General features: G+C 38.1%; 27 protein-coding genes and 2 long non-coding RNA genes across 51 annotated transcripts in view; 12 read left to right on the forward strand and 17 right to left on the reverse strand.

Annotated features, from left to right (window-relative positions):
• The window catches only part of LOC129775594 (uncharacterized), a 93,443-nt gene extending 82,697 nt beyond the window's left edge, over positions 1–10,746 (forward strand). For all 4 annotated transcript variants that reach the window (XM_055780503.1, XM_055780501.1, XM_055780504.1 and 1 more), the window contains 2 exons: positions 9,433–9,793; positions 9,861–10,746. In XM_055780503.1, coding sequence (XP_055636478.1) covers positions 9,433–9,793; positions 9,861–10,209 — 710 coding nt within the window. In that variant the 3' untranslated portion in view covers positions 10,210–10,746. The remainder of the gene's footprint in view (positions 1–9,432; positions 9,794–9,860) is intronic.
• A 3,836-nt stretch (positions 10,747–14,582) lies between these two features.
• On the forward strand, positions 14,583–17,229 carry LOC129779866 (glucose dehydrogenase [FAD, quinone]-like). The gene is made up of 2 exons (XM_055787610.1): positions 14,583–14,899; positions 14,957–17,229. Exons 1-2 carry the CDS (start codon positions 14,593–14,595, stop codon positions 15,964–15,966), a joined length of 1,317 nt encoding a protein of 438 aa, XP_055643585.1. The 5' UTR covers positions 14,583–14,592; the 3' UTR covers positions 15,967–17,229.
• A 4,470-nt stretch (positions 17,230–21,699) lies between these two features.
• LOC129779865 (glucose dehydrogenase [FAD, quinone]-like) lies at positions 21,700–38,970 on the reverse strand. Its single transcript, XM_055787608.1, has 4 exons — positions 38,797–38,970; positions 23,726–24,032; positions 22,339–23,657; positions 21,700–22,273 (listed from the first exon to the last, which is right to left on the reverse strand). The coding sequence occupies exons 1-4, from the start codon at positions 38,797–38,799 to the stop codon at positions 22,064–22,066; spliced, it is 1,839 nt and encodes a 612-aa protein (XP_055643583.1). The 5' UTR covers positions 38,800–38,970; the 3' UTR covers positions 21,700–22,063.
• Positions 38,971–60,463: 21,493 nt separating this feature from the next.
• Positions 60,464–106,082, forward strand: LOC129776930 (glucose dehydrogenase [FAD, quinone]). Of its 2 annotated transcripts, XM_055782877.1 has the most exons (7): positions 62,990–63,196; positions 63,255–63,358; positions 63,426–63,608; positions 96,920–97,229; positions 104,153–105,052; positions 105,112–105,548; positions 105,615–106,082. In XM_055782877.1, the coding sequence occupies exons 4-7, from the start codon at positions 96,920–96,922 to the stop codon at positions 105,819–105,821; spliced, it is 1,854 nt and encodes a 617-aa protein (XP_055638852.1). In that variant the 5' UTR covers positions 62,990–63,196; positions 63,255–63,358; positions 63,426–63,608; the 3' UTR covers positions 105,822–106,082. The 2 variants fall into 2 exon arrangements, with proteins under 2 accessions (XP_055638851.1, XP_055638852.1); XM_055782876.1 differs by lacking the exons at positions 62,990–63,196; positions 63,255–63,358; positions 63,426–63,608 and adding an exon at positions 60,464–60,738.
• Positions 106,083–112,259: 6,177 nt separating this feature from the next.
• Positions 112,260–357,389, forward strand: LOC129773136 (uncharacterized). 7 transcript variants are annotated; one of them, XM_055776705.1, is made up of 7 exons: positions 112,260–112,435; positions 119,286–119,918; positions 225,489–225,529; positions 310,180–311,090; positions 337,219–337,395; positions 338,094–338,208; positions 338,313–357,389. In XM_055776705.1, exons 4-7 carry the CDS (start codon positions 311,015–311,017, stop codon positions 338,494–338,496), a joined length of 552 nt encoding a protein of 183 aa, XP_055632680.1. In that variant the 5' UTR covers positions 112,260–112,435; positions 119,286–119,918; positions 225,489–225,529; positions 310,180–311,014; the 3' UTR covers positions 338,497–357,389. The 7 variants fall into 7 exon arrangements, with proteins under 7 accessions (XP_055632680.1, XP_055632681.1, XP_055632684.1 ...); XM_055776706.1 differs by having other exon boundaries at positions 119,289–119,918; XM_055776708.1 differs by lacking the exon at positions 112,260–112,435 and adding an exon at positions 112,467–112,610.
• Positions 198,039–807,276, forward strand: LOC129773126 (fructose-bisphosphate aldolase-like). 3 transcript variants are annotated; one of them, XM_055776691.1, is made up of 6 exons: positions 198,039–198,046; positions 772,281–772,440; positions 774,732–774,975; positions 780,594–780,784; positions 780,881–781,309; positions 794,757–795,518. In XM_055776691.1, the coding sequence occupies exons 2-6, from the start codon at positions 772,306–772,308 to the stop codon at positions 794,850–794,852; spliced, it is 1,095 nt and encodes a 364-aa protein (XP_055632666.1). In that variant the 5' UTR covers positions 198,039–198,046; positions 772,281–772,305; the 3' UTR covers positions 794,853–795,518. The 3 variants fall into 3 exon arrangements, with proteins under 3 accessions (XP_055632666.1, XP_055632667.1, XP_055632664.1); XM_055776692.1 differs by lacking the exons at positions 198,039–198,046; positions 794,757–795,518 and adding exons at positions 764,853–765,003; positions 806,654–807,276; XM_055776689.1 differs by lacking the exon at positions 198,039–198,046 and adding an exon at positions 764,853–765,003.
• Positions 204,384–205,821, reverse strand: LOC129773131 (hatching enzyme 1.2-like). The gene is made up of 5 exons (XM_055776700.1): positions 205,669–205,821; positions 205,418–205,606; positions 205,041–205,358; positions 204,834–204,976; positions 204,384–204,770 (listed from the first exon to the last, which is right to left on the reverse strand). The coding sequence occupies exons 1-5, from the start codon at positions 205,811–205,813 to the stop codon at positions 204,669–204,671; spliced, it is 897 nt and encodes a 298-aa protein (XP_055632675.1). The 5' UTR covers positions 205,814–205,821; the 3' UTR covers positions 204,384–204,668.
• Positions 210,878–212,078, reverse strand: LOC129773134 (hatching enzyme 1.2-like). Its single transcript, XM_055776703.1, has 5 exons — positions 211,925–212,078; positions 211,674–211,862; positions 211,297–211,614; positions 211,090–211,232; positions 210,878–211,017 (listed from the first exon to the last, which is right to left on the reverse strand). Exons 1-5 carry the CDS (start codon positions 212,067–212,069, stop codon positions 210,919–210,921), a joined length of 894 nt encoding a protein of 297 aa, XP_055632678.1. The 5' UTR covers positions 212,070–212,078; the 3' UTR covers positions 210,878–210,918.
• Positions 220,684–221,894, reverse strand: LOC129773132 (hatching enzyme 1.2-like). Its single transcript, XM_055776702.1, has 5 exons — positions 221,745–221,894; positions 221,494–221,682; positions 221,117–221,434; positions 220,911–221,053; positions 220,684–220,839 (listed from the first exon to the last, which is right to left on the reverse strand). The coding sequence occupies exons 1-5, from the start codon at positions 221,887–221,889 to the stop codon at positions 220,738–220,740; spliced, it is 897 nt and encodes a 298-aa protein (XP_055632677.1). The 5' UTR covers positions 221,890–221,894; the 3' UTR covers positions 220,684–220,737.
• LOC129774168 (uncharacterized) lies at positions 245,609–260,076 on the reverse strand. Its single transcript, XM_055777864.1, has 8 exons — positions 259,924–260,076; positions 259,703–259,864; positions 259,389–259,639; positions 259,091–259,332; positions 258,790–259,026; positions 246,291–246,558; positions 245,993–246,234; positions 245,609–245,915 (listed from the first exon to the last, which is right to left on the reverse strand). The coding sequence occupies exons 2-8, from the start codon at positions 259,719–259,721 to the stop codon at positions 245,669–245,671; spliced, it is 1,506 nt and encodes a 501-aa protein (XP_055633839.1). The 5' UTR covers positions 259,722–259,864; positions 259,924–260,076; the 3' UTR covers positions 245,609–245,668.
• Positions 281,331–286,302, forward strand: LOC129774169 (uncharacterized). Its single transcript, XM_055777865.1, has 5 exons — positions 281,331–281,360; positions 281,442–281,588; positions 281,934–283,662; positions 283,724–285,533; positions 285,774–286,302. The coding sequence occupies exons 1-5, from the start codon at positions 281,331–281,333 to the stop codon at positions 286,300–286,302; spliced, it is 4,245 nt and encodes a 1,414-aa protein (XP_055633840.1).
• LOC129773121 (microprocessor complex subunit DGCR8) lies at positions 357,383–369,628 on the reverse strand. 2 transcript variants are annotated; one of them, XM_055776681.1, is made up of 4 exons: positions 368,806–369,628; positions 368,435–368,727; positions 367,268–368,368; positions 357,383–357,807 (listed from the first exon to the last, which is right to left on the reverse strand). In XM_055776681.1, the coding sequence occupies exons 1-4, from the start codon at positions 369,155–369,157 to the stop codon at positions 357,526–357,528; spliced, it is 2,028 nt and encodes a 675-aa protein (XP_055632656.1). In that variant the 5' UTR covers positions 369,158–369,628; the 3' UTR covers positions 357,383–357,525. The 2 variants fall into 2 exon arrangements, with proteins under 2 accessions (XP_055632656.1, XP_055632655.1); XM_055776680.1 differs by having other exon boundaries at positions 368,435–368,736.
• Positions 370,134–371,134, reverse strand: LOC129773140 (uncharacterized). The gene is made up of 2 exons (XR_008742665.1): positions 370,510–371,134; positions 370,134–370,444 (listed from the first exon to the last, which is right to left on the reverse strand). It is a non-coding gene; the product is annotated as an uncharacterized LOC129773140 (long non-coding RNA).
• LOC129773124 (probable cytochrome P450 313a4) lies at positions 387,284–399,015 on the forward strand. The gene is made up of 5 exons (XM_055776687.1): positions 387,284–387,695; positions 387,756–388,011; positions 397,397–397,523; positions 397,942–398,133; positions 398,189–399,015. Exons 1-5 carry the CDS (start codon positions 387,344–387,346, stop codon positions 398,771–398,773), a joined length of 1,512 nt encoding a protein of 503 aa, XP_055632662.1. The 5' UTR covers positions 387,284–387,343; the 3' UTR covers positions 398,774–399,015.
• LOC129773138 (general odorant-binding protein 84a) lies at positions 398,827–399,534 on the reverse strand. Its single transcript, XM_055776712.1, has 3 exons — positions 399,237–399,534; positions 399,047–399,176; positions 398,827–398,986 (listed from the first exon to the last, which is right to left on the reverse strand). Exons 1-3 carry the CDS (start codon positions 399,516–399,518, stop codon positions 398,892–398,894), a joined length of 507 nt encoding a protein of 168 aa, XP_055632687.1. The 5' UTR covers positions 399,519–399,534; the 3' UTR covers positions 398,827–398,891.
• On the reverse strand, positions 413,751–496,858 carry LOC129773122 (glucose dehydrogenase [FAD, quinone]). 3 transcript variants are annotated; one of them, XM_055776685.1, is made up of 6 exons: positions 496,402–496,858; positions 496,202–496,306; positions 492,082–492,144; positions 449,095–449,410; positions 414,494–415,788; positions 413,751–414,440 (listed from the first exon to the last, which is right to left on the reverse strand). In XM_055776685.1, exons 4-6 carry the CDS (start codon positions 449,369–449,371, stop codon positions 414,189–414,191), a joined length of 1,824 nt encoding a protein of 607 aa, XP_055632660.1. In that variant the 5' UTR covers positions 449,372–449,410; positions 492,082–492,144; positions 496,202–496,306; positions 496,402–496,858; the 3' UTR covers positions 413,751–414,188. The 3 variants fall into 3 exon arrangements, with proteins under 3 accessions (XP_055632660.1, XP_055632659.1, XP_055632658.1); XM_055776684.1 differs by lacking the exon at positions 492,082–492,144; XM_055776683.1 differs by lacking the exon at positions 492,082–492,144 and having other exon boundaries at positions 496,202–496,858.
• LOC129773129 (fibrinogen C domain-containing protein 1-like) lies at positions 436,981–449,087 on the reverse strand. 5 transcript variants are annotated; one of them, XM_055776699.1, is made up of 5 exons: positions 448,746–449,087; positions 439,511–439,554; positions 439,124–439,369; positions 438,421–439,053; positions 436,981–438,357 (listed from the first exon to the last, which is right to left on the reverse strand). In XM_055776699.1, the coding sequence occupies exons 3-5, from the start codon at positions 439,267–439,269 to the stop codon at positions 438,234–438,236; spliced, it is 903 nt and encodes a 300-aa protein (XP_055632674.1). In that variant the 5' UTR covers positions 439,270–439,369; positions 439,511–439,554; positions 448,746–449,087; the 3' UTR covers positions 436,981–438,233. The 5 variants fall into 5 exon arrangements, 4 of the variants coding, with proteins under 4 accessions (XP_055632674.1, XP_055632673.1, XP_055632672.1 ...); XM_055776698.1 differs by having other exon boundaries at positions 439,124–439,554; XM_055776697.1 differs by having other exon boundaries at positions 439,511–449,087.
• LOC129773123 (uncharacterized) lies at positions 474,987–481,990 on the forward strand. Its single transcript, XM_055776686.1, has 2 exons — positions 474,987–475,470; positions 480,068–481,990. The coding sequence occupies exons 1-2, from the start codon at positions 475,454–475,456 to the stop codon at positions 481,656–481,658; spliced, it is 1,608 nt and encodes a 535-aa protein (XP_055632661.1). The 5' UTR covers positions 474,987–475,453; the 3' UTR covers positions 481,659–481,990.
• LOC129773135 (uncharacterized) lies at positions 514,829–515,732 on the reverse strand. The gene is made up of 2 exons (XM_055776704.1): positions 515,142–515,732; positions 514,829–515,079 (listed from the first exon to the last, which is right to left on the reverse strand). The coding sequence occupies exons 1-2, from the start codon at positions 515,720–515,722 to the stop codon at positions 514,932–514,934; spliced, it is 729 nt and encodes a 242-aa protein (XP_055632679.1). The 5' UTR covers positions 515,723–515,732; the 3' UTR covers positions 514,829–514,931.
• LOC129774170 (uncharacterized) lies at positions 527,111–527,818 on the reverse strand. Its single transcript, XM_055777867.1, has 2 exons — positions 527,325–527,818; positions 527,111–527,255 (listed from the first exon to the last, which is right to left on the reverse strand). The coding sequence occupies exons 1-2, from the start codon at positions 527,816–527,818 to the stop codon at positions 527,111–527,113; spliced, it is 639 nt and encodes a 212-aa protein (XP_055633842.1).
• On the reverse strand, positions 536,247–537,637 carry LOC129774171 (odorant receptor 83a-like). Its single transcript, XM_055777868.1, has 3 exons — positions 536,645–537,637; positions 536,471–536,575; positions 536,247–536,408 (listed from the first exon to the last, which is right to left on the reverse strand). Exons 1-3 carry the CDS (start codon positions 537,635–537,637, stop codon positions 536,247–536,249), a joined length of 1,260 nt encoding a protein of 419 aa, XP_055633843.1.
• LOC129774172 (uncharacterized) lies at positions 538,144–538,950 on the reverse strand. The gene is made up of 2 exons (XM_055777869.1): positions 538,457–538,950; positions 538,144–538,383 (listed from the first exon to the last, which is right to left on the reverse strand). Exons 1-2 carry the CDS (start codon positions 538,948–538,950, stop codon positions 538,239–538,241), a joined length of 639 nt encoding a protein of 212 aa, XP_055633844.1. The 3' UTR covers positions 538,144–538,238.
• LOC129774173 (putative odorant receptor 85e) lies at positions 561,554–563,089 on the reverse strand. Its single transcript, XM_055777870.1, has 4 exons — positions 562,097–563,089; positions 561,920–562,024; positions 561,702–561,857; positions 561,554–561,648 (listed from the first exon to the last, which is right to left on the reverse strand). Exons 1-4 carry the CDS (start codon positions 563,087–563,089, stop codon positions 561,574–561,576), a joined length of 1,329 nt encoding a protein of 442 aa, XP_055633845.1. The 3' UTR covers positions 561,554–561,573.
• LOC129773128 (alpha-tocopherol transfer protein-like) lies at positions 576,710–610,883 on the reverse strand. 2 transcript variants are annotated; one of them, XM_055776694.1, is made up of 4 exons: positions 610,605–610,883; positions 609,215–609,332; positions 577,975–578,279; positions 576,710–577,912 (listed from the first exon to the last, which is right to left on the reverse strand). In XM_055776694.1, the coding sequence occupies exons 2-4, from the start codon at positions 609,269–609,271 to the stop codon at positions 577,291–577,293; spliced, it is 984 nt and encodes a 327-aa protein (XP_055632669.1). In that variant the 5' UTR covers positions 609,272–609,332; positions 610,605–610,883; the 3' UTR covers positions 576,710–577,290. The 2 variants fall into 2 exon arrangements, with proteins under 2 accessions (XP_055632669.1, XP_055632670.1); XM_055776695.1 differs by lacking the exon at positions 609,215–609,332.
• LOC129773125 (odorant receptor coreceptor) lies at positions 637,028–667,262 on the reverse strand. The gene is made up of 9 exons (XM_055776688.1): positions 666,706–667,262; positions 660,310–660,748; positions 660,047–660,207; positions 644,913–645,011; positions 644,686–644,803; positions 643,738–643,945; positions 637,561–637,765; positions 637,335–637,490; positions 637,028–637,263 (listed from the first exon to the last, which is right to left on the reverse strand). Exons 2-9 carry the CDS (start codon positions 660,746–660,748, stop codon positions 637,213–637,215), a joined length of 1,437 nt encoding a protein of 478 aa, XP_055632663.1. The 5' UTR covers positions 666,706–667,262; the 3' UTR covers positions 637,028–637,212.
• On the forward strand, positions 724,513–754,564 carry LOC129774174 (ras-like protein family member 10B). The gene is given in 5 exon segments (XM_055777871.1): positions 724,513–724,926; positions 740,682–740,918; positions 741,011–741,124; positions 747,855–747,922; positions 747,988–754,564. Coding segments are annotated over 5 exon segments (954 nt in total). The 3' UTR covers positions 748,109–754,564.
• A 21,914-nt stretch (positions 807,277–829,190) lies between the features above and the next one.
• Positions 829,191–831,204, forward strand: LOC129779071 (cytochrome P450 4c21-like). Its single transcript, XM_055786326.1, has 5 exons — positions 829,191–829,580; positions 829,649–829,901; positions 829,958–830,084; positions 830,358–830,534; positions 830,593–831,204. Exons 1-5 carry the CDS (start codon positions 829,232–829,234, stop codon positions 831,172–831,174), a joined length of 1,488 nt encoding a protein of 495 aa, XP_055642301.1. The 5' UTR covers positions 829,191–829,231; the 3' UTR covers positions 831,175–831,204.
• Positions 831,205–866,778: 35,574 nt separating this feature from the next.
• Positions 866,779–1,039,313, forward strand: LOC129776126 (uncharacterized). Of its 3 annotated transcripts, XM_055781557.1 has the most exons (4): positions 866,779–867,303; positions 876,887–878,033; positions 976,435–976,475; positions 1,031,284–1,039,313. In XM_055781557.1, the coding sequence occupies exon 4, from the start codon at positions 1,032,283–1,032,285 to the stop codon at positions 1,034,590–1,034,592; it is 2,310 nt and encodes a 769-aa protein (XP_055637532.1). In that variant the 5' UTR covers positions 866,779–867,303; positions 876,887–878,033; positions 976,435–976,475; positions 1,031,284–1,032,282; the 3' UTR covers positions 1,034,593–1,039,313. The 3 variants fall into 3 exon arrangements, with proteins under 3 accessions (XP_055637532.1, XP_055637534.1, XP_055637533.1); XM_055781559.1 differs by lacking the exon at positions 976,435–976,475; XM_055781558.1 differs by lacking the exons at positions 866,779–867,303; positions 876,887–878,033; positions 976,435–976,475 and adding an exon at positions 1,006,691–1,006,809.
• Positions 1,039,314–1,130,447: 91,134 nt separating this feature from the next.
• On the forward strand, positions 1,130,448–1,132,101 carry LOC129778240 (uncharacterized). The gene is made up of 3 exons (XR_008743410.1): positions 1,130,448–1,131,444; positions 1,131,506–1,131,589; positions 1,131,650–1,132,101. It is a non-coding gene; the product is annotated as an uncharacterized LOC129778240 (long non-coding RNA).
• Positions 1,132,102–1,153,433: the final 21,332 nt, after the last annotated feature.

The following is a 1,153,433-nucleotide window of genomic DNA, read 5'->3' on the forward strand; positions in this document are numbered from 1 at the left end:
ATTATTATCGAGATTATTTAAAATGTTTAACACTCCTACACTCGCGCATTGGTCTGTCAGACCGAGAAATCAATAATTCGTTCATTTCTCAGAAAATATCAACACTACTACTTTGCGATTCTCTCTAGCTTCGTTATTCGTCGTTTGTCATCGTTTAGCGTTTCGCATGTGTTGGTACAAAGGAGACGTGTGCCACTTTTTTAACACTTTCGATCTGACACACCGACGCGAGTATAGGAGTAACTTTTTTGGACAAGTGCCTTTTTTCATATTCTAGAATATTGTTCAATGAAATGTTGGTGGCGTGGAATTTTTATTGAATATAATGCATAAGATCATTACCGGACTATTCTTATTTGATTTCAGTCCCTTTTGTAACTGGATTGAACGGATCCATATATCAACTATTCGTCGATATATTCGTCGTTAGATTCATACGTTCAAAAGTAAAATATAAATGTTTGACTTTCGTATAGTTATTCGCTAAATATAATGGTCATACATATACACACACTTGTGAAAGAATTTCACTTGTGGAAGAATTGTAAACAGTAAATTATAAACTAATAGGTGGCTTATGGTAATTTTTAACAATTACAGTTTCGGGGATGTTTTTTAATAATGAACAATATCGACAAGAAAACAAGAAAAAGGAAAGGAAGTTCCAGAAATCTTTTTATATCATTTTTTCGTGCCCCATCTAAAAAAAGGCATTAATTCTTAGTTTACCAAGAATACAGAGACAAAGAATATTAGAAATATGCAAACTTTATATTCCAGAACCTCTATCATCTGGTGATTATCTAGGAGGCCGTTATACATTCTTCTCTTCGATAAAAGACCCGAAAAACACGCAACAACTACACGAAATGTAAAAAAATATGTTTGTTTCGAGCATGCAGTTATGCTATGTTCTGATTCTAACTCCAATGAAACCACAATCAATTAATACGTTTTTATATTATTTTATAGCTCTTTATACTTCCATGAATCATATTCTGTTGCTTACTTTTAATTAATAACGGAGAAAAAATCGAATTTCTTTATCTGTGTTGGAGAATCAAAAATTACTTTGTTTTGAGGAGGCTGAATTAGATGATCTATTAAAACATAATAAAGACGAAGAAAACATAGTTTTTGGAGTTTTTTCATTTAATAATACCCTCTTCTTCAAATAAATGCCAATAAAGCCTGATAAATACACAATGGCCACATTACAGAGAAGTTCAATTTTCGGTCTGTGACACCGTGCGCGAGTATACGCGAGTAATATGTTATGATTTTTCACGCGAGTACAGGAGAGTTAAACTTCCTACTTCCTACTGGGATGCAGCTGACCATTAATCAGCAACGCCCCCTAGTCTGTATCCCTTCTCGGTTAAAGATAGAGGGCGCTATATTTTTTAAAATATTTTTTCTGGATTTCTTACAAAATATATCTGAAAATCAAAGAGGTATTATTTTTCTTTTTTAAGTTTTTCAAATTTTACATGTTTTAAGTCTTCGTTCAATATTCCTATGTGACTAGACTAGAGAACTATGCGACTTAAATCCAATTTTCCCGCAAATGCGACATTTTTTTCAAAAAAGGTTAGCTTATTGACTTCAATTTAATATGCCGATCATCTTAATCGGCTAGGTAGTTCAAATGTTATGAATTTAAAAAAAAATCATTTTTGGATAAAAGTGGAAAAATTTCGTGGATCTCGGACGGTGGTCAATTTTGGAAAATTATAACTCAAAAACTAAAAAAAGTCTCTCTGATTTTTAGATATGTTATGTAAAAAATCCATAGCTTTCAAGAAAAAAATATTTAAAAAATATAGCGCCCTCTATTGCTCATGTTTGCATAGGAGACGTAATCACCAATACCATTAGTGTTGGGAAAACGCATTTTTGTTGTTTCTTTGCCTACAAGCATAACCATGCAAATTTACAATGAAGTGATCTGCCCAGTTAAAGGATATTATCGTCAAAAAGAGAGCCTAGGAGATATCGCGGATTAAAGAATATTTTTTTCCTTTTGGAAAACGCTTGCGTCTATTTATGCGGTCAATAAATCGTTTCAATGAACATTTGTTCGTATAGCTAGACGTAACCATCAGGTTGATTTGTCTGTAGTGTTAGCATTTGCCTCTCCGATAATAGTCAAAACGTCTCCGTCCATAGTTTCAGTTGTTGTCGGATAAAGTCAAATAGGTTTGGAAGAAATTCCAATGGACTAACCATTACATGAAGAAATTGAAGATATCGACAAAAAACAACTTGGCTGTAATACCGATACATAAACATGACTACACCATGTTTTTTACGAGGTTTTTTGCGTGTTTTTTACGTTTTACAATTAACGCGCTTTTTTTCGCAGATTTTCCAATCAACGCGGTTATTTTACGCGGATTTTCCAATTAACGCGAGTACCTCGTGAGTACCTCGTTCGCCGTTTTTTCACGTGCGAACAACTGCTCCAACGGCATAACAGGAAGAGTTTTTTGAATCGAATCGTTACTGGCGAAGAAAAATGGGTTCATTATGATAATCCTGAACGTCCTGCAACGTATGGATACCCCAGCCATGCATCAACATCGACGACCGCGCGGAATATTCACGGCCAGAAGGTTATGCTGTTTATTTGGTTGGACCAGCTGGGTGTGATGTACTATGAGCTGCTTAAACCGAATGAAACCATTACGGGGGACCTCTACCGACGACAATTGATGCGTTTGAGCCGTACTCTGAAGGAAAAACGGCCACAATACGAGCAAAGACACGATAAAGTTATTTTGCAGCACGACAATGCTCGGCTGCATGCCGCGAATCCGGTCAAACATACTTGGAAACGCTGAAATGGGAGGTCCCACCCGCCATATTATCCAGACATTGCTCCGTCTGATTACTACCTTTTTCGATCGATACAACATGGCCTGGTTGACCAGCACTTTTCCAATTTTGATGAAGTCAAAATTTGATCGATTCGTTGTTAGCCGACAAAACGGCCGATTATTTCCGCAAAGGGATCCGTGAATTACCAGAAAGATGGGAATAAGTTGTGACTATCGATGGGCAATACTTTGAATATTAAATTTGTAACCATTTTTTCAGAATAAAGGATTAATTTTTGAAAAAAACCCAATAAACTTACCGGTACTCCTATTATCATGAAAGGCATGATTGGACTCTTCAAGGAATGTGATTCAAATGTAGTTTTAGCTTATAGCACATAATACTGGTAATTGTAGATTTTCGAACGATGCATGAAAGCTGTGTGGAACTACGTCTGTTATGCGTACAAATAGTGATTTTTCGAAAACGTTTTTTCCAAATTGCTCAAATATATTCGAACAAATAATGTTTGTTCGCATGTTGAGCATACGTATCACATTGTGTAGAATGCGAAACAGGGAAAAAGTCGATTCGGTTCATTTTGTCGTTTACGTCTCCTATAAAAATATGGACAGTCTAGTCCAAAGCCATGTAAACAGTAATAGACAAACACAGTCAATAATTACAAAATAAAAATTCATTTTTTTGCAAGTGTAATATTAGAAAGAGAAAGATTAGCAAACTGGCTTTAATTAGATATGATACGGCCAAAAATTAAGCTTCTACACTAGAAATACCCGTTTAATATATTTTAACAGAGTTCTCTCTGAAGGAAAAATGACCGGATTGGGAGAATAGACACGACAAGATAAATTTACGGGATGGCAACGCCAGACAACATGTTCATTAATAAAAAAAAAGGTAAACCATATAAATTCAGACTGACTATTCCAATCATTGAAATCTCCCCCTGTGCAAAATTTATTTTATTTTTGTGTGAATATTAATTATCATTATCAGGTGTATTTAATTAATTTAGGAATTTAATTTTAGTTTTAATTACAAGTGAACATTTTTTGGCGAGCTAATGCCTTTTTATGATATATTTTTCTATTTAGAAGGCCTGACGAGACAACTATCTTAGAAGCAGTTTCTTCTTTTAAGCATGAGGATCTTTACAAAAATTTAGGGTTTGGTCACTCTTATGTATACTTAATGAGACACATGCTCGTTTCTAATAAATCTCTAACCAAACCCAATTCTATAGATTGGCCTTTAACATATTGAACTCCGCATCGTAATTGCTGCGCTTTCCATTTAACCCACATCAAGCGTTTGCACAATATCAGTATCAGTTCCAGTTCAAAAAGATATTCATTTGATAAAAATTTTTCAATTAAATTAAAAGTAAGTCACATTTTGACACCCGAAAACAAACCATATTTTATTTATATCTTCACTGCGCGGGGATCAACGTGTTAAATAAATGATCAATTATTGCTTCAATTGTTTATATTTGTGGTTAAAAGTGCAGAAACATCTATTCTCGTAGTAAAAAAGTGACAATTTCAGATATTTCAATTGAAATATTGCATGTTCACAAATACACCTTTCCTGAAGTGCGGTGTTGATATGTTCTAAATAATAATCAATTTGCATTTTTTACATTTTCTTCCGAAGCACTTTATTGACTTGGCGGTGTCTTTATCTCGAGATCACGTGTGTCGCTAACCATGTGCTTCAGATTACTGCCGACCGATCTCGATCCGGTCCGGCAGTCAGTGTAGCGTGACGGCGGCCAGAGTGGGCGACAAATAGTTGCACGCAGTTTACGATTGAGAACTCGATTAAGCATGTTGTTCCACGCCACATCCGTGTGCAACGTGGGTAATAAGGGGTGGTTGTTGTCGATAATCGCGCACCAACGCGAAAAGGCGAATTCCGGAGGCGTGTTAGTAAGCTGGTGGAAACGTGATCGTAGTAACGGTTAGCTTCGGATAACTCCGTTTTTTTATGTATCTTGCTCTCTTCCCTGTCAATCTGTAAAAAGGAAATATACGTTAGCTTCCGTTGAAGGACCGTCGCGACTTTTTCTGAACACTTTGCTTCCAATCGATGCCCTGCGCTCATCGAAGGGATTCGCCGGACAGTGATGGATCGTTGTGCGGCAGCTGAGAGCAAGGGCTTTAAAGTGGTACACTTGAGAGTGCACGTGATGTTCCAGTCATGAAACATCAACCACGTTGTAGCAAGACACATTCTGTAAAGTGCGATGCGGCTATTCCGATGATTTTACACTCAGTCGGCTCTAGATTGAGCAGCGGTTACGAGCCAAAGTGTGACTATTTGGCTTCCGGGCGCACGTATTAAAGTATTCAGTTTTAATCACTTGTTTGTTATATGTACGTAAACTTTTTAGTGGGTATGTATTATATTCCATGTAATCTCTAATCTAATGAGCGGTGAAATGTGTAATGTAATACTTGGTTATTTGGTTCGAGATCATTTATGTATATGGTTAGGGATATACTCTCAGTTAGGAACAGTGCGACGTTTGATACCGAGGCAAATCCGTATTTAATAAAAATAGAATGATAGAGTTCATGGTATGCGTTTTTTGCAACCAAAAAAGAACACGAAGAATGAATTGTGGCGAAGAGTAAACCGTATTCCTTAGTCGACAACACGAAAAGAATTATAAAAAAGTTATTATAAAGAAGTTTTATAAGGAACTTTTCGACAACCATACAATTCAACTTATTTGTTCAGGATAATTTGTGATCTGTTACAACCTATTGCGTTCAGTTTTTTTTTGCTACTTCTGCTTCTTCTGTTTGCGTTTGAGTTTTATCGTGACATTTTGTTAACAATCACGGAAATCTGTAAAATTGCCGCAACAAGCGTTTAAAGCATATTACTTTTTTTTAATGTGCAATTCGTCACACTCCAATAAGTTCCAATAAAAAAGGGTGTTCCATTCCATTTGAATGGGAAAATGGTAAATGTAGTCTTGGACGTAACCTACGTCTTCCAACATCTTCCTGGTCAGGAGTTTGGCAACCGGGCTGACATTTTCAAGCATGTGACTCGGCGAAGCTCACTGAGAAATATCTGACTTGGCAAGCTGTACCTATGTGTGGGAAAATGTCTGGATACAAGTCTCAAGCTTTTCCTGAAGCAACATGATTGTTCCGTGCTGTTTTGGCTACATATGACATCCTGCCATATGAACGAAGGAAAAAAGACAGGTGTTCTAACGTTAAGAAATAAGAAGCTTCTTTTCTTCTCGCCTGAGAATGTCATTTCATTCACACCTCCATATTTCTTTTATTCTATTTCATATAAGTGATTGGCTTGGGTTTTGATTTGATAAACACATCAACTCTTCCGCCCCGGCAAACTTTAAGCATTCTTTCAAAATGTTCTTTCATTCCATCATTGAGGAGTGATTCAGATGGAACAGATCATTAGCAATCCCACGTCTATTTTGCGGTTATATCATAGATATAACCCACTTCCAATGTCCCAGACCCTGACCATCAACTGGTTCATACAATCTATTAGTTTTCTCTGACCTACATTGAAGAGCTCCGTTGTGATTCCATTCTTACTAGCTGCTTTGTGGATCTTTGCCTGATTAATGGCCTCCTTAACTTCACCAATCGTCGGAAACAACAACAATTGATTTGGCATGCATCAAGTTGCTTCGATGGAATTGCGGCTTAAAAGACACGACTCTGAGTTAACGTTTGTGCGAGCCAATACTACAATTTAGTAGAATTAGCAGGGGATGAAAACTGCTCCCCTACGGCCATACTCTTAATGTGGATTTGTGCTTCCAAAAATTGGACCGTCTGGACGAAACAATCGCCCAAATGGTCAACATTTGGCTCATAGAAAAGGATTTCCAGGCCATCCAGCTCATTTTACATATGAAGTGTCCGAGGCATGACTGCACTGTTGACGTAGTACTACGCTTTTATTTCATTCAATTCACTTGTTTATAATTTCGGATATTGTTCCAGAATTCTTCGAAATTTCTGAATTAACTAGTAAAATGTTTTGATCGTTTATTTTTCGTAGAATTAGTTGACGATAATTGATTAATGATTCATTCTTGCTGAGCGAGATGGCCTAGCATGATGTTTCCCCACGGAATTGTAGCTCAGAATCTCAACGCCATGGCGTCAGTGAGTTATTGGGTCGCGTACACAGCTCAAGGGGAAACGAAGCCATGAGATAACGCAAAGTAAGGCAGAACAAGTGACGTTCGTTGTTTCGTGTATAGAACGAGACTGAAAGACTGCCGTCCAACGGTGTGTTTTTGATTATAGTGTCTTGAAACTTCTGCAGTTCATACACCGCTAGCCCTGTAAAGGGCCGTTGTGGACAAACTCAACACCTCGACGCTTGAGGCGAAGTGTTTTGAAGTTTGCCTGACTGACTGTTTTATTTTGAATTGTAGAGTCTTCAGACTCTGAGAGTTCATTCGTCTCTAGCCCTGAAAGGCCAATGTGGACAATCCAAACTTCTTCTCCAACTACCTTGACAAAGACACTTCATTGTCGTTCGAGGCTCCTCGACAAACCGTGTCTGCCCTCGGCACCACCAAACAAAGATCTGTTGAAGTTTACCTCAGCAGAGATCCACCATTTATACCCGAGCAAATATTCTTCTTCGTTGTTTCTATTATCGCGATTACATGAGTTGCTCGTTATTGACGGGACGCGTAGGTAAACTTACAAATTCTGCTCTGTAAGAAACATCGGGCTGTTGTTCTATTAATAACACAACAATGATCATATCAACTGTCTCTACTGTCCGGTCTAACTGGACAATGGAAGAACAGAAGGACTACTCTTACACCTGAATGGCTACTGTGTAATGTACCATATGCAATGGTATAGAAGGAATACTTGTAACCATATATTGTTACAATTTAGAAACTTGCATAAAAAATGAAATTTGATTCTCACTATTTGGTTCACGGGAGAGGTGGTCGAAGAGGAAAAACGATGTTCAACGACAACAAAATGTGGGGATCCCAAACCAACGGGAAAAAAAACTATTGAATTTTGAATCTCTGCCATGGTGGGTGGTTGGGAATAACCACTAGGCTGGAATGAAATGGAAAGTGGAATGCTTGGAACGGAAGAATTTGGGAAGAAGGAATGAAGGAGGTTCGAGATAGGAATTGGAAAGGAATTGAGCTCTTGGGTTTCGAAATCGGTAGCGTGCACAATAACCGTACCGATCAATGTTTTTAAGAAGTATTTCTCTATTGATAATACCACGTTGTGAAACCGATTCAGTGAGCGGTGAAACTGGCTGAAATATAGGCTAAATCTCAAGGACCAGCGATAATAGTGTGCCTGTCTCGCCCTCATCAGCCTCGTGCTGGTACGGCTCACATCAAAGGAGTTTCGTAGGCCAGTTGTCACAAGATCCAAGTCGCGCTCCTCTCGGTCAACGCCAAGGACGACACGGAGGTTGCAACCTTCCGCCGACTGCGAGAAATCACCACGTCATACCAGTTGTCCGTTCGCCGTTGCCGACCGCCACCTCTCCGACAACATTCCCGACCACGCCATAGCTGATGACCAGTCCGCCAGTCCGAGTAGAGGACCGTTACCCACTAGAAACTAGAGACTGATCCGTAAGTCAATAAAAACATTGTTAATTAACCTGAAAATTATTTCTTTACGCTAACCCAAATCCGAAAGCCTTCCCACACAACTCACACGACGACCCTGAGACCCGAGGACCCAAAAGAGGCCTTCCGCGCCCACCCCTGCACGGTCATAGATAAGACCAAGGGGCTTTGATTGCGTTCCTTTCCGGAACCAGCAAAATCATCTTCAGGGGCTGAGAGCAGCCGCATCAGAAAGTAATTCGCAACATACTCTCACGCCCAATATGGCAATTGTTTAATGTACTAATTATAGATACAATAAAAACATGTGACATGTACACGATTAAAATCCGGCTCTGTTACAGCTAAAATGCCAATGAGCCTAAATAAATAAACAAAAGGGGAAAAAGGAATAGGAAGATGGAAATGCTTCTAGTTTTCATCAGTTTAAACCAGTTACGCGCCAGGGGATTGTAATGTATAGCATATCAAACAAATCTTAGAGAATATTTGATTCGTTTGTAATGCAAATCGTAAAATCTGTTCGCAGCAAAAATAGTTATTAACGTTAACTCTATTTTTAAAAAGTTTTCTGATTTGGCACCCTTCATGAAAAACGTAGTCCTACGTCAAAAAGACAAGAATATATGAACATTGCTCTTTATAAGACAGTGCTGTGAAGTATTTGTGTATCTTGTAAGAGCCAGAATGTTCAAAACTCAACATGTTCGAAATACCTTAGAACTACTATGCAAAATTTGAAGTTACTTTGCAATATTTACAATGGTCAAAACATCAAACCCTTAAACACGCTGTTTCTATCACACGTATACATAATCTTTACGTGCTTAAAACCGAAAATAAACCATAAAAATCGCATTGAATATAGACAACACAAATACCACACTTTGCTGCAGCAAAGTATAGTCTCCTTCAGAACAATTTAAACAAAAATTATCCTGTTCTTTCACTATTTGTAGTTGGCAAGATACAAAAGCAATCAAATCAGAGATCTACGGTGCGCTGTCGGACACCGTATGAGCGCCAGACCCTCTCCCGGACCAGCTGTATTGAATCGGCGGACGAAACCACTAGCTCCTCGATCGCGTCCTCGCTTGATGACTGTTCGGCGACGAGTGGTTCGATATTCGTCATTCAGGACGCCGCCGAAATGGCTGACGCCGAGAGCGATCGGGAACAGTTGGCTCAACAGCAGCAACCACGTCCTCGCCACGGTCCCAGAAGCAGAAGGTCGCTGAGCGTTTCCTCGAGTGGATGTTCGAGCACCATGGACGATCGGAATCGCGATCTTTCGCCGATAGGAAGCATAAACAGTTGTCGGTAAGTGGGATACACACACTCTGCCGGGATTTTTCATCACTCAATTGGTGTTTTTTCGTCGTTTTAGTTGCACCTCCCTCAGGATGTCGGATTTTGACGATGATGGTTTTCGCGAGGACAACAGTGTATCCTCGGAGTACTCAGTATTTTCATCCTCACGGCCCTATCAGCCACATCATCCGCTGCATTGCAATCACCAGAACGTTCCGCACCACCCGAACAACACCAGGGGACTCTACGACATAGCACTGAGAACCGTCAAGCTTATTCGGCGAAATCAGGAACTACAAATGCGACTGGTTCAGTTACAGCAGGAAACGAACGCATTTATCGATTCCGTGATGGCAAATCCAGAAAACGAAACACTTCGAAGCCAATATCAGAAACAAAGCCCCGCTATCGTGGTCCACAAGTAGATGAGTGTGAGGGAATTACTGATCTCAACCAGTTGGTTCAACAATATCCTCGACCGCTCATATGTAGAAAAAGTCTGATTGTTGTTCCTCCATCGCATTATGACTGATGAATTATAGCGCATCAAAACTGCTTAATTGAGATAGAACTGTTGAGTTTTCCACAAATGCGTAGTTGTTGTAGGCTCGTTTATTTGAGTTCCACATCTTATCCTGTGAAAAAAGGTGGTGTTTCCAAGAACTATTTTACGTTTCCACTGTGACTTGTGAATTAGATTGTTAGGATGGGCGTTGCGTAGGACGTTCATTCGCGAACCAGGTTAGCAGAACACTTGAAAAGCAATCATCAGTGAACAATGTAGTAGCTAAGGTTCTAGCGTCATACACGATGTGTTTATTTGAATTTTATGCGGTACATTAAACTGTTAGTGACATAGGCGCTTATACAAGAAAAAGAATGAAAAGCATTGAATAAAACGTAGTATACGTAGTTTAAGGAACCTCTACTGTTCAATAAAATATTTTAAAACAGAAAATTTATGATACTAACGTTTCTCAGTTCAAGTAGCAGCTTGAGAAAACTGCCCAAAACGAGGACCTTTGTGTTCTTCAAAATACGAAAGAATGTGTGAATTTACCTGGCAGTATAATATGTACAATCTCTACAGTCTTGTTTGTAATGTTTGTTTGTTGTAAAATCCATTGCTATATTGAGAGTGGAGAACAACACCTCTATAGTGCCTAATAAAAATTTGATCATGAAACCGCCCCAGCTTATAGGGACGAATGACCTTTGGGCTAAAGTCCTTAAAAACAAGAACCGAACCGAACCGCCCCAGCCTACACGAACCATTTGTCATTCGTGAGTATGCATCCTCGATCCTCGGACGATTCTTGTTTGCAACGTTTATTAAGGCTCAAACGACAACTACCACCCCAAAGCCGGGTTTTCATGTTACAAAAAAAGAATTGATGATCTTCTTTTACTCATTATCTTTGAGTCCCAGTATATCTCGAAGAGGCATTTTTTCTCTGTGTTTGCTCTCACGGGACCGCATAGATTCGGCTCGATGTTGTTCGTATAACTCACAATCCCAAATGACGTTGTATTTGCCGCAAGGACAGATGTTGCTTTCCGTGATATTTATCTCATAAAGAAGAGAGTTTATACCAGGGATACTCAAACTGTTTTGGGCGAGAGACCCCTTTTCCAGAATGAAGTAAAACCATCGGAAAATCTGTAGGGCTACGTCAAGTCTATGGCCTATGTCAACGAGCCTACGATTGGTGAATTTCGTACGAATATCGAACGTGCATCAGCAGTATCGGCCGATTTATGCTTGAAAACCGCATAAAATTGGGTTCTAGACTTCTGCAAGCGTGCCCGTGGTGGCCATGCAAAAGAAATCGAGTTCCATATAAAATGGCATCAAATGTAGTTTCACATGAATTAAGAATTTCATTGATATTCAAAACTGTTTTTGTTTCATTTAAAAAAACTTTTGTAGCGCTCTTATTGAAAAACCCTTTATGATGGACCGTAAAATTGTCTTTCCATTGTTTTTTTTTCTGTAGTGTTCAAGTTCATTATTTTAATTATTATTTTTCATTTAAATTGCAATTTGCTTTGCCTAATACATGTGAAAAGTACTAACCCTTAGAGGATAGCAGCATCGAGTGACTTCGAAGTGACAGCGAGAGTTCCGGTAAGAAAATAAAAAGACAAGCATCATCTGCGAATTGTGACAGTACACAATCTCCTGCGATGCATTTATCAATATCAACATATGCTCCCGTTGTCGAGTGGTTAGCGTCACACGTAACATGCCGGGGGTTCGGGTTCGATTCCCGTTCTGGTCGGGTGAAATTTTCGTCAAAGAAATTTCCTCCGACTTGCAAATTTTGGGTGGAACGAAACTAGCCAGCTAGTAGTTTATAAATAAATACGCTATAGAAGATACATTGAAGGTCTATGAGCACAGCTACTAGCTCTCTCTTGAGCTCAAACGCTTTTTGAATATCAATTGCCAAAAGAGCATGATCGTCTTTTGTACTCTTTTCTTGACGGATGCCGTACTGTGTGTTGGAAAAAATGTGATTGTTGTAGTGAACGGAAAAAATTAACCGATTTTTAAAGCTTTATTAACGGAATGGTTCAAAGCTGAAATTTCAACAATCCATCAGAAATTAAATAAATATATATGTTACGTACTGCATACAATTCAGTATGCCTTTCCCGAACTGAATGTCTAACTAACAACGTAATGTAATTAATTTTGCAACAAATCTATAAATCAAATTCGCCTAAACCGAAAACTTTTATATAAGCCATTATTCTCTACTTCAAATAATAAATTTGAATTGCTACCTACTACGTACCTACTTCGTATATCTCTATGAATGATTTAAAATTTATATGCAGGTTAATTAAATATTCAAATTCCTGTAATTTTCTCTCGCATCATCATTCCAATCATCAGTTGTAAACATCGCCATGAACAATAGAATGAAATGTAACACTCTTGGAGCGGTCGGCTATCTTCATTGTACAGGGCTACCTAAATCATCCGGATTACCAGGGGTATTTTGCGCTGGCAACAGTATTCTTCTCAGTCCATGTTTGCAACCTATTATAAGCATCATCTTCTCCAGAGTCTTCCTGCCTTTCAGTTGGGATATTGATTAAAAACATCTAAGTTGTTGAAAATATTAATTAAAATCTCCTTAGCTGAAGCAGAGCGATTTTTCAGAAGATTGAACTTTAGTTGTCTAGTCCTGGAGCAAAATTTGAGTGACCGATAGTGCAATCTCCATTTCCAAAAGTGTGAACTTATCTCCAAGTCACAAGGTAGAATTCAGCCGATTAGTGAAACTTGGAGAACAGCGAAGTCATGTATCCACTCAAGACTTCGTGCTTCTTTTGTAACACCAGGAACAACTATATTTCGCAATCTCCTGGCTGAAGTCCACAGCGTCTTAAAGAAGTGCTCCTTTCGAAACTGCCCACAATGTTCCTCCTTTTTTGTCTTTGAACATTTTTCTCTATTTGACCTCATGTTGTTTGTAACTCTGATCGTTTTCCTTAGTAACATTTTTTTTTCTGAAACGTACATATGCATCAGATCGTTCTTCTTTCATTTTCGAGCAATCAGCAAGTCACCATGAGTCGGTGCCCTTCTGCGAAAGTTTCGGTGATCAAGAAGCGCTACTTTCGAGATAGTTTCTTCGGGATGTTCCGGGTCATTTTCGTCATCTTCAGTCAACCTGCCATATCATCACCTGTCTTCAATCATCTGTCACCATATCACCATATCAACCTGCCTTTATCATCAGTCAACCTGTCATAGAAGTTAGCATTGATGAAGCCAGGTGTTGTTGAGAGTGTTTTGACAATCTGCGCATAGGGTGAATTCGATTTGTCGGTGATTTTTTATTTCAGGCTTTTCGTCTTGATCGTGTACTGTGAACATAAACTAGCTCCTACATGGACACCCTTGCAAGCGAAACAAGTGTCTTTCGGAGCCTTGGAAATTGTTCCATCATGAATTCCTCCACATCTGCCGCACTTAGCTCTGTTGTTGTACATTTTCTTGGTTTGGTTAAACTTTTTGCACCTTTCACAAACCATTACTTAGGAGCAAAAGTTCGAAAAATTCTTTATTTCTACTTTTGAGTAATAAATTATCGCCGAACAATGAACTTATCAATAGAAGTCTGACATCAAAATGATGCTTAGCTCTGATACTGTAATACAATAGAACACAATAGAATAACTCGAAAAAAAAAACTTGAACTGAACTGCTGACCATTACAATACTCGACTAAACTGGGCAACTGTTAAGCTGCGAATAGGATGGTACTATTGGAGGTTTTCAATTGTATACCCGCGTTATGAAAATTTGAGAACTTAGATCATTTCTAATAACTTCTATTACAACTGTTACTGTCCGTTCTTGAATAATTCGCATGATAGTTTTCCATTCATGGAAACGTTTGAGAACATCGTACACGATAGTACCAGCCAGGTTTATTGTTTTCGTATTTTTGTACTTGGTTCAAGGCCATTTTTGTCCTGGGTTCAGTTCCAAGAAATCAGATTGCAATAGAAGGTATTGCTAGATAATAGACAGCCTTCCCACATAATGGCCTCTGTTCAGCTCTTGCGAATACGTAATGAATAACTTTTTTGCGTGAGGTATTTAAAGTTAACGGTAGAAAGCGACATTTATCGCTCTTGTTTCCAAATTTGCTATCATCAGACAGTGTTTTCAAAACATAACAACATTAGCCAAAAGATAATCAAAACGAACCTGACTATAGAGCGCACACATATTCCCTCGGTTCTTCATTGGGGAACAGTACCATTGTATTACTCTATACGCAAATATGGCTACTGGTATTCTCCCGTTACTAGTTGCCATCAGCAACCAAGCTCCGCTAAACCTTGTGGAAGAGGCTTTCAACAACTTCAGCGCAGAGTATATGTATGGCGATGCAAGTACTCGAATTGCAGGTACCGATGTTTTCTTCGATCAGTACGATTTCATAGTGATCGGAGCCGGGACGGGTGGCTGTGTAATGGCCAATCGATTGAGTGAAAATAAGCTGTGGAAGGTGCTTCTGCTGGAAGCAGGAAAAGAAGAAAATTTTCTACTATCCGTACCGCTTGTAGCGACGCTGAATACGGAGGCTGGTGAGCATTCAAGGTACAATAAAAATGGAAAGCTACTGATGTTTATTTTTTACTCAGGATACACCTGGGACTATCAGATAGAACCAATGGATACGGCGTGCCTTGGACTGCCTAATCGCGTGTGTCCCTTGCCCAGAGGCAAAGGGCTTGGGGGGTCCACTCTTCTGAACTATATGATCTACACCCGCGGCCATCAAATGGATTACGATGAGTTGCTGCAAGCGGGAAACTACGGTTGGAGTTACGACGATGTTCTGCCATATTTCGAGAAGGGAGAAAAAAGTTATCTGAAAATTTCCCAAAATCCGTATGAATCTTCTTATTTGGACAGTTTTTACAATGCCATGGAAGAGATTGGGTATCGAAGAATAGATCCGAATGATAAAATTCAACTAGGTTACTATAAGCTACGAACAACAACCAGCAATGGCAGACGACACAGCGCATCGAGTGCATATCTGTACCCTGTGCGCAACAGGCCAAATCTGCACATTTCTGCAAAATCACACGTTACAAAAATTCTGTTGAATCCGATAACCAGATTGGCATATGGCGTTGAATTTATAAAGAACGGCAAGCTCTATCGGATTACCACCAAAAAAGAAGTAATACTTTCAGCGGGTGCTATTAGCTCCCCTCAACTACTGATGCTATCTGGGATTGGACCGGAAGAACATCTTGCATCTCTATCTATACCAGTGATTAAATCACTTGCTGTTGGCCACAACCTACACGATCACTACATCTACAGAAAGCTTGAGTTCCGTCTGAGTAAACCGGTACCGGGTGAATCAACCGCTAGCCTGTTTCAGCAGTACATCACTAATGGTACCGGACCGTTTTCGCTACCGGTTCGACGTGAAGCCGTGTCGTACATCAAAACACCCGGCTCCAGTTTACCTGGTAATTATCCGGACATCGAAATTTTTGCAGCCACGTCTTTTGTTAATCGAGAAGATACCGATGTGACTATGCGACTTCTGGGGTTGCCCAATGCAATCAGGGACTCCGATTTCGTGTATAGCTCTGGCGAAGAGAAAATTCAATTTATTCCATTCTTGATGTGACCAAATAGTCGCGGAAGGATTTCTTTGAAATGCCGAGATCCTTTCGTATATCCGCGAATAGAAGCGAACTATCTTGCAGATCCAGATGACGTTAAAACTCTAATCGAGGGCATCAAACTCGCTGTCCAGATAGGAGAATCCCAACATTTTGCCAAGTTTGAACCGACGCTAGTGTCTGTGCGAGAATGTGAGCATCTCCGTTCAGTGGCAAGTGTTGAAGAGTATTGGAAATGTTGTATTCGATACTACGGTAGTGGAACGTTCCATCAATCGGGAACTTGTAAAATGGGTCCCGAGAGTGATCCGATGGCGGTTGTCAATCCATTGCTGCAGGTACATGGAGTTTCGAGCCTTCGTGTGGTAGATGTATCTGTTTTGCCACAACCAGTGGCCGCTCACACGAACGCGGTTGTGTTTATGATTGCTGAGAAAGCAGCCGATATGGTAAAGATGCATTGGAGCTCGGACCGTTGTAGAAACGATGGATTTCCTTTCTTTGGGCGATATGATCAGTAAGCAGAAATAGGATTGTTCTAGATGCACTTTTTAGCTAGAATGTATCCAGGTAACCATAAAGCATTAGCATTGGCACATTCTGTCAAATATATACCGGGAATTCGTTTTTTTAAATAAATGAAGCAACACACTTTTTCAAACGAACAATTCAGTCATGGAAACACTATTTAAAGCTGTATTCAGGAATTGCCTTCAGTTTACGCAGCGAATTCGATTTTAACACTTTGACGTCCGCACGATTTGTAAAAAAAATATTCGCTTGGCGCCGGCAGCACTTATTCGGATTACCTGGCTTGTCGCCGCCCGTTCTTGACATTATCGGGAAATTATAAATTGTTAAGTTTCACTAATCTCATCGATATTTTTCATAAGTTCTCAACCCTGTTGCCCTACTTTCATGACATTTCGATGATATGCATACGTAAATATTACAAACCTGTCAATATTCCCCCCACTATATGCCCGTGCGGGTAATCATCGAAAAAATGTTCTACTTTTCGGTCTGTTTTTATTCTAATAAAAACAATGAAAAACATTCGGACGACTAAATCGAAAAACAGTGTATTGAAATGCAAGAAACTGCATTTAAGCTTGGAGAAACATGAGTTTCGAAAGATGAAATTGAAGTTCTTCTTAATATGTCCGTATTTCGCCACCTCCCCTATTTATAAAAATATAAAAATTGTTGGGCGTGTGTAAGTAATTGTTACCTAAACAAAACCCCAACAGTACGTAACCACTGTGGTGTCGCCGGACGCCAAAGTGTTAATGTCTTCAATGCTTGTTTAATATTGCGTAATCACACGTCTTTAATTAATAATTATCATTCTTTTTCCTTTAGCTCGATTCGTAGGATATAAGAATTTTAGGTTAAGCTCAAATAATAGTCTTAGTTAATTGATATGTGTTCTATAATAGAATTTAAATTTTTAATACAATAGTCGTAGGATTTTAACTTGTTTTCCTTACTGTGGTATGCTCAATAATTTTCAAAAATTATTTTTACGTTAGAAACCAATTTTAGAATAATCAATTCAGTTACAATGTACTGCACGTTTTACGCATTGAGATCACCTCTATTCCTTTTATTATAACCAATAGATCACTGTTCCCCTATCTATCTGTCATTATACAGCATGGGAGTACGGCTTGATTGGGGGCACAGATATCTGAGGAACGACGCAACACCGAGGGGTCGTAACACTCACTTGGTGCAAGGCCATAATACACGAACTTTGCTCTGCTCAGTGAACTGACGACCTCGACATGAAGAGTCCGAATCGTTAGGAACGTCACAACGACTCCAATCGTCCCAAAAAAAAATCTACGTTAACGCGAGAGAATGGTCTGCTGAACGCAGCAACCTGGCTTGGGGAAGCTCAGCCATTTCTGGTGGTTCCGAAACTATTGTCACCTGTATCTCATCTTGCAAAGCGTTCGTCTCAAACGTGGAATACAAAATCTGCTTCGTACTTCATTCGCAACCGTTGCATAGTTCCGATAATGATACCTTTCATGGAAATTGGAAAGCACTAGATGTGTGACGGGATGATCACCGGGTAATATGATTGGATACTTTTCATTTGGAAATAGAAATATACATTTCGTAGCCCTGCTGTTCATTCGCAAAAGGTTTTCATAGTCTAAAAAGGATTTAGATTGTGAATACTACTGTGATTTGCAACCTGTGTTAACCGTTTTCATTCATTGTTAGAACGTCGCAATATTCTTAGTTCCTCTGCGTGAACGTCCTGCTGCGCTTGACAGTACGCTTGACCGATTCCTTCGTCAGTTGTATCCCTAATAACGTTACTTTCAGGCCAGCTTTGCTCCGGCCTCTTAAGAAATTCTGCCCTTTGAACCAGCGAATCTTCAGCTTCAACTTCAACTGAATCCGATTCCATTCTTCGGCGTCGGTAGCTTCCAGAACATCGCTTACTCTTGCTGCAAGATACTAGCTGTAACGGCGGTGGTCGGATCGCGGCCAGCACAAAACATTCCGGAAATCAGACCAGAAAAAGTGCTCTGGAATCTGAATGGAAAGCGAATTGTAAAAAGTTTTTTAATAAGAGCGCTACAATTTTTTTTTAAATAAAACAAAAACGGCTTTGGATATCAATGAAATTCTTTATTCATGTGAAAGTATATTTGATGCCATTATGTATGGAACTCGATTTCTTCGGCCGATACTGCTGCATTTTCACGTTCGATATTCGTTCGTAATTCATCAATCGGCGCTGGCTTGTTGGCATAGACCATAGACTTGACGTAGCCCCACAGGATATAGTCTAACGGCGTCAAATCGCACGACCAAGGTGGCCAATTGACTGGGCAATTTCGTGAGATAACGCGCTCACCAAACTTGGTTAGCAATAAATCGATTGTTAAATTCGCTGTGTGGCTTGTGGCGCCGTCCTGTTGAAACCATATATTGTCCAAGCCCATATCATCCACTTCGGATCAAAAATATTCGGTTATCATTGAACGGTAGCGATTCCCATTCACAGTAACGTGCCGATCTTAATCCTCCCGTAAGAAGTACGGCCCAATGACGCCGCCGGACCATATACCGCACCAAACCGTATTTTTCTCGGGATGCAATGGTGACTCATGGAGTACGTGTGGATTGCTGCTTGACCAATAACGCATATTTTGCTTATTGACGAAGCCATTCAGCCAGGAATGAGCCTCATCGCTAAAGATGATTTTTCGATGAAAATCCGGATCATTTTCAAGTTGTTGCTCAGCCCAATTCACGAACATACGACGCTTCTGATGGTCAAGCGGCGCCAAATTCGCCACAACGACGTCACAGAGATGCCCAACACTTGAGAACGATGTGTGAGAGACTGATTTGGGTCTTCCTCAATTGATGCGCTAGCGGCAGCAATTTTCTCGGCACTACGGGCACTTCTTTGTCTCACTGGCACGGGTATGTTTTGTGCCTGTGGATTTAAATGTTTCCACTAGACGCTCAATTGTTGATCTAGCAGGACTATTATGAAGACCATAAATTGGCCATAGCGCTCTTAAAGTTCAGGCCATTGATTCCGAATTTCGGTGGTAAATTTCAATAATCTCGACTAGTTGTTGGATCGTATATCTTTCCAAATAGCAAACCTTTCTGAAGAGAAATGTCAAGAGAGCGGGAAACAATATGGGTCGTTTGCTGTCCCTATCGGTCTACTTTTGTAGCGTCCTTATTGAAATACCCTTTATATAGTGCTTGCTAGCCTCGTTCCGATAGCTGCAGCCTGGAGCTCTGATCGTGGCACCTTAGAGGAACTACGCGGGTTTTCGTACCAACCAGTGCGCAATATACCAAACCATCCTCTTCGAAGCGCAGAAATACAACCGCTGGCATGCCATTGCCACACGCGTCCACAAAGGTATGCACGTGGATTCGGGTTCGATCCCCGATCATCGTTGTGTGATACTAAATTAAAATAAAGTTCTTCTCTTTGGTAGGTTCTAGGGGACACTAGTGGAGTTGGTGGTCCAATTCCTTATTTTGTAGTCCCCTTGGTCGTGACGCGAATAAACGGCCTTCGCGAGCTGAATGGCTTCTTTTTCTGTCTCAGTGCTTCCCACATAGTGGTTCTTAGTTATAGCCACTGTTGCTGCTGGATACTCTGCCGCAAAACGCTGGGTGTTATGATTTTTCATGAACTGTGCCGTGGTTGGCGATGAACGTGCTCCAAAAATCATTACCTCAATGACGAACGAGCTCGGCTCTTCCTGTTCAGTATCATCCCACCATAGAAAGAGTTGATAGAACTGATCGACGGGTCGAATTCCTATCTGGAGAATCACCTCGCGAATATCTCCGCACATAGCGATACGATGTTCTAAGAATTGTAGTAGGACTTTTTCGGCATAATGTGAACGCGCCTTAACATTCATCTGAGAATGATGTCTACTTTGGCTGGAGGCTTTACTATCTATTGCACACTTACTCAAGCGTTGAGTAGAACCTTTTTTATGTCTCCGGTTCATTTTTCGTGTGGGCAGTGCACGTTAATGATGTTGGGGTTGGAAAATCGGTTTTTGATTCTCAACCTGCGTAAGCGATCGTTTATCGGATTCCACTGGATCACGTGTCGTTGCTTTTTGCCCATCAGGATAAAACGGGTGCCAAACTTGTTGGTTGGGCCGCCGCTTTGGTAATAAGTGGTATCACATCTCCAATTCCTGCTCGTCTGCCGTCCTGCCTAGCAACGTATGGAAAGACACCAACATGGAGTTTGTTTAACTACCGATCCAATAACCAAATAATAATTTGTTTCTGATAAACTACCGATCCAATAATCAACGTCAGAGCAATGAGGTCATCAAGTTCGTAGTGAATCCTAGTATACCTCTGAGATGGAGATAGTTTCCTAAGGGTAGTGGAAAGAGAAATGTTGCCACGTAGAAGGGGAGCTTGGAATCGTCAACATTTCTTCACATGTATTGTTCCAAAGTACGAATAATAGTATATAGGCGGCATGCCGTTTTTACATATTGATTCCAATGTCACGTATATGGCAACAAAAATGACTACCGTGAATATGAATTGAAAATTTTCACTAAAAGTTAAATATTGTGGATATTGGATACGAAAATTTTGAATACACCATACTTCTTCGTATGAAGAATTGTTACGACCTGCTAAGGGGACGTACTTGCTAGATAATGTTTTAGCAATCGCAGTATACACTACCATAACAACGTGGACAGGATCGTGCATCGACAATAGGATTCAACATTGTTAATTGAAAAACTCAATACATCGATCATATTGAGATGATTTTGCATGCTAAGGTGAATTAGCCAATGTTTACTTCAATATTAAGTTTGATTTACATTCTGTCAATTATATACCGGTTCTTGAAGAAAATGCATGATTTATCACCTAAAATTATATTATCGCCTTCAAAATAGGCTCCTTCTGAAGTAATACACTTTTTCCCACGAACAACCCAGTAATTGGAACACCTTCTATAGCTGTATTCAGGAATTGCTTTTACGTAGCGAATTCGTTTCTATGTCTTCAATGCTGTCAAAACGGGTTCCACGAAGCGGTAATTTTACTCGTTTGCATGCCTTACTCGTACACCCATGCGTTGGATCAACGAGGGATCAAACATTTTTGAAGAAAATAATCAAACTCTTCTGGCACTAGTCGACTTTTTTCATGCCCAAACCATGAACAAAAATATGATTCTGCCTCCCAAAATCGCGTCCAAATTACGGTTACAACGAACCCGTATCGAGTTTGTCTCGTGTTTTAAACCGTTGCTACTTGTCTTATGACTTTCACTTATCTCGGAAATGGAAACCTAGTTCTCGGGAAGTCTATAAAGGATACCCTTTTCATGTTTGTCACAGAGTGGTCTGTGACAAGTTCGATTCCAAAATCCAATTTTATCCGTGTTTGCAACCCGTAAAAAAGTATTCATTATTCAAATGACAAAATAAAAAAACAATTGTGACTAGAATAGCTTAATAAGTTAATCTAAATTTCCTATAATAAGATCTAATGGGTAGTCTTATTCTGGAGCTGTTTACCCTAGGCGCTGAACTAGTTCCATGACTGTCGTTAACTGTCTACATTGTTGGCCCACGTTCTTTTTATCATATCGGCTGCCTTTTCACCGATCATAAACACCACTCCGTTGGTATGAGCTGAAGGTAGTGTTGGTATAATTGACGCGTCAGCAACGCGCAGATTGCGAACACCATGGATTCTAAGCTCCGGATCAACAACTGCGTTTGAATCGCTAGATGGTCCCATTTTGCATGTACCAGACTGAAATAGGAAATAAAGGTATTTTTCAATGATACTCGAGTACAAAATACAGCCATATTTCATACTTGGTGCTGAATACTTGCTCCAACCTGCCGTAAGCAGCACTTCCAGTATTCATCACTGCGAAAACGCTCGCCTTCGCAGCCATGGAAAGGAACGGCGAGCAGTTTGGATCCGTACGATCCAAAACTTGGGGATTCACCTATCTGTACAGCCAGTTTAATCCCCTCGATCATAGTGGACATATCCTTGGGATGGTCGAAGTAGTTTCCTTCCATCCGAGGCCATTGGAACGGATTGGTGCTTTTCAAGTACACACGACCACGGCTTCGTGGTCTCATCAACACTGGAGCGATTCCGAATGCATGCTTGCCCCTTGCCGTACCGTAGGTTTTTCGATAGAATTCCTTTGTCATTCCGAAAGTATGGCGCAGTGATCCCGACTCGTCATTGTTAACCGCGCCGGTTCCCAGCACGAATTCCATATCCGGATAATCCGTCGGCAAATCGGAGTTATTGATTTTAACGAAGGCGATGCCCTCAGCACCTCCTGGCACCGTAAATGGTCCTTTCCTGTTGAGTGCATAGTTGAGAAAATTCTCAGGTCGCCTCATATCCTGCTCTCTTATGGTAACTGGTTTATTTACAGTGAATACGAGCCCCGACAGAGTAGCATGGTCTTGCAGATTATACCCGACTTTCAAATCTTGTATAACCGGGATCCCCAATGACTCGAGGTGGTCACGTGGTCCGATCCCCGACAACATTAGCAGTTGTGGCGATCCAATGGCTCCTGCTGAAAGAATTACTTCTTTAGTGACCTTGATCTGGTATCGCTGCTTGTTCTTCATGATTTCAACTCCATACGCCGATTTTGTATTCGGATCGATGAGTATTTTGGTCGCCCATGATTTCATGGAAATATGTAAATTGTTGCGATTTGCTACTGGTCGGAGGTATGCTCTAGCAGCACTGCATCGCTCGCTGTTTTTCATCGTTGCGAGAACTTTGTAGAAGCCAAGTTGAGTTTCATCGTTGGGGGAAATCTGCTTATAACCCAGGGCCTGGCCAGCCTCAATATATTTTCTTAGCAAAGGTGTTTCATAAGAACTGTGTTCAATGTGCAGATAACCTTTGGGATTAGGCTTTTGACCTTTGATTTTCTCAGCCTTTTCAAAGTATTTTACAACGTTTTTGTAGCTCCATCCGGTGTTACCAGTTTCTTCCCACTCGTCAAAATCCCGCTTATGTCCTCTGCCGTACAGCAGAAAGTTGATGAGACTGGTCCCGCCCAACCCACGGCCCTTTGGCCAATAGCAAACTCCCCCTTCTAAGCCTTTGCAAGCGTTTTGCATCGGTTCCGAGCGGTATCCCCAGCTGAATCCTTTGAAAAAAAAACAACAATAGTTATTCATTGCATGGCATTGCAACATATTGTTTGACTGCACTTACTTGTGGCTGTTGTTAAGCCTGCTGTCAGCGGAATATTGGCCACCAGATTCTCTTCCCTACCCACCTCGAGCAACAGCACGTTCCAGTTTTTGTTCTCACTCAAACGATTAGCCACCACCGAACCACCGGATCCTGCTCCAATCACTATGAAATCGTACTCCTTGCGGAACTCGGCTATGTCCGGAATACCGGCACTTCCGTTGCCATACAGAAACATCAAACTGAGGTTGTCGAATATATTCTGGAGCGGAGTGTTGCTTCTGGTGGTATTGATGGCGAATAGCAGTAGAAATAGTTGAAGGAACACCTGGAAGGTTGGTAGGATAGATTTGTGACAAAGGAATTTAAGAAACTTGATAAATTAATATAATGGGTTTTCTCCGTTATGAGTACAGAATCTTTTTATATTGACCACACAATTGTGACCCAGGGCATCTAATGACTCTGACAGCGGAGAGGAGAGTGAACTTTGAATATTTTAACCGTTTCAATACTATTCTTGAAATTTTCCTCATGTTTTTTTTTTTTTTTTTTTTATCCAAAATATATATTTTTATTAAGGCTCATATGGCGTCAACCTGACGGGGCCGGGAGTTCAATTTCGACAATGTTTGCCTTATAACTATGTTAGTAATATGTAACCGATTACTCGCGGTTGGCTCGAGGTTAGTATTACAAGTGTTTTCGTAATTGTGATGTTGCTGTCTTCAATGATCTGTACCTGTGCCCGACACGGGATACTTCCTATTGGGATGCAGCTGACCATTAATCAGCAACGCCCCCCTTGTCTGTACCCCATATCTAGCGTGGTGCGTCTTCTCGAGGAATCCAGGATAGAATGGTCACTAGCCGGCGCAATCATCAGCTCGTGTAGAGTTGTCATGAGCGGTACAATCTTTGGCTTTTGTTGAATCATCAGTGGACTGCACAACCTTTGGCCCGTGTATCTGTAAAGAGTGTGTGTATGTATTGCCGCGACTAAGTAAAAGTTTATAGATCGAATAGGAGGGATACGAAACAGGGACACAACGAAGGAAAAATCATTAAACGTTGACATCGGCGTTCCTGAGGAACAGGTATAGATGAAGCAGAAGATCAGGATCACGGCTACCTAAGATATCCCGGACGGGGATATCCGATTGTCTGCCTTTTGCTCTCAGTGCTCTAGAGAGCTGAGAGCGAGCAGCATGGAACCGGATACACGACCAGACAATATGCTCGATGTCGTGGTAGCCATCGCCACAATCACAAAGATTGTTTGCTGCGAGCCCAATTCGATAGAGATGCGCGTTTAGGTTGTAGTGATTGGACATAAGCCGAGATATCACGCGAATGAAATCACGACCGACATTCAATCCCTTAAACCAAGCTTTCGTCGAAACCTTAGGGATAATCGTGTGTAACCAACGACCGAACTCATCTTCACTCCACATGCGCTGCCAACTAACGAGTGTGTCCTGACGAGGAATGTGAAAAAATTCATTATAGGCAATTTGCCTTTCAAAAAGTGTGCCTTCTGAAGCGCCCACCTTAGCTAGCGAGTCCGCTTTCTCATTCCCCGGAATCGAGCAATGAGAGGGAACCCATGCTAAGGTAATCTTGAATAATTTTTCGACCAAAACACTCAATAGATGTCTTATTCTTGTTAGGAAATAAGATGAGCGTTTATCAACTTTCATTGAGCGGATTGCCTCTATTGAGCTGAGACTGTCTGAAAAAATAAAATAGTGGTCGATGGGGAATGTTTCAATGATCCCTAATGCGTAATATATCGCACCCAGTTCAGCGACATACACGGAACAAGGATCTTTGAGTTTGAAAGAGGCACTGGAATTTTCATTGAAGATGCCGAAGCCAGTGGACCCGTTTATGCATGAACCGTCAGTAAAGAACATTTTATCAGATCTAACTTTCCCATATTCTGCCGAAAATATCTCCGGAATGTAATCGGAGCGTAGATGATCTGGGATTCCATGGATCTTTTGTCGCATGGACAGATCAAAATTGACAGAGGAATTGCAAAAGTATGGGAAGCAAACTTGGTTGGAGATGCCCGGTGAAGGGTGCACTTCATGGGTAAGGTACTCATGGTATAGAGACATAAAACTTGACTGAGGAGTCAGTTGGAGTAGATTTTCGAAGTTATCAATCACCAATGGATTCATGATCTTGCAACGGATGAGAAATCTGTAGGATAATTCTGTGAACCGAAGAGTAAGCGGGGGTACTCCTGCCAAAACTTCGAGACTCATCGTATGTGTCGAATGCAAACACCCCATGGCTATACGCAAGCAACGATATTGTATTCTCTCCAGCTTGAGAATATGAATCCTGGCAGCTGATCGGAAGCAAAAACTGTCATATTCAAATGCCCCTTTGATATCGAGAAAAATGGAAGCCATTTGTTCTTTGCGAGCAAATGCGATTTGGATTTCAGAAGATAGCAGCGCGAGACAATCGTTCGTCCCTTTACCTCGGCGGAAGCCAAACTGCGTATTTGACAGCAAATTGTTCGTTTCAACCCACTTGTCCAAACGAAGTAGAATCATTTTCTCTAACAATTTACGAATACAGGATAACATTGCAATCGGCCTATACGAATTGTGATCGCAAGCCGGCTTGTTGGGTTTTCGTATGGCTATCACTCTCACTTGTCTCCAGTCATGCGGGACTATATTCAGCTCCAGAAACTTGTTGAACAAGTTCAGCAAACGATGTTTTGCCAAGACCTTTGAGCACTCCTTGTCCCACCAAAGTGATGGACGACGACGTCGGAAAGTGGTAGCAGGAACACGTTTCTTTTGAGCTTGAAGTGTGCTTTCGTAAATCAAACTCGATATAAAGTTATACTCTTCGAGTGGAGGAAGTTCATGCATTGAAACAAGTGCTTCAGATATTATTTCTGCAAATTTTCTCCAGTCAATATTTTTCGTGAGGTCATACGCAATATCGACTGACTCACGAGAACCTGATTCATTGGCGATCGATAAAATTATTGGCAGGTGATCACTACCGTGGGGATCTTGGATTACCTTCCACGTGCAATGCAGGGATAATGAAGAAGAGCAAAGTGATATGTCTAGCATACTTGCCCGTGCAGGAGGGTTGGCTATCCTAGTTGCTTCCCCTGTATTTAAAACTGTCATGTTGAAGTTGTCGCACAGATCATAAATCAACGTGGCACGGCTGTCATCATAGTGTGACCCCCATGCTGTTCCATGGCAGTTGAGGTCACCTAAGATTAGCCGCGGCTCCGGCAATGCCGCGATGATATCAAAAAACTGATGGCGGCCGACCATGGTTCTTGGAGGAATATATATCGAGGCAATGCAGAAGTCTTTGCCATTGATTTGTGTCTGGCAAGCGACAACTTCAATGCCTATCATCGATGGGAGAGTGACTCTATAGAAGGAGTGACATTTTTTGATCCCCAATAGTACGCCACCAAACGAGTCATTTCGATCGAGGCGAATAATGTTGAAATCGTGGAAATTCAGCTCGTCGGCTGAAGAAAGCCATGTTTCACAGAGGGAAAATACATCACAGTTAGAACTATGAACTAAAAATTTAAATTGATCTAGTTTAGGGATGATGCTTCTGCAATTCCACTGTATTACAGTGGTCAAATCCTTGACCTCTTGCACTGAATCAGGCATCGAGGGAAATGAACGCTGCTAAAAAACTACATTTTTCTTTCAAAAATGTTCTCACAATCGGAAGCAAACATAATACTATGCTTTTAAGAGGGTCATTTATATTTAGAGCATTTAAAATGTTGTCCACCAGGTCAGAAAGCGCAAGCAAACCAGATTGTGGCTGTTGCCTCGACCGCGAAAATGGAACAGACCGGGTGGGTGCTGCTCCGGGAAGTGTTGAGGACCCCTGGTGCGTGGAAGAACAGCTTAAACCAGGAGGTACTTGCTTCGGTCTATTCTCAGCACGTTCAATTCGAGTTTTCATTCCAACTTGGGAAGTTTCGGTCGTCTTTCTGGGGAGTGAAGGAAAAGAAGTAATTTTTCTTTTCCTGACGGCACCCTGCGATGTACCGGAACTTCCTGCATTGGGAGCGTCAGCAACAGGCTCGTCGTTCTGCAGAATGGAGTAGGGATTGTCCTGTGTCGTTGGCACGGAACTCTTAAGCATTTCTGCAAAAGTCCGCTTGGAACGTTCCTTTAAGGAACGCTTGATTTTTTCCCCTCGTTGTTTGTACACCGGGCATTGAATAATATCATGAGGAGACCCGCCGCAATGAAGACACTTGTGCTCTTTCGCGCAAGGATTCTCATCATGGCTCTCTCCACAATCTGCGCAACGTTTTTTATTGCAACAATAGGCGGCCGTGTGACCGAGTTGCATACATTTGTTGCATTTCATTACCCGGGGTACAAACAACCGAACAGGTAAACGAAGTGCACCTATTGCAACGTAGTTTGGAAGGGCGGAACCCTCAAAAGTCACACGAAAAGAGTTTGTCCGATTGAGAACCCTTTTGTCATTTTTTTGTGACACAGATTTCAGTCGATCGCATGCAAGAATCTTCACAGTTTTTAGTGAAGAGTTCTTGAAGCGACCGACACCATCGATAATCTCTTTTCGAGTCAAACCCTTTTCGGTTATTACGCCGTCTATTTCGACGTTGCAACAGGGCACGTATACGCGATACTCAATCGCAAAGAGGTCGCAGCGCGTGATTTCGTTCGCTTGGGTCCTGCTTGAGACGACAACTCGTAGTTTGTCTGGCCCCATCCGTGTAATCTCGGTAACTGCAGAAAACTTCTGAGTAAGTTCCTTCGAGATACGAATGACATTGAGAGGTTTAGATTTTCGTCTAAAGTATACAATGAATGGGCCTTTGGAGCCTTCATGGTATTCTTTTGGACGAAAATCCTGTTTTTCGTCAATGTCCTCATCTTCGGAACTTCCAACTTCATATACAGAATTTTCTTCCTCAACTTCAGCTTCATCTTCCTGCTCTTCAGGAGGAGGATCGGTATCGGAAATATTCAATAGCGTCGATGGGGGATCCTTCCCGCCCTCAGCCATATCAAAAAAATCGGTCAACTGTTCGATATGAACAGAATATAATGATAATCAAAATAAATAAATAAGTGAAAAAAATATTTTTTATAGGGTTATGATGCGAATATTAAATTCAATTTATTTTATGTTAAATAAAATGATAAAATGAAAAAAAAATTCCAATAAAAGTTCAACGGTATATAAGAAATAATGATCACCCCTAATGCCAACGTTTGCCGATTTGGTTAACACAAAGTTGAACAATGGTGTAAATCGTGCACAGAAGGTAGAAGGAATGATAGGGAAACAAAAGAAAAATAAATTTCTACTTGCCGCGGCTGTGTGGCGTGTGTGATGAATGTGTCTGATTTGGATCCTCAGCGCGCACCACTTTAAACTTCGCTCCACTCGCAAGCGCAACCGGTGAAAAAGAACACTATTATTCGATGTGAAAAAAACACCTTTGTTGGATCGATTAAAAACTTGTCCGATCTGCTTGCGAGTTGTCGAACCAATGTTCTTCGTTAATAATAATAATATATGTTTATATGCAAATATGCATTTTGGCATTTCTGCGATCTATGTTGCAAATTTGACAGTTTTTTGTTTTTATGGCATAGGAACTGGATTTTGTTATAAGAAATCATTTTAGTTGAAGGAAATATTTAAAAATATAATAAAAATATTACATATTTTCGTCACAATGTTCCACAGCAGATAAAAATTTAAATTTCTTTTTTTTCTATCTGTATTATAGTGACTTTCAACTCATTTGGCTGGTTCGTCACTTTAACTTCCATTTTTGGAAAGATGTCGGGAGTGAGAATTGAACTCGTGACCTTTAGCATGAGAGGCATGGATGTTACCACTACGCCAGATCGCCTCCACAAATTTAAATTTCTATTTTTTCCAGAGAGTCTTTGCTATAGAATAAATGAAAAGAGCGATCAATTTCTCGAACTAAACTATGCTTTTCCTGAAAAATGTACATAAGTTTCAGACGTTATTCAGTCTACTCATGATGAAATGGTGAATCAAAATTAACACGAAACAGACACGAAATGCCACATCTATCGAAAAGTGTTTTGCCGTTTTGAAATTCTATAACTCCAAGAAAACAGCCATTATATTAAAATAAATGAAGGTTTAGGAAATACGCATGTTTTATTCAAATTATAAATAGTTATGACAAAAATCCTCAAAACATCCACGACTAGTATCTAAATTACAGTGGTGTCAATGGAGGCCACTGCTACTGTTTCTCTTCTTATAGAAAATTGCAATTTTGGTTATCATTGATGTTATTTCATCAGGTGGGCGAGCCCAGTCCAGAATTATCCAGTTTTTTCGACGAAATTGAAAGTGACCCACTATATAGAGTTCAAAGACATAGTCCTACGTCAAAATTGGAGAGGTATTCCTAAATGATTGGCTATTCAAATGTAATTTAGAAGCAGTCGTGCATCGAAAGCGTGCTTAGACTTTTCGAAACGATCTTTGTTTTTTAGTTATTAATCTAAACTCTGTCAATAAATACCGGGAAATTGCTTTAAAGAAAATTCGATTTTCTCTCCATCGACTCATTCTTTTGGTCATAACCAAGCTGCAAACACATTTCCAGCTTATTTGACAATTTGGACGATAGATCAGAACCTCAATCACCGGTTTCTATAGGACACTCAATATGGAACGTTTTTGCAGCTGAGTTATTCACGAAAGAAAAAGTTGATGAAGAGAAAATTGGTCAAGTAACTTACACCCCTTTTCTTCTGAGCACCTCAACTCTTATCATCGCCTTCAAAATAGGCTCCTTTTGAAGCAATACTCTTTTTCCAACGAAAAATGAGGTCATCGCAACACTTTTGATAACTGTATTCAGGAATTGCCTTCAGTTCACGCAGCGAATTCGTTTTTATGTCTTCAATTCTGTCAAAATACACATTTCGACAGCATTGAAGGCATTATGGTTCTTAGATTTTCGTGACAATAGGTAGTTTTGTTCGTTATCCCAAAACATTTGACCGGTATTTTTTTATTTTTTCAGTAGGGTGACCATTTCCATTTTAGGGTTGCCCGAAAAATCAATTTTTTTTTCCAAAAATGACTTTTTTCAAACATTTATAACTTTTGAACTACTAGACCAATTAAGATGATCGACAAATCAAATTAAAACCAATACAAATGAAACACAAATTTCTGCATTACTCGAGAATTAATCAAGCAAATGCAACCAAATTAGGCATTTAGGCAATTAGAAAATTTAGGGTGCAATAAATTTTCGAACGGTGGTTGGATACTCCTCCTCCCTCTCTTAGAGGAGCTGCTATACAAATGAAACACAAATTTCTGCATAACTCGAATACTAATCAAGCACATGGATCCAAATTTGGCATGTGAAGATTTTAGTGGGCACGAAACGTTTCTATGGTGAATAGTAACTCCTTCCCCCTCTTTGAGGGGAGAAGATGGGAGGGGTCTGTATTTTTTCTATCATATTTTCTGTATCAAACATTTATTCCATGTAACGGAGAAACATGTTTTTTGCAAGTGGTTGCAAAATCTTGAACGAGAATTGTGTCTAAAAATAATCTGATATCATAATGATGAGTTTTGATGGAAGTACTAGATTTTTTTTAGTAAAGGTAAGTTCAACGGGCTCGTTTAGAATGAACATCAATGAACAGTTCTGCGATTGAACTCATAAACTTGCGCTTAGTAAGAAAACGTGAATGTTTGAAGGTATTGATAAAAAAAACAAATTTTGGGCGGGACGAAGTTTGCCGGGTGCTTTTTTGAAAAAAAAAGACTTGCGAAAAAAAAATGGATTTTGATTTCGTAATTATTTATTGTATTAGTTTTTTATAGTTTACATGTTTTCGGTTCCTAGGATGCTATAGTTTTTTTATATTTTTTCTTGAAAACTGAGGTTTTTTTTTACATGACGTATCCAAGAATCAGAGATGTATAATTTTTCTTTTTTATGTGATGATTTTTCAAAGTTAACATGTTTTCAGTTTTCGCACAATATTTCTATGCGACTATACTGGATGTATGCAACTAGAATTCAATTAATTGGCAAATGTGTCATTTTTTTCAAATTTTTTTTTTTATATATTAGGCTGTCAAAAAAGTCCTGCGGTATTTCCGCGAGATGTCGTTGTAAGCGCGTAGTTCTAGTTGTATTCATTGTATCGAGTCATACTATAGCTTGTTGTAAAGGTATTTTTGCGCGCTATAATATAGTCCTTGACAGTGTTTTGTTTGGTTAAGTCGTTCGTGAGTAATAGTGTCGTAAATATGGAGCAAAATAAAGAGAAAATCCGACATAATCGCTCAATTCGGACCTGTACTGCCAACAACTGGACCTCTTGAAGGTAGCACTCATGAAGAAGAGGCCATCTTTGATAAACAGAGGCCGCATTGTCTTCCATCAGGACAACGCCAGGCCACACACTTCTTTGGTGACGCGCCAGAGGCTTCGGGAGCTCGGATGGGAGGTTCTTTTGCATCCGCCGTATAGTCCGGACCTTGCACCAAGTGACTACCACCTGTTTTTGTCCATGGTGAACGAGCTAGGTTGTCAGAAGTTAGCCACAAAAGAGGCCTGTGAAAATTGGCTATCCGAGTTTTTTGCCAATAAGGAAGCGAGCTTCTATAACAGGGGTATTATGAAGTTGGCATCTCGTTGGGAACAAGTCATCGAACAAAACGGCGCATATTTGACTAAAAACAGATGATTGTAACTAATTTTATGAACAAATGAAAATTCAAAAAAAATACCGCAGGACTTTTTTGACAGCCTAATATATCGATCATCTGAATCGGTCTAGTAGTTCAAAAGTTATGAATTTTTGAAAAAAGTCATTTTTGGAAAAAAGAGTAAAAAGTTGATTGTTCGGATAACCCTAAAATAGAAATGGTCTATCCATTTTTTTTGTAAAACTGTACAGAAAAAATAAAAAAAAAATGGGTCCAATGTTTTGCGATAAAGAACAAAACTACCAATTTTCCCGAAAATCTGAGAACCACTATATCGTTTTGGCATAGAATGGCTGTATTATTACGAAGCGGTAATTAAAATTTCGGAAATGGGAAAACGTCACACCTATGTCTCGTCGCCAGTAAGTATGCGTTGGACGAACGTGGGGTCAGAATTTGATAGTTCACAAATGTGTGAAGCCACATGATTGGGATGAATTATTTGATGAAAATTGAGCCCTTGTCACTAGGCACCAGTCGTGCTGCTACTTTTCTCATGCCCATAACATCAACCAAAATATGACGAACGGTCTCGTGAGAAATATTTGATTCACGGGCAAGCTATCTCAAACTTAAATGACGATTCCCGAGCACCATTCCTTTTAATTTGTGGATGTTTTAATCAGGTAAAGAGGTAGATGGTAGTCCTTCAAGTGGCAAATCGTTCATCTCTTCTCGGTCGTCTTTGAATGCCTTATACAATTCATATAGCCATGTTTTCGACATAGTTGAGCCACTAAATGTATGCTGCAACATTTTCAACGTTTCGGAATAAGAAATTTTGCTTGCAACACAAAATTTCACACAATATCTTTGACCAATAGAATTATCCATATCAAAAATCACAGAGCAAAAAAAGAGTCATCTTGTTCTTCATGGCGCTGTAAACAAATTGACGTGAAGACTACTGACAGTAGTACCAATGTAAAAAATTGAAAAATGTACAGCGGGTTTAAAGCTAAAAATTCTCGGTATATATTTGACATAATGTATAGGTATTTATTCCGAAACAGTATGCATATCGATTCGCCTAATAAACTGTTCCTCAACAACCTATATAATTATCTAACCACATCCGCATGCACTGCAACCAGCAAGATATTAATCAACGTCTGTTGAGTTGCTCCCCCTCGCTGATCATATTCAAACCATTCAGAAACCTTCATTGACAACTTCATGCATATGCGTAGGTAAGAAGATAAGTTACTACTTTAATCGATGTCGGCAACCTTCGCCTTGAACATCGAAGCGTCAAGCGCTGATCCACTAGGGCCGTACGGAATGCACTGGGCTCGCATCGATACAAAGTTGTTAGTAACTCTGAACTTGATCAATATATAAGCTTTGATATCGGCTTTTCGTGAGTATGTATTTTGTAGAAATACACCACTAGTTTGATTTTGGCTTGGTTAGATTTTGGGAACATACATTTTTGGCACAGGAATTTTGGCACAGAGCCAAAATCGAATGGTGCCAATCGTGAACTCAGAGTTTTCACCTGCACTCAGAGAACCATGGGATGGATTTTCAGGAGATATAAAAATTTTTTGATTGTGCCACGGTTCGATTTTGGCAACATGGAATTCTCGGGTGGGTTGTCAAAATTGTAATGGGTAGTGCCAACAACTTCCCAAAGCCTTTTTATAGTGGAAGATACTGGAACTTATTTTTTCTATATGAATTAAGTTATTAATAGAGTTATTAATAAAATTTTTATCTCAAAACTAGGAGTCTTGTTTACGAAGCTTCACTTTTTGTAGTGGTTTCTTTTCTTTAATCTTCAGCATGAACCCATAATTCTTAAAGGGGGAATGAATTTACGTGATTTTTATTCGGATTTTAGGAATCAAATGAAATTTTCGGGTGTTTTGGTTATTGTTTGAGGTATATTTTTGAGATGTATTTTCCATTTTTCGAGCGTGAGAATAATGATTATTACGCTGTTGGCAACTGAATGCGTAGATGCTGTCTGAAAATCGGTAACTTGCTGGAGATATCGGTTCCGAAGCAACGGGGTGTCGCAGAACGAATCCCAATTAATATTTAGAACTTTAGGACAATACCTGAAGAGTTACATGGTTACAAAGAATGGTTTCGAGAAAAATGCGTTTTAAAATTCTCACAACAATACTATGTCCCTTGAAGTAACTTCATACTTTTGGCTGTAATTTTCCAACGAAATAAAATATCAAATGAAGGGCTTAGAATGAAAGAATGAAAGGCTACATCGACTCTCTCTTATGGTCATACCTTAGCTGCAAATACATTCCCAGCTATACTTGACAATGTGGAAGATAGGTCAGAACCTCATCTATCGGATTCTATAGCAATCTTAAATTGGAAGGTTTTTGCAGTTGAGTTATTAACTGAATAAAAAGTTGATGAAAAGAAATCGATCAAGTCACTTACACCCCTTGCATTCTAAGCCCCTCAAATAATCTTTGTATAACAACATTTCTGAGGGCATAAGTTTCCCGAAAATGCAAGAAACAAAAATTCAATTTTTTCGACCTTCCAGACCGGAGTCCCCCCTTAATTCGATTCACGTCCACAAGTGTTTGTTGCGTCGTGAGATTCTGTAAGTATTGAATCCGTATAGCAGTTTAATCTGGATAAAGTAATGAAGTGATTAATGAACGAGTACTGGGTTATCCTATCTGTTGTTCAAAAACTAGTGGTAAGGTAGACGTAAGACTATCGCTGGCTTGGTAATTTGTTTAAATCTGCATCTGAATCAATTCTCAATGAATGTATGAATGAATATTTTGAAAGATTGTTCAATGTTTTTTCTTGTTAGTATGTGAGTGGATGAGTATAAAAGTGGAATATGAATAATGAATAAAAAAGTTTAATGTAAAATTAAACTTTTTTAACTTCTTGGTGGTCCTGAATAGAACCGATGAGTCTGCGTGGATTTGTAGAAGCAGCTGAAGATATTTGATTCATGATTCATATTTTTTCCCGTGAGAAAAATACACGCGATTTGTATCCTTATTTCTAGTATGTATTTGTTCTAATAGACACTCACTGCCACCACAAGCGACTCTTTAATGTTCCCCCTCCCACTTCCAGTGGAAGGAGGGGTGTCGAAATATCATAGAAACATTTATTACGCTCAAAAATCCTCACATTCCAATTTTGGTTCAATTTGCTCTATTATTTCTGGGGTTATGTTTGTTTGTATGGATACTTCCCTCCTCTTTTAGAGGAGGGAAGTATTTCAACCCATCATAGAAACTTTTTTCATACCCAAAAACCTTCAAATGCGAATTTTCCATTTCCATTTGCTTGATTAGTTTTCGAATTATGCAGAATTTTGTGATTCAGTTTTATGGCAGTTTTTTAGAAGCCAATTAGTTGTTTTTTTTTATTAAAATATTATACAATATTACATAATACTTTATTAAATATTTAAGTATTAAATTAGCGAAAATTTTTAGTTTTTGTATTTATTGATTATGTTAGTTTCTCAAAGTTTTCTCGGCTATAGATAGAGAGCGCTATTTTTTGACGTAGAACTACGTCTTTCATTAAGGGTGCCAAATCAGAAAACAGGTCACGTTTTTATGAAATAAAGTTAATGTTAATAACTATTTTTGCTGCGAACGGATTTTAACGATTTGAATACCAATCGAATCGGAAATTTTCTAAGATTTGTTTGATATGATATACATTACTATTCTATAGTCTGTATATGGTTTAAATGGATAAAAATAGGAAGCAATCTTATTTCCTCATACATTTGTTCTGTCCATTAGTGTGCTTTTCCGAACAGAGCTGTCAATAACGAGCAACTTATCGACGAGCAACGAAGGGGAAGTCGTAAGATTTAAAGTCGCCGTGAACAAAGGAAAAGATGAAGAACGAAGGGAAATATTTGCCTAGAGTATAAACGGTGGTTCTCGCTGAGGCAAACTTTAAAGGCGAATGAACTGCAAAGTTTAAAGCCTTTAAAAAACAAAGAAGAAGATGAAGATGAGGCAATCGAGTCGGATCGAGTGCCTCTCTCAAGACAATTGGGGTGTAGGAGTGATATGAGGAAAGAATATAGTTTTCCAAGGACCTTTTTGAAGGCTAGAGACGAATGAACTAAAGAAGATTAAGGTCTCTTTATTTCAACAAGGAAAGGAAGGAAAGACAAACGTTCTAGATACGAAACAATGAACATCGCTTGTTCTTCCTTGTTTTGCGCCATCACATGTCTTCGTTTCGGACTGAGATGTGGACGCGACCAAGTTACTCACTCGCTGATGTCTCTGGCATTGCAATCATTGCATCAAACAGACGCCGTTGCATTAATGTTTTGAGCTATACAATTTTGTGGGGAACCATCAAGCTAGGCTATCGTCAGTTCAACAAGAAAATAATTGTTCTGGAATTTTGTCAGTGATTTGATTTCGCATGACGGTAGGAAAACTTCAATACATTGAACTGACGCTATGGCGAAGCAGGCGTTAAGGTTGTGCGCCAAAACATTATACATTGGGGAATACCAAGGATCTTGAATGTCGTGCTGAAATGTTTTAAGTTATTTGGGTTCGCGTGCCAGTCGCAAAACTGCCTTCAACTAGGATTGCATTTGCGCTAATCTTGATCATAATGAAGAATTTTTGAGGTTGTTGAGATTAACAGAAAGAGATTATTTCGTTTATTTAGTCATCACGAAAGTATTTTTTTTTTATTAATTCGTTTATTTTTTACAAGCTCAGTTACTTAAGTTTAAAGGAGCCGAGTTCTTAAATATAATTTTAAAACTATATATATATATATATATATATATATATATATATATATATATATATATATATATATATATATATATATATATATATATATATATATATATATATATATATATATATATATAAACAATTTTCTTACATCTGTGATTAGTAAGGTGGAAAACCGATTACTCGCGATGTACTCGAGTTTAGAAGGGTGACATATTATGAAAATAAATGTCGTTCTTGAATTTTGCATGGGATTTGGTTTCGCTCGCCACTAGCAAAACTTTCTCCACTAAGGATGACAGCTGCGCTTAGCATGAGCATGAGAAAGTAATGCAACTTTTTTCGGGGCCAGTAATTATAACAGAAGCGTTTCTTTTGAGAATAGTGCAAAATGAAGAGAAGTGTTTATATTTCTAGTATCTTTGAGCCACCAATGTATGGCTCTGTATGCATGCTATGGCAAACGCTTGTTGGCACTTGATTTACGTTGTACGAACGATGCCTAGAGGTGCGATTCCGCTGAGGCAATACTAAATAACAGGCAGCATGATATTTGATACTTGCAAATATTGTCATTGTTGTTGTGTCCATACGGTGCAACAGATATATTAATACTGGTGCAACAAGATTACAATCGACTGTAGCCGAGTCTACCTAATTGTGAAAATCATTTTGTTTATCATTTGTCTATATAGATTGTAGTTCTGATGAAAAAAATCGGTTTCATATATACCTGATATTTTTATAAAAACATTCAGAGATAGAGTAGAGATATTCTCAGAAATCCAAAAAAAGGGAAAAAAATAGCATTACACACACAATCACTCTGCATTCCGCAAAAACACTTAAAAATACGCAAGATTGTATTCACTATCAAACACGAAACACGAAACGAAACACCATATTCTTGGTTTTGCAATGCCCTACCATTAGTTGCATAATTTCGTAAACTAGAAACAATCTAGAATCAGATAGTTCATGTCTTCAAAAAATCAACTCTTGGGAAATCAGATCATTGAACATTATACATTTTGGTCTGGATCTATCAACTTCTAATTTTCCTTTCACACGATATAGGCTGGCAGTTAGATAATGCTTCTCATTCAAATCAGATGAGTGGAACTATGTAGCCCTGTTCATAATTGACTATCTGATGTGCGAATCTATGCGGCTTGTGCTTTGAAAATGGAATCCGCTATTCGGTGTTTTCTTTTGCACATTTTAGTTCAATCACAAGAAGAGCAGCTACTTATACTACAGTTCACTCAAGCTCAATGCTTTGGCCTTCTTGGAACTTGGCCTTGAAACACTATCACCTTTTTGCATTGTTTTATATCACTTGATCCCATGCTCCCATGATCCTAGGATCAAGTTGTTGCTCCATGGTTTCTCTAATATTCATCATGTAATCGAAGCATGTGTTGTAGGTAACTATGATTTAGCATTTTTTCGTTTTGCGAAAATATATTGCGAGAAACAAAACCATTCTTAGAAGCGCTTATTTTAGGTCTTCATTATCACAGCAAAATCAAAACTCCATTTTTCAACTCAATTTATTATTACCATCTCATAAACCAATGCAGCAGCTGAATTTATTATCGTGCAATGAAGACGGGACACCAGTTTTTGTACACTTATCCTAGCTCATTCGAAACTTGGTGACTATCACTAGTCGTCACCAACATTAAATTCCCTGAGCGAGTGCGCACCTGCGGTATCTCCGGTATTCTTCCGATCGCGCCGCGTTTACTATTGCAACTGACTATTGCAATCTATTGGCGCATTTCGCGATCTAGGCTTGCATTTTGGAAAAGCTTCGAACCGCCGTTTGATCTGTTGCGCTCCCTCTCGTCATGTTCGCCAGAGCGTTCGGTTTCGACCTCCTGCTATTGTCCAGTCACAGTCGAGCCGGCGCCGGAGGTGTTTATGATCGATGCGACACAAGTGAGCGGCTCCGAGTGGGAAGGTCATCAACCGATGAGTCGCAAAGTCGCGGAAAATCTTGTTATATTATGGTTTCCTCTGGCGATTAGATGATTGATGTGACTTGATTTTGCCTCATCAGACGCGGTCACGGGCTGGTTATACATTGCAAATACACGATTAATTCTCTTCCATTATATGCAAAATTTCAACCTTGTTTTTTCAAGCACTATTTTTAACATTGATGCGACGAGTTCAAACAAGTAGCGGAATATCACCATATGGATCAGTATAAAGTGTCACGCTTCTAAGTTCAGTTTTGATATATTACGAATGCTGATTTCGATGATCTCCCAAATTGGAATGCGAATTTATGAGCGATCGTTGGCACTCCGCCGAGGTGATCGTCTCTTGTATCATTCCCATCAGTAGCACTCGATCAGCAGTCGGCTTTTTGATACGGTACGTGCTGATGGTCGTGTGCTGCTACTTTGTGCTGATATGCGATTTTCCGTTAATTTTTTTGATGTTTCATGCAATTCGAAAGAGGGGCTCTCGTCGAAAGGTGTTCACCTTGGCGGTGGTCGTTCTTTCTCTTGTTAGGAGTTGACATGTTACAATTTTGGCGACTCTAACACTCCCACCCAAAACAACAACAAGATCAACATATGACATCGGATCGATGCTTCCCTCGGCGGAGGGTTGTTTTCATCGCATTTCGCAAGCTTTCGCAACATATGATATTCACCATTATCGTCACTAACCAGCCCATGTCTGTCCAATGATGTTGCATTCTAGGAGGTTGACCTAGATCTATACGTGATGCACATGTGTGGACTTGGAAAACCGGTCGTTTGTGAATTTTTGAACATGCGTCGACCCTAGTAGACATGTCCATAAAAACGCTTCGAGTCTGCCAGAACTGGTTATCTCCGTCGTCAGTTCCGACTGAGGGTTATTCACTTATGTTCTGCTCTAGTAGGATTTAATAATTCGTTCTCGTGAGTGGGTTTTTTTACAGCGTTTCGAATCTGATTGATTCCGCCTCGAAGGCATCGATCCCGACTGCGTAATGACTTAGGTCTACGGAAAGATAATTACGTGTGATGAGTCTATCGAGAATATTATTTTTGGGTTCACTATCGACGCACATTTTTACAGTCTCTATATTTGTTGTTGTACTTTTCATTTTCATTCTGATACAAATATCTGTATCAGAATGCATGACCATACGATGCTTATGAAGCATCGCAATTGATGGAGAGTTGGCTGAACAATTACTATTTATCGAAAAAAAATTATTTGGATTATTTGTTTCTGTGACTTTCCGTTCATGTAACCCATGTGAATATCACTGCAATGCAAATTGAAATGAGAACTTTGTGCGCTAGAGGATTCAACTGGGTGTTTCAACATGAGATGTAAAATTTAAACGGTTTTTATAAAATAACCGAGACACTCAGAGTTTCCATATCTACTACATGAACTGAAAAGTCCGAAAGTTTTTAATGAAAGCCATCGTTTTTTGGGCAAAGCTGTATTTATTCCTCAACACAGTTTCCTTCGTGGACAATACACTTAGTATAGTGAGTTCCTAACATTTCGATTCCCTTTCTGTAGTACGAAACGTCTAAGTCTTCGAAATATGCGCCAGGGTATCTCTGTAGACTGCCTATTGGACTCAGGAGTGTGGTAATGGAACTACGTTTCATCCATTGTCATAAAACGTCGAAAGAAGTCCATTCGTTTACGCTTCAAGAACGCCAAACCGGCTGTCGAATCATCAACGCACCGCTGTTTTTGGTCGACGGTCAGGAAACGCGGTACCCATCGCCCGGAAGCCTTTTCATGTCCAAAATGTCGTGCAAAATGCATCCCAATCATTCTTTTGAAATACTTACGGCATCAGCAAACTCGCATAACTTCACTTTACGATCGTTCAAAACGAATCGATACATTTGTTTTATGATTTCTGCATTCGTAGCCTCTTTTGGTCTTTAAGGGCGAGATGCATCTGCGGTGCTTGTCCATTTTAAATTCTCTAAACCACCGATAAACTGTTGTTCTCGAAGGAGCAGAAGTGGAATAACATTTCGTCAATCACTGCATTGGTTGTTCAGGAATTTTTCCCATCAAATAACAATGATTGATCAAAATACGATGTTCCTCTTTTTCCATTTTCTATACGAATGCTCAAGTAGTGACACTTAAACAACTGACGTGTGTGTTTGTGAACAAAAAAAAACGAAATGTCATGAAACTTCACACATAAGCTAGTGACAGATGAACCTCTCGAAATGAATCTTGCTCATTTTTTAGTGGCACTATCCAGTGTTGCCACACGCACAGATTTATCTGGAAAGGTACAGATTTTTTCGTTATTTTTGGTACAGATTATGTACGGTACAGAGTACAGATCTTTATAAAAAAGTACAGATTGGTACAGATTTTTTCAGCGTGTGAAATTTCCCTTTATTCGAACAAAGCAACATTAAAGTACATGACGACTTTTACGCCGCAGTATCGCTTGGAGCGATTTTTTAAAAATTTTGATTCATGATAGTATGCAATCTAGATTAAAAAAAAAGACGGGTGGGTAATGTCGGGGACATAACCGGAGTGACGTAGGACTACACAAAGGGGACAGCTTTTGTTAAATATATATTTTAAATATATTGTTTTATTTACTTCTCCTACGTGAATACCTACCTATCTACCTGAAAAATGGATTAGTTTACTGTTTACTCTTTATGAATATGTTGATGGTTCTGAAAAGAACCTTTGGTGTTGTGTTTTTGTTATCACTCAATATTCCCATCTTGTTCGGTTAAACCTTCCTGTTCCACTCGCCACAGCTTTCACAGTTGGAAAATTTCTTCCCATCCAGCTTGTGACATGTTGTTCAGTAAATTACATTTAATGCGACGTGCCGGAGAAACACTTTGCCACTCACTGAAACTAATTGTTGCCTTGATGAGCGCCGAACTGAAGCTGCTCTGTTCTTGATGCGGGTTTTCTGATTGTCGTAAGCAGCTTTGCAAGCCAACTCGAGCACTCCGACGGCCGAAACTCTATAATCGCTGTTAGGTATACTGGTGCTCCGGCACCAATCCGTTCGGCCTAGTTACCCTTGCGGAATAATCAGTGAATGCGACCAACAGGAAACTGGAGACCTGCACGGTTTGAGTGAGACTTTACCTTTCCCTTAACTTGTCCTCCTTTGTTACGTCCACGATGCCGATGCCGTACAACCACACGGGTTTACGGTTTGAAAGAAAATAAGATATTTTTTTGGGGTCCGCGTGTTTTATACTCTAGCGGTACACACTCACAGGATAGAGACAAATCGGCAGACTCAGCCAGAGGGGCGAGTCCAACGAGACGAACGAATGAGCGTTAAAAGGGAGCGATGGCAAAAAAATACATTCATTACGATTTGTTCGCTCGTTGGATTCACATGCAGGCTAAAAAGGGTCCTTTTCAGGATCACAAAATTATCTTCAATCTAAAGAGTTTATTGTTTTGTTGTCACTCGATATCCCCATCTTGTTCGGCTAAACCTTTCTGTTTAGCGATTGCATTTGCCACTCGCCTCAGCTTTCACAGTTGGAAAATTTCTTCCCATCCAGCTTGTGACATATTTTACAGTAAATTACATTCAATGCAACGTACCGAAGCGCCACTCAGTGTCGCATTGGAGGCGATTTTAACCTGTAATTGAACATTTGCGATGACAGTGGTACAGTGTCGACTTTCAATGTGCGGTCATAATTTGGATCTCTATGTTTACAAAAATTTCCAACTAAATAAGTCGCATTACATGTCCGTCCAATTAGCTAAATGTCGAACTAATTGTAAATTACTGTACTTTCAATCTGGAAACAATTTAAGAGTTGGTGAAAATTGAATAATCTTGAAAGTCCCCAACTATCAATAAGCTCAGAACTACTGCCAAATTCACATACTCATCAGATCCTGGCAAACAAATTATGAAAACATCAATTTGTGTTTTATTATTATTTTGGATAATGTTTTAGAACGCATTGAACTTTATTTCCTAAACTCTTTTTTGGAAGGTTTAATGGCCCTGAAAAGCGCCTTGTTTTATGGAATGGTTCCAATTTAGAAAACTTAGTACTCGTGGTTTTGAAAAAAAAAACCATTTCGAACGCCCTCGATGCCGCCTTGTTCTGGATTTGCCACCAAAGCAGATTGTAAAAAGAACAAACTTTTTTCTTCTGCTACCTGCTGCCGTTTTGCGATTGCGTTTGCCACTCGCCACTCGCTGCAACTGCCTTTGTTGTCTTGATGTGTTCTGTTCTGAATGCGGTTTTTCTTATCGTCGCGAGCAGCTTTACCAGCCAACTCGATCACTTCGGCGGCCGAAACTATATAACGCCGGCTAGATGGACTGGTGCACTGGTACTAACGCGCTCGGCCTAGCTACCCTTGCGGGGAACTCCATATCAACACGGTTCGAGCGGGATTTTGCCTTTCCCTTCACTTTTCCTCCTTTACCATGTCCAGACATGGGTGCTTGGGTTGGTTTGTTGATGTGTTGTGATGCGAACCGATGTGGTGTACGGTTTGAATGAGAATGGTCGTTACGGCAGCGGAGCGGGGATTTTTAAGCTGACTGGCTGGCTCGAGAATTACGCATGTGTGAGACTGCGACCAATGTTTCGTTCATTTTTTTCTTTTTCCTTTCCAATCGTGCTTCATTCTATTTCGCTGCTGCTCTGGTTGCCCGTTTTGGTCGGTACGATTTGAGGAGCACAAAATGAACCAATCAAAAATGGGCACATAGTGAATTTTGAGAATGCTTGATATTTCACAATTATTCAATTATTTATCTCAAGAAAAATGAAATGTTATTCTTTATGATATATGCGTAGATATATTTCCTATCAATTGATGCAAAAACCTTTGCGATCTATTGAGAAATGCTCGAGTTATAAGCGTTCCAAATCTTGCATTTTTTCCTACTTGTTCAGTGCCTAGATTTTCATTTCACCCCCTATATCTTCCGGTTAGACGTAGTCCTACGTCAAAAACTATGTATAAGCATTATAAAACACACGAATGACTTGCTAATGTAAATGGAGTATTTTAGTAAATAAATGAGTATTTCTACAACGAATATTTTCGATGGTACAGATTTTTGGACGAAAAAGTACAGATGGGATGGATTTTTAACCCCTCTGGTACTGATTGAAATGTGGCACACTGGTGCTCTCTGTTGTAATTTTTTTTGTAGAACATTCAAACGGTTATGTCGAAAAACAGTATATTGAATTGCAAGAAACTGCATTTATGTTTTGGGAAACATGAGTTTCCGAAGATATAATTGAAGTTCTTCTTAACATGTCCGTATTACCTCCACCTCCCCTATAACGTGTTTTCATTTATTTTTATCTCAAAAGAATGATAATGGTTTGGTCACAACCGTAGTTGCAACAGGTGTCCTGATTTTCAACTCCAACCAGATATATCCGTAAACATAATCAAGAAATTTCAAGAGACTCGATGTGGAGTTTGTAGACAACTTTTACATGATTTAGCTTTTTTTTTTTTTAATTTGAAGACGAATTGAAAACAATAGCACATGCCAATGTCACATTATATACAAACCATCCGTAATATAAATTGATAAAAAGTATATTATACACATTATATTTTTATGGTTTATGGATCCTATTAAATTCTTTTTAAAAATCCTATTCAATTTGAACGAGGAATGTGTCACCCATAAAACTTAAAAATGAATATAGAACAAAGTTGAGCGAAAACAATCTTGGGGTAAACGAGATGAACTCCCATTTGTTAGCCCCATACTGCTGTTCTACGCATAGTTGTCTAATGTTACTTTTTGACAGTTTTCACTTTTCTTTATAAAACGATGTTTTTATCCATAACCTTCCGGAAAAACACAAAAAACTTATTGTTTGTTCCCAGTGTTTAGAAAACAACATCAAGCTAAATTGTCCCATGTTGATATTCTAGGCATAACTATCCCACCAGGTATTTTTTGAAGATCCATGAATCGGTTCAAGTACAAGAATTTTACGTCACACTTTCAGCCGGGCTAATGCAATCATTTTTGGTTTGGAAGAACGAACTAATTCTCAAACAAATAAACAAAAAGTTTAGCAGAACACATGTGCACCTTGTTAGCGAATATATAAATTTGAAAAAAAATTCTTCATATTTCTGATGTTTAGACATTGAAGGATATTCCCTTGTAGGATTTTTCGAAATACCCATTATTTACCGAGCTATAACCATTATTTACCGAGCTATAGTGGTATCTAATCTGGTACGACATTGACAATACGCCATTTTTGACCAGTCCGAGGCTCGTACCACAGCGGCATCCTTACCAATCAAGAATCCATTGGATTTTTTTTTGTTTCGAGCGATCCGAAGGGCTGAAATCTTATAGGCCAGGGCAATTTTTCATCAGCTCTAGTACTTAATGTTCTTTCAAACCAGGATTTCCTTTGAACTCTTATAATTGTATGTCTAGCAGTCCGGCTGAAAAGTTTATAAGGTAACACAGTAAAACAATTTTGACGTAGGACTACGTCTAACCGGAAGATATAGGGGGTGAAATGGAAATCTAGGCACTGAACAAGTAGGAAAAAATGCAAGATTTGGAACGCTTATAACTCGAGCATTTCTCAATAGATCGCAAAGGTTTTTGCATTAATTGATAAGAAATATATCTACGCATCTATCATAACGAATAACATTTCATTTTTCTTGAGATAAACAATTGAATAATTGTGAAATATCAAGCATTGTCAAAATGCACTATGTGCCCATTTTTGATTGGTTCATTTTGTGCTCCTCAAATCGTACCGAAAGCAGCAGCGAAATAGAATGAAGCACGATTGGAAAGGAAAAAGAAAAAAATGAACGAAACATTGGTCACAGTCTCACACATGCGTAATTCTCGAGCCAGCCAGTCAGCTTAAAAATCCCCGCTCCGCTGCCGTAACGATCATTCTCAATCAAACCGTACACCACATCGGTTCGCATCACAACACATCAACAAACCAACCCAAGCAGCCATGTCTGGACATGGTAAAGGAGGAAAAGTGAAGGGAAAGGCAAAATCCCGCTCGAACCGTGTTGATCAGGAGTTCCCCGCAAGGGTAGCTAGGCCAAGCGCGTTAGTACCAGTGCACCAGTCCACCTAGCCGGCGTTATATAGTTTCGGCCGCCGAAATGATCGAGTTAGCTGGCAAAGCTGCTCGCGACGATAAGAAAACCCGCATTCGGAACAGAACACATTCGGTTCGGTGGACATCAAGACAACAGGCAGTTGCAGCGAGTGGCGAGTGGCAAACGCAATCGCAAAACGGCATCAGGTAGCAGAAGAAAAAAGTTTGTTCTTTATACAAACTGCTTCGGTGGCAAATCCAGAACAAGGCGGCATCGAGGGCGTTCGAATTGTTTTTTTTTTCAAAACAACGAATACTATGTTTTCTATATTGGAACCATTCCATAAAACAAGGCGCTTTTCAGGGCCATTAAACCTTCCAAAAAAGAGTTTAGGAAATACAGTTCAATGCTTTCTAAAACATTATCCAAAATAATAATAAAACACAAATTGATTTTTTCATCATTTGTTTGCCAGGATCTGATGAGTATGTGAATTTGGCTGTTGTTCTGAGCTTATTGATTTTCACCAATTCTTAAATTGCTTCTAGATTGAAAGTACAGTAATTTACACTTATCTCAACATTTAGCTAATTGGACGGACCTGCAATGTGACATATTTAGTTGGACATTTTTGTTAACATAGAGTTCGGGGTCCAAATTATGACCCCACATTGAAAGTCGACACTGTACCACTGTCATCACAAATGTTCAATTACAGGTTAAAATTACCTCCAATCCGATACTGAGTGGTGGTAATGCGACGTGCCATTGAATGTAATTTACTGTAAAATATGTCACAAGCTGGATGGGAAGAAATTTTCCAACTGTGAAAGCTGTGGCGAGTGGCAAATGCAATCGCTAAACAGAAAGGTTTAGCCGAACAAGATGGGGATATCGAGTGATAACAAAACAATAAACTCTTTAGATTGAAGATAATTTCGTGATCCTGAAAAGGACCCTTTTTAGCCTGCATGTGAATCCAATGAGCGAACAAATCGTAATGAATGTATTTTTCTTTCATTCTTTCTTTGTTTTTAAGAGGCTTTAAACTTTGCAGTTCATTCGCCTCTAATGTATTTTTTTGCCATCGCTCCCTTTTAACGCTCATTCGTTCGTCTCGTTGGACTCGCCCCTCTGGCTGAGTCTGCCGATTTGTCTCTATCCTGTGAGTGTGTACCGCTAGAGTATAAAACACGCGGACCCCAAAAAAATATCTTATTTTCTTTCAAACCGTAAACCCGTGTGGTTGTACGGCATCGGCATCGTGGACGTAACAAAGGAGGACAAGTTAAGGGAAAGGTAAAGTCTCACTCGAACCGTGCAGGTCTCCAGTTCCCTGTTGGTCGCATTCACTGATTACTCCGCAAGGGTAACTAGGCCGAACGGATTGGTGCCGGAGCACCAGTATACCTAACAGCGATTATAGAGTTTCGGCCGTCGGAGTGCTCGAGTTGGCTTGCAAAGCTGCTTACGACAATCAGAAAACCCACATCAAGAACAGAGCAGCTTCGGTTCGGCGCTCATCAAGGCAACAATTAGTTTCAGTGAGTGGCAAAGTGTTTCTCCGGCACGTCGCATTAAATGTAATTTACTGAACAACATGTCACAAGCTGGATGGGAAGAAATTTTCCAACTGTGAAAGCTGTGGCGAGTGGAACAGGAAGGTTTAACCGAACAAGATGGGAATATTGAGTGATAACAAAAACACAACACCAAAGGTTCTTTTCAGAACCATCAACATATTCATAAAGAGTAAACAGTAAACTAATCCATTTTTCAGGTAGATAGGTAGGTATTCACGTAGGAGAAGTAAATAAAACAATATATTTAAAATATATATTTAACAAAAGCTGTCCCCTTTGTATAGTCCTACGTCACTCCGGTTATGTCCCCGACATTACCCACCCGTTTTTTTTTGCAAAATTCAATTTTATTATTCAACATGATTGCCTTCGAGGGCGATACAGCGATTATAGCAATCTTGCAATTTTTCGATACCATTTTTATAGCACTCTTTCGGTTTTTCCTCAAAATAGGCCTCAGTTTCGGTAATCACTTCATCATCGGTCTTAAATTTCTTGCCAGCGAGCGTTCTCTTCAGGTCTGCGAACAGAAAATAGCCGCTGGGGGCCAGATCTGGAGAATACGGTGGATGCGGAAGCAATTCGAAGCCCAATTCATGCAATTTTGCCATCGTTTTCATCGATTTATGATTTTTCCATTTTTTTCACAATAACGAAAGTTGCTTCACTCTCAATGCTGTAACTCACGAACCAATCGAACGACTACTGTCAAATTTTTAACACTTATCCATTGAAAGATGGTGCTTTGTGATAATCAAGTAGATTTTTTCTAGAGGCGCCATCTAGACGTCAACCTTATGAACTTTTCAGCCGAACTGTTATAGATTTTAACACAAAAGAATATTATAATCCCACAAGAGATGAAAACACGAAAAAGAAAGTGTTGTCTGCTCCCATCTATACAAACTTTTGAAAGCTTTTGGGACAGATGATTTTATTTGCTCATTTGATGCTTCAGGACACGAAAAAGCAAGCAAAAGATGAAATCTTGGCAGAAAAAAAAGTTTCTAGTTTCGGTGTAGGAACTACTTGAAATTGCTGTCGAATAACGGAAATAACTACTTTAATCAGTTTCTGGTGAGTCACGTCAAACGTTAGCTTCAAACGGTCCAGTTGTTGACAGTAGAGATCTGAATTCAGTGTGTTGCACAAACAATTTTTTAAAAATATAAAACATCAATTAAAATAGTTGAAATAAAATTACACGTATTTAGCTGTTACAGTATCGACACCATAAAGATCACTCTAAATTTCAGCGGTCTGGCTAAATACAATTAATTTCTTTTACAATGGCATTTTCGCCTTTATAAAAAAATGTACCGAATTTTCTCTTTGTTGACTTCCGATGTTAACGCCCTGTAACTCACAATTGAATGGAACAAACAAAAAACCAGCAAATGTTTTTTTAGTGTGAAATGGCACCCTGATAACGAGCATGAAAAGCTTGATATTGTATGATCGATATTACGCGAAATATCGATTACTGCATCCTGCTATTGAGAAAATAATGGATCCCCTTTTCCCCAACCAAATACATTAAATTATTACCATGCCAATTTTAGGGGTCCTGCACTAACACATGCAAAAAAAAAAAAGGATTAGACACATATCAAATCAGTCACCTTTTGTTCTCATTCCATTAGTATTATTTACTGTCAATTTTTTTTTGTGCGATCATTTTATTTTAGCGATTCAAATTCTGATTTAGCAACATCATATAAAAATAGGTTTGACTGTCTTTGAAATTGAATTTCAAATAATCATTGTTCATCCGTCATACTATTTTGTTCCGCTCCAAAAGTTTTATTTTTGGAACCCGGGCAAATGCTCAATTTGAAAGAATTTTGAATTGAGAATGGAAGATTTGGCTCGAGGGTCAAAAACGTACATGCATAAAAATCAGCCAGATTTCCGTTCACGTAGCAAGTATATCAAAAGAGGATACCAACCTTCAGTACAATGCATTTTACTGAGAAAGCAGTTACGATATTAGTCAGTGTTTGATACTTTTGGATGCAAGTATTTCCAGCACTAAAGTATTTACTCTTCCGAAAAAAAGGAATCGTCCAAACCCTCATGGAGTTACCGTTTTTTTGGAACACATTGAAACGGTATACAGTGCCAATCCTTATCTATACGTTGCCTCATACATAGGTTGTATGCTTCTGTTCGTTCGATGAATAATTGAATGAGAAATGAGGCTGTTGTCGGTTATTTTTCTGTGACGAATTTAAAAGGCAAGCCGAATTCAATGGATGCCATTCACGTCAGAATACACATTTCGGAAATCATGTAATTCTCCCTAATTGAACGTAAACGTAAAGGTGCGTATTTCAGTTTAGGGCATGTTTTGTAATTTCACCGTGGAGCTCCAACAATGATAGTTAATGTTTTTGGCACATCTGATTTAACATACTCGAAGTTGCTGTTCAAGATGAACCCGGAATAAAACAGAAAATGTTTTATTGTTATTTTCTAGACTGAGAGAGAACACAAAAGAAAGAGATTCCAGATCTTCTGATCATTTGAAATAATCAGATTCGATTTTACGTTGTAGAAATAACATGATGACCGTCAGCTACCTGCCAATTGAGGCTTGTCGTAACACCAAAGCTATTTATTGCACCGATAGGCACTTCTTCCAAAATAAAACCATCATTAAATGCGAAGGCCAACCGGTAGAGGCAGATAGATTCACTCTTTACCGACTGATGTCAGAGCGAAACAATTCAGAATCATCCCTAATGACCTCAGATATAATAACTTCCTTGACGCAGGAACACGGCATCTACTGCAGTAATTAATCTGAACGATTGACATCGAACCGCATAACGCATGGAAAGATGTTAACCTATTAAACTCCGAACTTGATAAGTGAGGGCATGTTGAATCGTGTATTCCGTTGCTCAGGTACAAATAATTCACTCGAACTTCGTGTTTTCTATGCGTGGTTTTGATTCGCAATCTTTGTTCTTCCGATGTAGATAAAAATCTGTACGGTTTTTATTTATGCATGACATCTCAAACAACTCATTCAATAATTGCATTCATTGAGCTAAAGGTCAATTTGATCGCTAATTTTAAATAGTATTTGAAAACAATTTAACAGGCGGACGGTTTGTTTCTGAGAATAGAATAATTTGTTCGTGATGGAAAATTTTCCAATCCCATCGCATTAGAATTCCATTGACGTCAAAACAAGAGAATATACACCGCAAGGTTATTCAACTTGGTTACCTAAAGAACACATCCCGACAATTTGACGTCACATCGCGAATGAAGGACCACTTGAAATGAATCGAAAACATCAATACATAGTAATATAACTACAAATCAAATGTTTCGAAGGCGACGTATGTCAACGAGGAGTATCTTTCTATAGATGATGTGGGTGTAAATACATTGGTCATTTGAGTAACATGAAATATAAAAAAAGCCTATTTTTTGAAAAGGGCCAAAATGTTTTTTTTTATATTTAAAAAAAAAATTCCGACACAAAAACTATAAGACCTAATTTTTTTTGATTAAATAATGAAATGTAGGAAATCGTTTAGATTTTCAGGAAAAAAAACTACCAACTGTTTTTAAAAAGAACATTACAATGACAAAAAAAAATAATTTGAAATATGAAATTCATTTTTCTCAAAAACGTTTTTGATCTTTGACTGGAGGGAGCGGCCAGCTTTGGCCAATGGAATCAGAATTGTGTTCAATCAAGAGAACTCAAGGCAGCACACACTGCTTATGACTCGCATCATGTGATTACCGCCTGTTCCTGTGTATTACAAAAGATTTTGTGGGGTAAAAACTCTCCACAGAAGAAACTTGAGAATGTTGACTGTCCTTGTTTTTCGCCAATATGGAAGAGCATTGTAGTTGTGAAATAAACCATTATTCTTGTAATCTTCGTGTAAATAGCTTTTAAAATCACTATACTTTTTTCCGAAAAGAATTACAATCGTGACTACTAATTATTTTTACCGGAACCGAACGATATATCTGTGAACCATTTTTCGCAACGAGAAATACAAAAGGCATCAGTCAACTGGCCTGCATCAGCTAGGACCAGGACCAGGGCTGACAGAATAGCACATCTTAAAGAACTCACGCTTCCATTACATCGTAATTGTGCAAGTTAAGTTGCCTAAAAACGCAAAAAAAGGCTCAAAAAACGACCTATGTAAATGTATTTTCGATAATTTTTGGCAAGTTACAAGTTCGAAAAATATTGGGCAATTGTGAAAATTTCATGCCGACTCGCGTAAGGAATTGACAGCACCATCTAAGATATGTAGAATTTTTTGTTGAAACTTTTTATTAAAACATATTGAACAAATTTTAAAAAAATGAACTGAATAAGTTTTTTTTAATTCTTGAAAAAATATATGAATAGCCCAAACGATAACCAATAAGTCATCAACACTTGGTTCATCCAAATACGTTTTTGTAAAAATCCTTTTTTTTTAATTTTTGTCGCTTTTTTAAAGTTTTATTTGGATATTTTTGAATGAACATTAATAATTTATAAAATAATTTCTTATATTTGAACATTTCATTGATTGATCAAAATTCTTTAGAGAGGGTCTTCTTAGCTTAATTGGTTACGTGTCCGCGAATTAAGCGAACGATCGTAAGTTCAAAACTCAGGGCCCTCAATCGACCATCTTTTTGTATTATTGTAGCTACTACGTCCACACAACAATCATCAGATAACAGTGATCTAGTCTCTCGCCGTTCACACATTCTCTGCTGCTTGCAGCAAGAAACATCGGACCAATGGTAGTATTAATAATACAACAATAGAATCTTTGTATCAACTGTCCCGCTTCGTACGGTCCAACTGTGAACAGTTACGCCGAAAAGGCGACATTGTATTATTTACAACATGTTATCGATAAGATAAAAATGTACACGAATAAATCCTACTCTGTTACAGCCGATTACATTAGCTGTTACTATTGAACCAAAATAAAATGTACAGATGGGATAACAAATATTTATAGTTTTCATTTTTCTTTAAATTTTTTTACAATAAAAATAGAAAATTAAGTATTTCTTAAAAGTTAACAAAAGAGTGGCAAGAGATGATATACATAATAAAAAAATGATGAAATCAAAATGTAATGCAAATGGACTGTTCTGCCATCTTTGTCATTTATTATCTGCTGGATGTAATTTCTACAGTTAGGTTTATGTTTAAGCCGCATTGTTTGTCAATAGACGTTACGAGGCTTCACAAAATGATGAAGTAGATTCATCGATTTTAGCTTCGTTCAATGCCTTATGGAATACAAAGGACAATTATTGGCTTATTTAAAAAAGTATTCGCGGTTAAATGTCACTTGATGGTGTTGATGGTCATACATCGGGCAACACAAATCCAATTGTGTTAAACCAGTGGTACTCATCCTTTTTTCAGAGCGGCTACAAACACGTGTTAGTCATGATGTCGTGGTTCGAAAAAAAAAGAGGGGCGTCCAACACACTACCGCATTGTTAACGTAGGACTACGAAACTATAACTGGCAAGAAACATGCATTATAGATATTCAAGAATTATTTTTTTACAACAACCATTTATTAGCACAGACAATGACCCAGGAATAAATGCTTTCACTGAGTGTGGGACGAGAATGTCCCGCGAGCCAATAAAACGTCAATTGGAGTAATGTTTCAAAATAACTCTCATAATTAACATGTACTGTTGATTGCTCGTTGTCTAGAGCAACATTGAAACACTAAACTTACTGAATATCCACATAATTTTTCAGTATGTTATTGCGAAATTACATTTCCTACGTCCCCAAAAACAACACTCCATAGAACACTTAGAACGGCAATCTGGTGTGTGGATGGGCGGCAGCGTTTTGACGCCACTTTTGACCCGAAAACAATGCTCTAATTCACGAAAATTAATTGATCGATCGGAAAAAAGTCACCAATAAGTTATTTACAATTTATCAATCACCCGCGGGCGACAAGATGGCAGCGGTTGCGAGGCTTTTCAAATGGCCTTGTTCAAGGCTGAATGTTTAGTTTAGTTTTCCAAATTGGTCTTTTTTAAGGCTAGAGGCGAATGAACTGAGAAAGTTTGAGAGTCTGTGGATGTATTTATGATTCAAATCATCATCATTACACCAATAAATCCGAACACGGTCCCTCATTCACAAAAGCTCTTCTCTAGCAAAAATTATAAAAATCAATTAACTTTTGATTACTTTGGATATTATTTTAGAGTGCATCGAAATTTTTAGAATAATTCCTTCAATCGAAAGTTTTCGTAGCCTTGAAAAGGACTAATGGGTTTTGCGTGGTTTTGTGGAAGCAGTAGAAGATGGGTGTTTCATGTTTCGGTTTTGTTCTCGCGAGAACAATACACAAGATTTATGTCCTTATTGCCAATGTACGTAGTGTAATCAGAATGCATAGCGAATACTCTTCTCGAGCCACAGTGTGACCCGATGCCATTAAATATTTGTTCCGCACCACCTTTAGCACCTAAAACTTGGATTGGCCAGAACGAGCACAATATTCATAGTGCTCTCACGGCTATCCGATGACATTTTAAATTCTTTCGTTTGCATTCGAAGTAATTTTTGAATTAAGGGTAAAAGTTCTTGAGTTTATAAGTAACAAACACCCCTCATACACCATACACCATCATTGTCTTCCGAATGATTGTCATACAATGCAATGATATATGAACGCTCAAATCCTTGCACCCAAACGTAGCGCTCTTGTTTTAGAAAACTTTAAACTTATACCCCAGTACTGATGCAGAAATGATTATGTGCAAAAATATAGAAGCACTCTCTACCAGACTTCTTAAAAATCGACACGGTGTCTCCACCGAACGAAATTGCAGTGAAATTGAAACTTGCTCATTGAGAATGGATTGCTACTCCCAAGCGTTATTCAGTGTGTTCTCCATGTAATTTCGCTGGTTCAGGTCAATCACGAAGAGCAACCACGAAGTGTACAGTCTACTCAAGCTCAAGCTCAAAAAATTGTAAACGGTCGGAGCTTAGTTGAATATTTTCACTATCCGCATTGTCCGTAGAACGCACACTGCATTTGCTATTTCTATTTCATAAAAACGTGTTCTATTTTCTGGTGCCAATGCACAGTGGGGAATTGCTGGCCATCAGTCAAAAAACGAAATTGGCGTCAGTTGTTTCGTAATATTTTTCCTTTCTTGATATAATATTCAAGTGTTTAAATCCCACATCTGAGGGCGATGATATTGCATTTAATTTTTTTATGACTGTTCAAAGCTCGGCATATTGAGGTTTTTTTGACATTTATTTTTGAAAGAAAGTACATTATTTTGAAACGCTCTGCAGCTTCAATGATAGCTTGGATATTTTTGGTGTCAAATGAAAATTTGTTCTAAAAACTATACTGTAAAATTTGATCATAGTAAGTCTTACCCAAAAAAAAGTCATGAAAAACTGTGATTTTTTGTAGAAAATCAGCTTAAAAGTTTTGGTGCTGCTGATGGCGGCGGTTGTGACTACAAGTTGAACACTGTCCGACGCAGCGCAAGGCTGCGCGAATTGTCGTTAGTGAGAAAAGCGATATCAAGTTTTTATTCACTTTATTTTTTGTTAATATTAAAATTTTATCTAGGGTCCAATTGAATCAAAATTATGATAATCCGTTGATAAAAATGTTCGTGTCACAGTAATCTGTAGAGGATGAAATATAAATTTGGATAAAATTTTATGTGATTAAAAAATGAATAAAAGTAGGGCAGAGTAAAGAAAATATTTATGAAATCGAAATTATATCATACCAATTTATCACTCAGATTAAAAACAAAATATCTATTAAAAACATTCAGTCCTTTTCGATTATTGAATAAGATTTGCTATCACACGAACTGATTGAACAATAGTCTGTTTGCAGGTTGATTTTACTACGTACTTCTTTGCACAGAAGCAAAGCACTCAGTTCGTTGTATGAGAAAAAAACAACATTTGTGGCAGTACTGCATCTCTTCAGTTTCATTTGCAAAGTTGTGTGATTCCAGTGTCAATGTTTCTACGAATCGCTCAAAATAGATATATTCAGAAAATCAAATTCATAATTTCGTTGAGTTATATTATGGAGCCTTCAACTTCAGCGGTACCAGACAATTCAACGTCGAGTATATTGTTTATTCATGTTTTGATATATGTATTTTAAGAAAATACTAATCATGGTATAGTCAATCATCTTCTCACCCCCACAGATTCAATAGTAAACACATATTTTGAAAAGGAGAAAAGTAGTTAATATTTCTATTGAATGACACAATTGTTGAATCAGGAAAAGATGATTATGAATCTGATGGCAGTTATTATTGAGAAGAGCACGAAGAAGATTATTGTTTTGATTTGTTATTTTTTTTCATTAACTGTATCGTATTAGTTCGTAATCTAAAAGAATCTTTTAAATTTATAGCAGAATTTAAGAGGTCGTCCATAAACCATGTGATCTTTTTCAACGCCCAGTGAGTTTGCGTGTGCTCAAAGATCATAGTCTTGTTGAAAAGACGCACGCCATTTGTGGTTACATTTTTTGTAACTTATTTTAATGTTTGGTAATTCACCAAGCGTGTTGAAAGTAATATTTATTGGAAGATGAGTGAAAAGAGATTATGAAATTATCCGATAATAGCCAAAGGATATAGATAAAAATTGTCAACATACAGTCATACAAACTCGTAATCGTACCCCACCGTGCAAATCTCTTTTCCCTTCTTTTGAAAGTCGAAAACAAGGTTTCGGAACATTCTATTTAGATGAAGTCATAGTGTCATGTGAGAGTTAAAAGGTTTGCTATCTGTTTTCAGAGTAATGGTTTTTATTTTTCTAAGAATTGAGAAGTATGTGCGAATGTATGAAAATTGACTCAAACTCATAATCGTACTCTGGTTGAAATTTCAACTCGATTCATAAAGCGTTAATCAATTTCAGGATTCCATCATTAGTATGGTATCTCTTGTTCATTGCAACTATCTTTAGCTGTCTTTAGCCGTTATCTACGAGTTTTTTGGTGTAAAGGGTGTGTCACATCAAATTGCATCACGGAAAAAACGCTGTAGAAATTCGCCCAGTAGACCGATCCTTTTGAAAATTTAGACAGTAAAATAAAAACTATTAAACAACTTTTGGCATTTTATTTTTATTCATACTTCGAGCCCAAGCCCGTATGCTCGCACCTTCCTTTTTACCCCGTCCATAAGGTTCTGTACAACGTCAGGTTGTAGTTTTTTTTGAACAGAAATCCATTTTCTCTTGAAGTCCGCCTCCGATTTGACAACTTTTGGGTTCTTCCGGAGGGCCTGCTTCATAATCGCCCAATATTTCACTATTGGGCGAAGCTCCGGCGCGTTGGGCGGGTTCATTTCCTTTGGCACGAAGGTGACCCCGTTGGCTTCGTACCACTCCAACACGTCCTTTGAATAGTGGCACGAAGCGAGATCCGGCCAGAAGATGGTCGGGCCCTCGTGCTGCTTCAATAGTGGTAGTAAGCGCTTCTGTAGGCACTCCTTAAGGTAAAACTGCCCGTTTACCGTGCCGGTCATCACGAAGAGGGCGCTCCGCTTTCCGCAAGAGCAGATCGCTTGCCACACCATGTACTTTTTGGCAACTTGGATAGTTTCTGCTTGCGAATCTCCTCCGGAACGCTGAATTTGTCCTCTGCGGAGAAGAACAACAGGCCCGGCAGCTGACGAAAGTCCGCTTTGACGTAGGTTTCGTCGTCCATTACCAGGCAATGCGGCTTCGTCAGCATTTCGGTGTACAGCTTCCGGGCTCGCGTCTTCCCCACCATGTTTTGCCTTTCGTCGCGGTTAGGAGCCTTCTGAACCTTGTATGTACACAGGCCCTCCCGCTGCTTGGTCCGCTGGACGAATGAACTTGACAAATTCAGCTTATTGGCGACATCCCGGACCGAACTTCTCGGATCACGTCTAAACTGCTTAACTACGCGCTTGTGATCTTTTTCACTGACGGAGCATCCATTTTTGCCGTTCTTCACCTTCCGGTCGATGGTTAGGTTCTCGAAGTATCGTTTTAGTACTCTGCTGACCGTGGATTGGACGATTCCCAGCATCTTACCGATGTCCCGATGTGACAACTCCGGATTCTCGAAATGAGTGCACAGGATTAATTCACGACGCTCTTTTTCGTTCGACGACATTTTTCCAAATATACGAAAAATTTACAGTGAAGCATGGCCAACGTGATCTATACACTCTTATCTGATTATAAGCGAAAGCTGAAGATATAATTCCTAAAAATTAAATTTCTACAGCGTTTTTTCCGTGATGCAATTTGATGTGACACACCCTTTATAAGGAATACTCATCCATTTTTTGATCAGGTGGTTTTTTAAATCGTTATTTTTGGAAATTTGATGGTTTCTAAATATCCTACATAGATAACTTCCATATTATTTAACTGGGATTGATGGTGGGAGATTGGGGAGAAGTATCAATAACTTTTGAGCAATTATAATATAACCATGTGCGAACTATATGTGACTTATACTTAGGGTCATTGTCTTGGTAAAACTTGAATCCTCGATTCAATCTCATTTTGTTCACACTTTGCTACAAGTTTTTCTTTAGGATGTTCAAGTAAACATTCTGATCCAATACACCATCGATGAAAATCAAATTGAACCAAAAAAAAGTTTGTAATGTGCCGTGGAAGAACATCTTGAATGTCCGAGCACAGACGGAAAAACCGTTCAACGGTAAAATAAATCAGTAACTCCAATTTCCATTTTTCCAAAAAGCATGAAACACACCAATGTCTTACTAGTAAGATGTAGGTGAGTCGAAATTTAATATTTTTGACTCCGATGATTGTCGTTTCGTATCGAGGAAGCCGAACAATGAATTGAGCATAAACATTTGAAAGCAACGTATAAACATGTTGGTGGTGGAAGGATGGTATGAGGGTGCATGTAGGGGGTAATTTGGTTTCCATCGATGGTGTATTGGGTCAGAATGTTTAATTGTACACACCAAAGAAAAACATGCAGCAAAGTGTGAACAAAATGAGATTGAATCGAGGATTCAAGTTTTACCAAGACGATGACCCTAAGCACATGTCACATATAGTTCGCACATGGTTACATTATAATTGCTCAAAAGTTATTGATACTTGTTCCCAATCTCCCAGCATCAATCCCAGTTAAAAAATATGAAAGTCATCTGTGTAGGAAATTTGAAATAATCAAATTTCTAAAAATAACGTTTTTTAAAATCACTTGATCAAAAAATGAATGAATATTCCTTCCGAATGCACCAAAAAACTCGAAGATAACGACTAAAGACAGCTAAAGATAGTTGCAATGAACAAGAGATACCATACTAATGATGGAATCCTGAAATTGATTAACGCTTTATGAATCGAGTTGAAATTTCAACCAGAGTACGATTATGAGTTTGAGTCAATTTTCATACATTCGCACATACTTCGCAATTCTTACAAAAATAAAAACTATTATTCTGAAAACAGATAGTAAACCTTTTAACTATCATATGGCACTATGACTTCATCTAAATAGAATGTTCTGAAACTTTGTTTTCGACTTTCAAAAGAAGGGAAAAGAGATTTGCACGGTGGAGTACGATTACGAGTTTGTATCACTGTATATTTGATTAAAATTGATTTTCAATGAAGAAAAAAACAATAAAACAATTTCAAAAAAAAAAAACCAAAATTAAGCGATCCAATACAATTACTTAAATTTTCAATTACAATTAAACAGAAAGTCGCAACGTTGGGTAATCCCGAAATGTATTCAAATTTCATTCGACGTTTCAATGTTTGATTATTGCACTATGACAGTCTCAGCACATTTTTTGCTCTGCGAACCCAAAATAGTGCCCGCGATGCCGGCTTGCAAGAAATGGGGTTAGAAATGTTGGCCCTGACGCAAATTTATTCGCGAGCAAAACTGTTACTGATCACCGCTTTGTGACCATTCATCGTCAATAAAACTCGGATGTCGAGAGACTTTTTACATCTAACTTTGTATTGTTGATAGTCTGTAGTGAAGCCACGACTGGATCTGTGCATTTTGGGTGGGCAGCAAAAGCGTCTGATCCGGTCCTATCGGAGCTGTGAACGCGTGACATCAACACAATGCGAGCCTTTCCGATACACCATGAAAGCTTTACTCTGAACAAGTGAAATATGCCTATGTGAGTGGCGATTTTCACACGCACTCATTTTTCCAAACGCAAAAGTGGCCTAAACACCAGCGTTTTGCTCCAGTTGAGTGCCTTCCTGTCGCTGTGTGTGCGTGTGGATCTGCGCATCTCGATACCTTGATGAATATATAAATAGGATATTCATTCGATACGATGAACACGGACGAATCAACCAAGCAAATCAATGTTGTGGCGCGCACGCTTTTGTTTTTTGTCTGTTGGGCGGGTGACGAAAAAAACATCTGCGCGAGACAGAAACAAAAACAATGATAATACGCTCGCGATGCACTGGATAAGAGTTTTTAAAGTGCCTTTTTTCTGGATTCGGCGATTCAGTTATCGATTGTAGCGCGTCGCGGATAGAAGTCGTTACGAGCGCGATCTGGTGATCGTGCATATATCCTGGCAAGTGTTCGGTGTTGAAATATAATATAATTATTTCGAACTGTGTGATTTTTCCCTTTGGATCAGAAAGGTGTATGAAAGTGTGAATAAAAACCCAAAAAAGACTAAAGTGAAGTGAACTGAAGAAATGATATATTGTTATTCGATGTTATTTAAGGTGGAATTTATAAAGTAGATGCAGTTTTAATTGACAGTGAATGAGCAAATGAAGATGGTGTGTAGTGTTTTTTCGTTGCACATTGTTTTATGTTTGGCATAATATTTCTGCATTTTGCATTCGAACTTATAATTTGAATCCATAAATATGTTTCGATTATCATGATTGTTATTTATTTAGAATATTTGTTACCAATTATATTATGATTCTATTCTAATTTTTTTGATAATCATTGGTCGAGTTTTATAGTAATTTTATACGCTTTCCCGTTTTTTTTCAGTGAGTGGTATGCTCTTACTTTTTTTTGGTCATGGCCTTCACATTATTTGGCTATTGGTGTGCATGAACTTACAAATGGATAATTTAATGATGTTTGTATTGATAAAACAAAGTTTTCATGCTGAAATATATTTTGTTCGTGTTTGATCCTCATTTTTAATCCTTTATTGCTTTATCCGGATTTTTTGTTACCCGCGTTGACCTTGCCACTCAATTCCGCGGATGATCAGGGTTCTACTGTATTATATTTCTTTCAACATAATAAATACTTATCGAATACATTTTTACCTTAGTGTGTAGATGTAGTGGACAAAAATATCGGGAAGAAATAAAAAAATCGATTTCTTTCTCTTTTCTCAAAGATTTTGTGGACTAACATAATTATAATTATTATAATTATTCTTGTTCAGAATTTATTGGAGTTTTCAAAACTGCCTTTCGTTTTGCGATGCGATCATTATTTATCGAACAATTAATCATTAAAGACGAAGGATAAATTTTTCATTCAAACAAAAAGGTCTCTCAGGAACGTTATAAGAATCAAATGAAAGCTGGTTGATAAGGCTAATTGGATTTGCTATTGATTTATTTTGGAAAAAACGTGTTAGTTCACAAAATCTTCTAAAAACAGAAATAAATTGATTTTTAATTTCCGATATGTTTGTCCACTACATCTATACACAGCGATTTGTTCGTAAAATATTCAAAAACTTGAGAATTTAAGCTATGAAATCATGTACATCCCATCTTGTGCGTACATTCTATGTACAAAAGAATGTATTTTATTCGTAATGAAAAAAATCGGCAATTACTTTTCGGGCAACCCTATACAGCTCGGACTCGATTATATACTGATTCGATTATATGTAATTCGATTACATACAATTTTGGACTCCATTATCTTTTTCTTCTTCTTGGATGGCAATAATGTTCCAGTGGAACTTTTGCCTTCTCAACGTAGCATTACTTGCGTCATTTTTATTAGTAATACTTGGTTGAGATTTCTGTGCCGAATAACACGTCTTGAATGTACTCTGGAGTGGCAAGTCCTAGAATAGGCGTGACCACAGTGCAAGACGGAAGGATTTTCTTTGATGAAAAATCCCTCGGCCAGAACGGGGAATAATCGAAGACTCGATTATATACAGTTTGAAAAAAAAATCTTTTCAATAGTTCAAATATGACTTATTTCGAGAAAAAATGTAACTTTTCAACGTTAAGGTGAAATTTAAGTGGCTATTATAAGTGCAGTGTGGTAAAAATCGCGATTTTTGAAGATTTTGCTTTAATTTTCACCAGGAATTGTTTATATCGATGTTGCAGCGAAAATAAGAAAGGTAGAAGTTGGGCGTCAAAGAAACAAATGAAATGTAGAGTTGTTAGAGAGCTTTAATTTGATTGATAGAAACAATAAAGTTTAATATGAATTTTTGGAATAGAATTAATTATTACACTTTAAAAATTACTAACTTTTAAATTTGTAACTTCCAAAATGTTATTTAAATATACTAATTTAGATGCTCCACTACTATATCCGGTACTAAATTATCTCATCTTTCAAATGAAAGTAACAGAATTAGTTTACGTAGTGTTCTTTTCAGTGTAGAACCAGTTTGAGGAAACAGAGTCCGAAACAGACAAAAAAGTTCTATAACTCTGTCATTGTTTGAAATTCGAACAAATGCGTAGAAGGATTTTTTCCATCAAATATGATTATCTACTCCTGAGAGATTCTGGAAAAAATATTTATTCTGGAAAAAATATTTTTTATTCTGGAAAAAATATTTAGTTGTTCGAAAAACTATACAAAACAAATCTCTTTCATTAGATCATGTAAAAATTGATCATATGAGGCCCAACAAAAAAAAAATGAAAATATGGGTTTTTTTTGTAGAAAACCAGCAAAACATCATTAAAAATAAATTATTAATTTATCTAGTCATAAAAAAGAAAACGAAATTAATGAGTTAAATCCCTTGGAGACGATGATGAGAAGCAGTAAAGGCATTGTACCATTCTCGTTATTCATCACAATGGAATGATGGGAAATGCTTCAACTCCTTAACAAATACAACTTCTGCGCAACGCTGATATGCTTGTAAAGTTACAATATCGGAGTTTAATATGGTTGGATACGTTGGTTTTAATGCATGATTCATGTTTCCTATCGGCTGAGATTCAAGCGTTGGCGAAAATCTGGGTTTGAAACACATACCATGCCATAAAAAAAAATCAGGTAAGAACAAATCGGTATTTCGCCCAGCAATACCAATCAATGAAATTTTCACATTTAGGAAAGGTTCGAGACTAGAATGGGTCTCATTATGGACAGACCAAAGTCTGGAGATTCTGACAACAGCAATGATGGCAATACCGACCGTTGGCTATTTACGAGCACGTAAGAAGTTCCGAAACAACTGGCGTGCATTTAGAATTGATTAAACAACTTCAAAATATTTTTATAGAAATGTCATGCTCCGAGCAGATAGATCCAGAAAAAAATCATGATTACTGAATCGACACAGAAAAACGTTACGTTGATCTGTACTCTTGATACTATATGCACAGAATTTAACTTAATGGCTGTAGAATTATTCAAACCGCAATACTACCTATAGGAATAATGACCGAAAAGGCTCAAGAGAAAGGTAATAAAATAATTTAAAATGCCCAAGAACATTTCACTCATAAAAATAGTCGAGAAAATACTTATCATCATATAGTTAATCATCTTCTTTTCTCCACATATCCAATAGTAAACACTTATTTTGAAAAGGAGAAAAGTAATGGTAAAAAACTTCCTGATTAAGTTATGTTTCTTTTAAAGAAAACAATTTGAATCAGGAAAAGATGACGATGAATCTGATGACAGTTATGAAGAAGAAGAAGATGATGATAATGATGATTGTTTTAAGTTGTAATCAAAAGAAAATCTTTTATATTAACAGCGGAATTTTCGAATTGAGTGGTCGTCCGACAACTACGAGATCTTTTTTTCAATAGGGAGGATGCCCATTGTGGTTGCTTGTGATCATGAAATTTTATAATAATGTATGTAAAAAATTCTACGAGGGGGGGGGGGCGTGCACAGAATAAAAAAAATGGTTCACGTGCTTTATGGACGACCCCAAATGAAAAATGGATGACAAATTCGTGTTCAGCATCCCGAAATTATGTAAATAACATGCATTAAAGTCACTTTTTTTTTGCTTGGCTAGTTTTTGTATGGAATCGCCCAACTGTGCGCTGACAGTAGTAGTACACCAACTTAAAAAAATATTGAAAAATGTTCAGCGGGAAGATTTCAAATTACAAATTTCAGGTATATATTTGATAGAATGCACATCCAATCCTAACTGGTCTTTGTTTAAACAATTCAACTTCAGGAATTTGTTTTCGATAAAAAGCTGTGTGTAAATATATATCGGGAATTTGTGTTTTTAAAGAAAATGCTTTATTTCTTATTTAAATTTATATTATCGCTTTCTAAATAGGCCCAATAAGCAATATTTTTTTTTCCAACGAACAACCGAGTCATCGAAACACATTTCATAGCTGCATTCAGGATTTGCCTTCAGTTCACGCATTTGCCTTCAGTTCAACACAAAGTTTCTCCAAATATCTTGACCAATAGAATTATCCTTATCAAAATTCGCCGAGCTAAAAAAAGGTAACTTTTTCTTAATGATGCTGTAAGCAAACTCAATGACAGAGCGGGAAAATTTTACATTGTGATCACTGGTAGATTTTTTTTTTAAATGAAAATGATGATGGTCCCACCTCATTCCCCTACAAAGGTTTGAGCGGGACGAGTTATCTTATTGATAATTATTATATTACGGTATTTATATTTTTCATCAACTAACCAGTATGCAAATTAAATTGAAAGGAAAACGGACTGGTTATCTCGCAAACATAGATTACTAATCGAAAGAACAATATAAGCCATTATCTGATCGTATTTTTCCCATGGCATGTCGAGAGAATTCCCAACCCGGGAAGACTCTAGACCGATCGGGAATTGAACCCAATACCTATGTCAGTATTAGCCACAAATTTACAAGGGAATTCCCGCTTTATCAGATCCCCGGCCACGATTCTATCGTTTCCGAGTTCAAGCAGCTGAGCAAACCCAAGCCTAATTCTAGCCGATACTTCAGGCCCATTATTTATCCCAAGGCATGTCAAGAAAACTTCCAACCCGAAAAAATCCTTGACCGATCAGGAATTGAACCCAATATCTATGTCAGTATTAGCCTTGAATTTACAAAGGAATTCCTGCTTCACTGGGTACCCGACAACGTTCTGTTAATCGTTTTCGAGACCAGACAGCTGAGCAAACCTAAGCCTAATTCCAGCCGATACTTCAGGTCCTACATTACATGGAGTATAAACGTATCAACCTGAAGTCTGCAATGAGATCCGCCACAACACAGAAAAATCTCGTTATAATTATCTGTTGAAAAGATTCATTTACGAGTATTCCGTTTGAGCTATCCCTAGCTTCATTCCGGTTTCCACATACAACCCCTTGGAATGCTTTTATTTTATACGCGATAAACTACTTTTGCTCATGCTCGATCTCAAGTATTTCTATGTTTGACAACGCGCGCGGGCTCTATTGCAGACTTCACAATTATTTTATTTTTTCAAATTTAATTGAACAATTGAATTGAAATAAAAAAAACAATTAATACCACCATCATCAGTCTTAAGGTAAAATGAGTAAAAAAAAGGACAGACTCACACACAAAAGACAATACATAATTCATTATCTGAAATCATGATGATGGTCCCATTACAAAAGTTTGAGCTGAACTAGCTCTTGTTGATAACTATATTCATATTGAAATTTATTGTACTATACAACTAACCAGTTAAAATGTTGAATAAAAAAAAAACAAGAAAGAGATGAACAGGTTATATCACAGGCACAGGTTCCTAATCGAAAGAACTGCTTAAATCATCATTTTGACGCATTTATTCCATGGCATGTCGAGAGAATCTCCAACCCGGGAAGACCCTAGACCGATTGAGAATTGAATCCAATACCTATGTCAGTATTAGCCACAAATTTACAAGGGAATTCCCGCTTTATCAGATTACTTCCGCTTCAGGCCCATTACTTATCCCAAAGCATGTCAAGAAAGTTTCCAACCCGAAAAAAAATCCTTGACCGATCAGGAATTGAACCCAATACCTATGTCAGTATTAGCCTTGAATTTACAAAGGAATTCCTGCTTCACTGGGTACCCGACAACGGTCTGTTAATCGTTTTCGAGACTAGACAGCTGGAGCAAACCTAAGCCTAATTCCAGCCGATACTTCAGGTCCTACATTCAACATGGAGTATAAACGTATCCACCTGAAATCTGAAATTAGATCCGCTACAACACAGAAAAATCTCGTTATAATTATCTGTTGAAAAGATGAATCTACGAGTATTCCAGTGGAGCTATCCCTAGCTTTAATCCGGTTTCCACATAAAACCCGTTGGAACGTTTTTATCTGGTTCGAGAAAAATTTGTTTATGTTCAATATCATGCTTCTCTATGTGTGTAAACGCTCGCGAGCTCAAATTATTGTTTAAAGTTAAATTTGTATGTACGACTAAAGAAAAAAAAATTACTTAAGTTCCGCAAACAATTAACATACCATCATCATCATAGTCATAAGTTAAGAAACAAAAATATCCGTTATAACTTTGTCATTTTACATGCTAACATTGATTAACATTGATTCTATACTGGGTTACAAATCTTTACAAATACTACGGAACCTTCGAAGATTTGTTGCTGTCTTTGCTTCATTTGGTAATGTATTGTAAAGTCGATATCCTCTGTAAAAAAGAGAATTTTGGGTACAAGACATTCGAAAATTCATGGTTCTGAGGTCACTTGCTTGTCTTGTGTTATATCGGTGCATATCTCTCCCATACGTTATCGTGTTATGTAGATAATTCGGTGTCATGCCGTTAGTCATCTTATATATGAACGTAAGCGTGCAGTACTTAATACGCTGACTCACTGGCATCCATTGCAGGCATTCGAGCATAAATCTTTGTGGAGTTAGTCGATCACATCTCAATATAAGGCGCATCGCCTTGTTTTGCATAATTTGCATTCTTTGCATTTTCCTTTTATTTGCAAGAAATAGCACAGATGCACAATAATCAAAATGTGGGGCAATTAGTGCCTTATAGATAGTGATTTTACTTTCAAAGGTCAAGAATCGATTAATTCTACAAAGCACTCCATATTTTTGAGCTGCCTTCTTTATAGTATAGTTTATAAGTTCGTCGAAGTGCAGCGTTTCTTCAAGAATAACGATAAGATATTTGATCGATGATGCTCTTTCCATCGTTTGCCCATCAATAGTTATATTAAGACCTTCATTGTCAAGATTCCGAGTAGATACTACCATGTACTTCGTTTTGTTTATGTTTAACTTGAATTTATTCCATTTCAACCATTCGCCTAAGTTTAGCAGTTCATGGTTCATCTTTATGTAGCAATCTTGCAATGTATCAGCTACAACGAAAATAACAGTGTCGTCAGCAAATAAGTTTACGTCACTGCCATTTAACACCTGTTTGATATCATTGATATAAAGCAAGAAAAGCACCGGTCCCAGAACACTTCCTTGAGGCACACCCAGATTCACTGGTACCGCCGATGATTTACTGTCCCTATAAATAGTGACTTGTGTTCGCCCTTCCAGGTAACTTCCAAACCAGTTCAATACAGGTCCAGTTACATTATAATTGGAAAGCAAGTTTAGTAACTTATGTCGATCTATTGTTTCAAAAGCCCGTTTCAAATCAATAAAAACACCCAATACTACTTCTTCGCCTCTATAGCCTGTTTCCACTTCAAGAGCAACAAATTGAGAGCCGTTTCACAAGAGTGATTTTTTCTAAACCCTGACTGTTTATCTACCAGTATCCCATTTTCCGTTATATGTTCCAATAATTGATCTTTGACAACAATCTCTAGAATCTTTTCGTACAGTTTCGGTCTTCTGGTTTGGACGATTTTGGATTTTTTGGAATCGGTATGACAACAGATTTCTTCCAACTATGTGGGCGTTCGCCACGAAGCATTGACTCATTTACTATATATAGTAGATTCTCTTTGATTAAATCAAATGCATCTACTAATAATGTTTTATTAATACCATCAACACCTGAACAGTTTCTTAAATCCATTACTACCTTCCTCAGTGTTTCCATGCTGATGGTTCTAAAGCATCTCAATTCTGAAGGCAGACTTGGAAAAGCAAAATTAAGTCGATTTGTAGGAGATACAATACCATTGTGGATTTCCTCCACACTTGACGTGAAAAATTTGTTTAGCTTTTCTGCAGTTATGAAGCCACTTTCCTTATTACCGTCAAATTCAATGTCGATATCTCTATTTCCGCTTGGATTACATAAAGTTTTTATTTTTTTTTCCACAGTTTCTTTGGATCATGCTGAATTGCGCTGATTTCATTTTGAATTAATTTATTTTTGGAACTTTTAAGTTCACGTACATACATGTTTCTCCATACTCTGTACGTGATCTAATTTCTAATACTGTTTGTACGTTTCGCTATTAATAGATAATGATCTCGTCTTCTCTTGATGGAAGCCAACGTAGAATTGTACCAGGCCTTGTTTGTGCCCTGTCTTAGTGCTCCAGTTCCCTAGCCGCCAATATATGTTTCATTGAAGAGCAAAGTGCTTCTTCAAGATTTTTTTGCAGCATCATGCAGAGAAAATAGCTCTCCAATCGGCGTTATTTTACACTGTAAAACAGATTCCAACTTGCGTTTCGAATAGTTATTCCAACTCTTATATAACTTTTTCTTCGTTTCGGTAAAGTTGAAAAAGTCATCAGAGAAGCTAGATAACATACCGATTGTTTCATGATCGGAAATTTTGCTGTCATGAAGAATCTAGATAACACCGTCGTCAAAATTAGTAAAAACTAAATCAATAGTCGTCGTAGTTGTTCTTGTTATCCTGGTGTGATCATTTATTCGTTGTTTGAATCCAGCAGCTTGGATGATTGCCTTTAATTCATGAGACTTTCTATGTTCGACCCAGTCAATATAAAAGTCACCAGTAATGATGATGCTTTTTTGTTCATGATTTTGCATGTGTTGTAACCACACATCTTCCAGAAATTCTAGAAAGTCTTTATCGCTACTACTAGGCGAATGATATATTCCAGATATTTTAGAACTTCTGCCTTCTACAGCTAGAAACCAATTGTCCCTGTATGTATTATTGTATATTTCTTTAAAATTCAAAATGTTAGAAATGTATGCACAGACCTCGACAAACAATTTACCATTGTGTACCCAGTTACATTAAATTCATTTAGATCGGTTAAATCCGTCAAATGTGTTTCAACCATTATTAGTATTTTCGGTTTTTTTAAGGATATCAATATTTCTATTTCATTGAAATGTGTGCGTGAACCAAAGTACCAATTTAGAAAAATAACTTGAAAATGTTCAGCGGGGAGATATAAAATTACAAATTCCCGGTATATATTCGATAGAATTAATTAGGCGAATTATGTTTGTAGTGGTAAACAACATATAAAATTTGGCATTATTTTGATTGAATATGAAATTTACATGGAAGAAACCAACAAATGTTGAAAATACTTGAAAATATTATCTATAATAATGAATCTTCGTCTGTTTCTATTTAGGTGAGTGAAATTGATACACAAAAATATCACTCTTATTAACCCTTCTCGACGTGATTCCACAAATATACAAACATTGATATTTAGTGAGTGCAAAAACGATTGTTTTTAACTGATAAAAACACACCGAGAATAGAATTTTTCGTCTACAACTATTCAAAACTTAATTCAAAATTTGTTCGGTTTGTATTGAAGAAACTTTCATCTTGTTTCTGTTCAAAAAATATGTAATATGAAATTTGCGTCCTGGCTGTGCTTACTTACATAAAAAAGTAGCAGAAGTTGTTGGAGTAATCTCTTCAACATTAATTATGTCAATGGTTTTATAACAGCTTCAGTTTGATCGAACGACGAACTTTGGAAGTTCTAGTGTTAATATCAGTTCATTTAAGCCATGGATCGAGGCCATAGAGGATTTTTTTTATAAGCACAAATTTGAACAAAGCTTTTTTATTTTAATGCAAGAAGCATGTTTTTGTTCGTGTTGATGAGCATCATGTTTGAACGTAGATTATTAACGATTATTCACGAACAAGAAAGGTAATGAGTTTCATTATTGGAAGAGGTGCTCGGCCTCGAAGGTTGTTCCGAACAATCATAGTCCTACGTATAACTTCCGCTCATGTCTCAAGGTGCTATTTCTTCTAGTTTTTTCTGTTCTCACAAATTTTAGGCATGTTATATGTTTTGCTACGCCTCACGAAGAAAATAAATTTAGATTAGATAAACTTAAAATATTGGAATAGAATTAGCTACCGAATTGGAAATACACTTGCATCGCCAAGTCTAATAATCAACAATTCCCCCAGAGCGCCCCTAACAAAGACCCTCTACCTTAAACATCTGAAATATGCGCTTGATACGCATTAATTCGCATAGTGTCGAGGCCAGCTAAATGACATATAAAGAGTGGTGCTGAAATTCCTCAATACGAATGAATATCGCCACCTCGATTTGATAGCGTTCACGCTGCTTTAGGACTGGTAGACCTTGTCAGCGGAAGAAATTACCAATTTAGTGGTTCAATCATTTTCTGTCGATTTCAATCTATAAGTAAGGCAATGTGGGACATATTGATACAATGTGTTGTGCAGAAGCAGAAAGATAAGTGTATCTACTGTCATTTGTCATTTAACTTGAATTAGGGATGGGACCGTCTATTTGATTATTCGGAAACCGTGTGACGAATCGCGAGCACTCGGCAATATTTGTCGCCATTCACTTCCACCTTTTATAATCGGAGCCAACAAGGTAAACCGTTGTCATTAAAATGCGTCTGCCGGGTGGAAGACGATTCACACTGAATCGATTGCAACATTACCCCTGACATTGCTAACATTGTTCAACCACAAGTTCGAAGTTCCTGCCGTGAAGAGTCAAAACAATCATACGAGACTAAAAATAACGCTATTATTACATCGGTAGTCAGCGACAACGCTAAGTTGTGCTAATTTTGAGCGGCTCCAAGTTTTGCTGCGCGTGCAGGTAGTCGACAGTTCCCTGTGTCGAGTTGTATTTGCCGGATTTGTTTATATTTTTCCACGTTGTGGCCACGTCTTTTTATGGCGCTCTCCGTCGAACAAGAAGTAATTTGAATTTTTAAATTGAGATATACTATGAGGACTGACGCCGAAGTTATATATGAAGCTGGCTGCTGAATGAAAGATGTTATCAGTAATAAAAACTCCAAGCTGCCCGAGAGAATCATTATTTCATGACCGCTATGTTTGTGTGGATATATAATGGATTTTTCTGTTAATTTAGGCTGTACCGGAACATGTATTAGCCGCCCAAAGTAATCCTATATTATCAGAATTTGCTGCTGTACATATAGCATGGAGTGGAACTCATGTTAAATACATAATACATTATCAAACTCAATACTAAACTTGATAAACAAGTTATACTCTATATCAGGGAACTGATGATTCTGGGAATATTACCATCTCTTGTTTCCGAGTCATATTAGGAATACTGGATGGATTGATTACACAGTTTATACACAGTTTGGTTTTCCATACAGCAACAACTACACTCCATTTTATAACTATAAAAACAACATTTTTGAACGGTTTTTGGTTCAATATATATTTTTTTTCTTGATTGAAAATACATTTGAATCAGGTATATACGAGGTGTGCGAGTTGAAATTGTCCGGTTGATGTTATAGATGTTGTTAGCAGCGTTGTGTGCACTGTGTTTTTTTGTTTTTAAATGCAAAAAAACTTAGAGTAACTTGTTGTTCAGCGTATTAACAATGACGAATTTCGTTTCAATTAAAGAGCATCCGCGGCATTCGCTATTGTTGTTATTCTATTTGAAGAAAAAAGCGGTCGAAGCACATCATTTGCTTGTCATAACCTTGTTTCGAGAACTATAAGCGCAAAAATATCATGGCTGCAAAATTCAATTGGTTTCAGCCGAAAGACGATGCTCTGTGTGTGCTGGAGCCAAGAGGGTATGGTGTACCATGAGATACTAGAACCGGGTAAAACGGTGAAAACAGATCGCTACCGACTACCAATGAAAAATTTGAACTTTGCATTGATAAAAAACACCAGAATGACATGACAACCCACCATTGCACACCGCTGAAGTCCTGAAGGATTAATGAAAATTCTTAACTGGGAAAAGTTATCGCACCCGCAGCAATCTCCAAACTTGGCCCCGTCAGATTATCCCCTTTTTATCCAATGGAACATGCAACGTTTTTACCAAGAGAGTTCTGCAAAGATCGAGACAAACGCTTGTACTTCCCAACTCTTCCCTTCTCAACTTCCAACCAAGCTGCTTCAATTTCAGGCGAGTCATCTCAGACGTGTGTTGTCTCGCGATGTTATGTCGGAATCACTTCGTGTGACCTATCTTGTTGCGAACAGCAGAGCTCTGATTTAATCGCTAAGCCATGTGGTAACTCCTCATAATCGACCACTCATTTCCAATTCTACCGTACACACAGAATTATCTTATTTGGCGTCAATCCAGGCTTTGAAGTGGTTTGTGGTGGTTCTCCACGCTAGTCACATGATTCCTGTAGTACTCATTCTTCATTTTGACATGCGTCAGCTCTATTGAAGTACAGGTTGACTCAAAAGTCTTGAAACTCGTCAAACATCACTATCAGCATCAACAATCATTAGTTATGCTACCAAACAAGCAGGTGACCATTTTACCCCACTGACCACTCTGCTCCCACTACCACGAACTGTAGAAAGTTATTGCATACCCCGTTTTTTCTTGACCTGGGCTCGTCAGATCATACTTGCAGAGCAGCACTTCGGCGAATATAAGGATGTCGAAAAATGAGTCGGGGAATGGCTTTTGTCGAAATAAAAAAAAGTTTCATTGAAAAAGAATCCAGAATTTGCTTGATATATGGGCGAAATGTGTATAATAAAACGGAGATTACTTTGAATAAAAATATTTTAATAATAATAGTTCTCCTGAGAATTATGTGTTTTCTCAATTCTTCGCACCTGCTAAAAGTTTTCAGCAAGCAAGTGAGCATTTTTATCAATAGTGTATTTGACAAGTAATATTTCCTAGAAACTCCATTGACGTTCCTATAACGAACACTGTATCTCAATCAGACAGCTGAATCGCGAGTAACGACTTAAAAAAAAGATTAACGGTCTTGAATACGCCCTTATAAAAATCAGCCACGAAAACTGATCATTTGAAATGAAAAGTGTTGTTCTGGATAGCTGTCACCATATACACAAAGCTCATAAAATCGGATAGGAAACAGCGCCCGGTTTATTTAGTGTGGAAATGCTCTATATAATTGTTTTTGATTTGCTTCACATTGAAATTTATTATGCTCCATATTATTTTAATCAAAAGTTAGTTTTTTCAGTGAGCTGGAACATTAATTGTCACTAGAAAACTATCATGGATGAATTTGGGAACATAGGCCTATTTGCCTAATGGCTCCCTTAATTCACCCATCAAAAGTTCAATCGCAGGGTTGATCAAATTTTCCAATCTGATACCTTTAACCATTTCATAACGGAAGTGTGCTCCGCAGAAGTGCTACCCCCGTACGGAGCACTGCGCCGAAAAGTATGCACATCGCGCTGGTGTGTTCGAAGAGCAGGATGAATTTCATGTCGTCAAAAGACGACGCTCGTACACACAGCTCGTCGCGCGGATGTCGTCTCTAGACGACGCTCGTAACGAAAGGGTTAAGACAATATTGACGTTGGGTAGAGCATTGGAAGATTTCGTACACAAGCTAGTGGTCGATTGGAACGTGACCGGCCCCTCGTAGGAGTGAACTTGAAAACTAAATTCATGACAGAACCTGGTTGACATCGTGCGCTTGATTGATTGGCTTGATAGGGTGGCAATGAAATTCGGCTCGGTGTAGCTTCATCAGATCGCAATTAAACTATAAATTTTAAATGAAGTGAAGAATTGTAACACAACAACGAATTCAAAACCATTGATCGCGCACACGAATTCGGTAGCCAACGTGACTTGCTTAAACTACCCCGAGAAAGATGTAGAAAGAGTACGTGTTACGAATTATGATGTAGAGGCAAATTGAAAAAAACACCGCGATCGCAGATGATGACCGGTGTATGAAGTTTGATGTTTGAATTGTGTTTTTGGCGTACGCGGAAAGCTTGCTCTAGTGCCAGCGCTACTTGATGCTGACGATCGCGGAACGCATTGGGGGTTGTGAAAAAAACTGTATCAACATTCAAGTTCATTGAAGCAAGTTCGTGATTGGCGCTGCCGACCATGAACTTCAGCTGGTTTCAATCGATTTTGAAGTTTCAGTGAGCTGATGTCCAAATTAATCAATAAAACGAGTGCCTAATCGCTCACGTTCCCTCTCGCCCTTGTTTATGAAAAGAACTAGTTTATGAGTATGGTTGGGTGTTTCATTTGAATTATCTCATGGTCAGCATAATTCTCGCGGGGACAGTTGAAATACGCACAATGTGTTTTTTGTAGCAATTCTATTCTGCGAATATCATTTAGATTGGTTTATCTTATATTAATATTTTCGAAAGGACGGAAAGAATAGGAACCATAGTAGACTAGCTCCGGAGAAAACAACGGGTGTAAAAGAAGTAGTCGGTCTTGATTTATTCTGTACCGCCGTGACGTAACTCCAGTTGTCATGAGAAGATCTTTTGAAAATACAGACAGACGCAATCAAGTGTCGACTGCATGAGCTTTACCAAAGAATGTTGGTAGAGTTTTTAGTTCAGGTTGCTGATGTGTTTATTTTGAGGGTATGAGAGGGTTCTAAATTACAGTATAAGCTTATTTAGATGATTCCAGTTTACGTTCAGTCACAGTTACAGTTAATATATGTCATCATGCAGGAGAAAAGTTACCATACATCCAACCTTTCATTTGAATATTCGGTATGTAGTACCATTCCTGGAAATCAAGTGGTTTCAGTGCCACACTTCCTTCATCTACAACAATAAAAAATTACGTAATACTTCGGAAATGTTGTCTCATTGTCAGGTTATATTTAAGTCATTCACGATGTATCGTACCATGAGAATCGAATTGCACGTTCACTGCTTCCAATCATGAAATCACACTTCGAGAATTAAAAGGCACTACATTTAGCATACAAAATCCTTTGTAGAATTGTAGAACACTTGTTGTTGACCATGAGAGGAACATGGTATAATCCATCGCTATGCGCGGCGCCAAGTGGAGAGCTACGCAAAGGAATGTGCGTATGACATTCGAAGCATTCTAGTGCCTTGGGAAGACTAATCGATGAGTACATTTTGTCGAACTGATCATGATATTGAATTTGTTTTCTTTTAACGTAAGAGTACATTTAATCGGAAGGTATAGAGTACAAAAAATCTAAAAACTGAGCATGATTGATCCAATTCTAGCTCCTCAAATTGTACCGACCATAACGAGCAGAAAGCGAAGTACTATTTGAATTAGAAACGAATGAATCGAATGATTTAAAGTTTACGTTATCAAAGAAAATAACTGTCATTTAAGTATACCAATACAGCTGCGGACGTATTCATAGTTAATCATCTCTGTTAGAGATGAAACGGATATCCGGAAACTATCAACTCTCCGGCCTATCCGGCCGGATACCGGATATTAGAAAAAAAACCTATAATTTCACATTGATAAGAGATAATTCTTTTCTTTTCAAAACTCATAACATTAATTCATTAATACTATTACTTTTCATTCAGTTTGTGTTTTTCTTCATTTAATTCGATTTGTGGTGAAGTTAGTGTAACTTCTCTCAGATTATGATCCCTAAAGACAGTTTAAAGTTTTTTTAAAACATGGATTGAAAATAATTGATTGATGTTCTTTGCTCATTTGAATACGTAGTACTTACTATTACACGACTAGTATTACAATTATTTCAATATATCCACAAAAATTTCAACATTAATAGACAATTCTTAACAGAAAAAAATATGTTCAATGTTTCTTGCAGAAAACATGATACAGGGTCTTTCAGATTAAACGCTCACACAACAAATTTTATAAATTTTATAAATTCTTTTATAAATGACTTCGAGGGCGATACAGCGGTTATAGCGATCTTGCAACTTTTCGATACCATTTTTATAGTAGGGTAGGGTGGGGCTAGTTGGCCATAGGGGTAAGTTGGACAGTGACGATATCTTGGAATCTAAGCGTCCAAAAAATTAGCGATCTATGGATGAAAAATAGCGAATTGCTGATACAAAAAAATAAGCAAATCCGAAAAAAAATATTTTTAAGTAGGTTAAAGAATACGGACATGGTTCCGATTTCGCCAAAAATCATTCACGGTTTGGGCATTATATAATGTGTTCTAAACTGGTTATAACCATGAAAAAAAATCTGATCAAACGTAAAACAAAGCTTTATGTACGTATTAGCTTTAAGTGTTAATGGAAATCGCTTTTAAAATTATTTTTGTTGAATTTTCATGAATATTCTTTTTTCATATATAGAGGGGCTAGTTGGTCACACAAATTGCTCGTTTGGGAGCAACGTATATAAAATTTTCAAGTATGCCGTGTTTCATGACGCAAGCAATAAACAAACATAGAAAGCATATGTGTTACTGCTAAATCCAGTGTATTTGAAACGAGACAACCACCACACAAACCACTTGCAATATAATTGTCATATTTATATTTTTTGCTGTAAAATTTTCATTAGACATAATAAACACTAACAATGAATATCAGAACTCACCATAATGCATTGAGTAATGTAGCATACCTGGAGGCTATTTCTATATACTTTGGGGAGAACAGTACAAATGTCATCAAAACAAATGCAAGCAAGAATGCAAGCGGTTGTGCGTCGCAGGGATGCCAGGTGGTTTTTTTCAAAAGTACCATACGAGAAAATGTCTTCACCATAATATCGGAGGAAAGTTCTTCACACAAGAACCGAACTGTGATAACTCTATTTGTTTATTTCAGCTTTGAAATTTTGGTTATAACTCAAACCATATCCATGAAACTAATTGTAGGAAAGGTATGTAATCGGAAACCTTCGATTTGTGAAGTGGTCGTTTGAAAGATCTAGGTTAATCTATTGTATAGTAGGGCCAAAATAATAGAAATTCAATGTCACAATCATTCGACTTTTCGAGCGCAAATGAATTAATGTCTTCTAGAGACAATATGTATTCGGACAGCTTCGTTCGCTGAGACTAAAGCTCTGCTTTTTTGACGATATTTTCGGCCAATAGTTAGAATTTCATGGAAATAATATCTTTTAAAAATTCACGTACGCTATCATACTGAAATGTCTTCACATATTTCATAATGTCTTCACAAAATCAAATGTCTTCAAAATGAAGACATGTCTTCAAACCTGGCATCGTTGGTTCGCCACAAAGTGGAAGAGCGACGAAATCGCTAGAAAAGATTGTCTGACTAATTTTCAACGATGATAATTTGAAATTTTCATTAATTTGTTTTTTTACTTGCTACATGATATTAGTTAACTGTTTTTGTTTTGATTTAATTAATTTATTTATAATGAAGGTAACTTCTAATGGAAAAACGCTTATTATTTGCTCAAGAATAACATGCCTATTATTGACTAATTTACCCCGTGTGTGGGGTTAGTTGGTCAATTTATTCAGAAATATAAAGACGTTAAATAAAAGAAAAATGTCAAATAATTGATTCTCTGGTTATTTTTCATTGAAATGGTAAAAGGTAAGCTTCACTATGGTGCATAACATTCTAACGCAAAACTTCGTACTACAAAGTTATAACCAAATTGATTCAAAAATGACCAACTAGCTCCGTCCTACCCTACTCTTTCGGTTTTTCCAAAATAGGCCTGAATTTCGGTAATCACTTCATCATCGGTCTTAAATTTCTTGCCAGCGAGCATTCTCTTCAGGTTTGTGAACAGAAAATAATCGCTAGGGGCCAGATCTAGAGAATACGCTGGATGCAGGAGCAATTGGAAGCTAAATTCATGCAATTTTGCCATCGTTTTCATTGATTTGTGATTTTTCCATTTTATCACAATAACAAAAGTTGCTTCACTTTCAATGTTGTAACTCATGAACCAATCGACCGATTGCTGTCAAATTTTGATACGTATTCATTCAAGAGGCGCCATCTAGACGTCAATCTTATGTACTTTTCAGCCGAACTGTTATTGATGTTTGAATTATTTTGGATGTTGCAGCGCATAACAAATATTACTTTTAAAAACGGTGTACAAAAATATTATAAGTTTATAAAATAATAAAATCACGAATGAAAAGAAATTAATATAATATATTGATATTATTGAAATATGTTCAGATTGAAAATAATAACTTGATGAATAGAGGACTCTACTATATGTTCTCATATGTTCAGATCGAAAACAATAACTTTATATGAATCACAAATGTTTATAACTATTGATGAAATAACAAAAATGAAAGTGCATCGAAGACAAAATTGGTTAGCGGTTGATGCATGTCGTTGGATAGCCGTGAAAACATTGTGTTTGCCATGATCAACCTCAGTTTCTATTTTGCTGCTATGTCTAACGGATGTGTAAAATTTGTTGCTTCAGAAAATGCACGAAGTGAGTACAGTACAGAGCATGCACTGACGGACAGAAACAAATGATAAATATTAAAAAGAAGTTACCGTGTCGGTTTGCATATCGTTATGTGGTGATTAGTTGTGTATCGAATAGATAACGGTGGTGGGCTAAGAGATACTATAAAACTACATGGATACTCAGTAAGTTAAATGTTTCCAGTGTCACTCTAGACAGTGAACAATCAACAGTATCTACTCAAATTAGCTTTTTATTGCCTTGCGAATCATTCACGTCCTTGTTTAAGTGCAAGTTTTCATTCATCGCAACTTGTCAGTGGTATCGAAAATGTTTAACAAAGGGGTCCATTCATAAATTTCTATAATGTTTAATGTCTATAAATTTTGTGGTCCTAAGTTAACAATGCGGTTGTGTCTTAGACGCCACTCTTATAGTTTCCTGATTATGATAGCGAGTATCTCGTTTAAAGGAGTTCCCGCACAGTTTACTCTTCACAAAATGTATATTTTAAGTGCCAAGTGATAATATGGTCAGAGAGAAATATGAACAGTGGCGTCGAGTGAAGCTTTCACGCGGAAGAGTTGATTTGCACCATCACACCCGCCCCCCTTTCGAAATCATATTTATCTAAATTCTTCATATAAATTCGGTTCTTTATGCACCCCTAAAATCATGCACTCGGGCGGGTCCGCCCCATCCGCACCCCCCAGTCGACGCCACTGAATATGAAATAGAAATATGTAAATGGCATTAAACTTCAAAAATATGTTAGTGCCATTTTACAAAAAAAAAACAAAGTACCTCGGTCGTTCAACATTTAAAATAAGTCGAGTTTCGTTCCGGAAAAAGAGTATTTGCGGCATTCGCTACTTTTATTTCTTTCTTTTGAAGAAAAAAGCAGTTTAAGCAAATCGTTTGCTTGTTATAACGTTATTCCTAGAACCCTAAGTGTGAAAAACTATGGCTTTCATCCGGTGAAGCTGTCCCATTTACTGCAAAACCAGATCGTTTCTGCCGACAGATCACGTTCTGTGTGTGGTGGGACCATAAGGGTATGGTGAACCTTGAGCAATGTATGAGAATATCAACAAATATTCGCTAGTAACGAATAAGATTTTATTTCGGTGGAAATTAATTTCTCTGAAATAAAGTAAATTAACTTTTCTTAACTTGAATCATACTTTTCTCACTATATTGAAGACAAAAACAAATGTGTTCATTTTTATCATATCGCTGATGCATGAAAAAAATTATTGCAAGGAATGAACCATCTGGAGGACAAAAACGCTATAGTTCGATGAAACGAACACTGCAAACAAATTGCGCTTGAATTTATTCAGTGAGACGAGTTTTTGTAGCTGCCACCATTTGAAGTATACTTAGCTTCCCGGTTCGGGCGACATGTGCTAGGCATTGAAAGTAGATTGATGTTCATTTCGTCAACATGAAATTCAATTTTGACGTCTTAGATTACAAATACTAATAAGACACTGGATGGAAAAATGAACTTCAAAGCTTTTTGAAGAACAAAAGTTTATCTGCTCATATTCACTGTCATCTATCATCAGTCTTTTTGATTACATTCTGTCAAATATGTTTATGTATCAAATATGTAATTTTTTTTAGAGTTGGTACTACTGTTAGTGATCTTAATGTCAATTTTGAGTGCGATCTGTCATTTAATTTGTTTACAGCGACATAAGAACAAATTCACTGTGTGAACTGAAGGCAATTCCTGAATACAGCTATAAAAAGTGTTTTAATGATAGGATTGTTAATTGAAAAAAGTGTATTGCTTTAGAACGGGCCTATTTTGAAGATGATAATATAAATTTAGATGATAAATAAAGCATTTTCCTTAAAACTTAAATTTCGGGTATATATTTGACGGGATGTTATTATTTGTGAAATTGAAAAACAACATTCAATTGAATCAATAACATTTCATGTTATTCGAATGCATTTTGGATTGAGAGTGGAAGCGACATGAGAAGAGTTAATTTTTTTATGTGGTTCATTTTATCTTGCGGATTTCTGCATTTAAATGACCCTGTCTCGCCAGAAGATATTCCAGTTTCGATATCCATGTTTATTATTGCATCTTCCTCGTTTGTATCGGACATTTTTTTGCCAGTAGAAAATGAATTCGCTTTGCAATTGTGGCATAATGATGCATGTGTTCAAAAATCAATATTGGATTCTTCTGCGCCCAGCAGTATTTGTGCACTTGTGTTTATGTAGTCTTAACTACTGCCTGGAGTCCTAACCTTTTTGTTTATTCGTAAAAAATACTTCGATTGGAAAGACTTTCGATAAAGTCTCCTTCGTTCTATCGCCGAACTATTATTATTGCAAAATATATACCCAGTGATGTTCAATTAGAAAAGTAACGATCATCATTCAACCTTCATAACCGATCTACTTAAATATTCACGGTTCAGAAGATCAGCTGTTGGATGATCATACGTTTTCCTATTATGAATAAGAAATAATGAAAAATAATAGAATGATAGAAATGTTTTACTTATTTGCTAGAGCCTACTCGATTCGTTCATAATTACTCAAACCAAGCAATTATGTTACGTTAAATTCATAAAAAGGAAATGTAATTATCTGATTGAGTTTTAACATTATTGTAATGGAATCATTCGAACAGTTTTTCTTTGACAAATCGACAAAGTGATAATAAATTAACGTCGCAGGCACAGACGAGATCCTAAAATAGTAATAACGGTTTGCTTCGGTAGAATACATAATTTAACCGTTTTGAAACTTAAGCAGAGGCAAACGTCGGAGGTCACCTAGTGGAGAATTCTCCACAATTGCTGGTCCTACGCATCATTGACACTTTTCTATACTAATAAAGTCGCTTTACAGAAAGCCTATTTTTATTGTGTAATCGTTTTGGTTTTCGAATATGTATAACAAACATTATATTTTTGCGACATTTTTCTCGCATCTTCGCGGGACATCGAATTCATAATGAAGTATTATAACCTGTTCTGCCCATTTCCCTTCATCCGTTCGGCGATCACATGGCTGGTCGAGCTGCAAGGTCATGATGATGATGCATTTCATGGGGGCAATAAGTTAAAATTTAGTGGACCATTAGTTTGCATCCCATCTGCCGAAAAGGCGACAGTGGAGCGGAGTTCGATAGTCGAATGAAAAATATGGTTTTACATGGTCAATGTGACGGTCGCTGGTGAACCTTTTCGAATAGATTGCATTATAAATGATCTCATAGCGTGATGGAGATTCTCCAGTCGGCCCGATATTCATCACATTGCATAGCTATGAAAACATGTGAACTGCCACTTACTGTTTTTGCTGTAAACAAATAGAAAACATCATCAACAGAACCCGAATTCAGCAGTGGATGATTGCAGTGCTGCTTTTTTACTCTAAGCGTAGCCCGGCAACGGATCGATATTTTATTTCGGAATTTTGACATGCGGGAAATTAGAAAAATACAACAGAAGAAGAATATTCGTATATTATATGAGGATCAATCACTGAACAAACACAACCCGGCTCCTCTTCCACATCGACGACAAATATTTACCTCTAAGGCAAACGTTGGAACAATAATTATGTGTGACATGCGATTTGTGGGTACTCAAATCAAGCGCCTTCTCACTTAACACCTGCTTGTGACACAGAGATCAAAATTGTTTCATCCGCAATGTTGTTTAGAAAACAACAGCTGTCTATGAAAGGCAACCTGCAGAAAGTGTCATGCGTGTTGTACCCCTGAGCCCCTCTTCAAACGTGTATACACATTCAACATAGTACTGCAGCGGATAATTGGTTCTCCAGAATTTAACAATCGTGTTATTGTTGGCTCAAAGGTGAGCATAATGATTGGTATACAAATTTGAATCGGTGTCACTCTGATGAGAACGTTTGCAAGCGCTTAGGAATTAATACAGAATATAACAAGCTGACGTCATGCTAATTTTTCTGTAAATAACCGATCTCCAATGTACGTAAATCGGCCGAAAGGGGAAATACAGGAATAAGTTTGGTATTCCCAGATTCTGTTCCACCGTTTTTTCTTCTTCTTCTAATTGGAATTGTGAAGAAGGAGAGAAAAACTCGTGCTAATATTTCAAGTCTAACAGTGTTTAGTTACTTTCAGGGAGTGAAATAGTATTGCGACATTCCACGAGAAATGGATGGAAGTGCATGTTGTGATGTTATGGAATTATTTAAATCTTTTAATGATTTCACAACATCTGATTGTTTTAACAAATGTTTTGCTTCGGTTTCCGGTGACTGAAAATAATGATGATAGCCTGCACCGTCGCCTACACATATTTGAATTGATTGACGTATCTTGAAAAACCTTTTTTTGTGTGTGAAAACAAAATGAACGAGATTGCGGAAGGAAGTCCATCGATGATGTTTAGAGTAAATAGAATCAACCAACTATTTTTGAAACCTCTGCGAAATTCTAATACTTAAAATATTTTCGTTTGATTTATTCCCTACCTAGATTCAGTAAGTTCGTGCTTATTCCATTCAGTGTTCTGTGTTTCGTTTCCGTGTTATAAGAGAACATGTGTTATTGTATTATTAATAAATTAATGAAAAATGAAGTATTTACATGAAGCTAAAACATCATTTATTCTCATCTTCCAAGCGATTGGCAATCACAAATAGTACGGCTTCGTACTTAGAGGAGTTTCACTTCATATTACTGATCGGTATGGAACATAATGTACTAATTCTCGCGAAAAAAGTCACAGGAGGGTTGTGTCCAAGACACGACCGCATAGTTGACGTAGGATTCCGTTAGGCTATCTGCTGCACGCTGATTTTGGATATGTTTGAAGAATTACATTGTTAAACTCTTCGATAATGATTTGGCTCCGTTTTGTCTGGTTGTTAGGTATTGTTTATTCACTCCACCAGTATCCATAACCGAGTGATAATGATAGGATGGTGATTAGTCATTAGATGGTGCGTATCACGTGCCAAAGCCGCCCTCTGTGGTCCTGGACGAGATGGCGCCTGTGCTATGTATGGATGAAATAAAGAAAAAAAGCTCATCAAAGCAATATGAGATAATTATCATTACCGAACCCAATTTTTCTCACCATAAAAAAAGTGTTACTTTAGTATAAAGAAAATATATTTGAAATGGAAAAGTAATTTCATTCATAACTTTTTATTTTCTGAGTATTTATTCAACCCATTTCCTTTTCACTTTAAACCCAACGGAACACGATGCTACATGCCTCAATGCGAATTTCAGTTGGGCTAACAGCACCCAATACGTATGTAGAGCATATGTGAAATCACTTTTTCGAATATTGCTTTATTTTTCCAATTTTGCTCGTCGCATGAACTTTCCATGGGAGAAAAAAAGTCGTTTCATATTTCAAGTCATTTTAACACAATAGCTACCATACACAATTTTACACTTACAGTTGTGCTAAAAGTTTTACGAAGCAACCAACATAAAAGTTAAAAATTTAAATTTTATTTATATTCGATTATTCTTCAATCGAAAGATTCTTATTGGAACGAAAAATCACTTGTTCATCGCTCCCAACTTATTCGCCAGCACGTATGCAATCAGCAATGCCCACGCTAGTTACAATGAGCACTATCCATTTATGCACGTCGTTAGTTAAACTATCGAGTGTCGTCAATTTCGATCTATCAGAAGTGGGTATTTCTATAGGATAGGGGTTGAGATTTTTCAATTGTTCGATAGTTAGTTTCATGACATATATTATTTCATTTAATGTAAAAAATTGTTATGTAGTGCCGAAATTGATTGACGCAAAAATCTCATCAATCCATCATGAAATGACTGAGCAATAAGCATTTGAAATTGGACAATTTTCACGGTGCGCTCTATTTTCGATTTTCAATTTGTACCCAAATATGTTCCCGAAAGACGTAATCCTACGTCAACAATTTGGTAAAAAAAGATAAATCTTCAATAAAAAAATTATATAAAAAAATGCTCTGAAAATATTTTGTTTTCAATAGGAATTAGTTTTTCTTAAACACATATTTTTTTAAATTCTCAATTGAAATTATATTTCAGAAGGTGGGCACTTCTACGGGGATTTTTTTTCTAACAAAATTTTTTTCATGTTTTCTTTGAAAAAATGATAACTAGTCCTAAATTTGTTTAAAGTCAAGATAGGGATATAAAGTATTCGGCAAAACTTTATATAATGTCAAAATATGAACTTTTGCAGAAGACATCAACATTCTATATCTTATAACTTTTAAGATATATAGCATTTTTGAATGGCGACTTTTAAAAAACCAATGTTCAACTCGTAACATTTTTGGGTGTAAATTTTCGGGATTGACATATTCTTGACATGTTTTAGATAGAAAAACAGGAAGTGGGTTATATCTATGGTATAACCGCAAGGGTGACGTAGGACTATCGTTGATTTAGAGATCATTTGTATGAAGTTGAATCTGAATTCATTCTGAATGAATGAATATTTGGAGAACTTCGAAAACGAGAGCGTTACGTTGGAGGCACAAGGTTTTATGCATCCAATATTGGATACGGAAATATCCTACTGATGGGGAAGAATAATCTTCAGAAGCTATCCTGTTGATTGCGAATGATTGAAAAATCACAAAACCTAATGTATTTGGTCACAGTGTTACATGGATAGAAAACATTAAAATAAAATCTTTCATATGAATGTAATTTTAAATTCCCAGAGAAACTGGCAGATTATTTTCAGTAACGATTAGATATTTCCACATTTTCCTCGATACTGGAAGCCCACCAGTGGTTAATGCTAACTCGATAACCATCTGTTAATAGCACTTGATTGAAACATATTTGGTCACAGTGTTACATGGATAGAAAACATTCAAATAAACTCTTTCACATGAATGTATTTTTAAATTCCTAGAGGAACTGGCAGATTATTTTCCGGATCTTTCTCGATCCAAACGGAAAGAATTCCGTGCGTGTATGTGTGTGTGTAGCGGCTGCTTCGAGATCTTCCCGGGGAACCGTTTGTAGCATCACTCTCCTCCTGATGGATTCCCTTCTGGCCTAAGGTGCACAAACAGGCTCTTGGTGACACCGTTCATCCGCGCTTTCATGATAAATGAAGAGCTTCACCACAACAGCGACAACATGCTCCAATCGCTGTTCAATTAGAACTGAGTGGATTTCCGAGCGGCGCTCGCTTATATACCGATTGGTGATTTCAATAGCCTATTTTGAAAGCAAATTTAAGACTATTGAAACAAGTTTTTGGATCAGAAAGTAACAAGTATAGAACGCGTAGACATTTTATCTTTCGAATGAAGTGTTCATCATACCATTTCGTTCAGTTGTTTAGGAGCTATTAACACTCAAAATCTCGGCCTCCGGCGTAACGCTTTCGTTTTCGAAACTTTGATTTTACACCCCGGTATAGAAATGAAAGACGTAGTCCTACGTCAAAAACAGGAATTGGGTTATATCTATGGTATAACCGCAAGGGTGACGTAGGACTATCGTTGATTTAGAGATCATTTGTTTGAAGTTGAATCTGAATTCATTCTGAATGAATGAATATTTGGGGGACTTCGAAAACGAGAGCGTTACGTTGCAGGCACAAGGTTTTATGCATCCAATATTGGATACGGAAATATCCTACTGATGGGGAAGAATAATCTTCAGAAGCTATCCTGTTAATTGCAATTGATTGAAAAATCACAAAACCAAATGTATTTGGTCACAGTGTTACATGGATAGAAAACATTCAAATAAACTCTTTCACATGAATGTATTTTTAAATTCCCAGAGGAACTGGCAGATTATTTTCCGGATCTTTCTCGATGCTGAATGGCATCCAAACGGAAAGAATTCCGTGCGTGTATATGTGTGTGTAGCGGCTGCTTCGATGGTCACCTTCTCTTCTCCTGAAGGATCGGCTTCTCTGTGCTCCCTCACTGTTTCAAACAAACTAATTGCGTTTCAGGGCATATCTCGATCCTTCGCCGTCGAGCACCCTCAGCAACGATGTTGTCTTGTCGATGTCCTCACGAAAAATGAATGCATCTCACCACCAGAATATCGCTTAAGTATGCTTTTTGTGCGTGATTGAATCGAGAGAAGGCGTGGTTTACGATGGCAATTTGGAAGGCAAACTAGAGGGGAATGAACTCTCTGAGCTCGGAACTTTCGGCGACTGAGCAATAATCGATTGCGGGCGCATACAATATTGGATACGGAAATATCCTACTGATAGGGAAGAATAATCTTCAGAAGCTATCCTGTTAATTGCGATTGATTAAAAAATCACAAAACCAAATGTATTTGGTCACAGTGTTACATGGATAGAAAACATTCAAATAAACTCTTTCACATGAATGTATTTTTAAATTCTCAGAGGAACTGGCAGATTATTTTCCGGATCATTCTCGATGCTGAATGGCATCCAAACGAAAGAATTCCGTGCGTGTATGTGTGTGTGTGTAGCGGCTGCTTCGCGATCTTCCCGGGGAACCGTTTGTGGCATCACTCTCCTCCTGATGGATTCCCTTCTGGCCTAAGGTGCACAAACAGGCTTTTGGTGACACCGTTCATCCGCGCTTTCATGATAAATGAAGAGCTTCACCACAACAGCGACAACATGCTCCAATCGCTGTTCAATTTGAACTGAGTGGATTTCCGAGCGGCACTCGCTTATATACCGATTGGTGAATTCAATAGCCTGTTTTGAAAGCAATTTTAAGACTATTGAAACAAGTTTTTGGATCAGAAAGTAACAAGTATAGAACGCGTAGACATTTTATCTTTCGAATGAAGTGTTTATCATACCATTTCGTTCAGTTGTTTAGGAGCTATTAACGCTCAAAATCTCGGTCTCCGGCGTAACGCTTTCGTTTTCGAAACTTTGATTTTACACCCCGGTATAGAAATGAAAGACGTAGTCCTACGTCAAAAAGTTGTGAATGTCAATCACGATGACTTACGCTCAAAACTGTTACGAGTTAACACAAGCCCAAAAGGACTGTTGGTACGCTAAACAGTTTTCGTACAGAGGGCATCAGAGGCCAATACATGACAATGGTATTCGATATTCTACTACCCATCATAATTGGACTCTGAACGGGCGTTTTCCTCTTCTGGAAACTTTGTCAATGAGACCCGATTTACGACAAAATTAACATTCTCTGTGCCCTTAAATATTACTTTAACCAACAAAAACATGCAAATTTTTTTTTGTAAACTAATCATTATAAATGAAAGCCGTTTCTACAAGAAAATGGTTTATTTTAAAGTATGTTTTTACCGGTAATTTAATATGAGAATGGCAGAAAAGCTGCAAATTCACGAATCAAGAAAGCGAAATTGGTGCAAAAGGATAATGACGAAATTAATGACACTATGGGCCTGATCACGAACGTCGCTTCACGGTGAAAACGAAGTGAATTGTATACAACGTTATTAAGGATTTATTTAGCTTTTTTGCTAACATTTTGAATCTTGTCTTGTCTTAAGAAAGAAAAGATAAAAATAAAAAATAAATGCACTATGGGATGTAATTGAGGACTAAAAATGTAGCTCCCGTAGACCGATTGAAACATGGCGAAAGGTCTAATTTCAATTGTCCTAATTGAATAGAATTGTTTTGTTTCTATTTTATGGATTAGAATGGAACCCATTATGGCAATGGGAGCCACTGACCCAAAACGATCATTATGATTGATTATGTATAATATTGATTTGTTGATATTTTGAATATAAAATAATAACTGTAATGTTTTTCCAACATTGCAGAGCTGGTTTTTGTAATTCAAACATTCGCAATTGGTGGACAAGACCCGAATCAGGACGATAGTTACATCGAATAAGGCCATTGATCTTTTGTTTTCACGTAATACATATTTTCAACGATATTGTTTTGAGGAATTATATAAGTTTCAAATAAGGAAAAAATGAATCTATCATTGCAAAGCTTTTAAATTAATAATTTTTAAATTATTCTCTAGTTATTTTTCCATAATTTCGATATCCGTCTAAAGAAAATCAGAATCATTTTCTGCTTCTGGCAAATTCCTTGAAACTCATCAGATGTTTCATATGAAAATTCTGCTTCTGACCGACACTGCTGACCAGTTTCTGTTTAAATAATTATATCAAATCTCATGTCACGTATATCAAATTACACGAGAATGGTAAGGATAAGAGTTGCTCAGATTATACTGATCATGAGATGGATAAATTCGGGTTTATTCTGAGATATAGAAGATATTATTATTCATCAAAATTCTTAAAAAATGATTTAACATTGACCTTTACTAAATACTTCTCACTATTCAAACGAGTAAGACAGAGCTGAGTACAAGAGTATGCGAGATATCGATTATTAAACTCATGATAGTCATGGTTTATCTCTAGGGTAATTTATAGAAAGAGGAAATAAAATTACATTCCGGTATGTTTAACAACAACATTATTCAAGAGCAACCAAGTATTCCTTCTCATCTTTGAACCAGCGTTTGATTAAGCAAACTAACGCACTAAGCAAATGATTTATGGAATGAGTCCGAATTGAAATAATTGAAATAATCGAGGTATAACCACAAACTTGTCATTATAAAACATACGTTCAATTAAATGGAATATTATATCATACACTATTAATTTTACGTACATAACGTTCAAACGCCCGAAATTATGCAACCGACATTTAAACGCCCGAAATGATGCAACTGACATGTCTCTTAGAAACGAGAAAGAACTCTTTCACTTTACGGAGTTTATTTTTACACGCAAATGTCCGTGACAATGATGATAAACACAAAAAGATTAAGTGAAGTGTAAGTGACGTGAAAGCGTTTGTGACAATGATGATCGTGATCAGGCCCTATGTAACAAAAATTGAGAATCAAGACTCAAGCTCTGTAAATATCCTTGAATTATGTTAGTACATTGAACAATAAATCGCTTGAATACAAATATATAATTATCATTTAACCCTCCTGTATCCGCGTGCAAAATCATAAAGGTGGAAACAGAATGCCGCGTTGTACGTTGCTTCTCATCAGCTGTCATTGCTTGCGTTTTGTACTAAAACATTCGCCCGACGCAGTCTGTTGATTTGCAGTCACAATCTAGCATTCGCGTCACCACTTTTCATGTACAAAAACAAAATGAATCGTATGAAAATCTTGTTCTTGTGTCCGAGGATCAGTTTTTAAAAACAATTCATTGACATACCCGCGCTGGCGGCATTGAGCTTCGTTTTCTAGTTTAGGGGAGCGTGAAAGAGCTGATTTTCAGTCGTAATGAACACGTTTTTAAAATTAAAATTATGAATTAAAATTAGCTTTTCCATATCAAACTAGTATTCTATTTAAATGAAGAAAATTTTTGTTTGCAGGTTGTGAAAAAGTCTCATACGAAAATGGTTTGTGAAGACAACTTCATATTATGATGAAAAAAAATTGCAACAATGTTGGAATTGTTCAGCCATATGGTTGAATGAAAGTCAGAAACACGTGTTTCAAGTAATCAAATAACATGATGTGAAAATTTTCATTCAAATTTTAGAACTTAAAAACCGGCTTCGTGTCTTCTAATCTTATAGAGATTACACTAACGAGTTTGGGACCCAAATTATGGCCCTAATTTGAAGTTGCCACCAGACGTCGACACCATGCCACTGTCATCGCAAATTCGACGCAAGCAGTTTAGAACAAATGTTAGCGTTTAGTACAATGATGCTAATGACTAGAGGTGTGCAATCCAGCTCATCATGATGAACAGCTCAGATCAGCTCAGCTCATCTAGAAGAGCTGTTCTTTATGAACAGCTCTTCAGCTCAGTTGTCAGAGTCGACATCTGGTGGCGACTTTCAATTTGGTCTATACATTTCCGATATTTTTACTGAGACTTTTCATTATAATATAAAATTGTCTTCAAGAAGAATTTTTTGAGATTTTTTCACCGCCTACAAACAAAGTGTTTTAGACTAATTTAATACACAGATTTTAATTTTCATTCATAATTTGAATTTTAAAAACGTGCTCATTCTGCCTGAAAGTCAATTATTGTTTTTGGCGCCCCCTAAAACAAAGCCCAATTCTGGCAACCCGAATATAACAGTTGAAAAGACAAGGAACAAATGAAACTGAACTGATATCATAACACGGAGAGCGAGAGACGGTCAGTTCATTTGAATATTACAGCTCACACACTCTCTTCAATTCTACAGCTCTTTTCTCTCCTTCATCATCATCAAAGTGAGCTGAAGAGCTGTTTGATTTTTTTTGCGAGCTGTTCCGCGTCAACTCACTTCAAAGAGTCGATTCTTCGGAACAGCTCATGAGCGGATGGCACATCTCTACTAATGACGCAACGCATTATTGTGTTCGACTTAATGGAAACACACATATTTAAAATGAAGTGTCAAAGCACAATTGTCGCAACGCGACGCATAGCGCGGCATTCTGGTCCCACCTTAACTCGTGTACTCGCGCACGATGTCACAGACCGAACGCTGAGCTTCTCTGTAATATTGCTATTGTGTATTTTTCAGGCTTCATTGGTATTTTTTTGAAGATGAGTGAGTAATTTAATGAAAAAAACTCCAGAAAATATGTTTTATCCGTCTGCATTCAGTGTTAATAGTCATCTAATACAGCATCTTCAAAACAGAGTAATTTTTGATACTCCAACACAAATAATAAAATACGACTTTTTTCCTGTTATTAGTTGAAGGAAAGCAACTGAATATAATTCTGGAAATTATAAAGAGCTATAAAATAACATAAAAAAATATTAATCGATTGTGATTTCATTGGTTTAAGAATCAGAACATACCATAACTGCATGCTCGAGACAAACATATCTTTCACATTTCATACAGTTGCAGCGTGTTTTCGGGTCTTTAATCGAAGATCAAAATGTATAACGACCTTCTAGATAATTACCAGATGATAAAGGTTCTGGAATATAAAGTTTGCACATTTTCAACATCCTTTGTCTCTGTATTCTTGGTAAACTAAGAATTAATGCCTTTTTCAGATGGGGAATAAAAAGATTACATAAAAGGATTTCTAGGAACTTCCTTTTCTTTTTCATGTTTTCTTGTCGATACTGTTCATTATAAAAATATCCCCGAAACTGTAACTATAAAAAATAACCATAAGCCACCGATTAGTTCATAGTTTACTGTTTACAATTCTTCCACAAGTGCAATTCTCTCACAAGTGTGTATATGTGTGATCGTTGTATTTAGCGAATAACTATACGAAAGTCAAACACTTGTATTTTGCTTTCGCACGTATGAATCTAACGACGAACAGGTAACAACTAAAATCAGATAACTCTCGTCGGTGTCTCAGACCGAAAGTGTTAAAAAAGTGACACAAGTCTCATTTGTACCAAACCCATGCGTGAATAACGAATCTAGAGGGAATCGCAAAGTCGTAGTGCTGATATTTTCTGAGAAATGAGCGAATTATTGATTTCTCAGTCTCACTGACCTATACGCGGGTATAGGAGGTTTAAGCAGTATAACCCTTACCCTATTTTAAACTATGGAGCTACAACATAAAGAAACATCAATAAACAACAAACATTTTGGGGGAAAATAGGGGAAAGGGTGAATGCTTGAAGAGGCTCATGAAACTTATCTCAGGTGAATTTAAAAAAAAACAAGTGGTAAAAGTTTTATTACAAGTTTACAAGCCATACATGGTTAGAGACAATTTTTAAGACTTTTGCGTGTGCACAAAAGGTTGTATTACACTTTTAGACAGGTCAAGTCGTTGTTATTTTCGCATGTTTGATCATTTTATTGAATTAGTAGTTGTACAGAAATATGAATTGAGCTTGAAACCACAAGAAACCGTTTAGCAAAAAGAGTGTCCGAAATTTGAATTCACTCTGTCCAAAATTTGATTTTTTTATAAATAGTGTCCGAAGTTTGGTTCTTATTCGCTTCAATTGAAAAATATTTTTATTCGATAATGTTTGATGTTTTCAATCAAATATGTACCAAAGTAGAAAGCTTAAAAGCCTATTGAACTAACTTATTCTAAATATGAATTAAATAATACCTGTGCATTGAGGCATGTTTTGATCTGCCTTACATGCCTCAAGCGTCCGAAACATGATTCAGAACGGTGAATAAGCAAGAAACAATAATTTTTCACTATATTTGTGAATATAATAGTCCTGAATCGATCATCTATTCCTTAATGATTGAGACTCAGGACTACTTTTCACAAATGAATGGCGAAAATTTATTCAAACTGTGCCTCGCAGCAGGGTAAAAAAAGGTATATTTAGGTGATATACCAGTAGAAGGAATCATGTTTGCTCGGCTAGGCGTCCGTAATTAACTTGCGTGTATATTTTTAAATGAAGGACGCATATTGTTTCATGACAACTCTCACACGTGCTATGACCTTGCAAGTGGCATTTCCATCAAATTCGTTCGAAAAATGCTATTAAATTGGTCGAATGTGTAGAAAATTAGTAATTTTTCTAAGAAAAAAAAATTCTTGAGAAAAATTAATTTAATTTTTAATTTTTTTTCTTCAGCATTTTTTTTCTATATTTCATTTATTCCTATGATAATTTTGAATGATAATTTGAACAGTTCCCTACATTTCATACTATGACCGACATTGCCTAGGTTGTATAGTTTCTGAGTTACATTTTATTTCTAAAAAGTTAGAAAAAAAACTCAAAATCACAAAAAAATACTGAAAAATATTAGGACCTAAAAATGTTGGTCGGAGAATGAAATGTAGGAAATTTTTCAATTAAAAATATCAAACAAATTTTTGAAAAAAATTATGCTAATAATTTTTTTTTAAGAACTTCAAATTCATTTTTCTAAAAAAATATATTTTTTTTAATTCTGGAAAAAAATATATGAATAGCTCGTATAATAATATACAAGTCATCAACATCTTCATGTTTTCTCTAAAATATTACTACTAATGTGTAAGTCGTCAAATTTTTTTTGTGTAAATTTTTGCGATTGACATGTTCTGTAAACGTTTTACTATCAAAAATTCCATGCCAACTCTTTTTAGGAAAACGATTAGAATACTTTATAATTTTTCTTTAATTTTTACAAGAAGAAATATACTAAAAAAAATTTAAAATTTAAATTCTTTTTCCTCAAAACGATTCTTTTAATTCTCAAAAAAAATATTAGAATAGTTGTTGTTTTACTCGTAACATTTGTATGTGTAAATTATTGCGTTTGGATTGTTCTTGACATGTTTCACAATAGAAAAAAAACATTTAGAACTTTTCAATTGTGATAATACAGCCATTCCATGCCAAACCGATGCAGCGATTCTCAGATTTCCGTGAAAAGCCACAGTTTTGTTCCTTATTTCCATTTTAGGCTGGCCAAAAAAAAAACAACTTTTTTTCCCTTTTTTTCAAAAATGACATTTTTCAAAAATTCATAACTTTTGAACTACTGAACCGATTCAGATGATCTCGATATATCAAATTAAAGCTAATAATCTATTATTTTTTTGGAAAAATATTGTACTTGAAAATATAATCCAAATTTTTTTCCGTAATAATTGATTGTATTTGTTCTTTTTTATAGTTTACGTGGTCTCGGGACCAAGGACTTTTTAATATTTTTTCTTGGAAGCTAAGTATTTTATACGTAACAATCCAAAAATCAGAAAGGCTTTATGTTTTGTTCTTGAGTTATGATTTTTTGAAATTAACCGATGGTCCAAAAAATCAATTTTTACCTCTTTTTCCAACACAAAAATTCATAATCTTTGAACTGCTAGACCTGAGGGTGATCAACATTTGTTTTCGTAATTATTGATTGTAATTATTTTTCAAAGCTTACATTCCATATCCGAATATCAGAATATCCTTTTTGAGTTATGATTTTTCATGGTAAACATGTTTTCAGTTTCGTTCAATATGCTTAGAATCCAATGTTTACGCAAGTGTTGTAATTTTTGAAAGAAGGCACACTCATTGGATTCAAATTTGTATATTAATCATCTGAATCGGCCCAGTAGTTTAAATGCTTAAATTTTCGAAAAAAGTCATTCCTGGAAAAAAAGGGAAAAATAATTTTTCGGACAATCGCCTAATTTTGAAAAATCACAACTCTGAAGGAAATAATAACGCCAATCTAAATTGTATATGTTAGCTAAAAAACCTCAGCTTTCAAGACAAAATATTAAAAAAATATAGCGACCATGTAAACTATAATAAAACAAATACAATCAATTATAAAAACAACGAAATCCTAATTGTTTTCGGTATAATATTTTTTTTAAAAAAGGCTAGCTAATTGGCTTCAATTCGATATATCGATCAACTGAATCGGTTCAGGAGTTCAAAAGTTATGAAAAAAGTCATTTTTGGAAAAAACGAGACTTTTCGGACCACCCCAAAATGAGCAATTCCTAATTTATATAAAAAAGGATTTCGAATGAAAGTTTGTATTCCGTTTGGGATGGATGAAATATGATTTTTCCACAGCAATTGGGAATTTTTTGACTCACGTGTAACTTTTGAATAAGGCATATCGATTTTAGTATGAGAAATCTTTGATAATTTATATCTTAAAAACTTTGAGTCGTACCAAAATAGTGTCTTTAAAAGAGTTATAGAGTATTGATGTCAAAACGTGAAAAAATGTACACTGAGAAAATGTAGTATTCTTTTTTTTATTTACAAGAAAGAAACTTTAATTTGCAATATCTAAAATATGTATTTTTATTTTTTTATTTTTTTCATATAATTTTTTCATGAAGTCATTTAGAAAATTTAAAAAAATCGTCCAAGATGGTAAACCTATTTTTTAGATGAACTTTTTAGAACAATTTTTGTATGTTAACAATCATTTTTAGCTACAAATTATGAATTCTGAAGTGATTTGAAACAAAAAATCAATCTCCATCTAAATGCAGCCATTCTCGAGATATTAAAAAAAATCTAATTTATTGTCTTTTTTTATAATAAATAGGCTCTTTTAATATATACTGAGTAAATTTGCTCATTATTTTCAATAACTTAATCAAATACATAATTATGGTAAAAATATAAGTATGTTTCCAATATAACAAAACAACAAATTAGCGTTTAAAAACTACACTAAACAATAATAAATAACACACCTATTTCTATATTCAGATTTGTTATGAAAAAAGTCATGGTTTTCTCCATAATTAACATCAAATTAAAATCTCAGATGGAGTACCAATCACTGTGCAAAAATATAATCGAATTGCGAAGAGAATCAATGTTTAATTGTCGCTTCGATAAGATTTAACGCTATGAAGGTCCTTTATAGTGAGTTTTTTTTTCGTTTATTCGTTAACCGTCATTCACTTATCGGTCGTGAATTCAATGAAATCAACTTTTCATCATGATCTGAGAGCTTTGATTGTGGATCGTTGAAGACACGCTCAGAACAGAGAAAGATGCAAATGACTACAGGAATGGGAAACAGAACTCACAATTAAATGGTTTAGGTGATCTATTATTAAGAACAAGTGTTGATATATTTTATGTTTGGATAGTATATCATTATTTGTCAACTCAATACGAGCACAACCTATCGGAGCTTTTTTCATGTATGAGTCATATAAATAACCCTAAAAATCCTGTTACAATCACGCAGTGCAGCACACAACTGACCTACAGGATGAAACTTGAAATCGCAGGTGAAGTGATGCAATATTGTTGTTGTATCTGACCTTGACAACAATTTACAATCCACCGTAAAGGGCAGAATCGCTTAACATTATTTTTCGCGCGCTTGGTCACTTCACCAAACTTACACATGTTTACCGCCAATCAACCAGTGCAGGATTTTTTAACTGTACTCTGCATGAAAATGGTCTTGATTATGCCGCGTATATCACATGCAGTCAGAGGCGATTCCAACACACCTATACTGTGACTGATTAAAATGATCATGGAAACATTTTTCTTGGCAGCGATAGCGTCCTTGGCTGGAAATGCTCGGCCCTAGAGTTATGCGTAATGGCAATCAGTGCGTATAAATTTCACCACTGTAGTTATGCTCTGTATCGTGACGTCTACATTCATCATTCGCCGCTGCTTTTCGTCAGACGATTCACCTGCATTATCATTGCAACTGATGTTTTTATCAAACATGCTGATGATTCATTGCATGTTTGATATTCATTTAACGGTGTCAATTACCAACCTCATCGAATAAATTGTTTCATTTTTGTCGTTCCAATAGATGCTCCTAACGTTTGTACCACTGCTCGGCTTGATAATCGATAGTGCCTCCGGCCAGGGGACTTTCTTCGAGCTGCTATTCGATGAAACGAGCATGTTGCTGCGGAATGAAACCATCCGGCGGGTACCCGATACTCAGCATTTCCTGAAAGAGTACGATTTCATCGTTATCGGCGCAGGATCCGGTGGATCGGTCGTAGTCAACCGACTTACTGAGGTGAAAAATTGGAATGTGCTCCTGTTAGAGGCCGGCAAGGATGAAAACATGTTGACCGATGTTCCACTTACGGCAGGACTAACGAGTATTACAGGTAAGGCCATTTGAAAAAAAAGGCTACACAAAAAAAGCAGTCGAATTTGCCTCACGGTAATTTGTAACGAAATTATTAACTTCGATTACTTTTTATATTTTTATTAATTGGTTTTTTCTTCATTCAATCTTGACGGAGTTTCCTTTAACAGAGAAGTTTTCAGGTTTGTGTATTTGTGAGCTGTTAAAGGTAACTCGAACCCTTTTCCCGTAGAGGCAGCAGACTACTCGATGAGAGATGCATCTGTCGAGATTTATATACTAATGATGCTGCGTTTTAGTTCTAGCGATATTCTCAAATAGCGAACATGTTTCCTCTCTGGTGGATAGATGAACACGAGGCTGTTAACATTTGTACCGCTTCGAGATGCGATTCTATTTTTAGATTCGTGTTCACCTGTATTATTCAGCCGCGAACGCTGTTTCTTTGTGTTGTGTTTCCCCGCTGCGCGATCGGTGAATTAAAGGCGAACACAGTGTAAAGCGCATGTGCGTCCCTGGTTGACTCACAGATCGTACTCGCGGATACCGTTGTGGTTCGAATAACGGAATTTGGTTAAAATACAACTATTTTATCGGTAATTAACAATAATTATCAGCATGTTAACAGTCCTACTTTTGGATTGCGAAGGCAAGAGAAAAAAAATCAAAAATAAACAAGTATCCGGTATGTGATTCTACAATTTTAAGGGGTGTGGCGAGCCGAGACCGATACGTATGGATGTGCTGAGTTTCATTCATAACTATGGCGCTTACAAATGTTTCCATAGTGTGGGTTCTTCATTCTATGAGTAGCGTGCCTGTAATACAGTGAAACCAGAGCTAACGTGGGTTCACTGATTTTTTTATGAAAAGAAACAGATCGGAGCTGAAAACATTTAAAATCATAGTTTTGGCCGATTTTGACGTAGGAATACGTCTTTGATTTCTATATAGGAAGTCACTCTACGGAAAATGTAACGAAAAATTAAGTGAATTTAAATGCATATTACGCAAAATCGTTATTGCGATATTTGTTATACTATCCACAAATCCATTTGTCTATTTCCCTTCCCCTTCCCAATATATAAGCAGCACCCGTAGTGATCAGTTCAATATAGAATCCACACAATCAAGAGAGCCCTCGCGTTTATGAGACATCTAATCTGTATAACCTGGCGATATAATTATTACGACCTACCTCAGGCAATACACAATAGTCCATGAAGTGCATTTAAGTGAAAATCAGCCATTGGAGCACGACAGTTATTCTCTGGACAAAATCTGTTTTCGACATAGTTGTTGCATATGATAGAGCCCTCATTTTTTTGTTGCCAAAAATAGGTTGACCGAAACTTTCGATTAAATAAAAAATATAACTTTCTTATCTTTATAGATAGGGGTAAATATAGTCCGACAATATTTTATTTTTTATTTTCTACAAGATAAGAAAGATAAGAAAGTAATAATAAGATTTTTGCTTTCACCTTAAATTTTGGTCACCCTATCTTCAACAACATTGAAAAAAGTGCTCCATCATATGTCACAGGTTTGTCGAAGACAGTTTTTGTCTAGAGAATAAATGTCTTCCGCAAAGTTGTATTTAGCGCATTCTATCCATGTTGCATTAGAATGACCATGAAAACACTTTTTTTTGCTCTAACTTTTATATAATATTTCAAATTCTACATCAAAATTGTCTTCGTACGACTTTTAGTGCTTATGAAAAGAGCTTGTCTGAAGAATAACTGTCTAGCTCTAGATGTTAATTTCCACTAAAATGCACCTCCTGAATTTATTGTGAACAACTTTTTAGAACAAAGTATTTTCTAGCTCTTGAAAAAACGGGTATAGTTTTTTCTAGGTTGCGTTAGCATCACCATGAAAAAAACTGTTTTTCACTTCAAATTTGATACTTCAAATTCTACATTCAACCTCTTTTCGAAAGACATTTAGAGCTTACTAATACAAACATTATGCGATGCAGAACTTGTCAATATCTCAACTCTGCTCAAAGTTATTGATATATTTTTTTCCAAAAAATATACTTTCTTCAGTTGTTTATCATTATTTCTGGGGCAAACATGAACAATGTTTATTGGCGGTATTTTAAAGAGCATATTGCACTCTTCATAATGTGAGATTTTTAAAACTATGTTATTTTTGTATTTGAGTAAAACCTGACCCGGCAAACGTTGTTCTGTCATATAAATTATTTCTAATGATTATGTTGGTTGTTAAATAAAAAATAACTAATGTATTGTGAGTATGTTTAAATGTTTTAACGATCTACACATAAGTGAAACGTTCGTGACTCTTGTGTTCATACTTGTGTTTGACATACCGAGGAATAGAGCGCCAAGTCGATGACCACCGACAAAAATTAAAAAGGAAACAAACCATTCCTTGTATTCCATTCGTCAATGAAATAACGAATCTGACATGTTTGTTTTCTTGAACGTTAAATGTAGAGTGAAAAAAGGAATATATTTTGTCGTAAAGTAGACAAATTAAATAAAGAAAATCAATATAAATTTCGTTGTTGCAAATGTGCTGCTCTTCATCGAACCACAGAACTCAACATTAATATGAGCATTGAATGTTTTGCTGAGCTGAGGCAAATATGGTACTGCCGAACGATTTTCCATGTCAATGTCTGCATTATAAATTTTTATGAATGATTGTCTGTCATGATCAGTATTTCTTCGTTGATATATTTTACATCCACCTAGGCTTGCGGTCGTGTCGTTGGTGAAATCTTCAAGAAAATACATTGTACATTTTCTATCTGCCATGCAAAGCTATAAAAGTTTTAGATCACCGCACCGCCATGAACCATATCTGTGGTAACAATATCGAACAATAACTCATATTTCATCATTAGCAGACACGAAAGCAAATTTAGGATGATGAAAATTGAATGAAAATTTTTATTCGATGTTGTTTAATTACATAGAAGACATAGTCCTGCCCTTCACATAACTGTTTTTCTATAAATCTTTTTGCATTTCAGCCACAATATTACCCAGAATTTAAAATAATTATGCAAAGAATGTATTATTCTGTTGCATAGAACACAATAAAGCTATATTTGATTTAATTTTTTTGTTTTGAAAGCGTGTTTATTTAACTTAAAAATTCATAACAATTTACGCTTCACAGAAATGGAACACGAAGCTCAATGACCTTTATATCACATTGCTTTTCAAGGTTGCCACATTTGCACAACCCGTCGAAGTCGAACGGATGACAGAATTCGATATTGCAATCGATTCGGGTAATTTTGACTCGATCAGACAATGCTTGCGTTTAGGCCTGGTAATTGCAAAGGCTGCGTCGGCGTGGCTCATGCATGATAGCGTGTCGCCAGTGAGTGTATTTTCTCTCACACCGCTTCTGATTGTTTTCAATCGCAATCGTTCGCTCTCTATCTCTCTATCGTTAGCAAGTGATTCTAAGTTGAGATGGTGAACGTTAGGAACATTAGGATCGTCAGTACCATTGGAGAAGAAGATGGAGAGCGTCGTTTGAACGGTGGGTGTCAACGGTGAACTCCAGATTATTATTTTTCCTTCGAATCACAATTTCTCGCACCGCTGTACAGTCGCCTATCATGCCTCCAGCAATGTCTTCAATAACATACGCATTGAATATATTCTCCAGTCGGTGTTTTGTTAGGATTGATGACAACAACGTGATTGTCACCTTGCAAACCGAGCTCATACATGAAGAATTTCAATAATTTGTTATATTTATTCAAATAGTCTTACAACTCGCCGGAAATATGCATGGCTTTAGCCGAATTGAGGTTATTGGCACATGTGTGGATTGAAGTTCGATGAAGGAACTTAGCGCCATCTGTCAGTTAACAACGTAAATAAATTAGTTCTCATAGAAAAATGAACAACGGCTCGATTATATGGATATTATTTATACTAAAATTCTAAAATCGCGATCCAAAATAGGAGATAGGAGATGAGAGTGAACCTTTGTGGTTATATGTACTTTTATGGCAAATGTAAGAAAAAAAAATGCTTAGATTTGTTCTGCATAGGGCTACCCTAATGGGTATAAAACATACGCTAATCGGTACCCTAGTGGAATCATATATAGTTTATGCCTATTCTCATGCCTACCAAGTTTTTTGTGCATAATTTCATGAAAATCAGTCGAGCCGTTTCGGAGGAGTTCGACGACGAACATCGTGACACGAGATATATATATATATATATATATATATATATATATATATATATATATATATATATATATATATATATATATATATATATATATATATATATATATATATATATATATATATATACAGAGAGATAGAAAATAGCTTTGTTCTATAAAGTTGATTGAAATAACTGGGGCTACAACATTGTCGAACTATGTTATTCTCTATCTACAAGATAAGAAAGATAACAAAGTAATAATAACATTTTTGCTTTCACCTTAAATTTTGGTCACCCTATTTTCAACAACATTGAAAAAAGTGCTCCATCATATGTCACAGCTTTGTCGAAGACAGTTTTTGTCTAGAGAATGAATATCTTCCGCAAAGTTGTATTTAGCGCATTCTATCCATGTTGCATTAGAATGACCATGAAAACACTTTTTTTTGCTCTAACTTTTATATAATATTTCAAATTCTACATCAAAATTGTCTTCGTACGACTTTTAGTGCTTATGAAAAGAGCTTGTCTGAAGAATAACTGTCTAGCTCTAGATGTTAATTTCCACTAAAATGCACCTCCTGAACCATTGTGCAATGTTTCAGACAAGGATAATATCGCCGAGCCAAGATAGCTATTTAAACATTAGTTTAAGAATGCACTGATGATGACTTCTTATCGTATTCGAATATATTGAATAAACGAAAAAAAAAGGCAACTAATCGATAAATATTTCTCTAGGGACGGTTTCATTGATAAGGATTTTATGTACATTTATGAACATCAATACAATAAAATCAGAGAATGTCGAGTTTTTCGTGTTAATGTTGACCTCATAGTCCTACTCCAAGTTCCCGTCCGTGCCTCTAAGTACAGACCCTTCCACTTTTTCAATCCATACGTTTAATGCATACCCAGCCGAGAAAGATTTCGCTTTCGCTGAAAGCGCAGTCACAGACAAAGGGGCAGAATGAGACATCACTATTTGATAAATTTGATGTAATTAATATAATCCACAAAAAATACAAACAATACGGAATTTTACGAGGGCGGTCCGATAAGTACTTAGCTTCATCGCCCGATGGTGCCAGTATCGCAAGAGAGATTACTTATTGTGTAGTACATTCTCGTAAACGGCTACTGTCAAAATTTCAGCCGAATCGGACTCGTAGTTTTGTTTTGATCGAGTGTGGAAGCGGGCGTGTCCGTGGATTTTAGAAAAATGAAAAAAAATGGAAATTTCGCCATCGCCACGGCCAAATTGGTCGAGTTGCTACGGTCGAATTGCACTACGATCCACCGTATTCTCCAGATTAGGCCCCGTGCGACTTTTTTTTTGTTTCTAAACTTGAAAAAGTCACTCGCCGGCCAGAAATTTGATTCGAATTAGTCCCTGTCAACTGTTGCCAAAGGATAAGCTTTATGTTTACGAAAAACAGCAGATCATTTGATGATCATCCTTTGCTTTGATTTTTAACTAGTTTTTGTTGGATTTGGCTCCCACACAGTGGAATACAGTTTTGCTTCCGGTGTTTATTTATCTTAAACTAATCAAATTATCTAATTTTCTCAAATCCAATCGTGGTTCGAGAAAGAAAAATGGCAGAATGTATCAATAGAAAATTTGACGAGAAACAAAGACAAAGGTTGGTAGCAATCCGGTACGTTCCTTCCCAGGAAACATGCCAAGGAATCCATCCGATGAATCGTCAAAGAAGACTTGCACGCATCTTCCCGGGCTGAATTGAGACGCCTCATAATTACGGATAGTTTAAAAATCCAAAGAAATTTGAGGATGTTCCGAAGAAAGTGAAGTTTTAGTTCCAAATCAATCATCCACATGGTGTCAAGATGTTTGGGTTGGTGGCGTCCAACGGTTTGAAAATGCCACCTGTTTTCATTGATACACGAGTTAAAATCAATACTGTATATCAGTATTTTGAAGGACCAGGTGAAGGCCAAATTTTCTGTGGATCATTAAGTTGTCCTACAACAGGAGCACCATGCCACACGTCAAATTTGACGCATCGAAGGTTGATAGAAAACATTAAGTTTTAGCCGAAAGATTTATCGCCTATGCAGTCCGACCCTTAACCCGTTGGATTATTCGTTTTGATGTTTGATGAAGTACAAGCCTGTAAAACATCTCACCCTAGTGTGAAGACATTGAAGTCTGTCATAACGCGCACATGGCAGTCGATGTCGGAGAACTACGTTCGAAAGGCCAGTTCTAGCTTCTGGCATCTTGCCGCACTTTGTACACAATGCATACTCAGTGGAGTGCGTGCTTTGACACTAAGGATACAATTTTTATTGACCCGTACTCCTGCACACATAAGTTTCTGCTCATTTATGGTTGACGCTCTGTGTATTCGACAACTGAAACAAGTCACGTTCGATCAACCGGATAAATCACCTCACCTGTCTGTTGAGTTCTTCAGAATTGCAAATGGTTAAAACGTAAGAACCTTAAGTTATATTTTGAGTTGAGAGTCAACTCGAATTGAATCAACCATTTTTGGCCGCTTTTACTAAACCCAAATCATCGGCCCATTTCAGGGCCAGCCACATTTTCTAGTAAAATGTTAGTCTTAATTATTTTTTCATTCTTAGAAAATATCCAAAGTGATAAACAAGCGAATTGAATAAAATAAGTTAGTATTCCTACGTAGACCAGGTGGCCGTGTCTTGGACACCACCCTTCTATTTTTTCTTAAGGTTGTCATATCCCATATTTATTATTCATTATATCTTTTTTCTTTAGGCTACAATTGGGGATACAAGGCGGATCCAATGGAGGGTGCTTGCCTTGGGCTGGAGAACGGAGTATGCAGTTGGCCCAAAGGTCGCGGATTGGGCGGAACCAGTTTGATAAACTTCCTGATATACACACGAGGACACTGGCGGGACTACGACGATTGGGAGCGAGCGGGGAATTTAGGCTGGGGCTATCGAGATGTGCTGCCGTACTTTAAAAAGTCCGAACGGGTCAAGATTGGCAAATTTAAAAGATCGCGGTACCACTCGGACGCGGGCTACTTGGATATCGAGTACTCATCGTATGAAACGCCCATGCTAAGATCTTTCATAGAGGCTGGTAAGCAGATGGGCTATCGTGAAACGGACCCGAACGGGGAAGATATGATGGGATTCTCGAAGGCCCAAGCCACAATGCGCGATGGAAGACGTTGCAGTGCGGGAAAAGCCTTCCTAAGACCTGTGGCGAACAGACCTAATTTGCACATTTCTATGAACTCAAGAGTTACTCGGATCCTGATTGATCCGGCAACCAAAAAGGCTTACGGGGTAGAATTCATGAAAAACAAGAAACGATACGCCGTGAAGGCCATTAAGGAGATTATTCTATCGGCGGGAGCAATAGCCTCTCCCCAAATACTGATGCTATCAGGAATAGGTCCGAAGGAACATCTGCAAGAGGTCGGAATACCTGTGATTCAAGATCTCAAGGTGGGATACAACCTTCAGGATCATGTTACATTACCTGGATTAGTATTCACGGTGAATAAGCCGGTCACAATTCGAGAACGAGACATGCGCTCGCCGGCGGTTGTGATAGACTACTTGGTTAATGGGAAAGGACCGTTCACTATTCCTGGAGGAGCGGAAGGAGTTGCGTTCGTGAAAACCAATATTTCGTTTCTGCGTGAGTGTTTTATTTATGTGAGTGTTCTAAAGTATTCTTCCAAATCTTGCTGTTTGCAGCTCCTGATTACCCAGATGTTGAGTTGGTGCTTGGGACGGGTGCCTTCAACAACGACGACTCAGGTTCACTACGAGCTGGCTTCGGAATGAGTAAAGAGTTTTATCAGGAGACATATAGTTCAATATCCGGACAGCACGCATTTGCAATTTCTCCCGTTCTGATGCGACCCAAAAGCAGAGGAAGAATCATGCTGAAAAGTAAGAACCCCTTCCATTGGCCCAGTATGAAGGGGAATTTCTATCAGAACTATGATGACCTGCTGGTTCTTCGAGAGGGAGCAAAATTAGCAGTACAAATAGCGGAATCCTCAAAGTTTGCTCGATTCGATGCTAGGTTACACGATAAACCATTTTTAGGCTGTGAACATCATTCTTTCCGGAGTGACGCGTATTGGGAATGTTGTATCCGGCGAATTGGTACAAGTCTTCAGCACCAGGTAAGGGAAACACGTGACAGTTTTACCGTATAAAACCATATTCACTTCAGATTTACCACTTTTTAGTCTGGAACTTGTAAAATGGGACCTCCCAGTGATCCAGAAGCCGTAGTAAGTCCACAGCTTCAAGTGTATGGTATTCGGGGGCTTCGTGTAGCCGACTGTTCTATCATACCGACGATTCCGGCCTCTCATACAAACGCAGTAGCATTTATGATCGGTGAAAAGGCTGCCGATATGATCAAAGAGTATTGGATCAACGAAATTCGATAATCCCGCGGAAGTGTGTCGTAAAGTGTGATATCTAGTCAGTAGTTAACATCACGGATCAATATATATTATTATGTTTTTTGATGAATTCTTTGTCTTTTTCAATGCGTTGCCTTCTCTAGTCTACTCTTGTCTCACATAAGTAAACTTTACTGAAATGAACTATTGGTGATCTTAATCTTATCATACATTCCATTATGTACTAATTTGTCTTTTACATCGACTGATGTTTACTCGAAGATAACGTAAATAGTATTAAGCGAACAAGCATAGGAATAAAGACCGTGAGACTGTTTAGTGTAAACAACACACGTCGTTTTGGAAGTTTATTTCACCTTCGATCCGATCGATTCCATTTGCCTGTTCTCTGTTTATTTGTGTCTCAAGTAATCGCGTCAATCTCGCGAAATCATCCCTGTCCGCTAAATATCTTCGAAATCATCTGTTTCTCTGATTTTCATCTGCCACCCATAAGGTGGCACACATATACACGTATTCCTTTATTCTTTCACACCGTGGAAAAGTGTTTACCAACGCTAAGAGTTCGGGCGGTCATAGCATATGCGGTACTAGAATGGAAAACTTCGGTTACAGCACAATTCAGGCGCATGCGGGCCGTTTCAGTGCGGCATGTAATTGAAATATTGTAAACGGTCCTCAAAACGCTGGTCCTTTGCTTTCTGGAATAACTATGTTGCAAAAACACATATTCAATTTCAGATATTTGAAAACAGTAAAAGGGATGGAAATATAATCCAGTGAATATAAATCGAGGAAAACATTAGACTAACAAATAAACTGTCCACATACCACGTGGACAACTTTAGGGGGGTAGGGGATACGAAAATGTCTACGCTTGTCCACGATGTGTGGGGAGAGGTTACAGATAATGTCCACGCTGATACGTTGATAATTTTTTTCTAAATATACATTGACCTTTCTATTCAAAAATAAATTAATTCTTTTCTGTATTTTCAAGATTTTCAAAATTTAAACCCATTTCGTTCTTGCTATAAGCTATCTAATACCTTGTAAATAATATGAATTAATATTTGTGTAAGAGAATAATAGCTAAGAATGCCGACTTACACAAATTCAGTTGCTTGAAAAACGGATATGTGAACGGATATATAAATGGATATGTGCAATAGCTTGTGTGTCCAATGAAGGTATGTTTGTTATTTTAAAATAAATAATGGAAAATAAATACTGTAGCAGAACATTATCATTAAATTGCCAGAATTGTATAAAAATGCAAAAAACATTATTTCTAATACACAGAATATGTCATATCTCGGTAGCGGTTTGTCTTAGGATCACAATCACGCAAACTTTCGAACTTAAAGCATAGAACGGCAAGCCAGGAATTTATTGAAAATAAGAAAAAAATTACATAAAAGGATGTTTTGAGATACAAATGTTTTTAAACAGATTAATGTGTCAAAATTCAATTTTGTTTTATTAATAAACTTAATCGATATTCTAAAAACAAACATCCTATTTTAATTACACAGCTGGTTTTCGGGCCATGTTTAAAAAATCAAAGATTGTCGATACGCTCATATGAAAATCAAGAGGTACATATAGAGCTGTTTCACAGAGAAAATTGGAATTTGAACAATATTCAAAAATTCAGTTGGTCGAGAGACAGCAGCTGGTTTATTTGGCGTGATTTGCTCAATTGTAATCTATGGAATCGCTCAATAGTAAACTTATAAGGTATGTTTCGATATGGGTTTTAAGACAACATAAATGATATTCGGAAGGAACTGAAGAGCTATAAAAATGACTTCTCGGGAAATGTTAGTTAAAAAGGGATCATTTGATTTACGATTATAATCAGAAATGAACTAGATTTTTGGGGATGGCCCACTGAGTCGATGGTATTTTTGCCTCACGCGTACATTGGAAGTCATCTAAACTCTGAATCTAGAATGGTCGATAAGGGTTTGGAAATAGAACATATTTTCAACACACTGGTGAGTTCTTGGCCGAAAAATAAAGAGGAACACGTCCTCTGAGAGTTATCTTAACGATTGCTTGATTTTGTATTGCTGTGACGTCAAGAGTCAAGATACACATAGTATGTTGGTTATACAGGGAGGTGGATGAGAATAGAGAATCGCAAATCTATAGTCGAGATAAAACAGCTTTTCCTGTGATATACCACATTCTTGAGTTATTTTTTATTCATTTGTAATAACTAAAGAAACATGAAGTACAAAATAAAAAAGAATTTAAAATAATCAGAGACGCGGAATTCAATTATTTTCTAGTTTATCCACGCTTGTCCACGGAGGAGGAGGGGAGAGTCCAAATTGGTGCTTTTTCTGTCCACGTGGTATGTGGACAGTTTCAAAGTGCGAAGTCGAAATTTTCAGATGTTTTTTGGAATGTTGCGACTTCGTGACGCATGAAGATGGGATGTAAATCTTTTTGAAGCTTATATTTTTCAAGTTTTGGAATATTTTACGAACATATTTTTATCTTGGTATGTGTGGATGTAGAGAACAAAAATATCGGAACACTTTCTGTTTTTATAAAGATTTTGTGGATTGCCACAATTTTTTGCCAATTAATTCTATAGAAAATCCATTTAACCTTGTCAAACAGCTTTCATTCGATCCCTATAACGATCCTGTAGGATTTTCAATACAGGGATATTTTGGTTTTGAATGAACCGGAGAATCTTTTGCCTAATGTATCTTCTAGACCCCTGTTGTTGTGAAAGTTGCTCCCTCCGATGAAATGCGCCTCTAATTTACTCTAAACATTTATCGATCGGCTAAAAACCGGATGAACGTATCAATATGGAACGTTCTCATGGGTTTTGGGAATGCATTAGGTTAATATTTTTTCCGAAAACATTACAACTCACTCAAATATTTCCAATATTTGGCACTTTTTTGAAATCGACAAAAAAAATCTATTTTTTTTCTTCAAAGTAACAAATAGGCCTTGCACAGAATTCTATGAAGTTTTCAAATATCTTTTTGATTTGAGGTGTGATCGTTATTTATTGAATTATTCGTCATCAGACATGAAGATGACATTTTTCATTCAAAACAAAATATCTCTGTATTGAAAAATCCTACAGGAACGTTATAGGGAACAAATATAAGCCGCGTGACATTTTTTTAAATCGATATAAAAAATCTAAATACAGTTTTTTCGTCAATGCATGTGTATGTTTTCAAATATTCCAAAACTGGAACGTTGAGGCGTTAAAATGATGTTCATACCATTTTGATGTGTCACGAAGTTACAGAATTTCAAAAATCACCTGAAAATTTCGAATTAGCACTCTGTTCCTCCAATTTTTTTTGCCGAATAATAACCTATCGTAAATTTTAAAAACTATGACTAGAATCATTGTAGAATTTTTTCCTGTTTTAAGTTGGTAAAACCGTCCTATACCGTTGCGGAGTTTCGACTTAATATGTCATTTAATTCATTTTAGCCTCAGATACACCATTCAGTGAAACGACTGTATCAAAAACATTTGAAAAATTTTATAAGGTAGATTCAATACGAGAATATTTGCAATATGATTTAATATGTTGAGTCATAATATATCGCATCAATCCTGAAGTGCTGATGTCGGTTTATTGGCGTATGTGAACATTAATTAATTTTTCAACATTCGAAATGTTCTCCAATACCGCTCTCTATGTCACGATTCAATGTACTTTTTCTTCAAGCTGGAAGATTTACTTCTCGTCAGTATATTTCATCTCTTTGTACATTATCAGAACGAAGGGAACAAAGGTTGTCGCGAATTTTGAGTGAAGAAATCTTGACGTTTTACCATTTATGATAATGAGCATTGACTGCATTTTTGAAGTTAAGTGTTTTTATCCAGTTGTCCGAAACAGACTTGCTCAGGTAGTTCCGAATGCTGTCAGTTTAGGCGGTCTCTCCTGCCAGAAGTTTATGATTTAATACTTCTGTGTTATCTGTAGTTCTGATGCGTTGTACCACATGAAGTAGATCTAACGCAAAACATTTGCAAACCAAAGGACCAACTTTGAGTAACGTTGTGACCAGACTCAATGCACGTATAATTCTTCTCGTTGATGAAAGATACAGTCTAGTCGAAATGGCCATTAACAAGGTTTAATGAAATCCATTGATTAAAAATTTGCTACTGAAACGAGAATTTCTAAGATACTTCTAGATAGCTTGATAAGATAAAATGAGCGAACCAGACGAAAGATCTCTCGGATCCGGTTAAACGATGGAAGAGGGAATGTTGGAGTGCATTGGTCATTTTCTTCGGGAATTACAAGAACGATCGAAATTGCTTAAAGATGAAGACGAAATTGTTTAAGGAATTCAAGCTCGACATATGTTATGAGTATCCGACAGCGAACTGAAAAAGCCGATTTAACAAGCTGACAACTACGAAGATTCGGAAAGGCAGCTTTTGCTGGAGATACCAGGACTCCGTAGTCATTTGGAGGTTGGTGGAATTAATTCTGTCCATGTCATTAATTAGATTGCATTGGATGTGTTACAGCTCATCATGGAGTGGAACTTCCACAAATCGATTGCATATTTAACAGTGAATTTGAAACTGTTTCTAACCGTGTACGTTTCTGTGGCACCTTGTGGGGAGGCTTATCATTGTTGAAATTAACTAAAAATTTGCGGTCAACAATGGGGCAGATATGTTGACCACGTTGAGCCTCGTATCGTTATTGCTGCGCAATCATTGAGCCCGCAACAAGAGAGCGAAAGCGCACTTAACGGGAAGCACTTGTACAAGATCAGTGTCGGTCTCAGCTCCCAAAGATATTTGTTTGATATGATTTATGTGAGTCACATTTCGACATCCAAAAATAAACCTTATTTCATTTATTCTTTTATTTTGTAACTGTTTGTTCCCGTGACGAACGTGTGGAGATTTTGTGATTTCTTGATTGTCCTATCTAATATTATAATAAATACGTTTCATGTTTAGATAAGTTAGGAAGGGTGACACCCTAACGACCCGCCCCGGGTGTCACTCCGTCACTCTACACCACTGGTTGTAATGAAAAATTCATTTGTCTACATTACTGTTTAGGAGGAGCAAGCGCATCGTGATTGGATCTTTCATACTCGAAACTAAAATCCTGGTTTATCCACTCGAAAATTTTTCAAATTTCTGAAATCCATTGTGTGTGACGTTTTGAAACAGTTCGGGGAAATTGCCCGGAAGTGGACTTCTTCAAGCGGTAAACGTCAGTTTCTGTCAGTAACTGATAGTTTTCGATCAAATTTTTGAGCAGCAATTTCATTTCCCGGTTGATCGGAAAAATGTAAAATTAAGAAGGAACGGGAGAGTTATAAGTAGCGGGGCTAAATTCATGTCACGTTTTCCATTACCCGCTCTATATAGAGAAAAACAGCTGTATGTGCACCCGTGGCCGAGTGGTTAGCATCTCACATTATCATGCCGGGTGTTCGGGTTCGACTCCCGTTCTGCCCGGAAAAGAAATTTTCTTCGACTTGCACTGTGGTCACGCGTATTCTAGAGCTTTCAAAAAAACAATAAATAACATTCAAGGCGTGTTATTTGGCTTAAGAAATCTCAACAAGTATTAATAAATGACGCTAGTTAATGCATACGTTGAGGCGGCAAAAGTTCCATAGGGAACGTTAACGCCATTCAAGAAGAAGCTGTATGTGCTTTTGTTCTTCTTTCGTGGGTGTTTTTCGTGCTAAGTGTGTTTTCGTTTGTTTACGATGAAGGTCGCAGAACAGAGTTTTCTCCAAGAGAGCGTCTATCGGATGCTTAGACAGCATCCGACATCGGAGGTGACTATACGAATAACTGCTTGCCAAAAATGATTGATTATGTAAAAAATCGCCATGATGATGAGGATATTGTGTTCTGGCTAGACCTAGCTTCGTGCCATTACACAAAGGCCACTCTGGATTGATTGACCGTCTATAACATATCGCTGGTACCGAACGTACACCAGACGCGGCCAATCGAGTCGTATTGGGCCATACTGTCCCAGGTAGTGTACGAAAATGGTTGGAAAGTCACCACAACTCAACAACTAAAATACCGTATCATTAAATGTGCCAAAAATAGTGGACCATGATGGCGAGGATTCAAGGAATTTTGAGGCAGATTGAAGATGAAGGGCCATTATCTGTCTAATTATTTCACACCTCAAACACACATTGTATGGACTTGTGAAAATGCAATAAAGAATTGAATTAGGAAAAAGATCCGTTGGAAAGGTTTTATTTCACGGCTCATTCCAACACAGACCATCATCAGCAGTCTCTTCTGTAAAAACAATTATCATATTAATACAAAGTAACAATGACACAACTAACGGCCGCACAAAGGCAAAATCTGTCAAAACAAAACGTCTGGCACAATACGGAGTACACCGTTTTCCGATCGAGGTCGAGACACCAACACAAACACGTGTCCGTTCGCGGAAACATGCTTACCGAACGTTACCGAAGAGGAGCGAATGGTGGCCACAGGAAGGATATGAGCTTGGTTTTCCGACTTTCCAACCCTTCGAAGCGGTTCTATCCGTCAGTTTCTGTCCAACCAGTGAGGTGTTTGTTTGTGACTTCCTCTGGAAACAGTTCGTGGTTTCGGAATTGTAAGTTCCCGGTGCGGGTGTGGGTGCCGCAGCAACAGTAATATCAACAGTAGTGAAAGTGTGGAAAGGACCACGGAAAGTGAATGAAGTGGGCTGCTGTTGCTGCACCTTTAAGGGGGTTAGCACAGAAAAGGATAATTAGTGGTTGAGGACAAAGGTTCTTTCGAAAGTAACGGTACGGTCGTTGAAGGAAGGATTTAAGAAAAGTGATTTCGATTTAGTGGTGTATTACGAGAAGTTCCATTACCATTCGCGGGAAATGTTCACGGAACGGATCGAAAGTGAAAGGTGTCTAATGCTAGGAAGACCAAAAAACAAGACACGCGATGGAACGGAGTCAGAGTTAAGGAAATACATATAAAATAGAAATAAGCGTGTTTAGAGAGCATGTTTTCACATGATGTAAAATTGATGGTGGAATCGCAAGACTCGGTGGAATGCAAATCTGTCAAGAAAATGGATATAATATTCAAATTCTAACGATCTACTTGCTGACTGCTGGATGTAACGGCTTGATACATAACGAACGTTGAAATGGGATAATTCAATTGAAGCAACGTTCAAACAAAGCTGGCACATTCCGCAAACATATATCCTCGAAAGCTGGAATTGTGGCTTCCGTTTCGATTCTGTTCATTATTGATTGTAATTGTACACTGCAAACAATGCACACAAGCTTCTGTTACGCGAAATGCCAGAGTATGGTTCACAAGCGAAATCGTTGACTTTTATTTTCTGCTGTCGTGCAAACAGTGGTTCAAAGTGATCCTGAATTAATAAATAAGCATGTATAAGTACATATGATGAAAAGGGAGATGATAATGGGGAACTGGGTTTTGTTGTAAATAGTGCCGTCTCCTATCCGTATCCCTGTATATATTATAAGTTTCATTTCATTCGAATGCATTCTGAACAGTATTGAAGATACAAATAAATTTACGATGGTGTTGTTGCTCGATAAATTACATTTTCTTGTCAAAAAATTAAGATATCAGGAAATACCATCACATTCTTGCTGCTGACAGTCAATGTTGTAATATTTGGGAAAAGCAGAATTATTGTCATAACTTTGAGTAACAAAATTTTACCCCACATGAATGATGCATCCTTGCATTAGTTTACAGTGAAGTCAGTAAAATCCAGTTACGGGATCTCTTCAAATTGAATATCGATATCTCTTTTCAATCCCAAATATTTGAAAGACTTTTTAGAAGGCGAGCAGTGGAGCCGATCTGGCGTGGAGGTAACATCCATACTTCTCACGCTCAAGATCACGAGTTCAATTCTCACTCCCGACATTCTTCCAAAATGGAAGGTAAAAGTGACGAACCAGCCAGAAGCGTTGAAAGTCACTATAATACAGAAAAAAAAAGAAGGCGAGCAACCGACGTATGCTTCCTTCCTATGCTATGGTATCATGTTGATGATCAAAGGATCATTGAAATTAACATATTTAAGAACTTGATTGCAGAGTGTAATGTAAACACTTATCGAATTGGTCTTGAATCAGTTATAGTGAAAGACAATAAACGTCGCAAAAGTCTTCGATGTAAGTGAAGCGGAGTAGGATTCTATAATAATTTTAGAAAAAAAAACTTGAAAATGACGAAAAACAAAAAAAGATGGATAAAACTGTAAAAAAATTAAAAACACTGTAGATTTTTTGGCTTCAGCTGTTTCGCTGGCATGCTTAAAAAAAGCTGGCAATATTCAGAAAAAACTGGAAGGTTGGCAACTCTGCTTAGGAGTAATAATCTATTCTTATTCGGTATGTTTCGATTTTTCGGATAATAAATTGTCAATATCGATGTCGACTTGTTTCTTAGCAACTGGTATCCTTCCGACCTGTTGAAAACTATCGTATATGTTCCGAGTCCATGAGAAAGGAAATAAACGGGACGCCAATAATTATCGCGGTTTCATTTCGCTTTGTGCTTGGGAAAACTGTTGAGCCCGCTATTTATAAGATGCTTTCTATAAGCCGTGCATTAGTACTGACTAAGAGTCTCCGTAGCCATAACGATTGCGCGTCCACCTAAAGGGTTGTTCACGGTTGTTCAATAAGAGTGCTACAAAAGTATTTTTTAATAAAACGAAAACGGCCAATGAAATTCTTTTTTCCTGTGAAAGTTCATTTTTTTTTACTTAAGTATCTCTTCGGTTAACCGATTCCATCCACCTGTAATTTGACTACGGGAGATGGAATGAAGAGAGAGAATGAAAGTACATTTGATGCCATTATGTATGGAACTCGACTTCTTTTGCATGGCCAACACGGTCACGCTTGCAGAAGTCCAGACGCTCAACTAAATTTACGCCGGTTTTCAATCATAAATCGGCCGATACTGCTACAATTTCACGTTCGATATTCGTACGAAGTTCATCAATCGTCGCTGGCTTGTTGGCATAGACCATAGACTTGACGTTGCCCCACAGGAAATAGTCTACTGAAGAGAAATGTTAAGAGAGCGGGAAAAAATATTGCTGTCCGTATCGGTCTACTTTTGTAGCGTCCCTATTGAAATACCCTTTATTAAACGATCGACCGTGGGTTCAATCTCAGAACCCTTCATTGATTGATGTTCTAATAGACCTTTTTCAAGGCTAGATGCGAATGAACTTTAGTTGAAATCTTTTATAATTGTAAGAATCAATCAATCACCACTGATTCACGACGGGACGCTTCACTACCACAGAAAGATACCCATTTGGGTCCGCTGATTTCCGCTGATTATTTAAAAATTTCCCTTCGGGTTTGCTCAATTGAAGACCGTCGCTTCCTTCAACGAAATCTGGATATTTTCGCTGATAACGGGTGGCAACCAATATTTAGGATTTTTTTTTCGAGGCTTCTATGCTGAACAACAAACGATCTCTGAGAGAAATGAGAGTATGTATGTTTTATAATATATTCTTTGAAGCTGCTGAAAATATTTTATTTTCCTTTGCACCAGAATCAAAAATCCACATATACGGGGATTTCAATCAACGAAATACGGACTTTATCACTGATTTTGACAATGGAAGCGATCTGGCGTAGTGGTAACATCCATACTTCTCACGCTAAAGATTACGAGTTTAATTCTCACTCCCGACATTTTTCCAAAATGGAAGATAAAAGTGACGAACCAGCCAAAAGTGTTGAAATCACTATAATAATATAGAAAAAAAAATTGACAATGAATTTATCTTGCTTCCAGTTCTTGGTGACAATACGACTCTGCAATTTATTTTTGATAAAATAGCCGGTCTTGGATTGAATCAAATAAACAATGTTTATAATCGATAGAAAAGCTTCTTGGATTTCTTGTTGAAAAATATGATCGACGATTTCTGTGTGACTGAATCATTAGCTTCACTTTGGAAAAATTAAGCTTTCCACACAGCTATCGAATATTTTATATTCATAGATAACACCCAAAACATTTGATTATGACTTCGAGGAAGTCTCTGATTACACTAAAGTAAATTACCAATCAATTAGGTGTAAGCTTTACTATATCAATTGGCAGAATTTATTTAGAAGTGTGGAAAACATTGAAGTAGCAGTGATGACTTTTTACTCGATGATCAATGAAATTATAGAGGAGCAGATACCAACAAGACGAAAAAGAAGAAACATAAACCCAAAATATCCGATGTGGTTTAATCAAAACATAAAGAATCTGAAAAAAAAACAGAAGACACATGAAATTTAAAAGCAATACAAATTTAACGCTAATCTCGAAAATGATCTGAACGTTTGTGAACAGCTCAACTCAACTGTTAAAAACGCCTTTGAAGATTACAACTTTAGAACAGAGTCCGACATAACGTCTAATCCGAAAGTTCCTTCAATAACATACAACAAAATTAAAAAGCAGTGGTTTTCCATCACGCATGCACCTTGACGATACCGTGGGGAATGACCTAGTAAAAATTTGCAACTTTTTTGCAACATTTTTCAAGAAGTTTATATTGAATCGTCTGAGGAGGACCGAGATCGCGATTTCTTTGCATTCCTTCCAGAATTTCCATGTGATGTTGTCGTCACACAACTAACTTACATTGAAATTTTTGACGCATTAAATAAGCTTAACGTCTCGAAAGGGCCAGGTCCTGACGGAATTCCACTGGTTTTTATAAAAAAAATGGCATCTGAATTAACTCATCCGCTTTTATGGCTTTTCAATAAGTCATTGGAATCAGAAAGGTTCCCAAAAATATGGAGAAACTCCTTTCTTGTACCAATATTCAAATCCGGTAATAGATCCGATGTAAGACATTATCGTGGAGTAGCAATTATTTGTTGCATTCCAAAACTCTTTGAAGCCATAATAATCCAAAACCTTTTTTGAAAACGGGATTTGAGCTCGGGATAGCCCGATCGGAATACTCGTAAACTATCTTAGCATACGATAGTTGATGAGGTGTTACTGTGCTGCGGCAGATCTCAGAGTAAGACTTTAGTGGAAATTTTAAGATATCGGGTTAAATTCCTGATCAGTCAAGGATCTTCCCGGGTTGGAAATTTGCTTGACATGCCTTGGGACATTTTTTTCCTAGTTTTCGCCTATTTCTTGATGTTCTTTTGATAGTAAATTTATGTCTGCAACAAAACCAGTCCATTTTATTGCATACTGGTTTCTCTTGTCTATTTTGAAATCATAAAATTATCTAAATGATAAATCGTCCAGCCCAAACCTTCGTAGGGGTATGAAGTGGGACCATCATCATCAACTAATGACACAAATTACGAATGAGCAACATGGTTTTTTCAAAGGACGCTCAACAACAACAAATTTGCTGGAATTTGTCACATTCATTTTGCATGCAATGGATAATGATAATCAAGTTGAAGCTCTATATACTGACTTTAGTAAAGCTTTCGATCGTGTTGATATACCATTACTCCTCCTTATACTTAAAAAAATAGGGATAGAAGTCAAGCTATTGAAATGGCTAGAATCATATTTGACTGACCGCATGCAAACAATAAGATTTAATGGGAAAATTTCGAAACTAATATTTGTTGCATCCGGAGCTCCTCAAGGCTCTCATTTGGGACCTCTTTTGTTCATTTTATTTGTTAATGACGTTTGCATTTTTCTTAACAGTGTTGAGGCACTTATCTACGTAGGTGATATGAAGTTGTATATGGAAATAAAGAATGAAGAAGACTATCAAACATTCAAAAATGAAGTTGACATCTTTTATAATCGGTACAAGAGTTTATTACAGCTCAATAAAAGGAAATGCACTTTGATGTCTTTTACAAGAAGAAGAACACTATTGAACAATGGTATTCAGCTGGGAATTCAACCCATCAATAGATGCCAATAAGTAAGAGACTTAGACGCGGTCTTAGATTCGAAACTAACCTTCGTTGATCATTATAATACGATCATTATATCCATAGAGAAAATAATATGTTGAACTTCATCAAACACTATAACTACCATTTCCAGGATCCGTACACAATAAAAACATTGTACGTTACATACGTCAGATCGATTCTCGAATACTGTAGTATTGTATAGTCCCCCTACATAACTTCACACGAAGACAGAGTTGAATCTGTACAAAAACAATTATCATTAGTTGCACTTCGTAAACTAGACTGGTCTTCATATCATCTCCCTCCATATGAGGCACGTTGCATGCTAATCAAAGTGAAAAGCATAAAAGAACGTCGGAAATCTGCTATGATTCTATTTATTATAAATTTTTACGCTCCCATTGGGTACCTGAGAAACCCTAAAATTTTCTACATAGATTACCGAAGAACCAATTATGCCAAATATAGTCCTATTAATCGTATGATGAACCTCTGTACGAACACTGTGAAATGATTGATGTAACCATGTCAAGGGTAATGCTTAACACCGATGACTGACATGGCACTCAATGTGTTAAAGACTATCTGAATAGAATGAGATATAGGTAAATTTCACTGTAATTTTTGGGCAGAATATTTAGTCTACGCTGGTTTGACGAAATAAATAAATAAATAAAATTGTAATGTAACTTGTTAAAATCCTCTTTTGAATTGAACGGATAAATTATCCAACCAGCTTTCTTTAGTTTTAAGTAGAACTAAAAATGTATCGGTTTACAATAGATTGACGACAACTCTCTCCCCTCTTTCTGCTAGTATTTTTTGTTTTGTTTATACTTGCTCAATTTTGTTCAAAATGTCATCGAAACAAGAAGCATTTCGCGAGCCCGTTGTACAGTTCTACGAACTGCACAGAAATCTCGGCAAAACGTATACGTTTGCCATATCCTAAGATCCCCAACAACTGTTCACAAGCAAGGTAGTGGAAGACCAGTCAAAGTTCTGGACGCGAATTGACTTGTTCACTTTCTCGTGTTTCAACAGCAAGGATTCAATGAGTATATCACAACATGACCGATAATGGATTAAAGATAGACACTTTTTTATTTTTGGTATTTCCTAGAAGTTACTATAAATTGATTTAAAAGTGCCACTATATGAGAAATTCGAATAATTCCTACTGCTCAGTAAACGTTATATAAGTAAGCCTCCTAGTTGAGTAGAATATAATCTAGATGAGCGACTATTTGTGGGAAACTCCTAATGCTGTCAGAGTCAAGAAACGAGGACACGTATCGATATCTCTGATACAATTAGAGCCACTTGTCGTTTTCAACTGTGTTTCGATGAATCTCACAAAAAGAAAGACTGGCAAACGTGGGTCATCATATTTTGCCACGTCTGTCAAGGCTATGAGGTTGAAACGAGGTTAATCCACTGCTCAGTAAAATATCGAGTTACTCAAATTTCCAGCGACTGGCTCTGTTTCTCCGCCTCACCCATCATCATTGTAATTATCCCTATCATCAACAGTAGCAACGGAAGAAGCACCAGGCCTGTCATCAAACCAGTAGTTGGTGTACAGTTCATGAGGTGTTTGGGTGTTCAATGTTTGGGTGGAATACGAATTGTTGTACGTGAAAAAAGAAATAATAAAAAAACTGCAAATAAACATATAGGGAGTGCCTGGAAAAGTGGAACGAAGTAACCAGTAGCAACAGCAACGGAAATAACGGCAGCACGAGACGTAGAAAAAAAAACATAAAAGTGTAATCAGTCGGTCAGGGTGAGGGTCATAACGAGACGAAACACAACGAACGTCCTTGTTGTGTTTTCACTTGACTGGTTGGCTTTATGCCGAGTCCTGATGCTCCGATCCGACGGAATGTAAAGTTGGGGGAGCTTTCGAGTGTTTGTGTCAAGTGGAAATAGAATCAACGTCAGCGGTGTACGCGAATGCTTTCGGTTGCTCAAGTTTAGTGCAGTCCGCTGTTCTGGCAGCAGGGGTGTAACGATGGAACATGAACGACTTGGTAGTATGGCCTTAGTGAGCAATTTTGTGCGTAAAACATGCTGAAATTTCCTGCGGAAGAAACGTGTTATTTATTTCGAGAATCAACATGGAATGCTGGATGGCAAGAATAAATTGAATCTATCGACTGACTGGTAGGTACATACAATCACCAATATTTTTGCTTTCAAACATGTTTCCAGATCAAGATGCTAGATATTCGAACAATTAATAGTTATGCTCTAACGCGCAGATGAAGTTTACGGTATGATTCATCTGAAAATCCAATCACCGTAATCACTTCTTCTCAGACGATAAGGTGAAACCAGTTGGCAGGGCCCGGGTTCAAAACTGTCGAAATAATGCTTCAGTGACCGAATGAAAAAAACTCACTTCACTTTTTTAGAATTTTTTGTTTGTTTTAATGGTGAATATATTGTGAAGTAATCCAGTAGAGCCGATTTCCCGCGGAATTGAGGGACAAAGTCACTACGGATAAAACAATAAAAAATTGAACATAACGAAATAACACGAAAAATTACATTCTTTCTAAGGGCCCCCCCTTAGACGAAACACAAATTTCTGCATTAAAGGGCGAACACGAAATTATTGCGACACATTCAACGGGGCATAACTTTTTGACGTAGGACTACGTCTAACCGGAAGATATAGGGTGTGAAATGGAAATCTAGGCACTGAACAAGTAGGAAAAAATGCAAGATTTGGAACGCTTATAACTCGAGCATTTCTCAATAGATCGCAAAGGTTTTTGCATCAATTGATAGGAAATATATCTACGCATCTATCATAACGAATATCATTTCATTTTTCATGGGATAAATAATTGAATAATTGTGAAATATCAAGCATTGTTAAAATGCCCTATGTGCCCATTTTTGATTGGTCCATTTTGTGCTCCTCAAATCGTACCGACCAAAACGGGCAACCAGAGCAGCAGCGAAATAGAATGAAGCACGATTGGAAAGGAAAAAGAGAAAAATGAACGAAACATTGGTCGCAGTCTCACACATGCGTAATTCTCGAGCCAGCCAGTCAGCTTAAAAATCCCCGCTTCGCTGCCGTAACGATCATTCTTTGTGTGGACACCGACTGGACAACATCGTTGCTGGACGAGCTGGACGGCGAGGGATCGAGTGGTAGCGCTGGAGTAGAGTAATAGAGTAGAGTAGAGTTTTCAAAGGGCCTTTCTCAAGGCTAGAGACGAATGAACTGCAAAAGTTTAAAGTCTCTATAATACAATACCTTCCTTCCTTCCGTAACGATCATTCTCATTCAAACCGTACACCACATCGGTTCGCATCACAACACATCAACAAACCAAAAAAGGAGGAAAAGTGAAGGGAAAGGCAAAATCCCGCTCGAACCGTGTTGATCTGGAGTTCCCCGCAAGGGTAGCTAGGCCGAGCGCGTTAGTACCAGTGCACCAGTCCACCTAGCCGGCGTTATATAGTTTCGGCCGCCGAAGTGATTGAGTTAGCTGGCAAAGCTGCTCGCGACGATAAGAAAACCCGCATTCGGAACAGAACACATTCGGTTCGGTGGACATCAAGACAACAGGCAGTTGCAGCGAGTGGCGAGTGGCAAACGCAATCGCAAAACGGCATCAGGTAGCAGAAGAAAAAAGTTTGTTCTTTATACAAACTGCTTTGGTGGCAAATCCAGAACAAGGCGGCATCGAGGGCGTTCGAAATGGTTTTTTTCAAAACCACGAGTACTAAGTTTTCTAAATTGGAACCATTCCATAAAACAAGGCGCTTTTCAGGGCCATTAAACCTTCCAAAAAAGAGTTTAGGAAATACAGTTCAATGCTTTCTAAAACATTATCCAAAATAATAATAAAACACAAATTGATTTTTTCATAATTTGTTTGCCAGGATCTGATGAGTATGTGAATTTGAAAGTTGTTCTGAGCTTATTGATAGTTGGGGACTTTCCTGATTATTCAATTTTCACCAATTCTTAAATTGTTTCCAGATTGAAAGTACAGTAATTTACAATTAGTTCGACATTTAGCTAATTGGACGGACATGTAATGCGACTTATTTAGTTGGACATTTTTGTAAACATAGAGATCCAAATTATGACCCCACATTGAAAGTCGACACTGTACCACTGTCATCGCAAATGTTCAATTACAGGTTAAAATCACCTCCAATGCGACACTGAGTGGTGCTTCGGCACGTCGCATTAAATATAATTTACTGTACAACATGTCACAAAGCTGGATGGGAAGAAATTTTGCAACTGTGAAAGCTGTGGCGAGTGGCAACAAATCGCTAAACAGGAAGGTTTAGCCGAACAAGATGGGGATATCGAGTGATAACAAAACAATAAACTCTTTAGATTGAAGATAATTTTGTGATCCTGAAAAGGACCCTTTTTAGCCTGCATGTGAATCCAACGAGCGAACAAATCGTAATGAATGTATTTTTTTGCCATCGCTCCCTTTTAACGCTCATTCTTCGTCTCGTTGGACTCGCCCCTCTGGCTGAGTCTGCCGATTTGTCTCTATCCTGTGAGTGTGTACCGCTAGAGTATAAAACACGCGGACCCCAAAAAAATATCTTATTTTCTTTCAAACCGTAAACCCGTGTGGTTGTACTGCATCGACATCGTGGACGTAACAAAGGAGGACAAGTTAAGGGAAAGGCAAAGTCTCACTCGAACCTTGCAGATCTCCAGTTCCCTGTTGGTCGCATTCACTGATTGCTCCGCAAGGGTAACTATGCCGAACGGATTGGTGCCGGAGCACCAGTATACCTAACAGCGATTATAGAGTTTCGGCCGTCGGAGTGCTCGAGTTGGCTTGCAAAGCTGCTCACGACAATCAGAAAACCCGCATCAAGATTAGAGCAGCTTCGGTTCGGCGCTCATCAAGGCAACAATTAGTTTTAGTGAGTGGCAAAGTGTTTCTCCGGCACGTTGCATCAAATGTAATTTACTGAACAACATGTCACAAGCTGGATGGGAAGAAATTTTCCAACTGTGAAAGCTGTGGCGAGTGGCAAACGCAATAGCTAAACAGGAAGGTTTAACCGAACAAGATGGGAATATCGAGTGATAACAAAAACACAACACCAAAGGTTCTTTTCAGAACCATCAACATATTCATAAAGAGTAAACAGTAAACTAATCCATTTTTCAGGTAGATATGTAGGTATTCACGTAGGAGAAGAAAATAAAACAATATATTTCAAAATATATATTTAACAAAAGCTGTCCCCTTTGTATAGTCCTACGTCACTCCGGTTATGTCCCCGACATTACCCACCCGTTTTTTTTTACCATTGGGTAAAAATCAACCAAATTTTGCACACTTTCTCATTGATGTGTATTGTCTACATGCTGCCAAACTCGAAGTCGTGTTTTTCGATTCAACGAAAATGGAGGTGAACCAACGCGAGTCGAGAGAACAAATTCTTTCCAAACACCTGGAATTTCCTGACCTGTCGCACCGGCAGTTGGGAAAAATGTTGAACATTCACCATTCAATCGTCTACAGAGTGTTGAAGCGGTTCCAGGAGCAATTGACATTGGACCACGACAAAGGAGCTGGAAGAAAACAAAGACCGTAGAACAAAAAGACGGGGGGAAAGGTGAAGTGGATGATTAAAGCAAATCCCAACGTCTCAAGCCGTGATTTGGCTAGAAAGATCGGCATGTCACAGAGCTACGTCCAGAATGCAAAGAAGAGAGCTGGGCACCTACATACAAGGTCCAGAGCTTCCCAAACCGCGATGAGCGGCAACAATCGATGGCTAAAACTCGGACACGGAAGCTCTACGAGAAGATGCTGACAAAATATGGCTGCTTTACACTCAAGACTCCATCGATTAACTTTTCTTTTGATTTTTGAAGTAAATATATGTATAAAACTACCCTAAAATTTTGGTTTGATTCTAAACATTATAAGAAAATTGGCATGACATTTTCGGTGTCGCAATAATTTCGTGTTCGCCCTTTACTCGAGAATTAATCAAGCAAACGAAACCAAAGTCGGCATGTGAAGGTTTTAGAGAGCAATTAATGTTTCTATGGTGGTTAGACACTCCACCCCCCTCTCTAAGGGGGGCTAACATACAAACGAAACACAAATTTCTACATTACTCGAGAATTAATCAAGCAAATGGAACTAAATTAGGTATATGGAGGTTTAAGGGTGCAATAAATGTTTCTATGATGGTTAGACACTCCACCCCCTTCTCTAAGGGGGGCTGTCATACAAACGAAACACAAATTTCTGCATTATTCGAGAATTAATCAAGCAAACGAAACCAAAACCATATGAAGGTTTTAGGGTGCAATAAATGTTTTTACGGAGGTTGGATACTCCTCCCCCCCTCTTTTAGGGGACGCTGCCATACGAATGAAAGACGAATGTCTGCATTACTCGAGAATTAATCAAGCAAATGGAACCAAATGAGGCATATGGAGGTTTTAGGGTGCAATAAATGTTTCTATGGTGGTTAGACACTCCACCCCCTCTCTAAGGGGGGCTGCCATACAAACGAAACACAAATTTCTGCATTACTTGAGAATTAATCAATTAAACGAAACCAAATTTGGCATGTGAAGGTTTTAGGGTGCAATAAATATTTTTACGGTGGTTAGATACTCCACCCCCTCTTTGAGGGGGTGGCGCCATACAAATGAAACACAAATTTCTGCATAACTTGAGAATCAATCAAGCAAACGAAACCAAATTTGGCATGTGGAGGTTTTAGGATGCAATTAATGTTTCTATGGTGGTACGACACTCCTCCCCCCTCTTTTAGGGTGGGTTGTCATACAAATGAAAAACAAATTTCTGCAGAACTCGAAAATTAACCAAGCAAATGGAACCAAATTTGGCATGTGAAGATTTTAGGGGGCACGAAACATTTCTATGGTGAATGGACACTCCTCTCCCCCTAAGGGAAGGCTGTCTTTATTCTATCATATTTTCTGTAACAAACATTTATTCCATGTAACGGAGAAACATGTTATTTGCAAGTGGTTGAAAAATCTTGAACGAGAATTGTGTCTGAAAATAATCTGATATTATATTGATGAGTTTTGGTAGAACTACTAGGAATTTTTTAGTGAAAGGTAAATTCAACGAGATCGATTAGAAGATCAATCAATGAACAATTCTGCGATTGGATTCATGAACTTCCGCTTAGTAAGAAAACGTGAATGTTTGAATGCATTCATAACAAAAAACAAATTTTGGGCGAGACGAAGTTTGCCGGGTCAGCTAGTGCTAAATGAAAATCGTATGATGATAATGTTTTTTCTGCATATTGTTCCACCCTAGAAATTTGCTCTTCGAGTGAACGTATTTATTTATCTACAAAACGGGTGAGATCAAGAAACCAACTGATTGAAAGGATAAAAATTTTTGCGTCGTAAACGCAGTTATTTTTGATGATTTCAGTATTTATTCTCCCAAATAGGGAATCGCGCTAACTGCACCAAAGTTATATCGTTCTGGAATTCCAAGGGCACGGATAGCGAAGTTTGGTGGGAGGATTCCATTTGGTTGGCTAATCGATATGTTGCGATATATGGAAGTGTATAGGTTGCCAGTTGGCAGCGGTAAATCGGGTAGAAATCATTACACGGTGAGCGCTTGCTGTGCGATGAAGCAAGAAATCAATTAATTTAGTTTGGCGGTATGAGTGTTTCTATAAATAATTACCGCTCAAACGATGTTTACTTCAGCTGCCCTGTAACGGTTTATTTTGCGGCTTCGATATTGCGAAAAATCTAGATGTTCGTATTTGCCTCAAACAGATTGTGATCGATGGATCATTTGCGGTTTGTCGCTAGTGTTTAGAGGTTGATCAGTGTTGATTAATGAAATGTGCGAAAATTGCAGAGGGATAATCTTTTGACGTAGGACTACGTCTTTCATTTCTATACCGGGGTGTAAAATCAAAGTTTCGAAAACGAAAGCGTTACGCCGGAGACCGAGATTTTGATCGTTAATAGCTCCTAAACAACTGAACGAAATGGTATGATAAACACTTCATTCGATAGATAAAATGTCTACGCGTTCTATACGTTCTATCCAAAAACTTGTTTCAATAGTCTTAAAATTGCTTTCAAAACAGGCTATTGAAATCACCAATCGGTATATAAGCGAGCGCCGCTCGGAAATCCACTCAGTTCTAATTGAACAGCGATTGGAGCATGTTGTCGCTGTTGTGGTGAAGCTTTTAGTTTATCATGAAAGCGCGAATGAACGGTGTCACCAAGAGCCTGTTTGTGCACCTTAGGCCAGAAGGGAATCCATCAGGAGGAGAGTGATGCCACAAACTGTTCCCCGGGAAGATCTCGAAGCAGCCGCTACACACACACATACACACACACATACACGCGCGGAATTCTTTCCGTTTGGATGCCATTCAGCATCGAGAAAGATCCGGAAAATAATTTGCCAGTTCCTCTGGGAATTTAAAAATACATTCATGTGAAAGAGTTTATTTGAATGTTTTCTATGCATGTAACACTGTGACCAAATATGTTTCAATCAAGTGCTATTAACAGATGGTTATCGAGTTAGCATTAACCACTAGTGGGCTTCCAGTATCGAGGAAAATGTGGAAATATCTAATCGTTACTGAAAGTAATCTGCCAATTCCTCTGGGAATTTAAAAATACATTCATGTGAAAGAGTTTATTTGAATGTTTTCTATCCATGTAACACTGTGACCAAATATGTTTCAATCAAGTGCTATTAACAGATGGTTATCGAGTTAGCATTAACCACTGGTGGGCTTCCAGTATCGAGGAAAATGTGGAAATATCTAATCGTTACTGAAAGTAATCTGCCAATTCCTCTGGGAATTTAAAAATACATTCATGTGAAAGAGTTTATTTGAATGTTTTCTATCCATGTAACACTGTGACCAAATATGTTTCAATCAAGTGCTATTAACAGATGGTTATCGAGTTAGCATTAACCACTGGTGGGCTTCCAGTATCAAGGAAAATGTGGAAATATCTAATCGTTACTGAAAATAATCTGCCAGTTCCTCTGGGAATTTAAAATTACATTCATGTGAAAGAGTTTATTTTAATGTTTTCTATCCATGTAACACTGACCAAATACATTTGGTTTTGTGATTTTTTAATCAATCGCAATTAACAGAATAGATTCTGAAGATTATTCTTCCCCATCAGTAGGATATTTCCGTATCCAATATTGTATGCGCCCGCAATCGACTATTGCTCAGTCGCCGAAAGTTCCGAGCTCAGAGAGTTCATTCCCCTCTAGTTTTCCTTCCAAATTGCCATCGTAAACCACGCCTTCTCTCGATTCAATCACGCACAAAAAGCATACTTAAGCGATATTCTGGTGGTGAGACGCATTCATTTTTCGTGAGGACATCGACAAGACAACATCGTTGCTGAGGGTGCTGGACGGCGAAGGATCGAGATCTGCCCTGAAACGCAGGCAGTTTGTTTGAACCTGTGAGGGAGCACAAAGAAGCCGATCCTTCAGGAGAACATTCTTTGTGTGGACACCGACTGGACAACATCGTTGCTGGACGAGCTGGACGGCCAGGGATCGAGTGCCTTTCTCAAGGCAAGAGGGCGGAGGTGGTAGCGCTGGAGTAGAGTAGAGTTTTCAAAGGGCCTTTCTCAAGGCTAGAGATGAATGAACTGCAAAAGTTTAAAGTCTCTATAATACAAGACCTTCCTTCCTTCCTTCAGGAGAAGAGAAGGTGACCATCGATGCAGCCGCTACACACACACATACACGCACGGAATTCTTTCCGTTTGGATGCCATTCAGCATCGAGAAAGATCCGGAAAATAATCTGCCAGTTCCTCTGGGAATTTAAAAATACATTCATGTGAAAGAGTTTATTTGAATGTTTTCTATCCATGTACCACTGTGACCAAATATGTTTCAATCAAGTGCTATTAACAGATGGTTATCGAGTTAGCATTAACCACTGGTGGGCTTCCAGTATCGAGGAAAATGTGGTAATATCTAATCGTTACTGAAAATAATCTGCCAGTTCCTCTGGGAATTTAAAATTACATTCATGTGAAAGAGTTTATTTTAATGTTTTCTATCCATGTAACACTGTGACCAAATACATTTGGTTTTGTGATTTTTCGATCAATCGCAATTAACAGAATAGCTTCTGAAGATTATTCTTCCCCATCAGTAGAATATTTCCGTATCCAATATTGGATGCATAAAACCTTGTGCATCCAACGTAACACTCTCGTTTTCGAAGTCCCCCAAATATTCATTCATTCAGAATGAATTCAGATTCAACTTCAAACAAATGATCTCTAAATCAACGATAGTCCTACGTCACCATTGCGGTTATACCATAGATATAACCCACTTCCTGTTTTTCAATAAAATTTACTTCTTCTTACCATCCTAAATAACTAAAATTACGCCTTTTATTGGACTATCTTAGAAATTACAGGAAACCAAGAACTACGAATTAGTGAGGATTTACTTTATTCACTCAATCTTCTGTTCTATTCCGAATGTATTTTTCTCTTCACTTCTTCCATCATATTTTGAGCCACGAATTTTCCTTTTTTTCAATAGCATCCATCCAAACTTTCTTCGATACCAGCCCATAACATAACATAACACGAGTTGGATCTTGAAAATCAAACAGGAATCAGGAAATCTGGTACAATCGGCGTTTGAAATTTTACTGTTCTGTAGAATACGTTAAAAATTTAGAGAAAAATAGAGAACGACGTCGCATTTACTATTGATTCACATTTGTCATCTTTGAAAACCATTCTAATTCTAATCCATTCTAATGCAATGCATAGCACGAATCAACTCTATTCGCGATTATCACACTAAACTCGAAACGGTGGCTACAGGAGCATATTTAAACCACAGCGGCTTAAGGCAGTATTCTAGTCTAGAAATTTCAAAAAAATCAATTTTTTTCTTTCATATTTCTGTACTTTAGGCATTCAAGAATATATTCTAGAAAGGTCTTATCGAAAATCCTAGTATTTACCTAGTTAGAGTCATTTTAGTGATGCGGTATCTAACCTGGTACGGCCATAACAAAGAACTTCAAACGCGTTCTTCTCGAAACGAGTTTTTTCAAACTGGCGTACACGATATCTGAAGTTCAACGTAATATGCCTAATGTGGTGCCGTCACTCGCGAAGGATTTAGGATTGGAAGCACTTAACAGAACGCTAGCGGTAACTCAGATCACAGTAGAATCACAAGCTTTTAATTTTGACAAAAGCTAGAAGTGGGTTATATCTGTGATATAACCGCAAGGTAGACATAGGACTACCGCTGGCTCTGCAATCATTTGTTTGAAATTGCATCTGAATCAATTCTCAATGAATGAATGAATTATTATTTTTAAAGAATGCCGAAAGTTTTCCTTCTTAGTGTGTGAGTGAATGAGTATGAGTATGAAATTGTTATTAACATGAAATTCAACTATTTCGAACTTGTTCGGGTTCCAGAAAAGAACCGTTGGGTTTACGTGGCTTTGCAAAAGCAACTGATGAAGTTTGATACATAATTCTATTTTGTTCCCGTGATAATACACGAGAGTTTCATGGCCACTCCACGCAGAATATAACTTGATGCTGTTGAAAGCAATTGCATCACGGGAACCGAATGCGTAGATCTTCATTTGCTCGAGCCATTCCACGCGAAAGCAAAACAGAAACTAAATGGATTGTCGAGCTGGCATCCGCTTATATACAGTTTTGTGTTCTTTCAATAGCCTGTTTTCAAAACAATTTCAAAGCTATTGAAACAAGCCATACTAACGACTGTCTTTCGGAAGCAGCTTTACATCAACACAGCGGAAATTCAAATATCGGGTTTTTCAATAAGAGCGCTACAAAAGTTTGTTTTAAATAAAACAGAAACGGTTTTGGATATCAATGAAACTCTTTATTCATGTGAAAGTACATTTGATGCCATTATGTACGGAACTCGATTTCTTTTGCATGGTCACCATGGGCACGCTTGCAGAATCCAGACGCTGAACCCAATTTTCAACGGTTTTCAAGCATAAATCGGCCGATACTGCTGCAATTTCACACTCGATATTCGAACGAAGTTCATCGATCGTCGCTGGCTTGTTGGCATAGGCCATAGACTTGACGTAGCCCCACAGGACATAGTCTAACGGCGTCAAATCGCACGACCGAGGCGGTCAATTGATTGAGCTATTTCGTGAGATAACACGCTCACCAAACTTGTTTTTCAATAAATCGATTGTTAAATTTGCTGTGTGGCTTGCGGCGCCGTCCTGTTAAAACCACGTATTGTCCAAGTCCATATCATCCAATTCGGGCCAAAAATATTCTGTTATCATTGAGCGGTTGCGATTCCCATTCACAGTAACGTGCCAGTCTTGATCATCACGGAAGAAATACGGCCCAATGACGCCGCCGGACCATAAACCGCACCATACCGTCGTTTCGGGATAAAATGGTGACTCATGGAATACGTTTGGGTTGTTGCCTGACCAATAACACATATTTTGCTTATTGACGAAGCCATTCAGCCAGAAATGAACCCGACCATAAATTGGACGTAGCGCTCTTAAAGTCATTGATTCCGAATTTCGGTACTAAATTTTAATATTCTCGACTCGTTGTTGGATCGTATATCTTTCCATTATGAAATGGCAAACCTTACTGAGAAGAAATGTCAAGAGAGCGGGGAAAATATGGCGTCGTTTGCTGTCCCTAACGGTTTACTTTAGTAGCGTCCTATTGAAAAATCCCGTTAATTACCTACAGAGTGTTTGTGGAGTAATGGAACATTAAATTGTTATAACACATAGGTGAATGGAATAATTCGCATGGAGCGAAGGACACTGGAGCTCTGCAACACACTTTTTCTAAGATATTTAACAAAAGAAGGATGCCTGTCAAACTCTCCTGATCTCAATCTCATGGACGATTCCGTCTTTTCCATTCTCGAGTCCAGAACTTGTAGGAAGCCACATACATAATTGAATCGCCTGAAGGTCAGCTTGGATTAGGCTTGGGATTCAATAATTCTCAAGGAACAGGCGTTTTTGTCCCTAAGAGGTTATTCCTCTTAACGGTAGGTAGGAACTCATTATTTGTACGCGGTTTTGACACGCACTATTACGGCCCAATTCATTAATTTCGTGATACCGTTAATGTATCCCTTCTACTATTTTATGTGAGGCCAGTGAGCAATGTCCAGTTAGCGACCATTATCATCTCTTTTCACGAAATGCTGTCTGGAATCACGTTTTATCCTATTTTTTTCTGAACATATTTCTGGACAATCTCAAAAAGTTACGTGCATTGTCAACAACATGACCAGCATCCGAAACAAAACACAGTTGTAAAATGCAGGAACAGCTGTAAAGTGTTGAAAAATACATATCTGACAAAGTCAATGTAGCAGATATGTAGAGGCGATCTGGCGTAGCGATTAATATCCGTACCTCTCAGGCTAAATGTCACGAGCAGGACTCAGAATAGTCATATTCAACTGAGGATAGTCAGGGAACTATGCAGAAATTCCCCTCCGTGTTCAATTGGGAATGACTTTCGGCTTCTTCCAGCAGTTTCTCCGTCAACATGACTCAACAGTCAGTCGGGCGTTTAGTCGCTATCTCCCTCTACGATTCGACTATCTCATTTCATTCTTCCCCGTCAAATGGACTTCATTGTATTTTGAAGTGACTCCTTCCAGGCTGAATACGTCTCTCTTTCTCTTTCTCTCATATATATATATATATATATATATATATATATATATATATATATATATATATATATATATATATATATATATATATATATATATATATATATATATATATATATATATATATATATATATATATATATATATATATATATATATATATATATATATATATATATATATATATATATTCGATACGTTTGAATGTATCGATGTTTGAGTTCAATGTGGTTTGACATATACGTGGTATGGCTATTAAATAACGAGACTGCGCGCCTGGAGGGCGCCCTAGAGGGGTTTGGGTGTGTTCGGTAGATTGAGGTGTCTGCTATAAACGTACCAAAACATGTTTTTGTCACTATATTAGTTTGCGAGCAGCAGTGGTTTGAATGGAACGTGGTTTGTAGTGCGCGTCGGAAATCATGTGTGACGAAAACGCGAACAACAACGCACCTGCCCATAACGCGCTGTCGGTGAAGTAATTTTTAGCCGATAAGGGCCTTCCAGTGCTCGAACATGCCTCGTACTCGCCTGATCTAGCCCCATGTGACTTTTTTCTATTCCCCAAGATCAAATCCGTGTTGAAAGATATCCGATTTCAGTCCGTAGATGAGGCGAAGGAAAAAGCGACGTGGCTTTTGAACGTCATCACAAAAGAAGGGTTTCAGCACTGCTTCGAACAATGGAAAAAAACGTATGGAAAGATGTGTGAGGAGCCAAGGGGAGTATATTGAAGGGGAGCATATCGTTGTACCGTAATTTTTAAAATATAACCCTTTTTCGTAACCAGTCTAGTTATTTAATAGCCATACCTCGTACTACAGGTGAGCTAGATTTTTTTTTATATCGTACACGAAAACTACTGATACGCATAAAATAGCGTGCAGTGTTGTGTTCAGAAACCACTGACAAATTTGTGAATTTTGTTGATATAAACCCATTTTTTCGTATGTTTTTTCACAAAATTGAACTCGGAGACAAAGTGAACCAAAATTTTGTTTAGAATTACTCCCAAACTGTATGCTATTTTCCACGCTATTCACTAATACTATCGGGATGATCTTTATAGCATACCTGATAACGTTTGTTGGTTTGAGTTCACGGTGGGTATACAATGAACCGTTCATTAATGGTGTAACTACTTTTTTGCATCAGAAATCACGTTTTCGTTTCACTTTATATGAACGTAAAAATAAAATTGTGTAATTAATTGGGTTTTGACGAAGTACGGAGGATGCATGCTGATGGATGACGAAAAATACGTGGAGATGGATTTTGGAGAACTCTTAAGCCTGGAATTCTATGAGTCCACTGCTAGAGGACATCTCTCCAGCAATTTTAATTTCGTTTTCGCTGATAAATTTTGCCAGGAAGTTCTTGGGATTTATTTTAACGAATTTGCAGCTGTGGATTGAAATCAAGGTTCTCGTCACAAACAAGACAATGAACTCGAAAATGTATAAGAAAGGTTGTTTATTGTTGTTGTTTATTGTTTCGATAAAAACTCATCTGACATAGTCTTAATGAATTAAAACTTAAAACTAAAACATTGAAACACAACATTGAACACATCGGATTTCACAATTCTGTTTTTGAAGTGTAGTGATGGTTCTCCAAAAACAAAAAAAAACTGCTCTACTGACGAAAACGTACGGATCATTCCCGAGATTGATTCATGTTGCCTAAACGATGATCGCTGTGGAAGAGGTTGCAGCAAGTACGAGGATCGTAGAATTCTGCTGGGAGCACGGAAGTTCACCATCTCGAGCAGGTGAGGCGCATCAATTTCACCACAAAGAAGCTTGACAATGAAGTAGCTTGTTGAATACGTCTTCGTCTCTCAAGTGTATCCAGATTCAGCAAGCGACACACGAACAAAACATTTTTTAATCCGCTCAATCCTGATGCTCCACATATGATGGTAAGGGATCCATACTACCGATGTAGTCTCGAGAATCGGCCGAACAAGAGAACAGTACAGCGATTTCAGGCAATAGGGATCAGTGAAGTCCCTAGAGATTCTCGATATGAAACCAATCTGACGATTAGCCTTAGTGATCAATGCAGATCGGTGTGCATCGAAAGTGAGCTCATGATCGAGAACAACGCCCAAGTCGTTAACCTAACTGACTCTCTCTAAAATGAAATCGTCGATCGTGTAGTTGAACATAATTGGTTGTTTTTTTTCGGTGAAAGCTCATGATCACACACTTGACGATGCTTATGGTTGGTTTATTCAAGTGGCACCAACTGACGAACTGGTCAAGCAAGCTCTGTAGTCGACGACAATCCTAAAGAGTTCTAATAGCCAAATAAATCTTTAAGTCGTCTGCGTAGATCGACACACAGCCGGATGCTAGAATAAAGGACACATCATTGTAGAATATCGCGAACAGCAGTGGCCCTAGATTGCTGCCTTGTGGAACTCCCGAACGAACAGCAAACGGAGACGAAGTGTGATATTGGAGCTTATCACGGAGGACCTCATCCAGCTGAAGCACCAATACGGGATATCTTTCTCAGCAGGATGCGGTGGTCAATTCGGTCGAAAGCGGCTTTTATGTCGATATAAATAGCATCAACCTGAGCACGTTTTCTAGGCGGTTGACACAGAACGATGAGAACTCGAGAAGATTGGTGCTTACCGAGCGTCCTGGCATAACACCATGTTGTACTGGTGAGATATAACTCTTAACTTCGAAGAAGACAACATCGTTTACAATCATCTCAAATAGCTTAGAGGCGGCAGATAAACTGGTTATCCCGCTATAGTTGCTCACGTTACACTTGTCTCCTTTTTTGAAGACGGGAAACACAAATGGGTGCTTCCACATATCCGGGAAGACTCCTTGATCCAGCGAAGCCTGCAGGAACGCTTCCTTCCATTAATTAAGGCTTACAAAGATCCGGTTAAGTATTGGCCCGATTTGGAAAGCTGTCACTATAGAGAATCCGAACTTTGTTGGATAGTACCCGAAGAGAAAAGTACTGTAACGGAATATATTTAATTTTCATGTATTTTTCTGTGCATTTTAATAAAAAAATATTTGTTGTTCATTTAATCAATTCCGAGATACAACTGGTTTGGTGATTCTGGGTTCTAGATGAATCAATATTTATATGATGTCCAGCAGGGTTACCATTACGAAATATGTATTGTTGATCTAAAGAAATTTTTCCATCTTAGTTTCTCCTCAGAAAATCTGTATTGATATATTTAATTTGAGGGTGGTACGTGGTAAGTTCGACGACGTGATATGGAGCAGAAGGCAGATGACCTTAAACTTTACTCAATCTTGGTGTATCATAAAAGGTCTGAGCAAAAATCCCTCATCTGCAGTCTTTAAATCTTGGGGGAGAGGAAATAAAAAGCAGCGCTTTACTGAAATATCTAGGTGTTATCCTGTTACTAAACTGTGTTAACTAAACTGGAATGCGCACTTAGATTCAATAATCAGCAAGGCCAATTCAGCCCTATGGGCATGCTTTAAAATGATAGGAAGAACATGGGGCCTTAAACCAAAAATGGTTATGTGGTTCTATACTGAAATTGTGCGGCCTAGGATAACCTATGCCTCACTTGTATGGTGGCCAAAGACTAAGAAGACTGTAACTACAAAAAAGATAAACAAACTCCAACGACTAGTATGCGAAGCACTCTTTCAAAGACATTGGAGGCGATCCTTCACCTGGTACCTTTGAACCAATATGTGCTATAAAGCTTAAAAGATGGAAAAACATTCTAGACGGGGAAAAAAACTGGTCACTTGAGCAGTCACTCTTACCCATTGGACCAACCTCAGAGATGAACAGTGATTGGATTAAACCTAGAACTAATTATGACATTCCATATAGAGTGATCGAACATTCTCGTTCAGTATGGGATGAAGATGGTCCCAACGTTCGTAATGGTTCATGTTCTGTACTGATGGGTCGAAAATGGGAAGTGTATGGTTCCCGAAAAAATATCTTTGTGGCTATGGGAAACTGGTCAACAGTTTTTCAGGCAGGTATAGCTGCAATAACAGAATGTTTAAATGTCTGTCTCAAAAGGAAATATAGACATGCTAATATGTGCATATTCTCAGGCAGTCAAGCGGCACTTAAAGCTATAAATGCTTTTAAATGCTCTTTAAAAATTGTCTGGGAATGCATTTCCCTTTTACGGCAATTAATTCAGATAAGTTCGGTACAACTGTACTGGATTCCTGGCCATTGTGGTATAGAGGGCAACGAGCGAGAGGATGAACTTGCCAGAAATGGCTCAAACTCACCATTTACTGGTCCGGAACCATTCTGTGGGCTTTCTAACTGTTTGTTGAAAAGTGAGCTGAAGAAATTGAAAGACCGGGAAGTGACAGCCGATTGGATGGCTGCAAAAAAAAAAATCTTTAAAACAAAAACTATCAAAGCATAGTGGATTTTCACGATAGTATGAACGCTCTTTTGGAATTCACATTCACTGTGATTTAGTACGGAAAAGATTAGCAGTGTTGTCCATTTATTGTAACGCTAACCGATGTCGCAGATTTGTGCAGCTTTTTGCTTTAGATTGAACTTGAGAGAGCAGGACATCACGATACATACAAATGTCAAAAAGAGATGATGCATTTAAAATGTGTGATATGATAAAACATATTATTGACATCAAACTATAACTTATATGGGAACGTTATTTTTTTTAAAATCTGTAATTCTGTGTGCAGCCCAAAAAATCTGTAATATGTAACAGCAGATTCTTGGTTTCAAAAAATCTGAAAAATCTGAAGAAATAGAGATTTTTATGTAGATATGAAAACCTTGGTGCCCAGTTAACAAGGAACATTGGATGAAATATCGGTGTGAAATAACACGCCCTGATTTTAATTTTGATTTTGATTTGACAGTTACATGCGTCATTTTCTTTAAATATACTATATGAGGGGCTTAGAATGTAAGGGGTGTAAGTGACTTAATCGATTTCTCTTCATCTACTTTTTCTTTAGTGAATAACTCAACTGCAAAAACGTTCCAATTTGAGCTTGCTATAGAATCCGATAGATGAGGTTCTGACCTATCTTCCACAGTTAGTTATGACCAAAAGAGAGAGTCGATGTAGAGAAATCGATCAAATCACTTACACCCCTTTCATTCTAAGCCCCTCATATACGTTCATATAGAACAGGGATTTTCAAACTATTTTAGGCAAAAGATCCCTTTTTCAGAATGAAGTGATACCTCAGACCCCCATAGCCAAAATTCTTCAATCATGACATGCATGACGACTCTTACGTCGTAGTATCGCATGGTGCTGCTGATACAGCACCAAGCGATACATTTACATTTATAATCCAATAATTGATCAGTTTCATAAGGACGAAATTCGTTGTGTTAGATGCGTTTTCAGGATTCTACGATGGAAATATACAAGATCTGAAGAATGAATTCCGTTCCCTAAAGGTAAAACTACTCAGTAAGGAAATAAAAAATGAAAGTCTGAACGGAATTCATGGTTCGATCGCATTTTCGGCGTTTCGATGCCTTGTTTGGAGCATTCTCACTATGCTCCACTCATCGGCATTTTTTCCTGAATATAATCAGAATAAAAATAAGCTTCGAAATCGGCTCAGTAACGATGATCACTATTATGAGATCAAACAATTTGATTGTATAAGCGTCACCAAATACACGAATGACTTGCAAATGTAAATGTAGTATTTGTAGTAAACAAATCTACATTTACATCACATAATGAAATACATTTTTTCTACAAAGAATATTTTCGATAGTATAGATTTTTGAAAGAAAAAGTACAGATGAGAAAGATTTTTAACCTCTCTGGTACAGATGAAAATATGGCAACACTGGCCACGGCCTTATAAAGGGTTATGTAACTTGACGTAATTTTCTCAACGAAATTCAACAAAATAAAAAGACATAAAATTCTGGGAATATCAAGTGTAATTAACAATTATTAATACAAATTACTCATAAATACAAATTGCTTGCAATTACTTAAGCAGATAATTCATTTAAAAAATCGCAAAGTGAAGATAAAAATCATCAAAAATTTAGTGTGATGGATGGGGATTTTCTACCAATCTTTCTAAACCAGGTTCAATATTGGTGAGTTGAATCACTAAATCTCCTCGTTCGTTGATTTATTTATTTTATTTATTTTGGCAGACTTATCTCACTTCTTAACTAGGCGAACCTAGCCAGAATTTTCACCTGCCCCCGGGCTTCTGAATGCCAAAGGGGGACTAGGCTCTGCGGAATGCACGTATCTGCATGCTCGTGCTGTTTTAGTCCTGACCGAGGAATTGTCGGACAATCGCGCAGGTGCTAAGGATGACCGACTTTTGGATGCCGGCCAATTCCTTCTCGATGTTCAACACCTTTAGCGCTTCCAGAAGTGTCTTCGGGATAATTCCAGTTCCAGAGAGAACGACTGGAACAATTCTTGGGACCTCCCTTAGCCCCCACAGTTCCTTGAGCTCCACGGCCAATGGTCGGTACTTGCAGATTTTGCGACCGTGGGTCTCCTCCAGATTCTGGTTCAGTGGAATAGCGACATCGATGATGGTGACTTTGCGGTCGCTCTTGTCGTAAACCATTATATCTGGGCGGTTGTGGTGGATCGAGAGGTCGGTCAGAACAGTGCGATCCCAGTACAGCTTGAAACGGTCATTTTCCAGGACAGGTGCAGGCAGGTACCGGTAGTTTGGTACGTTGTCTTCCAGTAGAGCACATTGGAGCGCCAGTTGTCGATGAACAATACGGGCCACGTTGTTGTGGCGCTCGGTGTAGGCTGCGTTGGCCAAAACGGGACAGCCTCCCATAATGTGCTCTATGTTTTCACCTGGTTGATGGCACATCCGGCAAATGTCATCAACGTCTTGATGCCAGACGTATCGCCTGCAGTTTCTCGTCGGCATTATCCTGTCCTGGATGGCTATCATGTCGGCTTCTACTACTGAAGAGAGTTCACCACGCGTTAGCCACAGATTAGATGCGGCCTTGTCGACGTGTGGCCGGTCCAGTTGATGGGGGTGGGCACCATGCACTGCCTTCTGCTTCCAAGCTGCAATCTTCTCCTCCACTGTCTGCAGATTGCAGTTGAGTTGGTACTCCGCTTGCGCCAAGTGCAGAGCGCTGTATCCTCTGTCGGCGGCGCAGACAGCCCGGTATAGCGCGTTTTGGTTGGCGCGTTCTGCGAAGTACTCGCGCAGTTGTCGTACCTGGGCAACACACAGTGCAGAAATGTCGACGATTCCAAGTCCCCCTTCTTTGCGTGGTAGTGAAACTCTCTCCAGTGCCGATTGAGGATGGTGCATTCCGGCCTCTTTGAATGCTTTCCTCATCCTCCTCTCAAGGTCCTCTAGGTCAGTTTTGCTCCATTTGACTACACCAAAACTGAAGGTCAGCAGGGGAACCGCGAATGTGTTGATCGCGCGTACCTTGTTCCCCGCGTTGAGGAAAGTCCTCAGGACACAGTTCACTCGACTCAAGAACTTGTCTCGCAGCTCCGTCTTGATGTCGGAGTGGCGAATCCCGGTGAGCTGTCGGAATCCAAGATATTTATAGGATTCGCCACGAACCATGTCTCTTATAAACTCGCCGTCATAGACCTCGTAGCCTCCGGATTCGGTAAGTTGTCCTTTCAGCAGGTGGACACAGCGACACTTGTCGAGGCCGAACTCCATACAGATGTCCCTGCTTATGTCTTCGACAACCCGGATAGCTACACCTAGACGCTGACGTGAATCAGCGTAGACCTTGAGATCGTCCATGTAAAAGGTATGGGTCACTTCTTCGTGGGCGCCGTCGCCATACCTTATTTTATAGCCATGACCGTTTCTATTGAGCGTCCTACTGAGGGGGTTCAGTGCCAGACAAAACCAAAGCGGGCTGAAAGAGTCGCCTTGGAATATCCCCCTCTTTATCTGCAGCGTTCTAGACTGCAACACATTTTCCCCATCACTAAGGTGCAGAGACGTGCTCCACTGCCTCATCGCATGCTGCAGGAACCTAACGACGACGGGATCAATTTTGTAGAGCTCCAATACCCGGACGAGAAACGAGTGAGGTATGGAGTCATAAGCCTTCCTGTAATCGATGTAGGCCATACTTAGGTTCCGCTGGTTATATACCGCCTGGCCGACTATGGCTGCGTCGATGATGGCCTGGTCTTTGCAGCCATGCGTATTTTTCCTGCATCCTTTCTGCTCTTCTGCGATGATGTGATGCTGTTCGCAGTGAGCAGAAACTTTGGCGGTAATTATGCTGCTCAGTATTTTGTACAGACTCGATAGGCACGTTATCGGTCTGTACTTTGATGGGTTCAATGTGTTGCTGTCTTTCGGGAGGAGGAAGGTGACGCCACGGATGGCGAATTCAGGAAGGTTGTGTGGGTCACGTAGCACCTTGTTGAAGCACTCAGCTATCTTTGGATGTGCGACGGTCAGCTTCTTGTGCCAAAAGTTCTGGACACCATCGGGGCCCGGTGCTGCCCAGTTCCTCAGGTACCGCGAGGCTTCGCGGACATCGTTCTCTCCGACGATGATAGCTGGCATTTCTCCAATTTCACCACAACTCTCCTCCTCCCGTCTTAACCACATTTGCCCGTCGCGATGTTCTACTGGGGTCTCCCAAATACCAGCCCAGAAGTTCGTCACATCGCTAATATCTGGCAAACCTTCGCGGTAGTCGGGCTTCTCGTCGCTAATGTGGTCGTAGAACGCTTTTTCGTTATCTCTGAACATCCGATTTTGTTCCTGGCGCTTTGCAGAGTCAGAGTAACGTTTCAGCCGTTTAGTTAGGACGCTCAATTGCTGTACCAGTGTGTCGAGTTTTTCCGTCAGCTGGTGAGCTCCCAGCTGGCGAAGTTCAGTAGGCCGCACGATCACAGCAACTTGGCGACATAATTTCGCCGATCTGCTGCCTCTTTTGTACGCCATCAGTCTTCCAATTGCGGCGCGCTTGTTTAGGATCCGTTGCTCCAATCTCCTTCGCCATGGAGGCTCACGCCTTTCACGGAGATGTTGGAGCAGTCCGCCTCTTGGCCTAATACGGTATCCTAAACTTTTGGCGGTCGCCACAGCAGCACAGTAAACTTTCAGTTGCAGCTCCTCCATGTTCTCAGCATCAACCAAGTGCAGCGGAAGAACGTGCTCGTTCATGAGCTTTACTGCACTTGTCAGCCTGCGGGAATGCTGCAACTTCGGGATCCTGGGGCGCGACAAAGGGTCCGTGTCGCGGAACTGTGAGATCGCCTCGTCGTAATGGAAGACCAGATCGCGTAGTAGTTGTTGATCTGGCTGTGGATCTTCCGGCTCAGGGGGTTGTTGTACTGTGGCCTCCACTGGTGCTGATTCGCGTGCCCCACTCGCGAATGAATTGCTCAGCCGTACTGAACTTCGTCTCGACACATCGCTTGCTCTGCTTGTTCTGGAGCTTAGTTCTCTCTGCACCTGCTGCTTGATCTCGTCGACTTGCGTTTGGGAGAGCATATTGTTGCGTACAATCGCTCTACGCCTCGCGTTCATCGCGTTTTGGTCAAGCCTCCCGACGAACTCTGGATACGCTTCCTCGAACATTGCGAGTATTCGAGGGCGACCGCTCATGTCCGTCTCCAAAGCAGTGCAGATGTAATAGGCGCGGATCACGAATTCATTCATTTCATGTGTCCACATGATCCGTCGCCTAGTAGTACCCACAAGTGTGGACGACTGTCGTCTGACAGTCGCAACACGCCTCGTAGGCGCAGCGTTTCGTTGGTGATGTCGATGGCTGCTGTTTCCGTGTGGCGGTAGCTCTTCGGGTTGAACCCGGCTGGTGGCCCGCTCTTGCACATCGCCCTCCAGCCGCTGGCCGCTCGCTCTTACGCCCGTTCCAGGACCAGCTCCAGTTCGGGGACCCTCCTCGGGCGATCGCATTCTGAGTATTCTTCGTGAACGTAGCTCCATTTTCTGGGTGTATCTCCTTTGCCCGGGAGACAGCGGGTTGGCAAGGCCTCCATGACCCGGGAGGCCTTCCCCGGGAGAGATATAGCGCTCTGACTCGCTCGCACCCCCTCACTTAGCCACTTTCGACACCCGTTCTCGGAGCCAAGCCCAGGTGTGTGTTTCCAGTTCACGCCCGATCTAAAAATGTCGTCATATGATCTTCGTGGAGGCGTGAGATAGGAACATTTGAGACCAACAGGTAGGCTCCTACCCTAGTGTTGATCCCCATTTGAGAACCAATTTTTTTTATTTTTTAATTTTTTTTTTTATTTTGGCAGACTTATCTCACTTCTTAACTAGGCGAACCTAGCCAGAATTTTCACCTGCCCCCGGGCTTCTGAATGCCAAAGGGGGACTAGGCTCTGCGGAATGCACGTATCTGCATGCTCGTGCTGTTTTAGTCCTGACCGAGGAATTGTCGGACAATCGCGCAGGTGCTAAGGATGACCGACTTTTGGATGCCGGCCAATTCCTTCTCGATGTTCAACACCTTTAGCGCTTCCAGAAGTGTCTTCGGGATAATTCCAGTTCCAGAGAGAACGACTGGAACAATTCTTGGGACCTCCCTTAGCCCCCACAGTTCCTTGAGCTCCACGGCCAATGGTCGGTACTTGCAGATTTTGCGACCGTGGGTCTCCTCCAGATTCTGGTTCAGTGGAATAGCGACATCGATGATGGTGACTTTGCGGTCGCTCTTGTCGTAAACCATTATATCTGGGCGGTTGTGGTGGATCGAGAGGTCGGTCAGAACAGTGCGATCCCAGTACAGCTTGAAACGGTCATTTTCCAGGACAGGTGCAGGCAGGTACCGGTAGTTTGGTACGTTGTCTTCCAGTAGAGCACATTGGAGCGCCAGTTGTCGATGAACAATACGGGCCACGTTGTTGTGGCGCTCGGTGTAGGCTGCGTTGGCCAAAACGGGACAGCCTCCCATAATGTGCTCTATGTTTTCACCTGGTTGATGGCACATCCGGCAAATGTCATCAACGTCTTGATGCCAGACGTACCGCCTGCAGTTTCTCGTCGGCATTATCCTGTCCTGGATGGCTATCATGTCGGCTTCTACTACTGAAGAGAGTTCACCACGCGTTAGCCACAGATTAGATGCGGCCTTGTCGACGTGTGGCCGGTCCAGTTGATGGGGGTGGGCACCATGCACTGCCTTCTGCTTCCAAGCTGCAATCTTCTCCTCCACTGTCTGCAGATTGCAGTTGAGTTGGTACTCCGCTTGCGCCAAGTGCAGAGCGCTGTATCCTCTGTCGGCGGCGCAGACAGCCCGGTATAGCGCGTTTTGGTTGGCGCGTTCTGCGAAGTACTCGCGCAGTTGTCGTACCTGGGCAACACACAGTGCAGAAATGTCGACGATTCCAAGTCCCCCTTCTTTGCGTGGTAGTGAAACTCTCTCCAGTGCCGATTGAGGATGGTGCATTCCGGCCTCTTTGAATGCTTTCCTCATCCTCCTCTCAAGGTCCTCTAGGTTAGTTTTGCTCCATTTGACTACACCAAAACTGAAGGTCAGCAGGGGAACCGCGAATGTGTTGATCGCGCGTACCTTGTTCCCCGCGTTGAGGAAAGTCCTCAGGACACAGTTCACTCGACTCAAGAACTTGTCTCGCAGCTCCGTCTTGATGTCGGAGTGGCGAATCCCGGTGAGCTGTCGGAATCCAAGATATTTATAGGATTCGCCACGAACCATGTCTCTTATAAACTCGCCGTCATAGACCTCGTAGCCTCCGGATTCGGTAAGTTGTCCTTTCAGCAGGTGGACACAGCGACACTTGTCGAGGCCGAACTCCATACAGATGTCCCTGCTTATGTCTTCGACAACCCGGATAGCTACACCTAGACGCTGACGTGAATCAGCGTAGACCTTGAGATCGTCCATGTAAAAGGTATGGGTCACTTCTTCGTGGGCGCCGTCGCCATACCTTATTTTATAGCCATGACCGTTTCTATTGAGCGTCCTACTGAGGGGGTTCAGTGCCAGACAAAACCAAAGCGGGCTGAAAGAGTCGCCTTGGAATATCCCCCTCTTTATCTGCAGCGTTCTAGACTGCAACACATTTTCCCCATCACTGAGGTGCAGAGACGTACTCCACTGCCTCATCGCATGCTGCAGGAACCTAACGACGACGGGATCAATTTTGTAGAGCTCCAATACCCGGACGAGAAACGAGTGAGGTATGGAGTCATAAGCCTTCCTGTAATCGATGTAGGCCATACTTAGGTTCCGCTGGTTATATACCGCCTGGCCGACTATGGCTGCGTCGATGATGGCCTGGTCTTTGCAGCCATGCGTATTTTTCCTGCATCCTTTCTGCTCTTCTGCGATGATGTGATGCTGTTCGCAGTGAGCAGAAACTTTGGCGGTAATTATGCTGCTCAGTATTTTGTACAGACTCGATAGGCACGTTATCGGTCTGTACTTTGATGGGTTCAATGTGTTGCTGTCTTTCGGGAGGAGGAAGGTGACGCCACGGATGGCGAATTCAGGAAGGTTGTGTGGGTCACGTAGCACCTTGTTGAAGCACTCAGCTATCTTTGGATGTGCGACGGTCAGCTTCTTGTGCCAAAAGTTCTGGACACCATCGGGGCCCGGTGCTGCCCAGTTCCTCAGGTACCGCGAGGCTTCGCGGACATCGTTCTCTCCGACGATGATAGCTGGCATTTCTCCAATTTCACCACAACTCTCCTCCTCCCGTCTTAACCACATTTGCCCGTCGCGATGTTCTACTGGGGTCTCCCAAATACCAGCCCAGAAGTTCGTCACATCGCTAATATCTGGCAAACCTTCGCGGTAGTCGGGCTTCTCGTCGCTAATGTGGTCGTAGAACGCTTTTTCGTTATCTCTGAACATCCGATTTTGTTCCTGGCGCTTTGCAGAGTCAGAGTAACGTTTCAGCCGTTTAGTTAGGACGCTCAATTGCTGTACCAGTGTGTCGAGTTTTTCCGTCAGCTGGTGAGCTCCCAGCTGGCGAAGTTCAGTAGGCCGCACGATCACAGCAACTTGGCGACATAATTTCGCCGATCTGCTGCCTCTTTTGTACGCCATCAGTCTTCCAATTGCGGCGCGCTTGTTTAGGATCCGTTGCTCCAATCTCCTTCGCCATGGAGGCTCACGCCTTTCACGGAGATGTTGGAGCAGTCCGCCTCTTGGCCTAATACGGTATCCTAAACTTTTGGCGGTCGCCACAGCAGCACAGTAAACTTTCAGTTGCAGCTCCTCCATGTTCTCAGCATCAACCAAGTGCAGCGGAAGAACGTGCTCGTTCATGAGCTTTACTGCACTTGTCAGCCTGCGGGAATGCTGCAACTTCGGGATCCTGGGGCGCGACAAAGGGTCCGTGTCGCGGAACTGTGAGATCGCCTCGTCGTAATGGAAGACCAGATCGCGTAGTAGTTGTTGATCTGGCTGTGGATCTTCCGGCTCAGGGGGTTGTTGTACTGTGGCCTCCACTGGTGCTGATTCGCGTGCCCCACTCGCGAATGAATTGCTCAGCCGTACTGAACTTCGTCTCGACACATCGCTTGCTCTGCTTGTTCTGGAGCTTAGTTCTCTCTGCACCTGCTGCTTGATCTCGTCGACTTGCGTTTGGGAGAGCATATTGTTGCGTACAATCGCTCTACGCCTCGCGTTCATCGCGTTTTGGTCAAGCCTCCCGACGAACTCTGGATACGCTTCCTCGAACATTGCGAGTATTCGAGGGCGACCGCTCATGTCCGTCTCCAAAGCAGTGCAGATGTAATAGGCGCGGATCACGAATTCGTTCATTTCATGTGTCCACATGATCCGTCGCCTAGTAGTACCCACAAGTGTGGACGACTGTCGTCTGACAGTCGCAACACGCCTCGTAGGCGCAGCGTTTCGTTGGTGATGTCGATGGCTGCTGTTTCCGTGTGGCGGTAGCTCTTCGGGTTGAACCCGGCTGGTGGCCCGCTCTTGCACATCGCCCTCCAGCCGCTGGCCGCTCGCTCTTACGCCCGTTCCAGGACCAGCTCCAGTTCGGGGACCCTCCTCGGGCGATCGCATTCTGAGTATTCTTCGTGAACGTAGCTCCATTTTCTGGGTGTATCTCCTTTGCCCGGGAGACAGCGGGTTGGCAAGGCCTCCATGACCCGGGAGGCCTTCCCCGGGAGAGATATAGCGCTCTGACTCGCTCGCACCCCCTCACTTAGCCACTTTCGACACCCGTTCTCGGAGCCAAGACCAGGTGTGTGTTTCCAGTTCACGCCCGATCTAAAAATGTCGTCATATGATCTTCGTGGAGGCGTGAGATAGGAACATTTGAGACCAACAGGTAGGCTCCTACCCTAGTGTTGATCCCCATTTGAGAACTTTTTGGCAGACTTATCTCACTTCTTAACTAGGCGAACCTAGCCAGAATTTTCACCTGCCCCCGGGCTTCTGAATGCCAAAGGGGGACTAGGCTCTGCGGAATGCACGTATCTGCATGCTCGTGCTGTTTCAGTCCTGACCGAGAAATTGTCGGACAATCGCGCAGGTGCTAAGGATGACCGACTTTTGGATGCCGGCCAATTCCTTCTCCATATTCAACACCTTTAGCGCTTCCAGAAGTGTCTTCGGGACAATTCCAGTTCCAGAGAGAACGACTGGAACAATTCTTGGGACCTCCCTTAGCCCCCACAGTTCCTTGAGCTCCACGGCCAATGGTCGGTACTTGCAGATTTTGCGACCGTGGGTCTCCTCCAGATTCTGGTTCAGTGGAATAGCGACATCGATGATGGTGACTTTGCGGTCGCTCTTGTCGTAAACCATTATATCTGGCCGGTTGTGGTGGATCGAGAGGTCGGTCAGAACAGTGCGATCCCAGTACAGCTTGAAACGGTCATTTTCCAGGACAGGTGCAGGCAGGTACCGGTAGTTTGGTACGTTGTCTTCCAGTAGAGCACATTGGAGCGCCAGTTGTCGATGAACAATACGGGCCACGTTGTTGTGGCGCTCGGTGTAGGCTGCGTTGGCCAAAACGGGACAGCCTCCCATAATGTGCTCTATGTTTTCACCTGGTTGATGACACATCCGGCAAATGTCATCAACGTCTTGATGCCAGACGTACCGCCTGCAGTTTCTCGTCGGCATTATCCTGTCCTGGATGGCTATCATGTCGGCTTCTACTACTGAAGAGAGTTCACCACGCGTTAGCCACAGATTAGATGCGGCCTTGTCGACGTGTGGCCGGTCCAGTTGATGGGGGTGGGCACCATGCACTGCCTTCTGCTTCCAAGCTGCAATCTTCTCCTCCACTGTCTGCAGATTGCAGTTGAGTTGGTACTCCGCTTGCGCCAAGTGCAGAGCGCTGTATCCTCTGTCGGCGGCGCAGACAGCCCGGTATAGCGCGTTTTGGTTGGCGCATTCTGCGAAGTACTCGCGCAGTTGTCGTACCTGGGCAACACACAGTGCAGATATGTCGACTATTCCAAGTCCCCCTTCTTTGCGTGGCAGTGAAACTCTCTCCAGTGCCGATTGAGGATGGTGCATTCCGGCCTCTTTAAATGCTTTCCTCATCCTCCTCTCAAGGTCCTCTAGGTCAGTTTTGCTCCATTTGACTACACCAAAACTGAAGGTCAGCAGGGGAACCGCGAATGTGTTGATCGCGCGTACCTTGTTCCCCGCGTTGAGGAAAGTCCTCAGGACACAGTTCACTCGACTCAAGAACTTGTCTCGCAGCTCCGTCTTGATGTCGGAGTGGCGAATCCCGGTGAGCTGTCGGAATCCAAGATATTTATAGGATTCGCCACGAACCATGTCTCTTATGAACTCGCCGTCATAGACCTCGTAACCTCCGGATTCGGTAAGCTGCCCTTTCAGCAGATGGACACAGCGGCACTTGTCGAGGCCGAACTCCATGCAAATGTCCCTGCTTATGTCTTCGACAACCCGGCTACACCTAGACGCTGACGTGAATCAGCGTAGACCTTGAGATCATCCATGTAGAAGGTATGGGTCACTTCTTCGTGGGCGCCGTCGCCATACCTTATTTTATAGCCATGACCGTTTCTATTGAGCGTCCTACTGAGGGGGTTCAATGCCAGACAAAACCAAAGCGGGCTGAAAGAGTCGCCTTGGAATATCCCCCTCTTTATCTGCAGCGTTCTAGACTGCAACACATTTTCCCCATCACTGAGGTGCAGAGACGTACTCCACTGCCTCATCGCATGCTGCAGGAACCTAACGACGAAGGGATCAATTTTGTAGAGCTCCAATACCCGGACGAGAAACGAGTGAGGTATGGAGTCATAAGCCTTCCTGTAATCGATATAGGCCATGCTTAGGTTCCGCTGGTTATAAACCGCCTGGCCGACTATGGCTGCGTCGATGATGGCCTGGTCTTTGCAGCCATGCGTATTTTTCCTGCATCCTTTCTGCTCTTCTGCGATGATGTGATGCTGTTCGCAGTGAGCAGAAACTTTGGCGGTAATTATGCTGCTCAGTATTTTGTACAGACTCGATAGGCACGTTATCGGTCTGTACTTTGATGGGTTCAATGTGTTGCTGTCTTTCGGGAGGAGGAAGGTGACGCCACGGGTGGCGAATTCAGGAAGGTTGTGTGGGTCACGTAGCACCTTGTTGAAGCACTCAGCTATCTTTGGATGTGCGACGGTCAGCTTCTTGTGCCAAAAGTTCTGAACACCATCGGGGCCCGGTGCTGCCCAGTTCCTCAGGTACCGCGAGGCTTCGCGGACATCGTTCTCTCCGACGATGATAGCTGGCATCTCTCCAATTTCACCACAACTCTCCTCCTCCCGTCTTAACCACATTTGCCCGTCGCGATGTTCTACTGGGGTCTCCCAAATACCAGCCCAGAAGTTCGTCACATCGCTAATATCTGGCAAACCTTCGCGGTAGTCGGGCTTCTCGTCGCTAATGTGGTCGTAGAACGCTTTCTCGTTATCTCTGAACATCCGATTTTGTTCCTGGCGCTTTGCAGAGTCAGAGTAACGTTTCAGCCGTTTTGTAAGGACGCTCAATTGCTGTACCAGTGTGTCGAGTTTTTCCGTCAGCTGGTGAGCTCCCAGCTGGCGAAGTTCAGTAGGCCGCACGATCACAGCAACTTGGCGACATAATTTCACCGATCTGCTGCCTCTTTTGTACGCCATCAGTCTTCCAATTGCGGCGCGCTTGTTTAGGATCCGTTGCTCCAATCTCCTTCGCCATGGAGGCTCACGCCTTTCACGGAGATGTTGGAGCAGTCCGCCTCTTGGCCTAATACGGTATCCTAAACTTTTGGCGGTCGCCACAGCAGCGCAGTAAACTTTCAGTTGCAGCTCCTCCATGTTCTCAGCATCAACCAAGTGCAGCGGAAGAACGTGCTCGTTCATGAGCTTTACTGCACTTGTCAGCCTGCGGGAATGCTGCAACTTCGGGATCCTGGGGCGCGACAATGTGTCTGTGTCGCGGAACTGTGAGATCGCCTCGTCGTAGTGGAAGACCAGATCGCGTAGTAGTTGTTGATCTGGCTGTGGGTCTTCCGGCTCAGGGGGTTGTTGTACTGTGGCCTCCACTGGTGCTGATTCGCGTGCCCCACTCGCGAATGAATTGCTCAGCCGTACTGAACTTCGTCTCGACACATCGCTTGCTCTGTTGTTCCTGGAGCTTATTTCTCTCTGCACCTGCTGCTTGATCTCGTCGATTTGCGTTTGGGAGAGCATGTTGTTGCGTACTATCGCTCTACGCCTCGCGTTCATCGCGTTCTGATCAAGCCTCCCAACGAACTCTGGATACGCTTCCTCGAACATTGTTAGTATTCGAGGGCGACCACTCATGTCCGTCTCCAAAGCAGTGCAGATGTAATAGGCGCGGATCACGAATTCATTCATTTCGTGTGTCCACATGATCCGGCGCCTAGTGGTACCCACGAGTGTGGACGACTGCCGTCTGGCAGTCACAACACGCCTCGTAGGCGCAGCGTTTCTTGGGTGATGTCGAATTTTATTTTTTTTTTGCAGACTTATCTCACTTCTTAACTAGGCGAACCTAGCCAGAATTTTCACCTGCCCCCGGGCTTCTGAATGCCAAAGGGGGACTAGGCTCTGCGGAATGCACGTATCTGCATGCTCGTGCTGTTTTAGTCCTGACCGAGGAATTGTCGGACAATCGCGCAGGTGCTAAGGATGACCGACTTTTGGATGCCGGCCAATTCCTTCTCGATGTTCAACACCTTTAGCGCTTCCAGAAGTGTCTTCGGGATAATTCCAGTTCCAGAGAGAACGACTGGAACAATTCTTGGGACCTCCCTTAGCCCCCACAGTTCCTTGAGCTCCACGGCCAATGGTCGGTACTTGCAGATTTTGCGACCGTGGGTCTCCTCCAGATTCTGGTTCAGTGGAATAGCGACATCGATGATGGTGACTTTGCGGTCGCTCTTGTCGTAAACCATTATATCTGGGCGGTTGTGGTGGATCGAGAGGTCGGTCAGAACAGTGCGATCCCAGTACAGCTTGAAACGGTCATTTTCCAGGACAGGTGCAGGCAGGTACCGGTAGTTTGGTACGTTGTCTTCCAGTAGAGCACATTGGAGCGCCAGTTGTCGATGAACAATACGGGCCACGTTGTTGTGGCGCTCGGTGTAGGCTGCGTTGGCCAAAACGGGACAGCCTCCCATAATGTGCTCTATGTTTTCACCTGGTTGATGGCACATCCGGCAAATGTCATCAACGTCTTGATGCCAGACGTACCGCCTGCAGTTTCTCGTCGGCATTATCCTGTCCTGGATGGCTATCATGTCGGCTTCTACTACTGAAGAGAGTTCACCACGCGTTAGCCACAGATTAGATGCGGCCTTGTCGACGTGTGGCCGGTCCAGTTGATGGGGGTGGGCACCATGCACTGCCTTCTGCTTCCAAGCTGCAATCTTCTCCTCCACTGTCTGCAGATTGCAGTTGAGTTGGTACTCCGCTTGCGCCAAGTGCAGAGCGCTGTATCCTCTGTCGGCGGCGCAGACAGCCCGGTATAGCGCGTTTTGGTTGGCGCGTTCTGCGAAGTACTCGCGCAGTTGTCGTACCTGGGCAACACACAGTGCAGAAATGTCGACGATTCCAAGTCCCCCTTCTTTGCGTGGTAGTGAAACTCTCTCCAGTGCCGATTGAGGATGGTGCATTCCGGCCTCTTTGAATGCTTTCCTCATCCTCCTCTCAAGGTCCTCTAGGTTAGTTTTGCTCCATTTGACTACACCAAAACTGAAGGTCAGCAGGGGAACCGCGAATGTGTTGATCGCGCGTACCTTGTTCCCCGCGTTGAGGAAAGTCCTCAGGACACAGTTCACTCGACTCAAGAACTTGTCTCGCAGCTCCGTCTTGATGTCGGAGTGGCGAATCCCGGTGAGCTGTCGGAATCCAAGATATTTATAGGATTCGCCACGAACCATGTCTCTTATAAACTCGCCGTCATAGACCTCGTAGCCTCCGGATTCGGTAAGTTGTCCTTTCAGCAGGTGGACACAGCGACACTTGTCGAGGCCGAACTCCATACAGATGTCCCTGCTTATGTCTTCGACAACCCGGATAGCTACACCTAGACGCTGACGTGAATCAGCGTAGACCTTGAGATCGTCCATGTAAAAGGTATGGGTCACTTCTTCGTGGGCGCCGTCGCCATACCTTATTTTATAGCCATGACCGTTTCTATTGAGCGTCCTACTGAGGGGGTTCAGTGCCAGGAATTTTTTTTTTTTTTTTTTTTTTTTTTTTTTTTTTTCGTCGGCCTATTTCCGCCACTTTAGTGCCAATCACCGACATCAGGGAGGCGACTCCACCTGTTCCTACCTATCAGACTCAACAACTCATGAGCCGGGCCAACTTCTTTTACTTCCGCTCCGAAGGAAGACGTAACCAGAGATTTTTCGCCTCAGAAAATCCCAACGACGCCAGCTGGGATTGAACCCAGGCCGATCGGATTGTGAGGCTGTTACGCTAACCATACAACCACTGGCGCCGTCATTTTATTTATGGTTGCATCAATTATTTCACTATGTTCGTTACAGAGGCTCATCATACGATTAATAGGACTATATTTGGCATAATTGGTTCTTCGGTAATCTATGTACAAAATTTTAGGGTTTCTCAGGTACCTAATCGGAGCGTAAAAATTTAGGTTTCCTAATATTTCTTCTGAGTCCACTCGTTGTGATATGATGTCAATAATAAATAGAATCATGGCAGAGTTCCGACGTTCTTTTAGGCTTTTAATATTGTTTAGCATACAGCGTGCATCATATGGAGGGAGATGAAGACCAGCCTAGTTTACGAAGTGCAAAAAATATAAATTGTTTTTGTACAGATTTAACTCTGTATTCGTGTGAAGTTATATGGGGGGACCGTACAATTCTACAGTATTCGAGAATTGATCTGACATATGTAAAGTACATTGTCTTTATTGTGTACGGATCGTGGAAATGGTTTTCACACGGTTTTTTAGTTTTGTCAAAATGTTTGTAACCACATTGAATAATTTTTCGACATGGTATGAAGATGGACAATCGAAAATATATTTTCGACAATGTTCCACAATACTGTATTTCAATGTTGCGTTGCAACCAGGACTTCTGATAGCATTAATAACATGCTTTGAATGCATTCTGAGTGGCAAGTTCTAGAATACTCGTGACCACAGTGCAAGTCGGAGGAAATTTCTTCGATAGAATTTCCCCGACCAGAACAGGAATCAAACCCGAACCCTCTTGAGCCTCTGCTTAAGCTCCTCATCTGTGCAGAAGGTAATGAACTCTTCTTGCATCGTCGACATTGGCGACATTCTAGTGATTTATTATTCATTGAGGAAATTTTAAATTCATGATCTCAGCCAAATCCTTATGTTATACGTCGCTAAAAATGAAAAAAAAAAAAAAAAAAAAAAAAAAAATATATATATATATATATATATATATATATATATATATATATATATATATATATATATATATATAACTTTTCGATAACAAGTTTTCTGGAGTTATTTAAAAAAATAGAAAAATATTGAAACATATTTTGGTATCTACTCTGTTACTCATGTCTGCCTTCTATTAAATCAAGTATATGTGTCAAATATAGCACAAATCGAAACGTGCCTGAAGGACTTGTACGCTAAAACACATTATCTCGCACGAACTTGATCACGCTTTTTGACTTACCGATTTTCTAAATCTTGTATAGATTTATGAACTTATGTCAATGAGCCTTTTTTGGGAAGTTTTTGAAAAGTACAGCAATAATATTATTGTTAGGGGAAAAATAAATCCATTATTTTCTCGATAGACGGCTGTCTCGTAGACAGTGCTGAAAATATTCACATTCACGACATTCAAATTCGGCGAATTTCTGCCTTCCTTGTATTGATAACCTACTGCTCAAGCGAGAGTCGATAAATATGGAACAACACTATCAATGAACCCCAGTGGAATGAACATCAACATCAGCTTGCCATGAAGTTCATTTTTCATTTGCATCTTCTTTTTCGTCATGGTATTCGTAAGGTCGAATATGAAGATCATTGCGTGTTAGTGAAAATCAAAGCATAAAATTCAGCGTCACCAATTGAGAGTGAAACCGATGGCAATTCATCACACAAAATTCTTGTTTTTGGCGACTTCGGCAATGGAATGTATAGAATAACTCTGGCTACGTTTTATGAATCTACTCACGATTGCCCGGAATTGACATACACCACCATTTATATGTGCAATGGGTAACACGTTTTCAATACAAATTCACTACAAGTGATGAAGATCAACTTAACGTTCGTGATAATCACCTGAAATTATTGACAGTAACGAAAGTGCCTTAATGCAGGCTTTTCGAAATTCGTTCATGCTGTTTTCGATCAATATACCAGACAAAGTTCACGCGTCTCGACTCTTGTGTTATACTCATTATGCCAGATATGGAGTTGAGTTTTAACAGAAGAGAATTCACCCGATACTGGGAAAAATCTAATTCCTCCATTCGTGAATAAATTTTGATAATTTATGGCACTGCTCGTAGAGTATCGATCAAACAATTTCAAGGTTATGCTCGTTGTCATGATAAAATTTCATACCAAAAAAATCCGTTTTGCTGTTTCGTTGTTTTTTTTTTGTTTGTTCCACTCAGTTGTTGCAGTTGCAGGATGTTAACTATGGAAGTCAACAAAGAGAAGATTCGGTACGTTTTACAGTTTTTCTATGATAGAGGTGAAAATGCAAGCTAAGCCGCTGATATTGTAAATGGTGTTAATAGCACTGATACTGTAATAGCTAATTGCGTATAATAGCGATTTTATCGATTACGTTCAGGCATTTTTGATGTTGAAGATGCACCTTGCACAGTCAGGCCTGTCGTCGCTTGCACAGTCATTGTCGACAAAATCTCAGAAAAAATCGAAGTTGACCGGTATGATATTAGTCGTAGCATCGCCCAGGAGCTGAAGATCGACCATAAAACAGTTTTAAACCATTTGCGCAGAGCTGTATAAACAAAAGATGCTCTGTGCGGGTGCCACATCATTTAACAACAACAACAACAAAAAATGGATCGCATTTCCATCTGCGAAGCCTTAGCCAAACGGAATGGAATCGACCCATTTCTTAAACGAAACGTGAACGTGACTGGTGATGAAAAATGGGTCACATACGACAATATTATGCGGAAACGATTGTGGTCAAAGCATGCTGAAGCAGCTCAAACGGTGGCCAAACCAGGACTAACGGTTAGGAAGGTTTTACTGTGCATTTGGTGGGACTTGAAGAGAATCATTTTTTGGTTACTTTCGTATGGCCAAATACTAAATTTAGATCTCTACTATCAACATCTGGGCTGTTTGAAGCTAGCGATTGACCAGAAACTGCCAAAATTGGCCAACAGAAGAGGTGTTGTGTTCCATCAGGACAACGTAACGCAACACATAGCTATAGTGACTCTCCAGAAACTCCGCGAGTTTGTTTGGGAAGTAATAATGCATCCAGTCCGAACCTGGCACCAAGTGATTACAATATTTTACTCGCATTGCAAAACCTTCTGACTGATAAGAATAGGGATCAAGATTGTGAAAATCGATCACTATAAGAACCAAGACTTCTATGAATGTTTCTCTCATAGAAGTCTTTGTTCTTCGTTACCTTTACCCTTAAAGTGGCAACAAAATGTACAACAAACCGTTGCACCGTTTAGGATTGTCCGATTTGGGTCAAATAAATCGGACAATCCTAAATACAGGGAAACTTCGATATAACGTACCCTCGATATAATGTCACTCGATATAACGTACATTTTACCTCGATATAACATACACATTTCCAAAGTGTAAAGGAAAAAAAAATTCAGTATGTCGAAAGTTTCAAATGAGAACTTGTGTTAATCAATAGGGGTCGATTTTTAGACCTCGTCGACCCCCAAAAACAGTTCTCGTTTGTGTCGACCCCTGGAGATCGACCAGACCAGAGATCGACCACTTTGAGAAACACTGATATAGAACAAGCACATTTCTGAATTCGGGCTCGAAAACGTATTTTACAATGTAACCCGGGGTGCGATTCATCACAGAGTTGAGAGTGACAAAATAGGCTTCAATTGTGCTCAATGTTCAAAGTCAAATGAAGTCAAAAATTGAAATTGTATTCGAGTGATAAGCAACATACAACAGCAAACATACATCGGTTGAGGGATTGATTTTGGTTTACTTTTGCAGGCCCTTATTAAATGCTACAAATTCATCACCAACTAAACTATCGGTTCTTCAAGCCGAAGAAGTAGAAATAATACCAAACAACAAATCCTTACAAAGTTAGTTGAAAGTTTTTGCACAGAATGAAAAGAGCTCCCCGGCAGGATTAAACTTTACACCAAGGCTGGTAATTTATTGTGTGTTGGAGCAGAAGAGTTTTAATTCGATAAGCAGCTTAAACTCGAGCGAAGGCCATTAGTTCATATTTCGCCACCGTAAGTAATTACGGAGAATGAACTAATTGCTGCCCTTAGCCTGTGGTAAAAAGTATTTTCCGAGAGGAGCTAGCTTGGTGTATATGTATATAGTAGAAAGAGCGGAAAACGGGGTGTACGCATGGTACTTTTTGCAATTGGTCGGTGTTAAGTCAGAGAGGACCAAGTAGCAAAATTGAAAATTTCGAGTTATGGATTGCATTAGGTTAAGCATTTCGTAAGCTTCATACCACATTTATTAGATGTGGGAAATCACGCGTGCAGCAGGAACAACATATCGAAATTGTTTCGAATGCTCTACAACAACCCCTTATAGCACCAAACTTTAAACTAGTTTTTCTCGAAATCATAAAAATGCCACATGGTCCGATCTGACTCAACACCAACCAATTATGGTATCAATACACGCAATAGTTATTAAGGCTAACAAATCATTTGGATTAAAAAAATTGCAACATCTTGTGTGGTAGGTTCATAAAGTTAAGTGATACTTCATTTTTCTATATTCATACATGAGACACGGAGTATAAAACACGTACAATTTCGTTCTTCTTACTTTTGACGCAAATTTCTTCACCTCTGGAAAAATATTCCAGTTCATTCGTCGAAATATCTTAAACTTTGTAAGTATTCGATTCATGTTTGCTAACCCCGCTCAATCCCAGGCAACGGGTGAAAAGATTTGACGCGTAGATCTCAATCAGCATCCGATCGTCTGAGCCAATTTCTAGCCGCAAAGGAAATTGGATAAATAAAATTTCACTTGGCAGAAGCGGGAAAAAAGCGAAACGGAGAAACGTGAAATTGAATGCTTCGAATGAAATGGAAATTGAAAATCCGTTTGATGAATATTAATAAAATCTACGGATCAGCAGTGCGAGCCATGCTGCTACGTAATATAACGAGTTATATTTTTGCCTATTAAGGGATTGGGAAAAACGGAAACCTATTGATACATTTCGTGTGATCCCGTCCTATATTGATGACGTTATTACCTTTATCTTGCGCGTGCACACGCGTTTCATACAATTACATTATTCATTTATTGTACATCAGCAAACATTTGAACATTTTTTAGTTTAATTTATCCCTTATTCAATATCAGGCCTCATTGAACAGCTACAAATAATACTTAAAAGGCGGTAGAAAGAACACCCGAAACATATTATCATTCGAGCGTCGCGAATGAAATCATCTCTTTCCACAACTCGTAAACATGTTTTCCACGAGATTGCACAATACACAAAAAGGGCCGAAGCAACAAATTACTTTCATTCCAACGAATTCATGAAAATATTTGAAAAGAGGGTTTCTGAGCCGATAACAACACCGGTAAGGTCTTTTGTAAAGATGTAACGAGTCAGTTCCACTGTTACCATAAGTAGGAAGTGATAAAATACGTTCGACAAGCAGAGTCCCTCCTCTTGAAAATGTGTATCACACGGATATATCTCTTTCTCTGGGTGTGAGGCAAAACTTGTCATATTAGTTGACTGGATCATAGATTTTCATGTCCCGTATCGCCCAACAAAAAAGGAGTGCACTACGATGGACAACTTACGCTCCAACGGTGAGAAGGATGAAGAATCGAACAGAACACGGGAAAGCGAACCTGGAAGGAAAATTCAATAAACCGAACGTCGGAGTGCATGCTCTGGTGCCAATAAAACGCAATGGCAACGGAAGGATGCAAGTGAGCCGGAAACGCTTGCAATGAGTTTATTCGGCTGATCGTAAATTGCAATCAACCGGAATTTTGCTACTCGTAACAAGATTTTGTGTCCATCTCCCCATGTTCCGATGCTTGCAGTGCTTCTATCGACAGTTTATCGGGTAATTTTCCAGATGAATAATAACAGAATATTTAAACGAAGATTAATGCGCATTCATGACATTGGAAACTAATATCTTTTTTTTCATTCACATATTCGGTTGGGGAGAAAAAAATCGACGTAAACTTCAAGAACTTGTTTAGCTTGATTAGAATAATAGTTAGATATGCACCGTTTTGTTCGATATTTTGTTGCCATTTTGAAGGTCATTCCCGTATGCCTTTTCATATGTGCCTCTTTGTTGCTTAAACACAGGGATATTTAATTTTCATTAGCTCCTATTGACTATCATGTTTCATTAGCAAAATTCATTTCTTTATTCTTTATTCTTTATTGGAGGGAAAGCCTACTAAGTGGGCGCAAAACCTCATCCTTTACGTATCAACAGACTACATAAAATCCAACAGATACATTTACGTAAACCTAATCTTAAACTAAATGCGAACACAAAAAAGGTTGGATACAAAAACAATCAATTAATAAGAAGAAAACCGTAAAACAAATTCTTAAGCCTAACACGGGACACATTGAAATCGAAACAGTTGTAACACTTATTGAACGCCTTACACATGACGGTTATCGGTTCATCTGCACCGTAGTTCGTGCGAAAGACTGGGACGTTTAAAAAATAGTAAGAACGTAGATTCACGCGTCTGATGTTGATGTTCAGTTGTTGCAATAATGCACCACAATCAATATCAGACCGCAACAGATCAGCGATAAATATAGATTTTGAAACGTCGCGGCGAACGCTTAGTAACTGTAGGTCCATCAAAATGCATTCAATGCATGCATGCAAGAAACATTCCTGAATTCTTTGGAGAACCGAAATATGTAAGCGAGTTGACTTGACGCCTTGGCGGAAACGTAATCAACCTGATCCTTAAAGGTTAGTTTCGAATCAAGTATGACACCCAGGTCCTTGATTTTTGACTCACGATTGATAATATGATCCGTCAGGCAATATGCGAAACAGATTGGCGATTTTTTCCTGCAGAACGTGATAACTGCACATTTTGAGGCGTTTAGCATTCTGTTCTTGTGACACCAATCAGCGAAAACGTATAACTGCTGCTGCAGAAATAAAGCGTCACCTCGGTCCTTTATAACAGAATACAATTTGAAATCGTCGGCGTAAGACAGCTTCATGCAACGAATAGAAAAATGAACGTCGTTCAAATTAGAAAAAAAAAGATGAAGGGTCCTTGGTGAGTACCCTAAGGCACGTCAGAAGATACTGGAAACGATTCAGAAATATGATCACCTATTTTTACTGCCATATGTCAACCGGTAAGATATGAGCGAAGCCAATTAAGAAGAGAACCGTGGAAGCCAAATAACTTTAATTTGGCAGTTGCAATGCCATGATTAATTTTATCAAGTGCAGCCGATAGATCGGTGTAAATAGCGTCGACTTGATGTCCCTTTACCATCTCGCGTATGATTGAAGAGGGGTATTGTACGAGATTTGTAGCAGTAGATCTCTTCGGCATAAACCCGTGTTGCTCGGAGGCAATGTAGCTGAAACAATTGTACTTCAAATAATCCAGCACCAACAGTTCAAATAGTTTAGAGACTGCACATAAAGCAGCGATACCGCGATAGTTCGTAACCGATTGCTTATCACTCTTTTTGAATATAAAACAAACGAACGAGAACTTCCAGATCTCGGGGAAAATTCCAGAATTTAACGAGAGGTTGAAGATTGATGCTAATGGTGAGAACAAAACTTCAATGCAGTTCTTAATGACGAGCGAAGGTATTCCGTCTGTATCAACGGAGACAGAATTCTTGAGACGGAGGCTAGCTTTCCGTACGTCATCACCCGAAATTGGCGGATGCGACCCAATGGCACGATACATAGGAACCTCATTAGCGACAGCTGATATATGGTCTCTAGACAAATGTTCGTTGACGAAAACACTGCTAAACTGCGACCGGAACAGATCAGCAATTCCCAATGTATCCGTTGCCTCTTGAACTGCATTGAACATAGAAGAAGGTAACCCTGACTCTTCCCGTTGATCATTCACGTGTCTCCAGAAACTTTTCGGATTCACTTTAAGCTTGTTTTATAGCCGATTGTTATGTCGCTTATACTGTTTGTTGGCGTTGTTATAATTCCGTTTTGACACGACCGTACGCTGTTTGCAAAATTTATTTAAAGCAGCACGTTTATATGACTTTAGTCGCATCAGTCGAAGATTGGACCAAGGTGGGTTAATAGGTGGGGACGGGAATTTTCTTTGGTACGAGCTGATCAATTGCATAAACAATAATATTCGAAAAAATTATAAGAGGTTGTGTCCAAGATACGACCGCATTGTTGACGTAGAACTACGCTGTTATTTTTCATAAGTCGCATGTTTATACCTTCGGATATTATTTTATAATGCTGTGAAATTAAAACTGCTTAGTAGAATATTCTCTGAAATGGTTTTTTCATTGTAGAATCAGTTGACGATAATTGATTGATGATTCATTCTTGCCCTCGCAAAACAATAGCTGATCGTATGTCGCAATTTATTCCATGTCAATGCATTGAAAATTTACCTCGAACGCTATTTCGGTGGCCTTTTTCGCAATTGAAATAGACTCGGCTACAGTCGATTATATACATGTTGCACCAGCACCATTATTCCACATCTCATAACTACATCAATATATCTTTGGCACCGCATGGAAACAACAACAATGACAACACTTGCAAGTATCAAATATCATGCTACATGTTGTATGGTATTGCCTCAAAGAAATCGTACCTCTAGGCATCGTTCGTACAACGTAAACCAAGCGCCAAACAAGCGTTCGCCATAGCATGCATACAGAGGCATACATTAGTGGTTTGAAACTACTAGGAATATAAATACTTCTCATAATTTAGTGCTATTCTCAAAAGAAACGCTTCTGTTTATATTATTGGCCTCGAAAAAAGTTGCATTACTTTTTCATGCTCGAGAGAAGCGCAGTTGTTACCCTTAGTGGAGCAAGTTTTGCTACTGGCAAGCGAAACCTAATCACATACAAAATTCCAGAACGACATTTACTTCCTTGGTGACTAAAAAAGCGAAATAAACTCTTTTTGTTAATATAAACAACCTCCAAAACAGTAGCAATGCTTCATTATTATCAATATTAGCGCATATGCAATCCTAGTTGAAGGCAGTTTTGCGACTGGCACGCGAACCCAAATAACTTATAACATTCCAGTAAGACATTCAAGATGCTTGGTATTCCTCAAATAATTTTATGGCGCACAACCTTAACGCCTGCTTCGCCCTAACGTCAGTTTAATGCATTGATGCATTCTCAAAGGCACCAACGAATCCCTTATGATGACGGAAAACAAACAATGTGCTTGGAAAAAGACTGAATTATGCCACACAGCTTGTACTCTGCTGTAACACCCATCGATGCGATTTCGCTGATGAGTTTGTCAAGAGCGACCGTCTTCACCACCAGCGGGGGAGCTTGATTTTGGTTGCTGCCTGAGTAACAGCGTTTACATTTTCGACCGACGCGCCGAAATCGCCTACTTCGCTGTTGTTCGATGCGATGTCACACTCGCGAAGGCTCGGTTGATGCTTGCATCCAAATTTTATTGCTCCTGACAATGCGTTCGTTTTTTGCAGGGCTCGAGCCAGCCTTCCTTTTCTTCTTGTTCATCATACACTACGCGAAGCGTGTGTGATCTTGTTATGACGCGGAAAGAAAAACACACGATACGAATAACGCGAAAAACGAACAGAAAAACTGAACGACGAAATCCAAGTTGGATTACCACTGGTGGGGTCTAATCTTAGATCGAAGCGCAGCGAAAGCAAAGTGAACTGGATTGCTCAACAGTCCGATTCCGAATGAAGGTTTGGCTCAGCGAGATTCACTGTTTATACTCTAGGCAAGTATTCCCCTTCGTTCTTCTTCTTTTCCTTTGTTTACGGAGACTTTACATCTTACGATTTCCCCTTCGTTGCTCGTCGATAAGTTGTTCGTTATTGACAGCTCTGTTCGGGAAAGCACACAAATGGACAGAACAAATGTATGAAGAAATGGGAATGCTTCCAATTTTCATCAATTTAAACCATATACAGACTATGGGATTGGAATGTATAGCATATCAAACAAATTTTAGAGAATTCCCGATTCGTTTGGTATGTAAATCGCCAGAATTCGTTCACGGCAAAAATAGTTATTGATGTTAACATTATTTCATAAAAACGTGACCTGTTTTCTGATTTGGCACCCTTAATGAAAGACGTAGTTCTACGTCAAAACGGATGAGGCTGCGTTCTCGTCACAATCTCGAAGTTCATCGTACCAGTTGATATGATCAAAAAAAGCGATCATTCCCTCGAAGTCAGCTTTACGATAATCGTAGGAAACGGTGTCTATTGTACTACGAAACGAACAAGCCTGACGGAAACGTAATGTTACTTGCAGCGGTGGATGATGTCTGCATCGTTTGACTAGTGGTTCAAGTGCCTCAAGAACCGCGCAATTAGAGGCAAGTTCGCGGCTGATGAAACAAAGATCGAGTAATCTGTTATTGTAATTGAAGACCCCATTCAATTGCTGAAAATCAGCGGTATTATAGCAGTCCAGCAAAGATATTACTAGAGATGTTGTACTAGAGCCATTGGTGCGAAAGTGGTAGAATCCTGTATCATTCTTGGTCCAGTTGATTGAAGCCAGGTTGAAATCACCGACAACAAATATATCATCATTAACATTCATCGTCGATAAGACCCAAAAAATCGAATTGATGTGTTGATTTACCAACTCAAAATCGCGAAGTCGGTCCGGAGGAAGATATACCACACAAATAAACATTTTTTTTGTTGGTAGGGTCACAGCTACCCACACTTGCTCGACACCCGTAGAATTGGGAGGGTGGATTAAACGAGAGGAAAATGTTGAACGAACTGCTAACAAAACTCAACCTCCAGTAATTTTAGTACTAGTAGCCCGAGAACGATCGGTTCGATAAATCATATAATCCGGACCGAAGATTTGCTTTGAAAGCGTATTGCCGTTCAGTCAGGTTTCAGTGAAGGCGTATATATCGTAGCAAGCATCAGAGCACGCTAGTTTGTACTGAGCTACGGTTGTGTTCATGCATCCGACGTTCTGATAGTAGAGCAATACTTCCTCCTCCTGGATCAAAGATGCGATGCGAATGTTTCCGTTGGAGCCGTCGTCATTTGTCATAGACTGGAATCGGTGGTAATCATTTGGTACGAGGTCCCGGAGCTTCTATGAGTCACGTGTATTCTAGAACTAGCAGCATACGAATCTCAACTAAGTACTAATTACAAATAACGCAAGTATAGGTCTGGGTACACTTAGAGCCCCCGCAGACTACAGACTTTTTTATCAACCGATAGTTTGGCCGAGTTTGCCTCTCCGTACTGATTAACATATTAAGGACCGCTCACGAGTTTTCTCGTGTTTCGCGTCTCATCTGTTGCGGATCGCTCAGAAGCTTTCTCGTGTTTCGCGTTCCGTCTGTTACGGATGGAACGCGAAATAACCCGTGTTTCCTACACTTGATGGTTAAATCCTTAATCTAACAAGGTCTACTGATGGCTCGCCTTCATCTCATCCACACCGAAGGAAACGATCTCATTCGTGGAATCCGATCAAATGAAGCGTATAAGTTTGCCCCGAAACGTGCGGTCCCAGGCGTATGTCTTACAGATTTCTTTTCGGTCCTTAATATGTTAAGAAGCCCACCAAACTATCTGCAGTGTGCAGGAGCTCTTAAACGCAGGCTTCATTTCAAATATTATATTTATTTTTCAGTTCCGATAGCAAAATAACATTTCTTAAAAATACTAGAAACAAGCAAAACCAAAAATTATTTAAGTTTCCATAGGTTTAGCCAATGATCGCACCAACTTCTCAGGGTCCCTCATAAGGTTTTCGATAATCGATATATTCGCTCACACCCATCCAGTTCTTTCTGAACTACTGCTAACGGTCATCGGATCTTTTGTCCTTCTTCCGCAGTCATTCTTTCGTTAAAACCCAAAAAAATCGAATGGTCCTTATTTGCAGACGATTCGACGGATTCATCTCCGTTTCTACAAAACAGTATCCAAAAATAGAGATGAAGATATTGTGTTCTAGTCGGACCTAGCTTCGTGCCATTACTCAAAAGCCACTCTGGATTGGTTGACCGCTCATAACACATACCCCCACGTACCCTAGGTGCGGCCAATCGAGCCATATTGTCCCAGTCGATGCACGAAAATAGTTGGGAGGCCACCACAGCTCAACAACTCAAATCCTGTATCACCAGATTTGCCAAAAAAGTGGAATTCAAGATGGGCCAGACCATGATGGCGAGGGTTCCGGGAATCTTGAGGAAGATAGAAGATAATGGGCACTATCGGTTTAATAGTTTCATACCTCAAACGCACGTTGTATGGACTTGTGAAAATTCAATAAGGAATAGTAATCGGTTTCCCACCTTACTAGCTATTGAGTTAGGAAAATCAAAATATCATCTAAATAAAAATGCCGCATTATGATTGGTCGATTCGTTTCGCAAAAGCTATCTCTGTTCTCACATCCAATGCATCTGTACTATGTCGAAATTGGAATACGGGAATGTGCAGTGAAATATGAGTTTGATGTTGGATTTTCTGCTGATATCCGTTGCATATTTCACATGTTCGTAAAAACCAACTTGAGACTAGAAGATTGGAGAGTTCGTTTGACTTAATTCCTCAAGCCTCAAGATACAATCAAGTTACAGCGCCGCTTGTACTGAATCGAGAACATTTCGCATACAGAAGCGAATATTACATCGCAAGCGCAACCCCTTGTGATTCATTAGCCGGTTAGACCTGTATAAAAGGAAAGGGTTTAGTAACGAGGAACATTCAGTACATTCTGAACCGTGAAGCAACTCAGCAAATAGGCAGAATAACAACCAAAACAAGCCATATCAGCAGCATCAGCAGCAACCTGGAACAGTTTTCTGTCAGGGTGGTTCGAATTTCCTGGCGAGAATGGATCGTCTGATTTGAGCTGTCTTTTTTGTTAGGATCGTCTCTTTTCAAAGAAGCTTTATGCGGAGAGAAATCGGAGAATGAAAGAACATGTGAGAAAGTGATTTCACACGTGTTCTGCTATGAGATCGTAGTGGGCGTTTATATATTAGGCTGTCAAAAAAGTCCTGCGGTATTTCCGCGAGGTGTCGTTGTAAGCGCGTAGTTCTTTTTTTTTATAGAGGTGAGGAACGCTCTTCCAGCCTTATCTGGGAAGGGATAACCCAGACGTCGAGTGGGGATCGCACCCACAAAAACCAAGCCCTCTACTCGTAGTCTCATTCCCCCCGGGACCACATCTAGGCGACTACTTCAGGGGGCGGCTGTGCTCATGCACTTCACGAGTTTTCAACGCTAACTAGCGTTGATCCTTCCCTTTTTCTCTGTATATCTCATTTACGAATCCGTTGTACTCCGCCGCGCACATCCGTTGCAAAGGATTCCTTTTACCCGTCGAGACGTGTACCGATTAGGAATTGCCCTCCAACTTGACGCGCATCCCGTCACAGTTACCCTCGCGGGGTTTCTCACCTGTCGAGACGTGAACCGATTAGGAAGCGCCCTCCAACTTGACGCGCGCCCCGTCACAGCCACCCTCGCAGGACTTCTCTTCCCAACGGAGCGCCGATTAGGCAGTGCCCTCCAACATAACGCGCACTCCGTCACAGCAGCTCTCGTGGGGTACACACCGATCTGATGACGCCCTCCTAGGCGCTCGCTCCATCTAGACGACCCTCGCAGTGTTCCTCCATCCAATCCACCAACAGGCATTGCCAGCCTTTTGTTGTCCTGCTCTCCAGATTCCGCTTACCCGTCGAGACGTGTACCGATTAGGAATTGCGCTCCAGCTTGACGCGCAACCCGTCACAGTCACCCTCGCGGGGTTTCTCACCTGTCGAGACGTGAACCGATTAGGAAGCGCCCTCCAACTTGACGCGCGCCCCGTCACAGCCACCCTCGCAGGATTTCTCTTCCCAACGTAGCGCCGATTAGGCAGTGCCCTCCAACATAACGCGCACTCCGTCACAGCGACTCTCATGGGGTACAGCCCGTTGCAGCAGCCCTCGCAGTTGTTTCTCTTCTACGGTCAGGGGTTATTACCACGCTGGTCGACCCTCCACTTCCGCTGTAGCTCGGACATGATGTGCACGATTACACTGTTCACAGCGTTCCAGGTGCCCTCCTCGCGACACATTTCCTCCACTATGTTCCCGGCATGAAGGGCAGGCAGCCCCTCGCGTCTTGCGGTGAACCTGGGACACTCGAATACCACGTGTTCTGGTGTTTCCTCCACGTCTTCACACTCCGAACAGAGTGGCGACGTTGCGTGCCCGAACCGGTGCAAATATTGCATGAAGCAGCCATGTCCAGACAGGAACTGTGTCAGATGAAAATTCACCTCCCCGTGCTTCCTCATCAGCCAGGTCGATAGTACCGGTATGAGCCCATACGTCCACCTACCTTTCTCCGCCGAGTCCCATTCCTGCTGCCACTTCAAGAGTGATTCTACTCTCGCTGTTTTCCGGATACCTCTGATTTCCTTCCGTCTGTAGCACTCTCCGTCTTCCGCCAGAGTGATGCCAATCGGGATCATGCCGGCGATAACGCAGACTGCCTCCAACGAGATCGTCTTATACGCGCTCGCCACTCGCATCGCCATGAGCCGAAACGTACGGTCCAGTTTTCTACGATTCCGATGGGTTTCGAGAGCCGCAGACCAGGCTGGTGCTCCATACCGCAGTATGGACGAGGATACAGCAGCCAGAAGACGTCTTTTGCTACTGCTAGGTCCTGCGTTATTCGGCATAATTCTCGCTATCGCGCTAATGGACTTCTCTGCTTTCTCGCAGACGTAGTCGACGTGGTTGTTGAAGTTCAGCCGGTCGTCGATCATAACCCCCAAGTATTTCAATCTATGCTTAGAAGGTATCACGTGTTCCCCGACTGAAATTTCCGCTCGCTGCACGGCTTTGCAGTTACTCACCAACAATACTTCCGTTTTATTATGAGCAATCTGCAGTTTCACTGCTTGCATCCAGTTCTCTACTGAGACGATAGCGCGTAGTTCTGGTTGTATTCATTGTATCGAGTCATACTATAGCTTGTTGGAAAGGTATTTTTGCGCGCTATAATATAGTCATTGACAGTGTTTTGTTTGGTTAAGTCGTTCGTGAGTTATAGTGTCGCAAATATGGAGCAAAATAAAGAGAAAATCCGACATATTTTACAGTACTACTATGACAAAGGCAAAAATGCATCTCAAGCTGCCAATAAAATTTGTGCAGTTTATGGACCCGATACAGTTTCCATTTCCACCGCACAACGATGGTTTCAACGTTTTCGTTCTGGTGTAGAGGTCGTCGAAGATGTGTCACGCTCCGGAAAGCCTGTCGTCGAAAATTGCGACAAAATCGCTGAATTAGCCGAGAAAGGCTAGCATAGTAGCAGCCGTAGCATCGACCAATAGCTGGGGATAAGTCATCAAACCGTTATTAACCATTTGAAGAAGCTTGGATTCACAAAGAAGCTCGATGTATGGGTGCCACACACGTTGACGCAAAAAAAACATCTTTGACCGTATCAACGCATGTGAATCGCTGCTGAATCGCAACAAAATCGACCCGTTTCTGAAGCGGATGGTGACTGGCGATGAAAAGTGGGTCACTTACGACAACGTGAAGCGCAAACGATCGTGGTCGAAGCCCGCTGAAGCGGCTCAGACGGTGGTCAAGCCCTCATTAACGGCTAGGAAGGTTCTGCTGTGTGTTTGGTGGGATTGTCAAGGAATAATCTATTATGAGCTGCTTCCCTATGGCCAAACGCTCAATTCCGACCTGTAGTGCCAACAACTGGACCGCTTGAAGGTAGCACTCATGAAGAAGAGGCCATCTTTGATAAATAGAGGCCGCATTGTCTTCCATCAGGACAACGCCAGGCCACACACTTCTTTGGTGACGCGCCAGAAGCTCCGGGAGCTCGGATGGGAGGTTCTTTTGCATCCGCCGTATAGTCCGGACCTTGCACCAAGTGACTACCACCTGTTTTTGTCCATGGCGAACGAGCTAGGTAGTCAGAAGTTAGCCACAAAAGAGGCCTGTGAAAATTGGCTATCCGAGTTTTTTGCCAATAAGGAAGCGAGCTTCTATAACAGGGGTATTATGAAGTTGGCATCTCGTCGGGAACAAGTCGTCGAACAAAACGGCGCATATTTGACTTAAAACAGATGATTGTAACTAATTTTATGAACAAATGAAAATTCAAGAAAAATACCGCAGGACTTTTTTGACAGCCTAATATCTTCATTTCAGAGACTTTCAGCTTCCCGTATTGATTCGTTTCTGCGTCGTAGACATTTTTAGTGCAATTGAAATTCGAAAAACGTCTAGTAGGGAAAAACAGGGTGCTGCCGACACCCTAAGGATTTTCACATATTTCCAAGACTTTCATATGAGGGGCTTAGAATGAAAGGGGTGTAAGTGATTTTATCGATTTCTCTACATCGACTCTCTCTCTTGGTCATAACTTAGCTGCAAATACATTCCCAGCTGTATTTGAAAATGTGGAAGATAGGTCCGAACCTCATCTATCGGATTGTATAGCAAACTTAAATTGGAACGTTTTTGCAGTTGAGTTATTAACTAAATAAAAAGTTGATGAAGAGAAATCGAGCAAGTCACTTACACCCCTTGCATTCTGAGCCCCTCATATTTCTTCGACTTCTAATCATTACATCGTTACAAAACTTCACTTACATGAACCTTCCTACAGTATTTGTTGATCTTTTTATGAGTGGAACTCGAATTTTGATAGAATACAAAAATTGATGTTTTTAGGTGGAATAAATTGCAGTGCCGGTAAGAACGACACCCTGTCGGGGTAAATCCGACACATTGAGAGAAACGAATGAAAAATTGTTAGGGAAAATCAGGGTAAAACCGTAAAACATTATTCAGTTTATTGAGACAGCTGGTGGTTTCGTTCCTTATAGACGCTGAAAAGTTTTGTTTTGAAATTTCAGTTCAATTCGGGGTAAAACCGACACATTATAGGATAAAACCGACACACTCTTTGTAACTCACTGACTGAAAAAATGTGTCCTTTTTTGTAGATACCTCGTGTTTATGTTTTGAACACAAATGTCAGATGAAAACAGCCAAAGCCAACGTTGAGTAGGGCATGCCAACAAAAAAAGGCTGCCAGGCCTCATGGCATCTCTCGACCAACGCTCATCTGCCACATGCTCAACCAAACTGGGACCAAAACTCCACTGTTTAACCCTGACCAGGAACAGGGGTTTGTCCTTCACCAGCTTGATTTTAAGAAATGTTTTTGTGAGCTCCTTATTACCGACATCCGTCGTCTGGCTTTCGGATTGGCAAAAAATAAAACAACTTGAAACACCCTTTCAATACGTGAAAGATAATTACTGACTGAGATTCCTAGACCAAAATCGGAGTCATTCGTTCCGCAAACATACATCAGCAGCGAGAGCTATGAGGTTCAATAATCCAACCTTGAAAAGCTTTTGTTTGTATTCGAAATACATTTGTTTGTTTTTTATCATTCAAATTACGTATCGTTTGCAACTATTTCCCCCTTTCCAAGTGTGCACATAATATATGGATAGACTCTTAGTACTTTAAAATTATTGTAACAAGTTTTCATTTGTTTTTCTCAAGGTGTCGGTTTTACCCTGACATAGTGTCGATTTTACCCGTACTCCCATTTATTTCACCTGAAAACACCAATTTTTGTATTCAATCAAAATTCGAGTTCTAACTGATAAAGGATTCTGTAAAATGGTTCATGTCAGAGGTAAAGAGAAGTTCTGTAACGATTTGAAGCCACAGAAATATGGAAGGTCTTGAAAATTTGTGGAAATCCTTAGGGTGTCAGTTTTACCCTGATTTCTCCTAGAGTTATTTGAAAGTACCAAGAGGCTATCCATATACTTTGTGGAAACTTTAAGAAAGGGAGGAGAAATGCAAATGATACGTAACAAAACGTATATTTCGATTACAATCAAAAGCTTATTGAACCCCATAGCTCTCGCTGCAGATGTAGTCTTAGGTTTGCGGAATGGATGGTTCTGATTCTGATCTAGAAATCTTAGCCAGTTTCACGATGTTTTTTTCGGTAATACGACGGATATCGGTAATACCGTGCACAAATGACAGCAGCATATCCCGATGCAGAACAGAAGCCGAACAGTAGCCGAGCAGTAGCCGAACACATACGAACACGACACATAACACCGAATATCATATAACACACGAATCGTACCATACCAATTTCACTTAAACATTCCATTTTCAACATTCAAATATGTAGCATCGCGTAATAAATCCCTAGTTTAGAAGTACTCTAAATGTCCAAATTTTGAGCTATTAACATCTAGGCCTCCTTCAGCCGAAAGATCCGCCATTTTCTCAATGGTGTGATCCACTACGTTTAGACATTTAAAAATCAACTTGGAATATCGAGACAAAACACAAAACGGGATGGAAAATCTGGTGAAAGATGCAACTGTAGTTATCGAAAAATTTTAGTCACCAGTGAAAAAGTCAAAAACTAAACTCAAAACAAATTTGAATGGATCATAAGATTCGTCAACAAAATTTATTTTTTATAAATATCAGAAGTGTAATTGAACGTTGGCGTTAATGCATTTAGTTTCAAGTTTCATTGGTTTGAAGCAAAAATGGCAATGAAGACACTATTTATTCACACTCCATCGATTTATTTCATCCATATAGAACAAAGGAGCCAATTCGTCCAGAGCCACAGAGGGCAGATTTCAGCATATCTCATTCTACTTTGGTATCATTTATCATGAAATGCATCATTCAACAACTAATCACCTGATTCTGCCATCATCACTCGATTGAATCATTAATGGACTGAACAAACAATACCGAACAATCAGACTAAACGACCCTTTTCAGGGCTACAAAAGTATGGAAGAGTTTGATAATGTTTTTTTTTTAATACAGTAGAACCCCGATTATCCGCGGAATAGTCTGGCTAGGTCACCGCGGATTACGAAAATCGCGGATAATGCAATTAATGACTAAAAAAGAGATGCAAATAAGATATTTCAGCATGATAACTATGTTTTATCAATACAAAAACCATTAAACTACCCATCCGTAAGGTCGTGTACACCAGTAGTCAAATGATGTGAAAGTTATGACCAAAACAAAAGAGCAAAAGCCTACCACTCACTGATAATGTCCATAGAATTACTATGGAACTCGCTTCCACGGATAAACCGCACCGCGGATCATCCGCTCGCGGAAAATCGAGGTTCCACTGTATATCCAAAATAATTATGAAGTATATAGCCGTAATCATTCGTCAACTATGCGGTCGTGTCTTCCTGTATCTTTTTAACTCACTCTCTGAAGAATCTGAAGCGTACCCATAATTGACGATATGGTCCTTACGTAACGTCTTGTATATAATAACACTCGCTTCCGAAAACAAATCTCGCGTGACTTTCGAAAAGGTAGAACAGTAATGCTTTTGAATTCGGACGGCTTTTTGATCCGGACACTTTTCATTATATTCAATTTCACTTAAATCCATAACATCCTTTGCATGTTGAATTAATATTAATATAATAGTTACTATTGTATCAATTTAATGTAGTGTCAAGCATTGTACCTAGCTGTCGACAAAAAAGGCAAAAATCCAAACAAATATTTCTGTTTTACAAACCCATGCCAGAAATAAAAAGCACATGCATCGGAATCCGGACACTTAAGAGCTTTTTAAATTTTTAAAATTAGTAAATTTCTTTATTGTGCCGTGTTTTTAAATCCAGACATTCATTCATGATTTCGATTCCGAACACTTTTGTTCTTAATTCTGGACACATTTTGCCAGAAGAGAAGAGAGAAGAGAAATCAGTTAATGATTTTTGTAGAGCTCATTATTTTATTATTATTCCATTATAATCTTGAACCAAACATCATAAATGAACGAAAGTTATGAAATTATATTTTATAAACATACTCTTATGCCACTCTTCCAATTGGAAATTTCATCGCTACTTTTCACCGTTAGGATTAAAAATCAACTTCTGAGTGTACTCTTTATTCCGGACATGGGTTTGTGAAACACTAATACCGTTTTGTTTCATATTCCGAACACTTCATTTATAAATGTAAATTTACAAAACTTTTATGTTATAAATAATTGAATAATGAAAACTCAGACATTCTTTGGGGTATAGGCTTCATTTTGATGTCATTTACAGGTTTTGTTGTTTTCATGTTAAGAACTAGAGAATGTAAGAACCTACAATAACTGGGTGAATAAAATGTTAATCAAAACCCTGAAATTCTTTGGGTTATAGCCATCATTTTAACATCATTCACAGGTATCGATACAGCCTATAACTTATAATATTAGACATTTGAAAAAACGTAACAGTCATAACCGATGATAAAATGTTTGCGTTAGCACATTCTGCAAAAAACAGGCATCGTTAATTTTTCAGTTTTTGTAGTTAATCAACTTTTTTGTTTGTTGTTTGCATGTTAAGTGCTAGAAATGGTAAGAATCTACAATAAATGGATGAAAAAGATTATATTTTATGCAGAACTCTTCATTAAAATTAGTGTTCGAAATATGAATCAAGTTTCTACACATGATTCAATTTACGAACACTTCATGCTTCAATGTGAATTTACTGAACTTTTAAGTTACAAATAATGTAATGAACAAATTCCTGACTTTTTTTTCGGTTATAGACTTCATTTTAACATCATTTACAGGTATCGATACCGATATAGCGCCCTTGGTCCCGAAACCATGTAAACTATTTGAAACAAATACAATCAATAATTACGAGAGCAAAATCCTTTTTTTGCGAGCATAACATTTTTCCAAAACATACTAGCTAATTGACTTTAATTTGATATATCGATCATATGAAGCGGTCCAGTAGTTTAAAAGTAATGTTTTTTTCAAAAAATATGTATTTTTGCTGTTCGGAATTTGAGACAAAAGTGTTCGGAATATGAGTCAGTGACAAAAGTGCTGTTTGAGACAAAAGTGATTAAACATATTTTTAGTTTTTGCGTCATATGTATTTGTAAATTAATTTTATTGTAGTCAAATGAAAAAGAAGGCACTATTGTATCCAAAAATCAAATTAATTTCGCGAAAAAGCACCATTTTGAGTAATGAGACACTGTTTAATGTTGATGGTCATTAAGCTTAAGTGTTAATAAAATAAGTAAAAAAAACTTTTTAAGTTAAACGGTTTAATTGTAATTAAACATAATAATGTACTAAAAGCTAGAAAATAATTAGGCAAGTGGCAGTTAGCCTCTATCCTACCTCTCCTTCATTAGTCTAGGGCATTGATAAGACTAAAATAAAATCGTGGGCCATATGATGAAGTCGCTAATTGTGGATAATGGGAATCAAACGTGCCCCACGATTTTATTTTAGTCTTATCAATGCCCTAGACTAATGAAGGAGAGGTGTGATAACTGCTAACTGCTACTCGCCTAATTATTTTTTAGCTTTTAGTACATTATTATGTTTAATCACAATTAAACCGTTTAACTTAAAAAGTTTTTTTTTACTTATTTTATTTTCTACAATAAAAAGCATTGTACTGTATTCTATCAGTCAAAACATTTCATTTGATACCGATATTGAGTGAATTGCAGAAAATACATAGTGTGTTCTCCAAGTCAAGTTCGTTCGTTTGATACATATATCTCAATCAACCTTTTTTTTGAGATGATATGGAATCAGCTATTTTGTAGCGGCGGCCAATTTGTATTTTTCAAGATAAGCAGTTTTAAAATGACAGCAGAGATAAAGGTATTTTATAAATTCGTTTTCTATTGGTCAAATTTCTATTAATGTGGGACAACCCTACAGACATACAAGCATACATACGAACAGTTCAAGCTAAATAAAACCGTTTAATAAAGTAATTTGCTATTTTGTGATTGCGGCCACCTTGGATTTGGATTTTTCATGATCTACTGTGATCTACTATTCAAGCCCTTTCATTTGGTACCCATATTAATCTGGTTTTGAGAAAATATGCAACCCACCATTTGATAGTGGCAGCCATCGTAGTGCACCCGTGGCCGAGTGGTTAGCGTCTCACATTATCATGCCGGGTGCTCGAGTTCGATTCCCGTTCTGGTCGAGGGATTTTTCGTCAAAGAAATTTCCTTCGACTTGCACTGTGGTCACGCGTATTCTAGAGCTTGCCCCTCGGAATACATTCAAGGTGTGTTATTTGGCTTGAAAAATCTTTACTATGTATGAATAAATGACGCTAGTTAATGCATACGTTGAGACGGCAAAAGTTTCATAGGGAACGTTAACGCATAGATTTGCATTCTTCATAAATAACTGTGTTGTACTAGTCAAGCCTTTTCATTTGATACGCATATTAATGAAGTTTCGATAAAATATGTAGTCCTCCATTTTGTAGTGGCAGCCATCTTGGGTTTACGTTATCATAAATAGCCGTATTCTACCAATCAAGCCCTTTCATTTGAGACCCATATAAATGAAGTTTTGAGAAAATATGTACTCCGCCATTTTGTAGTGGCATCCATCTTGGATTTGTATTTTTCTTAAATAACCGTATTCTACTAATCAAGCCCTTTCATTTGTTACCCATATTGATGGGGTTTTAGAAAATCCATATTGATGAGGTTTTGAGAAAATATGTGATCCGCCATTTTGGTTTATAATGATTACAGAGATAAAGGTGTTTTCCAAATTTCAGATCAATCGGTCAACAGGAAGGGGGTCAAATTTCTATTAATGTGGGTCAGCGCCACAGACAAACATGTTACAAACATACATACATACAAACAGATTACAGGGCAAGCTAAATAAAACAGTTTAAAAAAAATATTGCTAGATCATGTAAAAGTTGTCTAGAAACTAAGTTTGATCTTCATTTAATAATTTATCCGCAAGTTGGGCTCCGCCGGGCTCCGGAAACTCAAAAAAGTCGCTTTGGGCGACGAACGTGTTAAATTGATACGATAGTAACTTCTTGGATGGCACTAACGTTCCCAGTGGAACTTTTGCCTTCTCATCGTGGGTATTTCTTGCGTCATTTTTATTAGTAGTACTAAGTTGAGATTTCTTTGCCGAATAACACGCCTTGAATGTATTCTGGAGTGGCAAGTTCTAGAATACGCGTTACCACAGTGCAAGTTGTAAGAAATTTCTTCGACGAAAAATCTCCCGACCTGGACGGGAATCGAACCCGAACCCCCGGGTATGAAAATGTGGGACGCTAACCACTCGGCCACGGGATCACAACCACAATAGTATAACTATCAGTCACATTAATTCAACATGTAAAAGATGTTATGGTTTTGGTATGATTTGAGTATAATGAAAAAGTGTCCGGATTAAGAAACCGTCCAGATTCTATGCATTTCTTGATGTGTTCGCGGATCAGGGGGGTAGAAGTGAATCTTATCAAATTATGTGGCAAAACAGGTGCAAAATCTGTCTTCCAACGGCCTTGCACGTTGTTATCGAAAGAGAAAGTCAATGAATAGAAGATAGCAGATAGGGCCTTTTCAAGAGTTACGCGAGAAATGATATTTTTTTTATTATTTTTGTGAAGATGTGCGGATTCATGCATCAGCTTCACTAAATTCGCCACCATCATCTATTGTTCGAAACACACTAAAATTTCACGAATCAGAACTAAAACTCTTCGAACCTGCTTCGGTCTGAAGTTTCTTATTGCCTAATCTTCAATCGTAAATTTTGCTATAAATCCAACGCGCTACTCTATCATACAAATCTAAAACATTGTTGGAGATTCCCCGCAGAATCCTTTTAGCGAAGCAATAAAATCGTGCACTTAAAGTAACGACCGTTTGATAGTGCAGCGCACCCCGCTCCGGTGCCGTTCTTGAAAAAGCACTTTCATCGGATCCCACGCGCTTGCCGGAGTTACGTGCTGCGAGCACATGTGTTATAAATATCGATTAAGTAATCACCATTATCACACGAATTAGTTCATCTTAAGCGAAGCGAGCGGCACTCCCTGTGTGTGGGAGGCGTAGAGCCGAATACCGTCTACGAATCGTTTTCTTCCTTCAAACTGCGATGAATGGGATGTGGAGAAAACTGCCATAACGATGGGATGCCCTCAGGTTCGATTAGCAGAGAGGAAAATGATAAGTGATGGTATTATTCATACCCAAGCAAAAGGATTTATGTTTTGAAATTTTGAGGGGTTGCTCGCTTCTAGATGATTGATTTACGAGAGCGGATCAGCAACATTTGGGTTTACCTACTTGAGCAGAAAATGTATAATGCACGGACTGGCTCGAACTGGTGTATGGAATGAGAAATAAATACGAAGTAATGCATTGCAATTTCATCGAATTGTCATCGAACGATACAAAGCACCCTTTCGAAAATTCTTCGTTGGAAGAAACAGATCATTTATTATTATTGTGACATCTGGTTTTTCACGTTGTTCTAAATCGTAGACGAAGGATGCGGGAAATTGAAAATCAATGAATGCTAGAATTTTTTTTCTTGCTTCCAAATTGTGCTTGCTTTATTTTTTTTTTCTGAACACTGGGAAGTATCTCGCAGGCCTTTGTTACTGCCATTGTACCTGTCAGCACAATCTGGAGAATATTTTTCCCAGCAGAGGTTGCCGTGAGGGCATGTTCGTCGGTGCAATTTACGTGTGCCTCTCTCCTGTGCTGTCCCAATTCTTTGCTCCAGCGTGCTGTGAACACTTAGACCACAAGAAAAATTACCTTGTGAACAAGCGAACACAAAGACGGGAATACGATGGAATGGGTGGAAAACACATCCCACACACAAAGGACCGTTGCGACATCGTTGTGAACCATGAGCGGGAAGTGTATGTCTCATCTAATATTCAGCCCAAGGAATCGATAAGTGTGCACCAGTAGTGGCAAGCGGGTAGCGAGGACTATGTTAATTCCGGATGACATCGAACATTGTTGAACATTAGACCGAAATAAGGATAAGTTGACGATGCATTACTATCCTGGAGTTTACATGACATAAAATTGATTTGACCAGTTTACGTGTACGTTTACTGTAACTCCTGTAACTTTATTATTTTCAGCATTGGCAAACAAAGCTTATAGTCACTAGTTGGGATAATATTGAAACCATAAAAACGGATTGTGTTCTGCTTTTAGTCATTTGCAATACCGCATTTCACGCTAGCATCACTTCAATCAAAATCCTTCATTCGCCCGCAGGCTCCTTTGAACAATATGTAGATAATACCGTCATGTTGCAGAAACCACACGGCACGATTCTATCCACAGCTGCTCCAAGCCCAGCAGAGGAATTTCTCCAGAAGGATAATTTTATAGTAACATTTTTTTCCATTACATTCTTCTTGTTTCCCTTCATTGTCGTTGCCTCCATGCAGTGCACTATTATTTTTTGCATACTACTTTTTTCCTCTCGTATTCCGCTTTCAGCTTTCATGGCGGAAGGATGAAAGTTGAATTTACTTGTTTGAATGTTGTTACCCTTTTACTGTATTATCTGGTGCTCTAAATGACTTTCGGATGTACTATGCTTGCATGTCATCGACATTTTTAGTGGGTTACGAAACCGGTAGGGTAACACGGGGTGAGTTGGACCACCCCTTCATCTCAAAAAGTACGGCACAACTTGGATTTTTTATAACATCATGTTCTTTTATTACTGAACCGTATGTAACTAACGTAAAAAAACATTGATAAAAAAAATGAGTTGCTCTTTGATTGAAAGAGCAACTCAGGCCATCAAAAACGGATTTTCTTTGACCAACAACGAAAGTGTTTGAAAGTGCTTGAACAACAGTGAAAAGATTCATGCAGAATTCGAGATGGTGTCAATCCAATTTTTTTGGTCTGGAATCTGGCCAAGACACCTGGTATCGATCCCAAAACACTGTTACTGATTGTAACATTATCCCAAAATACTTTACATAAACATAAGTACGTTCTTTTCGATGAAACACACACTGGACCAAATCACCCCACAGACGGTCAAAATCACCCCGCATCAAATTGTAATGTCCAAAAATCATCTCTTTTATTTTATATATAAAATATAGGGTATTGACTAAATTTTGTAATTGGTGAAAATGTGATGAAGACGATAGCAAAATCCAAAATTTATAAATATGAAATCATGAACCTCAATGATATTTTTTTTGGAAACGTTCATATCATATCATATCATAGTTAATAGTATGTTTTTATCATCCATATCTAATCTATATTTCATTCCTTTGATTTCCAACATTTTTCATAAATTATTCAACCGAAATACCAGGACCCAAGCAAACCATTTGTCATGACAATTGTCATGCGAAAATGCGAAAACAGAATAGAAACTGAGAGAGGTTGGTGTCGACATCATGCCTCATACCGTATGTTTCTATTCTGTTTTCGCATTTACGCATGACAATTGTCATGACAAATGGTTGCTTGCCAGGACCTTAACTTAGTTTCCTCCCGCATATGTTGACTGGTGATTTCAAGAGTTGTAGTAGTCATTATTAACTTATCTGGTTTTTTTTTCTTAGTTTGACATTTCACTATAACATCCTGTGAACTGTGTACGATTCTGGTGAAGCGGTCTTCCAGACCATTACTACCGGCGACGAAGTTCATGTCAGCTCGTCTTAGCAGTTGGCAGCACCATCTCAGACTGTAGTGAAACGTTGTAGGTATAAAGAGATTGGAAATTTAAGCAGCTTTGGATACATGAAATTTCCAAAAAAAAAGATGAACTTTTTGAAAAGGGCCAAAGTTTTTTTTCTTATTGTTTTACAAAAATTTCTAACTATGAAACTATAACACCTACAAAATTTTGGTAAGAGAAACAAATGGATGCTTCACTTGCCATATCGATTAACTCCATTTTTTGAATATTGTTAAATTTGAGTATCAAAGCACTTGATTAACCCCTAACTGTATATATTCAAAACAAATTTCATTAATAATAAGTATTGACAACACTAAATGACAAAATATTTTTAGCCATTGAATAACAAATAATAATAAAACATATAATATTTTATCATTTTTCTCAACATCATGTTTGTTAATGGAGTTAATCGATTTGGCAATTGATACAATAACCAACAAGTCATCCATACAGCATAAGATCGGTACTTTTACAGGGAAAAAATGCGTATATAACAACATTATGTTTTCTTTAATAAAAATACAACTGATCCTGATTTTGCTTAAAGACGAGATAGAGAAATACTGTATTCGACAATGTTTTAGATCTCATTAAAATAAGGACTTTTGTCGAAAACGTCACATTTCTATCTTTTGAAGTTTCTTGAATACAGGACGGATTCGATTATATACAGACTCGATTATACTGAGTCGTTGATATAAGATTAGTTTCGTGATCGTAATAAATCGCCCCAGGAAACAACTGCAACAGAAACAACCACTCAGAAAAAGTGTAGTATGTTAGAAATATTGTAGCGCGGGAAAAACTTTATTGGTATAAATGCCTCACAAAAAAAGAATAATTTCTATTACGAATTATTTTTCTCGTTTTCGTTTTTCGAAATTTATTCTGAGATCAATGTAAAGGGGGGGGGGGAGTCCTTATTTGACGAGGACGAGGAATCGAGACAACCCAAGATGACACGATCTGAGTCGACCGCCGACGCGCCGACGGAAGCGGCAGTCTCTCGCACACAAACCTGTGTTCCGCTGATTGCCCGGTTAATTTGAAACATAGGATACGATCCTTTAGCAAGGTCCGATCGAGCTTCAGTGAGCGTCGGACGGTATACGTTTGCGGGGTTAATTTTTGTTTTCATTATTAATTTTGGTTTTCATTCATTGCAACTCAAAACTATTGTTCTACGATCTGAAGAAATTGCCACATTTATAGGTATTTTGGTTTGGACATTGAGCGCGCAAAATCATAATATGTTTTTTAATTTTAGATTCATCCCCTTAAAATCAGAAAACACCTTTCTCACATGAAAATTTTTTTTTTCCAGAATCTCTCAGAAAGTGATAGATGATCATATTTAATGAAAAAAAAACTTCTACACATATGTTCGAATTTCAACAATAACATAGAACTTTTTGTTTGTTACAAACTCTGTTGCCTCAAACTGCATCTACACTGACAAGTATGCTGCGTAGAGCCAATTCTGTTGCCTTTATTTGAAAGATGAGAAAATTTAGTACAGGATATAGTAGTGGAACATCTGAATTAGTGGGTTTAAATAACTGTTTTGAAAGTAAAAATTTCATAGTCAGTAATTTTTAACGTGTGGTTATTAAATTTATCCCAAAAATTCATATTGAACTTGATTATTTCTATCAACAAAATTGAAGTTCTCAAACCACTCTACAATTTATTCTTATATAGTTGCATTATGAATTTCCAATTTCTGTTGATGGGGACCCCTTTTACATGCTGTTCTATAATATTTAAACCATCCTATGACGATGAATACTGATCAAAAGTGGAATAGGGAAACAAAATCCGAAAATCAAGCATGATTCCGCGTGTAAATGGAATTTTCACGGCTTCGATATTAAGCATTTTGCACCTCCATTTCACCTATATGACATTCTTGCACTCCTGAAAAAAATAATGTTTTACTTTCTGTGTGTAAATTCTACGAGTTGAATATTAGTAATAATTTTTCAAAGAAAACATAAAGAAGTTGCTTTTAGAAAAACTCTTTCCCTGTAGTAGTGTCCTTCTCCCGATGGATAGATGCATTGTTGGTAGGTAATTGTATTGAGTATTCATATTTTTTTCAAAATTTAAAGAAATTACGTTTTTGAGAAAAAAATTAATTTACAGAAAAAAACAAAATTACAGTAATTTTTTTTTTGTATTTTTTCATGAAAATTTGGAAAATTTCCTAAATTTCATTCTTTAACCAAATTTTTTGAAGGTTTTAGTATCTAAGTTGGATTTTTTAAAAGGTTTGAAAAATAATCAAATTTACAAAAACTTCAAAAATTAAGAAAAAAAAATGCTCAGGCTTGGCTTTGCTAGCTATTAGTGCCCCTCCTCCTCAAGAATGTTGGAAAGTTTTATGAATATTTTTTCAGAATTAAAAAAAAAGTATTACGGAATAATTAAATTTAATTTTAAAACTATTGCGTGGGATACTGTTCAGCAAAATTTGTTGAACAATATCTATTGCGAGATCTGATAACATTATATTATATAAATGTACTTATAATGTTATCAGGTGCCCAATTCATTCCCCTTAGTTTACCCAATAGTGGCGAGGGATTCTCACATGGCGACCAGAGCAGGGTTTGTATTGTTCAATTTCTAGCGACTCTTTTTGGACGAACAGCGTCTCCCTGAAGTGGCTTCTTGTAGCTGTAAGTTGGAGTTTTGCCATAGTTTGTTTTAGGTCTGCAACGAACTCCGGAGCGGGCTTTGGTTGCAGATTCGTGCCGTAAAAGAACTCGGCCGTTGATGCCCAATGGCACAATCTTTGAGCGATGTCCTCAAGCAGAGTAACACGATTGGCGGCGTTTCTGTCACCGTGAGTTCAGTTCATGAGTTGCCTGTTCGCTCTATCGATTTGCCCGTTTGCCTGGGGATGATACGGCGAAGTGGGGAGATGGGTGATGCCGAGTCAACAGGTCAACTCTCTAAAATGATCGAACTCGAATTGTCTCCCCAAGTCGGTCGCCTCGTTAATAGATTAATCGATCCAACCATTAAAGGAAGCTCGGGCTACAGTAGCTGCTGTTGTGTTGGGGATCAGGATGACTTTTGGCCAACGAGTAAATTGATCAATAAGTGTTAAACAATATGCATTACCTTTGGATGGTAGTCCATCGTTTACCAGGTATAGTAGTTTGTGAATCTGAGGAACGGTTGTGTCGGTGCACCTTCCACACCCAAACTAGCGTTGGCAGAAAACATTTCATCTTTAGCAGAAATGATGCCATTTTGTGTACTGGAGAGTGAAATGCACAAATAATGAGCTGTTTTAAAAGCTTAAAAAGGTTTGTATGTATGCGAGCAGACATCTCTTTCTGTTTTCTTTTCTCATTTCATTTGGGATTGTGCCAAAAAAAGCCCATACGACGTCAATGGGGATCGAACCAAGGCCGGTTGGAATGCAAAGCTATTTCACACGACCACGCTATCCATATAGCTGCCAGTGCTGTTATAAAGAAGCGTGATAATATTACACCTCATCATAACATGAAGTTGGGAAGTGTTTTCTGAGAGGATAAGGAAGAACATGAACGAGAATATATCTTTCTCTGTCTGGGCCGTGTATTTAGCAAAATGTGTCTCCTGTTTCGCTCGCTCATATTGGCTCTAGCATATATATTATACAAATGATATACATGTATTGGGGAGTAGAACATTTTCTGTTATTTTTCAGCTCATTAAATGCCACAACATGTGCTAAAAATTTACTTTGGGTGCCTGCACTGATGCAGCAGGTCACAAATTGCGGCAATCGCATCGGATCGCTGGTCAAGCGGAACGATCCGTGTTGAGTTTGGTGGTCGCACAGATAACTACGTTTGAATCGCTGTTCAGCGAGAATCTGGGTCCGAAAACTCTGCGGGACAAATGGTCAGATGGCTTCAGTAGAAATGTCATGGTAAGTGAGTACGGAAATCAAATGCATTTTTCTGCTCATAACTCCACAGCATCACGGTTTAGTAGTTTCGAACGTAGTTCAGGAATATAAGGAAATATCCACGGTTAAACGTTAATGATCTGTTCGATGGTATCAGAGCGAGAAGTGCTTTACTATGAGCTATTGTAACTGAAAGAAACTGTCCCAGACGGTGTTCATAAACGTAGATCGAACCAATTTGATTGCAATGAAAACGGTAGAAAGCGCAGGACGAGTTCACATCGCAGGTGGTGACTTCATAGTTGGCTCGGTTGTCGATGAGTTTGTTGCGTCGCAGGTTCACGAAAAAGATTTGCTTCTGAAGTGGACACTCACAATGACTGCCACTGGCTCGCTGTACTGTCACTTTAAAATAAACATATAGCAAGCTTCCTGGAACTGAAGCTACATTTATACATAGCGATTGAAGCAATTATTAGCTTGATCATTACTTCGCATATTACTTTGTAATGAATCGAAATTTGAGAATGAGTTTTTTAGTAGAATTTTTTGATGATTAAAAATCGAAATAGTACATACTAATTTGAGACGGCAAAGAACGCTAGTGCCATTGTATCAAATAAAACTCAGTATTATAATTGCAAATAACTCGGAACGAGAGCATATACCGGTTGTTCACATATAAATACAGCCATTTCATACCAAACCGATATAGTGATTCTCGGATTTTCGTGAAAAGTGGTAATTTTATTCTTTATCGCAAAATAATAGACCCGTGGTTTTTTTTTATTTTTTCATTAGGGTGCCCATTTCCATTTTTAAATGACAGTAGATCTCCAAAAATGACTTTTTTCAAAAAATTGTTTTATTATATTAGCTTTAATCTGATATGTCGATTACATGAATCGGTTCAGAAGTTCAAAAGTTATTTTTGAAACTTTTTGAAATTTTTGAAAAAAGGCTTTTTTGGAAAAAAAGGGAAAACATGATTTTTAGAGCCACCCTAAAATGTAAATGGGCACTAGAGAGCCAATGAAAATGGCCATCTCGAATTTTCAAAGGGGACTTGATCAAAAATGTTGATTCCCACGAAAAACTACCCTATGCAAAATATCAGCTCAATCGGACTTCATTTACTAATGTCGCACAGTCGAAAAAGTTTGATTTTTTGAAAACCGAAAAAACACTCAAGGGAGGGAAAGGAAATCGGGGTTTTCGAGCGTCTAACGTCGAGATCTACTGTCATCTTGATTTTTTTGTCAAAAATCGACACTGTGGGACTTCAAACTGTATTTTTTGAACGAAAGCCATTGGTGTAATTTTGGTTATTGGCGTTACAGGAATCCCAATCTTCTAGAGTTAATTTTTTCCGTTCTTAAGTTTTCCGGAAAATGACAAAAAATCGAAAAATGGCCAAAACCTACATTTTTCATCCTTTAGGAGGTTCAATCCAATGTTTTTTTTCTTCTACATCACAATATGTGTTCGTTTTTAAAAAAAGGTATACTTTATGGCGGGTTTACACTAGGGAGATCTATAGCTATAGATGGATTTATTCACCTGAAAATAGGTGTAAACGGGTGAGAATAAATATGATACACTTATTCGAGGAATATATAACTTGAATAAATTCAGCATATGTAAACGCTTGTGAATTTCTCACTGGTGAGAAATCACTAAAGTTGGATGCAGTTCTACTTCAGGTGAATAAATTCACCGAAAATATGAATATATTCATTATAGAAGTTCACGCTAGTGTAAACGATTGATGCGATTTCTATAAATCTCATCATATTTCTTCACATGAATATATCCCTAGTCTAAACCCACCCTTAGAAAAGTTTATATTTTTTTTTGCATTTTATTAGCTTTTGTTTTTTGTTAGGTTATGTACTTTCCGCACGTAAAGGGTGTGTCACATCAAATTGCATCACGGAAAAAACGCTGTAGAAATTTAATTTTTAGGAATTATATCTTCAGCTTTCGCTTATAATCAGATAAGAGTGTATAGATCACGTTGGCCATGCTTCACTGTCAATTTTTCGTAAATTTGGAAAAATGTCGTCGAACGAAAAAGAGCGTCGTGGATTAATCCTGTGCACTCATTTCGAGAATCCGGAGTTGCCACATCGGGACATCGGTAAGATACTGGGAATCGTCCAATCCATGGTCAGCAGAGTACTAAAACGATACTTCGAGAACCTAACCATCGACCGGAAGGTGAAGAACGGCAAAAATGGATGCTCCGTCAGTGAAAAAGATCACAAGCGCGTAGTTAAGCAGTTTAGACGTGATCCGAGAAGTTCGGTCCGGGATGTCGCCAATAAGCTGAATTTGTCAAGTTCATTCGTCCAGCGGACCAAGCAGCGGGAGGGCCTGCGTACATACAAGGTTCAGAAGGCTCCTAACCGCGACGAAAGGCAAAACATGATGGGGAAGACGCGAGCCCGGAAGCTGTACACCGAAATGCTGACGAAGCCGCATTGCCTGGTAATGGACGACGAAACCTACGTCAAAGCGGACTTTCGTCAGCTGCCGCGCCTGTTGTTCTTCTCCGCAGAGGACAAATTCAGCGTTCCGGAGGAGATTCGCAAGCAGAAACTATCCAAGTTTGCCAAAAAGTACATGGTGTGGCAAGCGATCTGCTCTTGCGGAAAGCGGAGCGCCCCCTTCGTGATAACCGGCACGGTAAACGGGCAGGTTTACCTTAAGGAGTGCCTACAGAAGCGCTTACTACCACTATTGCAGCAGCACGAGGGTCCGACCATCTTCTGGCCGGATCTCGCTTCGTGCCACTATTCAAAAGACGTGTTGGAGTGGTACGAAGCCAACGGGGTCACCTTCGTGCCGAAGGAAATGAACCCGCCCAACGCGCCGGAGCTTCGCCCAATAGAGAAATATTGGGCGATTATGAAGCAGGCCCTCCGGAAGAACCCAAAAGTTGTCAAATCGAAGGCGGACTTCAAGAGAAAATGGATTTCTGTTAAAAAAAAAACTACAACCTGACGTTGTACAGAACCTTATGGACGGGGTAAAGAGGAAGGTGCGAGCATACTGGGCGAATTTCTATAGCGTTTTTTCCGTGATGCAATTTGATGTGACACACCCTTTAGTTGCTTCAGACCGAATATTTTGCACAATAAAGTTATACAGAATGGAATCAAATTGAAAGTAAGTGGTGGCTAAGAAACTAAGCTATCATTTGATGCCAAAACCTCATCATATGGCCATGAAAAAATATCAAAGTTTATGTTCGATTTTTCGAGCGATTGGCATAAAACGGGCTAATTCTATACTTTATTCATTTTGTTGATTTTTGTGAGTTATTCAAAGCATGGTCGATAAATTCAGGAAAATTCTTAATATTGACTTTTTCAATAATGATTTAGATTTTAGGAAGAAATATGAACGATTGAAAGAACTGGTTAAGTAATTACTTCTCAACTTTGCGAGCGTTTATAGGAGGTTTATTATTTGTTCCATGACTTGATGACTTTTATCCCAATTTTTTCTGAATAGAAGAAATATTAAAAATACATTTGAAATGTAAACAATGAATGGTGATTTTTTATGACGAGCTTAGGTCGGTTTATTACAGGTTATTTTTCTTTCATTAGTGCTCCCATGACCGAATGGTTAGCGTTACACATATTACATCGGAGGATCGGGTTCGCTTCCCATTCTGGAGGGGAGATTTTTTGTCGAAGAAACTTCTTCCGACTTGCACTTTGTTCACGCATATTCTAAAGTTTGTTACGTGTTACTTGACATAGAAATCTCAACCAAGTATTGATAAAATTACCAAGTAATATTACGCTGAAATGGCGAAGTTAGAATTTATTACGTTCATGGACTATTTACACCAATTTAAAAATAATAGTAAAGGAGTTTTACTATATAACTCAATAATGAAGATGCCTTAATCTGATATTTTGGTATTTAATGGTATTCACTATTAATAAGAATGGCTTAGAATCATTCTTCATAAGCAATGCTGATTACTTCTTGGCTCTTATTTTCATTCTTCCTGATTTTTTAAAATTATGTTTGCGAACGATGATTTTCACACTTAGGATTAGAGTAATTTGTTAAAACAAGATACATCCTGGTGTTACTTTGATTCTATCTTTAACGGTATTGAAAAATGACTCATTCCGTGAATATCATAATTAAGTAACAACACATTTCGTCGCATCGCGTCTTTTACATCGTGTATATGAATGAATGAAGCATTTGCGTAAATACATGGAATGAAGAATGTGACGCGAGGTATTTTTTCGTCTCCTAAAAGATCTTCTCCGAAATCTAACAACAAGATTGGAACCATTAGAATATAAATGGAACATAAAATGTTGTTTTTCTGCTTCGCCGACTGTGATAATTATAATTTTCTGTTTTCTTTTCTGGGAAACAGCACTTTGTTTGGGGACACATTTTTGATTCATCGAAACAGTGCACTCTGCAGACATAGAATAAGATAGATGATTACACGATGCGATGGCATTTTTAATTTTCTGAATGTTCATGGATTTTCAATTAATTTTCCAATATCCCTAATTATAAAAGCAAGTATTTTCATATTGTTTCGTTTTGTTTCATGTCTTCCCATATTTTGCATATGAGGGGTTTAGAATGAAAGGGATGTAAGTGATTTGATCGATTTCTCTACATCGACTCTCTCTTTTGGTCATAACTTAGCTGCAAACTCATTCCCAGCTGTATTTGATAATGTGGAAGGTAGGTCAGAACCTCATCTATCAGATTCTATAGCAAACTCAAATTGGAACGTTTTTGCAGTTGAGTTATTAATCAAAAAAAAAGTTGACAAAGAGAAATCGATCAAGTCACTTACACCCCTTGCATTCTGAGTCCCTCATATAATTTTTAAGTAAAGAGTTGTTTCAGTGCACTCACGTTGAGGCAAAATATAGGTCTTGTACCATCCCAACTAACGGCAGACGACAAGGAACGGCCATTAGTAAATAGTTATATTTGCCCTCTCTCTCTGTTGGTACTGCTGCTGTGAAATTTATCCTGCTACTCCCAAGACGCTACTCAGAAAGGCACTTGCACAGCGCGCTGCTTGAACTCACCAACCAAGCTCATCATTATAATGTTACAGTATCATCATTTTCTGCTTATCATCGCTTCCATGGGTATTTGCCAGGCTATGTCTTACACTTTCGTATACAAGATAAGTGTGTGCATTAGTGTTGGCAAACACTCTCGGGGAGAAGTTGTGAAAAATATTATGTTTACTTGAAACTTGCTGTGAGAGTTGAGAAAGATACGTAGAATTTTGCGCTATACTAGGATATTCCACATTGGTATTATTGGGTCGTCCGAAAATATTGTCCGCAGAGTGGAAATCTCATCCTTACAGCGTTTGTTTGTTTGTCCCGTCAAAAAACTGCTAATCAGATATGACACTTTCAGATAGTCACCTATTCAGGTCCCTGCAAAATTCTCTTAAGGGTAAGAACTTTGAATCTTTGGATCACATAAAAACCGTCATACCTTTCAATGTGATTCAATAGTTGGAGTTCAAAATCATACATTAATAAAAAATTTTTGATATTGAGAGCTTATTCTGGGATGATAGGTTCCTTCACGTTGACCTAACGAAAACGTTACGCTATATGTGTGTCGCACCTAACACGTATCGATTATGATTATGCGTTCGTTCCGAATCATTTCCAGCTTCTCATTTCGTTCGCAAAACAAAATCAATATTTCATCAACGCATCATTTGAGCTGAACGGTGGCGTCGGATCGTAAAACGGTAATTGAATTCTTAACGAAATGGGTGCACACTTTGCAGTGATAATGCGATGAGAAAAAATCTCATCGTTTATAAGTCGTAAAATTATATTTTAATAAAAATCCGTTCGAAGTGTCGCCCCCGAACAAAAAAGGGATTGGACGAAGGTGGGAAAAGTGACATGATGATGGGATGAACTGGTGGTAAAAGCAAACTCTATCAACACGGTTGAGGCCGCATGAAAGAAGCATTGCATCGTAGTTAAGCTTTCCAGACTGGTTGAGTCTTTGTTGGCTAACGAAAAATCTTCAGCCTTTTTGATTAATGGGTTTTTATATCTTTGCTTCAGATTTTTTCAATCGCATATTTCAAGTTGAAATTATAAATTGATTTGAAAACAATCGCTTAGTTAAAGTTAGCGTTTTTTAAAATTATTTCTGAAACTTTATGCAAATGAGAAGGACACAAAAACACAATCTAAATTGATGTCATCTAGCCAATGCTAAGAATGCCCTCTATTGCTGATTCATAAATTTCGTTGTGAATAATACTCCCAATTCATTTCATCCCAAATCTGGGCACTCGAGCGGTTCCCATTCCCAGACAAAGATTATTGCACAAGTTAAGACCCAAAAAAAACGAGATAAGGACATCCGGTTACGGGGGAAGCAAATTCTGTGGATCACACAAAGGAGCTTTTTTTATCCGTTTTATGTTTATATGCGTCGCAGCATAACGTTTCCTTGTGGTGATTACAACAGCATCGGTCCAACGGATTATTCTGCTGTCGTGAGGAGACACTGAAGACAGTCAAACAAAACAAGAAATGGTACGTTCTCACGTTTTGATGGCGATTCTCCGTATGTTCACTCCACATTTGAGAGCATGTTTTTGTAATGTGATAAAAAGGAAATTGTAGTGCTTTCTCATTAATGTTTTATGGGTGAGAACTAATGTGCGGTTAAGCTGTTTATGCGGCTGTTTGGTTTTCGCAACTTAACTCAACCGAAGGAGATTATAGCGGCTCGCTTTTTTATATAGCCTGGAAAATAATCTGTCGTAACCGATAAGTTAGCGGATCAGAGAAAGTCAGACTAGGGATTTATACGGATACTGCGTCAGGAAAAGCAACAGGCGCATCACGCCACGTTTCGCGCCAATGAACGAGTTGATAGCTAAAACTAATAATCAGCATTTTTAGGCTATAAAAGAGTTAGCGCCATGTGGCTCAATCTCTTTTTCGCGTGTAGATCGGTGCAGTGAGGTTTAAGTATTTGACTTTAAGAAAAGTGAATAATAAAGTGTTTTTTAAAAACTCGTTTGTTCAAAGAACAAACATAACTGGCGCAGCGCGGTGCGGATAAGTATCGAAGTGAACTAAAAGAGACCCAGCGACAGGAACCGAGAAAAGCCACGTCATCCAACAGGGGATTAATCACCAGGAACGACGCTTCATCGAGGAACGACAGCTAAGGCCCGCTTCGATCTTGTGAACACATGTGGAAAATAATAACGTAAGTCATTTTTATCCTTTTACTGTGGAAAAATTGCAAAAGCAAGAAAATGCCTAGCAACCGATCAAGTGAAATTGAGCAGCTCCAAGCTACTGTGGCTGAGCTCCAAGAAATGCTGCTTAGCAGTGGAAGACAGTTTGACAATTATAGACTGCCTGACCCGATTCGAAACATGTCTGAATTCACAGGCATCAAAAAGGAATTACCTGCCTGGCTTGAAGAGCTAGAAGAAATATACCAAATGTACTTAGTGAAGGGAGACAACAACGCTCCCGACACGATACCCAGCCACTATATGAGGGCTATTAAAAATAAAATAAAAGGTGATGCGCGCACCGTTCTATGCGCAAACGGAAATCCTAATACCATACCTGGCATAAAACGGGTTCTGTCGGAAATTTATGGCGATCAGAAAGATCTAGCCACAAACTTGTCTCACCTATTTCACATGAAACGAGGTGATAGAAATAACCATAAATTTTATACGGATGTAAAAGAATTATCCACAAAAATCAAGATGAACCTATCGCTTAATCCACTGCAAACAAATGATCTGATTGAAATACTAATAGTTACCAAATATTTAGACAACATAGGCGAGCCACTCGCATCCATAATAAGACAATCCAAACCTACCACATTAGAAGATGCATACCAATCGGTATGCATCAACCAAAACGCTGAGGTGCGAAATCGCCCATCATACAGTAAATTCCCACGACAAAAAGACAACTACAAAGACAAACCGAACAGCAACGGCGAAGCGAAATCCAATCCCCCTCGCTTCAAACCCGCGGCAAAACCATTTCATAAGAACAAAGCCGAAGTTCACAATAACGAAGTGAACGACGACACCGACAACGACAAAGACAATGACGATGACGATGACACTGCAAGCGAAACAGGAGACGAAATAAATTTTCAAACCGTTCGTGTAGCAAACATGCCAACATGAACTTTATTCCATACCTGCGCCTGTCCACCACGAAGGGATATTTAAATTTCCTAGTGGATACTGGCGCTAATAAATCATACATCAACCCTGAGCACGTTAATATATCGACAAAAATTAAACGACCAGCCGTTATAAATAACAAGAACGGAAAGTTTCTTATAGATCGCGTGGTAAACACAAATTTGCTCCCGGAAGTATCCGATGAAAAACTTCCGTACTATGTCTTCAGATTTCATGATTTCTTTGACGGCCTTATAGGCTATGAAAATTTAGCTGCCATGGGTGCGGTAATCGACACCTCCAGAGCATTTGTTACATTTAGTAATCGTAGATACACGGTGTCAAAATATTTCCCCACTTCTATCAATTTCCACGGCACCGATGAAAACCTATTCGAAATCTGCACCACAACGAACGGCTCATTTTTAATTGATAAGGAAATCAGTTTGAATCCTAACGTAATTTTAAAACCAGGCGTTTATGAAGCAAATAATTATAAAGCTTTCGTGCATCTAACCAAGAAAGGTGAACAAGGCCACACGGCACTTCAGCCATTCCCTAGTGACGCTTTCGAACTAGAAATCAATCATCAGAAGGTAAATCCTCGTTTGAATTTCCCATCAGAACACCTGAATAACGAAGAGAAAAATGCTTTGATCAAAACACTCAGATCATTCAAAGACGTATTCTTTGCGGATGATGAAAAGCTAACCTTTACACACGAGGTAAAGCATTCTATTAATACAACGGATGAAAAACCCATCCATCAAAAAACATATAAATATCCTTACCACCTCCGTAAGGAAGTTTCAACCCAAATTACAAAAATGTTGGAAAACGGTATAATTAGAGAATCCTCTTCACAATGGACCTCCCCCATCTGGGTCGTACCGAAAAAACTCGACAACTCTGGGAAACGAAAATATCGCATTGTTGTCGATTATAGAAAATTGAATGAAAAAACCCCGGCGGATCGATATCCGATTCCTGAGGTGAGCGAAATCTTAGACCGACTAGGAAAAGCTCAGTATTTTACAGTGCTCGACTTAGCTAGTGGTTTCCACCAGATTGAAGTCGACCCTAAAGACATCCCGAAAACCGCTTTCAATATTGATAATGGCAAGTACGAGTTTCTTCGTATGCCATTTGGACTGAAAAACGCGCCTGCGACTTTTCAGCGTCTTATGGATACAGTGTTGAGAAAACATTTAGGGATCCGATGTTTCGTCTATATGGACGACATCATCATTTACAGTACTAATCTTCAAAGTCATTTAGAGGACATCAAAAAAGTTCTCCAAACCCTTAGGGATGCGAACTTGAAAATTCAATGTGACAAATCCGACTTCCTTCGAAAGGAAGTAGCTTTCCTAGGACATGTCGTCACAATAGACGGGGTAAAACCCAATCCTAATAAGATAGAGGCTATAAAGTCTTGGCCTCTACCAAAAACCTCCAAAGAATTAAAATCGTTCCTCGGAACTATAAGTTATTATAGACGATTCATTCCTAAATTCGCCCATATTGCAAAACCCATGACTTCAAAACTCAGAGGTAAAAATAAAATCATCGATATTGATCATGATTACGAGAGAGCATTTGAAGAGCTAAAAACAATCATGACAACAGAAACACTTTTGGCTTACCCTAACTTCGATAATCCGTTTATTCTTACAACGGACGCATCAAATGTTGCCATTGGGGCAGTTCTAGCTCAATTACATGACGGAAAGGAACGGCCTATTGCATACCTATCCAGGACATTGAGCAGAGCCGAAGAAAAGTATTCAGCCACGGCGAAAGAGCTTTTGGCAATTTATTTTGCTGCCAAAACCTTTAGACCGTACCTTTATGGTAGAGAGTTCACGATTTATACGGATCACGAACCTCTTACAAAGGAATTAAAGTTAACAGATTCCACGGGAAGAGTTACAAGACAAAGGCTCTACTTGGAACAATTTGATTTTAAAATAATTTATAAGAAGGGCAAGCAAAACGTTGTTGCTGATGGCCTTTCAAGGATTCCACGCACAGAATTGAACCTAAACGAAGAACTATCTAATCAATTTTTCGATAATGACCCGATCTATGGACCAGAGATCATTAATAAATATGCGAACCAACTACTTATTTACAGAGCAGATGATGCTGCAAAGAGTCCATACCTTGCGTGTATGGTTTTTCCAAACCATTTTCGTCATGTATTTCACAAACCTGACTATACGGAAGACGACATAAAAGACATTCTGACAAGACACTTAGATCCGACGAAACTAAATGGTATTTTTGCCGACCTGAATATTGCCCGAATGTGCCAACACATTATCGATACAAATTTTAAAAATATTAAAGTTCATTTAACTAATATCAAACTTCCAGATTTAATTTCAGGTACCGATCAGAACGAATTTATAAGAAAATGTCACAGCTTCAATCATCGTGGATACAAACTAACATACGAGGAAGTACAGAAGTCAGTCTTCTTTCCCCGCATGTTGGCTAAAGTGAAAGAGTTCGTCAAAAACTGCGAATCTTGTAAATTTGCTAAGTATGAACGAAGACCATTCGTTATACCTCATTCTAGACGAATCTACAATGGACCATTCGAAAATGTTTTCATAGATGTCTTTATAAAGGAGACTGAAAAATTTCTTACTGTTGTAGATTCATTCTCAAAATTTGCACAGATTTACAAGATCATGCATGAGACAACAGATGAAATTCAAGAAACACTAATAAAATACTTCAAAACGTTTGGCATTCCCAAATTAATTACTTGTGATCAAGCCACAAGCTTTCGAAATTCAAAATTCAAAGAATTTTTGGAAAATTATGGCATCTCCTTGCATTTTGCCAGCTGCAGTGACAGTAATGGTATCGTGGAACGATTCCACAGTACTTTGCTAGAAATGTACATGGCCAATCAGAAAAAAGTAGAGAATCTAAATTTATACGAAGGTCTTGCCATGATCACAGCGATTTATAACGAAACCAAACATTCGTCAATAAATTTAAAACCGAGAGAAGTTATTTTCGGCACTTGTAGTTCTCTCAATCCAATAGAAATCAACCTATCAAAACAAAAAACATTACAAAACGCAAAGGACTCATTAACGAATCAGGCACACAAACAAAATTCGAAAATACCTTTAGTAACTAAAGAAGAATTCAAACAACTAAACAAACAAAGATTATTGGTGAAAGGCAAAGCTAAGCCCACACCTAGAGGACATAGATACAGACTAATAGACATTACAAATGAGACAGAAAAAACAGTAACCGACCAGGCCGGAATTAAAACACATAAAAAACACATTAAGAAAAACTTTACAGATAACTAAGACACAGACTTTTCTATTACAGACTATGGCTCTGGCTTTGGACAACGACGAATGGCAAAATTTTAGTACACGATTTAGACAAGAGCCCGGTAGCAATCATACATTTAGGAAAAGCTTATGTAAGCAACAATTATTTTAGGATACTGCACCGAGTAGATCTCATTAAATTACAAAACTCTGTTGAAACACTTTTATATCATGCAAAAACAAATATAGATTCAGCTGATTTCCTAAGCGTATTAATTCAAACTAAAGTAACGAAACTAGAACAGACATTTTTGAAATTAAAACCCTCTACTAGAGTTAGAAGATGGGAAAAACTAGGTTCACTTTGGAAGTACATTTCAGGTAGCCCCGATGCAGAAGATTTAAGGATTATAAACTCAACTTCAAATAGTCTGATAAATGCGAATGAAAAGCAAATCAAAATTAATCACATATTCGAAGACAGAATTAATAAATTAACAGAAAAAGTGAATAACGTAACAATAATACTGAATAATACAGCATTGAAAAACGATAAGGATTTCAGATCAGTAGGTTTGCTCTTTTGCTTAGATGAACTCACACAACAATTAGAAGATTTAGAGGAGGCAATAGTTTTGGCTCAACACAACATCCCAAGCAGCAGAATTATCAATGCAGAGGAAATCACGAGAATTCATCATCTTCTGGAAGGAAACAATTTTATAGCAGGAGCCTTGGACTTCGCTAGTGCATACGTGGTTTCATCCAAGGAATCCATTGCCTACATACTGAAGGTACCACGAATCAAGGATGCTGAATATGATCTCAACTTCATCGAACCAGTTATCTTCAATAACTCCCGTATATCCATCTCAACCAACTATTATCTACAAGGTCCGTCATCTTTTGCGCTAAAATCCCTCTGCGAAATGAGTAGAAACGTCTATGTATGCTCAAGTACGCAGCTTGAACCAATAACCAAATGCATTCAACAATTGATGAGAGGTGAATCAGCTACATGCCCAATGGAAAGAACCTACACCAATGGTATTATCAAACGAGTCGATGACTCAAACGTGATTATCAATGACGCGGAAATATCAATAACATCGAACTGCTCATTGAATCATAGAAAACTTAAGGGATCTTTCCTCGTACAGTTTTCAAACTGCACACTTTTTATCAACGACGAAATGTACTCCAACATTAATAAAGAAGTTCAACTGGCATCATTCGTTCCAACAACGGGATTGACGGTAAATTTTACTACGATTACAAACAAATTCCCTATAGAATACTTACAGAAGTTACATCTGGAACAACGTGGTCATATCAAACACATCAATCTAAGGACAGATAACATCCAATGGAAACTCGAACTCTTTGGGTGGACATCGTTTGGATTCGGTTCAACAATAACAATTATTTTCATCGTAGCTCTATCATTTTGGATCTGGAATAGACTCCCATCGAGATCATCAATGTCGCATCTAGAGGAACTTCAAAGTCATCAGAACCCGGAAGAACCATCGGAACCTAACAGACAAACTCGCCCGAAGATCACTATGGTACCGCAAGCATAAATCCAGAAAACAGAAAGCCGAGGACGACTTTCATCCCAGGGGGAAGCCGTCAGGAAAAGCAACAGGCGCATCACGCCACGTTTCGCGCCAATGAACGAGTTGATAGCTAAAACTAATAATCAGCATTTTTAGGCTATAAAAGAGTTAGCGCCATGTGGCTCAATCTCTTTTTCGCGTGTAGATCGGTGCAGTGAGGTTTAAGTATTTGACTTTAAGAAAAGTGAATAATAAAGTGTTTTTTAAAAACTCGTTTGTTCAAAGAACAAACATAACTCTGCGTGACGCGAAAGTATCAGTTTGGCTCTGTCCAGCCTCTTCTTCGTTGGAACCTTCGTTACCCCGTGAACCTTACTTTTCTTGTCCCGATCGACACATCCAGGTCAGCTGCGGGCTTCCGGATCGAACGGTTTATTTTTTGACGAACCTGCTCTCTCACCTCCTTGATGACTGCTGGTGTCCTCGCCGAACGTGGATCTCGCACGGTCCTTGGCAGAGCCCATCTTCCGGTACCGACTGATGGTGGTATTGCAATGTCCTGGAAAAAAGGTAATGAAGATGGTCGAGTTTCGAGCGACATAGCATGCGCTGCCATAACTATTTCGCAAATAGTGACGTCAGTCGTTGTGTTTATCTTTGATTGTCCACCGCATTCATGCAAAAATGCTATTTTCAGGAAGTAATTTATCAATTAAAAACGTACATTTTTGTAGAGCTCCCGCTGAATGTGAGACTAATGTGACAGCGTGGAGTGAATATTTGTGAAACCCCGTCGAAAAAGACGGATAAAAGTGATATTTCCATGTGGCATTTTCACTCCCCCACGTTCATAGAAACAAACGAAGTTTCATTATTTTACCGTTAATGTTTCGAAGGCTCTCAGTGTCGGTGTGTATGTTGTGAGATAATAATCGCCAATTAATCAAAACTTCACCGAAAATGTTACTGCTTTCAAGAACTAAGCATACGACTGCTCTCTGGACCTTTTTACCCCATGAATATTCGAAATATGCCAAGATACCATTGTCATCTGTTAAAAAACAACCAGTTGAATGATTTCTTGAGAATTTTTGCTCAAATAAGCATGCAACCGTGAGTACTCTCAACATTGTTTTGTTTCTTCCATATACATTCCATATTGAATGCAAATAATTACGACACGATATTTTGCTTGCCAATACAGATACACTTCGCCTACTGCTCCACCTCTATATGTACCTCATTGGTGGTATTGATAAAATTCCGCTTCACCCCGTGGGATTTCAACCGCCGGAATATGTCGCCGGGTCGCTCATCTCTCGCAAACAACTTTACTACTTCGTCGCGGAACTCCCTCATCGTGCGCGGTAAAGAAACAACAAATGACAGCAAGTCGACACCGTGCGCTTCGGATAGCTTATATATGAGGCTAGCTTGCACCAATACCAATACACAGAATGCACATGGTGCGCACCTACACAACGATGAAAAGTTGTATTCGAACTTCTTGAACAGCCTGTATGTGGTAGCTCTCTCCCCTGTCTGCTAGTATTTTTTGTTTCGTTTACGCTTACTCAGTTTTGCTCAAAATGCCGTCGAAACAAGAAGCAAAAAGGAAGCTATCCAAAAAGTATACGATACAACATTTCGAATACGAAAATGTTGCAGCTTCGGCTGTTTACCAAATCCTAAAATCTCCAACAACTTCTCGCAAGCGAGTCCTCCACTATGACCAGCCAAAATTGTGAACGGAAAAGGATTTCGTTCCTTGCCTCAGTGTCGCCCAATCGAAGATTTCTTCGGGATTTTGAGCTCCTTGGTGTACAAGAATAACTCGGTAACCACGAATTGCAAACAGTGATTGGAAGAATCAAGAGATGCATGCGCAAAGTTGACACGAAAGCCGTACAACGCTTCGCCGAACAGCCTATTACGGTCCACTATTTTTTTCAACAATTGACACTGTATTCTTATCCTATTTGTTTGCCTGTCCGTTACTGAGCGAACGATCATGAGCCCTTAACTCAGGGCCCTCAATGGGCCCCCGCTCTGTATGGCCCAACTGAGAACATTCGAACAATAGGAATATTCTTACACCGAAAAAGGAGACATATGTATCGATAAGATAAAAATACTCTTACGCTTAATTGGCTACTGTGTAGTAGTTAGAAATGTGTATTGATAAGATAGAAATACTTTTATGCGTAAAAATAATAAAATTAACAGATGGGATAAAAAAAATGGACAATGTATGTTCAATTTCAATAAGTCAGATTTTCTTCAAGTAGACAAGACACAAGTTGTACCGAACCATGACGTGAAGTAAATCTGGAAACGACCAATGAAACTGAACTAGAATTTTCTGATTCACATCATTGTATCGTTATTAATGATAAAACATACAGCAAGACGATTTAAAAAAAAACAAATTACCTGACAGGAATATATAGGAATATTATCAAAAAAAAAAAAAAAAAATATCCAAAAGTGTTCCTCCAAAAGAATTTGCTTCCTCTCTGGAGCAGCATAAGGTTGGTTGCCTTTTCTGATTCGGTTTGGTAGAACTACAATCGTGTCACTGTTTTTCTCAAGGAGTGGGATACTTTGGGCCGATTGAGGTATGCAGGTCGATTGTGAAGGGCAAACTGAAGAAGAATAATGGAGCTGTGAGCAACGAGTAGGAGCTCGAGAGAAAATATGTTTTCCTGCCAAATAAAAAAAAGTGTTTTTACAAGATTTAAGTATCAGAACTTTTTCATGTTCAACCTCTGTAATGTTACACAAATCCACACGAAAGACATTTTTCATCGTTTGTTGATTTCTTTTATTTTTATCAAATTAAATCTCTTTTGTCAGTGCATTATGCTTTTAGTACTTCAATTATCGATGGGTCAAAGATTATTCCGGGATTGGAATTTTTTGTTTGACACCCCATGAAATCCAAACACTCACGTAATGCTTAAATGTGTTCAATTGGTAAATGAACTCTTCTCCGAATGATTCCTTAGACAAGTTTTGGTGACTTCGAATATCTTGCTCTCAGACAAGTTGCATGTCTTTATACCATGAGTACCATACCCAAGAAAGTCTATTCTTCATCAGACATATCCAACCAAGTTTGCCTACCGTACTTTTACAATTTCTCTGTCATTTTTAATCTATCCATGCATTAAGAAATCCATTGAACCTCAGATCATCCAGGTTCCGATTTAATTCCGCCGATCTTTTCGGCCAAATATCGTGAAGTTAGATCTGATGAAGTATTCTTCACTGACGTTTCGCTCATAAACGGGTCCACTGGCTTCGGTTACTACAATGAAAATTCCAGTGCCTCTTTCAAACTCGGAGATCGTTGTTTTGTGAATGTTGCAAAGCTAGATGCGATACATTATGCTCTAGGGATCATTGAAACATTGCCCATCGATCATTATTTTATCTTTTCAGGAAGTCTCAATAGAGGATATCCGTTCGATGATACTTGATAAACGCTCATTTTATTTGCTATCGATAATAAGGCAACTAATGAGGGTTTTGGTTGGAGAAATTTTCAAGATTACCTTATCATGGGTTCCCTTTCATTCCAGGGAATGAAAAAGCGAACTCTCTAGCTAAGGTGGGCGCTTTAGAAGTCAAATAACATATCAACAATTCCATGCCAAACCGATAAAGTGGTTCTCAGATTTTCGTCAAAAGTGGTAATTTTGTTCTATATCGCAAAACATTACACCCGTATTTTTTAATTTTTTTATTAGGGTGACAATTTTCATTTTAGGGTGGCCCGAAAAATCCATTTTCCACTCATTCCCAAAAATGACTTTTTTCAAAAATTCATAACTATTGAATCACTCAACCGATTTAGATGATCGATATATCAAATTAGAGCCAATGAGCTAGCCATTTATCAAATAACTAGCTGACCCTGCAAACTTCGTCCCGCCCAAAATTTGTTTTTTATCAATACCTTCAAACATTCACGTTTTTTTACTATGAGCAAATTCATGGGTCCAATCGCAGAACTGTTCATTGATTGATCTTCTAATCGACCCCATTGAATTTACCTTTCACTATGAGATTCCTAGTATTTCTAACGAAACTCATCATTATAATATCGGACTATTTTCAGACACAATTCTCGTTCAACATTTTTCAACCAATTGCAAATAACATGTTCCTCCGTTACCTGGAATAAATGTTTTATACAGAAATTATGATAGAATAAAGACAGCCCTAAATCGGACAATTCCTTCCTCGAGCTCTGCTCTTATCAACACATCCGGCGATACTTATTTATTGGTATAGATAGAAGAAGATATAGGAGTGCATTTCATCGTGCGTAGAACATATGGGAATTTAATTTTCCGAATTTTCCCTTTTTCCTTTATAGTTTTCCGAAAATTTTCAATTTTGATTTTTGGTTGAAATATGTGTAATATTTTTATGGGACCCCCTCTCCATTCCAGAGGAGGGACGGGTGTCATACCATCATAGAAACATTCCTCATAACCAAAAACCCTCACATCCCAAATTGTGCTTGATTAGTTCTCGAGTTATGCAGAATTTTGTGTTTTATTTCCATGACAGTCCCCCCCCTCCCTCCTCAGAAAGGTGGGAGGAGTGTAGAACGACTTTAGAAAAATTTCTTGCCCCCTAAAACCTCCACATGCCAAATTTGGGTTAGTTTGCTTGGTTAATTCTTGAATTATGCAGAAATGTATGCTTCATTTCTATGGCAGTCCCCGCTCCCCTCAGAGAGAGGGGAGGAGTGTCTATTCACCATGAAAACGTTTCGTGCCCCCTGAAACATTCGCATGATAAATTTAGCTTTGCTTGATTAGTTTTCGAATAATGCACATTTGTATGGCAGCTCCCCCTTAGAGAGGGTGGTGGAGTGTCTAACCACCGAAAAAACATTTATTGTACCTTTAAACCTACACATGCCAAATTTGGTTTCATTTGCTTCATTTATTCTCGACTTATGCAGAAATTTGAGTTTCATTTTTATGGCGGCCCCACCTAAGAGAGGGGGAGGAGTATCTAACCACCATAGAATCAAAAAACTCAGTAATAAATGCATTTGCTTGATTAATTCTCCAGTAATGCAGAAATTTGAGTTTCATTTGTATGGCAGCCCCCCCCCCCTCTTAGAGAGGGGGGGAGGAAAGTCTAACCACCATAGAAACATTTATTGCACCCTAAAACCTCCATATGCCAAATTTAATTTCATTTGCTTGATTGATTCCCGAGTAATGCAGAAATTTGAGTTTCATTTGTATGGCAGCCCCCCCCCCCTTAGAGAGGGGGAGGAGAGTCATTTATTGAAACATTTATTGCACCCTAAAACCTCCATATGCCAAATTTCGTTTCATTTGTTTGATTAATTCTAGAGTAATGCAGAAATTTGTGTTTAATTTGTATGGCAGCCCCCCCTTAGAGAGGGGGGAGGGGTCTCAAACTATCACGAAAACCTTCCCCGGCCCCAAAAACCCCTACATACCAATTTTCATGTTGATCAGTTCAGTAGTTTCCGAGTCCATAAGAATCAGACAGACAGACAGACAGAAATCCATTATTATATATATAGATAGAAGATATTGAATTTGCAAATTAAATGGATTTTATTTTCGTAGTTATTGATTGTAATTATTCTTTATTGTTGGTTTTGGACTAGAGGGCGCTATATTTTTTTATATTTTTTCTCGAAAGCTGAGGATTTTTTACATAATATATCTCGATATCAGAGATTTTTTTCGTTTTTGAGTTACGATTTCTCAAAGATCGGAGACTATGGTGGGCTGTGAAGTTTAGATGGTTCAGGATACGGACAACAGTGGAAAACATTAGTAGGTCGATAATTTGATAATGATAGATTGATAATGATATCAGTAATGGGCGATTTATGATACCCACTGTAAAGTTCCGTTCTGCCGATTACCAACCTGCACAGTCTTTCTTTGATTGCCACTAATCGAACCTCTATCTAGGACTACTAGCGACAAAGAATAATGCCTTCTCATACATTGAACCAGCGATCTTAAACTCATAAACTTTTTGTCTTCAATAACATGACCTATGCAGATCCTTACTATAATACAGGTACAGGTTATCATGAAACGAAATCGTAAATCGACAAATCGATCGATGTACCCTCCATCTCGGACATCTGAAACATCTCGTAAATCCGGCCAGAAGATCGTAGGGCCGTCGTGGTGTTTCAACGTAGGGAGCGGACGCTTCTCTAGACACTTCTTGAGGTAGATCTGCCCGTTTACAGTCCCGGTAGTCATGAATGTTGATTTTTTTTCCTGAATTTCACAAAATATATATAGCTATCTCATCACAAATGGATAGTCTAGGTCTCTTTTTATGATAAAATTGTCTATGAGGCAGAATTTTAAAAAATTTATGTGTCCGGCATCTTCGAAAAAAAAAAATAAGATTAAGTCGGGAAAGACGGACATTTGGGGTTGGAAAGATGGACACTAACTGAAAATTCACGTTTATGTACTCGTTAAGTTTTGGAGATCTTCAAATATGCCTTAAAGATAATCTAACAATAAAACTAGACTAAAATCACCTAGAAGAGCTTGAAATTTTTCTCATTTTTTCTTGTCTAAAATAGTTTCCGGAATTCGGAATGACAAATTCGGATTACATTTTAATAAGCGCTCTGCTGATTCGTCCATCGTATGTGGTTGCACCTGCAAACGTAGTTAATGAGCATATAGGAAAGGAAATACCCAAATTGTTTTCTAAACCAAAATGTCTGTTTTTTTTCGGTGAAGTGTCCGTTTTACCCGACTTGATTAGTATTTTATTTTCGTCAATATTTTTGGAGTAAAAATGAGAAAACTTCAACGTTGATTCGATAATCTTGAAGAGAAGAGATGGTGAAACATTCACGTAACGAAAAATAACCTAAATAATTACTCGATAACAATGAGAATCTTATTTTACGCAGACGAAAATTTACATCGAGCTGCTCTTTGTAGGTTCCTTTTTTGTTTTTATTTACAATTTTAACAGAAAGCCAGCTAGGTGTACACAGTAAGTGTCAAAGATATTGATACACCGTATGGCAAGTTTGTACATCATTAAAATTTAAAAAATGTAATTTATCAATTATAAAGGGGTGTCCGTCTCTCCTACTGTGTCCGTCTTTCCCGACTTTCCCCTAAGTGTAATTCGGTAATTGGCGAACGAGTACTGTAGACACTTTTTTCATACACAACTGGTGCTGATGTGGTCAATTTGGTATGCTGTTCGTTCAATTCGGGCAAACCAAGTTGACATGTATGGTGACCGTCGCTATATTTTCCTGTTTTCGCATATCTAATGTTGTACATCACGACAAGACACATTTCTAGTCAACGAATCACAGTGAGCAACTATGGAATGTAATGTCTCGACATGCTCAAACTATTTTTTATTATTATTATAAACATGTGTTCGCATTATTCACCTAAGTAAATGTTACAACATGTTATGTTGAATGACGCTAAATATCAAATTCAGGTATCAATGTCATTCTTCACACAGAACACTCGTACCACAGACCCGAAAGCATGAATCACAAACCTGTGTTGAGCATTCTATGCAGCATTTACAAATATCTGCAGCATCATATTTTCGCGAGAGTAAGCAGTTCTGCTCGCGTTCGGTCTGCCTGGCGGCCGCGCCCGGACCGACTATGCCCCAAACATGGCACTGCTGCTGCAGTCGACGGTAAATTCTTTTATGGCCGCGCAAACTTCAGCACCTGCGGGCCATGTGCACAGCACGAGATAAACAATATTTACCTCCAATTTTATGCCGTGATTTGATATGCTTTTGTTGCCGCTTCCATGTTTCCCGGTACAGCATCCCCGTGGGCGATTTGAATTAATAAGAATTAAATTCCCGCAACGGAGGTTCGACGGGGGTAGTGCCTACAGATGTTCTTTGCATGGGGCAAACTGGGCACATCGGTGTATGTGTTCCCCACTGCCAGCTTGTGTTATGCGTAGTAAAGTGATATTCAGCAGAAGAGAAACACACGCGGATTTAATCAAAACTTCCATTTGCATCCACCAAGTCCGCGAAAGCTCTGTACACATCACGAATTTATCTGACGCTCGCTTGGTCGGCTGTGAGGTGCAACCTATGGGGGTTACAACATTGAATGAAAGGCTTTCGAGGGAGAGTGCGCTTCGCGGGATGTTATTTAAAGTGCTGCAAACACGTATATGGTGTACAATCATGAACGTTTATGGAACGGTTCAGGATCTGGAAGCCCGGTAAAAGCTTGTATGCCACCGGTTCGGCTAGCTAAATTAGTAATGTAACATGCTTGGCACCGGAGTCCAAAATGGTTCTCATCATCGTAATCTGAGGCCAGTGATTACTCATTGCCACTGTTTCGAGCGTAGAGTGCTAATAACAACGCTACTGAAAGTGAGCCGCATAATAGGACATCAAATGGAGTAGAGATGGTAAATGTTTCCTAGACAGGAGTTTTCATTATTGTACATGTATTTCAGTACGGTACATTTAAATTTTATCATAGAACGAATCAGTGATACAATCAGAAGCATAAACTAACGCTGCGCATTAACACGTTCGTCACTCAACGCGTCGTTTTTGAGTTTCTTGCGGGGCCCAACTAGCGAATAAGTTATTAAATGAAGATTAACCTTAGTTTGTAGACAACGTTCATGATCTTATAATTCGTTTTTTTTAATTTGAAGACAAATTTTCAACAATAACACCAAAGTTATATTATATGAGTTTGACAAAAAACTGCAGCTCAAACCATCCGTACTGTAAATTAAAAAAAGTATGTTATAATCATAAAAATAATATGGTCAATTTGAACGAAAAAAGTGTCACCCATATCTGGGAGACGGGGCGACGAACGTGTTAAATCGAAATCGTCAGTCACAATAAGTCCGCGGGTTGTCCAGGTTCTTTTTCCTTTCGGTGTATTATAGATGCTGTCCCTATAGATTTGACTGCCTGTAGCGGTCGGAAACGTGAAGAGAATTTATTGCGTTGACAACCTTGTGACAGGCATATTGATGGCAGTGTTTTCATTGAAATAGAATCTCACACAAGTGAGCAAAAGGAGTTTGGTGATTCGTATACAATTATTGATTCGGTGAAGGAACGTGGTGCTCTCTTCGGTGAGATGCGCTATTGATGGACGAAAAAGTCGACCATTGCGCCGCGAGCGCAATGAATTTTTTGAATTGGACCATGGCTTTCGTTTAAAATCTTCGGAATTTGATGGCATTGTTCAGTAGCCCTTCTAATGATGACAAGATAACAAATTAAACTGAACATAAAACAAACGACAGCTTTGAAAATGACACATGAATCAAAAAGTGTTTCCAACTTAAAGTTATTATATTTTCAACGCACACCAGGAGTCGCAAGGCTTCAGTTTTCAGCTGATTAAAATCAGAGTTTACCAATAATGGACAAACGTTCTGATGTTTTATTAATAGTACTAATGTGTTAATTTATATAATTGTGGACCTTTTTTGCTCAAAATTACTTTCAATAATTCTGTAGGTAATCAAAACGATGCTACAATTTATTTCCCTTTTTCATTGAATCAATTATGTGGTTTGCCATTCGTTCATAATATATCATTATGTTTGTTTTTCTGTTCAATAGTACTTCATAGTCGAGTTGCAATACATATAGTTTATAACTTTAGTATCGATAGCCGATGGACCTGTGTTGTTGCCAAGTCTACCAGTCCATGGTTTCTGTGAACGAAAAAAATTACAAATATTAGATACAGCATCTTAAGAATGTAAACCCAGACCTACCTTAGGAATGAGGACCGGGTAAGCACTGCTAGCAGCTGCAGCCCAAGCCGAATAATGCATCACACTGGTATAGTTGTAATCTTGACCATACAGCTCAGTTATATTCCACGGTCTTTTCAGATATGCGGAATCATAAAATGAATCTGGAGGAAACGAAAACAAGACAAATAATGAAGTTCGAGCAATTTTTTTACATTCAATTCTTACCAGTGTTGTAAAACGGATGCAAGGCACTACGGTTGATGGATATCCAGTCGTCACGATCTGGTCGAACATGCTCGTGATGGAAACCCATAGCATGCATAAGTTCATGTGACGCAGTTCCAGTGTCAATGCAGCCGGGAATCTCTAGGTTAACCTTGTTATAGTCATTATTCCAAATCATTCCTACGTAGGACCAACATCCACTAGGAGCACTATCGATTGATGTATAAAAAGGTTCATTAGTGTGCTCCACAAATTTAACACATGTATCCCGCATAAGATACTTCATAGCAGTTTCTATAATGGTCTTATGTGCAGCAGCTGAAAATAATGGTGAAATTTACTAACTTGAAAATATAATATCTCATGTCAAACCGTACTGAAGTTTCCAATATATTTATAGGGGATAATCGCGTTGGTCCATCTATTGGAGTTTTGGTAACCAGGTAAAATCGCATTCTGTTCCACATCCGGCCGGAGCATAATATCAAATTGATGATAGTAGCCATAACCCTGCTCGAATGGATAAGATTTGTCTTTCTTTGGGTTGTGTTTGCGAAGACGTTCTCCTGAAAATAATTATATCATCTATCAGTTATACAACCATGTATCGCCACTTTTCTTCACGAACCAACTTCCTTGAAGGGTCGAATAGCAAAGTGTTTATCACCACGTTTATGACCGCGAGGAATTTTGAGTCTGAAATCCGACCTCCGACCGTCACATACTACACATAGTAGTACACAGATCGCGACCAAGTAAGTTATTCCGTTCATCGCTGTAAGACAACTGTATTCACCGATAATTTAGGGGAACAATTTATAATGAAATCTAAATAAACGGTGTAATTCATCAAAATCAGAATCAGGACACTTGTTTTCGATTTTGTGTTTTTTCCACAAAATATCTGCAATTGACGTCAATGGTGTTTCGAATGAATGCCTACTAATGACGTCAAAAACGAGTCATGTAGCCAAACACAATGGCAATCAATTTTCTGTTCGTTTGAACAACTGCAAGTTAGATGGTTCATTGTTATTTATAAGACAAACAAGTGGCAGGTTTTGTTTTTACCTCAATTCGATCTTTTTTCTTTGTTATTGTTATTTCCATTCGACGACTGTTGTAAAATGCGTCCAATAATCTTGCATTACTTTCCAAATAAGCAGCTATATGGAAAACATTGTATAGGGTACCAAATAAGACTTTTTTGCTTTTTTAACCCCTTTGTGGTGAGAGTGGGGGAAAAAAGGTAGTTCTCGAATTGTATTGATTTTTCACTGAAGTGCGATTAAATGATAGTTGATCCAATCTCACCCCTTAGAGGCGATGACAATGGGTCGAAGTAGTGAATATTACTTTCTATTAAGAATTATATATAAAAATGAATTTGTCAATAATTTCATGATAATTTATGTTGTCAAATAAGTAATGTTGTCAAATAATTGAAGTAGGTGTCTTCAATGATTATTTGAGTTACGAAAACAGTGTTAATTCACCTAGAAGTGCGATGGGAATATTTATACATGAAGATTTTTTTTAAATCTGCCGTCGACTATATCTTTTGCTGTGATGCTGGTTCCTGAAGGATATAGGTATTTTTGTGTCGCTCATGAGGTGAAATCCCCATGGCTTAGTGGTCAGCATGACGTTGTACCGTAAACCGGAAGATAATTGATCATGATTTTCAGACAAAAACTGAATATTCCCGATTTTTTTTTTTGTTAAATTTACACTCAACTATTTTGAGAATCAGTACTGGTTCTAAGGTCACAAAAGGTTATGGAAAGTTTTGTAAAAAAATCCTCATGCGTTAATTTGAAAAATTCCTAGCGCAAAATTTTTAAAAAACGCTTAGAGGTGAAATTGATCAATCAATGTTTTGAAATGTATAGGACTTCATAGATTTCATCACCTGCGGTTATTGGAATGATAATTGAAGGGTTTGATGATATAAAAACCTGACTTAACCTTTAACGAACGAGCGCATTTTTCTAGAAAGATGATCAGTTGGTCGACGGATTTTTAAGAAATTAAGTGCTTTACAATACTCGGAACATAACAGTTCAGTATAGTTGTATTGGTTAACCAGAATGCGAACCCAACAGCTTTCGGGTAGAACCTAGTGCGAAACTAGGTTGAAACTGAGTGAATAAAAAACGTTTTGACAGCAGTGAGGTTGGAACTGGGGTTGACACTGAACAAAACGAATTTGCTATATGTATGTGCACTGAATGCTCGGAAATGAATGCTCCAGATCACGTTGCATGCATAAAAAAGGCATAACCTAACAGAATTCCTGAAATATAACGGAATGCCGCATGTATGGCGGCATTCGATTTGTTTTTGAATATTTGCAATGTCGCGAGTATGGCGGCATTCGTTCGCTAACGGTTAACCCACCCTAAGGTGTGGTCGTGTCTTTCCACAACTCGATCTAAAAATTGATCTACAGGCCATCCGTAGACTATCCGGGTTACTCTAAGGTAATCGAAACCCCTTGAAATGTTCACCATTGAGATTGTTTTGACGAACCAAGATGTTCCATATGTCGCATGATGGGATTCGGTTCAGGTCAATCGCATCAGTTGTTTTCAGTAATACGTTTGATCAATTTCACCACGATGATCAATTTGCTCCCGGATAACGGAATTTCGGAAAGATTTTTTTTCTTATAACGTTTATCGATACAACATAGATAGATGTACTCTCAGAGCTTTTTTTTAAATCTACTTCTCGAAGCTATTGAGAATGGCGTTCGCAAAAAAACCGTCCGCTGTCATAGGGTAAAGGGCATCCCAGGGAGAGCTATCGCAACAATTAATGGAGAAAAAGATCAATGCAAGGAGTCGGGCCATTCGTTCTGTAAATGGAGCCCAATAAGCACTTCAGACAAAATTTCTTCTGACATTTCACGACATCAGTTCAAGTGGCACCCAGATTCTTGATTTTTAGTTGATCTTTAATAACTTAAAGTGCTTGAAAATTGTTGCTTTTGTCTCGCTTTATAATTTTTCAAGCTATTTCTGTGTTTTATATGATATTACTGATTGACTTCTTCCAATTCTGTCGGCGAAACTCGGATGACAAAATATCTGTTCAAGATCACTTGTATTGAGACCGTTTCCTAAGTTCTAAGGACCAACTTCTACATAATACTTTTTTAGTTTCTTGGAAGTATGTCTTCATACATGTAGTAACCCGAAGCTTGGTTCAGGTGCTTCCGCTTGGTTTAGGTACTATACTACATTGTATTTCATTTTCATGTGATGTGCATGAAACGTTTAAGATCGAAACCCTCCCTATATTGAATAACAAATCTATATAACTTAAAAAAAAAATTGTGTCCATATGTGAAGCTTTGACTCGAGAATGGATCAACGGATTTGAATGATTATTTTCACGTTTAATGTATTGTGATCAGCGTTATATTAAAAAAAAACAGAAAGAAAATAAGAAAAAAATTAATCAGAGAGAGATTTTGAAAAATCATAACTTAAAAACGATAAAAAACGCCCCTCTGATTTCTGATATGTTATGTAAAAAAATGCTGCTTTCACGAAAAATTATTTATTAGAAATCCGGTTTTTCCAAGAGTAATATTTCTTGGAAGAACTAGCTCATTCGCTTCAATTCTATATGTCGACCGTCTGAATCGGTCCAGTAGTTCAAATGTTTTGAAATGCCTTTTTCGGAAAAAAATACTGTCCAAAAGTACTGGAATGGTACTGGTATTGGAATCATTTAGACCAAAGAAACCTTTATGAATAATTCACCCCACAGAAACGTGCCCATTGCAAAAATTTAAATGCAATTTATTTCATTTATTGTTATCAAACTTACAGTTTCGCTGCGACAAATGGTTCCTCTTCTGTAAACGAACAGATTTTCACTGAGCAATACATGTAAGTTTGTTTTATTAACGAATAAAGAACCTTAAAACCAGGATCGAAAAACTTATGTATTAATGCCACCGTTTCCCTCCTCCTGTCAAATTTTACCAATATTTTTTTACATTAGCTACATACGGTTCAAAAATAAAAAGACATTATAAAAAAATCAAGTTGAGCCGTACTTCTCGAGATCACCCCGTATGTCCAAATCACCTCGAGACTCTTTGGGTGCTCTTATGATATGTACTTCAAATAATGTGAAAATGACAGCGTTGCCTGACTGATTCAAATTTGATCGAGTTTAATAAGCTTTGTTTAGTTATAGACTTGGAAACAGAAACTACTCTACTCTATCCATTGTGACAATAGTTGTTCGATGCAATTTAATGAGATATACTGGATGAACTCTCTACCAGGGATCGGTTATTGTATAGTAAAAGTATACATTTGTTATGATTACATTTATTATCCATTTGTTTTACTGTTTCGGATTTCCGAACTAGGAGTCGAACTCGACACTAGGTGGATTGCGTTATCTTTTCCCAATGAAATATTCTTCCTGGAAAAAAGGATCATCATAATTTTTCTAGACCAATAGTTGCATTCACTCATGCTCATGTTCTGTCCCATCATTTGTAAGTTGTCCTATGCTGAAATTTTCACTAAGACAATTATCGATGGCGGTTATGTAAAGGTTGTTTGAAGTAATCAATCATATAAAATGAATCAAAACCCCTTAAGGGGGTATTCTAGTGTAGAGACACGAATTTCGGACGTTTTTCCGAGCTCCATAGAAATAAAACAAAGAATATTTTTACCATCCATCATAACATTATTTGTTCATCTATCTTTTAACAATAAAACAAAACTTAAATGGAGAAAAAATATTCATGACTAGAATAGTTAAAAGCTGATAAAGTGAGGGGGTTAAAAAAAAGTTGTGCCACGGCGGACACGATTCCAGTTCTTCTAACTATCTGATACAAAAAAATAGCTATCGCATGAACCTCGGACAAGTAGAAAAAAAAAGTTTTTGACAAAATGGCGACTGTTTGAAAAACATAATGCGGCTTAAAACGTTTTGTCTTACGTTTCCCGATTTTTTTAAAAAATAGTGTAATTTAAAAAATACTATTTTTAGAGATTCGTGCGATAGAGAGATGCCTGCAGATTGTATTCATATTAATTCGACATGAATCGGTTCAGTAGAACTTAAGATATCGTGTACACCAGTTTGAAAAAAATGGTTTCGAGAAACACGCGTTTGAAGTTCATTGTTATCGCCGTACCAGGTTAGAAATCGCATCACTAAAATTACTCGAGCTCTATAAATTATATGATTTCCGATATGTCCTTTCTAGGATAATTTCTTGAATGCTTAAACTACAGAAATATGAAGGAAAAAAATTTTGATTTTTCTCAAATTGCTAGACTAGAATATTGTTTATGGTGGGTTTACTTCAGGGAGATCTATAGCTATAGATGGATTTATTCACGTGAAAATAGGTGTAAACGGGTGAGAATAAATATGATACACTTATTCGAGGTATATATAACTTGAATAAATTCAGCATATGTAAACGCTTGTGAATTTCTCACTGGTGAGAAATCACTAAAGTTGGATGCTGTTCTACTTCAGGTGAATAAATTCATCGAAAATATGAATATATTCATTATAGAAGTTCACGCTAGTGTAAACGGTTGATGCGATTTCTATAAATCTCATCATATTTCTTCACATGAATATATCACTAGTCTAAACCCACCCTCAGGTAATTGAAAAGTATCACTATTATGCGCCAACAGTTCTATACTGAAAAAAAGTATTGGGGAATTTCAATTAATACCGAATATTAATCTATTTAATATAATGCTGTGATTACCATCTTCCAAAAATTTAATATCTTTTCTTTCTGTTTTCAGAGAAACATTTGAAATAACTGGGTTGTAATTCTTTTATTGATATTTCATTGTGACATTTTTACTGTTCAATACTTCATAGTCGAGTTGCAATACATATAGTTTATAACTTTAGTATCGATAGCCGATGGACCTGTGTTGTTGCCAAGTCTACCAGTCCATGGTTTCTGTGAACGAAAAAAATTTAAAAAATTACAAATATTAGATACAGCATCATAAGAATGTAAACCCAGACCTACCTTAGGAATGAGGACCGGGTAAGCACTGCTAGCAGCTGCAGCCCAAGCCGAATAATGCATCACACTGGTATAGTTGTAATCTTGACCATACAGCTCAGTTATATTCCACGGTCTTTTCAGATATGCGGAATCATAAAATGAATCTGGAGGAAACGAAAACAAGACAAATAATGAAGTTCGAGCAATTTTTTTACATTCAATTCTTACCAGTGTTGTAAAACGGATGCAAGGCACTACGGTTGATGGATATCCAGTCGTCACGATCTGGTCGAACATGCTCGTGATGGAAACCCATAGCATGCATAAGTTCATGTGACGCAGTTCCAGTGTCAATGCAGCCGGGAATCTCTAGGTTAACCTTGTTATAGTCATTATTCCAAATCATTCCTACGTAGGACCAACATCCACTAGGAGCACTATCGATTGATGTATAAAAAGGTTCATTAGTGTGCTCCACAAATTTAACACATGTATCCCGCATAAGATACTTCATAGCAGTTTCTATAATGGTCTTATGTGCAGCAGCTGAAAATAATGGTGAAATTTACTAACTTGAAAATATAATATCTCATGTCAAACCGTACTGAAGTTTCCAATATATTTATAGGGGATAATCGCGTTGGTCCATCTATTGGAGTTTTGGTAACCAGGTAAAATCGCATTCTGTTCCACATCCGGCCGGAGCATAATATCAAATTGATGATAGTAGCCATAACCCTGCTCGAATGGATAAGATTTGTCTTTCTTTGGGTTGTGTTTGCGAAGACGTTCTCCTGAAAATAATTATATCATCTATCAGTTATACAACCATGTATCGCCACTTTTCTTCACGAACCAACTTCCTTGAAGGGTCGAATAGCAAAGTGTTTATCACCACGTTTATGACCGCGAGGAATTTTGAGTCTGAAATCCGACCTCCGACCGTCACATACTACACATAGTAGTACACAGATCGCGACCAAGTAAGTTATTCCGTTCATCGCTGTAAGACAACTGTACTCACCGATAATTTAGGGGAACAATTTATAATGAAATCTAAATAAACGGTGTAATTCATCGAAATCAGAATCAGGACACTTGTTTTCGATTTTGTGTTTTTTCCACAAAATATCTGCAATTGACGTCAATGGCCTTTCAAATGACGTAAAAACGAGTCATGTACTAAACCATAATGGCCAACAATTTTCCGTTTGTTTGAACAATTTTTTTTCTCCATTATAGTGACTTTCAACACTTCTGGCTGTTTCGTCACTTGTTTGAACAAATGCAGGCTCGATGGTCAATTATTATTAGCAGGATAAACATAAAACATATTAGGCTGTCAAAAAAGTCCTGCGGTATTTTTTTGAATTTTCATTTGTTCTTAAAATTAGTTACAATCATCTGTTTTAAGTCAAATATGCGCCGTTTTGTTCGATGACTTGTTCCCAACGAGATGCCAACTTCATAATACCCCTGTTATAGAAGCTCGCTTCCTTATTGGCAAAAAACTCGGATAGCCAATTTTCACAGGCCTCTTTTATGGCTAACTTCTGACTACCTAGCTCGTTCGCCATGGACAAAAACAGGTGGTAGTCACTTGGTGCAAGGTCTGGACTATACGGCGGATGCAAAAGAACTTCCCATCCGAGCTCCCGGAGCTTCTGGCGCGTCACCAAAGAAGTGTGTGGCCTGACGTTGTCATGATGGAAGACAATGCGGCCTCTGTTTATCTTCTTCATGAGTGCTACCTTCAAGCGGTCCAGTTGTTGGCAGTACAGGTCCGAATTGAGCGTTTGGCCATAGGGAAGCAGCTCATAATAGATTATTCCTTGACAATCCCACCAAACACACAGCAGAACCTTCCTGGCCGTTAATGAGGGCTGGGCCACCGTCTGAGCCGCTTCAGCGGGCTTCGACCACGACCGTTTGCGCTTCACGTTGTCGTAAGTGACCCACTTTTTATCGCCAGTCACCATCCGCTTCAGACATGGGTCGATTTTGTTGCGATTCAGCAGCGATTCACGCATCTTCGACGACCTCTACACCAGAACGAAAACGTTGAAACCATCGTTGTGCGGTGGAAATGGAAACTGTATCGGGTCCATAAACTGCACAAATTTTATTGGCAGCTTGAGATGCATTTTTGCCTTTGTCATAGTAGTACTGTAAAATATGTCGGATTTTCTCTTTATTTTTCTCCATATTTGCGACACTATAACTCACGAACGACCTAACCAAACAAAACACTGTCAAGGACTATATTATAGCGCGCAAAAATACCGTTCCAACAAGCTATAGTATGACTCGATATAATGAATACAACTAGAACTACGCGCTTACAACGACACCTCGCGGAAATACCGCAGGACTTTTTTGACCTCAACCCGCATCAAGAGCATTTTCACAATATCAGTGTCGGTTCCTGCTCCCAAAAAATAAAAAGCTCAATGTCGGCTCCTATGAACCGACGCGGGGCTCAACGTGTTAAGTTTCAATCAAAAATAACCTAAACTTGTAATATTGAAGGTATAGCTAATTGATAACTAGCATTTCGATAAATTTTTAATAGAAAAATGCCATCATGTTTATAGCATAGTGAACCCCAGTGGAAACGCACCAAACTGACCTTGTCGTTCATTGATCCAGAATAAAAATATAGGAGGTTGTGTCCAAGACATGACCGCATTGTTGACGTAGAACTACGCTGTTATTTTTGCCAAGTCGCTTGTTAATAACTCCGGATATTAGTTTAAATTAGTTTATAAATGCTGGGAAATTTTAGAAATAACTGTTTAGTAGAATGGATTTTTTTATTGTGGAATCAGTTCATTATCATTTCGCGCTATTCTTAAAAGAAATGCTTCTGGTCATATTACTGGTCTCGAAAAAACTTGCATTACTTCCTCATCCTTAATGGAGAAAGTTTTGCTACTGGCAAGCGAAACCAAATAACATGCAAAATTCCAGAACGACATTTGTTTTTTTAGTGACTTAATAGACGAAATGAACTCTTTCTGTTAATTTCAATAACCTCGAAAAGAGTAGCATTGCTTCATTATGATCAAGATTAGCGCAAGTGCAATCCTAGTTGAAGGCAGTTTTGCGATTGGTACGCTAATTCAAATAACTCATAACTTTCCAGCCCGACATTCACGATGGTCTAGTTTGGTATTCCCCAAATAATTATTTGGCGCACAAACTTAATGGCTGCTTCGCCATAGCGTCAGTTTGATGCATTGATGCAATGTCAAAGGCACTAATGAAGCTCTTATGACAATGGAAAGCAAGCGATGTTAACTGCTTGGAGTAATGGAAAAGACAGAATATTTGCCTCAGCAGAAATTCATCACTCATTCCCTAGCGCAAATATTTCCTCCTCGCTATCTCCCCTCCTTGTTTATATTTATCATCACGGCTGCATAATTTGCACCACCAAACAATCGTCCATCATAGCATCAAAAATATGTGATTGTTACATCGCATGCACCAACGCCAATGCACACGGGAGCAGATACAAATGGGTTTTCGGTGTAGCGAAGCTGTACTATTTTTATGTATGGGTTATGAAGCACGCACGTGCGCACACAAAGCCCTATATTGCTGACTTGAAGCAACTAAATATACGCACACTTATCTCCGCTTTGCGCTCTTCTAGACAGAAGCCCTTTCTATCAATATTTCCGGTCTCGATTAGCTTAGCTGTCATCCTTGGTGGAGATAGTTTTACAATTATTTTCTTGGTGAGCCAATGATAGCCTAGTTTGATGATTCCCCACACCATTGTGTAGCTCAGAACCCTAATGGAATGGTGTCAGTTTGATGTGAAGATTGCAATGCTAGAGACATCAGCGAGTAAATAGCTCAATCCGAAACGAAGACATGTGATGACGCAAAACAAGGAAGAACAAGCGATGTTCATTGCTTTGTATCTAGAACGATACTGAGTGCCGAGATCCAATATCTATGCTCCAGGCAAATATTCCCCTTCTTCTTCATCTTCTTATATATCCCCTTTGTTAATAGTCGATAAGTGGGTCGTTATTGACGGCATGGGTAGGGAAGCTCACAAATCAGCAAAACAAATGTATGGGAGAATGGAAATGCTCCTAGTTTTCATCAATTTAAACCGTTTACACACCAGGGGATTGTAATATATAGCATAACAAATTTTAACAAACAAATTTTGACGTACTCTTGTGAGATTTTGAACCGATTAAGAACAAAAAGCCAGGTTTATTGACGAAAGGAGTGTTCCTCATCCACGATAATGCGCGGTCCCATTCTGCTCGCGTAACTTAAGAGCAACTGAAAAAATTCAAATGGACTGTGTTCGAGCATCCTTCTTACTTCCCAGACCTCGCCCCTACTACTATCACTTATTCCCGGTGATGAAACAGGCGTTCGGCGGTCAACGATTCGATAACACTGAAAAATTTCATGACGTAGTTACATCGTACTTCAAAAAATTGGACGCTACGCACTTCGCATTACGGCAATTATGTAGAAAAATAGAAAATAAAACGTAGATTACGAAAATCACCTTGTTTTTGTCCTAACTTTATTTTTCCTCGATTTCTGAGGCACTGAAACTTATTTTTTGAACGACCCTCATACATTAAACCCTACCCAGCAGTTTAAAGGGTATATCTCTTTGGGTGTTCATTTTATCACCTCTTCCCATACGAATGGTAGCAGCTACCTAAAATCATAACTTTTGTCATCAGATGATCAATTTTGATTGCGACTGATGTTTTATAAAGGTGTATCCAGAATCATCGACCTTGTTTGCAAGAAAACATTACAAATTCTGATATCTGCAAATATGATATGCGGCAATATTGCTGAGAAATGAATGAATTATTTAGGAAAAAATAATATTTTAAATAAACCGTAAAAAATCTGACTCAAAAATTCATTTTAATATTAAAAATGTTTATAATTCAAAACATATCGCTCACGATATTTCCAAAAACTTTTTTAATAGAAAACCCTTTTGAATTAACAAGGTTTGATGTAGCAATTGAGCCTCACAAATAAATGAATGAATGAATGAATGAATTATTAAAATTATATAAAATTGGTTATAACTCAATAACGGTTAAAGGGTGTGTGACATCAAATTGCATCACGGAAAAAACGCTGTAGAAATTCGCCCAGTAGACCGATCCTTTTGAAAATTTTAGACAGTAAAATAAAAACTATTAAACAACTTTTGGCATTTTCTTTTTATTCATTCTTAGAGCCCAAGCCCGTATGCTTGCACCTTCCTCTTTACCCCGTCCATAAGGTTCTGTACAACGTCAGGTTGTAGTTTTTTTTTTAACAGAAATCCATTTTCTCTTGAAGTCCGCCTCCGATTTGACAACTTTTGGGTTCTTCCGGAGGGCCTGCTTCATAATCGCCCAATATTTCTCTATTGGTCTAAGCTCCGGCGCGTTGGGCGGGTTCATTTCCTTTGGCACGAAGGTGACCCCGTTGGCTTCGTACCACTCCAACACGTCCTTTGAATAGTGGCACGAAGCGAGATCCGGCCAGAAGATGGTTGGGCCCTCGTGCTGCTTCAATAGTGGTAGTAAGCGCTTCGGTAGGCACTCATTAAGGTAAACCTGCCCGTTTACCGTGCCGGTCATCACGAAGGGGGCGCTCCGCTTTCCGCAAGAGCAGATCGCTTGCCACACCATGTACTTTTTGGCAAACTTGGATAGTTTCTGCTTGCGAATCTCCTCCGGAACGCTGAATTTGTCCTCTGCGGAGAAGAACAACAGGCGCGGCAGCTGACGAAAGTCCGCTTTGACGTAGGTTTCGTCGTCCATTACCAGGCAATGCGGCTTCGTCAGCATTTCGGTGTACGGCTTCCGGGCTCGCGTCTTCCCCACCATGTTTTGCCTTTCGTCGCGGTTAGGAGCCTTCTGAACCTTGTATGTACGCAGGCCCTCCCGCTGCTTGGTCCGCTGGACGAATGAACTTGACAAATTCAGCTTATTGGCGACATCCCGGACCGAACTTCTCGGATCACGTCTAAACTGCTTAACTACGCGCTTGTGATCTTTTTCACTGACGGAACATCCATTTTTGCCGTTCTTCACCTTCCGGTCGATGGTTAGGTTCTCGAAGTATCGTTTTAGTACTCTGCTGACCGTGGATTGGACGATTCCCAGCATCTTACCGATGTCCCGATGTGACAACTCCGGATTCTCGAAATGAGTGCACAGTATTAATTCACGACGCTCTTTTTCGTTCGAAGACATTTTTCCAAATTTACGAAAAATTGACAGTGAAGCATGGCCAACGTGATCTATACACTCTTATCTGATTATAAACGAAAGCTGAAGATATAATTCCTAAAAATTAAATTTCTACTGCGTTTTTTCCGTGATGCAATTTGATGTGACACACCCTTTAGTCCTAGGATAAAACGTTGTAAATAGTTTTTCATCTAAAATCGAGTTTCGATTCAAATATATTCAATGAATAATTTTCACATTGCTTTTCATAAATGGTTAGGATTTCGCAGAATATTGATATTTCATAATTTTATAAAAAAAAACAAATATCTATCTCCAAAATACATGGCACCAAGATACCTCAAACTCTGGAAAATTGGAAGGGTTTTCTTATAAATATAATAATTTTTTTTAAATATCGAATAATATTTTTAAAATATCGAAGAGACCATGCTTTGAGTTATAAACGTTTATATTTTTTCAGTAAGATTTTGAACACTGTTTTTGAAATGCTATTTTTTCATTCATTAACTAGCTGACCCGGCAAACTTCTTCCCGCACAAAAATTATTTTTCGTTATCACATCCACGTTTTCTTACTAAGCGCACGTTCATGGGTCCAATCGCAGAACTGTTCATTGATTGATCTTCTAATCTACCCACATTTGGCGATCCATTTTTATTTATATAGATAGAAGACGATATAGGAGTGTATTTTATCACATTAAAATCCATTTCCACTTTCGAACAAAGATCAATTTCGTTACCGCAAACATTAAATGTTATTAGTCCATTTAATGTTTGCGGTATCAATATTTAATTATAGAACACCATGCGAATTGAATTTTTCGAATTTTCCCATTTTCCTCCAGAGTTTTCCGAAAATTTTTAATTGTCATGTTTGGTTGGAATACGTTTAGTTGAAATATGTGCATTATTTTTATAGGATCCCCTCTTCTATCCAGAGGAAGAAGGGGTGTCATACCATCATCGAAAAAATTTTCGTACCCAAAAGCCTTCACATTCTAAATTTGGCTCCATTTGCTTGATAAGTTCCCGAGTGATGCAGAAGTTCGTGTTTCATTTGTATGGCAGCCCCCATGCCCTTAAAGAGGGAGTAGGTGTGTCGAACCACCATAGAAACATTTCGTGCCCCCTAAAACCTCCACATGCCAAATATGCCTTAATTTGATTAATTAGTTCTCGAGTTATGCAGAAATTTGTGTTTCATTTGTATGGCGCCCACTCATGTACGAGTCTCCACCAAAATTCCTGGTCGAAGAATACTGTAACTTCTTACGTAAATCACGCCAGTACCCGTTGAAACCACAAGGACCATCCGAATTGAACTTTTTCTCGTCAGTGAAGATAACCTATACATCACAACATACCATGCCCCACTGCCAATTCATGTGAGCTTTGTCAAAACTCAGACGTCTTCCGATGTAAGATTGTGTAAGATTAGGAGTTTTAACCTTTTAAGCTCTCTTTATGTAAGGGCTTTTTATCAAAACTTGACGAATTGTCTCCCGGGAAACATTTAAATTCAAAGATTGCTTTATTTGCATAAGCAATTTTGAGATATTCGAAGCTGTTCTAACTAATACCGCTTATCCCGGTCAGAGAGCTTAGATTCACGCGGAGTTCTCTTCTTCTTAACGTATCCTTGAGGGTTCGTCAAATAATTTAGCACTACTTGTTGAGATCGTCCAATCCGACGAGAGCAATTTCTCTGGTATCAACATTTTCTTAGTGAAAAACATGGATTTGTTTTTCTTCTCTCTCCGTGGGCACGTTTCCCTTCGGCGTTTTCCAGATTCATCGATCAAAACAACTAAAACAACGGATATGTAACTGGTCTTATACAAACTTGACACTTGAAAAATACTTGAACATTTCTTTGCACCCAGCGCTTGCACACACACAAATGAAAATCACGCAGTGTATGATAGCCACCAATACCAATACATTAGTGTTAGAAATATAAAAAGGTTTTCGGGAGCTGAAACGAATACATTTGTGGTCTTGTTGTTGGTCGAATATAGAACTGACTTTATTGTCAAATGTCACTGACATTTATCAGTCGGCGCAGGCGTTACCTGCGTTACGAACAGAGTCCAGCTCCAACTACACTGTAACAATGTTTTATATTGAAGGTAGACATAACAATTAGAATATTCATTCATTGTTTGTTTACAATCACACAGAGCAGCAAGATCATCACTTGGTCTTATAGAAGATGGACAGAGTGTAGAATGGTCATATGGCCATTTTCTGCGCAACATAATTAATGAACGGAACGTAAAAGATATTCTTTTGTTAGATTTGTTCAAAACCCTGCAGATTTGATTGATTTGATTTGATTGCCCACATATTTGTTATGGAAGTATTCAGGCATTGTTTCTTATAAACTGATCGTCCACAACTAAATCCGGATTAGACTAAACAAGACACCCTAAAGGGTGTCCATCCCGGAAATCCCGGAATCCCGGAAAAGAACGTTGTAGAAAATTATCTAGTGGACCGATCATTTTCAAACTTTCAAACAATATAATATGCTGCCACCCTCCCTCTCCCTCTCTTGAGGGTGGTGGCTGCCATACAAATGAAACATACATTTATGCTTAACTCGAGGAGAACTAATCAAGCCTATAGAACCAAATTTGGTATTTGGAGGATTCAGGGAGCCATTGGTGGTTCCACATACACCCAAAATAAATAATAAGCACTTTTTTAGGCATCCCAAAAAGTGACATTAAATGAGCTTAAACATGTCATTAGAAGAGCTATCCGGGGAAGCGGTTCACACACTAGTACAAAATTTCCCCAAGCGAGAGGCGAGTTTATGTATAACATGTATGACAGAGCATCCAAAAATAGGGGAAACATTTTAATTTACGCATACATCAAAGACGTTAACGTTAATATACTGTTTTACGCTCTCCGTTTTGCTCTCAGCAAATACTGTCCCTGTATATCTATAAGATTCGTTGCGTTTTATAATGTAGGGTAATATTTACGTGCATTGGTATAGGTGATCACGTAACATAGAGTGGAAATATCTATAGGACGACTTTAGATGGAGCCAAATATCCTCCTCGATCTGCAAGTTGTCTTAGGCTGAAATTTCCACTAAGGCAATTATCGATGACGGTTATGTAAAAGTTGTTTGTTGTAATCAATTATATGAAAACCATAATGAAATGAAACCCGTAAAGTCATGAAAAAAAAATCACCATCTTGCACCAACAGTTGTGGGGAAAGCATTAGCGAACCCTATCTTCGATCCAATAGTGTACAAACGTTTCCGATGGATCATCAATGATTTAGATGATACTTCAAATAGTGTTCGCATCTTTTCTTTCTGTTTTTCATAGAAACATTTGGAATAATGTGTGGTTTGCTATTCTTTTATTGATATAACATTATGACATTTTTCCTGTTCAGTAGTACTTCATAGTCGAGTTGCAATACATATAGTTTATAACTTTAGTATCGATAGCCGATGGGCCTGTGTTGTTGCCAAGTCTACCAGTCCATGGTTTCTATGAGCGAAGCAGATTAAAAAAGACAAATATTAGATTTTTCATGTTTAGAAAATGAACTCAAAACCTACCTTCGGAATAAGGACCGGGTAAGCACTGCTAGCGGCTGCAGCCCAAGCCGAATAATGCATCACACTGGTATAGTTGTAATCTTGACCATACAGCTCAGTTATATTCCATGGTCTTTTCAGATATGCGGAATCATAAAATGAATCTTGAGGGAACGAATATAACATATTAAACTTCAAACAACCTTTTTTTTTAATATGATTCTTACCGGTATTGTAAAACGAATGCAAGGCACTACGGTTGATGGATATCCAGTCGTCACGATCTGGTCGAACATGCTCGTGATGGAAACCCATAGCATGCATAAGTTCATGTGACGCAGTTCCAGTGTCAATGCAGCCGGGAATCTCTAGGTTAACCTTGTTATAGTCATTATTCCAAATCATTCCTACGTAGGACCAACATCCACTAGGAGCACTATCGATTGATGTATAAAAAGGTTCATTAGTGTGCTCCACAAATTTAACACATGTATCCCGCATAAGATACTTCATGGCAGTTTCTATAATGGTCTTATGTGCAGCAGCTGAAAATAATGGTGAAATTTACTAACTTGAAAATATAATATCTCATGTCAAACCGTACTGAAGTTTCCAATATATTTATATGGGATAATCGCGTTGGTCCATCTATTGGAGTTTTGGTAACCAGGTAAAATCGCATTCTGTTCCACATCCGGTCGAAGCATAATATCAAACTGATGATAGAAGCCATAACCCTGCTCGAAGGGATATGATTTGTCCTTCTTGGGGTTGTGTTTGCGCAGACGTTCTCCTGGAAATAGTTTTATAATCTATCAGTTATACCACCATGTATCGCAATTTTTCTTCACTAACCAACTTCCTTAAAGGGTCGAATAGCAAAGTGTTTTTCACCACGTTTATGACCGCGAGGAATTTTGAGTCTAAAATCTGACCTCCGACCGTCACATACTACACATAGTAGTACACAGATCGCGACCAAGTAAGCTATTCCGTTCATCGCTGTAAGACAACTGTACTCACCGATAATTTAGGGGAACAATTTATAATGCAATCGAAATAATCGATTTAATTCATTGAATTTGGATCAGAATACTTGTTTTCGATTTTCAAACGAAAACAAATGACATCTGCTCATGATGTCAATGTCGCCTCGAATGAATACCAGTTAATGACGTCAATAACAAGATGTTATTGCTTAGTCATACCCGCAATTGATTCACTATTTATTTGAACAAATGTTGACTCGACGGTTCATTGCGTTTTCCTAATTTTTGCCTTTTTCGATAGTCATTTGAGGAGAAATTACATTTGATTATGTCTTGAATATTTTTTCTCGTGATGTCAAGCCAAAAATCGCTATGAATTTGAGTGTGGATATATTTTTTAATATATTGAAGCTCATCCGGAAAATAAAAGAGGACAGATTTTGATGTGGCCGATTTTGCCAATATGAATTTATTTTGGGGTGGAATGTCGAAATGGTAATGAATAGATATTTTTGGAACCGTGAACTGTAACTACAACTAATGTACCGTTCTGAATCATATTTCGGACGATTAGGATCATATGCCTATGAAAACAGATCTAAACTTTATGCACGGGTTTTATTTGGTTGATATTTTCAATAAATTAGATCAATATGCATTTAAGCTTAATTTGATTGAAAACATAAAAAAATCATGGAATAAAATGCTTTTCAAATGAAACGAATAAAAATCAAACTTCGGACACTAAATCAAATTTCGGACAAATTGAATTCAAATTTCAGGCACTTTATTTTGTAATTTTTTGGGCCAAAATTACATTACACTAGAATATATTTTATAATCAACTGCGAAGCACTTACCAAGCAATCAAAGTAAACTTTTAACGATGATGAAAACTGATGAAACACGGGAGAAATTTGAATATTTATGACCGGGTAAATTCTACGTTCTCACGCTAAGCGAACGTCAAACACAAACAACATAATGAGTAGTGTTGTCAAATTTTTGCTGATTATGTTAAAATTCAAATGTAGTTCTCATATGAAATGATAGTGAGACCAAGGGATTACTCTAAAGAAGCAATTGTGATGTAAATTTTGTAGTTATGTCATCTGTGCATCAAGCATTTCAAGATATTAGAACAAAATGTCCGAAATAAGATGTTGTCCGAAATATGATTTAGAACGGTATAGAAATACTTATTAAATTTTACTTAAAATAGTTTTCGTGGTATTCGATGAATCAAATAGTACGAGTTTATTTCACTGAGCGCGATAAATCACCAACTTGAATAACTTAAATTAACATTTAGAATATAGTGAATATCCTAGAATTGAATCGAGAATGAACAATATCGGTTATTTCTATTCTAGTAGCTGTTTGTTCATCAGGTAATTTGTGTGGAATATGATGTATATAGTCTATCTGATGGAAAAAGTGTTTGGTTCAGTGAGGACAGTAATTCTAATAACATCTATTATTCAAATAAAGTTCCAACAGCTTGGTAAGTAGGTGTGTAGAAGCTTGAGAAAAATCGAAATTTATTTTTTTTTCATATTACTCAAGTTTGGATTTCCTTCTGATTATTTATTGATATATCATATTCTACTGAACCGATACATTTCAAATATATCTCTTTATATTTTTCTATCGCATGGACCAACTAAATATATATTTTATTTATATTTTGTTGTTCTAAAAAAAATTGTCAGAAAAAAACGTGCCAAAAATTTGTTTTTTTTCTTTAAATGGCCGCTTTTTTAACATTCTTTTGTCTTGTACGAGGTTTATACTATAGCGGCATCTTCACTAACTGAGAATCTATTGTTTTTTATGTTGTATGTTTTTATGAAGCCAAAAGGGCTGACAGTGTACGCCAGTGTGGACAAATAACACCGCAGTTAAAACTTTAATTTATTCCAATAATGTTACTGTTGAAACATACATTCATAATTTACGTTACAATAGGCGTAAATTGTAAGTGTGCGAAATGTATAATACTACTAAAACAAAGAATATTTTCACAATCCATTATATCATTATTTGTTTGTTTATCTTTCAACAATAAAACAACAATTGAAAGAAAGAAAAATACTCATAATTGAAATAGTTACAAGCTGATGAAGTGAAGGGGTTTAAAAAAAAGTTGAGCCATGCGGTACACGATTCAGCCCTTCTGGTTATCTGAAACAAACAAAAAATCGAACAGATTCTGAATCAGTAAAGATGCCTCTATCGTATGAACATCGGGCGAGTCGAAAACATGTTTTTCACCGAATGGCGGCCGTATAGTGAAATTTAAAAAATATATATATATATATATTTTAGAGCATCTCTCATGGAAACCGGTCACAACAAACGGCAGGAAACGAAAATCAATGCCAGTCTCAAGAAACGAAAGCTTATCAACTACGGTGGGGTGGCGAGGGTGTAGGGAACCCTTTGCTTTGTACCCGGGCACAATGTATGATGGTTCAAAGAAGGCCAGAGTATATCCTCCGTCTTGTACGCATAGTTGGTTGGTAGTCGAAAATGCATTTTCTGTATTGTAACTTTATCATAACTACGAGATTAAGTTCCCTTGATGTTGTTGACAGCATCGCTACATTGCTTAAGTTGATTTGGAAACTTATATCGTTTAATCCACGAAGGTTCAACATCTCAAATTGTTGCTCACTCATGCCTTCATATATAACCATGGAACTGTGCGCTTTTTTTTTATCCTTTCTTAGAAATTGTATCCATCATCCATTTGGGGTTCGGTGCAACGAGTAAAAATATATTCTATTCGGGTTAATTTTTCCTCGAATTAAAAAGCGAAATTCCAGTTTCAGCTTGCTGAGGATAGAATAAACTAGAAGATAGAAATACATTAAACCACTCTATCATAATCTATGAACATGATGAAGTGATAAAACGGAATCTAAACCCTGGAAAAATTCTGAATTCGATTAAGCAATGTACCTTTTTTCCATCCCCGTAATCAAACTAAAGGCGAAAGCTAGGAATGGATGCAATAAAAATTCAACCCGTGATTTTATTCTGTCTACTATCCGATTGGGATGGAGTCTTTGGGTCGAGGGGAAAGATGACGGGAATTTGTTTGATTGGAAGGCAATCCTAAGATAAAGAACTTCAACTTGAGCTCGATTGAATGAACAGCATTGAAGTGCGATTGCCACGTTCAAGTGAAGGCAAAAGCGCAACTCGAAGCTGTTTCAATATCTATCTGGATTGAAGCGTAAAGAGCAATATATTTGAGTCGTCTTTCTATCGTTTGTCGAGATATATTTGTTTAGTTAATCCCTTAGCCAACGATTTAATTTCCAAAAGAGCGAACCAGACGCAAACGCTCCGATGGTTTACGATTCGAATAATTTCAACTCTCTCTGCTGAGTGTCCCAGCACCCAATGATATACATGTGTACCACGAGTGAGATTCGAGGCCTGATCACTAACGCCACTTCACGGTGAAAACGAAATGTAGTGCATATAACATTGCATACATTTTTTTTTGTTCACCGTGAAGTGGCGTTCGTGATCAGGACCCCGATGTTGTAGGTGAAAGGGTTAAAACTAACTGATGCGTGATTTTTATTCATATTTACAGAATCGTTATTACTGGAGGCAAGATTGATTCCAGGACTTCAGGTATGTGATTATCAGAACCATTTTCATTTTCTACATAATTAAACAGCGTTCAGCTGTGTGTAATAGTGACTATCGTGCGGGGGTTACTGTGGACGTTTTTTTAAAAATGAGATACAATTCACCGGTGGAAATGTGTCTCTGTACGCTTGTACTTTCAAATCCATAGTGGAAACTCTATTGGAAAAATAGTTCTGAAAAGAACTGAAAAATCACCTCTTCCTGCTTGCTAAACGATTGAATAAAACAAGTTGCGATGTATTTTCGTTCTGATTGTGACAGGAAAATTGTAAATCGTTTGCTGCCACTGACGATGTTGCTGGAGAAATTGTTCTTCCATTGTATAAAAAAATGTATCTAAAAACCCGTTTTTATGAGTTATAAGCATTAGGAAGGATCAATGTTGTACTCGCTAGCTGGTGTGAGACTGAGATTGGCTAGGAGTGAGGCCAATATTTATATGGTGGCTTTATTTCTTATTTCTCTCGTATAGAATGATATGCACTGAGCAACTACAATTGTTTTCGCAGTGGCATAAATTTTTTTAAATGTATTTCGCTGCTTTTGGTAGGTACAATTTGAGGAGTACGAATCAGAACATAGGATTCAACTAGTTTAGATAATGCTTGACGTTTGAAAATAACTGAATTGTTTATCTAAAAAAAGTTTATTGTGATAGATGCGTGAAAATATTTGCAATCAATTCATGCAAACATCTTTGCGCTCTATCCAAAAATTATCTAGTTGTAAGCATTAGGAAGCTTTAATTTTTTTCTTATAGGTTCAGTGTTCTATTTTTTCATTTAACACCCATATTTTCCTGTTAGACATAGCCCTACGTCAAAACAATTTTTAAAGTCAATGCACAAACTGCACTGGGTATGCTTTATGCATGTTCTGAGCCCGATTAAGGAACAAACAATCCGCACAGAAGGAGGTCACTTAGCGAAAACAATATATGTGTCATGAATGTTTCCCTTCTCAATTTTTTGAGGACTTCCCATTAAAGCTTATGCTATTTCTCTCACTGCCAATGTGAACACAGATGATGAATGAGTATTTCCGATTAATGATATTTTTCAAAACAATAAATTGTATCAAAACTCGAAGTACTACTGAGTTCACTAAACACTGGTCTGGAGTAACACAACGTTCAACATGTGCATAACGCAATGAAAAAGGAAGATTAGAGAAAAACTTAGGAAGATTTGAGACACCTTACGATGATGTCTGTTTTGCAATGTTGCAATGATGAAAATTGGAAAGGCAAACGCATAGGTTTCCGCTCAGTCATTTTTCAATCATATATCAATTAAAAGGACCTGAGGTTGATGAACTTTACTGCGATTTACTTTCCACGTTTGAACATACGCAATCACATTTATATACATTCCAATGAAGATCCCTGCTCCCAGATTGATACATTTTTTTTTGGACATTATCGACATTGTTGTATTTTTATACGTTCAACGAATTGCTATACAGGAAGGCATTCGACGTCGAGTGTGAAAAACTTGTCCAGAAGTCGCATGTTCAAATGCAAGTTCGTGCTCTTGAGAAGCACTGGTACAATTGCTCATCAGCGCAGATCAGGACAGCGTCAGGATTAACAAATTCCGGAGAACTGTTCAGAAGGTCTGTTGTTGCAATTTTTCGAGGCATTATTTTGCCCCATTCAGCATACAAAGCAAAGAAACCAGCATACAAGCTGGTTTCCGAGAGGATTGTTTCTCGACGGACCAAATTTTTACAGTGCGACAAGATAAATTCTTGTAGTCTTATAATCTGACTGTGAATTTCGATTTTGTAAATTAAAATAGGCTATTGCAGATAATAACGCTGGAGGTATCATCAGTATATTGATATCATCGTGATCGGCCGTAGGACTATAGGTAGAATTTTTAGGTCCTTTTAAAAACTTGTGTATGATTATTTTGTTTAAGAGAAAATATATCGTACTATTCATTACTCTTTATTCTGAAATATACTAAAATGCTACATTCATCTCATACAAAACTACTTTTATAAGAAGAAAGAAACTTTCTATATCAACGAGAATTCTGTAGCAGATCTATTTTGTCCAACACTGTATATGATCAGTACGTGAATGCTGTCATCAATGATCTTTTCATTATACTTTTTCAATATACGTTATGCGAAGTACAAATGAAAATGGTTTTGGTGGTAGTGGTGCGAGTAGAAGCAAAACTGGAGTGAATGATCCAAATGGAAGTGTTGCGAGTGGAAGTAGCGTCTGTGGAAACGAGCAGCCTTCTCACAACAGCTCTGTCTCTGTGTGCACGCAACTAATACTAACAACCATACATTTGATACACTTCCCAGTCTATTAGAGAATAATAACGAATGTATATGTTTCGTTATGAATGAGTTTTATGGTTAATATCGGCTGACTCTGGTAAACCGAAGATGTTCATCGATTTGTTGAAACTGTCACAGCAGGACTCGAAATTTTCGAAGATGAAAAATAAAAATCGACTCTCCCCTCAGTAGCTTTGGTTCAACTAGGACTACTTCAGCATTTGCCGTCAATATAATTTGAATTGGCTAGAAAATGAATTGACGAGCGTTCAGAGCGAGGATGACTGATGAACTATTCTAGTCAATGGTTAATTTAATTGACGTGACGAATGAATGCAAATCTGCCAGTTCATTCAACCAGACTTCAATTCACACTTCTAATCCCCCTCACATGAATCCTTTTACCCGCGTACACAATCTCGCGTTAGTATTAGTAAATAGTGTGCAAGATAACGTGCAGTTTGGGAGGAATTCAAAACAAAGTTGTTAAAAAAACAGAAAAACGGGTTTATATCAACAAAATTCACAAATTTGTCAGTGTTTATGAACGTTGTGTTCACGTGTGCACACTATTTTGTATGTGAGAGTAAGCGTGTACGATACAAAAAATCTAGCTCACCTGTAGTATATGTCGAACCACGTTGAACTCAAACATCGATACATGCATACGTGATACATGAGAGAGAGAAACGAATTCATTTTGGAAAGAGTCACTTCAATATGCAATGAAGCGTATTTGACGGGAAGAATGAAATGAAATAGTCGAATCGTAGACTGAGATCATGCTTGCCTGCTATTAACTAACTAACCACGCTCTTAAAGATCAATCTAGAAGCACAGAATTTCTCAATGTTTTTGATTTCAAAACAATCCCGAGACCGAGCTGATTCTTTGATTCTGAATTCTAAGTGGACTTTAATTAGGAAACTATTTTACTTTTGACTCTCAATAGAAAAACATATTGCAAGAAAGATGAGTAGCGGTTATAGCTACAACTAGTACAAGTCCACAGTTATAAATATTTTGAAAAACCAGCGTGTTAATGATTAGTAGTGAACCTCCTTGATATTGAGAACCAATCGTGGTAACTATGTTGTTTAACACCTGTATCAACCGTTCTTCATATGAAATCAGCATTATTAAATCTGTAGAGCAAAAATGCTGTCGAAAAAAACAACAGAAGAAGACTTTCAACTTCCATCACATCGACAATAATGCGCGTATTTTATAATGAAATATGAATTCGAATTGAAATTCATGAGCTTCTCCGCAACCACAAATCCGTTTCCATAGTTTAACCGTGATGTCTTTCTCGGTGTCGTTGTCGTCAGGATTCGCATCGATGGGAAAAATGGAGCCTCCCCTACTCGATTGCAACGATTTCTGGTGTCCCTGTGTTTTGCCAGCGATGGGAAAAACAAAGTCGAAGAGAAAGATTTATGGTGATTATTATCTTTCTTTCTTTGTTTTTAAGAGGCTTTAAACTTTGCAGTTCATTCGCCTCTCGGTGATTATTATTTATACCGGTATTGATTTATGTAGGAACGCGATGGGGTGCAGTTATTTTGCAATCAGCGATTTCTTGTGATAGGGGAAAAAAGTGTTGTTACACGTGTTCAAGACAATATAAAATCAATTTGTCAAATATTAATAACGTGCCAAAAGGTGAATGTGTATTACAAGCTAATCGAAATATAAATTTTCAGTCCGTCTGGTCTATCGAATAATTTTTAAATCACACCAGGGTATGGAACACAAAGTTTGTCTGTGACACGCTTCAATCGTCCTTCTGTCGTCAGGACTAGGCGCAAAGTATACATAAACGAAGCCATGACCCACTGAATTATATGAGCAACCCCTCGTTATCGGTTTATTTTGTAGCCATAGCAACCAGCACCAAACAATTTCCCGCTTAGGTGTGCACAATTGGCTCGTAGCGCGAAATTGCGGGTGCAAAATAATTGAACACATTTCCGGGCTTTTGAGAGTAGCTGCAAATCTTCACCTTCTAAGAAGCCGAAATTTTGTGCAGAGCATCTTCTGAACCAGGAATCGAGTTGCTTTCCGATCTTTATGTTTCGGGTACCAAAACAAGAATAGAAACTTCTGTGAGTTTGCTATATAATATTCAAACTAATAATTGGAAAACGTGATTTCGTCGGCCCGAACCAGTTCGTATGTAAAATTCCACCTCGAGCGTACAAAAGACGATAAAAAATAACGAAATACGAGCTCGTTATTGATAATAAGATAGCTATTTTGGAGAGTTCGAACGGAAGAGCACTACTGAAGCTCTGCCAAAGTCGTTTATTGCGGAACGAGCCAGCTAATTCCGGCGGGGCGATTCGAAAGAAAATTGACTTTCCCTACGCACTGCTTATGAATACAGATGTGCGTGTGAGCCAAATGGAATGCAAATTTAGTACGACGGAGGAATCATATATATTTCATTCGAGTCGAAAAACAAGACGATTGTTTGTACATAGAAATGCAAATATTGGACGCAAGTTTGCATCCCGAATTGTTCGTAGAGGACACAAAATAGAATGTGATAATTTAATGAGAATACTTGGGTGAACCTCCACGCTCAATGTTCCCCATCTGTTTCTGTGTGGATCATCACTGGTTTTGGTTTAGAGATTACTGCTTCTTAATTCTAGTTAAATGAAATATTGGCATTTGCATCTTGTTTTGAATTATTTGCATCAAGTTAAAGCTTTCCTAAGTCGGAGAAAATAAGCTGAAGAGAAACTATAGATATTAATATTGTCGATTCACACGAATCAGACATGCAACGGAATAGGTATGACTTACAGTTTTGGTATCTGAGGATGATTTGTTTGTTATTTCATAACAAATAATAGAAATAGAAATAGAAATAAGTTCCGAAATCATTATATTCAAGATTCCTTTTTATCTTATAAAATATCAACAGTTGCTCTGATTTTGCTTACAACTGTTCTGTTTATTCGAAAAAATTCAGACACGTATTTTACGTATTTCAAAGCAGCCAAATTTTCTAAATATGGTCTAAAATTTGGCTGTTTCGTCAAATAGGTCGCCGAGCTGGTCGTGTATTATGTAATTCGAGTCGAAAAGAATTTCGCTCCTTAATTCTATTTCGGTATTATAGATGCCGAACAATTGAAAGTTATCGATGCAGCTGTCATAATTTTTCGAGCTGTTTGGTTTGCTTGTTGCATCCCAGTTTTGTTTCTCTTATATTCTTCTTTGGGAAACATTTCAGAAACGTTTCTTAGCATGTAATTCTCAACGCTCAAAAATCAATTCGAACGCTCGATTCGATTTACATAATAGGGTCTTTCATTAAGGACTTGTCACCAATGAAAAATTAGATTTCTTCCAAAAAATCCGCCGAAGAAAATTAAAACACGGTTCATTGTTGTTCAGTTTATCATTGTTTATGTAAAAGCAAAGTCAATTCATGCGAGTCCAACATAAAAAAAAACAAATTCTGTTGCATTTGAGACATAATGTATAAAAAAAAGTTTAAAAATAATGCAAAAAAAGTATATACACCCTCTGGCTCACATAGTTTTAGTACTCCGTGTGACCACCTATGGCTTCAATAAATGCTCGGCATCGTCGTGACATAGACTTAACAAGCTTAGCAGTTGTTTCCGGTGTGATTTTGTCCTATTCAGTTGAGATCACCTGCGGCCATTGCCAGATGTTTTTTTGGATTTTACCTTACTTTCAAAACTGACCAGAGATGCTCGATCGGGTTAAGGTCGGGGAACTGTGCTGGCAACTCCATTTTTTTGATGCGCTTTTCTTTGAATCAGTGCTAAACCAGCTTTGAGGTGTGCTTAGGATCTTTGTCTTGTTTGTGTATCTGCGCCCCAATTTTAGCTTTTGTGCAGATGCTGGTAGTGCACAATATGATAGCACTTCTTTCGTCTCGTCTGACCAAATAACCTTTTTCCAGTCATCACTGTTCAATGAAATGTGGTCCTGGACCCACTTCAATCTGTTTTTTTTAATATTGTTTTTGCAGTCAACCATGACTTCTTTAGTGCTACTCTGCCCTTAAAACCTTTCTTATGAAGACGATTTCGTATGGATTGTGGTGTCAGTTGAATGGAAAACTCGATTCAATCACGGACAAAAAGCATACTTAAGCGATATTCTGGTGGTGAAACGCAGTTTGATTTTAGAGGCGAATGAACTGAAAAGTTTAAAGCCTCTCTAATTTATCATCAGTCAGTCAGTGAAACGCATTCATTTCTCGTGAGGACACTGGCTGGACAACATCGTTGCTGGACGAGCTGGACGGCGAAGGATCGAGTGATTCATTACTTGACCTGATCTGAAACGCATTCAGCATGTTTCGAACTGTGAGGGAGCGCAGAAGAGCCGATCCACCAGGAGGAGAAGAAATGGCAACCAAGAGAGTACCACTATCGAAAATTGGTTCCGTTTGATGCATCGGAGCAGCCGCCACGCACACACACACACACACACACACACACACATATATATTTTACATAGATCTTGTTATGACTTTATTTATACCAATTGTTTCTTTTCAGATCCGAAAATGGCTCACCAATCAAACCATCCGGCAATCACTCATCTCAAGTCCACATAATACCAAACCGGTTCTTTTCAGAACCACTTCACAACTTTGAAGGAATAGTCTCTTTTAATATGTTTGTCGTGTTATACGTGGAAATTATATGCGAATTCATAAAATCTCATGAACATGATCGTATAACACGACAAACATATTTAAAAGGCCTATTTACTATTAAAAAGACAATAAATTACAAATATTTTTTTAAATATCTCGAGAATGGCTACATTTAGAAGGAGATTGATAATAACCTTTTTTGTTTTAAATAACATCAGGATTCATTTGTGATTAAAAATGACTGCTAATAGACAAAAACTCGAAGTTTCGAAAATTCCTAAAAATTCGATGTTCCACAAAGTTCGTCAAAAACAGTTTTACCATCTTGGGCTCATTTTTTAAATTTTCTACATGACTTTTATTTTATATGAAAAAATTAAAAAATATATAAAAAATACATATTTTTTGATATCGCAAATTAAAATTTTAATTTGTAAATAAAAAAAAGAGTACTAATTTTTCTTCTCAGTGTATATTTTTTCAAATTAAGCCAACAATACTCTAAAACTCTTTCTAACACACTATTTCGGTACGACTCATATTTTTAGAGATATAAATTATCAAAGATTTCTCTTACTCAAATCGATACGCCCTTTTCAAAAGTTACGCTTGAGTCAAAAAATGAACCATGATGATGTATTTGGAAAAGTTGTTGGAAATTATAAGCAAATTCATAAAATTTCATGAACATGACGTTATAACACGACAAACATATTAAAAGGGATTATTTATTATAAAAGACAATAAATTAGAAACATTTTTTTAAATATTTCGAGAATGGCCACATTTAGAAGGAGATTGATAATAACCTTTTTTGTTCTAAATCACATCAGGATTCATAATTGGTGGCTAAAAATGATTGTTAACATACAAAAATTCGAAGTTTCGAAAATTCCTAAAAATTCGATGTTCCACAAAGTTCATCAAAAATAGGTTTACCATCTTGGCCCATTTTTTAAATTTTCTGCATGACTTCTATTTTGTATGAAAAAATAAAAAAAAATTAGAAAATATGTATTTTGGATATTGCAAATTGAATTTTCATTTTGTAAATAAAAAAAGAGCACTAATTTTTTTCTCAGTGTATATTTTTTTCATATTTAGCCATCAATAATCTATGACTCTTTCTAAGACACTATTTCGGTACGACTCATAGTTTTTGAGATATAAATTATCAAAGATTCCTCTTACTAAAATTAATACGCCCTTTTCAAAAGTTACGCTTGAGTCAAAAAATTCTCAATTGCTGTGAAAAACTCATATTTCCTCCAACCCAAACGGAAAACACACTTTCATTGGAATCAAAAATACAAGTTTTTAAAATTTGCATTTTTAGGACGATTTCATTTGGAATTGCTGATTTGCGTGCTTACCCAGTCGTACCGTCAATAGCGAGTAATTAATGTATCAGCGAGGTACAATATTTATATACCGCTGTGAATCAGGCGTTAATAAATCGCTTACTCGAAATGCAAATGCAGGAGTTCTGCTTGTCACAAAGGAAAAACGGAGGATACCGTGGTGCAATTTTGTTCGGTAAAGGCACCGCGTCGATTTTCATGTCGTCTGGAAACATGACTGGAGAGTGCTTTCATACCTTTATATCATATACACACATTCTTGTTTTTATGCGATGCCAAAGGTATATTGAAGTGGTTAAGAAATGTGGAATAACTGTGCGGGGGAACTATATAGAATCGCCTGTGACCGAGTATATTGTCACAGAAAAAGACCGCTGCGATAGCGACATATGGACAGCTTGTGTATTATTCTCGCGAGGGCAATAATCAACCATTTTTAACTGCTTTTACAAAACCATGCAAACCATCGGCCCTTCTCAGGGTCACCAAAGCTTTCTACTAAAGATTTATCTATAAAATTTCAATACATTCTAAAATAGTGTCCGAATTGATAAACAAGCGGATTGAATGAAAAAAAATCGTAGTCCTACGTGAACAATACGGTCATGTCTTGGACATAACCCCCTTAATTTTACATTTAAAATGTTTAAGAGCAGCATTTTAAAGCGCATATTTGATTCTTCGTAAGGTGAAAGTTTCAAAAATATTTTTGTTTTTTTTTTGTATTTCAGTAAACAAAATTTGAAAACATTAGTTTTCGTGCAAAAACATCAATTACTTTGAGTAGTATTGAGATATTGACATGTTGTGCATTGCAAAATATTTGTCTTGATAATCTCTGAAAGTCCGAAGGCAGTTTTCATGTAGAATTAGAAATATGAAAGTTAGATAAAAAAACCAATTTTTTTCATGGTCACCCTAATGCAACCTAGAAAAAAGTGCTTATTATGATATGAGTTAAAATTTTCCAAAAACCCAAATTGAGCATGTAATGAAATGCTCAATTTTTGTTTTTTTTCTACACTCTACATCTTCCTGTTAAACGTAGTCTTTTGTTAAAAAATTTTTCTAAAGAAAAAAATTCTGCGAGGCCTGAGCAAAATAAGAGTGCATTTTTTCGGAACATCCTTTTTCATGGAATTGAAGATTTGTTATTTTTCGAGAACGGTTAGTCTTAGGATATTGTTCTTTGTAAAGTTTTCACGCAGACCTGTGTGAAATTCAGTTTTAATTTCTCTTTTGGAAGCTACAATTTCGCAAAGGACTGAAATTTCATAAACTTTGGAAATCAATATCTGTATTTTCGTGAAATTGTTTATGTACCATTAGAAGTCATACTTCTGTAAATTTGGAAAGTATTTTTATACAAATATATTAAATTTTTATAAAAATGTTCAACAAAATTTAAATCGTTAATTTTAATTTCCAAGGAATGGTAATAATGTAAATCATTTCATCTTAAGTGACTCATTTCTTTTCAAACATATCTACAATCGAACTGAATTCGTTCATTATCATCATTGACCATGTAAGCCACTACATAGAGTCTGAAGAAGGCTCTTCTGGAACGAATAACAATTTTTCGTTAGATCAATAAGACTTTGCTCTTAGTACGAAAAAGTTTCATTTACATGGGAGCTCTCTACTCCCTCTCAGTGTTCTCTCGAAAATTAATCAACATCTAATATAAATGCGATACTCACTCACTGGACAATGCATGAAAAACGACACAGTGATATCCTGAGTAAAACACTTTCTTGTACTTCTCAGATTCATCCTCGGCAGCGCACTGCACGATGATGATTGAACATCTGTGCCACTTTATGAATAATATTTCTGCCTTCTACTGACACCTTTCCGGGGAATTTGAAATTAAGAGCAAAAACATCATATCTCAGTATCCACCTGAGGCACGTTGCGCGGAACAGCGGTATCATCTTTTTTTCTCAGATGTGGCAGCTTGATCAACTTTTTACACTGCCAGTCGGCCCGAAGCTATTCGAGAGGAGATAAATTCAATTCCTGGCTCACACTTTATCAACACGGTTCCCATCGGTTCGCTGTAACGTTTGTGTCTGATCCGATGGATGATCCACTTTGCTTCCAGTCAGTCCTGTTGAATTTACATGGGCGTGTGCAAATATTTTTCCATGGAATTTTTCCGTACGTTTGTGCCATTTTTCTTGTTATCTTGCTTTCCTGTCGGGCGCATTTGAGGGGTGGGGTTCTCGGAGAACTAGTATATGGCGTAAAAATAGTCTTCCCCCCAACGAGGCACAATGGAGGTGACGGACTGGTCTGATTGTGCTCGGGGCAATCCTAATTGTTTGAGGATTAAATACTTGTAAATGAAAATACATAAACACAGGTGTGTTAGGCACAACGTCGGCAGGGGGCAAATAAGAATGTTAAAACGAGATAAATGGGGGAAGACTTCAACTGACAACCGAGACCAAACGCGGCATTCTGCTTTCGACGGATTAACTTGACAGACTTGAGATGGGTACGTAATAGGACAAAACGCTTTGATATTTCAAAAATGCAACAAATAATACAAACAATATCATTTGTTCACACATATTCTGCATCATTTCTTTTTACCGAATGATATTTTATTTGGGAAATCAATACGATATATCAAATCTTCTGTTATTGAACATTTCTGGAGCCCATAGGGTTTGCTTTAAACTGACTCCAATTCAAAAAGTACGCTACTAAGAATGATTCTGTTGCTTCCGTTTGAGATATTTCGGAAGACCATGTTGAAAACAAAAAATGAATTTCTTCAACGCAAAGTATCTCTATCGCCACAATTCACTTCTTTTAATCACAGTTGTTACGAATATGGCTGCAGCGAACCTCTATCAAGAATAATACAACTCAGTGTAGGTTTGTCCGTCGTACCTAGAATTTATAGGCCCTGTGCTTCTCTCTACTACTTAGACATTGCGAAATACCCATTTTGAAAAACAATAGATATACTAGATATAACTGATAAGAGAAGATAAAAGGTTACAGATGAACGAAAGTGTCCTAATTCAGCGAAATTATTAAATTTAATTGAAAAATTGTCCTATCACTAGTAGTAACAATAAAAAACTATAGCTACAGATTAAAATCAAATTAAAATGGTGAACTTAATATCTAACATAAGTTATAGACACATTATTGTTACAGCACTTACTTGTAAACACAGAAATTATTAAAAAAAATCACGAATTACCTTAAAGACACTAAACGTCACTATATAGAAGAAAAAGAATTTAGTTAGATATATGAATTAAAAACCGATGGAACAAAATACTAATTCTAGTTTATTAATTTTTAAGACATTTTTAACCTTATTTCAACGCCAAAATAAAGGTTTTCGAAGCAGACCAAGTTTGAACACAAGTTTTTGTTGTTCCCGTAGCAACGGTGGATATGCAGATTTGATTTCATCACGATCGCTCTGATCGGGTCATCGTTTCATTGATAGAAATATCAGTTCATTCCCGATATCATTGAATGTTAAAACCGCAAATATTAATTTTCATTGCGTCCTGGAGCCAAGCTGGAAAATTATCCGAAATTAACAAAAAATTATAATCATATGGTATTCCTTGAAATCATTTTTTTTCCTTCCACTGACAGTTGCTTGAAGGTGAATGTAAATATTTTGGGTGTCCATTCTCAATGAGACATTTGACGAATGAGTGTAGGAAATAATGAAAAGCAAAACGTTTTAACCTGAGGGATTATCGGTTTCACGAACTTTATTTCGGTTCATTTGTCGTGAACTGCGGAATATTAGTAGTTGAATACGACGCTGTAACCATATCTTGCCGTGTCAGTAAAAATATCCTCTTCTTCTTTTTGGCTTTAATAGGCTTCAAACTTTTCAGTTTATTCGCCTCTATCAGTAAAACTATTATGAGATTTTGCAGCCCTGGATAAATTTGCTTGTTTTGATCAACTAGATTGCAGTTTTAAAAACGCCCAAAAATTCGTTCTTTGACACCATTCTTTGAACGAATTCATGAATGGTTGAATGGTTCATTCCGCATGCGAAAAAGCGCCTGCAGCTTGCTAAGTGTGAATGAATTGCATTTGCATGTATTTTATGACGTCTGAGCAGAAAAAGGGGAAACTGACAGCATCCTCTTATTTGACTCATTCTAACACTGCTTTAACAGAAGGAATGCTCACATTTCACTGAATTTTATAGTACACAACAAAGCCTAAATATTGCATTTCAGTTAATACACAATTAGTGTGGACATTTTGATTCACATTTTCGCATCATACAGTGATGGGTGCAAAAAACCAACCCCCATTTGAAATCAAAGTTTTCTAATATTAAAAGTTTTTTCAAACTTTTCGGTGTTCCATTCAATATTACGTAAAGTAGGTAATAAGTTGATCATTTTGTCATTACACTATCGTTGATTTATTTTTTTAGGAAAACAAACAATGACTTTTGTTCCTAAATAGGTACTTTTAGGGTATGACAAATCCCCAATCATGATTTATTAAAAGAAAATAAGAACAAATAATTAAAAACCCCCCTTGGTCTCAATAACCAACTGAGAACGCTTTGGCATACTCTCCAAGGGGTTCCGGAGGTGTTGAGGGTCCAGGTCGTCCCAAGCCCTCTTCAACGCAGCAAAATAATGTTGCTTGTTCGTAACGTCAGTTTTGTCTACCTTGTTGTCGATATCGCCCATAAAATCTCAATAGGATTCAAGTCGGGACTTTGGGTGGTCAAACCATTGTTTTGGAACGAGCCGAACGAGAGAATGCTTCTATTTTTATTGCAGTATGCAACGGATTCTTATTTTGCTGGAAGGTGTAGTCCCATTTTCAGCATGGGGTCTTCTAGATTCTCGTACAAAATGTCGATGTAACCATCGGCAGTTATACCTGTGCTGAGTTTCCCATTCCAGCTCACGAGAAACAGCCCCACACCATGATGCTTCCACCACCGTGCTTCATAGTCGGTTTAGATGCCGGTCCTGGAGGCCCTCGTCGCTCTTCTGCCTTGTCTTTGTGCAAACCGGGATATGTTTCCCCAAAACGTACTTTTAAACTGAAAAGTCTGTGAAAATCGTCATTTCATATTTTTTTTATTTATTTACTATGACTCTACATCCCATTGAGATTAGATCTGATTCATTACTTTTCTCCGATAAATCGATAATTGCGATATTGTTCTGAGCACTATTCAAGCATCGTCCATGCTTCGTGCCCATAGAGAACAACCGGTCGAATTAGGGATTTGTACATGATACACTTCGTACGGGGTCGGATTTTGATGGACTTCAAGGATTTGCGGAGCCCAGAGTAGGCACGACTTCCATTGACTATGCGTCTTCGAATTTCACGGTTGTTGCTGTTGTCAGTTGTTATCAACGAACCAAGGTAGACAAATTCCTCTGCCACTTCGAGCTCGTCGCCGTCGATCACAACACTACTGCCAAGAAGAACTCTGTTGCGATCAGTCCCTTCTGCTAGCATGTATTTAGTCTTAGATGCATTGATTCCAAGTCCAATCAGCCCTGTTCCGTGTTTGTCACACAACGATTTAGGAAAAACAGGTTTATAAATCTTTAGATTAACTCGTTCGCTTTTCCTTCATAAATTAGGATAACTATGGATGCATTCTATTGCGATACATATGTCGACTCAACCCACAGGTCATTCTATGCTTTTAACAGATGCGCTTTACGTTCTCGAGTTAGGTGAATGATAATTGAATAGTGCGTCTCGTCTTCCCCCGGAGAGGAACTATTCATTCCTTCTAGAGCCTCTTCCAGTTCATACATGGAAAAAATATCACTATCTTTCATCAGGTTGAACAGGAACTAACAAGCTACTAGAATTGTTTTCCTCTGATGAAATAGTGCGGTGTAAGATGCATTGCTTGAAACGAAACTGAAGCATCGGCAAGTCATTCGGCTATTTCAAGGTGCACTGTTGCAGTTCGCCCATCATACGCTATTGCTCTTATGTAGTTAGTTTCACCACCTACTAGGATTCTACGAAACTTACTCCACATTTCCTTCGTGGGTGTTTGTGAGTTAAACCTGGATGCGATTGTTTGCCACGGTGACTGTCTTGCTAGGGTAATCAATTCACGTACAGGTTTTCTTGCTTGTTTGAATTATTCTGCAACACGTTGCTGGCAAGGGTGATCATCCGTAACGGATCTCATTTTCTGTAGTATTCCTAGAAAGGAAATGAACATAGGACGATGTTAACTTCCGTGCGTTTCCTCTAGAGATGGGCAAACCGTTCACGAACGGTACGAAAGAACTAGTTCGCCGAAAAGAGTGAACGAACGGTCGTTCTTTTTCAAAGAACGGTAGTTCCCCCCACGAACTGATTGCGAGCGAACTGATTCCGAAAGAACGGTTTGCGAGTGAATTGTTTGTGAACGAACTGTTTGCGAGTGAACTGTATGGGAAACAACTGTTTGAGAAAGAACTGATTGAGAAAGAACTGATTGAGAGTGAATGTTTTTAATTCAAATAGAATACTAATTTGATATGGAAAAGCTAATTTTAATTTTGAAAACGTTCATTCCGACTGAAAATCAGCTATTCGTTGACGCTCCCCTAAACTAGTACACGAATGCCGCCAACGCGGATCGCTGTTTTGAAGAAAACAAATACTTTTGACGTTTGAGATGTTGGCACCAAAAACATGGTGGGTGTCATACAGCTGATAAAAATAACGAGAACGCTTGTAAGAAAAATAAAACGATATTGTCATTTATGAGTAAAATGCATGTAGCGCAGGGTTTATTTTGTTAATGTATGCTCCATTTTGGGTTAAAACTTAAATTATATTCTTGTAGTTTTAAAGGAAAAGCTATATATTTTCAATTTAATGTAGTCTTTCAATTCCGCGTAACATTCATATACTTCCTGATTATCAGAAAGAAATCAGGGGATAGCTGGGGGGATTCATGAATTAGGTAAACAAAAAATCTTATAGTGAGGGGAAGTAGAGAAAAAAGTTTTTTCGTTGCTTTCATTCCATTGTTTGGCCTATTGCGTGTACGTGTTATCGTGATTGTTTGTATGATTGATTGCTAGTGAAAATCGCTGCTGAATATTTTTTCTGTAAGAACATTATGAAATATGATCTTACATGGAACCTGTGTGTTGGAACCAATCAGAAAATATGAAAAATTGCACATATTTTGTGCGCATTGAATTATTACATATACTTTTGTCGGCCGATAAACATATTTTCACATACAGTCTGCGATTTTTAAAGAAGTGGCAGCTTATTTTTTTCCACTAAATTTCAAAAATGTAAATCCCATACGTACACTATCCAATCCAACGATATCAATAAATAGCTGTCTATTGATATTGGGTTCCAGCTAACATTTTATGTTGTTCTCAATACCGCTGAACGAATGAGCGAAAGAACGATTCAAAAGAACTGATTCACTTAGATGAACGGTTAGTGATTGAACCGTTCATCAAAGTGAACTGCAGTCTTCCATGTTTCACAAAAAACACTGCGTCCAGGATAAACATGTCCACGCTGCTGTTCGCAGTTTTGTGTTTGAATACAAACATGATTTTTTCGTACCTATGTTTGAAAATATGACATGTTTGTATTCGTAGTATGTTTGGACATACGATGTTTAATCCTAATGTTTCACATGATGTTCGAACATGGTGTACAGTTTCTCTTGCATTTTCACCCCAAGCACCGGCAGTGCGTAAAGCAGAAGAAGCGAATCGGCCACCTCACCACCACCACTCAACACGTGGTGTGTTGGTATGTTGACAGGGAAAAAATGCTTTACTATCATGACAATGTGTGCTTCGTCTAAAATTTTGGGCTAATAAACTAAACCTCTTTATCTGTTCTGAAAGAAATAAACGTCGATTGATATCAGAGTTCTTCACAATTGATATATTATTATTTAGTTATTTAGTGCACGCATCAATTTATATATTGAATTCATGTAACATTCGCTATTATTAGCTATTTGAACAAGTACTAAAATTGAATAGAGCACGGCGGAGATGTTTAGTTACCCTCATCAAATTTTATTTACAATATTGCTATAATTTTAATCGAACATAAAGTACCAGAATTATTCAGAATGACATGTTAGGCGTGACGCTAATCACTCGACCACGGGAGCAACAAAATTGGATCTTTGAATGTTTACAAATGGTTAATACTGTTTGTTCGCGACGAACGCGACCCGAGCTATAAAACGAGCGGAGAAAAGGAGAAGAAAAGATGATGCAATTGCATACACACATAGCATATATAGTGTAGTGTAAGTGTAGCTTTTAGTTTTTCCTTCATTCAGTTTGTGATAACATCGAGAAATTAAGAAAATCTGTAAACTTTCCTGAAAACATGCATCTAAAACTAATGTTTGGGTATTTATTTATTTATTGGGCCAGCATTTGTACGACGTCGCCCGCTGTGCCATCGGTTCCCCAGACTTCAATTAGCAACATGCACGCAAAAAAATTCTCATAGAAAGCTTCTTTCAATTCAGAGGATGTTTTCTTTGCCTTTAGCCTCTTAGTTCAAGCAATTTTTGTAATGCGTACTAAAGTTCGTTTCTGTGAAAAATTATTCTATGAAAAAATGTTTTAGGATGAATAATTTCCTTCCGTGCATGAAAAGAAACGAAACGAAAACAATGAACACTGCGACATCAGGAGGTACGTTTGAACATGATGTTCTTGAATTATAAACATCGTGTTTGTTTACACATGTTTATGTTTGTGTATCATTGTTCGAGTTTGGGATTGACGTTCAACACTAGCGAAAATCATGTTCGAGTTCAAACAAATAGCTGTCTATTGATGTTGGGTTCCAGCATGTGTGTTTTTCGGAAGACTAGTGAACTGTTTTGCCCATCTTCCTAAGTTGGTTCCTAAAGTTCCTTAGCGGTTCAGTTGTCGACTTTGTATCGTTTTTTATTCGAGAATAAAGATTTTGTATCGATCACAATATCAAACTAACGCTAGCATTAAGTTTGTAATGATTTTATTTGTAGAACTTCTGTGAAATTGACCAAACTTCAATCGAAATTTGGTTAACTCCCGTCGATGGGGGTGAAAATAGGTCATAAAATGTAGTTTTCCATTTTTTTTGTTGAATACCTATCCTACATTAGAGTAAAACACCATTTTGATTACGTAGAATTGTTCTCTGATGACGAACACTCGTAAGTGATCACGGAATTGTTGAATGATCAACTTGGGCCAACTTTTATCTAATCGTAGTTCAGTGAAAAATCAATACTGAACTACGATTAGATAAAAGTTGACCCAACCTTACCCCTTAGAGGGGGTGACAATGGGTAAAAGTAGTAAATATTACTTTCACGCCTTGAATGTATTCCGAGGGGCAAGCCCTAGAATACGCGTGACCACAGTGCAAGTCGAATGAAATTTCTCTGACGAAAAATCCCCCGGCCAGAACGGGAATCGAACCCGAACACCCGACATGATAACCATGATGATGTGAGACACTAACCACTCATGGACGGCCTACAGAGCACACAATCGCTAATGTAGTGCGTAAATTCGAACAAACTGGATCCGTAGCGGATATTGTGAAACCTGTGCATCATCGTAATGTGCGTTCAGCCGAAAATATTGCTGCGGTTGCTGCCAGTGTGGCGGATGACCCGAATGTTTCGATTCCACGGCGTGCTCACAATTGAGCTTGTCAAACACATCATTGTGGCGAATTTTGCATTTGGAATTGCATATAAAGTCCAACTGGTATAAAAATTAGAGCGTGGTGACCAAGGAATGCGTCGGGCTTACGTCGATTGGGTGAACGAACAACAGCAGCAAAATGCTGAATTTTCGCATCAAATTTTCTTCAGCGATGAGGCACATTTCGAGCTCGATGGCTAAGTGAACACCCAAAATTTCCGTATATGGGGCTCAAAAAATCCACACGTGATTGTTAAGAGGCCATTGCATCCGCCAAAAGTCACTGTTTGGTGCGCATTATGGTCTGGTGGAGTCATCGGGCCGTATTTCTTTGAAAATGAGGACGGTGAGACGGTAACTGTGAATGGTGAGCGCTATGGCCGCATGTTAACCGATTTTTTTTTGCCACAAATTGAAGATATGGATACGGATGACATGTGGTTTCAGCAGGACGGCGCCACGTGCCACACAACACGACCGAACATGGCCATTTTGCGAACGAAGTTTGAGGGACGCATAATTTCGCGTTTTGGTGATGCTAATTGGCCGTCCAGATCATGCGATTTGAACCCGCTGCACTTTTTTTTGTGGGGTTATGCGAAAGACCGTGTCTATGCCAACTCTCCGCAAACTCTTGAACATTTGAAAGACAACATTCGTGAAGTTATGACCGAGATACCGCCCCATATGAGCCGAAAAGTCATCGAAATTACCTGTTCCGGATCAAGGTGTGCGAGGAAGCCCTAGGTGGACATTTGAATGATGTTGTATTTCACACATAATGGCATAAACCAAACTTTAATTTGAAATAAAAGTTTCGGGACCAATGACGCTATATTTTTTTATATTTTTTCTTGAAAGCTAAAATTTTATTAGATGACATATCCTACATTCTGAGATGTGTTATTTTGTGTTATTGAGTAATGATTTTTCAAAATTAACCGATGATCCGAAAAATTATTTTTCCCTTTTTTTTCCAAAAAAATGACTTTTTTCGAGGTTCATAACTTTTAACACGTTAAGCCCCGACCGAAATAGAGGACCGACAATGAACTTTTCGTCAGACTCGTGCCGGTTCCATCGAATCGATGGGGGATTTTTCTAAACATCCTTTTGTAACTTTGTTGTTGCCGTTCCCAATGCCGACATTCTCCGAAAGAAAAGTGTACTGTCGGTCCGGTGAGATCGGTGCGAAAAAGATGAAAAATTCAGTGTCAGTCCCTAGGGTCCGACGCGAGGCTTAACGTGTTTAACTACCGGGCCGTTTCAGGTGATCGATATACCAATTTGTAGCCACATGAAATACCACATATGGATAAAAATTTGATTAATTGGTCGCATAGGAATATTGAACGAAAACTGAAAACATGTTAGCTTTGCAAAAATCACTCGAAAACGAAAAAAAAACCTCTCTGGTATTCGGATATGTTATGTAAAAAAACACAGCTTTCAAGAAAAAATATAAAAAATTTGGTGACCTTAGTTCCGAAATCATGTAAGCTATGAAAAACAATTACAATTAATAATTACGAAAACAAAATCCGAATTTTTTCAAGTGTAATGTTTTGCGAACAAAACTAGCTCATTGGCTTTAATTTTGTATATCGATCATCTAAATCGGTCTAGTAGTTCGGAAGTTATGAATTATTGGAAAAGGCCATTTTGAGGAATAAAACTACCAACCTGACATTCACTATATCGGTTTGGCATGGAATTCAATTTTGTGCTTAACCCATATTCACCCCCACTCAGTGCAAATAAGAGATTATTCCGAAAATATTGAAATTCGCTAAAACGGCTATTTACACGTCAAACTTTGATAAATTATTAAATAAAAAATGTTTGTACTACAGTAAAGTATTATGCATTGGAATTTGGTGAAATATGTCTCCTATTAAAGGGCTCACAGCTTTCAAAAATATTCGAAATATCTGTCAAGATATTACTAATAGTAAGTTTCTCCATTTTTGACCCAATTTCACCCCCATAACCCATTTTCACCCCCATCAATGGTATCACTAAACCAACAACGATAATTAAATGTGGTTCATATGCTTTGAGAAAACTTCATTTATTTCATAGCTTCAAATTTGAATTGAACCCCAATTTTCTAAATTCTTGCGTTAATCGGTTCAGATGGATTGCACAATCCAGGATACTGCGGGTTGCAGCCCTTCGTACACTTGGAGCAGGCGTTTCCAGCCTCGTAAATTGGCTGGCCGACAACGTTGGTTATGGAGTAATCACATGTCATGAGCTTGTTGATCCACTTTCCATCCGTCTTGTATTGAACTAATGAACAACCTACTTTAGCGGCACGGTCTGAAACGACTTGGGTGAAATGTCCCATCATCGGTCTAGAAAAAAAAAGTGAAAAAACGGATTATACCAACTACTTATTCAATCGGCCATGGAAGTTGGGTCGAATGTTTACCCTTTGTAATCTTTCGGATATTTGTCTATAATAGCTTGGTTAGCATTAGCGAATTCATTATACCATGCATCAATGAATCCAGTAATAATCTCTTCGTCAGTGTACGTCTTTCCGTAGTACGATTTGATGGCGATATTCTGGCCGGCTGCGTTGAAGGCATCAGTATTGCGACACTGGTCGTGACCGAAATTACAGCTCATGGCGTTGGCGCCAGCAAGATTTTCCAACTCAGTATCCCATAGCTGCAAGTATCTTTTGTTAGAACTAATGTTCTCCACAAGAGTTCTTCGATACATACCATTGTAGTCATACGAGCAGCTGGTAAGTACGGTGCTTGTTTTCCCGTAGCAATCTTACTGCGGAACTCATTGTGCTTATTAAGGATCAAAGCCTTCAGCTTATCATCCATGGGGATGACCTTGGCCTCCGAGCCACACGATGGGGCCAACGAAGTCAATCCATTGCAGCTAACATGTTTTTTTGGTCCACATAGTGCTTTATCGCAGTAATTAGTTTGGGTAGATAGTTCTACCAAAGCCAAGACAGTAACTGTAATCCGAAACACTCTTAAAGTTATGTTTTTTATTCAAGAGAATTAATTGGGACTCACCTGTTATTAGAAGCTTCATGTCGTCGTTGATTCAAAGACTGATGATGTTCTTCAAAATAGTATCGAATTTTATAGGAAACTGTGGCGCTTTCACAAACCATGAAATCAATTGAGAATAGATGTTTTGCGTACACCGAAACAGCTAAACAAATATTCCAAATATCCACGCAGAAAACAGTACAGTTCGCGTCTAAAAGATATGTTTGTCACAAACGAGACATGTTCATTAATTTATTACATTCGCGAACAAAGTATATTTACTATCAACTGCCTACATTGCTGATAGACAGTGAAACGATTGTTGAGTAAAATGCAATACTTGTTTTTTATTCATTTCAGATTAACTCGACGATAACGAAAAATTTTGAGAACACAGAATATTGTGTTGATCATAGGACATTTTTTTTGTGTTCAGCTTTTACTGCTGGCCATGTACAGCAGTAAAAGCTGAACACAAAAAAGACGCGAATATTTTATTTCAGCGCAACTAGCGTTTATTTTTTTAAATTATTTTTACTGGTATTTTACAGTACGGATTTTCATCCTTAAAGAGAGAAAGTTCTACCAGCCCAACTGCTTGCCATAGTCCATGTGCAGGATCAATTCAGGACACGCTTGAACAAATGCTTATTGTGGTATATAAACATATGAGGGTGTATTCTAGTCTAGATATTTGTAAAAAAAATCGTGTTGTCTGGCATACAAATGAAAAAATTCTGCACAACTCAAGAACGTATCAAGCAAACGGAACCAAATTTGGCATGTGAAGGATTTAGGAGGCAATAATTGTTTCTATAGGGGTTTGACAATCCTCCCCCCTCTCGGAAGGAGAGGAGGGCTGAATAACTCGAGAACTAATCAAGCAAATGGAACCAAATTTGGCATACGGAGGTTTTAGGGAGCAATAAATGTTTCTATGGTGGTTCGACACACCGACACCCCTCTCTAAGGGAAAAGGGGGCTGCCATACAAACGAAACACAAACTTCTGCATAACTCGAGAAATAATCAAGGAAATGTACTGTTTGGGATTTGAGAGTTTTGGGTACGAGGAATGTTTCTATAATGGTATGACACCCCTTCCTCCTCTGGAATGGTGAGGGGGTCCCATAAAAATATTACACATATTTTAACCAAATATGCCAATTGAAAATTTTCGGAAAACTCTGAAGGAAAATGGGAAAATTCGGAAAATTCCCCATTAGTATATTTGATGTTTGCGTTAAGGAAATTGATCTTTGTTCAAAAGTGGAAATAGATTTTAATGTGATAAAACGCACTCCTATGTCTTCTTCTATCTATATAAATAAAAATAGACACCGAATATGTTGATAAGAGCAAAACTCGAGGAAAGAATTGTCCGATTTAGAAACATGTTATTTGCAAGTGGTTGAAAAAGATATTGAAGGTATTGATAACAAAGAATATATTTTGGGCGGGACGAAGTTGCAGTAGGGGTCAGCTAGTGTATAATATATGTTCAACAGTTGATGGCAGCAATAGACTATGCTTTGCTTCGTACACCAGACCAGCTTCAAAGCACAGTCTTTGACGGTAAACACTACTTGCAAGGAGCTAAAATATAAACCCTAGCAAACTTTGCTAATTGTAACTATGTAGGGGAACTGGGGGTACGCCCGTCACTGGGGGTAAAACCGGTACCCCTTGAGTATTACTAGAAACCTCTAATTAACTGTGTTTTTGAACACTGTACACTGTATTTATTATTTTAAACGTTTTAAATCAAATTCAACCCACCGTGATTCGTCAAATGCTAAAATATTAATAAAAAAAGGCGACTGCCGATGATGTGCAACCGGATGTATTTTTTCGGTAGTGGAATTTAAACATTTATTCTTCAAATCCTCTTTCGTTGGTCTACAATTTGTCCCCTGGATTAATAACTATCGCTGGTATTCAAGTTGAGTTAAGTTAAAGCTATAAATTAATAGAAGTAGTCTCCTTATAAAATGTATGCTGTTGGGGTAAGACCGTCACCCTTTGAGTGGAGTAAGCCCGACATGATTTCCAGTTAGTTGAAGGTCATTTGGCCATATTCTCCATCTATTTCGGATGCCTCGCAGCTCCCAAGGAAATCGAATTGAGAGGGTTCTAGGAGAACCTCACTCTTGCAAAAGAGGCTATCGTTGGTGGAGTTTCTGTCAAACGTGCTTCCAAGACTTCCAAGATTTTTTTGCCCAACCAAGTAATTTTTTGTCTGGCTGTTTCCGTTTCGAGTACTTCTAAATGGTCTGACTTGAAGCTCTGGTCTAAAATGCTTGCAATCAGGTAATTTTAATCTTCTCCTATGTTGTTTTAATGACCTCTCTAACCGTTAAAGATGCTCTCATACGAAGCATGTTCGGTGTTTTATGCAGTTTCGTCTTCGTCCAAATACTTTTTAAATGCAGCAACAAACGGAGTTACCTCGCATGTACAAAAGCCTAACGCACTGCTCCATCAAACCTCACTTTTGTTGAGTCATTGAAATTTTTGTGTCGCCGTCTACAAAACAATATTTTCAATTAGGGGAAGTGGGGGCATAGTGGCCACCCTAAGGAATATGCCCATTTCCAGCGTCCACATACCGCTTCAATTACCGTTATTCGAAGAATATTAAGGTTGAACTCATCGTGGTTGTTTGAGATACCAAACGGCTTTTACTATAAAAATTCAAAATTTTTCATCATTATAAAAAAGGTGAAAAAACGAACCTTTTTTTTGCTTGAAGGTAAAGTGGTCACCTAGTGGGGGCGGCGAAGTGGTCACATGTACATATCAAAGCTAAATGGGATAGACTTATGCGTTTTTTCCGTTCGAATTTGTTCAAATCATATTTGATATAGTAGGTATATGTATAAAATCAGTTTGGCATATTCACCTAGAGTCTCAATTTAAATTTTCACATACATGCAAAAACGTAGTAAGAAACACATGACATTCCGCATAAGGGTGCTTGGTTTATTTGGAGTGGTATATTTTTTCAGGGTCAAAGCTACAAAAGGAACCTATTCAAGAGCAGGATGTGGTGAGATATATGAGCTTTAGTAAACAGAATATTGTAAATCGTTATTCACCTATGACCACTTTGCCCCCACACATCTAAGTTATTTCTGTGCTAATTAATCGCTGAGATTTAACGAAATATCAGTTCATCTCCCCTAAAATATGTGAATAGTCGTTCAAACTGATGATTTGTCCAACATATCAGATTGAATAAACTAAATTTCACGAGAAATTCCTTAGATACCATGCGCACAGAACTACGGCCGAATGGCTATCGAGAGAGAAATTTCTGTTTTTATTCATATTTTGACATGCGATAGCTCTACTAAAGTACAGGGTGACTGAAAAGTCATGAAAATCCTCTAACACAAGGTGACTATCAATACGGCATCCATAGTCAATAGTTATACTACCAAACAAGCAGGTGACCACCCCTCATGACCAATTTGCCCCCACCACCCCTACGGCAGAAAACCTCGTCGACGGCAGAAGACCTCGTCGACGGCAGAATTAAGAAACATCTTCAAATTTAATCATTTCCATCGCACTTGTATGTGGATTGAAACTATTTTCGTAACTAAAAAAATCATTCAAGACACTTACATGTTGTCAAATTATCTTGAAATTGTTGAGAGATTAATTTCTCAACATAATTCTTAATAGAAAGTAATATTCACTACTTTGACTCATTGTCACCCCCTCTAAGGGGTGAGATTGGGTCAACTTTCATCTAATCGTAGAAAAAATAATATTATTCTACTACCAAAATAGCATATATCGAATGCACCAAACTTGTACTTCAAGAAAATGTATGGGTGTTGTAACTTACTTCAAAAACTAACATACTTATCTTATTATAAATTCTGAAAAATTTTCATATAAATTTTATGACAACAGATTCAGATTCCTTGTCGAATTCTTATCTGATTCCATGTATATATGTTTATACTTACGTGAAAAAAACAGTATTTATGATTAGGATATGCTGTACTCTTGAAATATTTCAACAAGGCATTTAATTTAATCTACTTTGTGGAGGCGATCTGGCGTAGTGGTAACATCCATGCCTCTCACGCTAAAGGTCACGAGTTCAATTCTCACTCCCGACATTCTTCCAAAAATGGAAGTAAAAAGTGACGAACCAGCCAAATGAGTTGAAAATCACTATAATACAGATAAAAAAAAAAAAAAAAAATCTACTTTGTAATTTTTTCAATCGGCACACTCACAAGATCTTAGACTGGATCAATTATAATGATTTTTGTCTTGTTCTGCGTAATGTCTCCGAATTTGACAAAAAAAATCTTGTGCTTTTTCCCAACAGCTCAATAAGAAAAACTAGATGATATATTTGATGGAAAAAAATCGTAGAAATTTCAAAAGTTCAAATAAAAATTTCACCAAAAACTAAGAAGGTACGTTACATGTGACATACCAGTTCTGATTGGGGATGATTTGTTGTTAGTTTTCATGCCACGAATGTACAGATCAGTGAACTTTTCTTCAATTTACCATATGAAAACCAATTGGTCTGTGGAAAGAAATTTTGATATCCAAAAGTGTCTATGAAAAGATTTTTTTTTGCAAATACGGAGATATTGCACAGAATAAGACAAAAATGATTGGGATTGATCTAATCTACCGTCTTGTGAGTGTGCCGATTAACAAAATTACAAGGTAGATTAATTCAAATGTCTCGTTGAAATATTTCAAGAGTACAACATATTTAATCATTCCTCGCTAAAAACTTGATGGAGCTGGATGTGCTATTCATCACTCCTCAAGCATTGTTCTCGAAGTTTTTTTTTCTCTTCTCCCCAACGAGTTGGTTTTTTTTTTCTCGTGTGTTCTGTGGTGAATTAGTGCCCAAAGTGCCCAAAGCAGCCAGAACCGAGGAAGCAGCGCCTCTGCAGTGGTCTGGATCGGCGTCTGTAGTGGATCAATAACCATAACGGCATCATCAACACGTGGTTGACGCTCAGTTGAGTACAATAATAACTTCTGCTATTGTGTTGTCTCCTTAGCGCGTGACTTTTGTGTCTCCCTTAATAGGGTAACAGAGCGCATATCGGAACAACAAATTTATGTGATTATTTTTATTTTATTTAAGTTTTTTTTTATTTTTTTTTACAAGTGAGATAAAAAAATTGTAAAGCTAATAATCGTTCGTTCTAAGAATGGAGGAGGGTGGGGGTCTAGACATGGACATTTCAGACTCCCCCTCGCTTGCTCAAGCAGGGTGTAGTAAGTCCCTTAAACGGACTCCTATGCCCGAAGATTCTTCTTCTGGGGACGAGTCAACTCACACTACCAAGCCCCCTCCAAAAAAAAAAAGATTGCAAACCCTTCCCCTGATTCCTCCAATACTTCCACCCAATCATCGACATTCCTTCCCCCCTCTGATGTTACTGTCCCCACTCAAACCTTGTCCTCGAATTCCTCTCCTATTGTATCCGCTCCCCGTGTCAGGGTTTATCCGGACGATGCGCCTGGCGCTGGTCCTTGGGTTGTTTTTTTCCGGCCCAAACCTAATGGTAACGCCTTGAGGGTCGTACATATTATGACAGATCTGAAAAGATACACCTCTGTTTCCGAAATTTGCAAAGTAAGACCGAACAAACTGCGAGTTGTCGTGACTAACCGAAAGGACGCGAACGATATTGTTGCAGATAATCATTTCATCCTCGAATATCGAGTTTTTATTCCCTCCCATAACGTAGAAATTGGGGGCGTTATATCTGAAACGGGTCTGACGTGCAAAACTATACAAAGTATGGGAGTTGGCAGGTTCAAGAGGCTTCCTTCGATGGAAGTCAAAATCTTGGAATGTCGCCAACTTGAAAAAATTACCCAGGAAGGAGTAGAAAAGAAATTTACGCCGTACGACTCGTTTCGAGTCACTTTTGCTGGTCGGGCCTCCCTGACTACGTTATGGTGGACAAATTGAGGCTGCCGGTGCGACTCTTCGTGCCAAAGCCCATGACTTGCAACAAATGCAAGTCAGTTGGTCATACAGCAGCTTATTGCGCCAACAAGGAGCGCTGTGCCACTTGCGGAGAGCAACATGAGGGGAAATCCTGCAGTGCGACTGAGCATAAGTGTCCATATTGCGGGGAATCCCCACACGTGCTCTCAGCTTGTGAAACTTACAAGAGTCGCTGGGATAAACAAAAGCGCTCTTTGAAGGAACGCTCGAAACGCACTTTCGCGGATATTTTAAAGGGCGCTTCCCCACTGGCTCAACAACAACCATTACCAACGAACAATGTCTTTGCTTCACTGCCAGTTGACGAATTGGAAGCGGATACAGCTAACTAGGGCACACCGTTTATTTTCAAAGGGAATTCCCGGCGCAAAAATGTGTCCACTCCCAAAGTTCAACGACAAGTCCCATCGGTGGTACCCCATGTTAGCTTGCCTAAAATATCGAGTGCAGCGGACAAGCAAAATCAGGTTCCTCCTGGCTTCCGTGGGAATAGTTCACCTTCGAACGACCCAGCACTCGAGGGGACATCAAAAACCCCAAATGTCCCTTTTTTTGCGTCCAGCTCAACTTCCCAATCGGGATTTATAAAGTTGACTGACCTTGTGGATCAAATCTTCACGTGTTTTAATGTTTCCGATTCCATCAGAACCATTGTCATCTCAATGCTTCCAGTACTAAAGACAATTTTGCAGCAATTGATGCAAACATGGCCCCTACTTGCAATGATCATCTCTCTTGATGTCTAATTCAAATAGAGAGGTCGGAGATATCACTGTTTTACAGTGGAATTGTCGTAGTCTTATGCCTAAATTGGATACATTCAAATTTTTAATTCATAACTTCAATTGTGATGTTTTTGCTCTGTCCGAAACTTGGCTTTCTTCGCGAGAAAGCCTCTCTTTCCACGATTTTAATATTATACGCTTGGACCGTGATGACAGATACGGAGGGGTGCTATTGGGGATCAATAAGTGCCACTAATTTTTTCGAATTGACCTTCCACCTATTCGAGGGATTGAAGCTGTTGCTTGTCATGCAAACATCAGAGGCAAAGACCTCTGTATTGTCAGCTTGTATTGGCCTCCGAGAGCTGCGGTTAGCCGCAAGCAACTTGTTGACATGTGCTCACTCCTTCCTGAGCCACGATTGATCTTGGGAGACTTCAACTCTCACGGAACTGCCTGGGGGGAACAGTACGACGACAATCGTTCATCGATGATATATGACCTTTGTAACAGCTTCAATATGACCGTTTTGAACACTGGGGAAACAACACGTGTACCTAAACCTCCTGCTAACCCAAGTGCTCTTGACCTCTCGCTTTGCTCGAATTCACTATCGTTAGATTGCAAGTGGAATGTAATCCAGGATCCCAACGGTAGTGACCACTTGCCAATCAAAATTTCCATCACCATTGGGTCGAATTCTTCTGAATCTATAAACATGGCATATGACCTCACAAGACACATTGACTGGAAAAAATATGCGGAGGCGATTACTCTAGCCATCAATTCCAGAGATGGTTTACCTCCATTGGAGGAGTATAACTTCCTTTCTCGTTTGATCCATGACAGCGCGGTTCGCGCTCAAACGAAACCTATCCCAGGTTCCACCATTCACCGAAGGCCTCCCAATCCATGGTGGGATAGCCAATGTTCAAAGTTTTATGTAGCAAAATCGAATGCATTTAAAGCTTTTCGGAAACGAGGAACCATTGACAATTTTCAAACGTATTTAGACCTTGAAAATCAATTTAAAAACTTGATCAAAGGTAAAAAACGTGCTTATTGGCGAAATTTCGTGGGAGGTTTGTCACGAGAAACGTCAATGAAAAAATTATGGAAAGTGGCTCGAAACATGAGAAATCGCTCTTCATCGAATGAAAGCGAGGAACATTCACATCGATGGATTTTTAATTTTGCGCGAAAGGTTTGTCCCGATTTCGCTCCCGTGCAAAGAATTGTTCGAGATATATCACAAGATAGGTGCGATCTTGATTCCGAGTTTTCGATGGTAGAATTCTCTCTTGCTCTCCTTTCAAGTAACAATTCGGCTCCAGGATCGGATAGAATTAAGTTCAACTTGTTGAAAAACCTCCTCGATGTGGCCAAACATCGCTTGTTGAATTTATTCAATAAGTTTCTGGAGTATAATGTTGTTCCGGATGATTGGAGACAAGTGCTATAATTCGCACTTGTCTCCAATCATCCGGAACTATTCAAAAACCCGGAAAACCCGCGTCCGACTTCAATTCGTACCGCCCAATAGCAATGCTGTCTTGTATACGGAAATTGTTGGAGAAAATGATCTTGTTTCGCCTTGATCGATGGGTTGAAACGAATGGCCTACTCTCAGATACACAATATGGGTTCCGCAGGGGCAAGGGGACGAATGATTGTCTTGCGTTGCTTTCTTCAGAAATTCAAATGGCTTACGCCGGAAAAAAACAAATGGCTTCAGTATTCTTGGACATAAAGGGGGCCTTTGATTCAGTTTCAATAGAGGTCCTGTCAGACAAATTACACTCTCGGGGTCTGCCGCCTCTATTGAATACTATGTTATATAACTTGCTTTGTGAGAAACATTTGAATTTTTCTCACGGGGATTCGACAGTAAGTCGGATCTCCTACATGGGACTCCCCCAGGGCTCATGTTTAAGCCCCCTTTTGTACAACTTCTATGTAAGCGACATCGACAATTGCCTTACACAAAATTGCAGCCTAAGACAACTTGCAGATGATGGAGTGGTGTCTGTCGTAGGATCAAACGAATCCGACCTGCAAGGACCCTTACAAGATACTTTGAACAATTTTTCAACCTGGGCCATTGGGCTAGGGATCGAATTCTCCACGGAAAAAACAGAGATGGTGGTTTTTTCTAGGAAGCATAGACCAGCAAAACCAAAGCTTCAACTTTTGGGTAAACCGATCACTCATGCTATGTCATTCAAGTATCTTGGGGTCTGGTTCGACTCCAAATGTACTTGAGGGGCCCATATTAGGTATCTTAGTAAAAAATGTCAACAAAGAATAAACTTTCTCCGTACAATTACCGGCACCTGGTGGGGAGCCCTTCCCGAAGATCTTATAATGTTGTATCGAACAACTATTCTCTCAGTGATTGAGTATGGCAGTTTCTGTTTTCAATCAGCTGCCAAAACACACCTCATTAAACTCGAACGAATTCAGTATCTTTGTCTCCGTATTGCGTTGGGATGTATGCCCTCAACGCATACCATGAGTCTCGAGGTTTTGGCAGGCGTACTCCCACTAAAAGATCGCTTCAAATTATTATCTCTTCGGTTCTTCATCCGGTGTAAGGTTATGAACCCATTGGTGATCGGAAATTTTGAGCAGCTGTTCGAGCTAAATTTTCACTCCGGATTCATGAGTTCATATCATGAATTCATCTCCATGCAGGTTGATCCTTCATCATATATTCCCAACCGTGTTTGTTTCCCTGACTACATCAATTCCTCTGTGCATTTTGATCTGTCCATGAAGCAAGATATCCATGGATATTCAGATTATCAACGATCGAGGATCGCACCAACGATCTTCGATTCAAAGTGTGGGGGTATCAATTGTGATAATATGTACTTTACTGATGGGTCCTCTATGAATGAGTCCACAGGATTTGGAGTGTTCAACGAAATTTTTAGCACCTCCCACACAGTCTTCAGAATCCTTGCTCAGTGTATATTGCTGAATTGGCAGCGATATACTGGGCGCCGGACAGCGTCGCCTCACGACCTGTTGAACACTATTACATTGTAACGGATAGTCTTAGCTCTGTCGAAGCTATCCGTTCAGTGAGGCCGGAAAAGCACTCGCCGTACTTCCTTGAGAGAATACGAGAAATTTTGAGTGCTTTATCCAGACGCTGTTATGTCATTACCTTTGTCTGGGTCCCTTCTCATTGCTCAATTCCGGGTAATGAGAGGGCTGACTCATTAGCAAAGGTAGGTGCGATTGAAGGCGACATTTACCAGCGTCAAATCGCCTTCAATGAATTTGTTTCTTTAGTCCGTAAAAATACCATCGTTAACTGGCAACGCAAATGGAACGAAGATGAATTGGGCCGGTGGTTTCACTCGATTATCCCTAAGGTTAGCCTCAAACCGTGGTTCAAAAGTCTGGACTTGAGTCGGGACTTTATTCGCACCTTCTCCCGACTCATGTCCAATCACTGTTCGTTAGATGCGCTTCTCTTTCGTTTCAATCTTGCCAGCAACAATCTCTGCGTCTGTGGTCAAGGTTATCACGACATCGAGCATGTTGTTTGGTCGTGCGAGGTGTATCTTGTTGCCAGATCGAATTTAGAAAACTCCCTTCGGGCCCGAGGAAGACAGCCCAATGTGCCGGTGAGAGATGTGTTGGCTCGGTTAAACCTTGATTACATGACCCAAATATATGTTTTCCTTAAAGCTATCGATCGTCGTGTGTGATTGTACCTATGTCCTTATACCCTCCTTTTCATCCATTGCGAGCGATTGGCCCCCTTGGTATAAACAGCAAAATAAGTTGAAATGTAAATATACAATAGATATACGAATAGATTTAAGAATCGAGTGTGATCATCAACATTGTAACAATTCCCTTATATCCCATCCCTTTCCTGAAAGAATATGTCACCCTCTAAACTCGAGTAAACCGCGAGTAATCGGTTTTCCACCTTACTAACCATAGTGTTAGGAAAATTATTTATGTATAGTTTTAAAACATATATTTAATAATTCGGCTCCTTTAAACTAATGTAACTGAGCCTGTAAAAATAAACGATTTATATAAAAAAAATAAAACATATTTAAATCATGAATACTGTTTTTTCACTTAAAGATAGGCACATATACATGAAATCAGATAAGAATTCGACAAGGAATCCGAATCTGTTGTCATAAAATCAATATGAATAATTTTCAGAATTTGTAATGAGATAAATATTTTATTTTTTGAAGTAAGGTACAGAACCCATACATTTTCTTGAAGTACAATTTTGGTACATTCGATATATGCTATTTCGATGCTTCTATGTCAAGTTTTTAAGAAGTTATGCATCCTCAAAGTTTGCTCCAGCGTGCACTTTAGAAGTTATATAGCTCCATAACATGGTTCATATCGATAAAAAGTTCATAAAAAAAAGAAATATCGAAATCGTTTGCTCCGCTGGATAGATTGACGTATGGGCTTATAGTAGAGTGTCTTCCTCATTATTTTCAGTAACAAGAAGACAAGCGAAAGAAGGAATAGAATCGGCGGATAGCTATATTTGTACCAATTGTGTTTATACGAAGCAGCACGTGGGACACAACGTTATTTTTGTGTTCAGGGAGAAAAGCTGCTTTCACGACATTGTTTGTCATTTGATTGGTTCAAGGGATAGTTTGAACTGTAATGATGGCTATATAATATGAATTGAATCAAACTGTTATATACGAGGTCTTTTCAAAAACTGTCGCTTCTTTTAAATTTCCGCTGGTTACGTATACTCGTTATTCGAATTTTTGTGGCGCCATGTTGGTGCGAACGAAAAGATCGGTAAGCTGCAACTTTCACGTTTTTTTTTGCTTGTCTTCGATTTTTGACAATCCCAATTCAGCAGATTTCATTGGGATGATTGAACTTTGGTTTCCACGTTATAACTATTCGTCACCAGATACGTCCCTCTGGAGCAAATTTGGATCGTCGCGGACAGAGTCCAACAGCTTCTTAGCGATGCGATGCTGTATTTGATCGAAATTGAGTAATTTTGAGACGAATTTCGCGGCGACCCGTCCCGTGCCCCTAAGCGTTGGTGGAATGGCACGAGTCAACCGATATGTTTATATCCTCAGTAACTTCCCTAACGGTGATTTGAGTATTGGCCAATACCACGAGACAAGGACCGTAAACCAACCTCTTGTAAAAACAAATGAACAGAAGAAGTATAACGATCGATGTCCAAAAATCATTTCGTGTGAATACAACTGGACAGAGCTCAAAAATTCTGTGTAAAAAAAGAAATATTGAGTGTGTTGTCTAATTGCACCTTCATTAGTTGTTGAATTCATTTGTTAAAAAAAATCTTGGCAGCTCACAAAAAATGTATAAATAAAAACAAACCGACGACAATGAAGAATAACACGAGATAGATCAGAAAATAACTTTTAATTTATTGCAAATATATAATTCTTATATAGTCACAATATCCTTAGAGCCTTGGATCGATCGGTTCCGATGGATTGCACAAACCAGGGTAGTTCGGGTTGCAACCCTCCGTACACTTGGAGCAGGAGTTTCCAGCCTCGTAAACTGGCAGGCCGATGATGTTGGTCCGGGCGTAGTTACACACGAAATATTTGTTCAACCAAGGTGCAGTCTCATAGCTAACCAGCGCACAACCCACTTGTGTGCTACTGGCCGAAACGACTTGGGTGAAGTGTCCAATCATCGGTCTACAAAAAAAAGGATACATAAAAATAACCGTACAATACTCATCAGGAAAGTTGCTTAAGTTACCCGCTATAATTCTCTGGATATTTGGCAACAAAACTTGGATTTGCGTCGGAATATTCATCATACCAAGCATCAATGAATCCATTAATAAGTTCAGTATCTGTGAATGTTTGCCCGTAGTAGGATTTAATGGCAAGATTTTGGCCGGCTGCATTGAAGGCATTGGTGTTGCGACACTTGTCGTGAGCGAAATTACAGCTTCTTGCGTTGTGGACAGCAATATCTGCCAATTCAGCATTCCATTGCTACAAACATTATCTGTTACGAGATATGTTCTTTACGAGAGTTTTTGGATACATACCATTGTTGCCATACGAGCAGCTTGTGGATAAGGTGCTTGCTTACCACTGGCGATTTTGCTACGAAGCTGATTATGTTTATCAACGATCAGAGTTTTGAGCTTGTCATCCAGGACGACCATTTCGGCTTTCGCACCGCATGATGGGCTCAGAGAAGTAAGTCCATTGCAGGCGACATGCTTGTCTTTTTTACACAGCGCCTTATTACAATAATCGGCTTGGCTTGATAGCTTTACTAAAGCCAGGATAGTAACTGTGAACCAAAATACCCATTTGATTGATCGATGTTGTCGAAAAGTTCAATATTCATACTCACCTGCTATTAGAAGCTTCATGATTGTGATGCTAAATAATACTGATAGTACTCTGTTGGTGTAATCCGGATTTTATAGTTCTCACGAAAGTGGCTACGGTGCTACGACTTTGCGCTCCAGATAAGCTAAAACATTGATATCATTTCATATTCAAACAGTTGACACTGAAAAATAACACTTGGATAAATATTTCGCTAGTTGACTCACCACATGGTGGCGTTACCTGGAAACAGATTAATAGAATAAACTTTCGGTTTTTTGTTCTCCGGTCATGGTTCTGGTTTGATTTAAACTATCTTATAAAATGACATCGTAATCATTTCATTGGCGTTATTCAATAAATAATGAATTCGGGCCATTCTCATTGAATCGAACATCAAAACATTTCTGCGCAATGGATATGGCAACCAAAAACAAGACCAGAAAAAAGAGAGATAAATTCAGGACCACTTTTATGTTATACGATCAGAAACAAGTTTCCGCCTGCAAATATAAGATAGTTTTACGCCATTAAATTTTCGATATTTTTTTTCTGAATCTTTCAAATATAATGTTCTTCGGTTTAAGACGTTGACATCGGGGTTACAGCATATGATTTACAGGTATTTGTTTCAGCATATGCCCAGATAGAATAATCCAAAGATCCGGCCTGCAAGATGACCATCATTCGAACAAAACTGTAAATTTTCAGACAAGGCACCCATGGAAGCAAAATACCAATATGAACAGCATTATTGATTTCATCCCCTACATCAATAAACACAATAGCACCGGGGTGCTCAATATGCTAAGCTTATTAGGAAAAACTCAGACAGAAATGTCAGTGGGGAACACAAAAGAAAAATGTTAGTGGGGAACATGATATGCTGGCTCTTTTCAGTTCAATAGAGGTTCAATTTGAACGTCACCCACGTGCACAGGAAGCATTTTCAAACAATTAGACGTCACCAAGACAAACATGATCCAGAAGAATATTTATTCTCACACTTAAATTTTACTTTTCCTGAAACATCTGAGACCAATTTTTGTTGCAGATATATAGACGTCTCTGGTCATTGTCTTAATGAAACCTACCGAATTAAGCAAAAACTTGAATTGAACTTATCAAATCACCTTTCGTATACATGTAGATCAAGTGCATTCCGGGTTTCCTTCCCATCCACGTCTCTAAGCAATTGAAGGTTTGGTTTACTGTGATAAATATTCACCTGCAGAATCTAGAGAATCCGAAGGCTACGATGGTTTATGCAAACATACGTCAATTTGACTACATCTGTAGCCACAAGGCAACTATGCAAGTGTTGGGCCAAAATCGATATGACAACACTGCAAAAGCTGACTGATTCGAAAGGCCAAACTGTATTTTCGCAAAGATATGGAACAGTGGCGGTCACACCAAATATTTGCTAGGGATACATTTCGAATGGTGCAATTTTTTTTTGTTTAGAAAATGTTGAGAAAACGGAACAACCACAGGCATAAGTTAATTCGTTAAGGTTGCTTTCTAAACGGACATCGTTTTATCTAGGTGGTATCACAAAATTGGTCGATAAATTAAGAAAAAAGATTTCATTTAAATATTTATTTTTATTCAAATAAATAATTCTCTTACTTAATTACGAAAAATAAATAAGCTGCTGATTGATTGACTGTGTGGTTTATATTTACTATTTAATATTTAGTAAAGAGTATTGCATAAGTTAACGCGACACTCGCGATAAACAAAATGTCAGTCATCATAATAATGATCAGCCAGCAGACGATCGATAAACATTCTCACGCCATCCGGATAACATCAACACATCATCTCGTCACCCGGATCGATTACGAGAATATTGTAGAATATTGTAAACTATTGAAATTTTATCAAGAGGCTAATCATTGTGAAGTTAGTTCTATCTTAACTGTGATTAAAGTGGGAGCTTATCTCCAAAAAAAAAAAAATATTTTTAAATTACTTAAGTCAGAAACTTTATTAAATCATACAAATTTGGAATAAAAAAGAGACTTTCTTCATATGGCGGGGTTACCCGTGGTTTCCTTGGACTTCGTCTAACAGGAATATATGGAGCGTAATATGAAAATATGAACACTGAACACTGAACATCAATTAATAGGTTTTTATACGCATCTATTACAATGAATAAAATTACTTTTTTCTTGAGATAAACAATTGAATAGTTGTGAAATGTCCAGCATTATCTAAACGATCTAAATACCTCGTTTGGATTGGCCCGATTTGTGCTTCTCAAATTTTACCGACCAAAAGGAGCAACCAGAATACGTGCGGAATACGGTTTCCAGAGCATAGACTCCAAAATCAAGAAGCCCGGAGAAATCGATGTTGAAAATACATGTAAGTGTTCTCACATGCAGACCGGAATTACAGATTAGTAGAAGCGAATTTACTTTCAAGTTTAAAGCGTCTATAGTATGAAAAGTTGACGTTATTGATGCACGCAAGTCGGGGATACTTCTGTACCCGCATGTATTTTTGCACTCCGCAATGTGTTTTCCTAACACGGACTACAAAAGCTGGTACGAACGCAACACTTTGGTTTGGTATCCCATCATATCTTTAGCTCTCTGATCCTCTCTCCTATTCTTCCAATCACATACTTTGGAAGTTCAAGGCATCACCTCTTACGTAACGGTCGGCCAAAACTTATTCATTATTTTTATTTGTAACGAAGAACGTAATCTATCACAATGCATGAATTGACCTAACATGGAATTTGTTCAATCTTTTCATTCACGAAGTAAATATGTTCGATTCAATTGAATTCGGGTATTGTTTCATTCAGTCAATACTGCGAGAGTGGCTGGACATTCGTTCAGGTTGTTTCGAAACCGACATCGTTTAATCTAGATGGTATCACCAAATTGGTCGAAAGTTCATCAGAAATCAGAAATCACTTTCATTGAAATATATTTTTTTTTTCAAATAAACAACTTTCTCACTTAATTGCGGAAATTGAATAAGCTGCTGATTGATTGGTTCTTATAGATCAACAAAGAAATATTTTTGAAAAAATATATGTGTGGTTTTCTAAGCCAACGGTAGTTCTACATCAACCTTTCGGTTATATCATGGATATTACCCAATTTTTTTTTCATAATACAGCTATTCCATGTCAAACCGATATAATGGTTCTTAGATTTTCGTGAAAAGTGATAGCTTTGTTCTTTATCGCAAAATATTAGACCCGTATTTTTTTTTCACTAGTTGACCCTACGTACTTCGCCTCACCCAAAACTGTTCTTTTTTTTTCTATGAATTCATTCGGGCATTCGCGTTTTCTTACTAAACGAACATTGGCCCTTAACAATTTCCTTTTACTATAATCTTCCTATTACTACCAAAACTCGTCATTATATTATAATATACATTAATTTTCAAACACAATTTTCGCTCAAGATTCTTGATTCACTTGCAAATAACATGTTGCTCCGTGGCATGGAATAAATGTTTGATAAAATTTCAAAATTTCGACATTCACATAACATTGATCTATGGGAAAAAACGAATACAACTAAATGAAGACGGCTCATATTGGACCATTTCATTCTAGGGTTTTCGCTTACCAACACATTTGTCCTTCCATTTTTATGTATATAGATAGAAGATATAGGATTGCGTTATTTCGCCTGAAAATCCATTTCCACCTTGTTAGCGCGAACATGGAATGGACTAACAACGCTTAACATGATGTAATTTTCGAGCAGTTTTCTGGATTCTCAGACCTTGCTACATAGTTTTCCGAACATTTTCCAATTTTTCTCTTCGCTATATTGATCGAATATAATGAAATAAAACAAGAATACGACAAAATAAAAACAACTCATCTGTTTTTTTATATAGATTAGGGTGTCCATTTCTATTTAGGGTGGTTCGAAAAATCAACTTTTTCCCCTTATTTCCAAAGTAACGTCTCTCTGATTTTTGGATATATTATGAAAAAAAACTCAGCTTTCAAGAAAAATGTGGAAAAATATAGCGCCCTCTAGCCCAAAGCAATTAAAACAAAAAAAAAATACAACCAGTAATTACAAAATCAAACTCCAAAATTTTTGCAAGTGTAATATTTTTCCAAGGAAGACTAGTTGATTGGCTTTGATTTGATATGTCGATCATCTAAATCGGGCCAGTAGTTCGAAAGTTATGAATTTGAAAAAAAGTCATTTAAGAAAAAGGGTAAAAGTTGATTTTTCAGATCTCCCTAAAATGGAAATGGGAACCAAAAAAATGCTTGTCTAATATTCTGCCTTAAAGTAAAAATCTAGCACCTTCCACGAAAATTTGAGAACAACTATATCGATTTTATTTTATTTTATTTTTTTTTATTGTCGTCAATCTAAATTGTAGACCGATACATTCTTAATACTACTTAAAACTAAAAATCTAAAGAGAGCTGGCTGGATAATTTATTCGTTTAATTTAGAAGACGATTTTAACAAGTTACATAATCAATTTTTTTTATTTATTTATTTCGTCAAACCAGCGTAGACTAAATATGCTGCCCAAATATTACAGTGAAATTTAACGATATCTTATGCTATTCAGATAGTCTTTGAGCATTGATCTTGACATGATTACATCAATTGTTTCACTGTGTTCGTTACAGAGGCTCATCATACGATTAATAGGACTATATTTGGCATAATTCGTTCTTCGATAAGTTATGTAGGGGGACCTTACAACACTACAGTATTCGAGAATTGATCTGACGTATGTAATATACAATGTTTTTATTGTGTACGGATCGTGGAAATGGTAACTAAAGCGTTCAATAAAGCTCAACATATTATTTGCTCTATGGATGATTGTATTATAATGATCCACGAAGGTTAGTTTCGAATCTAAGATCACACCTAAATCTCTTACTCGTTGACATCTACTGATGGGTTGATTATCCAGTATAACATCATTGTTCAATGGTATTCTTCTTCTTGTAAAAGTAATCAAAGTGCATTTCCTAACATTGAGCTGTAATAAACTCTTAGTGCACCAATTATAAACTATGTCAACTTCATTTTTGAATGTTTGAGAGTCTTCTTCATTCTTTATTTCCATATACAGTTTCATATCATCTGCGTAGATAAGTGCCTTAACACTGTTAAGAAAAACGCAAACGTCATTAACAAATAAAATGAACAAAAGTGGCCCCAAATGAGAGCCTTGAGGAACTCCGGATGTAACAAATATTGGTTTTGAAATTTCCCCATTAAATCTTACCATTTGGGTGCGGTCAGTCAAAAATGATTCTAGCCATTTCAATAGCTTGACTTCTATCCCTATTTTTTGAAGTTTAAGAAGGAGTAAGGGTATATCAACACGATCGAAAGCCTACTAAAGTCAGTGTATAGAGCTTCAACTTGATTACCATTATCCATTGCATTCAAAGTGAATGTGACAAATTCCAGCAAATTTGTTGTTGTTGATCGTCCTTTGAAAAAACCGTGTTGCTTATTCGTAATTCGTGTCGTTAGTTGTTGAAAAAGTTTTTGGTTTATTATGGCTTCAAAGAGTTTTGGAATGCAAGAAATAATTGCTACTCCACGATAATTTCTTACATCGGATCTATTACCGGATTTGAATATTGGTACAAGAAAAGAGTTTTTCCATATTTTTGGGAACCTTTCTGATTCCAATGACGTATTGAAAAGCCATAAAAGTGGATGAGTTAATTCAGATGCCAATTTTTTTTATAAAAACCGGTGGAATTCCGTCAGGACCTGGCCCTTTCGAGACATCGAGCTTATTTAATGCGTCAAAAATTTCAATGTAATTTAGTTTTCTGACTCCAACATCACATGGAAATTCTGGAAGAAATGCAAAGAAGTCACGATCTCGGTCCTCCTCAGCTGTTACAATATAAACTTCTTGAAAAAATGTTGCAAAGAGGTTGCAAATTTTTTCTGGGTCATTCCCCACGGTATCGTCAAGGTGCATGCGTGATGGAAAACCATTGCTTTTTAATTTTGTTTTTATGTAATTAAAGAAACTTTTCGGGTTAGATTTTATGTCCGACAATAGTTCAACGAGAACATCCCTTTAGTGTTCGTCACATCTTTCGCTTCGATGAAAACCCGACAGAACTCAGCATTCTACCACCCCTAAAAAAGCAGCGCTTTATTCGCCACCTCTTCATTATATATCAACACCTTGCCACCGAATAACCGCAAAGGGAATATAGCCTGAGGTCTTAACCACAGACTGGATACCACTACCACCACCACCAAATTCCTGGGACCGTAATAAATTGTATTGAAAATGTGTTTACACTGGTTCCAGAGTTTTTACGGTTGCTTCCAACCCCCGAATTGTTCCTACTCCCACCCATTCGCACTAAAGCGATGTTAATCGATTGCCAATGTACGAGAACACAAGTCATTTGGGGCGATAAATAATGATCCTATTCGCGACATGCCACACTCTGTATGCCCAAGTGACTGTTTATCAGTCATTGAAAATGTCTGGGGAATGGTCTTAGTTGACCTGATCGCCCAATAGGAATGGCAATCTCTGGCTTGAAGTTTGTGATATACTTCCGCCACAACTGATGAGAACAAGCTACCACACCCCCTCTACCGAACGGTCCACCGATGCCGAACAACGACGATGAAATTATTATTTCCACCAAGAAACGCTGTCTCCCTGAAGCATCCTGCTGTCCACACAATGATTGATGGGATGAAAGTGTCGCCCGAACAGTGTTATAAACACATACAGATCGTATATGTACACGGCCATATAGCACGCGAATGTCCAACACTCTGTTCCGCTGAAGGACGAAAGGATGCGGCGATGTTCTGTGACGCTGCGGTATGTGACCGTGCTATCAGTCCTTCCATCTCTCTGGCTTTGTGAATCCGAGAAAAGACACTCAAGCGAGAATGTGGCTGGAAATGAGTATTGGTGTGTGTCTATCTAGTTGTGCAAATATTTTTCCAGTGAAACTGACACTGCCCGAAATATGGGATTACACTTAGTGTGAGACAAATAATGACGGATTATTATTATAACTACAGGATAAGTCCAACAGTCCTTCGACAGCAACAGTTCGTATGATTGATTTTTGTTGTGATGTTAAGTCAATAACAGGATAGAAGATTCAACAAATTGTGTTTGAAAATTTGACATCAGAATGTCAATGAATGTCAATGAAAAAGCCGACGATATTGACTATCTTTTTATAAAATTGACAAATTATAATTTGGTATGTGGAGTGCTTTATAAACCACCAGAAGTAGTGCTTTGAACAAAGTCTCAGAAATGGCTATGGAAATCTCTTCCACTGAACCTAATATTCTTCTAATGGGGGATTTCAACATAAAAATTTCCTTAATCATGATTCATCAATTACCAGAGCTTTAAAATATCAAGTAAATTTGTTGTCACTCAGAATTTGTTGTCACCTATTTATTGATTATGTGATAGGTAACTGTACGACCAACGTTATTAATATTTACCAATTCTCTGTTGCGGGAATCAGCAACAATGATCTTATATGTTTTGATTTCAGAACAAAAGTTCCACATAAAATGAGTGAGACGTACTACACGAGAGAGTTTCATAAAATAAACTTTGATATTTTCGTTACAGATTTGTATAACTGCAACTTGAACCTCATTTATACCTGTGTCGATGTTAACACCAAATTGCGGATGCTGAATAATGAACATTTATCAATCATTGACAGAGAAACTTGGGTTGCGTAACGGCAGATTCATTAAAACGATTTTTCATTTCTGATTTGTTCCCGTTATTCTTCAATGAAGATCCTGAAATAGACTATTTCTCAAACTTTTCTTTCAGGTCGGTTAGGTTCAATAAAATTTTAACAGAACTCAATCTCGCCACTTGTGAGGCAATCGGTTATGATCAAATTAGCCTAACGATACAGAAGAAAGCATCTGATGTGCTTTTCTCCGTATACACATATATTTTCAATTGCATAATTACTAAATCTACATTCCCAAAAGCATGGAAAATCGCTCGCATTGTTCCAATTGCCAAAAACGACAACCCTACGAAAACAAAGATTTTAGACCAATTAGCATATTGCCTGTTTTATCTAAAGTCTTTGAAAGTCTCCTATGCAAAGAACTTAACGAATATTTGCTTAGCAATAACTTATTATGTCCTCTTCTGTCGGGATATCGTAAAAAATGCAACACAACAACAGCTCTAATAAAAATTGAAGACGACATAAGATGCGCACTCGACGAGAAGCGAGTTGTAGTTTTGGTCCTCCTCGATTTTAGTAAGGCTTTTGACTCTATTAATCACAAACTGCTTTGTTGGAAATTAAAATCTATTTTTAAATTGAACAAGACAGTCGTTAAATTATTACTCTCTCATCTAACGGAACGTTCACAGTTTGTTGAATTCAAAAACAAGAGATCTTCATGTGGTTCTGTAAGTTGTGGAGTTCCTCAGGGCTCTTTTCTTGGACCACTTCGATTTTCAATGTTCATTAAAGACATTCCGAATGAATAGAACTACTGTAGGTATCATCTATATGCCGACGATTTTCAACTCTATTGTTTTGATATGCTCGATAACCTAATCGGTATTGTTGAAAAAATTCACAGTGATATAGAGAAAATTATAAACTGGTGTAACAGGAATGGACTTAAATTAAATGTCAAGAAAACTCAATCGATAATTTTCAAGACCCATTTGGCAAGATCCTGTGACCCACCATTAATAAAGGTAGACCAGGTATTGATTCCTTATTCGAGAACGGTCAAGAATCTAGGAATTTTAAAGGATTGCCACCTCGATAGGAGAGATCAAGTTAACGACACTTGCAAAACGATTTTGTTCGGCCTTCACTCATTAGTTTTACTGCAAGACTCTACACTAGAATGAATTCGACTCCAATTAGCCAATTAGCTTTACACTATATATATATATATATATATATATATATATATATATATATATATATATATATATATATATATATATGACCCGATCGACATGAAAATTGGTATGTAGGAGTTTTTGGGGCCGGCTGCCGTGCTGCAATACAAATACAACACAAATTTCTACATTACTCGAGAATTATTCAAGCAAGCGAAACCAAATTTGGCATATAGTGGTTTAAGGGTGCAATAAATATTTTTACGGTGGTTAGATACTCCTACCTGAGTTTTGGTAGAAGTACTAGGATTTTTTTTAGTGAAAGGTAAATTCAACGGGGTCGATTAGAAGATCAATCAATGAACAGTTCTGCGATTGGACTCATGAACTTGCGGTTAGTAAGAAAACGTGATAACGTTGATAACAAAAACAATTTTTTTTTTTTTTTTTTTCCAAAATATATATTTTTATCAAGGCTCATATGGCGTTAGCCTCACGGGGCCGGGAGTTCAATACTTTGACAATTTTTCTTATTATCTATGTTAGTAATATGTAACCGATTACTCGCGGTTGGCTCGAGGTTAGTATTACAAGTGTTTTCGTAATTCGGATGTTGCTGTCTCCAATGCTCTGTACGTGTGCCCGACTCGGGATACTTCCTATTGGGATGCAGCTGACCCTTGATCAGCAACGCCCCCCTAGTCTGTACCTCATATCTAGCGTGGTGCGTCTTTCTCGACTCGAGGAATCCAGGATAGAATGGTCACTAACCGGCGCAATCATCAGTTCATGTAGAGTTGTCATGAGCGGTACAACCTTTGGCTCTTGTTGAATCATCAGTGGACTGCACAACCTTTGGCCCGTGTATCTGTAAAGAGTGTGTGTATGTATTGCCGCGACTAAGTAAAAGTTTATCGATCGGATAGGAGGGATATAAAACGGGGACACAACGAAGGAAACATCATTAAACGTTGACATCGGCGTTCCTGAGGAACAGGTATAGATGAAGCAGAAGATCAGGATCACGGCTACCTAAGATATCCCGGACGGGGATCTCCGATTGTCTGCCTTGTGCTCTCAGTGCTCTAGAGAGCTGAGAGCGAGCAGCATGGAACCGGATACACGACCAGACAACATGCTCGATGTCGTGGTAGCCATCGCCACAATCACAAAGATTGTTTGCTGCGAGCCCAATGCGATAGAGATGCGCGTTTAGGTTGTAGTGATTGGACATAAGCCGAGATATCACGCGAATGAAATCACGACCTACATTCAATCCCTTGAACCATGCACTCGTCGAGACCTTAGGGATAATCGTGTGTAACCAACGACCGAACTCATCTCCACTCCACATGCGCTGCCAACTTACGAGCGTGTACTGACGAGGAATGTGGAAAAATTCATTATAAGCAATTTGCCTTTCAAAAAGTGTGCCTTCTAAAGCGCCCACCTTAGCTAGCGAGTCCGCTTTCTCATTCCCCGGAATCGAGCAATGAGAGGGAACCCATGCTAAGGTAATCTTGAATAATTTTTCGACCAAAACACTCAATAGTTGTCTTATTCTTGTTAGGAAATAAGATGAGCGTTTATCAACTTTCATTGAGCGGATTGCCTCTATTGAGCTGAGACTGTCTGAAAAAATAAAATAGTGGTCGATGGGCAATGTTTCAATGATCCCCAGTGCGTAGTATATCGCACCCAGTTCAGCGACATACACGGAACAAGGATCTTTGAGTTTGAAAGAGGCACTGGAATTTTCATTGAAGATGCCGAAGCCAGTGGACCCGTTTATGTATGAACCGTCAGTAAAGAACATTTTATCAGATCTAACTTTCCCATATTCTGCCGAAAATATCGGCGGAATATAATCGGAGCGTAGATGATCTGGGATTCCATGGATTTTTTGTCGCATGGACAGATCAAAAATGACAGAGGAATTGCAAAAGTATGGGAAGCAAACTTGGTTGGAGATGCCTGGTGAAGGGTGCACGTCGTGGGTAAGGTACTCATGGTATAAAGACATAACACTTGACTGAGGAGTCAGTTGTAGTAGATTTTCGAAGTTATCAATCACCAATGGATTCATGATCTTGCAACGGATGAGAAATCTGTAGGATAATTCTGTGAACCGAAGAGTAAGCGGGGGTACTCCTGCCAAAACTTCGAGACTCATCGTATGTGTCGAATGCAAACACCCCATGGCTATACGCAGGCAACGATATTGTATTCTCTCCAGCTTGAGAATATGAATCCTGGCAGCTGATCGGAAGCAAAAACTGCCATATTCTAACACTGATAATATCGTTGTTTTGTATAACTGAATGAGGTCTCCTGGATGGGCACCCCACCATGTTCCGGTTATTGTTTGGACAAATTTTGGCGGGACGAAGTTTGCCGGGTCAGCTAATGTTTTATATTCATTAGTCTCTAGTTGGAACGTAATTGAATTAAAATTGACATTTAACTCTATCACGAGATACGTATTTAACCTCCGTCGTTCGGAACACATAAATCCATATCTCACCATAATTTCGTAAATTTTTTTTCGAATACCACCTTAAATTAAGAATGTGTTTTCAAACTTACATGATCTTAACTGGAGCTTTACAAAACTTTTTTGTGTATTTGAGCGTACTTCTTCATTTTCTGCATTCAAAAGATTGTGTAGTCAATACTTTTTATCAAGGAACTAATCGTCATATTAGTGTAGTGTATACTTTGAGAACCGTTAGGTTATTTATACTATGCTTTGGTTTTGTACAAATAAATCAATAAAATACATAAATAATTTTGTATGTTTCGTGATGAAGGTAAATTGCATACCACTATTCTCCCGTTCTACGCATAGTAGTCCCACGTTCCAAAATCAGCAACTGAGAAAAGCCACGTTCCAAAATCAGCAACTGAGAAAAACGCATTCAAAGTGTTCTGTTAAACTTTTTTTTTATTTGTTTGAGAATTAGTTCGTTCTTCCAAACTAGAAATGAGTTCATTAGCTCTGCTAAGCGTGACATAAAAGTCTTGTACTTGAACCGATTTATTTGATATGGATCTACAAAAAATATATGGTGGGACAGTTATGCCTAGAATATCAACATGGGACAATTGAGCTTGATGTCGTTTTTTGAAAGCTATGAACTATGAATTTTTTTATGTTTTTCCGGAAGTCTATGCATTTTCCTGTACATTTTCGAGTCCATTACCTTGTTTGTGATTATAACCTTGGTTTTCTATCCACAGCGTAAATCCCTTGCCAAAAAAAAGAACTTCCTGATAAATTTATCTCCAAGAACGAACTTAAATTTGCTCGGAACATCTCCACTGGTAGTGACCTTATATAATTCCAGGCATGGGAGATGTCGAAAATCAACGTTCACTCACGTTCCATCGTCTACAGCATGCATCCTTCATACTTCGTCAAAACCTTGTTGAACAACTTTCGCCCACTACGACCGCTGCCATGAAACGAACAGTGAATCCGGATTCCAAATGTTTCGAGCTGTTTACATGTATGTATAGTTGTATAATATGTATGTATAGTAAGATACAATCATGATTAGGAACCAGCCTATTAATTAATGCTATGAATTGAATAAGGTCATCCAGAAAGTCCGTACCGCCACTAATCCTTGGTACACGACATGAGCTCATCTAGGCATCTAGGACAAATAGCCAGAACTAACATCGTGTTCCTCCAGAGCAACGCTGCCTCTTCGAAAATCCGACAAATATTTTTGAAGTATGGCTGCGATGTGCTATACTATCCGCTGTACAAAACCATGTATTGTACCCTTACAATATCACTTATTCAGGTCCTTGCTGGGCAAGATCTCCGAGTTTATAACAGGAATAGCACGCATTTCTCGACGAGAAACCAAACAAGTTCTGATGAAACGTTCAAGATGGCGAAACCAGTTCCAAGAATGATGGACTTGTGCATACACGGAATATCCGATAATTGTCTGAAGGTGATCCGTTCTTTGTGTTGGATCGATCGTTTTCCTATTGTGTCGTTGCTTGTGCTGCTGGTGTCGTTTGGTCAGGTGCTAGCAATATCGATGAAACAATTCGGATGAACCGTCCAAACATGATTTATCTCCGGTGTATCTCCTTTCGATCGAATTTTCCGTAGGATGCGCTTCAGAGTATCCAAGAATTATTCTGCTAACATGTGTGCAAGAGTTGTTGCTTTCGTCGTTGTAGCGTACACTTCGGGTCATTGACTCAACGATATTGGATAATTGGACTGCAGGACTTTCTTGAACTGCTCAAATGATTGCTGATAATCGGGATTCCACTGCCTCTGTGTCTTTCTTGAGTAGTTTGTCGAGAGGATGGCGAAGCTCATGAATATTGTGCCCGAATCGGTCGAAGAAATTGACAGTCCCCAGGAAAGATCGAGCTCTGAAACTTTGGTTGGTGCTGGGAGCGGCAACTGGAATATCAGCAATAATTTCCTCCACCAGTCCTCGAAATATCTCAGTTACTGACTCCACCTGCTGGAGCGAGGCGATTGAATTGGAAGAGCCCCTAGAGCATGTTTATGGTGAGGAGCTTCTTCAGTTCTTCGTCTACCTCCACCTGGATGCATTGGAAGGGTCGATTATGCTGAGTATCGTAATCCGGGCAACCGGGCAATAATGGGAATCGTCGAGGGATCAAGTTGCCCACTGGATGCGCTTTAGATGCTTCGATCGATGATGATGTCAACGTCGGTCGTCATTGTTGTTCTCACGATGCCTTGCCTTGATGGTCAGATACTTACGTTTCCTGGAACTATCTGCGATGTGGTTTACGAATATTTCTTTAGCTTGAGTAACCGGGAGAACTTCTCTAAAACCAATCTGACCGCCCATATATTGCGTTATTCAATGCACGTAAACTTTATTCAACCCCAATCGCGGCGATGGAGGGTTATTTATGAGAAACCTGAGAAGGTACCCGAGAGAACTCCTATGAAACCTATTTTTCCGGCAATAAGCTCCGTTATTCAGTTTATACGGTTGAACAGCGCTTTGAAGGAAAAACTGCCGGAATGGGAAAATAGGCATGACAAAATAATTTTACATCATGATAACGTCAGACCAAATGTTAATGGATCTGTTAAGAACTATCTTAAAAAAGCGAACTACGAGGCTTTGCCTCACCCGCCATATTCTCCAGACGTTGCACCCTCAGATTACTATTTGTTTAGATCAATCTGGGTTGGTTCTTCTGAAAAGCTGTTCTAATCTTGTGAATAAATCAATTGACACTTTCAATCAATAGAATTCATAACTAGATTGATTGAAAACGACCAGGCTTCTTCCTGTGTGGAATCCGTGTATTTCCTTAACCCTTTCATTACGGCAATGTGCTCCGCCGAAGTGCTACCCCTGCACTGCGCCGAAAAGTATGCACATCGCGCCGGTGTGATCGAAGAGCAGTATGAATTTCATGTCGTCTAAAGACGACGCTCGTAACGAAAGGGTTAAAGATGCGCCAAGGTTGTGGCTTCCGATGCCTTTTTTACCAGAAAAAATCGTAAAGCCATATTGTACCCATAATTGTTTTTGTGATAAACGTTCACGTGAGAAATTGTTTTTGTAAACACTCACAAAAAATCAAAGTTTTCGATTAGATCTCGGTCCAATTGTTCAGCAATAAATGTGAACACCAACGATATAGCTAAGTTCGTTCAACACTGGAATATATACAGGTGTTACTATTTTTATTGCCTGGTGTCTCTTTTGATTTCATATAATTCAAATGTGGAACTATTGACAGCTGAATGCCATGTTTATCTGAATTCAGCCTTCATTCCAGTTCCGGAACATTCATACGACCTTTTCCTATCAAGCATCTGTGTCTGGTCGGCAGACATATCATCCCACAACTTGTAGGCGGCTTGACAAACTGGTACGGCGGGCCCTAGTTAGTCATTTCACAAAACAATAATGAACCTCTTTGTTTGGGGTGTGCTGAATAGCCACAAACGGCTGCCACCAACAAACGCTTCGATTCATCCTCCGCTCGGCAACAACACAAAGACGTGCTCTAATAGCTAGGCTGCGAATCTCATTCCGCCTCGGCGTTTCGACAGTACCAATAGTGCTGCGGCAATGTCACACCACCTCGTTCATTCCGTCGTGAGCAACAGTTTAAGGATACCACTCGACAACAAGACGATGCTGGGAGCTCATTCACTATGGTCCAAGTGGACCGTGAACGAGCTTGCTTCTTAGTTCAAAACTCAGCTATCTTAGCGATGCGACGGGGGGGAGAGAAATGTTCAAACAGATGTCAATTTCCGGAAACAACTTTTAAGCATCATACATTGGAATGAGGATCGCGGGTGGGTGGTTTACTTCTCACCGCTCCGATTTGTTTTGTTAGTTTATTGCGGAAACGTAAATAGCAAGTATACGCTTGGCACTGTAGATACGTCGTTTTTCAAGTCAATCCGTGGAGGTATGGCAGGCAATAGACATGACACAAGTCTCGAGTTGAGAACCAGCATCGTTCACCACTAACGATGATGAAAATCCGTGGAAACTATTAAAATAAACCATACTGAAAATACTCCGTAACTACTGTTTGCGCTGGTGGGTAGCAAATAACAATCGCTATGCAGAGAGTATTCTACACCAGAATCCACTTGGGACACGTCACCATCATTATCTTAGAATGTTTACTTGTTTTGTAGATGTAGTTATTTAAACTGTGAATGTAATTTGACACGACTTCTTCCGAAACTTCTTCCAGAACTTCAGGGAGTTTTACAATCCGTTAAATGTAAGTCAACCCTCCTGTACTCGTCTGCAAAATCAAAACACGTATACTCACCCACGGTGTCACAGACCGAAAATTGAACTTCTCTTTAATATTGCTATTGTGTGTTTTTTATTCTTTACTGGTATTTATTTGAAGAAGAGGGTATAATTGAATGAAAAAACTCCAGAAAATATGTTTTCTTCAGCTTCATTCAATTTTAATAGTCATCTAATTCAGCCTCCTCAAAACAGAGTATTTTTTACACTCCAACACAAATAATGAAACTCGACTTTTTTCCTGTTATTAATTAAAAGTAAGTAACTGAATATAATTCATGAAAGTATAAAGAACTATAAAATAACATAAACACGTATTAAACGATTGTGGTTTCATTGGAGTAAGAATATGAACATACCATAAGTGCATGCTCGAAGCAAACATATTTACTACATTTCATGCAGTTGTAGCGCGTTTTTCGGGTCTTTTATCGAAGAGAAGAATGTGTAACGACCACCTAGATAATTACCAGATAATAAAGGTTCTGGAATATAAAGTTTTTATATTTCTAATATTCTTTGTCTCTGTATTCTTTGTAAACTAAGAATTAATGCCTTTTTTAGATGGAGCATAAAAAGATTATATAAAAGAATTTCAAGGAACTTTCTTCTTTCTTTTTTGTTTTCTTGCCGATATTGTTCATTATAAAAAATATCCCCGAAACTGTAACTATGAAAAATAACCATAAGCCACCGATTAGTTTATAGCTTACTGTTTGCAATGCTTCCACAACCGAATTTCTTTCACAAATGTGTATATGTGTGACCATTGTATTTAGCGAAAAATTATACGAAAGTCAAACATTTGTATCTTGCTTTTGCTCGTATGAATCTAACGAAGAATATATCGACGAATAGTTTATATATGAATCCGTTCAATCCTTTGACAGAAGAGACTAAAATCAAATTTAAATAGTCCGGTAATGATCTTATGCATTATATTCAATAGATATTCCACGCCACTAACATTAATTTACACATTTCATTCAACAATTCAATTTTCTAGAATATGAAAAAAGTCACTTGTCCAAAAAAGTTACTCTTATACTCGCGTCGGTTTCTCAGACCGAAAGTGTTCAAAAAGTGACACACGTCCCGTTCTTACCAACACATTCGATACGTTAAACGATGACGAACGACGAATAACGAAGCTAGAAAGAATCGAAAAGTCGTAGTGTTGATATTTTCTGAGAAATGAACGAATTATTGATTTCTCGGTCTCACAGACCTATGCGCGAGTATATGAGTGTTGACAACTAAGCACGACTTTTCCCGTGGAGTCTGAAGCTGGAGCTCTTTCAGCTGCTTCATAGGTTATTATTTTACGGTCCTTTTCTTAGTATCAATGAATCGATTCGAGTCGTGACACGATGACACAGTTGATACGATCCACACGGCGTAGTAATCGAAGCCTATAACAAATAAAACCTATCTGCTCGAGTATCTGACGAAGCGCACCATATGTAACATTGAGGAAACTTTTGTTGTCCTTTGTTCAATAATGTGGATGATGCAGCACCATCCTTGTCGTCGTTCTGTTCTTTCTTATATCCATCAGAGAAAAAAGCAAAGAATCTTCACACTGCTTGTAACTGTTATTTGTGGGCGGCATGTCATACATAAAAAATCTCGTCGAGGCAGATGTGCTTTTATAGCTATGTGCGATACTCCACAAAAGCATGATACATACGGGCATTTCCACTCCATGAACTCAATTGCAATAAATTGGACTAATTTCGGTGTGGAACGTTAGATCTCTAGCAAGTATCGGCACGAGTTTTCGGGATCAAAAGAATTAACAGTGTAATACTTACAGAATAACAAGATTATGGATATCCCGAACATAACCCAATAAACTATTTTCGTAGCAGTCATTTGGATGCTCTCGACTTCATTCGCACGCTGAACACAATGGTTTCCTTCGACCGAATTGCGTTTCAATTTTCTCTAATTAACTTTTCCCATTATGGATAGCAGCTGTGCGTTGAAAATTATTAAATTGAGACTAATCAGATGCAAACAGTTTGCGGCCGCTACGAAATGCTATATTGACCAAAGCAAAAGGGTTAATAACACAATAAATTTTAGGCAATGAGTTCTGTTTATCATTTGAGATTTTTGCGATATCAATGCTATAACTAATTGCCAGAGAGTGCACCCAAACTAGTGTTGCTAGAAAGCATTTCATTTTCGGCAGAAACCATGTCTTTTCATGCCTTGTAGCGTCAAATGTGCAAATAATGTCATCTGTCCCCCAACGCTTTAAAATGTTTGTATATATGGAACAGACATCTTTTTCTTTTTTTTCCATCTTTTTTGGGATTGCAACGAAAAAAAAGTCCAAACGACGTCAACGATGATCGAACCAAGGCCGGCTGGAATGCAAGACTGTTCTACACATTAACATTAAAACATTAAAAGGGTTCAAAACTACCTTTTTCGTCGACCGGTTTCGGGCTCGATGTTGCCCATCTACTGGACGGTGAATCGGACACAACGAGCCCGAAACCGGCCGACGAAAAAGGTAGTTTTAAACCCTTTTCATGTATGTCAGGACTATAAGTGTTGTGCTCTAGTCCCGTGTCCTGTCCCGTGAGTGAGTAGTGATATATGTTCTTACGTTAGCACAACCAAAATTAAGTCAGTCTGACAAAGTTGTTAGGAAATTAATGAACTGCTTAGGTAAAATAACATTTTAAATACATTTTTTACAAATAAAATTAGCTTTGAAACTATAATATCTACAACATTTGGGTCGTTGTTTAAATTTCAAAAAAAAAAAAAAATTTTTGTTTCAACTGCACTGAAAAAAAAATTGAAAATTGAAATTATTTTTTCTCAAAACCGTATTTTTTTTTAATTCTAAAAGAAAATGTATGGATAGCTCATACGATTACCAAGAGCTCATCCATACAACGAAAGATGAGCACTTTTACAGGGAAAAAGGTTTTCTAACAACAACTTTTTCATGTTTACTTTGAAAAAATAACAACTTATCCTAATTTTGTTGAAAGTCAAGATAGTGACATTAGGAATTCGCCAAAGTTCAATATCTCTTTAAAATATAGACATACGTCGAACACGTCAACTTTCTATCTTTTATAGAGTCTGGAATATATGGCATTTTTGTGTGGGGACTCCTGGAAAAATAACGTTTTACTCTTAACATTTTTGCGTATAAATTCTCGCGTTTGGCATGTTCTTGACATGTTTCTAAACAGAAATAAGTTTGCAGAACATACCAATCGTGATAATAAATATATACAAAAATGTTACGAGTAGAACATTAATAGTAGTTTTTCGAAGAAAACCTTTAAAAGTTGTTGTTAGAAAAACTCTTTCCTTGTACAGGGTCTTTCAGATTAAACGTTCAGGCAACAAATTTAATAGCTTCTACCAAAGTGAGCCGATTTAAATTTTTAAAAAAATAAAGGTTATTTTAGGACATTTTCGATGTGACTACCCCTTTTTTCGATAACGCGTTTTGAACGGTGAACAAAATTCTTCATGCACAACTCTAACATTACGACTTCGATGCTGTTGAAAATCTGAGTTATTTCTTCTTTAAGTATCTTTGAGGCTTATTAACATAGCAACGGTCCTTCCTATACCCCCAAAGGAAGTAATCGACGACGAGAAATGTTGGAATTCTAACCATAAGAGGACAAAGTTTTATTAAGGCAGTATTCTAGTCTAGAAATTTGGATAAAACTTTTTTTTTTCTTCATATTTCTGTAGTTTAGACATTGAAGAATAAACCCTAGAAAGGACTTATCGAAAATCCCATTATTTACCGAGTTAGAGCCATTATAAAAATGCGATATCTAACCTGGTACAACAATCAACTTCAAACGCGTTTTTCTCGCAACTAGTTTTTTCAAACATGCTTACAATCTTTATGCATTCCTCTATCGCATGAACCTCTAAAAAAAGATATTTCTCAAATATGAATATTTAAAAAAAAAATCGGGAAACATAAGAAAAGTCGTTTTAAACCGCATTTTGTTTTTCAAACGGTCGCCATTTTGTCAAAAAAGATGTTTTTGACTTGTCCGAGGTTCATGCGATAGCGGCATCTTTACTGATTTAGAATCTGTTTGTTTTTTTGTTTCAGATAACCAGAATGGCTGGAATCGTGTACGCCATGGTATAAATTTTTTTAACCTCCTCACTTCATCAGCTTGGAATCATTCTAGTTACGTATATTTTTTCCGTTCAATTTTCTTTTTATTGTTAAAAGATAGATGAACAAATAATGAATGAATGCTCTTTGTTTTATTTTTACGGAGCTCGAAAAAACGTCCGAAAGTTGTGTCTCTACACTAAAATACCCTCTTAAGGCTTCGGTTTCTCGAGTAATACGATTTCACTAAAAATACACATTCTTGTAAATTGTACATCTTGACATTAAAAACCATCCGATCAGACAGAACGAGTAACCTAATATTATCGTCCCGAAGTGGGGAATGCAGTGTTACCATCGACGGAGCGAAAAAAAAATTTATAAGGAGCTATTTGATTTTGTTTGCGTGAGCGTTTAATCTGAAAGACCCTGTAGGTTGCCCCAAAAATAACTTCCGATTTTTTCATCATAAACAAAAAATATTTTGTCTGGTAATTGATTGTATATATTTTAGATTGTATAAATATGGAATGGATACATTTGATTCCTATGATGTTCAATACAGAGACATTTTTGTTTGAATGAAAAATTTCCCTTCGTCTTTGACGATTAATCTATATACACTCGACTAAAAAATTAGAGGAACAGAACGTGAAGTCAGACATTTTAAGTGATTTTTGGCTTGCTGTAACTTCGTGAAAAATGAACGCATATCGATGAAATGCACATCATTTTGAAACTACAACTTTCAGGTATTGCAGGGCTGCCATACAAATGAAACACAAATTTCTGCATTACACGAGAATTGATCAAGCAAATTGAACCAAATTAGGCATTGTTAGGTAGCTCGGTACGCTCCATCCGAGCGCCCCCCGTGTAGCATAAAATTCTCAGTTGTACTCTCATATTAGTTCGATACACGGGGCCTTAGCTGACTATTTAAGTCGGATCAGCCGGTCACTACTCTCTCTTAGACAATAAAACGCCAGATCAGACGGTCACTATTTTATCTCATTTCGAGCAATAAAACAATAGATTCTATTTTGTATCACGAGTTTTACTAGAAATTTATATATTTTTCAACGGTAAAAATATACGGAAAATATACGTGCTACAAAGGTGTCCAAAGTGCGTAGGATAGGGTCCGAACATTGGTGCCGTGACCAGGATTGGTCTGGTCGACGCGGGACGCATTTCTTTGGATACCATTGTTCATCGCTATTTTCAGCGCCAAGGCGCCATCGTTCACCGTTTGCTTCGTTTGAGAAAGGTGAAAAGGAAAATCACCAAATTGCTGCTTGTTCTATTGTTTGCTGTTTGCTGGACGATCACAATACGTTTGATCGATTGACCATCCATTGGGCGACGGATTCGATCGAGGATCTGGAACTGGGCTGTAGGACCTAAGCGGTGGTTCTACGAACCCGTAATAGTTACCGGAGGCGCGTATGTACATACGATTGCATACAAGGCATGTTTAGCCAAGCTCAAACGGTGAGTACTTGGCTGGAGTAGTCATTCGACGGATAATTCTGCGACCATTTTCTTCCACTCCATCTTCATTGCTTTGTATGGAGAATTGGCGCCATTCTGTACGACCATTGCTGACGACTGTGACGACGCCGCCGAAAATCGAGGCATTGTACTAGAAGGAATAATATCCTGGAGGATCTGAAGTTTTGCTGTAGGAAGTTTTATTCAATCATATAAGGCCTATTCAATTAGGCTCACAGGTGAGCCTCTATCCAATTTATTCATCAGTTGGTTTTGTGGTGCTGTGCTTCGTATATTTCTCACAGTTTTCACACGACGACGGCTAGTACAAGATGACGAAAAAGCTGAAGCAGAAGCTGCATGTACGCGACAACATAGTCGACTTTCTCGTTCGTACGGATCGTTTCCTGAAACACTATGATCCGGCCAACCACGCTCTCTAGGTGCAAGCACGGATCGACAAACTCGACGAAAAATGGGAAGAATTCGAGGAAGTACAGACGCAAATAGAGGAGCTGGAGGAGCTTGAGGAGGAGAGGGCGGATCAGCACACGAAGACCCGGGCCGAGTTCGAGGAGTTGTACTTCAAGGTAAGGGCAGGCTTGATATCGAAGTTGCCACATACCACTCCACTTTCTCCCTCCACATCTGCCGGTGCCACTAGTCGTATGGGGACATGTGCGAGTATTCAATTGCCGAAAATAAACTTGCCAGAATTTAACGGGGAATTTGAGAAATGGTTACCGTTTTTTGACACCATTAAATCGCTGATCCATGGGAATCCGGATCTGAGCGCTATACAACGTTTTCATTATTTGCGAGCGTCTTTAAAGGGTGAAGCGCTAAAAGTTGTAGATGCATTCCCGATGAGCGAAGCGTGTTACGGGGCTGCTTGGTCCGCGTTAACTAAGCGCTATTCAAATGTATACTTGCAGAAGAAGCGCCACGTCAACGCTCTGCTACAGTATCCGAAATTGAAAAGGATGAATGCAAGTGGGATTCATGATGTCATTGATTGTTTTGACCGACATCTAAAAATCTTGGATCAATTGGGGGAAGTAACTACGGGCTGGGGGGCGATGCGGACACAGCTGTTAATATCGAAGCTGGACGATGTCTCGCAAAAGGATTGGGAAGAATTTGCTGTGAAAAAGGAAAAACCTGCGTACTTGCACGTGATGGAATTTTTGGAGGAACAAACACGAATCCTTGATGCGATAGCAGTCGACCAGCACTCCGAAAGTAAACATGCTCCATTTTCTTCTACTCCCCTACCGTTTAAGCAACCAGTGTCGAAACTGTCGGTCCATTCAATGTCGGAAAAATTTTCGCCGAAATGTGTGTCCTGTAGCGGTTCACATTACATTAGTAACTGTCCGGCTTTTGTACAAATGACACTGGATAAGCGGTTCCAAGTCGTAAACTCGAAGAAGCTGTGCAGCAATTGTCTTCGTCGCGACCAATACAGTCGAGATTGTAGCTCTAATTTCCGCTGTCGAACGTGCAGTAAGAAGCATCACACTCTACTTCATCCTGGGTTATCAGCATCTGGTTCTGGTTCTGCGGCTGATGCTCAGGATCCTAAAGGGTCTCAATTAGTTGGCTCTGGTGCTCCTATGACCACAGCACACACGACGGAAATCCCTCAACAGTCTATTCAGAGTTCGATGGCTACAATTTATGCAGCTAACGTCGCAGCGGAATCACGAGAGGTGCATGTATTTCTGTCGACGGTTCTCGTATCGGTGAAAGATTGCAACGGACGGTTGCATACTGCGAGAGCGCTTCTAGACAGCGGGTCTCAAGCGAATCTCATTTCTGAGAGATTGTGTCAAATCTTGAAGTTACACAGAAAGGAAGTAAGCATACCAATATCTGGTGTGGGCAGTGCTAGGGTACAAATCAATAATTCTGTTTCTACTACGATCGGTTCACGTATTATGGACTATTCGATACCAATGAAGTTTTTGGTTATCAAAAAGGTTACGGAAGATCAACCGTCGACAACGATTCCGATTGGTAGTTGGAATCTTCCTTCAGATATGACTTTGGCGGATCCAGGTTTTCATAAGCGAGCTCCGATTGATCTTCTTCTGGGTCTAGAGTATTTCTATGAATTCTTGTTACTCAATACTGGTCGGGTGCAAATTCAGCGCGTGGGAGAAGGACTTCCACTTTTTGTTAACACCGTTTTTGGGTGGATTGCAGCGGGCAAGGCGGATTTGGGAAGCATGAACCCAGTCCCTTGCTGCCACGCGGTGGTCCATAATACCACTCTGGAAGAAAAGATTGAGCGATTTTGGACAATCGAAGAACTGCAAGATGTGCCGAAGCTGACGCAAGAAGAACTTGACTGTGAAGAGCACTTTCGAACCACTTTCTCTCGTGATGCAACGGGACGATACGTGGTGCGTCTGCCGAAGCGGATGGGGTTCGAGCAGATGATCGGTGAATCGAAAGAAACAGCGTTGCGGAGACTTATGCAGCTCGAACGGCGGTTCAACAAAGACACTGAGTTGCGTAGGCGGTACAAAGAAGAGATACGCGCCTATCTAGACCAGAACCACATGAAGCTTGTTCCAGAACAAGAGCTGAAACGCGATAAACGGATCGCTTTCTACCTCCCTCTTCAAGGAATTGAGCTCCACCACGAAGATTCGGCCCGTATTTGATGGCTCATCCAAGACGTCATCCAACAACTCGTTAAACGATGGGCTAATGACAGGTCCTGCAATCCAGGACACCCTCTTTGATCTGCTACTTCGCTTCCGCAAATATTTTGTGGCTCTCGTTGCTGACATCGAAAAGATGTACCTTCAGGTAATGGTACATCCAGACGACACTGCTTTGTTATGTATTCTGTATAGATTCTCGCCCTCGGAACCAATTGCAACATACGAGATGTCTAGAGTCACTTTTGGTTTAGCTCCATCATCGTTCCTTGCTACGCGATGTTTGCAGCAACTAGCACTCGACGAAGGTGATCAACACCCAAGAGCAAAAGCGGCGCTCGTTAACGATTTTTACGTCGATGATTTTATCGGAGGAGCGAACTCCGAAGAAGAGGCTATTTTGCTACGGCATGAATTGGAGCAGTTGCTGTCAAAGGGTGGCTTCAGACTGCGAAAATGGGTGTCAAATTTGGAAACTGTGTTGACAGGACTACCTCCTGGTGAACTGGGAACATCATCTATGCTAAATTTTGATCAGGAGCGCATGAAAACGCTAGGAGTAAACTGGCAACCAGGGTCAGATTTACTTAGCATCGACGTATCAGCTTTCGCTGTAAGCGGACAGTGGACTAGACGCAAAGTTTATTCTGTCATCACACAATTTTTCGATCCCACCGGTATCACAGCACCCGTAATTACATGGGTTAAGATTCGGATGCCGTTACTCTGGGTTGCCACTCAAGGATGGGATGATTCATTGTCACCAGACTTGGAGGAACAATGGGCAGATTTTTATCAGCAGCTCCCGTTACTTTCCAACATCAAGGTGGACCGATATGTGTTTACCGATCATCCGGCATTGACACAGTTTCACGTATTTTCGGATGCGTCCGAAGCTGCCTACGGCGCGTGCATCTACGCTCGTTCTATCAGTCGGTTTGGGCGGATCAAAGTAGAGTTGTTGGCAGCGAAATCTCGCCCAGCAAGCCTGAAGAAAATCACACTCTCAAGGTTAGAGCTATGCGGTGCCCTCGTTGCGGCTAGACTTTACCGTATGACTGTTAACGCCCTGAAAATGGAGGAAATTGAGGCTTGGTTCTGGTCTGATTCGACCATCGTTCTTTCGTGGCTGAAGCTGCCACCTTACGTGTGGCCTACATTCGTCGCAAACCGGGTCTCACACATCCAAGAGCTTACGAAGGGACACCGGTGGAACCACGTAAAGGGGACGGAGAATCCTGCTGATCTTGTGTCGCGAGGTGTTATGCCAAAGGATCTAGCAGATTTGTCGCATTGGTTCCATGGTCCGCCGTGGTTGTCACTATTCGACCAACATTGGAACACCAGAGAACATTTGAAATACGAGAAGCCATCGGAGGAATCATTGCAGATGAAGAAAAGCGTCCTCGTGGTAGCAGACTCCTCCCAACCTCATCCTTTTCTGGGTCACTATTCGTGTTATTGGAAGCTATTGCGGATTACAGCCTATTGTATGAGATTCATCCGGAATTGTAAACGTCACAGCTCGCCCCCCACCATCCCAATTCTCAGCGTCAACGAACTTAAAGAAGCCAAGTACGCACTGGTACGGTGTGTTCAGCTGGAATCATTCTCTGTGGAAATCAAGGCACTCGCAAACCATCGTATTATTCCAGCTCACTCGTCGTTGAAACTGCTCAACCCTTTCCTGGATCAGCAGGGTATACTTCGTGTAGGTGGCCGGCTCAAACTTGCTGGAGAATCGTACTCTGTTCGGCATCCCATGATTATCCCCGGCAATCATTCTTTCTCGCGACAGATGGCAGTCGCTTACCACGTAATGGCACTTCATTGTGGTCCCCACATGACACTCGCTCAAATTCGGCAAGAATTCTGGCCTTTAAATGGTAGGGCACTGGCAACCTTTACTTTCCGGAACTGCATTCGCTGCTTCCGAAGCAACCCTGTTCCTATATCTCCTGGTCAACTTCCTAAGCCACGTACAACTCCCACTCGTGCATTCGCTTTTACCGGTGTAGACTACTGTGGTCCAGTCTACTTGAAGCCCGTGCACCGTCGCGCTGCTGCTTAAAAGGCTTACATCGCCGTTTTTGTGTGCTTCAGCACGAAAGCGGTCCATCTCGAGCTGGTAGGCGATCTCTCAACGGTCGCCTTTCTGGCTGCCCTGCGTCGCTTCGTGTCCCGTAGAGGCCTACCCGCCGAGATTCACTCGGACAATGGTCTCAACTTCCAGGGTGCCAGTAACCATCTTCGAGAGCTGTACGACTTACTGTATGATCCGACGGTGGCAGCTAAAATCACTAGCCAAACCTCCCAGCGAGGCATTATTTGGAAATTTATCCCGTCACGAGCACCCAATTTCGGCAGGCTTTGTGAGGCAGCAGTGAAGTCTACGAAGCTGTCGCTCATCCGAGTTCTGGGCAAACGACAACTTTCCTTTGAGGACATGACGACGATCCTCATTCAGGTCGAGGCGGTAATAAATGCTCGACCACTCACTCCGCTGTCGGAAGATCCCGACGAATTGGACGTGCTCACTCCTGGACATTTCCTGACAGGCACCTCCCTATTAGCATTACCTGATCCGGATTACACTGATGTTGCAACGAACCGGCTACAACACTACCAGTAATTGCAGCAACTAGTACAGCAGCATTGGAAGCGGTGGAGGCGAGAATACATCTCGCAACTTCACAACCAGAATCAGCGATTTCCTCAAGCAACAAAGCTAAAGATCGGACAAATGGTTGTGCTCAAGGAGGACAACAACGCGGCTATCGAGTGGCCTCTAGCTCGCATCATCGAAGTCTACCCTGGCCCCGACGATGTAGTCAGAGTAGTGAAACTACAAACACCGAGTGGAGCCTTCTACAAACGTCAGGCTTCACGTGTTTGTCTATCACCATCCAAGAAGATAGCTGCCAACCCACTACTCACTAGTGCAACTCCGGATGATATAGGAGGAGCACTGAATTCTAAATAATAATGAATTTATGATTGTAATATGTTTAAGTCAAATGAATTCGTAATTGATTTTTGTAAATTCCTTAACAGAATTTAGGTGGCCGGCATGTTAAGTAGCTCGATACGCTCCATCCGAGCGCCCCCCGTGTAGCATAAAATTCTCAGTTGTACTCTCATTTTAGTTCGCTACACGGGGCCTTAGCTGACTATTTAAGTCGGATCAGCCGGCCACTACTCTCTCTTAGACAATAAAACGCCAAATCAGTCGGTCACTATTTTATCTCATTTCGAGCAATAAAACAATAGATTCTATTTCGTATCGCGAGTTTTACTAGAAATTTATATATTTTTCAACGGTAAAAATATACGGAAAACATACGTGCTACAAAGGTGTCCAAAGTGCGTAGGATAGGGTCCGAACAGGCATATTGAGGTTTTAGGGTGCAACAAATGATTCTATGACGGTTAGACTCTCCACCCCCGTCTCTAAGGGGGCTGCTATAGAAATTAAACATAAATTTCTCCATAACTCGAGAACTAATCAAGCAAATGGAACCCTTTCGCTACGAGCGTCGTCTATAGACGACCCGAAAGTGATACTGCACATCGATCACACCAGCGCGATGTGCATACTTTTCGGCACAGTGCTCCGTACAGCGGTAGCACTTCGGTGGAGCACACTGCCGTATTGAAAGGGTTAAGGGTGCAATAAATGTTTTCATGGTGGTTTGACACCAGTAGTGAGGAATTAGGGAGATTCCTGCAGTGAAGCACGTGTCCGACTGTTGCTTATCGGTCCTCCCCCAACAGCTCCCGCAGGTGATTGTGGACACGATTCGGCCGACAGTGGTCTGGCTGACACAATGTAGTTATGAAGAAATCAAATTATCTAAAATCTGTCAGTGTCCATGTGCTATATAAAACGTCCCATACCAGAAAAACAAAAAGAAGAAAAAACGAAGCAGTGGGCCAAAATAGAAAGAATAAATATGAAAAAAACTAACATTTAGTTCAGCGGATATGCTTAAAGTGTAGGAGAAGATAATGAAAAAAATCTATCAGTGTGTTTAAAATTTCAAAAAAGTTGTATTTGGCCGAGTTCTTCAACTATCCACAAATGAAAATTGGTATGTAGGGGTTTTTGGGGTCGGGGGAGATTCTTAGTTAGTTCGAGACCCCTTCCCCCTTTCTAAGGGAGGGCTACCATACAAATGAAACACACATTTCTGAATTACTCGAGAATTAATCAAGCAAACTAAACCAAATTTGGCATGTGGAGGTTTTAGTATGCAATAAATGTTTCTATGGTGGTTAGACACTCCTCCCGCTTAAGGGTGGGCTGTCATACAAATGAAACACAAACTTCTGCATAACTCGAGAACTAATCAAGCACAATTTGGGATGTGAGGGTTTTTGGGTATGAGAAATGTTTCTATGATGGTATGACACCCCTCCCTCCTCTGGAATGGAGAAGGGGTCCCATAAAAATATTACACATATTTCAACCAAAAATATTCCAACCAAACAATTGACAATTGAAAATTTTCGGAAAACTCTGAAGGAAAAATTCGGAAAATTAAATTCCCATATGATCTACAATTATATAGTGACAAGTGCTGTTAGTCTATTTGATGTTTGCGCTAGCGAAAATGATCTTTGTTTGAACATGTTATTTGCAAGTGGTTGAAAAATCTTGAACGACAACTGTGTCTGAAAATAATCTGATATTATAATGATGAGTTTTGTTAGAAATACTAGGAATTGTATAGTAAAAGGTAAATTCAACGGGGTCGATTAGAAGATCAATCAATGAACAGTTCTGCGATTGGACCCATGAACTTGCTCATATTAAGAAAACGAGAATGTTTGAAGGTATTGATAACAAAAAACAAATTTTGGGCGGGACGAAGTTTGCCGGGTCAGCTAGTAACTATATATAAACAGTTTTCTCAACTCTATGGTTAGTGAAGTAGAAAACCGATTACTTGCGGACGACTCGAGATTAGAAGGGAGACATATTTTTTCCAGAAAAAGATGGGATATAGGGATTGTAACAAAGTTTAATGATCACACACAATTCTCAAATCTACTCGTATATCTATAGTGTATTCACATTTCAACATATTCTACTGTTTATAGCAAGGGGACTAATCAGTCGCAAGGGAAGAAAAAGGAGGGTATAAGGATATAAGGTCAATCACACACGAAGATCGGTAGTTTTAAGGAAAACATGTATAATATTTGGCACATGTAATCAAGGTCTAACCGAGCCAAAACATCTCTCACTGGCCCATTGGGCTGTCTTCCTCGGGCCCGAAGGGAGTTTTCTAAATTCGATCTGGCGACAAGAACCAGAGAAAAAATATTCATCTGTTTTACTTTTGTGGCATAAATGAAGTGTTTCATTTTCACGGTGACTCTCTGTATAATATAAATTTATTTTCAGACACAATTTTCGTTCAAGATTCTTGATTCACTTATAAATCATATGTTTCTCCGTTACATGGAATACACGTTTGATACAGAAAGATAAGTGGATTCATTAATTTTTTTTTATTTTCAAAGCGCATTATTCCATCTGAGAATCTTTTGTCATTTTCGGTTCAAACCAGTAGAATACGAAGCTTAACTCCGCAAACGCGAAATCCAATTGGACCAACAACAATGTCATTGTAGATCATATGAGTTTTATGTTTTGAACTTTCCCTCAAAGTTCTTTTCCCTCAATTGTTTCTCACTATAACATTGATTTACGAGCAGAGACGAATACAACAAAATAAAGACGGCTCAAATCGGACGATTCCTTCCTCGGGTTTCGCGCTTAGCAACACATTTGACGTTCCATTTTTATTTATATAGATAGAAGATCTTTAGAAGTTACCTGAAATTTTTCGAATTCTCTTTTCATATCATTGATCTACGGGTAGTGACGAATACAACAAAATAAAGTCGGATCAAATCGAGTGATTCTTTCCACTAGTTTCGCGCTCAGCAACGCATTCAGCGTACCATTTTTATTTATATAGCAGCCATTCCGTGCCAAGCCGATATAGTGGTTCTCAGATCTTAGTGAAAAATAGTAGTTTTGTTCCTTGTCGAAAAATATGAGACCCGTATTTTTTATTTTTTTTATAAGGGCGCCAATTTCCATTTTAGGGTGGTCCGAAATATCAATATTTTCTCTTTTTTTCCAAAAACGATTTTTTTTCAAAAATTTATAACTTTTGAACCACTGGACCTATTAAGATGATTCGGATTTTGTCGGATTTTGATATCGTAATTATTGATTGTATTTGGTTTTAATTGCCTTCATGGCTTTGGACTAGAGGGCGCTATATTTTTATATATTTTTTCTTGAAAGCTGAGTTTTTTTACATAACATATCCAAAAATCTGGTATGAGATTCATGTGGGTTTGGAGTTATTATTTTCAGAAATCAACCGAAGGTACGAAAAATATTTTTCCACTTTTTTCCATGAATGATCTTTCTCAAAAAAAAATCTATCTTTGAACTATTGAACCGATTCTGATGATCGGTTATCAAATAGAAGCCAATGAGTTAGTCCTCTTTAAATATTACACATGCGAAAAAAATGGATTCTAGTCGCATGGGAATATTGAACGAAGACTAAAAATAAGTTTATTTAGAAAAACCATAACTCACAAACGATAAAAATCATATCTTTGATTTTTCGATATATTATGTTAAAAACCTCAGCTTTCAATAAAAAATATGAAAAATGCGCTCTCTATCTTTAACCCTTTCATTACGGCAGTGTGCTCCGCCGAAGTGCTACCCCTGTACGGAGCACTGCGCCGAAAAGTATACACATCGCGCTGGTGTGATCGAAGAGCAGTATGAATTTCATGTCGTCTATAGACGACACTCGTAAAGAAAGGGTTAACCATGCAAACTATAGAAAAAAAATGCAATCAATAATTACGAAAACAATATCTAATTTATTTCCAGATGTAATATTCCAATGGAAGACTTGGGCTTTAATTTGATATGTCGATTATTTGAATCGGTATAGTGGTTGAAAAGTGATGAATTTAAAAAAGCCGTTTCGGGACCATGGTTTAACTTTGAAAAATCATAACTTAGCAAGAGTAAAAATCACATCTCTGATTTTTAGATATGTCATGTAAAAAATCAGCTATCGAGAAACAATATTAAAAAATATAGCGCCTTCTAGTCCGAAACCACGTAAACTATAAAAAAAACAAATACAATCAATAATTACGGAAACAAAATTCAAATTTTTTGCATGTTCAATGTTTTTCCAAAAAGTTGTTCAAAAGTTATGATTTTTTGAAAAAAGCCATTTTTGGAAGAAAAAAAAAGTAGATAAACCTTGATATTTCGGTCCACCCTAAAATGGAAATGGGCGCCCTTATGAAAAAATAAAAAAATACGGGTCTAATAATTTTCTATAAGGAACAAAACTACAATTTTTCACTAAAATCTGAGAACCACTGTATCGGTATGGCATGGAATGGCTGATGGATGAAAAAATCGACAATTACTTTTCAGGCAGCTCAATATTTCTTTATTATAATTCTATCTCGATTGCAAAAAAGAAAAAAACAACCCTGCATTCGAATAAATTGCCAACACAAACCCGCTGTGTACATAACATCTGTTTTTTAAGCGGTAGACGAAAATCCATTTGTTCAATATCTATCCACAGCACAAATGCAAACACTATATTTGATATTCATTATTGAATGTTCAGTTCAACACAGATGAAATATTAACCAACACAATTTTCAACAGGTTGACCATATACATACGTTTGTCATGTGACCTGTGGGAAGTCTATACGAAAACCAACAACTAAGAGATCAATATTCAATTACTGCTCACCTTGAACTGAATCTAGAACGACTTAATCACTTCTTAGTGTTTCTGTTTCTCAATCAGTTGTTTGGCTACAGTTAGTCAATAGTTGCTCATTTTCTGCCCATTATTTTGGTTTACAAACAGCTGTGATGAGATTACGTGCTCTCTTCATTAGGGTTGTAGCTTGGACAATATCGTTGTACGTGTGCAAGTTGTGGAGTTTCGTCATAAAATTGAAATTGCCGCATAACCCTTTATCACTATTATTTTTGAATCAGTTTGAATCAGAATTATTCGAACGGGACGTTTTTTGATGGAATAATTCTTAGTTTAAGCCAATATTTTTGGAAAGCTTGTTTTACGATCAGTAGGATTTTTGTTGTTAATCTTAGTATCAATTCGAAAAGCCTAAAAAATTTAGCCAGATTATTCTTTAATACACAATTATAAGAAGTCCAAATCCAGCACTGCTTTTGTGTGCACCCGGGGTTAATCCATTTCATCGGATAGCTAATTGGAATATAGCGACGCGCATTTATCTACAGCCTTCTGTTTTTCGAAGTAAACACAGACGGAACTGTCTCTGATGAGCGTGAAATTCAGCATTCACCAATGGAGTGTTTACACTAAGCACACCAATCGCAAACTCATCGTCGTCGCTTGGCAACAACACTTTGAGCTTCAGAATTTATTTCAAGCGAGTGCCAGCCTCCGTCGGAAAAAGCATCTCCCGAGAAATTTGTTCACGGTGTGACGTCTTCTGGTTCCCCGCCCCGGCCGCTAATGCTTGAGGTTGGAAAATGCAAATGTAATTTTATGCATGACTAAGCAGTCCACGCACAGTACACAATCATTCCCGGAGTCTGGTTTTCCATTCGAAAGCGCTCGGTGGTAATCTTCCGTCGATATGGATCTGACAACTAGAAGGGTATTCTCCTGATGTGTTTGGTGATTGTGATGACTTGCCTTTTGTAATTAAGCTGCGAAAATGGTTGACTAACGTCGGAAGCGGGTTATCGTACGCGTAAATTACTCTGGGCGTCTCATTTCATATTCTGAATGCATTCAAGCGAATGAAACGTCTTTATCGGGACAAGGCAGATTTTGCTATTCGTTAGTTATACATAAAAACATAAAGATATCGCTAAAATGGCACGCTGGTTTCGGTCAATAAGGTTTGCTATTTCGTCTCATTGAAGTCATCTTAATTTTTCTACTATGAAAAGTTTTGCCACAAAACGGAACTGCGTCGTGTTCATTCCATCAAGTCACAGATTTCAATTAAAAATGTGTCACAAACTTTCATCGGCTCATTCCCGCAACGGTAGATTGTGCGATCAATCTGGGGAAAACTTTCAACAGTCTTATAATAAGTTCACAAATTATCTCTTCTACATGTCGTTAATGTCACTTTCTGCAGTTCTCTTTCGTGGAATGGCGACGTTAATAGGCGACAACGAATGTGTCGTATCGCAGCTTCTGTTACCAGCGAGTAAGAACATTCCAACATATTCCGTTCAGGTAGGATTTTGCAGATAGGAATATATACGAATATAGCCAATATCATCATCACCTGGCAGCCCTTTTCGTGGTGGTACGAGAACAAACGTTCAGATTATGCACAGAAAGTCAGAAAATAGGTTCCCTTTCGGGCGTTTCCCGTGGTTTTTTTGTGCTCTTTTATAACTTTCGACGCCCCCCTTCCTGAATGGGACGTATGCATACATGTTTTATCGCGGAGATCTACTCGGTAGACTGCATATACGAAGAAGTGAGCGCCAGAGAATAAACAGAACACACCTGGAGCTGAAACTCGTTCAGTTTTCGTATATAAGTGAATTTGATGATTGTTGATGTTCGGTGATGATGGAATGTGCAATTATGGTGAATTTATTCTATCACCTTATATGAACTGAGTGTATTTAATGCGAGTTGATTTTGAACCAGGTGTTGAATATCTCACCGTCATATTGTGCTCTTCTGGATGAAATGATTATCAATTCAAGAAATATTTGATAAGGTTTTCGAAATATTCATCTTTGAATTTTATTCTTGAATCTGTCGTTAGAATAAATCAAGAACGTATTGGGTCTCTTGAGAAGTATCAGCGGTTATTAGCCACTAGACGGCGTTGAAAGTCATATAAAGGGTGTGTCACATCAAATTGCATCACGGAAAAAACGCTGTAGAAATTTAATTTTTAGGAATTATATCTTCAGCTTTCGCTTATAATCAGATAAGAGTGTATAGATCACGTTGGCCATGCTTCACTGTCAATTTTTCGTAAATTTGGAAAAATGTCGTCGAACGAAAAAGAGCGTCGTGAATTAATCCTGTGCACTCATTTCGAGAATCCGGAGTTGTCACATCAGGACATCGGTAAGATGCTGGGAATCGTCCAATCCACGGTCAGCAGAGTACTAAAACGATACTTCGAGAACCTAACCATCGACCGGAAGGTGAAGAACGGCAAAAATGGATGCTCCGTCAGTGAAAAAGATCACAAGCGCGTAGTTAAGCAGCTTAGACGTGATCCGAGAAGTTCGGTCCGGGATGTCGCCAATAAGCTGAATTTGTCAAGTTCAATCGTCCAGCGGACCAAGCAGCGGGAGATCCTGCGTACATACAAGGTTCAGAAGGCTCCTAACCGCGACGAAAGGCAAAACATGGTGGGGAAGACGCGAGCCCGGAAGCTGTACACCGAAATGCTGACGAAGCCGCATTGTCTGGTAATGGACGACGAAACCTACGTCAAAGCGGACTTTCGTCAGCTGCCGGGCCTGTTGTTCTTCTCCGCAGAGGACAAATTCAGCGTTCCGGAGGAGATTCGCAAGCAGAAACTATCCAAGTTTGCCAAAAAGTACATGGTGTGGCAAGCGATCTGCTCTTGCGGAAAGCGGAGCGCCCCCTTCGTGATGACCGGCACGGTAAACGGGCAGGTTTACCTTAAGGAGTGCCTACAGAAGCGCTTACTACCACTATTGAAGCAGCACGACCATTCTGGCCGGATCTCGCTTCGTGCCACTATTCAAAGGACGTGTTGGAGTGGTACGAAGCCAACGGGGTCACCTTCGTGCCAAAGGAAATGATCCCGCCCAACGCGCCGGAGCTTCGCCCAATAGAGAAATATTGGGCGATTATGAAGCAGGCCCTCCGGAAGAACCCAAAAGTTGTTAAATCGGAGGCGGACTTCAAGAGAAAATGGATTTCTGTTAAAAAAAACTACAACCTGACGTTGTACAGAACCTTATGGACGGGGTAAAGAGGAAGGTGCGAGCATACGGGCTTGGGATCGAAGTATGAATAAAAAGAAAATGCCAAAAGTTGTTTAATAGTTTTCATTTTACTGTCTAAAATTTTCAAAAAGATCGGTCTACTGGGCGAATTTCTACAGCGTTTTTTCCGTGATGCAATTTGATGTGACACACCCTTTATCAGGCAACACTAATCCAATTGTGTCAACGGAACCTGAATGATAATTACCAAACTTCGTTCACGAAAAAATGTAACTTGAAATGAATATCGGAATTTCGTTCGCACCATAAATCGAGACGGATAAAAACTCTAAATAGACGGCCAAAGTATTTAAACACTACTCGAGACATATCCTTATTGAATTTTTGTGCTGTTATTCAGATTTATAACAATCTGTATCTTTCTACCTGTAATTAAACCATTTCGCTGAATAGTAGCTTACAATGGAAGATATTTTGTATCGTTAGTACCGTACCGTCATTCGCGGTCGTGATTTCGGTTTAACGACAGTCATTAATTAACCTATTTCCATTGAATCAAGCGTAGAAAGGATTGCTTTAAGAAATAATTAAAATGTCAACAGAGACTATAATGGTATCATTAATCACCATAAAACATCAAATTATTCTGTGCCGTCGTCAATTTTACTGTAGCTCTGGCAGGCTGACTTGGTCATGGATTCTTAAGCTTGTCATATATTTCCGAGAGCAACTTAAAATAATATCTCGGCATAGGTATCTCACATGGGGGCAACGTGCAGTCATGTCTATTATTTATAGCGGAAAGTGCTGACAATTTCATTGCCATTTTGTGAACGTCTTCATATGCTTATATTCATACCGAACAAGGCACACTGCTAAAAATAATCGCCATTTCAACAGCTCACGTCACAGCTCATGTCACTAACAAGCCACGTTCCGATGATACAACAGTTCAAATATTAAAGAGGTAACTCATTTTTTTCTCTACCTTTGGCTCCAGTCGAATCCGCCTTTCAGAAGGTATGGCAAATATTCGACTGTTGGAAAAGAAAACACACAGACGAACGATAACAATTTCTGAAGCCTGGGTCCCCACATTTATTGTCCCGATCCCCACTCATGAATCAGCAATGAAGTCCACCAGTGTTCCGTTCCATGGGTGAAGACGGATCATTTGCGCGTATTTCTCTCCCGACAAGCGAGATGATTAATGGACGGAAGTACATATTTCACACCGCACAAATCGTCTCGAGAGGAGCACTTTTTTTTTCTTTGGATGACAACTGTATTGGTTTTCAGGTTTATTTACCACTCAATCTCTGCTCGTTTCGGACGATAAAAAGAGAATCTCGTATAACGAATGTTTGCACGGTGGTTCTGACGGATGCTGGCAGCATCCAGTGGGCTCTGGCGTTGAGATTTTCCATTAACATTGCTTATCCAATTAGGGGGATTGAGAAGGTAAGGACGAAATGGCATGTGTTAACATGTTATGATGACGGCGCCAGTGGTTGTGTGGTTAGCGTAACAGCCTCACAATCCGATCGGCGTGGGTTCAATCCCAGCTGGCGTCGTTGGAATTTTCTGAGGCGAAAAATCTCTGGTTACGTCTTCCTTCGGAGGGGAAGTAAAAGAAGTTGGCCCGGCTCATGAGTTGTTGAGTCTGATAGGTAGGAACAGGTGGAGTCGCCTCCCTGATGTCAGTGATTGGCACTGAAGTGGCGGAAATAGGCCGACGAAAAATAAGCGAAGATAAAAAAAAAACATGTTATGATGACTCTGACCAGTTGAGATAAGTTGATATTCTAGTTCATAACATTTATAACACAACAACTTATCTCGCAAGAAACTCTAGTGACATGGAACCCGAAACTAATGTTCATTTTAATACATTAATTTTCGGCCGCTCGACGGTGCTGCGCGACCGTAAAGTGCAACTGTAACTGAAGAGGAAGACCGAGAGTAAGGTGGCATCATCATTCTGCAACTTCGATCGGAGCATCCAGCAAAACGGTGAAGTGCCCGACCATAATGGACATTTCTATGTAGAAGCGTCAGTTGAGGCCTGCCGTGTCCGAGCAGCTGAAGGTGGTGGTATACCTAACTTTTCGGCGAAGGGCCAACGTCGTGGTCTTGGCACTAGATGGTAACGACTGGCAGGCGACCACGTACTTTACGTCCCCCACCAAGGATATATCTCCCACAATAAGTTCTCTAAGAAGGTCCTTCTGTGACTGACGATCAGCAAAAAGGAAATGTCCAACCCACTGATCTTTCCTTCGAGGCTTGCGATGAACAGGAAGATATACAGTACGAAGTGCCTACGATGTGGTCTTTTGGTTGGCCCTGGCCTCGGTAAAAAAAAGGTCACTGACTGAAGTTAAACAATGTACTAAAGACCCCCTACACTCCTAACTACTTCCAGCGATCAATAGAATTTTTTTTGAGCAAACCAAAAAAGGAAAATCTACACCCATAACTTTAAAAATTCCTTCAATTATTTTTTTTTCATCGCCATCCGAAATTAGTAGTTTTTTTTTCAATGGAATGCTAGTTTGTACGGTTGATATTGAAGAAGGACACGCGTCTGAGTTCGCCATTTTGGAGGCGGCTCATAATAGCGTCTGATTCAGATTGGACGGCTGACGGATATAACATTGAGTCTCATCAGCTATACCTCATGAAACAGACCCATCGCAGAATTAGGTAGCCTAAAGCAAGGCGATGTACCGAATCATTAGTCAACAAACCTGAAATTCGAATAAGTGATCTCAGCATTCAACAATTAGTATAGGACACGAAACTCAAACGTTGGATCTAAAACTGCATAGTGAATATAGACATGGCAGCCCTCAAAGAAGCGGGTTAAGAGATTTGCAAGAACAAGAAAAGGAGGATTTCCGTGTATGTGCCACCTTCAAATACTACATCTTCCATAGTCATAGTATGGCGGCTACAAAAAGTGGTTCATGGTGCTAGATCTTATTCTCTTCATTTCTTGTCCTTTGAGATGCTTAATTTGATAGGTCAGCAGCTCCCAAAGGTGTTCAGAAATTTTCCATAATTTTCAAAACATTTTTTTATTGATATTTTCCAATCGTTAACTTTTACGGTGTTCAGGATCTTGATAATATCACTTAACTCACTTTTCTGATCATTCAATAAAATATCCTGGAATTTTTCTACCATTTGTTGTGTAGTTACTTCTTTTGGTCTTTCGCCGCGTTCACAATTGAAAACATCTGTCAGATCATCATACATATTTATATCATGAAGGTTTATGTTTTCAAAATAGTGCACCTAATATTTTGAAAACATAATCTTTGACGATTTACCGATTTATAATATATGGCGACTATCGTACTGTTGACATTGACATTGACATTTGAAGGTGACACATGTATTTGAAATGCTTGTACTTCAGTTGCAGTTCTTTTGATTGGAATGTAATCAACCAATATTATCATCTCATTGATAAATTTCGAATTTTGTATTGTAAAAATGCCATTTGCAGAAAGTTTTATTGTCTCTTTTTTCTAAAGAGTTTGCTTATTTGGTTCAGCAGTCTTCCTAAAAACACTTACACATGTCCACGCGATGTGAAAATTCAACGTTTTTGTTTGAACACGAACATGCTTTTCGCTAGTGTTGAATGTTTACCCCAAACACAAACAGCGATACTCAAACATAAACATTCGTTTCTCACATCATAAACAAACACGATGTTTATAATTCAAGCACATCATGTCCACACATACTACCCGTTGTCGCAGTATTCATTGCTATCGTTTCGTTTCTTTTCATGCACGGAAAAAAATCCTTCTAAAACATTTCTTTGTAGAGCACTTTTTCATAAAAAATAACTACAAGTTTAGTTCGTATTGCAACAATTACGCAGTGTTTTATGTGAAACACGGAAGACTGCTTTTCAGAAACAATTGTTTTGATTTAAATAGACGATAAAAACATAGAAAGGCACAACTTAAACATTCAATTGAAAGTACCTAAGCCCCACTGAGATAAACACTGATAAACGGCGGCGACTATAATTAACAGAACAGAACTCCGACAGATAAACGACCAATATGACAAGGTAGCTTTACACATGACAATGTCAGACCTCATTTTAATGGATCTGTCAAGAATTATATAAGAAGAGTGAAATGGGAAGTTCTGCCTCGTCCGCCATATCTCCCAGAAATTTCTCCCTAAGATTACTATTTTATGACTATCGCCTGAAAGATGAAAATAATCCAATAAGTCACATCTGTACGCCTAATAGTAGGAGAAGGATGCCCTAATCCGACCGGTGACCCTGAACCGACCACCCCTTGGATCTCAGGGATGGCGCTACCTACCGAATTTTAGCAGTGTCAAATCAAAGGCGTCATAATAGATTTTCGACCGGTATGGAAAATGAGTTACACGTTGTTTTATATGGCCAAAAATTACAAAACTAGGCAATTCCGATAGCTTGTGGTCTGATAAACAAAATAAGCTTTATAGGGGAACCGCGGGTAAGTTGATTTGTATAGTTGCATTATAATTTTCAAATTGCTGTTGATGGGAATCCCTTCTACATGCTATTCTATAATATAAATACCATCCTATGACAATGAATACTGATCAAAAGTGGAATAGGGAAACAAAAGCCGGAAATCAAACATGATTCCGCATGTGGATGTGATTTTTGGTGCTTCGATATTAAGCATTTTGATTGGTTTAATTGCAAAATTGATTCGCTGATGGTTATATTTCGATTCGTTAGTTGACAGAGAAGCGATATTAGGTATGTACGGAAAAGTAAAATCATTCGTAAGTGGTAAATTTAAATTATTGAAAAAATTGCACTGGTGGGGTTGAAATGGACAGACACATCCATAATCACATCCAATGCATGATGGAAATTGAAGGGAAGAATATTCAACTCTGTTTTATATCGCTTCCTCTTTTTGTTCTATTTCAGTTGCTGGACACACAAACACTGAGAGAGAGTGAAATTATTCCTCTCGCGAGCGATAAACTTTTACGCTTCGTATATTACTAACCTGTCCACATTTCCCCCACTACATGTCCATTATACCCTCATCGATAAAAATGTTCTACTTTTCGGCTTGTTTTAATTTCAGTAAAAAACATAGAAAAACACATTTCTATAAAACATTTGGCCAATTATTTCGAAAACCAGTATATTGAACTGTAAGAAACTGCTTTTAAGTTTTGGAAAACATGAGTTTCCAAAGATACAATTGAAGTTCTTCTTAACATGTCCGTTTTACCCCCATTTTCCCTACATTGAATCTACCTTTCGGCTTTAGTACACGACATTTGATTATTTGAAAAAAGTCGGATGGGTGATAAATCGACTGCAGAAAGGTGTTCCTCAACCGAACCTTCAATACTGTTCCGAAAACGATTGCCTGTTTTTCGGCCATATTGCTGATTTATAGCCACGGCATACAAAGTAAGGTAATACACTCCTGATAGCTAGCACCAAGTTTCGCCAGTCCATAGTGATAACGTCGCTACAATCTAGCTCCAGATGAAGAACACTTTTTGACGTAGGAATACGTCTTTGATTTTTACGAAAAATAAACGAAAAATGAACAGATTTCAAATGCATATTAGGCAACATCGTTATTGCGATATATGTTATACTATATACCATTAGATAGAAAATTCATTTAACAATTTTTATATCTGAGACATCAACAGTGGAAATGATGATGATGATGGTCCCGCCTTCTTCCCCTACAGAGGTTTGAGCAAGACGAGTTATCTAAAAGATTTTTTTGTGGTTTTCTCATTATTGAAATCAGTTTAGCAAAAAAAAACCAACTGATTTTATTTACAGATATAAGTACAAAATATTACAATGTTAAAAGACAAGCCAATACTCAGTTTTATCCGCCACAGAGCCGAGGTCCCGACAAGGCCCTTGCAGCCAAATGGTCCACCAAGACACAAGTCCAACCGCCAGCCTTGTTTTGAATTGACTTTGACTATCCCCATCCAGAGAAATCGTGAAAATTATCTTTAAGAATCATTTTTAGAACTTTATAATCTTTTTTTTATAATACTGATATCTTAATTTGGTTAAATATAAAAATTATCTATTAGATAAATCGGCCAGTTCAAACCTTTGTAGGGGTATGAGGTGGGTCATCATCATCATCTTACAAAACTTTTGAATCCTTATCCTTTATATCTGTACGAAGCGCGCGACGCTCAAACTTATGTAGACTACTTTAATTTTTTTTCAACTACTACAATGTAAAAACAACAAAATAAAAATAGTCCATCATCACCAAGATAATAGATAATAGAGACGAATAAAATTGAAAAACAAAAAATATAACCTAAAAGAAAATTTGTTCAAAATTGTGTAAACAATATAATCCGTTTAAAAAAACTTCGTCAGGTCATACATTGAGAATAACAAAAACAAAAAAAAAACTGTTCACATTAAGATATCCGTTCGTATAAAACTTCGTCAGTCAAAATCGTTGTCAAAAATAAAAAAAAATTTTTGGCTGTTAGGAAAATACAGCTTTAACGTGTGAAATACAGCTTCTCTTAAATTCTGCTAATGTTGCGTTGGCATCGAGTTGAAAACATTTACTCCTTCAAAATATAGCGAATTTTGTTATCCACATGTTAAGAAATGTGTTGTTTTTATTTCATCCGCGTTTCTAGAATTATATCTATGAAAGTCACTACCCCTCTCAACTCGATCACACAAATATCGAGGCAGAAAACCATTAACTAACTTAAAATGAACACCATAGTTAAATAATTACTTCTTTGCTTCACAGATAACCATTGCAGAGCGTCCAGCATCGAATATGAGAAAGTGAACCTGCTACATTGTAAAATCAAACGCATTATTTTATTCTGCAAGCGCTGTAATCTCGATATTTACGTTTCATTGGCCAAAAAACAAAATGGAAGAACAAAAGTCTAGATAAGGAGAGATGACTGATTTGTACAGCTGTATTTTACTGCAAATAGTTATATTGTTATTAGTCGACACAAAATTCCATACTTCTTGACAATTTTCTTGATGACATTATCAATGTGTGTATTGAACTTAAGTTTGTCATCAATATTCACGCCAAAATATCTAATCTCCCGAACTTGTAATTCCGAAGTGCTTAATCGTGTTCAACAACAAGGGCCAAGAAATTGTCTCGAAAGCGCGCTTTAGATCCAAGAAAACAGCAACAATCGTGTCTTTACCTTCTAAACAATAAGGGTGGTGTAGATGGTGTAGTGCGTTAGTAAGATGACTCATTTCATCATTTCAGAAAATCATTATTTCAGCAATACCAAGGTGATATTGTTATGGTCCACGGTATCAGTGTGTGTGACGTGAAATAAAGTCTGCAAACGAACATTATTTCACCAAACAAACTAATACTCCCGATGATTTAATATAAGACTAATAGTAAGAATAAGACAATGGAATGGAATCACAATATCAGAGTTATCCATTAAAAATAAAGCAGCGTCATTATTTGATATGTATTTTGCCTCAAACTATCACGGAATCGTGAGTAGTTTCAACATTTCTTTGTTTGACGATTATGAGTACATGAGGGAGTTTCAAACGAGTTAAAATAGCAGATTTCTGACCAATAAAAATAATTACATTAAAAAAAATTGTTCCAAACTATTGCCATCGCAATTTAGGGGGTCGGGTCAGGCCCACTTCCCCCTATATGATGTTCTATAATTAGGACGTCCTGAAAAAAAATTCTTAGCGCTTTTGTAACCAAAGTTCCACTATTTAGTTCACTTATTGTCACTGTCAAGGTTTATACGTAGTTGTGACTTTTATTTTGAAGAGCACAGTCAATATATAATATATCTAATTTTTTTCTTAGGAGTTGCGTATTGAAGCATATTCCCCTAAATGATGAATGACAAGATAATGTGACAAATAATACATCAAAATCGAAACAAATCATGATTGAAGTAAACTGGTTTGTGATCGTGGAACCAATGTAATATGACATAACGTTTGCTCATTCAATTCAATATGATTATTTATGGTACACAAAACATATTAATAATGTTACTTCAATCTACTCAGAATCGTTACATGTACACGTTTACAGTTCCACATTTTACCGCAAGACACTTTAACACCAGAAGCGTGTCCAAAAATATTCATCTTTGAGTGGTTTGAGTACCGCAGCATGTTGGATATGAATGATGATGTTCAGAGTCAGACGAATCATCATCATCAGACATTTCCCTTCGGAAACATGGGATTATAAAAGGGTTTTACCTTTATTGTGTGCTTTTGATGTTGTGTTTGCGTCCGGATAATTTCATGTTTCACAGAATACTTCCCTCAAGTAAATTCTTTGAACGAGAAGAAAACAACCGTCACGAATTAATAATCATCTTTCTGGAAAAAAATCAACTCGTGCTTGTTCGAATGTCTACAGTCGTAACGAGCTTGATGTTACATCTTCGTTCAAATAAAATTCTGACAACTACTGTCAGTGTCCTTTCTAACGGATGAACCAATTTTCACAGCTCGTCTATGAAGGGAAGAATTCTGTCGATAAAGATCTAAACTCTAATATCCAACCATCGTGTCCTTTCTGTCGTCAAGGGCCATTACAAAATATTTGAGGAAACCCTCAAGGGGAGCGGTAAATGCATACGAGGAAAAGAAGCCATTCTCCCATGTTTCATTGCGCTATCCATGCCGTATAGCTGTATAAAGGACAACGGAACTAGAGCCACTTCTATCAGCCTGGTGTGTACTCTTGTGTCACTTGTCATCGGATCTGAGCGATCGGGGATCAGTGTATCAACCGGCATCAGTGTTGCCACAACGGTTGAAGAGCAATGCCCGTCAAAATGGTGTAGAATGAACGATGTATTCAAGATTATCTGCCAACATTGATTCAACTGATAGTAGGGCAAGCTGGGAGTTGTTACACGGAGGGGTTATACATATCCTATTGTAACTTCACTCTAAAAAGCACATAATTGTCATACCTCCTGGTTGAAAACGAATCGATAGTGATGGCGAAAGTAGAAAACTAGTAGAACAAAACAAAACATTTCGATCGTGAAAATGCTCATCAACCGAATACGGTTTGTTTTCAGTGATGAACAGCACACAAAATGATTTCATACAGTTCACAAAATTACAGGTTGGAAAACAATATAACATATTCGTACTCGAATCAAGTTTTTCAATTTCGCGCTCAACTTCAGTGTTGCATACCTCATATGTGGTTCCGTTCTCAGACTCGTGTTTCTCATTTTAGACACCCAGCGGATGATTGCTCTCGAAAGGTTAACTAATATACGTTCTCGAAACAACTACTTTTCTTATTACTTTTTTCAACTTTCCCGTTTCTTAAATTATTTCAAATTTGCGATTTTTCAAGAGTCCCTTTGTGGGTGGGAGTTCGCACAACAAATGAAAATGCGATCGACAATGAGTTATATTTTTATATCTACGTCTCCTTATTCATAGAATGACGAATCATTCATATGTATTTGTTGTGATTTAATTGCTAAAATGCTCTTTGATAGTTTCTCACCATAACTGTGCAATATTATTGCGCTAATAATTATATATTATTAACGTCGGTGTGAAGCGTTTTGTTAATTAAAACAATTTTCTCCCATGTAGCAGATGCGGCACATGTTCCACACATAAAAATAAAGGATGCCTTCGTCCACCACACCGATGTCACGCTGTGCTGCAGGATATTCGCCATGTTTCGTAGTCATAAATTTCCTTTAACGACATTTACCATTACTCTTACATATAGTGAACAAAACACAGCAGCTCATTGCAATGGTTGACTCCTAGCTTCAATTAGCCAATTCGTGTAACCTTTAATTGCGTACGACACATCTGGGCAGAAAACAATAATCTTGTGTGCTCATTTGTTTTCATTATAGGGTTATAGAGGAACAAGTGTGTATCGTCGTTAGCTAATAATTTTTTGTATAACAATCAATTCATTGCGATGTAAGTTTTGTTATGATCCGATAAGATTCAAAGTATTTGCGACATGTGGAAGTTGAAATGCGAAAACTAATTTAACATAAGACACCCAATCCAAATTTCAATAAGACACACCCAATTAGTGCGGACAGGTAAAAATCTGGCTTTGGATGTGATTATGTAAACGCGAACTATCGACCACACGACGAAACAATAATCCTAAACTCTCATGCGTCAGATTATCTTTAGGTTACTTGAAAAGGAAAACCCGTACAATTAATTGGACTTATATTCTATATATTCAATTATTTATCGCACGTACTTTTCATCAAAATCCAATCGACGATGGAAAGTTAACTGTGAGAATGCTGAGAAGGTAACCGATAAAACATCTCTAAAACCAATCGAACCATTCAATGCGTAGACTTCGCGGCGATGAACCGAGAGAACTTCTCTAAAACCTATCGACCCGGCGATTTATTCCGAAACTCAGCCACCAAACTCGGTCCTTCCGATTACCATCTGTTTTCATCGGTGGGACACACTCTCGCTGTGTATCATTTAAATTCATTCGAAAATTGCTCGATGACTGGTTTGGCTGAAAAAAAAACAATTGTTTTTTTAGCAGCATCCGTAAATTGCCCTTAAAATGGGAGGTTTGCAGCTACTAATGGTAGTTTCATCAAACAACAAACATCAAACAAAAAATGGAACTATTCGAGAACAATAAACGTAAATTTTTTACTTTTGACGAATATCTGAGAACCACTACATCGGTTTGGCATGGAATGACTGTATAGGGTAGGGCGGGGCTAATTGGTCATATGGGTAAGTTGGTCAGTGACGATATGTTGGAATCTGAGCGTCCAAAAAATTAGCGATCTATGGATGAAAAATAGCGAATAGTTAATACAAAAAAATAAGCAAATCGAAAAAACTTTTTATTAAGCAGGTTCAAAAATACGGACATGGTTCCGATTTCGCCAAAAATCATTCATGGTTTGCGCATTTTAAAATGTGTTCTAAAACTGGTCATTAACCATGAAAAAAATCGGCTCAAACGTAAAACAAAGCTTTATAGTACGTATTAGCTTTAATTGTTAATGGAAATCGCTTTTAAAATTATTTTTGTTGAATTTTCATGAATATTCTTTTTCATATATAGAGGTGCTAGTTGGTCACACAAATTGCTCGTTTGAGAGCAACTCATTTAAAATTTTCAGGTATGTCGTGTTTCATTACGCAAGCTATAATTAAATATAGGAAGCATATGTTTTACTGCTAAACCTAGTGTATTTGAAACGAGACAACCACCAAACAAACCACTTGCAATATAATTGTCATATTTATATTTTTTGCTGTAAAATTTTCATTAAATATAGTAAACGCTATCATTGAATATCAGAACTCACAATAATGCATTGAGTAATGTAGCATACCTGGAGGCTATTTCTATATACTTTGGGTACAAATGTCATCAAAACAAATGCAAGCAAGAATGCAAGCGGTTGTGCGTCGCAGGGATGCCAGGTAGTTTTTTTCAAAAGTCTTGACATGGTACGAGAAAATGTCTTCACCATAATATCGGAGGAAGTTCTTCACACAAAAACGGAACTGTGATAACTCTATTTGTTTATTTTAGCTTTGAAATTTTGGTTGTAACTCAAACCATATCCATGAAACTAATTGTAGAAAAGGCATGTAACCGGAAGAGCTTCGATTTGTGAAGTGGTTCAGAATGAAGACATGTCTCCTAACCTGGCATCTGTGGTTCGCCACAAAGTGGAAGAGAGACGAAATCGCTAGAAAAGATTGTCTGACTAATTTTCAACGATGATAATTTAAAATTTTCATTAGTTTGTTTTATTACTTGCTACATGATATTAGTTAACTGTTTTTGTTTTGATTTAATTAATTTATTTATAACGAAGGAAACTTCTAATGGAAGAAAGCTTATTATTTGCTCAAAAATAATATGCCTATTATTGACCAATTTACCCCGTGTGTGGGGTTAGTTGATAAATTTATTCTGAAATATGAAAACGTTAAATAAAAGAAAAATGTCAAATAATTGATTCTCTGGTTATTTTTCATTGAAAGGGTAAAAGGTGAGCTTCATGTGGTACATAACATTCCAACGAAAAACTTCGTACTACAAAGTTATAACCAAATTTATTCAAAAATGCTAGCCACGCCCTACCCTACTTTCTGCTTTCTGCCTTTCTGTTTGATTCTCATGGGCTTGGAAATTACTGAACCAATTGGCGTGAAAATTTGTATGTAAGGATTTTTGGGGCTGGGGAAGATTTTTATGATGGTTCGAGACCCCTACCCCTCTCTAAGAGGGAATTGCCATATACAAATTTCTGCATAGTTCGGGGACTAATCATGCAAATGGTACTTTATATTGCAAGTGAAGATATTAGGGGAAAGAAATGTTTTTATGGTGATTCGACACTCCTCCTTCCTCTCTAAGGGAGGGCTGGTATACAAATGAAACAAAAAATTCCGGTTAACTCGAAAACTAATCAAGAAAATGGCGGTGGCTTGGCTGCTATACAAATGAAACACAAATTTCTGCGCAACTCGAGAACTAATTAAGCGAACGGATCCAAATTTGGCATATGGAGGTTTCAAGGGGCAATAAATGTTTTTGTGGTGTTTCAACAAATTGTGTAATGACCACACTATGTATAATTTTCATATAATTCTATGCGGTTTGTTGCGTAAAGAAATCCTAGGTGTACTTTGGAGGCTGTTTTGAACGAGTATATGAGGCAGGTCTTCGTGATATTCCTGCCGATAACTGAGAACTGAGAACTGAGAAGTGAAATGATTTTAAAGTGCTTCTGCATTGATGGTTGGGGGTGGGGTCATAATACCTAAAAAAGCTGCCATTGCTATTTTTCGACAGGGACTTAAAAATCAACAAATACCAGTTTCAACAAGTCTTCAGAGTCCATTTGCTGCTGTACCAAGGAATTGCTTTGGACAGTATTCAGTGCCGGCGCCGTGTTCCATCTGCACCTCTAAATGGACCACATCGTCTCCCAATTTGAATCAATTGGACTTCAGCATTCAGATAGATGTTGGGAAAATTGGGTGAAGTAAAGCATATGACTTTGGACACTTCTAAGAATCGTTTGGTGTAGATCTGGAACGAAATATCGATCGAAATCGTGCGTACATCTTGTGATAGGTAAAAAAAAACTTTGCGAGCCGTGATCAAATACTAAGTCAAAATATTTGGACTGCACTAATTCCACTGTAACTTTACTACTTTGTCATGATAATAAAAAAAAACAAGTAAAATAAAGTGTATCTGTTTTATCTGTTAAATAAAGTTTATCATTACTCGGTGGCACCTTGTTCATCGCAATCAAACAACTGAATATGAATTTAAAAAAAAATAAATGTATGACATAAAAATATTTATTTCAATCAAATAAACCCAAACTTCCAAATGTAGCCTTTTTGAAATACACTCCATCAAGATTCCAAATCATCCCAAGACTAGACTCCCAATCGAGTTCTGGAATGAAAAGCCGCTATACCGAGAACCAAATATTTAACACACCCAACAAAACTACTCTTTTTACCCTTCTTCACCCTTACAAAAATAGCATTCGACAAGAACAGAGCATTTGCAGATTACGACAAGAGTTGCCAATATACAGAGGAACATGAGCCGCCCAAAGGGCACTCAGCCAGCATAATTTGACTGTCTGGAGATGATGTCAACTACAGCTAGCGGGAACTAACAACATTTTGTTCCTCTCAGCAATACGAGGAGGAACTGATATGTAAATTGAAATGAAAATTATGAATATAGTCTCATTGTTCTCAAATAGACAGATAGTCTCTTATTTACTTATCTACGTCGTATTAAATAAATGACGTGGCAAATTTTAACAAACAAAACACACCACAAAGCTTGTTGATCTCGATTATAATATTATTATATGGTCCTTGCTAGATTATTTATTTATTTAAGGTAAAATCCCCACACATCCACAGCTGAAATAACGTGGATTTAACACGACTTGATCTCACCTTCTCATCAAGATGAGCCTTCGAAAGATCCACTCGTAAAACTCGAAGCTCACCTGTTCAGAGTTCGGCAACAAAAATTGAGCTTCAAGCTATATTTCACCTCCACTCAGATGAACACAGATTCTGCCATCATATATGAATCCGATTCAATCTCACAGAGAGACCATTAAATTTGAATCCTTCTTCTCAGCACATGTGGCCACCAGCAGCTCCTACCGGGTGTGAGCTGTGATAGCTAACCGAGACGGATTTAGATGGTAAAAATAACTTTTCCAATCAATACACGTTTATGGAGGAACATCCTATCATCGACTTCAGTTCTAAAAACAAGTCCAATAAAGAAAGCAATCATATGAACCCCATTCAAAGTTGATTCCCATGTTCTCTCTCTTTTCTTCTGGGACTGAATAGAAGGATCATCATTTTTCACAACGAACACAATAATACTTTCAATGGGCTTACACAGAAAGAGAAGAAAAAACGATTGTGAAATAAGTTCTCAGCTGCAAATTTAATTGCTAGAAAACTTGTGACATTTCCATTGAGCAGATAGAGTTGGTAAATGGCGTTTCAGTAATCATCTCCTTTTACCGGAAGGTCGCCACAACATTAAGTGACAAGTGCTGTCACATGCGGCGCCCTTTTGACCAGGAGAGGAGAAATTCTTTGCACGTTCCGTAGCGTGGCTCCCGAAACATTTTCTGAATATTTTCTTCACGCAAGTGGCAAGTAACCAATTACACCCCCACAGTGTGACTGCGTATGTGGGTGAACCTTTTCGGTGTCTTCCTTCACCGTATTACGAAGCAATCCTTGCGTAACCACATATACACCATTTCAATAATTCTATTGCCGTGGAAAAGTTTCTTCTAAGCAAATATTCAGAGGTTCTCCACACCCACATTGAATATTATCAAGAAGTAGGAAAAGAAAACGTAACGCTGAATCATCAGTCACATCTGGTTTTTGGTATGTATCGCCTCAAATTGAAATTCATTCAATAGATACTCTGGAATAAAGTTCCAAATATGAGCGAGATGTGCTCTTCTCGTTAGTCAACTATTGAAAAAGATTAAAGGAATGATGAAAGGTAGCTTGTTAGAGAATAATTGTATCCTAACCGTAAAACACATGCAAAATTGGCTATAAACATGGGCTTCCATGCAAATTGAGACATAATTGGACTATAATTAACAATAATTCTCAACAAAGTTTGTTCATTACGCCCACATTCTTCAACAACATTGTAATGAAAATAATGGCAAGTTTTTTTTTACTTGCTCCTTTGAGTGCCCCGTAAAACAATATAATCATCTTCGATTAATCATACTAACAATAAATTGTCACATAGATGATCATACAAAAAATATACCTTTTATAAAGTCATCTCGACATAACCACGCTCTTTTTTACGTCTTCCCATTGCAGGAAAAGGACACAAACCAATCGATGCTGAACAAGAATCGTTCATCAAGAATCGAACGGCAACAGTGGAGAGGCAAATTCAATTTCATGATCACGGAGTTTTGCTTCGTCGCCAAGCCACTAGAACCACTGGACGCAGACCTAGGATATTGTGTCCTCCCCAATAAAAATATATTGATGCGTAAAATCTCACGGGGAGACGGGGAAAATATGACGCGTAGATGAAGAGAGTAGAACCCATCAAGCTGGAAGTTTATTGCAGCCAGCAGCGATACCAACACGATTCCCCGATAACCGACGGGGTAGAGCATTGAACTGTGTGCCATAAAAAACCTGGAACTGGGAAAAAGTTTCGCAGAATAAATTCTCGGCCCATCGTTACCTCAGAAGAACGAAGGATTAGCGAAGAGCAAGAAAATCAGCTTAAATGAATTATAGCGACCCTTATTAAACACATGTCCGTAGCAGCAGCTCTCTCTCGGTACGACATCATCAAAAACATAAACCAGGCGGTGGGAGCAACGCCAAACAAATATAGAAGTGTAAACAAATCTAATCTAAATTAGAGCGTGAGGAAGAAAAAAAACCCCAACGTGAAACAAGAAAGTGGTAAACAAAAGGCGGGAAAGATATTCTATTTTATTACGGTCTAGAAGTTGGCCGCTGCCGCTTTACCGGAACGTGATGAAGGGCCGCCCGACCCAAAGTTTTGCAAAGTGTTAAAGGGGGGATGTTACATTCGGGCTACTGATTGGACTCAACGAAAGGTGTGCACGGGGGAAAATTGGGTTCACATTAGGTGCGCACACACAGCCACACAACTACAAGAAGCAACGTTATGGCGTCGGTGGAAAATCATATCAGCTGCTTGACAGTCGTTCTTATAGCCTATTCAATGTTTTTAATTAAATGCGGTAAGTAATCTTATAAATTAGAATTTTATTGCCATCTTTTTGCCATGAGGCTACAATTAAATTGATTCACAATACCAGATCCCAAATACCAATTATATTATAAGAGTACGTTTTTTGTATCAGTAAGGGATGAACTCTTTGACAATGAGAAGCTTTAAAATATCAGAAATGGTAACTTTGTACAAATCCTGATATCAAATGGAATTTGTGAAGTTGTGGATAACGATAGTATTCCTGTATTACGATTTATTCTGATTCTCATGAAGTTACAGGGTCTTTCAGATTATACGCTCACGCAACAAATTTTAATAACTTCTACAAAAGTGAATCGATTTTTATTTTTCGAAAACGAAAACAAAGCTTATTTTAAGATATTTTCGATTTGAAGCCCTGTTTTTGATAACGCGTTTTAAACGGCGAACAAAATTCTTCATGCTCAACTCTAACATTACGACTTCGATGCTGTTGAAAATACGAGTTATTTCTTCATTAAGTTCCTCCAAATTTCGTGGCTTATTAACGGTTAGCAACGGCCCTTGATGTATCCCCAGAGGAAGTAATCGACAACAAGAAATGTTGAAATTCTTACCATAAGAGGACAAAGTTTCATTAAGACTTCGGTTGCTCGAGTAATACGATTTCACTAAAAATACACGTTCTTGTAAATTGCACATCTTGACACTAAAAACCATCCGATCAAACTGAACGAGTAGTCGAATATAATCGTCCCGAAGTGGGGAATGCAGTGTTACCATCGACAGAGCGAAAAAAAATATATCAGAAGCTATTCGATTTTTCTGCGTGAGCGTTAAATCTGAAAGACCCTGTATAATCTATCACAATGTTGTTACGTATACAGGATGGTTATCTTCTTTCCATAGAGCAAACAAACTACTGCTAAAGTTCTCATTTTAGTCTGATTTGTGCTGTCTTTATTTGGAACTCGCATTGACGACATTGAGTTTTTTGTTCCGATATTTTGAGCGAAAATGATAATGGACTTTCAGGTGGAATAAGCACATTTGGAATAAAAAATATGTATTTAAATCAACTTTTTTGTATCGAATAAGTATAAAATGTAACACATTTTTTGTAAGTATTTCACGTATTCAAATAACATCACGTAATAATTTTCATTAAAATTCCAATAATTTAGCACTGATAGAGAGTAAATGGCTGCAGAGCCATGGTTGTCGTATTAGTCGTGTCGTAATAGCAGGTATACTCAATACAGTAACTTTTAGAAATGTAAAACTATCACACTACAAATTTTATAGAATGTCAATGACAGATGTGCCAACCTACAAAAAAATGAAAAATAAAAAATCGAGGGGTTGTATCCGAGACACGAATTCTTTCGGAAATATTGAGAGCCCGCAATTTCAACGTCGTAGCGCTGCAGGAGGTGTGCTGGAAAGGTTCGATGGTGCGATCGTTCCATGGTGGATATACCATCTATCTGAGCTGCGGCAACACACACGAGCTAGGTACAGCTTTCATCGTGATGGGGGAGATGCAAAAACGGGTGATTGGTTGGCCGATCATTGAGAGAATGTGCATATTGAGGATGAGAGGCCACTTCTTCAATATCAGCATTATCAACGTCCACAGCCCCCATCTAGCTAGCACCGATGACGATAAAGAAGAATTCTACGCGCAGCTAGAGCGTGAATACGATCGCTGCCCAAAACACGACATCAAAATCGTCATCGGTGATTTGAACGCTCAGGTCGGCCAGGAGGAGGAATTCAGACCGGTAATTGGTAGGTTCAGCGCCCATCAGCGAACCAAAACGGCCTAAGACTTATCGACTTCGCTGCCTCCAAGAACATGGCCATACGTAGCACCTTCTTCCAGCACAGCCTCCAATACCGTTACACCTGGAGATCACCACAGTAAACAGAAACACAAATTGACCACGTTTTGATCGACGGTCGGCACTTCTTGGATATCATCGACGTCAGAACCTATCGTGGCGCTAACATCGATTCAGACCACTACCTGGTGATGGTCAAACTGCGTTCTAAACTGTCAGTCGTCAATAACATAAGACACCAGCGCTCACCACGGTACCACCTACGACGACTACAGGAGCCGATCGTTGCTGCAACATATTCGAAGCGTCTTGAAGCTGCGTTACCGGGGGTAGACGAACTGGAAGCTGTTCCCCTCGATGAATGCTGGAAATCCTTAAAATCAGCAATTAGCAGCACAGCAGAGACCGTCATCGGGTATGAACAACGAGGATAACGGAACGAATGGTTTGACGACGAGTGCCGAGCGCTCCTGAACGAGAAGGATGCAGCACGCGCAGCCATGCTGCAACGAGCGACTCGACAGAACGTGGGACGATACAGACTGAAACGAAGGCAGCAAACACATCTCTTTCGGGAAAAAAAGCGCCGCCTGGAAGAGAAAGAGTGTGAGGAGATGGAGCTGCTTTATCGTTCTTGAGAATCGCGGAAGTTCTTCAAGAAACTAAACGCCTCGCACAAAGGCTTTGTGCCGCGGGCCGAAATGTGCAGAAACAAGGAAGGAGGCATATTGACGAACGAACGCGAGGTGATCGAAAGGTGGAGGCAGCACTACGATGAACACCTGAAAGGCGCGCAGACAGGAGACCTAGACGGCGTTGAGGAGGACTACACCGGTGCAATGAACAACGACGACGTACCACCCCCGATGATGGGTGAAGTTAAGGAGGCCATTAATCAGCTCAAGAACCACAGAGCAGCTGGTAAGGATGGCCTCGTAGCGGAGCTCTTCAAGGGAGGGCCGAGAAAACTTGTAGAGTGTATGCACCGGTTGATAGTCAGGATCTGGGACACAGAACAGCTACCGGAGGAGTGGAAGGACGGGGTAATCTGCCCCATCTATAAAAAAAGCGACAAGTTGGATTGTGGGAACTATCGTGCCATCACAATCCTGAATGGTGCCTACAAAATTTTGTCTCAGATCCTCTTCCGCCGCCTATCGCCAATAGTAAGTAGATTTGTGGGAAGTTATCAGGCCGGATTCATGCCCGGTTACTCGACGACGGACCAGATTTTTACACTGCGGCAGATCCTCCAAAAGTGCCGCGAGTATCAGGTCCCTACACACTACATCTTCGTCGACTTCAAGGCCGCATATGATACAATCGACCGACGACAGCTATGGAGGATCATGGACGAACACGGCTTTCCCCGAAAGCTGACAAGACTGATTCAGGCAACGATGAACGGTGTGCGGTGCAGTGTGCGGATCTCAGGTGAGCTGTCGGAATCATTTGAGACTCACAGGGGACTTCGACAAGGCGATGGAATCTCCTGTCTGCTCTTCAACGTGGCGCTGGAAGGTGTTATGCGGAGAGCGGGCTTCAACATGCGGGGCACGATTTTCAACAAGTCTAGTCAGTTTATCTACTTCGCCGACGACGTGGACATAATCGGAAGAACACATGCGACGGTAGCCGACTTGTATACCCGACTGAAACACGAAGCAGGGCTGATTGGGCTTGGGATCAATGCGTCTAAGACTAAATACATGCTAGCAGGAGGGACTGATCGCAACAGAGTTCTTCTTGGTAGTAGTGTTGTGATCGACGGCGACGAGCTCGAGGTGATAGAGGAATTTGTCTACCTTGGCTCGTTGATAACAACTGACAACAACAACAGCCGTAAAATTCGAAGACGCATTGTCAATGGAAGTCGAGCCTATGGGCTCCGCAAATCCTTGAGGTCCAACAAACTCCGACCCCGTACGAAGTGTACCATGTACAAATCCCTAACACGACCGGTTGTTCTCTATGGGCACGAAGCATGGACGATGTTTGAAGAGGACTCACAAGCGCTTGGAGTTTTCGAACGCCGAGTGCTCAGAACAATATACGGTGGTGTACAGGAAAGCGGAGTATGGAGAAGGAGAATGAACCACGAACTGGCGCAACTCTACGGCGAACCCAGCATTCAGAAAGTCGCCAAGGCTGGACGAGTGCGATGGGCAGGGCATGTTGCAAGATTGCCGGACAGCAGCCCTGCAAAGATGGTGTTCGCATCGAATCCGGTAGGAACAAGAAGGAGAGGAGCCCAGCGAGCGAGGTGGTTGGACCAGGTGGAGCAGGACTTGGCAAGAATCGGTGCAGCCGGGAGTTGGAGAACTGCAGCCATGGATCGGGATTATTGGCGAAAAATTGTGAAGAAGATCTAATCTCTCAATGGGATGTAGTATGATTATAAATAAAAATAAATAAATAAAAAATCCGAGACACGACCGCTTAGGACGTAGGACTAGGCAATCTTTTTTTTTTAAATTTGTTGGTTTATCATTTCGGATATTATTTGCGAATACGTCGAACTTTCATAAATAACTCTTTAGTAAAAAGTTCCGGGGACCCTGAAAAGGTTTAATGGCTTGCGTGGTTTTGTAGAATCATTTCGAGAAGCAACGATTCTTTCTTGCCTTTGCGAGAACAATACACTAATTGGTCATATGTCGCAATTTGTTTCTTTATATCAATGCACGCATTGCACTGAGTATCTAACGAGAAGCGTCTTTCGTGTATCGCCATTTAACAAGCATCAAACACGCGTCTAACAGATGCACACAGTTGCAGCGATAAAAATGAAACATCTCGAGAATGACCGTTTATTAAAAATCGTCTCTCGACTCTTTGTCAAAACCGTCAGCAAAGCTAGGAGCTTGTTGCGTCAGAACAGGGCCTATGCGCACGAGAGCAAATACGAATGGCAACTAAAAATATCGGAGGTATGCTATTCACATGTTCAGGAAATGAACAAGTTATAAGTTTCGTTCAACGAAAACAAGCAACACACTCAAAGCCAAACACTGATGGCTAGAAGCGACCTATAATCATTTTCACTCTTCTATTTTTTCGCCTGATTTGCCATGGCTCGGATGGTTGTGTTAATTGCAATACCAAATGCACTTCAAGTGAAATATTCGCTAGCGTTCACAACTCGAGGGGAAACACAAAACGAGCAGAATAAGCGATCTTTGTTATTTCGGACACGGATTCTGAGAATTTTCCTCAGAGGAGATGCAATACTTATTCGCCAGCGACAGCTTACTTACTATGCAAGGGTGAAGTTTATTCCGTAAATATTCTCTTTTCGCTATCCCCGTTCGTTGTTTTTATTCTAGCAGCTGCATAAGTTGCCCGTTATTGACAGCTCTGTTCGAGAAAGCACACAAATGGACAGAACAAATGTATGGGGGAATGGAAATGCTACCAATTCTCATCAATTTCAACCACACACAGACTATGGAATTGTTATGTATAGTGTATAAAAAAAATCTTAGAAAATTTCCGATTCGATTGATATGCAAATCGTTAAAATCCGTTCGCAGCAAAAATAGTTATTAATGTTAACTTTATTTCATAAAAACGTGACGTGATTTTCGGGCTAGGTTGCATCGAAAACCTATAAAGTCCAAACGAAAATCAAAATGACAGATCCAAGCAAGCAGTGAATATGAGCAAATGAACTTTTGTTCATCAATATGTTTTGATGTTTATTTTTCCACCCAATGTCATTTTCATCTTGATTATTCAGAATGCCAGAACAGAATTTCATTTTAGCCAAATGAATATCAGCTTTTGTTTACTTTTAACCAGAGGTAGCTGTGTGCGGCTGGTTTTTATGTAGGTCGGATTGTACTGATGCTTAAGTCCTTCCAAATCAACGCAGGCAACAAGAAGATTATGATATGTTGTAATCCATTTGACCATCGAGTCTAGGAGCAATTGTTATTCAATTGCAATACGGTGTTTAGGGATCGTTCGCGATGCCGTTGTTACCGTCTCCCCAAACAAAATCCTGCGCGATTTCGTTTCGTTTCATCGAGCTCTGGCGTTTTTGTTCTCTAAATGATCCAGCCTGACTAATTTTATTTTATTTTTGAATTTTGGCTCAAAATCAATGCCAGAACCAATATCGTTTCGAATGTGAGAAACATCAATTTGTTGTTTTTGATATTCAAAGTTTAAATAACAGCGAAGATATTATCCCCACTTAATGCCACATTCATTCATTATAGCAAATTTGTTCATGCATCAGCGATATGAACAAAATGAACTCGTTTGTTATTGTCATCAATATAATGAGGGCAATGTGTTTCGAGCTGAAAAAAAAGTCATTTACACTGAAATAAAATCATATTCGTTACTAGTGAATATTTGTTGATATTCTAAGACACTATTCGGGATACCGAAAATGAACCAACGCCAAGCCTCACAATCACAACAGGCCACTCACAGTTGATTCATTCAGTTTCGTTCGTTCTCTTATTCGTTCTGCTCTGCGTTCATGAAATGTGAGCAAGAGGAAATATCCCTAGTTTTTTCATTGATGGACATTAATATACCAGTTTATTCAATATCAACACCGTTCTCGAACGGTATGAAATTCGTTGAGGAAGATAAGGAATTAGTGAAAATTCATGACAGTGACAACAAATTAGGATAGCGTTGCGGAGTGTGATGGAGTCGACAATGTAAGCCGAGGAAGAGGCGTTTTTAAATTGTTCAAGCAACAAGGTTTTTGTCTCAGTCGAACACTTAATTTTTTACTCAGTAAATGTTCAATAAATTTAGCTTTTGGAATTAAGTGTTAGAAATTTTATTCCAATAGGTATAACAGTTCGACTGAAAAGTTCATAAGGTTGACGTCTAGATGGCGCCTCTTGCAAAAATCTACTTGAATATCACAAAGCACCATCCTTCAATGGATACGTTTCAAAATTTTACAGCAATCGGACGATTGGTACTTTTTTTTACTTTTTTTTGGAACTTTTGTTATTGTGAAAAAAAGGAAATATACGAATTTCGTGTATTGATGAAGCATTGCTTTTTGTATCTGCTGAAGCAGAGTCCGGATAACCTTTATCAAGCCATACTTTGGTTTGCACTGTATTTTTTCCATCAATCCATCATCACCATCAGTGGGCTCTTAAGAAAAAAAAAATATGTGCATCAAAAATATATTTCAAAACATAATTTTTGAGTAATTTGTGAAGCACTGATTATACCTGCTAAGTGATTTGAAGTGATAATTACAGTAACTCCGGTGAGTTTATGGTTTTTAATTCTATGTGCATTTGTGGATGAGATAATATTACTTCGAGGATTATAATTTGACCAATTAGAAAGTCGAACATTTGTTCACGTAGTCGCAAAGCACGGGGTTTGCGATTCGCCAATATGTCACTCCGTTGCTGACCATCACACCAAAGCAAATGAATAGCTTTAGGAACACGTGAACGTGTGTTGCGAATAAGTGCAGCGCACCGCAGAAGGAACGAGTAGCACACTTCTAAAACAATATACTTTTTTCCAACGAACAATCCGGTCACAATCCAACACTTTCTATAGATTTATTCAGAAATTGCCTTCAGTTCACGCAGCGAATTCGTTTTTATGTTTTTATGTTTTTATGTGGGACCCGTGAAGCGATAATTTGAGTTTCGAAAATAGGAAAAAGTCACACTCATGTCTCTTCGTAAGTAATTATGCGTTGGATGGATGTGGGATCAGAATTTGATCGTTCAAGCATGTCTTCAGCCACTTGATTGCGATGAAACTTCTGAGGAAAATTGAGCTCTTTTGGCACTGGTCGTGCTTCGACTTTTCTCATGACAAAAACATCAACCAAAATATAAGGAACGGTCTCGTGAGAGATATTCAATTCACGGGCTAGCTCTCTCATACTTGAATGACTATTTCGTAACACTATTCCTTTAATTTTTTCGATGTTCTCATCAGTTGAAGAGGTGGATGATCATCCTTGACGTGGCAAACGTTCAACTCTTCTCGGACGTCTTTGAAAGCCTTATATCATTCATACACTTGTGTTTCCAACATAGTTGACTCACCAATTGTATTTTGCATGCTGCGTTTCGGCGCAAGAAATTTTGTTTGGAACATAAAATTTCACACATCTTTGACCAAAAGACTTATCCATATCAAAAATGGTCGAACAAAAAAAAAACAACTTGTTCTTGATGATGCTTCAACCAAACTAAATGACAGATCGCGCTTGAAAGTGACATTAAGACACTCGCAGTAGAACCAACTAGAAAAAAACTGAAAAATGTTCAGTGGGAGGTTTAAAATTACGAATCCCTGGTATATATTTGATAGAATGTATGGCCAAATAAGGCGAAAGGTTTAACATATTCAGAAAGTTCAGTCGAAAAAAATATCTACAAATGACAGCGTCATTACAAAGTATGCATACAAAAATGGCGATGTGATGCCTGTGACATCATTTCAGTTATGCCAAAAGCAAAATAAAATTGTTAGCCTCTGCCGTTTTCCTATTGTAATAACAAAAGAACGCGCGGAGCAAAAACATCTACCCAACGATTTATATGAAAAAGCGATGTTCCCGGTGACATCATCAAAATGAATTTACTGCCACGAAATAACTCCAGACAGTTGTTGGGCATCTGGGAAATTATCCACCTCCCCTAGTCATGCATTGTCTGACAGAGAAAGCTTACACATCCAATTTCCTGTTTCTAAGCTTATACTGTAAGTTTATACCACGTAAGCCTCAAAAGAGATAGTAGCTTCATTTTAATATTAATTGAAATAGCCGTGCAGCTTGTCTAAGTAGATGATTCCTTGGAAAATTAATATGCAATCCTGCCAAGAATAATCAAGGCGAGTAACGAACAAAATTGTAACGCACAGCGATGAACAAGGAATTCATCAGTTCAGCTTGGTTGGGTCTGTTTCCGTAGCGTGATACTGCTCGACAACTCGTAATCTTAGAAGTTCTGCAAACTCGAAACTGGGACAAATTCTGAATTTTTACCATTCTACCCCTCGACCAAGTGTATCAAGTTTAACAAGTTTAACATTCCCGCTGCAACCAAACCGGTACCAACAAGTGTGCTGAAATTCCACAGTATGCACACAAATTTCCATTAAATTTTATGGTTGCGCTAGAAACTACAGCTTACCTTTCCCTCCAAACCACGGCTGGTAAAGATTCACTGACAATTGATGAAAATTTCATTAGCTTTCGGTATGGCGTGGCAACCGCTCGACGGAGTTAAAGTTGTAGCAAATAAGTACCGAACAGGTAGGACCCTGACAGCAGCTTTTCTCGCTCATTGGTGCTGTTAAGAAGTTGGGGATATGTTGAATAAAAAATTCCCGCTTATAAGCGCTAAAAGGTTAGCGGATAAATAGGCGTAACGAAACTAGGTTAATTTTTCAGAACTAAAGTGTTGCTGGAATGATTCTAACTAACTAACTAATTAACTGTTTCTTTGACTTCGACTGAGGTGCATCATTTCGTGATTCTGTCGTGATGCACATGAGGTGGATAAATACCACAACATATGTCCATCGTATAATATAGTATGCCTAACATCTAGAAATGTTCATTTGATCCATCGCAAGAGTTAATTCCAAAACCGTTACGAAATAGAATAAAACAATGAGTTCAAAAAACTGTGAAATGCACATTGAGAAAGTAGGACACTCACAATACATTCTGAAAAGTATAGCAATAGAAACCGTACACGTACACGAACTCAATAGTACACGTTAAAAAAAGATAGATTTGCTATAGTGATCAGAATCCGACCGATTGCACAGAAATAAATAACGGAAAATTTAAAAGTATAGTATTTGTTAAACGGAAAAATGATCCTAATAAGTTCTATGTCGTGCCCCCTTGGCCAAGTGGCTAGAATCTCACATTATCATGCCGGGTTTTGAGTTCAATTCCCGTTATGGCCATTCAAGAAGAAGAAGAAGTTCTATATAACCAAAAATTAATATGTTTAGAGTTGTGAGTTGGTGAATAAAATTATAGGAAACGAAATTGGAAAAACGTATCATTGCATTGATTGAAGAATTTGAAAGGTCGGTATCCAGTAGGAAAGGAAGGAATTTCAATTCGGCAAGTTACACACAACGTATGATCAAAGTGTACATTCCAGTGCTAAAGGTGCATCTTTGGAGCGTTTTGGAGGTAGTACTCAACCCACGAACCGGAATCTCCCAACATAGTTTAATTTTGTAAATTAGTTACGAGCACAAAAAAAAAAAGTGGTAGAATTTGTACAGCGTTGTATCGTATACATATTTAGGTAAATCCTTATCCGGCGATTCATGCGGTGCATGAATAAACCCGTGTGGAAGGTTTTAGTCTCAAATTAAGTAATACCAAGAATCCGTCAAAATGATAGCTGATAAATGACTTAACTTACCTGTCAATTAACTGAAGGACCAGAACAGACATACACGCACATACACATACACAGTAGCAGACACATTATATATTCAGTTGAGCGACAAGCATAGGTAGACAGTGGAAAAAGCTAAATAGTATGACTTCGGTTTACTGACCAACGCACCGAAAACGCGTCCGTCAGGTGCAGAATGACAATACGAACTAATTTATTCTATATGTGCATTCTATCGCAATGGAAGCATAACCCAAAGAAAACAATTAAAAACTGAGACTTTCAAAAAGGTGGATTCCATAAAACTAGATATCGATGACGATTTCGGCGAAGTGGCAGGTACATTAATAGGTTAAAATATGATGAATTCAAACAAAACGAATAGAGTGGGAGAAAAGTGCTAAAAGAGAACGAATGAGTTATAGTTACAATATCAATTCTTGTACAACCACATTGAATATGAGACTTCTGATAAGTGTTTTTGAATAATCGACAGGCAGCAATTAATTGATACTCTCGAATAGTTTTTGTTTGTTTTAAGAGTTGTACACCGTGTCCAACATATTCTCATACAAATCAAAATTAGATCTATTACACATCAATAATCCACATTCCACATAACACAATTTATGTATGACCACCAAGGTTGCCGTATTTACTGAATAATCTGTATTTATACAGGTTTTTTAGACTTTTTGAAACCAAGAATGTGTAGATGCAGATGACAGATTTTTTGGTTTTCATACAAATTTACAGATTTTTCAAAATAACGATCCAATATTAGTTATGGCTTGATCTCAATAATATTTTTTCCGAACTCACCAATTTTGTTCAAATACAGGGTCTTTCAGATTGAACGCTCACGCAAAAAAGTTGAATAGCTCCTTATAATTTTTTTTTCGCTCCGTCGATGGTAACACTGCTTTCCCCACTTCGGGGCGATAATATTCGGCTACTCGTTCAGTCTGATGGTAATCGGATGGCTTTTAGTGTCAAGATGTACAATTTACAAGAACGTGTATTTTTAGTGAAATCGTATTACCGTTCTGAATCATATTTCGGACACTTTGCTCTAATATCTTGAAATGCTTAATGCACTGATGATAGAACTATCAAAATAATATCATAATTGCTTCTTTAGAGTAATGTCTTGGTTTCACTATCATTTCACATGAGAACTACATTTGAATTATAACATGATCGGCAGAAATCCTACAACACTACTCATTATCGTTTGTGTTTGACGTTTCCTTAGCGTGAGCACATAGAATTTACCCGTTCATAAATATTTGAATTTCTCCCGTGTTTCATAAGTTCTCATCATCGTTAACAGTTTACTGTGATTGCTTGGTAAGTTTTCGCAGTTGACTATAAAATATAATAAACGACCTTACACTAGTTTTCGTCCGAAAAATTACAAAATAAAGTGTCCGAAATTTTAATTCAATCTATCTGAAATTTGATTCAGTGTCCGAAGTTTGATTCTTACTCGCTTCATTTGAAAAGCATTTTTTTCGATGATTTTTTTTATGTTTTCAATCAAATGGGTACCAAAGTAGAAAGCTTAAAAGCATATTGAACTAATTTGTTAAAAATATCAACCTAATAATACCTGTGCATAAAGTTTAGATCTGTTTTCTGCATCATATGCCTTAAGCGTCCGAAATATGATTCAGAACGGTACTCGAGCAACCGCAGCCTTAATGAAACTTTGTTCTCTTATGGTAAGAATTTCAACATTTCTCGTCGTCGATTACCTCGTCTGGGGGTACGTGAAGGATCGTTACTATGTTAATAAGCCACAAAATTTGGAGGAACTTCCGCACCGGAGGAAGAAATCCGCACCGCGGATCATCAATCGGTGTTCTACTGTATCACAAAAATAATTAGTTATGCGTCTTCCGCCTTTCATCTTTCTGTTCGAACATACAAAACAACGTTCTTTACATCTTAACAGTGCCGCAATACATGGAGTTTTCAATTAACCCTTTCCTCAAGCACGGAAGACAACTTTTGTTTAAACTGAGTACCGTTATATGTTATCCATGGTAGTATTGTTTTGGTTCGAGACTAAGTTCACAAGACATTGAAATTCGTTTAAAAAAAGTGTGAACTGATACATTATTGCATAAATTATAATATTAGGTAGGGGAAACTATTTTTAATAGGACTCGGATTGTCCGATTTGGGTCTAATGTGCACCATTTTGTTGTAAAATTCGTTGCCATTTGTTGTTTCATAATGTCGCTATCATAGAAGTATTCTCGCGTAACTTTTGAAAAGGTCCTATGTAACAAATGTAAACAAATCGAGTTAATGGATGCACGCTATTAGTTTTCAATCATTGAATGTATTACAACAACAATCGTTCACGTATCTATCTTCTTCATCTTTTTATCGCCGATACAAAAAATATCCAATGTACAGATTCGGATTTTAAGCGCCCGGTTGTTACTTCGGACACTTCTTTCCTCCGACGCCCGAAACACCCGAAGTAACAAATCAGTCAAAACAATACGAAGTCGTACTTCGGTCGTTTCGAGTTTTTGTTTCTTACAGGTGTTGTTACGGATTTCAGTGCAATTCGACGAGTGATAACAATAATAATCTGCCTTTAGAATGAAATGCTGTTATTTGGATTGTTGTTTAGTAGTTAGTTTCAAATTCTTATCGTGCAACGTAATATGTCCAATGTGTAAATGCGGGTAGTCCAAACGTCCAATGTAACATTTTTCGCTCCTAGTCTTCAACTTTAATCTCAAATCACGGAACAACAGTTACGATTGGTTTTTCAGAGTTATTCTTGACTGCTAGTGGTGAAAGTAGCGATAAAGATCGAAAGCTTTTAATTTTTTTTTTTTTTTTTTTTTTTTTTTTTTTTAATTCGCGGAATAATGGCTGGCTCTTCAACTTCGTTTTTCTGGAGTTGACGAAAATGTTACATTGGACCTTTTCAAAAGTTACGCGAGTATTGGTCTTTATTGAGCTTGAGCTTGAGCTTGGGTAGACTGTCCAATTCGTAGTTGCTCTCCGTGATTGACCTGAACCAACCAAATTGCACAAAGAACACACAGAATGACGCTTGGGACTAGCAAATCATTCCCGTTGTGCAGTTTTCGGTTTCGATGCCGGCCACGTCCCTACAGTCACCAGGGGGGGAAGGGAAAGATTGTTAGTATGATATTCGCCGCCCGAAGGCCAGAAGGGTCGCCTCTATAGCGTGGTTCTCTAGCGTTTATCATGGAAGGGATAGTTGTTTGTGGGAATAGTTAAGAAAAAACAGGATTCACTGCGGTAAGTGATGTTGTTCTAAAACGTGAACTCTCAACTATTCGATGAAATAAGTTTTGAAGAAAATATACATTCTTATCGGACCGGCCATGCATTTCGTTATTCATCGTGCGTAGTACACATATATTTTTCCTGACCTGAGAAGGTCATAAAAAACCTCCTTAGAAAACTCTTGATCTATATATTTTTATACAATCGCGGAGACCAAAGTTATTTCTGGCAACCTGAGAATATCGCCAAGAAAACCTTTTAGTATTCCTTTAATCGACAATATATCCTTAACCTGGTGCTCCCGTGGCCGAGTGGTTAGCGTCAAACCTAACATGCCGGGGGTTCGGGTTCGATTCTCGTTCTGGTCGGGGAAATTTTTCTTCAAAGAAATTTCCTCTGACTTGCACTGTGGTCACGCGTATTCTAGAGCTTGCCACTCAGAATGCATTCAAGGCGTGCTATTTGGCATAGAAATCTCAACTAAGTACTAATGAAAATGACGCAAGTAATACTACGTTGAGACGGCGGAGTTCCTCTAGGAACGTTAGTGCCATATAAGAAGAAGAAGATCCTTAACCTGAGAAGGTCACCGAGGAAATTCTTTTAAACTCGCTAAAACTGACTATGCATTTCGATGTTCGTCACTTGTATTATCTTTCAAAATATTATTCAATCGCGACGACCGAGGTTATTTTTTAAACCCAAGAATGTCTCCGAGACACTGCTTCAACAAGAAGAAATTCCTTTTAAATATTTAAAAAGAAAACTAAATCCTAAGAATGTCACAAATAAAATTCTTTCAGAATCTGTCGAACCGATGATTTATTTTGCTATCCATCACATGTATTACATTTTACATTTTACATGTTAACATATTTTTCAATCACCACAATTAAGGTTTTTTTGGGCACCCTGAGAAGATCGGCATAAAATTCTTTAGCGTTTTTCGAATCAAGGATATATTTTTAACCTGAGAAGGTCATCGAGGAATCCTCTTTAAGAGTGGCCAATCGATAGTATATTTTGATATCCATTACTTGTATTATGTTTGAACATATTTTCCAATAACGACGGTAAAGTTTATCTTTGGGCAACATGAGAAGGTTGAGAAAACTCTTTACAAGGCAGAAAACTCTTTACAAGGCAGCCAAAAAAAGTTCTATTTCCGGAGCCACGAGAACGCGTATATGAATATATGAACCTTGGTCTTTATTGGCGAAAAACTTTAGTAATAGATTTCTACAATCTTCACTTGATCCCAATTTCTTATCACTCTGGAAATTTTGCAATGCGAGAAAAAGGTGGTAATTGCTTGGTGCCAGGTCCGGACTATATGGTGGATGCATTAAAACATCAAAATTAAGCTCTCGGAATGGTGTGGCCTTGCGTTGTCCTGATGGAACACAACGCCTCTTCTGTTGGCCAATTCTGGACGTCAATCGCTATCTTCAAATGGTCCATTTGTTGGCAGTAGAGATTTCAATTTAGTGTATTGCACTAAAAAGAACTGAATTTTTTTTTTTGAAAAATATTTGAAAAAAATATATAAATTTTGAAATTAATTAATTTGCACGTATTTTACTGTTGTAGTATTGGCACCATAAACCCCATTCACAATTTCAGCGGTTTGGCTTGCATTTTCAACTTTATAAAAGAAAAACTGTAGAATGTACCGAGTTTTCTCTTTGTTGACCACTGTAACCCCTGTAACTCACAACTGAATGGAGCAAACAAAAAAAAGCAAAAGAATTTTTTTAGTGTGAAATGTCACATTTACAACGAGCCCATACTTGAACTTGTGTGATCGATATTTCGCGGAATATCACTAAAGTCAGCCATTGCGGAATTAATGAAAACATTTTCCCCAACCTAATAAAGGATTTTTCAATAAGAGTGCTACAAAAGTTTCTTAACTAAAACAAAAACTGTTTTGGATATCAATGAAATTCTTTATTCATGTAAAAGTACATTTGATGCCACTATTTATGGAAGGCTGAACCCAATTTTCGACGGTCTTCAATCATAAATCGGCCGATACTGCTGCAATTTCACGTTCGATATTCGTACGAAGTTCATCAATCGTCGCTGGCTTGTTGGCATAGACCATAGACTTGACGTAGCCCCACAGGAAATAGTCTAACGTCGTCAAATCGCACGACCTAAGCGATCAAATGACTGGGTCATTCCGTGAGATAACACGCTTGCCAAACTTGGTTCTCAATAAATTGATTGTTAAATTCGCTGTGAGGCTTGTAAAGCTGTCCTATTGAAACCACATATTGTTCAAGTCCATATCACCCAATTCGAGGCAAAAATATTCGGTTATCATTCACAGTGACGTGCCGGTCTTGATCATCGCGGAAGAAGTATGGCCCAATGACGCCGCCGGACCATATACCGCACCAAACCGTTTTTGTTTCAGGATGTAATGGTGATTCATGTAGTACGTGTGGATTGCTGTATGACCAATAATGTATATTTTGTTTATTGACGAAGCCATTCAGCAAGAAATGAGCCTCATCGCTGAAGATGATTTTTCGATGAAAATCCGGATCATTTTCAAGTTGTTGCTCAGCTCAGTTCTTGCGTCAGAAGTCCTTACAAGATTATGTAGGCCAAGATCTTTTCGCAAAATTCATCACAACGACGTCATAGAGATGCCCAACGCTTGAGAACGACGTGTGAGAGACTGATTTGGATTTTTATCAATTGATGCGTTATCGGCAGCAATATTCTCGACACTCCGAATTTCGGTAGTAAATTTTAATATTCTCGACTCATTGTTGGATCGTATATCTTTCCATTATGAAATAACAAACCTTACTGAGAAGAAATGTTAAGATAGCGGGAAGAAATACGACGTCGTTTGCTGTCCCTATCGGTCTTCTTTTTGTAGCGTCCCTATTGAAATACCCCTTATTAGTATACTTCCTTGCTGTGATGGCTGAGAGCAGACAAACGGACGCAAAAGATTTATACAGATTTCGATTTTCTGAGAAAAAACTCAGATAAAAATTTTATTTGAGACCAAAAACACAGATTTTATATGACAACCCTGATGACCACACGAATTAATCTGAGGATTTCTGATCTGGCAAACAGTTCATTTAGGAAATGATGCGTCTGCACACAAAATAAAAATTCAGCACAATTTTTGACATATGCATACACTACATTAAATGAGGGCTGGGGAAAAATAATTATTTTTATTTTTGAGTGAGATTCAAAACTTTATTCAAGAGGGCTCTAGTGTAGAGGCCACAGGATTTTCGGACGTTTTTTTCTAGCTCCGAAAAAATAAAACAAAAAATATTTTTACCGTTCATTATATCATTATTTTTTTTATCTATCTTTCAACAATAAAAAAATTGCACGGAAAAAATATTCATAATTGGAATAGTTACAAGCTTACGAAGTGAAGACGTTCAAATGGCGTACATGATTCCAGCTCTTATGATTATCTGAAACGAAAAAACCGGAACAGATTCTGGATCAATAAAGAAGCCGCTATCGAATGAACCTCGGAAAAGTCGAAAACATGTTCGTTGACAAAATGGCGACCGTTTGGAGAAAAAAACGCTAATTAAAACGTTTTTTCTACGTTTCCCGTTTTTTTAAATAGTCAAATTTGAAAAAAAATGCTTCGTTAGAGATCTGAAATGAATGTCATAATAGATGATTCCTGTCAATTCCTACCTAATGCATAGTAGAACCTTCCTGGTCGTTAGTCCTGGTTTGGGCACAGTTTTAGCTGCTTCACCATGCTTTGACCATTTTGAAATTCGATCCATCATGTTTTTTTTTTGTATTAATGGGTGTGGCACCCGAACATTGGAGCTTCTTTTTGAATCCAGCTTTACGCAAATGGTTTAAAACTGTTTTATGGTCGATCTTGAGGTCCTGGGCCATGCTACGACTACTAACATGCCGGTTAACTTCGATTGTTTCTGCTGTTTTATCGATAGAAAATAATGAACTTCTTTTCCCCCAAACTAATATACTCGACGAAAAAAATTAGAGGAACAGAGCGGAAGTCGAAATTCTTGAGAAATCAACTTCATGAAAAATCAACGCATGAAGATGGGATGCACATCATTTTGAAGCTCCATGTTTCATGTTTTGTAATGTTTTACGAACACATTTTTAACCTGGGTGTGTGTAGAGGTAGTAAACAAAAATGTCGGGAAGAATTTAAAAAACAATTTCTTTTCGTTTTCTCAAGCTTTTTGTAGACTAATACATTCTTTTTCTAACCAACTCAATAGCGAATCCAATTTACTTTCTCAAACAGCTTTCGTTTGATTGCTATAACATTCCTGTAGGACTTTTCTACACAGAGACATTTCTGTTTGATTGAAAAAATTATCAAAAAATGATTATGAATAATTCAATAAATAATGATCGCATCGCAAACCGTTATGTATAAAGCTAATTTTTTTGCTTTGACGAAAAACAAATACAGGTAAACTTCGATATAACGTACATTTCAGTTTCAAAATTGTACGTTGTATCGAATTATACGTTATATCGAAGCATAATAAAGTACTCATAAACGTAGTCTATAATACATTATTGTTTTGCTGTTTTAGTAAAGTTAATGAATAACTTCAATCAGAAGACGAAGCCAGCTTTTCTCATGATGTTTCCCTTCGTACTGTTGATTAAAACTTGATTCGTTTAGAATCCGGAATTACAAAACCAGCTGTATTTCGGGATTTATTGAAGGTACAAAACTTGTTTTAGCATTACAATACAGATATTTCATTGTTCTATCAGAAAAAAAAATATTGAAAAAAAAATTCCTTTCCATTTTGGAAATGTGTACGTTCTATCGAGGTAAAATGTACGTTATATCGAGTGACGTTATATGGAGGGTACGTTATAACGAGGGTACATTATATCGAAGTTTCCCTGTAATTTGAATTTTTTGCATCGATTTCAAAAAAGTTCCATAAACACGCGTTTTAAAATATTTTTAAAAATCTTCTGTAATTTTGCAAATATTACAGTTTGTTCTAATGTTAGCAGGTAAGTTTTAAGCCTAGTGTATCTCATCTTCAAAATTCTTGTGATCGTTTCATATTGATATGTACGGCCGTTTTTCTGATCTGATCGAAACTCATAAAAACGAAAGTTCATTCGTTCATTCTGGGAGTCACGTTGTATTTTGTATTTCTGATACGATTTGCGATTAAATGCTCCTCTAATTTGCTCCAAACTTTGAAAAATCGTCTAGAAAAAACGGCTGAACGTATCAATATGAAACGTTCACAAATGTTTAGGGAATATACTAGGCTAAAAATTTGCCTGCAAACATTAGAACTTACTGCGATATTCGTAGAATTACAATGGATTTTGTAAAGCACTATAAGAATTCTGTTTTTGGCACTTTTTTTAAATCGATGTAGAAAATTCAAATAATATTTTTTTCGTCAAACTAACAAATTATCCTTGTGTAGAATTTATTGCAATTTTAAAAACTATCTTGACGGTGTGATGGTAATCATCGAAGACGAAGAGGTAATTTTTCATTCAAACTGAATTATCTCTGTATGTCTGAAGGTCCAACAGAAACATTCGAGGAACAAAATGGATGCTGGTTGATAAGGTTAATTGGATTTGTTGTTGATTTGGTTAGCAAAAAATTGCGTTAGTCCAGAAAATGTTTGAAAAAAAGAAAAAAAAAAGCTATCTTTCATTTTCATATTGTTGCCCATTACACCTACACACACTTATATAAAAATGTGTACGTAAAATACTCTAATACCAGGAAGTTGTAGCTACAAAATATTGTGCATCCCATCGGTATGCGTTGATTTTTCACGAAGTTACAGCATATAAAAATTCACTCAAAATTTCCGACTTCGCACTCTGTTCTCCTAATTTTGTATTGAGCCTTACAAAACAGCCGGTCTTGGTTCGATCTTTGCTAGACGCCGTTTGGGATTCTTTTGGTATAAAATTCATAGCTGACATTTCAAACTTTTGAAAAAGGTGCTTTTATTTGTGCATTTTACGTTTTATGAAAAGTCATCTTTTCTACCGAGAATGATATTTTTTCTGCCACCGCTAGTTTGGGTATATTACAGACCAGTGTCTTAGAATATCAACAAATATTCACGAGAAACGAATATGGTTTTGTTCCTGTGTAAATGACTTTTTTTAGCTTGAAACACACTGCCCTCATTATATTGATGACAATAACAAACGAGTTCATTTTGTTCATATCGCTGTTGCATGAGCAAATTTGCTATAATGAATGAATGCGACATTGAGTGGGGTTCATAACTTCGCTGTTATTTATACTTTGGATATCAAAAGCAACAAATTGATATTCATCACATCCGAAACGATATTCGTTCTGGCAGTGAATTTAAGTTCAAAATAAATTTTATTTGGCGAGACGGTAGCAACGACATATGCAGAATGGATACAACGAGTGGTTTTAGCTACCGTCAAGTCATTTGCGACATCGGGAATTTCATAAGGTATTTCCGATTACGGCATCCGGCAACTGCAAAACCCAATCGCACACAGCAGCCTCAGGTTAGAAGTTAACAACAGCTGATATTCATTTGGCTGAAATGAAATTCAGTTCTGACGTTTCCGATAATCAAGATGAAACGGACACTGGGTGGAAAAAATAAACATCAAAACATATTGAAGTACAAAAGTTCATTTGCTCATATTCAATGGTTGCCTGGATCTGTCATTTTAATTTTCGTTTGGAATATGTAGGTTTTCGATGCAACCTAGCCCGAAAATCTGTGCATTTGATCTTAGCGAAGATGATTTTTTCCAACACTGTTACAGACAAAGCTGACAAGATTTAAAAAAAATGGTGTTCCCTAAGATAAGACTTTATTTAGTTCACTGTCCTAAAAAAGTCGCCGAAAAAATCACGTGCAACCCCGGACTCATGACAGTCTCTGGAGTATACATGTTTAATATCTTCTACTGGTTATTCAGATCACGCTTCCGAGATACTTATAGTAACTTACCATTGGGTGCGACAAACTAAAACTTGAGAACTCAATTTTATCAACTCTATTAATAATAATTTGTTGTAACTATAAATTCAGAACCGAATGCAGAACAATATCGTCGACTTTCACTGGTTCATAACAGTTTTCGTTATTCAGTGACCGAAGGCAGTTTGAAGTTAACCACAGTGCGGTGCAGAATAAAACATGCATTTTTCAACGGTTTTGTGGTTGCCACCAGTTGCTGCAGTCATACATTTCCGTTCAATACAAGCCGGTTGACGTGTTCGCCATTCACTGACATCCCATCTGGACAATGGATTGCATAATTAATGTGACACTGAGTCACGTTTTCGAACATTGATCCACAATTTAAAATCGGTTTTGCCTGTGTGTATTAACTCCCCCACATCGCTTCTCACACAAGTGTGGTGCAACGTTTTGCCAGACAACAAATGATAGAAGATACGCTGGACCGAAAGTCCAACAGTTATTCTCACCCGAGTCCATGCGGAACGCAGTTGTTCTTAATTCATTCACTTTCAAATCCCTAAAAGTATTAAAGCCCATAGCAACATTGTTCCATTTCGGAAGTGTCACCGGTAATACTAAAAAAGGTTTTACAGCTGTGTCAAATATTTCACGGATAATACCGCCCAACACGGATTTGGTTATCACAGCCACTTTTACTTTACATGTGTTTCTTACTTCGTTTGACTCTCTAGCATTGTGCAGTAATTCGGTCCTTCCGGCGCTAACATCGTTTCGACAAAACTGTTTAAAATATTCATCCATTTCCACCTGGACTGAACAGACGTTCTTTCTAATTTATAGTGAGGTCGACTGTGGGTGGTGCCGTAGCGAGTGGCTGGTATAACAAGCGAAATGAATTTTCTTTGTTGCCTCGCTTCCAACCGGATGAGGGGGCATAAAAATTTCCTCCGATTCACGTGGCCAAGTGGTACTACATGTACACTCTTGAAATCGGAATATCCTTCAGAGGTTTGTGCTACACGTAGAGGAAATATTTATACATACATTCAACTCCACCTTCCTTCCCTCTCTGCACTCTATCTCGTAAATCGGATTTACAGCCTCCGTTGGTGTGAGAACTCACTGTTCGCCAAGAGGTATCCATCAAGTCCCGGCTCGGAGCTGTCGATGGCGGTACAGATTTCGAGTGTTTCCACAAGCATCAGAATTGAAGCTACGTTTGACTGGACAGGTTTCGGAATTTTATGGTATTTCATATTTTATGAGACCACTGGATGCGGGGGTTTTTCACATTCGGTCCGTAGGGTGAATGAGATTTCACTTGATTACGGTATCTGCGATAGAAGAAATTTTATGCTGGGTCATGGGTTCGACCAGTGGGAATGGGTTGAGACTATCACGCAGAGATTCCAAAGCTCACACTCACGATGAACGAGTTATCTAATCGAGAAAACAAACCGCATTCATTAACCATAAGGTGAAAGAGTGGGTTGAGCGAATTCCAACGGTGTAAAGTTTTCTGTTCTTCGTTTTTTTATACCGCAAAATCATATCCGAATTCTCGAAACTCTCTTTTCCCCGATTTCATCAGATTCCGTACTGCCATTCCCGATGACACCCTTCCACCCTGTTATTCTTGGGCGTTGGGTTTGCTATCTGATTTATCAAATTTTTCAAAACTTAGGTACAAATTACGAAACATAAAAATCGTCTTTTGACGTAGGACTACGCCTTTCATTAAGGGTGCCAAATCATAACACAGGTCACGTTTTTATGAAATAAAGTTAACGTTAATAACTATTTTTGCTACGAACGGATTTTGACGATTTGCATACTAATCGAATTTCTCTATAATTTTAAATTTAAATTTCTCCATAATTACTATTCCCTAGTCTGTAAATGGTTTAAAGTGTTGAAAATTGGAAGAATTTTCATTTTCTCGTACATTTTTTCTGTACATTTGTGTGCTTACCTAATCGTGCTGTCAATACCGGGCAACTTATGCAGCCGCGGAAATATAAACAAAGAAGAGGGATAACGAAAAGAGAATATTTGCAACCTCAACTCCACCCTTGCTCAGTAAGTACGTTGTCGGTAGCGTATAAATAATGCATCTCCTCTGATGGAAGATTTAAATATCTTTTTATATCCAAAGCAGCAATCATCGCTTATTTTCCAGAATATAGACTTGTTTCGGTTACCTGCTCGAGTTTCCCATATATAACATTCTGTCATCGTGATTGGGTTTAGATACAAAGTACGTGTAATAAATAATAGAATGTGTAGATTTCAGTTGTTTATCTTCTCGGGAATTCACGGAGAATTATTACGATGAAAGTACGTACGATAAATAATAAAATATATAGATTTCTCTCGATTACCTTCTCAGGTTTTCCAAAGATAATTCTCCGCCGTCACGGAGGAATTTCGATCAAAAGAACATGCGTTATAATATATAGTCGGTCCAATCTATTTTGCAGGTTTCCTTCTCAGGATACCTAAAGATAATTTCTGTCGCGTGTCGTATTACGAGATTTGAGGGTTTTCGTTTGGTCGAGTGGTCGATAGTTCGCGTTCTCATAATCGCATCACTTACCTCAGTGAATCCTGATTATTACCTTTCTCCACTAACAACTATCACCTATTTCACATCATACGTAATTTTCTTCATACGTAATTTTGTAAAAGATTTTCCCCCACCTGCAAAAAATGTGGTTTTCGTGTAAATAAAATACATATTCGATATAAAAAAGTTATTTTTTCATTCATAATCATCAATTATAGTAATTGTCGCTTCCCAAAATCGTGATGAGAAGCTCAATTTCGTCAATGCGAAGTTACTCTCCCGCTCCGAAAACAGATTTCTCCGCTCCGTCCGCGCTGCCGGTCCGTACAAGCTGCTATACCTGATAATATAAATACATCATGTATTTGTCTGCCCGTTTACGCTACGTACTGGATAATATAAAACGGCCTTTAGACGTTGCGTACTACAGAAAGGAAATCGAAATGTTGAAAACTCGCTATACCAAGTATATTTCCCTCGAAGGAAACTATGTTGAATAATAAATACAGCTTTGGCCAAAAAATTATTGTTTTCATTAAAAATCTCGGGAGTTTTCAGCCCATGTTGTACAGTGGGAAAAAAAATTGGAGACAGTATATAATCGAGTCCGCTCTGTACTATTCACTCGCTACAATTCCATCTGTGTATCAACACAGGAAATGTTTTAGTCCACGTATTATACCCGTTGAGGCTGTAGAACGGAAAACACCTATTCCTTGAAGAAACTGCCTGATGAAAACATTCAGCACTGTAACCAACTATAAATCACCCGCATGGAAAATTGATGGGATAAATGAATAATGTAAATTGAAAACGATAATTTGTAAAAAATAACTATACAAACAAAAACCATTCTGTCAAATATATCCGGGAATTTGTGATTTAAAAAAAATGCTTTATTTATCATCTGAATTAAAATGTGAAAATGAACACAACGAAACAGACAAGTTAAACCAAACGACCCGTTCTCGAGCGCTTGGTATTTATTTATGAAAATTGAAATAAATCGTTTCATATATGAAGTCATTTTTAACACAACTGCTACCATATATAATTTTTCGCTTACGCTAAATTTTTCACAATATACGATCGGTCATTGATATGAAATTTCACGAGGCAACCAACATTAAAGTTCCAAATTCAAATTTAATTTGCTAGAATGAATCGTATCACTCACCTTACTTGCAATATGCCAATTTCCCCCAGGCAGCTCGATTTTGATGTCTCTGTTAGGGACCCGCCGCATGTGTCGTCAATTTCGACCAATCAGGGTATTTCTGTTAGGATATGGGTTGAGATTTTTGAATTGTTTGATAGTTAGTTTAATGACATATATTATTTTCTTCAATATAAAAAATTGTTATGGAGTGCCGGAATCGGTTGACGCAAAAATATCATCAATCCATCATGAAATGACTGAGCAATAAGCGTTTGAAATTGGACAATTTTCACGATGTGCTCGATTTTCAATTTTCGATTTGTACCCCAATATGTTCCCGAAAGACGTAATCCTACGTCAAAACACATAAAACGTGAGGTTTGAAAATTTATTAACATAAACTTCCTTCTCTATACATATATTTTTTTTTTTTTAATAATGAAAAATAATATTTAAACAATTTCATTCAAAATTATGGTCTACTGCACAATGCGCGCGAAGTCCTCTTTAAAAAATGTCCCCGAAAGACGAAATTCTCCGTTAAGAGGTGCTAAGTCAAAAATAATAACATAGAACAAGAAGAGCACTATCGCGCTCCCCGCACTTTTCGCATGCAACAAGAATTCGTATTCAAACAGTTTAACAATACACTTTTCCAACGAACAATCCAGTCATCCATTTTTTGAAGCTGTATTCAAGAATTGCCTTCAGTTCACGCAGCGAACTCGTTTTAATGTATTCAGTGTTGTCCGAACGGATTCCACGAAGCGGTAATTTCAGTTTCGAAGGTAGTAAAAAGTCACACGGGGCCATATCTGGAGAGTACGATGCTTGCTCAGTCACATTCGTGCCATTTTTAGTCAAAAATTCGTTCACAATGATTAATCGATGAGCTGATTATCGTGATGCAAAATCCAAGTGTTATCCTTCCACAAATCTGGCCGTTTACGACGAATTTTCTCTCTCAAGCGGAAAAATTCAAAATTACAAATTCCCGATATATATTTCACTAGTTGTAAAATGTTTTAAGCTACCGCCTAGTTTTTAGATAGTCACACCTGGTCCATGTATTCTTTATTAGATTCTGCTGCTTTAGTTTAATCTATCGTGCGTGTGTAGTGCGATTTCAGCATTAAACGATGAAACATCATTATAATCTGTGAAAATTACAAATTGTTTCAAGTTTATCTTTGAAACTCAAAACCACAATAAAACCAGCAATCAATGTAAAAGAACCCCCAACTAGCGTTTTAAAGTGCTCTATAGCACCTTTGCAAGCAATAAAATACAGCAGCTTATTTGCATGGTTAATCATTCCGTATAAATTATCATTATCCCATGGGATGGACACGCATAATTAATAAACGTGATGATATTGAGCGCAAAGTACATTAAAACGCTTTTGAAACGCGGTTGACATTTTATTCATTAATCATTCAGAAGATCAACTTCAGCGGTACCACAACACCGCTTGATAATTATTTCGTAACATTGTAATTATTGATTACGGCCCCGCTCCACCAGCCTAAAACCGTATACAGTGATTTGTCTCTAATTGGACATACACAGACACTAATGCGACACTGAGTGCAAAAACAAGTAAAATCAGAAAAATCATTGAAAATCTAACAAATAGCCATTAGAAGAGTGTGAAAAATACATAATCTAGTAAAATGATTGAAAACACTCCAATAAGAGGATCAAAACAAGTAAAAACAGAAAAATCATTGAAAATCTAACAAATAGCCATTAGAAGAGTGTGAAAAATACATAATCTAGTAAAGTGATTGAAAACACTCCAATAAGAGGATCAAAACTATTCGTGTTGCATTACAGGCGTGTCCAATTAGCTAGATGTCCTATTAGAGGCGAATCACTGTACCATTCAACTACATTTCACAAATTCACAAAACTTTTTCCCCTTTTTTCTCTTTGATCTAGCACACGGAATTGATTGCTTCAAATGTGTGTCGATGAACGGTGCGAACAAAGCGTGTGATGACCCCTTCCATAACAACTACTCGACAGCCATCCTGGAATCGCCCTGCATGGGGGGCCGGAAGGGACGGGACGGACTGTTTCCGGCCACATCCTGCATCAAAATTGCCGGTTACTATGGTGAGTAACGATGCTTTCATTCCAATCCTCGTTTATCCTGGGCAGGTACTAGGGATGCTCGTTGTCGGGCAATATATGATATGAGATCCGAACCAACATGAAAAATTACATCCCCAAAAGAGTGCTCTCTTTTTCAAGTTTAAATAGGTTTTGACGGACAAAAATTAATTGAATTGATGTTGAAATATTCTTTCGCCTAATTGTCGTTCACCGGAATGTGGGACATGTCCTGGAGCTAACCAAAAACTCATAGCCAAAGCCACTCCGTACGTACACACTAGCACGACACTTCAGTCGGGCATTTATCAACTTAATAGCCTTGTCAGAGGACAACAATGTACCATTTAGGCATTTTCATCCATCCAACCGTCCAAAGCCAACCCAATGTAGTGTTGATGCGACTCTCGCTGCAAGTGCGAAATACAAGAAAAGGGTTTGACCGTTATTTGCATATCGTCAGTTGACCTCCCACGTCAGCCCGTTTGCCCTGGCTGTGTGTTATCGTTCGCTGTCGATGTTTTCCAATGCATATTTCACACTGCCGTGTTTACTTCAGGTAGGAGAAGCGAGGAAGCTTGCAGCATGAAAATATGCATGTACTCGTAGCAACAAAACGAGATTGAGCCATTCATTGTACCGCTGTGGGAATTCCTCGATGTTGAATATTCGATTGATCATGCAGTGCTCTTCCATTCCAGATGACACCGGCGAAACAATCACCGTCCGAGGTTGTGCCTTGGACAGCGGTACGCTGACCACAGATACGGAAATTATTCGGATGTCTCACTGTGGACGTTTCTTCTATGACGACAGGCAAGATAAAAGGAAACACAGAATAAATGATGAAAACCTCTTATGTCACCAACTATGTCACACGCCTGACCTTCTCCGTCAATCTTTGTTTTTTTTCTTTTCAGATACGTCCACGGTTGCTTACAGAGCTGCAACGATGCCGATGCATGTAATCGAGGCTCTCGGCTGGCGGAAGGACTCCATCGTATTGCATTTTACCTGGTGGTCACAAGCATGGTGCTCGGATACACTCTGTACAATCAGCGGAGACTCGTGTCGTACCGGCAGATCCTTATGGCGGATAGCTAACAAAGTAGGAATTAGCAACTTTATCATCGGCTCCAGGCGAACAATTTATGAAAACAATGAACCGTCGTAGTGTTTAGTTAGAATCACATGGCCACTTACGGTAATGATTTGCCAATAGCAAAGCGCATGAGTGTAGTGCACCGAAGCATAGCCACTTTTTACATGAGATCTACTCCGCCTGTCCTCACAGCGTGCCCATTATTTGTACATTATATCACACGCCGGCTTAAGCTTTAGTGTCCGAGAAACACCCGAGCAGGGGAATGCAAAACTATCGACCAAACTTTATTACTAAACTAGTTAGATAATAAGTGAACTTTATCAAACAAACTTTGATGGATTAACCAAATGGAAAACAGATGAATTGAAAATCAAAATGTAATATACTAGTTCATATTTTGTAACAAAAATCAATTACTATACGGAGCAGAAGCAAACACAAGAAGTAAAACATGATGTAAATTATCTACAGAAAAGTACAGAGCAACGGGTGATCTATTCCAATATAAAACAAAATGACAGAGTAATGCATTTAATCTGTTAACATTTGGAATATTTAAAATTATCAGCTGTCTTCGACATCAATTGAAATGAGATACAGATATTGTTACGTTCAGCCAAACACTATCAGAATTAATTTTTCATATCACTAAGGATACGTTCCATTGTTTTCCACATATTTCCATCTTGAATTCAAATTCTGTTAGTTTTGCCTCGATTTTAGTAATAAAGCCGAAAACCGTTATACAAAAAAATTATGTCGGAAGTTATAGCCATGTGTATAATTTGTGCAAAAATTGTGGAAAATTCGAAAAAAATTACTATATATTCTATAGTAAAAAGAGGGGGTTTGGAAAAAAACGACTGCGCATTTGTTGTCCAATGGAAAGTTTGTCCAATTGGAGTTCATTTCTTCAAATGGTTCAATTTCTTCAAATTCCGTTCTTGTGACAAAAATAATGGATTTTCAGGTTTGCACATAAAAAATGAATCGTCGTATGTGTTTCTAAGCGCAAAACTCGTGAAAGGGGTGTCCGATATGAGCTGTCTTCATTTTATTGTGCTTGTCTCTATCTGTATATAAATTATACGGTAAGAAAAACTGGAAAATTTCGATGGAAAATGGGAAATATTGAAAAAAAAGCGTCATATGTTATACAGTGACGTCGTAGAAAGCGTGGTTAGTCCAATTCAAATCCGAGTTGACGGAATTGATCTTCGTGTGCCGTGTGAATCTTCGTGTTCCGTGTGAATCTTTGCGGGAAGCAAAGAAGATAATGAATTCTCAGGAACAACGCACTTTTAAAATTAAAAATTGTGAATTAAAATTTACGTTTCCGCATCAAATATGTATTCTATGTCATGGAGAAATATATATTTTCTGCAATTGATAATATTAATCAATGAATAGTTCTGGGATTGAAACTACGAACGTGCATAGTGAGGAAACGCGAATGTTCGGTAGTCTACATACAGCCATTCCATGCCAAACCGATAGAGTGGTTCTCAGATTTCAGTTAAAAGCGGTAGTTTTGTTTTTTACCGTGAAATACCATATACCAGGCCCCGGCCAAGAGGATATGATCCGCGAGTCAAGATGTGTTGGAAATTTAGCTGTCATTGCCAAACTATCAAACTACTCGGTGAGCTCAAGGCAGATCTATGGAACAAGGTGCGCCCATTCGCTAATCATATTTAACTCGAAATAATCGTCAAATTCGCGAAAATTTAAAGAAGGCAGTTTCGCAATCTTAAAATTTGAATGGAGATTCTTAAGTTATTCGATTACCTAAAACACGACGCTCTCTCAACCGTTTGGCTATATATTTCACAACACATGACATTTACAAAAATTCGTCATTATAATATAAAATCATCATCAGACAAAATTCCAGTTCGGTATTACGTAATACTGTATTGCATAGAATACATATTCGAAAAAGAAAAGTAAATTTTCATTCATTATTTTTTAATTTAGAAGTGTGTTAATGTCATCCTGTACATTAATGGCTGTAGAGCGGTTTTCACATTTTGTCTCACCAGTGGAGGCGATCTGGCGTAGTGGTAACATCCTTGCCTCTCACGCTAAAGGTCACGAGTTCAATTCTCATTCCCGACATTCTTCCAAAAATGGAAGTAAAAGTGACGAACCAGCCAAAGGAGTTGAAAATCACTATAATACAGATAAAAAAAATTAAAAAAAAAAATTTGTCTACCTGGCAGTATGTTAAGCGCCTTGATTTACACCAGCTTGAGAGTTTGGCAATTCTCGCGAGTGACAGTGGTCGCAAATTGCATTTGCGACCCGGACATGTTTAACGCTGTCAAATGCTGTGTATTACAGGGGTACGACTAAAACGTCAAATCCCTCATATTGCCAGTGTACCCAATATTGCTGCGGTTTACTGACATTTTGGTTCAATCAATTGCTGTTGTTTACAACTCGGTCCGGTTATATAGTCGAATAGTGGCTAACTTTAAACTCCATATTAAATGTGAACACCTCCATGTGAAACCGAAATATGAAAATCGCTCATGCAGTTAGAATAAAGCAGCGCATTTTTCGATTTCAATCTTCGTAAATGATATGTTGATAAACAAATGACGCCATATTGATTTTGATTTTGGGTAGCCTATATTCAATTGATGTCTAACCCCTGGTGTATTAGTACATATATAGATGCCCTAACGGTGCCATATACCAAAAACCGTATACCAAAAAACCATCGATCAACTTTGAAAAATCATAAATCAAGAACAAAAACAAAGCATCTTCGATATCGAGATATTTTATGTAAAAAATCCTCAGGTTTCAAGAAAAAATATAAACAAATATACACCCAAACTAGCGTTGGCAGAAAAGATGTCATTTCCTGTGCATGAGAGTCAAATGCGCAAATAATGAGCTATTTTGAAAACTTAAAAATGGTTTGCATGTATGCGTGCAGACATCTATTTCTGTTTTCTTTTCTCTTTTCATTTGGGATTGTGCAAAAAAAAAGTCCATACGACGTCAATGGGGATCAAGATCAAACCGAGGCCGGCTGGAATGCAAAGTTACTTTACACGACCACGCTATCCATATAGCTGCCAGCGCTATTATAAAGTAGCGTGATAATATTACACCTCATCATAAAATGAAGTTGGAAGGTGTTTTCTAAGACGATAAAGAATAACATGAACTAGAATATATCTTTCTCTGTCTGGGCCGTGTATTTGGCAAACTATACGAAAAGCTTTCATATGCTTTCATTTAAATGTGTCTCCTGTTACGCTCCCTCATATTGGCTCTAGCATATATATTATACAAATGATATACATGTATTGGGGAGTAGAACATTATATGTTATCTTTCAGCACATTTAATGTAATAAATCGGGATGCCAGAACATGTGCTAAAAATTAACTTTGGGGACAGCGCCCTCTAGTCCAAAGCCATGAAAACAATAGAAAACGACAACAATCAATATTTACAAAATCCATTTCTTTTGCAAGTTCAATATTTTTTAATAGAAGGCTAGGCTTGGCTTCAATTTGATATGTCGATCATCAAATTCGGTGTAGTAGTACAAAAGTTATGGATTTTCGAAAAAAAGACATTTTTGGAAAAGAGGGGAAAAGTTGATTTTTTAGACCACCTTAAAATGAATATTGTCACCCTAATAAAAAAAATAAAAAAAATACTGGTGTAAGGTTTTGCGATAACGAAAAATATTACCACTTTTCACGAAAATCTAAGAACCACTATATCGGTTTGACATATATACAGGCATTCCATGCCAAATTGATATAGTGATAATTTTGTTCTTCATCGCAAAACATTAGACCCGTATTATTTTTATTTTTTCGTTAGAGTGACCATTTCCATTTTAGGGTGGTTTGATAAATCAATTATTTCCAGTTTTTCCCAAAAATGACTTTTTTTCTTAATTCATAACTCTTGAACCACTGAACCGTTTAGATGATCGACATATCAAATTGAAGCCTATAAGTTAGTTTTCTCTGGAAAAATGAACTTTTGCAAAAAAAAAATTGATTTTTGTTTTTGTAATTATTGATTGAGTTGGTTCTTCATAGTTTTCTCGGTTAAAGATAGAGGGCGCTATATTTTTTATATTTTTTTTCCTGGAAAGCTGTGGATTTTTATTGGATATCAGAGGTGTCATTTTTTTGTTTTTGAGTTATTATTTTGCAAATTTATCATGTCTTCGTTCAAAATTTCTATGTGGCTAGACTAGACATGTGCGACTAGAATACAATCTTCCCGCAAGTGTGGCATTTTTTCAAAGAAGGTTAGCTTATTGGCTTCAATTTTATATTCGATCATCTAAATCGGTTCAGTAGTTCAAATGTTATGAGTTTTTGCGAAAAATCTTACTATAAATAAAATCGCTAAAAAATAAAGCGCGGCCGTCGTGGACAGTCGTAAACGGTCGTAAATGGTCGTATTCTCGACGTAAACACAAACAGAGTGAGAAAGTGAGCAGCTGCGATGTGTTTTTTTTTTGTGTGAGAGAGTGTGCGCGTTTGCATGTGTTATGTGTGTGAGACCGTGCGGGTCTGCGTGTGTGCGTGTGTTCGTTTGCGTATGTTCGGTTGCGTGTGCATGTGCGTGTTTGTGTGTTCGTGTGCGTATTTGTGTGTTCGTGTGCGTGTATGGGAGTGTGTGTTTTGGTTGATTGATATATACAAAAACAGTGTGAAAGATGGAGCAGTCAGCAGATACGATGTGTTTTTTGTGTGTGAGACTGTGCGCGTTCGCGTGTGTGCATGTGTTCGTTTGTGCGTGTATGTGATTGTGTGAACGTTTTTCTTTTTTTTAGAGTAGAGAATAGAGAGTAGAGAGTAGAAAGTTGAGAGTAGAGAGTAGAAAGCAGAGAGTTGAGGATAGAGAGAGTAGAGAGTAGAGAGAGTAGAGAGAGTAGAGAGTAGATAGAGTAGAGAGAGTACAGAGTAGACAGTAGAGATAGTAGAGAGTAAAGAGTAGAGAGAGTAGAGAGAGTACAGAGTAGAGTAGAGTGAGTAGAGTAGAGAGTAGAGAGTAGAGTGAGTAGAGAGTAGAGAGTAGAGAGTAGAGAGAGTACAGAGTAGAGAGTAGAGAATGTAGAGAGTAGAGAGAGTAGGGAGAATAGAGAGTGGAGAGAGTACAGAGTAGAGAGTAGAAAGTAGAGAGAGTACAGAGTTGAGAGTAGAGAGAGTATAGATTAGACAGTAGAGATAATAGAGAGTAGAGAGTAGAGAGTAAAGAGTAGAGAGAGAGTAGAGAGAGTAGAGAGAGTAGAGTGAGTAGAGAGTAGAGAGAGTAGAGTGAGTAGAGAGTAGAGAGAGTAGAGTGAGTAGAGAGTAGAGAGAGTAGAGAGAGTAGAGAGAGTAGAGAGAGTACAGAGTAGAGAAAGTAGAGAGTAGAGAGAGTAGGGAGAGTAGGTAGAGTAGAGAGAATAGAGAGAGTACAGAGTAGAGAGAATGGAGAGTAGAGAGAGTACAGAGTAGAGAGAGTACAATGTAGAGAGAGTACAGAGTAGAGAGTAGAGAGAGTAGAGTTGAATGTTAAAGTCAAATTGAAAGAGCAACAATTGATCGCAGAGAAAGAGTAGAAGTTTTAGACATAGAGACAATTGGAATAAAAAAGAAACATTGAATAAAAGAAAAGAAAAAAAGTTACGAGAGTCTGTTCGAGTGCAACAGCAAAGCTATTCCAATAACTTATTGGGCCGCTAGTCATTTTTGATTAAAGGGGGAATAATGAACTATCGAACCATCGGTTAACTTTGAAAAATCATATCTCAAAAACGAAAAAATAACATCTCTGAAATCGAGATATGTTATGCTAAAAATCCTCAGCTTTCAAGAAAAAATATTTAAAAAATAGCGCCCTCTAGTCCAACGCCATGAAAACAATAAAAAACGACTACAAACAATAATTACGAAAATAAAATCCATTGATTTTGCAAGTTCAATATTTCCTCAGAAAAGGCTAGCTCATAGGCTTTAATTCGATATGCCGATCATCTAAATCGGTTTAGTGGTTCGAAAGTTATGAATTTTTGAAAAAAGGTATTTTTGGTGAAAAGTGGAAAAAATTGACACCCTAAAAAAAAATTAAAAAATACGAGAACCAGATTTCCATGAAAAGTGGTAGTGCTGTGCTTTATCGCAAAACATTTAGGGTGGTCCTCAACATTAACTTTTTCTCCTTTTCCCAAACATGCCTTTCTTCGAAAATTCTTATGAAGTACTGGACCAATTCCGATGATCAACATTTCAAGTTAAAGGCAATGAATCAGTCTTCTTTGATAATTTGCCGAAACAATGTATTTTGTTTTCATAATTATTGAATGTATTTGTTTATTACAGTTTACATGGTCTCGGGACCAAGACGCTATATTTTTATATTTTTTCTTGAAAGCTGAAGTTTGTTTACATAACATATCCTAAAATCAGAGAGGCATTATTTTTTGTTCTTGAGGAATGATTTTTCAAAATTAACTGATGGTCTGAAAAATTATTTTTCCCCATTTTTTCCACCACAAAAATTCCTAAATTTTTAACTACTGGACCAAGTTAAATGCTCGACATATCAAATTAAAGCCAATTCTATTCTTGTTTAACTTTATTGTTAAACAATTTGGTCGAGAACTAGAGGCAAAATAATTTTGATAAATTTCAGTGGTATTTCATCTAGCCCTATTGCATCTGATTTCACTTCATACATCGCGTTGATAACCTCAACTTCACTGATTACATTGAAGTGAAAAGAACTTCTTAGAGGTTGGGCTACCACTGAAGAATCACTGACGATGTTTGAAGAAAAAAATATTCGCAAATGATTGATTGATCTCATCGGCATCAAAGCAATTGGAAACATCAGTGGATTTTTTGACAATCCCATGATTTCTAAGCCTTTTTCATAGTGCTTTGGGCGGCAGCTGAGGATTTATCCTTCCATTGAAGTATTGCTTTTGTAGAACGAATCGTGGTAGTAACTCTATTACGAAGTTGCTTAAACAAATCATGATGTTCTTCTAAACGCGTAGCTTTCCATTGATTGAATACCAAATCACGGTCAATCATGGCTCTGCTAATTGTAACATTGAACCAAAGGTTCGTTTTTTTTTTGGGAACATATGTTTTGACAGGGACGTATCGCTCGAAGGAATATTTAATTCTTTCATTGAAAAAATCCGTCAGAGTGTCACAATCAATTATACCATAAAAACTATCCCAATTAATAGCAGTACATGCTTCTCTTAAGCCATCAACATCCATGTGATTGTAGTCACGAAATCTAACGACACTCACATTGTTTACTGTATTGAAATTCAACGATGCAAATACAATGTCGTGAGTGGAAAAAACGGGAGCTTCAATCTGGTTAAATTTAAGAATGCTAGATACACTATTTGTCAGCATCAGATCTAATTGCGAACAACCGTTTCTGTAGAAAAAAGTTGGCTCGGATCCTACATTGAGCATATCGTAAGTCATAAAAACGTATTTAAGTCTTAAGCTTCTCTGGGGATCTAGCATGTTTGTGTTATAATCTCCGAGAAAAAAAAAAGAAATTGTAGTAAGGGCCGAGATTAGTAAGGAGTGAGCTTATTTCGCTAGAGCAGAGTAAATATTCAGTTTTAATTATATTACTCTCAGTCACGGTTTTTTTTAGTTCTTTGAAATTAATTCCAGTCTTTACGTACACTAATACGCCTCCACCTAGCCGACCAATTCTATCGTTGCGGACTGCACTGTAACCATCCAAATTTATAACATCATCATCGACAGACTCATTCAACCAGAACTCACTTATACATACAATGTCGACACTTGAAGTGTTCACAATTTGCTCCAATTCATCGAGTTTTACCAAACGACGAGCACACACGTTTTGGCAATTGATGGAGCACACAGACAACTTCCCCGTGACTAACGCAGATTTCATGACTATCCCTGGAATAAACAGGGTCGTGGACGTATCATTCCTTATCATGTCATCCATGATCGCCGTTATGAATGTAGAGCATTAGAAAGAGATATGTTTTGAGCAATTCATTGGCAGTAACCGCTACAATGTCTATTTCCATAACTATTCTAAAAATCTCAAACACAAGATGCAAAAAAACATAGAAATCTAAATAAAAATTGCCAAAATTCACCATCCAATCTCAGGAAAAATATCAACGTTAGCATTATCAATGATAAGAACAACAGGCAGTCACCACAATAACAGCAGCATTAGGTACATCAGAATTCATCTCCATCATCATCCGGTACATTATGGTACAATACTACAGTCGATCTAATTCGCTTTCCGATGATATCCTTATCTCACGATCACCTAACTTCTGCCGAATGTAAACAGTTCCATCTCTTGTATACACCGTCTGCAGTTTTCCATCCTTTTTCAGTTGAAGCGCTTTCTTCCGAATATTCCTGGATGCCTGAGTGAGATTTTCATTCACATAAACTCGTTTGTTGACTGAGAACCCAATGTCCGATAACGATAGTGAGCGAGACTGAAGATACCGACAGAAGAACTCGTTTCGTTGCGTGTTGAAGGCGAATTGCAGCAGAATAACATATATTGAACCATCGCTCAATCTCCCTTTGGAAAGGCGGCTGGTATCTAGTAAAGGAAAACCTTTCTCTGTATATCCGAGCTTGCGACACCATCCATGCACATTAGAGTGCCTATGAATGTATGGGAAAAAATCGACCCTAAAATTTCAAAAAGTTACCCTATACAAGATGTTCACCACCTCGAAAAACCACCCTATGCCAAATTTCAGCTCAATCGGACTTAAAGGAGAGTAGCGTAAAGCGGTCAAAATTTGAGTTTTTTGAAAATCGAAAAATCATCCAAGGGAGTAAAGGAAATCGAGGTTTTCGAAAAAAAATTTTTGATGCCAAATTTCCTAAAATGTCATGAAACGTAGATAAGGCATCTCGAAAAAATTTTTTGTCAAACATCGGCACTCTGGAGTTTATGTTTTTTCGGAATACGAAACGAAAAGTATGGTAAAAATAGTTATCTCGATTTTTCATTCGGAAATTGCTACGAAATGTTGATTTGCACGATAATATACCCTATGCAAAATATTAGTTCATTGGGACTTCATTTACTGGTGTCGCATTCGAGATAGCTGCAAATCTCGGCGAGTGATGCAATTTTAAGACATTTGACATCAATTTTTTTTTTTAAAACCTAGATTTTCGGTTGTTTTTTGTTTTCTTTAAAAAAACTCGAATTTTAACGTTTGTGACACCAGAGAATGGAGTCCGAATGAGCTAATATTTTACATAGGATATATTATCGTGCAAATAAACACTTCGTAGCAAGTTCCGAATGAAAAATCAAGATAACTATTTTTATTGGCACCCAAAACCATACTTTTCGTTTCATATTTCGAAAAAAAGTAAGTCCCAGTGTGCCGATATTTGACAATTTTTTTTTCGAGATGACACTAGATCTTGACGTCTATGCCGCTTTAAGACATTTGGCATCAAAAAAAAAATCGAAAACCTCGATTTCCTTTACTCCCCCCTTGGGTGATCTTTCGATTTAACAAAACTCAAACTTTGACCACTTTGCGCCACTCTCCCTTAAGTCCGATTGAGCTGAAATTTGGCATAGGGTGTTTTTTCGAGGTGGTGAATATTTTTTATGGGGTAACTTTTTGAAATTCGATATGACCATTTTCATTGGCATCCTAATGCACATATTGCAGCAGATTCTCCCCTTTGACGTAAGGCACACCACTGATGATGAGATCGTTTCTTCTGGTCGTTCTCTCCAAAGCCTGTGATGCCTCAACTTTGTTGTTTTGCACAGATTCGGTCAACTCGCCCACGATGTGTTTGATTTCATCTCTCAGTTTCTCGATATCAGCTGTGAGATCCGATTTTAAATTCTGCATCTGAGTGGTGAGTTTATCTCCCAGTTTTTGAATCTCATTTTTCGTGCTACGCTGGTATGCGTAGAACTGGGATTTAATCAAGTTCGCGACCCCAGAAACCGTCATATCTTTGTCTTCACTTTATTTTGGAAGAGAATTACTACGAAGGCGTTTCGCTCCCACTTCTCCGTCAGACATTTCTTCGATTGTATATTAACGGGCGGCATTCAACCTTCTCTTGTTTCTCCGATCTGCTCAATATATGTATTGATGTATTGTAGAAAATCCACTCAAACAAATGTTGATTTTGAGCGAAAACACCGACCTGATCACCGAGATTAATCCACAGCAATAACGATGCCACAACCACAATCCAATGGCGATGTTTTGACGATTTTTAGTGGTAAATTACAACGGAAATTTGTAACTTGCGAGACGACTGAACTACACTTGTATCATATTTGTGTTGTACGTTAATCGTGTGTCGGGACCATACATAGTTACATAGTTTCGGGACCACATATTTACATAGTTTCGGAACCAAGGGCACCATATTTTTTATATTTTTTGAAAAATCATTACTCAAGAACAAAAAATAACGCCTCTCCGAATCTTGGACATGTTATGTAACCTCAACTTTCAAAAAACAATATTAAAATATAAGACGCCCCTGGTCTCGATTCCATGTAACCGACGAAAAACAAACAAAAAACAATTAATAATAAAAACAAAATCCATTTTTTACGCATCTATTTATGTTTTCAGAAAAAAAAAACTAGCTAATTGGCTTCAAGTTGATCAACATCGTCTAAATCGATAGTTCAAAAGTTACCCTCGTTGTAGTGTGTATTTCGTTCTACGCAATGGATACTGCTCGTTTAAACTCTTCGAATCACTCATACTACTTGTAAGCTTCATCTGCTATTCGTACGATCACTCCTCATAAGTTCTTGATAGGGTTTTGAACTGGTAAGCAAGCTGACCAGTCCAGCATCTGAAACCCCTATTCAATAAAACATGCCTTGACTTTCCGGATGTTACGAAATGGTGCCAAATTGCCCAAAAACCGAGGTAAATGATTCTGAAGTTGCACTTCTGACTGTACATTGGTGTTGATGAAAAGCTATCTGAACCAGGCCGTTTTGAAAATATTTTCCTCAAACTATCAAACTGCCGCCTGCAATGTTACGATTCCACATATCAGTTAACGATTTCCCTGCATACTGAAAATATTTTGTTTCTAGTTCCGATCCCGTGTTTTGAGTTTTTCATCCAAGTGAGATCCGTCATGATCATGAGAATGTATTGAACCTGCTAATTCCCGGGAATGAGGAGGCATCCGACGTTCGACTCGGTTGAAAGCACTGTGTCCTGGAGCATTTGTAGCAACGAATATTGCATCGAGATTCAATCGATCGATATCTATGATCTTTTCATGACGATGTTAATCGTCTGGCTTTATTTTTCCTTGATGCCGAATAATTTTGATTTAGGACAACTCGCTCACCGAGCTTGTGAGAAAATGCGTTCGAAAAACAGTGTCATCTTGAACGAACTGTAACGTACATTGGACCAGTGTTGCCACATTTAAATCTGTACCAAAGGGGTCAAAAATCTTTCTCGTCTGTACTTTTTTTTCCAAAAATCTGTACCATCGAATATATTCGTTGTAGAGAAAAAAAAATTATTAACATGAAAAAATATTCATTTATTTACTACAAATACTACATTTATATTTGCAAGTCATTCGTGTGTTTGATGATGCTTGTACATAGTTTTTCTGAATCTAGATTACATACTATCATTTATTAAAATTTTAGAGCTGCCGCCACGATGTTTGACAAAAACAATTTTTATCCACCAACCGTGCACATGCTCGTTTTCTGACATTGTGATTTCTTTACGGAGTAATTTTAACTTTAGGGTACGGAATTAATTCTCCACATCTTGTACATTCCCATTGTAGAATCCTGGAAACGCTTCTAACACAACGTTAATGCTGGTCAAATTGGAAAAGTTTCTGGGATTTAACATTGCCGCAGACTTGAGCGTCGAATCATCAAAATCGAATCTATTTCTCATTTGTTTGATCAGCTCCACGAAAAAACTGTGACAACTGCCTTTCGCTGTCCATTGTTCTAATAATTTTTTCGACTGCTATTCAAACCTAAAATTCTTGTCGCTTTTCAAGTGATCTTCATATTTAATAGCATTGGACATTGAAACAATGTAATATTCCTCGCAGATATAAGTGAGAATGATAAAATAAAAATCTTTCAGCTCTTCATGTAGCATCGTGAATTCAGGTTTTTCAGCCTAGAACAAACGATTCAATATGTTGATCTGGGGAAAAACATACGTCGCACCGTCGGACGCGAATCCTTTCAGACGATCCTTGTAAGTAATTTCGTCCATATGAAACTGATCAATCATTGCATTGTAAATTCTTTCATGATCAGCAGCACCAAGCGATACTGCGGCGTAAAATTCGTCATGTACCTCAATGTTGCTTTGTTCAAATGTAAGAAATTTCACGCTTGAAGAAAATCTGTACCAATCTGTACTTTTTGACGAAAATCTGCAAAGTAGGATGGAACAGAAGGATACGCTCGATTACAAATTCATTGCGCTTTTATAGGCTTCCGCGGAAACTTTCACGATTCTTGATTCTACCCGTCGACTTTTTGTCTTTCTGCTCGGGGACACTCTTGAGCTCCGGAATGTTGTTCTGCTGTATGTTTCGCAAGGCGAGGTTTTCGTGTCAAGTGTGCTATTTTTTCAATTCGAATAGATATCGATTAAAAACTTCAATGACCCTTTCATAGACGATTGATCGATTCAATTGAATCGAACATGATAAATTTCATCTCGGGATGTTTCATTTAGTTAGTAAGGGAAAATTATTTTCATTTAGTAAGAGTCATTGTTGCGAGTACATATGGCTCACACTGGAAGCACAAATAAACTTTCAAATAAAATTGAAAAAAAAAATGTAAATATGGGTGAGTTATATCTATGATATAACCGCAAGGTTGACGTGGGACTACTGTTGGCTTAGTAAGCATTCGTTTGTATTGATTAAATTATTGTTTGAATAAAACAATTTTCGATTTCAATTGAACCCAAATCATTTGCTTTGCAGATACAGAGTTTTAACAATTGCCATGTACGATCAATTCATGCATTGTAATAGATTCTGTTCTTTGTTACAAGTAAATTTGATTACCTCCTTTTACGTTTGATATGATGCCTAGAACTACCAAAATATGTAAACGGAAGAATTGTCAACGTTCATTGTATTTTATTTCTTTTTATTTTTTGACAAAAACAATTTTTATCCACCAACCGTGCACATGCTCGTTTTCTGACATTGTGATTTCTTTACGGAGTAATTTTAACTTTAGGGTACGGAATTAATTCTCCACATCTTGTACATTCCCATTGTAGAATCCTGGAAACGCTTCTAACACAACGTTAATGCTGGTCAAATTGGAAAAGTTTCTGGGATTTAACATTGCCGCAGACTTGAGCGTCGAATCATCAAAATCGAATCTATTTCTCATTTGTTTGATCAGCTCCACGAAAAAACTGTGACAACTGCCTTTCGCTGTCCATTGTTCTAATAATTTTTTCGACTGCTATTCAAACCTAAAATTCTTGTCGCTTTTCAAGTGATCTTCATATTTAATAGCATTGGACATTGAAACAATGTAATATTCCTCGCAGATATAAGTGAGAATGATAAAATAAAAATCTTTCAGCTCTTCATGTAGCATCGTGAATTCAGGTTTTTCAGCCTAGAACAAACGATTCAATATGTTGATCTGGGGAAAAACATACGTCGCACCGTCGGACGCGAATCCTTTCAGACGATCCTTGTAAGTAATTTCGTCCATATGAAACTGATCAATCATTGCATTGTAAATTCTTTCATGATCAGCAGCACCAAGCGATACTGCGGCGTAAAATTCGTCATGTACCTCAATGTTGCTTTGTTCAAATGTAAGAAATTTCACGCTTGAAGAAAATCTGTACCAATCTGTACTTTTTGACGAAAATCTGCACTCTGTACCGTACAGAATCTGAACCAAAAATAACAAAAAAATCTGTACCATTCCAGATAAATCTGTACGTGTGAGTGAGAATTTTGTCTTGTTGCAATTTTATGAAAATTAATTCCTTCCTCTCGTATTACAATATACGAATACACGAATGTACCACCCTTTACTTCCTGAGTACACGGAAACTTCGATATAACGTACCCTCGTTATAACGTACCCTCGATATAACGTCACTCGTCACTCGACATTTTACCTCGATATAACGTACACATTTCCAAAGTGTTAAGGAAAACAAATTTCAATATTTTTTTCTTGATAGAACAATAAATTATCTGTATTGTGATGCTAAAACAAGTTTTGTACCTTCAATCAATCTCGAAATACAGATGGTTTTGTGATTCCTGATTCTCAATGAATCAAGCTTTAATCAACAGTGTATCATGAGAAAGGCTGGCTTCGTCTTCTGATTAAAGTTATTCATTAACTTTACTAAAACAGCAACCCAATAATGTATTATAGACTACGTTTGTAGGTACTTTATTATGCTTCGATATAACATACAATTCGATACAACGTACAATTTTGAAAGTGAAATGTACGTTATATCTAAGTTTACCTGTATATTCTTACCAGGCGAGCCACAAGCAGAAATAACTTATTTTTAAGTGCTTAGAAAAGGAATAAACGCAAAAGGAAAAAAACCACACAAATAAGCAGCCTCCTGTTCTGATGAATTACGCGCGTTACATCACAAATATTTGGAAATCATCTTTTCTCTGCGGCAACGATGGAAGGAAAGGCGTTGTTCAACACCACCGCGTTCGAAGCCAACAAGCCAAACACGAAGGACGAGAGAACAAAGTCGTTACAATTAATAATTCCCAAATTAGTGTCATTACAGTATAACGACAAGAAACAGGCGAAAAGTAGGATGGAACAGAAGGATACGCTCGATTACAAATTCATTGCGCTTTTATAGGCTTCCGCGGAAACTTTCACGATTCTTGATTCTACCCGTCGACTTTTTGTCTTTCTGCTCGGGGACACTCTTGAGCTCCGGAATGTTGTTCTGCTGTATGTTTCGCAAGGCGAGGTTTTCGTGTCAAGTGTGCTATTTTTTCAATTCGAATAGATATCGATTAAAAACTTCAATGACCCTTTCATAGACGATTGATCGATTCAATTGAATCGAACATGATAAATTTCATCTCGGGATGTTTCATTTAGTTAGTAAGGGAAAATTATTTTCATTTAGTAAGAGTCATTGTTGCGAGTACATATGGCTCACACTGGAAGCACAAATAAACTTTCAAATAAAATTGAAAAAAAAAAATGTAAATATGGGTGAGTTATATCTATGATATAACCGCAAGGTTGACGTGGGACTACTGTTGGCTTAGTAAGCATTCGTTTGTATTGATTAAATTATTGTTTGAATAAAACAATTTTCGATTTCAATTGAACCCAAATCATTTGCTTTGCAGATACAGAGTTTTAACAATTGCCATGTACGATCAATTCATGCATTGTAATAGATTCTGTTCTTTGTTACAAGTAAATTTGATTACCTCCTTTTACGTTTGATATGATGCCTAGAACTACCAAAATATGTAAACGGAAGAATTGTCAACGTTCATTGTATTTTATTTCTTTTTATTTTTTTATTTCAAGTTGTCCCCCCCCCTCCAAAAACTTCTACTGCCCTTTTGCACACATACGAACTTTAATGAAAAAAAATGGGTGGGGTATACCCATGATATAGTAAAGCTGTGGGAGAGATTTTCCCACATCTCTTTCTCTCTGAAAAAGAATTTTCAGTGAAGGCGAAAACACGAACATTTCGAAAACTAGATTGATTGACTGAATACTTATCTCGCTGCTGAGTGCGAATTTCGATCTCTACTATAAAAACTTTAAACTTTAAAAGCCATTCACCTCTAGTATCTGAAATGACGATTTTCCCAGGTTCCTCAGTTTAGAAGTACGTGTCGGGGAAACATATTCCGCTTTGCACAAAGACAAGCGAATACAAAAGTGCTTGCAGCTTAGATATATTTAGAAAGCGCATCCCACGCATCTTCGTTTAGAAATTCATATCACACAATCACACATTTCGGTGGGAACAAAAATACTCCAGACTTGAATGTATTTGCAATGCCGATTTCCCCAGGCACCTTGGTTTTGAAGACAGTGGTAGGGAAACACATTTCGGTGAGAACAAAAATTCTTCCGACTTGCATGTATTTTAAGAACGGATTCCCCCAGCCACATTGATTTAGAAATCCGTGTTAGGGGAATACATTTCGGTGGGTCTAAATCGGGCCAATCAAAACGTGGCAGTTAGGGCGTTTAGATAACGCTTGATATTTCACAGTTATTCAATCGTTTATCCCATGAAAAATAACATTTTATTCATTGTGACAGATGGGTAGAAATATTTCCTATCAATTGATGCAAACATTTTTCCGATCTATTAAGAAATGTTCGAGTTATAAGCATTCGAAATCTTTCATTTCTTCCTGCATGTTCTGTATTTAGATTTCCATTTCATCCCCATATACTCCGGTTAGACGTAGTCCCACATCGAAAAAAAAGGATTTTTTAAATTTCTACTTGGAATATTTCACACATGGTGGGAATCACACCAAATGCACATCGGAAACGTGCAACTTTAGCATCAATTAATTCCCACGCAGACGTCCTGAAATTTCACGTCTCAAAATATTTCGATTCAAGGCGGTTCACGATTATCCCTTTTAATCCACGATCCTTGCAGGATCGTCAAAAAGTATGCCCATGAGCGCCCGCGGGATAATCGGAGACCACCAGAAGCCGAACGGTGACCGCCATTGTTCTTGGACTTTGTATCGAGTGAAACCCCTTTCCTGTACTTGCTTGTTTATGTTTAGAGGCTTTAAAATTAAAAATACATTCACTACTAGCCTCTAGACTATTCTCTGCTTGCTAGTTGAAACGAGACTATGTAATTGAAATCGAAACGGGCTGAGCTTAAATTGCAATATTTCTTCTCTCCACAGCGTCCCGAGATCCAACGTTGCATTTCCATTTCTAGCGAGCGATTTACGCACCTTCTTTCTATCTAGCTGCTACATTAGTTGCCATTAGTTGTTATTGATAGCACGGATATACGAGCACAGGAATGCCATGGACAAATGTATGGGAAAATTGGAATTCTTCTGATTTTCATTAATTTAAGTAATTTACGGATTAACATATAGCATATCAAATAAATTTTAAAGAATGTCCAATCCGATGGAATGCAAATTATCAAAGTCAGTTCGCAGCAACGTAGCTATTAACTTTTAACTAAACTATTTCATAAAAACCAGACATGCTTTCTGATTTGGCCCATTTGACGCTTACTGAGAGACGTAGCCCTACGTCATAAAAGGTATTTCTCTATGGAGGCGATTGAAGTTTTAAGTTAATTTTTCGGTTGTTACTTTTTACCCTCTTTACATGAAATCTTGGATTCCAACAACAGCTGCCGCGGCGTATTGAAAAACATTCGATTTTCACGATTTTGTGTTTTTTTAATTCGTTTCGTCGAGTCCAGGTTACCGCAGTGAGTACTGATTGCTGGCCCGTCTCATTAACAAATAATGAATCAGGTGACTCTTAAACTCTGAATGAAAACAGGTAGAATAACTTGTGGTAGATGCAACTGTCACAAAAGAGTTATTATTCGTCAACAAAATTGAATTTCTTATGAAAATCGGGACAAAAGCTAGAATATGAAAAATAAATCAGGACGCCTCAAAAGGATCTCAAAATCAGGACATGTCCTGCTGAATCAGGACGGACGGTATTCCTATCTTCACTGCATTTACAAAACATTATTCTGTCTTTAATTGTTATTTGTTACTTCCATCAAATGGAAGTTGCAACTCTGTGTTTGAATGCTGTAACTTACGTAATTCGCTGTAAAATTAATTCGTCATATCATACTAACATTAGATATATTACGTAGCTTTTTACCAAGCACAATTGAATGCAGTTCCCATTACGAACGCGACTAATTTTAAAGTCGCAGCCATTTTGTACTGCTTCAGATCCCCCTGCTGGACGGGAAAGAATGAACTGCCGATGCAGTAGCGAAGGTTTCAAAACAATTTGACCGACGTTCGTTAATTGAAAGTTGTCATTTTAGCCAAAACAAACGAAAACAAGAGATAAATAATTTTGGTAAAATCACTAGACTGTAGTTACTACCTTATCACCATAGTAGATATATGTAAATCACATTGTGGATAACTCTAGCACTAAACTATAGATAAATATTAATAGATGTATAAAAATTCAAACCCCGGAAATCTCTAAGTATGTTGTTGTAGTATTAGAAAAAGGCGAAAAATTAGTGTACTAAGTGCCTAAAATTTAATTGTTAACTTTTTTGTTCTGTTTTCATTGCTCTAAATTCGACCACGTTTGTTTATAGATATTAGCCCTATGTTCAGTCTTACAAACTTTTCCAGAATCAACTGAAAGCAGAAGTAACATAACATAGATTATCGCAACCAAAATGCAACTGTACATATTACAACCAAAAACATATACTTAATTGTGATATCAAAACAAAGCAAGATAAGCAACAATATTATTATTGATATGGCGGATGAATATGATAAAACTAAACCAGACTAACAAACAAACGTTGCACCGCTGAGTTTTATAGAACCAAACCAAACGCAAAGAGCTATTTGTATAAAATTTGAACCGAACACTCGTTTATAAAACATTTGCCACAGCTATGGTGACAAAGCGATGAGATATTCAGCCGAGGCTGAGCTAGAATAGCATTGAGACACATATTTATATATATATACCAGTTCCGAAGCTGTAAAACACACAACTGTAACTAACGATGATTACACGTGACAATTATTACAATAATAAAGAGTCAAACTTGTTTGCATAATAATTTTTTTTATGATTTTATTTTTCAATCAGAATTACAAAGGATGACCTAATAACCTATTAAGTTCTAAAAAGCATTCAGATGAAGTACAGTAAAGCGTAAAGTGTATCGAATTCTTGTGCTGTCTCCTCCGTCCTCTCTAAAGATCAACATTCTTCAGGTTCGAGCCGGATGCTTTTGGCAGTTCGACATTCGGCACAAACGTACCAATGACCCGTACGTTTTTCTGGCGCTCTTCTAGCTTGGACATCTCCAGCTTAAGCTTCTGAAGGATTGCATAGTTCGGTTGGTTGATGGCAGCTTTGCTCTGCAGTACCGTGATTTCCTGTTCTTCCTGTTTTTTCTCTTTGTACGATTTAATCGAATGGTTACCGTACAGGCGCAACAGCGAACCCCAAGTCTTGATGTGCGGATGGAGAATCTATGGAAAGGAACAGCGATATCATTTGTCATTAATTGGGTTATATCGAAACTTGGAAATAATAAATCCTTTGATTTCTCCGAGATAAACACACTTTGCAAGTGCTAAAGTTTTTGAAGACGCCTGCAAATGTCATGGTCAGTACCGGAAAATTCAACATTTTACTAATGGAAACCAGCTCAGCAATGATCTTAATGGTTTAGATACCCACATTTCATGATGCGCAGATGAAAGTAAAGGCGCGTCCACATTATGCCGAATGATGCCGATCGGCCTGTAACAGGCGGCATATTCGGTTCGTTATGTAATGTGGACACCCCATCGGGTGCACGAGGCCGAAGCCCCATCGGATGCACGAAGTCATTACGAACACACGAAGCACACTGTCGTCAACGCTAATTTACTTCGTTTTATTTTGGTTCGACTTTCTCGAACCGGACCCACTTGTTTCGGGTTGGGTTCGGTTTGATTCGAGTCGGTTTTCGGTATGTCGGCAAGCCCGGGCGGTACGTCCACATTTAGTCGGCTTTACCGGGCGGCCAAGGCCGATTGGCGTAATGTGGACGCGTCTTAAGAGCCCCCGCACACTACAGACTTTTTTTTCAGCCGACAGTTTGGTCGGATCGGCCTACTGGTGCAAAAACCGATCCAACTGATTCGGTGTAATGTGCACACATGTATACCTCTCCGTACTGATTAAGAAGCCGACCGAACTATCGGTCGATAAGTCAGTTCGCAGTCTGCGGGGGCTCTAATTCATTATCATACTGGCCTGAATAGCCTCCACTATGCGAGATGAAGAATAGAAGGTGGGAAGATTCTCGGGTTTAGGTTGTGTTAAACTTTGATTGTATTAGTAGCCAAGAAGATAGGAAGTTCACATATCAGGCATAACAGTCAGTTACTCAAATGGTACAAAATTGAATGTGTGAACGAATAACGTTGAAAGAGGATATACAGAAAATAATAACACATTTCCAATTACATTCATCGTTAAAAAAAACAGAACATGTCACGAACTAAAATTCATAGAAGTTTATCTCTAGTCAGCAATTTTAATTCATTTTTACACAATTAGGCTGCTGAACAGGTCATTTGTCTAAAACTAGGACGCAAGCGAAAAACTTTTCTTCTCAATCTAGGTCATATGGAGTCGATCAAATTGATTTTTTTAAGTGCATTTTACAAAAATCTGCAACTTTTTATCCCATGCACTACCAAATGTTTTCGGTCAAAGGAACAAACGATTCTGTAATTCTGACTTTGTTCATTTACGTTTTTGTTCGTCGTAATGAGATGTAAAATCAGTTAAGCCCGCGGTTTCCGTTTTTTTTCCAAGAATCGAAATTCCAGAAAATCTATAACATTTTTTTGTACTGTGTATTTTTTTTATTATTTTATTTTTATTATTAGATATTTGAAAAAAACAGCTTGAAGATATTTATCAATCTAGAAAAGCCGTAAGAGCACATTTAAATATGAATTAGAGTAGTACTGAATTTCAAAATCCCAAAAAATTTTTTTTTCAAAATTTCAATATTTTTTTAGTACTAAAATTTTTGATGAAATTTTTTTTTGATAATTTTTCTTGATACACCGTAGTAAGATGCACATTCAGTATTTTTTTCAAATTTTTATCTCGGAGCTATTGAGGATGGCGTGAAATAAACGAAAAAGTACGTTTTTCACTATAGATCCTACGTCAAACCACATAGGGGTTCAAATAAACCGCCAAAATTTCTTATTTAATATCCTTTACAATATTTGCCATACAGCTAGTGATTTAGTTTGGGGGCACTTTTTACTCCCTTACCCAGCCAGGCCCTTTATCCAGCAATTAGCCTGAGACACCAACAGTGCAAATAGTGAAACAAGTGTACAATCTATATAAATAAAAATGTATGGTAGAATCTGTGGGAGCGGAAAAGCACAAGAAGGGATGGTCCGATTTCAGCCTTCTTTATTTTGTTGTATTCGTCTCTTCTCGTAGATCAATATAGTTGAGAGAAAAATCGGAAAAATGAATTCCCACATGTTCAAAAATTACATCATAATAAGCGTTGTTAGTCCATGTCCATGTTAGGATTTTCAGACGGAATAACGCATTCCTATATCTTGTATATATATAAACAAAAATGCCCTGCCCTCGACGACTGTTAAGATCTTGGGTTGCCGCCAGCTCGGAACAGTCTCCCATGAAGGAGAAGAAAAGAAATTTACGCCGTCCAATTCGTTTCGAGTCACCTTCGCTGGTTCAGCTCTCCCTGACTACGTGATGGTAGATAAATTGAGGTTAGCCGTGCGACTTTTTATTCCAAAGCCAATGACTTGTCTAAAGTGTAAGTCAGTTGGTCACACGGCTGCTTATTGTGCCAATAAAGAACGATGTGCCACTTGCGGAGAACAACATGAGGGGAAATCCTGCAGTGCGACTGAGCATAAGTGTCCATATTGCGGGGGATCCCCACACGTGCTCTCAGCTTGTGAAACATACAAGGCTCGCTGGGAAAAACAGAAGCGCTCTTTGAGGGAACGCTCTAAACGCACTTTCGCAGAAATTTTGAAGGGCGCTTCTCCACTGGCTCAAGAACAACAACCAATCAATACACACAATGTCTTCGCTACGTTGCCAGTTGACGAAATGGAAGCGGATACAGCTAACGGGGGCATGCCGTTTATTTCTCAAGGGAATCCCCGGCGCAAAAATGTGACCACTCCCAAAGTTCAAGGACAAGTCCCTCCGGTGATACCCCCTGTTAGCTTGCCCAAAAATCGAGTGCAGCGGATAAGCAAAATCAGGTCCCTCCTGGCCTCCGTGGTAATAGTTCACCTTCGAACGACCCAGCACTCGAGGGGACATCAAAAACCCCAACTGTCCCTGTTTTTCCGTCAAGTTCAACTTCCCAATCGGGATTTATAAAGTTGTTTGACCTTGTGGATCAAATCTTCACGTGTTTTAATGTTTCCGACTCCATCAGAACCATTGTCACCGCAATGCTTCCAGTACTAAAGACAATTTTGCAGCAATTGATGCAAACATGGCCCCTCCTTGCAATGATTATCTCTCTTGATGTCTAATTTAAATAGAGAGGTCGGAGATATCACTGTTTTACAGTGGAATTGTCGTAGTCTTATGCCTAAATTGGATACATTCAAATTTCTAATTCATAAACTCAATTGTGATGTTTTTGCTCTATCCGAAACCTGGCTCTCTTCTCAAAATGATTTCTCTTCCCACGATTTTAATATAATACGCTTGGACCGCGATGACAGATACGGAGGGGTACTATTGGGGATCAATAAGTGTCACTCATTTTTTAGAATTGACCTTCCACCTATTGGAGGGATCGAAGCTGTTGCTTGTCATGCAAACATCAGAGGCAAAGACCTCTGTATAGTCAGCTTGTATTGGCCTCCGAGAGCTGCGGTTAGCCGCAAGCAACCTGTTGACATGTGCTCACTCCTTCCTGAGCCACGATTAATCTTGGGAGACTTCAACTCTCACGGAACTGCCTGGGGGGAACAGTACGACGATAATCGTTCATCGTTGATATATGACCTTTGTAACAGCTTCAATATGACCGTTTTGAACACTGGGGAAACAACACGTGTACCTAAACCTCCTGCTAACCCAAGTGCTCTTGACCTCTCGCTTTGTTCGAATTCACTATCGTTAGATTGCAAGTGGAATGTAATCCAGGATCACAACGGTAGTGACCACTTGCCAATCAAAATTTCTATCACCAATGGGTTGAATTCTTCTGAATCAATAAACATTGCATACGATCTCACAAGACACATTGACTGGAAAAAATATGCGGACGCGATTGCTCTAGCCATCAATTCCAGAGATGGTTTGCCTCCATTGGAGGAGTATAACTTCATTTCTCGTTTGATCTATGACAGCGCGGTTCGCGCTCAAACGAAACCCATCCCAGGTTCCACTATTCGTCGAAGGCCTCCCAATCCATGGTGGGATGGCCAGTGTTCCAAGCTTTATGGAGATAAATCGAATGCATTTAAAGCTTTTCGGAAACGCGGAACCATTGAGAATTTTCAAACGTATTTGGACCTTGAAAATCAATTTAAAAACTTGATCAAAGGGAAAAAACGTGCTTATTGGCGAAATTTCGTGGGAGGTTTGTCACGAGAAACGTCAATGAAAAAATTATGGAAAGTGGCTCGAAACATGAGAAATCGCTCTTCATCCAATGAAAGCGAGGAATATTCACATCGATGGATTTTTAATTTTGCACGAAGGGTTTGTCCCGACTCCGCTCCAGTGCAAAGAATTATTCGAGATATACCACAAGATAGGTGCGATCTTGATTCCGAGTTTTCGATGGTAGAATTCTCTCTTGCTCTCCTTTCATGTAACAATTCTGCTCCGGGATCGGATAGAATTAAGTTCAACTTGCTGAAAAATCTCCCTGATGTGGCGAAACATCACTTGTTGAACTTATTCAATCGGTTTCTGGAGCATAATATTGTTCCAGATGATTGGAGACAAGTAAGAGTTATAGCTATTCAAAAACCCGGAAAACCCGCGTCCGACTTCAATTCGTACCGCCCAATAGCAATGCTGTCTTGTATACGGAAATTGTTGGAGAAAATTATCTTGTTTCGCCTTGATCGATGGGTTGAAACGAATGGCCTACTCTCAGATACACAATATGGGTTCCGCAGGGGCAAGGGGACGAATGATTGTCTTGAGTTGCTTTCTTCAGAAATTCAAATGGCTTACGCCGAAAAAAAACAAATGGCTTCAGTATTCTTGGACATAAAGGGGGCCTTTGATTCTGTTTCAATAGAGGTTTTGTCAGACAAATTACAATCTTGGGGTCTGCCGCCTCTATTGAATAATATGTTATATAACTTGCTTTGTGAGAAACATTTGAACTTTTCTCACGGAGATTCGGCAGTAAGTCGGTTCTCTTACATGGGCCTCCCCCAGGGCTCATGTTTAAGCCCCCTTTTGTACAACTTCTACGTAAGCGACATTGACAATTGCCTTACACAAAATTGCAGCCTAAGACAACTTGCAGATGATGGAGTGGTGTCTGTCGTAGGATCAAACGAATCCGACCTGCAAGAACCCTTACAAGATACTTTGAACAATTTTTCAACCTGGGCCATTGGGCTAGGGATCGAATTCTCCACGGAGAAAACAGAGATGGTGGTTTTTTCTAGGAAGCATAAACCAGCAAAACCAAAGCTTCCACTTTTGGGTCAACCGATCACTCATGCTATGTCATTCAAGTATCTTGGGGTCTGGTTCGACTCTAAATGTACTTGGGGGGCCCATGTTAGGTATCTGAGTAAAAAATGTCAACAAAGAATAAACTTTCTCCGTACAATTACCGGCACCTGGTGGGGAGCCCATCCAGAAGATCTTATAATGTTGTATCGAACAACTATTCTCTCAGTGATGGAGTATGGCAGTTTCTGTTTTCAATCAGCTGCCAAAACACACCTCATTAAACTCGAGCGAATTCAGTATCTTTGTCTCCGTATTGCGTTGGGATGTATGCCCTCAACGCATACCATGAGTTTCGAGGTTTTGGCAGGCGTACTCCCACTAAAAGATCGCTTCAATTTATAATCTCTTCGGTTCCTCATCCGGTGTAAGGTTATGAACCCATTGGTGATCGGAAAATTTTGAACAGCTGATCGAGCTAAATTTTCAATCTGGGTTCATGAGTCCATATCATGAATTCATCTCCATGCAGGTTGACCCTTCTTCGTATATTCCCAACCGTGTTTGTTTCCCTGACTACATCAATTCCTCTGTGCATTTTGATCTGTCCATGAAGCAGGATATCCATGGAACATCAGATTATCTTCGATCGAGGATCGTTCCAACGATCTTCGATGCAAAGTATGGGGATATCATAATGATAATATGTACTTTACTGATGGGTCCTCTATGAATGAGTCCACAGGATTTGGAGTGTTCAACGAATTTTTTAGCACCTCACACAGTCTTCAGAATCCTTGCTCAGTGTATATTGCTGAATTGGCAGCGATACACTGGGCGCTGGACAGCGTCGCCTCACGACCTGTTGAACACTATTACATTGTAACGGATAGTCTTAGCTCTGTCGAAGCTATCCGTTCAGTGAGGCCGGAAAAACACTCGCCGTACTTCCTTGAGAGAATACGAAAAATTTTGAGTGCTTTATCCAGACGCTGTTATGTCATTACCTTTGTCTGGGTCCCTTCACATTGCTCAATTCTGGGTAATGAGAGGGCTGACTCATTAGCAAAGGTAGGTGCAATTGAAGGCGATATTTATCAGCGTCAAATCGCCTTCAATGAATTTTATTCTTTAGTCCGCAAAAATGCCATAGTTAACTGGCAACGCAAATGGAACGAAGATGAATTGGGCCGGTGGCTCCACTCGATTATCCCTAAGGTTAGCCTCAAACCATGGTTCAAAAGTCTGGACTTGAGTCGGGACTTTATTCGCACCTTCTCCCGACTCATGTCCAATCACTGTTCGTTAGATGCGCTACTCTTTCGTATTAATCTTGCCGACAACAATCTTTGTGTTTGTGGCCAAGGTTACCACGACATCGAGCACGTTGTTTGGTCGTGCGAGCTGTATCTTGTCGCCAGATCGAATTTAGTAGTCACCCTTCGGGCCCGAGGAAGGCAGCCAATGATGCCGGTGAGAGACGTTTTAGCTCGGTTAGACCTTGATTACATGTCCCAAATATATGTATTCCTTAAATCTATCGATCTTCGTGTGTGATTGTCCTTATACCCTTAGTTTTTCCTTTTCCTTTTCCTTTGTGAGAGATCGGATCCCTTCTTAAGAATGAGATGAAATGTAAATACATATTAGATATAAGATAGGTTTAAGAATTGAGTGTGATTGAGAGTGTGAGTGTGATCATTGTCAACATATCCTCATATCCCCTCCTTTTCCTGAAGAAAATATGTCACCCTTCTAAACTCGAGTCGATCGCGAGTAACCGGTTTCCTATATTATTAACATTAGAATTAAGGAAAAATGTATATATACTAGTAACAATACAGTAAGGAGTTCGGCTCCTTTAAACCTATGTAACTGAGCCTGTAAAAATAAACGATTTAAATTTAAAAAAAACCATCAATAACTCTACTACACACTTTTTCGGTACGACTCATAGTTTTTGAGATATAAATTATCAAAGATTTCTCTTACTCAAATCGATACGCCCTTTTAAAAAGTTACGCTTGAGTCAAAAAATTCCCAATTGCTGTGGAAAACTCATATTTCCTCTAACCCAAACGGAATACACACTTTCATTCGAATCAAAAATACTCAGTTTTGTCATTTGTCGATTTCATTTGGAATTGCTCATACCATAGAGGACAACGTCATTGCCAGTGTCATAATTGAAGATGTGAATCCGTAGAATTGGATTCAATCAGTGCGTTGCCTCTCAGTTTTGAAGAGTTTTGAAGTTGTAGTTCAGAGTGATCAGACGCAACGCTTCGCAATGTTTGCCGATATCTGACGAACGATTGGCGAAGCTCGACGATCCTGAACTAAAGCATTCTCAGAACAGCCAGGATTCGCTTAAAGTAGTGGATGGACAGGCGTGAGATTCCATCTCAGCACCAGAAGCGATGTCTCGCTCAGCTAAATCAAGATCACCCTGACATGGAGAGGTTGAAAGCTACGTTTATTGGCCCTACTTGGATAATGATACCGTTGGATACGTTGGACTGCGCATCCTTAGCCAAATCAGCTCCACTCCACTCCAGTTCCATGACCGCAACATCAAAACCCTGGCAGCGGGTTCACGTGGACTACGCAAAACCAATTTAAGGAGACTATTACTCCCTTGCTATAGACGCATTTTGTAAGTGCCCAGAAATTATTAGAACTAGTCGCATAACTTCTACTGCAACGATTGACATTCTCCGGGGCATTTTCGCTTCCCTTGGAATGCCAGAAATACTGGCTACCTACAAAGGAACACAGTTCACAAGCACCGATTTTTCCAGTTTGGCATCGAATAACATACGACAGCTCCGTTCCATCCTCTAGCAAATCTGAAAGCGTAGAGTTTTGTTGACATATTCAAACGGACCATAAAGAAAATTCTAGAGGGAAGATACATATTATATGCTTCGCTCCAATCTAAATCAACTGCGTAGCCGAACCGTAAACCCACTGTCGACGAAACGGCCAGATTCGCTTCCAGAGCCGTCACTACCACTGAACGTGTTGCTGGAAGCATGGCATCTGAAAAAAAAAACAGTAAACCCAACACCTGAAACATAAATCGGCAGCATGTTTCAACACAGCATTCATGTTCTGCAACGGGACTGTCGAAATGCGAACGAACGCTACAAAAGCTACCAGCGGAGCGCGTTTCCTCGACTCCGCAGAACTTGATTCCAATGGAGGCGACATGTAATGGTCCTGCTCCTTTGTCCTCATCGTCAACATCATCAACGAAATACAACGACTATGGACCGGCGATTGAGACTCAACCGATGGTACCTCTTTCTCGGCGGTCTTCGAGGATCTGAAGACCCCAGTGGTTTGACCCGTACCATCCCTATTGAAGAGGGAGATTTTGTAGACAACAGATCGACTGGCAACTATGCTGAGAACCTTTGGCTCGACCTGACAGTGCTAGCTGTGAGCGTCACGATCTCAACAAGAGAAATGACAAAGGATCATCCATTAGCGACTTGACAGTTTTGTGTCTTCGTGTGAACGAACCCTAAAAATATTTTAATGATCTGTCTATGTCAAAACGTTAGTCAAAATCAACATTTTCATCATGGTGAAGTATACGAACGAGCGACGCTAAATATTTATTCAAAATCACTAGCGCGAAATGTGGAGTCGATGGTTGCAATTAAAATTTTGTAGGTCTGATAGATTTTGTGTGAGAAACTACTCGAAATTTTGAGTTTTTTCCACTTTTTTTTCGAAGAATCTTACTTTAAAAACGATAACATCTACAAAACGTTGGTTGAAGAATGAAATGTAGAGAATTATTCATGTTTTCATTGGAAAATATCAAGCAATTTTGAAGATGGGTACTTTTACAGGTAGAAACATTTTTCGAACATCAACTTCTTTATGTTCTTCTTGGAAAAATTACTATTGATGTTCAATTTGTAACATTTGTATGAAAAATTTAAACAATTTTCTACATTTTATCCTTTGACCCAAATTTCGTAGGTATTTTAGTTTTTGAGTCATATTTTTTTTCCTTATAAAAAAAATGAAGAAATTTGTTTTGCCATTTTTAAAAAGTAGTCTAATTCTTCTTTGAATATTTCAAGTATGCAAAGTTGCTTAGAAGACCTAAGCGCTTATACCCACAACGTTTCGCTGCTATCTGAGATGGTGCTGCCAACGGCCAGTCGAGTTGGCATGAAATTCGTCCATTACATTTTCTACCAACGTATTCACACTAAACATTCACACAAGAACAAAACGGCTTACCTGTAGAATTGCCTGCGACGCTCGCTGTTTTCCATCCCGCTTGTTTTTGCACACCACGGTCGCCGTGTGTTTCCCCACCGTCATGGTGAACTCATTTTTCCGATGCTTTCCGGCCTTAACGTCGTACTGAATCTGGACGTCGCCGAGTCCAAAATTTCGCTGCAGACACGTTTGTAGGATGGTATGCGGGGATGGCTCGGTTGTTTTGGCACAGAATTCTGCCACCCTTGGGTCTTCGATTTTGATCTCATCGAATACCGATAAATTCCGTGCTTCAGTCTGTGTCTCCGTAGAACCGTTTTGATCCTTCTTGGCATCCTTGCTGGTGATCTTATCTTTCATATCGGGGATCAAAATTTCGAGCGTCTCTCTCGCTGCCTCGCTTTTGGCTTGCTTTTTACTCGTTCCATACCCTGTCCCATACTTGAGATCATTGATAGATACGGTAGCGGAATATGGGGTGGCCGCATTCTCAAGCTCTTTAAATTCATAACTCGGTTGCTTCCTCAGTGCATGCTGGACATACTCATGGAGAATGCAAACGTAACTTTTCCCGTTCGGATTCATAATCCATTCTTTTTTCGGGCGCGTATGACCATTGCCTTTATCGCCTTCATTGTGCAATACCGGAAATGTTATCAGTTTCGTTCCGTCCGGCAGCGTTGGACGCTGTAAATTCTTCATATGCTTCCTGTGTTTCGTTAACTTCCTTCGCGCAGCCCACGATTTGAAGCGCATAACACGGATTGTTTTGAACTTAAAAAGCTTTTTACAATACTCTTGGAATGCATCGGCTGTGAGCGATTGAGCCTTCAAATTTTCATTGACAGTTTCGATTCTGGCAGTTACTTTCAACGGAAGCATCTTAGCATTGGCTTGTGCTTCAGAGGGTGTTATGGCACTTGCAATCAATTTGCTGAGCTGTGGATTATGCATCTGCTTTTGCAGCTTCTGTGCGTTTTGATTATTGGCACTTTCTTCGCCTTTGGCTTCCTCGGCTGCCGCAGCATTAGCCTCAATTTCTTTACGAATTTCGTCTTCTTTCTCCAAAGCCTTACGGTAGTTCATACAAGGTATAGCGCTGAGTGGAATTTCGTGTTTCTAATAAAGTATAGTAAATATTACGTAAAAGATAAAGAAAACTAAAACTTGAATATTGATACCCACCCGCACACTTCCCGGACCCAAAAAATATGGTCTTGACGCAGTGCAAACTCTCGAAGCGGTGTGCAGAAATATCGGCATTCCACTGATATGAGTAGCTTGGACCCATCCTTCCGGGAGAACCTCAAAGTGATTGCGTCCCTTTTCCTCCAAAACCTCTTTGAAACGTTCCTCGTATGCTTTTGTTTTCGGACCACTTTCTCTCATTCCCTCTGGAAGTCCCTCATCGAGCAAATTCTCAAGCTCGTCATAGTCGAGTTCCGACCCCTCGGAGCTATTGTCGTTGCCATCATCATCTGCATTTCCTTCAATTGGAAAACAAAAAAAGCATGTGATAATCTTTCAACAATAAAATTGAATAACATTTTGCTTGCCTCCGTTCTCTTCATCCGACATGTCTCCCTGGACTTCATCGAGCACCTGAAACTGCCGCAAATTATTGTTCATAGCTTCCCGCAGGGTAGGAATTCCTTTCGGACAGTCGTCATCTGCATCATTCCGGTCTGGCTCCTCGTCCGCGCTATTACCACCCTCATCATAATTATCATCGCAGAAATTGTTCATCTTCATTCGTTTAGCGAAAGGACACATTTGTTCAACCGAACGCCTGCGCATCACGGATTGAGAACATTCGCTTTCCGATTGATCACTCATTGCGGGTGGCGGGGGAGGTTGTAAACACATTTGCCCGTCAGAGGAAGGCGGTTTCGGAATAGGAGGATCCATTTTCCCGATTGTTACTTGATTTCTCACCCCACCAGATCGGAATATCACTAAATCTAACTAAATAAACGCTTTTGCTTTTTTTGTTGCCTTCAATTTTCTACCAGGCCGTCCAATGTTGATCAAACCCAATTTTGCATTTTGGCTGCTATCTCGCCAGAGAGTTTAAGTGCGCGAATAGCAAAATAATAACTGAGTAGGATCACATAGGCAAGAGGTAGAAAATCTTGAATTGTTCCTTCGTAGCTCAGAGACTTTGGGCTATCAGCATTTGCTCGAACACTCCAGGATTGTTTTTTGCTGACTTGTATCATGTAGAAACTAAAGCCCAGCGTTCTTGGCACATAATAGCAAGCAAGAACACACAAGCCAGATAGTTTCTAACTATGATGTTTTACTATTTTAAGTATTTTAAATGCAAATTCACTAGATTTTCAAACAGCCGAACGAAAAACACGCACAATATCTGACCAAAGTTTGACGTTTCTCTCGTATGCGCAGCATGTTGCAGCCAGGGATGCCAGGTATTTTTTTTTGAGTATCATCACACGGCACGAAAGAGTATGTTAACATCTAGGTAGTGCGGACTGAATCAAAACGGCTGTCAAAAAAGATCCAATTGAAATGTCAAAAGAGATCCAACGATCAGGAGTGTTATTTTTCTTATGATAATCAACACTATAAAAAAGGTATTGTTATCAAATGCAAAAATAATTAAACTTATAAAATGAACGAACTTCATTTTTCCGTCAATTGTTTAATTGGCCATTGCATCTCTGAAAGAGAATCTCATATTGCAAGGTATCAGAACTTGACCGAATATCAACAAACTACAAATAACGCTTAGTTCACTCCAACATGCTCCGCCAACGGATTGGATGATAGTTTTTGCTGTACAAGGACAGCACACCAGTTCGATTAAAGACAGAGTGTACGCAACAGCAGCAAATTTGAAGCAGAATTTAAGAAGAAATTTAAGTGCTTGTATAATTTCATGTATATTTCTATAGTATTAAGTAAAATACAATGTACATAGTTATAGTAGTTTAAGTGTGTGTTGTATTTTGTCTCCGATGAAACGAGTCCCTCAATCTGCTACAGTGATGTGAATTTCCATGCGAATGGAAAATCCCCGCTGCATCACTGCAATGAAGGCAGTCTGCATCGCGCCCACGGGGGGATTTTGGGTTCTCACGTTGGGCAATCCGCATAAAGGCTGCTTTGGTATCTCGCAGCGGGATTAAGTAGCAGTTTTCACAGTCCACTGCATTAAGACGCTATCAAAATAATCTTGAAAATGTGTATGAAAGGTTTGCTACACTTTTGGTTTCCAATAATTCAAACATCGTACTTACTCCACTGATACGCGAATCCTTATTCGGAACTAGTTTGTCGTCTCCGCAAAAATCAACCCAGTGCGTCTGTAAATACGTTTCCGAAGCTATAAGAGCTAACGCGAACATTTTCACTCGTATTCGGGCAGCCTTTCACTGAGCAACGCATTTTTAATGTCCACTTTCCCTGATATAATTTTTCTCCGAACGAAATAAAAACAAACGAAGTCACAGTCACGTAAATGTTTACTCCTGTGATTTGAAAACATTCGATGAAAAGTGGAAAGAAGAGTTGCCAGATGATTTTTAAAAAAAGGCTGTAAACATATGAGAAAGTCTGTTAAAAATGTGGAAATGTCTGTAAAAGCGTGCGAATCTGTAGAAATCTCTTTTAATGTTAATTTTTCCAGATTCATTGATACTTTGTACATCGCGATGCACGCTAGATTGTCTTTTGTATATTATTGTATATTTTGTATATGTACATCTTTTATATATACAGCCATTCCATGCCAAACCGATATAGTGGTTCTCAGATTTCAATGAAAAGTGGTAGTTTTGTTCTTTATTGCAAAACATTAAACCCTTTTTTTTCGTTAGGGTGACCATTTCCATTTTAGGGTGGTCCGAAAAATCATTTTTCCCCAGTTTTACCCAAAACTGACTTTTTTCAAAAAATCATAACTTTTGAATCATTGAACCGATTTAGATTATCGACATATCTAATTGAAGCCAATGAGCTAGCTTTTCATTAAAATATAATATATTGAAATTGTAAGGAAAAAAAGGATTTTGTTTTTGTACTTATCGATTGTATTTTTTTATTATTTTGAACTAGAGGGCGCTATATTTTTTTTATACTTTTCTTGAAAGCTTGTTATACATAACATATCTCGATTTCAGAGATGCTTTTTTTCGTTATTGAGATATGATTTTTTAAAGTTAACCGGTGGTCCGAAAAATCATTTTTCCTCTTGAGAACCACTTTATTGGCATGAAATGGCTGACAGACCTGTAATGCGACACGTTTAATTGGGCATTTTTACCTTTAATTGGACGTTTTTGTAAACATCAAGTTCGGGGCCTAAATTATGGTCCCAAATTGAAAGTCCCAACCAGGCGTCGACACTGTATCACTCTCATCGCCAATGTCTAATTACAAGTCAAAATAGCCTCCAATGCGACACTGAGTGGTGCCTCGGCATGTCGCATTAAATGTGAATAACTGTATATACACATACTAGCTCACCCAGCGAACTTCGTCCCGGGTCAGCTAGTAAATGTAGTATATGTCATATCATTATTGTTTTGATATGAATTCTATAGAACGAATTTCGAAACTTTTCCTCATCATAACATTGTTCTGTGGGCAGAATACCACAAATACAATAAAATGAAGACAGCTCAAAAAGGACCTTTCCTTCATCGGATTTGCGGATAAGCAACACATTTAGCCTTCTATTTTTATTCATATAGATAGATAAAAGATATAGGAATGCGTTGTATTGCCTGAAAATCCAGTTCCACTTTCGAACAAAGATCACCTTCGCTAGCGCAAATATTGAATGGACTAAACGCGCTTATCATGATGTAATTTTCGGTCATATGAGAATTCATTTTTCCGAATTTTCCTACATTCCTTCTGAGTTTTCCGGAAACTTTCCGATTTTGCTCTCCACTATATTGATCTACGGGAAGAGACGAATACAACAAAATAAAGAAGTCTAAAATCGGATCATCCCTTCTTCGAGGCTTGCTTACGAACAGATTTGGCCTTTCATTTTCATTTATATAGATAGATATAGGCTAACAGTGCGAGGTTGAAGGGATGCTCAAGGACTGGGATAAAACTCCGTGGGTTTCCATTTTCGCTCGGCTGTAGTCAATCTTAATATTACTCAAAAATGTGTGCTCCGCCGCAGTGCTACCCCTGTACGGAGTACTGCGCCGAAAAGTATGCACATCGCGCTGGTGTGATCGAAGAGCAGTATGAATTTCATGTCGTCTAAAGACGACGCTCGTACACACAGCTCGTCACGTGGTTGTCGTCAATAGACGACGCCCGTAACGAAAGGGTTAAGGCTTTGAGAATCAACTCACTGTCGTTTGCTCAAAGGATACCCCTCTAGGAGAGTCATTTTTTAGGAAATTAGCGACGCACATGTTGCACCGTACGTTTGCTAAAAAATGATTCGCTTGGCGGCGGCAGCGCTAATTCGGTTTACTTGGTTTGTCGTCGGCTGTTCTTGATATTCTCGGTAAATTACAATCTGTTAAGTTTTACCAATCTCATCGATAGTTCTCATAAGTTCTCGACTCTGTTCCCTCACTGTCATGAAATTTTGAAGTATAGTATAGATACATTTAATGCAATTTTTCATTCATCGTGAAGAATCGTAGTGTCTGTTTCGCCTGCAATGATTTCAGGGCAAATGAAATAATGAAAAACACTGACGTATACAATTTATTGTTACCAAACAAAACACCAACAGAATGCAAAAGATACTGAAGTACTGTCATCGGCCACTGAGCGATACTATGCTCACGACATCACTGCAATGCGACCTATTTTGCGCACGTAATCACTGTGGTGATACCGGCAGTTAGGCTCTAGTTTGCGCACATAACGACTGTGGTTACGCCGGGCGACAAAGTGTTTATGAATTACTCAAAAAATAGGTCTAACGTCATGTGTATTCATATAAACTAAATATAAAAACTTTTTATGTATTAAAACTATGGGTAAATGTAATACGATGAGTCAAATATCTTTGATGTGATAAATAGAGTCTCTCATTTTTCAAAAACCTGTGAAATATTGTTGTATCCAAAAAGTCTGCAACAAAAATAAAAAGTATTTTACAGATATGTCTGTAAATTTACTAACATATCTATTAATCTGGCATCTCTGGTGGTCTGAGAATTTATTGCAAGAAATCGCTTGAAAAAATCCATAAATTTGCTTGAAAATGAAGTGGATTGAGTCCGCACCACTTAGGTTAACATATTTGCCATATTTATTTTGTTATTAAAAAAGGGTCATTAAAAAAGGTCACCATGTTCAGTAATTCAATACCGATAACTAAACAAAATTCCACGTTTCCATTAAGAAACAATGACGTCTTCAGTTTTGTCATACACAGTTTTTAAAAGTCTGTAAATGTTTTTTCTAATTAAATATCTTCAACCTGGCATCCCTGATTGCAGCGAAAGTGTATACACACTAAATATGTATTAAGCCAATTTTTAGAAAATCTTACACCCAGGAAAACCATTACACTCAGAGGAATAATTAGTAAACATAACAATATTACATATACAAATTCTATGCATGGTGCAGAAGTTTTGGATATGCTGTTACATTTAATGCGACATGCCGAAGCACCACTCAGCGTCACATTGGAGGCGATTTTGACCTGGAATTGGACATTTCCGATGAGAGTGGTACAGTGTCGTCGTCTGGTGGCGACTTTCAATGTGGTGCCATAATTTGGACCCCGAACTCTATGTTTACAAAAATGTCCAATAAGAGGTAAAAATGTCCAATTAAACGTGTCGCATTACAGGTCTGTCCAATTAGTAAAATGTCGAATTAAACGTAAATTACTGTGGAAATTTCTCACTGATGAACCTGCGTCGACTCTCGAAGGGAGCAATGTCATATACCGTGTATATGGTCTTGTTACGCAATCACTATCCAGCGCAACGATTTTTATTCACTTTATTTACACTCTCGCTCGTTGTCACTCTCTGTGATAAGATTAACGACAACGACAACATGAGAACCTTAAGGCACACTGTGTGGGGGTCAAATATTTGACACTTTTATCTTTATCTGACACAGATAAAATTTGGTTTGAAATTTGTACAAACACTATTTGAGTTAAACAGTTTAAGGCAGTATTCTAGTCTAGACATTTGAAAAAAAAAATCATTTTTTTCCTTCATATTTCTGTAGTTTAGGCATTCAAACATATTCAGAGAGAAAAATCTCATTATCTACCGATTTTGAGCCATTTTAGCGATGCGGTATCTAACCTGGTACGGCCAAAACAATGAACTTAAAACGCGTTTTTCTCGGACTATTTTTCAAACTGGACTACACGATGAGCCGATTCATGCCGAATTTTATTCAATCTGCAGGCATCTCTCTGTCGCATAAACCACTGAAAATGATATTTTTTAGATTTTACTATTTTTTAAAAATCGGGAAACGTAAGGAAAAACGTTTTCAACCGCATTTTGTTTTTCAAACGGCCGCAATTTGGTCAAAAAATATGTTTTTGACTTGTCCGAGGTTCATGCGATAGCGGCAGAATCGATTTTTTTTTGTTTAAGATGACCAGAAGGGCTGGAATCGTGTACGCCATGGCACAACTTTTTTTAACCCTCTCACTTCATCAGCTCTTATATATTCTAGTTATGAATATTTTTTCTACGTTAATTTTTTGGTTTATTGTTGAATAATGATATAATGGACAGTAAAAATATTTCTCGTTTTATTTTTACGGAGCTCGGGAAAACGTCCGAAATTCGTGTCTCTACACTAGAAAACCCCCTTAACCTCTTTCCCTACTAGATCACGTATATACAGTGTGCCCCTGAGCGTCCGCGGGATAATCGAAAACCGCCCGAAGCCGAGCGATGACTGCCTGCTGAAAAGATGGCGGAAAGTGTGCAGAGTGTCCAGCCCACTTGATCACTAAACTGACGATGCCCGTGTTGCCAAAACCGAGCATGCCACACATCTTCTCTCTTCTCCGAAAAGAATTGAATAAAAAAACGAAAAGAACAAATGCTTGTGGCTTTGGTTCAGTGTATTTTCCTTCACAGAAAACATTTGAGCCTCTTTGGGATGATTGAGCTAATTGATGACGTTGAACTAAAAAAATATCGAGTCAAGTTCTGTTCTCCACACGGTCGTGCCCAACCGTACTTATTCTGCGTAGTCGTCCCGATCCGCACTCTTATCATTATCATTTTTTATACGGGCGTCCCGAGCCGTACCCGTTTGTCTTGAACGTGCTTTTTTGCCCACGAGGTATGTTCTAACGCAGTAAAAAACTTATCCGTCAACTTTCGGTGAATTATCAGAGGCCGTATTCCGTCCCATATTTCGGGTAAGAATTCACCAACGTATTGGAAATATTTTTAATTCAAAATCCTTATGGCGCAATCTGCATTGAGTGTCTAGATGACATCCAAATTGTCAAAATCACACAAGATAATTTTCGTTTTAGTGGCCATTCATTCGGGATCTGTAACGTGTAACGTGTTCATTGGAAGTCGTGGTAGTTTTCTATTCTATGATTTCTTTACTAACATTGCTCGAGAGAGTCTTCGTAGTTAATTTGTTAAGCGACCCATCGTGAGTTCAGAACTCAGGGCTTACTATGCAAGTTCAACTTACAGTGTCGGACAAAACATTGAGACCACAATCCAGCTATTCGAAGGAATTTATAACATCTGTAGTTGAAACAATACTCATTCATTAAAAAAAATGCGTTTTAAGCATACTTAACAACTAAATAGGTTCTCTATAGGGTTTAGATGCGGTGACAGCGCTGGCCACACGACTTTGTTATCCTGGAACCTCTTTTTGACGGTCTGGGCGGTGTGCTTCGAATTGTTATCCTGCATGAACAATAGTCGGATTTTTTTGTTGACTGCAACCAGAATTCGAGAATTTATAGCTTACATACTTCTTATTAAATACTTACCAGGATCCTAAAACCACAAAGTACCACCGCGAAACAATCAATTTTCTTCAAAAATCGGTCGAAACAACACTAGAAACAGCCGGAACGAGGAACTGGTTCTGAATTTTGTTGCGTCATTTTAATTGTTAAGTATGCTTCGAACGCATTTTTTTAATGATTGACTATTGTTTTAACTACACTGCCGTTCTGCGCATAGTTGTTCCATGTTCCAAAATCAGCAACTGAGAAAAACACAATCAAAGTTTTCTAGCATATTCGTCTACCAGAAGCTTTAAGGATTTCAGTTTGGCAATAGACCGGATTTTTATATGCAGTAAACTATTGTTTAATGAAATGCGAAGAATTACCCTCACTTGAATCAATCAAGCTTGATTATGGTTCCAAAAAAAAAAAAAAAATGGTGGGACAGTTATCCCTAGAATAACAACATGGGACAATTTGAAGTACATGTTGTTTTTTGAAGTACTGGGAGCAAACAATGAGTTTTTTGGTACTTTTCCGAAAAATTATGCATGAAAACATCGTTTTCTGAAGAAGAGAGTGATCTGAAACACCTTTACAGAATAAAAATCTCATTGTTTTTGCCATTCGCTAACAAGATGTAAGGAAGGTGGGGGTAAAACGAACATGTTAAGAAGAACTTCAATTATTTCTTTGGAAACTAATGTTTCCCAAAACTTTGATGCAGTTTCTTGCGATTCAATATACTGTTTTTCTACCTAGTTGGTCAAATATTTTACAAAAAAGCGTTTTTCAATGTTTTTTTACAGAAATTAAAACAAACCGAAAAGTACAAGTTTTCGATGCGGGTAACATGGACAGCTTTGTAATATATGAAGCGTAGAGGTTCATCGAGTGCACCCGTGGCCGAGTGGTTAGCGTCTCACATTATCATGCCGGGTGTTCGGGTTCGATTCCCGTTCTGGCCGGAGGGATTTTTCGTCAAAGAAATTTCCTTCGACTTGCACTGTGGTCACGCGTATTCAAGAGCTTGCCCCTCGTGTTATTTGGCTTAAGAAATCTCAACTAAGTATTAATAAATGACGCTAGTTAATGCATACGTTGAGACGGCAAAAGTTCCACAGGGAACGTTAACGCCATTCAAGAAGAAGAAGAGGTTTATCGATCGCGAGAGGAATAATTGTATTCAACCAAGGTCTGTCCGTTAAATGATGATTAAATGAAATCGAATTAATCCACCTAGAAGTGATATCGTGCTTTCAGCAGTATAAACGAACAGACCCTCATCTATTTTGTATTTGATTCCAGTCAGCTTCTAAACAGTCCTTATTTGGCGATTTGATTTCCATTTATAGACGCGGGGCAGGAATAGATTAAACAGATTAAACAGACTTTTCACAGTCCATCTCACTCCTACTGGCAACTGTCCGTTTTACCCCACCAGTACAATTATTTCAATGATTTGAATTTTGCACTCAAAATTTAATTTACTTTTCCGTACAAACCTTATATCGCTTCTCTGTTAACTCGCAAACCGAAATATAACAAATTGAATTTTGATATTAAACCACTCAAAATGCTTAATATCGAAGCAGCTAAAATTACATCCACACGCGGAAACATGTATGATTTTCGGTTTTTGTTTCCCTGTTTTACTTTTGATTAGTATTCATTGCCATAAGGTGGCTTAAATATAATAGAATAACATGTAGAAGGTGTTCTCATTAACAGAAATTTGAAATTCAAAATGTAACTATACAAATCAACCACCTGTCCATTTTACCCCCATTGTCCGTATTACCCGCGGTTCCCCTACACGTGTTCTGTGGAACTTTTTTTTATTTGTTTGAGAATTATTTCGTTCTTTCAAACCATAAATCAGTGCATTAGCCCTGCTGAAACAATGACATAAAATTTATGCACTTGAACCGATTCATTTATTATACATACAAAAACACATGGTGGGACAGCTATGCTTAGAATACCAACATGGGACAATTGAGATTGATGTTGTTTTTTTGCAAAAGCTGGGAACAAACAATAAGGTTTTTCGTGGTTTTCTGGAATATTAGGCATAAAAATATTGTTTTATGAAGAAAGGTGTAAATTGTCCAAAAGTAACATGTGACAACTATGCATAGAACGACAGACAGATGTCATAAATTTCTTCGAACAATGCAAACAAATTATTATAAACGGATTGAAGCACTTGATTGGATTATTTTTTTCTCAAAGTTTTGTTCCTTTCTTTTTCGCTTGAGCAGTGATCTTAATGTTTTGTCCGACACTGTATGTAACATGCTTTTAAAAAATAATTTCCTCTCGATACGGGTTTGGATAATAATTTTCTACATCTTTCATGTGAGATTTCGTAAATTGGTTTCAATCAATTTAGAGGCGATAGCTGGAAGTGGGATTCATTGAGATGAGTGCAAGATTTTGACAGCGTTTTGTTGTTTGTAAACAGTTCTTCTTGATATATTTTAACGGTGCCCCGAGATATTCATCACGCAGGAGGAGAAAAGTAAAATAATTACACATAGTCACCTAAAAAAATTATAACGGTACTTAGTAAGTATCAAACAAAGTAGTCACCCACGCAAGACAACGCACAGTGCTTAGAATGCATAGGAATGTGGGACAAACATCATAACAGCAGAATTTAGCCATAGTAACACTTTGGTATGATGGAAAAGATTGTTCATAAGTATCAGAACTAAATTTCACATGTTATTTGAATAATCGCATAAATGTCTCAAGCGACAAAATATTTTTTATATAAAAAATAATTTACATATAAATATTAAAAAAATATATATATATAAAAATTAAAATTTAAAATACATTGTGAGGTTAATACATATATATATATATATATATATATATATATATATATATATATATATATATATATATATATATATATATATATATATATATATATATATATATATATATATATATATATATATATATATATATATATATATATATATATATATATATATATATATATATATATATAGTTTACAAAAAATACAAAAATGTTTATTGCATGTATCACTGCTTTTTCAAGGAAAAACAATATGACGCCCATGTCCAAATTTAATACGACCGCAAAGGGTTAACTCGGACACTGACAAAACTCTTGAGTTGTTCTATAAGAACTGTGGTGATTAATAAGTACAAGAGGAAACTTTTACGACTGTCCGCAAATCACAAACCAAGCGCCTCATTGGAACCCTTGATCGTCAAATTCAGTTGATGGTCAAGGCAAGGCAGCAAATTGAAAACTGATTACTGTACTGTGCGCGAATCCTTCTTTCTTTTCTTTGAAATACAATAAATATAGTGCGATTGTAGAAGTCGATGGAGACACGTATATTAAAATGATGGAAGCCAAATCATTATTCTGTGGCTTCGAAAAATGTCGGGTAATCGATGGGTTGAAGATTCTGAGATGTTTTAAATGCTGCGAATATGGTCATAAGATTGTCGATTGCAAATCAGAAGTTAGTGTATGTCCGAAATGCGGTAAAAATCACCAATTTAAAGATTGTAACTCTCAAGAAATTCAATGCTCGAATTGTACAAAAATTAAAAAGGAACGAAGAATGGACATAGATACTAAACATTTTGCTTGGAGTCCCAACTACCCCATATTCCTTCGCAACTACGAGAGGAAGAAGGAACAGGTAGACTTCTCCATCTAGCCATCCATGAAAGGAGCATATCAAGGATATGATATTATTTATTTAAATGTGGCAGGATTACGCACTCATTTCGATGAAATATGAAATCTAGCAAAAAACCGAAAATATTAATAATGGTTGAAACACATTTGACGGAATCAATTGATCTAAATGAATTCAATGTAACTGGGTACACAATGGTAAATTGCTTGTCGAGGTCTGTGCATACTGGAGGCGTATCTATGTACATTTCCGGCCTTTTGAAGTTTAAAGAAATTTACAATGATACATACATGGACAACTGGTTTCTAGCTGTAGAAATTAGAAGTTCGAAAATATCTGGAATCTGTGCTGGAATATACCATTCCCCGAGTAGTAGCGACAAGGATTTCCTAGAATTTCTGGAAGATGTTTGGTTGCAACATATACAAGAGATATCGACATTGAATTTGACGGTAATAAGGAAAGTGACTTCGTAACAGCAGAAAAGCTAAACAAATTTTTCACGTCAGGTGTGGAGGAAATCCACAATGGTATTGTATCTCCTACGAATCGTCTTTATTTTGCTTTTCCAAGTCTGTCTTCAGAATTGAGATGCTTCAGAACCATCAGCATGGAAACACTGAGGAAGGTAGTAATGGATTTAAGAAACTGTTCAGGTGTTGATGATATCAATAAAACAGTATTAGTAGATGCATTTGATTTAATCAAAGAAAATCTACTATATATAGTAAATGAGTCAATACTTCGTGGTGAATGCCCATATAGTTGGAAAAAATCTGTTGTCATACCGATTCCAAAAAATCCAAAATCATCCAAACCAGAAGACCGTAGGCCAGTTAATATGTTACCACTGTACGAAAAGATTCTAGAAATTGTTGTCAAAGATCAATTATTGGAACATATAACGGAAAATGGGATACTGGTAGATGAACAGTCAGGGTTTAGAAAAAATCACTCTTGTGAAACGGCTCTCAATTTGTTGCTCTTGAAGTGGAAACAGGCTATAGAGGCGGAGAAAGTAGTACTGGGTGTTTTCATTGATTTGAAACGAGCTTTTGAAACAATAGATCGACATAAGTTACTAAACTTGCTTTCCAATTATAATGTAACTGGACCTGTATTGAACTGGTTTGGGAGTTACCTGGAAGGGCGAACACAAATCACTATTTATAGGGATAGTAAATCATCGGCGGTACCAGTGAATCTGGGTGTGCCTCAAGGAAGTGTTCTGGGGCCGCTGCTCTTCTTGCTTTATATCAATGACATTAAACAGGTGTTGAATGGCAGTGACGTAAACTTGTTTGCTGACGACACTGTTATATTCGTTGTAGCTGACACATTGCAAGATTGCTACATAAAGATGAACCATGAACTGCTAAACTTAGACGAATGGTTGACATGGAAGAAACTTAAGTTAAACATAAACAAAACGAAGTACATGGTAGTATCCACACGAAATCTTGACAGCGAAGGTCTTAATATAACTATTGATGGGCAAACGGTGGAAAGAGCATCATCGATCAAATATCTTGGCGTTATTCTTGACGAAACGCTGCACTTCAACGAGCATATAAACTATACTATAAAGAAAGCAGCTCAAAAATATGGAGTGCTTTGTAGAATTGATCGATTCTTGACCTTTGAAAGTAAAATCACGATCTATAAATCACTTATTGCTCCACATTTTGATTATTGTGCATCTGTGCTATTTCTTGCAAATAAGAGGCAAATGCAAAGAATGCAAATTGTGCAATACGAATGCCTGCAATGGATGTCAGTGAGTCAGCGTATTAAGTACTGCACGCTTACGTTCATATATAAGATGACTAACGGTATGACACCGAACTATCTACAAAACACGATAACGTATGGGAGAGATATTCACCGATATAACACAAGACAAGCAAGTGACCTCAGAACCATGAACTTCCGAATGTCCTGTACCCAAAATTCACTTTTTTACAAAGGATATCGGCTTTACAATACATTACCAAATGAAGCAAAGACAGCAACAAGTCTTCGAATGTTCCGTAGTATCTGTACAGAATTTTTGAAGTATGATTTGGATTTTTAACCCAGTATAGAATCAATTTTAATCAATGTTAGCATGTAAGATGACGAAGTTATAACGGATATTTGTGTTTCTTATCTTTTGACTATGATGATGATGATGGTATGTTATTCGTTTGGGGAACTTTAGTCGTACTTTTTTTTCTCTACAGTCGAACATACAAATTTAACTTTAAACAATAGTTTGAGTCCGCGCGCGTTCACACACATAGAGAAGCATAAGACTGAACATAATCAAATTTATCTCGAATAAAATAAAAGCGTTCCAAGGGGTTCAATGTGGAAACCAGAGTGAAGCTAGGGATAGCTCAACAGGAATACTCGTAATTTCATCTTTTCAACAGATAGTTATAACGAGATTTTTCTGTGTTGTGGCAGATCTCATTGCAGATTCAGGTTGATACGTTTATACTCCAGGTTGAATGTAGGACCTGAAGTATCGGCTGGAATTAGGCTTAGGTTTGCTCAGTTGTCTGGTCTCGAAAACGGTTAACAGACCGTTGTCGGGTATCCAAAGAAGCGGGAATTCTTTTGTAAATTCAAGGCTAATACTGACATAGGTATTGGGTTCAATTCCTGATCGGTCAAGGATTTTTTCGGGTTGGAAACTTCCTTGACATGCCTTGGGAGAAGTAATGGGCCTGTAGTATCGGCTAGAATTAGGCTTGGGTTTGCTCAGCTGCTTGAACTCGGAAACGATAGCATCGTGGCCGGGGATCTGAAAAAGCGGGAATTCCCTTGTAAATTCTTGGCTAATATTGTAATAGGTATCGGATTCAATTCCCGATCGGTCTAGGGTCTTCCCGTGTTGGGAATTCTCTCGACATACCATGGAATAAATGCGTCGAGTAGTTCTTTCGATTAGGAATCTATGTCTGTGTTATAACCAGTCCGTGTTTTTTTTATGATATGCTAACTGGTTAGTTGTATAGTATAGTAAATTTCAATATAAATATCATTATCAACAAGAGCTCGTTCAGCTCAAACTTTTGTAAGGGGACCATCATCATGATTTCATATAATAAATAATGTATTGTCTTTTGTGTGTGAGTGTGTGCTTTTTTTTAATTTTTACTAATTTTTTTTTTTTTTACTATGATGATGATGGTATTGATTGGTTTTGTTTTTATTTCAATTCAATTCTTCAATTAAATTTGAAAAATAATTGTGAAGTCTGCAATAGTTTGAGCCCGCGCGCGTTGGCACACATAGAAAGACTTGAGATCGAGCATAAGCAAAAGTAGTTTTTCGCGAATAAAATAAAAGTATTCCAAGGAGTTCAATGTGGAAAACGGAATGAAGCTAGGGATAGCTCAACCGGAATACTCGTAAATTTATCTTTTCAACAGATAATTATAACGAGATTTTTCTGTGTTATGGCGGATCTCATTGCAGATTTCAGGTTGATACGTTTATGCTCCAGGTTGGATGTAGGGCCTGAAGTATCGGCTGGAATTAGGCTTAGGTTTGCTCAGCTGTCTGGTCTCGAAAACGATTAACAGACCGTTGTCGGGTATCCGTTGAAGCGGGAATTCCTTTGTAAATTCAAGGCTAATACTGACATAGGTATTGGGTTCAATTCCTGATCGGTCAAGGATTTTTTCGGGTTGGAAACTTTCTTGACATGCCTTGGGATAAGTAATGGGCCTGAAGTATCGGCTAGAATTAGGCTTGGGTTTTCTCAGCTGCTTGAACTCGGAAACGATAGCATCGTGGCCGGGTATCAGATAAAGCGGGAATTCCCTTGTAAATTCTTGGCTAATACTGACATAGGTATTGGGTTCAATTCCCGATCGGTCTAGGGTCTTCCCGGGTTAGAAATTCTCTCGACATGCCATGGAATAAATACGATCAGATAATGGCTTATATTGTTCTTTCGATTAGTAATCTATGTCTGCGAAATAACCAGTCCGTTTTCATTTCAATTTAATTTGCTTACTGGTTTGTTGATGAATAATGTAAATACCGTAATATAATTATTATCAATTAGATAACCCGTTCCTCTCAAAACTTTGTAGGGGAATGAGGTGGGACCATCATCATTTTTTCTGGGGAGGCTAGAAGTGTTACCAAGGAAATAGACAACCCAATCGAAGCCTCGAGCAACAAACATGTTAACTTATTAATATAAGATAAATTATAGCCCAATAGGATATAAACATCATTCATACGTGATTAAAAAATAAGGTGTGATTGAATTATTATCAACTCATATATTATCAAAGCTTTATTCAGCTCCATCGCTTTCGTTTCGATGAAGACGGGATTATCCTTATCCACGAAAATGTGGAATTACTTAAATATATACAGTAAAACCTATTTTGTGCGGTTTTTTTTGTGTGAATTTTTTTTGTGCGATTTTCTGTTCTTGTGCGGTGTTTTTTGTGCGATTTTTTTTGTGAGGTGTATGAAAAGAAGCATATTTGACGAAGTTATCGGCCATTTAGTTTTTTTTTCGATGGTTTATATGCATTTAAGTGCGAAAAAAGTATATTTGCGTCTCAATTATCCACTTCTGAAATCATTCCCCTCCTCTCATCAAATCTAAGTTTTTCTAAGTTTTTGCATGACATGATTTCTAACAGCAACACGTTTCGACATGCAACTAAAAGCACAAAACAGCCACGCGCAACCGAAATGGCAAAGTGTCCCATCGCAAAGCTAGGAAACAAAAGGAAATTCAACGGTGAATGGCGTGGATTTGAGTTATTTTCTTGGAGGAAACTTTTCTTATGCGACCCCTATGTACCGCACAAAAAAAGTTTTTTTCAAAATATATACCGAACACGATTTTTTAAAGCTGCTGGTGAAGTTTTGCACGATTTTTTTATGCGACTTTTTTGTGCAGTCCCCATCCCACGCACAAAAAAAGGTTTGCCTGTAAAAGCCCAACGCACTTCTCCACGAAGCCTAACAGTTGTTGAGTCTTCAAATGAGTGAATTTGTCCCTGAAGACAGTTCTAAGTTTGTTCTCAATCTCAATGAAAATAATTGACTGCTGATTGCATGTAACTCTTACTCTTACTCGGCCAGTATTAGAATTATCTCAATACACTTACAAAAATCTGTTTATAATAATATAAAACCATTATCAGAATAAAACTATCCTAAATTCCTTGTATAAAAAATGATACACTATTAAATAGGATTTTTTTTTAAAGCCGATTTGAACTAAATCCCGGGGGTTAAATTCTACTTGCCATCTGCTCATGGCAAGGCTTCTAGTAGATTCAAGATTTTTTATTCGATATTTCCTGCTTCAGGTTAACTTCGGCATATCTTCGACCAAGGCAGTGGGTTCGCATTCGACCGGTGATATTCACCCCTAATTGGCAAATTTGGCAATGGATTTGTTTCTGTGGCAGGATGGGCCAGTTACGTTATAGCTAGATGCTAGATCAGAACAAAAGTCACGAACCGTTCATTCCTCGAGTCTTCTATCTTTACTCACATTACAATTTGCGATTAAGTGCTCATTCTTATTTTTCAAAACAATAATCAATCGGATAAGAAAAGCGGTTAACTTATCGATATGACATTCTACAGAGATTTTTAGAATACATTAGACTAAAACTTCATCTACTAACATATACATTTGCTGCACTTTTTGTAAAATTACAGTAGTTTTTCTAAAACTCTACAAAACCTGTTCATGACACTTTTTCAAAATTAATGTAACAATTGGATTTTTTTTCGTCAAAGGAATACATGGACCTTTACAGAATCAAATCAAGTTTTAAAGCTGCTTAATGATTCGCTGCATTATCATTGTCTTTTATAATATTCATAACGAAAAAAGGATGGGTTATTTTTCAATCAATCATGAATATATTTGTAGTAAAAGGTCCTATTGGAGTATTCTAGGAGGGAAATGAACTGCATAATTAAGTTGATTAGACTAATTGAATCGTTTGTTTGAAAACCCCATAAACGCTACTTTTATCAAAATTGAATTTTTTGAGTCCTCAAGGACTCAAACCTACATCCTACATCGACTATCATAATTTCAAAAAAAGTTAGTTCTACGAACCCCCTTTAACACGTTAAGCCCATCGTCGGTCCCTAGGGGCCGACGATTAGCTTTTTGGTAGGAAAGTGCTGACTGACAGTCACAAAATAATAAAATAAAAATGTTTTACAAATGTGACTACTTTCTAGTCGAGTTGCTGATTATTTTCTATTTATTCAATAAATATCTTTGGGCACTGGGACCGACACTGATATTGTGCAAACGCTCTTGATGCGCGCTGAATGGAAAGCGCAGCAAGAAAAAATCGGGGCTTAACGTTTTAATTGAGGTTTCAATTTTAATTTCATTCATTGTTTACCGATGCCGTAAGAAACATGCGCAACTCAACTTAATCGGAACGTCTTCTGATGGAGAACATAACTTATGAACAGCCCCATTCTTACTTGGTATGAACATTACGAACATTAAAAGTACATAAACTTGAATTCAATCACTTCAAAACTGCTAAATTTACCACTAATTTCATGTTTGTTTGAGAAACCCCCTAAGTCCATCAACTTCAAAACGCTATATTTTGAGCTGTTATATCGACGAAAAAGTGGTTTCAAATTATATGTTTTGGGTGTAGTAATCGAACCTGATACCAACAAATAGAAGGCCCAGGTCAAAATTTTGAGAAGAAAACAATTTTTTTGTCGTTCTCTCGCAAGTGCGTTGAAAGGACTTATGGGGTTTCTCAAACAAACGATTCAATTAGACGTTATTGGGTTGATTTGATTTTTGTCTTAAGCTGCTTTGGTAACAACTTAGTCGTAATCCTAGTCTTAGTCTGCTCTGGAAAAGCAAACAACCATTTTCGATTTCGATGTCGAAATCCGCGGCCAGAACGAGAATCGAATCCGAATCCTCGCCACAATAATGGGTGACGCTAACTACTTGACCACAAGAGTATTAAAAAAAAAGAAAATTCATATTTGTTGGAGCATATGATCTTTATTCACATTTGTGCACATTACAATATGCCTGATAATGTTTCCAGGTGTAATTGAACGCGTAAATACAACAAAAGAGGTTTTTGTTCAATATTGTTGATGGTTAACAGTTATTAGCAGTGCGTATCGGATGGGGTTCAGCTGTATGGAATCACGATACACATCAAAGGACACGCGGTGCAACTGTAGCAAAAACCAATAATGAACAACATGCGAACATGCCGTGAAATGAAAATTTACCACAACAATGCGATGGACCCTGGTAACAACACATTTTTCATTCAAGACAATGGGAGGGCACTTGGAAGTGGAATCGTCTATCGTGCTGGAAAACGCAGCCAAAATGCATTTCTTATCGCAGTATTACCTCGACTGTTTAGCAGTCAAGTGAATGTCGACGGAGGGTTTGAATACCTATCATGGTTCAGTTGTGAAACTGATAGTGCGATGATTGCGTTTCTTTGGGTTTTACTTTCGTTAGTTATCGCGGTTCTTGTGCATTGGCATTGGCGGAAGAAAGTGGCTTTCGCAAGGAACATTCCGCGGTTGGAGCCCTGCTACCCTATTGTGGGAAACTTACCGTTGGCTTTGATGAAAAATTCCAATCAAATATTCATAGTGCTTCACGATTTCTTCCGGACTCATAACCGATTGTTTACATTGCGCTGCGGACCTTTGGTGGCCATCGGTGTCACCAATCCAGATCTAATTCAAAAAGTTCTCAATCATCCAGATTGCCAACAAAAGCCAGACCTTTACAAAGTGGTTCGGCTGCCCGGTGGACTGCTGGCTGCGAAATGTGTGACTTCGAGTGTTTTGTGCGGATCGGGGCCCATTAATGAATATTTCTGTGTTTCAGATGAGACATGGAAGAAGCATCGCAAAACGTTGAATTCTACGTTCAACCTACGAATTCTGAATAGTTTTCTGCCAATATTCAACGATTGCTCGAGGAAATTAATCGATCGGTTGAGTTTTTTCGCTGAAACGGATGAATCGTGCAACATTTTGGAGTACATTTCTGAATGTACCCTGGAAATGATTAGCAGAACGTCTCTGGGCGGGAAAGCGATGGAACGGAAAGGAAAACAGGAGTTTATTGAAAACTTGAAAGTGTAAGTTTTTTTTCTGTGTTCCCGGGGTGGAAAACTTGCAAAGTATAATAGAAACCTTCAAGCTATATGCGTCAAAATTTTATGATAGTTACTTTTTGGTGGTCTAAATTCGCCAGTTATAAATTCAAAAAAATGACTAAAAGCTATTTCCTGAACCATCATAATAATGTTTTGAGTGATCTACTTCGAGCTGTAGTGCTTAATAGAATTGTTGGATTCAGCGGCAGTATAAAATCATATAATCTAAAAAAAATTTAACTGGCATAAATATTTCGTCTCAATTCTCAAATCTTGGTTCCACAAAAATAATGAACTATTTTTTATCTTTCACTCTAGATCATGGAGTGATAGTGATCATGGACAAAATGGTTCAAAAAATGATCTGTCCTTCAAGAATCATTTGTTAATATTTCAATGTTCCAAATGATCATTTTTGTTTGTTTCAAGTATTCGTCTACTTCTTAAAGTGGGCCACTTTGCTTGGTAATTTATTGTCATTTTTAGGTAGTTCCATTGTGTCTCTGTGGTAGAAATCTATGTTCTTATTGGGAAATGTTGCATAGGAAGGAACAGTTTGAAAAATACTTGGTGTATGTAAAATAAGGTGGATGCATCAAAATCACCCAACTAAGCATTCGCAGCTTCTGGTAGAGGATGGAACGAGTCAAAATAAATTTGATGTATTTATTTTGAGCGAGCATTTAAAAACCTGAATATCCCTCATTTTGTAGATGTGTGGCGTGAAATGATTTTGATTTTCACGTTTACTCAAAATGGCGTCTATTCAAGAGAAACAACATTTTAAAAATTTTACTCGCGCAACGCGAAAATCTAAAATCTGAATGTCACAAAATCAACTGTAAAAAACGTTATTTAAGTGATTGGAGAAACGTTTATCGACCGCCAGGAAACCTGGATCGAGAAAAAATCGGAAGCCGGAAGCTGCTGGGACGATGAAAAAAGTGATCAGACTTTTAAGCAAAACCCCATCCTCTCAGTCCGAGACGTCGGGTAGAGCATGGGATATTCGCACATAACAGTGCAGAGAGCCAAGAAAGGAGTCGAGATGTCGTCCTACAAGAAGGTGAAAATTCCGAATCGCTACGACAGGCTGACCACAATAGCCAAACAACGACCCCGGAAGCTGTATACGGAGTTGCTCACGAAGTTCGATTGCGTCGTTATAGACGACCAAACGTAGGGGAGGTGGGGGTAATACGGACATGTTAAGAAGAGCTTCAATTATATCTTTGGAAACTCATGCTTTCCAAAACATAAATGCAGTTTTGTGCAATTCAATATACTGTTTTTGGAACTAATCGGCTAAATGTTTTACAAAAAAGTGTTTTGCAACGTTTTTTACTGAAATTAAAACAGATCGAAAAATAGAACATTTTTGTCGATGCTGGTAATATGGACATACGAGGTCGGTCCGATAAGTACTTAGCCTCATCGCCCGATGGTGCCAGTATCGCAAGAAAAGATTACTATCGTGTAGTACATTTTCGTAAACGGTTACTGTCAAAATTTTAGCCGAATTGGACTCGTAGTATACTCGTAGTTTTGTTTTGACCGTGTGTGGAAGCGGGCGTGTCTGCGGATTTTAGAAAAATGGAAAAAAATGGGATTTCCACCGTCGCCACGGCCAAATTGGTCGAATTGCACTAAGAACTGCTGCCCCACTTCTGTTTTCAAACTTGAAAATTTCACTCGCCGGGCAGAAATTTAAATCGAATGAGGAGGTCATCGCCGCCACGAAGGCCTACTTTGCAGACCTCAAGCAAACGTATTTTTCAGATGGATTAAAGAAGTTAGAGCATCGCTGGGTCAAGTGTATCGAGCTAAAAGGAGACTATGTTGAGAAATGAATCGCCACTTTTCCAACATTTTTGTTGTGCTTATCGGACTGCGTATAGGGGGGGGGGGGGTTATATGAACAGGTTTGTAACATATGAAGCGTAGGGGTTTATCGCTAGCGAGAAGAAGAATTTCGCTCTCTCTCCTCGTTTGTTTGTCCAGCAACTCTTCCCATCACTTTCCATCATGTATTCATGCCTGTTAACTAACAAACTGAAATATAATCATCAGTGAATTGAATTTTGATATTGACACGTTGAGCTCCAATTTGTTCTTGCTTCGCATTTCTCGCATCAACCGTTTGTTAATTTTGCACCGTTTGCACAATGTCGGTCCCAGCTCCTAAAGATACTTATTGTATAGATAGGAAATAATTCGAAATTCGACAAGAAAGTAATCACATTTAATAACACATCCGTAAACAAACCATACATCTTTTTTAATTTTTCGTTTTGTAACTGTCAGTCCCAGTCAGTTAGCGCTTTCCTACCAAAATGCTCAAAGTCGGCTCCTAGGGACCGACGCGGGGCTCAACGTATTAAATCACTAAAAATGCTTAATATCGAAGCCGATAAAATTATATCCACACGCGGAATCATGTATTGTATGATTTTCAGTTTTTGTTTACTTCTTCATCTTTTGATCAGTATTCATTGTCTTAAGCCGGATTTAGACGTTGGGAGTTACTCGGTTGCGAGTGAACGTCAATCGATCCGAAGAATTACGAACGCAAATTACCCGCACTTTCTCTACATAAAATCGTACTTCAAGCAGTTTTCGGGGAGGACGTTTTACAGTTCGACGAGAAAGGGGAAGGTGACAGACATCTCCAAGACAACGGAACTATCCATGTTAAAAAAAGGTCCTGGATAGCCTGCTACTATTTTCACCTGCGAATGGAGAAGCGATATGTTTATCGCCTCCGAGATCATCAACTCGCACATAAATACCTGAAGAAACGTCTACTGTCTTTCGTCAACAAACACGACCAATCCATTCTGTTTTGATCGGATTTGGTATCCTGCCATTATGGAAAGAACATCGGAAAGGTTTTTCGAGAATAACGTGATGGTGGAGCCCAAGGATTACAAACCTCCTAACATACCAAAGATAATGGGTCAAACTTCAAGTGGAACATGAAGAAGCCTTAAAAGCAGAAAATTATTTATAACAAACTGGTATTCTGTGACGAACAAAGTCGATGAGGCGGCTGTACAAAGCATATTGGTCAGAAATGCAGAAAAAAACAGCAGGCAAAGTAGAAGCTTTGAATGAAAATTTTTGACGTAGGACTACGCCTTCATTAAGAGTGCCAAATCAGAAAACAGGTCACGTTTTTATGAAATAAAGTTAACGTTGATAGCTATTTTTGTATAAAACGGATTTTGATGAGTTGTATACCATTCGAATTGGAAATTCCCTGAAATTTATTAAAGACTCTATACATTACGATTCCCTAATCTGTAAATGATTAAAATTAACAAAAATTAGTAGCACTTCTGTTTTCCTATACATTTGTTCTGCACGATTTTGTGGTGTCTTACCCAAACTGTTTACAAGGTTCTACTCATCCGTCTGTGGGTTCTTCTTCTTAAATGGCGTTAGCGTTCCCTGTGGAACTTTTGCCGTCCCAACTTATGCATTAACTAGCGTCTTTTAATAAAAGACTAAGTTGAGATTTCTTAAGCCAAATAACACGCCTTGAATGTATTCCGAGGGGCAAGCTCTAGAATACGCGTGACCACAATGCCAGTCGAAGGAAATTTCATTGACGAGAAATCCCCTGACCAGAACGGGAATCGAACCCCAACACCCGGCATGATAATGCTTTGCCCACGGGTGCACCGTCTGTTGGTTACAATATTCATATACCACTGCGAATCAAATGCAGCGTTCGTTCTATGGACACAGTGGAGAGGAAATATTGCAACTTAAGCTCCTTCCGTTAATAACTTATTCGGAATAAAAGGAACGTTTCGCGATTTCAAGCACATGGTCTTGTTCCAGTCAGCGCTCAGTCAACAGTTTTAGTCAATAGCATTCCCTCATGCATTTGTTCTGTGTATTTTAACTTCCTATCACTGCGGATCAATAACGTGTAAATCGCTCGCTGTACTGAATATAGAGCAGAGCAAATATTGATTTTCAGGCTCCTTCCGTTCATAACTATTACAAATGAGAATAAATGAATGTGCGTCTGCTAAGCAATTGATCGTGGATTCACTCTCTGAATTCTCCATTGGCAATGTTCTAAATGGCTTTTTACAAGAATAAAAGCGAATGACGTTCATTATCTTTCTCTATTTCTGTTCACCTGTTTCGTTTACAACTTACGACGAACAGATTTAGATGATTCGCATTCCAATTATTGAAAAGTTCAAATCATACAGCAGCCAAGAACAATCGAAACCAAGTCCATTTTAATCGCACGTTCGGAATCCAGATACAATGTTCGTTCTACCGTAGAGACGTCGGTTAATCGTTCTATTATTTCAAATAATCGAATATCTGCAATTATAATCGAGTAATTTTGTATCGAATAATGAAAAATCAAAATATGAATACATTGAATAATTATCACAGTAATCGCGATTAATGAAAAAAGAACCATTCTCAAGGTTAATAAATTTTTAGGTTAAGAGTTAGACTAAGCATATTTTAACCTATCTTACATCGACATGCCGATAGACCACGCGACCTGAATGAGATCGTGATACATTGTGTAGATGTCAATTATATATGCTTTTAGTGCTGTTCTGCTTACTCTCAAAGAGTGCTAAGGAAAATCTACTATACTAGTAGTCAATGATACTATAAATATACTTCTTTTGAACTAGTAGTTATAGGGACCAAGCAGAAATTTTCAAACAAATCAGCTGTTTCAAAAACATTCGAAGAACAGGTAATTTCGAACAGAAGAAATTGTATGTTGGTGTGTTAAACATGTTGTGCATCATTTTCATGATGTGCTCTTTTTTCAATGGTCCGCAAAAAAATCATGAAATGGTAAATTTATTAATATAATGAAATATCATTACATAATCTTTTTTTAATATTAATGTATATTCATTATTATTACAAGAAATAAATTATTTTTTATTTTTTATTTTAGTATTCGAATAATCGAATACTAAAAGACAATTATTCGAACGAATCGAATATTTAAAATTGGCTCCACGATTAATCGATAATTGAATAAACGAAATTTTAGACATCTCTAGTTTTACGGACACTGTGGAGTAGAGATGGGCGAGCGCTCACGATTCGCTCATTTGAGCCAGTACGTCAGAAAGAGCGTACGATCCACGGATCTTTAAAAATGAACAGCGGCTCTCAAATGAACGGTTCTTGAATGGACCTCGGTTCAAAAAAAGACCCACGGTTCTTTTATGAGCCGTGGCTCTTTTTGAACCGCGGTTCATTTAAGAGCCGTTCATTTGAGAACCACGGTACAAAAAAGAACTGTGGTTCATAAAAGAACCGTGTTTCTTTTAAGAGCCGGCTTATTGATTAAGAACCGTGAATCGTTCTGACGAACCGTGGCTTGCGGCAGTGCGGAAGAAATATGAGGGGCTTAGAATGCAAGGGGTGTAAGTGACTAGATCGATTTCTCTTCATCAACTTTTTATTTAGTTAATAACTCGACTGCAAAAACGTTCCAAATTAAGTTTGCTATAGAATCCGAAAGATGAGGTTCTGACCTATCTTCCACATTGTCAAATACAGCTGGGAATGTATTTGCAGCGAAGTTATGACCAAAAGAGAGAGTCGATGTAGAGAAATCGATCAAATCACTTACACCCTTTTCATTCTAAGCCCCTCATATATGTTTCCAATGCTGCTTTTTAAGCGGTTTCATTTAACTGTTTGTATGTTTGTAAATTTTGGCGGATTACATATTTTCTCGAAACCCCATAAATATGGGTATCTAATGAAAGGACTTGACTAGTAGGACACAGTTATTTATGTAAAATGGAAATCCAAGATGGCGGACGTTACAAAATGACAGACAACTAATTTCGTCAAAACCCCATCAATATGGGTATCAAATGAACGGACTTGACCAGTATATCACAGTTATTAATGATAAATTCATCCTGCCTATGGGTATCGAATGAAATGATTTGACTAATATAATACAGTTAGTCATGAAAACATTCCATTCGAAATATTTAAAAAACGGTGAGAAAACTTTGTCGTTATCGAAAACTGCTATACTCTCCCGACTGATAATTCGACATGATCAACATTATATGGATCAAGTGAAATCAGTTCTAGTGATTAAAAAAATGCTCTGCATGAATTGATTTCGGAGCTGGTAAAGCGATCTACTTGAGTCTTGAGTCAGATGAATTAGTAGCCTAATAAATACTGCTAGATCCTCGCTTCAAGCAGTAAGGTTTTGGGGATAACAGAAAGTACAACTATGCACACCAGTCGTGGATAAGGATGCTAAAAATGACATCCATAGAATACACACCTACGAAACTACCACAAATCTTTGGTGATGAAGCGCTGTCATCTGTATGGGAGGAGTTTGATGCATTGGTTGGCAATCTTCGATCCACACATCCAAAAGCTGCTGTAACATCTATTGTAGATAAACATTTCTTCTTCTTCTTCTTCTTCTTCAATGGCACTAACGTTCCTAGAGGAACTTCGCCGTCTCAACGTAGTATTACTTGCGTCATTTTTATTAATACTTAGTTGAGATTTCTATGCCAAATAACACGCCTTGAATGCATTCTGAGTGGCAAGCTCTATAATACGCGTGATCACAGTGCAAGTCGGAGGAAATTTCTTTGACGAAAAATTCCCCCGACCAGAACGGGAATCGAACCCGAACACCCGGCATGTTAGTTATGACGCTAACCACTCGGCCAAGGGAGCAGATAAACATTTAGCGGAACCAAATTACCTTCGTTTTGGTGGAATGAAAAAAAAACCTATCTCTCCGCGGCTCTATCTTTTTTTTGAAAATATTATGTATTCCGGCGACTTCAGTACCATGTGAGTTTTTTCGATGCCAAATGACTTAAAAATAAAATGTCGAGAAATGGTGTCATATCGAAAAAAATTTTTGGCGGCCGAAAATCGACCTTTTGGGACTTAGCCTGAGTGGCAATGAAGGTATGGCAAAAAAATAATTATCGATTTTAAAGAACCGACCTTTGAGCGCTTTGAGGCACCTTTTTGAAATTTGAGGTACTTTGAGGTCGGTTTTTGAAATTTGACATGACCATTTTCGCTACCACCCAAGTATAAAACCATTATGCCAATTTCTATTCAACAGCCTGGATCCTGCCAGCGAGCGGTCAGCATCTGTTTGGATTTTATTGTGATTCAGCGGGGATTCGCTGATAAAAATTTTATTTACTATTTTTTTATTTATTTATTTTACAAATGTCAACAGGCCTAACGTTTGCCCTAATCAACATAAATCTACTGCTATCACCACAACTACTACTATTTCTACTACGAGCTACATCTATCTATTAGAGCCCCCGCATACTACAGACTTTCTGTCAACCAACAGTTTGGTCGGGTTGGTCTTCTGGTGCAAAAACCGATCCAACTGAATCGGCGTAATGTGCGCAAATGCATACCTCTCCGTACTGATTAAGAAGCCGACCAAACTATCGACCGACAAATCAGTCAGCAGTCTGCGGGGGCTCTTATACAAGTGTCACAGAATAGAGCTTTTTAAGGGACGCACGAGACACATGGAAGTCGAACTACAACGATTATTATGAATTTTATATTAGTATTAGGTTGGGGAAAAAGTTATCCATTATTTTCTCGGTAGCTGGCTTTAGTGATGAATATCTCGCGTAATATTGATCATACAATTTCAGGTATAGACTCGTTGTAAAGGTGACATTTCAAACTAAGAAAATTCTTTTGCAGTTTTTTGTTTGTTCCATTCAGTTGTGAGTTACAGGGTGCTAAAAATGGAGGTCAACAAAGAGAAAATTCGTTACATTTTACACTTTTGCTTTTAAAAATGCGAAAATGCAAGCCAGGCCCCTGAAATTGCGATTGATGTGTATGGTGTCCATACTGCAACAGTAGAATTGGTGCAACTTAATTTATTTTTAAAAATTTGTAATATTTTTTTTAAGGTTTTTTCAAAATTTTATTTTAAATTTTTTTAAAATTTTTTAAATCTTTTTTTAGCGCAATATACCAAATTGAGATCTCTACTGTCAACAAATGGACCGTTTGAAGCTAGCGATTGACCAGAAACGTTCAAAACTGGCTAACAGAAGGGGTTTTGTGTTCCATTAGCATAACGCAAGGCCACAGATTTCCGAGAGCTTGATTGGGATGTTCTATGCATCCACTATATAGTCCGGACCCGGCACCAAGCGATTTCCACCTTTTCCTCGCATTGCAAAATTTCCAGAGTGATAAGAAAATGGGATGAAGAGAAGATTGTAAAAAGCTAGAGTTTATCGCCTATAAGGACCAAGACCTCTATGATAGAGACATTATGAAGCGACCTTTAGAATGAGCAACCAATTTTGCAACAAAACGGTGCATATTTCACCCAAATCGGACAATCCGAGGCATATTAAAAATAGTTTTAATTTCACCCAAAAATAATGGATTACTTTTTTCTCAACCTAATAAAACAGTTCGGCTGAAAAGTTTATAAGGTAACACATGAAAACATTTTTTTTTGCTAAATTCTATTTTATTATTCAACATCATTGCCTTCGAGGGCGATACAGTGACTATAGCGATCTTGCAACAGCGAGCATTCTCCTCAGGTCTGCCAACAGAAAATAGTCGATAGGGCCAGATTTTGAGAATAAGGTGGATGCGGAAGCAATTAGAAGCCCAATTCATGCAATTTTGCCATTTTGTTCATTGATTTGTGATTTTTTAATTTTTTTCTCAATAACTAATGTTGCTTCATTCTCAATGCTGTAACTCACGAGCCAATCGACCGATTGCTGTCAAATTTTGACACGTATGCATTGAAAGATGGTGCTTTGTGATAGTAAAGTAGATTTTTGCAAGAGGCGCCATCTAGAAGTCAACCTTATGAGCTTTTCAGCCGAACCCAAACATCAAGATTCTTTTTGTATTTCAACTTTTTTCAAGTGTGTACGAACGAGTTTTGTTTTGTTCTGGACAATAGAAGCGAAGCTTGACGGTTGCACATGATGATTTCCATTATTTTATCGACATCCTGGAACAAATCGTGGTGCAACCACGACATCAAAACTACCGGAATGGAATCCACGAAATATAAATTGTTGTATTACAAATACAATACTGTCTGATAGTTGTGTCATGTGATTCGATCCCCCTAACGTTATTTGATGTTTCCCGATAGAACTTAGATACAGATTGTTATTAACGTTAACTGGAGAACTCGGACTGGACTCAGACGTTTTGCTACACTTAATATTTGTATAGCACGAAATAGTACTAACCCGTTTCGGGCATTTTGTAGATCGTATTACAGTTTCGCCATGTAGTCGTAGAAGTTCATCATAATTTAACCTATTTCTCGCAGTGCCCTAAATGCTCTCGGAAAGCGGATATTGAACGTGTTGCTACATAGTGATTTTATTTATCGGTTTACTCAGCTCTACTACAATGAAATGAAAGCAATCGCTGTCTGTCATCAGTTCACAGATAAGGTAACAGTTCAAATTCATTTATGAAACAATACCTACCGTTGTGACTCAAGTTCCGAATACTTCATTTTACAAATCAAACTTAACTGAACAAATATGTTTTTTCGATACCTATAAATGGTATTTCACGGACGGGTTAATTTTAGAGAATATCGGGGTATTCATAATTCATTTATTTATGAATGAGGGGCTCAATATTAAAAGGGTGTAAGTGACATTATAGATTTTAATAGTAAACTCAAATTGGAACGTTTTTGCAATTGGGTTATAAGCTAAAAAAAAGTTGATGAAGAGAAATGGATCAAATCACTTACACCACTTTCCTTCTGAGCCCCTCAAATTTAGTTTTTAAAATGAAGTGTTCAGAAGTTTAGTCTGTTCGAAATATTAGTCAAAACGAAACTCTCGGTTACTCCTCTAGATTATTGCCGAAAAACGCACTGAAATAGGAACTTTGCTGCATAATAATGGAAATGTGATTGAATCGGACGCAAACTATAAGCGACCGCAAATTTTCATCGATCAACTGATGAAAATGCCATTGAAAGCGGATGGAGTGTACAGTTTCAGTAATCGGGAGATTTCTGATCATATTTACACTATGATAGTGGCTGTATGTGATTATTTTCCGTAATTTTAGAACAAATATCATTTCGTGCCTCTTTTAGGGAAATGAGACATCCGCTACCCAACTCTCTCATACGTGTCTTCTGCTGGCGATGTATCCAGATATCCAGGAACGAGCCTACCGCGAGGTTCGGAACATTATCACCTCACCAGTGATGGAAATCAACATCGATGATTTGAAACAACTAGTTTACATTGAGGCTGTGATCAAGGAGGCGATGAGACTGATACCTGTGGCACCGATCATAGCCAGGGAGAATCTACGCGACATAGAGTTGGATGGCCACCATATTCCGAAAGGGACCCTGTTAATGATGAATTTCTACTCACTTCATCGGCGTAAAGAGCTCTGGGGTCCATTTGCGGACCACTTCGATCCGGAACATTTCCTCGAAGATGCGGCAATGCAGACAAGACATCCTTATGCCTATTTACCATTTAGTGGAGGCCCGCGCGGTTGCATCGGCTATAGATATGCAATGATGAGCTTAAAACTGGCACTGGCATTGATATTGAAAAACTTTCGGCTCACAACGGAAATAAAGTACGATCAAATTCAATATCAGTATCAGATATCGTTGAACCTAGCTTTACCTCATACGGTTAGTTTGAAGAGAAGATTGTAAATGTACAGTTTTGAAACTTTCGTTCCTCAAAAATCACGTTATCACGTGTCACGTTATTGAATGTCTCTCAACTATTTATTACAATAAGTTATAGCAATGGTAGGAACATCAAGTAGAGTTATTTTCTTTTGTTGTCTCTGCTCCTGTCATCGACCAGCCGCCTAATAGTGACGCATCTGGTAAGGAAATAGGCTCGTTCGCAAGGATTTCCCGCTTGAATAATTAAAATAAAAATGATTATTTCAATCCGTATGAAACGTTCATAATCCATACTCATTTCTTGCAAACAATCATCAATAGATTCCCCGTTTTTGACCCAATCAATGCTGAGGGCACGTTCTTTGTTCACCTTGTCATCGTCGGTCAATATACCATTTTTCAGCAGGAAACATCGTATAAAACACTAGAAAACAGACCGAATCAGTAGAAAAAATCTAATAACAAATACTATGAGTTGGCGGACCATAGGAGTTTTATCTGTTTCGTCTGGAAAACTGCCGGTATCATTCAGTTCGTTCAGGTAATCCATAGAGATGATGAAACTCTTATTGCACTCCACGTAAATGTCGTCGATACTTAACTCCTTATCGTTTTCCGCTGTAACGGACGAGGGATCTGCCAAAAGCGTGTCGAGTAGTTTGGTATCGTCGTTGGCGGTCACAGTACATCCCGTGACATCAAGGACAACGAAAGCGATCAGCAAACACCCGAACAGAACAAGATTTCTCATTTTTATCCAGCACATTCACTATTCACTTTCACGTGGAGTAACTGATTCCCGATAAGCTATAAAACTCTCGTTTTATAGTTCTCTGGCGTCCGCTGGCAGCCATGTGAGCCTAATTTAATTGAAAGCGCTGCATTTGTCGGAAAATTGATTCAAAGACAGCTTCATAATCTGTGCCTTTATTTCCGTTGGTATCATGTCACAAGCTTATGACAGGTCGTTAAATTGTGTCATCAATTCTGGGAATAGAACAGTGAGCGTGTTCATATGCTCTTATGCAGCTATAGTGAGCCATCACTCAAAGAGTTTTCAGCAATTGAAATAATAGCCGTAAATGCTACCCACGTGGCGCGTTGTATACGAACGGACTTATGCACTTGATTACACCAGGTAAGTGAAGATTGAACCTACAATTTATTTTCAAATTTCATAAAATTTTAACATCGCATCATCCGAGAAAACTAAGTTATTTTGAGGTGGAAAATACATATCATTTCATGTAAAGGCTTGCAAGGTAGTTAAGATTATTCCATCGTGTTCTACTTCTGTCGGTTTGGAACGACACGATTCGTTACACTGTTCATGATACGGTTCGGCAGGCTTGGCATAGTAGCATTTTCAGCTCCCATGCCGCCAGGCATTTCCGGTGTAGCTGGCACTTCTGGGGTGGAAGGAAGATCTGGGGTGGCAGGTAGCTCGGGCATAGTACCGTTCATGGCGGGCAGTGCAGGTAACCCCTGGGGAGCTGCGTGAATTGCTAGAAGTACAAAAAGGTGTGTGTGTTAAACTAAACGTTTGGACGATACCAGTAAATTGTGTTATACCAACGACAGACAGGAGGATGGCAACGAAGGCGTGTTTGACCATTTTGACTAGGACGGTTTTCTGTACTGTGTGCTAGATATCCACTGCTATCGATTCGACGAAGTAGTACAGTTTTTATACAAATAATTTCACACAGTAAACTCTGTTATCAAACCCATAATTATGTAATTTGGATACTTTCTTTGTTCTAGACAGTCGAGAGATAGAGCATGATTGATGGTCGATTGAAACAAACGCCAATCATAATTGTTTGGTTATAAATTACTTTCTTGTAACAATTCGACCATATACTTAACAAAATTAATATTTAGATGTAGATTATTACAATATTAAGTAGAGCATGTAAAATGAAAAGGGAACATGAAACTATAAATAAAGCTCCCATGGCCGTTACACAAAGCGTGATGATAACTGCGGATAGATTTCATTCTTTGATCGGGAAATTGTTCGTCGATGAAAGTTCTCATATGTGCTTTGTATTTGCGATAATGAATGACAAATCTATATATATAAAAATGGATTTCTGTCTGTCTGTCTGATTCTTATGGACTCGGAAACTACTGAACCAATCGACATGAAAATTGGTATGAAGGGGTTTTTAGGGCCAGGGAAGGTTTTCGTGATAGTTTGAGACCCCTCCCCCCTCTCTAAGGGGGGCTGCCATACAAATGAAACACACATTTCTACATTATTCGAGAATTAATCAAGCAAATGCAACTAAATTAGGCATCTGGAGGTTTTAGGGTGCAATAAATGATTCTATGGTGGTTACCCAGCAAACATTAAATCGCATAACAAGCGTATATATATAACATCATATGCCTTAAATTTTGATTGGCATAAATGCGCCTAACTGGCATATACATGCAAAAGTGGAGGCCATATACATACATGGCAAATGTTTACCGAATAAGTTTGGATGAATATGCAATTTTGACCGGCTATAATAGCGATTATGTTGAAATTGAATTGCGATCTTATATGAATATATTCATGAATTGTCAAAGCTTCCAATACGACTTTTGCCATACTCATATACGATTTATTACAAACATAATAGAAAAAAAATGGCGCAAAATATTTTCGTTAAATGTTTATTATAACCTCACGAATCGCCATTTTTATATATGAGTATTTATGTTTGTGGAAATAATAATTGTTTAATTGACTTGTGTTGGGAGTGGAATTTGGCGAAAACTGCTCCAATGTGTGTTCGAACTCCGGTCGTCTGGATTATCATTCACCAGCTTTCTCGCGCGGCTATCTGAAATTTAATTCAGCAGCGGTTAAAACTCATACATATGATTCGATATGATATAACCTAATACATTCTACGCAGTAGGATCAGCCATTCCTGGTTGCCGATATTATTATTCAACTATGTTCCAAAGAAAAAGATCTTTGATTTCCCTATCATAGAAACCAAATATATAATATCATTGAACTGGAATAATAAAAAATAAATAAATATCAATAAAACTATCTCAATTTTAAATTATTTTTATTACAATGTTCACTGTACAATTTGTTTTCTCAATCTCCAACTCCAAATCCAACTAAATTCTGATTACTATTATAATAAATATAATAAATCAATCTGGCAACCTTGCAGAGCGATGCGATGCAATGTGCCAAATTCGATGTGGTATATATTTAAGATTGGCGTTCAATGGCGTAATTCACTTCGTTTTGCTGCATGTTTCATTAGAAGGGATGTTTGCCGTTGTTACTTTCATCGGAATACATTCAAGGCGTGTTGTTTGGCTTGAAAAATCTCAACTAAGTATTAATAAATCACGCTAGTTAATGCATACTTAATGCAGACGGCAAAAGTTCCACAGGGAACGTTAACGCCATTCAAGAAGAATTTTCTAAAAACGCAATTTTTTGGTAGTTTATTCATTACCTTAAACTAAATGAAGAAATTCTATTTCCGAATTGACGACACTTGAGTTTTCGTTAGGATAGAGTTGATCAATGAGCGTGAGAGCTACAAAGTATGAAAACAAAAAAAAAAAGGTTTCGGATTTGTTAAAAAATCTGACAGTGTGCTTTTCATAATGATACGACCACTCTCGATTATTCGTTTTCCACGCGTTTCAAGTTTCAAGTCTTCCTAAACGAATGATGACAATCGATAAATTGTGATAAAAAGAGATTAAAATCCGGAAATCATGATGGGGGATCAAAAGAGTAACTGAATGCAAGAGAAATAGAGTGTAGTCACTGTGTTGTCTTAAATTTCCATAAAAATCCGCTAAATATGTCCAAGAAATAGTTCAGAATGAAACAAAAAACTGTAAAAAAATGGGCGTCATAAAGGGTGTACCGTTCAAAATCCGCATACACTCAAATTGCTCTAACTTTTGATCCTTTGGGTAAAATCAATTGAAATTTTGCGTAGACATAGTTTAAGTGTAATGTTTACACTCTGTGAGTTGATGTCATCGAGTGCGCAAAAATGTTCAAAATGGATATAAAAGAACATTGCGTGCGCGAACAAGTACGTATATGTAAAATACGTATCTGTCGCATCGTGTCAGCGGAAAAAAGTGGGGAATCGCGAATTACACGGTGTCTGGTATCATAAAATGGCTCGAACGAACATCTGATCGGAAGCGAAGATCCGGTAAAAAAGCCGTCTCCTTTCGTTATCGCAAGCACCACGAATAGACAGGTGTATTTGGAAGAGTGTCTCCAAAAGCAGCTTCGCCCTCTCCTGAAGGCTCACGACGGTCTTCTGGCCGGATTTGACATGATGCCACTACACGAAGGACGTGTTAGAGTATAAGGCGAATGATGTCGATTTCGTGCCGAAAGTTCTGAATCCCCTAAACACTCCGAAACTACGCCCAATAGAAAAATACTGGAACATTATGACATCTGAAACGATCTAAAGTGACGTAGAATGTAGAAGAAATGAAGAAAGCTTGGGTTAACCCTTTGCTGTCATTTGTTTACTCTCAGCCACCACAGCAAGGAATCATACTAAATACTTCATTCAACGATGTCATTGTCCCAATTTTTTCTAAACGAATTTTAATGTCTAGTGCACTCATTTGTATGATATATATGCTAGAGCCAATATGAAGGAGCGAAACAGAAGATACATTTAAATGAAAGCTTAAAGCCAAATACACGCCAAATACACGGCCCAGACAGAGAAACATATATTCTCGTTCATGTTCTTCTTTATCGGCTTAGAAAACACCTTCCAACTTCATTTTAAGATGAGGTGTAATATTATCACGCTTCTTTATAATAGCGCTGGCAGCTATATGGATAGCGTGGTCGTGTAAAGTAACTTCGCATTCCAGCCGGTCTTGGTTCGATCGCCATTGACGTCGTATGGACTTTTTTTTTGCACAATCCCAAATGAAAAGAGAAAAGAAAACAGAAAGAGATGTCTGCTCGCATACATACAAACCATTTTTATGCTTCAAAATAGCTCACTATTTGCGCATTTGACTCTCATGTCCAGGAAATGGCATCTTTTCTGCCAAAGATGACATGTTTTCTGCCAACGCTAGTTTGGGTGTAGCATTAATTGTTTCATTTTACTCCCAGAAAATTTGATGATAATCGAACAAAAACTTGAGTTTTGAGAATGATACACACATCCTTTATTGTCAAAAATTCATCGAATATAACGATGAGTTAGTCGAAAATTTGAGCTGAACTTAAGTTGGACGCTTCAGTTCCGACGGATTGGCTGGCATTGAAAAGTTTCTAAAACATTGTACGATCAAAAATAGTTAGTGCACCACTTGCACTACCTCGGCACAAATAAGCAAGATCAGAATTCTCACGCCGAAACATGTTTCAAGATTGAAAAAAAAAATGGAAACGTTCTTTAGCATTGTGCTTCTTCTTGGTTGCTTTTAAATTTTATGCGTTCAAACCAGTTAATATAAATTCTATCGAAATTCTCACGGGTGAATTTCTCAGACGAGAAAAAGCTCAACTTGGACGGACCGAATGGATATGACGGCTATTTGCGAGATTTGCGCAAGGAATTTTGGGGTAGTCTGACATGGTGTGGGGAGCATTTTGTGACTTCGGAAAACTAGATCTCAATTTTATTTCACACAAAATGAATAGTTCTGATCACATTAAACTTCTGGAAGCCAGTTTGCTACCAATTCACAGAAGATCAATAGCAAAGCTTATTTTCCAGCAAGACAATGCCAGAATTCATGCCAGTACTGGAACGATGACGTGGTTTAGGTCTGACAAGATTGATGTTATGCACTGGCCGGCAAGATCTACGGGCCCCTAGAACCCTTTTGAGAACCTCTGAGGAATCATGGCTCGACGGATATATGCTGTAATCGTAAATTTTCAACGATTGAGGAGCTGAAAATTGCTATTCTTCAGTCGTGGAATGATATTGAACTGGCAACACTGCAAAACTTGACACAAAATATACTAAGGTGTATCTTTCAGGTAAGGCGTGATGCACAAAATGCGTAACGCTAAAAATTCATATTTTGGAGCCCCTTCCTTTGCAATTCCTATATCTAATACACAGAAAGTAATGTAATTCGATCCGCTCCCCCCTTCTCGCGTTACGTAATTTGTGCACGACACCGAATCACCCTTACTGACGGTATAACAGAATATTTATTGATTTATTCATCATTAACTCAGGAAAAACTGCTGGTGGTCGTATCATTTTGAAAAAGCATTTATACGAAAAAAAACATTTTAAACAATTTAAACAAGTTTTATGAAAAAAAAAATAATTCTTGAGTTGAAACGCATCTTTTAATATACTATTGGAGAAAAGCTCAAATTTTATTCGCCTTTCATAAATCTTCAGATGATCTTAAAATAATAATTATATTCATTGTGATAGATAATTGATAATGGATATAATGGATATGATTATCAAGATAAACAATTGAATAATTGTAAAATAACAAAGCTTTATATAAAAGCGTTAAATCCCACGTTTTGATTGTCTCAATTGGTGCTCTTCAAATTGTATCGAATAAAAAGGGCAACTAGAGTAATGGCGGAATACAGTTTGACTACATCAATACTACTGCGAAAACAAACATAGCTACCCATCGTGCATATCGTTCTATCCAAGGGAATATGAAAAAACAACGAAGCCAACACACGCACAAGCTTGTGAGTTGTTGTTTGTTTTCCTTCTCTCTCTCGTAAGGCTGCTTGCACATACAATGGTTTTGCTCAATACGATGGAAGCCAGAAGAGAGGGAAAATATTGTGTCGCAAGCTCCACCCTGTGTGTTTATACAGCCAGTTAACACTTTCGCGATTCAGTTGTGTTTCTTGCGAGGCCCAAATTGACTGTTGGTACGCTAGACGATAATCAAAGAAATAAACGTGGAACAATGATTTTTCACAATACTTTTGAAAAAATAGTACTGAATCAATCCTTCATTCCTCAATGATCGATTCAGTACTACTTTTTGCATAAATATGGTGAAAAAGTCCTCAAACTATGCTCTACAGCAGGGTAAAGATTCTTTGTGAAAGTATATCAAGATGACAAACCAGCGGAAGAAAATATGTTGGTCTAGCCAGTTGAATTTTTAATTTATTGTGCACATATTTCAATAAAATGCCATATCATTAGAAGATTCATGAGGTGATCCGAAATATAAATGAATGGAAAGTATAGTATAGTGTAACAGGTATATTTTAACATTATTCATTCCAATTGAGAGAGTGACACACTTCAAAAATCTTGAAGAAAAAAAATATTCCTTTTGCGGTTGATCGCTTTTGCGCCACAGAGAACTCTACTTAATATCTATACTGCGTTCATAACTATAGAACCACTCCCATTTTCTGAGTTTCCAGATATATGTAAGAAGTCGGTTGAATTGAAGTATATAGTGTAGAATACAATAACTTTCTTTATACTTTTCTTTATATATGAACAGTCTGAAGTGCAACTTAGTACTTCAGAATCATTTACTACATTTTTTGCATCAAAAACACCGTGATAATTGGGTAATTTGGCATCAATTCATAAAATTCGGAAGGTCATGGCATAGTTTAATGAATAGGGGCTTCAGAATTCGGACTGGTCTGCTTGTTCACCAAATCAAATCCCTGTCAAGAACTACTGAGGAGTGATCGTACGAATAGTAGATGCAGCTTACAAGCAGTATGAGGATTTGAAGAGCTTAAACGAGCAGTATCCTCTGCGTAGAATGAGATACACACTACAACATGGCGCAGCTTGCTCGAAACCACCCCGAATAGGTTATTTGAACTGACTGAGAACTAAAGATGACCTACGAATTAGAAACTTATTGTAATTCATGTGAAATTAACGTTAATTTTTTAGAGGAGTGAGAGTTTTTCAATCTGGTTCTATAGTTATGAAACACTGGAATAAAATTCAAATGGCCAGTCTTATGAAAGAATTATATCCTAGACCTACACTTTATGTGCTCCCGTGGTCGAGTGGCTAACGTCACACCTAACATGCAGGGGGTTCGGGTTCGATTCCCGTTCTGGTCGGGGAAATTTTTCGTCAAAGAAGTTTCCTCCGATTTGCACTGTGGTTACGCGTATTCTAGAGCTTGCCACTCAGAATGCATTCAAGGCGTGTTATTTGGCATAGAAATCTCAACTAAGTACTAATAATAATGACGCAATTAATACTACGTTGAGACGGCGAAGTTCCTCTAGGAACGTGAGTGCCAATTGAGAAGAAGAAGCAGATCCTACACTATATACTTCAATTTAACTGACTGCTTACAAATCTCTGGTAATTCAAAAAAAAAGTGTGGTTCTATAGTTATGAAACGCAGAGTATAGCATAGCTTCTTCGAGATAGGGATGAGCGGAGGGATCAAACAAAAAAAAATAAACTGAGTTTATTAAAAAAAAGTATTAAAGTGTATGGAGAATCTAACGAGAATATACAAATTCTTTTTAAAAAATGGTTAATACTTAATACAGTAGAACCCCGATTTTCCGCGGAATACTCTGACAAGGGCATCGCCAATAACGAAAATCGCGGATAACGAGATAAAGGACTAAGAATGAGGTGCAAACACGAAATAAAAATATTTCAGCACGAAAACTATGTTTTATCAATACAAAAATCCTTAAACTATCCGTCTGAAAGGTAGTGTACATCACTGATCAGATAATGTAAAGCCATGGCCAAAACAAAAGGGCAAGCGCCTACCACACAGTGACAAATTTCGGGAAGCTCTCTAGAATCACTATAGAATACGTTGCGCGGATAATCCACACCGCGGTCATCCACTCGCGGATAATCGGGGCTCTACTGTACTTTCCGAAATCGTAGCGTACTTAAACTCTAGAATGAAGGAAGCGATAAAATGTTACCATACAACCAAATTATCAGTATCGTGACACCTTTCCCGTGACCCTACTGACTACAAGGATTTTCAAGATCCTTGAGAGTCGCTTTACTAATAACTTAGAACTCTATAAAAGAATATAAATTTAACATTGTATATTCAATTATTTTCATGCACAAATATGTTACACTCATAAGAATGAGATGCAGAGGGCAACACCTAACAACGTTTCGGATCAGGGTTGCCACATATACAGAATATTCTGTATTTTACAGATTTTTCACCAAAATGAGATACAAAATCTGTATGTACAGAATTACAGATTTTCAGCGAATTGCAGAATTTACAGATTTTTTCAAAATTCATTTTTAAGTATAAAATTTATTACAGTACATACATACGAGGTGTGTTCAAAAAGTATCGCGAATTTTGTGTTTTTCAAAAACATATTTATTTATTCATGAATATCAATTTTGTCCCCTTCAATGCAATCCCCATGAGATATTATACACTATTATACACTTATACACTCACAGGAGGGCAGATCTGGGGAATACGGTGGCTGTGGCATCATTAGTGTGTTGTTTTTAGCCAAAAAGTCGCGCACAAGCAACGATGTGCGAGCAGGGGCAAAGTGCAAAGGCCGACCCGCCTCATGTCCAAATCATTGATAAAAATCGAATGGAACGAGCCGATCGATATGTCTAGGTTCACAGCAACTTCTCTAACGGTGATTCGACAATTAGCCAATACCATTTTCTACCCTTCATCAATTTTTTCGTCTGTTGTTGAAGTGCTCGGGCGTTTGGCACGCTCTTCGTCGTTCACATCTTCTCGGCCTTCTGAGAACATTTTGTACCACCAATAAACGTTGCTTCGTTCCAACGCAGCTTCTCCGTATGCCACAGTCAACATTCGTAATGCATCCGCGCACTTAATTTCGTTTTTTCACACAAAATTTGATACAGGTTCTTTGATCCATTTTTTTGAATAGGTAACAATCGAAGACGAGTCAAAACACGTCAAAACACGTGCAAAAAAGCAGCTGTCAACAGTTAACTGAACATTCAACATGGCCGAACATGTCGGTATAAGTGAGAGACATGAGTACCAACATAACGCCACTAAATAACCGAAATTCGAATATACGTAACCCGCGAGAATTCATAATTCGCGATACTATTTGAACATACCTTGTAGATACCTTGATTTATAAAAAAAAATAACACAACGCTACGAGATGGATTCCATTGGAGGCGGTTATTAAGCGAAATCTTGAGCGATTTGAAGAGATTAAACTTTATAAGAAAAATTACTTCAATGTGAAAATAAATCTTTATTTCCATTTTTTCCTTAACTTTCCGATACAGATTTTTTTAGCTTAAAAATACAGATGTACAGAATTTTTTCAGAAATTTTTACAGAACTAAATGTGGCAACCCTGGTTCGGATGATGGAATGGATATTACCATTTTGATGTTCGAACTACTCATATCGCAAAATTACACTTTTCGCGTTCCAATTAAAAGAATCGAGCGGTTATTGTTATTGAGTGACAGATAAGATGGCTAATTTACATATAAATTGACCGAAGCTAAAGTGGAGGTCCCCGGTATAAAAGACACTCCCAATTTGTTGAGCTGCATACATTCACTGCAACCACTGAACAAGTGCATCAACAGCCACCACTATGTTTTTCAAACTTGCATTCGCCGTTGTTTTGGCTATCGTTGGTAAGTGAGCATAAGTTTGCCCCAAATATATTGATTGTTAGAACTATATTACTTATGTCACAGCCATTCACGCCGCACCACAATTGGGAGGATTGCCAGCGGTTCCGGCCATGAATGGAACACTTCCTGAACTTCCAGCAGGCGCCCCTGATCTACCAACACCCGAATTGCCCGAATTGCCAGGCGCAGGTGGCGGCGCTCCAGGTGCTGAGAGTGCCAGCCTGCCAAATCGCATAACCAATCGCATTACAAACAGAGTAAATAACTGAAATCTGGCCAATCGAATGTTTACGAAGAATTTGGAGTTTTAAATTTTGATCATTCATTGTTTTGAAATATACCTGATTGTAGACGAAATCATGAAACAAGTTTATTATACCGCTTGACAATTGTCCAATATTTTTCGATTGGGAGGAATTGGGGGCAACTGGGAGGATTGAGGTATTTTCAATGTAATCGACCCAATTTTCACGGTACCACTGAAGCAGCATTCGATTGTAGTGACAGTTTGCCCAATATGGCCAAAATTTCGGACCTTTGTGAGCCCTGTTAAACGGAAGGAAACATTTCTGCAGGCACTCTTACATTTTCCAGTCCATTGTCTTGTTTGTGACGAGAACCTTGGTTTTCTGTTCACAGCTGCAAACCCCTCGCCAAATCAAGAACTTCCTGGCAAATTTACTAGAGGAAAAGGACTTAAATTTGCTGGGGACTGTGTGATTTTGGCCACCAAAAGCCCAGCCATTTCGGAGATGTTTTATCCTTATCCGCAGAGCACACATCTTGCCTTTACCGCTGCCAGAATGACGAGGGAGACGAGATCTCGTGCTGCGTAATTAGGTCGGGCGATGCAGGGTTGGAGCAAACCTTATGGCCGGCGAAATATGGGCGGCAGGACTGCATCGTATAGGCACGGTATGTATAAAAGGGACAACGCAACGCATTGTAAGTGAAATACATTGGATGTAATAGGAGGATCACATTCACGTCCCACACATCACCCCTCTTCCGAAAAAAAACCGAAACTCAGGGATAAATAGTTCATTGTGTTGTCGAATACATGATCAAATATATACTTTAAACATGCTAGATCTTAAAATTTCCAACTACTGTTATGAAATTTTTCGAGAGTTCAGGTGTTCTCTAACAACTATAGGCTGTGAAATTTCATACCGAGGGATGCTGTAGAGTAGTGTGATCGTTTCTTTTGCTTTCCTAATATTTTGTAGGGATAGCTCCTTCGGAGTGCCTCCCATTGTATGCTTTATTTGTCTGCGACACATGTTTTTACAAGAACTGACCGCTTTCATCGCTCAAAACCAGCATGCCATTCCGTTTTTCCATCGCGGTATACTTACGATGGTCGAAACGTGATTCCCCTTTTGCACGAGTTTGACGTTCAACAACGACTGTCTCACCTAATTTAAAACGATATTGACGAGCTCCCCACGCAGCAGAGTTATATGCATGAACTTCTGCGTTCAATTCCTCTCGGTAGCTTATTCCATTTGCAAACTGTGATCATGTCTTTTTTTCCACCGGCTTCATGCAGTTTCTGGTGATTGCGCAAAAAATGAAAGACTTCATCTATCCCTTCACATATTTCGTCATACTGGTTCGCCAAACTCGCTCTCAAAATATTTTCAAAATTCATTACGTTTCTCGCGTAGTAATCTTGATCAACCATCGTATATAATTACCACATCTATTAATCTCAATCCGGTTGTCTCAATCCGCTATAATTCGTTCTAAGCATCGCGGTCGCCTCTATTCGCTGAATAAAAATGCGGTCGTCTCGACCCACTAAAAACACTCAAAGCGCGGTCGTCTCGATCCGCTACAAATGTTCAAAGCACAGCCGTCTCGATCCGTTACAAATACGGCGCTCGTCTCGATTCGCTATAAGCGGGCGTCGCGATCCGCTTTTAATAACAACAAGCGCGGTCGTCACGATCCGCTTTCAATTACATCTAGCGCGGTCGTCTCGATCCGCTTTTAATAACAACAAGCGCGGTCGTCGCGATCCGCTTTTAATTACATCTAGCGCGGTCGTCACGATCCGCTTTTAATTACACGGTCGTCACGATCCACTTTTGATAATACCATGCGCGGTCGTCGCGATCCGCTTTTAATTACACCAAGCGCGGTCGTCACGATCCGCTTTTAATTACATCTAGCGCGGTCGTCACGATCCGCTTTTCATTACATCTAGCGCGGTCGTCGCGATCCGCTTTTAATAACACCAAGCGCGGTCGTCACGATCCGCTTTTAATTACATCTAGCGCGGTCGTCGCGATCCGCTTTGAATAACAGCTAGCGCGGTCGTCACGATCCGCTTTTAATAACACCAAGTGCGGTCGTCACGATCCGCTTTTAATTACCACGATTCCGATCCCAATGTACATCACTACACATATCAAACAAAAAATGTACATCACTACCCATTTATAAAAATTACATCACTACACATTTCAAACAAAAAATGTACATCACTACCCATTTCAAACGAAAAATGTACATCACTACACATTTTTTCCTCATTTAACAAACAACATGTGAGAGAAAAAAAGCACTCGTGTTCAGCTACCGGCGATATTACAACAATCACAATAACTAAGCCGGGATGACAGCCATGTTTTTTCTCACTTCCACGTATTTGTTTTTTCGATTTTTTTTTTGCGATTTCGCTCCACACCACGCTAAAATAATCGGCCAAACGGTTAATTAGCTGCGACGAACACAAGTAGCCGTACAGCAAAAAATTCCAGCTCCTGGCAGGATCGCCAATGTGTGATTTTGGCCACCAAAAGCCCAGCCAGGGACATCTCCTCTGGCAGTGGCCTTATAGAATTTCAGAGCTGGGAGCTATCAAAAATCCATCTTCCCGTACATTTTGTCATCTATCAGCATGCATCAATCGTACTTCGTACTTGTTGTACAGCTTTCGAGCGCGTCTTTTTGACACCAGATTTAGTTTCAGTGCCCTGTTTGGTTGCTTGCAGGCACGGAAATTACGATAATCTTCTCACATACGGATTCTCCTGATGATACTTTGGTTAGAGTTGTGTTTTTTTGGCGATGTCGTAGTCCGAGAGTCCCGGGTATGCTTTAATAGTTCTCAGTACCTTCAACATCAGCTTTCGATCATAAGTTCCACTAAGACGTGTCCTCTGATACATACGAAAAACAGGTGTACGTTCACGGAAACACGGTCGAGTTAACCACTTTCAGAGATTCCGCTATTTTACTACCTGACCACGCCAGATTTTTAATGTGGGTGTCCAATATCAAATTTCTCCTTTCGGATTCTATCCTACACAACTTTTTCAAAACAAAACGGATCAACGTGTAATTTTTTTACCGTCTGAAGATACAGGTATTCTAAACCATTTTTGTGTCAAAAGATTTCTGATAAGCCTACTACGATCGCGGTTATAAAATTAACAGTAATTCCGGATTCTAATTGTCTCAAGCCTTACATGCTCGGTAAAACTCTTAACCTTCCCCGAGATGGAGTCGCGATACAGTACAGTGATCAGCATTCAGTTTTTAGTCAAATCATAAACGAGATGTTGGGGTCAGCCCTGCCTTTCTGAATGACCTTCAGAGATCAACCCAATATCTCTGAAAAAAAACGTTAGTTTTAGGCTGTAAAAATAGACCGAGCAGAACTTTTTACGAACAACCAAACGCTATCAAATGCTTGCAAATATGACCACTGGGATGGTCGCTATCGTTAAAATGGATTGTCTTATTTCTAATGATCTAAACCTTAGGCTTTATACTAGTTTACATAGCTCTGATATTAAAATGTTAAAGATGTTATTTCGCACGAGAACGTTTTTATCGGCCACTTTTCTTAAAATATCATACATTGATCATACAAATTGATTTCATACTTAAATCTTGTCGAAAGGATGTAAGCCGACCGATATCGACCGGTTAAAACACATAATTTCTAGCTAAAATCGTTTTTCTAATGATTCAATGTGTATATATTTATTTTCTAGAAGCTTCACAACTAATCCAATCTCAACAGTCTCCTTGTTTGATTATTATGTCAACATTATAATGCTTTTGTTTATTCTTCTGTTCAAGTTGGGGAATGAGTTACGTTCCAAAGAAGACTGGGCAGAACATCCATGCGACCGAAAATGGAATAGCGGTGTAGAATACACTCCGTATTACTGTCATCATTAGGGAAATGAATATTCCATTCCTGATCCTGTGGTTTATTCGAATATGTTTTCGCTACGACGACAGCGAATTGTTTGTCCTATGATTTATGATTCTGCTTACATTGTTAGAAGTGTCTGGAATGCAATTACGGAGTAAACGATGTGATGAACTCAGGGGAAATAAAACTTCAACAGTTTGAATTAGATTTTATTGTCGTAAAATATTCATAATTTACATGGAAATTTATGTTATTATAACAACATTCGCGGAGGTATTTATAATAATACCATACATGAAATTATTTCGAAGATGTAGACATATATCAGCGTGCACAGAAAATCGGAATAACATTAATTATAGCAAATATCTTACTCGTTACAATAACATTAAAGGAATTTGGAAGTCGTTGTCTATTTGCTGATATACGATGAAGTTATTAAAATAGCATGGTGCTTTTTTCTCTTATCAGTGTTCTAATAGATACTTTTGGACAGGACAAGGGAGGTAGAAATGATCGACCGACCAAATGTTCTTAACATAACCTCCATTATTGGGAACCACTACGGCTAATGTTCGATTTGTGCCCTAAATGCTAACAAAAAGTTCACAGTGAAGCGAGTGGGCCCTATTCACTAGCGTGCTCCCCACGCCCTGCGGATCAGATGGGCTCCTTTTTCGGCTATCATTATGACTGGCGCGTTTGTATTGCCAGATGTAACCTTGGGCATAACCGAAGCATCCACCACCCGGAGGTTCCGAACTCCATGCACTCGCAGCTCATGATCAACGACAGCCATAGGATCTCTCAGTGGTCCCATCTTACATGAACCAGCCTGGTGATTTTCAGCCCCGGTATTTTGCCGCACTGCGCACTCCCAGTATTCCTGAAATAATATAGTTATCAAATGCGCTCGATATGCGGACTTTATTCGCTTACCTGTGATCCGAATTCATGATTCTGGCAGTCCTTAATCGGTGTACGGTCCAGTTGGATCCCGTAGGCTTGCAGTGCATCGGTATCAGCTAGCCGCAGAGCAAACTTAATTCCTTCAACCAACACCTTCACATCGTGTTGTTCTTTCAGATAGTTTACGACAATCTTGGGATGATCTAGAGGGTTGCTTGATTTCAGCTCGATGTACCCACGACTCTTCGGGTGCAGAACGGCAGGGAATATTTGAATCGAGCGTGAATCGTTGCTAATCAATTCACCCACTTGACCACTCTTCGCACAATCCGCCAAAAATCCCCCGAAGTAAAACTGCACATCGGGATCGTTCGGTCGCTCTGCGTACTTGGTGCTTATTTTAGCCGTGACCGCAGACACTCCCGTGCCGGACATGAGACCATCTCGGAACAGAAGGTATTCCATAGCGGTTGCCCAGTTCAGAGGGGCAGTGTTTGTGTCGTTGATATAAAAGTTGATGAAATATGCAACGTGATTGTGTAGATTACGTCCAACTCCGGGCAAATCGTGAATCGTTCGGATACCAACTTCATCGAGATGTGCTTTCGGACCAATGCCGCTGAGCAGTAGAATCTGGGGAGAGTTCACTGCACCACCACTGACAATGACTTCTTTCTTAACCAAAATCTTGCGCATATGGCCGTCTTCGTCAACAACCTCGACACCGTGGGCTGTTTTTGAGGTCGGGTGAACCAAAATCTTGGTAACCGTAGTGTTCAATAAAATATGCAAATTCTGTCGATTAACGGCGGGACGAAGGAAAGCACGAGATGAGCTGTATCGGATTCCATTCTTGCTGGTGGTCTGAGCTATCATGAAACCGGTAGTGTTGGCTCCGTTTAAATCATGCACACTATAGCCCAGTTCTTCACCTGCCTTCAGCACCGAATGGGAGAAAGGAGGGTTGTATGGGAACTTTGAGACTGGAAGCAGTCCACCGGTCGTATGGTACTTGCTGTCAACCTCATTCATCTGTTGGTTATCCTCCGACTTCATGAAATAGGGCAGAACATCCTTCCATTTCCAACCGGCGTTACCCATTGCTTCCCAGTCATCGTAATCCACGGGATTGCCACGGATGTACATCATTCCGTTCATGACCGACGTTCCGCCAAGAACTTTACCGCGTGGCCAATAGCAGCGTTGTTCGGGCGATCCCAGACATCCATACTGTTCCGGCTCCGTGTTGAATTTCCAATCGATATCGCTGCCGATATAGTTGAGGAACATTGAAGGAATCTGCGCTCCAGTCGGCTCGTCCGCCCCTAAACGATGGGATGAAATTGGTAAAAGAAGTGAGAAAGTGAATAAAGGTTGTAGTGATTAACGACTAAGCCATTGTGTAGTTAATTTTGCCGGTAATTAATTTTTTGCCGCGTTCTCGGTGAACATGTGTACGCTTGAAGGCCCCATTCCAACATGTTTCATGTTGTAGAGTAAATAAACGAACAGTGCTGGTATCAGCGTGTATCTTGAGACCATTTGTTATCACACATTTAGCTACCGATGTGGAAAATTGGTGAAGTCATCTAGTGAAACTGTTAATCACCCGACCACCTAGCGTTCGGGTACCGAGACAAGGGAAGAAAACTAATGTACCACCAAACAGTGGACGCGTGGGGAGACCGATGTAAACATCAAAAAGGGCTATCAATTTATCTACTTCCATTCGATTTGGTAATTTGTTGCCACCATTTTCTCCATTAAATAGCTCAATACTTCTACGATGTAAACACTTCTGTTTTGATGCAATACTTGTATTATTATATATACTGCGTAGATACAGCAGGGGTTGGTTTTTGCAATCATCAAAGGAAACATTTCTGTTTCTTCAACAAATCTGAACGTTTTTCTGCATTCAAGAAGCATCCGTCTAAATCCGTGCAAAATTTTCCCAGAACTGCAACGACGGACGTACCAAAGAGCGAATAAGAAACATAAAGCGGGAAAATCACTGTTCTGAACACCCCGCACGAATGAAACTGTGGGAGTTTTTTTTTCTCTCCGTCAAAACTTTGCATTATCGGTAGGTATGTTTTCGACATGGACGATATTGAATTCAAAGCTCAAGCAGTTGCGTATAGTTATCTCGTGGTGTGTATAGCTTCAAAGTGCTTTTCTTTTATGTATACATACCACTGTAGCGCAAGAGATTGCGTCGGGCATGAGCGATTGCGATCTTGAAACGCAACACATAAATTACAGGGAAGCTCACGGATGCATAAGGTTATCAGAGATATGAGTTATAATAGAACCGTGTGTGAGACGAGCATGAATCATTCATATTTGTTCGAGTCATTCCTAGTTTGACGTGTAGTCACTGCGAGCAGACAACTTCGAAGTGCAAAGTGCTTTTCTCCTACTTCAACGAATTATGTTTTGTTTTCGAGCATGGGAAAAGTTTGAACAAAATACATATACGTTTCGAACTTGAAATGCGCCTAGAATTTTCTTGACATGTACTTTAAAGTGCTACGAATGGCAGAAGTACGGTGATTCTGCTCAGAAGAACAACTTATGATGTATGTCCATCATTAAAAAGCGACTAGTGCTTGCATCAGTTGGATTCTGAAAGCACTACTTATTCTACTAAAGCGCTCTCATCGGTTGGTTCTCTAATATTTTGATAGCAGGTTTGAAATGTTGCACGAAAATGGTGTTTTCAAAAATTTTATTTTGATGTCAAATGTCTTAAAAATGCATGAAACGTCGAGATCCACTGTCATCTTGATTTTTTTTTTTGTAAAAAATCGACGCTCTGAGTTTTTGAAAACCGAAGAATCACCGGAAATCAAAGTTTACAATTTTTTTTTGATGCCAAATGTCTTGAAATTGCATAACACGTTGAGATTTACAGTTATCGAAACTAGTAAATGAAGTCCGATCGAGCTAACATTTTGCATTGGGTATTTTATCGTGTAAATCACAGGTGACATATTTGGCATCCACATTTTTTCGAAAACACCATTTTCATGTACTTGGGTGATTTTTCGATTTTCAAAAAACTAAAACTTTGCGCCACTCTCCCTGAAGTCCGATTGAGATGAAATTTTGCATAGGGTGTTTTTTCGATGTGGTGAACATTTTGTATGGGGTTACTTTTTGAAATTCGAGATGACGATTCTCATTGGCACTTCTTTCACCATTTTTTTTTGGTTATAACACAAACAGTGAAGATATTAAAACAAATAAACAATTTAGCTGCTTGTGCTATGAGAGAAGAGCAACAAATAACATGTCCCCATACAATTAGGGTTTTAGCCTTCATGGTGGATAGGGGTAATCCGTTCACGAACCAAAGAACTAGTTCGCCAAAAAGATTGAACGAACGGTCGTTCTTTTTTAAAAAACGGTAGCCCGTGATTCCGAACGAAATGCTGGAGAACGAATTATGTGCAGCTGAACTGAATACATCTAACGATTTCGATGCCTGAATGCCTGAATTTGACGTCAGATTACGGCTTTCATTTCTATACTGGGGTGTAAGTTCAAAGTTTCGAAAACCAGAGCGATACATTGAAGAAACAAAATTTTTCGTGATGGACAAGGTGAGTCGATGCATGTTGAAAATTATTCTACATTTACCGATGGCGTTATCAGAACCAAAGAAGAGGAACATTGTTCATGCTTCGCGCCCATTGAGAAAAACCGGTCGAATCTGGGATTTGTATATGGTACACTTCGTACGGAGTCGGAGTTTGTTGGATGAATTCTGTTGCGATCAATCCCTCTTGCTAGCATGTATTCAGTCTTAGACGCATTGATCCCAAGCCCAATAAGCCCTGCTTCGTGTTCCAGTCGGGTATTACAAGTTCGCTACAGTTGCATGTGTTCTTCCGATTATGTCCACGTCGTCGGCGAAGCAGATAAACTGACTAAACTTGTTGAAAATCGTGCACCGCATGTTGAAGCCCGCTCTTCACGTAACACGTTGGAGAGCAGACAGGAGAAGCCATCGACTTGTCGAAGTCCCTTGTGGGTCTCAAACGATTCCGACATTCCGACAAACAATTCCGACGATCGCCTGAGATCCGCACACTGCACCGTATACCGTTCATCGTAGCCTGAATCAGTCTTGTCAGCTTTCGGGGAAAGCAGCGTTCGTCCATGATTCTCCATAGTTGCCGTCGGTTGATTGTATTATATGCGGCCTTGAAATCGACGAAGATGTGGTGCATAAGGACCTGATACTCGCGGCACTTATGGAGGATGAATCCGGCCTGATAACTTCCCACAAATCTACTTACTATTGGCGATAGACGGCAAAAGATGATCTGAGACATTATTTAAAGGTACCATTCAGGATAGTGATTGCACGGTGGTTCCCACAATCCAGTTTATATAGATTAGGCGGTTCTGTGAAAATTCTGCCAACTAGAATTTTGATCATTGCAGCAATAAGAAAGTTCATGACACCAAAAAATTGTATTTGACTAGTTTGACCATCTGTAGGTTTAGAGTATATGCTGTCTGCTTTTGCCTGTAGGTGAACTTAGATCTTCAGGAAGGTTTTTGTTGGTTTTGATGGCATTTGGAAGATATGTTCGCTTCTTTTCTGCTTACATACGATAAAATCATGAAGTTGTTTGGCATTCTTCCCCGACTGTACTAAAGCGAAAGTATGGAATTTTGGCTATTTTCATCGTTTTTAAAAATAAAAAATGATTTCTGTGTTACATAAAATGTTACTATTATCTGTAACATAGGAAGCATAACAATACTAAATTCGAAATGGCAGGCAAAACCACCCTTCAAGCCATTTGGCTGCAAGATCCGGAGATTTGGTCATGGCTGATAAACACTAGCTAGGATGCGCATACTGTTCCGTATTCATATCCAGAGATCGAACCAGGCACCCCTAGATTGTGTCGTGACTGACCATACACTTATGCAATGGGTACTGCAATTCAACTTTCAACCGATTCCCTTCCTTTGTTCTTCTCCGAAAACTATTAAAGCTGAGATATTATGGTGTCTGGAAACAGTTATGTGCAGGGTTGCCAACCTTCCAGTTTTTCCTGTATATTACCAGTTTTTTTTTTCAAGCATGCCAGCAAAACAGCCAAAGGCCAAAAATCTCCAGTTTTTTAATTTTTCACAGTTTTATCCAGTTTTTTTGTGATTTTTTCGAGATTTACAAGTTTTCTACTCCTCAAAATTATATTTTTTCTTTCAGTTGCGAGAATCCTACTCCACTTCACTCACATCGAAGACCTTTATGGTGATTATCGTCTTTCATTATCTATATCTTTAGTATAAGCACACAGAAGTACGGTACGGTGTTTTGTCACTAATTTGCCTCTCATTTAAAGATATTCAGTCCAATCAGCAAAATTATGCCAGTTTGGATAATGTTTATGTGGATGATCAATAAATATATGTCAGTATGTAAAATTTCACACAACGCCGAAGCTTATTTCAAGACCAATAAAGTATAAAGTCTCCCATTACACTCTGTAATCAAGTTCTAAAACGTTTTAATTTGAATGATCCTTTATTTATCAACGTGGCGTTAATTAATCCAACTATTGCCATAGAAAAGAAGCATATGTAAATTGTTCCCCTTCTAGGAAGTGTTCCAAATATTTGCGATCGAAATGATATCCAGAAAATCGACAATACATTTAGGGAGATCCGAAACCTGGGTTTTACTGACTTCACTGTAAACGAACGCCAGGATGCTTCTTTCCTAAATTTTTATCCCAAAATAGTATGACATAAATTTTGCTTATCCCAAATTGATAAAAAATAATTTCAACATGCTTGATTCTGTCGCATTCCTCAGCAACCGTTGAATGATTGTTCCTAGTACACCCAGGTTTTTTGAAGCGTTTTTTGCGCGGTTTTTTTACGAGGTTTTTTTACGCCGATTTTCCAATTAACGCGAATTTTACAATTAACGCGGTTTTTTTACGCAGATTTTCCAATTAACGCGGTTTTTTTTACGCGGTAAAAAATATAACTTTTCTCCCTCAGCTCACATTTTTCTCTTATGTACTCTCAGAGCATATTACGGCAATTAGTGCTTGTAACGGAGCTTAGCGCTTAGCGCCGCACCTTATCACGATTCTTACGTGGATTTTAGGTGTTGGGTAACGGGGAGCTCGCCGGGAGGTACAACGGGACGGGGTTTTTACGGGCAGCGATTCGTGAATGTCTTTCCCTGTCTACTTAGCTCTGGACGGTCCAACAGTGGTACTGCACGTGAATCGGCAGAAGAGTGTACAAATTACTAGGGGATCTTCTAGCAACAGTAGATGACCTCATTCGTGAGGAAAACCGAACTATAGCTACCAGTAACCAACGAAATTGCAGGAAAAAACTACGGGTTTTCGGAAGCGAGCAACACTTAACTTTTTACTTTTGTTATACATAAAGATAGTCCTATTTGATATCTATCATTAGGTGACATGGGTTTTCTACGCGGATTTTCCAATTAACGCTTTTTTTTTGCGCAGTTTTTTTACGCGGTTTTTTTACGTGGTAAGTATCCCCCGCGTAAAAAAAACCTTGGTGTATACGATTCGAATTAATCATAACTAGAAAGTAGAACAGGGACAAAAACTAAGCGAAGAATTCTAGCTTTCATAAATTATGTAGGAATAAAGAACAATGAAGAAAAATGAAGCAAAGTCAGGATTAGCAAGATTGAACGATTGTTCTCAGAATACAATTTGAACAAAACAAAGCCAAGAAATAGAAAAGGAACATAAACATTGCGCGGAATTCCAGTTTTCAAAAATTATGTAGACATGCATAAAGAACAGTCAGGATTAGTAAGAATGATACAAACTGCAAAACAAATTATAATATTATGAAGATGTACGTCCTTTGGGAATTTTCAAAATATATTCATGTTAAAGAGTTTATTTGAATGTTTTCTTTCCATGTAACACTGTGATCAAATACATTTGGTTTTGTGGTTTTTCAATCAATCGCAATTAACAGGATAGCTTCAGAAGATTATTCTTCCCCATCAGTAGGATATTTCCGTATCCAATATTGTATGCGCCCGCAATCGATTATTGCTCAGTCGCCGAAAGTTCCGAGCTCAGAGAGTTAATTCCCCTCTAGTTTGCCTTCCAAATTGCCATCGTAAACCACACCTTCTCTCGATTCAATCACACACAAAAAGCATACTTAAGCGATATTCTGGTGGTGAGACACATTCATTTTTCGTGAGGACATCGACAAGACAACATCGTTGCCTAACGTGCTGGAGGAGGTGGACGGCGAAGGATCGACACATACACGCGCAGAACTCTTTCCGTTAGGATGCCATTCAGCATCGAGAAAGTTCCGGAAAGATCTAATCATTGCTGGAAAATAATCTGCCAGTTCCTTTGGGAATTTTCAAAATATATTCATGTGAAAGAGTTTAATTGAATGTTTTCTATCCATGTAACACTGTGACCAAATATGTTTCAATCAAGTGCTATTAACAGGTGGTTATCGAGTTGGCATTAACCACTGGTGGGCTTCCAGTATCGAGGAAAATGTGGAAATATCTAATCGTTACTGAAAATAATCTGCCAGTTCCTTTGGGAATTTTCAAAATATATTCATGTGAAAGAGTTTATTTTAATGTTTTCTATCCATGTAACACTGTGACCAAATACATTAGGTTTTGTGATTTTTCAATCAATCGCAATCAACAGGATAGCTTCAGAAGATTATTCTTCCCCATCAGTAGGATATTTCCGTATCCAATATTGGATGCATAAAACCTTGTGCCTCCAACGTAACGCTCTCGTTTTCGAAGTTCTCCAAATATTCATTCATTCAGAATGAATTCAGATTCAACTTCATACAAATGATCTCTAAATCAACGATAGTCCTACGTCACCCTTGCGGTTATACCATAGATATAACCCACTTCCTGTTTTTTTCAAAAATTTGACTTCATACCATACATATAACCTTAAATTTTGACCCCAATTCCCTATTTTTAAATTGCAATTTTATTATTTTTGTGTCAAAAATATTCTAATAATTTAACCGTTGTTCGTTTTTTCAACAGAACAAATTTATTTAAGTTGTTCAATGACTGATGGCGTAACGCCCGCTTCATTGAACATCCATCTACAAATACACAAGTAACATCAATTCATCTAAAGCAGGGAGTATATCCGACGAGCTGGAAGCCTTTTTGAATGAGCACAATGAGTTATCGAAATTCTTCAAATCACATTTGCTTGGATTACAAAATGACATTCACGCTATTGCCATCAACCCTGATAAAACATCAGCTGGAGAGCACGTGTGTAGATCCAAAGCACAAGCGCTGCTGGAATCATGATAGCACGGTGACACGAGAAATTTAATGCGAAGAAAAAACAATAATCTGGAATTCATCGTTGACACACACCGTTCATACGACCCTCGCTATGTTCTTCTTCAATGACACTAACGTTCCCAAGGTTTGCCTTCTCAACGTAGTACTACTTGCGTCATTTTTATTAGTAAATAGTTGAGATTTCTATGACGAACAATACGCCTTAAATGTATTCTGGAGTGGCAAGCTCAAGAATACGCGTGACTACAGTGCAAGTCAGAAGGGTTTCTTTAACGAAAAATCTCTTGCATAAACATTAGACCAACGAGACCCCGTCACAGATACTTCATTCATTATGAACATCATTTTTCATTTTGATTTAATATTTATGAACATGCGACGAAACAAACAGAGGGCGCGCTCGAAGGATTTTTATGTTTATCATATGGTGATTTGACATGATCAAGAAACGCCAATTCAAGATATCGTAAGCTGTGCCTACAATTTATGGTCGACATATACGCGAAGGTAGAGATTGAACGACTGCAACTCTTACTACACAATCAACAAAAGCGGTGCGAGGAATAATACATTCACTTGCGAGACACTATCATGACATTGCGCGTGTGTTCAAACACAAAATGAAGTTCGATCGTATTCGTCCCCACATATTGTTGGTTGTATTCTGTTGAATACAACTTATTTTGACCATTTTTTCGCGACAAGGCGAACGAATTTAAGAGTGTAAAAGTCGATTTCGATCGAATTGTAAAATCCGATCACTCATAATAAAACATCCATGAATAAAGGAAGCAATATGGCTGTGTTTCAAACTTAGATTACCGATGTGTATACTCCTCGATTGAATGACAACGATAAAATAACGCGATTCCGAACAGGCCGATTAATTTGAACTTTTTCCAATTTATGAACGAGACCAAGCTGTTATAAACTAAGCCATGTCGAAAACCACATGCACGTATTTTCTAACAAGGAGACAGCAATAAATATTGATTTTTTATATTTCATTTTTTCTACTTTACGACTAACTTATATTACTTTTTTCAGTTGACGTTTAACTTTTAAGAACTCAAACATGTCAGTTACGTTAATGAAATACGCCAAGAACAATCATATAACCTTTCGTTCAAATCATTTAATTCGTTTTTTTATCGGTCACATTCGATTTATTTTAAAGATCGTTAAAATATTCAAACACACTTACAATACATTAGTGTGTTTTATTCAACACCCAAAATATTCACTAGACATAATTTATTTGGCAGAACAACGTTTGCCTGGTCAGCTAGTATATATATAGCCATTCCATGCCAAACCGATATAGTGGTTCTCAGATTTTCGTCAAAAGTGGTAATTTTGTTCCTTATCGCAAAACATTAGACCCGTATTTTTTATTTTTTCATTAGGGTGCCCATTTCCATTTTAGGGTGGTCCAAAAAATCAATTTTTTCCACTTTTTCCCAAAAATGACTTTTTTCAAAAATTCATAACTTTCGAACCACTTTACCGATTTAGATGATCGATATATCAAATTGAAGCTAATGAGCTTTAATTGTAAAACATTGCTTTTGCAGATAGTATGGATCCCATTTTCGTAATTATTGATTTCAGTCGTTTTTTAATGTTTTCATGGATTTGGACTAGGGGGCTTTTGATAACTTTTGATCTATTGGACTGATTCATATCATCGACATATCAAATTGAAGCTTACAAGTTATTTTTCTTTGAAAATTTTTTGCGAAAAATTAGAATTTTTTTTTGTAATTATTGATTGAGTTAGTTTTTCATAGTTTTCTCGGTTAAAGATAGAGGGCGCTATAGTTTTAAATATTTTTATGGAGGATTATTTACATAACATATCTCGATATCAGAGATGCTAGAATTATTGTTTTTAAGTTATAATTTTGTAAATCTAACATGTTTAAAGTCTTCGATCAATATTCCTATGTGACTAAACTAGACCTATGCGACTAGAATCCAATCTTCCCGCAAGTGTGATATTTTTCCATTCAAAGTTTGCTTATTGGCTTCAATATATCGATCATCTAAATCGGTTCAGTATTTCAAATGTTATGATTTTTTGCAGAAAGTCATTTTTGGACAAAGGGGGAAAAATGATTTTTCGACCCACCGGTTAACTTTGAAAAATCATATTTAGGAAACGAAAAAATAGCAGCTCTGATATCGAGATATGTTATGTAAAAAATCCTCAGCTTTCAAGAAAAAATATAAAAAATATATATCGCCCTCTAGTCCAAAGTAATAAAAAAATAAAAAAACGACTACAATCAATAATTACTAAAATAAATTTTTTTTTTCGCAAATTAATAAATAATATTTTATTTGTCTACGTAGGTAAGTTTTATAAAAATCAATATTTCTCCGTTGATATATTGAACATCCACCAAGGCTTGCGGTCTTGTCGTTCGTGAAATTTATAAGAAAGTGCAGTGTATATTTTCCATCCGCCATGCAAGGCTATACAAGTTTTAGAAGTTTATCGAACAGTAACCCATATTTCGTCATAAGTAGACCCGGAAGCAAATGTAAGTTGTTGAAAATAGAATGACAATTTTTATACGATGTTGTTTAAATACTTAGAAGAACTAGTCCTGACCCAAACTTAACTATTTTTCTATAAATCTCCTTGAATTTCAGCGAAAAAAAAATCTTATCCAGAACAGAAAATAATTATCAGAGACAATTTTCATTCAAGATTTTTCCCTACCTGCAGAGAATGCAATTTTTCATTAATTGTGAATAATTTCGTCTGCAATGATGTCAGGACAAAAGTACTTATGTATATGAGTTCCAAACTTCATTCACACCAGATGGGCCAACCAGAAAGTCTGCCGGGCCGCAGGTTGGGTATCGCTGGTCTAACGTCATGTGTATTGATATAAACTAAATATAATAACTTTTCTGTATTAAAACTATGGAAAAATGTCATACGGTGAGTCAAATATCTTTGATGTGATGAATAGAGCCTATAATTTTTCAAAAACCTGTGAAATATTGTTATATCCAAAAAGTCTGCAACAAAAATAAAAAGTGTTTTACAGGTGTCTGTAAATTTACAAACATATTTGTAAATCTGGCATCTCTGGTGGTCTGAGAAATTATTGCAAGAATTCGCTTGAAAACATGCATGAATTTGCTTGAAAATGAAGTGGATTGAGTCCGCACCACTTAGTTTCTTACCCCCTACCCCCCCTAAAGGCCCCTATTCCAAAAATTACGAAAAATTGTGTACCTTTCCAGATAAATCTGTACGTGTGGCAACACTGGTGGTCAGTTTGCGTCCATCATCCCTACTTCCAATCGCATCGTGTTCGAGTATATTGTACAACTTTCAACTAGATTCATGGTATCTATGATTGCCAATTGCATTCAGCATCAATGGAAGCAGCGAACGAACCTCTCCGCTTGCAGCAGACTAAATGAATGAGTACAGAGCGGGGTTCGTTCTACTTTAAAGCTCGATTGTTGTGCGGAATCAAAACGATTCAAGGGTTTGTTTTTTTTTTCGCAAAATTGGAAAGCAATTATAACATTATGCAAATGTGCCTCACCGACGTTTGACTGTTTGTGTACGGTTTTCTTCTGGTCGAATCAAACACACTTGGCAGATATCCGGCGAGAATGATCAATGTGGATGAATTTGATTCTTGTGTTTTTTTCTGTTTCATTCTTGCAGTATAGCAGCGTTCCCCACCACTGATTGGAGAGATCACCGCCCCTTGTGGCCTCTGGATGGCCTGTACCGGTGATCAATGATCGTTGGAGTGATTTGTGCAATTGCAGCTTGGCAGAATAGTATGCACAAATGCTAGGACTAATCGAAATATTAGCAGATAATGGAGCCCAGATTGCAGAGCTCTCGTGTAGTGAATAGATATTTCATTGCTGTCTTTGGTGCAGTCGAAGTCTGAAGATGGCCATAGATTGCAACCGGACTGATAGTATAGCGAATCGAACGTTGCCTAATCAAGGGGAGCTCTTGTTGTGTTGGTAATTGGATCTGATGAAAACAGACCGATAATCAAGGCTTATTCAGATTGATACACATAGAAATATGCCGAGTCAAACTGTTTAACCCTCCTGTACTCGCATGCAAAATCATAACACGTATACTCGCGCACGGTGTCACAGACCGAAAATTGAACTTCTCTGAAATGTTGCCATTGTGTATTTTTCAGGCTCTATTGGCATTTATTTGAATAAGAAGGCATGATTGAATGAAAAAACTCCAGAAAATACGCTTTCTTCGTCTTTATTATGTGGCACACGTCCCCTTTGTACCAACACATGCGTTTAGCGTAAACGATGACGAACGACGAATAACGAAGCTAGAGAGAATCGCAAAGTCGTAGTGTTGATATTTTCTGAGAAATTAACGAATTATTGATTTCTCGGTCTGACAGACCAATGCGCGAGTATAGGAGTGTTAAGAAAAACGGATTTGAGGACACACTTATTTCAAGGTTAATCTTTTTTTTAAGAATGCATTCTCATCCCTAATCTTGATGAGAAAGAATTTAGCTGCAATAACGGCACTCACCAGTATAGTTGATCTGGAGTTGGAACAACTCTTAACCTACATCGGATCCGCTGCACTCATGTGCTTGATGAAAGGTGACTCAGTTTCATAAATGTCATCCGCACGATGTGCAAGCCGCCCGGTAACTTTTGAAAGATCAATCAGCTTCTCGCCGTAAGAAGCTAAACATGAGTATACCTCATACGAAGCACAAGATTGCCTCTCACTCGTGGACACTTGGTATCTCCACATCGACGAATCTTCGCGAGTGGTCTCCCTTTGCGGACGAGATGTTAGGCTGCATAGGTCATGATCAAAAGGCATAGTGTGGAGTGTGTAATTGTTGACTGCGTGTAATCTCAGAGCGTCTTACTAATTCTACTTGATTTTGTTTTTATTAGTATTCGGTAATTTAGGATCTAAAATGATCACTATTGGCAGAAGTGGAAGGGTTTCCTTCTACAATAACGAGCTGACCGATAATTAGATTGCTCGTGACCGCTCAATACTTTCGGAGGCAACCTTTAACCTTACAATTGGAAGATGTGCAATCTATTTTCAGCTCGGATTCCCTTGAATTGGCTTGCGGTCAGCATTTGGAGAATTCGCAACACACCAAATACGTTTGCTAACTAAATTGCACTCTCTAAGCGTCTGCTCGATCGTTGGTGTTTGTCTCTGTCTTAGGAGAATGATTATCTCGACTTAGCAATAAAACGTACATAAAGCTGACTGTCTACAGGTGAACATAAAATAGACCAGTTTGGAGCATTTTATTTAATAGTCTACAGTTCTACATATAAGGTTAATTTTACAACTGTTTTTGTGGTGAAAATTGTTGTTTTAAGACATTCGATGCCATGTTTCTCGTGATAGCCTATTCGAGGAATGGAATAATTGTGAAAGAACGCTGTTAATGTAACGGTATATTCATCTGACATAAAGCAACTCCAAATCTGTAATGTGTCAGAGAAAAAAAGGATATAGACGGTGGATTTTGTTAAATACACCTCCAAAAAATAGTGTACACAAATATTGAACTGAGTATTTTATTGTAGAGCACGTAGCCTATTTTACCTTTTTATTGCTCCCATTCAGTTGTACTTATATAATCAATTTTTATAAATTTATCGCATTGCTACTATATTTTGTTAACAGAAACTATTGAGGAAAACTATACACAGTTTAGAAACCAACATAAATTGTTCTTTATATTCAACTGGTTTTGGTAATTTTACAAAAAAAATCTATTTTCTATAAAATTTCCTTCAAATGAATTATGAGAAGCTGTTAAATATATCAATCACACACATTCTTTTCGCTGTCTTGAGCGACACTGAACAGAATTTTTCATAGAAATAATCCACAAATTATGCTATGCGACAGCTTTCGTCAAACAGATACAAAAAATCCGAATTGAATTGGTTGTATAACGGTTGTGATATTCGATAACACATCGATAAATCTTTTATGTAAATACGCCTAACAAACGCTCACATTCTATCTTTTAGACGTATCAATCAGAACTCTCTTTGTTTACCAATGCCTCATCAGAGCTACACTCTAATTCAGGATACCACATCCTCCCCCGACAGGAACAATAAAAAGAATAGAATGTAATCTAATCAATAGATGCAATGCCCAGACTTCGAAAGGAATATTTTCGATTGTATTCTTGTTAACTAAGTTACCGCAATATCTTTCGTATCATCAAAGTTTGTTTATCCTATTGCTAGATATGCCTCATCCTCCGGAAGCACTAAAACGATCAATAAACGAAATTGAAAAAAAAAAATTTTTTTTTATCATTCGTCCTATTGATTATTTATTGTTTTAATTTGGAAAATTACGTATCGATACTTTGAACTGTTTCTAAGAATTTTTTGTTTTTTTTTTTGCCTTAGGCCAAAACCCGACTCGATATGGTGAATCTATAGATATTGATATTACTACAAGTTGGTCTTGGGCTTTACCCGACTCAACTGTTTCGCATACAATGATTCTGGCCTTGAGCTGTACTCAGCGCAAATCTAACCAAATATTGGCCTTGGGCTGAACACGACTCAATATAGTGTATTAATAGTATTTAATATAACTAAAAGCTGGACTTGGGCTTTACCCGTCTGAACTATTGTATCTTAAAAAAAATCTGACGTAAGATTCAACTCAACTGTTCTGTATACAAGATTCTACGTTTTAACAATATTATTTATTCTCTTGATCTAAATTTTATGAAATTTTCACACAGCCAAATATATAGTTTGAGGAATTTTAAACCATGTGTTCTGTCATACTAGCAGAACTTCCGAGAACATCGAATGTCCTCTTGCCACTGCCATCATTTCTGTTTTCAAATAACTTACCGGGGGTAAAATACACAACAAACGAGATCACTTTTTGAAAACACACCACTTTCTCCCTACACGGTTTATCATGGCAGGATCGCCAATGTGATATTCCATAACACACCGATAAATCTTTTATGTAAACACGCCTAACAAACGCTCACATTCTATCTTTTAGACGTATCAATCAGAACTCTCTTTGTTTACCAATGCTTCATCAGAGCTACACTCTAATTCAGGATATCACAACGGTGACGGTACATTTTTCTTCAGTCTTTTACCTTAGAACTTTCACCACTAGAAAACACCTTCTTCACATCTGGCTCGAAGTGCGCTGCACATTGACGACATGTTTAACCTGAAAACTATGCTCAAATTCACTAAAATTGATTGATACGAGACTCTCCAGATGATCTTTTACAAGGACGAAAACTTTCTCAAGACTACAGGTGAATGAAATGAAAAATGGGTGGGTTATATCTTTGATTTAACCGCAAAGTTGACGTGGGACTAGCTTGGCTTAGCAATCATTTGTTGGTATTGATTTTTGATTGAATGAAACAATTTCCGAATTCAATCGAATTCAATGTATTTGCTTTTGGAGTAAAGAGATTGAATAAATGCCATGTGAGGTCGATTCATGCATTGTGATTATGGTCTTCGTTACAAGTAAATTAAATGACAGTCCTTCTACGTTTGGCATGATACCTAGGACAAAATATGTGAATGGAAGAATTATCAAACGATTATTTTATTTTACATTTCCCTCTGAAGTTTGTATCTCTCAAGTGTACGTACTTCTCGACCGCGAATTTGCTTGAATTGATGAACTTCAGGTACTCAGTGCCAGAAACTCAGTGAGCAGAAGATATGAAGGCATATCCTTCAATGCAATCTTGAATAACCGACCCAAAGCGTTGTGTTTGTACCCGTTTTGGTAATCCGTGTTAGGAGAACACTTTTCGGAGTGCAAAAAAAACATGCGGGTGCAGAAGTACCCCCGGCTTGCTGAATCAACAACTTCAACTTAAACCATGTTCAGGAAACATATTCTAGCCTGCACAAAGCCAACCGAGTACAAAAGTACTCGCAGTTTGCAATTATTTTTGCAAAACCGATTTCCCCAGACACCTTGGTTCTGAAGTCTGTGTTAGACAAACACATTTCAGTCGGAACAAAAATACCTCCGACCTGCATGAATTTGCAATGCCAATTCCCCCAGACACCTTAGTTCTGAAGTCTGTGTTGGGGAAACACATTTCAGTCGGAACAAAAATATCCCCGGCTTGCATGAATTTGCAATGCCAATTTCCCCATGCTCCATGGATTTGCTGGAACAAAAATACCCCCGACTTACATGTATTTGCAATGCCGATTTCCCCACGCTCCTTGGATTTAAAGTCTGTGTTAGGGAAACACATTTCAGTCGGAACAAAAATACCCCCGACTTGCATCAATTTGCAATTTCAATTTCCCCAAGGCTGCTTGGATATGATGGCTGTGTTGGGGAAACCGTAAATCGGGCCAATCAACCCGATGTAGTTAGGGCGTTTAAATAACGCTTAACATTTTACAGTTATTCAATTGTTTATCTAATGATAAATAACATTTTACTAATTGTGATAGATGCGTTGGAATATTCCCTATCAATTGATGGAAACATCTTTCCGATACAGTAAGAAATGTTCGAGTTATAAACATTCGGAATCTTTGTATGCTTCTATGATGCAAAAAATCATCATCATCAATGACCGAGAAATCAATATTTCGTTCATTCCTCAGAAAATATCAACACAACGACTTTGCGATTCTCTCTAGCTTCGTTATTCGTCGTTCGTCATCGTTTAGCGTATCGCATGTGTTGGTACAAAGGGGACGTGTGTCACTTTTTTAACACTTTCGGTCTGATACACCGACGCGAGTCGACGACTTTGCGATTCTCTCTAGCTTCGTTATTCGTCGTTCGTCATCGTTTAGCGTATCGCATGTGTTGGTACAAAGGGGACGTGTGTCACTTTTTTAACACTTTCGGTCTGATACACCGACGCGAGTATAGGAGTAACTTTTTTGGACAAGTGTCTTTTTTTTATATTCTAGAATATTGTTGAATGAAATGTATAAGATCATTACCGGACTATTCTTATTTGATTTCAGTCCCTTTTGTAACTGGATTGAACGGATTCATACATTAACTATGCGTCGATATATTCGTCGTTAAATTCATACATTCAAAAGCAAAATATAAATGTTTGACTTTCGTATAGTTATTCGCTAAATATAATGGTCATACATATACACACTTGTGAAAGAATTTCACTTTTCGGTCTGTGACACCGTGCGCGAGTATACGTGTTATGATTTTGCACGCGAGTACAGGAGGGTTAAACGGTTTTATTTAGCTTGCCCAGTAATCTGTTTGTATGTTTGTATGTTTTTATGTTTGTATGTTTGTATGTTTGTATGTTTGTATGTTTGTATGTTTGTATGTTTGTATGTTTGTATGTTTGTATGTTTGTATGTTTGTATGTTTGTATGTTTGTATGTTTGTATGTTTGTATGTTTGTATGTTTGTATGTTTGTATGTTTATATGTTTGTATGTTTGTATGTTTGTATGTTTGTATGTTTGTATGTTTGTATGTTTGTATGTTTGTATGTTTGTATGTTTGTATGTTTGTATGTTTGTATGTTTGTATGTTTGTATGTTTGTATGTTTGTATGTTTGTATGTTTGTATGTTTGTATGTTTGTATGTTTGTATGTTTGTATGTTTGTATGTTTGTATGTTTGTATGTTTGTATGTTTGTATGTTTGTATGTTTGTATGTTTGTATGTTTGTATGTTTGTATGTTTGTATGTTTGTATGTTTGTATGTTTGTATGTTTGTATGTTTGTATGTTTGTATGTTTGTATGTTTGTATGTTTGTATGTTTGTATGTTTGTATGTTTGTATGTTTGTATGTTTGTATGTTTGTATGTTTGTATGTTTGTATGTTTGTATGTTTGTATGTTTGTATGTTTGTATGTTTGTATGTTTGTATGTTTGTATGTTTGTATGTTTGTATGTTTGTATGTTTGTATGTTTGTATGTTTGTATGTTTGTATGTTTGTATGTTTGTATGTTTGTATGTTTGTATGTTTGTATGTTTGTATGTTTGTATGTTTGTATGTTTGTATGTTTGTATGTTTGTATGTTTGTATGTTTGTATGTTTGTATGTTTGTATGTTTGTATGTTTGTATGTTTGTATGTTTGTATGTTTGTATGTTTGTATGTTTGTATGTTTGTATGTTTGTATGTTTGTATGTTTGTATGTTTGTATGTTTGTATGTTTGTATGTTTGTATGTTTGTATGTTTGTATGTTTGTATGTTTGTAACATTTTTGTCTGTAGCGCTGACCCACATTAATAGAAATTCGACCCCCTTCCTGTTGACCGATCGAAATTTGGAACACACCTTCATTTTCGTTGTCATTATAAAACTGCGTATTTCATGATCTTGAAAATCCAAGATGGCGGCCGCTACAAAATAACGGATTACATATTTTCTTAAAACCTCATCAATATGGGTTTTGCAAAACCTCATCCATATGGGTATCAAATAAATGGGCTTGACTAGTAGAATACGGTTATTTATGATAAATGTAAATCCAAGATGGCTGCCATTACAAAATGGCGGACTACATATTTTCTCAAAACCTCATTAATATGCGTATCAAATGACAGGACTTGACTTGTACAATACAGTTACGAGGGTCGCTATTTATATTTCGGGAATTGGCAACACTGATGTCATGTGAGTCCATCTGACGGTTCCATCGTAAGTTTGACATTTTTGACGATATACGTACTCAGAACATTTTGTCATACGGACGCTATTCGTTTATTTTATATTTAGTTGAAAGTTTGGTCTCGGCAAAAATATGGAACTGAATCGTGAACATTTTCGTGCGATGATTTTTTACGACTTTTGGCGATGAAGCTCCATCAAAAACCACTGTGTATCGCTGGAATAGTGAATTCAATCGTGGTCGTAGTTCGCTGTCCGACGAGTTTCGTGAAGGTCGACCAAAATCGACTGTAGTGCCAGAAAACATTGATGCTGTGCACGAAATGATTAAGCAAGATCGTCATGTAACCTATTGTGAGATTGAGGCATCCCTAAGCATTAGTTCCACCAGCATATATGCGATTTTACATGAACACTTAGTTGTGCGAAAATTATGTTCACGTTGGATCCCACATAATTTGACAATCGCTCAAAAAAAAAAAGGCTCGTGTCGATTGGAATAAATGCTTTGAAAATTGGTTTAAGTGTATCGATCATCGTGGCGAAAAACAATAAAAATATATTCGGAGCTTAACTATTTGTTTTTGTTCCTATTCCCGAAATATAAATAGTGACCCTCGTATTTATGAAAAATGCAAATCTATGATGACTGCCACTATCAAATGGCGGATTACATATTTTCTCAAAACCCGATTAACATGGGTATCAAATGAAAGGGCTTGAATAGTAGATCACAGTAGATAATGAAAAATCCAAATCCATGATGGTCGCAATTACAAAATAGCAAATTACTTTATTAAACGGTTTTATTTAGCGACATCATCATATGTCCTACGTTTTTATTTTAGGCTTATCAATGCGCTAGACTAATGAAGGAGAGGTGTGATAACTGCTAACTGCTACTTGCCTAATTATTTTCTAGCTTTTAGTACATTATTATGTTTAATCACAATTAAACCGTTTAACTTAAAAAGTTTTTTTTACTTATTTTATTTTCTAGTTTTTTTGTTCTTTTTATCTTTAACTTGCGATAATCATGTTCTTTGACGTAGGACTATGTCTTTCATATCTATACTGGGGTGTAAGTTCAAAGCTTCGAAAACGAGAGCGTTACGCCAGATCAACAATTACGCCAGATCAACAATTACGACAGATCAACAATTTTGAGCGTTAACACCTCCTTAACAACTAGACGAAATGGTATGATGAACACTCCTTTCGAAAGATAAAATGTCTACACGTTATATGATGATTACTTTTTGATCCAAAAACTTATTTCATAAGCTTTAAAATTTCTTTCAAAACAAACTTTTAAGATCACACTAATCTGTATGCAAGCGGATGCCCGCTCGAAAATCCACTCAGTAATAATTGCGCAGCGGTTGATGTATGATCGCTGGAATCTGTGTGTTTCCCTAACACAGACTTCAAAACCAATGAGCCTGGGGAAAATCCAAACGGAAATCCATTCAGTTATATTATACAGCGATTGGATCATGTTATCGCGGTTGTGGCGAAGCTACAAGATGCATATTTAAGCGATGGTCTAGTGGCAAAAAACCATTCAGTATGTTTCGAACTGTGAGGGAGCTTAGAAGAGCCGTGGAAAGTACTCCACCGGCGGACGAGAAGATAATGATCGCAAACACAAATGACATTGGTACGTCCAGTTCATCAAATATTTCCCCTAAGGCCAAATGGGAATGCATCGGAATGAGGCGACCAAGAAAGCACCAGTGTCGAAAAGGTTTGTGGCATTGAAGATAACTGCCAAATAAATACAAACGCGCGTAACTTTTTGTTTAGTGGTCATCGAGTAAGCATTGATTGCCGGCGGGTGTCGAGCGTCTTTTGCTTCTTTTGCTGAATATTTTGCCTTCGCTACATCCAAGTTGTTCGACGACGAATCTTGCATTTCTATTCGTGTCTTGCTTAACCCGCGTATAAATCATGACTGAGATGAAATTTCAAGCAGGTACTCACATTTATAGATATTTGTGATTTCAATAATTTGTTGTTGTCTTAAGTTATAGAGACTCAAAACTACTACAGTTCATTCGACTCTATCAATAGTTTGCTTGCAATGCATATAACTCGTGGACATTTAATCATCTTAATGAAGTGATAATCATGTCACTTCGTTCAGTCGACAAAGAGGTATTGAGGCTTATAACCTTGATGAATATTTATTCATCTATTAATTGAGAATTGATTGAGATTCAACTTCTAACAAATGATCACTAAACCAACGATAGTCCTACGTCATCCTTGTGGTTATACTACAGATATAACCCACTTCCTGTTTATTTTCAAAAATTAATTACCTGCTAAAGTATTTGTAAGTTATTTGTATATATACTTATCAATTACACTGTATATGATATGGATATGGACTGATTTTTATGTCTATTTATTTACCCTATTAACCAACCGCAAGGTTTTTAAATTGGTAAGTATTTGGTATGAATAAGTAAAAAACTAGAGATATAATTTTTAAAGAAATTTGCTATAGGGGTCTATATTATCATTTCATTCTGGAAAAGGGGTCTCTTGCCCCAAATAGTTTGAGAACCCCTGATGTAGATGATCACTGAGATTGTGTCACATTTACCCGAAACCCCGAATTCCACTCACCCGAATGTAACAAATACCCGAGTGCGATCGATACCCAAATGTAACATCTACCCGAATATATTATATTTGCCCGAATGCAACAATTACCCGAATGTAACAGTAACCCGACATTTGCCCGAATGTGACAGTTACCAAAATTTAACAATTACCCGAATGTAACAGTTACCCGAACGTAACATCTACCCGAATTAAGGATATATTTGAATAATACGCAAATTTTATTATTAGGAAGTAATTGTATATTTATTTCTGATCAGTATTATATAAAGATCATATTTGTCTCGTTCATTCATTTCCATTCAAGAAGTATTTTTCATGGGTAGCGCAATTTGAGAAATAGCGACGTTGAATAAATTCTTTTTTTTTTTAAATGAAAAGTGAAAGAATGCAGTTTCATAACGTATTATGAAGATTACCCATTCATATGGATGACGCAACCCGTTTACTCGAAAGAAAGCTGACAATTTTAGTACATACGTATTATAGCACTGATTTAAATTTTTATTATGAATTCTGTGCTCCACCGATTACCCGGTTAGTTTGAAATATAGGAGATGATCCCCTAGTTAGGTTTACATTCATTTGGGGCTTCACGTTTGTAACTAGGCAATCAAAATGCATAACATGCATTAGTAACCGGGCAAACGCACCAGGTAAACGTATACCGTATACCTAACTAAAGGATCGTATCCTATGTTTCAAACAAACCGGGCAATCGGTGGAACACAGGTTTGCTTGCGAGAGGCCGCCACTCGGATTGCGTTACCTCGGCGGCTTAGAGATAGAAAATATTTTGATCAATCAAACAAAATAGTTATTCTTTCATATACGGTTTGTAATCATGATTCACCTCTTGATTGTTATTTTTAAGATAACTTTGACATATATATGATCGTCTGTAATATCATCAGAAGACACAGCCAAGGATCTTAGAACCGGAACCTTTAAATGTTTATGTCCATTAACGCCCACATTTTGGTGGGACTAGGTGCTGATTTTTCACCAACATCAAAATCCCTCCGCCGAATCATCACGTCGCCCAACCCGCCAACAATCAAAGCACCTTTTGTTTCACCTTGTACTGGAGTATTCATACATAAGCCACCATCAGATTCACGAGTTCTCCCTCGGAGAGGTGGCCTCCCGTTGTGCCCCAAGTTCTCAGTCACGTTTCGCATTGTTTTGCTATACCCTTGCCGCTGTCGCTATTTCTGAATCGGTTTGCTTTCAAAACATTCCGAGTTGCCTCACTTTAATCTAACCGATATACCGTTTTAGAAACACACCATGCGATTGTGTTGTTTTTGTGTCTGTCCAAAGTCCTAATCCTATAGACTCTGTCTGAAGCTAACGTCCCAGTCATCATCCCTATGGAGCATCCCAATAGGGGATCCAATATAGTGGCCAAGTTCACCTCTGTATAAAAACCCACTAATCTCTCGTACACAATCCCGCTCCCGGAATCTAGCGAATTGTCAGGCGAACCGTGCCTGCTGCTGGTTAGATGTGCATCTGTCCATTCTCAGTGTTTGCTTTTTGGCGTAAAAGCGGCGAAAGCATAATTTTCTATTCGTGACGACGCGTCCAGACACCGTCTTCTGTGCGGATCAACAAATGCCATCAGTTTCCGTGCGTTTATGGGAAAGCATGAATTCGAAATTCCGTTTTCGGAGGAATGGCGCTGGTGGGAGTCAAAACTGCGCTTGAATGGCTTTGGTTGCATCTTCACCTTCTGCGAGCAATAGAAGCAGCGATTGAAGGTGAGCGACCTTCGAGATGGTAGCAACAGTGGGAAAATCTATGGGTCGTAATTCATTGTTCGGAGGAGAGAAAATTTCACCGAAAGGCACCGGACATAACAAGCGGTTTGCCATCAGCAGATCGTGTTGTATTTTTGTACTTGGATAAACGTGAGTGGGAGTGTTGAAGCTTCAATGCAAGATGAAGAATGTCCTTCTAATTAATCATCAGGTATCTTATTTGATGTGGTAGAATTATTTACATTGGATAATTGTCAGTTATATTAATAAATGCACGTGGAAGTTCTTTGAGAGTGGTTTACTTCCATAATTCGATTAATTCTTTGAAGGTAATGAATGATAAATCAATTTAATTCGTTTCACGTATCATAATGAGTATGCTATTGAAACCGTTGCACCAGGCAAATTTCGGTGGATTGTAAGTGTTCCAACAGGTGGATTCTCCGTCGCCCCTATAACGTCCATTCAAATTGCTGCAACGTAAATGGTTTGAGTGACAATACATCACAGATATTTCAACTTCATCAAATTCTAACCTTGTCTGACAATTGTTGTACCACCAAGCACCATGGAACGTAACTGCGCAGTTATTGTTGCTCCCAGGAATTTTGTCATTCTTTCGATCCCAAGTGGTGAATTTCATTCCCGAATGGTAGCTAAAGGAATCGCCAGCCGTTCCGGAGTAATTTCCCAAACGAGTTATCAAGTATCCTTCGTCTTCACTGCCTATCCTGAATAGGCTATACTTGGCGTATACTAAGTTCAAATCGCGATCCGTCAGAATAAACATCAGTTCGAAGTCGCCCGAGTTCGTTATTCTGTAGATTTTCTCAAGGCCCAGCCAGAATTCCCCCGTCAACTTCCCGAAACCACGCTTGTACTCTTCCCAGGTACGATAAAAGTCTTCTTCTCCGCTGAATCGATGTTGTATTATTGTCCAGCCTCCGCCATGATTATGGAAGTCACAGAGTGCATCGAACGGAGGACCTCTCGGAGGATTCAATGAAACCACTCCTGGAATTTTGGTTGGGGCATCACTGCAGGATTTGTAGCCTCCCGTTGTGTCCATAGACCCTTCTGGGCAAGACGCTTTCAACGAGTTGATATTTTCAACTAACCTGACTTGTTGGGCCTTCAGATCTGCCACAATTGCTTCCAAGGTGGACACTCTAGATTATCAGATGAAAATAAATTATAAATAATCTCACACTTCCCTAAAACAGAGCGTGACCTACATACTTGTGTTCGAGTAGTTCCATTTTGGTAATCAGCAGCTCGTAGCCAAATCCGGACGGCACTACATCATCGTTAGCGAATGTCAAACTGCGCCGGCACGTTAGAATCGTGCAGAAAATGATACATTTAATCCAGAAAACACGCGCCATTGTGGGAAGCTTGTTTTGTTAAGAGTAGCGATGCAATTGAACGGTCAAGGCCAGTTATTATCAAACGGGTTTCTGGCGGCCGCGAGTGTAGTGACTGAGACTGATGAAGAACGGAGAGGAAGGATGGAGGAAAAGGAAAAGAAAAAGACGGGATTCCCCCCGTTAAAGGTCGTTATTCCAGGCTGATATGTTTTCGGGCAGTACGCATAGAAACCCAGGGAATGCATAGAAAAATACTAACGCTAATAATCTCCATATTCATTCGTTCTTCAAGATCTGTCCATGCTGTTTGTAGAATTAGAAAAATATTAATGAAAGATGAGTGTACAAATTTTGCCTTTTACTAATTCAGTTATATTGTGTATACCACAATATTTCGGATTTTTAGAGAATTGGATAACCTTTTGAAATGAAATAATAATTCGAAAAAAACTTGACATTTATAGCATTCAAATTTTTTTCAAATCAAAAATATATCCTAAGCTTCATTGTTTCAGTACTTGGTTGTGATTTTTGTCGATCACACCCTGGCTGTATTCCAAGTGGCAAATCCTAGATCACTCGTGTACCAGTAAAACCTAAATAAAAATTCTTTGACGGAAATTTCATCGACTAGAACGGGAATCAACGCAACGCATGCAAATGACGGATCTCTATGGTAGCATGACCGAAATTGCGATTGAATTTCGATCAAAAGTACGTGTGATACTTGAAGATGATCTCCGCCGCGTGTTGCGACACATGAGATTTTCGGATTTTCGTTCCATCGATGACAATCACAAGGATATTTGCACTATAAAGGCGACCCTTTTGAGTGCAAATATCATACTAACATTCTTTTCCTTCCCCTGGAAAGGATGTGGCCGGCGTCGTTATTGACTACTGAAAGCTCGAGTCACCGAAACTTGAACAACTTGATTTGCTGTTCCTAAGCGCCATTCAGTGTGTTTTTTGTGCAAATTCGTTGATTCATGTAAATCACGGAAAGCAACAACTAGCTCAAGGTTAAGGAATGTGAGAACTGCAATAAGTGTTTCCTAAGAAAGGTGAAGGGTTCTGTATTCATTGCATGTAGATTTTGGATTTCTTTGAAAATATTCGCCGCAATCGCAGTTGACCACTCGTAGCAATGGCTATAGATCAGCTATACTCAACCTGCGACCCGCGGGCGCTCTTCCCGGCGAGCTCTTGTGGTTGGGCCATGTGGTGTCACTTTTTCTTGAACTATTTTGTATGTGTAACAATAACGAAAATCTAAAAACATTATCTATTTTTCACGTATGACTACGTCTTTCACGGTGCCAAATCAGAAAACTGGGCTCGTTTTCATGAGAAATAATAGCAGATGCTCCGTTCGTTCTATGATATATATAATGGTTTCTATAATATTCCAATTTGAGCTACACTCGTTTTCAATTTATTGAGTATAAACAAGCTATTCACAATTTCACAGCATTGACGTTTGCTCAGGCATTCAGCTTGCGAAAAAATGGCAGTGAGTTCTTCCAAAGGGTCTTTCTAAAGGCCGAGAGTTTATATTAGTTTCCATATTGACCTTTTTCAAGGCTAGAGGCGAATTTTAAAGGAGAAATTTCAAAGCCTTTGTAGTTAAAAACATGATCTTTACTATCGAAGTCACAGTCTTGCTCCGGCTAGCAGAAGGTAGTCTTTTTCAATTCTCAATGCCGATGTCAGACACAGCTGATATGCTCGATACAAAGGAAGAACGGAAGTGGTTCGGTAGAGGCATCACATCGATTTTCATATCGTCTGGTGGAGCGTGCTTCTGTATTTTTGCACCACATCATCTCTGCACTGGGGTGCAAGTTTTAAATTTTGAAAACGAGAGCGTTATGTTTGAGGTGCAAGGATTTAAGCGTTAATATCTTTTTGCCAGTTGAACGAAGTGGTATGACAATGTTTGTTACTTATTATCTCAAAAAATATTCTCTATCGTTCAAAAACTTTTCGACCATTTTGTTTAAAGCTATTGAAATATATAGAACTTACCACATCGGTTTTCATAGCGTACACATAGGCTGCGTATGGTTGAATCACAAGTACGAATTGTTTTTTTTTGTGTTGGTGGGAGTAAGAATATGATATCGCCTCAGGCCGCAACGTGTTCATCACGCTGCGGCCGTGTATTGTTCTCGAGAGGACAAAAATGAATCATGAATCACCCATCTTCAACTGCTTCTTAAAGCCACGCAAACAAATCGATCCTTCTTAGGGCCTACAAAACAGTCGACTAAATAGGTATTTTGAAAATTTCGATGCGTTCGAGAACAACTAATGTAATCAAAAGCTAATTGATTTGTATAATTTTTTGCTGGGAGAGAGTTTCTATGAATTTATGAGCATGTTCGGATTTATGACGAAACTCTCATTTCGTGAAAGCATTCATTTATCGGGTCTTGTCAGTGCTACCCAAAGAATGTACTAAAGAGTTTCATTCTTGAATTTGGACATCACTCTTCTTATTTTTTTTTTGCGGTCCCCGACATCCTTACTGACTCGTTTTTGTGGTCCCCCCGGAAAAAAAGATTGAGTACCGCTGCTCCAGATAGTCAGTATTATGTTTTATTATATAATGTTAACGTTGATAACTATTTTTGTTGTGAAAGGTTTTTTTTGTATGCTTTTCATACCAATGGATTCGAAGAGTCTGCAAAATTTGTGCTATAGATATGCTATACATTATTATCACCGAGTCTAGTTTAAATTGATGAAAATTAGAATCATTTTCATTTGAACATATACTTGTTTCGCTAATTTGTGCGATTACCTACCCGTACCGTCAATAAGGAACAACCGCAAATACCACTGTGAATCAGTCGCTCGAAATGCTAATACAGAGAACAAACACAACAACGTGTGAACGAACAATATCGAGAGAGGTTGTTCTCTTGTGTGTGACATTTACTTTGTAATGTACAGGAAAACCTGTTTTTGTGCGATTTTTCTTTTGTGCGGTATATGAAAAGAAGCATATTTGGCGAAATTCTCGTCCATTTAGTTTTTTTTTTGATGGTTTTTATGCATTCCAGTGCGAAAAAAGCATATTTGCGTCTAAATTATCCACTTCTAAAATCATTCCCATCCTTCCATCAAATGCTCTAAGTTGCACATGACTTGTTGCTGTTGGAAACAAGTTTCGACATGCAACTAACGGGTGTTAAATAAAAAATGATAATTTTTTGAATAACATATAAAAAAAAAAAATTTTTCTTCGATTTCAGTATTTTTTATTAATAACATAATGTATTTTCTTCAAAAAAATGTCAGTGAATGTTTGAGTAAGGGCCGTGGTCTGCTGTTCGACGCAACTTTGTCGCGATGCTCTCACTAGAACGTTGTACGGCACTTACGTCCATTTTCCGGATACAATTCCGGATTCTTGTAGTCAGTTGCTTCGTGTCCTTGGCCCTCCAATTGTGTGAGCCAAAGAAATCCTCTATTGGGCGGCACTAGGGCAAGTTTGTTGGGTTACGATCTTTCGGCACGAACGGTATCTTTCTCTCCTCAAGATACGCCAGCGTCTTCTTGGCGTAATGGGAAGACGCCTTGTCCGGCCAGAAGACGTACTTCCCATCCGCGTGATGCTCGTTCAGGAACGGCAGCAGGCTTTTATCGAGGCACTCTTCTCGATAGATTTGTTGGTTGATTGCCAGACCGCTCGGCTTAAACCAAGGCTTTGAAATGCCCCGGTCGGAAATGGTCGGAAATGGTCGGAATCCATTGTACAACATAACCTTTTTTTCAAACTTGTGCTTGAACTTGTATTTCACTTCAGGCGGTGTGGATGACTTGTCGCTGCAGTAGTAATTATCATTTTCTGGAATATGCGTTTTGGACAGCGGAAAATAGCTTTCGTCGTCCAGAACGAAAGACGTCCCGCGGTATTTTTTGGTCATCCACCGACACTGTGATTTAACCGTCTCAATCTGCTCGTCCGTGTACTCCGGCGACCTCGTCTTCTTCCTGCAGACGATTCCTTCCATCTTGAGGGTCCGATGGATCAATACGTGGGAGCAGCCATATTTCCAACCGGCGTCACGCAGGCTGGTTGCGTCCTTGTTGTCAAACAGCTTCTTTAACGATGTCTTCCTCTGCTTCGTCATTATCGTCACCGGACGACCACTTCCGACCTTCCGCTCTACGTTCAGGGAACCCAGGATACGATATACCGTACTGACAGGTACATTTTCTTCCTTAAAATGTGCCACCGTGAACTTTTTTCCTTGCTGGAAATGCGTTTCGTAGAACCGTACAATGCGTTCGCGGAGCACGTGCTGTTTCGACGCCATCTTTGCTTTGACTAAATTCAAACTAGCAAAACCAAACACGCCTACTGTTTCTAGGGAGCCCAAGGAGCAATTTTCTTGGAGAAAGAAAATGTTACGCTCTTTATTTGAGTTTCTGAAAGGTATTGAAAAAATTCTCATTTTTATTTAACACCCGTTAAAAGCACAACACAACCACGTGCAACCGAAAAGGCAAACTGTCCCATCGCAAAGCAGGGAAACAAAAGGAATTCGAACGGTGAACGGCGTCGATTTGATTTTTTTTCTTGGGAGAAACTTTTTTTATGCGATCCCTATCTACCGCACAAAAAAGGTTTTTTTTCAAATTGTGTACCGAACACGGTTTTTTTAAAGCTACTGGTGAAGTTTTGCACATTTTTTTCATGCGGTTTTTTCATGTTCATTAAGATTTTGCGAGATAGTTGATGGTTAGAATCTCTGTACTTCTCTTCTATTACACTCATGAATCTTACCAACTGGCAAAAATCTAGAAAAAGATTATTTCCATATAGCTTCAGTATTGCCACAGAAAAAATAAAACATTAGGTACCATTCATTCAGTTTCATATTTGGGATACTTTTTAATTATATCTTGAAAAAAGTGCACCAAGCCACTGATGATATAACTATGAAATTAATATCACAATTGATTTTTTAGAGTAAGAGTAAGAGTCAATATCATTTTATATGAGAATTACATTTGAATTATAACACAGAAGTAAAAAATTCAACAGCACTATTCATTATCGTTTGTGTTTGACGTTCGCTTAGCATGAGCATGTAGAATTTAACCGTTCATCAATATTTGAATTTCATCAGTTCTCTTCATCGTTATCAGTTTATTTACCAAGCAGTGTTTCGTAGTTGACTATAAAATATAATCAAGTATAATGTAATATTCCTTCAAAAAATTACAAAATAAAGTGTCCGAAATTTGAATCGAATTTTTTCTCTACGATTCATATTTTGGATCGTTGAAATTAGTGATACTACAATGTAAGTTTTCATGTTTATTATGGATGCAAAGCGTAGATTCATATAACGTTCCAAAATATTTTGAAATATTGTATAAATAATACACATGTTTTTCAACTGAAGACTAGCTGATAGTGATAGTGATTAGTGAACAATGTGCAACTGGATGAACTTCTAACAGAAGAAACGTTGAACCCTCCCTATGTTGCTGTGTATCCTGGTAACTCACTCATCAACTCAGGTAAAAGTAAACCTCACGTTACACGAGTCCTGGGATATGTTGTATAAAGTAGTAGAACCAGCGAAGATGTTGATTGAAAAGTCGAAGCGCCAAAAACTTGAGTAAAGCAACAAGAAAATTGAGTTAAAACGGAAAGAAAAAGGAATCCAAACATTCGCTAAGTTGGGGAACTAGGAAGAACGGATGGAGCAGTAAGAAAAACTTGAAGATCTGAAAAGGCAAAAAAGGTGCAAATTCACGAATTAAGACAGCAAAATTGGTACAAAAGTATAATGACAAAATAGATGAGACTTTCTGATAAAAATGAAGAATCAAGATTGAAGCTCTGTGAATAAGCTTGAATTATTATATTACCTTGAACAACAAATAACTTGAATTCAAATATATTTTAAACCATGAAGCTATAACATATAGAAACATCTATCAACGACAAGCATTTTGGGGAAAAATAGGGGACGGGATAAATGCTTGCAAATATCACAAAAGAGATGAACTCCCGGCCCCGTGAGGCTAACGTCATATGAGCCTTTATAAAAATATATATTTTGGAAAAAAAAAATCACAAAAGAGGTTGTAGAATATTATACCAAGTTAATTAAAAAAACAAGTGGTAAAAGTTTTATTATAAGTTTACAAGCCATCAATAGTTGTAGACAATTTTTAAGAGATCTTTGTATGCTCGGAAGCAGTGTTGCCACATTTTAATCTGTACCAGAGGGTTTAAAAATCTTTCTCATCTGTACTTTTTCGTCCAAAAATCTGTATTATCTGTACAATTATGAATGAAAATTTAAAAAAAATCGCTCCAAGCGATACTGCGGCTTAAAAGTCGTCATTTACCTTAATGTTGCTTAGTTCGAATGTAAGAAATATCACACGTGGAAAAAATCTGTACCAATTTGTACTTTTTGACGAAAATCTTTACTCTGTACCGTACAGAATCTGTACCAAAAATTACGAAAAAAATCTGTACTTTTCCAGATAAATCTGTTCGTGTGGCTACACTGCTCGGAAGATTACAGTACACTTTTAGACAGACCAAGTTGTTGTTATTTTGACGTAGGATTACGTCTTTCGGGAACATATTGGGGTACAAATTGAAAAACGAATATCGATCGCATCGTGAAAAATGTCCAATTTCAAACGCTTATTGCTCAGTCATTTCATGACGGATTGATGTGATTTTTACATCGAAATATTGCGGCACTCTATAACAATTTTTCACCTTGAATAAAATAATATATATCATGTAATTGACTATCGAACAATTGAAAAATCTGAATCCCTATTCAAACGGTACTGATTGGTCGAAATTGACGTCATTTCTTTTTCGCCTGCTTCGCTTCTTTCGTTACCCGATAAGTCAAATATTTGCATGGCGAGCGAGTGGGGGGCGCCTATTTATCACATACTAACTGATATAAAAGGACGGTAGCATTTTTGGATTTCTCCATTTTTTGTGTGGACACCGACTGGACAACATCGTTGCTGGACGAGCTGGACGGCGAGGGATCGAGTGCCTTTCTCAAGGCAAGAGGGTGGAGGTGGTAGCGCTGGAGTAGAATAGAGTAGAGTTTTCAAAGGGCCTTTCTCAAGGCTAGAGACGAATGAACTGCAAAAGTTTAAAGTCTCTATAATACAAGGCCTGACCTGACCTGGATTTCTCATTCTCGTTCAATGCTCAGATCGGCAAACATCTGGGCTTCTAGTGTGCAGTGCTCTACAAATCAACCAACACCATACGATGCGGCAAAGGAGAGGAAGCCATCGGCAACCAACGATGGATGCGGTGCGGCAAAGGGAGCAAAGAAGAGGAAGCAGCGGAGAGCATTGAATTAAATCTAGTGTGCATTGCTGGTGCGATCCTCTTCACATCAACAATTGGATGCGGCAAAGGAGGCAGAGGAGCGAAGTGCATTGCATCGCATCGTATCACACCCACTATCCGTCGTTTAGCTCGTCGTGGTAGTGCCAATCAAACCCTCGCAAATCGACGCACAGAAGCCGATGGCGCCAAAGTCAAGGAAAGCATCAGCGAATCCGTAAAAGTTACCGCTCCCAAAACTAAATTGCTACATCCGACAGAAACGCAGCAGATTCCGTACAGCCCATTAAACCTTTTACTGGATTTGGCAAAAGAAGCGAAGGACATATGCATGCATGTATATAACGGAACGCTCCAGTCATACACAGCTCGTTAGGGACGAATGACCTTTGGGTTAAAGTCCCTTTAAAAACAAGAACGAACGATACACAGCCCGTATCAGACAAATGCATGAAGGAATTCTATAAAATAATATTTTTGCGGTGCCTTTGCGCCAACTACACGGGCGAGTAGCACCATAGTAGCAAAAAATGTCGAAGTTCGTGACATCTGGTAGCAATATTTTTCTTCTTTTGAATTATAGAGATTTTAAACTTTACGTTCATTCGTCTCTAGCCCTGAGAAGGGCCCTTGCGAAGAAAACTAGCTCATACTCTTTCTCGACCTACCTTTAGAAAGACATTTTCATTGTCGCTCAGCACTCCTCAGCAAACGAGTCTGCTTTCGGCGGCACCAAGCGACGCCATGAGCAATATTCATTTAGGGAGGCTGATTAATCTCCCATCGAACTAGCAGGCCCGAAGGCAGTTTTGAATTGATAAAATTTAAATGTATTTATTTTTTTGACGTAGGATTACGTCTTTCGGGAACATGTTGGGGTATAAATTGAAAATCGAAAATCGAGCACATCGTGAAAATTGTCCAATTTCAAACGCATATTGCTCAGTCATTTCATGATGGATTGATGAAATTTTTGCGTCAATCGATTCCGCCACTCCAAAACAATTTTTTATATTGAAGATAATAATATATGTCATGAAACTAACTATCGAACTATTGAAAAATTTCAACCCCTATCCTGACGGAAATAACCACATCTGATTGGTCGAAATTTACGACACGTGTGGCGGGTCCCTAACAGAGACATCAAAACCAAGCTGCCTGGGGGAAATCGGCTTTGCAAATACATGATAGTAGGGGGAGCTTTTGCTCCCACCGAAATGTTGCTTCGTGGAATTGCATATCAATGACTGATCGTGTATTGTGAAAAATTTATTACAAGTGTAAGTGTAAAATATATGGTAGCAGTTGTGTTGAAAATTACTTCATATATGAAACGATTTATTTCAATTTTCATAAATAAAAACCAAGGTGTGTTACCGCTCGAGAACGGGTCGTTTGGTCACCAAATCATTATCAAAGAGTTTAACGATGTAATTCTTCAAACATATCCAAAATCAACAGATAGCCAACGGAATCCTACGTCAACTATGGCCTGTGGCCTTTTTTTCATGTATTCAATCAAATAAGTATCATAGCAGAAAGCTTATAAGCATATTGAACTAATTTATTAAAAATATCAACCAAACAATACCTGTGCATGAAGTTTAGATCTGTTTTCTGCATCAAATGCCTTAAGCGTCCGAAATATGATTCAGAACGGTACTTTATGGCCTTTACAATATAAAGAGTCGATTCAGTATCACCCTTCTATATAACTATATTTTAGATACTTATTGGATTCACGCCGGTAAGTATTTAGGTCAACGACGGAATTCGACCAAAAAATCGAATTATCTTCAACACAGCTGCAACTCTTAGTGCAACCTATAAAAGCAACCGAGAGAACTCCATGTCAAACGTTTCAATCTATTTGTATTCAAATACGCAGCAGCGGTAGATATCTCTGGATATCCTAGGGAACACTACGGGAGTGAACTGAATCGTTATTTTGTCAATTCGGTTTATTACCAAAGAGTTCGTGACGGCAGAATATATCACTGGCCAACCTGAGAAGGTAACCGAGACAACTCCTACACCCATAAAAATCATTGGCAAAAGAAGCTGCCAAATCTTTGGTAAAGCAAACATTAGTAGAATGTACATATTTTCTTTACATATTACTAACCGTATGTAAAATTAATGCCAGATACAGGGCGGTTAGACCGGGCAGTTACAGAGCGGCCTCGATTATATACAGCCTCCCATTTCTTTTCACTGTATATAATCGAGTCAATTTTTTTTCTCTTCTTTGACGCCACTCAAACAAAACTCAGCCAAGCAATCATAAAACTCTCTGAGAGCTGTGTCTAGTACGAAATATCATCTTTATCGCGCCTCTAGCGTAACTCGATCGTACTTATACAAGAAGAGACAGCCATCTACCTGAAAAATAATGGTTTTGTATTTCCCCAATCTAATTTCTCACATTCAAAAAATTATTTCGGTAATCATAAGAACTTAATCTCTCTACTTACCGGCTTCTATTAGTAGAACTTTCCAGTTTTTAATCTCCGACAGCCGTGATGCAATTACTGAACCTCCAGAGCCTCCGCCAACGACGATGAAGTCATATTCGTAGTCCGTATTCCTCGATGTTCTCGACTGCATTCTTCCACAGGGATCCTCCAGATCGCACTGAGATCGAATGAAAACTTCCAGCAAGCCCATGAACAGCATGTATTGTGAACCACCGCAAAGAGCCGCCAGTGTGGCTCCCACTGGGGGAGCGATTGGACAGGCACAGGATGACATCCTGTGGTATCTCCCGGTTGGCGTCTAGCTCCGCGCCTCCTGTAAGAGTGATGTATAAAAAAGAAATGATAGAGAGAATGGTAAAGAGTAGTAACCCAAACACTTAGTTTAATTACGCTAGATTTTTTATTTGAAAGTGCGTTTGAAGTGAGATCCATCATTATTTAGTGGAAAGCAACTAGGGTCGACATGCAACATCTCGTGTAGTCTCACATTTAATTGGTTTTCATTTTAATTTGCGGGGAAATGTGAGCTAAAACATGAATGAGCAGCTGTAACTGTTACTTTATTTTGAAGTAAACCACATGTTTTAATTTGATTTTAACAGAATGAAGAGAAAAATAGAGTGAACGGAATGAAAATATACTATTAAAAGAGCTTTTCATCTGAAATGAAATGGTGGTATTTCCTTCCGCCACACACATCAGGGTTCCATTCAGTGGTGTTCCGCAAAGATCAAGGTGAATCAAAATTGGCAATTTTATATACGAGTGCTGAAATCGATTGGAAATATCATGAAATGGCAACTGGTTTTCGAGATGGGTGCTACCTCTTTTTTCTGGAATGGAATTGCAATAAAATTGATTGTTTCTGGAGCAAACCAGTTTCTCCCAAAGGTTCTCAATGCGATGGGTCACTGCGTGGTTGATTTCCGCACAGACGACTTACATAACATGTTATGCGGGCGCTATTTATTGCAAGGTTAATCGTATGAAGCTGAAGACGCGCACATTTTTCAACTCATTGGTGCAAAAGGTGAAGGTCCTGTTAATATTGGCAGAAAAACAAATTGTATGTCTGTTTTGATTCAGACTATATGTGAGGTGAGTATATTTGTCCAAGAAAAAAAAAATATTCGAAGACCGAGTCGGTGGAAAAAGTACTTGAGAAAATATCGTTCAAAGGATTTGAACTTTTGTTCAATGAAAATGTTCTACTTTCATTTTCGTCGTTTTATTTTCAACCAGCTGACTCGGCGCAGACCTTCCGCAGACTAAGACGGATCTAATCTGATACTAACTCTTCAAATTCGTTGTTTCGCTCTCGAGTACTTATCTTGTATAGAAGTGACCATCTTCCAATGTATGAATGACTTGTTGTTTATTGTGTTTAGGTATTATTGGTATTTTGTTTTGTAGATTAAAAAAATATTTTGAGAAAAATGAATTTTAACTTGTATTTTTTTATGTCATATGTCATGTCGTATAATTTTTAAATAATTTTTTTTTGTAATTTTGAGTTTTTATAAACAAATCTAACTCAAAAGTTATAAGATCTAAAATGTTAGAAATTATTGAAGTTGTTTTTAAAAAATATCAAACAAATTTCACAAACATGCACTGAAAAATATGTTTTTATAGAAGCAAACAAACTTTCATGATTTTAGCAGTATTAAGATTATATTTTTAAGACTATTAGTGTCAGTGTGTGTGACGTGGGAAAAAAGTCTGCAAATAAGTTACATTTAAGCAAAAATGTCACTGATTTCGAGGACTCTGGATCTTTTTACCACATTATACTCTATCGACCGCCATTCACTATGTATTTATTCTCATTTATTTTTAGTTCCGACTAATTTTTCGTTACACATCGCTTATTCCATTCGATTCTAAGGAAGATGAATTACTTGAAACTTATACTTATTCTATAAATCGAAGAGCCAATTAATAGGCTAGTGGCCGATAAAGTGCAAAATAATGATCACAAGTCACAATGCAAATGTCATCTATTTAAAAATTATGTAAAATGATGATCATATCATATCATATTTTGTTTACCAATACAAATATACTCCTCCTACTAATTTACTTCGATAAATACTTGATTGATTTGACAATAAACTTCTAAATATGTCAGTGTCATTCTAAAAAAAAATTAACTTTGTTGTTCGGCGTATTAAAGATGTCGAGTTTGACACCGAATAAAAATTCGCTACTAAAATAGCGAATTTACTAATTTACTAAAATTTACTGGTAAAAAGATCCAGAGTCCTCGAAATCAGTGGCGTTTTTGCTTAAATGTAACTTAATTGCAGACTTTTTTTCAATTTTTTTCCCAATTTTTTATTCTTTTGAAGAAAAAAGCGGTTGAAGCCACATCGTTTGCTTGTTATAATTTTGGTTTTTTGATTTTTTTTTAATTCACCAGGTTTTTTTTATCCCATCTGTCTTTTTTTGTTAGATTCATTTAGCAATTCAGCTGTAACAGAGCCGAATTTATCATATTTTTATTAATTTATCATTCATCAACTTTTTATTTAGTTAATAACTCAACTGCAAAAACGTTCCAATTTAAGTTTGCTATACAATCCGATAGATGAGGTTCTCACCTTTCTTCCACATTGTTAAATACAGCTGGGAATGTATTTGCAGCTAAGTTATGACCAAAAGAGAGAGTCGATGTAGAGAAATTGATCAAATCACTTACACCCCTTTCATTCTAAGCCCCTCATATACATTTTTTCTCATATTGTATAATACGTAGTAGTCATTTTAGGCGTAGGAGTATTCCTATCTTATCGATACACATTTTTATCTATTACACATTAGCCATTTAGGCGTAAGAGTATTCCTATCCTATCGATACACAACACATGTCGTCTTTTTCGGCGTAAGAATATTCCTATTGTTCGAATGTTCACAGTTGGACACAGCGGGACTGGTGATATGAGGCTTCCTTTGTTGTGTTATAAATAGCACCGATTACCGATGCAGCAAATCGTATGTGGAGTGAGAGGATGGGATAACCATCACATGATAATCAAAAACTCATAATTTTTAGGGGAACCTCAAAATATTTTTATTCGAAGTAATTCCCGTTTGTTCCAATACATTACGCACATTTCTCTGCAAGATTGTGTATTCCTTTCCTATGAACCTTGGTTTGTGTCGACGAAATCTATCCGCCGACCGATCGTTACATAAGTTCAATCGCTTTAAAATAGAACACAGAACACATTCCGAGTATCCGCGGAATAGTCTGGCAAGGATACCGCGGATAAACGAAATCGAGGTGCAAACGCGAACAAAAAAGCACTAAAACTATGTTTTATCAATACTTAAATCATTAAACTATTCATCTGTAAGGACGTGTATACCAGTAGTCATATAATTTGAAAGCCACGACCAAAATAAAAGAGTAAGAACCTACCACTCACTGACAAATTTCGGGAAGATCTATAAAATTACTATGAAACTCGCTTCCGCGGAAAATCAGCCCGAGGATCACTGAGGCACTGAAACTTATTTTTTGAACGACCCTCGTATTATGAAGTCAACGACTTTTTAGTTTATTTCTCGATATTTTATATGGATTCCGACACACTACAGGACACAACACCTATGTACAGGGTGGCGCATAAGTCACGCTACGCTCTCTGAAGAAAAAAAAATAACGATCGCGCTGCAACTATCAAGTGTGTTGGTTCCTGAGCGGTTAAGTTGTCGACTTTGTATCGTTTTTTTATTCGAGAATAAAAACTTTGTATCGTGGGACATTTTTTTATACGCCCTGTACCCTGTACCTGCACCCTGTACATAGGTGCTGTGTCAGTCAATTGCTAGTCTCATGCTTTGCATTGTTTGTTTTAACGTGTCAGTAGCTTATTGAAGGTAGCAAAGAGTTGATTTTTTGTTCGGTACAAATGAGTAGACCACTCACTAAACAGAAAAAAAGAAATGAATTTTTTTTTATATTTCTCTTTTTATTTCAATGACATGTGTTTTGATTTTGAAATCCTATAATAAGTTTCATAACAGGGAGTTTCGCGTTCCCTGTTTTCATGATATCGAATCATTTTTATTCAAATTGGTTAACGAAAGCTATTTTCTAAAGCTACTGGTGAAGATCTAGAGATTGTCGGAATTTCGTTAAAATTAGTAGTTTTGTTCCTTATCGCAAAATATTAGATCCGTATAATTTTTTTGTTTTATTTCGCCCATTTCCATTTTAGGGTGATCCGAAAATATTTTTTCCCCTTTTTCCATAAATGACTTTTTTCAAAAATTCAGAACTTTTGAACTACTTGAACGATTCAAATGATCGACATATTAAATTGAAGCCAAGCTGATCTTCTTCGCAAAAATATCACACTTACAAAAAAATAATTTTGTCTTCGCAATTATTGATTGTATTTACTTTTTATAGTTAACCTGGTTTCTGGGCCAAGGGCGCTATATTTTTTATGTTTTTTCTTGAAAGATGAGTTTTTTTACGTAACAAATCCAAAAATCAAAGATATTTTTTTATCGGTTTTGAGCTCTGATTTTCTACAGTTAATATGTTTTGGTCACGGTTGCTTAATGGACAGAAAATAGGAACGAGTGCAATATTTTTTTTCAAAGAAGACTAGCTTTAATTTAATATGTGGATCATTTGAATCGGTCAAGTAGTTCAAAAGTTAAGATTTTTTTAAAAAGTCATTTTTGGAAAAAGGGGGGAAATGATGTTTTGGACCACCCCAAAATAAGTAACAAAACTATCAATTTTGACGAAAATCTGAGAACACTCTATCGGTTTGGCATGGAATGGCTAAATTTTCATAGGTTACAGAGCAATACTAGGGTCGTTTTATTAGCCACTACTGATCGGTATCGAGGTGCACTAACTCACGCCACAGCAGTTGTGGTCGCAAAATTAATTGAAACAAGGTTCAAAAATGTGGTCGTAAAATTTGACTCCGTCGGACTACTTTTGGTTCTCCAATGTAAAGAAATGCCTGTACTGGTGTACTTTTGTTGCGTTAATTTTTTAACTTAATTGTAATACACTTATAACGTCAACGTTGCGTCAACTGTTTTCTTGGATAAATCTTGTCGACGTCGATATTGCGCTTGTGTTGAATGCGAATGCGGCTATACGATTTCTGTGAGGAAATATTTGATATTGCGCCCCTTTACGTTGAGTTTACGTTGACCTTATGTTATCGTGTATCGAATTATATTCATACTCTGTACGCTACGATAAATCGTCACATGCGGATCGGTCCCGTTGTGATGCTACAGATGCTACAGTTGTGATGCTTAATGGTTTGGACAGAGAATTCGATGAACCTTTATTTTTATGAACGGTCATTTTCGCGATGTTACATTTTTTTTCGCTGCGTCAGCGTAAATGAATATGTGAATGCTGTGAAGATGATTTGAAAATGTTTTTAAAAAACCATTTTGAAATTTTCAGAAATCATAAAAAAACGACAAAAGAAACTTTCTACTAAAGAGTCAATTCTCAAATTTCGTTTTACTCAGAAATGATAACAGAAATGTTCTATGAAGCGAATTCACTGAAACAACTTCTTAGTCATACGTCAACAACGCGGTCATGTATTGGACACATCACTCTATTTTTTCAATTTTATGTAGACAATTTTATAACTCTGAAGGTTAATTTGCGACGAAATTATATTTAGCACGCTTCTGATTATATTATGATTTTTACTTCTCAAATCAGTTTCTCAATAATCAATAACTAATGTAGGTTTTTTTTTGTGATTCGGCCTGGGAAATATGGCTGCGCATTACAGAGCATTGCAGTTAATAGGCCGACGCGTCGCCATCAACATTGGGCTACATTGGCAAGACGCCAACAATGCTGTTTTGTAAATGTGAACAGAAACGTGCGAATTTGTTCGACAATAGAGTTGCATGAATTGACAAATTTTAACAGCATCGAACTATTTGATGCCAAAACAATTGCTCCACACGATTTGAGTGGGTGATGTTTGCTAGGAGTTATTGTGTATTGTACCTAAAAGGTAATTTATTATGAGTATGTACTACACCAAATTCATAATTTCGAGATACATTTCAATTGCATAAAAAGTTCAAACAAACCGTAAGAGAGAGTAAGTATTTAATGCTTTCGCCTCGATCGAACACTTTTACCTCGAATATTTATAATTTGAGTGATGAATAATTTTAGCTTCGTATTTTCAAGTTGAAACGTTAGGATTGGCGTGACAGTACATCTACAGTACATGAAATGAAACTATGTCTCGCATCACAACACCGTGTTTCTCACAGTACATACAAATATGAAAGGAGCAAAAGAAAACATCGGATAACTACAAACTAAACCGTCTACGAAATTTTTAAAATTCCCGGCAGAACCCGCGAACCGGTTGGAGTTCAGTAATGGGTTAATTATTTTGAGGAGTGAGTTCGCTTAATGCTTACCGAATCGCTTTCCACGTGGTGTCTGAGTAAAGTTAGCAGAAACTAAGTGATAATAAAATTAACGACGTTTCACATCCCGTCACTTTCTCCAACGAAAGTCCGCGAAAACTTTACGAGGCAGTGGCACGGTCTGTGCAACAATAATGTGCAGAAACATGTTTCTTTTGATATTCGCAACGCGAAGTTGAAATGTTCGCCGCTGGATGAGTTGGAAACTAGTTCGTTTCTGCTATTCCCCTGAATGCAGTTGATCAAGAACGGTAAAGTTCAAGTTCAGGTTGGTTTTTCTCACATATAGTGGAGAGTGTATCGGCGTGCATCAGCGACGATAGTGAAGGTTTATGTATGATTTCTCATTCTTCTTAACTGAGGGTGAGTCGATTACTTAATACTGATTTCACAAGCTTTTGTGGAAACTATACCGATAGTCTGTCGGCTTGTATTCGCATGTATTCCATCTGTGGATCATTTTCACAAACTGATACTATCTTACTTTCGTTCCCTGCATTATCGGATTGTATTATTCCGTTTCAAACTACATTCTTCAGCCCTTACATTGCTCTTCTTCGTTACCAATCAAATCAGATCTTCCCAATCACGATAGCTGATTAATTATACTACTTCGAAACTTCAGTTCACTTTCCGATCATTCACGGATTTCGCATTGAATGCAAAAACCTGAGATAAATACATGATGTCAGATGCTGTGTGGGTGGTACCTTCTGGAAAAAAAACCAGCTGGATCTGAGTTAAAATTGATTAGTAAATAAATCATTCACGTATAATTCAATTTATGAAATGTAAACAAGATGTGACTGGCATTTCACTGGATTGCATTGACTTTGAAGAAAGTGCTTTCACTATCCAATGGATCTTTGTTAGTCTCACCAAATGTCTGGCAATATTGATGCGCTATGGATGTTCCATTCCTTTATAACATAAATGCTACTTGCCGGGGTTCAAGTAACAAAAGTTATCTATTTACCTATCTCTATCTGTTCCTGAATGAAAAGGAAGAGCAAGTCAAATTACCACAAGTTTGAAGCTCACATTTTAGTGAAATTTCCTGCAGACCATAAAAGCGCTACAGGCAGAGAACTTTCCAAAAGGATCAATTACCAAACAGCTTATCAACAACATTGGCGAGAGACAGTTTCAATGAGCAATTGTATTTAGCTGCATGGGAATTCCCCACTCGTACCCGGTGATTTGCGTTTTAATAATACCTTGCCCATTTTTGTCGTGATGCCAGCCATCGCTCGGTGACCAGGCTTGTTGTAGAAGATGCAATGGGAGGTCTTATAACCTATGAATTGCTAGTGGATTCGAGTTTACTCGGTGTGCGAGGTCCACGCGGCATGGATTTCAATGTGATCATTTGTTTGAAGTTGCATATGTATCAGTTCTCAATTAATGAATACTTTGAAAGATTTCTGAAAATACCAAGCAAGTGCATGCATAGAACTTCTTTCGTGCATATTCTGCGGATGCATTCTGAAGTGAAACATTTTGCAAGCTCGTTCAACTCGGTAGCAAAATAGAAGCAGGATTCGACAGAGCGGGCATAATTTGCTCCTCGAATATTTTATTTTTTATAGCAATTTTTAAGCTATTGTAACAAATTTTTGGATACGTAGGGGAAGTCCGGGCAAGGTGCCCCTGTTAAGCAAAACAGGATGAAACATATATTTTTATTACATATTTCAACATTTCTTCACATCCACAACGTTGCCACGTTTTTTTCTTTTTCTTTGAGCAATACCGATAACGAATAAGCTAACCAACAAAAATAACGAGAATTCTAAACGCATTCATATTACTCCATTCTTAAATAAGCGAGGTAAGATGCCCATACGCGTGTCCAAAACGCACCACAACAACGAGTCAAAATGTCGAACGACATCGAAGCGTTTATTTTGGATAACTCTTGGTTCGCAACTTATACCTTCCGCTTCCGTTATGTTTCTACCAGTTATAATCATCAGATGATCTCTAATTTTCGAGGCATTTTTGTTATCAAACACCGAAAACGCCAAAAAATTTTGAATTCAATATTTTTGTTTACAAGCGTATCAATATGTGCCGCTGTTCATAAATATATTGCTGCGTGCCGCTGCTCACAAATATGCTGCCAGACTTTTGGCCTTTGTGTTTATGAGTTTTTGTTTTGATTCTAAGGTTTGTATTATTCCCAATAATGGATGGATTTTAGTAGTCAGAAACATTGAAACGATTTTGTTCGTTCTGGTTCTTATTACATAATACAAGAAAAGATATGTGAAAAGGGTTTCATGCTTTTCTGAAACCATCGGGGTATAAAATAATTGCAGAAGATATCTAATTAAATTGGTAACACTGGAACTGACTAACTCTTCATTAATCTCCATACTGGAGCGATGTGTCCCATTATGAGATGGATTATAAAATTGCATTTTGATATAAAAAATGAATTTTCAACATTTTTTATTCAAACTGAATTCGTAACATTTGAGAATGTATTCAAGTTATCAGAATTTATATAAGATTTTTAATGCTTGAAAAGTCTTATGACATAAGCGGTTAAAGTTGCATGGAATCTTGCAGTTTTTAATATATTACTATTTTATGAAGATAGACGTGGTTTTTGGTGCTACAATACATTTAATTGCATTTATTATGAAAAAAGTAAGTTATAAGCACAGAAAAATCCTGTCGATTACTGCGTTTTCCATGATTTTTCATTGTGGTGCGTTTTACCTACACGGTACGTCTTGCCTAAAGTTCTCTTATATAACAAATATCACTCATGGACCTTCCATCTTTTGAATGAGATGTTTGGTATGGCAAATATGTATGATTTCCCGTCAAAGAAATATTAAAGTTCCAAATAGTCTCTAGGAACAATTCCACGCCAAAAAATCAAACTTGCTATATATGATGGAAACTACCTAAAATCTTATTCTCACATTCTCAAAATTTTATTCTCACATGACCAATTTAAATTACGACTGATTTTTTAAAAAGGGCGTATTAAAAATCGTTGATCATTCTTTCAAAAAGTCCTAACTCAAGATACAAATGTCTGGATAAAATATGATGCTTGAGTTATTGGAAAATTAAAGAACTATTTAGATAAAATAACATTTAAAATGTACTGTTAAGAAATCTAACCTAAAATTTAATTTAATATTAAAAACATTTATATCTCAAAACACCTCCCCTTGGTTATTTTTTGTGCATTTTCATTGGAAAACGCTTCGAACTTAACAAAGTTTAACGTACAGAGGTACCGTACTAAGATGGAGGTATGAATTTTTGAAATTTATGAAATTTCAATACTTGTTTGTTTTCTGCATGCACGTAAAGTAAAATACATATTATAATAGGCTGCGTGTGAGAAAAGCCGACTTCCTTAGTTTGACAGTTACACCATGATGAAGCGAGAGCGTATTTGTGATTTGTACCACGCTCAAATGTCGCAAAAAGATGTTTCAATCGCCCTGGGAGAGTTCCGGTGGACCGTGTAAAGGATCTCAGACCGAGAAAAAAAGGACAACTATCCGCGAAGGTGAACACAGGTCGTCCGAGGTCAGCTCGGATTCCGAGTGTTATCATTGCCATCAAAAGGAAGATTCGGGCGAATCCAGTGCGTACAATGCGGGAAATGGTGGAAGAACACGTTCTCTTCTCGAGAACGGACGTGGCCGATGAACACAAAAATCGTGTATCTGACCAAGATTATGATGTTTGGATTGAAGGCTTCCGATGGCAACAAAAAAATGAACCCGGTGGTTATTCCAGAGGGCGACAAAGTAAACCTGGAGGTCTAAATCGAGATTTTAAGTATGTATGTTCTTCCTTGGACCAACGATCAATACGACTCGAAGCCAAATGTTGTATTTCAACAAGTTCCGTGCAACACCTCCAACTTCACTCAGAAGTGGTTGCAGAAATATCTGCCATCCTGGACAACGGATATGTGGCCGCAATCCAGCCCCGTTTTTAATTCGCTGGATTACTCAGTATGGCGGCCAAGGCTTGTTCTAAACATCACCCGTGTACAGCAAGCCTCAAACAAACATCAACTCGTACCTGGAGAGAAATGGATCCAGACTACATCATTAGGACCTGCTGTACGTTCCGGAAGCGTGTAGAGGCCGTAATTGTAACGAGTGGACACACGATCGATGATTAGCATAGTTTAAGATTTCCAGAAAGATTTCCCTTTTGAATAAATGAAAACAACGAAAAAAATTTTTTTTTTTATTTTGACAAAAAAAACATCGCTACGTTTTGTATTAACCCACATGTCTTCAATTCTTTTTCAACGTAAAATTCATAATTTGTGGCTAAAATGATTGTTAACAAACAAAAATTCGTAGTTTAGAAATTCATAAAAAATCGATGTTGTACAAAATTCGTTCAAAATAGTTTTACCATCTTATACTGATTTTTTTAATTTTTTTACATGAATTTTATTTTATACTTGCTGACCCGGCAAACTTCGTCCCGCCCAAAATTTATTTTTCGTTATCACATCTATGTTTCCTCACTAAGCGCTGTTCATGGGTCCAATTGCAGAATTGTTCATTGATTGAAAAAAAAATTACCTTTAAAATTACCTTTTACTATAAAATTCCTAGTAATTCTTCCAAAACTCGTCATTCTAATATCAGATTATTTTCAGACACAATTCTCGTTCAAGATTTTTCAACCACTTGCAAATAAAATGTTTCTCCGTTACATGGAATAATTGTTTGTTACCGAAAATGTGATACGATAAAGACACCCCTAAATCAGACAATTCCTCTCTCCAGTTTTGCTCTTATCAACACACTCGGCGATGCATTCATATTTATACAGATAGAAGACGATATAGGAGTGCGTTTTATCACATTAAAATCCATTTCCATTTTCGAACGAAAATCAATTTCGTTAGCGCAAACATTTGTGTTTCATTTGTATGGCAGCCTCCCCTTGGAGAGAGGGTCGAGGAGTGTCGAACCATTATAGAAACGTTCATCAAACTCTAAAACCTCTATATGCCAAATTTTATTCCATTTGCTTGATTAGCTCTCGAATCATTCAGACCCCCCGCCCTTCTGTAGAGAGGGGGAGAAGTGTCAAACCAGCTTAGAAACATTGATTGCCTCCTTAAAACTCCACATGCCAAATTTGGTTTCGTTTGCTTGATTAATTTTCAAGTAATGCAGAAATTTGAGTTTCATTTGTGGGGCTGCCATACAAATGAAACTCAAATTTCTGCCCCTTTAGAGAGGGGAAGGAGTATCTAACCACCATAGAAACATTTATTGCATCCTAAAACCTCCACATGTTAAATTTGGTTTGGTTTGCTTGATTAATTTTCGAGTAATGCAGAAATTTGTGTTTCATTTGTATGGCAGCCCCCCCTTAGAGAGGGGGGAGAAGTGTCAAACCAGCTTAGAAACATTTATTACATCCTAAAACCTCCACATGCCAAATTTGGTTTCGTTTGCTTGATTAATTTTCGATTAATGCAGAAATTTGTGTTTCATTTGTGTGGCAGCCCCCCTTTAGAGAGGGGGGAGGAATATCTAACCACCATAGAAACTTTTATTGCATCCTAAAACCTCTACATGCCAAATTTTGTTTGGTTTGCTTGATTAATTCTCGAGTAATGCATAAATTTGTGTTTCATTTGTATGGCAGCCCCCCCTTAGAGAGGGGGGAGGAATGTCTAACCACCATAGAAACATTTATTACATCCTAAAAATGCCTCCAAATGCCAAATTTGGATTCGTTTGCATGATTAATTTTCGAGTAATGCAGAAATTTGTGTTTCATTTGTATGGCAGCCCCCCCCTTAGAGAGGGGGGAGGGGTTTCGAACTATCATAGGAACCATCCCCGACCCCAAAAACCTCTACATACCAATTTTCGTGTCGATTGGTTCAGTAGTTTCCGAGTCCATAAGAATCAGACAGACAGACAGACATACAGAAATCCATATATATATATATATATATATATATATATATATATATATATATATATATATATATATATATATATATATATAATATATATATATATATATATAATATATATATATATATATATATATATATATATATATATATATATATATATATATATATATATATATATATATATATATATATATATATATATATATATATATATATATATATATATATATATATATATATATATATATATATATATATATATATATATATATATATATATATATATAGATATATTTTATATGAAAAATTAAAAAAAAAATTAAAAATACATATATAAATTTAAAAAAAATAAATTGAAAAAGACAATAAATTAGAAATTGTTTTTTCAAATATCTTGAGAATGGCTGCATTCAGAAGGAGATTTATAAAGAGCTTTTTTATTTTAAATCACATCAGCAATCATAATTTGTGGCTATAAATGATTGTTAACATGCATAAACTCATAAAAATATAAAAATTAAAAATTCGATGTTCCATGAAGTTCGTCAAAAATAGTTTTACCATCTTTTACCCATTTTTGAAATTTTTTACATGACTTCTATTGTATATGGAAAATTAAAATATATATATATATATTTTAGATATTGCAAATTACAGTTTTTTTTGTAAATAAAAAAAAAGTACTATTTTTTTCACGTTTGAACATCAATACTCTGTAACTCTTTGTAAGACACTATTTCGGTAGGGCTCATAGTTTTTGAGATATAAGTTATCAAAGATTTCTCTTACTACAATCTATATGCGCTTTTCAAAAGTTACACTTGAGTCAATAAATTCCCAAATGCTATGGAAAACTCATATTTCCTCCAACCCAAGCGGAATACAAACTTTCGTTCGAATCAAAAATACAAGTTTTAAAAATCTGCATTTTTAGTTCGATTTCATTTGGAATTGCACCATAATGAAATAAGTTCAAAGAGGGTACTTTGTAGCCACATTGGTTGCACGTTCGTTCTCAAAGTGATCGATCGTGAGTTCGAAACTCAAGCCTCTCAATTGATCATCTTTGTGTTGTTATAGACTAACTTTGTCCACGCAACAATCATCAGTGATGGAAATCGATTCACGATCGGAGTTTTTCTCTGGCCTTTCTCCATCGATACAAGATCTGTTTGCAACAAGAAACATCGGGCTGTGGTGCTAATAACAACTCAATAATGATCATATCAACTGTCTCCGCGATCTGGTCTGCCTGAACAATAAAACAGAAGGAATACTATTATAACTAAATGGCTACTGTGTGATTCACCATATGTGTAGATACGATAAATATGTAACATGAACACTTTTAAATCCAGCTATGTTACAGCTACAATGCTAACGAGCCTAAATTGTCGATGCCTTATGGCTAAATAATGATATGGTGCATTTCCAGACCCATGAGACAAAGAGAGGTACTTGAGCGTATTCATATGCGAATTGTATTTTTGAGATCCAGTGACAAAAGAATATATTGTCTACTGGACCTTTTTCGAAAGTGCACCCATTAAACATACAAACAAAACAGAGCAGGACGTAATAAGTAAATGATGAAACCATCGCTTGAGGTTTTACTATCTTTCCATCAGTTGCACTACACGGCGGTGTGGCGATAAAAACCGCCTTTCTCAGATAGCATTGTCCCGATTAGCAAGGTCAGTGTCATTGAAATGAGCGAAACGATTGTGATCCACTGAGAAAAGGAAAAAGGTCACCCGCTGTGTGACTAAGCAGAATGTGCTCGATGAACATTTTGTGGATTAAAGGTCACGGAAAATGCGATAATGGGTCACCGATAATTCGCCGGGCTTTATTTGGATTTACAGCCGCCGCACTGTAAAACAAGGGCTGGTTTGGTTATATCACCCGTGGAATGCGATGGAAAATCGCTACACCGTAAGAATGTTACCGGTTGTTTAAAGATCGAGGAACGAAGAATAGAACGGATTTTCAATTCAAGATCTGACCTTCGAAAAAGGGTTTTTTTTAAAGAATTTATTTTTCCACCGTAAATTAATTCTGGGAGCCCAGAAAGTTTTCAAGTGGGGAAAAGTTTAATTCATTTCTAGGATATAACACTGTTCAAATTTTCCCCAGAATATTTACTGTCTGACGAAGATAACGATATCCAACGAAACAAACTTGCCATAACCAAACTTCATCAGGGAAAACAGGATGTCGCTATCGGGCTGCAAGGACATCTTTTTCTCGAGTCACATAGCCAGGAGTGTGTGGGCGCAAACTGTTATGGTGGAGTGCTGTTTTCACAGTCGATGGAAAAGGCATTGAAGCGAGTGGTGTTTCGTATCTTCACGGATGATTGCCGGTTACTGTTACCGGTAGTTGGGAATTGTGTGGGAAGAAGGAAAGCGAGGAATTGTAAAGACGTTGGATTGTTTATATGGCACTAAACCTTAACCCCAATAGGAAGAACTAACTAACTGTTACTTTTCGGGTTCGAAATTGAGAGGTTCGTACACGGAGCACAGTATCATCACATCCCACACTAATGGAATGTAAAATCAATAAATCATCAGCAAATTGAATGCACATGCTCGTTTGCATAGCCAGCCAGCGCATCTGACCACGGGAGTCAAATATAATCAATATGAAGTAATCTTTCAGATGCGAATAAGACTATGATGAACTTTACTTACGAACGTTTTACAAATTCAATTTGTTTGCAGATTTGCCGCACAAGTTTTTGTATAAATCGCTATGACGCTGGGATTGTGAAAAAAGCAGATATAACATTTTTGACACTGCACTAATATAAAGGGGAGTAGACTACCTTCAAAATGAAGCCGCGCTTGTGAAATGACTTTCTCGAACCAGACAATGCGCGAAAACTTTTCGACTCTATGAAGAATTGTCAAACGATCAAACGGTTCTCAAACCGCGAAAGTTCATTCACCTCTAGTATCTGAAATGACGATTTTCCCTGGCTTCTCAGTTTAAAAGTACGTTTTAGGGAAATATATTCCAGTCTGCACAACGACAAGCGAGTGCAAAAGTACTCAACACTAGAGACGTCGGTTAATCGTTCGATTAATTCAAATAATCGAATATCTGCAATTTTATCCGAGTAATTTTGTATCGAATAATGAAAAATCAAAATATGAATACATCGAATAATTATCATAGTAATCGCGAATAATGAAAAAGGAAACAATTTTTTTCAAAAAATACAGTGCAAAATTTAAACTTTGTTTGTCGAAATTCATCGATTATGCTAAACCACTTACGGTTGAAGCATAAAAATAATTCCCTGATGGTGGAGGAGACTGGGGAGAAGAATTCAGCGTCTGCAGGAGTAAATAGCGGAATAGAAGGATGTGATCTAATCTCCCGTACTAAAGTGGTAGTATTCAAATTCAGAGTGCCAAGGAAAATACTAGTGGTCAATGATTCTACAAAAATACTTCTTTTGAACTAGTAATTATAGGGACCAAGTAGAAATTTTCAAAAAAATCTGCTATTTCAATAACATTCGAAGAACAGGTAGTTTTGAACACAAAAAATTGTATGTTGGTGCAATTAAAATATTTTGCATCATTTGCATAATGTGCTCTTTTTTCAATCGCCCGCAAAAAAAATCACGAAATGGTAAATTTATCAATCTACTGAATTACCATTCAAAAACTACTATTCTGCATATTCTGCATAATTTTTTTTTATTATAAATGTCTGTTCATCTCGATTACAAAAAATAAATATTCGCTCGATTAATCGAATTCTGAAAGACAATTATTCGAATGAATCGATTATTTGGCCCCACGATTAATCGATAATCGAATAAACGAAAAATTTAGACATCTCTACTTAACACCAAAAGTACCCCCGACTTACATCTTTTTACAAAGCGGATTCCCCCAGGCACATTGATTTAGAAGTCTGTGTTAGGGAAACACAGCTTGGCGGAAACAAAAATACCCCCGACTTGCATGTATATTCGCAGAGCGTATTTCCTCAGGTACATCGATTTTGAAGTCTGTGTTGGGGAAACCGTAAATCGGGCCAATCAAAACTTGACAGTTAAGGCGTTTAAATAACGCTTGACATTTTACAGTTATTCAATTGTTCATCTCATGGAAAATAATATTTTATTAATTGCGATAGACGCGTATTTCCTATCAATTGATGCAAACATCTTTCCGATCGGTTAAGAAATGTTAGAGTTATAAGCATTCGAAATATGGGTAGGATTAGCACATCAATCCGCAGAATAAATGTATGGGAAAAAGGTTCTTCCAGTTTTTCTGAATTGAAACCGTTTAGAGATTAGCGAATTGTAATGTATAGCATATCAAACAAATCTTAGAGAATTTCCGATTCGATTGGTATGCAAATCATGAGAATTCGTTCACAGTGAAAGTAGTTATTAACGTTAACTTTATTTCATAAAAACGTGACCTGTATTCTGATTTGGCACCCTTCCTGAAAGACGTAGTTCTACGTCAAAAAGAGCTTTCGAGTTTTCCAGAAAGGCGATGTTTTCTTCGAAGAAAATATTTGAGAAAAATACTGAATCGGTAAACTAAATGAAGTTGAATTTAAATAAAAATGGGAGCAGAATTTAGTTTCTAGTTATATATTATATATACCAAATATTAAGCAAAACACACGACATGTTGAGATTTGAAGTTGTGGAGGGTGGAATACAACATGTGAAGAGTGGTATATGTAGTGATTTTGATGTCAATAACGAACCACACTTTGGAGAGCCGGAAAAAAATCCAAGACGATAAAATGTTAACAAAATTGAAAAAAAAAACAGCTTGAATGTCAGTAGAGCCTGGAAACGAGCAAGGAGTTGCTGGAGCAGTGGTTTCCGAGCGTTTACACTCCGATGGAAATATCCAAGACATTCGTTATCAGGGATTTCTTGCATTCCAGCTAAAACAAAGTTCTCTATGTCGTATTGCGACTTTCGATGAACAGTGGATTTACTACAACAATGGAAGAAATAATGTAGAAAAAAAAGTTAAAAAAAAGTCCTTCTCCTACAAGAAAATGTACAAGGCAATAAGCCGACAACGGTAATGGTTGAATTACATGAGCTACTTTACGCACCCCATTCACCAGATTTGTATCAGGTATCAATAAGATGGCTGTAGTGAAATATATTTGATTCAAAAATCAGCAGTTAATAATTGTTTGAATATAAACATATAAGATAATAATAAAAATGTGGTGGAATTAATTCAATTAGAATGAATAAACGACCGCTTCATAGGACTGGAAGAAGAACGCATGATAAAACAAAAGCTTCTCATGAAAAGTATGGAGTGTGGAGCATGGGAAAAACGGTCCGCTCATCAGCATTTTCGGGGTTACACTCCGGCAATTGCAAATTCCAACTCGCAGACTTGCAGCTTGCACGCCCCCAACTTCCAACGCTCATGTTGAATAGAATACATAAAGAGTGTGGATGTGTCGAGTACTAGCTAAAACGACTGCATACATTCGTTCACTCTAATTACTTCTGCTCGTTTGTAGGTATATCTAGCCAACATATGAATAATGAAACTTCTGCACTTTTTTCTGATGGATGATTACGGGTGCTGCTGTGAAAGAATATTATACCCATACTTTTCCGTTTCACACTTCACGTTGAAGTTGCCCATCCGCTTGGGGTTTTTAATTATTTCATGTGGCGGATAATTTGCGCGCCCTTTTTGTCAGTTTGTGTGTTGTCCGTTGCATTTAAAATCGCTATTTGACGAGGATATAAGTTATGAGCTTGTTTACTGATTCCAACTATCGAAACGAAATTCAATGTTTGAGAGCTTACAAATGCATCGACAACACATAAACTAAGAAAAATGATGTACAATATTGTCTTGTAGTAAATACTTCGAGATGAGATGCATAAAGGTTGGTTCATTTAGAACACGGAATCACAAAACCAGTAATATCTCGGAAAAAAAATTGAAGAGAATCATTTCATCAAAATTTTGAAAAATGCTGAGGTTAACCAACAGAGGAAGTTTTGTATTTTTCATTGGATACCCTCCATTTGTAACCTCAGCGCCCATTCTACTCAACGATTTGTTCATGTCTGCAGCATTCCGAGTCAATTTGGAACTCTGCTCAAATTTCCGCTTGACAATTGCCCAATATTTTCGATTGGGCAGAATTGGAGGCAATTGGGAGGATTAAAACATATTTCAATGTAATCAACCCCATTGACACGGTACCATTGAAGCATCGCTTGTAGTGCCTAGAGTGCCTAGAGTGCCAATGAAAATGGCCATCTCGAATTTTCAAAGCGAACTTGTGGTGGTTTTTCGGTTTTCAAAAAACTCAAACTTTGACCGCTGTGCGATACTAGTAAATAAAGTCCAATCGAGCTGATATTTTGCATAGGGTAGTTTTTCGTAGAAATCAACATTTTTAATAAAGTTCGCTTTGAAAATTCAAGGTTCACTTTTTTCCATCCATTGGCACTCTAATACAGCCATTCCATGCCAAAACGATATAGTGGTTCTCAGATTTTCGTGAAAAGTGGTAGTTTTGTTCTTTATCGCAAAACATTAGACCCGTATATTTTTATTTTTTCCGAAAAATCAACTTATTCCTCTTTTTTTCAAAAATGACTTTTTTCAAAAAATCATAACTTTTGAACTACTAAACCGATTCAGATGATCGATATATCAAATTAAAGTCAATCACCTAGTGTTTTTTGGAAAAATACTTAACCTGTAAAAAGTTTGAATTCTGTTCTCGTTATTATTGATTGTATTCCTTTTTTATTGTTTTCATAGTCTCGGGACCAAGAGCGCTATATTTTTTCATATTTTTTTCTAAAAAAGCTGAGGATTTTTCACATAACATATGTCGAAACCAAACAGGTGTTTTTTTCTGTTTTTGGGTTATGATTTTTCAAAGATAACCGATGGTTCGAAAAATAATTTTTTTCCTCTTTTTTTCCAAAACGAAAATTCATAACTTTTGATCTACTGGACCGATTCAGATGATCGGCGCATAAAATAAAAGCCAATTAATTTTTTGAAAAATATTGGTGGTGAAAAAAATAGACTTTGATTTCGTAATTATTTATTGCATAAGTTTTTTATAGTTTACATGGTTTCGGCACCAAGGATGCTGTAGTTTTTTATATTTTTTCTTGAAAGCTGAGGCTTTTTTACATAACATATCCAAAAATCAGAGATGTGTTATTTTTCGTTTTTAAATTATTATTTTTCGAAGTTGAATTGTTTTCAGTCTTCGTTCAATATTTCTATGCGACTAGATTGGATGTATGCGACTAGAAATCAATTAATTGGCAAATTTGTCATTTTTTCGAGAAAAGGCTGGCTAATTGGCTTTAATTTGAAGTATCGAAAACTGATTTTTTGGACCATCGGACTATGTATCAATCATAACATAAAAACGAAAAAAACCTCTCCTTGGTTTCGACATATGTTATGTGAAAAAGCTTTTCAGAAAAAAAATATAAAAAAATATAGCGCATTTGGTCCCGAGACTAAGAAAACAATAAAAAACGAATACAATCAATAATAACTAGAACAGAAATTAAATTTTCTGCAGGTTTAGTACAAGACAAGGTGATTGGCTTTAATTTCATATGTCGATCATCTGAATCGGTTTAGTAGTTCAAAAGTTATGAGTTTTTAGAAAAAAGCCATTTTTGGAAAAAGGAAGAAGTTGATTTTTCGGACAACCCTAAAATGGAATTGGTCACCGAAATGAAAATTAATAAAAAAAAAAATACAGGTCTGATGTTTTGCGATAAAGCACAAACACTTTTCACGAAAATCTGAGAACCACAATGTCGGTTTGGCATGGATTGGCTATATATATATATATATATATATATATATATATATATATATATATATATATATATATATATATATATATATATATATATATATATATATATATTTATATATATATATATATATAAATTAAATTTTTACTATTTTTTTTATCCCCTATGAGGTTCAACAAAGAAAAAAGGGTCTATGGTAAAAAACGTACTTTCCAATTTTTTGCACGCCAGTCTCGATAGCTTCGAGATAAAATTTTTGAAAAGATACTAAAAGTGTATTCTATAATGGTGTATCGAGAAATATTATCAAAAAAAAATTCATCAAAAAATTTGAGGGATTTAGTGATTCAGTACTACCCTAATTCGTATTTAAATGTGTTTATATGCCTTTTCTAGATATTAGAGGAACAGAGCGCGAAGTCGGAAATTTGAAGTGATTTTTGGAATGCTTCAGGTATTAGGATATTTTACGTACATATTTTTATCTTGGTCTGTGTAGATGTAGTGGGCAACAATATCGGGAAGAAATGTAAAATCGATTTTTCTTTGTTTTTTCAAGGATATTTTCGACTAACACAATTTTTTGCTAACCAACTCAATAGCAAATCCAAAGACATTTTGTATGTAGAATTTGAAATATGAAAGCTAGAGAAAAAACAGTTTTTTTATGGTGACCCTTACGTAACTTAGAAAAAAGGCGCTATCGATTATTTCAAGAGATAGAAAACAAACTTTGTTCGACAAAGATGTCTCAAATAGTTGGGACTACAATATTGTTGAACTATGTTCACCTATATCTATAAATATAAGAAAGTTATATTTTTTATTTCATCGACAATTTTGGTCACCCTATTTTTGATAATTTAAAAATGAGCGCTCTATCATATGTAACAACTTTGTCTAAGACAGTTTTTGTCTAGTTGTTTTGTCTCCTGGACCATTGTGTAATGGAAGTATCATATCAACAGCCCCGCTGTCTATGGTCCAACGAGTGAACATTCGAACACTAGGAACATGGCGACATGTGTATCGATAAGATAGGAATACTCTCACGCCTATAATGTGTGCTGTGCAATATACAATAAATAATCCTGAGATAAAATGTACACGAATAAATTCGGTTTCAATGCCATCAAAGTACCATCAGAAAGATTCATCTGCGATAATGATTTCTATTTTTTCGAGTTAGAAAGCAACCAAATAGGACACTGAAGCAGAATCTAGTGGTCAAAAGACGTGCCCGGAGGTTTTACAACAAAGTTATTACGAAGTACGAAGGATACATTCTCATGGACGACGAAACGTAAGTGAACATGGATTATGGGCCGTTAGATTAGGGTTAGGGTTGAAATGGACAGTCACATCCATAATCACATCCAATGCATGAGAGTGAAATTATTCCTCTCGCGAGTGATAAAGCTTTACGCTTCGTATATTATGAACCTGTCCATTATACCCGCACTGATAAAAAATGTTGTACTTTTCGGCTTGTTTTAATTTCAGTAAAAAACATGGAAAAACACATTTTTTATAAAACAAAAACCAGTATATTGAACTGTAAGAAATTGCTTTAAAATTTTTGAAAACATGAGTTTCCAAAGATACAAATGAAGTTATCCTTAACATGTCCATCTTACCCCCATCTCCCCTCTTTGTACAACGCCCTTCATGAGTAAGCCCAATCCGATGCAATGTGACAATATGAAAAAAAATGGACCTTTGCGGTAATCGATTAATTATCGCCATTTAACTTTAAATCCAAATAAGTGCTCCAGTTTTTTCCATATCGCTAGGGTGTGTTCCCTTAGTTCGAAATATACTTCAATGTAATTGGATTCAGATTTCTGCTGAACTTGAACAAACCACACGCTCGGTTGCTGCTAGAAGAGGAAGGAAAGCCCTTCAAACAATGAATTAGCTAATTCGCTACCTTCAACGGCACGTAAAGCACACAAGTTCCGTGAGCTAATTCGCGACATCGATTGTTGAAGCATAATTTCCTTTAGCACTTCTTACCATCGCTATCGCTGCTGGAGGTACTTGGAGTTGGTTTCAATAATATAATTGTGTCCGACGGTGGTGTTACGGTGTGTACACCTAATGGGCAGAGCTGTATGTATTTCGATTCCTTATGCTGCACTTGTAAAGCGCGGGTGGCTGAAGTGACTACTGTAACCGACAGCCACCGTATCACCTTGTCAGACATTCGTGGCCAGCAAACGAACGGCCGTCGGTGATGTCTCATCATGGTAATTATTTGTCATCAACTTCATCTGATTGTTGCTTCTCGCCGACATCGTCTGGGTCTGGTCGAGGACACGCAAATATCAATCGGGTAAAATCGGTATATATCACGATTGTTATCTTGTTCGGTGGTAATTGTTGGTTTATATGGAACAGCTAGGAAAATTTTTCGTTGATATATTTATGTGAAGAATTCTCGTGGATATGTGCTTAAACATCTTAAAAAACATTATGTCGTTATAATATGTTTATTACATTTTTTTTTACCAAGGTTGCATAAGAGTTCTACTCTGATTTAGATCGAGATAATCCTTATTTTATTATGTGTACTTATAAGAGTGTAATATGTGTATAAACCAAACACGCATATATAACGAAACGCGAATCCTTCAAATAATGAATAAATTCCACAATCACTTCATCTTCCATCCCGCGATTGTGTTCATGTTCGTGCATCAAATGATGCGTCAATTTAGTCGCATTTGAACAATTTCTCATTTTTCTTTCCGCGTTGACACGAGCTATTACATTAGCGTAAACATGAGCGTAATGTATGTCTTTTGAGCGAATCAACATGTTGTTTCGTTTTCCTTATCGCGGGTTCGCACTTCGCATTATTTCAAACCGGTTCTCAGCAACTGTCCGACCGGCCGGCTTGACCGCTGCAGTGGTTGAATGGTCAAGTTTTCAAGTTCATGGAGAAACTGGCACAAAACGCCCTCGATACCCAAAAATAGCGGCTTTCTCGAATATTATTCAAACCAACTACTTATGAATTCTCAATCAGAACTGGGAAAGTATTGATTGGAAGATGCTTGTCGCTGCTGAATCGTGGGATGAATACCGCAATCGATTGCCCACTTTCCATGATCGTTTATTATTCCTGATGAGGCTCGGTGAAATTTGCTATTCAAATTATTTTCTTGTATTAAATCTAACATAACTGCTCCTCCATCTTTGACTAATGGGTTGGGTTGCTGGTGAGATCTAGATGGTGCTCGATGTCGTTTCGAAGACCGCGTTTGATTTATTCATTTTTCCTCCGTTTTTTTCCGAGTTGACCTTTCTGAAGGCATTTGCATTCCCAACTGTACATGGTTTCAAATTTTTATATTCACTCCTGCCACCCGGTCAAAACATAATTTGTTCATCATATTGGGTTAAATTTCTGGATACAGTTTCATTCTGCATGCCAAACCATATGTATTCGATAGAACTGGAACGCATACGTTTGATAATTAGTCGATCATTGTGTTATAATACCCGACGCAAATGAGCTTTGAATGAAGAATCATACTTGGATTTTTGAGAGTTACTATGAAAATTATGCCATCGATTTTCCGCCGAAAGCGTGTTGGCGAAGTAAATTGTTACCAGCTTATCCAATAGGTATTTGGCTTGTCTATATATATAAAAATGGAGTGATGTCTGTCTGTCTTTCTGTCTGTCTGATTCTTATGGACTCGGAAACTACTGAACCGATCAACATAAAAATAGGTATGTAGGGCTTTTTGGGGCCGGGGAAGGTTTTCGTGACAGTTTAAGAACCCTCCCCCCTCTCTAAGGGGCTGCCATATAAATGAAACACAAATTTCTAATTTGCTCGAGAATTAATCAAGCAAATGAAACGAAATTTGCCGTGTGGAGGTTTTAGGGTGCAATAAATGGTTCTATGGTGGTTAGATACCCCTCCCCCTCTCTTAGGGGGGGGGGTAATTTGCTGCCATACAAATGAAACACAAATTTCTGCATTACTCGAGAATTAATCAAGCAAATGAAACCAAATTACGCATATAGAGGTTTAAGGGTGCAATAAATAATTCTATGGTGGTTAGATACTCCACCCCCTCTCTTAGGGGGGGCTGCCATACAAATGAAATACAAATTTCTGTATTGTACCAAAATGGGCATATTGAGGTTTTAGGGTGCAATAAATGATTCTATGGTGGTTAGACTCTACACTAACCCCCATCCCCCTCCGCCTTCTAAGAGGGGGCTGCCATACAAATGAAACACAAATTTCTGCATTACTCGAGAATTACTCAAGCAAATGAAACCAAATTAGGCATATGGAGGTTTAAGAGTGCAATGAATGATTCTATGGTGGTTAGATACTCCAAACCAAATTTGGCATGTAACGTAACGGAGAAACATGCTATTTGCAAGTGGTTAAAAAATCTTGAACGAGAATTGTGTCTAAAAATAATCTGATATTATAATGTCGAGATTTGGTAGAAGTACTAGGAATTTCATAGTAAAAGGTTATTTTCAAGGGTAGATTAGAAGATCAATCAATGAATAATTAGACCCATGAACAGCGCTTAGTAAGAAAACGTGGATGTGATAACAAAAAATAAATTTTGGGCACGACGAAGTTTGTCGGGTCAGCTAGTATTATATAATACTATACTTTACTAACTTGTATACTTTCAAATAGATTGCCCAATCCCAAGTTTTGAACTTGCTTTGGAAACAGACTATTGAAATCACACAAATCTGTATATAAAGTGGTACCCTCTCTGAATTCCACTTAGTTGTGATTGTGAAATGGCTGCTCCCCGTTCGCTCGCCCAAATACTATGCTCTCCCTCTACCAATCCCGTTTATCTTCTGCTACCGGTTGGAACGGAGCTCTAGCGAAAAACGAATTACCGATGATAATTCGATACAGATTGCGTACAAATGGTGCATTTGGCTATGGATTCGAAAGCGGAGAATACACCCAAAATTAATTTTGAGCACATGTTTGGCATCCCGATTTATTACATCAAATAAGCCCAAAAATAACAGAAAACGTGCTACTCTTAAATACTGGTATAGAATTTGTTTAATTTAAATGGTACTAGCTGACCCTGCAAACTTCGTTCCGCCCAAAATGGATTTTTGTTGTTGTTAATGCCTTCAAACATTCACGTTTTCTTGCTAAGCGAACGTTTATTGGTCCAATCTCAGAACTGTTCATTGATTGATCTTCTAATTGACCCTTTACAATTTCATTTTACTATAAATTTCCTAGTACTTCTACCAAAAATCGTCATGATAATATGAACTTATTTTAAAAACAATTCTCCTTCAAGATTTTTCAATCAATTGTAAATAACATGTTTTTTCTCTTACATGGAATACATATTTGATACAGAAAATATAATAAAATGATGACATCACAAATCGGATGATGCCTTCCTCGAGTTTTGTCCTTATCCCTCAGCTTGATTAGTTCACGGTATATGCAGAAATTTGTATTTCATTTGTATGGCAGCCCCCCAACCTTAAAGAAAGGGAGGAGTGTCGAACCACCATAGATACATTTATTGCCCACTGGAACCATCACATGCCTAATTTGCTTGATTAGTTCTCGAGTTATGTGATATATGTGATATGTGATATGTGATATATACGTTACGACCAGATGTACCCCACACGACCACTTAGAGCAACAACGAATCATAACAACCGATGCAACCAGGATCAGATTGCATCCAGAGGCCTCCCATCAAGACAATCGCGAGCCATAACAACTGACGACAACGGCTGACCACGCGACATCATTCAAAGGAACCCGATCTGGAAACAACGCGACCGTACGGATAACAAGGAATCTGCTGACGCGAGATACCGACATTATAAAAAGGCAGGGAACAGAAGATAGCATTTAGTCTTAGTATGAACGTTGATGTGTAATCTTTAAATTTAGCGAAAATAAATTTATTTTTTATATTGTAATCGCCACTTCGGTCATTACTGGCGCAGTCTTTGTGAAAGTGTTGTGTAGTGCTGCTTCCTGGGAAACCATCCGCGAAAGGACATCGCTGGAGTTACGGGAGCTGCCGAACAACTCACGGAACCACGCTCATCGATAACATTAACAGACTCCGGGAATGAGGTTACTGATACTGTAAGTAATTTTCACTCTCGTTATTAATTAACCAAAAAGTGATCAAGTGCAACTAACAAGTGCAACCATTGCTTCAAGAAGAAAAAATTCTAAACACGAACGGTTTCAACAGCATAGAGACAGCATAATGTCCACGCAAGAGAACCAAACAATGCAAGAAACAGCGCAAGCTGAATTACCAGTGGAAATTACAGCGGAGCAATTAATCGCTCAAATACAAGAGTTAACGAAAAACCAGGCCGCTCTTATTCATACTATAACTAAGTTAGAAAACAAAGCGAAGGATCCATTTTTAAATTTCGTCACGCCGGATCCCGTGAAAAATATTCCGCACTTTAGCGGAAATAGAAAAGAAACGCTCGCGTGGGTGGAAGACACGCAGCAAACACTAGATTTATTCAGTGACTATAAATTCGAGCCAACCTACAAGCAAATCATACGTGTTGTTAGGTCAAAAATTATCGGGGAAGCAAGAGAGGTTTTGATTTCCTCCGGTAACCCTACGGAATGGGACGAAATTAAAGAGGTTCTCTTAAACTCGTTTGGAGACAAGAGAGATATCACCTCACATATCCAATCTCTTTTTTATGTAAAACAAGGGAAAGCATCTCTCACAGAATACTATAACAAAGTTAAGACGATTGATACAGCAATCAAATCGTCTGCTGCACACATGGAAGACTATAAAAATTCCATGGAAGCAGTCATAAAATTAATAAGTTTAATGTCACTTACAAGATACATAGACGGACTGAATGGGGATCAGCTGGCTATGTACGTGCGTAGCTATAGGCCGAATTCGTTAGAAGAGGCCCATGACATAACTATGCAACATTCCAATGCCGCATTCAGGCAAAAATTGGAAAACAAACAAGGTCCTTCGACCTACAGAATTCCCGAGCAGAAGGCTCAGACAATTTCACAAAATCAAAAATCATATAATCCAAAAACCAATCAGAATAATAAACCCGTATCTGAGAGATTCAGATCTCAAAAAGTAAATAATGACGAGGACGTTTCTATGAGGACGTACCAGTCGAAAATGCAGGTTCATAATAATGAAGTGCGCGAACCGGAACCTAAAGCGGATTTGACGTCGAACGATTCAATTTTAGAATCAGAAGACGACGACTATTTTGAAGGCGACGAATTAAATTTTCAGATGGTAAGAAAGGAAAAGCAAAAAACATAAAGAATAATAATTTTATTCCTTATCTGACTATCCAAACAACTAAGGGCAATTTAAAATTTTTAATGGACACAGGTGCCAATAAAAATTATATTTCGCCCAAACATGTTAAACTCGAAAATTGCAAAGATGAAACAGGAATTCACGTCACGAATATCAATGGCAAACATGACATCAATAAATCAGCTTCATTTGACATCTTCCAAATTAGGAAGAAAGTAAAATTTTATGTATTCGATTTCCACGATTTTTTCGATGGTTTAATAGGGTACGAAACACTGAGAGACCTCAATGCTCAGTTGGACATCGGCAGAAATAAATTGAAAATTGGTAGAAAAACTTTTAACCTCGAAAAGAAATTTCCAGGAAACCACAAAATCAACATTTCGGAACAAGAGTTCCAATTTGTAGAAATACCAATAAAGCAAAAAGGTAGCTTTCTTGTTGAGGAAGAAACTCCATTTGATTATTTTTCAATTCTCCCCGGTTTATACCAAAGCAAAAATGGCATAGCTATAGTGGCAATAAAAAGTCATTACCCCAATAGAACAGTACAACTGAACTCTAATGAAATTGAAATTGGAACCGATTGTTTTAGATTGAAGGACATTCCGAAAATTTCACCAAAAGGAAAATACTGTTTTAGGAGTGAACACATGAACGATGAGGAGAAAAAAGCTTTAGAAAGGGTTATAGATGCCAACAGAGAAATACTTTATACCGACTCGGATAAATTAACTTTCACCCATAAGATAAAGCACAATATCAGGACTTCAGACAATATACCAATACATACAAAATCCTATAAACCCACAAATTTTCGAAACAGAAATCCAACAACAAGTGGAAAAAATGCTTAGAGACGGGATAATAAGGGAATCAATATCACCTTATACATCGCCTATATGGGTTGTCCCGAAGAAAACAGACGCTTCTGGGAAGAAAAAGTTTCGTTTAGTTATCGACTATCGAAAACTAAACGAAAAGACAATTAGTGATAAATATCCCATCCCGGAAATAACGGAAATACTTGATAAACTTGGCCGAACTTGTTATTTTTCTACAATTGATTTGGTGTCCGGTTTTCACCAAATTCAACTTGCAAACGAAGACATCGAGAAAACAGCTTTCTCGATTAACTCCGGAAAATATGAATTTACACGCATGCCATTCGGGCTGAAAAATGCTCCAGCAACTTTTCAGCGTGTTATGGACTGCATCTTGAGAGAATTCTTAGGGAAGTGTTGTCTCGTCTATATGGACGATATCATAATCTTCTCAAGTTCCCTAGAGGAACATAAGAAAGATCTCATGAATGTATTGAAAAAACTAAAGGAAGCAAATTTAAAAATCCAGATAGATAAATGTGAATTTTTCAAAAAAGAAGTTCACTATCTTGGACACACTGTTTCAGAAGAAGGCGTTAAACCAAACACCGACAAAATCGAAATAATTAAGAAATGGCCGACTCCAAAAACCGAAAAGGAAATACGTCAATTTCTTGGTACCCTGGGATACTACCGCAGATTCATTAAAGATTTCGCGAAATTGGTGAAGCCTTTAACTGCTCTACTTCGTAAAGACACCGAATTCGTTATATCCCCAGAAACAGTCGAATGTTTTGAGAAATGTAAACAACTTCTTACAATGGACCCTATACTCATTTATCCCGACTTCACGAAGGAATTCATACTAACCACCGATGCCAGCGATTTTGCCATAGGGGCAGTTCTTTCACAAGGACCCATAGGCAAAGATCGACCAATCGCGTACGCATCTAGGACCCTTAACAACACCGAAGAAAATTATTCCACGACGGAGAAGGAATTTCTAGCCATCGTTTGGGCTGTGAAACATTTCCGACCATATCTTTATGGACGAAAATTTAAACTTCTTACGGATCACCAACCACTTACTTACTCCATGACAGACGCTAACAGAAGAATTATAAGGGGGAAAATAGCATTGGAGGAATTTGATTATGAACTCATTTATAAGCCTGGCAACCAAAATGTTGTAGCAGACGCTTTATCGAGGATAAAACCAGAAGAATTAAATAATAATGAACTTGATCTTGAAACTGTTCACTCAGCAGAAACCAGTGATGATTTTTTCATATGGTGTGCCGAAAAACCAATCAACAGTTTTAGAACACAAATAATTTTTAAAATAAATCATTTTGATACGACTATACACGAAGAAACATTTCCAAAATACCACCGATTCACTATTGTAAAACCAGAATATACAGAAGCAGACATAGTCGAAATTCTCAAAAGTTACTTTAACCCCAGAGGAATATCTTGTCTAAAAATTCCAATATCATTAGTACAACTCGTTCAGGAAACATACTGTAAACATTTTACTAACAATAAATTCAAAGTTTTCATTTCAGAAAAGCTTCTAGAAGATGTCAGAATAGACGAGCAAAAAGATGCCATAATACGGGAAATACATGACGCAGCACACAGAGGAGCAAAAGAAAACAAAATGCAAATCCTGCAGAAATATTTTTTCCCCGAAATCGAGCGAAAACTGAAAATATTTGTTAACTCCTGTCATATTTGTAAAAGAAGCAAATACGACAGGAAGCCCCCAAAATTAATTCAGAAATCATTTTTCGGCTCAAAACAATTCGAACGGGTTCACATGGACATATTTTTCATGAAAGGCCAAAACTGGCTGACCATCGTGGACTCCTTCTCCAAATTCGCCAACGCCATACCACTGACAACAAGAACGATAATAGACATAAAACGCGCTTTTTCCGAACACATCAGGCACTTCGGTAGACCGCAAACGATAATTTGTGATCAAGAGCCCGCTTTTACATCAATAGATTTCGTCGGCTTTTTAAACGAGCTCGGAATCGAAATTCATTTCGCGAGTAGTTCTAATTCCAACGGAATAGTTGAGAGATTCCACTCAACGATAATCGAGCTTTATAGAACACTAAAAACAAAATATAATGAACTTCCTATCTACGATCGGATGAATATAATTACCGACATCTATAATAATACATTTCACTCCGTGACGAAACGAAAACCACGTGAGCTAATATTTAACACAAATAATGTTACGAACGCGGCTGACATAATTGAACAATCCAACAAAATCCACTCTGCAGTAAAATTGGAACTAGATAAACGTAAACAAGCCTTCGAAAAGAAGCATGAGAATCGTGAAGAACCCAAGCCACTCAACCCTAACGACACGAAATACATAAAAATTAGTCAAAGGTTGAATAAAGATAAAGACATTTATAAATTTTCTACCATAAAAGAAGACAACCATCTAACCTTCAAGGACACAAATAACATTAAAATCCATAAAAATCGCATAAAAAATTAACAAAGACCACTAAAATGAACACCATATTAAATAAGCCATTTGTTTTTCTTGCAGAATAATACTCATCAAAACAATAAGCACCACCAACTATAAAGAAATAACGAACAGCAATGGATTGGTTGCGTTCAAGATCAAAACAGCAAGGATTAGAATCGGATATGACAGAATGTTGCATAGAATCAACCTAAATACATTAAATGACAATATAGAAAACATAGAAAAAATCATGAAATCGTTTGAAACTATAGAACACCTAGAGCAAACACTACTAGAAAAAACCAAACTAGCAAAAGATAAACTCAGGAGCCTCCTACCACATAGAATAAAAAGGGGACTTATGAACGCATTAGGAACAGCCATTAAACTCATCACGGGAAACCCTGATAACGATGACCTAATAGTCATGCATCAAAGTTTGGGAATATTAAAAACACAAGGAGACAAATTAGTGAACAATCAGATGAAACAAATCCAGATCAATGAACTTTTTCAAAATAAATTGAATAATATTACAGACTCTATTAGTAAAATTGAATCAAAAATTACTAAGGAATACAACACAGTACAGGGAATAAAAACAGATTTAGAATTCGTCAACCTTATCTGGAATATGGACAAAATTATCAGCATATTAGAGGACATCGAGGAGCAAGTAGAATTTTCTAGAGTAGGCTTGATAAACAAAAACATACTCTCATTGGTGGAAAAACAGTTAATTTTAGACAGGCTTAAGACACAAACAATAAAGCTAAATTACTTAGACGAAATTTTCCAATATACCTCAGCGAGTGTCGGTATCAGCAACAATCAAGCAGTCATATTAATAAAGACCCCCATTTTGGATAAAAAGACGTACGATTTGTTAGAAATCCATACTTTGAGAGTTAACAATTCACGGATCGATACGAACATCAACCTGGTAACGAAATATGGCAACACAGTTTATTACCAACCAACAGAATGCGATATTTGCGATGGAAATAACCTAATTGAGGACGATTGCATCTATAAAATATTAACTCACCAAACACCCAAATGCTCGTTTGTAAAATCAAAACAAACAACACAAATCAAAGAAGTCAAGCAAGGAATCATCCTGATCGACACAACAGAAATCGTAGAAGTAAAAGACTCTTGCGGAGATTCAAGGATGGTTAGCGATGCCACAATAATCGAAACCGAAAACTGTACCGTCAAAATACGAAATTTCACATTTTTTGGACAACCTGACGTAACCTACCAGCAAGAATACCTGATCCCAATATACAGCAAGCCCCTCCAAAATGGAAATTTTACGGATCTTGACGATGAAAACGTCATGCTACGAATACAGAACTTGGAAGAACTCAATGAAGTTCAACTTTACTTGAACACCACACAACACCGGGTAACAATTGGAGGTACAACCCTCCTCATAATAACATTTATCTGTTTCTTTTCTGTATATTTCTACAAAAAAGGTAATAAAAGAAATGAAGTAACCAAAAATCCGCCAGAACCTCTCGTGGCTACTCAGGTGGACGAAACTGAAAACAACGGAAGTATTCCATTATCCCTACTTCCGGGGAAGAAGGCAGAGCAAAAATGCATCCCGAAACCATGGATCGAGCTGCCGAAACTTCAATCGAGGACGCTTGAAACTTAGGGGGGAGACGTTACGACCAGATGTACCCCACACGACCACTTAGAGCAACAACGAATCATAACAACCGATGCAACCAGGATCAGATTGCATCCAGAGGCCTCCCATCAAGACAATCGCGAGCCATAACAACTGACGACAACGGCTGACCACGCGACATCATTCAAAGGAACCCGATCTGGAAACAACGCGACCGTACGGATAACAAGGAATCTGCTGACGCGAGATACCGACATTATAAAAAGGCAGGGAACAGAAGATAGCATTTAGTCTTAGTATGAACGTTGATGTGTAATCTTTAAATTTAGCGAAAATAAATTTATTTTTTATATTGTAATCGCCACTTCGGTCATTACTTATATATGAGGGCGGTCCGATAACTACTTGGCCTCATCGCCCGATGGTGTCAGTATCGCAAGAGAGATTACTATCGTGTAGTACATTCTCGTAAACGGCTACTGTTAAAGTTTCAGTCGAAACGGACTCGTAGTTTTGTTTTGACCGTGTGTGGAAGCGGGCGTGTCCGCGGATTTTAGAAAAATGGAAAAAGAGCAATATCGGTCGGTGATTCGATTCTTGTTTCTGGAAGAGAAATCGCGTAGTAAAATCAAAGAGCGCTTGGACGCTGTATACGGTGACTCTTCTCCTTCGATGGCGACCGTCAAAAATTGGTTTAACAAATTTCAACGTGGTCGCCGTTTAAGTGCAATCCGAGTGAGCTTCTGCGTCGTTTCGTGACCGTCGACGAAACATGGAGAAGGCGAAGACTGTCCTATCAGCCGGAAAGGTGATGGCCACAGTTTCTGGGATTCACAAGGTGTGATCTACATTGACTACCTGGAAGAGGGCAAAACGGTTATATGAGTCCACTATGCCGAATTATTGGGCCGATTGGACGTCAAATTGCAGAAAAAACGACCCCTTTTGGCGAAGTGTTCTTCCACCATGACAACGCACCGGCTCACGCCTCCGCCGTCACCACGGCCAAATTGGTCGAATTGTACCACGAACTACTGCCCCATCCACCGTACTCTCCAGATTTGTCTCCGTGTGACTTTTTTTGTTTCCAAACTTGAAAAAGTCACTAGCCGGGCAGAAATTTGAGTCGAATAAGGAGGTCCTCGAGAAAACGTATTTTTCAGATGGATTAAAGAAGTTGGAGCATCGCTGGGTCAAGTGTATCGAGCTAAAAGTAGACTATGTTGAGAAATAAATTGCCACTTTTCCAAAATTTGTTTTTTTGTAGGCTTAGTACTTATCGGACTGCCCTAGTACAGTGACTCAAACTCGTAGTCGTACCCTACCATGCAAATCGTTTTTCGCTACTTTTGAAAGTCGAAAAAAAAACTTTTGAAATATTCTATTGAGATAATAATATATACATCATTTTAAAGCATAAGTCCTCAGCATTCGGAATATTTCATGAACATATTTTTATCTTGGTGTGTGTTTTTCTGTTTTTATAGAATATTTGTGAGTTTACTCAATTTTTTGCTAACCATTTAATAGTAAATTAAATTAAACTTATTAACCAGCTTTCATTTGGTACCAAAAACGTTCATGAAGGCTTTCTATACAGAGATATTTTCGATTGAATGAAAAATTATCCCCTCCGTCTTTGATGATGAATAATTTAATAACCAATGATCGCAACGCAAACCAAAAGGCAGTTTTGAAAACTCAAATAAATTCTGTACAAGCATAATTTGTTGCTTTGACGAAAGCAAATTTATTTTATTTATTTGCATCAATTTAAAAAAAAAGTACCAAAAACAGGATTTTAGAAAATATTCTGTAATTTTCCAAATATTGCAACACGTTTTAATATTAGCAGGGAAATTCTTAGCACCAAAATATCTGTGAACGTTCCATATTGATACGTTCAGCTGTTTTATTAGATCGATCGATCAAACTTTGGAGTAAATTAAAAGAGCACTTCAACGCATATTGTACCAGAAGTTTCATAATGCTATTAGTTTTCTTTCGTGTGAATACGTTTGTAGGTTCTAGGATTGCAAAGAGTGATGATATTCACACGTATACATACGCATTCTTACATATATATGTACTCCTCAGCCTCAAACTCATGAAACGAAAGTTTATTAAATTATTCATCGCCAAAACGCGAAGGGAAAATTTTTCATTCAACTAAAAATATCTCTGTGTCGAAAGATCCTACAGACTCGTTATAGGTACCAAATGGAAACTGGTTGATAAGGTTAATTGGATTTGGCGTTGACTTGGTTGACAAAAAATTGTGTAAATTTATGTAAAATCAGAAATAAATCGATTTTTTATTTCTTCTCGATATTTGTGTCCACTACACAAACCAAGATAACAATATGTTCGTGAAATATTCCAAAAGCTGAAGGATTGAGCTTTAAAATGATGTATATATCATTATCTCAAAAGAATGTTTCGAAAACATATTTTCGACTTTCAAAAATAGTGGGAAAAGATCTGCATGTTGGGGTACGATTACGAGTTACATTGCAAATAAGAACTCATTTAAACTTCTCATTGAATCAGTAGGAAGTGTGTCAATAACATGCAGATAAATACGGCTAGATGACCCACATATTTAAACTGATTGTTTTTTGTCATTTCATTTCTAAAGAACCGCTGATAATCACCATGATTTTCAATTGTATATAAAAAGTGAACATTCTCAGGAAGGTTATATTGATGATTTTAAAGAATTAAAAAAACTAGACACTACAAACAGAGTGATATAGGTGAACAGCCGTTGAATTGGGCGAAAGCATTTAAGCTTTTTAAACACATTTAAGCTAAAAAACGAATAATATATAAATCAGTATAAATTCCGTAAACATGAAAAAACCAATGATTGTGGAACGTTGTTCGTTCGCCTAATTACCATGTTAATTTATGAGCAATTTATTGAATTTGTAATAAACAAAAAACGTAAACCCTTATCATAGCAATTAACAATCAGTCAGTCGCTGTTGAATGATGACTCTTAGTTTGATTGATCACTCCTAGCAATCAAGATGAAAAAGTCCTATGAATTCCGGCGGAGAATGGCCCGTTTATCGTTTGGGAGAAAAACGTCTGTGAAGCAAAAAAAAAACCCCTCGACCCGAATAACCGCTGGCCATTGGCTGATAGCACAAAACGTGACTAGGGAACGAGTTGTTATTAATCATAATAAGGCGGCAATGTTCATCGGTCGTATTGAATTATAGTCGTCTTTATGTGCTCATAATCTATCGAAAGCATCATTCCTTCAACGTTCCAAGTCGATCTCTAGGTTCAGTTAAGTGTCGTAAATCTGTTACGTACAAAATTGTGAGCTACTATATATTAGGTTACTCGATAGAATAAGGTCTTACATTATTTTTTATCGATGGATTTAACAATCGTCAAGTAGGACAGCAGTTGATTGATTCATGGATGTTCAGTGGTCAATTTCGTGGTTATCGCAAATACACGTATTCTTCATTCACCATCATTGGTGGTTATCTATCAAAAAACTGCTAACTAATGGGCATCACCATTCATCCGACAACTGTTAAGTGCCAAATTAAACTCAATACTTTCCGGAATATCATCAAACTGCCGCGTTTGGTGGAGATAATTGGCCAGACAACGTCGGCCAACATTTTTTTTACAACCAACCCCGCAAATGAAAAGCGAAGATGATCTCGAACAAATCAACATACGTTCAATTGGGACCATCGATTCTCAATTGAGCGTGGGGTGAGTGAGTAAGAGACGGGGAAAAATACAATACTCAACGATTGGGTAACTCAATCATATTTTCTTTCCTATTGATTGCCGAATTCATTGCTCTAGTGCAAACGCGCAAAAACTAACCCCAAAATATTTACAATGTGATTCATTCGGATCAGGCCGAGGGAAAGTAAAGCATTTTCAGAGAACATGCCAACCTCTCTGGGAAAATCAACCATCCATTTCTTGCGCATTGTGCGCCGGTGCTCCGGAATTCGAACCTTGTAATTCACGCCGCAAACAGAAATTGAAGCTTTATGTAAGATAAATTCGGCCGCAGCGAACACGGGCGGGCAATAAATGCAATATTATTATTGTGAGAAACATCAAATAATTGACTATAGCCTCTGCTAGAGCCGCTGTGCAGATGATTCGGGGATGGAACGTCTCGGAAGAGCTATAGGCTGTGTTGTAAAATATGTAAGTATACAGTTTATTTTTGTACAGAGTTTGAAATTCATCAGGTTGTATCGAATTCATCCGCAATCCGGAATGATTTGGAATTTTCAAGAGAAAAACTACTTTCCTCTATCCAGCTATATTGTAGCTTTCAATTTAGTTTCAATAATTCTCCTCAGCTTTAATGAATGATTGAATTTTAATCGCTTAGTATTCCATGCTATGTACGAGTATTCATGGAAATACGATATACATAAAAACTTTTTTCGTGAATTTTCTGAAACCAGGTGTAAAATCTCTAGCCTAATGCTACGTCCCCTCAAGATTTGGCCCATGATAATCTAAATTTCTCGAAAATCTCACATAATAATAGACATTAATGTTAATCTGCACCTTTGTCTAATTTATTACGACGATTATAACAGAGACCAATGACGATGGGAAAAACCATGTTTGTCCACAGCACGAGTCCGTCAATGTCGAATAATTCTCTTCGTACTATAAAACAAATAATATCAGTCTAAGCACATTCTCATGATGAAATTTGTATGAGTTGTGTGTTTCGTAATTTATGACAACCGAAGGGCGAAACACATTCAAGCCGACAAATGATATAATTCTGATTTGAGAAAAGTCATTGCGTATTAACCTTCATGATTTTGCTCGTCATCAGACACAATTGCTCATTAACGCAGATTTCATTCGCTTGTACCTAATGGCAGCAACGAATATATGATAGATTGTAAGAACTTTCAACTTTCTCTTACATACTTTCTTTGGTTTTACCAACAACCATCCCATCAATCTATCAATCACCGTCAACGGCGTCGCAATCTATCCCGAAGCTATCTCCGTTCCTCATTCCTAAAGGTAAAGTTCCCGCCGTAAACACTTGAGTACACTCCCAAAAGTGTTCTCAAGTTTACACATTATCACCATCAACATCATCTATCCAGCCGCAAACATAATCTCATTAACCCCGCTCAGAACGGCGTGGGCACTTACTCTGCATGACCAACAGGTAACGATAGCATCCATCAGAAAAGTAGCGGCTAGAGACAAATCTACGTGCCTATCACAGATATGAGATGTTTAAGTTTAGTCAACCGGTCGATGACCAGTGGAGCCCATCGTTAGTTTTTTCGTTAACCGGCAGAATAGTGTGTGAAGGCAAAGATAAAATCGAACCGTTCGTATCGATACTCCGTAATGTAAACAGACTGGAGCGTGATGGCCCCAGGGTATGTGCTACTTAAGCTTGATGATCGGGGTGATACGGCAAAGGTCATTGACTCGTCAATAGTCCTACGGCCGATCTTCAGACAAACATTTACTCGAATGTGATGGAGATAAGAATAGAATGGACTTTAAAAGTTCGTTTCATCCCTAATAAGAAGGATTACTGCAAAACACTCAAAAAATAAAAAGGAGTAAGCCGCCACATCGTAAATTCAGTGACTTTTAGAAGGCTGCAACTTCTGATGAATCAACACTCGCATTTTGAAGCTAAAAGTTTCTAGTTTTGGAATCTCTCTTGCTTTGATTTGTTAGAATCGGCGCGTTATTTTTGAAGCTCAAACAGACTGAGACAATATTGCCGAATTACATGCCAACTCAACTGGCCGTAGGACATTAAAGCTATTAAGCAATTTTCATACTTGAAATCTCAAAAAAAGACTTCTTTTCGAAAAAAAAACGAGATATTTATCTCATTTTTTTACAAAAGTTTTCTAACTCATAAACTATAAGACCCACAAAGTTTCTGTCACAGAAGGAATTTAAATTTTCATTAAATAATATTGGATTACCCGAAAAGTAATTACCGATTTCTTCATTATAAATAAAATACTTTTTCTTGTACATAGATGAACGCATAAAGATGAAAGGTCTCAAATTCTCAAGTTTTGGAATATTTTACGAAGAAATTTTTATCTTGGTATGATATCGGGAAAAAATAAAAATCCTATTTCTTTTTTTTTGTTTGAATGAAAAATTTTCCCTTCGCCTTTGATGATTAATTGTTCAATAAATAATGATCGGATCGCAAATCGAAAGGCAGTTTTTAAAGCGATGCAAAAAAAATTTGAATAATTCTTTTCCCGTCATTGAAAATAATTATCCTTGTACAGAATTTATTGTAGTTTAGAAAAAGATCGATTTGCTATGCGAATAAATAATGAACAGTTAACTTTTTGTGGTCGTTTGTCTTCTCTCAGCCACCACAGCAAGAAACCATGCTAATCTTATATTTTACTCAACCAAATATCAGTTTAAGCTTTTCCTAAACTAAGCTTGATGTCTAGTGAACCTATCCACGAATCAATACGGTGCTCTTATGAATGATAGATAACGGTACTCAGTATCAAACAAAGTAGTCACTCACACAAGACAACGCACAGTGCGTTGAATGAATAGGAATGTGGGAAATCAACAGAATTTAGCAGCAGAATTTAGCCACCAATACATTGGTGTGATGGAAGAGATTGTAATACTTTGGTGTGATGGAAGAGATTGTTCATAAGTATCGAAACTACTGTTTGCATAAATGTCTCATATTATTTGAATGATCGCATAAGTGTCTCAAGCGACAAAATTTTTGTTTATCTAAACCGAAAAGTTCTGATCTTTTCGGATACGCATAAATCAGAAATCATTATTTGAGTAACTACTGGTTTAAATTATGTTGAAGTAGTTGTTTCTAGAGAGCAGAATCATTGTTTGCATAAGTGTCTTATGTCATCTGAATAATCTGTGAAGGCGATCTGGCTTAGTGGTAACATCCAAGTCACTAAAATGGAGAAAACAAATCTGAATAATCTTATGTAAAAAAATCTTTGCTTGTTAAAAGTGAAAAGTGCTGATCTTTTCGGATACACATTGCTGGCATTAATTACACATTTATTGCATCGATGGTAAAAGTGTCTCATACGGACAATAAAAATAAAATCAAGTGTTGATTATACTTCATATGATTTACTCTTGGAGACTGTTTGGAAAGATTCTACACGAAGACGAATTATAAAATATAATTTTCATATAATAATATTACATTAAACACAGTTAATACATATATACGGTTCACAAAAAAAGTTTATTTTTCATGATCTTGCATGTATCACTGATTTTCCAAGGAAAATTAATTCCGACCAGTACGGCACCCATGCCCAAATTTAGTACGACCGCAAAGGGTTAATAATCAAAGACGAAGGAGCAATTTTCCATTCTAACAAAAATATCTCTGTATTGAAAGGTCCTACAGGAACGTTATAAGAATCAGATGAAAGCTGGTTGATATGACTAATTGGATTGGATTTTTTATTTGGTAAGTCCGCAAAATTTTGTTTGAAAAAAAAAACAGAAAGAAATAATATTTTTTTTCTCCATATTTAAATCAACTCCATTATTAACCCTACATACATCAAGATAAAGATTTTTTCGACAATCGACAAATATTCCAAAACATGGGAGTTTAAGCTTCAGAACGTTGTGCATCGCATCTTTAAGCGATTATTCAATTTTTTTATACTTTTAATCGTCAATTACTTTTCGGGCAACTCAATATATATATATATATATATATATATATATATATATATATATATATATATATATATATATATATATATATATATATATATATATATATATATATATATATATATATATATATATATATATATATATATATATATATATATATATATATATATATATATATATATATATATATATATATATATATATATATATATATATATATATATATATATATATATATATATATATATATATATATATATATATATATTCAAATTTACAATAAAAAAGTATATCAAAAATAAAACTTCATTTTTCTCCAAAAACGTATTTTTTTAAATTCTCATTTTTATGAATTAATAGCCCATATAATAAACAACATCATCCACACATAACAAGATGGACACTTCTACAGGTAAAACGTTTTTCTAACAACAAAATTCAAAAATTTCTGTCGCATGTCGATTCCGAGAATTTACACAGAAAAAATGTTACGAGTAAATCATTAGTTTGTCAATAGACTCCATGTCAAAATGCCATGTATTTTACAAAAATATAAGAGATTGAAAGCTGAAGTCTTGGCAAAAGTCCAGATTTGTATATTGTCTTAAACTTTGCCGAATACACTATCTTGACTTTAAACAAAATTAGCACTAAAGGGTGTGTCACATCAAATTGCATCACGGAAAAAACGCTGTAGAAATTTAATTTTTAGGAATTATATCTTCAGCTTTCGCTTATAATCAGATAAGAGTGTATAGATCACGTTGACCATGCTTCACTGTCAATTTTCCGTAAATTTGGAAAAATGTCGTCGAATGAAAAAAAGCGTCGTGAATTAATCCTGCGCACTCATTTCGAGAATCCGGAGTTGTCACATCGGGACATCGGTAAGATGCTGGGAATCGTCCAATCCACGGTCAGCAGAGTACTAAAACGATACTTCGAGAACCTAACCATCGACCGAAAGGTGAAGAACGGCAAAAATGGATGCTCCGTCAGTGAAAAAGATCACAAAGGCGTAGTTAAGCAGTTTAGACGTGATCCGAGAAGTTCGGTCCGGGATGTCGCCAATAAGCTGAATTTGTCAAGTTCATTCGTCCAGCGGACCAAGCAGCGGGAGGGCCTGCGTACATACAAGGTTCAGAAGGCTCCTAACCGCGACGAAAGGCAAAACATGGTGGGGAAGACGCGAGCCCGGAAGCTGTACACCGAAATGCTGACGAAGCCGCATTGCCTGGTAATGGACGACGAAACCTACGTCAAAGCGGACTTTCGTCAGCTGCCGGGCCTGTTGTTCTTCTCCGCAGAGGACAAATTCAGCGTTCCGGAGGAGATTCGCAAGCAGAAACTATCCAAGTTTGCCAAAAAGTACATGGTGTGGCAAGCGATCTGCTCTTGCGGAAAGCGGAGCGCCCCCTTCGGGATGACCGGCACGGTAAACGGGCAGGTTTACCTTAAGGAGTGCCTACAGAAGCGCTTACTACCACTATTGAAGCAGCACGAGGGCCCGACCATCTTCTGGCCGGATCTCGCTTCGTGCCACTATTCAAAGGACGTGTTGGAGTGGTACGAAGCCAACGGGGTCACCTTCGTGCCAAAGGAAATAAACCCGCCGGAGCTTCGCCCAATAGAGAAATATTGGGCGATTATGAAGCAGGCCCTCCGGAAGAACCCAAAAGTTGTCAAATCGGAGGCGGACTTCAAGAGAAAATGGATTTCTGTTCAAAAAAAACTACAACCTGACGTTGTACAGAATCTTATGGACGGGGTAAAGAGGAAGGTGCGAGCATACGGGCTTGGGCTCGAAGTATGAATAAAAAGAAAATGCCAAAAGTTGTTTAATAGCTTTTATTTTACTTTCTAAAATTTTCAAAAGGATCGGTCTACTGGGCGAATTTCTACAGCATTTTTTCCGTGATGCAATTTGATGTGACACACCCTTTAGTTATACTGCCATTCTACGCATAGTTGTCCCATGTTCCAAAATCAGCAACTGAGAAAAATGCAATCAATGTTTTCCAGCATATTTGTCTACCATTTCCAGCATATTTGTCTAGCATTTCAGTTTAGCAAAAAAACAGGATTTCTATGAGCAATAAACTATTGTTTAATGGAACATGAAGAGTTCCCCTCACTCAAATCATTCAAGCTTGATTAAGGACTTCAAAATTCATGGTGGGTCAATTATACCTCGAATATCAACATGGGACAAATGAACTTGATGTTATTTTTTGAAATACGAAATACACCAATTGTGTTTTCCCGAAAGAAGTATCAACATCGTTTCATGAAGAAAAGTGCAATTTTCCAAAAAGTAACACGTGAGAACTATTCGTAAAACTGCAGTTTAATGGCATAAAAAAGTAAACACAATTGGTGCCGTAGCAAGTAGCATCGGAATGTGGTATATGGTAGTGATATCGCTTGTGAATCGCATAGTGGTGTAAGCGCTGTGAGTGATCTGCAACACCTTTGCAGAATATAAATCTAATTGATATTAGGTAATCGCTAACAGTACTAACAGTACGCTAACAGAACAGTATACACGTGTTCTGTTAATCTTTTTTTTATTTGTTTGAGAATTAGTGTGACTTGAATTTCTTGCACTTGAGCCGATTAATTTCTTATGGATCTACAAAAAATATGGTGGAACAGTTATGCCTAGAATATCAACATGGGACAATTGAGCTTGATGATGTTTTTTAAAAGCCGAAGTTTTTTTTTCGCTTCTCACCTTGACTACTGTGCTCTCCAGACCGACATAAATGAACCGTAAAAATGGTGCCTTGGTATGGAACTGGAATGTTAAAAAATGTAAATCTATTGCATTCTCTCGCCGACGATCAAGAAACGAATTCATATATTCAATCGGGCCCGTACTCCAGAAGTGAGTTGTTTCCATTTGTGATTTCGGTGTGATTGCACCGCCGTATTCGCCAGGCATAGCTCCTTCCGATTATCACTTTTTTCGGTTGATAGTGTATGGCTGAATTGGGCTGTACTCGACTAATTTGGATTAAAATAGATTGATTGAATGAATGATTTCAGTTAAAACGCTCGCAAAAGTGTTTGCAAAAAATATAAAACTAATTATATACTTTGCATACAAAAAACGCTGAATTCATCGATGAAGCATTAGTAGTTATTCAAAATCCATGAGCCATATAAATCAATTTGTTTTTGAAGTTAGAATCTATGTAAAATAAGGCTTCGATAAAGAACTATTTTATGCTAGATTATAATGCATGGATCGTTTGCATTGAGATGGCAGCTGTGCTCTGAATCTCTCCACTTCTCGCTCAACAATCTATTTATAGATGACAAACAAAACCACATTTACACATTGTACGGATTAGCTGCGGTATTTTCTATACACTTGAAACATAGATCGTACTGCTGTAAGGCTTTCAGCTCTATGTGAAACGTCTTTCTTCCGTTTCATGGAACAATATTATCTTGCTACCTAGCTGGATCACCGCTATGGAAGTTTTCCTAACTTTATTAAAGCTTGGAAGTCGATTGCTGTTATATACTCATACTCGGTGGTATACCGTGTCATTACTGCACCACTGTTAACAGTGAAACTTTGGTGGTATGATGAAACTTCTGGTCACGATATCCACATCCGTGCCACCACCGGAAGGGTGCTGGTGTATGTGTGTGTGTGGGATGGAATCGGTTTAAGATTAGGATATTAAGATAAAGCTGTAATGATACTTTGGAAGCAAAGGCTGTAGAAGTAGTGTGATAGTTGAGTTTGTAATGTTTACACCACAACTATTTTGAAAAATGGGATCTGCTTCTTGGTTAAATTTTATATGAATAATCTCTCCACAGTAGTAGATTAAGGCAACTGTTATTTGTTATTCGTGACGTATTTACTTTGATATATTGAACTTCTGACGTCTGGGTTATCCGTAGTTGAGATTTATTTGATTTCAAACCAGTTTTTGTTCGTAATAAAAGAAAAGATTCATGATATAATGCGTCATACGTTAGTCGATAATTTGTTTCGTCCAACTAAACTTCCACCACATAAAGTGCCAAACAGCACAGAATGATGTCAATCGACGGTCAAACAATATTGGTAGTTTTAGTTAACGTTTTATTCACTGTTGTTATCACTCCAGTGGACTTAAAGATGTGGGAGAAGACCACTCGAATTTACCGCTTATTCACACTTTGGCGTCCGGCGACACCACAGTGGTTACGCACGAAAACTAGCGGCTGACTGCCGGTGACACCACAGTGGTTACGTGCGCAAAGTATATCTGTGGCCGGCGAAAGCACTTTAGTATCGTTTGCAATTTGTTGGGGTTTTGTTTTGGTAACAATAACATACACACACCAACATGTTTTATGTTTTTATAAGTAAGAAGGTGGGAAAATACGGACATATTAAGAAAAACTTCAAACATATCTTTCGAAACTTATGTTTCTCCAAACTTAAATGCAGTTTCTTGCATTCCAATATATTGTTTTTCGAATTAATCGACCGAATGTTTTTCAATGTTTTTACTAAAATTAAAACCAAACCGAATAGTAGAACATTGAAAGTGTAAAAATAAATGGAAAAAAAACCTTCCGCCTTCTAAAGTAAACACACTAGAATGCGCTGCGGAGGTAAGATGTGTTGGTAAGGATTATTGCCAAAACTTCATCATATGATGATTTTCCATGAAAAATTATAAAAGTTGCTGTTCGATTTTTTAAACGCTCGGTACAATAAGGGTTAAGGATACCGGATAGTTTCCGGATATCCGTTAAATCTCCAATTCAGCCATTCCATGCCTAACCGATATTGTGGTTCTCAGATTTCCGTGAAAAGTTTTGTTCTTTATTGCAAAATATTAATTTTTTTTTTCATTAGGGTGCCAATTTTCATTTTAAGGTGGTCCGAAAAATCACCTCTTTTTTTCCAAAAATGACTTTTTAAAAAATCATAACTTTTGAACTACTGGACCTATTCAGATGATCAATATGTCAAATTGAAGCCAATAAGCTATTCTTGTTTGAAAAAAAAATATTATTGATTGTATTTGTTTTTCATTGTTTACGTGGATTCGTGACCAAGGGCACCATACTTTTTTTTGTATTTTTTTGTTGAAAGCTGAGTTTTTTTTCACATAACACATCCGAATAACAGAGAGGTGTTCTTTTCCGTTTTCGAGTAACGATTTTTCAAAGTTAACATGGTTTCAGTTCTCGTGCAATATGGCTAATCGGCTGAACAACATCTATGCGACTAGAATCCAATTGGTATTTTTGCAAAGAAGATTCAAATCGGATTCAAATTGGTGTATCGATCATCTGAATCGGCCCAGTAGTTCAGAAGCTAGGAATTTTCAAAATCATTTTTGGAAAAAGGGGAAAAAGGATGTTTTGGACCATCGGTTAAGCTTGAAAAATCATAATTCAAGAACAAAAAATAACGCCTCTCTAAATTTTACATATCTCATGCTAAAAAACACTTCATCTTTCAAGTGAAAAATCATATTTGAAAATATAGCGCCCTTGGTCCGAGACCATGCAAACTATGAAAAACAAATCCAATCGGTAATTACAAAAACAAAATCCATTTTTTTCTCGAAAGTATCGTATTTTTTTAGAGAAGACTAGCTAGTTGGCTTCAATTTGATGTGTCGATCATTGAAACCGGTCCAAATAATGAATTTTTGAAAATAGTGATTTTCGGAAAAAGGGGAAAAAATGATTTTTTGGATCACCCAAAAATGGAAATGGTCACTCTAATGAAAAAAAAAATAAAAAATCCGGGTTCAATATTTTGCGATATAGAACAGAATAACCAGTTAAAATTTAGAACAACTCCAAAGAACGAAATGATTTTCAAGCACATTACACAGCGTTTGAACAGAACTACCAATTACCCATACTTTTCAATGTCTTCAGAAATTTTACAAGTCTTCTTCTATTTTGATAAAACAATTAATTACCACCAATCGCTGCAATAAAATATTCAATATGACACCCACGTTCCGGCGAAGCGAAGGGAAAAAGCCATATTCGATTCGACACGGAACCAATTGCAAAATATTGGAAAAGTTGCTCCGCGAATTGCTTTCAATCATCTCCGGCTCCGTGCGGAGAGCAACAAAAACCGAGTGTCGGTCGAGAAATGCCATCTAGATACTAAAGCTGGTAAAATATGGCATGAAAATGCAAATTACTTTTTCACTTTCTTCCAGCTCGCTTCTTTTACAAAAATATCCAACAAATTTCCCACGAAAAAAACACAAACTTTCTTCCACCCAGCCGTACAGTAAATCTTTGCGCATAATTTCCAGCATCAAATTTTTTTTCTCGCTTCTATTCTTCATTTTGGTATAAAATCCGAAATCTACTAAAAGCTAGAGCGAGGAGCCGAAACACAAAAAATGATTATGAATGTTCGATCAGCTGTGCCTTCCCAGGAGGTACTCGTTTTCCTGCTTTCCTCCACCTCCGATGGAATCGCACGAAAAAAAAATCGGATCAAGGAAATATGGCCTCTTTTTAATTTTCAATTGTTCGCACAGCTCACGAAACAGAAGAATAACAACCAACATAACCGTGGTGTTATCGCGGGCTTTCAACTAATGGTTCCATTTTCCCGCGCCCCCGTTTTCTCGGTTTTCCTCGTTCCATCATGAATGATAATCGGCAGACAAGTTTTCGCCTCTGCTGGCAAACATAATTATCAATGAAAGGAAAATGATGGTTTCGTGTCTGTTGGCGTGTTGGGTCGTTTGTGCTTCAGCGCTTGAGTCGATCGCCAACAGACATCGCTTCGAATTAATAGATTATTAATTATCACTCCGATATTGTTAGTCGAAAAACAAACAAAAATCACATACTTCCTCGGGTCGCGACGTTATGCTTCGGGGTGTCTGCTACAGGGCGAAGATATTTCGTTCCAAAATTACTCGGATATTGATCGTCTTCAAGATTCACTGACGACTCTGGGAAATCAACAAAAATTTACAACTTTACAGCCTCAGTCACTACTGCCTGTTACGACTTCACTGGTGTTACACCAGAATGGCCGTACACTCACTTCGCAAATCTTCAGGTTCCAGTACACAGATTAGTTTCCACTTGAGTGATCTTCTTTATTCACTAAGATAGTAATTAGTCACGCGTGACCAGCGTACACTCTGTACCCCGGAGGTTCCTGTGCGCAGAGCACCGACGAGTGTCTCACAAAACCGATCCGATCCACGAAACTTCCAGCGAGCGAATGATCAAGAATCACAAGATCATTTGGCCAGAGCCGCGGCGTTGAGAATAATGAGATCAGTACCACCACTATCGCCACCACAGCAGGGCTCACGAAGAACGAAGAATGCTTCTCCGGCTGAGAGGAAATCCCAAGGAAAAGCACGGAACGGACAGAACATAGACACGTGAAACAGATATTCAACGGGAAGCATAAGCAAATCCGCTCCGAGCGCCACGCTGCTGCGGATGTGGCTTAGATGAGCTTTGGAAAAAGACTGAGAAGCGGCTCATTACCGCACGATACTTTTATATTTCTTAACACTTTGGGCCCGCGTTGCATCTCGCTTTCGCTACCTAAATAGGAGCCTCGTGCCTGGGTAGACTCCTCTTCAACACTGTTCGTCGTTCTGTGCCATTGGTGTCGCGAATCGCGGCACTGTTTTCCGATTGTTATGCTGAGCAGAAAGCAATGGTAGCTCAGCTCTCGATTGTTGACATTCAAATTTATTCTAGTTTGATGGGGTGCTGAATGAAGATTATATTTTATTATGCGAAAATAGAAAAGCTCTGCGCTACTTATAGCGCTCGTCTCATACGCGAAAAAAACAGAACCCCTCGAGTCCGAGTGGCTAAACGAATGAGTGTGATTGTATCTGGTTGTGATTTTACTGAATAGAGTTTATTCTAGAAGCACAATTAACGCGATTTCGATACATATAATTTCCAGCGCTGTTAAAAGTGTATGGTAAAGTAACATTCTGTAATACAGTTCCACGTTTACAATTCACGTTGCAGCAATATTATTCTAAAATGATTAGCGATGCAAAAAGCCCAACTGTCTACACAGTCCTTGAGCCGTTCCCAGGAATTAAATGCACGGACACTTTGCAGTCACAAAAACAAATATTATGGCATTCGTTTAGTTCCAGAGAAACCCATAAGTTGCCGTCAAACGGGGAATTTCCGTCGCAGATTACAACTGGTTCCTATTAAAAGCTGGCCTGAGTAAGAACTCGTCATCAAGATCAGTATCATGAGGATAATGAGTATTAATAGAATTCGGTGAGATCGGTATAATCAATTAATTTTCATGACTAGATATTAACATCAATTTCACGTAATCTCGGTTTTTATTTATAAATACCATCATTAGATTTATGAAAAACATGGAAAAATTCCTTAGTGGTTATCATATCAATAGTATTATTCCGAAAAGCATTTTTATTCATCAACAAATCAGATTCCATTACCAAATAGTACGTATCGATGAAAATTGATTGACGAGTCAGTCCGAATCGGATGAAAAAAACCCTCGTCTCTTTGTCGAAAAAAAATCTTCGGATCTAAGGAACCTATCCAATAAGTGTGCTTAACCTTAAACACTCAACTACGACTTTTATCTGAGTTCGAAATCTATGTTCGCAGACACAAATCTTGGCATCGGTGTTGGTACCATGTACATTCCGTAGTCTACCTCCGGAGTGTTATGTTGTTTCAGTCCTTTTGTTCCAATTCTATGTTGAATCCATCAGATCAGGTTCAATTGGATTCCATTACAGCAGAACGCATGTTTCAGGTTGCGAGTAGTATTTCGTCATTTTAATCAATGCTTCCACGTCTCAAACTTTACTGGTATAGAACAAGAAAATCGTGTTTCTTATTGATAGCAGATGTGGTTCCAAAACTGGTGCGAGAATCAATAAGCTGTAATGATATCAACATGCCCACAAAAACAGGTTATAAATGAAGAACTTGCATTTCAGGAAAACTTATTGAAAAAAGGTATTATAGCACACCATCTGCAGTTGATTGTTCTCCTGACCATTTTTACTTTATATGTATTTTTTTTATTAATCAAAACTGAAAAATGAGGCAAATGTTAATATCCACTGAAGTTGGGAACATCGAAGGGTTTTGGAGATTCGCATATACATCAATTGGCAAGATACTTAGTACACCAAAACAAGCGTTGCTAGAAAGCATTTCATTTTCGAAACCATGTCTTTTCATGCCTCGTAACGCAAATGAGCAAATGTCATCGGTCCCTCAACGCTTTAAAAAATGTTTGTATGTATGGAAGCAGATATCTCTTTCTTTTTTCCTGTTTCATCTTTATTGGGATTGTACCCAAAAAAAAAGTCTAAACAACGTCAACGGGAACCGAACCAAGGCCGGCTGGAATGCCAAAATGTTTTACACGATCACGCTATCCACATGGCTAATGATGCTGTTGCGGAGAAGCGTGATAATATTACATCTCATTACAAACTGAAGTTGGAAAATGTCTCCTAATTTTACTTCTAGAAAATACTTTCCAGCATAAAGGAGATCTATATCCATCTCGGTCTGGACCGTGGCCAAGTAATGCGTGCTTATTTGACACGTGTCTCTTGTTTCAATCGCTCGTATTAATATTATATTGCCGTATCATATATATTATACAAATGCATACCAGTATTTGAGAGTCATGACATTTTCTGTCATTTTTACGTTCATTTAATGCAATAAATCGGGGTGACAAAACATGAGCTAAAAATCAATTGTGGGTGTGGAGATTCGAACTAATCTGTCATACGGTTTGTGAGCCTGACCATAGATTTTGTTTCCGACATGTGCCACAGGATCCTTACGATCCGAGCTGAAATTGGCTGAATACAAAAGAACAGTGATAGACATAAAAAGCCCACCTTGGATGTTAGAAACTTTTCTCAATTTCTGGACTTTTTTTTATCAAAAACTACTACCGTAATTTTATGGAATTGTTTGTTAAATATAACTCCTACGAGTAATTAACAAGTTTTTTCCATTTTTGGTCGGTTTTGTTTATTTCATTACATGACTTCTTCAATGTGTGCAAACATGTGTTGGCTAGAATAAAAGCCTACACCAAAAAAAAAAATATTAATATCACTCAAAATCTTTGAGTAACACCTCGTTTCTTCATATTATGACAGTAAGAGGTGTGAGGCATTGTTAGCAATCGATATTTAAGCGATATAAACAAAGTGTTGTTTACATTGTATTGAAAACAGCATCAGACAACGATTTTCTCAATTTTGTTTGAATAAAAAACAATCTAGTAAGTAAAAATAGCAATTTCTTGAGACTTTATTATAAAAACAACATTTTTGATTCTATTTCCATCAATTTTAGCTGGATATAATTCATGAACCAAACAAACCAAACATTTTATTTCTATGGCACGTAAAATAAAAATGGAAAACAAGTATGAAAAACCCTAGTTCAAGAAATAACAAATCACACAATAAGAGCAAAAAAGTTAAAAGCATTAATATTTAGTGTGGGCTCCTGAAGCTTCAACGTTTATTGAAGACGTTTGGGCATACTATCGACCAAGTTCTGGAGGAGTTCTGGAGGGTCGATTTCGTTTCACGTCTTCTGGAAAACCGTGAAATAAGTGTACTTATTAGTGACACCATCTTTCACCACTTTGTTCTCGAGAATATACCTCAGGTTCTCAATCGGGACTTTGTGGTGGCCATTCATGTAGTTTTATTCTGCGTGAACGGAAATTCTTCTTAGCAGTATGCTCCGGTTCTTTGTCTTGTTGGGAAACGAAGATGTTTCGTAGGCCAGTTTTCCGAGCGATCCCTTCAGGTTGTCCTTAATGTCATGTCATGATTCCGTGAATTCGCACCAGATTTACAACACCAGCTCAGGAAAAACCCCGCCACACAATTACGTTGCCTTCTCCGTGCTTGACTGTAACCTGCAAATGATGTTCCAGCAATCCTTCATCATTCTTCCGCCACACTATTTCGTATCGCTTCTTTTCGGAAAGGTCAAATTTTGATTCGTCAGTCCAAAGTACTTTTTTTCAAAAGTCTTTGGGTTGATGATACGTTTCCGTGCAAATTCCAACCATATCAGCTTACTGCCAACGAGAGGTTTTCCTGAATGACTTTGATACCTTCACTTCCCGGATGATTCGTTGATCCGTCCGGCTATCGGTCTACCGACGACGGCCTCATCCGTATCTGTCAGCAAGCGAACCACAAGCTTTCTGCTTGTGCACAATTTCACGAAATGTTCCCCGACTTATCCTGAACTTTTCTGCAATCCTCCGCTGTGAAATCTACTGCAAATTATCCTGAACAACAAGATTGGTCGTACAAGTGTACAATGTACGGACATCAAGCTGTATCGGTCAATGAAATCCTTCACAATCTTCGAAATAAACCCGAGCTGTCGGTTTGACTTAGTAATGATTGAGGTGTAATGAGTATTGAATGTCGATCCAGCACAACTCCAAGGTCGGTAACTTTTTCAACCCTTCCAAGCAAAGCACCGTCGATTCCGTAATCAAACAGAAACGGGCTTTCCGAACGATGGAACGTCTTAACGATCTTCCAGGCGATCGTCAAAATAAAAGCGATGGTATACCATCAGGACCCGGCGAAAGGGAACTTTTTCTCAGCAGAGATGACTATAGCAAAAGTAACTACGAACGTCGTCAGGCTAATGACGTCCGAAAGAACACCCGCCACGCACACATATCAGACCTAACGCCAACTTTGCTATGTCTAGATTTAGGAGATTTTATTGTTTATACATAGGAGAGGTGGGGGTAAAATGGACATGTTAAGAAGAACTTCAATTATATCTTTGGAAACTCATGTTTCCATAAACTTTGATGCACTTTCTTGCAATTCAATATAAAAAAAATCAAAATCGAAAGAATCCACATAGAAGTGATATCGTACTATTTTTTCCTCAGTACGTTCTACGTAAATTTCTTTATTTATTTCGTCAAACTATAGTAGACAACAAATTACATACATTACATTACAATTACAATATACTTAATGAATAATTTATAGCTATATTTATGAAAATCAATTATAAGAGGTATCATGTCTTTAGTATTAATAATAAATTACGAACTGCAACGCAGCAAACATATATGACAAAACTGTAATTCACGAATACAATGATCTTTCAGTCAATGACTTTTTCAATAATTTCTTCGTCATTGTCACATCAATTACATTACTGTACTTATTGTACGTTCTCATCATTCTATTAAGTGGACCATTCATAGCATATAAAGTTCGAAATGAAGTTGGTTTGAACAAATTCCGTGCTCGCAAGGCTCGTGTTGGTGCATAAAAATTTAGATTATCAAGTAAGTTTTCAGAGCTAATCCTGTGTGAAACTAAGTCAATTAAACATGAAATTGTGGCATTTTCTCTGCGTTTCTCAAGTGTTTCAATATTTATTAACATACAACGAGCTTCATATGGAGGAAGGGGAGATGTTGTCCAGCCTAGCTTTCTCAGGGCAAATAATAAAAATTGTTTTTGTACTGATTCTATTCGATTGGAGTGCAGTTCTTGATGCAATGCCCATACCCAGTGCCCATACAACACTGCAATATTCTAAAATAGATCTTACAAAACTTATATACAATGTTTTTATTGTGTATGGATCACTGAAATTGTAACTAAATCTTTTTATGAAACCGAGCATACTATTTGCTTTATTGATCATTGTATTGTAATGTTCGCCAAAAGTGAGTTTCGAATCAAGAATTATACCTAAATCTCTAATTTTGACGCATCTCTCTACAGTTTCAAATCCTAAAGAACATATGAAGTCATAAGTTTCATGTTTTCGAGTATACGACATAATATTACATTTTTTCACATTAATATCTAAAAGACTTTTCACGCACCATTCGTAGAAAACATCTACTTCTTGTTGGAAAATCACAAGGTCACTACATTTGGTTACTTCCATGTACAATTTCATATCATCAGCATATATTAGAATGTTGAGGTTAGTTAATACTAGTGACACATCATTTACGAATAGGATGAAAAGTAAAGGGCCTAAGTGAGAACCTTGTGGAACTCCGGATGTGACATTCACTGGATTAGAGATTTTTCCTCTAAAACGAACAAACTGTGTAAGATTCTACCCACTTCAATAAATTTCCAGTTACTCCCATACGTTGGAGCTTGAAAATAAGCATTGGAATATCTACTCTGTCGAAAGCCTTGCTGAAGTCTGTATAAAGAGTCTCGACAACGTTGCCTCTATCCATTACCGCAAGAGAATAGGATACAAATTCTAACAGATTTGTGGCAGTGGATCTTTCTTTATAAAAACCATGTTGATTCGGTGAAATATAATGTTTTAACTGATTGAACATTTTAGTATTGACAATAGATTCAAATAATTTGGGAATACAAGATAATATGGCGATGCCACGATAGTTATTTATGTCAGAACGGTTACCCGATTTGAATATGGGTAGTAGGAATGATTTTTTTCCAGACAGAAGGAAATATTGCCAATTTTAGCGATAAATTGAAAAGCAAGGACAAAGGACGAACGAAAGCCGGTGCCAACTTTTTCAACAACATTGGAGGGATACCATCCGGCCCGGGACCTTTAGATGAATCTAGACCCTCCAGCGCGATAAGAAGTTCATTAGCGGTAATATTATTAATTGAGACCGAGTTTGCACACTCGGGTAAAAACGAAAAATAATCGTAATCTCGAACCACGTTATTTGTTGTGTAGTTACCTTGGAAAAAACGGGCGAATTGATTACTAATATCACTATCATTTGATCCAACGTATTCTCCAAATTTCATACTTGATGGAAAATTATTAGATTTCATTTTATCGCTGGTAAAATTTAAAAAAATCTTAGGATCGGATTTAATATTATTTTCTATCCTTGTAATATACCTTTCATATTCTAGTGATAATTTCGCATCAAAGTTTTTACAAATATCTTTGTATATGATTATTTAAATTATCCAAAGTTTCGCTGGCTTTGTATCTTTTATGAGCTTTTTGTTTTTTTGTTTTTGAGATTTTTAATATCACGAGTGAACCATACTGGTGTTTTTGAATTTGTATTAAGTTTTTTCTTTCTTGTTGGAACATGTTCGCTTATGATTCTATACAGATTATCATCAAAAATTTCAACAGCTTTGTGTATGTTCCTTTCATCTTTAAGTAGAAATTCAGCAGTATAAACGGATAGACCCTCAACTATTTTGCTTTTGGTTCCAGTCAGCTTCTAAACAGTCTACATTTGGCTATTTAATTTCCATTTATAGACGCAGGGCATTCCTTAGGAATAGATTAAACAGACTTTTCACAGTCCATCTCACTCCTACTGGCATCTGTCCGTTTTACCCCACCAGTACAATTATTTCAATAATTTAAATGTTCCTCTCAAAAATGAATTTACTTTTTCGTACATACCTTATATCGCTTCTCTGTGAACTCACAAACCGAAATATAACCATCAGCGAATTGAATTTTGATATTAAACCGCTCAAGATGCTTAAAGCTAAAAGGTAAAAGCTAAAAGTAGAATGCTAAGTAGAATGTAGGCAAAAAGATTGCTCGTTGCGTCAGGGAGGAAAGCGAGTGATTAGTGCAGTCGAATAAACATACCCATTTTAATCGTTAAATTGTTTAACTTTTACACTATATTTTCTATTCTTGTTTCAAGCAAAAAAAAATGCTGGATGATGATGATGATGTTGGATTAAAGAGGCTTTAAACTTTTCAGTTCATTCGCCTCTAAAAATGCTGGATAAATTTCCTGTCTAATGGTATATAACACATAATATGTTGCAATAGCGATTTTGAAAAATATACGTTTGAAAACTCTTAATGAACATTTTTTCGTAGAGTGACCCCCCTATATAGAAATCAATGACATAGTCCTATGTCAAAATCTGTTCTCTTAGCATAAAAAATACCCATTTATTTTCTACAAAATATTACATTTACTTACTAAATACATATTTACATTCACTTACTACAAATACTACATTAACATTCGCAAGCCTCGAATCACTCGAGCATTTGATGATACTTATACAAAATCTTTCTAAACTTAGATTACATAATATCAAAAATTTTAAAATTTTCGACCTGTCGCCACGATGTGCAATCAAATCTTTCGATCTTAACACTGCGTTCATCATGTCGTTGCTGAGCCTATTTAGAACCTTATTCTTGTTCTGATTATATTCAGAAAAAAAGTATGTCGAGGAGTGAGGCATAGTGGGATCGTGTGAAACAAGGCATCGAAGTGCCGGAAATGCTAGCGAACCAATTTTGTTCATTAAACCTGCAAATGTTTGTTTTGTGAAACTTTTACTTACTTTTAGGGCACTGACTAACTCCACGGGAAAACTGCTATGTTATCCTTATTATCTGCCTTCGCCATTTATTGTTCTGATAGTTTCTACCGCTGCCATACCAACATGAATATTCTTGTCTCTTTTCAAATGATCTCTAAATTCAGTAGTCAAAAGATTTGACATTTAAACAACGTCAGATATTTCAGCTTTTTATGTGGCATCGAGAATTCCGGTTTTTCAGCCAGGAACAAACAATTTAATCTGCTGATCTGGGGAAAAATAACTCCAAACCCCAATCTGTCAGTATTCTGCAAGCAGTCTGATTTTTGTCATAGTTATACTGGAATCTTTTTCATCTGTATTTTTCTTTCAAGAGTCTCTATCGCAATCTGTACCATTCAAAATATTTCTTGCATAGAAAAAAATTGTTGAAAAAAAGAACTAAAGCCTCAAATGTCTCATTTGTTTGATAAATGTTATACACACTCTTGCTAAACTTTGACTGCATCAGTTTTTCAAAGTTTCGTGCTGCCCTATGCTGTTTGACCAAATGTTCACAATTCAAGATTTTGATCATAGAATCGTTGCTTTGACGTGTTGGATGTTTAGTTTGGTTGTTGTTATAATCAGAAAAAAAAATCATTCGACAGTTGCCGAGGAGTGAGGCATAGTAAGAATATTAAAATGCAAGCGAACTGCCATTTCTTTTCAAGCAACCAATTTTTGTCTAGCAGAGATTTCTTTACGGAGCAATTTTATATTTGGGCACGGTATTCATTCCCCATCATAAAAACGTAAAAATGCTTCCAATACTTCTTTGATGCTTATTAGATTGGGAATGCTTTTGGGATTTAACCCCTTCTCGAACGATTTGATTTTCGAAAGAGCGAAACAAATGCAAACGCTTCGAAGGATCACACATCGAGTAATCTCGCTTCTCTGCTGAGCGTCTCTGTGTCTTGTGATATGCAAGCGTACCTCTTCCTCTTCTTCTGTAGGAGCATTGTACCACTGCGACCATTAGTTTGATCTATTGTAGTGCACTCCAGTTTGCTATGTATGCGCAGTGTCAGTTCGTTCCATCACTCAGGGAATAAGTGATAGTCGCACCAGGACTTTGCATATCCCCCCACGAAGGTATGACTTCCCTTATGAAGTTCCTTACCTGTTTTGGTTCAGCAGACCAAATCTCGTTAGGCATAAGAATGCCCTTTCCAAGAATTCGCAGTCTTCACTGAATTAGTGTACTGCATTGACACAGTAAATGTTCCGAAGTCTCAGCTTCGAAATTGCAGAAACGACAGTTATCATCTGCCAGTTTTCCTATTTTTTTAAGATGATACCTGCTTGGACAGTGTCCGGTCAATAGACCGGTTAATGTAGTCAAATCTGCCTTATTCAAGCTGAGTAGGTTGCGTGTTATTCTGTTACAAGGTGTAATAAATAATTTGGATTGTATTGGTGTTGATAGAGCCCTCCAGTTGGCTTCAATCATTTATATTTTCCAGGTTTTGAGCTCCGATTTCATGCATGATGTAAATAATCCACAAAATGGCTCAGGCCCGACGAATTTAGTTGAAGATCCTAATCTTGCTAAGAGATCGGCTTTTTCATTACCTTCTATATCACTGTTACCAAGCACCCAGTATAGGTTAACTTCGTTAGTAGCAGCTAGTGGTTTTAAGGATAAAATACATTCCCAAACTAGCTTTGACCGACATGTGTATGCTTTTACTGCATGAGGAGCTGCTTGGCTATCTGAGAAGATACAGATATTGGCATACCTGTATTTTCTAGTCAAACAAATATTTGTACATGTTAGAATAGCTTGTATTTCTGCTTGAAAAACTGTAGGCCACTGTCCCATTGGAATTGACATGTCGATTCCTGGTCCAGCAATACCAGCTCCCGTAGATTTGCCGATTTTAGATCCATCGATATAAAACACGAACGATCCATCGGTATAAAACACTGGACGAGTTTTGGGACCACCTTCTTCCCATTCGTTGCGATTGAATTCAATCGCTTCGAAGGAACACTGAAGTTAGTCTTCGTTTCCATCCAGTCTTCATTCATGCTTACTATAGTGTTCAGTTGAAAATCTTTCAGGATTTGTAAATGCCCTGTGAGATCTTCTTCTAGAAAATATTTTATACGTTTCAGCCTAAGAGCACCTTTTTCCGCTTCAAGTTGCACATATTGGTGCAAGGGTAGAAGGTATAAAAGAGCATCTATGGCTTTGGAAGGTGCGCTAGGCATTGCCCCAGTTATTGATAAGCATACCTGACGTTGTAGTTTATCGAGCTTTTTCTGAGCTGATATTTGTGTAGTTTTAGGCCACCACAAAGCATATGTTAGTCTGGGTCTCACAATTGTCGAGTAAATCCAGTGAATCATTCTCGGTTTTAGTCCCCACTGAAGCTCCAGAGAGCAGTCTGGACTTTAGATATTGCATACTCCAGTTGGTCGTTCCAATTTAGTTTTTGGTCAAGCATGACACCTAAATATTTGGTTCGTTTTGAAAGCTCCAATTGTACACCTCCCAATCTAAGAGGTGGAATCTTATACTTTCTTTTTCTGGTAAATGGAATTATGACTGTTTTTGAAGGATTAACACTAAGTCTTTCCAAGTTGCACCATTTGAGTGTGTAGTTAAGGGCTGTTTGCATTCTATTGGAAATAGTATACTCACATTTACCCCTCACTAAGATGATTATGTCATCAGCAAAACCAATGACTTCGTATCCTAAATTAGCTAGGTTATAAAGAAGATCGTCGACAACTAGGGACCACAACAGAGGAGACAGAACTCCTTCTTGAGGGCAAACTCTAGTTGGTTTCGTTGTTAGAGTAGATCCTCCTAATTTAGCTGTTATTAGTCGGTTGGTTAGCATGGCATGTATCCAGTTGGAGATCCCATGTCAAAACTACCTTTTTTCATAGCTTTATTTATAGAGTTGTAGGATGCATTGTCAAATGCTTCCTCAATATCAAGAAAAGCTGTAAGTGAGATTTTTTTAGCATCAAAAGACTTCTCTATTTTTGAAATTAACGTGTGAAGCGCTGTTTCAGTTGATTTATTTGCTTGGTAGGCAAATAGAAAATTTGTTCAATGGTCTCCTGTTCAAATATGATAATTTGATATGGAGATCAGTGACCTTTTCCATCATTTTTAAGATGACAGATGTTAGACTAATTGGTCTATACGCTTTGGGAGTCGTCCTGTCACGTTTGCCAGCCTTGGGAATAAATATAACCCGGACTTCTCGCCATTTACTAGGAATGTAGCTTAGTACCATACTAGCTCTAAACATCTCCGTTAGAAGAGGGACAGTGATATCCTTACTTTTTTGTAACAGCACCGAATAAATCCCGTCTGGTCCTGGAGATTTAAAGGGCTTCAAGGAATCCACTGCCCATTCAACCCTTGACTTCGTGAAGACCGCCATAGCCAATTCATTACTCTATTCTCGTCTCTGCGTGTTCGGATTGAGCCTGGGAAGTGTGTTTCCATTATGATACTAAGTGTTCCCTGGGAATCGGTTGTATATTGACCATTTCCTTTTTTCAGACTACCAAGTCCGTTGGTATGATCCTTAGAAAGGGCTTTATCAAGTCTTGCTACAACAGGTAAACTTTCTACTTGTTCACATGTGAACTTCCAATCCCTTCTCTTAGATTTACGGATTTCTTTGTTATATTCTGTTAGACAGTTTTTGTAATCTGTCCAATCAGAGGTAATTTTTGCTTTGTTGGAAAGTTTTCCAGACAATTTTCTAAGTCTTTCAAGTTTTTTTTTTCCACCAAGATGCATCCTTACTTGATGTTTTTTGCTTCAGTGGACAGTTTTCTTCGAAGGTAGATTTAATATTGGTTTCAAATTCTGATGAAACTATTTCAAGCTGTTCAGTGGAAGAAATACTTTCCACTGATATCAAAATTTTCTCCTGAAGTTTGGAATGATAATTATCCTAATTTGTTTTTCTTGGATCTCTGAATTGTTCGATCAAAAGATCACCAGAATTAAAGGGTGTGTCACATCAAATTGCATCACGGAAAAAACGCTGTAGAAATTCGCCCAGTAGACCGATCCTTTTGAAAATTTTAGACAGTAAAATAAAAACTATTAAACAACTTTTGGCATTTTCTTTTTATTCATACTTCGAGCCCGAGCCCGTATGCTCGCACCTTCCTCTTTACCCCGTCCATAAGGTTCTGTACAACGTCAGGTTGTAGTTTTTTTTAACAGAAATCCATTTTCTCTTGAAGTCCGCCTCCGATTTGACAACTTTTGGGTTCTTCCGGAGGGCCTGCTTCATAATCGCCCAATATTTCTCTATTGGGCGAAGCTCCGGCGCGTTGGGCGGGTTTATTTCCTTTGGCACGAAGGTGACCCCGTTGGCTTCGTACCACTCCAACACGTCCTTTGAATAGTGGCACGAAGCGAGATCCGGCCAGAAGATGGTCGGGTCCTCGTGCTGCTTCAATAGTGGTAGTAAGCGCCTCTGTAGGCACTCCTTAAGGTAAACCTGCCCGTTTACCGTGCCGGTCATTACGAAGGGGGCGCTCCGCTTTCCGCAAGAGCAGATGGCTTGCCACACCATGTACTTTTTGGCAAACTTGGATAGTTTCTGCTTGCGAATCTCCTCCGGAACGCTGAATTCGTCCTCTGCGGAGAAGAACAACAGGCCCGGCAGCTGACGAAAGTCCGCTTTGACGTAGGTTTCGTCGTCCATTACCAGGCAATGCGGCTTCGTCAGCATTTCGGTGTACAGCTTCCGGGCTCGCGTCTTCCCCACCATGTTTTGCCTTTCGTCGCGGTTAGGAGCCTTCTGAACCTTGTATGTACGCAGGCCCTCCCGCTGCTTGGTCCGCTGGACGAATGAACTTGACAAATTCAGCTTATTGGCGACATCCCGGACCGAACTTCTCGGATCACGTCTAAACTGCTTAACTACGCGCTTGTGATCTTTTTCACTGACGGAGCATCCATTTTTGCCGTTCTTCACCTTCCGGTCGATGGTTAGGTTCTCGAAGTATCGTTTTAGTACTCTGCTGACCGTGGATTGGACGATTCCCAGCATCTTACCGATGTCCCGATGTGACAACTCCGGATTCTCGAAATGAGTGCACAGGATTAATTCACGACGCTCTTTTTCGTTCGACGACATTTTTCCAAATTTACGAAAAATTGACAGTGAAGCATGGCCAACGTGATCTATACACTCTTATCTGATTTTAAAGCGAAAGCTGAAGATATAATTCCTAAAAATTAAATTTCTACAGCGTTTTTTCCGTGATGCAATTTGATGTGACACACCCTTTATAATTAAAGATTATATGTTTATGATCAGATAGAGATTCTTCATTTGACACATGCCATTTTTTTTATCTTATCTGATAGTTTAGAACTGCAGAGTGTTAGATCAAGAACTTCTTATCTAATAGAGTTAACAAATGTTGGGTCGTTTCCTTGGTTACAAATGTTAATATAATTTGACATTAAATAGTCAAGCAAACATTCACCTCTAACATTGATGTCGCTACTGCCCCAGACCGTATGGAGGGCATTGGCGTCACATCCTATGATGAATTGTATGTTATTTAATTTACAATGTTGTATCAGCATAGAAACTTCAAATGGAGGAACTTCAACGTTATCTCCTGGAAAATAAGCCGAAGCGACGATGATAACGGTTTTTCCTCGGGTCGTTGGAACCTCCAATTGTATTGCCACGATGTCACGGTTGATAAATTCTGTGATCGGTACATACCTAATGTTATCCCGTATAAGAATTGTTGCTCTTGGTGCAGTTTGTGTGCTGTCATAGAGAAGCTTACATTTTTGTGTAGAGATTCCATGAATCCTAGAATTATAGAACCAAGGCTCTTGAATAAGAGCCACATCCAAAGTTTCGTGAATGAACCTTCTGCATAGGACGCTGCTTGCTCCCTTGACGTGATGAAGGTTCACCTGAATAAACTTTATTCTGTCCAGCATTTTGTTCGTCTCCATTATTCAGGTAGAGGCTGCCGGAACCCGAAAAGCTTGTTAGGATTGTTCATGTGAGTCCCACGAGTAAAAAGGTAAAGAAGGTCAGCTACATCAGTGACCCGAGATTTAATGCAGTAAGGGCGGAAGATACTGTGGAGGACGCCCCGGTGCTCCACTGGTTCCGTTATAGGCAAGGTATTTGATGAAACCCCCCATACCATTCAACCCTCGGCACGGGTCGCGTAACACCTTGGCTTAGGGGTTTATCCATTACTTTCTTTCTATAATAATCTTAGATAACAGCTATTACAACCATCCTCCTTTTTTGGGGCTTTGGACCCACTGCTCTGGTTCTCAATAGTTTCAGGTTCTGTTTCGGACATGCTACTATAGAGATTCGTCATTCGCAGGCAGAGTTATGCAAGCGTACCACGAGAAAGACTTTGGCACAATCATTTCACATCGAGTGAGACTCGATGTTGTACGTGTAAGGGTTAACATCGCAGCAGCCTTGGGGGACAGATCATCGAGATCAAGTCTCTGCTTTATCTGTTTTACCTGTTCCACGTGTTATTTATTTATCACTCCAGAAAAAATGTACCTATTTGTACTTTTGTACAGAAATCTGTAATCTGTACCGTACAAAATCTGTTCCAAAACTCGGAAAACCTGTACCTTTCCAGATAAATCTGTACATGTGGCAACACTGGTTACCAGACTGACAAACGTAAGCATTTCATTTGTACTCAATTTATGTTTATTATTATTATTATTTTAAAATAAACTATTGACAGTTTTGAGCTGTTAGACAATAGAACTGTGAGCGGTTCAATATTTATTGTGCTTAAAAGATTGTTAGCGATCGAAGAATTTAAAAATGAATGTTTGTTTATTATTGCAACACAGTGCCTCCAGGGAAACGTAGAACGATCAAATTGGTCTACAAATTTTTGTTTGAGCGGACTGGAAATAAACATGGAACATTGTCAGCTGTAACACATCTCGTCTAGTAATTGACTATTCACATTTTCAAATAATCGAATCAATGAATCTGTACAATTCTGATTTAGTACTTCTTCTTCTTCTTCAATGGCACTAACGTTCCTAGAGGAACTTCGCCGTCTCAACGTAGTATTACTTGCGTCATTTTTATTAGTACTTAGTTGAGATTTCTATGCTAAATAACACGCCTTGAATGCCTTCTGAGTGGCAAGCTCTAGAATACGCGTGATCACAGTGCAAGTCGGAGGAAATTTCTTTGACGAAAAATTCCCCCGACCAGAACGGGAATCGAACCCGAACACCCGGCATGTTAGTTATGACGCTAACCACTCGGCCAAGGGAGCACCAGTAACAAATCACTTCTTTACGTTCCCGAACATAAGAATAAAAACGCGTGATGAAGATTTCTTTTGGCACAAAAGGCCGTTGATGAATTGAAAACCATGATTTGGAGGTATCCCAAGCATGGAGGTTTTATAAGCAACTCAAAAATATTTGTGGTCCCACAATCACAAAAATTTCAAATACCGGGATCGAGATTGGTGGTTATTTTTCGATGTAGGCAACTGTGCTCAATTCTATTGCACGAAAAACTCTGTGATCCGTAGCCGATGAACCACCACGAATAAAAGTGCAAATCCAAGCTAATCTTTTCATGTATCATGTTATTCAACCCTCCACCTATCGATTTTACATCTCATCACAACGCAAACATTGCCGAATGGGCACAATCGCGAAAAAAAAAAGTTCCGCGACCTTCACCAACTTCTTCCAATCCGTGTACTGCCCCGATCTTGCACTGACAGACAGACTTATTGCTATGGCAGCTCTCAAATACATTAAGGTACACCGGGGCAAGTTGAATCGATTTTTTCGAAGTTCAACTTGAAAGTAATCTTAAAAAATCACGAAATCACTAAATTGAAATCTGTTTGCACCATATACAAGGTATAACAGATGACTTTCGATAAAAAATGGGATTCACACTGGATGCTTCAAAAAATATCAATTTTGAAAATGTTTAGTTTTCATATGCATTGTTTCCCGTTGCCTCGTAGAGCGCGGTAAGTTGAAACGCAGAACTCTCATGAGTTTAATGTTCGGTTTTGCTTCTCGAACTATCTACAACTGGTTTATGAATCACTAAATTGAAAGAATTACATAGAAACCTTTGGAAAAAAGGTTTTTGGTACACGTGGATGTGTGGGAGTAGTCCAATACCCTCAAAATGGACACTACATACTAGGAATCAATATTCGAAACAATAACATCGAGAATACTATTTTAGACGCTTTCATGTCAGAGTAGAGCCACTATTAAATTTTTGAGAGCATTCAAATATTCAAAAATTACGTAGCGCACTCAAAAAGGGAGGAGGGGATGGCTTGTGGAAACTTGTTCAGGAATAAATCTAACTAAATCTAAACATTTTTATGCAAATGACCATTTGTTACATGTTATGTAGGGAAGAGGGAGTCTAAAATAGTAAAAAATTGCGTTACGTAATATTTGAACGACCCTTATTTACAAAATTAACAATTTTTTCTTGCACCATGCCTGTATATTTATAAATTATGTAGAACATACTGAGGAACGAAATATGAATGATTTATTTTTTTTATTCTATCATCATTCATTCATACAGCAATCACCGACAAATAACGTCCGGCATCTGCAGCAATGTTTAAAAAATACTCGATTTTCACTGGTTTCAACTTACCCCAGGGTTGGAAAAAAACATTGAGTGAGCTTAAATGTTCAAAGCAATACGGAAAAATATTTTTCTGTTTAGTTTTCAAAACCACTACAGTTGATTATCCTTTTTTTTTATTTGATAACCCGACATGCGATTCTGGCGATATTTGTGAAAAAATCAGTGTTTTAGACCGATTCAGTCAGCGCGCAAAAATGTTTGTTTTGATTTCACGGAACAAGGAAGAGTAAACAAAGTCGCGGATTGCGTTAAAGCATTCCAACATTCTGGTAATGGCTGTCATAAGATGGGTTAAAAGATAATGTGTCTTATTTTTATCGCGTCAATTCACCATTCATAGTAAAAGTTATGATTTCCGTTTAAACTTACCCCGAATTTTAACTTCCCCGGTGTACCTTACATATTTTTAAATTCTATTCCGTTCTTCAGCTCAAGCTATAATCGTGACGAAAGTGCCGATCTTATTCCTCCTTCGTTTCTCTTGGCAGTATGCGATCACCAGGTCTGCATTAAGCTCAGTTATTGCAATTGTTCCGTTCGGTACTAAGCATTATAAAATAAGCGATAATGGATTTGTTTTCCTTTCCAGATTTGGTAAATTCTCAGCAATAGTGAATGATAGTGTAGCGATGTAGCGTGAGACGCTACGCGTGCATGTCGAGTAAACACTTTTTTGCACGTTTCTTTCGAGATAACAGAGAATATTAAAAATAACAAACAGATCACGGGATTTCTGCTGTACAATAATATGGAAATGTTATTTATTTGTCTGTTCGAACGAGATTCCGATTTTTCTAGCGGAAATAATTTGCAACCTCGTATTGCCCCCAATCAGCCGGTCTCTAACAGAGGGCGATAATTGATAGCATTGATCCCCGGTAAAATATCTTAATGCACCAATCAGCAATATTAGGCTCGTTCGATATGGGCGAATTTTGAAAGGCTCACTAATTTAACACAATTGCACTGTTTCGGCTCGGCCATATTTTTCGCTGATCGTCTTCCATCACCGTCTCCGGCGGTAGTCGGCAAACAAACCAGCCAGTTCAATTACAACAGTACCCATTCACAGCCAGCAAGAAAAGATCTTGCAGCACCAATCTCTCGGAAGCTTACTCGTAAGCCTAGCGTTTTGTAGTCATCTTTGAGAATGTGGTTCGGATCTGATGGAAGAGGGTGAGTGTGCGTGCAATCGCACATTGTGTTGCACCTTGGCAATACACCCGCCAGCAGGTATTCGGATCGCGGCGCTCAAAAGCACGCAATGAAGACGTCATTCGAACCCGCGGAGTAACTTACACATTTGATAAGCGAATGGTACGTGCAGCGCGAATGATGTGGAACGGATGGCTGTCTTGTTTCTGGGAAGATTTTCTTGGCTTTTTTATTTCTGTTCTCATGTATCGCAATGTATACCATTTAGCTAGCACTATCACGAGATTTGTGCAATAGCAAGAGTCGTTTCCTGACTCTAGCGAAAAATCTCATCAACATTTATTCGTTTAATATTTAACAAATTAGCTCATAACATTCACAGTTGATATCGCATCCAAAAAGCCGTGACCAAGAAGACATTTACTGTACACACCAGCGCATTTAACCCCATGCATGCCATACTTCCGGGCCAGTTTATAATCGCTATCCATAACGTCCGTTTCGGTTGGGCTACAAGTATACACGGTCACGGTAAATGTGAATAAAAATAACGCATCGGAATGGAAACTCACGTGAAAATCACATCCAATATCTCGCCGAACATTCCGTTGTGACTCAGTGGAGTTTCGGCCACCTCGCAAATAGTTCTCAGCAAACACGCCCTACCATTTCTGCCCCAGCTATCGATCATTCTCTCCAGCACATTATACAGCTGCGGTCGGCTGTTGTCCACATAGGCGTCACTCAATCGTTGCTTGAACACATGCTCGGGAACTGGCCAAACAATTCTCGCCGGGATGGCATAGTTCGCCTGCAGATTCAGTGCCGCATTCAAACTACGTTTCAGTTTGTGATGAAAGAATACCGGAAAAACTCCACCAAGAACGATTTTAGCAACACCTCCACCAACGACAAAACTGACGAAACGCTTGTCTCGATGATGCACTTCGTTGGTAAATTCTGTGAGATTGCTATAACAACTGCAGGAACTCGCGAAAAAGATGAGGACGATTATTTCTGTCAAAAAGTAACTTCCGCGGACTTTGGAGTACATCTTGAAGCTGGTTACGATTCGATGATATCTTGCCGATAAATGACACTTTCCGTTGGAGTCACGGTCAGAAATGTTTGTTCTCTTCGTTTTAACTTCCATATGCTCCCGTTGGAAGACGTTGTACGTATTTGTTGTTGAACAATCAGAAGGCCAAGAAGGTTCACCGGTACTGAAATGGTTGTACTCAACGCAAATAACTTTCACCGTATGTTCAATTGTTACAATGTTGTTTTTACTGATTTGAGTGTACATTCTTTGGGGCTGTTTGTTATTTGATTTAACACAGAGATGAAGGAAACAGCGTGATTTCGATACACGTAATGATATGAAGATTTATTTGCTGGGAAACATTATAATTGTGAGTAGAGAATATTAATGTGTCGGAATTGCTAGAATACACAATCTATATAGATAAAAGTGGTTCGGTGTCCGTTCCTCACAATTTAACTCGAGAACGGAACAACGGATTTGAAAAGTCAGTATCAGGTTTGATGCGTCTTAGTTTGCCTCAGGTTTATTTGCTAAAAAAGAAATTATATACCACGAATATAGATCATGTACAGAACAATTAGTTCTGTGGGGACTTAAGTGTCCGGAATCATTTAAATGAAAATATCAATTGTGAGTGGGACGAAGTTCACCGGGTCAGTTAGTTTGTAATAAAACTCTTTTTTCGAAGTGAGGAACGAAAACTTCAACAAATGTTTTAATTACATCTGTTAGAAAGCAATCATGGAATAATTGTCTAGTAGTAAGCCACGATCTGAATAAAAATTCTCTCTGTTCATTTCGTTACCCAAACCTAATCTGAATGAGACCTTCTTTTTATCAGGTTATGGGCCCAAGAATTATAGTTTTCCGATGCACGAAGAACTTCTCATGTTTGAACCGAAACGACGCTTCCGGATAACAGCTTTCAACTTGGACTGCTGTTGTGTCAGCTCCAGCACTTCTTCCATCGCCGCCATTTGAATTCGACATCTTGATTACCTACTTTAACGATCTTTGATAACTTTTGCAAAATATTTAAAAGTAAATATGGTTCTTCGATTCCGGCGCAATCATTCACTTGTGACGCAACAAGGTTATGCTGGAGAGCCCATAGAAAGTGTTAGCTAGAATTAATGTGACTAACAATGAGTAGGTTGGCGTGATCTGAAACCACACGACGTGTTGTGCGGGCCTGACCTGTTGATTAGTCAACTTTCGGTAAGCAAAGTATCCCGAGGGTTAGAGAAACAGCCTAGTAATATCCATATAAGGTCTGTCAAAGTAGCAACAATGTCAACGGCGAACCTTTGGGGTCAAAATTGGTAATATCAGCACCCGAGTTTTCCACGAGGAGACAGGAGTACATCAAGGTTCTGTTCTTGTCGTCACCCTCATTCTTGTCGCCATGAATAGCCGGTTTCAGGTTCTGTCTAGGGAAGTCTTCGTGTACGTCTACGCGGATGACATTCTTCTGATGGCAGTGGGTGACACTCATAGGATTCCACGCATCAGTATACAGGTAGCTACCAACGCCATCGTTCGGTGGGCGGTCTAGAGAATTCAAACTATCAGCGCAGAAGAACGACCATATTGTGGTATGCGGCCACAGCTACCAGCTTCCCATTCACAGGATCCAGCTATACAAAGAATACATTCCTCGTCGAAAAACGTTGAAAATTCTCGGAGTGTTGGTCGCCCACAAACTTAGCTTCTTCCTTCATTTCGAGGAAATTGAGAAGAGCTATGCCACCCGGTTGAACCTTTTGAAAACTATTTTCAAACCGCACCTGAGCAACAGCAGGAAGATCCGGTTAGGGGTGGGCAAAGCTATCGTGAGAGCCACCTAACATATGGCCTCGAGCTGACGGGTTTGGCCGAAAACAAGCTCCCAAAAACTCTGGCACCGATTTATAACAAGGCCCTACGGACTGTCTCCGGCCTCCTACCATTAACACGCCTATGTCTACGCTAAAATTGGAGAACCTCATTTCGATCTAACCATCGACTCGGCAATCGTATTGAGGACTTCCAATTCTTCGTCGAAAACCAGTGGTAGAGGGGAGACACACCTGACCGTCTTTAGTAACAGAATTCAGCAACAGGTGAACGCGAGGAGATTCCCAACTGTTCTCGTGAGAAACGGTATCACAAACAACTTTCGAACCGGGGTGAGATCGACCGGTTTGTCAGAATAATTTAGGGTCATCATGGCATAAAAATACGCTTTCCACGAGATCAGGTATACGGACGGCCCAAAAGAACCATCAGGTGTTGGATTTGGGATAAGCGATTGTAATAACAGATTGATTTCCAGCAAAAAACTCGCGGACATCTGCTATATCGGCAGAGGTGGCCGGCATTTTCGGGTCAACCACCTTCCCATCTTCCATACCGCTGTCTCCGATTCGGCGAGTACCAGGTCCAAACACCCATGGGTACAGGTTGTCAGGCAGGACCTATTGCCCGACACTGTGTTCATGTGGATTCCCGGACACAGCGGTATCGCAGGCAACGGAGTGGCTGACCGATTTGCCGGAATCTCCCCATATTGTGAGGTCCCCATCGGACATTTTTTCACTCTGGAGGTGCCGCTGGACGACAGTTGTGGATCACCAACGCTTTTCGCACTTTTTGGTACGAAAGATGGATCGCAGAGAGAGAGCAGTTCCTCAGAACAGTTAAGGGCTCGATTGCAGGGTTCGAGGATGTAGAAATGATGCGAGAACAACGAATCATGTCCAAACTGTGGACCGGTCACTGGTCGGTCTCGCACGGCTTCAACAGAGAACCCTTCCATCTATTTTGCGACCACTACCAAACCCACAACTCCGTCGAACATTTGCTGTGTGTTTGTCCGAAGTATGATGATCTGTGAAATCTCTATGGAATTAGCGGGAGTGTAAGAGACTTCGAAAGCGACTATTCAGCGAAGGTAGCAGCGCTTCTCTACCACTGAAAAGATGCCAAACTGTTCTTCAGAATCTAGCGTGTGAACAATGGACCAGCCACGAAGGTCTTGTTCCTTCCTCTCCACGATGAACACTTTGTCATCGTCAACGGCACGACTTCCTCTCCACTGGCCTGGAACCATGGCCCGAGGACATCCTTGCCATCTGGTCCAGCAAGCTAGTATTTTTTATGAAATTATTTTAATAATGTTTTAATATGTACGGTGTTATTCAAATTTTATGTAGCCATGACAAATTTCGTGAGGCGAATAATGGGCAGGACTGCGAAAAATAGAAGAACGTGATGTAGACGGATGCACGCTACGATTCGGTACCTTATGTCGATAGCTGCCAAAATGAACCTCAAGATTCATCAGCTGGAAGTGGAGACGGCATTCCTGCAGAGAGATCTAGGCGAGGATGGCATTTACATGGATCAGTTGTGTTCATTGGAGTCAACGTAGTTCTGGATGGAAGACCTTCGTTTGATGAGTAATAACCTTGAAACACAGGTGAATAGAGAGATGGACCCTGTGATGAAAAACCAGGAAGGCTACATCAATAGTTTGCTAAAGAAACCGGATAACGTTCGCATTAAAAAAGGACTCAAATGAAAATGAAAAAAATATTAAAATTCAACGTACAAATTTTTCTTAAATACTTCGTTTATTACGCCTTCTGCAAAAATGCTTCGACGCCCTTATCAGTTGATTTGCAGCAGCCATGGCGAAAAGAGTCAAGCTACTCCCCTCGATGCTTTGCTGTACTTTGTTTAGACATCGTAAGGTACTTCGTGTCAACCGGATATAGCCGATCCAGCATTTACAACAACCTCTCCCAACCAAACAATCTCAATGTGTATTTTTTCATGCTAATAAAATATATTTTTTTTACTACAGCTAATATTTCCGATGGTACAGATTTTTGGTACAGACTTTTTGAAGAAAAAGTTCAGATGAGAAAGATTTTTAACCCCTCTGGTACAGATTTAAATGTGGCAACACTGGCTGCGACCGATGGGAAATTTTTGGGCGCCGTTTAAGGTTCGTATACTCCAATGATTTCGTGCCCAAAACGGAAAAGCACCTGATCGCCACGGCCAACCAAAAACTGAAGAACATGCCAACATCAATTTTTTCATCGGTCATTGCCAAGACTCTGGCTAAAGACCATAGAGCCGCTCTTGAGGGTGTCGAAGCATTTTTAGAAGGCTTAATGAACGTAGAGTTTAAGAAAAATTTGTTCAATAAAATAATCTTTTGTAGCCAGGTGTGCGAGTTGAAATTGTCCGGTTGATGTTTTAGATGTTGCTTGCAGGATTGGATGCGATCGTTAGACTTGACTTGCATGTCAGATTTCCAGCGGTCGAATCTTTTCGTTTGCTTGTTATAACGTTATTTTGAGAACACTAAGCACACAAAATCTTGGCTTTACATGGCAAAGGACCTGCAAAGCCAAATTGTTTCGGCCGAAAGACGATGCTCTATGTGGAGGAGACCAGGAGGTTATGATGTTTCGTGAGCTACTTAAACGGTGAAACGGTGACTACAAATCACTACCGACAACAAATGATAATTTAAACTTTGCATTGATTGAAAAAAAGACCAAAGACAAGGTGTAAGGTGATGACAACTTACCGGCGCACACAGCTAAAGTCATAAGGGACGCCATAAAAAATCCTTAACTGGGAAGAAAGTTTTATTGGAAATGAATCCATAATTTACAAGAGAGATGGGTGCAATGTGTAGAATAAACCGTAATCCACGTCTGAATATTTTTTTTAGATGCACCTGGAAATATGTGTTTTCATCATCAAAAAAATCGAACAATTTCAACTTGTGCAACTGGTACGTTAGTACTTCATTTTCATAAAGAAACGGACTTGAGAAAATAACCTTTGGTGACCTAATTTTTTTGTTAATATTCTTTCAAAAAACAGAAAACGTTTCATATCAATCTCAAACTTGTAGCAACATTAGCACTGAATACACAAATTTTTCGAAATAAGGGTAATTTTGCAGGTGTGTAACTACAGTCAAACACCGCTTATCCGCGAATGCGAGATGTACTAAAAGTATTGTTATGATCCTCTAAGACAGAGGTTTCCAGATTTTTTTTTATGGCAGAGCACTTTTTATAGCAAAAACATTCGACGGAGCACCTGCATTTTTTTAATCAATAAAACAAATCCTATTTGCATTGACATTACTCAACTGGAAACAACAAAATTTCGGTTGTGCGTCGCAGTTACACGACATTTGACCCGAAATAAACAAAATGAATCACTATATGCCCAATGTTATTAAATTAAAGAATATATTTTCAAGGTAGGTTTTCAAGTGCATTTGCTATAACTTTTCGGAGCACAAATTTCCCGCGGAGCACCATTTGAAAACCCCTGCTCTAAGAGACAAGCCAGCAACAAGAAAAATATAACAAACTCTTTAATTGGAACATTGATGATTAATGACGGGTTTTTATGCGCATTTTTAATTCTGTAGGTTTTTCAGGGATCTGTCGGCGAGTTTTTGCCTGTTTGTATACATTTAAGAAATTAAAATTATTTTATTTATAAAATATAGTTTCCATGCTCAAGTGTCTTCTTTTATTTTTCCACATCATATTCATTCTTTCATCATTGAACGTGTGATTTTCTCGCTGTTGCGAATAATAGTGCGTGCGCAGAAGCAAATTTGAACATACCTAATTCTGCTTTCATATTGTTAAGTCATAAATATGGATCGGCTCAACCGCCCGGATAGTATGCAACTTTCTTTACTTATAGCTGTCTACAATTCATTACTGTTTTTCAGGTGAAATTATCTTATTCATAAAATCAAATGTGTATTCTAGGTCAGGGGTTTTCAAATGGTGCTCCGCGGGAAATTTGTGCTCCGCGAAATTATAGCAAATGCTCCCACTTGAAAACCCACCATGAAGAAAACCATTCTTCAATTTAATTTCACAAGGCATATAGTGATTTATCTTGTTTACTCCGGGTCAGATGTCGTGTAACTGCGACACGCAAACAGGATTACCTGCTGGGTAATGTCAATGCAAATAGGATTTGTTTTATCAATTAAAAAATATAGGTGCTCCGTCAAATAATTTTGCTATAAAAAGTGCTCTGCCATAAAAAAAATCTGAAAACCCCTGCTCTAGGTAATAGAGAAACACGTTTTAATAGGCTGACCAAACGTACCGTTTTGATCGGAACAGTACCGTATTTTCGGGCCTTTTTGATTGTCCCATCTTTTTATCGTTTTGTACCGTATTTTGAGAATAAAGGAAAATATTTTTTTCATTGCCATTATTTTCGATAGCACAGCGCTATAAAATTTTTTAATTTTTTCTACCCTGGGTTCTATCTATGATTTCTATGGGCTTCGGTAGAAATCTGAACGTTCTTGAGTTTAAGCCCTTTTTACTCTGATGGAGGGATACGTAATTTGAATTTTTTGAAAAATCTGATTTTAAGGGGTTTTGGTTGTCATTTTTTGTAGAAGCAATATATCAACAAACTGAAAAGAGTACCATGTATCCAAAGGTTTCATCAATGCGTAACTACAAATAGAATCAGAAATTTCGCCCAAACAGGGCTCGAGGTAACTGCCCATGTTTGCATAGGACTCGTAATCACCAACACCATTAGTGTTGAGAAAACGCAATTTGTTTTTTTTTTGCCTACAAGCGTAACCATGAACATTTCCAATGAAAACGAATTCTATCCAGTTGAAGGATATTATCGGCAAAAAGAGGGCCTAGGAGATTTTGCGGATTAAAACATATTTTCTCCATTTGGAAAACGCTTACGTCTATTTATGCGGACAATCAATCGTTTCAATGAACATTTGTTCGCATAGCTAGACGTAATCACCAGGTCTGTAGCGTTAATATTTACATTTCCGATAATAGTCAAAACGTCTCCGTCGGCAGTTTCAGTTGTCAATTAATTAAATTTGCAAAAGCAATCTGCAATGATGGTGATTTTAGCAACATGATTTATCGATATCACGATCAATCGCATAAAGATGGTGGAGTAACTTACACCAACGGTATGAGTAAATGCTGAGTTTGTGGAATAATTCGACGTCGAACCCGAGGAATTATAATGCTAGGAACCAATATTATTATAATTCTACTACTGATCTGATTCTTTCATTATCTACTTTTTCAATTCAAATACAAAATTTAGATAATTATAACATTAAAAAACACAATTACATCTCTTTGTTCATCGCAGAGCAGTGTACATAAAATAGTTATATGATTTCTATGGTTTCTTATATTCATCTATTAGGAAACACTAAGTAATAAGACACTATCGTGACAGGCACGTTTGGAATCTACAAAGAATGTGATTCAAATGTAGAGATGTAGATTTAGCTTATAGCACATAATACTCATAAGTGTTGATTTTCGAACGATATATTAAAGCTGTATGGAACTACGTCTGTTATGCGGACAAACAGTGATTTTTCGGAAAGGTTTTTTTTTCAAAATTGCTCAAATGTTTTCGAACAAAAAATGTTTGTTTGCATGTTGAGCAAACGAATTACATTGCGTAGAATGCAAAACGGCGAAAAAGTCGGTTTTGTTCATTTTGTCGCTTACGTCTCCTATAAAAACATGGACAGGTCATCTGAGCGTGATTTGCCTTTTCAGGTATTTTCAGAAATCTTCAGAAAGGTGGTGAGTAGAGCCGGCGGATAGCTGTGACTACATATATATATATATATATATATATATATATATATATATATATATATATATATATATATATATATATATATATAGATATATATATATATATATATATATATATATATATATATATATATATAGCAATGCATTGGTCAAACCTGTGTCTTCATGGTACTCTATTGAATTTTAAAAAAATAGTTTTCGCTGAAAAAATAATCAGATTTTTCAAAAACTCAAAATAGCACTTCTCTCTTTTCAATCAAGTTGAAAGAGGCAACGTTCAGTTTAGAGCCAAACACAAGTAAAAAAGTAAGCGAAGAATTTGTTGTACAGTGTATTTTTTAAGAATTGAATTTGGATTTAAATTTTACTCATTGTATCTGCAGAGATTTTACATAGCTGTCATCGACATACAATAGATCCTTTTGGCAATCGATATTGAAAACTTCGCTATGAAATTTTACAAACACTTTATCTACACGGTTCGTTAAAACAGTTGAAGATTTTTATTCCGTTTGTGAACTGTATGCTAAATTGCATGAGCATGGTAACACACTTTTTTCCCTTGGATCTTTTATGGAGAGGAGTATTTTTGGAGAATTGCGCTCCTGTTTTCTTTCACAGGAAACATGTCCTGTTGTAGTACGCGATTAATTTGAAACCTCATGCCTCGAACTATGGTTGCTTTTTTCCAGAAGTCATATGGTGGCCTTTCAAACAAGCCTTGTTGAAAAAGAAGATATATCAGCTACTAAATTTGTTGTTATGTTTGATGATTTCATTACTCTAATTAGTCTAGTTGATTCAAACTAAGTATAGAAGTCAGAATCTTTAAAAGGGTGTGAAAAAAATCTAGGATACTATGCTGGACTACATTGAAAAGTGGAAGGCTAGCCTACGAGAAACACAACAGTATAAATGGAATGTATTAGAGCACATTCCTGAATGGATAGATATTGAAAGTAGCATTAGAAAAAACTTTTGTTGAGATCGATAAAAACATTTTGTTTGATTAGTGAACAATAATCGAATAATCGAATAATTATGATTAATGAGAAAAAAAGTTGGAACAAAAACCCGTTTTAGTTGCAAATTGCAAATAAGAGTGTAAGGAATTCATAAATCTGATTAATTATATAATTATACTAATTATATTTTATCTCTGCCAGGTAGTACCGGACCGGTTGAAAAAATATTTATACGATGAACATTATGTGGACAACGAGAAACATTTGAAACACTGATCTGAAATGTAACAAATTTTATTAATTTATTAATTTATTAATTCCCGAAAATCCTTATCTGCTTCGCAAAGTCCATCCACCATATGAATATGAATGAATAAAATTGGTTGTAGAGAACAAGGCTGGTAAGACTGAAAATATTCGATTGTTTGGCTTTATTCTCGGTTTTATTCACTTACTTATACAATTCTTCAAAACATGGCATATTGATTTTTCGGCTTACGTATCCCGTTTTTATTCCTGCACTATTTGGTCAGCCTACTTTTTATGCAAATGGTGAAAAAATCCTTCACGAAAATCTTGTCTGATAATGATTTTATATTACAAATGTTTCTTTAGTGGAAATTTAAGGATATTTCTATGAAAATGGTTGAATACTACGCGTTTCAATTAATCAACTAACATAAATTAAAAAAAAAAACATTCAAATTTTAACAATTCAAAACTGACTTCGGGTCATCAACGGGCCATCAACGAGCAGACTGTTAAGGGATGAATGCGAAATTTCAGAGCGAAAGGTAGATAACTTGCAGAGCCTTTTTTTCACAGCAAAAGCTACATACAGGGTTTTTCATTTCGGGCTTCCGAAAGTATACAGCTGACAACCGTTTGACATAGCTGTCAACCAAAGCGTCATATCGTTAGTTTAATGTCTGCCATTTTGCAATATGGAACGTTTTAGCATCGCACAACGTGTTAATTTGGTTAAATTATAGTATAAAAATGATGAAAAACCGGCAAATGTTTTTCGAGCATTACGGACGGATTTTGGTCGTCATGGACGGCCTACAGAGCACACAATCGCTAATGTAGTGCGTAAATTCGAACAAACTGGATCCGTAGCGGATATTGTGAAACCCGTGCATCATCGTAATGTGCGTTCGGCCGAAAATATTACTGCTGTTGCTGCCAGTGTGGAGGATGACCCGAATGTTTCGATTCCACAGCGTGCTCAGCAATTGGGCTTGTCAAACACATCATTGTGGCGAATTTTGCATTTGGACTTGCACCTACATCCATATAAAGTCCAACTGGTACAAAAATTAGAGCGTGGTGACCATGGAATGCGTCTGGCATATGTCGATTGGGTGAACGAACAACAGCAGCAAAATGCTGAATTTTCGCATCAAATTTTCTTCAGCGATGAGGCACATTTCGAGCTCGATGGCTATGTAAACACCCAAAATTTCCGTATATGGGGCTCAGAAAATCCACACGTGATTGTTGAGAGGCCATTGCATCCGCCAAAAGTCACTGTTTGGTGCGCATTATGGTCTGGTGGAGTCACCGGGCCGTATTTCTTTGAAAATGAGGACGTCGAGACGGTAACTGTGAATGGTGAGCGCTATGGCCGCATGTTAACCGATTTGTTTTGCCACAAATTGAAGATATGGATACGGATGACATGTGGTTTCAGCAGGACGGCGCCACGTGCCACACAACACGACCGAACATGGCCATATTGCGAACGAAATTTGAGGGACGCATAATTTCGCGTTGTGGTGATGCCAATTGGCCGTCCAGATCATGCGATTTGAATCCGCTAGACTTTTTTTTTGTGGGTTTATGCGAATGACTGTGTCTATGCCAACTCTCCGCAAACTCTTGAACATTTGAAACACAACATTCGTGAAGTTATGACGGAGATACCGCCTCATATGTGCCGAAAAGTAATCGAAAATTACCTGTTCCGGATCAAGGTGTGCGAGGAAGCCCTAGGTGGACATTTGAATGATGTTGTATTTCACACATAATGGCATAAACCAAACTTTAATTTGAAATAAAAGTTTCATCTAAATTCGAATTCTAAGTGTGTTTTATTTCAATTTACTTTCGGAATTTAAAGTTGGAAAACCCTGTTTTTATCTGTTTCCTTTCCACACGAATGGATTCCTTTGAGACGTTTTCATTGGTTATGTCGAGAACAACGCTATGGCATTTATACCCATGAGGTTTCTTCCGCGTGAGAATATTTCTAGTAGCGGTTTTTCCGTTGCTCTTATTACCTCTGCAATTTTTTTTCCGTGAATCATTCAAACAGAATACTGCATTGACATTGATATTTCTTAGTAATCCATCGCATGTTATTTCTTAAGTAGAAAATTTGAAGTCCTGATTGCAGACCTATAGCAAACCCTCGTGCAATTTTGGTCGTTACTATGCAACTATATCGGATTTTGGAAAACTTTACCACAGACTGCGTGCAAAGCAATCAATAGAATCAGTCAAAAAAAAATAAAATAAATAAATGATTAAAAAGAAAAATTATGGGACTGTTGGTTCTTGTTTTCCCTCGGTATTTAATCAAATTTTGAGGAAAACACACTTCTATAGGAGATTATATACCAGTTATTGGAATAAATAAAAACTAATAATAATAAAATAACAAATTGAATACACTAACCATGATTCGTTATTTGTAACACGATGGTCAAAGATGTCACATTTGGCTAGAAGCCTTGGAATCATTGAAACACAAATATCTCGTCTATTTCCAGGCATACTTCTAACGTTATTTACCTTAGGCTTTGGTGTGACCAACAACGATACATTCATATTTAAGATACCATTGCATAGGTTTTTCAAACCTTCAACAGGTATCACATATCTAAAACAGTTGAGAGTCTTTCAAGTAATCCATATCCCACTGGACATTCGCCATAAAGTCTGCCACAATCAACACCGTTTGCTCCATACCTTGCAGCCAGCTTATATTCCAAATCCATTTTCTCCTCTTCGGAAGGTCTAAGTGGAAAAATTATTGAAACGATTTCAATTGCCTATTTCAATTGAGTTATACCAGATGATACTCACGTAAAGATCACATCGAGAATCTCTCCAATCAACCCGTTATGCGTCAACGGTGTGTCTGCAACCTCACATATCATTCGTAGAAGACAATCTCTGCCATTGCTGTTCCAGGAATCGATCATTTCCTCCAGTATCCGATACAACTGCACTCTGCTATTGTCCACAAAGTTTCCTTCATCTAGACGCGTCTTGAAGTAACTATCCGGTAGAGGCCAAACTATTGTGCCTGGAATGGCATAATTGGCTTGAAAGTTATACGCCCAACTCAGGCTGCGTTTCGTTTTGTGATTGAATTTAACGTCATATGCCGCCGAAAATAACATTTTCGTTATTCCGCCATATGGAATGAAGGGAAGGAATCGCTTCTGGAGCTTATGAATGGCTGGGGCCGGTTCAGTATGATTTGTACCGCATTCATGAGCATCGGTAATACCACCGACAACAGCGATGAGCACAATAACACTCCATCCAACCCTCCGAACACTAATGGAGTTCATTCTGACTAGCCTTCATCTCGGCATCATCTGGAGCGCTCCTGTTCCAAGCTCACAACTTTTAACACTTTCCGCCACGATGAAATCTATGAAATGCCGAGTTCTATTTTTGCATTGCTCGCTTGGCGAAGTTTCTACAGGTTTGAAGAACATTTTTTCTGTTCGGAAATTTAGATTTGATTGTTATCTGCATTTACTTATTTATGATCACTCCCCATATGTTTTTGATTTGACTATGATCTGTAATCGGAATCTCTTCTTTATGCGAAATTGATATTTTTTTTTTTCAAAGTGATAGTGATCTGATCTGATCCTAGAGTTATGAAATACCTTCATTTTGTTTTTATTTCAATTTTCGTGCTATAACAAAATAATAAAGTCTAGCTTTACTAGTCATAAAAAAAGCTGGTTCTTACATCTTACCATATATGCATAATTTGAACCGAGCTCATAAATATTTCTGGAGACTCATTAGATTCATTGATTCATCTGATACGAAACGTTCAAAAGGCCTGTACCATGTTGATCTTAATCAGGTCAAACAACCTAGTTTGGTGTCAAACGTTAGTTTTAGCTCTTCAACGCTTCTGTAATGTTTGTTGTCAACAAATACGTTTCATACGATAAATCCACACAGTTCCTCGATTGGATTTTGGTTTGTTGGTCAACCCAGACAAGTTGACCAGCCTATAACCCGAATCCTTGGTTTAATAAACCAACTTCTATAAACTTGAAACAATTCAGTGGCTCTATAGTTGTGAAACAAAGTGTATGATCAAAATCTGATAGAAGTGTAATAGCATGAGCTGAAGAAAAATGAAAATAAATCATACACCGTGGAAAGCTCAATAATAATATGGCAAGTATGATGTTGTTCAACAGAGAGTATTTTTTTAAATATATAATTAGGATGTGTGGATATTAAATGGCATTTTTTTAATAAGAAACACTTTATTTAATTCAAAGTATTGATTATCACTAACTATAAATTTTTTTTCCGTTTCTTTGGCATCATATCATGGCAGGGAAAGGCCTTAAAATACTTAATTTGGCTAGAACTGCAATGACAGTTTGTTAGCCATTGGTTGACAACTCCAGTGCTGAATTTGCACACCTGGAAGAAACATATGAGTATGGGATTGGTCTCACCGTATATTTTGTTCCTGATAATCACTTAACAAAGTCAATTACCACACTCAATCACACGAGTTTCGATAGAAAAAATATTTGTATCGACCCTGTTTTAATGTTATAATAAATGAAAAAAATACCAAAAATGTTCAAGACCAGTTCAATGGTTATCCAAAACCTTTCTCGATAATGTTTGCCGGCTAAGTCAATCAATAATACTTCTGGGTGGTCTAATGAGTAGAGCAAATATAGCGCGCCCCAATTTCCTAGCATCAAGTCGCAAAGCATGACGTACTCACATCAATGCAGTGGGCAGTGACTGCTTGAGTTGGATTCACGCCCCAAAAATATCTGGCGATGTGCGAGGCATTTACATATTTTTTATTCGCATTCACTGCATGTTTACTAAGATGATTAAGAATCGATGACTAATCTTTCAGATGAGATAAGTTATTCAATCACAGAATATCAGAGAATATCAGGCATGAACCATTGATATAACATAGTGGTGAGAGCTCTATCGATAATATCACGTTTAAAGTTCAAACATTCTTCTAGCGAAAGAAGCTCTGTCAATTTGAAATAAGTACACTTTCATTGGATATATCTCAGAATCTATCTGATTAAGAATAAAACGTTACTAGAAAAATATTCTGTATTTATTGTACTTTGAAGCTAAATATGGGTTTTTCGATTTTTAACCCCCTCGAATGAAAATTCGAACTTCGGGCTTGATACGTGCCATCTACTTCGGCACAAGATGATGGTCAACCTCATCGACTGCTTTTTCCCAGTATCTGGGCAATTGAAGTAACATTTTTAACAATATTCCCACCAGTGGCGTCGACTGCCGGGAGGGGGGGGGGGGGTGGCATGTTGGTGCGCCGACTCGTTTTGAGTCACTCCAAATTGAGGTTACATGTGAGACTCTGCATACCAAAGCCCATGACTTGTCGAAAGTGCAAGTAAGTTGTTCATCGCGCCCATAAGGAGCCCCGTGCCACTTGCGGAGCGCAACATGTGGGCGAACTCAGCAGAAATCGAATATTCCATTTGAAACTCCTTCCATTTTCTGGTTGACAGAAAAACGTGGCTTCTCTTTAGTCCACTCTGACCGCCTCTATTGAAGAATATGTTATATAACTTGCTTTATGAAAAACATTGAAATTTTTCTCACGGAGATTCGGTTGTTAATCAGGTCTACTTGGACCTCACCCAGGGCTTATGTTTAACACGTTAGGCCCCGGTTTTTTCCAGATGCGCTTTCCATTCAGCCCGCATCAAGAGCGTTTGCACAATATCAGTGTCGGTCCCAGTTCCCAATGATACTCATTGTATAAAAAGAAAATAGTCAGCAATTCGACTAGCAAGTAGTCACATTTTGTATAACATCCGAAAACAAATCTTATATATTTTTATTTCATTACTAGCTGACCCGGCAAACTTCGTCCCGCCCAAAATTTGTTTTTTGTTATCAATACCTTCAAACATTCACGTTTTCTTACTAAGCGCAAGTTCATGAGTCCAATCGCAGAACTGTTCATTGATTGATCTTCTAATCGACCCCGTTGAATAAACCTTCTACTGAAAAATACCTAGTACTTCTACCAAAACTCATCATTATAATATCAGATTATTTTCAGACACAGTTCTCGTTGAATATTTTTCAACCACTTACAAATAGCATGTTTCTCCGCTAAATGGAAAAAATGTTTGATACAAAAAATATGATAGAATAAAGACAGAACCCTCTCCTCTTCTCCCCTTAGAGAGGAGGGGGAAGTGTCAGGTCACCTTAGAAACGTTTCGTGCCTCCTAAAATCCCCCCCCCCCCTAAGAGAGGGAGCAGGAGTATTTATCCACCATAGAATCATTTATTGCACCCTAAACCCTCCACATGTCTAATTTGGTTCCGTTTGCTGGATTAATTCTCGAGTAATGCAGAAATTTATGTTTCCTTTGTATGGCAGCCCCCTCAAACTATCACGAAAACCTTCCCCGGCCCCAAAAACCCCTACGTACCAATTTTCATGTCGATCGGTTCAGTAGTTCCCGAGTCCAAAAGAATCAAACAGACAGACAGATCATTTATATATAAATATATATATATATATATATATATATATATATATATATATATATATATATATATATATATATATATATATATATATATATATATATATATATATATATATATATATATATATATATATATATATATATATATATATATATATATATATATATATATATATATATATATATATATATATATATATATATATATATATATATATATATATATATATATATATATATATATATATAGATTTTGTAACTGTCAGTCTCAGTCAGTCAGTGTTTTGCTACCAAAAAGCTGAATGTCGGTCCCTAGGGACCGACGCTGGGCTCAACGTGTTAAGGCAGTATTTCAGTCTAGAGATTTGAGAATAAAATCAAAAAAAAATTTCATATTTCTGAAGTTTAGGCATTCAAGAATATACTCTAGAAAGGACTTTTCGAAAATCCCATTATTTACCGTTTTATAGCCATTTTAGTGATGCGGTGTCTAAAATAGTACGGTCATAACTATCAACTTTAAACGCGTATTTTTCGAAACTAGTTTTTTCAAACTGGCGTACACGATATCTCAAGTACTACTGAATCGATTTATGTGGAATTTATAAAAATACTACCTGTATGCATCTTCCTATCGCATGGACCAATAAAAAGAAATATATATTCAAATTTTACTATTTTTAAAAAATCGGACCTTCACTGATTCAGAATCGGTTCCATTTTTTTTTCAATCAGCTGCCAAAACACACCTCAGTAAACTCGAGAGAATCCAGTATATTTGTATACGTATTGCGTGGCGATGTATGCCCTCACCACACATCGTAAGTTCCGAGATTTTGGCAGGCGTACTCTCACTAAAATATCGCTGCAATTTGTTATCTCTCCGGCTCTTCATCCGGTGTGAGTTTATAAATACATTGGTGATCGAATATTTTTAGCGGTATGATTCGCGAATTATCTAAGAGGACATTGTATCCCATTAACCCATCCCAAGTTTCTTAATAACTGACACGGTTAAGAAACGTTTTTCATATTAACGTTTCATACCAATGAAACACAAATTTTTACATAACTCGAGAATTAATGAAGCAAACGGAATCAAAAAGTGGAGTTTTTAGAGGGCACGAAATGTTTCTATGTTAGTTTGACACTACACCCACCTCTCTAAAGGAGAGGAGGGGGGTTGCATAACTCCCAGATATGTCCATATGTTCCATTGTTAAAAAAAATCAAGCAAATTTTACCAAATTTGACATATGGAGGTTTCAGGCGGCAATAAATGTTTCTATTTCAACACACCTATCTACCTCTCTAAGGGGAAGGGGCTGCCATACAAATGAAACAAATACTTCTGCATATCTCGAGAACTAATCAAGCAAATGGAGCCAAATTTGGGATGTGAGGGTTTTTGGGTACGAGAAATGTTTCTATGATAGTAAAAAATAAGTTTCAGGCCGAACGCCTGTTTCATGACTGGGAATAAGTGATAGTCGCTAGGGGCGAAATTAAAATTAATTTTTAGGTGATTAAACACACTCCTATATCTTCTTCTATCCATACAATTAACAATGGATCGCCGAATGTGTTGATAAGAGCGAGGAAGGAATTGACCGATTTGGCCCTGTCTTTGTTCTATCATATTTTTTGTATCAAACATTCATTCAATGTAACGAAGAAAGATGTTATTTGCAAGTGGTTGAAAAATCTTGAACTAGAAATGTGTCTGAGAATGATCTGATATTATAATGACGAGTTTTGGTAGAGTACTTCTACCAAAACTCGTCATTTTATAGTATAGCATTTTATAGTAAAAGATAATTTTAAAGGGTCGATTAGATGATCAATCAATGAACAGTTCTGCGATTGGACCTATGGACGTTCGCTTAGCAAGAAAGTGTGAATGTTTTCAATAAATTAGAAATATATTTTCTCAATATCTCGAGAAAGGTTGCATTTAGAAGAAGATTGATAATAAGCTTTTTTGTTTTAAATCATATCAGGATTCATAATTTGTGGCTTAAGATGATTGTTAACATGCAAAAATTCGGAGTTTCGAAAACTCATAAAAACTCGATGTTCCACAAAGTTCGTCAAAAACATTTCTATCATCTTGGATTTATTTTTTTATTAAAAACATAATTTAAAAAAAAAGAATACGTTTTTAGGATAATGCAAATAAAAGTTTTTTTTTGAAAATAAAAAACTACTATTTTTTTTCTCAGTGCACGTTTCACGTTTCACGTTTCAACATCAATAATTTATAAATCTTTCTAAACACTATTTCTATAAAGAAAAAATAAAATAAACACTATTTCAGTACGACTCATAGTTTTTGAGATATAAATTATCAAATACTACTCTTACTAAAATCGATACGTTTCAAAAGTTACACTTGAGTCAAAAATTCCAAATTGCTGTGGAGAACTCATATTTCCTCCAATCCAAATGTAATACAAACTATCATTCGAATAAAAAATACTCATGTTTTGTCATTTGTCGATATCATTTAGAATTACTCTTTTGTAACAATGTCATTTTTTTATGCATACAGAGTTTATAAAGACAGCCTTCTTCATTTCTTTGTGCCGCTACACTGATTGTACCTCAGATTACTTTATTTTGTTTTTGTTCAAATATGGTTAGTAAATAATGATCATAAAATCCAATTAGATGCTGAAGTCAACCTTTCTCGTTTTTTTTTATTCATACATTTGATTGACAGTAAATAGATGAATAACTAGAAATAAACAAAAAAAACATTGAAACCAAAATCAATTCCATTTAACAGATTCAAGAGAAGTAAAACATTTTACTTTGATCATTTTTGACATCGAGCAAACCAATTCATATGATAAATGGTAACCTAACCTTTCCTAATGGTGTTATCTTCTTAAGTTTTACTACATGTAATGTTGTCCACGATGATCTTGCGCAAACCGCACTGTACCTTTAGGGACCAAGCTTGCTTTTCAAATCTTTGCTTTTCATCTCCAAGATCAACTGATGCCGAAATTTGAAGGATTTCCTCAGCATCTTGGTTCGAAGTACAAGAGTGAATATCAGCTGACGGGCTGATCATTTTCTCGATCATTTCGTTGTACCTTAGGAGCTCAAGTTCGGCGCCTTCTTTAAAATTTGTATCCAATTTGTTAATTTCGTTCCCAATGCTCTTCAGCCTTTCTTGCAGTACAGATAATGACAAATCGTCTTCATCATCATCCGGTATCTCCACGTTCAACATATCCCAGAACTTCTAGATGGTAGACTCTGGCACATGCTCCTACGCTTGTGCAATCCAGAACATCGTGTATTAATTATTGATGTGTTTCACATTGTCATGAATATTTTTGTGATGAGCCTTCATCATCTACAGTGACTTAAACTCTTAATCGTACTCCACCATGCCGATCTCTTTTCCCTTCTTTTGAAAGTCGAAAACAAACTTTCGAAACATTCTATTTAGAAAAAATCATAGTGTCATATAAAAGTTAAAAGGTTCGCTATCTAGTTTCAGAATATTGGTTTTTATTTATCTAAAAATGGCGAATTTATGTGCTAATGTATGAAAATTAACTCAAACTCATATTCGGTTGAAACCTCAACTCGATTTTGAAGGCGTTGACCAATTTCCGAATTCCATCATTAGTATGGTGTCCCTTGTTCATTGCAACTGTCTTTAGCTGTCTTTACGTCTGTCTGTCTACGAATTTTTTTGTGTATTCGGAAGGTATATTTATAATTTTTTTCATCAAGTGGTTTTTAAAATCGAAATTTTTAAAATTTAATTGTTTCTATAAGAAATATATTATTGATATTCCTTCACAATCTCCCGACATCAATCCCAGTAAAAAACTAAGGATGTTATCTGTGTAAGAAATATAGAAACAATTAAATTTAAAAAATAACGATTTGAAAAACCACTTGATGAAAAAAATATATAGTCCGAATACACCAAAAAAATCGTAGATCAGGCTAAAGACAGTTAAAGATAGTTGCGATGAACAAGGGATATCATACTAATGATGGAATTCGGAAATTGGTCAACGCCTTCGAAATCGAGTTGAGAGTTCAACCAGCGTACGAATATGAGTTTGAATCAATTTTCATACATTAGCACATACATATAGCACATGTATATAGCGTCCATCTGTTGGATCAGTTGGTGGTGTTGGGAGGCAAAACTTATCAGATATGGCTCCACAACTCATTCGCAGTATCTGCACTGTAAAGGGCCGAAGAGTTATCGATAACAAGAACGGCTTCAAAGATGGCTTAATCAGACTCCAGAAAAAATTGTCGCACGAGAGGTTAGTTGATCGAAAAACCAGCCCCTGAACAAATTTCGCATTTTTCGATGCTTTCTCATAAACAGGCAGCTCGTTGAGGTTATTTAAAATCCGATGATTGTTGAACTTTCCAATTAACATGAGTGAAAGTTAAGGACATTCATCCATGTTTGCAACGTGAAGAACTACTAATTCACCTCTGTCTAAGGAGCATTTGACGAAAATTATTGTTGAATTTAAAGAACCGACCATGTACATTTTGTTTATTGGCCCAAAAAAATTACCTGTGCAAATTTTCAGCTCAATCGGATATAACTTAGGGGTGCCTCAAAGCACTCAAAGTTTTGATATTTTGGCCACTTAGACTAAGTCCCAAAATGTCGATTTTCGGCCAAATTTTTTTTCGAGATAACACCAGATGTTTTGTGCATTTTTAAGACATTTGGCATCGGAAAAAAAAAAATTTCGATTCCCTAAATTTCCTTTACTCCCCTTGGAATATTTTCGAAGAATCATAAATCAAAACTTTGAGAGCTTTGAGGCGCCCCTAAATCATATCTAGCTACTGAATGACGTCTGTTAACCTGTGAGATTGACATGATAATTGTCCATGAAAGTACCGATTCTGAAAATGATTATTACACATTGAAAATGTGTACGTTATATCGAGGGTACGTTCCCCTGTATAATCTCTCTGTAGATTGTGTGGGCAGGTGGTGTGCTTTTATCCGAGTAGAACGCTATTGTGGCTCACACAAGACATGTAGCACCATAAGGAAGTGCAACTGATAAAATTATTTAGAATTTTATGCTGGTATTCCTATGTCCAAATTGCTGCAGCAGCGTAAAATAAGAAAGTGAAGCCCTCAGCACCTGAAAGCAAAAGTATTACCTATTGATTGGATTCTATCTGATTTTTAATAGCAGCTGTTTCATACCGAAAGACATGCTCTGATATCCAAATCGTGCATCTTGAACACCGTTAGCTTCAGCGGTTTCATCGAGTTTGCTAGTATCATTAGAGCCCTCTGACGGAAAGCTACTCCACATTCATTCCAAGGAGAACTCATCAACGCATCAATTACTTTGGGATTCTAACAGCAAACATAAAATGTTCTTCTGGAAATTGTCATTCGGATGCGACATATGTATTTACCTGAGTTTTTAATAACTGTCCTAAGTAACACATCCAAACCAGCGTGGACACGGCTACGAGAAAGTATTCGATAATATTTGCCACCCTCATTGCACTTAAATTGTCCTAGACACATGGTAATAATTAATGCAAATGAGACTCACATTTGGAATTCAATCAATGGTTTGGTTTTACCATGGTCGCACTGTAGGCTAGAAGACACAGCATCGAGAGCTCTTGACCGAAAGTTATCGTTATGAAGGGATGAAAACACTCTTCCATATGATGACAGAAATCAATCAACATAGCGTGATGGTCAACACAGTCATCCAGAGCTGTTGCCAACTCATTCGATAGTTGCATTAAATAACGATGCTTCGCGGACGGTGTTTTGAGATGTTTGATTGCTGTTTTCCGAGCTATCGATAAATCTTCTATTGACTCCTTTTCGAACCAAGAACTGTTCGTACTTTGTAGGTATGTTTTATATAGATTTTGTAGCATTACGAGTTGACGTTGATAGCCGCCTTCATTAATCATAGCTGTATTGTACAAGTTCCTCAAGCTACAGCAAAGTGAACCAAATTGCCCACAAACCATGAAGACGTTCGCCATAAGTAAAGAAGCTGTCGTTCCATACGTTAATCCGATCTGTAGCTGCCCAATAACTTGAAGCATATAGGCTATCTCGAACATAGGGGAATAACTCACATCTATGGGGTACCAGCATTTCATTGGCAGGACTCTCTCCCATTGCAGGACTGGTATCACAGCCCAATGCAATGCTACAGCGGAGCATGTGGATACCCATACTTTGAAAAAACTGCGCACTAACCGCTTGGTTGATTCGTACTCGACGTAAGTGATTCCGAATGCAGATCGACGCTTAAAATTATCCGCCATCATCCTGAATAATTTGACGCTTCGTTTGTAGTTCCATCGGGAATAAACATTAACTATGAACATGCTTCCGTAGAGTATTGCGTTCGTCATTTGTATAAATTCCTCGCCCAGATTGTTCATGTTATTCATCACAGTTACGGCATTAAAGATAGTTATGTGGAGGCAGATAAACTGCCAGAAAGCGTACCACAATACGTTCAACAGAGAAGATATTCCATAACGGCCTCGGATCATTGTTGGCAAATGACGGTCGAAGTCGTATGGCCACAATGCTATCACAACCATCGTCCGATATATACTGGGAAATTCCCGGAATGCCTCAGGTGTTTGCATTTCGGACAACAAGGACACTTCCTCGAGCAAGGTAAGAGAGACAATTATTTGATTTGATGACGATGAGTCGCTTTTAAAGCATCGCGCTGTAGTGTGACGTTTTCAATTATTAATTCCACACACTCCATTATATGCTACCGCTGCGGTCGTGATTACGGAAATAATTATTTAGCCGATTAATTTAGAGTAACCACCATTTACTTCCACCTGAAATACTGTGACAGATTTGGAATAGTGTAAAATCTATTAAATATGAGGTGGATAAGTTAAAATTCCAATTTGTAGTGATTAAAACAGGTCTTCCCGTTCTCAATTATCACTTTATCTTTTATCTTTAGTTTTTTAATGTTTTATTGAATTATCGAAAAATAAATTTTTGATAGACGAAAATAGGGTAATAAAATCAAATAATTTCTACGATAATTTCCTTTTTTCAAGATAAATACGAGTCGAGGCTAACAAATTTTGAGGATACAAATCCACATACTTAAAACTCGCATTGGGCCATATCTTGATAGCAACTTCAATTTCGATTCTAAATTGTAAAAAATTATCACGTAACCAAAACAGTTGAAAGCTCATCCAGTAGACCGTATCCTGCGAGACATTCCTTGTAGAGTCTGCCACAATCAACACCATTTGCTCCGTACCTCGAAGCCAGCTTATATTCCAAATCCACTCTATCTGCTTCGGAAGGTCTAAATGAAAAAAAAAAACGTTAGAACATAATCTCAACCACCTATTTAATATGAAGTTATAGATGATACTCACGTGAAAATCACATCAAGAATCTCTCCGACCAATCCGTTATGCTTCAGCGGTGTGTCTGCCACCTCACATATCGTCCGCAAGAGACAACCCCTGCCATTATTGTTCCACGAATCGACCATTTTCTCTAGTATTCTGTACAGCTGGACTCTGCTATTGTCGACGAAACTTCCCTCGTCAAGACGCGCCTTGAAGTAGCTCTCCGGTAGGGGCCAAATAATTCTGCCCGGAATGGCATAATTAGCCTGAAGGTTATGCGCCCAACTTAAGCTGCGTTTCGTTTTGTGCTGGAATTTTACAGGAAGCGCCGCTGTAAATAATACTTTCGCCACACCACCATTCGGGATGAAAGGAACGAAGCGTTTCTGGACCCAGTGAACAGCTTGAGCCGGTTCAGTGTAATTCAAATTGCAATCACGAGCGTTGAAAACGCAACCGGCAACAGCGATGAACGCAACAGCACTCCATCCAACACACCGAACCCTAGTGCAACTCATTACGATTAGCCACAGACTGCTCAGCAACTTCTAGATCACTCTCGTTCCATGCTCGTAACTTTTAACACCTTTCGAAACGGTATAACCTTTTGGATGCTGGGACCGGAAATGTGGATGTTGCTCTTCAATGCTGATTTACAGATACTTGTCGGAAATTCCATTATTTTATTTTGTTCCAAATTAAAGTTTATGATATTATGAGATTTGTAGTTTAATTTTATTTTATTTCCTTATTCACTGAAATACGCGTAGGAAGTATTTTCCCACAGTTTAAGGGGGTATTATAGTGTAGAAACACGAATTTTGGACGTTTTTTCGAACTCCGTAAAAATAAAACAATGAACATTTTTAGTATAAATCATATCATTATTTGTTTATCTATCTTTTAGCAATGAAACAAAAATTGAACGGGAAAAAATATTCATAATTAGAATAGTTACAAGCTGATGAAGTGAGGGGATCCTGAAAAAAAATTGTGTCATGGCGTACACGATTCCAGCCCTTCTGATTATCTGAAATAAAAAAATCGATCAGATTCAGAATCTGTAAAGATGCCGCTATCGTATGAACCTCGGACAAGTCAAAACCATGTTTTTTGACAAAATGGCGCCCGTTTGAAGGAAAAAAGGAGCTTAAAACGTTTTTTCTTAGGTTTCTCGATTTTTTGAATGAGGAGGCGATCTGGCGTAGTGGTAACATCCATACCTCTCACGCAGAGATCACGAGTTCAATTCTCACTCCCGACATTCTTCCAGAAATGGAAGTAAAAGTGACGAACCAGCCGAAATGTGTTGAAAGTCACTATAAAAAGAGAAAAAAAAAAAGATTTTTTGAAAATAGTAAAATTGAAAAATTATCATTTTTTAATGGTTCATGCGATAGAGAGATACATGCAGATTGTATTCATATAAATTCGACATGAATCGGTTCAGTAGAACTTGAGATATAGTGTACGCAAGTTTGAAAAAAACTAGTTTCGAGAAAAACGCGTTTGAAGTTCATTATTATAGCCGTACTAGATTAGATACCACATCACTAAAATATAGCCATTTTAGTGATGTGGTATCTACCCGGTAAATAAAGAGATTTTCTAAAAGTCTTTTGTAGGGTATATTCTTGAATGTCTAAGCTTCAGAAATATAAAGAAAACAAATTTTGTTTTTTTTTCAAATTTCTAGACTAGGATACTGCCTTAAATTGTTTCCGTGCACAAAGCAACGGTAGTTTATTGAGGGAGTTCCAAACAGGATTCTGTAGTTACAGACTATAGAAATAAAATCAATTTGTAGTTTTGGTGGTCCTGGTGATTACACCACACATTTAATAAATAATCTATTACATTGAATGAAATGATCAAATAGTTATGTTATTTGCGGAAAAAGTTAGAATCGCAGAATATTGATGCTGAATATTAAAACTATGGGGTACATTGAAAATCGTGAAGATCATCTGAAAATATAAATATCCAAGATGCGCAGAAGCAGGGTTTCAACTACAACTCATCACCAGCAGTTCTGTCATAGCATCGAGCAAAGTTTGTTGGATTTTCTAGTCAATGAATCGACAAATACACCTATAATACGGATTTTGAAAATTAATGACAGGAATCATTTCACATCGTGGTTCTTGCTCTTTTGTTTTGGTTAGAACTGTCACATTTTCTTATCATGAATTTACATGCATAGTTTTCATATAAACAAATATAAAAATATTTGTGTTTGCACCTAGTCGTTTTTGTGATATTTACGATATCCTTCATGACCTTATCACCCTGTTTCGCGGAAAATCGGAGCTCTACTATAATAAATGTTGGTGTTGGTGGAATTTATCTCAGAAATTGTCCATACCTCAAGCACATTGCCATCTTAGTACCTTCTATTATCTATAATGCAACATCTACATTATTTCACAGTTCATTCACTCCAGACAAGTAAATTGCAAACAAAACGGATGTCTTTCACTTCATAAATTGTAATTTCATAAATAAATAAAACACTTTATAAATTGTAAGTCATTACCATTCGAGTGAACGAACCTTTTCTATATCCAAATCAATCGGCACTCTTAAGCAACATATGACACCCCAAACCTCGAAGTGAATGACTTAGCTTAATACGCGGGCAGTAATTGAACTTGCCATTTACGCTTAGCATACATATTTCTAACCCATAGGCACAACCCACGGCGTAACTACCTTCATCTCTTTCACTCTCTCTTATTTCATTAGAATAAGGATCGATCGAATTTGATCGTTCGACTAAGCTGGAATTTTGTATAAAAAGGAACATCGGAAATACACGACGACAGAGTTTGGAATTTACCATTCGTACGCGATACATTAATCCGAAACGAACCATGCAACATCGCGTCAACATTCTATATATTTTTACTGTTATTCAAGTGCATATTGTAAGATCGCTTTGAAACAGAGTGATATATACGAACTATCAAATGCACAGATTGATCAATAAATGCTTCCATTATATTTGTAAGTGTTTGGTTATCATGTTTTCCGTTCATCCATTTATAGAGTGAATGCAGGACAACGATGACAGATGTCAAAACAATTTCAGTATCAGTAACCTCGCTGACAATCTCTTCATACTGACGTTTATTACCATAAATTACTCGGAACTGATCGACAAAGGTCAACTTCCGTGCAAACCGTAATCGTTATGCTACAAGAAACTATGACGTATTCATTTGATCTATACCTGTCCGCCATATATCCAACTTTGATCTGAACTCACCGATAAACATGCGACGGGATCTAAATGGTTATACGGAAGCTTTCTTGGTAGAGTATACCGGCTGTTGTTCACTAATTTAATCAATTATAATATTTGGGGGGGCTAATAACTCGAGTAAACATTTCGTGGCCCCATTGTACTGCATCAACACACGATTCATTTTCTCCCAAAGCTAGAGTGTATCTAAAAATTGACCGCACAGCAACTGCAAAATCATGTATTCTGACATTTTGGAACGTAATTTGGTTGTTGTGTAAAGAAAAGGTACTCAAGTTATAGCTGTTTTACAACACAAAACAAACGATCTTTCCTTCCTGACCAATTACTAAATTTGAGTACCGTAGAAAAATATTTATGTGGGACCATTGAAAATCCGGGAGCGTAATATTCCGAACAGACCTTTTTCGTGGAAAACGGAAAAATCACCATCAAACCATGAATGTTATGATTATCTCATTCACAGAGTTTCATTATCATGTAGATAACTTTTCGTTGACAGCGGGTACGTCTAAGAATAAAATCCTTCAAAAAATATATCGTCTTTTGTTACGTATTTATTTGGCTTACGTATCCCGTTTTCATTCCTGAACTTTTTGATTAACCTGAGTATACTGCCAGGTTGGTCAATACGACAAAACCACTTTAAAGCCATCTTGAAACTCCATTGTGTTTTACTTTTAAACAAAAGTACTAGTAAGGGAAATGGGGGGAATTTTGACCCCCTAAATGAATCACTTAATAATTCCAAGTCAATACGGTCTAGATAAAAAATGTCACATTGTATACTGAGCTACACTTGTTTTTTTTTCTCAATCAATAATGTTTAATCATTATATCAAGCTTAAAATTACCAAATATAAAAAAAAGAGATGATTTTCGGACATTAGAATTTGATGCGGGGTGATTTGGACCGTCTGTGGGGTGATTTGGTCCAGTGTGTGTTTCATCGCAAAAAAAACACACTTATGTTTATGTAAAGTATTTTGGGATAATGTTACAATCAATAACAGTGTTCTGGGATCGATACCAGGTGTCTTGGTCAGATGCCAGACCAGAAAAATTGGATTGAGACCATCTCGAATTCTGCATAGATCTTTTCACTGTTGTTCGAGCATTTTCAAACACTTTCGATGCTTGGTCAAAAAAATCTGTTCTTCATGGCCTGCGTTGCTCTTTCAAGCTCCTCCGTTTTCTAACGTTGCCTGTCCATCCTCTTTTTGTAATTCAGCGGCATCTGGAATTAATTAGACCAAAGAAAAGCCTAAAACCTGTAGGGCCAATTCACCCCACAGAAACGTGTCCATTTCACCCCACACAACATTCAAAAATTTTAATGCAATTAATTTCATTTATTGTTATCAAACTTACAGTTTCGCTGCGTCAAATTGTTCCTCTTCTGTAGGCGAACAGAACATTACTGCACAATACACGAATGGTTTTTTTTAATCAGCGGAAAAAACCTTAAAACCACGATCGGAAAATACGGTTCAATAATAAAAGGAGATGACATTATAAAAAATCCAAGTTGAGTCTTCTGAGATAAGAGGGTGGTCCAAATCACCCCGTATGTCTAACTCTCCCTGTGTTACCCTACTAGTAGCAACCACGTTTACCAATTATTGAGAGAATGTAGAATTTCAAACACTTGTGTTTAACCTCTCTCTTTCATGCTTCCGATATAAGCTTTCTTTCGTGTTGTTTTCATAGACCACTTCTCTATTCAACTTAGTGATCAAACGACCGCACCTTGTACCATAGATCCGTTCAGAAATAAAAATCAACAATCATTATGTGTTAAATTCATAATAGATCTGATATGTCCCCAATTACGATCTAATATGATTTAGTGTCGAATGATATTCCACAGCTTGTAATACGATTTTTCCCAGTACTACAATGATTTAAATTATACGTTTGTGTTCATCTGCCTAATATGCATATGAGGGGCTTAGAATGCAAGGGGTGTAAGTGACTTGATCCATTTCTCTTTATCGACTTTCTCTTTTGATCATAACTTAACTGCAAACACATTCCCAGCTTATTTGACAATGTGGACGATAGGACAAAACCTCAATTATCGGTTTCTATAGCAAAATCAAATTGGAACGTTTTTGTGCGCTGAGTTATTCACGAAAGAAAAAATGTATAAAGAGAAATTGATCAAATCACTTACACCCCTTGCATTCTAAGCCCCTCATATTAGAGTGCCAATGGATGTATGGGAAAAAAGTGACCTTCGAATTTTCAAAGGGAACTTGATTAAAAATGTTGATTCCCCCGAAAAACCTCCCCAATGCAAAAAATCAGCTCAATCGGACTTCATTTACTAGTGCCGCAGACGTTAAAATTTGAGTGTTTTGAAAACCGCAAAATCACCCAGGGGGGAGTAAAGGAAATCAAACCAAACGTCTTAGAATTGCATGATTTACTGTTATCTCGAAAAAAAAATTTCGTCAAAAATCGACTTTTCAGACAAAAAAACGACCAAGTGTCAAAAAGTAATTTTTTTCAAGATGACGGTAGATCTCGACGTTTCATCCAATTTGAAGACATTTGGCATAAAAAAAAATTCGAAAATCCCGATTTCCTTTTTTCCCCCTTGGGTGATTTTTCGGTTTTCAAAAAAACTCAAGCTTTGCGACACTAGTAAATGAAGTCCGATTGAGCTGATATTTTGCATACGGTAGTTTTTCGTGAGAATCAACACTTTTAATCAAGTTCCCTTTGAAAATACGAGATGGCCATTTTCATTGGCACTCTACTGTACACATACACATATTTTTGGAACAAGAAGTTGTTTTATTTTTGTTTATGGGTTATTGTTGGTTTTCGGAGTCTGATATTTTTTTATGTACAAATGTATGAACTTGTTATGTAAGTATTTTAGATTTAAATGAAATAAAAAGATAAAATTTATTTTGAATGACTAACCATGTTACGTTTTTTATATATTTGGAACCATTCCGATTGAATTTGTATGAATTTGTATTAGAATAATTCATTCCTTATAGGCTTTTCGCTTTGTGGCAAAGTTTCGTGGAACGAATCTAGGCCGTAAAGCGAGGTATGGGTGTACAAAATTTTCTTCAGACCTAATTTTTGTATGAGATTTTCAATGATTCAATTATATACAATCTGGATTTTTTTTTATATTCCAAATATGACTTATTTAAAGAAAAAATGTAAACTCTCAACGCAGTGAACTTTAAGTGGCTATTACATGTATAGTGGGATAAAAATAGGTGAACTTTAAGTGGCTATTACATGTACAGTGGTATAAAAATCGTCATTTTTGAAGATTTTGCTTGAATTTTCACCAGGAATTGTTTGTATTGATATTGCAGCCAAGCTAAGAAGTATAGAAGTTGGGTGTCATAGAACAAATTGTAGAGCGATTAGAGAAATTCAATTTAATTGATAGAAACAATCAAGTTTAATATAAATATTCAGGATAAAATTAATAATAACACTTTAAAAACTATTTACTTTTAAGTTTATTACTTCCAAAATGTTATTAAAATCCCCTAATTTCGATTTTTCACTATTATATCCACTACTATCCCTTGACTCGATTATATACAGTGGAAATAACTGTATATAATCGAGTCCGCCCTGTATCTGAAATACATATTTTTTTAATTTTTCATATAAAATAGAAGTCATCTAGAAAATTTAACAAATCAGTCCAAGATGTCCAACAATTTTTGGCAAACCTTGTGGAACATCTAATTTTCATGAATTTTCGAAACTTTTTTTGCATGTTAACAATTTTTGTATGTTAACAGTCATTTTTAGCCACAAATCATGAATCCTGATGTAAATCAAAACAAAAAAGCTCTTTATCAATCTCCTTCTAAATGCAGCCATTCCCAATTCCAAAACACATTTCTAATTTATTGTCTTTTTATGGTGAATAGGCTCTTTTAATATGTTTGTCGTGTTACACCGTTATGTTCATGAAATTTTGTGAATTTGCTTATAATTTTCAACAACTTTTCCAATCACAATATTATGGTAAAAAAATATATTTTTTTTTATCCAAAATATATATTTTATTAAGCGTCAGCCTAACGGGGCCGGGAGTTCAATATTTTGACAATGTTTGCTTAGACTATGTTAGTAATATGTAACCGATTGCTCGCGGTTGACTCGAGGTTAGTATTACAAGTGTTCTCATAATTGGTATGTCGCAGTCTTCGATGCTCTGTACGTGTGCCCGACACGGGATACTTCTTATTGGGATGCAGCTGACCATTAATCAGCAACGCCCCCCTAGTCTGTACCCCATATCTAGCGTGGTGCGTTTTTCTCGACTCGAGGAATCCAGGATAGAATGGTCACTAGCCGGCGCAATCATCAGCTCGTGTAGAGTTGTCATGAGCGGTACAACCTTTGGCTCTTGTTGAATAATCAGTGGACTGCACAACCTTCGGCCCGTGCATCTGTAAAGAGTAAAGAGAGGGATATGAAACGGGGACACAACGAAGGAAACATCATTAAACGTTGACATCGGCGTTTCTGAGGAACAGGTATAGATGAAGCAGAAGATCAGGATCCCGGTTACCTAAGATATCCCGGACGGGGATATCCGATTGTCTGCATGGTGCTCTCAGTGCTCTAGAGAGCTGAGAGCGAGCAGCATGGAACCGGATACACGACCAGACAACATGCTCGATGTCGTGGTAGCCATCGCCACAATCACAAAGATTGTTTGCTGCGAGCCCAATGCGATAGAGATGCGCGTTTAGGTTGTAGTAATTGGACATAAGCCGAGATATCACGCGAATGAAATCAGGACCTACATTCAATCCCTTGAACCATGCACTCGTCGAGACCTTAGGGATAATCGTGTGTAACCAACGACCGAACTCATCACCACTCCACATGCGCTGCCAACTTACGAGCGTATACTGACGAGGAATGTGGTAAAATTCATTATAAGCAATTTGCCTTTCAAAAAGTGTGCCTTCTAAAGCGCTCACCTTAGCTAGCGAGTCCGCTTTCTCATTTCCCGGAATCGAGCAATGAGAGGGAACCCATGCAAAGGTAATCTTGAATAATTTTTCGACCAAAACACTCAATAGTTGTCTTATTCTTGTTAGGAAATGAGATGAGCGTTTATCAACTTTCATTGAGCGGATTGCCTCTATTGAGCTGAGACTGTCTGAAAAAATAAAATAATGGTCGATGGGCAATGTTTCAATGATCCCTAATGCGTAATATATCGCACCCAGTTCAGTGACATACACGGAACAAGGATCTTTGAGTTTGAAAGAGGCACTGGAATTTTCATTGAAGATGCCGAAGCCTGTGGACCCGTTTATGAATGAACCGTCAGTAAAGAACATTTTATCAGATCTAACTTTCCCATATTCTGCCGAAAATATCGGCGGAATAGAATCGGAGCGTAGGTGATCTGGTATTCCATGGATTTTTTGTCGCATGGACAGATCAAAAATGACAGAGGAATTGCAGAAGTATGGGAAGCAAACTTGGTAGGAGATGCCTGGTGAAGGGTGCACGTCGTGGGTAAGGTACTCATGGTATAAAGACATAAAACTTGACTGAGGAGTCAGTTGGAGTAGATTTTCGAAGTTATCAATCACCAATGGATTCATGATCTTGCAACGGATGAGAAATCTGTAGGATAATTCTGTGAACCGAAGAGTAAGTGGGGTTACTCCTGCCAAGACTTCGAGACTCATCGTATGTGTCGAATGCAAACACCCCATGGCTATACGCAAGCAACGATATTGTATTCTCTCCAGCTTGAGAATATGAATCCTGGCAGCTGATCGGAAGCAAAAACTGCCATATTCTAACACTGATAATATCGTTGTTTTGTACAACTGAATGAGGTCTCCTGGATGGGCACCCCACCATGTTCCGGTTATTGTTTGGAGAAAATTGATTCTTTGCTGGCATTTCTGTTTCAAATACGCCATGTGTCTCCCCCAGGTACACTTAGAATCAAAATATACACCTAGGTATTTGAAAAACATAGAATGTTGGATCGTTTTGCCGGATAGGTGAAGCTGGAATTGGGCGGGTTCGTGCTTTCTAGAAAAAACGACCATTTCAGTTTTCTCCGTAGAGAATTCGATACCCAGCTTGAGGGCCCACGTGAACAGATTGTTCAGGGTATCTTGCAACGACTTTTGCAGAACGACGGGATTAGTACCCGTGATGGAAATAACTCCATCGTCTGCCAGTTGTCTCAGCGTGCAGTCTCTAGTTAGACAATCATCTATATCATTGACGTAAAAACTGTACAAGAGGGGGCTTAGGCAGGAGCCTTGTGGTAGGCCCATAAAACTGTAACGAGAAGATTTCGAGCTGCCATGAGAGAAAATCATGTGCTTTTCTGACAGTAAATTGTACAGGAAATTGTTAAGAATTGGTGAAAGTCCACGATTATGAAGCTTCTCTGAGAGAATTTCCATGGAAACTGAATCAAATGCCCCTTTGATATCGAGAAAAACGGAAGCCATTTGTTCTTTGCGAGCAAATGCGATTTGGATTTCAGAAGATAGCAGCGCGAGACAATCATTTGTCCCTCTACTTCGGCGGAAGCCAAACTGCGTATTTGACAGCAAAGTAGAATCATTTTCTCTAACAATTTACGAATACAGGATAACATTGCAATCGCCCTATACGAGTTGTGATCGCAAGCCGGCTTGTTGGGTTTCCGTATGGCTATCACTCTCACTTGTCTCCAGTCATGCGGGACAATATTCAGCTCCAGAAACTTGTTGAACAAGTTCAGCAAACGCTGTTTTGCCAAGTCGGGAAGATTCTTCAACAAGTTGAATTTAATCTTGTCCGACCCCGGAGCTGAATTGTTACATGAGAGAAGGGCAATTGAGAATTCCACCATCGAAAAATTCTCATAATCGCTTTGAAGTGGAATGTCGCGTACGACGTTTTGTGCAGGAACGGTGTCGGGGTAAACCTTCCTTGCAAAGTTAAAAATCCAACGGTCAGAGTATTCCTCACTTTCGTTTGTATGGTTCCAGCCACGCATTTTCCTAGCCGTATTCCAAAGAGTGCTCATAGCGGTCTCCCTTGACAAACCATTGACGAACTTCCGCCAATATCCACGCTTTTTTGCTTTAATCAAACCTTTTAGTTTGGCTTCTAGAGCTTGGTACTTTAGAAACCATTCCACTAATCCAGTTTTCCTGAATTTTTTGAAAGCAGATGATTTTTCAAGGTAGACCTTTGAACACTCCTTGTCCCACCAAAGTGATGGAGGACGACGTCGGAAAGTGGTAGCCGGTACACGTTTCTTTTGAGCTTGAAGTGCGCTTTCGTAAATCAAACTCGATATAAAGTTATACTCTTCGAGTGGAGGAAGTTCATGCATTGAAACAATTGCTTCAGATATTATTTCCGCAAATGTTCTCCAGTCAATATTCTTCGTGAGGTCATACGAAATATTGACTGACTCACGAGAGCTTGATTCATTAGCGATCGATAAAATTATTGGTAGGTGATCACTACCGTGGGGATCTTGGATTACCTTCCACATGCAATCCAGGGATAACGAAGAAGAGCATAGAGATATGTCTAGCATGCTTGCCCGTGCAGGAGGGTTGGCTATTCTGGTTGCTTCCCCAGTATTCAAAACTGTCAATTTGAAGTTGTCGCACAGATCATAAATCAAAGTGGCACGGTTGTCATCGTAGAGTGATCCCCATGCTGTTCCATGGGAGTTGAAATCACCTAAGATCAACCGCGGCTCCGGCATTGCCTCGATAGTATCAAAGAACTGATGGCGGCCTATCGTAGTTCTGGGAGGGAGATATATCGAAGCAATGCAGAGGTCTTTGCCATTGCACTATGGTCCAGGAGGTGCATTTAAGTGGAAATTAGCATCTAGAGCTCGACAGTGATTCTCTAGACAAAAACTGTTTTCGACAAAGTTGTTACATATAATAGAGCGCTCATTTTTATGTTATCAAAAATAGGGTGATCAAAATTGTCGATGAAATGAAAAATCTAACTTTCTTATCTTTATAGATAGAGGTAAACATAGTTCGAAAATATTTATTTTTTTTATCCCATTTATTTATTTATTAGGCTCATTAGCATTTTAGCTGTAACAGAGCCGGATTTTAATCGTGTACATGTACATATGTTTATGTTTCTATAAACTGTAAATTACACAGTAGTTAGTAGTAGCCATTTAGGCGTTAAGTTTTCTGTTCCATTACATTATGGTAAATTACACTCTAGTAGCCATTTCGGCGTAAGGGTATTCTATCTGTTCTTCCATTGTTCAGCAGTCCGGACAGCGGAGACAGTTGATATTGATCATTGTTGGGTTATTTATAGAACAGCAGCCCGATGTTTCTTGCAGAGCAGAGCAGTTGCATGGATGAATCGATCTAATTTCAATACTCCGACTATTCCAAAGTCCGTGTTTCTGGGCAATTTGGAGTCAACATCTGTGCTCGAATCATGCAACCTTTTTTCTCATCACTTCAGTTCCGTTTTTTCGAATGCGACTGCGAATACGGATGAAATTGTAAAAGCAGCTATCAATGTTCCAGAGAATCTCATTAATCTGCGCTTATTTGGGATTAGCTCTACGGATGTCACTAAGGCCGTTAAGAAATTAAAGAAATCGGTCTCTCCGGGTCCCGACGGTGTACCTGCAATAATTTTTTGCCGCTGTGTTGATGCTTTAGCTGAGCCCTTAGCCTGGATCTTTACTGCATCGTTGGATCAAGGAATTTTTCCCGAGATTTGGAAGCATTCCTTTATGTTTCCTGTTCATAAAAAGGGCGACAAACGAGACGTAACAAACTATCGGGGTATAACAAGTCTTTCTGCTGCTTCAAAAATATTTGAGATAATTGTGAAAGAAGCTATCTTCTTTCATGTCAAAAGCTACATCTCTCCGTCGCAACACGGTTTTATGCCAGGGCGCTCTGTGTCATCGAATCTGTTGGAATTTACGTCAACTTGTATTGCACATTTGGAAAACAGAGTTCAAGTGGATACCGTTTACACAGACCTGAAAGCAGCCTTCGATCGCATCGATCATGGTATCCTTCTGCGGAAAATGTCTCGATTGGGAGTCTCTGATAGTCTAGTGAATTGGCTCGAATCATACCTGCTCAATCGAACTCTCCGCGTTAAGCTGGGATCTTGTACCTCTGCGCCATTCATCGCAGCATCGGGCGTTCCTCAGGGCAGCAATTTAGGACCATTGCTGTTCATAATATTTTTCAACGACGTGACGCTCATCCTTCTAAGTGGTTGTGTGCTCATATATGCCGATGACCTAAAAATCTACATCGTCGTCAAGAACATCGAAGATTGCCTTCGGCTTCAAGAAATGTTGAATCTCTTTGTTAACTGGTGCCGCTTGAACAAACTTTCTGTCAGTATATCTAAATGTGTAGTAATGACTTTTCATCGAACATGGACACCGATCACATTCGACTACTCGATTGATGATGTTGTACTGGAGAGAGTTGAACAAGTAAGTGACTTGGGGATAACGTTGGACCCAAAGCTTTCGTTTGATTTGCATCGATCAATGGTAGTCACTAAGGCGAATCGACAGCTAGGATTTATATCCAGGATTTCGAGGGATTTTTCCGACCCGTACTGCCTAAAGGCACTATACTGTTCACTTGTGCGACCAATTGTCGAGACTGCGTCTGTGGTTTGGATTCCGTACCAACTGTCATGTAGCATCAGAATTGAACGTATCCAGAGAACTTTCATTCGTCGAGCCCTAAGGCAACTTCCTTGGAGAGATCCTTCAAATTTGCCTCGGTATGCTGAAAGATGTCGTTTGCTGAGTATGGATACATTAGAACGCCGACGAAAAATTCAACAAGCAACTTATGTCGCAAAGATTTTGGCCAATGAAATCGACTCCTTTTACCTACTCTCGCGCTTGAATCTGCGTGCACCAAGCAGATCTCTCCGGTCAACGTACCTGTTGCGGCATGACCCACACCGCACTTCATATGGACAACACGAGCCTGTTACGAGCATGATCCACACATTTTCTTCAGTTGAGGAGCTTTTCGAGTTTGGAGAACCTGCAGCTCGTTTCCAGCGACGTATTACTGGTTCTAGGCTCATATAATATTAAACCCTCTAGTTCATTAAGACTTAAGTCAGATGAATGTATCTTTAAATAAATAAATAAATAAATAAATAAATAAATTTCGACCGTGGATCGATCTCCATCGTTGATGATGTTTGCGTGGACGTAGTTATTCTATAACAACACAAAGATGGTCAATTGAGGGTCCTGAGTTTGAACTCACGACCGATCGCTTAGTAAGCGAACGCGTAATCAGAGTTGAGATACCAACCGCCAAGGGAAGATCCGACATAATAATTGCGTCGGCTTATTTCCCTGGTGACGTACCTGAGGCACCTCCCCAAGAGGTTGCGGCGTTCGTAAATTATTGCAGAGAAATCAAAAAAGACTTTATCATCGGCTGTGATGCCAATGCTCATCACACTTTGTGGGTTAGTACTGACATAAACAGTCGAGGTGACTGTCTTTTAGAATTTCTCTCTTCAAACAACATTGACATTGCCAATATAGGCAATGAACCAACGTTTATAAACGCTATCAGACAAGAAGTCCTGGACCTAACACTGTGCAGTCCGGTAATTTCTTCGAATATACACAACTGGCACGTTTCGGAAGAGGCGTCTTTGTCTGATCACAGACACATTATCTTCGAATGGGATGGTGGCTTGACAGTACAGAGAGAATATCGTGATCCAAGAAAAACCAACTGGGAACGATATTCACTTGAACTCGAGTCAGAAACTCTTAACACAAGAATAAGGTCGATTCAACAGCTCGAATCAACTTCAAAAGAATTAAATGATACGATAGTTTCTGTCTACAACAGTAATTGTCCACTTAAGAGAGTTTCTTCGACAAGAAACGTTCCATGGTGGAAAAAAAGGCTCGAGCGGCTACGTAAAACAGCGCGGAAGCTGTTCAACAGAGCTAAAATTAATTCGGATTGGTCTCAATATAGGAGCGCCCTAACCGAATATAATAGAGAACTAAGACGATCTAAATGAAAATCTTGGGTAAATAACTGCGAAAGCATTGAAAGTACCCCAATCGTTGCAAGACTAAGTAAGACTCTTGCAAAAGACCACTCGAACGGGCTAGGTTCCCTCAAAAAGGACGACGGTTCGTTCACAAAATCTCCCTCAGAAGTATTAGACTTACTGATGAAAACTCACTTCCCGGGATCTACATCGGTTCATTCTGATACCAGTCCTAACTACAACCGCGACATGAAATGCTCTCGAAGGAATTTTCAAAGTGCAAAGGATGTCGCAAAGATAGTTGCTGGAATGGTTTTCACGAGGGCCAGAGTAGAAAGCGCGGTGAGATCCTTTCAACCTTACAAATCCGCAGGTGCAGATGGAATTTTTCCAGCCCTGATTCAAAAAGGAGAATCTAAGCTAATTCCATCTCTAATCGAGATTTTTAAGGCAAGTCTGATACTAGAGCACATTCCTTCCACATGGAGACTCGTTAAAGTGGTCTTCATTCCAAAAGCTGGGAAACGTGATAAATCACTCCCAAAATCATTCAGACTAATTAGTTTATCATCAATACTGCTGAAAACTATGGAAAAAGTATTATATGAATACATAAAGTCTGTATTCATGTCCAAATGCCCTTTATCTAAATACCAGTTTGCCTATCAATCAGGCAAATCCACAGTCACAGCGTTACACACGCTTGTGACTAAAATTGAAAAATCTCTTTCGTCAAAAGAAACTACATTATGTGCGTTTCTTGATATCGAAGGGGCTTTCGACAATGCTTCCTATGTATCAATGGCACAGGCTATGAGAAGAAGACATTTCGATGACTGCATAGTCGAATGGATCAAAGGCATGCTCACAAATAGACAAATCACCTCGGAGCTGGGTGGGTCATCGACATCTGTGATTGCAACGAAAGGTTGCCCACAAGGAGGGGTTCTATCACCTCTACTTTGGTCACTGGTGGTTGACGACCTTCTGATTAGTTTGGAGGCGAATGGTTTCGAAACCGTGGGTTTTGCTGATGATTTAGTCATAATGGTACGTGGCAAATTCGACGATGTGATATCGAGTAAGATGCAGATGGCCTTAAACCTTACACAATCATGGTGTATCAAAGAAGGTCTGAGCATAAATCCCTCAAAAACAACAATTGTTCCTTTCACCAAAAAGAAGAAACTGCATCTGCAGACTCTAAATCTTGGAGGAAAGGAAATAAAATTCAGCGTTTCAGTGAAATATCTAGGCGTAATCCTAGATGCTAAACTAAACTGGAACGCACACTTAGATGCAATTATCAGTAAGGCCAACATTGCCCTATGGGCATGTTCTAAAATGATAGGTAGAACATGGGGCCTGAAACCAAAAATGGTTATGTGGGTCTATACAGCAATTGTGCGGCCTAGGATAACCTATGCCTCATTAGTATGGTGGCCAAAGACTAAGGAGACTGTAGCTACAAAAAAGCTAAACAAACTCCAACGACTGGCATGCGTTGCTGTAACAGGAGCAATGCGAAGCACACCCTCAAAGGCATTGGAGGCTATCCTTCACTTGTTACCTTTGGGTCAACATGTTCAGCTGGAGGCTAATAGAAGCGCTCTAAAGCTAAAAAGATATAAAAAAATATTAGACGGGGACAAAACTGGTCATTTGAGCATCCTGAATCTCTTACCCGTTGGACCAACCTCAGAGATGAACAGCGATTGGATGGAGCCAAGGACCAATTATGACATTCCATACACAGTGATCGAACTTTCTCGTTCAGTATGGGATGAGGGTGGTCCCGATGTTCGTAATGGTTCAATCCTGTTCTATACCGATGGGTCGAAAATGGGTAACAGAACAGGTGCTGGAGTGTATGGTCCCAGAATAAAAATTTCTGTAGCTATGGGGAACTGGCCAACAGTTATCCAGGCAGAAGTAGCTGCAATAATAGAATGTATAAATGTCTGCCTTAAAAGAAATTATAGACATGCTAACATTTGTATCTTCTCAGACAGTCAAGCAGCACTTAAAGCCCTCAATGCTTTCAAGTGCTATTCAAAAATTGTCTGGGAATGCATTTGCCTTTTACGACAACTGTGTCAGAGAAGTTCGGTACAAATGTACTGGATTCCTAGCCATTGCGGTATAGAGGGAAATGAACAAGCAGATGAACTCGCAAGACGCGGCTCAAGCTCACCCTTCACTGGTCCAGAACCATTTTGTGGAATTTCTGAATGTGTGTTGAAGAGTGAGCTGAAGAAATGGGAAGACCGGGAAGTAATGGCCAACTGGATGGCTGTACAACTCAACCAGTCAAAAAAATTTATCACGCCGAGTATTAAAATTACTCAACAATTGCTGAGTCTTAATAAGTAAGACTTCAGCACATTCACTGGTCTTATAACAGGACACTGTCCGAGTAAATACCATCTCAAAAACATAGGTTTAGTGCAAGATGATATTTGTCGCTTTTGTAATGCCGAAAGCGAAACCTCGGAACATTTGCTCTGCAAATGCGGAGCACTAACAAGACGCAGACTTCAACACCTTGATAAGGCTATTCTGGAGCCCAAGGAAGTTTGGTCTGTGTCGCCGATCAGGACTATAAATTTTATCAAACAGATTATTCCTGATTGGCACCTATCTCGCTATAGCTTTCAGTCTACTTCTTCATCAATAAGCAGTAGAGAAGCTTGAAGCGTAGTACAAAAAATGGGGCATACCACAATAGTTCAAACTAATGGACGCAGTGGTTCACACCCAACAAGGGAAAAAAAACCAACTGGCTACGAAGACCCCCAGTTCGAAAATATTGTAGCCCTGGTTATTTTAAGTAACTTTGTGGAACAATATTTCTTTCTATCTCTTCAAATAACCGATATAACGCTTTTTCTCTAGGTTGAGTTAGGGTTACCATGAAAAAAAAGGTTTTTTTGCTCTAACTTTTAAATGTAAAATTCTACATCAAAACTGTCTTCGAATGACTTTTAGAGCTTTCTAATCCACGCATTTTACGGTGCATAACTTGTATGTATCTTAGTTCTACTCAAAGTTATTGATGTTTTTTCCCCGAAAACACGACCTTTTCATTTGCTTGTCGTTCTTTTTGGGGCAAACATAATAAAAAATTATTGATAGCATTTTAAAGAGCACATTTGACTCTACAAAAGGTGAAACTTTCAAAAGAGTGTTATTTTTTGTATTTGAGTAAATTAAATTTGAAATTATGAGTTTTTGCATATAAATGAACAAGTTGCAATTTTTAAATGCATATAGTAAGCGTAAACTTTAAAGCAGCATCTCTTCAGTTCAGTCTTATAGCCACTCAACATGGAGGTTCAAAGAAGACACATTTTTGTTTTTGTTTTCGGTGGACGAAATATAGAAGACGTTATACAATTATTATTAAAATGCCAAGATATATGTGTTTTGAGTGCCAGAAAGTGCCTGAAATGCCAAATGCTGAGCCAAAGGATGAAGCGTAACCGTGTTCGGGAGATTACAGAAAAAATTTCTGCTGAAGAACTGGGCTTCGCAACAGCTTCGGATCCAGTATTATCTCTTAGTCATAGGCAAACACCAGAGTATTCCGATCTTCTGATTCCGGAAAATGCTAAGCATTTGATTTTGTAGTTTTTTATTTGTATGATTTATGATTTTTATTTATTACTATGAATTTAATTTCCATTATAACAACTTAAACAGGTTAATATGTAGATTATAAATAAATTGAATAAAACAATAGGAACAACAAAAGTTTGGTAAAATAATGTCATCAATCAACTTATCGCCAGTAAAATATGTCAATAAATTACTAAAAAATAACACGTCAAGCCCCGAGTTGTTCTTCATACGGTTTCTATTCAGGAAGCATTTGATAATTTGTCGGTCCCCGCTTTTCTTTTTATACAATAAATATATTTTATTGTAGAAAAAGAAAATAGTCAGAAATTTTTCTCGTAATAATTGTATAACAACTTCTATATTTCGTCCACCGAAAAAGGAAATCAACAATTTGTCTTCTTTGAACCTCCATGTTGAGTGGCTATAAGACTGAACTGAAGTGATGCTGCTTTAAAGTCTACGCTTACTATATGCATTTAAAAATTGCAACTTGTTCATTTATATGCAAAAACTCATAATTTCAAATTTAATTTACTCAAATACAAAAAATAACACTCTTTTGAAAGTTTCACCTTATGTAGAGTCAAATGTGCTCTTTAAAATGCTATCAATAATTTTTTATTATGTTTGCCCCAAAAAGAACGACAAGCAAATGAAAAGGTCGTATTTTCGGGGAAAAACATCAATAACTTTGAGTAGCATTAAGATACATACAAGTTATGCACCGTAAAATGCGTGGATTGGAAAGCTCTTAAAGTCATTCGAAGACAGTTTTGATGTAGGATTTTACATATAAAAGTTAGAGCAAAAGAACCTTTTTTTTCATGGTAACCCTAACTCAACCTAGAGAAAAAGCGTTATATCGGTTATTTGAAGAGATAGAAAGAAATATTGTTCCACGAAGTTACTTAAAATAATCAGAGCTACAATATTTTTGAACTATGTTTACCTCTATCTATAAAGATAAGAAAGTTAGATTTTTTGTTTCATCGTAAATTTTGGTCACCCTATTTTTGATAACATAAAAATGAGCGCTCTGTTATATGTAACAACTTTGCCGAAGACAGTTTTTGTCTAGAGAATCACTGTCGAGCTCTAGATGCTAATTTCCACTTAAATGCACCTCCTGGACCATAGTGCATTGATTTGTGTCTGGCAAGCAACAACTTCAATGCCTGTCATCGATGGGAGAGTGACTCTATAGAAGGAGTGACATTTTTTAATCCCCAATAGTACGCCACCAAACGAGTCATTTCGATCGAGGCGAATAATGTTGAAATCGTGGAAATTCAGCTCATCGGCTGAAGAAAGCCATGTTTCACAGAGAGAAAATACATCACAGTTAGAGCTGCGAACTAAAAATTTAAACTGATCTAGTTTAGGAATAATGCTTCTGCAATTCCGCTGTATTACAGTGGTCAAATCCTTGACCTCTTGCACTGAATCAGGCATCGAGGGAAATGAACGCTGCCAAAAAACCACATTTTTCTTTCAAAAATGTTCTCACAATCGGAAGCCAACATAATACTATGCTTTTAAGAGGGTCGTTTATATTTAAAGCATTTAAAATGTTGTCCACCAGGTCAGAAAGCGCAAGCAAGCCAGATTGTGGCTGTTGCCTCGACCGCGAAAAAGGAGCAGACGTGTTGGGTGCTGCTCCGGGAAGTGCTGAGGACCCCTGGTGCGTAGAAGAACCGCTTAAACCAGGAGGTACTTGCTTCGGTCTATTCTCAGCACGTTCGATTCGAGTTTTCATTCCAACTTGGGAAGTTTCGGTTTTCTTTCTGGGGAGTGATGGAAAAGAAGTAATTTTTCTTTTCCTGATGGCACCCTGCGATGTAACGGAACTTCCTGCATTGGGAGCGTCAGCAACAGGCTAGTCGTTCTGCAGAATGGAGTAGGGATTGTCCTGTGTCGTTGGAACGGGACTCTTAAGCATTTCTGCATAAGTCCGCTTGGAACGTTCTTTTAAGGAACGCTTGATTTTTTCCCCTCGTTGTATGTACACCGGGCATTGAGTAAGATCATGAGGAGTCCCGCCGCAATGAAGACACTTGCGCTCTTTCGGGCAAGGATTCTCATCATGGCTCTCTCCACAATCTGCGCAACGTTTTTTGTTGCAACAATAGGCGGCCGTGTGACCGAGTTGCATACATTTGTTGCATTTCATTACCCGGGGTACAAAAAACCGAACAGGTAATATATCCTTATATGTTTAGGATATTTTTACCATAATGATGTATTTGGAAAAGTTGTTGAAAACTATAAGCGAATTCATTTAATTTCATGAACATGACGGATTAGCATGACGAACATATAGAAAGAGCATATTTACTATAAAAATGACAAAAAATAAGAATTTTTTTTCAAATATCTCGAGAATAGCTGCATTTAGAAGGAGATTGATGAAGAGCTTTTTTTTTAAATCAGATCACGATTCATAATTTGTGGCTAAAAGTAATTGTGAACATATAAAAATTCGATATTCCACAAAGTTCGTCAAGAATATGTTCACTATCTTGGAATTTTTTTTTAAATTTTCTTTCTATTTTATATGGAAAAGTTAAAATTTTTTTTAAAAAATATCAAAAAAAATTAAAAAATTCAATTAAAAATGTTTTTTTCAAATATATCGAGAATGGCTGCGTTTAGAAGGAGATTGAATAAAAGCTTTTTTGTTTAATATCGCATCAGGATTCGTAATTTGTGGCTAAAAATAATTGTTAACATACAAAAATTCGAAGTTTCGAAAATTCATAGAAATTAGATGTTCCAAAGTTCGCCAAAAATAGTTTTACCATCTTGGACTGATTTTTTAAATTTTCTACATAACTTCTATTTTGCATGAAAAAAATGTATTTTAGATATTGCAAATTAAAGTTTTTTTTGTAAATTTGTTTTATTTACAAAAAAAAACTTGTAAAAAAACGAATGGGTACTAATTTTGAGTGTATATTTTTCCCATCTTTAAACATCAATAACTCTTTCCAAGACACTATTTCGGTACGACTCGTAGTTTTTGGGATATAGATTATCAAAGATATCTCTTACTAGAATCGATACGTCCTTTTCAAAAGTTACGCTTGAGTCCCAAAATTCTCATTTGCTGTGGAATCCTCATATTTCCTCCAACCCAAACGGAATACAAACTTTCATTTGAATCGAAAATACATGTTCTTGAAATCTGCATTTTTAGGACGACTTCATTTGGAATTACTCATAAGATAAGGTGTTGATAAGGGAATATTGCTCTGATGGATTCAAGATCGTATTCAAAGTTGTTCGCAGAAAGCGACAAAAATCGTACAGATAATTGGGTGTATAATTCGGCGATTTTCTGTACGCTTTACTTAGGAAACCAGCAATGTGAAAGAATCTCTCAGGAAAAAAATCAAGTTATATCTATATATTTGGAAAATGACCTGGTTCATGATAACTGAAAGCACACATTAAACTCAATACGATTTTTACGATAAAACTTTATCGTAAAAATCGTATTGAGCTCAGTTCAGCCCATACAGATAACAAATGTTTGTATTCACTGTAAAGGATAGTTAGTAAAAATGTTACCAAAGTGCAGCTCAATGTAATTGTTTTATTTGAAACATATATGGTGTGTGAAATGTTTTGAGGAAGTAGTGAAACACACGCGAGACTGTTATGCGTCAATCACGAATAATTAATTTTATTCTTCTAAGAAAATCTTCTGTCCCTCTGCACTGGACAATCTGTTTGCTATAATGTTATAGCTTTATGGCAATTATTTTTACAATGTACTATTGCGTGTGGTAACACCATTAGCTATTAAGCCATATATACACTACAGTGTGTACATTAGGGTGCCAATGAAAATGGTCATCCCGAATTTCGAAAAGTTGCCCCATAAAAAATGTTCACCACCTCGAAAAAACACCCCATGCCAAAAATCAGGCTTTTCTAAAAAAAATTGATGCCAAATGTCTTAAAATTTCATGAAACGTCGAGATCTACTGTCATCTCATAAAAAAAATTTCGTCTGAAATTTTGCATAGGATGTTTTTTTGAGGTGGTTTTATATAGGATAATTTTTTGAAATTTTAGGGTTGATTTTTTCCCATACATTCATTGGCACACTAGCGTACATGTTACTATCGCAAAATTGTTCCAATATCATAACTCTCTATTTGAGCATTCGAATTTTGTTCACAATGGGACTAACTCATTTATTTATTCAACAATATTACATTTGTTCTGTCTAAAGAAGTTTCTAATAAACACAAATAATATTTCTTCCAGTGACTCCTTCATTTCCAAACACACTTCAGAAACAACAGTAAAACCCTGATTACCCGCGGAATTGCGTCGCTTTCGCGGATAAACTTCACCGCGAATTATCCGCTTGCGGATATTTGAGGCTCTACTATAGTTTCCTTAAATATATTCAATTCTTTCAATGGTTTCGACTACACGTCTTCAGAATTGGCAGAACATCATCCTGTCATTGTACTTTTCAGCCTAGTGAATAGAAAGAAGTCAGAATAGCAATTCACGAACCAGCAGTTAATATCATGTTACGAAAGAGGAAACTGTATCAGATCTTTCGTCCCAGATAACGTTCTTATGACTGAAACCTATGATTACCTATCGGATTCGAAAAAAGGCACGACAGCATCCTTGACGTAGGACTGCTAATTTATCAGGTTTTTTTGAAATTTTGTGTCGTTTCATCAGTGTTGTTCGCACGTGTCTGAGAAAACATCAAGTGTAATTAATAATTATTAATACAAGCTTCCAAGCTTCGATATTAACCACTTTGAGAATCCCTGTTCTAAACAGTGGTGCAACAATAATGGTTATAAAGGAGCTAAGGCCAATTGAGAAATATTGATCGATTGTGAAGAGGAAACTAGAGAATTGCGGTGAAACTGTATGCGACGAGGAGTTAGAGTGAAAATGGCATTCGGATACCAATTAAGTGGGGTGCAAAAAGAAGTGTTCGGGAAAAAGTAAGATGAGCTATGATAAGAAATGAAACCAGAGATTTATAACTGATATGTCTCTAATAAGATTTTAGCGTCTGATTTTTTTTTTGTGTTCAACCTTCAAGGCACATTTAATCTTCTTAGCTGTAAATTTTGAAATGAATCTTTTTAAGATGCCAGGCACTGTCTACATACATTAGAAGGGAGTCGAACAACGCAAAAGAGCCAAATGCCGTTCAAACCTATATGTATATGTTACTTTTCTTATGCCCAATTTTCTGCAGTAGCGTGAAATACGAAAGGGAAATCCTTAGTACCTGAAAATAAATATATTATCAATGCATTATAAAAAGGTATAACATCTTCGTACCGAGAGGCATGTTTTCATGTCCAAATCGTACATCTTGAAAGCCGTTAGCTTCAGCGGTTTCAACGAGTTAGCTAGTATCATTAGAGCCCTCTGACGGAAGGCTGCTCCACATTCATACCAAGGAGAATCCATCAACGCATCAATAACATTGATATTCTAACAGCAAACATGGAATGTTCTTCTAAAAATTATGAGCCGTATGTGACGCGCATACTTACTTGAGTTTTCAATATTTGTCCCAGATAGGACATCCAAACCAACTCTGACACGGCTACTAGTAGATATTCAACAATGTTTGCCACCTGCATTGGACTTAAATCGTCCTGGACACATGAAAACAAGTAGCTCGAATGAGACTCTGATTGTCAGTAAGTCAATATTGTGTATCACTTTACCATTGTTGCGATATAAGCCAACAAACACAACAGGGAAACTTCCTGAAAGAAGGTTAACATTAAAAATGGATGATAGTATTCTCCCAAACGACGACAGAAATTTATCAGCACAACGTGATGATCGATACAATCATCCAAAGCTGTGGCCAATTCATTCGATAGTTGCATTAGATACCGATGGTTAATAGGTGGTGGCTTAAGTCGTTTGGCTAATGTTCTCGGGGCAATCGAAAACTCTTCTAACAACTCCTTCTCGAACCAGGAACTCTTCGCACTTTGTAAATACGTTTTATATAAATTTTGTAGCATGGTGAGTTGGTGGTGGTAGTTGCCTCCGTTAATCATAGCTGTATTGTATGAGTTTCTTAAGCTGCAACAAAGTATACCGAACTGTCCACAAACAATAAATATGTACGCCATAAGTAAAGAAGCAGTCATTCCGTACGTTATTCCAACTTGTAACTGACCAACAATTTGACCGGCATAGGCTATCTCGTACATCGGGGAATGACTTACATCGAAGGGGTACCAAAACTCGAAGGGAAGTACTCTCTCCCACTGTATGACCGGTATCACAACCCAATGAAACGTTACCGCGGTACAAGTGGTGATCCAGAATTTGAAGAATTTATTAACGAAACGCTTACTTGATTCATACTCTACATAAGAGATTCCGGTCGCAGATCGACGTTTGAATTTGTCCGCCATCAATTCGAATAGTTGGGCTTCCCGTTGATAGTTCCACCGGAAATATACATTCACTATAAACATACTGCCGTAGATTATCGCGTTCGCCATTTGCGTAAATATGTCGCCCAAATTATCGATGTTGTCCACTATGGTCTTAATATTGAATATAGTTATGTGTAAACAGATAAACTGCCAGAATGTGTAGCACATCACGTTCAGCAGCAACGAGATCCGGAATCGGCCCTGGAGCGTTGTTGGCAAGTGTTGATTGAAGTCGTACGGCCACAACGCCAGTAGTACCATTGTCCGATAGATACTGGGAAATTCTCGAAATGCCTTTGGTGTGTACATTGTTGACAATCAGAGCACTTTCTCGAACAAGCTGGGATAGGCAATTATTTGATTTTAATTCCATAAGTCACTTTTAAAGCATCGGTGTAGTCTGATGCTTTGAATTATTAATTATCTCGCCTCCGTTACATTCAGCATTCGCTACATAATTTAACTACGGTCGTGATTATGGGAACAATTATTAAGTCTATTGATTTGCAGTACACCCATTAACAATACTTGAAAATATCCAGACATGACACAGACTGGGAATAATAAAAAATTCAATCAGAATAAGATAATTTGTCTTGGACGCATTGAAAGTATAGAGAATCAAGACCGGAGTTCTTCTTTACAGTTCCCTTGAAATATTTAGTTTTAATTTTACGGCAATCCAATAGTTTTGTGGATATACACAGCAACAAAATGTGAAAAAGCGATCGGGCCAAATCGTTCTCGAGCGATTTACGCAACAGCAGAGAAACAACTGGATTCTGTGTCGACGCTATCATAGGGTCACGTTTTTTAATGTGATCATGCAGTTCCGGCAACTCACAGTTCACAAAACTGTATTAGTCGCACCGGAGCATTATGATTGGACAGAGTTTTTTGCTGTAAGATGCCAGATTCGCCAGGTGTTTTCAAAATAGCACATTTTAAAGTCGCTATCTACATTTCAGTCCGTTCAAAAAAACCTTTAATATATTTTTGGTTAAAATAGAATGATTCATGTTTCGGGTATTTCACAATCATTGGCTTCGGTAGGGCGATAATTACCTAACAATGTAAAGAATATTGTATTGAATGAAGTAAGCCCTAGGTACTGCACAAGATTCATTATTTTGTTATTTTATGCTAAATCGGTGATAAATAATTAAGTATCACATAAGTATGTTACCTGATCAAGGTTGAATTTTTCATTTTTATTTCATTTTCAAGCAAATATTTCTGTCTACAATACTTGCTTTGTTTATCCGGTGTTTTTTTATTTATTTACTATGACTCTACATCCCATTGAGATTAGATCTGATTCACTACTTTTCTCCAATAAACCCGACCCTTGGCTGCAGTTCTCCAACTCTCGGCTACACCGATTCTTGCCAAGTCCTGCTCCACCTGGTCCAACCACCTCGATCGCTGGGCTCCTGTCCTTCTTATTCCTACCGAATTCGATGCGAACACCATCTTTGCAGGGCTGTTGTCCGGCAATCTTGCAACATGCCCTGCCCATCGCACTCGTCCAGCCTTGGCGACTTTCTGGATGCTGGGTTCGCCGTAGAGTTGTGCCAGTTCGTGGTTCATTCTCCTTCTCCATACTTCGTTTTCCTGTACACCACCGTATATTGTTCTTAGCACTCAGCGTTCGAAAACACCAAGCGCTTGTGAGTCCTCTTCAAGCATCGTCCATGCTTCGTGCTTGTCCGGTGTATACATTGTTTATACTCTCAGCATCCTCAAAGTTATCCACGTGGCATCTAATTGACCCTAAGGGATTCTTATAAATATTTCATCTCCTTGTTATGTATCCTGATATTTAATGTCACTGACCTCTTTATCTGGATCAATTGTCCGTAAGAACATCAATTATATTATGAGAAGCACGAAACATGATACACATAATAATCACCTTTGAGGACAACACAGCAATCATAACAATCATATAAACAATAAGAATTGTATTGTCACAAAATAGGAAAGGATGGAAACAGATCTTCTATGCAAAGAGTAACTGTTTATAGCGAATATTCCAGACGCAACCCAAACAACAATTACGCTATTTAAAAAACTATGGGTAAAATAGGGCACGTAATAGTCAGAACAGTGCTCCCTAATCACTCATCGGGTAGCCAATCTATTCTCTACTCATCGGGTAGCCAATCTAGAACTCTGCTCAGACACCTTTCTGGCCGAAGACAGCAATCATCGCGTAAAAATATCAAATATCGGTTCATAATTTAAAATTGCATAAAACATACGGTTTAGCAAGACATGTATTTACATACAGATATCATAAAATAATATTTACACTTGGTGGCAAACCATTATAAACTATACAAATTAAATTAAATTTTGTCATACATAAAGAATGCTTTTTTTCAAGGAGGGTTTTCAAGTGGGAGCATGTGCTATAACGGAGCACAAATTTCCCGCGGAGCACCATTTGAAAACCCCTGACCTAGATATTTCACTAAAGCGCCGCATTTTATTTCCTCTCCCCCAAGATGCAAAGACAACAGATGCTGTTTTGGTGAAGGAAATAATTGTTGTTTTGAGAGATTTATGCTCAGGTCTTCTGTGATGTACCATGATTGTGTAAGGTTTAAGATCATCTGCATCCTGCTCGATATCACGTCGTCGAACTTGCCACGTACCATTAAGATGAGTTCGTCAGCAAAACCCACGATTTCCAAACCTTTAGCCTCCAAACTTCCCAGAAGGTCGTCAACTACTAGTGACCAGAGGAGAGGCGATAGAACCCCTCCTTATGGGCAACAAAACAATCGACGACCCGCCCTGCTATTTTCCCAATTTAGATCCATTCGACTTTACAGTCATAGAAATGTCTTCTTCTCATAGCCTGTGCCGTTGATAGATAAGAAACATTATCGAAAGCACCTGCAGTTTCTTTTGATGAGATTTTTCAATGTTTGTCACAAAAGTGTGTAACGCTGTGACTGTGAATTTGCCTGATTGGTAGGCAAACTGGTATTTATATAATGGGCATTTAGACATGAATACAGACTTTACGTATTCATATGATACATTTTACATAGTTTTCAACAGTATTGATGATGAACTAATTGGTCTGAATGATTTTGGGAGTGATTTATCACGTTTCTCATGATAGCTTCGTTGACTGTTAGCGTCCAGTACGGGTGAATATCGTAATGATTGAATCGCCTGAGTATTCGCCATTTATCAGTGGAGAGATTTTCGTCTCTCCATGACTCTTTTGAGTCTTCTTCGCTGAATGTTGCTCTTTGTGGGAAAAAAGCATGAAGAATTTTTGGACGCGGTATATTTTAAAACGGTTTTATTTAGCTTGCCCTGTAATCTGTTTGTGTGTTTGTATGTTTGTATGTTCGTAACATGTTTGTCTGTAGCTCTGACCCACATTAATAGAAGTTTGACCCCCTTCCTGTTGACCGATTGATCTGAAATTTGGAACACACCTTTATCTCTGTAGTCATTATAAAACTGTGTATTTCATGATCTTGAAAATCCGGCCGCTACAAAATGGCGGATCACATATTTTCTCAAAACCTCATCAATATGGGTTTTCCAAAACCCCATCAATATGGGTATCAAATGAAAGGACTTGACGAGTAGAATACGTTTGTTTAAGAAAAATGCAAATCCAAAATGGCTGCCACTACAGAATGGCGGACTACACATTTTCTCAAACTTAATTAATATGAGTATCAAATGAAAGGGCTTGACTTGTAGAATACGGTTATTTATGATAAATATAAATCCAAGATGGCTGCTACTACAAAATGGCGGACTACATTTTATCACAAAACCTCATTAATATGGGTATCAAATGAAAGGGCTTGACTAGTAGAACACGGTTGTTTATGAAAAATCCAAATCCAAGATGGCCGCAATCACAAAATAGCAAATTTATTTATTAAACGGTATTATTTAGCTTGAACTGTTCGTATGTATGTTTGTATGTCTGTAGGGTTGTCCCACATTAATAGAAATTTGACCAATAGGAACTGACCGAATTTATAAAATTCCTTTATCTCTGCTGTCATTTCAAAACTGTTTATCTTGAAAAATCTAATTTGGCCGCCGCTACAAAATAGCTGATTCCATATCATTTAAAAAAAAAGGTTGATTGAGATATGCGTATCAAACGAACGAACTTGACTTGGAGAACACATTATGTATTTTCTGCAATCCACTCAATATCGGTATCAAATGAAATTTTTTGTCTGATAGAATACAGTACAATGGTTTTATTGTAGAAAAATATTCTAAAGAAACAGATGATGTACTAAAAACTAGAAAATAAAATAAGTAAAAAAAACTTTTTAAGTTAAACGGTTTAATTGTGACTAAACATAATAATGTACTAAAAGCTAGAAAATAATTAGGCAAGTAGCATGTAGCAGTTATCATATCTCTCCTTCATTAGTCTAGGGCATTGATAATACTAAAATAAAATCGTGGGGCACGTTGGATTTCCATTATCCACAATTAGCGACATCATCATATGCAATATTATATCTTCTGAAATCCAAATCGCATTTGCTCGCAAACAACAAATTGCTTCCGTTTTTCTCGATATCAAAGGGGCATTTGATTCTGTTTCCATGGAAATTCTCTCAGAGAAGCTTCATAATCGTGGACTTTCACCAATTCTCAATAATTTCCTGTACAATTTACTGTCAGAAAAGCACATGATTTTCTCTCATGGCAGCTCGAAAACTTCTCGTTACAGTTTTATGGGCCTACCGCAAGGCTCCTGCCTAAGCCCCGTTCTGCAAAAGCCGTTGCAAGATACCCTGAACAATCTGTTCAGGTGGGCCCTTAAGCTGGGTATCGAATTCTCTACGGAGAAAACTGAAATGGTCGTTTTTTCTAGGAAGCACGAACCCGCCCAATTCCAGCTTCACCTATCCGGCAAAACGATCATGCACTCTAAGTTTTTCAAATATCTGGGTGTATATTTTGATTCTAAATGTACCTGGGGAAAACACTTTGCGTATCTGAAACAGAAATGCCAGCAAAGAATCAATTTTCTCCAAACAATAACCGGAATATGGTGGGGTGCCCATCCAGGAGACCTCATTCAGTTGTACAAAACAACGATATTATCAGTGTTAGAATATGTCAGTTTTTGCTTCTGATCAGCTGCCAGGATTCATATTCTCAAGCTGGAGAGAATACACTATCGTTGCTTGCGTATAGCCATGGGGTGTTTGCATTCGACACATACGATGAGTCTCGAAGTCTTGGCAGGAGTAACCCCACTTACTCTTCGGTTCACAGAATTATCCTACAGATTTCTCATCCGTTGCAAGATCATGAATCCATTGGTGATTAATAACTTCGAAAATCTACTCCAACTGACCCCTCAGTCAAGTTTTATGTCTTTATACCATGAGTACCTTACCCACGACGTGCACCCTTCACCAGGCATCTCCAACCAAGTTTGCTTCCCATACTTTTGCAATTCTTCTGTCATTTTTGATCTGTCCATGCGACAAAAAATCCATGGAATCCCAGATCACCTACGCTCCGATTCTATTCCGCCGATATTTTCGGCAGAATATGGGAAAGTTAGATCTGATAAAATGTTCTTTACTGACGGTTCATACATAAACGGGTCCAATGGCTTCGGCATCTTCAATGAAAATTCCAGTGCCTCTTTCAAACTCAAAGATCCTTGTTCCGTGTATGTCGCTGAACTGGGTTCGATATACTACGCACTAGGGATCATTGAAACTATGCCCATCGACCATTATTTTATTTTATCAGACAGTCTCAGCTCAATAGAGGCAATCCGCTCAATGAAAGTTGATAAACGCTCATCTTATTTCCTAACAAGAATAAGACATCTATTGAGTGTTTTGGTCGAAAAATTATTCAAGATTACCTTAGCATGGGTTCCCTCTCATTGCTCGATTCCGGAGAATGAGAAAGCGGACTCGCTAGCTAAGGTGGGCGCTTCAGAAGGTACACTTTTTGAAAGGCAAATTGCTTATAAAGAATTTTTCCACATTCCTCGTCAGTAAGAGACGAATGAACTCTCAGAGTTTAAAGTCTCTCTAATTCAATACCTTCCTTCCTTCCTCGTCAGCACACGCTCGTAAGCTAGTAGCGCATGTGGAGTGAAGATAAGTTCGGTCGTTGGTTACACACGATTATCCCTAAGGTCTCGACGAGTGCATGGTTCAAGGGATTGAATGTAGGTCGTGATTTCATTCGCGTGATATCTCGGCTCTTGTCCAATCACTACAACCTAAACGCGCATCTCTATCGCATTGGGCTCGCAGCAAACAATCTATGTGATTGTGGCGATGGCTACCACGACATCGAGTATATTGTCTGGTCGTATCTCCAATAAACCCGACCCTTGGCTGCAGTTCTCCAACTCTCGGCTACACCGATTCTTGCCAAGTCCTGCTCCACCTGGTCCAACCACCTCGATCGCTGGGCTCCTGTCCTTCTTATTCCTACCGAATTCGATGCGAACACCATCTTTGCAGGGCTGCTGTCCGGCAATCTTGCAACATGCCCTGCCCATCGCACTCGTCCAGCCTTGGCGACTTTCTGGATGCTGGGTTCGCCGTAGAGTTGTGCCAGTTCGTGGTTCATTCTCCTTCTCCATACTTCGTTTTCCTGTACACCACCGTATATTGTTCTTAGCACTCAGCGTTCGAAAACACCAAGCGCTTGTGAGTCCTCTTCAAGCATCGTCCATGCTTCGTGCTTGTCCGGTGTATACATTGTTTATACTCTCAGCATCCTCAAAGTTATCCACGTGGCATCTAATTGACCCTAAGGGATTCTTATAAATATTTCATCTCCTTGTTATGTATCCTGATATTTAATGTCACTGACCTCTTTATCTGGATCAATTGTCCGTAAGAACATCAATTATATTATGAGAAGCACGAAACATGATACACATAATAATCACCTTTGAGGACAACACAGCAATCATAACAATCATATAAACAATAAGAATTGTATTGTCACAAAATAGGAAAGGATGGAAACAGATCTTCTATGCAAAGAGTAACTGTTTATAGCGAATATTCCAGACGCAACCCAAACAACAATTACGCTATTTAAAAAACTATGGGTAAAATAGGGCACGTAATAGTCAGAACAGTGCTCCCTAATCACTCATCGGGTAGCCAATCTATTCTCTACTCATCGGGTAGCCAATCTAGAACTCTGCTCAGACACCTTTCTGGCCGAAGACAGCAATCATCGCGTAAAAATATCAAATATCGGTTCATAATTTAAAATTGCATAAAACATACGGTTTAGCAAGACATGTATTTACATACAGATATCATAAAATAATATTTACACTTGGTGGCAAACCATTATAAACTATACAAATTAAATTAAATTTTGTCATACATAAAGAATGCTTTTTTTCAAGGAGGGTTTTCAAGTGGGAGCATGTGCTATAACGGAGCACAAATTTCCCGCGGAGCACCATTTGAAAACCCCTGACCTAGATATTTCACTAAAGCGCTGCATTTTATTTCCTCTCCCCCAAGATGCAAAGACAACAGATGCTGTTTTGGTGAAGGAAATAATTGTTGTTTTGAGAGATTTATGCTCAGGTCTTCTGTGATGTACCATGATTGTGTAAGGTTTAAGATCATCTGCATCCTGCTCGATATCACGTCGTCGAACTTGCCACGTACCATTAAGATGAGTTCGTCAGCAAAACCCACGATTTCCAAACCTTTAGCCTCCAAACTTCCCAGAAGGTCGTCAACTACTAGTGACCAGAGGAGAGGCGATAGAACCCCTCCTTATGGGCAACAAAACAATCGACGACCCGCCCTGCTATTTTCCCAATTTAGATCCATTCGACTTTACAGTCATAGAAATGTCTTCTTCTCATAGCCTGTGCCGTTGATAGATAAGAAACATTATCGAAAGCACCTGCAGTTTCTTTTGATGAGATTTTTCAATGTTTGTCACAAAAGTGTGTAACGCTGTGACTGTGAATTTGCCTGATTGGTAGGCAAACTGGTATTTATATAATGGGCATTTAGACATGAATACAGACTTTACGTATTCATATGATACATTTTACATAGTTTTCAACAGTATTGATGATGAACTAATTGGTCTGAATGATTTTGGGAGTGATTTATCACGTTTCTCATGATAGCTTCGTTGACTGTTAGCGTCCAGTACGGGTGAATATCGTAATGATTGAATCGCCTGAGTATTCGCCATTTATCAGTGGAGAGATTTTCGTCTCTCCATGACTCTTTTGAGTCTTCTTCGCTGAATGTTGCTCTTTGTGGGAAAAAAGCATGAAGAATTTTTGGACGCGGTATATTTTAAAACGGTTTTATTTAGCTTGCCCTGTAATCTGTTTGTGTGTTTGTATGTTTGTATGTTCGTAACATGTTTGTCTGTAGCTCTGACCCACATTAATAGAAGTTTGACCCCCTTCCTGTTGACCGATTGATCTGAAATTTGGAACACACCTTTATCTCTGTAGTCATTATAAAACTGTGTATTTCATGATCTTGAAAATCCGGCCGCTACAAAATGGCGGATCACATATTTTCTCAAAACCTCATCAATATGGGTTTTCCAAAACCCCATCAATATGGGTATCAAATGAAAGGACTTGACGAGTAGAATACGTTTGTTTAAGAAAAATGCAAATCCAAAATGGCTGCCACTACAGAATGGCGGACTACACATTTTCTCAAACTTAATTAATATGAGTATCAAATGAAAGGGCTTGACTTGTAGAATACGGTTATTTATGATAAATATAAATCCAAGATGGCTGCTACTACAAAATGGCGGACTACATTTTATCACAAAACCTCATTAATATGGGTATCAAATGAAAGGGCTTGACTAGTAGAACACGGTTGTTTATGAAAAATCCAAATCCAAGATGGCCGCAATCACAAAATAGCAAATTTATTTATTAAACGGTATTATTTAGCTTGAACTGTTCGTATGTATGTTTGTATGTCTGTAGGGTTGTCCCACATTAATAGAAATTTGACCAATAGGAACTGACCGAATTTATAAAATTCCTTTATCTCTGCTGTCATTTCAAAACTGTTTATCTTGAAAAATCTAATTTGGCCGCCGCTACAAAATAGCTGATTCCATATCATTTAAAAAAAAAGGTTGATTGAGATATGCGTATCAAACGAACGAACTTGACTTGGAGAACACATTATGTATTTTCTGCAATCCACTCAATATCGGTATCAAATGAAATTTTTTGTCTGATAGAATACAGTACAATGGTTTTATTGTAGAAAAATATTCTAAAGAAACAGATGATGTACTAAAAACTAGAAAATAAAATAAGTAAAAAAAACTTTTTAAGTTAAACGGTTTAATTGTGACTAAACATAATAATGTACTAAAAGCTAGAAAATAATTAGGCAAGTAGCATGTAGCAGTTATCATATCTCTCCTTCATTAGTCTAGGGCATTGATAATACTAAAATAAAATCGTGGGGCACGTTGGATTTCCATTATCCACAATTAGCGACATCATCATATGCAATATTATATCTTCTGAAATCCAAATCGCATTTGCTCGCAAACAACAAATTGCTTCCGTTTTTCTCGATATCAAAGGGGCATTTGATTCTGTTTCCATGGAAATTCTCTCAGAGAAGCTTCATAATCGTGGACTTTCACCAATTCTCAATAATTTCCTGTACAATTTACTGTCAGAAAAGCACATGATTTTCTCTCATGGCAGCTCGAAAACTTCTCGTTACAGTTTTATGGGCCTACCGCAAGGCTCCTGCCTAAGCCCCGTTCTGCAAAAGCCGTTGCAAGATACCCTGAACAATCTGTTCAGGTGGGCCCTTAAGCTGGGTATCGAATTCTCTACGGAGAAAACTGAAATGGTCGTTTTTTCTAGGAAGCACGAACCCGCCCAATTCCAGCTTCACCTATCCGGCAAAACGATCATGCACTCTAAGTTTTTCAAATATCTGGGTGTATATTTTGATTCTAAATGTACCTGGGGAAAACACTTTGCGTATCTGAAACAGAAATGCCAGCAAAGAATCAATTTTCTCCAAACAATAACCGGAATATGGTGGGGTGCCCATCCAGGAGACCTCATTCAGTTGTACAAAACAACGATATTATCAGTGTTAGAATATGTCAGTTTTTGCTTCTGATCAGCTGCCAGGATTCATATTCTCAAGCTGGAGAGAATACACTATCGTTGCTTGCGTATAGCCATGGGGTGTTTGCATTCGACACATACGATGAGTCTCGAAGTCTTGGCAGGAGTAACCCCACTTACTCTTCGGTTCACAGAATTATCCTACAGATTTCTCATCCGTTGCAAGATCATGAATCCATTGGTGATTAATAACTTCGAAAATCTACTCCAACTGACCCCTCAGTCAAGTTTTATGTCTTTATACCATGAGTACCTTACCCACGACGTGCACCCTTCACCAGGCATCTCCAACCAAGTTTGCTTCCCATACTTTTGCAATTCTTCTGTCATTTTTGATCTGTCCATGCGACAAAAAATCCATGGAATCCCAGATCACCTACGCTCCGATTCTATTCCGCCGATATTTTCGGCAGAATATGGGAAAGTTAGATCTGATAAAATGTTCTTTACTGACGGTTCATACATAAACGGGTCCACTGGCTTCGGCATCTTCAATGAAAATTCCAGTGCCTCTTTCAAACTCAAAGATCCTTGTTCCGTGTATGTCGCTGAACTGGGTTCGATATACTACGCACTAGGGATCATTGAAACTATGCCCATCGACCATTATTTTATTTTATCAGACAGTCTCAGCTCAATAGAGGCAATCCGCTCAATGAAAGTTGATAAACGCTCATCTTATTTCCTAACAAGAATAAGACATCTATTGAGTGTTTTGGTCGAAAAATTATTCAAGATTACCTTAGCATGGGTTCCCTCTCATTGCTCGATTCCGGAGAATGAGAAAGCGGACTCGCTAGCTAAGGTGGGCGCTTCAGAAGGTACACTTTTTGAAAGGCAAATTGCTTATAAAGAATTTTTCCACATTCCTCGTCAGTAAGAGACGAATGAACTCTCAGAGTTTAAAGTCTCTCTAATTCAATACCTTCCTTCCTTCCTCGTCAGCACACGCTCGTAAGCTAGTAGCGCATGTGGAGTGAAGATAAGTTCGGTCGTTGGTTACACACGATTATCCCTAAGGTCTCGACGAGTGCATGGTTCAAGGGATTGAATGTAGGTCGTGATTTCATTCGCGTGATATCTCGGCTCTTGTCCAATCACTACAACCTAAACGCGCATCTCTATCGCATTGGGCTCGCAGCAAACAATCTATGTGATTGTGGCGATGGCTACCACGACATCGAGTATATTGTCTGGTCGTGTATCCGATTCCATGTTGCTCGCTCTCAGAGCACTGAGAGCAAAAGGCAGACAATCGAATATCCCCGTCCGGGATATCTTAGGTAGCCGTGATCCTGATCTACTGCTTCATCTATACCTGTTCCTCAGAAACGCCGATGTCAACGTTTAATGATGTTTCCTTCGTTGTGTCCCTGTTTCATATCCCTCCTATCCGATCTATAAACTTTCACTTAGTCGCGGCAATACATACACACGCTCTTTACAGATGCACGGGCCGAAGGTTGTGCAGTCCACTGATCATTCAACAAAAGCCAAAGGCTGTACCGCTCATGACAACTCTACACGAGCTGATGATTGCGCCGGCTAGTAACCATTCTATCCTGGATTCCTCGAGTCGAGAAAGACGCACCACGCTAGATATGGGATGCAGACTAGGGGGGCGTTGCTGATTAACGGTCAGCTGCATCCCAATAGGAAGTATCCCATGTCGGGCACACGTACAGAGCACTGAAGACTGCAACATTACAATTATGAGAAAACTTGTAATACTAACCTCGAGCCAACCGCGAGTTATCGGTTACATATTACTAACATAGTTGTAAGCAAACATTGTCAAAATATTGAACTCCCGGCCCCGTTAGGCTGACGCCATATGACCCTTAATAAAAATATATATTTTGGATAAAAAAAAATCCTTCCGGCCGTGAATATTCCGTGCGGCCGTCGATGTTGATGCGTGATTGTCGTAATGGACCCACTTTTCATCGCTAGTAACGATTCGATGCAAAAAAAAACTTTTTCTTTTATGCCGTTGGAGCAGTTGTTCGCACGTGAAAAAACGGCATTCGACGTCTCGTGGCTTCAATTCATATGGCACCCAATGTCTTATCTTTCGGATACTTTTTAGTCTTCCAAGTCAAAATTACAAACTTACCGGTACACCTAATAACTCCAGGGTGAAGTTTGAATCGATGGTCTTACGTTCATTATCATAGGCTTTCTTCTTCATCACAGCGGCTGACGCCTTCTAATATGGCGGCCACTTTTTGGCTGACGCCAGCACCAGTGATTATGTGGACAGTGTGTTTGTGTGGAACAGCCTCACAACTTAACCGGCTTTGGTGAGATCTCCCTGCTTGGCATCGTATGGGATTTTTTTGTACAATTCGAATTCGAATGATTTCAATTTGAGAAAATGAGAGGTACACACATACACACATCTTAAAACTCTTAAAAACGATGCTTATATTTGTGCAATTCACTTTTTAACACAAAAAAAGCAAGAATGATAGATTTTGGGTGTACAGAGATAACAAATTGATGAACAAAACTGTGGATATTTGAACTTTAGGGAGTATTCTAGTCTAGAAATTTGAAAAAAAAATCATTTTTTTCCTTCATATTTCTGTAGTTTAGGTATTCAAGAATATACCCTAGAAAGGAAATCCTAAATATTTACCGAAATCCTATTATTTACCGAGTTAGAGCCATTTTAGTGATGCGGTATCTAACCTGTTACGGCCGTAACAATGAACTTCAAACGCGTTTTTCTCGAACCTAATTCTTTCAAACTGGCGTACACGATCAGCCTGATTCTCGAATACACTTCGAATACACTTCACGGTGGAAACGGAATCAAACGTATCCGCGATGACAACGGTACGGTGTCGACATCTGGATACAAGATTAGTTTCCCACTAAACTTATCATTATGATATCAAATTATCTTCAGATGAAATTTTTGTATGAGATTATTATATCACATGAAGAAAACAAAGTTTTCAACTCACATTGAACACCAGTTTGATATAAAGAAGTTAATTTTCATTAATGATTTATTATTTGAAAAGTGCCAAAAAACATGTTTTAGACATGTCCGAGGTCCATGCGATAGCGACATCTTTACTGATTCAGAATCTGTTCGATTTTTTTTTTCAGATAACCAGAAGGGCTGGAATCGTGTACGCCATGGTACAACTTTTTTTCAACCCTCCCACTTCATCAGCTATTAACTATTCTAGTTATGAATAATTTTTCCCCGTTCAATTTTTGTTTTATCATCAAAAGATAGATGAACAAATAATGATATAATGGATAGTAAAAATATTCATTGTTTTATTTTTACGGAGCTCGAAAAAACGTCCGAAATTCCCCCCTTCATCAGAATATTACAACTTAGCCATTCCATTAAAGAAAAAATAATGAAAAATACGGGTCTAATACTTCGCGATAAGGAACAAAACAACCAATTTTTACGAAAATCTGAGAACCGCTATATCGGTTTGACATGGAATGGCTGAAATATCCAAAATAAAGTCTTGAAGTTTGCGTAAAAATAACGTAAAATTGAATATCTATAACCTTTTTATCACGAATAATGCAGAAAGGTGGCAGAAATATACAGTTAGAAATTGCATTCGGCATCCAGGCATTGATATCTCTAATAGCATTCAATTTTCCATTGACAATGCGAGAAAGAATTTCTTTCAAATCAACTTTTCGAGCTACTCACACAGTTTCTCTGAACAAGATAGTCTTTAATAGCAAAATACATACAAACAAAAAAAAATACAATAAAACAAAAACTGACTGCTCGATACAATGTATTATTTTCAACGTGTTATCGAATCTCAAATCTCAGTATGGAATAGTTTATTCCGTTCGCAGCATACGATTGGTTATGGGTGTTGAGTGCACGCAAGATTAGGCATTTCGCTAAGCATAAACTGCACATGTACAGAATTGATTCAAAAATAAATCCAAACTAACGCGATAACCGAGACCAAGCACACGCACGCAAACTATTTGGACATATGGTCCTGAAATCTACCAAGTCCTCCGGTGGACTAGACTTTTTTTTTCTCTAGTGATTCTGACACAACAGGAAATGAGAATCTAGACTCTAACAACGGATTTTCGAGCGTCCTATTGAGATTTGGTCAACTAGGAGTACATGAGATGTTTAGAAGATGAAGTTTGGTGAGATGAAAATGGTTATTTTTAATTTTCGCTAATGTTGGTTACTTCGTTGTTTCGGAATGGGGGCACTTTTGGGTGTGGACGATGTGGATAAACGGTAATGAATGGTGACCACGACTTAATCGATGGTCAGTTGTCTAAAGGTACCATCCATACCAAACAGCTCGTCGGCGGTCTTGGGGGCACCCGGTCTGAGTGATTCGTTGGCCTTGCTGGCTTCCTGCTCCTTGAACCAGGTGGTGTATTCGGCCAACTTGCAGCGCCATTGCTCGTTCAGGTCCTTGATCGCTCCGGCATCGCCGCCGTATTCAGATGGTAGCATAGACTTCGGTACAAACTTGTACAGATCCTCCATGGAGCTGTGGATGTGGATACGCTCGCGGATCTTTTCCTTCAGGAATGGTTTGACGAAGTTGACGATGGTGTCAACGATCGGCGATACATTGATCACATGGACTTCCTTCAGTTTAACTGGGTAGGCCTCCTGGACACAGATGAGGAACTTCTTGACCAGTGTGGGAGTGAATTTGGCGAAGTGTGTTGGAGTGGCAACACTGGCATCCAGGATGTACACATCACCAGCAACGCCGACCGATTCCTCAGCCAAACGGACGTCACCAATCATGAGCGTGAGCTTCATCGACTCGATGACATTCGGGGTAGTGATGTCCTTGTCGGTACCACGGAGCATCACCACACGGCAACCAGCTGGAGTCAATCCTGGCAGTGGTGGCATGTGACTAGATTTATGGAAATCAAACTATTAGCACAAGTGTTACATGAATAGCGAGGGACAACTCACATCACATTCAGAATCTCGGACATCTCGGGGCGGTTGACGTCGCGATCGGTGAAGAACTCCGGTACGGCATTGCGCATTGTGTAGTACATGTCCAGCTTCTGCTTGACGCGTTCGATGCTGAACTTGCATCCTCGCAGGAAGGTACGCAAGCGGGCATTATCCATATCCTTTGGTAGATGGGGTTGCATTTCAAGCCATTCGCGGATGATGGCAATATCCCGATCGATGTCGGCTGGGTTCGCTGGCTCGCGCAACTCTTCCTTGATCTTGGCGCTCAGTTCTCCGGATGGTTGAACAAGAGTCATCTGGTACGGTAAAATGGAGGAATGTTTGTTAATTTACTTTCCAGTGCTGTTTTATGGTGGCGCGATGCGGGGTAAATGTGAACCGGGTTAGTGTGGCGCTGTTGCAAAATAAGCCTATATAGTGAAGGGATTATGTATCTCAAATGGCGAGTAAAAGAAGAGCTCGCTAATGCTGTCTAGTTCAATGAAACATTTCGCAATCGCGGTTTGTGTACAGGGACGGAGAATGCCGCAAGACATATAAGAGACAGACGAAATGACATCAAGATTTTTTCACCCCCTTAGCAACTATTTCAACTATAGCAAGTCAAGCACCCTTTGCTGAGGTCGTTGTAAACACGTTTTTTTCTGGTTTGGGAATCGTTTTGTGCTGTTGTACCCACTTTTTGTGTGCAAAGATATTGTTTTTCCTTGTTTGCCCCAAGGAATGCATGAAATTCTGAGCTTATAGGAGAGACTGGTAATTTATTTTCGACATGTGTTCCAGGCAGCATGCAGTGCCTTCCATGAGAAACAGACACAAAATAAACTATAGCTTGACGAGTTACCAAATTTTCAAACTGTTCGTAACGGATCAGAATTTAGGAGAATGAAAATTAAAATGGTAAAGCAATTAACCTTAGACTGATTTGAACTTCAGGTTGTTATCTTCTCATCTCTGGTCACATGACCATTTCCATCGCATTCTAAATTATCAGTTTTACCGCTACTTTTGACAAATAAAATACCGGCTAGATAATATCGATCACCGTAAATTCCCACGCATACATCATTATCTCTATTGTTCTTGTTGCAAACAGAAATCGTGTGAAAGAATATATAAGAGCAATTTTAAAACAATGGACAACAGCCTAATTGTATATGTACCAACGGTTACTCAACAAAAAATAATAATTACACGAGCAACTATCGCAGTGTCTTTAGCCTCTCTTTTGCACGCTTTAATTAGTTTTTCATTGCCCCAAACATTTGTCCTCGTCATCCAGTTCTTGTTTCTCCACTCTACCTCATGTCGTAATTTTATACCATAAAACCTTCACGGGATCATGACGCCATAACATTTTATCGTGAGTCATACTGTCGTGGTTATGCGAAATGAAGATCAAGTTTCTTTTACAAGCGTTGAAAATGTTGAATGTTTAACAAAGCAGCACCGTCGGAACCACATGACTCAACGCTAAGTTCTATGCAATGTGATTACGCCTCAATAATCCTTATCCCGCGCGTCGTTTTACCTGGTGGTTAGTCTTTTCTCCTTCCGTGCTCAATTATTTCCAAGTAATCGGCATCGTTTTGAAGACCCAAGCATCAATCGATGGTGTGGAAAAATGATTTTGCTACTGGCTGGCGCTTTGACTTTGTGATGGCCCGGAACAGTGTGTAATGATTGGATCACGGTTACCTTTCACTGCCGCAGACAATTTGCTCCCCACCCGTGCATGGACAGGCCAATTCCTACCGTTCGATTTGGTCTGGTTGCTTTCGCGTGACCACATTCGAACGCCCCAACCGTGGCAAGTGGCGTTTGCCGTTCATGTTGACTTATGCGGTGTATCATTTAACGGGCACCATTTTCAGTGTTCCGCGATGCATTCGGATATCGCTACTGCGGTTCCCTAACTTGGTTACGAGATAAAAACGCGAAACGATCACGAACGAGTGCAGCATTTGCTAATTTCTCGCGTACAACGATTCAACTCATCTGACTTCAAAGGAAGAATGGTGGCATGTTAATAAAGTGAATCTTTGCGTCGTCATAAGCTTATTATGACTTGAATAGATTAATTTCAATTAAATAATTTGTAGGATCTGCAAATGAGTCAACTGATTTTTCGACCCGAAGTTCATTGATTAGCGTATAATGTGCTACATTCTGGAATATATAATATTCACAATGTTTGCTTATTTATTGGGCTGAATTCGAAAACTTGTTGATTAATGGATAAATGGAATACATGTTTGATACAGAGAACATTACAAAATAAAGACAGCTCAAATCGGACCATTCCTTCCTCGGGTTTAGGGCACACTAACACGTTTGGCCTTCCATTTTTGTTTATATAGATAGAAGATAAAGGAATGCGTTATTCCGTCTTAAAATCCTTTCCACTTTCGAACAAAAATCAATTTCGTTAGCGCCAACATCAAATGGACTAACAACACTTAGCTAATTGTAGAACATATGGGAATTCAATTTTCCGAATTTTCCGATTTTTCTCTCCACTATATTGATCTACGGGAAGAGACGAATACAGCAAAATATAGGAGGCTAAAATCGGACCATCCCTTCCTCGGGTTTTCCGCATACCAACAGATTTTGCCTTACATATTTATATAGATAATGAGCGATTTATTGTCTTTTGTGTGTGCGTTTGTGTTATTTTTTTTATTTGTATTCATTTGAACTTAAGACTATGATGAAGATGGTGTTTGTACTCAGTGTCGCTTTATAGCAAAAATCAAATACCTTAGTGTAGACTTCGGAAGACTAGTGAAGAATTTTTCAGTCATTCGTTTAACACTCGCTTATCGCTCGATCATCATTTTTATCACCGTTCAGTTATACCGTCAGCCACCGAACGAGACAGAAGCGAATTCTACGCTCTGTCCGGAATTAAATAAAGTTTTGTTACAAGTTATAAGTTTCCCGCCAATTATTTCGAAGTGGTTTGATTACCGTCATATCACCGATTGATTGTGTTGTGTCGAGTTAAATCCCGCTGCTGTGTACTCCCAGTTTTGATCTGTTCATCGCTGGCAACATCGCTCGCTTCAAGCAGTTTCATATTCCACCATTGGACGAGGTGATAAGGTGAGCCCGACCTGCCCCAACATATTTCTGGTGCCGTGACCAGGATTGGGTATTGCCGCTTTTTTCGCCATCACCCAAGTGAACAACGGTTCAATAGCGACTATTGTTTTCCACGTTACAATTGGCCGACGCTGTCGCCATTGTGATGCGACACAATCGAAAGACAATCTATTGAGACCACACCATCATTGTGAACAAACCAACGATTGAACAATTGACCAATTGTTCAACCCGGCATTGTTAAATGCATGCTGACAATTTCTGGTGTTACCGAATTTTAATTATTCAAGTCCTAATTACTCGAGCATCAGGTAAAGTACCTCTCCAATCTGCGCAAGAAGCCACACAGGTGCTTTTAGATTTGCTTTCCGATATTTTGCATGTTATTTCCCCATCTCATCGGTGCTGAGTAACAAGCATCAAGTGATTACGTGAACCAGAAACCACTCCACACAACGTAGGTCCGATCCGATTCCAGCCGCATGGTACCGTAAAGGTGGCGGCCGTTGCTCTATGCTGAAACTCAACCGGCGTAGGAAGAGTTTTCCACGATTGCTACCAGTCGTTGATCAACGAGTAGCTGATTATTTCCAATTCCCGCCAACTTTCCGTCGTTTACCAGAAGTGAATAGAAGTCACCCGGGCAGAAGAAAAATAATTCACCATCCCACGAGGCAAGTTGCTCATCTGCGTTCCTGGGTTCCCGTTTTGTAATTCATACAAGGCATTTCAAGCCTTGGTCAAGGTTAGTACCTGTCCAAGTAAATTATTTGTGTCAGTGCGGGGCTACCTGGTCTTGTATTTCAGCAGGCTTTCTTCCTTCCTGTGTGGTCGGCGTTCTATTGATCTACAATGGCCGACGCTCGATCGAAGGAACAAATGGTGACGCGGAGAATGACCCTGCTGGCGTCGCTGTCACGTGCGGAGCAATTCATCGAACAGTACGTCACTGAACGGGATGGGCTCGAGGTGCAGATCCGGCTAGAGAATCTGGATATACTGTGGGCATCATTGGAGGAAGTGCAGACTGCCCTAGAGGATTTGGAGGATACCAACGAAGGTAAAATGTTAAATCTCCAATACCGCGCTTCTATGGAGCCTAGGCTGTTCAGAGTAAAGGCGATGCTTAAGGCTAAACTACCAACTCCTGTTATTCCTCACGAAAACCGCCCCCTTGAAAACCCCCCTCGTTCGTCGTCCGCTTTGTCCGGTTTGAGGTTGCCAACAATTTCGCTTCCGGATTTTGACGGAGATTACAAGCAGTGGCTTACCTTCCACGATACGTTTCTCGCATTGATCCACGAGAACGTAGAACTTCCACCGATCCAGAAGTTCCATTACCTCCGTGCAGCGGTGAAGGATGAAGCAGCGCAAATCATCGAAACGATTGCCATCAGTGCGGCCAACTATCCACTGGCTTGGCAAACATTGGTCGCTCGTTATTCCAACAAGTATCTATTGAAAAAGCGACATTTACAAGACCTGTTGGAAATTCCCAGGATGAAAAAGGAGACCGCTGCCGCGTTGCATTCCGCGGTAGACGATTTTCAGAGGCACGTGAAAATCCTAGAACAATTGGGTGAGCCAACTGCACATTGGAGTACCCTGCTGGAGCATCTGTTGTGCATACGATTGCATGATGACACAATCCGAGCATGGGAGGATCATGCAGAGACTGTCGGAAACCAAACGTACAAATGCTTGGTAGAATTTTTGGAAAAACGCATCCGTGTTCTTGAGAGTGTTTCGGTCAACCATAATAATATAGCTCACCAAACCACGCCCGCTGCAGGTGTCAACAGTACTCATCATCGAAGACCCTCGTTACCGTTTAAAATGTCTACTCACGCCGTCACGGAAAGTTCAGCCCCCAAATGCCATGCATGTGATCAGCATCATCCCCTAGTAAGATGTTCGAAATTCGAGAAGATGACGCTAGCTGAGCGTTTACGTACAGTGAACTCAAAACGACTCTGCCTAAACTGCTTTCGCCATGATCACTTCGCCCGTGATTGCTCCTCTTCCTACAGTTGTCGGGTGTGCAAGAAAAAGCACCATTCCATGTTGCACCCTGGGTACATTGAGAATTCCAACAGATTTGGTACTGAATCGCCATCCAACAGCGCGATTTATTCGGGTGGTCCACCACAACAATCATCCAACGTTCAATCCAGAATTTCATTTCAAGAAGTTTCTAACGCATCGAAGTTACAGACAGTGAAATGCAGCAGCACGATTTACAATCCCCACCCAACCGTGTTCATGCTAACAGTGGTGCTGCGCATCGTAGATGTTTACGGGAAGGAGCACTTCGCCCGTGCTCTGCTGGACAGTGCCTCTCAGCCGAACCTAATGTCCGATCGTTTGGCTCAACTGCTCCGTTTGCGTCGACAGAAGGTGAATGTTCTCGTTCATGGAATTGGTGAGAAGCCTGAACATGCTACGGAGTCTGTGACGACTAAAATCCTCTCCCGCAAAAATGAATTCGCTAAAGATGTTAGCTTTTTAGTTCTCAAGCGAATGATGTCAAAACTGCCAGCTGAAGATGTACGTGTTGAAAGATGGAATCTACCCGGCGACGTGTTCCTAGCTGATCCAGGATTCAATCGGTCGAGCGAGATCGATCTCGTCATAGGAACTCAATTTTTCTTCGATTGTTTCCCCACAGCGTCTAAAATTCAACTCTCAGGTAATCTTCCCATAATGATTGACAGCGTGTTTGGCTGGATATTTGCTGGAAATTGTCATCTAGTTCCATCTGCCAGTGATGCCGTTAGCTGCACGACCGTCGCCCAGTCGTTAGCCCCGCTGGAAGAATGCATGGAAAGATTTTGGAAGATAGAAGAACTCCCTGTCAGACGTGATATGTCACCCGAGGAAAAGGCTTGCGAAGAGCTTTATAGGTCAACCACATCCCGAAACGATGATGGGAGATATGTTGTTCGACTACCGAAACAGCCCAACTTCGCTGAGATGGTTGGTGAATCGAAGTCCATCACATTACACCGATTTCACCTGCTCGAGCGAAGACTTTCGAATGATACTGATCTGAAAGAGAGCTACGATAAGTTTATGGCTGATTACGTAGCTTTAGGACATATGCGTATTGTACACTCTGACTATACTCCTGATTCACACGTGCACTACTTGCCACATCACCCTGTGCTGAAAGAGGCCAGCACAACAACAAAAACCAGAGTGGTTTTCGATGGCTCCAGCAAAACGTCATCCGGTTATTCGCTCAACCAATCCCTATGTATTGGACCCGTTGTACAAGACGACCTCTTGACCTTAATTATCCGCTTCCGAAAATACCCGATAGCCATGATTGCGGATATTGAGAAAATGTACCGCCAGGTACAGGTACATTCTTCCGATGCTCCTCTCCAACGAATATTATGGAGATTTAGTCCTTCTGATCCATTGCTCACTTATGAGCTCCAGACCGTCACCTATGGACTAGTTCCTTCATCTTTTCTCGCCACTAGAACGCTACAGCAGCTTGCTGAAGATGATGGTGACGTTTATCCTCTGGGAGCCGCTGCATTGAGAAAGTCGTTTTACGTTGATGACTATATAGGTGGAGCAGACTCGATTCCTGAAGCTATCGAGTTGCGCAACGAGTTGACCAAACTGCTGGCAAGAGGTGGTTTCCCGCTGCGAAAGTGGACGTCAAATAAGTTAGAAGTTCTCCAAGGTTTGTCCTCCGACGAAATTGGTACCCAGTCAACCCACAAGTTTGACCCAGATGAGACCGTGAAGACCCTCGGAATTTTGTGGGAGCCTGCATCGGATCAGTTTCGCTTCGATCTACAAATGCACTGCGTCACGACGTACGTGACAAAACGGGTAATCCTTTCCGCTGTGTCACAGCTGTTTGATCCGCTAGGACTAATAGCGCCCGTTGTTGTGAGAGGGAAAATGATGATTCAGGAACTGTGGCTAGCATCATACTCCTGGGACGACGAGGTTCAGGAACCCATAAAAAAGAAGTGGGAAGAGTTCTACGACGAATTACCAAGTTTGTCCGAGTTTCGTATTGACCGATTCGCGTTTGCTCCGAATTCCACCATTCAGTTGCACAGTTTTGCGGACTCCTCCGAGGCTGCCTACGGTGCCTGCACTTACGCCCGTACTGTGGACTCCGAAGACAATGTGCGCATCCAACTGTTAGCAGCCAAATCTCGAGTAGCACCCTTAAAGCGACTAACCCTACCGCGATTGGAGCTTTGTGCAGCTTTGATCGCCACACAGCTGCATTCTCGCATCATAGAAGCACTGCAAATGGGAACCGTCGAATCCTTCTACTGGTCGGACTCCACCGTGGTGCTACAGTGGCTTAGAACTCCTCCAAGTTTGCTTAAGACATTCGTGGCCAACCGAGTCTCGGAGATACAAACCTCCACGCACGGATCGCATTGGCGGCATGTATCTGGAATCCAGAACCCGGCGGATCTTGTATCCAGAGGGATGCATGTGAAGGACCTCCTGACCAGCTCGCTTTGGAAGAACGGTCCTGAATGGTTAACCTGGCCTGAAGCGGCTTGGCCGACACCGAAAATTACGATCTCACCCGAAGCAGAACATGAATGCAAGCGAATGATGACTGTTGTAGCCACTACTGCACCATTTTACAATCCAATTTTTACATTATACCGCAACTTTTCACGTCTGGTAAGAATAATTGCCTACTGCCGATGTTTTATCCATAATCTGCGCGACAAGGTTCGAACGCAACCCGTACACTTAACAGGTTTCGAGCCAAGAATGTCGCTTTCCGTTGAGCAAATCTCCCAAACTAAAGCACAGCTTGTTAGACTGGCTCAAGCCGACTGCTTTCAAGACGAAATTCGTGACCTTCGTCAAGGACGACCTTTGAAGAAGAGCTCTCCGATAAGGCTGCTGAATCCATTCGTCGATACAGAGGGTACCTTGAGGGTTGGGGGGCGGTTGAAACTTTCTGAACAGCCATATTTATTCAAACATCCAGCCTTGCTCCCTAGCTTTCATCCCCTCGCCAAGCTGATAGCCAAATCCTTCCATTACAAACTGGTTCATGGTGGCGGTCACGTCACCCTATCGAACATGCGTGAGGAGTATTGGCCATTACAAGGACGAAGACTAGTACGCAGCGTCATCAGAAACTGCTACCAATGCGCTCGAGCCAATCCCGTTCCAGTCCAGCAACAAATTGGTCAGCTGCCTGCCCAGCGGATCACTGCCAGCAAGCCGTTTGCTGTTACCGGTGTGGATTACGCCGGTCCAGTTTATTTAAAGCCGATCCACAAACGAGCTCAACCGACGAAGGCATACATCTGTCTATTTGTCTGCTTCACGACGAAGGCAGTGCATCTAGAGCTTGCCGGTGACCTCTCAACAGTAGCCTTCCTCAAGGCATTCCGCCGTTTTGTATCTCGCCGAGGTCGACCAGCACACCTGCATTCCGACAATGGGAAGAACTTCATTGGGGCCAAAAATGAGCTGCACCAAATCTACCAAATGCTCCACAGCCAGCAGGAGATGGAAAAAATCCAGAAAGTATGTGCCGAAGAAGAAATTGTTTGGCACTTGAACCCACCGAAGGCGCCTCATTTCGGTGGGCTTTGGGAAGCGGCAGTCAAGGTTGCCAAAACCCACCTGTACCGTCACCTCGGGAACACCTTGCTGTCGTTTGAGGACCTGTCTACAGTTTTAGTAGAAATCGAAGCTGCGATGAACTCGCGGCCACTTGTTCCGATGACCGAAGACCCGAACGACTTCTCCGTTCTGACGCCAGCACATTTCATTATCGGATCGACAATGCATTCCCTGCCCAGTCCCAACGTTTGCGACTTCCCATGGTCGCGGCTTGACCACTATCACCAGCTGCAGCAGTTATATCAGCAGTTCTGGCACCATTGGAGAACCGAGTACCTCCAGGAACTCCAAAAGGACACCAGAAGCTGCCAACCAAACGCCGCAATTACGCCTGGCAGGCTAGTGGTGGTCATCGATGAATTCCAGCATCCAATTCGTTGGCCACTCGCCCGGATTGAGGCTGTCCATCCAGGCGCAGATGGACTTGTTCGCGTGGTGACGCTACGCACGCCGAGAGGAACCATCAAGCGCCCAGTCACAAAGATCTGCATATTGCCAACAGACCAAGAAGATTAACATTCGGAAATTGTTTTGTGAAACAAATTTTTCTTTTTCTTTAACTATTTGAAATATTGTATCAACTTAGTAAATCTTTTAAATTTATTTGAAATCCTTGAATTTCAAAGGTGGCGGCGATGTTTGTACTCAGTGTCGCTTTATAGCAAAAATCAAATACCTTAGTGTAGACTTCGGAAGACTAGTGAAGAATTTTTCAGTCATTCGTTTAACACTCGCTTATCGCTCGATCATCATTTTTATCACCGTTCAGTTATACCGTCAGCCACCGAACGAGACAGAAGCGAATTCTACGCTCTGTCCGGAATTAAATAAAGTTTTGTTACAAGTTATAAGTTTCCCGCCAATTATTTCGAAGTGGTTTGATCACCGTCATATCACCGATTGATTGTGTTGTGTCGAGTTAAATCCCGCTGCTGTGTACTCCCAGTTTTGATCTGTTCATCGCTGGCAACATCGCTCGCTTCAAGCAGTTTCATATTCCACCATTGGACGAGGTGATAAGGTGAGCCCGACCTGCCCCAACAGATGGTATTGATTTGTTTTTTTTTTCATTTCATTGTGAAGTCTGCAATAGTTTGAGCCCGCACGCGTTGACAAACATAGAAATACTTTGGATTGAGCATAAGTGAAAGTAGTTTTTCGCGAATGAAATAAAAGCATTCTAAGGGGTCTAATGTGGAAACCGGAGTGAAACTAGGGATAGCTCAACCAGAATACTCGTAAATTCATCTTCTCAACAGATAAATTTTACGAGATTTTTCTGTGTTGTGGCAAGTCACATTGCAGATTCAGATTGATACGTGTATATTCCAGGCCAGGCCAGGCCTGAGCCTGAGGTATCGGCTAGAATTAGGCTTGGGTTTGCTCTGCTGCTTGAACTCAGAAACGATCGCATCGTCGCCGGGGATCTGATAAACCGGGAATTCCCTTGTAAATTCTTGGCTAGTACTGACAAAGATATTGGGTTGAATTCCTGATCGGTCTAGGGTCTTCTCGGGCTCGAAATTCTCTCGACGTTAAAATACGTTCAGATAATGGCTTAAATTGTTCTTTTGATTAGTAATCTATGTATGCGGGATTAGTAATCTATGTACCAGTCCGTTTTATTTTTCAATTTAATTTGCTTACTGGATAGTTGATGAATATACTATAGACACCGAAATATAATTATTATCAATAAGATAACTCGTTCAGCTCAAACATTTGCAGGGGAATGAGGTGAGACCATCATCATTATATAGGAAATAATTTATTAGCAGGTTGAATTAATGTGACTGATAGTTATTGCTGCATGAATTTAGTGTAGTGTCAAACATAGTATCTAGCTTTTGTCATAACAATGTAAAAAATCAAAGCAAATATTTGTGTTTCACAAACCCACGTAGAGTCGAGTGATTAAAGTACACAGCAAAGAATCTGCCTCCGTGAAATTTATTTGTACAATTAAGCAAAGTTAGCCTAAACAACCTTATTCTAAATGGACCATTGTAAGTAAATTGATATGCTATTCCAAGAAAGCATTAAAATGGTTTCAAAATCGCAAGATGTTCAGAATAAAAAAAACCACACCAAAAGTTCATAATGAAATTTCTCATTGCAGTAGTTACCTGAGAGCATGTTACAAACCATCAGAAGAATGAAGCAAATATTTCGTTTCGGAGACCGCAAAACTCTCCCGTATACCATTAGAGTTGAACATAAAATTAAGAAACGCTACTCATTCACAAAAATGATACAGCAGCATTTTTATCAACGATGAAGAAATGCATTCGACAAAAAAATTAAAGGAACAGAGTGCGAAGTCGAAAATGTTTAGTGATTTTTGCCATACTGTAACTTCGTGAAAAATCAACGTGACAACGTGATGGGATGTACATCATTTTAGAGCTCTTTCATGTATTAGAATATTCTACGTACATATTTTTTATCTGTAGGTGTAGTGGACAACACTATCGAGAAGAAATAAAAAATCGATTTATTTTTCTATTCTTTCTACGTTTTTGTGGACTAACACAATTTTTTGCCAACCAACTCAATAGCAAATCCAATCAATATTATCAACCAATTTGGTTCCTGAAACGTTCCTGTAGGACCTTTTCATATAGAAATATTTCTGTTTGAAAGAAAAATTACCCCTTCGTAATAAGTAATAATCGCACCGCAAATCGAAATTCTCTTTTGATTATGTAATAAAATAACATTTTTTGAATTTATATCAGTAGGTAAAATCATTTCGTTTTTTTTTGTTAAACTGATTTCAAAGCTGAGAAAAAAAATCTTCTAGACAACTTGTCTTGCTCAAACCTATGTAGGGGAAGGTGGCGGGACCATCATCATCATTAAAAAAAGAAATGCAGTCCAGAAAACTCGAATAAATTCTGTATGAAGTTAATTTATTGTTTTGGCGAAAACATTATCATTTAAATTTTCCGCAACGATTTAAAAAAGGACCAAACACAATTTTTCTGTACTGTTTTAGAAAATCATCTGTTATTTGGCAAATATTGCAGAAAGTTCTAATGTGAAAGTTCTAAGCCTAGTGTATTCTCAAAACACCTTTTAACGTTTCATATTGATACGTTCAGCGGTTTTTAACCTTCTTTTCAAAGTTAGGAGGAAATTAGAGGAACACTTTATCGAAAATTATAGCAGAAGTACAAAATGCTACGCGACTCTTAGAATGGATGATTAGTAACATTCGTTTTCACGAAAAATCTTTCGGGCAGAACGTGAATCGAACCCAAACCTCCGGTATAATAATGTGTGATAATGTGCGGCCAAGGGAACACAAATACACTCTCGTTCCGATTTCACCGATTATTATTAATACCCTTGAGAAATACCAATAATGGGGAGGGAAGGTGCCCATGGCACACCTGCATTGTTGACCATGTATTACGGACTACGGAATTAAGTTATTTAATACTCGTACGTTTGGCTATCTCTTCAAATATTATTTTAGAATACATAGACAATTTCGAATTCATTCTAGGATAGAATGCCCTGGAAACCACTTCACTCACATGGTTTTGTAGGAGCAGCTAAAATGGCTGATTCATGATTCAGACATGTTCTTACGTGAACAGTACACAAGATGCCTGTAGGCTATAATTTGTTTCCTTTTGGAACCCTTGGGGTGGTTTGAGTGGACTTGTGTCCTTCAGACACGTTTTGGCTTGCTCATTATTCAACACTTACACGGGATTTAATACGAAGGAAGCAGATAATTATATCAAATTCAGATCCAAACAAACAAACAGATTCTGATATTTTCCTGTATGACAAGCTTGCACTTAGGTTGCTAGTTCATTTGCGTTTTGAAATTCGTTGGAGCTTGAATGATGATACATTCATTCACTAATTCAATTCAAGAGATTGCAACGTGTTTACACAGCTAAATAAAGGTGATCTAAATAAGCTACCGAATCTTTGGTAGTGCAAACATTGGTAAAATGGTAATTACAAAAATGTGAAAAAATGTGATGAGACAATGATTTCAAGTTTACTCACACTTAGTTATAACCGCAAAGTGTTTAAGTTGGTAAGTTTTATATAAGAATACGGAAAAAAAACTAGAGAATTTTTTTGATTATGGGGGTCTGAAGTATCACTTCATTTAGGAAAAGGGATCTCTTGTCTAGAATAGTTCAAACTATTTAGAATAATTTAGTTCCCTGATTTAGAAGATCAGAATTAGCAACTTCCGTGGCGGTCTTCTTCGCAGTGATACACACTGTGGCCACAGACAATTATATATTTGTTTCACCACCACCATTGTCAATTTTTAACGAAGCTTTACGCTTCGTTACGCATACGTGTGACTCACACAAACACTCTCCACTTGACGGTTTGAATTTACGACGCTATGCATCTTTTTCAGCTTCCCATCCTGAGCATACGAATTATTATGATAATGTTTTGAACTATAGAGGCATCCACTTTCTCATTTAATTAGCTTTTAGCTCTGAATAAGGTCAAATGAGAAAACTTGAGCTAAACTTTCGGCCATGAGAAAGGCCGGTACTATTTCCGTCACAAGCACTAATTACCGTCATATGCTCTGAGGGAGCATGAGGGAAAGATGTGAGCTGAGGAAGAGATGTGATGTTGCTCAGGTTTTACCGCTTTAATTAGAAAATCCGTGTAAACAAACCGCGTTAGTTAGTGTACAAAAAACCTGGGTGTGTAAAACAATTGGGAAAGTGGCAACAAAGGAATGATCGAAAAAAATACAGAAGTGACTGACACACGATATCCTTAGATTCTTTTCTATAACGACGTGAAATTATGGAACGATCCTTTGGATTCGAGTGTATGAGCAAACATGTCTTAAACAATCAAACAATGGACAGAAATTTTGAGCAAGGGTTTGAAAAGTGGAAAGTCATAGAGATGACTTTACTGGTGGGTCTCGAGGTCATGTTTAGTTAGTAGCATCTCTTGGAAGAACCCACATAATGTTTTAGCCAGATCGGTATGTTTGTTTGTGTTTAGCATTCGTTCTAATCGAGGTGGTCAAGCGATTAATTTCCATCACGCCTCAGTGGTTGTGGTTGCGAAATTGATGGAAATAGGGTTCCAACTTGTTTCACATTCCTCATATTCTCTCCCCCATATAATCCCATATACTATTTGTTCGCCAATTTGAAGAAAAAAGTTTTTTTTTAACGAGTTGGTGATTGTAGAAACGAATGACTATTTTTCAGACTTGGACAAATACTATTATTCGGAAGGGACCAACAAATTAAAGCAGCGTTACCCTCAAATAATTAAGTTTTTTTTTTGTTGTTTTTGCACCGAATTTACAAACGACCCTCGCGTTATCAACGTCTGCAGGAAACACATGCCATGTTTCAAAACAGTTAGTCAACGGTATCTTTAACATCACAGTAAACGCTTGAAAAAAAATGTTCGATTGAATGTTACAATGTTAGAGTCTCATAGTTATACTGTATACTGAACAATGTGGAATATCTCGGAAAGAAATATGTGATGACTGCAAATCGAATCTAAGTGTTCTTTTTCCGAATATGTATGTCTCTGGTAAAAGCGGATTTCTTTCAGAATCAATACCATTTCATTTCTTCCCATAATAGACGATTGTTTAGTGCATCCCATTTTCCGACATCATTTCTTATCCTTCATCAATAATATTTAGAAACTACGTCTGTTGTCTCGGCAGCAATCTTTTATAAACGATACTAATTATGAGAACAAATGCTGTTGTCGGATCAAACCCCTTTCATTCTCAATTGGTTCTACACCAATACTGAAGTGGCAATCAATTGGATCAACGCGCGCTCTAATTCCATCTCATTTTACTACCATCCAATTACCGCACTGAATGGGATTCAATTAACCCACTGAACGACCAAAACTACCCCATGGAAAACAAAACATACAAACGCAGATCTCCGGTTTCATTGTGTAATAGCATCCATGAAGTCGTAATACTTTTACGTCTGCCGGCTATAACGGGCTCAGGGTAAATTTATATGTCTCCCATTAGCCCTATCTTGAGCGATTACATTTATTTTATTTGTTCCATTATTTTGCGAATCCGTATAAAATGTAAACTTTGCCCATCAGCTTTAGCTACCGCGTGTGGCACCATTCTGGCCAGCGGTAAATTCATTAATGAGTGCGTGATATGACTCATTTTACACTCAATTTAAATGGTCCATTCATTAGCTCCAATGGTGACTTTCGGGCCGGTGCCACAAATGAAGATCACCTTTGGTAACGACAGCAAACTGACCCACGGAAAAAAGCTTGTAAAAACAAGCCCCAAGTGAGTTGTTCAAGGGGCGATACAATCGACATCAAGTCGAGCGGTTTTTGAGCTTCTCCTTCCAACAGAAATATATGCTCCAGAAATGATGATAAAAACAACACTTTCCATTTCCGAAAGGCTTTTTTGTGGCATTTGTTGTGTTTGGGACGGACCCTCACCCTCACAAGAAGCGAAAAACAGATAAGGTTCTCCTCGTCGCTCGGAAAAAAGTGTTTCATGAATATTTGATGAGTTCGTTTAGAACTTATGACTGAATGGAGTGTAATCGGGGCAGAATAGTAGCATGGGTAGGGGCTTTCGCCTTGTCTTAGCCGGATACTCACACGGTATATGACAGTGGGGATTTGACTGCCAACTATTGAAGGAAATGAGCTACGTGAGAAGAACATAAGGCTCCTTTCGGTGGAACAGATTCTAGTTTTGCCTTATCATTTGCGGAATTTTGCTAGAGCTTCTAAGAGGTTTACTGCACCAAAACACTTGTATATTTATGTTGAAGGGTACCGTGTTTACATAAACATGGGAAGCCTTCACATTGATTGACGTATATATCATACCATGATGAAGATGCTTCCTGGGAGAATCTGTTGGAACTGGAAAAATCAACATCATGGTGTTCATGGTGTTCGTGATACCTTACTAATTTAAGCTTCTCTAGTGATGTTTTTTCCCGTGAATATTACGATCATGCAGAAAGCTTTTTTTTTTTTGATAGTAGAAACTGGTTTTGGCTCGTAACTTTCCCCAACTGTTGAGTTGAAAATGAAAGTACGCAGCAATTACAGAGCAATCATATTCACCACCGTAAACAGCGAACATCAAAGAGGCGAAGAGCAATCTTCGAAGAAAAAACCAACGAAAACGGCTGCTCAATCTCAGCGGCGCATCAAATTATGCAATAAGGCAAAGCGGTCTCCCTACTTGGCTGTATAAATATGATTATGTTCGTTCGTTGCTTGCGGTACTAGCAAATCATGACCATCACATACCACATCCGACCAGCGGGCTGCTGTTGGATGTGTATGTCCCACTCCGGGGTACTGATGCTGTGTTTGAAATCCAACATTGTTTTCCTCCTGCCGAGTTCAGTCGGTGGTCGCCCACTTTTTCGGACATTCCGTGATTTGTAGCTTGGACTAATTCGTCCATTAGCTGTGGGTTTCAAGCTTCAACCCTAATTTCGAACCACTTGAAGAAATACTCCTCGGTTTCGTTTCCAAGTTGGGGAACGGTGGCTATGTGGTTGCTGATAGAAGTTTGTGCTCCCATGTCAGGGAGAAACAACAAATGAAAATGAAGCCTCATTAGGAATTTAAACAAGCGTTTAATATTAGACCAATTTCCAGCTGCTGTCGGGAAATAACAATTGCTGTTCTGTTTTACGTTTTGTTCCTCCCAGAGGCTAGGTTTTAGTCAGACAGATGAGTGGGAAGCATTTGTGCTCTGGCTCATTGTTGGGGAACTTTTTGGCATGCGATGTATGATTCCAAGGACGATTGTATGATGTGTTTTGTGGAAATTAGTTTGCACTTTTACTGCCCCCTCTCCCAAAGACTGGTTTGAGAAAGGTCCGAACTGACGGCGATGCTGATTTGGCGCCTGGGGAAATCATTATTCACAACGGAGTCGGTCGAAAAATAGGGAAGATGACGAAGGTAAAACTGTACGTTTGGGATATGTTGAATGAGTTAGACAAAATGGAGAGAAACGGCTACAAGATCTGGACCGGAGATATCAAGACTAATATCAAACCGGCGACACCCATACTTTAAAGTTCCTCCACTTTAAAACTTATTAAAATGCTTTAATAGTCAAGTGATAGACTAAGTTCTTTTCGTCATGATTTAAAAAAAAGTTTAACGTTTTTGTGGAACAATAACGGTATTATTCAAAGCGAACAAGTTTATTATTCTCCATATTCTCCAAATATCGGTCATATCAAATTTTAATTGTTGAGGAACATGGAAAGATTCTTCCAGCGAAACATTTTTTTCCATCTTGAATATCCCGAAACTTATCTAGCGCATCTGGCTTTCGTTCGAAAATTCATTAGTTAAATAGAATGAAATTAGTAAACGGCCTTTATAGAACAGCGTATTTTTATGGTATAAAGTTTTATTTAATCAAAAATTTTACAATTTATTGAAGACCTAATCCGTTAGGGGACCTTTGGCCTCAAACGGCGCAATTATAACAGTGGAAAGCAGCTGTGCTTGAAAGCTCGTCAATTCCACGCAGAATCTTCTGAAACTATTCGCAAGAACGGATAGCGAACTAAATAATAATCAATATTAACTATTGATATATTAATTAAATCAATGTTCTCATTGGTAAAAATATAGTGAGTTTAAATTAAATTTTCCCATTGAAAATTATGTTTGTGAATCATCTAAATTTGTGTCTAATAAAAACTTGGAAGAGCAACTCATTTGGAGTAATCTTCTTTCTCGCATGAAAAAAAAGGAACTGATAGATGATCATATTTTATGAAAAGAATCCTTCTACACATATGGTCGAATTTCGACAATTACAGAGTTATAGAACTTCTTTTGTTGTTTCGGGCTCTGTTTTCCTCAAACTGGCTCTACATTGAAAAGTACGCCACGCAGGACGATTCTGTTGTTTCCGTTTGAAAGATGAGAGAATATAGTGTATGATATAGTTGTGAAAAATCTAAATTAGTGGATTTAAATAACATTTTGCAAGTGAAAAACTTAAAGTGGTTTTGAAGGTGTTATTATTAATTTTATTCCAAACATTCATGATAAACTTTATTGTTTCTATCAACCGAATTAAATCTCTCTAACCGCTCTACAATTTAATCTTTGACATCCAATTTCTTTCTTTTTTAATTTCTCTGCAATATTGTTATAAACAATCCCTGATAAACATCAAAATCTTCAAAAATCACGATTTTCACCTCATGGTATTTTTAATAGTCAATTGAATTTAATCTTAACGTTGAAATATTACATTTTTCCTTTTTCCATTTATTTAAATTATATTTGAAATATAAAAAAATTGTTTTTTCAATCTGTATATAATCGAGTCATATAAATCAAGTTCGACCTGTACATATGTAGAACTAAAGAAACGGTTTCATTTTTGTTTGTAAAATATAAACAGTCTGTCAAGTAAGTTCCAGAACTCAAACTTCATAAAACTATTGACTATGAGAATTTTTGTCCACATGACCAAACGGTAACTGGAAAATATCTCAGAATTTAGAAGCATTTTTTTGTAAGAATCCACTGTATCCGGCTAGAATATCATAATCAAGGAAATTGAACTCATCTACACGTGAATGCGTCTAGACGGAGAGCATTGAACGCCATTCCTAGCTATTAGCTAGAACCAGGGCATGAAATCTTTGAAGATGAAAAATGAAAATCGACTCTCCTCTTAGTAGCTTCGCTTCGAATAGGACCACCGCGAAATTCGCAGTCAACATGCTTTGAATTGACTAGAAATGAATTGACGAGTTCTAAGAGCGAGGACGACTGAAGAACAATTCTAGCAAATGTTTATTATAATTGACGTGACTGATGAATACAAATCTACCTCTTCATTCAACCTGACTTCAATCCACAATTTTACACCCCGTGATAGTATTCTCATTACCCGTCCATATAAAGTGAAACGAAAACATGATTCCTGATGCAATAAAGTTGTTACACCATTAATGGACGACTTCATTGTTTACCCACCGTGAACTCAAACCAACGAACTCTACAGTTACCAAGTATGCTATAAAACTCCTCCTGTTGGTATTAGTAAATAGCGTGCAGTTTGGGAGGAATTCCAAACAAAATTTTAGTTCACTTTGTCTCCGAGCTCAATTTTGTGAAAAAAAAAACAAAAAAAACGGGTTTATATCATCAAAATTCATAAAATTTGTCAATGTTTCTGAACACAATTCTGCACGCTATTATTAAAATATGATATCTGATGCAAAACACATGTACCAACGCTTGACCTAGTCCTCCATGCATCCCTGGTAGGTCGACTCTTTGATCTCCTCGATGGACTGAAATCTAGGAGAACAAAAAAACGTCGCACGGGGCCATATCAGGTGAATACGGTGCTTGCTCGATGGTATTTACCTGATGTTTGGTCAAATAATTCAGTACAATTCGGACTGGGCGCGGTTATCATGCAAAATCCAATTGTTGGCCCACATTTTCGGTGGTTTGCGGCGTACAGATAGAACTTAATGATCGAATGGCACTAAAACCTGACAGATGTGCGTCTTAAAATCGTACCAACATAAGAAAAACAATATAAACCGCATGCTCGGTACGTTTAAATAAAAAAATTCGCGGTACTTTCTGATCATAGTGTATGTCAAACCACGCTGAACTCAAACATCGATACATGCATACGTGATACATGAGAGAGAGAGAGAGAAATGCATTCATTTCGAATGCGAATGAGATGAGATGGTCGCAAAGTTACTTTATCCAGAAATTTTTCTTCATCTCCTAGGCTCACACGACTTCAAATCATATCTAATAACAACTATAATCATGATGTTCTCTTGCTTACTCTGAGATGATTAATAAATCGGTAGACTGAATCAAGATCAGTTAAGCGATAACATATCTAGAGAGTTACTCTTTTCACTCTTTTTGTGAACAAATCGCCGCATTTGTAGCGTTCAATTACGATAAACCATGAGTAGTGTTAGCAAAGCTTTCGAAGTGTAGGGAGTAATGATTTCATTTTCATATTGCTTTGTTGAGATTTCGGTAGCTCACAATTCGAAGTATTCTTTCTGTGACATATGAAGAGTAAGAGAGCATCATTCGCCGATGGTGGTTTCAATACATAGAATCGATTTTTTACCATCATTGACCAAAAGTGTGAAGATATATAAAACATCACAAATGAAAAGAATTCTTCAGAGTTTACACTAAATTCAATATTTATTTGATGAATGCTCTCAAATAAACATTGAATTCTGATAAGAATTTGGGATTTAAAAAAATGTAATTATCGGTATAAATAGAAACCCATCACGCACAATTCGAGATCATTCTATGTTCTTCAAAACAATTTTCTGATTTTACAGACTTGTTTGCCTGAGATTGCCTTGCTTTTTTTTCTCCAAAAACGCAGTTATGCAAAAAACAGTTTTAAATCGTCAAAAAATCAATGAAAATAATTGCTAATGGTTGATTGATTTCTATTCTAAACATTCTTGAACCATTTCTGAAAGACATTATACGGATAAATCAATTTTTAGAAATTATAACTAAAAACCATCAGAAATAGGTTTTGTTCAAGCCAGTATCAGTCAGTATCAATTAGAATATTTATTTGATAGAGAAATATCATTTTCAATAATAATTTTCATCTCGAATACGTGTTAACTTCTTCCACGGATATGGGTGCTAGGGTACCTACAAGCTATCGAAATCGGCCTCGTTGTCGTGAATCATTGCACATATCGAATTACCCTGGTATGCTATAAAAGTTCACGCATTAGTATTAGTAAATAAGCAGCAAAATATATTGTGCAATAACATCGTAGCTCTGCAAACTGTTTCCATTCGTGTGCGTAATTTTGGTGAACATATGAAAATTCAAGCATATTTATTAAATTAGAGACCATAATAATACTACGGAAAATAATGATGATTTAATTTTGGTGTTAGATATGAAAACTCAAGCATACCTGTTATTCTGAAGATCATAACAATACTGTAGAAAAGTGATGACAATGGAAATGATTGTGTAGGGTTGAAGGATAATGATAATGCGGATTGAAGTGAATCTTGAATGAATATCATTACTGGAAATGTCTGACTCAACATAATGCTGTTCGAACTCAATAGAGAAAATACCTTTACTCGTTTGTACACGCTCTTTTTGCTTCACGTTCATTCGTCAATACGCACACTGAAGCGAAATTTTCAATCGTAATTTTCATTTATTCAAGCAGTTTATATTCAAATGAATGATCCGTTGTTGTACTCGAAACGTACTCATTAAAACAAATGAAAACGGTGAGTTGCGAGAACACTGCTTAATCTTATATGTCCTTGAACATCACTGAAACAGATGAAACTTTCAATAGGAAGCTGCGAGCTTCCTTTGAAGCTGTTTGACGATAGCAATTCATATAGTAAGTTCGAGCAGTTTGAATCGTAAATAAAGGCTCATGCTTTCCAAATAACACAAGAAATTAACGTAACAGAAGAATCGTTATTTCAGTATGGCTAAAAAAAGATACATAATTCACTTCACCTGAGTAGTTTAAAATGAACCAATAAAATATGAGTGCAAATGAAATTTGCGAGCGTCTTTTCGTATGCGAAATGAAACTCTTTGGCGTTAAATGACAGTTTCAAATTGTAGGAATTGACAGAAGAAATTAACAAAACGGAAGATTCTATGTCGCTTTGCCCCGAAATTAGTTTATTTTTGCCGTTAAAAGAGAAAAAGAGGAGTCAACTGCCAGTGTTTTGTACGAGCTACATACCATAATAAGGATTATTGGAGGGCCTTCAATAAATATTGCATGATTCTAAGCACGACCGTTCTCTACCCTCACCAAATAATTGTGCCTAAACGCACAGATCATAGCGCATAAATCGTTCCTCAATCCACATTTGTCCGGAAAAATATGTTTTGCTAGAAAATTCCAGTTCCACGCGTTCCATACAGTCCTATTATTTCCAGACGATTGCCATACCCCAATCCGATATGAGTAATTTAATCATATGGGTACGATAACAAATCAGAACGGGTTCGATTTATTCCCTATTACCGCCCCGATATACGCCTCATCTTTCCAGTACTGGCAGATTCAATCCACACTAATCCAATTGATTCCAACCGAGTAGATATATCGTGGATCTTCATAAATTGTAACCAGCATCCGTTACGGGAGGAGTACTGAGAAATGAGCTTGAGCTGAACCCTCGCACCAGCCGCAGTCTGTGCCGCCGGCTGAAACCCATGAATTGCGAAACTCGATATTCGCCAATTGGGCGTTCAATCGAGCTCTTTTCTTTCTCTCTTACACACATACCCACTTCAACACCCACTCTGTTGTATTCCTCATTCCGCTTATCCATGGGAATATACTAGATGTCTCCAATAATGAAGTAAGAAGCGTATGCACATGTTTTGTGGTTCAGAGATTCGACATGGTACTCAGTAACAACGGAAAAGGCCAGCATTGAATCGTCTCTTCATCTAGTCGTTGTTCCGACTCAAAATAGATAAGACACATAAGATTCATTGACTTTTCGGTGCCTTAATTCAACGATGACCCATGAAAATATTTCCAAGTGGGAAGTTTCCTCCAATTGTACCGGGGAGGGTGCGACTTTATTATGAGCCATCTTTGGCCCGCCAGTGGTTCAGGTGTTGACGACGACGGGATTTCCATCTCGCTGAACAATGATAATATCTCCGTCGCAGATTAAGTTCGACGTGAATGCACACACTTGTTCTTGTATAAGGGTAATAATGGAAACAGCCAGCCGTGAAGCGATAAACAGTGGATCGGTTCAATTAAACGTAGTAAAGTGATAACATCGTTTATCGTTTCCGTGCGGATTAATTTCTGATTGAATCCAACGTGACCACAGATTTTTTTGTTCCTGTTAACCATCAACTATGCGAATATTGATGTTAACAACTACAAGTGTATATTTGTACATAATTAAGTAGATTTGTAGTGCTATAACTTGTGCAATGATAAAATTAATATTCAGTGCACCCTGTGCTCTTGATGATTAATTGTTATTTACTTGTTTTTGAGCTTGCTCGACCGTTCGCTGCATTCGCCGGAGGAATCTGTGCTGTGCTTCCCCGAAATTATCTCCGCGTTAGTGTCTCGCAATAAGACTAGGAAACACTGAGGGATAACGTTGACGATAATAAATTATCACTATTTTCAAAGTGGCGTCTTGTGGTGCGAAGACGAGACTATACGCAGGGCGAAGGGTATTCTCCGCTTTCCGGCCGCATAGTATGGCATCACGTTCAGTGGAGGAAATTGTGAGATTTCTCGTTTATGGATCTGAGATTTCCCTTCCGTTCTATGAACGGAAACTCAAAGTGCAAGAGCTGTATATTTGAGTAGTTTTAAATATTTAACATGTGTTTGATTTTATTATTAGGTATTATCCAGGATAGAGTCTTTCATTCGAGGTCTGGAATAATTGAGAATCATTGTGCATGAAAGTTTAGATAGTCTAAACCTCAAGCAACAGTGCTACAGTGTTGCTGTAATCTTTTCTTACATATTTTGTTTGGTGCAACAAAATGTTTTGCAGAAGTCTGGAAATTTTAAAGGTATTTTAGAATGAAAAAAGCTGGGGTCCGTTGAAAATTCGATCGAAAAATGCAGAAGAGTGAAGAATATTTCTAACCAAACACATAAGCAAACTTTACAACTGACATTCTTTTTCTATAAAGGCACTACCGCTTGCAAAATAACTTCGTCGCCTCAACGCATGACTTACCTCATTTTTATAAGTACGTATTTGAGATATCAATGCCAAATAACACGCCTTGCGTGTATTCTGAGTGACAACCTCTAAGATACGTAGGACCACAGTGCAAGTCGGAAGAAATTTCGACCAGAAATAGAATCGAACTTGAACCCCCGACATGTCAACCACTCGGTCGCGGAAGCACCAAAAACTATAATCCTACAAATGTAAACAAGTCGACCACGGATGCGAACATGGAGCCATCTGGGTAAACTCAATCAGATTTAATTCCCAACAGACAGTTCCGGGTGGCAGATATTGGCTTCGTTCATTGATTTGATTACGTTCATAACAAATCAAATCACGATTCAATTTGAGGTTGATCAAATAAGTTAAATAAAAATCATTCTAGTTCGTATTAGCAAACAAACAGTGTATTTTATTTATTTCTGCACACGTTCGGCCTCAGGAAAAACTGTTTAATGTTTACAGTTGCTGAGAGTGAACATGGCTTGTGTATTCTTACATTCTACAATTGATAAAAAGGAACCTAATGATTTTTATGACATAAGCATTAAAAATGGAATAACGTTTAGTATCGGGTGCGCAATGTTGTACGTGTACGTGTACGTGTTTTTCAAGATTGTAAACGACCATTACGTTGATATTTTAAAGAGAGCTGTTTAAATAATTGAAATATTGGGTTTGTAGTATTTTCATGAAATTGGATTATATCTATGGTCTATGATCATGAAAGAATTGTAATCCGAGGCTCAAAGGTGAATGAACCTTCAAGTTTAAAACCTCTTTCTAAACTAATAAGGAAGGAAGACTCGGCTTCTTTCCCAATTTAAAACCACTTTCTAAACTAATAAGGAAGGAAGACTCGGCTTCTTTCCCAATTAAAAACCTCTTTCTAAACTGATAAGGAAGGAAGACCCGGCTTCTTTTCCCAATTGAACGTTCAAGAGTAAAGAGTTTAAATAATATAAAGTGCTTCAATATAACTAGTAACAATTACCAGCGGCGACAGAATAACAGCAAAAGGTTGTAACGCATGTAAGTTCCTTAACAAGTCGCTCAAGGATAAGTACACAGCAGGCCTTCGGAATCATCCCCTGTTCAGAAAAGTATGACTAGTTATTTTAGAATATTTTAAATGTTCATTATAAGTTTTTGTTACTTATTCTTTCAAGAATACAAAAATAATCAAAGCATAAGTAAATATCAAAAATTAAAAAGGTTACAATCGTTTGAAGCACACCGACTGGTTTCAAAAAACCGGTACCCTGGTGTACACAGTTTCTGCTTTTCTAGTTATCCAATACAAAAAAAATCCAATAGGTTCTTGTTCAGTAAGACGCCGCTATGGCATAAACATCTGACTGACTGACAAACTGACTCTTCTTCTTGGATAGTACCAACGTTCTCAGATATTACTTGCGTCATTTTTATTAGTAGTACTTAGTTGAGATTTCTATGTCGGATAACACGCCTTGAATGTATTCTGTAGTGGCAAGCTTTAGAAAACGCGTGACCGCAGTGCAAGTTGGGAGAAATTTCTTTGACGAGAAAAAATCTCCCGGCCAGAAAGGGGATCGAACCCGACTGACTCTATTATTGACTCTGGTTCAATAATTTAAAAAAAAAAAAACCATATCCACCCGTATTAGAAGAAAAATGAGTGCTCCCGTGGTTAGCGGTTAGCGTCACACTTAACATGCCGGAGGTTTGGGTTCGATTTTCCGTTCAGCTCGAGGGAATTTTTCGTCGAAGAAATTTCCTCCGACTTGCGCATATTCTAGAGCTTGCCACTCAGAATGCATTCAAGGTGTGTTATTCGACATAGAAATCTCAACTAAGTACTAATAAAAATGAAGCAAGCAATACTACGTTGAGACGGAGAAGTTTTTCGAGGAACGTTAGTGCCATTTATGAAGAAGGAGAAAAAAAGAGGAACAACGAAAGTTTTGCAATCATTGGAGACAGTAAATGATGTTGGTTTGCCCGATTCAGGGTGTGTTCACGCAACTAGTAAATGCAAATCGATTTTTCTTAATGAAAATCACATGTAATCAAGACAAGTTTGTGTTTGTCTCTAGTTCATAAAAATACCATAAGGCGTTCAAATTATTCAAACTTTTATGTTTTTCAACGAATTTCCTCAAAGTAAATTATGATCGTGATTTGTCTATCTCTGATGTTGGTTTGTCCGAAAAATTTCTCATTGTACTGTGTTTACTGTCATCATGTTGATACATTCGTAATTTAGGTTTTCTTCAGAATATTGCCTTATCTTGTGCATTTTGAAGATGAACAGCACTCATAGGGTGTCGACTACGTTGAAAAACTTTGAAAATCAGGGAATATCAGGGAATTCATACAATGTAAGGGAAAATCGGAGAATATCGAGGAATTTCGTCTCCAATCCTGGGAAAAATGAAATTCCATCAATTAGAATTTTGATTATTGCAGTAATTAGAAAGTTGATGATACCAAAACAAAGTATTAAACAAGTTTGACTCTCTAGGTTTTTCAGTATATTTTGTTTGCTTTTTTACTGTAGGTGAACTTAATCTTTTCAAACGGTAAACAGTGTAGAAGTAGACGGCTTTTACATTCGCGCTGCTTTTGCTGGCATTTGGCAGAAAGAGAGGTATGATATAATCATAATAAAACTGTTCAATCAATATTTGTAACATTAAATCACCAGTATTTTGATGATAGACTTGAACATTTTCATTTCTTAACATTTATCTATACAACAAACAAATCTATACGGTCAACTATGAGCGCAAACTTATCAATAATTCTCTCATAAAATAATGACATCTGCATCATCTCATAAAAAACGTTCAGCAGAATACTTTGAACCTCAAATGCCATTTTACGCAAGGTGGTGCATTAGTAGTAGTGATCGCTTAATACATAGCTGACTGTGTTTACCTTGTCGCACTTGAAAATGCAGAAAATTGTTTGAATGACGGCGGGTTCAGATGAAAGGTTTGAACCCGGTAGTCACTACTGCTCATTTCGTAGTGTTGTGTTGTGTTACGTGCGGGTTGTATGGTGTAGTCAAGTGTAGTCATCATATTACACTCTTCACGGTGGAGAAATCTCACAGTCTCACAAGTCTCAATAGGCTAGGGGTTCTCAAAGTGGGGTCGTAACCCCTTGGGGTCGATATAGGTTTCTTAGGGGTCGACATGAACGAAAATTGATTTTGGGGGTCGACGAGGTCTAAAAATAGACCCCCGTTGATTAACACAAATTTTTGTTTGAAACTTTCAGGATACAGTATAAGTTGTGTTACGTGATCCATTTTGATCTCTAGTAGAAAGTATTACCGTTGCACTTTTCAAAAACTCAACAAATAGATGAGCGAGCATAAGTTCGTATAAGATGATAAATTTGGCAAGTGCATTTGGCATTTGCGTTCTGAAATTTGTTGGAGCTTGAATACACTCAATTATCAATCACATTCAAGAGATTACATTAGTAAAAATAGAATGAAAGACCAGGTTCATTTTATAACACTGATTTTTTTTTTGATTTTGTTTTTAATATTAACGTGCGATTTTTATTTTTTTTAAACAATTGCAATCCAGTATTTGTGAGTAATTTGCATGAACATATTTACCAATAAATCAATATTTTTATAATTTTACATCTATTTGTTTTATTGAATTTTGATTCGAATTCGCTTAACTCACGGTCAGACTTCCAGATTTGTCTGGAATCTTCCACAGTTTGGTGAAGCAGCCAGATATCCAGACCGTCCTTTGTCTAGTCCAGACTTTCCGCACTTTGCCCAAATTTTTACAGATTTAAAAAAAAATCTGCACTCACATTTGACTTTATTGAGTTGTTTTGGAAAGCTAGTTTGAGCTAGTTTTATTTAAACAGTTTGAACTTTTGCAGTTTTAGCCCTGAGAATGGCCCTTGTGGACAACCTCAATCCAAACTCCTTCTTTACCTGCCTTGAGAAAGACACTTCATTGGCATTGTTCGTCAGCAAACCGTGTCCACTTCCGCAAACATCAAACGACGTTTTCGTGAAAATGTTCAATAACATTCGCAATTAAATATAAAAAATGTTGACGAAAATCCAGACAAATCCAAACTCTTGATTTTCCAACATTCAGTTTACTGTTCAATACACCTGGCAACTCTAGTTTAACCATTTCTAAGGCAAGGAATCGACTTAAACTTCAGAGAACATAATTTTTACATGAGGAAGAACACATTATCTTTGGTAAAAAATAAGCTATTGAAACAGTTGGAAAATAAAATAAGTAAAAAAAACTTTTTAATTTAAACGGTTTCATTGTGTGTGAACTATTATTATGTTCAACCACAATGAAATAGTTTAACTTAAAAAGTTTTTTATCTGTTTTTTTAGTACAGATAATGTACTAAAAGCTTAAAAAAATAATTAGGCAAGTAGCAGTTATCGGTTATCACTCCCCGTCCTTCATTAATCTAGAGCATTAATGGGACTAAAATAAAATCGTTTAACTTAAAAAGTGTTTTCTACTGATTTTATTTCTTGTTTGAGTGTGAACAGAAAGCAGCACTATATGGACTCAGCTTGAATACGGTGCGACATGAAATGCGGTAAGCTCATATTTGAGCGACGATTTGTCATTGAGAGTGACTTTAGAAGGCCCTTTTTTATCCCATTTATTTATTTAAGGCTCATTGGCATTTTTAGCTGTAACAGAGCCGAATTTTAATCGTGTACATGTTACATAGTTATTATATATCTATAATTAGCACATTACACAGTTGCCATTCGCCAGCATTCCTTCTATACCATTACATATGGTACATTCACATAGTAGCCATTTAGGCGTAAGAGTATTCTTTCTGTTCCTCCATTATCCAGTGGGACCACCGGACAGCGGAGACAGTTTTGATTGATCATTGTTGAGTTATTTATAGAACAGCAGCCCGATGTGTCTTGCAGAGCAGAGCAGTTGTATGGATAAATCGATCTTATTTCGACCGTGGATCGATCTCCATCGCTGATGATTGTTGCGTGGACGCAGCTATTCTGTAACAACACAAAGATGGTCAATGAGGGTCCTGAGTTTTGAACTCATGATCAATCGCTTACTAAGCGAACGCACAACCAATGTGGCTACGGAGACCCCCCTAGAAGGCCCTGTTGTGTATTAAAAAAAAAATAGGATAATATGACGCAAGGAATACTACGTCGAAAAGTCGTAGTTTATTTAGGATTGTTTGTGTCATTCAAGAAGAAGAGGAAGATAGACATATTAAAACAATAACATACTGATGAAAGAATACACTCAAAATAACATTATTAACGTTGTTAGGGTAAATGATGTTGGTTTGTCCGATTTAGAGTGTTTTCACGCAACTAGTAAGTACAAATCAATTTATCTTAATGAAAATCACATGTAATCATGACGAAAAGGCCCAAGTCTCTAATTGCTGAAAATACCATAAGGCGTTCAAATCGTTAAATTTTTTATGTTTTTTAAAGATTTTCTTCAAAGCGAAATTATTATCATGGTTTCTCCATCTATGATCATGATTTGTCCGGCTTTAGAAATCACTTTTTTCGAATGAATAAATTCGAATTTTCAGGTAGATTTTGCATTTCTTATTGCTTGAGTTTACTGCCATCATATTGATCCATTCATAATTTGGGCTTTCTTCGGAATATTGCCTTTTCATGGGCATTCGAAAGGTGAACATCACTCAACACAGATAAACTTTATTCTGCTTCGCGCGATGGACAAAAAAACAAAACAAACTGCAGCGCGCCAAGCGGCTGCCATAGAAACAATGTGGACAAACCAACATCAGTGAATCGGACAAACCATGATCAGAATTGAGGTCATCGAGATGCATTAATTACATTATTTAGATGTATAAATCTGATCCAAATGGTGTGCAATCATGATATTTACAATATTTTTAAGTATTATAATCCAGGGAAGGTCTGAATACGTACCAAATAATAATCTGGTGGTTGATTAAAAATTCAAATGCAAATGTTCAAAAGCTCAAATGAGGGTCGTTTTGACACCAATAGAAGGTGGACTTTATAATCCTTTTAAACATGTGAAATCGTAAAAATATCGGTAAATCATGAAAAAGACTATTTTCCTTATATGTTTGAGAGCATTGAAATACCTGATTTGACACAGGTGCGCTGTACTAGAGCATTCAAAAAAGTGGAAAAACCATGATCATATTTTCGACTGGACAAACCAACATCATTTACCTTATTTCTAGAGCTCCAATAAAGACTAGAACATATTAAAGAGACAAGTCAGATAACATTGTGGTTAGAAAGGAAGGCAAGCAAAAGGATCACAGTTCGACTTGAATAAAATGTGTTATTTCGTGGCATGCGAAAAAGTTTTCAATCATGGATAATTATTAATCGAGCAAGAATTGAATTTATAGAGTTTATATCCCTTACTTTAAAATTGACTTTTCTTGCAAACTCTACATTTTACGGGTTTTTAATGAAATAGATTTTCACCAATTTCACAACTGTTAATTAAGACATTATTGTCGTCCATTCCAGCGAGCTTAACATTTTAGCGGGTGCAGGTGAAACTTCACAAAGATGACTCGACAGTTTTCCAATTTGTTAGTGTCTCTAGTCGCAGTAAGTTCGATGTAAGCAGTGCCAGCCACGAAGGGAACTGAAAACGGTTCCTCGACTCTCAATAAATCGATAAACTATTCCAACTAATTTGCAACCACCTGAAACAAGTTGCACTCGTCAGTCAATTATCGAGGCAACACCTCTCTCATCCCCCTCTCCCTAACATAAACTGAATTTTTCAATAATCAATCTAACTAATTTCACAGCTCATTGATGCGGTTCATAGTTTTGCGACGGCGAAAGCACTAGCCCCGCCATATTGGGAAAGCGCAGCGAAACAATGAGCAATAAACCAGCAGTGCGCTTTCGGGAAATGGCACGAAATTAAAGTTGGACCATAACAACCATAACAACACACGATGCAGCGAACGCATCAAACATATGTTGGCTCCAACTAAGAAAACTCGGGTGAGAGGGCCCCATTCATCGGGGATTCAGGTTGCCACGTACATCTCGTATAGCTTCTCGGAACTCGGAACTGTGACGCAAAAGATGCCTGAGTGTTAGTGAGAAATCGATTCCCTGCCATCCTTTTCGCCATCCCCTGTTATCTCTTGTAACTGAGAATTGCTAATAGAAATGAAATTGTGATAATAATGATTCCGCATTACCACCTCCGCTTTCCGGGAAGATGTTCAAAGGATGCGCCCACGTTTGTATCACCTGAATGATCGAGTTTCCCACATACGATCATACGATGGACGGTTGATGGCAGTGGCTATGGCGATAATCGGCAGATGATGGATTAATATTTTATTGGGGTTAGATTGTGGCAACTAGTGTGGGGGCACTTGTTGTCCCACTTGCTTGATGTGGAAGCTGAGATTAGTTGTTAGGAAGCACATTAGTACTTGTTGTTTCTTACTTTTCCTTTTAGCGATATGTTATCGTATCGAGGCCTGTAAGGGTTAATAACAGTTGAAACAATCCGGCGAAAGCGAGTTGAACTAATTGGTTAGCGATGACTGGCTTGGCAAGATTAGTGCCGGGTTTAGTTTGGTGGAGGTTTGCGGGAAAGTAGTCAGCTCCATGCCTGGTTATGGTAGCTAAGAAGATAACAAACCGACATACCTTCCACTTGAGATTCGTGGTGGAGAAATGCTCCTCTTTGTGGATGGTTGGTGCCATCGCGTGGGGCGAAATACGTTCGACTGCTCGCAATACACGGACAAATCGAACGTGAACTGAACTGTGGTGGGAAAAAGTGAGATAATTGTCAGGATTGCATAGTGAAAGTTTTGAAGCGATAGTTTCCTTTGATTAAAGTTAAATTTTTCTCCACAACTTGCTTTCATCTCGATTACCCCAAATAAAAATAACATCTTGAAATAGTATTATTGTCTCACTCTCTCATAATAGACTAATTATCTTCTCATCCAACGGAGCTTTCTTGAAGAGTTCACATGTCATAAATGGAACGTACGCTAGAAGTAGTTATACATTCATTACAGTTGTATGATTATAATATATATGAACTATAGTAACATTATCTCATAGATTTGTATTCAGACTAGCGAACTATGTCGTTGAAATGTTTAATTTTGAAACTTTTTGAAAATGTGTGTTGTGAAACTTATCTGGTTCATTGATAGTTCTATATATATATATATATATATATATATATATATATATATATATATATATATATATATATATATATATTTAAATGTTGTAAAACAGGTAAAACAGGAAAAGGATACGGACAAACTACTTTGAAATCAGAATAAAATGAAGACTAAAATATCGAGTACAAAATTAGAAAGTATCTGAAGAGAATTATTGAAGGATGATCATTGACAATATACTTTTACAAACTACAATATTTATGATCGGTTTGAAGCAGATTAGCATCAAGTTTCACATTTCATTGTTTGCATTTAAAAATGAGCGCAACTAAATCAGGAACTGAGCAATTACGCCCCAAATAAGTTTTCAAATCTATGCTAGGAAAACTATCCTTTCTGGCTGCTCACGGCGACACTCTAAACACTTATAAATATCGTCCAGTTCTTTAGTTCCTTTTCATGATCCTATTTTTCACAACCGACGACACCCACTCTGTCGCCGTTCGCGCTGGAGACAGTAATATGGGTAAAACAGCAACGAACTCGAATCACGGAAAGGGAAAATCCCACACACGCTCGAATGTTGCAACGATTCGCTGATTTACAATTTTTTTTTTTTGAAAGGAAAAAAGTCGTGAGATTTGCAACTCATGCAGAGTGGAAACGCGCGCGCCGTTGAGAACCGGTTCCAGAGACTTATTTAATTTGCGGAAAGGAAAAACTAGTTTCCCCGCTAGAGTTCAGCGTTCACTGACGACGAAAAACAACTTATGCAACAAGCTTCTGCTGGTGAAAACTTAATCCGCTACCCACTGTGTTGTGTTTGGATGCACACATTTTTTTCCTGCTTGGTCTATTCGATTAAACACTAGAACACACTCCTTTGAAAACCGTACCTTGATTTGGTTTGGTGGTTTGGTAGGTAACAGAAAATATCACGATTGTTTCACTAGGAAGGCTGGGTCCCTTTGGAACTACTCCAAGACGCTGTTGTTGATCGCAGATATATCACAGTACTGATGCGTTCGGCTGGAATTTGGAGATGGTCCAAACTGGTTCGCTTGGCAGTAAATGTGGAAAAAATAAGTTGATGTTGTTGATCGTTTGAAACTGGGTATGCACTGGTAGGCCACTTAAACTGAACTGAACGATGCTGAGCATGGAACTGGTGGTAATATTTAAAGTACACACCACTATATACGCGATCGCAACGATCCGCGAGCAGGCCAGAGTGAGAGAGAATGCTGTGGTTGCACAGAAAGCAAGCAAAATGTAAGCATCTCAGGCGCCCCGAAAATACATTGACTGCGTTAGAGGCTTCGTGTAACAATCGCGGTTTTCCCTCCCCTCGATCCTCGTTGGAGGCTGATTTTCCACCGTATGGTTAGGCTACATAGGCTGACTCAATTTTCTCCTCGTAGCGCACCAAGACAACTACGCCGTGGCGAAGATCAAACCGGGTACAGATATAGTGAAGCCTATAAGGCGCCTGTCTCGGTAGAAATTACACTTGAAAACGTATTGGTCAGTCGCGTGTGATACAGACATTCTGCACGCGTTACAGGGCCCCAGCATTGCGATATACGTCGGTCGAGTATGCTAGCGGCAAAGTAGCATGACAGCATGCGAAACCCATAAGCTTCCACGTTAATACAAGTGTGCATGTTTACCATCATACCTCAGACGATGCGTTTCTGACCGATCAGCACACCACACCTGGTCACGCGTTGCGTCAATCCGAGATAGCGAAACACATGCAGAGGAGTTTGTGGGTTAAACAATCAGAGCGAAATGAGGAATATAGCAAATAACTAATCATGCAATCGGAGGAAATATGTTAACCGGCAACGATATTTATCTGTTATGGATCAAGAATCAGTAGTCTTCATAATTTTATATATGTATATGTTATTCCAGTGTTGAAGGTTCTTTCATGAATTTAGCTAATTTTTTATTCTTCCCTTTCAAGAATAGATATGCCATTTTGTGTAGAAGAACTGTGTAAATGAACGCGAGAAACAAATCAAGCGCATCAAGAGCGCTTGCTTAATATCATTGTCTCCTAAAGATATATATTGTATTAATAGAAAATAGTCAGATTTTCTACTGTAAAGCCATCACATTTTGTAATACATCCGGAAACGAAGCCATTTATTTTTTATTTTCATTCTTTGTAACTGGAAGATCCAGTGATCAGAGCTCTCCTAACAATAAACCCAGTGACGGTCCTTGAGGACCGATCATATTTTTTTAGGAATGAAAACCTATTTTTCTGAAAACAGATAGCACCTTTTATTTATTAATTTTCTTACAATTTATTTTTACAATGAATAAATTAAATTATAACAGTTGACGGGAAATGTTTCGTATAGAAGGAAATGCTTTTAAAATATTTGTGTGTTTTCCATCCATGTAGATTTTTGACAGAGAGGCCTATCCGAAAAGCGAGTAAGCACTGAGCAATAGCCTCGAACCAATACTGTTTTCGCATATAGAACATTGAACAAATTTTTACCATGCTTTATATCTCGCACGTTTTCTTACTAAGCGCACGTTCATTGGTCCAATCGCAGAACTGTTCATTGATGTATCATCTAATCTACCCTTTAAAATTACCTTCACTATAAAAGTCCTAGTACTAACAGATTATTTTCAGACACAATTCTCGTTCAAGATTTTTCAACCACTTGCAAATAACATGTTTCTCCGTTAAATGGAATAAATGTTCGATACAAAAAATATGATAGAATAGAGATAGCATTAAATCGGACAATTCCTTTCTCGAGTTTTGCTTTCATCAACACATTCGGTGATCCATTTTTATTTATATAGATAGAAGACGATATAGGAGTGCGTTTCATCACTATGAAATCCATTTCCACTTTCGAACGAAGATCAAGTTCGTTAGCGCAAAAATCAAATGAACTAACAACGCCGTCAACGTCAATATGTAATTGTAAAACACACGCGAACTCAATTTTTTGAATTTTCCCACTTTCCTACAGAGTTTTCCGAAAATTTTCAATTGTTATGTTTTGTTGAAATATGTATAGGATCCCCTCTCCATTCCAGAGGAGGGAGGGGTGTCATACCATCATAGAAACATTTCTCATACCCAAAAACCCTCACATCCCAAATTTGACTCCATTTGCTTGATTAGTTCTCGAGTAATGCAGAAGTTTGTGTTTCATTTGTACGGCAGCCCCCTTGAGAGAGGGAGAAGAGTATCTAACCACCATAGAATCATTTATTGCACCCTAAAACCTCCAAATGCCAAATTTGGTTTCATTTGCCTGATTAACTCTCGAGTAATGCAGAAATTTGTGTTTCATTTGTATTGCAGCCCCCCTAAGAGAGGACGAGGAGTATCTAACCACCATAGAATCATTTATTGCACCAGAAATTTGCCATACAAATAATTCTCCAGTTATGCAGAAATTTGCCATACAAATAATTCTCGAGTTATGCAGTTTATTAGTTAGTTATTTGTTTGTATAGCAGACCCCCCTTAGAGAGGGGGTGGAGTGTCTCACCACCGTAAAACATTTATTGCATCCTAAAACCTCTATATGCCTAATTTAGTTTCATGTGCTTTAGTAACTCTCGAGTAATGCCGAAATTTGCGTTTCTTTTGTATGGTAGCCCCCCTTAGAGATTGGGGAGGAGTATCTAACCACCGTAGAAACATTTATTGCATCCTAAAACCTCAACATATTATTTGGTTCCATTGGCTTGATTTATTCTCGAGTAATGCAGAAAATTGTGTTTCATTTGTATGGCAGCGTGAGCGTTTAATTTGAAAGACCCTGTACATTGATTCGGCGGTCAATTGACATCCATCAAAATTACGTAATATGGAACAGGGATCGGCATAGTCATATTCAACTGACGATAGTCAGCGGACTATGAAGAAATTCCCCTTCTTATTCAATTGGGTTTTTAATGCAGTTTCTCCGTCAATATGACTCAATAGTCAGTCGGTCGTTATCTCCCTCTACTACTCGACTATCGACTATTTCGTTCTTCCCCGTCAAATGGACTTCATTGCAGTTTGAAGTTACTCCCCTCAAAATAAATTGGGTTCTCTCTCATGTATCCCGTACGCATGTATCGATGTTTGAGTTCAACGTGGTTCGACATATACTACAGGTGAGCTAGATTGTTCTAAAAGTTCATACAGGTGGCCGAAATATTTTAATAAGTTCACCAGCACCATGGGAAAGTTCTTGCTATGATTCAAGAGATTTGTGCATACGTGTAGTATGCGAAAGAAGCGCACCGATGAGCATACTATGAGCATTCTTGAAATACAACGTTTATAATTTAGACGGAAAAGTTGGGCAATAGTAGTAGTCAACGATGGGTAATACTCTCAGTAACATGTTCTCAATAATCTTTTTCAAAAAAAAGTATTAATCCTCCAGAAAAAAAATAAAACTGTGGGTACTCAAGGCCCCAAAACGAAAGAGGAAACCATCTAGTGAATAATCGAATAGTTAGTGTGAGTCTCAACTCTACCCGAGAATTATTAAAAGATGGGAATGAAAAAGTCGCAATCCAAATACTTTTCCTACAGCTCAGTAACATTCCTCGTCTCACTATCTAACCATCAGCCATGTGTTTTTTTTTTTTATCCAAAATATATATTTTTATTAAGGCTCATATGGCGTCAACCTGACGGGGCCGGGAGTTCAATATTTCGACAATGTTTGCCTTATAACTATGTTAGTAATATGTAACCGATTACTCGCGGTTGGCTCGAGGTTAGTATTACAAGTGTTTTCGTAATTGTGATGTTGCTGTCTCCAATGCTCTGTACCTGTGCCCGACACGGGATACTTCCTTTTGGGATGCAGCTGACCATTAATCAGCAACGCCCCCTAGTCTGTACCCCATATCTAGCGTGGTGCGTCTTTCTCGACTCGAGGAATCCAGGATAGAATGGTCACTAGCCGGCGCAAACATCAGCTCGTGTAGAGTTGTCATGAGCGGTACAACCTTTGGCTCTTGTTGAATGATCAGTGGACTGCACAACCTTTGGCCCGTGTATCTGTAAAGAGTGTGTGTATGTATTGCCGCGACTAAGTAAAAGTTTATAGATCGGATATGAGGGATATGAAACAGGGACACAACGAAGGAAACATCATTAAACGTTGACATCGGCGTTTCTGAGGAACAGGTATAGATGAAGCAGAAGATCAGGATCACGGCTACCTAAGATATCCCGGACGGGGATATCCGATTGTCTGCCTTGTTGAGCCATGTTGAGAGATTGATTGATCAGTCGAATTTCATTTGCAACAATGTTCCGGCTTTCAATCGGATAAATCATCTATCGAAAGCTGTTGATAATGATGATTGAAATCTGTTGGATAAGTTCAGATTTGCTTCAATCGCACATGACGTAAACACATAAATGAGGCATTTTTATTTGTGTAATTATCGCACAAAGATTTTCATGTTCCAAAAATCATCTGGAAAAGGGCGAATAGCGTAATTTCGATGAATTTTAAGCCTTTCTATGATTTTATTTCGATACATCTTTTTTTGTGAGTAAAGAGCAAATTTCCATATGGTTATGGTAGTTTTGATTCGCAGAGTATTTCGAGATTCTGAGTATTCGTGTTTTGTACCATGAACTTCAATTCCTATTTCGTATACCACCCATTTCTTCTTGCGCTCTTCTTTCATGAATGAACTAATTATTGTTTAATCATATTTTGTGCTACGGTCTGCTTGATTTGTGTCATGCTTTTGCTTTTGCTTTCTCGCGTCCGTCTTTGCAGTGGATTTCTCCTTTACTACCGCTTTTTCTTGGATGCAAACATGGAGAGGAAAGCACGCTAATATCAGCCACCCAAATCGGTACGCAATTGGGGAGAGGGAGATCGTTATCATTCGCGCCTTCTCTCGTGTGTATTTTGGTTCCATGAGTTGAGGCTATCTGGTTAGTTCAAAACAGAGATATTGTTACTCGTGGTTCGCGCCTAATGCTATTATTAGATTGCTCATCGGAGCGGCATGATCACTGAAGATGTTACGTGCTTTGCGTATAGTATAGGAGCTATCAAACTTTACGTCATCTTGTAATTACGGGATTTTATGCGAACTTCATGCATAGTTATCTCCGAGGGAAGTGCAGGGCATGTTGAAATACTTCACTGAATGAAGCCGACTGCAACAGCAGCTCGATGGAATAATACATAGAGGTTACGTTTGGGACTTCATCAAATGGCTTGATATCATTGTCATTGTAATTTTTTGGTGTTCAATGCCATCCCATTCCCGTATCTAAAAATCTCATTGGATATTTATTTTATTGCTCGGATATATATTCTATTCTCAATTAGAACCTCATAAATTTCTTCGATACTTATTGAGATCCCCAGTTAACCCAATATAGTAATCATACAACATTTCAGGAGCGTGCACCTCTCAAGTCGTGTTGGATCGATGCGAACAGGTAGTAATCAGAAGGCGGTATGCCTGATAAAGCCGCAAGGTGATGAAGAGTTTTCATTCTAGCAACGTCAGTATTTCTTTGACGGGATTTCAAGTGTGGTCGAGTGCTGTCGTGAAGAAGAATAACTTTGCGCTTGTTACTCGTAATTCCTGTTCTTTTTTTATATCAACTCATTATTCAATCTGTTCAATTGACGTATGTAGACATCGATTGTAACAGTTTCGTTCGTTTTGAGCAGCTCGTAGTACAGCACCCCTTGCTGATCACATCAAATGTTACCAAATGTAACCTTATTCAATTTGAATGCAGAATGACCATCAAATTCTGTTCCTACCAATGGTTTTTTTTGCATTTAGGATTGCTGTCGTTGATCCACTTTTCACAATACAATACACATGCCAAATTTGGTTTCATTTGCTTGGTTAATTCTCGAGCAATGCAGACATTTGTGTTTCATTTGTATGGCAGCCCCCCTTAAGAGAGGGGTGAGGAGTGTCTAATCACCATAGAAACATTTAGTGCATCCTAAAACCTTAACGACCTTCTAGATAATTACCAGATGATAAAGGTTCTGGAATATAAAGTTAGCATATTTCTAATATTCTTTGTCTCTGTTTTCTTGGTAAACTAAGAATTAATGCCTTTTTTTAGATGGGGCATAAAAAGATGATATAGAAGGATATCTAGGAACTTCCTTTTCTTTTTCTTGTTTTCATTGTAAAAAAAAAATCCCCGAAACTGTAGCTGTTAAAAAATACCATAAGCTACCGATTAGTTTACAGTTTACTGCTTACACTTTTTTCACAAGTGAAATTCTTTCACAAGTGTTTGTATATGTACGAGCATTATATATAACGAATAACTATACGAAAGTCAAACATTTATATTTTGCTTTTGAATATATGAATCCAGCGACGAATATATCGACGAATAGTTCATATATGGATCCGTTCAATCCAGTTACAAAAGGGACTGAAATCAAATAAAAATAGTCCGGTAATGATCTTATGCATTATATTCAATAAATATTCCACGCCACTAACAATCATTTATACATTTCATTCAACAATATTCTAGAATATGATGAAGGCACTTGTCCAAAAAAGTTACTCCTATACTCGCGTCGGTGTGTCAGATCGAAAGTGTTAAAAAAGTGACACACGTCCCCTTTGTACCAACACATGCGATACGCTAAACGATGACGAACGACGAATAACGAAGCTAGAGAGAATCGCAAAGTCATAGTGTTGATATTTTCTGGGAAATGAACGAATTATTGATCTGACAGACAAATGCGCGAGTATAGGAGTGTTAAGAGAGGGGTGAGGAGTGTCTAACCACCATAGACACATTTAGTGCATCCTAAAACCTGCACATGCCAAATTTGGCTCCATTTGCTTGATTAATTCTCGAGTAATGCAGAAAGTTGTGTTTCATTTGTATGGCGGCCCCCCTTAGAGAGAAGGGAATGTTTTCGAACTGTCATGAGAACCTTCCCCGATCCCAAAAACCCCTACATTCTAATTTTCATGTCGATCGGTTCAGTAGTTTCGAGTCCATTAGAATCAGATTAAGATAATAAGGACGGACGGACAGACGGACAAACTGACAGACGGACGGACAGACGGACAGACGGACGGACAGACGGACAGACGGACGGACAGACGGACAGACGGACGGACAGACGGACAGACGGACAGACGGACAGACGGACAGACGGACAGACGGACAGATGGACAGACGGACGGACAGACGGACAGACGGACAGACGGACAGACGGACAGACGGACAGACGGACAGACGGATTTCTCTTGAATCTTATATTATCAATACACCCAGGTTTTTTTACGCGGGTGATACGTATCTCGTAAAAAAAAACTGCGTAAAAAAACGGGGTTAATTGGAAAATCCGCGTAGAAAAAAACCGCGTTAATTGGAAAATCCGCGTAAAAAACCATGTCACCTAACGATAGATATCAAATGGGACTATCCTTGCGTAAAACGGAAAAAGTTGAGTGTTGCTTGATTCCGTAAACCTGTTGTTTTTTTCCTGCAATTTCGTTGTTTACTGGTAGCTATAGTTCGGTTTTCCTCACGAATGAGGTCATCTGCTGTTGCTAGAAGATTTCCTTGTGATTTGTACACGCTACTGCCGATGCACGTGCAGTACCGTCCAGAGCAAAGTAGACAATGAATGTCTTTACGAATCGCTGCCCGTAAAAACCCCGTCCGGTTATCAGGGTTGCCATAATAAAATCTGTGTTTTTGGTCTCAAAAAATCTTTTTATCTGTGTTTTTTTCTCAGAAAATCTGTATGGAAATCTGTATCAACCCTTTGCGGGCGTTTGTCTGCTTTAGCCACCACAGCAAAGAAGTACACAAATAGGAAGTACACAAATATTATATATATAAAGGTATAAATTTCTTCAATTCGATGCCCAGAGAAATTAAACGTGCGGCAACAATGGCAGAGTTCAAGAAAATGTGTATTTCACACGTAAAATCTGTTTTGTAAACAGGTTTTATAATTTTTCCTAAATCATTCATTTATGTTTGCAATTGATAAAAATTAATAAAATTTATTTACAGGTTAAACTACCATGTTCGTACTGATGATGATGATTTTTTTTTTGTTTTGTTTATGTATATTGTAAAAAAAAAAAGTAATAAGCGTTGTCTACGAGAGTTTGAGCCTCGCGCGCGTTTGGTCGGCCTGGACTATGTTAATGGAACACTGGCAGAACACTGATATATAATGAAATTTTTATGTGGGTCTGAAGTGGAAACTGGAATGGGGATAGCTCATTCAGAATTGTCGTAAACTATCTTATCATAAGATGGTTATATCGAGTATTTGTGAATGTGGCAGATCTCTATCATGTTCTAAGTAGACACTTTTAGATATTGGGTTCGATTCCCAATCTGTCAAGGATCTTCCCGGGTTGGAAATTTTCTTGACATGCCTTAAAAAAACTTTGGGTCTGAAGTTGGGATTATCATTATGATAATGTCGATAAGGATAGGACCATTGTTTTTCTTTTAAAGTTTTTGCCTATTTATGATGTTCGATTAATAGAAATTCATGCCTGCAACAGAGTCAGTTCGCTGTTTTGTTTTATAATACTGATATCTTAATTTGGTTAAATATAAATATTATCTATTAGATAAATCGGCCAGTTCAAACCTTTGTAGGGGTATGAGGTGGGTCATCATCATCATCATTATTTATGCAACAATATATCAGTTCACTCTTTTTCTGAACGAATTTGTGAACTTGTTCACGAACCAAAACGGTGCTACTATGAGTAATAGATAACGGTACTCAGTATAAACAAAAGTTGTCATCTATGCTTGAGGGCGCTTAATGGAAAACTCCATGTATTGCGGCACTGTAGATGTGAAGCATTGCTCTGAATGTTCAAACAGAAAGATAAAAGGCGAAAGACTAATTATTTTTGCGATACATGCGAAAAATATCACACGAAGAAGAATTATGGCAAATATTTTTTCAAGCATAAACATTTCAAGCATATAAACAAACAAGCATAAACAACAAAAAATAAAGGAACCTTGTTCATCCTTCATAATCTCACAAAGCTAAACATCACTGCTTTATCAAGTAAAAAAAATGCGTCCAATGGTACCATGCGTCCAAAAAATCCAGTACCACACACGTCGAAATTTAATACGACGGCAAAGGGATTTATAAGTTCAACCTTGAAACATAATCTCAACTTTAATAGCATTGATTGGCATAGTTATTATGAATTTGACGATGTTGATAGTATCCACCTAAAAAGTCGTATTCACTGTGCTTTAGTAGGAAGAAGATAAACAGTGTTATGTATTTATTGTAAAGCTAGCGGATGACGCAGAATTTTGCATCTTTTCGCCTTAGATTGAAAATAAGAAAGCGGTACTACAATATAGATATGAATGCCAAAATGACTCTCATTCAGACTGTTTCGTATGATATATGAATAAAATTGGTGAGTTGGGAAAAATATTATTGAGATCAAGAGAAAAATCTGTAAATCTGTATAAAAACCAAAAAAATCTGTAATCTGTATCTACAGATTCTCGGTTTCAGAAAGTCTGAAAAATCTTGAGCTTGAGCTTGAGCTTGGGTAGACTGTACAATTCGTAGTTGCTCTCCGTGATTAATCTGAACCAACCAAATTGCACAAAGAACACATAGAATGACGCTTGGGACTAGCAAATCATTCTCGTTGTGCAATTTTCTGTGATCCAAGCTTTAAATGGTCAATAACGACGCCGGCCACGTCCTTACAGTCACCAGGGGAAGGGAAGGAATGTTAGTATGATATTCGCCACCCGAAGGCCAGAAGGGTCGACTCTATAGCGTGGTTCCCTAGCGTTTATCATGGAAGGGATAGTTGTTAGTGGGAATGGTTAAGAAAAATCAGGATTCACTGCGGTCAGTGATGTGGTTATGTAAACGCGAACTATTCACCATTCGACGAAACGAAATACCGATAATCTTATATGCAGAAACTTGCCAGGTATCCTGAGAAGTATCCTGAGAAGGAAAGCCTATAAAATTTATTGGATTGGATATTCTATTGTTTATAGCATGTACTTTTTACAATAATAAAATCGCGTCAACAGGGAGTTATCTTTGGGAAACCTGAGATGGTAACCTAGAGAACTCCTGTTAAACCAATAAGACATGGGAAATATATGTCGTTATTCTTCGCCTATACTCTTAACGAACTCCGGGCGCAACGGCCGGAAATAATTGAAGAATTAAGCAATAAAATCATTGAAGATTTAGAGAAATAATTAAAGAAATAAAGAAATAATGGATTAGCGATTCGAAGAATTTAAAATAAAAGAAATAAAAAATTAAAGAATTTAAATTTTTAGACCAAGAAAATTGGAAACTCTGAGATACTCTACGGTTATAAATTTGTAAAAATCCAAAACAAACCACTAATAGCAAGTTTTGAATCAAGAGTTGTAAATCGCATGTACATTACAAAAAAGGACGATAACAAACACCCGTAAAAGCACGTACAGGAACATACTGAATCAATCGAAACCGGAAGACGGAATTTTCATACGTATCAAATTTATTTAATTTAATGGCCTTCGGAAATATATTCAGGAACATCCTCCCCTATACCAATTTATGAGCGCAAGAAAGAGAGAAAACAGCCTCTCGCATATGACAGCAAGTTAACCTGCTGTATGTAGCTCCCTTGCTAGTGATAGTAACACCACACACATATTTTATTACAATGTCATAAAAAACACAAACACGCATATTGAATGAATTTGAATCTGGAAGCCTGTTAAAATGTTTCACACTGGGGATTGAAAGTGGTTTCCAATCGATTCAAGCACTTCACAACTTCACTTTCGGAACGTTCTGAAGGTATATGCCCTTTTTATGATCCTTGCTATTCTTCCTAAAAATCTTCCATTTCACTTCGCACACAACGATCATTACACGGCAATTCTCACGAGAGTAAATCGGTAGACTCTTGGAAGAGGGTTATAAAAAGAACACGAGCACTATTCCTTGGTTCGATGATCTGTGTATGGAGATTCCCGCACATACATACAAATACGCATATGGATATATGGAATTGAAGATAATTTTTTTCTTGCTTCGCGCTTCTACTGTTTCAATGATTAATGGAAAATCGAATCTCAAAAAATGAATGCTATTGGGCGAAAAAGCGAAAAAAACACCCGCGAAATCAACCGATGTTGTACAATTTCCTCACACGTTGAACAAAACCGAAACGCGTTCAACCATGTTGCGCGACGAAAAAAAATATACGAGGTTGTGTTCAAGACACGACCGCATTATTGACGTAGAACTACGCTGTGGTTAGATTCAAGTTGCTTGTTTATAACTGCGGATATTATTTTATAATGCTACGAAAATTTTGAAATAATCATTCTACCAGTTTGGTAGCCCTGAAATGTTTTTTTTTATTGTCGAATCATTTGACGAAATTGTTTGATGATTCATTCTTGTGCTCGCAGAACAATACATGCCCGAGATAAGCGCAGTTGTCATCCTTAGTGGAGAAAGTTTTGCTACTGGCATGCGAAACCAAATTACATACAAAATTCCAGAACGACATTTACTTTCTTAGTGACTGAATAAACAAAATAAACTCTATCTGTTAATCTCAACAACCTCGAAAAAAGTAGCACTGCTTCGTTATGATCAAGATTAGCGCAAATGTAATCCTAGTTTTGTGACTGGCACGCGAGCTCAAATAAATTAATAAATTAATATAATTTATTGAATAGCTTGGTATTCCCCGAATAATTTTTTGGTGCACTACCTTAACGCCTGCTTCACCATAGCGTCAGTTCAATGCATCTATTACAAAAAACAAACAATGTTAACTACTTGGAAAAAGGCTGAATATATGAATATATACAGACGCACGTACGCACACAAATATCCATATATCGATGGCTTGAAGGAACTAAATATACACACGCTTATCTCCGTTTTGCGCTCTACTCAACAGTAGCCCTTTCTGTTAATATTGCCAGTCTAGATTAGCTTAGCTGTCATCCTTTCTGGAGAGAGTTCTTCTACCGTCATGTGAAACCAAATTTTCTCCAGCACGCACGCATTCGGCAGCATTTTGCGTGTTTTTCATTTATTTCATCGCATCATTACAATTGTTCGCTGGGCATGCGGTCGGAATGAAACTGGAATGTTAATAAACGGGTTGAACACTTCATGCTTCCGTTTTGGATTGCACGGGATGGTGTAATTAAACGAGAGAAAAGAAAAATTCAATAACGTCGGTTTTCCAATCAATAACATAATTTAATGATTAATGCAAGCTGTAATAACCAATTCACATTTTGCAAATTAATTTAATTTCTATGATTGACAAGATGACACCATAATGGAAACCGTTATGATCGATTCACATTCCAAACCAGTAACGCGGAGGTAAAGTCGAAATTTGGTTCGAACATGTTTATTCTTCAGCAACACGATCTGCATTCATTGCCCCAACTTATTTGATCAATTTTACACTAACTACAAGCTAATAAAAATAGCCTTAATTACAATCGCTCACAGAAATAATGCAACTGCCACGAGGAAACATAAGGCGTGTAGTGGCCAATTTCATAATGCACAAAGTATTGCGCTTCAGGTCGCTTTTAGCCAGATTACACACCAACGTTGTGAAGGCAGAGGGCACGGTATAGAAGTTCCATTACGGCGGGATTCCACTGGGACAACTTTTGGCCGACATTTAGTCTGCGCGATAAACTAACCATCCTTCATGATTGGCGTGTCGAATAGTGTCGACTTCTACTCGACAGTCGTTGCGCCTTGCCGATCAGTATTGCCTCTGTGGAACCCCAACTTTAGGGGCAGACAAATGGTCGAACAGAAAAAATCACTTGCTTGGTCCAAGAAAAGCAACCACAAATGAGCGGTGATATTTCCACTACCGCCTCCAATATTTGTTGGCAACAGCATCAATACACGCACATACGAACTAACATTATTTGGGTTTAGCACTAGCAAATCGCAACCAAAGTGTGGATTATGTCGCAGCTTCTGCAGCTTCTTAAAATTGATGCTGCGGTAGCGACGATAATTCGCAATTGATTAGTTCTGAAATTTGATTAGCAACGAAGCAAACTCATGCTACGGAACATAATATAAAATGCTCGAAGTTCACTCGGTCAATGTTATAATCCTTGAGATGGTTGCATCGTCTTGTGAACATAGAAATCATAAATTCTAATGGCAGGCCCAAATACACACGATGATTTGAGGTAACGTAATATTATATTGAATTATGTTCGGATTCAGCAAAAAAATTCCAGAACATTTATTTTCTTGGTGAGCTGACAATCAGGGCTAGTTATTTTCGAAGCTAATAAATGTGATTGAATTTTATTCATACAACTCTCACTTCCACTACAGTCATTTTCGGTGGATTAATTTCAGTGTATCGGGGTGAAGTGGAAACGAAATATTCTCTACGCATACAGTAACATTGATTCTTTTGTTTCGTTCCTTTCCTCTTTCGTTCTCTTACAAGTATAAAAGCAGAAGCTTTCACTGACGATTAAAACTGCTTGAGAGGGTTATATTTATTTTCATTTCGCATGTTAGAGGATGCTTGCTGCTTTCAAACGTAAGTTTTATTTTACCAAAATGGATCGTCGCGGACCGTGTTCAAAATTCTTCAATCACTTGTAAATAACATGTTTCTCTGTTATTTGGAATACATGTTTGTTACAGAAAATGTAATAAAATGAAAGACGGCACAGATCGGACTATTCCTTTCTCGAGTTTTTCACCCTCTCTAAGGGTGAAAAGAATAGTCCGATTTGAGCTGTCTTCATTTTATTATATTTCCTGTATCAAACGTGTATTCCATGTTACGAAGAAGCATGTTATTTGCAAGTACGCTGGATTTTTTTTATGCGTTTTTTTGCGTGATATTTTTTACGCTATTCGCTCAAAATTACGCGATTTTTTTACACGATTTGCTCGAAATTACGCGATTTTCGACAAGGTCTGCGCTTTCAGCGTGCCCACGCAGAATTGCGAGCGCATACACAACGCCGGAAGCACGCGCACGCACATACCATTGGGTGCACGAACACGCACACACACGCGCAAACATGCACAAACATGTGCATAAAAACGCGAGCGCACACAAACATACAAATGGACGCACAGGTGCGCACAAACGCACACACACAAGCACATACACGCGCACAAACGTGCACACGCACGGAAAGAATCTAGCACGCACGTGCACACACGCACACAAACACGTGTACACGTACGCACACACACCCACACATGCCCATGCACAAAAAAACGCGCACACCTGCACACAAGCAAGAAAAAAACACGCGCAAACGCACGTACACACGCGCACAGAAACACGCACAAATGCGCGCCAACACACCTACACATGCCCGCGCATAAAAAAAGCGCACACCTGCATGCAAGCAAAAAAAAACACGCCCAAACGCACACGCACACACGCACACAAACACCCAAAAAACGCGCGAACATACACAAACACCCACACAAATACACGTGCACGCACACAAACAAGCACAAACACAAACATCGGGCTGTCGAATACTCGGCTATCCGGACTCGAAGCTGACCGGTATCCAGTATCCGACCAAACCACTATCCGTTTCATCACTAATTTCACACTGACAACTAGCGCCGGTAAATAATTACTCCTGCAGGCATACTACACAACCCTCACTGCACCGTTTTCATTAGTTTCAGTGAATAAGTTTCGAATGCAACAAGGAAACATTCCTTTCTATACAAACTGCCAGAATACATGGATGCTTCAAATTAATTTCCAAGTGACGATTTCTAACGTCGCTTTGGTTTGCAGAATGAAAGGAATCAACGTGAAATGAAAGGAATATGTACGAAAGAGACGAGATATTTTTCTTATTGTGCGTGAAAAGAGAATAGATATATTTTTAGCCTGCATGGTTCTGGTTCTGTTCTGAGAAGCGATAGACACATTATTGAGTGACGATGTGCTAATTGAAGTGAAATTGTCAGGCCCTGCTGACAATAGCCTAGCTTGATGATTCCCCGCATGATTTTGTAGCTCAGAACCTTAAGACAATGGCGTCAGTTTGATGCAATGATTGCAATGCCAGAGACATCAGCGAGTGAGTAATTTGTTCGCGTCCACAGCTCAATCCGAAACGAAGACATGTGATGACGCAAAAGAAGGAAGAACAAGCGATATTCATTGCATTGCATACAGAACGATACTGAAAGTTTGCCTTCCTTCCTTGCTTGAGACTTTGAACTTCTTCAGTTTATTTGTCTCTAACCTCCAGAAAGGCGCTTGGAAACATTACTTTATCCATCACATTACTCTACACCCCCATTGCCTTGAGAAAGGCATTCGATCCCTCGCCGTCCAGCTCGCCCAGCAATGATGTTGTTCAGTCGATTTCCTCACGAAGAATGAAAGTTTGCCTCAGCGAAATCCACTGTTTATACTTTAGGCAAATATTCCCCTTCATTCTTCTTCTTTTCCTTTGTTCACGGAGACTTTACATCTTACGATTTCCCCTTCGTTGCTCGTCGATAAGTTGCTCGTTATTGACAGCTCTGTTCGGGAAAGCACACAAATGGACAGAACAAATGTATGAGGAAATGGGAATGCTTTTAATTTTCATTAATTTCAATAATATACAAACTAGGGGATTGTAATGTATAGTATATCAAACAAATCTTAGGGAATTTTCGATTTGTTTGGTATGTAAATCTCCAGAATCCGTTCTCGACAAAAATAGTTATTAACGTTAACTTTATTTCATAAAAACGTGACCTGTTTCCTGATTTGGCACCCTTAATGAAAGACGTAGTTCTACGTCAAAAACCAAACGCGGAGTAAACTAAAATGCGTCTATACCCAACGACTGCCCGATCGGGACTCGGTTTCAGAAAGTCTGAAAAATCTGTATAAATACAGAGTAGATATGGTAACCCTGCCGATTGTACTGTCCGGTGAACTCCCCGTTACCCAACACCTAAAATCCACGTAAGAATCGTGATAAGGTGCGGCACCAATTTCCTTCATAAGCGCTAAGCTCCATCACAAGCACTAATTACCGTAATATGCTCTGAGGGAACTTATACTCCCTCAGAAATGTGAGCTGAGGGAGAAATGTGGTATTGCACTGGTATTTTTTTACGCGGGGAGGCGGTTGAATAACTCTCAAGCAAATTGAAATAAACCACGAGTTTTGGTAGAAGTACTAGGAGTTTTATAGCAAAAGGTAATTTTAAAGAGTCTTTTTGAAGATCAATCAATGAACGTAACGTAAATGTTTGAAGGTACAGGGCAGACTCGTGAACATTCAACCAAAATTTTTAAACATCTCGATTTTCACCCCACTGTACATATAAATACCGCTTAAATTTCACCTTAACGTTGATAGGTAAATTTTTTTCGTGAAATATTTGAAATATATATAAAAAAAAATGTTTTCAAACTGTATATAATCAAGTCCAAAATTTTATATAAACGAATCAAATGTAATCGTCTCCGACTTTTATTGATAACAAAAAATAAATTTTGGGCGAGACAAAGTTTGCCGGGTCAGCTAGCTTACTATAAAGAAGACAATGAATTAGATCATTTTTAACTATCTCGAGAATGGCTGCATTTAGAAGGAAATTGATAATGAGCTTTTTTGTAAATCATATCAGGATTTATTGTTTGTGGCTAAAATTTATTGGTAACATACGAAAATTCAAAGTTTCGAAAATTCATAAAAATCGATGTTCCACAAATTCTGTCAAAAATAGTTTTACCTTCTTGGACTATTTTTTTAAATTTACAGAGCACTTTTTATATTTTGAGAATAATTATACCTATAGGACATTGGAAAATATATCTACTCAACATTTAAAAAAAACCTACTGAATATTTCTGCACACCATAAACCGCATTCATTGCATACATTTTCGTCCGATATTCGTCCGTGAGTGTGCATTTCACATTAATTAACTTTGCGATGGGGCGATCGAAGTGCATCTGATATATGTATTCTTTTTGCGCACTTCTCAGTCATCATGGTGGAGTGTAAAACCATTCAATCAGAACGAACCATTTATTTATTAACCATTTAGGCAAGGAGGTGAGCTACAGTGAACATATGACGCTTCCGATAGCTGCAGTTGCGTTGTGGAATTGCAAAATCACTGAACTTTTCTCCAGCACGCACGCATTCGGCAGCATTTTGCGTGTTTTTCATTTATTTCATCGTATCATTACAATTGTTCGCTGGGCATGCGGTCGGAATGAAACTGGAATGTTAATAAACGGGTTGAACACTTCATGCTTCCGTTTTGGATTGCACGGGATTGTGTAATTAAGCGAGAGAAAAGAAAAATTCAATAACGTCGGTTTTCCAATCAATAACTTAATTTAATGATTAATGCAAGCTGTAATAACCAATTAACATTTTGCAAATTAATTTAATTTCTATGATTGACAAGATGACACCATAATGGAAACCGTTATAATCGATTCACATTCCAAACCAGTAACGCGGAGGTAAAGTCGAAATTTGGTTCGAACATGTTTATTCTCCAGCAACACGATCTGCATTCATTGCCCCAACTTATTTGGTCAATTTTACACTAACTACAAGCTAATAAAAATAGCCTTAATTACAACCGCGCACAGAAATAATGCAACTGCCACGAGGAAACATAAGGCGTGTAGTGGCCAATTTCATAATGCACAAAGTATTGCGCTTCAGGTCGCTTGTAGCCAGATTACACACCAACGTTGTGAAGGCAGAGGGCACGGTATAGAAGTTCCATTACGGCGGGATTCCACTGGGGCAACTTTTGGCCGACATTTAGTCTGCGCGATAAACTAACCATCCTTCATGATTGGCGTGTCGAATAGTGTCGACTTCTACTCGACAGTCGTTGCGCCTTGCCGATCAGTGTTGCCTCTGTGGAACCCCAACTTTAGGGGCAGACAAATGGTCGAACAGAAAAAATCACTTGCTTGGTCCAAGAAAAGCAACCACAAATGAGCGGTGATATTTCCACTACCGCCTCCAATATTTGTTGGCAACAGCATCAATACACGCACATACGAACTAACATTATTTGGGTTTAGCACTAGCAAATCGCAACCGAAGTGTGGATTATGTCGCAGCTTCTGCAGCTTCTTAAAATTGATGCTGCGGTAGCGACGATAATTCGCAATTGATTAGTTCTGAAATTTGATTAGCAACGAAGCAAACTCATGCTACGGAACATAATATAAAATGCTCGAAGTTCACTCGGTCAATGTTATAATCCTTGAGATGGTTGCATCGTCTTGTGAACATAGAAATCATAAATTCTAATGGCAGGCCCAAATACGCACGATGATTTGAGGTAACGTAATATTATATTAAATTTTCGGATTCAGCAACACAAATTTAATTCAACTAGACATTGAATATACAAACATATCGTATAATTCTCAAATAATGACTAGTTTATTGATCCCAATAACCCGGCGGTTTACATGACGTGAGTATATTGGGGAATGTACTCACAAGCCTAGTGCGCAATACCCTCGCCTTGCGGAATTCAATAAAACAGTAGTTTGCATTCAGTTCTAATGAAATAGGTAAAAATCAACTCAACTGGTATTAGATACTGTGAACATTGAGCAAATTGATTTCTCAATAAAAAAAAATGGAGAGCGAAAAAAACTATTTACAGACTTAATCAGCCCAGTACCAAATATCCTCTTTATTTCACATTTCGATTATTTATTGTGATTCGATGCTATAGTTGACACTTGTGAATTTTCAATTTTTATATTTCAAAATAGTATTGGCTACGTATAAATAGAATGAAAAAAAAAACAATTCCGGAGATGAGAAATACAGATCAACACGAAAACGGCCTCTAGAAAAAGAAATCATCACAATGGACTCTTATCGAAACATATAGCGAACTTACTTAAACTATCTCTAGGAGGCAAACTTATAGTGGGCCCCACTTCAAAGACTTTCACCAATATTTCATAGGAAATTTTTTGGAGTGCACTGAAGAGCTCAGTATTAAATCGCACTCAATCCTTTCATTCGCATGTTGGCAATAAAATTGAGCGAACCAGCAGTTGGTAATTAAGTTCCGCTTTTATACTATGCCTGCTTGCGATATGGTGTTTTTCCGAATTAATTTTCGTGTGCACGTGTTTTTGATGCACGTTTCGCCCCAGCCCCAGTCAAATGCAGCTCGACCGTAAATTCGTATCTTTCACGTCCGCTTGTCCAAAGCGTATAACGCTGATGACTCTACGCATTGTGAGTTCTCTTTATGAGCGCTCAGGTTGCGAAAGCTTGCTTATAAAAAGGTTATTCAATTTCAACGTTTATTATATTTCACCTAACGAATAAATCCACGTAACACCCATCTGCCACTGTCAGGTAAAATAACCGCAACACATGAGCGAATTTGCTATTGGTGCAATTTTTTAAGAGAGAAGGATAATTTCGAGCAATATGACTCCTCTAATTAATCATAATCAACTTGTGCATTTCGTACGCTATATATCTCTTCTCTCTATCATATCTGCTGGCCGTTGCTTTATCATCATCACTATGTAGACATTGACTCCATCAGATGCGCGAAAGCCTAATGACCGACATTGATCGCGAAACTCTTGGTGCCAGGAAATGAATTGCGAAAATTAAACACTAATAACGAGCAACTCGAAGGGGGGAATTTACCGGAAAAAACGAGAAACTGCGTCAGCTGTTGTTTCCATATTCATACATACCCTGTTTTTCATATTTTTCTTTCTGCAATTTCTACAGCTCGTTTCATTTATTCGTCCTTCATGCTTCAGAAACCATACGTTGTTATTACTTCTTGAGAGTTATTTTTTCTCGTGTTGAATAAACCATATCTCGTGGGTTGCGGAGGGTACAGCTAAATTAATTAGAAACAAATTGTAGCCAAATATTGACGCTTTATATTAGATGTTAAGACAAATATTGTGCCCCGAATCTGGAAGCAATTGATGTCAAATTGCTAACGTTTTCAACAATAAAAATTAGTCACGGTGTTTTATAATAAGTTTTATAATGCTTGGTGATTTAATTTAAAATACTCTCTATCAATTTAAAACCAACCTTTCAAAAGATCTTTCTGATGTCGAATATCTTCAAATTGCATAAAACTTCAAGATCTACTGTCATCTCGAATTTTGTTTTATTGTCAAAAATTGACTCTCTGGGATTGAATTGTTTTATCGGAATACAAGCCAAAACGTACGGATTAGGGTTCCAATGAAAATGGTCATCTCGATTTCTCATACGGGACTTCCTGTGAAATATTGATTTGCACGATGAAATACTCTATGCAAAATATTAGCTCAATCGGATTCCATTTACTAGTGTCGCAAACGACAAAAATCAAACAACAAAGTATTTCTATCACCGCTCCTAGAATATGTGAACAGTCTTCCAAACTGATGATTTGTCGAAGAAAGCAGGTAGAATAAATTAAATTTCGCGAGAATTTCCTTGAATACTTTGCGCACAAAACTCCGGCCAAATGGCTACCGAGAGAACGATCTCTGTTCTTATATATAGGGTTGGGGAAAAAGAAATGTCGTATTTCTGATCGAAATTTGGCGCTTTATTTAACATACTTTAAATTATCCAATTTAAGTCAAATATGCGCCGTTTTGTTCGCAAACTTGTTGTCATTTAGAAGGCAACTTCATAATCCCCCCCTTATAACCTCCCCCTTCTTATTTGCAAAAAAAATCAGACAGCCAGTTTTCGCAAGCCTCTTTTGAGGCCCACTTAGTATCACCAAAAGCGTTTTGCATGGACCGGAAGAGATGATAATCACTTGGAGCCAGGTCCGGACTATACGGTGGGTGCAATAGGACATCCCATTCGAGCTCCCGTAGCTTCTGGCGGGTCATCAAAGATGTGTGAGGCCGAATTTTTTCGGCCGCCTTCGTTGCGGTTTTACCTCGCAGATAGTAAAATTGTATAATATGGCGAATTTTCTGCTTGGTGGACTCCATCTTTGGCGCGCTATCACCTGAGACTGAAACGGACAACCACAACACTGTCAAAACGACACTTGTAGCACAGATTGTCGTCTTTAAATAGCCGCATAGTATGATCCGATGTGAGAAGTACAACACAAGATATGTTTAAGTGTTGTCATATATTGACAATGTACGACATTTCTTTTTCCCCAACCCAATATATATTTTATTTATATAATTTGATTAAGTCATAAAACTCTTTAAACATAAGGTAACTATCGATACGGCATCTATAGTCGATATTTATACAAGTAAATGATCACTCCCACTGACCACTTTACCCTTACTACCCCTACGAAAACGAGCTTTGAATTTTGACGTAGGCGACAGCTAGTTCATGAGCGACTCTGTCAAATGTCTTTGGAAAGTCGGAGAAAAGTTCACCTGGCGACGTCTCTCCACCTTATCTGACAAGACGCCCATGCTGGTTATCAGGTTTTTTTTAATCGTTTATTTTTACAGACTCAGTTACATAAGTTAAAAGGAGTCAAACTCCTAACTGTATTGTTACACTCTGAGCACAACGGTGAACTTGCGTGCCCAAATCTGTGGAAATATAGTCTGAAGAAGCCATGGCCGGATAGGAATTGCGTGAGGTGGAAATTTACCCCACCATGTTTTCTGTGTACCCAGGTGGTGATGTTTGGTATCAACCTGTGGGTCAGTTATTCCACTCCTGTTGCCACTTTCTCATGAAGCCAGGTCTTGCTGTTACTCGCATTTCCCTGTTACTATGTACATTTGCTGTACACACAGGTCATCTTCAGCCAGAGTGATATCGATCGAAATCATTCCGGCTATGATACATTCCGTCTCCGCAGATATTGATCTGTAGACGCTCGCTAACCTCTAACGCTCTAACCGCCATTAACCCTTTCGTTACGAGCGTCGTCTATAGACGACATCCGCGCGACGAGCTGTGTGTACGAGCGTCGTCTTTAGACGACATGAAATTCATACTGCTCTTCGATCACACCAGCGCGATGTGCATACTTTTCGGCGCAGTGCTCCATACAGGGGTAGCACTTCGGCGGAGCACACTGCCGTAATGAGAGGGGTTAATCGGTATGTTCTATTCAGCAGTTTGCGGTTTTGTTGCAATTCAAGCGCTGCTTCTCAAACCGGCCCACCATATTGGAGTATCGACGTGGCTACGCTTGCTAGAAGGCGCCTCTTACAACTTATGAAGGCGCCTCTTACAACTTTATGCGCCTCTTACAACTTACCTAACGTGGCTCTTGAAATAAAGTCGGTAGTCGATAATCACAGCTAGGTATTTCAGCTCACGTTCGGAGACCATAGTGTGCGCCCATGGCCGAGTGGATAGCGTCCCACATTATCATGCCGGGGGTTCGGGTTCGATTGCCGTTCTCGCCGGGAGATTTTTCGTCAAAGAAATTTCTTCCGACTTGCACTGTGGTCACGCGTATTCTAAAACTTGCCACTCCAGAATACATCCAAGGCGTGTTATTCGGCATAGAAATCTCAACTAAGTAGTACTAATAAAAATGACGCAAGTAATACTTACGTTGAGAAAGCAAAAGTTCCACTGAGAACGTTAATGTCATCTAAGAAGAAGAAGTGTGCACCCCAACATTGATCTTCATCTTCACCAGTATCTTCTGTAGACACTCTCTCGACGTGCTCTTCGTCATCACTATATGGTGTTGCTGACCAACTCATCGGATCATGCTGCGGGAAGAACCCTTCAACAATATACTCTAACCTCACCGGATAGCTTTCACGAGGCAGCGATGGACCTTTAATGTTTGCCATCACCAGCCAATATTCATTGATCCAGGGGAGTGCATCGGCATCGCGGCATAGCTCTTAAAAACAATTCATTTTGCTATGTTTTATTCCATGCTTAAGCGCGTTTTTTGCTGCTTTGAATACTTCCCTACGCTTTGCTCTATCGTTAGTATTTCTGGCCCTTTACATTCTCCTCCTGGCAGTTACATACGAAGATTTCGTTTATTTCCATCGTCATTAGTGCAGTCATTCTAGCTTTATCGGTCAACCAGTTTCCGTTATCTGGAGGTACATGATACGGCTCTGCTCTGCGATTTGCCATAGCAATTGTTGTGCCGTGTCGCAGTGGTTAAGGTTTATCTGCGTTAGCTCCAATTAGTTATTGAAGCCAACGCCCTTTTCAAGACCGGATATCCCGATCCCCCTGTAGCATGATCGGTTTCTTCATTTGTCGTGCAGAGCATACATCATGGAAGGTTAGTACAAACTTTTGCCAAGTGCCCATTGTCACGCAATAGCTAACGCAAAAAATTTCAATAACTTCTACAAAAAGGAACCGATTTTTATTCCTGAAACACGAAAATAAAGCTTATTTCATGACATTTTCGATGTGACCACCCCATTTTTCGATAACGCGTTTTAAACGGTGAACCAAATTCTTCATGCACAACTCTAACATTACGACTGCGATGATGTTGAAAATCCAAGTTATTTCTTCTTTAAGTTCCTCCAAATTTTGTAGCTTATTAACATAGCAACGGTCCTTCACGTACCCCCAGAGGAAGTAATCGACGACGAGAAATGTTGAAGTTCTTATTAGAGGACAAAGTTTCATTAAGGCTTCGCTTGCTCGAGTAATACGATTTCACTAAAAATACACGTTGTTGTAAATTATATATTTTGACACTAAAAAGCCGAATATTATCGTCCCGAAGTGGGGAATGCAGTTTTACCATCGACGAAGCGAAAAACATTTTTATAAGGAGCTATTCGATTTTTTTTCTTGCGTGAGCGTCTAATCTGAAAGACCCTGTACAAAAGTCCGATCTATCAGGTCCTTTGCAGTACTTAGGATGGTGGCCAAAATCCATGCATTTGAAACATCTCATTACTTGCTGAGTAGTTCTCAGGGAACACACTGTCCATCCGACTCTAATTTTGCCAATCTCCAGCGACTTAATTGCTGCGGTTCTTGGTAGTCTTATTGTTGCTGTTAGAGTATTTTCATATGGTTTCAACAGCCGAATTGTTAGGGAGACTTCTTTCAGCTCGAACTGCTCATTTAGGTCTGCATTCGACCACTATTTCTTGGGACAGAGCTCTAATTTTCGCTGTTTCTCCCAACGATTCCTCAACAAGCTCCTCAAAGGCCGAGCTTTTAATCGTTGGGTCCTTTTTAAGTTCGAGAAGCTTTTCTCCTTTTTGGGTGCGTCTTACTCTGGTCACGTTTTCTCCGAGATTTTTCCTAGGCTATGGTTTATCATTCTTCTTCTCTTCTTATTTCTTTCTTTCGACTTTTCGCCACTCATTCATCTCTTCTTTGCTACCATCTTTCTGTTCTTTCGCTGTTCTTTTCTCATCAGGATTTAATCTTTTCCTTTTCACGGTTAGCAGGATAGGATACCCCATTGGTGCCGGAACCCCTTCTTTCGGCTCACTCGGCACAGCCTCTTCTAGTGCTCTTGCTCTCCAGGATTACTGTTCGCGTTCTGCTGCTGGTTCTTGGTGTTGGTGGTTGGTTCAGCAACGGTGATCTCATTATCTGTCCCCTTCTCGTAAAGATGCCTACTTCTTCATTTTCGCTCTCGATTTCTATTAAATTTGTTTGATAACTCATGTTTTGTTGGGTCCCAACTCAGAGCCGCTATCTCCACTTGTTGTACATAGTCGCTTGCCTGTAGGATCCACTAGCAGTGAAAGTTTGAACAAGAACGATCGCGTGAGGATTTGGACCGGACCGAAGATGATGCAGAAAGTTTTGATCACCTACTTGTTCGTATTAAGCAGATGATTGACGAGGGAAATGCTAAAATTGAGAGGAAAATAGATTCCAGCAACGAGGCTCTTGTCACTGATATCATGACCTTACGTGATGAGGTGAATCAATTTGAGACAGATTATGCTCGAGAACTGAATGGACTGAGTGAATCACACACTCACTTTTATATTCCGAATTCTGCATCAAAATTGTCTTTGGACGACTTTTGGAGCTTATAAAGACAAATATTTTGAGATGCAGAACTCGTCAATATATTAAATTTATTCGAAGTCATTGATTTTTTTTTCACCCAAAAGCTCATTATTACAAATTTAGTTCACTTGTATACTAAAAAAAAACATAGTTTTGTAAATTTCACATTATGTAGAGCCAATGCCCTTTCAAATGATGCCAATAAACATTTTTATGTTTTCCCCAGAAAGAACGACAAACAAATGAAGAGAGCGTATTGTTGGAGAAGTAGATTTGAGTTATTGGCAAGTTCTGCATCGCAAAATGTTTGTCTTAGTAAGCTCTAGAAGTGTTCTGAAAATTTTAAATATAAAAATTATAGCTAGACAACGGTTTTTTTCCATGGTGACCCAAACGCAACTTAGAAAAAGCACTATATCGGCTATTTCAAGAGATAGAAAAAAACTCTATTGTACAAAGTTGCTTAAAATAGCTGGGGCTACAACATTTTAGAACTATATTTACCTCTATCTACAAAGATAAGTAAGTTAGATTTTTTATTTCATCGAAAATTTTGGTCACCCTATTTTTGACAACATAAAAATGAGCGCTCTATCTATGTAACAATATTGTCGAAGACAGTTTTTATCCAGAGAATAACTGTCGAGCTCTACATGCTAATTTCCACTTAAGTGCAAAATTACCACTTTCCGGACCAATGTGCATTGTGAGTTGGTTACGATCGGTCGCTGTCACCTTTTTTTTTTTATTCCTTTTACATTAGATGTCATTATACCCTATCGCATTCATAGGCGTAAAACGGGATTCCGTTGAGGCAACTTTTAGGCAACATCGTTGTCGTTCCATCGAATCAACACAATTAATGTTAATGCGTTAAACCAACACTTTTACCTTTTTAATGAGTTTGAAACGCAGATAAAATAATACAGTTGTATTTCTTGTAAACCAGCAAGAGTATAAACGCAACTCATATGAAAAGTTCTGATATTTAACCCTTTCATTATGGTGGTGTGCTCCGTCGGAGTGCTTCCGTTGAACGGCCACTGCGCCGAAAAGTATGCATATCGCGCTGGTGTGATCGATGTGCAACATCATCCTGATGTCGTCTATAGACGACGCTCGTAGCGAAAGGGTTGATGGCAGCATCCTGCTACGCAAGATCGGCGCTTGTAACATGCTTTTTTTCATAATAAGAATAATTTCACAATTCATTCATATGAAACCTCAATTGGAGTTCCACGTATGTCCAGTGAAATGCCGCCACGTATATTTAAAAACCCCCGATGGTTACCTGCTGTTGCCAAACAAACTTTATTCTATCTCTATAAAATATTCAACAACTATATGTGTCACTTGAAGCGATTGATTTGCTACATGTCATGTATTGCCGTTTTTGTTCGTCAATGGTAGTTGATATATAGGAAAATTGTTTCAATAAAAAGCAGTCCAATAAATTGCCATCTGCGGTGTGTTTACTTCAGCTGCACCAGCACCATGAAATAGGTAACCACAGCTCCCAGGACCTGCATGCAAAAGAGAAGTGAACACATATTAAACGTGGATCAGCATGATTGATTTTTCGCTCGTATTTTACCGAAGCAAACAAATCCAGCGACACGGTGAAAAACTTGGCTCCCGAAATAGTCATTGCCTTCTGGCACTGTTGGCACACAATCTGGACGAATGTTTTCGCCTCTTCTGACCCATCATACCAGTGGCATGAGTAGGCAGCCTCCATCACCGATGAACTCTGTGTTGAATTAAATACGATTATAATTGGCGTTTGTGAAATGAAAACATATATTGCGATTAACAGTTACCTCCTCAATAAGCCGATTGCCGAAGATGCAGAATAGAAAGACCTGTGCCAACGCATACACTAGGTAACCGATGACGGTCAGTCCATACACGTTGAGCCCATCGATCTTGGTGGCCTGGTAAGCCAACAGGGTCAGTTTGATGGTCGAGGTCAACATGTGCAGCAATAGGGCCGCTCCATACGTATCACCGATTGCCGAGACGAGTCTGGGGAGAACGAGGTGGTGGTTGGATGAAATCAACGGCAGAGGAGAGTCGTATGTATGTGGGAAAAATGAATCAATATGAACCGAACGATCCAATTTAGTGTCGATTCTCAACATCACATAGAATCGCTCGGTTTGCATAACGAATAGATGTGATTGCAAATCGAAACAGGGAAATGAATAAATAATTTTCCGATATTGATTCGTTTGGTGGGAAACCTTTCAGATGACACTTGTATCAAAGAACTATGAATCATGGCTATAAGTGGCCCTATACTTGACGCTATATTTGATTCCTATGAAACGGTGAGCGTTATTTGATATGTGCCGGATCTGGGAATATTGCTTTCTTTTTCGTTTGCTTCTGTTTTTTCCTGTTTGATGATAAGTATATTTCAGACGTTCATTGCAAATGTACATCGTAAAAGTAATTTATGTACATTTAACTGCGTCACTTTTTCGGAACCTCCCGAATAATTGCGCTCGTTAACAGCAAATTTACTAGCACAAGCGATATACCGTAATGACACACGACATGAATTATTCGACTTAAATGTTCCCAAAAGCTTGGCCTTCGACTTTCATTTGAATATTAGACGTCTTTCAATATCTAGTAGTATCAGTAAATCATTTTTGTTGTTTTTTGTAATGAAGTTCTTCCATCGTGTGTTATCGTGCTAACATGTAATAAACATGTAAATAATTATAAATAATTTTGAACCAAACAAAACTCAAAACAGCAACATTATCACTAAAGCTAAAACATGTCGTACACTAAGATATACATTTTTTCTCAGTCCGTCACTCCATTAAACGCAGAAAAATAAATTCAGTATGAATTATTAAAGCTCGAGAAATGAAGGGTATATTATTTTACGCTGTTTTGACATTGAATATCAACACTTTTTTCTCAAAACAAGTTACGTAGAGATCAACATAAGAAGAAAAAAAAAGAGCTGGAGGAATAGTTGCCGCCCTCCGTAATTTATAGCGCGTATTCAATTTTCCGCCTCATAGAAATAATACTTCGCATCGACGCCTCATCTTTCCGTCCGTTTTACTACTTAGAGTGTAGGCGATTCGAATTCACTTTGGCTCTTCCGTGGCGGCTCCATTGTCGCTATTCCCGCATGCGATGTATCCATGACATGGATTCCATGTAGGTACGAGTACCAAATGAAAGGCAAGATGTGGAAAATGCCAAAATGTGATTTTTTTCTCCTATGCTTTCCCCAGCTATATTATACATGCTGCATTCGAAGCGAGTTTCCCGTCTTTTCCAGCTGGCTATAAGAGCACGTCAAGGATGTCGTTGTCACCGCACTCTGTACAGCGCGGAACAACACAAAACGGATACTTCACACTGGGCGGGGAAGGGGTGGCTTTTATCGCTCTATGAAGCCGGGATGAAATCCTCTTCATTCTCGAAATCGTTATTTATGTACTTCATAGTTCTACAAGGGACAAACACAAAGCATTCCTTCGTTAACAGGAATATGCCATATGAGTGAGGGAGGCAGAACGAAGCTCTTGCCGATAAAAGGAAAACGTCTTTGAAATTAGTTGTGGCCTTGATTGTGGATGTTGTCCACATATCTAGAGCGTGACTTTATTTGTAACTGGATTTAGTCCCGAATATTGAACCGATATGCCTTGAATCATATGTTTGTAAAGGATGAAAAAATGTATGTAAAATGATGAAAAAAGTAATGATTATCTCCTTCTCCATCCCTCACCACTCGCTCGATATGCAAAAAAAAATTCAATAATTTTGCGAAACAAATGTCGAAAATGATCGTTTTAGCACACTTCCGACCAAGTAATATCAACCAAACTCCAATCGATTACTCACAAGATATTAAATTTTCATATGCCGTCGCAATGAATAATGAAAAACGTCGGAAAACTCGAACTAGTGCTCTGAAAGTTAAATTTTCATTTTTCAATTTTCCGCAATGGTTTTGTTCGTATTGGTGAAGGCATCGTTATTTTTTCGGCTCTGACGCTAGACAACATCACGCAACAGCTACAAAATCAACTCAATAAAATGTTATTCCTGAGTCATAGCGTTTCATGTCATGAAAATCAATAAAATAAAATTGTGTTGATATCAATACAATTATTATTTTTACGTTTAATGGGTCTATAATGTAAGGCTTAGCAACTTTAACATTAGTTAAGAAAAATGTATTGCAGAGCTCGGAACACTGCCAAGGCTGCCTCTCCTGTCAAAAATAGTAAGCGGAAAAGTATTGCATTCAATCAAAATGACTCGGCCAACGAGAAGGGCTAAAGCTCTCCAACGTGGATATGTGAAAAAATACAATCAACGATTGAAAATATTAATGAATCGGGACTGTGCGGAAGAATTTGTCAATACCAAAAGAACCCCAATTAGTATCTATCTTCATCTTCTATATATATAAAAATGGATTTCTGTCTGTCTGTCTGTCTGTCTGATTCATATGGACTCGGAAACTACTGAACCGATCAACATGAAAATTAGTATGTAGGGGTTTTTGGGCCCGGGAATGGTTTTCGTGATAGTTTGAGACCCCTCCCCCATCTCTAAGGGGGGGCTGCCATACAAATGATACACAAATTTCTGCATAACTCGAGAACTAATCAAGCAAATGGAACCAAATTAAGCATATAAAGATTTTAGGGTGCAATAAATGTTTCTATGATGGTTAGACACTCTACTCCCCTCTGTAAGGGGGGGCTGCCATACAAACTAACACAAAATTTCTGCATTACTCGAGAACTATTCCAGCAAATGGAACCGAATTAGACATATTGAGGTTTTAGGATGCAATAAATGTTTCTATGGTAGTTAGACTCTCCACCCCCATCTTTAAGGGGGGCTGCCATACAAATGAAACATAAATTTCTGAATTACTCGAAAATTAATATAACCCACCCACCCAAAAAGTCGATTTTCGGCAAAAAAAATTTTTCGAGATAACACCAGATCTCGAGGTTTCATGCATTTTTAAGTCATTTAGCATCGAAAAAAAAATTCGACTTTCCAAATTTCCTTTACTCCCCCTTGGATGATTTTCGAGGATCAAAAAATCTAACCTTTAAGCGCTTTGAGGCACCCCTAACTCATGTCCGATTGAGCTAAAACTTTGCACATGTCATTTTTTTTTGGGCCAATAAACAAAATGTATATGGTCGGTTTTAGAAATGACCATATTCGCTGCCACCCAAATATACATCCAGTCACCCATGCTATCTTAGCGCCAAATGCGTACCGAAGAGAACAGAACAATTTGTGCTAGGTAATTTTCCGCTCAAGAATAGTACTCTTAAGAGCGGAAATTTTTTTAGACTACCCAAAAGCTGACATATTCTCACAAGAAAATAAAACGAGCGTTTTACATATTTTATCGTTCGAACAGCTTCTATTGAGCTGAGTGTATGTGTTCCGCTACACAGAGCAAAAATCTCTTCAATCTATGAAAGACACCGGAATTTCCAATTTATTTTCCAAAGCCATTACAGGTCGAACTCGATTATATATAGACGACCATTTTTCAACAATTATTTTCAAATCCTATACATACTCGAATCTAAAGAAAACAATTTTTTCATTAATGTATGAATGTCAAACATTAATAGAAAAATAGCTTTTTTGTGATTCGATTATGTATTGGATTCGAAAATTAACGTTGAAAGTGGAATTGCGATTATATATAATCGAGTCCGACCTGTATATACGACCCATCAGTGAAAACCATAAGAGGACTACGTGTTTTAAACATTTGAAAAACATCATGTTAATATTATTTTCATTCAAATTACAACGTTTTGGAAGTATATTTATTAATGATAATTATTAAACTGATGAATTAAAAAGGTACAAAAAATCAGGGAAAATCAGGATCATTTCAGTGAAACCAGGCAAAATTGAGTGTTTGTCAGGATATCAGGAAACGTGCCACAAAGTCTGGGAAATCCTGAAAAATCATGAAGGTTGGTATCTCTGCGTGTAGCAGTTACAATGTTAGGAACAGAAATTTCAGTCTACAACTAACTAACGGCTCCAAAATCACCGATTGGAAAATTCGCTTTCTCTTTAACTCGATGCTTAATACAAGATCCGAATGACAATATCGCTCACTTCTGTCGGGAGCAAAGTATTTGTAGCATTGAAATTGAAAATTGAGAAATTCTCAATCCTCAATCTCGAAAGGGCATATCATGTTGATTGTATTGCTATTTTATACGGGCCTTATTTATATTGGAAGGAAAATTTATGTGATATTGTGCTCGGCTTCGATAATGCCGGTAGTATATCCGTCAGGCGTAAAGAAAATTACATAGATTTTGTTTTGTGTTGCAGCTTTCAAATGACTTACGATTCATTATGTTATTTACTAAGAATAGGTTTAATGACACAGGATATTTTTAGAGGGATAAAACATTTTAATTGAAGTAAAACGCAGATAAATAGTGTTGATTGACTTTTTTTTTGGCTTTGTTCGCTAGATAATTATTTGGCTTTTTTATTTGAATATGAGACCCGACATATGACTATCTCAGCTGAGTCGGAAAAAAATCAATCACAAAGTCCAATTTTCGATAATTTTTTACAGCGATAGAGATTGTATTGAAGGGATAACAATCTTCAGAGGTATTAATCATCGGCGGTTTTTTGACATAGACCTAAGGCTCTCCCCATATTCTGTATCGTGAGTGCCGAAGTCACTCGCTTTATTATGAAAGCCTTGTGGATGTTTAGCTCCTATTTTATACCCGAGTTGATGACAGATGAAGTCACGAGTCCAAATCTCATCTAATGTCAAACTATAGTCACCACATTCGCCTTCCACAATACTATGACTTCAGCTATATTACGTTATTCGCCGTGCATAATCAAAGTCTTCATGTAGCTCCACAAGAATAGTCCATCGATGCTCAATCGGAAGTCAATTCACAGGTCCATTACGCGAACGTATTCATTCGCCGAATGGTTATTTCAATAAATTGATTATGGCACAAGCGGTGTAGTGATTTGCACTGTACTTCAGAAAAATGTTAAGATAGTGAAGTAATCAAAATAATGTTTGAAGGTATGGAACCTAATTTGAAATGTTATCTAAATAAAGGAAAAAAAAACTATATTTTGAGCCCTATTTATTTCCCCTACTTTCCTCTTCTTCTTCTCTTTCAATTTTAAGTATCCCATGACAATTTTTCTAACTTTATCAATACAACGTGTAACAGGTTACGATATGAAAATATGAATAATTTTAATGCATATTAATGCTTCGCAGGGGGTCTCCGTAGCCACATTGGTTGCGCGTTCGCTTAGTAAGCGATCGATCGTGAGTTCAAAACTCAGGACCCTCATGGACCATCTTTGTGTTGTTACAGAATAGCTACGTCCACGCAACAATCATCAGCGATGGAGATCGATCCACGGTCGAAATTAGATCGATTCATCCATACAACTGCTCTGCTCTACAAGACACATCGGGCTGCTGTTCTATAAATAGCTCAACAATGATCAATCAACTTTCTCCGCTGTCCGGTGGTCTAACTGGATAATGGAAGAAAAATACAATACAGAATACTCTTACGCCTAAATGGCTACTGTGTAAATGTATAGAAGGTATAGAAGGAATATTGGCGAATGGCAACTGTGTAATGTAAACCACGATTAAAATTCGGCTCTGTTACAGCTAAAATGCTAATGAGCCTGGAATAAATAAATGGGATAAAAAAAAATGCTTCGCAAATTACATTTGTCCTTTTCTTTTCATTTATTAATATCTAGACTTTGCAATTTATTTTTCCATAAGAATATATGGAACACTGAAAGTTTCATTAGGAAACAATACAATGAAATAATGCATGTTATGTTTTGATTAATATGAGAATCGTCTTAACAATTTTGTCGCATATGATACATACTACATGTGTCCCCAGAAAGAATTCCAGCAGGTTCAAATAGGGTACACTCACCTAACCACATGCTTGTGCCTTTCGACCCAGTATTTGATCGCACTCCGAGCCATCATCTCCTGTTTACGAGTGAGTCCATTAGGATTTCCGTTCATGCCATTTTCTCCGAATGTCTGCAACGTTGATGGAGCCCGGAATCGAGCGCCCCAATCCGCTTTCGAACTGTAGATACCACTCAGATCGAAGTCCTTCATATCGGGATCTTTCTCTGTAAGAAGTCATGTTCCATCATACTATGTTATACAAAAATGCCGCTGATTCTTCCGAACTCGTATGGAATGCTGCCCTGCACTACACTCGCTAGGTCAGACAAATTTAAACTTCGGACATAAATCAAGTACCAGATTTAACAATTTGATCATAGAATTGATACAGCTTAAGCCACTGGAGCGTAAAGTACACTCATGTGTCAAACCGCTGCCACTTGCACAGTCGCTGGCCAGAGATTGGATAAAATGTGAAATTGCAGCCGTACTGTGTCATTCCGGTCTTCGGGAATGCTTTTGGGAGCGACAAGCGGCGAAAAGGAAATACGTGAATGAATGCATCACACGAGCCACGCCTCGCTTCACAATTTCATATCCTTTGAAAAATGCGGTGCCCTCAAGTGAAAATTAATTTGGAAATTCACGAAACCATTTCTAAATAAAACATTGGCGACGACATAACGCTTCTATTGTTCTACAGAATGTCTTCATAATTAATCAGAAGTGTTCAAATACTTCTATCATGTTCATCGTAGTTTAGTGTACCGCTTATCGTAGATAGATTCGATTTTTTTTCTAGCTGCAGTTTTGCAACCGGTAGTCCGGAGTGCAGAGAATGAAGAAAACTAACGGACCAACGAGTCAGAGTGTGGGACTTCTGGTCTATTTTTAAACACACATTTCAAGGTATATGCTATCTATGATTCCATACTGGTACATTTCATTCCAGTTTACAGCTTACCTTCGTTTATAATCAGTTCAGATTTGGACCCGGCGGAAATAGCACGGAACAGGGCGGCCGAGTTGGGACGATAGGTATCCAGAGAGGCGGAAAGTTCCATCAGCGGCTGCATGATACCCTGTGGGGGTTTATGAAGGAAAGGAGAAGAATGCATCAGACATTAAAAATGAAGAATGAAGGGGATTGTAATTAACTTTTTTTTTCTCTCTCATGGGTGCAATATTTACCTTCAAATGTTGAAGTTGTTCGCAAGCAAACAGCAGCCAGGAGCAGAATAGAACATCGGCCAGGTTGGACTGGCACATTGAATAGAGCAGGAAATAAATCTAGGAAGAATAAACAAACAGAGTAGGAACCTCGATTTAATATACATGATTCAAAAAAAAAATCTAATAACTACTTTAAATGATAAGAATGTCAAGTGAACATCAGGCAATTTTACCTATTATCGGCCAACGTAATCTTGCGGTGGTACGAAGCACAAGCGAAAGTCAACACATTTTAACATTTTAACATTAACATTTTAACCTTTATTAAAGAAAAACTCAATCAATGTGATCTTATGATACATTGTAAAAAACAAATCTTATGATACATTGTAAAACACAACAAATTTTTTAATTTGTTGACTTGTTGACTATAAAAATTCAAAATAGTAGGGGAAAGGGGGGCAGTTTCGGACAACGCTTGTAAAAATTAAGTGGTACAATTTTCAACAAAATTAAAAATATAAGTATGTTAACAGCCCTTCCACCAACAGCTGTCATATGGTTTGACATCTCCTAGTCGTTTATTACTTACGAAAAAAAACACAGTGCCTTTTTTTATACACATTTCGAAACTTTTGAGCTTGAAGTTGTAAGTATTTCCCTAATTCCTTTGTGAACGATTTAGAAATATAAGTACACCACCTCAGTTAGTAACTAATATGAAATGGAAAAAAACGTGCATACAACGGGGAAATAAAGGTCTATTTATTAGATAAAATTATGATTTGTCTTCGGATGGTGGTGGGGCACATTCGGACATCGTTCAAGGGGCACATTCGGACACTGTTTAATACCTCATAAAATTTGTGTCTAATTGTTCTTTACTAACGAACATCAATTTAGTCTGATTCTCAGACCTAATGATGGTTCGAAACTACAAAAAGAAAACCGATAGAACCAGCATCAACGAAGCTGAAATGGAAAGAGCTATCGAACTAGTTTCGAATAAAACCTTTTCATGATTCTAGCTCACAGGTGATTCTTCGGCATAAGCTTCGAGTAACCGGTCATGTGCTGTGAGCGTCTCCGTTAAAGCATTGTTTTCGGTTACCGTTGGCTGTTATTTTTTTTTTATCGCCCGGGTGTGCTTTTTTCGCGCGTTTTCGAACTGTTCGAGATATCGTAAAACGCAGTGTGAACTCGGAATTAGTGAGAAAAGCAGAATCATCAAAGCCTGGCAAGGCCAGCCGGCTTTCAGTTTTCGCCGATTTGTCGCCATCGCAATCGAAGTCGGACATCGGTGCTCAGTTGCACGCACACAATACCAGCGCGATTCGCTGTTCACTTACAGCAGTGTGAAGGAGAGCATCACTTCTTAGTGGTGTGTGATAGTGCCGAGCGCTCAAGCGCTCCGATTGAGAAGCAAGCAGCGATTGCCAGTTCATCAGCACTGGGTGCATTGTGGTGAATAGAAATAAATAAGATATAAGATTTTATTTTTTTTATTTTTTTTTTATTTTTAATTATTATTATTATTAAAACAAAATATTAGATTAGAGGTACCAATTACGGAATGGCAGAAGGAGGGGGAGGATCTCCAGATATGGAGATCTCTGATGATGACTCCCCTCTGGTTGAAAAAACAAATAAAGGAACAGCGAAGACACTTAAACGCGTTCCTACATCAGAGGATGTTTCGTCCGGGGACGAGTCTGCTAACTCTAGCAAGCCCCCCTCTAAAAAACCTGCAAATATCTCCTCTCCAACCCCCCTCGCTCCTACCCCAGCTCAGATTTCGCCTCCCCTTCCTGTTGTCCCCGATCCCCTTCAATCCTCGTCATCTCCTTCTCCTCCTGTTGTCTTCTCTCCACGTGTCAAGGTCTATCCTGAAGATGCACCTGGAACTGGTCCGTGGGTTGTTTTCTTCAGGCCTAAGCCAAACGGAAAAGCACTTAATGTTATTCAGATCATGAAAGATCTGGCAAGATACTCCTCCGTGACAGAAATTACGAAGGTTAGACCGACCAAACTGCGTGTTGTCGTGGCTGATCGGAAAGACGCAAACGGTATTGTCGTCGACCAGAGGTTTACCCTGGAATATCGTGTCTACGTGCCTTCCCATGACGTAGAAATCTCGGGGGTGATAACCGAAACGGGTCTGACGTGCAAATCAATTATGGAAGGAGATGGCAGATTTAAAAAGCTGCCTTTGATTAAGTTTAAAATCTTAGAATGCCGACAACTCGGCAAAGTCTCCCAGGAAGGGAAAGAATCGAAATTTACGCCGTCCGACTCGTTTAGAGTCACTTTTGCTGGCTCCGCCCTCCCTGACTACGTTATGGTGGACAAATTGAGGCTACCGCTGCGACTCTTCGTGCCAAAGCCCATGATTTGCCTGAAATGCAAGTCAGTTGGTCACACAGCAGCTTACTGCGCCAACAAGGAGCGCTGTGCCACTTGCGGAGAGCAACATGTGGACAAATCCTGCAGTGCGATTGAGCAAAAGTGTCCATATTGCGGAGGAAATCCGCACGTGCTCTCGGCTTGTGAAACTTACAAGAGTCGCTGGGAGAAGCAGAAGCGCTCTTTAAAGGAACGCTCGAAGCGCACTTTTGCGGAAATTTTGAAGGGCGCTTCTCCATTGGCCCAACAGCAACAACCTTTAACCGCAAACAATGTCTTCGCTTCGCTGCCAGTTGACGAAATGGAAGCGGATACAGCTAACGAGGGCACACCGTACATCTTCCAAGGGAATCCCCGGCGCAAAAATGTGACCACTCCCAAAGTTCAAGGACAAGCCCCTCCGGTTATACCCTCTGTTAGCATGCCTAAAAAATCGAGTGCAGCGGACAAGCAAAATCAGGTTCCTCCTGGCTTCCGTGGGAATAATTCACCTTCGAACGACCCAGCACTCGAAGGGACATCAAAAACCCCAACTGTCCCTATTTCACCGACCAGTTCAACTTCCCAATCGGGATTTATAAAGTTGACTGACCTTGTGGCTCAAATCTTCACATGCTTTAATGTTTCCGACTCCATCAGAACCATTGTCATTTCAATGCTTCCAGTATTAAAGACAATTTTGCAACAATTGATGCAAACATGGCCCCTCCTTGCAATGATTATCTCTCTTGATGTCTAATTCAAATAGAGAGGTCGGAGATATCACTGTTTTACAGTGGAATTGTCGTAGTCTTATCCCTAAATTGGATACATTCAAATTTTTAATTCATAACTTCAATTGTGATGTTTTTGCTCTGTCCGAAACTTGGCTTTCTTCGCGAGATGATCTCTCTTTCCACGATTTTAATATTATACGCTTGGACCGTGATGACAGATACGGAGGGGTGCTATTGGGGATCAATAAGTGCCACTCATTTTTTCGAATTGACCTTCCACCTATTGGAGGGATTGAAGCTGTTGCTTGTCATGCAAACATCAGAGGAAAAGACCTCTGTATTGTCAGCTTGTATTGGCCTCCGAGAGCTGCGGTTAGCCGCAAGCAACTTGTTGACATGTGCTCACTCCTTCCTGAGCCACGATTGATCTTGGGAGACTTCAATTCTCACGGAACTGCCTGGGGGGAACAGTACGACGACAATCGTTCACTGTTGATATATGATCTTTGTAACAGCTTCAATATGACCGTTTTGAACACTGGGGAAACAACACGTGTACCTAAACCTCCTGCTAACCCAAGTGCTCTTGACCTCTCGCTTTGCTCGAATTCACTATCGTTAGATTGCAAGTGGAATGTAATCCAGGACCCCAACGGTAGTGATCACTTGCCAATCAAAATTTCCATCACCATTGGGTCGAATTTTTCTGAATCTATAAACATGGCATATGACCTCACAAGACACATTGACTGGAAAAAATATGCGGACGCGATTGCTCTAGCCATCAATTCCAGAGATGGTTTACCTCCATTGGAGGAGTATAACTTCCTTTCTCGTTTGATCTATGACAGCGCGGTTCGCGCTCAAACGAAACCCATCCCAGGTTCCATCATTTCCCGAAGGCCTCCCAATCCATGGTGGGATAGCCAATGTTCCACGCTTTATCAGTATAAATCGAACGCATTCAAAGCTTTTCGGAAACGTGGAACCCCTGAAAATTTTCAGACGTATTTGGACCTTGAAAATCAATTTAAAAACTTGATCAAAGGTAAAAAACGTGCTTATTGGCGAAATTTCGTGGGAGGTTTGTCACGAGAAACGTCAATGAAAAAATTATGGAAAGTGGCTCGAAACATGAGAAATCGCTCTTCATCCAATGAAAGCGAGGAATATTCACATCGATGGATTTTGAATTTTGCACGGAAGGTTTGTCCTGATTCCGCTCCTGTGCAAAAAATTGTTCGAGATATACCACAAGATAGGTGCGATCTTGATTCCGAGTTTTCGATGGTAGAATTCTCTCTTGCTCTGCTTTCATGTAACAATTCTGCTCCGGGATCGGATAGAATTAAGTTCAACTTGCTGAAAAACCTCCCTGATGTGGCGAAACATCGCTTGTTGAATTTATTCAATCGGTTTCTGGAGAATAATATTGTTCCAGATGATTGGAGACAAGTACGAGTTATAGCTATTCAAAAACCCGGAAAACCCGCGTCCGACTTCAATTCGTACCGCCCAATAGCAATGCTGTCTTGTATACGGAAATTGTTGGAGAAAATGATCTTGTTTCGCCTTGATCGATGGGTTGAAACGAATGGCCTACTCTCAGATACACAATATGGGTTCCGCAGGGGCAAGGGGACGAATGATTTTTTTTTATTTTTTTTATATAAATCGTTTATTTTTACAGGCTCAGTTACATTAGTTTAAAGGAGCCGAATTCTTAAGTATATGTTTTAAAACTATACATAAATAATTTTCCTAACACTATGGTTAGTAAGGTGGAAAACCGATTACTCGCGGTTTACTCGAGTTTAGAGGGTGACATCTTTCAGGAAAGGGATGGGATATAAGGGAATTGTTACAATGTTGATGATCACACTCGATTCTTAAATCTATTGTATATTTACATTACAACTTATTTTACTGTTTATACCATGGGGGCCAATCGCTCGCAATGGATGAAAAGGAGGGTATAAGGACATAGGTACAATCACACACGAAGATCGATAGCTTTAAGGAAAACATATATTTGGGTCATGTAATCAAGGTCTAACCGAGCCAACACATCTCTCACCGGCACATTGGGCTGTCTTCCTCGGGCCCGAAGGGAGTTTTCTAAATTCGATCTGGCGACAAGATACATCTCGCACGACCAAACAACATGCTCGATGTCGTGATAACCTTGACCACAGACGCAGAGATTGTTGCTGGAAAGATTGAAACGAAAGAGAAGCGCATCTAACGAACAGTGATTGGACGTGAGTCGGGAGAAGGTGCGAATAAAGTCCCGACTCAAGTCCAGACTTTTGAACCACGGTTTGAGGCTAACCTTAGGGATAATCGAGTGAAACCACCGGCCCAATTCATCTTCGTTCCATTTGCGTTGCCAGTTAGCGATGGTATTTTTACGGACTAAAGAAAAAAATTCATTGAAGGCGATTTGACGCTGGTAAATGTCGCCTTCAATCGCACCTACCTTTGCTAATGAGTCAGCCCTCTCATTACCCGGAATTGAGCAATGTGAAGGGACCCAGACAAAGGTAATGACATAACAGCGTCTGGATAAAGCACTCAAAATTTCTCGTATTCTCTCAAGGAAGTACGGCGAGTGCTTTTCCGGCCTCACTGAACGGATAGCTTCGACAGAGCTCAGACTATCCGTTATAATGTAATAGTGTTCAACAGGTCGTGAGGCGACGCTGTCTAGCGCCCAGTGTATTGCTGCCAATTCAGCAATATACACTGAGCAAGGATTCTGAAGACTGTGGGAGGTGCTAAAAATTTCGTTGAACACTCCAAATCCTGTGGACTCATTCATAGAGGACCCATCAGTAAAGTACATATTATCACAATTGATACCCCCATACTTTGAATCGAAGATCGTTGGAGCGATCCTCGATCGTTGATAATCTGAATATCCATGGATATCCTGTTTCATGGACAGATCAAAATGCACAGAGGAATTGATGTAGTCAGGAAAACAAACACGGTTGGGAATATACGAAGAAGGATCAACCTGCATGGAGATGAATTCATGATATGAACTCATGAATCCGGAGTGAAAATGTAGCTCGATCAGCTGCTCAAAATTCCCGATCACCAATGGGTTCATAACCTTACACCGGATGAGGAACCGAAGAGATAATAAATTGAAGCGATCTTTTAGTGGGAGTAGGCCTGCCAAAACCTCGAGACTCATGGTATGCGTTGAGGGCATACATCCCAACGCAATACGGAGACAAAGATACTGAATTCGCTCGAGTTTAATGAGGTGTGTTTTGGCAGCTGATTGAAAACAGAAACTGCCATACTCCATCACTGAGAGAATAGTTGTTCGATACAACATTATAAGATCTTCGGGATGGGCTCCCCACCAGGTGCCGGTAATTGTACGGAGAAAGTTTATTCTTTGTTGACATTTTTTACTCAGATACCTAATATGGACCCCCCAAGTACATTTGGAGTCGAACCAGACCCCAAGATACTTGAATGACATAGCATGAGTGATCGGTTTACCCAAAAGTTGAAGCTTTGGTTTTGCTGGTCTATGCTTCCTAGAAAAAACCACCATCTCTGTTTTCTCCGTGGAGAATTCGATCCCTAGCCCAATGGCCCAGGTTGAAAAATTGTTCAAAGTATCTTGTAAGGGTCCTTGCAGGTCGGATTCGTTTGATCCTACGACAGACACCACTCCATCATCTGCAAGTTGTCTTAGGCTGCAATTTTGTGTAAGGCAATTGTCGATGTCGCTTACATAGAAGTTGTACAAAAGGGGGCTTAAACATGAGCCCTGGGGGAGGCCCATGTAAGAGACCCGACTTACTGCCGAATCTCCGTGAGAAAAGTTCAAATGTTTCTCACAAAGCAAGTTATATAACATATTATTCAATCGAGGCGGCAGACCCCGAGAGTGTAATTTGTCCGACAAAACCTCTATTGAAACAGAATCAAAGGCCCCCTTTATGTCCAAGAATACTGAAGCCATTTGTTTTTTTTCGGCGTAAGCCATTTGAATTTCTGAAGAAAGCAACGCAAGACAATCATTCGTCCCCTTGCCCCTGCGGAACCCATATTGTGTATCTGAGAGTAAGGCATTCGTTTCAACCCAACGATCAAGGCGAAACAAGATCATTTTCTCCAACAATTTCCGTATACAAGACAGCATTGCTATTGGGCGGTACGAATTGAAGTCGGACGCGGGTTTTCCGGGTTTTTGAATAGCTATAACTCGTACTTGTCTCCAATCATCCGGAACAACATTATGCTCCAGAAACTTATTGAATAAATTCAACAAGCGATGTTTGGCCACATCGGGGAGGTTTTTTAACAAGTTGAACTTAATTCTATCCGATCCTGGAGCCGAATTGTTACTTGAAAGGAGAGCAAGAGAGAATTCTACCATCGAAAACTCGGAATCAAGATCGCACCTATCTTGTGGTATATCTCGAACAATTCTTTGCACGGGAGCGAAATCGGGACAAACCTTTCGCGCAAAATTAAAAATCCATCGATGTGAATGTTCCTCGCTTTCATTCGATGAAGAGCGATTTCTCATGTTTCGAGCCACTTTCCATAATTTTTTCATTGACGTTTCTCGTGACAAACCTCCCACGAAATTTCGCCAATAAGCACGTTTTTTACCTTTGATCAAGTTTTTAAATTGATTTTCAAGGTCTAAATACGTTTGAAAATTGTCAATGGTTCCTCGTTTCCGAAAAGCTTTAAATGCATTCGATTTTTCTACATAAAGCTTTGAACATTGGCTATCCCACCATGGATTGGGAGGCCTTCGGTGAATGGTGGAACCTGGGATGGGTTTCGTTTGAGCGCGAACCGCGCTGTCATGGATCAAACGAGAAAGGAAGTTATACTCCTCCAATGGAGGTAAACCATCTCTGGAATTGATGGCTAGAGTAATCGCGTCCGCATATTTTTTCCAGTCAATGTGTCTTGTGAGGTCATATGCCATGTTTATAGATTCAGAAGAATTCGACCCAATGGTGATGGAAATTTTGATTGGCAAGTGATCACTACCGTTGGGATCCTGGATTACATTCCACTTGCAATCTAACGATAGTGAATTCGAGCAAAGCGAGAGGTCAAGAGCACTTGGGTTAGCAGGAGGTTTAGGCACACGTGTTGTTTCCCCAGTGTTCAAAACGGTCATATTGAAGCTGTTACAAAGGTCATATATCAACAATGAACGATTGTCGTCGTACTGTTCCCCCCAGGCAGTTCCGTGAGAGTTGAAGTCTCCCAAGATCAATCGTGGCTCAGGAAGGAGTGAGCACATGTCAACAAGTTGTTTGCGGCTAACCGCAGCTCTCGGAGGCCAATACAAGCTGACAATACAGAGGTCTTTGCCTTTAATGTTTGCATGACAAGCAACAGCTTCGATCCCTCCAATAGGTGGAAGGTCAATTCGGAAAAATGAGTGGCACTTATTGATCCCCAATAGCACCCCTCCGTATCTGTCATCACGGTCCAAGCGTATAATATTAAAATCGTGGAAAGAGAGATCATCTCGCGAAGAAAGCCAAGTTTCGGACAGAGCAAAAACATCACAATTGAACTTATGAATTAAAAATTTGAATGCATCCAATTTAGGGATAAGACTACGACAATTCCACTGTAAAACAGTGATATCTCCGACCTCTCTATTCAAATTAGACATCAAGAGAGATAATCATTGCAAGGAGGGGCCATGTTTGCATCAATTGTTGCAAAATTGTCTTTAGTACTGGAAGCATTGAGATGACAATGGTTCTGATGGAATCGGAAACATTAAAACACGTGAAGATTTGATCCACAAGGTCAGTCAACTTTATAAATCCCGATTGGGAAGTTGAGCTGGACGCAAAAAAAGGGACAGTTGGGGTTTTTGATGTCCCCTCGAGTGCTGGGTCGTTCGAAGGTGAACTATTCCCACGGAAGCCAGGAGGAACCTGATTTTGCTTGTCCGCTGCACTCGATATTTTAGGCAAGCTAACATGGGGTACCACCGATGGGACTTGTCGTTGAACTTTGGGAGTGGACACATTTTTGCGCCGGGAATTCCCTTTGAAAATAAACGGTGTGCCCTCGTTAGCTGTATCCGCTTCCAATTCGTCAACTGGCAGTGAAGCAAAGACATTGTTTGTTGGTAATGGTTGTTGTTGAGCCAGTGGGGAAGCGCCCTTTAAGATATCCGCGAAAGTGCGTTTCGAGCGTTCCTTCAAAGAGCGCTTTTGTTTATCCCAGCGACTCTTGTAAGTTTCACAAGCTGAGAGCACGTGTGGGAATCCCCCGCAATATGGACACTTATGCTCAGTCGCACTGCAGGATTTCCCCTCATGTTGCTCTCCGCATGTGGCACAGCGCTCCTTGTTGGCGCAATAAGCTGCTGTATGACCAACTGACTTGCATTTGTTGCAAGTCATGGGCTTTGGCACGAAGAGTCGCACCGGCAGCCTCAATTTGTCCACCATAACGTAGTCAGGGAGGGCGGCACCAGCAAAAGTGACTCGAAACGAGTCGTACGGCGTAAATTTCTTTTCTACTCCTTCCTGGGTAACTTTTCCAAGTTGGCGACATTCCAAGATTTTGACTTCCATCGAAGGAAGCCTCTTGAACCTGCCAACTCCCATACTTTCTATAGTTTTGCACGTCAGACCCGTTTCAGATATAACGCCCCCAATTTCTACGTTATGGGAGGGAATAAAAACTCGATATTCGAGGATGAAATGCTTATCAGCAACAATATCGTTCGCGTCCTTTCGGTTAGTCACGACAACTCGCAGTTTGTTCGGTCTTACTTTGCAAATTTCCGAAACAGAGGTGTATCTTTTCAGATCTGTCATAATCTGTACGACCCTCAAGGCTTTACCATTAGGTTTGGGCCGGAAAAAAACAACCCAAGGACCAGCGTCAGGCGCATCGTCCGGATAAACCCTGACACGGGGAGCGGAAACAATAGGAGAGGAATTCGAGGACAAGGTTTGAGTGGGGACAGTAACATCAGAGGGGGGAAGGGATGTCGATGATTGGGTGGAAGTATTGGAGGAATCAGGGGAAAGGTTTGCAATCTTTTTTTTGGAGGGGGGCTTGGTAGTGTGAGTTGACTCGTCCCCAGAAGAAGAATCTTCGGGCATAGGAGTCCGTTTAAGGGACTTACTACACCCTGCTTGAGCAAGCGAGGGGGAGTCTGAAATGTCCATGTCTAGACCCCCACCCTCCTCCATTCTTAGAACGAACGATTATTATCTTTACAATTTTTTTATCTCACTTGTAAAAAAAAAAAAACTTAAATAAAATAAAAATAATCACATAAATTTGTTGTTCCGATATGCGCTCTGTTACCCTATTAAGGGAGACACAAAAGTCACGCGCTACGGAGACAACACAATAGCAGAAGTTATTGTTGTACTCAACTGATTGTTGTTATTGTTGTCAACCACGTGTTGACGATGCCGTTATGGTTATTGATCCACTACAGACGCCGATCCAGACCACTGCAGAGGCGCTGCTTCCTCGGTTCTGGCTGCTTTGGGCACTTTGGGCACTAATTCACCACAGAACACACGAGAAAAAAAAACCAACTCGTTGGGGAGAAGAGAAAAAAAAACTTCGAGAACAATGCTTGAGGAGTGATGAATAGCACATCCAGCTCCATCAAGTTGTTAGCGAGGAATGGGGACGAATGATTGTCTTGCGTTGCTTTCTTCAGAAATTCAAATGGCTTACGCCGGAAAAAAACAAATGGCTTCAGTATTCTTGGACATAAAGGGGGCCTTTGATTCTGTTTCAATAGAGGTTTTGACAGACAAATTACACTCTCGGGGTCTGCCGCCTCTATTGAATAATATGTTATATAACTTGCTTTGTGAGAAGCATTTGAACTTTTCTCAAGGAGATTCGGCAGTAAGTCGGGTCTCTTACATGGGCCTCCCCCAGGGCTCATGTTTAAGCCCCCTTTTGTACAACTTCTATGTAAGCGACATCGACAATTGCCTTACACAAAATTGCAGCTTAAGACAACTTGCAGATGATGGAGTGGTCTCTGTCGTAGGATCAACAGAATCCGACCTACAAGAACCCTTACAAGATACTTTGAACAATTTTTCAACCTGGGCCATTGGGCTAGGGATCGAATTCTCCACGGAGAAAACAGAGATGGTGGTTTTTTCTAGGAAGCATAGACCAGCAAAACCAAAGCTTCAACTTTTGGGTAAACCGATCACTCATGCTATGTCATTCAAGTATCTTGGGGTCTGGTGCGACTCCAAATGTACTTGAGGGGCCCATATTAGGTATCTGAGTAAAAAATGCCAACAAAGAATAAATTTTCTCCGTACAATTACCGGCACCTGGTGGGGAGCCCATCCCGAAGATCTTATAATGTTGTATAGAACAACTATTCTCTCAGTGATGGAGTATGGCAGTTTCTGTTTTCAATCAGCTGCCAAAACACACTTAATTAAACTCGAGCGAATTCAGTATCTTTGTCTCCGTATTGCGTTGGGATGTATGCCCTCAACGCATACCATGAGTCTCGAGGTTTTGGCAGGCCTACTCCCACTAAAAGATCGCTTCAATTTATTATCTCTTCGGTTCTTCATCCGGTGTAAGGTCATGAACCTATTGGTGATCGGAAATTTTGAGCGGCTGATCGAGCTAAATTTTCACTCCGGATTCATGAGTTCATATCATGAATTCATCTCCATGCAGGTTGATTCTTCTTCGTATATTCCCAACCGTGTTTGTTTCCCTGACTACATCAATTCCTCTGTGCATTTTGATCTGTCCATGAAGCAAGATATCCATGGATATTCAGATTACCAACGATCGAGGATCGCTCCAACGATCTTCGATGAAAAATATAGGGGTATCAATTGTGATAATATGTACTTTACTGATGGGTCCACTATAAATGAGTCCACAGGATTTGGAGTGTTCAACGAATTTTTTAGCACCTCACACAGTCTTCAGAATCCTTGCTCAGTGTATATTGCTGAATTGGCAGCAATTCATTGGGCGCTGGACAGCGTCGCCTCACGACCTGTTGAACACTATTACATTGTAACGGATAGTCTTAGCTCTGTCGAAGCTATCCGTTCAGTGAGGCCGGAAAAGCACTCGCCGTACTTCCTTGAGAGAATACGAAAAATTTTGAGTGCTTTATCCAGACGCTGTTATGTCATTACGTTTGTGTGGGTCCCTTCTCATTGCTCAATTCCGGGTAATGAGAGGGCTGACTCATTAGCAAAGGTAGGTGCGATTGAAGGCGATATTTATCAGCGTCAAATCGCCTTCAATGAATTTTACTCTTTAGTCCGTAAAAATACCATCGCTAACTGGCAACGCAAATGGAACGAAGATGAATTGGGCCGGTGGCTTCACTCGATTAACCCTAAGGTTAGCCTCAAACCATGGTTCAAAAGTCTGGACTTGAGTCGGGACTTTATTCGCACCTTCTCCCGACTCATGTCCAATCACTGTTCGTTAGACGCGCTACTCTTTCGTTTCAATCTGGCCGGCAGCAATATCTGCGTTTGTGGCCGAGGTTACCACGACATCGAACACGTTGTTTGGTCGTGTGAGGTGTATCTTGTTGCCAGATCGAATTTAGAGAACTCCCTTCGGGCTAGAGGAAGGCAGCCCAATGTGCCGGTGAGAGATGTGTTGGCTCGGTTAGACCTTGATTACATGTCCCAAATATATGTTTTCCTTAAATCTATCGATGTTCGTGTGTGATTATCCTTATATCCTTATACCCTCCATTTCTTCCTTTGTGAGTAATTGGTCCGCTTGCTATAAACAGAAGAATGAAATGTAAATTCACAACTGATGTACGAATAGATTTAAGAATTGAGTGTGTGTGATTATCAACATTGTAATAATTTCCTTATACCCCATCCTTTTCCTGAGAAAATGTCACCCTTTTAATCTCGAGTCCACCACGAGTAATCGGTTTCCCACATTACTAACCATAGATTTAAGAAAATTGTTCATATATATAGTTTTAAAAATATATTTAAGATTTCGGCTCCTTTAAACTTATGTAACTGAGCCTGTAAAAATAAACGAATTTATATAAAAAAATATAGCTCACAGGTGGTCCACTGGCTTCATTGTCTTTGCTAATTTCCCAACAAACGGTTGCATAAGGTTTTTTCGGACAAGGATTTTGAATGATCAAATGATTTCACCTACTGGAGCGGAGATAGCACTGACTCATCAGGTCATACAACAATGCTGCAAAACATTGCGTCTACAGCACAGATAAATTTTATTTAGACAACTTTGTCCCCAGAAAATGTTGAACCTTTTCCAAAAACTTCACCATGGAAAACCACCACTCGAAAACGGAAGAAAGCAAAATCACGAATTTTTACTGACTTTACTCGTAGCAAGCAGTTTTCTTTCAGACAAATACTGATAAACAGAAAAATTCAGAATATGCTGGAAATAAGAGGAAACGGGAGTAATTGTTGATAAACATAAAATTTTAATTTTTTTTTCGTTGTCCGAAAGTGCCCCAGTACTGTCCGAAACTGCCCCACACATGGGGCACATTCGGACAAAAAGGCAATTTTCGAAAATTCGAATAAACCATTCGTAATCGCATCAACGCACACCTCTAACACGTTCTTATGATACATTGATGTCCAAATAATAACCAGGATGAATTCAGAATTTTTTTTAAGTTTACAAAAAATATTAAAAATCAAGGGAAAAAAAGTGTCCCAATGTGCCCCCCTCTCCCCCACACTTTCATCATCAGAAGAAAGGTGAAAAATCGAACTTTTTTTTTGCTTGGAGGTAAAGTAGTCATCTAGTGGGGGCAAAGTGGCCACTCACACATATCAAGCTAAATGGGATAGATTTATGCGTTTTATTCGTAAAAAAATGGTTCAAATCATATTTGGCCTATTCACTATTCATATCGTCTCAATTTAAATTTTCTCATGCATACACAAACGAAGTAAGAAACTCATTACGTTCCGCATAATGAGGCTTGTTTTAGTTGGAGTGGCATATTTATCCAGGGTCAAAGCCACAAAAGGACTTCTTCAAGAGCAGATGTGATGCGGCATATCAGCTTTAGTAAACAGAACATTATAAGTTGTTATTCACCTATGGCCACTTTGCCACAAACATCAAAATAATTTCTATGCTAATTAATCGCTGAGCTTAAACAAAATATGTGTTCACCTCTCCTAGAATATGTAAACAGTCGTCTAAACTGAAACATCAGATTGAATAAACTAAATTTCACGAGAAATCCCTCAATGCCATGCGCAGAGAAATACGACCTAATGGCTATCGAGAGAGCAATTTCTGTTTTTATTTATATTTTGACATGCGACAGCTCTACTGAAGTACAGGGTGACTCAAAAGTCACAAAATTCTTCAAACATAAGGTGACTATCAATACGGCATCTATAGCCAATAGTTATACTACCAAACAAGCAGGTGACCACTTTCCCCGGCATGACCAATTTGCCCCCACTACCCCTATATCCTAAACGATCCCTGCTGCAATACAAATTTATATTTGCGACACGTTATTTATTCTGTGATAAAACAAAGTTTTATGAATTCATTCTTCCTCGTAAAGCGAGTTGCGTGCAAGAACAGAAACTCACAAAAGTAATTTATACAATAATTACATCACACCATAATTTTTACGATGGCACAGACTTTCTAAAATTACAAAAGATAATGTCATTAGTCTGTTGCTTCGTCAATTATTCAAGTATCTAGTAGATCATACAATGTATCCTAGCGAAATATTAGTAGTACGATGTATGATTTTTTCCTCTTTTAATCTCATTTCAATTAACTCTTCGAACCAACAGATGATCCGCTTGAACTACATCTCGCGTGTGCCGAACTTTGACATGTTCAAAGCTCAACGCGACTCATTTATTTTGCTTTCATTTCAGCTGCGATTGAGTAACACCCCGTTCATCCTCCGTACTCGTACGTTGGCAGAATGATAAGTTACGTACGATTATTGAAAAACTTTTCCTCCCCCTCTATACGTACCTGATAAATGAAGGAGAAAACGTACGGCGCGCCGCTCATCGCGTCCCAAGGGTACCATGCTTTAATGGGGAGCCTTGGAATTTCCACCGTGTACGTTTCGTTGGTTTCCTTATCCATCACATTTTTCACGCTCTCGCCGAAGAATGTAATCGTGACCCAGGCTGGTATAAGACAGAAACAAAACGAGAAATAAAGGGTTAACGCGTAATTAATCAACGCAAGTGATTTCGCTGGAAATAACTTTGGGACCTGGTGATACTGACCCACGACCGAGAGTACGGTGGTCGCCATAACCATGACGAGCAACTTTCTCATCTTGGCCAACGCAATAGAATGGTACCGGGCATCGGACTCCGCAAACAGTGGGTGGGCATTTGGCTGGTTCCATATACCAAGCGTCCGGTAGAAGTTTTCCGAGTTGATAGCAAAGAAGATGAATTTGGTCACCGAATGGGTGAAAAACAGGGTCGTAATCGTATTCGCCGTCAACTCGTTCACGTCGTCCATGTTCAGTATCAAGTTTCCCACTATGGACGCAAATTGTAGCAGTATCATGATCAGATTCCACCAGGAGTACACCTTGCGGATGAATATCGGTCCGGACACGTAGCGAAACAGAAAATGGCCGACACCCTGCATCAGCCGGATGTTGGGCATTAGGTCCGCCACCAGACCGGTGTACTTGGTTGGTTGAACATTCATCTGTATATAGCAAGATTTTTTGTTGTTGGAAACAGAAATGAGAGAAAGGAAAAAATTATTATGTCTCAATAGAAATTATATTAATTTTTTCACTTTATTCGCTTTGACACAAAAGACTTATTCAAGTGTTAATGAGATGATAAAAATTATACTACGCAGATAATGAACAATTACCGACGCTATGCATAGGTCATGTTTCAATTTAACAACAGCGACAATCTCCATGATGCGCCAAATGAGATTTTGCTGACAGGTTCAATTATTGTTAATTAAAAATGTGAATTTTCCGAATAGAACGGAGAGTCCCGGGTGTCTCACAAAGAAATTGTATACAATATCAAAGCTTATATGGTATCGCCGAGAAACGATCTTTTGAATGCTGTTTCATAAAATTTAATAAGATTTATTTCGTTCGGGTGATAATCGATTTTCAGAAAACTGATGATATCATTGACAATATCATTTATGCCAAAGAACGGATTGTTGTTGGATGGTGGCACTCTAACATTCGAAATATACATACAGGGTCTTTCAGATTAAAGGCTCACGCAACAAATTTTAATAACTTCTACAAAAGTGAACCGATTTTAATTTTTTGAAAACGAAAATAAAGCTTATTTTAGGACATTTTTGATGTGACTACCCTTTTTTTCGATAACGCGTTTTAAACGGTGAACCAGATTTTTCATGCACAACTCTAACAATTCATAACAACTTCGATGCTGTTGAAAATCCGAGGTATTTCTTCTTTAAGTTCCTCCAAATTTTGTGGCCTATTAACATAGCAACGGTCCTTCACGTACCCCCAGAGGAAGTAATCGACAACGAGAAATGTTGAAATTCTTGCCATAAGAGGACTAAGTTGCATTAAGGCTTCGGTTGCTCGAGTAATACGATTTCACTAAAAATACACGTTCTTGTAAATTATATATTTTGACACTAAAAAGCCGAATATTATCGTCCCAAAGTGGGGAATGCAGTGTTACCATCGACGGAGCGAAAAAAATATAAGGAGCTATTCGATTTTTTTCTTGCGTGAGCGTTTAATCTGAAAGACCCTGTATATTGAGAATACTTTAAAATATGAAGAAATAAAATTTATCGGTCTTCATTGTGGCTAAAATTGAGGGTCTTATAATAAAAGGGGTGTAAGTGATTTGATCGATTTCACTTCATCAACGTTTTCTTTAGTTAATAACTCAACTGCAAAAACGTTCCTATTTGAGTTTGCTGTAGAATCCGATAGAGGAGGTCTGACCTACCTTCCACACTTTCAAATACAACTGGGAATGTGTTTTTAGCAAAGTAATGACAAAAAGAGAGGATCGATGTAGAGAAATCGATGATTTCACTTACATCCCTTTCATTTTGAGCCCCTCAATTGAAATAATTTCAAATAGGGAATCTGCATAATCTATTTCTAAATCGCAGGCTATGAGAATCCTTTTTCGTAATTTCGCCGATGATTGAAAAGGAATTTCCTTCCTGATTAATACACAGATTTTTTTTCTGCGAACAACGGAATTTTTCCATTTGTTCAATTTTTTTAAAGTATTTCAATAATTTGTTCAATACTAACACAATGTGAAAAAGCCTTCAAATCTGTATCTTCGGATAAATTCAGTAAATTTAGGGTGGATCTTCTCGTGGTAAGTAATTAGTGAATAATAGGTTTTGAGCAGTATAATCAATCGACCAATGTTGTGGAATATTTCAGCCATTCCATGTCAAACCGATATAGTGGTTCTCAGTTTTTCGTGAAAAGTGGTGATTTTGTTCCTCATCGCAAAATATCAGACCCGTATTTATTATTTTTTCATTAGGGTGCCCATTTCCATTTTAGGGTGGTCCGGAAAAACTACTTTTTTTCCCTTTCTTCCAAGGTTAACTTTTTTTTTTGATAACTTTTGGACTAATGAACCGATTCAGATGATCACCATATCAAATTTAATCCTATTAGTTAGTCTATTCTGAAAACGTAGTGCATCTGTAAAAATTTGAATATACTTCTCTTAGTTATTTATTGTATTTGCTTTTTTTTGTAGTTTACATGATCTCGGGACCAAGGGTGCTCTATATTTTTTTATATTTTTTCTTGAAAGCTGAAGACTTTTTGCATAAAATATCCAGAAATCACAGATGTGTTCTTTTTAGTTTTTGAGTTATGATTTTTCATCGGTTAGGTCTGAAAAATATGTTTTTCTCTTTTTCCAAAAATGACTTTTTTTTAAATTCATAATTTTGAACTACTGGACTGATCCAGATAATCGATATATAAAATTTAAGTCTTAAGTCTTCTATGAAAAAATATTACACTTGCAAAAAACTTGGGTTGGTGTCGCATAGATCTGGTCTAGTCGCATTGCAATATATTGCGAAGAATGAAAAGGTTTTAAATTTCAAAAATCATAAATCAAAAATGAAAGAAACCCATATCTGATCTTTGGATATGTTATGTGAAAAAATATCAGCTTTCTAAAAAAATATAAAAAAATATAACGCCCTTTTTCCGAGACCATGAAAACTATAAAAAGCAAATACAATCAATAATCACGAAAACAAAATCCAATTTTCTCGCAAATGTGATATTTTTTCAAAGAAGACCAGCTGATTGGCTTTAATTTGGTATATCGATCATCTGAATCGGTCGAGTAGTTCAAAATTATATATTTTTGGCAAAAAATGGAAAAAATGATTTACGACCATTTTGCGATGCAGAACTTGTCAATATCCTAATCCTACTCAAAGTTATTGATGTTTTTTTACTCAAAAATTCATGATTTCAATTCTAATTTACTCAAACACGAAAAATAACATAGTTTTGGAAATCACAAATCATGTAGAGTGAAAAATGCTCTTTCAAATACCGCCAATAAAATTTGTTTATGTTTGCCCCAGAAAGAATGACAAACAATTGAAGAGAGCGTATTTTTTTGGGAAGAAATATCAATAACTTCGAGTGAAGTTGAGATATTGACAAGTTCTGCATCGAAAAATGTTTGTATAAGTAAGTTTCAAAAGTTTTTCGAAGACAGTTTGTATGAAGAATTTGAATTATAAAAGTTAGAGCAAGAAAACAGTTTTTTCGTGGTGTCTCTAACGTAACTTAGAAAAAAGACGCTCGATTATTTCAAGAAATAGAAAAAAAATTGTTCTACAAAGATGTCTGGAATAACTGGGACTACAACATTATCGAACTATGTTCACCTCTATCTTTAAGGATAAGGAAGCTAAATTTTGTATTTCATCGACAAGTTTGGTCACCGTATTTTTGATAACATAAAAATGAGCGCTCTATCATATGTAACAATTTTGTCTCATACAGTTTTTGTCTAGAGAATAACTATCGAGCTCTGAATGCTAATTTCCACTTAAATACATCTCCTGGACCATTGTGCAGTGTAAAACAGTCTTGAAATTTGTAGGTCCGGATAAGTGCTGTAAATTTTGGATATATCTGTCTCGTAATATGTAATTGGTGGAGAAAGGAACGCTAGCATCACAATCCGTCGACCAATGTTATAGGATATTCAACGTTATTTATTGTACGACTTATAGGCTTTAGAATTATTATTTAGAATTATGGTGACTATATACCAAAGAGGAGCGCTCTTGTTGTAGATGACGGAAAAGGAGAGTGAAATTGAGTTTCTCTTCGCTACACAGAAGATATGGACATCACTGGCTCGAAATGTAATTGCAGCGTTCGTTCTACTGACACAGAGGAGCGAGGAAATATTGCAATTTAGGCCCCGCTCTTTTTCATTTTATTGGGTTTACACAAACCATTCCGGATATCGAACACACTTAGATGTGAATGAACTGAAAAGTTTAAAGCCTCTGTAATTCAACAAAACATCATTATCAAATAAACAGCCTAACTCAGACAAGCTAGCAGACAACAGTCTCCCCAATGCTAGTATCACACGCAGTGGTTTTGCTTGATACAAATTCCAAGAGGAAATGTCGATGGAAAATATGTCTATAAAAATGGAAGATATCGCACACTGCACTGTAATTTTGTTCGATGATGTCATCGCGCCACATTTTTTATGCCTGGAGGTGAGGTAAACCTGGAGGTAAACTTGACATTATTTTCTCATCAATAAATAGACATAAAATTCAGTAAATATCAAGTGTCAATAATAATTAAAATATTAGTCATTCAAGTGCGCGTAACACAATTTATACAGTATCTTGTCAACCCCTGGGAAACCCATATCGACGATATTGACCACTTAGAGAATCCCTGCTCGGAATTGTAAAGTCCATTAAGGACGCATGATATTTTCTTCTGTTAGCTTTGAAAAATATAAATGTATAAAAGTTTTCTGTCAATTGGCATTAGTATTTAATAGAAGAAAAGAGGCTAAATCAGAAGTACCATCTTTCGATATGTTCGGAAGGGATGATTTTTGAAAGGCTGTTATAACTGTACACCGGAAAATTAAATGTATATAATTTTAAGCTTAAAGTTTCTAATTTAAGAATTACTATTTTTCACTTTGATATATGTTGTAACGAATGTACAAAAATATCTGGGAAAAAAAATATGCATAGCGGTATTTTTCAATTCTTTTTTTCAAATTTTTTGTAGGCAAAGCTAATTATGTTGTAACCATACCAACAATTAACACAATTAGCACAATAATTCAACGGAGGTGATCGTACATCTCACTCTAAAGGCCACGAGATCAATTCTCACTCCCGAAATTCTCCCTTTGGAATGGAAGTAAAGCCGTCGCCCGAGAAACGAACCAGCCAAAAAGCTGAAAGTCACTATAATGAAGCAAAAAGAAAATAATTCAATCATGTGATTCATAGAACGTTCCAATAAGACCATCTACTACAAAGATATCCGGAACTACAAGGACAGGCTGGAAAATGAGAATAATATTATTGTAAAACGATTCCCGTTCTCGAAAGAAGAACATTCTGTGAAACTGTAAGAGTAACTTTAAGCAGTAACTTTAAGCTTTAAGCAAAAAATGGAAAAAATATACCAGATGAACTAATTTTAATCCGAAGCTGCCATTTACATAGTTAGAAACCAAAAGGTTGTCTAATCAAAATATTGGATCAAATCAAAATGAATATCGATATGGCTGTTCGGGATACATGTATTACCTTATTTCAATCTAATTAATTTATGAGATACAAAACAATCATCGAAATTTATTCAAGTATCTACGTATAACATGATAGTCTAGTCGCATAGGAATATTGAACGAAGTCTGAAAACATGTTAACTGTGAATAATCATAACTCAAAAACGAAAAGAATCACATCTCCGATTTTTGGATATGAAACATAGAGAATATAGCACCCTAAAATGGAAATGGCCACCTTAATAAAAAAATAAAAAAAGGGTTTATTATTTTACGATAAGGAACAGAACCATAAATTCTGAGAACCACTATCAGACATGGAATGGTTGTTTGAATGTTAATATTACAAGAAATAGTGATCACACAGGAAATCGATAGGCTATTTTGGAAGCTTGATTGAATTTTGTACAATTTCAAATTGTTACTTAAGCGAAAAATAATTTTTATTCATCATTTACGCCTCCTGCTCCTCTGATTTACTCAAAATTATGATCAATCGGGGAAGAAAAACATATCAATATGAAGTTTTTCAGGCATTTTGGGAACACAAGAAATTCAAGATTACTAGAACAAAAATTTAACCACAAAAAAAAATTACATATTACACATACACATATCAAAGAAAAAATATGTAACTAAAAGGTTTAGAAACATTTATTATATTTCTCATCATTTTGAAGCCACGAGCTTCGGTGCTCATTATTCATGAAACTCCAACCTTTCCATCCTCCAAAATCGCTAAAAAAATGGAACAGAGCCTCTAGTTTATATCATATATTATATGTATTGTATTGAATATGTATTCCCCATTTACCAGGTCGATTGTATCAAAAAAGAAAGATGTCATACCTTGATGAATTGCTTTTAGTCCTTAAAATTCCTTAAGGTGAATATTTCACGTGGATATAGGTCAATCCGAATGTTATTCCTAGTTCTTTAAATTGTGTTCTGATGATCATATATTCCTTCATCCATAACATTTGAAATTTTCTTTACTTCACCACTAACACAATGTATCATCCTCCAAATTTTTTTTTCTTAATCACTTCTGACAAACGCGTAATCAATAAGACACTCAATCAGCACTTTCAATAAACAATAAGAATGTTACACCGTCAACAAGAAGCGAGAATAATGTTTGTACTGAAAGATATAACATTTTTGCTTTCTCCAGCACTGAAACCCTGTAAACACTTCTATCCTCTGTTTCAAATCACAGCGTTCCAATGTGTCACTATACAAAGTAAAGTTTCTTTTCTTCTGTTTCCGAGGAAAAAAAGGAATTTGCAAAACAGCAAAAACTGTGGCATCCAATATGGGTGCCGAATTCTTGAATATTAAATCAACCGGGAACACGCGTCTTCCGGAGAGGACGTGTTGATACCATCTGGCAGCTTGTTCCGAGACGAATCCCCACACGTGCTGATGAAGAACGATAAAACTCGTCCTTGGTATACGTGGTCACCCAGAATACGTCGTCAAGTTCCAATCAAAACAAAAAAAAAAGGAAAAACAAAACTACCGGTCTGCTTGGTTCCTCATCATTGGCTGTCTCCTACCGCTCGGCACCGTAAACTAGCAATTAGAGACACGATTCGACCGACATCTGTTACAGCGCCGTTTAAAAAGGAACATTTTTCCCACCAGCATGATACAATTTTAATATATCCTCCTAAGACCGCGCATACATACTAGACATTGGAGTCCTCGTCACAAATAGAAAAAAGAAACTTACCACAAATTTCCCGCAGTATTTTCCATGCCTCCCAGCCGTTTTTAATCTCATTAATGTTTTATGCAAGCAGCATTTTCCCCGCCCTTTCAGCGTCGAACGGAAAACCTTCGGTAAGGCCCTGTGTATCAGTAAATGGCTTTCCCAGATTTCTGGTTTTAGGTTTGAGAGGCCTGACTTTGTTGTCGCATCAACTTTTGATACAACCGTAAATCATCTCATTCGAGGATGATTTGTATTCCGCTTGTAGCGAGCAGAAAAGTGCCTCTAATATCGTAGAAAAATCAACATAATCGGAGCTGAATTGCAACAGGACACGAATTAAATTCATACCATCTGAAAACTGATTGGGAATCGGAAGTAGAATATTGATTACTTGTTTGTAATGAAATTTTCAGAACAATCTCAAGAAAAATGGTAGGGAATTGTGAAAATGACGTTACAATCAGTCCAGTTTTTTTTTATTGGGAGTGGGAAGCACAATAATTCTGCAGAAGCAATTTCCTAATAATCTTTCAGGAACAATCATTCGATATGTACCAACCACGTCCATTATTCAAAAGGAAGCAGCCAAAGTTCCACGTCGAGGCTCAAATAATTTGGAGGAAAACGTTTGCCATCTACATTTCACCTGAATGGCAACCAAATAATAACGTAATAATCGATGTAATTAAATTTCAACAATATGGTTATGGTTACACCTGAACAATCTAGCAGACTCTGATCAAGTGATTGAGCGAAAATAATGTTTTCCTGTTTTGATTGATTTCGTTGAAAAGCTTCTGTTCATCGATCTTGTGAATAAGCAGTGGCCCAACTCGAATAAAATCAAACAACTGAGCTTATGCGTCATCCTTGCCACGCAATACCAAGAAGCAATAGATTAATTAAACATTGGAGTGGTTCAGAGAAACAAAATCAAGAATAGTGTGCCTACTAAACTTAGGGTTATGAACAAGTTGCTTTGGTATATGCTAAGAACATGAACTTTCGGCTGACAAGACCAACAAAACTTTGGGAAAAACAAAAATAATGAACAAAATAATATATTAATTTATTTCCGTCCGTTGAATTTTATTTCAATGCAGCTCGCGGCAGTAATCGTAATCGATTAGTAAGATAGAGCGCTGAATTAAATGTTTCAAAATGAATCGTTTGAAGCTAGTTTTCCTTATGTTAGTTAGTCTCATGCCCTGGTATGACTGTACACGTGACTAGATTTGACCTAGATAACTGATACCAATAGATAATGATAATGATTACCTTTATTAAACTGTTCAATAATTTGTCTCCGAAAATATTATTCTAATAAAATATAAAACAATAAAATATTATCTCATAATAGCTGGGTACAAATATTTTCAAACATATCTGTGATATAAAATAGTCGCGTTTAAAGCGTTCGAAATCTTTCATTTTTGTATTACGAGTTCAACATTTCTTACGTATTCCTTCATGTGTATTTTTAAACCCAATCTACATTAATGAGAAATTAATGCCAAAAGAGTTAAATCCAATGCACATATTGGAAACATTATTTATGTTCGAAGCTTAAAAAGAAGGGGAGGGGGCGTTTTCGACCTCATACGAAAACTTTAAAGCGATGATCGTTGTTTTTTCTCGAACAAATAACGAAAGACAACACAGTTCGACCAGCAGTAAAAAATAGCCTCTCGTCTCTTCTTTTTCTTTTTGAATTATGCATACACAGATGTTGCTATGGGAAAGAAAAGTTTTCGGAACGTGTAGAAAAGAAAGTTATACCCCGAATAATCTATCCATGTCGATATTTATCTTGTTCTGGTAAAGTGTAAGTCGATTCATTCAATCCATGGTCAAAGGATTGTGAAGTTATGCTCAAATAAATCATTTTTGGTTATCTGAAGAAAAATTATGGTTATCGGGACACTTATATATAAGGCTACCCATGTATCGCACAACGATGCAAAAAAAACTCAATTATTTTGGGATATTAATTTGTAAGTACATATTTATAATCATGAGTTATTCTATTACAAGGCTGATCGAAAAACTTTTTTGGAAAAAGCTTTTTTTAAAATTATACATCACTTCCATTATTGTAAAATTTATTGATATAAATATTATTATAATGGAAAATTGAAATATTCGATTTTTTTACATTCTCGGGTAGCTTATAACAATCAAAATGTTAACGCCCCCCGAACATAATGTAACTTATTTGTAAATAATTTAATTAATTCATGACAACGCGTAAAAGTGAGGTAAAAACCCGTTTTTCTCGAAATGTTCGTACTGAATATTTCAATAAAAAAAAATTTTCAGCATGTAAAAATACATCATAGAGCCGCCATTTTAAGGATGTTTTAAATTTTGAAAATGCGCTACGCATTAGTGGATACATTTTTACGCATTTGTACTAGCAATCTGTGTTCCTCCTACTATGAAAAGCCAACGAGCAGAGGGTTTGGTTTTTGTGGGTGCGAGCCCCACATGACATCTGGGTTAATTACAGGTAATGCTTGTATGTACAATGTAATACTGGCCACTGAAACCAGTTGGAACGACACAGTGAAAAGTGAAGAATTATTTGGTAGCAATTTTAACGTGTTTAGGTGTGATCGGGATTTGCCATTGTGTGATAAAAAATCGGGGGGTGGTGTACTCATTGCTGTAAATGCCTTGTATAGAATACTCTTTATTTATCGATAGCACAAGTACACGCCCCCGCCGATTGCGATTTTGAGATAAATTTTGATTTCAAAAAGGCAGACTACGAGCAAATTAATTGTAAGCTTAATGATATAAATTGGTCTTTTTTACTTAAAGATGAAAAGAACATACACAAAGCTGTTGAAATTTTTGATGATAATCTGTATAGAATCATAAGCGAACATGTTCCAACAAGAAAGAAAAAACTTAATACAAATTCAAAAACACCAGTATGGTTCACTCGTGATATTAAAAATCTCAAAAACAAAAAACAAAAAGCTCATAAAAGATACAAAGCCAGCGAAACTTTGGATAATTTAATCATATACAAAGATATTTGTAAAAACCTTGATGCGAAAATATCACTAGAATATGAAAGGTATATTACAAGGATAGAAAATAATATTAAATCCGATCCTAAGAAATTTTTTAATTTTGCCAGCGATAAGATGAAATCTAATAATTTTCCATCAAGTATGAAATTTGGAGAATACGTTGGATCAAATGATAGTGATATTAGTAATCAATTCGCCCGTTTTTCCAAGGTAACTACACAACAAATAACGTGGTTCGAGATTACGATTATTTTTCGTTTTTACCCGAGTGTGCAAACTCGGTCTCAATTAACAATATTACCGCTAATGAACTTCTTATCGCGCTGGAGGGTCTAGATTCATCTAAAGGTCCCGGGCCGGATGGTATCCCTCCAATGTTGTTGAAAAAGTTGGCACCGGCTTTCGTTCGTCCTTTGTCCTTGCTTTTCAATTTATCGCTAAAATTGGCAATATTTCCTTCTGTCTGGAAAAAATCATTCCTACTACCCATATTCAAATCGGGTAACCGTTCTGACATAAATAACTATCGTGGCATCGCCATATTATCTTGTATTCCCAAATTCTTTGAATCTATTGTCAATACTAAAATGTTCAATCAGTTAAAACATTATATTTCACCGAATCAACATGGTTTTTATAAAGAAAGATCCACTGCCACAAATCTGTTAGAATTTGTATCCTATTCTCTTGCGGTAATGGATAGAGGCAACGTTGTCGAGACTCTTTATACAGACTTCAGCAAGGCTTTCGACAGAGTAGATATTCCAATGCTTATTTTCAAGCTCCAACGTATGGGAGTAACTGGAAATTTATTGAAGTGGGTAGAATCTTACACAGTTTGTTCGTTTTAGAGGAAAAATCTCTAATCCAGTGAATGTCACATCCGGAGTTCCACAAGGTTCTCACTTAGGCCCTTTACTTTTCATCCTATTCGTAAATGATGTGTCACTAGTATTAACTAACCTCAACATTCTAATATATGCTGATGATATGAAATTGTACATGGAAGTAACCAAATGTAGTGACCATGTGATTTTCCAACAAGAAGTAGATGTTTTCTTCGAATGGTGCGTGAAAAGTCTTTTAGATATTAATGTGAAAAAATGTAATATTATATCGTGTGAAACGAAAACATGAAACTTATGACTTCATATGTTCTCTAGGATTTGAAACTGTAGAGATGCGTCAAAATTAGAGATTTAGGTATAATTCTTGATTCGAAACTCACTTTTGGCGAACATTACAATACAATGATCAATAAAGCAAATAGTATGCTCGGTATTGAAACACTTGAGAAACGCAGAGAAAATGCCGCAATTTCATGTTTAATTGACTTAGTTTCACACAGGATTAGCTCTGAAAACTTACATGAAAATCTAAATTTTTATGCACCAACACGAGCCTTGCGAGCACGGAATTTGTTCAAACCAACTTCATTTCGAACTTTATATGCTATGAATGGTCCATTTAATAGAATGATGAGAACGTACAATAAGTACAGTAATGTAATTGATGTGACAATTGTTGTCTACTATAGTTTGACGAAATAAAGAAATCAATCATAATCAATCCCAGATAAGGCTGGTAGAGCTTTCCTAACCTATATAAAAAAATCAGCCATTCCAAGCCAAACCGATACAGTGGTTCTCAGATTTTCGTGAAAAGTGTTAGTTTTGTTCCTTATCGCAAAATATTAGATGCGCATTTTTTTTTATTTCTTCATTAGGGTGCTCATTTCCATTTTATGGTGGTCCGAAAAATCTTTTTTTTCCAAGAATGATTTTTTTAAATTCATAACTTTTGAACTACTGGACCGATTCAAATGATCGATATATCAAATTAAATCCATTTAGCTATCTTTTTATACTTGCGAAAAAATTGGATATTGTTTTCGAAATAATTGATAGCATTTGTTTTTTTATTGTTCACATGGCTTTGGACTAGAGGGCGCCATATTTTTTTATATTTTTTTTCTTGAGAGGCTCAAATAACTCAAAAACGATAATAATCTTTGATTTTTGGATATATTTTGTAAACAAACTCAGCTGAGCAGATTCTAATATTTTGCGATAGGGAACAAAACTACCACTTTTCACGAAAATCTTAGAACCACTATGTCGGTTTGGTATTGAATGGCTGCATACTAAAACATATGCACTACACCCAAAATTAATGTTAAGCAAATATTTTGTCATCCTGATTTATTAGATTAAATGAGCCTAAAAATAAAATAAAATGTCATGACTCTCAAATGCTGGAATGGCATTTGTATAATATATACGGTATTGCATTATAAGATCAATATGAGCGAGCGAATCAAGGACACATAGGAGATAACACGCATTGAAGCTTTTCGCATATTTTGCCACATACACGACCCAGATCGAGATAGATAAAGATTCATGTTAAGTTCTTCTTTTTACTCTCAGAAAACAATTTCCAACTTCATTTTATAATGAGCTGTAATATTATCACTCATTAACGCCACAGCACCAGTAGCTATGTGGAAAGCGTGTCCTGTAAAACAGCCTCGCATTTCTTCCGGACTTGTTTCGAACCCCGTTGACATTGTTTGCACTATTTTTTAAGTGCAATCCCAAAAGTGATGAAAAAAGAAAAAAGAAAGAGATGTCTGACCCCATACATGCAAACATTTTAAAGCTTTTGAGACAGATGATTTTATTTGCTTATTTGACGCTTCAGGAGACGTAAAGGCATTTTTTCTGGCAACGCTAGTTTTTGGGTGTAGTTTCAAGATTTCAAGACATTTTTTATCCCATATATTCATTTCCTTCAGCGCATTTAGCAGTTCAGCTGTAACTAAAAGTTGCTAAATGAGCCTAAATAAAATAAACTGTTGGGATAAAAAAAATTACTTTCTTGGTGACTAAATAAACGAAATAAACTCTATCTGTTAATCTCAACTACCTCGAAAAGAGTAAGAGTGCTTCATTATGATCAAGATTAGCGCATATGCAATCCTAGTTGAAAGCAGATTTGCGACTGGCACGCGAGCTCAAATAAATTAATAACTTAATATAACTTATTGAATAACTTGGTCTTCCCCAAATAATTATTTGGTACACAACCTTAACACCTGCTTCACCATAGCGTCAGCATTGCATGCATTGATGACAGAAAACAAACAATGTTAACTGCTTGAAAAAAGGCTGAATATTTGCCTCAGCAAAGATTCATTACTAATACCCTAGCGTGAATATTTCCCTCCCGCTATCTTCCCTCCTAGTTTATATTTATCATTATTGTTGCATCGTTACAGGGCCAATGCACACGGGAGCAGATACAAATGGGGTTTCAACGTAGCGGAGATGCACTATTTTTACGTACGGGTTATGAAGCACGCACGTACGCATACAAATATCCATATACGATGGCTTGAAGCAACTAAATATACACACACTTATCTCCGTTTTGCGCTCTTCTCAACAGAAGCCCTTTCTGTTAATATTGCTAGTCTAGATTAGCTCAGCTGTCATCCTTTGTGGAGAGAGTTTTCCTATCGTTATGCGAAACCAAATCACTGACAAAATTACAGAACATTTATTTTCTTGGTGAGCTGACGATAGCCTAGCTTGATGTTCACCCACACAATTGCAATGCAATGGCGTCAGTTTGATGTAATGATTGCAATGCCAGAAACATCAGCGATTGAGTAATTTAGTCGCGTCCACAGCTCAATCCGAAACGAAGACATGTGATGACGTAAAACAAGGAAGAACTAGCGATATTCATTGCTTTGAATATAGAACAATAGTGAAAGTTTCCTTGCTTGAGACTTTAAACTCCTTCAGTTCATTCGTCACTAACCTTCAAAAAGGCCCTTGGAAAACTTTACTTTATCCATCATATTACTCCTCCACCCCCATTGTCTTGAGAAAGGCATTCGATCCCTCGCCGTCCAGCTCACCCAGCAACGATGTTGTTCAGTCGATTCCCTCACGAAGAATGAAAGTTTGCCAGGGGTCAGGTCAGGTTTTGTATTATAGAGACATCAAACTATCTCAGTCCATTCGTCTCTAGCTTTGAGAAAGGCTCTTAGAAAACTTGACTCTACACCCAAACTAGCGTTGGCAGAAAACATGCCATCTTTGGCAGAAAAGATGCCATTTCCTGGTCATGAGAGTCAAATGCGCAAATAATGAGCTATTTTGAAGCTTAAAAATGGTTTGTATGTATGCGAGCAGACATCTCTTTCTGTTTTCATTTCTCTTTTCATTTGGGATTGCGCAAAAAAAAAGTCCATACGACGTCAATGGGAATCGAACCAAGGCCGGCTGGAATGGGAAGTTACTTTACACGACCACGCTATCCATATAGCTGCCAGCGCTATTATAAAGGAGCGTGATAATATTACACCTCATCATAAAATGAAGTTGGAAGGTGTTTTCTAAGCCGATAAAGAAAAACATGAACGAGAATATATATTTCTCTGTCTGGGCCGTGTATTTGGCAAACTATACGAAAAGCTTTCATTTAAATGTGTCTCCTGTTTCGCTCCCTCATATTGGCTCTAGCATATATATTATACAAATGATATACATGTATTGGGGAGTAGAGCATTTTATGTTATCTTTCAGCTCATTTAATGTAATAAATCGGGATGCCAGAAAATGTGCTAAAAATAAACTTTGGGTGTACTCCTGCACTACACCTCCACCCTCATTGCCTTGAGAAACGCACTCGATCCCTCGTCGTCCAGCTAGTCCAGCAACGTTGTTGCCCAGTCGGTGCCCACGAAAAGAATGATGTTTTGAAAGTTTGCCTCTGCTAGATACACTGTTTATACTCTAGGCAAATATTCCACTTCGTTCTTCTTCTTTTCCTTTGTTCACGGAGACTTTACATTTTACGATTTCCCCTTCTTTGCACGACAATAAGTTGCCCGTTATTGACAGCTTTGTTCGGGAAAGCAAACAAAGGACAGAACAAATGTAAGAGGAAATGGGAATGCTTCCAATTTTCATCAATTTAAACTATATACAGACTATGATTGTAATGTATAGCATATCAAACAAATTATGGGAAATTTCCGATTCGTTTGGTATGTAAATCGCAAAAATCCGTTCTCGGCAAAAATGGTTATTAACGTTAACTTTATTACATAAAAACGTTACCTGTTTTATGATTTGGCACTCTTAACCCTCTACCGCCCAAGTTTTTAATTTACCGCCCTAGTTTTTCATTTATCTATACTCCTAGCAGAAAGCTACCAGCATAAAAACAATATGTATGTGTGATAGATGAAAATATTCTAAAGACGTTCTAGTGGGGGTGCACATTGAAAATAATGTCTGAATAATTTGAAGAGAGAATCCGCGAAGCCCGTCTAAAGGCGGGCTTGGGCTGTAGACGGTTAATGAAAGACGTCTACATCAAAATTCGAGGGGTTGTATCCGAGACACGACCGCTTAGGACGCCGGTCTATGCAATCTTTTTTTCATTTGTTGGTTGTTTAGTAAAAAGTTCCGGGGACCCTGAAATTTTTTTAATGGTTTGCGTGGTTTTGTAGAATCATTTCGAGAAGCAACGATTCGTTCTTGCCTTTGCGAGAAGAATACACTAACTGGTCATATGTCGCAATTTGTTTCTTTATATCAATGCACGCATTGCACTGAGCATTTAACGAGAGACATCTTCCGTGCATCGCAATTCAACGAGCATCAAACACGCGTCTAACAGATGCACACAGTTGCAGCGACAAAAATGAAACATGGAAACACATTTCATGTGAAATATTCGCTAGTGTTCACAGCTCGAGGGGAAACATTAAACAAAAAACGAGCGAAATAAGCGATCTTTGTTGTTTCGGGCATAGAAAGATTCTGAGAATTTTCCTCAGAGGAGATGACGCTAGCGACAGCTAACTTACTATCAGTGGCGTCGAGTGAAGCTTTCGCACCCGGGGCGCATCCCCCGCTGCCAGAAAAGTAGAAACATTCGCACCCAGAACGGAAGAGTCGGTGTCGCGCCCGGGGCGGAAGGATCGATTTGCATCCCCACTCCCCGCCAGAAAAGGAATCAATCGTATTTATCCAGTTTCTTCATATAAATTCGGTTCATTCTGCACCCCTAAAATCGTGCATTCGACCTTCTGGGACTGATCGACCTTCTGGGACTAAGTGACAATGAAGGTATGGAAAAATTTATTATCGAATTTAAAGAAACGACCGTGTACATTTTGTTTATTTTCCGAACAACATCACCTGTGCGAAATTTCAGCTCAATCGGACTTTTGGATGATTTAGGGGTGGGTCAAGCACTCAAAGTTTCGATTTTTTGGCCAAAAGGTTGATTTTCGGCCAAAATTTTTTTTTTTCGTTATAACACCAGATCTCGACATTTTATGCATTTTTAAGGCATTTAGCATCGAACACATTTTTTTTCGATTGTCCAAATTTCGTATTTTCGTCCTTCCTTTGGTAGATTTTTGAACTTTGAGCGTTTTGAGAAACCCCTAAATCATGTCCAATTGAGCTGAAACTTTGCACAGGTAATGTTCTTGATAAACAAAATATACATGGTCGGTTTTTGAAATTTGACATGACAATTTTCGCTGCCACCCTAGTGTACAGTGAACGTTTGTAGTCAGCCATCGTAGTACTCTACAACATCTTATTGGACAGTTTGTCCCTGGAAGCTTAGGAAGTCATCGATCATTGTTTTCCGAAGACTGACGGATGTAATAGCGGTGAAGCATTTCTTTGGAATGGCTATGGAACGAGACATCCATAATCGGATCATGCGTTTTCATCAAGGAAGTTATTTCTAAAACTTGTTACATTTTTTTTAGTAGTTAAGACTCTTAGTGTATCAAATTTAGATTTATTTAGTAATGAATCATCATGATAGGTTTAACTATACCTAACACCTCGGAACACTTGTTTGACTTTTTATAAGCGCAATTAATAAGTTCAAATGTGACATTCGGGTTTAAAGTAACTAGAGCTCTGGAACTTTCAATACATAATGAGCCCTGCAACAGTGAAACCAAATTCAAATAATAAAGGTTTCTACAAGGAGTATGCAATTTATAGAACATCAATCACTCAGCAGCACACAAAAACAACTTAATTCATTGCTGGCCGAACAGTTGAACTAACGGATCTGTTCGCAAATCATTTCAAAAAAGTTTCACAATTTGGTGATACAACGATGCAATAAGCTATTTACAATCAGCGCCCATTAGTTTCTCTCTCCACGGCTACACACTAGTTGAATGTATGTAATCCAGGCATCCTTTTTTGCTGAGTAACATATTCATAGCAACGTGTAGGAGAAACAGAGGCCCCAACCTATATCTTGTTACACTACGTGTATTCACCAGTATCCTTTAGCCACGGCCGGATTTTATCGAGAGAAAAATAAGGGAATCATAAACACTCGCCCTCCCTTCGTGGTCATTTAACGGTTTACCCTTTGCATTGAGCTGAATCAGCCTATCAATGTGTATATTTCTTCCTTGTCGCTAGTATACGTTCGGCACGTATCAAGTTCAGTGAGCTTCAGCCAAGAAGAATCAGACCTCGTGCTTCAGAGATAGTCGATCTGCTAGCAGGAGGAAGACATGATTCCCTTCCGTTGGTTGAGGAAGGCGCATGAAGCGACAGACAAGCTTAGAGTTATATGCCACAGTCAGTGTTTCTCCTCGTTGTCGCTCTGCTTTGTGGAGCGGGGGCCATTTATGCAATATACTCTCCCGCTTCGTGTGCTTTACTAACACTTCAGAGGTCTCTGATAAGCGAACTCGCTTCTCAGCTGTTTTCCCGCACTTTTGTTTGTACACAAAGCGGGCAGGACAGAGCACCGGAGAGTGAGTACCCCACAATTGTGCTGCTCTCCCGAACTCTCGGCGACTCTCGATCGTACTCTCGCTGTAAGGAGATATGTTGTCGATGAGAAGTCAGCTATCATGATTGCCAGAACATATTCTTCTTTCATCTTGAATATATCATTGCTATCGTTCAGATACGAGTGTTTTAGTCCTTCCCCACTTTGTGTTATGACACTCACAATTATCTCACGAAAAGTTCTCTACATCTGGCAGCACTAGCGGCTTCTCAGAAAAATTCGCCACTAGTAGCGTATGGTCGGAACTCCCTCGGTTCTTCCCAAGCGAAAGGATGCTGCGAGTTTGGTTTTCCCAGCGGCAGATTTTCACCAGTTGAAAATGAGATTTGCTCGCGTACGGGTTGGTAGCGGTAGCGATACTCTAGTTCTGCGGGAGCCCAAGTGTTCAATCCAGGCTTAGGAGTGTTTGGCCTGACTGAAAGTGTTTTTTTTTGTTGCCACCTTTGTCGGGTAATCCCCCGAAAGCGTTTGTGAACTTCGAGAGTGTGAAATTGAAGCATGTGCAAATAATAATGAATGGTGCATAGATACAAGTGTTATGAAATGTGCAGAAATATATTCACAGTTAGGCTCGAATCGGAAGGATATAGCCGACAAAGTAAATAATTATTCCTACTAAGTACGCTGTTCAGTTAACTGAATAGTATAGTTGAGGATGGAATCTCACGGAAATGAGAAGCAATTCCATACAAAGTGACAATGGATCGCATTCTATTTAAGGATATACAGCGGACTTTGACATAGACGATAAGAGCGTCGGGAGGGGATCAAATTGTTCCACCCATCGTTCGTTGGTCTTCGCCTCTATCTGGTTGGATGGAAAGGTTTGGCTCGTATTGAATTTCAATATTGGTCATTGAAGAGACGTTAGATGATAATTCCGGATATACACACAGAGACAACAGCCAGTTGGCGGACACAACTCGACGTGAAACTGAAGCTTCGAGCTGGAGCAAGTATACGGAGCGGGAAGAAGCGAAAGTGTGCACAGTTTATTACCACCGCCGGGCTCGAAGAAAGCAAAAGCAGGGTGTTATGCAATCGTGCTCGCCTTTTTTCGCCTCTATTTCTGGGCTCCTTTTACTATTGGGTTTTCCTTGCATGAAAGGAAAGCTGCGGAGTAGATTAGTAACCCGCCGATCGCTTTGGCAGAAAAGTTACTAAAATGATTATGGGAATGCATTTAGTTTGGGTGTAGCTGCTGGGGAGAGCGCATAGAGCATTGTGGGCGTATGAGGTGAAGAACTACGATGGACATTCCATTTAGCTAATTTGAAATTTTGATTGGCTAGTTTGAACTGGATTTGAACGGAACGTAAGCATTTTCCAATGGTAATTTGAGCTCACAACTAATGCTGGAAATGATAGATCTCATGGATGTTATCTATTTAATAAGGACCGTATATGAGAATACTTAAAAGGTTTGAAATTCAGACTGCTTGCCGCAGATGTATTTATTTTATTGATAGTCCTACGCAAGATGATCATCATTAGTTTAGTTTTTTTGTATCTGTATTATAGTGACTTTCAACTCATGTGGCTGGTTCGTCACTTTTACTTCCATTTTTGGAAGAATGTCGGGAGTGAGAATTGAACTCGTGACCTTTAGCGTGAGAAGCATGGATGTTACCACTACGCCAGATCGCCTCCAGTTTAGATATTTTTGTGCACTACTACCGAAATCTAAATATAATAATGACCTAATAACTATACATTGCGGATATGGCAAAACGACACATTGCGAATATTCTCAGAGAATCAAATTCGTTGCATGAAGAAGGCACTACCACCTGGATCAAAAATCTCCCGGAATTTATTCAGGAAATGAAAAATACATCGTTATACATCAATATCGATATTGTCCCCTTCAAAATACTCCCCATCGACTGCAACGCACTTATGCCAGCGATTGATCCAATCCATTATCTTATCTCGGATGCTGAAACGTGGTTTCTTGAGTCGTTCGAATAGGAAAAAGTCGCAGGGAGCCAAATCAGGTGAATTCGGTGGTCGCTGAATGGTATTCATTCTTCAGCCAAATGTTCACGAATAACGATTGATTTTGCAAATTTTACAAATTGTACAAAATCGAGGCACGCACAATAGCAGATGTACTCAATACAGCGTAACTTTTAGAAATGTAAAACTATCACACTACAAACTTTATAAAATGTCAATGACAGATGTGCCAACCTACAAAAAACAATGAAGATAAAAACGGGTGACTGAAAGCGCCATACGGTGATGATTCCGGGAACTTTTTGATCAAGGTAGTATGTGTCTTCTCTCTTTTTTTACACATGAAAACTCGTGGATCTTACAGTCACCAATTGGAAAACGAAGGATTGTTAGTATGATACCGAGGGGCAGAGGCAGTGGCATCGACTGGGTGGTGCGATGGGGGTGGACCGCCCCCGGGTGCACGATTTTAGGAGTGCAAAATGGATTTATATGAAGAAATCGGATAAATATGATTTATTTCTTTTCTTGTATTGTTTTTGTAGAATGTTACCCTGGTGATCGTCATTAGGTACGTGCTGATGTGTAACAAGTTTTTGTACTCAGTTAAGCTCTCACTCCTTGTATACACATGCGCTCTGGCTAATGAGCACGCTTCGAAACACAGATCAAATTTTTTGTTGTCAGTGTTCCGGTAAAAATAAAAAATGCCCGGTCTTGATAGCGAATAGCTTCAAGCTAAAAAATACATTTATTTTTATTTATATCCATTTACTTTTATATGAATTACTTACAATTCGGTGCACTTCTAGGCAAATAAATCAAATTCAATAGTATTTACAAATTTTAGATTTCAGTTGTTAACGCTTCTCTGTCACTATACAAAATGGTTTTATAAAGTGATTCTCTATAGACTCTTGTGCTGTAAACCATAATCTAATTAATTTCAGGCAAAGCTGCCAGAGTTTCAGTTCGTGTGGCGTCAGTCAGCCTCGTTTTTGCTGAGTTTTCCACCGTGTTTTGCGCCGTATTTCTATACCTGATTCACACAGTGCTTAAATCTGGTTTGCTTTCTCTGATGAGTTATTTTTTCTTCAAATAACGTGCCACTCGCATACAATATCTGATTCACACAGAGTTGCGCGATATATTTATTTACTGACACAACCACCCGACCGATACAACCATACAGTGTCAGACTCACGGCGCTTTATGATTGTTCACCAACACAACCACCACAACCGGCACGACCAGCACGAGAAACTGTGGTTCAACCACATCGTCACGCGAATCGTGTCTCACGAGCGCTCCACCACCTCGCTTCATCTGGCCAATTTGCGCCGTTCTATCTGTTTTCATTAGCCACAAAAATAGGCGCTAGATCGCGCCAAGATGCTCGCGCTATACGCGTCTCAATTTGCGCCTGGCCTTATGCTTTGCTTAGAATGAGGCGCGTATCACACAAGTAAAAGGGATGTTTAGTATCAGAATTCTGTGCTGTGTTCATTCGGTGCTCTCGTGTTTATGATTTTTTTACACTTTGTCCTAAGAGAGAATACGTGTTTGTTACGAACGCGTGCTGATGAAAATTAAACTCAATTTAAGCGCAGCGTATGTTTTCTGAAGACTGGATGTAATACATGAGCAATTTGCCTAATGCTTGATTCGATCTAACCACTCCACTTACAAGAACTCACTGTTTAGGAATTAAAATGAAATTAGACAGTACTACTCTATGGTATTTCTGTACACTCTCCAGTCATATGTTGTGAGCAAATTTACATTATACTACTCGCGTTGCTCGTGAATCGAGTTATGCGAGTAACGCATGTGCCAGGACGAACTTGATTTAATTTTTGCTTACTATCGAAACCCAACCCAGTGGATGTCAATGAAGTATGTATATACAGGGTGGTTCAGAGTAACTGTCTCTAATAAAAAATTTTATACAAATAAAACGATTAATTTATTTTTGACAAGGTAAACTCGGTGTTCGGATTTCCGGTATTGATTTTTATAGTAATTTGTTCGTAACAGTTCAAAACTGGGAATAGCTTATTTATAATGAATAAATAAAGTTAATAATAAATTACACTTACGTTTTTTGGTTTTATAACATGAAGCCGAACAACTTTCTATTATTTCAATTAAACTCTTTGGGTCCTAAAATAATTTTTTTGTAAAATATTTAACAAACCCCTAATGAATTTACCTTTCTGCTAATTTTAATTTAATCAATCATATTTGCATTTTTCGAAAATTACATCCTATTTCTTTTAACTTTAGTCTTTTAGCTCTTTCGCAATCCACTATGGTTTTAAACTTCTTTCACTTTGAGATTTCGATTGCGTAATTTTCTTCGATTATTCTTAGGTATTTATCAAACGTCTCTTGGAACGGTCCATAGTGGATTTTTGGTAGCTTAGACAACACGGTTGTGTCCCATTTACCCGAATATAATTCACCCGAAACAATTTTATCGAATCGCATCTACCCAAATGTAACAAATACCCGAACGTATTAGGTAAAATAGGTATAATCAAGTGTAGTGGTTTTGAAAACTAAACTGAAAAATCTGTATTCTGTATAGCTCTGAGCATTTTAACTCACCCCATGTTTTTCTCAACCCTGGGGTAAGTTGAAACCAGTGAAAATCGACTATTTTTTACACATTGCTGCGGATGCCGGACGTTATTTATCGGTGGCTGCTGTATGAATTCCTTATCCACGCTAGATGTAAACTTCATTCCCATTACATTGGCCTCAAAATAAATTTCATAACGAAAAAATAAACTAATAATAAAATTTGCGCTGCAGTGGGATTAAACTTTCTATCCATATATGTGGTATTCGAGTGTACATGTTTTTCGTAAATGCTGTAGAATCTCGTCGTGTTATAATACTGTTATTTTGTCTCATTATCTGTATTTTTTTTTCTTTTTTAACTGATTTCAATATCTGATTCTATGAATTTTATGTGGACTGCTTGAAACTGACAACTTTCTCATACGTGTATAGGCTGCGTAATCCAAATGGCTGTATAATGTTTATAATCGAATTTGAAAGTCTATCATTGAATTGCACTATGAACTGCTGCCCCATCCACCGTATTCTCCAGATTAGGCCCCGTACGACATTTTTTTGTTTCCAAACTTGGAAAAGTCATTCGCCGGGCAGAAATTTGAGTCGAATGAGGAGGCCTACTTTACAGACCTCGAGAAAACGTATTTTTCAGATGGATTAAAGAAGCATCGCTTTTGTATTTTTTGTAGGCTAAGTACTTATCGAACTGCCCTCGTATATATCTTTCTCATAACTTCGGAAAATATAGTATGCAACGCCGCTTTTTCTCGTTTTTGCTCTACCCGCGTAATATACGAGTTTTTTGGATACCAGTCGATGTTGAAATATTATCATTTTAATAACACTTATCAGGATTAAATATGCAAAAAACAGCTTCTAATTAAATATAGCTGTAAATAATACATTCGGGTTAATGTTACTTTCGAGTATTTGTTGCATTCGGATAAATGTTCACTTGAGTAGGTGTTCCATTCGGGTATCTCTCGCATTCGAGTATTTGTTACATTCGGTTGATTAAAATTTAGGAAAATGTCTTTCGGGTAGCTGTCGTTCGGGTATATGTCTTTTGGGTAAATGTGAAACAATCAGAAAACACACACCTCCATGCAAAAAAAAATATATTGGGATTCAAATCTGACGAAGAAGCGATTATTAGAATTTGCAACAGTCTACAGTAGTTTCTGATTAATCAGCAGTTCCATGCCAAACTGATATAGTGATTCTCAGATTTTGAAATTGGCATTTTGTTCCTTATTTTTTATTTTTTCCATTTCATGAGAGTCAGAAAAATCATGTTTTTCCCTTTTCCAAAATTTATAACTTTTGAACTACTGGACCAATTCCGATGATCGACATACCAAATTGAAGCCAATGAGTTGGTCTTCTTTATTACACTTTCGAAAGAATAGATTTCTTTTTCGTAATTATTGTTTGTATTTGTTTTTCATAGTTTACATGGTTTTTCGAATAATGATTTTTCAAAATTAAAATGTTTTCTACTTTCGTTCAATATTCCTATGCGACTAGACTATCATGCGCATACATTGATTTATAGCGACTGTAAAATGGTTAAATTAGCAATACTTACTATTACGTTATACGTATAACAGTTCGGCTGAAATGTTCATAAGGTTGACGTCTAGATAGTGCCTCTTTCAAAAATCTACTTGACTAGCACAAAGCACCGTCTTTCAATGGATACGCGTCAAAATTTGACAGCAATCGGTCGATTGGTTCGTGAGTTACAGCATTGAAAGTGAAGCAACTTTTGTTATAGTGAAAAAATGGAAAAAATCACAAATCAATGAAAACGATGGCAAAATTGCATGAATTGGGCTTCGAATTGCTTCCGCATCCACCGTATTCGCCAGATCTGGCTCCCAGTGACTATTTTCTGTTCGCAGACCTGAAGAGAATGCTCGCTGGCAAGAAATTTAAGACCGATGATAAAGTGATTACCGAAACTGAGGCTTATTTTGGAAAAACCGAAAGAGTACTATAAAAATGGTATCAAAAAATTGCAAGATCGCTATAATCATTGTATCGCTCAAGAAGGCAATTATATTGAATAGTAAAATTGAATTTTGCAAAAAAAAAGTTTTACAGTGTTACCTTATAAACTTTTAGCCGAACTGTTAGACTATCAAAATCGATGATTGCTTTTGTATCTCATAAATTAATTTGAATGAATTTAGGTAATACATCTTTTCCGGTCCAGAAGGAATTCCATATTTCCATTTTGATTAGATTCAAGATTTTTATAAGACAAGCTTATGGTTTCTAACTATCCACATGGCAGGCTCGGAATAAAATTAATTCATCTGTTATATTTTCATTAACCTACCTGCGCAACCAAAACATGTTAACTTTGAACATTCATAACTCAAAAACGAAAAAAAACGCCTCTCTGATTTTTGAATATGTCATGTAAAAATACCTCACCTTTCAAGAAAAAATATGACGCCCTTGGTCCCGAAACCATGTAAACTATAAAGAACTAATACAACCAATAATAACAAGAATAAAATCCATCGTTTTGTCAAGTAAATACTAGCTCGTTAGACTTCATTTGATGTGTCAATCCCCTGAATAGGTCCAGTAGTTCAAAAGTTATGAATTTTTGAAAAGAGTCATTTATGGAAAAAGGAAAAAAAGTAGATTTTTTGGATCACCCTAAAATAGAAATGGGCACCCTAATAATAAATATAAAAAAATACGGGTCTAATATTTTGCGAAATGTCATTCATAGAATACACTTATATAACATTTTGTTCAATTTTTCTCAATTGGTTTTTTTTAACTAGAATCTGATTTAAGGGGGTAGTACACTATGGAAACTTGAAAAAATTTAAAAAAAAATCTACCCTTAAATGTTCTCTGGGATGTCTACTTTACTGTAGTTTTCGTCCCAGGTTTGCTCGATGCTACGTTCGAAGCCAATTAGTGGACCTAAGTCTTTGCGTAAGGAGCGCGGATCCAAAACTTAAAACACGGTTTTTCTCGAAACTACGTTTTGCAAACCGGTGGGAGTTCTACCTCCGGAACGGTCAATCAGATTGTGATGAAATAATTTTTCCCAGATTTTCCACTCAATTTACTGTCATCGTATGTAGGATTTTTTTGGTATTTTGGAAAATAAAATTTTAGTGAATTTTTAATCTCGAACGCAAAAAACGCATTTTTTTACAAACAATGTCACCATTTCGTCAAAAATCAATATTTTGAAAAAATCCTAGGTACGATGACAGGAAATATATCCAAGATTACATAAAAAAATGCAAGAGTTCAACAAACCGATTGCGGCTATTCAGGGGACAGTCCAATTGACACCAATTCATTTTTTGTTTGTTAAATTAGATATACCTAATAAAAATGTGATACCAGATTAATCATAGTAATTTATTTTCTCGTTGAAAAAAGTCGCGAAAATCATTTACTTTTTACGATGTTCATAGTGTACTACCCCATTAAGAAAACGGTCATTTAAAAATAGCTCAAATTGTTGAAAACATACTTTTTTATAAACCGATGTAACAAAAAATGGTAACTCTTATAGAAATATGTTCTACAAGTAACTTTTGGAAAATTGTCTGACAACACGCACTTTTGAACTAAAATTCGATTTTCTCAAAACGGTATAAAATGACCGCTATTGGTTATTTTTTCATGAAAATTTCTACACTTGGCTACAAATCTACGTATGGACAAAAAATTTGTTGTTAGAAAACTTGTTTTTCTTAAATATGCTCATTTTGTAGCCAGGAAGTTTTTGTTTAACTTTTCAACCATTAGAGTAATTTCTGAAATGACCATTTTGTTAAAACCTAATTTTAGTTTTCAAAATGCATTTTTTGCAGTGTGATACATGAAATGAAATTTAAAAACAAATAATGAAAATTCAGGTTACCAATCTTGAGCTATATAGACAAATTTCATACCAATTCGACTGGCCGTTGGCAGCACCATCTCAGATAGCAGTGGAACGTTGTGGGTGTAAAGACATGGGTCATTTACACAACGTTGCATACTCGAAATATTCGAAAAAAATTAGACAACTTTTTGGAAAAAGCCATTTTTTTCATAATTTTTTAAAAAAATTTTTAACTTAAAAACTATGATACCTGCAGAATTTTTGTCAGAGGATGAACTGTAGCAAATTGTTTGAATTTTCACAAAAAAAATACTAAAAATTTTTTGGGAAAAAATTTCGCTGGCAAAAAAGTTATTTTAAAATTTAAAATTCATTTCCTCAAAAACGTAATTTTTTTAAATTCCCAGAAATATATATATATGAATAGCCCTTACAATTTCCAACGAGTCGTTCATACATCGGAAGGTGGGCACTTTTACAGGGAAAGTTTCGAACAACAACTTTTTCATGTTTTCTTTGAAAAAAATACTTATCTTAATTTTGTTTAAAGTCAAGATAACGATATACTGTATTCGACAAAGACTCCTAAAAAAATAATGTTTTGCCTCCTGAAGACTCCTGAAAAAATAATGTTTTGCTCGTAACATTTTTGTGTGTTCTCACGTTTGACATGTTCTGGACATGTCTCTAAATAGAGAAAAGTTAGCAGAGCATTTAAATTGCGATAATTTATACATAAAAATGTAACGAATTAAACATTAATACTTTTTTTTCAAAGAAGAAAAATTAAAAAGTTGTTGTTCGAAAATTTTTTTTTCCATATAGATGTGCCCATCGTCCGATGTATGGAAAACTTGGTGGAATTTTTTTTTTAATTTTAATATTTTTTCATATTTTTTTTAATATTTTTTTTTCTTTGTTAGGGACCCGTCGCATGTGTCGTCAATTTCGACCAATCAGGAGTGGGTATTCCCGTTCGGATAGGGGTTGAGATTTTTCAATTGTTCGATAGTTAGTTTCATGACGTATATTATTTCCTTCAATATAAAAAATTGTTATGGAGTGCCGAAATCGATTGACGCAAAAAATTTAATCAATTCATCATGAAATAACTGAGCAATAAGCGTTTGAAATTCGACAATTTTCAAGATGTGTTCTATTTTCGATTTGTACCCCAATATGTTCCCGAAAGACGTAATCCTACGTCAAAATTGTCTTTTTCCAAAAAGTAGTCCAATACTTTTTCGGCTATTTCAAGTATGACCCTTGTCTTTACACCCACAACGTTTCACTACTATCTGAGATGGTGCTGCCAACTCCTAAGACGAGTTGGTATGAAATTCGTCATAGATTTATAAAAAAAGCATAACAAAAACGTATCGCTTATTTAAGAAGGCAGTTTAGAATAATTTTGGAAAAAAATGAATATGTAAGGATACTTAATTAAATATCTCCACATCCATAAAATTTGAATGAGTTTCGATAGAGTGCTGCCTACTCTATAGAGTATTTAGCGAGAAATTCGTCAAATGGGAAAAGTTGTAGCTAGGCTAGCGAGGGGCAATATTTTAAATGATTCATTTGTAATTATTTTATCACAATAAAGTTGTATTTATAAAGAAAACACGGCGAAAACATGGCTGCGCAACTAATAACAATACGGCTTCTACAACAATTGAAAGAGTTGAAAAGTAATAATGAACTCGATATTGACATTGATAGACAAACTGTTATACCTACATATAGTTCCAGCCATGTTTTTACAACACCGGATAACTACATGGAAATCCTAGCTTATCTAGCATAAACTTCCGGATAAAATGCTTGCAGATAATAAAAATCGAATTCTTTCACAGCTATCGTTAACAGCGACTTTTCCCCCCGCGCGTGAATGAAAATAGATAGATAAAAAAGAGAGAAAACTGTAAAGGAATATTGTTTTTCGATATTCCAATTTCAGGACGAATACAAAATATGTTCAGCAGCAGTCGTGCGACTCCCAACGAGCATTTAGAAACTGAATATACGGAAACGAATAATAATAAAACAAGAAAGCTGAAGTGAATGCTGGGCCTGAATTGGTTCCCATGCATGCTAGTGAATGGCAAGATCAACATGAGCATGGGGCTCTATGGTATTGATTATTTCAGTAGATGTTTGATGCTTTTGTCCCTTTTTGGAATTTTCATTTTGGATGCATTAATGGAAGTATGATCACATGACCAACGCTCTATTGTTTGGGTTTCATTTTCTGGAACAAAGTATTGAAAACACTGAAGAATGGCACAAATGATTATTCTTATGTCCACATCCATAAATTAACCATTTTGAAGCGACACTATTCAAGAAGGATATATCGGAACTGCGAAGGCAGAAAACATTCTCTCATCTATCATCGATGGACCGTTTGGACACTTTTCTTGCCATACATAAGTAAGGTGAAATCGTTACAATCAAATGGGAGTCAATCATAGTTATGAGAATATGGAACTGTTGCTTGCATTACTGATATCCTCGCAATATTAATATTAGATCGTCCAAAATGTTGGTCTATCATTTACTTCTTCCAAGAAGTTCCTTCCAAACAAAATGTAAATAGGAAAATCATGTTTGACCGAAATAATGAAGGTTACGTACCGCATCAAAAATTGACGAAACATCCATTTCACTGTTGTATAACTAGAACAAAACCACACACTTCAAACGAAAGGTTTCAGTCCGTTGTAATGATTTCAGCAAACTGATTCTAGTCAGCTCTTTAAGTCAATTGACCGTTGCCTGTGTTGATAAACAATATTAGTGCTTTATTTGTTTACTCCTTTAACAGGGACGACAATTTTCCTGTATATCAATTAGAAGAAAAAAAAATATAGTCAATATTTCATCGCATGATTATTTGTTCGAGTTGCTGTTGTTGCGTGACCAGCCGTGGCAGAATTCAAAACGTCGTTTGTCGCTCGTCAGCTCGTAAACAAACCCAATATGTCAGTGGGTGGAGTCGGTACTTTCCTCTCAGAGAAATTCAATTTAGCATCGTACACTTCATTAAAGTTTACGTGTATGATTATTCTTGGAAAACTTTACATCGTACGAGTGTAAATTTCTCTAAAATTAAAACATAACCAATGTTTGTTGTTGGTATTTTGGATTTGATTGATTGTACCACATACCTCATTGATGTTGCAATCTAGCTGATCGGACAGTAGTACAAGTTCTTGTCCACTAGGTTATACACGTTTGGAGCCGTAGAATAGAGAATTGAACAGCATGTTTGATTTTGTTGGTTTTCTCTTAAACGAAAGATAATATTGCGACAGCGTACCCTATTTTCCATTCACGAGTAGTTCCAGTTCATCCGTAGCCAATTTGTTGGAATTTGCTCAGTCCATGGAAGGAACATTATTTACGAGCCTTGCAGATAAGCTATACGGAAAATCGATATGAAATAATTTATGGGGCTATCGACTGGATGAGGGAAAAAAGCGAACAAAATATAGTATTTTCATTGAGCCTTGACTAATAGTGAAACATTATTAAAAATAAAACCTTTAAATTCATTGTGAGGCCCAGAATATCTACAAATTCTTGATTTCACGTGATTTTTTCGAAAAAAACACCTCGATAGAGACTAGTCAGACGCTCCAGGAGCTTGCTAGAAAATGTTCCTATGTTTCCACGTTATAGTCTACATTTGACACCATGTGATTATCAACTCCTATTTAACTGCATATTTGACCAAAATCGAATAATTTTACTTATAACTAAAAAAGTTTTCAATTTCATTGAAAAATAATGATTTCTGTCTTACTACATATTATACAAATATGAAACAAACCAGAGATATTTTCTTTTGTCGTTCTACTTATTATAACAATCTTTTGTAATTCATTACATCTTTCTTCGGTCTGAGGTTTTATAACAACCTTCCATATCAGCCAACGGAAATTTTCTCCTTATATAGAGATCAAAGCTTACGCTATTACTGAACCTTGCCACTAAATTAACAAAATGGAATGCAGAGGAATTGTTCCGAAATTCAATTTTACCTCTCATCAACATCGATATACAAACATATCCCAACCGTATCCCGATGGAAATGCTTTTCGCTCTCGGGAAAATCCAAAACACGCGAATAAAAGAAAAACGCAATTGATGGAATGATGCAAGGGTGTCTGGCCCTAGTGATGAGGGCGGGAGTTTGGAACGATGTTTCTTTAATCTCTCATCTCATCCACTCATTTTAACCGAGGCGTTTTTATCATCTTCACAAACAAGCTTTCGGGCCGATGGCGGATGGTGTTGACTTGTTGACGCGGAACTCCGTGAGAGCACGTAGGATACGCGAGTAGAGAAAATTTATGGCTGCGACGGAATCATCATCGTTTCCCGACAGATGGCTAGTCAGCCTTCGCTTTTCTTTTCTCGTTTTGTTTTTTCTTCCAGAGCAAAGGCTCCATATCTCTCGAACGAAGTCAATTGTCTGGCTTGACGAAAAAATGGAATGATTGTGGGGTCATCTAAACGAAATAAATATCATTAAAACCAAATTGAAAATGATGGCATATGCCCATCTTTCCTACATAACAGAAAAGAAGAATGGGGAGCCGATAGACAGTAGGGGGTAAATATAGAAAACATTTCTCATTCGGATTAGTGGAGCAGGGGTGAATTTCCCTGCCTTCAAAGAGGAGACATGCCCTCGTATTTTCCGGTTTCCAACACGTAATGGAACCGTGCCGCCTCAACGTAAAGTTACAGTATTTTCGACTCTAAACTCTAACCCATCTCCACAAAAAAAGGTTGGCTTTGTTATCACTGCTATATTCAATCCGTCTATTCCAATATAATGCTATTATTCTTAAAATCAATCAACTACAGTGGTAGACATTCGTTTAGCCGCATCCTATTTTTCCTCAATATTTTTAAAAACAAGTCAATTCTTTGTACAGTTTTGCTCATAAAAGACGATTATTGTTTATTTTCATCGAATTCATTCTAAAAAAAAGTATAAATACACTTTTTGTTTTCTAAGTAATTCAAATATGTGGAATCAGGATGGACATTCGTTTAGCCGCATCCTAAAATTTCAATAAAAGAAAATTTGAGCGGAAAATTTCGAGTCCAATCGGTAGCTAATGTTTAGTATGTCCACCTCCATTTCGGATCACTTTGAAAACTCGATTTGGCATCGAGTCAGACAGCTTTTAAAGTGTTGCTATATTGATTATAGCCCAGCATTCCTGAATTACTGCCTTGAGACTGGAAATGTTGTAAAATTGTCATCCGTTTGCATAGACCATCTCGGCCAAGACTCTCCATAGGTTCTCTATGGGATTGCAATCGACTGCCAGCAGGTCATTCAAGAAGCGGAGTGTCCTTTTCGGCAAACCATGCCATCGATTGCATAATCCATTGCATTGCATTGCATAATTGGATCTACGCATAATCCTGCTGGAAAAACGATATCCTCGGTAGCGTTATTCTCAATATGGCCAACCAAAACGTCCTCCAGTAATTGAAGATACTTTTCGGAGTTCATTCGGGTGAAAATGAAACAAATGAGAAGCTTGCTGTGATAGGAAACGGCTCCCCACACAGTCAAACTTCAGCCCCCAAAGTTTCGCTTCGATCTCACGACATGCCGTTGACTTAAATTGTACCAATAGCAACTGTAACAGTCCGGACCAATCAAATTGAACTTTTTTCGCCGGAAAATACAACATTTCTCCATTCTAGTTTCCGATCCATGTATTGCCGGGCGAAAATGAGATGGTTCTGCTTATGGGTGGCGGTCAGTTTCGGCTTCCCTTGAGGTTTCTTCCACATGATGTTTGGTGACTCATTCAAGATGCGCGCAATTCGTTACTGGAACAACCGATTCTGCCTTAATGTATGAGCAGGACATCGTTTCCTGGTTGCTTCGTGTCTTATTCGACCTTTAAGATGCAAAGTAATTTTGGTGTTCCCATTTGTTGGTCGATATATCCCATATTTCTGGCACTATTTAAAGAAATTCCGTACCACTTTCTCAGATAGACCAATTTTTGTTACGATCGAGCGATTAGAAAACTTTTGTTCACTGAATATCTTTATTATTTTCCGCCCCTCTTCCGTCAATAGAATATCTTTCGCCATTCCTTTAAATTCTACGTAAATCACTAATCTGACCAACTTCTTACGTTGCACATCTAATATTTATCTTGTAAATTAAACATTCCCAAGTATTTTTTTTTAAAAACACAGATAAAGGTTTGGTGATTATGCGAAAACTCGATTTTTATGCCCTGCGGCTAAACGTATGTCTCGGGAAAAAACTACGTTTGAATGTTTATATCCACCGATGCCGCCTTGTGTGTGTGTGATTGTGACGCACGTCCTTTCAATAAAAGTGTCTTAAATATACTATCACTACAGCAAATAAGTATCCCGATAAAAAAAACATTCCTAGTTGTTTTGTAAGTGTTTCAAGTTTTTTTTTCAAGTGCGGCTAAACGAATGTCTATAACTATATACTGAAATCATCTTGTCTGTGCTCCTTCCTACCAACTAAAACATCACGCTGAAGTTTTCTGTCCAGCTTCGATTCCCATTACAGCAGTCAACATTTGTTTTCTGTGTTATTTATTGATCGTAATTATAGTGTTGTTTGATTACACTATTGAGTTTAAATTTTCAGCGTTTGTCTTTGCAATGATATTGTCGTTAATGTGATACACTGAATGCTATCCTTTTCACCCACAGCGCTGATTTATTATTAGTGGAAAATTTTCAATTACTGTATAATTACCTCATTGGATCGGGGAGTGAAATTCGTATGATGTGATGTCGAGATGACACATAGCTCCTTGCCAGAAGGTAATGAGCAAATTATAATCAATGCTAATTACATTCGTAAAGTTTTCCGCGTGTAGCTATTTTCGTATTAAGCCAGCATCTCGTTCGTGTCGCGATGCAAGACGTGTTCATCAAACTAGCGTGTTACATATGTGGTGTGTTCGGATCCACTGTAAATACACGAGACAGATATGGTTAATTAAATACGGCAACTTTCATCCCTAGCAGGTTTTCAGCTTATGCGCACATGTTTCATCTTATTTTCATTTGCAGGAAAAGTAGAAACGGCAGCATAGGATATTCTTATTGAATAAGCCTTCTATCATAGCGAGATCAACGCGTACGATATGGTTTAGCTCAGAATATGTGAAATAAAGGTTGATTTATTCTTCATTCATTCCTCGTTAAGCACTATTTGTTCCTGATTCACGCAGCTTCTGAACGTTGCATTACAATTCCTTGATTGTATTGTATTGTCGAAAATTTTTCTTTGACAATGAAAAATTCCCGGCGTCAACGCAAAACTTGAAACTCCCTTGATCAGTCGTGTAATTTATACCTCTTTATATACATTTATACCATGCCAAACCGGTATAGTGGTTCTCAGATTTTCGCGAAAAATGATAGTTTTGTTTCTTATCCAAAAATTTTCGACCTCTATTTTTTATTTTTTTATTGATGTGGTCATTTCCATTTTATGGTTTAGGGAGGGATTCTATATTTTGGCACCACACCATTTCTGCATATGTATTGGGGTGTAAATTTTAAATTTTGAAAACGAGAACGTTTTGGATGCAAGAATTTGAGCGGCCCTTTGCCGGCTGGACGAAGTGATATGACAATCACTTTCTAAAGATGAAAGGTTCATAAATGATGTTTGTTACTTATTGACCTAAAAACAATTTTCGATAGCACAAAACATGCTCTGGAAGCATATTATTGAAATCACAAAAATCTATAATCACAATCACAAAATTTTTTTTAATAAACTTGGGTGTTCATCGAAGTCAAGATTGGTCAGCGTCTGAAGCATGACATCGGATGGCCGTGAAAGCATTATACATATTGAGGTTCCCCTGGCCAACCTAAGTTTCTTTTTTACCGTGCCTCAGATTACATTCTCAGAATATGCGCGAAGTAAGCATAGTACAGAACGTACAATGACAGACACAAACAGAAGATAAATATTAAATAGGACGTATCGTGACGGTTCTCATACCGTTATGTGGAGATTGGTTATGTATCAACGGGATAACGGTAGTGGGGGAGCAAATATCATCTCGTGTTAAATTGTATCTTGCACGAGAGTAATATTCGCGATGCATACTGAGTGTGCCACGAGCATTGAGAATAAGGACACAAATCTCGTGTATTGTTCTTGAGAAAACAGGAATAAATTATGGAACCCATTGATCCTTTGCAGGGCCAACAAAAGTATCGGCTAAATAATTATTTTTAAAAATTTCGATGCATTCTTAAATTATACAGTATAAAATAAGTTAATTTTATAATTATGGTGATGTGTTGAATTATAGAAGCTTTCTCAGACTCTCAAACTTTCTGCGTTAATTTTCCTCAATTTAGAAAATTATACTGAATACTAGACCTTGAGAGAGGCTATTCGGAAAGTCTCGCTGCCGCTTTCATTTGATCTCTAGTAGGATGACTGATAAATCGTGAATGACTTATTGATGACTTTTTTACGAACGATCAATTAATTCCTTGAATTCAAGCATTGTTTCCGGGTTAAAAGTAGCGTCAAAGTACAGCGCATTTCAAGCCGGATTTGAAGATGGTATTTTTCAGCTACGTTCATCGGTGGAAAACTGAAAGAGAAATTTTGCTCCGCTCCTATTGCTGTCGACATCGCCACCCCACCACACACCCTATTCGGTTCGGATTTTCTTATTGTTTTTGGAACGCTATACAGGTCGGACTCGATTATATATAGTCGACCTTTTTTTTCAACAATTATTTTCAAATCGTATACATAATCGAATCTCAAGAAAACAATTTTTTCATTAATGTATGACTGTCAAACATTAATAGAAAATAGCTTTTTTTGTGATTCGATTATGTATTGGATTCGAAAATTAACGTTGAAAGTGAAATTACGATTATATATAATCGAGTCCGACCTGTATTTGGGAACCATACAAATTTGATTCTGCTAAGAGATACTGTAAAACTACCTGGTTATTCAATAAGTGCAGTGTTTCAGTGTCGCTCCAGATAGCGAGTAGTCAACAGTAGAAGTTAATTCTGAGAGTTAATTTGAAAATCTGCTTAAATTGGCCTTTTATTGTTTCGCGAAACGTTTGCACTCAGTGGAATGATTGCTTTCACTGAGTGCAAACGTTTCGCGAAACAACCGGCCCTTGTCAGCAGAGATGCCAACCTTCCTGATTTTTCAGGATTTCCCAGACTTTTTAGCTCCCTGACATCCTGACGAACATTCAATTTATCCTGATTTTTCTGGAATGATACTGATTTTTCCTGATTTTTGTACTCTTTACATTATTCGTAATAAATATACTGGTTTCCATGCCAAAGTTTCTGTCATGGTAGTTCTCCGGGTCACACTTGTATATATCTAACATTGACTTAAACTTTGTACTTAACTTTTTTTATCTCTACCCTCAATTGTTTCGTGGCTACCAAAAATAGTGCTAGAAAATTTCATAAAACCAGATTGTCTGACGAATTCATTTAATTTCAACGAAATTAAGTGTGAGGAACAATATTGCTTTATTGAGGATAATGTGTATGTAGATGTATCCCTAGAGTTATTAATGTAGGAATACGTTTCAGAGTTTAACATTACTCAAGAGAAAATTAGAAAAAATTCACCAAGTCTTCTACTGCTGACATACTTTTCTCATTTTTTGAGTAAAGATTTATTCCAAAGCATGGATGATAAATTCAGTGATAATTTGAATATTGATTTCTCTGCAATTGACTGTAAGTGATACTGTAGGTTTTTCGGAAAAAAACATAAACGATCAAAAAGTCAGGTGATATACTACCAATGCTTGTTAATTCTTTTACATACCCGATCTTCGCCTGAAGGAAGATATACTCTGTTTCTGGTGGGATTTGGAATGGATTCTGTATTATGAGCTACTACCAAGCAACCTGTCTCTCACATGTATGGTTCGCAGCAGTTTTCGACGAGGAAGCAAACATGTTCTGGGAGGATAGAATATTTAAGCTGTGTGAAAGATGGCGAAAGATTGTGAAACAGAACTTTGGATATAAATTTAAATTTTAATGCTTTGATCGAAAATGATGTTTTTGTTTTCCCAAAAGTCGACATTAACTTTTCGGACAACCCATTATGAGCTATCCTGATTTATCCTGATTTTTACTTTCATTCTCCCTGATTTTTTAAAATTATAGTTGGCAACCCTGCTTATCAGTGCTGATTTTCATTTTCAAATTTATAATTTCATAGCCCTACGTTAACAATGTGGTCATGTCTTGGAAACCACCTTTCTTTATTTTTTTTGTGGCTCGCGACGCAACTAACACGCGAATACTTCCAACGGGATGGATTTTGTAATTTTTTTTTTTGACGTGGGACTACGTCTAACCGGAATATATGGGGAATAAAATGAAAATCTAAACACAGAACTTGCAGAAAAAAAAGAGATTTCGAATGCTTATAACTTGAACATTTTTTTAATAGATCGGAAAGATGTGTGTATCAATTGATAGGAAATATTTCTACGCATCTATCACAATTGATAATTTTTTTATTTTATAAGATAAACAATTGAATAACTGTGAAAAGTTAGGCGTTATTTAAACGCCCAAACTGTCACGTTTTGATTGGCCCGATTTACGGTTTTCCAACACAGACGTCAAAACCAAGGAGCCTGGAGAAATCGGCATTGCAAATACATGCTTTTGCTTTTGTTCCCACCGAAATGAGTTTCCCTAGCTACTACTTCTAAACTGAGGAGCTTGGGAAAATTGTCATTTCAGATACTAGAGGTGAGTGAACTTCCAAGCCTAAAGCCAATATAGTATAAATAGTTTATGGGTTTGAGTCTAGAGGCACGGACGGGATCTTGACACAGTACTGTGATTGGGTGTAGTAATAGCATTTGAATTGAGTTTTTTCATCGCTCAAAACTTTTACAAACGGCCACCATTTTGTCAAAAACATGTTTTTGATTAGTCCGAGGTTCATGTGATAGAGTAATTTTAACTCATTCAGAATCTGTTCGATTTTTTCTTTTCAGATTACCAGAAGGGCTGGAATCGTGTACGCCGTGGCACAATTTTTTTTTTTATCTCCTCACTTCCTCAACTCTTAACTATTCTAGTTATGATTTTTTTTCCTTCGTTAATTTTTTTTTATTGTTAAAAGATAGAAGAACAAATCATAATGTAATGGATAGTAAAATATTCTTTGTTTTATTTTTACGAAGCTCGAAAAAAACGTCTGAAATTCGTGTCTCTACACTAGAATACTAGAATTTATTCTGTTTATTGAATTATGCAGAAGAAGACAAGGAGTTATCATTTATCAGTTTTAAATACGTCTAAATAGTTAAGATCTACATAAATATAGGCCTAAGTTGCTCTGCCACACAAATGAAACACTAATTCCTGCATTACTCGAGAATTAATCAAGCAAATGAAACCAAATTAGGCATATTGAGGTTCTAGGGTGCAATAAATATTTCTACGGTGGTTAGACTCTCCATCCCCCTCACTGAGGGGGTGCTGCCATACAAATGAAACACAAATTTCTGCATTACTCGAGAACTAATCAAGCATATGGAACCAAATTAAGTATATGGAGGTTTTAGGGTGCAATAAATGTTTCTATGATGGTTAGACTCTCCACCCCCTCTCTAAGGGGGGCTGCCATACAAATGAAACAAACATTTCTGCATTACTCGAGAATGAAACCAAATTTGCCAGTGGAGGTTTTAGGGTACAATAAATGTTTCTATGATGGTTAGACTGTTTGATTTGTATGGAGGACTGCCATACAAATGAAACACAATGTTCCGTCTGCTGGGAACTGGGTATGGATTGGTTGCTCCCCTCGTGGAGACAACCGGTGCGTGGAAGGAACCCTTGTGTTCTGCTCCGTGCTGTGGAAACCTGTCGGAAAACTCTTCTTTGGGATATGGGTTAGAGTAGCGCAGAGTGAAAACATGGTGGGTTATGGAAATTTACACTAAATTCATTTCTCTTTTTATTTACACTTATTTACAAAGTAATGCGTCACTCTTCATATGCTTTTCGTGATTCTGCTGGCACTTTTGCCGCTGCTGCTGTTGTTTTTGTTGATTGCTGCCTTTGCAATACTGCTGGTACAGTCATTGCAACTCTTGCAATACTGCTGCTGCTTATTTCTCGCGACTCTTGCGAACTGGATGCGTTGTTTTCTTCTTCTTCTGTTGTTTGTTTTGCTGCTACTGCACTCTATGCCTGCTGCTCGATGGTTGAATGGGAACTGATACCTCCGCACGGTCGGGGCGCGCTTTTATGCTGAATCACTTCGTTTCGTATGAAAAAGGGGTGGTACTTACGACATCATTCGTTTTTCCCCTTCCGTACGATTTTAGGACGGAACATACTCCGCCAACGAAAGAAGAGGTGTCATTGGAGTTCTTCTTCTTTCTTTGTTTTTAAGAGGCTTTAAACTTTGCAGTTCATTCGCCTCTAATCATTGGAGTTTAATCTTTTAATTGGTACTGAAATTTGAAACCGGATCGGACCTATCCTCGCTCGCGTTGCTTCACTTTCGTGGTTGTCTAGTTAGATGTGCATCGTTGCTACTTTCGTGGCTTCGAAACGTTGCACATTTTCATGGAAGTTTTGGTGCTGCTGGGGGTGCACTGTATGGATTGTTTGCTCCCCTCGTGGAGACAACCGGTGCGTGGAAGGAACCCTTGTGTTCCTCACGCTCTTTCGACGGGCGGGAGCCCTTGTGGCTCCGCCATACAAATGAAACACAAATGTCTGCATTACTCGAGAATCAATCAAGAAAATTAAACCAAATTGGGCATATTGAAGTTTTAGGGTGCAATCAATATTTCTATGATGGTTAGACTCTCCAACCACCTCTGCTGCCATACAAATGAAACATAAATTTCTGAATTACACGATAATTAATAAAGCAAACGAAACCAAATTTGGCATGTGGAGGTTTTAGCGTTTTGCGTTTTGCGTTTTGCATGGACCGGAAGAGATGATAATCACTTGGAGCCAGGTCCGGACTATACGGTGGGTGCAATATGATATCCCATCCGAGCTCCCGTAGCTTCTGGCGGGTCATCAAAGATGTGTGAGGCCGAGCGTTGTCCTGGTGGAAAACAACACCATTGCTATTGATCATTTCTGGCCGCTTCTGGTCAATCGCCTGCTTCAAACGGTCAAGCTGCTCACAGTAGAGAGCCGAGTTGAGGGTCTGGCCATAGTTTAGCAGCTCATAGTGGATGATTCCCTTCCAATCCCACCAAACACACAGCAAAACCTTCCTGGCCGTCAATCCGGGCTTGGCGATGGTTTGGGCCGGCTCACCGCGCTTCGACCACGACTTTTTTCGCTTGAGGTTGTCGTACGTGATCACCTTCTCATCACCAGTCACCATCTTCTTCAAAAATGGGTCGAGTTCGTTCCGTTTCAGCAGTGCATCGCAGGCGTTGATTCGGTCTAAAAGATTTTTCTTGCGTCAACTCGTGTGGCACCCATCCATCCAGCTTTTTTTTTTTGAAATCCAATCTTCTGCAAATGGTTTCAAACGGTTTTATGGTCTATACCCAGTTCCTGGCCAATCGAGCGAGAGCTCACATGCCGGTCTACTTGGATGATTTCAACGCTTTATCGGTTTCCACAACGATTGGCCTACCAGTACGGGGTGTATCTTCGACAGCCACAACACCAGAACAAAATCGATCAAACCAACGCTGTGCTGTGAGAATCGTTACAGTATCGGGTCCATAAACTACTCAAATTTTTTCGGCCGCCTTCGTTGCAGTTTTACCTCGCAGATAGTAAAAACGTAAAATATGGCAAATTTTTTGCTTGATGGACTCCATTTTTGACGCGCTATAGCCTTAGACTGAAAAGGACAATCACAACGCTGTCAAAACGACACTTGAAGCACAGATTGTCGTCTTTAACACTCCTATACTCGCTCATTGGTCTGTCAGACCGAGAAATCAATAATTCGTTCATTTCTCAGAAAATATCAACACTATGACTATGCGATTCTCTCTAGCTTCGTTATTCGTCGTTCGTCATCATTTAGCGTATCGCATGTGTTGGTACAAAGGGGACATGTGCCACATTTTTACACATTCGGTCGCGGTTCACACCGACGCGAGTATAGGAGTAACTTTCTTGGACAAGAGCCTTTTTTCATATTCTAGAATATTGTTGAATGAAATGTATAAATTAATGTTTGTGGCGTAGAATATTCATTGAATATACTGCATAAGATCAGTACCGGACTATTCTTATTTGATTTCAGTCTTTTTTGTAATTATTCGTCGATATATTCGTCGTTAAATTTATACGTTAAATAGCAAAATATAAATGTTTGACTTTCGTATAGTTATTCGCTAAATATAATTATCATACATTTACACACTTGTGAAAGAATTTCACTTGTGGAAGAATTGTAAACAGTAAACTATAAACTAATCGGTAGCTTGTGGTAATTTTTAACAGTTACAGTTTCGGGGATATTTTTTTATAATGGACAATATCGACAAGAAAACAAAAAAAAGAAAAGAAAATTCCCAGAAATCCTTTTATATCATCTTTTTATGCCCCATTTAAAAAAAGGTATTATTTCTTAGTTACCAAGAAAACAGAGACAAAGAATATTAGGAATATGCAAACTTTATATTCCAGAACCTTTAACATCTGGTAATTATCTAGAAGGTTATACATTCTTCTCTTCGATAAAAGACCCGAAAAACACGCGACAACTGCATGAAATGTAAAAAATATGTTTGTTTCGAGCATTCAGTTATGCTATGTTCTGATTCTTACTCCAATGAAACCACGATCGATTAATACGTTGTTATGTTATTTCATAACTCTTTATACGTCCATGAATTATATCCAGTTGCCTACTTTTAATTAATAACAGTGAAAAATTCGAATTTCGTTATTTGTGTTGGAGTATCAAAAATTACCCTATTTTGAGGAGGCTGAATTAGATGACTATTGAAACATAATATAGAAAGCATATTTTTTGGAGTTTTTTCATTCAATCATACCCTCTTCTTCAAATAAATGCCAATAAAGCCTGAAAAATACACAATGGCAACATTACAGAGAAGTTAAATTTTCGGTCTGTGAAACCGTGCGCGAGTATACGTCTTATGATTTTGCACGCGAGTACAGGAGGGTTAAATAGCTGTGAAGTATGACCCGATGGGATAAGTACAACACAAGATATGTTTAAGTGTTGCCATATATTGACAATATACGACATTTCTTTTTCCCCAACCCAATATTATAATGATGAGTTTTGTTAGATATACTAAGAATTTTATAGCAAAAAGTAAATTGAACGGGGACGAATAGAAGATTGGACCCGTGAACTTGCTCATAGTAAGAAAAAGTGAATGTTTGAAGGTATTGGTTACAAAAAAACAAATTTTGAGCGGGACGAAGTTTGCCGGGTCAGCTAGTAGATGAATAAATTTCCTGTCTAATGGTATACAACACAACATATGTCGCAATAACTTCACTATTCATAAATGCGTTTTCCCATTACCTGAAGCTAAGTTGCATGAACATGTTCGGCGTATATCCATTCGAGGAATGGTTTTTGTTCGTGAAGAAGTCCTCGCATGAACAAGAATGGAACAGCTGATTTCACGACCATCACAATGACATTCGAGAAAAAAACACTGAACCGGTACAGGACCATTCACGTACGTTTGATACGATGCAATGATAATACCGTGATCAAACACCCAGCAAACAAATTATATACTGATAGCAATATAGCTAAACACTAGTGTCATGTGGATTTCTGACGAAAATGAAACACTCTTAACGGAAAAACATTTCCTTTCCTACAAGCATTCAGTTTAACTGAAACGTGACCATGAATAGTAAGCAGGAATCAGCATCACTTACGCTACATTTTGATGTCACCTATTCGGATGGAACCGGCATCCGCGATATGTATGCAATGGTGATGGTAAAGTAAACCTAACAAGTCCATGCACAGAAAAAACTTTCTCGCATTAAGATTTTTCTCACAGCTGATAAAAGCCCATTTCGACGCCCGATTGGAAGCAGAAGAAGTTTTCCACACTTTCTCTCATATTTGGAAGCATAGGCATATCGAGGATGTGGAAACATTAGGAAAGTAAAACCCCTTGCTTAAGAGTTGTTTTTTTCTTGTCAGTAACGAAGACGTATTCAATTCTACCGCTCGAAAAGTAAGCTACTATACCGAAGGCCCCTCAGTGCGGATTTGTGGTCGGATGAACATTCTGATTGAGTGACATTTTTGGTTTCCCCTAGGGGCTACCCCCGAATTAGCTCGCAATGAAATATGGCTTCGATGTGAAAATAAAACTGGCTGCGTTGGGTAGAATATTCACTCCCCCGCATACATATGGTTTCGGTACACGTCACTTCGTAGAATCAAATTAACAGCAAGAATTCAACTCGTATGTTCGATGTCCCCACATTTGTTAGGTATGAAGGGAATTTCAAACGATTAATAGAGAACCATTAAATATTTCGTTCGTTTTTCGAATATAAAAAACCCATATCTTATGTTAATTAATATTACAGAGTGGTCTCGATAATATGGTGATTACAGATTCAACAACAGATTACATCAGTTGCAGATCAGATGATTCTCGAAGAGGTTGATTTATTACAGAATTACAAAATTTATTATGATACCTGATGTGATTTGTACTAATTTTCTTCATTCATTAATTCATTCATTACAATGCAACCCAATATAAGTGTTATCAATAACGATAAAGTAATGCAGCGGCGTAACGCAATTTTTATACACCACATCCAATCAGATGAGCGTAAATCATTCTACGGACACTATGAAGAGAGAAAATATGTTAGTTCCCATTGCCGAGGAATGTTCATGCCGTCCTGCGATGAGTGCTTCTGTATTTTGGCATCGCACGCACACATTGTTGTTGTTTTTAGATGGCACCGAATGTGGATTGAAGTGGTTATGAAATGGTTAATAATAGAGCTGAGGGCACAAATATATAATTGCCAGTGACCGAGTGTGCGTCAAATGCGAAAAGGATCGCCGCGTTCGCGATGAATATTCAATGCAATGCGTGCATTGACATAAGAAAACAAATTGAGCATTTCATTTTTGTTCATGAGAGCAAAAATAAATCATCGGTCAACAATCTTCAACTGCTCCTACAAAATAAAACAAAATCTCATAAATTTTACCCCTATAATTTTTCTTATACAAAGCAGATAGTTTGTCTCGAATGTGCCCATTGTGTGTTTCGAAGCTGAGATTTGAAATGCATATTACGCAAAATCGTTATTGCGATATATTTTATACTATATACCATGAAATAGGAAATTTATTCAGCAATTTTTCGATCATAATACAATCAGTGAAGATAGTAAAACAATTTAGCGAATGAAGTAGGTATGTTAATTGAAATCTTCAGGCTGCTTGTGCTATGGGGGAAGAGAAACAAACAACATCATTGCATATTAAATTGTAAACTTACAATTTAGTGCATTTTTTCAACTCATTTGTAATATTTGTATACTTTCTGTTCATCCGAAAAAATCGGGAAATTGAAAGGAATGCTTTAAATCCATTGTGAAATTTGAAAAATGTTGTTACGAGATTTTTTCTCTGACTGATATTAAATATGATCTTTAATGGAACCTAGATTGAGTCCCTACAGAATATATAAAAATTTGTGCGAATCAAACTATTGCATACAGCATTATCGGGTGAGAAACATATACATACATACATACAATTTGCGCTTTCAAAGAAGAAGCACCTTTTTCACCAGTAATTAACAGGAAATAAATTCCAAACTAATTAGAAAAAGTCCTTTCTAATCTAAAAATACAGCCGTTTCATGCCAAACCGATATAATGGTTTTCAGATTTTCGTGAAAAATGGTAGTTTTGTTCCTTATCGCAAAATATTAGAACTGTATTTTGACGTAGAACTACGTCTTTCTAGAAGGGTGCCAAATCAGAAGACAGATCACGTTTTCATGACGTTAAGTTAACGTTGATAACTATTTTCACTGTAAACGAATTCTCATGATTTGCTTACCAATCGAATCGGAAATTCTCTAAGATTTGTTTTATATGCTATACATTACAATTCGCTAATCTCAATGTGCCCTGGGGGAATCCGCTTTGTGAGAACATGCAATTCAGGGGTATTTTTTCCCACTGAGCTGTGTTTCCCTAACACGGAATTCAAAATTAATGTGGCCTGGGGAAATCCGCTTTGCAAATACATGCAAGTTTCCCTAAAACGTACTTTTAAACTGAGAAGCCTGGGAAAATCGTCATTTCAGATACTAGAGGTGAATGGACTTTCGCGGTTCAAGATCTACGTAAACATGAGATGTGCAATAATTTCAGAGGCAAATGTGGAATACAATGATCTTTGACAATTCTTCCGTTCACATAGTTTGGAAGTCCTAGGCATTATATCAAACGTAAAAGGACGTTCATCAAATTTATTTGTAACGAAGAACTCTCTATAATATTACAAAAACTTCGATGCATTCTAAAATAATATTAGAAGTGGTAAACAAGTAAATTACATGATATAATTACGTAGTTCTACGTCGAAAATATGCGGTCGTAGCCTAGATACAACTACTTACAATTTTTTTAAAATTTTTTTCATGCCCAATTTTATTTGAGGGTGGTCCGAATGAACAACTTTTTCCCTTTTTTTTCCAAAAATGACTTTTTTTTTATCCAAATTATATATTTTTATTAAGGCTCATATGGCGTCAGCCTAACGGGGCCGGGAGTTCAATATTTCGACAATGTTTGCTTACAACTATGTTAGTAATATGTAACCGATTACTCGCGGTTGGCTCGAGGTTAGTATTACAAGTGTTCTCATAATTGGTATGTTGCAGTCTTCGATGCTCTGTACGTGTGCCCGACACGGGATACCTCCTATTGGGATGCAGCTGACCATTAATCAGCAACGCCCCCCTAGTCTGTACCCCATATCTAGCGTGGTGCGTCTTTCTCGACTCGAGGAATCCAGGATAGAATGGTCACTAGCCGGCGCAATCATCAGCTCGTGTAGAGTTGTCATAAGCGGTACAACCTTTGGCTCTTGTTGAATGATCAGTGGACTGCACAACCTTTGGCCCGTGTATCTGTAAAGAGTGTGTGTATGTATTGCCGCGACTAAGTAAAAGTTTATCGTTTGGATAGGAGGGATATGAAACGGGGACACAACGAAGGAAACATCATTAAACGTTGACATCGGCGTTTCTGAGGAACAGGTATAGATGAAGCAGAAGATCAGGATCACGGCTACCTAAGATATCCCGGACGGGGATATCCGATTGTCTGCCTTGTGCTCTCAGTGCTCTAGAGAGCTGAGAGCGAGCAGCATGGAACCGGATACACGACCAGACAACATGCTCGATGTCGTGGTAGCCATCGCCACAATCACAAAGATTGTTTGCTGCGAGCCCAATGCGATAGAGATGCGCGTTTAGGTTGTAGTGATTGGACATAAGCCGAGATATCACGCGAATGAAATCACGACCTACATTCAATCCCTTGAACCATGCACTCGTCGAGACCTTAGGGATAATCGTGTGTAACCAACGACCGAACTCATCTTCACTCCACATGCGCTGCCAACTTACGAGCGTATACTGACGAGGAATGTGGAAAAATTCATTATAAGCAATTTGCCTTTCAAAAAGTGTGCCTTCTAAAGCGCCCACCTTAGCTAGCGAGTCCGCTTTCTCATTCCCCGGAATCGAGCAATGAGAGGGAACCCATGCTAAGGTAATCTTGAATAATTTTTCGACCAAAACACTCAATAGTTGTCTTATTCTTGTTAGGAAATAAGATGAGCATTTATCAACTTTCATTGAGCGGATTGCCTCTATTGAGCTGAGACTGTCTGAAAAAATAAAATAGTGGTCGATGGGCAATGTTTCAATGATCCCTAATGCGTAATATATCGCACCCAGTTCAGCGACCTACACGGAACAAGGATCTTTGAGTTTGAAAGAGGCACTGGAATTTTCATTGAAGATGCCGAAGCCAGTGGACCCGTTTATGAATGAACCGCCAGTAAAGAACATTTTATCAGATCTAACTTTCCCATATTCTGCCGAAAATATCGGCGGAATAAAATCGGAGCGTAGGTGATCTGGGATTCCATGGATTTTTTGTCGCATGGACAGATAAAAAATGACAGAGGAATTGCAGAAGTATGGGAAGCAAACTTGGTTGGAGATGCCTGGTGAAGGGTGCACGTCGTGGGTAAGGTACTCATGGTATAAAGACATAAAACTTGACTGAGGAGTCAGTTGGAGTAGATTTTCGAAGTTATCAATCACCAATGGATTCATGATCTTGCAACGGATGAGAAATCTGGAGGATAATTCTGTGAACCGAAGAGTAAGCGGGGGTACTCCTGCCAAAACTTCGAGACTCATCGTATGTGTCGAATGCAAACACCCCATGGCTATACGCAAGCAACGATATTGTATTCTCTCCAGCTTGAGAATATGAATCCTGGCAGCTGATCGGAAGCAAAAACTGCCATATTCTAACACTGACAATATCGTTGTTTTGTACAACTGAATGAGGTCTCCTGGATGGGCACCCCACCATGTTCCGGTAATTGTTTGGAGAAAATTGATTCTTTGCTGGCATTTCTGTTTCAAATACGCAATGTGTCTCCCCCAGGTACACTTAGAATCAAAATATACACCCAGGTATTTGAAAAACATAGAGTGTTGGATCGTTTTGCCGGATAGGTGAAGCTGGAATAGGGCGGGTTCGTGCTTCCTAGAAAAAACGACCATTTCAGTTTTCTCCGTAGAGAATTCGATACCCAGCTTAAGGGCCCACGTGAACAGATTGTTCAGGGTATCTTGCAACGACTTTTGCAGAACGACGGGATTAGTACCCGTGATGGAAATAACTCCATCGTCTGCAAGTTGTCTCAACGTGCAGTCTCTAGTTAGACAATCATCCATATCATTGACGTAAAAACTGTACAAGAGGGGGCTTAGGCAGGAGCCTTGTGGTAGGCCCATAAAACTGTAACGAGAAGATTTCGAGCTGCCATGAGAGAAAATCATGTGCTTTTCTGACAGTAAATTGTACAGGAAATTATTGAGAATTGGTGAAAGTCCACGATTATGAAGCTTCTCTGAGAGAATTTCCATGGAAACTGAATCAAATGCCCCTTTGATATCGAGAAAAACGGAAGCCATTTGTTCTTTGCGAGCAAATGCGATTTGGATTTCAGAAGATAGCAGCGCGAGACAATCATTTGTCCCTTTACCTCGGCGGAAGCCAAACTGCGTATTTGACAGCAAATTGTTCGTTTCGACCCACTTGTCCAAACGAAGTAGAATCATTTTCTCTAACAATTTACGAATACAGGATAACATTGCAATCGGCCTATACGAGTTGTGATCGCAAGCCGGCTTGTTGGGTTTCCGTATGGCTATCACTCTCACTTGTCTCCAGTCATGCGGGACAATATTCAGCTCCAGAAACTTGTTGAACAAGTTCAGCAAACGCTGTTTTGCCAGATTCTTCAACAAGTTGAATTTATTCTTGTCCGACCCCGGAGCTGAATTGTTACATGAGAGAAGAGCAATTGAGAATTCCACCATCGAAAAATTCTCATAATCGCTTTGAAGTGGAATGTCGCGTACAACGTATTGTGCAGGAGCGGTGTCGGGGCAAACCTTCCTTGCAAAGTTAAAAATCCAACGGTCAGAGTATTCCTCACTTTCGCTTGTATGGTTCCACGCATTTTTCTAGCCGTATTCCAAAGAGTGCTCATAGCGGTCTCCCTTGACAAACTTCCGCCAATATCCACGCTTTTTTGCTTTAATCAAACCTTTTAGTTTGGCTTCTAGAGCTTGGTACTTTAGAAACCATTCCACTAATCCAGTTTTCCTGAATTTTTTTGAAAGCAGATGATTTTTCAAGGTAGACCTTTGAACATTCCTTGTCCCACCAAAGTGATGGAGGACGACGTCGGAAAGTGGTAGCCGGTACACGTTTCTTTTGAGCTTGAAGTGCGCTTTCGTAAATCAAACTCGATATAAAGTTATACTCTTCGAGTGGAGGAAGTTCATGCATTGAAACAATTGCTTCAGATATTATTTCCGCAAATGTTCTCCAGTCAATATTCTTCGTGAGGTCATACGAAATATTGACTGACTCACGAGAGCTTGATTCATTAGCGATCGATAAAATTATTGGTAGGTGATCACTACCGTGGGGATCTTGGATTACCTTCCACATGCAATCCAGGGATAACGAAGAAGAGCATAGAGATATGTCTAGCATGCTTGCCCGTGCAGGAGGGTTGGCTATTCTGGTTGCTTCCCCAGTATTCAAAACTGTCAATTTGAAGTTGTCGCACAGATCATAAATCAAAGTGGCACGGTTGTCATCGTAGAGTGATCCCCATGCTGTTCCATGGGGGTTGAAATCACCTAAGATTACCCGCGGCTCCGGCATTGCCTCGATAGTATCAAAGAACTGATGGCGGCCTACCGTAGTTCTGGGAGGGATATATATCGAAGCAATGCAGAGGTCTTTGCAATTGATTTGTGTCTGGCAAGCAACAACTTCAATGCCTGTCATCGACGGGAGAGTGACTCTATAGAAGGAGTGACATTTTTTAATCCCCAATAGTACGCCACCAAACGAGTCATTTCGATCGAGGCGAATAATGTTGAAATCGTGGAAATTCAGCTCATCGGCTGAAGAAAGCCATGTTTCACAGAGAGAAAATACATCATAGTTAGAGCTGTGAACTAAAAATTTAAACTGATCTAGTTTAGGAATGATGCTTCTGCAATTCCACTGTATTACAGTGGTCAAGTCCTTGACCTCTTGCACTGAATCAGGCATCGAGGGAAATGAACGCTGCCAAAAAACCACATTTTTCTTTCAAAAATGTTCTCACAATCGGAAGCAAACATAATACTATGCTTTTAAGAGGGTCGTTCAAATTTAAAGCATTTAAAATGTTGTCCACCAGGTCAGAAAGCGCAAGCAAGCCAGATTTTGGCTGTTGCCTCGACCGCGAAAAAGGAGCAGACGTGTTGGGTGCTGCTCCGGGAAGTGCTGAGGACCCCTGGTGCGTAGAAGAACCGCTTAAACCAGGAGGTACTTGCTTCGGTCTATTATCAGCACGTTCGATTCGAGTTTTCATTCCAACTTGGGAAGTTTCGGTTTTCTTTCTGGGGAGTGATGGAAAAGAAGTAATTTTTCTTTTCCTGATGGCACCCTGCGATGTACCGGAACTTCCTGCATTGGGAGCGTCAGCAACAGGCTCGTCGTTCTGCAGAATGGAGTAGGGATTGTCCTGAGTCGTTGGAACGGGACTCTTAAGCATTTCTGCATAAGTCCGCTTGGAACGTTCTTTTAAGGAACGCTTGATTTTTTCCCCTCGTTGTATGTACACCGGGCATTGAGTAAGATCATGAGGAGTCCCGCCGCAATGTAGACACTTGCGCTCTTTCGGGCAAGGATTCTCATCATGGCTCTCTCCACAATCTGCGCAACGTTTTTTGTTGCAACAATAGGCGGCCGTGTGACCGAGTTGCATACATTTGTTGCATTTCATTACCCGGGGTACAAACAACCGAACAGGTAAACGAAGTGCACCTATTGCAACGTAGTTTGGAAGGGCGGAACCCTCAAATGTCACACGAAAAGAGTTTGTCCGATTGAGAACTCTTTTGTCATTTTTAAGTGACACAGATTTCAGTCGATCGCATGCAAGAATCTTCACACTTTTAAGTGAAGAGTTCTTGAAGCGACCGACACCATCGAGTATCTCTTTTCGAGTCAAACCCTTTTCGTTTATTACACCGTCTATTTCAACGTTGCAACAGGGTACGTATACGCGATACTCGATCGCAAAGAGATCACAGCGCGTTATTTCATTCGCTTGGGTTCTGCTGGAGACGACAACTCGTAATTTGTCTGGCCCCATCCGAGTAATCTCGGTAACTTCGGAAAATTTCTGTGTCAACTCTTTTGAGATGCGAATGACGTTAAGAGGTTTGGATTTTCGTCTAAAGTATACGATAAATGGGCCTTTGGCGCCATCAGGGTATTCTTTTAGACGAAAATCCTGCTTCTCGTCTTTTTCCTCATCTTCAGAGCTTTCTATTTCGTATACAGAATTTTCCTCCTCATCTTCTGTTTCATCCTCCTGCTCTTCAGGAGGAGGTTCATTATCTGATATATTCTTTGGCGTGGGTGGGGGATCCTCCCCGCCCTCTGCCATATTAATAAAAACAAAGAAGTAGACAACTGTTCGATATGAACAGAATATAATAATTTGGAAAATATAAATTAGTAAAAGAAATTATATTTCTATATAAGTTATTGTTGAAAATTTTATTTATTTCAATTTTTGTTATTATGTGTAATTTGAAAATGAAAAAAGTTCCAATAAAAGTTCAACGGTGATGTACGAAATGAACACCCCTAATCACCCCCCCCCCCAACGCTTGCCTATATGATAAACACAATGATAAACAATGGTATAAATCGAGCACAGAAGCTATACAGAATGATGGAAGAGGTAAGAGGAAAATAAACTTCTACTTGCCCCGCTGCTGTGTAGCGTGTGTGATGATGTGACTTGCTGCCGGATTGTCTCGATAGCGCACCACTTTTTATGAGCTTTACTCGCTCGCAGCGCACCAGATGAAAAAATACACACTAGAAACGGATGTAAAAAAACACCTGTATCGGATCAAATATAGGTTCGACCGATCTGCTTGCGAGTTGTCGAAGCAATGAATGACTTTTTTTTGTCAAAAATTCATAATTTTTGAACTACTTGACCGATTCCGATGATCGACATATCAAATTAAAGCCAATTAGCTTACCTCTTTTAAATAGATATGAAATTTTTTGGTTTTTTTTTAAGAAGGCTAGCTCATTGGCTTCAATTTCGATATCGTATCATTTTAATCGGTCCGATAGTTTCAAAGTTATGAATTTTTGAAAAATGTCTTTTTTGGAAAGAAAGGGGAACAAGTTAATTTTCGGACCACCCTAAATGGAAATGGCCACCCTAATGAATGAATAAAAATATGGGTCTAATGTTTTGTGATAAAGAACAAAATTGTCGACTTTATCGTGTTAATGTTGGAATATCAATCTCATTTTTTTCAACAGTTTACTTATTAATAATTAATGTTTCCAGATACTTCCTACCATTACAACTTACAATCCGTTTGAAGTTCAGTTCAGTTCAGTTCATATATGTGTCGCCTAGTTGCAAAACCGGCCAACTCCAAAAATAAAAATTTTACGGGAAAAACGATTTTCTGTAGCATCATGCCACTGAATTTGCTGCAATCATGATTTTCAAACATGTGTTTTATATGAAATAGATCGATATTGGTGCTGTTTATCACTACCAATCAATGGAAAAATGTATCTAAGGTCTAAAAAACCGAAAAAACTATTTTCTCAAGCTAGTGAAGCTGGCCGGTTTTGCAAGTAGGCGACACATTCATAACAAACGATTTTTCTAGGACAACCATTTGGAATTTTAATGAGTTAAACTTACGGATTTATGAACAGTTAGAGAAACGCAATCCAAAAGCAAAAGTCCTACATCAAGTTTCCGACGATGCCTCTAAGCTCAAACCCTTCTCCTTTTTTGTCGCAGTTCATAAAACTATCCCGGTCAGATCCATAGCTACGAGCCGACTCACATAATCAGTTTCATTCTTTTGAAAATGGACCAAATATTGTTTAGAAAGTCTCAGTCGAATGTATTTCGATCCAAAGTAAGCGAGGGCTTGGGTGTCAGTAGCTTCCTAAGAACTAATTCTTCATTCAAAATATGTCACACTTGTTTCGTAGAGGTGGCCATAACCTCTGAAATGTTATTTTAAGTAGATCATCTATTAGCCATAATCATTTCATGTATATGATAAATCATTTCTTCAGCCATCTCAAGAAAGATATCAATATGTACATACCACCTCCACTGAATCTCAAATCACCAGAACTTCGAAAGTGATAATGTGAAAACCATCTCACCAAAGCTATGTAGTAGTCGAAATCTATAAACCAGCTAGGATCGACGATGACTTTGTCCTAAACACGAAAACGTATTTTACATTATTCGACAGTGTAACGCTGAAGTGTCTCTATTTGAGACCAATTCGCAGCAAACGGTCCTCCAACCGTATCGAAAACACAAAACACCACCGGCAGCAAAAGGCTCCTGTCGCCTTTTCCTGCCCAATATCGTTTACGTTCATACCTTCACTGTTCGAGAAGGCACAGTCAGGCTTTCGGGCAAAGCCAATGGTGCACACCAATGGTGCCTCCGTTACTACTATTGGCTTTACGGTTTGTCTGTACAACACTTGGAGCGCGTGGGAGAGGGTCCACAATAAAAACATTCGTGTATGATTGATTCTAAATTGTATTAGAAAGAGAGGGGCCATTCATGAGTTTATGTTGGTCTGGAATGCTCGATGTAGGTGGTGAACATCGTCGCATTTTGGAATATTCTTACACCATTTACTTCCTGTGTACGGAGTGGGTTTACAGACAACCATTGCTTTTGGGATATTTATTTTTTCCGCGAAAGGAATCACACTCACGGATTAATATGAGAGTTATTCGGAAGTTTTATTGCGTGCTATGGTATTATATATGGTATTATATATATATATATATATAGCAGATTACTACATATCAATTCAATTTAATGTGGGACGTTCTTCATAAAGTATTGGGTACAATTATATGATGTGTAGATTTAGTGCAAACCATTATTATCTACACCCTTTTAAACTCCAATTTTCCTTGCAACAGTACAACATACGATTCTACCAGTTCTATTAAATACGTGACCATTTTTTCAGATAACCTTCGCTAGATAATGTTACTCGCTTGGGGGCCAATGGGAGGTGAAAATCCTGATCTCTTTACGGGGAAAACTTTAATGCGGCTTGGATTTGGTAAACCGTTTCAGCGGATCAGAATCGAAACCAATCCGCCTGACGGAGGAAATTCATTTTCATAGCCATTAAAAGGATGACGATGATGACTACAGCGAATGATAAATTTCATCAGACGCTTCCACAGCGAAAGTCATCTCAACAGTCGGGTTGTCGGGTTTCTTTGATTTTGGTTTTGTCACGTCGCCTCATTTACCTCCCACTTGATTAAAGGATAGAGAACAGACGATAAATCATAATCAATGGTGCCCGCTGCGGCAATCATCATTTTCTTTCCCATTTTTTTTTCATCACTGTACCACTTTTTTATTATTTCGGAGGTATATCTTCATTTATCTTCTTTCGTTATGAATAAAGGCGATTATCGGTTATTTATGTTTTTTTTATGGCTATAGGTAAGCGGCGGATGGAGACTTTGAATATCCAAAGATATTCATTATGCTATAAAAAGTAATGGAAGTGATATTTGTCTTGCTAAAGTAAAAAGCTAGGATGAAAGAAACAATTTGAATTATTACGAATATAATGTGAACCGTTTTGTACTTACATTTTTCCAACAAACTGTATAATCAATTATGGTTAATATTACAATTACGGGTAGAATAATAACGTTGTGTCAAACTAAATTTCGTCAATGTTCAAATAGTCATAACTCATTAAGTTATTATTCGAATTATTCAGATGCAACTGGGCGCAATTGAAATTTATCTTCTATTCAGAACCTATTTCTGAAGTTTGAATGGCTAGCAGACCTCGGTGAAGTGCCGGTTGAAAGATGCACTTTTCCACCGTTTGTATTTTTCCTAGTATTTTATATTGTTTATTGGTATTGGTATTTTTTTCCAGAAACTATTTATCATTGAGAATAAAAGGGTTATTCTAGTGTAGACACCAATTTCGGACGAGCTCCGTAAGAATAAAACAAAGAATATTTGCACTATCCATTATATCTTTGTTTGTTCATCTTTGTTATACAATAAAACAAAAATTGAACGGAGAAGAAAAAATCATAACGAAAATAGTTAAAAGCTAGTGAAGTGAGGGTTGTAAAGGGTGAGTGAGGGCTAGTGAAGTGAGGGTAGTGAAAGTTGTGCTATGGCGTACACGATTTCAGCCCTTCTGGTTATCTGAAACAGAAAATCGTACAGATTCTGAATCAGTAAAGATGAACAGCTATCGCATGAACATCTGACAAGTCAAAAACATCTTTTTTGACAAAATGGCGGCCGTTTGAAAAACAAAATGCGGTTTAAAACGTTTCTTATGCTTCCCGATTTTTTTAAAAAGATTGAATTCAAAAAATATTTTTTTAGAGGTTCATGCGATAGAGAGGTGCCTACAAATTGTAACCATATAAATTCGACGTGAATCGGTTCAGTAGAACTTGAGATATCGTGTACGCCAGTTTGAAAAAAACTTGTTTCGAGAAAAACTCGTATGAAGCTCATTGTTATGGTCGTACGAGGTTAGATACCGCATCACTAAAATGGTTCCAGCTCGGTTAATAAGAGGATTTTCGATAAGCCATTTCTAGGGTATATTCTTGAATGTCTAAACCACAGAAATATGAAGGAAAAAAAATTGATTTTTTTTTCAAATTTCTAGACTAGAATACTGCCTTAAGCAGTTTAACGATGGATTGCTCATGTATAATTTGAGCAGTTATGAAAACAGTCCTAGTGTTAACCAATTTAAATATAGATAAAACGTTTCATGGAGACTAGTTCCACATGAAATCACAAAACCTGTGAACGAGCCTTTCGTATAAAATTATAATACCGTAGAGAAAACGCTTGTCAACTCGTATTTCAAAACTTAAGCGGGTATTCTAATACAGAGGCACGAATTTCGGATGGTTTTACGAACAAACAAAACGTATAATATTTAACCATTCATTATTCTATAATTTGTTATAAATCTTAGGAATACAGAAATATTAAAAAAAAACAAAAATATTCAATATTAAAAAAGTATCAAGCTGGTAATGTGGGGGGATTCCAAAAAAGCAGTGTCATGTACACGATTTCAGCCCTTCTGGTTATCCGTAACGAAAAAATCCATCGGTTTCTTAACACTCCTATACTCGCGCATTGGTCTGTCAGACAGAGAAATCAATAATTCGTTCATTTCTCAGAAAATATCAACACTACGACTTTGCGATTCTCTCTAGCTTAGTTATTCGTCGTTCGTCATCGTTTAGCGTATCGCATGTGTTGGTACTAAGGGGACGTGTGCCACTTTTTTACCACTTTCGGTCTGTGACACCGACGCGAGTATAGGAGTAACTTTTTTGGACATGTGCCTTTTTTCATATTCTAGAATATTGTTGAATGAAATGTATAAATTAATATTAGTGGCTTGGAATATTTATTGAATATAATGCATAAGATCATTACCGGACTATTCTTATTTGATTTCAGTTCCTTTTTGTAACTGGATTGAACGGATTCATATATTCACTATTTGTCGTTAGAGTCATACGTTCAAAAGCAAAATATAAATGTTTGACTTTCGTATAGTTATTCGCTAAATATAATGGCCATACATATACACACTCGTGGAAGAATTTCACTGGTGGAAGAATAGTAAACAGTAAACTATAAACTAATCGATAGCTTATGGTAATTTTTAACAGTTACAGTTTCGGGGATATTTTTTTATAATGGACAATATCGACAAGAAAACAACAAAAAGAAAATGAAGTTCCTAGAAATCCTTTTATATCATCTTTTTATGCCCTATCTAAAAAAAGGCATTAATTCTTAGTTTACCAAGAAAACAGAGACAAAGAATATTAGGAATATGCAAACTTTATATTCCAGATCCTTTAACATCTGGTAATTATCTAGAAGGTCGTTATACATTCTTCTCTTCGATAAAAGACCCGAAAAACTCGCAAAAACATGCGTGAAATGTAAAAAATATGTTTGTTTCGAGCATGCAGTTATGCTATGTTCTGATTCTTACTCCAATGAAACCATAATCGATTAATACGTTTTTATGTTATTTTATAGCTCTTTATACTTCCATGAATTATGCTCAGTTGCTTACTTTTAAAAAGTAAAGTAAAAAATTCGAATTTCGTTATTTGTGTTGGAGTATCAAAAATTATTCTATTTTGAGGAGGCTTAATTAGATGACTGTTACCGTGCACGAGTATACGTGTTATGATTTTGCACGCGAGTACAGGAGGGTTAATCGGTAAAGATGCCGCTATGGTATGAATCTCAGACAAGTCAAAAAAACATTTTTAATCAAAATGGATGCAATTTGACATTTATGTTTGTATAACATAAATGGCATTATTTACAATTGATGACCAATGCAAAATTATTTCATTCTCGATGACAAAAATTTGAAAGTAGAACTAAAAAAGTTTATTCGTATTAAGCCTTGAAAATGTTCTTTTAAATCTCTATCTATCTTCTCTTCTTACTCGAGACCTAGATACACTACATTCTTTTTTACGCGATTGATTCGTGTGCGCGAGAAAAAAATCGCGTGATTTCAAGCAAATCGGGTAAAAAAAGCGTAATTTTCAGAGAATTGCTTAAAAAATCACGTAATTTCGATAAAATCGAGAATCGCGTAAAAATCACAGAACTAAATCGTGTATAAAAACTGATCCAGTGTAATGGACATTTGGATAACTTAATGTATACTCTCAGCTTTAAGAAAAGTAGTTGACTAATCGCTGGCCCGAACAAGACTTGTTTGTAGCTGATGAATGGACAGATGCTTACTGCTTCGAGCGTTGACTGAAAATGGATAGAAACTCAACCACATCCGAAACGAACGATTTGGGTGCGAACAATTCGCACGGTAGCAGATCACCATCTGGCAATTTACCGTATCGAAGGACCGCTGTTTGTAACCGAACAAAATCGTAATAGGTGTGCAAGGTTATATTTTAAGTTTCAATTGGTTCTTTTTTCTAACTATTCTTCATTGTTGTTTTCGCTTGAGTATTATGATGCACATACAAGCACCCAATAAATGAATGGGGAAATGAAAATCCCGTCAATTTCGACTATTCACGGACTGAGAAATCATAATGCTAAACTTCAGAAACAAATCTTTCATCAAGTTTGGCTAGAGCAAATTCCACGCTATTTCGGCGGCTGAGGACCGTTTCTCGTAGTGGATCGGATCAGAAGCCATTGGCAAGTCAAGTGAATGCTATGGCAATAGAAAGCAATCGTTAGTACAACCTAGTACAACAAGAAGGAATTCAACAACGGTGTGCTATCATGGTACATGAGGCCTGCCAATTCATAATCTTTCAATCGGATATATTTAGATTCTGTCTAATTTGGAATGAAAAATTACTAGAAGTAAATGTTCTGTATATATTGTAGTTCAAAGATACAATATGGGTTTTGTGATTTTTAATCTTCTCGAAAGAAAATTCGAACTTCGGGCTTGATACATGTTTGGCCTCATATTTCGAACATTTCAAAACATTTTTTGCAGTTTTCAAACAAAAAACGATTACACAATCCATTAAATCGGTGGAAATCAATGAAGCCACACTACAGCCGTACAAAACTGGAATATTTTACCAAATCGATCTAAATCACTACCAAATTTTCTCATTTGTCACATGTCACTCTCCATCGGATATGCCAATTATCTGTCGGAATGATAACAGACTACCAATTTCAGATTGTTTTTTTTACCAGCCTTCGAGGGCAAACGATGGTAGCATTCATACAGCGCTGCTGTAGATACGAGGCACGGAAGATACCTTCCTTAAAATGATGGAAAGAACATCGCATAATGAAATTAATGATGCCATCCTCCAATAATCTGGGGTATCGCGTGATGGTTTTGTTTTGGTTTCCATTCAACGCATAATTGAGCTTCGTCACGACTCGGTTAGAACCATATCAGAGTCATATGTTATGGATTTTGTCGTCGCCGTGTTTATACTAAATCATATCTATCGGTGCGGTAACCCTATCTCACTTGTTGAAGGTATGAGAGCCACCTCAGTTATATCTCATACAATTGTGTTCACACATCATTTCATGAAATTCTAAAACGTCCACTAACCGGAACTTTCAGCAGCTCGGCCTTTCCCGCAGAAATTGTTTTGCATCGCTATCATATCGAATGATTGTAGAACCTCAATTCTTTCGACAATCCGATGTGTCGTAGGTCAAGGGTAAATCTAGACCAAGCATCAACATGTCGATGTGTACCAACTCGACCAACTCGCTATGAACGGAAAAAAATGCTCTGTGTATTGGTATTGTCATTTAATAGGGGCTACTCATACTTTTGTTTGTCGGTAGCATTCAAAAATTCAAATTTCGATTTTCTATACAGCGATAAATAACGGAATATATTGCCGTTCCGATGGGTTTTAGAGGAACTCTTCGGTTATCCTTCGAGGTTTCTCAAAGATAACTCTCCGCAGTCGCGATTAGATTTCCATAAAGTGTATGCGCGTTGCATAATGGGCCATATCGCCGGGACGATAAGTTCCAATTAGCTGTACGGGGTTTTCTTCTCAGGTTACCTTAATATAACCCCTGCCGCGTGCCGCGAGTTCTTTGTGGAATTTAATTGGTTCAGGTCAATCACGGAGAGCAACTACAAAGTGTGCACTCTACCCAAGTTTAAGCTCAAACTTAATTTTTGACAGCTGCTTTGGTTGCACGTGATTTGGCTCGTCTTCGATTTTTACCTCTGCCACAAAATAGCTGATATATGTATGGGTCAGCTAATTTTTATTTTCAAGTCACTGTTTCATCCAATACGTTGGAGTGAATCGCTACTTCTGAAAATTTACAACTAATGATTTTATTCGAGTACTGCAAAAGATAAATAGTAACAAAAATGTAGATGGTGATGTTTCAATTGCCCAAAATGTTTAATCGTGGATTCAAAGTCTGCCGTTGGCCAATATTCGTTTTAACCGTAAGTGAATCACTGCGTGAAAATATAAAAAAATATGTGTTTATGTAGCTTCTTCTGCGAGATTCTATTGTTATTGTTATTTCCATATTCTCATATATTATCTAACCTCGATGTAATAAAACCGGAGTATGTAAATTTTTTCGTGTTTTTATTGGAATATCCACGGTTTATTTTGGCTTCCCAATCATTCCCAATGATCACGCAAACGCAAATCGGCCTTTATTATGTCCACCATAATTTTTTACCGAAGAGTCGATTCTCAAATTACGTTAAAATATAAAATAATATTCGAGCTACAAACAAGAGAATTGAATGATATGATTTCGTAGTTCTACGTCAATAATACCGCCCTATTTTGGGCACTACCCTCTAGAACTATTTTTACATGAGAAAGGAAAGAGTTAAACTGTAAAATGGCGAGTTGTTATATCAAAAGTCAAGTCAAAACACAACAAAACAGTGGCACACATATATTAGGTTGGTGAAAAAGTAATCTATTATTTTTGGGTGAAATTATTTTTTTTGTAGAAAGTTCTAGCAAAAAATTTTTACAATCTTCTTTTGATCCCAATTTCTTTTCACTCAGGAAGTTTTACAATGCGATAAAAATGTGGCAATCACTTGGTGCCAGGTCCGAACTATAAGGTGGATGCATTAAAACATCCCAATCAAGCTTCCGGTGTCATGTGGTCTTGCGTTGTTCTGATGGAACACAACACATCCTCTGTTGGCAAACTCTAGACGTTTCAGATCAATCGCTGACGAATTTCATGCTAACTCGAATGGCTTTTGGCAGCACCATTTCAGATAGCAGTGAAACGTTGTGGGTGTAAACCCATGGGTCTTTTAAGCAACTTTGCACACTTGAAATATATAAAAAAAAAATTATACAACCTGTTTGAAAGGCCCAACATTTTTTTTCTCGATTTTTTACAAAAAAATATTAGGCTGTCAAAAAAGTCCTGCGGTTTTTTTTTTGAATTTTCATTTGTTCATAAAATTAGTTTCAATCATCTGTTTTAAGTCAAATATGCGCCGTTTTGTTCGATGACTTGTTCCCAACGAGATGCCAACTTCATAATACCCCTGTGAAGCAAGCTTCTATGCTTCCTTATTGGCAAAAAATTCGAATAGTCAATTTTCACAGGCCTCTTTTGTGGCTAACTTCTGACTACCTAGCTCGTTCGCCATGGACAAAAACAGGTGGTAGTCACTTGGTGCAAGGTCCGGACTATACGGCGGACGCAAAAGAACCTCCCATCCGAGCTCCCGGAGCTTCTGGCGCGTCACCAAAGAAGTGTGTGGCCTGGCGTTGTCCTGATGGAAGACAATGCGGCCTCTGTTTATCAAAGATGGCCTCTTCTTCATGAGTGCTATCTTCAAGCGGTCCATTTGTTGGCAGTACAGGTCCGAATTGAGCGTTTGGCCATAGGGAAGCAGCTCATAATAGATTATTCCTTGACAATCCCACCAAACACACAGCAGAACCTTCCTGGCCGTTAATGAGGGCTTGGCCACCGTCTGAGCCGCTTCAGTGGGCTTCGACCACGACCGTTTGCGCTTCACGTTGTCGTAAGTGACCCACTTTTCATCGCCAGTCACCATCCGCTTCAGAAACGGGTCGATTTTGTTGCGATTCAGCAGCGATTCACATGCGTCGATACGGTCAAAGATGTTTTTTTGCGTCAACGCGTGTGGCACCCATACATCGCGCTTCTTTGTGAATCCAAGCTTCTTCAAATGGTTAATAACGGTTTGATGACTTATCCCAAGCTCTTGGCCGATGCTACGGCTGCTACTATGCCGGTCTTTCTCGGCTAATTCAGCGATTTTGTCGCAATTTTCGACGACAGGCCTTCCGAAGCGTGGCGCATCTTCGACGACCTCTACACCAGAACAAAAACGTTGAAACCATCGTTGTGCGGTGGAAATGGAAACTGTATCGGGTCCATAAACTGCACAAATTTTATTGGCAGCTTGAGATGCATTTTTGCCTTTGTCATAGTAGTACTGTAAAATATGTCGGATTTTCTCTTTATTTTGCTCCATATTTGCGACACTATAACTCACGAACAACTTAACCAAACAAAACACTGTCAAGGACAATATTATAGCGCGCAAAAATACCTTTCCAACAAGCTATAGTATGACTCGATACAATGAATACAACTAGAACTACGCGCTTACAACGACACCTCGCGGAAATACCGCAGGACTTTTTTGACAGCCTAATATAACTCAAAAACTGTAATACAGGTCGAACTCGATTATATATAATCGCAATATCACTTTCAACGTTAATTTTCGAATCCAATACATAATCGAATCACAAAAAAGCTATTTTTCTATTAATGTTTGACATTCATACATTAATGAAAAAATTGTTTTCTTGAGATTCGACTATGTATAGGATTTGAAAATAATTGTTGAAAAAAAAATGGTCGACTATATATAATCGAGTCCGACCTGTACTTACAAAATTCGAGTCAAAGGATGAAATGTAGGAAATTATTTAAATTTTCATAAAAAATACCAAATTTTATTCTTAAGAATTGAAATTCATTTTTCTCAAAAGCGTAATTTTTAAAAATTCTCAAAAAAATTATATGAATAGCCCTTACAATTTTCAACAAGTTTTCCATACATCGGAAGATAGGCACTTTTACAGGGAAAAAGTTGTTTTAACAACAACTTTTTCATGTTTTCTTACAACTATTCCTAATTTTGTTTGAAGTCAAGATACCAATATAGTGTATTCGGTATCTTGACTTCAAATTTTAGATTTTGTGTGAATTTTATTTAATTTTAAGTGTTTTTCAACTTTTTTTCCTTTCTTTCAAAACTAGAAGATCTACAAAATGTTGGTTAAAGAATGAAATGTAATGAATTATTATTTTTTTCATTAAAAAATATCAATAAAATTTTTGAAAAAAAAATATTTTGAAAAGTTTTCTCGAAAACATGTTTTTTTTTATCTGAAAAAATAGATATGAATAGCCCAAAAATGCCATACAAATATATTTTTTACGCGGATTTTCCAATTAACGCGGTTTTTTACGCAGTTTTTTTACGAGGTACGTATTCCCCGCGTAAAAAAAACCTGAGTATATTGCATGAAAAAAGAAATTTTTTTAAATAAAAAAATTGAAAATAAAAAAAAAAACAATTAATTGCGCGTATTTTACTGTTACAGTACTGGCACCATTAACACCATTCACAATAAGATAAATAAAAAAAAAGCTTTCATTGTAATTAAACGTAATAATAATACAGATAATGTACTCATAGCTAGAAACTAATGAGGCAAGCAGCAATTAATAGTATTCACACCCCTTCCTTCATTAATCTAGGGCATTGATGAGACTGAAAGAAAATCGTGGGGCATATGATGAAACAACTAACTGTGGATAATGGAAACCCGAAGTGCCCCACGATTTTTTTAAGCGTGAAAGGTCACCTTCACAACGAGCCTAAACTTGCAGTTGAATGATCGATATTACGCGAGATATTGATCACTAAAGCCAGCTTCCGAGAAAATAATGTATTATTTTTTCCCCAACGACAACTATCTTCATTTCAGCGAGTTTCTCTGAAATTTTTTGTAGTGCATCTTAGGAATACAACCAGGGTAAAAAGATTTGATATAGGCTTCGGTCGTACAAGTAGTACGAGCTAGCTTCAATGATCCCAGTGACTGTTTAACATACAAATGCACCGTAATAAAACATCCTCACAAAAAACGCCCAACCCATGAGCCCGAGGGAAGAAAAACAATTACTTCCCTTGCTGTACTGTTTACCGTGGGTGGAGGACAGGGGAAACTCTAAAAAAAATCCTGACAGATTGGTGAGCGAACGGAGGGCGTTCGACAACGTTGCAGCCAAATTAAATTCAACGAAAACGGTCGAAACTTTTCCTGGGGTATACGTAATGGCGAAACGAATTATTACCAAATTTATTACCCTAAATAATCGGGTGGGACACTCTCTGCCTTGAATAGTATGCAAATTATGGGCATTAAAAAACGAATAGATAGGACGATTTTTGCGATATATACTCCGTTCCTCCCGGGTTCGTTGAATACATCATTGAAGATCAAAATTTTTAAACGATTCGAAAGAAACCCTTCGAACACTCGAATGATTCTACCATTATTTACTCTTTCTTTCTAGCATGCTGCTCAACTTATGGCCCAGTAGTAACAAGCGCCGCAAATATCTTTGTTAATAATGGTGTTAGAGAACGATAAAATTTTCGAGGTGAATTAGTTATTACTAGAATAGAATATTGTAGTTTTACACATTCGACGAGTTAGGTTAGTTGCTTGAATAATAAGTGACAGACAAATGAAGACAAAAACGTAGATAACAAAAAAAAACTGATAAAACGTACGCACAAGTTTCCGCCATCTGCAATATAGTGGAAACAAAAAAAAATCCTGAAAGTGTTCTATATCTGATGAAACGCTGCCTAGTGATATTGACCGGAATATAGTGCTAAAAATAACAGACTTATAACTATATCCAACCACGTAGAAGCCGTTATCGGCGAAGATTTTATCACGACGTCTAGCCGGTGTATAAGTGCGGAAAAGTGTTTGCCATTGACATAATAAAGTTTGTCGTTAAAATGTGGAATCGTCTCTCGCCAACCAATTCCAATAAACTGTTGCTCGATCATGGTAATAATAGCAATATTATTAGCAATAATAACAATAACATTACCACCTCTAGCAACCCCAGTAAGGCCAGTGCTGCCATTGCTGCCGCCTTCTCGGCCGCTGTTAGTCCTTCCATTGTTGCAACCACCACAACCACCACTACCAATAAAACCAATACTACCAACAATAACAATACCACCACTACCAGTAGTAGCCATAAGCTCAACAAAATTTTATCAATCGATATGGAAATACGTATACAAAATAAGTGTATTTCAGCATAGCGGATCACTCTGGAGGGACCGGACCCCCCCTGGATGCAAGGCAACCTCAAGGTGGCTTTTCTGGGGGCCTCCGGCGTTGGACGTACCAGTATCCTGCAGGTTAGTACCGTTCCCAATATCAGTGTTCAAACCATAGTTAAAAAATAATTGGAATCCAATATTTCGCGCACCACACAAAAAGATTATTGCCTCAAATTGAACAGATAATAGGATAATCGATACCAAATCAATAGCCTTTGTCCAGCACTATCGACCTTTAGTTCTTTGCCGCGCTTGACCACCAGCCACAAAAGAAGTATACGAAATATACGTTCACTTTGAACAAACCAGTTGAACCTATAACACGTTCTTTTGCTTCTCGTCATCTTTGGAAGAATACTGTCGGATACGTGTCATTCTCGGTGTCGAATTTAGCCGCGAATTTTAGGCGCTTTTACGCAAACGTGATTAGGCTCACCGTAATCTCGTAACGGCGTAACCACCGTAACGGCGTGGTGATACGATTGTGGAAATTTGCGCGAATTTATCCGGCTGAGCGGTTGAAGAGCCGAACAGTGCTTTGGCGTAAAAGTGTTTTCGAAAGGCTAATAACGCGAAGTTCTTGAACACGTACAGATTTTATAGTGTAAAATTCTCGAAACGCTGTGAACTTATGAACGGTGGTTATGACCACGCGGTTAGAAATTAACTTGAATTGATTGGATTAGCGAAAGCCGAAGACGATTCGGGTGTGAAAATTAAATATAGAAGTTGAATCGTATAAAAGAAAAAGTGTAATAGAAAAATTGGTGAATTTTACTTCCGGTATACGGTACACGTGTTGCACACGCAAAAGATAGGTAGCGGACCGCCTCGTTAGATTGTCGTTGTCGAGAGATCATCGCACTCAAAAACCAGGTGGGTTCGTTCTGTGTTAGCTTAACAGGGCAATTGCAATGGAAAAATCAGAGATAGATAGCAAGTCGGGCGGAAAATTCGCCATTGGAAAAGGGTCAGATGAAAGGACCTCCATTGTCCAGAGTCGGGCAGCCATGATAAGACGATCGATTTATAGAATTAACGAGTTTGTAGAAAATTTTGAATCGGAAAATGATGCGGGACAGGTTATGGTAAGGTTGGCTCGATTAGAGGAATTATTCATGGAATATCGCAATACGATTTTGGACCTTCTACAATTAGTGCCGAATGCTAGGAAAGAATATGAGGAATCTCTCGATGAAATTGAGGAAATTTATTATAATTGCAAAACGTTTTTGAATGCAAACCTGCCGACGCAGGCTGCAAGTGTACAACGAATAAATCAACCCACGGCTCAAATTAATCACATTAAGTATCCAGAGTTGAAATTACCTGATTTCAGTGGAAGGTTAGAAGTATGGCCGTCGTTTCGCGATTCATTCGACGCAGCTGTTCATTCGTGTGGGCAGTTAAACCCTATTCAAAAGTTTCAATATCTGAAGGGTTGCCTGAAAGGTGATGCGTCTCGAGTAATCGATTCGATAACTGTTACTTCCGAAAACTATGCATTGGCCTGGAAAACATTGATCAATCGGTACAACAATAAAAAATTGTTAATTAAATGTAACATCAAAGGAATTTTTGACACCCCTGCGATGCGTCGAGAGTCTTCAGAGTCACTTCTCGTTCTGGTTGATAGTTTCGAGAGAAAGATATCCGTGTTGAAATGGCTTGGTGAACGAGCAGATCGCTGGAGTTCCATTCTTGTGTACCAGCTTAGCCTTCGTTTGGATAATCGAACTCTCCGAGAATGGGAGAACTTTTCCTCGCAAAATACTGTCCGTGAAGACGGAGTTGTCAACGACGGAATGCCATCGTATGTTGAAATGATAAACTTCTTGCAGAATCATGCTCGGGTTCTCCAATCACTCGCACCGCAAATTGAGCCACGTGATACATCCCGCCCTGTTGAATCGAAGAATAAATCGAAACCAATAACCAATAATCATGTAGTTGAGTCTAACCTCTCCGCCTCTCGCAAGTGTCAGCATTGTAGTCAAGATCACTTCATCGGAAATTGCGAACAATTTCGCAAACTAACTCCACGTGGACGTTTAGAATTTGCACAGTCAAATCGATTGTGTCTAAACTGTCTAAAAACGGCATCCCATAGTTGCAAGGTGTGTCCGTCATCGTGAATGTAATCGCAAGCACCACACACTTCTACATTTGCCACCTCTCGAGCGACCACATCCGTTGTCTCAGTCGTCGACTTACGTCAGTCAACAGCATCAACAATCAGCGTCGTCATCTCAAGAACTATCTCCAAACCACCTTGCCATGCCTGATCCTCGAACGTCATCACTTTCTCCTCCGATGAGATCATCGTTAACTGATCCCAATTCGTTTCGATCTGCGCACTTTGCAAACCCTGCGTCCAGTGACGAACTAACAAACAACCCACCTGAGACACTCACAACTCAATATTGTACCAACAAGGATATTGTATTCCTATGGACAGCACTGGTCATCTTCGAAGATAAAAATGGAAATCCATTTCCCGCTCGCATCCTGCTGGATTGTGGCTCACAATACAGTTTTGTGAGCGAATCGTTACGTCGTCAACTGAATCTCGATACTATTATCTCGCCGATGAATGTAGCTGGAATTGGTTCCAGTATCACTAAGATCGAACGTTCTGTATTTACTGTCATCTCATCACGAGCCTGTGCTTTGTATCGGAAGAAAATGTCGTTCTTCGTCCTGCCGTCGATCTCTAGTGTAATGCCATCTCGGGTCGTCGATTGTTCTCAGTGGAATATTCCCACCCACGCAACACTAGCGGATCCTACATTTAACATGCCAGGTCCTATTGATGCTATCCTCGGCAATGAAATCTTCTCCGAAATACTACGATACGGTAGAATAATAATCGGGAACGAATACCCAATTTTACAAAAAAACTGTATTTGAATGGGTTGTGTCGGGGAAATGCAAAGAGAATATTGACTCCGTTCCTCATCATACATATCATATCAGTCGTGTCGATAATATCGACAATTTAGTGAAAAAATTCTGGGGAATTGAATCTTGCTCAACGGAAAACGCTTGGTCGCCATCAGAGCAGCAATGTGAAACACACTTCAAAAATAATTTCTCGCGGGACTCTCAAGGAAAATATGTTGTGAAACTTCCAAAAAGAAACGATTTATTACCACAACTGACTGATGACAAATTCAATGCTCGGCGTCGCTTTCTAGCACTAGAGCGGAAATTTGATTCAAATTCTGAAATGAAACAACTATATCGTGAATTTATTCATGAATATGTCAACCTTGGGCATATGAGGGAAATTTCCCCCGAAGAAATCGATGATTCACCTCAATATTTCTTGCCGCACCATGCAATATTACGCCCGGAAAGCTCTACGACAAAATTGCGGACGGTATTCGATGCGTCCTGCAAATCTCAGTATTTCATCGCGAAAGAAGCGTGTGCATCTTTTGAAGCCAACAATAAATTTAGCCGATAATGTTCCTGGTTGGCCGTTTTTTACATACGATCTTTTGCGTTTTGAATTATCGATTGGATACAAAAAAAGACTTACTATTGTGCCGTTCAAGCAACATTTTTGACATGCAAGATCACCTTTCGGCATCTCTTGCTTTCAATTCGTATGGAGCCTAAATTACAGTGCTTTTGGATGTTTCCTGCGTCTATGAGTCGTTTAGAAATAGCTTGTTGAGTTACTACCAATGATTCTGTATGCGTTGGACAGGAATCTTCATCGGGTGATGTCTCTAATTCTTCGACTTCAAACTGCTTCGGTTGATCGTACTCTTTTTCTCTCTAGCAGTAAAGTCATCACTTTCAAACGCTCTGCAATAATTTCCAGCATTCCAGCAGAGAAAGTATCTGTTTGTCAATGATTTTTTTTTTTTTATCCCATTTATTTATTTAAGGCTCATTAGCATTTTAGCTGTAATAGAGCCGAATTTTAATCGTGTACATGTCACATGGTTATCATATCTATAATTAGCACATAACACAGTTGCCATTCGCCAGTATTCCTTCTATACCATTACATATGGTACATTCACACAGTAGCCATTTAGGCGTAAGAGTATTCTTTCTGTTCTTCCATTATCCTGTTGGACCTCCGGACAGCGGAGACAGTTGGTTGATCATTGTTGAGTTATTTATAGAACAGTAGCCCGATGTATCTGGCAGAGCAGAGCAGTTGTATGGATGAATCGATCTTATTTCGACCGTGGATCGATCTCCATCGCTGATGATTGTTGGGTGGACGTAGCTATTCTGTAACAACACAAAGATGGTCAATGAGGGCCCTGAGTTTTGAACTCACGATCGATCGCTTATTAAGCGAACGCGCAACCAATGTGGCTACGGAGACCCCCGATTGTCAATGATTGTCTTGATCATGAGCAAATTACCTCCGCGACTGATAATATACCTCATATGCAACGGCTGGATCACCACCTATAATTAACCAGAACATCGTTGAAGACGCCTGCTATAAACTGAAACACTCTTCCAATCCAGGACCGGACGGTACCCCTCCGTTATTTTGAAAAAATGTGCTGAACGTTTGTCTTATCCACTGAGTCTACTTTTCAACCGCTCCTCAAATTCTGGCATATTTCCCCAAATATGGAAGAAAGACTGTGTATTTGCAATTTTTAAGAAAGGCTGTAAGAAAGAGGTCCAGAATTACAGAGGGATCGCTTGCTTATGTGCAATATACAAATTATTCGAACTCATCGTCTTAGATTATATCTCGTATACATGCAAGAGCTACATAGCTGAACAACAACATGGATTCATTCCGAAACGATCCACAACCACAAACCTAGTTGTCTATACATCGTTTATTGCTCGTGCTCTACAGTCGCGTCATCAAATAGATGCAGTTTACACCGATTTTTCGGCAGCTTTCGATACCATCAATCACCAGATAATCATTGCAAAACTTAATCGTCTTGGTTTCAACGGCTCCTTTCTTAGTTGGCTCCAATCCTATTTGGTATATCGGCAGATGTCCGTTAAAATCGGTGACTCTATCTCCAAGCCTTTTGATGTTACTTCTGGCGTTCCACAAGGGAGTCACTTAGGACCATACATCTTCCTGCTATTCCTGAATGACATCAATTTAGTTCTGGATTGTCAAAAATCATCTTACGCGGACGATTATAAACTGTACCATTTGATTCATAGTGTACAAGACGCGGCATTTCTCCAGTCACAAATCGACGCCTTTGCTGCGTGGTGTGATAAAAACAGAATGATTCTCAATCCCACCAAATGCTCAATCATATCATTCTCGCGTAAACGCACTGCAGTACACTTCAAGTATGAGCTGCGGGATCGTATATTACAACGAGTTAGTTGTGTCAAGGACCTAGGAGTTATGCTCGACTCTAGGCTTACTTTTCGTGAACACATTGCATATACTACAACGAAAACATCTAAAATGCTTGGATTTATGTTTCGTACAACAAAACTTTTCAGGGACATACACTGTATAAAAGCCGTATATTGTTCCCTGGTCCGTTCGATACTCGAATACGCATCGATTGTTTGGTCACCATACTACCAAAACAGCATCCTGCGTTTAGAAACTATCCAACGCAAATTTGTCAAATTTGCTCTCGTACAATACTTAACACTTTATCGACCGGTAGCCTATTTATCGGCTTTTCGATTCCTTACGCTCATCGACCGGTAGCCTATTTATCGGCTTTTCAATTGCCAGCGCTTATTGACCGGTAGGCTATTTATCGGCTAAGATAAACAGGCAATATATTGTATAAAACAAATGCAAAATAAAGTATAAATATCAATAAAACTCCATTACTTTAAAATAAAAGGAATAAGCACAACACAATGCATAGTGAAAATTTAGCCGGTACTGGGAGTAAATTCGTGCGCGACTTAGCCGGTACATACTGAGTGACAACCTCAACCACAACCGGTCGATAAAGATTAAGAAGGGATACATCACTTCAATAGCAAACACTCTTATTAGCTAATAAGTTTATAATTATAATTAGTACGTAAACGTCATTAGGGTCTTGTATACCTGTTGATTTGTTGAATTAAAATAAAATAAAATAAAAATAATTAACATCGGCAAATGGTGCTATATTTAACACAACAATGGATGCCTCAAATCAACTGTCCTACTAGGAATACTCTTACGCCGAAAAGGCGTAACCGCATGTTATCGATAAGATAAAATGAACACGAATATATCCGGCTCTATTACAGCTGAAGTGCTAATGAGCCTAAAGAAAATAATAAACAGATGGGATAAAAAAAATCGTTCAAACCATTCCTTACAAAATCTATCCGAGGGAGCAGAATCATCGGGAACTTCTACTAGTATTCGATGCACTTCAGCTGCACTTTTCATCCAATGGAAACAGAAAATCAAAACTTCCCGCAAATTTTCAACGCACTGAAAATTTAATTTGTTGTACAAAACTCAAAGATTTGCAAACAATATTATGTTAAGAGATGTCGAAACTTCACGATTCAGTAAATTTCAGCTGTTGCCATCGACTATTCATAACACCTTAAGCCATCTTGTGGAAACGGAACGAATAAAGTTACACACCCAATAAATAAGACTGTTAATATTAACCCTCCTATATTCGGGCATATGGTCTGAAAGACCGAGAATCAATGAGGTAGCTGAATTAAATGACTGTTGAAACTGAATGAAGTTGAAGAAAAAATATTTTCTGGAGTTTTTTCATTCAACTTTATATTTTTCTTTCAATAAATACACACAACGCCTAAAAATACACAATAGCAGTATTACAGAGACACGCACAGTCTGTGAGTATACGAACTACGATTTTGCGCGCTAGTACAGGAGGGTTAAAATTATTATATCATTTTTTTCTTGTTCTTGTTCAATTATAGTCTTTACGCACTGTTCATTTTACTACAGTCCTTCTACTGGTCGGTTCTGAAATACTTTGACAGTAGATTTTTTCGGGAGCTATCACCTTTTGATAGCAAAAATTTTGTAATAATTCATTCAGGTTCAAAATAAGGAGAGGGTTGAAGATTTGCAAGGGTTTTAGATGCAGCTAAACATGGTTGATTCATGATTTATTCTTGTCCTCGTGTGAACAATACGTAAGCTGGTCATATGTGGCCTTTTGTTTAATTTTTATCAATAAGCACTGCTCTAAATCTGTATCGCAAAAGTTCTTCTTTTTTCTGAAAGATCGAAACCATCATCTTTCGTGGTGGTTGTTTCGCAGCTGCGCCCACAGACGTTTTTTTATTCGTTCGAATACTATTATTATACTATTCTTCGACAAGGTATAAAATCAATCAGAGGATGACGGTATGGATAATAATCCAAAACCAAATAGAAAACGTATAAAATCATTTCTGCAGTGCATCTTTTCATCGAGCCTCCTAGGATTTCAGAACAAAATTTCTGAAAAAGATGGGAACTTCACTATGACTCTTCTCAGGCTTCGAGTCGGGCAAAACTTCTGTGTGTGGCTCGCTGGCTGAAGCACGAATAGGATTGAAACACTAGTGAAATTTCCATTAATACTCCTCCACGGTACAAATTGCGTTGCAATGTTTTACTTTTTCTCTTGTCCTGCACTACATTTGCATTTTGAGGTTTGAATTTACGTGCGACTGATTTCCGCAGCAGGCTTTGCAATGATAGTGCTACATAAAACCTGTGCCTCGCAGCTGCGTTAATTGCTCGTTATGGACGGTGCGGGCATGGGAAAATGGGAGTTGAAAATTTCTTTCTTGAAATTAAAGAAATTTTACGCTTACTCGTGAGTTCGAAACTAAGACTAACTTCATTTTCAATTTTGTACAATATTTATATACACAATCTTAATTCAAAAGATGAGAAGTATCTCCTCTCTCCTTCTTAAAACTAGGCGCGTCTAGTGCTTATCGCGCTGCGAATTATGGAAAGGGTCATAATTGCATCCTAAGTGGTGCATATTTACTTTTGTTTACAAGACGCAATCTGAATGTTGCCTTAGCGACTATTTCCCATTTGGGATTAATGATAAGCAATAATTGAAGGATCAATGGAAGCAAATATTTGCGTTTGCCCCCCTCAATGCGGCTGAGCGGTCCCTGAGAAAATTTAGCAAAAAAAGACGGGTGGGTAATGTCGGTGACATAATGACGTAGGACAAAGGGGACAGCTTTTGCTAAATATATATTTTGAATATATTGTTTTATTTTCTTCTCCTGCGTGAATTCCTACCTATCTACCTGAAAAATGGATTAGTTTACTATTTACTCTTTATGAACAAGATGGGGGTTCTGAAAAGAACCTTTGGTGTTGTGTTTTTGCGTTTTTTTACAAACTTGATTCTTGATTTTTTTCTGAAGGCTTTGTACTTATTAAATGTTCAACGTCGGGCATCTTTCGGCGTATACACATATCGTACAATCAAAATTATGGCTGTGATAGGGAATGCACAGGTGGTCATCAGCTCGTTCACTATCATATATTTCACTATTGAGCACATTACCGTACATTAAGCTGTGGTTTCGGAGACGAATGAATTGTAAGATTTGTAGTCTCCGCAAACAAAGTAAATAAAAATGAAAAAGAACTGAGATTTTGGAGACGAACTCTACGATCTGTCGAGAAATAAACGAGCTATAAGCGTTCTGAAAAACCAACAGTAAATACAGGGACGGATGACCTTCGGATTAAAGTCCTTTAAAATAAGAACAGAGCAGCAGGAAATACATAGCTCATCGTGTTGCTCCTTAGTTATTTCTCTATGCAATGCAGATGTAACGTCAGTCAATTTTCAACATCAGTTATCATCAGTTATCTCTATAATCGCTGTTAGGTATACTGGCACCAATCCGTTCGGCCTAGTTACCCTTGCGGAGCAATCAGTGAATGAGACCAACAGGGAACTGGAGACCTGTACGGTTCGAGTGAGACTTTGCCTTTCCCTTAACATGTCCTCCTTTGTTACGTCCACACGTCCACTTTGCTGCTTGTTTTCTTTTTATGATGTGATGCGATGCGATGTTAAACGATGCCGTACAACCACACTGGTTTACGGTTTGAAAGAAAATAAGATATTTTTTTGGGATCCGCGCGTTTTATACTCTAGCGGTACACACTCACAGGATAGAGACAAATCGGCAGACTCAGCCAGAGGGGCGAGTCCAACGAGACGAACGAATGAGCGTTAAAAGGCAGCGATGGCAAAAAAATACATTCATTACGATTTGTTCGCTCGTTGGATTCACATGCAGGCTAAAAAGGGTCCTTTTCAGGATCACAAAATTATCTTCAATCTAAAGAGTTTATTTTTTTTTGTTATCACTCGATATCCCCATCTTGTTCGGCTAAACCTTTCTGTTTAGCGATTGCGTTTGCCACTCGCCACAGCTTTCACAGTTGGAAAATTTCTTCCCATCCAGCTTGTGACATATTGTACAGTAAATTACATTCAATGGCACGTCGCATTACCACCACTCAATGTCGGATTGGAGGTAATTTTAACCTGTAATTGAACATTTGCGATGACAGTGGTACAGTGTCGACTTTCAATGTGGGGTCATAATTTGGACCCCGAACTCTATGTTTACAAAAATGTCCAACTAAATATGTCGCATCACAGGTCCGTCCAATTAGTTAAATGTCGAGATAAGTGTAAATTACTGTACTTTCAATCTAGAAGCGATTTAAGAATTGGTGAATATCAATAACCTCAGAACAACTGCCAAATTCACATAATCATCAGATCCTAGCAAACAAATTATGAAAAAATCAATTTGTGTTTTATTATTATTTTGGATATTATTTTAGAAAGCATTGAACTGTATTTCGTAAACTCTTTTTTGAAAGGTTTAATGGCCCTGATAAGCGCCTTGTTTTATGGAATGGTTCCAATTTAGAAAACTTTGTACTCGTGGTTTTAGAAAAAAAACCATTTCGAACGCCCTCGATGCCGCCTTCTTCTGGATTTGCCACCAAAGCAGATTGTATAAAGAACAAACTTTTTTCTTCTGCTACCAGCTGCCGTTTTGCGATTGCGTTTGCCACTCGCCACTCGCTGCGACTGCCTGTTGTTGTCTTGATGTTCACCGAACCGAATGTGTTCTGTTCCGAATGCGGGTTTTCTTATCGTCGCGAGCAGCTTTGCCAGCTAACTCGATCACTTCGGCGGCCGAAACTATATAACGCCGGCTAGGTGGACTGGTGCACTGGTACTAACGCGCTCGGCCTAGCTACCCTTGCGGGGAATTCCAGATCAACACGGTTCGAATGGGATTTTGCCTTTCCCTTCACTTTTCCTCCTTTACCATGTCCAGACATGGCTGCTTGGGTTGGTTTGTTGATGTGTTGTGATGCGAACCGATGTGGTGTACGGTTTGAATGAGAATGATCGTTACGGCAGCGGAGCGGGGATTTTTAAGCTGACTGGCTGGCTCGAGAATTACGCATGTGTGAGACTGCGACCAATGTTTCGTTCATTTTTTTTCTTTTTCCTTTCCAATCGTGCTTCATTCTATTTCGCTGCTGCTCTGGTTGCCCGTTTTGGTCGGTACGATTTGAGGAGCACAAAATGGACCAATCAAAAATGGGCACATAGTGCATTTGGACAATGCTTGATATTTCACAATTATTTAATTCTTTATCTCAAGAAAAATGAAATGTTATTCGTTATGACAGATGCGTAGATATATTTCCTATCAATTGATGCAAAAACCTTTGCGATCTATTGAGAAATGATCGAGTTATAAGCGTTCAAAATCTTGCATTTTTTCCTACTTGTTCAGTGCCTAGATTTCCATTTCACCCCCTATATCTTCCGGTTAGACGTAGTCCTACGTCAAAAGTTGCATAAAACAAAATCCTACAGTTCTAGCATGTTCAAGACATTTAGGATCACGTGTTTCACCTCATTCCGCACGAGCATCATTGCTCTGGCAACGCGATAAGATACCAGTTTCGCATGGCACCGGCGCCACTATTTCGCGTGTGTTTTTCTAACATGTTTTTGGTGGAGTTTTTGAACGAATTTTGTTGGCTTATTATGTTTCTTGAAGCATTTTTAACGGAGAATTTGCCTTTGGTGTCAGTTTCAAAATTTGGTTGTTTGTATGTGTTAACTCCACATAAAGTAAGTACTATTTTTGAAGTTTAATTTTGCTTCGGATGGACTTATAAAACTTGCACCGCATTTCCCCGCAAACCTTTCTCAATGAAAGTGTTCCTCAAAGTGTCTTTTATCACTCAGCACTTGAGTTTTTCACCCGAAATCCCCCTTTTGCGCTTTTTGACGTGGGACTACGTCTAACTGAAGTATATGGGGGGTAAAATGAAAACTTAAACACTGAACATGCAGGGAAAAATAAAAGATTTCAAATTCTTATAATTCGAACATTTCTTACTGGATCGGAAAGATGTTTGCATCAATTGATAGGAAATATTTCTACGCTTCTATCGCAATTAATAAAATGTTATTTTTCATTAGATAAACAATTGAATAACTGTAAAATGTTAAGCGTTATCTAAACGCCCTAACTGCCTCGTTTTGATTGGCCCGATTTATGGTTTTTTCCTACAGGGTGGGCCATTTAAAGTGGAAGCATCTGGCAACCCCATAACTTTTGACAGAGATGTTAGATTAACAAATGTCATACCGCGTTGGAAGCGTCATTTCAGTACAATTTTAACCATGGAACAATACACACCTAAACAACGCGCTGAAATTGTTCAGCTGTACATTCAAAATAACTTCTCAATTGCGTTAACTAAACGTGCGTGGAAAAATAAAAATAAAGTTAAAACATCGCCTGGAGACAACACTATACGTCGATTATATGCCAAATTTATATCGTCTGGTAGTGTTGGTAATGCCAGTCATCTGTCCAGACAACGACCAAGACGTTTCGACGAGAATATTGATGCCGTTCGAGCCAGTGTTGCAGAGACTCCATCGACATCAGGTCGCCATCGTTCGCAAGAGTTAGGTATCTTTTTATTGCCATTTGTTCGTGAAAATGAATTGGACAATTACTGGTTCCAACAGGACGGCGCTACATGCCATACAGCGGCTGCCACGACCAAATTATTGCGCGAAATGTTCCCCGGAAGATTAATATCGAAAAACGGCGATTATGACTGGCCACCAAGATCACCTGATTTGACGCCTCCTGACTTTTTTTTATGGGGATATTTAAAATCCAAGGTATACACTGGTAAACCAAGGACCCTGGCTGCGCTGAAAGACAATATCCGACAAGAAATTGCTGCCATATCGGCCGAAACATTGGGCAAAGTGATGGAAAATGCCGAAAAAAGGGCACATTTTGCGGTCAAGGCCAGAGGCGGTCATTTACGAGATATCATAATCAAAAAGTAGTTAGAACAAATCTCCTTGGACCAAAATAAATGAATTTCAAAAAAAAAATTAAAATTCCACTTCTTTACTTTGCTATTGCAAAAACAAATCCTTCCACTTTAAATGGCCCACCCTGTATCTCTTGAAATAACCGATATGTTGCCTTTTTTCTAAGTTACGTTAGGGCCACCATGAAAAAAACTGTTTTTTTGCTCTTAATTTTATATTTCAAATTCTACACACAAACTGTCTTCAGAAGACTTTTAAAACTTACTAATACAAACACTTTGCGATGCAGAACTTGTCAATATCTCAACTCCACTCGAAGTTATTGATATTTCTTCCCAAAAAACACGCTTTTTTCATTTGATTTTTGTTCTTTAGACAAAAACTGTCTGCAACAAAGTTGTTACACATGATAGTGCGCTCCTTTTTATGTTATCAAAAATAAGGTAATCAAAACTGTCGATGAAATAAAAAATCTAACTTTCTTATCTTTATAGATAGAGATAAACATAGTTCGACAATGGTGTAGCCCTAGTTAATTCAAACAACTTTGTAGAACAAAGCTTTTTTTTTCTATCTTTTAATAAACGGTGTTCGGATCAAAAAGTGGTCAACTTAAATTCGCCGTATTTTTTTAATCATTCATATAAAAACCTGATCACCCCCTATTTTGTAGGTGTGTGTGTAGAATGATGCCTCTATTTGGATGTTGACATTAGATCTTTAGATATCAAAATGGCGTCAAAGCAAGAGGAGTGACGAATCAAAATTTTGTACATGCGTCGTGAAAATCCGAACTACACGCACGCAGAAATAGCAAAATCGTTGAATGTGGCCAAATCAACCGTCACCAAAGTAATAAAAGTGTTCGGGGAACGTTTGTCAACAACTAGAGAGTCTGGATCTGAGGGAAATCGAAAGCCGGAAGCCGCAGTGACGAACAGAAGAGATGCTAGCGCTTTCAAGCACAACCCCAACCTCTCCGTTCGAGATGTCGCAAATAAGTTGGGAATATCGTCTACAACCGTGCATGAAGCTAAAAAACGATCCGGACTATCGACTTATAAGAAGGTAGTGACTCCAAATCGCAACGATCAGCAAAAACAAGATCTCGGAAGCTGTATAAGACATTGTTGACAAAGTTTGATTGCGTGATAATGGACGACGAAACCTACGTCAACTTCAGACAGCTTCCTGGACGAGAGTATTATACAGCAACCGGAAGTGGAAAGGTGGCAGACATTTTCAAGTATATTAAACTATCAAAGTTTGCCAAGAAATACCTCGTTTGGCAAGCTATCTGTACCTGTGGCTTGGAAAGCGACATTTTCGTTGCAACCGGGACCGAAATTTACGTGAAAGAGTATTTTCAAAAGCGTTTGCTGCCTTTCCTGAAGAAACATGACTTGTCTGTGCTGTTTTGGCCAGATTTGGCGTCCTACCATTATGGAAAAAAGGCCATGGAGTGGTATGCCGCTAACAAGATGCAGGTTGTGCCTAAGGATAAGAACCCTCCCAACACACCAGAACTTCGCCCAAACGAAAAATATTGGTCGATAGTTAAGCTGAACCTTAAGAAGACCCAAAAAACTGTTAGCAGCGAGAATCAGTTTAAGGCAAACTGGCGTTCTGCGGTGAAGAAAGTGGATAAGAAGACTGTACAAAATCTGATGGCAGGCGTCAAACGAAAGGCTCGCCGATTTGGACTAGGTCTACCGGAATCTTAACTGAGTATTTTTTCCGTCTTTTATACATATTGAACTTCAAAAAGAAAGATACTTTGATTTTTTTAATAAACAAATAATCGATTTACACGCAATTTAGTTTGACCACTTTTTGATCCGAACACCCTTTATAATCGATTTAGCGCTTTTTTTCTAAGTTGCGTTAGGGTTACCATGAAAAGACGTTTTTTTTTGTTTTAACTTTTATATTTCAAATTCTACATCAAAAGCGTCTTCGTACGACTTTTAGAGCTCATCAGTTCCAATATTTTGCGATGCAGAACTTGTCAATACCTCAATCCTACTCAAAGTTATTTATATTTTTTCACCCAAAAACTCATGATTTAAATTTTAATTTACTCAAACATAAAAAATAACATAGTGTTGAAAGTCACAAATCATATAGAATAAAGTATGCCCTTTCAAATACCGCTAATAAACTTTGTTTATGTTTGCCCCAGAAAGAATGACAATCAAATGAAAAGAGCGTGTTTTTTGGGAAGAAATATCAATAACTTCGAGTGGAGTTGAGATATTGATAAGTTGTGCATCGCAAAATGTTTATATTAGTAAGTTCTAAAAGTCTTCCGACGACAGTATGAATGTAGAATTTGAAATATAAAAGTTACAGTAAAAAACAGTTTTCTTCATGGTGACCCTAACGTAACTTAGAAGAAAGGCAAAATATCGGTTATTTCAAGAGATAGAAAAAAACTTTGTTCTACAAAGATGTCTCAAGTAACTGGGACTACAACATTGTTGAACTATGTTTATCTCTATCTATAAAGATGAGAAAGTTAGATTTTTTTTATTTCATCGACAATTTTGGTCACCCTATTTTTGATAACATAAAAATGAGCGCTATATCATATGTAACATCTTTTTCGAAGACTAGACTAGAGACTAGAGAATAACTGTCGAGCTATAAATGCTAATTTCCACTTCAATGCACTTCCTGGACCATTGTGCATTGTGCATTGTAAATCCAATACCAAGCGCTCAATTAGCCCAATGAAAACTGCTGAATTTGAATAGGAAAAAATCAAAGACGCCCAGAAACACGTGCAAGCAAAGTAGCTGTCAAAAATAACTGAAAATTTAAATGACCGAATTGGTCAGCACAACTAAGCAACATACCCTCACAAAAAATCGAACATCAATTATACGTAATCGCGAAAATTCAGAAGTCGCGTTACTTTTCGAACAGAGCTCGTATGGATTTGGTAACTCTGCTGCGGCAAGTTTTTGGTTTTGTTATACAAAAATTTCCGAAAGACATTATTTTCAGAATTGGCGATCAACGATCAACGATCAATTGATCAACGAGTTAATGTAATGTGGCACCAATTGATTGTTATTCTACACCACGCGAGAAATCCCCAAACAATTGAGCATCAAAAAACTTACATTCGAATAGTAATAAAAATCACCTCAGAAGAATTAAATCGTATAAACGGTAAAATCGTGATTATTTGAATGATGTTGTATTCCGTTTTTTAAAACATAGTGCAATAAATTTGAATCATTTAGTTTTACTTTACTTTTCAAACCACGAAACTAAAAAACGTTTAATCATGAAACCAAGAAAACTTACCAAAACTTAAAAAAAAACATTAAACTCTCGAGTCGGAGAATAATTCTACTATGTATTCTATGTCATACATTGAACAGATAATAAGCATGTATTATTCGTCATAAACACCTTTTTGATTTGACCTGCAGTGACAGTTCCGTTTTTCTCTCTCTGCATCAAAACTATTTACAGCAATTTTTCAAGCATGAATTTCCGAAGAGTCACATCCGCACCAGCCGTCGCACTGTTTACCGCAGCTGTCTGGTGTGCGACACCTGCATCCGGGAGCTGATGGTGATCGATGTGCCGCCGCAGAGGCGTTTCCCCGCCGACAATCTCGCCGAATGGAACAATGGCCACCCGTTGGGGCTGCGCACGGTGCACACCTACGTGCTGGTTTACGACATGGGCAACCTCGAGACGTTCCAGGTGGGTAATTTGCCCGTGCAGTAGCCGCTAGAGTGGCGATGGATACATTTTAGCGGGATAAATAAATGCTGGTCCTTTCTGTTCATTCGCAGTACTGCCGCAACATGCGTGATCAAATTCTAGAGAGCTTTACACATCGTGATTTTAAAATAATGGTTGTGGGCAACAAAGTCGACTTGGTATCCGAAACCAGTTCGAACACTCAGGTGAGTTAATAGTTTTGTAAACTTGATTTAAGAGGTTGTCTCAGTTTTCAGTTTCAGTCAGTTTTCCAATAAGCACCTCAAACTAATACTATTTTGGGTCCTAGTGTAAGCTGTTTTTCATTAAGTGATCAAAAGGAATAATAAATCATGTACCAAAAATTTAAATCATTTGTGATTGTAAAAATTAAACGGAACTGCTGGGGTGAAATGTTATGATAGATGTGTGGCATGGTGCAAATTGATTGAAAGAGTATTCAACTCTTTTTTCTATCACTTTATCTGGTTGTTTTGTTCAAGTTGCTGGACGGACAAACGATGAAAGATAGTGAAATTATTTCTTTCACGAGTGATGAACTTCTACGCTTCGTATTTTGAAAACATGTCCATTTATTAAAATTTGTCCTAAAAATATTTTTTGTTTCAGAATAAAAAAAAAACAAATTTCAGAAGAAAAAAAAATAGTGAAGAAAACTTTTCAATATGCTATAGCCTAGTCCTATGTGTTCAAATATAGCTGAGGCATTTTCACAAAGATAACAACACTGAACAGTATTATCATTTCGAATTTATTTTGGTACAACCGTCGTATGATTCATATGGATTGAGCGCAAATATTTCTTAAATGGAGGTAGGTTACTGTAAACATGAGATTAAACAAGATAAACAGCTAAAACATTGTTTTGAAGCAATAAATATCAATGGTATAAGAACACATTCTATTGACAATCCTATAACTGGTAGCTCATACCTGCTTCACGAAAAACTCTATTTTGAATTAACCCTTATGAAAAAGCAGAAAAAAAGCTTCATTTCATCCGCAGGTCTAGTGGCAAGATTACTGCGAAATGGAAGTGGAATCCGGTGCTTTTTCTTATATATGCTTTACTGTATATTAAATGAAAGAGTAATCATGGTTTTGCTGTTAATCTCCATCCATATTTTGTAGCAATAAATGTTGGCTGTATGCAAATAAAAGTATCAAGCGAATGCTGAAGATGAATTTTAATCATGAATCTGTTGACTCACAGTGGGAGCGTTTCATACGCACTTTATTTAATTCGTATCGTTAAGCTAACACGAAAGTTTACGTCTAGAAATGATACGATAGCAATTCAGATGAAAAATATGATTTACAACCTAAATAAACATCAAATCACAACCACAAACATCGTTTCGACCATACTGATAATGTTTGTAGAAAAGACAAACAAATGAAAGATAATCATTTCCATGAATCTAGCATCATATTAGGATTATAGATGAAGCATTGTTTGTCACCGAAAATTCGTAGGTCAAGATGGAAAGCTCTCGAAAAAATAATGATAGCTTAATTTCTTCCCCGAAGCTAATAATGGAATCCCGCTAATTCGAGAATTACTCTTCAGCAAAACATTGAAATATTCCCTGCAGATCGTCCCAATCAACAAGCTTAGATTTTTTCGAGCTGTCTCAACCGAGATTGTGCGGGGGAACATGATTGGTCATAATGCAACTCAAGAATATTTTCCTTCTAGCAACGATATTCAAATGCAAATTCAAGAGCGAGGATTAAGACGAATTTCATGTCAACCCATCGTAAGACAAGTTGACAGTATCATCTCAGATTGTAGTGAAACTTTGTAGGTGTTAAACCATTGGCCATTTATAGAGGTATTCTAGTAAAGATACAGAATATTCTGTATTTTGCAGATTTTTTTCCAAATTTTAGATACAGAATCTGTATATACAGATTTTCAGCAAAGATACAGAATTTACGGATTTTTTTTTCAAATTTAATTTTAAATATTGAATTTATTACAGTGCATACATAGATACCTCGATTTATAGAAATGTAGAACGCAACGCAACTAGATGGCTTCGTTGGAAGCAGTTGTTAAGCGAAATCTTGAGCGATTTGAAGAGCTTAAACTATTCTTTTCATTCCAAGTTAAGTATAACCATAATCAATCCGCCAATCGTATATCATTTAAACGATCCTACGACTAAACCGATCATGCTGTTCCTAAACTTTGCTCTTCCTATCATCAATAACGTCAATTGCACTTTTCAATCAGAAAGCTCTCAATTTTGCCAACTTTATAATGAGAACAGAATTTTATGGATGATCATGTTGGGTAACTTATGTTTGGAGAGCAACGTGCAAAGAATCGCTGATGCTGACAATCACATCCAATGCATGATGGAAAGTGAAGGGAATGATGATGATGCTGTTTAATTAAAGAAGCTTTTAACTTTTCAGTTCATTCGCCTCTAATGTGAAGGGAAGAATATTCAACTCTTATTTATATTACTCTCTCTTTTTGTTCTGTTTCAGTTACTGGACACCAATGTTGCCACATTGAAATCTGTATTTCTGAGCTAAAGAAATCTTTTTTATCTGTAGAGAAAATAGAAAATCTGTATTGGAATCTGTATAGCGGATTCTGCACCTGATAACACTTTTGCGTTAGATTTAAGTACGAAGTAATAATTGTATACTTGTAGTAAAGTGTATATATTAGTGATGAAACGGATAGTAGTTTGGCCGGATACCGGATACCGGTTATCCGGTATGCTTCGAGACCGGATAGCCGGATACCTAGCGGCCGGTATTCGGTTTTTTATTTGCGAAAAACAAACTGGAAGAAACAGTATGTGTGCATGAACAAAAAAAAATAATTACATTTTAGGGAGATGATCGACACATTTTTGCATAAAAAATAATAAACAATAATGAAATTTCCCGTTTATAATCAATACCTTTCAATAGAGTATCAAGTTGTCTACAAGGAATATTGAATAGATTTTTTTTCTGATATTGATTTGTCTACCACAAAGATGAGATTTTTGTGGAATGTGTCTTTATTTTGCTGCATAAAAAAGCATTTGGACTAAGACGAGACTGCACATGGAACCCCGAACTAACCTCACATGAAAGCATATTTAGCATTATATTAGGAAGCCATTTCAACTACTTGGGAAAAATCATTTCTGGACCCGATGATCATATCAGACTATTTAGAAGTTCTTGAAACTAAGCAAAAGAGACGAAACCTTACACGACCAGCTTATGACACTTTTTTGACCGTTTCAACGAAATCGCAAAAATAATAGTCAGTATCGAGTTCAGAGAAACTATTTCATTGCAAACGAAATCGACTGTTATGGGAAAACATTTCGAATCGATCACAATCACGATTCTTACATTTGGTGGCAATTCTAAGGAGTATATTCAATTGACAAGATTTGCTAGAAATAATGTTAATTCAATTTTGGAAAAAAACATCTGGCATTTCAGTAATCAAACATTATATTTAATTATGTATAAAGCTATTTGAGCTATTTTGTTATTTTGTCTTGTGTTAATTAGAAATTATTTATATTTTATAATATCCGGTATCCGGCCGGATAGCAAATAATGGCCAGATAGACCGCATACCGGATAACTACCGGATATCCGTTTCATCTCTAGTATATATTTTGCTTAACCATATTTTTAAGCTCGTGATCACTGGTAGAGCTTACCAGTAATTTTCAGAATAAGACTATTATCCAATTTTCAAGCCAATGCAAAAAGTTTACTGTGCAATTCTTTCTCGCACATAGGTCTAATTTGATCAGAAATGTGTAATATCTTAGATTGAGAGTTTGAAATACATAAAGAATTATGCAAAATAAAAAAAAAATCTAATGTATTTTTAGGGAAACCCGAATGAAAAAGTTTATTTCAATTAGTTTCGTGTAATAAACGTTCATTTAATCCTCACTTTCCTCGTGGTGTTTATACATGGTCTTCCTGAATTGACACATTTGACAGTAGCAAAAATAGTTCAGTTCAGTACTATTCGAATTGTCACAAACTGAGTTTGTGAATTGTTGCGTAAAACAATCAATTTAAAAAACAGGAAGTGGGTTATATCTATGGTATAACCGCAAGGGTGACGTAGGACTATCGTTGATTAAGAGATCATTTGTTTGAAGTTGAATCTGAATCCATTCTGAATGAATGAATATTTGGGGACTTTGAAAACGAGAGCGTTACGTTGGAGGCACAAGGTTTTATGCATCCAATATTGGATACGGAAATATCCTACTGATGGGGAAGAATAATCTGCTATCCTGTTAATTGCGATTGATTGAAAAATCACAAAACCAAATGTATTTGGTCACAGTGTTACATGGATAGAAAACATTAAAATAAACTCTTTCACATGAATGTATTTTTAAATTCCCAGAGAAACTGGCAGATTATTTTCAGTAACGATTAGATATTTCCACATTTTCCTCGATACTGGAAGCCCACCAGTGGTTAATGCTAACTCGATAACCATCTTTAATAGCACTTGATTGAAACATATTTGGTCACAGTGTTACATGGATAGAAAACATTCAAATAAACTCTTTCACATGAATGTATTTTTAAATTCCCAGAGGAACTGGCAGATTATTTTCCGGATCTTTCTCGATGCTGAATGACACCCAAACCGAAAGAATTCCACGCGTGTATGTGTGTGTGTGTGTGTGTAGCGGCTGCTTCGAGATCTTCCCGGGGAACCGTTTGTGGCATCACTCTCCTCCTGATGGATTCCCTTCTGGCCTAAGGTGCACAAACAGGCTCTTGGTGACACCGTTCATCCGCGCTTTCATGATAAACGAAGAGCTTCACCACAACAGCGACAACATGCTCCAATCGCTGTTCAATTAGAACTGAGTGGATTTCCGAGTGGCGCTCGCTTATATACCGATTGGTGATTTCAATAGCCTGTTTTGAAAGCAATTTTAAGACTATTGAAACAAGTTTTTGGATCAAAAAGTAACAAGTATAGAACGCGTAGACATTTTATCTTTCGAATGAAGTGTTTATCATACCATTTCGTTCAGTTGTTTAGGAGCTATTAACGCTCAAAATCTCGGTCTCCGGCGTAACGCTTTCGTTTTCGAAACTTTGATTTTACACCCCGGTATAGAAATGAAAGACGTAGTCCTACGTCAAAAAAAAAGTCTTATTACAAAATCTGTACAAAATCTGCAACGATATCCAATAATCTATAATCTGTATATACAGATTATTGGTCAAAACACATGCTAAAAATCTGTATCATTACAGAAAAATCTGTATATATGGCAACCTTTTTATGATTTATGTTGTTATATTGATACGATTAAAACAACCCATAAATAAAAAAAAAATCAAAATGAAAAAAAAATCTTCATTTTCATTTTTTCCTTAATTTTCGATATTTTATATTTATAAAACCAAAGATATCGCTATTGTTTGAACCTCGGACGAATCAAAAAAATATTTCTTGACAAAATGGCGGCCGTTTTAAAAATAAATGTCGTTTTTGCACGTGTTTTATGACAATTTAATTTTTTTAAATAGTTAAATTAAAACATAATTATCATCTTTCCATCATGCGATGGAAAGATATAGAAAGATTTATTCACATCAAATTTGGAATAAATCGGTTCAGTAGAATTCGTGTACACCAGCTCGAAAAAACTGATTTCGAGAAAATATTTTTCACAAATTTTTTTTAGCTCAAAAACTATAAACCTATAATATGTTGGGTCCAAGTATAAAATGTAGGAAAATGTTTAAATTTTCATTCAAAATCTCAAAAATTAAAACAATTTTTTTCATAAGCGTAAAAAAATATGAATACCCCATACAATAACCAACAATTGATCCATAGATCGGAAAATGAGCACTTCTGCAGGGTTTTTTTCACAACAACTTTTTCATGTTTTCTTCGAAAAAGACCAGCTAATCCTAATTTTGTTTAAAGACAAGATACCGATATAGTATATTGGTCAAAGTTTAAGATAATATCAAAATATGGACTTTTCTTAAAGACGTCAATTGTCTATGTTTTATAAGTTTTGAAATATATGATATTTTTGCATGGAGACATTAGAAAATTAATGTTTTACTAGTAACATTTTTGTGTGCAAATTCTCGCGTTGGCATGTTTTTGAACATGTTTCTCAACAGAGAAAAGTTTTCCGAACATTTCATGTATTGCATAATCTATTCATATTTTTTTTAGAATTTGAAAATATACTTTTTTTAAAAAAACTTCAAATTTAAAATATTTTTTTGAGTGTATTTTTTTTAATTCTATTGATATTTTTTAATTAAAATCTTAAATGATTTCCTACATTTCATTCTTTGAACAACATTTTTAGGTATCACAGTTTTTGAGCTAGTTTTTTTTGCAAAAATATTAAAAATAAACTTAAAATTATAAAAAATATAACTCAAAAACTGTGAGAAATACAAAATTTTGATCAAAGTTTGAAATATAGGTAAATGGACAGATTTTCATTAAGAAATATCGAACGAACTACACTAAAATAAGTATTTTAAAAATAAAAAATTTTTTTTTTTTCAAAAAAGTTTTTTTACATCGGGTAAACATATTATATATGAATAAACTAAAAACTCTCTCCCTGTAGAACTGCCCATTTCCCGATGCATGGATGAACTGGAATTTATTTCAGAATATGATTGTTTTAAGAGAAAAACGAATTTTGAATAATTCATCGTGTGTTCAACTTTTTCCGAAGCACATTTTTACTAACCACTTTGTATAAAAAGACTTTGTGATTGTACAAACCGACAAATGAGATTAATTCGAAAAATATTTTTGCAAAACTATTGCAATTACATTACTTAACTAGAAAAAAAACATGAAACTTCCACACAATGTTCAATCTGATTGATCAATATTATAATCTCTCGTTGCAGGAATTAAAAGACATTTCCACACTGGTCCGAAAGCACTGGCGTTGTGGCTATGTCGAATGTTCCGCAAAGTAAGTGCCGAACACTCTTAGTCGAGACGACTGTAATATAATTATTGCTCTATCTCTTTTCGCAGACACAACTACAAAATTGGCGACATTTTCAAAGAACTGATGGGCTACCCTGTGTGCGGCATCGCGCCCAAGTTGGATTTCCCGCAATCGATTAGAACTAAAAACAAGTGCACTATTCTCTAGTAGTAGCTGTAAGTGCTGGCTGGTTTCGATTCCGGTCGGTATGGTGATTCGTGTCGCAGCAGCGGAAATGTGATTCATGGAGTGAGATTCGAAATTTGATTCACTGAGTAGGACTTTTGTCTCACGAGGGACTTGTGCTAGGATTGGGATATAGGATTCGTCGTTCGCTATCGAGCCTAATCATAGTGTTTGTCGTAATAATGGAACAGTTATTATATATAGATATGGGCGAAAAAAAAAGTTGATTATTGATACCTAGCTGTTTATCTTGAACACGAGTGTCACACTTTTGTGTCACTTGCAGACTGTTTACGATATTATAGTGATACTACGTAAAGAGAGGATGGACATATAGTTAATAGCCCATTAACATACAGACAGTATAAAAGGACCAACCGCATTGAGAAATGGAAGCATAACATTCGAGGAACGGATGTGGCATTTGTAACAGAAACATGGTCGAGCAAAAATACGATTCAATTGTATAAGATTATTTCCATAATAGTTTGCTTCCATTTCTATATGCTGTCTTGGTTCCGTCTCGTTAAACGAAAGCGCAATTTTGGAAATACGACGCACACATCGGTTGCACTCATTGTGGTGTATCCAAATACGTGGGGAGATATATTTAATGGAGCCACCGAAGATAAATTCAGATTGATAACAGTGCATTGAATGATTTCCGAGAACAGCAAAGATAAAGATAGAATTCAGTGCATTTTTGGTTCTGTCGATACAAAACGCTTTCAGGTTAATCAAAATGTTAGCATAACATTATCCAATTATCCATGAGTTGTTTTCATGTATCTGCCACTCGTGATAACCGTTGAATAACCTAGGTGGGATCGACGGGCTTTCTAACATTTCTGTTCCAATTAACTAAATATACTCTTCATGGAAAAGAAGAAATTTGAGCCCATTCTGTGCTTATATTATGTTACGGAAACATAAATCTATTAAGATAACGTTTTGCAAAGTTTCGGTCAATTAATATTCCGATTTATTCTTTCTATTTCAATTCACATCACACTGAGTTCGACAATTCAGGTCACTAGAATAAAAATCGGAGTAAAATAATACAAAATAACATGAAAAAACTTGAGAAATACCCATTAATACCCAAAACTAATCATAAACATTGCTGTTCTCGAGAGATTTTGAACAAACGAAAATCCCATTCATGATACTTGAAAACAAATACAGAAAATGAAAAGCGAAATAAATAGTTTGAAAACAGAACATACACGTTTGAAACATTTAGAGACAATAACCAGTAAATCTAGTGAATACCAAAAACTGATAAAATATTTCCCATATATTTGTGTTGCGGAGCTGACATCGCTTCTAATCGTTGCGTCCATGATTTTCATTAACACGTCAAGCCCCTGTCGCTCCCTGGGGACAGACATTGAAATTTGCCTCTGGTTTACGCCGGTCCCTGTGAACTGATAGTAAACCTTTCGTAAGAAAAGAGTCGGAACGGGAAGCGGCAGTAATAATGCTAGGAAATGATATTTACAATAGACGAATTTCATGCCAACTAGACTGTCCATTGGCAGTACCAACTCAGATTGCAGTAGAACATTGTGGGTGTAAAGACATTGGACATTTAGGCAACTTTGCATACCTGGAATACCAAAATTAGACGTTTTTTTCTTAAAGTTTTACAACAAATTTTAATTCAAAGCTTATAAGACCTGCACAATTTTGAGCAAATAATAAAATATAGGAAATTGTTTAGATCTTCATGAAAAAAAAATGATATAGTGGTTCTCAACTTTTCGTGAAAAGTGGTAGTTTTGCTCTTTATCGCAAAACATTAGGCCCGTATTTTTTTTATTTTTTCAGTAGGGTGACCATTTCCATTTAAGGGTTGTCCGAAAAATCAACTTTTTCCTCCTTTTTCCAAAAATGACTTTTTTAAAAAATCATAACTTTTGAACTACTGGACCGATTCAGATGATCAATACATCAAATTAAAGCCAATTTTTGGAATTTTTTGAAAAAAATACTACACCAGCAGATAATTTGAATTCTGTTCTCGTTATTATTGATTGTATTCGTTTTTTATTGTTTTCATAGGCTCGGGACCAAAGGCGTTATATTTTTTTCTGAAAAGCTGAGGATTTTTCTCATAACATATACCGAAACCAGAGGTGTGTTTTTTTTTCGTTTTTGAGTTATGATTTTTCAAAGTTAACCGATGGTCCAAATGACCCATTTGCCAATTAATTGGATTCTAGTCGCATACATCCAGTCAGTCGCATAGAAATATTGAACGAAGACTGAAAACATGTTAACTTTGGAAAATCATAACTTGAAAACGAAAAATAACTCATCTCTGATTTTTAATTATGTTATGTGAAAAGCCTCAGCTTGCAAGAAAAAAATATAAAAAATATAGCATCCGTGGTCCCGAAACCATGTAAACTATAAAAAACTAATACAATAAAGAATTACGAAATCAAAATCCGTTTTTTTTCGCAAGTCTAATATTTTTCAAAAAAGACTATCTAATTGGCTTCCATTTTATGTGTCGATCGTCTGAATCGGTCCAGTAGATCAAAAATTATGAATTTTTGTGTTGGAAAAAAGAGGAAAAAAAGGAAATATTTTACGAGCCATCGGTTAACTTTGAAAAATCATAACTCAAAAACGAAAAAAAAACATCTCTCTGGCTTCAACATATGTTATGTGAAAAATCCTCAGCTTTCCAGAAAAAATATAAAAATATATAGCGTATTTGGTCCCGAGACTATGAATACAATAAAAAACGAATACAATCAATAATAACGAGAACAGAATTCGAAATTTCTGCAGGTATAGTATTTTTTCAAAAAAGACCAGATTGGCTTTAACTTGATATGTCGATCATCTGAATCGGCCTAGTTGTTAAAAAGTTCTGAATTTTTGAAAAAAAAAGTCATTTTTGGAAAAAAGAGGAAAAAGTTGATTTTACGGACAACCCTAAAATGGAAATGGTCACCCTAATGAAAAAATAAAAAAAATACGAGTCAAATGTTTTGCGATAAAGAACAAAACTACCAATTTTCACGAGAACCACTATATCGGTTTGACATGAAATGGCTGTATATGAATAGCCCATATAATTACTAACAAGTCATCCATACATGAGAAGATGGGCACCTTTACAGGAAAAAAGTTTTTCTAACAACAACTTTTTCATATTTTCTTTAAAAAAAACCAAAACTAATCCTAATTTTGTTTAAAGTCAAGATAGCGATATAGTTCGACAAAGTTTTAGATATTTTTGAAATTTTAAATTTGATATTTGAAACATGGAAGACGACAACTTTCTTTCTTCTATAGTTTCTAGGATATTTTCATATGGAGAGATAAAATATAAAAAAAATCTTGCTCAAAAACTATAAGACTTACAAAATTTTGGTCAGAAAATGAAATGTTAAAAAAATGAAATGTAATGCTGAAAAATCATAGGAATAGTCCATATAATCACCAACATGTTATCCATACATCGAATGAAGGGCACTACTACAGGCAAAAGAGATTTTCTAACAATATCATATTCTACTACATGTTCTACTACTTTACTACTAATGTTTTACTCGTAACATTTTTGTGTGTAAATTATTGCGATTGACATGTTCTGCAAACTTTTTTCTATTTAGAAACATGTCATGAGCATATCGAAGGTGAGAATTTGCACATAAGAAGGTTCCAGGTGTAACAATATGTTTTCATGAGTCTTCATATAAAATACCATATATCCTCGGAACTATAAAAGACTAAAACTCGGATACACTATATCGTTATCTTGAATTTATCAAAATTAGGATTAGAATTTTTTTGAGTATTAACCCATTAACGACCAGGCTGTAAAAATAATTTTATTGACGAATGCCATTGGTGTAATTTCGATTATTGACGCTAAAGAAATCCCAATGTTCAAGAATTATCTTCTATTTTCCGAGAAATGACTGTTCGAAAAATCGAAGATTGGCCGAAATCCCCACTTTTTTTTTGCAAGTACAAACATACTGTGAACTGAAAGTCACTACAATTAGCAAATATACGGTATTCATAAATGCATCAATTTCACATTCTGGGACGAACAAGCACAGGAGGATGGAGATCTCTAAGTGTAAACTTAAATTAATCCACCTAAGATGAGATGTGATATTTCTTATTTCATGTAATTTTAATTTATTACTGGTGGGCTTTTTCGTTCAAACGAAAGCATATGTTGTTATTGATATTGTTGGCCGTGGAGAAATGTATATGCTTAAGAATTATTTCTTCTCAATCATCCATTTCCCGAAAAATCGAACATTTTCTAAAATCTGCAAAGTACCAAAATGATGCGACCTATTGTTGGGTAGTTATTACTCGGTCCAGCGAAAAAATATTCACACCAGTAATCTCATTAGAATCCTTGTTACACGTACTGATCGTTTCTGCCAGCTCCTGCCCACACGAAATTCTACGGGCCGCCATCATCTAAGGTTTTGACGAACAAAAAAACATACAGATTTTCAATAATATTTGCCAAATTATCGATATTTGCAAACATTCACAATTGAAAAAAGTCTTCCAAAGTAAACGAACCAAAAAGCGCTGCGAAAGTTAGATGCGTTGGTATTAATTCATCAGAAAATAAATGTTCGTTATGGCCACCGTTCGATTTTTCGAATACTCAATTTTCCCGGCTGTTATTTTCTTGTAGGAGGCTCAATCGAATGATTTTTGCTCTATATCGCAATGTATGTTCTTTTATCAAAGCAATACTGTAGAAAAGTTCTAATATTTTTATGTTTCATTATGGTTTTTAATTAAAACTAAAAACACCTTCCAAACATACTTGCTTTAAATCGAATTTATTGCCCAATAAAGTTACATGAAATTGAATGAACTTGATAGTAAGTGGTAGCTAATAAATTAAGCTATCTTTTGGTGCAAAAACATTACCATATGGTTGGTTTCCAAAGACATAGAAAATGATCAAAGTCGCTGTTCGATTTTTCGAACGCTTGGCCTAAAACGGGTTAATGAAAAAATTCGTTTATGAGAAAATTTTTTTTTTAAATTTGGTATTTTATGGAAATTTCAACTATTTTGCACATTGTATTCCTATTCAAAATTTTGTAGGTCTTATAGTTTTTAAGTTAGAAATTTGTGCAAAAAAATAAGAAAAAACCTTTGGCCCTTTTCAGAGAGAGGTCCATTTTTTTGGAATTTCAAGTATGCAAAGTTGCTTAAATGTCCAATGTCTTCACACCCACAGCGTTCTACTGCAATCTGAGCTGGTGCTGCCAAACCCTAAGAAGAGTTGGCATGAAATTTGACAATAGGCTCCTGTTAATCCGCGAGGGCCGACACGGTGCCAGACAGAAAATGCATTGTCGGTCCCCCAGTCGGCTAGAGCTTAACGGAGCAATGCACCCACTGTTGCTTACTGTTTGTTAAACTTCCGATCATTGAAAAGAAGAAAACAATAGCCGCGGATTGTAACAAGGTGAAATTATTCATCAATTTTTTATTTCCAGCGCTACATAAATTGCATTCATAGAATGCTAACTAAACATACAAAACAACACAATCGTAAGAACGTGCACACATCACAAATGCTTACACGCCTGTTTGAGTGAACATTATTGAGAGAAATTCTCGTTTGTCGTAAGGAAAAATGCCAATATAAGTGTGTTAGTGAGCCTCAATATTATACATTTGTCGCTAGTTGTTGAAAAAAAATCAAATCTGGAAAGTCGATCGAAGCTAAAGTATCGAATTCACATCATTTAAAAAAACGGAAACAAACTTGAAGCAAATGCCGTTGCTTCCAAAGAGCCTAATATTTATATTGTAAATAAGTTCGCAGCAGCTCGTTGCTGATTCTATGTGCAGTTTCGCTTTTTTGAACGAATTCAAACGATGAGAAAAACCAACGAAGACTCCCCTACAGCCGGTTGATCGTCAAAGATAAATTGTGATTCTGAAACAACCAAAGCTAACCTAAAACGGACCAAACCATAACTAGAACTTACGATGCACAAACTAACACCTCTGAGATGCCTTTTTCTGTTTCCTGCTGTCGATATCAATGTTCAAGCATCAATGTGTACGTGTATATGGATCGTTCTATAGATGATTGTCCCATGATCCCACCGTCTCTTTCCAAGAAGCCCATCACGATTGTATCATATCAAACGCAACCTCAAAACATTATTGTACGCTTTTCCTGCACAAATGGGATGCTGTCGATCTATGTATTTACGTGTAGAAGTATGTGTCCGAAACAAAAATCATTGTATTGCGGGGCAAGATACGACTCCATTTGATCCGCTAAGCTATAGGGGTAGTCTTCGTTATAACGTGCCGTGGATATTATACGGTTCATTGCAATAGTTTTATTGTTACATAGGACTTATTTCAGAATGGAAAGTACGTTTGTTATCATTGAGTAGTGATTATTGAAATTGAGCAATGTTAGCTCTACGCAATAAAATAAGAAAAAAGTATTTACTCGTTATTTTAATGTCACACGTCCTTAGTAATATTCGGTTATATTGAATTTCCAAAGGTTTAAGGCAAGCCACACTTCAGGACATACATAAGAGGGTTAGCTGATAAGTAATGCACACATGCTTTTAGAAGACAAACTAGATAAACTCCAGAAACGCGCCTGGTAGCATGCGGAAGTACTAGTTCTACTCTACACGCTTGCGCAGTTTGAAGGCGTAGCTTTCATTCAGTTTTTGTTTTGAGTAGTGAAAGTATGGCGTCATTTACTGGTGCTATGTCAACTAAGGGGCTTAGAATGCAAGGGGTGTAAGTGACTTGATCGATTTCTCTTCATCAACTTTTTCTTCAGTTAATAACTCAACTGCAAAAACGTTCCAATTTGAATTTGCTATAGAATCCGATAGATGAGGTTCTGACCTATCTTCCGCATTGTCAAATACAGCTGGGAATGTATTTGCAGCTAAGTTATGACCAAAAGAGAAAGTCGATGTAGAGAAATCGATCAAATCACTTACATTCCTTTCATTCGAAGCTTTTTTTGACTTTTTGACGTAGGACTACGTCTTTCATTTCTATACCGGGGTGTAAAATCAAAGTTTCGAAAACGAAAGCGTTACGCCGGAGACCGAGATTTTGAGCGTCAATAGCTCTTAAACAACTGACCGAAATGGTATGATAAACACTTCATTCGAAAGATAAAATGTCTACGCGTTCTATACTTGTTACTTTTTGATCCAAAAACTTGTTTCAATAGTCTTAAAATTGCTTTCAAAACAGGCTATTGAAATCACCAATCGGTATATAAGCGAGCGCCGCTCGGAAATCCACTCAGTTCTAATTGAACAGCGATTGGAGCATGTTGTCGCTGTTGTGGTGAAGCTCTTCGTTTATCATGAAAGCGCGGATGAACGGTGTCACCAAGAGCCTGTTTGTGCACCTTAGGCCAGACATGAATCCATCAAGAGGAGAGTGATGCCACAAACGGTTCCCCGGGAAGATCTCGAAGCAGCCGCTACACACATACACATACACGCGTGGAATTCTTTCCGTTTGGATGCCATTCAGCATCGAGAAAGATCCGGAAAATAATCTACCAGTTCCTCTGGGAATTTGAAAATACATTCATGTGAAAGAGTTTATTTCAATGTTTTCTATCCATGTAACACTGTGACCAAATATGTTTCAATCAAGTGGGCTTCCAGTATCGAGGAAAATGTGGAAATATCTAATCGTTACTGAAAATAATCTGCCAGTTCCTCTGGGAATTTAAAAATACATTCATGTGAAAGAGTTTATTTTAATGTTTTCTATCCATGTAACACTGTGATCAAATACATTTGGTTTTGTGATTTTTCAATCAATCGCAATTAACAGGATAGCTTCTGAAGATTATTCTTCCCCATCAGTAGGATATTTCCGTATCCAATATTGTATGCGCCCGCAATCGATTATTGCTCAGTCGCCGAAAGTTCCGAGCTCAGAGAGTTCATTCCCCTCTAGTTTGCCTTCCAAATTGCCATCGTAAACCACGCCTTCTCTCGATTCAATCACTCACAAAAAGCATACTTAAGCGATATTCTGGTGGTGAGACGCATTCATTTCTTTGTGTGGACACCGACTGGACAACATCGTTGCTGGACGAGCTGGACGGCGAGGGATCGAGTGCCTTTCTCAAGGCAAGAGGGTGGAGGTGGTAGCGCTGGAGTAGATTAGAGTTTTCAAAGGGCCTTTCTCAAGGCTAGAGACGAATGAACTGCAAAAGTTTAAAGTCTCTATTATTTAGGCGAACCAGCCCAGGAGGCTGAAAGCCTCTCAAAAAAAGAATAAAAAAAAAGTCTCTATTATACAATACCTTACCTTACCTGAGACGCATTCATTTTTCGTGAGGACATCGACAAGACAACATCGTTGCTGAGGATGCTGGACGGCGAAGGATCGAGATCTGCCCTGAAACGCAAGCAGTTTGTTTGAAACTGTGAGGGAGCGCAGAGAAGCCGATCCTTCAGGAGAAGAGAAGGTGACCATCGAAGCAGCCGCTACACACACACATACACGCACGGAATTCTTTCCGTTTGGATGCCATTCAGCATCGAGAAAGATCCGGAAAATAATCTGCCAGTTCCTCTGGGAATTTAAAATTACATTCATGTGAAAGAGTTTATTTTGATGTTTTCTATCCATGTAACACTGTGACCAAATATGTTTCAATCAAGTGCTATTAACAGATGTTTATCGAGTTAGCATTAACCACTGGTGGGCTTCCAGTATCGAGGAAAATGTGCAAATATCTAATCGTTACTGAAAATAATCTGCCAGTTCCTCTGGGAATTTAAAATTACATTCATGTGAAAGAGTTTATTTCAATGTTTTCTATCCATGTAACACTGTGACCAAATACATTTGGTTTTGTGATTTTTCAATCAATCGCAATTAACAGGATAGCTTCTGAAGATTATTCTTCCCCATCAGTAGGATATTTTCGTATCCAATATTGGATGCATAAAACCTTGTACCTCCAACGTAACGCTCTCGTTTTCGAAGTCCCCCAAATATTCATTTATTCATTCATTCAGAATGGATTCAGATTCAACTTCAAACAAAGGATCACTGAATCAACGATAGTCCTACGTCACCATTGCAGTTATACCATAGATATAACCCACTTTCTGTTTTTCGATTTGTTTTTCAGTTTACATCGATTTCAATCTCACCAAAGACCACCTAACATTTTTTTCAAACTTCAGTACAAATTCTGACAGAGACAGAACTAGTGGCAGTTACTGAGGAGATGTACTGTAACCAGTGGCTCATAGGAACACTGAACTAGATGTTGACATCAATTCCAGGCGAAATTTTGTCTTTTAGAACTGGCATGTTGTTGAATTTCCAATAATGCTTATATAATGCAATTCACGTATTTAAAAAAACCACTCCTTGACGGCACAAAACTATTGACCTGGAAAACGGTCACTGTCAGTGTAACATATGATAAAAAGGTAACTAATATAAGCATATAAGCTTATAAACATTCCCTTTCGAACAAAAATACCTTCCACTACGTTAAGAAACGATGGCCCTAATACGTTTAAACATTTCCATACAGTCACTATAAAACCATGGCACCCAACGTGTCAAAGGAAAGACGACACTTCTTTAGAATGAGTAGATAAATTGGAAAAAAGGTTTGGATTTTTCAAAGATCGATTCTTTGATACCGATTTAATCAGTGGATCGATCCCTACGCCGTTTGGAAAATCGATTCGAGAAGATCGATCTTTTTATAAAGATAGCCCAATCCCAATGTCAGCGCGGTCATCGAATTTTCAACTGTTGAGAAAGTGAATCCTAGGGAGATTCGACGTTGTTTACAGGCTGTTTTTTGTGACTGTGGGTCTACTGTGATTCGATGGGTAATAAAATTTCGTGGTTGCCAACCTGGAAACGCCATAATTGTTGACAAAACACGCAGCGGACATCCAATCACTGCCCAGACGCAAAATCGTCGAAAATTTTATGCAAAATTAGCCGCCGAATCGCTCAACAGCGAGTTTGTCGTCTCAGAGGCAACCTGGCGCCAATAATCTTGCAACACAACAAAACTTGTCCACACACTTCACGTGCAACTGAAGAAGCTCTGAAAACCCTGAGGTTTGAATCAATTCCACACTCTCCGTATTCTCCTGACCTTGCGCTCTCCTAATATTGATTTTTTTCCTCTTCTCAAGAGATACCTTAACCCTTTATAAGGCCGTGGAAACTAGTCAACGAATCGACTCCAACTTCAGAGAACATAATCCTTACATGTGGAAGAACACATATTTTCCTTTGATAAAAAATTAACTATTGTAACCAGAGCTATGCATAGTCATAGGCAACTGAGGATAGTCAGCTTCTTCTTCTTTCTTTGTTTTTAAGAGGCTTTAAACTTTGCAGTTCATTCGCCTCTAGTAGTCAGCTGACTATCTGACTGACTATATCCGTAGTCAGTTAGTAATGACTTTTAGCTTCTCCACGCAGTTTCTCCGCGAAAACGACTAAACGATCAGTCGGGCGTTTAGTCGCTATCTCCCTCTACCGACTCAACTATATCATTTCATTCTTCTCAGTCCAATTGTCCTCATTGCATTTTGAAGCGACTTCCCCCAGAACGAATTCGTTCCTCTCTTTGCCTCTCCCATGTACGTGTGCATGCATCGATGCTCGAGTTCAACGTGGTTTGACATACGCTACAGGTGAGCTAGATTATTTTGTATCGTACAAGAAAATTACTCACACGTATAAAAGAGCGTGCAGTATGTGTGCGCTATTTTGTTCGTTATTTACTAATCCTAACGCGAGGACCTTTCTAGCACACTCGATGAATGTCTATCTTCGTTGATTTTAATTCACGATGGGTAGACAATAAACCGTCCGTTGATGAGGTATTTTTTTTGCATCAGAAATCATGTTTTCGTTCCTCTTTATATGGACGTAAAAATAAGATTGCGTAAGCTGGTATAAAATTAGTATCAGGGGGAAATGGAAGTTTGGATTGAAGTCAGTTGATTGAAGAGGCAGATTTTTATTCATTAAACGCGTCGGTTAAAATAACCAATGACTGGACTTGTTCACCAGTTATCCTCGCTAGTCAACACTAGTCAAGTCACTTTTTGTTGACTGCTGAAGCAGTTCTATTCGAAGCGAAGCTACGGAGAGTAGAGTCGGTCTTCATTTTTCACCATCGAAGATTTCGGGCCCTGTCATATACTATTGTCGGCTGATAAGATATTTTCACATACAGTTTGCGACTTTAGCACTTTGACGGCCATGGTGTTTTGGTCAAAAAGTTCGTAAAAACCTGGAGGGCCCAATGGTTGACTCTTATACTAGATGGTGCCAGGGAACCCGTCTAGCATAAAATTTCATCCCCATCTGCCATATAAGGGTAAAAACTACCCGTGTGCAGTACTGCACACGCGGCCCCAACTCAAAGTAAACGAGTAAAATATCGATAAAAATCTTAATAAAACAATTTATTTTTTCGAAATTACATTTTTTATAACATTATTTCAAACTCGTAAAATGTCTTCTATTAAAACAATCCAGACATAAAAACTTTTCGGAGCATTTCGGGCAGTGATAAATTGTAATTGGTAGAATAATACAAGCAATGATGCCAAACTATGATATCGAAGTGTCCTACTATGTATTGAGGCCAGTGGAAAACGAAAAACACATTATTTTTAACGTAAAACTTGTATTGAAGTCAGGGATGCCAGGTTTGAAGACATGTCTCCATTTTGAAGACATTTGACTTACTGTGAAGACATTTGATTTTGTGAAGACATTTTGAAGACATCATGAAATATGTGAAAACATTTCGGTATGAAAGCGTATGTGAATTTTTGAGCGATATTATTTTCAAGAATTTCAAACGATTGACCGGAAAGATCGTCAAAAGAAGTAGGGCGTTTGTATCTGTGTCGTTCGATCGCTTTTTTATCACTGTCACTAGTTTACTTTCGTTCTTAGTAATCAACAAAGACTATTGTCTCGGTTTTTTAGTGTTCAACTAGCAATATTCACACCTCGGATAAACCTCAATGGTTACCTCAACCTCAACAACGAGAGACCTCTAATGGCTCTAGAAGACATTAGTTCATTTCCACTAGAAAATTTGAATGAATATGACATTGTATTTTTATTAATTTGGACCTGTATTATACAATAGATTAACCTTTCAAATGACCACTTCACCAAACGAAGGTTTTCCGGTTACACACAGTTTCATTAATCAGTTTTATGAGTATAGTTTGAGCTACAACCAAAACTTCAAAACTGAAATAAACAAATTGAGTTATCACGGTTCCGTTTTTCTGGAAAAACCGGGGCGATATTCACTCAATCAACGGTAGATCAGGCTAATTATCATTTCTAAACTCATGAAATTTAGTTCGCAGTTGTAAAATATATTCTTTGTTCACATTTATTGAAATAAACTTCAATGTGAAGACATTTTTACGTACCATGTGGATACATTTGAAATAATCACCTGATACCCTGAGTAGAGCGCACACGTTTGAAACTTTGGAAGATTTCGCGTGTGCAGTGCTGCACTCATGGCCCCAGCGAAATATTTTTTGAGTGCAGTACGACACTCATGGCCGTCTAAGTGTTAAAGAAGAAGTACCTTTTATTTCTCCCGTGAATTGAAATATATAAATTCCATACAAATAAAAAAAGCCCAACGATATCAATGCTAGGGTATGATAGCTGTCTATGAACAGTTAGCGACTGAGCCGTTCATCAAAGTGAACTGTTTTGCCAATCTCTAGTCACTCATATGGGCGACGAACATATTAAATAGCTCGTATTTGACGTCCAAAACGTGTTTGTTCAATCATATTTGGATGCTGATCAATCGATAATGATCGGTAGAAGTAACATGCATGATTTCTTCTTGCAAGTGCTTATATTCTATGCTATGATTGGTGCTATGTAAAATATTGATTTGTTCTCTTCAAACATCTTTCAAGTTTCATTAAACCAATAAAAAGGTCAGGGGAATTCCTCCCATTTCCCCTGTTCTTTCACCATAAGGAACATGTCCATTTCCTGTGCCCCATACTGCCCATGATTGCATAGGAGACGTAATCGACAACACCATTAGTGTTGGGAAAACGCATTTTTGTTGTTTTTTGGCCTACAAGCATAGCCATGCAAATTTCCGATGAAATTATCTGTCCAGTTGAAGGATATGATCGGCATAAAGAGGGCCTAGGTGATTTTGCGGACTATAACGTATGTTTTGCATTTGGAAAATGCTTGCGTCTATTTATGCGGACAATCAATCGTTTCAATGAACATTTGTCCGCATAGCTAGACGTAATCACCAGGTTGCTCTGTTTGTAGCGTTAGTATGTTCAATTCCGATAATAGTCAAAACGTCTCTGTCGGTAGTTTCAGTTGTTATCGGATAAAATCAAAAAGGTTTGGAAGAAATTTAGTGAAATGTCTGGGAAAGGTGCTCTGGATTTGTTGCGAGTCTACTAGTACTTTTTTCCCGAATACTCTGGGATATGATAAGAACAGCAGGTTCGTGTTTTTTCAATTAATTGAATTTGTAAAGGCAATCTGCAATGTCGGTAATTTTAGCAACATGATTTACCGATATCACGATCAATCGCATAAAGATGGTGGAGTGACTTACTCCAACGATATGAGTAAATGCTGAGTATGTGGAATAATTCAATATTGCATCCGAGGAGTTATAATGCTAAGAACCAATATTATTTTAATTTTACTACTGATCTGATTGTTTTATTATCTACTTGAAGATTCAAATGCAGAAATTTAGGTAATTATAACATTAAAAAACATAATTGCACACAATTGTACAGAAAACAGTAATTATATTCGTCTATTAGGAAACACTAAGTAATAAGACACTATCGTGACAGACATGTTTGGATTCTACAAAGAATGTGATTCAAATGTAGATTTAGCTTATAGCACATAATACAGGTCGGACTCGATTATCCGGGATTCGATTATCCGGAATTTTAGACTCGATTATCCGGAGTATTTTATTTTTGATTTTCGGAAAGTTTGTATAATAATTCATCATTGAATAGCTAACAAGGGTATCAAAAGAAAGGGCATAACTAGTAAAACACAGTTATTTAGGAAAATGCAAATCCAAGATTGCGGCCACTACAAAATGGCGGATTTCATATTTTCTCAGAACCCCATCAATATGGGTATCAAATGAAAGAGCTTGACTAGTAGAATACAGTTATTTATGAAAAATTCAAATCCAAAATGGCCATCACCACAAAATGGCGCCATGTATATTTTTTTTCACAACCCCATCAATATGGGTATTAAAAGAAAGGGCTTCACTAGTAGAATACAGTCATCTATGAAAAATGCAAATCCAAAATGGCCGCGCCCGCAAGATGACGCCATGTATATTTTTTTCACAACCCCATCAATATGGGTATCAAATGAAAGGGCTTGACTAGTAGAATACAGTCATTTATGAAAAATGCAAATCTAAGATGGCGGCCACTAAAAAATTACGGATTAAATATTTTCTCAGAACCCTATCAATATGAGTATCTAATGAAAGGGATCGACTAGAAGAATACAGTTATTTATGAAAAATTCAAATCCAAAATGGCCACCACCACAAAATGGCGCAATGTATATTTTTTCACAACCCCATCAATATGGGTATCAAACTAAAGGGCTTGACTAATAGAATACAGTTTTTTATGAAAAATGCAAATCTAAGATGGCGGCCACTACAAAATGGCGAATTTCCTATTTTCTCAGAACCCCATCAATATGGGCATAAATTGAAAAGGCTTGACTGATAGAACATAGTTATTTATGAAAAATGCCCAAAAAATGTATCAAAAATAAAGTTCTCAACTAGTAGAACATAGCAGATATTGAAAAATCCAATTTCAAGATGACCGCAGTCCCCAAACAACTAATTACTTTTTGAATGGTTTCATTCAGCTTGACCTGTTTCAATGTATGTTTGAATGTTTGTTGGGTTGACCCACATTAATAAAAAATTGGCCCCGTTCCTGTTGAATGATTGATTTGAAATTTGGAACATACATTTAATTCTACTGTCATTATAAAACTGCGTATTCCATGATCTTGAAAAATTCAATTTGGCCGCCGCAAAAAAAAAAATGGCTGAATGGCTTGATTTGCAGACTACATTACACTATGAACAACATAAATTCGAAAAGGTCGCCGCCACAAAATGGTCGACTATGTAGTTTTTGCCCCTCAATATTGGTATCAAATGAAATGATTCGACTAATAGAATACAGTACAGATCGGACTTGATTATATGTGATTCGATTTTATACAATTTTAGACTCGATTATATTCAGTTTGGAAAAAAATATTTTTTTATATTTCTAATATGGCTTATTTCATGAAGAAATGTAACCTTTCAACGTTAAGGTGAAGTTTAAGTGGCTATCACATGTACAGTGGGGTAAAATCGTGATTTTTGAAGATTTTGCATGAATTTTAAACAGGAATTGTTTATATCGATATTGCAGCAAAATTAGGAAACATAGAAGTTGTGTGTCAAAGAACAAATTGTGGAGCGGTTAAAGAACTTCATTTTAATTGATAGAAACAATCTAGTTTAATATAATTTTTTTGGAGAAAATTAATAATAACACATTAAAAATTTTTAACTATTAAGTGTTTCACATCCAAAATGTTATTAAAAATCACTAGTTTAGTTGTTCCACTACTATGTCCTGTACTAAATTTTCTCATCTTTCAAATGAAAGCATCAGAATCGTCCTCCGTAGCGTACTTTTTAATGTAGAGCCAGTTTGAAGCAACAGAGTCCGAAACAAAATAAAAGTTCTGTAATTCTGTCATTGTTGAAATTCGAACATATGCGTAGGAGGATTTTTTTCATCAAATATGATCGTCTATCACCTCCTGAGAGAATCTGGATAAATTATGTTTTTTCATGTGAGAAAGGTGTTTTCTGACTTCAAGGGGATAATTCAAGAATCATATTCCTCTTTTATTTTCAAAAACCGAAAAATACATGCAAAAAAAAACAAATAAAGAAAAAAAATTTTTTGACTCGATTATCCGGAGGATTCGATTATCCGGAGTGAAAAAAAATTAATACTCCGGATAATCGAGTCCGACCTGTACTGACAATTGTTGATTTTCGAACGAAGTATGAACGCTGTATGAAACTACGTCTGTTATGCGGACAAACAGTGATTTTTCGGAAACGTTTTTTCAAAATTGCTCAAATGTTTTCGAACAAAAAATGTTTGTTTGCATGTTGAGCAAACGTATTACATTGTGTAGAATGCGAAGCAGCGAAAAAGTCGCTTTTGTTTATTTTGTCGTTTACGTCTCCTATACAAACATGGGCAGCATACCACTACAATTTTCGTTTTTCGAAGAATATTGTAGCTCAACTACCAAACAAGCAGGTGACCACTTTGGCCCACGTAACCACTTTGCTCCCACTACCCCTACTAGATGGGGAAGGGAAGAAACATTGAAGCTCTAGGTTTCATTTTCACCTTCACTCATATCGGCCAGCACCAGAAGCTTTCCATCACACGATATAAACTTTCGTAACACCCGTCACAGCTCGCGCTACCATTTCACCCCACCAGATGTCACCGTCCTAACGCAGCCAGCAGTTACCGAAGCGTAACCGTCAGCGAGTTGCACCATTTGGCCGCTAGTTATCGTCAGCGATTTGTCATCCACGACCTTCATTCGACCTTGGGCGCTCCGCTCCGACTCGAAATACTGTTCGCCTTCGGTCGACTCAGTTATATTGTGTGTGCACGCCTTCCAGTAAAGGTCGTACGATTTTGCTCTCGTTTTGGTGACTTGTAAGTAGACTACTTACTTCCTTTAACTTTGTGAATATAGATTTCATTTGTGGTGAACATTAGTTTATGAAATATGTAATACGTTTTTTCGGTGAATAATTGGTAGAGTGTTGCGATCATTCAACCGGAAATCGATGCGAATGTTCCATTATCTCGTTTGTGATGTAACTGGGAAAACTACAATTGATCGAATAGTGTGGCTATAGTTTTGTCTGCAACTATTGTGTGATGGAATTGTTTATGTCACCTGGAACTCAGTGTTGATGGTGGAAATTTTCGGTGGTATCCAGTGATAATTGCGATTTACATCGTTAAGTAATCTGACATTGTTTTAACCTTCACTAGCACAGGCTGATCTCGTATGTTGAAACCCGCGCGGTGGGTGGGTGGCGCTGGGAGAGTGTCCCCACTTTAACTTCCAGCTTGCGGGTGGGTGTCATCGAACTTACCATTCGTATGACCTTTGAACATCGTCGGTACACCTTTCAGAGTGTTTGGCTAAGTTTTTCAAACAATATTGAAATGATTAGAATTCTGATGGAAAGTTAAATCTTTCAATGTGTCGGAAAAACCTTTCGTATGGACCACCAAATGGATTCTGCGCAGTCATGAGAATCATGTGGAGAATTATCGCGTAACTTCGGAAAAGAACCTATCTGCTTTGATCGATTCTCTTTATTGACTTTCTCTTTCGTTAATAACTCAGCGGTGAAAGTATTTCCCCGTTTATCAAACGATGTGACAAAACTGGCGCAAAATCGGTTTGCAAGGAGGTGGTTATCGAAAGAGAGAGTCAGTGAAGAGAATCGATCAAAGCAGATAGGTCCCTTTCAAAAGTTACGCGAGAATTATTGTTTCGGCATAGAGGAATCAATTTTTTGTACATCCGTATTCGGGGATGTTTTGTGACCAGACACAAAACTTTCCATTTTGTACTGATTCGTTTTTGTACCAAAATATTTACTGATAAGCTTTATTCGTATTTTTGGATCGTATGGACGAGCCTTCTGCTGACAGACGAAAACGTAACCAAGCGAAAATACGTTAGAGAGATAGCAGAAGTTACGACCTCCTTGGGTCAACTTTAATTACGCTTTTGGATTTTCGGACGCTCTTCATTTCTATGCCAGAATATTTCTTATCTCTTATTTAACAAACATTACTGTACTGATAGGGCCAAATCGGAGATGGCAGTACATTCAAGAACTTTGATCATGACGTTGTGTTTTCAGCATTTCAGCCAGCTCACACGGGGCACTCTGTAACACATCACGTAATCATCAGAATTCTTGATAGAATGTGCGATTTTGTTGGAAAAACACGTTTGTTACATTTTCAGCCTCAAACAAATATCTTTTGGTGCGTTCAAGCAAATTTGTCCTTGAGTGTGACCCATCGTAGGATGGGTTCACAATTAAGACGCAGGTCCGTCACAGGCTTCTGCGCACATATTGGGAATTCTTTGGGTACATGTGATACAATGTGTGTCTTGAATGTCAAACAAAGTGCATTTCTTTGCTCTCAGCGAAATAAAACGTTTCAATTGGTATAGGTGATTGATTTGAAACACAACTTGTGCTTTTCATGATGTGTTTGCCAAAGCACTTTGGATTGTCGTATTTCCTATACTACAAACTATAGATATTCTGGTTACGTAAGCACAGCTGAGCACAATACATGGGCAGATAAAATATTGAATGAATGATTACGTATCGCATGCATTTCACTTTCACTTGCAATGATGGCGACGTTTTATAGTTAACGTTGCCAAAACATGTGATTCTCGTTGACTAGGTTTAAAAATAGTTTGTTTACTACCGGTTTTCCAACGTATTATCTGCTATAACAAACTGACTTCAATGTTTCAGAAAGATTGCGCGTCAAAAACAGTTTTTCTCTGTGTTCATGGCTCTTATTAGTTCGATTTAGGATTGTTGGAATTATACAAAAGTATTATTCCCACAAATTACCAACATTGTGGACGGATGCTTTCCTCTACCGCACTTAGAGGTATATTTTGTTTGTACCTAGAATTTCAAATAGTGCACAGAAAAATTTCCAAGACACTATCCGACATTCAGATGACCTTGGCAGTTATACGCATCTTAAAAATTTACGATATGAGTCATTCATATCTTCAATAGCCCCTCACTGCATTTGAAAAAAAACTTTACATTTATTTTTATACGCAGAAAAGATTTTATGAACTAACATTTTCGACTGACGGACATTTTTAACATTTTGGTTTGTTGTTTGATTCCTATCCAAACTGTTTGTACTGCATACAGAGGAAGTGGCGCTTTCAATTCATAGTGCGATGAAGCATACAATTTATTCGACAAACAGTAATTGTAGTGTGGCTCAAACATCTGATTTTGTCCTTCGGATAACTATCTCAATGACTCATAGTAGAACAAGGTAGAAGAAGGTAGCAGCTGGTCATGTGACTAGAATGCCCGTGACAGTATTTATTTATTGCTTTATGGATTTTTATTGATCAGAAATCATCATCTGATTGGATTGAAATTTGACACATAGCCTGGTTCCTCATAGCCAAACATTATTGGAATACTATTTGAAAAGGGCCACAGTTTTTTCTTATATTTTTACAAAAAATTCTTACTCAAAAGTTATAAGACCTACAAAATTTTAATCAAAGAAATAAGAGACGAATGAACTCTCAGAGTTTAAAGTCTCTCTAATTCAATACCTTCCTTCCTTCCTAATCAAAGAGTAAAATGTATGAAATTGTTTAAATTTTCATGGGAAAATATCTAAAACTGAAAACAAATACACTAATAAAAATATTTTGAAAAATGTAATTAATTTTTCTCAAAATCTCAAGTTCTCAAAAAAAAAATTCAATGACTAGCCCATACTTTATGTTCTCGACAAAATTTAAAATCTTATTACAATGTGGACTTTTGACGCAAATATCAACTTTCTACCTTTTGAAGTTTCTGGAATACAGTGGAACCTCGATTATCCGCGAAAGCGAGTTCCATAGTAATTCTACGGACTTTATCAGTTAGTGGTAGGCTTTTGCTCTTTTGTTTTTGTCATAACTTTCACATTATTTGACTACTGGTGTACACGACCTTACGGATGGATAGTTGAATGGTTTCTATATTGATAAAACATAGTTATCTTGCTGAAATATATTGTTTGCATCTCTTTTTTAGTCATTAATTGCGTTATTCGCAATTTTCGTAATCCGCGGTAACCTAGCCAGACTATTCCGCGGATAATCGAGGTTCTACTTTATATGGCATTTTTTGCATGGAGACTCCTGAATAAATAATGTTTTACCCGTAACATTTTTGTGTCACAGATCTCGCGTTTGAAATGTTCTTAACATGTTTCTAAATAGAAAAAAGTTTCTAAAATATATCAATCGTGATAATTCACACATGAAAATGATACGAGTAAAAAATTAATTGTAATTTTACAAAGAAAACATGAAAAGGCTGTTGTTAGAAAACCTTTTTTCTAGTAGCAGTGCCCTTTTTCTGAAGTATGGATGACTTGTTGGTATTCGTATGGACTCTTCATACAACTTTTATCAAAATTTAAAAAAATACGTTTTTGAGGAAAATGAATTTTCTAAATCTTTTTTTCCAAAAATTTTATTTTTCAATATTTGTTTGATATTTTTTTTAATGAGAACTAGAACAATTTCGAAGATTTCATTCTCTGACCAAGATTTTGAAGGTCTTATAGTTTTTGAGCCAGAGTTTTTTTTTCAACTTTTTTTCGAAAAGTTTTACCCTAAAAACTATAAGACCTACTCAATTTTTGTCAAAAAACAAAATTTAGGAAATTATTTAAATTTCAAAATGTGGAACAAATTTTGAAAAATGAAATAAAAGATTTAGTATAGTCCATACGAATACCAACAAGTCATCCATACATCAGAAGAAGGGCACTGCTGCTAGAAAAGAGTTTTTCTAACAACAGCTTTTTCATGTTAAAAATCTTAATCTTTTCAAATTAAAAAAAAAATCTTGCTGGAAAAAAAATATTTTGAAAATCAAAATTATTTTTTCTCGCAAACGTATTTTTTTTAAATTCTGAAACATAATGCGTGAATAGCCCATACAGCTACCAACAAGTCATCCTTACATTGGAAGAAGGACACTGCTACAGGAAAAAACTTTTTCTAACAACAACTTGTTCATGTTTTTTTTTGTGAAATTACTATTAATTTTCTACTCGTAAAATTTTTGTGTAAATTATCGTGAATGATATGATCTGCATTTTTCTCTATTTATAAACATGTTAAGAACATATCAAACGAAATAATTTACACTTTCTAAGCCTCAATACGTTACTTTCTTGCTTTTAAATTATTATTATGCCCTAAAGGTGTTCTGACAGGGTCTGACGAAACCTGTGATTAATTTTAGATTTTGCCTAGTTTAGATATAGAGGTATCATTTCTGCAACACTGAAAGCTTCCCAAAGCATTGAATTTGTTCTTGTCAAGTTCATCTGAGTCAAATTTTTGTAGTAGATTCAATAAATTTTCAAAATTAGTTAAAATTTTACTGTAAAATTGAGTTTTTCGTCATGTTCAGACTGGTCGGCTGGACAGACTGGACATCCTGTTGATCTTTTTATAATTTTAGCGCTTTGCTCTTTTAATAAAGAGTTCGACTTAAGTGCTTTTTTTGCATACGTATATTCGTGCTTGTTGTGCTTGTCTCACTCAGCAAATCGTCTACAGGAGCTCTTTACAGTCGTCTATCCTAATCGCAACGCACATGGTTATGCCGGTTGGCAACGAAAAACGCCGATATGCACTCGAAGCTGCTAGTAGCGACGAAACATAAATACAACGTTGTCCAAATAAAAAAATCGACAGCGAAAGATAACACACCTCCAACACATCAACACACACACTTTGTTCTTGACAAACGTGTTTTGCTCGTTTGGGTCTTTTATCCGTATCTCGGCGCGGCACCAAATGGAATGAAACTGGTTTCATTATACATTCTTTCGCGCTTATTCCTTCTTCGGGTCGTTCAATCGCGACACAAATAAGTCGCAGACAGAACTCTATGCGGGTCAGCGGAATATTTCAAAAGTAGAGAGAACTTACTTTTCCACGAACGGATCAGGTAGCCGTTAATCGAATATTTTTCATTCACACGAATATAATTTCTGTCATACAAATTTGTAAAGAAGTATGTTATAGAAAACCGAGCCCGCTTTAACATGATATGTAAATAAATGTTTGATTCAATTTAGAAAATCTGTGAGAGATTACAATGCCCCTAAAATTAAAATGAACAAATATCGCAATTGAAATACAGTAAGTTAAGTTTACTGTGGTTGCTCCGGATAAACAAAAAGGCGAAAAAAAGATGTTTTATTTCGTATACTCAGATAACTCGTTTCTTCTTATTTGTGGTTTAATATACCTTCCTCCCGTGTTGATTTTTGATTCACGAAATACGTGACTGCGCCATCATCATTCGTGGTTACGTCATCGAACGTTGCATGTCCCCCTCTATTCCGCGCGGCATATGACCTAAGATGGTTCAAGTCACAGTATTCCCGAAGGTCATTAGATGAGATTTGGGGTCGTGTTATCGAATATGTTATCGACTCGGGTATCAAATAGAGTCCTTTATTCAGAGCGGCGAATGACGTGAGATAGCAAAGTTTTTCACATTATTGTGGATGCCACCCTACTTTTCAGCTCCTATTTGAAACCCGAGTCGATAACATATGAGGACGCGACTTCATTTGAGGGGCTTAGAATGAAAGGAGTGTAAGTGATTTGATCGATTTCTCTACATCGACTCTCTCTTTGGGTCATAACTTAGCTACAAATACATTCCCAGCTGTATTTACCAATGTGGAAAATAGGTCAGAACCTCATCTATCGGATTTTACAGCAAACTTAAATTGGAAAGTTTTTGCAGTTTTGCAGAGTTATTAACTAAATAAAAAGTTGATGAAGAGAAATCGATCAAGTCACTTACACCCCTTGCATTCTGAGCCCCTCAATTCTCATCTAAGTGACAAACTATAGTCACGCCATTCACCTACGGGAACACCTTGACTCATATCACGTCATTCGCCGCCTGGAATAAAGGGGAGGAGCTAATAAGTAACAGTCCCCGCACACTGCAGACTTTTTTTCAGCCGATAGTTTGGTCGGGTTGGGTTACTAGTGCGCACACCAAACCAACCAAACAGTCGGGTTAGTAAAAAGTGCGCACACTAGCCGGTCGGTCGAATATTCTCGAAAGATTGTATTTAATTTGTGTTTGACAACGGAGAAGAGAACGGTGTAAGAAAAATTAAAAAGAGAGTCAGAGAGCATTGGGTGCATCCCATTCTCAGTGATTGGCACGGCACGTATGTCAGATGTCAAAATTGAGAGCGAATTGAGCTGTCGGCCGATCAACACTCGTCGTGTGTGCGTAGATCGATGCTAGCCAGTACTGATTAAACGGACGGCCGATAGTTGACCGACCGAATAGTTTAAATGCAATCGGGAAGCCCATCAAACTTTTATATTGGCCGGTACTGAATCGGGGTAGTGTGCGCATATGCATATCGCTCCGTACTGATTAAAGGTAATATTATATTATCAGGCACGTAGCGTAACCGGCACGACACGTTTCATGCAAGACAAATATTATTGCGTATGTTTCAAATGTGTATGCGTATATATAGCGGAACGGCTCCGGGCATACACAGCACGCTTCAGACAAATGCATGAAGGAATTCTCGAAAAGAATATTTTGCCGGTGCCGGGCACGAACTACATGGTTGAGTAGCACCCATGTAGTTCGTGGTGTGGGTGCGTTCGTCGCTCTTCGGCACGACATCGGTTCAATCACCAGTAGCATTTCTTCGCTCCGTCTGCGCTGCCGGTCCGTACAGAGAAGTTGCTATGCCTGATGATATGAATACATCATGTATTTGTCTGCCGGTGTCGGTATTTGCCGTTTACGCTACGTGCCTGATAATATAAAACGGCCTTAAGTCTTCCAATCTATCGGCCGACAAAAGTCTGCAGTCTGCGAGGGCTCTAAGGAGATTTCCAGAACAAAGCGAGAAACTTTGCTATCCCTCGTCACTCGCGGTGCGGAATAAAGAGGATTATCTTTTTTAGTGGAGACACATTTGCGTTATGTCTCCTTGCAGCGACACCTACCGTTAATCACCGAAAGTTGTTACAAGATGTAGAATACCGTCGCTGCAATTTATATTCCCACATTTTCAAAATTACGGAATAATAACCAAATCATCTGTTTTAGATATCCAAATCTCAACCCAAACATCATGACTACCTACTTCAACTACCCACCAAAGGATGTCCAGGAGGAGCTGGCTCGCATTGCCAAAGCCATCGTCGCCCCGGGCAAGGGTATTTTGGCTGCCGATGAATCGACTGCCACTTGTGGCAAGCGTTTCGCTGTAAGTACATTAGAGTTATACTAGATGTTAACTGCTCATGTTTGTATAGGAGACGTAAGCGACAAAATGAACAAAATCGACTTTTTCGCCGTTTTGCATCCTACGCAATGTAATACGTTTGCTCAACATGCAAACAAACATTTTTTGTTCGAAAACATTTGAGCAATTCTGAAAAAACGTTTCCGAAAAATCACTGTCCACATAACAGACATAGTTCCATACAGCTTTCATACATCGTTCGAAAATCAACAATTATAAGTATCATGTGCTATTAGCTAAATCTACATTTGAATCACATTCTTTGTAGAATCCAAACATGTCTGTCACGATAGTGTCTTATTACTTAGTGTTTCCTAATAGATGAATATAAAAAACCATTAAAACACTGCTCATCTAATTACTATTTTTCGTACACTGTACTGAACAATGAACAAAGAGAAGCAATTGTGTTTTTTAGGGTTATTACTACCTAAATGTCTGCATTCGAATATTCAAGTAGATAATGAAACAATTAGATCAGTAGTAAAATTTAAATAATATTGGTTCCTAGCATTATAACTCCTCGGATTCGACATCGAATTATTCTACATACTCAGCATTTACTCATACTGTTGGTGTAAGTCACTCCACCATCTTTAGGCGATTGATCGTGATATCGGTTGATATTGTGATGTTGCAAATCACCAACATTGCGGATTCAATTAATTGAAAAACACGAACCTGCTGTTCTTATCATATCCCAAAGAGGGGAAAATAGTACTTTTCCAGACACAAAAATAAGAGAGTTCGCAGTACACAAGATTCGACTAGATTATTTAGCTGAATATAGAAGCGGTCTTATTTATAACTACAGAGCATAATAGTTATTCGTACAATTACTTTCCTGAGAAGAAGTAATCGATAATCAATCAACAAGAACATTCATATTCATTCCATCATGTAGTGTAGTGAGTCATGCAGGATGAACCCATAATACCAAGTTGATACTTCATAACATACAGAACCCAGGCCGTCTTCGAGAAGGCCAGATTTTTTGGGTTGTTGTTGAAGATGTCTAATGTATTTCATTCATTGACATCTCCTTAAACTGTCTCTTGTGCTGAATTTTTTTTTTGTTTCCGGATTCCCGCTCAAAGTGATCCCACACATTTTCTACGAGATTACTGATCGGTGATACGAGAGTGTGATTGTTTATGGGATGAAAACATCAATTCTTTGATTAGAATGAACTTTTGAAAGATAAATATGAATACACTGAATGAAACAACAATCTTACATTACATCAAAATATTCAATAGGCATAATGTCCAGTTGAAACGCCAAACCGAATGGTATATTTCTAAGAATTTTTGATGCGAGTAAAATCTATACGCATAATATCTCCAGAGTATTAAATATTCAGGGACAAATGACCATCGGGTACCTTGTCAATAATTACTAAGCAATAAATTAAAGAAATGAATTCGAAATTAATTATACACATGTGTCCAAATAATTCCTTAAAATAATAATAAGATAACAATTAAAAAGCTAACGGATGCATTCAGGAAAAATAACTAAGTTCGATGAAAAAAACCACAAAAGATAATTCGATGGACTAAATTTTCCTCGAATGCTACATTTATTGGGTCTTCTTAAAAAAATAGTCGACGACCTGCCGATCAGCCTTACGATCGTTGACCGGAACCCTAGCCATGATAGATGAAAAAGATAATTGTCAGCATGTTCTTCCGATTTTTCGTGGCCAAACAGAGAAGCAGTTGATCGCCAAACTGCTTCTCTGTTTGGCCTCAAAATTATTGGAGTAGATCCTCCGTTTGTGGGGGACTTTGGTACTTCGTCTAGCTGCCATTTCTGGGTGATTGCCAGCTACTCAAACACAGCCGGCCTAGACTGACGCTTCGGCATAAAAATATCTTTAAAATATCTTGCTTTTGCTGCACTTTACGGTTGCGCTGCACTGTCAGACAATCAGAGCCAGGCTTCCTTTCGACGCTCTCGCCGTTCTCCTGAAGAAAGAGGTCGTTGTAAATGCCGGATCGGCTATATCCGGCGTTGTTTCACAGTTTTCGTTTCGTTCATCACCAACCGAAATTAGTCCTTTTTCCAATGAATACGTTACTGTATGAAAATTCAGTACAGAAAATATTTGTTTTTTTTTTATTTTCTCATTTGGCTTTTGCCATCTGGCTATAAAAAAAAGGTTGTGTGAATTTTTTTCCCGAATTAGTAAATATCACCGATACTATAGATTTGACTCATGTAAATCATGCAAATTATCTCGTTCACAGGACATCGGCGTTGAGAACAACGAGGACAATCGCCGCCAGTACCGTCAGCTGTTGTTCACCGCCGACGACCGCCTGTCGGAGAACATCTCCGGTGTGATTCTGTTCCACGAAACCCTGTACCAAAAGGCCGATGACGGAACTCCGCTGGTCGATCTGCTGAAGAAGAAAGGCATTCTGGCCGGTATCAAGGTTGACAAGGGTGTTGTCGATCTGTACGGCTCGGAGGGCGAATGCACCACTCAGGGTAAGTTCTGCTCGCTGCAGGCGAGTACATAGTTTTATGTTACGCTTTAATGTAATTGAGAAAATATTGATCGGTTGATGATGTGCTGGAAAACGCTCGAATGGCAAAAACAGATTATTCGCAATGGGATTACAACAAGCAAAGTGTTTCACAAGTTTCACTCCTCACTTTTGTGTGTGAAAAATGGAACAGCACTGGTTATCATGCGAGTGTGATAAACAGAATTTCTATTTTCAACTCGCGTTCAGAACAGATTGGCGATTCATTAAGATGGAATAATCGTAAACAACACAATACCATCTTATTTTTGAACACATGGATCAAATGTTTGGAGCTACTTGCTACTACTACTGTTGCGTAGGGATTCACTGTCCATTCATTCATTACAGCGAAGCTGTCCATGCATAGTCCTCCGGACTATAAACCACACCAAACAGTAAATTTTCGGGATAAATTTGCAGCTTCCATATTGCTTGTGGCTGCTCATCGAACCAAGTGCCATTCATCGTCAAAGACAATAATATAATTTCGATAGAACAAAAAAAACATGTTTAACAGTGATTCGATTTTGAAACTAAAGTTCAAAGATTTGTAAGCGTTGCTCGTTTATGGTTCTTTCCATGATAAAATTGTAATGAAGACTTTACATATTTAATTTTGACACATGGCGCGAACCAACTATCATTAGTGCTTGTGACAGAATTTAGAGCCTATGACGGAAATTAGTGCCGCATCCTATCCCGATTCTTACGTGGATTTTAGGTGATCTGGTTTTTTTACTCGGATTTTCCAAATGTCGCGGATTTTTTAATTAACGCGGTTTTTACGCGGAACTTCTAATTAACGCGGTTTTTCACGAGGTACGTATGTCTCGCGTAAAAATCCTGGGTGAATACAGCAGGGCACGCAAAGTCATATTCAACTAAGGGTAGTCAGGGTTTTCGTAGCTATCTCATATAGGTTTTCGTAGCTATCTCCTCTACGATGTTCCATGTTCAATTCGTTCTTCACCGTCAAATAAACTTCAAGGCACATTGAAACGATTCCCCTCAGAATGAATTCGTTTCTCTCTCTCATGTATGCATGTATTGAGGTTTGAGTTCACGGTGGGTAAACAACGGAGCCATCCATTAATGGCGTAACTACTTTTGACGTAGAACTACGTCTTTCAGAAAAGGTGACTTTGCACACCAATGGAATCGGAAATTCTCTAAGATTCCTTTGATGTACTATACAATACAATCCACTAATGCCCAAACAGTTTAAATTAATGAAAACTGGAAGCATTCACATTTTCCCATACATTTGTTATGTCGATTTGTGTGCATTCCCGAACAGAGCTGTCAATAAGGAGCCCTCTGTATCGAGGTGCGCTACGACAAAGAAGAGCAGCATACGAGATTTTTTTTCGCTAGTGCGAATATGGAATAGTATTCAGAATTTTGGAATATAGAACTTAACAACTTTCCATTAAGGAAAGGGTTTTAAAAAACTTAAACTAAACTTATGCACAGGAGTTTCGAAGTAATTACTACTCGCGTTGATGGTCAGAACTGAACTGATTTATTAAGAATATTTCAAAGCCTGTCTGCCCTGTCAGCCTAAAATTGATTACGTTGCACCGACGACACGTTGGCGGTGTCAAGTACCGCGTCTGCATTCCGGCCGGTGCCACTGGATATTGCTGAGAGTGTTCGCGTGTTCGATCCTGCTGACCACGCTTTCCCGCTGTATGCTGTTGATGATGGAATTATAGGTGATAATGTTGCTGAGTCTGAAGATCCAATTTCGGTCGGGACTGCTAAATTGGTTTCGCGCTTAACTTAGATATACACTGCATTTTTTTAGATGAACATATATTTCATGAAAGTATACTTTCAAATTCCAGCAGGGTAACCTTACTGTTGAATGTTGTGGGGTTCGATCACATCTCAAGCCGAATATAGGAGCAAAAAGGTTCATAGTTTGTGATCGATATCTGAGTGGGAGGGAGAAAGTCTGATGCGAGTTGAACCAAACAAACGAGAAGTGCTGATAGCTTTCGACTCTACTCAAATCTTTCGAGTCTACTTAAGTAATGAAAAATTAAATAGCTAAAATATATTACAAAAATTTTGATGCATTCTAAAATAATATCCGAAGTGATAAACGAGTGGATTGAATAATATAATTCTAAAGTTCTACGTCGAAAACTGCGGTCGTGTCCTAGATACAACCCATTACATACCATTTTTTTGCATCAGAAATCAAGTTTTTGTTTCACTTTATATGGACGCGGACAACGAGGTACATGTTAGGGTGAAGTAGTAGTGGTGGATTGAAGTCAGGTTGAATAAGGAGGCAAATTTGTATTCATTCGACACGTCAATAAAAATAACCATTTGCTAGAATTGAATTGATTGATCGTGTTTCGGACACAATCCTTCACGTTTAGAACTGTTCAACTGTTTCGGTAAAAAATAATTTAGATAAACTTTTTGTCTGACGAATTCATTCACGAATTCAGCAATTATTTTTCCCTGATTCCCACATGGTAGGAACAAATGTTTTCACTTGTCATCATATTGAATAAAAATTATAAAACTGTAACGCTATTAGAAAAATTATTTTTGATAAATTAATACAGTTTTCAAATACAGGGCGGACTCGATTATATACAGTTTCCGATTTCTTTTCACTGTATATAATCGAGACAAAAACATTTTTTTTTTAGTTTTTTATGCATATATTTTTGTTTTTTTTCGATTCATCTCCTTAAAGTCTGAAAACACCTTTCTCACATGAGATAAATAACACACACAGGATATAGTTGTTAAACATCTAACTTAATGAATTTTGGAAGTAAAAAACTTAGAGATAGTAGTTTTCAAGGTGTTATTATTAATTTTACCCCAAAAATTCGTGATAAACTTGATTGTTTCTAACAACCATATCTCTAACCGCTCTACAACTTGTTCTTTGACATCCAATTTATATCTTTCTTGTGTTCGCTGTGCTCTCAAAAATCACGAATTTTACTGTGCGCGGTCTGTTCAAAACGTATCGCCACTTTCGAATTTACGCGGGTTACGTATATTCGATTCTAGATTTTTTTTGTGGTATTATGTTAGTACTCATGTCTCTCACTTATGCTGACAAGTATGGCTATTTTGAATGTTCAGTTAATTGCTGCTTTTCTTACACGTGTTCTGGTTCATCTTCGATTTTTGATTCTAAGGCATTTAGCCTTTTTTTCAAACCCCGATTTTATGTACTTCCTCCTTGGGTCATTTTTCGATGTTTCAGAAAACTTAAATTTTGACATCTGCGACAATAGTAAATTAAGTCCGAATATTTTGCAATAGATATTTATATTTTGTAAAACGTATTTTATCGTGCAAATCAACATTTCGCTGGAAGTATCATATGAAAATTCGATTCGATCATTTTTATTGGTATCCTAAACCATACGTTTTGTCTCGTATTCCAGAAAAACAAAAGTCCCAGAGTGTCGATTTTTTAAAATAAAAAAATACGAGATGACAGTAGATCTCGACGTTTCATGCTATTTTAAAACATTTGACTTTTTTTTTTTTTTTGAAAACTGCGATTTCTTTCACTCCCCCCTTGGGTGATCTCTCGGTTTTCGAAAAAAAACTCAAACTTCGACGGTTGTGCGACACTAGTAAATGAAATCCTTCTTCTTCTTCTTCTTAAATGGCACTAACGTTCCTAGAGGAACTTCACCGTCTCAACGAAGCATTAATTGCGCCATTTTTGTTAATACTTAGTTGAGATTTCTATGCCAAATAACACGACGTGAGCACAGTGCAAGTCGGAGGAAATCTCTTGACGAAACATTTCCCCGACCAGAACGGGAATCGAACCCGAATCACCGGCATGACATTATCCACTCGGCCATGGGAGCACAAATGAAATCCTATTGAGCTGATATTTTGGATAGGGTAGTTTTTCGTGGAAATCAACATATTTAATCAAGTCTCTTTTGAAAAAAGTGCCCACTTTTTTACCATACACTCTATTGTTTATAATCGAGTCAGTATGTGATCTAGTTAGAGCTATATTTTGAAATATCTCGAATATATCTTCACAAAATTAAATATGTTCAAAAAACTTTTTTTTCACTCAAATTCTTTTTTATTTCTTAATTTGGTTTACATTATAATGTAGCACTACATTTCAAGTGATCAACCTAGGGTTCTACATCTTTAAGTTTGTTCAAAAAACAAATATATCTTCATATTAGATGTGAAGCGTCCATATTGCGTTATGAATGAAAATCAAATTTCCGTATCAAATAAACATTCTAAAGAGTGGATTGATAAAAATTTGAAGAAAAATGCGTAGGTTTGATTTGTTTTTTATTTGTGGATGTTCTAATTAACTCATTTCTTTACGATTGTCAAAAAATATTTTTTGTCAAAATGGTCTAATCGACATATCTTTGTGTCAGACTAGAAGGTTATCGAGTGATTTTTAAACCCACAAAATTGCAAAACTGCGTGTCATCTCGTTTTTTCATTGCATAAATTTATTGATTGTGTCTAGAAGACAATTTTCAATCTATCAATTGAATTTTATTATTCAAATTGCTTCAAGTTTTATTATTCAAAATGCCCGTTAATAATGAATCGTTAAATCGTTCGTTTAATCCCACATTTCGAATACATTGTTCAGTGCGCAATAGTGTAGCGCTTTGTTTTGTTTTCAAATGTTTCAAATTTTGAAAACAATTTCTGAAGATCAATGGACTGAATCCACTTTTTTGACATATGAGCGAAGTGGCAAGCATTGCAGAACATGCAAAACATTATACCTTGTTTTACATTACGTATCTGAGTATTTTCACCACCATGCGAAACTTCTTGCCTCCATAATGCTCATCGTTATCAAACAATGTTGACTGTTGTTGGTAAACAAGTTTCAGTTATTCACAATTTTGTTGTCAAAGGAGAGGACTGAATGCGGCTTATATACTTCAATATTTGTTTTCGATATTCTAATTTATAATTCAAACCTTCTCGTAATTCATGGCTCGAACGGTATCACCGATGCTATAAATCAGGTTCTATGCGAATACTAAACAACCAGTCCTGATAGAGTGACCACAGTTGCAATGGCCAAACATATCGCTGGTTGGAAATATCGCACATTATTAATGTACCTCCCATCAGACCTTATCATCCACCATAATTATAACACCATAGATCAAACAGACAGCTCGCAATGCTTCCGATATTATTGGTGTTAGTTGTGGATGATTATAACCGTAATTTATACAACCAATGTGCCGGGACACTGTCAGGACGTGGTGTCGCTAACACCCGTTTACAAGCTGTGAACAAACGCCCACGTGAAAGAGCTATCCGAGCATTACTTTTGTGTACTTATGGTTCTATCATGTACACTTGTCGCAAATGACACTCCTCCGGGAAACGGATGGGGGATGAGCGCTAGTGTGGATATCCAGGTTATTAGCTTTGTGTACTCTTGGAGGCAGCGATAAATATGTTACACTGTGTCAGGCAACTCGTGAATTATGAGCTCTTGTGTGCTGTTCTGCACTGTTGATTAAAACTAATCACAATTCATTATTTGCTTTTTATGTCCTCCGACAGGTTTGGATGATCTGGGTGCCCGTTGTGCTCAGTACAAGAAGGACGGCTGCGACTTCGCCAAGTGGCGTTGCGTGCTGAAAATCGGCAAGAACACCCCCAGCTACCAGTCCATCTTGGAGAACGCCAACGTGCTGGCGCGTTATGCCTCGATCTGTCAGTCGCAGCGTATTGTCCCAATTGTCGAGCCAGAGGTGAGTGCATACACAAAATCTGTCTAAACATGTTAGATTTATTGGTCGATTCAACATACGAAATGAATGATAACGTTTGTGTTCGTTTTACTCCAGATCCTCCCCGATGGTGATCACGATCTGGAGCGCTGCCAGAAGGTTACCGAGACCGTGCTGGCCGCTGTGTACAAGGCTCTGAATGATCACCACGTGTTCTTGGAGGGCACTCTGCTGAAACCAAACATGGTGACCGCTGGACAGAGCTGCGCCAAGAAGCCATCGGCCCAGGAGATCGGTTTGGCCACCGTTCTCGCTCTGCGTCGCACAGTGCCAGCTGCTGTGCCCGGAGTTACCTTCCTGTCTGGTGGCCAGTCTGAGGAGGAGGCCTCCGTGAACCTGAACGCCATCAACCAGGTGCCCCTGTTGAGACCATGGGCCCTGACCTTCTCGTACGGACGTGCCCTGCAAGCTTCCGTTCTGCGCGCCTGGGGTGGCAAGAAGGAGAACCTCAAGGCGGCCCAGGATGAACTCATCAAGCGCGCGAAGGTAAGCGTATTTTTTTCTAGATTCCCAGTGAGAATTTCATTTATAACCCTACTGCTGCATGAAATTCACATGTCTTGCATCTTTTCTCTGGAACTGTTGGAAAACAAGACAAAAGAAAACCTGTACGATTCTCGTCATGACCTTTTCAGTACCTACGCGATGGTTACCACCCGCACGTGTCAATCAATCAGCGTCGATAGTTTTTTTTCTTTTCTTTCTTTTCACGTTACTCGATTGCAATATCGTGATGCTGCGGGCGGGGCAGGCGCTCGATGAAAATTGATTCCTTTCGATATCGTTCGTTTAAACAGGCCTTATCCTTGGAACATTGCAGCGACTGTCGGTAACGACTACTGATTGAAGGGAATTTAATCTTTTATTCTTGCGGTTTTCCCTTGAGTGGATTTGTTCGCGCTTTGCGATGAAATGTAAACATATTAGAATGGAAGCGTTGATGATGCTTTCCTGAAACAAGCGGGCTGATGAAATAGTTTCGTCTGCTGTAATTGGAGGAAATCGTTATTGAAAGATAATTCAATAGAGCGCTGCAGATTGACACTGGTTGTTAGGGTTTATCGGATGGATTTTATGTGGCACTAAAAGCGAGAGAAAAATCCTTTCCCAATTCCTGCCGGTTTATTTAAATTTTCCAACTTGCAAATTGTATTGCAATGCATACATATTTTCAACACTCCAGAGAAAGGGTGACAGACAGTAATATTTTAAGTGTTTTTCGCCTTTGCCAAGTATGAAAAAATATATTCAATGCTCATAGTTGTATCGTTGATTATTCATAACCCCTTATTGTCTCTATTCATCATCGTTTCATCTTCACTTTGTATTTCCATCTAGTCTCATAAACTGTCTCGCCGACATTTCACGACCAGATCATTATTACGCAAATCTCTCAGACGCAGACGTGACAGCCCACAATTCTCTCAACCTGACTTTGACAAGTGAAGTTGCATCATTCGTTTGTGAAAGAACGACTATGGTTTTAACCCTTTCCCGTACAACATCGTGTCTCACTCGCGGGTACTTGAATAACATAGGGCGCTAGAACGCTCATCAGGCTGGTGAAATCACTTGATGCGTGACGTTTTAAATAATGTAGGGGAGGACCATCTTAAGCAAAATAGGATGAAACATGTATGTTTACTACATATTTCAACGTTTTTTCACATCCATAACGTGGAAACGTCTGTATCTTTGTACAGGCAAACCTATTTTTTGTGCGGGGGATAGGAACCGCACAAAAAAATCCCATAAAAAAATCGTACAAAACTTCACCAGCAGCTTCAAAAAATCGTGTTCGGAACACAATTTGAAAAAACATTTTTAATGCGGTAGATAGGGACGCATAAAAAAGGTTTCCCCAAGAAAATAACTCAAATCCACGCCGTTCGATATTTATTACTGCTATTAGAAACCATGTCGTGCGCCACTTAGAGCATTTGATGAAAAAATGGGAATGATTTGATAAGTGGACAATTTAGACGCAAATATGTTTTGTATATAAAACATCTAAAAAGACTAAATGGACGATGACTTCATCAAATATGCTTCTTTTCATATATCGTACAAAAAAAAGACGGGTGGGTAATGTCGGGGACATAACCGGAGTGACGTAGGACTATACAAAGGGGACAGCTTTTGTTAAATATATATTCTAAATATATTGTTTTATTTTGAATACGTGAATACCTACCTATCTACCTGAAAAATGGATTAGTTTACTGTTTACTCTTTATGAATATGTTGATGGTTCTGAAAAGAACCTTTGGTGTTGTGTTTTTGTTATCACTCGATATTCCCATCTTGTTCGGTTAAACCTTCCTCTTTAGCTATTGCGTTTGCCACTCGCCACAGCTTTCAGTTGGAAAATTTCTTCCCATCCAGCTTGTGACATGTTGTTCAGTAAATTAGATTTAATGCGACGTGCCGGAGAAACACTTTGCCTCTCACTGAAACTAATTGTTGCCTTGATGAGCGCCGAACCGAAGCAGCTCTGTTCTTGATGCGGGTTTTCTGATTGTCGTGAGCAGCTTTGCAAGCCAACTCGAGCACTCCGACGGCCGAAACTCTATAATCGCTGTTAGGTATACTGGTGCTCCGGCACCAATCCGTTCGGCCTAGTTACCCTTGCGGAGCAATCAGTGAATGCGACCAACAGGGAACTGGAGACCTGCACGGTTCGAGTGAGACTTTGCCTTTCCCTTAACTTGTCCTCCTTTGTTACGTCCACGATGCCGATGCCGTACAACCATAAGGGTTTACGGTTTGAAAGAAAATAAGATATTTTGACGTAGGACTACGTCTAACCGGAAGATATAGGGGGTGAAATGAAAATCTAGGTACTGAATAAGTAGGAAAAAATGCAAGATTTGGAACGCTTATAACTCGAGCATTTCTCAATAGATCGCAAAGGTTTTTGCATCAATTGATAGGAAATATATCTACGCATCTATCATAACGAATAACATTTCATTTTTCTTGAGATAAATAATTGAATAATTGTGAAATATCAAGCATTGTCAAAATGCACTATGTGCCCATTTTTGATTGGTCCATTTTGTGCTCCTCATATCGTACCGACCAAAACGGGCAACCAGAGCAGCAGCGAAATAGAATGAAGCACGATTGGAAAGGAAAAAGAAAAAAATTAACGAAACATTGGTCGTTGTCTCACACATGCGTAATTCTCGAGCCAGCCAGTCAGCTTAAAAATCCCCGCTCCGCTGCCGTTACGATCATTCTTTGTGTGGACACCGACTAGACAACATCGTTGCTGGACGGGCTGGACGGCGAGGGATCGAGTGCCTTTCTCAAGGCAAGAGGGCGGAGGTGGTAGCGCTGGAGTAGAATAGAGTAGAGTTTTCAAAGGGCCTTTCACAAGGCTAGAGACGAATGAACTGCAAAAGTTTAAAGTCTCTATAATACAAGACCTTCCTTCCTTCCTTCCGTAACGATCATTCTCATTCAAACCGTACACCACATCGGTTCGCATCACAACACATCAACAAACCAACCCAAGCAGCCATGTCTGGACATGGTAAAGGAGGAAAAGTGAAGGGAAAGGCAAAATCCCGCTCGAACCGTGTTGATCTGGAGTTCCCCGCAAGGGTAGCTAGGCCGAGCGCGTTAGTACCGGTGCACCAGTCCACCTAGCCGGCGTTATATAGTTTCGGCCGCCGAAGTGATCGAGTTAGCTGGCAAAGCTGCTCGCGACGATAAGAAAACCCGCATTCGGAACAGAACACATTCGGTTCGGTGGACATCAAGACAACAGGCAGTTGCAGCGAGTGGCGAGTGGCAAACGCAATCACAAAACGGCATCAGGTATCAGAAGAAAAAAGTTTGTTCTTTATACAAACTGCTTTGGTGGTAAATCCAGAACAAGGCGGCTTCGAGGGCGTTCGAAATGGTTTTTTTCAAAACCACGAGTACTATGTTTTCTAAATTGGAACCATTCCATAAAACAAGGCGCTTTTCAGGGCCATTACACCTTCCAAAAAAGAGTTTAGGAAATACAGTTCAATGCTTTCTAAAACAATATCCAAAATAATAATAAAACACAAATTGATTTTTTCATAATTTGTTTGCCAAGATATGATGAGTATGTGAATTTGGCAGTTGTTCTGAGCTTATTGATTTTCACCAATTCTTAAATTGCTTCTAGATTGAAAGTACAGTAATTTACACTAATCTCGACATTTAGCTAATTGGACGGACCTGTAATGCGACATATTTAGTTGGACATTTTTGTAAACATAGAGTTCGGGGTCCAAATTATGACCACATATTGAATGTCGACACTGTACCACTGTCATCGCAAATGTTCAATTACAGGTTAAAATTACCTCCAATCCGATACTGAGTGGTGGTAATGCGACGTGCCATTGAATGTAATTTACTGTAAAATATGTCACAAGCTGGATGGGAAGAAATTTTCCAACTGTGAAAGCTGTGGCGAGTGGCAAATGCAATCGCTAAACAGAAAGGTTTAGCCGAACAAGATGGGGATATCGAGTGATAACAAAACAATAAACTCTTTAGATTGAAGATAATTTTGTGATCCTGAAAAGGACCCTTTTTAGCCTGCATGTGAATCCAACGAGCGAACAAATCGTAATGAATGTATTGTTTTTGCCATCGCTCCCTTTTAACGCTCATTCATTCGTCTCGTTGGACTCGCCCCTCTGGCTGAGTCTGCCGATTTGTCTCTATCCTGTGAGTGTGTACCGCTAGAGTATAAAACACGCGGACCCCAAAAAAATATCTTATTTTCTTTCAAACCGTAAACCCGTGTGGTTGTACGGCATCGGCATCGTGGACGTAACAAAGGAGGACAAGTTAAGGGAAAGGCAAAGTCTCACTCGAACCGTGCAGGTCTCCAGTTCCCTGTTGATCGCATTCACTGATTGCTCCGCAAGGGTAACTAGGCCGAACGGATTGGTGCCGGAGCACCAGTATACCTAACAGCGATTATAGAGTTTCGGCCGTCGGAGTGCTCGAGTTGGCTTGCAAAGCTGCTCACGACAATCAGAAAACCCGCATCAAGAACAGAGCAGCTTCGGTTCGGCGCTCATCAAGGCAACAATTAGTTTCAGTGAGTGGCAAAGTGTTTCTCCGGCATGTCGCAATAAATGTAATTTACTGAACAACATGTCACAAGCTGGATGGGAAGAAATTTTCCAACTGTGAAAGCTGTGGCGAGTGGCAAACGCAATAGCTAAACAAGAAGGTTTAACCGAACAAGATGGGAATATCGAGTGATAACAAAAACACAACACCAAAGGTTCTTCTCAGAACCATCAACATATTCATAGGTAGATAGGTAGGTATTCAAAAAAGAATAGGTAGGTAGGAAGAAGAAAATAAAACAATATATTTAAAATATATATTTAACAAAAGCTGTCCCCTTTGTATAGTCCTACGTCACTCCGGTTATGTCCCCGACATTACCCACCCGTCTTTTTTTGGGGTCCGCGTGTTTTATACTCTAGCGGTACACACTCACAGGATAGAGACAAATCGGCCGACTCAGCCAGAGGGGCGAGTCCAACGAGACGAACGAATGAGCGTTAAAAGGGAGCGATGGCAAAAAAATACATTCATTACGATTTGTTCGCTCGTTGGATTCATATGCAGGCTAAAAAGGGTCCTTTTCAGGATCACAAAATTATCTTCAATCTAAAGAGTTTATTGTTTTGTTATCACTCGATATCCCCATCTTGTTCGGCTAAACCTTTCTGTTTAGCGATTGCATTTGCCACTCGCCATAGCTTTCACAGTTGGAAAATTTCTTCCCATCCAGCTTGTGGCATATATTACAATAAATTACATTCAATGCGACGTGCCGAAGCGCCACTCAGTGTCGCATTGGAGGCGATTTTAACCTGTAATTGAACATTTACGATGACAGTGGTACAGTGTCGACTTTCAATGTGGGGTCATAATTTGGATCTCTATGTTTACAAAAATGTCCAACTAAATAAGTCGCATTACATGTCCGTCCAATTAGCTGAATGTCGAACTAATTGTAAATTGCTGTACTTTCAATCTGGAAACAATTTAAGAATTGGTGAAAATTGAATAATCAGGAAAGTCCCCAACTATCAATAAGCTCAGAACAACTGCCAAATTCACATACTCATCAGATCCTGGCAAACAAATTATGAAAAAATCAATTTGTGTTTTATTATTATTTTGGATAATGTTTTAGAAAGCATTGAACTGTATTTCGTAAACTCTTTTTTGGAAGGCGCCTTGTTTTATGGAATGGTTCCAATTTAGAAAACTTAGTACTCGTGGTTTTGAAAAAAACCATTTCGAACGCCCTCGATGCCGCCTTGTTCTGGATTTGCCACCAAAGCAGTTTGTATAAAGAACAAACTTTTTTCTTCTGCTACCTGATGCCGTTTTGCGATTGCGTTTGCCACTCGCCATTCGCTGCAACTGCCTGTTGTCTTGATGTCCACCGAACCGAATGTGTTCTGTTCTGAATGCGGGTTTTCTTATCGTCGCGAGCATCTTTGCCAGCTAACTCGATCACTTCGGCGGCCGAAACTATATAACGCCGGCTAGGTGGACTGGTGCCCTGGTACTAACGCGCTCGGCTTAGCTACCCTTGCGGGGAACTCCAGATCAACACGGTTCGAGCGGGATTTTGCCTTTCCCTTCACTTTTCCTCCTTTACCATGTCCAGACATGGCTGCTTGGGTTGGTTTGTTGATGTGTTGTGATGCGAACCGATGTGGTGTACGGTTTGAATGAGAATGATCGTTACGGAAGGAAGGTATTGTATTATAGAGACTTTAAACTTTTGCAGTTCGTTCGTCTCTAGCCTTGAGAAAGGCCCTTTGAAAACTCTACTCTACTCTACTCCAGCGCTACCACCTCCGCCCTCTTGCCTTGAGAAAGGCACTCGATCCCTCGCCGTCCAGCCCGTCCAACAACGATGTTGTCCAGTCGGTGTCCACACAAAGAATGATCGTTACGGCAGCGGAGCGAGGATTTTTAAGCTGACTGGCTGGCTCGAGAGTTACGCATGTGTGAGACTGCGACCAATGTTTCGTTCATTTTTTTCTTTTTCCTTTCCAATCGTGCTTCATTCTATTTCGCTGCTGCTCTGGTTGCCCGTTTTGGTCGGTACGATTTGAGGAGCACAAAATGGACCAATCAAAAATGGGCACATAGTGCATTTTGACAATGCTTGATATTTCACAATTATTCAATTATTTATCTCAAGAAAAATGAAATGTTATTCGTTATGATAGATGCGTAGCTATATTTCCTATCAATTGATGCAAAAACCTTTGCGATCTATTGAGAAATGCTCGAGTTATAAGCGTTCCAAATCTTGCATTTTTTCCTACTTGTTCAGTGCTTGGATTTCCATTTCACCCCCTATATCTTCCGGTTAGACGTAGTCCTACGTCAAAATCCCAGAAAAAACAACAGTACAAGAACAGAAACGATCCCAAACGATTATGAATAGGAAAATCAACAAAAATAACTGGAATTCTTAACGCACTCATATTACACCATTCTCAAATAAATTAGGTAATATGTCCATATGCGCGTTCAAAATGCATCACAACAACGGGTCAAAATATCGGGATGAAATAGAAAAAGGGGTTTCATTCTGTTTTTTTTTAAATTTGTGGACTAATGTAACTTTTTGTCAACTGAGTCAATAGCAAATCCATTTAACCTTATCAGCCATCTTTCATTTGATCCCTATATGGTTACTGTAGGATTTTTCAACACGGAGGTATTTTCTTTGAATGAAATTTTTCCCTCTGAGTTTGTGGGTGAGAAGTGCATGCATATGTGGGAATGCGTATGTATAAATGTGAGAAACCAAATAAAAACTGGTTGATAAGGTTCATTCAATTTGCTACTAAGTTGTAAAAAAAAAATAAAACTTAATTTTTCAAAAATAAAAATTTTGAAAAATTGAAAATGAAAAATTCGATTTTTTTTATTTCTTTCCGATATTTTTCTTCACTTCATCTACAAACATCAAGATAAAAATATGTTCGTAAGATATTCCAAAAGCCGAAGGTTTAAGCTTTAAAATGATGTATAAATCACTATCTCAATAGAATGATTCGAAAGCTTGTTTTTGACATTCAAAAATAATGAAAAATGATATGAATACAGGTCGGACTCGATTATATACAGACTCGATTATATACGGACTCGATTATGTATGATTCGATTATATACAATTTTGGACTCGATTATATACTGTTTGAAAAAAATATTGTTTATTTTTACATTCCAAATATAACTTATTTCAAGCAAAAATGTAACCTTTCAACGTTAAATTAAAATTAAAGTGTACAGTGGGGTAAAAATCGTGATTTTTGAAGATTTTGCTTTAATTTTCACCAGGAATTATTTATATCGATATTGCAGTGAAATTAAAAAAGATAGAAGTTGGGTGTCAAAGAACAAATTATAGAGCTGATAGAGAGCTTAAATTTAATTGATAGAAACAATCAAGTTTAATATGAATTTTAAGAATAATAACACATAGAAAAATTACTAACTTTCAAATTTCCACTTTCGAAATGTTATTTGAATCCAACAATTTAAATGTTACACTGCTATATCCTGTACTTAATTTTCTCATCTTTCAAAAGGAAGCAACAGAATTGTCTTCCGTAGAGCCAGTTTGAGGCAACAGAGTCATAAACAGAAAAATTTATAAAACGAACATATGCGTAAAAGGATTTTTATTCATCAAATATGATCGTCTATCACCTCCTGAGAGATTCTGCATAAATTCATTTTTCTCATGTGAGAAAGGTGAAACCGTTCCTACGAAAAGGTTAATCGATCGGTCGCCTTTTTTCTGTTAATAACTGGAGAAAAAAGTTGCAAATTGTATGTAATAATTTGGTTAGCGCAATTTTTCATATTCTCTGTTGAGACTTAACATAGTTTCTATCAAAGATTATAATTAATAATATTTCAATCAGAGAACAAATCCTGTAACGACAATTTTTCAATTTTCACAAGGGATTTAAAGCAACGAAAACCAACAGACTTTGTTTTTCCACTAGAACATTATTTGTTTATCCATTTTATCAATTGTCTCAGCTTCCTCCTCAGCTGCTTCCTATATATACGTATCAACATATGCATTAACTAATGACATTTATTAATACTTAGTTGAGATTTCTTAAGCCAAATAACACGCCTCGAATGAATTTTGAGGGGCAAGCTCTATAACACACGTGACCATAGTGCATGTCGAAAAAAATTTCTTTATCGAAAAATCCCCCGGCCAGAGCGGGAATCAAACCCGAGCACCAGGCTTCGAGGGCGATCCACCGATTATCGCGATCTTGCAACTTTTCGATACCATTTTTATAGTACTCTTTCGGTTTTTCCAAAATAGGCCTCAGTTTCGGTAATCACTTCTTCATCGATCTTAAATTTCTTGCCAGCGAGCATTCTCTTCAGGTCTGCGAACAGAAAATAGTCGCTGGGGGCCAGATCAGGAGAATACGGTGGATGCGGTAGCAATTCGAAGCCCAATTCATGCAATTTCGCCATCGTTTTTATTGATTTGTGATTTTTCCAGTTTTTTCACAATAACAAAAGTTGATGCACTCTCAATGCTGTAACTCGCGAAATGTCTGTCTGTCTAGAAACTGATTGGAACCAGAAGTAACATAGTTGAGGGTCCGTCCGTTTATACTGCTGAAAAGCACAATATCACTTCTAGGTGAAATAATTCGATTTTGTCATCATTTAACAGACATTCGTGATGAGTTCAAACCTTGGTTTATTTATTTCTTAAAATATTAGTCGCACGAGTGATAAACTTCTACGCTTCGTATACTACAAACCTGTCCATAATCCCCCCACTATATGTCCATATTATCTGCATCGTAAAAAAGTTTTGTTTTAATTTCAGTAAAAAAAACATTGATAAACATTTTTGTGTAAAATATTTGGCCGATTATTTCTTAAAACAGTGGATTTAATGGCGAGAAACTGCATTCATGTTTTGGGAAACATGAGTTTCCGAAGAAACAATTGAAGTTCTTCTTAACATGTTCGTCTTACCCTCACTTCCTCTAAGATAACTCTCGAACTGAATGGAATGGAAGAATGCTGCTTGTGGCATTGTAAAGTAAAAAGTAAAGTGGCATGTAAAGTAAAGTGTGGCATTGTAAAGTAAAGTGCTAATAAAATCGACCTCTTTTATTCGTTACATTATTCACTTGTTTTACTATTTCAACTATATATGTCTTGGACAGAAACATAGGTGGGGATGTTTTCTCTTAACCCTCTACCGCCCAAGTTTTTTATTTATCTAAAAAAAACCTACTCCACTTTTATCTCGAATTTCCTACTTTCAACATAAAATACTCCTAGCAGAAAGCTGCCAGCATAAAAACAATGTGTATGTGTGATTTAGATGAAAATATTCTAAAGACTTTCTAGTGAGGGTGGACATTGAAAATAATGTCTGAATAATTTGAAAAGAGAATCCGCGAAGTCCGTCTAAAGGCTTTGGCTGTAGAGGGTTAATTTGTATATTTGAAATCAAAATCCATCCATTAAGAGATATTAAGGTTCAAAGTCTTTCACTTTTTCTTCCCAAAACATTGAGTATTAGGTTAGTCCCAAGCAGGGCCCGAAATCTTCGAAGGTGAAAAATGGAGACCGACTCTACTCTCAGCAGCTTCGCTTCGACTAGAACTGCTTCGGCAGTCGCCGCCAAAAAAATGACTTGACTAGAAAATGAATTGACTAGCGCTGACTAGTGAACTAGTCCAGTCAGTGGTTATTTTAACTGACTCGACTAATAAATACAAATCTGTCTCTTCATCCAACTGACTTCAATCCACATTTCCATTTCCTCCTGATACTAAGTTTGTACCCGCGAACGCACGTCCATATAAAGAGGAACGAAAAATTGATTCCTGATGCAAAAAAGTAGTTACCCCATCAATGGACGGTTTTTTTCTACCCATCGTGAACTCAAACCAACGAACTTAGACATTTATGAAGTATGCTATAAAGGTCCTCGCATTAGTATTAGTTAGTATTAGGCGTGCAAAATAGCGCACACACACTGCACGCTATTTTATACGTGTTAGTAGTTTTCGTGTAAGCTACAAAAAAATCTAGCTCACCTGTAGCGTTTGTCAAACCACGGTGAACTCAAACATCGATGCATGCAAACGTGCATGGGAGAGAGAGGAACGAATTCGTTTTGGAGGAAGTCACTTCAAAATGCAATGAAGACAATTTGACTGGGAAGAATGGAATGATATAGTCGAGTCGGTAGAGGGAGATAGCGACTAAACGCCCGACTGACTGTTCAGTCGTTTTGGCGGAGAAGCCCTGGTCCCAAGTCAAGAGAAAGCTATAAGCACAATAAAATCCTGCCAATTACTGCGTTTTCTGACTGTTCATGGATATGCGTTTTGCCGATACGGTGCGGCTTACCCTGAGGTCTCCTACATATATCAGGCTTCATGCTTTTTGACGTAGGACTACGTCTTTCATTTCTATACCGGGGTGTAAAATCAAAGTTTCGAAAACGAAAGCGTTACGCTGGAGATCGAGATTTTGAGCGTTAATACCTCCTAAACAACTGAACGAAATGGTATGATAAGCACTTCATTCAAAAGATAAAATGTCTACGCGTTATATACTTGTTACTTTTTGATCCAAAAACTTGTTTCAATAACCTTAAAATTGCTTTCAAAACAGGCTATTGAAATCACCAATCGGTATATAAGCGAGCGCCGCTCGGAAATCCACTCAGTTATAATTGAACAGCGATTGAGGTACCATCGCAGGAATTAATGGATGTTTCCCTAAAACAGACTTCAAAACCATGGAGCCTGGAGAAATTGGCATTTCAAAATGCTATAAATGGATACAAGCAGCGGGTACCTTTGTACTCGTTTGAGTTTTTGCAAATCGGAATGTTTCCCTAACACAGACTTCAAAAGCATGGAGTCTGGGGAAACTGGCATTGCAAAATAGATGCAAGAAGCGAGTACTTTTTAATCCTTGGCGCTTTTGCAAATCGGAATGTTTCCCTAACACAGACATCAAAACCATGGAGTCTGGGGAAATCGGCATTTCAAAATGTACTTTGTACTCGTTTGCGTTTCTGCGAATCGGAATGTTTCCCTACCACAGACTTCTAAACCAAGGATCCAAGGGAAATCGGCATTTCAAAATAGATACAAGCAGTGGGTACTTTTGTACTCGTTTTCGTTTTTGCAAGTCGGAATGTTTCCCTAACACAGACTTCAAAACCACGGAGTCTGGGGAAATCGGCATTGCAAAATGGATACAGGCAGCGGGTAGTTTTGTTCTCGTTTGCGTTTCTGCAAATCGGAATGTTTCCCTAACACAGACTTCAAAACCATGGAGCCTGGGGAAATCGGCATTGCAAAATAGATGCATGCAGCGGATACTTTCGTACTCGTTTGCGCTTTGACAAATCGGAATGTTTCCCTAACACAGACTTCAAAACCATGGAGCCAAGGAGGCATTTCAAAATACATACAAGCAGTGGGTACTTTTGTACTCGTTTGCGTTTGGCAAATCGAAATGTTTCCCTAACACAGACTTCAAAACCATGGAGTCAAGGGAAATCGGCATTTCAGAATAAGATACAAGCAGCGGGTATTTTTGTACTCGTTTGCGTTTCTACAAATCGGAATGTTTCCCTAACACAGACGTCTAATCCATGGATCCAAGGGAAATCGGTATTTCAAAATAGATACAAGCAGTGGGTACTTTTATACTCGTTTTCGTTTTTGCAAGTCGGAATGTTTCCCTAACACAGACTTTAAAACCATGGATCCAAGGAAAATCGGCATTTCAAAACAGATTCAAGCAGCAAAACATGTTTTATAACCCCATGCATTTTTACACTCCGGAATGCGTTTAGCTAACACGGTCTACAAAATCGGGTAGAAATACAACGCTTTGGCTCGGTTATTCAGGACTGCCTCTTCATGTCGCCAGCTCCTGAACTTCTTCGCATACCGTTAAATGATTATGCAAATTGATAACTATTTGCGGCGATAACCACTACTATAGGCGTCGTGCACAAATTACGTAACGCCAAAAATCCAGATTTTGGACCCCCTCCCTCCCCTACGTAACGCAATTTCGTATCTCTAATACACAGAAAGTAACGCAACCTCGACCCCCTCCCCTTATCGCGATACGTAATTTGTGCACGACGCCATAATACATGAATTGACCTAAATAGGGATTTGTTTGCAATTGAATTCGTAAATTGTTTCATTCATTCACTAGTTCAATCAATAATTTACCCAACGAGGAACATTCGAAGTGCGATTACTGCTAATTGAAAAAACCCATCAACCGTTTTTGTTCGTAATACAATTTCGATTACATTTCGTGCGTCTGATGTCATATTCGCACGGACGGGAAGAACACCGGTAACATGGACCACAGAGATCGAATGCTTCTCATTTTAATTGACACACTGATATGAAATGGTTGTTTCGAGGTTACTACCACCGTTGTTCCAAATGAGACGGCATTGCGACAGTTCTTCCGATAGTGGGAGGCATGATACAATAACTAGTAACAGTATCGACGATGACAGAATCAGAACACACCTGGTATTAATACATAACAGCTGGTGAATAAGACTCACGATTTGTAACACCGGTTCAAAGAGTGCGTTCCCAGTGCACCAAATTCTCGAACTTTAAGACGAAAGGACTTCCAAAACACAAGCAGCATTGAATTCATAATCTACCATCGCTCATTTTCACTGACTAACATTTTAGTTGTAAATAGCTATGTGTTTTTAATAAATTTTTCTAACTGCACAAAAAAATTCCACCAAATCCACGTGCGCACTCTACTGCTCCGCTTGCGTTGGATTATGTGCTTCCTTTAAAAATCATTTTAGGCAAATGGATTGGCATGTCAGGCAAAATACGTCGCCGGCTCGATTCCCTCGTACGCGGCCAATGCAAGTCTGTTTGTAAAATCGCACGCCTATTAGGCTCTTCTACATGCCGCTGTTGTCATCCATTGACTGACCGCTCTGGAAACAAAATTTAACAATCGGCACACATATCCACATACCCGAAACACAAGGACATTCGTGTACATGAGCATTCCGCCGGATAGCAGCAGCAAAACAATTCACAAATTTTCACAACAAATACTAACACATACAGTTAAATTATTGATAAGGCGTGTAGAGATTATCATAATCAGATTGTCTTCCAATGAGAGAATGAAAGGACTAATGCACATGGCCATCGGCAGTGTGCAAGGGCACGAAACGGAGAGACGAAGCCTTGAGTCGACAGCCAACTTATCGTTTTATTCTGGCACAACAATTCCCGTTTTACGCTGTTTTTAAATTGTGTCTAACCCTCCCCTTTTTATGTTCAAGCAGATTGAAGTAAAATTATTTCCAAATAGTTTGCTCCGAAAGGAGGAAAGTTCGTCGACGATTCGAAAGTTTTTCTCCAGGCAGGCGCTTGTCTGTTTGCAGTTAGTAGAGCTGATGGATGCGCATTTTACTTCAACCTGCTTCCTTTTGTTCATTTTATATACTTTTTTGTGTTTAATTACCTGAATCTTTATCTTGGTTTCTACTGTCTAACGAAAAATCAATAAAAATTGAGTTCGTAAAAATATATAAAATTGGCAAGCTGCATGTTTTTTTTTTGTTTTGCTTTCTTTAACAGTATTCTGTTGTAAATAATTCTTTATTAGTTATCACCAATTGAGGATTCGATTAAATGATTCAACCGCAAATAATTATATCACAAGTAGTCCATATGTGCACGGTAAGGCTTACGAATTGCTTTCAAAGGTTAATTTGGATGACATGAATCAGTCCTATTATCTGCAGATGTCTCAAATATTTTTTACGTTGACGGTCAACTGTTTCGAATCATTCCAATTCATTCGATGTCACTTGAAATCATATTTCCTTATTATAAGCACTGTTTCAACTATAAATGTATGACACTCGCTTAGTATTATATTCTAATCAATTAATTTTGAAATTGTGTATCATTGGACTTATTTATTTACTCCATGAGCAATCAATTTCGGATCGATGTAGTTTTGAAATCGATGATTTCAGATCAAGGAGAATTACTTAGAATTCATTGGGTTTCATCAGTGGTAATCCGATGTGATGTGAGAAAAAAAAACAGAGAACCATGTTTTTTACAGATCAATGTTCGTAAGCTACATTGTTATTTGAGAGATGGCAGATTGTGCCCAGCAAAGTTTTATGATTTCCATTGTTTGGAAAAACTTGAATATTTTCGCTGAAAGAATGTTTCCCGTATCTTGAAATAATGACCAATTTCAAGGGACATTCAAAAACGAATAAATATAGCAGAGATAGCATTAAGTAGCACCGTGTATACTGTATAAATTATAAATTAAAATGATTAAAATCAACATGGAATTCATTTATAACATTAAATGAGTTTAAAAATAACTAAAATGTGCTAAATGTGCTGGTAAAGCATTCATTCAAGCGAGAGACGAGTTTGTGTATAATATACGAGGGCGGTCCGCTAAGTACTTAGCCTCATCGCCCGATGGTGTCAGTATTGCAAGAGAGATTACTATCATGTAGTACATTCTCGTAAATGGCCACTGTCAAAATTTCAGCCGAATCGGACTCGTAGTTTTGTTTTGACCGTGTGTTTGTGTGTTCTATTTTTTTAAAGGGGATTTTTACAAAATAATTATAACTCAAAAACTATAATACCTACAAAATTTAAGTCAAAGGATGAAATGTAGAAAATTATTTAAATTTTTATTAAAAAAATACCAATTTTTTTTTGAAAAAAAATTCGCTTAAAAAAATATTTTAAAAATTAAAATTCATTTTTCTCAAAAACGTATTTTTTTTAAATTCTCAAAAAAATAATATGAATAGCCCGTACAAATTCCAACAAGTCTTCCATACATCGAAAGATGGGCACTTTTACAGGGAAAAAGTTTTTCTAACACTTTTTCATGTTTTCTTTGAAAAAATTACAACTAAACCTAATTTTATTCAAAGTCAAGATAGCGGTATAGTGTATTGAACAAAGTTTTAGATCTTATTGAAATATAAACTTTCGTCGAAGTCGTCAACTCTTTTATAGTTTCTGGAATATAGGGCATTCTCCAAACAGGAGACTTGAAAAAAATTGTGTTTTACTCGTTACGTTTTTGTGGGTGAATTCTTGCGTTTGACATGTTCTTGACATGTTTCTGAATAGAAAATAAGTTAGCAGAGCATGTAAATCGCGATAATTTATACGTACAAATGTTACAAATCAAAATTTAATAGTAATTTTTCAAAAAAAAAACATGAAATTTGTATCACACAGAATACGATTCGGTGCAGCCTGCCATTCAGTGGAATTCCAGCTTTAGTCTTAACAAATGCTGTTGACAACTCACTGGCTGTAGCAAGACTAGAATGTGAACCCGAAATTAAGATGAATTTCAGCACGTCCGTTCAGCACGATATCAAATCATTAACTGACATTGTGCTGTAGCAGAGATAGTATTTTTTTATTATAATTGTGCCGCACTGCTTCTTTTGTTGCCCTTTTTGATCCGCACAGTTTCAGGAGCGCAGGTTGGTCCAATCAGACGGTGGGATTTTGGTTTAGATAATGCTTGACATTTTTCAATTGTACAATACCTTGTTTCAACAAGTATTTTATTGTTATGGATACGTAGGAATACCTGCATGATGCAAACATCTTTGCGATTCATCGAGAAATGACAAAGTTATAAACATTCGAAATTATTCATCATTTTCTTTCTTTCTCATATTGAGCGCCGCGTCGGTTTCTGTGCCCTGACACTGAATTTTCCATCTGTTTCGCGCCGGTCTTATCCGACCGACAGTGGACTTTTCGTTTGGAGGGTGTCGACACTGGAAATGACAGTAACAAAGCTAGACAATGATTTATAGAAAAGTCCACCGAGTTAACTTGACCGAGGATTAATGTGTTGAATCAATAAATTGTGGCATGTTCGTTGTGGTATGTTGCACCGTCTTGTTGAAACCACAGTTCCTTCATATTAAGGGAACTCAAACGTGATACCAAAAGTCACTGAAGCATTCACCATTAACTGTTACGTGCTAGTTCGGGTTTATTTTTGAAGAAACCACCGCACCCAACATTTATTTGTTTTAGAATGCCACTGTGTTTCGACAATGACACGAGAACTCTATTCACTCCAAAATTGTCTTGTGAATTCACTTCAACACCGACTTTACTTCAACACGATAAACTAAAATTAATTCATCGAGAATTATTCTGGGTTGAATCTTGGTTCCGAAAATGACAAGTCCTGATTCCGAGCCAAACTGAGCTTAAATTCAGCCAATTCATTTAACCCGAGGTACCTAAGTGTCAGCCTTAATCTACAATGTGATCTGTTGAGATAAAAGATTTCTTGTACCTGGCTTCATTGCAGTTTCCACTTTAAGCCCCTTATAATGATTTTATTTTACAAAACAAATCTCTTTTGCCAGTTCAATCACTAGTTTATCTATGCCTGTTTTCGAAAAATCCAAAACAATTATTGTGAATGTAGTCTAATGTACCCACTATATTCAACACGGTTATCGAAAGTTCTAATGAACAAGTAGAGGCTCCCGTAAGCATGGTGAAAAGGGGGCGATCAGGCCTCTTTTTCTCTCATTCTAAAGGTCACAAGTACAATTCTCACTCGCGACATTTTTCCGAAATGGAAGTAAAGTGATGAACCAGCCAGAGTGTTTAAAGTCACTATAATATAGGAAAAAAAACAAAAAGTCCTGGTGAAACCGAAGAACAGAAATTCAAGGACGAGACAGAATCTTTAAAAAATGATGCAGTGCCGTCGGATCAGTTATATAATATATCTTAAGCGAGTTTTTCAACACAAGTTCACGTACAGTGAACGAAATTATTTCACCAGGTCCACGTGTGCGGCGCTAGATTCAAAATAAAAATAAAGCTGTTATCAGAGCTGCTCTTCTTGAGTTAAACTTCATCATAAAAATGAACTAAAGTTAACAAGTTTCAAGGTCCCGGCCCGGCTTCCGGTACCAAATAAACCACCATCGCTCATGTTACAGCACATTGGATGAATGAGTTGTTTTTTTATTTTGACATCCACATGCTGCGATTAATTTCCTACGTTTATCCTTCCCCTGTTCCACGACGATGCAAAGCTTGACCTTTATCGTGTTCCGGGGTGATGTAAGCGCAAAGTTTTCCCTCGCACAGCTTAACTAGTGCAACAGTAATGTGTTTGCCAAATGTGCGTATAATTTCACGAAAGTGGAAGTTTCATTTGCACTCAGCGGAGGAGAAAAACAACTTTACGGCTCCTGTATTGGAACCAGCTACGGTCAGAATGCGGTGAAATTTATGTATTTTATCTATGCTATCATACTTGTTGTGAACAAAACAACCTTGGGTATTGGCTCTGTTTATATTTTAGAATTTCACAACAATCATTGATGATTTGTACGCCAAGCAATAGCCTTTCCCAATACTATTTCAGTCATAATATCAAGGACATTGGAAAATTCTTCAGAGAAATTGTCAGTGTCACAGCACTGACATTATAGTATTTTTTGCCTCTGAAAAATAACAAAGATCTCAAAAACGTGGAGGTCGGTTTCCGGACTACTCCATTTTATGCGATCATAAATATTTACCTTTGGAATTTTTCGCAATCTAACTGCACATTGAACCCAAGTTATATACAGGTCAAAAATATGTTGACGTAGGACTACGTCTAACCTTTCCATATACCCCTATATCAATATTTCGGAGTGAATGAGTGTTCAGTTTTTGAACGCTAATACCTCCTCAATTAATGAATGGATTTTGTTTCCAAATACACACATTGATAGCAAATATCCTCAGCAATTGTTTATATGCTACACATTACGGCTCATATACAGTTTAAATTGATGAAAAATTGGAAGAAAGAATTCCCTATTTTCCCATACTTTTTGTCTGCGCTCCCGCAGCAAACAGCTATTCATTACAAGCAACCACGGGTACGGGCGAAACGTATGGACAAGGTGAAGGCGGAGGACTAAAAAGAGATTATGAATAAATATAGGCGGTCGCTACAACGTTAACTATATGGCTAAATAAAGTGAGCGATGGTGGTGCTTGGCCACATTCTATCATTGGACGCCAAGCTGGAAAGACGCTATCTTGAGATTGATTTTCAGCATAAGAGATATCACTGCATTTGCCGGGGATGTATGCGGTGCGATACCGCAAGAGTGAGAGGCAGGAGTTTCAATGGGATGTGGAGCAGGAGAGCCTATCGAAGTGTGTTAAAAGCGGTGGAAGCGTCGCGCCGGGTGAATGAGTGACTAATCGGTTTTATTTAGCTGTGACATATTTGTATGTTTGAGTGGAACATGTTTATCTATGGCGCTGTACCACATTAATTGAAATTTTACCCCTTTCCTGTTGACCGATTGATCTGAAATTTCTTTATCTCTGCAGTCATTATAAAACTGCGTATTTCATGATCTTGAAAATTTTCTCAAAACCACATCAATGTGGGTATCAAATGAAGGGGATTGACCAGGAGAACACAGTTAATTATGAAAAATGCAAATCCAAAATGGTGGACTACATATTTTTTTTCAAAACCCCATCAATATGGGTATCAAAAGAAGGACTTGACTAGTAGAACACAGTTATTCATGAGGAATGCAAAGCCTAATTATATCACGATACCAGACGGCAAATACCTATTACGATATGCTTGCCATCAAGTGTGTGTTCGTTGCCGGCTGAACAATAACCCCTACAACATTTGCACGGCAAATTTTGATTTTTTCGTATTTTAATCTAAACGTTTGAGTGTTTGCTTAGTGCTGAGATTTTATTTTAGCCTTTGATTTTTTTCTGTAATTTTGTACATGAAAAATTGGTCATTCTAGGATCTGTGCTCCATGATATTCAAATAATGGACACCCCTTGGTGTAGTCCTACGTCACTCCAGTTATGTACCCGACATTACCCACTCGTCTTTTTTATCTCTTTTTTGAAGCACTGAAAACATTAAAAAAATACCCTGAAACTCTAGAATGATGAAAGCAGCCGAAAGGTCACTTCACAACCAAATTGTTAGTGTTGTAACACCTTTCCTTTGAAATTTGAAGTGAAAATTTGCGTAGGAGATCCAAGGAGGTCGGTTGCTTAACGATTATTCTAGAACTCAACGATCTTCACGAGTTTCAGACATTGCTGTAATCACGCCTTCATTAAACCTTTTTTTTTTCACCAGTCGCTCATTAATGAGATTTAGGAATAGATGAAAGTCAAAGGCGAATAAGGGATTATGGATGTACCCACAATTCATATTTGATATTTGCAATTGATAAAACTGAATGTGATTCCAGATTCATCAATCATTAGTTTGAATTGTAATAAAAAGAATAGAGAGTGAAAACATTGTAACAGGTTATGACTAGTGCACAACCGTATTTTCTAGGACTACGGTATTATATTATTCAATCCGCTTGTTTCCCTGCACTGAGTATATAAAAAGACTGAAAATTTAACTTAGTGAAGATCATTCATACCCTATCGTAAATACTACCCTCCCGCTAACCGTCTTCGTTGTTTATATTATCGCGGAACCAAAACAATCGTCCAACAGAGCATGCACACTAGGGTGCCAATATATGTATGGGAAAAAATCGACCCTAAAATTTCAAAAAGTTGCCCTATACAAAATGTTGACCACCTCGAAAAAAACACCCTATGCCAAATATCAGCTCAATCGGACTTAAGGGAGAGCGGCGCAAAGTGGTCAAAGTTTGAGTTTTTTGAAAATCCAGAAATCACCCCCTTGGGTGATGCCAAATGTCCGTAAATTTACGGACGTCGAGATCTAGTGTCATCTCGAAAAAAAAAAATTTAAAAATTGACACTCTTTTTTTTCGGAGTACGAGATGAAACATATGGTTTTAAGTGCCAATAAAAAATAACTATCTCGATTTTTCATTCGGAACTTGTAGCGAAATGTTGATTTTCACGATAATATACCCTATGCAAAATATTAGCTCATTCGAACTTCATTAATTAGTGTCACAGACGTTAAAATTTGAGTTTTTTGAAAACCGAAAAATCACCGGAAGTCGGGGTTTTCAAAAAAAAAAATTTTCGATGCCAAATGTCTTAAAATTGCATAACATAAAAATCGACTTTTCAGACGGAAAAAAGACCAAGTGCCAGAAAAAAAATATTTTTTTCACAAATTTTATTTTTCGATCTACCAATAAATCTCGATGTGTCATGCAATTTTAAAACATTTTTTTCAAAACCCCGATTTTCGGTGATCTTTCGTTTTTGAAAAAAAAACTCAAATTTTCACGTCTGTGACACTAATAAATAAAGTTCGAATGAGCTAATATTTTGCAAAGGGTATATAATCGTGCAAATCCCCATTTCACAGCAAATTCCGAATGAAATATCGAGATAACTATTTTTATTGGTACCCAAACCATACGTTTCGTGCCGTATTCCGAAAAAAAGTGGCGATTTCGACAAAAAAAATTTTTTTGAGATGACATTAGATCTCGACGTTTCATGCTATTTTAAGACATTTGGCATCAATATTTTTTTTCCAAAACCAGGATTTCCTTTACTTTCCCCTTGGGTGATTTTTCGATTTTCCAAAAACTCGAACTTTGACCGCTTTGCACCACTCTCCTTAAGTCCGATTGAGCTAATACTTGGCATAGGGTGTTTTCTCGAGGTGGTGAACATTTTTTATGAGGTAACTTTTTGAAATTAGAGATGACCATTTTCATTGGCACCCTAATGCATACCTACCAATACACTACGCCTCGATTAGCGTAATATTACTAGCCACAATTGTGTAGGACCTTAACGTCATGGCGTCAGTTTGATGCAATGATTACAATGCCGGATACATCAGCGGGTGAGTAATTTGTTCGCGTCCACAGGGAAACGCAGGCATGTGATGATGCAAAACAAGGCAGAACAAGCGATGTTTGTTGCTTCGAGTATAGCACGAGACTGAAAATTTGTCTCAGCACAGATCCACTATTGATATCCTAGCAAATATTCGCTTCGTTGTTTATCTTATCGTCTAAAGGTCGAAAACTGAGTTATGATCATTAAACAATCTAAAGCTCGAATTCGGAATTAAAATACTGAATCATAATCCTGGATAGAATAAAAAAAATTGAAAGAGGGTTGTGTCGCATTTTTGACTTAGTACTACGAAAGAATTTTTTTGGATCAATTTGTTTATCTCATCGGGTATTGTTTTAGAATGCATCGATTTTTTTTAAATGATTCATGATTTTCTAGTAGAAAGTTTTAGTGGTTTGTAATGAGCCGTGGCATCAGATAAAGATCGTTGAGTCTTGATTAATTCTCTTCCGCACAGGAATAATATGACGAGCACGAGAATAATAAGCAAGCATTATTTTCTTGGTGTTAAAGCTATACAATTATCGTGGCAGTCTCCTTACAGTTGACATACACACGATCACAAGCAATTATATGTTTGTTCCACCATCATTGCACATTTCTAATAAACAAACTTTGGAACCACTTAATGGCAACCATTCCAATCTACATTTGGCAACGCATAAAAACCAACAAGGAGCAAGCCTGTGTAATTGAATTTTCAAATATTCTGCTTTCACGCTCGGAGCGTTTGAGCAAGTTGCCTTCGTGCGAAGCTTAAATTGCCACATTACCTCTTTAACATTACCACAATGTTCGTTCACATGTTGCAGCATTTCAAGCTACCAATTTACGTGCGACTGATTCGCAGTTGCTCCCTATTTATGGTACGGGTAGGTAAGCACACAAACGAGCTAATCAAATGTATGGGAAAATAGGAATGTTTCCAATTTTCATCAATTTTAACCATTTACAGGCTAAGTGTATAGCATGTTGAATTATTTTTCAACATTTCCGATTCAATTGGTATGCAAATCATCTAAATTCTTTCGCAGAAAAAATACTATTAACGCCAACTTAATTTCATAAGACGTGACCTGTTTTTTTTTGTTTTGGTACCCTTACCGAGAGACGTAGTTCTACGTCAACAATGCGGTCGAATCTTGGACACAACCTCCTATATTTTTTTTAATCACCTCACTTCATCAGCTCTTAACTATTTTAGTTGTGAATATTTTTGTCCGTTCAATTTTTGTTTTATTTTTAAAAGATAAATTACAATGACACAGTGGACAGTAAGAATATTATTTGTTTTGCACACTACGTAGATGCATTGAAAATTTACCTCAAAGGCCACCGGAATAGCGTACTCCCTCCTTGGGTGATTTTTCGATTTTCAAATAACTCAAACTTTGACCGCTTTGTGCCACTCTCCCTTAAGTCCGATTAAGCTAATATTTGGCATAGGGTGTTTTTTCGAGGTGGTGAACATTTTGTATAGGGTAACTTTTCTAAATTTTAGGGTCGATTTTTTCCCATACATTCATTGGCACCCTAATGTACATCTAGACCTTTTCACACTATTTAGAAGTTTATGGAAAACGAAAAAAATGTTAGAGTGCAATCGTATGAAACTACCTTGGACATTATGGACATTAGATTTTTTCATTTCGAATCACTATAACTTACGGATTCCATAGATGTTTACATATATTTTATGTTACTTTGAATATAACATCTACACCCAAACTAGCCTTGGTAGAAAAGAGATCATTCTTGGCAGAAAATATGCCTTTTATTGTGTTGAAGCCTCAAATGCACAAATAAAAGCACCTGTTTTTAAGAGTGTTGAAATGTTTTGTCAGCCATTGACAAAAATATGAAAATGTACATTACTTCCAGCTTATACAAAATTGTTTGGCAGCATAACATGTCTGAGATGTTCTATGAATTTCATGTAATGAACGGTATATGTATTGAATGACGTCCTATCATAATTGAAGCAGTCTGCGTGATGATTCTAAGAAAGAAAAATGAATACCACTGCGGCAAGGGTTCAACTAATACCATTCGGCACACAATATGAGTTCTATTCATAGCAAGCTCACCATCAAGTCCAATCAATCTTTTCTATTTGCTAGTGATTAGCCAGGCTATCAAATTAGTCAATTTCTAAATCACCAATTTGCACATGTTGCCATCGGTAGTAGCATTCAAACTCCTTTACCCGTTATGGATGTTAGTCATCTACTCTGGGTATGCTCCATACATGTCGATACACCAAACGACGACGCTCGACCGAAGGCCGAATCCTAATCCACCCATAATCAGCTTAGTCCCAGCATGCCAAGCGTCCGATTCAATATTCACCACATTAAGTTTGGCATTATTCCGTTCCCACATCATACAACAACGGTCGTCACCGAGGCTGGGAGCGAGATGTAATTCGAATATTGAGCTGCCCACACCAAACCGGGCCACTTCCGTCCGGTCAATATTCAGATCACTTTTCACTCGAGCGAGGATTTATAAATGCAAATCACACACATTCTCGCTCCGAATCGAGATCCAATTTGCGAGACCAAATCAAATGAGGTGCACTTCCCCGGGCCGGCCGGAGGCACTGTTTGTAGCGGACAAATCTGTGGGATTGATTGAAATAAAGATTAGAATTTTAATTACGCTTTGCCCCAATCATCGGCTGCCTTCTGATACACAACGGTTGGTGGATTGTACCATTTTTGTACTCAAGGCTATGACATCGAACGGTTTCATCCACATGGCCCCCACGCTTGGGGCAGACAATGGAACCACGTATTCTCGCCGGGGATGCGTTCAATGCCTCGCACAGTTTCCGATGTACCAAACGGATCTTTAACCACACATTGATCCATTCCAGCGTAATCCCGCATCCTTTGTTGCTGACCCAAGGGCATCTCAGCATGACCGTTCGGGTCGTATTTGACCCTACAGTGGCAGTCGAAAATTGGTCTGTATTAATGATTGCATACTTTGAGGATGACCGTAACATAGTGCCACTATACAAAAAAATAAATTTGGTTTTTGTGGCAACTATTGAAAAAGATTTGCTGCTCGGTGAATAATTTACACTATCGGTCGGTAAATTGTTTTATCAAACTGCTTTTTGCTCAGATGAATGTTAAAACTGTGGGGTATGCAGATATAGTGATGGTGTTCTGCCTGCGCTCGAAGCAATTAATCCAATTACTCATGCGGAAAATGCACAGATAAATTTTGAGCCGCTTGAAGAGGACACCACTGACGTATCGGGAAGAGTGATAGACAATGCTGCCATGAGTGCATATATTCAATTTCAGGATAGATAGTAAAACTGATGTTTTAGAAGCTAGAGTTTGAAACGAAACATCAGAGGTAAACAGTGAATGCTTATATTTTCACTATAGGGTTCTGATACTTCTTTTTTCCAAAGAACCCAACAATTTGAAACAACAAATATTGGCACCGATAAAACAGGAAACCACAAAATTTGGGTCAAGAATCGAATAAAGCAAGTAAAGGGGGCCAGAAAGGAGGGTGAAAATATGCTGTGAGAAAAGTTTGAATACATTCACATTACTATGTTGGAAATTTGTATACCGTTAAATTAAATATTGAGTGACCAAAAATAAACGTTTTTTCATCGTTGGATGGCCTCGGCTCAAAATTGAATTAGTGTGAACAAATTTCAAATTGGTTGAATATGGTTGTTTGTGTATGAAAGCTTTCCTCGTCTTTCATAGTCTCAAATGGTGATATGATCGTCCCAACAGCACCCAGATTTCCACTTTAATTATTAACGAATCTTTTTTTTTTAATTCTCTTATTGTAGGCCAACGGTGATGCTTCCCTCGGCAAGTATGGCGGTGGTGTTGTCGGTGCCGCCGGTGCTGGCAGCTTATTTGTCGCTAACCACGCTTACTAAGCAGCTCTCAGTGTATCAGGAACTGTTGCGCGGAACCAGTCTAGGAACGGTAACCTAAATAACCTCAGCAAATACTTGTTAGAACAATGTTGCATCCGTTCCGTACGAACGAGATGCGCTTTATATAAGTATAACCATACAGAAAGATCATGGAAATCAATGTTAAAGTGGAAAGAAAACATCACCATTTTAAACAAAGTAGTCAAAAGATTAAAAAACAAATTGCTTCATCCACGTTTGGTAGAATATCGGGAGGATAAAACGTAAATCCTCCATCTCAGGCGACAACAACTGTTCAGTTCATGAAATAAGCGTGGGAACTATTATTCGTTTAGGAAATGCATGTCATACAAATTTCACACCATGAATACTACAATCGAGTCAGTCAAAAAATATTAGGTTTTAATTTTTTATCATTAGTTTTATATATTAAAAACAAAGTTATTACGAGACAAAGAGGCGATAATTTAATGAGGAAATAAAGTTAAAAATGCTACAAATAAAAAAAAGATCAGATGATCATCCGAAAACCTTTGCCACAGTTGTGCTTCCACCTAAATTATGACAAATTGATTTGAATCTGATACAAAATCTTCAACAATATTCCCACCTAGCGACAACAACCAAGATTCAGTCCAATCCTCGCTTGATAGTAGATTTTGATTCCTTCCTACCCGAATAGGTCTGGCTTTCCCTGAAAGAGCCTCGAGATTCTCTCAGTATCACTTTTTGATGACATGACATAGTCCAAAACATTGAAGATTCAGCTGTGAAACAACCAGGCGAAAATCGTACGAGGCATAACCATAAGCGGACTGAGATCATAAAACACTTATCCCATTTGGAGTAAGCTCCGTTGCGAACTAGATTTCGCGGAACAGGTCGGCAACGTTCGAACCTGGATGGTGAACCATTATATGAATTTAGATCAGCCATACTTAACGTGCGCATTTGGCGCGGTGGGTTCTTTTGGTTGGGCCACCTGGTATTACTTTATTTTAAACTGTTTGGTATGCGTAACTATATTTAAAACCTAATAAAATCATTATTTTTTTTGAATACTACGTCTTTCAGTAATGGTGCCAAATCAGAAAGCTGGACATGTTTTCATAAAATATAAATATCAAAGGAAGCGCTCGTTCTACGGAAAGTGTGAATAGAGAAAACATTAAATTTTAGGCTCCGCCTATTTTCAATTTATTGATTAAAAACAAACTTTTCGAGATTTCACATCATTCACGACAGCGAGGTTTGGCCTTTCTCGGGACCGAGAGTTCAGTTTAGTTTTCTAAATTGGCCTTTTTCAAGGCTAGAAGCTATTATACTGAGAAATTTAAAACCCTCATATTTCAAACCATGATTATAATTATTCAAATCACAGTCTCTCTACAGCAGTTTTTCTCAATGCTGATGTCAGACATCGGAAATCCTCGCTGCCGCTGCCGTCTGGTCACTAGTAGGATGACTGACAAATCGCGAATGACTTATCGGTTACTTTTTGCGAACGATCAATTGATTTTCGTGAATTCGACGATTGTTTCCAGGTGAAAAATGCCGTCAAAGTATAGCGCATTTCAAGCCGGATGCGAAGAAGGTATTTTTCAGCTCGGTGAAAAACTAAAGAAGAAATTTCGTTCCGCAGCGATTGCTGTCGATACCGCCACCCCCCACCGAGTGTTTTTCGGAACGTTACATTTGTTTCAGTATCACTCTAGGCAGCGAGCAATCAACCGTAGGGGAACTGGGTGTAAAACGCACCCCTTTGAAATATCATGGAAAATGAAGTAATTGGCAGGATTTTTCGATGCTCATAACTTCATTTCTTATCATAAATACTACTAAATATATATTAGCACAAAAAACCTCACCTTGCTTTAAAATATAGCAATGTATGAAAAACCGCCTGATCCTGATCCTGCAACTTTAGCCGCTTCTGCCATAAGACTTTTGAAGCATTATAAGACTAATTTAATTTATGTAAACATCAATACGTTCTCAAATATTACTAAAGCTATCAAATGAGCTTGAATCAACAAATGTTAAAAGTTCAATTCATATTTGCAATGCGATTTTCTCAATCAAGTCATTATGGGGCAAATCGCCCCGCTACGGAAAGCTAGTTCACTGTCAGTGTTACCAAATAAACATAAATTGTTCTCCAATTCGTGTGTGCATATAACCATTTTTTCATGCCTTTTCTTGTATCATGTAATAAAAAGTGAAACGAACAAAATTATTACAATGTTTCGCACTACTAAAATCCATCCAATAACCTAAACCTTAGAATCACAATAAAAACTCATACTTCAAAGACTGAAAATCTGCCAGCACTTTTATATACAGTGGCACGCAGAGATATGTTTGTGAACAGCGGCACGTATTAATAAATTTGTAACAAATTTGGTTCGACAACAAAACAGGCTCGAAAATACGAGAGCATCTGACGTTCCTAGCAAAAAGCGAGAAACTTATCCGAAGCTGGGTATATACAGCGAATAAAGATTTAACCAAAAGATATGCTTCGAAGTCGTTTCATATTTCGACCCGTTGTTGTGGTGCGTTTTGGACACCATATAGATCATCTTACCCCGTCTGTTTTAGAAATGCATACAATATAATCTTGTAGAATTTTCATCATTTTTATTTGTTTTCTCTATTCGTAATCTTTTTAGTACACATAATTACAAAGGAAACAGACGTGGTTACGTTTTTGATGTGAAAAAACAATGAATAATGTAGTAAAAATACATGTTTGAGCCTTATTAGCTTAAGGTGGGCATTTTACCCCCTGTTACCCTATAAGTTAATTATGAGAGTTAATTCGATAATCTGCTCAGATTGGTGTTTAATTATTTCGCGAAACGTACGCATCCCCCATTCAGTGGATACATTTCAAATGATGCTACTAATTGTTTGTACTAAACATTTCCATTCTTGAATTTAAAATTTCGTAGTTCAATGTAACAATGCGGTCGTGTCCTGAACACGATCCTTCTTTATTTTTTTTTGCGACCTGCGACACTATGACATCAAGGTTGTGTATTGCTGATTTGGATAATTCACTATCATGTGAATTTTAAATTAATTTTTATTTAAGGGGGTATTCTAGTGTAGAGACACGAATTTGGGACGTTTTTTTCCGAGCTCAGTAGAAATAAAACAAATAGTATTTTTACGATCCATTATATCATTATTTGTTCATCTATCTTTTAGCAATAAAACAAAAATTGAACGAAGAAAAAATATTAATAATTAGAATAGTTACAAGCTTATGAAGTGAGGGGGTTCAAAAAAACGGTGTGCCATGGCGTGCACGATTCCAGCCCTTCTGGTTATCTGAAACAAAAAAACGAACAGATTCTAAATCAGTGGAGTAGTCAAAAACATCTTTTGACGTAGAACTACGTCTTTCATTAAGGGTGCCAAATCAAAAAATAGGTCACGTTTTTATGAAATAAAGTTAACGTTAATAACTATTTTTGCCGCGAACGGATTTTGGCGATTTACATACCATACGAATCGGGTTTTCTCTAATATTTGTTTAATATGCTATACATTAGAATCCCCTGGTTTGTAAATGGTTAAAATTCATGATAACTTTAAGTGTTTCCATTTTCTTATACATTCGTTCTGTTCATTTGTGTGCTTTCCCGAACAGAGCTGTCACTAACGAGCAACTTATCGACGAGCAATGAAGGGGAAATCGTAGGATTTAAAGTCTCCGTGAACAAAGGAAAAGAAGAAGAATGAAGGGGAACACTTGCCTAGAGTATAAACAGTGGATCTCGATGAGGCAAACTTTCAGTCTCGTTCTGTGTTCAAACCAATGAACATCAATCGTGATGACAGCTACGCTAATCGAAACCAGCAACATTAACAGAAAGGGCTTCTGTTGAGAAGAGCGCAAAACGGTGATAACTGTGTGTATATTTAGTTGCTTCAAGTCATCGATATATGAAAATTTGTGTGCGTACGTGCGTGCTTTATAACTTGTACGTAAAAAAAGTGCATCTTCTCTGGAATCCCATTTGTATCCGCTCCCGTGTGCATGATAACCATTATAAACAAGGAGGGGAGATAGCGGGAATGAAATATTTGCGCTACGGTCTTAGTGAAGAATCCCTGCTGAGGCAAATATTCAGTCTTTTTCCAAGCAGTTAACATTGTTTGTTTTCCGTCATCATAAGGGCTTCGTTGGTGCCTTTTGACATTGCATCAATGCATTAACCCTCTACCGCCCAAGTGTTTGACGTAGAACTACGTCTTTCATTAAGGGGGTGCCAAATCAGAAAACATGTCACGTTTTTATGAAATAAAGTTAACGTTAGTAACTATTTTTGTGGCGAACGGATTTTGGCGATTTATATACTAAACGAATCGGGAATTCCGTAAGATTTGTTTAATATGCTATACATTAGATCCCCCTGGTTTGTAGATGGTTAAAATTCCTGAAAACTTTAAGCGTTTCCATTTTCCCATACATTTGTTCTGTCCATTTGTGTGCTCTCCCGAACAGAGCTGTCAATAACGAGCAACGAAGGGGAAATCGTAGGATTTAAAGTCTCTGTGAACAAAGGAAAAGAAGAAGAATGAAGGGGAACACTTGCCTAGAGTATAAACAGTGGATCTCGCTGAGGCAAACTTTCATTCGGCATCGGACTGTTGAGCAATAAAGATCACTTTGCTTTCGCTGCGCTTCGATCTCAGATTGGACCAGTGGTAATCCAACTTGGATATCGTCGTGTGGTTTTCTCAGTTCGTTTTTGGCATTATTCATATCGTGTGTTTTTCTTTCCGCGTCATAAATTGGACGCTCCGCGTAGTGTGTGATGAGCAAGAAGATGAGGAAGGCAGGCTCGAGTCCTGCAAAAAAACGAACGCATTGCCAGGGGCAATAAAATTTCGAGGTAAGCGTCATCTAATGCTGCACGCGATGTTGGTGCAGTGAAAAGCGCTCGCACTTCGCGAGTGTGACACCGCATCGAACAACAGCGAAGTACGCGATTTCGGCGCGTCGGTCGAAAATGTAAACGCCGTTACCCAGACAGCAACCAAAATCAAGCTCCCTCCGCTGGTTGTGAAGGCGGTCGCTCTTGACAAACTCATCAGCGTATTCGCATCGATGGGTGTTACAGCAGAGTACAAGCTGTGTGGCATAATCCAGTCTTTTTCCAAGCTGTTAACATTGTTTGTTTTCCGTCATCATAAGGGCTTCGTTGGTGCCTTTGAGAATGCATCAATGCATTAAACTGGCGTTATGGCGAAGCGGGCGTTAATGTTGAGCGCCAAAAAAATATTTGGGGAATACCAAGCATGTTGACTATCTTACTGGAATGTTATAAATTATATCAGTTCGCGTGCCAATCGCAAAATGCCTTCAACTAGGATTGCATTTGCGCTAATATTGATAATAATGAAGCATTGCTACTGTTTTCGAGGTTGTTATTAACAAAAAGAGTTTATTTCGCTTGTTTAGTCACCATGAAAGTAAATGTCGTTCTGGAGTTTTGTATGTGATTAGATTTCGCTTGCCAATAGCAAAACCTCCTCCGCTAAGGGTGACAGCTGCGCTTCCCTCGAGCATGAGAAAGTAATGCAACTTTTTTCGAGGCCAGTAATATTAACATAAGCGTTTCTTTTGAGAATAGCGCAAAATGATGAGAAGTGTTTATATTCCTAGTAGTTTCAAGCCTCCAATGTATGGCGACTTATATAAAATAACAGTGTAGTTCTACGTCAACAATGCGGTCGTATCTTGGACACAACCTTCTATAATTTTTTATTTATCTTAACAAACCTACTCCACTTTTATCTCGAATTTCCGACTTTCAACATAAAATACTCCTAGCAGAAAGCTACCAGCATAAAAACAATGTGTATGTGTGATAGATGAAAATGTCCTAAAGACGTTCTAGTGGGAGTGAACATTGAAAATAATGTCTGAATAATTTGAAAAGAGAATCCGCGAAGCCCGTCTAAATACGGGCTTGGGCTGTAGAGGGTTAAACTGACGTTATGGCAAAGCAGGTGTTAAGGTTGTGAGCCAAAAAATTATTTGGGGAATACCAAGCATCTTGAATGTCGTACTGGAATGTTATAAGTTATTTGGGTTCGCGTGCCAGTCGCAAAACTGCCTTCAACTAGGATTGCATTTGCGCTAACCTTGATCATAATGAAGCAATGCTACTGTTTTCGAGGTTGTTGATATTAACAAAGAGAGTTTATTTCGCTCGTTTAATCACCAAGAAAGTAAATGTCGATCGGAAATTTTGTATGTGATTAGGTTTCGCTTGCCAGTAGCAAAACTTACTGCACTAAGGGTGACAGCTGCGCTTATGTCGAGCATGAGAAAGTAATGCAACTTTATCCGAGGCCAGTAATATTAACAGAAGCGTTTCTTTTGAGAAGCGCTTCTTGAGAATTTGAGAATTTGAGAATTGCTAATGATGATAAGTGTTTATATTCCTAGTGGTTTAAAGCCACCAATGTATGGCTCTGTATGCATACTATGGCGAACGCTTGTTTGGCGCTTGGCGACTTATATAAAATAACAGCGTAGTTCTACGTGAACAATGCGGTCGTATCTTGGACACAACCTCCTATAATTTTTTGACAAAATGGCGGCCGTTTAAAAAACAAAATACGGTTAAAAACGTTTTTTCTTACGTTTCTCGATTTTTTAAAAATAGTAAAATTTAAAAAATGTTATTTTTTAGAGGTCCATGCGAAAGAGAGATGCATACTGATTGTATTCGTATGAATTCGACATGATTCGGTTCAGTAGAACTTGAGATATCGAGTACACCAGTTTGAAGAAACTAGTTTCGAGAAATACGCGTTTAAATTCACTGTTATGGCCGTACCAAGTTAGATACCGCATCATCAAAATGGCTCTAACTCGGTAAATAATAGGATTTTCGAAGACCTTTCTAGAGTATATGCCTTGAATGCCTAAACTACAGAAATATGAAGGATTTGTTTTACATTTTTTTTAAATTTCTAGACTAGAATACTGCCTTAACAGGGTGTCGACGCAAAACTCGAAAAAAAAACCCTGATATTACCTGATTTTCCAGTAATTTTTCAGAAAAAATCCAGAGGTAAACTAGTAAACTTTTTCTTGCAATCTTTTGGCTCTCTTCTGTGCGTTTTCTAAAATTTGTTTCGTTCCATCTCCAGAGAATTCGTTCCTACTTCCTGTAAACGTTTAATCAACTTTGATTCATTTGACGCAAATGTTTATTCCTTCTGACTTTCCTTGTCTTCTAGATAAAGAGAATGATAATTTCGAACTCGTTGAATTAACTAGCTCAACATTTTTATTGTTATCAATCCTTTGATAAACGTGTAAAATATGCAGTCCGAAGTCTAGTTGCAGCTCGCGTAACCCAATTCACGATGGGACCGTCCGACACAAGAAGAAGGCCTTTTTTCAAAGGTGCAAGTTGATCTCGGATGCTTGAGAACGTCTTAACACATTAAGGACCGCACGTTTTGGGGCAAAATTGAACGGTTTATTTGTTCGGATTCAACGAATGAGATCGTTTCCTTCGATGTGGATGAGACGGAGGCGAGCCATCGGTAGGTCTTGTTACAATCTTGGCGAACCAATGACTTAACCTTCAAGTGTAGAAAACACAAGTTATTTCGTGATCCATCCGTAACAGACGGAATGCGAAACACGAGAAATCTTGTGAGCGGTCCGCAATGTGTTAAAAACATAGACGTCATGTGAAGATTTGCCACTTTCATCCCAGATCTCATGCATCACAGGATCTCAGCTTTGATATTATGGTTTTCAAACATGAATTTATTGATAGTTTTCGAAGCAGGAAAAATGAGGGAAAAACATATCAAACTAGTCAAATACATTTTTTGTATCATTAACTTTCTAGCTACTGCAATAATCAAAATTCTAATTGGCGGAATTTCATTATTTCCAGATTGGTGACGGAATTTCCTAATTTTCGTGATATTGTTTGAATTCCCTGATTTTCAAGGTTATCCATGGTAGTCGACACCCTGTTTAAGTATTTTTGTATATTTTATGGAAGCTTTCTTATTTCTCAAGGTTTTTGTACGTCGAATGTGTTTCAGAAACGGTAATACTACATTTTTGAACCGATGTGTACAAATTTTTAATTAAGTTTGCTGTGAGTTTCCATCTTGAAATGAGCTATTTTCCTTCAATTCTGCATTTTCCATAATGGTTGATTGAAGTATTATGAAGTAATGGCATCAAATGTACTTTCTCATGAATAAAGAATTTTCTTTTCATTTTTGTAGCGCTCTTTTTGGAAACCCCGATAGAACCAAAGTTGGTCTCCTTCTCCTTTCAGAGAATTTACTTTACATATTCTTGTATTCCTAAATCCTAGCATTCCAATCTTGGTTCCATTTGCTCTATTTTTTCTCGAATTATACACAAATTTGTGTTTTGTTTGTATGAGAGTCCCCCTTTCGGAGAAGGAAAAACATGTTATTTGCATAAAATTGCAAGAATTGTATCTGAAAATAATTTTGTATTATAATGAGTTCTGGTAGAAGTACTAGGAAATTTATAGTCAAAGGGAATTGTAAAGGGTCAATTAGAAGATCAATCAATGAATAGTTCAGCGATTGGATCCATGAACGATCGCTTAGTAAGAAAACGTGAATGTTTGAAAGTATTCATTACAAAAATCCGTTTTGAGCGGGACGAAGTGTGCTAGGTGAACTAGTACTCAATAAATTAAAAACGAGCGGAGCTTGAATTGCAATCTTTTCTCTCTCCACATTGTCCGTAGAAGTTGCCATTTCTATTTCAATGAAATGTGCACTGTTTTCAGATTTAGATTTTTTTGTTTGTTTCGTTCATTACTTCGCTGTTTTGCGAACAGTTTGCACTGCTCAGTTTACTTACATTACAACTGCACAATATTTATGTAGGGGTAGTGGGGCCACTCACCTTACGGGTTTATTTCCCGGGAGGCCCCGTTACCCAGATGTGGGTAACACTTTTCTCGTTCAATTTGAATAGGATTTTTAAACGGAATTCGACAGAATAGGCACTTAAATGTAAACATGGGATATGTCGAATAATCAAAAAATCAAAAACATAGAAAATATATTTTTTATACTATACTTTTAAACGGTTTGATTTAGCAAATACTTGCAAATACATAGCAATACTTGGTTTGTATGTTTAACTATAGGGTTGTCCCATATCAATAGAAAGTTAAACCCCTCCCTGTTAACTGATTGATCTGAAATTTGGAACACGCCTTTATCTCTGCTGCCATTGTAAAACTGCGTCTTCCATGATCTTGAAAATCTAAGATGGCGGCCGCTACAAAAAGGCGGATTACATATTTTCACAAAACCCCATCAATATGGTTTTTTTCCCAAATCCCATCAATATGGGTATCAAATGAAAGGGCTTGACTAGTAGAACACAGTTACTTATCAAAATTGCAAATCCAAAATGGAAACATTTTTTTTCATTTCATCAATACGGGTATCAAACGAAAGGGCTTGACTAGTAGAACATAGTTATTTGTGAAAATGCAAATCCAAAAGAGCGATATGATTTTTTTCAAAACCTCATCAATATGTATATCAAATGAAAAAAGACTTGACTAGTAGAACACAATAGATCATGAAAAATCCAAATTCAAAATGGTCAATTCAAAATGGACAGAGTTCTAGAACTTTTTTTTTTGTTTCGGACACTGTTGCCTCAAACTAAATTAGTGGATTTCAATAACATTGAGGAAGTAAAAACCTTAAAGTTAGTCATTTTTAATGTTTTATTATTAATTTCATCCCATAAATTCATATCAAACTTGATTGATTCTATCAATCAAATTAAGCCTCTCTAACCGCTCTACTATTTGTTCTTTGACACCCAACTTCTATCTTTCTTAATTACGCTGCAATATCGATATAAACGATTCCTGTTGAGAATTCAAGCAAAATCTTCAAAAATCATCACTGTACATATAGTAGCCACTTAAATTCAACTTAACGTTGAAAGGTTACATTTTTACTTGAAATAAGTCATATTTGAAATGTAAATTTTTTTTTTCAAATTGTATTTGATCGAGTCCGATCTGTAATATCAAATTATTTTTTTTATAAAAATGTCGAAGATATACATATAATATTAAAAAGTGATTCGGATAGGAAACATAAAGAAACTAAAGTATTTCATCCTCACGGTACATGTTTCTTAGGTGTAAGCCATAGATTCACGTGACTGCTGGGAAATGTATGACTTGAGGCTACGTTCGTGCTGATAATATAAATTTTTGTATATTTCCGAAGTAGCGATGAATCCATTCCACCGGTTTCTTCAAAATAAATTGCGTCTAACGTGTTCGTCGATGGATTTACAGTATTCCATTAAATTTGATAGCAATTCGATGGAACGGGGAACACTCGATTCTCACCCGTTCGTTGGCATTTCGGATGTCCTTCAGTCGATAATGGAGAGAGCGTTTCCGACCAGTGCCATACATTTGCTTTCTCCAAATGGATTCTGTCGGCGTGAGAAACTTTTCTTCGCTAATTTGATTCTAATGCCGAGAGGTTTCCGGCTAAATGAGTCTGGAAAGAACATAAAGTCTGCTAACTAATTTCTCTGGGTCATTCTTTGGATTATCGGATGGGAAGCACAATAGGTTACCTTAAATAATATGCTGTAATGTAACTACATAATTTTAAGTTTGGCATTTGCATTGACATACACCAAAAACCTCTTCAAATTGTGGAAATGTCGTGTACGTCAAGTCGAACGAATTATTTCACTGATAGATTACAATACGCCTCCACAATTTTCACAGTGGGGGGGAACGGAGGTTTATAATCTGAATAAACCACAGTTCGCCTCCATAAAATGGATTCGTAGGAAGTGAGTAATTCAGAAACATATGTATTCCGGCGAAAAACGTTGTTTTTGGGAATCGAGAGGCTACTTACATTTCGAACTGAGTAAAATTGCGACAGAGTTTTCCCGAGGCCAATGATTAACCACGCACAAGAAACATTTTCCCACTCAAAAACACCCCAATAACCCCTCCTATGTTGCTGACGTCCTGTATGTCAACTGTACCGTCTCCTGGCTAAGTGACGTTGATATCTGCAGCTAATTATTTTAGTTTTTCGCTTCCTCCGCCGATATATTTCGCTGCAGGAAGGGCAGCTCTGAGATGGTAAACAAAATTCAATTAATCCTTCCTTCTTATTCCGAATTCAGCAGCCACGGCACGATTTGCGTCCTTTGATGGATATTTTTAGATTAGTGAATGGATTCGTTTAACAAAGGGAGAGTTGCAGCTCTTTTGTGTCGGATTTTACTACCACGTTGTGGCGTTTACAGCCTTTTTATGTCCTTTTATATTCGCCAAGTAGACAACGTAACAAGCGAGTCGTTTTTTTTCCATTGGTGTTATTTAATTCGATTTTACGGGAAGAAGGGAATGGCAGGGGATGGAAAAATTCAACAAGTTGTTCTGCAGCTTGCTTTTGAGTGATATTTTATGCGGTACAAACACGACCTGTATTAAAAGATCAAACTTATCTACGGGATAAGTTTGATCTCCAGATCTCCAGATAAGTCGTTTCCAGTATCGAGGAAAATGTGGAAATATCTAATCGCTGCTGGAAAATAATCTGCCAGTTCCCCTTGGAATTGAAAATAACATTCAATTATTTTAAAAAAATAATTAATTATTTTAATGTTTTCTATGCCTCCAACGTAACGCTCTCGTTTGCGAAGTCCCCCAAATATTCATTTATTCATACATTCAGAATGGATTTAGATTCAACTTCAAACAAATGATCTCTAAATCAACGATAGTCCTACGTCACCCTTGCGGTTATACCATAGATATAACCCACTTCCTGTTTTTTGGTGTACAACCTTAACATCTGCTTCACTATAGCGTGCATTGGCATTGATGACAGAAAACAAACAATGTTAACTGCTTGGAAAAATGCTGAATATTTGCCTCAGCAGAGATTCATTACTAATACCGTAGCGTAAATATTTCCCTCCCGCTATCACCCCTCCTTGTTTATATTTATCATTACGACTGCATAATTTGCAAAACTAAACAATCGTCAATCATAGCATAAAAAATTAGGCGATTGTTGCATCGTTACAGGGCCAATGCACACGGGAGCAGATACCAATGGAATTTCAGCGTAGCGAAAATGCACTATTTTTACGTACGGGTTAATATTTCCAGTCTAGATTAGCTTAACTGTCATCCATTGTGGAGAGTGTTTTCCTACCGTCATGCAAAACCATATCTCTGACAAAATTCCAAAATATTTTCTTGGTGAGTTGACGATAGCCTAGCTTGATGATTCCCCACACAATTGTGTAGCTCAGAACCTTAATGCAATGGCGTCAGTTTGATGCAATGATTACAATTCCAGAGACATCAGCGAGTGAGTTTTTTGTTCGCGTCCACAGCTCAATCCGAAACGAAGACATGTGATGACGCAAAACAAGGAAGAACGAGCGATATTCATTGCTTAAATACAGAATGATACTAAATGTTTGCCTTTCTTCCTTGCTTGAGACTTTAAACTTCTTCAGTTCATTCGTCTCTAACCTTCAAAAAGGCCATTGGAAATCTTTACTTTATCCATAATATTACTCCTCCACCCCCATTGTCTTGAGAACGGCATTCGATCCCTCGCCATCCAGCTCGTCCAGCAACGATGTTGTTCAGTCGATTTCCCCACGAAGAATGAATGTCTCAGTAAGATCCACTGTTTATACTCTAGGCAAATATTCCCCTTCGTTCTTCTTCTTTTCCTTTGTTCACGGAGACTTTACATCTTTCGATTTCCCCTTCGTTGCTCGTTATTGACAGCTCTGTTCGGGAAAGCACACATACGGACAGAACAAATGTATGAGGAAATGGAAATGCTTCCAATTTTCATCAATTTAAACCATATACAGACTATGGGATTGTAATGTATAGCATTTCAAACAAATCTAATCAAAACAATCCGATTCGTTTGGTATATAAATCGCCAAAATCCGATCGCGACAAAAATAGTTATTAACGTGAACTTAATTTCATAAAAACGTGAACTGTTTTCTGAATTGAATGAAAGACGTAGTTCTACGTCAAAAGTACAAATGAGAAAAATTTTGAACCCCTCTGGTACAGATTACAATGTGACAACACTGATCATGACGAAAGTTGTGGATTCGTTACTGCTTAAGGACGGAGCATTCATTTTTTACGTTAAGTAACAGTTTTAACAGTTTAAGTGCCCTCGTGGCCGAGTGGTTAGCGTCCCACATTATAATGTCGGGGGTTTGGGTTCGATTCTCGCTCAGGTCGGAAGATTTTTCCTCAAAGTAAATTCTTCCGACTTGCACTGTGATCACGCGTATTCTAGAGCTTGCCACTCAGAATACATTCAAGGCGTGTTATCCGGCATAGAAATCTGAACTAAGTACTACTAATAAAAATGACGCAAGTAATACCTACGTTGAGAAGGCAAAAAGTTCCACTGGGAACATTAGTGCCATCCAAGAAGACAAGAACAGTTTTATATGGTTCTGATTTTACATGCAGATTAGATTTATTGAATTCGGGCTCCGGTTACCATTAGTTTTTGTAAAGAATATCGTTGTTATATAGATTTTTGCAATGAAAAGCGTGTTTTTGTGCACGCATTCATTTTCTATATGGTTTTGTGGTGTTTGGGTTCAGGAATTTATTGGCGAAGGGGTTTTCCGTCATTGTTGGTCATTTATAGCCAGTATCAGTAAATAGGGTGCTCCCGTGGCCGAATGTTTAGCGTCCCACACTATCATGCCGAGGGTTCGGGTTCGATTCCCGTTCTGGCCGGGGATCTTTCGTCGAAGAAATTTCTTCCGACTTGCACTTGCCACTCCAGAGTACATTCAAGGCGTGTTATCCGGCATAGAAATCTCAACCAAGTACTACTAATAAAAATGACGCAAGTAATGCTACGTTGAGAAGGCAAAAGTTCGTTAGGAACGTTAGTGCCATCCAACTAGAAGAAGAATAAATAAATTGGGAGAGTATGTCCTTTCCGACCAATTAGGAGTAGACTCGCTGCATAAAACAGAGGATCGGCTCAGGGGGTCGGTTTGGGACCACCCTATTTTCCCTCTTTTCTACACTCATGAATCACACTGACCGCAGAAAACATAGTAAAAAAGTAATACTATACATTTCAACGCCGAAGTCGTTACAATTTAGGGTGTCAGATCAGGGCCATCTTCCTCTATAGATAAAATGTGATAGTGATTACTTTGTTTAAGCTGGTTAAAGCAGCTTGGGTCGTTTGATGAGGGATCTCTGGGGAAACTTTAAACAATAACTCGCGACACGAACACAGAACAAAATGGTGGAAAAGCACGTTACATTTACTTTTTATGGAAAAAATGCGACGGAAAACAAGATTTGCTAAAGAATAAAGGGTGTGTCACATCAAATTGCATCACGGAAAAAACGCTGTAGAAATTCGCCCAGTAGACCGATCCTTTTGAAAATTTTAGACAGTAAAATAAAAACTATTAAACAACTTTTGGCATTTTCTTTTTATTCATACTTCGAGCCCAAGCCCGTATGCTCGCACCTTCCTCTTTACCCCGTCCATAAGGTTCTGTACAACGTCAGGTTGTAGTTTTTTTTGAACAGAAATCCGCCTCCGATTTGACAAATTTTGGGCTCCGGAGGGCCTGCTTCATAATCGCCCAATATTTCTCTATTGGGCGAAGCTCCGGCGCGTTGGGCGGGTTCATTTCCTTTGGCACGAGGGTGACCCCATTGGCTTCGTACCACTCCGACACGTCCTTTGAATAGTGGCACGAAGCGAGATCCGGCCAGAAGATGGTCGGGCCCTCGTGCTGCTTCAATAGTGGTAGTAAGCGCTTCTGTAGGCACTCCTTAAGGTAAACCTGCCCGTTTACCGTGTCGGTCATCACGAAGGGGGCGCTCCGCTTTCCGCAAGAGCAGATCGCTTGCCACACCATGTACTTTTTGGCAAACTTGGATAGTTTCTGCTTGCGAATCTCCTCCGGAACGCTGAATTTGTCCTCTGCGGAGAAGAACAACAGACCCGGCAGCTGACGAAAGTAGGTTTCGTCGTCCATTACCAGGCAATGCGGCTTCGTCAGTATTTCGGTGTACAGCTTCCGGGCTCGCGTCTTCCCCACCATGTTTTGCCTTTCGTTGCGGTTAGGAGCCTTCTGAACCTTGTATGTACGCAGGCTCTCCCGCTGCTTGGTCCGCTGGACGAATGAACTTGACAAATTCAGCTTATTGGCGACATCCCGGACCGAACTTCTCGGATCACGTCTAAACTGCTTAACTACGCGCTTGTGATCTTTTTCACTGACGGAGCATCCATTTTTGCCATTCTTCACCTTCCGGTCGATGGTGAGGTTCTCGAAGTATCGTTTTAGTACTCTGCTGACCGTGGATTGGACGATTCCCAGCATCTTACCGATGTCCCGATGTGACAACTCCGGATTCTCGAAATGAGTGCACAGGATTAATTCACGACGCTCTTTTTCGTTCGACGACATTTTTCCAAATTTACGAAAAATTGACAGTGAAGCATGGCCAACGTCATCTATACACTCTTATCTGATTATAAGCGAAAGCTGAAGATATAATTCCTAAAAATTAAATTTCTACAGCGTTTTTTCCGTGATGCAATTTGATGTGACACACCCTTTACCTCACAAAACAATGAACACCACGGTTTGGACGACCACACATTAAATATACTTAACACTAAACCTACCACGAGGGGTCAAGTGACCTATTTTAAACTTTTAGTCAACATTTTCTTGCAAATTACATTGTCACAACATAGTTTGCCTACACTACTTTTATTAAAACATACAACGAATGTATGTTTTAGTGTTTACTCCTCTCTTGGTATTTTTTTCTACTGAGAAATATGTGTAATCTGCCCTAACTACCGTAACGGGACGTTTGACCCGTGCAAACATTCATATGATAGTAGGAAGATTTGTATGTGTGGTTGTGATACAAAACCATTGCATTGCACATTTTTGCTATTGCTTTTTATGTTTTGTTGTATTTGTGAATGAATAGTGAATGATTAGAATTAATTGTATTGCTGATTGTCAATGCGACCAAACAGTAACCATTCTAAGCTACAGTGTTATTTTGCGTGTCAAAAATTGTAATTTCATTATTTTGCTAATAATTGTTATCCTAAAAGTGTCGAAATATACAGGAGAACGGCTACACAATGTTATCCATTTCCGATTCTCAACAAAACTATATAAATCGAGTCATTGTTCACTAACTATTCATAAAGGGTCACTTGACCCGCTGTGGTAGAAATAGCTGTACATGAAACATCGGTAGGTTTAGTGTTAAAAATCTATTTTGTGTACACTAGGGTGGCAATGAAGGTATGCAAAAAAAAAATTATTGAATTTAAAGAATCGACCATGTATATTTTGTTTATTGGCCCAAAAAAATTACCTATGAAAAGTTTCAGCTCAATCGGACATAATTTAGGGGTGCCCCAAAGGGCTCAAAGAATTGACCGGACACTTCTAACCTGGGCCCGAAATCTTCGAAGGTGAAAAATGAAGACCGACTCTACTCTCCGCAGTTTCGCTTCGACTAGAACTGCTTCGACAGTCGCCGGCAACAAAAAGTGACTTGACTAGAAAATGAATTGACTAGTGTTGACTAGCGAGGATGACTGGTGAACTAGTCCAGTCAGTGGTTTTCTTAACTGACGCGACTAATGAATACAAATCTGCCTCTTCATTCAACTGACTTCAATCCACACTTCCATTTCCCCCTGACACTCATTTTATACCCGGGAACGCAATCTTATTTTACGTCCATATAAAGAGGAACGAAAACATTATTCCTGATGCAAAAAAAGTAGTTACCCCATCAATGGACGGTTGATTGTCTACCCATCGTGAACTCAAACCAACGAACTTAGACATTCATCAAGTATGCTATAAAGGTCCTCGCGTTAGTATTAGCTTACACGCACGGACAATCCCTTTTGGGTTTCGTGATCTCGTTTTAAAAATTGTGGCAGCTATCACAACTACTACCGTACTACTTCAAATCTTCGCTAAGACACTCCATTCTGTCTAATTTTCTCCTCTTAACGCTTTTTCTTCCTTTTCAAATTCCTTCAAACAGTTGGAGCTCTCAACCCTATTCATGTTTTCTGTTAATTTTCCATTAGGTCCTGTTTCCAATGCCTGCGTCCAAGCCATTCCTCTTTTGCGATGCAACGATGACAGACACAACGATTACTTTGTTTATAAATATTTAAGATAGCATGCTTTACCTAGACAATCTAACACTTGCATTCTGCACAAATGAATAAATAAATACATAAATGAATAGATTAATGAATAAAAAAATAAATAAATAAATAAATAAATAAATAAATAAATAAATAAATAAATAAATAAATAAATGAACAAATAAATAAAAAAATACAAAAAACTGACTAACTTGATAAAAAATAACTCTTTGTGAAACAACAACCTGCAGGGGAGTTCGCGATTAACTATTATATTTAGTTATTCACAAAAATTGAACTCATACGTCATCTTTTCCTGCAACAGTTAATCACAGACTCCCAATATTACTTTTTTTATAGTCATATGTGAAACTACAGTACACAGATTATGGAAATGGATTGTTAGGCTATCATATGACACGACAGCAAAAACAAATATTTTCCATTTTTTTACAATATTGGTAAGATCCAAACCGACGGTCGGCCTTCCTATCAAATTTCGCATTGAAACTCAACGTTTGGTTACAAATGAATCACCAAGTGTATTGCCAAGCGCAAAAATCAAGAACAGCCCCTATTTTTTCATTTCCCTTCATCGATTGAAGAAATGAAACATAAATTTATGCATAACTCAAGAACTAATCGAGCAAATGGAACCAAATTTGGCATATGGAGGTTTTAGGGAGCAATAAATGTTTTTATGGTGGTTTGACACTCCTTTCTCCTCTCTAAAGAGGAGGAGGGGAGAGTGCTGAAAAACTCGAGAACTAATCAAAGAAATTGAATTAAACTTAGCATATAGAATTTTTAGGGATCGATAAAAGTTTCTATGGTGGTTCGACACTCCTCCCTCCTCTATAAGGGGAGGCTACCATTCAAATGAAACACAAATTTCTGCATAACTCGAAAACTAATCAATCAAATGGAGCAAAATCTGGCATGTGAAGGTTTTTGAATATGAGAAATGTTTCAATGATGGTATGACACCCCTCCCTTCTCTGAAATGGAGAGGGGGTTCCGTAAAAATAATACACATATTTCAACCAACCATGACAATTGAATTTTTTTAATGTTATAAAACGCACTCCTATATCTTCTTATATCTATATAAATAAAAATGAATCACCGAACGTGCTTTGATAAGAGCAAAACTCGAGAAAGGAATTGTCCGATTTGGGGCTATCTTTATTCTATCATATTTTCTGTATCAAACATTTATTCCATGTAACGGATAAACATATGCAAGTGGTTGAAAAATCTTGAACGAGATTTTGAACGTGAATGTGATAACGAAAAATAAATTTTGGTTTAACAATTTTAACAATGCCATACAAATGAAACACAAATTTCTACATTACTCGAGAATTATTCAAGCAAATGAAACCAAATTATTCACATTGAGGTTTTCGGGTGCAATAAATGTTTCTATGGTGGTTAGACTCTCCTCTCCCCACTCTAAGGAGGGGCTGCCATACAAATGAAATACAATTTTCTGTATTACTCAAGAATTATTCAATCAAATGAAACCAAATTAGACATATTGAAATTTTAGGGTACAATAAATGTTTCTATGATGATTAAACTCTCCACCCCTCTCTCTAAAGGGGGCTGCCACATAAATGAAACACAAATTTCAGGTTTATTCGAGAATTAATCAAGCAAATAAAACCAAATTTAACATCTAAAGGTTTTAGGGTGCAATAAATGTTTCTATGGTGGTTAGACTCTCCACCTCCCTCTCTAAGGCGGGGCTACCATACAAATGAAACACAAACTTCTGCATTACTCGAGAATTAATTAAGCAAATGAAATCAAATTTGGCATGTGGAGGTTTTAGGTGGCAGTAAATATTTTTACGGTGGTTAGATACTCCTCCCCCCTCTCTTAGGGGGGGGGGAGGCTGACATACAAATGAAACACAAATTTCTGCATTACTCGAGAATTAATCAAGCGAATGAAACCAAGTTTGGCATGTGGAGGTTGTAGGGTGCAATAAATGTTTCTATAATGGTATGACACTCCTACCTCTTCTGGAATGGTCCCATAAAGGGTACCATAAAAATATTACACATATTTCAACCAATGACAATTGTAAATGACAACATGACATGACAATTGAAAATTTTCGGAAAACTCTGCAGGAAAAAATTTGGAAAATTAAATTCCCATATGTTCTACAATTACATAGTGACAAGGGCTGTTAGTCCAGTTGATGTTTGCGCTAGCGAAATTGATCTTTGTTCGAAACTGGAAATGGATTTTAATGTGATGAAACGCACTCCTATATCTTTTCTATCTAAAGGGTGTGTCACATCAAATTGCATCACGGAAAAAACGCTGTAGAAATTTAATTTTTAGGAATTATATTTTCAGCTTTCGCTTATAATCGGATAAGAGTGTATAGATCACATTGGCCATGCTTCACTGTCAATTTTTCGTAAATTAGGAAAAATGTCGTCGAACGAAAAAGAGCGTCGTGAATTAATCCTGTGCACTCATTTCGAGAATCCGGAGTTGTCACATCGGGACATCGGTAAGATGCTGGGAATCGTCCAATCCACGGTCAGCAGAGTACTAAAACGATACTTCGAGAACCTAACCATCGACCGGAAGGTGAAGAACGGCAAAAATGGATGTTCCGTCAGTGAAAAAGATCACAAGCGTGTAGTTAAGCAGTTTAGACGTGATCCGAGAAGTTCGGTCCGGGATGTCGCCAATAAGCTGAATTTGTCAAGTTCATTCGTCCAGCGGACCAAGCAGCGGGAGGGCCTGCGTACATACAAGGTTCAGAAGGCTCCTAACCGCGACGAAAGGCAAAACATGGTGGGGAAGACGCGAGCCCTGAAGCTGTACACCGAAATGCTGACGAAGCCGTATTGCCTGGTAATGGACGACGAAACCTACGTCAAAGCGGACTTTCGTCAGCTGCCGGGTCTGTTGTTCTTCTCCGCAGAGGACAAATTCAGCGTTCCGGAGGAGATTTGCAAGCAGAAACTATCCAAGTTTGCCAAAAAGTACATGGTGTGGCAAGCGATCTGCTCTTGCGGAAAGCGGAGCGCCCCCTTCGTGATGACTGGCACGGTAAACGGGCAGGTTTACCTTAAGGAGTGCCTACTGTTGTGTGCTATGAAATAAGTCAACTGTGAACATCTTTCTGTCACAGCATAGTTAGAGTGAGGCAGAAACGAGGATGCTGTCAGTTTCCCCTCTTTCTGCTCACATGCCATAAAATAGAATACACACACACATAGTTAAGCTTTATAACACAGATAGGGAAAAAGCTGATAAAAGGAATGAAAGCTTATTGAAATATAGCAGAATAGTTTTTTAAGTTGATGAATCCCGACCAATAGAATAAATTGAATTGCGTTTAAATAAAAGTATTGTTCGCGCATTTGTTCCTGAGTTAAGATTTGAATTTAAAAACCAAAAGTGAAGTTAAAGTTATCCGACCACTTTCGAATCATTCCCAACATTTTTTGGTGCCGTGACCAGGATTGTGGTCAAATTTTAGTGAATTCCAGTGAATTTTCCCATCCGTTATACTGTGCGCGAGCAATTTTGAATTACCGCTGAAATTTGTGCGAATATTTTCCGATCCAGCAATTTGATTAATACAAGGCACGAAAATTGCCTTGGTCAGGTGAGCAGCACCTTTCCAAGTGACCCATCCAAATTTGTCGGTGCTTCCTGGTCTTTTAAATTTCCCAGATTTGAATTCCTGCTGTTTCTGGTGTGAGTGATCCTAGCCCTTCGTGAACGAATTGAAATCGTCCTGCTGGATTAATATTGCTACGAGATTCCAGTTCCAAAGTATCGTCGAGAGAGATCCCAAATCAAGCTGTTGAGGAGTTGTGTGACCTGCTGAATTGTAATTTGTACAAGGCATAGCTTTGCCTTGGTCAGGTGAGCACCTTTCCAAGAGATTTATTGCGAGTTTCCAGTGCTTCCTGGTCTTTTGTTTTCCGCCAGATATTTATTGCATCGATTCATCACCTACAGAAGCGCTTACTACCACTATTGAAGCAGCATGAGGGCCCGACCATCTTCTGGCCGGATCTCGCTTCGTGCCACTATTCAAAGGACGTGTTGGAGTGGTACGAAGCCAACGGGGTCACCTTCGTGCCAAAGGAGATGAACCAGCCCAACGCGCCGGAAGATTGTATCATCAATTAGAAGATCAAACATAGGTTTACACTGTCGCAATGCGCGAAGATTGCCGATTCGATGTGGAAATCAAGCCTCTGGACAATTCAATTGAATTCGAAAAGTGTTTTCCTTTGCATCACTAATTGTTCTTCTGGAACGGTACTATCGTTCTTAGTTGGTTCTACTTATCGTTCAATCTCAACATAGTATTACTTGCGTCCCTTTATATTAGTACTTAGAAGAGGTTTCTTATGTCAAATTACACGCCTTAAATGTTTTCTGGTGAAGCTGATTGTGGCTTTTCCGTCTCAGATACTGAATGTGTGCATTTTACATTCAGAATAGACTTCCACACCTTTTTTCTGTGACCATTGCCATTACTAACTCGGAAAGATTATTCAACAATGTTGAGTTTTATCTCGCAACATTCCAACCAGCCATGATGACAGGAGGCGGATATGTTGGTTCTCTTATGGGCCATAGTTCAGTCGTTTGGGAGCCACAATTATTAAAAACTAATTAAATTAATTAAAATAAATGTAATTTCCATTAACCGGTAATTGGGTCACATTGTATGGTTTCCAGGTCATACCAACTGGACAGCAACCAGTTCTGTTCACTCACACTGAGGCAAATTATTAATTTTACCGCAACAGATATATCATATCCAAAAACAACGTTACGTATTCTATTCAGAGAACCGTCGAATCCTAGTGAGACAGTTTCGTAACTTTTGACCGGCAAATTAACCCTCCATGTAATTGATCTAATACTACTCAACTCCGACCGTTGCCATTGCTCACCGGTTCTATCGTGGAATAGAAATGAGCACCGTTGAACGTGACCAACTTAGACGATAAGTGCACCCTGTTCACCTTGCATATCCACGCATCGTCATCTCCAACAGCTGCAGCAACAGTCAGTATACTTTTTTGGGGAACTTTAAATGAAAATTGTGTGACTAGTATGCCACATATTAATGTTTGCTCGCAGTGGAGTGCACTGCAGTAAACGGTTGACCTGTACCAGCGCAAGATGTTGATTCTTTTCGCGATAATAGTGGCGTTGCTGCTGCTGCTAGACTATGTCAAAAAGCATCAGTTGAACAAGTTTGCTCGTGCCATCCCCACAATGCATCCCTGCTACCCACTGCTTGGGAACTCGCTTATGTTCCTGGGGAAAAATGAACGGCAACGCTTCGAAAATTTGAAAACCACCTTCCGAGAGATTGATCGAATGTCGAAGGCATGGATGGGGCCGCAATTAGTGTTTGGCGTGAACCACCCCGAGCTAGTGCAAAAGATTCTCACCGACCCGAATTGCTGCGAGAAACCATTCTATTACGACTTTGTCAATATGGAGCACGGACTGTTTTCTGCAAAATGTGGGTGAAAAGAGACGCTCATTATTGGTGGCATAAGTGAAAGTAATTGATGTGCTTGAAAATTCTAGATCAATTGTGGAAGCCATACCGGAAATCGTTAAACTCTACCTTCAACATAAAAATTTTGCACAGTTTCATTCCAATATTCGAGAAATGCGCACGGGCGATGGTAGCTAGAATGATGCGTCGCCCGATGGGAGTACCTGTGGATATTCTGGAGTTCACCTCCGAGTGTACACTGGAAATGGTCTGTGGTACCACCCTGGGAACCGAAGCACTGCATGGTGATGGGAAAAAAGAATTTCTTCAGAATTTGAGAGTGTAGTTCGAGTGTGCATTTTGGGATAATTAGTCACTGAGATTCGTACACTTTCCAGGTTATTCAGCCGAGTCGCAACTAGGGTCCTTAGTGCTGGAATTTATAGTGATTTGGTCTATAGAATGACCAAGGGTTACTACGAGGAAGCTCGCGCCAGGAAGTTCTGCATGAATTTCGCGTATAAAGTAAGTAAAGCTTTACATAAATGGGCTATCGAATTTTTAAACATCACTAGTTCGTACTTTTTGAAAAATACTACATATTGAATGCATAAAATATAATATGGAAAATTAAGTACATTTTAGAAGTTTACTAATTACATCATAATACATTGATGAAACAATTAAATGTTTGGATTGTTTTAATAAACTGAAATATTTCATGGGAATATGTACGAAGTAGATAAAACAATATAATTCATGCAAGACTTGAAAGTTACATTTTCTACCATATTACAGCTTATTGAAGAAAGACGAACTGCCCTGGAGGGCCAAACCAGTAGCAAAGATTCCGAAGATGGCTTCGAGAGTCGTGTGCCAAAAATATTTATCGACCAGGTCTTGTCAACGGTGAACTTCGAAACAGAGTTCAATGTGCAAAATTTGAGCGAGCAGATCTTAACCATCATTGCGGCGGTATTTGCGGTACTTGATTATTTCGATAGCCGAAACTGAATTATACTCTTTCTTTCAGGGTCACGATACTTCAGCGCAAATGGTTGCCCACACATGTTTGTTTCTAGCAATGTTTCCGGATCTGCAGGAGCAGCTATTCGCAGAGATCGAGGAAAACCTGACGGCGTCTGAGACGGACATTGAAGCTGACTCTATCAAAAATCTTCCGTTTTTGGACAAAGTAATTAAAGAAAGCATGAGACTGGCCCCGGTAGGACCAATCATAGCACGAACCAACTTAGTTGATATCGAGCTGGATGGCTACCGCATTCCGAGGGGTAATATTTTCGTGTTCAATTTTTACATGCTGCATCGTCGAAAAGACGTTTGGGGACCAAACGCGGAACAGTTTGATCCGGAGAATTTCTCCCCAGAACGGTCGGTGGGTAGGCATCCGTTCGCCTTTTTGCCTTTCAGTGGAGGTTCCAGAAACTGCATCGGTGCCCGGTACGCGATGTTCAGCACCAAAATAATGACGATTCACATCGTACGGAACTTTCGACTGACCACCGATATACAGTATAAAGATTTACAGTATTTGTTGGATATTACGCTGAATCTGGCATTTAAACATTTGATCAGTCTAGAAAGAAGAAAATGACCGTCAATTTGAACAAATGAGATTCTCTTTCGCGCATTATTTTTCAGGTACATAAAAAGTACTGTTGGTACCAGCGACAATGTTGGTATCAAGCGACAAATATTGGTTAACTTTTATTACTTCGTTATATTGAATTTTGTTATTGAGATAAAAAAAATACGACATTGTCCAACTGTTTACAAATATCATAAACACCGAATTACTGGTAAGAAGAAAAAGTTCAATAATGTAACAATAATGTAACCAGAATAAGATTGGAAGCGTGCAATGTCTGTCCAAGATTGCTTATCACAGTTAGAAATACTAGCGAGGAGAACCATTACACTTCTTTCGGTGATTAATCTCTCAGAAAAAAAACGTTGCTGCTTCCCGGGATGTATAATCGAACCGAGACGATACAATCGAATAGAGTATTTGGAAGATTAGTACCAAGTAAGCTGCTCCCATACGCGTCCATGTACAATACCGTTGTGCTATTACACAATTTTATTGCGTACTAGCTGACCCGACAAACCTCGTCTCGCCCAAAAAGGATTTTTTGTTATTAATACCTTCAAACATTTACGTTTTTTTTACTAAGCGAAGGTTCATGGATCCAATCGCAGAACTGTCCTTCTAATTGACGCTTTACAATTTCCTTTTACTAAAAATTTCCTAGTACTTCTACCAAAATTCGTTATTATGATATAAAATTATTTTCAGACACAATTCTCCTTCAAGATTTCAATTACTTGCAAATAACATGTTTCTCTCTTCCATGATTGATATAGCAAATATTATAAAATGATGACATCTCAAATCGGAAGATTCCTTCCTCGAGTTTTGCGGTTACCCCTTTGCTTGAGGCACTACCAAAACATTTATTGTCTTTTGAAACCTCCCTATGCCAAATTCGATTCCATTTGTTTTATTAGCTCTCGAATAATACAGTAATTTGTATTTCATTCGTATGGCAGACAACCCCTTTCTCTTTTAGAAGGAGAAGGAGTGTCAATCCACCACATGCCAAGATTGGTTCCGTTTGCTTGATTAGCTCTCGAGTTATGCTGAAATCTGTGTTTAATTTTTGACCACTGAAACGTCAAATTTGGTTCCATTTGCTTGATTAGTTCTCGAGCCATTCAGACCCCCCCCCTCTTAGAGAGGGTAAGTAGTGTCGAACCATCATAGAAACATTTATTCCCCCCTAAAGCATTCACATGTCAAATTTGGCTCCATTTGCTTGATTAGTTCTAGAGTTATGCAGAAATTTGGGTTTCATTTCTATGGTAGCAACACCCCCCACCCTTTTTGAGAGGGAGGAGGAGTTTCATACCACCAAACGCCAAATTTGGTTCTGTTTGTCTGATTAGTTCTCGAGTTATGCAAAAATTTGTGTTTATTTTTTATGGCAGGACCAGACCCTATAACCTCCACATGCCAAATTTGGTTCCTTTTGCTTGATTAGTTATCGAGTTATACATTAACACTTTCGTCGCCCGTCATCCGGATATGGGTGACACTTCCGTCGCCCGTCATCCGGATATGGGTGACACTTTCCTCGTTTAAATTGAGTAGGATTTTTAGAAGGAATTACACAAAATAGGCATCTAAATGTAACTATAGGATATGTAGGAAAATAATAAAATCATAACCATATTAATATAATGTTTATACTATACTTTTTATCAATTTATAGTACTGATGGTTTGTACTGCAGTTTTTTGCGAAACCCGTACAACATGACTTTGACATGTGTTAATGTTGTCAAAAATTCACTGCATCATATAAAAGTTGTCTAAAAACTAAGTTTGATCTTCATTTTATAATTCATCCGCAAGTTGGGCCCCGCGAGAAACTCAAACGGCGCATTGGGCGACGAACGTGTTAATTTGTGTTCCATTTGTATGGCAGCCCCCAGAAAGGGTGGAGGGATCTTGAACCATCATAATAACTTTCCCCGGCCCCAAAAACCCTCTGTGATTTTTTTTCAAATATTCATAACTTTTGATCCACTAGGCCGATTCTCAAGTTCAAAATAAACTCATTGGGTTCAATGTGATATGTCGATAATCTGAATCGGTCAGCCTCAATATACCATAAGACTAGGAATTAATTCAGCTTTTTGTATACGATAAAAATACCGGTAACAGTTGAACAACCAAACAGTTAAAAAAATGAAATAGGTTTGTTTTTTTTTTTCATATGGTTTCAGGATCCATATTTATATATTTTTGTGGTTTCGATAATTTATTTCCAAAGAAGTTTTGAGCTATTGAAACATGTTTCTGGATCAATATGTAACAAGCATATAACTAGTAGATTTTTTATCTTTTTAATGATGTGATAATCTTCTTTCAGTCGACAAAAAGGTATTAACGCTCAAAACCTTTCGCCTCCAACGTAACGCATTCGTTTTCGAAACTTTGAACTCACACCCCGGTACAGAAATGAAAGACATAATCTTACGTCAAAATCAAGCATTCTTAGGTGTATCTGCTTTGTGCCCTAAAACGATGAAACATTTAGATAAGCGGTTCTCAAAGTGGTTGATATCGAGACTTGGGGTATATGAGCGAGAGAAACAAGAGACACATTGCAAATAAGTACGCATGAAAGCTTTTCACATACTTTTCCACATACACGGCCCAGACAGAGAAAGATATAGATTCACGTTTATGCTTTTTACTCTTAGAAAATACTTTCCAGCTTCAATTTATAATAAGATGTAATATTATCATGCACTAGCATTCTAGTCGGCCTTGGTTCGATACCCGTTGACATTATTTGGACTTTTTTTTGCTACAATCCCAAATGAGATGGAAAAAAGAACAAGATGGCTGCTCCCATTCATACAAACATTTTAAGCTTTTTGAAACAGATGCTTTTATTTGCTCATTTCACCCTTCAGGACACGAAATAGCATTTTTTTTGTCGAAGATTGATATTGATCCCGCTCCTCCACATATTCCAACTTTCTGTAGCCACTGGTGTATTTCCGACCTGTTGGAAAGTATCGCATATATTCCCAATCCATAGAAAAGGCGATAGACGAGATGTTAACAATTATCGCGGCATCACTTCGCTTTGCGCTTTGGCAAAACTGTTTGAGCTCGTTATTTTGGAACCGCTAGACGCTCTCAGCAAACCGTACATAAGTACTGACCAACACGGATTCACGACGCTCCACCATCACAAATTCACTGTGCCTTACCTCTTACATCACCGACAGCATATTGAAGCATGCCCAAACGGATGCTACTTACACGGATCTGACTGCAGCCTTCGATAAATTGAACCACCGTATAGCAAACTTGAAAGGCTTGGGATTAACGGCAACCTTCTGCAGTGGTTCCAATCATAAAGGGTGTATCACATCAAATTGCATCACGGAAAAAAACGCTGTAGAAATTTAATTTTTAGGAATTATATCTTCAGCTTTCGCTTATAGTCAGATAACAGTGTATAGCTCACGTTGGCCATGCTTCACTGTCAATTTTTCGTAAATTTGGAAAAATGTCGTCGAACGAAAAAGAGCGTCGTGAATTAATCCTGTGCACTCATTTCGAGAATCCGGAGTTGTCACATCGGGACATCGGTAAGATGCTGGGAATCGTCCAATCCACGGTCAGCAGAGTACTAAAACGATACTTCGAGAACCTCACCATCGACCGGAAGGTGAAGAACGGCAAAAATGGATGCTCCGTCAGTGAAAAAGATCACAAGCGCGTAGTTAAGCAGTTTAGACGTGATCCGAGAAGTTCGGTCCGGGATGTCGCCAATAAGCTGAATCTGTCAAGTTCATTCGTCCAGCGGACCAAGCAGCGGGAGGGCCTGCGTACATACAAGGTTCAGAAGGCTCCTAACCGCGACGAAAGGCAAAACATGGTGGGGAAGACGTGAGCCCGGAAGCTGTACACCGAAATGCTGACTAAGCAGCATTGCCTGGTAATGGACGACGAAACCTACGTCAAAGCAGACTTTCGTCAGCTGCCGGGCCTGTTGTTCTTCTCCGCAGAGGACAAATTCAGCGTTCCGGTGGAGATTCGCAAGCAGATACTATCCAAGTTTGCCAAAAAGTACATGGTGTGGTAAGCGATCTGCTCTTGCGGAAAGCGGAGCGCAACCTTCTTGATGACCGACACGGTAAACGGGCAGGTTTACCTTAAGGAGTGCCTACAGAAGCGCTTACTACCACTATTGAAGCAGCACGAGGGCCCGACCATCTTCTGGCCGGATCTCGCTTCGTGCCACTATTCAAAGGACGTGTTGGAGTGGTACGAAGCCAACGGGGTCACCTTCGTGCCAGAGGAAATGAACCCGCCCAACGCGCCGGAGCTTCGCCCAATAGAGAAATATTGGGCGATTATGAAGCAGGCCCTCCGGAAGAGTCCAAAAGTTGTCCAATCGGAGGCGGACTTCAAGAGAAAATGGATTTCTGTTCAAAAAAAACTACAACCTGACGTTGTACAGAACCTTATGGACGGGGTAAAGAGGAAGGTGCGAGCATGCGGGCTTGGGCTCGAAGTATGAATAAAAAGAAAATGCCAAAAGTTGTTTAATAGTTTTTATTTTACTGTCTAAAATTTTCAAAAGGATCGGTCTACTGGGCGAATTTTTACAGCGTTTTTTCCGTGATGCAATTTGATGTGACACACCCTTTATCTCACTGGCCGTCGACTAGCCGTCGTTATAGGTGATTGTCAATTCCCTTTTTTCGCTGCTACGTCTGGCATACCACAAGGTAGCCAACTGGGCCCCTTGATATTTATGATATACTTTAAAGACGTAAATCTGGTAATTGAAGGTACTCGGCTAGCATATGCTGATGACTTAAAAATTTACCTTCAGGTCAGCTCGATTGAAGATTTTCGCTTCCTTCAACGACAGATGTATGCTTTTGCCGATTGGTGTATTCTTAATCGAATGTAGGTTAACCCGGCTAAATGTTCCGTCATCTCGTTTTCGCGCACGAGACAGATCATATTGCACATCTATGTCCTGTTCGGCACGGAAATTGAGCGTGTCAGTGAAGTCAAGGACTTGGGTATCATTTTAGACATGCAACTCTCTTTCAAACCGCACATCACATTCATGACCAATAAAGCATCCAGAACTGTGGGGTTCATCTTCACGATTGCTAAAAATTTTACCGATATCTACTGTATTAAGTCTCTCTACTGCTCCCTCACTCGCTCCATCTTAGAGTATGGTGCAGCTGTTTGGACTCCACATTACAACAACGGTGTCGAAAGGATCAAATCAGTTCAACGAAGGTTTAAAAGATACTCTCTGCGCAGATTGCCGTGGACTGACCCCCTCCGATTACCGAGTTACCAGAGTCGTTGTCAGCTGATCAGCATGGAACCTTTGTCGGTTCGTAGAGACACAGCCAGAGCTTTGATGATAGCCGATACCTTACAAGGACGCATTGATTGTCCCGCTCTCCTGGAAAAAATAAATTTCAACGTTCGACCTCGCGCTCTCCGAAATAACTCGATGTTACGATTGCCCGCACAACGTACAAACTACGGCATGTTTGGTGTATTAAGTGGTCTGCAAAGACTTTTCAACAGAGTAGCTAGGCTGTTCGATTACCATCTATCCCGAACACTTCTTCGTCGGAGATTTTGCTCTTTTTTCACAAAACAAACTGCCACGTGATTATTATTTTTATGTGTATTTTCAATATGTGATTACTATAATTTGATGTAATTAATCGTAATTGATTCATGTTCAGATTTAAACTTAGATTTAGATTCTTATATATAATACTTTTAAGTACTGTTGGAAATTGCCAACAGACCACCGGACGGGATTCTTTCCGAACTAATAATAAAGAGTTACGAGACACGTTTTATTATTATTTTCGTTTAATCCGTTTCTATGATCGAACCGCATTCCGTTTCGATGAGAATAGGTCGCAGTTATTCCACTTTGTGTGATATGTCTGTACTAATTCAATTGCAAATCCGTGGTAGGTTAGAAAGTACCAAACTAATGCATGTGTTGAATTCAATTTAATAGAATAATGAATTTTTACAACATGTATAGAATGGCTTAGTTTAATTTTCAATATAATTATTTCCTATAGACATTCCTCGTTTTACCGCGATTTAAGTTTCTCTCTATATTTTAATTTCCTCTAACTGTTTACACATTACACTGACAAATCACGAACTGTCGGGTGACAGTCGTCAGGTTTAAGGTGCGTATCAGTTGTTACGGTGCTGTGGTTCAAAACAACCACAGTAGAGGCGCGCTGGCGTAAACGCCAACAAGTACATCATTGGGGCCCGTAAAGTCCGTTGATGAATTAACAAATAAATAAATAAATAAATAAATAAATAAATAAATATTTGAAATGTCACTAACTGATCTTTAGTAAAAAGGGAAACTATAATTTGAGACAGGGTTTCAAATAAATCCGTAGTACAATAGGATATTTTGTAGTGGACGAAAAAAGGAGGGCAATCCGTCCAAAATTCTGAGAATTCTCTAGATAGAAAGCCCAAGGAAAGGACGCATGCATTTTAGCATAAAATTCACCGACTAAATCACAAAAAGTGTTCAATTGTAGAAGAATAGAACATCTCTTAAAGTTCTCTCATATAATTATGTGGAGGAAATGTATGATTGTAGCTTGGCAACAATTTAAAACATTCAAGTAATTTGACCAGAGGAAAATTGAAATCAGGAAGTGGCCAACGTTTTCCCACAATTTGAACATAACTGTAAATAGTAATAAACTATTATTCTGAACGCAATTGTACTTTCCACTTCAACAGAAAAAATAATATTATCCCAAAAAGTATGCACCTACTGTTTGCTCGGCATGCCTGGTTCATGAAAAATATATTATAAGAATCCCAAATTCTAAGTGTCAATGCTTTTGGTTAAATTCATTCTCATATTTCTGGCTCCAAAAATAGTCTCAATCCGCATCGATCCATTAAACAGTAAATGGCTTCCTATCTTCGTCAGACTATTTTGGTTTTTCTCGGGAGTAATGGAGCGCAAGTAAGTAGAGAGAGGGAACCTCTTTAGTGCAACCTCGATAGTGCAACATAGCAAATAAATACGAGCAGCGGTATCGAGAGTAAAAAAGTTGTCTTCTTGGGAGACAAAATGTTCTACACTTTTCACTCAGTATGGAATTTATTTATAGTTTAATGAGTTTGATATTAGATCGAATCCATAAGACTGTCTATTACACGAATCTCTTTTACTACGCGATTTAATATTAATAAGTTATGTTCTTGCAACCCAAAAAAAACCATAAGCTGATGAATGCATATGACAGCTTATTCATTTCATTTTTGGGAGCAAGGCATTATGATTTCATTTGCTAGGAATATAAGAAGGGACTAACGGAGAGATTTTCGAATGAATCTGACGCAGGTTTATTTGTAGGTTCTTTGACGCATCCATTCTTAATCGTATCCGCAGTAAGGAACTTAGTGCTCTTCATAGGATAGGAAAACCATTACACACTCCATTAGCGCCTTCGTCGGTGGTAATGGTTCTGTCGTCTCTGCCAGACAGCTGTGCAGAGATTAAGAAGAAAATTAATCCCCTGCCAGTCCATGGTTATTGCTATAGTAGAAGAAGAACAATTCGCATGGCCACTCGTTGATGCCAATTTTCATGCTCATTTCCTCATTAGTAACCAGTGACGGTCAAAACTATTGAAATTCCAAAATTCGAGAGCGGCTTTACGGTAGCAATGAATTCCAGCTATAAATACTACCAGACCCAACAAGTTCAAAACGTCACGATCAAGAGCACCCACACAAAATTAGATCATATTTATGTGTCTATAATTTCACCCTCATCCGTCGTTCGCTCATTATACGCACCAAAGCTGTAACCTTCGTCGTTTCGAAACGTTGCGAAAAACTAATCCACGTTAAATATATCTAGCTCAACGCAGAACTAGGGCTCCATAAATCCAGCACAAGCGTAAACTGCATTCGAATTTGCACTTGACTTGGTTAAGCATGTTGGAAACAGACCCAGCAGTGAAATGAGAAATGAGAAAAATCAATGCATTCAAATTGGTTGATTGTATTATTTCGTTGGTTGTAATACTTAACTCTTGAGTTAGAGTTACAGTACCTAGATGTGACCAAATTCGAACATTAAGTTTCGTCAACGCTTTTCTAGATAAAAACTTTTTTCAATGCACAGACATTCAAAAATGGAATCGTTGTCAACTTTTGGGAAAGTTAGGCCGCTCAACAATGTGTCAAGATTGGAACTCCAGCGCAGAATGGCGTTTCAGGGAATCGCACAAATGACTGACAACCACTCAGAAACATAAATCAGCATTCTAGCTGACGTTTATCCCGTACAGTCGTCGTCGTGTCGCGAAATCAAACATCAACACTGCGCCGGGAGTCGTCCTATCATCGCCGCAATTTTCAATGTGATGCCTGCCTCTAACATCTTCCCACGGCTCGCGCTTCAATTTGCCGCTATCATACAGATGAGAGCAAAAGAATAACACCAATGAACGCTGCAAGGCTGGGAAATGACAGACAAAAAATTCCAAAATATATAAATATACATGTGATGTATATTTCGCCCACTGCAAAAGTTACAAAGCAATATAAAAATGCCATGAGAACTTTCCCGAATGTCGGCTTCAGTCGTCTCCCACTGAACTTCTGGCGATCTCGTCTGGGGCTGGGACAGTTGGGCAAATTCTCCAGCGGTTCTCGCCCTTGCGGCAAGAGGTAATTGAAAAAGTTTTCTTCCTATCGAGTAGTATTTTGCTCAGAGGTCAAAGGCTGACAGAAGAAAATTATGATTCTGCGGAGTGATTAAGAGATACAAATAAATGATAATCGATAGGCAATTAGACTTTTTACCAGATATCCGCGGGCTGGAGTAATTCAAATTTGATTTTCCAGATTTCATGATTTTGTTTGCCCTACAATTATTTTCCCTTTCGCGCTTTCTTGTGCTTTACTGCCGTTCTACGCATAGTTATCCCATGTTACTTTTGGACAGTTTTCACTTTTCTTCATAAAACGATGTTTTTATACCTAAGCTTCCGGAAAAACACAAAACAAGTTATTGTTTGTTCAAAGCTTTAAAAAAACAACATCAAGCTCAATTGTCCCGTGTTGATATTCTAGGCATAACTGTCCCGCCATGTATTTTTGTAGATTCATTATAAATAAATCGATACAAGTGCAAGAATTTTATGTCACGCTTTTAGCAGGGCTAATACACTCATTTCTAGTTTGGAAGAACGAGTTAATTCTCAAAAAAAAAAAAAAGAAATAAAGTATAACAGAACACGTGTACACCTTGTTAGCGAATGCTTAATAACAATGAGATTTATATTCTGCAAAGGTAATGCAGATCACTCCCTTCTACAAAAAACGATGTTTTTATGCATAATCTTTCGGAAAAGCACAAAAAACTTATTGTTTGTTCCTAGTATTTCAAAAAACAACATCAAGTTCAATTGTCCCATGTTGATATTCTAGGCATACTATCCCACCATGAATTTTTTGGACTTATAATCAAGATTGATTGATTCAAGTGAGGGGAACTCCTTACATTTATTAGACAATAGTTTACTGCTCATAAAAAACATTATATTGCTAAACTGAACTACCTAAAGCTTCTGACAGACAAATATGCTAGAAAACTTTGATTGTGTTTTTCTCAGTTGCTGATTTTGGAACATTTGGAACTATTCACCCAGTCCATGCCAAATCGATTTAGTGGTTCTCAGATTTTCGTGAAAAGTGGTAGATTTGTTCTTTATCGCAAAATATTAGGCCCGTATTTTTTTTTTTTTTATTTGGGTGCTTATTTCCATTTTAGGGTGGTCCGATAAATCAACCTTTTTCGCTTTTTTCCAAAAATGACTTTTTTCAAAAATTCACAACTTTTGAACTGCTCAACCGATTCAAACGATCAAAATATCATTTTGAAGCCTATTAGCTAGTCTTTCTTGCAAATATATTACGCTTGCGAAAATATAGGATTTTGATTATGTAGTTACTGATTGTACTTGTTATTTGAGTTTGAGTTATGATTTCTCAAAGTTAACCGATGGTTCGAAAAATTAATTTTTCCCTTTTTTTCCACCACAAAAATTATAACATTTGAACTACTGGACCGATACAGATGATTGATATATCAAGTGGAAAGTCTTCTGAAAAAATATTATACTTGCAAAAAAAAAAGAATTTTGTTTTCGTAATTATTGGTTGTATATGTTTTTTATAGATTACTCGGTTAAAGACAGAGAGCATTGTAATATTTTATATTTTTTATTGAAAGCTGAAGTTTTTTTACAAAACATATCCGAAAATCAGAGAGGTGTTTTCTTTCGTTTTTGAGTTATGATTTTGCAAAGTTAACCGATGATCCGAAATTTTTTTTCACCTTTTATCAAAAACAAAATCTAAAATTCATAACTATTGCACTGCGGGACCTATTTAGATGAACAATATATTAAATTGAAGCCAATGAGCTATTCTTCTTAAAAAAAATGTTTCCTAATATAATCTAATCGCATAGAAATTCTAAACGAAGACAGAAAACATGTTAAATTTGAAAAATTATAACTCAAAAACGGACGGAACATCTCTCTTATATTTATGGATATGTCATGTGAAAAAAAACTCAGCTTTCAAGAAAACATATAAAAAAAATATTGCGCCCTCTATCTTTAACCGAGTAAATTTAAAAAAAACAAATACAATCGGTAATTACGAAAACAAAACAATATTTATTAAAAGAAGATTAGCTCATTGTTATATCGCCAACAATGAGCTATTTGGATCACGTTGAAGAGAAAGTTGATCTCTAAATGCGCGGTTTGCTTTGCGACAGATCAACCTGGATAACATTGCATGTAGAAAAACTCGAGAAATGGTCTGATAACATCATCAGGGAAGTTTATGTTCCCATTTATCATTTCTATGAATTGGTTTGCTTGAAGTCGAAAAGTGTTTTAATTTTTTTTGAATTTGATAAATGGAATTGATCAAGGTGTTTTTTTAAAGTGTTGTTTTAGTTATTTATTTATTTACCCTCAATCAAATGTATGAAGGAAAAAATGACGAGAAAAGTTCACCTACTAGTTTGATTCTACCACCATGTTTTACTAACCACACTCAAACAACAACAAAATAAAGTAATCTGAGCTACACAGGCGAACCTTTTTTTTGTGCGGGGGATAGGGACCACATAAAGAAAATCGCATAAAAAAATCGTGCAAAACTTCACCAGTAGCTTTAAAAAACCGTGTTCGGCACACATTTTGAAAAAAACTTTTTTTGTGCGGTAGATAGGTACCGCATAAAAAAAGTTTGCCCCCAGTTTTGCCCCAAGAAAATTACTCAAATCCACACCGTTTCCCGTTCAATTTCCTTTTGTTTCCCTGCTTTGCGATGGGACAGTTTGCCTCTTCGGTTGCGCGTGGCTGTTTTGTGCTGTTAGTTGCATGCCGAAACGTTATGCTGTTAGATATCATGTCATTCAAAAACTTAGAGCATTTGAAGGGAGGAGGGGTATGATTTCAGAAGTGGATAATTGAGACGCAAATATGCTTTTTTCGCCCTGAAATGCATATAAACCATCGAAAAAAACTAAATGGACGATAACTTCGTCAAATATGCTTCTTTTCATATACCGCACAAAAAACCCGCACAAAAAAAAAATCGCACAAAAAAAAATCCGCATAAAAAACCGCACAAAAACAGGTTTTACTGTATTCCTGAATTCTGAATGCTTCGATATAACGTCCATTCGATGCAACGTACAATTTTGAAAGTGAAATGTACGTTATATCGAAGTTTCCCTGTATTGAGAATTTTGTTCTGATGTCAATTATTGGAAACGATGAGTACGAAGCTGACAACAGCGTTTGGGTTTTATCATACAGTACGAAATCCTTGCCACAGTTAGAAATACAATAACGTTTGTATTATATCCAGTTTCAGAAGAAAAACTGAGCAGAATCGTCATAACTATTTGTTTTTTGGAAAGATAACTATATTTCATCCCAACCAATTTGTAAATAATTGTATTGTATTGTGATGTTCATTTCTTGAATAATAGTATCTTTGAAGATTCATATCCATTTCGGATATACTCCGAAAAGTATATTCCCATAAGAAGTTGAGAACAGAGTCCATGTAAATTATTCTCCAGTTGCTGGATCCTACAACCATTTCGGTTAATTTATTTTCCCGCGAAAGACGTGGTCAATGGGAAAACAGTATTAGCATTTCATTGCGGCTCTGCATTTTCTTACAGAGAGAGAATCGTTGCTTAGTATCCCTGCGAAATAACTCCCCCATGGTGCCATTTGTTATATTTGTTATGTGGGGAATTATAATAAGGATGAATTTTTTATTTCCTCTACCCAATTTCGAACGTGTGTATTCAGCCCCTTGGAATCCGCTGTGGGTGCGGATATAAAATATGCATGCAAACCCAACCGGCATAAATCGAGAGTTTGTTGAATTCCTCAGTGCTAGTTACTTAACGAAGCGCTCGGTACGAACCGTTCCTTTTCTGGTTCATGTTATAGAGAAATCTGCAGAAAAACATGCCTTGTAAATCCAAACAATTTCTGTGTAAAAATTCCTTGAGAAATCGTTATGCTGCCTCGCGGCATCCAAGTGGTGAACAAACATCAACTTTCATAAAACAATGGAATTAGCATTTCAACTACGTATTTCAAACATGGACTACCAACAACAATTTTTTCTCTTATTTCTGCGCACTTTTTCCCGCTGAATGTGAATAAGAAAAAAAAAATCGAACTTTGCACTTTTTACTTTCATTGACCAGTCATATCACGCCAGGCAGACAGCACCACTAAACTTTCCTCGAAATGGAGGAGTAAACCACACGACCCGTGAGAACCACACGTGGAAGCCACAAACTCTATCTCTAGCGAAACACATACAGTCCCCGTCGGATAACTTGCCGAGAGTGCAGGAGAGTGCAACAATTCAGTTTATGTGTTGTCGAACGAACGAATAAGGAATGCTGACAGAAAAAATCCATTTTATCCAGCTTCTGAAGGATGTCGAAATCGTGGTGAAGCTTTCGGGTGTTGATTCTGTGAGATTGGAAAACGAAATGAATATGAGCAGGAACTGAACATAAAGATTCAATTCAAAAAAAAAAAAGGACACACGGAAAATGCTGTCATGTATTTGTTTAAGAGTAGATTGGAAGTTTTTTTAAAAATTTTTTTCTATATTTTTTCATATTAATAATACAAATTAGGGTATACAGCAGGGTTGTGCTCCCGTGGCCGAGTGGTTAGCGTCATAACTAACATGCCGGGTGTTCGGGTTCGATTCCCGTTCTGGTCGGGGGAATTTTTCGTCAAAGAAATTTCCTCCGACTTGCACTGGGATCACGCGTATTCTAGAGCTTGCCACTCAGAATGCATTCAAGGCGTGTTATTTGGCATAGAAATCTCAACTAAGTACTAATAAAAATGACGCAAGTAATACTACGTTGAGACGGCGAAGTTCCTCTAGGAACGTTAGTGCCATTGAAGAAGAAGAAGCAGGGTTGCCACAATAAAATCTGTGTTTTTGGTCTCAGAAAATCTTTTTTGAACTGCGTTTTTTTCTCAGGAAATCTGTATCGAAATCTGTATCAAACCTTTGCGGACGTTCCTTTGCTCTCAGCCACCACAGCAAAGAAGTATACTAATATTTACATTTATGCAATTATATATCAGTTCACACTTTTTCTAAACGTTTTTTAATGTATTTTTGAACTTATTCACGGACCAAAACGATGTCACTGTGAATAATTTATATGCTCAGTATAAACAAAAGTTGTCATCCATGCTTGAGGGAAGGATTAATGGAAAACTCCATGTATTGCGGCACTGGGTAGATGTAAAGAACATTGTTCTGTATGTTCAAACAGAAAGATAAAAGGCGAAAGACGCCAGATTAATTATTGTTGTGATACATGTAAAAAATATCATTCGAAGAAGAATTATAGCAAAAATTTTTAAACATAAACATAAAACATTATTTAGTAAATATTTATCAGAAGTGCACAAAAAAAGCAATCTTGTCATTTCATAATCTCACAAAGTCATACATCACAGCTTTTTCAAGTTAAAATAATTGCAACCAGTACGACACAAATGTCGAAATTTAATACGACCACAAAGGGTAAAATTTATAACTTCAATTTTGAAACATAATCTGAGGTTGGGTATGATTGATTGGCATGGTTATTATGAATTTGACGCTGTTGATGGTATCCACGTAAAAGTTCGCATTCACTATGCTTTAGTAGGAAAAAGATAAACAGTGTTATTTGTTTATTGTAAAGCTATCAGATGGCGCAGACTTTTGCATATTTTCGCCTTAGATTGAACATGAGAAAGCAGTACTACACGCTACCTATGAATGCCTAAATGACTCTCATTCAGACTGATTCGAATGTTATATGAATAAAATTGGTGAGTTGGGAAAAAATATTAATGGATAAAGCCATAATTAATATTGGATCGTTATTTGCAAAAATCTGTAAATCTGTATGAAAACCCAAAAAATATGCAATCTGTATCTGCAAATTCTTGGTTTCAAAAAGTTTGAAAAATCTGTATAAATACAGATTATTCTATAGATATGGTAACCCTGGTATACAGTGACAGCGTCAGTATGTATTATTGGTACTTACGTATTACCGCCACCAGAGCGTTATCTTCATTATGATTCAATTTTTCGTAATGGAATTTATTGTAAGGCCAATATAATTATATATAAAATATAAAATAATATAAAATATTTTGACAGCGGGTCGCCGGCCGACTCGGATTGCGTCACCTCGACGGATCGGGGCCGCCTCGGTTCCTTATTCTCGTTAGATGGGAACTTCACCCCCCTCAGAATAAAGCACATTTTCTAGCGCTCCGTTGGCGTTAATACGTAAATAGTGTTGCATTTTTAATTTTCCTCAATCTGTTTGTGCATATGATAACATTATGCTTTTGTTTTAAATTTTGTGTCATTCTTACTAACCCTGACTGTTCTTTATGTATGTCTACATAATTTTTGGAAGCTAGAATCCATAGTTTTTGTTCCTGTACTATTTCATAGTTCTGTTTTGTTCAAGTCGTATTCTGAAAACAATCGTTCAATGGTTGCTGAGGAATGCGGCAGAATAAAAAAAGTTGGAATAATGTTGCTCAATTTGGCAAAGGCAAAATTATTATCATTTCTTCTTAGTGAAAAGAAGACTTTGTATGACATTAGTTGGATCAATATTCGTCATGTTGATAATCAAAACATCATTGAAATTAAATCGTTTGAGAACTTGATCGCAGAGTGCAATGTAAAACTTATCGAATCGGTCTTCAATTCAGCTACGTAGTTTTCTGAAATTTTACATGCGGACAAATTCTATTGATCAACATTTCATTTTGATCAACTGTCGCTTATAAATAATCTGGTTATATTGTTCACCATGCTTAGAGCATAAGATACCAAGGTTGAATATATTTATTCGAAGTCGAAGGATCATTAAGCCGTCATAAATCGATCTTACTCGGATCCTCTCTACTTGATCACCATTCAAAATAAATCCAAAATAAATTCGGAGCGGGTCGTAACGTTCCAATATACGTAGATTAAAACACTTTCTAGTGAAATACGCCGCGTGGCTGACGGATGCAGCATTTTCAACGGTTTCAACTCTAAGAGAGTTTCAATTTCAGAAAACTTACTGTTTCGTGAAGGACTACAGCTAAGATAGGAGTAAATGTCCTTATACAGCTGCTCGATTCTCTCAGACATGTGTTTATATTCATACTAGCTGACCCGGCAAACTTCATGCCGCCCAAAATTTGTTTTTTGTTATCAATACCTCCAAACATTCACGTTTTCTTACTAAGCGCAAGTTCATGAATCCAATCACCGAACTGTTCATTGATTGATCTTTTAGTCGACCCCATTGAGTTTACCTTTTACTTTAAATTTCCTAGTACTTCTACCAAAACTCATCTTTATAATATCAGATTATTTTCAGACACAATTCTCGTTCAAGATTTTTCAACCACTTACAAATAACATGTTTCTCCGTTACATGGAATAAATGTTTGATACAGAAAATATGATAGAATAAAGACAGACCTCTCCCCTCTTCTTCCCTTAGAGAGGGAGGAGGAATGTCTATTCACCATAGAAACGTTTCGTATCCCCTAAAAGCTTCACATGAAAAATTTGGCTCCATTTGCTTGAATAGTTTCATTTCATTTGTATGGCAGCCCCCCTTGAGAGAGGGGAGTGGAGTGTCGAACCACCATAGAATCATTCATAGCACCCTAAAACCTCCATATGTCTAATTTGGTTGCATTTGCTTGATTAATTCTTGAGTAATGCAGACATTTGTGTTTCATTTGTATGGCAGCCCCCACTTAGAGAGGGGGGGGGGGTGGAGTGTCTAACCACCATACAAACATTTATTGTACCCTTAAACCTCCACATGCCAAATTTCGTTTCATTTGGTTCATTAAGTCTCGAGTAATGTAGAAATTTGTGTTTCATTTGTATGACAGCCCCCACTTAGAGAGGGGGAGGGGTCTCAAACTATCATGAAAATCTTCCCCGGCCCCAAAAACGCCTACATACCAATTTTCATGTCGATCGGTTCAGTAGTTTCCGAGTCCATAATAATCAGACAGACAGACAGGGCCATACTATGACAGACACATTTTAGTGTGAACAAATATGGGCAGTCTTTCCTTAGATAATCTTCTAATGACTTCTCGGTACCAGTTATGTTATTAGCTCCGTCCGATGAACATCCAACAAGAATATTCTGCTTGTATGGTATTCCTTCTTTTTTTAAACAGGTAACCACAGTTTCGAAAAACGTTTCTGAGCCAGTTTCGATAACTTCACTCAAGTCGTAGAAGCAGTCTTTACAATGGAGTGTATCTTCCTTCCAAACGTGCGTGCGATAAATGACTTCTTCGATGAAACGTCAGTACACTCTTCTGATATCAGGGTAAATGAATTCCGTTTTAAGCAATAAAAATTAATTATGAGATTTTTTCTGCATTGTTCTTTATTTTCACATAATGTTTGAAAGCTAGAATTCCTCGTATACTTTTTGTTCCTGATCTAGTTCCTAGTTTTGATTCGTTCAAATTGCATACTAACGGTTACTGAGAAATGCGGCAGAATCAAGCATGTTTTTATTTTTTGTCAAATTGGTACAGGTAAAATTAAGGTATGGGGTAAAATTTTGAGCTTGAGCTTGGGTAGACTATACAATTCGTAGTTGCTCTCCGTGATTGACCTGAGCCAACCAAATTGCACAAAGAACACACAGAATGACGCTTGGGACTAGCAAATCATTCCCGTTGTGCAATTTCCTTACAGTCCTTACAGTCAACAGGGGAAGGAATGCTAGTATGATATTCGCCGCCCGAAGGCCAGAAGGGTCGCCTCTATAGCGTGGTTCCCTAGCGTTTATCATGGATGGGATATTTGTTAGTGGGAAGAGGTAAGAATCAGGATTCACTGCGGTAAGTGATGTGATTATGTAAACGCTAACTATCGACGGAACGAAGTTCCAATAATCTAATGTGTCACAGCACGCGTCCGGAATTATCTTTAGGTAACTTAGGAGGCAAAACCTCCAACATTAATTGAAGCGGTTATACATTCTATTATTCTATTGTGTACTTTTTATCGAACTCCAAACGCGACAGCAAAGTTATTTTTGTGAAACCTGAAAAGGTAACCGAGAAAACTTCTCCAGAACTCACAAGACCAATGATAAATTACGTTTTACATCTCGGTATTCTTTATCCACGTCGGTATTCTTTATCCACATTCGTTTACTCCACGTCGAAGTGTTATCTTAGGGAAACCTGAGAAGGCAACCGTCGGAACTCTTACGAAACTAATCGGACCCGCGCGTATTTTTGTTCAACTCCAGTCGCAAAGGCAACTGGAAAAAAAATTATATAATATAACTTATTTTTCGAGATTTCACCGAGCCACAGATTCTCAAGTATTTAAAAAAAACTACACGATTCACATTTTGATTCACGACTAACAGTTAACGATTCACGATTTGTAATTTGCGTTAAAAGATAAGCGATGAACCACACTATACGAATTGAGATTTGAAATCGTCCTTCACATATATTAAATTTTTAAATTCTAGATAAGTGTTTCACCTAGAGGAATCTACAAATGTTTTGATATAAACAAAATGAAAATTCCGGAAACTAGTAACTAACTATGTATTTGTGTACGATTTTTTCTCTTTCAATATTATCATTACTGCACACACTGCACAAAAATAAACACAAATGAAAACAAAGGATGTTGGCACGTTATAATGTTACACGCGAAGGGAACGGGTGTGGCTTGTGATCACTACATACACTTCACAATCTCGCTCTTGATCACGGCCAGCGCTTTGTCAAATAAGAACTTTTCTATTCCTGCTGTAAACTTCTTGAAAATAGTTGCAGTTTGTCATTAGATTTCATTTAATAACATTTTCTTGTGCCATCATGGTAAATCTAACGCGAGCAAACTGTGCGATATTCGAAAGTGAATGGGAAACATGTTCGACAATGACGTAATGGTGATAATAGCACATCAGAAATCAAATATCACTGCAGCCGCACTTCTGGCAACACTCATGATTTTTTCTGCACTACACTAACACATTCACACTTATAGCTTGTTTCGTTGAATAACATAAGCAAACAAAGTATTACTATTCCAATAGAGCATCTCTAAACTGACGGAGTTTCAACAAAACTATCTGCTACATCACTTCACTTCCACAGCATTGTGTAGTTATTCATAGTCGCGCGTAAAAAAATGCACTCAACGAAGCAGATGGAGCCAAAACATGTCCGATCATGATCGACAAACATGTAAAATTTGACACTACGCTACTAACACATGCAACGGAGACATTATTTCACCGGAGAAATATTTTTTAATTATTCATCATTTTCGGAATTCTTCATAGGAATTCCGGTAAATTTGATTAAACTTAAACTCAAAATCACTGAGGTACAAAGCACATTTTCTCGAAGGATCCAACCACTTTTCACCACTCAAACGACCAACATAAAGGGACACACAAAGAGAGAGTAACACGCACGTCTGATCGCCACAGATGCTCAAACCGAACTCATTAAGGTATGGGGTAAAATTTTGTCACAAAAGAAGCATCCTGGCGTTAGTTTACAGTGATGTCAGTAAAACCCAGGTTCTGGATTTCCCTAAATACATTATCGATTTTCTGGATTTCGATCACAAACTCTTAAAAAGGGAGAACAATTTACATATGATTCCGATCTACGGCGTTAGTTGGATCAATTATCGCAACGTTGATGATTAAAGGAGTATTCAAATTAAAACGTTTTAGAACTTTATTGCAGAGTGTAATGTAAAACTCGATCGAAGTGGTCTTGAAATCAGCTACGGCGTTGTGTGAAGTTTTACGTACTGACAAATATTCATTGAATAACATTTCGATTAGCAGCACCTACGTAAACATTATCCAAACTGACATATTGTTGCTGATTGAACTGAATATTAATAAGAGAGAAGTAAATTAGTGAGAAAACACCGTACCGTACTTTTGTGTTCTTATACTAGACATATAAAGACATAGATAGAGAAAGACGATAATCGTCATAAAGGTCTTCGATGTGATTGAAATAGAGTAGGATTCTCACATCTGGGGGAAAAATATAGCTAAAGGGAGTAAGTAAGGGAGTAAAAAACTTGAAAATGCCGAAAAAATAAAAAAAATGGATAAAACTGTGAAAATCGAAAAAAAAACTGGAGATTTTTTTTTTGCTGAGATACTTGAATAAAACTGGCAATATTCAGGAAAAACTGGAAGGTTGGCAACCCTGCGTATAAAACAAATCTTAGAGAATTTTAGATTCGATTGGTATGGCAATCATAGAAATCCATTTGCACCAAAATTGGTGTTAACGTTAAAACTATTCCATGAAAACGTGAGATTTTTATTCTGTTTGACCTTTCTGGAAAAACGCAGTCCAAGGTCAAAAACGTACCAATATTTTTATCGGCTTCTACATGTAGAGTAAAATTACGCAAACGATTCATGGTTGCTCGAATTCATTGATTTGATGGCAAATCAAATTAAACATTAAACAAATGACAGCTATCGAAAAGTGTTGCCAACTTAAAGTTCTATATTTCACCAATTCGGGATACAGCAAATTGATGCCATCGTTAGAACATAATGGATTCCTTTTTACTACACATTACGTTAAAACGCATAAGATGATAGAATTTGATGACAAATACGACATAACACTCCCTGCTGTGAAAAGTAACAGAGAGTGATTACGAAAGGGGCACTTTACTTCACTTTGACCATGTAACAATTATGAAACGAACGTTCATAATTATGCCATAATATGATAATCAGCATGATGAAATAGGAACCGTATCCCGATGCAGTGCTGTATATACGGGTTTCTGCCGGCGTGGGTTTATGAAACGGATTCAGCGCCAGAAGAACAGAATTCCATTAGGTATATCTTCTGCTCTGCCGGTTCCACCGACATAACCCAGGAAGCTGGAAGTGTATCCATCCACTGGTAAGCTGTGCATTGCGACATCCGGTACCTATTTTTATACGCCGCAGAGTTTGCACATTCAAACTCACATTCCGATCCACATTTCATGAATATTTCATGGTTATGATTAGATTATGAAACGCAGAGCACGATTCTCCATCCTGGCTCGGTACAACTGGTTCTCTCGTTTCACGTTCGGAACGGCAAGGGTTACGCTCCTGGCCACTGTTGAGTTCTGGAGTGGAAGATTTCTGTGAAATTGTGGTTAATTTATTAATATTGAATGTAAGAGCAACCTTTCCGAATTTTCAATCCTTGTAACTATAGTGGTCTGCACTACGAGAGTAAAATTTCATAGATGTTTCTCAGAGCGAAATAATACAGTGGAAAATGTTTCTGACCTCAGTTTATGCCCAACGTCCAGATAACATTATTTTTACCGACAATGTGGTAAACCAAACAAAATATTACAATGGGTGACCAATAGCAATATAGGGGTAACTCGTCAATGCAACTTGCTATCCTAAATATTGCATAACAATGAACCGTTTTTCAATTGCAATGATATTTAGTGGATTTCGTGGAATTTTCTGTTGCTCCGTGATGGAAACATGCTTAAATAACTCTTTAAAAAAAAACATGAATTCGACACATGGTTCATGTGTTCTCAACATACCGTTGAAACTGAAACAATATTCACAATGTGAAGGTGAATATTGATTTGATGGCGGAACCAAGCCACCATCCTTTATCCAACAGACAATCAACAGATGCCACGCCAGTCTGTCTTCTATATCTTATTGGCACCCGGTGGAGCCTGCGCAAGGTTCAGTCCGTTCCGAATTGCGTTCACATGTAGCATTCCCAAATTATGGTACCAATAATACCCACAATGGTCGTGAGTATGCAACATTGCTACTAAAAGTTTCTCCATTTCATTTTCCAATCCAGTTCCGAATGCAATTTATTAATTCAACTTACATAACGTTCTGTTTTGTGTTGCGTTCAGTCAGCTGTGTGTTTCATTTTTGCCGGTTTCGGCAAGGCGGCAGCATTTGTTTTGCTCTCTAGTTTTCCAGCGGATCGATACCGGTATACTCAGCCGTGGGAACCGAAAGCAGAACATAGGGGAGGGCAACGGAGAAGGGTTGCGAGATAACCGAGTGTTACGTAAGATGAGAAGAAAGACACCTCTCGCCGAACAGAAGTCTAGCGCCAGTGTCAAGTGCAGACTGCCAGCCAAGCATTCGGGTTATGCGGAATATGTTAAGGTGTGCGATAGAGTTTCGTCGGCACAAACAATGCCAGGCATGTTGCATTCGGATAGAATATCAACGATCGTGGAACGGAATGAAAAATCACTATCCGACGATATATTTTCCTTCAGTGGAATTTATCGCGCTGAAAATTGCAACAGAGACGAGTTATAAATTCATGCGTGAGAGTTGATAGAGCGACATGTGCTGCCTGGTAGGAGAGGAAATAAATTCACGTTTCCCAGTGATCTATGCTTGAAATGAGTGTAAACATCCTTGTACGGATACAATTCCAACATTTTTTGACGTGGGACTACGTCTAACAGGAACATATGAGGTCTAAAATGAAAACCTAAACACAGAACATGTGGTAAAAAACTAGAAGTGTGTTATATATGTGATACAACCGCATGATGGACGTTGGACTAACGTTGGCTCAATAAGTAACAAGCATATAACTCTTAGACATTTACAAAGAAAGAAAAAGAATTATTAACGTTCAAAGGAGGTATCGATTTCTCCTCGGAAATACGTGGTCTGTTCAAAAAGTATCGCGACTTTCAAATTTACGCGGGTTACGTATATTCGATTCTAAATTTTTTGTGGCATTATGTAGGCACTCATGTCTCTCACTTATGCTGACAGGTACGGCTATTTTGAATGTTCAATTAATTTTGGACAACTGCTTTTCCTACACGTGTTTTGGTTCATCTTCGATTATTATTACACTGCTTTCACCAATATAATTTCTTTAATATGAAATATTCACTACTCTTGAATGGCGTTAACGTTCCTCGTGGAATTTTTGCCGTCTCAACGTATGCATTAACTAGCGTCATTTAGTAATACTTAGTTGAGATTTCTTTAGCCAAATAACACGCCTTGAATGTATTCCGAGGGGCAAGCTCTAGAATACGCGTGACCACAGTGCAAGTCGAAGGAAATTTCTTTGACGAAAAATCTTCCGGCCAGAACGTGAATCAAACTCGAACACCCGGCATGATAATGTGAGATGCTAATCACTCGGCCACGGGTGAACCAACTACACCATTTCCTATTAAAATATCATGAGATAAACAATAATAATAATAATAATTGTGAAATGTAAAGCGTAATCTAAACACCCCAATTGCCACGTTTTGATTGGCCCGATTTGTGCTTCTCAAATTGTGCCGTCAAAAAGAGCAACCAGAGTAACAGCGAAATGCTGGTTCCTCAACACAGACTTTAAATCCAAGGAGCCTAGGGAAATCGACATTACAATTGCATATTGCACGCCGGAGGTATTTTTGTTCCCACCGAAATGTGTTTTCTTAACACAAACTTTAAAACTAAGGTGCCTTAGGAATCCGGAACTGCAAACATTATGAACTTTTAAGTTAAAAGCCTCTATAATACAATAAACTAACAAACTGCAAATACATGCTGGTTGGGAAGAGGGGGGGGGGGTTTGTTCCCACCGAAATGTGTTTTCCTAACACAGACCTCAAAATCAAGGATCTTTCCCCTTGCTATAAACAGTAGAAATCAGAAGCTTTTGGAGAACATTCTGCCAAGTCCTCGTCCAACCATAACTACAAAAGTCTTTTCCAAACCAGAAAAGCCAAATGTGAAAATGAACTTGACTTCACTTCACTTCACTTTGGCATTCATCATTGATTGGGGTAGTGCTAACCAAGGCTCTGCAGGTCCAGATGAGGTTATGTTGAGAAACCTGACCTACATTGGAAAAAAGTCTTATTGAAACTTTACAATGAGGTATGGTCCAGCGGGAATATTCTCAATTGCTGGAAAGAAGGTTTGATAGTTTCACTTCTGAACCCAGACAAAAACCAACATCTTCTGGACAATTTTCGACCTATAACTCTTTTGAGTTGTGTTGGAAAATGTCTATAAAAGATAGTGAATCGACTCTCAAAGACTTTCTTAGAGTCTAATAAGCTGCTTCATACAAGACAGTTCGCTTTTCGTGCGGGAAAATGCATAGGAGATCACCTCGAAAAATTGGAGGCTCTTGTACATGGCGTCATCGAAAAAGATCACTGAGTAAGGCATTTGATCGAGCATTGAAGTACCCAGTATTGAAGAGTCTCTTCGACTTGGACTTCGACCGTGGAAGAATAGGTTTTTATATTAAAAGTTTCCTAGAATATAGAACCTTTAGAACCATAGTCAACAACACAAAATGTACACTAAAAATCCAAGAAAATGGAATTCCCCAAGGCTCGGGTATATCACCAACCCACTTCTTGGTTATTAATCCCAATCAAATTCCAGATAACGTAAAAATCCTTGTCTATGCAGATGACATTTTGCTAGGTTCAGTTAGTGTCGCCGTATCAGCAACAAGGGAAAGACTTCAGAGAGCAATTGATTCCGGTTTCGGAATATCTCCGGAAAAACCTAAAGTTCTTCATACATGTAGTCCCAAAACTCACTTCAAAATTTCCAACCCCAAAATTTTCGAAACCCAAATGCTCTCAGTCAAAACTTCTCAAATACTCGGAGTAACCTTTGACAAGAGACTTAGTTTCATGCCACATACTCAGACGGTCGAAAAAGAAGCCCGAAATATATTAAATCTATTGAAGGCAATTTGTGGCAACATAGCTTCCGGACATAGGAAGGCTTTTCTAAAGATAGTAAACACTTGGTTAATTCCAAAAATTCTGTATGGAGTAAGCATTTTCAGCTGAGGTGGCGAAAAACCACTAATACGATCAACCGGTATATATAGGATTGGGGAAAAAGAAATGTCGTATTTCTGATCGAAATTTGACGCTTTATTTAACATACTTAAAATTATCCAATTTAAGTCAAATATGCGCCGTTTTGTTCGCAAACTTGTTGCCAATTAGAAGGCAACTTCATTATCCCCCCCTTATAACCCCCCCTCCTTATTTGCAAAAAACTCAGACAGCCAGTTTTCGCAAGCCTCTTTTGAGGCCAACTTAGTATCACCAAGAGCGTTTTGCATGGATCGGAAGAGATGTTAATCACTTGGAGCCAGGTCCGGACTATACGATGTGTGCAATAGGACATCCCATCCGAGCTCCCGTAGCTTCTGGCGGGTCATCAAAGATGTGTGAGGCCGAGCGTTGTCCTGGTGAAAAACAACACCATTCCTATTGATTATTTCTGGCCGCTTCTGGCCAATCGCCTGCTTCAAACGGTCAAGCTGCTCACAGTAGAGAACCGAGTTGAGGGTCTGGCCATAGTTGAGCAGCTCATAGTGGATGATTCCCTTCCAATCCCACCAAACACTTCCTGGCCGTCAATCCGGGCTTGGCGATGGTTTTGGCCGGCCTCTAATAAAAAATAAATATAATAAAATCGTTGAAATCATCCAAGTAGACCGGCATGTGAGCACTCGCTCGATTGGCCAGGAACTGGGTAGAGACCATAAAACCGTTTGGAACCATTTACAGATTGGATTCCAAAAAAAAAAAACTGGATGTATGGGTGCCACACGAGTTGACGCAAAAAAATCTTTTAGACCGAATCAACGCCTGCGATGCACTTCTGAAACGAAACGAACTCGACCCATTTTTGAAGAAGATGGTGACTGGTGATGAAAAGTAGATCACGTACGACAACCTAAAGCAAAAAAGTCGTGGTCGAAGCGCGGTGAGCCGGCCCAAACCATCGCCAAGCCCGGATTGACGGCCAGGAAGTGTTTGGTGGGATTGGAAGGGAATCATCCACTATGAGCTGCTCAACTATGGCCAGACCCTCAACTGGGTTCTCTACTGTGAGCAGCTTGACCGTTTGAAGCAGGCGATTGGCCAGAAGCGGCCAGAAATAATCAATAGGAATGGTGTTGTTTTTCACCAGGACAACGCTCGGCCTCACACATCTTTGATGACCCGCCAGAAGCTACGGGAGCTCGGATGGGATGTCCTATTGCACACATCGTATAGTCCGGACCTGGCTCCAAGTGATTAACATCTCTTCCGGTCCATGCAAAACGCTCTTGGTGATACTAAGTTGGCTCCAAAATAAATTAAAATATATATATATATATATATATATATATTGACTATATACGACATTTCTTTTTTCCCAACCCAATAATAAGGCAATAAAACTAGCCACCGGTGCCTTTGTTACAAGTCCTACTCTAGCTGTTATGGCAGAGAGTGGATAGCTACCATTCGATCGACTCGTTACGTAGATTGTAACTGATAGAGTTACCGTTCAATTCCTGACCGCGACAACGATGTCCCATTAATATCTCGGGCATAGAACACGAATCAGGATCTTTCCGATACATGTGTACATTCGACGGTCATGGAAAGCAATTGAAATGTAAAACCGTCGGATGTAAACCTTGATTTACTTAAGAAGGTTCGCGCAGAAGATCTCCAATCTAAAGTAAAAGCCTGTTTCAATCACCTCGTAGAAACAAAATTCCAGATTGATCATTAAGTTTACACTGGTGGTTCAGTTAGCACGGATGGTTGTGGAATTTTCGAAAAACCTATACACTGGTAGTTTCTCGTTTCTTTTCAAATGTACAATTTTTAGCGCAGAAGCTTTTTCGTTTCTCATCACTACCCAACAGTGCACATATGATTCTCTTCCTACTGTTATATTTTCTGTTTCCGCGAGCTGTCTCCAGGCTCTTCAAAAAGGTAAAACCCTTCACCTTCACTTCATGAATCACTCAAACAGAAGAAGCAGCTTCTAATAAAAATATCACCTTCTGTTGGGTTCCCGGTCATACCGGAATTCCCGGAAATACTGCCGCCGACAAATTAGCCGGCAGTGGTAGTACCCAAGACCCCCTAATATTCCCATTCCTCGCTCTGATGTGAAACTTTGGGTAAAATATCAGATCCGCCATAGTTGGGACATAGCCTGGATAAACAGTAGAACAAGTTTTCTTCAAAAAATTAAAAACGCCACTCTTCCATGACAGAAATAACAGTAAGGAAAGACGGCTTCTCACCCTCTTCAAATCGGCCACACCAAAGTCACTCATACTTATCTACAGGCAAACCTTTTTTTGTGCGGGGGATAGAGACCGGACAAAAAAGTCGCATAGAAAAAAAAAGTGAAAAACTTCACCAGCAGCTTCAAAACATCGTGTTCGGTACACATTTTGAAAAAAAAACTTTTTTGTGCATAAACCGCATAAAAAAAGTTTCCTCCAAGAAAATAACTCAAATCCACGCCATTCACCGTTCAATTTTTTTTTTCGGTTGTGAGTGGCTGTTTTGTGCTTTTAGTTGCATGTCGAAACGTGTTGCTGTTAGAAATCATGTCATGCAAAAACTTAGAAAAACTTAGAGCATTTGAAAACCGCACAAGAACAGAAAATCGCACAACAAAAAATCGCACAACAAAAATCGCACAACAAAAAATTCGCACAAAAACAGATTTTTCTGTACTCTGAAGGAAAGAAAAACCTCTGTGCTCTTGCAATGAAACCCACATTCCTGTAAGTCTCTTAGTACTGGATTGTCAACATACAAAGGACAAAGAATTTAAAATAATTTAGGACAGAACTTAAAAGGTTTCTAAGTAACGATTTGATATATCGATCATCTGAATCGGTTTAGTGGTTCAAAAGTTATAAAATTTTGAAAACCTTGAAAAAAATGGTCACCCTAACGAAAGAAAAAAAAAATACTGGTCTAATGTTTCGCGATATACAACAAAATTACCACTTTTGACGAAAATCTGAGAACCACTATATCGGTTTGACATGGTATGGCTGAATACTTCCGTTCACATATTTTGAAAGTCCTAGGCATCATACCAAACGTAAAAGGACCATTAAATTTACTTGTAACGAAGAACATAATCTATCCCAATGCATTATTTGACCTTACATGGGATTTTTTCAAACCCTTTACTCACAAAGCAAATATTTTGAATTCAATTGAATTCGGAAATTGTTTCATACAATCATTAATTGAATCAATACAAACAAATTATTATTAAGCCACCTATTGTTATTGCGGTAGTGGTCCCCATTTGAGAAAAATTTGTGAATCAGGCCATGCTGACAAGACGTTAAGCCAAAACATATAAATAAATTGAGGGGCTTAGAATGCAAGGGGTGTAAGTGACTTGATCGATATCTCTTCATCAACTTTTTCTTTAGTTAATAACTCAATTGCAAAAACGTTCCAATTTAAGTTTGCTATAGAATCTGATAGGTGAGGTTCTGACCTATCTTCCACATTGTCAAATACAGCTGGGAATGTATTTGAGGCTAAGTTATGGCCAAAAGAGAGAGTCGATGTAGAGAAATCGATCAAATCACTTACACCCCTTTCATTCTAAGCTCCTCAATTGTTATTGCGGGCAAATGAATCGAATATGTCTTCCTAAAAGCTATCGATCTTCGTGTGTGATTGTCCTTATATCCTTATATTCTCCTTTTCCTTTTCCTTCGCGAGAAATCAAATCCCTTCTTACTCACAATAGAATAAGGTGAAATGTAAATACATGTTAGATATAAGATAGGCTTAAGAATTGAGTATGATGAATGTGAGTGCGAATGTGAGTGTGAACATTGTCAACATATCCTTATATCCCATCCTTTTCCTGAAACAAAATGTCACCCTTCTAAACTCGAGCAAGCCGCGAGTAATCGGTTCTCTACTTCATTAACATTAGAATTAATAAAAAATGTTTATATATACTAGTAACTATACAGATAGGAGTTTGGCTCCTTTAAACTTATGTAACTGAGCCTGTAAAAATAAACGATTTAATAAAAAAAAATGAATCGATTTAAAATAAACAAGGCTTTAATTCAAAATTTACACATAACACGGCGGATACCTCAAAAATGGCCCGATATTTTTAAGCAAAAAAAAATAAATTGTGTTGATTCAAGCAAAAATTTACATTTCAAATCGAACTATTGGTAATGAAAAGCGGGCTTTTTTCTATTCCGCGTGCTTCAATAAAGGTTCTTCTGTGTTCCGTCCCTTCGCATCTGGCCGCTGCCAATTGCACAATGAATCAATTTTGTTTTCCCCCAGGGTGGAGCGTTTCGCGGCGGCAGTTCACTCCACCGCCGCTCATGGTTATGCATATTTTCGTTCACCTTTTTGCAGATGCAGTCCGGCGGCGGTTGATTTATGGGTCGGTGAAGCGTTCAATCGTATTGCACTTTCATTTGCAAGTCGATATGTAGGCCCCGGATGGGATGAGAGAACGATGGCGTCAGACATCCAATCAGAGTTCGGTCGATTGTGTGGCGGATGATTGGAAGGGAGAGAAAGATGAAACAACAAACTAACTCGAATGAAAACATACGAGGATGGTGCAATACTGTTGCTCTGCTGCTCTCGAAGGCTAGCGAGCTGTTGAGCGGTGATGACTCCGTTTCGATAAACGCTTTGACTGGTGGGTGACAGGAAGGTTGCGGCCATTGTAATGGGCAACCTTGATGATGTAGTTTGGGGTTTGGCCGACGATGGTAAAATACGTAAGCAAATCGTAAAAATGTAACAGATAGTTTCCGAAGTTCTTTTGATAATAAAATATTAGCATGAGTTAGGCTTCAAGAGAGAAGACCAAAATACGCTTATATGCGAAAATATACGTAGGACTGTCTTGGATTACAATATAGAGCAATTCCAAATGAAATCGACAACAAAACCTGAATATTTTTGATTCGAATGAAAGTTTGTATTCTGTTTGGATTGGAGGAAATATACAGGCAAACCTTTTTTTGTGCGGGGGATAGAGACCGCACAAAAAAGTCGCATAAGAAAAAATCGTGCAAAACTTTACTAGTAGCTTTAAAAAGTCGTGTTCCCCAAGTGTTTTCCCCAAGAAAATACCTCAAATCCACGTCATTCATCGTTCAATTTTCTTTCGTTTCCTTGCTTTGCGATGGGACACTTTGCCTTTTCGGTTGCGCGTGGCTGTTTAGTACTTTTTGTTGCATGTCGGAACGTGTTACTGTTAGAAATCATGTCATGCAAAAACTTAGAAAAACTTGGAGCATTTGATGGGAGGAGGGGAATGATTTCAGAAGTGGATAATTGAGATGTAAATATGCTTTTTTCGCACTGAAATGCATATAAACCATCGAGAAAAACTAAATGGACGATAACTTCGTCAAATATGCTTCTTTTCATATACCGCACAAAAAACGGCACAAAAATAAACCGCACAAGAACAGAAAACCGCACAAAAAAAGACGCACAAAAAAAAATTCGCACGAAAAAAACCGCACAAAAACAGGTTTTACTGTAATTGTTTTTACTCAAACGTAACTTTTCAATAGGGAGTCGATTTTAGATTTTAGATTTTAGTAAAAGAAATCTTTAATAATTTATATCTCAAAAACTATGAGTCGTACCGAAATAATGTCTTTGAAAGAGTTATAGGGTATTGATATTTAAATTTGAAAAAAATATACCTTGAGAAAAAATAGTACTCTTTTTTTACGAAAAAACTTAACTTTTCAATATCTAAAACATGTATATTTTAATTTGTTTAAACATTGTTCATATAAAATAGAAGTAATGTAGAAAATTAAAAGAATGAGGCCAAGGTGGTAAAACTATTTTTGACGAACTTTGTGGAACATCGGATTTTTATGAACTTTAGAAACTTCGAATTTTTGTATGTTAACAACCAATTTTATCCACAAATTATGAATCATACCAGAATTAATAATTTGTGGCTAAAATTGATTGTTAACATATAAAAATTCGAAGTTTCAAAATAAAAAAGCTAATCATCAATCTCCTTCTAAATGCAGCCATTCTCGAAATATTTAAAAAACAAATATTTCTAATTTATTGTCGTTTATACGCCCTTTTAATATGTTTGTCGTGTTATACCGTCATGTTCATGATATTTTATTATTTTGTGGTAATTTTCTACAACATTTCCAAATACATCATTATGGTGAAAATATATGTTTAGGAGTTACGTTGAAAAACATTTGAAGACATGTGGGTTGATACAAAACGAAGCGATATCAAAAAAATTTTTTTTTTTATTTTAATACAAACTTTCAACATATTATTCGTATTGGACAATCAAAACACGAACAGTTTTCAAAGTAGAATTGAAATCCTAACAACACAAATACCGTTTTGTCTCAAATTCCGAACACTTAAGCTTTGATGGCCATAATTATGTCAAAATGGTACTTTTTCGCGAAATTAATTCGAGTTTTGGATACAATAGAGCCTTCTTCATCATTTGGCTTCAATGAAATTGATTTTTAAATACATATCCATGGTGAAAAACTTAAAGTATGCTGTAAAATGTTTCTTAACTCTCCCATACTCGCACGCAAAGTCGTAACTCGTATACTCACAGACTGTGCGTGTCTCTGTAATATTGCTGTTGTGTATTTTTAGGTGTTATTGGTGTTATTGAAGAAAAAGATATAATTGAATGAAAAAACTCCAGAATATTTTTTTTCTTTAACTTCATTCAGTTTTAATAGTCATTTAATTTAGCCACCTCATTGATTATCGGTCTGTCAGATCTATAGGAGTATAGGATAGTCAACTGTGTCAACAACTTCTCATTTTTATTGGAGGTCCGAAAACCGAAAAATAAATTTTTTCGCCTTTTTTCCAAAAATGACTTTTTTCGAAAATTCATAACTTTTGAACTACTAGATCGATTCAGAAGATCGATATATCAAATTAAAGTGAATTGCTTAGTCTTTTTTGGAAAAATATTGGATTTTGTTTACGTAATTATTGATTGTATTTGTTTTTTGTTGTTTTCATGGCTCTGGACTAGAGGCTGCTATATTTTTTCCCGAAAGCTGAGGAATTTTTACATAATTCAAAAATCAGAATTTTGTTATGTGATTTTTTTCGTTTTTATGTTATAATTTTTTATAATCAACCGATGATACGAAAAATCATTTTTTGCCTGTTTTCCAAAAATGACTTTTTCAAAAATTCATAACATGGCTTCAATGTGATATGTCGATTATCTGAATCAGTCCAGTTGTTCAAAAGTTATGCTTTTTTCAAAGAAGCCTTTTTTTGGAAAAGGGGGAAAAACTTGATTCTTTTAACCATCGGTTAACTTCAAACTTCAAACTCATAGCTTAAAAACGAAAAAAATCACATCTCTGATTTTTGAATGTTGTGTGAAAAATCCTCAGCTTTTAAGAAAAATATAAATAGAAATGTAAAATATAGCGCCCTCTAGTCCAAAGCCATGAAAACAACAAAAAAAAACAAATACAATCAATAATTACGAAAATAAAATCGAATTTTCTGGCAAGAGTAATATTTTTCTAAAATAGACTAATTGGCTTTAATTTAATATATCGATCATCTAAATCGGTCCAATAGTTAAAAAGTTTTGAATTCAGTGATGGTATAAAGGCAAAAAAAATATTTTTCGGACCACCCTAAAATGGAAATGAAAAAATACGAGTCTAATATTTTGGATAGAAAAAAAATCTTCCACTTTTCACGAAAATCTTAGAACCACTATATTGATTTGGCATGGAATTGCTGTCTACATATACAGAGGTACCATAAAGATACCTGACTTCAGGTACAATCTAGGCATAACGTTAACAAGTTAATTATTGTTGTACACATTGTAGTGTCCACACCTTTAAATAACACAAAATGCTACACCTTTATATAAACACCTTGATATTGTATAACACCACAAGGGTATAAATGTCACAGACAGAATAATAAACAGCGCTTAGATATCTGAAAGTCATAACGTAAAGGCGTGTTTCAGTCGTTTCTCCCTCTCAGCGCAACACACATGACGTCCGGTTGAATCAACGAGGTGTAGTTGTGTTGCTGGGATTTCAATTCTACTTAGAAAACTGTTCGTGGTTTTATTGTGCAACACGAATAATATATTGAAAGTTTGTATTAAAATCGAAAAAATGATTTTTTAATATCGCTACGTTTTGTATTAAGCCACATGTCTTGAAATGTTTTTCAACGTAACTCTTAAACATAAATTTTTACCATAATGATGTATTTGGAAAGTTTGTTGAAAATTATAAGCAAATGCATTTAGAAGGAGCCTTTTTGTTTTGAATCACATCAGGATTCATAATTTGTGGCTAAAATTGATTGTATACATACAAAAAATCTAAGGGACGAAGTTTCGAAAATTCATGAAAATTCGATGTTCCACAAAGTTCGTCAAAAGCAGTTTTACCATCCTGAACTAGTTTTTTGAATTTTCAACATGACTTGTGTTACATATGAAAAAAAAAATTAAAAAAAAAAATACATATTGTAGATTTTACAAATTTCAGTTTTTTCTGTAAATAAAAGAAAAAGAGTACTTTTTTTTCTCAAGGTATATTTTTTCCACGTTAAAACATACATACTCTATAACTCTCTCTAAGATCTTATTTCGGTACGACTCGTAGTTTTTGAAATATAAATTATCAAAGATTTCTCTTACTAAAATCGATACGCCCTATTAAAAAGTTACGCTTGAGTATAAGAATTCCCAATTGCTGTGGAAGACTCATGCTTTCTCCAATCCAAACAGAATACAAACTTTCATTCGAATCAAAAATACTCATGTTTTGTCATTTGTAGATTTAATCAGGAATTACTCTAGTGTTTTAAATTTTGAAAATATCGCAGTAAGTTCTAATATTAGTAGAATTTTTTTCAGCCTAGTGTATCCCCAAAACCCTTGTGAACGTCTTGTTTTGATACGTTTAGCAATTGTTTTTTTCCGATCGGCCAAAGTTTTGAATAAATAGCACTGAGCACTTCATCGCAAATTATAAAAGATTCGTAACATTCGGACGGTGAGGTGCCCGTGAAATCTCAACTAAGTTAAATAATTAATAAAAATGACGGAAATAAACAAAATAATACTACGTTGACACGGCGAAGTTCCTCTAGGAACGTTAGATCCATTTCAGAAAAAGAAGAAACCCATCTTAATGCGTTGAAGAAGCTTACATCATTTCAAAAATAGCTTAAGAGTTTCGACTTCGCACACTGTCCCTCTAATTTTTTCATAGAGTGTCAGTTGCTGATCAGTTTTTTTAGTGATTTGATTCCCGCTCATAGGCGCGAGGCATTCCTTAGGGTAGAATTAACAGACCTTTCACTGTCCTTCTTACCCCACTGACAACTTTTGTTTCACCACACTAGTATTATTCCAATAATTCAAAACTAATTCAATAAATCACTTCATTTACGTAACGGAAAAAACATCAATAAATTAAATTTTAAAATTAAACCACTCCAAAATGCATAATTTTGAAGCCGCAATTACTGCCTATTACAGTTCAGCAGCTTTCATTGGGATGGTTGAGCTTTGGTTTTCCCGTCATGAACATAAGCTCACATTTCGTAACCAGTTATGACCCTCTGGAGCAAATTTTGTTTGTTGCGGAAAGAGTCCCACAGTCGCATACTGACACTAAACAACGCTTGTAAATTTAGCAGATTTTTACGAGAACCAAGGTACAATTAAGTTCAACTCATCGCACCCTGAGTCCATTTCATAATCGACATAATCGTTTATCAAAGCAATTAATGAGAGCAACCATGGGTCGTTTTCACACAATTTTCACTCTACAGGATAACACACATTGTGAGAGAAGTCGTACAATGCGTTACGATGGATTATATGTGCCTGTGGAATCGTTGGTCCGTTTTTCTTCAGAATGTAAAAGTTAATGGTGACCGCTACTCGACCATGATCACTGACTTTCTTGTACCATAATTGTGTGTCCTTAATTTGGAGTAGCTGTGATTTCAACAAAAAGGTATAACATACAACAACGCACGTGAAACATATAATTTATTCGAGAATCGTTCGACGAAAAAATAATTCCGCGTGATGGTTCCTCCCAGAATTGTGGTCTTTTTTTTGTCGTGATATGTGAAGTCTCGGATTTACTCTGATTAGCTGGAAACGATTGACGCCTTGGAAGACAACGTTTGTCACATTATCACTGATATACGATTTCCATTGCAGCAAAAAGTGATGAGATATCCCGATTGGAATATCCCCGACCCAGGCATACGGCGGAAATCATAAATCATATTCAAACAGAAATGACAAAGAATTAACTTGCGCATAGAGTCAAATACATGGCAACTAACACCATTGGTCTATGTATTATTTCAATTTGAAGTTCTATGCTTCTAAAAACACCTTGCACTTTCACTGAAAAGACGTTAACATTGTGAACGCCAACGACTAATGGAATGTTCCGAAAACTGTTTCGGATTACATGTAACGTATTCATGAGAAGAAAAGAAAAATGAGACCGCCCTTCCGTTGTGTTATTCGGTCCACTCACTACATTAAACATGTCGGACACGCTGCAAGAAACGGGCATCTTTCTTTGTCCTAAAAGTCCACCCAACGTGAAAGGAACAATCCTCTGTATCTAGTCCTTTAAAAAATACTTTTCCGGCTTTCCCAGACGGGCAGCCTGTGTGCAGTTATCGAAATAGTTAAATTCCCGTTCGTAGGGTTTTCCACAATGTTCCCTCTTCGTTGCATTCCACCATTCGTTGTAATGTTTTGTTGTCAGATTGCGATGCCAGCAAAACTTTAGCCCATACAGAGTTTCCACCCAACTCATTGCTGCTGCGCTGCATCATCCGTCGTAGAGGCATATGAAAAATGTGCTCTCGTTTGTTTACCCAAACTACTGACTGCATGCATGAGACCGCCCGACAAACCGACCGTCCGACAACGGACTCAAATTCACGGACCCGGCCCTGGACTGTTACGGCCAACCATCGCGCCGTAATTTTCAGTCTCGGTCTTCTTGCAGTCTCACGCGGATGCTCCGAACACTGTTGTGCTGAAAAGTGAGTGATCGAAATTTTCGATCTACCCCAAAAAAAGGACACAAAAAGTGCACACGTGGGTAACAGTTGACCCAATTGACCGACCGAATGACTCGTCGAATGTTTCGGTCCGGAATCTGAGTCAAGTGAAGGTGGTGAAAAATTCAACGCAACAATTAAATACACAAAATTATTACGGCCATTAGTTTGGTGATGAAGTTTAGGAGAACAGTGAAATGTAAGGAAGGAACGAAATAGCAAAAATTGAGTGAAATTGCATTGATATAGCTGTGAATGATTGTCATAAGCATGATTCGCATCATGTATTTTGTTTTCGCCTTATATTTACATTTGGTTTTCACAACGCTGTCGTGTACATTGACTAGCATGAAGACTGAAAAGTGCGGTGGCATGTTCGGTGACGTACGGTTAAACCAGTTCTGATTTCAGTGGTAAATGAACTTGGGAGAAAAAATAAACATGAGAAATGTCAGCCAAGTTTCAGAGAGTAAGTTTTCGCATATTGTAAATGAGGCGGGGGTATTGAGTCTTTCCAGTGGTACCAGTCATCAAGGTGCGATATACATCTCCATCTCACTCAGTTACTCCAATGACTTTTCTTGACACTTGGCGGTCATTCAACATATGCATGATATACAGTATACACTACGTGTCATAGAGTTAGAACCACACAGTTTAGTTTGAGTTGTCATAGATATGACAGAGATCAATTGAAATGAAGTATATAGTGTAGGATATAAAAACTATCTTCGTTTATAAGACAGATCATTTGAACTTTGTTGTTTTGTACAGGTTCAAAACACTGAAAAAAAAACTAGAAGTGGGTTATATCTGTGATATAACCGCTTGGTGGACGTAGGACTAACGTTGGCTTAGAATCAATAAGTAACAAACATATAACTTTCAGACATTTTATCTTTTGAATAAAATGATCATCATATCACTTTAAGAAAAAAAATTCAGACAAAAAAGTTATTAATATTAAATTCAATATTAGAGTAAAATTTTGTAGCAGTGTTTTCAAAATGTTATTTTTCCTAATAGTTCATTTATTTTCCAACAATATTGTCGAAATTATATTTTAATCAGTCATCTGAATTTGAATTACAATTTTTGAAATGAAAATGAATGATTTTGAATACGCCCTATTAAATTAATTTAAATTGGCCGGTTTTAAGTCAGAGGGGACCAAGACGCAAAATTGAAAATTTCAAGTAATTGATTGCATTAGGTTAAACATTTCGCAAGCTACATATCATAATTATCAGACTTGAAAAATCACGCGGACAACAGGAATAACGTTTCGAAATTGTTTTGAATTATCAACGAAAACCCCTTACTTCAACTAAACTTCAAGCTGGTTTTTTTCGAAATCATAAGAATGTCACATATCCCAGTGTTACCTAATACCGACTTAAATGATTATATGACAATGAAAATACAGGTCGGACTCGATTGAATACTGGCTGACACGATTACAACGATTACATACAACTTCATTTTTTTTATATTTCAAATATTACTTATTTCAAGAAAAAATGTAACGTTCCAATGTTAAGGTGAACATTGAGTGACTATTATAAGTAGAGTGAGGTAAAAATCGTGATTTTTGAAGATTTTTCTTAAATTTTCATCAGGAATTGTTTATATCGATATTGCAGCAAAATTAAGATAGATAGAAGTTGTGTGTCTGTACTAAATTTCCATCTTTCAAATGGAAGCAACAGAATCGTCTTACGTAACGTACTTTCTAATGTAGAGCCAGTTCGAGGCAACAGAGTCCGAAACAAAAACAAAAAGTTCTATAACTGTGTCATTGTTGAGCTTCGAACATATGCGTAGAATGTTTTTTTTCATCAAATATGATCCTCTATCACATCCTGAGAGATTCCTGATAATTTTTTTTTTCGAAAAATGTGTTTTCTGACTTTAATAAGATGAATCACAAATTAAATTCTCTTTTTATATTCAATAAACAAAAAATATATGCATGAAAAACGGATGAAAATTGTTTCGACTCGATTATATACTGTGAAAAAAAAATCCGAAACTGTATATAATCGAGTCCGCTCTGTCATGATTTTAGGTAGTTTCCATCATAAGTAATATGTTTCAAAAAAATCGGAGAGAGTCGGGTTAGCGGCTGGCTGATTTGGCGTGGAATGGCTCTAGGAAAAACCTCGCAGATTTTTTAATTGTTCGATCGTTAGTTTCACGACATGTAGCATTTTATTCAATGTCAAAAATTGTTATAGAGTGCCGAAATCGATTCCTGCGAAAATCTCATCAATCCCTCATGAAATGACTGAGCAATAAGCAATTGAAATTGGACATTTTTCAAGATGCGATCGTTTTTCGTTTTTCAATCAATATCTTCCCGAAAGACGTAATCCTACGTCAAAAGACACGTTTCTTGTTCTTGAATGGTTCGAAATATTTTATTGGAAGTAGCGACCATTCAACGCTGCACATTTCATTTTCGTAAATATCGAAGTGGCGCTAAGCCGCATGCAACAGCTGATCCGAATTGTGTAGCTCAACTGTTTAACTGGTCGGCTTTGCTCGGTGGTCTATGTTGTCTTATAATGTTTGCAATTCGGTGTCTTCAAACACTTTCGGTGATTCAACACGGTCCTTATATTAAAAAACTACAAATTTCAATGGAAGTAAAACCCAGATAAATAGTGTTGATAACCATGAATTTAGTTTTATGCAAAAGATAATTTTTTGACATCTTATTTGAATATGATTGTATGCATATGGTCATAAAATACCTTTCTTATATAAAAAATCTGAATTCTTTCTGAAGGTGATGGACAATCATATTTAATGATGAAAATCCTTCTACGCATATGTACGAACTCTAACAATGACAGAGTTATTGAGCGTTTTCTCTGGTGAATCTTCAACTAAAATGTGCCAAAATCACAATTTTTACTTAACCGTACTCGTAATAACCAATTAACTTTCATTTTAACGTTGAAACATTTCATGATCGCTCAAAATAAGTCATATTTAAAATATAAAAAAAAATTGTTAAACTTATATAAAACTGTATATAATGGAATCATATATAATCGAGTCTGTATATAATCGAGTCCGACCTGTATATAAAATTATTATTTAGGTATTAGCCACTTTGCCATCAACTTCGAGCCAGTTTTATAACGTTTTTTTTTAATATCAAAGCGTGGTGTTTTCGGATATTAAAACTTTTGATATTTAATTTAATTTTTACTTAACTTTTTTTCTTTCTTCTAATAAGTTTTCCTAACAACGTCGTATCTTTGCCTATAATGTTTATTTATTTTACAAAAACTTCGAAGGTGGTCTCCGTAGCTGCATTGGTTGCGCGTTCGCTTAGTAAGCGATCGATCGTGAGTTCAAAACTCAGGACCCTCATTGACCATCTTTGTGTTGTTACAGAATAGCTACGTCCACGCAACAATCATCAGCGATGGTCGAAATAAGATCGATTCATCCATACAACTGCTCTGCTCTGCAAGACACATCGGGCTGCTGTTCTAGAAATAACTCAACAATGATCAATCAACTGTCTCCGCTGTCCGGTGGTCCAACTGGGTAATGGAAGAACAGAAAGAATACTCTTACGCCTAAATGGCTACTATGTGAATGTACCATATGTAATGGTATAGAAGGAATACTGGCGAATGGCAACTGTGTAATGTGATTAATTATAGATATGATATCCATGTGACATGTACACGATTAAAATTCGGCTCTGTTACAGCTAAAATGCGAATGAGCCTTAAATAAATAAATGGGATAAAAAAAAACTTCGAACGAAATCCTACGTCAAAAAATTCATTCAAAAGGCCGTATTTTTCAAACACAAAGAAACAAACATCCTACTTTCGAGTTTTATTTATAGTTTTATTTTCATGTAATGTCTACGAGTTCTGCGAATTACATGATCTCATAATGTCACTCTGCGCTTTTCACTCAGCCCGCATCAAGAGCATTTGCACAATATCAGTGTCGGTCCCAGCTCCCAAAGGTACTGATTGTATAAATAGAAAAAAGTCAGGAATTCGACTAGAAAGTAGTCACATTTTGTAAAACATCTGAAAACAAACCGTATATATTTTTATTTTCATATTTTTTAACTGTCAGTCCCAGTCAGTCAGCACTTTCCTACCAAAAAGCCCAACGTGTGAAATAACATATTAAAAGAACCCATATTAGGCGATTTATCAAGTGCGTAAAAGCGACGAAAGACGTTTTCCATAATAACCAAATGAATTGTTTGTGCCGTAAATCCATCGATTCAGTAGAGAATATGGATGTCAACAGATGACATCAAATGCCCACAATGACATCAAAAGTAGATAGTAGACGTTCAACAGTGGCATTACCGATTATTGCAAATATTGCGGGGTTCCCTTCACATATGCATCCGAAAAAAGGACGTTGCCACCATTAACAAAAAAAATATATCGGAAAATCAAACCTGGATGGCGCCAACTTACTTATCTGCATAAGTTTTGCTGTCGCTATGTTGAGCCTCATACAGTCAACAGAAAAATATAATGGACCGTTCCCCGTTCACAATTTCCTGATGGTAGAAAACTTCCAACGGTTCTAGGAAAAAAAATTGTTTGCTAGACGAATAAATCTATGATTGGAGTGAAATCGATTATCTTTAAATTTTCAAGCTTCTTCAAATAGTTTTTATCTACGTAGCAAACTTTGCTCGTTGCGATAAAGATGAGTTGTATTGAGAATTTGAATTGCTCTGCGTTCCTACGAGTGTCGCACTCGGTGGGGTTTCGAAGTATACACTACGTTTCGACGTTACAATTGTTTTGAGTTTCCAGAGATAAATCAGAGCTCGGTTGAATTGATGTACATAGGGTGAAATATGGGAAATATCTTTGCTAGTCTTTTAAGGTTTTTTATCACCTTTGTTTATTTTATTCGCATGTAAAGAGAATCCCAATTAGAAAATTTACCAAGTGCGCAAAAGCGTCAAATTTTTCCCAACATTAACGAATCATTCGAGTGTATGAAAATCAACAGAATGCCCAATGACATCAAAGAAGATAATAGACGTTCAAAAGTGGTATTATCGGTGTTGACAAATATTTCGTGATTCACTTATTTGCATTTTCAGCTGAAACATAGCAGAATTCATGGTATTTGTCGTATTGATCCATCTGGAAAATTGCACAATATCGCCTTTTCGGCATAACAATATTTATTTTGTTCCCACTGTTCAATTGAACCGGACAGCAGAAACTGTTGATATCAGGTCGGGGAATATAAACCTATTTTTTTGCGTGAAGTTAGATTAGTAGTTAGATTTGGATCAAATATGCACCGTTTTTTTGTATATTTGTTTTCATTTTTGTTTTCCGATGATTTTGGGTGTTCACATAGCCACCGAGCTCGAAATGTGCCTAATCGCTGAAGAAAATTTGATGCGAAAATTCAGCATTTTGCTTCTGTTGTTCGTTCACCCAATCGACGTATGCCCGACGCATTCCATGGTCACCACGTTCTAATTTTTGTACTAGTTGGACTTTATATGAATGTAGGTGCAAGTCCAAATGCAAAATTCGCCACAATGATGTGTTTGACAAGCCCAATTGCTGAGCACGCCGTGGAATTGAAACATTCGGGTCATCCTCCACACTGGCAGCAACAGCAGCAATATTTTCGGCCGAACGCACATTACGATGATGCACAGGTTTCACAATATCCGCTACGGATCCAGTTTGTTCGAATTTACGCACCACATTAGCGATTGTGTGCTCTGTAGGCCGTCCATGACGACCAAAATCCGTCCGTAATGCTCGAAAAACATTTACCGGTTTTTCATCATTTTTATAGTATAATTTAAAAAAATTAACACGTTGTGCGATGCTAAAACGAGCATATTGTAAAATGGCAGACATTCAACTAACGATATGACACTTTGGTTGACAGCTATGTCAAACGGTTGTCAGCGCAGGGCTGTATACTTTCGGAAGCCCGAAATGGAAAACCCTGTACAATGACACCATCAAAACCAGCGACAACTGACTCCATTATCATTTGAATAAATAGCGCTTTAAAAAAAGTCATAAAAAGTCTCTAAAACGTGGTGTACGTATACTCCAAACGCTGACGAAACAAATGACGTCGAGTATTGATACTATATAATTGTATATTATTTTGACATAATTTTTTTATTTTGATATTTTTTTAATAAATTAATATATAAAAGTAACATATTTTTTCTTTGTAATTACTGTACCTCCAAATGGTGTCATTGAAAAGTATTAGTGTCTTCAGCAAAGTTATGTATTCAAATGTCATCTAAAACTTTGTAGAGTATCTTGAGTGGCCATAATGTAATTTAGGTAAAACTTAAGTTATAAAACTATTTTTAGAGTACTTTCCCAGGAAGCACAGTTATATCTCTACAGGACTAAGATATAGAAATTATATTTCTTTACCAAAGTTTCATGTTTTGCTAAGTCTTATAATAACTTAGTAAAAATTAAAGTAAGTAAGTTTGTAAAAATTATCCAGATCAACATTCTGAACAACTTTTCTGAAGACACACAACATCTAAAGCGTAAGATAAGACAAGAAAAGCCTTTTGACCGTCTTTTTTCAAAACGACTCCAGTGTGCATCGCATAGAACACATAGTCATTCGCTTGTTTATTTTTCCTTCCATCAGATACCGCACGGATTCGCATAGTCCTGGGAAATGATGTAAAGTAGTCGAATCGCCGCTTTAGTTCACTACTAGGTTTACATTGACTGCAACAACACTGTGCCCAGTGTCCGAACATTCCACAAAATCGTATTCATGGCCGATGGCCCACGATGGCCGCAACTTTAGCAAATGGAGAGATAGGAAGAATGACGCTTGATCAAGTGTCAATCATTCCTGAAAAACAATCGGATACAGTGTGCACTTGGTGATCTTGGTGACCAAATGAGCCAACTGAGCTTCTTGGATTGTTGAGGGGAATTGGCCATGCTCGTGCCAAACGTTATCACTTCTTCCAGTGTGCGATCCTTTTGCAGTAGTTTCGTCTGCAGCTCTACTGAAATACATCCTTGAGTTATCCGATCGACAATGAGTTCATCTACAATAGCCATACTCAACCTGCGGCCCACCGGGTCCATCTGGTTGGCCCGCCTGACTCGTTACCATTTGGAATGTGTAACAATCACGAAAATAATGATGTCGTTTTGAATTATAGAAGTTTTAAGCTTTCTCAGTTCATTCGCCGCTAGCCTTGAAAAAGACCAATTTGAAAAACTAAACTAAAAAAATCGGCCTCGAGATGTACCATTTGGAAAGTTCTGCCGCCCGGTTGCTAGTTGGGTGACTGATAAATCGCGAATGACTTATTTGTGATTTTTTCAATCGATCATTCAACTTTAGTAATTTAAATTTTTGTTTCCTGGTTAAAAGTGGCGTTACATATTTTTCAGCCAAAGCCAACGTTGAGTAGGACATGTCAACAAAAAAGGCTGTCAGACCGCATGGTATCCATCGATCAACACTCAAATGGCCACATCTCCGGTGTATCCTCACCCAAGCTGATATCAAAACTGCCATGTTTACTCTTGAAATCCTTGGTTTGCCAAAAATCTAACAAGACCTACCGATGGCTCGCCTTCATCTCATCCACACCGAAGGAAACGATCTCATTCCTAGAATCTGAACAAATGAAGAGTTCAAGTTTGCCCCAAAACGCGCGGTCCTTAAGGTGTTAAGAAGCGTTTTCATGAGCTCCGTCGTCTGGCTTTTGAATTGGCCAAAAAAACAACTTGAAACATAATTTCAATACGTAAAAGATAATTGTCGGCTGAGATGTCTAGACCGGAATCCGAGCCATTCCTACCGTGAACCTACATCAGCAGCGAGAGTTATGGGTTCAATAAGCCATTCGTGAAAAACTTTTGTTTGCAGTCGGAATACATTAATCTGTTTTTATTTATCATTCAAATTATGTTTAATTTGCAACTATCCCCCTCACCAAGTTCACATAGTGAGAAGCCACCCCTTCAAATATGCAGAGAAGCTACCCGACGTTCAACTCGGTTAAAAGTACTGCGTCCTGGAGTATTTGTAGCAACGAATATTGCATCAATGATGAATCACCATATATATGGCCTTTTTATAACGAGGGTTCTCGTCTGGTTCACACTAATTATTATTACTGGCTTAATTATTCCCTAATACCAAATAATTTCACCACATCCAGGCAGATCGCACTCCCTTTCGAAATCGAGCCCATGAGAAAATGTGTTCGAAGAACAGTGCCTCGAACGAAGACAATGCACTTTGAGCCACTGTATCCAATTGCTTCAACATGACCAATGTGCCCTGGCTTTATTCTGCATCCTGCGATAAAAGATGGAATAAGCTAATGTTTAACAGCCACGACAGAACCATTATCCGGAAATTTAACGCGACATTCGAGATGCTTTTTTTTTGTTTTTAAATTTCATTTTATTTCAGCATGTTATACGTTAATTACAATTAACAATTGACAATTACAATTAACAAGAAACGAAAGCTAAATAACGTACTGTTACTACTTAATACATATTACTATCATGATTATACTTTATCTGGCTATTTTATTACTCTATCCTACTAGCATATGTTCAAGTTGATTCCGAAAATATTTTCAAACGCTTGTTTATTATTCCATCTCATTTCTCTTAACTCCTTTTGGAATACATATAAGCTTGATATGGGATAACATTTCAAATTATGCGACATTGCTGTAATACATAAAGCAACATTTTCATTTTTTTTTCCTTGTGTCGACCTCGAATAATAAAATATCTTCCAAACTTTCCATTTTTAAGCTACAAAATCTTTCAACTACATTCGACGTCCAATTCGAGATAATCCGAAATTGAGGGCATTCAGTTATTCTATGTAGATTGTTGTCTTCACCTGCACACAGTTTGCAAGAGTTGTCTGTTTAATGTCCGACATTATAAGTCAATAATTTATCCCTATTCGGAACTAAATTGTTACAAAGACTGAACAGACTGAAAAAGGACAAATTCGGAAAAATAAATTTCCATATGTTCTACGCACGATGAAACGCACTCTTATATCTTCTTCTATCTATACCAATAAAAAAGTATCGCCGAATGTGTTGGTAGGAGCAGAACTCGAGGAAGGAATTGTCCGATTTAGAACTGTCTTTATTCTATCATATTTTCTGTATAAAACATTTATTCTATGTAACGGAGAAACATGTTATTTGCAAGTGGTTGAAAAATCATGAACGAGAATTGTGTCTGAAAATAATCTGATATTATAATGATGAGTTTTGTTAGAAATTTATAGTAAATTTTATAGTAAAATGTAAATTCAACGGGGTCGATTAGAAGATCAATCAATGAACAGCTCTGCGATTGGACCCATGAACTTGCTCATAGTAAGAAAACGTGAATGTTTGAAAGTATTGATAACAAAAAACAAATTTTGGGCGGGACGAAGTTTGCCGGGTCAGCTAGTAATTTATATAAGAACTAGAATAGAACCAAACATGTCCGTGTAGTTCAAAATACATTTATATAAAGCGAAAATTTAAGATAATTGAATCACAATATTGATTCTCTATCATTTCCTGAAAAATTTCGGGTCGGCTATCAGATTGACTATCCCTATTTTAAATAAAGAAAACAACATTCAAATGACGATCTCAAAATGTAAAAATCGTACTTACAATTAGAAAAGTATTTTTCAATCGACGAATTCAAACAGGGTAAAATGCATAAAAAATTGACACGGATGAGTGTCACATTTCATCGCTCTCTCTCTAAAGAGATCTAATTAAGTATACTAGGCCACGGATAGACATTCGTCTACCGTTCGTGATCTATTTTCAGTTGACTACTACAGGAACACTTGTAATAATTTCCTGTTTCGTTCAATTAACGTGGAGTTCCGTTCAAATTCATTCTTGCCGCCACATCTGCGGCAGTCGGATTGGCTCATTAACAAAAACAAAAACGAATACATCGCTATGATTTTTTCGGAACAGTGTTCAATTACGTTTATTTACCTTTTTTCAGATGTCTACTTTACACATCGAACGCAGAGCAGTAATGGACTAGGCGTCTCCATACACACAGTGATCAGTTTGATTGGATCGGAGGCATTGCTCATCGTTTTCCACCGTCCGTATGTTATATGTGAACGATCTCCAAGCGTGGTCAGATTCGTCTCTTCCTTTTCCTCTGGTGGAAACACAAATTAAAAATAGACGCGTACGTGTATGTGTGTGCTCCCATTGGACAACGTGGGGAAAAATAGTTGTATTTTTCTCTAATGTCCTTGTGGAGGAGTGTAGATGACATGTGTTCGCGCTGAAATGTTTATTAACTTCGCAAATAAATGAGAAGAGCTGCTGCTGCTGCTAGTGAAAACGAGCATTGTCGGATGACGGAACATAAGAGCTGTACGTGGCGAAAAATTAATCATCGCAGCATGAAATTTGAAGTTTTCCCTATCAGATAGTGTGAGTGATGTTGAAAACAAATTTGTGGGGTGTGACCCCCGGAAGTGTGCTAAAATAGTTGTTTTGTGTATACTTTCAGAAAGTGAGGAGGAGTGTTGAACTTAGGTAGAAACTAGACTATAGGAAATAAACGCAGTGAAAACTCGGGCGTTCAAAAGGATGCTTCTACTAAGTGGTCCATGTCGCAAATGCACAGGGAAGAACTAGGTGCCGGGAAGTGACTGACTGGCATCATCAAAGAGTGCAGAAAATAGGACAAAGAAAAGCTTAATTGTGCTTGAAAACAAAAGCGGGTCGTCCGCTCAAGTGGTTGCGATTCTCGAAAGATTCGGTGGGAAATTTGTTGCGATGAATTTTCTCTCGTAGAACGCATCTGGTTTCAAAGTTTTGTGTTCTGTCGTGTATGCGGAGCCGCAAGAGCCACTGTTGTACCTGGAACACGATAAGGAGTGGAAAACCCCAACTGGTAGTACGTCACCATTAAAGAAATGTGACATTGGTTTCGTTTGAACTTCGCTCGCTAGGATGTGCATTTCGATGCCAGGAGACCGTTACGGAGATGCAAATTTACGCTGTACCCTTTAACTATGATTTAATAAATAAATAAACCAAGACGAAGGGAAACAGGAGATTAAGGATCAAAGCGATCAAAGCTGTTGAGATTACTCAAATTAAAGCGAAAGTTTTAATATTAGAGGAAGGTACGTGTCGTTTTCTTATGTAGTCTTTGATTATTATTATTTTTTATTTTGACGAGCTTTATAGTATAAATATGTATAATTCAATGTTGTTGAATAACACGTGAAAACGATATATTTGCTTCATTACATCAGAGGACAATCAATGCTTAATTCGTTGTACCGATTACGGCGGCTCTGAATTATTTGTGCATAAACTTTTTAAGAAATCGAAGAGATACAAAAATTAAATGTTGCTCCTGTCAATTCACAAAATGTAACACTGAATTTCAAGATTTTTACAGAATAAAATGGAACCTATATTCATTTTCAGATAATATGAGCTATGCTGAGCATTCGTTGATAGGACTTTGATGAATTGATTTTATCATGTTCGGTCAGTTCATAATTGGGTACAGAAAAATATTGCTTTATGACATCCCCTAAAATTATTGCTTTTATTGTTACCCAATTCCGAGCAGGTCGTGACCTAGTAAGGAAGCACATTTTTCGTTCTCGAGAAAGGGTCGCAACACCGCCGGTGTTTATTTCCAGCTAGCCACTTCAGTATCCATGGAAAGGTGCGACCTTTTTTTATTATGTTCCGTTCGCAGAAAGTGTTCCCAATACATGGTCATTGTTCCAATCATCCGTCGTGTGCTTAAAAGGACATTTCACTGAAATAAATCACTTGTATTGCTTTTCTATTCTCTAAATTGGAGGGACAGATGGAGACTGACGAAATTGTTTTCGCTTTTTATTTGTTATAAAGCCCCTAGTTTTAGTGTGACAGGAAAGGAATGAAGGCAAATATTTATGATAGGTAAAATAAGCATCATACGGTCGTGAAACAGCTCGTTTATGCTGTTGTTTTCTGTTCGGAGGGATTAATTGAGATTTTGCCGAACTTCGATCGGTATGTGGAGTAGGGTTGATACTTTGCCGTTGTTTGTCTGATGTTTGTCGACATAAAATTTGGCTTTTGGTAAATTAAAAGTGATAGGAAAAATACAGCCTTAGAAAAAATGTCAACGATGAATTGTAGGTTTCAGTTTCCATGAATCACAGTGAAAATAATTTGATACATCTAAGAAATTGGAAAATAAAGCTGCATTGATAGAAAGTTTTGTTCAACCAGCTTTTCAAAGAATACTGTGAATGCAATAACTTAGAACAAAAACAGCACACTGAAAATGATGAAAAATAAAATAATATAATTTTGTGCAAGAAACAAACACTTTGACAAACCTTAGGTAAATGTCAACTTGCGTTGGAATCAGAGAATTCGTTCGTTCGTGATGGAACCACTATTATTTATGTACTCGATAAGTTTTGGAGGACTTCAAATAGGCCTTAAAAATTATCGAACAAAAGGCTAGACTAAACTCACCTAGAAGGGCTTGTAATTTTTCTCATTTTTTTCATGTCTTAAATAGCTTCCGGCATTCGGAATGACCTATTCGGATTACGTTTTAAAAACTGCTCTCCTGATTCGTCCATGATATGGACGGGGTACTGCCAAAACGGACCAAGCGCCAAAAACATTACTTTGAGATGTTTCAATTCGAAGTTTGTGCTCCCACTAGTTGATTGTGTCTGATCAAATCAATCATTTTATCGCTCACGTGTTACAAATAGGATGTCAAACATAATACTCCCTTTCATTCTGTAAGCACACATCTTCGTCAATTTCTGATTCAGAACCTTTATGAAAATGAAAAAAAAACTAAATTTCGTTGCTGCTAGACACGCAAAACTTCGTTCTCTTTGCAGCCAGAGCGAACCAAGTACATGCTAACTATTAACATAATATCATTACACAAAATTGGTATTTTGTAACGGCTCTGGACTAATTTCATGAATGGTATATACATTGACTCACTTTTGCTGTTTTTGAATAAATGAAAGTAAATAGATTTAGGATTGCATTATACTTGGTTCGTTGTGGTTAAACACAATTTTGAAGAATGCAGACCAGCCTCTTCACACGCTTCTACACTTCATGACAGCCCTTTAGCTGTCTTACTTACCAGATCCCGACGACATCTGATTCCATGAGCTGTCCGAAACAGAAAAATCTGTTGAAAATTTGGATCTGTCTTCTTGAAGAAAACGATCACTATCGTCCGATGCCATATTGCGTGTTCATGGTTCGCTTTGGTTGAATGTAATTTCGTTTTTTTCACAGCCTGCTACACAGAATTTTTGTTATGGAGCTGCCGTTAAATGTCCGAATGACATGGTCAGTTTACAATTGATAGATTATTATTTTCTGCATCTAGTGGTGTGAGTAACTCAATTTTGAAAAAAAATGGCGCTTGGTTCGTTTTGGCAGAACCCCGATCACATGTGGTTGAACTTGCAAACGTAGTTTGTGAGCATCTGTTAATAAAAGGAGGAGGGGATAACCAAATTGTTTTCAAAACAAAATTGTTGTCTTTTGTCGGTGGAGTGTCCGTCTTACCCGACATGATTAGTATTTTATTTACGTCAATATTTCTGGAGTAAAAATGAGAAAACATCACCGTCGGTTCGATATACAGGAAGAGAAGTGATTGTAAAGCATGAATGCATGAACGAAAAATACCCCAAAAAATTACTCGATATTAATGACAACCTTTTTTTCTGCAAACGAAAATTTACATCGAGCTGCTCGTTGTAGATTACTTTTCAGTTTTTATTTACAATTTCAACAGAAAGCCAGCTAGATGTACACAGTAAGTGTCAAAGGTATTGATACACTGTTTTGCAAGTGTGTACATTATTAAAATTTAAAATAAGAATGTAATTTATCAATTATACAGGAGTGCCGGCTTTCCTACCGTGTCCGTCTTTCCCAACTGTCCCCTACATAATTTGAAAGCATGAACTCTCATGTTTCGGAATATTTACGAACAATTTTTTGTGCAGATACATCTAATTCAATTCTTTGTTTTAGAAGGAATTAAACTTTACAATTCATTCGCCTCTAAAGTGTAGATGTGTTGGACAAAAATATCGGGAAGAAATAAAAAATTGATTTTTTTATGTTTTTTTCAAAGTCTTTGTGAACTAACACGATATTTTACCACCTAATTTAATAGCAAACCATTTAGTCATTTGATTCCTATAACGTTCCTATAGGATCTTTTAATACTGAGATATTGTTGTTTGAATGCACAATCACCGCTTTGTTGATTGATTGTTCACAAATATTGCTCACATCGCCAATCAAAATGCAGTTTTGGAAACTTTTTTGGATTCGATGCAAAAAAAGTTTGATTAATTTTATTTTCGTCCATGTAACAAATTATCCTTGAACTTGAGAGCTTAAGCTTCAATATAATGTACATACGTTCATTCCATGTACACGAAAATGTATTTTATTTTTATTCTTTTTGTTTTAATTCTCAGCCCCAGCATTAACATTTATTGTTGATTTTTCGCTGTCCAGAGCGATACAGAAACGCTTGAATATCCAAATAGTTTTCAGGGTTCCCGGAACAAAACACTGCAGAAAACGACTGCAACAGAAACGACCACTAAGAGAAAGTGTAGTAGGCTAGAAACATTGTGGCGCGGTATTGTATTTCGCTCGCTAAAGCTCGGTCGGACATTGCTAAAGGATCGTATCCTATGTTTCTAACTAACCGGGCAATCAGTGGTCCCAGGTTTGCTTGCGAAACACCGCCCCTTCCAGCGGCGAGTCGACGGTGGACTCGAATCGCGTCATCTTGGCGGCTTGGCTCCTCGATTCCTTATCTTCCCTAAATGGGTACCTCAGAATAAATTTCGAAAAACGAAAACGAGAGAATAAACTAATAATAGAAATGTGAGGCATTTATACACATGATGTTTTTCCGGCGCCACAATATTTCTAGCTAACTACACTTTTTCTATGTGGTTGTTTCTGTTGCAGTTGTTTTCTGAGGCGATTTGTTCCGGTCACGGTTTTACAGTATCTCTTCGCCAAAATAAAACACTCCCAAAGTGGTCATTTTCAAAGAAATAATCCACAAATTATACTTTACAGCACCTTACGCAGAACGGCATCAGAAAATCCTTTAGTTTTCAAGTGAAAAACACAGCACTAACCGTGGGAAATGAGTTCTTCACATCCGGCTTGAAATAAAACATAAGATCAAGCGTTTTCAAACTGTAGAATAACTTTTCCTTAAATCTCAGAGTACATCGGAGTACATACGAAATTTTGACTGTACGACGAATAAGGAATACAAAATTGTTCGCTCGAAGTAGCCAATTCGAACGAAGCGGAGGGAACAAAGTAACCAAACCAAAGCAATTTTATGGAGTCGTTTACTCTCACGATTCGATACGATTCGTATGGCAATCACAACAATTTTTTTTCGAAAAAATGCCCCAGCGATGGTTTCGTCCAGTTTAATCAGCTTGTAATAAATACGACAGACCTGGTCCCACCAAACACACAACACAACCTTTGTAACCAGAATATTTTACAGAGCCGACTAAATAGAAGCATGCTCGGACATCCAAATTACATTATTTTCTTTGGGTTACTGTAATGGATCAACGAATACTCCGCTGTTCATCTACTAAAAAATCAAGATCAAGGTCCCGTTTTGAATCATATTTCGGATACTATTTAAAAATAATTAGAAATGCTTAATGCCCTGATGAAATAACTATAAAATTAATATCACAATTGATTCTTCAGGGCAACCCTTTAGTTATATCATCAGGACATTAAGCATTGCGAGTTATTTTTAAAGAGTGTCCGAAATATGAAGCTGCCCGAAATATGATTCAGAGCGGTATTTTGGCTTTAAATAATAAAAAAAACCCAAGTTATTTGCTTTTGAACAATTCCCATGGAATGCAATTGCTTGGAAATGACTTGGTGGATTAGTAGGTAACTCAGAATGCTGAAATAGGGAATCCTAGATGCACTTCAGCTGCCGAAATGAACACTGTCGTTCCCCGCAAATGTCGGTTCGGTTGTCATATGTCTAAACTTGGCTCATGACGTTTTGTATCGATTAACATTCGCTGCTGGAACCATCAATTGACAAACAGCGAAAATTTAATTGCGCTCCTAATATTATGATCTACTATGTGTTTGTTCAATTTTCATCTTGTGAAAATGAACTGCCCCAGCTTTGTTTTTTCCAATAGGGAAGAAGAGGGTTTCTATGAGTGAGGCATAATGAAAATATTTTCAAACAGACTACATGAACAAAACGGTGCGTATTTGACCTGAACCCGATCATTCTAACTATGTTAAATAAAGCCATGAAAATACTAGACTTCATGTTTTCCCCAACCTAAAATAAAATATTCATGGAGTCATTCATCCATTTTGTCTCCCCGGCAGTAATCGAATCTGGAAAAGTACTCACAAGTTGGAAAAGATGCAAGCTGAGTTCATTCGTATCTAGATAATTGTGCTTTCGGTCTCATTTTTGTTATTGTTCTTAAGCCATTGGATTAATATGTCGTCTCCGATTATAATATCTTCTGTTTCCAATCAAGCTGATGCTGGGTAGTTTTTTTTTCATAGTTCTACTGCCTAATATGGTGTGCAGTAATTTTCTTTATAATGCCCTACCTCAGGGGATGTAACGGCGTACATAAAAAAATATCACAAACAGCGGTAGAACGAAATTAGCCGTTTTGCAGCCCTCGCTATGGCTCATTAATCGCGGCGCACAGTTAAACTGTATTCGGTTCACCAATTACTGATCGGTGTAAATAATGTGTGCTCAAGGTCGACAACAAACTCAAATGCTGAATTAAGCTTCATTTCTTTCAACACATTGTGTGTGTCAGAGCATTTCTGCATTTTGCTTCAGAGCTCTTCCAGCGGACAGGTTTAAAAGGTGTAACGACAAGTAGAATTGTGATAAGTATTAACACGTTCGTCGCCTGAAGCGACGTTTCTGAGTTCCTTGCGGGACCCAACTTGCGAATAAATTACTACATAAAGATCTAACTTAGTTCGAAAACAATAGTTACATGCTTTACATATTTTCTTCAATTTGAAGACAAATTGACATCAACTGCACATGCCCAAGTCATATTATAAAAAGTATAGTATAAACATTATAATAATATGGTTATAATTTCATTATTTTTCTACATATCCTATAGTTACACTATAGTTTGAAAATCCTATTCAATTTGAACGAGGAAATTGTCGCCCATATCTGGGTGACGGGGGGACGAACGTGTTAAAACCACTATTGGCCATTCGATGTAATGAATGATGAAGTCAGTCGATCGGATTAATACAAAATTAGTGTACTGGTGAGAAAAAAGTGTGCTCTTTAAAACTTCAATGTCTTTACTTAACACTTCATCTCTATAATGAAGAATGAACAAAAAATACAATTGAGGGAATATAAAACTAGTTTCAGAACACCACATAACATTTCGAAGATCAAATGAGAAATAATTATAGTTACTCTTAATTTTATTTAAATTATGAATAACTATTTCAAAAGAATCGTTTTCACACCAATACCTGGGTGAGCTTCGTTACTCAGCTGTATCAGTTTTAATAGGTGGAAATATTCGTACATGAGTAAACCTTCAATCCGACCTGGAAACTTCTCCTGCATTTTCTACCGAGCTGAGCACATACCGTGTAGTTCATGACCTCTCTGCCGGAACAGAAACTGGTTGACGATAATGTTGGGGGTGTCAATATCACATTTGGTCAGCTCTTGCACCGGTCGCTAGGACTCGTAAAGAGAGAGGAAAGCAGCAATGCATGCCGATGCCGATTGAAATCATTCCCATGCAGAATGCTTTGTCAAGATTACTGGATTCCTGCATTGTTTATAGGCTTGTCGGATTACATCGTTTCCATAAATTTCCTTGCAGGCTGCCTACATTGAAGCCTTGCCACATTAGTGACATCTTTATTCTTCTTGCATAGATTCACAAAATGAATTCAACGAGAAACATTATATTGTATGCCACTAAAAATGTGAATGAATTAGTGAGTGAGAACAGTTTTTCATCACGACGAAGCACGCCAACAAGATAATAGAATATAAATAACTTAATATCAATTGCGATGTGGATCACAAAATTATAATAAAATTGAGACAATGACTGGCCTGGTTGGAGCTTGAACGTTTTGAACTAGCAAAACTACTATCTGCGACTAAATCGATTCTACGTTGAGTTATCCGTGAAATTGTTCAAAATCTATCAAAATTGTCTGCTTAAGTAATCCTGAAGGATGAATTTATGGAACATGTGAACGAGTGAGCCGAAAACTGAAAATTGATGTGTAAAATGACAGATATTTTGTACCTGCTTCTTCTTGAATGGCGTTAACGTTAAGCCAAATAACACGCCTTGAATGTATTCCGAGGGGCAAGCTCTAGAATACGCGTGATCACAGTGCAAGTCGGAAGAAATTTCTTTGACGAAAAATTCCCCGACCAGAACGGGAATCGAACCGGAGCACCCGGCATGATAATGTGAGACGCTAACCACTCGGCCACGCTAATCCATGTCAGCTCGAGATACCTTAGCTAAACGCAATTGCTAATGTTGCGATTTAGCACGTTTAACTTACCCAAATGTACTTGCCCATTCTCACTTTCTTTCTTACTACATAAACTGAACTTAGTACTTGATGACATCAGATCACTGCTGGAGCTACATATATAGCAAGGAGATAAAGGATACAGATACTACATCATCTGGCGATGTAGTTGTCTCGATACAACACAGGCGCTGTTCCAGACAACGATAATACCGACGTGGCAACGGACGAGTAAATTCTATCTTTTATGAAATATTGTTTTTTAGTTACAGACTAATTAGACATAAATTTATCATTTATATGGTTTTAATCTATTTATACTTAAATTTAAAAATCTACTGCTAGGTAATGGATCTTTATGTTCTTGATCCAAACTAAATCGATAGAGAACAACTTATGTACTATTAAATAACCATTCTTCCCCAGATTTACCCTTTCCTTAGGGTGCAATTAATCACTTGAAAGCAACTAATAACTGTGAAAACTTTCAATCAAGGACATTCTTTCATTCAAATCAATTCGATGGTTTAGATTCGGATGGTTCAGATGGTTCAGTAGATGATGTGAACACTTCCCCATTCTTCCTTTTGGTCCATTCAATGGTTCGCTTACCGTCATTTAGGAATGTATTCATACAATTTACGCATACAGTTTTTATTATGATTATTGGGCATGTAGCTTCATTCGTTCCGTTTCCACAAATTGGCTCAAGATCCTATAAATAGTCGACGGCGACAACTGATTTTTTGCTGAATCGTAAGGTGTCGACATCTGTCAACCAAGTCTTAGAATTTCGCACAACAAGTTCAATTTTTACAGCGTCGAAAGGGTCGAGTTTCGTTGCAATTTGCGGGAAGTTTTTATTTTCTATTTACATTGGAAGAAAAGTGCATCGAACGCTTGTGGAAGTTTATAGTGACTCTACACCATCAGACAGATTTTGTAGGGAATGGTTTGAACGATTCAAGAGTGGTGATTTTAGTGTAAAGGACAAAAAGCGTCCGAGTAGAGGCGAATGAACTGAGATGTTTAAAGCCTTTTAAATATAAAAAAAAGAAGAAGAAGCAAAAAGCCTCCGGGGACCGAAGAAGATTGGAGACGAGGAATTAGTGACGGAAGACGAATTCACTACGACAATCCAAAACGCGAGAGATCGTATGTAAAGTCAAAAAGGGTTTGATTCACTAGGCTGCTAAAACTTCAGAACAGGGTATTAAAAATTGCCTGGATTAATTCTTGGCTTTCGCGATGGAATCCTTAAATTGACAGAAAAATGGAAAAAAGTAGTGACTAGCGATTATCAATACTGTAAATAATGTATTAATTATTTTTTTCATTTCAATAAATTTGATTTTCATGAATTAAGTTGCACATCTGATATAATCAATAAGTGTGCAAACAAAAATAGAAATAGAAAAAAAATAGAAATAATAGAATGATATATCTTTGTGCTATTTCACATAGTCGAATATTTTATGAAGTCAATCAGTTGAGGCATATTTCTTCTTTCATGACCTTGGTAAAAAATTGAACATAATAATTAGGATTAATGAACACTAACATTCAATAGACAGTGTTCAGGAAAGGTGAACAATTTTAAAAAAATGGTAAAATTTAATGAATGCGGTTCTTAGTATACTCATTTTGCTCAGAGCTTAAGATTTTAGGTAGTCTTTCATTCAGTTATATGACTTACCATTAGGAATTTCACTTCTGGATATAATAGCGTAATTAAGGTAAAAAACGTTCTGCATCGATGATACAAATGTTAGTGGAATGAGGCAAAATCTGGATATTTTCCAACTAATTTTTAACTAGAACAGCCGAACGTTGTTATGATGAAATATTATCGACTCGTGTCTGGTCGCGTGATCTGGACATTTTTGATCGTCTCTATTGATCGTTTGACCAGATTTTAGCAACTCATGGTGGAACACACCCCTTCAATCCAACTAAATACAGAGGTTTCCAAGTACGCCGTGAGGAGGAACCTTTGTACTCAAATGTACGAAATTCAATTCCTTGTGTTCCTTGTAGAGGGGTTCATTGTGTCCATCTTATGGTTTTGATTGATACCCATATTATTCGACACAAACGTCAAAGTGGTTCACGGTCGGTCCCTGGGGTTAAGTGATTTTGCTACTAGGTCATCCGTTTGCAAACATACTTTGGCTAGGTTTTTGATTTCCGCTTCCGAAGCTTCGGATGAAATGATTGACAGGTACATCCAAAATATTCTCTATGTCCTTACGACGGCAGGAATTCACCATCAAACATAAAGAGTATTATTTTATTGTTTCGTATTACATCTCTCTGTTGTTTCGCTTAATTGTCTCTCTCTCTCTATAACGACATCGAACTTCTCTGTAATGACAGTTATTATAATGGCAATTCTCTATAACAACAGTCCCATGCGCCGATTTGACGATTAAAATAGGTATGTTTATTCTATTGCACTCACCACTCACTTTCCTCCCTGACGCAAAAAGCAATCTTTTTGCCTACATTCGGGCGTTATTCCACCATTCCACGATGCTTATTTTAAAATATTCTTTATTTGGCGGTAATAGGCATATTTATCAGTTATTTACTATCATTTATCAGTTTATCAGTTGTTGTATTGTATGTTGTCCAATTAATTTCGTGCTCAATTCACGTTTTTGTCGTGTAGGTCTTGAAATCTAACAATGTATGTAATGTTGGTCCAGGATATCATGATATCGAGCATAATGTTTGGTAATGATTCAGATTTTGAACAATGAAAAACATCAGTTCAAATGCTACTACTATGCCGATCACAGTCCTATGTCAAAATTCAGTCCGTGCCCCTAGGCCCAACCACATCAATTTTTTACATGTTATGCAGTTGTAGCGTGTTTTTCGGATCTTTTTTTCGAAGAGAAGAATTTATAACGACATTCTAGATAGTTACCAGACAATAAAGGTTCTGGTATATCAAATTTAAATATTTATAATATTCTTTGTCTCTGTGATCTTGTTAAATTTAGAATTAATGCTTGTTTTTTGATGTGGCATAACAAGATGATATAAAAGGATTTCTAGGAACTTCCTGCGACTTGTTTTCTTGTCGATATTGCTCAGCACATATATTATAAAAAAGTATCCCCGAAACTGTACCTGTTAAAAAATAACCATAAGCCACCAATTAGTTTATAGTTTACAGTTTAAAATTCTTCCACAAGTGCAATTAATCCACAAGTGTGTATGTATGTGTAGCCATTGTATTTAGCGAAAATTTTCAAACATTTGTATTTTGTTTTTGCACGTATCGACGAATATATCGTCAAATATATGAATCCGTTCAATCCGGTGTCAAACAGGACTAAAATTAAATAAGAATAGTCCGGTAATGATTTTACGCATTATATTCAATAATTATTCGACGCTACTAACACTAATTTATACATTTCATTCAACAATAATAAAAAAATAGGAAAAAGTTACTCCCATAATCGCGTCGGTGTCACAGACCGAAAGTGGTTAAAAAGTGACACAAGTCCCCTTCGTACCAACACATGAGGAAGGACGAATAACGAAGCTAGAGAGAATCGCAAGGTCGTAGTGTTGAACGAATTATTGATTTCTCGGTCTGTGAGACCAGTGCGCGAGTATAGGAGGGTTAAATAAAAAGGCCGAGTGATGAATAATGAAAAATACCAAATGAAAAGAATTTAGAAGTTTCGACTTTCGAATTTACGTGGGTCACGTATATTCGATTCTAGATTTTGTTTTTGTGGCGTCATGTTGGTACTCATGTCTCTCACTTAAAGGGTGTGTCACATCAAATTGCATCACGGAAAAAACACTGTAGAAATTCGCCCAGTAGACCGATCCTTTTAAAAATTTTAGACAGTAAAATAAAAACTATTAAACAACTTTTGGCATTTTCTTTTTATTCATACTTCGAGCCCAAGCCTGTATGCTCGCACCTTCCTCTTTACCCCGTCCATAAGGTTCTGTACAACGTCAGGTTGTAGTTTTTTTTTTAACAGAAATCCATTTTCTCTTGAAGTCCGCCTCCGATTTGACAACTTTTGGGTTCTTCTGGAGGGCCTGCTTCATAATCGCCCAATATTTCTCTATTGGGCGAAGCTCCGGCGCGTTGGGCGGGTTCATTTCCTTTGGCACAAGGTGACCCCGTTGGCTTCGTACCACTCCAACACGTCCTTTGAATAGTGGCACGAAGCGAGATCCGGCCAGAAGATGGTCGGGCCCTCGTGCTGCTTCAATAGTGGTAGTAAGCGCTTCTGTAGGCACTCCTTAAGGTAAACCTGCCCGTTTACCGTGCCGGTCATCACGAAGGGGGCGCTCCGCTTTCCGCAAGAGCAGATCGCTTGCCACACCATGTACTTTTTGGCAAACTTGGATAGTTTCTGCTTGCGAATCTCCTCGCTGAATTTGTCATCTGCGGAGAAGAACAACAGGCCCGACAGCTGACGAAAGTCCGCTTTGACGTAGGTTTCGTCGTCCATTACCAGGCAATGCGGCTTCGTCAGCATTTCGGTGTACAGCTTCCGGGCTCGCGTCTTCCCCACCATGTTTTGCCTTTCGTCGCGGTTAGGAGCCTTCTGAACCTTGTATGTACGCAGGCCCTCCCGCTGCTTGGTCCGCTGGACGAATGAACTTGACAAATTCAGCTTATTGGCGACATCCCGGACCGAACTTCTCGGATCACATCTAAACTGCTTAACTACGCGCTTGTGATCTTTTTCACTGACGGAGCATCCATTTTTGCAGTTCTTCCCCTTCCGGTCGATGGTTAGGTTCTCGAAGTATCGTTTTAGTACTCTGCTGACCGTGGATTGGACGATTCCCAGCATCTTACCGATGTCCCGATGTGACAACTCCGGATTCTCGAAATGAGTGCACAGGATTAATTCACGACGCTCTTTTTCGTTCGACGACATTTTTCCAAATTTACGAAAAATTGACAGTGAAGCATGGCCAACGTGAACTATACACTCTTATCTGATCATAAGCGAAAGCTGAAGATATAATTCTTAAAAATTAAGTTTCTACAGCGTTTTTTCCGTGATGCAATTTGATGTGACACACCCTTTATGCTGACAAGTACGGCTATTTTGAATGTTCAGTTAATTTTTGACAACTGCTTTTCTTACACGTGTTCTGGTTCATCTTCGACTTTTGCCTATTGCAAAAATTGGCAAAGGATCTGCATCAAATTTTGTTTGTAAAACAAAATTAAGTGCGCGAACACACTCCGAATGTTGATTGTGACATCTGGTGGACCTACAACGCGAAACAACGTTTATCGGAGTTCGAAAAAATGTTCTCGGAGGGTCGAAAAGATGTAAACGACGCAAAGCATGCCGGAAGCCTGAGCACGTAAACAACTGAAATCGAATATAAGTAATTCGTGGGTATACAAAAATCGTGATACTTTTAGAACAGCTCTTGTAGATAGAGTGGTCCACTCTATCCCATTCCATTAAGCATTTCCATAGACATAGCCGATTTTGCTTCAGCACTAAATCTAGAATCGACTATACGTAACCCGCGTAAATTCGAAAGCCGCGATACTTTTCGAACAGACCCCGTATACAACCTAAACTATACTATTTGTCTGTTGTAATCCTGTAATGATGGAACGAGGGCGTTTGATACGGAAAGACTTACACCACTATTTAACATTGCTCTGCGTTGAAAGTTTCCCGCAAAGGTGTTAAGTGGTTTATGTATTAATTTGCGTTTACGTCCCGCTCGTAAACACCGTGGCGTCGGATCCGAATAGCAGTGAATGGTGTGACTTTTGTGTTTCGTTAATAAATTTCACTTTTACTTCTCGTCGAGTGTTTGTCCCGATGGATCGTCGTGGTTTTTCACGCCACACCTAGCGCCGTCGAGCGTCGGAAAAGTTATCCGTCGTGTGAAGAGCTCCACTCGAGCTGTGAAGTTGTTCGGGAAATGATGGCGCACAGAACTCGCGAACCGCCGGGAAACGTGGGAGATGGTAAACACTTAATTATTCCCCGCATTCGCGAGGTGAGAACTCGCTGGATAGTGAATTTATCTTCATTTATCAAAAGTGACTCATCAGCCAGGTAGGATACCTTCGGGAGTGATGCGAATGGTGTGTTTACTAGGAGGAAATGAAAATCTGAATTTACTATCATTTCTTTTTGTAATGAAAGTGTATGTGTTTCAGATAGATGTATTAATTACGAACATTTATAGAATACATGATGGTCGAAAGTAATCTATCTTGGTGATGTATGTTCTCTATTGCACAATTATTAATTTCGGAGAAGCTTCATACCATTCGTGAGTATTGAATTAACTGCTTGAATTACATTACCGGATCATTTGTTTTCATGTTTCATCAAAAGCCAATGCTCAACACGGCCTTTGAGTAACTTCTTCGTCAAAAGTTCTTCGTTTCTGGAAATCTGGAATTCAGTTCTGGTGTATTGCAAATGGTATAACGATATTTAATCCTAGTGTGGAGGCACGAATTTCGCACGTTTTTTTCGAGCTTCGTGAAAAATCTCTCATTTTTTGATAAAAAAATCAACCGGTTTCAAAAATCTCTATATATCTATCTTCTATATATATATAAAAATCTCGTGTCACGGTGTTTGTTACCGAACTCTTCCGAAACGGCTCGACCGATTTTGATGAAATTATACTCAAAATACTTGGTAGGTATGAGAATAGGTTGTAAACTATATATATCCTACCGGTAGGATACCGATAACCATATATTTAATACCGAATAGGGTGGCTCTATGCAGAAAAAAAGATCTGGATATTTTTTTTTAAATTTGACTTCATACCATACATATAACCTTAAATTTTGACCCTAATTCCCTATTTTTAATTGCGATTTTATTATTTTTGTGTCAAAAATATTCTAATAATTTAACCGTTGTTCGTTTTTTCAACAGAACGAATTTATTTAAGTTGTTCAATAACTGATGGCGTAACGCCCGCTTCATTGAACATCCATCTACAAATACACAAGTAACATCAATTCATCTAAAGCAGGGAGCATCTCCGACGAGCTGGAAGCCTTTTTGAATGAGCACAATGAGTTATCGAAATTCTTCAAATCACATTTGCTCGGATTACAAAATGACATTCACGCTATTGCCATCAACCCTGATAAAACATCAGCTGGAGAGCACGTGTGTAGATCCAAAACACAAGCGCTGCTGGAATCATGATAGCACGGTGACATGAGAAATTTAATGCGACGAAAAAACAATAATCTGGAATTCATCGTTGACACACACCGTTCATACGACCCTCGCTATGTTCTTCTTCAATGGCACTAACGTTCCCAAGGTTTGCCTTCTCAACATAGTACTACTTGCGTCATTTTTATTAGTAAATAGTTGAGATTTCTATGACGAACAATACGCCTTAAATGTATTCTGGAGTGGCAAGCTCAAGAATACGCGAGACTACAGTGCAAATAAATTGAACCACAAATACGGATGACTTATTTTGACCATTGTTTCGCGACAAGGCGAACGAATTTAAGAGTGTAAAAGTCGATTTCGATCGAATTGTAAAATCCGATCACTTATATGCATATATGAATATTGAGTTCTACAAATCGGTGAAGAGTAATAAAAACATCCATGAATAAAGGAAGCAATATGGCTGTGTTTCAAATATAGATTACCGATGTGAATACTCCTCGATTGAATGACAAAGATAAAATAACGCGATTCCAAACAGGCCGATTAATCAGCTCCATTGAAGAACGAGACCAAGCTGTTATAAACTATGCCATGTTGAAAATCACATGCACGTATTTTCTAACAAGGAGACAGCAATAAATATTGATTTTTTATATTTCATTTTTTCTACTTTACGACAAACTTATATTACTTTTTTCAGTTGACGTTTAACTTTTAAGAGATCAAACATGTCATTTACGATAATGAAATACACCAAGAAACATCATATAACCTTTCGTTCAAATCATTTAATTGGTTTTTTTATCGGTCACATTCGATTTATTTTAAAGATCGTTAAAATATTCAAACACACTTACAATACATTAGTGTGTTTTATTCAACACCCAAAATATTCACTAGAAATAATTTATTTGGCAGAACAACGTTAGCCTGTTCAGCTAGTATATATATATATGGCTAACTTCTGACTACCTGGCTCGTTCGCCATGGACAAACACAGGTGGTAGTCACTTGGTGCAAGGTCCGGACTATACGGCGGATGCAAAAGAACCTCCCATCCGAGCTCCCGGAGCTTCTGGCGCGTCACCAAAGAAGTGTGTGGCCTGGCGTTGTCCTGATGGAAGACAATGCCTCTGTTTATCAAAGATGGCCTCTTCTTCATGAGTGCTACTTTCAAGCGGTCCAGTTGTTGGCAGTACAGGTCCGAATTGAGCGTTTGGCCATAGGGAAGCAGCTCATAATAGATTATTCCTTGACAATCCCACCAAACACACAGCAGAACCTTCCTGGCCGTTAATGAGGGCTTGGCCACCGTCTGAGCCGCTTCAGCGGGCTTCGACCACGACCGTTTGTGCTTCACGTTGTCGTAAGTGACCCACTTTTCATCGCCAGTCACCATCCGCTACAGAAACGGATCGATTTTGTTGTGATTCAGCAGCGATTCACATGCGTCGAGGGTTAAAGATGTTTTTTTGCGTCAATGTGTGTGGCACCCATACATCGAGCTTTTTTGTAAATCATAGCTTCTTCAAATGGTTAATAACGGTTTGATGACTTATCCCCAGCTCTTGGCCGATGCTACGACTGCTACTATGCCGGTCTTTCTCGGCTAATTCAGCGATTTTGTCGCAATTTTCGACAACAGGCCTTCCGGAGCGTGGCGCATCTTCGACGACCTCTACACCAGAACGGAAACGTTGAAACCATCGTTGTGCGGTGGAAATGTTGTATTCATTGTATCGAATCATACTATAGCTTGTTGGAAAGGTATTTTACCGCAGGACTTTTTATAGCCTAATATATATATATATATATATATATATATATATATATATATATATATATATATATATATATATATATATATATATATATATATATATATATATATTTATAATACAATCAATACAAAACAAACCATTTTTTTGCAAATGCGATATTTTTTCAAGGAAAACTAATTCATTCGCTCAAGTTTCATATATCAATTATCTGAATCGGTCCAGTGGTTTAAAAGTTATGATTTTTTTGGAAAGTAATTTTTTGGAAAAAAGGAGAAAATAACTTGTGATGAAACGGATAGTAGTTTGGCCGGATACCGGATATCCGGCAAGCTTCGAGGCTGGATAGCCGGATATTCGGCGGCAGGATATGCGGTTTTTTATTTACGAAAAACAAACTGGAGGAAACAGCATATGTGCATGAACCAAATAAAGGATTACATTTTAGGGAGATATATCGACACATTTTTGCATTAAAAAAACAATGAAGAAATTTTCCGTTTATAACCAACATCTTCCAATAGAGTATCAAGTTGTCTACAAGGAATCTTGAACAGATTTTTTTCTTTCTGTCACAATGATGAGATTTTTGTGGAGTATGTCTTCAGGGATGATAATCTTAGATATTCACTATAAAACATGCTACATGGCTTTGTGGAACAATGCGTTTGGCTTCTGATATCGTTAGAGGAAATTACAAGAATTATAAGTTCTAGTCTCTCCTGTATATAGGAGGTAATAGCACATTTTGCTGTATAAAAAGCATTTGGACTAAGACGAGACTGCACATAGAACACCAAACTAACATCGCATGAAAGCATATTTAGCATTATATTAGGAGGCCATTTCAACTACTTGGAAAAAAATCCAAATTACTTAATGCAACTTTTCTGGACCCGATGATCATATCACACCATTTAGAAGTTCATGAAACTAAGCAAAAGAGACGAAATCTTACACGAGCACGGACATCTTTTTAGACTGTTTCAACGAAATCGCAAACAAAAATAATAGTCAGTATCGCGTTCAGAGAAAATATTTCATTGCAAACGAAATCGACTGTTATGTGAAAACATTTCGAATCGATCGCAATCACATCACAATTAATTCAATTTTGGGAAAAAAATCTAGCATTTTAGTAACCAACATTACTTTTAATTATATATGAATGATGTTAATAAGCTATTATGTTATGGTTTATCTTGTGTCAATTAGAAATTATTTACATTTTCTAATATCCGGTATCGGGCCGGATAGTAGGTCACTATCCGGTATCCGGCCGGTTAGCAAATATTGGCCGGATAGGCCGGATACCGGATAGCTACCGGATATCCGTTTCATCTCTAAAAATAACAATTGGTTAAGTTTGAAAAATCGTAACATAAAAACAACAAAAAACGAATCTCTGAATTTTGTATATGTTATGTAAACAAACCTCAGCTTTCAAAAAATAAAATATAGCGTCCTCTAGTCCAGTCATGAAAAGGATAAAAATCAAAAAATTAAAAAAAGACTAAAACAAAACATAAAATTTTTGCAAGTTAAAGTAAAGTTGATTGGCTTTAGTTTGATGTGTTGATCATCTAAATCGGTCCTGTTGTCCAAAGGTATAAATTTTTGAAGAGTCGTTTTTGAAAAAAAGTGAAAAAAAATATTTTCGGACCACCCTGAAAATAAAAAAAATACGTGTCTAACATTTTGCGAAAAGGAACAGAACTACCACTTTTCACGAAAACCTGAGAACCACTATATCGGTTTGACATGGAATGGCTGTTTATGAAGAAAATTTCGTTTTATTTTTTTTTTCAAATTTCTAGACTAGAATTGTACCTTAAAGTAGTGCGATGTTCGCATTTTAACATTGTACCTATGTTTTGGTATATGCTCATTTGGCTGAGTGCAAGGAAGCACACAGAGCAAGTGTAGATGTGAGTGCTGGATTCTACATACACTTTTGTGCCATGGTGGACTCTGCAAACTTGTTTTCGATCATTTAAATTGTATGAACGCTGCTACTTCCAATGTTGTTTTCAATACGTGACAACATAGGCCACTGTAAGAAGACCTGCAGTAAATTCTCAAAGACAAACACGGAACACTGCATAACATCTGGTAACATCATCCGTGTACAGTGTGGTTAATTTACATCCTCTACATGGCGGAAACATTGGCATCGTTGGGAGATTGTCACGTAGATTCTACTGTAGTTTACTTGTCGATGTATCGATTTGTTCTACAAACAAGTACTGTCCTGTAACAATTTTGACCCATCCTCATTCTAATGGTTTGAGTGGTTTACGGTTCCATCGGACTTAAAATGACAGAAATGCGGAAGGGTAAATGTGGAAAATTTGTGATCCTGACACGTTTTCCACAGCTCAATAAAATCGATAAATGACAACTTTAGCATCAATCATTTGCTCCTCACCCAACAGTAGTTATTTGGCAAACACGATACAGAATACCCTTCAACCAAAGTGTGTATATATGAATGAGCCATTAATAAACAAATCCATTGATTATACAGATATATTTGATGTGCCGATCGACAGATGGCTCACGTGCTTCAGTCGTCGGGATGTCTGCCGTAAACTCTGCTGTCGTCTCGGTTTGTATTTTGTTCATCCGGCTCAGCAGATTTACGGCCGTTGGATGTTGCTTATGTTATCATTGAAACCAGTTTCTCTTGTTGGGCAATTTGTTTAAACAAACCATTCATCGGCAGTTGGCGGTGGTGGTTCATTTGCATACCAAGATATCGTTCATTCGTGCGGTCATAAATTGATGAAAATTTATGAAATATGCATGGTTATAACTCATTAGTAAATTCTGTAGCCATATCCGCTTGCTCTCTTGTTGTCAAGCTCCGGCAACAGACACGTATTTCTGTGCGAAGGATGAGAAATTTTGTGTTACTGCTAGGTTTTATTGCTATGTTCTACATAGTCACCTTCACACACAATCTTTGTTGACCGTTCAAAGTTCGAATTGTGTATATTAATGAAAATCGCTTCAAAGTTCATCATTTTGTTGCGCATTTCGAATTGGAAAAAATTGTAAGGGGTTGTGCCCAGGACACGACCGCATTTTCGACGTAGAAATACGGAATTTTATTATTCAATTCGCCTGTTTATAATTTCGGATATTATTTTAGCTTGCATCCAAATTTTTTAAATAACTTACCTTTACTTCCTCAGTAGTAAAAAATTTCATTTATAATTTGAACAATTTTAAACTCCCTTTGGTAAACTAATAGAGAATAATATGCTTTCCTTAACGGATATCGCTACCATACGCCTTCACTGTATTAGATATAGAAAAGTTATTTTACTTCCTTAATTTTCATCTCGAAAGTGTGTTCATTTCACCAGAAAATCTATTATTGTCATTATCGCTTCTCAAACCCGTGATACTCCCAAAGATACTTATTTTTATTAATTAAAATAGTTAGAAATTCGACTTGAAAGTAGTCACTTTTTATAAAACATCCGAAAACAAACCATATATATTTTTATTTTCTTATTTTGTAAGCGTCAGTAACAGTCAGTCAGCGCTTTCCTACCAAAAAGCTCAACGTCGGCCCAACGTCTGACGCGCGACCCAACGTGTTGAATCGCTGAAGGTCCGCGCTCATTGCCTGCACAACGAGGGCTGCATTTGATTAGTGTATCACGTACATGTAAACATCTTTCGGATCTTCTACATTGAACAGCGCAGCCTTTGCGTCCTTCTCCTTTCCACTCATATATCAACCAAAAACTATGAACAATTTTGCTCATATATTCCGCTTAAGGTGAAAACTAAATTCAACACATGCCACAGTAAAATTTTTCTAATGGGATTTGAATTCATACTTTTATGAAAGATACGATGTATCCGATAAGTACTTAGCTTACAAAAAAAAACACAAATTTTAGAAAAGTGGCGATTTATTTCTCAACTTGGTCTCCTTTTAGTTCGATACACTTGACCCAGAGATGTTACTGAGAGGTATGAAATTGAATGGAGAACCTTGGATTACCTGGTTTCTGAATAAATATTATTCTTTCATGTCTCGATTCATTCGTAGCAATGAGATTTGTATCCCCGATAATCCCCCGTGGCCGAGTGGTTAGCGTCATAACTAACATGCCGGGTGTTCGGGTTCGATTCCCGTTCTGGTCGGGGGAATTTTTCGTCAAAGAAATTTCCTCCGACTTGCACTGTAATCACGCGTATTCTAGAGCTTGCCACTCAGAATGCATTCAAGGCGCGTTATTTGGCATAGAAATCTCAACTAAGTACTAATAAAAATGACGCAAGTAATACTACGTTGAGACGGCGAAGTTCCTCTAGGAACGTTAGTGCCATTGAAGAAGAAGAAGAAGAAGAAGATCCCCGATAATCTGGAAACTTTGGAAACGCCGTAGTTTTTCAAATATTACAGTCGTGAATGAAATATTTCACACAAACAGAGATGGCTAGCTCAGTTCCTATCTGATTGGTCGCTCAATGTCTGTCAACACTTTATCGGAACCATTCTCTGTCACGTCGGATGTTCCACAAGGCAGCAGCATCGGACCTTTCTTATTTTTACTGTAGCTGAACAATGTGAAGCTTATACTTCAATGTTTCAATCTCTTATACGCCGACGACTTTAAATTTTACTGTGTAATAACCTGTCCAGAAGATGCACATTTTCTACAACAAGAACCTCACATTTTCTCCGAATGGTGCTCAACGAATCGGATGAGTCTGAATACCGACAAATGTTCTGTCATTTCATTTGCTCGTAAACGCTCTCCTCACTACTTCAATTATACCATCGCCCATACGGCTCTCAAACGAGAAGCCACCGCTAAGGATTCGAGTATTCTCCTAGATTCTAACCTAACCTTCAAAGATCACGTAGGTTATATAATCACTAAAGCCTCAACATATCTTGGCTTCATCTTTCGTGCTGCAAAACAATTCACTGCCTGAAGGTTCTTTAATGCTTGTTGGTTCAATCCTCACTGGAGTATGCAGCAGTTGTACGGGCACCTCATTACCAAAACGGCATAGGGGAAATCAGGGAAAACAGACACTGTGGGTAGAACCAACACGCCCTGATTTTTTCAGTTTGAAGCATTTTTTTTGGTGGTGTTGTTGCTTATCAATACTCTAAAACATTGTTTTGAAATTTCGAGTCCGTTCGGGGTAACACCAACACCTTCAGTCGGGGTAAAACCGACACCTGGTTTGTGTTTTACAGACAGGAGAAATGTGTTCTTACTTTTTGTAGATGCCTCGTGTTCATATTCGGAAAACAAAACTGCTGAGCTGAACTGATAAAACAGCTAAAACCAACGTTGAATCGAGCTAGTCAACAAAAAAAGCCTGGCAGAGCTCATGGTATCCCTTCGTTCCACATTCATCGGCACATTTCACGTGTATGCTCCCTTAAGTTGGGATCTAACGATTTGAATTCGAAGACGACACATGGTAGATCTTGGGAATATGTAGAAATCCTTAGGATATCGGTTTTGCCCTGATTTCCTCTACAACAAGTAGAGGTAATTCAACGCGAGTTTATCCGCTTTGCTCTTAGACGATTGCCTTGGAACGATCCTTTCAATATCCCAAGATATGCGGATCGCTGCCAACTAATCGATCTAGATCCTCTTTTGAACCGAAGAAATGTTGCTGCAATCTAACATCGACTGCCCTGCATTGTTAGATAAGCTCAATTTCGACATTCGTCGTTCCTCGATTTCCTCCGAATTCCGGCATTTCGCACATATTACGGCCACAATGAGCCAATTATCAGTATGTGTCGTGTGTTTAACCGTTGTCATTGTGTATTTGACTTCCATCTGTCCCGTTCTGCGAATAAAAGCAAGTTTCGTGAAGTGCTCCGTTTGTTTCGTTGAACTTAGTATATTGTGTTCCGTTAGTTTAGTCTACGTTACCACTAAGTAGCTTAAGATTCATTGATTTTTTTATTTTATTTATTTTATTTATTTAATCGTTATCAACAGGCGGAATTTCGCCCCAATGATATTAGATGTAAGCATAGGATGTGTCATTAGGATTAGAAAATCTGTTGATACTTAAAAGAAGAGGAGGTTCTAAGCCCATTTAAGAAAAAGGTTTGAATGAGCCACACTTAAATGGACTTTTCCATAACTCCAAAATAAACAAAAGTCTGTACTAAAAGAGTAATTGTTTGATTTTGACATTCCAATGCAACAAATGCAACACCCGGATAATTTAAGAGAGAAATTTTTTTAAAATTTCACAAAAACGTATATTGTTTCTCAAGCAAACTGGCAAAATACAATATTGTCTATCTCGAAAACGGTTAGTCCTAGGATGAAACGTTACATATAGTTTTTCTTTTATAATGGCTCCTAGATTCCATTTTTATGTTGCTTTTCTCAAATAGTAACGATTTCACAAAGTTTTGAAATTTCATAAATTTTCAAAAATTCATATCTTCATTAAAGTGAGTTTTCCACGGCACCACTGTACTTCAAACTTTGCCAAATTGGAAGATCTTTCCAATAAAAAACAAAACACAAAAAAAAATCACTTCGATCTGTTGTGAAATATAAAACTGTTTAACCGTTTGAGTGCGGAGCATATTATGTGAGCATATGCCAAAAATGCGGATGAGTTTAAGTATATTTGAAAAAATACTAAAGAACGCAGATAACTGATTAGGTCACAAAAGTAACACACATTAAAAGTGAGTTTTATAAAATTTATTAACATTAACTTCCTTATTTGCATATATATGTATATATTCGCAATTATCGTTTGCTGCACAAAGTGCGTGTAGTCCCCTTTTACAAATGTCCCCGAAAGACGAAATTCTACGTTAAAAGGTTCAAAACCAAAAATATGACCATCAAGCAAGAAGAGCGCTATCACGCTCCCCGCACTTTTCGCATATAACAAGAAGAACGCTATCGCGCTCCATCGTATTCAAAGGGTTAATATTGAATTAAATTTAATCTCATGAAAACATTTTCAAACATCATATTTTAATCAGACATCTGGAGTTTAAGTTGCGATTCATTGAAAGAAAGATCAATGATTTTGAACACGCCATTTTTTCGTTATTTAAATTGGTCATATAACAATGACAATTGTGATTTTAGGTAGTTTCTGTCATAAGTACCAAATTTCAAAAAATATCCAAGCTTCTTCAAATGGTTAATAACGGTTTGATGACTTATCCCCAGCTCTTGGCCGATGCTACGGCTGCTACTATGCCGGTCTTTCTCGGCTAATTCAGCGATTTTGTCGCAATTTTCGACGACAGGCCTTCCGGAGCGTGGCGCATCTTCGACGACCTCTACACCAGAACGGAAACGTTGAAACCATCGTTGTGCGGTGGAAATAGAAACTGTATCGGGTCCATAAACTGCAAAACTTTTATTGGCAGCTTGAGATGCATTTTTGCCTTTGTCATAGTAGTACTGTAAAATATGTCGGATTTTCTCTTTATTTTGCTCCATATTTGCGACACTATAACTCACGAACGACTTAACCAAACAAAACACTGTCAAGGACTATATTATAGCGCCTTATATATATAAATACCTTTCCAACAAGCTATAGTATGACTCGATACAATGAATACAACTAGAACTACGCGCTTACAACGACACCTCGCGGAAATACCGCAGGACTTTTTTGACAGCCTAATATTACACTTATTTCCTCGTTAAAATCGGGTGATTTTATGTTGATTGTTAATTAATGTCAATATCAGGTTCAGTGATTATATTAGTAGAGTCAAGATTCCATAAACGCAAACGACATTAATTTATAATGTGTGCATTCCTTCCACTTTCGGCTATAATAATAAACTTTTCAGTCAACCATATCGATCCAGAAAAAATGAACGCCTACAAAATACTCCCCGTTGTCCTATTTTCGAGCCAAACTCAGTTAATCGTTGGACGATTTACATATTTCCATAAATTAATTTAATAAACGAATCGCGCGCGCTCAGTTAGTTCACGTGTTGCCAAGTGAATCTACTCGCGGCCAGTCGAGCCTATTTTTGTATCCCATCTACCTGTCCGTTGCAAAATTAGCGGCTCACTGTCACCTTTTACGGAAGGATAATGATGTCCAACAAGCGTCCGACATCTGATTGCTGTCAATTTTGGATAGCTTTTTTTAGAAGCAGAAGCGACGGGCAGCTAATAGCAGAAACTTGGCAATTTTGTGCACAATTCTAGAACGCGTTGTTTCTGATTCAAAACTTTGTATTGGGTGGATTCGGCCCCGTGGGAATATTTTTTGATGCCGTGACAAAAACAAACGGGACGGAGACTCTTTAATGAAGAGAAATATAAGCCTGTATAGCAATTGTGGCGATGAAGAGAATGGAAAAAGGAATCAACTAAACTTTTGTTTTTTTTTTCTCGCCAGCAGTTATACCCGATTCCCACTGCAGTACGTGAAATTTGCTGAGAAAAAAATAGCCAGTAAACTTCCAAACCGTGTGGAACGCTAAAGAGACACAATGATTGAAGGCTAGCGGGATTAGTCATTTTTTAAGACTTGCCATCAGCTTGACAAATATATCACAATAATAATTTTGGTTTGCCTAAAGGGGCATCTTATCCCATTCAATAACCTTGTTCTTCTTTTGTTAACTGAACTTCATGTGAAGTTTGTCCCTGACAGAAGCGCGATTATTGTTTTTCAAAGTTTCAAAACTGTATTTAAAGCTACGTTCGAGTAAATGCTCCATAGTAACAATTTAAAAGTAATATCCTATGCACAACGTTCACCGCTCCATTAAATTTCCATTGAAGATTAATTCCACGCAGATTGCTAACCACTTCTTGTGTGGGCGGGATGCGTTCAGATCGTCCTTCTCCGCATGCAGAGTGGCAATAACAGCGGCAAATAGTCAAACAACTCTTACAACTAAGATAAATGAGAATAAGCTCTCTTGTGATAAGAATTTTAATTACTAGCTCGGGGTGCTCTTCTGGCTCCTTAGAATCTAGTAAAATAATGTGCGCTTCTGGAAATGCCTTATTATTATCATCATGTTTTCATTCTCTTTTCTCGTTAGTGCAGAGCATCATATTGTGGCGCATGTTCACGAAATATATAATTATTCACTTTTACACTAACGAACCCGAACCAATTAATAGATGAGTTTGAGATGACAGTATGAGACACAATCACATTTTTATATGTTTCACCTTGCAAATCGGACAAGCTCTCAACGAAACAGATGACCATGAGAGAAGTTCAGTTGTGATCTTCAATAAAACGAGTAAAACGTATTAAAAGTTTTTCACCAAAAGTACAAACACGGTTGGTTTTTTTTATTATTATCCAATTCAACACGGTTGATTGATATGAGGAATTTGCATAAGTTAATTAGCACAATTTTGATAGGTATCTGACCCCGATGTGGTCATACAGGTGAAACCGTTTTCGTGAGTAAAAAGTATGTGTATTATCTGTGAGTCTTTATAAGTTGCTTCGATATCGGATCTGAGTTGAAATCATAATGATATGACGTGTGAAAAAGACATTTGATGACGCCATTGACAGCGCCCTCTCAGAATGAAATAAAAACTTTTTTAAATGTGAAGATATTATTTGATTTAGCAGGTTGACGTACTTCATTTTTCCGAAGTGAGTCTAGACTGTCTTCTTGAAAGCGCGAAACTTTTGGCATATATCCCATCCAGAAAAAATAATCCCGACTTGAGCGTACGAACGTTATTTCCGTGCCTCTTCCATCCTGCGTTGAAAATCGATTCATAAGTCCCATTCAGGTTTACAAATCATATGATTCACCTTCTCATATGACTCACTCGCACAATCTGAACTCAAAACCTTCTTTTGAACTTTGCGCTCCGATAGCTTCGAACCACCAGCGGGGCTTAGCTCGCATGAATCCACATCAGCTTGAAAACTTTTCAGGAAATCATGTGACTCTTGAATCGGTGTGATCTTTCAGGCTCGTTTGCATTTTTCATCCGTTGGTTTTTTGATCGTTTCGACCGCAGCATGATAACTCTTGGAAGAAGCTGAAAGTGTGCATAGCATAGGGAAACGAGTTTCTGTATTATTTGCATCATCACCATTAGCGTTCGCATAATTATCATATTTATTTCTCGCTCCTGATGATATTTCATTCATTTCGCCAGGATTGGCATTTAATGGAAGAGCTTGTTGGTATAAGAAGTTTGTTCGTGCTTGGGAATACCGTTAATAAAGAGTAACCAGTTTGACTTGCACGAACTCAATTTGTGCATGTTTCCTTCATCTGCGACAGCAATTGTTCTATTTATCCGAGGAACACCAAAACAAAACATTAAAACACATACCTGAATGATCTTTTCGGAACCTCTTTTGATGGTGTAAGAAAATTAAGGAGTTCAAAAATGTTAACTAATTGTAGTACGGACATGAAAAAGAAAAATTCCTTACGCCACAGTGGTTTGTATTTCATTAAATAAATAAACAAATATAATATATAAATAGATCAATCCTTAAAAATTCATTATATTGTATCGAATGATCGAAAAGTGAAGTTAAATGAGATTGTTAACATCGTAAACATCTGAAAAAATGTTTATAAAATATTCTACATTAGCACTCACATATTCAAAAACTTCAAGCAAGATGGGTGCTGCGTATGTTTGCATAAAATAGACTAAGTTGCACTACCTTGTATTCGAAGTAACTTTTTTTACCAGAATCAAGTCATCCTTATATGAACGGTTTGGTCTAATGATTATTTTGTGGTCATTTTTGATAATTAACCTTGGCAAAAAAGATATATTTCTTGGCAGAAAAGATTTTTCAGCTTTTTCTTCAAATAAATGTTGATACAAACATGTAACTTTATTATATACGAGGGTCACTATTTATATTTCGGGAATTGGCAACACTGATGTCATGACGGTTCCATCGTAAAGTTTGACATTTTTGACGATATACGTACTCAGAACATTTTGTCATACGGACGCTATTTGTTTATTTTATATTTAGTTGAAAGTTTGGTCTCGGCAAAAAAATGGAACTGAATCGTGAACATTTTCGTGCGATGATTTTTTACGACTTTCGACGTGGATTATCACAACAAAAGTGCGTCAATCAACTTAATTTGACTTTTGGCGATGAAGCTCCATCAAAAACCACTGTGTATCGCTGGTATAGTGAATTCAATCGTGGTCGTAGTGCGCTGTCCGACGAGTTTCGTGAAGGTCGTCCAAAATCGACTGTAGTGCCAGAAAACATCGATGCTGTGCACGAAATGATTAAGCAAGATCGTCATGTAACCTATTGTGAGATTGAGGCATCCCTAAGCATTAGTTCCACCAGCCTATATGCGATTTTACATGAACACTTAGTTGTGCGAAAATTATGTTCACGTTGGATCCCACATAATTTGACAATCGCTCAAAAAAAAGGCTCGTGTCGATTGGAATAAATGCTTTGAAAATTGGTTTAAGCGCATGCAAAAGTGTATCGATCATCGTGGCGAGTACTTTAAAAAACAATAAAAATATATTCGCAGCTTAACTATTTTTTTTATCCAAAATATATATTTTTATTAAGGCTCATATGGCGTCAGCCTAACGGGGCCGGGAGTTCAATATTTCGACAATGTTTGCTTACAACTATGTTAGTAATATGTAACCGATTACTCGCGGTTGGCTCGAGGTTAGTATTACAAGTGTTCTCATAATTGGTATGTTGCAGTCTTCGATGCTCTGTACGTGTGCCCGATACGGGATACCTCCTATTGGGATGCAGCTGACCATTAATCAGCAACGCCCCCCTAGTCTGTACCCCATGTCTAGCGTGGTGCGTCTTTCTCGACTCGAGGAATCCAGGATAGAATGGTCACTAGCCGGCGCAATCATCAGCTCGTGTAGAGTTGTCATAAGCGGTACAACAGCTTAACTATTTGTTTTTGTTCCTATTCCCGAAATATAAATAGTGACCCTCGTATTAGTAAACGTATACAAACGAATTTCGTGATTTCGTTACTAAATGTTACATAGGGGGGAGGGGGGTAGCCGTGATCGTTACGTAATAAAATTTCACTTTTATTCCTGAATAAATTCACGCGCCCCTAGCTTTGATTCTGAGACCAAAAGAGGTGTATTTCCGTTAACCTACATAGTGAAGTAGTTCTATGCAGTGTTCCAATATACGTTGCAGTTTGTTCAATAAGGCACTGTTATTGGTTGTTAGTTGTTAGTTGTTATTAGTAATATTAGTTGCTACAAATTCTCCAGCACGCAGTGCATTCAACTGAGTTGGATTGTCCCCCTTTCCCGGCAGGTTAAATACTTCCTCGTGATCATGAGGGATCTCACTTGGATGAAAAACTCGAAACAAGGAACCCGGAAATGGAAACAAACCATTTTTAGCAATCGATGGATATCCCGTCAAAGCAGAATATAGGGGAAGGGTGGTGAAGACGAACACCTTAAAAAAACGTTGATTTTTTTCGTGAATTTCGCGAAAAAATATTTAGCTATCTCACCACAAATTGATAGTCTAGGTCTGTTTTTATAATAAAATATGTGTTTGAGGCAGACATTTGGCAAAATGAATGTGTTCGGCATTTTCAAAAAAATAAGATTGAGTCGGAAAAGACAGATACTTGGGGTGGGAAAGATGGACACTATCTTAAAATTCAGGTTAAGTACTCGATAAATTTTGGTGTCGAAGACCAAAAGACTTAAAATGATCGAACAAAAAGGCTAGACTGAAATCACCTGAAGGACTTGCAATTTGTCTCATTTTTCCATGTTTTTTATTTGTTTCTTTAAATAAATTTAACAGAAAGCCAGCTAAGTGTACATAGTAAGTGCCACAGGTATTGATACACGTATTACAAGTTTGTACATCATTCAAATTTAAAATAAAAAATGTGATTTATTAATAATATAGGGGTGTCCGTCTTTCCAGACTTCCCCATATTAAGTCCGCAAACTCCCACATCGACGAAGCAGAAACAGAACAATATCAAGTCGAGTTGTTTGCTCGTCACGTAAGGACATCCCAAGACCTTTTGCAAGGAGTGAAATGTAACGACAGGAACTACTGCATTGAACGAAGGTGTAGTTATTTTTGTGTAAATCAACATCAATTTATACCAGTCCATGTTCCTCTCAGCTAAACGCCAGATGGTTTGAAAGCACCAATCCCAACAGATGTGAGCATTAATTTTCCGTCTCGCTTTGTTCGAAATTCTATGAACTTGTCGAAAGTTCTTACGAAGTCACTACTTGCATATAAAGAACTTCCGTCTGAACATTTGATTCCGACGTGGGCAAATATCTGATTTTTTACGTTGATATTCTCATTACTTAACAAAAGCTTAAACATTTTCAAACGACTTTGACTTTGTGTACAGATTAACGTTACGTAACATAAGGGGGAGGGGGTTCGTCTTGCGTTACATTTTGTTACATAGTGGGGAGGGGGTCTAAAAACCTCATTTTTAGCGTTACGTAATTTGTGCACGACGCCTAACAACATGTGGACATTTTGTCTTTCGCATGAAGTAGCTACCATACCATTTTGTTCAGCCGGCAAAGAGGTATTAACGCTCAAATTGGTTTCTCCAATGTAACGCTTTCGTTTACAAAACTTTGAACTCATTTTCACCCCAGTAGAAAAAATGAAAGACATAATCTAACATCAAAAAAATGCAGGAGGGTTGTGTCCGAGACATAACAGCATAGTTGACGTGTATTACGTTAGGCTATCTGTTTTTTTCTGCAATTTGTACCCCCGTTATGTTCCCGAAAGACGTACCTCTACGTCAAAGGATTTTCAAGTATGTTGAATGGATTTGAAAAAAGTGCCAAAACAGGTTTTTTGTAGTGTTTTAGAATATTTTTTGTAATACTGCAAATGTTGCAGTAAGTTCTAATGTTTGCAAATAAAATATCCTAGACTCCTGTCACTAACGAAACCTGGACCCCCCCCTAGTGGTGCAGAGAGCCAACGTGAAAGATCTCCATCCTGGGTGGCTGCTCGCTTTAGCTTTAACGTGGACCAAGGTCGGATTCGCGTCGACTTCCTTGATTTCCTTGTTGAGGCTGCGTCGTCACGAGGCTCTGGGTCTGCCTCTGCTGCGGTGTCCTGCCGGATTCCAATCCAGCGTTTGTTTGCAGATTTCGTGTCCACTCCTTCGTAGAAAGTGGCCACACATTTCGTAAACTCGCAAAAGCAGCCCTCGCCTTTTTGATCCGTCCATTTATGTTGATCTTGATACCACCCTCCGACGCTCCCTGGCAGTCAAGATAATGAGAACTTTCTAAGTTCTCCGATGCTTGCTCCACTACTGTGAAGTTGGGGCGATTTTCCACATTTACATCCAAGGATTTGGTCTTGTTGATGTTGATTTTGAGACCTGACGCAGAGAAGCGTTTGGCAAGGTCATTCAGCTTACTCTGCGCCGCTCGAAGTGGTTCAAGTGCTTCATAGTAACAGGATGCAAAAGCAGCCCACGGTTCAGTACGTGGTCAATTGCACCACGTCCATTACGATGAGGAACAGTAGCGGTGATAGTATACGAGTACATCCTTGCCTCACACCGGATCGTGTTGGACAAGGCTCCGTTATGCAGGACTCCTCACACGAAAACCTTGTACTGCACTACGATTAGGTTGCGTTCTTTTAGTCACAAGGCACCTCACAGATTTTCGTGATTGAGTCGGTCAAAAGCTTTTTCGTAGTCAATGAAAACCAAATATAGGAACTCTTGGAATTCGATGACCTGCTCCAGGATGATGCGGAGCGTAACAAAATGGTCCACCTGCTTCCGTCGGAGAGTCGCGTCGATTTTCTCCTGTATCCGTTCTAGGATAACTTTGCACAGAACTTTCAGAACAATACACAGTAACATGATGCCTCGCCAATTATCGCAGACAGTCGGATCCCCCTTCTTGGGGACCTTCACTAAGACGCCCTGCATCCAAACTCCTGCGAACATTTCATATTGATACGCTCAGCGATTTTTTCAGCGGATCGATTTGAATGAATTTTTTGTCGAAAGTTTTGAATAAATTGTACCTGAAGTACAAAATGCTGTGCGTTTATGGGTATGAGAATTGCGAGGAGTGATGATACTCACACACATACATACGCATTCCTACATATACACACACTCCTTACCCAATGTTAAAAAGTCGTGGAACTTCATAAATCTTCAACTTTAATTTAAAGTTCCACTGAAATATGAAGAACCAAATTAACGAATACAAGGATAACGAATGATTAGGGGGACGGGAAAGTAATGTCGTTTCTGCACTTGTTGATATTCGTTCATCATTTATCGGCAGACTGTGTACTCTAAAGTCATTCTCAACACATTAGCGATGTTTATCCAAATGCATCGGACGTTCGTGAATGACAAATATTGTTTTCTTTGTTTCAATCCGGTACTTTTGATTTTTTCTACTCGTATCGATCAAGAAGAGCAATGACTGTAAACAAAGACATGTTAAGGGGTACATTAAAAAAAAAATCCATGTCACACAATTGATGAGAAGCCAAATCATCGTACCCAACCTTGGTCATCCACCCGAGAACATTTGCGATTGCAATGAGGAAGCTGTCTGTTTAAATTTAATATTAAAAACGGCACCATTTTCGCCCTAATATTCAGTTTGAAAAATTAATCGAATATCTGATTACTCCGGGACCGGTTAGCGCAGATAGTTCCGACGGAATTGCATTTTCCCCTTCATCTCATCCTACTCTGTGATTATAGAATACTTAAAATATTAAAAATACATCATGTATCATGAAAAAGCCGTGAATAGTGCATTCACTGTTCGGTGCAAATAACTCCGAACTATTTGCTTTGTCGCGAACCATAGTTATTACGTTCAATTACGTCTTCAAGACAATTTGTACAAATCGTTGGACGCTAATTGCTAGAGATTCTACTGTATCGCTGCAGAAACCTAGCACAAGATGCGTCAGAATGCAAACATTGTCACCAAAACGGTCAACTTGGGTACAACTAGACTCCAACTTGCAACATTTATCTCAAAACAAACTTTTTCTGATTACTCCAGTTTTTACCTTTTTTATTTCATGGAAATATCTGCATCTGCACTGATCTCAGACAAACGTGCCTAAATTTATCAAGCTTCCGTTCGAAGGTCAGACAATCTGGAGCAACTAATCTATCTCGATCAATCCCAACCCATACCCACTCATTACTATGATTACAAGAGCGCCACCTTCGTAAAACGTTGGCTCTTCTGCTATTCTGTTCGATTACGTTTCGCCACAAGGTGACGGTGTCAACTTTCAGTGACTCTTAGGTAGTAGAAAGGAGTTGCAGTTTGGTGATGAGTGCAGAGGAGGCTAACGTGTCTCTTAATGTTCGTTGTGTCAATCCTTCACGTTTATAGCGATACATATTCGATCACGAGTTCTTCTAGTGGATAATATTTCAGCCAAAGTATGTGAATTTTCGTAGAGTTAAATTTCTTCGCGGATATTTTTATCATGTTTTCCTTGATAATTCTTTTTTTCACCTCAAAAGCATGTATTTTTCACGCACATTTCACACGTAAAAACATTGCTAATTGTTCTACGCTTCAGAATTACACATGCTGATGAAGTATGTTTTGAGTGCTTTTAATTAATTTCAATTATTCCAAAAATACACCATTCTCGTCCAACCCTACCCACGCTGAAAAGTTGACTGAACTGTTGGTGCATAAAAATAACACGTGGGCAATAACTTCCATTAGTGCAAACCGATTCCAGTACGAGCAAGAAGGACAATGTGTAGCGAATTGCATGTGTTGTATATGGCATCTTTCTAGTATGGGGAGATGGGGTGCCATTGCCGGAAAGATTAGTGCTAGCGTGGAAAATTCCTCCGTAATTGGTTACTTGAAACCCATAGTAATGCACACCTTCGAAGCTACAGAGATGCCATTAAGATGGCTTACAGCACGTGGGACAAACATTACAGAGCAAGGGGCATTTTATGAAGATGAACTGTTCTCTTACAGGACTCTGAACTCCTACTGTGGTGCAAATGTGAAAAGCTCAGGAAATGTAAGCTCACATTTTATTGAATGTCCATGACTTGACTATAGAAGCGTATATGTGCAATCTGTGCAGTTCTGATTCAATTGGGGACCACCATTGGTGATCCACAAACTCTGAAATATTGCAAATATTCTGCAGATGGGGTACTTAGCAACGCTGTTTCAAATACAGATGGTTCGAGTTGGTGAAAATATGATAATTAGTTTTATGCAAATTTTCATTAGAACATTGGTGCCGATCATCGATTATGTGGAAGAAATATTTCCTCCGTTATTGTTGCATAATTACAACCCCCTTTATTATCGAGCACACAATAAACGAAATCATTTAGCCGTGGTCAAGATAATGAAGGGAATAGGAATATAAACAACTCCTACCACAAACACATAATGAATTTATGCATAATGCGGAGAAATTTATTCATTACATCCTGAATAATTAATTAATGAACCTCAATCGATAATACAAGCGTAAAGGTATTTTTCATTGCTTGTGGTGGTGGATGGGATTCAGAAAAGGTGCGACGCGAGCATTCACTTTTAATGTTTAACGGAATTTAAAAGCTTTGATGGAAATTTACGAATGCTTAGCATACTTCGTTAAAATATTCAAATAGGATAGAATGTTTTGGTTTTAAAAATGAAAATGAAATGAAAATCAAAATAAAACCGTTGAATTTGTGAGAAGTATTCGTGTTATGATTCAAAATAACCATTGAAACCATGTTACGTAATCGGAACCAGGGCTAGTTATTTTCGAAGATAATAAATGTGACTGAATTTCATACATACACCTCTCACTTTCACTACAGTCAATTTCGGTGGATTAATTTAAGTGTATCGGGACGAGGTGGAAACGATGTATTCTCTACGCATACTGAAACATTGATTCTTCTGTTTAGTCCCTTTCCTCTTTCGTTCTCTTACAAGTATAAAAGCAGAAGCTTTCACTGACTTTTAAACTTAAGAGACGAATGAACTCTCAGAGTTTAAAGTCTCTCTAATTCAATACCTTCCTTCCTTCCTGACTTTTAAAACTGCTTGAACGGGTTATATTTATTTTCATTTCGCATGTTAGAGGATGCTTGCTGCTTTCAATCGTAATTTTTATTTTACCAAAATGTATCGTCGCGGACCGTGTTCAAAATTCTTCAATCACTTGTAAATAACATGTTTCTCAGTTATTTGGAATACATGTTTGATACAGAAAATATAATAAAATGAAAGACAGCTCAAATCGGACTGTTTATTTCTCGAGTTTCAGGGAGAAAGGAATAATTTCCCTTCTCTAAGGGGGTGGCTGCTATACAAATGAGACACAAATTTCTGCATAGCTCGAGAACTATGGAGCCAAACTTGACATGTGAGGGTTTTTGGGTACCAGAATTGTTTTTTCTAATGGTTTGACATACCTACCTCCCCTGAAGGAGGGGGGCGGGGGCGGTGTGTTCCCATACTAACAAAACACAAACTTCAGCATAACTCGACAATTAATAGAGCAAATGGAGCCAAAATTGGAATGTGAGGATTTAATAGTATAAGAAATGTTCCTATGATGACTTGACACCCCTCCCTCGTCTGGAAGGATAAGGAGGGTCCCATAAAAATATTACACATATTTCGACCAATCATATTAACAGCTAAACATGACAGGTCGGACTCGATTATCCGGAGAATCGATTATCCGGGATTCGATCATCCGGAGTATTTTATTTTTGATTTCCGGAAATTTAGAATAATTTGTATATTTGTATTTGGATGTTTCTTGATCTTCTGTGTTTTACCAATCGAGCATTTTCATTTGATACCAATATTGATGGGGTTTTGAAAAAAAAATGGCGCCATTTTGTGGTGGTGGCCATTTTGGATTTGCATTTTTCAGAAACAACTGTGTTCTAGTAGACAAACCCTTTTGGTTTGATACCCATATTGGTGGGGTTGTGAAAAAATATATATGGCGCCATCTTGTGGTGGTGGCCATTTTGAATTATCATTTTTCATAAATGACTGTATTCTACTAGTCAATCTATTTCATTTGATATCCATATTGATGTGTTTCTGAAAAAATATGTAACCCGCCATTTTGAAGTGGCCGGCATCTTGGGTTTGCATTTTTCATAAATAACTGTATTCTACTAGTCAAGCCCTTCCATTTCATACCCATATTAGCTATTAATGGAATTAATCATTTCATTTGATACCAATATTGAGGGGATTGCAAAAAATACATAGTCGACCATTTTGTGGCGGCGACCTTTTCGAATTTATGTTGCTCATAATGTAGTGTTTTATCCAAGTCAAGCCATTCAGCCATTTCTTACCGGCGGCCAAATTAAATTTTTCAAGATCATGGAATACGCAGTTTTATAATGGCAGTAGAATTAAAGGTATGTTCTAAATTTCAAATCAATCAGTGATCATGAACGTGGTCAAATTTCAATTAACGTGGGACAATCCTACAGACAGTCAAACATACATACAAACAGGGCAAGCTGAATTAAATTGTTTAAAGTAATTAGTTATTTGGGGTCTGCAGCCATCAGCCATTTTTCATGATATGCTAGTCAAACACTTTCATTTGATACCCGTATTGATATGGTTTTGAAAAAAGTTGTGGTGGCGGCCATTTTGGTTTTGCATTTTTTATAAATAACTGTGTTCTATTAGTCAATCCACTTCATTTGATATAAATATTGATGGGGTTCTGTGAAAATGTTAATCCGCCATTTTGTACCGGTCGCTATCTTGGATTTTAAAGATCATGGAATACGAAGTTTTATAATGACACCAGAGATAAAGATGTGTTCCACATTTCAGATCAAAGGTCAACAAGAAGAGGGTCAAATTTATATTAATGTTGTACAGCGCCACAGGCAAAGTTACAAAATCACAAACATACAAGCGGATCCAAGCTAGATAAAACCGATTAATGAATAAGTGCAAATCATAATTATATTACGTTTACCGAGAGAAAATTGGTTTTTTATGATTCGGTTATCCGGAGGATTCGATTATCCGGAGTGAAAAAAAAATTAATACTCCGGATAATCGAGTCGAACTGTATTCGAAAAACTCTGAAGGAAAATAAAAAAATTAGAAAAATTGAACTCCCAAATGTTCTACAATTACATCGTGATAAGCATTTTTAGTCCATTTGATGTTTGCGCTAATGAAATTGATCTATGTTCGAAAGAGGAAGAGGATTTTCAGGTGGAAAAACTCTATGTCTTCTAACTATATAAATAAAAATGAATCGCCAAATGTGTTGGTATGTTACGGAGAAAGATACTATTTGCAAGTACACTGGATTCTTTTTTTTGTGATTTTTTTGCATGGATTTTTTACGCTATTCGCTCAAAATGACGCGATTTTTTATGCGATTTGCTCGAAATTACACGATTTTCGACTAGGTCTGGAAATTTTCAGCGTGCCCACCCAAAAATGTGAGCACACGCACAAACGCACACAAAACGCACGCACATACACAAACGCGTGCACACACACGCACACTCACGCGCAAACATGCACAAAAACACGCGCGCATACAAACACACCAATAGGCGCACAGGTACGCACATACGCACACGCTTGCGCACAGACACACGCGCACACATGCGCGCACGGAAGAAAACGCGCACCCGCACGTGCACACACAAACACGCAAAAATAAGCGCACACGTGCGCACACACTCCCACACATTCCCGCGCACACCTGCACGCAAGCAAAAAAACACACGTAAACACGCACACAAACACTCATTAAAAAGCGCGAACATACACAAATCCAAATGCACGCACAAACCCACCCACACATGCGCGCACACAAACAAGCACAAACACAAACATCGGGCTGCCGGATACTCGGCTATCCGGACTCGAAGCTGACCGGATATTCCCAGTATCCAGTATCCGACCAAACCACTATCCTTTAAATCACTAATTTCACGCTTACTACCAGCACCGGTAAATGATTACTCCTGCAGGCATACTCTCACTGCTCCGTTTTCATTAGTTTGAGTGAATAAGTTTCGAATGCAGCAAGGAAACATTCATTTCTATACAAACTGCCCGGATACATGGATGTTTCAAACAAAATTACAAGTGACGATTTCTAACGTCGCTTTTGTTTGCAGAATGAAAGAAATCAACGTGAAACGAAAGGAATATGTACGAAAGAGACGAGATATTTTTCTTACTGAGCGAAAAGAGAGAATTGGTATATTTTTAGCCTGCATGGTTCTGCGGCAGAATGAGAAGCGATAGACACATAATTGAGTGACGATGTGCCAATTGAAGTGAAATTGTCAGGCCCTGATCGGAACACGTTTATTCTTGCAAATTGTGAATGCTTGAAAAAAAATAAATGCCTTTGTTGTTGCCTCTCTGGATAGTATTTTAGAAAGTATGTTAAGAGAACCTCTCGACGAATTTGGACGATCTTCTAGATACTGAGTTGTATCATTTCTGCGTAGGAGACATACTGCACGCCGCACTCATGTACTGCAGACCAACATCTTGGTATGAAGTCGGTCTTAATGATTCCTACAAATATTCTGACGATGATAGGCGACAGAAGTGAATTCCATTTTTCATTTCCATTCCAATCCGATCTCCCATAAATTGACGAAAATTGGAAGTATTTCATCCTTTCCATTTATTCGTTCTGTGCGTAAATGTGCATCCCGAACAAAACCGTTTATGTTAAGCCCCATTACAAAAACAGAAGAAAATATAAAGCATGCACATCTGCTGCGACAAACCATAAACAAACTCGTTCTAGCAGGCAACGCACTATCTTAAGGCTTACAGTTTTTTCAGTTTCAATTTCAAAGATAATGGCCAAACTGCAATTTTCCAAATCTGCGAAAATTTTGATTTTGATCTATTAATTTGGCTCTCTCTAGTACTAGAAGCGATCTTCAATGTGTCTCTATAATCCAAAGAATAGGAATAAGAAGAAGAAAACAAACTCGTTCAATACTCAAAGCAATAATCACTTTCCATTCTGCTTGTTTCATGTCATCATAGAGTCTTCGTTCTCCTCAGTCCGTGAACGCGAGCAGATAGTTTACTCGTTCTCCATGTTTCATTGCGGAGCTTATCGTTCATCATAATATTCAAGCGAAATAAAAAAAAGAGGTTGATTTTGATCTTCTTGATTTCGATTTAGAAGAAAGTAATCGAGAAAGTAAGCGTTCTCCATGTTTCATTGCGGAGCTTATCGTTCATCATAATATTCAAGCGAAATAAAAAAAAGAGGTTGATTTTGATCTTCTTGATTTCGATTTAGAAGAAAACGTATAAGAAGCGCAAAACACAAAGGTTATGAATAGTGCCTTCGCAGCGGCAAACCGTTAGTCTCGTTCAATTCAAGGTGAACGGCGAATAAAGTTTTGAGTTTAAGGTCCCTATAATACGGACAGGGAAGGAAGGTAAGGACAAGGGAAACATTTGTAACTGAAGCTTCGCATTTGAACATACATCATGCTTTCACTAAGGTATAAACAGCGCATCTTCTTTATCGTAAAACGTAAAGATGTAGAATCGTAAGCTAACCAGATAGTATGACATTAAGAGTAGAAAGTGACAGAAAAAAATACCTAATAAAGAAAATTTAAAATAAAAAAATCATTCGTCATTCGTTTTTCCCTTCTTTGTGGATTGGATGCATTACCATGCAACAAAATCCTAACATTGAAATCCCTAACTTTTCTTCTGACCGAAAATCAAGAAACGTTTTATCAGAAACGAAATCGCCCATTGTTATGATATTTATTTTTTTCAGTGCTCGCTTCGACAAATCTACGTATGGTTCTATGTGCGTACCATCGTGGACGCCTGTTCGGAGTAGGTAGTGCTGGTGTGTTGATTTAGGCAAAACCCGTAGGAGATTCATTAAATCTATAATATGTAGGCTAGGGTGGCCTCGAAAATCAACATGTGAAATTTCAAAAACCGACCATGTACATTTTGTTTATTGGCTCAAAAAAAATGACCTGTGCAAAATTTCAGATCAATCGGACATGATTTAGGAATACCTCAAAGCGCTAAATGTTTTGATTTTTCAACCATCCAACCCTGAAATCGGGGCTTTCGAAAAAAAATATTTTGATGTCAAATGGTTTCAAACAGCATGAAACGTCGAGATCTACTGTCGTCTAGATTTTTTTTTTCAAAATTCGACTTTCTGGTACTTACATGAAACGTCGAGATTTACTGTTATGTTAAAAAAAAATCTTTGTCATAAATTGACCTCAGGCGGAAAAATTTCGGGATATTTTTGGTATCATTTGGCATCAAAACATTTCTTTAAACCCCCGATTTCGAAAAAGAGAGCGTTAAAAAATTAAGTAGAACCCCGATCATCCACGAAATAGTCTGACAAGGTCACTTCGGATCACAGAAATCGCGGATAACGCTATAAAGCATTAAAAATGAAGTACAAACTCGAAAAAATGTAAAATATCACTTCCTTTTTAAGTCCTTTATTGCGTTATCTGCGTGAAAACTATGTTTTATCAATACAGAAATAATTAAACTATCCGGACTTTTTTTAAACTATAAAACTATCCGGATAATGTTAAAACCTTGACCAAAACAAAAGCAAAAGCACTCACTGACATATTTCGGAATGGTATATATAATTACTATAGAATTCGCTTTAGCGGATAAACCGCACCGCTGACCACCACTCGCGGATAATCGGGGTTCTACTGTACTCTAAATATTGTGATCGCATTGGCCAACCTCAGTTTCTATTTGACCGTCTCAGAATATATTCTCGGAATAACGAAATAAGCATAGTGCGGAGCTTGCACTGACCTCCTGTCTGTCAGGAGAAGATAAATATTGAATAGGACTAAAGAGCTTTTCATACCGTTAGGTGGAGACTGTTCGTGTATGATTGAATCCCACGTATGTATTGCCCATGTTATACGTTATCGAAGAATGATAATGGTTCTGGGGTCTTCGTAGCCACTTGGTTACGCGTTCGCTTACCAAGCGAACGATCGTGAGTTCAAACTCAGGGCCCTCAATTGACCATCTTTGTGTTGTTATAGAATAACTACGTCCACGCAACCATCATCAGCGATGGAAATCGATGCACAGTGGAACAAAGATCGATTCATCCATGCAACTGCTCTGCTCTGCAAGAAACATCGGGCTGCTGTTCTATAAATAACCCAACAATGATCAATATCAGCTGTCTCCGCTGTCCGGTCTGCTGAACAATGGAAGAACAGAAAGAATACCCTTACTCCTAAATGGCTACTACTAACTACTGTGTAATTTACAATTTATAGAAGCATAAACATATGTACATGTACACGATTAGAACCCGGCTCTATTACAGTTAAAATGCTAATGAGCCTAATATATAAATAAATGGGATAAAAAAAAGATAATGGAATAAATTCATGCCAACTCGTCTTAGGAGTCGGCATCCCCATCTCAGATTGCAGTGAAACATTGTGGGTGTAAAGACATGGATCATTTAAACAACATTGCATACTTGAATTCTCAAATAAAAAATTAGACATTTTTTTTCAAAAGGGCCAAAGCCTTTTTTTTCTTAATTTTTTGTCAAAATTTCAAGCTCAAAAACTCTAATACAGTGTTTGGATTTCGATCAAAATCGAATGATACACAATGTGTCATGCAAGTAAACTCTCACGAACATATAACCAAATATGAGAGGATCATTCAGATACTTGTATGAATGTCAGTAATCACTTGTGTAACATTTAGTGATTAAACTAAGAGAGGAACGAAGACTGTTGATTGCATATCCGATCTGTATCAAACATCGCATACCATTTTCGAAGCCTGCATACAAGTTTGAACCGCATATATCGTCCCACTTTACTATAGCGAAACCCACTGCATAGAAAAGTGCAAAGCAATAAATGATGCAAGAAAAATTACGTCATCATTCAGTCACCATTTGCGGAGTGCAGCGAATGGGAAAAGAGATAAAACGCGAGAGTTTTTGCTTCTCACTGGAGCGGTGTTGCTAGTAAAACTATGCGGTCTATATGAATATACTCATTTCAAGGGATAGAGGCGTTAAAAATGGAAAATATAATCTGACTACCCTTCCCTTAGCCTCTATCGAGCTAAATAATCATATAGTTTGCACTCTCTGAGACTTAAAAATCAGGATCTGCTACATTAGCTGAATATGAATCTTTCGCTTTGCGTTGTCCGTACGATCCTGCTGTTTCATGATGCATGGAGAAGTCGGTATGCATATGTTAGAGGCAAAGAAGAAAATAAGCTTTCTGCACCGAAAGCGTATATGATAGCTTTGCTTGCATGCTGGTGTGCAATGAAGTGCGAGCCGATGCAGAGTTGTCTCGTTCTCTTTTGTGTCGTGATTTGCAGCACATAACAACAATAGAATACCACTGGGGGAAATGTTTCCTGAAAGATCATATTTGAACGAACGAAAGCGATTTTTTCAATGAGTGGATCATTTGGCAAACACTGCTCTAATACCTACAAAATATTGATCGAAGAAAGAATTGTAGGGAATTCTTGAAATTTTCATAAATAAATGTTTTCAATTAAAAAAAACAAAAATTCTCAAAAAAAAATATATATGAAAAGTTCTTACAATTTACATCGGAAGATAGGCAATTAAACAGGAGAAAAGTTTTCCTAACAACAACTTTTTCATGTTTTCTTTGAAAAATTGCATCTTATCCTAAGTTTGTTTAAAGTCAAGAAAGCGATATAGTATATTAGACAAAGTTTTAGATTTTATTAAAATATGAACTTTTATCGAAGACGCCAACATTCCATCTCTTACAGTTTCTGGAATATGTTACATTTTTGTATGGAGACTTCTGGAAAAATAATGTACTACTCGTAACATTTTTGTGTGGAAAGTCTGCAGAATAGGGGGGATGTGAAAGAAGTTTCAACTATATTTCCAATAATTTTGCGACCTGATTTTGCTGAGGCATTGGATTATGTAACAAAAAAATGGATGGGTTATATCTATGACATAACCGCAAGGTTGACGTGGGACTTCCTTAGCTTAGCAATCATTTGTTTTTATTGATAAAAATTTTGATTGAATGAAACAATTTCCGAATTCAATTGAATTCAATATATTTGCTTTGTGAGTAAAATGATTGTACAATGCCATGTGAGGTCAATTCATGCAATAGATTATGTTCTTCGTTACAAGTAAATTTAATGACAGTCTTTTACGTTTGGTATGATGACATTTTGGTTTTGATGTCTATGTTAGGCAAACACATTTCAGTCAGAACAAAAATACCCCTGAGCTGCATTAATTTGCAATGCCAATTTCCTCAGACACCTTGGTTCTGAAGTCTGTGTTGAGGAAATATTTTTCAGTCGGAACAAAAATGCCCCCGACTTGCATATATTTTTAATGCCAATTTCCCCACGCTCCATGGATTTGAAGTCTGTGTTAGGAAAACATATTTCAGTCGGAACAAAAGTACCCCCGACTTTCATGTATTTGCAATGCCGATTTCTCTAACGCTGCATGGCATGTGTTTGCAATACCGATTTCCCCAATGCTGCTTGGTTTTGATGGCTGTGTTGGGGAAACCGTAAATCGGGCCAATCAAAACTAGCTAGTTAGGGCGTTTAGATAGCGCTTAACATTTGACAGTTATTCAGTTGATTATCTAATAAAAAATAACATTTCATTACTTGCGATTGAAGCGTAGAAATATTCCGTATCAACTGATCCGGTTAGACGTAGTCCCACGTCAAAACTCCTCGCTGGAAACTAACCACATAAATAATGCGTCCAATGCGTCGTCAACACGCCCATATATAGTTTGAGTCTTCTGGGCATGAAAACAACCTACGAGTTGGAAAGGGTGGTTTTGCACTGTATTTTTATCGCTGTCATTTTTTTCGAAAATTGGAAAAAATGGCGCCACCCGAAGGTTATGGCATTGAAGTTGAATGAAATAAACTAATGGGTTCTATTTCATTGTCTGAAAGTTTGAATCAGTCAACTAGGTAATTTTCTACAGCGTTTTTCCGAAATGCAATTTGATGTGGGACGCCTTCTATACGAGTAGTAGTTGGCAGTCAACGTGTTACGAATTTACTTTTTAGAATCATTGCTTTGTGTCCAAACTAAAACCAAAAAATTTGAGATCACTGGAGCAGATGGACCAGTTGAAAATAAACGTTGTACCGAAGACTGCCTACCCTCCTAACGTCCCCAGCTGCGACTGATAGAAGAAATTTTGGGCGAACCTCAAACGTAGCATCCAGTCCAATAATTTCGTGGCCAAAACGGAGAAGCGGCTGATCGTCAAGGCCACGAAAAAGCTGGAGAACATGCCGACATCCGTATTTTCGTCGACCATGGCTAAGGTTCCCGCCAACTACTGTAAGGCCGCCCTTCCAGGTTGTCGTGGCATTTTTGCAGAAGGCTTAAAAATCGTAGGATCTAAGGAAAATTTGTCCCGTTCGTTTATCATTCGAATTTTTTTTTCATCGTCATCCGAAAATAGCGCTTTTTCAATGCATACGTCTCGACACAATTCTCTGATTTTGACTCATCAGAGTTCTAGAAATAAATCTAAAATTATGAATTAAGTCCTTCAGATAAATTGCCTCGTGAACGTAATCATTTTAATTCACGTTTCTACTCAAAATAGCTTACGTACTTATAAGCAAAAACAGTCATGATTCACTCATCTCCCACTGAGGCCGCCGGTGTATCGGAATATTTCTGCTTGTGATGCGGAATCATGCAATGTTGTATGTCTGGGGTTTCCCTAGAAATAATTGCATTCTCTGCGTGCAGCAGTGAGTTTAAAAAATATAAACAAGAACTGAATATCCGCCCCATGTGCTTCCAAGATAGCACTGTATTTGCTCAATCATACGTTGGTATCATGCACAAGCGGAACAACTGTTCCTTCCCTTCAATTAAATAAATATTATCCTGTTGGCGCCCGCTGTCAAGTTGCGAAGCATCTGGAGCACTTTAATTGAGTCGACACAACTGTTAGTAGCTCACGAGATTGAAGTAGGTTCGCAGCGCGCTCATACGATTACGCGATGCACAAATCAAATTGTCACACATTGTTTTAATTACCTGAAGCGCCGGATTTCTCCCCGGTTGACGCAACGATTGGAGTACGGTTGTGCGGCTGCCACTCGGAGAACACGAACGCCGTCCCTAGGATTTGCTAAATGTTTGTTTACGTTTGATGATGTCAACCAATCAAAATTTATTCCGATCACGATAAGTGATGCTGGGTAATTTAATTGGACGATTTTCTGATTCGTTCTGAAGCAACATTATCGCCGATGGATTGCACATGGGTGATGCTGTTGCCTCTGCTGCAATGATTTAATTGTGACGTCCTATCGATTCTGGAAACGATGTTATTTAGTTTTGATATACTGAACCTTTTTTTAAAGGGCTTTTAAGAGTTATTGAGTAAACTAGAGGGTTTGTGCAGATTTTTTTGGGAATGTCAAAAGCATTATTTTCGGAGGTACATTTTCTCTATTAGACATCCCCCGTTTTATTCCACAACATTCCGTCAGTCGCAGATGGAGATGAGATCTTTTAAATGTTTTTCGGTCAAACGTGTACCCTGGATTGATCATCATCTCGATTTAGTCATCATCAGTTGCCGGCACGAACTTTCCGAACAACCCAATTCATACACTAAGCCATAAGGATTTTTGTTTATACCTTCTATACCATGCTAAGCGATAAAAAGCTTGGATCACACTTGTTGACGATAAATTAATTCTGACAAGCTATTACTCATTCAGAAACAAATTGTCGGGTTTGAGCGCTGAATTCATTCTCCTTTATATATTGTGATCTGGCTCGTTCACACCTTCAACCTTGTTAACTCCATCGAGTAGCTTTTGTTCGAACATTAACGTTAGGATCGATACGTTTCCAGCATAACGTAAATCATCGTCTGTGGTCACAATGCTCCGACACAACTGAACGATGTAACCCATCTAGAAGCAAAATCAATTACTTTGATCTTGATGGAGCAAAATGCGTCCATTTCACCCTCCAATAAATCCCATCCTCTATCGGATGCTAATAAAATAAACGTTTTTCGTTGCAGGAATAAATCAAACCAAAAGTACTCATCATAAATAAATCATTCATCGAACATAAACACACAGAAGCCGATGGTTCCAAACCACAGCCAAAATCAGTCAACCGTGGTCATATGGTTCGCTTTTCATGCTCGCGGTCACGTTCAAATATGGCCGGTAAAATCGCAGACATTTAGTGTTACAGTTCTAAAAATAGCTCGTATTTCAGCAACCATAAAATCAACACACAAGAAATGAAATCATAACATCGGTGGAGTGTCGTTGTGCTGAAGCACGTGAGATAAGCGCTCCCCCGACTGGCGATATATTTTGTTTTCGTCGAAAAAAAACTTCGGTCTGCATTCGGATATTTTTCATCAATATTTTGATACCGTTCAGGGAATCCTTCCATTAGCTGCTTCTGAATTCTTAATGGGAATATATACATGAATAAGTAAACTCATTGATGTTTAAATTTGAAAGGCGATTCTATCTCTCTCTAGATGCAAATGTCCATGAAAATGAACTATTTGTAACGGAGCTAAGAGAAGTTTCACTGCAAAATTTTCACGTAGAACTACGTCTTCCATTAAGGGTGCCAAATCAGAAAACAGGTCACGTTTTTATGTAATAAAGTTAACGTTAATAACTATTTTTGCCGCGAACGGATTTTGGCGATGCCCGTGTGCATTGGCGCTGTAACGATTTTTCCACCTTCCAGACCAGGATCCCCCGTTAACGATGAATCTTTTGTACAGAAAGGGAATCAATTCGAACACCCGGCATGATAATTTGTGACGATAACCACTCGACCACGGGAGCACTTTCAAGTGTGCATAGTCGCTTTAATGGTCAATATCTTTACACCCACAATGTTTCACTCCAATCTGGAATGACACTGCCAATCGCTAGTCGAGTTGGCATGAGGTTCATCAATTATGAACAATTTTTTTATAAGTAGAACCTAAATAAGTCTTTACATACTTTGAAATATGTTTCCAATAAACCAATGTCTCTAAAATGAGGACATGTCTCCACATTGAGTATCTCTGTGGGTTGTATAGAACTTCAAGTATATAACAGAGGACAGAGACATATGAAATTAAGTCGGCAGCACTTTTTGTTTTGTTTGTGTTTTCATCATGATTAGACTGACGTTCGAACAATGTCTACAAATCGTGTAGATTTTTTTTATGAGAACCATGATTAAGTTCAATGAACTCACCATTCTATTCACGATATTTTTTTTTAACCAATGAAACTCATTTCTGGTTGTATGGATACGTCAGTAAACCAAACTGTAACATTTGGAGTGAAAATAAATCCTCGTATCATGCTCGAAACACCGTTGCATCCTGCCACTGTTTGGTTCGTCTCGGATAACAACGACCTCCATTGTTGCGAAATAGATTGAATTCCCCAATTGAACTTCCTCCTAGCCAACAGAGGGACCCCACATTCCGGAAGCTCATTTCAAATAAATATTTCAAAAATGTTTTGAAAAAATCAAACTCAGACGTTTGCGGTTTCGATCCGATTTGCTTTTGTGATAACCATAAACAAGATACAGTAGAGGTGGCCAAAACGGTTCATTTCAGTGAGCGGCTCTTTTTTGAGCCGAGACTGTTTTCAACCGCGGGTCTTTTTTGAACCGCGGCTTTTGTTTTGACTAAGTTTGATGTTCTTTTTAAAAAATTTCCGCAAGTTGGGCCCCGTAAGAAACTCTGAAACGTCGCGTTGAGCGACGAACGTGTTAATTTGTTCATATAGGTACGTACAAGACAGAAACAAAACACAAGAAAGTATATCAACTCCAATAAACATTGGTGAGAAGTGGTGAGGAGTAACATCAGAAATAAAAAGTAAATAATTTGAATGATTTTTTTTTTCATTTTGAGTCTTTATTGTGGTAGCTATATCTAGAGACGTCGGTTAATCGTTCGATTAATTCAAATAATCGAATATCTGAAATCATAATCGAGTAATTTTGTATCGAATAATTTCAAATCAAAATATTAATTCATCGAATAATTGTCACTGTAATCGCGATTAATGAAAAAAAGGATCTTTCTCAAGGTTAATGCATTTTTAGGTTAAGAATAAGACTATATAATTTTTTTTTATCCAACCATGTAACATCTACAACCCGATAGACCACGTGAGCAGAAAGACAATATGATAATTATTCGAATGAATCGAATATTGAAAAATGCCCCAACGATTAATCGATAATCGAATAAATGAAAAATTTAGACATCACTAGCTATATCTAAACACACACTAACTCGATGGACTACTCCGCCTAGGTTTTTGCCAATCAGAATCATCAACGCATAGGCTGGGGAGCACAGCTCTACTTCCATGAATTTCAGTGAAACACCATCAATGCTGACAATTACTAGGTGCATCGTTTGTTAACTCTAACATACTGAGTGTCCCAACCGCTCGCACATGCAGATTGCATCATAGTTTGACGTATGACACTCCCCGAACACGGTCTATCCTAATGCTGATATGGTATTCAATAGTGTTGCAGAGGATCAGTGTGTCGCAATGGGAACATAGATCATTCCTATTGTTGTGCACTCCGGTCGCAGCGGTATGCGTCCCGATTATGAGATGAAAAGTTAAATGTGGATCTGTGTGCCAGTCAGGATAGACATGAGGTTCAAAATTGCATAATAGCGCAATGTAGCTCCTTATCCCACCGGGGGAAAGCATCATGGTGATAGGATGATGGTTTTAAAAGCATTCAATTCGCTTGGTCTGATGTAGGTCAACATAAATTTCTTCGGTGGGACGCAGTGATGGATGCGTGCAAAATAGTTCATGCATCTTCCTAGATGACACCAAAAAAATTGTTATGAAAAAAGTTCCAAATGCTTTGCATAGCTGTACATTGCCGTCAAAATATTATTATGATTCTCGTTCAAGAACAACGACATTAGAATTTACTATGACGTAATAGAATAATTGTTGATAAAGCTCATAATATTTCAACAAACAACTGTTGAGACACAAGGCACTGTGGCTGAGGGATCGAAGGAAAGAAACTTAAATGTGTGATTTGTCAGTAAAGAACAACTAATGTTTGTGGTCACATTTGATTAGCCGCAGCAGAGATCAGGTTACTGGCTTCCGGACGATGTTACTTCAGGAAGTATAACAACTTAGCAGTTACGTAGTGATTCGATACGGAAATTATAGTCAACCACAAATCTCATTAGCTGTTAGTTACATAATGGTGGTTTGAATGCTTACGCTCGATATCAGTGATCATCTGTGGTCAAGGAATTACATTGCAACCCTATTCCACTTCCACCTACTACAATCAGCTCTTATTGGCTGACAGGTTCTGAATTATAAAATCGATAAGATCACAAATTAATATCACAGAAACCAATTCAAATGTGATTTCTCGACGAAAGGAAAGAGAACGGAAAGATGACCGACTCAAATTACTGCCTCACAGTAAACTTATTCGTGTGAGCAAATCGATCCGTGTGGGTACTCTATAATGAAATAAATAACCTTTATGAATTATTTATCCAATACCACACAACATTTCACGGCTGTATAGAAACCAGCCGGCAAAATCCCATATTGATCGACCGTCAGACAATCCATTTCAGCCGACTGAGTTTCGTGTCGCTGCAGCAATTCGAATCGCAATGTGGTTTGTTATATGACTGTCAGGGTCAAATCATGGCCTGGAAAGAAGAGTACTGACCTTTGAAACAGTGATAAAAATTAGTGCAAAATGAAGAAACAAATACACTGGAGTTTTTTTCTTTGAAGCTAACTTTTCTCATTCTAGACCGTTGATTGGGCTATTTTTTCAGTCTTTGATTGACTACAGATGTTTCGATGTTATATTATGTCTGAATTAGAATACTGACTGAATTACTACATTTATATTTTCAAAACTCTTTGAAACACATCAAAACTAGGCTTTGAAAAGAGCCATAAACCACTAATAGCATGAGAACATATGTTTTTACATAGTCCATTCCGTTTGGTCTGTACTAAGTTCACTTTATTTAGTTTTATATGAGCATTCAACCAAAGCTATATTCCTGGCACTTGCACTTACTAAAAATACTACATGAGCGGCGTATCCTCGAATCCGGATGCACTTTTATGTACTTTTACATGAGTGTCAAACCACTATCAACTATGTAACTGTATAAGCTTTTCCTTCCGCCTCAGGACAGAATCAAACTCATGAAAGACGTTGCATACATATTAGGCTGTCAAAAAAGTCCTGCGGTATTTTTTTGAATTTTCATTTGTTCATAAAATTAGTTACAATCATCTGTTTTAAGTCAAATATGCGCTGTTTTGTTCGATGACTTGTTCCCAACGAGATGCCAACTTCATAATACCCCTGTTATAGAAGCTCGCTTCCTTATTGGCAAAAAACTCGGATAGCCAACTTTCACAGGCCTCTTTTGTGGCTAACTTCTGACTACCTAGCTCGTTCGCCATGGACAAAAACAGGTGGTAGTCACTTGGTGCAAGGTCCGGACTATACGGCGGATGCAAAAGAACCTCCCATCCGAGCTCCCGGAGCTTCTGGCGCGTCACCAAAGAAGTGTGTGGCCTGGCGTTGTCCTGATGGAAGACAATGCGGCCTCTGTTTATCAAAGATGGCCTCTTCTTCATGAGTGCAACCTTCAAGCGGTCCAGTTGTTGGCAGTACAGGTCCGAATTGAGCGTTTGGCCATAGGGAAGCAGCTCATAATAGATTATTCCTTGACAATCCCACCAAAGACACAGCAGAACCTTCCTGGCCGTTAATGAGGGCTTGGCCACCGTCTGAGCCGCTTCAGCGGGCTTCGACCACGACCGTTTGCGCTTCACGTTGTCGTAAGTGACCCACTTTTCATCGCCAGTCACCATCCGCTTCAGAAACGGGTAGATTTTGTTGCGATTCAGCAGCGATTCACATACGTCGATACGGTTAAAGATATTTTTTGCGTCAATGTGTGTGTCACCCATACATCGAGTTCTTTGTGAATCCAAGCTTCTTCAAATGGTTAATAACGGTTAGATGACTTATCCCCAGCTCTTGGCCGATGCTACGGCTGCTACTATGCCGGTCTTTCTCGGCTAATTCAGCGATTTTGTCGCAATTTTCGACGATAGGCCTTCCGGAGCGTGGCGCATCTTCGACGACCTCTACACCAGAACGAAAACGTTGAAACCATCGTTGTGCGGTGGAAATGGAAACTGTATCGGGTCCATAAACTGCACAAATTTTATTGGCAGCTTGAGATGCATTTTTGCCTTTGTCATAGTAGTACTGTAAAATATGTCGGATTTTCTCTTTATTTTGCTCCATATTTGCGACACTATAACTCACGAACGACTTAATCAAACAAAACACTGTCAAGGACTATAAAGGGTGTGTCACATCAAATTGCATCACGGAAAAAACGCTGTAGAAATTCGCCCAGAAGACAGATCCTTTTGAAAATTTTAGACAGTAAAATAAAAACTTTTAAACAACTTTTGGAATTTTCTTTTTATTTATACTTCGAGCCCAAGCCCGTATGCTCGCACCTTCCTCTTTACCCCGTCCATAAGGTTCTGTACAACGTCAGGTTGTAGTTTTTTTTTTTGAACAGAAATCCATTTTCTCTTGAAGTCCGCCTCCGATTTGACAACTTTTGGGTTCTTCCGGAGGGCCTGCTTCATAATCGCCCAATATTTCTCTATTGGGCGAAGCTCCGGCGCGTTGGGCGGGTTCATTTTCTTTGGCACGAAGGTGACCCCGTTGGCTTCGTACCACTCCAACACGTCCTTTGAATAGTGGCACGAAGCGAGATCCGGCCAGAAGATGGTCGGGCCCTCGTGCAGCTTCAATAGTGGTAGTAAGCGCTTCTGTAGGCACTCCTTAAGGTAAACCTGCCCGTTTACCGTGCCGGTCATCACGAATGGGGCGCTCCGCTTTCCGCAAGAGCAGATCGCTTGCCACAACATGTACTTTTTGGCAAACTTGGATAGTTTCTGCTTGCGAATCTCCTCCGGAACGCTGAATTTGTCCTCTGCGGAGAAGAACAACAGGCCCGGCAGCTGACGAAAGTCCGCTTTGACGTAGGTTTCGTCGACCATTACCAGGCAATGCGGCTTCGTCAGCATTTCGGTGTAAAGCTTCCGGGCTCGCGTCTTCCCCACCATATTTTGCCTTTCGTCGCGGTTAGGAGCCTTCTGAACCTAGTATGTACGCAGGTCCTCCCGCTGCTTGGTCCGCTGAACGAATGAATTTGACAAATTCAGCATCTTACCGATGTCCCGATGTGACAACTCCGGATTCTCGAAATGAGTGCGCAGGATTAATTCACGACGCTCTTTTTCGTTCGACGACATTTTTCCAAATTTACGAAAAATTGACAGTGAAGCATGGCCAACGTGATCTATACACTCTTATCTGATTATAAGCGAAAGCTGAAGATATAATTCCTAAAAATTCAATTTCTACAGCGTTTTTTCCATGATGCAATTGGATGTGACACACCCTTTATTATAGCGCGCAAAAATACCTTTCCAACAAGCTATAGTATGACTCGATACAATGAATACAACTAGAACTACGCGCTTACAACGACACCTCGCGGAAATACCGCAGGACTTTTTTTGGCAGCCTAATATATATTTCCATTATCGGGAACAATTTATTTGCATCCTTTTCTGTTGATTCTCTCTGATAGCAGGAAATTGTGATTTCATCCGTTTCGGCGAGAAAACGATTTACTTTGTCATGATAAATAGGATATCGAACACTGTCCCGATTACCTTTCCGGATTGAGATTGATGAAGAAGTATAGTATAATATTGTGCCGAACACTAAACACACATAATATGTTGCGGTTCATGCTCAAAGATATATTTGAAATGGTGCGGAGAATTACATCCGTTTCATTCCGGATACAGTCAACCCTCCTATAACACGGTGAGTGCGTGCCGCGTTATATGGAACCCGCGCTATATTAAACTCGGATTTAACTGTACAAACCAGGCTAATTCATAGCGCGTTGTATGGAAACAATTTACCGCGTTGTATGAGAACAGCGCTATAAGAAACTCAGAATTAGTACAAATCACATCATTCGTACCTCGTTATATGGACAGCAATAAATAAAAAAGACAAGATGAATTATAAATGACAATGACTGTCAAACTCTCGAATTGGTGTAAATCAAGGCGCTTATTATACTACAAGGGTGGTCAAAATGGCAAAACCAATCTGCAGCCATCTCAAAACTATACAAAAGTAAATCAATACGATTGTGCACATTTTGTGAACTATATTGATACTTTATTACATATTCATTACTATACTCATTAAATTCATTAAGTTTTACGCCTCAAGTGTTATACAGCGCGGACTCGATTACAGTTTCTGATTTCTTTTCACTGTATCTAATCGAATCCTGTATATAATCAAGTCAAACAAAAATATTTTTTTTGTTTGTTTTTTTGCATGTATTTTTCGTTTTTTCGTTTATTCATTTTTTCGCATATGGTCGAATTTCAACAATGAGAGAGATAGAGAATTTTTTTTTGTTTCGGACTCTTTTGCGTCAAACTGATTCTACATTAAAAAGTACGCCACAAAAATCGATTCTGATGCTTTCATTTGAAAGATGAGAAAATTTAGTACAGGGTATAGTAGTTGGAAGTGAAAAACTTAAAAGTTAACAATTTTTAATGTGTTATTATTAATTTTCTCCTAAAAATTTGTATTAAACTAGATTGTTTCTATCAATAAAACTGAAGCTCTCAAACCACTCTACAATTTGTTCTTTGACGCCCAACTTCTATCTTTGTTAATTTCGCTGCAATATCGTTATAAACAATTTCTGGTGAAAATTCAGTCAAAATCTTCAAAAATCACGATTTTCACCCCACTGTACATGTAATAGCCACTTAAACTTCACCTTAACGCTGAAAGGTTCCATTTCTTCTTGAAATAAGCCATATTTGAAATATATATTTTAAATATAAAAAAAAATCAAACTGTATATAATCGAGTCCAAAATTGTATATAATCGAATCACCTATAATCGAGTCTGTATATAATCGAATTTGACCTGTAATAGGTTTTCAGAATGAAAAGAACACATTTTTAAAATAAAAAATAATAATTGAAAATTTACTTTTTCGTATCGAATATGTGTTCCATGTAACAGAGTAATACGTTTTCTCGCAAATAAATAAATGAATAAATAAATAAATTAGGAAATAATATTAAACTAAAATTGTGTCCGATGATGATTTCATATTATATTGGTAAGTTTTTGTGAATGTTTCAAAATATTTGAAAATATTCAGCCTTGAGCGTCAGGATTACGTATTTCAAGTAATCGAATAACATGATGTCAAAATTTCCAACAAATTTTTAAATTTCAAAACTGCCTTCGGATGTTCTTATCTGATAAAGATGGATGCCTACCTAGATGCGGACGTTGATGATGCTTTTCTACATGCAAAACGTTTATTTTTGAATCAAGTACTAGTAGCAGCTGAATACTACTGAAATTATTGAAAACGTACAGAATTCATTAAAACACTTGTGATTCATCCTTCAACATTTCGGATAAACAATTCCTCTTCCGCTTTGTTGCCGCACTGTTTTCTACCGCTACCTAACCCAGATTAGTAACCAAACGGGCGCACCTTGTTTGATAAATCGGGTTGGCAATGACAGCTAAATTTGGACTTGCGAATCATATCCTCTAAGCCGGGGATTGACTGAACCCGATGTCGTAAACGGCTAAGAGATAAGCTTGAATGTTTATATGAACACTAGCTGACCCGGCAAACTTCGTCCCGCCCAAAATTATTATCGTTATCACACCCACGTTTTCTTACCTAGCGCTGTTCATGGGTCCAATCGCAGAATTATTCATTGATTGATTTTCTAATCTACCCTTTAAAATTACCTTATTATTTATTATTATAAAATATTACCTTTTTTTATTGCATTTTCTTTAATTTCAGACACAATTCTCGTTCAATATTTTTCAATCATTTGCAAATAACATGTTTCTCCGTTTCGTTACATGCCAAATTTTGGTTTTATTTGCTTTATTATTTCTCGAGTAATACAGGAATTTGTGTTTCATTTGTATGGCAAAACCAGCCCCCCTTCCCCTTAAGAGAGGGGGGAGGAGCATCTAACCACCATAGATTCGTTTGTTGAACCCTAAAACCTCCACATGCCCAATTTCACTTCATTTGTTCGATTAATTCTCGAGTAATGCAGAAATTTGTGTTTCATTTGCTTGGCAGCACACAAACCCCCCCCCACCCCTAAGAGGGGGGGGTGTCTCACTGTGAGTCACTGTGAGTGTGAGTACCGCGTTATAGGAGGGTTGACTGTATACTATTGAACGGAGCTACGTACGAGTGTAGCAGTATATTCAAAATACCGGCAAATAAATTACTTTTTTGCCATTTGTGTAAATTCTTACGGTAACGTTTTGCCCTGGGTTCAATGCGAGTTCTGAGAGTTAAATTCGCAATGTTGCCTACATGTTGCCTATCATCCAACGACTAATCACCATACATTTGCCATCATCATACAATTGTACCTCTGGTGGAGTGAACAAACAATACTCAACAATCATACGCAATGGCCCTTCACAAGGCCACCAAATTATTATCGAAGAGTTTAATAACGAAATTTTTCAAACATATTCAAAATCAATATGCTACTAACTCCACCTGCGAATGACGGATTCGATACAGAATACGCACGATGAATATCGAAACATATCGCATATTTAAAGATTTCGGTTGATTTTAGAGTAGTAGTTGGGTTACCATCTCAGGCTTCCAAAAGATAATTCTCTGCCGTCGCGTTTGAAGTTCGAGTACGCGTGATGAATAACAGAATACATCATCGGTCCGGTTGGTTCCAGAGGAGTTCTTTCGGTTACTTTCGCAGGTTTCCCAAAAGTAACCCTTCGTCGGCGCGATTGGAGTTGAATAGAGTCCACGCGTATTGGATAACGGAATGTATCGCCAGTCCGATTGGTTTCAAAGGAGCTCTCTCGGTTGCTTCTCAGGTTTCACACAGTTAACTCTCCGCCGTCGGGATAGGATTTCAACGAAAAAGATGCGATAAATAATAGAATATATATCCAGTCCAATTAATTGTTCTCAGGTTATCTAAAGATAATCTCTGCCGTGCATTGTGACACATTGAATCATTGGATTTTCGTTTCTTCAAGTCGTCGACAGTTCGCATTTACATAATCACATCACTCACCTCAGTGAATTTTGATTCTTACCTCTCCCCACTAACAACTATCCCTTCCATGATAATCGCGAAAGAACCACCGCGAACCGTTAACATCATACTAATATTCCTTCCCTTCTTCTGGTGACTATAAGAGCGTGATTATTGACTAAGGTAAATAATTTTGGTTTGTCCAGTCGAAAATGTTATCATGGTTTGTCCACTGTTTTGAATGCTCCAGTTCAGCGCACCTGTGTCAAATTAGGCATTTGAATATTTCAAAACATATAAATAATATTGTCTTCTTCATGATTTACAGTAGTTATATAGTATATTTGTACGGATTCACATGTTTTAAAGGATTATAAGATCCACATTCTATTGGTGTCAATGCGCCCCTCATATGAGCTAACTTTTAATCAACCAACAGATGATTATTTGGCACGTATTCAGACCATTTCTAGATTATAACACTTACAAATATTGTAAACATCATTCTTGCACACCATTTGTATCAGATTTACATAGCTAAACCATTGAATTAACGCATTTTAATGAACACAATTCTGATCATGAGTTGTCCATTTCAATAATGTTGTTTTGTTCACATGATTTCTATGGCAACCACTTTGCGCGCTGCAGTTTGTTTATTGTGTCCTTCGCGTATAGCAGAAATGAAGTTTTTCTATGTTGAGTGTCTTGAGGTGAACACTTTTAAAATGCCCAAGAAAATGCGTTATTCTGAAGAAAGCCTATATTATGAATGGATCAATATGATGACAGTAAACTCAAGCAAAAATAAATGCAACATCTACTTGAGAATTCGAATGTTTTCATTCAAAAATGGTGATTTCTAAAGCCGGACAAACCATGATCATTTTTTGGACAAACCATGATCAGAGGTGGTCAAACCATGATCATAATTTGAGAAAAATCGTTAAAAAACATAAAAAATTGAATAATTTCAACGACTTATGGTAGTATTAGCAACTAGAGACTTTCAATAAATTTTCTCGTTTCGACTATATGTGATTTTCATGAAGAAAAATCGATTTGCATTTACTAGTTGCGTAAAAACACCCCAAATTGGACAAACCAAGATCATTTACCCTATTTATAGCTCGAATCACAGATACTTGCTCAATATACTCATAAATTTAATACAGATTTTCTGAAAAAATACTAAGGTGAAATGATTTTTTAAGACAAAAAACACAATTTATTTGTATAGCAACCCTGTTTCCGATGTGTCCGAACTCGCATAATTGGACAGACATATGAAAATTATTTGTAATAAAAGTCTTCGTACTACGATCGATTTAGTTTTTCGATGGTGACGAAATTTCGTTACGTTCCGTTTTGTTTTTTGTGAGTGGTACGTGATGGAAACAGGGGAAAGAAAATTGGTTTTGGGCACCAACGACAAAAAATTCGATTGGTCAGGTACAAAAAAATAGTATGTATGATGTTCTCGTAGATGGAAAACAACTGTCGTTAGAATGGATCAAAATACGCGCCTTTCAGAAAATCGGGTGCTGTGTTCGAAGGTATTGGAAGCAATCAGGGCAATGGTATAGTCCTCGAATGATGACGTCGCCAAAAATACAATTTCAACCGAACTGCTGTCCGGAGAATTCATCTTCCAGAAGATTATCGCGCCAGCAAACAACCCAACTGAAGCAAAATGTTGGGGTGAAACATGCGCTCGGAAGTTTAAAAACAAGGTTCCATAAATGTACCAACGACCAAAGCTAGAAAATAATAGGTTGATCATAAATGACTGTTGACCGTTATTAACGTTTTGCAGCAGTAAGATAGTATATTTTCATCTGGGAAGAAAAAGGGGCCCATCCATGATTGCATATTTCAAAAACACAAAGACGTACATTTAAAATGCCACAATTATTCCAAGAGATGAAAAGTTCACTAACTTTTCTGTTACAGATTTTAAATTATTCTGCCATGGTCATTGTTCTAGAACCTAGTTAGTATAAAAATAGAACGAAACCTTACTGTATGCCAGCTAAATGACACAAATGAACATGTAAACCAACAAAAAAATACCGACATGGGAGGGAAATGAAATCCATTTCATAACAATATGTGTCATGAGTAGCATTGTTAAATGGTATTTGTCTGTCGGCTGCCAAATCAGCTGGTCCGACGATAGTGGCATGGGGCTTTGCCGTTTCAATATTGAGCATTGCAGGGAGTCCCCCGACTGTGTCATTCTGTCAACAAAAAAATGAGGCAAAATATATCTACTTAACTCGTCTCTTGTTCGACAGAGCAGGTGCCAATTGAATACAGAGACACGTTGGCATGAGTAAACAGCCCCCGGTCACATTGTTTCGCACTTTGAGCAACCCCGCGAGAACCCGCAGCTTGGCCAAAGTTTTAATCAATGTTCATTGCTTTTGATTTCGTTTCAACGTTCGCTCCAACCGTACGGAACGACGGAATGGGCGGAAAGGCGGAAGCCACTGATGAGCGCACTTGTAGACAACCGTCAGACGATTGGTCTGGTGGATGGTCGTTTATGAGCCCATCGCTACCGGGTTACTCTCAAGTATTATTTTCAACAACCATACACGATCGCGTTTTTGCGCGAGCTGGTTCGCTGCACACAAAGCTTTTCGCGGTGGGGGTGCCCTAACGAAAGAATTGGCTCTCGGTGTACACGGTTCTGTTGTTGGCGTTGGAATGATGATACGGAAATTAGTCATACCGAGACAGCTGGTTTCGTGAAGTAACTGACTGAGCGGGGGAGTTTTTTCGTTTCTTTTGTCTCTACCGCCGAATCGAAGGTGTAAACGAATTTGTCGCTGCTGACCTAATCGATCATCCCATTGGGAATTAGCATCAAATTTGGATTAATGGGGCATTTCGATTAGCATAAGGAAGACAAAAACGTTAATTTAACGCTCTTTTGTGTTCACATTTCGGTACATGTGGACCATTGAACAGGCTCTTTGAGATCATTAAATTGTTGTTGACTGCTATTCAAACGAATATATTTTTCGTTATTGTAGACTTGTTTATGTAGACATTTGAAATACAAAACAAAACGAATATTGCCTTATCTTGAGGGTTTTTTTTTAAACAATGTGGCTTCCACCAACTTTTAAGGATAGGTTATGTTAGCTGATTCTGGACGTTGCTGGTCCTCAACTTCAGTAAAACCTTCACCTTCAGGATGTTCCAGAAGTGGTAATATTTCTGGTAGAATTAAAACCACCAAAAGGCTATCAGATCCAACAGACGAACCCTTTTTTTCAACTTCATCACGGGCCACCTAGTTTGAATCAATCGTCTTATACTACTCGAGATATCGATCACTACAACCATACATCGAAAAATAATTACCAAACAAATATGAAAGCGCCAAGAAGGAATCACGAATACCAAAACTGGAAAACTGGATTTCACTGGATTCGGAAACAGGTGAAGATGTAAGAGCAAGTAGTGGCGATAGAAAATACAGTTCAAACTAGTTCATCCATAGCTCCATATCCAGTCAATCGATCGATCGAGTCATATTGTCATATTGCCCGGCCTGGTGTACTTGTAGAACTGTTCGATAACGTCACCTCACCTCCGTATTCCAAGAAACTTTAGTTAGTGTCAGAAATCGAACCCTATCGCACCCATCATTGGTTCGATCAACAACCCGGACATCACCTGTATCGTCTACGAGCATTCCTAACATGCAGCGTAAAATATATTGACAGAATACGGCTGCAGCCCCACAACCCTGTTCTACAATAGCTGTAACTGTCGTTGGCAGTTTGCTACTACCTCAGATTCCCGCATTTGACGAATACTACCAACCACAAGAAGACAAACGTACTTTGGTGGACCCCCAGAGTGGCCAGTACAATATGTACGTGGTAGTGCAACAATAGTACTCACTTCGTCCGTGATACATGAGTACTAGTAGTTCTGAAGCCTTAGTAAGATGTACTGGAGAACCAACCGTGGACAGCCATGTCCAACCATCAAACATTTCTCCTCCATCGTTTAGGTAGCTAGGACACTCTCAAGTACCTAGGAATAAATCCCTATTATACACCGATATCGATAGCTTTTAAGTAGGAACCAGCCTCTAGGTTTTTCGAATCCTCTGGTGTCCCAGAATGCTTCTTAACACGTCCGTCGCGACTCGGCTGAGTTTCTTGCGAATAAATCATTGAATGAAGATCGAGTTTTGTTTATATACAACTTTTTAATGATCTGTTGGAAATCTGTTATTATACCTATTTCAAAAAATCCTAAATCATTCAAACCAGAACACCGTAGACCAGTTAACATGTTATTAATGTACGAGAAGATCCTAGAAATCGTTGTAAAAGATCTAACTATTGGAACATATAACGGAAAATGGGATACTGGTAGATGAACAGTCAGGGTTTAGAAAAAACCACTCTTGTGAAACGGCTCTCAATTTATTGCTCTTAAAGTGGAAACAGGCCATAGAGGCGAAAAAAGTAGTATTGGCAGTATTTATTGATTTAAAAAGGGCTTGTGAAACAATAGATCGACCTCAATTATTTAAATTGCTTTCTAATTATAATGTAACTGGACCTGTATTGAACTGGTTTGAAAGTTACCTGAAAGGGCGAACACAAATCACTGTTTATAGGGACAGTAAATCGTCGGCGGAGCCAGTGAATCTGGGTGTGCCTCAAGCAAGTGTTCTGGGGCCGCTACTTTTCTTGCTTTATATCAATGACATCAAACATGTGTTAATTGACAGTAACGTAAACTTATTTGCTGATGACACTGTAATATTCGTTGAAGCTGAGACATTGCAAGATTTCTACATAAAGATGAACCATGAACTGCAAAACTTAGACGAATGGTTGAAATGGAAAAAAAACTCAAGTTAAACATAAATAAAATAAAGTACGGGAGATGGGGGTAAGACGGACATGTTAAGGAAAACTTAAGTTGTATCTATGGAAACTCATGTTTTCAAAAATTCAAATGCAGTTTCTTACAGTTCGAAATAACTGGCCAAATGTTTTATAAAAATGTGTTTTTCCATGTTTTTTACTGAAATTAAAACAAGCCGAAAAGTACAACATTTTTATCGGTGCAAGTATAATGGACATGTAGTGGGGGGGATATGGACAGCTTCATAATATACGAAGCGTAGAGGTTTATCGCTCGCTATAGGAATAATTTCACTCTCTCCCAGTGTTTGTGCGCCTGGTAACTGAAATAGAACAAAAAGAGAAAGCAATATAAAAAAGAGTTCAATCCCTTCTTCCCTTCACTTTCCATCATGCATTGGATGTGATTATGGATATGACTGTCCATTTCACCACCGCACAACGATGGTTTCAACGTTTTCGTTCTGGTGTAGAGGTCGTCGAAGATGCGCCACGCTCCGGAAGGCCTGTCGTCGAAAATTGCGACAAAATCGCTGAATTAGCCGAGAAAGACCGGCATAGTAGCAGCCGTAGCATCGGCCAAGAGCTGAGGATAAGTCATCAAACCGTTATTAACCATTTGAAGAAGCTTGGATTCACAAAGAACTCGTTGTATGGGTGACACACACATTGACGCAGAAAATATCTTTAACCGTATCGACGTATGTGAATCGCTGCTGAATCGCAACAAAATCGCCCGTTTCTGAAATAGATGGTGACTGACGATGAAAAGTGGGTCACTTACGACAACGTGAAGCGCAAACGGTCGTGGTCGAAGCCCGCTGAAGCGGCTCAGACGGTGGCCAAGCCCTCATTAACGACCAGGAAGGTTCTGCTGTGTGTTTGGTGGAATTGTCAAGGAATAATCTATTATGAGCTGCTTCCCTATGGCCAAACGCTCAATTCGGGCGTGTACTGCCAACAACTGGACCGCTTGAAGGTAGCACTCATGAAGAAGAGGCCATCTTTGATAAACAGAGGCCGCATTGTCTTTCATCAGGACAACGCCAGGCCACACACTTCTTTGGTGACGCGCCAGAAGCTCCGGGAGCTCGGATGGGAGGTTCTTTTGCATCCGCCGTATAGTCCGGACCTTGCACCAAGTGACTACCACCTGTTTTTGTCCATGGCGAACGAGCTAGTTAGTCAGAAGTTAGCCACAAAAGAGGCCTGTGAAAATTGGCTATCCGAGTTTTTTGCCAATAAGGAAGCAAGCTTCTATAACAGGGGTATTATGAAGTTGGCATCTCGTTGGGAACAAGTCATCGAACAAAACGGCGCATATTTGACTTAAAACAGATGATTGTAACTAATTTTATGAACAAATGAAAATTCAAAAAAAATACCGCAGGACTTTTTTGACAGCCTAATATTATAGAATAGCATGTAGAAGGGTTTCCCATCAACAGAAATTTGAAATTCATAATGCAACTATACAAATCAACCACCTGTCCATCATACCCCCACTGTCCGTCTTACCCGCGGCTCCCCTACATGGTAGTATCGACACGCTTTCTTGAAAACGAAAGTCTTAGTGTAAGTATTAGTGGGCAAATGGTGGAAAGAGCATCATCGATCGAATATTTTGGCGTTATTCTTGACGAAACGCTACACTTCGACGAACTATATTACTTATATAACTTTACTATAAAGAAGTCAGCTCAAAAATATGGAGCTGACTTCTTTATAGTAAAGTTATATATGGAGGATATGGACCTTTGAAAGTAAAATCACGATCTACAAAGCATTCATCGCTCATCATTTTGATTATTGTGCCTCTGTGCTATTTCTCGCAAATAAGAGGCAAATGCAAAGAATGCAAATTGTGCAAAACAAGGCGATGCGCCTGATATTGAGATGTGATCGACTAACTCCACGGAGATTTATGCTCGAATGCTTGCAATGGATGTCAGTGGGACAGCGTATTAAATATTGTACGCTTACGTTCATATATAAGATGACTAACGGTATGACACCGAATTATCTACAAAACGCGATAACTTATGGAAGAGATATGCATCGATATAACACAAGACAAGCAAGTGACCTCAGAAACATGAACTTTCGAATGTCGTGTACCCAAAACTCACTTTTTTACAAAGGAGATCGACTGTACAACACATTACCCAAAGAAGCAAAGACAGCAACTATCCTTCGAACGTTCCGTAGTATTTGTAAAGATTTTTTGAAGTCTGATTTAGATTTTTAACCCGGTATAAAATCCATGTTAACCACTGTTAGTATGTAAGATGACGAAGTTATTACGGATATTTGTGTTTCTTATCTTATGACTATGATGATGATGGTACGTTATAAGTTTGTTTAATTTGGCAATTTTTTTCTTTATTAGTCGTATACTTGAATTTAATTCAAACAATAGTTTGAACCCGCGCGCGTTGGAACACATAGAAAAGCATGAGATTGAACATAAGCAAAAGCAGTTTTCCGCGAATAAAATAAAACCTTTCCAAGGTGTTTGATGTGGAAACCGGATTGAAGCTAGGGATAGCTCAACCGGAATAGTTGTACATTTTTCTTCTCAACAGGTAATTATAACAAGATTTTTCTGTGTAGTGGCAGACCTCATTGCAGATTCATGTTGACACGTTACACCCTGGTTTGAATGTAGGACCTGAAGTATCGGCTGGAATTAGGCTTAGGTTGGCTCTACTGTCTGGTCTCGTAAATGATCGCATTAGTAGGTCGGTGTCGGGTATCTAGTAAAGCGGGAATTCCTTTGTAAATTCAAGGCTAATGCTGACATAGGTATTGCGTTCAATTCCTGGTCGGTCAAGGAGTTTTTCGGGTTGAAAACTTTCTTGACATGCATTGGAATAAGTAATGGGCCTGAAGTATCGGCTAGAATTAGGCTTGGGTATGCTCAGCTGCTCGAACTCGGAAACGATAGTACCGTGGCCGGGGATCTGATAAAGCGGGAATTCCCTTGTAAATTCGTGGCTAATACTGAAATAGGTATTGGGTTCAATTCCCGATCGGTCTAGGGTCTTCCCGGGTTGGAAATTCTCTCGACATGCCTGCAATAAATAAATTTAGTTAATGGCTTAAATTGTTCTGTATCCAGTCCGTTTTCTTGTTCAATTTAATTTGCTCACTGGTTAGTTGATGAAAAAAATATATAAATACCGTAATATAATTATTATCAATAAGATAACTCGTCTCGGTCAAACCTTTGCAAGGGAATAAGGAGGGACCATCATAATTTTAAAAAAACATGATCTAGTTTTTTTTCTTTAATTTGCAGTCAATCGTTATTGAAACTGACAACAAAAACGCATTCCAATGTAAAAAAAAAGGATTTCGCAAGAAACAGTATTACAAACCATTCGAAATATATATTTAAAAACTATAGTATTCAAAATCATTGATATTTTTTTTTTCAAAAAATCACAAATCTAAATCCAGATGTCTGATTAAAATATGATGTGGTTTGAAAATTGATGAACTATTCAGAAAAAACATTTCAAGTGCACTGTTGAAAATTTTTTTTTCAAAATAAATACAACACAATCGCACAACTCCTTTCTTTTGGATTCATGTTATTATGCCAAAGCATCTTTGAAATGGTATGAAGACAATAATGTGATTTTGGTTCCAAGAGACGTCAATCCTCTTAACTCTCCTGAGCTTCGTCCGATTGAGAGATAATTGGGTCTTAGTTAAAAGAAACTTGAAATCAATGGAGAGACAAACCGAAAACATTGCAGAATATCGTAGTAAGTGGAACATTACAGTCAGGAAGGTATCCCAAACTACAGTAAAGTGGAAGGCATACTTTTGAAGATAGAAGTTTTGCAAAAAATGAAATTTGTAGATTGTACCGCTCTGAATCATATTTCGGACAACATCATATGTCGGACACTTTGTTCTATTATCTTGGAATGCTTAATGCACTGGTTATATAACTATGAAATTAATATCACAATTGCTTCTTTAGAGTAATCCCTTGGTTTCACTATTATTTCACATGAGAACTACATTTGAATTATAACATAATCGGCAGAAATCTTACAACACTACTCATTATCGTTTGTGTTTGACGTTTCCTTAGCATGAACACGTAAAATTTACCCGTTCATAAATATTTAAATTTCTCCCGTGTTTCATCAGTTCTCATCATCGTTAACAGTTTACTGTGATTGCTTGGTAAGTGTTTCGCAGTTGACTATAAAATATAATCAAGTGTAATGTAATTTTCGTCCAAAAAATTACAAAATAAAGTGTCCGAAATTTGAATTCAAACTGTCCGAAATTTGATTTAGTGTCCGAAGTTTGATTTTTATTCGCTTCATTTAAAAAGCATTTTATTCGATGATATTTTTTATGTTTTCAATCAAATAGGTACCAAAATAGAAAGCTTAAAAGCATATTGAATTAATGTATTCAGAGATCGAAATCCTCGCTCGGATGCACGATAAATATTCAGTCAATCATTCTAGTTTTCGATAAACCGTGTATTGTTGATATTCTCGTCTCTTCCTTTTCACCGAAAATTTTTTTTTCAGAGAGAAAGAGATGTGGAAAATCTCTATCTCGGAAGTTCAACAAGAATGCTTCTTCGTCTCTCATTTGGTATTGAAAATATGGAGCGAAAAATCATAGCTAGCTTTACCAATGTTAGTATGTTAGGACAGCGTCCAAACGATTTGCATTTGGACAGTGTCTAAATTGCACAAATATTAATCCATCTCATATTCATTTCACGATGAAACCCAATATTGCCGCATATTTTCATGCAATGTTTTCAGCTATACTGAAGAAGTGAAAATCCATTATCGGCATCAAGGAGTCACTGAAAACGAAGCCATTTTTCGGTAATCATAGCTCGATGAAAAATAAAAATCGGCAGCGAATTTCTCGCGAGAATCAAAGTGAGCGTATATCATTCTCTCGTCTCCTATGTTCTCAACTATTTCTCCCTGTGGGTGAAAACGAATGTTTTTCGCCTCAAATCTGTGAGCATTTCGATCTCTGAATGTATTAAAAATATCAACCAAATAATACCTGTGCATAAAGTTTAGATCTGTTTTCTGCATCATATGCCTTAAGCGTCCGAAATATGGTTCAGAACGGTATTACTATCAGTTTAATCTAAAATTAAATTTCCTTTTCATTTTTGTTTAGCTTTTTATAATAGCGCCATCGGTTTGGGAGTTACAGCTGTTCAAAGTTATGCATTTTTTTCAGCCTGACATGCAACAAGAGCTGAGAAGTCCCGGGATTTTTCAACAGATGGCGCCACTAAAAATGAAATAAAAATGAATGTGAAGTTTCATAACATTTCGTTTATTCGTTCACAAACTACAGTTGTTTAAGTGTCACTTCCTGAGCATTCGTATAGTAAATGGAAAAAGAGGAATATCAAATTTTAAACCATTAACGACCAAGCCGTAAAAATTATTTTTTTGACGAAAACCATTGGTGTAATTTTGATTATTGACGCTAAAGAAACCCCAATGTTCAAGATTTATTTTTTCCCATCTTCCCGTTCTCCCGAAATTGACTGTTCGAAAAATCGAACATTGGCCGAAACCCGCACTTTTTTTTTGTACAAATACACTGTGAACTAAAAGCTACATCAATTAGCATATATACGGAGTTGAAAAATGCATTTATTTCATATTCTGGGACGAACATGCACGAAAGAATGAAAGTCTCTGAGTATATACCCGAATTAATCCACCTATGGTGAGATGTGACCATTCTTATTTTATGTGGTTTTAACTTATTATCGGTAAGATTTTTCATTCAAACGAAAGCTATTGCTGTTATTTTTATTATTGGCATGAGAAAATGTCAGTGCTCACGATTTTTTTTCTTACCGATTATCCATTTCTCAAAAAATTGAACAATTTCCAAAACCTGCAAAGTACAAATACGCTGGAAAAAAAACAATGGCATTGAAGATTGGGAGGTTATTATCCAGGTGAATATAATCATCATTTAGCTTTTTTGTGGGGCTCTGGCAACCCTATCCCAACCAATGCAAATTGAGCGTAGGCAGCATAAAGCAGGACTCGCGTTCTGGGGGCTCACGTATTGTTTACTGTTTGGAGTCACATATGTTATCTAATATTTGATTACGTTGGAAAGTTTCCTTTGGCAAGCAATATTTGGATACCCATCCGGAAGCTTTCTTGGCGATTTGCAATTAAAATCATTGCTGCAGAATCGAGCGGAGCACTTCATTTTTAATTTCAGGTTATGATTTCTATGCTCATGATTTACTATGTTGGCTACAAAAAGACGGCCGCATAGGACCACCCCGTGTTTCTTGTTCGGTGACATCGTGCACCGGATCCGGCGGAAGAATATTCTTAACAGCAATATCATTAGAATTATCGTTCCACGTACTAATGATTTCCTCCTGTTCCTCCACAAACTAAATTGTATCACCTGAGGTTATTACGGACAAAAATGTAACTTTCCGACAATATTTGTTCATTTATTTGATAGTTACAAACATTCACAACTGAAAATGCAAAAATAAAAGAGAAAACCTTCCACCTTCCATAGTAAACAAACCAGAATGCGCTGCGGAGGTTAGATGTGTTGGTATTGATTCAGCAGAAAAAAATGTTCGTTATGGCCAACGTTCGATTTTTCGAACACTCAATGAAAATTGACTGTTAATTTTCTGTAGGAGGCTCAATCGAATGATTTTCGCCCTACATCACAATGTGTGTTCATTTATCGAAGTAATACTGTAGAAAAGTTCACATACTTTTGTTTTTTTTTTTTGGTTTTATTTTAAAGAAATTTAAAACACCTTCCAAACATACTAGCTTTTAATCTAATTTATTGCTTAATAAAGTTATACAAAAATGAATGAAATTGATGGTAAGTGGTAGCCAATAAACTAATCTATCGTTTGATGCCAAAACATCGTCATTTGGTTGCTGTTCAAAGACATGAAAAATCATCAAGTTGCTGTTCGATTTTTCGAACGGTTGGCGCAAAATGGGTTAATCAAACATTGTTTTTTTTTATGGGAAACACTCCTGAAGAAATGTTATTCCACTTCTGCTCCTTCGGGAACCACAGTTTATCGGTGGTTTAGTGAATTTGAAATGGGCCGTATAAGCACCGCAGATGCACCTCGCTCTGGAAGGCCAATCCAAGCTACGAATCCAGAAATCGTGAAACAAGTGCATCGACTCGTTTTGAATGATCATAAAGTGAAGTTACGCGAGTCAGCTGAGGCCGTAGGCATTTCAAAAGAAGGAGTGGGATATATTTTTCGCGTCATTTTGAACATGTAAAAGCTATCCGCGCGATGGGTGCCGCGCTTGCTGACCATCGGCCGAAAACAGCGGCGCATTGATGATTCCACGGCCGGTTTAGCATTGTTGAACTCGGCTTCTTCGACGTTCCGTGACAATGGATGTAACGTGGATTCATTACCACACTGTTGAGTCCAATCGGTAGTCGGCAGAGTGGCACTGAGGTATATTTCGACACTGAACTTGGTTCACTCTGACTGAACAGATCAGTGAAAAAGGCTGGTCTTCAGTATGAGTGATTACCAAATATTGGAGGCGATCTGGCGTAGTGGTAACATCCATGCCTCTCACGCTAAAGGTCACGAGTTCAATTCTCACTCCCGACATTCTTCCAAAAATGGAAGTAAAAGTGACGAACCAGCCAAATGAGTTGAAAGTCACTATAATACAGATAAAAAAAAAATAAATTACCAAATATACTATTTCAAAGGGCAGTTGAGAATCCAGCGATAGCGCTGACGCTGTAAATTGATTGAATTGATTGAATTAATCAATGAAAAGTCGCTTTTTATCCTGTTTTAATTTCGCGACTTTTTTTTATGCGGTTTTTGGATACTACGTATTTTTTTACGCAAATTTCAGAATTTACGCGGTTTTTTATGCGAATTTCGAAATTTACACTTTTTTCACACAGATTTCCAAATTTGCACGTAAAACCGCGCTAAAAGTAACTTCAGTGTAAACAGATTTAATTTGCTAATTGATGTGACTTTTCACGATATAAGTTTGTATTGTATCACTTATTAGTAGCTGAGATATAAGGAGATAACATGATTGTAGCATGCAAAAAAATGAATTAATCATTTGTTAGAATATGGGTTGCATTTTAAACTAATAATTCACGGTTTGATAGATTTTTACACGGATTATGAAATTTACGAGGTTTATTTTTACACGGATTTTGGAATTTATGCGGTTTTTTACGCCTTCCTTCCATGTTTGTATCAGAGAGGCTTCAAACTTCGCAGTTCATTCGCCTCTATTTTTTACGCGGATTTTGGAATTTTCACGTATCCCCCGCGTTAAAAGCGACGCCAGTGTATATTTTAAAATTGTTCAGTCAAAGTGAACCGAGTTGGAGTTAAAGTTACGAGTTAAAAAATTACATGACACGTTCCGTAAGTCCTTCCAGTTTGAAGAAATTCTATTCGTGTTGAATTTCTTTTCATTAGAGAAATTTTCCTGGAACAGTGAAACCCATGGCATTAGCTTCCATATTAATTTTTGGATCGGCAGCTTTGAGATGGGATTTTTATGGTTTGGGGAGAATTTTCTTAAAAAGGCCTGGCTTACCATCATCACGAATGAACAGTCAGAAGTGCAATGAAGTACTTCAGAATCATGTACTGTTTTTTACATCAAAACAATGTGATAATTGGGTTATTTGGCCGTAATTTATAACATCCGGAAAGTCAAGGCATGGTTTCTTGAATGGAAGCATCAGATTTTGGTCAGCTTGTTTACCACATCAAAACCCTATCAATAACTTATGAGGAGTGATCGTACGAATAGTATATGCAGCTTACAAGTAGTATGAATGATTTGAAGAGCCACAACTGCCAAGAATACGGGCATACCAAAGGTTATTGCAACCTTCCAGCAGTCTGTATAGTCTGCAGTGGCATTCATGAGACAAAAAAATGCCCAGTCTCAAGAACAGCAACAGAAGCAAAAAAATGCAGCAACTGCGGTGGCAACCACACTGCAAACTACAGGGGGTGCCCTGTATATACAACATTAAAGAAAAAACCGCAAGAATCTCGACAAAAAGTTGCAACTAGCAGGCCTGCAAACTATCAGCCAACCCTGCAACCAACGGTAAATTCAGCCACACACCCGAAACCCCAACCTCCTGGTTTCACGCCTACACCTAGCACATCGTATAGGGATGCTCTACTCTCCCAACCTCCAACATCAATAATTCCTCCCGCGAACCAATTACAAGTATGAAACTCATCTGACGGATTACTACAACATCAGAGATATGATATCATCTGACGGATTACTATCGCCAAATCAAAATAATAATTACTCACTATGGAAGACAACTAAGAATCTAAAACGACCTCAGTTACAGGTCCCGCCGTTTAGAATGCCCTCTGGTAATTGGGCCAAAAGTGACGATGAAAAAGCAGCAACTTTTGCAAACCATCTTCAAAATGTTTTCACTCCGAATCAATCCGGACCTAATCAAGAAACGCTCGAATTTTCTGGTGCAATAAACCAAAACAAAATGAAAATCAAACATCGGCTGGTGAGACATGTTATCAATAATCATATCAATGTGAAAAAGTCACCCGGTATCGACCACATCAACGGATATATGATCAAGGAACTACCTGACCTAGCAATTAAACATCTGACAAGAATTTTCAACGCAATGACCCATAAAGGATATTTCCCACAAGCATGGAAAATTTCGACCATCATTATGATTCCTAAGCCAGGGAAAGACGCACAGAAAGTGAAATCTTATAGACCTATCAGCACCCTTCCAATCTTCTCAAAAGTGTTCGAAAAAATTATCCTGATAAAATCAGCGCCCGAGATTGAAAGAGTAATCCCGAATCATCAATTCGGATTCCGAGCAAAATATGGCTCTATTGAACAAGTGCACCGATTGATAGAAGAAATTCGTAAAGTATATGAAGGCCGCGTATACTGCTCAGCGCTTTTTCTTGATGTAGCTCAAGCTTTCGATAAAGTCTGGCACGAAGGATTGCTCTATAAAATTAAAAATATGCTACCACAAGTATATGAAATTATGCGTTCTTATCTACTGGGAAGAAAGTTTCATGTTCGGTATAACCAAACTCTATCACCAGAGCAAGAAATTTATGCTGGCATTCCTCAGGGCAGTGTTCTTGGACCAGTTCTCTATCTCATCTACACAGCTGATCTCCCGACCGCGCCTAACTTAATGACTACAACATTCGCAGATGACACAGCTATTCTCAGCAGTCACAAAAACAGAACGATTGCTTCACGGGATCTCCAGGAACACATAACGGTCGTGGAAAAGTGGCTTCAAAAATGGAGAATTAAAGTAAGTGAAACAAAATGTGTCCACGTTACGTTCACGCTTAACAAGAACACATGCCCACAAATCAAGTTCAATATTTCTGCAGTACCTCAATCGAATGCAATTAAATATCTTGGTGTACATCTAGATCGTCGTCTAACCTGGAAGAAACACATAGATGCGAAGAAAACGCAATTGAAGATGCGAGCAAAACAAATACATTGGCTAATCGGGAGGAAGTCGAAATTAAAACTAGAGTTCAAACTACTTCTATACAAATCCATGCTGAAACCTATTTGGCATTACGGCTGTCAACTATGGCAAACAGTACAAAATAAACTGCTAAGACAAATTACTGGTGCCCCTTGGTACATCCGCAATAGTGTCATACATCGAGACTTAGGGATGGCGACGGTTAAAGAAGAACTTCATAAAACGAGGAGGAAATATGCGGAAAAGGTGAAGGATCATCCAAATCCACTAGCAAGGCGACTCGGTCAACCTATGGTAACACGTCTGAAGAAAAAAACCTTAATTATTTGAACGTGGTCAAACGTTAGTGTTGTGCTCCAGCACACATCTTTATTATGTTATAACTAAATGTATAACCAAATATTGTTATTTCCACATTATGGAAGATTCAATAAATGTATGTATGAAAAAAAAAACTTATGAGGAGTGATCGTACGAATAGTAGATGCAGCTTACAAGTAGTATGAATGATTTGAAGAGCTTAAACGAGCAGTATTATCTGCGTAGTACTAGATACACACTACAACATGGTGCAACTTGGTCAAAACCACCCCGAATGAATTATTTGATCTGTTTGAGTACTCAAGATAACCTACGAATCAGAACCTTATTATACTTCACGTGAAATTGACGTACTGACACTAGAATTTTAGTTTTTTTAATGTTTCGCGCCTAAAAGCAACAATAAAGTTCAAATGGTCAGTCTTTTGAATGAAGATAGTTAATATATCCTACACTATATACTTCAATTCAACCGACTTCTTACATATCTCTGGAAACTCAGAAAAAATGAGTGGTGGCAATGAGTTGCTATCTGTTTTGGCCGTGAGGCTTGTTTTTTTTTGCAATTATTATACGTCACAGTATTGTAAGAAAAGAACTAACTTTTCAGGGAACAATTCTGATCGAAAAAAATGAAAACTACAAATATTGCAGAATACTCAACTTATTGTTCGTTTTTACGAAATCTTAAAAATGTCATATGGTCCTGTCTGACTTAACATCGACCATATGGTATATTCAAACAAAAAACACGAGTTCACTACAAAGAAGATCAAAACGAAAATTGCTCCCGTAACAACCACTGAGTTTTAATTTTTCTTCTTCTAGCTTCAGCTCTCCATCATAATCGTCCTGCCAGATTAACAACTAAGCGTCTAGTGGAAAAATTTTAATCCACAGGCACAGTACAAAATGTTTATTATGCATTTTTGTGAAAAAAAGCCTTTCTACGCATAGTTGTCCCATGTTCCAAAATCAGCAACTGAGAAATAATTTACCAATACACCGGGTTTTTATAGGCAGTATAACTATTGTTTAATGAAATGTGAAAAGTTCCCCTCACTTGAATCAATCAATCTTGATAACGGGCGTAAAAATTCATGGTGGGACAGTTATGCCTGGAATATCAGCATGGGACAATTGAGCTTAAGTTGTTTTTAAAATACTAAGAACAAACTATAAGGCTTTTGGATTTTTCCGAAAGATTATACAAAAAAAACATCGTTTTATGAAATTATGTTTTTTTTACTGAATTTTATGTCTATTTATTGATGAGAAAATTATGTCAAGTTTACTCGCTTAACTCAGATAAAGATAATTTTTTAAATATGTAGGCAGTAGGGGTCTCTTGCCCAAAATAGTTTGAGAGTCTCTGTAGTATATGGTAGTGATATCGCTTGTGAATCGCACGGTGGTGTGAGCGCAGTGAGTAAGCTGCAACACTTTTGTAGAATTTAAATCTCTTTGTTATTAGGCATTCACTAACAAGGTGTACACGTGTTCTGTTAAACTTATTTTTTATTTGTTTGAGAATTAGTTTGTTCTTTCAAACCAGAAATGAGCGCATTAACCCTGCTGAAAGCGTAACATAAAATTCTTGTACTTCAGCCGATACATTTATTATGGATCTACTACAAAAACAAGGGGGTAGAAAATCAACGTGAGACAATTGAGCTTGATGTTGTTTTTAAAAGCTGGGAACAAACAATTTTTTTTGTGTTTTTCCGGAAGATTAGGCATAAAAACATCGGTTTTTGAAGAAAAGTGAAAATTGCCAATAAGTAACATGGGACAACTATGCGTAGAACGGCAGTTTAGATCACACACATCGATAGTAGCTCGCTAGAAGCTCCACATTTGGGAGGTTCTTAGACTTTAAATGTCAGATCTGGCATCAGTAAATCACTTCCTGTTTTTGTCTATGTCGAACGATTTTGCTGGTAAAAAAATTACCTAAAATTTGGTAATCGACGGCCTTATTTTTTTTTTGATAATAGGATCGAGTGTTTCTGTGAGTGAAATAACAACAAGCTATTCAATAGTTTTGTGCATGTTTGATCTAAATCGAATCATTCTAACTATGCTGAATAAAACAGAAAACAGAAATAAAACATTCACAATACGATAACCACAATGACGTTTGATATGAATAATAATATCACCTACCACATTCATCTGTATCGTATTACTTTTCCGACTAGAGTGAATTCTGGAGGAGGTTTAACAAAGCCGAAGGTTCAATACAAATAACATAAACAACAGGCCAATCCATTAGATAGAATGAATGGATTCGATATTATCCGAACAATCACAATTTCTGGATGACATACTTGATATAGCTATTCATTCTGAGAGGAATTTTATCAACGTGAATCTTCGACATTAGGCTCTTACTCGACTAACCTCCATCACCTCCCATCTATCTCATTTTCTCATTTTTCGTTGTTTCCCACTTTTGCACGACCAATTGTGTACTTAATTAATAATTATGTTCGGGCCACATCATTAGTTTCTCCCCCATGGTGACACGAGTTTGGCTATGTCAACGGTTTCGTTCATTATGTCCAGGCGCGTACAGGTGGAGACACCTTTCTGCTTCCGACCTGTAAGGTGATACCTTCACGCTTTCTTCCACAAATTGACGGATGTCATGCTCGACGTTCGTAGTACGTGAAAAAAATAATTCCAGCTTCTCTATGAGGTGGTCAAGCCGATACCTTTTCGGTGGATTTCTGTGATTTAGTTGAATTTATTAAGTCGGCATTAGCCGTAGCAATGCTAGAATGAGTCCAGCAGAAATGTGCCTCGGAAGGCTGACGAGGCCAGGTTACCTTTTGAAGCGTGGGTAAATTTTGCAATGACCTTGTTTGGAATCGACAATTACGGTCGCGTAATACGTAATGATGTTGTTACGATCTAACTGGAAAATGGAACAACTGACAATTAGCTCACCTCGAGCACAAAAGAAAAAAAAACAGTAAGGGAGGCAGATTCAAAGAAAAGCTGTAATTAATTGAATTATGTTCGCTCTCCTTAGCAAATAGGCCACAGGTGGCTCCTGTGGCGTAAGAAAGTTCAAACATAATTATGAACTAATATAACGATGGAGATCCAGAGCCAGGCCAGGCTACTGGCTTTATATTTTACATACAACAAAGAAACTTTTCCGTACAGTTCAGTGCATAGTGCTAGAGCTACGGGATACATTGAGGAAAAACTTTGATCTACGATGTGCTCTGGAAAGGATTGTATTTTCAATAACCAGTTTTTCAGACGATGCTGAACGGGTGGCAATAATACTCTCAGTCGATTTCAAATTTTAAGTTTGTTTCTCATCAAACATTCCCATAATATCTGACAAGCACCTTATCGTGCATGATAAAAGTTAAACGATATCTTGCACATCTGTTTTTCATTCGACAATTTTCGACGTTGCCGTAAACTACCATCACGCTACAACCTCATATTCACCATATAAGTATCACTTGCAAGTGACTTTTCTGAAATAATTATGGTATATACGTTTAACACTTCAAAGCACGCATTCCGGTTAGAGTAATCAACGTATAAATGCACTTGCAAATATGATTGAACCATGAAGTTATTTTTACCGATACTATCAAATCACGCAGTGCATTTTTCCAGTAACTGAACCTCAATAATTTATTGTTAATTGCTCCTGGGCTAGGCGTGGTTTTATTGTGTGGCATTTGCATCATTCCATCAAATTCGGTTAAGTTTACAACATGTTTACAACAAGGGTACAAAAATAAGGGAGAAAGGTTCAAACGTGTCGACCGAACGGAACGGACCACATTTTATAGAAACAGCAAGAATATAAAAGCAAACTTATAGACAATGTTGATGGTTATTAGTTTATGAGTTATTATTTGACAGTTAAAGAGGTTGATATTTGTTAGAAACCAGCCCGGGACAAAAAATTGAATTTTGCAAAATTCATTTTTCTTATTCAACATAATTGCCTTCGAGGGAAATACAGCGATTATAGAGATCTTGCAACTTTCCGATATCATTTTTATAGAACTCTCTCGGTTTTTCCTCAAAATAGGCCTCAATTTCGGTAATCACTTCATCATCGGTCTTAAATTTCTCGGCAGCGAGCATTCTCTTCAGGTCTGCGAACAGAAAATAGTAGCTGGGGGCCAGATCTGCAGAATACGGAGAATGTGGAAGCAATTCGAAGCCCAATTCATGTAATTTTGCTATCATTTCACACATTACACATTTCCATTTTTTTCACAATAACAAAAGTTGCTTCACTCTCAATGCTGTAACTCACGAATCAATCGACCGATTGCTGTCAAATTTTGACACGTATCCATTGAAAGATGGTACTTTGTGATAGTCAAGTAGATTTTTGCAAGAGGCGCCATCTAGACGTCAATCTAATGTACTTTTCAGCTGAGCTGTTAATTCGAATGTGTTGAGTTATTTTGTAAGTGAATGCAAAACAATGATTAGTACGATGTGTATGGTTCTGCGGAATGGGAATGTTATAATGTCGCGTTTTACTCATAATGTACAATCTATAATTTCGGGGTCTTGAAAAAATAATTCGTCATACAGTAACTAACCAATGTGCATACGTATCTACGAGGGTCTCTATTTATATTTCGGGAATTGGCAACACTGATGTCATGTGAGTCCATCTGACGGTTCCATCGTAAAGTTTGACATTTTTGACGATATACGTACTCAGAACATTTTATCATACGGACGCTATTTGTTTATTTTATATTTAGTTGAAAGTTTGGTCTCGGCAAAAAAATGGAACTGAATCGTGAACATTTTCGTGCGATGATTTTTTACGACTTTCGACGTGGATTATCACAACAAGAGTGCGCCAATCAACTTAATTTGACTTTTGGCGATGAAGCTCCATCAAAAACCACTGTGTATCGCTGGTATAGTGAATTCAATCGTGGTCGTAGTTCGCTGTCCGACGAGTTTCGTGAAGGTCGTCCAAAATCGACTGTAGTGCCAGAAAACATCGATGCTGTGCACGAAATGATTAAGCAAGATCGTCATGTAACCTATTGTGAGATTGAGGCATCACTAAGCATTAGTTCCACCAGCATATATGCGATTTTACATGAACACTTAGTTGTGCGAAAATTATGTTCACGTTGGATCCCACATAATTTGACAATCGCTCAAAAAAAAAGGCTCGTGTCGATTGGAATAAATGCTTTGAAAATTGGTTTAAGCGCATGCAAAAGTTTTTGTTCCTATTCCCGAAATATAAATAGTGACCCTCGTATTACCTTAATTTCGAAAAACACAATCAAATTATATAATCCCTCGCACACCATTTTCTGAACTTAAAATATTTTAAGTAGATATTTTCTCATATACGAGACCATATTTTTCTGATCCTCTCTATCATAATTTATTGCTATTTTTTCATAAAATTGAAGGGAGTCTTTATCAGGAATTTTTTTGAGCAATACCCATACATTGATCTTTTTTCCTACATCCAGCCTTAGGTTGTGATGACATTGCTTGCAGCTTCTTACGAATATGTGGCTGCACGAATCGTATGCAATCGTGGATGTAAACAACTACATAGAATTGTATTGGTGTGGTTACATTGTTTCCCCCTCGCTTCATTCGAATTCGCCAGCTTTTAGCGAACAAAATTGTTTATTTCTCTTGGTCAGTTATCGTACAATCAAATTTACGTGCGTACTCCGATTCAATGTCATCTCGGCCTTATTGAAGTAGTTTCAAACTGTTTATGGTACGATGTTATGTAAACTCGATGATTTCCAAAACTCCTTCAACATTTTCGACAACTGGTCGACCATCACGTGCTACATCTTAGGGCTACTTAGGGTAGATCTGATAAACAGACGCTAACATTTTTCGATAAGGAATAATTGTACGAGATATAAGCAAAATCGAGGCCATTTCTTTCGATGAACTGTTTTGAATGGAATTACTGCATACATTTATTATTTCTTGAAAGAATATATAAAACAACGCGAAATACATTTTCATCGAGTCTCCAATATCGATTTTAAGAACAAAGGCCAGATCGCAATGCAGTTTGATATCCTTCGTTCACTACTCTCCTTCCAAAGCGATTGCACGTCGAGAAAAACTTCTGCCCGCTAGCCGGACAATCAATGGTTTTTGCAAATCCAATTTATGATTAAGGAAAATTATTTTGGTTTGTCCAGTCGAAAGTATGATCATGGTTTGTCCACTTTTTTGAATGCTCTAATTCTGCGCACCTGTGCCAAATCAGGTATTCGAATGTTTCAACACATATAAGTAAAATTGTCTTTTTCATGAATTACTTTAGTTTTAAAGTATATTTTTACGGATTCACATTCTTTTAAAGGATTATAAAATGCTCCTTCTATTGATGTCAATGCGCTATGAGCAAACTTTCAATCAATCACCAGATGATTATTTCGCACGTATTCAAACCTTTTCTGGGTTATTTATTTTATTTATTTACTATGACTCTACATCCCATTGAGATTAGATCTTATTCACTACTCTTCTCCAATAAATCCGGTCCATAGCTGCAGTTCTCCAACTCTCGGTTGCACCGATTCTTGCCCAGTCCTGCTCCACCTGGTCCAACCACCTCGCTCGCTGGGCTCCTCTTCTTCTTGTTCCTACCGGATTAGATGCGAATACCATCTTTGCAGGGCTGCTGTCCGACAATCTTGCAACATGCCCTGCCCATCGCACTCGTCCAGCCTTGGCGACTTTCTGGATGCTGGGTTCGCCGTAGAGTTGCGCCAGTTCGAGGTTCATTCTCCTTCTCCATACTCCGTTTTCCTGTACACCACCGTATATTGTTCTGAGCACTCGGCGTTCGAAAACTCCGAGCGCTTGTGAGTCCTCTTCAAGCATCGTCCATGCTTCGTACCCATAGAAAACAACCGGTCGAATTAGGGATTTGTACATGGTATACTTCGTACGGGGTCGGAGCTTGTTGGACCTCAAGGATTTGCGGAGCCCATAGTAGGCACGACTTCCATTGACAATGCGTCTTCGAATTTCACGGCTGTTGTTGGTGTCAGTTGTTATCAACGAGCCAAGGTAGACAAATTCCTCCACCACCTCGAGCTCGTCGCCGTCGATCACAACACTACTACCAAGAAGAACTCTGTTGCGATCAGTCCCTCCAGCTAGCATGTATTTAGTCTTGGACGCATTGATCCCAAGCCCAATCAGCCCTGCTTCGTGTTTCAGTCGGGTATGCATGTCGGCTACCGTCGCATGTGTTCTTCCGATTATGTACACGTCGTCGGCGAACTACTAGACTTGTTGAAAATCGTGCCCCGCACCTTCCAGCGTCACGTTGAAGAGCAGACATGAGAGTCCATCGTTTTGTCGAAGTCCCCTGTGAGGCTCAAATGATTCCGACAGCTCACGTGAGATCCGCACACTGCACCGCACACCGTTCATCGTGGCCTGAATCAGTCTTGTCAGATTTCAGGGAAAGCCGTGTTCATCCATGATCCTCCATAGCTGTCGTCGGTCGATTGTATCATATGCGGCCTTGAAGTCGACGAAGATGTGGTGTGTAGAGACTTGATACTCGTGGCACTTTTGGAGGATCTGCCGCAGTGTAAAAATCTGGTCCGTCGTCGAGCAACCGGGCATGAATTCGGCCTGATAACTTCCCACAAATCTACTTACTATTGGCGATAGACGGCGGAAGACGATCTGAGACAAAATTTTGTAGGCACCATTCAGGATTGTGATGGCACGATAGTTCTCACAATCCAACTTGTCGCCTTTTTTATAGATGGGGCAGATTACCCCGTCCTTCCACTCCTCTGGTAGCTGTTCTGTGTCCCAGATCCTGACTATCAACCGGTGCATACACTCCACAAGTTTTCCCAGACCTCCCTTGAAGAGCTCCGCTACGATCCTTACCAGCTGCTTTGTGGTTCTTGAGCTGATGAATGGCCACCTTAACTTCACCCATCGTCGGGGGTGGTACGTTGCCGTTGTTCATTGCACCGGTGTAGTCCTCCTCAACGCCGTTTTGGTCTCCTGTCTGCGCGCTGTTCAGGTGTTCATCGTAGTGCTGCCTCCACCTTTCGATCACCTCGCGTTCGTTCGTCAAGATGCCTCCTTCCTTGTTTCTGCACATTTCGCCCCGCGGCACAAAGCCTTTGTGCGAGACGTTTAGTTTCTTGAAGAACTTCCGCGATTCTGGAGAACGATAAAGCAGCTCCATCTCCTCACACTCTTTCTCTTCCAGGCGGTGCTTTTTTTCCCGAAAGAGATGTGTTTGCTGCCTTCGCTTCAGTTTGTATAATTCCACGTTTTGTCGAGTCGCTCGTTGCAGCATGGCTGCGCGTGCTGCATCCTTCTCGTTCAGGAGCGCTCGGCACTCGTCGTCAAACCATTCGTTCCGTTGTCCTCGCTGTTCATACCCGATGACGGTCTCTGCTGTGCTGCTAATTGCTGCTTTTAAGGTTTTCTGGGTTATAACACTTACAAATATTGTAAACATCATACTTGCACACCATTTGTATCAGATTTACATAGCCAAACCACGTTATCAACGCATTTAGATGACCGCAATTCTGATCATGAGTTGTCTGATTCACGGATGTAGTCTTGTCCACCGCTTGGTACGCTGCAGTTTGTTTATGGTGTCCTTCGCGCATAGCAGAAATAATGTCTCTCTGTGTTGAGTGTTTTGAGGTGAACACTTTTGAAATGCCCAAGAAAAGGCAATTTTTTGAAGAAATCCTGAATTATGAATGGATCAATATGATGACAGTAAACTCTAACAATGATAAATGGAAAATTTGGCTTTTCAACAAACCCAAACTCGTATAGATTATATGTGATTTTCATGAAGAAAAATCGATTTGCATTTACTAGTTGCGTAACACACTAGATTAGACAAACCAAGATCATTTACCCTATTCTCTTCTGCTTTGTTTCTGCTCGTCAGTTCACGCTTTGTACTATGCATGCATAATGCATGTTGTGAGAATGCATTATGAAAATTATCTCCCATTATCTCCCACTATCTCCCATTGTATCAAGCAAAATCATTGTATATTCTATTAGCATTAAGGAAGACTTTTGTCTGCTCGCTAGATGGTGCGAGACTGAGGTTAACTAGAGTGAGGCCAATTTTTATATGGCGGCTTTATTTTCTTATTTCCCCCTTGGATAGAACGTACGCACGATGGATAGTTACGATTATTTTCGCAATGGTATTAATGTATTCAAATTGTATTTTGCTGTTAATCTAGTCGGTTCTTTTGGTCGGTACAGTTTGAAAAATACTTATTGATAATTTTAGGACGCGTTTACATCAAAGCCGGAAGAAAAAAGCATTTGCGTCAAATGGATCAAATACATGAAACGACCACGAGAGGCAGAAGCAAAATTTCTCAAGGTAGAAAAAAATGGGAAATCTACAAGAGGAAGCCGACATCTGTGTAAATGTACCATATGCAATGGTATAGAAGGAATTCTTTTACGCCGAAAAATGGCAACAGTGTAATGTGCTAATTATAGATATGATAACCATGTGACATGTACACGATTAAAATTCGGCTCTGTTCTAATATGCTAATAAGCCTGAAAAAAACAAATGGGATAAAAAAAGGAAGCCGACAGATTGCAAGAAAAAATTGTTTCCTTAAAGTCATAAAAGTTTCGTGAAGTTGATCCGAATCAAAATGGAAATGACTCGTTTAGTACTAGTATTTAATGATCTTTCAAGATAACTTCAAACGGTATCAATAAATCCAATTTCTCACCTTTAACGACACTTCTCAGTCGTCGTTGAACTCCATCAAAAATCTCAAATAATTCATTTGTTTTAGCTAATTGAATGTTTTAAGAACTACAGAGCATTTTCGAATCATTTGCATATAAATTATGAGACTTTACCAATGTCGCAGCTAATATGATAATTTAATTGCGACCGTTATGCTTTAGTTGAATTTCCCCCGTTCGCGCTCCTAATTACGCGTTAGAAGCACCAACTCGAAAGTCGCAGTTGTAATAACGCACGATCGCAAACAATAACGTTGCTATATATGCATACACTTTGCGAAGCATCAATCCATCACCATCCTGAGCCACGTGCTTTTATAATGAATGCGAACATTTAACCAGGTGGCGAAACCCAAAGAGCGAGGTGAAAATATCAAGATATGAACACTTCCAGGCTAACACGAGCAAAACCCAATCCACTATGGGATTTCAGGTGGACAAAAATCAACAACTGACTTTCACTAATCCTTTTTTAAAGATTTTCCTTTTAAACTATTGCACTTTTTTCTACAAAGCCATTTCGGTAAATTGTTTTTTTGTTATGCTTGACTCATTTCCCAAAAAGTTATAAAAAACACTACTGCAATTTGCATCTGTAGCTAAAGCGTTCCGAAAAATTTCGGTCACTATGAAAGGTTTCAATTTCAAAAAAGTTTTCAACGATTTTGTGTTATTTATGGTTTTTTACTCTTGGTATGAGAAAAAACGATTAGCTTGAAATACACTCGACAAAAAAATGAATGAATGCGAAATCGTAAATTTTAAGTGATTTTTGACATGCTGTAACTTCGTGAAAAATTAACGCATATCGAGTGGATGCACATCATTTGTAAGATATATCGCAAATCGTATCAGAAGTACAAAATCCTACGCGACTCTCAGAACGAAAGATTTGTAAATTTCGTCTTAATGAGTTTGTGGGTGGAAATGCGTATGTATATGTGTGAGTATCATCACTCCTTACAATATTTGTACCTACAAACGCATGAAAACGAAAGTTACGAATCGTTCGTTCTGAGAATCGCGTAGGATTTTGTACTTCTGATACGATTTGCGATTCAATGCTCCTCTAATTCACCACAAATTTTGAAGAATCGGCTAGAAAAAACGGCTGATCGTATCAATATGAACCGTTCACAAATGTTTAGGGAATATACTAGACTAAAAATGCGATCTTTGCAGAATTACAGTGGATTTTGTAAGGCACTATAAAAAAACCCGGTTTTTGACACTTTATTGAAATCGATGCAAAAAATTTAAATATTTTTTTTTTTTCATCAAAGTAACAACTTATCCTTGTGCAGAATTTTTTTCATCAAAGTAACAACTTATCCTTGTGCAGAATTTATTGGAATTTTCAAAACTGCCTTTCGATTTGCGATGCAATGGTTGTTTATTGAATTATTCATCATCAAAGACGAAGGGGTAATTTTAGATTCAAACTGAAATATCTGTGTGTGGGAAGGTCCTACAGGAACGTTTTTGGAACCAAGTGAAAGCTGCTTGGCATGGTTAATCGAATTTGCTGTTGAGTTGGTCAGCAAAAAATTGTGTTAGGCCAGAATATTCTTGAAAAAACAGAGAAAAATCGATTTTACATTTCTTCCCGATATTGTTACCCACTTCTCCTACACACACCAAGATAAAATTATTTACGTAAAATACTCTAATATCTGAAAGTTATATCTTCCAAATGATGTACATCCCATCGATATGCGTTGATTTTTCACGAAGTTACAGCATGTCAAAAATCACCTAAAATTTCCGACTTCGCATTCTGTTCCACTAATTTTTTTGACGAGTGTATTTTGAATATTTCTCGACAAAGTTTTCAAAAGGGTTTCCTTTTTTAAGTCCATCAAATGATACTGTTATGATAATGGTTATAGCCAGAACTTCGATATCAAGAAAGGTAATACGAACTAAGTAACACATGTCAGGAATTTGGTTTAACAGAAAATATTGGTTTTGCATTAGGTGATTTTGAAGCAGAATAACGTAACAACTATTGCAGCCATATTGATATTACTTTTTAAGGTATATTTTTCAAAAATGTTTTCACAATTTTTACGTTGTACCATGTACAAAACCCAATTCAAATATTTTTATTATAAAGTACGAGTATCTCCACGATACTTCCCTTTTCAAACTTCGATCCTGAAAAGTTGAATACTATCCTCTAACAACATACTTTGATCATACAAACTAGAATAAATACCAAACATTTTTGATAACGTTTTCAAGATGATGTAAGTTTTAAATTTTAAAACGGGGGCCTTTTCCAAAATATGATCGTGAAACATTCACAAATGTATTTTAACAACATATTTTGATAAACTGTTTTTGAAATAATAGAAAAAAATGCCAAAAACTTTTGAAGAATAATGAAAATATAATATTTTGATCCTTCTGCTTGGCTGGAAATACACCCCACAGTGCGACCGCTTCACTAGCGGTAAGCGATTAGCTAGACAGGAAAACGTAAACATGGTCGGGCTGTGGGGGTGGGTTGATGTTTTGTATGCCGTGGAAAAGCATAATTGCGAACGCTTTATCCTTCTTGCTTCCCGTGTTAGAACAACATGAGCACAAATTGTGCATATTTTAATGAATTTGCATTCTGTTCAACTCCCCGTGAATGGGTGAATTAAACTCAGATATTTCAGGGAGAAATCACTAACGTTAAAGGAATGGTTTATGTACGCATAAGTAAGTAGATAATAGATATTTCAAGTGGTGTTCTTTTTAAAATAAAAAGGTAATATTTGTGTACTGAATTCTAAAACGCAAAAAGTTACACAATTGACTAGGAGCGTTAGAGAAGCAAGGTCAAGGCAACATAAAGATCTTGTAGTGATTTTTAAAAAGCTGTAACTTCGAGTTAAATTTGCACCTAGAGATGAAATACACATCATTTCAAAAATTATAGGTTTGAAATCATCTTGTTTCATGTTTTTGCTTTGATATGTATATGTTTGATAGACCAAAATGTTTTTGCGGACTAAAACAATATTTTTGTAGTTAATTCAACAACAAATCGTTTATTTCATAGAACTTGCCAGTAAGACCTTTACTACAATAATATCTCCGATTGAATGATAGATTACCGCTTGGTCAAAAAAGAAAAGATTATCGGACAGAAAATCGACAACAGTTATTACAGAAAATTAATAAAAACTCTCGAAGATTTAGGATAATTCATATTTCATCTCGTGCTCATTTAACGTGCTTACCTGCATTCCAAGAATCTCTACAAATCTATACAAAAAGAGTAGGGGAGCAAGAGGCACAACTCCTCTATTTTTTTGTCTAGAGTTTGTCCACAGTCCGAATATCTATTCGAAGAAAACTTTCGTAGGAATCGGTTCTATACCAACTGACTCTATCACAGTTGTATTTTATATGTCACTAGCTGACCCGGCAGACTTCGTTCCGCCCAAAATTTGTTTTTTGTTATCAATGCCTTCAAACATTCACGTTTTCTTACTAAGCGCAAGTTCATGAGTCCAATCGCAGAACTGTTCATTGATTGATCTTTTAATCGATTACTAATACTTCTACCAAAACTCTTCTTTACAATATCAGATTATTTTTAGACACAATTCTCGAAGATTTTTCAACTACTTCCAAATAACATGTTTCTCCGTTACATGGAATTAATGTTTGATACAGAAAATATGATAGAATGAAGATAGACCATCTGTGTCGTCTATTCACCATAGAAACGTTTCGTGCCCCCTAAAATCTTCACATGCCAAATTTGGCTCCATTTGCTTGATTAGTTTTCGAGTTATGCAGAAATTTTTGTTTCATTTGTATGGCAGCCCTCCTTAGAGAGAGGGGTGGAGTGTATAACCACTGGGAAAACATTTATTGCGCCCTAAAACCTCAATATACCTAATTTGGTTTCGTTTGCTTGATTATTTCTCGAGTAATGCAGAAATTTATGTTTTATTTGTATGGCAGATCCCCCACCCCCCAAAAAGAGGGGGAAGAGTATCTAACCACCATAGAATCATTTATTGCAAATTAAAACCTCCACATTTATTGCCTCCACACTTATTGCACACTAAAACCTCCACCTCCAAAACCTCCAATGAATTCCAAACTAAAAGTGCAATTAATTATTTATATTGGTAAAGTTTTAATCAACTAATATCGGAAGAGATATGATTTTCCCTTTGAGCGAGTTTGCCCCATCGTATGCGCCTATTCCTTTTTGAGTCGATAAATGTAAGTGAAAAGCATGACAACTCCAAAAGTAAATGAAAAAATGTAACAGGTAGTGTGAAACAACAATGCAACGAAGCGATGTTAACATACAAGCACGAACACTTTTAGACTTGATCATTATTCTAGTACTCATCATATTATTCTCGTGTGGGAAAGAATGAATTATGGCTCTACCTTCTTCAGCTGATTCTACAGAAACCACAACTCTTTCCATACCACTGAAACTTTTTACTAAAAATTTAATATCCGAAGTGATCAACAAACGAATGAAAAAGAATGATTTCGTAGTCGTAGTCAAAATGACGGTCGTGTGCTAGACACTACCTCCTTCATTTTTTAATTCAAATTCCGGTAATACCAAATAAGTATTTACATAATTTCCCGTCATCCAACGAACAATTCTGTAGGAATTCTAGATCGAGAGTAACTTAGGATGATGGAAATTTGAAGTTTAAGTCATCCTCCCACCGTATCGCACGTTCTATGTATGTATGATCTATTAGATTTGTTTTCGTTCATCGCCTCTGTATATTATAAGCCTATATTTGAAGTAATGAACGTGAATTTAGGCATTAAAATTGATGAAAAAACTCAACGTGAGGATTTTACGCTAAAAAACATAATTTTCTCCTATGATCGATATTAAATATAACTTTTATGGTGCAAAATTTAGAAAAGATGAGTGATGTCATGGTAATATATCGGTACTGTTGTGTATATATAGCACGCGATACGGCCTTTACTTGTTTTGTTCTATCCAGCTGCTATTCAACTATTTTTCCTCTCTCCGAACTCTCATCTCGTGGCATCTTAAAGAAACAAACAAAAACTTCTGCTGAGCTTTGTACCGACATTCACTATTCGAAGCACTTGTCTAGCCTCAAGTTAGTTATTCACCGAGAAGCTGTTTTCAAGCAGGCTGAAGTGTCTCTAAAGTGTTTTCTGCCCATTACCATCGTCGTGAAGCATTGACAATAAAATTTATTATACTGACTTCCATTTAATGTATTTTTCCAACATTCCTACCCCTTTTTCTCGGAGTCCGTTCCGCACATAATGATAAAATAGATCCCATCTTTTTAATGATGCTGTAATCGTTTATTACGTAAATCTTCCAGTTTCTCTACACAAACTCAACATTTTGAAAGACTTGGCACGCACTTCTATTCTTCTCTAAAATAGTATCAGAAGGAGTGTGTGTGCGTCTGTGCGAAAAACATTATAATTGGCAAATATTTCTTCCACTTATGGGGGATAAGCAGAAAATAATTACCTCGAAGCTATTTTTGGCATTTACCTTAATCTTTTTTCCCATTCTGGCTATAGGATGGATAAAAAGAGGAGAATCAATGAAAGAGCATATTCGACTAGCCGAATCGATCTTTGCAAATAATTGCAGCACATTACAAACATTCTTGAGACTAACTCATCGACTAGACTATTCGAATTGCATACTTCAAATAATGTTGTTATTGAGTATGCATTGGGAAATTGAAAATGGGAGCGCGCCAAACATTATAACTATAGACTCAATATGATTCGAATAACTCAAATAATTAAATAATTTTGCGAAATTGCAGAGGAACTTCAATCATTTTCTTCTTGTCAAACTTCCGATTTTCCACTGAATTACCAATGCTTATGGAGAGCATGTTGCGTTTCCGAAACAAATGCTCATAACAAATTGCAAATAAAAAAACCACAAGCAGAAACTTCTTGAAACAAATCCCTGGTTGGATTTCCTTACAGAATGCCACTCACAATACCATCGACTGCGGTGAGAGTTGTTTTCCAAGATGTGCTCTCATCCTCATTTGACAAAAAAAAACTTGTTTTAAATCCATTTCCATATTGAGCACCTGCTGATCGTAAAACCTTCGCACATTTGTCAATGGTATCGAGCTTCGCTTTGTTGTTTCGTTTTGGTTTGTTACCATTTTTTATCTCCCGAATAAGCCGCCTTTCGCAGTTTTGGAAGTCCATTTGCGATAGCGTAGCTGATTTGGATAAGAATGAAACTTTGCGGGTGGATTCCAGGGACGGGTTGAAGTGAATCATTTCGGTTTAATGCATTCACTGGCATACATCTGTTGGCCAAATGGACAGTGACACCCAAATATGGTGAATTATATATTCATTCCGGTATTACACCTTTGATTAATGTGATAAAAGCTCTAAGCAGAATTAGCATAACAAGATTTTATTAGGTCGAACTTTATTCTTCCAACTAAATGAATTATAGCTGAAGTTTCTAAAAATAACTCCAGTTTTAATTTTATGTTTCCTACCTAATTTTAGCTTCAAAAGTCTCTACACCGGCCGCGCTCCATTACAAGCCAGATATTTTAGGTTGAGGAAAAAGAAATGTATTATTCCATTAATCCATTATAACTTATTTGACCAAAACCTAAAAAAAGAACAAGATAAACAAATATATCCCTATTCCGGAACATTATGCTCTAGAATCTCGTTGTGTTATGATACTGTTGTTTTATCTCCTTCCAACGCATTGTCTGTCTTTTTTGTCAGGTTTTAATATTTCACTTTATGAATTTTATGGCGACTGCTTGAAATTGACAACTTTCCTGCACGTAGCCCATACACAGGGCTACGTGATCCAAATGACTTAAAAATATTTATAATCGAATTTGAAAATCCATCATTTACACAAAATTTATAGTTTAATTAGTATAAATGTGAAACTGCATATCTTTTTCATAACATTGAAAAATATAGTTCGCAATATACGAGTTTTCGGATACCTGGTTAATGTATGAATGTGATCATTTTAATGACGTTAGGATTAAATATTAAAAATAAATTCTGATAAAATATAACCGTAAATAATACATTTAGGGAAATGTTACCTTCGGTTAAATGTCGCATTCGGGTAAGTGTCACATTCGGGTAAATGTTGCATTCGGGTAAATGTCGCATTCGGGTAAATGTTCATTCGGGTAAATGTAGGTATTTGTCACAATATCACATTCGTGTGATTGGAACTCGGTTAAATGTCTTTCGGTAGCTGTCTTTTAGGTAAATGTGACACAATCACATTCTGAAGCTAACAGCTTCGCATGTCCGTTCAGCACGATAGCAAACCATATAATTACCGCTTCTTCTTCTTGGCACTAATGGTTCTAAGGCATTGTATGGCACTATTGCTGCCATACAAATGAAACATAAATTTCAGCATTACTCAAGACCAATCAAGCAAACGGAACCAAATTTGGAATGTGGAGGTTTTAGGGAGTAAGAAACGTCGCTAAGGTTGTTCAACACTTCTTCCAACACAAATTTCTGCATAACTCGTAACTTATCAAGCAAATGGAACCAAATTTGGCATGTGAAGGTTTTAGGAGACACAAAATGTTTCTATGCATAACTCTAGAACTAATAAAGCGAATAGAATCAAACTTGGCATATAGAGGTTTCAGGGTTCGATAAATGCGATTAATTTCTAAGGGGCCATACAAGAGAAAAAAAACCGGCATAACTCGAGAACTAATCCAGCAAATGAAATCAAATCCCCTTTCTAAGGAGAAGGGGGCTGCCATACAAATGAAACACAAACTTCTGCATAACTCGAGAAATATTCAAGCAAATGGAGCCAAATTTGGAATGTGCCGGTTTTTGGGTACGAGAAATGTTTCTATGATGGTATGATACCCCTACCTCCTCTGGAATGGAGAGGGGGTCCCAATAAAATATTACACATGTTTTAACCAAACATATTCCAAGCAAACATGACAATTAAAAATTTTCGGAAAAATGAAGAAAATTCAGATAGTTCAGAAAATTCAATATGTTCTACAATTACATAGTGACAAGCGTTGTTAGTCCATTTGATGTTTGCGCTAACGAAACTGATCATTGTTCGAAAGTGGACATGGATTTTAATGTGATAAAACACACTCCTATATGTTCTTCTATCTATATAAATAATAATGGATCGCCGAATGTATTGATAAGAGCAAAACTTGAGGAAGGAATTGCCCAATTTAGGGCTATCTTTATTCTATCGTTTTTTCTGTATCAAAAATTGATTCCATGTAGCGGAGAAACATGTTATTTGCAAGTGGTTGAAAAATCTTGAATGAGAATTATGTCTGAAAATAATCTGATAGTATAATGACGAGTTTTGGTAGTACTAGGAATTTTATAGTAAAAAGTAATTTCAAAGGGACGATTAGAAGATCAATCAAAGAACAGTTCTGCGATTAGACCCATGAACGTGCACTTAGTAAGAAAAAGTGAATGCTTGAAGGTATTGATAACAAGAAATACATTTTGGGCGAGACGAAGTTTGCCGGGTCAGCTAGTTTACACATAAATATGAATTCTTGATATTATGACCCATGCAACCATTGAGCATTAACATGCACAGTAAAACAACCTTTTTTCATCTATTTTTTGCTGTAAATTAGCATTTAAAATGCATACTTATTATAGATCAAAATTCACAAGGTTATTTAAATAGTTTGTATCAATAATAAGCATTGTGAATGCACAATTGCCTTTAATGAACACTAAATCTACAAATAGCACTAGAGGATATATTTGGTAAAAAGCAATATTTGTGTAGCAGACTGTGAAGCGGTTCTATAGTAGGCTCGCACTATCGCTTTTATATTTTGTCTCATTCAATCGAATCTCGAAATGTCGTGACGGCGATGAGATTCGTTTTCGATTTTGTTTTATCTAAGCCATCCTTTCTATAGTTCACTAACACTTTTCCGGACAAGGCTACCAATTGGCAATCGTATCGCATATATCAGAATATAATATAAGTGATAAATCATGGTTATATCCCGCCATGCCGGTCGAACATTGCCGACCATCAGATTCCTCCAGTGGACGTGTCATAGCTAGATTCAGATTACATCACAATTTGTAACAAAAAAAAACAGCAAGCCGCCGAAATGTGCGCCATGTTGGTCATTTGTTTCATACGATGTTTTGTTTCCTTTTGATGCGAAAAATCACAGTCAGGGTTCAGAGAACGGGTATTTGCGTGGGTGTTTTCGGAATACTGAAACTTTGAAGAGAGAACACTAAGGCAGGCAACAAATCATCCATCATCATTGCTGTTTCTCTCTTCATTATCTCGGTCAGACCGGGATCCCCTTGCACGCGTCTTGAATTTTTTGATGGTCGCAGGCGAACACAATCTCCTTCGAATCGCCTCTAATTGGACATGCTGTTCGACGATTTACGCCCCCCGCAAACGCAATGAGGCAGGTTCGATGCTCCTGATCGATCGAAAGCATCGGACGGCGATGGACGGATTGGACGCTATTCGTGCTATATTATGATTAATGTACCTGTCAAAGCTTGTTGTTGTGACTCAATTCAACCACTTAGGGAATATTAACACTCTGAAAAACGCATATGGGCAGATATCTTCTCTATGATATGAAGAACAGTTCCAGCGAATGTAAACGTATCGATGACTTAAATGCTTCTACCACTCTGATTCATCACAGTTTGTTTCCCGTATGAAGAGAAAAACTGAAATACAGAATAAATTCCGATACATCTGTCAATTTAATGGACTAATTATCGATTCTGGGATGTTTTGTCAAATTAAGTGATAAAAAATTCATTCATAAACAATTCATTCGGATTTTTAAAAAAATGCCAAAATAAAAAAGCAAATGAAATGGAAAAGCAATAAAATCACTCGTGTCAGAAAAATGTTAATTGTAATAAATTTGGCTTTCTTCGAAAGATATATTCTTCGTCATTTCATTTGAATATGATTCCCAACATATAGTAATATCTGCACGTGCGACCTGTGTCGTAATGGGTTTCAAAATAGCATCTCCAGAAGATAGCAGAATTAAAACAATATGTGGTTTACATTTATAAAAAATCTTTCCCTTTGGGGAATTAATCTTTCCCTTTTGAGCTTAAAAACTACTCGAACGAAAGAAATCAATATTCATCAGCCATAAACACTGTCATCACGGTAATTATATCATTACATTCTTAACTTTTCTGATCCGTGAAGATTTATATCCATCAACAAATTGATGCTCCGTTCGCTGGAAGCATAAAATTTCCACCAGCACCTGGTGGTGTCATTGGAGCCGCTGTTACACCCAAAGGTACTTCATTATATACAGACAGATTGCTTTAACACTTCATAAAGCTGCTCTTTTCCAACCAAACGGGTATCGCGAGGATAAACCGCACATCATCCCAACGGCCCGCGGTATGCATCGCCAGATCCGAAATAGCTCCGAATCTGTTTGAAATAATGAAGAAAGTTTTTGCAATTTTGTGTTCTTTGGGATAGAATCGCGCTCCAGGCTTTGTTTACAGCAAACAGCCAAAAAGGTACGTGCAAAAAAGGATAATGCAAAACTTGCACGTGGCTCACCAAAAATTAAAGAGAGACCAACGGGAATAGACTTAGAAACACAAAATATATATGTTTTTATACAGGGTCTTTTCAGATTAAACACTCACGCAAAAAAAACGAACAGTTCGTTATATTTTTTTCGCTCCGTCAATGGTAACACTGCATTCCTCAGTTCGGGACGATAATATTCGGCTACTCGTTTAGTCTGATCGGATGGTTTTTAGTGTCTAGATGTACTATTTACAAGAACGTGTATTTTTAGTGAAATCGTATTACTCGAGCAACCGATGAAACTTTGTCCTCTTATGGTAAGAATTTCAACATTTCTCGTTGTCGATTACTTCATCTAGGGGTACGTGAAGGACCGTTGCTATGTTAATAAGCTTCAAATTTTGGAGGAACTTAAAGAAGAAATAACTCGGATTTTCAACAGCATCGAAGTCGTAATGTTAGAGTTGTGCATGAAGACTTTTTTTCACCGTTTAAAACGCGTTATCGGAAAAAGGGGTTGTCACATCGAAAATCTCTCATCGGTTCACTTTTGTAGAAGTTATTCAAATTTGTTGCGTGAGGATTTAATCTGGAAGACTTTGTACGTTGTGTGAGACACAGAGACTCGATGCTTAAATAGCAAAAAAAAATATAATACTTAATAGCAAAAAAAATTTGCCGTAACCAGGGAGCATTCTGTACTGATTCTTCTAATGGAACAATGTTCTGGCAATCGATGGCAATCAGGAAGCGTTGCTAGACTTTGATGTTGATATCATAACGTCAAACAATGAACGCTACACTGTTAAGTAACAATTTGCGAGAACTACTGCGCATCATAGCAGAGTTGCCTTTAATTTCCATTTCATTGACGTGTTGAATAAGACTCGATTTAAAGTTCATATAACCTAAACAATTGGTTTTTTTTAAGTGGATGTCCAAAATAAATTTTCTTCACGCATAATTTTTGAAAAATTAAACAGAAAGAGGAACGCTTCGAAACAAACCGCTGTCAAAATATTACAGAAATGGCCATTAGGTGCGCTGCTTAACAGTGTGATTTCGAGTTCAATAATCGAAATTTTAGCTAGTAAAACGTGCGTTTCTAATAGCTCAATCGCTGTAGGCAAGTCAAAACCGTTCGCTCCTTCCATTTTAGGCGATATGAGATATAGTAAAAGTTTGATGTACAAATATGGTTATCTCAGAACTATTCGATTCTCAGAACTATTAGATTTGCATGGACCGTAGGATGCGCACTTTTCATGAAAATATATAAAAATAAACGTAGATGGCTCAAGTTTTTCCTAAAAAAATGCTCTCTGAAGACGAAGGGAAATGTATACTTCCGATGTAACATTGGAAAGTGAATTCCAGACTCACTTTGTCACTGAATAATTCATACCCACATATAGTAAAAAAAATAAATGACCACCACGTGCCCGAAAAAGCATGTTCCGAGAAATGAACACAAAGTGATTCAGAAGCAAAAAAAACATGAATTGAAATTGGAGTGCCGCTGTCAGCTCTTTTCCAAACCAGTTTGAAAAAATTTTCCTCCCACCGGTATACTACCTACCACATGTGCGGTTGAACGGACCAGAATAGCAGCATATCCAGAAGTTCTGAAGGTTCGACTCCCAAACGGTGAGATGGGGTGGATGTACAATACGGATGCTTTACTTTTTTTCTGCATGTAAAACACATTCCCACGGGCAACAGCAAATGCTACGAGAATGGAAAAATAATATTGAATTTTTTTTCGGGATATTTCCGTAAGGACCAACACTGTTTCCGAAGGAGAATAAAAGAACGAATTGTGGCTCGACGCTGGGCTGTGCAACTTTTACAGTGAATTCAAATTTTGGAATGTCTCAAACGATTATTCCACCCTGTAATAACAAGCATGTAAATTTCCGCACACCTGAGCATTTGAAAAAATAAACTTTTCCTGAGCACCTCCGCTTTGCTCGTCCGCTCAAATTCAACGAGAGACAAACGTGACACAAATCCTTTCATTATTCAAGAGGCAAATTACAAAAAAAAAACTAATGTGTTGTATTTTCTTGACCATTTCGAATAAAAATAGAATAACAGCCCCCGCATCATGTTTGGAACGTAAAAAAAATCCCACGCAAACATGTCCGTATGGAAGTTGATTTGGGGGAAAGTTTTTTAGAAGAAAAAAAACTTAGTTCTGGTGGTCAGACATGGGTATATTATATCATGAAATATCTAACCGAGAGAGCAGTGCTCTTCCTTGCTTGCGGTTCAGCACCGATCCAGTGTCCTTTTCACTGTCAGTGGATTCTATGGACATGTTAGCATACTGGAAGGATCCGAACGACTCTTGGTATCGACACATAGCAAACCGGGAACTACGACAAAAATACTGTCTCATAGTGCTGTCGACAGTCGGAACACGTACTTTGGATGAATGGGCGGAAGGAAAAAACATTTCACGTTTAATTCCCAGAAGGATTGAGAATGGCAATGACTAAGTTTGTTGGATAGTTGAATTCGATTCGAGGGCGAATAGGTAACTTCGTGGAGCGCTATCTAGTATGACACTTCTATGGGTATTATCACATGTTTAAGGAAGGATGAAACAGTATAAAACCAAAACTAGAACTCTTCTCAACCATAAATATTTTTCCATGATTCAAACATCAAACAGCAGTATCTTCCGGGAAAGAAAAGAATGATCTGCTTCACAGTTCCACTAAGTAACCATCGTGATTTTTGTTCCTTTATTCGAACTGTTTTCTTCAAATATTCATACTTGTGCTCAGCATAACTCAGTTACCTTGCTTGCGTCTCGAGCTATTCGTAATGAAATGTAAATTGAATAACGCTAATAATTCAACGCCGCGTTATGAAACAGCACGGTTGCAGTAGGTAAGAGCTTCTTCTCATCGCCATCAGTCAACGGAGGAAAGCTCCTTTGATGTTTGTCTGCCAGATGTGTTTTATCATTTAGCTGCGACCCAGGTAGTAGAATTTGCATACAAATTAATATCATCTTCCCAGCGAGATGGTACACTGTGAAATCAGCATGAGCTTTAAATAAAAGTTAACACTGCCATCGTGAGGGTGACACAAATCCAAGTCGGTCATTATCCACAGATTGAACTCCGAACGTAAATAAAATTAAACCGAATACAAACATGAAGTATGCGAACGCATCAAAACACTTCAATGAAGCACCTTGATAAACTTCTGAAATATTGTAATTTAGACTGTGAATTACCTCTCTTCTCCTTGTCGTATCGAAGTGTCAAACAAGTTACAATCGAGAGAAAAAAAATTCACCCGAAATGTCAAAAGTACAATAAATCGAATAAAATAGATTTAACTGTCTAAACTAAATTTATCTAAATATGAGATAAAAACCTTCAGTCCGTATCTGAGTACTGAATACTTGAATTTGGTATGAATATGTAATTTAATTTCAGTATTTCGGTATTTTAATATGTTGATATTCAGCTAGTCATCTTTATTAGTATTATAAATTTTACACTCGCCATAAATTTGGATTTTGTTTCCATTATTATTGATTACTAACTGACCCGGCAAAAATTTGTTTTTTGTTATCAATACCTTCAAACATTCATGTTTTCTTACTATGAGCAAGTTCATGGGTCCAATCGCAGAACTGTTCATTGATTGATCTTCTAATCGACCTCGATGAAGAGAGAGGGGGTGGAGTGTCTAACCACCGTAAAAACATTTATTGTACCCTAAAACCATCACATGCAAAATTTGGTTTTATTTGCTTGATTAATTCTCGAGTAATGCAGAAATTTGAGTTCCATTTGTATGGCAGCCCATGTTTGGTTTTTTTTTCAAATTTCTAGACTAGAATACTGCCTTAAAGCTGCTTTCACAGTTTCACAGAATTTTTTTTCTTCCGAGAGCGTTAAAATAATATGAATTTTTCAACCTAACACTGAGTTCTGGAAATTTGCTTCACATGATTATAACGGGTTTTAAATTTTCTCCACATTGCTTTATAATCTACCATTGTAAACTTGCTTTAGCAACATACCGTTTCAAGACTCCCACATGGACCTTTTTTCTCGGATCATTTTTGTTAAAAAATTCATTCACAATGATCGATCGATGAGTTGGTGCATTATTCCACAAATCTAGCCGTTTGCGACGGATTTTCTCTTTCAAAGCCTCATAACGCCAAGGGAATATTCTTACAATATCATATCAAAAATCGCCAAAAAAAACCTGTTCCTAATGACGCTGTAAACAAACTAAATGACTGATCGCGCTCAAAATTGATAGGGATACCTCTGACAGTAGCCCCAACTTAAAAAAAAAATAAAAGTGTTCAGCGGGAAGGTTAAAAATAACAAATTCCCGGTATATATTGGGTTGGTGAAAAAGAATTGTCGTATATTGTCAATATATGGCAACACTTAAACATATCTTGAGTTGTACTTATCGCATCGGGTCGGCTATTTAAAGACGACAATCTGTGCTACAAGTGTCGTTTTGACAGTGTTGTGATTGTCCTTTTCAGTCTCAAGTTATAGCGCGTCAAAGATGGAGTCCACCAAGCAAAAAATTCGCCATATTTTACGTTTTTAATACCTGCGAGGTAAAACTGCAACGAAGGCGGCTGAAAAAAATCGTGTAGTTTATGGACCCGATACTGTAACGATTCGCACAGCACAGCGTTGGTTTGATCGATTTCGTTCTGGTGTAGTGGCTGTCGAAGATACACCCCGTACTGGCAGGCCAATCGTCGTGGAAACCGTTAAAATCGTTGAAATCATCCAAGTAGATCGGCATATGAGCACCCGCTCGATTGGCCAGGAACTGGGTATAGACTAAAAACCGTTTGGAACCATTTGTAGAAGATTGGATTCCAAAAAAAGCTGGATGTATGGGTGCCACACGAGTTGACGCAAAAAAAATCTTTTAGACCGAATCAACGCCTGCGATGCACTGCTGAAACGGAACGAACTCGACCCATTTTTGAAGAAGATTGAAGGTGACTAGTGATGGATCACGTACGACAACCTAAAGCGAAAAAAGTCGTGGTCGAAGCGCGGTGAGCCGGTCCAAACCATCGCTAAGCCCGGATTGACGGCCAGGACGGTTTTACTGTGTGTTTGGTGGGATTGGAAGGGAATCATCCACTATGAGCTGCTCAACTATCGCCAGACCCTCAACTCGGTTCTCTACTGTGAGCAGCTTGACCGTTTGAAGCAGATGATTGACCAGAAGCGGCCAGAAATGATCAATAGGAATGGTGTTGTTTTCTACCAGGACAACGTTCGGCTTCACACATCTTTGATGACCCGCCAGAAGCTACGGGAACTCGAATGGGATGTCCTATTGCACCTACCGTATAGTCCGGATCTGGCTCCAAGTGATTATCATCTCTTCCGGTCCATGCAAAACGCTCTTGGTGATACTAAGTTGGCCTCAAAAGAGGCTTGCGAAAACTGGCTGTCTGACTTTTTTGCAAATAAGGAGGGAGTTTTATAAGGGGGGGATAATGAAGTTGCCTTCTAAATAGCAACAAGTTTGCGAACCAAACGGTGCATATTTGACTTAAATTGGATAATTTTAAGTATGTTAAATGAAGCGTCAAATTTCGATCAGAAATACGACATTTCTTTTTCCCCAACCCTATATTTGACAAAATGTACAAACAGTTGAAATTATTGGATCATGTAAACCGGGGTTACTCCTGTATCCGTATACACTTTTGCACTCCGGATTATGTTTGCCTAACACAGACTACAAAAGCGGGTATGAACATAACATTTAAGCTCGGTTATTCAGGACGGCATTGGAAGATATACCTTCATATCTTCATCTCACCGAACTTCAACCCATACCGTTTGATAATAATGCAAAATGTTGATAACCATTTGCTGCGATAACGACGATTGATTCAACAATATGCGTTGGACGTGCATGTCGAAATCTAAACTGAGCACCTGAAGTTCATCAAAACAAGTAAATTCGTGGTCCGAGAAGTAATAACTTTAAAGGGAAATGTAAAATATAATGATCGATAAATTGATGAGATAACCAAGGCATCACGCCATACGTCAAAGGATATCGGACAGTCAGACTTATTCATTAAATTTACTTGTAACGGAGAACGTAATATATCACAATGCATGAATTGCCCTATCGTGAGATTTGTACAAGCTTTTTACTTACAAAGTAAATATGTGGAATTCAATAGAATTGAGAAATTATTTCATTCAATCAACAGCTCTATCAATATTAACAAATAATTACTAAGCCAATGGTCAATCTTCCATATAACCCACTCATTATTTTAAAGTTCGATATACATACAACATTACGTCATCTATTCTCTTGGTCTTGTTTTGCAGGGAAATGGGAAATGGGAATTGCAGGTACCTCATGCGCTACGGTAAGTCATCAATTAATTGTTTGTTTGAAAAATCATAATACGTTGTTGAGAAAAATGAGTTTTCAACTTAAAAAAATAATATTTTTAATGAAAATTCGATCAATTATCACCATTTCCTTCTTTGACGAAAATTTTGAGCTAGAATTTTTTGTGGAAATTTAAGAAAAAACATAGGTTCATTTCAAAAAGTCGTCTCGATTTTTGTTTTGTTTTTTTTTTTTGACATTGATTAATGCAAAGTTGCTTAAGTGGCCAATGGTTTTACACTCAATTTTCAAAAAATGTTTAAAAAATCATACAAAAACAAATGAAAAGTGAAGCAAATTTTTTACTAGAGTTATGCTCAAATTTTGGTTCACTCTGAAATTATCAAGTGAGTTGTCCTGGTCTATATTAGTCCAACGTCAACAATGTGATAGTGTCTTGGGCAAAACCATCTAGAATTTCATAATGTTGTTGTCACACACAGCGTTTTTGCTTGATGCAAGGTGTAGGAGAAATATCATTTCGGTGGATCGATAGTGGGTTGTGTTGTGAATGAAATCGCAGTGTGTTTTTGTTCAAAATTTCAAATCCAAGGTGGTACTCGATAAAATAAAACATAAAGCATCGGTTTCCATGCGGTCTGGTTGAGCGCGCTTGGGTATTTTTGCATCATACGCACACAACAAGACTTTCTACTAGGTATTTAAAAAGCTGCGATGCACTCTAAAATATTATTCTTGCGATACACATACAACATGACCGTCAACGCCCCGTCCTCTAATCTCTTGGATTTATCTTGCTGACGTCGAAGTTGCCTTTGATGGTGTATGTGAATGCTACCATACGATTTTCATGGGAATATATGTGATATATCATTCCATTACGTTGACTTCACGGTGACAGAAAGTTGTATTTGTAACACACTTTATCCTATTCAAATGTCATAAGAAGAGAAAATGAAAACAATGAGACGGAAAAAATGTCACTTTTAGTTACGCCATCGTTCCGGCATCGCTGAACGTTACACCTCGATATTATGCTGAATTAAACAATGTAGACGAAAGATCACATAAAACTTTATATGCAATGAGAACCTGTTAAACTAACGTATCTGATCGGTTACAAGTGTGGTCATTTTTCCTTAGTTTTTAAACAAATAATAACGCACAATATTTAAACAACTTCAGGACGCCGAGCCAATCAAGAATTGATTGAAACTACACCCAAAATTGATTTTTAGCTCATGTTTTGTCATCCTGATTTATGACATTATATAAGACATAACATAACAGATAATGTCATGACTCACAAATACTGGTAAGCATTTGTATAATATATTAGGCTGTCAAAAAGGTCCTGCGGTATTTTTTTTGAATTTTCATTTGTTCATAAAATTAGTTACAATCATCTGTTTTGAGTCAAATATGCGCCGTTTTGTTCGATGACTTGTTCCCAACGAGATGCCAACTTCATAATACCCCTGTTATAGAAGCTCGCTTCCTTATTGGCAAAAAACTCGGATAGCCAATTTTCACAGGCCTCTTTTGTGGCTAACTTCTGACTAACTAGCTCGTTCGCCATGGACAAAAACAGGTGGTGGTCACTTGGTGCAAGGTCCGGACTATACGGCGGATGCAAAAGAACCTCTCATCCGAGCTCCTGGAGCTTCTGGCGCGTCACCAAAGAAGTTTGTGGCCTGGCGTTGTCCTGATGGAAGACAATGCGGCCTCTGTTTATCAAAGATGGCCTCTTCTTCATGAGTGCTACCTTCAAGCGGTCCAGTTGTTGGCAGTACAGGTCCAAATTGAGCGTTTGGCCATAGGGAAGCAGCTCATAATAGATTATTCCTTGACAATCCCACCAAACACACAGCAGAACCTTCCTGGCCGTTAATGAGGGCTTGACCACCGACTGAGCCGCTTCAGCGGGCTTCGACCACGACCGTTTGCGCTTCACGTTGTCGTAAGTGACCCACTTTTCATCGCCAGTCACCATCCGCTTCAGAAACGGGTCGATTTTGTTGCGATTCAGCAGCGATTCACATGCGTCGATACGGTCAAAGATGTTTTTTGCGTCAACGTGTGTGGCACCCATACATCGAGCTTCTTTTTGAATCCAAGCTTCTTCAAATGGTTAATAACGGTTTGATGACTTATCCCTAGCTCTTGGCCGATGCTACGGCTGCTACTATGCCGGTCTTTCTCGGCTAATTCAGCGATTTTGTCGCAATTTTCGACGACAGGCCTTCCGGAGCGTGGCGCATCTTCGACGACCTCTACACCAGAACGAAAACGTTGAAACCATCGTTGTGCGGTGGAAATGGAAGCTGTATCGGGTCCATAAACTGCACAAATTTTTTTGGCAGCTTGAGATGCATTTTTGCCTTTGTCATAGTAGTACTGTAAAATATGTCGGATTTTCTCTTTATTTTGCTCCATATTTGCGACACTATAACTCACGAACGACTTAACCAAACAAAACACTGTCAAGGACTATATTATAGCGCGCAAAAATACCTTTCCAACAAGCTATAGTATGACTCGATACAATGAATACAACTAGAACTACGCGCTTACAACGACACCTCGCGGAAATACCGCAGGACTTTTTTGACAGCCTAATACATGGTACAGCAATATAAGATTAATACGAGCGAGCTAAACAAAAGACAAATAAGCTTTCCGCATACTTGGCCACATAAACGGCCCAGACCGAGACAGATATTGTTCTCCTTCATGCGCTCATTTTTTACTCTTAGAAAATACATTTTATAATCAGGTGCAATATTATCACGTATTTGCTGAACAACTGCTGAAGCATCATTAGCCATGTTGATAGCGTGGTCGTGTAAAATAGCTCTGCAATCAAGCCGGCCTTGGTTCGATCCCCATTGACGTCGCATGGACTTTTTTTTTTGGCACAATTCCAAATGAAATGAGAAATTTGACTCTCCAGCACATTAAATGGCATCATTTCTGCCAAAGATGACATGTGTAGATGGGTGTAGCGTCTTCTTCTACTCTGGCACAGGCGAAGTAATATAAGACGAATATCATTCCAACTCGTCTTAGAAGTTGACATCAACATCTCAGATAGCAGTGATGGGCGATGTATGGGTGACTTGTTGGTAATTATATGGTGTTCTTATGAAGTGTTCTTATAAAGTGTTCTTCTAATTCTGTTGGTATTATAGTTTTAAAATTAGAAAATCAAAAAACATATTTAAAAAATTGGTTCTTTTCAAAAACTATGCTAATTCCTTTTTGAACATTTTTAGTATGCAAAGTTGCTTAACACGTTGAGCCCCGGATTGTTCTTGCTACGCTTTCCATTCAGCCAGCATCAAGAGCATTTGCGGACGGCGCCAGTGGTTGTATGGTTAGCGTAACAGCCTCACAATCCGATCGGCCTGGGTTCAATCCCAGCTGGCGTCGTTGGGATTTTCTGAGGCGAAAAATCTCTGGTTACGTCTTCCTTCGGAGCGGAAGTAAAAGAAGTTGGCCCGGCTCATGAGTTGTTGAGTCTGATAGGTAGGAACAGGTGGAGTGGCCTCCCTGATGTCGGTGATTGGCACTAAAGTGGCGGAAATAGGCCGACGAAAAATAAGCGAAGATAAAAAAAAAAAAGAGCATTTGCACAATATCAGTGTCGATCCCACCTCCCAAAGATACTTATTGTATAATTAGTGAATAGTCAGAAATTCTACAAGAAAGAAGTCACGTTTTGCAAAACACCCGACAATAAACCATATATATTTTTATTTTCTTATTTTGTAACTGTCAGTCTCAGTCAGTCAGCGCTTCCCTACCAAAAAGCTCAATGTCGATCCTTAAGGACCGACGCGGGGTTCGACGTGTAAAATGACCAATTTTTTATGCTTACTTTTCACTGTAATCTAAGATACTGCTAACAGTGGCCAGTCGAGTTGGCATGAAATTCGTCATACCTGTTATTTTATTTACTTTAATCTTCAATTCTCACTCCCAACATTCTTCCAAAAATGGAAGTAAAAAGTGACGAACCAGCCAAAAGTGTTGAAAGTCACTATAATACAGATAAAAAAAATTACTTTAGTCGAAACCAACCTGTCGAAATACAGCCAAACCATTCTTTACACAATTTGAAAAAAAAACTAGATGGAGACCGCATAAAAAAATTTCTCCAAGATAATAACTCAAATCGACGCCGTTCACAATTACACACAATTATACAATGGGCCTGATTCGCGAATACACTTCGAATACCCAGTTTCCCACTGAACTTATCATTATAATAGAAAATTATCTTCAGATAAAATTTTTGTATGAGAGTATTATATCACATGAAGAAAACAAAGTTTTCCACTCACATTGAATACCAGTTTGATACGAAGAATTTAATTTTCATTAATCATTCATGATTTTTTATTTGAAAAGTGCTCATTCTACCTGAGAACTCATTATTATCTTCGACACTTCACTAACTCGTAAAACGTAGTTCAATGGCGTGCCGTTTATTTCGTTTCCACCGTGAAGTGTATTCGAGAATCAGGCCCAATTTGAAAAAAAAACTTGATGGAGACAGCATAAAAAATTTCTCCAAGATAATAACTCAAATCCACGCCGTTTAGTGGTTCTCAGAGTGGTAATTTTGTTCTTTATCGCAAAATATTAGACCCGCTTTTTTTATTTTTTCGTTAGGGTGGCCATTTCCATTTTAGGTTGGTCCAAAATATCAACCTTTTCCTCTTTTTTCCAAAACTTACTTTTTTCGAAAATTCATAACTTTTGAACCACTGGACTGATTCAGATGATCGACATAAAAAAATGAAGCTTATGAGTTTTCTTTTTTTTCTCATTTTCAAACACATTTCGGCTGGTTCGTCACTTTTACTTCCATTTTTGGAAGAATGTCGGGAGTGAAAATTGAACTCGTGATCTCTGCATGAGAGGTATGGATGTTACCACTACGCCAGATCGCCTCCATGAGTTTTCTTTGAAAAACTATTTGGATGTTCGTTTTTGTATTTATTGATTGAGCTAGTTTTTCATAGTTTTCTCGGTTAAAGATAGAAGGCGCTATATTTTTTAATATTTTTTCTGGAAAGCTATGGTTTTTTTTACATAATATATTCCAAAATCAGATAGGTGTTTTTTTTCGTTTTTGAGCTATTATTTTGCAAATTTTACATGTTTCAAGTCTTCGTTCAATATTCCTATGTGACTAAACTAGACCTTTGCGACTAGAACACAATCTTCCAGCAAGTGTGAAATTTTTTGAAAGAAGGTTAGCTTATTGGCTTCAATTTAATATGTCGATCATCTAAAACGGTTCAGTAGTTCAAATGTTATGCAAAATGTCATTTTTGGATAAAAAGGGCAAAAAATTATTTTTCGGACCATCGGTTAACTTTGAAAAATCATATCTCATAAACAAAAAATAGCATCTCTGATATCAAGATATGTTATGTGTCCTCAGCTTCCAAGAAAAAATGTAGAAAAATATAGCGCCCTCTTGTTCAAAGCCATGAAAACAATAAAAAACGAATACAATCAATAATTACAAAAATAAAACCATTTTTTTGCATGTTAAAAAATTTTTAATGAAAGGCTAGCTTTGACTTAAATTTGATATGTCGATCATCTGAATTGGTTGAGTGCTTTAGTTATGAATTTATGAAAAAAGTTTTTGGGAAAAAGTGGAGAAAATTGATTTTTCGAACCACTTTAAAATGAAATTGGGTAAAAATATAAAAATACGGAACTAATGTTTTGCGATAAAGAATAAAATTACCACTTTTGACGAAAAACCACTTTATCGGTTTGGCATGGAATGGCTGTTTGTTTCCCTGCTTTGCGATGGGACAGTTTGCCTTTTCGGTTGGGCGTGGCTGTGTTAAGCTTTTAGTTGCATGTTGAAACTTGTTACTATTAGAAATCATGTCATGCGCAACTTAGAGCATTTCATGGAGGAATGGGAATGATTGGAGAAGTGGATAATTTAGACACAAGTATGCTTTTTTCGCATTGAAATGCATATCGTCGAAAACAACTAAATGGACAATAATTTCGTCAAATATGCTTCTTTTCATACACCGCACAAAAAAAAATTTGTCTATTTAGATAAATTCAGAGTATCACATGAGAGAGAAAAGGTATACTATCTGGGGTGACATTGCGCATCTCGAAACGAGTGATTTTTGTTCGTTTCAACCACTTTGACTTAGCTTTGTTTACCAACCCAAAAATGTTTTAACGTAATCCTACGTTAAAAACGATTATAGACAAGCGAGTGTATGAATGGTACTCCACAACAATCTTCCGTCATCAATAAAAAACTATGGAACTATCTGGAAAAAAAAAGTTAGAAACCATCAGGTTTGAGTAATTTCAAATGAAATCGACAAATGACAAAACATGAGTATTTTTGATTCGAATGAAAGTGTGTATTCCGTTTGGGTTAGAGGAAATATGAGTTTTCCACAGCAATTGTCAATTTTTTGACTCAAGCGTAACTTTTGAAAAGGGCGTATCGATTTGAATAAGAGAAATCTTTGATAATTTATATCTCAAAAACTATGTCGTACCGAAATAGTGTCTTAGAAAGAGTTATAGAGTATTGATGGTTGAATATGAAAAAAATGTACACTGAGAAAAAAAATTAGTACTCTTTTTTTTATTTTCAAAATAAAAATTCAATTTGCAATATCCAAAATACACATTTTTTAATTTTTTTAAATTTTTTCAAACAAAATAGAAGTCATGTAGAAAATTTAAAAAATGGGTCCAAGATGGTAAAACTGTTTTTGACGAACTTTGTGGAACATCGAATTTTTAGGAATTTTCGAAACATCGAATTTTTGTATGTTAACAATCATTTTAAGCCACAAATTATGAATCCTGATGTGATTTAAAACAAAAAAGGTTATTATCAATCTCCTTCTAAATGTAGCCATTCTCGAAATATTTAAAATAATATTTCTAATTTATTTATTTATCTTTTTTATAGTAAATAATCCCTTTTAATATTGTTGTTGTGTTATACCGTGATTTGCTTATAATTTCCAACAACTTTTCCAAATACATCATCATGGTTCATTTTTTGACTCAAGCGTAACTTTTGAAAAGGGCGTATCGATTTGAGTAAGAGAAATTTTGATAATTTATATCTCAAAAAAATATGAGTCGTACGGAAATACTGTGTTAGAAAGAGTTATAGAGTATTGTTGGCTTAATTTGAAAAAAGTATACACTGAGAAGAAAAATTAATACTCTTTTTTTATTTACAAAATAAAATTTTAATTTGCGATATCAAAAAATATGTATTTTTTATATTTTTTTCAATGTTATTATATAAAATAAAAGTCATGTAGAAAATTTAAAAAATGGGCCCAAGATGGTAAAACTATTTTTGACGAAATTTGTGGAACATAGAATTTTTAGGAATTTTCGAAACTTCGAATTGTTCTATGTTAACAATCATTTTTAGCCACAAATTATGAATTCTGATGTTATTTAAAACAAAAAAGGTTATTATCAATCTCCTTCTAAATCCAACCATTCTCGAGATATTTAAAAAAATATTTCCAACTAATAATCTTTATAATATTGTTTTCAATTTTTTCATATAAAAAAAGAAAAATACAAATTTTTTGATATCGCAAATTAAAATTTTATTTTGTAAATAAAAAAAAGAGTACTAATTTTTCTTCTCAGTGTATATTTTTTTTTCAAATTAAGCCAACAATACTCTATAACTCTTCCTAAAACACTATTTCCGTAAGATTTCTCTTACTCAAATCGATACGCCCTTTTCAAAAGTTACGCTTGAATCAAAAAATGAACCATAATGATGTATTTGGAAAAGTTGTTGGAAATCATAAGCAAATTCATAAAATTTCATGAACATGACGGTATAACACGACAAACATATTAAAAGGGATTATTTACTATAAAAAAGACAATAAATTAGATATATTTTTTTAAATATTTCGAGAATGGCTACATTTAGAAGGAGATTGATAATAACCTTTCTTGTTTTAAATCATATCAGGATTCATAATTTGTGGCTAAAAATGATTGTTAACATACAATAATTCGAAGTTTCCAAAATTCTTAAAAAATCGATGTTCCACAAAGTTCGTCAAAAATTGTTTTACCATCTTGGGCCCATTTTTTAAATTTTCTGCATGACTACTATTTTGTATGAAATTTTTTTTTAAAAATCAAAAAATATATATTTTGGATATTGCATTGAATTTTTATTTTGTAAATAAAAAAAAAGAGTACTAAATTTTTTTCTCAGTGTACATTTTTGTCATATTCAACCATCAATACTCTATAACTCTTTCTGAGACACTATTTCGGTACGACTCATAGTTTTTGAGATATAAATTATCAAAGATTTCTCTTACTAAAATCAATACGTCCTTTTCAAAAGTTACGCTTGAGTCAAAAGATTCCCAATTACTGTGAAAAACTCATATTCCCTCAAACCCAAACGGAATACACACTTTCATTGGAATCAAAAATACAAGTTTTTAAAAACTGCATTTTTAGGACGATTTCATTTGGAATGGCTGGTTTATTAAAAAACGATCTTAAAAACTTCTTGATGAACAAATGGATAAGTATTCCTCCTGAACTCAACAAGGTAGTTGTTATGAACAAAGGGTTATCATTTTATTCATTGAATTCTGAAATTGATCAACACCTTCGGAATCGAATTGACATTTCAAATACCGTATGAATATGAGTTTGAGTGAATTTTCATACATTATAATCTGTTTTTGAGGAATAAGAACCTTTATTTCTGAAAGCAGATAGCATACCTCTTCACTTTCATGTGATACCATGAACTTATCTAAATAGAACTTCTCGAAGGCTTGTTTCGGACTTTCAATAGATGTTAAAATGGCGGCGTAGGAATTCTGTACATATCTTTCTCTTAAGGTATCGATTTGAAAAGCTAACCGTACCGTCTAACCTATTTTTTCAACCCTGTGTCTCAAAGTTAAGATTTGTTGAAGCGTGTAACACTGAAGAACTGTACAGAAACAAAAGCTTCTCGAACAGGTGCTTGTGTCCTTAGCCTTTGATTCGTAGATTACTAAACGAATACTAAAAACACGTTTGCTGTATGTGAAAAAAATACCCACCGTGTAAGACTGAGCGGGGATTACAACAGCAAATAGCGACATGGTTCAATCGGATCCGCTCGAAGAGATTATCTCCGAATAATGCTGATTAAATAAACACAACGCGTGCAGGGAAAAATCGTCACAATACAACTGATAAAATAACCGTCGATGATAGACCGCGCTTTATATCTTCGTGGCTCACTCAATCGGATAAATGCGATTGGTTCCATACATTTTACCAGTGTGTCGTCTGAATTAACTTAATTGCATTATCATAATACCTATTTTAAGCCCACAACAGGCAGGCAGCGCACTCCAAAGAGCAATAATTGCTTATAGATCGACGAGACAGAGACAACCACTCGGTGTGAAGTGAACCACGTGTGCGGGTGTGAATTTTATGCGTCGCTGCAAATGAGTGTCAACACATTTAGGTTTTCCGAACCATTAAGCAATTTCTTTAGGATGAAAAACTTTTATATGTATCTACATTGGATACGATTTTGTGCTCCATTAAATGACATGATGAATGCTGATTGAACGATTTTTTGTGGTACTATTTTACATGTTACAATCAGGTGTAAAAGTTTATTACCGGCTTGAGACCAACATTTAGAACTCAAAAGGATCAGTATCAAATATGGGAGGTGTTCCGAAATTCGGGTTCATTTATCGAACACATACTTTCATCGCCATAACTTGATTCCTCCGGTTATTCACCAATGATTGTGAACAACACCCCATGCATGCCAGAGATTACAATTTTATCACATTTCTTCGACCTTCAAGTTTACAGCGGAACAAAACAACACGTTGAAGGAGACACGTGTCCTCACTCTGATTTTGTTGCGACCAATTATGTTGTCGTTCAGATGCGGCTCGTGTAGTCTTAATCGCATGTGCAACCTTTGGACTCTTCCCCTCTGCACACGCAGTTGTAATAAGCAGTTGCTGGCGCGTGAAGGAATAATGGGTTTAATCAAGCGCTATCGGTACACACGATCACAAAATAATTTGCATCGGAAGCAACGTTTGCATGTCATAGGCTTTAGGGCGTGAGCTTTACAAACGCAGTGATTTAATTCAATTGTTACGGATTAGCGGCTACCGATAGAAAATTGATGTAATTAGTAACAATTATGGGATCAGTTCTCACAATTTTCCGTTAGTACTGGGTAAGAGGTGGGTTTCCCAGTGTAACCGGATGTTTGAATTTCCTTCCGTTAAATTTGTTATTAATTTTTGTAAGGATTAAAGTTAGAATTAACGGATTCTAGTAACTGTTACTTTAAAAAAATACAAAAAAGTGTAGATAAAACCAAGAATATAATATTCAATGTCTGTTCATCGTCGCATCTAAATAAAAAAAACAAGATTTACCTAAGTACAACCACATAATTCCGACCAAACAAAGTGTATCGCTGGAACGGCGGTTTCCCACGTAAGCCATTGTTGCGCTTATCAAGCCGCGGAAATCTTGTTCTATTATGAGCAGTAAAAAAGCAATCTATTTCGGTGCGATTTTACACGTATCGCAGCGATTGTTGTACTGATTCATGCTCCGCAATGTACGAAATCCATGAAAACGAATCCAACAACCCGGATTTAACAGTTCACGTGGTTTCCGATTTAATCTGTATCAACTAAAAATACATCGTACAGGTAAACGAATTAGATATTGCATTGTACAATGAATTGGCGATTTCGAAGTTATTATCTACAACATTATTTCGGCGAGGTAAGTTAATGATTCAAATTGATCACAATTTGTCCACTTACGTATCGATTCTGCACGAGAGATTATCATAATGAATGACATTTTGAAATTAAGGAGAAAGGGGATCAATCAATGGAAAAACTTGTGAAGCTTAATTTTGTCGTGTTTTTTTTTCTCAGATAATTTCAATTTGTACAAAGTATTGAAATATGCGAATATGGAATTCGAACACATCGCAAGTAAACAAATTTGACTAGGGTAACTCGCCAAATGTTGAACGCTTAAGCTAGATATATTCATATGTTCTTGATTTCTTCGTGATTACACATGAAATTACTGAAAACTCCCCAGCATCACTGTATAGCAACCATTAAGCATCTCGTTATATGTATTATATACAGACCACTTGCATTGTTCAACAAAACATATTTTTTCAATGGTGTTCTGGAACCCAAATGATGAGCACATATCCATCCATTCAACCAAATGTTGAACGATCCTCGTTAGATGTTGAATAGTTAGTTTCTAACTTCAACAACATTCGTTCGAGAGACCAAGGCGCTTAGAGGTATATCATAAGGTTGGCCAATATTTGAAAACCACTCTATTTTGAAAGTATACTGTGTTTTGCTTGTAAACAAAACACAATACGCTTGTGATCAGCCTGTGTCTTTCAAGCTTCCCAATGACTAAAGCAGGGATGCCAGATATGGGTGAATTGAATATCATTTTGTTTTATTATTTTCTTCGAAGTTTTTCAATTTGATAGAATTTCCAAGGAATATGTAAGAAGAGAAAAAATGAGTATAGTCGCACACTCAAAATTATAAAAGGGCAAAATTGAGTATGGTCACATATATTAATTTGTTTACAAAAGTGGACGTTTCAGTTACATCGGATTGTTGTCTTCGGTATATGTTTTCTTTTGTTGTTTTGTACACTAGAATACACCAACGTAATTCAATTTCAACTGCAGTTTAATTTATACTTGCACATTTTTGAACAAAAACATCATATCATGTTATCGAAAAAAATCTGGCTTCCCTTCTAATGGAAAAGACTATTTGAGGTTACGAGAGTGTACGACAAATGGAATATGAGATGAAAAATAACAGCATCTAAAAATGTATTATTCATATAATATTTTAGTCTACCAGAACCGGGATGATTGAAGAACTGTTAAAACGTTCTATCAGGTGTTATGAAAAAATAGTGGCAGTGAAAAATTCGCAGCTGTTTCTATTACAAAGCTTATTTTGAGGATGCACTTTCTTATTTCTTTTTTTTTGGAAAAACCTAAAAGTTAATAATTTTTAATGTGTTATTATTAATTTTATCCTAAAAAATCATATTCAACTAGATTGTTTCTATCAAGCTCTCTAACCGCTCTACAATTTGTTCTTTGACACCCAACTTCTATCCTTCTTTATTTGGCTGCAATATCGATATAAACAATTACTGGTGAAACTTCAAGCAAAATCTTCAAAAATCACGATTTTTACCCCACTGTACATGTAATAGCCACTTAAATTTCACCTTAACGTTGAAAGAATACATTTATCCTTGAAATAAGTCATATTTGAAATATAAAAAAAATATTTTTTTCCAAACTGTATATAATCGAGTCCAAAATTGTATATAATCGAATCACATATAATCGAGTCTGTATATAATCGAGTCCGACCTGTATTACCTTTTTGCATCGATGGGACAGGTACTTGATGAGCCGCGCTTCCATTCTTACGAAAATGTGGGAAAGTGGCTTAATGAATGGTTTGCTTCTAAAGAGAAACAGTTCTTTTGGAGTGTCATTCACAAATTGTCAGATAGATGTGAAATATGTATAGCTATCGGTGGAAAATACTTTGAACAAAGTAGAATATTGCATTTTAATTCAATAAAAGTGCGTTTTCTTCCAAAATTCCGGTTCCATCCTTGTACATCTGGTACATTAGTCATCAGCCAGAAAGTCTAGAAATGCGAAACATCAGCAAGGAGTGTGTTACCACATAGGGGAAGTGGGGACATAGTGGTCACCGTAAGAAATATACCAATTTCCTGCGCCCACATACCGATTCAATTCCCGTTTCTCGAAGAATATTATAGTTCAACTCATTGTTCTTCAAGACAGCAAACGGCTTTTACTATAAAAATTCAAAATAATACACTTTTCATCATTAGAAAAAAAAGGTGGAAAATCGAACTTTTTTTTTGCTTGGAGGTAAAGTGGTCACCTACTGGGGGCAAAACTCGCACATATCAAGCTAAATGGTATATTTTGAGGCGTTTTTTTCGTCCAAAGTTTGTTCAAATCATATTTGATATAGAAGGTACATGTATGAAATAAGCTTGGCCTATTCACCAATAGTTTCAATTTAAATTTTCTCATGCTTACAAAAACGTAGTAAGTTTAGTTGGAGTGGCATATTCATCCAGGGTCAAAGCCACGAAAGGATCATCTTCAAGAGCAGAAAGTGATGCTGTATATCAGCTTTAGTAAACAGAACATTGTATGTCGTTATTCACCTATGACCACTTTGCCCCCAAACATCAACGTTATTTCTATGCTAATTAATCGCTGAGATTAAACGAAGTATCTGTTCACCTCTCCTAGAATAGGTGAACAGTCGTCCAAACTAATAATTTGTCCAACATATCAGATTGAATGAACTAAATTTCAAGAGAAATTCCTTAGATACCATGCGCACAGAACTACGGCCGAATGGCTATCGAGAGAGCAACTTCTGGTTTTATTTATATTTTGGCATATGACAGCTCTACTGAAGTACAGGGTGACTCAAAAGTTATTGCATTCTTTAAACATAAGGTGACTATCAAAACGGCATCTATAGTCAATAGTTATAGGGGAAAGGTGGTAAAGACGTACACCTTTAGTAAAAGTTGATTTTTTTCGCGAATTTCACAAAAAATACATAGCTATTTTTTCACGAATCGATAGCCTGAGTTTCTTTTTATAATAAAAATTGTATTTGAGGGGGAAATTTTTCAAAATTGATGTGTACGGAATCTTTGAAAAAATAAGATCGAGTCGGGAAAGATGGACACTTGGGAGGAAAGACAGACACCTGGGGTGGGAAAGATGGACACTAATTGAAAAGTTATATTTTGAAACTCAATAAATTTTGTAATCCGAAAGCATACAATTTTTACATGTTATGTAGATGTTTATAGATATTTAAATAATCATCATGTCGTTTTGCACATTTTACTTTAGTTCATTGTTTATAAAAAAAAAACTTAAAGATGAAACCAATTCCTATTTCGATTTCTCAGTATGTATTCCAATAAGTCATAAAACGCTGCGACAGAGATCTTGTTAAACCCTCTAGCACGTGCCGCAGAGATAGCTTCCAGCATACGGAATGATAGATTGGAATTACGTTTAAAAAACCCGCTTAGCCAGGCTTTTCCAGCCATCTGTGTTGATTTGTTGAACGAATGCTTCAGTCCGTTTTTTCCTGCCAGTTCGAAAGACATTTTTTTGACTTCCGTCATGGTAAGTCTATAAAATCTCCTCTCTAGATCGAGGAGATGTCACACTAGCTCTTGCTCTTGTTGCTGAATAAAAACAATCGGAAGTGGTCCTAGCTGTGGTGTCTTATTGGGATTTTTGAGATGCCGTATTAGTGTTGTTTGTAGAATACAGTAATTCAACGCAGCACTTTTTACGGGAGACCCTTCCATAACAGCTTTCACAGCCTCTTTCATCCGCTGATTCGTCCATAACTTCCGGTTGCTTTTGATAACGTAGTTAGTGGGCATCTATTAAGAAAAAGACGGAGGAAATAATCAAATTGTTTTCAAAACAACATGTTCATCTTTCCCTTAAATGTTTAAACACTCACGTAACGAAAAATACATTAAAAAATAAATTTGTTGACAACTGGAACCTTATTTTCTGCAGATGAGAACTTAAATCGAGCTGCTCTTTACAGATTACTTTTTTTTATCCCAATTATTTATTTAAGGCTCATTAGCATTTTAGCTGTAACAGAGCCGAATTTTTTAATCGTGTACATGTCACATGGTTATCATATATCTATAATTAGCACATTACACAGTTGCCATTCGCCAGTATTCCTTCTATACCATTACATATGGTACATTCACACAGTAGCCATTTAGGCGTAAGAGTATTCTTTCTGTTCTTCTATTATCCAGTGGGACCACCGGACAGCGGAAACAGTTGATTGATCATTGTTGAGTTATTTATAGAACAGCAGCCCGATGTGTCTTGCAGAGCAGAACAGTTGTATGGATAAATCGATCTTATTTCGACCGTGGATCGATCTCCATCGCTGATGATTGTTGCGTGGACGTAGCTATTCTGTAACAACACAAAGATGGTCAATGAGGGTCCTGAGTTTTGAACTCACAAATTACTTTTTTATTCTTGTTTACAATTTTGACAGAAGGTTCACTAGATGTACACAGTGAGTATCGAAAGTATTGCAAGTTTGTACATCATTAAAATTTAAAATAAAAATGTGATTCATCATACATACAGGGGTGTCCGTCTTACCTGCTGTGTCCGTCTTTCCCGACTTTCCCCTAGTACCAAACAAGCAGGTGACCACTTCGCCCCCCATGACCAATTTGCCCCCACTACCCCTACACGTAGAACTTGCTTCTATCAACTTATTCCGCACGGAAACGTCTACAGATAGTTGTTTGTATGGATCACATCATCTGCTTGTTCACTTAGCGCTCTATTAGCGGCTATCTGAGAGCAAAAACAGACAACATGTTGACGCTGCTGACGGCTTTCTGGCTAGCGTACTTCATCGCACATATTTCATCATGCCGGCTAACCAAATCGTTATCAACGGAGCAATGGAATCTTCACGACGGAAACCGGGATTTTCTAGCACCGCAAACAGGCAAATCTCTGTGGATTAGCATCGAACCCCGACATGGGATATGCCAAATGTATTTCCACATGGTGTCAGTTATTATGGTCGCATATCAACATTCCGGCTTATAGCCGTGAGAGGGATAGATTAATGGAAGTAGAATTATTTGCGCTCCACGAAGCTCACAGATAATTGTTTCCGCCGTCTGTAGAAGTGATCGGTTGACTCACTAGACGCGTGTAACATCAGATGTGATTGATGGGCTTCGAGCATCCGGTTCGCATGCTTCTGACATGCGGGACATATATGTTGCTATCGAATGTTTCAGATTCCAATGATATATAAAAACTGTGTGTAAGTATCAATCTGTCACAGTCACTAAAAGCCTGTTTTAAAAGAGGGAGAGCGAATTCTACAAATGAACTCCTGAACAGTTACTAGGGTTGCTCGACAAACAATACGTCAAATTTAAAATCATCGTAGGAAAATGTGACATTATTAATGGTATGCGTACCGTGTCTAAGCAGCAGTAAAACATTCTTCGGCAGAACAGCTTTAAACATTTTGGATGTTCATTTCACGCTTTCAGCTTATTATTTTAATATGAAACAAATTTTGATCGATATTTGTCATTTAGCTGTCAATATAACTTAGTAACCGAAATGGAGAAAGGGCTGCAATTAGTGGGTGGGAGAACCTATCGCGTTGAAACACCTTAGAACAACCCTCGTGTACCATCAGTACGAAAACTGGGTGTTCGATATTTAATCGAATCAATCTCGTTGGCGAATCAGTTCGTTGAGTTTTCGCACCGTGATTTTTGAATCGCGTGGTATCAACCTATTGTCTAGTGCCAGTCGCACTATGCAAAATTCCTGAAACATTTAATCAATTCCATACTATAGATCGCTTTTGTGATGTTTTAAGAAGTTGTCGTGTATGAGACCGGTCTCCGACCACTAAACATTATTCATGATATTATCCATGAGTGTTATAGAATTTAGGAAGTACTTGTTGAACGAAGTTCTACCACCGTTCTTTCCAGTTATCGTACGGAGCCCACTTTCCACCACATGCAAAAGTACGTTCCAAAAGTTCCAAAAAGAAGTCAATGGTGATTTATATACGTTTTATAATTTAATAATGGAAAAAAAATATTAAATTTATTATTGGTAGCTAGGCATTCATTTTGTTATTATAATTTCATGTAAATGTTGTTCACGACATACATGAAGTCAAATTTTAAGTTGCTTTTAGAGCATATCTGCTTGTGTATCACCGAGAACACGGCTGATGTCGCCTTCCATTGCTTGAATCGATGCAGGTTTGTCGACACAAACAAGAGATTTCACATATTCCCACAAAAAATAGTCCAACGGCGTCAAATCACACGATCTTGACGGCCAAACTGGTCCACTGGTCCAAGCTGCCCATTATTACCACATGTCAACTAGATTTACCTTGTTCGTTATGGAAAAAAAAAACAAGTTAGAAAACATTGTACCATTGTATTGGTCCATCGGTGCATTTAAGTGGAAATTAGCATCTAGAGATCGACAGTTATTTTCTAGATAAAAACTGTCTTCGAAAAAGTTGTTACATATGATAGAGCGCTCTTTTTCATGTTGTCGAAAATAGGGTGTTCGGGAACGGATGGAATAACGCACGATTCTCGTTAGCGTAGTGCTTTAAGCTGCAAAAAATATTTATTTCAGGAATTTACGTAATCTAAAGATATATATAAATAAAAAGAAATCCTTACAAATTCAGTGCTTTTTGTTTGCTTGTTCCAGAACAAATTAGTTTTAGGTTAAGCAATGGCGAATGTGATTGTGTATGAACACTAGAAAATATAATATTTTTTACGTTCAATTTAGAAATATAATCATTATTTCTATATTTCTATATAATGTACTGCTCACCTCGTATTTTTAATATAAACAAATCAATCAGTGAAAATTGCCAATTAATAGAACCTACTTCCTCTAGTTTTAAGTAATCGTTTTTCTATTGTTAAATTCAACAATTGTGACAGTTCTAAGAACCTGTCACTTCGGTTCTGTTTGGTTGGTATTGGATGTGTAATCGGAAGCGTTGCCAGTAGCAACATCCCCCGCCTCGTAAAGATGGCTATCAGCTTCAGCTTTACCTATCTGATCTATTTCCAATACCGACAACTTCGATACGGGTCGCCGGAACAATCCGTTCGACGTCTGGACTACTGCTTGTCTTACTCTACCATCTTTCCCTGGGGTCACCAACAATACTTTTCCCCGAACCCATCCGTTCCGCCTTGAATCGTCTATGATCACAACCAAATCTCCTGGCTGCACCATTTTCGTTTCCCCGAACCACCTTGTTCTCTTCGTTAATGTAGGAAGGTACTCCTTGATCCATCGTTTCCAGAAGAGATCAATGGTGTGCTGCATCAATTTCCACGTGCTGCCTACTGCTGAAGAATGATCTATCGTCTTCACGGTCGGTTGTTTTACGCCACTTGAAACCCCGAGCAAAAAGTGGTTTGGCGTAAGCGCTTCTTGTTCAGCCGCGTCTAATGGTAAATAAGTCGATGGACGTGCGTTCACGATAGCTTCAGCTTCCACTGCTACGGTATACAGTGCTTCATCGTCCAACTTTCGCTCTTGGGGAAGACTGCTCATTGCAATTTTGACAGACCTTACTAAGCGCTCCCAGGAACCGCCCATGTGAGGAGCGGAAGGTGGTATGAATATCCACTTTGTGTCGACGTTGGTGAAGACAACTGCTGAATCCTCATGAATCCGTCTAACCTGATCCTTCAGGATGCGCTCGGCTCCGATGAAATTTCTCCCATTATCGGAGTAGATTTCGATCGGGGCACCTCGTCTGCCTATGAAGCGTCGGATGCAGCAGATACAGCTCTTCGTAGATAGGTCGAAGGATACCTCAACATGTACGGCCCGCACTGTGAGGCAAGTAAAAAGTGCGATCCATCTCTTAGCGTTCGCACGACCCACTTTCACGGTGATAGGACCAAAGTAGTCCAAGCCAACATAGCTTAACGGTCGAATAAAAGGGGACAGTCTTCCCGCAGGTAGGGGTGCCATTCTAGGAACGGATGGTCGAGCCTTTTGTATTTTGCACCACAGACACCGGTTGACTACGGTTTTTACCAGCACTCGCAGCCGTGGCACATAGAAACGTTGGCGCACTTCGTTGACCTTCACCGTCTCAGAATTGGCATGTAGATACTTTCGATGATAGCTGTCCACAACCAAGAATGTCACCCGATGATGCCAGTATGATGGGACATTTTTTATCGTCCGAAGCTACCTGTAGAGCACCTATGCGCCCATCAACACGCAAAATTCCCTGATCATCCAGTGTCGGCGTCAATTTAAAAAGCACACTTGATTTGTCCACCGTTTGGTGTTCATCAATGGGCAATCGCTCGTTTTTCTGCAAAATGGTGATCTCATCTGTGTACGCATCTAGCTGAACAATTCTCCATAACAAATTTTCAGCGGTCTGCAATTCTTGCTGACTTAGGATTTCCTTCTTAAAGGGTTGCTGCATTTTCTTTTTGCTGGCGTTCACAAAACGTTTAATATAAGCTGCAGTCCGTAGCAAGCGATGCCAGTTCGAAAAACGGTCAAATTGAATCAGTGATAGAGGTGCTACTTGATGGACATTGCATGGACGTAACTCTTCATCGGTAGAAGAAATCCCCTGTACCGACTGTGGCCAATTTTGTTCATTCGAGTACAAGAACTGAGGCCCGATGAACCAATGACTGGAAGCGTCAAAGCAAGGGCCTTTCCCCCACTTGGTGGCTTCGTCCGCTACGTTCAGATTGCTTGGCAACCATCTTCATTCGTTCGCGTTCGTTGACGACAATATTTCGCCGACTCGACAAGCAACGAATTGGCGATAACGGCGGTGCTCGGACCCAATCCAAGCTAGCACGGTCCTTGAATCGGACCAGAATACTCGTCGCCGTACAGGGACCGAATGCCCATCGACAACGAAATTTGTAAGACGAACGCCTAGCAGTGCAGCCATCAACTCAAGTCGAGGAATCGTAGCATGTTGAATAGGTGCAACCTTCGTTTTTGCAGCCACTATTGTGCACTGAATGGTGCCGTTCGGGGCCTTGACGCGGAAATACACAACGGCAGAATAGGCATCCTCACTGGCATCAACGAATGTGTGGACTTCTAGGGTTTCATACATGCTGGAACTTGCATCTTCAAAATAGCAGCGTCGAATGCGGATCTCCCGCACTTGGCTGAATAACGAGATCCATTTTGTCCAACGGCTGTAGATATGATCGTTGACACGCTCGTCCCTCTGTTTCCTTTGGCGCCATACTTCCTGCATCAAAATCTTGCCGTGGACCAGAAAAGATGCCAAGAGCCCGAGAGGATCAAATAGGCTCATGATGCACTTGAGGATCTGTCGTTTTGTTGGTCTCACTCCCGAATCGATGATTGAAGCGATGTCCTTTCGAAATGATGTAGAATATATTAAATCATCTTCCCCCTGACTTCCAGAGCATTCCCAACACGCGCTCAGTGTTTCCGTTTCCAGTCAAGTTCAGCTCTTTAGCTCCGTCCGCTGAACCTTCGCCTAGATGATCCAAAACATCTCGGCTATTTGAGGCCCAATTGCGAATTGTAAATCCGCCTTTGGAATGTATCATCTTCACATCCTCTGCCACCACCTTCGCTTCTTCGATCGTCGCGAAACTACTGAGGTAATCATCCACATAGTGGGATTTGATAATTTCCTCCACCGCTCTGGGATATCGCTCCGCGAATGCCTTCGCATTCGTGTTTTTGATGAATTGTGCGGAAGATGGCGAGCAGGTTGCACCAAATATTGCGACATCCATGATGTAAACTTGTGGAGGTTGATCAGGACTATCACGCCACAGGAACCGCTGAAATTGGCGGTCGGACTCGATGATTCGAAGCTGATGGAACATCTCCTTGATGTCGCTGGAGATTGTGACCGGAAATTGGCGGAAGCGGAACAGCACGTGAGTTAGTGGTACTAGGAGGTCAGGTCCTGGCAAAAGAAGAGAATTCAAGGAGATACCGTCAACTTTAGCCGCGGCATCCCACACTAATCTAATTTTTCCCGGCTTATTGGGATTGGTAACAACGCTAATGGGAAGATACCACACTCGCTTTGGATCAGCCGACTGTAATTCTTCATCCGTTGCTCGGTGGGCGTATCCCTTTTCCTAGTACTCGCGGATCTGACGATGAAGGTTCTCTTTCAGTCCTTCGTCCCGTTGCATGCGCCGTTCCAGGCACTTTAGACGTTGCAGAGCCATGGGAAAGCTGTCCGGAAGATCGACTTGATCATATCGCCAGATTAGACCGGTTTCAAACCGATCGTCCACTCTGGACGTTGTTGTTTCCATAATCCGAATTGATCTTTGATTTTCTTCGGAGTCCAGAGGTGGCGTAGGCTGCACTCCAATGCAGTCCGTGTTAAAATGTTCTCTCATGAGAGCTTCGAATTTCCCGCCAATGTCACAATCGCAGATGTGATAGTTGACTTGTTCTGTTTTAAGAGTGTTATCAATGCTCCCATACACGCACCAACCTAATCGTGTTTTGGTTGCCACCGGTCCACGGTTCCCTTCTCTCGTCTCCTGTGGAACAGCTAGTCCTATATCACGAAGTCCTAACAGCAGACGTGGTGTAGCGTTCTCATAACTTTGGACGGAGATGCCCCCTAAATGGTGAAATTTTCGTTGCAGTTCTCCAAAACGCAGAGTCTGAGTGGGAAGGTTGAGACTTTCAACAGTTCTAACGTTCGTAAGCTGATAGCGTTTCTGCTGATTTATCCCCGACACATCCAGAGAAATTACCTGCGACTCCGATTCCAGTCGAGACATGTTTGCCGTCCATTTTAGGCACAATGGTGCACTCGGCCCTTCGATATCCAACTGTTCTGCAAGACTGTGTTCAATCAGAGTCGCCGAAGAACCTTCGTCAAGAAAAGCGAACACTTTGATGGACTTAGATGCCCCGTGCAGGATAACAGGAATAATTCGGAACAATATCGACTGCCCACAGTGGTGGTGGGTGTGATTTTCGGGAGACTGATTCATACTCGTTGTTACAGATGAGGAAATGGTAGAACGCGTTGTGTGGAGTAGCGAATGGTGGCGGAGCTCACAACCATTGACACCGCAACGATTGTTGTTCCTACATGCTCGGCGACCGTGGAAGTTGAGGCAGGTACGGCATAGTTTTAAGGTAGTAACCGTTTTCCATCGATTCTCTACGTTGTACTTCTTGAAGACAGCACAATCTGCTACACGATGACCTTCTCTGTCACAAACCGGACAACGTTTCAACGGCGTTTGGGTTCCTGGTCCACTTGCATCGGTGTGCGCATGAATGTATCCTTTCTCACGGCCTCCTGATCTCTCATTTTTCTGTGGCGGTTCGACGTACACTACAACTTTGCTGACGGAATCCACCACAGTCGTCATGAACTCACTGAAAATTTACAGTGATGCCACTGGATGATTTTGCAGATGTTGAGCCCACTGCAACTTTACACCAGCCGGGAGTTTCTCCACCAGCTCTTGCAACAGGATCGGGTTGGAAAGGTGTGATTGCTGCCCGGCTACGATGAGATGCTGAGTTAGGTTCCTTACCGCCATTCCAAACTCAATCAATGTCTCTAACTTTGCCGGCTTCGGAGATGGAGTTTCACGCACGGTTTTGATTAGCTTGCCGAGACGCGCTGTTGTCCAATACACTTGGTGTGCCGGGTGCCTTGCACGCGGTCAACCGATTGAGGAGGAACCGTCACTTTCGGATAATTTACTCGCACTGTGCGGGAAACAAGTAATCTCAATGATAATCACAATTATAATTGAAATAGAAAATAGTATATACCTGAACCATAATAAAGGTCAGAGGTTGGGGGATCTCCAGACTTGGAGATTTCAGACACTGAAACCAGTGTCCTAATTTGCTCAACCAGGAACTCAACCAGGTATCTCAAACATACTCCTACATCGGAAGATAATTCTTCAGAAGACGAGCTAGCTCATACCATTTAGCTTTCTCCAAAAAAAATCGGGTTATGTACTCTCATCCTCCTGAATCCCTTCTGTTGTCACCGCTTTTCGTGTCAAGCTTCATCCAGAAAATGCACCTGGCATTGTTCCATGGATGTTTTTTTTCCATTCCAAACCGAATGGTAAAGCCCCGAAGGTCATTCAGATTATGACAGTTCCGACAAGATAGAACAGCAACAGAAATTTGTAAGGTTAGACCGATCAAACTGCGAGTTGTCGTGTCTATCCGGTAGAACACAAATAAGATTGTTAATGATAAGCAATACACGTTAGAATATCGTGTCTACATCCCGTCCTTTTTTATTATTTTATTATTATTTATTATTTATTCATCTGAAATTTTGTTGTCTTAATGAATTAAGATGGGGAAAAACCAAAAAGAGAAGGCCAAAACCCCATATCTTTTCAATCACATGCAAAACATATATAAGTATAAAAAAGTAGCACATTTTGAACACAACAAATATAAAAAAGTAAATAATAATAGGCGTCAACTGTGGTCAAATCATAAAAAATAACAAAAAACTGATTGGGAACTGGGCCCTTGTCCATAGTTAATGTCGTTATCAGTGGTTCATCCTATTCAGTTCTGTGAGTCTGTGTTTGAATGCGGACGCAGTAGAGCCAAAATCAAAGTGAGCGAAAACTTCATTGAAACTTGCCGACATGAATCGCACAGGGTCATGGAGGTCGTACAAAGTATTTCGGGGCTAAAGAAGCAGAAAGTTTCGTTGACGAAGCAGTCGTTCAGGAGCGTAGATGTTAAGTTGTCCTAATAACTCCGGAGCGTCAGCTTCTCCGTTGAATTTTTGCAACAAACACAGCTTGGTCAATACTCCTTCTCTGTTTCAGTGTCTGCAGTCCCAGCAATCTGCATCGCTCTTCGTATCGGGGAAGGTTCAATGTATCTCGCCACGGTTTTCTTCCTGACTACATCATGGGGGTCAAACTGAAGCTACCTGTGCGACTTATTCATCAAAGCAGATGACTTGTCAAAAGTGCAAGTCAGTTGGTCACACAGCAGCTTACTGCGCCAACAAGGGACGCTGTGCCACTTTTGGGAAGCAACATGAGGACGAACCCGGCAGTGCGACTGAAAAAAGTGTCCAATTGTTATCCAATTATCCAATTATTATGTACTACGTTCGCATCTAATTATTATAACTTCGGAAATAAATGACTTTTAAAAATAACTAATTAGTCATTCTATCTAACCCAGAAAGAAATAAATCATTTTTATAAAACCTAAAAATGGTGTAACAACTTTGGATGACTTTATGTTCTATTCATAAATCGACATCGAGCATATGTTATGAATGATTGTATCCTGTAGAGTGAATCAAAACGAAATAAGACAAAACCAATCGTATGGAGAAAAATGCAGTTTCGTTATCCGTCCGTTTAATAATGCAATTTGAGTATTAAATTTGTTCACCATGAGTTTGCACAGGGTTACTTTATTTAATAAAAAGGCATCAATCGTACGATATGTATAATTGAATGTTATTTTGTTAACTCTTTATTCGAGAAACTCTCAGCCTCTTCGGCTTTCGTGTCTCTAATCATTGAAGGTGTAAGAAACATGACATTCTGAAACTTCGTTCTGATAATTGCATTTTTTAAACATACCACACAAAATACATTCCAGGCGAGTTATTCGGCATCGGGATCTCAACTAATTATTAGTTGAAAATGATGCAACGTTGTACGCGAAGATCACGTTCTTCTATGAACAAGAAAACATTTCGAAACTGAGTTTCAAGTTCAGGTTCAATGATTTTCATATAAATCATGAATTATTCGCTAGGAATAAATGTTTCGAAAACTAAAGGCTAGGGGATGATGAAATAGTAGTGATGCTATAGTAGCCATCATTACTATTTCATCATCCCCCAGCCTTGGACTTTACTTTTCGCTCTGTTTACAATTAACGCATGATTTGCGCAAGTGACCATCCGAGTTCGCACTGACATGTGTTTGGAATAACGATTAAACGTATAGTTGCATAACTGATTCACGAACAATGAATGCCAAACATAATTATCCAATCTCGCAGCCCAAATTTAGCATTCACTTAGATGACCATATGTGACCTCTAACAAAATCAATGATGGAGTCATTGTTATCCAAAACACTAGTCTAACAATGTGCATCGCAAAAGAGTGGCATTAACAAGAAAATGCCTACAATGTTTTCGCGGACGAATTCACTTCCAATCAGCTCACCTCGATGGAATTCCATTGAATCGGATCGATCAATGATGACAGTTCGTTAACATACGCAACGATTCAATAAACTTTCAATCACACAACGGCCAAGAGATGGAGGATGTGATTTACTGCTTCCACTTTCCGATGTTCAAAACTCAAACACTTTTATGGCACATAACAAAAATCACGCTTCATTTGATGTCTCCAACCGCTACCGTGAGGCAATGAGGTGGAATTCTCCAGCGAGCTCTTCCACTCCCATGTTGTTGTCTGAATAAAAATAGCATTCAGTAGATATTTTTAGTCGTTATATTACTACTAATGCCATTATTTGTGCTATGTGTTATACCTCGCGGTCGTTCACTCTTCCTTTTTTTTCTATTTTTATTTTTATTTTTCTTGCTCCAGTATAGTTTGTTTATGGACATGTTGCCATCCGTACGATGGAAAAATGTATGTGCAGAGTATGAAAAGATTGAGATAGCGTTATTGTTTTCTTTCACTAACGAATCGTTACTTCTAAACTTGTTTCGTTGATACTGTTTGAACATATGATTCACCATATTCCTTTATTATCAGTGTACAATGGAAACTTTTTGGAACTTTATGCTTGCGCATTTATGCCTTACGGTTGGAAATTTCCACTAATCAGAATCTGCTGTCATCGTCGTTTATTAGGTCACCGGTTTCGCGTGCGGATCATGATGTGAGCGAAATTTGTTACCACGGCCTTCCTGATAAGAATGTTTTGCTTCCCGAGATTCTGAAGAAGGTCGCATTAGAGATTCCAAAACACGGAGGAATTTTTGATTACTCCTATGTTGCCTCCAACATAGGAGTAATCAAATTCTACATGTCTACATTTTCTACACATATCAAACCCAATGTTCGAATTTAAGGTATGAGTGTACGTAATCATCGACTGAACACATTTAAATGGTCTTACGAACTGTGCGTTACTTTGATACATATAACGAATCAGGCGTAAGCTGTTAGCAATAAAAGTTTGGAAAACATCCAAAGTTTGGACCTCCAATGAAATCACGCTGTTCTTCCTGCCGGCGGAACATATGAGAAGGAACCCCCTGTGTAATTGATACGGCTTTTGCGCCATCACTGAATTTCACTTCCTCCCTCACACCCGTTTGAATGCGATCGTCGCGGGACAGGAAGATCCAAACCATTGATTTCTCACACGAGATAAATTTGTAGTTCGCATCAACAACAACAGCAGAAGCGAGTGGCCGGTTTGCGCGTCATCGTCAATGATTGGCCGGTCAGACTGCCAACTTGGAATAAAATATTTATTAAGAGGAAAATTACTAGCCGATAGTCATCGGCATCACTTGCATTTGCGCTAGGGCGCTAGGTGTTCGTGATCTACGATACTATTAACAGAAACCACGCTTCTAAGCTGTGATGCGATCTTAGCCAACCAAACGAACGTCAATAGTTTTACATTACAATGTCGGTGGAATGTATGAATGGAAAGTTCACCCAGACGGAGCCGGCGTAAGTATTTTTCCGCGCAATTTACGCAGGCTCCATGTTTGTGTTTTCATCCGGCGGATAGGAAGTTCCTGCAAAATTGATCTAAAGTAAGTTTAGACGCGCATGTAATTTGCTTTCGAAACAATGGACGATTGTCTGATGAAATTCAATTCTACTTCGAAATTACTTTAGAACAGATTATTTTATACAACGAATTTGGTTTGCATGAGAAAGTTAATACGTTGTAACAGGAAAGCGATGGGAAACTCGTTGAATAGCAAATCATTTTTTTGATTCAAGTGATTATTTGTTAGATGTCCGTATTTTCCTCTTTCTCGAACTTGTATTACCGTTTTCATTAGAGCCGTATGTTTTAACAGCATGGAATTCCTTTAAAATATATATCCTGCAAATGTGCAAAAGTATTTTTATAGTTCACTACCATGGAATTGGTCAAAGTACTTCAGGCATGCGTAAATGTATATTTTCTATAAATTACCGCTCAATTAATGTTCAAGCTAAGAAAACCGCTTGTTATTTGTCATCGATATCTCATCTAAGTGGAAGTTCACATCACACATATCGTGATGAGAGTTTCGGGTTTGATTCTGGTTAAGGGTGGGGGTTTCCGCTAATAAAAATATTTGCACTGATGGAACATGTATTTTCGAACTTGTCGTACGAATAGACAATAGCAAGGATGCTCCTATTTTAAGGGCCGTACAAGATCCTTCAACCACTCTTAAAAAAATAAGAAAAATAGTGGCACCTTCTGGTGGAAAATTTCTGTATTGCCAATTGTAAAACTACCGTATTTTTATGACTTCGTATGGGCGGAGCTGCTGTTCAGTCAGACCATATACTATAGAACGAAACATACAATGATCGGACGGCGTAATATCTAACAAAATGTAGAGAATTAGATAGGACTTCCCGTTTGAGTGTTTCCAAGTAGATTTTAACGTATTTGAAAACGTAAAAAAGGGATGATGAAGAAACCCCTTCCTTCATTTGCCGTTGAAGACTTATTCACAGATAAAAAAACAATCTTCAACGTCTCTTGCCTTTAAAACATTAAGAAGCTATGTTCTATGCTTCTGAATCATTCCCAGCGAATGCAGTCACTAGGAAATGCGGATCCGTATCTTCTTGCGTTCGGGACCCCCTGTAGGTGCACGAAAGGTTTGTCAAAGAGCGTTGTCATGATTTGAAGTGATTCGTCGGTCAATTCAAATCAAATCGACTACTAGTTTGCGACGGTTGACGTATGAGACAGTGATCGGCTATCTACCGCGTGCTTCATCGACAATTATGATTTATCAACACCCAAACTAGCGTTGGCAGAAAACATGTCATCTTTGGCAGAAGAGATGCTATTTCCTGTGCATGAGAGTCAAATGCACAAATAATGAACTATTTAAAAAGCTTAAAAATGGTTTGTAGGTATGCGAGCAGACATCTCTTTCTGTTTTCTTTTCTCTTTTCATTTGGGATTGTGCCAAAAAAAGTCCATACGACGTCAACGGGGATCGAACCAAGGCCGACTGGAATGAAAAGTTTCTTTACACGATCACGCTATCCATATAGCTGCCTGCGCTATTATAAAGGAGTGTGATAATATTACTCCTCATCATAAAATGAAGTTAGAAGGTTTCTAAGACGATAAAGAAGAACATGAACGAGAATATATCTTTCTCTGTCTGGGCCGTGTATTTGGCAAACTATACGAAAAGCTTTCATATGCTTTCATTTAAATGTGTCTCCTGTTTCGCTCCCTCATATTGGCTCTAGCATATATATTATACAAATGATATACATTTATTGGGGAGTAGAACATTTTATGTTATCTTTCAGCTCATTTAATGTAATAAATCGGGATGCCAGAACATGTGCTAAAAATTAACTTTGGGTGTAGGCTCGAAACATAGAAATTTCAGAATCCGTCGATTTATAGTAGCCATAAACAGTCTTTAAATGACGTAAGATGTCAATAGTAATCAAATCTCCAACAGCCTATAGTTCGACTACAGCACACTGTTTAACTCGCAATGACATAGCACCAGTGCACGTGCCCATACATCGGTGTCTCAAAACACACTGAATAAGTGCAGCGCAGATTAAAAAAGCGTAATGTAATTGAATTCAGAATAACTGGAATAACTGTTAATTTTATAGCAGCGGTCGTAGTGGGTGTATCTAAAATCATCTGACAGCAAATTGTTTGGAAACCCTGTATCTTTCGATAGAAATAATTCAGTAGATAACTGTAAATCTCGACGTGTCATGCAATTCTAAGACATTCGGCATTTTTTTTTCAAAACCTCAAATTTCGGTGATTTTTCGTTTTTTTTTTTAAAAAGCAAATGTTTGTGATAACAGTAAATGGAGTCTGAATGAGCTAAAATTTTGCATAGGGTATATTCTCATGGAAATCAACATTTCGTAACAAGTTCCGAATGAAAAATCGAGATAACAATATTTTTTTGGCACCCAAAACCATACTTTCCGTTTTGTATTCCGAAAGTCCCAGCGTGCCGATTTTTGACCAAAAAAAATTTCGAGATGACACTAGATCTCGACGTTCCATGCCATTTGGCATCAAAAAAAAAATCTCGAAAACCCCGATTTCCTTCCTCCCCCCTTGGGTGATTTTTCGATTTTCAAAAAACTCAAACTTTGACCGCTTTGCGCCACTCTTCCTTAAGTCCGATCCAGCTGAAATTTGGAATAGGCTGTTTTTTCTAGATGGTGAACATTTCATTATGAACTTTTTGGAATACGAGATGACCATTTTCTTTGGCACCCTGTATATATATACAGCCATTCCATGCCAAACCGATATAGTGGTTCTCAGATTTTCGTGAAAAGTGGTAGTTTTGTTCTTTATCGAAAAACATTAGACCCGTATTTTTTTTATTTTTTTCACTAGGGTGACTGTTCGTGCCGAAATCATTTTGAGCATCCCGAGCGAACGCGATCCACAATAGCCTTGGTCTCGAAACCATGTATACTATGAAAAACTAAATATAATAATGACGAAATCAAAATCCTTTTTTTTTCGCAAGCCTAATATTTTTCAAAAAAGACTATCTAATTGGCCTCAATTTTATGTGTCGATCATCTGAATCGGTTCAATAGATCAAAAGTTATGAATTTTTGTGTTGGAAAAAAGAGGAAAAAATAGATTTTACGAACCATCAGTTAACTTTGAAAAAATCATAAAATATAACGCCTTTGGTCCTGAGACCATGAAAACTTTAAAAAACAAATACAATCAATAATAACGAAAACATAATTAACATTTTGTGCAACCGTAGTATTTATCCAAAAAAGACCAGTTTTGAAAAAAGTCATTTTTGGCAAAAATGCGAAAAAATGGATTTTTCCGACCACCCCAAAATGGAAATGGTCCCCCTAACAAAAAAATTAAAAAATACGACTCTAATAATTTAGGATAAAAAACAAAACGACGAAAATCTGAGAACCACTATATCGGTTTGACATGGAATGGCTGTATATATAAGTTAATTACATATAATTATATTTATATATAATATACAGTTATATAATGAATATAAATAATATAATAATAAAAGGAGTACCGGTAAGTTTCTTGGTTTTTGTTTTCAAAAATTAATGCTTTATTCTGCAAAAATGATAACAAATTGAATATTCAAAGTATTGCCCATCGCTAGTTACAACTTTTTCCCATATTTCTGGCTATTCACAGATCCCTTTGAGGAAATAACCAGCCGGTTTGTCGGCTAACCACGATTTGATCCAATTTTTGACTTCATCAAAATTGGAGAGGTGCTGGTCAACCAGGCCATGTTGCATCGATCGAAAAAGGTAATAATCGGACGGAGCAATGTCTGGAGAATACGGCGGGTGGGATATGACCTCCTATTTCAGCGTTTCCAAGTATGTTTTGACCGGTTTCGCGGCATGCGGTCGAGCATTGTCGTGCTGCAAAATAACTTCATCGTGTCTTTGCTCGTGGCCGTTTTTCCTTCAGTACACCGCTCAAATGCATTGATTGTCGTCGGTAGAGGTTCCCGCAATGGTTTTATTCGGTTTTAGCAGCTCATAGTACACCACACCTAGCTAGTCTCACCAAATAGACAGCATAACCTACTGGCCGTGAATTTCCCGCGCGGCCGTCGATGTTGATGCATGGCCGGGGTATCCATATGTTGCCCGACGTTTAGGATTGTCGTAATGGGCCCTCGCCAGTAACGATTCGATGCAAAAAACCCTTTTTTTATGCCGTTGGAGCAGTTGTTCGCCATGGAAACACGGCCTATCAATGTCCTATCTTTCGGGTCACTCCCATTGCTACTAAACGATCGGATATGGTTTGCTGAGCTACTCCAAGTATATCTGCAAGTTCTTGTTGCATTTGTGACGGATCTTGTTCGAGTAAAGCCTCCAATTCCTCATCTTCAAACTTTTTTGGCGGTCCGGAACATTCTTCGTCTTCCATGTCAAAATTACCATTTTAAAACATGCAAACTACGTCTGACTCGTTCGCTCAGTTGGATCATGGTCACCGTAAACTTTCATCAAAATGCGATGACTTTCCGCAGCTTTTTTCTTCGTATTAAAGTAATGAAGTAATACTCCCCGCAAAAACAATCTCGCTGGTACGAAATTGGACATATTCGAAGTGGAAAAAAACTATGTTGTTTAAGCTTCAACATTGTGACATGTACTGAAAAAGACGCGCAATGACAGTAGCTTTCCAACGAATGTCTGGAAATTTGATTCACTGGAATAATAATCAAGTTTCGCCATCTCTTGTAAAACCGAAGAAATTTACCGGTACACCTAATATCATATGGAATATGGAATCTTTGGTGTAATATTCCACATTTTCAGGAATGGAAAATAAATTTTCGCTTCCATTGCAACAACTGAAAAGCCAAAGGCTTGAAGGAACTTAGTGCATTTACAGTTCGAATTTGGCGGTTCTCGTCAAGTTTGTTTTGAGAATTTGACAATGCAACGCTTCACATAACTTTAGTAACCGACCTTGGAGTACACGTTGAGATCATCAAATGTGTGAGCTATATTTACTCAGTTAAATCTCTTCGGATTCTACTTTGAATATTTCTAAAAATAAACTCTGGAAACCGTTTTATAGTTTTTTTTGTGTCATTCTACGACATCGTCAATCTGGTTGCAACTTCAAGTAATCCTAACACAAGGTGTTCTTTGAATCAGTAGAATGTAGATCGGAACATCGTTTAGCATTCTGAAGAAGACCTTGTGCTGATTTTAAACATCTTCTGGCCAGCTCATGGTATGCGACATTGTATTCATGAACTATTTGGTGGCACTAAGGACCGTATCGTTAATTATGGGTACGCTCAAAACACAGCTTTATTTCAAATATTGCATTTATTTTTCAGTTCTGATATCAAAATATTGTATCTTATGAATGAAAGAAAGGAGTAACAGTAAAAAATAATCAAGATTCTGATTTTCGCGCCAATGATCGCACCTGCTTCTTGATGTCCCTCATTAGGTTCTGGACAACCGTCTCATCGACTTGTTTGCTCACATTTATCCAATCCTTTTTGAACTGCTCAAGGTCATCGGCTGCCTTGTCCTTCTTCCGCAGTCGTCCCTTCATCAAAGCCCAAAATTTTTCAATAGGTCTTATTTGCGGACAATTTGGAGGATTCATCTCCTTTTCCACAAAATCGACATTATTCTCGCGATACCAATCCAAGGTCAAACGTGCATAGTGGCATGATGCCAAATCAGGCCAAAATAGTGTCGGACCAGTGTGCTTTCGGATGAGCGGTAACACACGCTTTTGGAGACATTCTTTCCGGTAAATTTCACCATTCATATTCCCGAGAGTGAAGAAAGGAGATGATTTCATGCCACATTGACAAACAGCTTGCCAAACCAGCACTTTCTTACCGAATTTTTCGCAAAAAATTGACTTCTCCGCGTTCGGAACATCTGTTCCTTGCTTTACAGTGTAAAACTGTGCCCCAGGAAGAGTTTTGTAGTCCAGTTTGACGTAGGTTTCATCATCCATGACGATGCACAGTTCGCGTTTGCTTAAAATCCCATCGTAAAGCTTACGGGCACGGGTTTTCACGGAACTTGCCTGAATTTGGCTGCGTTTGGGACATTTTTGCTTTCTATATGCCTTCAGTGAGTTACGTTCTTTGGCACGTTGAACCATACCGATTGATGTTCCACACTTTTTTGCGCAATCCCGTATCGATAATTCCTTTTTTCTTTCAAATTGCCTGCAAATCTTTTTATCCAAGTTTGGCTTGGATGGCCCAGGTTTTCTGCCGCGACCGGGTAGATCCTTCAATGTATTATACATACCAAATCGCTTGATAGCGTTTTGGACCGCATGGACGCTTACTCCTTCCGCCTTCGCCAATTTTCTCATTGATATTCCTGTTTCGGAGCAGTATCTGGTCACAATGGATTTTCGTTTTTCTTCTGTTAGCCCTCTCATGATTGCACTTTTAGGAAAAAACGATCTTTTAACAATGCTAACTGAACGCTAACTGTGTCAACAACAGGAGAAAAATAAACAGCTGTCAAAACAAGCTATAGTCTTTTTCAGACGGAGACTCTAAGGCGTACCCATAAATAACGATACGGTCCTTAAAACAGACCTAAAACTATCCAATGATACAACTCGTAAAACTGTTTGTCATTTCCACTTCCAACAGGGCTGAGCGCTTTTCCGTTGGTTTTTTCTTAGATCAGTCGTCAGTTTCGAAGTTTGCCGTCGTCTTATGACGACTGAATCAATTTGGCCGCGTTCTGTCATCTCACTGTCAACGAGAAGGGTCTTTACCGCGAGATTTACTAGTACTGGGTGTAAATATAGAATTTATGTAATTCCATCAAACACATTCGGGTGCAGCACACCTGTTTTCTAGCGTTGGCCAATCTGCTAGGCAGCCGCTTGTCACCAGTCGGCGGCAGTACCTCTACACAGCTACACACAAGTTCAAAACTTCCAACGCAGTCAAGCTTGAATGTTTTCTGAGAGAGCGAGAATGGAGAATGCAGAGGTGCAATTGACCTTGGCCATACACACACACGCCGCTTACCGCAAACATGTTCCACAACTATCGGTCGCTGCGATTCACTACGAATGTGCCACAACATATTGGCTTACGGTTTAGGATGGCGTTCGAATTGCAAACGAAATGTTCACAGCATCGCAAGCGATAAATATAGTCCTCCAAGCTGAATTTGATCAACACGAGATGTGGTGTTCACTCTGATGCCACTATTGAGAATTTCGCCAATGCACACAATTCCTAGATTACAATGAACATGTGTGAATTGAATAAATTTAACATATTAATAATGAGAGCTTCAATGTCCAGATACTAAATACACACCACATCTTATTTTTATAGCTCTAGTCACTTAGAAATAGAATAGAATAATCAGTTGTATATCGGTCATACACGATAGATTTAGCCAACTTTTCATTATATTGAATAATCATAAATACCATGTCCACGGTTGAAAGGTTTTAATCCTTGAACTACTAATATAAAAAAAACGCGCAAAATTCCTCCCATCAATTACAAGCTACCTACCCCAACCGTCCACTTTCGTCTACACCGGTTCCTTTTTTGCATGAGTGAATGATAAACAACACAGGATAAGATATAAGTGTACGTGACAATGTAATCAAGACAACCACTACCACTTTTCGAAGTATGACGACTAACGTGTGAAGCTACATACCCTTTGAGCCCCTGGAGATGAGAATTGAGGCGATAGAACCGGTCGTTGACATAGACATTGATTGAAACGTTTTTTTGCTCATTATACTATTTACAACTCTACGTCACGGTAATCCGGATGCTAACCTTGCGGCAAGCTTCAAGACGTGACGTCGAAATACCTTGGCTACATTGAAAGCCACGGCAGTCAATCACGAGGCCAATTAGACCTACTGAAGGTCAGTCAAAAATAGATCGCAAAATATGTTTTAAAAAAGAACGCCATCGTTGGACCATGACTTCAAACTTTTTCAAGAGATACTGCAAAATATCCCATCATCGCACACGGGTTGTTATTTTTTGATTGATCTAATTGTCACTTTCACATAGCGAAACAAGCGTTCGGAAATACACACCCCCTCGAGTTCACTCCTACACCGCTTCACACACCACCTTTCGGAACAGTCTTTACGCAGTCGATTAGAGATGACGCACGAAAATGTTGCACAAAAACATCCAATTTGCATACAAGCGTAAGCGGGATTCCCCCGCTTAAACTTTCCAAAGCCAGAGTCAAGTGTATCTCGTGCCCGGTTCATTTCTTCCGGCACGTTTCTCCAGTGTTGTGAAAACCGACAAAAACAAGCAAGTTGGCCTCCGGTAAAGTTTGGTACACATCGGTCGTAGCTGCGCTGTGATCCTAAATAAAACTGTTGACCCGCGGGGCTTGACGTACATGTAAAACGCCTGGGGTTGAACATTCAAGAATGAAGTTAATTCGACAGCAAAAAGCGCAATAACAACAACACTGATTCCTTAAGCTTGCCACGAAGTTTATGGTTTACGTAGATACATGCATGCTAATGACGTTTCAACCATCATCTACACCCAATCGTCAACATTCGAGCACAAAAATCAACGACCCCGTCCGAGGAAGCGATTTTTGAAACGATGTATTGATAGAAATAGCTTCAGTTCGACAAATTGACTTCTTGTTCTGCGAAAGAGGAGGACGCACCGGAATTCACGGATTTTACCAAACAAGTTTAATAATAGAATCAGATTCGATTTACGTTTTGGAAACTCCCCACATGAGATGTAAGATTAAGACATATACTCAATGGAAGACCGAACGTAAGCTATAATAAAAAGCCCTAAAACAGGCAACCTATATTGCATAGAAAAAAATTACAGAAGGCTGTGTCCAAGATACGACCGCATTGTTGACGTAGAACTACGCTGTTATTTTATATAAGTCGCTTGTTTTTAACTTCGGATATTATTTTATAATACTGTTAAATTTTAGAAATAACTGTTTATAGAATGATTTGATCGCCCAGAAATGTTTTTTTTATTGTAAAATCAGTTAACAATAATTGATTGATTATTCATTCTTGCCCTCGCAGAACAATACACCAGCTGACTGTATGTCGCAATTAGTTTCATGTCAATGCATTGAAAATTTACCTCGAACGTTATTCCGATGGCCTTTTTCGCAATTGACATAGAGTCGATTATATACTTGTTGCACCAGCACCATTATTCCATAACTACATCAATATATCTTCGGCACCGCATGTAAACAACAGCAATGACAATACTTGCAAGTATCAAATATCATGCCACATGTTATTTAGTTTTGCCTCAGTGGAATCGTACCTTTAGATGCTTGGTATTCCACAAATAATTTTTTGGCGCACAACCTTAACGTCTGCTTCACCATAGCGTCAATTCAATGAATTGATGAAATGTCAAAGGCACCAACGAAGCCTTCATGATGACTGAAAACAAACAATGTTAACTGCTTGGAAAAAGACTGAATGTTTGCCCCAGCAGAGATGCATTACTAATACCCTAGCGCAAATATTTCCCTCTCGCAATATCCCCTCCTTGTTTATATTTATCATTACGGCTGCATAATTTGCACCTCCGAACAATCGTCAATCATAGCCTCAGAAAATAAGGTGATTGTTGCATCGTGACAGTGCCAATGCACACGGGAGCAGATACATATGGAGTTTCAGCGTAACGAAGATGCACTATTTTTTACGTATGGGTTATGAAGCATGCACGTATGCACACAAAGCCATATATCGATGGCTTGGAGCAACTAGATATACACACACTTATCTCCGTCTTGCGCTCTTCTCAACAGAAGTCCTTTCTGATAATATTGTCGGTCTAGATTAGCTTAGCTGTCATCCTTGGTGAAAAGAGTTTTGCTACCGTCCTGCAAAACCAAATCACAGACGAAATTCCAGAACATTTATTTTCTTGGTGAGCCGACGATAGCCTAGCTTGATGATTCCCCACACTACACAATTGCTCAAAACATTAATGCAATGGCGTCAGTTTGATGCAATGATTGCAATGCCTGAAACATCAGCGAGTGAGTAATTCGGTTACGTCCACAGCTCAATCCGAAACGAAGACATGTGATGACGCAGAACAAAAAAAGAACAAGCGATGCTCATTGCTATGAATACAGAACAAGACTGAAAGTTTGCCTCAGCGAGATCCACTGTTTATACTCTAGGCAAATATTTTTCTTCGTTGCTCGTTATTGACGGCACGGGTAGAAAAGCTCACAAATCAGCAGAACAAATGTATGGGAAAGTTGAAATGCATATAGTTTTCATTAATTCTAACAATTTACACACCAGTGGATTGTAATGCATAACATATCGAACAAATCTTACGACATTTCCGATTCGTTTGGTATGCAAATCGCCAAAATCTGTTCGCGGCTAAAATAGTTATTAACGTTAACTATATTTCATGAAAACGTGACCTGTTCTCTAATTTGGAACCCTTAATGAAAGACTCTACGTTCGACGTCAAAAATTATTAACCCAAAATCATGTTGTATCTAGATTAACCACCACTGTAATAACCGAAATCATATATGGTACTTTAGACTGAGGATGATGTGGGATGGGAATGATCTCTTTCAACAAACGCGGCTCTAAAGCATTACTTCCTATGCTGAAAACTTTACGAACACGACTTCGATTCTCGGAGGAACACATGAAACGCGAGAACGTTCCTGAGGAAACAAGTGACCCCTTCCGATTTTTTTGAGAATTATTGAAATATTTCGTTCATATTATTCGAGCCAAATCAGAGACATTGACAATTTATGAGTATCAGATAACAATTCATTCAGTACGAAGACAATGCGTAACCTATCTGATACAGTTTACTATACTTTGTTAAACTAAACATCAAAATAGGCTTGTATGTGGTCACGTTCATTGATACATTGCTACATTGATGTTTCTACACTGCGTTTCACAACTATAGAACAACACATTTTTTCTGAGTTTCCAGAGATATGTAAGATTTCGGATGAAAATTGAAGTATATAGTGTAGAACACAATAACTATCTGCATTTTTAAGACTGGCCATTACAACTTTATTGTTGTGATTGGCGTTAATTTTGTAAAGAAGTGAAATTTTTTCCATCTGGTTCTATAGTTATGAAACATTGGAATTTTAGTTTTTTTGAATATTTCGCGCATGAACACAACAATTGAATTGAAATGGCCAGTCTTATAAATTAAGATAGTAATTGTATTCTACACTATACACTTCAATTCAACTGACTTCTTACATATCCCTGGAAACTCAGTAAAAATTAGTGGTTCTACAGTTGTGAAAAGCAGTGTAGAACGTTCGCCGTCTCTTGTCACCTACGTGCTTCAATATGAGTTCATTCGACATTCCTGTCAAAAAATGTCATATGACATATGACATTTGCTTTTTCAATTTATTTGACACTACCATTATCAGAATCCTCATGGCAGATATGAAAAGAACTTATTTTCAAAAAACGGTAATTGGTCAAGTTTAACTCATTAGGGGAAGGTGGCCCTGATCCGAACCCTCAAATTACAGCGGTCATTCATCACTTAAAATTCTTTTTGTTGACGACTTCCACATCGAAATGTATAATATAACTCTTGTCAAAAAGGGGGAAAGGGGGAAAAAAGAGGCCAATCGGAAGCCCCTTTTTTAAACACTTTCAAAAATGGTGGTCCTACCGAGGAGCCTAGAAAAATCGTCATTACAGATACTGAACTTGAAACCTCTATAGTATAAAAAATTGAATTTGAAATTGAAGTTATTGATTCATGCAAGCCGGGGGTAATTCTGTGCCCGCATGAATTTTTGCATTCCGGAATGTGTTTTCCTAACACAGACTACAAAAGCGGATACGATCACAACGCTCTGGCTCGGTTATTCAAGACGGCATTGGAAGGCATGCCTTCATATCTTCAGCTCACTGAATCTCTAAGCATACCGTTTAATGATTAGGCCAACTGCTGATACTAATTTCCTGTTATAACATCCATTGATTCAACAATATGCATTCAACGTGCATGTTGAAATCGAAACCGAGTGCCTGAAGTTCAACACGTGGTTCGAGAAGTACGTACACTAGGATGCCAATGAATGTATGGAAAAAAATCGACCCTAAAATTTCAAAAAGTTACCCTATACCAAATGTTCACCACCTCGAAAAAACACTCTATGCCAATTTTCAGCTCAATCGGACTTACTCGAAATGACCATCTTCATTGGCACCCTAACGTACACTTGAGAAATGCTATAACTTCAGAGGGAAATGTAAAATACAATGATCGTTTGACAATTCTTACGTTCACATATTTTTAAAGTCCACGATAAATGAATGAAATGACATCAGGATATACGTAAAACGATAACGGACATAATCTTCCATGATGCATGAATCGTCCAAACATTGGATTTGTAAATATATTGAATTCAAATGAATTCGGAAATTGTTTCATTCAATCAATAATTAAATCAATACAAACAAATGATTACAAAACCAACGGTATTCCTACGTCAATCTTGCGGTTATATCATAGATTGGATAAAAGGAAGTTTAACAGTGGAAGTCGAATGTCGTATTCCGATGTCATTTTGGAAACGAAGATTGTAATTTCCGGTTCGTTGAAAACGGCCATGAAATACCCCACTCCTCAATCCTAATCCTGTCCAATTAATCTAGTGTTAGATTTAGTTATTACTGAATTGTTAGTCTTAATTATATAGAAATAAAGTTATATTTTAAGGTAAAATTTGACTCTGTAAACGTCAGATAATGGGTAATTGAGTCTGATTAATAAACGTTTTTGGAAAAAAAAGAAAGAGAGAAGAAGGTCGTGTTAGAGTGGAAGTAAAAGAGTACAAACGGAAACGGAAACGAATTCAACCTGTTATTTAACCCTTTATAAGACCATGGCAACTATATTGCCACCCACAAAAAATTTTTTTGTCGCTGCACTTGGAATATCATTTCAATATTTTGCCTAACCAAAGACTTCTAAAGATATTTGGCAATACTCAATTTTTTTAAGACTGCTCAAAACTTACGATATCGTTTTCGGAGTAATTTTTATGTAAAAAAGCGCCCTTTCAGAGCTCCAATCGAAAATTATGTTTAAATTCGTTGAAAATGCAAGTTTTTCACTGGAAGTCAATATTCAGGATCTTCTGTTTAAGATCATGCAGTTTTCGACGTAGGACTACGTCTTTCATTTCTATACCGGGGTGTAAATTCAAAGTTTCGAAAACGAAAGCGTTATGCCAGAGAACGAGATTTTGAGCGTTAATAGCTCCTATACAACTGAACGAAATGGTATGAGAAACACTTCATTCGAAAGATAAAATGTCTACGCGTTATATACTTGTTACTTTATGATCCAAAAACTTGTTTCAAAAGCTTTAAAATTGCTTTCAAAACATGTTATCGTTACTGAAAAATAATCTGCCAGATCCCCTTGCATTTCGTTTTGTGATTTTTCAATAAAGTGCAATTAACAGGAAAGCTTCTGAAGATTATTCTTCCTCATCAGTAGAATATTTTCGTATCCAATATTGAATGCATAATACCATGTGGCTCCAACGTAACGCTCTCGTTTTCGAAGTCCCCTAAATATTCATCTATTCATTAATTTAGAATGGATTCAGATACAACTTTAAACAAATGATCACTAAATCAACGATAGTCCTACGTCAACCTTGTGGTTATACCACAGATATAACCCACTTCCTGTTTTTTTCAAAAAAAAACAAATGGTGTATTAGATGAAAAATTTCAAATTTTAATTTTTTTCTTTGTAAGTTTATATATAAGAAAAATGTTTTGCTGCACTAGGAATTTCGTTTAAATTGTTGCATCACTAAAGACTCAATAGAGTGAGCTTACAAGGCAGCGTAAAACAGTGTTTTTGGGGTTTTTGGGGGCTAGTTCATTTTTGGGGTTTTACTTTCATTTTTGGAAGAATGTCGGGAGGGAGACCTTAGCGTGAGAGGTATGGCTGTTTACACTACGCCAGATCGCCTCTACTCTACCAAAACAACAATTTTCCTTTTTAGGGCAACATTTTATGAAAAACGGCTACTCTCGTTATACAGTTATATCATGCAAGAATAAACAATTGCTGATTATGTTTGCACCACAGGTTCAAAAATTTGTGTAATAATTTATATAATATATGTAATTTGATATATCGATCATTTAAATCGGTCCAGTAGTTCAAAAGTGATTTTTTTAAAAAGTCATTTTAAAAAAAAGGAAATGTTTTTTCGGACCAAAACTACCCCTTTTCACGAAAATCTGAAAAATATAGGTTCACTATAGAATGACTGAGCATCTACAAAAACCACGTATTCCACACCATTGTGCCCACGTTGACATTCGAAGAATTAAATGAAAACAAGTTTTAGATGTGCATAATTTAAAACTATAAAAACATTTTGCCTTCGTAAATGTTGATTTCATGACACGCGTAGAAATCCGAGAATCTTACCAGATCCTCGGTAAGCTGTGATAGGTCCCCGGCAAACTGTATATAATACTAGACTAATTAATGATTTTGCAACGGAATAATATTTCATCGACTTCCGTAAACTCAGTTTCATTCCACATGGATGAAAAAACAACGAGTTCTGTAATAGAAAAATTGCCATTACGCACGAGTTGTCCACGAGTGATCCTATTAACCATAAAACAAGTAAAAATGTCAGATTAAATCAAAAATTAATCGAATTTGAGTCAAACCCAAATTTAGTGAGCCTAAAAAATGAATTCAAAAGAAAAACAATAAACAGCAGTTTCTTTGCATTCAGGGTAAACATGTCATTCGACTTTTTTGTTTCATCTTATGAATCTGGTTTTCGGGTATTTCCTAGAACATTAAATCATAAACATGAGGATGCATTCCGTTGTCTTCCGAACTGGTTTCATCGAAGTTGATTGGAACGACGTCACAAACAACTGCACTCCGTGCTTGTTTTCGGTTTTGATAGACAATGAATCGGTACAGCTTATCTCAAGTGAATCATCCGCCTGGAGAATATTTTACCAAGTGATTCCATCCACAGGCATAGCCCAAAGCAACATAAGACCCGTTGAAAGCATGGACATTATACGAATCGAGTGGGGGTGAAAGTAGAATAATGTGTGATGGCAAAATGAGCATCGCGTTCGACGACTAATTCAGCGCAACCTTCGCACTTATCAGTGGCTTTAGTATTAAAGAGCAATAAAAACAACGTTCGTAGGTCTTAAAAACAAACATGAACAATCATTGCAAGCATCCGCCCCCGCTCACGCATCCAAACAATCACAATTACCACGAGGCTAATCGAATGATTTTCATTTTTCTTTCTTTCAATTACTCTGTTCTCTTTTGTGCGTTCCTGTTCCGAGCCGGTTAAAACCAGATTTCGCCTGACTTATTATCTCCGACCCTATCAAAAATCATGCCCCAGTTGAATGATCGACCGTTTAATGTTAAATTGTGGAACGCAAATATCACCATCATTCGGTCGTTAGGTTTGAACCATTATCTCCGCATGTAACAACACTTCGAAGAGGTGAGAGTTTACGGGGATAAATAGGGCTGTGACAAGGTCTACCTCGGTTCGAACAACCAATCATGATAAACAGTTTTATTCCATCCTGTTATGGAAATTCCCGATGTGGGAAAAAACATTTTGAGCACTGTGGTCACAATTTTTCGTGTCGATACCATTCTGTTTATTGTCCCAGCAAACGACTTGATAAAGTTTTGTAGCATTTAGACGGTGGATTTAGGTACCATCGTCCGGAGTAGTAAACAAACAAACTGACAATATTAATTAGTTCGACTGCATGTCACCAATATTTTGTTTGTGTATGATTAAAGCGTTCTAAAGAAATTAAAATCATCGTTCAAAAACAACGCTCATTACACCAAGCATGATACTTAGCGTGCGTAGCTTCTAATTGCGGCTGACATTTGTTTTTTTTTTTTGTTTATAAACATACATCTAAATATCTCACTATCAGAGACAAACGCAATGTAATGGACTATTGTCTATTTCAGAATGATACATTACAAACCCGTATTTATAGCAGCCACGACCCAAAAATAGCCACTCCGTTGTTGCTTTGCAATGTGTTTTTATACACAACGCCGGCGGCAGCTTTTATTATCGAATTCGTGGAATATTCTGGTCCAAGTTTATCTCAAGAGAATAGCATAACTCGTAATCGTTAATACAGCACGGAAAACAACAAGTCATCATGCAAGCATTATAGCGTATACCGGCACTTGAGTGCCGCGTTCGACGTTGAACAAATCTGAAAATATCTATATCAGCGTAGAATCTAGCGATTGAACAAAAAAAAAGTCTCTCGAGGTTATCCGATACTCGTCAGACGCTTCATAATTCGGAATCAACCCTTCGTGGTTCGAATTTACTACAAGGTCTCACATTCCATCGTGTTACCTTCACGCAAACCTTGCTCTGCTCGTATGGTTCTCATCTTCCAGAACAGAGAGCCAAGAATAGATCACAAAGTCAAGCAGCATAAAATCGAACACAGTTTTTTTCTACTTCTCTGACCGTCGATCTGTAATCGATACTTGCATCACACCAAAGGTTGTTGTTTTTTGTTAATACGAAAGCGTATTCGCCACCCTTTGGGCAAATTTATTGATATAGGAAAGGCGCTTGAGTTCGTTTTAAAACGACCGACACAAGTTGAAATGCAAAAAAAAACAGTATCACGTTCAGTTAGCGAACTGTAATTGTTGGCCGGGTGAAATTGAAACATTGTGGTGTAACCGCAATGAGCAACTTTGTCTTTGTATGAATGCCACACGAATTCACAGCTTGCAATTCGAACAAACAATACCTAGAAAAATCGTCCCCGCTTAAAATAATCAGCAAACAAGATCCAACGGAAAGAGTTTCCATCAACAGATCCCGTCCTGTTTCAAGATCCCACAAAAAGTTCCAAAGTATAACGGCATTCATAATAATAGAATCATGATAATTATCCAATCAATAGCATCTGTCGATCGAACGAATCCCATGAAAACTCCACGATGCAAGACACGATAAATTAGGAATCAGTTCGAAAACAGACTTCAATTGCAAATTACATCGTGACTCTACTTATCGTCGCTTCCAAAAACTAATTTAATAGGAGAAAGATAGGAGGGGTCTCGAACTATCATAAGAACCTTTCCAGGCCCCACAAACCCCTTCATACCAATTTTCATGTCGATCGGTTCAGTAATTTCCAAGTCCATAAGAGTCAGGCAGACAGACAGAAATCCATTATAGATTCAGGAATCGCCTCTCTTCTCTGTAGCTTCGCTTCGACTAGGACTTCTTCGGCATTCGCCGTCAAGAGAAAGTGAATTGACTAGAAGATGAATTGACGAGCGTTGAAAGCGAGGATGACTGACGAACTATTCTAGTCAATACTTATTCTAATTTACGTGACTAATGGATACAAATCTGCCTTTTCATTCAACTGACTTCAATTCACACTTCTACTTCTCCCTGACACTCTTTACTCGCGTACACAATCTTATTTTTACGTCCATGTAAAGTGAAACGGAAACTTGATTTGTTTTGATTTATAGTTACACCATTAATGGACGGTTGTTGTCTACCCACCGTTAACTCAAACCAACCAACTTAGACAGTTATTAGGTATGCTATAAAGGTTCTCGCGTTATCATTAGTAAATAGCATGCAGTTTGGGAGGAATTCTAAATAAAATTTTAGTTCAAATTATTTCCGAGTTCAATTTTGCATACGTGATACAAGAGAGAGACGAATTCATTTTGAGGGGAGTCACTTCAAAATGCAATGAAGTCCATTTGACGGGAAAGAATGAAAGGAGATGGAAGAAGCTGGAAGAAGCCAAAGGTCATTTCCAATTGAATACGAAGTGGAATTTCTTCATAGTCCGCGTATCTGGAGAGTACGGTCCTTGTTCAATCATATTCGTTCAATTCAATCAATTCGTTCACAATGTTCGATCGATAAGCTGGTGCATTTTTTTTTTGCATTTGTATATTTATTATTTAGGCTCATTACAATGTAATAGAGCCGAATTGTAATCGTGTACATGTTACATGTTTTATCGTATCTATAAATTGTACATTACACACTAGACATTTTCAATGGTAAGAGTATGCCTTCTGTATCATTGCATATATTACATTACACAGTAGCCATTTAGTCGTATAATTATTCCTTCTGTTCATCCGTTGTTCAGTTAGATCACCGGACAGCGGAGATAGTTGATATGATCATTGTTGAGTTATTACAACAGTCCGATGTTTCTTGCAGAACAGAACTGTTGTATGGATGAATCGATCTTCATTCGACCGTGGATCGATCTCCATCGCTGATGATTGTTGGATGGCCGTAGTTATTCTATAACAATGCAACGAATTTTCTCTCTCAAATGCCTCATAACGCCAATTCATTGACCGTTTGGCCCTCCGTAAGGAATTTCGAATGAACAACACCAAGAATATTACCTTCACTTTCGATCTATTGACTTTGACGTGAAACTGAAAAAAAAAATTTGGACTCGTTTCATGCGGTCCATGCTGATGATTGTTTGCATCGTTTGCATGTCATACTCGTACACCCATGACTCGTCTCCAAAAATTATCCGTTGGATGAACGTGGGATCTGAATTTGATCCTCAAGCAAGTCTTCAGCCACTTGATTTATAATGAAAATTGAACTCTTTTGACACTAGTCGTGCTACGACTTTTCTCATGCCCAAAACTTCAAACAAGATATGACCATCGGTCTCGTGAGAGATTTTTAATTCACGGACTAGCTCTCTCAAACTTAACTGGCTATTCCCGATTTCTGATTTCCATTCCTTTTATTTTGTGGATGTATCCATCAGTTGAATTGGTCGTCCTTGACGTGGTAAATCGTTCATCCCTTTTCGACCGTTTTCGAATGCCTTACGAGGGCGGTCCGATATGTACTTAGCCTCATCGCCCGATGGTGTCAGTATCGCAAGAGAGTTTTTTTTTGTAGACTAAGTACATATCGGACTGCCCTCGTATACCATTCACATACCCGTGTTTTCGACATAGTTGAGGCACCTAACGTATTCTACAACATTTTCAACGCTTAGGCACAAGAAATTTTTGTGCAACATAAAATTTCACACATATCTTTGACCAATAGAATTATCCGTATCAAAAACCACTAAGCAAAAAAAAGTTAACTTTCTTTTAATGACGCTGTAAACAAACTAAATAAAAGATAGCGCTCAAAATTTACATTAAAAACACTGACAGTAGTATCAACATTAAAAAGTCGCAAGAGGGCTGTGTCCGAGACACGACCGCAGAGTTGACGTAGGATTCCGTTAGTCTATCTGTTGATTTTGGATATGTTAGAAGAATTACATCGCTAGGAACAAAAGTTCCCCCTACTTTCATGTAGTTGCAATGTCGATTTCCCCCCGGCAGCTTTGGTTTTGATGTCTCTGTTAGGGAACACATTTCGGTGGGAGCAAAAGCTTCCCCTGATTTCCTGTATTTGCTATGCCGATTTCCCCCAGGCAGCTTGGTTTTGATGTCTCTGTTAAGGAATACATTTCGGTAGGAACAAAAGTTCCCCCTACTTTAATGTATTAGCAATGCCGATTCCCCCCAGGCAGCTTGGTTTTGACGTCTCTGTTAGGGAATATATTTCGGTAGAAACAAAAACTCCCCTACTTTCATGTATTTGTAATGTCGATTTCCCCTTGGCAGCTTGGTTCTGATGTCTCTGTTAGGGACCCACCGCATGTGTCGTCAATTCGACCAATCAGAAGTGGGTATTTCCGTTAGGATAGGGGTTGATATTTTTCAATAATTATAATTAGTTTTTTTAATATTAGTTCGATAATTAGTTTCATGAATTATATTATTATCTTCAATATAAAAAATTGTTATGGAGTGCCGAAATCGATTAACGTAAAAATTTCATCAATCCATCATGAATTGACTGAGCAATAAGCATTTAAAATTGGACAATTTTCACGATGTGCTCGATTTTTGATTTTCAATTTGTACCCCAATATGTTCCCGAAAGACGTAATCCTACGTCAAAAAATTAAAAAATGTTCAGCGGAAAGACAAAAAGAAAATTACTCCTGGTGTACATTCCACAAACTGTATATTAACAAAACAACGATTACCCTTAAGGCGGTAACATAATACCACTTGGGTTGCTCGAAATGTAATGTACATGAAGCTTTTACAAAGAGAAAAAGAAAATAGACAAAATGTATATTGACGTACAATTCAAAAGCTTTACTATCGTTTTTGAAAAACATTCCCTCAACGTTTGACAACTTTTTCCATACCGTCACTGAAGCATTTTTTTTGGCTTTTCTTGAATGCAGAACTTGCCAGTAGCCTTCACCTCATCGTCTTAGGTGTAATGTTTATCCTTGAGGTCTCTTGTTAGTAGACAAAACGAATAAAAATCCAAGGAATCCAATAAGTAAGGAAGGTATAAGATTGGATTTATAAAAAAATCGAAATACTTGATAAACGTAACGAGTTCAAACTTATTTCATTTTTTCAATAGCAACATAACATTTCAAGATTCGCAGTCTCAACTTAGTATTACTTTGTGCCATTTGTGTAAATTTCAAGATTTCTATGCCAAAAAACACGTATGATTGTATGAGTGACAAGCTCTGGAATTCGCTCGACCACAGTACAAGTCGGGAAAAAATCCTTTGACGACAAATTTCTCACGGCTCGAACAGAAATGGAACCCGAACCCCCAGCATGACATATGAGATCCTAACGAGTTCTGCACATGTGTAGTAAGAGGGAATGTTTCTTTCAAATGCCACCTGGCACTCTTTCAAAGATTTTCGTTCGCGCTCTGCAAGTAAGGTGAGCATTACTCCTCAGTCAAATCTCGTATAATAAAGACAAAACGCATCCTCATGAATATGTTGACGAATATTGTAGTATTACAACAGTGAAAAGGTTTAGGTTTGGGCATAATTCACAAAAAAGACCAACAGTACGAACAGGAATGATACGATAATGTTGATAGTTGTAATCACCGTCACCACCCTCCGTCGATCCTCAGTACTTCTTCCCAACGTCATTCAATTGCCTGATATACGAGTCACTCCATACCTCACTTGAGTAAACTGGATTTTTAATATGTCGATATTAACTGGTGTGATCCAGCTTGTTCTAGAAAGAAATCATAGCTCGAGTTGTCGTCACTGTATAGGCATTTCGCTCCTGGTTCCACCCAGTTCGCTTCGACGAAGGACGGATAACATTGTGTAATGATCGAAGAGAACCAAAATGGCTAATGGAGAAATAAGTTGTGAAATCAGAGTGACATATATTTCCAAAAGATCGGTTTAGGTCTGAAACTGAGGAAATCGGATGATCATCACTATCACGCAAAAATAGCAACAGAAACAAGTTTCAGACGTATGAGAATTGCACCAATTTTTCCCTAACCTAAATCGCATATGCGCATGCGCTATGCAGCTGAAGGGATTATAGTTAACTTAATGACTTCTCTGTTCTGGTTGTAAATTTCTGCAATTCATTCAAATCTTACAACTTATTCCCAATAACCTTTTTCTAGACTTTTGCTAGTGTGAAGGAGGAGACCTCAAGTGATAGTTCCATTGGCAAACATAAGTCATCCGTGACTTACAAAAAAAAATTAGGAAATTTTACCGCCAAATTCCCGGCAGAATGGACTCATCATCCGATAAAAATAATTATACATTAATTATAAGTGTTTTTCAATCATTCTTCGTTAATATCAATTTTCATTCGTCTTCCAGAATTCTCTGCACAGATTCTGAGAAGTGGAGAAATTGTTAACAATCTTGGGATACCACACGTTATCGTTACGTATCAAAATTTTACTTTTATTCCTAAATAAATTCACGCATTCGGGACCGAATGAGATGTGTTTCCTGAGCCAAGATGATAAAGATAAAGAGTGGTCTAATTTACGTTGCAGTTCATCCAGGAAGACATTGTTCTTCTAACGCATTTTCACAGGGGCTCGATTTTAAAAGGGTGTGCGAGCTACCAGAATTCGAAATTATTCGGTATCAAGGAAGAATCAAGCCAGTCATCATAATCAATATGGATGGAGAACCAGAGGAGACCCCTCGTTGAATAGGTCTTAAATTTTTCCGATTTATCATTTCAATCAATTGAATCTTTATGCAATATTTGTTGCTACAAATGCTCCAGGACGCAGTGCTTTCAACAGATTCGAACGTCGAACGACTTCCCTTTCAATACTTTCTCATGAGCATGAGCGATCTCACTTGAATGAAAAACTCAAAACAAGGAACCTGGAACTGGAAACGAAACATTTTGAGTATGCAGGGGAATCGTTAGCTGTTGTGTGGAATGACCTAGCAATCGATGGATAACCCGTCAAAGCAGAATATATTGAGTCCGTAAACTCCCAAATAGATGAAGCGGAATTAGTACGATATTAAGCCGAGTGGTTTGCTCGTCGCGTGAGGACATCCCAGTACCTTTTGCAAGTAGTGAAATGTAACGGTAGGAACTGCTAGATTAAACCAAGAAGTAGATACTTTTGTGTAAGTCAGCATGAATTTATTGCTTAATAGCCCAATTTTTATAAACAATCAACAAACTAACAAAACACAGTGACTCGAAAAGTGAAAAGTAGAGTGAGGAAATTTTCATTAATCGAACCGCAATCTAAATCAATATATAATCAGCATAGTGCTATAATTACACAGATCTGGATCGCTGTCTCTTCGTCTCAGTTTTTTTCAATTACAACTCAGTCACTTTCCCATTGAACTATTCCCATGTTTTCCAAACGTTTTACAATAGTTGGCAATCGACATTGATTATAATCTTGAAATCATGCAAAAGTGGAGGCGATACACATACCTAATGCGACTATTGTCATACGAATATACGATTTATTGCAGACATTGGCGAAAAATATTTACGTAGAAAGTTCAGCCTCACCAGTCGCCATTTGTATATATGAAAACATTTATGTTTATAGAAATAGGAATGGAAATGAGAAAACTATAAAACACGGATTTAGGAATTTATCTTTACTACGACTAACAAGAACATCGGCAGTGATTACATCCTTAAAAAAATAATCACATCAAATCAAAACTAGAGATGGGTTATATCTTTCAAAAAAGCGCAAAGTAGACATAGAACTACCGTTGATTTAGTAATCATTTGTTTGAATTTGCATCTGAATCGGTTCTTGATGAATGGATAAATTGATATTTTGAAAATTTGCTGAACGTTTTTCTTGAAAATGTGTGAATGGATGAGTATAAGTATTGCATTATAACTGATAAAATTCGACTCTTTTGAACTGGTTGGTGGTCCTGAGAAGGATATATCGGTGGCTTTGTAGAAGCTACTGAAGATGGTTGATACATAATTAATTCTTGTTCTAGCGAGAACAATATACGAGGTATGTGTCCTTATTGCCAGTTATTACAGCCTCCATTTTATACTTTTATTCACCACCACCATTATATATCTCTGTCAACGTATAAAATCAACAACCCTTACGTGTGATTCAATCGTACATACACACTCTGAATCTATTGATATGAAAACCAACAATGTGCAGAACTCATATGAGCTTCCGCACTACTCTACTCAAAACTTTCGTGAACATTCGAAATTAGATTTATTACTTAGAAAATTACTGGTTTCATCGAACAATACGACATCTTTTATATGGTGAAATATTCTCTGCTCTATATCAAACACTTCGTATTCTCAGTTATCGAATCCATGGCACCATTTATACATAATTTGTATATTTGTACATCATCGATACTTCGTTTTTCGCCAGAGTCTCCGTTCAGACCGGCAGCAGAATGGAAACGGTATTGGGAGAATGATAGCATAGTGCATTGGTGAGCGTGAGAGAACAATCTCCAGCCACTTCCCAATTACTACTAAGTGGATTTCCGTGCGGGCACCGTTTATATACAGATTTGTATGATTCCAATAACCCGTTTTCAAAGCATGTTTTCGCGACAATATGTAACAAGCATATAACACTTAGATATTTTGTTTTTCAAATGAAGAGATTATCATACCACTTCATTTAGCCGGCATGGAGATATTAACGCTCAAAACGTTGCACCTCCAAAGTAACGCTATCGTTTTCGAGATATTGAACTTACGCCTTAGTACAGAAATGAATGACGAAGTCCTGCGTCATAAAAGCTATTTCAGAACATTCTTTCTACTGATCTTAAATCTTAAGAATATGGTTGTGGATCACATCAACGATTTCTACGATGAGAACCTTTATTTGGAACCAAATATTAGAAACAACTATGCATAATCAAAAAACTTGAATATCAACATTTGCATTCTTTCAACACATTTTTTAAGCACTTGTGCCACTTTAATCGTTTGTCATATTATGCGATCTCGAAAACACTTTTGATGATCAAATATTCAAGTAATATCAATTATATTGAAGAGGAACTAATATCCAAGAATTCGTCAATCGTACTGTATGTTACATGAAAATCTTTCAATATCATAACTCGCTTATTTTCTTTATATGTACTCCAAAACAACCCGTCTATTTTGAAGGTCCCTCACAAAATTCATCCTAGAGCACCCGATTCGAAGGTCGAGAATCATCAGACCACGGTTATCCGGGATGCTGTTTCATCGTTGAAAGTTGAAAGAAATTGATCTGGTAACTGAAAATTGTTGACTGTTGTTGATATAAGCCACGATGCAAGTCGTAATGAGTCATCACAAGAAAGAGTACGTTTCAATTCCATTTCCCAAACTGAGTGATTTTTTCCAATCTCCGTAGACAGCTCAACACATGTTTGATTGAAAAAATGCTCTGAGTACGTGTACTATTGAGAACGTCAACTCTGATATCAGTTTTGGCATATTATAAAGTTGATCTCGTATCTCAAAGCTAATCGAGCAACTCTCGTATTGTGACAACATATAATGTTAAACCATTTTTCATATACAGTATGTAAATGAAGTTTATCTACCCCATGTTCAGTTTTGTGTTTGAACCCTGGAATAGTTATTCGCCTGTTTGTGTTTGTTTTATAATTTTTTAGTACTTATAATGTTCCAATCAAATGTGCTTCAAGAAATTATGTCTAGAGAAACTAAATAAGAAAGTAAAATAACAAAAAAAAATTATCCACCCAAATATACTAAAATATGCGTTAGTATAATATTGTTGTGTACCACTCCGTTCCTGTCAGTTCGTTGAATGTAAACATAAAAGTTGGTGTTATTCTGTTTCAAAATGCCCAAAACCCACAAATTTCTTCAAGTGTCCAAAAACTAATAACAGAACACCATACCACCGGCAAATAATGCCGTCAAATTGTTGTTATCGTACGATTAAGCAAAGATATAATTGCAAAAAGTTTAAGAAAAGCGCTTGTTGTGGCAGAACACCACTAAAAAACAGGAAGTGGGTTATATCTATGGTATAACCGCAAGGGTGACGTAGGACTATCGTTGATTTAGAGATCATTTGTTTGAAGTTGAATCTAAATCTTTTCTGAATGAATGAATAAATGAATATTTGGGAGACTTCGAAAACGAGAGCGTTACGTTGGAGGCACAAGGTTTTATGCATCCAATATAGGATACGAAAAACCTTGTTCTGAAGAATAATCTTCAGAAGCTAACCTGCTAACTGTACTTGATTGACAAATCACAAACCCAAATGTATTATATGGTGTTTTATGGATAGAAAACATTAAAATAAACTCTTTCGCTTGAATGTAATTTTCAATTCCAAGGGGAACTGGCAGATTATTTTCCAGCAACGATTAGATATTTCCACATTTTCCTCGATACTGGAAGCCCACCAGTGGTTAATACTAACTCGATAACCACCTGTTAATAGTACTTGATTGAAAAATATTTGGTCACAGTGTTACATGGATAGAAAACATTCAAATAAACTCTTTCACATGAATGTATTTTTAAATTCCCAGAGGAACTGGCAGATTATTTTCCAGCAATGTCACAAGTCACATATAATTTCGTATCAAATCACAATCGCATAAAATATCAATCAAAATATCGATCATATATATCTAAAATCGCATAAAATGCAAAAACACGATTTTTCATGTCATCGATGGATTGAGTGGTAACGTTGTCGTATCAAATCGCATATCAGTCCAAAAAGCATCGCATATCGTTATATACGGCTTTATATGCGTACAAAATATGGCATATACGTATATCGCCTCCACTTTTGTGTGTATATGCTAGTTATCTGCATCATATATCATACAAATGTGTCTTGGTTGTATGTATATCGCCTCCAATTATAGCTATTCATACGACTTAATGTTTGCTGGGTAGGCAACGATGGTGTCTTGTCGATGTCCTCACGAAAAATGAATGTGTCCAGAATATCGCTTAAGTATGCTTTTTGTGTGTGATTGAATCGAGAGAAGGTGTGGTTTACGATGGCAATTTGGAAGGCAAACTAGAGGGGAATGAACTCTCTGAGCTCGGAACTTTCGGCGACTGAGCAATAATCGATTGCGGGCGCATACAATATTGGATACGGAAATATCCTACTGATGGGGAAGAATAATCTTCAGAAGCTATCCTGTTAATTGCGATTGATTGAAAAACCACAAAACCAAATGTATTTGGTCACAGTGTTACATGGATAGAAAACATTCAAATAAACTCTTTCACATGAATGTAATTTTAAATTCCCAGAGGAACTGGCAGATTATTTTCAGTAACGATTAGATATTTCCACATTTTCCTCGATACTGGAAGCCCACCAGTGGTTAATACTAACTCGATAACCACCTGTTAATAGTACTTGATTGAAATATTTGGTCACAGTGTTACATGAATAGAAAACATTCAAATGAACTCTTTCACATGAATGTATTTTCAAATTCCCAGAGGAACTGGCAGATTATTTTCCAGAAATGATTAGATCTTTCCGGAACTTTCTCGATGCTGAATGGCATCCAAACGGAAAGAATTCCGCGCGTGTATGTGTGTGTAGCGATGTCTTCCCGGGGAACCGTTTGTGGCATCACTCGCCTCCTGATGGATTCCCTTCTGGCCTAAGGTGCACAAACAGGCTCTTGGTGACACCGTTCATCCGCGCTTTCATGATAAATAAAGAGCTTCACCACAACAGCGACAACATGCTCCAATCGCTGTTCAATTAGAACTGAGTGGATTTCCGAGCGGCGCTCGCTTTTATACCGATTGGTGATTTCAATAGCCTGTTTTGAAAGCTTTTTTTTTTTTGAATTTTAAGACTATTGAAACAAGTTCTTGGATCAAAAAGTAACAAGTATATAACGCGTAGACATTTTATCTTTCGAATGAAGTGTTAATCATACCATTTCGTTCAGCTGTTTAGGAGCTATTAACGCTCAAAATCTCGGTCTCCGGCGTAACGCTTTCGTTTTCGAAACTTTGATTTTACACCCCGGTATAGAAATGAAAGACGTAGTCCTACGTCAAAAAATTCGAGTGAAACCAAAATTTTAGACCCTCGTGCTCAAACTCTCTCCCTCATATCGAGCGAGCAATGAATTCACTTCCTACCATATTGTCTTCATATACAGCACCCCCCGTCTACTGAACAAAAAGAGAGAGAAAAAGTTCCACCTTCTAAAATTCAAACATATTGGTTATTACCTAGAAGTAAGAGGGTAGGATTGGTATAAGGACATCATTATACAAAGATTCTTGTTTGACCTCAAATTATTATTACTCATATCAGATTATGGTTTCGTAATGATAAATGAAGATATGGTAACGCCAAGTGACGCAAGAATGCATGGAGTGACGTATTCTACGACACGTTCACAAACAAGATTTGACTTTGTTTGCTAATCATATTCATAAATTTTTGTGAATGTTCACGCCTGCTATTACCACTAAATAGGGGCATGTGATTGTGTTGTTTAGTATGTTTTTGATTGACGCAAACAATGTTGAACTGTTCATGTGATTTCAGCTTCACAAAATATTTTGCGGTGTTTGTTTGCATTCATATAATTTACAAAAGTTCCATCAAAACAATAATCGTTATTGGAAAATATTGTTTTCAACGTGTAGTTATGCTGAATATCATTTCGTCGAAACAAAACTTTGAATTCAACATAGCAAAAGTCAGTACTCTTGGTATCGATTAACAGCTGTTTCTTCCTCTCTTTCCTTGCAGGCACACATTGCGCTCCAGCACACGCGGCCGTAAACTGAACTTGAACTTCTTGTAGCGAAAATTCGATCCTGTGAATAACTACTCATAGGAGGACTGTCGAGATAAAGAGCTAGAGAACGACCAACATTGGCGGCTTCAACCGAAAGGGGCAAAAAAAGTAAACAACTTTAAAGCATGAATGTGAAATTTACGTCAACCAAGCCAATTTTCCTAAGGAGCAAACCGAAAAATGCGTCCGCCATGAGCGCAAATTCCAAATAACACTAACCTGGCTCTTCGAATTTGCACAGTCACAACACAAACGAACCACGCAGACGACAGTGCGGCTGTGTGGAAACCGAGCCGAATGTAAATAAGAATTCGTATTGGAAAAAAAACAGACGACCGTAACTTCGGCTTTCGGCGAGAGCGATCGGGTCCACACAGCACGCGGGAAACAACCCGACGCCGACAACACTACGAAAGGTTGGGCTTATCCAGACAGCAGTCAGTTTAGTCGGTGCTCGGCAAGGTATCGGTGCGGATTCATTGCTTCATTCATCAGAAGACTGTCGCGCGACGAGCAAGTGTTTTCTCGGAAGCAGTGCTTGAATAAGTTATTTCCTTTGTGGAACGAAATACGAAACGTGAATCGCCCGAAAGAATAACAACATAAAGTAGGAGAAAACGGTGTGAAGAATAATTTGAAAAAAGTGCGACCAGATCTCAGTGATATTGAAATCAGTTCAATTTCACCATCAGATGAAGGCAAGAAGGCAGTGAAAGAAAAGTATCTCAGTTACGATCAACTCATATCAATTTGCGAAGTTTTCGTTCTGGAGTCGAAAAGCAGAATGCGAAGCGTTGTGAGTTTTGTGATTGAAACAATGAAACATCGATACCATTAACTATGGATACGATATAGTGCGCAGAAAAGGACAAAATATGATGTTTGTGAAAAGTGTACACAAAAATGAGGAAATCAACTCAGACACCGGGAAGTGAAACTCGTGTGGCACAATGTTAGCCATAGACTGCCTGGTCGGTGGATTACTACTCAGTTCGATCGGTGTGAACATCCTCGCACTTGGTGCTTTCTGGGTCACCCCTAGTCTTCGAACAACGGCGAATCGGTTCGTGATTAACTTGCTGATTGTAAACTTGGTATGCTGTATAATACTGGGCCCATCATTACTGTTGAATGCATTTACATCGCAATCGTCAGTTTCACCATCGGCAGCGGTGGTACTGGCCACGGACACTGCCCCAACGTCTACAGCAACAGCAGCATCGACCTCCGGAAATGGCAGTGTTACCGCAGTTGAGCATTTATTCGCGAGCTTAAAAAACGCCACCGCTGGAGAGGACAGTGCCACTCAAAATGTAAATAACAACACCGATAGAATAGTGAAATGTAGGAATGCTCCCACCATCGAATGTGATACTATATTGATAAGAAGTAATGTAAATATTGAAAGTGTGCTGCAAGCTAAATCGCGCCGAGATGATGTAATCGATTCAAAGCTGACGCTCACAAAGATAAGATGCTGGGGGCTCGACTTGGTTGTTGCTCTCGGCGCTCTTTCGGTCCTGCTGGTGGTTGGTGATACCTGGTGTGCAGTTACTGATCCTTTGCGGTACCATTCTCGAATCTCTGAGTTGAAAGCATGGGCGTTCATCGCAACAACCTGGCTGCTGGGAATTGCTTTCGGTATAGCTTCCGGATTCCGAGGTGACCAGAAAAATATAACGCTGTTCAACAATCGACTAACAAGCGCTGAAGCAGCGGCAGCTTTTGAAGCTAGTCATTTGAGTAGGAATCTAACGACCTCCCAGCGTGATAATGGGCTCATAAATCATCTCAACATTTCGGAGGATTTGTACAACACCATCTTCTCCTACACGTATTTCGTGATTGTGATTCTGCTGCCGTTCGGTCTAGTATGTGGCATGTATTGGCGAATATTCTCTGAGGCACGAGAGAGTGGCCAGCGAATGAGACAGAATGGGTCTTCTCCGCTTTTGCAGAGTGCGCTGAATTTGGTGTCGGTTTCCGCCCAAAAACAGGCGGCAAAGCAAGTGGAACTATTGCGCCAACAAACCGACCGTGACGGTTGCGATGGCCTGACAATGAAAATCGATAAACAGATTCATTATGAGGATGAAACCATCACAGTAAATAGTATTGAACACAGCAGTAGTATTAAACATCAAGATTCGTGTCTCAAGCCGTTACTGCAACAGTCACCATCACCAACACCCGTTCATCAGCCCAAGCACCACGAGGACGGCAACTCAGCAACAGTACAAATAGAGAATAATATCACGCTAGGACCACTAGCCACACCACCGAGCAAGCCGAAAACATCTTTGAAACAACAAGACACCAATCTCAGCATTATGCAGGCACCATTCGCCAGTACCCTGCTACAAAAACAGGGCAAAATTAGGCGCAATCACAGTGCTGGCAGGCTTGTTAGTTTTAGCGAACAAAACCAGGAGCTACGACCGGGCTTGAGACAGGTCCATTCGACTCCAAATTTCCAGAAATTTGCAGCGCCGGAGTTTGACCACATCGGTAACCATCACATTCTCTCCCTGCCAGCGGTTCATGTGCCTCCCAAAGCGCTGAGGTACATGACATCAATCCGACATCGACTCTCGAACGCTTCTTCACTATTCAAATATCGTGAAGAATCCCGTGCGGCTCGCATAAGCATCCTGGTGATAATTATGTTTCTAGTCTCGTATCTTCCTTACGGGATTCTAGTGCTGATGCAGGGTCACGTGGATCTGTTTCTCGTGTCGGATCAAGCACTATTGGCGATCTTCACCGTGGTGATTGCGAATCTCAGTTCACCGTTCATCTTTGCCTACCGCAACAAACGGGTGCGTCGAGGCGTTAGGCGCCTCCTCGGCATCGACAAAAAGACTAATGAGCGCCTGCAGAAGCTCACTTGCAGTAATACCAACTTCAACAATAACAATCACTACAATGCCAATATTAGCTTTCACAACGCCGCCGCTAATGGGACCGACGGAGGAGCTACCAATGGTCAGATTGCTGCCCACAAGTCCCACAAAGTGCGCATCGCTGGCCTGTCGAGGAGCGGCAGTTCGAGCAAATATCTCACCCCAAACCACGCGGCGGCGATGGCCGTTGCCAACGGATACATGGTGGAATTCGAGCGCTACCCTTCGGACGAGCTGAACAGTTTGTGCATTCAGAAGAAATCGATACTTAAACGAGTCTGTGATAGCTCACGTAAGTGGGGCTGCAATTTTGCTACTAATTCCTGTACCAGTAACGATGAGCAAACGGAAGTGTAGCTATAATTTCTCCTTCCCTACAATTTTGGACGCTTTATACCGTTTCAATTGTCTCACACCCCCTAAGCATCATTCCATCACGATCCAACTCCTGCCGCTATATTATGACCTTTAATTATACCTTGGCGTGAGCGATTCTACACAACTGTCACTTCTTTATTGATCTGTCGTCCTTCGGTATCACGCGCTTCTCATCTAGCAAACCTGAAAAAAACCCAATGTAATTCGAATCGGTTTCCCAAATGGGAGCAAATGATGCGAAAAACGTTCATATCCAGACTGCCCCCATTCGAACCCTGGGAGGAGCAATGGGATGCATTATCTGAGCTTTCTTTTGCTTCTGTCTGTGGAAGATTCTGCGGTGAGCAAATTTTCCATGATTCGCTATTTGCATAAAAGATAGATTAAAACAGAACGGAGCTAATTTGCATTCCGTATAGGCCACCTTCTGGCCGTACTTGGGGCAAATAAAGAACCAGCATGCATTTGCATGCATTTATTAAAGCATTTCCTAGGGAACCCCATCATTCTCGTACCAGTGGAGGGACGGAGAGTAACGACTAGGCGAAACTATCTGCACAACACCGGACACTAAAAATAGGTTACACTGCTCATTTTTCCTCATTGTCCGTTTGGAATTTTCCATTTCCAGTGTATAGTACCTCCAGGAGCGGATGGCTAGCAAAAGCGAAAAGTGTGATAAAATCTTATAGCTGGGTGATATTAATTGACCCAGTCTGGTGTTCAAGGAACGTGCGATAATTGTGGCTTTAAGCCAGCAGCCACAGGAGTCGGCCTGGCACAAAATTCAATTTAAGAAGATGGCGTTCGACTTGTTCGTGTCAGAGCTATATCCAACGATATATACTGTTCAGGCACGTGCGTAGACGTGCAGCAATCGGACGGAAGGTAAAACACCGAGAGCCGTGTTTTATCTCTGGTCGTCCCATTTTTGACGTGCAATATTATATACAGGTTATGCTAATGGAGCAAGCAGCACATTGCACAAGTGTGACCGATCTGTGGGGCAGGTTTAAAAAGAAATAGTTCGCGAACACTTTACTTGGCATCTTCGGTGGGGTAAAAATAGTGTGCTAGCACATCCAGACTAGCACTAAATAAGCATGACAGATGGGATGGCGCGTTCGAATGTTCTGTGGACATCTTCGGGTATAAATATTCGTGAGAATGACAATATGAGTTATAGTTTTGTTCTGAATGTTGTCACTGAAGATTAATTTCTATGGACATTATGATACGATCATTTGAACGAGACTGAAATTTTGGCGTAGGACTACGAAATTATTTTATTCAATTAGCTGGTTTATTATTCCCTATATTCTTTTAGAATGCATTAAAATTTCATGATAGTAGAAGGTTTTGGTGACCCTGAAAAGGGCCGATGATTCTGTAGAAGCAGTTGAAGACGGTTGATTGATGATTCATTCTTGCTGGCCGTATGTTGCAATTTATTTCCGTATATCAATGTGTGCATTGCACTTTTTTTTTCGCAGTGAACCCACACTTGTTCACAGGATCACAGGCGCTGTGTCTACTGAAAAAAATGGCACCAATGTGTCGCACAGTTTTCTGATAGAAACGAACCTCTAGACGAGTGAACTTGCAAGTCCACAGCAGAAATTCTTTTGGGAAAATAGTTCTGAAAAGAGCTGATAAGTTGACTTCTTCTGCTTGGTAAACGGTGGAATAGAGCACCTTGTGACAGCAGCAAAGCAGATAATGATGACGTTTTGAAGTCTAAGATGCTTTAAACTTTCCAGTTTAATCGCTTCTAGCTTTGAAAATGAACATTTTGAAACACTCAAAATATACCGTCGACCTTGAGAAAGGCCATTTGGAAACTGGTGAATCGTGAATGAGCGAAGCAGAAACACATGCGCTGTTTTTGACGTAGGACTACGTCTTTCGTTTCTGTGCTAGGCTGCAAAATTAAAATTTCGAAAACGATAGCGGAGTGCAAGGTTTTGAGCGTTAACACCTTTTTGACGGCTGAACGAAACGGTATGAGAATCACTTCATTCAGAAAAAAAGGGTTACGAGTGATGTACGTTACTCATTGACTGAAAAACTTGTTTCATAAGTTCGAAAACTTTTTTGAATACAAGCTTCAGAAATCACAACAATCTCACTCATTGACGATGCATGTAAGTCGAGGACACTAGTATTCGTATGCATTTGAACACAGGAATGTGTTTTTCTAACACGAACGCAAAACCAGAGAGCCAGCGGAAATCGTCATTGAAGATACATGCAAGCTGCGAAGAATTTCGATGTCATCGGGCCCTGTCAGGGCTACCAAGTACTTGTACTAAGGAGTACTTAATTCTTAAATTTCTATAATGTCCGTTCTCGCCTCAATTTCAATTTCGTAGTCCCACGTTAACAGTGCGGTAGTTTCTTGAACACCACCCTTCTAGTTGTTTTTCCGTACAGGTTGTGACAGGAAAATTGGAACTCCTGTTACTGAAACTGGATGTTGATTTTCGTATATACTGGCTGACAGAAGAATCACACAGGGGTGCGGCTTGCGTTGTAATGCTTCGCTTCTCTTCTTGTGATGAAATGTTTCGCTTTGCTTAATCACTTACATTTTTTCTTTGTATCGAGAAGACCGGTGCACTAGGAAAGACTGTTGACTACCTGCTAGTTGGTGTAGGACTCTGATTTGTAATCGTCAACGGATTATCAGTATCAAATACGTTGAGAACGGACGGAGCATAATATTGTGATTGTCATACCACTTCATCCAACCGGCGGAGGGATATTAACGCTCAAAACCATGAATCTCAAACGTAACACATTCGTTTTCGAAACATTGAGCTTGCAAACCAGTACAGTAATGCATTTGATAACGGAATCCTAACCAAACATCAAAGTTACGCATTTGTTACTTTGTTTGATAAAGCAAGGGTTCGTTTGGAACATTCTAGCGTTGAAGAATGACAGCAGGAGAAGGAAAAAGTTATTCAATAGTCGAAGATGTCACTCATTATTTTGAGATCAAGCTGAAATGAGTAACATATGAAAAGTTAGGAGCACTTTAGAAAAGTGTCCGAATAGTCTTTGCATTCAGAAGACGTACAAATCACTTGTTCTTATTAGATTGCCATTCACGACAATCATATAAAATGATTAACATGGACGATCAAAGATGTGGTGGATGAGGTTATAATAAAAGAGCAATACTAACAGGTTGGTTTGAAATACGACCAAGCCAATTTAGAATTTTAATTTATGATAAAATTGTGTCACTTTATTATGACAAATGGATATGGAACCGGCATTTTTAGCTAGATTTTCGCATAACTGTTACAACATCTTCCCCCATCACAACGGCACCGATTTCCCCGAAACAAGCTAGTTCTTCTCAAAACGTATATCGCCGCACGCAAATTAATCCCACCCACGCCAATACAAACCCCGCAACAGATCAAAACTGCCGAAATCGTTCTTCTCCAGCAGTCCTATCCTATCGCTCACGCTAACTTCAAAACCAGTTATCGACTTCCGCACTTCGTACTGTCATACTTTCGACATCAGAAAACCCCCCGCGCGCGCTTCGTAACCCATTCCAGCGCCGTCACGGAATTATAAACGCCCGGCTGAGGCACATGAAACGAAGCTCTTTCTGGTTGACCTTCCGAAAATCAACACTCAACAGGTGCTACATTGTTGCTGAACCGAGCTGTAATAGATAAACCATGGCCAAATAGTTAAACGTTTCTTATCGGATGGTAAAGATATAAAATCTGCCAAGGGCCTAGAATGATGTAACCCAACTGCTAGTTTTTTAAGTATATTAGCACATTTCTTAGAAAAGCGAGAAACTTTAGGTTTAGCTCAAACTGAAAATCTCTTATTCGATCCTTTAAGGAAGCTTACAGGCGAACGATATTCTATATGAAACAGATGCTTTAATAATTAGGAACACTAGAGATTAGCTGAGGCAAATCAAAATCATAATGATCTTCATTAGGAGCCCGAACAATGACGAAAATGGTGCTTGAGTGTATGCATTTAGTTTGTACTAGATAAGCGTCCTACATTTGGAGCGAATGTAAACAAGCGAACTAAACTGTGTATTTAAACATTGTTAGCGTGTGTCGATTGATGTATTTACCTACTAAAAATATTATTTACATGAAACAGAAATCACAAGATTGACTATAACGAAAAGCAGGGTGTCTAAATGAGTATTTTATCTTTAATTCGCTATGAAGTAAAAGTAACGATGTTAAACAGCAGCAAAAGCCCTCAATCATCAGTGTGTCCTCTATGTGACAAGGTGAAATGCAAGCTTCTCGGGCGCTGTCAATCGCCTATGGCAATTGCACAATACCATCAGCGGTGACATTCAGAAATTATTCAACACTACATACCTTGGAAACGTAATTAGCGGCGAAAAGAATGCAATTTACCCATCATACGAGTTGGGGCTTTTGCAATGTAGATATAACCTAACAGTTCACTCATACATATACCACCACAAGCAAAAATATTGACTGTTTTGATGTCTATACGAACGAACGAAACTAAAACAACATCCAATTGCAGAAGAGTAGAAAAAATCAACGTGGAAAAACACGAGTTATAGAGTAAAAACCAACATCACTCACACACACACACAGACACAAACACACACACACACACACACACACACACACACACACACACACACACACACACACACACACGTAAAAGCGGAAACCAAGAATGAAAACAATGACCGAAAAACACCACTAAAGTGAAAATGAGTACACAACAAAACCACAACCAAAGAAAACCCCGCACAAGGTCAAAGTTTTTAACATACCTGCTCGAGTACGCACTCACATATTAACAACGTGCGATGCATCACATGGCGAAAAGCAAGCCACCTAGATTGCAGCAAGAATGCGGCAATGGCAGCATAGTGAAAACAAAAACCATAGCCAGCTTCGTTAACTGAATTTTAACTCCATTGTGCAATCGCCTGGAAATTTTCCAGGCAATGCATCAACAGCGATTGTTATCGGTGCGTTTAGCTGTTGCGAAGGCTCGTTCCTTTTTTCAAATCAAATGAAAATGGCGGTTATTATTACCACCCTTCCTTGAAAGGTGGACTAAAACCGAAGTAAGTTATGTAACAACCTGGAGTTTGTGCGTTCGACCGAGTTTTGTTGCTTCAAGTTTTTGCGTTCCGCTTATTTTGTGCGAGAGCCTCATTTGCCTTTGTTGCGTGGATGCAATCGACTAGCTTTTCCGTCGGCTATTTTAGCTAATAAAAATTGCAATAAAAGGGATACCATTTGAACGAATTGATGATGATAGAACACCATAAGAAGTGGTCAAAGTATTACAAATGCTCGTGATAACATAAAAGAAACAACAATGCCGTGCCCGATAAAAGTCACATTCCATTGCGCCATCGTTCCTTGCCTAATGGCAGAGAACAAATATCATGAAGTCATCTAGAAAATGACTGCCGTCCCATCTCACTCGAAACCAACTGCCAGGAAACAACCTTTTTCCGATTCGCTTTCAGAACAAGAACAACATTCTGCGAATTCCAGTATATCAAAATTCATCGATGTTATATCAATCGCACCTAACATCAATCACCAACCCCTAACAACGATGCGCTTTCGAACAACGTGGAATGTCTTTCAACTTCTTCGACCCTTTTATTGGGAAAAGCAACGGAGGCAATTCACAGTTTTCCAAGAAGTTCGTTTCACTCGGTAACGAAACAGAGCAAATTGTTACGTAAAACACAGCTCCGAGGCACAATACGGTGGGCCTTGAAGGCCGCTTCACCATGCCAGCAGTTAGCAAACTTTGTTTGACAACAAATTATAGCGAAAATACTTACAGCAACTGCCGGCTATGCTAGTCTTTTATCCACCGAGGTTTCCATCGGCAAGAAAGGTATGAGAGGCAAAATGATCGTTTTCAAAAGTTTCCCTACTGCCTCGATTCTAATCATACGAAAGCACACCAATAGAGCATTTTAAATATTTATCCCGCGGCACTTGCTAAATTCCCACTGAAGCCAGTCGTACGTATCCCCCTATATAAATTGTTTTATTAAGGGGCGAAAGAGAATGTGTTCATTTTCTCACCTACCTTTATCTGGAACGAAAAAAAATCGGTCTCTCTAAAAATACACTAACCTCCCTTCCAAAAAAAATACGCGTTGTAAATAGTACCTAATAAGTCAACCAGAACAAAAAACCACGAAACCGAGTTTTTATTTATTACACATTAGCATTTAGTACTCATATTTTCAGTTCACGACGACGGCCGTTTTCTGTGCGTGAAATGCGTAAAACCATGTTCACTCCAACCAAAAATTAATATTATTTTTAAGCAAAAATAAATTATTAAAGCTTTCACCCAAAAAAATGTAATAAGGAAAAACGCAACCATGTCAAAGAAAAACGGAACAGGAGAAAAACTGAAAGAAGGTTGAGTAGTTTTATGCTCGCAAACTAATTAACTGAGATGAAAAAATAAACAAATCCATCACAAATACTCTCCACTAGTATCCATTAGCAGCGTTGGAACGGAAAAAGAACATTCCCGTCAACTGCTGAGTGTGTCCTTGCGCTCACTTCCCCTAATGGTGCGATGAGGTGTCATTCAACTGTGGAGACGGCAACATTCAATTAATTGAATCTTCGTGTTGTTTTTCGGGGCCACTGCCAGCCTTTCTTTGCAGTTAGGGGACGTCTTGCTGTACATGAACTTATTCCGATATTATCAGCCGATATCGATAAGAATCGATTCCCCGGCATAAAAAATTACCTTCTAATGGTCGACAGGTAAGTGAATGAAAAATGCGTCATTGTCGGAACCAGAAAAAGGTTGTACTTCCAACCACAATTGAAACTCAAGCATTGAGACAAGAGGACAACATGTTAATCACCGATTTTAAAAGTAGGTAAGGCAGTTGTAAGTATTTCTATACCGCCAGCAACTTTAGGCGGCTAAAGGTTAGCACCTACCCCAGGGTAAATTAAGATCACACCGCTGTGGCCACAACAATGAACTCCTCCGCACGTTTCGCGTGTGGTTTCGAAGAATGACGACGCGAGACAATTATTTCACTGAATGCTGCTGACGCTTGTTTGCTCCACCTAATCGTAACGCTTATCGTCTTCAATCGCATCGGTATCGACATTCTCAGAAATTGGTTGCTTTCCGGCGCGGGTGAGGTATCATTTTATATCGTGTTTATCCACAAAATAACTTGTACTTGTCGTACACAGTTGACTTAAAGCGAAAATCAAGACCCCGCCCCCTTCCGTGTACCCTTATCCGACCACACGGGAGCACACGCTCGTTCTGGATTATTGATTGTCCCATTCGGGGAAAAAACTTGTTCTGTATATATCTGGAATCACGGACAGGAGTCTGATTCCCCAGCGGCTATAGCACAAAGGCACACAAACTGAAGTTTTTGCCGAATTACAATGTTTGTGTCGGATTTGCGAGAAATGAGGTTCAGGTTCAAGAGCCATATCGAAATTGATTTGAGTTCCAGTAAACTTTAAAATGTTCTGAGAATCTCATATAATCGATATAATACACTATCCAACATTACAAGGTAATTGAAGAAAGTTTTACAACGTGGGTTGTTCAACCAGAGCAACCATTTTTTCATAACCTCCTCATTTTTGCTACTGAGGTTCTTTTCAATAAATTCCTATCCTTGTCACGATACAATTAACACTACATTCGAGTACCTCATCTAGATAAAACTGAACGTTTCTTCGCATACTTCAATGTAAGATAGAATACGAAGGTATTATTGCTCGTACTCATCTTCGAGTGTATACTCGGATAAGGAACTTTCTAGCAAATCAGTCAGTGAAAACGAACTTATATTTGCTAAATAAAGTTTGCAATGTTCAAATGTAGACGCAGAAGTCATTTCCCCCAGTGGCAATCGTTTGTTGTTACATGCTTGAAATCATGACACAAACGAGAACGAGCACAAAGGAGCACAAACATGCGAACCAAAACGTTATGATCGCTTTCGATGTTGCAAGTTTACGTGGTATTCGAAAATCTTAGAAAATTTCCATGTTCGATTCGATTGGTATGCAAACCATCAAAATCCATTCCCAGCAAAAATGATCAACTTTAACATTAGTTCATAAAAACGTGACTTGTTTTTTTATGTTGGCACCCTTACTGAAAGTTGTGGTTCTACGTCAAAACAAGCTGCTACGGACCTACGTAGGACCCACCGGCTCGCTCGATGCAATGGGTTTTCTCGCACGGGCCGTTCTGACGACACTCCTCACCGAAGAAAAACCTTCCACGAATGAACAGACCATAATCCATAATGATCCATAATGATCCACAATGACCGAGTAGGGGAACTGTGGGGAATGTGGTCACGTGGGGTAAAATGGTCACCTGTTTGTTTGGTAGTATAACTATTGACTATTGACACCGTATTGACAGTCATCTTATGTTTGAAGAATTTCATGACTTTTGAGTCACCCTGTACTACAGTGGAGCCGTCGCAAATAAAAACAAAAAACGCTCTCTCGGTAACCATTCGGCCGTAGTTTTGTGCGTTTCGATCTTAAGGAATTTCTAGTGAAATTTAGTTTATTTGACCTGATATTTGCGACAAATCAACAGCTTGGACGACTGTTCACATATTCTAGGGGAGGTGAACAGATATTTTGTTCAATTTCAGTGATTATTCCGCATATTTCGCATTTCGTTGTGTAGGGAGCAAAGTGATCAGTGGAGGAATACTACTGACAATGCTCTGTTTTCAAAAACAGATATACCTTATCAACTTCTACTCCTAAAGAGGTCCCTTTTGTGGTTTTGACCCAGAAAAAAAAATGCCACCCCAACCCAAACCATGCCTCATTTTGAAAAACGTTATGTTCTTCCTACTACGTCTTTGTATGTATGAGAACATTTAATTTACGACTGTAGGTGAATAGGCTTAGCTCATTTCATACACGTACCTACTATTTCAATAATGATTTAAACAAATTTGGACAAGAAAAAAGCCTAAATCTGTCCCTTCTTGCGTGATATGTGCGAGTGACCACTTTGCCCCCCACAGGTGACCACTTTACCTCCTCACTAAAAAAAACGTACGATTTTTCAACCTTTTTTCTAATAATGAAAAATGTACTATTTTAAATTTTTATAATAAAAACCGCTTACTATCTTGAACTACAAAAGTTGAGCTACAATATTCTTCGAAGAACGGGAATTTTAGTGGTATGTGGACACAGGAAATGGGCATGTTCCTTAGGGTGACCACATTCCCCAAAGTTCCCCTACATGCCAACAGGTCTGGAGATGCTGATGAAATCGGAAGAACGGTGCTTCGATTGTCTCATCCCGCATCTCTGATGGTTTTCGCTGGAGTAACCACTGATTTAAGGACGGATTTTTTTTGTCGTAAAATGTGCAATAAATCGACGGATAGTACTCATGGAACATAATGCAATGGACTAGTGCATGGCCAATTTTCCGTCAGTGGTCGCCAAAAATTGAGTGGCCATCAAACTCAAAGAATCGTGATGGACGTCTTCATATGGGCCAATGCCTGCTCTCGAAGAGACACAATTTTGAATGGACTAAGAAAATCTTTGGCATGGAATGAACATTTCACAAGATGACATTCGGACTGTCTTCGAACCACACTCTGGCCGATTGAAGGCAGTTATTAAGGTAAAAGAGATCCATATCTAGATTTGTTTAATGGTTAGATTTGGTAAAGTTATCTTTATATATAAAAGAAGAATTTTCCCACGTACGTGTAAAATATCATCACAGGAGAACGGCTGATCAGATCAGCACGCTCAATATATTTTTTGAGCTTGTCTTCACCCTAATTAGAATGATAGAGTACTTTGGAAAATACACTCTGTCCAACTTCTATAAGATCAGGTGATGATCTTGCTGCTATGTGCCAATGTAAACAAACAATGCTTCAATTTATATTTTAGTGTGTAGGTATTGGTGACTACCAGACATTTCATGATCTTCTTATGTGTGTGTGTAAGCGCTGAGCGTAAACGAATGTTTTTGTATGTTTCAAGTGTCAAGTTTCTATAAGACCAGTTATTTTTTCTGTTGTTTATGTTTTTTCGATCAACAAATCTGGAAAAATGCCGAAAGGAAAGGTGCTCACGGAGAGAGAAGAAAGACAAATCGATGTATTTCACCAAGAAAATGTTGGTATCAGAGAAATTGCTCGTCGGTTTGGACGATTCCATCAAGTAGTGCTCAATTATTTGACGAATCTTCAAGGATACGGGAAGAAAGAGAGAGAGTTCCACGTAATTCGAAGCTCTCTGACCGGGATAAGAGGGAAATAGCTAGAACAGCTCATACCTCATAATCACTTATGCAAATAAAACAATATTTTAATTTGAATGTTACTCAGGTGACAATTTGTCAAGTTTTGGTGAAAAAAACCCTCACATAAAGAGGACTTAAAAGGTTAAAGCTCCTCATCTTACACCTTCTCACATCGGAAGACGTATAAGTGGGACATGGTATGTTATGACGAAGAATGTTTCCAAAAGAATACATTCTACTATATACCATAACGAAAAGTTCTTCAATGTATAGGTTATCTTCACTGACGAAAAAAAGTCCAATTTGGATGGTCATGATGGTTTCAACGGGTACTGGCGTGATTTACGGGAGAAGAAACTGTATTTTTCAACCAGGAATTTTGGTGGCGGCTAGTGCATGGTTTGGGCGGAATTCTGTGCCACGGGAAAGCTCAAGATAGCTTCCACATCATCCAAGGATTGCATACATGTTCTGGTATCCTCTCTCCTATCGTTTTTGCGTGGATATCGTCTCAAAAATCACATTCCAGCAAAACAATGCTACTATTCATACCAGCAAGGAAACTAAGCAAAGAATTAATGACCAAAAACTTATTTTTTTGGACTGGCCGGCTCGTTCTCCAGACTTGAGTCCTGTTGAAAATCTTAGGGGGATCTTTGTAGGCAGAATCTACACTGAGCGAAAGCGGTACACCACGATTGAAGAGCTCAAGGTCGCAATTTCGGAAACACGAAAAATTATCGAGAAATCAGTTCAGCAAAAATTGTTAAATAGTATTCCAACACGAATTTTCCAGGTTATTAGTCGAAATGACAAGGTTGCCAATTATTGACATGTAAATCAGCCGATCGTTTAGAATTTTTCATTGATAATACCTATGAATTTTGAAAAAGTCTTATAGAAACTGGACAGTTGGAATTATCATATTTAAGCACAATAAATAGACAAACAACTCTTTTGAACGAAATTGACGTTAAATATACTAAATATAAATATTCTAAGCATTCTACAATGTATGAATGTATCTTGTTGAAATTCTAACTGTTTGTGTTGCAACGAAATAGAATCAGGGTGGTCTTATAGAAGTTGGACAGAGTGTATTTGAGATGATTAGAAAAATTCAAAAAAATGACTATGCCTATCTTTATATATATGAGAAGGATATTTAAAATAAAAAGGGAAAATTCGAAAATAAGAGGTACGCATATGTATGTTTCGCTGTAAAAATCATTATTTAGATCAATTTTACAGATCTGAACGATAACATACAAACTCTCTTGAAATATATTCGTTATTTTCACCAACCAAAATATTCTCAAGAAATATATTATATGGCAGAACAACGATTGCCGGGTCAACTAGTTTTATTCAAAAGTCTCTTTTCCTTCACATTTTATAGCGAAGAAGGCGTCAAAAATCTTTGCGAGTAACTATGGGTCTCCCTGTATGTTTGGTCCGCCATTACAGTTGTTCCACATTTCCAATATCGCTCAAATACATATTTTAACAACGCATAAATGGAATGCGATAGTATAAGACGAAGTTCGAGATAACTAAAAATACTAAAACATTACATCACGATTCAAACATTAAATGAGTTAAAAAAAAACAAAAAACGCGCTGCCCTCCCATACTAGTTCAGAAGTTTTATAATACTATTAGGTGTACCGGTAATTTTGTTCGGTTTTACAACAGATGGCGTAACTTGATTATTATTCCAGGGAATCAATTTTCAGCCATTAGTTGGAAAGCTACTGTCATTGCGCGTCTTTTTCAGTATATGTCAAAAAGTTGAAGCGTAAACAACATAGTTTTGTGCCACTTAGAATATATCGATTTTCGTACCAACGAGAGTGTTTTTTGCGGAAGTGTTACTTCATTACTTCAATATGAAGAAAAAAGCTGCGGAAAGTCATCGCATTTTGGTGGAAGTTTATGGTGACCTTGCTCCAACTGAGCGAACGTGTCAGGCGTAGTTTGCACGGTTTAAACGTGGTTATTTTAACTTGGAAGACGAAGATCGTTCCGGACCGCCAAAAAGTTTGAAGATGGTGAATTGGAGGCTTTACTCGATCAAGATCCGACACAAATGCAACAAGATCTTGCAAATACACTTGGGGTAGATCAGCAAACCATATCCGATCGTTTAAAAGCAATGGGAATCATCCGAAAGATAGGACATTGGGTGCCGTATGGATTAATGCCACGAGACGTCGAACGCCGATTTTTCACATGCGAACAACTGCTCCAACGACTTAAAGAGTTTTTTTTTTTTGCAGCGAATCGTTACTGGCGTTGAAAAGTGGGTCCATTACGACATTCCTAAACGTCGGGCAACGTATGGATACCCCGGCCATGCATCAACATCGACAGCCGCGGGGAATATTCACGGCCAGAAGGTTATGCTGTCTATTCGGTGGGACCAGCTGGGTGAGGTGTACTATGAGCTGCTAAAACCGAATGAAACCATTACGGGGGACTTCTACCGACGAAAATTGGTGCGTTTGAGCCTTGCACTGAAGAAAAAACGACCACAATACGAGCAAAGACACGATAAAGTTATTTTGCAGCACGACAATGCTCGGCCGTATGTCGCGAAACCGGCCAAAAACTACTTGGAAACGCTGAAATGGGAGGTCCTATCCTACCCGCCGTATTCTCCAGACATTGCTCCGTTCGATTACTACCTTTTTCGATCGTTGCAACATGGCCTGGTCGACCAGCACTTCTCCAATTTTGATGATGTCAAAAATTGGATCGATTCATGGTTAGCCGTCAAATCGACCGATTATTTCCGCATATTAAATATAATTGAATATTAAATTTGTAACCATTTTTGCAGAATAGAGCAAAAATTAACAAAATTCATTTCGAGAGGTTCATCTGTCACTAGCTTATGTGTGAAGTTTCATGACATTTCGTTTATTTTTTCACAAACTTCAGTTGTTTAAGTGTCACAACCTGAACATTCGTATAGAAAATGGAAAAAGAGGAAATGGAAAAAGAGGAACGTATTTTGATCAAACATTGTTTTTTGATGGGAAAAACTCCTGAACAATCAATGCAGTGGTTGACGAAATGTTATTCCACTTCTGCTGCTTCGAGAACAAAAATTTGTCGGTGGTTGAGTGAATTTAAAATGGGTTGTACAAGCACCGCAGGCCAAAAGAGGCTACGAATCCAGAATTCGTAAAACAAGTGCATCAACTCGTTTTGAACGATCGTAGAGTGAAGTTACGCGAATTAGCTACATTTTCCACGACATTTTGAACATGAAAAAGCTATCCGCGCGATGGGTGCCGCGTTTGCTGACCGTCGATCAAAAACAGCGGCGCGTTGATGATTCAACAGCCAGTTTGGCGTTGTCGAAGCGTAATCGAATGGACTTCTTTCGACGTTTTGTGACAATGAATGAAACGTGGATGCATTTTCACACACCTGAGTCCCGGGACTTTTCAGCCCATGTAGTATATAAGCCATAGCAATGTAACAGCAAAATGAGAGAGCGAAACTGGAGACGCATTGCAAATAAGCACGCATTAACCCCTTACGAATACTTTGCCACATACAGGAACCACGTCCGAAAAGGATACAGATCCACGTTTATGTTTTCCCTTCCAGCCTTAGAAATCATTCATACTTTTTAGATCGAACTTCATTTCATAATGTGGATTAATATTCTCACTTATTTGTAGATAAGTGAGATCTCGCAGAGTAAACTTGTTTTGTTTTGAGCCAATATAAGGCAATGTTGCCAGTAATGCATAATTATGAGAAAAGATTGACAGTAATTCCTCAAATGATGGCCAATTTCGATTTCATATTTATATACCTGGTCTGCCCATGATTGCATAGGAGACGTAATCGACAACACCATTAGTGTTGGGAAAACGCATTTTTGTTGTTTTTTGGCCTACAATCATAACCATGCAAATTTCCGATGAAATAATCTGTCCAGTTGAAGGATTTTGTCGGTAAAAGGAGGGCCTAGGTGATTTTGCGGATTATAACATATTTTTTCCATTTGGAAAACGCTTGCGTCCATTTATGCGGACAATCAATCGTTTCAATGAACATTTGACCGCATAGCTAGACGTAATCACCAGGTTGTTCTGTTTGTAGCGTTAGTATTTACAATTCTGATAATAGTCAAAACGTCTCCGTCGGTAGTTTCAGTTGTTATCGGATAAAATGAAAAATGTTTGGAAGAAATTTAGTGAAATATCTGGAAAGGGGCTCTTGATTTGTTGCGAGTCTATGATAGTACTTTTTTCCTGAAGAATACTCTGGAATATAATAAGAACAGCAGGTTCATTTTTTTCAATTTATTGAATTTTTAAAAGCAATCTGCAATGCTGGTAATTTTAGCAACATGATTTACCGATATCACGATCAACCGCAAAAAGATGGTGGAGTGACTTACTCCAACGGTATGAGTAAATGCTGAGTGTGTGGAATAATTCAATGTTGAATCCGTGAAGTTATAATGCTAAGAACAGGGGAGTCTCCGTAGTCACATTGGTTGCGCGTTCGCTTAGTAAGCGATCGATCGTGAATTCAAAACTCAGGGCCCTCATTGACCATCTTTGTGTTGTTACAGAATAACTACGTCCACGCAACAATCATCAGTGATGGAGATCGATCCACGGTCGAAATAAGATCGATTCATCCATACAACTGCTCTGCTCTACAAGACACATCGGGCTGCTGTTCTATAAATAACTCAACAATGATCAATCAACTGTCTCCGCTGTCTGATGGTCTAACTGGATAATGGAAGAACAGAAAGAATACTCATATGGCTACTGTGTAAATAAACCATATACAATGGTATAGAAGGAATACTGGCAAATGGCAACTGTGTAATGTGCTTATTATAGATATGATAAACATGTGACATGTACACGATTAAAATTCGGCTCTGTTAATGCTAAAATGATGAGCCTAAAATAAATAAATGGATTGAAAAAAATGCTAGTTACCAATATTATTTTAATTGTATTACTGATCTGATTATATCATTATCTATTTGAAGATTAGATTCAAATACAGAAATTTAGGTAATTATAACATTAAAAAACACAATTGCTTCTCTTTGTTGATCGCAGTGCAGTGTACAGAAAATAGTAACTATGAGAGCAGTGTTTCAATGGTTTCTCATATTCATCTATTAGGAAACACTAAGTAATAAGGCACTATCGTGACAGGCATATTTGAAGTCTTCAAAGAATGTGATTCAAATGTAGATTTAGCTTATAGCACATAATACTGACAATTGTTGATTTTCGAACGATGTATGAAAGCTGTATGGAACTACGTCTATTATGCGGACAAACAGTGATATTTCGGAAACGTTTTTTCAAAATTGCTCGAATGTTTTCGAACAAGAAATGTTTGTTTACATGTTGAGCAAACGTATTACATTGTGTAGAATGCCAAACAGCGAGAAAGTCGATTTTGTACATTTTGTCGTTTACGTCTCCTGTACATACATGGGCAGTGATATAACATAATTAATATAATTGGTAATTATTTTTCTACAACAGTTGCTGCTTCTCGAACATTTTTTTTTTTTGCAGTGATTCGATGTGTTCTTGCATTTGAAGCTACAAGTTCAACATATTTTTCCATTTTGTTTTCAAATATCCGTAAATCTGCAGCTACATATAAAACGCAATACACTCCGCCAAGTCGCCTCCCATGTTGCTATCATTATTCGATATATGTTGATATCATTTTCGACACGGCCACAATAATATGTTGTCATTACTTCTACGTTAACCGCCCACTCTCGCCATCCGGAACTGCCGGACGAGTCAAGCAGATGATACCCCATAACTTTTTTATCGTTTTGTTCTTAGGTACCATATCAATGTGTCCTTCAGTGGAAGCACAATATTCAATCATACACGGTGTGGCTGTTGTGGATTCATGGAAAACCTTGCTTTCAGGAAAAAGTTCATCCTTATTCCATCTTTTTCTCAGGAAAAAAATGTAATAGGAACAGTGATAAAAATATAAGGTTATAATAATAATTAATAAAGAGTGATATGTTTAAAATTTGGTCGGGTGACACTTGACGCATTTTTTTAATCGTACATTTGGAAAAATTGAATAGCCTTCTTTCTGTAGGTGTACGATGACAGAATGATGCCTCTATTTCGCTTTTCAGCTATCGAAAAAGAAACAGGACATCTGGACGAATTTCTAAGGAGGATATGTCCACCGTTGAAGAATGGTCACAAACAGCCATGTATTTTTGGCAATCTTCTATCAAATGATGGAATATTTAGCAATTCGAGGTAAATTATTATCCACAAATCAAAATATAATCAAAATATAAAAATATAATCTCTTTTGGCAAAATACTCAGTTTGATCACTTTACTATTGTAAAGTACTCCTACGTTACATTCATACTTCCTGATTGAGGTGAATTTTTCCGAAGGACAACAACCGATTTATTGCAACTCTATCTTCCGTTGCCGTTAGATTGCATTTTTTTCTGAACTGAGATTGAATTAAGGGTAAAGCCAGTTTCTCTAGGATGGTTTTTCCCAAGCATTCTAAAAATGTTCAAAAACGAAGTGAATCATACAACGCAACACGTTCAACCTCCCAAAATCAGCAATCGCGAATAATTTTATCTAATGATTGGCCTTTATTACCGGTTACGGTGGCGCCGCCAATATAATTGTTTTCGCAAATACTCGCTGTAAATAAACCGCCCTTCAATCAAGATAACATTCATCATTACTTATCCTGAATAATTAAATCCCCAATGAACTTTGATTCGACCGTTGTTTATCACAATTGGACATGGATGATATGAAACCAGGTCAGACCCGCCTGCCGTTTGTACTAGACCAGTGGCAAGACCACTGTTCATGTCATGTAAATGAGCTTCAACTACATCTAAATACACATTAAAAACAATAGTGAGGTAGGTGTTGAACAATATCAACGCCACCCAAACAACTTCCACTCGTGGGTAAATATAGCAGCATTTGCCAAACGTTCGATATCAATCATCCGCCTGTTTTCCCACACCACAAGCGTTAGAGAATAAACAAACAACTGCCGCCGGTAGCGCAGCCGGCAAAAGTAGCATCACCACATATGCCCAACGTGGACGTGTTGCTGCTGGTCCGTTCCTTAGGAATCCACGCCACTACGGCCAATAGATTGTGCACGCCACATCGCATTCCGTGATACGAAGAAATCATCGAGCATCCACACAGACAAACTCAACCCAGAAGCGCAACACGCCGCTCAACTTCCACTCGCAGTTGATACTCATATTTTTAGATCAAAAAGAAAATAAGTGGGTATAAAAATCGAAACAGCTTTAATGAACACAACTTAACGTTTTCGTTTTTTTTTTCTTGTTTTTTTTTGCGCGCGCTAGATTTATCTCTCGGTTGGGCGTTGCGGAATTCATCAGTGGTAAGTAACGGATGGTTTGGAAACGGGCCTCAATATATCAAACTACAGTTAACTGGTGGTGAAGTGAAATTCACTTTTTGGATGAAAATATATTTGAAAATTTTTAGTTGGATTTTGATGAGTTACAGAATGTTTAAAATATCAGCTCAATCGTATTCCATTTACTAGTGTCGCACAACTGTCCAAGTTTGAGTTTTTTTAAACCCGAAAAATTACATAAGGGGGGAAAGGAAATCGAGGTCTGGGGATAATAGGGTAAAACCGTCTTCCAAGATCATCCCTCCATTGATTCTGCTAACTTATAAATGGAGAATAACTCGTGATACTCATCGACTCGCATTGTGAACTAACGCCGAAATGTAGGCAAATTGTTTAACTGTGTTTCAAGCAAAAAATTGATGGACAAATTTCCTGTATAATGGTATATAAGACATAATAATAACGATTTTGAGTAATATGCGTTTGAAAACTCTTAATGAATCGTTACATTTTTCGTAGAGTGACCCCCTATATAGAAATCAAAGAAATAGTCCTATATCAAAAAAATATCGATGTAAGAAAACAAGAGAATGTGCAGTTTTTCGTATTAATGTTGAAATATCTATAAGATTGATTTTCACCAGTTTAGTATTGCACAAATAGCACAAATAGCTTCAAGTTCAGTTTAGTTTGTACAACAATCGTTATTTCCAGGGCCACCATTTGGAGTATTGAATGAGTTAAATTTACTGATTTCCGAACAATAACGGAAACTCAATAGCAATTGTTCTCATTAAACAACGCCCTACGTCAATCTTCCGCCTGTGCTTCTAGGACCATCTTCTTTTTTGCCATGACTATTTTTTAATAATATATTGAGGCCATTTGTAAAATACCTTCAAAATAACGGCAGAGTTAGAAGGAACGCAGAAGACAGCATCTCATATCTTCCACTAATGCTGACGAGTTCGGTCATTTCATTTTTCAGTTAATTTTTAACAGCATATTTGCTTGCGGGTGCTTTGGCTCTTCTTCAATTTTTGCCTTTTCCAATTCAGCAGCTTCCATTGGGATGATTGAGTTTGGGTTTCCTCGTCATAACCATTGACCCATAATTCGTCAACAGCGCAGAGTACAACAGCCTCCTTAGCAATGTTAATGCAATGCTGTTTTTATTTATAACTAGCTGACCCGGAAAACTTCGTCCCGCCCAATTTTTTTTTTGTTATCAATACCTTCAAACATTTGCGTTTTTTTACTAAGCGCAAGTTCATGAGTCCAATCGCAGAAGTGTTCATTGATTGATCTTTCAATTGACCCCATTGAATTTACCTTTTACTATAAAATTCCTAGTATTTCTAACAAAACTCATCATAATAATATCAGATTATTTTCAGACACAATTCTCGTTAAAGATTTTTCAACCACTTGAAAATAACATGTTTTTCCGTTACATGGAATAAATGTTTTATACAGAAAATATGATAGAATAAAGACAACCCTAAATCGGACAATTTCTTCCTCGAGTTCTGCTCTTATAAATACATCCAGCGATCCGTTTTTTTGGTATAGATAGAAGAAGATATAAGAGTGTGTTTCATCACGTTAAAATCCATTTCCAGTTTCGAACAAAGATCAATTTCGCTAGCGCAAACATCAAATGAACTAAAAGCACTTGTCACTATGTAATTGTAGAACATATGGGAATTTAATTTTCCGAATTTTCTTTTTTTCCTTCAGAGTTTCCCGAAAATTATCAATTGTCATGTTTGGAGGGGTGTCATACCATTATAGAAACATTTCTCATACCCAAAAACCCTCACATCCCAAATTGTGCTTGATTAGTTCTCGAGTTATGCAAAAAATCGTGTTTCATTTGTATGACAGCCCACCCTTAGAGAGCGGAAGGAGTGTCTAACCACCGTAGAAACATTTATTCCATCCTAAGATCCCACATGCCAAATTTGGTTTGGTTTGCTTGATTAATTCTCGAGTAATTTAGAAATGTGTGTTTCATTTGTATGGCAGATAACGATATGTATTCTCAAGCCAAAAATATTTTTTTTGTGTATAATTTCATTAAAATTGGTCGAGCCGTTTCGGAACAGTTCGACCACGAACATCGTGACACTAGATTCATATATAGAAATTCTTTTGTCGAGTGTTGCAATGCATAATTGATTCTGATTTGCTTATTTCAGTTAGAAATCATGTTCTTTTGCATGGTACGACCGCCCAAACAATTTTATACATTTTACAATTTTTTAAATGAGTATCTTCAAACTAACCACCTTTTAATTAAAGGCAGTCCCACATCAAATTGCATCACGGAAAAACGAAAACGATCTAGAAAATTACCTAGTCGATCGATTCTTTTCAAACTTTCAGACAATAAAATATAACCCATTAATAATCTTTTGGCATATTTATTTCATTCAACTTGAATACCATAACCGTATGCTCGCACCTTACGCTTAATTCCACTCATAAGATCCTGTACAACATCTGGTTGCAGCTTCTTCTATTCGGATACCAACTTTTCCTTCATGCCTTCCTCAAATTTGACCACCTTGGGATGTCTCCGTAGTGTCTGCTTCATATTATCCCAGTATTCTTCGATGGGTCTCAGCTCCGGTGCGTTAGGATGGTTCCTTGGGTACAAAAGTGACCCCGTTGGTTTCGTACCACTCCAGGACTCAAAGGATGTCCATGAAGCACGAAGCTAGATCCGGTCAGAAGATCGTAGAGCCCTCGTGTTGCTTCAACAGAGGAAGTACAGTGATGCTTCTGAATCCGGACGCTTTTTTATCCGGACACTTTTTCATTACATTCAATATCATGCCTAAACCATGACATTTTTTGCATGTTGAATTAATGTTACTGATGGTTACTATTGTGTCAATTTAGTTCAGTGTCAAACATAGTACCTAGCTGTTAACAAAAAAAAATGTAAAAAATCAAAAATCAATGTGAATTTCACAAACCCATGTCCGGAATAAAAAGCGCATTCAGAAAATGCTTTTAAATCCGGACGGTCAAAAGTTGACGATTAAATTTCTCATTGAAGGAGTTGCATAAGGGTATGTTAAAAGACTTAGTATGGAGTATGGAGTGTGGAGCAAAGATTTTCGACCCAGGAAACCCCAAAACTCTTCGGTATACAGCACGGGGTCGATTATATGACCCGTTTGTATGTACGTGGGTAACTTTGTAACTTTGTCTGTAGCGCTGTCGCACATTAATATATATTTAGGAAGGGGTATTGACCGATTGATCTGAATTTTGGAACACATCTTTATCTCTGCAGTCATTATAAAAGTGCGTATTTCATGATCTTGAAAATCCAAAATGGCGGCCGCTACAAAATGGTGGATTTCATATTTTCTCCAAACTCCATCAATATGGGTATCAAACGAAAAGGCTTGACTGGTAGAATACAGTTATTTATGAAAAATTCAAATCCAAAACGGCCGCCAGCACAAAATGGCGCCATATACATTTTTTTCCAAACCTTATCAATATGGGTATCAAATGAAAGGGCTTGATTAGTAGAATACAATTACAGGGAAACTTCGATATAACGTACTCTCGTTATAACGTACCCTCGATATAACGTCACTCGATATAACGTACATTTTACCTCGACATAACGTACACATTATCAAAGTCCAAAAAATATTTTTTTGAATATTTTTTTTTCTGAAAAAACAATAAATTATCTGTATTTTGATACTAAAGCTTGTGTTGTAACTTTAACCAATCCCGAAATACAACTGTTTTGTGATTCCGGATTCTAAATGAACTAAACTTCAATCAACAGAACGAAGTGAAACATCATGAGAAAAGTTGGCTTCGTCTTCTAATTGAATTTATTCATCAACCTTACTCAAACAGCAACTCAATAAAGTAATATAAGCTTTGTTCCTGAGTTCTTTATTATGCTTCGATATAACGTACAATTTCGAAAGTAAAATGTACGTTATATCGAAGTTACCCTGTATTGATGAAAAATGTGAATCCAAGATAACGGCCGCTACAAAATGGTTGATTACATATTTTCTCATAATCCCATCACTATGAGTATCAATTGAAAGAACTTGGCTAGTAGAATACAATTATTGATGAAAAATGTAAATCCAAGATGACGGCGGCTACAAAATGGTGGATAACATATTTTCTTAGAACTCCATCAATATGGGTATCAAACGATAGAGATTGACTAGCAGAACACAGTTGTTCATGAAAAATGCAAATCCAAAATGGCCGCCATCACAAAATATGTTGAAAAAAAATTTTTTTTTCCAAAATTGCATCAATATGTGTATTTTTGACGTAGAACTACGTCTTTCATTAAGGGTGCCTAATCAGAAAACAGGTCACGGTTTTATGAAATAAAGTTAACGTTAATAACTTTTTTGCTGCGAACGGATTTTGGCGATTTATATACCAAACGAATCGGAAATTCCCTAAGATTTGTTAGATATGCTATACATTACAATCCCATAGTCTGTATATGGTTTAAATTGATGAAAATTGGAAGCGTTCCCATTTCCTCATACATTTGTTCTGTCCATTTGTGTGCTTTCCCGAACAGAGCTGTCAATAACCAGCAACTTATCAGCGAGCAACGAAGGGGATATCGTAAGATGTAAAGTCTCCGTGAACAAAGGAAAAGAAGAAGAACGAAGGTGAATATTTGCCTAGGGTATAAACAGTGAATCTCGCTGAGGCAAACTTTCATTCTTCGTGAGAAAATCGACTTAACAACATCGTTGCTGGGCGAGCTGGATGGCGAGGGATCGAATGCCTTTCTCAAGGCAATGGGGGTGGAGGAGTAATATGATGGATAAAGTTTTCCAAGGGCCTTTTTGAAGGTTAGAGACGAATGAACTGAAGAAGTTTAAAGTCTCAAGCAAGGAAGGGAGGCAAACTTTCAGTATCGTTCTGTATTCAAAGCAATGAATATCGCTTGTTCTTCCTTGTTTTGCGTCATCACATGTCTTCGTTTCGGATTGAGCTGTGGACCCGACCGAATTACTCACTCACTGATGTCTCTAGCATTGCAATCATTGCATCAAACTGACGCCATTGCATTAAGGTTCTGAGCTACACAATCGTGTGAGGAATCATCAAGCTAGGCTATCGTCAGCTCACCAAGAAAATAAATGTTCTAGAATTTTATCAGTGATTTGGCTTCAGGAAAACTCTCTCCACAAAAGATGACAGCTAAGCTAATCTAGACTGGCAATATTAACAGAAAAACCTTCTGTTGAGAAGAGCGCAAAACGGAGATAAGTGTGTGTATATTTAGTTGCTTCAAGCCATCGATATATGGATATTTGTGTGCGTACGTGCGTGCTTCATAACCCGTACGTAAAAATAGTGCATCTCCGCTACGCTGAAACCTATTTGTAATTATAAATATAAACAAGGAGGGGAGATAGCGGGAGGGAAATATTTACGCTAGGGTATTAGTAATAAATCTCTGCTGAGGCAAATATTCAGCCTTTTTCCAAGCAGTAAACATTGTTTGTTTTCTGTCGCTATGGTGAAACAGGTGTTAAGATTGGGAATCAAAAAATTATTTGGGGAATACCAAGTTATTCAATAAGTTATATTAAGTTATTAATTTATTCGGGATCGCGTGCCAGTCGCAAAACTGCTTTCAACTAGGATTGCATTTGCGCTAATCTTGATCATTATGAAGCAATGCTACTCGTTTCGAGGTTGTTGAGATTAACAGATAGAGTTTATTTCGTTTATTTAGTCACCAAGAAAGTAAATGTTCTGGAATTTTGTATGTGATTTGGTTTCGCTTGTCAGTAGCAAAACTTTCTCCACTAAGGATGATAGCTGCGCTTATCTCGAGCAAGTATTGTTCTGCGAGCACAAGCGACCAAACTGGTAGAATGGTTATTTAAAAATTTTCGTGGCATTATAAAATAATATCCGCAGTTACAATCAAGCGAATTGAATTAAATCACAGCGTAGTTCTACGTCAACAATGCGGCCGTGTCTTGAACACAACCTCCTATAATTTTTTTTATCCCATTTATTTTTATTTTAGGCTCATTAGCATTTTAGCTGTAACAGAGCTGATTTTAATCGTGTAAATGTCACATGGTTATGATATCTATAATTAGCACATTACACAGTTGCCATTTGCCAGTATTCCTTCTATTCCATTGCATTACACAGTAGCCATTTAGGCGTAAGAGTATTCTTTCTGATCTTCCATTATCCAGTTAGACCACCGGACTGCGGAGACAGTTGATATGATCATTGTTGAGTTATTAATAGAACAGCAGCCCGATGTGTCTTGCAGAGCAGAGCAGTTGTATGGATGAATCGATCTTATTTGGACCGTGGATCGATCTCCATCGCTGATGATTGTTGCGTGGACGTAGTTATTTTGTAACAACACAAAGATGGTCAATGAGGGACCTGAGTTTTGAACTCGCGATCGATCACTTACTAAGCGAACGCGCAACCAATGTGGCTACGGAGACCCCCGTCAATATGTGTTTCAAATGAAGGGGTTGACCATTTGAACACAAATTCAAAATGAGCCACATCAGATTTCTATTTTCTACAGTTAGATGTTTCATTACATGTCCCTCGATTTCATTTAAGTCTCATCAATACCCTAGATCAATGAAGAAAGGGATGTGGTAACTACTAACTGCTACTTGCCTTATTATTTTCTAGCTTTTAGTACATCATCTGTATCATTATTATGTTTAATCACAATGAAACAGTTGAACTTAAAAAGTGTTTTTTACTTATTTATTTTTTTAGTTCTTAGTACATTATCTGTATCATTAGTATATTTCTCTACAATAAAACAGTTTAACTATTTCTTTAAAATTTTGGATTTGCATTTTTCATAAATAACCGTGTTCTACTAGTCGATCTCTTTCGTTTGATACCCATATTGATATGGATTTGAGAAAATATGTAATCCATCATTTTGTAGTAGCCGCCACCTTGGATTTATATTTTTCTTCAAGAACTGTATTCTACTAGTCAATCCTTTTCATTTGATACCATTATTGATGCGGTTTAGAGAAAATATGTAATCCACCATTTTGTACCGGCTGCCATCTTGGATTTACATTTTTCATCAATAATTACATTCTACTTGTCAAGCCCTTTCATTTGATACCCATATTGATTGGGTTCTGGAGGAATATGTAATCCACCATTTTGTAGCGGCTGCCATTTTGGATTTACATTTGTCATAAATTACTGTATTCTACTAATCAATCCCTTTCATTTGATACCCATATTGATAGGAATTTGAAAAATTATATATATGGCGCCATCTTGTAGTAGTCATCTTGTAAAAAAACAATATATAATTGAATTAAAATTGTACCAAACGTGTTTCCATTTAGTCACGCTACTTATGACGCCCCCGTTTATAAGTTCTACAAGAATTAATAAATAATTTCTCTCAAAGAATTGCAAAGAAAACAAGTGTCAGGATTTAAAAGCAAAAGTGTCCGGATTTCGAAGCATGATTAAAAATGTGTCCGGATTTAAAATCACGACACGATGAAATAAATTTCAAATTTTGTACAAATATAACATGATTTTGTGGAATTCGTTGATTCATAACTTAGATGAAGGCCTTCTAATTCTATAGGAACGCTAATTTTTCATGCTATGATATGTCAATATTTTTTAGTAGTTGAAGTTATATTCGTAAGCGCTTAAGCGTCCGGATTTCGAAGCATTACTATACACGCTTCTGTAGACACTTCTTGAGGTAAATATGCCCGTTTACAGTCCCGATAGTCTCGATCGGCGCACTCCGTATGCCACATGACCAGATCGCTTGCCAAATCATGCATTTCTTGGCAAACTTTGAAAGTTTCTGCTTTCTTACTTCCTCAGGAACATCTAATTTGTGCTGGGCGGTGAAAAACAGTAGCCTTGGAAGCTGCCGGAAGTCCGCCTTGACGTAAGTCTCATCATCCATGATGCGACAATGAGGCTTCGTAAGCACCTGAGTGTACAGTTTCCAGGTCCGTTATCTCCCTACCGTATTTTGTCGTTCATAATGATTAGGAGCCTTCTGCACTTTGTACGTATGCAGTCCCTCCCGGCCCTTTTTCCAGATGCTTGTGCAAAATTAATTCGCGGCGATGCTTTTCGGGTGACGTGATTTTTTTTCAATTTTTGAAAAGCTTCCGCTTTCAGATAAAGATGCAGTGTAAACAATACACTCTAAACTACTTCTACCCAAATTTTCAAGAGAAAATACCCAATGGATAATTTTCTGCAGCGTTTTTTCCGTGATACAATTAGGTGTGGGACACCCTTAATAACAAAGGTATAATCAACTAAAATGGCAATTCAATTTTGTTGACAAGTTGAAGAAAATCATTTTTTATTTCGACAGTTCTTACTATGATATCGAATTCTTGTTTTTATAAGGAAAAAATATAACATCCACAAAGTCTCTCCCATAATAAAAATAATACGACGCGGCACTTGTGAAATTCCTTAGAATAACTAGTCTCCCAAATGAATATTTGATTCCAATCTTCGATTAAGCTCGATTTCCTCCCGTTCAACAATCAGGGCCTTTTTTCTTATCCAGCAGCTGTGAAAGAGCTCATGCTGCATTACTTCCAATTTCTAGTTCGGATGCGCTTTCCGAGACGTTTGCATAACGTGTAAAAAACCGCTCTTGAAAGGACACGACTATTGGATGTGTATTATTTACAAACCGCAATGAAGAACCCTTCAGAAAGGCAATCGATCGTTTGGTGAAATGCAAATGCAGCGACTTTCGAGACGAGAAACTTTCCACTGTCCTCGAACTTGACTTCGCGCAATGGATAGCCGCGTGATTGTGGCATCCATTTCAATTATTTCTTCGCCAATAGCGAAATGGCACGGCATGATTGGAATCGATTACAATACCTAGACGATTGTGGCACTAAACAACCCTCTTTCTCCAGTGACTTGGTATCCCTCATTAAGATTTCATAAGGTATTGATTCATGGAACCAGATTATTCATCAGGGAAATGTTGAAACTAGATTACAAAAAAACTGTGTCACGAATAGTGAGTTGCACTGGTTGCAAGCGTACACACGCCGGGTCCCACGGGGTGGCGGGTAAATGAGCACGTGTCGCTAAATCAATCATCCTGGATCCAACGTTATGATTCTTTCCTCTTTTGCACAAACGCGAATAGATAAAATGAACGAACGCTGTAAAGCAATACTAATCGGTTTATAAAAATAAATAATAATTTATAGCGCGCGCTGACTTGTCGCAGCCATGAAACGTTCATATGTGTGCCCCACTTTTCCTAGAGCGAAAATTGAGTTGATTTCTAAAGCAAGTGGACTCATCTATCCTTCAATATTGGTTTCCACCAGCGATTATGATGTGAGTACTTTCGGTGACTTTGAGTGTTTTCTACTAAAACAGGTATCTTACTTCTATGTTGACATAAGATTAACCGACGTGAGCAACGGTGTACATTTAATAGGAAAGATGTAACAAAAAAGTGGAAAACAGAATGTTTACATGCAACTGGGATACATTCGATGGAAATTGATCGAGCTTTCCTGGAAAACGATAATTTTTCCTACACACAATGTCGCAAATCTCTTTATATTGCGACTTATACTGAAATATTTGATTTGTTGTTCATGGTTCCTTCATATAATTGTAAGCAGTCATCATGTCTTACATTTCTGTTAAGAAAACAAATACGGCAAAAAATCAATAAAAATCCAGTTTATGCAATGTTTATATACAAGCATATCCCACTCATTCGTATGCTTAAGTTTATTACTTCCCGCAATAACTTCGAAGATGGGATAAACGAAACAGTTGTGGAAAATATTGAAAATTAATCATTGCGGGAAAAGCATTACACCCACCACTGCCCAACGTTTGCACTATCGCTGTTCTCTGGCTCTTTCCCCACGAGTGGCTCTTAAGTCGAGATTCCTCTGTGGCAACATGTTGACATAGTCTTTTCGTTGAAACAAACACGATGCGACAATCCAACCCATCTAAATAATTGACGTGTCGAAATGTGTCGTCTTCTTTCCGAGAGTCAACGAATCAGAGCGGCTGGACGCTCAGTGTTGAATCAGTGGTATTCCACCTTTAGTTCGTTGTCAACCAACCGTCTTGAGTTATTGTTTTCTTTTCACTCGTCCTTTTTATAATTTCTCAGTTTGCCTATTAAACAGCTATGTCCTTGCGCCGGCACGCGCTGGAAAATAAAACTGGGGCAAATTGATTGGAGCGCGTCTTGTGCCAACGTTACCAAAGGAAGGAGAAATTATTTAAAGAGAGGAAAAATCTATGTGCAAACTGAATGCTCAATCCACACATCTATCTGTTCTGCTAATTTAAAAATGAGCTTAGCTTATAATAATCCGATTTATGGTTCGATGGTCAATATAACTACTTATAGAATCAGTCCAGAATTAGGTGGGCGTAATCGTTCTGAAAATAGTTTTGGTAGCTTTGATCGGTTAGAGCAGCCATACTCAACCTGCGACCCACCGGACTCTTCTGGTTGGCCCGCCTAGCCCGTTACCATTTTGAATGTGTAACAATAATGAAAACTTAAGAAATCATTTAGAAAAAATGAGATGAGAATAATGGAGTTTAACATATTACACATTATTACACATTACGCATTTACACATTAATTAGCTGTCTAGTTAGTAGATTCAATATCTATTAAATAATAGGAGTACCGGTAAGTTTCTTCGTTTTTTTTTTTGCTTTATTTTGCAAAAATGGTTACAAATTTAATATTCAAAGTATTGCCCATCGCTAGTCATAACTTTTTTCTATCTTTCTGGCAACCCACGGATCCCTTTGCGGACAAAATCGGCCGGTTTGTTGGTTAACCACGAATCAATCCAAATTTGACTTCATCAAAATTGGAGAAGTGCTGGTCAACCAGGCCATGTTGCATCGATCTAAAAAGGTAGTAATCGGACGGAACAATGTATGGAGAATACGGTGGATGGGATAGGACCTCCCATTTCAGCGTTTCCAAGTATGTTTTGACCGGATTTTGATGGAGTCAAAAATTGGATCGATTCGTGGTTTGCCGACAAACCGGCCGATTATTTCCGCAAATGGAGCCGTGAATTCCCAGAAAGATGGGAAAAAGTTGTGACTTGCAATAGGGGAGAGGGAGGCAAGTTGGCAACGTTAAGCTTTGGCGAGCCGTGAAATGTGCAGTTTATGGACCCTTCAGCCCTTCAGACCCTTCAGGACTGAATTAGCCGAGAAAGACCGGCATAGTAGCAGCCGTAGCATCGGCCAAGAGCTGGGGATAAGTCATCAAACCGTTATTAACCATTTGAAGAAGCTTGGATTCACAAAGAAGCTCGATGTATGGGTGCCAAACACGTTGACGCAAAAAAACATCTTTGACCGTATCGACGCATGTGAATCGCTGCTGAATCGCAACAAAATCGACCCGTTTCTGAAGCGGATGACGGTGGCCAAGCCCTCATTAACGGCCAGGAAGGTTCTGCTGTGTGTTTGGTGGGATTGTCAAGGAATAATCTATTATGAGCTGCTTCCCTATGGCCAAACGCTCAATTCGGACCTGTACTGCCAACAACTGGACCGCTTGAAGGTAGCACTCATGAAGAAGAGGCCATCTTTGATAAACAGAGGCCGCATTGTCTTCCATCAGGACAACGCCAGACCACACACTTCTTTGGTGACGCGCCAGAAGCTCCGGGAGCTCGGATGGGAGGTTCTTTTGCATCCGCCGTATAGTCCGGACCTTGCACCAAGTGACTACCACCTGTTTTTGTCCATGGCGAACGAGCTAGGTAGTCAGAAGTTAGCCACAAAAGAGGCCTGTGAAAATTGGCTATCCGAGTTTTTTGCCAATAAGGAAGCGAGCTTCTATAACAGGGGTATTATGAAGTTGGCATCTCGTTGGGAACAAGAAATCGAACAAAACGGCGCATATTTGACTTAAAACAGATGATTGTAACTAATTTTATGAATAAATGAAAATTCAAAAAAAATACCGCAGGACTTTTTTGACAGCCTAATATGAGAGGCTCAGAATGCAAGGGGTGTAAGTGACTTGATCGATTTCTCTTCATCAACTTTTTATTTAGTTAATAACTCAACTGCAAAAACATTTCAATTTAAGTTTGCTATACAATCCGATAGATGAGGTCCTATCTGACCTATCTTCCAAATTTTCAAATATAGCTGGGAATGTATTTGTAGCTAAGTTATGACCAAAAGAGAGGGTCGATGTAGAGAAATCGATCAAATCACTTACACCCCTTTCATTCTAAGCCCCTCATATTATATTGAAGATATTAATATAATATAAAATTTTGTCCAGCCGTCAATTTGGTATCCCCCTTAATACGAGCCATATTCCATAATCCGTAATTTCTTGCTGGCTAATTTTCCGAGCAGTATGACAATTGAGAGGCTTAGAATGAGAAGGGTGTAAGTGATTTTATCGATTTTTTTTCATCAACTTTCTCTTTAGTTAATAACTCAACTGCAAAAACGTTCCAATTTGAGTTTGCTATAGAATCCGATAGATGAGGTTCTGACCTATAATCCACATTGTCAAATACAGCTGGGAAAGAGTTTGCAGCTAAGTTATTGAACAAAAGAGAGAGTCGATGTAGAAAGATCGATGATATCACTTACACCCAGTGTTGTCATATTTAATTCTGTACCAGATGGTTCAAAAATCTTTCTCATCTGTACTTTTTTCCAAAAATCTGTACCATCGAAAATATTTGTTGTAGAGAAAAAAAACAATGTATTTACATGAAAAAATAATTTTTTGTTTACTACAAATGCTACATTTACATATGCAAGTCATTCGTGTGTTTGATGATGCTTATACACAGTTTTTCTTCTGATTCTAGATTGCCTACTATCATTTATTAAAATTTTCGAGCTGTCGCCACGATGTTTGACCAAATCTTTTGATCTCAAAATAGCGTTCATCGTATCATTGCTGAGCCGATTTCGAAGCTTATTTTTGTTCTGATTATATTCAGAAAAAATCGCTCTATAGGTTCCGAGGAGTGAGGCATAGTGAGAGCGTTACAAACAAGGCATTGAAGCGTCGAAAATGCGAGCGAACCGTCATTTCTTTTTACGCAACCAATTTTTGTTCACCAACCCTGCACATACTCGTTTTCTGAAATTGTGATTTCCTTACGGAGTAATTTTATCATTAAGGTACGGAATTCATTCTCCACATCTTGTACATTCCCATTGTAGAATCCTGGAAACGCTTCTAACCCAACGTTAATGCTGGTCAAATTGGAAAAGTTCCTGGGATTTAACATTGCCCCAGATTTGAGCGTCGAATCATCAAAATTGTATCTTTTTCTCATTTGTTTGATCAGTTCCACGAAAAAATTGCCACAAACATCCTTTGAAATGATCTGCCTTTCGCTGTCCATTGTTCTGATAATTTCTTCTGCTGCTATTGCAACCTAAAATTCTTGTCGCTTTTCAAATGATCTTCATAATCAATAGCATTTACATTAAAACACCGTGAGCTTCCTCGCAGATATTAGTGAGACTGATCAAATAAGAATCATTCAGCTCTTCATGTAGCATCGTGAATTCAGGTTTTTCAGCCTGGAACAAACGATTCAATCTGTTGATCTGGGGCCAAACATACGTCGCACCGTACGACGCGATTGTAAAGAATTTCGTCCTTATGAAACTGATCAATCATTGCATTGTAAATACTTTTATGATCAGCAGCCCCAAGCGATACTGCGGCGTAAAAGTTGTTATGTACCTCAGTGTTGCGTTGTTCAAATGTAATAAATTTCACAAATGGAAAAAAAATCTGTACCAATCTGTACTTTCTGACGAAAATCGAACTAGATAAACGAAACGAATAACGAAAAAATCTGTACCATTCCAGATAAATTTGTACGTATGGCAACACTGGTTGTAGCTGCCACCACTTTTTCACTTGGTTCCCAATAATATTTATACTCATTTCAACCAGTTAGAAGCCTCGGTAACAATTTTTTTTATTTTTGGACAATTTTATGTCTTCGAAAAACTGTGCACAAAGAAATAAATCTGGGCAAACACTTCACGCCAGGGGAAAACTTTCGCAGCTCAAACATTTCATGGGCCAATCAGTGATATGCTATTGACCCTTGCGAATGTTTTCCGCGCTCGAATGTAATGAAATAAATGCGCTCTAACGAAAATAACTTGACCTCGGTGAAGGCCTGTTACCAAAAACGATTGTCGTCTTGATTATTCCCAAATGGTGTTTACTTTCGAGCAAACAAAGCTCAAATGTTATTGCTTTCATGACGCCAGAAAAGTTGCAAGCAACAAACACTCTGGACGACTGGCCGAAGAAAGGATAGTAAAGGATAATATAAATATTTCAGCAGTTGCTACGAAAGTGTCCTCTCCGGATTCTTTCCCCGGAAACATACATTATGAATACGAGATCGGAACGAGATAGGGGGAGCGGTGAAATTCAGCGAACACACAACTGTCCACGATGGAAATTTATGTTATACCGAATCCAATCGTCGGATGGTGATACCTTTTTTTTATATCTTCAGCACATAAATAAATGCCGAACAACATATTTCAAGAAGATGCAGATGGAATCGACGAATATTCTCGATTAGGTTTTTTTTTGCTGTATCCCATGAACATTCAGTTCTGATTTCGTTCCAATACGTTCCTCATCTGCTTGACTGCGTATTGTTTGGGACTAGCTACAAGCCAACCGAAACTAATTCGCTCCTTTGAGTGTTCCATAAATGTAAGTTAGTTAGCAACAAGGCAATAATAATAATGCTGTTAGAAACTTCCGATTCATGTCTAATTATTTTAGTTTGTCCCTAACTATAAACATTAACGAGAAAAAACGTTAACCATTCCGAGCCGTTGTATTTTCGTGTCCTTCTGTAAAACCACTACTATTTTCAGTAACAACCTTTCATCGCCTCGGGCAACCTGGCAGAACACAGAACAGCTAGGCAGCAGCCGGAGCAGGAGAATTACCATTCGAATGTCTTCCAGCGAAATTCCTATGCCAACATCCTCTGGTACTCTTGGCCAGAGTAGTGCTACGATGCAAAGCTTCTTTGCTCTTGTATACAAAACGAAACGTGGGTGGAGAAATTTGTACCATTATTTCAAGCAACTCATTGGCATTGTCATTTTGTTGGCACTAACCCTTGAGCGAGAGAAATGTTTCATCTGGGAAGAAAAATTTTCTGAATGTTTTGCTAGAGGCATGCGAACTGCTCTGTCTGCTCTGGAGAGACACCATTTGCTTTATGTTTCTAGGCTTTGAAACATAGTTACTAAATTTCTGTTTTTGTGAGTTGAGGTCTCGCAAAATGAGATACAACTTCGTATAGGTTCACACTTGAATTCGGTTCTTCGGATCGTATTGTCCTACTTTACAATGATGTCAATGAATCTACATGCAACTACAGTGGCAAGTGTCTCGAATTAATTGCAATTATTGATCATTCCCCACAGGTGGTGGGTGGGACAATAATTCCGAGTACTCATAATTCACTCCTGCGGATTACAGCATTCATTGAGGTGGTTGGTAGATGAGATGCGATGGTGAAGGACTTACGTGCGGTGTATTTAAATTTCGATACACGTTTAACAATGTTGGCTTCTGAACAACACGCAACAGGTTTCATATATGGGACAAAAACAAATGAAAGGTGTCGGTTGTATGGTTTATATTATTTATCATTTATGTAGAGGACACCCCCATGGAACAATGTTATCTACTATGTGTCTCCATTTTTCCTTTATTGAGAAAATTAAAATGATTTTACAATAGTGTATCACGATTCGCTTATGAACAACTAATGCGATAAATTTTATCTCTAGTGCAATAGCACCGTATGCGATTTGTGCAGTGTTGTTATAACCACAACAGCAGTATCATTGTTCTCAGGGTTGTATGCGGGGCAATCTCAAACAAATTCATGAAAACGAAAGCTCCCAATCGTTCATTCTAGTTCTGGCACTATTTGCGATGAAGTGTTCCGCTAATGTGCTCAAAAACTTGATCGATCGGCTAAAAAATGGATAAATGCATCAATATGAAACTTCCACGAGGGGTTTTGAGGATACGCTAGGCTAGAATTTCAAATGTTAACATTAACCTTTGTAATAATAATCTCGAGTCAAACGCGGGTAATCGGTTACATATTACTAACATAGTCGTATGGCAAAAATTGTCAAAATATTGAACTCCCGGCCCCGTCAGGCTAACGCCTGATATGTGCCTTAATAAAATATATATTTTGGAAAAAAAACATTAGAACATACTGCATTTTTTGCAAAATTACAGAAGATTTCCTAAATCATTACAATAAAACTGTTTTTTAAACCACTTTTTTAAAGATCCACGAAAAAAAATAATAATTCATTTTCGTCGAAGCAGCATACTAACCTTGTACAGAATTTGTTGGAGTTTTCGAAACCTTTGCTTTGCGGATCATTATTTATTTGATTATTTACCATCGAAGACAAAGCAAAGGAGTAATTCTTCATCTATATAAATAAAAATGGAAAGCAAATGTGTTGGTAAGCGGAAAACATGATGAAAGAATGGTTCGATTTGAGCCGTATTTATTCTGCTGTTTGCGTTACCAAATGTAAACAGAAATGATTACCTTTAAGCGTTTTTAATGTTTTGTTTATTACAAATGAGGAATAATGGTGGCGGTGGAACAAACATATAATCATGTGACATCATGTGACAATTAAATTCGTTCTCGCAGATAAATTTGCCAGAAGGTTCTTGATTTTGGGATTTGGGTACTTACGTCACCGGAGCCGGAATTCAAAAGAGCAATTTTATTGTTCGCATTGGCACTCAGTTACCTTTTGTATTGTTGTTCCCTTGTTGTTTGTAGTGTTTTATTATTTTTAGTGCTAAGAAAATGCGTATTTGGGATTTGCGGTATTTACGTATGAACGCCATCGGAGCGTAATTTTCATTATGAATTTATTTTTTCCTAATTAAATTTATTTTAGGGTCAATGCTCAAAATTAACAAGAATAAGGAACGCAATCCGAATCGACCACCGACCCACCATCGGAAGCGGCGGTCACTCGCAAGTAAACCTGTGTTCCACCGATTTATCGGTTAGTTTGAAACATCTTTAGTTTGACATACGTTTGGAACAGAGGCGGCCCTAAGCCGCCGAGGTGACGCAATCCGAGTCGGCCGCCGACCCGCCGTCGGAAGCGACGGCCTTTCGCAAACAAACCTGTGTTCCATCGATTGACCGGTTATTTTGAAACATAGGAGACGATCCTTTAGTTAGCGTTAGCGAGCGTCGGACGGCATACGTTTGCCCGGTTAAGTTTTGCTTTGAAATATATCATTTATATTTCAGGGCAAAGCAACAATACAAAAGATATCTGAGTGCCAGTGCGTACAATAAAATAGCTATCCATTGTATTTCGAGTCCGGTGACGCTAATACGAAAGTACCCAACAAGGCAGCAACAATACAAAAGATAACTGAGTGCCCGTGTGAAAAATAAAATTGCTGTTTATTGAATTTCGACTCCGGTGATGCTAACGTGATGCGGTGATGCTACGTAAGCACCTAATTTTCTTTCGAATTTTAGAACATTAACTGGTACTCTTTCTGCTTCATCATTTCACATTTATTTGTTGTTATTACAGTTAATTCTGCCTTAAAAATATTTCCGAAATTTGAATTTATCGTGAAGAAACTCTATCAAAACAAAGTCAGATAAAAATTGAAAGAAAATCCGCACTTACCTTCAGTTTGATGCCAGATTTGAAGACATGTCTTCATTTTAAAGACATTTGATGTTGTGAAGACATTATGAAGTACCGTTCTGAATCATTTTTCGGATGCTTAAGACATATGATGCAGAAAACAGATAATGAGTAGTGTTGTCATATTTTTGCCCATTATGTTACAATTCAAATGTAATTCTTATATGAAATGATAGTGAAACCAAGGGATTAATCTAAAGAGGCAATTGAGATATTAATTTTATAGTTATATCATCAGTACATTGAGCATTTCAATATATTAGAACAAAGTGTCCGAAATATGATTCAGAACGGTATGTGGAGACATTTCAGTATGATAGCGTATATGGATTTTTGGGGGATATTATTCCCGTAAAATTGCTACTATTAACCGGAAATATCGTCGAAAGAAGTTAGGCTTTTGTCTCAGTATCATTCGCTCGCATTTTTCACGGCTATATCACAAATCGAATGTTTTCCGGTTACTGTTCATTTCAATCATTAGTTTCATGGATATGGTTCGAGTTACATCCAAAACTCCCTAGCTGAAATAAACAAATTGAGTTATTTATAACAAATTTTAGTCAAATGGGAGTCATTCATTCTATTTTTTAGCATTTAAATCTTCGTACAGCCCAGTCTAATAGAACTCTTTTAACAGTTCCGTTTTGCGGAAAAATTGGGACGATATTCACTCAACATACGGTTTATCAGGTCGATCATCATTTCTAAACTAATAAAATTTAGTTTTGTAGTTTCATTCAATATGATTGTGAAGACATTTGAAGATATTTGCTCGTACCATGTGAAGACATCTGAAAGAATCACCTGGCATCCCTGCTTCCATCACTGAGAGACTGCGGTTAATGGAATATTCATTCATAAACCTTGTATCGCGGTGGCACATGTACAGTGTCGACGTCTAGTGGCGATATCCGTTTAGTGCGGCGAATTAATCTCTGATAGATTAGCAGGCCAGAAGGCTGTTTTCAATTTTTTTTTTTTTTTTCTTTCTTTATTAAAGAGATTTTCAGCCAAAGGCTGGTTCATCTCTAAACGAGAGAGTGGAGAGGCCTGAGGGGACTCTCCCAAATAGTGGGTAATTGTACCCCTTATTATGTTACACCCTAAACATGGAGCCATGAGTGGGCTAGACCTATGAATTGGGGACATCAAAATTTCTATATTTTCTATTTTTATATTGGTTTCCGTTCTCGTTGTCCTAGTCCATGCCTGGTCTTTGCCTCTGTTTTCAATTGTTAAAATTGGAAAGAAATCGTTCACTTAATGATTAAGTGAATGAAGATTACTTCAAACACGTAGTCTTGACTGTTACTTAACAATTTTACTATACATTTTATGATATTTCTATCAAAACCAATCGTTATAATATAAACTCAATATCAGGCAAAATTTTTGTTCAATATTTCTTTACAATTTGCGAAGAATCGTATTAATCTATCATATAGAATACATATTAGATACGAAAAAGTTAATTTTCATTAATATTTTTTATTTGATCTTTTTTTTTTATTTGAGGCTTTTGAAATGGGATAAACTCATTTTAAAGTTTATCCCATTTCAAAAGCCTTTATCTTTCTCGCCTCACAAATCGAGAGACAAAGTCGTTAATGCCGTCAACGCGAATAGTTGAATGGATCAATTATTTTTCCTCTCTTACCTCTCTGCAGAAATTATTTCGCACGCAAGGTTCCCAAAACTGCAGAATAATTTGTATGTTTGCAAATTTCCTAGACAGACCAATAATCTGTAAACAGTAAATTACCGTTTCAGATTTGAAAGTTGTCATTGTGAGGAATTAAAATGCTGGAAAACAATCGATGTTTTTTCAATAATTTTCAATTGTTTATAATCTCTCTGGAAATTTACGGATTCCGTCGCGAAAAAAGCGTTCATCTCTTTTTTTTAATTTAAATCGTTTATTTTTACAGGCTCAGTTACATAAGTTTAATGGAGCCGAACTCCTTACTGTATTGTCACTAGTATATATACATTTTTCCTTATTTCTAATAGTAATAATATAGGAAACCGATTACTCGCGGTCGACTCGAGTTTAGAAGGGTGACATATTTTCTTCAGGAAAAGGAGAGGATATGAGGATATGTTGACAATGATCACACTCACACTCTCAATCACACTCATCACACTCAATTCTTAAACCTATCTTATATCTAATATGTATTTACATTTCATCTTATTCTTAAGAAGAGATCCGATCTCTCACAAAGGGAAAGGAAAAGGAAAAAATAAGGATATAAGGACAATCACACACGAAGATCAATAGCTTTAAGGAATACATATATTTGGGACATGGAATCAAGGTCTAACCGAGCCAACACGTCTCTCATCGGCACCATGGGCTGCCTTCCTCGGGCCCGAAGGGTGTCTTCTAAATTCGATCTGGCGACCAGATACAGCTCGCACGACCAAACAACGTGCTCGATGTCGTGGTAACCTTGGCCACAAACACAAAGATTGTTGTCGGCAAGAGTAGCGCGTCTAACGAACAGTGATTGGACATGAGTCGGGAGAAGGTGCGAATAAAGTCCATACTTTTGAACCATGGTTTGAGTCTAACCTTAGGGATAATCGAGTGGAGCGACCGGCCCAATTCATCTTCGATTCATTTGCGTTGCCAGTTAACTATGGTATTTTTGCGGACTAAAGAATAAAATTCAGTGAAGGCGATTAGACGCCGATAAATATCGCCTTCAATTGCACCTACCTTTGCTTATGAGTCAGCCCTCTCATTACCCGGAATTGAGCAATGTGAAGGGACCCAGACAAAGGTAATGACATAACAGCGTCTGGATAAAGCACTCAAAATTCAGTCATCTCTTGAAGCCATGAAAAATACACTGTTCTGAAATAAAGCATATGCCACTCAAAATGTTCTGTTTCGATCGAAACAAATAGTAGACGTATAGGGCCTGGTTGGGACTATGAGGCGGGTGAACCAGAATTTCCAATCATTTTTTTTTCAATTGCTCTTGAGTTACGCGAGCAGAACGGGGTCGCGAATTATCGTGGATGAGGAACACTCCATTCGTCAATAAACCTGGCCTTTTGTTCTTAATCGCGGTTCCTTATCGGTCCAAAACTTCACAATAGTACGGTAATGAAACAGGCGTTCGGAAGTCAACGATTCGATAACACTGAAGAAATTCGTGACGCAGTTACATCGTACTTCACTATGAAACGCTATGAAAAATGCCTCGAACGTTACGGCGATTATGCAGAAAAATAGAAATTAAAACATAGATTACGAAAATCACCTTGTTTTTTGTTCTAACTTTATTTTTCCACGATTACAGAGGCACTGAAACTTATTTTTAGAACGACCCTCGTAGCTAGCACCGATGACGATAGAAAGAATTCTACGCGCAACTAGAGCGTGAATACGATCGCTGCCCAAAACACGATCAGCACAGAAGAGACCGACCGGATATGAACAACGAGAACAACGGAATGAATGGTTTGACGACGAGTGCCGAGCTCTCCTGAACGAGAAGAATGCAGCACACGTAGCCATGCTGCAACGAGCGACTCGACAAAACGTGGAACGATACAAACTGAAGCGAAGGCAGCAAACACATCTCTTTCGGGAAAAAAGCGTAAGGATGGCCTCGTAGCGGAGCTCTTCAAGGGAGGCCCGGGAAAACTTGTAGAGTGTATGCACCGGTTGATAGTCAGGATCTGGGACACAGAACAGCTACCAGAGGAGTGGAAAGACGGGGTAATCAGCTCCATCTATGAAAAAGGTGACAAGCTGGATTGTGGCAACTATCGTGCCATCACAATCCTGGATGGTGCCTACAAAATTCTGTCTCAGTTCCTCTTTCGCCGTCTATCGCCAATAGTAAGTAGATTTGTGGGAAGTTATCAGGCCGGATTCCTCGACAACGGATCTGATTTTTACACTGCGGCAGATCCTCCAAAAGTGCCGCAAGTATCAGGTCCCTACGCGGTCCCACATCTTCGTAGACTTCAAGGCCGCATATGATACAATCGACCGACGACAGCTATGGAGGATCATGGACGAACACGGCTTTCCCCGGTGTGCGGTGCAGTGTGCGGATAGCAGGTGAGCCATCGGAATCATTTGAGACTCACAGGGGACTTCGACAAGGCGATGGACTCTCCTGTCTGCTCATCAACGTGACGCTGGAAGGTGTTAAGCGGAGATCGGGCTTCAACATGCGGGGCACGATTTTCAACAAGTCTAGTAGTTCGCCGACGACGTGTACATAATCGGAATAACACATACGGCGGTAGCCGACTTGTATACGCGACTGAAACACAAAGCAGGACTGATTTGGCTTAGGATCAATGCGTCTAAGACTAAATACAGGACTGATCGCAACAGAGTTCTTCTTGGTAGTAGTGTTGTGATCGACGGCGGCGAGCTCGAGGTGGTGAAGGAATTTGTCTACCTCTGCTCGTTGATAACAACGGAGACCAAAGATTACGCCGCTCTTCGATATATTGAAGAAATTGGCTGAAAGAACGGCGACAATGAAGATCAAAGTTCACTGAAATACTCAAAACATCGGTTCAGTGCTCAAATTTGTGTGGAGCCTTCCAATGATCTACTTAGCATGAATATAACATTGCATTTGTTTTGCTCCAAACATTATCACATTGCGAACCGCTCACGATTTCTCTCGTGTTTCGCGTTCCGTCTATTACAGATGGATCACGAAATAAATCGTGTTTTCTACACTTGATGGTTAAATACTTGGTCTGCCAAGAATCTAACAAGGCCTACCGATGGCTCTCCTTCGTCTCATCCACGCCGAAGGACACGATCTCATTCGTGCAATCCAAGCAAATGAAGCTTACAAGTTTACCCCAAAACGTGCGGTCCTTAATATGTTATGATATCAATCAAACTCCCCATTATCAATAATTACATTAGCAAGATATCGTTCGAGTGAACGAAGGCAAAACGAATTTCCAATAACTTAATCTACATAGCCAAACAAGCACAGAAACCGATATAGAGAATGTTGTCAGCCAACAGCGCATCACCAATATTGATTTATGTACGGGAATAGCACCGTGGGAAATAAAGTTTTCTCGGAAACATGGTCTTCAATAATAAATAGCCGTAAAATGATGAAACCTGTGTTGGTTAAAATCAATATTGGTGGAATGATACTTCAACTTTTTCGAACATACCTTAGAGTGTTTATTAGGTGGATTACTATGAGTATTCTTGACACAAAATTGAAACGATTTATCAAATAGCACACAAACACCAATTAATCATCTGACAAATTAACTAATTGCTTGCATCTGCCACCCGATATAAGCTCGCCATGATTTGTTTGCAAGTGCTATAAACAAAAAAAAACTGTATGGTGCTTCAATTCAAGTTCAATTGCCAAAAAAGCAAAGAAAAATCCCAATCGAAATCATCAATCAAATTGGATTTCAGACCGAAGGGTAGAAGAAAACGAAACCATGATTTTTTATCGCACTTCAAATAGTCGGAGAAACACTCCGAACGAGAAGTTATTTTGGATTTAGTATGATTCAATTCTTGAAGGCAAAAAAAATTGAGAAAGGTGTCCAAAGCAACGCAACGCAAAAGTAGTCACAATTCGATCTCGTTCCCATTCGAGAGCGCTTTCGTCCGGAATATCTAAATAGTGATTTATCGATGCGCCTTTCGAGCAGAGGCACATTGAAGTTTTCCCTTTCGCCCTCGGAGGATGAAAAGATGGATCGACCAATGATGAGAATTAGAACTTCATTAGAACTTGCTACTCGTTCTGAAAATACTGAAAAATCAAAATCAAAAACACTCGAATGAATGACGATTATTCATATTACCGGAACTCCAGTTTACCTAGACTGGTAAATGTTGTGCAAATCAATCGATTTCAGTTAAAACGATCTTTTCGTGTAACAAAAAGAGGTTATAAAATAATTAAACTAAAAATAAATCAATATTAGCGTTTTTAAATACAGTGACTCAAACCCGTAATCGTACTCCACCATGCAGATCTCATTTCCCTTTTTTTGAAAATCGAAAACAAGCTTTCGGAACATTCCATTTAGATAAAGTCATAGTGTCATATGAGAGTTAAAAGGTTTGCTATCTGTTTTCAGAATAATGGTTTTTATTTCTCTAAAAATGACGAATGTATGTGTATGAAAATTGACTCAAACTCATATTCGTACGCTGGATGAAATCTCAACTCGATTACGAAGGCGTTGGCCAATTTCTGAATTCCATATTAAGTATGATATCCCTTGTTCATTGCAACTATTTTTAAGCTGTCTTTAGAGTTTTTGGTGTATTCGGAAGGAATATTTATCATTTTTTTCCTCAAGTAGTATTTTAACATCGTTATTTTTAGAAATTAAATGGTTTCTAAATTTCCTACACAGATAACTTCCACAGTTTTTACTGGGATTGGTGTCGGAAGATTTTGGAGGAATACTTTTGAGCAATTGTAATGTAACCATGTGCGAACTTTATATGTCTTGAGTCATTGAGTTCGTCGATGGTGCATTGAATCAGAATGTTTGTTTGAACATCCTAAAGGAAAATATGAAGCAAAGTGTCAACAAAATGTGATGGAATCGAGGTTTCAAGTTTTGCCAAGACAATAACCCAGAGCTCAAGACATATAAAGTTACAACATGACAACTACTTAAAAGTTATTGATATTCCTCCACAATCTTCCGACATCAATCCCAATAAAAACTGAGGAAGTTATCTGTGTAGGAAATTTATAAACCATTAAATTTCTAAAAATAACGATTTTAAAACCATTTGATGAAAAAACTGATAACACCAAAAAACTCGTAGATATGCCCAAAAACAGCTAAAGATAATTTCAATGAACAAGAGATAACATACTAATGATGGAATTCGGAAATTGGCCAACGCCTTCGAAATCGAGTTGAGATTTCAACCAGCGTACGAATATGAGTTTGAGTCAATTTTCATACACATACATTCGTCATTTTTAGAGAAATTAGAACAATTATTCTGAAAACAGATAGCAAACCTATTAACTCTCATATGACACTATGACTTTATCTAATGGAATGGAATGTTCCGAAAGCTTGTTTTCTACTTTCAATAGGAAGGAAAAGAGATCTGCATGTTGTAGTACGATTACGAATTTGAGTCACTGTATGTGAATTTGCCGAAAACTAGACTCTCCATCGACATATATTAAATAAATGGTAGAGAATCAACCCTTTTCTGCATGTCCTCCTTTATGTGTGGATTTCATGGGATTTCTGCACATCTCAATAAATTTTCGAGCAGAAATCAACAAATAAACGGGCCATTTTAGGCCCATGCAATGCCAGTGTTATCGTAAATCTTTGCTTTCTAACCCTTCTTGCCGCCAGGAAAATGTCATGAAATCAAAACGAAAATCATTCCGTTAATCAGCCGTCTGCCCAATTCACAAAAACAAACAATAAAAGTGATTTTTCCTGAGACATGTTCTGCTAAGTACATGCCGGATGGTTGACCTAGAGTACGAAGTGGAAACACTTTCTGCGAAGGAAATGTCACAAAAAAAAGGTTACACTTTTACACAGATACCATCGGAGGCTAATGTGGGTAGCCTAAAAATAAACACCGGCGGTGGTGGCGCGACCCTTTCTCGGTGGTTGAGAAAAAACGAAAATTGTGTTCCCTAACGCGGTCACGACCTGTGAACTGAACAACAACAAAAGTATTAATTTGGAACAGGTGTAATAGTGAGGTGGTGATTTTTTGTGGAATTAATTTAGCATCCTTTGTCGATACAGGAAGCGTTCGTTTATAATTGTCCGCAAAAAAAATCTAAACTTTCTTTGGAAATAAACAATGAATAAATTATAGGGATAATGTGAATTGTTCTATTCACTGTTGTAATAACGAATTAATCATGAGAATTAGACTGAAACGTTTATTTTCAATGAGTTTTCATGTCAATTCTATTGATCAGATCTATTGATTAGAAGCTTAAAAAAAGGTTTGTATGTAAGCGAACAGACATCTCCTTCTGTGTTCTTTTCTCATTTCATTTGGGATTGTACAAAAAAAGTCCATACGACGTCAATAGGGATCGAACCAAGGCCGGGTGGAATGCAAAGCTATCTCACACGATCTCGCTATCCATATAGCTGCCAGTGCTATTATATAGAAGCGTGATAATATTACACCTCATCATATAATTAAGATGGAAAGTGTTTTCTAAGAGGATAAAGAAGAACATGAACAAGAATATATATTTCTCTGTCTGGGCGGTGTATTTGGCAAACTATACGAAAAGCTTTCATATGCTTTCATTTAAATGTGTCTCCTGTTTCGCTTGCTCATATTGGCTCTAGCATATATATTATACAATAGCTATACATGTATTGGGGAGTGGAACATTTCCTGTTATTTTTCAGCTTATTTAATGTAATAAATCGGGATGCTATTACATATGCTAAAAATTAACTTTGGGTGTAACATTTCGTCTAAAATGACCCGCATGTAGGCTAAGAAGTTTGTACCTGCGTTACAAAGTACAGTGATTCTTGGTGCTTCAATTTAAAACAAAAGGTTGACATCCGAATACCTTAAATACGTGGTAGAAAGCTATCGGCCGATTTCGGCAATGGATAGATTTGAAGATATATTTTTTTAATTACCTGAAGACTCATGATTGACCCGTAGACCAAGGTGTTCAACTTAATTCGTTCCGGCTACCCGATGATTGAGAAATGATGAGATCGATATAGTCAATTCCGCTCGTTAGCTCTATTTAACTGTTATAGTTACAGTCGGGTGAAAACTTTCGGCATAATTTTTCGAGCTGTTTGGTTTGCTTGTTGCATTCCTGATATTTTGCTTTTGAGTACATTCCAGCAATATTTCAAAATATGCAATTCGCCGACGTTCGAGAAATAACTCGATTCGATAACATTCTATCGATTTACAAAATATGAAAATTGGCTCAGTGTGATAGTTATAGGAATCGAATCGACCGATTTTTGCGGATGCAATGGTATTTCTTAAAGCACATGTGGGTATGCATCTGACCAATAACGTATATTTTGCTTGTTGGCCATTGTTGGCCATTTAGCCAGAAATTAGCCTCATCACTGAAGATTATTTTGCGATAAAAATAATCATTCTTTTCAAGATTCGCCAGAGCCCAATCGGAGAAGTTTCGGCGCTTCATATGGTCAAGTGGGTTCAGTTCTTGAGTCAATTTGATCTTGTAAGGACGTAGCCCAAGATCTTTTCGCAAAATCCGCCATAATGAAGTTTGGGAGATGCCCAATTCTTGAGAACGCCGTGCAATTGACTGATTTTTTTTCATTTTGGATGGATTCACTACTTGCGGCTGCGATGTTTTCGTTGCTTCGTGCGGGGTGGCTTCTCATTGACACGGCAGCATCCAACAGCGAAAATGTAGATTCAAACTTGGTCACTAAACTAAGCACAGCCTGCCGGCTGGGACAATTATTACGGCCAAAAATTGAAGTAAGCGTTCTAAAAAGTTGCAACCACTGACTCCAATTTTCGGTAGTAATTTTTAACAATTATTAAGCCTTGCAAGTTCATAAAGGACGATATCCTTAAAAAAATCAACGATATTGATTGATGACACAAATAAAGATAAGTATTAATTTCAATTATTCAGAAATCGATAATTATTTTTATTTTACAAAATAATTTATCTTTGAATATTTATTAGTATGACCTATGTTTTTCCTTTAATCCATCCTCTCACAGTCTCGGTCGCACAGACTCAATAATTTTATTTTGAGTAAGCTGATATGGCTATGACAAACTGAATGATGATGAAAAAAAATTCAGGAGTTTTTTCATTTGATTATATTTTTTTACTTATACAGGCAAACCTTTTTTTGTGCGGGGGATACGGACCGCATAAAAAAATCATGCAAAACTTCACCAGTAGCTTTACAAAATCGTGTTCGGTACACATTTAAAAAAAAACTTTTATTGTGCGGTAGATAGGGACCGCATAAAAAAAAGTTTCCCCAAAGAAAATAACTCAAATCCACGCCGTTCACCGTTCAACTTCCTTTTGTTTCCATGCTTTGCGATAGGACACTTTGCCTTTTCGGTTGCGCGTGGCTGTTTTGTGCTTTTAGTTGCATGTTGAAACGTGTTGTTGTTAGGAATCATGTCATGCAAAAACATAGAAAAACTTAGAGCATTGGATGAGAGTAGGGGAATGATTTCAGATGTGGATAATTGAGGCGAAAATATGCGCAAATTAAATGGACGATAACTTCGTCAAATATGCTTTTTTTATATACCGCACAAAAAAAATCGCACAAGAACAGAAAACCGCACAAAAACAGGTTTCACTGTATACGTTAAAAAAATTGCAAAATTACAGAGACACGCACAGTTCGTGACAAACGAGTTGTAATTTTGCGCGCGAGTACAGGAGGATTAAAACTATGTTTTATTGTCTAGTACTACATTCATTTGTACAAGATTTGAACAATTAGTCGCCCGTACTGGCCAAAAGTAGCCACCCCTGATCTAGACTAATCGAAGGTTTTTGACGTAGAACTACGTCTTTCATTAAGGGTGTCAAATCAGAAAACAGGTCACGTTTTTATGAAATAAAGTTAACGTTAATAACTATTTTTGTCGCGAACGGAATTTGGCAATTTACATACTAAACGAATCGGAAATTCCGTAAGATTTGTTTAATATGTCATACATTAGAATCCCCTGGTTAGTAAATGGTTAAAATTCATGAAAACTTTAAGTGTTTCTATTTTCCCATACATTTGTTCTGTCCATTTGAGTGCTTTCCCGAACAGAGCTATCAATAACGAGCAACTTATCGACGACCAACGGAAAACGGGAACTCGTAGGATTTAAAGTCTCCGTGAACAAAGAAGAATGAATGGGAATACTTGCCTAGAGTATAAACAGTGGATCTCGCTGAGGCAAACTTTCATTCGGCATCGGACTGTTGAGTAATCCAGTTCACTTTGCTTTCGCTGCGCTTCGATCTAAGATTGGACCCCACCAGTGGTAATCCAACTTAGAAATCGTCGTTTGATTTTTCTGTTCGTTTTTCGCGTTATTCGTATCGTGTGTTTTTCTTTCCGCGTCATAAATTGGACGCTTCGCGTAGTGTGCGATGAGCAAGAAGAAGAGGAAGGCAGGCTCGAGCCCTGCAAAAAACGAACGCATTGCCAGGGGCAATAAAATTTCGATGTTAGCGTCATCTAATGATGCACGCGGTGTTGGTGCAGTGAAAAGCGCTCGCACAGATCCGAGCCTTCGCGAATGTGACACCGCACCGAACAACAGCGAAGTAGGCGATTTCGGCGCATCGGTCGAAAATGTAAACGCCCAGGCAGCAACCAAAATCAAGCTCCCCCCGCTGGTGGTGAAGGCGGTCGCTCTTGACAAACTCATCAGCGAATTCGCATCGATGGGTGTTACAGCAGAGTACAAGCTGTGTGGCATAATTCAGTCTTTTTCCAAGCAGTTAACATTGTATATTTTCCGTCTTCATAAGGGCTTCGTTGGTGCCTTTGAAAATGCATCAATGCATTAAACTGACGTTATGGCGAAGCAGACGTTGAAGTTGTGCACCAAAAAATTATTTGGGAATACCAAGCATCTTGAATGTCTTACTGGAATGTTATAAGTTATTTGGGTTCGCTTGTCAGTTGCAAAACTGCCTTCAACTAGGATTGCATTTGCGCTAATATTGATCATAATGAAGCATTGCTACTGTTTTCGAGGTTGTTATTAACAAAAAGAGTTTATTTCTCTTGTTTAGTCATCAAGAAAGTAAATGTTCTGGAATTTTGTATGTGATTAGGTTTTGCTTGCCAGTAGCAAAACTTCCTCCACTAAGGGTGACAGCTGCGCTTCTCTCGAGCATGAGAAAGTAATGCAATTCTTTTCGAGGCCAGTAATATTAACAGAAGCGTTTCTTTTGAGAATAGCGCAAAATGATGAGAAATGTTTATATTGCTAGTAGTTTTAAGCCACCAATCAATGGCTCTGTATGCATGCTATGGTGAACGCTTGTTTGGCGCTTGGTTTACGCTTAGTTTGTACGAACGATATCTAGAGGTGCGATTCCTTTGAAGCAAAACTAAATAACATGTAGCATGATATTTGATACTTGCAAGTGTTGTCATTGTTGTTGTTTACATGCGGTGCCAAAGATATATTGATGTAGTTATGAGATATGGAATAATGGTGCTGGTGCAACATGTATATAATCGACTGTAGCCGAGTCTATGTCAATTCCAAAAAAGCCACCGGAATAGCCTTCGATGTAAATTTTCAATGCATTGACATGAAATAAAGTGCGACATACGCTTGTTTTGCGATGGCAAGAATGAATCATCAATCAATTATCGTCATCTGATTCTACAATGAAAAAATCATTTCAGAGATTATTCTACTAAGCAGTTGTTTCTAAAATTTCACAGCATTATAGAATAATATCCGAAGGTATAAACAAGCGACTTATATAAAATAACAGTGTAGTTCTACGTCAACAATGCGGTCGTATCTTGGACACAACCTCCTATAATTTTTTGCAACTGAACAATACTGTTTTTTGTTTTTTTTAATAGTCTTCAAACTTTGCAGTTCATTCGACTCTAAGTTCGATAATGAACATCTCGTGCTGTACATTTCATTTGAATAGCCTATAGCAGTTGTTTCTTTGATCGGGTTTCTTCTCGAATGTTCGCTATGAAAAATTATGCGTAGTATAGCGGGTTCGCAATTGGGTTGTAATTGTTTATATGATTGTTGTGTAGTCCTCAAACGTGAGGACAATTATGTGTATTAAATAATGATCTTTTCAGGTGATAGTATCCTTCCATGATGAAAAGATAAATGACAATATATATGAGGATGTGTATAATAAACTAATTGTTCCCGATTTTCAGTTGCAGCTTCAGGTTTAGAGGGCTTTTTTTAGTGTAGGGTTTTGGTGTTCATAATAAAGTGTTTTTTTTTCTATGTTGGCCATGACATACGTCATTCGGGAACATATTGGGGGAAAAATTCAAAACAAAAATCGATCGAATCGTGAAAATTTACCAATTTCGAACGCTTGTTGCTCAGACATTTCATGATTGGTTGATGAGATTCTTGTGAATGAATACCAGACGAACATAGACGCATTTGGAGGAAAAACCGTTGCAGGAATCATAACTAACAAAAACCAACTCAAAAAACAACTTCCTAAACGGTTCAAACCCAATTCCAATGTTTGTGGTACTCATTTTATTCAATTAGTTCATTTATGCTGTAAATAACAGTTGATTGCTCGCCGTCTAGACAGTGGAACTGAACTCATTGAATATCCGAATATTTTTTCGGTATCTTACATTACACCCTCAACGCATAAAGAAATAATCCACAAATTTTACTATGTAACACCTTTCGCAGAACGACAACAGAAAATCTGAATCGAATCGATTGTGTGGTGGCAGAGCAGGCAATAGCAACCACAGTGGGAAAAAAATATCTTCTGTTTTCAACCGAAGAACACAGTTCTCACTGCTGAAAATAACTTCTTCAACAACTTGATTGAAACACGCTGCACTTTAACGACACTTTCAACCCAGAAACAATGTACGAATTTTCGAAAAATTGAATAACCAATCGAGAAAAGCCACCATTAAACCCAAAACAGTCCGGGAAAGATATATTATCTAAATTCAATCTAATTAATTTATGCGATACAAAAACAATCATCGAAATTGATTCAAGTCTCTATGTATAGCATGAATCATGCTATATGATAGTATATAATTGAAAATTTTAGTGAGTATTGATAATGTGACCATGTTACATTCGCCTCAAATCAATGTAGGCGCATAGACTACCAGTCGCATACGAAATCATAACTTTAAACCGATAAATATCATATCTCAGATTTTGGATATGTTATGTAAAAAAGCCTCAGCTTTCAAGAAAAACATGAAAAAAAAATATAGCGCCCTCTATATATAAACCATGTAAACTATAAAAAAAATACAATCAATTATTACGAAAACAAAATCCATTTGTTTGCAATTGTAATATTTTTTTAAAGAAGACTAATTGATCAATTGGCTTAAATTTAATATATGGATCATCTGAGTCGGTCCACTACTTCAAAAGTTTTGAAGTCATTTTAGGAAGAAAGTGAAAAAATTCGAACCGCCTTAAAATGGAAATGGCCACCCTGATTAAAAAATAAAAAATACGGGTCTAATATTCTGCAATATGGAACAAAACTACTAATTTTCATGAAAATCTGAGAACAAATATATTGGCTTGGCATGGAATGGCTGTGACGACGAATGAAAAAGCACTCTCTACTAGACAGCATGGAGATCGATGTGGTGGCTCGACTGAAAAACTGAGATTTAGCGAGTTTAGATAATGCTTGCCATTTTACAATAATTCAATTGTATATCCATAAAAAATGTATGATTTTCTTAAGGGGGTATTCTAGTGTAGAGACACGAATTAAAAAATTAAAAAATTAAAAAGTTATAATTTTTTATTGGTTCATGCGATAGAGAGATGTATGCAGATTATTTTCATATAAATTTGACATAAATCGGTTCAGTAGAACTTGAGATATCGTGTACGCCAGTTAGAAAAAAACTAGTTCCGAGAGAAACGCGTTTGAAGTTCATTGTGATGGCCGTAACAGGTTAGATACCACATCACTAAGATGGCTCTAACTAGGTAAATAATAGGATTTTCGATAAGTCCTTTCTAGAGTATATTCTTGAATGCCTAAACTACAGAAATATGGTAAAAAAAAAATTTCGATTTTTTCAGATTTCTAGACTAGAATACCCCCTTAATTATTTTTTTTACCCCATTTGTTTATTTAGACTCATTAGAATTTTAGCTGTAACAGAAGTTTAATCGTGTACATGTCACATGTTTATCATATCTAGAAATAGCACATTACACAGGTACCATCTTTCGGCATAAGAGTATTCCTTATTTTTTCCATTATCCAGTTAGACCACCGGACAACGGAGACAGCTGATATGATCATTGTTGTGTTATTAATAGAACAGCAGCCCGATATTTTTTTGCAGAGCAAAGCAGTTGTATGGATGAATCGATCTTCATTCGACCATGGATCGATCTTCATCGCTGATGGTTGTTGCGTGGACGTAAATATTCTGTAACAACACAAAGACGGTCCTGAGTTTTGAACTCACGATCGTTCGCTTAGCTTAGCTGTGAGTTCAATTTTCTAAGCGAACGCGCAACCAATGTGGCTACGAAGACCCCCCAATTTTCATTAATGATTGAGTTTAATATTTGATTTGTTTACATAATTTGGTTCAGCTTTGAATACTTTTCCAGCAAAACTGGTCAACTAGCAATTAGCGCTTATTTAGTTTAGCTGGACGTACGGCATAAAGCAGTGTACCTAAGGTGCTGTACACAGAAGGAATAAATATATTTTCATCATAACCTATCATAACCTGTAAATCGTAATTATCGTTAAACGTATTATAAACTACTATATAGTTCTATACAATAATCGATAAGATTCTAATCGCTCAAATGTTGAGTACTTTATCACTACGAACATTGCCAATCAGCATTCATCCAGGAATAGGAAGAATACCGTTAACGTTATACAATCAACTTCGTGCAGCTTTTGGACACTCGTACTGTCACACGAAAAGTACCATTAACACAACATATTTCCATGCTACCACCAAGCGGCGGACACTCCTGCCCGTTTCCATCCTAAATCCAAAGTTGGAATAAGTTCCACGCGAGAGGCATAGGAGCTGATGTGAAATATCTTCACCAAAGTTGGGATATATTTACTGAATGAATGCAACTTTTAGAAGGAGAACATGATTCAAATGAATAACTTCATTAGGATTAAATAAAAATTCTGTGGAAGAGCTACGTGAATGAGAGATTGGTTTCTCATGTGCAACACATTCAAATGAAAGTTTTCCAGTCTTCCTACGATTCTATATGCGACTCTAGATGGATGAAAGGCATTTGCTATTCAATTATGTCACACTAAAATAAATCCAAACATTATTTAAAAAGTAATTCATCAGCGATTCATTACGCGAATTGAGTGACTTTCAGTTTCATAGATAGCTTCCCTATCTCCTAAGTGGATGTGACATCCACTACAAACTTGCGAAAACATCTTTTTCAATTATGCTAGCAATTCCGACGAATGAACATTACTGATGGTAATCGTTGTCTGCACTTGAAAACACTATCACATAACCGATTCATTGATTCATTGATGTCGTCTTCGATGATATCACATTTAAAAGGGAAGCAATGTTAAACATCCGCTTTCCGTCGCATATCGACGTATTCCTTCAAATCGCCGTAATGGAACATTGCGAAGTACCGTGACATTGACCTATTTATGGCATTTACGGCGGATAGCATCATCAGGAAACGTCGTGATCAATTTTCGATTCCTCACGCTGATCTACTTTCCAAGAGGAAAATGAAAAAAAAAATTGCTAGAGATTGATTCTGCTAACTGCATGTTATTTTTTTTGTGTGCAATAAAACGAAATGCTCGAATCAAAAAGATTGAATATCGAACAGATGCAGAAGAACACGAATGATCAACCGGTCTCGAATGGCAACTCAACTTCGCCAAAATAATCACAATTCCAATTAATCTTCCATCGATTGCAGAAATGCTCCTCCATAACGTGCAGTTTCGTTTCCGAAAGAAAATTGAATGGTGCTATTAAAATGGAAAGCAATTCACGTCTATAAAATTACATTAAATAAAAACCTTCAATCAAGATAGGTTTCGAATCACCAACCTTGGACTGGTCCGTGTCCTAGTTTAAACAATTATTTTTCTAAGCAGACTCGAAGTATCTCTTTTTTCGTGCGCATGGCCGTCAGCATCCGCCTTACCATCTGGCTTGAGATGTGTTGTAAGCCACTCTTGACCCGAAAACAATGCTACAATTTGAAAAATTCGGTGGCCGTTAAAAGTGCAATATTTGTATGAAATAGCTTTATTATTGTTCTCGCGAAAACAAGCGGGCCATTTGTGTTCTTATTGCCAACACGATGTGCGATGGAACTCGTTTGCTGACGATATTGGCGGTTATGTTGTTGTTGTCGTGTAAATTATAGAGACATGAATATTTTGCAGTTCATTCGTTTCTAGCCTTGAGAAAGGCCCTTGAGGACAACTCCTAGCCCCTCGACTTGAGGAAGACAGATTTCTTCCCGCTCGCGCCCGTCGGCAAACGATGTTGACTTGAAATGGGAAGTGGCGCTGCGGCTGTGCTCTCGCTCCTTCAGTTCTGTTTTGCTTTCCGGTTAGAAAACGAATGATCGGTTCGGGACGAAGCGAGTGAATTTTTTTCGATTTGGTTGGTTGGAATCACACAGGGATGAGACCTGCGATGCAATGTATCGGCATTGATGTATTTAAATTGTAATCCTGTTTGCCTGTTCTAGTCGGTAAGATTTAAGGAACACACATTGGACCAATCAAAACGTGGGATTATTCGCGTTTAGATAATTCTTGACATTTTACAATTATTCAATAATTTATGAAAAAATATATATATATATTTTCCTCATAGTGAAAGATGCGTAAAAATATCTCCAGTCAATTCATGCAAACATCTTTGGTCGAGTTATAAGTGTTCGGAATCTTTCATTGTTTCCTACATGTTCAGTGTTAAGATTTTCATTTTACCCTTCATATAGTCCTGTTAGGCGTAGTCCTACGTCAAAAAGCAACTTAAGCTAGCTAATTCGATTGTCTCGCTCTCTTCTTCACCTTTTATGTATTATAGGGACTTCAAACTTTAAAGTTCACACCAAACTCACCACAGAATTCTTTTTCACAGCTAACACACACTGTGGTCACAAACAATTATACATTCGACAAAAAATAACTATAGATCCAGATGGAAAAATTCTCTCTCCTTAACAAAATTAACGCCAATTTAACATAAATGAAAGTTTCTAAATCGTAGGTCACCTTCTGTTCTCAATCAGTTCAAATTTTCTCAAATATGCCTGTTTAGGATAAATTACCATCAACATGAATGAACAGTCAAAGGTGCAACGAAGTACTTCAGAATCATTTACTGCTGTTTTTGCATCAAAAACAATTTGATAATTGAATAATTTGGCATCAATTCATAGAATCTTGAAGGTCATAACATGGTTTAATGAATAGGGGCTTCAGATTCTATACTGGTCAGCTTGTTGCCAAATCAAAACCCTGTCAGGGACTTATAAGGAGTGATGGGACGAATAATAGATGCGGTTTACAAGCAGTATGAGTGATTTGAAGAGCATAAACTAGTAGTATCCTCTGCGTAGAACGAAGTACACACTACATCATGGTCGTATCCATCCCGTATGGGTTATTTGAACTGATTGAGAACTAAAGATGACCTTCGAATTAGAAACTTATCGTGATTCATGTTAAATTGGCGTTAATTTTGTAAAGGAGTGAGAGTATTTCCATCTGGTTCTATAGTTATGAAACACTGGAATTTTTAAATGCTCGCCGTTTTGAGAGAAAAAACATCCGTTTTCACTCAAAGGGATATAGTTAGGAATATGAAAGGCGAATGAATGTTCTACGCTCACTTCGATTCTCGCGAGAAACGCAATACCGATTTTTATTTTACGGAGATTGATCATGATGGGTAAATATTTGAACAATTTAGACGCTGTCCAAATGCAGGTCGTTTAGACACTGTCTAAACAGGCTAATGTTGGTAGAGTCAGCTTCGATTTTCAGTATGGACAAAAAGCATTCTCGTTGAACTTCAGACAGAGAGATTCGTACGTCTTTTTCTCTCTGAAAAATAATTTTCGGTAAAAAGGAAGAGACGAAAAGTTCAACATTGCACAACTCATCGAAAACTAGATTGATTGACTGAATACTTATCTCGCAGCTGAGCGAGAATTTCGACCTCTGAATAATGGTTTCGGATCCTTTCTTCCAGTTCAATACATACAAACCGTTCGAAGGATATTTAGTTCATATAACAAACGGTTCTTTTTAGGACATTCATTTGGAGTGAAGGCAACCAACTTATTTCAAACGCAATCGATCCCGACAATCACAGTCCTATGTCTAGCTCCCTTCCGTACCATTAGGCAAAGTCCCTTCCTTTTTTGCCTATTATAGACGCTGATGGCCACATTGGTTGCGCGTTCGCTTAGTAAGCGATCGATCGTGAATTCAAAACTCAGGTCCCTCATTGACCATCTTTGTGTTGTTACAGAATAACTACGTCCACGCAACAATCATCAGCGATGGAGATCGATCCACGGTCGAAATAAGATCGATTAATCCATACAACTGCTCTGCTATGCAAGACACATCGGGCTGCTGTTCTATAAATAACTCAACAATGATCAATCAACTGTCTCCGCTGTCAGGTGGTCTAACTGGATAATGGAAGAACAGAAAGAATACTCTTACGCCTAAACGGATACTGTGTAAATGTACTATATGCAATGGTATAAAAGGAATACTGGCAAATGGTAACTGTGTAATGTGCTAATTATAGATATGATAACCATGTGACATGTACACGATTAAAATTCGGCCCTGTTACAGTTGAAAAATGCTAATAAGCCTAAAATAAATAAATGGGATAAAAGAAATTATAGACGCTTCAAATTGCAAAATTCATTTGCGTCTAGCCTTGAAAAATACTTATAAGAAGATCACTCAGTTTTGAACCCACGGCCATTAACCTAATGGCCGGGAGCACTGCTCATGTCAATAAACTTTTCGGAATGTGAGACTTTTAGTTAGATAATGCTAGACATTTTTAATTGCTCAAGGGTTTGTTTCTTCTCTCTGTTGAACGTAGTGCATATAATAAATATATACCAAATAGTTCTCATATGATGAATTCTAAAAATGCGATTTTTCAATATGAAAGATCAACAATCGACTTTCGTTGTCACAGTAAAACTGAATGCTTGAAATGCACACAATAGAATTCAATCCACTGAAATTGCGATACCAACACGCGTTGGCTAACAACAGCCAACTGTATCGTTTCCAAGATGCTCATGGGATTCCTTCCTCTCAAAAATAGTTACATTCATAACAAAGGTATCACTTACAATCCGCTGCCGATATATTCAGACCAATATAGAAAAGCAATAAATGGAAAATGCTCTCACGTACGGATCAGTATAAATAGCTGAAGGCAATTCGAGCGTCGGCTGTCTATTTCTGCTTTTTTTCATTTCCAAATCGAACATGAATTTCTCAAATCGATTTTTTCACCAATGCCATGTTTCGGAGCATCCGTTTCGAGGAGAATGGATTTTTGACAAACGTGCATTGGTTGCGGGCGACGGCGCGGAAATCCGTATCGTATTCGTACATCCTCCTCCATCGTATGTATGAATGAAAACTCATTGACCGTATCGGTTCGATCATATTTGAGATGAACTATTTTGCGGATGTATCGATCCCGTCAAAGGGAAACAATTAGGGATAGGGTATCACGTCAGGGCACTATTTATTTACCAGCGTTCTATTCGCAACTTTTCTAATCTAACATCCACCTAGCGACCAATAGCAAACGCAGCTTAGGCGTAGAGTATATTTATTGGTTTGGAACGTTGATGCTGGAATAAGCGTTACTCTACAAACAGTGGCTTCATTGAAATTGGACTAAAGTTTTGTAGGATCTCATCAATCCAACAACGAAGCAGAAGGGTTGCAGTACCAAATAAAGCCAATTTATAACTATTAGTGTAATTTTCTGTGAAATCATTTTGCGTCATATCTTATACACTCCATCTCGTTTCATATCGTGAATAAACATGAATGAAATGGGGCCACAATGAATAAAGGTAAGGAGAAGATCATTTGACGAACAACGGGTTGTCACTGGAAACATCCTTGCAAGGTACTGTATGATTGATGCACTGATGCTTCTATTAATAACAATTTGCTGTTGAAAGGAAAGTTGTAAATTAGGTCTCGTTAGATCTTTCTCTAGCGTAATTCTTCAGCACTTGTTTTTCTGCTATACAAACAAACCGGTCCAAATTTCAACTTTTAATCTGAAGCATTCAAAATAATTATTGCAAGAGCAGCACTGAATCATGGAAGAAGAGAAATCCACTTATGATCAGCTCTGCATTTTTGGTATTGTATTTACAAAGTACAACTCAAGACAATTTTCTTTAAAAAAAACCATAGCATTGGGCAGTACAAATCGGAGTCGCGGATTTACTAGGTTTTCGATTCACTATTAAAGGGTGTTACGACCTAAAATTGGTCAAACAAAAAATGATAAAGACCGGTTCCGAATTTCCGGGCCATTCGTTTGACTCCATCCTCCTGCACATACTTGCCATTCTGTACAGCATTTTATTAGACGTAGAACGACAGTTTGCCTTAAACTGTTCCTCGCTTCCAACAGTTTTTCGAGACTTCTTCAAGTTCCGCCTAACGATGGCCCAATATTTCTCCATTTGGCGGAGCTATCTTGAGAGAATCCTTGTTTTGGGCACCACCTGCATGTGGTTGGCGGCTTACCACTCCTTGGTAAAATGTATAAAACGCTTTTCCAAAGGTTTCACCCAAGATACTATAGCAAACGTAGGCGGAAGTCCAATATATCAACGAAGAAATACTGACAATGGCGGACAACAATTCACAAATTTCAATTACGCAGTCATTGATATTGACAATCGTTGGGTCGTGCCATATTCGCCTCAGCTGAGCATATGCGCTACCAAATTGGCCGGTATATCAACCCCGATTAAGTTATCTGGCGTATCTTGGGTTTCCCAATTCATGAATTTCATGAACAGAATCCAGCAGACATAAATTTAGCCGTCCATCTTGAAAGCGGGAAGCCCGTATTTCTCACCAACGAGACAGCAATTGAACGAAAATAATATTGATTCTTTTTATTTCATTTTTCTACTTTTCGACAAAGACATATTTCACATTTACATTTACATTTAACTTTTGAGAGATCAAACTTGTCAGTTACGTTAATGAAACACATTGAATTGAAGAAGGAATGGTTTGTGTTCTTGTCGGCGAACTACATCTTAGCGTTCCACTCCTTGGTATGTCAAACACAAGTCTGAACACAAGAGTCACGAACGTTTCACGTTTGTTTATCGAATGACCATGCGCACCGTAATTTCCGGCAGAATAAACATTAGACACACTATCGTTCAAATCGTTTCATTCGTTATGTTTTGTCGATCACATTCGATCAGTTTTATAGATCGTTAAAACATTTAAACACACTTACACTACATTAGTTATTTTTTATTTAACAACCAACATATTCATTAGAAATTAACATTAACATTACATTTATCAGACCAGTCATTTTGACTGATCGTGCAAATTCAATTCAAAATTCCTACTACATACGAGGACGGTCCGATAAGTTAGCCTCATCGCCCGATGGTGTCAGTATCGCAAGCAGGGCCCGAAATCTTCGACGGTGAAAAATGAAGACCGACTCTACTCCCAGTAGCTCCGCTTCGACCGCCAACAATAAATGACTTGACAAGAAAATGAATTGACTAGCGTTGACTAGCGAGGATGACTGATGAACTAGTCCAGTCAGTGGTTATTTTAACTGACTCGACTAATGAATACAAATCTGCCTCTCCATTCAACTGACTTCAATCCACGTTTCCATTTCCCCTTGACACTAATTTTGTATCCCCATATGCAATCTTATTGTACGTCCATATAAAGAGGAACGAAAACTTGACTTCTGATGCATAAAAGTAGTTACCTCATCAATGGACGGTTATTTTCTACCCATCGTGAACTTAAACCAACGAGCTTAGACATTTATGAAGTATGCTATGAAGGTCCTCGCGTTAGTATTAGGCGTGCAAAATGGCTCACACACAGCACGCTATTGTATACGTGTGAGTAATTTTCGTGTACGATACAAAAAAAAATCTAGCTCACCTGTAGCGTTTGTCAAACCACGGTGAACTCAAACATCGATGCATGCATAAAGATACATGGGAAAGAGAGAGAGGAACGAATTCGTTTTGGGGGAAGTCACTTCAAAATGCAATGAGGACAATTTGACTGGGAAGAATTAAATGATATAGTCGAGTCGGTAGAGGGAGATAGCGACTAAACGCCCGATTGACTGTTCAGTCGTTTTGGCGGAGAAACTGGGTGAAAAAGCCGAAAGCCATTACTAACTGACTACGGATATAGTCAATCGGTTAGTCAGCCGACTATCCTCAGTTGACTATGACTATGCCGTGCCCTGATCGCAAGAGAAATTACTTATCGTGTAATACATTCTCGTAAACGGCTACTGTCAAAATTTCAGCCGAATCGGACTCGTAGTTTTGTTTTGACCGTGTGTGGAAGCGAGTGTGTCCGCGGATTTTAGAAAAATGGAAATTCCGCCGTCGCCACGACCAAATTGGTCGAATTGCACTACGAACTGCTGCCCCATTCACCGTATTCTCCAGATTTCACCCCGTGCGCCTTTTTTTTTGTTTCTAAACTTGAAAAGGTCACTTGCTGGGCAGAAATTTGAATCGAATGAGGAGGTATCGCCGCCACAGAAGCCTACTTTGAAGACCTCGAGAAAACGTATTTTTCAGATGGATTAAAGGGTCAAATGTGTCGAGCTAGTAGGAGACTATGTTGAGAAATAAATCGCCACTTTTCCAAAATTTTTGTTTTTTTTTGTAGGCTAAGTACTTATCGGAATGCCCTCGTATAACATTTGCTTTCCGAAAAGATGTTATGACTTTTGTAGCTATTAGTAAAAAATATATTTTATGAAACTAAATGTTACTTTATAGATATTAGTAACAAATGTTTTTTTTTGTTATTGACATCTAAACCAGACCAGTCAAAATGACTGGTGCATGTTTCTATGAAGAAATTTATGAAAACGGGAGAATCAAAAGATCGTTGCAGTATATGTAGCGGTGCTATTATCGCGAGAAGTGATGAGGAAATTCCTGATGAAGACAATATAGATCAGTCAAGTGACAGCGACAAACGTATGAGACGATATTTTTTTTAAGAGAGCCAATTATTTTTATTTTAATATGTCGATCATATCATCTGAATCGGTGCAGTAGTTCAAAAGTTACGAATATTTAAAAAAAGGAATTTTTATAAAAAGTGAGAAAAAAAAATCTTTCGGACCTCCCTAAAATGGAAACTATCATCCTAATGATAACAAATACGGGTCTAATGTTTTGCGATAAAGAGCAAAACCACCACCTTTCACGAAAATCTGAGAACTAGTATATTAGAAGCCTCTCGAGTTTTGGGAAAAAAAACTGGACAATAACGCAAGGAAAATTGAAGGCATTTCTTGCTATATTGTACGCATGTAGGGCGTACGAAGGAAATATTTTGAAGCTTCAATGTTTGTGGAACAATAAGTGGGGGCCATCATCTCTAGCACTATGAGTAGATAAGGTTTTACTGAGATTCTTCGATACATTCGTTTCGATAAAAGAAATCAGAGGAGTCAACGTTTGCAAACTGACAAGTTCGCTTTAGTCTCAGCCATTTGGGATAAATTCATTGAAAACAGTGTAGCGCCCCTCCATAGATAAATTTCATAAGATATTTTTCCAACTAAAAGATAAGGAAGAATCCAATAAGGATTCTTATATAAGAATGTCGGAATTTTCCATACAAACGGAAAATTCCATACAGCATAAGATAGGTAGCAGTAGAGAGAAATAGAGAGTAGGTAATAGAATAGGCAAGCTCCGCCTGTGGAGTTCAATGGGTAGGAATTAAGATTAAGAGTGCTTCGTTAAAAGAAAGTGAAGAAAATAAAGAACAGTCGGAACTCACAGATTGTAATAAAAAGTTGTTTTTATTTCCTAAAGAAAGTGCCTTCGACCGCTCGGGCGCTTCAACATTCAAAATTGCTTCAAACCGGGAGCTTATATTACCGTGGATGAGCATATTTTTCTATCGAAGGCCAGATGCAGATTTACTCAGTATAGGCCAAACAAACCCCATAAATTTGGCATTAAATTTTGGTTGCCGTCTGATGTAGAGACGAAATATGTGGTAAATTGCTTTCCGTATTTAGGGAAAGACGAGACTCGGGATGCAACAACCCCCCTAAGCGAACTTGTCGTAATGAAACTTCTTGAATAGTATACCATGACGGGTAGAACTGTAACAACTGATAATTTTTTTACAAGTATTTCTTTGGCGTTAAAATTAAGATCTAAAAATACTTCGTTGCTTGGAACAATACATGCAAACAAGAGGGAACTGCCAACAACTTACAAACTAAAAAAAAAGACAACATGACACGTTTCTCAACGTTGTTGTACAAATCCAATGGATACACACTTACTGTTAATAAGAGCAAACCAAATGAAAAAGTACTTTCACTAACCACAAAACATAAACACACCAAAATTGATAAAGCTGCTAAAGTGACGAACCAGCCAAAAGTGTTGAAAGTGACTATAATACAGAAAAAAAGATAAAGCTGCTTATAAACTACATGAAACTGTATCTTTTTATAATAGGACTAAATTTTCGGCTGAAAAGTTCACAATGTTGACGTCTAGATGGCGCTTCTTGCAAAAATCTACATGACTATCACAAAGCACCATCTTTCAATGGATACGTGTCAAAGTTTGACAACAATCGGTCGATTGGTTCGTGAGTTACAGCATTGAGAGTGAAGCAACTTTTGTTATTGTGAAAATTATGGAAAAATCACAAATCAAGGAAAACAATGGCAAAATTGCATGAATTGGGCTTCGAATTGCTTCCGCATCCACCGTATTCTCCAGATCTGGCTCCCAGCGACTATTTTCTGTTCGCAGACCTGAAGAGAATGCTCGCTGGCAACAAAAATTAAGATCGATGATGAAGTGATTTCCGAAACTGAGGCCTATTTTGGAAAACCGAAAGAATACTATAAAAATAATGGTATCGAAAAGTGGCAAGATCGCCCTCGAAGGCAATTATGTTGAATAATAACATTGAATTTTGCAAAAAACATAGTTTTACTGTGTCACCTTATAAACTTTCCAGCCGAACTGTTACAATGAAATCGAGTTCCAGAAAGTGGCCACTTAACTGGAATAAATAGCTGGATATTGTTCATTTATCATTTATTTGAAATTGGATCTGAATCAATTCTTAATGCATGAATGAATGAATATTTTGAAAGATACCTGAAAGTTTTTTTTGTTAGTGTGTGGATGGATGAGTATAAGTATGGAATTGTTTTTTTTTTTTTTTTTTTTTTTTTAATTCGTTTATTTTTACAGGCTCAGTTACTTAAGTTTAAAGGAGCCGAATTCTTAAATATATTTTTAAAACTATATATATATATATATATATATATATAGAAACAATTTTCTTACATCTATGGTTAGTAAGGTGGAAAACCGATTACTCGCGGTGTACTCGAGTTTAGAAGGGTGACATATTTTTAGGAGAAGGATGGGATATAAGAAAATTGTAACAATGTTGATGAGCACTCAATTCTTAAATCTATTCGTATATCTATAGTTTATTTACATTTCAACTTATTCTACTATTTATAGCAAGGGGACGAATTACCCGCAAAGGAAGGAAAGGAGGGTATAAGGATGTAGGGACAATCACACACGAAGATCTATAGCTTTAAGGAAAACATATATATGGGACATGTAATCAAGGTCTAACCGAGCCAACACATCTCTCACCGGCACATTGGGCTGTCTTCCTCGGGCCCGAAGGGAGTTTTCTAAATTCGATCTGGCGACCAGATACACCTCGCACGACCAAACAATGTGCTCGATGTCGTGATAACCTTGGCCACAAACGCAGAGATTGCTGCTGGCAAGATTGAAACGAAAGAGTAGTGCATCTAACGAACAGTGATTGGACATGAGTCGGGAGAAGGTGCGGATAAAGTCCCGACTCAAGTCTAGACTTTTGAACCACGGTTTGAGGCTAACCTTAGGGATAATCGAGTGAAACCACCGGCCCAATTCATCTTCATTCCACTTGCGTTGCCAGTTAGCGATGGTATTTTTGCGAACTAAAGAATAAAATTCATTGAAGGCGATTTGACGCTGATAAATATCGCCTTCAATTGCACCTACCTTTGCCAATGAGTCAGCCCTCTCATTACCCGGAATTGAGCAATGTGAAGGGACCCAGACAAAGGTAATGACATAACAGCGTCTGGATAAAGCACTCAAAATTTCTCGTATTCTCTCAAGGAAGTACGGCGAGTGCTTTTCCGGCCTCACTGAACGGATAGCTTCGACAGAGCTAAGACTATCCGTTACAATGTAATAGTGTTCAACAGGTCGTGAGGCGACGCTGTCCAGCGCCCAGTATATCGCTGCCAATTCAGCAATATATACCGAGCAAGGATTCTGAAGACTGTGTGAGGTGCTAAAAAATACGTTGAACACTCCAAATCCTGTGGACTCATTCATAGAGGACCCATCAGTAAAGTATATATTATCACAATTGATACGCCCATACTTTGCATTGAAGATTGTAGGAACGAACCCCAATCTAAGATAATCTGGATTTTCATGGATTTTCTCCTTCATGAACAGATCGAAATGTACAGAGGAATTGATGTAGTCAGGAAAACAAACACGGTTGGGAATATACGAAGAAGGAACAACCTGCATAGAGGTGAATTCATGATATGAATTCATGAATCCAGAATGAAAATTTAACTCGATCAATTGCTCAAAATTTCCGATCACCAATGGATTCATAACCTTACACCGGATGAGGAACCGAAGAGATAATAAATTGAAGCGATCTTTTAGTGGGAGTACGCCTGCCAAAACCTCGAGACTCATGGTATGCGTTGAGGGCATACATCCCAACGCAATACGGAGACAAAGATACTGAATTCGCTCGAGTTTAATGAGGTGTGTTTTGGCAGCTGACTGAAAACAGAAACTGCCATACTCCATCACTGAGAGAATAGTTGTTCGATACAACATAATAAGATCTTCGTGATGGGCTCCCCACCAGGTGCCGGTAATTGTACGGAGAAAGTTTATTCTTTGTTGACATTTTTTACTCAGATACCTAATATGGGCCCCCCAAGTACATTTGGGGTCGAACCAGACCCCAAGATACTTGAATGACATAGCATGAGTGATCGGTTTACCCAAAAGTTGAAGCTTTGGTTTTGCTGGTCTATGCTTCCTAGAAAAAACCACCATCTCTGTTTTCTCCGTGGAGAATTCGATCCCTAGCCCAATGGCCCAGGTTGAAAAATTGTTCAAAGTATCTTGTAAGGGTCCTTGCAGGTCGGATTCGTTTGATCCTACGACAGACACCACTCCATCATCTGCAAGTTGTCTTAGGCTGCAATTTTGTGTAAGGCAATTGTCGATGTCGCTTACATAGAAGTTGTACAAAAGGGGGCTTAAACATGAGCCCTGGGGGAGTCCCATGTAAGAGACCCGACTTACTGCCGAATCTCCGTGAGAAAAGTTCAAATGTTTCTCACAAAGCAAGTTATATAACATATTATTCAATAGAGGCGGCAGACCCCGAGAGTGTAATTTGTCTGACAAAACCTCTATTGAAACAGAATCAAAGGCCCCCTTTATGTCCAAGAATACTGAAGCCATTTGTTTTTTTGCGGCGTAAGCCATTTGAATTTCTGAAGAAAGCAACGCAAGACAATCATTCGTCCCCTTGCCCCTGCGGAACCCATATTGTGTATCTGAGAGTAGGCCATTCGTTTCAACCCATCGATCAAGGCGAAACAAGATAATTTTCTCCAACAATTTCCGTATACAAGACAGCATTGCTATTGGGCGGTACGAATTGAAGTCGGACGCGGGTTTTCCGGGTTTTTGAATAGCTATAACTCGTACTTGTCTCCAATCATCTGGAACAATATTATGCTCCAGAAACCGATTGAATAAATTCAACAAGCGATGTTTCGCCACATCAGGGAGGTTTTTCAGCAAGTTGAACTTAATTATATCCGATCCCGGAGCAGAATTGTTACATGAAAGGAGAGCAAGAGAGAATTCTACCATCGAAAACCCGGAATCAAGATCGCACCTATCTTGTGGTATATCTCGAACAATTTTTTGCACAGGAGCGGAATCGGGACAAACCTTCCGCGCAAAATTAAAAATCCATCTATGTGAATATTCTTCGCTTTCATTCGTTGAAGAGCGATTTCTCATGTTTCGAGCCACTTTCCATAATTTTTTCATTGACGTTTCTCGTGACAAACCTCCCACGAAATTTCGCCAATAAGCACGTTTTTTCCCTTTGATCAAATTTTTAAATTGATTTTCAAGGTCCAAATACGTCTGAAAATTTTCAGGGGTTCCACGTTTCCGAAAAGCTTTAAATGCATTCGATTTTTCTACATAAAGCTTGGAACATATGCTATCCCACCATAGATTGGGAGGCCTTCGACGAATAGTGGAACCTGGGATGGGTTTCGTTTGAGCGCGAACCGCGCTGTCATAGATCAAACGAGAAAGGAAGTTATACTCCTCCAATGGAGGTAAACCATCTCTGGAATTGATGGCTAGAGCAATCGCGTCCGTATATTTTTTCCAGTCAATGTGTCTTGTGAGGTCATATGCCATGTTTATAGATTCAGAAGAATTCGACCCAATGGTGATGGAAATTTTGATTGGCAAGTGATCACTACCGTTGGGGTCCTGGATTACATTCCACTTGCAATCTAACGATAGTGAATTCGAGCAAAGCGAGAGGTCAAGAGCACTTGGTTTAGCAGGAGGTTTAGGAACACGTGTTGTTTCCCCAGTATTCAAAACGGTCATATTGAAGCTGTTACAAAGGTCATATATCAACGATGAACGATTGTCGTCGTACTGTTCCCCCCAGGCAGTTCCGTGAGAGTTGAAGTCTCCCAAGATCAATCGTGGCTCAGGAAGAAGTGAGCACATGTCAACAAGTTGCTTGCGGCTAACCGCAGCTCTCGGAGGCCAATACAAGCTGACAATACAGAGGTCTTTTCCTCTGATGTTTGCATGACAAGCAACAGCTTCAATCCCTCCAATAGGTGGAAGGTCAATTCGAAAAAATGAGTGGCACTTATTGATCCCCAATAACACCCCTCCGTATCTGTCATCACGGTCCAAGCGTATAATATTGAAATCATGGAAAGAGAGATCATCTCGCGAAGAAAGCCAAGTTTCGGACAGAGCAAAAACATCACAATTGAACTTATGAATTAAAAATTTGAATGTATCCAATTTAGGGATAAGACTACGACAATTCCACTGAAAAACAGTGATATCTCCGACCTCTCTATCTAAATTAGACATCAAGAGAGATAATCATTGCAAGGAGGGGCCATGTTTGCATCAATTGCTGTAAAATTGTCTTTAATACTGGAAGCATTGAAATGACAATGGTTCTGATGGAGTCGGAAACATTAAAACACTTGAAGATTTGATCCAAAAGGTCAGACAACTTTATAAATCCCGATTGGGAAGTTGAGCTGGACGGAAAAACAGGGACAGTTGGGGTTTTTGATGTCCCCTCGAGTGCTGGGTCGTTCGAAGGTGAACTATTCCCACGGAAGCCAGGAGGAACCTGATTTTGCTTGTCCGCTGCACTCGATTTTTTAGGCAAGCTAACTGGGGGTATCACCGGGGGGACTTGTTCTTGAACTTTGGGAGTGGTCACATTTTTGCGCCGGGGATTCCCTTTGAAAATAAACGGAGTGCCCCCGCTAGCTGTGTCCGCTTCCATTTCATCAACTGGCAACGTGGAAAAGATATTGTGTGTTGAGATTGGTTGTTGTTGTTGTTGGGCCAGTGGAGAAGCGCCCTTTAAAATTTCCGCAAAAGTGCGCTTCGAGCGTTCCTTTAAAGAGCGCTTCTGTTTCTCCCAGCGACTCTTGTAAGTTTCACAAGCTGAGAGCGCGTGTGGGGATCCTCCGCAATATGGACACTTATGCTCAGTCGCACTGCAGGATTTCCCCTCATGTTGCTCTCCGCAAGTGGCACAGCGCTCCTTGTTGGCACAATAATCTGAAGTGTGACCAACTGACTTGCATTTGCTGCAAGTCATGGGCTTTGGCACGAAGAGTCGCACAGGTAGTCTCAATTTGTCCACCATAACATAGTCAGGGAGGGTGGCACCAGCAAAGGTGACTCGAAACGAGTCTGACGGCGTAAATTTAGTTTGGTCCCCATCATGGGAGAGTTTCCCGAGTTGGCGACAGACCAAGATCTTTACTTCCATTGAGGGAAGCTTCTTGAACTTGCCTTTTCCTTCTTTTTTTATTTGTTCGCTCGTCAGACCCGTTTCAGTTATCACCCCCTCAATTTCTACGTTATGGGAGGGTATGAATGTTCTATATTCGAGAGTGAAGTGTTGGTCAGCAACAATCTCGTTTGCGTGTTTCCGTTCATTCACGACAACCCGCAATTTGTTCGGTCTAACCCTGCGAATTTCAGATACAGAAGTGTATCTGCCCAGATCTTTCATGATCTGAATCACGTTAAGGCTTTTTCCTTTTGGTTTTGGCCGGAGGAAAACAACCCACGGGCCAGTTCCAGGTGCATCTTCTGGATAAACTCTGACACGTGGAGCGGAGACAACAGAGGGAGAAGACGAGGACGAGGACGAGGACGAGGACGAGGATTGGGTTGGATCGGAAACATCAGAAGGGGGAAGCGAAATCGATGATGGGAGAGGGGGAGGGGAAGTAACAGTGGGTTCAGAAGGGAGGCTTGCTATTTTCTTAGAGGGGGGCTTGGAAGGATGAGCAGATTCGTCCCCAGAAGAATAATCTTCTTTTTGAGGGACTCGTTTATGTTTTTTCCCAGATCTTGAATGGGATTCATTATCGGAGATCTCCATCTCTGGAGATCCTCCACTATTCTCCATTTTACAAAAATGTGTGTCTTATTTCTAATCTATTATTGATTTTAACAATAATCTCAAAAAAAAAATAACAAAACAAACAAACAAAAAATTATGATGATAATATTAAGCAATGAACATATGAGTTGAACAATAATATTAATATTAAATATGTGTACCTTAATATAAAAGTTGTTCCGATACTGCGCTCTACTGCCCTAACCAGGGAGAGACAGAGGCTACGCGCTATGGATCAACACAATAGCGCAAGAATAGCTCACACGGTCACGTGATGATAATTCCCGTTAACGACAGCCACACGATGGCGATCCCGTTATGCCAATGTTCAACAGCCGCCAAGGGCTGCAAGCTGCAAGAGCGCTGCTTCCTTTGTTCCACTTCACAAAAGGTCAATTCGAAAGCGGACAGCAATGACCTTCACTCGTACACTATACCAATCGCACAATAGTAAAAGTGGCAACGCACAATAACGACACTGAACTTTACTCGTCAAGAGTTGGATAGCGAATGTATGGAATTGTTATCAACATAAAATTCAACTCTTTCGAACTTGTTGGTGGTCCCGAAACGAACCGATGGAATTTGAGTGGCCTTGTAAAAGCAACTGAAGATGTTTGATACACGATTCATTTTTGTTTTCGTGAGAATGACACACGATTTTTCATGATCATTCCATACGTAGAATAGAAACTGAATTTGAAAAAACGAAATAAAGTCTATATAACAGCATAAAATTCATTTCGTTTTTATAGTGATGTGGCAATTTTTTATGACTGTTCTACGCGAAATCAGAACAGAAACTGATGCTATTGGATTGCATCACGGGAACACCAAGCCGAATGCGTAAATGGGGGCAAATATTCCTTCACTCGGAAACTGATGCGAGTGGAAGTACTCACGCCTTGCGTTTGTCCGCTATGGTTTCCCAAACACTAATGCAAGCGAGCAAAACAAATCAGCTTGCATGTTTTCGCTATGACGGTTTCTCCAGGTGCCTAGATTTTGCGTCCGTGTTCGGGAACACATTGCGATCACCAATCATCATCAATGAGCTAGATTGTTATGATTTCAATAGCTTGCTTTCCAAGCAATTTTAAAGCTATTGAAACGATTTTTTTGGACCTATAAGTGACAATCATACAATTCGTTGACATTTTCTGTTTTGGATGAAGTGATTATTATACCACTCCATTCAGCCGGTAAAGAGGTATCAACGTTCAAAACCTTGCAGTCCAGCGTCACTCTCTCGTTTTCGAAACTTTGAACTTACACCCCGGTACAGAAATGAAAGACGTAGTCCTACGTCAAAACCACACGAAGCTGATATACCAACTACAAATGGCACGGTTTCTGTACGCAAATGATATCAAACGGGATATAGCAATAACAACAAGACTACAAATATTCGCAATAAATGCAAAAAAGTCTATGCGGAAAGTACACACACAGCAAAATCTACATATGTAGAAATTGTGAGCGACAAACTATAAACAATTAAGATTTTTGTTATTTGACAATGTCTATAAATCCATTTATCTATTACAATTAAAATTGTTCAACTTTTTTTTTGACAGTTTTTAAGAGTGAATAAAGACTGGACTTTTCTTATACACCAGTCATTTTAGCTGGTTTTGGTAGAAATGAGTATGTTTAAATAGCTGTTAAACCTTTCCTCAACCATGGATAACACCTTTGGTTTAAACCGTTATCTATTATTCATAAAATCATAATTTTTATTCGTCAGATGATTCACATAAGATTCACTAGACATTATGATTCGTCGAGAAAAAGCGTGAGCTGATACATTGTTGAATAACGTATGAGATTAGTATAGTCCCTTGCCGTGGTGGTTGAGAGCAGACGTACGACCGCAAAGAGTTAAAGATGAATTTTCAAATCCTTCATATCAATGGACAGTTCATGAGAAACATTTTTGACCTGACCGAACTCCATGCAGATGCTAATGAAGCTCTTAGAAATGAACTTGCTAAGACAAGAATATCTTGGATATTTAATTCCAACCTCCAAATGCATATACATTAACGTTAAAAAGGATAAAGATCTAGTGGAATTTCAAAAAAAAATCATTCGAAAAAATCGAACATATTGGCATTGAAATGTGTAGTGCCATTTTGGTAACGAAGATGGTGGTTTTCGCTTCATTGAAAACGGTCCTAAAACCCGGAAATAGAGTTAATGGAGTGGAGTGAGACAAAGAAAATGTTAGAGGTAAAGTTCGTGTTAGAGCGAATGGCGTTGGTAGAACAGCACACGCACAGGCAGAAACGGAAAATGGAAACGTATGCAACGTCAACGCTCAACGCTCAAAACTCAAACAGCCAAACACAAACGCTCACGCACAGGTACGCGCACATGCACATACAAATATACATACACAGACGCAAAAACACGCTTTAACACGTTTAGGCCCCGGACGGCAAACGGTAGCTAAACAAAGGCGTCTATCGGCACAATCAAATGCGTTCCCCCGATAGTGAATGCTATCCTTTGAACCAGACTTGTGTAAGCCATTCATGGCAAGTGTCTGAGTAACGTTAAAATAACTACGAAGCAATAACAGAGGGCCACCTTTTTTAGGTCAGATCAGGACCACCCCGACTTTCTTCGAAGAACAGCATGTCGTGTACTACAGGCGACAGGTAGAATCAATTTCTACAGCTCGCGTTGATGAGCACAACACCACAACCATAAGCAACCGAAGTTGGCTAGTTTTGTAATTTTTCTCCATCTGAAGGAACATTTAACTCATTTTCATTTTACAGGTCAAAAATCTATCTTTTCCTTTTTTTGAAGCAATGAGAACACAAAATGGCGCCAAAACGCTAGAGTTATGGGGACATGAAAAAAGTCACCGTACAACCTAATTATCAACGTTATGACACCTTTCATTTGATACTACTAAAAATTCGGTATGTGGCGCCATTCTCGAAATCCAAAGGAAGGTCGGCTCAGGTTCAGGATTAGGACTACCTTCTCCAATAGTTGAATTTTATAGGCGATACAACTCTAGTGGCTTTTCAGCTTAGTTCATGTAAGGCCGAGGATATAGTAAATGCGATGCGGTGCGATGCGGTGCGATGCGATACGATGGAAAGCGATTAATTTGAGCTCATCGCGTGCAATGACATACTTATCACTTTAGATCGCGCGTTTTTTGACGTTTTAATAATGCAGTAAGTTATCTCTAATTCGCCATACCGAGGCTCCACTAACTATCGCATTAGTTGCGATTGTGACCTGTAATTGGACATTCGCGATGTCAGTGGTACAGTGTCTGGTGATGAATTTCAATCTGAGGCCATAATTTGGGTCCCGAATTCAATTTCCAAAATGTCCAATAAGAGACGAAAATTAATTGGACATTTCGTGTCGCATTACAGGTCTGTCCAATCAGCTAGATGTCGAATAAGAGGTAACTTACTGTATCACTGTAACAGCCCAGTACAATAATACCAGATATGATAACATTTATTCATTTTATAAACAATTGAATTGTTGTGAAATATAAATATAATATAAATATTATTATTATTTAGTAAAAAATGTAAAAGAGTGCGATATTTTTCTCAAAAAACTTCTACCGAACATCTAAATTGAAAGTATAGCAAATAGGACATTTTTCTTAGTGGCATTTAATTATTTTTTCTCTAGTGTCTCACATTATTTTTTTATTCACAAAATCAGCGGCAGTTTTCATTTTCATGTGCATGTATCTTCCTGAAAGCTTTATGATAAGCAACCGTCAACAATATTGAAGATCGTTCTTTTCTGTTAACACAATAAATGGAAAACCCGTAGCGTACCGTCGTGTTTTCTAAAACTCATTAAACTCAATAAGTATAAAAACTTCAAGAATGATGTTCATGATATGCAGTATGTAAATTAGAGTGAAGTTATATCGTTTATCGAACAAAACGAAAATAATAATTTAATAATTATTTTTCTATTTTCGTTCGATGAGTTCGATTGTGAAGATATTTATGAAAATCATCTGGCAACCATCACTTGCGTTCAAACGCAACAAATCACTCCACAAATGGTTTCGACGCGTTGTAATCTGCATCGCATCGCGTTAACTACGACTGGCGGTTTGCGTTTGGTTTCCACATTCGTGAACATCGCGTTCACTATGTCCTCGGCCTAGCTCTGTAGAGCTAGCATCCAGATATTTACACAAACTGCCACGGGTGTACACCTGAGCGGTTAATCTGATGGAGACGCAGTGTGATTTCTTTTCTAAGTGAAACATTTTCGCTGTTAAGAAGCTCATAAAAATAGAAAAAATGAGATATCAAAAACCGGCTATATAACGCTCTAGATAATTCATTTTTACAAGCTGATAAAAAATTTCAACCAAATCGGGCGAGCAGATTCGGAGATATCGATACCACCAGTTGAATAAACATGACTTCAAGAAAAACTATTTCCCTTGAGGCGACTTCATACTTTTGGCTGTAGCTTTCCAATGAAATCAAATATCAAAAAATTCTTTTTAGGACAACATTTCTGAGGGCATAAGCTTCCCAAAAATGCAAAAAACAATAATTCGATTTTTTTGGTACCATGTACCATGTACCTTTTCACAGACCGGAGTCCCCCCTTAATTCATTTCAGTATCAGAAACGAAGTACAAACAAAAATCTCAAATAGCTTTGACGTAGTGACTACTTCTTCAAAAACTATCGATAAATTCATGTTTGAAAACTATCAAAGCTCGGATCCTGTGGTGGCTGGGAACAGTTATGTGCCATAAATCATTCCGATTTACTGAAAAAGACATGGTTGTATTGAAAAGAATATTTCATTACAGCCAGAAAATTGAGAAGGTTTAACGAAGGGCGTGATAAAATGAGTTTTATGATGATGTTTGGCTTTGTTCCGTATTCTAAATCTGAACTCAATGAAACTTTGTAAGCTATACTTCATCGTTGGTACCAACGAGTTTTTGGACAATAGTACAAAGAGGCTGCAGATAGATCTAAATGCCATATTTTGGAATGAGGAAGAGAAAAAGGTGGTAGATTGTTACATGACGTCAATGTTCTCAAGACGTTCTCAAACATCAGAAATCAACTTGCAGCTTTTAAAAAAGGCCTGGAATTATAAATTTGAACAAAGTTCTTCTGGTGTCGATGGACGGCACCTACGTAATTTGGTTATTTTACGCGAGCTGCAGCTGGACTTCCAAAATATACAAGGAAAACTATTGAATTTGGATAGCTTTGGATGGCATATTTTACACAGTTCATCCAAGGATGGATGGATTCAAAAAAGCTCGGCAACATTTCACGACAAACAAATCCTGAAATTTCGTCTTGGATGCGAAGCACTGGTTATGGCACTCATGAAGTATCTTGTGACGAAAGCCGTATCCTTTCTTGATCATCCTGTCATTGATTCCGATAAAAAATTGGCTGGGAAACGATTCGAGAAATTTTTAACTATTGAATATTTTGATATTTGATGGATTTTGGACGTATCAATGGAGCTCCAGAAGACTTAGCACTGGAACAATATTACTAGCAACAAATGCAATAGGTTTGCTCGTTATGATCCGAAAAATGAACGACTGCAGTATTTATGGAAACGATGGGTTTACTGAATTTTTTACCAAAAATGTTCTTCTGTCTCTCGTGTGAAATTTTTTTTATGAAAACATGCGTGAGCAAACGACTTTGCTATGCCGCAAGTTTATGATACTATGCTTCACCTTAAAAGAATAGCATCAATAAAAATATTGATCTAGTTAATTCAACGAGTTCGAAATTCTCATTCTCTTTCTCTATCTTTCTTTCTTTATCAATTCTATTCTTTATTTTATGACTCAAAGTAAATAAACTCGTAAATGACTCGCTTTGTAATAATGTTTGAGAATCCCTCAAGATAACTTTGAACTGTATAAGGTAAGGGGGATTTTAGCGAATTTTTTTCAACGAGAAAATAAATTACTATATCACTTAACTTTACTTTACTTAATATTACTTAACAAACAAAAAATATAAATTGGTGTCAATTGCTGTCCCCTAAATAGCCGCAACCGATTTGTTGAACCCTTGCAGTCAAAACCTTGTAAACTGGTAGGAGTTCTACAAGTTTTTCTAGTGGACCGATTTCAATCAATGATTTTTTTACGTTATCTTGGATATATTTTCTGTCATCGTACGTAGGACTTTTTCAAACGATTGATTTTTAACGAAATGGCGACTTTTTTTGTAAAAAAATTGAGTTTTTGCCTCAAAAATCTAGACAAAAACAATCCCCAAAATTTTAATTTTCAAAATATAAAAAAAAAACCTACATATGATGACAGTAAATATAGTGAAGAATCTAGGAAAAACTATTTCATCAAATTCGGATAGACCGTTCCGGAGGTAGAACTCCCACCAGTTTGCAAAACTTAGTTTTGAGAAAAACGCGTTTTCAATTTTGAATCCGCGCTCCTTACGCAAAGATTTAGGTACACTAATGGACTTGTAACTTTAGAACGGAGCATCGGACAACCTGGGACAAAAACTACAGTAAAGTAGGCATGCCAGAAAACATTTAAGGCCAGACATTTTTTTATATTTTTTTTCAAGTTTCCATAGAGTACTTCCCCCTTAATGAATAAAATTGCTTATCTCTTACGACACTTGGAAGACGTTGTTTAACTTAATCAAGAATCACAAACAATTCATTTATTCAAAGATACATCTTACTAGGTATCCTATTGGGGAAAGTGGTCCTAACTCAACCGGTAGTCCTAAACCTAGCACTCTTTGTGTCTCAGGAACTGTACTTCCTCCCGAATTTTCAGTAGCGTCAAATGAAAGGTGGCACAATGCAGACAATTTGATAACATGGTAACTTTTTCCTTGCTCTCTTCATTCTACGGTTTTGGCGCCATTTTGTGTTTTCATTGCTTCAAAAAAATATTTTTTCCTTGTATGGGAAATGGGTTCGAGCTTTCTTGTTTATCAAAATAAGCTATAGAAGTTGAATCTACCTGTTATCTGTAGTACACGGAATTCCGTTATTTGGAAAAAGTCGGGGCGGTCTTGATCCGACTTTCAAAAAGTGGTCCTAAATCAACCCCCAGATTTGACTTCGTAATTATTTAACACGTTCACTCTGGCGCTTCCTATCTCGGCTCGCACTAGCCTGGCTGATAGGGTGGTATACACTACCGAAGGAACGCTTCTGGTTTTGTTGCCAGAAACTTTTGATTAAGATTTGGTAAGGTGAGATTTGCGTGTTGAAGATGACGTTGACGTTGATGTTGACGTCGTTCTAAGGTTAAGTTCTTCCCACTCCTCCCTCTCGCTCAGATCCTATCTGCTCACTATAAAACATTATTTTCTTTTTTTTCACTCTTCGCGCACCCATGGATGTATGATAACACTATCATTCCCGATCGTATTGTGAGATTTCACGCCATTTCTGGTCTTATAGATCCGTTTTTAACGAACCGGATGTCACCATCCTCGATCCCAAAATGGTATCGGAATACGATATTCGACTTCCGCTGGTAAGATACCTGCACCCGTTGCCCATATCGTATGGGTTTTCCATATTTTTATTAATATTTTTTTTGTTGACAGTCAAAAAAGTATTTGACTGAAGACGAGCCAATCTAACTATGAAATATTCTCCAACTGATGATACTCGTAGTAATTTTTTTCAATTTTACTATAACATCGTTTAATTTCGTTTATTTTATATATGAAAACGCCAGAAAAAATGTGTTTGTAGTGATTTAGAATGTTGTCACGGCACACTGGAGTGGACCGTATACTTTTCGTGACGTGACAACAACTTCTTGAGACAGTTAATACTCCTCTATTTGTGGACAGATTTTAGCCAAATTTTGTGGGTTAAAAGAAACGCAAGTATAAAAATGTTATAACTTAAGTTCATCTGATAAACTAAAAAAGGCTCTATTTTTTGTGATGTCACAACGCTTCAAAATACCTGTTTTTCAAATGCTTATTTCTCATAAATTACAAAATGAAATATAGGTATGCCACTGCTATCCGAACAAGTATGTCAATGGTAAATAGACATTAAAGTTTGATTAAGCAAGTGCAGAGATATCTCGAGAAACATAAAAATAGTGAAAATCTAAAATATTTTAATAATAATTATGCACTTTTCTAAACACGCCTTCCCAATGGTTGGTGCATAAAAACTAAATTCGTTCCAAAGAATTTATGCTATAACTAGTGCTTATTCAAATAACGTTTTCAATTTTCTCCTGAAACTAGATTTGGGATTTGGTTCTTTGGTGCATAACCTTATGGAATGGGTCAGATTGAAACACGTTCAGCAATGATTTTTTTTTTTCAATATTTTTCGCAAGTCAAATTATTTATTTTCACGAGGAGTTCTCTCGACAGAAAAGAAGTATGAATATAGATGTTAATTCATGTTAATGTTAATTCAAGTGATTTACAAGGCACTTGGTGGTTTGCAAGTTGGTTGCCATGTCCAGATCATCCAGTTCACGCATTCACGAGTGTTGGGATCAAACTTTCCTTCGGTTGGACAGCGAACTGGTGTGGCTGCGGTTCCAGCTGTGGTGCATAACCAGTAAGCAGTGGGGTCCCAATTGTTTCTCCATTTTCCTTGAGTTACCTCTGCGGCGTTGCAAGCCGGACGTCCATCGGTATCATCACGAACACACTGGCAACTTGCAATGGCAATCAAGCTGGCCAAAATAAGGACTTAAGAGTAGATTAAAGCAAAATGCGTGAACCATATTCCTTCAAAATATCTTTCGTAAAACTTACGTTTCATTGTGAGTTTGAAATAGTGGTTTCTTGATTCCAGTAGATGGTTGTTGAAAGCAGCAGATGCCCAAATAAAATGATCAAACCCAAAGGTAGGCATGAGTTTTATACCTTTTATTTTTGCTCACCGGAGACCGCAGTCGCGATAACGTTTTAATTACAACTGCCTAATTTTCGTACTTTTTCAGAAACTTGTTATCGCAACAAATGAGAATCGCCAAGGTGAAAAATGACGCATAATTGGTTGTACATTTGAATTGCCGGAAAGTGCATCCAATGTCCTGGAATATATTTATCGACAAACAATATCTTCAAGCAGGAGACAAACAGTCTGTCGATTTCAATCATATTATTTAATCATATTAGCAAGAGGTTAGATCCATATCAGCAACAAAAATCATTTACTCAATTATTCTTCGTGTTAGTGATACAATTTTTTTTTTGAGTTTTTCTTTGCAACTTTGAATTCAACAATTCAATAAAACTTTATTCAAAATGTGCAACATCGCAAGCAACGTCTTTTCCTCATCTTCCAAGTAAAATACGAACTCTTCTTCTCGTGTGCTTTAAAACGATCTAAGGCTGATGTCACATTAAGCGGATTCGCCGCCGCGGATTTCGCGAGTAAAACCGCAGCGGAGGATCTACCGTGTATTGTGAATGAGCCATGTTACACAGAGCGGGGCGGTTTTGGGAGCGATTTCAAATCCGCGGCGGAGGCTCGATGAAATGAAGCTCCGCGGCGGTTTTCATTGCGGAGTGTGTATGAGTGTTCGTGTATTATGCATCAATATTGTCAAACGCACACACTTGAACTCTACATTTTTCAACAACAAACAACACGATCCCGTAATTTACTCGCAGGAGTATTATTTTATCGATTTCCAAGAAATAAATGATTCGGTAAGTCTATATAACTCAATCAATTTGATATTACGTTTATTATTGACTATTTTTTGTTCCAGCATCTCAGCCGTGGCCACTAAAAGCTTTCCTCTAGCAGCCATACGAGAAGACGCAGATTCGTCGAAAGTCAATTGTCGAATTTCCCAACATTATGCTGGAAAAAGGCGAAAAAGCTTTGTTCTGATATTGGGTGATACGTTTATGATTATTGAAGCTGTTTTCAAATGATCAAAATAAATTCCATTCTTCGTAAATAGAGTTTGAAGTGGGAATACTGTTTATTGAAAACTTTCTTCTAGTTAATAATTTTGTGGTTTACATCTCGGCTTGACATTCATGTTTAGGAGTTCCCGAAACAACAATTTACATACGTATAGCACCTAAATCTTCGATACATTGGTGAGGATCGGAAATTGTGGCACCGTGAGTAGTGCGCGAATCTACCACAAACGTTGCAAGGCGCCACATCAAATGCTTCGGAAGATATCAAAATAAGTGACAAGTGTCCACTAAACTTTATCAAACTTTTCGCCAAAATTATCACTCACGTAATGTGAAACCACGCGGTAATACTTTATGAGACCATTCTGGTTGATTGATTTCGGGATTCCTATTTGTAGAGTAAACGTTTTCCCTAGTTCCGGATGAGAATTTCCAATTCCAATTACAGCTAATAATCATTCAGTGCCTCCTCAAACCTTTTCGACGATTCAAGTGTTGAGTGTAATATTCGATAACTCAAACATGAATGGCAATAAATCACAAACCCATGAAATATTGACTGTGGTTTTCTTTCTCTCCTCAATCATCCTCCAACCCCGTTTCAAAATATTGTGCATTCGAACCACCATTTGTTTAATAATCGAGATTTGTTTACAACCTATATCATTCATCAAAGAAATATGCTCAATTACGTTTATTCCGACACTACATCAAATGATCCTTTTTCAATGCTCGTATAAAATTGTTCCCAATCACACGCACGCATATCACATTCATCGGTACCAGTTCCGACTCGTAGAGATCTATGATCTATATATCTGATAACAACCCAAGTAGAAGCTATTCTATGAATCGGCTAGGCTGCAACAAAACGAGATGATCTAAATGATTCAAGCATCGTTTCAAGCAATTTACACCGATAGTCAGCCGGACATTCGCTCATACATTCGAACAGGAATATGCCGCATCGTACAAAAGAGCTGGTGACGGCAAAGAAGGACAAAGTCGTGTTACAAATAATCTCAAGATGTTGAATTGAAGGTTATTAAAATTAAAGAAAATGTGCCTGACCAGTTCTTAAAAAACCTGTTTTATGTGAATGTATTTTCCCTTGCAATCAAAAGTATTCCCAGCAAGAGAGAATAAACTAAGAATACAAAGCAAGTCACAGTAGGAAGAACAAACTAAAAAAAATAAGCATAAAGGGCGTGTCACATCAAATTGCATCACGGAAAAAACGCTATAGAAATTTAATTTTTAGGAATTATATCTTCAGCTTTCGCTTATAATCAGATAAGAGTGTATAGATCACGTTGGCCATGCTTCACTGTCAATTTTTCGTAAATTTGGAAAAATGTCGTCGAACGAAAAAGAGCGTCGTGAATTAATCCTATGCACTCATTTCGAGAATCCGGAGTTGTCACATCGGGACATCGGTAAGATGCTGGGAATCGTCCAATCCACGGTCAGCAGAGTACTAAAACGATACTTCGAGAACCTAACCATCGACCGGAAGGTGAAGAACGGCAAAAATGGATGCTCCGTCAGTGAAAAAGATCACAAGCGCGTAGTTAAGCAGTTTAGACGTGATCCGAGAAGTTCGGTCCGGGATGTCGCCAATAAGCTGAATTTGTCAAGTTCATTCGTCCAGCGGACCAAGCAGCGGGAGGGCCTGCGTACATACAAGGTTCAGAAGGCTCCTAACCGCGACGAAAGGCAAAACATGGTGGGGAAGACGCGAGCCCGGAAGCTGTACACCGAAATGCTGACGAAGCCGCATTGCCTGGTAATGGACGACGAAACCTACGTCAAAGCGGACTTTCGTCAGCTGCCGGGCCTGTTGTTCTTCTCCGCAGAGGACAAATTCAGCGTTCCGGAGGAGATTCGCAAGCAGAAACTATCCAAGTTTGCCAAAAAGTACATGGTGTGGCAAGCGATCTGCTCTTGCGGAAAGCGGAGCGCCCCCTTCGTGATGACCGGCACGGTAAACGGGCAGGTTTACTTTAAGGAGTGCCTACAGAAGCGCTTACTACCACTATTGAAGCAGCACGAGGGCCCGACCATCTTCTGGCCGGATCTCGCTTCGTGCCACTATTCAAAGGACGTGTTGGAGTGGTACGAAGCCAACGGGGTCACCTTCGTGCCAAAGGAAATGAACCCGCCCAACGCGCCGGAGCTTCGCCCAATAGAGAAATATTGGGCGATTATGAAGCAGGCCCTCCGGAAGAACCCAAAAGTTGTCAAATCGGAGGCGGACTTCAAGAGAAAATGGATTTCTGTTCAAAAAAAACAGGAAGTGGGTTATATCTATGGTATAACCGCAAGGGTGACGTAGGACTATCGTTGATTTAGAGATCATTTGTTTGAAGTTGAATCTGAATTCATTCTGAATGAATGAATATTTGGGGGACTTCGAAAACGAGAGCATTACGTTGGAGGCACAAGGTTTTATGCATCCAATATTGGATACGGAAATATATTACTGATGGGGAAGAATAATCTTCAGAAGCCATCCTGTTAATTGCGATTGATTGAAAAATCACAAAACCAAATGTATTTGGTCAAAGTGTTACATGGATAGAAAACATTAAAATAAACTCTTTCACATGAATGTAATTTTAAATTCCCAGAGGAACTGGCAGATTATTTTCAGTAACGATTAGATATTACCACATTTTCCTCGATACTGGAAGCCCACCAGTGGTTAATGCTAACTCGATAACCATCTGTTAATAGCACTTGATTGAAAAATATTTGGTCACAGTGTTACATGGATAGAAAACATTCAAATAAACTCTTTCACATGAATGTATTTTTAAATTCCCAGAGGAACTGGCAGATTATTTTCTGGATCTTTCTCGATGCTGAATGTCATCAAAACGGAAAGAATTCCGTGCGTGTATGTGTGTGTGTAGCGGCTACTTCGATGGTCACCTTCTCTTCTCCTGAAGGATCGGCTTCTCTGTGCTCCCTCACAGGTTCAAACAAACTGCTCGTGTTTCAGGGCAGATCTCGATCCTTCGCCGTCCAGCGCCCTCAGCAACGATGTTGTCTTGTCAATGTCCTCACGAAAAATGAATGCATCTCACCACCAGAATATCGCTTAAGTATGCTTTTTGTGCGTGATTGAATCGAGAGAAGGTGTGGTTTACGATGGCAATTTGGAAGGCAAACTAGAGGGGAATGAACTCTCTGAGCTCGGAACTTTCGGCGACTGAGCAATAATCGATTGCGGGCGCATACAATATTGGATACGGAAATATCCTACTGATGGGGAAGAATAATCTTCAGAAGCTATCCTGTTAATTGCGATTGATTGAAAAATCACAAAACCAAATGTATTTGGTCAGTGTTACATGGATAGAAAACATCCAAATAAACTCTTTCACATGAATGTATTTTTAAATTCCAAGAGGAACTGGCAGATTATTTTCCAGATTTTTCTCGATGCTGAATGGCATCCAAACGGAAAGAATTCCGCGCGTGTATGTGTAGCGGCTGCTTCGAGATCTTCCCGGGGAACCGTTTATGGCATCACTCTCCTCCTGATGGATTCCTTTCTGGCCTAAGGTGCACAAACAGGCTCTTGGTGACCGTTCATCCGCGCTTTCATGATAAACGAAGAGCTTCACCACAACAGCGACAACATGCTCCAATCGCTGTTCAATTATAACTGAGTGGATTTCCGAGCGGCGCTCGCTTATATACCGATTGGTGATTTCAATAGCCTGTTTTGAAGGCAATTTCAAGACTATTGAAACAAGTTTTTGGATCAGAAAGTAACAAGTATAGAACGCGTAGACATTTTATCTTTCGAATGAAGTGTTTATCATACCATTTCGTTCAGTTGTTTAGGAGCTATTAACGCTCAAAATCTCGGTCTCCGGCGTAACGCTTTCGTTTTCGAAACTTTGATTTTACACCCCGGTATAGAAATGAAAGACGTAGTCCTACGTGAAAACTACAACCTGACGTTGTACAGAACCTTATGGACGGGGTAAAGAGGAAGGTGCGAGCATACGGGCTTGGGCTCGAAGTATGAATAAAAAGAAAATGCCAAAACTTGTTTAATAGTTTTTATTTTACTGTCTAAAATTTTCAAAAGGATCGGTCTACTGGGCGAATTTCTACAGCGTTTTTTCCGTGATGCAATTTGATGTGACACATCCTTTAGATACAATGGATGGCAATAAGTATTAAATAGAACGAATTCTAAATATATTCATAGTTTTTTGAACAATTGTCAATATTACAGCTCAACAATAGTTCTCTTCACTTCCTTCTAATGATTTCAGAAGCGTCCCGGATTGGAGTCCAGTTCCTGTTGATTAATTTCATCTAAAGTGGCTGCAGATTTCGGCTTGATGGAGGTTCATTCGAACAACTGGAAATTTTTAACTCGAGTTCAACGGCAGCTTTTCCACCTAATAAAATTAAAAAACATTTCAAGTAAAACGGTTTAATTGTGATTAAACATAATAATGTACTAAAAGCTAGAAAATAATTAGACAAGTAGCAGTTAGCAGTTATCACACCTCTCCTTCATTAGTCCAGGGCATTGATAAGACTAAAATAAAATCGTGGAACAAATGATGAAGTCGCTAATTGTGAATAATGGAAATTCAACGTGCCCCACGATTTTATTTTAGTCTTATCCATGCCCTAGACTAATGAAGGAGAGGTGTGATAACTGCTAACTGCTACTTGCCTAATTATTTTCAAGCTTTTAGTACATTATTATGTTTAATCACTTAAAAATTTTTTTTTACCTATTTTATTTTCTAGTTTTTAGTACATTATCTGTTTCATTAGAATATTTCTCTACAATAAAACCATTGTACTGTATTCTATCAGTCAAAAAATTTCATTTGATGCCGATATTGAGTGGATTGCAGAAAATACATAGTGTGTTCTTCAAGTCAAGTTCGTTCGTTTGATACACATCTCAATCAACCTTTTTTTGAGATGATATGGAATCAGCTATTTTGTAGCGGCGGCCAAATTGGATTCTTCAAGATAAGCAGTTTCAAAATGACACCAGAGATAAAGGTATTTTATAAATTCGGTCAGTTCCTATTTGTCAAATTTCTATTAATGTGGGACAACCCTACAGACATACAAACATACATACGAACAGTTCAAACTAAATAAAACCGTTTAATAAAATATTTTGCTATTTTTTGATTGCGACCATTTTGGATTTGGATTTTTCATGATCTACTGTGACCTACTATTCAAGCCCTTTCATTTGATACCCATATTAATCGGGTTTTGAGAAAATATGCAGCCCGCCATTTGATAGTGGCAGCCGTCATAGTTTTGCATTTTTCATAAATAACTATGTTCTACTAGTCAAGCCCTTTAGTTTGATACCCATATTAACGGGGTTTTGACATAATATGTAGTCCACCATTTTGTAGTGGCAGCCATCTTGGATTTGCATTTTTCTTAAATAACCGTATTGTACTAGTCAAGCCCATTCATTTGATACCCATATTGATGGGGTTTTGGAAAACTCATATTGACGAGGTTTCGAGAGAAAATGTGATCCGCCATTTTGTAGCGGCCGCCATCTTGGATTTTCAAGATCATGAAATACGCAGTTTTATAATGACTACAGAGATAAAGGTGTGTTCCAAATTTCAGATCAATCGGTCAACAGGAAGGGGGTCAAATTTCTATTAATGTGTGTCAGCGCTACAGACAAACATGGTACAAACATACAAACATACAAACAGATTACAGGGCAAGCTAAATAAAACCGTTTAAAAATGGCATAAGTTGTTATTCGTCCTAGACCAAAAAGGCAACTTACCAGGAATTGATTCAAGTGATTATTTATCTGATTGATCATTGGTTTCAGTTGGATTTCAGTTGCTTTCAGTTGTAATTGTTCCTTATTATTATTAGCAAGCTTATCTCGTTTCGAGAGATAGATGTTTTGTGTAATACATATCCAACTTGAGATTCAACAATATTTTTGTTATTCACAGAGCAGAGCTGCCAGATATTTTTAGCAAATGTCTGCGAGAATCATGAAATTATATTAATTAAAACCTATGCATACAATAGCTCCCACAAAAATGAAAAGTCGCACTACATACTGAAACTACGAATGTGGCATCCCTGGCTATGTGCTGTCGCTTTTTTGGGTCATATTGCAGGTATCCCAAGTTATTTTTCATGTAAGAAAATATATTTTCAAAACAGAAAAGTGTCAAAAACCTGCATCTCCACTGACGAAATTATCCCGTTTATATTCCTTTTGTCGCTGTTGAACTTATTTGTTTTGATTGTTTGAAAGTGTTGTTTGCGAGTTATTGATTAATTTTATATGAGTAGAATAGATATAGAGAAATTTGTAACTGAAACAGAGAAACGTCCGGCACTGTGGGACATGAGAACGGCAGAGTACAGTGATCGGGTACGCAGGAAGTAGAACTGGGACGAAATTTGCGTTATTTTCGGAGGAGAAAGAATGACAGTTGAAAAAGCAGGCATGGTTATTTCGAGGAGACGCATCCAAATTGCGTTGCACACGAACGTTGTAACGCAGGTCAGTCAAAGAACACCCAGTCGTGAGAAACCTATAGCGAAAGAATTTGAATTTACAATTAGTGATTTGAAAAATCTAATTCAAATTATTCATTCTTTGCAGAAACTGCATGCTGCATAGAAAGTGAAAAAATGTAAGGGATGCATTCATGAAAGACTTACAAGGAAGGAAGAGAAGGTCTGGGAGCGAAGGAGGTTATTCGAAATCTCCTTATATGTATTGGCGATCTAACGTACAAATCTACACCTAGGCGGCGCTGCGGTGAAAGTGATGATGGTTTTAAATTTTGCCATGTGAGCTTATGGAAGGTTTGTAGTTCTTTCCATAAATTACAATGTTATAATCATAAAAGATTATTTGATTGCGATGAGTTTATGAGAAATTTAATTCTGCGCAATTTTATATATAACATGTTATTTATTTACCTCTTTCAGCAGTGAAGACTATAAAAATGTTGACAATGGTTGCATTAAAGAAGGAAATTCGAGAGCACAATCAAACACAAGTAGAAAAATGCACGATTCCTGCATGTGAGAACTACCTTGGAAAGCCCGGAAGTAAAATATACGTGATTTGTTTTTGAGTTTTAGGTTACATTAGCATCATTTTCTTAGTTCAAAAACAAAATCCAGATGTCTCACCAATCGTTTACGTTTTGCGTTAGATCGCCAATAGTCAGCAACTTTTCTAAGAGACACAATTGAGTGTAGAGAGACGAATAGCTTGCTGCAAGAATCATTTGAACAGCAGCTAGATTCCGAACATGCGTGTTCCTCGTCTAATTCAACACTAGCACAAACAGCTGTGCCGAAAATTGGCAAAAAGAAATTACATCCTGTCGAAGAAAAAGATATACTTCGATCATTAGACAGGTTGGATTAAAATACTTCACAAGCGACAGAGAATGATGACAACCGTCATTTTTTGCTTTCATTTCTCCCAACTATAATGTCTTACCAAAGCATTTGAGTTCGAGATGTACGCTTGAGATAATGCAAGTGATCGCTAAATATGAGGAGCTAGCACTAACGCAAGAAACTCAAACAATTCAAACGTGTTCACCATCCAGTCGGGCCCCAAACAAAGAAACAACGTACAGTGAGTCAAGGAACTCAACCAATGTTAACATGCTGAATTTATATGAACCAGAAATTCTTTGTATCCAGTAGACTCATTACCTCCTTTGATCATTTCTCCGAGGATTCATAATTCACTATAATATATATTTGTTTTCTTACTGTTCAAAATTGATTCATTATAAGATTAACTGTTCCTACTTTCTAATTTTTGGGCAAACAAATAAATAATGGTTTTAGTTGTCAATTTTTTGTACATACCTCAATGTTATGACGAGTTTCTCTTCTGCTGGTATGCAGTTTCACATCTTGGTATCTTTCTTTGATATTCTATTTCTTATAATAGACGTAGTTCATCGAAGGAATTTGTTGACATCCGAGTGAAATTGAAAAACCGATCTTCGTGATTCCTCAGTTCCATATAAAGGTTTTTGAAGTGACCTTTCTCCTGTCGTTTCGGCAATATCGGATGCACCCACATTTCCCTGTTTTTCGTCCTTCTTTTCCACCGGTAATACAGGAGGGAAACCAGAAGCACTTTCTCAGCATTCATTGCACTAAAGATGGATGAGATAATATACACAACACTCATAAACAAAACAAATGAAACTGACAGTTCTCCGGTAGAATAATGAAACCGCCCTGAAAACCGTCTGTGGAACCGCGGTGTGTCAGCTGAAAAACCGCCACGATATCCGCGGCGGCGAATCCGCCTAATGTGACATCAGCCTAAGAACCGACTTCTTCGTAGGAAGTGAGAAGTGAGTTGTTCGGTCGAGCCATGACTTGTCGATAGGGACAAATGGTAGTCATGAAGTACAATTCCAAAGCGGGTGGGAAAAACTCGATAAAAAAAACAGTAATGTTCTTGCGTCTGATACACGAAATAAAAACGAACACATTGTGGTTTTGAATATTCTTCCATGCAAAAACCTAATTTGACACTACTAATCTTCTCAACGGAAGCATAATCATTATTGTGTGCTGCAAGTTATATTTCGATTATCGCATCTTCTGAATTTTAATAAAATTAAATTTAAAAAAAACTAATGAAATTAAAATTGTTTGGTGGTCTTTAGTGAGATCAACATCGATGTACACTGAAAAATAAATCCACAAAAAGTTTTTCTAAGCTCGTAAAAAATGGAAGGAAAAAGATCGACTTTCGCATTTTTTCCGAGTACAATTTTCCGAGATCGGAAAATAATCGGAAATCGGAATGGAAAAGATCGATCTTCTAATTATCGATCCAAGATTGCCCAATCCTAATCCACGCACTCACTCGTAAAACATTCTTCCCTTATTCGTTAAATTTTTGCCTTGTTTTACTATTTCCACTGTTTTTATTTCATGTCAATTGCTGAATGAATTTCTTGTCTAAAGGTATCTGATATAACATATAACGCAATAACTATTTGGTATACTATGCGTTTAAAATCTCTTGAATTTTCGTTACATGCCTTGTTTTCAATTCCGTAGAGTACCAACATCTTGTCAAATATACATCGGGAATTTGTGTTTTTAAAGAAAATGCTTTAATTATCATCAAAACTCGCCTTCAAAACAAACCCGTTATCGAAACACGTGTTATAACTGTATTCAGGAAGTGCCTCCAGTTCACGCAGTGAATTAGTTTATTATGACTTGCTGTCAAATCGAGTCCCACGAAGCAGTAGTTTGTGTTTCGGAAACAGGAAAAAGTCACCATACACAGGAAACATGAAAAAAGGATCATATCTGAAGAGTTGGATGTTCAGAATTTGATCGTTCAAGCATGTCACTGTCGATCGTTCAGTCATTTCATTGCGATGAAATTTTTGAAGAAAATTCAGTTTTTTGGTACTAGTCGTGCTGCAAACTAAATGACAGCTCGCGCTCAAAATTGACATTAAGATCACCAGCGGTAGTACCAAGTTAAAAAAAATTAAAAATGGAAAAATGTTCACCGGGAAGATTTGAAATTATAAATTCCCGGTATATTTTTAACAGAATGTTTTTTGATACGGAAAAGTTAATTTTCATTCGAAAAGTGTGTTTATTCCATCTGAAAATCCGTCATTTTCGCTGCACAAATCGCAACACGAGTCTCAATGTCGTCAACGCGAATCTTAGGAATTCGAATGGAACATTGTGTACAAATTCGCACGACCTAATTTTCCTCGTATTCAGAAGCAAATTTATCGAACACAGACAAACCTTTACTTAGCGGGGGATAGGGACCGCACTAACAAAATCGCATAATAAATGGTATTAAACCTCACCTTGCGGTTTTATTACAGATATAACCCACCTTTATTTTCTTCGTTTTGAGTGGTAACAGCGACAGATTTGATTAACGACATCCATCAACAACTAGAAGGTCAGTGTTCAATTATCATAAAGTCCCGTTAGGCTATCAACATCTCCAATCATGTCAGGATCAAATGAAGGAGTTCAGATTTCGTTGTGGGAGCAAAACAAAAAAAATGTATCCAAAGGGTTTGTAGACAACTCTTTCGGTTTATGAGGACAAGATGATTTCGCTGAGAATCTACAGTGTTTGATATTTCTAGGAACTGTTTAATCTGTTTACTCGAAGTTTCAACCGATCCCTACGATATGTTTCACAGCCACACAGGTGTGATGTTAAAAAGATTGTCGCAAACTCCATGGAGTGCTCATTAAAATGCAGCGAAACCAATTTAAGGGCTGATAACAGCCACTGGAATTTTGTACGATTTAAATACTATATCAAGTGCACGGTCCCTCCTACCAACAGTTCATGATTTAATACTTCTGTGTTATCTGTACTTCTGGTGCGTTGTACTACATGAAATAGATCTAGCACATAATATTTCCAAACCAAAGGACCATCTTGGAATAACATTGTGATCAGACTCAATGCACTGGTAATTTTCTTGCTGTTGAAAGGAACAGTCTAGTCGAAATGACCATTCAAAAGTTTTTATTGATGGAGAATGATGAGCACCTCGTTACGTAACCTTGTAAAAGGGAACGATATTATGTTTCCACCACTATTCGTTCTATGCACCTTGCGTGCGTTTATTCATTTCCGTTTGCCGTTACCATGACTGTATTTTTCTGACAGAATAAAACTACACTCGCTACAGATCAGACGTGTTTTCTTTTTCGTTCTGCTAGCCGAAAACTCCGTCCGTATTTTTCACTCCGGTTACGCGTTCCTGCTGAGTGTTTCGTCCCTCAGGTTATGGGCCCAGGTCCCCGGGAGTGTTAATAAGTGGATTGTTTCGGTGGAAAGCTGGTTTTTCCGGGAAGTATCAGTGTTGAAGGTTCCTGAAGAAAATTTTTAATTTCGATTTGATAACGCGTGTAGTGAAAAGTTCAAAATGGCTGACGGCTGGAAAGCATCGTGTGCCAAACTCAGCAACGGAAATTATGCTTCTTGGAAATTCCACATGCGATCCTTGCTGGAACGCGAGGATTTGTGGGATGCAATTATTAAGCGGAAGCCAGAAGAAATAGATCCAGAAATTGAACAATGGAAGAAAAGTGACACTAAAGCAAGAGCGACAATCGCTCTGTTTGTTGAAGACAGTCAGCTTCGATTTATCAAAAAGTGCGAAACGGCTCACCAAATGTGGAAAAAATTTGAGGGCTTATCACGAGAAAGCCACTATTGGAAACCAAGTGATGTTGTTGCAGCAGCTGTGTTCGAAGAATTTGTGCGAGGGCGGTGACGCGGAGAAGCATCTTGAAGAATTTGAATGTTTGTTTGAGCGCCTCGACAATGCGGGAGTGGAACTCAGTGAATTATTGCGCATTATTATGATGTTGCGCAGTCTCCCTCAGTCGTACAGCAGCTTTGTAACGTCATTAGAGAATCGACCGCAAGAAGATCTGACCATGGATCTAGTAATAGCTCGATTGCGTGACGAATACCAGAAGCGGATTGGTCAAAGCGGACACCGCACCCGGGTGACGTCTTTAGAGAACCCTTATTGAACTGACAGAAGCCAACATATCGAGTATCCCACTGACATTTTCCCTTTGTTCTCACATGAATTGGGTATCCCATTGAGAGTTTTGCTTGAGTTTTTGCTAACGATCCTAGCATCAATCATAGCACCCGGCTGGGACACCGTGACAGTGAGAAAGTGATGAAGGTTCACGAGACAAGTGAGAAGAAATGTTTTTATTGTTTGAAACCAGGACACTTCAAGAAAAACTGTCGTAAATTTCTCGCCGAAAAGAGTGGTGAAAGCGCAAGTGAATCTCGTAAATCAGCGGGAACAAATTCGGGTGCTAAGCAGAAAGCGAAACAAGCCCAAACGGAAAATGGCGATAGTGTTTCATCGAAGCAGGCGGTAGCGGATAATGCGCCCTGTGGTAATATGTGTTTCGTGGCCGGTGACGTCATTCCTGGTGCGTGGACGATTGACAGTGGATGTACATGCCATATGACGAACGACCGCGATTTTTTCGCAGAATTCAATCGTGGTGTCGTCGTGGATGTGACCCTTGCGGACGGAACGAAAACGAAATCGACAGGAGCTGGAAGCGGTGTAATTATGGGCATGAATGGCAAGGGTGAGCGCATTGCCATCACGATGGAGAACGTGTTGTTGGTTCCCTCGTTGGAAGGCGGTTTGATCTCTGTCCGGAATCTCGCGATGAAAGGTTTAACTGTGCTGTTCGAAGGAAACGGTTGTGCAATCAAGAATGCCGATGATTCTATCGTTGCCGTTGGTGAATTGGTTGGTAACCAATATAAGTTGAAGCTGGCGGAGCAGTGTTTGGCGGTGACTGGAAATCATGGTGTGAATTGCCAACACACATGGCATCGGCGAATGGGCCATCGCGACATCAGTGTTGTGAATGCGATTGTTACACAGAGGTTAACCAGTGGAATAAAACTGGCGGATTGCGGAGAACGGATCGTGTGTGAGTGCTGTTTAAAGGGTAAGTTGGTACGAAAGCCCTTTCCTCAAGTTCTAGAGCGGAAGACGAAACGACCGTTGGACATTATACACACGGATCTCTGTGGTCCCATGGAGAATCCAACGCCAAGTGGTAACAGATATTTCGTCACTAATTGACGATTTCAGTAGATTTTGCGTGGTGTTCCTTCTGAGGTCGAAGGATGAAGCAGCCGACAAGATTATGGAATATGTTCGATGGGTGGAAAATATTTTCGATAGGAAACCTTGTGTACTCCGTTCGGATGGAGGAGGAGAATATGTGGGTGAGAGGCTCCAGAAGTTTTGTAAAACGGAGGGTATTCAGCAGCAGCTCTCAACACCCTACTCACCGCAGTCAAACGGAGTAGCGGAGAGAAAGAATCGGTCGTTGCAAGAAATGGCAAGCTGTATGCTTTTAGACGCTAATCTTCCCAAGCGCTATTGGGGTGAAGCGGTTCTCACGGCCACATTTATCCAGAATCGACTCCCATCCAGAGTAGATGACAAGACAGCGTACGAGTTGTGGATGGGCAATAAGCCGAACCTGAGTGATCTTAGAATCTTCGGATGTGAAGCGTATGTGCGTGTACCTGATGCTAAACGTAAAAAGTTTGATCCTCGATCGAAGAAGCTTGTTTTCGTGGGTTATTCAGGATGCCACAAAGGTTTTCGTTTTCTTGATGTTCAAACAAACCGCATTATCATCAGTCGTGATGCAGAATTCCTGGAACTCGCAAACGGCTCTGAGCAGCAGGAGGAGACTTGGTCGCTTCCGAATATGCCGCAGGAAGAGAGATGTGTTCCAGATCATCCAGTGACGGAGAGTGAAGAAGACCCCGTGATAGTGATTGAAGATAAAGAAGAAGAACATACGCAACCAGAAGAGCATCATTCAGTGTATGAAGATGCAGAAGAAAGTGTCGAGAGTGATTTTCCTGGCCTGAACGAACTGAGTGTTGAACTAGATGTGCCAGACGAAACAGTGTTGAGCCGCAATGATCGGCGAACGCGTGGTACGTTACCGAGTAGGTTTGAGGACTTCATCGTTGGACAAGTGCTGCATGAAGAAGAACCGATTGACTTTCGTGATGCTTTAAGTGTACCTATTTGGCAGCGTGCAATGCGGGAAGAAATTGAAGCGCATAAAGTGAACAGTACGTGGGTATTGGCAGATCTGCCGCCGGGCAAGAAAGCCATAGGTGCGAAGTGGGTGTTTAAAATAAAGCGAGATGAGACGGGCAGCATAGTGAAGCATAAGGCCCGCATCGTAGCTCAAGGATATTCTCAGTGTTTCGGTGTGGATTTTACGGAGGTGTATGCGCCAGTCACGGGTCAAGCTACGTTGCGTACACTTTTAGCCGTTGCAGGGAAGAAGCAGTGGATTCTGAAGCAGTACGATGTACGGACGGCCTACCTCAATGGTACTGTTGAAGAAGAGCTCTATATGCAGCAGCCTCCAGGTTTCACGGTTCCAGGACAAGAGAAAAAGGTGTGTAAACTTCGCAAGAGCATATATGGATTGCGCCAATCTGCCAGATGCTGGAACAAGGCATTACATTCGGTACTCCTCGGATTCAAGTTCAAGCCAAGTACTGCGGACCCATGTCTCTATATTCGTTGTGGGAAACCGACTGTCGTGATTTTAGTTTACGTTGACGACCTTTTGATTGGCAGTTCCAGTGAGTCCGAAATAGACAATGTGTATGTAAATCTTCGGAATAAATTCGATGTTACCTCGCTTGGCTCTGTACGCCATTTTTTGGGATATGAGATTGGGAGAGAGGGAAGCTATTACACTCTAAAATTGTCAGCATACATCGATACCGTTCTGTGCAAGTATAATATGCAGAATTGTCGCCCCTCTAAGACCCCAATGGATCCTGGGTACACATCAAATAATGAAGACAGCAAACGATTCAATGATCCGACACTATATCGCAGCCTCGTAGGTGCGTTGTTGTACTTAGCCGTCAACGCCCGACCTGATCTTTCCTTGAGTGTCGGAATGCTTGGGAGGAAAGTAAGCGAACCTAACCATATGGATTGGTGTGCAGCAAAGCGCGTGCTGCAATATCTAAGTGTTACGAAAGATTGGCGACTGAAATTCGGACCAGATGAAGGATGGTGCCTAAGAGGTTTCTCTGATTCGGACTGGGCCGGAGATCGTCGAACGAGAAGATCAACTACAGGGTTCATCTTTTTCTATGGAAGTGGTCCAATAAGCTGGATCAGTAAGGGTCAAAGTTCCGTGGCTCTTTCGTCTCTTGAGGCAGAGTATAATGCTCTATCGCTAGCTTGTCAGGAAACCGTTTGGTTGAGGCGATTATTAACCGAACTAGGAGAACCCGAAGAAAAAGCTACAATCATCTATGAAGACAACCAAGGGTGTCTCAGTTTCGCGACGTCGGAGAGGACCAGTGGTCGTGTCAAGCACATAGACACAAAGAGGCATTACGTGCGAGAGTTGATTGAACAGAAGGTTATTAAGCTAGTGTATCGTCCAACCAACGAAATGGTCGCCGATGCGTTAACGAAGCCATTGGGACCTACAGGAATACAAAAATTTGTCAATCAGGTTGGATTAAAACCTTAGACTCGGTGTTCATTCAGGAGGAGTGATGGAGAATGATGAGCACTTAGTTACGTAACCTTGTAAAAGGAAACGATATTATGTTCCCACCACTATTCATTCTATGCACCTTGCGTGCGTTTATTCATTTCCGTTGGCGTTACCATGACTGTATTTTTCTGACAGAATAAAACTACACTCGCTACAGATCAGACGTGTTTTCTTTTTCGTTCTGCTAGCCGAAAACTCCGTCCGTATTTTTCACTCCGGTTGTGCGTTCATGCTGAGTGTTTCGTCCCTCATTTATTAGGATCCAACGATTAAACACTGTCTACTAAAAGGAGAATTCTTCATAAGATAAGCAAACCAGGCGAAAAATCTTCCGGGTACGGGCCAACAATGATGGGGGAAATGTTAGAGTGCATTGGTCATTTTCATCGGAAGATACTAGAATGGTCAAAATCGTCTAAAGAATTCGAAATTTTTTAAGCAATTCTAGCTCAACACATATTATGAGTATCTGACAGCGAACTAAAACCGTCGATTTGAAAAACTGGTAACTACGAAGTTTCGGAAAGCGAACGTTTGCTAGAGATACCAAGATTCCGTAGACGTTTGAAGGCCGCTGAAATTAACCTCGATGATGTCAATCATTAGATTGCATTTGATGTGTAGATCATTATGAAGTGGGAATTCCAAGAATCGCTTCCAACCCTTACTTGGAAACAGAATCTGAATTTGAAGCTGTGAAGTTGTTCGAAGCTCAATTAAAAATTTGCGATCAACGATGAGGCAGGCATGCTAAACACGTTTGCCACGTACCGTTATTGTTGCACAATCCATCTAGCCGCCAACAAGAAATCGAAAGCACAATTAACGGGAAGCGTACAATAAATTTTGTGATTTCCTATCTAACTATTCCTCCTATCTAAAATTATAGTGAATACGTTTCTTGTTTCGATAAATTTGATTTTTCATTCGAAAATGAAAACAAAGAATCAATAACAAAGTATTATTGGAGGGTTGGCACCATAGAAACCCGACGTGGGTGTCACCCAGTCACGCTACGCAACTGTTCGAGAGCAGTTTATCGGTGGTTTTGTAAATTTAAAATGGGCCGTACAAGTACGCAGATGCACCTCGCTCTGGAAGACCAAAAGAGGCTACGAATACAGTAATCGTAAAACAAGTGCATCGACTCGTTTTGAACAATCGTAGAGTGAAGTTACGCGAGTTAGCAGAGGCTGTAGGCATTTCAAAAGAACGAGTGGGATACATTTTGCACGACATTTTGGACATGAAAAAGCTATCCGCGATGGGTGCGGCGTTTGCTGACCGTCGATCAAAAATAGCGGCGCATTGATAAGCCGGTTTGGCGTTGTTGAAGCGTAATCGAGTGGAAGTGAATCCATTACCACACTCCTGGGTCCAATAGTCAGTCTGCAGAGTGGCACATGTCGAAAACTCTCGAACTACAGAAAGGGAATCGAAGTGTTGGAAACTCGCTATACCGAGGGTGTTGCCCTCGAAGGAAACTGCCCAGTAAACATTAAATCGCATAACATGCGTATACATAACATCATATACCCTAAATTTTGGTTGGCATATAATGCGCCTAACTGGCATATGCATGCAAAAGTGGAGGCCATATACATACATGGAAAATGTTTACCGAATTTGTTTGGATGAATATGCAATTTTGATCGACTTGTATAGCGATTATGTTGAAATTGAATTGCGATCTAATATGAATATATTCATGAATTGTCAACGCACCTAATATGACTTTTGCCATACTCATATACGATTTATTACAGACATAGAAAAAAAAACAAATGGAGCAAAATATTTTCGTGAAATGTTTATTATAGCCTCACGAATCGCCATTTTTATATATAAATATTTATATTTGTAGAGATAATTATTATTACATTTACTTGTGTTGGGTGTGGAATATAAATGTTTAAAATGGCACATAATGATGTTTGGTGAAAACTGATCCGATGTGGCTATCTCGCGCGGCTATCTGAAATTTAATTCAACAGCGGTTAAAACTCATACATATGATTCGATATGATATAACCTAATACATTCTATGCAGTAGGATCAGTCATTCCTGGTTTCCAAGCCATATTAGAGCCACTCTTTTTAAATTTAATTATTTTATTCTTTCGTATGTGTTCAGACATTGCTGTTATGAAATGAATCTTGTCAATGTTAAAGCTTTTCATTGACATTTCAATATGATGTAATATGATCATAATATTAGGAGCTAATATTATTTACTGTTTCATGATTTTCTTCAGCATGCAACACGATTTACTGCAGTACTGAATCAATTTAAATTATACGCTTATACGACACACAAACTGCATCAGCGTAATATACGCATATGATACGGATTAAATATATTTTATGACAATGTACATCATAAAACTGATGTTTATTATACCGAATTGCGACTTCATTTGATAATGATATATAAAATCGAGTTTTTACATTTTATGCGATTTCAAATATACACGATACATACTTTGATTGATATTATATGCGATTATGATTTATTCTGATTTCTTGTAAGACTTAGCACGTGCAAAATTATATGATTTAATGTTTGCTGGGTGTGTCGAGAAATAAAGACAGATTTTCCCAAAAAACGATTGTTGTCATTAAAAATCCCGGGACTTTTGAGCTCATGTAGTACAGTGAAAAGAAATCGGAGACTGTATACAATCGAGTCCCATTTATATTGTATAATGTAAATGAATTCTATATTGTTGTGGGTTATTTGGTGAATAAATGTTTTGAGAATGTTGGAGGTGACGAAGTAGTAATTGTACTTTCATACATCACCAACAAAACTTTAATACTATGCTAACCAACAGAAAGTATTATAAACTTTTTCGGAGCTAAGAAAATCTGTTGTAAATTAACGTGGCCTTTAACAGCAGCAGCACGAATCTGATTATCAGTTTAAATTCGCTGATATCTCATATCAGACTGAAATGTACTGATAAGCTATAACTTTCTTGCAGAATTTTGTTTCGGGCATAAGCAATTGATATGATGTCATTCATGTCGCATTCCGTGGCTTCCAGGAGCTACTGTTCAATGATCAGTGCAGTGATTTAGAAATTCAGGGACACAGGAGTGATTCTTTTTTAAATGTAGCTATGAATGCCATACACAGCTTCTCACTCAAAGTTTTAAAATTTAGCGTAACTTCAAAAAATATTTATTTTTAAATAATATGTTACAAGTGATTCAAGTAATGAGAAAATTGATCGTGACCGTTTTGACCGAATATTCTCATGAAATGGTCAAAAATAAAACCAAAAGAGTATGCATCAATGGGTATCAGTTTATTGCGATGGTCGAGAAAAGTGAATTACAGAGCACTTGGTGGTTTGCAAGTTGGTTGCCAAACCCAGTCGAACCAGTTGATACAAGATTGAGTGGAAGGATCGAACATTCCTTCCGTTGGACAACGAACCAGTGTGGCTGCGGTTCCAGCTGAGGTGCATTGCCAGTAAGCAGTGGGGTCCCAATTGTTTCTCCATCTTCCTTGAGCTGCCTCTGCGGCGTTACAGGCCGGACGTCCATCGGTATCATCACGAACACACTGGCTACTTGCAACGGCAATCAAACAAGCCAAGATGAGCACTATAATAAATTTAAGAAAACTTGCAAATTACAGTTCCCTCAAAGTATATATTCTATAACTTACGTTTCATTGTGAGTTCGAAAAAGTTATTTCTTGGTTACAGTGAATGTAGTGAATTCCGAAACTGAATGACCGAAATTGGAATGAAACTGAAGTTTTATACCTTTCATTCTAACCCTGAGAAGATCGAAATCGCGATAACGTTTTAATTACAACTGCTTAAATTTCGTACTTCTGCGGAATCTCGTTATCGCAACAAATGTGCAGAAAAAGACGCCGCTTAAACCAATTTGAACGATGACACATAACTTTTTGTATGTTTGCTTGAAAATTTCCGAAAAGTGCATCCAGTTTCCTGGTATTTATTTATCGCCAAACAAGTGCAAACGATGTCAATGTCAATCGAAGTTTCGATCCCACTTGATTAATTTCTTATCTTTGAAATGTAACATTTTTCTCCTACTGCACAAAACTAATTTTATCATGTTCATTATTTCGAAGGAAACATGGTAAAAGGACCAAGCTTTTATAATTTTAATTACGGTGAACTTCTACAAGGTCTGAACTGGAGCTAACACTCCTGACAACTGTAAACTTTTCTCAACTCCCGAACTACAAATCATTTTCCTGAAAGAATGGTAAAAGAACCATATTTAAATTTGATATACAAGTAAGACTAACTATGTATTCTTAATTTAGCTTCCACCCAATAAACTCCTTGTGCATCTACTTTCGACTAGGAGGGACAATATCTTGAGGAGCCGCCTTAGCTACTGGTTGAAGGTATGTTTTCAATTATTAACGTAAACTACGCATTGCAGACAACGAAGATGTACTTAACAGAATATGTTAACGCTCGCAGACTTCAAACAGCAATTGAAAGTGAATTTGATTGCACCAACATGTTCCTCCGTGATTATTATTATCGTATGGATCGGTAACGAGAGCCAATCAACCAAATATCATGGTACAAATGACTAGCAATCCTGAATTGAGAAAGCTAGCAACTCCAGCATTTCGAATGTGAATCATCAAAGTATTCGAAATAGTGGTTCAGCTATAGAGTTGGCTCCATAGACTCAGAGGCGCAATGATGAGGATGAGAGAGGAGCAGCATCGGCATATAGCAGAGTTTTTTTTTCAATTTAGTCAATTTTCGCAGAACACGGGGCAACAGTGTTCGCGCCTTTCATGAAAAAATCTTATAACATTTTATAACATTGGTCAACATTTGTCCCCTTCGGAGCATGGGTAGCGCAGCAATAAAAACTATGCTAGCGTGAATGTAAATAAAACTTGAGTAAAATTATTTGAAAAGACCAATTCTACGATTCAAACAACGAAGAAGGCCGAGGAGGAACATAGAAGAAATGAGATCAACTTCACGACAAACACATCAGCATGTGTTCAAAAACATAAAGACAGATTAGAGTCTTAGAAATTTCTAATGAAAATTTGCAACCATTTACTTATATTCGATAATATCATAAATAACAGTATTAGTCGAACTTTGTTTGCGTTCTTTGATTTTCTGCAACGATCATTGGTGATCCTGTTCATCGCGTGAAGGGAATGATAGAAGAAGACGTCGTCACCATTAGCTCACCATTTTTAAATTTGGTTTCCCACAATAATAATTTAAAAACTTTTCAAAAGTCGTTAGTTACATAGCAGCATACATTAGGGTGGCAATGGATGTATGGAAAAAAACATCATCGAATTTCAAAAACCGACAATGTACATTTTGTTTATTGGCCCAATAAATGATTTATGCAAAGTTTCAGCTCAATCGGACATGATTTAGGGGTGTCTCAAAGCGCTCAAAGTTTGGATTTTTTGATGTTCGAAAATCTTCAAAGGGGGAAAAATCAACCTTTTGGGACCTTTTGGGCCTGAGAAGCAATGAAGGTATGGAAAATAAATAATTATCGAATTTAAAGAACCGACCATGTACATTTTGTTTATTGGCCCAAAAAGTGATCTGTTTCAGTTCAATCGGACATGAATCAGGAGTGCCTCAAAGCACTCAAAGTTTTGATTTTAAGCCAATCAAGCTAAGTCCCAAAAAGTCGATTTTCGGCCAAAAATTTTTTTCCAGATAACACCAGATCTCGAAGTTTTATGCATTTTCAGTTCGTTTGGCATCGAAAAAAAAAACGATTTTCTAAATTTCCTTTACTCCCCCATTGGAAGATTTTCGAGGATCAAAAAATTAAAACTTTGAGCGCTTTGTGGCACCCCTTAATCATGTCCGATTGAGCTGAAATTTTGCACAAATCATTTTTTTGGGCCAATAATCAAAATGTACATGGTTGGTTCTTTAAATTCGATGTTTTTATTCATACCTTCATTGACTCTCAGGCTAAGTCCCAAAAGCTCGATTTTGGGCCAAAATTTTTTTTGACATTTTGACAGATGACATCAGATCTCGACGTTTCATTTTTAAGTCATTTGGCATCGAAATTTTTTTTCGATTTTCCTAATTTCCTTTACTCCCACGTTGGAATATTTTCGAGGATCAAAACATCGAAACTTTGAGTGCTTTGAGGTACCCCTAAATCATGTCCGATTGAACTGAAACTTTGCACAGGTCATTTTTTTGGGCCAATAAACAAAATGTACATAGTCGGTTTTTGAAATTTGACGTGACCATTTTCGCTGCCACTCTAGCATACATATTCCAAACCAATAGTGTAGTTAGACGCTATGTCGTGGAAAATGCTGATATCGTCAATATTTTTGTATAATCTCGATCTGAAGGAAAACTTTCTGAATATTGGTCATCTAAGAAGTATCCGCTGTTTTTTGTATAATTTTGAATGATATTTTTCTGTACTGAAAATAAATTTCTATTAAGCATTTATTGATCATTATTATCTTTGATATCTATATAATTACATATATCGCAATTACGATTTTGCGTAATATACAATGAAATCTTTCCTATTTTTGTTACATATCTCATTTCATCTTCTGTAAACTTACCTAAACCCCAATTATTTAAATCAATCAGAATAAATATGTCTCCGTGTGTCTCCGTAGCCACATTGGTTGTGCGTTCGCTTAGTAAGCGATCGATAGTGAGTTCAAAACTCAGGGCCCTCATTGACCATCTTTGTGTTGTTACAGAATAACTACGTCCACAATCATCAGCGATGGGGATCGATCCACGGTCGACATAAGATCGATTCATCCATACAACTGCTCTGCTCTGCTCTGCAAGAAACATCAGGCTGCTGTTCTATCAATAATACAACAATGATCATATCAACTGTCTCCGCTGTCCGGTGGTCTAACTGGATAATGGAAAAAAAAGGAATACTCTTACGCCTAAATGGCTACTGTGTAAATTTACCATATGCAATGGTATAGAAGGAATACACTTATGCCGAAAAATGGCAACTGTGTAATGTGCTATAGATATGATAAACATGTGACATGTACACGATTAAAATTCAGCTCTGTTACAGCTGAAATAAAAAAATATGATATTATATATGAGTGGCTTAGAATGAAAGGAGTGTAAGTGATTTGATCGATTTCTCTACATCGACTCACTCTTTTGGTCATAACTTAGCTGCAAATACATTCCCTGCTGTATTTGACAATGTAGAAGATAGGTCAGAACCTCTTCTATCGGATTCTATAACAAACTTAAATTGGAACTTTTTGCAATTGAGTTATTAACTAAAGAAAAAGTTGATGAAGAGAAATCGATCAAGTCGCTTACACCTAAAGTGACCAGATGGTCAGAGGTCTAACGCGGGACACAAAAAACAAAATGTTATGTATATACGTTATGTGAACATAAACCATAGTTTAGCAAGTCTAAACTGATCAGTATTATTTCTTTCTGAGTTGTGATTTCTCGATGTTTGAGATTTTGTTTACGCCCGAAAATCACTCGTTCAATCAGAGCATTTACGCCTGGCAAGCACGATTCAAATTCTACAATTTTCTTCAAATTACCGAATGGAATGCTCGAAAATTCCAATTCATTTTTCATCGATTTTAGTGTTAACGTATGCATTCAAAAAAATGAACTAATTTCGGATGGCGATGAAAGATAGGATATAGGATTATAGGAACAAATTTTCTATATATCTTACGTTTATTAAGTCTACAACAAAAGTTATTCAATTTTTCCATACTGCAAGCTCCACCCTACAGCGAAAGAGTTGGACATCCTGAGGCACTTTGTGTCCGCCAGATATAGCCGATCTGGTGTTTACAATATCATCTCTTTGCCGCTCCTTAAGCCTGGAGATCGAAGCAACCGGCCAAACGGTGGACATTTTTATGCGGAAGCGTCAGACGCGACCGGCCGTATCTGAGCAGTATCTGAGCGATTGCCCAGAAGAAGTGAAAGAAGTGAAAAACTTCTTTTCGTACTCATAATGAAAGACGAGACGTACTTGATGCTAGAATTCAACGAATGACAGGGGACCGGGTACTTTACGTTCCTCAGGTAAGCGATGGCGTCGAATATATCATTCACATCAAGTTCTCGAAGATATCGCACCCATTGTCGCTGAAATGGGTGCGATATACTATGCTCTAGGGATCATTGAAACACTGCCCATCGACCATTATTTTATTTTATCAGACAGTCTCAGCTCAATAGAGGCAATCCGCTCAATGAAAGTTAATAAACATTCATCTTACTTCCTAACAAGAATAAGACATCTATTGAGTGTTTTGGTCGAAAAATTATTCAAGATTACCTTAGCATGAGTTCCCTCTCATTGCTCGATTCCGGGGAATGAGAAAGCGGACTCGCTAGCTAAGGTGGGCGCTTCAGATGGCACACTTTTTGAAAGGCAAATTGCTTATAACGATTTTTTTCAGATTCCTCGTCAGCACACACTCGTTAGTTGACAGCGCATGTGGAGTGAAGGTGAGTTCGGTCGCTGCTTACACACGATTATCCCTAAGGTCTCGACGAGTGCTTGGTTTAAGGGATTGAATTTAGGTCGTGATTTAATTCGCGTGATATCTCGGCTTATGTACAATCACTACAACCTAAACGCGCATCTCTATCGCATTGGGCTCGCAGCAAACAATCTTTGTGATTGTGGCGATGACTACCACGACATCGAGCATATTGTCTGGTCGTGTATCCGGTTCCATGCTCCTCGCTCTCAGCTCTTTAGAGCACTGAGAGCAAAAGGCAGACGATCGGATATCCCCCTCCGGGATATCTTAGGTAGCCGTGATCCTGATCTTCTGCTTCATCTATACCTGTTCCTCAGAAACGCCGATGTCAACGTTTAATGATGTTTCCTTCGTTGTGTCCCTGTTTCATATCCCTCCTATCCGATCTATAAACTTTTACTTAGTCGCGGAAATACATACACACACTCTTTACAGATACACGGGCCAAAGGTTGTGCAGTCCACTGATCATTCAACAAGAGCCAAAGGTTGTACCGTTCATGACAACTCTACACGAGCTGATGATTGCGCCGGCTAGTGACTATTCTATTCTGGATTCCTCGAGTCGATAAGTCGCACCACGCTAGATATGGGGTACAGACTAGGGGAGCGTTGCTGATTAATGGTCAGCTGCATCCCAATAGGAAGTATCCCGTGTCGGGCACATGTACAGAGCATTGCAGACTGCGACATCCCAATTATGAGAACACTTGTAATACTAACCTCGAGCCAACCGCGAGTAATCGGTTACATATTACTAACATAGTTGAAAGGCAAATATTGTCGAAATATTGAACTCCCGGCCCTGTGACGCCATATACCCTTAATAAAAATATATATTTTGGATAAAAAAAAAAGTTCTGGAAGAAGGTCCTTCTCTGACAGACGTGTAGGGAATGTCCAAGCCGCTCTTCTTTCGAGTCATATGATGAACGGGGAGATATATAGTTTTTTTTTTTTATTCTGTGATGGTCCCAAAGGCCCTTTCATTTTTTTTTGGGTCCTACCTCCACCCCATACGCTTCTTTTGGAGTGGGAGGGACTGATTATCTCGCAGATAATTAGTTTTTCAATGTTATATTACTTGATGTCGTCGGATTTTTTCTGGTACTATATTTCTCGTTGCGTCTACTCCCGCGTATGGCCATCACTCTAAGTCCATCACATCTAGTCAATTATGAAATGTACATTCTGTAGTCATTATATAATTATCATTTTGTTCTCATTCGCTGACATTCATGTCAGTGGTCAATAAATTTTTTTAACGAAGTCAATTGTTGTCCTTTTGAATTGTGCGATATTTGTCATTTCTTTAGCGTCTTGAGGTAATGTGTTGTAAATTTGTAGTCCACGATAGAAAAGTGATCGTTGTGTCGTTGTTTTTGTAAGATATGGTAATCTAAAGTCAGCTGCTCTCCTAGTGTTATGAGAGTGCACGTCTCTTCCATATTCGACATCTTCCATCAAATAATCAGGTAGTAATCCGAGTTTAATTTTATGAATAAAAAATCAGGCAATTTCGGACAGTCCTTTGTCGTACGGACAACCATTGAAGCATATCCAACATCAAAACACTTGGTGTGTACCTACTACATCTAAGAACCACTCTCATCTTATTTTGTAAACGTTGCAGTCTTTGTAGTTGCGTATCTGAAGCATGTAGCAATACTGTAGCACAATAATCAAAATGTGGCATTATAACAGACCGTACATACGTCACCTTAGATTCGAATGTTAGATACCTGTTTATCCGGCAAAGCACACCATATTTAACAGCCACCTTTTTTATAACGTAGTCAACATGTTCAATGAGCGTTAGCTTCTCGTCGACTTGCACACCTAGATATTTAACAATTTTTACTCGTTCAATCATTACACCATCCATGAACATAGGTCCGTCCGTCTTTAAACTTAAACGAACATAGAAAGACGAACATAGGATGTCCGTCTTTCTTCCGACTTCCGATTATCATCCAGTACGTCTTGGAAAGATTCAGACAAAGTCTCTTCATTTTCAAATACTCCGTAATTATTTTCAAGTCTTCGTTTGCCTCCGCTATTGCTGTAGACAAGTCATCATTCACACAATAAATTGTAAAGTCATCGGCAAACAATTTCAATACACCTCTTCCTGTATGATATTTCATGTCATTAATATAGAGAATAAACAACAAAGGACCTAACACACTGCCTTGAGGAACACCTAAATCATTTAGTCTTCGATCCGATGTAGTATTTCCAAATCTAGTTCTTTGACTTCTATTATTCAAATAGCTTGTAAACCAATGCAAAACCACACCAACAATTCCTATGTTCTGTAATACTTGAAGAAGCTTCTGTCTATCAACTCAAGCTCTTTTGAAATCCAAGAACACAGCTACCGTGTATTTTCCATTCTCTATATTAGACTTCCATTTGCGTAATATTAAGTTTATAGCAGTCTCAGTAGAATGATTCTTTCGGAAGCCTGATTGTTCTGGAATCAAAATGCCTTTTCTGTTGATGAATTCCAGCAACTGCTTCTTCACACACAGCTCTAAAATTTTTTCTCAACATATTTATGGGTCTGTGTAGCTTTGCATCAGTAGTGTTTGTCACTTTCGGGATAGGTATTACTATCGATTCCTTCCACGGTTCTGGGACTACACCGCATCGAAGACTTTCATTTACGATTTTCAACAACATACCATTCATAACTAATGACGCGTCTCTAAACACTTGGGTTGACACATTTCCAATTCCTGATGTACGTTTCAACTTCTTTATTAATTCGTTGAGTTCATCATTTGTAACCAATGAAAAATTCCTCAAATGCGGATCGTCTTCAACTGACACTGACACTAACGCTGACAACTGACACACATTCGACACCAACACTGTCTGACATGGAGGAATGCTTTCATGTATTTCAATCACGCTATCAACAAAATACTCATTCAATCGATTTGCAATTTCTTGTTCGTCTGTTATTTCTATGTCATCAAAGTTCATTATATTCGGTTTCGTCGTCTTGGAATTCAGTAGTTTTTTAATTGTTTTCCATAATTTTCTTCCGTCATATTTATTTATTTCCAATTCTTCTTGAAACATTGTATTTTTTGTCTCTCTCAGCGCCCTCGAATATAGATTTCTAGCAGCAACATAATTATTCCAGTTTCGCGTTGTTCTATCTTGCCTATGCTTACCACACAATCTATCACGGCGACACTTTAGATTAGCCAGATGATTGGAATACCAGCTGTTTACTGGATGTGTTGTAACGATTTTGATATCTATTAGTTGCGATACACTTTTTTCTAAGATTTCATCAAATGTTCTCGCTTCACCATGAATATCGCCTCCGACAGTAGAGGAAATAGACAAACTTTGTCTTAATAAATTGCAAAGACTCGCCTGATTATAACGAACCCATGATTTAACCGAAACATGCTCATTTTGAGTGTCTGGAACAAAATTGCTACCTGGTTTAACACAAATAGTCTCATGATCTGAAATTCTATAATCATGTAAAACGTTTGCCACGCAGTTTTCATGATTAGAAAAAACTAAATCAATCTTTGTGCTACTTAGTTGTGTTACTCGGGTGTCTTGTACAACGTACTGCTTCAAACCGCACACATCTGCCACTCGTCTCAACTCACGACTCTCGTACATACTGTTATAATTTATATTGAAATCACCACAAATTATATTTTCGATACCATCATTCATCGCATCTGAAAGCCATTCATGCTCAAGTAATCTCAAGAATTCGTTATCACTGAAACTAGGAGAATGATACACACCGCCAACAAGTAACTTCTGATTTCCTGCTCTAATTTTTATTGCAAGGAACCAATTTCCATTTTTCTTATCGTTTTTAACTAACTCTACCAAATGTCCATTTTTCACATATATGGTAACACCACCAGTATGTTTCGAATGTGATATGCAATTTATCATCTGGTATCCAAGAAGAGAGTATAAACATAGATTAACATCATCAGTCAAATGTGTTTCAACAATTACCACCGCTAGAGGTTTTATGTCATATATGCTGAGAGAAATGTCATCGAAATGAGTGGATAAACCAGCCGCATTCAAATATACAATCGACAGCTCTGGCTGCTATTTACCATAGTCAATAAGCTCTCTTGCTTTCCTAACTTTTTCCTGGTATATGGTACATTCATAGCTTAAAGCCGTGTGGCAGATATCCAACTGATGATCAGCATCAAACTTCTTCTTTCGATTGTTCTTGTCACAATTGATACAATTTTCATACTCTGCTTTACAATCTTTTGACTTATGACATTCAGCACAATACGGACAACGTATACTATCATTGCAATCTGGGGACTTATGCCCGTAGCTCCAACATTTGTAACATCTCAAGACACTAATTGCTTCGAAAACTCTGCATATTTCCCAACCGACAGTCACTTTTTCCATTTTCAGTAATACTTCGAACGTTACCGCATCAACTTCAATAATCGCTATATTTGCGCTATGTTTCCATTTTCTATTCTTGTATGACTTAACGAGTTGTATCTCCGCATGTTCGTTTAAGTTATTTTGTTTCTTCAATTTATCTAAAAACAAAGAACCATCACCTTCTTTAATTTCTTCGTCATGACCAACAATCCTCAACATTGGTTTGTTTGGCTGTCTGATGCGAATTTCATACTTTTTTCCGAGTTTTTTCTCTGCTTCCTTCAATAAAACGGCAGCAGTTTCCCTCGAGTCACATCGTATGAAGGCCTCCCCTGTAGCTTCTACAATTCGCATCGATTTGATCTGCAACCTCAAACGAGGAATGCAGTTCAGAACGGGTAATATCAATGTTTTGTTTATTCTTTGGTTTGAAACAGACAGTTTCATCATCGCAGAAGACTTGTCTTTTATCATTGTGGTCATTTTGTCAATTGGAACAGTCTCAATCGCAGGAGCAGATGCTACACCGCTTTCTTCACCTTTGTTACAGTTGTCATTTCTATCAAGATTTTCCTTATTTGCTGTTTCCTTAGGTTTCCGATTTCTAAGTACTCTTCTTTCTACATTTGAAACTTTTTTCGTTGTCATCGGTGCTACTACTGAACCATTATTTTGTTTTTCAGCAGCAACAACAATATCCGACCATTTAACAACATTATCATTCAAAGTTTTATTATTTCTCCCGGTATTATTACTTTTATTTGTTTTATCATCCAAAATTACACAAACATTTTCTTTACCTAATTCATTTTTTAAAACTGATTTCATAATATTTTCGATACCTGTCATAAAACTTTCAGTCATCTCTTTGAATTCGTCACGCAACATTTTTTTCATCTGTTCCATGTTTTCCTCTTCAGTACTTGGTGACACATCACATTGACACGCAACATTTTTCTTAACACTACGCATTCGTTTACGACACTCATAGCAGACATACAGCAAAGCGCTATTCGAAGTACGAAGTGCATGCCGGAGTTTGGAAGGTGATGTGGTCTTTATGCCGAACCTGGGATCAGCCCATTATGCCAAAAGATCACTGGATGATGGATCGGTTGGAGATAAACATTGTCGCGAAGACCACCAACATTCCCAACATTCCCCAGCTTAGCCTGATAGAAAACTTTTGGGCGAATGGCCAAAATAGAGAGACAGACGACCACCAAAGCAACGAAAAGATAAAATAACACGCCGATATACATATTTTCATCGGCCATGGTTCAGGCTCTGGCCAACTTCCGTAAGACCGCCCAGCGCTTCATTTACGATACTTCATCAAACAACTCTGCCTCTTCCTGTCGAGTATACACTAGTTCTTCCGGCTTATTTAAAACGTTAAGCCCTGACCGAGCTAGGGGACCAAAGATGAACTTTTTGTCTGACTCACGTTGGTCCCTGCGAATCAATAGGGGACTTTTATAAAAACCATTTTCTAATTTTGTTGCTGTCGCTTCTAGTTGACACTCTCTAAACAAAAAGACGGGTGGGTAATGTCGGGGACATAACCGGAGTGACGTAGGACTATACAAAGGGAACAGCTTTTGTTAAATATATATTTTAAATATATTGTTTTATTTTCTTCTCCTACATGAATACCTACCTATCTACCTGAAAAATGGATTAGTTTACTGTTTACTCTTTATGAATATGTTGATGGTTCTGAAAAGAACCTTTGGTATTGTGTTTTTGTTATCACTCGATATTCCCATCTTGTTCGGTTAAACCTTCCTGTTTAGCTGTTGCGTTTGCCACTCGCCACAGCTTTCACAGTTGGAAAATTTCTTCCCATCCAGCTTTGTGACATGTTGTACAGTAAATTACATTCAATGCGACGTGCCGAAGCGCCACTCAGTGTCGCATTGGAGGCGATTTTAACCTGTAATTGAACATTTGCGATGACAGTGGTACAGTGTCGACTTTCAATGTGGGGTCATAATTTGGATCTCTATGTTTACAAAAATGTCCAACTAAATAAGTCGCATTACATGTGCGTTCAATTAGCTAAATGTCGAACTAATTGTAAATTACTGTACTTTCAATCTGGAAACAATTTAAGAATTGGTGAAAATTGTATAATCAGGAAAGTCCCCAACTATCAATAAGCTCAGAACAACTGCCAAATTCACATACTCATCAGATCCTGGCAAACAAATTATGAAAAAATCAATTTGTGTTTTATTATTATTTTGGATAATGTTTTAGAAAGCATTGAACTGTATTTCCTAAACTCTTTTTTTGGAAGGTTTAATGGCCCTGAAAAGCGCCTTGTTTTATGGAATGGTTCCAATTTAGAAAACTTAGTACTCGTGGTTTTGAAAAAAACCATTTCGAACGCCCTCGATGCCGCCTTGTTCTGGATTTGCCACCAAAGCAGTTTGTATAAAGAACAAACTTTTTTCTTCTGCTACCTGATCCCGATTTGCGATTGCGTTTGCCACTCGCCACTCGCTGCAACTGCCTGTTGCTGTCTTGATGTCCACCGAACCGAATGTGTTCTGTTCCGAATGCGGGTTTTCTTATCGTCGCGAGCAGCTTTGCCAGCTAACTCGATCACTCGATCACCCTTGCGGGGAACTCCAGATCAACACGGTTCGAGCGGGATTTTGCCTTTCCCTTCACTTTTCCTCCTTTACCATGTCCAGACATGGCTGCTTGGGTTGGTTTGTTGATGTGTTGTGATGCGAACCGATGTGGTGTACGGTTTGAATGAGAATGATCGTTACGGCAGCGAAGCGGGGATTTTTAAGCTGACTGGCTGGCTCGAGAATGACGCATGTGTGAGACTGCGACCAATGTTTCGTTCATTTTTTTCTTTTTCCTTTCCAATCGTGCTTCATTCTATTTCGCTGCTGCTCTGGTTGCCCGTTTTGGTCGGTACGATTTGAGGAGCACAAAATGGACCAATCAAAAATGGGCACATAGTGCATTTTGACAATGCTTGATATTTCACAATTATTCAATTATTTATCTCAAGAAAAATGAAATGTTATTCGTTATGATAGATGCGTAGATATATTTCCTATCAATTTATGCAAAAACCTTTGCGATCTATTGAGAAATGCTCGAGTTATAAGCGTTCCAAATCTTGCATTTTTTCCTACTTGTTCAGTGCCTAGATTTCCATTTCACCCCCTATATCTTCCGGTTAGACGTAGTCCTACGTCAAAAACCCAATGTCGTTGCGATGAAACCAGCTCAACGTATTAATCTTTGGATGCATTAGAAGCTCTCTTGAACAGTATGACAAATAAAAGTTTTTTTGAGGTTCATCCATTTCAAATCAACATGATCAAATTGTGATATTAAAACATATTGATATAGCGGGACATTTTCGTTTCTATTACCAAATGTGGGACGTTTCGCGGGACGTCTGGTCAGTTTACTTACACCCCTTGCATTCAAAGCCCCTCATATAAAACGTTGTTGAAAAATTAAATTATGATTTTCTTATTTTTATTCACATTATTACGACTGTGTCACGCGAAACTGTTTGAGCGACTTGTTTACTTCCATATTTACGAGCGCATTATTAACCGAGCTTCAGAAACACAGCATGGTTTCGTAAAAGGAAAATCTGTTGTGACGAACCTTTGTGAATTTTCCTCTACCGTAATTTTCCTCTACCGTCACTGATTATATATAAAAAGGGTGTCAAGTGGACTGTATTTATACAGACATGAGTAAGGCTTTCGATGTGGTAGGAATAAATAGTATAATGCACGCGGTTACTGATTTCGGCATTCACGGAAAAATGTTCGAATGGATCAGAACGTACCTAGAGAGTAGAACACAATACGTAAAAGTGCATAACAACGCATCTAGGCCCTTTGGTGTCCATTCCGGAGTTCCGCAAGGTAGTATTTGAGGCCTATTCTATTCATCATGGTTATGGATGAAATACCATCATTCTTGACTAACGCAAAAATCCTCATATACGCTGATGACGTGGAAATGTTTCTTCCCGTGAAAGAAATCTATGACTGCCATCTGCTTCAGCAGGATTTGCACAATTTTGGGAGGTTCTTCGAGAGCAACGGATTGAGTGTGAACCCCAACAAATGCTCCGTCATAATCTACACAAGGAGAGTTCAGCCGATAACATTGAACTATAGGCTAGGATATTCGAACCTACAACATGTAGAGAATATTCGCGATTTAGGTGTGACGATGGATCAATCCCTTTCTTTTAACTTTCACATAGAACGAATAGTAAAAGAAGCACTGAAATTATTTGCACTCACTCGTCGCTTCGGGCAAGAATCCTCCGATCCGCATGTAATTCTAAAAATGTACACCACTCTTGTACGGTCCAAACTCGACCTGGCGAGTGTGGTGTGGCGACCGCAATATGATTTGCACATCCAAAGACTTGAAAATGTCCAGAAAAGGTTCCCGAAGTTTACGCTGAGAAATCTAGGATGGAGAGGAGAACACCTGCCAGCATATGAAGATCTCTGCTGTTTTGTAGACCTGGATACTTTCAGCAGTGGACACAAGATCGCGGATATAACATTCTTTTGCAATATACTGAGCGGACGGATCAGAAGTCCGTGTCTCTACGACCGGATCTGCTTTAACACCTTCATCGCCCCGTCACCCAGATCTGGGTGACGGGTGTATTTCCTGAGAGACCCCGTCACCCAGATGTGGGTGACACTTTTCTCGTTCAATTTAAATTTTTAAACGGAATTTGATAGAATGGGCACTTAAATGTAAATATGGGTTATGAAGAATAATCAAAAAATCAAAAACATAAAAATATAGTTTTTATACAATACTTTTAAACGGTTTTATTTAGCATTACCTACTGTAAATATGTTTGTATTTTTATCAGGGTTGTTTCAAATCAATAGCTGCTGACCGATTGATTTGAAATTTGGAGCACGCCTTTATCTCTGCTGTCGTTATGGATCGGCGTATTCTATGATGTAAATCCAATATGACCGCTATCACAAAATGGGAATTTTTTTTCAATTCATCAATATGGGTGTTAAACGAAATGGCTTGACTAGTAGAACATACTTATTTGTGAAAAATCACATTTTAAATGTACTGATGAAAAATCAATATCTTTATGTCGTCTAAAGGGTGTGTCACATCAAATTGCATCACGGAAAAAACGCTGTAGAAATTTAATTTTTAGGAATTATATCTTCAGCTTTCGCTTATAATCAGATAAGAGTGTATGGATCACGTTGGCCATGCTTCACTGTCATTTTTTTTGTAAATTTGGAAACATGTCGTCGAACGAAAAAGAGCGTCGTGAATTAATCCTGTGCACTCATTTCGAGAATCCGGAGTTGTCACATCGGGACATCGGTAAGATGCTGGGAATCGTCCAATCCACGGTCAGCAGAGTACTAAAACGATACTTCGAGAACCTAACCATCGACCGGAAGGTGAAGAACGGCAAAAATGGATGCTCCATCAGTGAAAAAGATCACAAGCGCGTAGTTAAGCAGTTTAGACGTGATCCGAGAAGTTCGGTCCGGGATGTCGCCAATAAGCTGAATTTGTCAGGTTTATTCGTCCAGCGGACCAAGCAGCGGGAGGGCCTGCGTACATACAAGGTTCAGAAGGCTCCTAACCGCGACGAAAGGCAAAACATGGTGGGGAAGACGCGAGCCCGGAAGCTGTACACCGAAATGCTGACGAAGCCGCATTGCCTGGTAATGGACGACGAAACCTACGTCAAAGCGGACTTTCGTCAGCTGCCGGGCCTGTTGTTCTTCTCCGCAGAGGACAAATTCAGCGTTCCGGAGGAGATTCGCAAGCAGAAACTATCAAAGTTTGCAAAAAGTACATGGTGTGGCAAGCGATCTGCTCTTGCGGAAAGCGGAGCGCCCCCTTCGTGATGACCGGCACGGTAAACGGGCATGTTTACCTTAAGGAGTGCCTACAGAAGCGCTTACTACCACTATTGAAGCAGCACGAGAGCCCGACCATCTTCTGGCCGGATCTCGCTTCGTGCCACTATTCAAAGGACGTGTTGGAGTGGTACGAAGCCAACGGGGTCACCTTCGTGCCAAAGGAAATGAACCCGCCCAACGCGCCGGAGCTTCGCCCAATAGAGAAATATTGGGCGATTATGAAGCAGGCCCTCCGGAAGAACCCAAAAGTTGTCAAATCGGAGGCGGACTTCAAGAGAAAATGGATTTCTGTTAAAAAAAAATACAACCTGACGTTGTACAGAACGTTATGGACGGGGTAAAGAGGAAGGTGCGAGCATACGGACTTGGGCTCGAAGTATGAATAAAAAGAAAATGCCAAAAGTTGTTTAATAGTTTTTATTTTACTGTCTAAAATTTTCAAAAGGATCGGTCTACTGGGCGAATTTCTACAGCGTTTTTTCCGTGATGCAATTTGATGTGACACACCCTTTATAGTAAGTTCTTCTAACATATCGTCCAGGTCTTCTCTTGCGTATAGTTCCTCAAACTCCTAATCGGAACTCGATGAGATAATACTCGAAACTCTTCTTCTAACGCTTCGCACTATTTCGTCGTTACTACTTTCCTCGCTTTCAGATTTACTATTACGCCATCCGGTGAACATTTTAAGGATGAAAAAAACACATTTGTGTCTAAAAAGATATACATAATAGACATATTGTTTTTTGGAATAAACAGAAGCTTCTTCGCGTTGCGCAATTATTATTCTCATTCTCAGAAAAAAAAACTTGCAACTTGCTTCTTCTTTTAGATTTCTATCTACCAAGCGCAAAGAACAATGAAAACGAATCACGTGGAAAGTCGGAGTTGCCAAATGTGGTTCATGACGATTTTTTTTTTCACAAATGTGACATATGTTCTCAGTATGATATATCCACAGAATCTTCGCAATCGATTGAACAGAATATTCCATATTATCCAATAAAATTGTAGTTATTCATCGCCATCGAATATAGTATATAAAGCAAGTACGTTCGGTTGAATTTCATTTTTTATTATCCTTTTCAACACTGTATAATTGACTGAAAACTTATTTTTATAAGTTTTCTAATCAGCAGTCGGTTGATTTCATTCGGATTCAACAGAAAAGTAGTCCTGAATTGAACCCGAATTCATTATCATCGTTGTCCGCTTATTTCTATAGCGCACCGACAGTTGCATTTGGGCCCCGCAAGAAACTCGACCGAATCGCTCTGGGCGACGAAGGTGTTAATACCGGCCCCATTTCACTTCGTCGCCGGAGGTGTTAATACCAGCCCCATTTCACTTCTTCGCCGGAGGGTGCTTAATCCACCCCTAAGATACAGGAACTACACACAGCACGAACCGACAACCAGATTCATGCGTTAGTTTAACGTGCTACAAGATGTGGTTTCTGTGAGTATGACAATAGAATAGATTCAAATGAAAATAAAATTATTTTTAAGGAACCAACTAAATGTAAATGTGTATTTTATGTTTTCATGTTAATTTTAACCCTCCTGTACTCGCGTGCAAAATCATAACACGTATACTCGCGCACGATGTCACAGACCGAAAATTGAACTTCTCTGTAATGTTTCCATTGTGTATTTTTCAGGCTTTATTGGCATTTATTTGAAGAAGAGGGCATGATTGAATGAAAAAACTCCAAAACATATGTTTTCTTCGTCTTTATTATGTTTTAATAGTCATCTTATTCAGCCTTCTCAAAAAAGAGTAATTTCTGATACTCCAACACAAATAACGAAATTCGAATTTTTCACTATTATTAATTAAAAGTAAGCAACTGAATATAATTCATTGAAGTATAAAGAGCTATAAAATAACATAAAATCGTATTAATCGATTGTGGTTTCATTGGAGTAAGAATCAGAACATAGCATAACTGCATGCTCGAAACAAACATATTTTTTACATTTCATGCAGTTGTTGCGTGTTTTTCGGGTATTTTATCGAAGAGAAGAATGTATAACGACCTTCTAGATAATTACTAAATGATAAAGGTTCTGAAATATATAATTTGCATATTTCTAATATTCATTGTCTCTGTTTTCTTGGTAAACTAAGAATTAATGTTTTTTTAGATGGGGCATAAAAAAAGATGATATAAATGGATTTCTAGGAACTTCCTTTTCTTTTTCTTGTTTTCTTGTCGATATTGTCCATTATAAAAAAATATCCCGAAACTGTAACTGTTAAAAATTACCATAAGCTACCGATTAGTTTATAGTTTACTGTTTACAATTCTTCCACAAGTGAAATTCTTTCACAAGTGTGTATATGTATGACCATTATATTTAGCGAATAACTATACGAAAGTTAAACATTTATATTTTTCTTTTGAACGTATGAATCTAACGACGAATAGTTAATATATGGATCCGTTCAATCCAGTTACAAAAGGTACTGAAATCAAATACGAATAGTTTGGTAATGATCTTATGCATTATATTTAATAAATATTCCACGCCACTAACATTAATTTATACATTTCATTTAACAATATTCTAAAGGGTGTGTCACATCAAATTGCATTACGGAAAAAACGCTGTAGAAATTTAATTTTTAGGAATTATATCTTCAGCTTTCGCTTATAATCAGATAAGAGTGTATAGATCACGTTGGCCATGCTTCACTGTCAATTTTTCGTAAATTTGGAAAAATGTCGTCGAACGAAAAAGAGCGTCGTGAATTAATCCTGTGCACTCATTTCGAGAATCCGGAGTTGGCACATCGGGACATCGGTAAGATGCTGGGAATCGTCCAATCCACGGTCAGCAGAGTACTAAAACGATACTTCGAGAACCTAACCATCGACCGGAAGGTGAAGAACGGCCAAAATGGATGCTCCGTCAGTGAAAAAGATCACAAGCGCATAGTTAAGCAGTTTAGACGTGATCCGAGAAGTTCGGTCCGGGATGTCGCCAATAAGCTGAATTTGTCAAGTTCATTCGTCCAGCGGACCAAGCAGCGGGAGGGCCTGCGTACATACAAGGTTCAGAAGGCTCCTAACCGCGACGAAAGGCAAAACATGGTGGGGAAGACGCGAGCCCGGAAGCTGTACACCGAAATGCTGACGAAGCTGCATTGCCTGGTAATGGACGACGAAACCTACGTGAAAGCGAACTTTCGTCAGCTGCCGGGCCTGTTGTTCTTCTCCGCAGAGGACAAATTCAGCGTTCCGGAGGAGATTCGCAAGCAGAAACTATCCAAGTTCGCCAAAAAGTACATGGTGTGGCAAGCGATCTGCTCTTGCGGAAAGCGGAGCGCCCCCTTCGTGATGACCGGCACGGTAAACGGGCAGGTTTACCTTAAGGAGTGCCTACAGAAGCGCTTACTACCACTATTGAAGCAGCACGAGGGCCCGACCATCTTCTGGCCGGATCTCGCTTCGTGCCACTATTCAAAGGACGTGTTGGAGTGGTACGAAGCCAACGGGGTCACCTTCGTGCCAAAGGAAATGAACCCGCCCAACGCGCCGGAGCTTCGCCCAATAGAGAAATATTGGGCGATTATGAAGCAGGCCCTCCGGAAGAACCCAAAAGTTGTCAAATCGGAGGCGGACTTTAAGAAAAAATGGATTTCTGTTCAAAAAAAACTACAACCTGACGTTGTACAGAACCTTATGGACGGGGTAAAGAAGAAGGTGCGAGCATACGGGCTTGGGCTCGAAGTATGAATAAAAAGAAAATGCCAAAAGTTGTTTAATAGTTTTTATTTTACTGTCTAAAATTTTCAAAAGGATCGGTCTACTGGGCGAATTTCTACAGCGTTTTTTCCGTGATGCAATTTGATGTGACACACCCTTTAGAATATGAAAAAAGGCAGTTGTCCAAAACAGTTACTCCTATACTCGCGTCGGTGTGTCAGACCGAATGTGTTAAAAAAGTGACACACGTCCCCTTTGTACCCACACATGCGATACGCTAAACGACGAATAACGAAGCTAGAGAGAATCGCAAAGTCGTAGTGTTGATATTTTCTGAGAAATGAACGGATTATTGATTTCTCGGTCTGACAGACCAATGCGCGAGTATAGGAGTGTTAAGAAGGGTAACGGGCTTACAGCCTTTAATCCAATAAACAAACAAACATTTAAACAAACATTCTTTTAAAATAAAAATCATGAATCAAAATTATTTTTCCCAAATCAAATTAGTACTCTATGTAAATGAAAATCACTTTTGCTTGCAGGTAGCGAAAAAATATCATACAAAAATTGTGTCCAAGAAAATATTATATTATTATGGTATGTTTTGGTGAGAATATCTGAATATTCATAAAAAATAGTTGAAATTAGGGTCAGAACAACGTACTTCTAGTAAGTAAATAACGCCAAGAAAAAAATTTTCATACAAATTTTATTAGTTTTCAAACTGCCTTAGGGCCGACTAATCTAATAGAGAATAGTTGGCATCATACAAACTAATGCCGTATCCAGATGTCGACATCATTCCGCCGTCAACGCGAATAGGAAGGTCGATCTGTCAGATAGGTGTAAACGGAGCATTGAAAAGAAAACTATTGATTGGGAAAACCTGAAAAGAAAATTTGGATTAGCTGAAAAGAAAAAAATTATATTGTAAATTCTGAGTAAAATACTAAACGTAAGTTAAAATGAAATTATTGATTTGTATTCTTATCATGTTACTTAATTGTTATGATAGGAATTCTTTAACCGTCTGTACATACCTTCATACCTGAAATAAAGAGGTTAAAAAATGGTAAAGGATTTACACTGAACGTGGAGTGAATTCTCTACACACATTTTTCATATTGTGTGGAAAAAATCACTTGGCACTTCTGTGTGTGGGACTGAGGAAAAGTCAAATTAGTTTGTTATTGTTTTGATTCATTCTGATGTAGCAGAAGCACAATACAATATTTCCTATTGTAATTATGTTCGACAACATGATGCTGACATCTTTCTTACTTGGTTCAGACTCTAATTGAAAATACGTTTCTCTTCGTCGAGGTTTTGAACCGGATACGTTTACGGAGCTGGAATATTTCAAAACAAAGCAAAATGTCTTACACACATACATTGACAATTTTCATAGAACACGTCGAAGACACGCCGCTGGCACGGTTTATCGTGTTTATCGTCCCATAAAAGTATATGTAATAATTTAATGCGAACAAAATATGTGTTTTCATATTTTCTGTTTGGACAACACACAGGTTCCATGTAAGATCATATTTCTTTCAGAGAAAAAATCAGCAGTGATTTTCATTAACAATCAACCATATAAACAATCACGATGACACGTATACGCAATAGGCCAAACAATGGATTGAAAACAACGAAAAAACTTTCTTCTCAACTTGCCCTCACTATGAGATTTTATGTTTACCTAATTCATGAATCGCCCCAGCTTCCTCCAGATTTTTTTTCTGATAATCAGGAAGTATATGAATATTACGCGGAATTGAGAGAATACATGAAATTGAAAATATATAGCTTTGTCTTTAAAAATACGAAAATCTAATTTAATTTTCAACCCAAAATTGAGTATAAGGTACACCGGGGTAAGTGTACCATTGGGGTAAGGGGATCAATTAATTTTTACAAAATCTACTGTACATTAGTTTCGATCTAAATGAGCGTATTATAACGAATCGATCCCTAACGACACCCCTGCACCAATAAGGTACACCGGGGTAAGTGTACCATCGGGGTAAGTGGATCAATTGATTTTTACAAAATCTACTGTACATTAGTTTCGATCTAAGGTAATTATGACAAAATGTTAAACAAGTCTTGAATGAATAAAAAATGATTCAAGCATTATAAGCTAATATGTTCATCATGATACACTTCCCCAATTATTAAATTTAACTGGGGAAAGTGGATCTTTTTTTTGTTTACTTAGAGTACATCATAATTAGTTGGCTTATTACCGTTACCTGTTGGTTCAATAGAAAATTTAATTTATTCCTTATATCACTATAGGGGAACTGGAGGTAAAACCGGCATCCCCTGAGTTTTACTAGAAAACTTTGATTAACTATGTTTTTGAACACTGTACATGTTAGTATCTATTATTTCAGACTTCATCGAACCCATCGTATCCATCCAATATCAAAATATTAATCCAAACAAACGCGAGTGCCGATGATGCGCAACCGGATCTAATTTTTCGATAGTGGAGTTTGAGTTTTTATTCTTGAACGAGGTTGCAAATCCTTTTTCGTTGCTCTACAGTTTGTCCATCGGGTTGTTAACTATCACGAGTTGAGGAAAGTTAAAGCAATAAATTCATATAAATAGTCTTCTCAAAAATGTGTGCTGACCGTCATCCTTTGAGTGGGGTAAGCCCGGCATGGTTTGCGGTTAGTTGAAGGTTTTTTGGGCATATATTCTATCTATTTCAGATGCCTCTCGGCTACCGAAGGAAATCGAATCGTGGGAGTTGATCCAAGGAGAACCACACCCTTGCAAAAGTGCCTATCGCCGGTGGAGTTTCTGTCAAACGTGCTTTCATGACTACTGGATTCCCAAGGTCTACATTAGAAGAACACCTTTGCGAAAGGTGGTAGGCTCGAAACTATGACCAAGAGAGACAATATTTACGAAGGAGCATGAAGCGGAGCTCATGCAGCACCTGCTTGAAATAGAAAGCCGATTTTATGGGATCACGAAGGATGACGTACGGAAGCTAGTTTTCGAACTTGCTGAGAGAAATAAAGTCGTTCACTCTTCCAACAAGCTAAAGAAAATGGCAGGACGCGATTGGTTAGCCGTTTTTTTGAAGCGGAATCCGAATCTTACGTTCTCTATGCCGGAAGCTGAATTTAAGTGTTTTGATATGATTAGTTGGATTGATTCCTTCATCATTGAACGAAAAATAATGGCCATTTGATGGTCTTAACAAGCGTAATAAACTAATTACATGTAAAAATAAACTTGATTAGTTTTATTGTCACCATAATCACAAAAATTTTAATAAATTTACCTACAGTCATGAATTCAATCTTTTCTGTGATTTGAGGTCGAATCCTAATTTCCTGAATTAGCTTACGCAGCTACTCTAAACGGATGGATGGATACTAAAACAATCACCAATTATTTCGAGCGTCAATTTCTGAAAGTGATTCCGAAAACACGACCAGTCGTTCTGATATATGACGGCCATTCAACGCATATCAGTCTGAAACTTATTGAAAAATCTATGGAGAAGCAAGTCGTGATTTTGAAACTTCCACCTCACACAAGCCATTTGTTTCAGCCCATGGATATTTCGGTGTTCAAATCCTTCAAGCAAAAGTACGATGAACGTTTGATTG

Source organism: Toxorhynchites rutilus, chromosome 3 (genome assembly GCF_029784135.1).
Source record: "Toxorhynchites rutilus septentrionalis strain SRP chromosome 3, ASM2978413v1, whole genome shotgun sequence".
Lineage (NCBI taxonomy): Eukaryota > Metazoa > Arthropoda > Insecta > Diptera > Culicidae > Toxorhynchites > Toxorhynchites rutilus.

What these genes read in the sequence shown, in the direction of transcription:
- LOC129773129 (XM_055776696.1), bottom strand. Translation starts at nt 443,717, where the DNA reads ATGAGAATTTTTTCAATACCTTTCAGAAACTCAAATAAAGAGCGTAAC.
- LOC129776930 (XM_055782876.1), top strand. An exon ending in AGGACTAACGAGTATTACAG is followed by an intron (nt 97,230 to 104,152) that starts GTAAGGCCATTT and finishes TTTTTTCTTTAG; the next exon opens with GCTACAATTGGGGATACAAG. An exon ending in AACCAATATTTCGTTTCTGC is followed by an intron (nt 105,053 to 105,111) that starts GTGAGTGTTTTA and finishes TGCTGTTTGCAG; the next exon opens with CTCCTGATTACCCAGATGTT.
- LOC129773124 (XM_055776687.1), top strand. Translation starts at nt 387,344, where the DNA reads ATGATTGCGTTTCTTTGGGTTTTACTTTCGTTAGTTATCGCGGTTCTT. An exon ending in TTTATTGAAAACTTGAAAGT is followed by an intron (nt 388,012 to 397,396) that starts GTAAGTTTTTTT and finishes TATTTCTCGCAG; the next exon opens with TGCCCTAAATGCTCTCGGAA. An exon ending in TTTACACTATGATAGTGGCT is followed by an intron (nt 398,134 to 398,188) that starts GTATGTGATTAT and finishes TGCCTCTTTTAG; the next exon opens with GGAAATGAGACATCCGCTAC.
- LOC129774171 (XM_055777868.1), bottom strand. Translation starts at nt 537,637, where the DNA reads ATGGTTGTGATAGCATTGTGGCCATACGACTTCGACCGTCATTTGCCA. An exon ending in TAGCCTACAGTGCGACCATG is followed by an intron (nt 536,576 to 536,644) that starts GTAAAACCAAAC and finishes CCATGTGTCTAG; the next exon opens with GACAATTTAAGTGCAATGAG. An exon ending in GACAGTTATTAAAAACTCAG is followed by an intron (nt 536,409 to 536,470) that starts GTAAATACATAT and finishes GTTTGCTGTTAG; the next exon opens with AATCCCAAAGTAATTGATGC.
- LOC129773132 (XM_055776702.1), bottom strand. Translation starts at nt 221,889, where the DNA reads ATGAACGGAATAGCTTACTTGGTCGCGATCTGTGTACTACTATGTGTA. An exon ending in TCGACCCTTTAAGGAAGTTG is followed by an intron (nt 221,683 to 221,744) that starts GTTAGTGAAGAA and finishes AACTATTTCCAG; the next exon opens with GAGAACGTCTGCGCAAACAC. An exon ending in ACCCGGTCCTTATTCCGAAG is followed by an intron (nt 220,840 to 220,910) that starts GTAGGTTTTGAG and finishes CTTCGCTCATAG; the next exon opens with AAACCATGGACTGGTAGACT.
- LOC129779866 (XM_055787610.1), top strand. Translation starts at nt 14,593, where the DNA reads ATGGCTACTGGTATTCTCCCGTTACTAGTTGCCATCAGCAACCAAGCT. An exon ending in GACGCTGAATACGGAGGCTG is followed by an intron (nt 14,900 to 14,956) that starts GTGAGCATTCAA and finishes TTTTTTACTCAG; the next exon opens with GATACACCTGGGACTATCAG.
- LOC129774172 (XM_055777869.1), bottom strand. Translation starts at nt 538,950, where the DNA reads ATGAGTTGCACTAGGGTTCGGTGTGTTGGATGGAGTGCTGTTGCGTTC. An exon ending in ATTCTTGATGTGATTTTCAC is followed by an intron (nt 538,384 to 538,456) that starts GTGAGTATCATC and finishes TTTTTCATTTAG; the next exon opens with ACCTTCCGAAGCAGATAGAG.
- LOC129779071 (XM_055786326.1), top strand. Translation starts at nt 829,232, where the DNA reads ATGTTGATTCTTTTCGCGATAATAGTGGCGTTGCTGCTGCTGCTAGAC. An exon ending in CGGACTGTTTTCTGCAAAAT is followed by an intron (nt 829,581 to 829,648) that starts GTGGGTGAAAAG and finishes TGAAAATTCTAG; the next exon opens with ATCAATTGTGGAAGCCATAC. An exon ending in TCTTAACCATCATTGCGGCG is followed by an intron (nt 830,535 to 830,592) that starts GTATTTGCGGTA and finishes TCTTTCTTTCAG; the next exon opens with GGTCACGATACTTCAGCGCA.
- LOC129773125 (XM_055776688.1), bottom strand. Translation starts at nt 660,748, where the DNA reads ATGAATGTTCAACCAACCAAGTACACCGGTCTGGTGGCGGACCTAATG. An exon ending in CACCGTACTCTCGGTCGTGG is followed by an intron (nt 660,208 to 660,309) that starts GTCAGTATCACC and finishes GTCTTATACCAG; the next exon opens with CCTGGGTCACGATTACATTC. An exon ending in CGCTGGATTTGTTTGCTTCG is followed by an intron (nt 637,264 to 637,334) that starts GTAAAATACGAG and finishes TTTTGCATGCAG; the next exon opens with GTCCTGGGAGCTGTGGTTAC.
- LOC129774168 (XM_055777864.1), bottom strand. An exon ending in CTGCTCGTATGGCAACAATG is followed by an intron (nt 259,333 to 259,388) that starts GTATGTATCCAA and finishes TAATGTTTGTAG; the next exon opens with CAATGGAATGCTGAATTGGC. An exon ending in TCGGAACCGATCGATCCAAG is followed by an intron (nt 246,559 to 258,789) that starts GCTCTAAGGATA and finishes CATAACTTTAAG; the next exon opens with AGTGTTTCGGATTACAGTTA.
- LOC129773122 (XM_055776684.1), bottom strand. Translation starts at nt 449,371, where the DNA reads ATGTCATCCTGTGCCTGTCCAATCGCTCCCCCAGTGGGAGCCACACTG. An exon ending in AGTTCTACTAATAGAAGCCG is followed by an intron (nt 415,789 to 449,094) that starts GTAAGTAGAGAG and finishes CCCATCGTTTAG; the next exon opens with GGGCGGACGAGCCGACTGGA. An exon ending in ATCATGAATTCGGATCACAG is followed by an intron (nt 414,441 to 414,493) that starts GTAAGCGAATAA and finishes ATATTATTTCAG; the next exon opens with GAATACTGGGAGTGCGCAGT.
- LOC129776126 (XM_055781557.1), top strand. Translation starts at nt 1,032,283, where the DNA reads ATGTTAGCCATAGACTGCCTGGTCGGTGGATTACTACTCAGTTCGATC.
- LOC129779865 (XM_055787608.1), bottom strand. An exon ending in AGGCTTAACAACAGCCACAA is followed by an intron (nt 23,658 to 23,725) that starts GTAAGTGCAGTC and finishes TTTTTTTCAAAG; the next exon opens with GATTCAGCTGGGGATACCGC. An exon ending in GAGCAAGTATTCAGCACCAA is followed by an intron (nt 22,274 to 22,338) that starts GTATGAAATATG and finishes TTCCTATTTCAG; the next exon opens with TCTGGTACATGCAAAATGGG.
- LOC129773131 (XM_055776700.1), bottom strand. Translation starts at nt 205,813, where the DNA reads ATGAACGGAATAACTTACTTGGTCGCGATCTGTGTACTACTATGTGTA. An exon ending in TCGACCCTTCAAGGAAGTTG is followed by an intron (nt 205,607 to 205,668) that starts GTTCGTGAAGAA and finishes AATTATTTTCAG; the next exon opens with GAGAACGTCTTCGCAAACAC. An exon ending in ACCCGGTCCTCATTCCTAAG is followed by an intron (nt 204,771 to 204,833) that starts GTAGGTCTGGGT and finishes TTTCGTTCACAG; the next exon opens with AAACCATGGACTGGTAGACT.
- LOC129773136 (XM_055776705.1), top strand. Translation starts at nt 311,015, where the DNA reads ATGGCGTCGGTGGAAAATCATATCAGCTGCTTGACAGTCGTTCTTATA. An exon ending in AATGTTTTTAATTAAATGCG is followed by an intron (nt 311,091 to 337,218) that starts GTAAGTAATCTT and finishes TCTTTGATCTAG; the next exon opens with CACACGGAATTGATTGCTTC. An exon ending in CGTTTCTTCTATGACGACAG is followed by an intron (nt 338,209 to 338,312) that starts GCAAGATAAAAG and finishes TTTTCTTTTCAG; the next exon opens with ATACGTCCACGGTTGCTTAC.
- LOC129773126 (XM_055776691.1), top strand. Translation starts at nt 772,306, where the DNA reads ATGACTACCTACTTCAACTACCCACCAAAGGATGTCCAGGAGGAGCTG. An exon ending in CTTGTGGCAAGCGTTTCGCT is followed by an intron (nt 772,441 to 774,731) that starts GTAAGTACATTA and finishes TCTCGTTCACAG; the next exon opens with GACATCGGCGTTGAGAACAA. An exon ending in GGGCGAATGCACCACTCAGG is followed by an intron (nt 774,976 to 780,593) that starts GTAAGTTCTGCT and finishes GTCCTCCGACAG; the next exon opens with GTTTGGATGATCTGGGTGCC.
- LOC129774173 (XM_055777870.1), bottom strand. Translation starts at nt 563,089, where the DNA reads ATGGTACTACTGGCGTTGTGGCCGTACGACTTCAATCAACACTTGCCA. An exon ending in TGGCTTATATCGCAACAATG is followed by an intron (nt 562,025 to 562,096) that starts GTAAAGTGATAC and finishes TCATGTGTCCAG; the next exon opens with GACGATTTAAGTCCAATGCA. An exon ending in ACATGAAAACATGCCTCTCG is followed by an intron (nt 561,649 to 561,701) that starts GTACGAAGATGT and finishes ATTTATTTTCAG; the next exon opens with GTACTAAGGATTTCCCTTTC.
- LOC129774170 (XM_055777867.1), bottom strand. Translation starts at nt 527,818, where the DNA reads ATGAACTCCATTAGTGTTCGGAGGGTTGGATGGAGTGTTATTGTGCTC. An exon ending in ATTCTCGATGTGATCTTTAC is followed by an intron (nt 527,256 to 527,324) that starts GTGAGTATCATC and finishes TTTTCCACTTAG; the next exon opens with ACCTTCCGAAGAGGAGAAAA.
- LOC129773121 (XM_055776680.1), bottom strand. Translation starts at nt 369,157, where the DNA reads ATGGATCCTCCTATTCCGAAACCGCCTTCCTCTGACGGGCAAATGTGT. An exon ending in GTCGGATGAAGAGAACGGAG is followed by an intron (nt 368,737 to 368,805) that starts GCAAGCAAAATG and finishes TTCCAATTGAAG; the next exon opens with GAAATGCAGATGATGATGGC. An exon ending in CGTCGCAGGCAATTCTACAG is followed by an intron (nt 357,808 to 367,267) that starts GTAAGCCGTTTT and finishes TCCTTTCCATAG; the next exon opens with ATTCTCCATCCGCACATCAA.
- LOC129773135 (XM_055776704.1), bottom strand. Translation starts at nt 515,722, where the DNA reads ATGGAAGTTAAAACGAAGAGAACAAACATTTCTGACCGTGACTCCAAC. An exon ending in ATATTGGATGTGATTTTCAC is followed by an intron (nt 515,080 to 515,141) that starts GTGAGTTTCCAT and finishes GTATACTTGTAG; the next exon opens with CCCAACCGAAACGGACGTTA.
- LOC129773128 (XM_055776694.1), bottom strand. Translation starts at nt 609,271, where the DNA reads ATGGCACCAACCATCCACAAAGAGGAGCATTTCTCCACCACGAATCTC. An exon ending in CCACGAATCTCAAGTGGAAG is followed by an intron (nt 578,280 to 609,214) that starts GTATGTCGGTTT and finishes TTACCGTACCAG; the next exon opens with ATGACTCTTGTTCAACCATC. An exon ending in TCCGAGATTCTGAATGTGAT is followed by an intron (nt 577,913 to 577,974) that starts GTGAGTTGTCCC and finishes CCATAAATCTAG; the next exon opens with TCACATGCCACCACTGCCAG.
- LOC129774169 (XM_055777865.1), top strand. Translation starts at nt 281,331, where the DNA reads ATGACGAAAAAGCTGAAGCAGAAGCTGCAT. An exon ending in CCACCACGAAGATTCGGCCC is followed by an intron (nt 283,663 to 283,723) that starts GTATTTGATGGC and finishes GGCTAATGACAG; the next exon opens with GTCCTGCAATCCAGGACACC. An exon ending in ATGACACTCGCTCAAATTCG is followed by an intron (nt 285,534 to 285,773) that starts GCAAGAATTCTG and finishes TGTGTGCTTCAG; the next exon opens with CACGAAAGCGGTCCATCTCG.
- LOC129773134 (XM_055776703.1), bottom strand. Translation starts at nt 212,069, where the DNA reads ATGAACGGAATAACTTACTTGGTCGCGATCTGTGTACTACTATGTGTA. An exon ending in TAAATATATTGGAAACTTCA is followed by an intron (nt 211,615 to 211,673) that starts GTACGGTTTGAC and finishes CATTATTTTCAG; the next exon opens with CTGCTGCACATAAGACCATT. An exon ending in ACCCGGTCCTCATTCCTAAG is followed by an intron (nt 211,018 to 211,089) that starts GTAGGTCTGGGT and finishes TTTCGTTCACAG; the next exon opens with AAACCATGGACTGGTAGACT.
- LOC129773138 (XM_055776712.1), bottom strand. Translation starts at nt 399,518, where the DNA reads ATGTGCTGGATAAAAATGAGAAATCTTGTTCTGTTCGGGTGTTTGCTG. An exon ending in AAACAGATAAAACTCCTATG is followed by an intron (nt 399,177 to 399,236) that starts GTCCGCCAACTC and finishes TCTGTTTTCTAG; the next exon opens with TGTTTTATACGATGTTTCCT. An exon ending in TGATTGTTTGCAAGAAATGA is followed by an intron (nt 398,987 to 399,046) that starts GTATGGATTATG and finishes TAATTATTCAAG; the next exon opens with CGGGAAATCCTTGCGAACGA.